Source organism: Heterocephalus glaber, unplaced genomic scaffold, assembly GCF_053883595.1.
Source record: "Heterocephalus glaber isolate CG9 unplaced genomic scaffold, H.glaber_assembly_v1.0 deba00001509, whole genome shotgun sequence".
NCBI lineage: Eukaryota > Metazoa > Chordata > Mammalia > Rodentia > Bathyergidae > Heterocephalus > Heterocephalus glaber.
The window spans coordinates 39,952,792-40,959,292 of NW_028258325.1; the positions used below are offsets into that span (position 1 = coordinate 39,952,792).

The window sequence follows — 1,006,501 nt, forward strand, 5'->3', positions numbered from 1 at the left end:
CCGTCATAGCAGCAGCAATAACAAAGGCCTTGAGGACCTTAAGAGAATGGTGGTTTTCTGATCCCTGGGCGTTCTTCTTAGTGTTTACTTTGCCTAGAATCTTCTCTGCCTTCCTCTGGCAACACTCTCTATGCACACCTAGTTAGCATAATAAAGACAGACACAATTCCTGGAGAATTTTAATTGCTGCCTCATTGTCGTTTCCATACTCTTTGAGTAAACTTTTCATCTTTATTGCGTTGCACTTGTTTGTGTTCTGCCTCCCGTGTTGTTCTAAGAGCTCCTTGAGATGCTGAAGCCAAGCCACACTCATTTTAGTACCGTGTCTGCCACAGAGTGGACTCACACTGTTTGTTGAATTCAGAAACTGAATCAGTGACTTAAACAACTATGAAAACCTAGGAAAAAAAAAAAAAAGAAAACCTAGGCAATAATTTACAACTGTGACTGCAAATTAGAATCAACTAGAGAGCTTTCCAAAAACGCTGTAATCACATCACATCTAGCCAGTGAAATCAGAGACCCTATGGATAGGGCGAAGCAGGATTTTTATACTTTACCACTTCTTCTAATGTACACTTGAAGTTGAGAACTATGGGCTCAAAGCCATGAAAGGTAGTCCAAAATTCTTTCCATGATCCAAAATATACCTAATTGCCTGAAAAATTTAGATTATTCACTGTTAAACTGCTTGAAAAGAGCACAGAAATCCATGTGAATTAATAGCTGTTTAAAAAATATGTGAAAGTACCTAGGATACTCAAGAATGAATATTAGTAATTCATATAGTGTAAATTAGTCTATAACAAATTAATGTATTATTGTAGTTGATGGCTTTTGGTTTGGGGTTTTAATTTCATTTTTAATTAATTTTACTTTGTGCTGGACATCTCATAAATACTCTGGATTTTGACAATGATGATAATGATCATAAATAGTATAAACTACTGAACTCTGATTTCTTTTCTTCTGACATTTCATTTGGAGAACCATTATGAATTAGAAGTCTGGATTGGGGTAGAAAATTGAAAGTATCAAAGCAAAAATTGCCCTGGGAAGAGCTGGAAGATTCGTAAGAAAGACATTTATGAGTTGTAAAATTGGCAAGAGACTTTTTAAAGGATTTATATTTCAAAGAGAAAATATTTGTATTTTACAGGTTTTCTAAAGATGCTCTATAAAAGTAGAAGTCAGGGGCCTAGAGTCAAAGAGGAAGACTATTTATTCAAGCTGGGGAATGTTAAGGCAGAATTGATAAAAAGTCAAATGATTGGGTTATCTTGAAGCATGGAGATTGGTTAGTAAGGTCAGGCTCAGGAAGGCTGCCCGAGAAGTCTCCCCACAATAAACTCTCAGCAGCAGCGTTTAGGATGAGGCCATTATATTCTTGGGAACAATCAAAGAACAAAGCTAGAAAAGGACAGGGAATTTTTGGAGGTAGAACATTTTGCAGATTTCCTGTGCATAGCCTGATTTATATCAGGAAATGAGACAGGAAAGCTCCTTCTACACCATCTTCCTCCTGAAGGAACCTCAGGTCAGCATCCTAGGCCCCCGTGCTGCTGAGAGGACTGAGCTGCTGTGCTGGTCTGAAGGGCGACTTGGTTGGTCCACTGGTGAGAAGCTTCCTGTGTGGCTTCTGTCCCTCATCCTCTTGATATACTAATAAGATATTCTAAAACATAGCTTAATATGTTATTCCACACCTGTTTTCACAGAAAGGGAAGTTTGCTCTGTGCTTGTTTGAAAAAATAAGTTACAACTTGTCGGAAATTGGGAAGACTTCTTTTGGTTTTACCACAGAATCACTCGGGTAATTGTTCTTTTCTTATTCTTTTCTTTTTTCTTTATTTCTTTTCAGAAGTTCTGACATTTTTCCCCATCCTGTTTCTCCTTCCTTACAGTTTTCACTGTGGCTATATATTTTTTCTGACTAATTTATTTTAATCATTAATCAGTTTAACCCAGTAATTCCCATTTTCAGCCTCTGTCCTCTTTCTTTTTCAGTTTTTATTTTTATTAGTACCTGTTTTCATTAAATAATGATTACATTCATCCTGGGGAGTTCATACATGTACATAATAGACATCAATTCCTTTTTCATTCTCTTTTCCTCCCCTCACACCTCCCGCCTTCCATCTCCTGATCCCCTTCCCATTTGAAAAACATCTTGCTACTTCCTATCACCTATCTTTTATTCTGTTCTTTATTATTTAGACTTCTCATATAAGCAAAACCATGTGATGTTTAAGCTTGTCTGATTTGTTTCACTTAATAGTATACATTCAAGGTGCATCCATTTACCTATGAACGTCTCAAGTTTATCCTTCTTTATGGCAGAGTAGAATTCCATTGTATATAAATATCACATTTTCTTTATCCATTTGTCTGTTGATGGGCAGCTAGGCTGTTTCCAAGACTTAGCTGTTATGAATTATGCTGCTACAAAAATGGGTATGCATGTATCACTAAAATATGATGATTTTAACTCTTTCAGAAAAATTCTTAAAAGGAGAATTGCTAGATCAAATGGAATTTCTATTTTTAGTTTTCTGAGAAATCTCTGTACTGATTTCCATACTTGTACTACTTTACATGCTTTCCAACAGTGTAGAAGGGTTCCTTTTTCTCTCCATCCTTGCCAGAATTTGGTTTTACATTTGTTGTTTGTTATTGATTTCTTGATGATAGCCATTCTTTCTAGAGTAAGATGGGATTTCACTGTTTTAATTTACATTTCTCTAATGGCCAGCAGTGTTGAATATTTTTTCACATATCTATTGGCCAATTGTACTGCTTTTTCAGGCAAGTATCTGTTCATTTCATTGCCCACTTTTTAAATTGGGTCTTTTATTTGGGGGGTGCATCTGATTTTTTGAGTTTCGATACATTCTAGATGTTAGTCCTCTGAGGGATAACTGGCAAAAAAAATCTCCGAATCTGTAGGTTGTCTCTTCACCCTTTTGGTTGTTTCCTTTGCTGTGCAGAAACTTTTTAAAACTAAATATGATCTCATTTGTTGAATCTTGCTACTATTTCTTGTGCCATTGAGGTTCTTTCAGAAAGTCCTTGCCTATGTCTTCAAGAGTTTTACCCATTTTATCTTCATGTGGATTAAGTCATTCTGTTTTAACACTTACATGTTTGATCCATTTTGATTTCAATTTAGTATATAGTGAGAGACATGGGTCTAGACTCAGATGCATGTAGATATCCAATTTTCCTTTCATCATTTTTTAAAGAGGTGATCTTTAACCTAGTGTATGTTTTTGACCTCTATGTTAAAGTTCAAATAGCTGAGCTCTTCTGCTTCTGTCCGCCATCACATGCCTGCGCTTGCCTTTGGGCCTAACCTTCTCTTTTCACAAGACTTTCAGAATCAAGCGATTCCTGGCCAAGAAGCAAAAGCAGAATCATCCCATTCCTCAGTGGATTCGGATGAAGACTGGTAATAAAATCAGGTACAACTCCAAGAGGAGACACTGGAGGAGAACCAAGCTGGGACTGTAAGGAATTGAATATAAGATGCAGCATATTTCTGTCTCGGAAGTCACAAAATGATGGTCAAGGTTACATTACCATATCATTTACTGGACATTGAACATGCTTAATCAGGAATCTTGTTCTGTGATCAGCACTAATGAGTCAACAATAAATGTTTTGAAACCTTTTGAACTGCTCTTAATTTCTTCTCCCCCACCAGGCATAACAACACTACTTTCTGCAATGACATAATTGTTCTCTGGCTACCTGGTATTATAGTGTGCTTGATGCAGGGACTGGGGTCTTGTTTGTCTGTCTGTCTGGTTTTTGGTTTATTGAGACAGGGTTTCTCTATGTCGCCCGGGCTGGCCCTGAACTCAACTGTGGAACTTGCAAAATCCTCCTGCCTCAGCCTCCCTAGTGCTGGGATTACAGGTGTGCAACACCATGCCGAGCTAAGTGGTTTTTTTAAATCATAAAAATTAAAACAACTTTCTGGTATAGAATAGAGCCATTCACATATGATATCCTTTTTTTGTAAGCAAAAGGAATTTTCTGGGCATGGTGGCACCTACCTGTTGTCTCAGCTACTCAGGCGGCTGCAGGCCGGGTAACTCAGCAAGACCTTGACTTAAAAAGGAGGAGGGATATAGCTTAATGGTAGAGAGGTTGCCTAGCATGCGTGAGTACATTGGTTCAATCAACAGCACTAAAAAGAAAAAAAAGGAAGGGAGGGAGAGAGGAAAGAAGCTGAAGAAAGGACCCTCCTACCTTCCTGGTCTTTGTCCTCATCAGTTTTTGTTTCTGATCTCATGCTTCTACAGCCCTTTATGTTGATTTTTAAATTTGCTTTTCTGTGGGTATTTTCAAAGGCTTCCCAGACTACTAAACATGAGAAGGATGCCATATCCAGTAAGCAAGGGGCAGATGCTCAAACAAATTAGCTTGTGGCCTCAGGTATAGAAAAAGACACATCCTTTTGACCAAAGACCAAATTCTCAGTTTGGGGCTGCAGGTCAGTTTAGAGCCCAAGCTAGAATCCAATGCTACCTCTTCCAGAGACCCAGAATGACTTCCATTCTTAGCTGGGGCTCCTACTTCCAGCAGGAGCCTTTATGACTGCCTTATGGATCGTGGCCTGGCACCTGCCTCTGCAGGTTTTCTTGGAGACAAGTATTTTGATGGGTTCCAAACAGTGCTAATAGATAGCCCTTTTCCTGTTATCACTGCGGCCATGGCTCAGAAGATTAAAAAATAAAATAACCAGGCTGTAGCTCAGTGTTTGAGCACTTGCTTAGCACGTGCAAGGCCCTGGGTTACTTCTCCAGCACTACAAAAAAAAAGAAATAAAAAATAAACCATAAAAAAAAGATCACATAGCCGAATGTACCTGGCATTGTTCTGCTTCCTCTATTCTGATGCATTGATTCACATATCTGCTTTTGTGCCAGTACCATGCTGCTTTTATCATTGGAGCTTTGTAATATAACTTCAAATCTGGGATTGTGATGCTTCCTGCTTTTCTATTGTTGTGAGGATTGCTTTTGCTATTCTGAGTCTCTCAACAAAAACTACAGCACTTGGAAAAGGGATTGAAGTGGAGATCAGATAATAGAAAGATGTGAAAGGCAGAACCAATATCATCAGAATGTATATAGTTATACTTCCAAAGCTGATACATAGATTTAATGCAATTCCAATCAATATACTAATAGCACTCCTCACATATCTAGAGAAAACAATCCTAAAATTCATATAGAACCAAAAGACCCCTATGTCTTCAAGTGTATAGTTTGTGATTATTTACCATTCTTTTCATTGATACTTAAAGATATTTTATTGTTTTGGTTATGATTTAATTCTTACATGACTTCCTGAGAAAATGGTTTATTTTAAAATATCTTTGAAACTCAAGATAGTCTTTGAAACTCTACTATAGTATATAGTACAAGAGACTTTTATGAACCAAATACTACAGAATACAAGTATGCATTTTGTAGCATTCAGTCAATAGAGGGGTTATAAATAAAATAACAGTTATCTATGTCTCAACATAGCAAAACATTTATGAAATTAGAATAGATCTTAAAATAATGTGCAGTTATTTTAAAAAATAAGATGTGGAACTATATAATAGCAAACTATATAACAATCTTGCACATTAGTTAAAATACCAAACAAAAAATTATATATGTGGGCCGGGGATTTAGCTCAGTGGTTTCACCGCCTGCTGCGCAAGCGCAAGGACCCAAGTTTGATCCCTGGTACTGACAGGTCTCCCACTACCTCAGCAACTATTATGTATAGTACCTGCCCTTTTCCTATGGTGCCTTGCCCTCTCCCCTGTGTGATGTCATGCCAAGATGGTTGCTCCCACCAAAGAACAAACCCTTCTTCCCAGCATGCCCCTGTTCCCACCTAGAGAATAACCTAATACTTGCTCACCTCCTACCATCTAGTGACATCACCAGCTCCTCCATTCCCTAGTCACTATCTCACTCAACCCCGCCTCAGCCCCTACAAACCCCATCCCAGTCTCTATAAAAGACTCTCCCTGCCCCGGCCATATTGCTTTTGTCTCTCCTTTGTTCAGAGACAGCCTGGCAGATCTGTTCCCCTAATAAAGGCTTGTTGTGGCCTGGTCTGGTCTTGGTTTTCAGCCTTTTACCTGACATTTCTGGTGCCATGACTCAGATGGTAGATGGTCCGTTAATGGACGATCCCCCGAAGGACGGGGTTGATAGACCTTTTGGCCATCTCCATTGGACGGACCATATCTGCTGTGCCAGGACCCTCCAGGGCCTTCTACCTTTGCCATTGCTGATGCTACACATCCACACCAGTCACCAGTGTCTGGATGAGTAGGGAGTTCAGCCTCCCTCTCATCAGGTTCTCTGTCTCATTCTCTCTCCCTCCACGGACTTCTCAGAAATCCAAGCGCTTGGTCAGAGAAACCTCCACAGCTGCTGGGCCCAGGACTGTGCCCCTGGGAGACGTCCCATCAGCCCGGCTCCTCTCGTTCTCTCCCTCTGGGAGACTCATTCAGAGCTTTTCAAAGGAGACAAGGATGCTTCTCCCCTTTGTCCTTCTCCCAGGGAGCTTCCTCCTCCTCACCTACTCCAACATGGGGGCCCAGCAATCCAAACCCCCTCCCTCAATGCCTCTGGCTGCCTCCTGGCAAAACTCAAACCCCTCGGATTGTTGGGACCAGACTTTAAGCCAAAAAGACTTGTTTTCTATTGTAATCAGATTTGGCCTTGGTATAAATTAGATAATGGGTTTCCATGGCCCAAAAATGGCACTTTTGATTTTAACACACTGTGTGATTTACACAACTTCTGTCAGCACAATGGCTAATGGTCAGAAATCCCTTATGTACAAGCCTTTTTTCTACCTATGCTCTCGACCCTCCCTCTGTCAAACCTGTTCTCTTTCTCAAGTACTCCTACCCCGAGCTTCACTGTCCACCCTTCCTGGTTCCACTCCTTCTGATTCCAACACATTCAATCCAGCTGATCACTCACCACTCACACTTCCCCCACCTTATAACCCTCTAAACCCTTTTGCCTCATCCCATGCTTCTCCTCCTCTGCCATCTTGTACCTCTCCTTTGTCTCCTTCCACCTCACCACATGGCCCTTCTCCACCATCTTGTGATCCTCCTCCTCCGCCATCTTGTGACCCTCCTTTACCTCCTCCTCCCCCATCCCCACCATCTCACACCCATTCTCGCTACCCACCCTTCCAACATCGGCCCCACCCACACAGATGCCTCTCTGAGAGGTTGCTGGGACCTAGAGCATTGTTAGAGTACTTGTGCCATTCTCTTTCTTTGATCTTTCTCAAATTAAAAAATGCTTAGGCTCCTTCTCTAATCCTGATGTCTGTATCAAAAAATTTCCCACAATGGGACTCTCAGCTAGGCTAGGCAGATAGAAGCCACAGAGATCATATAACTCTCTGCCTCATAAAAGGTTTATAGTGAGTTGGAGATAAAATATTAATAAAGCTATAAGTAAAATATATTTTTGATATAAAAAGATTTTATATGTTTGGTTAAAAGGACAAGAACAAAAGGCCTAGGTATGTCAAGAAGGTGTGCAAAAGTCATTTGTGAAGGAAATATATGTTTGCTTGTTGGTTTTAAGTTTGTTATAAAGGTTTACAGGAATAGAGTTTTCATTCCTTCTGATTCTAATTCTACAAGAGATCTCTGTTAATTGACTTATAAAAAGTTTTAAATAGTCTTATTTATAATTATAAACCTAAAATTATAAAGATATTTTAATTCCATTGGGCTAAATATATTTGAGTGCACTCTAGTTTTATAAATTGTCTTATATCTTTCTTTTTTGCCCAATCGTACAGCTGTTTTGTTTATAGATAAAGGTTATTACGTTCAAGGCATGCTCCCTTTGGTGAACAAAGGAGTGACCGCATGGGAATATTTTCCAGTCTTTGTTCACTAGAGGGACCTCAACAGTTTTTGTCTGACAACAGACTGACCCGATAGTTTTCATAGACTTATAAAAGACTTATATCAATAAATATTACTTAAATATATTATTATACTGTTTATATCAATTGTCATCAAAGGGATAAATTCTAAATATGTATTATGGTATGCTTACACTGGTAATTTTTAAAGGACTAAATATCTTGTAAAAAAAAACAATAACAAGGTTTTATTTTTTCTGGTGTGCTAAATGTATTTATACTTCTTGACTGTACAGGTTTTCTAATATTTGTTTATGATAATAACCTCTTTTTGATTCAGGTATTTGCCTTTTTCATACACTCCAGCTATTTATGACAACAGATACATTTATAGGCTGAGATATTTTCTTTGGATGGTATCCTATCAAAAGATTTTTTTTTTTTAAAGATAATAATTTAGATAAAAACTTTTGGCGTTTTTAAAAAAATGAGTATGTTTAACAATGGCTATTTTATATTAAGATGGACATTTAAATGTGTTACAAAGGTAAAGTCATCATAATTGTCATGTTAAAATATTATTTGTGGCTCTTTTTCTGTTAATATTCTACAGAAATTCAACTACTAAAAAACAACCATGACTGATAACAGTAACAGTTCTCTATATTTTAAATTCCAAAATGCTTGTTATTCAGGTAAAATTATAATAGTTAAGTTCATTACTCTTGTTACAATGCTAACGCTATTGACCTTCTCTCCTGGGTGTTCAACAACTAAAGTTTGGAGACCAAAACTAAAAGGTAACTGGGCTATGAGGACAGCCAATATTTTGGCCCTGGCCCCTCCAGGTCAACAAAGATCCAGGACATGAGGGAACCTCCTCTACAGGGTCCTACATCTTTGGTAAGTCACTCAACCTCCTAAACTGGGAGATTGCTGGACACCAGAGGACAATGTATTGTGTGCCAAAGAAGGGTCACCAAGAAAAAAAATCTCCAATGCTTTCACTGAAAGCAACTTGGTCAAGCAAGGCCATGACCTATCCTGACAGCTGACACTGACAGAGGTGCAGAGAGTCACTATGCATGGTTCCAAAGTAATGGCCTGGGGAGACTTAACTGACCTTAATAGATAACAAGAGGTTCATATTGATTGACACAGGTCTCACTTTAACTTGGTCTTAAACACCCAGCAGAAAAATAACCAAAAGAGGTATAAAATAATGACATAATAATAAAGTTAGACTTCAGAAAAATTAAGACATAGCCCATCCATAAAAATCTTTTGGTTCACTCATGACACAGCCATTAAAAAAAAAAATAACTTTGTTGACTAAATAGAAGGGAAAATCATTAATTAGCTACAAATGTGTGTAGAATTTTTCAGAGAAATTAAAATAAGTTCTTTACAGGTGTCCAATCCTATGTTCTCTGTTTATGATGCCTCTTCTCATTGTGCCCATATTTCCTGGATACCTACCCATGTCTAAAAAACTCAAGCCTTTTATGTTATACTTGATCTCCTTAAGTTGGCCAGTGTCCTTGTTGAGGTTATCAGTTCTCTTTATTTTTAAATATATCTAGGAGGCCTCCAAAAACTGAGAGATAACAGGAATAAAACTGTCCTTTACACAACTATTCCATGGCTTTGCTGGAACTATCAACCTAAAATGTGTGTTTGCATGGCTTTGAATTTAAAGGACAAGTCAGGTTCATGGTAACACTACACTCATCAGTATGTTGGCCTCCAAAAGACATTTGCTCAGTTACATACACCTTTTATATTCCACAAAAAGATTATAAAGATTATATAAATTGTGTTTATCACCTTTCCACTCATTCTCTAAGAGCAAGGACATGACACATGGGCCCTTAGATCATGAGATATGATCTTTTACTTCTATAGCAGTCTCTTCTGTAACAAATGAGCCCTTAAACGTCCAACTGTCTCTGTAAAATCTACGTAAATAAAAAAATTACACATCAAATGTAAAAGACAAGACTCAATGGGCCAGATATGCCCTCTCAAGGTACAAATCAATGGTGGGGTACATTTGGTTCTTGGAGCTCATGACTCCACTGGCTATTACTACTCTTGGGACTCCTCAGATTATCTGTATAATTCTCTGCTTTGGACCATGCCTAGTTCACTGTTTTCGAAATTTCTTTCAGGAACGAATGAGGGCATTTACCAACCAGACAGTCACAGAGTTCATCATGTCAGGGTACCAGCAAGTATGACAAAAGGAAGAGGTCCCTACTTGCCACGGGCCTCATCAGATCCAGGTCTAGCCCCGATCTTTGCCCCTTGTCAGCAGGAAACAGCTCCAGAAGAAGAGACCTTCACCCAACTATCATAAAAACAAAAGCCTGGAATGGCAGGTCTCCCACTACCTCAGCAGCTATTATGTATAGTAGCTGCCCTCTTCCTATGGTGCCTTTCCCCCTCCCATGTGACATCATGCCAAGATGGTTGCTCCCACCAAAGAACAAACCCTCCTTCCCAGCATGCCCCCGTTCCCGCCTACAGAATAACCTAATACTTGCTCACCTCCTACCACCTAGTGACATCATGAGCTCCTCCATTCCCTAGTCACTACCTCACTCAACCCTGCCTCAGCCCCTACAAACCCCACCCCAGTCTCGACTCTCCCTGTCCTGGCCATATTGCTTTTGTCTCTCCTTTGTTCAGAGACAGCCCAGCAGATCTGTTCCCCTAATAAAGGCTTGTTGTGGCCTGGTCTGGTCTTGGTTTTTGGCCTTTTACCTGACAGGTACCAAAAAAAATATTTATATATAATTTTAAAAGATCTGGAGGGTTACACATAAATATTTGATTCTGGAATGGGTCTTGCAGTAGTTTTGAAGATTTTAGTGTTATAGGCCTTCATCCAGGGCTTCTCTCCATGGGTCGGCCAAGCAGCCTGAGGCTCCTCGGCGGTGTTCCCATTCCTGTCCACAGCACAGCTAGGTCCCAGAAGCAGCTTGGAGCCCCGCCTTCATCCAATGCTCCACTTAGCCGCCCAGGTGCTTGCAAGGCCCAATTCCATCCCCCCCCCCACCTTACAGCTCTTCTGCTACCTGGTCCCTCACTACAGAGGCACAGGGGATTATACTTCACATAATTAAATGTGATAGATTAATAACTACCACAAATTGTCATTTTCTAAGCTGTGCTTGATGCTATGGTACTGCTGATTGTAACATTTGGCCTAACATGTTGTGATTGATCTAATCAGTTTTCCTTCCTGGTATAAGGAAAATAAAATAGCCTCAGAGTCATTAGAGCCTCAAAACCTAAACACAAGCCATATCTGGAAGACACCTCTGAAAAGCAATCATTCCACAAGGGTTTTAAACACCAGCAACAAAGATACCTGTATTAAGCAATTTTGAAATAACCCAGGAATTAATCCAAGGACAGTACCAAAAACAAAAATGAGAAGGCATTTAAGCAAGGCACAAATGCAGGCTTCCACACTACAGAAAGGAAATTCTGGGGGAAATGAGGTGGAAAAGTCAGATAAGAAACCACCAGGACACCCTGAACTGATAGCACAGGAAGTAACAAAACAGATACATGAGGCTCTAGAAAAATTCAAAGCAGAAATAATCTCCCAGATAAATACAGAGATGATGAGTAGAGTGAAAGACATGATTAGAGGCTCTAGAGCAGAAACAGACAAGAAAATAGATGAGATCAGAAACAAGCTGGAATCCATGAATGCCCAGCATAAGAAAGAAATGGAAACCATGAAACAGATTCAAACAGATATTCAGGTGATTAAAAACTCCATTGAAAGCATGCAGAGCAGACTAAGAGAATCTGAAGACAGAATATCAGATATAGAAGACAGGATCACAGTTAAGGACCATGAAAACAAGAGATTTCTTAAAGATAGTAAGGGACCATAAGAAATCAATCCAACAGCTGCTAGATGATGCAAAGAAGAATAGCATAAGACTGATAGGAGTCCACAAAAAAACAGGAGAAGGTACAATTGACATTAAAAAACTGTTCACAGAAGTAATAGTAGAAAACTTCCCAGACAGAGGTGAATTGGACACATGGATAAGTGAGGCATATAGAACTCCACCCAGCCATGATCAAAAAAAATCTACACTTAGGCATATAATAGTCAAGATCCCAGAAACCCAAGAGAAGAACAAAATTCTACAGGCAGTTAGAGAAAAGAAACATATCACCTATAAAGGAATGCCCATCAGAATCATGGCAGATTTCTCAACACAAACCCTCAAATCAAGGAGAGCCTGGAGTGAAGTATTTCAAGCCCTAAAAGAAAATAACTTCCAGCAAAATTATCTTTCAAACTCGATGGCAAAATTAGATACTTTCACAACAAAGAACACTTGAGAAATTTCATGAACACCAAACCAGCATTCCAACCAATTTTATACAATATCATAGAAAAAGACAATGAAGGTCACAGCTCCATGAGGGCCCACAGGGAGAAGACACCATGCATGGTAAGGCACTAAAGAGAAAGGGGGGAAAATAAGAAAAGAGCCAACAACAATAAAACATCATGGCAAGAATGAGTCAATATCTCTTAATTATAACTATCAATGTTAATGGCCTCAATTCACCAATCAAAAGAAACAGAATGGATTAAGAAGCAAAACCCAGCAATATGCTGTATACAAGAAACACACCTAACTCAAAAGGAAATTCATAGACTGAAAGTAAAAGGATGGAAAACAGTTCTCCATGTGACAGGATCCCTGAAAAAAGCAGGGGTAGCAATCTTATTTGCAGAACACCCACAAACACATGGAAATTGAATAATACTCTCCTGAAAAACCAATGGGTCACAGAGGAAATTAAAGAAGAAATTAGACAGTTTCTACAAGTAAATAATAATGCCAGTACAACATACAGGAATCTGTGGGACACAATGAAAGCAGTTCTATGAGGGAAATTCATAGCAGTGAATGCCCATATTAGAACAACAGAGAGAACTGAGTTAAATAACCTAATGCAGAACCTCAAGCTCCTAGAAAAAGAAGAGCATAACAAACTCAAAGCTCATACAAGAAAGGAAATTATAAAGATCTGAGCAGAAATCAATGCAATGGAGACTAAGAGAACAATACAAAAAAATCAATGAATCAAAGAGCTGGTTTTTTGAAAGAATAAATAAAATCAATAAATCTTTAGCCAACCTTATCAAAAAAAAGGAAAGAAAAGGCTCAAATCCATGCAATTAAGAATGAAAAAGGTGAAGCCACAACAGATCCAGCAGAAATTCAGAGGATCATCAATACCTACTTTGAGAACCTGTACTCTAATAAAATGGAAAACATAGAAGAAATGGACAGATTCCTAGATACATACAAATTGCCGAAGTTAAATGAAGAAGATATAGAAATTCTAAACACCCCAACTACAATGAGTGAAATTGAAAATGTAATAAAAAAATTTACCAACAAAGAAAAGCCCAGGTCCAGATGGCTTCACTACTGAATTTTACAAGACATTTAAAGAAGAACTATTGCCATTACTCTTTAAACTCATCAAGGAAATTGAAAGGGAAGCAAGGCTTCCAAATTCATTCCTGGAAGCAAGTGTTACTTTGATTCCAAAACCAGGGAAAGACCCAACCCAAAAAGAGAGCTACAGACCAATTTCCCTAATGAACATAGATGCAAAAATCCTCAACAAGATACTGGCAAACAGAATACAGAGGGTCATCAAGAAGATCATACACTCTGACCAAGTCAGATTTATCCCAGGGATGCAAGGATGTTTCAACATCCATAAATCAATAAATGTAATACACTATATTAACAGAGTCAAGGATGAAAAACATATGATCATCTCACTAGATGGAGAAAAGGCATTTGACAAAATCTGGCACCCATTCATGATAAAATTGCTACAGAACATTGGAACAGAAGGTCTTCATCTCAAGCTGATTAAGGCTATCTATGAAAAACCAAGAGCCAACATCATACTAAATGGTTAAAAACTGAAAATTTTCATGCTAAAATCAGGAACAAGACAAGGATGCCCACTATCACCACTCCTGTTCAATATTATTCTGGAAACATTAGCCATAGCAATTAGACAAGAGAAAGAAATAAAAGGAATAAAGATAGGAAAGGAAGAAGTTAAACTGTCATTATTTGCTCATGATATGATACTTTACAAAGAAGACCCAAAACACTCGGGCAAAAGTCTTCTAGACCTAATTGACAGATTCAGCAGAGTAGCTGGATATAAGGTCAACACTCAAAAGACAATAGCCTTCTTATACACAAATAGCAGACCCATTGAGAGAGCAATTTGGGAAATAATTCCTTTTACAATAGCATCTTAAAAAGTGAAATATCTAGGAATCAACCTAACAAAGGAAGCAAAAGACCTCTACACTGAAAACTACAGCACTCTGAAGAAGGAGCTCGAAGACAATATAAGAAAATGGAAAGATATCCCTTGTTCCTGGGTAGGAAGAATCAATATAGTGAAAATGGCCATACTTCCAAAACTTCTATATAGATTTAATGCAATACCAATTGAAATTCCAACAATATACTTCACAGAACTAGAGAAAACAATCCAAAAATTCATTTGGAAGCAGAAGAAACCTAGAATAGCAAAAGCAATTCTGGGCAACAGAGATATGGCTGGGGGTATCACAATCCCCAACTTGAAACTATACTACAAAGCTACTGTGATAAAAACAGCATGGTACTGGCAAAGAAACAGACCCGAGGATCAGTGGAATAGATTAGAAGATGCAGAAACAACTCCAGACATACTCAGCCACCTCATCTTTGACAAAGGAGCCAATCACTCTCATTGGAAAAAAGATAGCCTGTTTAATAAATGGTGTTGGAAAAACTGGATTTCAACCTGCCAAAGATTAAAACTAGACACATACCTATCACTGTGCACTAAACTAAGATCGAAGTGGATTAAAGAGCTAAATATCAAGACAGAAACAGTAAATTTGCTGGAAGATAAATTAGGTAGAACTCTCAATGACATTGGCATAGGAAAAGACTTTATGAACAAAACTTCACTAGCATAGGAACTAGCACAAAGAATCAACAACTGGGACTTCATCTTGTTAAAAAGCTTCTGCACTGCAAGAGAAACTACCAACAGAGCTAAGAGACAACCTACAATATGGGAAGATATTTTTAGCAGCTGTACCTCAGACAAAGGTCTACTATCCAGAATATATAAAGAATTGAAAAAAATCAGACCCCCCATATTCAAAGACCCAATTCAAAAATGGGCATCCAAAATGAACAGACATTTCTCAGACAAAGAAGTAAAAACAGCAAATAAATAAATGAAAAAATGTTCAACATCACTGGTCATTTGAGAGATGCAGATGAAAACAACACTGAGATTCCACCTCACCCCGCAAAGAATGGCTGCTATCAAGAAATCAACCAATAACAAATGCTGGCGGGGGTGTGGAGAGAAAGGAACCCTTCTCCATTGTTGGTGGGAGTGCAGACTGGTGCAACCACTGTGGAAATCCGTATGGAGATACCTCAAAGAACTAGGACTAAAGGTCCCATTTGACCCACATATTCCCCTACTGGGTATCTTCCCCAAAGAATTAAAAGAATCATACCACAGCAGTATATGTACACCTATATTTATAGCGGCACAATTTGTAAAAGCTAAGGATTGGAAACAGCCCAAGTGCCCATCAACTGGAAACTGGATAAAAAAGTTGTGGGGTTTTTTATAAAATGGAGTACTACTCAGCCATAAAGAATGAGAAACTAGAGTCATTAATAGCTAAATGGATGCATATTGAGGCCATACTCTTAAGTGAAATAAATAGGACACACGTGTAAATACTGAATAGTAACTCTAGTGTGAGAAACTGAAAGTGTAAAAGAGGATGAAAATGATTAAAACAAATAATTGATAATTTGAAATCGGAAAAGGTCCAAAGGTGGAGGGGTGGTGGAAGGGGAAGGGGAAAGGGAAGAAAGGAAAGGAAAAATTATGAAAAAGAAAAAAAAATGGAAACAAAATCTATATAAATAGGGAAGGATGGTGGGGGTGAAGGTTGCATAGGTAATTGGGAAAAAATAAGAACTAAGATACATCATCTTCAGGTACAAACACCCAATGATAAATGCAAATGTATAGTATACCTAAAATTTACCAATAAATATATAAATTTTAAAAAATGATTTTAGTGTTATAATAGTTCATTAAAAAATCACAAGAGATTGAAGATATGATATTCAAAATGATAATTATAATTCATCCTGAATGGGAAGATAATATAAATTTATTTCATATCCTTTATACTTTTCCAGATCAGTTGTTTCCAAAATAAAAGAAAAATAAAGCAAATGACACATACATTACCCAGAAGTTTAGAAAAAGGGGAATTCTCTATGGAGATGATCAGAGACATTCAAGTAAAGGTAAAGAGGGTTTTGGAATATGGGTTAAATGTTCAAAGATAGAAATAAATGAACAGAGCAATTTAGTTGGAAGGAATCACACAAACCAAAAAGACATATAATTAACCCATTGTCTGTATATATCAAGAAGTAAGTACAATTTCAAATGAAAATTTGAATCCAAGAATAAAAATATTTCCATATATAATAATGTGAGGATTATTCAGGTCCTGAGTACAGAAGGTAGAATTTTCCAAGATAGCTCTTCTATTGACATTCTTGCTAAATTATAGACTACAAGAGAAAACAAGAATTGGGTCAGGTAATTACAGGATTAGAAGCCAACCTAACCTTAGAAGACATCTAATCCACTTTCTTCTCAGGAAACTGAGGACCTTAGAAATTAAGGTCATTAGAGGTCAAATCCAGTCCTGAGCAATGACTATCACAACATCAGCATCTTCTGAGCATAATTCAACAAGGCTGAGCACATCTTGACTACCTTTGAGAGTAAAACACAGCGATGGCCTTGACACATGCTGGTTTATTGGGAGAATGATGAGTAAACATTGTAAATGTACATACTAGATAGTAAGTTTGTTTTAAAAAGTAATAGATAAAGAATTTAAAAACATTTGCAAGCTCATTTTTGTTAAATCCATTTTATTCTAGTCTATTTTTATGCAAAGAAATATTACCCCAAAAAAACAAAGAATCTCATTCACAGCTCTAAAAAGTACAACATAAGCCCTCTATCTTAGCATTTAGAAAAAGTGCTTTAATATCATATATACACAAGAAACACTTTTATGAGTTCTTTTAAAGTCCATATTGATAGAGACAGGACAGAGACACTACCAGTTGGAATGGGCCCACCCAGCATCTTAGAGAGATGAGGTTTCATTTTACTTTGGTTGCCAAGGACATGTTAATGTTTCACAAAGGACACATCAGCAAGCCACAGCCCGCCATTTCTCTGGCCCACCTCTTCAAAAGCCTGCTACCAAACACTACTTAAGGAAAGCCTCTTAGCCTGTAAGAGACACTTTCTCTGTTCTGCTCACACAGAGAGGTCTCTCTCAGGCTTAGCAAGAAACCTGCTTGTACTGTCGAATTTTCTTCCCTTCTTTCCCACTTACATATGCTAATGGTGGCAAGTGGATTTTATGCAAAGAGTAATAATTTATCAAAGACCAGGTAAGAACCATTCAGACCTAGCAGCCTGTATAATAGTACACTGCACACCATAGTTGGCCTCTTAGAAGAAAAGGAACATCAGAAAGTTGATCAGGCTCCTATAATCAGGCTCCTATAATAGTGAACTTCACTAGAGTAGTTGCAATAAAATTTGATTTATGGAATTTCAATAAACACATCATTTTTAAGGAACATCATTTTGATGAACAGAGAAATTCACATATGCCCAGCCCTGCACTCACTGTGGCTTTAGTTAATGTGTCTTCTAAATGACAGATGGTCCAGTTAAGTCTGATCAAGCATTATACTCCCAAGGAGAAAGCATGGAAATGCTCACCTCAGAGGCCATAACTAAATCCTTGAAAATGAAGTTGTCCAGGCAGTCCTTGGAGAGATCACTTTACATCCAGTGTGCGGGAGAGGAGCAATGAGCCTGAGCAGAGTCTTTCAGATTAAACACTTTTTCAATTTAAAAAGAAAGAATTAAACAGAAGAAAAGAGTCAGGAAGGTGCTGGGGATTTAGCACAGCTGTGTGGTACCTTCCTAGCAAGCACTAGGTCCTGAGTTCGATTCCCAGTACAAAAAAAAAAAAAGAAGAAGAAAAGAGAAGAGTCAGGAAGGCCAGCAGCACTCCTCAAGGGAGTAGTAGGGAGTAGATACCAAAGACGGTGGAGAGTTAAAGTGAAACAACTGAATTTAACAACTGAATTAGGACCTTTGACTAGGCAGTTTCAGGAGAGGAAAGAAAGTGGGAGAGCAGACTGCAGGAGCTTAAGGAATGAGGATGTGTTGAAGACATGCCCGCCAGGGAATTCCCAGGACCTGCTGTGAAGGGAGAAAACCACATTTTGACCTCAAGGGACAAGAGAGTCCCTTCCTTTCTTTTCTTTCTTCTCTGTTTTTTAAAAAAGTATACTGTTACGGTTTGGATCTAAAATGTCTCCCAAAGGCTCAAGTGTTCAGAGGTGGAGATTTATTTTCAGTTACATCCAATTTTAATACATGTATGTTTCCATTTACTTATTTTTTATTAGTGTGTGTCTGCAGTACATAATGATTACATTTATTGTGGGGAGTTGCTACATCTACATAACACATCTTAATTCATTTTTTTGTCCCCTACCCCTCCTGTCCCTCCCTGCTCCTTTCGACTCTTGGTCCCCTTCCCATTTGAAAAGAGATTGATTTCCATGTTATTTTTTTCATTTGTTTTTTTTACTTCCTCTTTTCCTTTTCTTCCTCTTCTTCTTTCTCCCTCCATCTCTTGTTTCTGTTCCCATTTGAAAAACATTTCCCTACTTCCTATTATCTATATTTTATTTTGCTTTTTATTTATATTTTGGGTTTATCATATTAGATATTTAAGCTTCCTGGTCTGGCTTATTTTACTTAATATTATGGTCTCAAGGTGCATCCAATTTTCTATACACATTTCAAGTTTATCCTTCTTTATGACAGAGTAATACTTTGTTATATATAAATAGAACATTTTCTTTATCCACTCACCTGTTGATGGGCAGATAGGCTGTTTCCAAAAATTAGCTATTATAAATTGGGCTGTTATAAACATGGAAATGTGTGTACCACTATAATATGATTACTTTAACTCTTTCAGGAAAATATCTAGAAGGGAAATATCAGTGTCAGATGGAATTTCTATTTTTAATTTTTTAAGAAATTTCCATACTGATTTCCATAATGTTCATACTGGTTTACATTTCCACCAACAATGTAGAATGGTTCCATATTTCCCACAGCCTCACCAATATTTGTTATTATTTGATTTCTTGATGATAGTCATCTTTCCAGAGTAAGATGGGATCATTTCTCTAATGGCCTATGATGTTGAACGTTTTTTTCATATATTTATTGGCCATTTGTACTTCTTCTAAAGAACTGCCTATTCATTTCAGTTGGCCACTTTTTATTGGTTCTTTTATTTTGGGGGGTCTAACATTTTGTAGTTCTTTATATATTTTAAATTATTAGTCTTCTGTCTAAGGAATAGGTGGCAAAACTTTTTTCCAGTTCTGTAGGTTGTCTCTTCACTCTGTTGGTTGTTTCCTTTGCTGTGCAGAAGCTTTTTAATGTAATGTGATCCCATTTTTTGGTTCTCAGCATAATTTCTTGTGCCATTGGGATTCTGTTCAGAAAGTCCTTGCCTATGCATGTGTCTTCAAGAGTTTTGCCTATTTTACCTTTCAACAGATTAAGTGTTCCTGTTTTAACATTTAGATGTTTGATCTATTTTGATTTTAGTTTAGTACATGGTGAGAGATATGGATTTGGACTCAATTTTCACATTTCAATTTTGAAATGTGATTAGATCATAAGGACTCTAATTTCATCAGTGGATTAATCCACTGATAAACTCATAGTCTGAAGACGTGTTAGGGAGGTAGGGCCTTGTGAAATGAGTGAGTCATGGAGGTATGACTTTGGGGACTATGCCCTATCTTTGACCCCAGCTCATGCCCTCTCTCTCTCTCTCTTTCTCTCTCTCTCTCATTTTCCCTTTCCTTCTCTCTCTCCCCTTCCCAACTGCCACATAGTGAGGTGCTTTCTTCTATTATATCCTCGCGCCTTGATGTTTCTGCCTTCATTCAGTCCTCAAACCAATGGAAATCTCGGAAATCTTTGAAATGGTGAGCCAAAATAAAGCATTCCATTTTTAAAATTGTTATTCCCAACTATTTTACCAAGCAATAGAAAGCTAACAAATACACAGAGCACATGTATTCATCTTTTAAATATTTCCTGATTGATAGGAATAACTCAATGAAGACCAGAAAATGATTTAAAGAGAAATGATAACTAATGATATACAGTTCTGGAAGAGGCAAGAGCTTGTGGCCAGGAATATTAACCTCAGAGGGAAATGAAACTGCTCTGAAGAAGGGAGGATGATTTATATAGAAATGCAGGAGTGGAGAGAGAAAAAAACGAGAAAAATTGGTGGGCTTCTTACATCATACTGGCTTGGAGTCATCTCAGTAAATTGTATAATCACTTTTACAAGGTGAAAGTGGTGAGCCTGGATTTAGATTGCATGGTGCTTAGCACTTGGTGGGTGCTCTTTAAATATCTGGCTGGAAACATGGTAAGGAATCTTTAAGATAAACAGAAAGATTACTTATCACAAGCATGGATTCCAATGAATTTCCTAAACTTTTCAAAGGAACCAGTTGACTCATTTTAAAGAGATTCTCCAACAAAATCCCTGTAACAGAACCTGGAAATGTGGAGTCTCTCCATGGTTAGGCATTAACTATGTAGGTAGATTTCTAATACTAATAAGACAGTAGCATAGAGACCATGATCATGTAGAAGGTCCTTAAGATAGGGAGCCAAAAATGCTAGGCAAGGATGCTAAATTTGGCCAACAGTACTAAATTTTTGGGTGGAGTTCTGCTACTTCTCATTTCTCTAATCATAACAGGAAGGATTTGACTTCCCATGTTTTTTTTTTAAATGCATCTCTTCCTTTCCACACTCACTACCGGTTTCTTATTTCAGATCTTTATTTCATTTCTTGAACACTGTAGTGCAATGATGGTGAACCTTTTAGAGCTTTCAATGATACAAACAGTCCACTGTGGCACACATGCCATAAGTTCACCACCACTGCTGTCGTGCCTCCACTATTCAAGAGTACTAGCTCCAAATGGAAAACTATCATTGGGATGGCCACTGTAATTGGACCAAAGCCTCCAGTATCTGTAAAGACCTCTACACAGACTAGTGATATGGACAAAACATATAAATCCCCCATATGGCAACTATTCCACCTTTAGAATATTTCATTGATCTGAAACCTCTTACCCTTGTTCACCATTTTATTTGGCTGTCTCCTTTTCATGCTTCACATTTCAGCTTTCTCCAGGAAGTCTTCTTGTCTGTCCTTCTCTAAGTCACTCTCATGCTATGTCCTTTCATCATAACAGTGATACTACTTGGTATTAGAATATCTAGGGGGAGAGAGAGAGAGAGATTCTAAACCAGAGATAAGTAAATAAGGATTAAGAAGATTAGGCATCTTGTGTGATTGTAGATGAACTATAAAAGGGGACTTCTTCCAGGGCAACTAGCTCAATATGGTATTGACATCCATTTTACCATTGGCAAAGTAACATTTCTTTCAGTGATTAGTGGAACAGCTTGTGTTAGAGGAATAGGAAGTACCTACTAACCTCCCAAGCTCAGATTTGTTAGACAACAAGTTTAGCTGAGTTTGGTTATTTTTACCTCCTGATAAAAGTCAGATTATCTTTCCATACCTCATTCTTGTATATTTTTAAAATATATTGGAGCACATAAACATGTGTTAGCCACTTTGGTCTTTCTTTTGTTCCATTTTGAGCATTTAAGTGAAGAAACAAATCACAAGACAGCTAAAATCCACAATACCATGTGCTTTGAATATGTTATTGAACTTCCTAATAAGGAGCTAGGATGGTGTGCAAGTAAGGTTTTCAAAGGGTGAATGATAGATTACTTACAGAAGGATATCAGACTGATTTTAGACAGTGATTCTTAGAGTTCCAGAGCTTAACTTTCTGAATCAAACCTTAACAGGATGGTGGAAGCTAAGTAGTAAAGGGTGATGGTTCTGTGAGCTTCAGTTTGAACTTTAAATTCATTATTGTGTATTTTGGTATTTTTACAAAACTCAGTGAAAAATACTCAATTGAAGATGAAGAAGTTCATAAAATGTATTTACTATAAAGAACCTAGAGGGCTGGGGATTTAGCTCAGTGGTTTCAGAGCCTGCCTCTAAAGTGCAAGGTCCCGAGTTCAATCCCAGGTACCAAAAAAAAAAAAAAAAGAACCTAAGTGGGAGAGTAAATAAAGGAAAACTGTATAACTATATACAAGAGGGTTTTAGCAGCAATGCAATAAGAGGCTGACAGTAGACTTATTTTTAAAGGTACATCATATTTCATAACTGCTAATTCCAAGAGGTCAACTGCCAGATATGGAAGCACTTAGCACGCTCACACACTCATTCAGTTTCCTTTCTATTGGGATGAGACACAAGTGATGGTAACAAATTATCCTAGAGATAAATAATATCCAAAATGATTAAACAACTTTAGTCTCACAGCTCTTCAGGCCTAAACCCTGTGATTATTCTTGCCTTCTCTCTTAGTCTAGACATTTACACAGTGATGTATGAGCAACCCTTTCAGCTCTACCTTTAAAATATTTCTAGAAACTAACCACTGGCTTCACAGTTGCCATTCTGACCCAGGCCCAACCCATCTCCCCCTCGGATTGTTAAGATCACCTCTTGATTGGTCTCCTAGCATAAACCATTGTGCCCCATAGTTAATTCCCAACAAAACAAAGCTAGAGGGATCCTGTAAAACATAGGTCAGACTGTATCAGTCCTCCACTCAAATCCTACTAGGCCTTTCCAATTTACTCAAGGTGATATCCAAAATCCTAACAGAGAACTGTAAGGCTTTCCAAGATTTTGTATCTCTGATTTCACCTATTGCTACTTCTCACTACTATCATGTCATTGCCCCAAACTGCAGTGCCCCTGACACTGTTTTGCTGTCCTTTCAGGCAAAGCTCTTCCTTGGGGTCTTTCACTAATTGTGCCCTTTGCCCAAAGTGCTCCTTCCCCAGATACTCTTATGGCTTCCTCAGTCACCTCTTTCAGATTTTTGCTCAAACATCATGTTCTTGGTAAAAACTTCCAAAGCTCAAAAGCTGTCACTGACCCACGTCTATCATTTTCTCCCTGCTTCCCTGCTTTAGCCTCCATATCAATTACTACCATCTAACATATTAAGTACTTTATAGCTATCCAACCAGGGCAGAGAGATTGCTTTCTTTGTTGACTCCTGATTTCTCTGAACGTGGAATGGTGGCTGCCACATATTTAGTGCACGTTTTCATATAAATAAATGTGTAAATAAATTGGAGATACAAGGGGGGTCTAGGTGTAGAGATTTTGAAAGGAAAAACAATTCACTTCACTTCAACTTTTTCTAGTGATTGTAGAATTGACTTGTAATTCTTAAGTGTCTCAATCTTCCTGCCTTTTCAAATAAAGTATTAAGGATTCCCTCTTGCTGGCAAGATTTCAATAGAAGGGCTGCTTACCTATTGCCCTGCATTTGTGCTCATCCCAGCTGGCCCACTTCCTCTGAGCTTTTTTTAATCTACTTCTCTTTAGACACAGCTACTCCTCCCCAAGATCCCCCAAACCTGTTAGTAGATGCCAGTGGGGATAACAGATTTACTACAGGTTGGAGGATAATATGGCATAGAAATGTTCTGCATTTTCATGTGTTGACAATCACAAAATGATAACATTTGTACACCCCACTGAGAAACTGGTCTATATGGGGCTTGGCATAAAATTTCATTGTATTTTTTATATAACAGAATTATAATACATTTGGAGAAAGTATAAAACTTTGGATTTTTATAAAAAGTCTTTATACACTTTAAAATTTTTATTGAAGATCTTAATAATTTATTGAGAAGCTTTTGCTTGCTCTGGTGAATGTTTTTTTCCATTTTTTAAAACGGAAATGTAATTGATGTACCATAACATTTAACCAACTAACATATACAGCCCTTCTAAGTGGTTTGATTTTAATGCATTTTCATCACGTCAAGTGGAACCTTGTACAGATTAGCAGTCATTTCTCACCACCCACTCCCCCAGCCTCTGTTAGCCACTACTCTACCTTCTATTACGAGCATTTCATAAAGAGAGAAAAAGGCCATGTGAGTATTTGTACGCCTGTCTTCTTTCTTTGAGCATTTTATGAGATTTTTGTGCTTGAAATGATTGTATACAATATTTAATAAATTCTTAATAGTGATTTCTTCAAATTGTTGATACAATAATTACTATGGATAAGAAACACGCTTCTCAACAGCTGACATTATCCTTAAAGACTCTAACAGTTTGTTATTAGTTGAACCTCATAAATTTATCTTTTTGTCGGTCAAAACTGGTTCAATTTGGTAGCTGCATATGGTTCCAAACTAATAGTTCGATGAGTAAATAATAGTAAAATTTATTGTAATAATGTGAGTGGATTTTGAATCCAGTTCAGTTTTTTCATGTCAAGCCCTAAACTGAGGAACGTAAGTGCTAAGAAGCAGTTGCTATTGCTGGCTTGGATTCCACTGAAAGGCCATGTCAGCTGTGAATGGAGGGAGGTGTCCAGGATATGTTAAAGCAGAGAACTGGGACTAGGCCTGGAGCTGCACTGGCCCAGTCTCCTCACCAGTCCTGCCAAACACTCCTTTAGACTAACGCTGCTTGCTGCGCATTTTGGGGAACCTGAAACAAAGGCTCTCCATCATTAGCTACTCGGTTGGTATTTGCCTCGATGGGCCCCAGAGAACCCAGGTCCCGTGCAACTGTCATAAGAGCTGTAAGAATGGCATTTGACCTCTAAGGAACACAGTACACAGGAGAGAACTAGCTTAAAAGTGAACATAAGACTCACTTTCTGGAAGTCACTCAGACATACCCACCTAAGAATTTTTTTTCATTAATCTTCCCCTGTAGCTCAAGGTTGTGTTCATTTCCATATAGGCTGCATCCCTTTTTCTCTCTAAAGGGAACGATACCCCTTCCTCTCACCTTCCCTGGCTAGTATGGAAATATGTATCACTCAGTAAAATACATACCTCTGTCCTAACTACACCTGCTCAGACCAAAGCTCTGGGACTTGTCTTTGTCTTAGTAAGAGACTGATGGATTATCTTTCCTCAGCTAAAAGGGCCATTGCTCCATATAAATAAATGTTATTGTCTTGTTGACAGTGTTTTTCTTCACATTACAAACAGGATTAAGAAAAAGCTGACAGGCTTATCTGAAACTCTGGAGCAGCTGGGATCTCTGCCAATGTGAAGCTTCCCTTCTTGACATTCTGTATAATCAATGCATTGCAAGGATTTTCACGAGGTTAAAATAGCCTGGTCTCTTATTGAAGAAAGGAACTCAGGTGATATAAAGAGAAGGAAATGTAATTTCTTATTTTTTTAAATGCACACTCATAAAATAATGATCTAAGTTGCAGCCAGTAAAAATGTATATATTCTTTTTCTTTCCAAAACCATAGAATTTCTTCTCTCACCAAGACAGTTGTAGTCATAGGATTGTTTTACCTTCTCTCAGCAAAATACATTTGCCACTCACCTTTCTAATTCATTAAAAGCTATGCTCAATAGCACACAGTGAAGTGCTCGTGTTATGGGTCTAGATGTCCCCCCAAAGCCTCATGTGGTCAAAGGTGGCTGTTTCAGAGGTGGCTGAATCTAGAGTGTGTGATGCTGGGATTAAGGGCATGTGATTGCTAAACCAGTCCACAGATTGGTTTGGCAGCACCCTAATCCTGGTAATCTGGATAAGATAAAAGGGGCAGAAAGATGCTGTTAAGATTCCCTTGTTGCTTTTGCTTCCAACTGTTTCTCCTCTCTGGTGCCCCTCTGTCATATGCCACTCTGCTTTGCAGCCAGCTGATTACAGACTGAAACCTCTACAAACTGTAAGCTAAATAAACTCTTTCCCTTTTAACTTTGGGTGTCGGATATTTTGTCTCAACAACAAGAGAAAATAACTAAGACAGCTAGGAGTGAGGTGTGGTATTCTTGGGCTAGCTCTTTCTTTTTTCCTTTTTTTTTTTTTGGTACCGGGGATTGAACTCGGTTCCTTGTGCTTGCGAAGCAGGCAGTGGAACCACTGAGCTAAATCGCCGGAAAAAAACAACAATGACAAAAAAAATCCTGCTAGCTCTTTCATTTACTCTTTACCAGAGAACAAACTCGAGGACCTTGCACTTGCAAGGCAGGCAGCAGAACCACTAAATCCCTGGCCCTCTTTCATCTACTCTTGATGCTGAGCAATGGCTTATTGCCAGACAAACATAAAAGCCAATATTATGACACCAGATATTTGCAAAAGGAAAGAGTTTTATTGAAGGTCAATCCACTTGGAGACAGGAGGTAAGCTCAAATCTGTCTCCTGGATTGCTGGGAGGAAAGGAATTGTAGCAGCCAGAGGTCAGGGTTGATTGCTTGTAACTGGTTCACATCAACATGCTGGTCCAGGGGACCTTGTAGATAGATAATTCTGGTCCATCCACCATAAAACCTTATTCTCCATCCTCAGGTTCCACTCTGGGAGATTCTCTGTCAGGCTCCCATAGTCACTTTGGGTTAGGACCTATGGCTCTGCACCTGCATCCTCCAAAACAGCTTGAAGAGTGTCTAAGAAGAAGGATGTTGTCATTTTGTGGCTTGGTTTCATTATCTTGCTGTCTTGGTCAAGTTGCTTTAGCTCTTTGTGCTTGGGATTACTCAGCTTTAAAAGAAGAATGAAGGGCTGAATAGAAGATTAAACAGATGTAAACTGCTCAGGACCCTGCCTACCATAGAAATGGTTCAGCAGCACTCTGCAAATATTAGGAAAAATAAAAACGAGAAAGAATACTGTGATCATGTTAAAATTAAAGCACATCTACAAGGGACAAATTTAATTGCCAGAGGCATTAATAGCTCTGTTTTTTTTTCTTTCCAAAAATTAGTCAGAAAACTGATCATGGGAAATGTCCTAATCTATACTTGAGTAATAAGTATGCTAATAAGTATGAAGAAGCTATACATAATGGTGATGTCTGTAATCCCAGCACTCAGGAGGCTGAGGCAGGAAGATCACAGCAAGTTCGATGCCAGTCTGGGCTACATAGTGAGTTCAAGACCAGCCGGAGCTATATGGTGAGATCCTGTTTCAAAATAAAAGGACAGAGAAGAAGTAATGGTTAATTGATTATGATCATGAAAAATCAACTTTTACATATAGCCACTACTATACACAAAATATTTTGAAGCAAGCAAAAATCTCCATATTACTTTACATGTTACATGTTAAAACAATGGGCTAAAAGAGTGAAAATATTTTATTTTCATCTTTAACTAGATAAGAAGTATCATTGGTCAAGGGAGAATCGTATTTATGACTTTATACATATATTTTCTAGTAATTCTAATAATTTCTAATAATTTTTACTCTGTTGCTGTCATACTACTCCTTGAGTATGTTTAAGAGAGGAGAAAATGTAAGGTAGTGAATCCATAACTACTGTTTATTAAGTACCTGTGCTCTACACAGTGATAAGTACCTTGTCTTCTGTCTTAATAACACTAAGGCGCATATTACTGGGCTCACTTTACCTGTGGAGCACAGTAATCATATACTTAAAAATTTGCAGAGCTAAGACTTAAAACCAGGTCAAACCAAGGCACTTATTTCCCATTGGTAATTAGTTATGAAGCTATTAGTATTGAGAATTCAAATAACTTTCCAGCTGGAAAAGGTGAAATTTCCTTAATCTATATCATATACTTTGAAAATTAGTTTTTAAAAAACTTATGGAAAGCACATAAAAATTGGATACATTTCTGAACAAATATTTCAATATATATGCTAATTTGTTTCATTTATATGAATAGTTTATCTTAGTTGGTTGAAAAGGAAATTTGAGTTATTATCTGTTTCTTTTTTTGTAGGAAAGAATCTTTTTGGTTTATATCTTATACTAAATAATTACTTTGAAGATACTAATATGTAGTGTAATAACTATTATTATTCTTTTACTATTTGATTATGAAAATTTGTTTTATTTTTTCAAAGAATAAACAATAAGAAAGTGAACATATTTTTAACTTTAGAAATGACTATTTGAATTCATACTTACATTTAAGTAGCTAATGTGTCAAATTAAGAATTTTATGGGCTTTTTCACAAAATATATATAACTCAGAAGAAAAGTTGGATAATAGAGGATTATTTGGAAAAAGAAAACCCACTTTGAAAGTGGTCATTTCCAATGACCTTCATGACATTTATAAGTTTAAATTTTGAATTTTTCATTAAATATATTTAAATTCAAATGATACACAGAACACTAATAATAATCTTGCTTCACTCATCTAATACCTGCCCTCTGAGTACATAATTTTGATGTGTATCTTGCTACATATTTTGTATATCAAAAAATATGCAAACATAAATAATCCATAAGGATAATTTATATTACAGTTTCCCATTATTCTATTACTGCATTTTAAAAATTAAATATATCTGTATATGTATATTTTCTTCTGAGACAATGTAAACATTAGCCAGTGATTCTCCACTCTTGATGGACATAAGAATCATGAGATAAGCTTACAAAAAAACCAAAACAAAAACAAAAAAAAAGCCAGACAGAAATTGCCAGAGTCCTGCCCCACAGATTCTAGTTTAATTGGCCTGGGTGGGGCCTTGGCCTCTCTGACTCTGAGGTGCAGCTAGGTTGAACCACTGATTTAAGCAATCCGAACAGGCTGCAAATGCCAGCTCATGTCTGAATTGTTCAGGTATGTGCCCTCCCAGAAAGGCTCTACACTGGGTTACAACTATGCTGAGCCAGGAAACCCAAGGTTCCCTCAGAAAACTGATTAGGAGACATAAATTTGTTTCATCATATGTTGTGTTAGAGATGGTCATATGCCTGCAAAAAGTGGTACTAGGCCAGCATTTTCAGAAGCCATGGAAGTACATGTGTACACGTAGTACAGTGTGCTGTACTAAGACTGGGTTTATCCCAGTGTTGACTAAGTTCTAGAGATTTGTCCTTACCTGTAATAGGGCATCACAGGAAACCACACCCAGCCTTGTTCCTTCTCATCTGGCAGAGGTACCTCCTAGAGGGTGCAAAAACTTGTTTGGCCTCTCTTGGGTTGACAGTTTTCAGCTCTTGTGTGTCCTAGTGAGAACTGCATTAATATGGCAATTAAATATTTGCATGATCATTTAGTTTTCTTCACTCTTGCTTTACATTTGATAGAACGGAAAATAGAGACAGGAAATAGGATAGTTGTGGAGCCTCTCTCCCCACTTCCCGATATTTTTTTCCTTGGGATACAACAATTGGCAGCCAGTGATTATCAGGTTTTGTTCTGAATTATTCTGAAAGTTCTGTCTTCTTTAAATGGTCTTTCTCCTTCTCAAAACATTTACCTGGTCAGAAGTTTGGAGAGACCAGATGTATTTCAATTATAATTTGTCTTTAATGTGAGTTTTAAGTGAACAGACCTAGCAGCGTATGACAAAGTCACATTATCCTGACTTAAAGGAACAGGAGGGCAAGAAGTGAGAAAAAAAGAATATAAAGTCATAACTGTGGTCTTTTTTCTCAATTTCTTTTCTAGTTATTAGACTAAAACATTAAATTTTTAGGTTTGGTCTTTTTACCTTCCAAAAAATGATCATTAAGTGTTTTAAATGTAGATAAATGAGTGAATTGCTCAACAGAATTGTAGGAAAACAAGAATAACGAAACCTCCAACCGCCAGCAAGCTGTCCTGCACGGTGAAAGCGAGAGCCTGGACGCTGCGGGTCACCGGGGCATGTGCTCCGGGCTGGGCAGCCCATCTGGGCTGTAGTCCGCAGCTGGAGCCAGAGCCCCGCAGCTGCCAGGCTCCGCCCGGCTACGTCACGCGAGGCGGGGAGACTGGGGAAGCGAGCGGAGGGCGAAGGAGGTCGGAGGCCGCGGCGCCAGCTCCGGGGCTGAGTTTGAAAGCTGTCTGGGAAAGCGGTTTTTTTGAATTTAATGTAATTTTTTTGTTTGCTTTTTGTTTTTGTATTTATCTCAAAGACAGATGGCTGGCTTGGAAGCATAACTCGCACCCCACCATCATCTCTGGATTTGTACTTGATTCTTTTCTTGCACCTTGAGACTGGATTTCGTTATGGTGTGATGTGTTTTCTGGGGAGGAATTGGTAAGTAAGAACCGGCGAGCCTTTCTACTTTTTCCGACTCTTAAGCTTCACTACCAGCCTCCCTCCCTCTCTCTCCCTCTCTCCCCCCCCTCCTCCCTCCCCCAAGCCCTCCCCCCTCACCTCTTCATCCTGTCCTTTTTAGGTTTAATGACAGGGCTGACAGGGCTCAAAACAGAGTTCAGGGCTGCTTCTACACTTTAAAATGGAGAACTGATTACACCATTTTCACTTACTTAGTTTCTATAGGGAAATTATTTTATATATTCTGAAAGCTGGGTTTTATAAAAAGATTAATTGTGGACACACACACACACACACACACACACACACACACACACACCTTCTGTCATTTCCTTGTGAAATCCAGTAGTTTAAAGCAGTTAGGGCTGGCTGCCCCCACAAAGGTGAAATGGAAAAGTGTTGGCAATTTAGCCCAGCAAATGCACACGGGTTTATTCCTTAGGAAGAAGAAAAGTGTTTAGACTGGACCTTGCTCAGAAATAGTTTTGAAAGGAACATTACCAAACAGAACAGTCCGCATTCTTCCCAGCAAACACTAACTTTGAGAAACTGAGTTGCTATTTGGGGCACCCTTCATTTTCCATTAAGAAACATGCAGTCGTATTTTACCACATACAATGAGTAAAATATGTGATGGGTGGTTAATGAATTTTTGCAGTATAGAGTCTTATTGGTGATTTGGCACTATGCCTTCAAAAATAATACGTTTTAATTATTCGGATACATCGAGATATGCTAGCTCAAATATTTAGCAAGTTATCTCAATAAGACCAGTTTCCTCTTCCTTCTTTTCATGACAAGTCTTTGCAAGGAGGAAACAATTCTATATGCTCCCGGCAAGCCTCTGACTAATCTACCTTGAAAGATGGACCAAAAAGGTTAGGGACCCCTTATCTACCATGATATTGTTTCCACGTTTAAATTGGGCCAGCTCACATTTCTGTGAAAAGTATCACTATCATAAAAAAAAAATTTCTTTTTGTTTACTTAGAATAACTCCTTCAGTGCCCCTGTGTGAGGCCCCATTCTTGTCTACTCCAAAATGTAGTAAGTGCTTCTTCTGGAGTGTTTATTATTCTCATTACAAATACATTTTACTTACATTGAAATTAGCTTTTTTTATCAAAATGAGATCTACTATCTGTATGGAAAAACAAGTTAGCAATATTCAAACAACTTTAGGATGTTTAAAAACAACAGTATAACAACATTTGTTAAAGTGCATGAAAAAATGGAGAATTGAAGCAGTCTAAAACAGGATGTGGGGAATGTCTGACCTTGGCATAGGAAAAAATAAGTACTTTCTTGCTTAGTGTCTAAAAAATTGAATAGGATATTATTTATTTTGGTATTGTCAATAAAATTAAGGGAAATGCTCAGAGTTTGATTATAAATCCTGAGAATAAAAATGCTCATTTGTTAGACAAATTTACATTTTAGAATCAATTTTAAAAGTTTAAAAACACCCACATATTCAACCCTTCATTCCATGTTTTGCTTATGGTTTGATTTAGTTAAAAATCTTTTTTTTTTTTTTTTAACAAAGGGAATTATTTTAAGAAAATACTTTTAGCAAGCAAGACTATTTGGGGACTATCAAAGCAAAACACACTAATGAAGATAAACTTTACAGATTGTCAATATTTAAGAAAAATAGAATTTATTAGCTCTAGGAAAAATGTTTGCTGGGTGCTATTAGCGTATCTGGTTGATAGTTATAGCAGCTGAACAACTTATCATTTTTCAATTGTTATATTTTATTGAAAACATTATTCCCTCCCTAGTAAATGGATTTATTTCATTTTCAAAAGATTTCAGTCATAGAAGTACTAGTGATACTAACTTTGTAGAAAAATTGTGCCTCAATGGAATCTACATTCATGGTGTTCAATGAAGGGTAGGTATATTAATACAGCTACATGAGGCAAAATATGTAGTATTGGACAAATAACCCTAAGTCTATTAATATATCCTAAGTAAATTGCATGATTTCTTTATGAAGATTTATAAATATAGTCGCTGTAGTGTTACCTATAATATGAAAAAACTACAAACAGCCCAGTAACAAAATATTTAAATTAAGTTAATGTTTTATCTATCTATAGATACAAACAAAACCCACATAGTTTTGAAAAAATTATGATTAGGAAATATACTTGCAATTATTGAGTGAAAAAGGCAAGATTTAATACTATGTTATGTTGAATGTATAAAATATAATTTTGAAATAAATATCTAATAATTATTTATTCAGTAAATATTTATTAAGCCCTATGTATCAAGCATTGTTCTAAATTAAAACATTGAACAACATTGAGCAAGACTTTTTGTTTGCATCTAAATTCTTTCTGCATCATTGGATAAATATATTAATATGTCATATACCAAAATATATGTACACACATATACACATATTTCTAGGTGGTGCAGTTATAGATTTGATTTTCTTTTTTAAAAATGTCCTGACATTCCCAAGTCTTAACAGTTTTTACTTTTATAGTCAGAAAAATACCACTTTCAAAACTATCACCAAGAATGGATTGTGGATGTGTAGCTCAGTGGTAGAGTGCTTGCCTAGCATGCAGGACGTCTTGAGTTTAATCCCCAGCACTGGAAAAAAATCCAAGAAATACCATTAAACAAAATAAAAAGACAAATGCTAAGCTCTATATTTTTACATTCTATTATTCCCTTTTCAAAAGACATTACTAAAAGCTGTGATTTTATAATATTGCTATGATTGGAACATTTTGTGTCTCCCTGCTCCAAACTCCTAAATTTATTTATCGAGTTCTTATCACCAGTGTACCTGGTATTAAAAGGTTGGGACTTTGGATAATGATGAGATCGTGTGGATGAAGCCCTCAGGAATGGGATTAGTGCCCTTATAAAAGAGGCATAGAAGGCTGCCTTACCCCTTCCATCATTGTGAGAACATAGTAAGAAGGTGCCACTGTGTACCAAAAAACAGTCCCTCATCAGACAAAAGTTGTTGGCACTTTGATCTTGGACATCCCAGCCTCTTGAACTGTAAGAAATGAGTTTCTGGTTTTATTTTTTTTATAAGACTACTAGTTTACAGTATAATTTGCTTAGCAATCCAAATGGACTAAGACAGAGATATATGAACATCCCTACAAAAATGTCCCCCAGTGAAAAATAAAGTTGTGTAGTTTGAGAATAAAATGAATTGTATAAGGTTGGGAGTATGCATTAACTTCCCAATAATCAAAGAAGTTCAATATAGCACTAAGTTACCATATACATATATTATGTCAACAAACATGGGAAGCAAATCAAAATGTGTGAAGATATTGGGAAGACTATTCAATGATATGAAGAATATTTTTGATATTCTGTAACAAACCAAGTTACAAAATGATATCCTAGTTTTGAAAAAAAATTAACCTATGCACAAAACTAATTTATTGGTGAAAAACAAACCAAATTTTAATAGTCCTTATGTTTAGGTGGTAATATTATAGATATCTCTTTTTTCTCATGATATTAATCTGTTTCTAGAAATTTTCAGCAAATTTACGTTAGTTATTAAGGAAAGAAGTCACTTTCTTAATAGAAAAACTTGTCCTGCCTAGAATGAAAAGCACACGCATGATATTAGCTCTCCTCTCTTTCACAGGGTGCCACACTCCCTATGATATATAATTTCATGTCGAGTATTATTATTGGAGTTATGTTTTCTGGTGAGAACATTAGGATTAGAAAGGAAATCATGAGGCAAAGTTTAATCCTGCTCACACTCTCTTTTCTATTCTTTTCTGAAATCAGTCATGTTGGACTGAAATGTGCTTTATTTCATTTTGCTTTCCTGTTGACTGCATCTGCTAGGATCTGATACTGTTAGGCCTTAACTAAATACTCCTTAATTGATCATCCTAAAATATACTTATTTGATTTAAGGTCTTTTTGAATTAGGCAAATGATTGCAACTTCATTTTGTTAGTAAAAAAAACACAATTCAACTCTATATGTAGGATAGGTGAAAAAGTTGTAATTTTCTTGGTATGAGAAGGAAAGTGGAAATGAATTTTTTTTTTTTTTTTGGTACCGGGGATCGGACTTGGGACCTTGTGCTTGCGTGGCATGCACCAGAACCACTGAGCTAAATCCCCAGCCTAAGAGGAAATGAATTTTGAACTGTCCCACATGTTGTAAAACCTTCAATTTATAATATTGATAATTAGCATGATTTCAAAACATTCTAATTTGCTTTAAGTAGACTATAAAAATATATAGGACATAGTTAAAATATCCTTTTTTCTTTACTTCAAGCTTTTTCTAGAGATTCTTTTTGATCACCCAGACTCTACTTACCCTGTGATATTTCCTGGTTGAGAAATCAACATTTTTATTTTGTCCAGAGAGAAAAATGCCTGAGTCTGAAACATTGCACTTTTAAGATCCCTGAGCCAAGAACTGAAAGTGAAATGTTTTCAGTGGGGTTAAGGAACTTTGAAAAGTAATTCTTACTTTGAAAAGTAATCCCAGACTGGCTTTCTTCTCCCAAGTTGCCATGGAGTTGCCATACATGCCAGGGAGTATGGTGGAGCCAAGTGCAAGCCCATCTCATATTATTTTAATTATTAGAGCAAAAAGGTAGCTTTCCTAATGAAACAATTTGTCCAAGAATAAAGAGCACAGAGATGGTATTATCTACCCACCCACTTCACAGAATTCCTTGGTCTCTTCATTTCCTTTCTTCTTTCTTTCTCATTAATTTTCTTGGCTAAACAGATTGATGGTTCATTTTTGCAGATTCATACCTGCACATAACATACTTTGGTCATTTTTTACCCCTGCCATCACCTCCCTTTCCCTACCCTCCTTTCTAGTTTGACATGGGGAGGGTGTTAATGTGTATAATATATTTAGTCCGTATCCTTCCTCTCTGTTGCTGTCCTCATACCCTCTCCCCCTCCCTCTTATTTCCTTCTTCTTGTCTTTATTATATAAAATTTTATCTCAAGTATCATTGTTTCTGAATTGCATTTGCTGGTGAGAACACTTGGATTAGAAGGGAAATCCCAAGGCTTCATTTGGGTCATGGTTATGAGGGATAAATTGATGATAGGAATATGTGGATAGGATATATAATTTTAGGGATGTAGTATTGTAAGAGGCAGGGGACAAAAGTCGAGCCTGGATGAAAGGTATAGGGCCACGTGAAGAACATAAGAATGAGTTGAGTTGTGGTCTTGCCTTTGCTGGTCATTGGTTCTGTTGTCACTGAAGTATCTACTCAGAGATCCTTTTGGAAGTCTCATGTGACCCCACCCCTTGTTAAGTTATTGATAAACTGTGTTCTAAAGCACATTACTCAGTGTCTGCAGATGAGTCTCCCTCCCTGCACCCATCCCAATGTGCCTTTCACATTTGGAAGGAAATCTTTTAAATGTCCACATCATATCACACTCCTCTTAAATATCTTCAACAATTCCCTACTCTTCCAAACTAAATGTAGATTCTTCATTTTAACAGTTAAGGACTTCAATGTAGTCCTAAAGTAGATTCCATTTTACAGTAATTTTATATCAGTTCTTAATTTGTACTTGAAACTGCAGCCATATTAATCTTCTCTGAGTTACTTAAGTGAATTAAGTTTCCAGCCTCCTTCCTCTTCATAATAACTACTTTTTCTAAAATCCACACATCCTTCCTTATCAGGACTCTAGACATTTACCCAGACTTACTTAAAATGCCTTCTCTCTTCTTCTGGGTAGCCTTTCCTCTTTTTCCTCTCCATCCTCTGACTTCATACCATGCCTTCTCATAGTACAGTTTATTTCCTCAAATTCAAGTACTGCATGATTACCCTAATTTTAATCTTTCTTAATTGAATTGAGTATTTTTGACCTCTTTCTGAAGTATTTTATTCATCTCCAAAGTACTCAGTACTGAATCTAAATCAGAGTAAAATAAATGAACACTCAGAGCTAAGCTCCTAAAAAAAAAATGGAGATTTTAGTTTTCTAGCCTCTATAACAATTTCTGGCATATAAGAAGAACACAGAAAATATCAGGCAAGTGAATGAAGTGATTCAACACTTTCAAAGTATTAGGTGCATTACTGAACAAACCTCCTTGCCAAGCTTTATGAGGTAGGTGATAGTATTTCTGTTTTACCATCTTGTGAACTGAGGCTTAGAGAGATTAAAAGTTTGTGGTCAGTGGCCAATTGTGAGTCTATTTACAAAGCCTCTATTCTTTCTGTTAACTGCAGGTGAATTTGTTTGGTTTCGAAAACAGTTGATTACAGTACATATTATCTACTTATTCAAAATGGATGTGGTTTGGGGGGTGGGTAGCACTGAGGAAATTATTAGAATTCAGTATTTATCATGAATCCATTTGTAATTCCAGGGAAGACAATTGGCTTCTTTTTTTCTGTTACTGGGGATTGAACTCAGGACCTTGTGCTTGTGAGACAGGTGCGGTGCCACTGAGCTAAATCCTCAGACTCTTGACTTCTTTTTAATACCATTTCACCTGTCACTTTTGGTATTTATACACTATACTGTACATAGTCATAATTTACAGGCCTTGAGGAGAACTAATCTGTAATTCTATTAAGTCATGTGCTGAAGTAACTTTTAGCCATTGAAAAATAATACTTATTTATATAATATTTATAACACATTTTGAGTCACCTAGTACCTTTGAAAAGCAAATCTACAGGTTTTTAAAAGTACGTTTCTTGTCTGTCATACTGAAATATCCTTTCAATAATGTAACTAAATGTGAAATAGGAAGAAAAGGGACAAAGGGGAAGGGGAAGTAGGAGGGGTAGGGGAAAGGAAAGAAAGGAATGGAATTAATATGAGAAAATGGAAACATGGAAACAAAGTCTTTGTAAATAGGGAGGACTGGAGGGGTTGAAGGGAGGGCAGGGGAAGAGGGAAAAATAAGAACCAAGAGAGACTATGTAAAGGTGCAAATTTCCAATGATGAATGTCATTATATTGTACACCTAAAATGTACCAATGATTAGAATGAATAGTTGATAATGCAAAATAGGAAGAAAAGGTCCAAAGGGGTAGGGGTAGTGGGAGAGGCAGGGGAAAGGATAGAAGGGAAAGGAAAAATTAGGAGAAATGGAAAAAATGGAAACAAAGTCTTTGTAAATAGGGAAGGGTGGAAGGGGTGAAGGGAGGGCTAGGAATGGGGAAAGAATAGGAACCAAGATGCATCATGTAAAAGTACAAGTTCCCAATGAGAAATGTAAATATGTTGTATACCTAAAATGTGCCCATAAAAGAATTTTTTTAAAAATGTAACTAAAATAAATGAAGTAATGTCTATCTGTCTTTATCACATAGCCAGTAACGCCATATATCTTAAAACAAAGACATACTTCACAATTCTTCTTGTAGCTGATTTGTATTTGTAGCTCAGGTGAATAATACCTGAAAGAACTTTAGAAAACATTTGTTAATCTATTGATATAACCTCTTAGTTTAGTAGTAGTCTTTCACTGACTAGTCTTTTTGTTTACCTCCAAATAACTCCACTTCCCTATTTACTATTTCTTTTTTTCTTATCATTCCTTAAGCATGTTATTTTTGCTTTTAAAAAAGTCTATGATTATTCATTGTATGTAAAAAAGTAGTTTCATTAATTATTTAAACTATAATATGTGCATGGATAAAAAAGATTAGCTGCATAAAGAAGGTTGAATGGTAATAAGTCCATGGAGAAACCACATTTATAAATTAAAAGTAAGACTTTGCAGGTAGATTTGAGTTGCCAAGGTTTATGGTTTTCGAAGTATGCTTCCTAGACCGGGAAAATCAGTATCACTTGAGCTTGTTAAAGTGCAATTTCTCAGGTTGTTAAGGTAGGACCCTCAGGTGAGCAGGCCACCATATTCCCTGGGCTTTCCCAGGTAGGTGCCTGACCTACTTTAAAATAACCCGGAAAGACAATTCCATTGAATTTCCTGTATTGTTTCTAGTACTTCTGTGTTATCATGGAGCCGGATGCAAAAGCCATTAATTTAAGACACAAAAGCTATGAAGCAGTCAAAAACACAGTGTTCCATACATAAAGATTTGTGTTGGCTAGCTTTATGTTACTTGATTCCTGGCAAATGATCCCCTTTAAAAATAGAGTTGAATTAAACATTCTTATGTTTCATAAGAGAAAAAGAAGGGGACATTTTTTTCCCTCATCCTCTGATCTCAGATACAGATATTTTTGGGGGATGATTAAAAGAAGTACTTGTACATCTTAAGACTCTCAGAGTTTGTAGAAAATTAAGTTTTCTTAGAGATCCTGCATATCTTTATACAGGTAGTGAATGATACAAATTCCTAATAAAGATGTGATTAATTAATTTGCTATAAAATCAGATTTTAGCATAAAAGTACATATTTCATAGTGCGTATATATTTTATGTATAGGGTATATTCTTATATTTTGGATTTAATCAAGTCAGATTTAGTACCTAATGTGTGCTTAATGTGTTTGCTTATTCTCTTTATCTTACCAGGCACATGTGATGTTGAATATGGTCATTTAAGAAAGTTATAGTTCCACTATGTTATGAAGCTATTAGGAACCAACAGAAAGAATCATGAAATCAACTATTAATTAGGAATTAAAAATCTGGTTTTTCCCCCACTGATTTTAATTTTCTAAAGAGCAAGGAAAGTCATAATGTAAAGGCTTATTTGTGAGACTTTGAGATTATTTTTATATTAGAATTGTGTATTCTATACATAAATATAAAAATATTTTATTACAACATTTATTTGAGTTTTCTTATATGGCATATCATTTAAATTCTATTTTCACAATGAATTTTCATAAATATGCCTAGAACTATCTGGGCATTTAAATAAGCTATCTCTTAAAATTAAATGAGCTGTATCTATAAAATATCTTTTAATGATTTTCTTTGTCCAAAAGAATACTTTAGGAATACACATATTTGCTTTTATGAAGCCAATGAAACTAAGAATAATTTAGTATAAGCTTCTTTCATATTAGTCTGATCAAAAATTGAGTATTGCATGTACACATTCGACCTGTGAACTTGCATGTAAACATTGTTTTTCAGAGTTGAGGCTGTATGTTTGTCTTGCATTTTATATTAAAGAAAACAAAAACTTAAAGGATCACATTTTTTTCTCCACGTCTTAAATGAAGGAGCAATACACCAACTTTTGTGAATGCTTTTCTTTACCATAAATTAGGTTTCATTATTATGTAAAGTAATAAATTTATGATTAAATTAACTTTTGCTAGCGACCTCTGCAGTAGGGCCCAGTCTCCTGCTCAGTATGAGACACAAAGCTGAAGAAAACCTCAAAGACGGAATTAAAGAAAAATATGGGAGCTGGGATGGCCAATGCTGGATCCCCCACAAAAGACCCTGGTCAGTCTCAGCCACTGATTTTTATTGTTCATCAGTTGGGGTAAAGGTGAGGTATGTGTCCGGATGTGTGGTTTGCAGTTTTTATGGAAACCAATGCAGGCAAGGATTTAAAGAGACAAAACATTTTCAAATTAGAACCAAGATAGAAAAATATATGGTTGTAATTAGAACATTGTCCTTCTAGTTATGAAGGTACTAATTGTGGAATGGAATTTGGGTCCACTCTCACCTACACATTATATCAGCCCCCCAGCTTATTCATAGACATTACTCTGGACTTGGCTGTGGCATTAGTGGGGAGGTCATGCTAACCTGCATGCTATCTTGGTGCTTATGAGATGCTTCTGTGACTCACGCAGCTTCAGTCAGACTGCTTCTTAAACTAAGCCAATTGAGGGATTTAACTCTTTATAGCCTGCACTGTTTATTAGCATGCTTTGGGCATAATCAATATTGCAGCTTCCAGCAAACATTAATGTCTTTGTGTAAAATGAGGACTTGCATTTTGATTAAACTTTTATTAAGATAAACATTTTTTTGATTTAAAATTTTTATTTTCATGGTAAAATATTGACAGCCATAAAAATACTTTTAAAAATCAGCATAAAAATACTTAAAAATCAGCCATAAATATGCTATCTCAAAAAATCCAATGTTAATGTTTTTAAAAATATTGTATTGTTTGCATATTATATATTAATATTTGAGATCATATTTGTATTCAAGTCTAAATCATGCTTTGAAACTTTATAAACTTTAATTATCTTTACTCTGTCTCCTCTCTCTCTCTCTATATATATATATATTGCTTTTTCTGCAATACTGAGGTTTCAAACCAGAACCTTTGAACTGACTTATATCCCCAGCACCTCAGTCTTTTTTTATTTTATATTTTGAGACAGGGTCACACTGAGCTGGTAAGTTTGGTAAGTTTCCCAGGCTGGCCTTGAACTCCTGCCTCAGCCTCCCAGATTACTGGCATTATAGGGATGCTGCCACTGTGCCTGCTTAAAAGTTCATTTAAGCATCATTTGTAACAGTTAGGTTATATTTCTATTTATATGTATCACAATTTAACAATTTCTCTATGAATATTTGGGTAGGTACCTTTCTAATGCTGAGTTGAGTGTTTTTCTGTTTAGAGTCATGGAAGATAAACATTTTAAGACATTACCTTATGGCTCTAGAAAAATAAGGAAAATTAGACTCCCCTCAGAACAGTATGAATGCTTACCTTTAGTAACGATTACAGATAAAGAAACCTTGGCTGTATTCAGAGAGAAAAAACCCAAAAAACAATACCAGCTCTGCCTTAGTTACTTTTCTCAGGTTACTAGTGAAGTTAGAAATGTTTTTGCCTATTTATTTGTAGCATGTCAATTTCTGTGTATTTGTTCAGGCTTTTTTGGAAAGCATATTCTTTACAAAAAATATTGAAATTGGAAATTAATAATTCCTAATATTGATTTTTAAAAAATATTGGTTTAAAAATTAGACCATTTTGATGATTGTAAGACTTGTTAGGACGATACTTAAACATTAGAGCAGATCCCACAAATCAGCTCAAATAGTCTATGAAAATTTTAAGACAGATGCATATCTGAATGCATCTTAATTATTATTCAGTTAAAATTTATATTTATCATATTTATATTTATATTTATCATATATATTTATCATATAAAACATTAGAAGGTTAATATTGTACTCAAATTGACTTAAGTAATTGATGGTTCATGTATGGCAGTGACATAATTTAGGATAAGAAAAGCCTATCTATATATGCATCAATAATAAAAGGCTAGGGGCTGGGGATTTAGCTCAGTGATTTCATCGCCTGCTGCACAAATGCAAGGACCTGAGTTTGATCCCCGGTAACAACAACAACAACAATAAAAAATAATAATAATAATAATAATAATAATAATAAAATGCTAGTAGAGGGCAGCTGGGTTACTTTATATGCCCTCCCACTAACTTGCTATGTATTCTTGGGTAAGTCAGTTTCTCTGGACTTAATTTTTCTTGCATATAAAATGAAATATTTAATTGGAATATTTAAAGGGTTTTTTCAGCTTTAAAATTGTAAATTGTCCATTTAAGTTGCTAATTCTTGTCCTAGTCAGCATTCCACAAGCAATAAGTGCTTTTATAATAGTAAGAACAGCTTCCATTTATTGATCTATTATGTCAGATATCTTACATACATTCTTGGGAACTCCTCACAACTACTCTGCAGAGTATGTGTTATTATTGTCACTTTTCCGAAGGGAAACTGAGGTTATTAAGTACCACTGGAGCCCAGTGATAGAGTCAAAATTTGAACTCATGACTGACTAAAAAGATCCCTTCTTTCCATTTTGCCAGTTACTGCTCTCTTGAACAAATGGGATGATTGCTGTAACCCAGGGCTTTTCAATAGCGAAATTCTTGGGTTAGGTTACTTTTGTGAAGGCCTATTTTGTACATTTTAGGATATGTAAGCTGTAGCATCTGTAACTGGCTGTAGCATCTGTAACTGGCTGTAGCATCTGTAACTCCAAATACCTTCCAATATTGCCAAAATTGGTTCCATTCGAAGACCCTTGATCTAATACAATTTAAATAATCAGCAATCTAAACACATATTATTGCCATCTGTGGCAATGATGAGACAGTTGTAGATCACTTTAAAGATCAAGATAGAATTGAACAAACAGACCTCCAACAACAATTGAACAAATAGACCTCACCATTCAACAATATTAGTTATATGGCTTTTATTCTCTGAAGATTGGTCCTTTTTAAAAGAGTATTCTCCATTCCCAGGATGCTCGGTGTACCTCCAAGAACCAAATTGATGTAGTTAATTCATTCAAAAATATTCCTGGAGTCCCTGCTATATATGTCAGACATACATATTCCAGGTTAAAAAAGTGAACAAGATGGTCTTGTAAGGTATCCTGATGTTAAAGAAATAATTTTAGCTCATTCAACTTTATCTTCCTAATAATCTTTCAAAAGCTGCCTTTAGAACCACAGTCCAATCCAGTGTGTTTACCTTGATTTATGACCACATTCACACAGTCCTTATCACTTAGCACTTGGAGTCACCCCTCTGTAGAATGAATGAGTAAAGATAGCACAGTTGAAAATTTGTGTTCTGACAGTTTAAAAAGATATTTTGGCTTTAGTTTTTAAAATGAGCACTTATGCATATGTTAGCTTCATTTCAGAACTTCCTTGTTTATTTATTGGTTAGTATTATAATACTCTTTCTGTTTTCTGCTCTGAAAGTGTGATACATATCAAACTTTGTCTCAAACTAATCTTTGAAATATTTCAAGTGTTGCCGTAACCTCATCAGGTTCATGGCTGCTTCCTTAACTAGCCTGTATGCTCCAGCAGGACAAGAAGCATGGAGTTGGACCACAAAGCTTTGTGTCACTTTGATTTCAGTGTCTGGAAAAGTGTCTGGCTGTGACCTTGTAGACTTTCAGTTTACTAAGCAGATAGGGTTAAGAGATCTCTGGACAGTGAAATGATTTCATTAAGTTAATCTTGCTGGATTTTTATCTTCTTCCTGAAGACCACTGAGATCATTAGTTCAATTTATTTATATTTATAAGCTTTTCTATGGTAGTTAAAAGAGTTACATGTTTACAAAGGCAGCTATTTGGACAGCCAATGGGAGAAAAGCCTATCAGACCCTACAGGAGCATTGAAATCAAAGAAGCTTTCAACTACTGGAAGCAGAATTTAGGAATATGCTTCTGAAGGCTCCAAAGAGATCACTGTATAGAGTACTGTAGTGCTCAGAACACCAGAATTCTCTGAATTATCAGAAAAAAATTATTAAAAATGCTATAATGTCAAACAGGAAAATTGAGTAATACTCTATGATTTCCACCCCAGATGAAATTGTTTTAGTACTTAAAGGGGCAAATTATAAACTGTACGAAAAAAAATAGGAACTTCCTTACTGATAGTTTTACAACAGTGAAATTTAAATACATCATATTTTTAAAAAGAGGTTGCACTTGTTTTATTTCCCTTTTTACATCTTCCTGTTGCTGAGTGTGATGCATGTCTGTTTTAGAGTTGCATGCCTAGATTTAATGTGAAGTATAATAACTTCTGTATGCATATGAGATGCTCTAGTGAGATATCAGGAAATGCCTAAGCTAGTTATGTAGCCTCTAGAGCAAGTGTGTCTATGAATGTCAAGGGTGACAGCCTTTACTGCATGTATGAGAGGTGTTACTTTAATTATTCATCACATACTCATTCCACAAATATTTATTGAAAGTCTAATACTGATAGTGTTCTAGGAAGAGTCTGCATCCATGAACAAAAAAGGTAGAAACTTCTATTCTGATGGAGGAGGGAAACAGACAAGAGCTAAAATGCTAAAATAAATTATGTACTGTTAGACAGTGACATGAAAGTTCTATGAAGAAACAAGGCAGGGGAGAGACCAATGGGAGGCAGACCATGTTCACCTGGAGGCTGTTGCTGCATTTAGTATGGGAGGCTTTAGAGAGTTTTTATGGGGAAAATATCACGGTCTAACTTTGATTTTTAACAGGTCTAGGCTACTGAGGTGGACCAGAAGGTAATGACAGAGGCAATGAAGTGTGGTGTATTCTGGATGTATTTAAAGGGAGAGCCAACAGGGTGTGCTGACCCTCTGGATGGGGTCTAGGAGAGTAAGACCAGACCTCCTGAGGACTCAGTGGCTGCAGAGCTGAGTATCCAGAATGATGGAGCTGCCATCAACTGACAGGACTAATCTGTCAGGATCCAGGTTTGGGAAAAGTATGAGAAGCTCACTTTGACCTGCAGCTTTCTAGAGACATCTGGGCAGTTGGACGCAAAAGTCTGGAATAACAGTTAGATGGAAGAGTTTGTGAAAGTTATCTTTTGATGGCTTTATGGGAGTAAAATAGAAACAAGGTCATCAGCAGGAAAAAGTTGGAAGGGAGATAATGAGCAACAGAGGAGAAAGGAAAAGATATGGAAGAGTTGTGTATGGAATGCAAGGGGCTAGATGGGAAATCCAGTACTACTGCAATCAGTGTGAAGGTCAACTTATGGTTTGTGGTTGGAATTTCAAGCGACGTTAGTCAGGGATGTTAGTGCTTCTCTCTAGTCACTTTCAACTTGCAGATACTGGAGCAGAATATAGAGAGATTTAGGTATACCTGATTTGAATTCAAGTAGGGCACAGGTTTTGCTAAGAAAGATGTGAGAGAAGAGTTAAGCAGTTGAAAGAAGGGAGGGATTACAGTGTAATAATTAGTTTTCTATTTTCATTTAAGGTTTTTAAAACAAGCAAATAAAAATATTTGAGTGTTGTCTTTTTTCAAATGAAGTATGCCTCTAGTATTTTTCCCCTAAATGATTTAGTTCAGTGTTTTTAGGCTAGTCCACTTCTGTTTTTCCTCCCAACCATCACACTTCTTGGTGGTTTGCCAGGGGCAACTCATTGCTCACCTGTTACTGAGACCTGGAATAGCTGCAGAGGTGGTCATTTGCTCTGAGATGTGTGGATTAGCATGGGAAGCCCGGCTGTGCCACTTGGGTGCCTTTGTGAAGCACTCTGAGCCTCACTTTCCTCACAACTACTGAATGGGATAGCAATATGTCCTTTGTTGTAAGGACTAAAGTGGAGGTATATTTATACTCAGCATAGAACTTGGCATATCTCCATAAAGAGGAGAGATTATGATCTTAGGTTTATTGAATTAATACCTCATAACATTGAATAAACAAATGTAAAAAAAAGATCTTATTCTATCACTAGTATCTATGATTACTAACACCAAAACACAGTATTAAAATTGTTACCATCAATATTTAATATGTTTATGTTTATTCAGCTTTAATAATAGATTAAGGGGACTAGGAATTCACTTATAAGTATATGTGAGGTTTTTTTATTAGTTTCAAATAACATAGGTATATCAATATATAACTGCATAATTTACTTACTTTTCTGCCAGTTTAAACCAACTTTGAGCTTAAGCATGAACAAAAGATAACTCGCTTAGAGATGTGGCCCCTTCAAGAAAATACGAGATATAATGAAGAAGAGAAATATTCAAGCTTTCCGTATTTGAATGGAGCATCTAAAAATATAGAAAATGTATATTTACATATAAAATACATAGGTGTGTTCACATATACAAACAGTCCCTAACTTATCGTGGCTCAGCTTACAGGTTTTGACTTTATAGTGGTGCAAAACCAAAACACTTTCAGTAGAATCTGTAGATCAAATTTTGCACTTTGATCTTTTCCCAAGATATTGATGGGGGGGTGTGACCTCTTGGGAGCTTGTGGCTACTCCTGGTCAGGTAGGTAGGTAATCAAAAGGATAAACAAGCAATATTGCATAATAGACTTGGTTGTCTGGGTTCCTTGGATACAGATATTCAATAAGTTACATGAGCTATTCCACACTTTGTTATAAAATGGACTTTGTAGTAGACGAAATGGACTTCGTATTTCATCCATCTATAAGTTGATGCAAGTGTTCAGAGCACATGTAGGGTAGGCCAGGCTAAGCTATGATATTCAGTGTCTACATTCTGAGCCCTTTTTAATTTTTTATGTTTATTTTGAGAAAGGGTCTCACTAAGTCACTGGCCTTGAACTTGTGATTCTCTTACCTCAGCCTGCCAGAGTGCTGGGATTATAGATACACATGTGCCACCATGCCTAGCTGACTATTATGGCTTGTATTTAAATGTCCCCCCAAAGTCTCATGTCAATGAGATGGGGCTATTTTGAAGGTGGCTGAATCTGGAGTGTGTGATTCATGCTGGGCCTGAGAGCACTAGGATTAGGGATTTGAGTGCTACCCGCCCTAAGTAGTCTAAATAAGATAAAAGGGGCAGAAAAATGCTGTTAAGGTCACTTTCATTGCTTTTGCTACCTTGTGTGTGCCATGTTGTTTCTCCTCTGTGATGCCTGTCTGCCATCCACCCTGCCTTGGAGCCAACCAATTATAAACTGAAACCTCTATGACCTGTAAGCTGAATAAATTTTTCCCCTTTCACTTTGGGTGTTGGGTATTTTGTCTGAGCAATGAGAAAAGTGACTAACACTGACTTATTATCTTTTAAACTTACAATGGGTTTATCAGGATGTAAACCCACCATGAGTCAGGAATAGCTATATGTAATACACTCATATATGTAGATATATACATTATATATCTATGCATATGTATATATGTATGTTATGTTTACATAAGTACATAAATATACATTTTATATAGAAAAGCTTTATTGTCACATGAGAGAATAGAAGAACCTTTCTATTTAATATGTATTTGGAAACACTAAAAGTGGATAACATTTCCTAGTATAAAATATACCACAGTTATATTTCATTCCTTTACCATCTCTCATGTTGTATTTCAAAATCTTAACTTGGTCCTTTATCAAAAATGGTATGAAACATGGGACTCGTTGTTGTAGAGCAGTCCTTCCCTCAGTTTGAAAGGCTGCTTCTGTGATATAGAACAGTAACTTTTATTTCGATCTCCCTGGTATCAGCCATAGTGTCCAGCATATGATAGGTTTTCAGGTAATGTTTGTTGAATGAATGAAGTGGGAATGAAATGAACTTGATTTAAATCCTCTTCTCTCAAGATGTTTATAAGCACTATTCTTAGTCAAATTGAACTTTTCCTGTGTGTGTCCTTAAAAATGACAAAACTATCATAAACCTGTCCTTGGTAGTGGTAAAAGCATGGCTTAACTTTTTATAACCATATGAAACACTTCCTCTACGATAATAATCATGAATTATCAGAAGTAATTGCTTTAATTCAGTATTTTGGGTGATGTATTACCTTGCCTGTCTTTGGTATATCTAAAACACAGAATATGCATGCCTACTGAAGATTTAATCCAAGAAGTTCAATTAACAGAAAATATTAAATAGCACTCAAAACTCCAAGATGATTTTATTCAGCAGATTCATCTGACCCAATGGAGAATGCTGAGGATTATGTAACTCCATCATTTTAAATCCAGTTTTCCCAGTGAATAAACTGACCTTTGTTAATGTTATGTCACAAAATCCTGTGTTAGATACATCCACATAAACTGTTTATACTTGTCCTCTTTTCCAAGGTTTATAGGAGGTGAAGGAAAAATCCTTCTCTTGTAGATAGCAGGATAATCATTATTAAGGGACCCTTGTCAGCCTGCCACTTTGGTACAGCAAAGAAACCAACAAAAATATGAAACAATCTTACTGCCATTGTCATTGTCTGAAGTTAAGGAACCAGCCTCCCCAAGGTAGTAAGATGCGGATAGAGAGTGTTGAACAAGTTGGTCAGAGATGACACAGATTGGAGCAAGCCCAAGTTATATCAGGGCTCATGAGGCTTTGGGCAGGGCTATCTCTGATGTGCAGGCCAGGGAGGCTTTGCTATCATGCGTCTACAATGAACAAGTTCCTGTCTTATACTCCTAAGCCTGATGCTATAAATTTCCCTTTACTTCTTATTGACCCTGATGGATAACTTCCTTATTTCTTAAGGTTTGGAATAGGTAAGAACTTTGATCTTTCATTAGTGTTTTCACACTTAGTTGGGAAGAAGGTTATAATTCTATCAGAGCCAGGATCCATAGTTCTTACTTGATCTACTTTGGGGAATTTCCATTGAAATGGATCGTAACTGTACTAAATCTACAGAAAGGTTCATTCCTTGAGACCTCATCATCAATTCTTATGCAGTCTGGACCCTCACTCTTTTAGTTCATTCCAGCCTACATAAAGGTCTGCATGTATCAGCTTTCAAGTCATTGGTACTAGGCTTGCTCTATATATTCAAAAGAGATGGGTTTTCCAATGAGTGATATCTCATGTTCACTCTTAATTTCAACTTTACATTTTGGAAGAAAGCTACAAACATAAGTGGTTCTCAAAGTGTGATCCCAGGACCAGCAGATTCTGCCCTACTTGCAAACTTGTTAGAGTGCTGGATTCTTGAGCCCTATCTCAGATTTGCTGAACCAGAAACTAAAGAAGTGAGATTCAAGAGATTCTGATGCATGCTTAGTTTGCAAGACCCAAGCATAGAACATCTTGAAATAACTATACATAAGAATGTCTTTGTCTTTTAAACAAGTGAGCTCATGTATATATTTTAAGTTGTTTGTTGTTTGATCATGAGCTCAGAAATTTTTAAGTGCTAACTAGTCTCAAGAGAATTCATTATCCTATATTTACCTTTAGTAATCCACCGCGGTTCAAGCTTCTCATTAAGCATTAATTAACAATCTTTGAGAAGTAAGTCTGCTGCTTTCAAGTGATTTGTATATAAGAAGGAATGTAATATGTTGTATTATAATCTAGGTACCCTATTTAGTGGAGAATTTTGTTATTATTAGCTTCTAGAAAAAATGTACTATAATTGGTGGTAATCCAATCATAAATGATAATATTTGAACATAAATATGACAAATTTTGTATTTAAATAGCATTGTAGAGTTGGAAAGGCATGACTTGAGTCAAACTATGTATGCCTTGAGAAAGTTATAAAATTTTCTTGGACCTTTTGTTTCTTCCTTTGATGTTTTGAAGATGAAATTAATTGACATCTAAAAAGTGTTTTGTAAATAATAATCATTATAGGAATATTCGTACTTACTAAGATATGCTTGGTTTATATTTCTTTAATTCCATTCTTAATTAATTTCATGCCTAAAATGGATAACTTGTAGATTTTTAAATTTTAATTATGATTATGGATAGGAAACTGGAAGGAAAAATTAATATTTAGCAGCATACAGAGCTGCTTTAGGACAGTTTTTAGACTATTTCACAGCTATTAATTATAACTTCTTCCTTCAAAAACTTTAGCTTAACTTTAAAGAATTATAAATCAATGCACGTTAATTGTAACAAAGGAAAGGAAAGTGAACAATCTACTGTTATTTTCTTTTTATTCTGACCCTAAGGTAATAAACATTCACAGACTAGTATGAATTATTCCATATCCATACTCTTACAAATAAATACTGTACTCTTTGCTTTTACAAATGTAAAAAAATGTACTCATCCCAGCAGTTTGTGTTATTAAGTGAGATGGACCAAGGGGAGGCCTACCCTAGACTCAACAATGCAATTGGAAATAGAAAATGAACTTAAGAAACAGATGCAGTGAGACACAAGGGGCTCTTGTGTGTTGATCCGGCTCCTTATTGAGCCCAAAAAATTGTGCCCCTGTTCCAGACTCTTCTGACCTGACAGCACCCTCGTTCTCAGACCTGACAAAATTGCCAAGTGATTTCATCTCCATCAGGAAGTAGAGGGGTGATGGGAGCTGTTTCCACGAATGAGTATCATAGATCTCTGCACATTTTGTTTGCTAGTTAGGTGGCGAGCCAAGATGCAAGTAAAACTGCCCAGGTTGTCATTCTCGCAGCCTCTGAACCTGGATCAGTCCTTTTGGCCTTTTCCTGATGCAGTTTTACAAAAGTTAGGCTGTTCTATTTAAAATTCTCTGTCACTTGCTGTTTTCTTTTTGTTTTGTTTTGTTTGCTTATAATTTGTAATGGTTGTCAGTCCAAGTCAATAAATGGAGACACACCATTTTAATGGGTATATGATATTCCAGAATACGGATATTTGCAGTGTGGTCAACTGTTCTCCAAGTGATGGACATTTATGTTTCCATGACTCTTCTTGTTAAGACTATGAAAAAGAAAAGCTGCAATATGCATTATACATTTTTGTAACTATGCCCATGTGTAGAAGAAAAACTCCCCAAAGTAAAACTAGGTCAATAATTATGTTTTTAAATTTGAATTGATGTTGTCAAATTTCTTTGAGAAAACATAGCATTTCACATTTCCATTGTGAGAAGGTTTGTTTCTCTACATCTTTTCTAGCACTAACAGTAGTTCATTTTCACTTTTATTGGTAGAATGAATAAAAGCAGCACCTCCGTGATAGCTTTAATGTGCAATCTTCTGATTGCTAGTGAAGTTAAGTACCTATATATTTATAAGTCATTTGAATTTCCTCCTTTGAAAATTGCTTATTCATATTTTTGAACTAGTGTATTGGGATCTTAATTTCTTTATATACATTTGAACGCTGTATGGTAGGGATATTGAAACTTTGCTATTCATTATGTACTCAAATGGACTCTTAATTTTATTTATAACTTTGCTATGATGGAAGGATAGATATATGATTGATAGATAAATTACTTGTCCTTTATAACTTTTCTCTTAGGAAAATTTTCTTTCCCAGCTCAAAATAATAAAAATATTATTTGATTTTGATCTCATAATTGTATGACTATATATTTACATTTCTAATTTTCTGGAGTTTATTATTTAATATGTTATAAAGTAAAAATTTAGCTTTCTTGATTTCAAGATGAATGACTTTCAGAGTTATTAATTATATAAATTAATATTTCCCACTGAACTGGAATGACATTTTTGCCATTTTTTATATTCGCATTTTTATGTGGATCTACTTTTGAACCTTTTGTATTGGTTTTCTATTGCTGTGAACAAATTACCATAAATTCAGTGACTTAAGACAACAACTACTGACTAGTGCATGGTTCTGTATGTCAGAAATCTGGTAGTCACAATGTAACAGTGTTCTTTACTCAGGTTCTCAGAGGTGAGATTTAAGGTGTCACCCAGCCCAAATGCTCACCTGCAGGCTCTGGGGAAGAATCTGCTTCCAGTCTCATTCAGGTCGCTGACAGAATTCAGTTCCTAGCAATTGTAGGATGGAGGTCTTCATTAGAAGCCCCTCTCAGCATCTAAGGGGCACCAACATCCATTCTTTTGGGTTGTATTTAATTTGCTAAATTGTATTGAATTTTTTGTGTCAATATTCATAAATGAAATCAGGCTACTATTTTCTTGTGACAACTGTAAACAAGTTTGCACATATATGTTTTAGTTCATCTAGACATTTAAATGTTCATGATAAATGATTACTTGTAATGAAACATTTTTTTCCACTGTATCATTGCCTTGCTAGCTAAGTGTATTTTAGGTTGAATGTCTATTAACATTTGGTTTTTATAATCACATGGCCCACCTTTCTCCTGGTGTCAACATTTATTAAGAATCTAGATCTCAAGGACTTGTGATCATATTAATAAACATTTAAATTCCAGATTAAAGGCTAAGATCAATAAATTAGAACATGGTGCCCATTAACTGGCATTTGGAGCTTCATCTCTGGGTAATGTTGGACTTTCAGTTGGTAAACTCAGCTCAGGAACACATGGCCTTTTGGAACAGTCAATTTACAGTGCTGTTTTCCCGTCACTGATCAGCAGCAAGTTTATTGCTAATCCGAATTTTCAGATAGTCGTAGCTTGCACTTAAACTAAAAATGAAATTGGTTTGTTTCTGTTTTAAATGAAATACTAAGTCTTCTCACTACCTTTGAAGATAGCAGCTCATTGGGATAGTAGAGGATCTAGATCCACAGATTCATTTTTGTAGTAAGTGATCATGACTGAACATTAAGAACCCATTTCTTTGTGTGATTTTGAAGTCTAGTTTTGTTAATTCTCAAGGCAGCATTGCTGAGAATCAGGTAAAAAAGAAAAAGCATGGAACCGTTTGCTTTATGAGTGGAAAACTGGCAATTTAGCTTGTACGGGATTTGGTCAAATCTTAGAATTATGAATGTTGTTCCCCCCAAAAATTTTAAAAGTACTTCACAATAAGTTGTTTAGAGCTTTTGAGACCCATGTTGCTAGATTTGCCCTTGGGAACAGGTAAGAGAGGAAAAGGAGGGTGTTGCTGTCCTCAGCTAGTTGGTTGCCTGAAGTCTTGCTAGTTAATCAAGAAACAAAGTTACTGAAAGATATGTATGACCAGGTAAATAAGCATGAGGTAGACTTTAAGAAATTAAACACAGATGAGTGTTTGGGTATAGCTGTTAGCGGCAACTGTACAGAAATTCTCAATTAATACTTATAAATGAGAGAATAGTCTGTAGATAATTTCAACAGTTCCTGTGCTTAACATTTATTATTCATCACATATATTTCTGCGGGATTTAAATATATGAATTTAGTTGATCCTCACAACACTTTGAGTAAGCTTTGCTGGTAGGTGGAGTTACCAGAAGTTGACATTGGCATCTAGCCCCAGCATCTACACTCTTAATCACTAAAATATTGTTTACTTATCTTATAAATCTACTAGCAGATAAAATAGTGCTTTTCTGAAACAGCTTTACAGGCCTGGAGGAGCAGGTTTTTTTTTTTTTTTTTGGTAGGGGGAATCCAACCGAGACCGTGTGCTTGTGAGGCAGGCAGCGGTACCACTGAGTCAAATCCCCGGCCGAGGTTCAAATCCCCGGCCGAGGTTCCTTTTCCTAATAAAGGCAGAATGATTCACTCACAGTCAAAAGTGACCCTGTTTTCTCCAATTTAGATCTTGTCTTTCTTACAAAGGAAAAGAAAGCCAAGTTAGGCCATGAAAGAAGAAGCAGTGTTTGTTTCCTTTTCCCACAGTACCTGTTCTCTATAAAAAAATTCAGTAAATGGGCCGGGAATTTTGCTCAGTGGCGCCACCGCCTGCCTTGCAAGCGCAAGGTCCTGAGTTTGATTCCGAATACAGAAAAAAAAAAAAAAAATCAGTAATCAACAGACATTTGTTGGAAAGGAATTGCATGTTTCCTGACTTTGAAGAACAAAATCACCTGCAATGCGTTCTCCAAAGTGCAGGGACTGAGCTATCCTGAACTTGTAATGGGAGCAAAACAGACAATGAGACAATGGCTTATGTCTCCTTGTGGACCCTTGCCAATCTCCCTCCCCTCAAGGTCAAGCTAAAACAGACCAGAGGATGGATAGAGGCTGTGTGGTGAGTGGAGGATGTGCTTGACCAATCCTCTATAAAGAGAAGGCAGCATTTGCAAATATAGAGGTTGGGCTGTGCCTTAGAAGCACCCTGATAAGTCATTGGGGTACTAATTAAATTACATTTTCATGGCTCCACTCTAGATCCTCTGAATCAGAATCGTCAGGGAGGAGGCCTGGGAGCATGTGATTAACAGGGGATTCTTATCAGGAAAGTCTGGGAAACAGCAAATAGAATACATTTTGTTCATAAACATAGTTGGAATAAGTTTTGGAAAGAATGGTTGAAGATGAGATTGAAGGTTCTGAGTCATTTTATATCATGTTTGTCTTTTGTGATTGGTTTTCTATATGTATCCTGCCTAATGCTGCTTGCTTCTCAAGAATCAGCAGGTACATCAAGCTCAGCCTTTGCTTACACTTAGAGAACTTTATGTAAATTGAAGTAATGTGTTTAAAGTTTATACCTCAGCCCAGTGTACAGTGTCCCCAACTTTACTTGTACTCATGTATTGAGAAACTGCTGAAGAGCAGAGCAAAGAATAGAATAAACATGGTTTGTCTCCAGCACCTCTCTTAGCTCTAAATGGCACCTCGTATTAGCAGACTTTACCAGACTGAAGTTTGAAGGTTCATTGTGCAGACGCATGGCTAATAAGTAGTTCAGCTGATATTTGAGCCTATGTCTATGAAGCAGAATGAATTTGGTTTGCCAAAATGTGGTGAGTATGATCTCATACACGTATGGAATCTAAAAGCTGATTTCATAGAAGTAGGAGAGTAGAAGGGTGGTTACCAGTGGCTGAGAAGGGTAGAGAGGGAGAGCTTGTTCAATAGGTACATAGCTACAGTTCAATAGGAAAAATAATTTCTAATCTTCTGTTGCACAGTGGAGTGATTATACTTAGCAATATTGCACTGAACATTTCAGAATAGCTAGAAGAGAGAAATTTGAATATACTCATCATTGAGAAATGATAAATGTATGAGGTAATGGATATACTAATTAGCACGATGTGATTACACAATATTGCAAAACATCACATTGTACACCACAAATATGTACATTTATTATATGCCAATTAAAACTAATTTTTAAGTGATAAGCAAAGTGTTCATACCTCAGTTAAAATGAGTGAATTGCAAAATGCAGGGTGGAAGCCAAGGACCACAGAGGAAAGCTTTTGACATTTGTTAGGATGTGAAAATGTATGCCCAATATTTGCTGATCTTTTTTTTCTTTTAATAAAAGGTAATTATCAATATCTTGTATGACTGTATCTACATTTAAAAATATTTATTTTCTCTCTATATAAAAAATTAAAACAATATGTCAGCATTATGATACAAAGTGCATTGGTGGGTGGAAAGTAGCTCAAAAGGCTCCTGATGTGAGAACTCTGGATTTAATAATCTCTAAAATGTAGGCTGCTTTATAGAATATATTTCTCATTGGGATGGTAGTTTTCCTCTTTTTTTTAAAATTTTTTAATTTAAAAAAAAATTTGTTTTAGTTTTCCTCTTTTGAGAGTCACTCAGCAAGGTCAATTAAGTAGATTGTGGGTCATTCCTGCTCAATATAAAAAGATTTACATTTAACTAATTAATTATTTATTTGTTTGTTTCTTTGTAGTCCTGGGGATGGAACCGAGGGCTGTACTACGTTACACCCATTATCCTAGGATTTAAACTTTAAAGCAGAAATTTGAAAAGATTGTCATCTATTAATTACCTTCCAACCTGGTCCTTTCTCCTAGGTCTCTTGAATGTACAACTTCTTTCCTGCTAACATCCATCATCTGATATAATTATTACTTTTCATGAATGAGAAATGCTGATGGGAGTCATTGTAAGATGGCGAGGTGCTGGGGCTGGAAGAGTGGGGGAAGGGTGCTGGACAGCTAAGGAGGACCCTATAGGGGCAGTGAGCCAGCCACTACTGTATTTCCACTAAAATTCATTCAGAATGTAAAGGAGAAAGGAAAGAGGAGGGCAGTATATGAGTTAATAGAGCACCCACTGTAATTGTAAAGATTTTTAAAGGGTACAGAGAAAAGCAGACCCAGAGAAATTCTTTAGCAATGAAATGTTTTCTAGTCATTATAGAAACATTTCTTAGGAAATGAATGACTTGGGTGAAAATGTGATTCTTGCCTGGGTCTGTGGAATGAAAAGCTGATTGCTGATTATCTGTGTGAACCAATAAGTATTTTTCTTAGTGTAAACTTGCTAGTCAGGTATACCAGGAATTACCAGAGGTTAACAACTCCCAGATATGTTTGATATTTGTTTAATTAATCTTATGTTTGTGTTCTCAGGAAATTAACTTCTGAAATATTAAGAGCCAGGGAGAATTTAAACTGCTGTATGAAACTATCAACACTAGAGAAATATACACCTTTATGTCTTAGTAAGAATTTAATTGCAAGGGAAAACTTCCCTTTTAAAGTTTCCAGATCAGCTGACTTCAACCTTCTAAAAATCTGACATTTGTTATAATAGTCACCTAATGAACATGATGTGCAATTCATGAAAGTTCTTAGTATTTATTTTAATTAATTTCTTCTGCTATCTATTTTTTTTATTCCTTAAGTTTATTGGTACCCTTTAAGTATACATTCTGATCACGTTCATTATTGAGAATTTGTACCTGTACATAATTATCTTCATTCTTATTTTTTCCTATTCCCCTTCCTTCCCTCCAACCCCTCCACCCCTTCCTATTTACGTAAGCTTTGTTTTCATTTTTTCCTTCTTTTTTTGTTTTTTTCTTTTCTATTGATTAATTTATATAGCGTGATCTTATGTTTTTATCCTGGGGGAGATTCTTGGATGTGTTATGAACTAATTTAGTAACTCAAACTGTCATTATAAGTTACAATTTAAGAACTAAGCTATTTTTAATAGTGAAAGTGAAAACTGGGCTTTTCAAATATATTTCAGAAGTAGGCATTTTAAAATTATTAAAATGATAACATTTCTTTGATCAATAAGTATATATTGATATAGTTTCCTATGAGTGAATATTTTAGAGGACAAACTCTAAAGGACAGAGGTCTGATAGTGATAGAACTTTTTTTTGTTCTTATCCTTTGTGTAAAACTGATAAGATTGACTTTGTAATAGAGTCTATAGAAGACTGGCTTCCTAATAGGTGCATGTATTACAAGCCTAATATCCAAACACAAATATATGTACCTGGAGGGTATATTCTTTGCATTAAAAGTGACTTCCTATCCTTATTTATTTGTATTATTTTCCTTCAGATACATACAATATTTAAATATCTGATGGATTTTAAAGAGGCTATTTGTAATTCAATTTTTTTCTGTAAATGCATTAATAAAGTGATGTCAAATAATAGTAATCTCTTGGATTGCTCAAGACTTGATATAAATAAGTGTACTAGCAAGAATGGATTATTAAAAATATTGTATTGATTTGGTAGACTAGATTTATCAGTGCTACTAAGTGATGGTTTGCCATTTTGGATCCATGAAAGCTGGATACAGTTTTAATGTCCTTAAGGGATTAAGATAGCACTTTAGAGAAGCAACTCAACATTCACATTATAAAATTAGGATGTTTAGATAAGAAACAGGCTTAAATAAATTGCCCAAACTACTTGAATGCTTTAAAGAACATTTTGTACCTGGGGTTGCATTTGAATATTTACTTACATGTCCATCACCTCACTTGGACCCTGAACACCCAGAGAATGGAATCTATGTCTTCATCATCTCTGCACTCCTAGTATTGTGTCTAGCATGTAACCTTGTTTTAATCTAGGGCAGTCTGTGGACACCTGAATCAGAATTATGTAGAGTTTTGTTAATGAGTAGGACAAATCCACAGATTTACCAGATAAACATCTCCAGAGGTGAACTCTAGCCTGAGAGCAAATGCAATGATGTTAATAAAGCAAAGATAGAAACCAAGGCCCCGGACCTTGCTCTCCACACACTTGGTGACATCCTCTGACCATAGTGGCTAAATTTTCAAGGGATCTTCTAAGATCTAGTCCTCTAGATATACAGATAAATGAAGCATATTTACAGTTAAAACTCTTGACCAGAAAGACATGGCTGGAGTCAGCCTTAGCTATCTGTGTCAGAGGACTGATGTAAACATTAAGCAAGACAATAAATATAAAAGGTTTTCCAAAATTCTTAGAATATGTTTGCACTTATAAATGTTGGGTTTTTTCTCCCTTTTTCTTTTCTAAGTAAAGTGGTTACATTCCTGGTGGGACTTAGAAAATAAAGAAAACTTGAAAATGAGTAAGTTAAATGTTTTCTTCTAACAAACCATCCCAAAACTTGGTGATATAATATTTATGGTGGTTTGATAATTTGGGCTGAGCTGAGCTGGGTCAGGGGAAGGCAAGGGCTCATGGTAGTAGCCAAAGGGCTTCTCAGAGCAGTGAGAAAGAGAAAGCCCAAAGAGCAAGCACTTCTCAAGCCACTGCTTGTGTCCTGGTTGCAAGTCTTTTTTTTAGCCAAAGCAAGACATGCAGCCAAGAAAGAATATTCAGCAAGTAGAGAAAGAATCCACCTCCCGATAGACAAAATGATGTGCAAAAATGGATGGAAAGAATTTGTGACCTAAAGAATTTTTGTAATCTACCCAGAATGGGTTTTATTGAGTGTTTTTCAGATGTTAAGCTGGGTTCGCATGTTATTCCTTTATTCCTCATGACAATTTCCTGACATATGTGGCATTATTGCCATTTCAAAGACAAGAAAAGAGATCAGACAAGTTAAAAGACTTGTTATATATTAAGGCCAGAATGGCCTTAATACTTCAGTGGCCTTTTATGCACTGTCTATTTTAGCTTAGGTGATTAGATGATCAGACAGAAAGTGCATGCTTTCCTTAATGAAGATTTGATTAAAATAGAATTCCAACGATTTTTCCTTTCCCACTTATCTATTGAACCATTGGGTCATATGTTGACTTGGGGTAGAATAAAATTATTATTAAAATTTTGTTCTCTTTTAAAACTTTGTAGAAGCTCATAGGAATTGTGTTGTTGTTGTTCTTTTCTGTCCTGTCACCTGCACAGCCTGGATCTCACTGCGTCCTGGACATGACTGAGCCTCTTCAATGGGCCAGATACCACTGGCAACGGCTGATGGGTGGGAGAATCAGGAGTGAAGATGAGAGGCTGTACAACTACTCCTCGCTGCTTGCCTGTGGGGGGAAGTCCTCCCAGACCCCAAAACTGGCAGGAAAGCAGCACCGTGTTGTTATCCCCCACCTTCAGCCCTTTAAGGATGAATATGACAGATTTTCTGGAACCTATATGAATAACCGAATACGAACAACCAAGTACACGCTTCTGAATTTTGTTCCAAGAAATTTGTTTGAACAGTTTCACAGGTACTATTTAAAAAAAAATCTTAGAATGCTCTTTATCATTCTAATGGGTATGTAATTTTTTTCACTTTTGTAACATTATCTGTACTTAAGCCTAAGGCTGGTGACGTCACCTGTGGCAATTAGGGTCCAATTCTGCTGTAGAATGACCCTTCATGTTCACATAGCACTTCACAATTGGTAAAATGCTTTCTCTTTACCAGAAAAGATAGTATTTTATATCATTAGAGATTAGGAAATTCTGACTATGGTTTATCCAGTGTCATATTAGTGATGAGTAGCTAGGGCTATAGCTTTGGGTCTTCTCCGTCTAGTTCAGTGTTCATTCCATTAAACCATCCTGCATTTTAATTTCAGATTTTTCTTACTTGATAGGATGGGAAAATAGAGCAAATGTACAGGGTGTTATTAAGTGAAACAATTACATAATTCAGTTTAGTAGGCGATTAGTGGCATTCACCTCAGAGTTTAGGCACTGAAGGAAATGCAAATGTAATTGTTAGTCCTTTCCTTATGGAGTTTGGAATTCACCCATGGAAATATGGTATGTATACAAATGGTGAAAGGACATAGTGGATGTGATTAGTGTTGTAAAGTGCTATCAAGGCGAACAGAGGCCTCGGAGAAATCATAATGCTAACTGGAGCAGTAGAAGATGATGTGACATTTGACTTAATCATGGAGGGTATGTGAGATATTCCAGGCAGAAATGTGGGCAATGCTTATATCAGAGGGAGGAAGGAGTATGAGTAAAAGTATAGAACCAGTAGAATAGAATGGTTATTTGAAGCCTTGGAAGTGGTCCTTTCTAATAACACAAGGACCTGTGCTGGGGGCCAATAAGGAAAATGTTGGAAAAGAGACCCCAAGAGGGGTCTCTATGTCAGAGTAAAGAATTGAGATCCCAGACTGCAGGCACAGTTTTCAATAGAGGAATACCCTGCTCATGTCTGTGTTTCACTGTGGAACCAGTGTGGTGGGCAGATGGAAGGGCTAACAGGCAAACTGAAGACAGAGAAAACATTTAAGATGCCAGTGTATATATCCTGATGAATTGTCATAGAGACCTTCAGGTTTTTAAATTTTTTAAAAAATTTAAATTTTTTTTTTATTTTTTGGTACCAAGGATCAAACTCAGGAACTTGCACTTGCCAGGCAGGCATCGTGCCACTGATATACATCCCCAGCCCTGAGACCTAAGTTTAGAACAGCAAGAGGATAATAAGAAGGGTAACCTATTATAGATACTATGGATTAGATGGAGAATGTAATGAAAGCAGGAAAAAGCTGTCATAAACATGTTGAGCAGTGATGACAGAAGGAAAGACAGAAATAAAAAGAAACGATTGTTTTTGTAAATATCACATTTGAGGTACTGATGTGAATATAGAGATTCTTACCATACATTATTCTTTTTGCTGCATTTATTCTCATGATACTTCTATATATATTCTCTTTGATTTTATTGAATAATGGTTATATTTAAAGTACAGATCTAAATTTGTTGGATTAATGGCTTTATGTGTTATGAGTAATTAGATCCCAAATGTATAGATTTTGTAATCCATTACTGTTTTTGTTACTTTTTCTTCTTGCTGAGACAAAGGACTTGACACCCAAAGTTAAAGAAGGAAAGGTTTATTTTAGCTCACAAGGTTTCAGTCCATTATTGGCTGGCTCCAAAGCAAGGTGGAATGGCTGAGGGGCATCACAGAGAAGAAACAGTTCATGGGTTGAAGGCAGAAGGCAGGAGGCAACAAAAACAGCAAGCAGCAAGTGATGGCAACAGCCCTGTTTTTGTCCCTTACAGTCTGTCCAGTCTACATGCCTTTAGGGATGGTATCACTCACACCCAGGATGGGCCTTCCATTATCCACACCCAGAACTATTCCAAATCAATGGTAATCACACACCCTTAATCCCAACATCACACACTCTAGATCCAGCCACCTCTGAAAAGCCTCACCTATGGCTCCATGAGGCTTTTGGGACATCTAGACACAACCCAAAACAAGTATATTTGGTGAAAAAAAAAGTCAGAAACTTGAAAGTCCCTCAAGATGTGACTTTGGATGTGGTTTACATGGAAATAACTCAAGCCACAGAAGTGGCGAAAAAAAATGTTAAAAAAAGAAATTTTCAGAGTAAAAGGAGTTGGAGATGAGGAAGAAGTAGAGTGTGGATCAATTATTTTTTGAGAAGCTTAATGGTCAATGGTTAAATGTGTGAAAAACTTAAGGGTCTGTGCAGAATTGTAATTTTACTTTCTTTTAAGGAAAAAGGCATTTTGAACTTATCTTATGGCTAAAAGTAAGAAGTCAATGAAAGAATATTTGAATATATAAAATATAGGAATGTAAGATGTTTTTAAATAATATCGTTCTGAATAGTTTAAAAAGAAATAGAAGGTTTAGCCTCAAGGAAAAAACCACTCAGGCTTTCCAACTTATTTTGAGTCTTGTTTGAGTCTGTTCATGTTTGGATATACAAAATGATAAAGGGTTAACACATTAATTGTGAATTTTCTCTTAATTTTTTAACTTTTAAAAAGAGCATAGCACTCTCATTTTTGTCATGTGCTGTTATACAACTCAAGACTATCCCACTCAAATACACACTGTTATATATTTCATAAAACCTTACATTTATTAAAGGATGTCCCAAGCCAATGTTTAGAAGGATAATAAATAGTTCATCCAGGTTTATTAAATTCTACTAATATTCTATTTCATAATATACAAGATCAACTTATACAAACCCATAGGAAAACACAAAATAGTCATTTGCCCTTTTTACTTCAGACCTTGAAGTACTTTATTGACACCTTTCTCTGTGTGTGTTGCAGGGCTGCCAATTTATATTTCCTCTTCCTTGTTGTCCTGAACTGGGTGCCTTTGGTAGAAGCCTTCCAAAAGGAAATTACCATGTTGCCTCTGGTGGTGGTCCTCACAATTATTGCGATTAAAGATGGCTTGGAAGATTATCAAAAATACACAATTGATAAACACATCAACAATTTAGTGACTAAAGTTTACAGTAGGTAAGTACAATGGACTTTCCATAAGGAATATACACATGTCATTTAGAAATGTGTTACTTTTTTACCCCCTTGGTGTGGCCAGGACCCTTTTTGAATTGTTGCTTACAACTAATATTTCTTAAAATCTGACAGTGAAGTCAAGTCAGCTGTCAGAGGCAAACAAAAGTGTATAAGCCACTGTCCACCCAGGACTTGACAAAAGTTTCTATGACTCATGTATAATGGAATTCAAAGAATTAAATTTCAAATCCTAAGAAGAAAAGGAAGCAGGTAATGTTCAATTCTAGATGTCATAATCTAAGATTAGGAAGAGGATGGGATATAAATAACAAAAATTAACTTGAATGGATATGAAAAAAATAGAATAGGATATGAAAAGAGAAGACAGGAGCTACTTACAGAGGAAAAGGATGGTGAAAAGTGAAGTCTTTTTTTGGTGCATGAAACTTCAGTCATTCCAGTGTAGCAAAACAGCATTTATAAGAGGAAATGCATTTATGAGCATATTTTCCTTTTGGAGATTTTTACTTCCAGTATTTATGAAATAGAAAGTCTAGTGAAGAATAAACTCAGTTAAAATGAATGTCGAACCATAATGCATGTTATATGCAGATCTTAGATTTTTATTTTTATATGTAGGTTAATACTTAGTAGTAAACAGTATGGGCAAGTATAATTTGTCTTTAATTTTATAAGAGTCATACCAGAAAAGGTTAGGAAAGGCATGTTTGAAGAAGTGATATTTAGGATAAAACTTGCAGAATTCTGGATTTTGTTCATTATTAGATTTTTTCAATAGCTTTCACAACATTTGTTTTAAAAATCTACCAAGAAAACAAAGAAAAGAACTATTTCTTCTTTAGGAGATGGTGTGATGTATTTGAATTAATTTAGTTAATTTTTCTTATACTTGTGTCTACTCTAAAGGGAATGAGAAAAACTGATATATTCTATCAAACAATGAAATATTATAAGTCCATGATTTGTATTTTAAGACCATAGGACATTTTACTATAACAATTCTATGAATCATTCACTAATATTTGTGTACTTCTTTTTTTTTCTTTTTTTTTTTTGGTACTGGGGATTGAACTCGGGACCTTGCACTTGCAAGGCAGGCAGCAGAACCACTGAGCTAAATCCCCAGCCCTATTTGTGTACTTCTAATAAACCAGGGAAAGAGGTAAAAGGTTAATACAGATTTTTACCTTAAAACAATAGCTGTAAGAAATAAAATTTAAAATTATTATATAATGAGCAAAGTCCAGATTTGGTCTTATTTTAAGATTACTCCCACACTAACAAATTTAGCAAATGGAAAGAATGCTTATTATATATACTTCAACATATAGATTCTTATATACAAATAATTGCTTATTTTTAGTGCTAGTTTACAGGATGGATTAGACCATGTTGTCATATGTGCTTATATGCTTCTCTAGGTTTTTCTAAAGTATTTTAATTCTAATTATCTCACTTAGTATCTGTGTAACCCTGGGTAAAATATATAAATTATCATCTAAATATGCAGTTTCCTTTATTATGAATACAATGATAAGGCAGCAAGCATCATAACTAAGCCTCTTAAGTATTAAATAAAAATTAGTCATCAAGATTATTATTGCAGCTTAATAATAACTACTAATCAACATTTGAGAATTTTTAATAACATTGTACTTTTTTTAGATATTAAAATTGCCCAATAGGAAGCGTAGTATCTTTTTCCTCAGGTGTCCTTTTAGATATAGTCCAGCTCTACTTTGGATAATTTTGCACATAAACTTAGGAAGATCTTTACTATCCTAGTCATTTATTTAAAGTCATTTCTGGGCTGAGGATTTAGCTCAGTGGTTCTGGTGCCAGCTTCGCAAGCCCAAGGTCCCGAGTTCAATCCCTGGTACCAAAAATAAATAAATAAATAAAAGAAAATAAAGTCGATTCTAAGATATCAGTTTAAATTGCATTTCATTAGAGATTTGGATAATTTTAGGTATTTAAATCTATATTCTATGTAATTCACTTTCGTTCATTGCTGCAGAAGAAATAATGCTTGTATTTCCCCCCAGTTGTTCTTGGAACAATTATGATAATCTTATAAAGAAATAAAGGTAGGCTATAAAAACTGTCCCTGTTGATTTAAATATGGTAACTTAAATTCCTGGGAATACAAAGAAATCACTTAAGAGAACAAATTATTTCTCAGAACATTGAGAGTGAAAGGGGCTATTAAATTTAGGAAGCCTTTGGAAGAAGAATATTAGCATTTCTATGCTGATAATTTGGTTCTTACTTGCAATATGTGGTCTTTTACAAAGTACTTAATTTCTTTGAGTAAACATCATTTGAAATAGCAAACATTAACTTAGAAATTAACATTTAAACTCTATCATACCCCAATTAAATTAGAATGATCTGGTATAGAAATCTAACTTTCTTAAGATTGCCTTTAAAATAGAACCCATTTGAAAGGTTTTAAGGTTTTTCATAATAGAAAATAGAAATGTCTTGAAAATCACACCATTAATCATTCAGCAAATTTGAACATCTACTATGTACTTGGTGCCAAGAGATTTAGAGATATAAACAAGAAATAGATATAAACAGATATAAACAAGAAACAGATACACTGCCTGCCCTCAAATGGTGAACATTATTGTTCCACCATGTCACCATGTTGTTAATGTAAGAAGTTTCAAACACTAGCTAATCTTATTAGAGTACTATGTGATAAATGTATAAAATCCCATGATTTTTGAAATTATTCCAAATATCAGTGGTCTTCTAAGATAGTGAACTTTGTGTGTGGCTTTTGAAAACACAATGGTTCAAATTCACTTTTTAACACACTATTACCCAGGTTTCTTTTGGTGTCTTCAGAAGTGATGGTAGCTGAAAGGAATGAGTGCTTAAGGGGATGGACTCTGCAGTGACCAGCCTTGCTTCAAATCCCAGGGCCACTTAGCCCACTGTGTGACCATAAGCAAGTCACTTAGCTCATTAAGGACAATATTGACTTATTTATAAAAGGGTTCTCTTGTGTGTCCACAATACCAACCACAGAACATTGGTACAAAAATTAAATTAGTGGATATATTGAGAGCATCTTATTAATCTTAGCAGTTTTGTGTTCAAAGATAATTTGTTTATTATAAACTTATTATAATGTTGTGGAAACATACTTTAAAAATCAAAAAGAATGATTCATACTCCCACCTTTTCTCCCTTTAGATTTTTTTTTTTTAATTTCAGAGAAAGCATCTCAGTATGTAGTCCAGGTTGGCCTTGAACACACAGGACCCTGCTGCCTCATCTTCCCAAGTACAGGAATTACAAGCATGCACCACCATGCCCAGCTCTCTTTAAATTTTATAAAGGAAGAAGTAGATGCCCACATTCTTCACCCCTCATTTTTACTTCTTTCTCTATACCTTTACAATTTCCACCCAAGTGAAATCACCGTTAATAGTTGAATTTGTATTCTTAACTTTTCACCATGCTTATGTAACAGAACTGTTTAATACTGAACTCATAAAAAAGCAAAATGGACAGAGAAGTTTTCCTGAGAGAGGGGTTTCTTGTTGCTTCTCCATAGTTTCAATCGACTTTCCCCACTCTGTCTTCTATCTTCTACCTTGCTTGTCCATTACCTTCTTCCCTGTATCCTGTGTGCATGCCCAATTCTCTTCTCAGTATTTCTCTTTGACTTACCCTTTGCAGTAGCTACTTTCACCCTTTATTCTTCTGTGTAAAACTACTGGAATTATTCTACTCTGCAACTTCAGAGTATTCCCTGATTCACTGGAGGCCATATTTTCTCCTGTACACTCCCTATCAGCAATTTCATGTTACCAGCTTTCCTCAAGTTCAACAGACCTCCTAATAACCAGATACCATTGAACGCTTTGGTCCTTACTATAGAGATTTCCTCTGTGGCTTTTTGACTATGACTACTTCCTCTTTGAAATTTTCTTCTCTGACATCACTTCCTTTTGCATCTTTCATTTCTCCATCACCGTGAAGTTTCTTTTCCTAAGGAATCTTATATCCTTACCTAGTGTCAGTTGCTCTCTTTATACCTCAGACTTCCAAATCTGTATCTTTATTCATGAGCTCTAGATCAGAAATACCAAACTGCTAACATCTTCAACTGTATATCCCACGTTAAGTAAAAATTCAAACTGAATATGTTATGTCTCCTGTGATGCAACCAATTGCTTCTAAATCTGAGACATGGTGAAAGACACCACCCATTGCCCAATCATACAAGTTAGAAACCATAGTGTTTCTAACCATAGTGTGAAACCATTCTTGATAACTGATTTACATGGAGTAAATCAGAAAACCTGGTTGTCTCTGATACCTAAAGAATTCTTAACTTTATCTCCTTCTGTTCATCTGTGTTTCTACTGCTTTAATTCCAACTGTCCTCATCCCTCCCTTGAATCATTTCAGTAATTTTACATTGATCTCTTGGTTGTTTTTATTGCTAACTAGGCTGCTGCCAAACAACTTATCCATTATGTTATAGGAGTGAGTAAACAGAAGTAGAATCACATCCTTCATCTTGTGTACTTTTAGGGACACTCCACTTTCTGTGGAATGTAATCCCTACTCCTAGCTATGTCATACAGGACAGAACTTTCAAAATATGATTTCTGTCTGCTTTTTCATCTTTTATTACATCCCTTCATGAAAGAATGAACTAGTATGCAGAGACACTAGGGAAAAGTTTGGAAAAGACAAAATGAGTGATTGATTTGCCTGTCTCCAGAAACTAACAAACTCTTTAGGTGATCAAGGATTCCTTTCACTTGGATCCAAACTACATTAAGTTTTGGGAAACTATATCCTGAAAATGTCTTTCATTACATTTGTTTAGCCCTTCAAGCTAAATATTTCTTAAAATGTCTGATATACTTTGTATGGCAAAAGATGTACAAGTATTGGTAGCATTCCATTTAATTTAATTAAACATTTTTAATGTGTCATACAGTTTTGAAAATGTTAGACAGTGAATGTGAATATTTAGCTCCATAAATATGTATATCCCAAAAAATAAATAACTTTTCTTTTAAAATAAGCATATTTAGTGACTGGGATATATATATATATAATATATATATATAATATATATATTACATATATTATATATATATTATATATATTAATATATATTATATATATTTTATATATATTTATATATTTTTATATATATTTATATATATATCTAGGAGACAGTGGAGAAATGTGGTAGATCTTTATCATATATGTTTGTTACAGACATTGTATGTGAAATGCTATTGAACTGGCTGATAGAACATTCTACTGTACACATTTCCTCATTCTCCTCTAAGGAAAATGCTTCAAAGAGCATAATGAATGTTTTTGTCCTGAAAGGCAAGAGAAGTTTGACAAGATCTTTGACATAAGACAGAATCTTTAACCTTAAATGATGTGTCTTTCCTTTAAAAAGATGCTTAGAATGCAAAAACTGTACTTTGGAAAGGGATCAAATTTGCCATTCTCCTTTCCAAGAATCAGCTGCAGTAGACTCAGGACTCTTAAGCAACACGGTTGACCTTCAGTATCTGAGAAGGAAGGGGCTGAGTGGGATTGGTCCTAGGATACCACGGAGACGTGGCAGTCCCTCAGATAAAACGTGTAGTGTTGCACATAACCTGCTCACTTCATCCTGTACACTCTAAATCATCTCTAGAGTACCAATGGTACATAAAAAATGCTAATGCTATGTAAATGGTTGTTACACTGTATTATTTCTGGAATAATAAGAAAAAGACAGTGCATGTTCAATACTGGCATAATTTTTTAAATAAACATTTTCAACCTATCATTGGTTGAATCCTCCAATGTGGAACCTATAGATATGGAGAGCTGACTTTATTCCAATTAAATGATAATTAGAGATGTCAATATGGTGGTACAATGATTTTTAAAATGTTGTCTTCTGATATTTTATTTCATTATGTTTTGCTCAATTAGCTGTCCTATCTCATGATGGGACGCTCTCTCAGAGCACAGGATATGATCTCTACCCCACACCCCCATTCTCTGACCAAAGAGCAACAGGCAGGAATTGCTCTGCATTATAAATGGCAACTTAATTTTATTCTACAATTGCACTAGAATAATGGATAATGGTTCAAAATCCTACAGGCAAAAAAGAACTGAAAAATATGGCTTACTAACTAAAGTTTCAGATGAAGCATTTGCAGAATTTAGGCTTTACCAATTCTGAGCTTCCCTTTTAGCATCTAATATAGACTAAAATTCACCCTGATAGTTTAAACATACTGCAGTTATCCACTAAAATAAAAAAGTGGGATTGTTTATGTTTTCAGCTGAATGTATTTTTAAAATTTTCTCTTTTCAATTTTAGGAAAGAGAAAAAATATATAGACTGTTGCTGGAAAGATGTCACCGTCGGGGACTTCATTCGCCTCTCCTGTAATGAGATCATTCCTGCAGATTTGGTCTTACTCTTTTCCACCGATCCCGATGGAATCTGTCACATCGAGACTTCCGGTCTTGATGGAGAGAGCAATTTAAAACAGAGGCAGGTGGTACGGGGTTATGCAGAGCAGGTAAATAATGTCTTCTCAGCTGGTGATTTATTAACTGTTTTTTTCCAGAAAATGGCTGAGCTCATTTCCACAATACAAATAGAGATTTTTAAATTCATTTTCACCACTGACAAAATAGAATCTCTGAAGGTTTAATCTATTTTTCAGATAACAGTGGATGTGTATTATACTTTTTAGATAATAGGATAATATGATTTTGAAGATCAAACACTTCATTCTGGCCATGATATTTGTTGCAACAGAATTATAAGAAACTGACAGAGTTAATCTGCAACTTGGGAAATTATTTTGGAATAGAAATAATCACCTACTAATTTGCTTTTCTTAATCTTGGATTTCATAGCTCATATTTTGTTGATGGTTGCTCCTAAAAATCTGCATTACTTACATGCATTTTCAAACTTTTGTGGTTTGTCATGCCATACAATTTCTGGACCTTTGGCTGCACTGTGCTGAAGGAAGCAAGAACTTTGAAGATAGATTGACGTGAATTTGAATGAATCTCAGCTCTGCTGTTAATTACTGTGTGGCTTTGGGGAACTCAAACACTTTATGCCTCCATTTTACCTTAAAACAGAAATTATATCTCCTTCATAAAGCAGTTGTAAGACTCATGTAAAAACAGCACACACAGTGTACAATGACTATTTTCCCTCCTCTTTTTGTGGAAGCACTTTAGATGAAGTATTTAAAATTTAATAGTCTTTTTATCTTGACTATTATTAAGTTGAATTTTCTTTATCATGTACTGGTGAATAAAAAATGATTTGAGCCTCATAATACTATTATCTTTAATAGATTTCATCTTACCACTTGGACCCATCTTTCTACCTATGGATTTCATTGAGATCCTCTATGAATGATATGCTCTTGCACTAGTGTCACTGTAACTAATTAGCAGTCCTGTACGTAAGATGATGGTAAAAAGTTTTGCATGACTCAAAATGTTGTAATACCACTACATGCCTACTTTGAGGTTGATGCCAGTTGATTAAATTAAAGCGTGTTTGTGTTCAATTAAGGATGAGAAGTCTAGAATCTAATGATCTGAATGGTAGTTTTGATCTAAACACCTTTTGAGAATCTTAGAAAATTCTTATATCTGTCTGTCCACATCTGTTATTTAGGTTGAATTATGATACCTATCTCATGGGGTTGTGAAAAAGAAATTAGTACATCAATTTAAAGTGCATGATAGAGATTTCAACATATCAAAATGACTCACTAAACATTATTAGCAAACTAAATCATGTAACTCACATTTTCCATGTTTACTGTGATATACATTTTTCTATTTTATGAGCTAAATTAATATCAATAGTATTTTTTTAGCCACAAAGCCACATAAAAATAGAACAAAATGCAAAAAGTTGATGTGGCTTATTCTTAATGAATCCACAGTTTATAAGTGTTTTTCTTATGTATCCATTGCTTTCATAAAACATTCCAAAATTATCTGCTTGACCCATTAGAGAATTTTGTGAGATAATGATGCCCTGCTTATTTTTTAATTTTTAGCTATAAAATCTGGCTGAGTAGAATGCATGTACATTTAAAATATCTACGTATTCTCTCAAACTCAGGAACTTTCTGTGTTAACAAGAAAAATATTTTCAGTGCTTTATTGATTAAAAAAAGTATTTAATCTATGAGTAGAAGCCCTCTTCACAGTCCCAGATGGACTAATATCTGATTCCCATCACCTACAGATGTTAGAGCTCTAGGACTATTCATGTCTCAGTTAGGATCCCAGAATTATGCCTATATTTTCTCTTATCTGGGCAATTTATGTCATAAATCTTAATGGCCAAAAAGTCTTAATACTATCCCAAGGATTGGGGAAAGTAATAAAATACTTGAATATCAAAGGCTTAATCTTGAATTCTTTTTTGTGATTCTTTTAAAAAATTTTTAGGACTCTGAAGTTGACCCTGAGAAGTTCTCCAGTAGGATAGAATGTGAAAGTCCAAACAATGACCTCAACAGATTCCAAGGCTTCCTGTGAGTGGTACCTGGCCTACGTTTGTGAGCACGAATGGGGTCCTTAACTGCGTAAACTTTTGTGTATTTATACCCAAGTTAAATCGTTAGATGCCATAAGTTTAGCCACCTATAAAATTGGCTTATCTTAATCATCTGATAGGTATAATTTTGGGGGTTTTGGATTGCTTTTGGGGGGGGTGCTTCATTATGTGGTTTTTTTGGAAGCAAAACATTTATTGGTACATTTTAGATATACATAATGATAGCACTCATCACAGAGAATTTCCCCATTCCCTCTCCTCCCCTCAACCCCCTCCCCTCCCATATACAAAAGCTTTGTTTCCATTTTTTTCCTTCTATTTTCACTTTTTTTTTTTGTCCCTTGCTTCTCCCCCCCACCTCCACCTTGTTTCCCTTCCCATTTGGACATTTTTGCCCATTTCTCAATATCTATTATACATTTTGGTCTTTATTTCCAGGTTCAGTTTTTCACACCAGAAAAACCAAGCAGTATTTAAACATGTGTGTCTGATTTATTTCTCTTAAGTGTATGGTTCTCAAAGTGCATCCGTTTAGCTATAAATGTCTCAAGTTCATCCTTCTTTGTGGCAGAATAGTACTCCATTATATGAAAAAAACACATTTTCTTTATTGTAGGTCAATGGGCATTTAGGCTGTTTCCAAGATTTAGCTATTACAAAGTGTGATGCTATAAACATAGGTGTGCATATATCACTGTGGTATGATGCTTTCAATTCTTTCGGGAAGATACCAAGAAAGGGAATAGCTGGGTCTATTTTTAGTTCTTTGAGAAATCTCCACATTGATTTCTACAGTGGTTGCACCAGTCTACACTCCCACCAACAGTAGAGAAAGGTTCTTTCTCCCCTAAAATCCAGCCAGCATTTGTTATTGGTTGATTTCATGATAGCAGTCATTCTTTCTGGAGTGAGATGGAATCTCAAGGTTGTTTTAATTCACATTTCTCAAACAACCAGTGATGTTGAACATTTTTTCATACATTTATTTGTCATTTGTACTTCTTCATCTGAGAAGTATATATTTATTTCAGATGCCCATTTTTGAATTGGGTCTTTAAATTTGGGGCTCCGATTTTTTTAAGTTCTTTATATATTCTAGATAGTAGTCTTTTATCTGACTAATAGCTGGAAAAATTTCTTCCCCCACACTGTAGGTTGTCTCTTCACTTTGTTGGTGGTTTCTCTTGCTGTGCAAAAGCTTTTCAATAAGATGAGATCCAGGTTATTGATTCTTTGTTGATTCTTCTTCCTGTGTGATCAGGGTTTTATTCACCAAGTCTTTGCCTTCACCAATGTCTTTGAGAGTTCTACCTATTGTATATCCCAGCTGATTAAGTGTTTCTGTTTTAATATTTAGACCTTTGATCCTTTTTTATTTTAGTTTAGTGTATGGTGAAAGATATGGGTCTGCTTATCTATATATATATATATATTTAAAACAACAGCAACAATAAAACCTTGATCTTATCACGATCCTAGAATTTCTTTCAGTGGTACAAGAATATCTTACACAGTGACCCTATTAAGCCCTGGGCATATTAATGGTGTCTGGACAGAACTGATAAATTATATGTTAGGGTGAGGTTCTCCTTCAGATTTAAAATAGCAGGCAGACAATTCTGGTTGGCAAAAATTAGCCAATGATTTGAAAAGATGTCTAAGAAAGATTATGAGAAGCCATGACAATATTCATTCTGGAGGCTTCCTGTGACATCCACATTCTGTTTCAAAGTCAGCTAGAATTTGGGATCTTGACTTACTTTAAGCTTGACTTCTTCCACTTAAATGCATTATGACTCTGAGCCAACTTACTTACTTTCTTTGATCCTTAGTTTCCTGGCTTTTGCAAGGAGACAATTAGACCTACTTCACAGTAGTAATTCATAGGAAGAGAAAAATTTCCAACTCATTTTATATTAGTACATATTTGCTGTCCATGATGTTTACATTAATCTTAAAAAGCAGGTACATGTACTTAGCAAATCTTGATTCTTTTTATACATCTTCTCCTCCATATCTTCCTCTCTCCCTCTGTCTCTGGATCCCTTCCCCTATTTTCATTCTTTTTCTTTAGTTAATGTTTGCAACATATGATTACATTTATTGTAGGCAGTTGGTACACATACATGATACATTTTAAATCTTTTTACACCCCCAGCCCTGTGCTCTGTCTCTTGCTGTTCCCCTTTCCATTTGCATAAGATCTACCTTTTTGATTCCTTCTATCAATCATTTTTTTAATCAATCTTTTATTTTGCTCTTTACTTTGTTTGTACATTGAATTACTCAAATGAGAGAAAACATTTGGTATTTAAGTTTGTGTGTCTGGTTTATTTCACTTAGCATTTTGTTTTAAAGTGTATCCATTTTCCTAAAAATGTTTCAAATTTATTCTTCTTTATAGCCAAGTAATATTCCATTACATACAGACACTACATTTTCTTTGTTCAGTCATTTGTTGATGGATACATAGGCCACTTCCAAGGCTGAACTATTATGAATTGTGCTGTTATGAACATTAGTATACATATATCACTGTAACATGGTGTCTTTGATTCTTTGGGAAGATACCTAGAAGATGAACAGCTGGGTCAATGGAATTTCTATTTTTAGTTTTTTGAGAAATCTTCACACTGATTTACCCAGTGGTTGTACCATTTTACCCTCCCACCAACAATTTAGAAAGGTTTGTCATTTATTATAGCCATGCCAGCATTTGTTATCATTTGGTTTCTTGATGATTGCCATTCTTTCTCATTTTTTGAGACTGGAATTATCCTGATCTCATTATCCTAATACTAAAAGCATAAAAAAAACATACAAGGAAAAAGCAATATTCATCATGAACATAAATGCAAACATTCTACACAAATTTTTAGCAAATCAAATCCAACAGTTATAAAAAAAGATAATACATCATGACCTAGACTTATCCAAAATTTTATGGTTGGTTTAATATTTAAAATCAAATGGAGTAATTCACTTTATTAACACTACATTGTCAGACTATACTAAACAAATGAAAAAAAGAAAAACCAGATAATCATCTCACAGATGTAGAGAAAGCCTTTCACCAAGTCTAATTTCCATTTCTGCAAACGGGAAACAAAAGGGGGCTTGTTCAACTTAATGAAAGGTATCTATTAAAAAAAAACTTACAGGGGCTGGGGATTTAGTTCAGTGGTTTCACCGCCTGCTGTGCAAGTGCAAGGACCTGAGTTCGATCCCCGGTACCAAAAAAAAAAAAACAACAAAAAAAAAACCTTACAGCTAGCATCATACAGTGGTGAAAAACTAAAGTGTGGCCCCTAAGATCAGGAATGAGATGTGGATGTTTGCTATCACTGTTTCTATTAGAGATCATACTGAGGTTCTAGCTAACACATTCAGTCAGAAAAAGGAAATAGAAGGCATCAAATAAGAGAGAGAGAGAGAGACTTTGAATGGATGGTGTGATGGTCTTTATAGAAAATCTGATGAAGTCCATAGATTTCAAGAAAGCTACAAAAAATGAGAACTAATAAGTGAGTTTAGCAATGTTGCACAATCAAGATAAACTAAAATCTATTACATTTTTATGCTAACAATGAGCTATCAGATATTGAAATTTTAAAAATACAATTTATAATAATATCAGACAAAGTAAAATAAAAGACCTGTACATGGAAAACCACTATAGACTTCTGAGAGAAATTAAAGACCTACATAAGTGAAGAGATATATACTGTTCCTGGGTCAAGACTCAACATTGTTATGATGTCAGTTTTCTCCCAAACTGATCTATTATTCAGTGCAATATCAATCAAAATCCTAGGCAACATTTTTTTGGAAATTAAATAGTTTATTCTAAAATTTATATGGAGATGTAGTGAGCCTACAATAATTAAAACAATTTTAAAAGAGAAGGAAAAAGTTAAGGATAGCACCATATGATTTCAAGACTTTTCATGAAAGTACGGGGTGCAAGACAGTGTCACTTTGGCATAAAGATAGACCAACGGATAAACATAAATGATTATAGAGTCAGAAATAGACCCACACATTTATAAGCAACTGATTTTTGACAAGGGTACAAAAGCAATTTAGTGGAGAAAGGCATGATCCTGGAACAGCTGGATATCTATATTTTTAAAAAAATTAATTTCAATCTATAGCTTTTCCCAGTCAAACACTACTTTAAATAGATACCCTAGATTTAATGTAAACTAAAATTATAAAGCTATTAGAAAAAATATACAAGAAATCTTTGCTACTTTGTGTCATACAACAATGTCTTACATATAACACCAAAAGCACCAGGCATGCATAACAGGACAAAAATCAACAGGTAAAAGACCTCATCAAAATTAAAAACTCTGGCTGAATAAATGATGCTGTTAAGAGAATGCAAAGACAAGTAACAAGGTGGGAGAGAATATTTGCGATGCATATATTTGACACAGGACTGATTGTTAGAATACCTGAACACCTTGCTGGCTTTCTGGCTCTACAAACTGTCACTTGCTTCTGGTTCCTGGACACTATGTTTATCTGCCTTTCAGTGGTCACATGTGACAGGATCCTCTGGTGTCAGTACGCTTCCCCATTTGCTGCCCTGCTTTCTGGTTCTGTTGGAGTGACCTTCCTGTTCAAATCCTAGATGTTGCCTTGCCCAGTGTTCAGACTGGCCTGGGTCTGTTGATGTCTATCCTAGTAGGTGACCTCAACAATTTCTAGAGGAACATTTAATAAGAGAATCCAGCCTAAATAGATACAGTGATTTTGTTGAGGAATTATTTTCATCCACCACAATAGCACTTTATTCTTTACCTGTTTTGTGCTCTGTTTCCAAAACCAACAAAATTGAGATGCTCAGCCTCAAGTAAATGACACTTTCTCTGATCTTCTTACTCTTGGTAAACCTGATATCCTCCCCTGTTTGTACCCACAGAAATCTATACACTCAATATTAGATTTCTATCATTGTAGCTATCATATCTTCATTAGTCTTACATTTTTCTATATCAAAAAACCCCTTTTAGACAATAGGAGCTGAGACTGTGTATGATTTTGGGGCACATAAAATAGATCTTACATGACTTCTTGAGTGGAGAGAGCATGTGACAGTGCTTCACACCTTCAGAGTACTAAATATCATACTTCTGTCAAGGGCATGTTTGTAGTTTGTAGCAAGTGCGCTAAAATAGAACCTGGCTTTGTCTAAAGGTGGTAACTTTAAAGTGAAATAATGGCAAAAAATAAGGCTTCTGCAGGAGGAAAGTTAATGCTAAGGAATTTTGGAAATGCTGCTTTTATGTGTTAAATCTGTTCCCATAAGGACTCTACAGAAAAAATGCCACATCAGTGAAAATTAGGTGATGCTTCCCTGGACAAGCTATGTGTAAAAGTGAGTGTTGGGACCTGATTTCTTCATCTCTATAACTGGGAGTTGAATTAAACTCAAGGACATGTCTATGGCTAATCACCTCTTTGTGCATAAGCTTGTGTAGTGCAGGAGTGGAAACAAATGCCTATTGTAAGAAAATACTTACAAACCATGGGAGTAAAATGACAATCTATTTTCTTCTTTCTTTGGGATATAAAACCTTCTCAAAGAGATTTTCTCTTCTTTGTAATTCCTGAGAGCAATGATAGCAGATGTACCAACAATTTTTACATATGCGAGAAGCAACAACTTATACACTGAAGTATACTGCTTAGAAAACAATCAAATTTTAAAGCTGAAATTATGAGGACAAATTCAACATGAGTGAAAAATAGTATTTTTTGTTGTTTAAACATTCTAATAATTTTTCTCTGTGCTTTTTGTCACTAGTCAAGAGACTGCTTTGATCGTTTTTAAACTCTTTATCACAGAAATTTTGCAACATGCAAAAGTGGAAGAAAAAGTATGATGAACACCCAGAAGGCACTGCCCGGCCTTCACTGTTTTAGTCTTGGCAGCTTTGTTTAAGTGTCCTCCTTCTCCGTTCCCACTTCTGCATTGCACAATCTCCCTATAAATGTGTCATATGTGCACACAGCGCATAAAGACTTCAAAAACCACAGCACCATTATCGTACCCAAGGGAAATGGAACCATTGCTCACTCGCATGCCAGGACTTTGTTCAAATTTCCACAATTGTCTCAAAAATATTTTTAATACTTGTTTTATTCAAAACAGGACTGAAACAAGGTCTACAAATTACTTTTGGCCGATAAGTTCTCAAATTTCCTCTCCCCAAAAAGTGGCTCATTAGCTTATAAAAATGTATCTCTTCTGCACTGAGCTGATTGTCTCCTCCCTGTGCTGAGCTCCTCCCTTTCCCACCCCATCCCATTCATTTCTTGCATAAAACAGATCATTTTGCCCATGGAATTTACTATATTTTCAATTTGACAATACATCCTTGCACTGATGTTTTCTGGCCTCTTATGTTCTATCAGTTGACAAGGGTCACTTTTAGAATCCGGTGACCAAAGTGAATTTTTCTCCGTAGAAAATAATATACATAGATAAATGTATAAATGTGTACATACTTGGAGTATGGTGTATAATGCTAGAGGCTTCATCTCTGATGCCTTGATAAAGGCTTGTGGGGCCACTGCTTCCTTTCCCACACATCAGGAGGCTGGGAATTCCCTTGTCTCCTTGTCAGACTGGGGGCATTAACTTTACCCCTTCATTGTAAAGTTCCCTATCAGCTTTTCACCTAACTAATCAGTCCTGTGCTTTCAGCAAAGTTGAAAAGGAAAATTTTCTCATTCCATTAATAATTTTTCCCTCATTAACTGTTAACTGTGTACTAGAAATACAGTCTATGCTAGGGAAGCAGGTCCTTATTTGGAATATTTTTGAATATTTATAGTAATAGAAATTGATAAACAATGACTAATGAAAAGCAATGGGAGTTAGAAACTTGTGGTAGTGTTTTCCTAGCCAGTGCAAGTAACTGAAACCACAAAAGCAAATGAACCAGATTTGAAACCTTTCTGATGAACGGCCTAACTTTTTCCTCTGAGTAAGAAACATTCAAGAGGCTGATTTTTATGTTTATATCCCCACTTTTCCATTTTAAAATAAATTTCCATGCTGTCTTTCTTACAGAGAACATTCCAACAAACAGCGTGTGGGTCTCAGCAAAGAAAATTTACTACTCAGAGGATGCACTATTAGAAATACAGAGTCTGTCGTGGGGATTGTGGTTTATGCAGGTTGGTTATACACCTAATTTGCATCACTGTTTCCTCCATGCTTTTCTGTAAGTTACAATTTTTTAACTCATTCAAAATGCAATCTACAGAAGCAGAAAGTAAATTTTGTCTTGATAGACTGAATCAGTGATCTCTCTTTTTTTAATGAGTCACAAAACCAGACAAATATATAACTTACAAATATATAACTGTCTTAGCCAATTGTTGGCCAGAGTAATTTTTCAATATGATATTGACTACTGAATTTTAATTTATACATTTTCTGATACACTCTGTTTCCTGTGAAGGACATGAAACCAAAGCAATGCTGAACAATCCGGGGCCACGCTATAAACGTAGCAAATTAGAAAGAAGAGCAAATACAGATGTCCTCTGGTGTGTCCTGCTTCTGGTTATAATGTGTTTAACTGGTGCACTGGGTAGGTAAAGTAAAATATTAATTTTTAAGTTAATATTAAATTTATTATTTTAATTAATAAAGTAAAATGTTAATTTTTTCAAAACAATATTTGAGAATGTTCGACTTCAATAAGGGATACTTCAATTGTTGGTATTTTTTTCCTTATGCCCTTATCTATCATACTCAGACCTGAAAAACATTATTTTTGACTATATCCATTTATACTTTGCCACAGGACGTAGGATGAGATTTAGAGAAAGAGAGAAAGGAACAGGAGATTGTGTAGCTTTTTGAAGTTGAATGTGTTTCCAAAAACAAACAATTGATATTCATCCAAAATAAATACTCTCATCACTCCTTCTTGAGTAACAAGTTTTACATTTACATAACATATATATAACATTCTTTTCATCTCTATGTATTTTTTGAAAGGTCATGGAATCTGGTTGAGCAGGTATGAAAATGTGCTCTTTTTTAACATCCCTGAGCCTGATGGACATATCATATCACCGACATTGGCAGGATTCTATATGTTTTGGACCATGATCATTTTGTTACAGGTAATTTCCATCCAGCTTATAGAATTTTAAGATCTCTCATGTTATCCAGCTATTCACTTTCTTTAACTTACTTTAATATTTTTAAAATTTTTTGACTCCTCAGGTCTTGATTCCCATTTCTCTTTATGTTTCCATTGAAATTGTGAAGCTTGGGCAAATATATTTCATTCAAAGTGATGTGGATTTCTACAGTGAGAAAATGGATTCTACTGTACAGTGCCGAGCCCTGAACATTGCAGAGGATCTTGGACAGATTCAGTACCTCTTTTCTGATAAGACAGGAACCCTCACTGAGAATAAGATGGTTTTCCGAAGGTGCAGTGTGGCAGGATTTGATTATTGCCATGAAGAAAATGGTGAGTGTTGGGTTTGTACAAAAATCACTATCATTTATCCTTTTTGTTAACTACTTAAATGCTCGATAATTTTAGCATAGAGGTGCTGTATTTAAACTTTGACTACTGAATTTATCCAAATAGGCTTTATGTTACATTCTTGTTCCTTTAAAAATCAGTAAGTACTAAGTGATATACTACTAAATGATACAATGATCTAAACAGTAAATGATAAACAAATACTAAGTGATTCAGTGAAATAGATAAACTTTTGATTATCACTTTGTCATTTAGAATTTGTATCATTTGCTATCATTAAGTATTTCTCTCATATTGTATACTACTCCTATCATACAATTTAATGTTTGTATCATCTTGCAAATTTATAGTATTTGAAGCATTTCATATTGTATCATTCAATATTTGTACCATTGTATCATTTGGTATTTGTTTTTCATTAATATCGCCTGCTTAATAAATATATGTTTGACAGTATAAAAAAAGTTAGTAGGTAAAAGTCACATCAAGGAGTCTGCTGCTATGATTTCTTTGAAAGAAGAGTGAGTTTTTGGGGGGTTTTTTTTGGTACCAGGGATCAAACTCAGGCCCTTGGGCTTGTGAGGCAGGCAGTGGAACCACTGAACTAAATCCCTGGCCCTAAAGAAGAGTGATTTTAATTTGCATTTCTCTTGTGGCCAGTGTTGATGAGCATTATTTCATGTATCTATTGGCCATTTATACTTCTTCTACAAAGTGTGTATTCATTTTGTTTGCTCATTTTTTGATTGGACCTTTTATTTTGGGGAGTCTAGTTTTTGAGTCCTTTAGAGCAAAATAGAAGAGAGATAAATATGAAGTAGACAGAAGTTCAAATTCTTCCCCAAATTATATATTCTGTTGTTTAAAAATATTTCAGTGTATATGCTAATTTGTTTCATTTATACTGAAAGTTTATCTTAGTTTGTTGAAAAGAAATTTTGTGTTATCTGACTTTTTCTTCTTTATAAGATTTTTTTTGGGGGGGGTTGTGTTGTTCTCAGTAACTACTTTGAAGATAATAATACACAATGTAATAACTATTGTTGTTCTCTTATTATTTGGCTATAAAATGTTTTAATTTTTCACAAGATAATAAAAAAGAAGAGTAAATTACCAGTGGAGGAAGGAGGTTTGGATTAAAATGATAATGATACTGCACTACAGGTACTTCTTTGGCTCTAATGTAACTATGGGCCATCTCTGAAAGATATTTTGAAAACAATTCTAAAGGAACTCTAAATTCCTTTAAGCCCTGTCATTTGGCCCCTAGATAGCCACTGATGTTTGGTTAAGAACTGAACTTCTAATTCTAAGGAAGTGAAGTTTCAAATTCCAAGTTTTTTTTTAAGAATTGAACTTTGTCAATTTTGTTCTTTTTTTCCAATTTTGTTCTTTATAAAAGTAGCATGTGCTCCGGATAGCAAATTATCAAATCCATTTAAAAACCCTACTCTTGAGAAGTTAATCACTATTAACAGTTGGTGAACATATAACCATCCATTTGTGCATATTTCCCTACATATGTGAATGTTTTAGTATATTTGCACATTACTCTGTTATCAATCAGAATGTATTATAGTAGTGTTTTAAAATTTACTTCTTTTACTAAACAATGTATCATGGATTTTTCTCAATGTCAATTCATAATGATATGAATTGCATAGTCTTCCACTTATAATATTTGATCAAGCTTACTTTGCTATTCTTAGAGGTGGCCACTTCATTTGTTACCAATTGAATATCTCTTACTTGAAATGCTTAGAAGAAAAGATGTTTTGGATTTCATATTTTTGGGGGGCAGCTTGGAATACTTTCATATAAATAATGTTCTATCTTGTATATGAGACCCAAGTCTGTGAACATACACATCTTGCCCAAGTGAGTTTCTCTTCTATGTACCTTCAATGCAGAGACAAAGCCAAGTGACTAGAATTAATTATTCCTGAATGATATAATTGATAAGATACCTGTTTGGGAACCATGGAGGCTTGTGCTACTAGAAGGTGCTAACTTTGCCTATGAACACTTCTCTACCATAGACACGTTCAGAGCTTGTGGTCTCTTTTATGTAGTGGTTTTAAGACAAGTGTGCATGCACACACACACACACACCTGCACAAAAAAAGGAAATGGGGGTAATAGTAAAAGCCAGTTCATTCCAGAACTTAATTCTGAGACCTATTATTTTCATTAAATGAAAACTATATAGCAGTGTATCTGTGTTTTATTGACTAGTGCCTCAGGACTTTCTAGCAAAAGTATTGCTTATGAGCTCATTCTGTAAAGACTATTGCTGCTTGGAAATAACCCTTTACACAGATGAAACTGAACTAAACACATCTGATAGCACCATTATATATTTTAGCAACTTGCAAGTGTGGTCCATGTACTAACAGCATCAGCAACACCTGGGAGTGTATTAGAAATACAGTAATTCAGGTTCCCTTTGGAGCTTCAATTAAAATCTGCATTTTAATAATACCCAAGGTGATTAATTTACATATTAAAAATAAAAATTCTTTTAAAAACTGCTGAAGAAAATACCACTTAGAAAATAAATTTTTCTTTGTAGGATAGTTGTAGATTTACAGAAAAATACAGAGAAATACAGAGATCTAGTACACCCTCATACTATCTCCCCTGTTGTTAAAACTAATCATGTGATACATTTATCCTAAGTAATAAGTGAATATTGATGCATCATTTTTAGTTGAAAAATCCATTCTTTATCAGCATTTCTTTAGTTTTGCCTAATGTCTTTTTATATTCCAGTATGACATCTAACAGTCATTATTTAGGCTCCTCTGGACTTGACAGTTCCTTAGACTTTTTTCTTTTGGATGCACTTAACAGCATTGAGGGACACTATTGTGGAATTTTGTAGAATGTTCCTTCATTTTGTCTTTCTAGAAAATGCCTTCATGGTGGGAAATTTGTGAATCTATTGTACATGGGAACCTATTGTACTTCTCAAGAACAAGGATTTTGAAATCAGGCCTCCTAATACTGAATCTTATTTCTACAGCTTACAAATGTGACCATGGACAAGTTATCTAATTTCTTAGAACCTCAGCTTTTAAAAGGCTTTGATAATGTGATCTACTTCTTTGGTTAAGAGACAAGATCATTCATGTGAAGGCACTCAAAACATGGCATAGTGTAAGTCACCCATGAGTAGTAGCTGCTGTTACTGTTATTCTTCTAACTACTGTTATTAAAATGAGAAATAGGTCAGTTTCTGAAGGAGCTCAAAGTTGAATGTTGAAGGCAGATTAAAGTCAGTATTCTTAGTCCATGTTGTTTTGGTTTTCAAACAATTTTGGATATGGATTAAGGTTTGTGTCTTTAGGGTAGGAAGCCAGACATTCTTGGAATATTGGAAATGTATGGAGAATTAATTTAGAACAAGAGGTTTGGATGTCAATGATACATGAATGATACAGTCGGAGGAAGCTTTGCTGAGTGTACTGTTTAGAAACAGGTGAAAGCTAGAATCCTAGAGATGTTTGGGAAATTAGTTCACAGTCAAAGGTTGGATAGAAAATCTGTGGATGATCCAGTTGAAGGAAGCTCATCTGAGTGTGTCATTTTTGGCCCTGTAGAGACCATGCCCAATGGTCTTGTGCCCACGCGTTCCAGATATAACATCAATGCAAGTAATATGCAATAAATAGGTTTTGAAAAGGGGATGGGAAAAGAAGATAGATCTGGGTTTAAGGGAAATAGATAAAGTAGATAATTTGATACAACACTCAAGATCTTCCTACAGACACAGAATAGATTACAAACATTGTATGTTTTCCCAGATGATTCATAAAGTAAGAATTCCTGGCTACTTTGAAGCATTCATGGAACCAATTAGAACCTACTTTAAAAGAAGTATGAAATTTTCATTACTATTTGAAAAATTTTGCTTATTTTTTTTTTGCACTTTATTAAATTCTTTTATTGGTACATTGTAGGTATACAACACAATTACATTTCTCATTGGGAATTGTACCTTCACATAATGCATCTTGGTTCTTATTTTTTCCCCATTCCTAGCCCTCCCTTCACCCCCTCCACCCCTCCCTATTTACAAAGACTTTATTTCCATTTTTTCCATTTCTCATCATTTTTCCTTTCCCTTCTTTCCTTTCCCCTGCCCCTCCTACTACCCCTACCCCTTTGGACCTTTTCTTCCTATTTTGCATTATTGATTATTCATTCTAATCATTGGTACATTATAGATATACAATATAATGATATTCATCATTGGAAATTTGCACCTTTACATAGTCTCTCTTGGTTCTTATTTTTCACCCTTGCCCAGCCCTCCCTTCAACCACTCCATTCCTCCCTATTTACAAAGATTTTGTTCCTATTTTTCCATTTTCTCATATTAATCCCACTCCCTTCTATCCTTTCCCCTAGCCCTCCCACTTCCTTCCACTTTGCCCCTTTTCTTCCTATTTCACATTACCTGTTATACATTTTAGTCCTTATTTACACTTTCAGTTTCTCATACCAGAGAAACTATTTGGTATTTATAAATGTGTGTCCTATTTATTTCACTTAAGAGTATCGCCTCAATGTGCATCCACTTAGCTATAAATTTCTCTAATTTCTCATTTTTGATGGCTGAGTAGTACTCCATTTTATTAAAAAAACCACATTTTCTTTATCCAGTCTCCAGTTGATGGGCATTTGGGCTGTTTCCAAGTTTTAGCTATCACAAACTGTGCTGCTATGAACATGGGTGCACATATATCACTGTGGTATGATTCCTTTAATTCTTTGGGGAAGATCCCCAGCAGTGGAATAACAGGGTCAAATGGGACTTCCAGTCCTAGTTCTTTGAGGTATCTCCATACTGATTTCCACAGTGGTTGCACCAGTCTACACTCCCACCAGCAGTGGAGCAGGGTTCCTCTTTCCCCACAGCCCCACCAGCATTTGTTGTTGCTTGATTTCATGATAGCAGCCATTCTTTCTGGAGTGAAGTGGAATCTCAGCATTGGTTTCATTTGCATCTCTTGAATGACCAGTGATGTTGAACATTTTTTCATGTATTTATTTGCTATTTCTACTTCTTTGTGTGAGAAATGTCTGTTCATTTCAGATGCCCATTTTCGGATTGGGTCTTTAAATTTGGGAGGTCTGATCTTTTGAAGTTCTTTATAGATTCAAGATAGTAGACCTTTGTCTGAGGAAGAGCAGGTGAAGATTTTTTCCCACATTGTGGATTGTCTCTTCACACTGCTGGTGGTTTCTCCTGCTGTGCAGAAGCCTTTTAATAAGAAGAGATCCCACTTGTTGATTGTTTGTGCTAGTTCACAGGTAACTGAGATTTTGTTCATAGAATCTTTTCCTACACTGATGTCTTCAAGAGTTCTACCTAACCTCTGTTCCAACTGGTTCAGCATTTCTCTTTTAATATTTAGATCTTTAATCCATTTTGATTTTAGTTTAGTGCATGGTGAGAGATACAGGTCTAGTTTTAATCTTTGGCAAGTTGAAGCCCAATTTTTCCAGCACCATTTATTAAAGAGGCTATCTTTCCTCCAGTGAGGGTGTTTGGCCCCTTTATCAAAGATGAGATGGCTGAGTGTGTCTGGCCTTGTTTCTGCATCTTCTAATCTGTTCCACTGGTCCTCAGTTCTGTTTCTTTTCCAGTACCATGCTGTTTTTATCACAGTAGCTTTGTAGTAGAGTTGCAGGTTGGGGGTTGTGATACCCCCTGCCATGTCTCTGGTACCTAGAATTGCTTTTGTTATTCTAGGTCTCTTCTTGTTCAAAATGAATTTTTGGATTGTTTTCTCAAGGTCCATGAAGTATGCTGCTGGGATATCAATTGGAACTGCATTAGATCTATATAGCAGTTTTGGAAGTATGGCCATTTTCACTCTATTAATCCTTCCTACCCAGGACCAGGGGATGTCTGTCCATTTTCTGATATCATCTTCAATCTCTCTTTTCAGAGTGCCATAGTTTTCCGAGAAGAGGTCTTTGATTTCTTTTGTTAGGATGATTCCTAGGTATTTCAGTTTTTTGGATGCTATTGTGAAAGGAATTATTTGCCCGATTTCTTGCTCAGTGAGTCTGTCATTTGTGTAGAGGAAAGCTATTGATTTTTGTGTGCTGACTTTGTAGCCGGCTACTTGACTGAATTCGGTTATTAAGTCTAGAAGACTTTTGGTGGAGTTCTTGGGGTCTTCTATATAGAGTATCATGTCATCTGCAAATAATGACAATTTGACTTCTTCATTTCCTATCTTTATTCCTTTTATTTCTTTCTCTTGTCTAATTGCAGTGGCTAATGTTTCCAGAACTATATTGAACAAGAGTGGTGATAGTGGACATCCTTGTCTTGTTCATGACTTCAGTGTGAAGGATTTCAGTTTTTGACCATTTAGTATGATATTGGCTGTTGGTTTTTCATAGATGGCCTTTATCAGTTTGAGGTAGAGACCATCTATTCCAATTTTTTGTAGGGTTTTTATCATAAATGCATGTTGGATTTTGTCAAATGCTTTTTCTGAGTCTATGGAGATAATCATATGATTTTTGTCCTTGGCTCTATTAATATAGTGTATTACCTTGATTGATTTGCATATATTGAACCATCCCTGCATCCCTGGGATGAATCCCACTTGATCAGGGTGGATGATCTTCTTGATGATCTTCTGCTTTCTGTTTGCCATTATCTTATTAAGGATTTTTGCATCTATGTTCATTAGTGAGATTGACCTATAGTTCTCCCTTTCAGTTGGATCTTTCTCTGCTTTGGGGATCAAGGTGATGCTTGCTTCCAGGAATGAATTTGGGAGTATTACTTCCCTTTCAATTTCATTGAAGAGTTTAAACAGTAGTGGCAGCAGTTCCTCTCTAAATGTCTTGTAGAATTCAGCAGTGAAGCTATCAGGGCCCGGGCTTTTCTTAGTTGATAAGTTTTTAATTACATTTTCCATTTCATTGGTTGATATTGGGTTGTTCAGAATTTTCAAGTCTTCTTCATTCAACTTTGGAAATTCATATGTATCTAGGAATCTGTCCATTTCTTCTGTGTTATTCATCTTATTGGCGTATAGGTTCTGGAATTAGGTATTGATGGTCCTCTGGATTTCTGCTGGGTCTGTTGTGATTTCACCCTTCTCATTCCTACTTGCATGGATTTGGGCCTTTTCTTTCCTTTTTCTGACAAGGTTGGCTAAGGGTTTGTCAATTTTGTTGATTCTTTCAGAGAACCAACTCTTGGCTTCATTGATTTTTTGTATCATTCTCTTAGTCTCCATTGCATTGATTTCTCCTCTGATCTTTATAATTTCCTCCCTTGTATGAGCTCTGGGGTTGTCTTGCTCTTGTTTTTCTAGAAACTTGAGGTTCAGCATCAGATTGTTTAATTGGGCTCCTTTTGTTTTCCTAATATGCATATTCACTGCTTTGAATTTCCCTCGTAAGACTGCTTTCATTGTGTCCTATAGATTCCGATATGTTGTATTGTCAATGTCATTTAATTGAAGGAACTGTCTGATTTCTTCTTTAATTTCCTCTGTGGCCTATTGGTTATTCAGAAGTGTGTTGTTCAATTTCCACATGTTTATGAAATTTTTTGAGTTTCTTTTGCTGTGGATCTCCAATTTCATCGCACTATGGTCTGATAATATACAGGGGAAAACTTCAATTCCTTTGCACTTACTTAAACATGTTCTCTGTGTGAGTATGTGGTCTATTTTGGAGAATCACCCACGTGCAGCTGAGAAGAATGTGTATTCTGATTTTGTGGGGTGGAAGACTGTAAACATCTGTTAAGTGCATTTATTCAAGAGTTTGATTGAGTTCTAGTATTTCATTACTTATTTTTAGTCTAGTTGATCTATCTATTTGTGACAGTGGGGTGTTGAGGTCCCCCACTACAATTGTATTAGTACATATATGACTTTTCATGTCTGTTAGTATTTGTTTTATATAGTTGGGCTCACTAGTGTTTGGTGCATAGATATTTATGAATGTCATCTCTTCCTCTTGGATTCTTCCCTTTACAAGGAAGTAGTGTCCTTCTTCATCTCTCTTAATCAGTGTTGGTTTGAAATCTACTTGATCTGCAATGAGGATAGCTACTGCTGCTTTTTTGGGGGGTTCCTGTCACATGGAGTATTGTTTTCCACCCTTTAACTTTCAGTCTGTGAGTTTCCTTTTGAATTAAGTGTGTTTCTTGTATGCAGCATATTGTTGGATTTTGCTTCTTGACCCATTCTGCTAGTCTATTTCTTTTGATTGGTGAATTGAGACCATTAATGTTGATGGTTATAACTGAAACGTATTCACTTGTCATTGCTATGACTTTTTCTTTTTGTTTGATTCTCCCCCTTTACATTTAATTTCTTGTCATGCCAGATGGGTTCATTCTGCTTTGCTTCCTGGGGTTGTGATCCTCATTGTCGGTTCCTAGGATATTGTGTAAAATTCTTCGAAGTGCTGGTTTGGTATTCACGAAGTTCCTAAGGTGCTCTTTGTCATGAAAGTAACTTATTTCTCCATCCATTTTGAAAGATAGTTTTGGAGGGTACATCCATCTGGGCTGGAGGCTGTTTTCTTGTAGGGCTTGGAATGTGTCATTCCAAGCTCTTCTTGCCTTGATGGTTTGCGTTGAGAAGTCTGCTGTGAATCTGATGGGCTTTCCTTTGTATGTGATTTGTTTCTTTTCTCTCACTGCTTGTAGACGTTTTTCTTCTGTTGAGTTTCTGGAATCTTAACAATTATATGCCTATGTGTAAATTTTTTTTGATCAAGGCTATTTGGAGTCCTATATGCCTCACTTATCTGTATGTCAAGCTCTTTTCCCCTGCTTGGGAAGTTTTCTGCCATTATTTCTGTGAAGAGATTTTTTTATGTCATTTGCACTCTCTCCTGTTTCTTCATTGACTCCAATCAGTCTTATGTTATTCTTCTTTGCATCATCCAGCAGCTGCTGGATTGATTTCTCATGTTCCCTTATAATTTTGAAGTAATTTTTCTTTTCCTGGTCACTAATTGCAATCTTATCTTCTATATCTGAAATTCTGTCCTCACATTGGCTCATTCTGCTGTGTAGACTTTCAATGGAGTTTTTCATATCCTGGAAATCTATTTGCATCTGTTTTATGGATTCCATTTGTTTCCTATGTTGGGATTCCATCATGTTCCTAAACTCCTCTCTACATTTATTAATCATGTCTTCCACTAGGGGCACAATTTCTCCTGTTATCTGGGAAATTATTTCTGATTTCATTTTTTCCAGATCCCCTTTTGTTGCCAGTTCAGTGGGTCCAGGTGGTTGAGTATCAGAGTGTTCCATCTCATTTCCCTTTGTGGTTGCTGTAGGTGATCTGGAAGTCTGGTTTTGAGACTTATTTATGTGTTTTCTCATTTCAACTGGGCGGGGGGGGTCTGTTGCCGCCTGCACGGATTACCTCCTCTGAGCTGGGAGAGGTGGGACAGGAGCCGGGAGCAGTGGTAGGGATGGTGGCCCAAAAGCCCTTTCCTGTGGGCTAGGAGCAGTGGGAGGGATGGTGGCCGGGAACCCCCTTCCTCTGGTCCAGGAGCAGTAGGATGGCAGCTCAGAAGCCCCTACCTCTGGGCCGGGAGCAGCGGGACTCAGTACCGTGGTCTGGTGGTCTGGTGTCCTCTACGTCTGTGTAGTGTGGAACCAGGTGGCTGTACAGAGGAGCGACGGGATGGGGGGGGGGTCCAGTGAATTGTTGCCGGGGCGTGGAAAATTTTGCTTATTGATATGATAATGAGCTTTTGTTTCTCATACCAAACTTTCATTGATCCCAGAAATATACACTGGTATATCTGTTTTTTTTGTTTTTTTTGTTTTTTTCGTACCAGGAATTGAACTCGGGTCCTTGCGCTTGCAAGGCAAGTGATGGAACCATTGAGCTAAATCCCCGGCCCAGTATATTTGTTTTTTGAACCACATTGTAACTGTCCTGGTCTGTGTACTTCTTACAGCTTTCTGCAAAATGATTACAAGTTGAATCAGTCTCTGTATTCTGGATTCTACTCCTATAATTCTGCTTATTGGGCAGTTTGTCCTACAGTAATAACTGAGCTACCTGGCTCAAGTTGCATGATGACCGATTTCCTTAATGATGGCTAAGACAAAACACATGACCATGAAGTACACCTTTCATTTATGTGGCCTTTGAAGAATTCTATTTATTTTTTAAAATGGGATCACATAATCAGTAAATTTCTTAGGCTGCTCAAGGATTTCTCTATCTTAGAATTGTTGAAATTTGGGGCTAAAATACTCTTTCTTATGGAGACTGTCTTGTGCATTGTGAGATAATCCATGGCCCTTTCCCAGTGAATAGCCAGTAGCACCCCTTCCAGAGTTATAACAACCAAATGTTCCCCAGCATGCAAATTTGCCCCTTGTTAAGGAACACTGAGAAAACCTATTATACATAAGCCAATGCAAGCGAGCTATGAGTAGTGAATATATGTATTGTCTCTGGAATCAAGAAGACCTAAATTCAAATCCTGACTTTACCTCCAATCAGCCGTTTAATTATAGTTGAAGTACTTTATCTCTCTGGGCCTTAATTTCCTTAGCTACAGAGAGTACAGTGATAGCTCCACTTGATGACATTGTTTTGCATATGAAAAGAAAATACACACACATGACCTAAAGAGTTGCTCGTTAAGAGAAAAATCTTGATAAATGTTACATTGCTACCCCACAACTTTCCTTTTATGGTAGAGATATTTAATTTACTTATCTATTCATTCTTTTAATAAATGTATTTTAAGCTATAAAACACAGACTCATTGAAACAAGACAGGGGAGTTTGATTTCCCAAATGATTTTCCTATGTAAAATTTAGGGAAGTTAGCCATGTGTTACTATTGGTCATTAATACATGCCTATCCTTAGAAACAGTATAGCATTAGGTCTCAGAGGACTGACTGGTTTTAAGATTAATCTGTGACACTTTTGTGAGATGGGGCAAATTACTTAAGTTTCTTTATTTCTAAAATAGAGATATTCATACCAATGAATTCAGAGGACTGTTAGTGCTTGCAAAACAAACACCTGGTATATAGTAACAGTCAGCTCATGAAAGCTTTGAATGAATATCCAATGAGTGAGAATATCCAATGTGTGAGAGCTGATATATCTACATGTGTGAGAGCTGATATATTTACAGAGGTCTTCATCAAGGGGCGGGAGTTTGAGTCAAGCCTTTGAAGATGTTGAAGATTTGGGTAAATAGAAAAGACAGGAATGGGTATTCTTAGCAAGGTCATCAATTGGAATGAAAAAGGTCAAATTCTTTGCAACACAATTAGTGTATCTGTTTTTGAAGCTGAGAGAACATACTGGGAAACATTCTGTATTATTTAGGCAGAAAATATAATGAGACTTGCAAAATTTGAGAGGATCTGAAAACCATTCAATCTTAATTGTTCATTCTGAAATATTTGATTATGAAAACAGAGGCCCAAAAAGACAGAATGTTTTACTGAAAGTCACTTTATGTTTAAGAGTTGGTACTAGAATTTGGGGTCACTATTTTACCTCTTAGCTTCCCTAAGACAAAATCATTATAATATTACAATATGAAAACAATCTTCATTTTATAAGACAACTTGCCCTAAACTGTGCTTTGTAAATAGAGACAACTAGCAAGCACACATTCATTGATCATCTGCCCTATTCCTGACACTGGTTATAATGATAAACAAGACAGATCAGGCTCCTACTCTCACAGGGATTCTACTGGAGAAAACAGTCACAAGTACATCAATTTCTAAATCAAGATAAACATTATACACTGACAAAAACTTTGCAGAGAATTAATATAGGGTGATATGATATCAAAGGATTGGATGGCTACTTTGGATTGGATGGCTAACCAAGGCCTCTGTAAGTAGGATGTGAGAGCTTAGATATGAATGACATCATCTTGAATTTCAGGGACAAAAATCCTTTCAATGAGACAGAGAAAGAGAGAGAAGCTAGTTTGGAAACCCTCAGGCTGTAGTGAACATATAAATTTTTAGTTAGAAAAGGCCAGTGACTTTGGATTTTAGTAGGAATGTAGGAAACTGAAGGCCAAGAAAGTAGAGAAGTCACCAGGGGTCAGATCATTTTGAGTTATGTAAACCAGGCAAAGGAATCCAGTTTTTTGTTTTGTTTTTTGTTTATTTGTTTTGCTTTTACTTTGGTACTGGGGATCAAACTCAGGACCTTGTACTTGCAAGGCAGGGGTAGTGCCACTGAGCTAAATATCCAGCCCCAGATTTTATTTTAAATAAATTCTGAAGCCACTGGAGAATTTTATGCAGGAAGTGATATGATCTGATTTACCTTTTAGGATTTCACTGTTGCTGTAATTTGAGGAATGGATTACAGACCAACAAAGAGTCTAATCATGAGGCTATTGCCCTAGTCCAGTTGAAAGATGATAGTGGGTTGGTACTGAGGACCTTGGCCATGAGTCTCGATCTCCTGCAAGGCAATACAATGCAAGCAAGACAGCACAAAAGAAAGACACAGAAATGAGACTTAAAGAGAAAGCAGGGATCTGAGATGGTCTACATTGCTCTGTGCAACAAAGACAAAAGGCACCAAAGTCCTCCAATATTTATTGATTAAAAACATGGAAAGAAGAAGGTCAGGTATAGTGAGACACCTGACAATAGTGCGTGAGGCATCTGGGAATAGCGTTTATTGCAGACAAGGCTGTAAAAGGGAGGCACTGCTTTCTTGCAGGAGAAAACAAACTGAGACGAGGACTAATTATGGACTAATTATGACCAGGTTATAATTAACTACTAACCCATTAGGTCAATGAGGGAGGCCGTAATTCAGGGGAAAGAATTTAGTTAGGGTACACTGACCTCAGCTGGATCTTTAGCTCAACAGGGCCCTGCCGCTTCAAAGACCAGGACTTAGATCTTCATAGCAGCCATTGGCAGAGGAGCTATGCTTGCCCAGCTCTGCCATCTGACATGTCCATGTGAGTCACATAGGCTTTGGTCAGTCTCCTAATATAACACAGCTGAATTAAGGGGAAGCAAGAAGCTTGTGCCATTATAGCCTGTTAGTAAACTGTACAGAGGTCTCCACTGCAGTAGGGACTGAAGACATGGGAATGGAGAAAACGTCTAGACATTTAGAGCATCTTTTGGATATATATTAGCCAGGTATTGGTGATATTTGATACATGGGGAAGAGAAGAGAAATCAAGGAAAAACCTTAGATTTTTGTTTTCAGTAGCCAGGGAGATAGTTAGGTGCCAATTACAAAGACCAAGAAGAGCTCTCTGCTCACCCCTGTGATTCAGCAGCTCTGTAGGCCGAGGCAAGAGGAACTCTAGTTGGTGTCCAGTCTGGACAATTTATCAAGACCTTATTTCAAGTTGAGTGTGGAGGCACATGCCTGTGATCCCAGCACTTAGGAGGCTGAGGCAGGAGGATCACTGTGAGTTCGAGGCAACCCTGGGCTACATAGTGAGTTGAGGCCAGCCTGAATCACATGATCCAGAGATTTCTGTCATGGTTTGTTAAGGTTCTTCCTGTCAGCCTGGTGTTTGACAAATGTATAGCTTGTTCTTCCAAACACCCAGGAGCAGAGCTTCCCCCAGCACAGAGCAGGTGAACTTTCTGGGCAGCCATACCACCATCCCAAGCACCAAGGAGGTGACCCACATGGGCACCAACAGCACCCCACCCTCCATTGAAATGAGAAGATTCATACACAAATCTCAAAACCAGACTTCCAGATCACCTAAAGCAACCCCAAAGGGAAAGGAGATAGAAGAAATCTGATACTCAACCACCTGGACTCCCTGAACTGGCAATGAAAGAGGATATGGAAAAAATGAAATCAGAAATAATTTCTCACATAACAGTAGAGATTGTGCCCATAGTGCAAGACATGATGAATAAGTCTAGAGAGGACACAGATTTAAAAAAAAGAGAAGCTGAGGAACATGATGGAATCCAAACATAGGAAACAAATGGAATCCATAAAACAGATGCAAACAGATTTCCGGGAGATTAAAAACTCCACTGAAAGGTTACACAGCAGAATGAGCCAATGTGAACATGGAATTTCAGATATAGAAGATAAGATTGCAATTAGTGATCAGTAAAAGAAAAATTGCCTCAAGAATGTAAGGGACCATGAGAAATCAATCCAGCAGCTGCTAGACACTGAAAAGAAGAATAACATAAGACTGATCAGAGTCAATGAAGAGATAGGAGAGAGTGCAGATGACATAAAAAACTGTTCACAGAAGTGATGGCAGAAAACTTTCTAAGCAGGGGAAAAGAACTTGACATAGAGATAAGTGAGGCATACAGGACTCCAAATAGCCTTGATCAAAAAAAAAATCTACACATAGGCATATAACTGTTAAGATTCCAGAAACTGAATAGAAGAACAAAATTCTACAAGCAGTTAGAGAAAAGAAACAAATCACATACAAAGGAAAGCCCATCAGAATCACAGCAGACTTCTCAACACAGACCCTCAAGGCAAGAAGAGCTTGGAGTGACATATTTCAAAGCCTAAAGGAAAACAGCCTCCAACCCAAATTGATGTACCCTACAAAACTATCTTTCAAAATGGATGGAGAAATAAGATACTTTCATGACAAAGAACACCTTAGGAACTTCATGAATACAAAACCAGCAATCCAAAAACTTTTAAACAATATCCTAGGAAAAGACAAGGATCACAACCCCAGGAACCACAGCAGAATGAATCCATTGGGCACAACAAGAAATTAAATGCAAAGGGGGAAAACACAACAACAAAAAAAGAAAAAGTTGTGACTATGATAAGTCAATACATATCAGTTATAACTGTCAATGTTAATGATCTCAATTCACCAATCAACAGAAATAGACTGGCAGAATGGATCAAGAAGCAAGATCTAACAATATGCTGCATAAAAGAAACACACTTAATTAAAAAAAAACTCCTACATTAAAAGTTAAGGGTGGAAAACAACACTCCATGGACAGGAACCCTGCAAAAAAGCAGGAATAGCTATCCTCTTTGCAGATCAAGTGGATTTCAACCCAACACTGAAAGAGACAAAGAAGGACTTTACATCCTTGTAAAGGGAACAATCCAACAGGAAGAGAGGACAATCACAAATATCTATGTACCAAACATTAGTGCACCCAACTATATAAAACAAATACTAATGGACATGAAAAATCATATATGCACTAATACAATAGTAGTGGGGGACCTCAATACCCCATTGTTGCAAATAGATAGATCAACTAGACAAAAAATAAACAACAAAATACTAGAACTCAATTAAACTCTTGAATAAATGAATTTAATCAGATGTTTACAGAGTGTTCTACTCCACAAAATCAGAATACACATTCTTTTCAGCTGCTCACAGGTTGTTCTCCAAAATAGACCACATATTCACACATAGAACATGTTTAAGTAAGTGCAAAGGAATTGAAGTTATCCTTTGTATATTATCAGACCACAGTGTGATGAAATTGGAGATCAAGAGCAAAAGATACCACAAGAATTTCATAAACACATGGAAATTGAACAACACACTTCTGAGTAACCAATGGGTCACAGAGGAAATTAAAGAAGAAATCAGACAGTTCCTACAATTAAATGACAATGACAGTACAACATATCAGAATCTATGGGACACAATGAAAGCAGTCTTACAAGGGAAATTCATAGCAGTGAATAGTCAGGAAAACAGAGCTAGCCCAATTAAACAACCCGAGGCTGAACCTCAAGCTTCTAGAAATAGAAGAGTAGGACAAACCCAAAGCTCATACAAGGGAGGAAATTTTAAAGATAAGAGCAGAAATCAATGCAATGAAGAATAAGAGAATGATACAAAAAAATCAATGAAGCCAAGAGTTAGATCTTTGAAAGAATTAAAAAATTGACAAACCTCTAGCCAACCTTTTCAGAAAAAGGAGAGAAAAGGCCCATATCCATGCAATTAGGAATGAAAAGGATGAAATTAAAACAGACCCAGAAGAAATCCAGAGGCTCATCAATACCTACTTCGAGAACCTATACACCAATAAGATTGAAAACACAGAAGAAATGGACAGATTCCAGATATGTTTGAATTACCAATGCTGAATGAAGAAGACCTAAAAATTCTAAACAACCCAATATCAATCAATGAAATTGAAAACATAATTAAAAACTTACGAATCAAGAAAAGCCCAGGTCCTGATGGCTTCACTGCTGAATTCTACAAAACATTTAAAGAGGAACTATTGCCACTACTGTTTAAAATCTTCCACGAAATTGAAGGGGAAGCAATACTCCCATATTAATTCCTGGAAGCAAGCATCACCTTGATCCCCAAAGGAGAGAAAGACCCAACCGAAAAAGATAGCTATAGGCCAATCTCACTAACGAACATAGATACAAAAATCATTAATAAGATACTGGCAAATAGAATGCAGAAGATGATAAAGAAGACCATGCACCCTGACAAGTGGGATTCATCCCAGGGATGCAAGGATGGTTCAACATATGCAAATCAATCAATGTAATGCACTATTTCAATAGCGCCAAGGACAAAAACCATATGATCATCTTAATAGATGCAGAAAAAGCATTTGACAAAATCCAACATGCATTTATCATAAAAACCCCACAAAACATCAGAATAGACGGTCTTTACCTCAATCTGATAAAAGAAATCTATGAAAACCCAACAGCCAATATCATACTAAATGGTCAAAAACTGAAATCCTTTACACTAAAATCAGGAGCAAGACAAAGATGTCCACTATCACCACTCCTGTTCAATATAGTTTTGGAAACATTAGCCACAGCAATTAGACAAGAGAAAGAAATAAAAGGAATAAAGATAGAAAATGAAGAAGTCAAGCTGTCATTATGTCCAGATGACATGATACTCTATATGGAAGACCCCAGGAACTCCACCAAAAGTCTTCTAGACTTAATAATCAAATTCAGTAGAGTAGCTGGATACAAGTCAACACACAAGAATAAATAGCTTTCCTCTACACAAATGACAGACTCACTGAGAGAGAAATAGGGCAAACAATTCCTATCACAATAGCATCGATAAAACTGAAATAACTAGGAATCAACCTAACAAAAGAAATCAAAGGCCTCTTCTCGGAAAACTATAGCATTTTGAAAAGAAAGATTGAAGATGGTATCAAAATATGGAAAGACATCCCTTCCTCCTGGGTAGAAAGAATCAACATAGTGAAAATGGCCATACTTCCAAAACTGCTATATAAATTCAATGTAATCCCAATTGAAATCCCAGCAGCATACTTCACAGACCTTGAGAAAACAATCCAAAAATTCATTTGGAACAAGAAGAGACCTAGAAGAGCAAAAGCAATTCTAGGCAGCAGCAACATAGCAGGGGGTCTCCCAAACTCCAATTTGAAACTATACTACAAAGCTACTGTGATAAAACAGCATGGTAATAGCAAGAAAGAGACCTGAGGACCAGTGGAACAGATTAAAAGAAACAACTCCAGACACACTCAGCCAACTCATCTTTGACAAAGGAGCCAAACATCCTCACTGGAGGAAAGATAGCCTCTTTAATAAATGGTGCTGGAAAAATTGAGTTTCAACTTGCCGAAGATTAAAGCTAGATCTATATCTCTCACCATGCACTAAACTAAAATCAAAATGGATTAAATATCTAAATATTAAAACAGAAACCCTGAACCAGCTGGAACAGAGGTTAGGTAGAACTCTTGAAGACATCAGTGTAGGAAAAGATTTTATGAACAAAACCTCAGTTGCTTGTGAACTAGCACAAACAATCAACAATTAGGACCTCTTATTAAAAAGCTTCTGCACAGCAAGGGAAATCACCAACAGTGTGAAGAGACAACCTATAATGTGGGAAAAAATCTTCACCTCCTGTTCCTCAGACAAAGGTCTACTATCTAAAATCTATAAAGAACTTAAAAAAGTCATACTTCCCAAATTTAAAGACCCACTCCAAAAATGGGCACCTGAAATGAACAGACTTTTCTCTGATAAAGAAGTAGAAATAGCAAAGAAACATATGAAAAAATGTTCAACATCACTGGTCATTGGAGAGATGCAAATGAAAACAGCACTGAGATTCCACCTCACCCCAGAAAGAATGGCTGCTGTCATGAAATCAACCAATAACAAATGCTGGCAGGGCTGTGGGGAAAGAGGAACACTTGCCCCACTGCTGGTGGGAGTATAGAGTTGTGCAACCACTGTGGAAATCAGTATGGAGATACCTTAAAGAACTAAGACTAGAAGTCCCATTTGACCCAGCTATTCCCCTGCCTGGTATTTTCCCCAAAGAATTAGAAAAATCATACCACAGTTGTATATGTGCACCCATGTTCATAACAGCACAATTTGTAATAGGTAAAACTTGGAAGCAGCCCAAGTGCCCATCAACTGAAGACTGGATAAAGAAAATGTGGTCTTTTTTATTAAATGGAGTACTACTCAGCCATAAAAATGAGAAATTAGAAACATTTATAGCAAAATGGATGCACATTGAGGCAATATTCTTAAGTGACATAAATAGGACACACGTGTAAATACCGAATACTTTCTCTAGTGTGAGAGACTGAAAGTGTAAATAAGGACTGAAAGGTATAATAGATAACATGAAATAAGAAGAAAAGGTGCAAAGAGGAGGGGGAAGTGAGAGGGGGTAGCAGAAAGGAAAGAAGGGAATGGAATTAATATGAGAAAATGAAAAAATGGAAACAAAGTCTTTGTAAATAGGGAGGGATGGAGGGGTTGAAGGGAGGGCAGAGGAATGGGGAAAAAATAAGAACCAAGAGAGATTATGTAAAGGTGAAAATTTCCAATAATGAATGTCATTATACTGTATACCCAAAATCTACCAATAAAATTAATTTTTAAAAAAGACCAAGAAGAACAGAGAAAATTTGGGAAGGAAGAGGGAACGAGTTCTGTCTAAACCTTTAAACTATTCTATTAAATTTAAGATGACTTGGGGCTGATGATTTAGCTCAGTGGCACTGTGCCTGCCTCAGAAGCACAAGGTCCTGAGTTCAATCCCCAGTACTGAAAAAAAAACTTAAAATGACTATTATTTATTTGTTCTACAATTATTTATTAAGTACCTATCAGCTACTACTTTGGAGTCTGAGAATATCTTATTAATAAAAAAACTACTCTTTTGAAGATTATATTCTTTTGGATGATTATATATAATATAATATTATGCAATACTATATATATCATATATATGATATATATGATATATATGATATATATTATATATATTATATATGATATATATGATATATAATATATATGATATATATATTATATATGATATATATTATATATGATATATATTATATATGATATATATATCATATATATTTTATATATTATATATATATATATAGTGTGTAGATGCTGGTAAGTACTAGAAAGTACTGGAGAGGTCTGATCTGGGAAGTTCAGAAGTCTTCACTGGCAAGAGTGGGTAAGAGACTTAAAGCAGGTACAGTAGTGAATGAGCCATACCAATATCTGGTGGAAGAACCTTGCAGACTTCCAAGTGGCTGTTTCAGGTGGAGAGTTGAATGCATGCATCTGGATTCCGGTGAGAAATCAGAGTTGAAGGTATAGGTTTAGAGGTCATGTGGACAGAGACTCTATTTCAAAGATGAAACAGTTGAGATCACTAAGGAAGAGTGTGTAGGTGGAGAAGAAGCTCCACAGCTCTCCATATCAGGGCTTAGAAGAAGGATATCAGGGGCCGGGGGTTTAGCTCAGTGGTTCTGCCACCGGCCTGGCAAGTGTAAGGACCTGAGCTTGATCCCCGGTACCAACAAAAAAAAAAGAAGAAGAAGAAGGCTATCAGGATAGACTAAGCAGCATCAGCCATCAAAGTAGGAGGGGGAAATAGGTGGATGTGGTACCAAAGAATGCAAAAGGGACATTTGAAGAAGGAAAGAATGGTAAACACAGTTGGATAATATTAAAGGTTCAAATTAAATAAGAACAGATCTATATGATGGCTGGATTTGGCAGTATGGAACTTATGGGTGACCTCTACAAGAGTAGTGTCAGTAGAGAGATGGGGACAGAAAGTCCTGAAACTGGTTGAGGAAGGACTGGTGTGAGTATCAGAGGAAGAATTGCAAAGATTTAGACCTTGAGGAATCTAACGAGTGAGATTCAGATCACAAGTAGAAGGTTGGGCATTTGAAGCAAGGACAGATGCTTTCTTCATACTAGTAAGAGAAAAGACAGAGAGTGGATAAAGATGCAGATAAGGTATTAGATTTGAAGAAAGAATAAGAAGAAAATTCCTGTCTGATTGTTTCTACTTAAGACATGAGCTAAGTTTGTTAACTAAGGATGTGGATAGGGGATTTGAAGGCCATGTTTGAAAGGGGGAGGATAGGCTATATCATAGCTGTAGAAGTAACTGCCTGACATATACATCTTGTAAGTTCTTCTCAGATGTGACCCAGTGTGATTTTTATCCCTCAGCCAAGAGACTGGAGTCATATCAGGAAGCTGTCTCTGAAGATGAAGATTATACAGACACTCTCAGCAGCTCCCTCAGCAACATGGCAAAACCAAGAGCCCCCTGCTGCAGGACAGTCCCTAGTGGGGCTCTGGGAAACAAGTTCTCAGATCATCTCTCTGGCAGCACATCTGCTGTAGGAAGTGGAGAAGGAGCTGGTGAAGTGTTTCATTCCAGACAGGCTGCTTTCAGCAGCCCCATTGTAAGTGTTTGCATGACTAGGCTCTTGTATGTCCATACAAATGAGGAAAGAACAGCCTCAGAGTTATAATGGAGCCAAACTCTTTTCTTTTCTACTGGAAAAGAGACTGTGACACATAATAAGATGTGACATATGATTGTGACACATAATACGTGTAAACAGACAAAAATCACAACTTTCTAGTTTCTTAAATAATTCAATGTTGAGAAGTCATGTATCATTTCTGAAAAATTGTATTTCTAGTCAGGAAAGATCATGTCTGATCCTGAAGAAGGCTACTCTGGTTTAATGATCATAGCTCTCAGAGCCAACAAAGCTTTCCAGAGTTATTTCAGAGCCAGGTAAATATGTGTAATGGATAGGTAAACTCATAGGCCTTTCAAAGATCTCTTCATTATTCTGTAGTCATCTTTCAAATGCCACCAAATCTGTGACTTCTTCCCCATTCCTAGTTGCCCAAAGGGCATTTTCTAAATTTTTCGTTTCAGACCTCACCAGGATGTGTTTTGAGTCCCAGTGGCAGTGTTAGGAACCGACTAGTCATATACATTAACAATCCTTACTTACTGCATAAAAAGATAGAGGGCTGTGTAGAACATGAGAAATAGAGGGAAGATGTCCATGTACAAGAACTGGAAATTAAAAGTTGCATAGCACTTAAAATTACTGTATGAAATTTCAACTTCATTTTGCCTTTCTCATTATATTTATGCTTATACTTTACTAAGATGAAGATTCTCCAGCCATGATATCAGCAACAACTCCAAAATACGTGTCATAACAAGAATAACTCAGCTTTGGGGAACCCTTGTATTTCTGTATTGAAGTTATTGTATGATTTTCATAGTACATAATGTGATACATAATGTGAGTAGACCCTAGGGGTCTCCCAGGACCTGAGACAGCCCAGAGGAAAATCTACTTGCTCTTTGCAAGCTTGCCCAAAAATGTGTGGTCACAGCAACTGGAGTAACTATCTCAGTCCAACTTATTACCGTGCCACTAGGGGAGAGGTAGCGAACTTATGGCACGTGTGTGGCAGTGGGCTTTTGGTATCATTGAAAGCTCTCTGCACTAGGGCCTAATGCCTATTACATTGTATCTGTGCCACATGGTAAGCTGTTTCAGACATCTAGACTTAATTTTTCTCCAAGTTTTGAAAAGAAAGAAGGAATACACAAGTCCTTTCTCTACATTCACTTTAAATCTATATTAGAAATATACTGTGTATGTGTATATTTCTTATATGTTATTTTTTACCTATCTTTCTACTGAACTTTTACATTTTCCACCCGCCTGAAAGCAAGCACATGTTGAGTCCTGTTTAGTTGGAAGTAATACGGTGTTGCCTGGCAGGCTAGTCTGTGCCACACCCTCCTCAGTAGTTCCTGATGAAGCCTCCTCCTCTTACTGGGACACACAAGTACATCTTCGAGCACCTTTATTCATCCCATTTTCCTTGTATAAAATATATTCGCTAAATCCCACCCTGTTACCCAAAACTGATGAAATATTTATTTCTGTAAGAACTGCCTTTAGTATCAGCTTTTCTGAAGTGTTCTCAGATTTACTTTTCTCAGTCTCCAAGTTCTGTTTGCTCATTACCTCTGTCCCTTGGTCTATATTATGATGGCCTCATTTCTGCATCTGGTATGGCTGTTAGCTCCTCAAGAACAAGGACATCGTCATCTTGAAGGCCCAGCATTTAGCACAGTGTCTGGCACATTCTCAGAGTATTTTTGAGGATTGTTGAATGAAGCTGTTTAACAGGCTCAGCCTTTCCCTTCTGCCCGTTTTATTTTTACTTTCCCTATACTCCAAAGCTCTGTGTCATTCGGATTGTATCACTGCCTTGGGGTGGTTGTTCTAGTTTTGTTTTGTGTTTTGCAAAATGGCATTCATATATATAGGATTAAAAGGTCTTCCTTGAAACATGAGATCATCTCTTATTATTAGTCTTGGCAAGTTGATTTTATCCTTTGTGGAAATTAAAGATTGAGATGGCATGGCTGTATGATCTTTGACCTAAAAAATGAGCAACTGTAGAAATTTCACATATGATTCTAAAAGCCCATCCATGAAGCCAGGTGAAGGACACCTGTTTGAGAGCATAAAGCAAGCTGAGATACCTAAAAGTAAAATGTAAGAGAAGTAGAGGACAGTGTTAGAGCTGCTTGTTCAACTTTATCTCCCTTCTGTAGTGTCTTTGTCCAGTATTAAGCTGAAGGTATTTTGGGTTTTGTATAAACAATTAAAGTGAGTTCCTGTCAACTTCAGTTTTAAAAACATTTATTTAAATTATCTTAAAGCCATCCAAAAGCTTCCGTGAACAATGTAGGAAAGCAAAGGAAGCCCTGGCCAGTTTTACTTCTTTAATTTGCATTGAAATAGAGGAAGGGAAAAAAGGAAGAAAGGAAACTGAGGATGAAGTCTATAACCTAGGAGACAAGTTTAATATGAATCATGAAGGTAAACCTAATATTAGAAATGGTCAGATGTCATCACAGATTAGGAAAAAGATGTATGTCCTCCAAATAAGGTTTTGTTTACATTTTGAGGAACTATCCCCATTGGACTCACCATTCTATGCTTAAATTGGGAATATAAATTTTCTTAGAATTTTAATAAGATGCCTATTTTAATCCTAAATGTTTATTTTCTATAGAATAACAATTTTTTAGTATGTTTCTCTACTGCTTTCCTTGGTGAATATAACACCAACAAGTATGTACAACAATAACCTTTAGTTGTTTATCCCTATCCCAGGTCCTGAGTTAGGGATCCAAAGATCAGTAAGATATGGTCCTCACTTTAAAAGAACTTCCAAGCTCCCAAGGGGGAGGGAGGAGTACTAGATAGATGTGTTGTTATTTAAAGCAAGATAGTGTGGGCCTGATTCTCAACTCAGTGGGCCTTCAGTGATGGCAGAAGCTGTGCATCACTGGAAAAGAAACATCTTTTAATTTTATTATACAGCTTCTCAGTGCAGATTTGGATCATAAGAAAATATCAATGGAGATAGTCATATTGATAAAAATTACATGTGATAACTCTATTACCTTCTCAATTCAGCCTCTGTCTTAGTCACAAGAGATTATTGTGTAAAAACCAACTGAAGTGGAGGAATGCTACCTATCTGTAGCTTCATTCTGATACCAACTTTTCCTTAAATCTTTTTCTGGAGTCTTTTATGTGTATGGTTTTATGGTGCTTTCAGGTTCTTCTATGGTCCTGAGTTTCTAGATTTTTCTCACTCTATTTTGACAGTTCTTATCCACAAACTTTTGCTGACCAGAGTAAAATGCATGAGCACACACACACACACACACACACACGCACATGACTTGGCCAGCTTCAGTGCTGTTTTTACTCTCATTATTCTCATGGTTATGGGAATAGGTTTTCAGTCATACACTCATTTGCTTGAGGTATTTAGATAGAAGTTTAAGAATGCTTTGCGATAGCTGATAATATGAACTGTTTAGACCCACTCTGAGCCTGATAGCCAGTGTAGATGAGTACATGTCCTTTAAGAAGGAAAGAAGGGAAAGAAGATTAGATTATTTAAGTTCTGCTCTACTGATGTCATCTCAGGCATTATCTCACGTATCTTGGACAGCAACCCTGGGAGTTAAGTGTTATTTTTACCATTATATAGACAAGGAAAATGAAGCTCAAAAGGTTAAGTGCTTGAGGCTACCAGTTAGGATATAAGACCTGAACCCAAACCCATGATTTCTAGCACATGCTCTTTGCTCTTATCACACCTATATGGTCACTGCACTCCTAAGCATAAATGTATGCCATGGACTTCCAAGTCAAGTTCACACATTTCTGTATTTTACTCTTTTATCTAAATCACTTCTCTTGGTTTCCCACATTCAGTGTGATTTATTAGTCAGCATCCCAACTCTTCTAAAATAGATCAGTGCTTGTGTAAAACCTGGGTTATGACAAACAGTCCCTCTTTTGATTCATTTTAAATATTTGTAAAGCAGCTGATTATATGTGACAGGATTCTAAGCACATTTCTTCTACGATTTTTTTTTTGTTAAAACTAGCATTCCCAAATTAGTGTAGGAAGCACTGCATTAAACAAAATGTTGATACTTTTTTCATAATAACAGAACTTCTTGAAGCAAATCATTACTAAGCACCTTTAAGAGGAGGGCATAGATATGACCAGAAAACTCTTGGAAAACTGTTAATGTCTTGTGAGATATTATTGCGAAATGCAGTTTAAATATGTTAACCTACTTGTAATTATTTCTATTTTAGAGAGTTTGTTTTTACAACAGCAGTATATTCAGGAATAAAATATTTTGTTAAAATAATGCAATACAAGTAAAAAGCTAACTTAAAAAGAATTAATATTTATTATTACTGAATGAGTCTATAACCAAGGCAAAATTCTAAGCATAATAAAATATATGTCCAGCATTGTGTATTTTTAAATGAGAAATATGCATTCAACTAGATTTTGTTGTAAGTTATCTCCTGTTTAGTTTAAGAGTGAAGGAATTCTCCACTTATAATGTATAGTCTGGATTTTCTATTTATTTTCATATCTTGCATTTTCCTGTTGTTAATTCCCATTATGCTATATGCAGTAAGCTTGTTTTCATTGCTTTATTTAGATTTTGGTTATAAAAATTAACTCTCATGTGATAACAGCATTTTGTCTTGTTGAATCTTCAGGAAACAGATGTGGTACCAGACACCAGGCTTTTGAACAAATTTAGTCAGATTACACCTCATCTCTTTACCTCACTAGATGGGACCATCCAAAGGCCACCATTGGAGACTTTGTACATTATGGACTTTTTTATTGCACTGGCGATTTGCAACACAGTAGTGGTTTGTGCTCCTAACCAACCAAGACAAAAGGTAAAGTCTCTAATGCAAGCAAGGGTCCCCAGTGCAGAAGAGAATACTGGTTTGGCACGTATCTATACTGGTCTTGTTATGCTACAATAACAAATAATAGTGCAGCTAACAATGGCAGGTGTTCAGCCTGTGTCAGAACTGCACTTACATGTTCTACATGACATACTGGTATTAATTTGTTTAATTCTTCCAATGACTCTGAGAGTTAGGTACTCTTATTCTACTATTTCTTATGTTACATAACTTTAATTTGCCCAGGGTCCCAATACTAGTTTTTAGAGGAGCTGAGATTTGAATCTAGGAAGTATGGCTCAGTGCTTTGACGTGATTTGCCAATGAGAACATTCATTTTGCTTTTGTTTCCTAACCAAATTGAAGTTTCTGAGACCTCCAGCATTGTATGCACAACGTCAAACAAAATATAAAGTATATTGGATTCACTGTCATGTTTGATGATAAAATACCTTTTTCATGTGCCATTTGGGTTATTTTTAACTCAATCAATCTGAAATTCTCTGTAATATACAAAAACTCTTCAGATCCTATAAAACCTAGATTTTGAAATTCTGTTTGTATCTTAGAATTCATGGAGAATTCATTTCCCATTAAGAAAAAATACTTGATTTAGAGGCTGGTGATTCACCACTTGGCTGTGCTAGCTCTCTTGTGTATAATTCTATGTTTTTCCATATATCCACTTAAAATTGAATTGCTTCACAACTTAATTAAATTTTAATTTTCCATCAGATCGTTTTCTTTTGGCAACTTCAAAGGTGGTCAACTTGAACATAAAAAGTAATTTCCTTCCAATTAGGATATATATTATCTGAAATTGTATTTTTTACAAGTTTTTGCCTTGAAAGTTGCTCTTTGAAAAGTGATTATGTAGTTAGAGAATAAATCACTTATGTTTTTTGTTTCCCTACATAACATTTTTTTCCTCATACATCTGTTTCCAAGTTGGCATCTGTGTAAGAAATATTTTTGCCCTAATTCCCAAATAATATAATATTCCAGTGTCAGAAGGAAAATCTCTATGGCATATAGAAGCCATGGTATTTCAAGATAATGGCAGAAAGCTAGTGAATAGGGGCTAATCAGAATTCACATGGAATATAATCTGTGATTAGATGTTATTTTTCTTTTTACTCTGAGTTGCCAATAACTTCAACACTTGACCCACATGAAACCTTTAAACTACCATTAAGTTAGTAATTTTTAGGAGAAAACTTTTTTAAATTCCCCAGGCATTTCTAAATGAGAAAACTTTTTATTCCAATTAATAGATTGTCCATGATCAGTATTAAATTCTAAGCTTAATCACTGATAAAATAGATCTAGGCAAGACATAGTGATACATCCCTGTAATCCCAGAACTCTGGGAGGCTTTGGGCAGGAAGATTACATTTTGGAGCCAGACTGGGCAACTTAGTGATTTAGCAAGATCCTGTCTTAAAAAAATAAAGAAGTGCAAGGGGCTGAGGTGGTACTTCAGTGCAAAGGCCGTAGTTTCATTCCCTAGCACCCTCAACACACACACACACACACACACACACACACACACGAGAGAATCTAAAACCAGGGTATAAATAAGAAAAGTTTCTGTCAAAACAAAATCTAATTCATATTATGACACTGATAACTACTCTTCCTTTAAGCTACTTTATTTACTGGCCTTTTCCTTTTAAGTAAAAATATCTCTTGTAGAATCTGGAAAGTAAAAGAAAAAAATACATTCTGTTAATCATTTGACTTTTTTTCTTACTTGGTTTTGCTATGTGTACTGTTGCTTACTTGGTCAAATATTTTTCATACTGTTTACATAGCTTTTCCAGTATTACTCCCTTGTCTTTACAAACTTTTAAATATTGCACATTTCAAGACATTTCTATTCTGTTACTGTTGAATACTTAATTTGCTTACAATTTTTAAATTATTACTGCTAGGATGCACACAATAAAGATCATGAATTTTATCTCAAATTATTCCTATAGGAAAAATTGTTGTGAGTATGCTCATGTTAGCATTTTGTATTTTTTGCTATCAGTTATCAAATTCTTTCCTAAATGCCAGTAAGAATTTATAGTGTCATCATTTTCAGCACATCTTTTCCTACCAAGGCTTTTATTTTTATTCACATTTTCTGTGTCAGTTATAAGTGAGAAATAGGCTGCTAACCATTTAAGGGAGTGGTAACATACTTTAGTTTTTTTTTTTCCAGTTGGACTTCAAAGTTTTTATAAGCTTCTTTGAACTTTACTATTGAGACTTTTCTAATTATCTTTTATAGATTAGGCTTTCTTCACTGAGTGGAACACCCATTAAATCCTTGGAAGAGATTAAAAACCTCTTCCAGAGATTGTCTGTCCGAAGGTCAAGTTCACCATCCCTTGCCAGTGGGAAAGAACTGCCATCGGGGGTCCCGAGCACCTTTGTGAGCAGACTCTCTCTCTTTACTCGGATGAAGCTGACTTCACCTATGGAGGAAGAGGTCTCCCCAATTAGCAAGAGCTCCCAGGACTGTGGTAACTCAGCTTGCTGTATGGAGATTGAGAAACCAAACAACAATGCAGCCATCACAGATAGCAAGGTGGAATCCCTCCCTGGACTGCCCTTGGCCTCCAACCTCTGTTATGAGGCTGAAAGCCCAGATGAAGCAGCCTTGGTGTATGCTGCCAGGGCTTACCAATGCACTTTACAGTCACGGACACCAGAGCAGGTCATGGTGGACTTTGCTGCCTTGGGACCATTAACATTTCAACTCTTACACATCCTGCCCTTTGACTCAGTAAGAAAACGAATGTCCGTTGTTGTCCGGCACCCTCTTTCCAACGAAGTTGTGGTGTATACAAAGGGTGCTGATTCTGCAGTCATGGAGTTGCTCTCAATTGTTTCCCCAGGTAGGTTCAAACAGAGCTAAGACGGAAGTGATATAAAGAGCTTAGAGATTGAAAGCCCACTCCCAATGGTTTTATAAAGGCAAAGAAGCAGAAATATGGAGGTCATTCATACTTGATAAAGTAGAGAAAAGTTGCCTAGGATTTGATGGGAAAATAAATAAGACTGGGAGCTTCAAGACTGGTTTCAAATCTGGACTCCATCATTAGCTGTGTTTCATAAATCCCTAACTACTCTCTGCCTGAGTCATCAGTAAAATGGGTTCTGCAAGACCTCCTTTGTAGGTTCCTGAGAGGCTAATGACATACTGTATGCACTTACCATTGACACCTTTGGCCAAGTGTCTAACTGGAAAGTGCTCAGTGGGAGATACCGTCATTATTACAGTCCTGTTACAATTAAATTGATGGTGTAGGAACAATGTTTGTATCACCTACTTGGTACTTTGCTTCAGGAGAAAGAAGGGGAAAATTTTATTTTGAGGGATTCCTTTTACTAGATACACATTTGGGAATCAAAACTAGAATGGCTTTTATTTCCTGTGTATTAAACTATCATTGTTTTGAAAAACCTGACTTTAATTGGGAAGACTGGTAGGAACAATAGTGTTGTTTTTTAAAATTTTATTTTATTGATACATTTTAGGTATACAATATAATGACATTCATCATTGGAAATTTGCACCTTTACATAATCTGTCTTGGTTCTTATTTTTTCTCTATTCCCCTGCCCTCCCTTCAACACCTGCATCCCTCCATATTTACAAAGACTTTGTTTCTATTTTTTCATTTTCACATGTTAATTCCGTTCCCTTCTTTCAAGTCCCCTACCCCTCCCACTTCCCCTTCCGCTTTGCCCCTTTTATTCCTATTTCACATTGTCTATTATACCTTTTAGTCCATATTTACACTTTCAGTTTCTCACACTAGAGAAACTATTCAATATTTACACATGTGTGTCCTATTTATTTCACTTAAGAGTATCACCTCAATGTGCATCCTTTTAGCTATAAATGGATTGCTCATTTTTTATGGCTGAGCAGTACACCATTTTATTTTTAAAAACACACCACATTTTCTTTATCCAGTCTCCAGTTGATGACCAATTGAGCTGCTTGCAAGTTTTAGCTATTACAAATTGCGCTGCTATGAACATGGGTCCACATGTATCACTGTGGTATGATTCTTTTAATTTTTGGAGGAAGATACCCAGCAGGGGAATAGCTAGATCAAATGGGATTTCCAGTCCTAGTTCTTTGAGGTATCTCCATACTGATTTCCGCAGTGGTTGTATCAGTCTACATTCCCACCAGCAGTGGAACAGGGTCCTCTTTCCCCACAGCCCCACCAGCATTTGTTATTAGTTAATTTCATGATAGCAGCCATTCTTTCTGGGGTGAGGTGGAATCTCAGCATTATTTTCATTTGCATCTCTTAAATGACCAGTGATGTTGAACATTTTTTCATATGTTTCTTTGCTATTTCTACTTCTTTGTCTGAGAAATGTCTGTTCATTTCAGATGCTCATTTTTGGATCGGGTCTAGAAATTTGGGTGGTTTGATTTTTTTAAGTAGTTTATAGATTCTAGATAGCACACCTTTGTCTGAGGAACAGCAGGTGAAGATTTTTTCCCACATTATGGGTCATCTTTTCACACTGCTGGAGGTTTCTCTTACTGTGCAGAAGCTTTTTAATAAGAAGAGATCCCACTTGTTCATTGTTTGTGCTAGTTCATGGGCAACTGAGGTTTTGTTCATAGAATCTTTTCCTATACCAATGTCTTCAAGAGTTCTACCTAACCTCTGTTACAGCCAGTTCAGTGTTTCTATTTTAATATTTAGATCTTTAATCCATTTCGACTTTAGTTTAGTGCATGGTGAGAGATATATGTCTAGTTTTAAACTTTGATAAATTGAAACCCAATTTTTTTTCCAGCACCATTTATTAAAAAGGCTATCTTTCCTCCAGTGAGGGTGTTTGGCTCCTTTGTCGAGGATGAGTTAACTGAGTGTGTCTGCAGTAGATGCAGTAGTTTCTGCATCTTCTACTCTGTTCCACTGGACCTCAGGTCTGTTTCTTTGCCAGTACCATACTGTTTTTATCACAGTAGCTTTGTAGTATAGTTTCAATTTGGGGGTTGTGATACCCCCTGCCATGTCTCTGTTACCTAGAGTTGCTTTTGCTATCCTGGGTCTCTTCGTGTTCCAAATGAATTTTTAGATTGTTTTCTCAAGGTCTGTGAAGTATGCTGTTGGAATTTCAATTGGGATTGCATTGAATGTATATAGCAGTTTTGGAAGTATGGCCATTTTCACTATGTTGATCCTTCCTACCCAGGAGCAAGGGATGTCATTCTATTTTTTGATATCATCTTCAATCTCTCTTTTCAAAGTGCTATAGTTTTCAGAGAACAGGTCTTTGATTTCTTTTGTTGGGTTGACTCCTAAGTATTTCAGTTTTATCAATGCTATTGTGATAGGAATTGTTTGCCCTATTTCTGTCTCGGTGAGTCTGTTGTTCGTGTAGAAGAAAGCTATTGATTTTTGTGTGTTGACCTTGTATCCAGCTACTTTACTGAATTTGGTTATTAAGTCTAGAAGACTTTTGGTGGAGTTCTTGGGGTCTTCTATATAGAGTATCATGTCATCTGCAAATAATGACAATTTGACTTCTTCATTTCCTATCTTCATTCCTTTTATTTCTATCTCTTGTCTAATTGCAGTGGCTAATGTTTCCAGACTATATTGAACAAGACTGGTGATAGTGGACATCCTTGTCTTGTTCCTGATTTGAGTGTGAAGGATTTCAGCTTTTGACCATTTAGTATGATATTGGCTGTTGGTTTTTCATAGATGGCTTTTATCAGATTGAGATAGAGACCATCTGTTCTAATTGTGTAGGGTTTTTATCATAAATGCATGTTGGATTTTGTCAAATGCTTTTTCAGCATCTAAGGAGATAATCATATGGTTTTTGTCCCTGGCTCTATTGATATAGTGTATTACATTGATTGATTTGTGTATGTTGTACCATCCCTGCATTCCTGGGATTAATCCCACTTGGTCAGGGTGTATGATCTTGATGATCTTCCGTATTCTATTTGCCAGTATCTTATTAAAGATTTTTGCATTAGTGACATTGGCCTGTAATTCTCTTTTTCGATTGGGTCTTTTTCTGCTTTGGGGATGAAAGTGATGCTTGCTTCCAGGGATGAATTTGGGAGTATTGCTTCCCTTTCAATTTCATTGAAGTGTTTAAACAGTAGTGGCAGCAGTTCCTCTCTAAATGTCTTGTAGAATTCAGCAGTGAAGCCATCAGGACCTGGGCTTTTCTTAGTTGCTAAGTTTTTAATTATATTTTCAATTTCTTTGATGGATATTGTGTTGTTTAGAATTTTTAAGTCTTCTTCAATCAACTATGGTAATTCATACATATCTAGGAATCTGTCAGTTTCTTCCATATTTTCCATCTTATTGGCATATAGGTTCTTGAAGTAGGTATTGATGAGCCTCTGGATTTCTGCTGGGTCCATTGTAATTTCACCCTTTTCATTCCTAACTGCATGGATTTGGGCCTTTTCTTTCCTTTTACTGATAAGGTTGGCTAAGGGTTTGTCAATTTTGTTGATTCGTTCGAAGAACCAACTTTTGGCTTCATTAATTTTTTGTATTATTCTCTTAGTCTCCATTGCATTGATTTCTCCTCTGATCTTTATAATTTCCTCCCTTGTATGAGCTTTGGGTTTGTCCTGCTCTTCTTTTTCTAGAAGCTTGAGGTTCAGCCTCAGGTTGTTTAATTGGGCTAGCTCTGTTTTCCTGACTATTCACTGCTATGAATTTCCCTTGTAAGACTGCTTTCATTGTGTCCCATAGATTCCGATATGTTGTACTGTCATTGTCATTTAATTGTAGGAACTGTCTGATTTCTTCTTTAATTTCCTCTGTGACCCATTGGTTATTCAGAAGTGTGTTGTTCAATTTCCATGTGTTTATGAAATTCTTGTGGTATCTTTTGCTCTTGATCTCCAATTTCATCGCACTGTGGTCTGATAATATACAAAGGATAACTTCAATTCCTTTGCACTTACTTAAACATGTTCTATGTGTGAATATGTGGTCTATTTTGGAGAACAACCTGTGAGCAGCTGAAAAGAATGTGTATTCTGATTTTGTGGAGTAGAACACTCTGTAAACATCTGATAAGTTCATTTATTCAAGAGTTTGATTGAGTTCTAGTATTTTGTTGTTTATTTTTTGTCTAGCTGATCTATCCATTTGTGACAGTGGCACATTGAGGTCCCCCACTACTATTGAATTAGTGCATATATGACTTTTCATGTCCATTAGTATTTGTTTTATATAGTTGGGTGCACTAGTGTTTGGTGCATATATATTTATGATTGTTATCTCTTCCTGTTGGATTGTTCCCTTTACAAGCATGTAGCATCCTTCTTTGTCTCTCTTAATCAGGGTTGGTTTGAAATCCACTTGATCTTCAAAGAGGATAGGTACTCCTGCTGTTTTTCGGGATCCTGTCAGTTGGAATATTGTTTTCCACCCTTTAACTTTCAGTCTATGAGTTTCTTTTTGAATTAAGTGTGTTTCTTTTATGCAGCATATTGTTGGATTTTGCCTCTTGACCCATTCTGCCAGTCCATTTCTTTTAATTCGTGAATTGAGACCATTAATATTGATGGTTATAACTGATATGTATTGACTTATCATTGTCATGACTTTTTCATTTTGTTGGATTCTCCCCCTTTACATTCAATTTCTTGTTGCACCCAATGGACTAATTCTGCTGTGCTTCCTGGGGTTGTGATCCTCATTGTCCTTTCCTAGGATATTGTTTAAAATTTTTTGGAGTGCTGGATTTGTATTCATGAAATTTCTGAGGTGCTCTTTGTTGTGAAAGTATCTTATTTCTCCATCAATTTTGAAAGATAGTTTTGCAGGGTACATCAATCTGAGTTGGAGGCTGTTTTCCTTTAGGGCTTGGGATATATCACTCCAAGCTCTTCTTGCCTTGATGGTTTGGATCATGATGTCTGCTGTGATTCTGATGGGCTTTCCTTTGTATGTGATTTGTTTCTTTTCTCTAACTGCTTGTAGAATTTTGTTCTTCTATTCAGTTTCTGGAATCTTAACTATTGTATGCCTATGTGTAGATTTTTTTTTATCACAGCTAGGTGGAGTCCTATATACCTCACTTATCTGTATGTCAAGTTCTTTTCCCCTGGTTGGGAAGTTTTCTGCCATTACTTCTTTGAACAGTTTTTTTATGTCATCTGCACTCTCTCCTGTTTCTTCATTGAGTCTGATCAGTCTTATGTTATTCTTCTTTGCATCATCTAGCAGCTGCTGGATTGATTTCTCATGGTCCCTTACATTTTTGAAGCAATTTTTCTTTTCCTGGTCACTAATTGCAATCTTATCTTCTATATCTGAAATTCTGTCCTCACATTGGCTTATTCTTCTGTATAGACTTTCAGTGGAGTTTTTTTTTTCAAACAGTCTGTTAATTTCTGTTGGAGATATCCTTGCTGGAGTACTTGGTGCTTCTGCTTGTTTGTACTGGCTGCCCTCTAGGTTTGCTATAGTTTTGCTATGGTATTGCCTATAACCCTCTTAGGAATTCTTTTCTCCTTCTGTGTTGTACCTGTTTCCTTTTCCTCTCTTGGTCTATTCTTTTTATGTAAATGACTCCAATAGCTTCATGAGAAATTTTCCATGAGGCAAAATCTTTCAGATTTTTTTTTGTATGGGATATCTTTACTACACTCATACTTGATTGCTAGTTTGGTTAGTAATCCTTTTTTATCTGTGGGGGATTGTTTCAGCCACCCCCTTGAATCCCAAAAGCTGTTGCGGTTCCAGTTCCTTGTATAAAATGCAGTAGTATTTGCAAACTATGCACATCCTCCCATATACTTTAAATCATCTCTAGGTAACTTAAATACCTAATATTGATGCCATATAAAAAGTTGTTACACTGTACCATTTGGGGAATAATGACAAGGAAAAAAACTTGTATATGTTCAGTATAGATAGAAATTTTTGTCTAATATTTTCAACCTTTGGATACAGGGGCTGACTATATAGAATTTTGCCTGAATATCATTTTATCAGACCTGAAGGCATTGTTTCATTGTCACTGTTGAGTCTAATGCCATTCTGATTCTTTTATAATCTTCATAATTTTTCCTTTCTATCACTTTTCTGTCATTTTAATGCATTTTGGGGGAAAAGCAGAAGTGAGATTTGAAAAGGCCATTTTTAACCAGAAATTCTGTTCTGGGCATTATATAGGCAAGATATGTATTTTACCTTTATGGATGAAGAAATAGTTAAAAGTCTTGGACACACTCACAGAGGTAGTTTCACTGCCTGCTGTGCAAGCAAAAGGACCTGAGTTTGATCCCTGGTACCAAAAAAACCCCAAGAAAACAGAGGTAGTAGCAGCAGGGGTTCAAGTCCAAGTTTGCCTGGTTCCAAAGGTTGATGCTTTTTCATTGTGTCTCCCTCCCTGATAATGCTTCTAGACTAGGACTTTTTTGCTTAACTATTGTATCATTGTCATCATCACCTTCATGTTTTCTCTTCAGTGGGTTTGATTCATTGGCTGTGTTCTGTGTAGAAACCATGTTGGTGGTAATAAGAATATTTTTGGGTCCAATCATTGAAGGATTAATTAGAACATTTTGAACTGCAGTAGTTGAAGGAACTGGTTTGACAGATGTGGACTGAGAAGATGGAATCTGCATGGTAAATCTTTGGCTTGTCACTGACACTGGAGTTGCCACTTTATTTGAGACAGACACTGTTTATGGGGCTGCTATAGTAGGAGTGGTAGGTCTGCTACTAACAGCACCAACACTTAACCAGGGAACTAGTGGTCCTTGATTAGGTCCCTTTTTTAATAAGGACTTCAGCTTATAGTTTGGAGCTCTTAAGCAGTATCTATCAGGTGGTAGTCTAGGTCCCACATATGGTTTAATCAGTGGCAGAGGTATTTGATTTTTCTGCCTTGCAATATCCAGTAAAAAAATCTCTTAGGGGAGGAGAGGTAAAAGACTGGTCAGCATGACACTGGATTGCCAGTCTGACATCATCTGCATCAACATTAGGTTTCTTAGCATGGCCTGAATAAATTTTTGCATCATCCAGAATTGTAGCCACAAACCGGAACACAAATTCAATATTTGATTTATAACCTTTGGTTCATACTCTGTGATTCCCATATCCTTTGGGATCTGTACCATCACCAATGCATCTCTTGGAGCGTTCTTGAGAGGTACCATCTCGCCGGACTCTAAATGGAGTTTTTAATATCCTGGAAATCTGTTTGCATCTGTTTTATGTATTCCATTTGTTTCCTATGTTGGGATTCCATCAGGTTCCTCAGCTCCTCTCTAGATTTATTAATCATGTCTTGAACTATGAACACAGTCTGCTGTTATCTGAGAAATTATTTCTGATTTCATTTTTTCCAGTTCCTCTTTTGTTGCCAGTTCAGGGAGTCCAGGTCATTGAGTACCAGAGTGTTCTATCTCGTTTCCCTTTGGGGTTGCTGTAGGTGATCTAGAAATCTGGTTTTGAGATTTTTGTATGTGTCTTCTCATTTTGATGGGGTGGGGGTGGGGTGGGGTGGTGCTGGTGCCCATGGGGCTCACCTCCTCTGTGCTGGGAGTGGTTGAATGGCAGGCTGGAAGCCCCTTCCTCTGCACTGAGAGTGGTGGATCCAGGGGCGGAAGCCCCTCCTCTGCACTGGCAGCGGTGGAACGGGGCCCAGAAGCCCCTTCCTCTGCACTAGGAGCCATGGAACAGCAGCCTGGAAGCCCCTTCCTCTGTGCTGGGAGCTGTGGAATGGTGGCCTGCAAGCCTCTTCCTCTGCTCTGGGAGCAGTGGTACAGCGGCCTGGGATGGCAGCCCGGGAGCCCCTTCCTCTGTGCCGCGAGTGGTGGAATGGTGGCCCGGAAGCCCCTTTCTCTCTGCAACCAGTGGAACCAGGAACAATAGTGTTTTGCTCATTGTTTCAGAGGGAGCAAATCTGGAAAAAGAGCAGATGATCATAAGGGAGAAAACCCAGAAACACTTGGATGACTATGCCAAACGAGGATTACGTACTTTATGTATAGCAAAGAAGGTGAGGCTTCTTAGTACACCTTTGTCTTTTTTTATTCCTCCCCTTGTTTAACCATTTAATGGAAAAACTGCCATGTATCAAACCCTAATCCAAGTATTGGGGAAAGTCCTTAAATTACTGTCTCTTTCCTAGCCTCTCCATTCCACGCACTAGTTGGTTGAATCCTGTTCCCAGTGTTTTGCCAGGAGACATGTCCACTGAGTGCTCACACATTTCAGTATATCTGCAAGGGCTTTCGTATATAAAAAGTTGTTTATCCTGGGTCAAAATCCTGGACCTGGCTTCCTTTGCAACTATCTACTCTATGTTATAGCATTAAATGTGCTTTGGAAAGAATGAGGTCGGAGACCAGCTTTTTCTTTCATAGGTTCTTGATAGTTTTTTTTTTCTTTAGTGACCATAAATATCAGAATCCAGGTAAATTTACTAGATTTCAATCTCATTACTAGTTATTATCCATTGAGAATAATATTGGGAAATAATATATCCTTTCTGAATAAAAATTTATTGAGAAAGAACTCCAAGAAATAATTTGAGGGATGTTATTACGGAAATATATTTCCTACCCCAATTCTAGTCTTTAGGGGCTATTTTAGGGAAACCAAAATCTTATGTAGACCCCAAAGAACTCACCCAATCAACTGCTTAAAGGATCATAACTTACACACAGTTGTAGGAACAATAAAGCATTCAAGACCACACCAATTCTCTTCTTTATTAGTTCAATGATCCTGTCTCTGATTAAAGAAGGCAGGGGGAGGCCCAATCAATGTCAATCTCTCTCAAATTACTTTGTGGGCAAGAACGGAGAGAAAGCAATTGCCTCACTCCTTCCACTCTACCCTGCTTTGTAAGAACTGAAAGGTAGATTTATCCCTTACAACAATTAATGACAAAGGTTCCTTGTCTGAGGATTCCACTTAAATTTTGTTGGGAATAAAGCTTCCTTGCTTTGCTCATATGGCCTCTTATTTTCACTTGTACAAATGATTCTCTATATCTACTAACCATCAAAGACATCAAAGGTGATATTGGCTACAGAATCCCTCAAATTGAAAGGTACTGCCCATACTTCCTTAACTGCACTGTTAGAATCACTCTGGATTTAACTACCAAGTGCAGGCTTGTCCTTACTGCATCCTCCTTAGTTTAGTTAAGTAGAATAAACAACTTTCACTATCAATAGTACCTAGCATTTCCCAGAGGAACTGAGCTATAGTGTTGCTCCCTCACCAGTGCTATAGTAGTCTCATCTCAGAGTTTGGAAAGTTTGTGAGCAGAACCTATGGAGCTAGCAAGATTGTGCCCAGAAGGAAGAATATCTGAATCAAGTTGATGGCTTGATATTTGCCAGAGGTCAGTCCTGGTAGGATTCTACGAGATCAAATGACTTGTCTCCTAGTTCTCTTTTCTTCCTCTCATAGGTCATGAGTGACACTGAATATGCAGAGTGGCTGAGGAATCATTTTTTGGCTGAAACCAGCATTGACAACAGGGAAGAATTACTAATTGAATCTGCCATGAGACTGGAGAACAAACTAACATTGCTTGGTAAGTAGAGTGTGCTGTATCTCCTAAACAGGGAATTTGGAAATGCACTGGTTGTCTCTAAATATATTATTCACCAGTGCTTTTTACCCCCAGTTTGAGCTAATAAATATATGTGGTTCTGCCTAGCCTATCCATTCCAATCTATACACAGCTTCTTCCAATCCATTCTATTTTGTTTTCCTCTGTAATGAACCAGACTTCATTTGTGGTGTTCATTGTTAAGAAGATCCTATAAACATCAACACCTAATACAGACTTTACAGCCAAATAAGTATCTTCCTGGTTTAAGAGAACAAATTTAAAGTATCTTACCAGGTATTGCACAATGTACTTAATATGCATTGTCTCTTCAAATTCTCACAATAAATGTCCATCTTATTTAGAAGAAACAGGCCACCGAGAAGTTCAGTGACTTTCTTAAATTCACCTGCTAGTAACTAACACTTAGTAACTAACTAACCAAACATGATACTCAGGTCTACCCAGATCTAGGGTCCGTGTTCTGCACCTTTAACTGGTCTAAGAAAAATCCATTTCTCTTCTCTGACTTTCAACCCGAGTTCACAACTGACATCTGTTATGATGGGCTGAGCTGCATTCTGGAATCATCTGAAAAGCTTTAAATGATACTGATGCCTGCATTCTATCCCCAGGGATTCTGATTCGCTTGGTCTGTTGTATGGCCTGGGCACTGGAATTGTTAAAAGTTTCCAAAGTAATTCTAAGGGTAGTCATGCTTGAAAACGACCACTTTAAATATGGATACATACATTCTAATAAAAGCACTCACATACCAAAAGACCAGCTTCTGAGCTCCAGCCCTTTATTTAGGAGAAAAATAATGATCTCACCTAGTATCTATCAAATAGAATAATGATGCTCCTCCTAAGTAGTTTCTCTATGACTTTGTAAGTAGCACAGGTTCACATTTCCCCATCAGCAATTCCAAAATCAAAAATGCTCCACGGGCTTAATGCCAAAACTCATTTGGCAGCAAAAATCAGGCTTGATTTAATGTAGCACTATTTATAGCATTTGTTAACCTAATTTGCATAAAGTTTGCTAGTTTTCATGTAGAAATATTAGTGTGCTTAATTAACAGGTATTACAAAATAACATAGGTACTATATTACCTTTTCAGAATATGAAAAGCTTTTTAATTCCAAAATACACATGGCCCCAGTTGTTTCAGAAAAGGACTTACATTATGAAAGAACATTGCAAATAGGCATTATATCTTATTGGCAAGAGCATTCTTTAAAAGCCTTTCCTTACCCTTCAGAGTGTCACAGAATTATAAAGTTCATAGGACAAGCTTACACAAATAATTCAATCAGACAATTCAACTTATAGATGAGAAAGCTAGACAAAAGAACAAGTAAGTTTGATAAATTCATCAATCCCTGAAGCTTCCTTCCCAAAACTCACTACCTTGAATAGGACTTTTGTCTGGCTCTTTGTAACTTGTTTAGATCTCTGCAATTTGCTGGAATGGTCTATATAGTTCAGGATTGAACTGGCCAAGGATGAAAATCTGTTATAGACAAGATGAGCTTTAGCTGGCTTTGGTTTCATTTGAGCCTTGTTGCAATTTGGTTATTCTTTTAGGTGCTACTGGCATTGAAGACCGGTTGCAGGAAGGAGTCCCTGAGTCTATAGAAGCTCTTCACAAAGCTGGGATCAAGATCTGGATGCTGACTGGGGATAAGCAGGAGACAGCTGTCAACATAGCTTATGCATGCAAACTACTGGAGCCCAATGACAAGCTCTTTATCCTTAATTCCCAAAGTAAAGTATGTATAATGAGACAAAACCAATCCCTCTGTTTTTCAAAGCTAATGACACATTTGGAATTTAATTTATATAAGGAGAAAGACAAGCTGGTAACCTTTAGTTTATTAATATTTATTCTCTCAGGTGACCTAACTCAGATTTGAGAGAATGCCACAGTTTTTCTAAGGGCTTGATGGAAAATCATAATGAGTCAGAGAAATCAATGCTAAATAAAATCATTACAAGAATGATTCCTTCTTTTAAAATGTGTTTTCCCCTCCACAATGGATTATGCAGGGTTTGACAAGACAACCCAAAATTACAAAATATATCAGGTCTTGAGACAGGAATCTACCTCCCTTTCAAGTGGAGGATGAGTGATAATTTCTATTGGGATCAGGTAAATTAATATTTTTGTTATTTATAAAAAAGATCGCAGTGTAATTATGCCCTCTTGTGGTAATTGTTAAATAGTGCTCCTGCGAACGAAAAAGAAAAAAGTTGTTTTTAAAAAAGAAAGTTTAGGCCCAGCCTTTCTTTCTCCAAAATTTCCTCCCATTAAATTCTATCACCAACATTCCAATGACTTAAATGGGCATTTAGTCCCTCCCCCCCAGAAGATTCCTTGCATAATGATACTCTCCATGATTTGTGCAAATTACTTAATTGTGCTTAGAAAGCTTTCATCCTCCTTCCTCCACAGTGAGACTTAGCCAGTGGCATCATTGCATCAGAGCAGCTTGTCATCTCTGAAATTTTCTGGAATGTCCCTTTGGACATCTCAAACCTGTGTCACAGGCTGCCCCTTTTGGCTGATTGTGCTTTTATGATCAGGACTCCATTAGCAGTAAGCTGGGTCATATATGTTGAGGAAAGCAGAGTTTTCTCTATTCAACACACAATAGGTTCTTCTTTACAGCTGGCTGTGACCTACAATCACTAGCCGGCACCCCATACTGGCAGGGGCTGAGTCCAAGAAAATTCTAATCAAATTAGTCACAAAAAAAAAGATGTAGCCTGAGGGGGTGGTAAAACCAGGGCACAAATGGTTGGCCTGCCTGACCAGGCATGTGACCTTGGTGAGGGACTTCCTCCTATGTCTCTTTCCTTACCTGTGGTATGAGAATGATGCTGGTGTCATGGGAATGTTGTGGGGATTAAGAAAATATAGATTGCTGAAGGGTCCAGAGATAGTGGAAAAAAGGACAAGTAATCAGTTATTAGTGTTTAATTTTGACTTAGAGGGCTTTTTTTAACATGAAAAAGTTTTAATTTAATCTTGATTATAATACCTGGTCATGATTAAACAAACAATACAAAAACTATAAAGAAGGTAAAAGAATAAAATTTTCCCCAAGAGAAAAATCTCTGTTGACACCGTGAGATTCTTTTAGATGGTTCCAGAGTCTGCAGGCACATGAGACCTGACACAGTATTGTATGCCTCAGGGACCTGGAGCTCCTCAGGGACATCAGGGAGAAAGGCTTCTCATACCTGTGATAAGAGACTCTGTGAACTATGTCATGAAGAGCAGGGTGCAGCATGGCCTAGCTCAGTTACATAAAATCACACTTCACATCTCAGGATGATTTTGGCCCCCCACACAGGGATACTTGGCAATCGACAATGTCTGGGGACGTTTTGGTTGTCACACCTGGTATCTAGGAAGTGGGAGCCAAAGATGGTTTTAAATACAGTATCCTACAATGCATCAGACACCCCTCCAGATCAAGAATTATCTGCGCCTAATGTCAATAGTGCCAAGATGGAAAAGCCCTGCTATAGATTGTTTAAATTTCTAGGAAATAAATATTGTAGATAGGAGGGTGAGTCAGTTTGTGTACACTGGCACAATTTGCCTGTTGTTAAACTTTTAAAATTGTTTATATTGGTTTCCTCTTTCTATCTTTCACTCTTTTTTTGCATTTTAATTGATAGCTTTTTACAATTAAACTTACTTGTTAACTGATATCTAAAAACATAACTAGGTGCTATGTGATGTTTCAATACAAGTTTACATTATATAATGTTTAAATCAGGTTAAACATACATATCTTTTCAAATATTTAACATTTCTTTATGGTAGAAACTCAAAATCCCTCCAGATTTTTGAGAGCCACGGTACATATGTTATATGTGCTGACTTAGAAATTCCTGTGAAGAATTTCTGTAAAATCAGTAATGTTATGAAGTTTATTTATAAATATCCAGTTTATGTTGGAAGGCATTTGAAACTACCAATTCAAGAAATATTTACCGAATATCTACCATAGCTAATACTTTTGGTATTAGTAGCTGTTCCACATTGCATTTACATATCTCAGCTGCAGAAATAGGGGTGAGATATGCCTCACTCCTCCGCCCATCCCAGTATTCATGGGAACTCTCTGTGGAAGTCCTGCCTTTGAAAGTAACCAACTGCTCCACGGTTGCTAATTAATGACAATAAAAAATTTAGCCAGCTCTCCAACAGAATCCCATGGCTAAATTTCTTTGCCTCTTGTTTCAAGGATGCCTGTGAGATGCAAATGAGCATAATTTTGAAAGATCTTCAGAAGAAAACTCCAGCTTCTCCAGGGCAAAGATCATTAAGAAAGGGTTCCCCTCAGCCTCCCATCACCCAGAACTCAGGGCAACGGGCTGGACTCATTATCACTGGGAAGACCCTAGAGTTTGCCCTGCAAGAGAGTCTGCAAAGGCAGTTCCTAGAGCTGACTTCTTGGAGCCATGCTGTAGTCTGCTGCCGAGCCACACCCCTGCAGAAGAGCGAGGTGGTTAAATTGGTTCGAAACCATCTCCAGGTGATGACTCTAGCCATTGGTAAGTCAAGTGGAATGAGACCAAGCGCTGTGCTTCTCCCTTTCACACATACTGGAAACTGATCTATCTGTCCTTCCTTCTTTTACAACTAAGTCTGCCTTTTCCCCCCCTCACCACCTTTCTTTCCCCCTTTCCTCCCTCTTTTCTCCCCACAACCCTTTTCTTCTCCCACCTCTTTTCATCTCTTATTTGACCATCTGCAATGAATCAGAGGTTAACAATGTGATATAGGAAACAATATAATAGTCAGGTTCTTTGGGTTACATATCAGATGCTCAAATCAACTAGTTTAAGTAGAGTGAAATACTGAGTAAAAGAACTGAAAACCCCAAGTTTCTACCTTCAGGCAAATTAAATTCAAGTCCATGAATAATTCTCTACTTATGAAGTCCTTATTGAGTGCTTTCTTCTTACTAGATAGCTTTCTGGGGAATGGAGATGAAGGAGTACATAAAAGGGACAAAGTAGCTTTTCTTAAGGAGCTTAGATCTAGTAGGAGGGCATAAATTAAAGATCAAACAAAAACATAAATATGGAAGATATTAGATATTGACAAATGCCAGTGAGAAAGAAAAATAGAGCAAAGAGGATACAAAACATTGAAGGAGTTTGGAAGAAATTGGAGTTTTAAATACAGTTTTCAGTGATCTCCCTTCTAAGGTTGTCTGTGAGCAGAGACTTGAAGGAAATGAAGAAGAACCATGTGAGGTCTGGGGAAGAACATCCCTGGCATATAGGACAACAAAAGTAAAAGCCATGAAGTGGACCATGCTTGGGTGTCTGAGGCCAAAGGAGATTGAGCAAAGGGAAGTTTTCTAAAGGTTAGTAAGGGGTAGAGAGGTGGCAGAGAAGTTTTCTAAAGGTTAGTAAGGGGTAGAGAGGTGGCAGGAGGCCAGATCACAGAAGGTCTTGGAGTCTAGTATAAAGTTTTGGCTTTTATCTGAGGTAGTAGGAAGTTAATGGAAGATGTTAAGCAGAGGTGGAACATGGCCTCCTTTAAATTTAAAGAGATCACATTGCCTGTCTATGAGAGTAACTGTGAGGCTACAAACACATAAGTAAGGACATCAGTTGGGAAGCTGTTGAAATAATTCAAGCAAGAGATGATGGTAGCTTTGGCCGAGACGGGAGCAGAAGAGGTGATAGGACATGCTAAAACAATGGACATGGTTTGAAGAAATTGCTGCTAACATATCCTGATGATATGACATGACAGAAAGATCTGTCAAAGGGAATACCAAGGTTTTGTATAAGAATAGAAAGGATTCTAGTAAGATATCATTTTGAAAGATCCATTACACTCACTCAGTTGGAAAAGTCTGTTAAATGTGTAAGCAGTGATGTCAAGTAGGCGGCTAGAATAAAAGTCTTGTTAGCAATGAAGAATTAGCTGTAAGAATTAGATATAAACCTGTGAACCATAAGTCTAGTGAATGCCAATACTATATACTATAAGATCACCAAAGAATGAGCATAAACAGAGAAATGGTATGATAAAATTCTGACATAGTTCAGTGTTTAGGTGAAGCAGAATTTTGTTCAATTATCAAGCTGAATAGACATATAAATAAAAGAATTATTCAAGATGCTAGAGCCAGTTGGTATTTAGGCTAAAGTTTCTGGATTTTATATTAATTAAGTTGAGTCATGCCCATCTTTGGAATTATCACTACAGCCAGGGAATAGAAGATGCTGATTTTCTGGTCTGTCATTTTCATGTCCATAAATAGGGGTGTTTGAATTCACTTTAACAAACCACGTGGACACCGAATTCCCAAGACATATCAGGATGCTATTACCAGAAAACAGGTGGATGGTTAGTGGGCCTTTGCAATAAAGCTTATGATTATTAACCAGCAGGCGTGTAATACCTCTTTTTAAGAAGCATACCATGTTGAAGGAGACCAAAAACATCTATATGCAACCATAATACCACATGAGAGGTATAATGGAGATATACAAGATGGTATTGGAGCCTTAGAAAAGGGAATATGAGAAGGATTTCCCAGAGAAAATGACACCTAAACTGAGAGCAAGAAAAATTGAAATCCAGCAAGATGAGGTGGAGTGATCAGGGCAGTATTATAAAGAGAGAAATGCCCTGTGGAATAGCTAGAAGGAATAGGCTATGTCTGGAGAACTGAAAGGTAGCATGGGTGGCATAAGAAAGGGAAGGTCATTCTGGCTAGGTGCCACAGCATGAAGAATTTGAAGGCAGTTTTGAATTTGAAATGCTTCCTCATGACAGTGGGATGCCACACTTAATTTCTGCTTAGCTAGCTCCTAGGAATATAGAGAAATATAGAATATAAAGCAATAGGATGAACCTTGAGGAATTTGTTTGTTCACCGGAGCAGCCCTTATTGATTTACATACTTTACATGTTTACTCCTCAGTTGTTTCTCACCTTTCCTTTTGCCTCAATGTAGGTGATGGTGCCAATGACGTTAGTATGATCCAAGTGGCAGACATTGGGATAGGGGTCTTGGGCCAAGAAGGCATGCAGGTGAGCAGATATTTGTGCCCAGGTACATTAAAGATTGCAATCTGAAAGGCTATTTTATGTATGAAGAAATTTCTAGCAGGGAAGGTGGAATATGGGTTTTAGAGTTTCCCAGGAATTCTATATTACAGCATCTTGGTGAATGAAGAGAGATTCAGATACTTCCTTGCCTGACACATTATACAAAGTCATATGAAATCATGACTGCAGTACTTCTTAATATTCTCTATATTGAGAAGAAACAAAAATATTCTGAAGTGCAGAGGACAAGAATTTTTGCTGAGGAACCTGGTTTCTAGGGAAAGTTCATTTGCTAAAATTACATCCTGATTAGTTTCCAAAGAGATCTTCTTTCATAGGACCATATAGGAAAGCAGAGTCGTAGCTCAAGACCACCCATTAAAGTTATGCTAATGGATTTGAGTTTTCTTGTTGTTCTGTGTGTGTTTCCTCTCTTTTGGGGGATCTATTTGTAAAATAAATTTGACTATTTGAGGGTAGCTCTGGCCCAGCTCTCCATGCCAGGCTGCGTCTGTTCTTGCGTATCCCTTCCCTCAGGGTGGCCTTCTCTCCCCTCTGTCTCTGCAGGCTGTGATGGCCAGTGACTTTGCCATTTCTCAGTTCAGACATCTCAGCAAACTCCTTCTTGTCCATGGGCACTGGTGTTACATGCGCCTTTCCAACATGATTCTCTACTTTTTCTACAAGAATGTGGTATGTAACTCCAGAGAATTTGTTATTCCCCCTCCTTTACTTCCCCATCCTGGTCACATCAGGGATAAAGAGAAAGTGTCTTATGCAAAGCTCCTTTTATTTATTGGTATTCTGGGAACAGCCAGGAGCAGTCCTGCTGTCTTACCAGAAATAATCTGAGAATGTGTGTGTATGTTTAAACTGCTGACAGCAAGTTGCTAGGCTTGTCCATCTGCTAACATTTTCTACTCTCTGTGCACGTAAACTCAATTAAGATCTGTCTGGTTCCTTTAAAATCCAATTTTTGACCTTCTATAAAAAAGATTGTGACAAGTAGAATTATGAAATGTTTAATGCTGTCAGCAGAAAATGAAAAGGTTTACTTCCATCTTACTGGTAAAAACAACAACAAAAACCCTACTGTTCCCAAATTGATGTGTCCTGTGGCATATTGAAGAGAGATACAAACCAAAACCAAGGAAAATGTCATTGCCTGTAGCTGGCTGGAACTCACAGGTACAAGAATTTTCTAACCAGCTATGAAATCTATCTGTGCTTGGGAGTTATTCAATGATAACAGATTTTGTTGTGATTATATAACTCCTAAAGGGCAGAATTATATTAGAAGAGGTTCTAATCTTGAGCATCTCATTTAAATTTCAGTTTTCTTGTTTATAAAACCATGTTGATAGCAGGTGGGCTGATTATGTAAGTATATCATGATTTTTGGTCTAATTTATGATTACTCTTTAAAATCTGTATGTAGCATGTTAGTAGTAGACTTAAGTTTATATCATTCTATTGAAATACCTTCTTTAGGAAAAAATTATTGCACCATTTTTAGGATATCCCGATGGGTATTTGTATAATTTAGATCTATGTATGAAGGAATATTTTTTTCCCTGCTGCACAATGAACATTTTAGGAAGCTCTCAATACTTACTAATTTGAATTAGCACTTTTTATCAAAGTTTAATAAAACTCAGATGTCTTACAAAAATATATGAAATGTACAGTTTCTGCCCAAGTGTATGATTCTGGGAAAAGCTGTGGCTTGTAATATAAAATTCTAGCATTTTATGATCTGTGACTTTTAGAAAGGAGCTCCTCTCCCAAAGTTTTTAAAAAACCTTTGTATTTTCCCATCTTTTGTCTGTTGTGATGCAAATCATTCCCACCCCCAGATTAAACCCAATGGTTGAAAAATACAAATATTAGGAAAAGAAGCTACATGCTCTTGGATACAGAGGGTGCTTTAGTTAACCTATTTATGATGAAAGGGTGCAATTTTTTTGCTTGAGATTCATGTATGTTACCTAGAAAACTTGAGGAACAAGAATTTGAAGAGAAATTTTTATAATGTTCCTTCGTTATGTTTCATTCCAAAAATAAAACACTAGGCATGAAGAATTAATAGGGCTCATCACCAGGGAATAAGGACCGGTGAGGTCTTTCTGCTCCATAGGATGGTCATTTATACTGGTATCCTCCACACTTAATTTCTACCTATTTACCTAGATAGACAATGATTATTTTATAAGCTATGAAGGAATGGGCCAAGACCAGAAGCCATTAGACTAGTTTACCATTCTAAGAATGTGGTTTTTGGGTATTGGACAACTTTTGAGATACTGATGAAGACTATGGATTCACACCTCAAAATAATGCCACCAAACCATATGTATCCAAAATGTATACATTTTCAGGCACTGAGCATAATGCATGTCTGAATCTAGCTATGAGATTAAGAAAGTCTTTTGAAAGGCTCATGTCCCTTGTCTTAACATGTCCTAGTATAACGATGATGCCAGTGCTATTTTAATATTTGTCAAATACTTTGAAAGTCATGAATACTTTCTAATGTGATCTAGATATGAAGTTCTGAGGTGTTCTAATACTCATTTTACACGGCAGAAACTAAAATTCAGAAAGGTTAGGAAAGTGGCTTGAAGTCATACAATCATTAGGAAGTATCCCTGGGCTTTACAACAAAACTTTCTGAGCTTAGGTCCAGTGTCCTGTCCTGTGGCCTACCCTGCTTGAGAGCAAAAAGTTTTTGTAACAGTGGGCTAGGCTTGCAACATACTGGAGAAAATCATGCGGGATGCATGTGCTTGGCCTCTGGGGGCAACGAACTATCCATGTTTGTTTCTGTCTGTTCCAGTTTTAGCATGAGCCTTCATGACCTGGGAAAACCCTCAGTCCTAAGCAAACTGGGATGGTTGGCCATTCTGTTGGTACCATCCAATTTCACCACTCAGCAATAATTGCGAACACAGGAAAAAAATATATATATATATAAAATGAAGTTTGTGGTGTGCTCACTTGGTGCCAGGAACAGGACTATGTTCTCCTCATCTAGAGCTAAAATGTCTCAATTTGAACACTGACTTTTCCACTACCTTGGAGTAAGTTTCTTAATCTCTCTATGCTTCAGTGTCTTGGTCGCCTCAAAATACCATGACAAAACATCACAGATAGGTGGCTTATAAATGACAGATATTTATTTATCACTGTTTTGGAGGATGGAAATCCAAGATCATTTTTTTGATGAGGACTCTCCTCCCAGTTAAACATTTCTTATGGAGTCCTCAACTGCTAAAGGAAAGCAAGAGCTCTCTGTGGTCCATTTTATAAGGACACTAATCTCATTCATGAAGGTTCTGGCATCATGACCTAATTACTTCCTAATGGCCCCACCTCCTAATATCATCACATTGGGGATTTGGGTTTGGTGTATGAATTTTGAAGGTGAACAAACATCTGGTTTATTGAGCTCAATTTCTTCATATGTAAAATGGGAACAATAATTCCCAGTTGTTATGAAGATTAATGAATTATTTATAAAGCACTTAAATCAGTGCCAGCCCATATAACAAGTAGTCTTTGAAAAACATTTTCCCAGTGGGGAAAAAAACTGCAATGTCTTCCATTTTGTGACAAAACTGAAAAGACGCTGAGTTCCAGCAGCTCAAAATGATGGCATATGGAAGGAATGGTCAGTGTTCTAATTTCTGTCTCTAAGATCTGAATGTTCCTCCTTGTGTCCCTAGGCCTATGTGAACCTCCTTTTCTGGTACCAGTTCTTTTGTGGATTTTCAGGAACATCCATGACTGACTATTGGGTTTTGATCTTCTTCAACCTCCTCTTCACGTCTGCTCCTCCTGTCATTTATGGTGTTCTGGAAAAAGATGTATCTGCAGACACCCTCATGCAACTGCCTGAACTTTACCAGAGTGGTCAGAAATCAGAGGTAGGTAAAAATCAAAAATTCTTAGACAGATACACATCCATGGGCAAAGCAAGTACATTTTCCAGTCAGCCCAGCCCAAATATTGCAGCATATGCAGAACTATTTAAAACTTTTTGAAATATCAGGTTGTTTTCCAAGATCTGTATTCACATGGCAGATACTAAGTTACTGGCTTCCTATAGGGACACAGATAAATCTGTGAAAGGTTCTATGTGCTTATAAGAAAAACCCAGTGTTTGAAACCTTACAACTGTCTCTGCATTTACTACATCCCACAATGCTGCCTGTTCGGCTAATTAGTAAACATTCTGTCTCATTTATCCTTAAGAAAACACTTTGAGATAGAATCATGTATTGTTCCTATTCTAAAGTGAGGGATCTGAACCTCAGAGGAATCAAGTAATTTTCAAAAAATGTCACAGGTAATAAATGATTGAGTCAGGCATTAAACCCACTCAGTCTGATTCCAAAGCCCACATTAAACTCTTCAGGTCCTGCTGTCATCCAAAATAGAAGTGATTTTAATAACTTTCTCTCTAAAATCATGCCCCATCTTCACTGAATTTATCTTTGATAGGCATCAGAGGCATCTACTTCTGATATATTGCTTCAATATTTCTCTCTCTGTGCTTCAGTCACTTGCTCATTGTCTGTTACATGGAGGATTGTAGTAGCCAATTAGGTAAGATAGCTCTCTAAAAACTTTTTCCCTTATACTTCATCTTTTGTAAAATTAATAACCAACATTAATATAGCAGTTATGATCATTTTTGTAATGTTTGGTACTGTTCTAAGTGCATAACATACATAATCCCTAATTTTCAAAATATTCCCGCAAGTAGATGCTGTCATAATCTATACTTTGTAGATGAGGAAAGTCAGGACAGGGAGTTGCCTTTGCCTGCTTACATCACAGACCTAGTGAATGGTGTCATTGAACCTTGGTTTCCAAGTCAATGTTGTCCACCTTTCTACTGAGCAGCAGAAAGAACTTTGATGCTCTCTTTGGACTTTGAGTCCCCCACCAGGGTGTTGAATGGTCAGAAATACAAAGTGCTATCACAAGGACATCATCAGAATCTGAGGGACACAAGTGGACCTGGAGCCTTAGACACCTGTGAGTGGACAGAGTTAAGTGGGTCCATCCAGTCAAATGTTCCAGTGTTGAGAAGATTCGCTGTTAGAGTTTTAACAGTTGTAAGGGAAAAAAAGAAAAAGAAAAAGAAGAGGAGAGGAGAAGAGAACAAAGAAAAGAAAAGAAAAAAACCACCTCAGAATAACTTGATGAAAAAGGGAACTACAGTGGCTTGCATCGTAGCAAAATGCAGGAGTAATGGTGAAAAAAACATTGTCTGAAAATTACCTGGCTTTGACCTATTAGTCTGGTTTGCCATATCCCTTTTTCTCTGTTTACTGTGATGGCTAGAAAGATCATTTTTTTATTGACCAAGCAAGCATGGGACATGTATCATTCTCAAGAACAGAATTGAACCACACAGATAGGATTGAGAAAGAAGGGTCTCTGTAGAAGTACGCAAAAGCCAACATGAGACTCATCCTAAAAAATCCATGTGTTGGGCTCCACTTACTGTTCTAAAGACACAGAGCAGCATATGTCAGGACTAATGTGCTATTCTTAGCCAGGATTTTCATTTGGGTCCTTTGGTGTGTGACCTTGTTAAGTCCTTTAGCTTTCCTGTGGTTCAGTTTATTTATGGATTAAATTAAGGAGGATAGCACATGTAGAATTTCCAGCCACATTAAGCTCTCAATAAGTTCAATGATAACTTTTGTCATTCTAGTTTTATTTTTACTCAAACCAACTTTCTGGAATGGAGAATGATTTAGTGCCTTTAGCTACCAGAAACAGCCAACACAGAAAAGCTACATATTCAGTTTGCAGGAAGAAGAAATCCTTATAATCCTTTAATAATATACAACCCATTCACATAGAGAAACTACAGGGAATCTAGTCTGGTTTAAAGTTCAAGATGCAGAAATGTGTGCTTGATATCACTGAAGGTTTCCAACTCCACTGAGGAAAGGGGGGTAGAGGAGAGATTTTTTCAGTCAAATATTTTTTATTGCTAATGTTTTAAAAGCCCATTTGTATACACTAAAGATGCCAATTTTTCTTATTTTCAGGAAGATGAAATCATTATTTCCTGCAGTTAACCCCTGTTATCATTTCTTTGTACACATTATTCTATTGAGCTAGCCAGTTTTATAAAACATGATAATAGTGGGCAGATTCCCAGCCTCTAACTATTGACTTTACCTTCCAGTGTTTATCCTTTCTTTGAACTTGGCCTCCAAGAAAATTCTATTTTATGCTAGGTCATTTTCTGTCTTTGGTGCCATAGAATGTACTCTCTAGGGCTATAGCATCTCTCCCTGCCTGCAGGAGGTGGGTCTGGAAGTCAGAAGATTCCTTTCCAAGAAGCAATAACCTATTAACTGTCTCTCTTCACCCACACAGTCTTTTTTTCTGGCTTTTACTTAATGTTCACATTTTTCCTTTCAGTTTCCAGGATATCTCATAACTTGATTCTTTTCTTGACTTTTATCTTGTCCTCAATCCATCTCTTTTTACTTCTATAAGCCCTCTTATGCAGGAGAGTATGGGGAAATTGTACATTTTACCTTTTCAACATAGCTTGTCAGCAACCTCTGTACCCTCAGACATATGAACTTGTATTTTAACTTATCTCCAAATCATTGTTTCTTGTCCACGGACTTTGATGGCCTCTTTGTCTCTGACATATTCTCTTCCACTATTGGGCCATGCATTGCTCAGGTTTTATGGACACTCAGATGAAGAGAGAATATTCCATCATCATTTCCAATTAGGAAATATGTAGTAAAAGAAGCCACAGGGAAAAATAGACTGGAAACAATGAATTTTCATTGCTTTGATTTCCTAAAGATCAAAGAGGTAAAAATAAAAAGATGTAAAATTTCTAAGTGTGGTCTTCTGAGAAATGGAAGCACACATATGGAAATTTGTATATTTATAGACCTTTGTTCTTAAGAAACAGTAAGACATTTTCAAAAATGGCAATGTCTGTTTGCTTCTGAAGGAAAACAAGACTAAGGTGAACATGTTAAGAAAAGACAAGACTAGCTCAAGAATATGATATATGTGTTTCCATTTTTGTCTACGGTACACTTCCTTAATAAACTATGGTACTCTTTCCTGCTGGGTCTAAATTCAGCCTCAGAATTCTTCATGCACATTCCCATTCAATCAGCTGGGTCCTGCTTGAGAACCCAGTTTTGGTCATTTGACTTTCTGTGATTTTACTTGGTCTTTCTCTTTCTATGAGCTTTGCGTAGAAAGCAGTTTAGCACATGAGATGTTGAAGAATAGCTTACTAACCCAATAAATATTGGGTTGTTGAATACTTGCTTTGTACTAAACACTGTTTTAATGATTTGAAATAAAATAGTCAAGGTCTCATTCTATGAAGCTTGCATTCAATTGAGATAATCAAAAAATCATCAAGTAAACATATAAAATTATTTCTGGTAGTGATGAGAGCCTGTTAAGCACACGATGGTAGTAAGTGATTTAATGGGAGTAACTTTTTAACTGAGGGAACTATGAGAAGTGATTTTTAACCTAGGATTGGATAGGAAGGAACTAACCATACATGAGGCCCAGAACAAAGAATTTTTGGCAGGGAGAACAGTGCAGTTGAATCCTTGAGGAAAGAATGGGTTGGCGTATGCAGGGAAAATCTGTTGTTAGGTAAGTTACCTTGCTGAGATATTTCATAGGCAGACCATACATGACCTCATAGGTCGTGGAAAGGACCTTAGATTATGTTGAAAACATGGTGGGAAGTCATCCAAGTGACTAAAAAGAGCCAATTTGATAATTAGGAAGATAATATGAACTGATTTATATTTAAGAAAAACATCTAACTGGTATGGGGAGACTAGATTGAGTGTAGGAGAGAGAGTGAAGAAAGCAGTTAGATGGTTACTGCATCATTCCTAAGAGAATTGATAGTAAACTGAAATGAAGGGGGCAATGTAAGAAGAAGTGGGTGGATTTGGAGAAGTTTCGGAATAGGACCTTCTGATCATAAGAAACGAAAATTACTATTGGCCCCAATTCAGGGAGATTTAAAATGGATCCAAAAGAGGCTGATGCTGTAAACCTCAGTGTTAGAGCATGTGCTTAGCACATGTAAGGCCTTGGGCTCAATCCCCAACACCAAAAAGAAAAAGAAAAGAAAAGATTAATGTAACGATAAGGTTAGATTTTAAATGGATACAATGAGTTGAACAAGAGTTCCTTTAAGAACTTTTTTTTTTGCTACATTCAATTGTGAACCCATCTCACTCAGCTCCCCTCATTCTTCCACCACAGATGACAAATCCCTCCTATTTTGTGAGTGAAAGAATGAAGGCAGAGAGTGTGTCTCAAAAAAGCCAAAATATGGGGCCGGTGATTTAGCTCAGTGGTGCTGCTGCCTGCCTTGCAAGAGCAAGGTCCCAAGTTCGATCTCCAGTACCCAAAAAAAGCAAAAATATGTACTGGTTTGTTTTGTTTTTTGACTTTGCTTTGACCCTTATTAATGTTATTCCTCCCCAATATGTGTTTGACTTCCAGGCATACTTACCCCTCACCTTCTGGATCACCTTGTTGGATGCATTTTATCAAAGCCTGATCTGCTTCTTTGTGCCTTACTTTGTAAGTCATTGCTCATGCAATGTATTTGTTATTAATGAATCATTGGAGCTTCTTTGTACTTTGCCTCCAATCCCAGCCTACAGAGGGCAGATTTCTCACATAGTCAGATTGATTATTAATTGACTAAAATATAACCATCTCCCCAAATATGTTAGATAATGGATTAAATTAACACCTAGTTAAGCTCTTTTGGGTTTCTTCTTAACCCTGAGCTACTTAATAATTTTTGTCAATGAATTGAGTAAAATTATAGCTCTGACCATATAATTAAATTAGTCGAAAATCAGAGAGATGAAGTCAGAATATGAAAGCTTTTATTAGTGAGTGTTGGACTAATTCTACCCAGATGACATCCAGATATTAAATTTAAGTTCCTCTTTGTAGTCTCTAGAAAACTATTGTTTTACAGGGTTTATGAAAAAAAACCTGTTTTATAGACAAAGAATGGGACAACTAAGCAAAGAATTTATAAAAATTAATTTTCAAAATTTAGACCAATATCAAGTACAAAGCAACAGTGTATCTCCCTCTCCACATACACATTTTCCCAGAAGAAAACACTTGTTTGATCATGGATGGTAGTTAACAGAAGTACAGTGCTAAGAATAAAAATCACAGTAATTTCAGCCCAAGTTAACAATTTTAAGTCACTTGAATTAGCCTCACTAGAATATTCTGGCTGTGCTGCACTTCCAGAAGAATATAGCCAGGGATTTGGCTTAATGGTTCTGCCACTTGCCTTGCAAGAGCAAAGACCCAAGTTTGATCCCTGGTACCAAAAAAAAAAAAAAAAAAAAAAAAAAAATCACACAAAGAAGAATATAGAAAAGACAACTTGAAGTATATTCAGAGGATGGCAAAAGATTAGAGCATTGTGTCATTTGAGGGATGGTTTAAAGACTTGAAGATGTATAGGTAGGAGAGGAGAAAATATTTACCTAGGAGAGGTGTAACCTTAAAGTAGCTATAATAGCTTCTTCTGAGATTTATTAAGTGGAACAAATTTGATATTTCTTATTTGTTAAAAAGCTAGAAGTATGAGTAAAAGCTTCCAGAAAGATGAATTATTATTCATAATAAAGAGGAATTCCAATGGAAAGTTCAAATATTGGAAGGCTTGTCTATATGAGGCAGGCTGTCTTTTCCAGAAACATTTATTTACCCTAAATGACCAGCTAATAGGAACACTGTGGAAGCAACTCAAGTCTTAGCTGTGCGGGAGATAAAGTGGGATTTACTCATACTACTAAGTGTTCAAGATTCTCCATTCACCTCTTGTCATCCTCTCCTTGTAGACCTACGAGGGCTCAGACATTGACGTCTTCACATTTGGAAACCCCCTGAACACAGCTGCTCTGTTTGTCATCCTCCTCCATCTGATCATTGAAAGCAAAAGTTTGGTGAGTAGTTTTCATGCCTTCGAGATAGCCTGAAACTCTGTATGCATGAGGAAGTGCCTCCTGTTAGTGATAAGCCTGCTAAACCCTTCATGCCCACAAGATAGGCATTGATGAGAAGAGTTCTGACTCTGGAAGATTGCTGACTCATGCTGCTTGTGGGGATCACTGAGTGCCACTATGCTGAGGTGGAGGTATTCCCGGGGACAGTGGAAAACCCCTGACTGCTCTCCTTATTAGTATCGATGGTGGATAACCATGGAGATGTGAGTCAAGCTGGGAAAATAATTATCCTTCTACAGCCAGCATTTTTCAAGACCAAACTGATGCCTTTCAACTAAAATTAAAAAAAAATGCTGTGCCATAATCTTAGTACATTAACTTTAGTAAGTGATGGTTATATGCCTCTTTCTCCCTCTTTTTTTTTTTTTTTTTTTTTTGCTGTTGTTGTTTATCCTTAAGCAAAATCCTTCAGTCATTTCCCCTTGTATTTGGAATAAACTCTGAAACTCTAAGAAGCCTATAAGGCCTCATACAGTGATGCCCTTACTTGTGTCTCCAAACTCATTTCCACTTACTTGGAAGCTAGAATCACATTATTCCTTTTTTAAACACTCAGATAAATTAAACTTATTGTCACATCTAGGCTGTGGCATATAGCGTATCTTCTAATGAAAATATTTAGTTCCCCCTTGTATCCATGAATTTTACCCAATTCAGTGTTATTTTAGGTTACTTTAAATTTCAACAAAAAATGTGGTTTTCTCCGGGGATTTAGCTCAGTGGTTCTGGTGCGTTCCTCAAAAGTGCAAGGTTCTGAATTCGATCCCCAGTACCAAAAAAAAGAAAAAGGAAAAAAAAAAAAAGGAAAAGAAAACAAAAATGTGGTTTTCTCCTCGAGCCCTACCCTGATCACCTGTTCTTTTGTATTCTTACTTTTATCCATAGCTCTAACAATAATGTATAAGTAGACATTTAATTATGTGATTATCTGATTCTTGTTTGTTTTGTGTACCATATTATAATCTCTGTGAGGATAAGGTTCATGTGTACTTTGTTCACCACTGTATACTAGTGTCAAGGACAAGACTGACACACACTGGGTATTCAAAACACATTTGAATGGACAAAGAAATAACTAACTACTGCTTGGTGTATATTTACTATCATGGTAATGAAGGTTTCAAACAGAACATAGGCCAATGATGTTAGGATATAAAATATATGAGATTACATTATCAAGTTATCTTTAGCAATTTTTAAAGTATGATGGGATATTTAATTTTGGCATCCTTTGCTTTGCTTATACCTAATCATCTATCTTATTAGCCCAAAATTAAATGTGCAAATATCAGATTGGGTGCTAAATGGAATTCTAGAACTGAAATATTTGGTCCTATTTTAATATCTATTCAGTTTTTCAGCAATTGAGAGGTACTTTTAGTTAACACCCAAGGATGTACCTGCCATAGGCTCTGACATTAGTGTTCCAGAGGAGCTAAAACATACAGTGTTGCCAGTCAGTGTTCATGCATTATAAGCAACCACAATCTATTCTAACCTGAGCAAGTAGAAAAATTATGAAACTAAACAAATCAAAACAAAAATTTCCTACAGAGCCAGAGTGTCTCTGGAGAGCTGGGGAGCAGAAACAAATGGATGAGCTGTCAGGAGGCCACTCCAGTCTGACTTGGCTCCAGCCGTGAGCTTTCTCCCCGCTGGGACTCATTGCCTCATTGTGCTCCCAGCCTGGTCCCTGGTGATGAAATCCTATGGCCCTGACCTCAGTCTAGGCTTTGGATAGGGGAGGGGGTATGTTCTCAAGATTGTGCACAATACTCCGCACCCTCTCCAAGAAGAAGGGGAGTGAAAACTAGAAAAACACAACAGCTCAAGAGAAGATCCACTGCTGGAGAATCCTTTCTTATCCCAGAGGACACATGGCCAGAGCTCCTGGCCTCTGATGCTCTAGGCTGTAAAAGTCAGCCATGCTGAGCATGTGAAACTCATTCCCTTCCTGTACCTGCTCACAGCTTCATGGTCACTCCCACTTCCCAGGCTATTTTTACCCACTGTTCTTGACAGTAACTTTTTTATGTTGATTCATTTAAATGTGTACATAAACCCTTTGAAGTCACTTTCTCTCTTGCCAACAGCATATCTTAAAACAAAATAGTTGGAGCCATAGGACTCAGATAAATGGAAGGACATTTGAGAAAAAAGGAAAGAGATCATAGTTCTAGAGGCATGGTGGTCTTAAGGAGTTAGCAAATATTTTCTGAACACTTTGTATCATTTTACCAAAAAATGAGCAGTCTTTGAGATTCTTGTGAAGACATCTACTTTGGGGAAGTACTTTGCAAGATTATGATGAAAAAGGAGAAGATTGGATCTTGTTTAAAAATTGTAGCTCCCAAAATAAAAAAGATTAATAAAGGCAGCATTTCCCTAAAAAGTGTCACGTAAGCCACTAGTAGTATACACTGTGATTTTAGGTGCTATTGCATGCTGCAATGAAAATGAGTACTACATAACATGAAGCTGATCATCTTTTCATACTTCTGATTATGTAAAACAGGAAGTCTGTTTGATGCTGTTATGTTTTATCACAACTTTCACTAATTTCTCTTTATAACAAAGACAGATCAATCCCCAAACTCAGCATTATCATGACAGAAAATGGAAATATATTTATTGTGCTGATCTCTTTCTCTTTCTAAATTGTGCTACTTGAATTAGTGAGCTAGTTTTAAGAAAAATAATGTTGCAAGCTGCATGTGGGTATGTAAGTGACCAGATTATAGTGTGACACAGAATGATTTATTTTTTGTTCATATAAAGTTGACTGATGGTCCAGATAGCTCTAGAAGCAATTATCCTCTGAAGGGTGGCTCAGTGACCCAGCTGTGTCTTGTAGCCATACTTCCTGCAACTTCTTGATATGCATGGAAAGAAAGGAGATAGCGGGGGAAACTGCCTATTCCTTCCTACACTCATTTCACTGGTCACAGCCCATCACAGGGCTATGCTTAACTCCAAGGGAGTAATGAGGTGTGAGCCATTCAAAAGCTAAATAAGGGAGAGGAATGAGATTATTGGTGAGCAACCCTGAAGTCTAACATGTGTGTGAATGGCTCAATTTTTGAAGATCACTGGATGGGGTTATCAACTTAATGAAGAAACAGACTAATGAATGGCTATATAAATAAAATTATAAAGTAAATCTGAATACCTCCTGGTTCATGGACAATACAGGATAAGCTGTCAACAGGATTACTTTTTGTCCCTTGATTTAGTTTCACAGAATTCGAACAGTACCATAAGCTATTTGTCCAAGATCCTTTCTCTTATTTCTTCTGTGTTTTGCTTCCTGAAGTTTGTTGTTCAGTTTGCTAAGGGCTTGGATGTGTTGCCTCTTCAATGGAGCAGGTTTTGTTGGCTACAGTACCCCATCACTGAGTGCTCATTTCCCTGCCTTTCTTGTCTTGCAGACATGGATCCACATGCTAGTGATTGTTGGCAGCATCTTGTCTTATTTTTTCTTTGCCTTGGCCTTTGGAGCCATGTGTGTAACATGCAATCCTCCATCCAACCCCTACTGGATTATGCAAGAGCACATGCTGGATCCAGTGTTCTACTTAGTGTGTACCCTCACAACCTGTATTGCCCTTCTGCCCAGGTATGGTATTTATTTTGTCCTCAAGACAGCAAGTGAAATCATAGGTATAGAGTCCTTGAAGAAACACTAGGAAGGGATGGCAGACTACTGTTTCCTAGTGGGCAAGTCAGTTTTTGTACTGAGTAAAATATGGGTTTTAACTCTTTCACCAGAGAGGGAAGAAAGAGAGAGACTTAAACAAACTAGAAGGTCTGTATCGCTCTTATGAAAAATTCTAATCTTTTGACAGTTCACAGAGATAGGGAAACTTTGTTTCATAAAATCATCCAAGGACCTAGATGCCGTTCTCTATCTTTTTGCCAGGTCATCTACTAAATCCTTATCTTGGTGTGTCTTTTATTGTACAACAGAGTGTCACAGTCCAGGTAACTTACAAACAGAAATGTATTGGCTTCCAGTTCCGGAGTCTGGAAAGTTGAAGATCAAGGCATCAATAGGCTTAGTGATTCTCATTCCAAGAAGCCCTCTTAAATTTACATATCCATGGTAGAAAGTAGAAGGGCAACCCAGTCATGGCCTAATCACCTCATAAAGCTCCCACCTCTTAATACTGTTATAATGGCAATTAAACTTCAAGATGAGCTGTAGAGGGGACAAGCATTCAAACCTTAGCAGAATTCATCTGCATTGTTGAAGATGGTTCCTCATTAGTACACCCCTGCCCACAGGAAGGGGAAAGAGAACATAGAGAGCAGATTATCTTTTTTTTTTCTCTTTTGGAAATGGTATGACTCAGAACTTAAGTACATAAATGCTGAGTGGCTAAAATCTGGAGGTTTCTAAAAGGAAGAAGGGGAGAATAGATGCTAAATTACAAGCAGCAATCTGTCCTACTACCTGGAAACACTGAATACCTTAAAGCTTCCTTCCATGGCTGACACAGTTATTCTCCCCTCTTTAGTTTAATCTGATTTCTAATATTATATGGGATGGAAATGACTAAGAAAGTGTGAATTTTTAACATATAGAATCTTGAACACAGAGCTTTTCCTCTCTATAGTTTTATAAAATGTGTTTAGCTGAAAACACTGTAAAATTGTTATTACCTTTTCACAGCATGATATAAGAATCAAAATGGAGAGTTCATCTTATTCTCTAATAAGAGTTGACAAACTGTAGCTCACAGGCCAAATCTGGTGTGTTACTTGTATTTGTAAATAAAGTTTTATTAGCATAGCCATGCTCATTGATTTTACATATCATCTGTGGCCACTTTTGCACTAGAGTAGCAGAGTCATGTAGTTTCAACAGAGACTGTCTGGCTTCCCAAACCTAAGTTATTACTGTCTGGCCCTTTACAGAAAAAGTTTGCCAACCTCAGTTTGTAACAGGATCAGAAAGTACAATGAGTACAAAACCTTTGATGCTAGTGCATGTCTTTTCTAGAAATGTGTAAGAAAATCCATCTGAGTCACTCTGTGATGGCTGCGGTTGTATACTTAGCAACACCACCATTACACTGAGATGCCTCTGTTTCGCTCCTTGCTATTACCTGTTGTCAAATTAAAAATCGGCGTGTATTTTTGTAGAATTTCTGAAGAAATAATTACTTGAAATTTATATCTTTAAAAAAATTTGACCATCAGCAGCCTATTTCTTCTAATATTGCCAAGGTAGGCTGATAAGTGACCCTCTCTCTAAAAGATACGTGTGCCCTAATCTGTATAACCTGTGAATTTTATCTTCTGTGACAAAAAAGGGATTTTTGCAGATGTGATTAAATTGTAGATCTTGAGGCAAGTTCATTACCCTCAATTATCCAGCTGGTTCCTAAATACAATCCCAAGTGTCCTTATGAGGGAAAAGGAAGATTTGACACGGGAAGAAAAAGCACTATTCCTGGAAGAAGCAAGGACTGGGCTGTCTCCTTGGGCTTCCAGAGAGAGAGACTGAGCTTTCTGACACTTTCATTTTGTCAGGTAAAAGGGCCGAAGACCAAGACCAGACCAGGCCACAACAAGCCTTTATTAGGGGAATAGATCTGCCGGGCTGTCTCTGAACAAAGGAGAGACAAAGCAATATGGCTGGGGCAGGAAAAGTCTTTTATAGAGACTGGGGTGGGGTTTGTAGGGGCAGAGGTGGGGTTGAGTGAGGTAGTGACTAGGGAATGGAGGAGCTCATGATGTCACTAGGTGGTAGGAGGTGAGCGAGTATTAGGTTACTTTCTAGGTGGGAACAGGGGCATGCTGGGAAGAAGGGTTTATTCTTTGGTGGGAGCAACCATCTTGGCATGACATCACACAGGGGAGGGGGCAAGGCACCATAGGAAGAGGGCAGCTACTATACATAATAGCTGCTGAGGTGGTGGGAGACCTATCACATTTCAGCCTGTGAAACTGCCTTCCGAATTCTTGGCCTCCACAACTGTGAAAGAGTATGTTTTTGTTGTTCTACGCTTACCAAGCTCCTGATTTGTTTCAGCAGCCATAGAAAAATGATAGAGAATCTGAACGCTGCTAGAGAAGATAATTGTGGAAATGGCTTTTAAAGTTGGATAGTGGGCAGAAGCTGGAAGAGTTTTGATACACATGATAGGAAAATCCTAGACCTCCTTTATCAGACTGCTGGTAGAAGTTGAGACTTTATACACAGCAAAGTGGGGAGCACAGTAGAGAAAGCCGATTTCATCTTAGGGAATATATATGTCATAAATAGAATGTTGCTAGAAATATGACTGTTAAAGGCACTGTGGGTGAGAACTCAGAAAAAAATGAAGACTATGTGTTGGAAATTTGAGGAAAGGGCATCTTTGAAATATAGTGACAGAAAGCTGAGCCAGATTATGTTCTACAGTGTTATATAAGCAGGAATTGTAAGCAAATTAACCTAGATATTTGGCTGAGGTGGTTTCTAAGCAAAGTGTTAAAAGTGTAGAATGGTTTATTTTCATTGCTTATAATAAAATGTGAAGGGAAACCAATTGAGAGAATTCTTAGGCTAAACAAAATTAGCTTTAGGAAATTCTCAGCCTATCCAGATTGTAAAAGTTGCTCAATTTAGGAGATTGATAAGAATGTGTTCTGGAGAAGGCCACAAGTATAGATGGACAGCATTTTTGCAAAGTGTTAGAAAATTAGGTGTGTGACTCGTGGGTTCCCTTAACTGTTTCAGCAGCACTGGGGAAAAATCTGTGGGTGGCCCTCATAACTAATGGATTAAAGCTCATGACATTCATAGGGGTCTCATGAACTTTTTGAGAATGTTATATGGGTAGAAAAACTACCAGCTTGTCCTAAAAGAAGCAGTATTGAGGTAACTTGTTACAGTAGCCAGAGAAACTAATGCAAGCACTTTCTGAATTCTTGTTAAGTGTCAACACTCTGCTTGATTTCTGGGTTTTATCTCATTTAACCAAACATTAAGCCTATAATGTAGCAACTATTGATACCTCTCCTTTTACAGACTATTTTTATTTACCAAGAACTTATAGGGCACAAGTGCTTTACAAATATTTATTTAATACTATTTTTATCTGCATTTTATAGTTCACTGACCCTATTCCTTGACATCAGGAGCCAAGTGGCCACTCCATTCTTTCACTTTTCCTAACTGATATTTTTGTGGATCCTATTGTGCATTGAGCTAAATTTAATTTTGTGATGTTTTCTGTAACCTAGGTTTACATATCGAGTTCTTCAAGGATCCCTGTTTCCATCTCTAATTCTGAGAGCTAAGCACTTGGACAGACTGACAACAGAGGAAAGGGCTGAAGCTCTTAAGAAGTGGAGAGGGGCTAGAAGGAAGAACCAAGTGACATCCAAGTATGCCGACCAATCCACTGGCAAATCAGGAAGAAGATCTGTGTCTGGACCTTCTGCTCATGCAATGAAGTCAGCAACTTCCTGTGCTGCTAAGCAAGGAGACTTGCCTCTATGTGAAACTGCTTTAGACCTACACTACTCTGCAGCTGAGGTCTCAGACGTGACTGGACCCTAAAATGTGAAGAAGGCAGACTATTCATTCCCCTGTTGAGATGCAACTGTTCTTTCAAGTTCAGAAGGATTTTGAAGAAGCACCTCTATCAAGCAAAGATGACTTACATTTTTCCTTAAGGTGTATGAGCATCTTACTAGGCTTGCGAAGCTGACATAATGACCATTACTGTATGTTTGTATGTACGGTTGTAAAAGAAGAATGAGATTTGACCTAAATAGAGTGAGAAAAGTCAGATATTTGAATCAGAATCAAATGCTGTTATGAAACATTTTTGGATTTTATAAAAGCATTTTAGTTGACTTAGAAATGCAAACATTATCACAGGGATTCATTTGAGATTTATTTATTTTACTGGGAGCTCTCATATTCTTGGGAAGTACTTTAAGAAAGCAGGTTCCAGTTTGAATTTTTAAAAATTAGCACACCTGTAATCTCAGGGCTCAGGAGGCTGAAGCAGGAAGACCATGAGTTTGAGGCCAGTTTGGGCTGCATAACAAGGTGCTGTCTCAAAAACAAACAAATAAATGTTTTAATTAAGAAAAAACTAGATTGAGAAATTAGGACTAAAAGAAAATTTCCATATGAATATATCTTATAAATGGTTAATTTACAGGTGAATTCCAAAGAGCCTCTTCAACAACAGTGGTAAAATATGGTAATGAGTGAACTCTTTCAAATGTAGTTAGTGATTATCAATAGCTTTTTATTTCCTCTGGAAAGATACCTTTGGTCTCCTGACTGAAGATCTTAAGCATACCTCTGTTCATTCCAGTGTTTTCCTGAAGTGGAGCCTTAGGAAGGGAGGGGCGAAGGGATGCTTCTGCTCCCTCAGGTACCCGGGATTGTTTCTCTCTCATCTGTTGTTTAAGAGAAGAGGCGTCATGAGGTCTCCCTCTGTGCAGATGCGGTCAGTTGGGAAACAGAAGCCATAGGGAAGGCAGACAGAATCAGCTGAGCCTACCACCCCATTCATTAGGCAATTTCCTGAATGCTTCAACAAACAATAGCCACCTGAAAATGAGACAACTTCAAAGCAATCTTCCAGAGACTACTTAAGGGTTTCCTAGTCTTTGCAATACCCAATAACTTTTCTGGTGTTGTAGCCTTTGAAAAAGTGAAATATGGATTGAAAGTAATACAGATTTTTCTCAGGGGGATTTTCTTGATGTTCTTAGAAAAACTTGTTTTTTAGTGTATTTGACAGGAATGTCTATAACAAGTTTACAGCTGTTACAAATCATATATGCTGGCTTTGGTTGGGACCAAAAACTATTCTATACCAAGTAAAGCCACATGCTATAATAAAATCAAATACTCGTGTTGAAGTTTTTAAAAATTCTATCAGAAAGTTGTTACCATTCACCAGTCATGGAGAATCCCATTCCTGAAACACCATGCTCATGTCCAGTGTCTGCATGAGGGTCTCGTTCCTATTAACAGTTATTCTCAGGGTTTAATCTTGAACCTGCTGCCTACTATCCTGGTCCAATGTTGTTTTTATACTCTTGTATTATTACTGAAAATCATCTTTTATACTGACTGATTTTTAGAATTTTTAAAATCCCACATGGCTAATGGAAGTACCTTTTGCTTCCTTAAGATTTTTTTTAATAAACTATTTAATAAATAGTGTGGACTGAAAAGTTGTCATCACTCCTGTAAATACGGACTGAATCCAATTGTAAGTGGTCCCAGAATTTAGAAGGAAAAGTAGTGAAGCACAGCATTTACAGAATATTATTTTGGCCTTTTTTAATATAGAAAAATCATTGACGTCATATCATGTGTTATCCTTATAGCAGCTGGAATGTATTCTCTGAGATCATCATGTCCCGATAAATAAAAATTTAGAGGTATAATTCCCTGTAAATAAAAGATTATATGCTGCCATCCCAAGCTCCTAGGGCAGAGAAGGTGAGCCGCATGGGCACCAGAAGCACCCCCCCCCCCGTGGAAATGAGAAAACACACAAACAAGCCTCAAAAACAGAGTTCCAGATCACCTACAGCAACCCCAAAGGGATACAAGATGGAACAATCTGATACTTAACCACCTGGACTCTCTGAACTGGCAACAAAAGAGGATCTGGGAAAAATGAAATCAGAAATTATTACTCAGACAACATCAAAGATTTTGCTCATGGTGCAAGACATGATTAATAAATCTAGAGAGGATGCAGATAAAAAAATGGAGGATCTGAGGAACATGATGGAATCCCAACATAGGAAACAAATGGAATCCATAAAACAGATACAAACAGATTTCCAAGAGATTAAAAACTCCATCGAAAGTCTGTGCAGCAGAATGAACCAATGTGAGGATAGAATTTCACATATAGAAGATAAGATTGCAATTAGTGAGAAGGAAAAGAAAAATTGCTTTAAAATTGTAAAGGAACATGAAAAATCAATCCAGCAGCTGCTAGATGGTCCAAAGAAAAATAACATAAGACTGATTGGAGTCAGTGAAGAAAGGAGAGAGTGCAGATGACATAAAAAAACTGTTCACAGAAGTGATGGCAGAAAACTTCCCAAGGAGAGGAAAAGAACTTGACATACAGATAACTGAGGCATATAGGACTCCTGCTAGCCTTAATCAAAAAAAAATCTACATATAGGCATATAATAGCTAGGATTCCAGAAATCCAACAGAAGAACAAAATTCTACAAGCAGTGAGAGAAAAGAAACAGATCACATACAAAGGAAAGCCCATCAGAATCACAGCAGACTTCTCAATGCAAACCCTCAAGGCAAGAAGAGCTTGGAGTGATGTATTTCAAGCCCTAAAGGAAAACAGCCTCCAACCCAGATTGATGTACCCTGCAAAACTATCTTTCGAAATTGATGGAGAAATAAGATACTTTCATGGTAAAGAGCACCTCAGAAACTTCATGAATACCAAACCCCGGCACTCCAAAAAATTTTAGACAATACCCTAGGAAAAGACAATGAGGATCACAACCCCAGGAAACCCAGCAGAATGAATCCATTGGGTGTGACAAATTAAACGCAAAGGGGGAGAATCCAACAAAAAGAAAAAGTCATGACAAGGCTTTTAAAACTTTTAACTTCATCTCCGTAATGAGTGTATAATTCAATCTTATTATTGTACTGATTAGTATTTTTCTGATTCTAGAGTTGCACACCATTCCTTGTGCTATACTGGCTATTTATCATCTTCTTATGTCTACATTATAATTGAGTTGTCTATTAATGAGCTCTAAGAATTTTTTATAAATTCTGGCCATAGGTTATATGCATTGTAAATATGGTCTGTGAAAGGACTACTTTTCATTTTAATGATGTCATTTAAAGTTCTAAATTTGGATGGAATCTCATTTATCAATTTTTTTCTTTTATACATCATGTTTTTTGTATCCTAGGTAGTTCTTGCCTACCCTGAATTCATAACTATTTTCCCTTATAATTTCTTCTTAAAGTTTTATACTTTTAGGCTTTCTTATTTGGGTTCATAGATCCCTTCAAGTTATTTTCATGTATGGAAATAAAGGGTTGAGGTTAATTTTTTATACACAGATACCAAGTGTTCTAGTGCCGTTTGCTGAAAACACTATCTCTTCCTTGGCTCTTGAATCGAGTTTATATTCTATAAAATGCTAATGTTAAATAATCTTTCAAAACTCAGTGGACCATATATGTGTGGTTCTATTTCTAGATTCTCTGTTTTATTCCAATGATCTATATGTCTTTCCTTACACCAACACTGCCTTGATTACTGTAGCTTTAGAAGAAGTCTTAAAATTAGGTACTAAACATCTTCCAACACTGTTTTTGTTTTTGTTTTTGTTTTTAACTTTTCTAAGTCCTTTCTACTCCTACATAACTTTTAAATTTCAATATCCAATTCTTCATTTATAGCAAGTATACACAGACCTGAATTTTTATATATATCTTGTGTTTTCTAATCCTGCTAAATTCAAGTACAAGTTCTAGGGGCTCCTAGAGATTTCTTAGTATTTTCTCTGTAGATGATCATTTCATCTACATATAAAGATTTTTCTTCTGCCGTGCCAATCCTATCCTAGTTGTGTCATTTTATTCCCAGACTATTTTGGTGGGGACTATGTTTCAAAGTTTAATAGACAGATAAAGAGTAAGCATATCTGCCCTTGTTCCCCACCTTAAGGAGAAAGCATTGTATCTTCTCCATTTATATATGGCATTCTTACTGGAAGTATGGAGTACATGTCTTTAATCTGTTGAGAAGATTCTGTTCTACTTCTAGTCTCCTGATAGCTTTTACCATGAACAGCTATAGAATTTAGTCCATTAATTTTTCTCCAACTAGTGACAGGATCATATGGCTTTTTCCTTTCCCCTGTTAAAATGATGACTTTTGGGGGTGGATCTTCCAATGCTGAACCAACACTGCCATCCCTATAACAAAACCACTTTCTACATCCTGCCAGATCTGACTTCCAATAGTTTGTTTTGTTAAACAAATTTCTATCTATGTTCACACTCCTTTCTTCTATTATCTTTATCCAGTTTTAGGATTAGCACAATGTTGATTTCCTAAAATGAGGGGAGAAGTGTTCCTTCTTTTTTCTGCTTTAATTTTTTGATCTAATTTATCAGTTAAAATGTTTATGAGCCTGCTGTTGTCATATAGGTAAGTTTTCAAGCTAGGAATATACTTTCTTTAATAGGTGCTACTCAAATTTTATATTCCTTCCAGAGTTAGTTTCATTAATTTGTCTTCCAAGTTACTTCTTACAAGTTGTCAAATTTATTTCAAGAAAGATTTTTGTAATATGCTTTCTATATCCTTTTAAATTCTGTAACATCTGCACTAATGTCTCCTAGATCTTGATATTGTAATTTAAAAAATGTATAACTGATATTGTGTAACAGGAAGAAAAGGTCTAAAAGAGCAGGGAAATTCGGAGGGGTAGGGGAAGGGAAAAAAGGGAAAGGAAAAAATATGAGAAGAGGAAAAAAATGGAAGCAAGGCCTTTGCAAATAGGGAAGGGTGGAGGGGGTGAAGGGAGGGCAAGGGAAGGAGAAAAAAATAAGAACCAAGAGACTCATGTAATGGTACAAGATCCCAATGATGAATGTAACTGTATTTTATACCTAAAATGTACCAATAAACTTAATGGGGGTAAAGAAAATTTAAAAAAAATAAAAGATTATATTCTAAAGATTAAAAGAATAAGCCCAAATGAATAAGCAAAAGGTCAATTTTTAAGACATGAATTATGTCTACATATGAATAGAGGAAAATATTTGAGTTTCTTGTTATGGGCTACAATCTTTTGCCTACAATTTCAAAATCCTCAAAACTCTGAATGCCCTGAACAACTGTGAGGCTATTTATATACTTAATGTAATTATTTTTATATTTTGGAACAAAAATGTTAATGTATTATTACCAGGTATTAAACGGTATTTTTTTAATTCAGAGAATTCTGAATTCTGAAACACATCTGCCTTCTAGGCTGAAGAGGTTTTGGATTTGCCTTCAAGCTTTAAAGGGTCACATTTATAAGAAAATAATTCATTTACACAGTTACCCAAGCCAGTGTGATCTATTGCATATTTCACCAAATTTTGGGTGATGAAGCTTAATATCATTGCTCCTACTAGCTAAAAAGGATTAATAATATACATTTGGGGACATAATTTTATTACGTCCCAAAAACATTTATAAAAGAATTGGATCAGATTCTCTAGATATTGAAGATCCATGTCCTCTTACCAGAGCTGACGTTCTCATTGGACAATGATTAATTTGAATCTGTTAATAACTTCTAATTTCAGACTAGTAAAGGAGCCACTGGTTGTCTAAAAGAACAGATACCGGTGAGAGTAAAGATATGAGACAAGTGGGTATCAGCATGCTATGACAAAGGAATGAACAATTTCCTAGGACTTGCTCTCTAGATTCCATATTCATACAAAAAGATAATACCACTTTATTTGAATTCAGAATTACTTAAAATAAGTACAATATGTACATTTCAATGAACACAAGTTGAGCAAGTCTAATAAAAGTTGTTACATTAAGCAGGTACCTACTACTATAACAAAACTGACATGTTTTTCAACTTTCACACAGCTGTGACCACAATTCAATGGTGAGATTTCCATTCTCTCTAGGCTTATAGGACAGAAGATGAGTAACGTGGAAAGTAAGTGTCAAAACAACTTTTTGAATTTCAAATATAGAAAAGTTGTATACAAAATTTGTATACAAAAAATTCATGTATAAAATCGCAGGTAGTCTTTATTTGGATTGCTGAGGCAGTCCAGGTTGCTGGTGGAGGTTAGTAACAAATTCTACATGTTCCAAAGGCATGTTGCAGGGAATTTAGCTCAGTGGTTCCACTGCTTGCCTCATAAGCACAAGGTCCCAAGTTCAATCCCAGTACAAAAAACAGGAAAAAAAAGGCATGTTGCAAAATGAATGTCTAATTAAATTAGTACGTATGAAGATTTGTGCCTTGAAGTTTTTAGTGGAGAAAAAAAGACTTTTAACCACTAATTGCTCCAGAAATTGATTTATGTAAAGTGGCCTAGTGCTTATAACTTTCAGATTTTGTTTTTAATTATCAATGAGGAGAAATGGCAACACCAGATGTTAGACATAGTTAGGGAAAATTACAAAATGTTTTATTCTGTGCAATGTCTCACTGTGCTTTGAAATACATTTCTGTGGCTTTACTGGTATGAATGAACACAGGAAAACAAAATTTTCATATTTAATTTGGTGTGGGGTACATTGTAATTTTTTTTTAATTATATTTCTCCAATGTCCTTTGGTAAACTTTCAGCTCCGTTTCATTTTAACATAGGCAGAACATATATTTCCCATGACTATTGATTTAGTTGTAGAAATCTCAATTGGCTGATATGTACTAGAAAGCTCCAGAAATGAGGAAAGAGCAGTAGAGCTTTCCTGTAAAATCACAAACTTGACTTGAGTCCAGAATGGACAGAACTGATATTCCAGGTGTCAATCTTGATGGCTAGAGAACTTTGCATTTGTGTTATGATTTCAGCAACCTAAATGGATGCTGTTGTTTTTAACCACTCTCTTTCATTAATTCTCTGAATTATGCAAACTTCAGAAGAGTAAGTAAACTCATAAATTATTTTGGCTTTTAGTAAATCAAGACCCAGTCTCCACTGTTAATAGTGAGATTTTCACCTAAAATACTGTGCTTGAGAAACAGAAACTGGAGTTCAATCAGTCTGAATTTATGTCCTTTTGGAGACAGAACCAAGGGGAACTTTTTGTAACCTGTTGAACTGGAGGGCTGCATATTTTAAATCTCTCTTCAGAGTTGCTACGTACTTTCATACTACACTCAAGGTTAGACCTGGCAAAACCCTTCTTGCTTTTCTTTTTAAAGCTTTTCATCAAATTTTAAATTAGGCCAAAAGTTGGGGGGAAAACAGTCTAATAAAATTGGTCTAAAGCAAACATTAAAATTCTCAGTGCACATGGAGCTCCTTGTTCGCGCAAAGTAGCTCTGTCCAGCCCTCCGCAGGGAGCTCTTCTCAGGCAAGGCCTTTCTCTCTGTGTGTTGCTGACACAGGGCTCTGATCCCCCTTGGGCTCCCTTAGAAGGAAGCTCTGGATATATATTTGCTTCTCAATCCATCCAATGAAATATGACACGTTGCTATACACTCCAGGACCCAGAACTTTGGAAAAGCAAATTGAGCCCCATGAAGTTAAACCAAACAATGTCCACTGTCCTCCAGGCTGCTCGCAAACAAGAGGTCCACCGCTGTCACCCTGCGATGAGTAGCAACAGACATTAGTCACTGGGATTTCAGAGCCCTGCAGCACCATGTGGTCCAGAGGGTACAAGAAAGCCAAACCAGATTAACCAATCTCTTGGAAAGTTTCAACGAAATTTTTATCGTCAGCCTGTGGAGAAAATTTACTTTCTATTCTATAAATGGTACTTTCAAATGAACATTATAAATTCTGATCTTTGAAATGAGGAGGGTGGCTTGGGAAAAGATTTTATTCTTTCTAGGAAATCAGAAGACGTTTTAAATCATTTCCTACTTACCAAAGTATGTCATAAATTTTAATAAAATCTTATGTATCAGAACTGATTACCTCATAATCAAGCTCATTGACTAACTTTCATTTGTCTTTTTTTTTTTGGTACCGGGGATCAAACTTGGGACCTTGCACTTGCGAGGCAGGTGGTGAAACCGCTGAGCTAGATCCCCGGCCCTCATTTGTCTTTTTTATTGTTTCTGATTAGTACATGTTTGAAGTACATAATGATTATAATTATTGTGGGGAGTTGGAACATGTATATAACACATCTTAACTCTTTTCTTTCTCTATTTTGTTTTTGTTTTTCATCCTCTGCCCCTCTCCTCCCTCCCTACTCCTTCCATAACTGTAGAAAATACCCAAAATGGAAAGATTTTACTCCTGTAATATCTACAGTTTTCTTACCTGGTAATATTGGAAAAGAATAGGAATCATGTTTACTGATATTTCCATGTATTAACTAATTTAATCTTCTCAAAATACCTACAAATTGATTGTTATTATTATGTTCATTTTAGAGATAATGCAACTGAAGTACAAGTTAAAGAACTTGCTCCCCAGCAAAGCCAGGCTTTGAACTCAGGCTTTCTGACAAGAAGACATCTTCTCCATGACTACCAAGCTATCCTGCTTCTTGGGAATGTTAGTGAATATGATTGCTATGAAAACAAAACTGAAATTTTGATTAAGCTTCATGCTTTTGTAGAAGTGGTGACCTTCACCTGCATAACTTTGCAATGCCCTGAGCCTAAACATTAAGCATTGACTGTGTAAGGGGCAGAAAAACAACACTTTCTGCCTGAGAGCCTGAATTAATTAATTTATTTATACTTACGAATTGTTTATTTCTGGAATTTTTCATTTGATAATTTTGGACCATAAATGACTATAACAAAACCATAACAAAAACCATAGAAAGTGAATATGGGAGAAGGGAGAACTGCTCTATATTGACTGCAATGGGCCTTCTTATTTGGTAGCAGCAGTAAGCACTGCCTGACAGTGAAGTGATTTTCCTGATGCCCCTGCTCTGTTCAGGCTGTGACAAACAGAAGTGCATCATTCCTGATGCTCCTGTTTCCATGCCAACATAGCAAAACATACTTTTACAGAATCCAATTACTGGCCAGGAAGCCCGGTAGAAGGAGGAGTAAGGAAGCACAGGAAATCAGGAAAAACCATGACAGTGACCTGCTTCAGATTATTACTACGTTTTGAAAAATAAATATGGGGTAGCAGAAAAAATTGCTGCCATTCCCGGAACACATAGTCCATATGGACACTGGGCTCCCTGTGGGGATAATTTTCTGCCAGTGTACACAGTATCATTGCAATGGATCATCTCTCTTTCTTTTTTTACATTTTTTTTTCTATATGTTTGTAATACATAAATTTTCCTGGAAAAAATTTTAACATATCACATAAAAGTGTTTTCCTCTCCTCTTATGTAGAGAGGATGCTCAGTTTTTTAATTTGAGCTATTTATTATAAGAGCATGATTAAAATGAGGTACATTTTAGATATCAGTGTCTCTTCATGTCCAAATTAGAAATTAGAATTACTTAGCATCTACTCTCTGCAAAGTTCTGTGCTAGGCTCTACAAAGATGTGGAAGGCACAATGTTTGTTCAAGAGCCAGCAATAATCTGGGTAACAAGCATAACTTCATAGGAAATGTAAGAACCACAAAGAGATTTCAGAGGAATATGTGATCACTGCCAGTAGAGAGGACCAAAATGCCTTCCTTATGTGTGAGTTTTGAATGAGACTTAGTGAGTCACGCAAGTGTTATTTTAGGTGAGAAAAAAAGAGGTCAAGAGTCAGCAGTTCAACTCTTGTCCCTCTTCCATGTGAAAAAGCTCTATTTCCACTCTTTTTATTCTTTTTTTTTTTTTTTTTGGTACCAGGGATTGAATTCAGGTCCTTCCACTTGTGAGGCAGGTGCCGGAACCACTGAGCTACATCTCCAGCCCCTTTATTCTCTTTTTAAAGTCCTTTTCCCTCCACCCTCCTTCCATCTCTTGTTCCTCTTTCCATTTGAAAAAGATCTCCCTATTTCATATCATCTATCCCTTGATGGGAGGAGATGGGCACAAAAAAGAATTGAGATGTGTTACATACATGTTCCAACTCCACTTGATAAATATAATTATGTACTGCAAACATGTACTAATAACAAAATATTTTAAAAGAGTGATCAAGTCAAACTGAAAGGAGAACACAGTTAAAGACCTCACTGGTGTGGTCTGCCTTTTGCTTCCCCTTCTCCTCCTCATAAGATAGTACTACTCTTTGTAGGAAAATGGATGCACCTTGAGACCATAATGTTAAGCGAAATAAATCAAAGACACAAGATTCAATATCATAAGACTTCTCTTATATGAGAAATCCAAAGTATAAATAATTTAAAAAGCAAAATAAGGCAATAGGAAACAGGGAGCTTGATCTTTGGCAAATGGAAAAGGGATCTAGAGATGGAGGAAGCGGGAAGGTGAGCGACAGGAAATAAAAATGATTATGATGTGTGTCTGATTTATTTTACTTCACATTATGGTTTCAAGTGAGAAACTCAAAGTATAAATAAAGAGGAAAAATAAAAAATAACTGGAAACAATGAGATATATCTTTTGCAAATGGAAGAGATGTGGGGAGGGAGAAAAGAGGAAGAGAAGGGGATATAAAAAGAATTAAGATGTGTTGTGTACATGTAATGACTACCCATAAAGAATGTAATCATTATATATCGCAAACATATACTAAAAAAATAAACAAAACACCAAAGATGTGCTATGTACATGTACCAACTCCCCACGATTAATGTGATCATTATGTAGTGCAAGCATGTACTAAGAAAAAGAAAGGTTCAGTTTTAGATGGAAGTTTATGTTTGGCTTCAGCATTGATCCACATGATTTATAGACTTCACAGAGGGACCCACGCTTTCTTCTGTGCTCTATTAAGGCAAGTAAGAAAGATAATGTATGTTCTTTAGTAGGGGTTTTGGTACACAAAAATGTTCCACATCTAGTAAAAGGTAGCTTTTGTTTTGTTTTGTTTTGTTTGTTTTCCACCTGGGGTTGTGGTACAGGACATCTGGTACACATCTAAGAGACTCACTATGCTAAATTCCCTCTACTAGTGGTTGGCAGGCCCTAGTTCCTATTATGCATCATGATATAAACATGCTTGTGCCTGGGTCTGTGCTTGGATCTTCAATTCTGTTTCAAAGAAAGACTCCCCTTCCCCTTCTTTAGGAATTATCAAGGGATGACCTCAAACATGTATCAGAGGTGCTAGTTCTTGGTAGACCTCCAAATCATGTTGGGGGAAAGGAGAAACATATTTGCATTAGTTATTGTTGCTAAGATATCACTGTAGCTGAGCACTGTAGCTGAGTCCCGAAGTGAGACTGCCTGGGTTCATAGCCTCCCTTTCCCGTCTTCATGTTGGGTGATCTGGGGCAAACTATTTAACCTCTCTGGTCTCTTTTTTTCTTAATTTGTTTAGGGAAAATGATGATACTGCTACATGGGACAGGATGATTGTGTCAATGAAATGAGTTACTCAGAATAAGCACTAAACTAATAGACTTAATATTAATATAATTACTATTTACTGAGAATCTAAGTATTTGACAGGCATTCCATTCAGATATATGACAGGAGTTTTCACTTAATAGTAACTGAGTAAACCCTCAAAATACCCACATTTTACCCCAGGGAATAAAATGGCTAGAGAATGCCCTCAGATTGCATTGTTCTTAACTGGAGAGATGGGATTCAACCCAGATTTTTCAAGCTGCAAATCTTGTGCCCCAACTCCTACATCCTATACAGTGCTTGCCTGGCCTGCACAAGGCTCTGGGTTTGATATCCAGCATTACAAAAATAAAAATTATTCTTTGGCTTTGGAAATCAAACCTAGGCCTTTTATACAGAAGGAAAGGACTTGGTAGCCACTGCCAATCTCAGCTGGATGACTCGTGGCCATGTGGCAGAGGGGAAGGTGGCCTCAGAGAATTTATAAGGGAATCATCTGCTTCCTGCATCTATGACAACTACCTAAGGAATCACCACTAGAAATCCTCTAATTTCCTGTTCTAAAATGAACCATCAGAAATGTCATTTAATTACAGTTGGATCAGTGATAATAGTATTGTTGTATCTCTTCTTTGATACATAAGCGTGGAGAGCAACCTGATGTACTCAAAGCAGCAAAATAATGAAGGTGCTTTGTAACAGTGTAGTGGGCAACCAACTTTCTCTACTCTGTTACAACCTCTTTGAGCTCTTGGACATGTCCAAGCTTCCTTGTGAGCCAGCGAAGTGTAACAGTCAAAGAATGTTGAAGTAAAAATAAAAAATGCTTCCCTGTATTGCTAGGTAGGTCTGCCTGCTCTGAATACTTGTAGCCAGCAACTTCTAGGAAGTTCAGTGTCAGTGACATCTGAGGACATGCTGGAAATCACATGAGGACTGGAAGGCCCACACAATACCACTTTGGTCATCCTGAGACACAGCCAGTCCTGTCCCACACCCTGGAAATTGAGGCATTGGTGTTTGCCCTCATGACATCACCCTAAAAGCTGGCAATGTCCTCTGGTGGCTGCCCTGTTTCCTAAGGCAGCCAGGTTGGAGCTATAGATATCACTTCCTCCTCTTTTCTTGTTTGTCTTACCCACTAAAATGGTCAAATATGATAGACTTCAAAATTCTTTTTCCTCGTGTTGCTAATGAAGGTTGCCATTTCCCATGGAGAGATGAGAAAGTTGAAGGCAATCTGAATGAACCAGAGATGGATACTTACAGGGGATTGCTTAGGTATTGGCTGAAGCAAGACAAATCACAAACAACTAAACATTTGGTGACAACTTTCAAAGATGTTTCTAAAGGCCACCCATGAATAATAATGAGTTTCCATGTTATCGCTGCACTGAATCTTGTGGGTAACCAGAAAGCAATTTACCATGCATGAGTCAACTGTCCCAGACTCATAGCCAGCACATATCATCCTGGTGGTGATGGTCTTCATGTCAAAGTAAGACTGGCACTGTTCCAGAGAAATAATGCGGACCTCTCCTTCTTGCAGCTTAAAAGGCACTGAATTTAAAAGAGAAGAAATAAAATTACATAAGATGGTAAAAGATTCAAAAGTCAGGCTACCCAAATGTGAAGTGAACAATATCATAGGAACATGATTATACCAAGAGAGCCATAACCTTCACTTGAAATGTCATGCTAAAGATAAGGTTTGTTTGGAATTGAAATTTCTAATGAAAAATATTCATAGTATTCATCTCATGATGTCTATTTTGTTAATGAGGAAATTGAGGGAGAGACTGGTTAAATAACTTGGCTTATGGTTTTTCCTTCTCATGTGCTATGGCAAAAACAACAGCTACTTTAATGAAAAGAGAAAAACCAAGCCAGGCTCTGCTCCCAACAGGTGGCTGCCAGCTCAGCATGTCAATCCTGCTCCGGAAAAGCAGAGATCTGTTCAGTCTAATGGGGTAGGGCTTGCCCTAAATGTGGTGAAGAGAACTCATCTCACTAAGCATTCCAGTGGCCATTATTTGATGTAAGAAACTTTAATCCTAGAGGATATGACAGAGAGATGTCAAAAAGACAAAGCTAGCCCTTGGTGTTGATAGAATATGTGAACTTCATCTTGCTTGAAAGTTCTTTCAGACAGTGGACTTTGTGAAACAAAACAGAATGAATCTTTTGCTGTGTGACCAATGTTACAAAATTAGACACATAACTCTTTTGAACAGTGATGGGAAGCAATATATATGTACTTTCTTGCCAGAAAAAATCAGTTTTTGAAAAATCAATGAGATGCAGACAGTGAGTGTGTCATGAGTTGCCAAAGAATAATAATAAGAACAATAGCCAATAATCATTGAGTACTAGTGGTAGGCCAGGCACCTATATTCACTATCATCTGGGTCTTATTGTTTTTAATCTTTATAACAATCCCATGAGTTAGATGGTTGCTATTATTTTTTCACTTTGTAGCAAACTAGTAAATAATGATGTTGGGGCCAATCACCTTCCTGAATGAACTAGGACTTTTGCTCTTCGTGCTATGTCCCATCTGTGGTGTGTGCCCTATGTCACAATGTACTGCTCTGACTTTTACGTGGAGATTGTGGGAAGAAAACAAGAAGAGAAAACATAAAGTATATTCTGATCTTATGTTACAGAACTAATCATAGCTTTTAAAAACCCAAGATGTGCAGGGATGGTAGTATCATATGTTTAACATTGCCTTCAAAATTCTCACATGGGACCTTCTGAAAAAGTCATTGACTGTCTATTGACTTCCTTTATATCAATAATTAGTCATATCAAAAAAAGCTTAGCTCAGAACATATCTGATTAAATTTGAAGAAAAAAATATTCCTTCACACTGATAGTCCCTAAGGCCAAGAACAGATGCATTACAATTCTTGCGAGCCATGGCATTATACTTGATCTATATACTTCAGAATAGACAGCACTCCATTAAAAGAAATATCTCCTTGACTCAATTCTCATTGTAAACTTTAAATAAGTCAAAAAGAATAAGAAAGTTTCCTGGGGAGGGAGGGAGGGTAAGCAGTACAAATTCTTAATTTCAGTTTATTTCATATGTTCAAGTCCTCAACAGAGCCCATCAAATTGCTCCTAGAAGCACTTAATGGTTGTGCTGCAGATGTAGGTAGGACAAATCCTAACTCTAGTCAAACTGGAAATGAGACCATGCAACTTGACTGTAGAAGTGGGATTTTCTACCCACTCAATAGAGCCTCCGAGACATTCTCCCTACAGATAACCCCAAACATTGTTAGTCAGTCAAAAGCTTGGAAGCCTGACAGGTCTCATTTTGCCTAGCAGCTTCAAAACATCAGCAGTGGCTCCCTGAACAAGGAGCCTGAAAAAAAAAAAAGTTAAGGTTGCATCTGAGTTTGGTAGATTTGAAAGCCATGATGGATTAGTGATCTCTACATTTGGCTTGAAAGAGAGAGTACGACACATAACACCAAACAATAACTATTTGGGGCTCTATTTTCATAAATGAAAATGGGAAGTTACGGCCAAAAATTTCAGTTACAAGTTGAAGGGCAGCTGCTGAGGATGCTGGCTTACTCTTGTTGCCCATGTGACCCCAGCCCGTGATGTAGCAGTACGTGTCTGGTTCTAGAGACTGCCCTGGGCGAGGTAAGCAGATGGGCTGGACGTAGCTCGTCTCACTGATGTCTTCACTCAGCTCGACTATGCTGATGTCATAGTCCACCACTGCGCGGCTGTAGCGGGGATGCAGGACGATGGTTTTCACAAGGCGCGTCTGCATGTACACAGACGGATGGTCCAGGTTGTTGACGCCAAACACCACTTTCCACACAGCAGCATTCTCTCTCCTGAAAGACATAATTCAGGAGCAAATGGCATCTTCAACTCAATCTTTTAAATTTCATGTTGCTTTTAAAATATTTTATTTGTGTAAACAATTGCTATTTCCATGCCTACTCTGCTGTATGTTCCTATAAGAAGTATTGATGTAACTGCCTGAGTGTTTAACTAAGTATTATTGTTGTGGAAATCAAACCTCACACTTCAGGAATGGGGATTAGACTTGAATATGTAACCTGTTCACATTTAAAGGGAGGCGGAGTAGTTATTTTTGTAACTGAATTTAAAAGATAATAAAAATCCAAGAAAAAAAGAGGAAAAGTGAAAAAGAAGAAGGGAGCCAGGGATTTAGCTCAGTGGTGCTGTGCCTGCCTTGCAAATGCACGGTCCTGAGTTCCACCTCTTATACCAAAAAAAGAAGAAGAAACAGAAGAAGAAGGAGGAGGAGGAGGAGGAGGAGGAGGAGGAGGAGGAGGAGAAGGAGAGGGAGAGGGAGGAGGAGAGGGGCGGGGAGGGGAGGGGGAGGGGGTGGGGGAGAGGGGGGAGAAGAAAAGAAGGAGAACAAGAACAAGAAGAAGAGGAGGAGGAGGAGGAGGAGGAGAAAAAAAGCCAAGACCACTAAGAAGTCCCCACAACCTCCAATGGTCAATCTCATGATCTACTGCTCTTGAACTCTTGTCAGCAATATTTTAGTCAATTCTCACCTTAAAATGCTTTCTTTTGGCTTATGGTCTTACCATACTACAGAATTTCTGCCAATTCTCTAGGCACTCCCTTTCTGTCTTCTTTTCTGGGTCCTCCTCCTCAGCACTCAGTGTCAATGTGGAAGTGCCCTGGGATCCCACTCTCAGCCTTCTCTTCTCATTACATAATTCCCTTGATGATCTTACCCATACCCTGGTGACTCCCAGATACACATCAGCAGCTCTGCCCACTTGTCTATTCAAGCCACTCCCTTGGATGTATGATAATAGCCAAGATTTACTGAGGGTTCAGATATTTGGCCAAATCTAAACATTCAGAATTCATTTTACATTCAGAATTCATTTTACAATTACCAATGACCAGTCAAATTTTCTTTTTCTCTTACACCCAATGCTCCATGCATCAGCAAGTCTTTTCCACTACCACTCTCAAAATTATCCTGCATTTTACTGTTTCTACTTCCTCTACCACTGCAATCCTAATCTGAGCTACTTCAATCTATGTGGACCACTGTCATAGCCTCCAATCTAACCCTTGTTAGTCATTTTCCTCACAGTTGTCAGAGTCATCTTTCTAAAATAAGTCCCTCTCCACTCATAATCCCCCAAGAATCTTATATCACATTTGAGATAAACTCTAGACTCCTATCCCTGGCTTCTGAAATGCTAAGTGATGAGTTTTATTTCAGTCACAAGGACTTTCTTTCTATCTTTGGACATGCCAAAGGCATCTCCAACTCAGGGATTTCTCCCTTGCTGTTTCCCTAACCCTCCCACGGTTCCCACCTTTACTCTTTCTCTTCATCCAAGTCTTAAACATCACCTCAGAGTTTAACTTAACTCTTACTCTATCCCATCACTCTCTACTCTTGACCCTACTTCAATTTTATTCTTATAGTATTCTTTGATAAAAATGGCAGTGATGCATCTATTTGTCTGTTTTTGGTCTTGCCCCCTAGAGTGTTCTCTGAAAACAGGGGCACTGTGGGTCTTGTTCACTGCTATATTCACAGAGTCTATTACCAACCCTGCAGTAGGTTCTCAAAAAGGATTTATTTAATGATGGCTCAGTGTAAGTTGTTTTAAAAAAATTTGTTAATGGCAGACTCTAATCATGCAACTGAGAGCTATTTTTCTTCTCTTCCTTTATGCTTTCCTCCTTTCACAGTCCTCCTCTGGAGTGGACTAGGACTAAAGCTGTGGACATTTGTTAGACTTTAGTGTTGGGAAGGGGTAGAGCGTTCATGTGGACATTTCCATATACTATGGGATGCTGAGCCAGGCATGCTACCACTATCTCCACTTGGGAGCTTCTGATTAAATCAACCAAAGCAGATAGATTTGGTTATCTAGAAAGTTATTTTTCAACCCAAGTTGAACATGGAATCATCTGGGGAGTTTTCAAAATACCAGTGCTTTTGAGATTACCCTATATCAATTGAGACAGAAGCTCTAGGGCTGAGGCTTGGGAATCAGTCTTTTTAAAGAGCTCTCTCTCCCTTGGCAAGCCTCTAGTCATTATCATGGCAAATATCTAAAAGGCTGAGATATCAAGAGGATTAGGAAGGACAGCCAACAGTGAGACTCAAACTGATTTTAATATTGTTAAATACTTGACCCATATTCCATCCTTTAAACAGGAATGTATTCTGTGCTTTTTCCATTTTACTCTTTATTTATATACTAGGTTTCTCATGTAAGAGAAATTATGCGCTATTTGATCTTATTCTCTGGTTTATTTCACTTAGCATTATGGTCTCAAGATGCATCAAATTTCCTACTAATGACTCAAATATTTTTTTCTGTTTTAAAGAAACATAATTTCAGAGCTATCAAAAAAACTGATATCATTCATTGAACAGTTATAGGTATATAGTAATTCTTTTAAGCCAAGCATTGTGCTAGAGATTACAGCAGTAAGCAAGAAAGATATGAATCCTACCTACCCAAATTGTAGCACTGAATAAAGATGGATAATTAAAGAAATAATCATAATATACAGCAGGAAGTGCTATCTTATGGGTATTATAAAATAATGTTACAGAATTGGTTTTCATTACATAGCATTGTCAAAGAGCATGCTTTTCTCTTCCTTCTCTTTCTTTTTGTCTTTCTCTTTTCCCCTTTCTTTTCTTTCTTTCTTTCTTTCTTTCTTTTCTTTCTCTTTTCTTCCTTCCCTTCCTTTCTTCCTTCCTGGCTTCTTTCTTTCCTTTTCCCCTATTTAACTTGTTCTTTTCTGTTGTTAATCTATTATAGTGAGCAGGTGGCCATTCAAGAAATTTCAATATTCACTTGAGGTTCTATTGTTTAAGACATCTGAAATCAAATAATAATTTATTTCAAATTAATTTATTAGATGCTTATTTAATAACTTCTTATCCTTGAACCAGAGCTACTAAGTTTTGGTTGTGACAAAAACTCATCCTTCTGCTTAACTCACAAGCAATATTTCAAACATTGAACATTCTCAATTATTTGTAACAAAATGAAATAACACCAAAATTCTAGACTTAGTTACTTATTGAGGCTAATTTAATTCTAACAGTAAAAACTAAATGTCCATAAAACAGCTAAATGTTATTAACTTGTATCCAAAAGTCTCTTGCTACATAAGCTACCATCCCAATGACATTAATATCCACCAAAAAGAAAGAAAAAAAATATGCATGAAATACATGTGGTTTTTTTTTTTTAAGTAGGAAGATATTTATTGCTAGGAAAGCTCCTGAGGGGCAGCAGGGGTCCTGAGTAAGTAGCCAAGGACCCCTCTTTACAGAGGAATTTTATAGGGTGAAACCCACGTGGGTACAACATGGGCCACAGCCATGAACACCCAATAAAGTTACAAGTATAGTCATGTAGGTAAGGGTGTCCAATTGGGAAGCAAGTCACATAGCAAGCATACAAGGATTTTCAGTAAGGGTGGGGGTTAGGGATATTTCCTGGAGAGGCTGGGTTAAAACCTTGATGCCCCACCCAGGTGATTGATACCTATTTAGAATGTCAATCACTGCTATTTATCCCCAGGAGATGCACAAGGGTGTGTAGTTTCTCTCCTTTTACAATTCTGACCTTTAGTGAATGTGCCTTGTGCCATAATTATCCTCTGTGCAGAAGGCTGTAATATTTATGACTAACTTAGGTGTCCACAATACCAAGAACCCCCAGTAACCTTCCAGCAAATCCCCTTGGCTTAGGTTGGTCTGTCCCTTTCTGTGAATACAGCCAGGAAGCCTAATTGATGTGGTGCTGTTGTTTGTTTCACCTTTGTCCTGGCCTTCTTGAGGACTTTACCCTATCTGACTGAATATAATATTTCTACCTAGCTCATTTATCTATAATATTCCCCCCTCTGAAGAAGTATCCTGAAATGCTGTAAGGGGCCAGGGACAATGACCGCTTGAGCTACTTCAGGCTGAAGGGGGTTGTAGTTTTGGTTGGCAATCAGGGATACCCTTCAGAAGGTCTATCTAAAGGTCCTCAATAGGCATCACACATTTTCATCATGGGTAGGCGTATAGCTTTAAGTCTGGAGGAGACAAGGCCAGAAAGACAGTTAAGTATACATGGGGCAAACAATAAAATCAACAAGAATAGTATGAGTATAGCCAACAAATGTTTCCACCAGGAAGAGCTAGTAATAGCCTTTCACAGGGAGGATAAGAAGTCCCAGGGAATCTCAGAATCTGACATGGCCTTAACCTGTTGTTTAATATCTTGAACAGCCATCTCAGTTACAACCTAAGGGTTGAGTAAAATAGTGAGTTACCTACTCTCCAATGATTTCTTTTACTGATGTATGATGGCTGGAAGGAAGCCCAGGGTTGAAGAGAAGAACAGAGAGAGAGAAATGCCATTGTCTAGCAATAGGCTTATTTCTTTTCCCTCTATAGTCATGATTACCCAGGCCTCTTCCATGGAGATGACAGTCTGGCCAGAGAGAGAAGGCAGAGAGTGACCTGGGGCCCTTCAGTCTTGTTGGACCAACTGGAAGGATGGGTTTGAACTCTGGCACCTTTGCCTCAGAAGGCAGGCCAACCTCCAGTGGTCACCTTTACAGTCAGGGCATGGTTCAGGGGGCCTCTTGTTGCAGTCCTTGAGATGGCCTGGTTTTTTGCAGTGGTAGCAGCAGGTTCAGTCATCCAGGTCTTCTTGGGGCCCCAAGAATCGACCTAGAATCTATTTCTCTTAGAGCTGTGGCTAAGGCTGCCGCCTTCTCTCGGTTCCTCTGATTTCTTTCCCTGGTCTCCTCCTACTCTCAATTGTAAAATACAGAAGAAGCAATTTTTAATAAAGTATTAAGTGAGTTGTCTGGAGAAAAAGCCATCTTTTGTCATTTTTTCCTAATATCTGGAGCTGACCGTGTAATAAACTTATCCTTAAAAATAATCTGTCCTTCTGTCAATTCAGGAGCTAAGGATATATGTTTTATCAATGCCTCTTGAAGGCCATCTAAAAAGGCAGAAGGGTTTTCTTTTTCCTCCTGTTGAATAGTTGCTAATTTAAAATAATTAAGAGGCTTAGATCTTGTCCTTCTTAGACCTTCAAGAATACACATCCAGCCCCCACCCCCTGCTCCTCTGTACAGCCACCAGGTTCTGGTTCCACACTACAAAGACACAGAGGACACCGGACCACCAGACCACGGTACTGAGTCCCGCCACTCCTGGCCCAGAGGGCAGAGAAGCTCAGCCTTCCCAGAACCCAGAAGGAAGCTCCCCACCTCCATCCCAGGCTCCTAGGGCAGGGAAGCTCAGCCGGTCCCAGCACCCGGAAGGAAGCTCCCTAGGGAAAGTGAGCTGCCTGGGTGCCAAAAGCACCCCCCCCCGTGGAAATGAGAAAACACATAAGCAAGCCTCAAAAACAGAGTTCCAGATCACCTACAGCAACCCCAAAGGGAAACGAGATGGAACAATCTGATACTCAACCACCTGGACTCTCTGAACTGGCAACAAAAGAGGATCTGGGAAAAATGAAATCAGAAATAATTACTCAGATAACAGCACTAAACTAAAATCAAAATGGATTAAAGATCTAAATATTAAAATAGAAAATCTGAACCAGTTGGAACAGAGGGTTAGGTAGAACCCTTGAAGACATCGGTGTAGGAAAAGATTTTATGAACAAAACCTCAGTTGCCCATGAACTAGCACAAACAATCAACAAATGGAATCTCTTCTTATTAAAAGGCTTCTGCACAGCAAGAGAAACCACCAGCAGTGTGAAGAGACAACCCACAATGTGGGAAAAAATCTTCACCTGCTCTTCCTCAGACAAAGGTCTACTATCTCGAATCTATAAAGAATTTAAAAAGATCAGACCTCTTAAATTTAAAGACCCAATCCAAAAATGGGCATCTGAAATGAACAGACATTTCTCACACAAAGAAGTAGAAATAGCAAATAAATACATGAAAAAATGTTCAACATCACTGGTCATTCGAGAGATGCAAATGAAAACAACACTGAGATTCCACTTCACTCCAGAAAGAATGGCTGCTATCATGAAATCAACCAATAACAAATGCTGGTGGGGCTGTGGGGAAAGAGGAACCCTGCTCCACTGCTGGTGGGAGTGTAGACTGGTGCAAGTACTATGGAAATCAGTATGGAGATACCTCAAAGAACTAGGACTGGAAGTCCCATTTGACCCCACTATTCCACTGCTGGGGATCTTCCCCCAAGAATTAAAAGAATCATACCACAGTGATATATGTGCACCCATGTTCATAGCAGCACAGTTTGCAATAGCTAAAGCTTGGAAACAGCCCAAATGCCCATCAACTGGAGACTATATAAAGAAAATGTGGTTTTTTTATAAAATGGAGTACTACTCAGCCATAAAAAATGAGAAATTAGAGACATTTATAGCTAAGTGGATGCACATTGAGGCTATATTCTTAAGTGAAATAAATAGGACACACATGAATAAATACCATAGTTTCTCTGGTGTGAGAAACTGAAAGTGTAAATATGGACTAAATGTATAATAGGTCATGTGAAATAGGAAGAAAAGGGGCAAAGGGGAAGGAAGTGGGAGGGGTAGGGGAAAGGATAGAGGGGAGTGGGGTTAATATGAGAAAATGGAAAAATAGGAACAAAATCTTTGTAAATAGGGAGGAATGGAGGGGTTGAAGGGAGGGCTGGGCAAGGGTAAAAAATAAGAACCAAGAGTGACTATGTAAAGGTATAAATTTCCAATGATGAATGTCATTACATTGTATACCAAAAATGTACCGATGATTAGAATGAATAATCGATAATGTAAAATAGGAAGAAAAGGTCCAAAGGGGTAGGGATAGTGGGAGGGGCAGGGGAAAGGAAAGAAGGGAAAGGAAAAATGCTGAGAAATGGAAAAAATGGAAATAAAGTCTTTGTAAATAGGGAAGGGTGGAGGGGGTGAAGGGAGGGCTAGGAATGGAGAAAAAAATAAGAACCAAGATGCATTATGTAAAGGTACAATTCCCAATGAGAAATGTAATTGTGTTGTATACCTAAAATGTACCAATAAAAGAATTTAATTTAAAAAAAACAGATTACAGCAACGATTTTGCTCATGGTGCAAGACATGATTAATAAATCTAGAGAGGATGCAGATAAAAAAATAGAGGATCTGAGGGACATGATGGAATCCCAACATAGGAAACAAATGGAATCCATAAAACAGATACAAACAGATTTCCAAGAGATTAAAAACTCCATCGAAAGTCTGTGCAGCAGAATGAACCAATGTGAGGATAGAATTTCACATATAGAAGATAAGATTGCAATTAGTGAGAAGGAAAAGAAAAATTGCTTTAAAATTGAAAGGAAACATGAGAGATCAATCCAGCAGCTGCTAGATGGTCCAAAGAAGAATAACATAAGATTGACTGGAGTCAATGAAGAAACAGGAGAGAGTGCAGATGACATAAAAAAAACTGTTCACAGAAGTGATGGCAGAAAACTTCCCAAGGAGGGGAAAAGAACTTGACATACACATAAGTGAGGCATATAGGACTCCAGCTAGCCTTAATCAAAAAAATCTACACATAGGCATATAATAGCTAGGATTCCAGAAATCCAACAGAAGAACAAAATTCTACAAGCAGTGAGAGAAAAGAAACAGATCACATACAAAAGAAAGCCCATCAGAATCACAGCAGACTTCTCAATGCAAACCCTCAAGGCAAGAAGAGCTTGGAGTGATGTATTTCAAGCCCTAAAGGAAAACAGCCTCCAACCCAGATTGATGTACCCTGCAAAACTATCTTTCGAAATTGATGGAGAAATAAGATACTTTCATGGTAAAGAGCACCTCAGAAACTTCATGAATACCAAACCCCGGCACTCCAAAAAATTTTAGACAATACCCTAGGAAAAGACAATGAGGATCACAACCCCAGGAAACCCAGCAGAATGAATCCATTGGGTGTGACAAATTAAACGCAAAGGGGGAGAATTCAACAAAAAGAAAAAGTCATGACAAGGCTTTTAAAACTTTTAACTTCATCTCCCTAATGAGTGTATAATTCAATCTTATTATTGTACTGATTAGTATTTTTCTGATTCTAGAGTTGCACACCATTCCTTGTGCTATACTGGCTATTTATCATCTTCTTATGTCTACATTTTAATTGGGTTGTCTATTAATGAGCTCTAAGAATTCTTTATATATTCTGGTCATAGGTTATATGCATTGTAAATATGGTCTGTGAAAGGACTACTTTTCATTTTAATGATGTCATTTAAAGTTCTAAATTTGGATGGAATCTCATTTATCAATTTTTTTCTTTTATACATCATGTTTTTTGTATCCTAGGTAGTTCTTGCCTACCCTGAATTCATAACTATTTTCCCTTATAATTTCTTCTTAAAGTTTTATACTTTTAGGCTTTCTTATTTAGGTTCATAGATCCCTTCAAGTTATTTTCATGTATGGAAATAAAGGGTTGAGGTTAATTTTTTATATACGGATACCAAGTGTTCTAGTGCCGTTTGCTGAAAACACTATCTCTTCCTCGGCTCTTGAATCGAGTTTATAGTCTATAAAATGCTAATGTTAAATAATCTTTCAAAACTCAGTGGACCATATATGTGTGGTTCTATTTCTAGATTCTCTGTTTTATTCCAATGATCTATATGTCTTTCCTTACACCAACACTGCCTTGATTACTGTAGCTTTAGAAGAAGTCTTAAAATTAGGTACTAAACGCCTTCCAACACTGTTTTTGTTTTTGTTTTGTTTTTAACTTTTCTACGTCCTTTGTACTCCTACATAACTTTTAAATTTCAATATCCAGTTCTTCATTTATAGCAAGTATACACAGACCTGAATTTTTATATATATCTTGTGTTTTCTAATCCTGCTAAATTCAAGTACAAGTTCTAGGGGCTCCTAGAGATTTCTTAGTATTTTCTCTGTAGATGATCATTTCATCTACATATAAAGATTTTGCTTCTACCTTCCCAATCCTATCCTAGTTGTGTCATTTTATTCCCAGACTATTTTGGAAAGTTTAATGGACAGATAAAGAGTAAGCATATCTGCCCTTGTTCCCCACCTTAAGGAGAAAGCATTGTATTTTCTCCATTTATATATGGCATTCTTACTGGAAGTATGGAGTACATGTCTTTAATCTGTTGAGAAGATTCTGTTCTACTTCTAGTCTCCTGATAGCTTTTACCATGAACAGCTATAGAATTTAGTCCATCAATTTTTCTCCAACTAGTGACAGGATCATATGGCTTTTTCCTTTCCCCTGTTAAAATGATGATTTTTGGGGGTGGATCTTCCAATGCTGAACCAACACTGCCATCCCTATAACAAAACCACTTTCTACATCCTGCCAGATCTGACTTCCAATAGTTTGTTTTGTTAAACAAATTTCTATCTATGTTCACACTCCTTTCTTCTATTATCTTTATCCAGTTTTAGGATTAGCACAATGTTGATTTCCTAAAATGAGGGGAGAAGTGTTCCTTCTTTTTTCTGCTTTAATTTTTTGATCTAATTTATCAGTTAAAATGTTTATGAGCCTGCTGTTGTCATATAGGTAAGTTTTCAAGCTAGGAATATACTTTCTTTAATAGGTGCTATTCAAATTTTATATTCCTTCCAGAGTTAGTTTCATTAATTTGTCTTCCAAGTTACTTCTTACAAGTTGTCAAATTTATTTCAAGAAAGATTTTTGTAATATGCTTTCTATATCCTTTTAAATTCTGTAATATCTGCACTAATGTCTCCTAGATCTTGATATTGTAATTTAAAAAATGTATAACTGATATTGTGTAACAGGAAGAAAAGGTCTAAAAGAGCAGGGGAATTGGGAGGGGTAGGGGAAGGGAAAAAAGGGAAAGGAAAAAATATGAGAAGAGGAAAAAAATGGAAGCAAGGCCTTTGCAAATAGGGAAGGGTGGAGGGGGTGAAGGGAGGGCAAGGGAAGGGGGAAAAAATAAGAACCAAGAGACTCATGTAATGGTACAAGATCCCAATGATGAATATAACTGTATTGTATACCGAAAACGTACCAATAAACTTAATGGGGGAAAAAAAAAAGAATACACATCCAAAAATGTCTCCTATTATAATCTCCTGTCCAGTTAGTAGGCCAGTTGGAATCCTGTGTTGGGACTGCTTTGGCTCCAGTAGGGACCAGCTGCTCTCCAAGTTGTCTGTGTTTTCTCTCCCTAAAATTAATAATATGATATTTGTCTCCATATGCTATGGCAGCTTGTAATGGTGCTTGTTTTTCATTAGCATTCAATGTTTGATTTAAAAGTAACATTACATCTTTCCAATCTAATTCACAGGTTTGGGTAAGTCCCCTAAAGACCTCAATGTATTTATCGGGATCATCTGAAAATGTCTTAGGTCTTGTTTGACCTGTTTGAGGTCACTGAGAGAAAAAGGCATATGGACACGGGCTTGCACAAATCCATGACTTACTTCTTATAAGGGATATTGTCCTTGAGGGGTTTGAGCAAAATTAGCTAGAGGTGGATATAGTTCTGTAGAGGTTTTAATTACAGCTGGCTTGGGAATTTCACCCTTAGATTCCAAAGGATAAGGGAGAGGGATCTCAGGCTCTCGAGGGCAAATGGGAAAAACTTCGTTTGGTGGTAGGTGGAGCTTTCACTGGGATTGCCTCAGAAACTTTGTCTTCAGGGTCCAAAAGGGGAGGATAAAAAACCTCAGGTTCAGTGATAAGGACCAGAGGAGTTTGGTCTTCCTGCAGCTTATATTTACACTTTGAATACCAATCAGGATTATCTCTTAATGAGAAAAAAAAAATCTGGACATAAGGCACTTCTGACCATCTTCCCTCTTTTTTACAGTATAATTCTAGTTGTGAAATGACATCATAATTAATACTTTCTTCTGCATTCCATCCTGGCTCTAGAGGATAGGCAGGCTATGCATGGGTGCAGAAGAATGTTAAGCTGTTCTTCCTCAGTATGTGAGGATCAAACTTCTGCCCGTGTTTAAGAATATATTCCAAAGGAGTAAGAGACTTTGACTTGGCATTCCCACATTCTGGAAAAAACAAACAGAAACAAGGCATCCCTAGGACTCTGATTGATTCCTTATGCTTCTAGAGAGTCCTCTATGATCACAGCTCCATGGCAGGTGGTTGCCATCTGGAGAGAGCCTAAGAGAGAGAAGGTAAATTGGACTGGAGTAGCCACCCTTTACCAGCACGCAATCTTACCTTCCACAGGGAACTTTTGTTTTTACTCCCATATGAACTTCAAAAGCCCAAGATACAATTGATTTTAGTTGTCAAATTATGTCTTTTTGAAGGAAACATTGTTAGCCAAACCAATAATCAAAAGTATCTAAGTGGGACTGGGGATTTAGCTCAGTGGTTTCGCCGGCTGCTGCGCAAGCTCAAGGATCGAGTTTGATCCCTGGTACAAAAAAAAAAAAAATCTAAGTCACTGTTTTCTAAATCTTTGAGAGAGATTGAGGCAGATAGATTTCAAGGCCACACCTTTTTCCTGCAAAAGAGATTGCTTTTAGAGACAGAAGCAGACCAAAGCCTCAGGGGATCTTCACCCTGGAAGAAAACCACCAAGATAGCTATCTGATCACCTAGGTAACCTCCAGCAGCAAGAGGAAGATTACATATTGTTCAAAGTTCACAAGGCACATTCATCAAGTTTCCACAAGCACATAGAAGAAGAGAAAAGCTGGTTGAGATCCCTTTTATTCCTAGTTAGCAAAGCACAAATGCAAACCATTTCTCTGTTAGCTGTTCCATGTAAGGCCTCCTAGAGAGGTGCAGTCTAGTAGTAAAGCAGCCAACAAGTTCTAAAGGTGATTCCCAAGAGCTTCAGAGTTTCTAGCCTATTAAAGATTTGTCAAACAATCTGCCAAGTTATTGTTTTCTATTTGTATCTATCTTACTAGCAGAGAGAGAGAACAGTCCTATCCTGTAGCTCAATTCTTAATGGAGGCTTGAGAAAGGGCCCTACCAGCACTGTTTCAGGTCATTCTGAGACAGAGGATATCTGAAGATCACTGAAAGGGTTACCTTTCACCTTGCGAGGAGTCCAGTTAGAGGACAATAGTTACGAGGAGATTTTTCTACTGATTACTCATTCAGGCTGTCGGGGGCTAGTTTCCACTGTGGGACCTTCAAGCATCTGCCAGAAAGTAGCCTTGGCCATGACCTCTCAGTTGTCAATCCAGTTTTCACTTGTTCCACGCAATCAGAGATCTGTCTCCTGAAAGGAATCTAGCTGCCTGTCTGGCCAGCATTTAGTCTATAATTCATTAGCCAAAGTATTTTTCTCATATGTAAATGACAAGAACCAGACTGAGAGAGAGAGAGAGAGAGAGAGAGAGAGAGAGAGAGAGAGAGATTCTCCCTTAAACTAAATGCGTTTTGGTCCCTTAAGTGTTGTGCTTATGAAAATAGCTCCTTCTGGGGCCAAGGCCCTCCTTGAGGTCCTGCAAGATGCAGGATATAAAGTCTCATGGGAAAAAAGAACAAATTTGTCAGACCAAAGTGCAGTATTTGGGATTTGACTTAGAAAAAGGACAAAGGAGGCTAGGTCCAGAGAGAAAGGAAGTCATTTATACTCTGCCAAGACCCACAACCAAAAGAAGCTCGGGATGACAGGATTCTGTAAAATCTGAGTCCTGGGGTTCATGGAGAAAACAAAGCCGCTATATGAGATGCTAAAAGACAAGGAAAAGGATTAAACAAGATTCATCCTTCAAAGAACTGAAAAAGGCTTTAGACAAAAGTTCTGCACTCAGCATCCTGGATGTCAACAGACCCTCCAACTTGTTTTTAGATGAGAAAAATCATGTTGCCTTGGGGGTTTTAACTCAGAAGATGGACCCTTGGGAAAGACCTGTTGCTTACCTCTCAAAAGCTTTAGACCCCATGGCAAGAGGATGGCCTCTCTGTTTATGAGCTATGGCTGCTGCAGTCATATTAATAAAAGAATCTGAGGCTGAAGGCAGGCAGTGCAGAGAGCCTAAGTGCTGGAGCCAAGGCGAGGCTTAGCCAAGAGGGATGTGGCACTCTGCAACATGGTTGCTTGAATCCACAGTGGAAATCTACAGATATTGACAAAGACTAATGAAAGCTACCATTATCAAGATTTAATATAGGTTCATGGCTACAGGCACCACTGTGGGGCTAGACTACCTCTTGTGAAACTCTGCCGCTAGAACCATTTGAGTTCCCAGTGCAGAGGAGGCTTCCAGGTCAGTGTGCCATAGCTCCCAGTACAGAGGAGGCTTCCAGGTCAAAGTGCCACAGCACTCAGTGCAGAGGAGGCTTCTGGATCAATATGCCACAGCTCCCAGAGCAGAGGAGACTTCTGGGTCTGCATGCCAGAGTTCCCAGCACAGAGGAGGTGAGCTGCAAGGGCATGAGCAGCACTGCCCCCGCCCCCGACCCATTGAAATAACGAGACACATAAACAAGTCTCAGAACCAGACTTCCAGATCACCTACCACAACCCCAAAGGGAAATGAGATGGAATACTCTGATACTCAACCACCTAGACTCCCTGAACTAGCAACAAAAGAGGATCTGGAAAAAATGAAATCAGAAATAAATTCTCACATAACAGCAGAGATTGTGCCAATAGTGCAAGACATGACTAATAAATCTAGAGAAGACAGATAAAAACATAGAGGAGCTGAAGAACATGATGGAATCCCAACATAGGAAATGAATGAAATCCATAAAACAGATGCAAACAGATTTCCAGGAGATTAAAATCTCCATTAAAAGTCTACACAGCAGAATGAGCCAATGTGAACATGGGATTTCAGATATAGAAGATAAGATTGCAATTAATGACTAGGAAAAGAAAAATTTCATTAAAATTTTAAGGGATCACAAGAAATCAATCCAGCAGCTGAAAGACAATGCAAATAAGAATAACATAAGACTGACTGGAGTCAATGAAGAAACAGCAGACAGTGCAGATGACATACAAAAAAATTGTTCACAGAAGTGATGGCAGAAAACTACCAAAGCAGGGAAAAGAACTTGACATAAAGATAAGTGAGGCATATAGGACTCCACCTAGCTGTGATTAAAAAAAACTACAAGTAGGCATATAATTGTTAAGATTTCAGAAACCCAAAAAAAGAAAAAAAGTTCTACAAGCAGTTAGAGAAAAGAAACAAATCACATACAATGGAAAACCCATCAGAATCCCAGCAGACGTCTCAATACAAAGCCTCAAGGTAAGAAGAGGTTGGAATGATGCGTATCAAGCCCTGAAGGAAAACAATCTCCAACTCAGATTGATGTATCCTGCAAAACTCTCTTTCAAAATTAATGGAGAAATAAGATACTTTCATGACAAAGAGCACTTTAGGAACTTCACGAATACCAAACCAGCACTCCAAAAAATTTTAGACAAAATCCTAGGAAAAGAAAACGAGGATCACAACCCCAGGAAGCCCAGCAGAATGAATCCACTGGGCATGACAAGAAATTAAAAGCAAAGGGAGAGAATCCAAAGAAAAGAAAAAGTCATGACAATGATAACTCAATATTTATCAGTTATAACCATCAATATTAATGGTCTCAACTCACCAATCAAAAGAAATAGACTGGAAGAATGGGTTAAGAAGCAAGATCCAACAATATGCTGCATACAAGAAACACACTTAATTCAAAAAGAAACTCATGGACAGAAAGTGAAAGGGTGGAAAACAGTATTCCATGCAACAGGAACCCAAATAAAAGCAGGAATAGCTATCTCTTTGCAGAACAAGTGGATTTCAACCCCACACGGATTAAGAGAAACAAAAAAGGACACTATATCCTTGTAAAGTGAACAAGCCAACAGGAAGAGATGACAATCATAAATATCTATGCACCAAACACTAGAGCACCCAACTATATAAAACAAATATTAACGGACATGAAAAATGAAATAAGCACTAATACAATATTAGTGGGGGACCTCAATACCCCATTGTCACAAATCCATAGATGAACTAGACAAAAAAAAAGCAATGAAATACTAGAACTCAATCAAACACTTGAACAAATAAGCTTAACAAATGTTTACAGTGTTCCACCCCACAAAATCAGAATACACGTTCTTTTCAGCTACACATGGGTCATTCTCCAAAATAGACTACATACTCACACATAGAACATGTTTAAGTAGGTGCAAAGGAATTGAAGTTATCCCCTGTAAATTATCACACCACAGTGTGATGAAATTGGAGATCAATAGCAAAACAAACTGCAAAAATTTCATAAACTCATGGAAATTGAACAACATATGTCTGAACAACCAATGGGTCACAGAGGAAATGAAAGAAGAAATCAGACAGTTCCTTCAATTAAATGGCAATAACAATACAACATATAAGAATCAATGGGACACAATGAAAGCATTCTTTAGAGGGAAATTCGTATCAGTGAATACTCATATTAGGAAAACAGAGCAACCCCAATTAAACAACCTGATGCTGAATCTCAAGCTTCTAGAGGAAGCATAGGATGAACCCAAAGCCCATAGAAAGAATGAAATTATACAGATCAGGGCAGAAATCAATGCAATGGAGACTAAGAGAACAATACAAAAAAATCAATGAAGCCAAGAGATGGTTCTTTGAAAGAATAAACAAAATTGGCAAACCCTTAGCCAACCTTATCAGAAAAAGGAAAGAAAAGGCCCAAATCCATGCAGTTAGGAATGAAAAGGGTGAAATTACAACAGACCCAGCAGAAATACAGAGAATCATCAATACCTACTTTGAGAACCTATATGCCAATAAGATGGAAAACACAGCAGAAATGGACAGATTCCTAGACATGTATGAATTATCAAAGTTGAATGAAGAAGACTGAAAAATTCTAAACAATCCAATATCAATCAATGAAATTGAAAACATAATTAAAAACTTACCAACTAAGAAAAGCCCGGGTTCTGATGGCTTCACTGCTGAATTCTACAAGACGTTTAAAGAGGAACTACTGCCACTACTGTTTAAACTCTTCAATGAAATTGAAAGGGAAGCAATACTCCCAAATTCATTCCTGGAACCAAGCATCACCTTGATCCCCAAAGCAGAGAAAGACCCAACCAAAAAAGAGAACTATAGGCCAATCTCACTAATGAATATAGATGCAAAAATCCTTAATAAGATACTGGCGAATACAATGAAGAAGATCATCAAGAAGATCACACACCCTGACAAGTGGGATTCATCCCAGGGATGCAGGAATGGTTCAACATACACAAATCAATCAATGTAATACACTATCTCAGTAGAGCCAAGGACAAAAACCATATGATCATCTCCACAGATGCAGAAAAAGCATTTGACAAAATCCAACACTCATTTATGATAAAACTCTACAAAAAATTGGAATAGACAGTCTCTACCTCAAGCTGATAGAAGCCATCTATGAAAAACCAACACCAATATCATACTAAATGATCAAAAACTGAAATCCTTCACTCTAAAATCAGGAACAAGACAAGGATGTCCACTATCACCACTCCTGTTCAATATAGTTTTGGAAACATTAGCCATGGCAATTAGACAAGAGAAAGAAATAAAAGGAATGAAGATAGGAAATGAAGAAGTCAAATTGTCATTATTTGCAGAAGACATGATACTCTATATAGAAGATCCCAAGAATTCCACCAAAATTCTTCTAGACTTAATAACCAAATTCAGTAGAGTAGCTGGATACAAGGTCAACAGACAAAAATAGATTTCCTCTACATGAACAACAGACTCACTGAGAGAGAAATAGGGCAAACAATTCCTATCACAATAGCATCAAAAAACCGAAATACCTAGGAATCAACCTAAAGAAAGAAATCAAAGACCTCTTCTCTGAAAACTATAGCACTTTGAAAAGAGAGATTGAAGATGATATACAAAATGGACAGACATCCCCTTCTCCTGTGTAGGAAGGATCGATATAGTGAAAATGGCCGTACTTCCAAAATTGCTGTATAGATTCAATGTAATCTCAATTGAAATCCCAGCAGCATACTTCATGGACCTTGAGAAAACAATCCAAAAATTCTTTTGGAACAAGAAGAGACCCAGAATAGCAAAAGCAATTCTAGGTAACAGAGACATGGGAGGGGGTATCACAATTCCCAACTTGAAACTATACTACAAAGCTACTGTGATAAAAGAAGCATGGTACTGGCAAAGAAACAGACCTGAGGACTAGTGGAACAGATTAGAAGATGCAGAAACAACTCCAGACACACTCAGCCACCTCATCTTTGACAAAGGAGCCAACCACCCTCACTGGAGGAAAGATAGCCTCTTTAATAAATGGTGCTGGAGAAATTGAGTTTCAACTTGCCAAAGACAAAAAGTAGACCTATATCTCTCATCATGCGCTAAACTAAAATCAAAATGGATTAAAGATCTAAATATTAAAATAGAAACACTGAACCAGCTAGAACAGAGGTTAGGTAGGACTCCTGAATCCATTGGTGCAGGAAAAGATTTTATGAACAAAGCCCCAGTTGCCCATTCACTAGCACAAACAATCAACAAGTGGGATCTCTTCTTACTAAAAAGCTTCTGCACAGCAAGAGAAACCACCAGTAGTGTGAAGAGACAACCCACAATGTAGGAAAAAATTTTCACCAGTGATCCCTCAGACAAAGGTCTACTATATAGAACCTATAAAGAACTTAAAAAAATCAGACCTCCCAAATTTAAAGACCCAATCTGAAAATGAGCAACTGAAATGAACAGACATTTCTCAAACAAAGAAGTAGAAATGGCAAATAAACATATGAAAAAATGTTCAACATCATTGTTCATTCGAGAGATGCAAATGAAAATAATGCTGAGATTCCCCCTCACCCCAGAAAAAATGGCTGCTATCAAGAAATCAACCAATAACAAATGCTGGTGGGGCTGTGGGGAAAGAGGAACCCTGCTCCACTGCTGGTAGGAGTATAGACTTGTGCAACCACTGTGGAAATCAGTATGGAGATACCTCAAAGAACTAGGACTGGAAGTCTCATTTGACCCAGCTATTCCCCTGCTGGGTATCTCCCCCAAAGAATTAAAAGAATCATACCACAGTGATATATGTGCACCCGTGTTCATAGCAGCTCACTTTGTAATAGCTAAAACTTGGAAACAGCCCAAATTCCTACTAACTGGAGACTGGATCAAGAAAAATTTTTTTTTTCAAAAATGGAGTACTACCCAGCCATAAAAAATGAGAAATTAGAGACATTTATTGCTAAATGGATGCATATTGAGGCAATGTCTTAAGTGAAATAAATAGGACACATGTGTAAATACTGAATAGTTTCTCTAGTGTGAGAAACTGAAAGTGTAAATAAGGACTGAAAGGTATAATAGATAATGTGAAATAGTAAGAAAAGGGGCAAAGGGGAAAGAGAAGTGGGAGGGGTAGGGGAAAGGAAGGAAGGGAATGGAATTAATATGAGAAAATGAAAAAAAGGAAATAAAGTCTTTGTGAATAGAGAAGGATGGAGGGGTTGAAGGGAGGACAGGTGAAGGGGGAAAAATAAGAACCAAGTTAGTATGTAAAGGTGCAAATATCCAGCATTGAATGTCATTGTGTTGTATACCTAAAATGTACCAATAAAAGGATATAAAGTTAAAAAAATAAAATGAAAGAAGCTAACAAGCTGACTTTAGGGCAAGAACTAACTCTGTACACTTCTCATTCAATAATAGAGTCATTAAATAATAAAGGCCAGAATTGGCTCTCCAATAGCTGCATCACTCAATACCAAGCCCTGCTGTGTGAAAATCCCCACCTCAATGTTGTAATGGTAAAGGCGTAAATCCAGCTACCTTCCTGCCCATGGAATTGGGAGCCTCTGAGCATGACTGCATCAGCCTGACAGAAGAATTATGCTCCACTCGACCAGATCTACAGATAACCCCACTTCCAGATGCTGAGCATTTCCTGTATATGGATGTAAGTAGCTTCATGTTAAATGGAAGCCACCAAGCTGCATTTCCAGCCACCACGGAGAAAGAGGTGATCCTAGCCGGCCCCCTTCCTCATGGATGGTCAGCACGAAGAGCAGAACTCTGGGCACTAACCCAGGCACTTTGTTGGGCAGAAGGAAAAAAAGCCAATATTTATAAGGACTCACCATATGTCTTTGCTACTGTTCATGTGCGTGGTGCTATCTATCAGCAACAGGGACTTCTCACAGCAGAAGGAAAAGGCATCAAGAATAAGGATGAAATTTTGAAACTCCTGGAAACATTTCCAATAAAGTCTGAGAAAGCCTCCGAAGTGTGCAGAACATTATTGAGAGATATAATTCCAAGATATGGACTCCCTCTGATGAGCAGTGACAATGGTAAAAGTAGGAAGGATGAACAGAACTATTAAGTCAGCTCTCACTAAGTACTGCCTAGAGACCCAGGCCCCTTGGGTAGATCTCTTACCCTTTGCCTTGATAAAAATTAGAAATGTGCCTAACAAGGGACAGTTCTCCCCATTTGAGATCCTGTTTAAAAGGCCACTACCTTTGATTAAAAGCCTTAGGGACAATACACACAAAATAGGAAGTCTAATGCTTAATCAACAGCTTGAGGCTCTAGGACAGGCTTTTCATCAGCTACATAAATATTATGGGGAAAGGGATAATATTCCCACAGACACTCCTGCTCATTTATTTGAGCTAGGGGACCAAATTTGTATAAAAGATTGAAAAAAGGACTCCCTCACCCCAATGTAAAAAGGGTCTTATGTTATTGTTATGACAACTCCCACAACGGTAAAAGTTGCAGAAATCCAGCTTTGGATCATCATTCAAGAATCAAGGAATTTCATACAGGAGACTCCTGAATGTGGCAGCCCAATCTAGCAAACCCGCTGAAGTCAACCCTGCTGAGACAGCACTCTCAAAGCCCTGCTTCTGTCACTCCAGAAGCTGACAGGTCAATGCACAGCTGAAGAAATTAAAAGAGACAACACTCAAAAGCGCTGCTGACAGGCTGAAGTATGGCTAAAAGCTCACAAATAGTTGTACCGCTTAGTTGACTGGGACTTTCTTACTCACTATTGTTGTTTAGTTTTATTATTATTTGTTATTATTGCTATGTATTTAGTTCTAATTGGATTCCTCTTTGGCATTGCTCTGAGTGCTAGTGCCCCAAAAGACTGGAGCACTTGCCAAAAATGCTAGCTTGCTATCATATATTGATGTACCATCCCACTTTTCTGTGTTCTTATATATTTAAAGTAAATACAGGACATTGGAACTTTGAACTGAATATGTACAAGCCTAAAGATTCAAAGTTTGATGGCAAACCAAACTAAGGTAATTAAATGGAAACCCAAAGGGCATCCCCTGCCCATTACATTTGATGGATGCTCACACCAGCACTACAGCTGGCTGGAAGTGATAGATTATGGAGGACATAATCGGGAATGGCAATGCTATACAATGAGGTCAGAAGGTCACACAAGAGTGGGTATAAAGTTCCAAAGACAACAAAAGGCTTAAATGGAAAAAATACACAATCCCCAAATTTCCATACTTGTAAAGAAACAGAGTGTAACCCACTTAAAATAGTTATACCTAAATAACTAAAAAGACAGGTTAATTTGCTGACAGATATAGTACTGAAAAATAGAAGATCCTTCAATTTATGAACTTCTAAATATGGGGAAACTTGTCTTTACCTAGGAAAGAATGTTGTTATTATGCAAATAAATCAGGAGTAGTCAGAGAATCCATGACCTAACTAAAAGAGAGATTAAATCAGATGGAAACTAAATATGGTTCCAAGGATATTAACTCCTGGTAGAATTGGAAGTTCACTGTATAGAAAACATGGTTGGGGGCCCTAATGGGACCCAAAATGGCTAAAGGGTCATTAGCTACAAATTGGCATTGGATTGGGTGGCTGGTGGCAATACAATTTTGAAGGAATCCATGTAGGTTGGACCATGCTCATAAAAAAGGTCTGGACCACCGATGGGCCCACTATGGTAAAAGGCCCATCTCTAAAATTACTAAACGATTTAAAGAAAAGTCAGACCAATTACACAGGTATTGATATGGTGCAAACAATCAATAGGACCCACCAGCTCCTACTGACAACAGACCCGGAGTTAGCCTCTGACTGCTGGATCTGTGCCCCCTTAAGCCAAATGTCATACCAGGCCCTCAGCATTATAGTAAATAACATGATGGCTGGAAACCTGACCTCAGGAGCCTCAGCCTTGCTAATTGAAGAACCTACCGAGGCCATAGGTAACAGTACCTGCCTTCTTGGAAACAAACTACACCTGAATGCTACCTGTGAGTGTACAAATATCATTATGTACAGGGATAATAATGTTTCTGCTTCTAAAGGGACCCTATCATTGTGCCCATAAAGGTAGGATTGGCCATTGCTGGAAACCTTGCCCTAGGGGGAACAGCTCTTGGTCTAGGGCAACAACAATACCTGTCTTTAGGAAAGGAAGTAAAAAGTCTGGAAGAGCTAAGAGCCTCTATCCTCATACTCTAAGGGCAAATTAACTCCTTGGCAGATGTGGTGTTACAAAATAGAAGGGCACTGGATTTACTAACTGCAAGACATGGGGGAACTTGCTTATATGTAGGAGAGGAATGCTGTTACTATACTAATAAGTCTGGAATAGTAATAGAATATATGGATAAACTTAAATGAGCCCTAGGAATTATGGAGGTTAGAAGTAGGAAGATATTGATAGGAAAGCCACTGAAGGGCAGGAGGGGCCCCAAGTGGGTAGCCAACACATGCTTTTTAAAAAAAATTCAGTGATGATGTTATTTTTTTTTCTTTTGTTATGACTATGATATGAAATTAAATCTCTTTTAATGTTTTTTAACAAGTCTTGAAAAAAACAGGGAAACAATAGTCTATTGTTTGAAAGTGGTGCCAGAAAAAAAGGAGACGTCCATGCGTGCTGTATTGGCATATTTAGCATGTGCTACAAAGAATGAATCAAGAGTGAGTCAGAGACAGCCCTGCCTCTAGGTGGAAGCAAAATTAAGAAAAATAATCCCAGGCTACATAAATGCCACATGAGGTCAATATCAGTTCAAAAGTGCCCACTGGAGAAATACATAGGAATAGGTGATGATAATTTGGTTATTCCAGTAAAAAGAGGTCAATTATGGTAAGGTACAGAGGAAAATAAAAGTATATCTGCAAATACTCGCAAAGTGGAGACTACTTCCCACCTAGCTGTCAGATCTCATGAACAGCAGCAAGGAGAACTGGAACATTCTTAAAGAAGTTTGTGCAAAGATCTTCATGATCTAAAGTGATCGAGCAGACTTAGGTGCAGCCAGGTGACAATCCACCAACCATAATGAAAACAATTAAAGAAAACATTAACAGATATTTTTCTCCTTTCACTCTTGCTCCAGATATATTTCATTTCCTGAAGCTCACATTTAAGGTCTAATTTGCTTTATGTTTATATTATTGCTTTTTTTGTGACTATACTTTATAGACAACATTGAGATAGTATAATTCCTCAATCATCAGTTCTAAAGAGAAAACCTACTAACTTACATGTCTCACATGAGCTATGACATCCTGAGGAACTGATACAGGAGTCTAAGTACAATATTTCTGAAGGCAATAACATGTTTCTTTAGTTTGAAATTTGTTACACTCAACTCTAACTTATACATGAAAATGTCACATATTCACTTAATTTACCTAGGCAATTTTTAAAATTAAATAACTATTATCAAACACACCCACATACAAAAAATTAAAACCATTCAAAGAAGAACAATGCAAGGGGAAAAAACTATAATAATATTCAAGTACAGTAGAACTCAACCAAAACAAAACTGAAAAGCACTTAAACATTTTTTCCATATAACTTAAAAAAGCATCTCAAGCACCAACAAGAAACCAGAGGATGTGATTTGTTTCAGAAAGGTCCCCAAAACCAACATTGAACAAATAATGATCTGGAAAAAAACTCCAGTTAGCAGACTCCACATAAGCCAAACTTCTCCCAAATTTAAATTTCGATACAGTCACATGACACACAATGGAAACACAATCTGAGAAATATGTTATTAGGCCATTTCATCCATGTGTATCCTTAATTACAATTTCAGTTTCTCACACTAGAGAAACTATTCGGTATTTACACATATGTGTCCTATTTACTTCACTTAAGAGTATGGCCTCAATATGGATCCATTTAGCTATAAATGTCTAGTTTCTCATTCTTTATGGCTGAGTAGTACTCCATTTTATTAAAAAACCACATCTTCTTTATCCAGTTTCCAGTTGATGGGCACTTGGGATGTTTCCAAGCTTTTGCTATTATGAACTGTGCAGCTATAAACATGGGTGCACACATATTGTTGTGGTATGATTCTTTTAATTCTTTTGGGAAGATACCCAGCAGGGGGATAACTGGGTTGAATGGGACCTCTAAGCCTAGTTCTTTGAGGTATCTCCATACCGATTTCCACAGTGGTTGCACCAGTCTGCACTCCCACCAACAATGGAGAAGGGTTCTTTTCTCTCCACACCCCTGCCAGTATTTGTTATTAGATGATTTCTTAATAGCAGCCATTCTTTCTGGGATGAGGTGGAATCTCAGTGTCGTTTTCATCTGCATCTCTTGAATAACCAGTGATGTTGAACATTTTTTCATATATTTATTTGCTGCTTTTACTTCTTTGTCTGAGAAATGTCTGTTCATTTCAGATGCCCATTTTTGAATGGGGTCTTTGAATTTGGGTGGTCTGGTTTTTTTAAGTTCTTTATATATTCTAGATAGTAGTCCTTTGTCTAAGGTACAGTTGCTGAAAATTTTTTCTCACATTGTAGGTTGTCTCTTAGCTCTGTTGGTGGTTTCTCTTGTGGTGCAGAAGTTTTTTAATAAGATAAGATCCCAGTTGTTGATTCTTTGTGCAAGTTCCCATGCCACTAAGGTTTTGTTCATAAAATCTTTTCCCATACCAATATCTTCAAGAGTTCTACCTAATTTATCTTCCAGCAAGTTTAGTGTTTCTGTTTTAATATTTAGATCATTAATCCACTTCTATCTTAATTTAGTGCATGGTGATAGGCATGGGTCAAATTTTAATCTTCGGCAGGTTGAAATCCAGTTTTTCCAACACTATTTATTAAATAGGCTACCTTTCCTCCAATGAGGATGGTTGGCTCCTTTGTCAAAGATGAGGTGGCTGAGCATATCTGTAGTTGTTTCTGCATCTTCTAATCTATTCCACTGATCCTCAGGTCTGTTTCTTTGCCAATACCATGCTGTTTTTATCACAGTAGCTTTGTAGTATAGTTTCAAGTTGGGGATTGTAATACTCCCAACCATATCTCTGTTGGCTAAAATTTCTTTTGCTATTCTAGGTCTCTTATGGTTCCAAATGAATTTTTGTATTGTTTTCTCTAGTTCTGTGAAATACATTGTTAGAATTTCAATTGGGATTGCATTAAACCTATATAATAGTTTTGGAAGTATGGCCATTTTCACTATATTGGTTCTTCCTATCCAGGAACAAAGGATGTCTTTCCATTTTCTTATATCCTCCTCAATCTCCTTTTTCAAAGTGCTATAGTTTTCAGTGTAGAGGTCTTTTGTTTCCTTTGTTAGATTGACTCCTAGATATTTCTTTTCTTTTCTTTTTTTTTTTTTTTTTTTTTGCATGCTATTGTAAAAGGAATTGTTTCCCTAATTTACCTAGGCAATTTTTAATTTTAATTTTTTTTCTTGTGTCAGGGATCAAATCCAGGGCTTTGGGCATGCTAGACAAGCATTCTACCAGTGAGCTACATCCCCAGGCCCAGCTAGCCAAATTTAGAGCTTTTCTGTCATTATCTTTTATTAGAAGCACAAAATTTTCCTTCTTTCACTCTTCTGATTTTGCTTTGAATATCTTAAATTTAGTCTCTGCTTTGTAACAGGGGAAAATTAATATTTATAATGAACACTTATAAGAAATCACCCTTTTTACAAGACTTACTCCAGAAATAGCAGAACTAAATGATGATTTGGAAACAATCTGAAGGTTACCAAATCTGCACTATGTAAAAAATATCTCATTACAGTATCATAGCTATTCTACAAGTCTTAGCAACTTCTTACTTTTAATATTGTGCTCTACCCTTCATATTTTAAAAGAATTATTCATAACAGACTGGGTGAATAGGCTTTAGACTAAGGGGGCTGCAAAGGAAACACATGATGGAGCTGACTATTTCAGGAGAGATACATTGAATCTGGACATATCTCCCAGGTGGCACCGAGCCAGCCAGCCACGATACGCTACAGAATGGCGACACTGTTATCCGAGGTCCAGAGAAAGCAAGAAAGGGCTTAGTCACATATATATCCGAGACTTTGTAGAATCAGATTTCAGAATGCTTTGCTAACAAGGTAAGTATGATAAGTTTTCCAGAGACTCTGAAAGCAAACACACCTCAACAGAAGTGAGAGCACTAAGAGTCACTTCAAAAAAAAAAAGAGTCAATTTTCTGTGCTTCCATGACAAATGATTACAGTACATTAAAACATTAAGAATCATCTGAACAGGCCCGGGGATTTAGCTCAGTGGTTTCGCCTCCTGCTGAGCAAGCTCAAGGACCCGAGTTCAATCCCCACTATCAAAAAAATAACCAAAATAAAAAAAATCAAAGAATTATCTGAACAGTAAATGTTACCACATATGGATACCAGAGATGGCAACTGGAAAGTCTGTTGCAAACAACAGCATGAAACCAGAGCAGCTGTCAGAAAGTCTTAGCATAAAATGAGCAGGAGATTGTTTAAAAAGAAAAGGATAGGAAAAATACCAGTGGGTTCTCAGTGAAATATTATGCAAAAAAAAAGAGGAAAATTGCTATCTATGGCAGAAAATTTCATCTTAGTAAAGAACCAAAACAAAGCAGAACTATTTAAAGTTTGCTTTGCTTTCAATTACTCCACTCAAGAAGAATGATTTTCAGACACTATTCAGAAGATTCACCTTCTATGTAATTAAAAAGTATGTACAGATGCTTTGTACATTGAAACATTTGGCTGTTGTGTAGTCCAAAATGGGAGGAATTGGTGAGAAAGCAGTGACCCTTTGTAGATGAATTAACATTTCTAGTTCTAGACTGCTATAATCTCAACTTGTGAAAGAACTAAAGATGTGATTATTAAGAAACACCAAGAAGGGGCTGGTTCTTCAGTTAACAAATACTTATCAGCACTGCAAAGTTGGTGAGGTATACAATTATTTGATCCATGAAAAAGGAGAAATCAATGGTTTTTATTTTGATAATGCAAAGTAGGATGTTTACTATACATTTTAATGAACATCTCATCAAAGCGTCAATATAAATGTTTGAAGTTGGTAATGATGTTAGTGATTAGTTATAAATCCAGGCTGGACTGGACATTTAAATTTTAAAATCTTTTAAAAATTATCTTATAGTCACATATGAATCAATACTTGACATTGATATTTGCTCAACTATGAACAAATATTTGAAACCACATAATTGGATCACTGAGGAAAGCCAGATGAGAAAGCCAGGAATTGCACCCTGGAGAACACAGCGATCTACAAAAAGGAGGACCTGGAAGAAGAGAAAGATCTTTCATTATTCTAGAAGCCAGGTTAGGAAAGTTTTTCAAAAGGATGTGGTGATTAAATACTGGGAAAAATTCCAGTGAGTTGAAAACTGAAAAGTCACCATTGGATTTGGCAAGATGAAAGCAGTTAAGAGACTTTAGTAAGTGTCCTTTCCGTACTGACCTTGGTGAGAGCTACACCAGAATGAGTGAAGGAGCAAATGTTATGTGGAAAAGAGGAGACAGTGGTGTTAGGACAGTTTCAGGAGTTTTAGCATGAATGGTAGCATAAAGGGAGCAATAGCTGAAGATGGAAGCAATGTTGAGAAAAGGGGGCTCATGTCAGTCATGTGAAGGTATAATTGCAGAAAGGAATGTTCCAGAAAAAATGGAGAAACTGGTGCAAACTAAAAATGATTGTTTTAGATGTTAAAGTCTTTGAAAAGACTTCCTGGTGTCTCTGGAAGAAAGATCCATGAGTGAAAGCACTGAAGGTCTGGTGAAGGGACTAAAGTGATGAACCCAGACAATCAGGTCAGCTGGGGAAAGAAAGGAAGTGAGAAAAAGACCAATGGTCTGAGCTAATGGGAGAATGGAGGTGCAGTAGAAATCAAAACATGGTGATATGGCAGGGTTAAGGGTTATGGTCTCCTAGCAGAATAAGTTTTTCACACAGGTTTCCTGGAAAGGAATTAGGTGCTGCTGACCATTACAAGTCATGTGCCAGCTTAGAAAATTCCTCCTTCAGTCTTTCAGAGGTGAAAGAAAGCAAAGAAATTGCTTGTTAAATTACTCCTGAAAGTCAGTCTTTCTTCTTAGAGTTATAGAGGTGGCACTGTTATCAAAGCAGATGAGACTTGATCTGGTCAGCTTAGTATCTCATGTTTTTAATTTTCACTTGGTATTTTTAAGTGCCTCTCCATGGAAGAGTAAAACAAATTGTCTTTTTTCCACCAATACAATTAAAAGAGACAGGCTGAGAAGACCTACAGATGGGACATGCTGAGCCTTGCCAAAGCATGGCATCAGGATATGAAGCAAACCCCATTAACTGCAGCATTTGATGGCCCCAACAGAGAGTAAGCCTTACAATTAAAAGTTCTGAAAGACTTGCGGTGCCACTGGAGAGATTGTAAAATGGAACTGATTTTATTAGCATACATTCAAGCAAAGGCTTGTTTAAAGTTAGGCAATTTCTAACATTGTATGACTACACAGGGCCCTCTTGACAGTGAAGTTTAGTGTTTCATGAAATTTGATCAAGGTCTTTGATATACCCATTTCCTTAATTATAAACACATATTTCGCAAGGTTCCTCCTTAGCTTCATAGACCTGTCAGTGAAAGAGGAAACTTTGGTTCCGCATATGGAAATGACAGAAGCGGCATATGAACTTGGATTAACTCACACATAAAAAATGTTGTTCCCTTACAGATCGGTTGGATTCATTTAGGTAATCCCCTTTTGATGAATGAGCTTTTGCTAACATAATCTTCTGCTTATCGTGGAGTTACAAGTCAGAACTGTAAAAGACATCTGGAAACATCTGGCCCCTTCCAAAGCAATAACACTGCAGTGTATTTCTTGACATACTAAACAGACTCTTCCGGTCATTCTGGTCTTAAACATTAGAAATACCCATAAGAGTACTTGTTAGATTTTTATATATTATTTTTCCAAAAGAGCAATCAAAATAACTGGGTATACACATTTCCATTTTATTCTCATTTATCACATTGTATTCTGATTCCTTGTTTAAATGTCTGTGTGCTCACTAGGCTGGCACCTCAAGGAACAATGCAAGTGTCCATCTCTGTAATCCGCATATAGGATTAAATGTACATCTCTAACCTCTAGAAACAAAACGTATCTCAGTTGCTGTCTTTTAGTACAGTAGGTGAATAGCTTTATATAAAAAGGTTTATGGCAGTATGTTAAAATAACAGCAAAATGACACTAACCCAATTGTCTGTCAAATGGAGGACAACAGAAAAAGTTGTAGTAAATTTAAACTATAGAATATTATTTAGCTTTCAAAAAGAATGAGCTAGAGCTGTATAAATTGACCTGGAGACCTGCCACATGAGGAAAGCAACCAACAAACCAAAGTAGACAGTAGAGTTTCAAATGGTAAAAATAGACAATGATACCCCATGAAAAACAAATGAGGTCATAACCGTGGAGGAATTGTGTTCACCAGGCTACAACAGGGGTTAGGCTTTAGGATGACGAGGAAGTAAAGAAAAGAAACTGTGGAAGGAGATAAATAGTGCCAGCAAAATGCAAAAGTACTCATATCATAATGCTAGAGGGAAATGTAGAATGTATGTTTTTAGCAATGTTTTTTCAAAAAGAAACATTTACATTTACCAAGATCCTAATGATTGATACCAGGCATGGCTCTTAAGGCTTTCCATAACCCATCTCACCTCACACCCACACCGACTCGGTGAGGTAGTAACTGATAGGATGTAGAGTTTGTTCTGTTCTGTGGAAGAAATCTAATTCATACAGATATCAGTATCAAAACATTCCCAAACCAAATCCCATTTGTTCCTGCATATGAATCTCATGGTATTACCCAAATATATCACCTCTGTCTAAATTCATATGCATGTAATATACTTAAGAAGTCAAGAAAAGAAACTAGGGCTGGGGATTTAGCTCAGTGGTTCCGGCACCTGCCTCACAAGCACAAGGTCCTGAGTTCGATCCCTGGTACCAAAAAAAAAGGAAAAAAAACTAATTCTGGCTGGGGAGTCAATCTCCAAAACTTCTTGTTTTTCCTCCCTACTTAGGACATAAATCCTAAGCACTATATATTCATTGACAGTCACTGACAGCATATATAGAGGATGATAATGCCAGAGATGGATAGAAAATTATCTACAGATAAAAGTATTGTTGCTGGGAAAACATGTAGAAGATTGAATCTAGGTATATCTTACCATGTACTAAATTAAAGTAAAAAGTAGCTCACAGATGTAAATGCTAAAGCAGAAACACTTTATCTGCTGGAAGATAAAATAGACAAAACTCTTAAAGACATAGGCATAGGCAAAAACTTTATGAACAGAACACCAATGGCAAAAGAGTATCAATAATCAACAAATGGGATCATATCAAATTAAAAAGTTTCAGGACAGCAAAGGAAACAAACAACAGAGTGAAGAGACAGCCTGCAGAATGGGAAAGATTTTTGTAAGCTGTTACTCGACAACTAATAGCTAAAATATTTCAATAACTCAAAATATAGAGCTCCCAAAATAAAAGACAATCAAAAATGGGTAATGAAATGAATGGATACTTTTCAAAAAAAACAAATGGCCAATAAATACATAAAAAATAATCATTATTCCTGACCACTAGGAAAATGAAAATTAAAACAACACTGAAATTCCATTTTATTTTGGAAAGACTGGCCATCATCAAATAATAACAAATGCTGGCAAGGCTTCACAGGAAAAGGAACCCTTCTACACTGGTGATAGGGATGCCAACTCATATAACCACTATCGAAATCTCAGTATGGAGATGCTTCAGAAAACTAAAACTAGGAATTCCATTTCATCCAACTTTTGCCCCTCTATATATCTTCTTGAAAGAGTTAAAGACGTCATATTAAAGTGATACGTGCATGCCCATGTTTATAACAGCACAATTCATAATAGCTAAATCTTGGAAACGGCTATATGCCCATCAACAGATAAGTGGATACAGAAACTGTGGTATTTATACACAGTGGGGTATTACTCTGCCATAAAGAAGGATAAACTTGAGTCATTCATAGGTAAATTTATGCACCTTGAGACCATATTAAGTGAAATAAATCAGACATGGAAATTTAAATATCACATGGTTTCTCTTATATGAGAAATCTAAAATATAAAGAGCAAAATAAAAGATAGATAATAGGGCTGGGGATTTAGCTCAGTGGTTCTGCCACCTGCCTTGCAAGTGCAAGGTCCCAAGTTTGATCCCCAGTAGCCCCCCCCATAAAAAGATAGATAGTGGAAAGTAGGGAGATCATTTTCAAGTGGAAAGGGATGGGCAGATAGAAGAAGAGGGAAGATGGAGACAGAAAGAGGATAAATGAAATTGAGATCTTTTATGTATATGCACCAATTCAGCACAATGGATATAATCACTATGTAGCATAAACATACACTAAGAAAATATAAAAACTGGGGAAAAATATTAAAAACTGGAAGGAGATACCTGTGCCGCTGAGAATTATCAAGTCACAAAATAATCAGATCTTGGAAAGTAAAAAGAAAGAAGGAAGGAAGGAGGAAGGAAAAGGTGTAGCTTACCCCTCAAAACAATGGGCAACGGTCAGAACCCACTTCTTGGCAATGAGGACACAGCCACAGATGTGTCCACTGGGCTCGCTCTGCAGAGAGCACTGCCAAGGCCACCTTCCAGGGCGACTTGTGCGACCCCCGAGGATCCTCTTGTTCATTCGGGCAGCAGGGCGACGCCCGCAGTCTGCCAAGAAGCAGGAGGTGCAGCTTGTGAATTACCAACAACCCCAGCTCACCCCAACCAAATGCTTAGCTCTTCACATACAAGTGATCATTTTCCATTAAGCTCCTATCCCACTGTTACCCCACCAATTTTCTCACCTTCTTTAGTACACAGAAGAGAGATCTTATTTCTGCTGGGACAAGACTGCCTAGAATTGGAAACATAAAATGGCATGACACCGAGTCACATATTTCTTATTCACTTCAAACATTTTGCCGAGGAAAGGTAAGACATAGATGCAACTGTTAGGGGAAGTCATAATCTTTGAGAAATAAATATTCTTGTTATAGGATTTCCCAAGGCAGAACTGTTGTCAGATATCTCTTTGGAGGCATATAGAGATATTGTACTTTTATTTATTTTAGTTTATTTAATATCATCATAATATAATTTCATATTTGCAGAAAGAGAAATTATTATAAAAATACTTCTGCATCATCTTGACTAATGAGACTGCCCATAAACTATGATTCATAAGGTAGGAAAAGGGTGCGGCATTAGGCTGCTTCTTAGAATCTTTGGTAAGGACAGAGCATGTCAAATTGTTGTGCTTATGGAGAAGGAAATGCCCCCTTCCCAAAATTAAGAAATAGACTAAGAAAAACAAAATATTACTTTAAAAATTTAAAGAACAGAGAAAGGAATGGAATATTGAGATCAGAAAAATCTTACCCAAAACTGTCAGGGTTAAATTGTGGGTATATGAGGAGTTGGCAAGAGGAAAGAGGAATTAAATTGATTCCATATAACTCTAGATGGCATGAGTGGAACTAATATATAGAAATTACAGGGAGTGTGATTCAGGAAAGGAAGAATTTTTTTTTAAATCTCAGGGAACTTTGAAGGTAAGAACATGGTCTGTGTTTAAGGATCTCTCAGTGTGGTTGTGCAAGAGAATTCAGATTGGTTAAATTTTAATCACTAAATTCTTTTTCCAACCATGAAACAGTTATTCACAATGTAATTGAAAGTGAAAAAAGTACTTTGAGACTTGTAAAACTAGTGTGATGTGCTCAGAATCTTAAATCTCTCAGATTAAAAAAATTCACCTCTAAACATGTTCCTTCTACTTCCTTTTAGCTGGACTCAAACTCGACAATCCTCTTGCCTGAGCCCCCAGAGTGCTGAGATGACAGGTGAACACCACCACATCTGGTTATGATGCCATGATTTTGAGGGAGAAACCTTGTACTTTCAAGCCTACATGATTATAATTTTATTTTGTGTCTATTCTGTTCTTGGACTTTCCAAGCTTTTAGTTAAAATTACTTCAATTTCCTCTACTAACTCCATGTAGTATCTATAGGAAAGTTAGACATGAATGACACTTTATTTTAAATAGGTTATGAAAAAACTCCAAGATTAGAAGACAGGCTCCTTCTTCTAACCATGATATTTTCTGTAATTATGATCAAAGAAAGATGTAATTAGCCAAAAGAAAAAATCCATGTCAACTAAGATGAAATAAACCATTGTTGAAATGTAAAAACCAACAGCCATTCCAGTTCTTTATTGATGTAAGGAATTTGGATTATCTTATGTTAAAGAACAGAAGGAAGGCGCTGCTGATAAACTCTTGCTGCACAATTTGACTTCACAGAGCTCTTATGGAATAGTTCTTACCCAGGTACCAGCAGTTTGTGTACAGTGGTCCCACTGACGTTCTCCCAGTTGGAGCGCAACCTCAGCCACTGCTGGATTTCCTCCTCTTCTGGTATTGACTCCGTCACAGATGGTTCTCTGATAGAAGGCAAACACTAGGTAAATATTCAAAGTACAGTGATCTCTGAACGGGTAATATCAGTCTTTAACCCTCGTGCTCTTTCAAAAAGAAGCATTAAGTTACAAATCAGTATTTCAAGGGGAAATTTTAGATTAGGAGAGATTTGCTAAGGAACACGATTAGCAGGAGAGGAAGTTATTTTTTTGTGTTTTTTTGATAGGGAAGTTATTAAAAGTACACACAGAGGTAAGAACAACCCAAATTGTTGCAACTGTTTTAGTCATTCTCCCTGCTCACATGTACTTGAACTTCATGAGGTGCTAGAATTCTAACGTATACAATGTAAGAGTTCAACGTCCAAAAAATAAGAGCAACTTTAAGCAAGAGTGAAATACAATTTATCTAGCTGATTTTTCTTGTCTTCCTCTTTTCTTGCTCTTTATAATCCATTTTAATACCTTAAAAAAACAAAGAGAATCAATGATCATTTAATATCTATTTAGACAGTATGAAATTGTAAGTGGATCTTTTTCAACATATTGTGAAATCTTTATGCACAAAATTATGAATTACTGAAAAATAAAGATGATTATTAGACGATATTTTTCTATTCTTTACAGTCTCAATTTCCACCAACACTTTTCTCTAGGTGCTCCATATAAGTGTGGTTACACTGTAATTGAGATTTAAACTCATATATCCAACTATTTAGGCTTTTGTATATTTACCTTCATGATATAATTGGCCCTTCCTTTAGTCAATCCACGTTAAAAGAAAGCCTTTTATATTTTTAATTTAAATGAAATATAACCACCTGGTGCTCTCAAGGGTAGAAATATAAAGGGATTAGTTTTAGACAGGAAGATGGAGGGCTTCTTATGAAACTGGAAGGGAATAAAAAAGAAGGGGGCAGTCACAGTGTTGGAGTTGAGGAAAGGGAAAACAGCACATCAAAAGAATTCAAATTAGGGGCCAGGGATTTAGCTCAGTGGTTCCACTGCCTGCCTCCCAAGCACAAGGTCCCAAGTTTGATCCCCAGTACCAAAGAACAACAACAATGAAAAAACCAAACAAACAAAATTCAAATCAGGAAGGCTCTATATTTCTTTTCAAATAGGAGGCAAAGTGAGCTTCCCTGATGAAAGTTGAGTGTGTCAAGGATACATGACAATGTGGAAAGTGATGTACATATGGACTCATTCCCTGGTGGAAGTATGGGGAAATACATCAATGACAACTTAGAATTATGTCAAACATCATTGAGGGAGGTCCAAATGAACCTGGAAATGTTGAAGTTCTAGCAGCACCAATTTTACATGACTAGTGATTTTCTTTTTAAATAATTGGCTGGTTTTTAAAAAGCGAGGGTATAGATTAAAAAAATGTTAGATTTCAGTGGCATTGAAAGAAAAGTCATCATTTCACTTGATTATGTAAAAATTGTAGTAATCACATAACACAAAATAAAAGGAACAAAAATCTCCCCAAATTCTTCTATTTTTTAAAAAAGATAAGGAAACTCTTCTAAAGAAAACTCTTATAGTAAGTCGAAATTTTAAAACAAGAGTCCCCAATAATGAACACACTGTAATTACTTGATTATAAATTATATGTTCAAACTCTAACTTCACTGTAACAGTTGCACAATATTTAATTTAAGGTGTATAATGTGATATTTTGGTATATGTTTACACTGTGAAATGGTTATTAATTATAAAATACATTACTATTAAGACATCCATTGCTTCAAATAATTACCATATTCATGATGAGAACACTTAAGATCAACAATCTTAGCAAATTCTATTATTCAGTAACTGTACTGTACAGTCAAATTCCAGAACTTATTAATTCCACACAACTAAATCTTTGAACCCTTTGACAGTATTCTCCATGGGCACCATTCACCCAGGCCCTAGCAATAATGGCCTGCTTTTATGAGCTGACATTTTTTAGATTCTATGTGTAAATGAGATCATGCATTATTTGTTGTTCTATGTATCGCTGATTTCACTTAACATGATGTCCTTCAAGTTCAACCAAATTTTCTCAAATAGAAAGATTTCTTGTTGTTTTTTTAAATTGAATAATATTCTAGAGTGTGTATCTGTGTTTATCATATTTTCTTTATTCATTCATTCATCAACACACACTTTATGGATAGACTATTTCTATATCTTGGCTTTTTTTTTTTTTTTTTTTTTTGGTACCGGGGATCAAACTTGGGTCTTTGTGCTTGCAAGGCAAGTGGTGGAACCACTGAGCTAAATCCTCAGCTGTCTTGGATATTTTGAATAATGCTACAATGTACATAGGAGTGCAGATAATTCCTTGAGATTTTGAATTCACTTCCTTTCGGTGAACACCCAGAAATGGGATTACTGGATCACATGCTACTTTCATTTTTAATTTTTTGAGAAATGTCCATACTGTTTTCCAGTTAACATACTTACTGACATATATATAACCATTTTCCCTTCTCCATATTCTCATTGATGCTTTTTATTTTGTTTGTCTTTTTGATAGCCATAATTCTAACAGGTATACTGTGATATCTTATTGTAATTTTAGTTTGCATTTCCCCAATGATTAGTAATATTGAGCAACTTTTTTTATGACTGTTGGCCATTTCTATATTTTCTTTTGGGAAATATCTGTTAAGTCCTTTGTCCATTTCTATTCAGGTTATATGGCTTTTTGCTATTAAATTGTTTGATTTCTTTGTATATTTTGGATATTAACCTCATCATATACATGGGTTTTTTTCTTAAAATAATTTTGAAAATTGTAAAAGTAATACTTGAACATGGAAAAAATGACAAAGATTATACAATGAAAGTGTAGAAACAACTATGGTAAGTAGTACTTGAGCATACTTGCCAAACTTTTTATATAATTCATGTACACATAACCCTCACTTTTTTAGTCTGTACATATTGCTTTATGTGTTGTCAATGTGATAACATGTGTCACCTATTTTTATGTGACAAATACTAAAAGACTAACTTGTTTTATCTGTTGTAATCCTCTCAACTTTGTGAAATAGACTTTATTATTATTGCCCATTTTGTAGATGAAAAAACTTGCCCATGCTCACCCAGCAAATCAATGGCAGAGCTGGTAAATTAAACCCAAATTATCTGATGGCAGAGTACCACTCCTCTACACAGTAGACATTACATTGTCCCCTCATTAACAGCACTGGCCATGTTCTCTTGATACTGCAACGATTCATTATACGGGTGATCATGCATTTACTTAACCAATCAACTATTGATGCACATGCAGATTGACTCCAATTTTTGACTAAAGAAAAATAGCAACAGTTAAAATTCTAAACATTTACCTTTGTCTACATGTACAAGGATAATTTTAGAATAAATTTTTAGAATAAAACTATCAAATCCAAATTTAAATATTTGATTAATATTACAAATTTTGCTTTCAACTAGTAATGCCAACATGTATCAATAATGTGTCTGTACTTTTTAATTATTAAAACTCGAATACATAAAGAACCAAAAAAATCAGACTCCCCCAAATTGAAAGACCCAATCCAAAAATGGGCATCTGAAATGAACAGACATTTTTCAGAAAGAAGTAGAACAGCAAATAAACATATGAAAAAATGTACAACATCACTGGTCGTTTAAGAGATGCAAATTAAAACAATGCTGAGATTCTACCTCACTCCAGAAAGAATGGCTGCTATCAAGAAATCAACAAATGCTGGCAGGGATGTGGGGAGAAAGGAACCTTTCTCCACTGTTAGTGGGACTGTAGACTGGTCGAAATCAATGTGGAGATTTCTCAAAAAACTTAAACTAGAGGTTCCATTTGACCCAGCTATTCCCTTTCTTGGTATCTTCCCTAAAGAATTAAAAGCATCATACCACAGAGATATATATACATCCATGGTTATAGCAGTGCAGTTTGTAATAGCTAAATCTTGGAAACAGCCCAAATGCCCATCAACTGGTGATTGGATAAAGAAGGTGTGCTTTTTTAAAAATATAAAATGGAGTACTACTCAGCCATAAAGAAAGATGACTAGAGACATTTATAGCTAAATGGATGCACCTTGAGACCTTATTTTAAGTGAAACAAATGACACACATGTGTAAATACTGCATTCTTTCTCTGGTGTGAGAAACTGAAAGTGTAAATGAGGACCAAACTGTATAATAGATATTTGTGAAATAGGAAAAAAAAATCTTCAAAGGGGAAGGGGAACTAGGGAGAGGGGCAGGGGAAAAGAAAGAAGGAAAGGAAAAAATAGAAACAAAGCTTTTGTAAATAGAAGAGGAGTTGAGGAGAGGAGAGAAAACAGAAGAAAAAGAGAGGATAAGAAAAATGAAATTCATAGTGTAGAGAGCAAAAGGCAAACAGCATTTTACAGCTATTACATACCAAAGCCACAGTAGCCTAAAACAGTCTATAGGGAATGCAGACTAAGCATCCCTATAGCAGCCATAGAGTCATAAACTGAGAGGGTAATTTTAAAGACAATCAAATCCAATACTTAGAACAAAAGTAGAAACAGAAGCCCACATACCATACGTCTGTATATGTAGGTGCTATTAATCAATTTAATGAGTGTTAAAAGTGCATCTATGCTCCTATCTTGACAAACATTTCTATTGGGATAAGATATAGAATTCATGGACTTCTTGGAACAATGTTTTTCAAACTTCAGCCTTCAATAAAATCACCTGTGGAACCTGTTACAACACAGATTGCTGAGCTTGTCTCCCAATTTCTTCAGTCATCAGGACTCAGAAGGGACTCAAAATCTGCCTCTCTACCAAGATCACAGGTGATGCTGAATCTGCTGACCTAGTACCACACTTTGAAATCATTGCTGAAGTAGAAACCAGGCTCCAGGTAAACAAAACTCCTTGTGTCCACATTGAACATGCTCAGCCTTTTCCCCTTGTCATTATTCTCCAAACAATACAATATAAAAATGTTTACAATCATACACATAAGTAAATATAATAAGTAACCTAGAGATGTTTGTAATACACAGGAGAATTGCGTAGATAGGTTATGTGCAAATACTATCATTCCCTTTTATCGAGGGACTTGAGCATCTGCAGACTTTGGCATCTGAGGGGGTCCTGGAACCAACACCCTGTCGATACCGAGGCACAATTTACTACACAGGGAAATAGAAAATGGGTGCCTCAAATTTTCTTCTGATGATTGTGTGGCTGTAAGACACATATTAAAAAGTACAGTTTCCTCCTCACTGAAATACAAGGACAGAACGTATCCACAAATCTGAAACAGCTTGAAATTTTGAAAAGAATCAAGTATTTCAAGGCTTAGGAAAGCAATCAGATCACTAGACAATTTCACCTACTCTTCTTCCATCTTCACCAGGTCTTGTAATTTAGTAACAAGTATCCCATGCTTATAATGGGGGCTGCTTACATTAAAATTGCAGGTCAACAGAAACTTCCAAAAACCAAAGCCTTCTTTACCTTTTTTATCAAGAGAGCAGCAACATGTTACACATTTCAGTTTAAAGATAAATTCTGTCCTATTGTGTATGTTGCTGTAGAAAAATCATCTTGATATTCAACCTCAGCAGTTGACAGTTGGTCTTGAAATATAAATGCCTTGGGTGGAGTATAAGATAAATTAGTTGCAATTCTAGTGTCCTATTCAGAACTTGGAATATTCCCACTAAACATTTTGCATCTGTTTTTCAAAGTCTTTTCTTAAACTCGGTCATATCATTATCCCTGTTTCATTCCTATGGCTAGATGTATTAACAATGAAGACTAGTTGAGTTACTTAACAAACAAAAGAATGGGCTGAAATTTTGACAGAAAGGCATTAATAGGTTTCAGACAAAACATGAATGAACATCACTGTTAAATCATTTATGTAGTTAGACAGCTAAGCTTAAAAACTCCCATCAATATAAATGTTTAAGGCAGAACACAAAGTATAAGTTTATTTTCCCAGTAACTCAGTCTATACCAGAGGTGGAATATAATAATTGTATTAGGCAAAAACCTACAGGCATAAGCGACAAAAACTACCCTAAAATTTATAATTAATACATAAAGTGATAACAAATTCCAGTGTTTATTCTTTACAATACTAAAATCAATTAAGCTAAATATTTGTTCCATTTATAATATACAAATTATAAACTGAAATAAAATATAAATTTATAAAATACAACTATTAACTCCATATTATCATTCTAATATCAATTCAAAAATCAAATTAATAAAATGTGCTATTTAAAATAAACACTTTGTTTAAGGTATAAAACAATAATTGTGAACATTTTAATTTAAAATACCACTTAATTGTAAGATTCATTTTTATATATCAAACTGAGTAAAGGCTGTATAGTGACAAAAAGTATTTTTGAGCAAATATATTCTCTTTCCTTCTAGCTAATTTATCTTTGAAATATTTCTCTTCTCCTTTTGATAATTCAGAAGACACAGTTAGGAACAGTTTTTTTGTTTGTTACTGATAAGAAACAGGCTCAATATTTTATGGATGGCAACTTGAATTTGGTTTCAAAGAAAATGCTTCTCATTTGTCTTCACTTTATTTTGACTCATCATGTAGAGCTAGAGATCACAAGTTTCACTTTTACAATCCCAGTTTTTTATCCCACTTGTTCAAGAAGATTGTAAACTAGTAGAGAAACTTTCTTTTTAAACATAAGCCTTATTTGTCAGTTGCCCTTTCTTTTCTTCAGGATTATAGAAACATAGAAAATGCTCTCTAAATATATGTCACCTTCATTCAGTTCAAACTTTTAAAGCAACATGTGACTCTGGGTCCACTACAAGATAAACGATTCCAACTTTCTGATTTAAAAACATGGCTTAATATTATTATACCAATAAAAATCAATGTGATAATACCTATAATAAATAGTGCTGTAGTTTCTGAGTATTAGAAAGTAGAAGTGTAATAACCACTAAAGGGATGTGTGGTCTCTGGAATAGCTGGTGATAGGGAAGGAAGTATCCTTCTTCTCTCATCTTGGCTTCCTCCTAGGGTCGAGGATAGGAGCAGAGGAAATAGTGATTTTATTGTCTTTAAGCGACTTTTCCACACACCTGGGAACTGGTTGGCTAGTTTTAAATTCACATCCATTCATCTTTGTGACCAAAAAGAAAGAAGTCTTTTCTCCTAGATCCAATGAAAACAAGTCTTGTTGAAGAATTTTAAGTAGCCCAAAACCAATCACTGTGGCCTGGTAGTGAGTGATTTTAGCACTTGGATTAGCAACCTACCCCTCAGCCGAGCACTGAGACTGAGAAGAGAAAGTTGTACAAAGATGATCACTCCATTCATATTCCAAGGATGAAATGGGAAGTGAAGCAAGTATCCAAAAAGGAAGGGATGGTAGTACCAAAGAGAAGGTAAGAATGTAATAAAGCAACACAATATATGCTTGCCACAGTGACTTTAATTGTAAGATTTTAATTCAAAAAATTATTGTGACTCAAAATAAAGATTCTATATGTGTCTTTATTTGCATGTTAGTTTTTAAAAATGTAAAAAGGGTAAAAGATCGGGATGAAATTAGACTTGAGTTTATTAAATGGGTTGACTGGCAAGTTTTTAAACTGATATTGCAATAAAGTGAGTTGGATCTCAAAAGGAATATTATCACCATGACAGAGTTTAAATAAGTGACACAGTCATGTGGCTATTGAGTTAAAAGGCAGAATGAAAATGGAGACAAGAGATTGGTGTTGTACCACAGTCCCTTCTACAGGGGATTATTTTAATGGGATGAGCAAATTAGAAAACATTTCAGATACTGAATAAGAGCTTTGAGGAAGATAGAATAAGCAAATTTGATAGAGTACTTTGATGGGGGTGAAAGCTGCTTCAGTTAGGAAGCCAGGGAAGGCCTCGCTGAGTCAGTGATATAGAAGCTGAGATATAAATGACAAGAGGGAGTAATCATGAAAAGTTCTAAAGACCTGCATTCTAAGCCAAAGAAACAGTGAGGGCAAATCCTTCAAGATGGGAATGAGTTTAAATTGACTAAAAATCAGTACTAAGGCCAATGTGCCTAGATTTGATGGACAAGTTGAGAATGCTAGGAGCCTGAGTCAGAGAGGAAAGCAGGAAATAGCATCTTATAAGCCAGAGCATGGAATTGAAATTTTATTCAAATGTGTAAAATAATAAGAAAAGACCAATGGCTTTGACATGTAGGGAATATTATTCCTGACTATCAGTCCTTTCACAGAGGTAAAACCCAGATTATAGTTGGTGTCAAAGATGACATGAAGACACAGGATTAGAAACTAAGTCAACACCAGGAGTCTCCTAGTATAGTTCCAAAAGGAGGATGCTACCATATAAGAATTTCCAGCAGAAATAATTCCTGCCATCTTTGGTTAAATCATGATAGATCACTCAACTTATAAACCTTGTCTGAGGAATCTGATATTCCTAGAGACTTTATGAAGACTGAGTTTTCCTGTTCCTGAATCTTATTACTCATAATTAGTCTTCATATTACTAGAGTGAGCATAAGAAAGCTAAACTCTGGGACTTGACAGTACTTATTTCTAGAGACCCTATGGAAGTTATTTTTTATTCTGTAAGTCCTGATAGAAATCTCTTAAGGATGAATTTTTTATAGTCAAATGGAATATAAAAGAAAAAAATCTAATTAATTCAAAAGCCTGCCTAGTTTCATTCTGGTTAATAATAGTGACTTTCTCTGCACCACTGAGAAGTTTCTGCTTAATTTCATAAATTATTCATTCACTCAACTGACACAGTTTGAGATTCAGTTTGCTAACAGATATCCAAATCTTTGGCAGAGTTTTCTATTAGTGACCATATGGAAATACTCTCAGGACAACTGGTACACCAGGCTTTTGTTTATTAAAATGTTGTACTCAATAGTCTCATGGAAGAAATTAAAAAAAACAAACAACATTTTCTCCTCCTCTAGGATGAAGCACTTTTTCAAGAAAATTATTTTCCTTTACCCCAGAATAGAATGCTCCAGGAAACAATACACCTACACCTTGGACTCTATGATTTTCTTCTACCAAGGCACCCATTTAACCGCCAGCCTTAGGGAAATGGGTAAGAAATTAATTTCTAATCCACAAGACATATGCCTGCCGGAAAAGCCCTCACACACACTGTGAAAGAAAACAGTACTTCATTAGTTTGCTTTAGGGAATTTTTACTTAGAATATCCCAAGCATCTAACTTATTACTAGAAATAACTTTTCAAAAAGTGAAAAAATACCTGGATTGTGATTCTGCATGATGAATTTTCCTCAACTCCAACCTCCAAACTGTTATCTAGATACTTAAAATTTTTACAATGATAAGATCATAAGCTAATAGGAAGACTTACCATAAATCTTCAATGTAAAGCAATGTTAAAAGGAATTTATGTTTAAGAAGCTGCTGGACCACCTCATCAGGTTCTTAGGAGATTTTTATTCTTTATTGAATAACTAGGTGCCTTAGGGGGCCTACTCTTGGTACCCAAGAGGCCCCCTGCTCTTGCTTGGATTTCTACCTTGGCTTCCTATTTTCTAGCTCTGTGACGGAGCAAAATTCCTTGCCATCACTATGTGTTAGTTTCCTCATGCAAAAAGTACAAGTGACAGACAATGTACTTTTTCTTATGGAAATATAATGCAGATAAATGAGGACAACATATATCAAGTACATGCAACACCCTAGCACCTAATAAAAAGGACCAGCCATAATTATTTTGTATAATTTGTTCTGGAAAATAAGATAAAGCATAAAAATCAAGAGAAATGGCATAAAGAATTGCAGAATTAAGAAGGAATTCATATCATACCGATTTTTAAGTACAATGACAAGTTTAGGGGAAAAGCAGAACAAGAAGATGAGAAAGTCTTCATAGAGGTGGCTATGAGGCACGAGTGAGGTCCCAAAAGATTTGGACAGGGAGTAGAGAAAAAGTGATTATATGAACACAGAGGCAGAAGAAAGAGGCAATGTACCCAAGGACCACAGATAAAACACAAACTTGCATAGAAACAGGAGAATGTGGAGGAATACGAAGTTGAAAAAAAGATGAAGTAGCTTATGATGGATCCACCAACTGGAAAGAACAGTCCAAGCTGTTAGTTAAAAATACGAAATTACAGAGAAATTTTGACAGAAATGATTTATTAAACATGATAGCAGACAGAGCCTTATTACGAATTAATAAGCCATGGAATAGTAAGTGCTTCCACAGAAGAGGAAGCATCAAACATCCCCCACGCCACTCCATCACAGTCACCCTCAGCCAACGTCCACATTTCCTTACTCTCTTTGAAGAAAAACTCTCAAAAATATCTATAGTTAACTTTTATTTCTCTCTTCCCACTCTCCCTCTCAGGGTTTTGCCCTTTTGTACCAGTGAATCTGCTTGTATCTCTGCCCTGCAAACTGCTGAGTCTAATAGTTTTCAGTCTGCAATTACTTGATCTCTTAGCAGCATCCCATACAATTGACTATTGCCTCTTACTAGATACACTTGTTTTCAACACACCATGCCCTCCTACCTGCTGTCCTTTCCCATCTCCTTCTCTCTTCCCATTCTGTTAATGTGTTAGAGCTCAGACCTTGATTTCTCGTCTTGTTTATCTACACTCACTTTGTTGGTTGTCACCAGTCACACAAACGTGTGTATCAACTGTATTCTGAATACAGATGACTCCAAGAGAGGACATAGGAGGTAGGTGATCACTCTAACATCCCAGCCTTTAGCCTTATAAATGTCTCCTTTTGGGGATAATAGAGATCTTAGACTTAACATGGCCAAAGATAGCTGATCTTTCTCTCCAGACCTTCTTTATCTGTAGCTTTTCCATCTCAACTAGTGGCAACCCCATATTTCTAGTTGCTTAGGCCAGAAACCTTTAAATCATTCTTGGTTCTTTACTTGTCTGAATCCCTACTCAACCCCCAAATTGTCAGAAATTGCTATTGGCTCTCATTTTAAAAAACACTCAGAATCAAACAATTACCATGTCCTCTGCTAACACAGTGATTTGAGCCATCAAAATCTCTCGTATGGAGTAATACAATGGCTTCCTAAATACAACATCCAGACTGACCCCTTTCAGTCATACAATGACACTCATCTGCTCAAAACTTTTCAACAGTTCCCCATTTTACTCAAAGTAAAAGCCAAAGTTCTTAAAATAGCCCACAAGGCCTTCTGTCATCTGCAACCCCCACCCCATTTTCTCTCCAACATCAGCCCCTACCACTCTGCCCACTCATTTACTCTAATCTCATTGGCTTTCTCGTTCCCAGCATATTTCTTCCTTGGTACTTTGGATACAACTGCTCCCCCTGAATTGAATATTTTTTCCCATAACTACTTGGAAAATCTCTCACTTCACACCCTTGCCAAACTATCACCTTTTCAAAGGTTTACCTGATGATCCTATTTAAAAGTAAAATCTACCTCAACTCTGAACTTTGGAACCCCTTACTGTCCTTTACTTTCCCTTTTCACTTTTTCATACCCCTTTCTATTCCCGTATTATTTACTTGTTTATTATAGTTTCTTAATGCATTCAATAGAATATAAGCAATTTTAGGCACAGATCATTATCTTTTTGTTCACTATTGTGTTCTAGGCATCTAGAAGAGTACCTAGTAGATAGGCACTAAGTAAAAATGTTGTATCAGTTACTCTCATTGTCAATTTGACTGGATTAATAGATTCCACGAGAGGTGATTGGATCATGGTGTCACCACACTTATCAGTGGTTAACCAATGATATTCTTAGCTGAATGTGCCACTAAGAGGCAGGGCCTTGTTGGAGGAAGTGTGTCACTGGGCAGATGCATTTGGAGGGCATATTTCTTAATAATGGCCTCTCCCTATACTCTGCTTCCCAACTACCATGAAAGAAGCATTTGGCTCCACCTCATCCTTTTGCTATGACGTTCCTACCTTGGAGCCAGCTAACTGTGGACTAGAATCTCTAAAACTATAAGCCAAATTAAATCTTCTTTTAAAAAAAATTGTGTGTGTTGGGTGTTTTGTCCCAGCATCAGGAAAGGTGACTAGTATACATGCATATGATAAATAAATAAGAGAAAATGAACAAAATAAACATTTAGAGAGAAATAATAGGACTTTGTAACTGCCCATATATTAAATAATGGAAATATAGACTAATCAAAGATGATAATAAAACAAAAAAAGACACTTCTCCCCAAAAGACATACTAATAGCCAATAAACACATGAAAACATGCTAAACATAGTTATTAGAGAGCTACAAATCAATATCACAATGAAAATAGCACTTCATATCCACTAAGATGGTTATAATAAAAAATGGATAATAATAAGTGTTGATAAGGATACAGAGAAATATTTGCTCTCATGCATTGCTAGAGATAGTATAAAATGGTACAACCTCTTTAGAAAAGTTCTACAAAAAATTAAACATGGAGTTACCATTGCCCCAGTAGTTCTAGTCCTACTTGTATGCCATCCAAAAAATTGAAAACACATTTTCACATAAAAATATGTACATGATTTTTATATCAGCATTACAAATAATAGCCAAAAAAGGGGAGGAAACAGTTGCCCATCAACTGATGAACAGATCACCAAAATATAGAAAATTATTCAACCATAAACAGGGATGAAGTACTAATATGTGCTACAAGATGAATGAACTCTGAAAACATGCTAAATGAAAGAAGACAGACACAAAAGTCTCATGTGGTATGATTCTGTTTATATGAAATGTGTACAACAGGAAAATTCACAGAGGCAAACAGTAAATTAATGGCTGTTAGGAGATGGAGAAAGAAATGAAGTTGATTATGGTGTTTGTTTCTTTTGGGAGTAATAAGAATATTTTAGAATTAAACACTGTTGATGATTGCATAACTTTGTGAATACAGTAAAAACACTTGAATTGTATGCTTTTAAAGAGTGAATCTTATAGTACATAAATTACATCTCAATTTTTTAAAAAACCATGATCAGTTTTTGAGCTTCTTTTCCATGGCTCATATGTAAAGGATGTACTGTAGATTTACTGTTGCAGAGAATGTGATCCAACTGTGAGTTTACCATCCTAGAATAAAAGTTCTTATGTGACAAAAGAAATGTGAAGTGAGAAATTTCTTCCTGGGAATAAACTAGGAGGAAATTTCAATGTAAATCCTTATATCAGGGAATATTATGGACTGCTAGGTAATATAACAGATGCTGCTTTGACTACAGGTTTGCCTAAGACATGAAAACATTCTTCAAAAGGAAGTTACTCATATTGACAAACTCTAAAAGATGGGAGTATAAAATTAAATTATAACAAGCTCCATAAGGAATGTTTGCCAAAATAGTAGAGCCCAGACATACTGTTTCCAGATGATCTCATTCTGTATCGAGATAGAACTAATGGAGCCAAGAGACATGGAGAGTCACATCCCCTTTGACTAAGTTCTCAAATACCAGATGTCACAACTGAGCATTTGGCAAGTGTTAGAGGGAAGTCTAAATTCTGATCTGTATAGTAGATTAAATAAATGCCCATATGTTTTTGATACTGGCCATGTAGGTAGGAAAGTCAACATGCCATCAAGAGAATTTCGGGAATTTATTTATACTTTTGTCTAACCAAATAACCATTGTATTTCCAGGCTGAGGTGAACTTTTAAAATATCTCATCTCAGATGAGAGTAAAAAGTTTTCAGATTTGACGAAGAACAATAAATTTTTTCATTCAAACAAGCACTTCATGGAGAACTAACATTTGTGCTGTAAGACATGGAGGCATACTTGGGGTTTGAAAATCCTAAATGCAGGTCTTTTTAATCAACTGCCTCTATGGTGGAAGTATTTCAGTGGAATCCCAGTAAAAAATGTCACTTGGTGTAGACCTGAATTCTTGATGAATTACATCCAAAATTTAACTATATCAATAGATAAGTGACCCACTTGAAGTTAGTTGATTCTGGACCCTACATTACAATACCATTCTTTAGATATGCTTCCTGAATAAATGAATAAATTTATATACTTCAAGAAAAAAATGAGACATGAAGGTTTTTCTTACATAATTTTAGTAGGAATTCTATGTGCTCTGCTACAAGCCTGAAACATTCTCAGATGACAAAAATGTAGAAGTTTTTTTAAACTTTATGTTCTATTATTGTGCTGGAGCCTGCAATATTGATCATACTCAAAGCATGCTGTAAGCAGTGCAGGCTGCAAAGAGTTAAATCCCTCAATTGGCTTACTTTAAGACGCGAGTCTGACTGAAGCTACATGACTCACAGAAATATCTCAGGAGCACTACGGTAGCATGCAGGTCAACATGACCTCCCCAGTAACAGCTACAGCTGAGACCAGAGTAATGGCCTATGAAGCTGTGGGGCTAATAGGAGATAACTTGTGTAGCTGAGATCAGAGTAAATCGCATACAAATTCTATTCCCATAATTTGTGCCTTCATAGCTTGATGGACAATGCTCTAATTACAACCACATATTTTGTCTATCTTGCTTCCAATTTGAAAATGCTTTGACTCTTTTCTTTAAAGCCTTGCCTACACTAGTTTCCATGAAAATTACACATACTGCAGATATTGCACCTTTACCCCAATTAATGAATAATAAAATTCAGTGGGTGAGACAGACCAGGGCCTTTTGCCTAAGGAGCATTGGCTGTCCCATTCACATTTTCTCTTTAACTCTGTCTAAAGTTTTTCTTCAACCTTGAATTGCATACTGGGCAGGTGGGGACTAGAGACTTACTGCAGGAGTCTCTGGCACTATTGTATAATTAGGTTTTCATATTAAAAAGTAACTCCAATTCTTGGTCCAAGATCAAAATAAGCACATTCATTTATCATTGACTACAGTCATGTCCAGTTCATTTAGACAGAATGAGGAAGTTGTGAAAATGGAGTATAATTCAATGGATCTTGCAAATATAATTTTTCCACACTGGCAAAGTTTAAAGTTCTTTTATTATAGATCAGCATCAGTTACTCAATTTTCCAAAGACATGGGCCTTTGAATGGGAGAAATGGGCTCAAGATGTTGGGAATTACATAATTCTTCAAACTGGGATGACACAAATGTGCTGTGATGCTCTCCCTGATCAAATGGCTCATTATTGTAAAAATAGTTCCATGTTTGCTCAATGGATCCTAGAGAATGCCATTTGCTTAGTTTTTTTATTCTAACTATTTTATTTCTCTCATTTCTGCATTTATTCAAAATCTCATATACATCACTTTAAAAAGAAATATGTATTAATTAATACATTAAATATTTTATATAAATATACATATACACATACACACTTACATATCTATTCTATGGCCCTTGCAAATTGATGCTTTCATCCTCCAAGGAACTAAGAAAGGAAAACCTCACAAAAGAGAAGGTCTCCAAATTTCAAAATACCTACTTCTGTGAATTTGTAACAAATCTAGATTGCAACTTTTCATGCTGTTAAAAGGCAAAAATGGTGAATTATTTCTTGATTTACATTTCCTATATTATTTATGGTAAATAGAAATACCAGCAAACTCAAATCCTCTTCCTTGAATTTTTAAAAAATGTGTATTGTTTAACAGGGAATTTTCAATACCCTCTTGGGGAGAAATTGCGAGGTGGAAATTTTTTCCATTCAGTTTCCACAGAGGAAACCATCTTAATGCTTTTATAAATAATGAAAGTATTTCATTTTAGAAGTGTTTGAAATACAATTACTTCATTTACTTTTAAAGGCTTCATCACATTAGGTTTTCAGCCCATATTCTTCCCAGCAGGTCCCTGTAATTAAATGAAGTCCTCTTACCTGATTCCTTTCCCAGGCTTTGGAGTCCTCTTTCTTTGAGAACACTAACTCACTATGCATTCATAAGGAAGAGAACACTGCCAAGGTTCACAAGGCCCTCAGAGAAATTCATCAGTGCTACAAACTACTGACCTTACCCTAAACCCATCTGCCAGCAGGCCAGCTGACTCAGTGTCTCCTGCCAGCCATCTGCACACACGTAGTGTTCTGTTGCAGACCGGTGAACACTCAGGAGCGAAGAGGAGTCCACAGTTTTAGAGAGGGTCACTGAGGGGAAAAAGGGCAGGAAACCCTAATTAAAAACATTTCTTCTCATGAAACCAAATAATAACTTTTTATTCTTTACTTAGATTGCATATATTCATTCTTATTTACTTGGATGAAGAGCCTTCTGGTGAGTCCCTACCAGAGGCAGATCACTGCTCTCAGTGTGATGGTAGACTAAGAAAAAATGAGTTAGAAATGTTCTCTGTCCTCCAAGAATGGTAGATTCTAGTAAAATAGGAAGCTCTTGACTTTCCTTAAGCAGGAATACTATCAGAGGCAGGGCCCACTGTCTTGACCTTAGCCAGGGACTTGCATAATTAATTATAAGGAGCTAGGTGCAACTCCATTTATAGCATTTCCTTTGGAGGAAGCATATGAGATTTTGTGTGAGAGTAATGCTACCTTAGGGTTCATGTGGGACATGCACTAATTCCCCTATTTCACACAAAAAAAGCAGCCTCTGTACTTCATTAGCCACAGATCATTTACTAAACACTGCAATTGAGAGTTTACCATCCTAGAATAAAAGTTCTTATGTGACAAAAGAAATGTGAAGTGAGAAACTTCTTCCTGGGAATAAACTAGGAGGAAATTTCAATATAAATCCTTATATCAGGGAATATTATGGACTGTTAGGTAATATAACAGATGCTGCTTTGACTACAGGTTTGCCTAAGACATGAAAACATTCTTCAAAAGGAAGTTACTCATATTGACAAACTCTAAAAGATGGGAGTATAAAATTAAATTATAACAAGCTCCATAAGGAATGTTTGCCAAAATAGTAGAGCCCAGAAATACTGTTTCCAGATGAAACATACTGTGTTTCCAGCACACAAAAATCATGATTTGGCCAAATAATACAAAAGACTGAAAAAAGAACTGAGTGAATGAAAAGAATGGTGAAAGTTGGGTAAGGAATTAATCAGGTAACTCAAGATTACAAACTGCCTATGGGCAATATGGGTGGGAGATGCCATTAAGTCCTGTCCAAGCAAAGAACTAGATAGGAGGTAGAAGTTTCTTTTTTATGTGGAGCGAAAGCATAAACCAGATAGAGCAGCCACTTAATATCCTATTCCAAGAGGTGTCAATGATCAAAGAATCACAGAACATTGATCGTTATTGAAACTGAGTGATTAAAAAAAGTTTTCAAAAATCTATTTAAGAAATTATATGATTGCACAGATCTGAACCCCAAGTTTTATACATATATACAGATGTTTCAAATAGAGAAGTAACATGAGGGAAGGATTTTCTGTGACTTAGAAATAACATCCATGCATCACCACCATCAGCTTTATAGCAGTAAAACAAAATAGATGAACTTCGTTAGTAAAATTGGTGAAGTAATTTAGGATTCATTTAGCTTAAATGGCTGACAGGCACAGGCGTGTGCAGCAGCTGGCAGGAGCTGGCAGCGTACCACAGTCCCATTCATCGGAGCTGTCTGAGCAGTCAACTTCTCCATCACACCACAGGTCACGTGATACACACTCATGGTTGGCACATTCCAGTTCATCATCTTGGCAAAATGCTGGGGGGAGGGGGAAGCAAGAAGTAAGAAGACTGAAACTTTGGGGAAGTAAATGAGACTGTTGCTAACATGCACACCCTCATTTACCAGCAGGTCCATGGCAGGAAGAAAATATGTGGCCACTGAGCCCTTCAGGCAGGTATTAGTGTAGAATAACAGAACTTGTACAATCTCATAGAATAGATGTCAACTCCTTCAAACATTTAAACAGAATTACTGCCTCCAAGTGCCTAGATTCTCTAGTTTTAACAATCTGATTGAAAAGGATAAGGGTATCTGAGTGGCAGAAACACCAAGGTTTAAGGAAGAGTGTTAAAATCTGAATGAGCAAGACAAGAGAATAAGGAGACTCAGGCAGCCATAGGAAGAAGACAAGCTCTGTTCATATAAGTGGATATGGGTTTTTTTAAAAAAATTCTCCACTATTAAAGTACTCTCTGAGACACAATTCTCTCTTGGACTTTTAAAAATTGTAGTAAATCTCTTTGCCTACCTAGCATCCATTTCCTTTCTTTTTAAAAAATGAAACCTGATTTCCTTCAGTGAACCACACCTGCCATCCCCAGCTCCAGGGGGAAGACAGATTAGTTTAACCTGGGCATGACATTTTTCCAAATTACAATTATTCTTCCTTGAGTATAATTATTAGTCCAAAAGTAAACATTAGATCCAAGAGCAGAGCCTTGGACTACGGTTTTGTGGGCTGTGCTTTGCTAAATAGCTTCTTCCCAACTCTGTTGACCAAACCATGAGCCAGGGACAGGCACAGCCTGAAAGGAATAGCATTTTCTTCTAATTAGCTTTCCCTGCATGGTGCTCCTTTTTGGAATTCAGTTGTTTGTGGATGGTATCTTTCTAATCATCCTTTGCTAGCTGTGACTGCTCAAAGATGACCTGTGTGAATCTTTTAGTGATGGTCCAATTGTAGGAGCAAACATCTCTCCTTCCTACTGGAGGTGATCAAAAGAGCTGGCAGTCTAAGTGCTCTTGGCATTTGACCAGTCAGCTTGAGGTTGAGCAAAAATAAAGGAATCACAAAGTATTGCTTCCCATTTATGGCCTGGAGAATTCACCCTACACTTCCTTGACTCATTATCTGATGACATAAAACATATGGGATACACATGATAAAAAAAATGATAAATATCTCATTGTTTGGTAGAGCTTGGCTTTCTGATACTTGTAAGTAAATAATTTTAAGAAATGTATAAAGTTTTTTGTTTCCAAAGATAATCATTATTCATTTACTTATAAAAACTATTTTTTAAAAGCACACAAAAAATTAATAATTCTAGCACCCAGAGATTATAATTGTAATATTTCATGAACTTCTGATCTCTCTCATATATATATATATAGTTATGGTGGGCTAAGTGTCTTACAAAGGCCTATTAACTAAAGGTAAAGGTCCCTAGATTGTGTATGTGTTGGGAGATGGTGGAGCCATTTGAAGATTTAAAGCTAGTGCCTAGTGGGAGATCTTCTGGTCACTGAGGGGATAACCTGGAGGGAGATATTGGGACCCCAGACCTTTCCTCTTCCTCTCTTTCTGCATCCAGCCATGAAGTGAACAGACCATTTGTGTTTTGTGTTCTCCACCATGATGTACTACCTCAATACAGGCCCAAAAGCAATGGGTCCCCCAATCGTGGATTGAAGTATTCAAAATTGTGAGCCAAAACAAATGCTTCCTTTTTTTACGTGGGCTATCTAGAGTATTTTGTTACAGTATTGAGAAACTTGCTAAAGCATTAACTACAGATATATAATGAATCCAGGAAAATTCCTCTGTAATTTGATTTTCGTGTTTGTATATTATTTTATGGTTGTATTTTAGATATTTTGGGGGTGCTTTAATTTTTGAATATTATAAACAAAGTCAGAATCATATCATGGTGCACATATTTTACACACATTTGATTGTCCTCTTGGCATAAATCTTTACTAGTAGAGGTTTGGTCAAAAGGTCTGAAGAAATCAGAAGCTTTGGATACAAACTTATACCTTGTATTCAAAGTGAGATAATTGGGATTTATAATTTTAAAAATATGTTGGCAAATTCATGTAATCACATACAGCAGTTTTTTTCATCCATATTGTCAGGGCAGTCTGGAAACCCATCACAAATCACTGTGTGCTTCAAACATTGTTTATTGGATGGACATTCCCAAAGATCTCTCTCTTTGCAGCCTGGAGACAGAAGAAGAGGTTATTTGCAATAGATGTGAAGTTGAAGACAGTGATGAATTTGATAGAGCAATGTAGAAAAATTATAACAATGGTATCATTTCATTTTTCATAAAGAGCTTTGACACACATGAATACCATGAATAATGCAATATTCAAAGCAGAAATACTCAATAATCTCCATCCTGCATTATAAGTAGTACAGTTCTCCTAACAGAAGATCAAAATCAACATATGGGATTAGAGAAAATTGAAAAAGCAACTATACATTAACGTTCCTCTTTAACTGTTCCTTTTGCTTTCTGAGTCAATTTGCCAACACATAAGACTTATGCAATGAGTTAAAATGAGCAGTGCTTTTAGGCAAATATGCCAAAACCTAAAGATCAAAATGCATATGATCTTAAAATGTGATTTCAGTCTATGAATTTAAAGGCCATCTGGAGGTTTAGCATAAGAGGCTCCTTTTATGCTAACTACCTACACAACTAGTCTGAGAGTCAGGTATTAACGCCATTACTTTTGGTCAAAGAAATAAGGTTGGAAACCTTACCAATTAGTATGAGAAGGGAACATAATTTGGAGAAGATCATGACTGGAAGTCCATATGTTGAACCTGAAGCTGCTGACAGACTTAACAAGAATCACTGGGGTAGCTCTACTCCCACCCCAGAGGAGGAGGCTTCCGGGCTGCCTTAGCACTGTTCCCAGTGCAGAGGAGGAGGCTTCCAGGCTGCTGTACCACTGCTCCCAGGGCAGAGGAGGTGAGCCCCAAAGGCACCAGCACCACCCCCCACCCCCAACCCCCAACCCCCTGTCAAAATGAGAAGACATGTAAACAAGTCTCAAAACCAGACTTCCAGATCAACTACAGCAAACCCAAAGAAAAACGAGATGAAACACTCTGATACTCAACCACCTGGACTCCTGGAACTTGCAACAAAAGAGGATCTGGAAAAAATGAAATCAGAAATAATTTCTCAGATAATAACAGAGATTGTGCTCATAGTACAAGACATGATTAATAAATCTAGAGAGGAGCTGAGGAACAAGTGGAATCTCAACATAAGAAACAAATGGAATCCATAAAACAGATGGAAACAGATTTCCAAGAGATTAAAAACTCCATTAAAAGTCTACACAGCAGAATGAGCTAATGTGAAGACAAAATTTCAGATATAGAAGATAAGATTTCAATTAGTGACCAGGAAAAGAAAAATTGCTTTCAAATTGTAAGGGACCATGAGAAATCAATCCAGCAGCTGCTAGATGGTCCAAAGAAGAATAACATAAGACTGACTGGAGTCAAGGAAGAAACAGGAGAGAGTGCAGATGACATAAAAAAACTGTTCACAGAAGTGATGGCAGAAAACTTCCCAAGGAGGGGAAAGAACTTGACATACAGATAAGTGAGGCATATAGGACTCCAAATAAGCTTGATGAAAAAAAACTACACATAGGCATATAACTGTTAAGATTCCAGAAACCCAACAGAAGAAAAAAGTTCTATAAGCAGTTAGAGAAAAGAAACAAATCACATACAAAGGAAAGCCCATCAGAATCACAGAAGACTTCTCAAAACAAACTTTCAAGACAAGAAGAGCTTGCAGTGATGTATTTCAAGCCCTAAAGGAAAACAGCCACCAACTCAGTTTGATGTACCCTACAAAGCTGTCTTTCAAAATTGATGGAGAAATAAGGTACTCTCATGACAAAGAGCACCTTAGGAACTTCATGAATGCCAAACCAGCACTCCAAAGAATTTTACACAATATCCTAGGAAAAGACAATAAGGATCACAAGCCCAGGAAGCCCAGTAGAATGAATCCATCAGGCACGACAAGAAATTAAATGCAAAGGGGGAGAATCCAACAAAAAGAAGAAGTCATGACAATGATAAGTCAATAAGTATCAGCTATAACCATTAATGTTAATGGTCTCCATTCAACAATCAAAAGAAATAGACTGGCAGAATGGGCCAAGAAGCAAGATCCAACAATATGCTGCACACTTAATTCATAAAGAAACTCATAGACTGAAAGTGAAAGGGTGGAAACAATACTCCATGAAACAGGAACCTGAAAAAAAGCAGGAGTAGCTATCCTCTTTGCAGATCAAGTGGATTTCAAACCAACACTGATTGAGAGAGACAAAGAAGAACACTACATCCTTGTAAAGGGAACAATCCATGAGGAAGAGATGACAATCATAAACATATATGCACCAAACGCTAGTGCACCCAACTATATAAAACAAACACTAATGGACACGAAAAATCAAATAAGCACTAATTCAATAGTAGTGAGGGACCTCAATAACCCACTGTCACAAATAGATTAACTAGACAAAAAATAAGTAATGAAATATTAGAACTCAATCAAACTCTTGAACAAATGAATGTAACAGATGTTTACAGAATGTTCCACCCCCTAAAATCAGAATACACATTCTTTTCAGCTGCACATGGGTTGTTCTCCAAAAAAGACCACATATTCACTCATAAAACATGTTTAAGTAAATGCAAAGGAACTGAAGTTATCCCTTATATATTACCAAACCATAGCGCGATGAAATTGGAAATCAATAGCAAAAGAAACAAGAATTTCATAAACACATGGAAATTGAGCAACACATTTCTGAATTACCAATGGGTCACAGAGGAAATTAAAGAAGAAATCAGACAATTCCTACAATTAAATGACAATGACAATACAACATATCAGAATCTATGGGACACAATGAAAGCAGTCTTACAAGGAAAATTCATAGCAGTGAATACTCATATTAGGAAAACAGAGCAAGCCCAATTAAACAACCTGATGCTGAACCTCAAGCTTTTAGAAAAACAAGAGCAGGACAAACCCAAAGCTCATAAAAAGGAAGGAAATTAGAAAGATGAGAGCAGAAATCAATGCAATGGAGACTAAGAGAATGATACAAAAAAATCAATGAAGCCAAGAGTTGCTTCTTTGAAAGAATAAACAAAACTGACAAACCCTTAGCCAATCTTACCAGAAAAAGGAAAGAAAAGGCCCAAATCCATGCAATTAGGAATGAAAAGGATGAAATTACAATGGATCTAGCAGAAATACAGAGGATCATCAATACCTATTTCCAGAACCTATATGCCAATAAGATGGAAAACACAGAAGAAATTGACAGATTCCTAGACACATATGAATGATCAAAGTTGAATGAAGAAGACCTAAAATTTCTAAACAACCCAATATCAACCAATGAAATTGAAAACATAATTAAAAACTTACCAACTAAGAAAAGCCCAGCTCCTGCTGGCTTCACTGATGAATTCTACAAGACATTTAAAGAGGAACTACTACCAGTACTGTTTAAACTCTTCAATGAAATTGAAAGGGAAGCAATACTCCCATATTAATTCCTGGAAGCAGGCATCACCTTGATCCCCAAAGCAGAGAAAGATGCAACAGAAAAAGAAAACTATAGGCCAATCTCACTAATGAACATAGATGCAAAAATCCTTAACGACATACAGACAAATAGAATGCAGAAGATCATCAAGAAGATCATACACCCTGACTAAGTGGGATTCATCTGAGGGATGTAGGAATGGTTCAACATACGCAAATCAATGAATATAATACACTATCTCAATACAGCCAAGGACAAAAACCATATGATCATCTCCACAGATGCAGAAAAAGCATTTGACAAAATCCAACACTCATTTATGATAAAAACTCTACAAAAAATTGGAATAGACGGTCTCTACCTCAATCTGGTAAAAGACATCTATGAAAAACCAACAGCCAATATCATACTAAATGGTCAAAAAATGAAATCCTTCACACTCAAATCAGGAACAAGACAAGGATGTCCACTATCATCACTCCTGTTTAATATAGTCTTGGAAACATTAGCCATGGCAATTAGACAAGAGAAAGAAATAAAAGGAATAAAGATAGGAAATGAAGAAGTCAAATTGTCATTATTTGCATATAACATGATACTCTATATAGAAGAACTCAAGAACTCCACCAAAAGTCTTCTAGACTTAATAACCAAATTCAGTTGAGTAGCTGGTTACAAGGTCAACACACAAAAATTAATAGCTTTCCTCTACACGAGCAACAGACTCACTGAGAGAGAAATAGGGCAAAAATTTCCTTTCACAATACCATCCAAAAAACTGAAATACCTAGGAATCAACCTAATGAAAGAAATCAAAGACCTCTTCTCTGAAAATCATGGCACTCTGAAAAGAGAGATTGAAGACGTTATCAGAAAATGGAAAGACATCCCTTGCTCCTGGGTAGAAAGTATCAACATAGTGAAAATGGCCATACTTCCAAAACTGCTATATAGATTGAATGCAATCCCAATTGAAATCCCAGCACCACACTTCATGGACCTTGAGAAAACAATCCAAAAATTCATTTAGAACAAGAAGAGACCCAGAATAACAAAGGCAATTCTAGGTAGCAGAGACATGGCAAGGGGTATCACAATCCCCAACTTGAAACTATACTACAAATCTACTGTGATAAAAACAGTATGGTACTGGCAAATAAACAGACCTGAGGACCAGTGGAACAGATTAGAAGATGCAGAAACAACTCCAGACACACTCAGCCATCTCATCTTCAACAAAGGAGCCATCACTCTCACTGGAGGAAAGATATTAATAAATATCTCTTTAATAAATGGTGCTGGAAAAATTGGGTTTCAATCTGCCAAAGATTAAAACTAGACCTATATCACTCACCAAGCACTAAAATAAAATTGAAATGGATTAAAGATCAAATATCAAAATAGAAACACTGAACTGGCTGGAACAGAGGTTAGATAGAACTCTTGAAGTCATTGGTGTAGGAAAAGATTTTATGAACAAAACCTCAGTTGCCTGTGAACTAGCACACACAATCAACAAGTGGGATCTCTTCTTATTAAAAAGCTTCTGCACAGGAAGAGAAACCACCAATAGTGTGAAGAGACAACCCACAATATGGGAAAAAATTTTCACCAGTGGTCCCTCAGACAAAGGTCTACTATTTAGAATCTATAAAGAATTTAAAAAGATCAGACCTCCCAAATTTAAAGACCCAGTGGAAAAATGGGCATCTGAAATGAACAGACATTTCTCAGACAAAGAAGTAGAAATAGCAAATAAACACATGAAAAACTGTTCAATATCACTGGTCATTTGAGAGATGCAAATGAAAATATTGCTGGGATTCTACCTCACTCCAGAAAGAATGGCTGTTATCATGAAATAAACCAATAACAAATGCTGGCGGGGCTGTGAGGAAAGAGGAACCCTGCTCCACTGCTGGTAGGAGTGTAGCCTGGTGCAACCACTGTGGAAATCAGTATGGAGATACCTCAAAGAACTAGGACTGGAACTCCCACTTGACCCAGCTACTCCCCTGCTGGATATCTTCCCCCAAAATTAAAAGAATCATACCACAGTGATATATGTGCACCCATGTTCATAGCGGCATAATTTGTAATAGCTAAAACTTGAAAGCAGCCCAATTGCCCATCAACTGGAGACTGGATAAAGAAAATGTGGTTTTTTAGTAAAATGGAGTACTACTCAGCCATAAAAAATGAGCAATTAGAGACATTTATAGCTAAATGGGTGCACATTGAGGCAATACTCTTAAGTGAAATAAATAGGACACAGATTTGTAAATACCAAATAGTGTCTGTAGTCTGAGAAACTGAAAGTGTAAATAAGGACTAAATGGTATAATAGATAATGTGAAATAGGAAGAAAAGGGGCAAAGGGGAAGGGTAAGTGAGAGGGGTAGGGGAAAGGAAAGAAGGGAATGGAATTAATATGAGAAAATGGAAAAATGGAAACAAAGTCTTTGTAAATAGGGAGGGATGGAGGGGTTGAAGGGAGGGCAGGGGAAGAGGGAAAAATAAGAACCAAGAGAGCTTATGTAAAGGTGCAAATTTCCAATGATGAATGTCATTATATTGTATACCTAAAATGTACCAATGATTCAAATGAATAATTGACAATGTGAAATAGGAAGAAAAGGTCCAAAGGGGTAGGGGTAGTGGGAGAGGCAGGGGAAAGGAAAGAAGGGAAAGGAAAAATGATGAGAAATGGAAAAAATGGAAATAAAGTCTTTGTAAATAGGGAAGGGTGGAGGGGGTGAAGGGAGGGCTAGGAATGGGGAAAAAATAACCAAGATGCATTATATAAAGGTACAAGTTCCCAATGAGAAATGTAAACATGTTGTATACCTAAAATGTACCAATAAAAGAATTTTTTAAAAACTTTTGAAATCAAGCTATAAAACCCACAAATATGACAATCAGAGCTTTGAACATATCCTACGTGGATTTTGATTCAAAGAAATGGTTCAGATGTATTTAAAGATTTTATTTTATTTGAGCCTAAAAAGAAATCAAAGATAGTTGACAGTGATGTTTAATTTGAAGATAAATAGATACTTCATGACTCTCTGCAATTTGCATTGCTATCACTCTTTCACCATATGGAGTCTACCCATTTACTTAGAGCAGTAAACAATTAGTAATTGTGATGCTGTGCTCATGAAATGAAAGATTTTATTTGGACATAAGATATGAAGAACTTGTTTCATCTGTATTTTCAATTAGCTGTCACACTGAGAAGACTCATGGGTTACACCAGAGCCCCCAGAGCCCACCTGCTCTAGAGGCTGTGGACATTAAAACCTAGCAGGAGCTACCGTTCGCCTCACATCCTCAAACCCACAGTGTGACGGCGGAGCTTAACATATCCATCCGTCGTCATTTTCCTCAACAGTCCCTCTCTGATGTCATTCCTGTCCATTTCTTCATCCAAATCTTTGTCTTCTTCTCCACTATTATGAATGCTTTGGAAAAGAACATTATGTTCAAAATGAATGCATTGCGTCAAATTGCTCCCAGTTTAAGAGAGAGCTCCATCTATATAGTACATTTTTATTAGTACATGTTTGTAGCATATAATTTCCATTCCTTGTGGGGAGTTGGTACATACACATAACACTTCTTAATTCTTTTTTTCATTTCATTTCTCTCCCTTCCCTCTCCCTTCTATCTCTTGATCCCTTTCTCTTTCCATTTGAGAAAGATCTATCTCCCTGCCTCTTATTATCTATCCTTTATTTTGATCTTTATTTATATTTTAGGATTCTCATATAAGAGAAACAATGTGATATTTAAGCATGTGTGCCTGATTTATTTCACTTAACGTTATGGTCTCAATGCGCATCAATTTTCCTACAAATGTCTCAAGTTTATCTTTCTCTATGGCAGAGTAGTACTCCATGATGTATAAATATCACATTTTCTTTATCTATTCCTCTATCAATGAGCAGATAGGCCTTTTCCAAAATTTAGCTATTATAAATCGTGATGCTATAAACAGGGGTTTGCATGCATCACTGTAATATGATGACTTTAACTCTTTTGGAAAGATATCTAGAAGGGGAAACCTGGGTCATATGAGTCATACGATATTGCTAGATAGTACTTGTTAATTGCTGACAGACCATCAACTTTAAGACAAGAAAGTCCTTCTGCACTGGCCTGGTGTTACTCTGCTAGTTGCTCCCCTGTCTCTTAGCCTTCCCTCCTGTGAATCAATTCTGCAATGAAGCACTGGGTTTACATATTTCTTCCAAACACTTTTTGAAAATTCTAATACTGGCAACTCTTTCAACTCTTGTTTACATTACCAATTATGCAATCAAAGCAACTTCAATGACAAAAAATTTACCACTTAAAGAACAACACTGTTCATTGCTCAATTCTAATACAGATATTTTTAAAGTGCATTTATAAGTTAAGTGCTTTAGCAACCATGTTTTCCATTTACAAAAGTACTAAAGAGACACAAAGTAAAATTAATTTCTGCACAACAATTATTTATAACTGAATTAAGTGTGGTCTTGAGGGGTAAATCCAATAACATTGTTAGACATTCAAAGGAGCTGCAGATCCATGACAGTGAATGGTCAGTCTTCACATTATTCAGTAAAGTCCAAGCATTTAAATACTTTTAACACCACAATGGATAGAATAAACTAGAAAGATCTAAATCTTGAGCATCACCCAGCTTTGCTGGAGCACCTGTTGATAGTACCAGATAGTACTGTGTGTCTATGCACATATGAAAACAGACCAACAGCAAAACAGGAACAAATGGCTTACTAATAATCCTCTGCTGGGCCTCTGCCACCCTGACGTCTGTGTTTTACTATGTGTAGTGTTTACTTCCAGTACACTGAACCACTTAAGTGCATGACATATCCCAAAGGGGAAAGTATACAGAATTTCTAGCCTAAGTTACTTCAGAAACCCAAGGAGAATACTTTTATAAATTAATGCTCTTAGAACAATTAACTCCAAATGTACTAATTTCTTTCCCATTTAAAAAAATTTTTAAGCAAGAGCTTTGAATAGTGCTGCCAATATTTTCAACATTTAACAGATATTACACAATTTATTTTATTATTTTTGTATTGTTCTATGTGATTAAAATATTGATGAAAACTCATTCTTTACCTAGAAAACTGATGTTTTGGGGCCATTTAAATCCTATGCTATGCTATATTATAGAATTCTGAGTTTTTTATACAATATGTTCTAGAATGCAGACCTCAGTCTTGGAAAGGAATGTTTTTAAACTAAGCTTTTGTATTCCCAAATATTTAGTCTCCTCTTGCAAATTTAAATTTGGCCAAACAGAATATTCCAACAGAATATCATGCAACCTTTTTGAACCATCTAAGACAATTCATTTTAAACTGCATCTCAGAATAGCCCACCAAAGTCAACGTTAATTAAACAAATCAAATACATTCTCAATAAGGAATAATAAGTAATAGTCAATGAATTTTGATGTATTTATATAGAAAGATCACAAACAAGAAAATAACAGCACATTTCCAAAATACTGTATGTTCCTCCATAGCAAAATTACCCCTGGTCATTGTACTGTCATTCTGACAGCTGTAATTTTCCAAAAGATACACTTGTCCATATTTATAGCAGTTGATGGAATTTCAGCTGATTGCTTATGACATTTTGTCTAGACTAGAAGAGCAATGTCTACTACAGAAATTTCATTTTGGGGAGTAAGGCAATATTTCATGCCTCCAAGGCCAAAAGAATGAAATGATCTCAAAAGATATATTATCTTAGGTGCTTTCAAAGAAAAAGTGTCAATTTTATTTTGAGGCATGACAAGCTAAATAATCGTAACCCAGCTAGTCTTTAGATAGCTCTTCAATCATTTTTGCATCACTCCAGAATATTGTTTATTTAAAAAAAGCATTGGCATTTTTTAATTCCCTGGCACATTCTGAGCTTGGAAAAACCAAGGTTTACAAGAAAATAAAAAGGGAATTAGCTCCACTTAAATTACCACTGGCATTTTTGGCTTTTCCATTGGTGATTTTGGAGCTCAATAGCAGAACTGTCAAGAAGGGTCTCATCCTTTGCTGACAGAGACAAAATAAGAGAGGGCATGAAAATGAATCTCAATTAAATTTGAGGATAGGAGCCTGAACTCTGTCTTCATGTATCTAGATGCCTACTTGACAACATAAGAATCATATGCAAGGATAGTATTATTCTGACTGTAAACCAGGTAACAACCGCTTCATAATTTAATAATAAAAATGATTCATTGCATTTGTGAATTGTACCTCCTTTTACTGAGTGCTTGCACAATACCATCAAAGTTATAAAAAGTATAAAATTTAGAGAAAGTCAAAAGTTAACAGGAAAAATACATATCAATCCACGTCCAATTGTTCGATATTTAAGAAGCAAATGGATTAGCATTTAATCCTAGTCAGTACTTGGTACTATAAGAACAGTATACTTTTAACAACATACAATTCCTAATCCTAAGCACACATACATACCACAGTTTTCTTCATCACTGTCATCATCACAATCAGCCTGACCATCACATCTTCTGAAAGCCAGAACACATCCTCCTGAGTGGCACTTGAAGTGACTAGGTGAACATTCTGTTAAAAACAACACTGCTCTCAATGGAAGAAACTTTGAAAACTTCAGGTAATTTATCTGTTTACTTGTCGGATGTTGTTGCATAGCTATTACCGAAAATAAGATGGCCTTCTAAAAGGTGAAGCAATTGAAGTATACTAGGGTTTCCTCTGTATATTCATCAGCATCGTTCTCCTTCCTGCTTGGCACTATCTCTCCAGATTAGCAGTTTAGTGTCTATGACTTCCATGCTAATTATCCTTTTAAACAGAACACCCAGTAATGGCCAAGGCCTGAAACACCTTGGAGTGTCATTGCTCCTGACCACTAAGTTGACCTCAATGTGTCAAAATCATTTCCACGTCTCAGTATTCCAATTATCTACTTAACAATCCTACATTGTAAAGGCCTCCAAATGCTTTAGATTTTAATAAGCCAAGGCTTTATGTTCACCATTACCTTCAATGGCAATGTATACAGGTAATGTATATCTGTATACAGGTAGCAACCACATGTAATCAGCTATGTGAATACCATTAAAAATGATTTAAAAAAAGATAAACAGCTGGAATATTGCACTCATTTATGAGTTCATTTTTATTTCTTAAGAAGATTTCTTCCTTTTCCAAAATGATGATGGTGTCTAACAGATAAATCCTAGTCTTTAATGTAATCAAATTCATACATTCACTCACTTATCCACGCTGATTGGCTACTACATAGAAAACAACAATACTCCCAAAACTGAAAGACTGACATATTCATCCATGTTAGATGCCCCACTGTAATGAATGAAAAATTAACCTTCCACTTCTTCATCAGGCATTAGGCAGGTTTTATTGTCTAAATTTTCCTCTGGAAATTGACTGCAATCTGTGTCTTCAGGCCACTGTAGGCCCACGATCCCAAGAACAGACTCGCAGCGCTCTTTAGAGTGCTCACACAGTGCTCTAAAAGAAAAAGGAAGACAGATGTGAGAAGTAAAATAACTCCACCTGAGAGGTACGTTAGGAATGTATGTGGGATTTAATTCTGTCTGAGTGTAGGTCCAGGTCTGTATATAAGGAGGATATCTACAAATATAAAGACATGAACAATCAGTATTTAGGGAACCCAAATGAGTAATATGTCTACAAAGTAAATACATTCCAGCAACAAATTTTCATTGAAAGAAATTTCACTGCAGAAAGAAAAATAAGGATATTTCCAGGACCCTGGTTCCCTTCTTCACCTTTGCCTTTTTTATTCTTTCTTCTGTCTTCCAAGCAGACACACTCTCCAACCTTTTGTTCCAAGTAGCAGAGCCTACCAAGCCCTTTGGGTAGCCTGCCACCAAGGGTCATGGTGTCTACACCACACCCCATCCTCAATGGTCTCTCCCTCCGATGAGCAGGTGCCGCCCAGTTTACCTAACGTGTTGCCTCTCTTCAGCTTTGGCCAATATTGCTGAAAAGTTCAGTAGTTCTCCCTCAAGCTAATTAAAATGAAGTTTGTTTTTCTTTTTAAAGAAAAGATATAAGCATCATGGTAGGTACTTTAATGGATCTTATCTCATTTGTGCCCAGAATATATTTAACTTGAGGTATAAGTCTGCCTCAAAGAAGATTTCTTTACTGCCTATGGAAAAAATGTTTCACTGCAATATAATACTAAGAAATGTAAATACATAGAAAAAAGTAAACATAACCAAAAAGCTAGGCAAATTTATTTTCTTTCAAATATATTTTTACTTCTCAAAAGATTTAAACTCTAAAGTACAAGTTAAACAACCCTAACCAAATATCCAAAATCTGAAGTGTTCCAAAATCCAAGTTGGAATACATCAGATTTTGGATTTCCAGATTTTAGAAACACTCTACAAATACAGTCTATACAAATATTCCCCAGAACTCCAAAATCTGAAACATTTCTGAAGCCAATCATTTTTCATAAAGGATATCTGATCTGTGTAGCTAATCTCAACCAGTTTTTTCCTTTTTTAGATAAAATGGGACAGATCTTCCAGGAAAAATCATCTCTAGTCTTGACAGAAACTAATAGGGAAAGGTTGGCAGTGGAATAAGAAAGATTCAGAGAAACTGTCTAGATGTGAGCCTGAACAAGGCAAAACATAACTCAGTTTATCTTCAGAATGTGGGGTTAAAATGAAGCCATGGCATTCCCATATTCCGTTTGCAAAAATGTGACATTAGTAGTGTTCAAAACTGTCTCAAAGACTAAATAATTTTTTTTTGGTACCGGGGATAGAACTCAGGACCCTGCACTTGCAAGGCAGGTGGTGGAACCACTGAGCTAAATCCCCGGCCTGAGACTAAATAATTTTGCTACAGATCTATAAGAAATTTATATATTTCAGGGCCTGGGATTTAGCTCAGTGGTTCCGGCACCTGCCTCACAAGCGCAAGGTCCCGAGTTCGATCCCCAGTACCAAAAAAAACCAAAAACCAAAAAACAAACAAACAAACAAAAAGAAATTTATATATTTCAATTGCCACTGTTATTTTAATATATTTATATAGGAGGATGTGTAGTAGCTAATTTCACCGGTTCTGATTTTTTTCTATAAAATGGAAAAAATAACAATATGTAGCATCACAATTCCAGGACTACTGTTCCTGTCAGAATCTGTGTGGGCTTAACCATACCCAGCAGCTCTGGTGGTGCCTACCTCCCTCAAAAGGAGATTCTGAACACAAGATGGCAAAGTGGGCCAAAAGTATTTACCACATGGTAAGGGCTTGATAATGGTAGATTTTTTTCAGACATGTAACTTAAAAATTAAATGTCACAATTAATATGTAGACTTGACAAAACATCCATGTGCTGCTTCGTAAGCTTACTAGCATATTATTCTTGTCATAATATAAAGTTTTATAAATATCAAATGTAAAATTCATAAGACAACCACTGAAGATTAAAAATACATTAAAAAAATCAAAGTACCCAATATAAGTTCACTTAAACACTGAATGAACAACATCTCAAAACATTCTCATCTTAGTCATTTAAATATGAAATGTAAACTCTGAAATTATGAATTATATTTGGATGTAAATTTACATTTATAGCAAAGAGTGCTGAATTAGAGAAATATATATATATATATATATGAAAAGGAAATCAAATACAAGGATTTCAAGTACTACTTGAATTATTTAATTATTTAATATTGCGTGACTTTAGTTAACAAAAGGAGAGTGAGATTTACAAGTAACCTTTCAACGTGAAATTGGTAGATGTTCTATTAGCAATTGTTTAAAAAGCATTTAACAGAAGTTTTTGGAATTCTTGAACAAGCCAACATTAAGTTTTATTCTCTCCACTTTCCATGATCTGTTCAGTTTCCCAAGTCACTTTGAAATTTTATTGTTTCCTGTCCTGACTCCATAAATGCCCCTACTTTGTCATCCATTTGATATTCAGCATCTAATTCATTGTTTTCCCATCTGTTTACTATATTGATATTATTGCTTTTTCTTAAAGTTCTAAGTGACTTCTGATCCCAACATGTGGTTTCCGTAGTTACCACTCACATTTAGCAAGCACATCTGCATGGTCACCTTTGACAAAAAACAGCATCAAGAGCAGAAGCCACCTGTGTGACCGTCACCCTGTGTGTGCAAATTCTTTGACTTCAACCTCTAACACCTGGCACAGAAGAGCAAACTGCCACTACACAACTGTGGTTCTGTGCTGACATTATCAGGCTTACAACCCAAAAGATGTACTTTACATTGATGCACCTGCATTTAATCTCACAACAACCCGGCCCAATAACCACTACCATGGTATTTCTGAGGCCGAGAGAGACTGAGCAATTTGATTTAAGCTTCCACAGCAACTAGAAAGATCTAGGACTTGAACTCAGAGAGTAGACTCAAGAGCAACAGTCTTGACCCTGAGGATGTTACTCATACCCAAAGTCCAAGCCAAACTCATATTTTATTCAGACAGACAGAAAAATGTCTGCTGTACATCTAATGATTCTAAGAATGAGGTATGTGTATCACCTCTGCCAACTCACAGTTTTTAAAAAATGCTTCTTGAGCCACCAAATAAAATGCCCACGCTTTTACTTGAGTGCCTACCATTCAACCCAGTTTGTACCTTTCTTGTTTGGTGCACAAGCAATAAATTCTGATATACTCATTTTATACCTATGCCTTCAATTTTTGAAAATATCATTTGTGAAATTGAGCTCCTTAGAAATATTTATTTTGTCCAAACTCAACTTCATTCCCTTGGTTCTCTCAGAGATAAAATTAGGGTGCTTGTTGAAGACTCCATCATATTACCTGCAAGGGGGGATGCGTTGGCTTGTAGTCACATCACACTTTGGTACCAAAATGGTGCAAGCAAAGAACATGAGGTATTTGTAACAGTTGGTCGGAACAAGTGCCGGAAAAAGAGAGGACTCCCAGCTGATGGATGCTTCCTTTTGAGTCCTGTGGCCAAGGTAATTTGGATATTTTGTGTGGTTGTAGGGCAAATTCATGCACAGTTCCAGTGTAATTGGTTCACACTGACCTAACAAAAGATACACACAAATATTTACTTTTTAAAAATTTCACTTGTGAAAACAACTTCTTTAAATTTTACAAACTGAAAGTCTATTTCATTCTTTAGAGTAGCTAAGACTAGAATGCAAGTAATACCTGACATTTTTCTATATAAAAAAACTAAGTTGGTTAATGAAGAGTCATGAGGAACTAAGATCCATTTCTGTATATTTGGCTGCCAACACAGTGCCACAGTATGGACACATTTGAAAGTCTCATTTTCCTCCTTGGCTCGACTTATCTAAAAATGGTTCTCTCTCATCATTCCTTTGATACAATGGAATTCACCTTCTTCTTCTGAATCATTACATCTAAAGTAGCCCCCATTATCTTCATAGCCTTTCAAAAACACCAAATAATTTGACTGAATAGGAAATTAGAGAATTTCTATTTATATGCTTTAGGTTTGATCAGTGGATTTAAATATATGGCTACAACTTTCAGGACAAAAGGAGGGAGAGATCTGTTTAATACTATTTACCAATGAAGACAAAACCCAGATACTTTAGCTTAGAACCTATGTCACTCTTAAACCATAGCCTAACTTGCCAATGCATGACTGCACCCTCAACAGATCTGGATTCTGCTCCCCTGGAACACTGATATTGTAAAAACTGCACATCTTGTTGCTCTTCTCTTATTTGTCTTCTTCTACTTTTCTTTTACATACTTGCAATCATCCCCTGAAATGTTCTAGCCTTTTCCACCTTCCCCACCAAACTAACTCCTCCTTGGCTCAGAAAACTGGGCACAAACACCACTTCCAGGAAGATTTTCTGGCCAACTGTTCTTCCCACTCCTACTTCCAGAATGAGTCTCCCCTGGGTGCCATGACTTCCTCAACATGCTCCAGTTGTACACTTGGCATTATTCTTTACTTGTGTGCTTTCCTCCTCTACAGAATTCTGAGATTTTTGAGAAGTGAGAATTTATCTCAGTCTCAGGATCTGTACTTTGCACCATGCCAGGCTGGAGGCAGAAAATGGGAGTGAAAAATGTGTTGCAAGTAGTCCTAGGAACAACAAATGCAAAAACAATGAAAAATAATGTCCCTGCCATTGAGTAGCTCCACCTTCTTGATAGGAAAAAAGATACATGTACTGGTAGCTGTAGAATCACTTGAACAGTCTAGGACAGAGTTTGTCATCCACTATGTTCATGTCTCTCTCACTTTCAAATTCATATATGGAAACCTTGGGCCCCAGTGTGACAGTATGCAGAAGCAGGGACTTTGAAAGGTTATTAGGTTTAGATGAGGCCTGGATGGGGGTAGAACACCCAGTATGAGGTCAGTGGTTCTTATATAAAAAAGGGAGAGACTAGCTCTTTTCAGTCTGTGAAGATACAGCAAGACAGTAGCTGTCTGCAAACCAGGAAGGGGGTCCTTACCTCAGACAAATCTGCAAGTACCTTGATCTTGATCTTCCAGCCTCTAGAACTGTGAAACCCAAATGCTTGTTGTTTAAGCCACCCAATCTGACATATTTTGCTATGGCAACCTCAACTCATTAAGATAGTGGTGTTGAGCAAAATGCTAGAATCCCAGAGGCACAAGGTGCAGCAAGGGCAGCTAAAGACCAAGAGCAACTAGAGGAGCCTTCGAGGGTAAACAGGTTTGGGTGGGTTTGGGGATGCAGTGGAGAGGTTCCCTACCCCCTCGGTGATCACAGTGGCAACCATGTTCTCTGAGCTGAGAAAGTAATCAAATAAATGTCCTGGTAAAATTAGACCAGGCAGGCTAAAGATCCCATGTCCTATTAATTATGCAAATTAAATATCATTATCTGACTAAGAAGTGTTTTACACGCAAACAGATTACTAACTTAAGGACTTGGGTGAAACATTAAAATAGCTCTATGACTACTTCCTAATTTAAAGAATTCGAGCACTTCATAGATATTAAATTTATAAGGAACTTGACACTGGGTAGATTAAAAATGATATGGACAAGGTGTAATAGGATTCTCCATTTCCTGGGGCAGATATGACACTGGGAAGTTGCTAACCTCATGAGGATGAGTACAGGGTGGAGAGGAGATGGAGGAAGACTGGCATCGATTGTGCTTGTGGTTTCCTTTGATTTATGAAGGAGAGTTGTGACTAAATGTTTGTGTTCCCCCAAAGTTCATATATTGAGATCTTAACTGCCAGTGTGATGTTATTTGGAGGTGGAGTCTTGGGGAGATAATTAGGTCATGAGGTCAGGGCCTAGATGAAGGAGATTAGTGTCCTTACTGATGGGGCCTCAGAGAATTCTCTTGCCTTCTTTCTACCATATGAGGACAAAAAGAGAAGTTGGGTGAGCAGGCAAGCTGGACATGGTGGTATATGCATGTAATCCTAGCTACTCAGGGTCTGAGGCAGAAGGGCTGCAAGTTCATGGCCAACCTGGGCGATTCAGTAATACCTAAAATCATAACAAAAAATAAAAAAGCTCTGGGGATGTAGCTCAGTAATAGAGTGTCCCTGGGTTCAATCCCTAGTACAGAAAAAAAAGAGAATTTAGACATCTACAACCCAGAAGAGGGTACTCACCAAAACCCCGTGGTGCTGCTTCCCTGATCTCAGACTCACAGCCTCCAAAACTGTGAGAAATACATCAGCACGCTATTGATAAGCCCCCAGTCTGCAATGATTTGTTATATCAGCCAAAACTTGGGGAAAAAGTAACATTTAAGCATTTTGTTTTTATATTTTAAAAAAATACATGGTCCTTGTAAGAAGAAAAACAACATGGAAATCATAAAGAAATACTTTATTATCTCCTTGATCCCTTCTCTCAATTGCCTTCAAAGGCAAAAAACAAGGTTGAATCCTTCCGCACCTTTCCTCGCTCATGTTTATACCTGCAACACTTTACAGACTTGGACAGATCTGTGTTTGCTTTTGCCAAAGTAGAATCGTGCTGTTTCTATTACTCTTCACCTTGCTTATGTTGCTTCATTATTTATCATGACCATCATAGAAGTCCTAGATGCATCTTTTTCCCTAATGAGTTATAATTTTTTATTAATTATATTGGCACATTTAAGGTATACAATATACTGACATTCATCATTGGAAATTTGCATCTTTACATAATCTCTCTTGGTTCTTATTTTTCCCCCTTCCCCTGCCCTCCCTTCAACCCCTCCATCCCTCCCTATTTACAAAGATTTTGTTTCCATTTTTTCTTTTTCTCATATTAATTCCATTCCCTTCTTTCTTTTCCCCTAGCCCTCCCACTTCCTTCCCCTTTGTGCCTTTTCTTCCTATTTCACATTATCCATTGTACCTTTTAGTCCTTATTTACACTTTTGGTTTCTCACACTAGAAAAACTATTTGGTATTTACACATGTGTGTCCTACTTACTTAAGATTATCACCTCAATGTGCATCCATTTAGATGTAAATCCCCCTAGTTTCTCCTTCTTTATGGCTGAGTAATACTCCATTTTATTTTTTTAAAACCACATTTTCTTTATCCAGTCTCCAGTTGACGGGCAGTTAGGTTGTTTCCATGTTTTAGCTATCATTAATTGTGCTGCTATGAACATGGGTGCACATGTATCATTGTGCTATGATTCGTTCAATTCTTTGGGGAAGATACCCAGCAGGGGAATAGCTGGGTCAAATGGGACTTCCAGTCCTAGTTCTTTGAGTTATCTCCATTCTGATTTCCAGTGGTTACACCAGTCTACACTCCCACCAGCAGTGGAGCAGGGTTCCTCTTTCCCCACAGCCCCACCAGCATTTGTTATTGGTTGCTTTTATGATAGCACCCATTCTTTCTGGGGTGAGGTGGAATCTCAGTATTGTTTTCATTTGTATGTCTCAAATGACCAGTGATGTTGAACATTTTTTCATGTGTTTATTTGCTATTTCTACTTCTTTGCCTGAGAAATGTCTGTTCATTTCAGATGCCCATTGTTGGATTGGGTCTTTAAATTTGGGAGGTCTAATTTTTTTTAAGTTCTTTATACATTCTAGATAGTAGACCTTTTTTGTATATCCTTTTATTGGTACATTTTAGGTGTACAATATAATGACATTCATCATTGGAAATATGCACCTGTACATACTGTCTTGGTTCTTATTTTTTCCCTCTTCCCCTGTGATAGGAGACCTTTGTTTGAGGAACAGCTGGTCAAAATTTTTTCCCACATTTTGGGTTGTCTCTTCACACTGTTGGTGATTTTTCTTGCTGTGCAGAAGCTTTTTAATAAGAAGAGATCCTACTTGTTGATTGTTTGTGCTAGTTCACGGGCAACTGAGGTTTTGTTCCTAAAATCTTTTCCTACACCAATGTCTTCAACAGTTCTACCTAACCCCTGTTCCAGCTGGTTACGTGTTTCTGTTTTAATAGATCTTTAATCCATTTTGATTTTACATTAGTGCATGGTGGAAGATATAGGTCTAGTTTTAATCTTTGGCAAGTTGAAAGCCAATTTTTCCAGAACCATTTATTAAAGAGGCTATCTTTCCTTCAGTGTGGGTGTTTGTCTCCTTTGTCGAAGATGAGTTGGCTGAGTATGTCTGGAGTTGTTCCTGCATCTTCTAATCTGTTCCACTGGTCCTAAGGTCTCTTTTTCTTTCTTTCTTTCTTTCTTTCTTTTGTATATCCTTTCATTGTTACATTTTAGGTGTATAATATAATGACATTCGTCATTGGAGATCTGCACCTTCAGGTCTGTTTCTTTACCAGTACCATGCTGTTTTTATCACAGTAGCTCTGTAGCATAGTTTCAAGTTGGGGGGTGTAATACCCCCTGCCATCTCTCTGTTGCCTAGCATTGCTTTTTGCTATTCTAGGTCTCTTCTTCTTCCAAATGAATTTTTGGATTGTTTTCTCAAGGTCCATGAAGTGTGGTGCTGGGATTTCAATTGGGATTGCATTCAATCTATACAGCAGTTTTGAAAGTATGGCCATTTTCCCTATGTTGATACTTTCTACCCAGGAGCAAGGGATGTCTTTCCATTTTCTGATAACGTCTTCAATCTCTCTTTTCAGGGTGCTGTATTTTTCAGAGAAGAGGCCTTTGATTTCTTTCATTAGGTTGATTCCTAGGTATTTCAGTTTTTTGGATGCTATTGTGAAAGGAATTGATTGCCCTATTTCTCTCTCAGTGAGTCTGTTTTTCATGTACAGAAAAGCTTTTTATTTTTGTGTTGACACTGTATCCACCTACTTTACTGAATTTGGTTATTGAGTCTAAAAGACTTTTGGTGGAGTTTTTGGGGTCTTCTATATAGAGTATCATGTCATCTGCAAATAATGACAATCTGACTTCTTCATTTCCTATCTTTATTCCTTTTATTTCTTTCTCTTGTCTAATTGCTGTGGCGAATGTTTCCAAAACTATGTTGAACAGGAATGGTGATAGTGTACATCTTTGTCTTGTTCCTGATTTGAGTGTGAAGGATTTCATTTTTTGACCATTTAGTATGATATTGGCTGTTGGTTTTTCATAGATGGCTTTTATCAGATTGAGGTAGAGGCTGTCTATTCCAATTTTGTGCAGGGTTTTTATCATAAATGTGTGTTGGATTTTGTCAAATGCATTTTATGCATCTATGGAGATGATGATATGGTTTTTGTCCTTGGCTCTACTGATATAGTGTATTACACTGATTGATTTGCATATGTTGAAACATCCCTGAATCCCTGGGATGAATCTCACTTGGTCAGGGTGTATGATATTCTTGATGATCTTCTGCATTCTGTTTGCCCATATCTTATTAAGGATCTTTGCATCTATGTTCATCAGTGAGATTGGCCTATAGTTCTCTTTTTCAGTTGGGTCTTTTTCTGCTTTGGGAATCAAGGTGATGCTTGCTTCCAGTAATGATTTGAGGAATTTTGCTTCCCTTTCAATTTCATTGAAGAGTTTAAACAGTAGTGCCAGTAGCTCCTCTCTAAATGTCTTGTAGAATTCAGCAGTGAAGCCATCAGGACCTGGGCTTTTCTAAGTTCCTAAGTTTTTAATTATGTTTTCAATTTCATTGATTGATATTGGTTTGTTTAAAACTTTTAGGTCTTCCTTCTTCAACTTTTTTAATTCACACATATCTAGGAATCTGTCCATTTCTTCTGTGTTGTCCATCGTATTGGCGTATAGGTTCTGGAAGTAGGTATTGATAAGCCTCTGGATTTCTGCTGGGTCCATTTTAGTTTCATCCTTTTCATTCCTAATTGCATGGATTTGAGCCTTTTCTTTCCTTTTTCTAATAAGGTTGGGTGAGGATTTGTCAATTTTGTTTATTCTTTCAAAGAACCAACTCTTGGCTTCATTGATTTTTTTGTATCATTCTCTCAGTTTCCATTGCATTGATTTCTGCTCTGATCTTTATAATTTCCTCCCTTGTGTGAGCTTTGGGTTTGTCCTGCTCTTCTTTTTCTAGAAGTTTGAAGTTCAGCATCAGGTTGTTTGATTGGGCTTGCTCTGTTTTCCTAATATGACTATTCAATGCTATGAATTTTTCTTATAAGACTGCTTTCATTGTGTCCCATAGATTCTGATATGTTGTATTGTCATTGTCATTTAATTGTAGGAACTGTCTGATTTCTTCTTTAATTTACTCTATGACCTATTGGTTATTCAGAAGTGTGTTGTTCAGTTTCCGTGTGTTTATGAAGTTCTTCCAGTTTCTTTTGCTATGGATCTCCAATTTCATCACACTATGATCTGATAATATACAGGGGATAACTTCAATTCCTTTGCACTTACTTAAATATGTTCTATGCATGAGTATGTGGTCTATTTTGGAGAATGACCCATGTGCAGCTGAAAAGAATGTGTATGCTGATTTTGTGGGGTGAAACAGTCTGTAAACATCAGTTAACTTCATTTGTTCTGGAGTTTGATTGAGTTCTAATATTTCATTGTTTATTTTTTGTCTAGTTGATGTATTTGTGACAGTGGGGTATTGAGGTCCCCCACTACTATTGTATTAGTGCTTATATGATTTTTCATGTCCATTAGCATTTGTTTTATATAGTTAGGCACACTAGTGTTTGGTGCATATATATTTATGATTGTCCTCTCTTCCTCATGGATTGTTCCCTTTACAAGGTTGTAGTGTCCTTCTTTGTCTCTCTTAATCATTGTGGCTTTGAAATCCATTTGATCTGCAAAGAGGATAGGTACTTCTGCTTTTTTTCAGATTTCTGTCACATGGAGTATTGTTTTCCACCCTTTCACTTTCAGTCTATGAGCTTCTTTATGAATTAAGTGTGTTTCTTGTATGCAGCGTATTGTTAGATCTTGCTCCTTGACCCCTTCTGCCAGTCTATTTCTTTTGATTGGTGAACTGAGATCATTAACATTGATGGTTATTATTGATATTTATTGACTTACCCTTGTCATGGCTTTTTCTTTTTGTTTGATTCTCCCCTTTTGCATTTAATTTCTTGTTGTGCCTGATGGATTCATTCTACAGGGCTTCCTGGGGTTGTGATCCTCATTATCTTTTCCTAGGATATTGTTTAAAATTGTTTGGAGTTCTGGTTTGGTATTCATGAAGTCTCTAAGGTGTTCTTTGTCATGAAAGTATTTATTTCTCCATCAATTTGAAAGATAGTTTTGCAGGGTACATCAACCTGGCTTGGAGGTTGTTTTCCTTTAGGGCTTGAAATATGTTACTCCATGCTGTTCTTGCCTTTTGGGTTTGTGTTGAGAAGTCTGCTGTGATTCTGATGGGTTTTCCTTTGTATGTGATTTGTTTCTTTTCTGTAAATGCTTGTAGAATTTTGTTCTTCTGTTGGGTTTCTGGAATCTTAACTATTATATGCCTATGTGTAGATTTTTTTTTTATCACAGCTAGGTGGAGTCCTATAGGCCTCACTTATCTGTATGTTAAGTTCTTTTCCTTTATTTGGGAAGTTTTCTGCCATTGCTTCTGTGAGCAGTTTTTTTATGTCATCTGTACTCTCTCCTGTTTCTTCCTTGACCCCAATCAGTCTGATGTTATTCTTCTTTGCATGGTCTAGCAGCTTCTGGATTGATTTCTTGTAGTCCCTTCCTATATTTAAGAAATTTTTCTTTTCCTGGTCACTAATTGCAATCCTATCTTCTATATCTGAATTTTTGTCCTCACATTGTCTCATTCTGCTGCGTAAACATTCAATGGAGATTTTAATCTCCTGGAAATGTGTTTGCATCTGTTTTATGGATTCCTTTTATTTCCTATGTTGGGATTCCATCATGTTCCTCAGCTCCTCTATTTTTTATCTGTGTCTGCTCCAGATTTATTAATCACATCTTGTACTACAGGCACAATCTCTGCTGTTATCTGAGAATTTATTTCTGATTTCATTTTTTCCAGGTCCCCTTTCATTGCCAGTTCATTGAGTCCAGGTAGTTGAGTATCAGATTGTTCCATTTTGTTGCCCTTTGGGATTCCCTTAGGTGATCTGAAAGTCTGGCTTTGGGACATATTTACATGTCTACTCATTTCAACAGATGCAGCCTGTTGCATCTTTGTTGAGGCAGCTTTTTGCTCACCCAGTGGTCTTGAATTCTCAGCAAGCCATGGAGCAGCCTTTAGTCTCCTGGTTACGAGTACACCAGTTCCTGGGTTCAGAGTGGTGGCCTCCTAGATCCTTGCACTGACCTGTTTTCTAGGTAGTCTTCTGGCTGGGGCTTGAGCACGCTTGGGATGGTATCTAGGAGTGCTCCTCTCTGGGGCCTCTATGTCGCTATTGTCTGGAAGGGCCTTTGTTTGGGGGCTGTGCACCCCAGTTTCTGTCATCTGCACAGGCTTTAGCTAGGGTCTCCTTGCACTTATCAATGGTATCAGGGCAAGCCTCTGGGTATTGCTCATGTGCCTTTACAGCTCTTCTCCAGGTAGGTCCCTGGCTGTGGCCAATGGTATCGTGAGCCTCTGGCTGAAGCCCATGTGCCTGTGCAGCCCCTTTCTGGGCAGGTCTTTGGCTTGGGCAGGGGTGCCCGAGCCTCTGGTCTGGGCCACACAGCTGCTTCCCGGAATTTGCCTGCACTTCGGGATGGAATGTCAGACCTCCAGTGGGAGCTCGTGTGGAGTTATAATTTTTTTAAATGAAATTATTCACATAGAGTAGTTTTTATTCAGTCTTTTTCCCTCTTACCTGTGTCTTTCCTATTTCTTCCATTACCACTCTATGGAGGTTTAACTTTTCATTGCTGTGTTTCATTTAGACAATTCATATATCATGTGGATAATTTTTCTCTCTTTTAATATATGGAGGATATATCACTTTCTTTTGTGATACATCACTTTTGTGATTAGATGCAACTTTTAAGTGTTCTGTAACCAAGGGAGATAGATTAAGTAATGATCCTACATAATTCTGGAGATATTTATCGAATGTGATGAGGCTGATTAGATGTTGTGTTTAATCCCTTTATAAGGCATTCTTTACTGCCTGTTGAGCAAGTTAAGCTGTCGGGATACTGTACCTATCAAAGCAGGTGCTGTGATTTACAGCAGTAAGCTTTTTTAGGTTATTACTCACTCATGAGCCTGATTTGCAATGGCCACTAGAGGGCGATCGCGTCACAAACGCGAAGATGTTTAAACACCATTGAACTGGGTTTCCACAGTGAGTTCAATGCAGCGCCTAGCAGAGAGAGTCCTAAGCATAGATGAAGTTTAATAAATATCCTTGAAAAAATAAACCTAGTGGAATGTCAGTGAAATATTACCTTTCAAAGTCTGAAAGATTTACTGAATTCAACCTAAAGATGAGGTTGTTAGCTAAGTAATGTTGCATTCTCATCATGATCCAGTGCTGTGAAGTCACTGGAAATCACGCATTAAATGATGGCCAGTTACATGAAAAGGTCATTTTTCAACATCCACTTACACATACAATAGTCAAAGATTCATCTTCGCCTCGACCTTTAAGCTTCTCTTTCTCTTTATTATTTTGTATTGTTTGATGAGTTATGATGAGGCAAACATCCACACAGCTGCCACTCAGGTCAAGGCACTCAAATTTGACAAAGGTCCAGAAACTCCCTATATGTCCTGTCTCATCCCAATCTTTTCCTTTTCCCTCAAAGTAGCCAATGAGTCTCACAGCTGTCACTTCCTTGCTTTTCTTTACAGAGACTGTGTTCTACTTCTTGGTACTGCTGTTTACATGAGTCTATTTTCAAATTTGTCTTACCTTTTAAGTCTCTCAAAATCTCTGGGTTTTCACTCTATGCATTTTTCTTTCCCTATCACTACTGACAAACGTGGAGATGTGCCCTGTGGTATGTACCTGAGTTCAGAGTACTCTGATCTTGTGCTACTGGGAAGGTTAAACATGGCCCCATCTTCGGCAGCTGAATGCCAAGGAATCACTGGGCATCATCCTCCCCTAGGCCAACCACTTCTGTCAGAAGCCACATCATGTATGATTCTCCCCCCTTCTTGTGATGGCAGCAGCTGTTGATGCTCCATGCCTTGAACTTTTAATTCACTGTGTCACCAGATAATAATATTCTAACCCACTCATTCATTTTTCACTCTTAGTTGGGAAGGCTTTTCTAAAGACTTCCCATCTACGTTTTCTCCACAGAACTGAAGCCCTTATTCATTACCGTGTTTGGCTTCTTTACCATGTTCCTACATGATTTGTTTCTTCCAACTGGAGCTTAAAAGAGGAGGTAGGAAATTATAAATCAGTAGGAAGATATTCAAAGCAAAGTATTTCTTTTTTCTCTTCCTCTGTACTCATAAGTGACTTAGAATATGAAGAAATCAAATACACTCACAAATACTGGAAGTAATGGTGAATAAAACACTGGGAGAAGTTTGAGAGCATGGCTGGGCACATGACAGCCAGACTTGGCTTCACAGGCCATGGCACAGAGAAGGGGATCAGCATGCAGGGGAGTTGCTCTTCCTGCCAGGTCTCCCAGCAGCCCAGACTGCACACTATTAGGGGAAAGTGATGGGGTAGCATTCCAGCTCCTCCCCATCCATGAAGGCAAGGATATGTTTCCATTTTGGCTCCCAACAGGGCACAAAGATGTTTGTGATGCTTGGCTGTGACTAGAAGGGCTAACAATGAACTGATAGCCTTAACGTATCACAGTTCTCTTAAGAAACAACTTTTAGCAGCCTTTGTTGCTCCTTCTAGTCACAGCCCAGTATCACAAACACACAAAAATCTGTCATGTGCATTAGAAGCATTAGAATCCAAGTGACTCTTCTGAAAGGGTTGCCCCATCAGGCAGAATCCCCATTTCCTTCAGACCCATTTTCCATGGGCATCACACCAAAGAGAGCACTACTCACTTGCACCTCAGAAGCTAAGTAATAATAGTTACCAAGAGTGGTACACATTTTCAAATCGTCAATCACATCTTCTTCAAGGGTACGACACATTTTCTGAATGGAGATGCCACTTGTCCACCTTTACAGAGAACCAAACACACATACCCCATCCTGAGGCTCTTTGTAAGATAAGAAATAATATTTCACTTTTTAATCAAAAATCAGGCCTATGCAGTTTTTAATAACAAGAGGATTGAGGAACAGGTTCCTGACCAATGCCAGTGGCTGGAACTCAGAAGAAGGCATATTCAAATATTTGTCCATCTATATGGACAGAACTTTACAAGATTCTATAAGGTACATAAGGAAGTTGGTGAATGGTGAGAGCTAGGGAAACAGCACGTTTGAAGAACATTAAGAGAGAAACAAGTGGAAAGATTATAGTATGTCCCCTGCCCTGAAAGTTACCTCCACAAAGCTGGAAGCATCTGTCCCTCCTTCTCTATGAAAGAGCTCAGTGCTCATATGATGCCTGAAACTTCACACACACAGTATAAAGTTAGGTGAATGTACAAGCCAGAATTAGCTTTTTACCCTTTCTACAACTTCTTTTCTTCGCAGGTGTCAAAACAGTTTTTAAATTTTAGATCTGGAAGCATTTCAAATATAGAGAAAATAGGATAACATACCCAACGACTCCTTGCTCATCACTGACACAGGCAACTCTTTCCCTTCTTCTTGCCTGAGTCCATCAGTAAGTGCCATTCATGTCAAACAAACAACCCTCCAAACATTAATAAGAAACACATGCCTCAGATCAGTAAAGAAATAATTCTGAAAAAGTTCCAGGGAAGATTGGGAGATGAACAGAATGAAAACACCGGACCAGAGGATATACTATACAGGCACACATGCGTGTGTGTGAATCCATCCATACATAGATGACATATATTTAAGTCAGTTTGGAGGGAATAAGACAACAATGTGAACATGTCTTCTTTTTTTTTTTTTTTTTTTGGTACCAGGGATCGAACTAGGGACCTCCACCTTTGAGGCAGGCGGAGGAACTACTGAGCTAAATCCCCGGCCCATGAACATATCTTCTTAATGGCCAGACTAATCTCTACTTTTCTTTCTGAGACAGCTACAGTTTGCCTGCTTGAAATGCGTATTGGAGTTTAATCTCTACTTTAGAGGTAGGTACCCTATCCAGATTATGATGTTAAAAGCAGGCCCTTTGAGGGGTGATTTGCATTAGACAAGATAATCAGGCTGAGGCCCCAGGATTGAATATTAGTGGCTTTTAAAAGAAGAGAGAGCACTATCCCTTTCCATGTGATGCCCTGAGCCACATCTGTTCTCTTCAGCCAGAACCCCAATGCCAGAGGCCATCACTTGGCCTCAGAATAGAACTCTGAGCCCAAATAACCTCTGTCTTGATAACTTACCTGATACATGATATTAGTTCATAAAAATGAACTAACATATGGGAGAAATTAACCCCACATATGAGAAATTGACCCCAGCACTGGCTGGGCATAGTGCTTCCAGCCAGGTATCAGGGCCTAAAAACAGAAGTGTTCTCAGCCTCAGTGTTGAACTGGCCTCCAGTCTCAAGTCTCTTTCTAACCTGGCTTGTTTCACCCTGAGACTCCCTGATGACCAGCAGGCCACATGAAAACTGCAACAAATCGTAGGCCCAGAACTCTTCAGCCCTTCTGCCTTCATCTTGCAATGACCTTGACTGAGAGGATGTGTAGTTCCCAGCCCAGCCTGGTGCTGTGAACCTATAATCTGAGCACTTTGGGAGGCTGACACAGGAGGATCACAAGGTTGAAACCAGCTTGGGCAATTTAATGACTCAGAAAGACCCTGTCTGAAAATAAAAATAAGAATGGGCTCTGGATGTGGCTCAGTGCAAAGGCCGTGGTTCAGGCCACAGTATTGCAAAATGAGTAAATGAATAAATGAGTGAATGAATGAGTGATTCCCTGCCACCGACAGAATGATGACTAACCTCCTTCTAAACTTCTAGCACTAAACTGAAGAAGAGGCAAACATTTAATTATCAAAAGTAGCAGGCCGGGGATTTAGTTCAGTGGTTTTGCTGCCTGCTATGCAAGTACAAGGACCCAAGTTCAATCCCTAGTACCAAAAAAAAAAAAAAAAGTAGAAAAAGTAAGTATAATATGAAAACAGAATACTGGAGTAAGAAATTCTTTCTACAAATGAGTCACTGGAGCCTTTCTGATGCATTTTAAACTTCCCATGAGAGTCTATTCAGTGTTCTTCGTTTCTGCCTGTTCTGTCTTTCCCAAATAATTCTTTCTCCTGAAAACCAATTTAGAGAAAACCACCTGCTTACACCATTTGGCGCTATGAGATTGTCACTGAAACAAATTAACACGAGGCTTCCAAAACCACTATAGGTCCACAAAGTTCCTGGAAATGTGAGAATAAATTTATTAAAAGAACAGGCCATCAAAGTTTTATGTGCTATTCCATGAACTTCTTATTTTCTTCTTAGATAAAGTTTCCATTTTTGAAGCTGTGCTTTAGAGAGGAAGAAATGTAACATCTGCCTGCAGACAGAGACAGGAAAATAATATATAGGAGCTGCTGTTGAGTTGAAAGTGATGGTAATGATATTAAGCAATGTGGATTTATAGTTCATTCACAATGACACATTTGTTTCTGATTTAAGTTAATTAAGACCATTTTGTTTCTTTTCTGCTACCACATGTAACCCTTTAAAAAGGAGAAGCAAATAGACATAGTTTTTTGGAGAGATTCCAGACATCAGTAGTTTAATGTCAATGCAGAAGGAAAAGGCTGATTGCACCCATGTCCCGTATCATGATTGCATCTGTCAGCTATTGTACTTACTACAGTTACTCAGACCGTTGTCCGGGTCACATAGGGAGCTATCACCACATGAATCGAGGCAGGAACTGTAGAGGCATCGCTGGTCTCCTTCTTGACATGGAGTCTGACCTATGGAGGGGGAAAAGCACAGTGGCTTTCATCATCTACAAATTCCTTACACTCGATCAAAAGGAGCAAGAATGTCTGGGGGATCTGAGGAATGACATAACTTTAATTTCCTTCCAATTTCTCCAAAAATATTGAACACATGTGCAATAGGTAATTTCTAGATTCCTATTCCTGGCAACTAAATTCAATGCTGCTATTTCAAAAGGATGTTGTAGGAGTAAAGAAGTAAGGGACAACATACACTAAAAAAAGATGGTTGTTGCTTTTAATGAGGGAAAATGTAGTGCTTTATTTTTACATGGGTCACTATACTTGATTGCAAAATAAAATTCAAGTGATTTGAAGTAGAGAGAACAATATAAAGATCTTAAAGTTCTAGATATTAAATAGCATTACTTGAAAAACCTCCATTTGCTCCCAACTCGAGTTTTCCCTCTTAAGAAAAATGTTGTCCCTAGTAATAAGACATCAACACCACTGCAGTGAAGAGACTGTATCTCGGTAAAGTCTTATGCAGCTGTTGTCCATATTGTCAGTATGTCCTTGGGAAATGTCACCAGTCTAATCTGATGACCTGAGAACTGGGTTTCTTGTTTCCAAATGAGTGACAGCAGTAACGTCAGCCTTTGCTCTAATGGCTTTTCCTTAAACCATGTAGAGAGGAAACTGCTTTTCCCATTGATTTCCTGGTCATTTGTAGATTAAGTGGATAAGGTAATAAATTACTACCCATTCTCTCTACCTCTCCCTCATTATAGTAAGTTGCTTTCAGACATGTCATCTGGAATCTAGACAATCTTGCAAGGCACTTTTCAGTAAAAATAGCTGTATTTGTGCAAATGTAATCCTTCTTATCTGTAATTCTAAGACATGTTTATTTACTGGAATCCTTCTTCTTCCAAGTCCACTAATATGCAATGTTATGCATTACCATCTTGCAGAAAGGAAATGTCACTATTTTTGTAAACCAGCAGGATCAAACTCTTATCTCAAGGCCAGCCCAAGCAATCTGCATCCATTTAAGTTCTTAAGGAAGTTTTAAGACATCACACATTCGTTATTTCAGTAAATATTAAGTGCCTGCTGTGTGATCATTGCTTGACTCAAGATACATAAAGAGGAGCTGCAGCAGACGAAGGCAGTAGCGAGACACTTCCCCCAGGAGTTTCCCAGGCAGATGGAGTAAGTTGCAGGGAAAGGGAAAGAAGGGTTTGCCAAGCAGAAAGCAACACAGGACAAGACCTGGGATAGGACAGTGCCCAGGTTAAAGTCACTGGAGTTTTTGCCACTGAGAAGAGTGAGGGAGACCAGACAGATAGACAGAGCCAGAGCACGAAGGGTTTTAAAGGCCTAAATGTTCAGCAGGATCCAAGCCCTTGGGACCAGAGGTTCCTGGTTCTTTCCCCAGACATCCAGCAGAACAAACTGGTGACTCCTGACAACAGCCTACGTGGACCACGCTCTCCTTCAGCCTCAGCTCCCTGAGTCGCTATGGCCTCCTCCTCTAGTACACAGACATGTCTCACTCCTTCCCGCCACAGGGCTCTTGGCCAAGAAGGCTGTGTGTCTGAAATGCTTTTCCAAGTCCTTGTCTTCCTTAACTCTGAGCTCTAGTTGAACCTACTGGAGTAAATAATTTAAAGATAAATAGGGATAGTGGGATAGTGGTGCTTGTCTGTAATCTCAGCACTCTGGGAAGCTGAGACAGGAAGATTACAAGTTCGAGCCCAGCCTTGGCACCTTAGTGACTTAGAAAGACTCTGCCTCAAAATTTAAAAACAAATTCAAAAACAGATGGGTATGTAGCTCAGTAACTCAGTGCAAAGCCCTTGGATTCAATCTCCAGTACTGCAAAAATAATGATAATAATATAAAAATACTAATATTTTACTTTTTCTTGCCATTTTATGAGTTTCTTGCATTTCACACAGGTAAGTAAATAATCTATAAATCCTGCCATTTCATAATGAACAATCTAAAATTATTTCAGATTATATGGGATTACATAGAAAGAATTGAATCATATAGAAAGAAAAAGCAATTTGATCCAAAGGGAGGTGCTTGTTTGATATGAACACATTAACTCATGTCTAGTAAAGGATTTCCTTTTGAATTTTCAAATCAGTAAAACAAAGCTGCCTTCATATATTATTTCCACGTAATCTGATTTAAAAGCTCTCCCTTTAAATTTTGGATGTGTTTTCTATAAAGCCATTATAATGATAAATATTCTTTATGATGAAACTAATTTATCAACAGGTGAGATCAGTTCCATTAGCTGACTATGGATAAACACAGCTAATGTATGCTTTAACATAATAGCCATGTCGTAATGGCTGGCACTCACTAAGTTCCTATCAAGTGTCAAAGCTACAAAGTAGTTATCATTCCTTTGAATTTACAGCTATTGAAATGTAAAAAAATTTGCCTAAAACCAACAAGAGGGTAAATAGTAAAGCAAGCTTGAAGCCAAGCACAATGGTACAGCAGTTGTTCTCTAGACAACCAGGCTGAGGCCAGAGCATGTGAACCAATGTAGTGATTTTTAAGTTTGTGGTATTCTTACCGGCCCCACACTGAGAGGGAGCTAGAATTAAAAATCCTCAGTGTGGAATTTTCTTTTCTGACACAGTCACATTTAAAAAGCAACTTATTTGATTTATTTTTTCACTTTAAGTTTCCCACATGGATACTCCTTTTACAGTGTATTTAAGTTATGTCTTGGTAATGGGAAACACTAAACTGCTTCTGTGAGCATGTTTATTTTAGGAACGTGATGCATTCAATTTCAAAAGCCAGTTCCATCTAATTGCAATCTAATCTTGTTTAATTATGTGCTATACTCTAAACTATTCTCATGGCTTTCCCCATAGAATAGTGAACTGACCATTCTATGGCACCTCTACCCTTTACCTTAGGAATGATTTTGCAGTAGGTGCTACTTGAACATTATATTTACCATAAGGAAAAGTTTCCTGGTGGCTGGGGCTAGCCAGACACTGTGTTAGGCCATTTGAATTATTTATGTGGGAATCTTCCCGAAGCACTAAGCAACTTTCAGATGTTTTGCTTTGTTCTTCAGAAAAGGTCCACCAATAAAGGGCTGCTCTGGGGGCGGGGGGCACACTCACTGTTGCCGCAGTCCTGTTCGTCACTTCCATCCTTACAGTCTTCATCTCCATCGCATTGGAAAGTGCTTGGGATGCACTGTCCATTTCTGCATTCCACCAGACCTTGGGTGTGGCAGGCTAGGAAAGGCCAGAGTAAGATTTGCTTTATTTATTCACTCTACTTTTAATCTGCAATTCACATAAATCGTTTCCACTTACCAACCATCACCAAGAAATGATGTTATATATACACAAATGGATATATCATTATTTCTCATAACTTTGAGAGCATCTTTTGGAATAGAAAGTTTTCTTTCTAAAATATTTCCTCCCTTATTGAAGACTATATACTAAAAATTAACTTTCTCTTGGGAACTATGTGATTTTTTCCAATGGTGATGGGGGTAGTAATAGCAATATTGCCAATAATATAAACTAGAACTCATGAAGAGCTTATTACATAGCAAGAACTATGAAAGGTCTCTTTTGTACATGATTCCAAATCCTCATAAGAATCTTACAAAGTAGATGTAATTGTCCACTCATTTATAGGAAAATGAATAGATCTTGAGCCTATAATCTGTGAAATAATCAGAAACAAAAGATTAAATATCTCATGGTTTCTTTTATATGAGAAACCCAAAATATAAATAATTTAAAGACAAAAATGAAGAGAGATGCTAGGGAGTAGGGAAGTAGACTTCATGGAAATGGGAAGAGGGTCTGAAAGGAGGGAAAGGGAGGCGGGAAGAAGAGTAAAAATGATTAAGATATGATATGAATGTGTACCAGTTCCCCAAAATGAGTGTATTACAAACATATACTAATAAAAATAAAGCTAATAATTGTTTTTAAAAATGTTATTATAGTCCTCCTCTTACAGATGAAAAAACTGACACTCGGAGAGTGTTGTGCCTGTCTAAAACTCACATGGCTACTAAGTAAACTTTTCTGACTCCAGGCCCAATAATGCATTCCATAACTACCTCCCCTCATGAAACAAAGAAATATATATACTATATATATGCCAGTGAACTCACAGGGTCTAACACACAAAGACCCTTGACAGGGATGGACTGGTAGCAATTGGCCTTCTGATCCTGTTATTTCTCTAATGTCTTTCTTTTTTTTTCAGTTTTTATTTTTTTATTTATACATGTTTGCAGTGCATAATGATTACATTCCAAGAGGGCAATTGGTACATGCACATAATGCATCTTAATTCTTTTTCTTCCCCTTTCCCTCCACTCTCTCACCCTTCCTCAATCTCTTGGTCCCTTCCCATTTGCAAAAGGTCTATCTCCCTATTTCCTATTCTAAATGTCTTTCAAGAGCATCAGAAACCCATGTACCACTGACCTCATCCTTTCTTGAATTACCATCTAATATTAAGATCCCTGGTCTTGAATCAAAGGCCAGTACCAAGCATGTTTAACTTAGTATTATGTCCTCGCTGTCCAAGTTCACGTTGGTACACCCCACTGTATTCCAATGGATCCCTACGCAAGAATGAGTCACACTCATTTCAAATTCAACTCATGACAATGGAAAGCTAAACACCAAGTTTGTATAAATTTTTATGAGACTTTTCTTATGCCAAAAGAAAGTCTATGTCACCTACAGTTTTATTTTGCTTCAAATTATAAACCAATTAAATATTTAATCTCATATATTGCATTAGATTTTGTAAGTAAGATAGAGATTATTTAAAGTATACAGGAGGACATGTGTAGGTTATATATAAATACTGTGCCATGTTATATAAAGGACTTGAGTATCCCTATATTGTAGTTCCCACCAAAGGTCCCATAATCAAAGCCCTCCAGATACCGAGGGACAACTGTGTATCAACTATTTCTGCTTTTATTAGACAACAAAAGATAAAATGAAAAGTTTAAATAGTTCAAGCATGCAAGAAAGACATTGTACTAACTCTTTCCAATTAATCATCCTCTTTTAATTGATAAACATCGCTGTTTAATAATTTTTATTATTGCTAACTGAGGACATATATTTTCTGTGAGGGAAAAATGGTTAATAGTCACATCTGTTTTTACTGCTTTGGTAGTGTAAGAGCACCCCCAAATTGTCACTCACTCAGAAACACAGTAAGCTATGATATGATAATTACTATCTCACACTCTGTTTCACTGTCTGAACATGACAAGCTCTCTTCTCCCTGGTAATGCTCTCGGCATTCGCCCACAAATGGCCCCTGAGAACACTTTTTGAGGCTCCTCCAGGGAAGCTCAGCTGCTTGTATATCATTTGCAGGAAAAAGGTCTTCTGGTTTTTGAGAAGAGCTTTACATTTGGCAAGATCATAAATGCATAAAGGAGACAGGAGCAGCGACAGACATAACAGACACTTGCTGGACCAGCTCCACCAAATTACATTTGGAGTTTGGGAGAGAAGGATGTGAAGACAGGCACGCTGCATTGTTACTTAGAGGCAAGAATCAAGGTACTGTATAAGGCTCTTTCCCTTTGAATGCTGTTAGGCAGTGAGCCTTGAGTACAAGCTAAACAAAGGAGAAATGGAAAACTAAGCAAAATGTGAACCCTCAGTGCACTCACAGCAGTTGGCCTCATCAGACTTGTCCACACAGTCGTGGTCACCATCACACACCCACTCGGCTATAATGCAGCGCCCATCCCCGCAGCGATGCTCCTTGGCGGAATCACAGTCTGGAGAAAAGAACACTCATGAAGATGGGGAGAACTAGCATGAAAGCACTTAGAATTGTACGGCTTACAGTTCCAGTTTAAGAGAAACTATTCCCATTGTTCCAGTACCATCAATAACATTTCTATGTTGGGCCTGACACAATTAAAACAGTACCTTCCACAAAGCCTGAGCTCCACACCCAACATTGCTATAGGGTAAAATGTGTCTGGTTTTGTTTTAGATGTACAACAACTCTGCCAAGCTTTCCCATGGCCCCAAGTTTGTTATTGTTATCATTGTTTGTTTTCTTGTGAAAAATTTGTGGGTTTTGTATCTACTCAAATCAACAGAACTGCAATTTGTGCTTCACAAAGCAGAGATGATTAGATGTATTTGTGACAAATCCTTCATTTTTCTAAAAATAGTTAACTCACCTTTCTGCTAAATTAGGAAGGTGAATATCTTCTTAGCTCATCTTCCTGATGCTAAGTTTAAGTTCTCTACTGGACTATTTTAATATATAACTCATTTTTGAAAGAATCGCTCAGTAAACAAAACAAAAGATTTCCATGTTTCTAGATTAAAACTCTCCCCCCGTCTGGACATCTCTGGAAGAAAAAATATATGTAACACTAAATGATACGTTTCTCCCCACAAAAGGCAGAATCCAGAAGCTGTTTTGCCATGACAGGTGGGGCAACTTACATGTACTCAGCTCTTTAAAGATGTGTATGGATTTACAAACAGCAGAGCTAATAATGGGCAAGTTTCATGAGTTTCCCTTAACAGAGCCACTGTCATAGGATCCTGATAGTTCATGGATTTTAAAAGGTATTTAGGGACAATAAAACAACATGTACAACAGAGAGTGTAGAGAAAAGAAGAAAAGCAAAAGAGGTGGGACACTTGGGTAAGACCTAGAAAAGCCACCCTTGCTCAGCTACTAGAGATGGAGAGCCAGAGCACAGAGCGGTCCAAGGGAAAGTCATAGCCATTGTCATGAGATGAAGACCATCCCGAGAACACAAACTTCATGATGTCCTCATATCTTCAGAGGCCTTATGTTGAGTGGAAAGATCACCCCTTTTCACACCGTAACCATCCCCTGGCCCTGCCTACTGTCCTCTCCAGCTGCCGAGCCACACTCTCTGATCCCACATTCCCCATTATTTCACCGGGGAAAGAAAGGGTTGGATTAGATGATCTCTGAGGCATCCTGAACCTATTATTCTATGACATATATAATTACAATCATCTTTCTTCCTTCATCTCAAGTTTAGTAAGTCCAAGAAAATAATCTACATCAGATGGTTTGTACATTATACCTGTGGTGGCGAACCTATGGCACATATGCCACAGTGGGCACTCAGAGCCCTCTCTGCCGCATGTGAGCCAAGTCGCCCCAGCATCACCGCAGCAGCTAAGCACTCAGATTTCATTACAGAATTGTCACTTTGCAATAGATACACGGGTTTGGGGGTGCAGTTTGGGTACTGGGTCTTTACAAGGTTGGCCATCACTGACCTATACATCTGCCAGTGCTTTTATGAATCAGACCCTCACCACTCCAACACATCCCTCATATCATGCTCCTGCTCCTTTCCAACATTGCTTTCCATACTCCCAAATGCCAAACACTGTCTCACATCATGTGCAACCCCCAACCCAGCTGCCCCCATTGTTCATATGTCAAATTTCCTATTGTCAGGGCCGGGGATTTAGCTCAGTGGTTAAGCTGCCTGCCTCACAAGTGCAAGGACCCAAGTTTGATCCCCGGTACCAAAAAAAAAAGAAAAAGAAAAATTTCCTATTATCAGTCAACATTATAGTACCTAAAAATTCTAAAGCTAATCACAAAGCCAAAACATCTATACACTAAATAATTTTGCAGGTTTAAATTTATGAGGTGACTTTCAGAAATTAGCATGACTCTTTCAAAAGTAGGTTTATTCTTTAAAAGTTAAAATCAGTATTTTTACATAAGCAAATGTGTCCCCCTAAGCCTGGGTATAGCTACTGCAGGAGGAGTTCCTGTAGTGCTTGGGAACCGAGAAGGGCTGTTGCTTATACATAGCACTTTGCAATATATCTGTCTCAAAGTTTTGCTCAAGAGCTCAAATCCAAACATAAACCACAGACTGTGACCAGAGAAGAAAGAGAGCATTTACACAGAAACAAATATATTAGAACTAGCAAAGTTTACCCATCTTTCCACCCCATTTCCTTAATATTTCCTCATATGACTTGCTGTGTGAAGCATTTCTATATAAGACAGGGTGATTCAACAAACTTCCTTCTTCTAGAGAAATAAGCAACCAACCATTTTACAACTTAACATGTTCATGGTATTAACAGCTAGTGAGGTAAATGTATCGGTTAGACATTTCTGTGACTTTCACAAACAACCATTGGGGAAAAATGCCACTTACCGCAGTTTTGTTCATCACTGAGATCCCCGCAGTCGTCAAATCCGTCACACACAAAGCTGTAATTAAGGCACTTGCCCGTGTGACAGCGAAACAGATCCACACTGCAGTCTGCAAACAGAAGGTCCCAATGTGTCATCAGAGTACTGCAGATGTCACAGCAGTACTTTAACAAAAGCTATCATGGGGAGAAGGAAGCCACACTGGTAACCTGGCCCATGCCCACTGTTTTACAGGTGAGGAGACTGGAACGGAGCACAAATGACCTGCTCAGGGTCACTTAATAATTTACTGCAAAACCAATACTAAGCCCCACTGGTTCCCAAGCCAAGGACTTCTGTCATTTTTTGAAAGTGTTTATCTGACTTTTGTTTTCCATTGCCTTTAAGCTCCTTAATAGACGTGAAGGTCTATTCTCATTTCACCGTGGCTCCTAATGAAGCTTCTGTTCATACGCAATGAATGATTTTAAGAGGAAGTTAGCAATTTTTTCCTAGAAGTGTTCCCTTTAGAGTCAAAGTCTATGTTGGTCAATGGTAAATATAAACATAATGGAGAAAATAAGCTGCCCAGATTATAAAGGTATCATTTCTTTTCATATAAATATTAATGTAATATCAATTGAGTGTTCCATAACATGATCCTCAGATAAACAAGTACTGCCCTAAGATTATGGTGGCAAAATGAGAATAAATGCTATATAATCTCAGGAATTGTATACTTAGTGTTCAAACCAATTATATGCAGGGAAATTCTTTCTCAATATTATTAAGAAAATAGTTCTTATACCTGAGTAGACTATAACTCCATCCTGTTACTGACATCTACTAGCTATGGATTTTTAGTGTGTTTGGTTCAACTCTAGGAGTCTGTGAACTGATCTATGAAATTGGAATCACATAATCCTCTTAATATGATTTAGGAGAATGGTTTAATGAAATAATATGTGTAAAATGCCCAAACACTAAATAAGAAAGCTCTTTTCAACATATGGTATCAGGGTAACTAGATATCAAATAAGCAATAAATGAATTCATGGTTTCACCTCAAACAATGTTCAAAAATCAAAGAGATCATAGATTTAAAGATAAGAATGAATATCATAAAGCTTCCAGAAGAAAATATAGGGGAAAATCTTTATGACCTTGAATTAGGCAAAGAATTTTCAAATATGATACCAAAACCACAACAATTCAAAAGACATCATTAAGGAAATGAATAGACAAGCCACATACTGGAAAAATATGACATATTCTGAGCACATATAAAACTTCAATACCCAATAATAAGATAACAAACAATGCAATTATATGTGGGCTAAGCACTTGAACAGAAAGTCTTTGTGAAAGACATAAAAAATGACCAATAAGAATATGAAAAGGTACCAAACATTCTTGGTCATTAAAGGTAAACTTAATCCACAATAAGATACTATTACACATCTTCTAAAATGGCTATAATAAAAAGGCAGACAAAACCAAGTACTGGCAAGGATTTTGAAAAACTGAAACTCTCTTGCATTGCTGATAGGAATATAAAATAATAATATCACCTCTGAAAACAATTAATATCTTCTTGTGAAGGTAAATACAACCTTACTACATAATAAACTCATGTACTCTACTCTTAGAAATCTATCGAAGAGAAATTAAATATTTATCTGCACAAATATTTGTATATGAACACTCATAGCAGCATTATATTTAATAACCAAAACCAGACAAAATCCAAATGCTTGCTAACTGATGAATGGACAACCACATGCATTATACTCATACAATGAAATATTATCCATTGATTGAAAGAACTAAACTACTGATATATGTGACAGTACTAATGAAATTCAAAAATGTTATGTTAAGTAAAAGAAACCAGACACAAACGTTATGAACCATTTGTAAAATTCCCAGACAAAGAAAATTTGTACAGAGTTCAGAGCCATGGTTACCACTGTCTGGTGGGGTGAAGAGGAAGATTGACTGCAAATATGTGGGACAGAAATTTGGAGGGAGATGAAAAAGTTCTAAGCCTGGATAGTGGTGATGGTTGCAGAATCCTATAAATGTGCTAAAAATCAATAGGTGAAAATATGATGTATAAACTTTACCTCATTATAACAACTGTAAAAGTGTTTTTAATTAATACAAGTAAAGAGCCGTGCATTTAATAGTGACTAGATTTCTTAAACATGTATCTTTCCCCTGGATTAAATTAATTAAATGCAAAAATAGGTTGTTTAAGGCTGGAGAGGGATCATGGAAGAAGGGTTTCATGGAGTGGATGCAATAAAAAGTTTAGCATGTCTCCAGTAGAGGGAATTTCGAGAACAAATGAAAGAGATGAACAATGGGAGCACATCTGATCATCTGCTTGCCTGATGAGGACTAAGAATCGAGTCTCTTGAACTCCAGGTTTATCCTCCTAATTCCCATACAGCTGGTGGGGGGCACCTCTTTACTATCCTCATCCCCAACATCCCAGATGTGGTACCTATTATCCCTCTAAGGGATAATTTCCAATGCTCTACAGCACAATAGGGTGCCCGTAGTTTAGAACAATCTATATGAAGAACTAGAAAAGAGGGATTTAAAAGCTCTAACCACAAAAATGTGATAAAAAGATGGAAATGCTAACTACGATGATCTGATCATCATGCATCATGCACATGTATTGAATTATCACTCTGTACCCCACAAGTTTGTACAATTATTGCCCCAATTGAAAAGAAAACAAGTCTTGGTATTGATCAGTTAAATTGTTAACCACACCAAAATATTACATTTACCTATGCATGAATCATAAATATATATCTATTTTTAGAAATCATTATTCTAAAATGAATCATTTTTTTAAAAACTTTAAAATTACATCATTTTAGGAATGGAACGGGCCTTGGAGATTATCTATGTGATATCTTCATTAAAAAGATGCGTGTATGTGTAACACACACGAACACACATACTTGTATACACATATGTTCAGTTATACACATACAAAACCTTGTTAGGACTTTTTATTTTTTAACTCTACCAGCCTGAATAATTTTTTAAAAGAATGGGTGTCATCCTCTCTCAGTTACGGCCATGACTGTGCTGTTTTTCTATCATTCAGCAGAGGGCGCTGTCTCTCCGCCCAATAGCCCAACACTGGCTGGAGTGCGTGATAGCTGAGTTCAGAAAGGTTATGTATGACATTGGTCTTCATGCCCTCTGGGAAAACTTGGGGACTTTGTGCATCAAGATATATACGCTTCCTTGCAAAGTTTAATTTTTTTTTTGTTTTAATCTAAATGACCCTTGTGGGAAGTTTTGAACCAATATGCTACAATCAGCAATAACCAGAGAAATAAGGCTTCTCAATTTGACTATCAGTGCAAAAGTACTCGTGTCCCCTAGAGGAGGTAGGAAAATGGCCAATTTTCCAGTACACTTCCATTTTCTTTCTTTCTTTTTTTGATGGGGGGGCTGCTGCCATTTCAAATCTCCTTTCAGAATCTGATAACCATGAGAAAAACACCAAAAATTTCCAAAGATTTATGTGTCCTCTGTGAAGCATAATCTGGGCCTCTAGTAATTCATACTAAAACACCTCACTGGAGAGATTCTTGTTAAGTAGTATCCTTATTTATTAAATTATCTCATACATGGGGAGGACACAGGAATTTTTTTAAAATCTTTATTCACACAGGTGCAGATTCAACCTTCCACTGGTGTGACTTCCTCAGTTAGAAGTTACATACAATGTTAGCTGCATTTGGAAAGCGACTTGTTACTTCCCTAAGGTCTGTGTGACTAGTAAACACTCAAAATCCTATCCAGAGGCACTGCATAGCCAGAAATACATAGCAAATAGCAAAGATCACAGTGCCTCCTTTTATTGGAATAAATGTTTATTTGAACTGAGAGAGATGTTGTCAGCACAATCTAGGGCCAACAATTCACAGTTTTCAAAAGGTGCTTGCTGTGATTTTCTTGCTCAATACAGCATAATTTTGCATGACCTAGGGTAAATGTTTTTCTAACTTCAGCTCTTTTTTCTTAAGGAGATCTTGATACAAAATGTTTCTTTGAAGTTCTTGCATGTTAATATTTATTTCTGCTTGGCATCTCACAGACATACTATTGGCTTTTATCCCTCAAATTATCATTAAATTAGAGCTGAAAACTAAGAAACAGAGAGCTTTTTTATTAAGGGCTTCTTTCAATGCCCTTAGTCTCTATGACTCTATAAACATTCATGGGTTGACTCAACTCAAGGAACAAGTATGAAGTTCAGATTCTGCCTACAGAATGTTAAGATGGGTAGCACCAAGGATCATTTCATCCAACCTTCTCACTGCGAGATGACCAGAGAAATTAAGTGGTTTTTCCACATCGCTCAGCCAATTAACAGCAGAGCTGTGAAAAAAGACAGGCATCTTGAGTCCCTGAGTTCTTTCTGCTATTGGTGCTACCTCTGGAGGAAGTGTTTCTCAACTGTGGCGCTATTGATGGGGTGGACTGCATACTTCTTCACTAGGTCAGGGATGGCTGCCCTGTGCACTGTAGGACATTTAGCAGCATCTTAGGCCTTTACCCACTGGATGCCAGTAGCATGACCCCCAGCCTGCCCTTCAGTGACGACAGGCAAAAACGTCCCCATTGCAAAATGTCACTTAGAGAGTTGAAAACCACTGTTCTAGAGTATAAAACCTCACCTGAGTGCAAGGCCCACCTTTTCCATTAGCTTCTCTACACAGCCAAGCTCCTGGCAGTCCTAATGTCTCTGTTCATGGGATTTAGTACTGGTATATTTTTGTGTACATCAATCTTGTTTGATTTTGTGGCATTCCTTGTATTATCGTTTCAAAATACCATATTCAATGGTTCTTTGTTTATATGTTATTTCTGTAACTAGACTAAAAGCCTCATGAAAAAAGAAACCAGGTCTTAACATGTCCACTCACTGGGTGCCTAGGACATGCTTCGCACATAGCTGGAATTCAAGAATATCCAATAGCTTGATTGATTCAGTATAAGCAGATTGTCACTACATAAAAGTGAATTGGAAATATTATTTGAAATATCAACTTTCATTTTGTGCTATTTAGGTTGCTTTTTTCCTAAACAGCTTCATGTGCTGAAGCTTTGAAATTTGTTGTGAATATTTTGGTGTCTCAGACCTTCCTATCATGCATCACCTGAACTTTATTAACTGTCTCCCTGATTTCCAGTGGTGGTCCTCTGAATCCTAAAAATGAGAGATGATGGGCAGTGATGGCAGAGAGAAGATAACAAAAATAACAACAACAACAACAATCATAACCATAAATCCTAATGCTCTTTGAGAGCTATTGCATGCCATACATTGCTCTACATGCTTTATAGCCAATGATTTACTTTCAGAGATAGCGTTGTTTTCACTCTAGTTTTGAAGAAATTGAGGCACAAAGAGGTTGAGGAGTTGCCCAAGTTCTCAGAAATAGAAAATAGTAAAGATAGAAACATAGGCACCCTGACTTAAAAACGTATAGCATTAACCACTATATTGTGATGTATTCATTATAATTAGGAAAATGACCCCCTTCAGAAAAAAGATCAACTGATTTTACCCAAAATTCAAGCAAAATGATTTCCAAAAGAATCTGATGGTGGTTTTAGGTAACATAAGATATGAGGACTCTACACCAGCTATTTTCCTGTGATGATCATTTCTTTTGAGGCTTTATATACAGTGCTACCTCGGTTCATGAATACCTTTTTGCAAACAATTTGGTTTGCAAAGAGAAGTGTTTGGCAAAATTTTGTTTTTGTTTGCAAACTCTGCATGGGTAACAAACATGACCACAGCTGTCTTTCCCACACAAACACAAATGTGTCCATCTTTTCCAAAATCATAGAACAAATTAAGTCCATGAACCGAAGTACCACAGCTAAGCACTGCTATGCAACATACTGTTTGTAGGAGCTGGTTGCAGAATCAAAAGATTATAGAATGTTAGCAGCAAAAGAGATACAGATATTTTCTAGCCCAGTAGCTTTTAATCTGGCTGCTGTTAGAATTAATTACCTGGGCAGTTTTGCAAAAGTGCTGCTGCCTGGGCCCATCTCCAGACAAACTGAATCAGAATCCCTGCACATGGAGCTCATATGCTGGAAGCTAATATACAGACAGCCTTGATGCTGAAGAAAGCCAAGGTTAGAGAAGTAGCCTGTCTCTAGTGGTAAAGCTAGAAGTTATTAAAGTTTTCCTAATTTCAAAAACTCTTCATAGTATACTGTGGGAAATGGTAGAATTCAGCTATCTAGTTGTAAGAATAGATCACAAGAAGTTTGTTAACTAAGAAAATTAAGTCATTTCTGGGAAATTCCACAAGTCTGTTTGTTAAAAGAATGCCAGAAAACTTTAAGAGATGTTGTAAAAGTCTCACAGGAGAAAAACAGATTTTCCTAGTTTTCTTATTTACCATTTTCTGGGATCAGAGGATGGGACCCAATGACTCTACGGGTGGTAAGAGAGATACGACTCACTATGCACATCTGTGATGTTTATGGTGGGCCTGTGGGCTTGATTTTGGCTAAAGTTGTCCTGCTCTCTTGATACTATCTGATAAGAAGAGGGCTGCGGTGTGCTCTTTGATGTATGGGGTTGGTGAACAGAAACAGGCGACTTGTGAATTCTCCTGTAGCTTTTATGAGTCACTTAAAGTCATTTGTCACCAGAGGTTAAAATCAGAAAGACGATACCCAGAATAACTAAGCTGCTTTCCTACATGTATAAAAGCCTTGCTTCTTTCCTTTGTGATTGTCAAATAGTGCCAGAGGACTTAAACTCCTGTTCATCCCCCAAGCTGTCTCCTTTTCTTTCTTTAAAAGTCGGTGCTTCCAGGTCCCTCTAGAGAGACCACCAACAGTATACTACTAATATTGTTCCAGGTGGTTAAAAATCTTTTCATTCAATAAATACTTAAGAGATTGATAAACATAACACAATTAGTTAGGGGATAGTCAGTAGTCACAGATACCTGAAGTACAGTTGTACTGGACAATTGTCTCCCAAAGCATAAAAGATATCAAATAGTTAAATATTCTCTTGTCATAAGAATGATCAGAATATAATCATTCCTCAAATCTAAACTTATATGGGCAGGTCAAATGCAGCATAATCAAGAGAAAGCAGCATTAGATTTGGAACCAGTCAAGACTAGGTTCAAACTAGCATTGTGAATCACCAGAAAACGCATAAAGCCCTATTCTCTGGCTATGTACTTGTACAAAAAGGCACAGATAATACCTCCAATGACCACAATTAAATCAAACTATGTAGGTAAATGTTTCTAGCACAGTTGGTGGGGCAATTCACAAATAACTCCCTTCTCTTCCTTTTTTGAACAAGACTAAAAAGGAAATTAACTCAGTAAACTGTACAAACTACCTGATTTGACCCATGTTTTATAAAAGTAGACAAGTGCTTAGTTGGAGGCCATTTTTATACCTCATCCATAAATGCATAATCTTCTCTGGAAATCCTCCTCTTGTCTACCTGCCAGAATCTTACCAACCGGACATTTTCTTCTACTTCTCACTGGGATTTCTCATCAAAACTTTTCCTTCCCCTCACGAGTACCTGTGAGGCCTGTGTTCATGCTGATCTGCATGCAAGCCTTAATTCAGAATTGCACTATTCCTTTACTGCAGATTGGAAACAACAGAAGTGTGTGTAGTGCCTTCCATAAATGCTACTGCTGAAATGCCACACATACTGGGTGCTCAAGATAGGAAGATGTTCATGTAAGATAAAAATCAATTGCTTATAAAGCTTTCTGTCTCAACATGGGTTTTCATACAGAAGTTTTCTGAAGGGATATATTTTCTCAATAGGCCAAACCAGATCATTTCTCATGTATATTCATGAGGAGAGGTTATTAAATTAGATTGATATAAGCTTCCTAAGACACTGATAAATACCTTCCAGTATGGTAACATCTTCTTGTTCAGTTGATGGCTAGGAAAACTGTTTCCTTCAAACTTAATTTCAACAAAGACCACAGAAAGCATTTACTGTGTTCAAAGTACAATGCTCAGTCCTCCACAGATAACAAAATGATGCAACCAACATTGGTTCACCACAAGGGGTGGAGTCACATGCAAAATTTGAATAATGCTGTAACACAGGCCAGAGAGATAAACAAGATTCACCAAAATCCCCATATATTAGTTATAATTCAGTTGAACCTTTCAGAATTCCCTATTGTGGATATTTTTCATGATACTTTCACCTAAGTTTATATCAATACTCCCCAGTGTAAATACTTATCCTATAAAAATGTTTTTCGTGTAAAATTGCATGCCACAGGTTTATCTAAAAAGAAAATTTCAAATGATAAAAATAAACAGCTTACTGAAAACATGTCCTAAAGTAAGAGTGGAATAGCTAAAGTTCCACAGGATCCTAGTTATTATGAAAAATAAACAAATGCATAATTAAATTTAAAAAGTGACAGTTTACATGAGGAAAAAAATTTGAAGACATACCAAGTTAATCAAAATTAATTTTTTTAAACTACAAGATTTCTCAGGAACTTTTGTATATGAACATGTATTGTAAACAAAGAGCCAGATCAGATGAAAAGTATTGTTCATTTTTTTGTTTGTTTGTTTGTTTGTTTGTTTGTTCCTCAAGCATCTTTCAAGACTCTAGTACTATAGAACTTCATTTTAGGAAACACAGACCTGGAATGTTCCTCAATACACTGCCTGTTTAAAATTTGAACAAATGGCCACCCTAACCCTTCAGATGAAGAGTTGGTCACCTGTTAAACAGACCAAAGTCATCTCCCAACTGAGGTCAGGAATCTTGAGCTTTTATAAAGCCTTGGTTATTCTCATGGGAAATAAACCCAGCTCTTCCCAGACTAACTACAGCTGATTATATACCCATTAAAAAGCAATTAGAACACAATTGGATATAGTTCTGTTTTAAATAAAATAGTTGAATTAATGAGGAAAGTTTTTGCCTTTTTCTGGTGCCTAAGTGCTAAACAACTTGAAATCTGAATCTATATTGGACAAAACCTTTGGAAGTTCAATCAAACTCATCAAATCAATTCAGTAAACTGAGGATGTTTAAGGGTGAACCTACTGATTAGTGGCTTCAAGAGATGTAGGAGGGAGGGAGGGAGGGAGGGAAGGAGGGAAAAAAGACTGGAAGAAGCAGCGAAAAATGGGAAGAGATGGGGACAAAAATGAATCAGGATATGTTGTGTTCCTGTACAAACTCCCCACGATAAATGTAATCATTATGCACTGCAAACACGTACTAATAAAACTACATAAGAAAACTAAATAAATATCATTCTAAATAAATAAACAAAACAGTTCATACCATTGTCTCATTAAGAATCATTAGGGTAAAAAATTTTTCCTATGAAAAGTTCTTCAAAAAAGTAGTCATTATTCTCATAAAGCTTTAAAAACAGAAAGCAACATACATCACCTAAACAAAATAGAATAAAAACTTCCTCCCAATTTAGAGACACTTTACGCAAGAATGCTGCAGTCTGGCATCTGTCCCAGTGAGCAGTAGCTGCGGAGCCTCTCCTGAAGCCTTTTGACTGGGAGATGGGCAAACACTGTGGCTCTGGGAGAGAGAAACACATTGGCGCCCTGCAGAAAGGCAAACCTGTCTACAAAAGGCCTGGTGGTTGTCAGGATTTGACAATGGAATGGTCTTTTTTCTCGTGTCCCGAATAAAACCCCTGTCCACCCAGACAGACCCCGAACAGCCTGCCACGCACTGCAATGAGTTTCGTCGCTCCAGTCGTCGCAGTCGTTGTAGCCATTACACTGCAGTTTCCTGGGGACACAGATTCCACTGGTGCACAGGAAGTGATCGCCCCCTCCGCAGAGCACTGGGAGAGAGAGAGAGAGAGACAGAGAGAGAATAACGTGTTTTTTTAAAAAATTAGGAGAAACAAATAATAGAAAGCCTTCCCTTGCTACCAACTCAACGATTTGTTTCCAGATGTTTCATTGTCACCAATTTTCCTTTGGTACTTTAGAATATTAATTGTGGAATTACCTGGGAATAATGCAACATGCTTGTCTCCAAAAGAAGAAAAGGAGAAAATTAACTAGTGGGCTTGCATGGGGAGAAGGCAAACATATTTAGAAATAAGAGCAAAGCTTCAGCAATTGCGCAATTTACCTGGGTGGATTAGCCCGTGGGAGCATTTTTCTTAACAACTGGAAATGATGTCAAAGTGAAGTACTACTAATTGAACAACAATTTTTTTAAAATGGTACCTAAATATCACAGTAATAATAGTCAACTGTTATGTGCTGGAATCCAGGCAAAGACTACATGCCCTACCTTTGGAGTATATTTATTTGCCTTAACAAAAATGCCAGGTAAAGGGGCCAGGGATTTAGCTCAGTGGATCCAGTGCCTGCCTCGAAAATGCCAGGTAAAATGTCAGAGTCTGTATTGCCATAAGGAATGTGAAATGACATTAGCTAATATTTTTGTTCTATTTTCCCTCCACAGTTACACACAAACATTACATTTTGGTATTTTTTGCTCTTATTAGGTGCTCTTTTTTCCTGAAAGATTCAACAAATATTCAATTGCTTTAAAATTACAGTAGATGATAAATTCAAGATCAAAACTAGATACACTTTTTAAGGCAGACCATTAATAAAAAGATAAATCAGTTCAACAAAATAATAAGTGTTAAAATAAATTTAAATATTTGATAATATGCATCAAATACCTTTTAGATGTCTATAATGTTTAACACAGCAGTCTTATTTTTTGGACTTCATACAAAGGAATTATTAGTAATATATATGAGTTTTATTCTTAGGGTTGTTTATACCATCATTATTTATAACAAGGAAACTATGAAATAACAACTATGCAATAATAGGGAACTCATTAAATAAATTTAGCACCTTTCTAATAAGGAATACTGTTACAGCCACTGACAAAAAGTATATTGTAGAAAAAAACTCAATGTGCTAGAACAAAGTTCAGGATACTTTAAGTGAAAAGACATCAACTGGCTTTAAAAAGCATAACTTGTCATGGCAAGAGGTACATTAAAAACTAGTGTAATTATCCCTGGTAATAAATTAAAGGAAATTTTTATTTTCTTCACAATATTTTATTCTGTATTTTTTAAAAGTTCTTATACTGATTATGTACTACTTTTTATTCAGGAAAAAGAAATACAGATTTGTAAAGGAAGGACACAGGAAACCTTTTCGTGAAGGTTTTGAAACCTTCAGTTTCAGAGTAACAGTAGACAAGCAGAACCTGCAAATAACTATCTCCCCGTCTCCTCTGTGTCCTCTGTCTCTCTGCTCTCTCCCCTTCAATATCTCTCTCTCCTCTCCCTCTCCCTCTCTCTCTCTCTCTCTCTCTCTCTCTCTCTGCCAAAGCTACAGTCTGTGTTTGTCAGCTATGTGGTCAGTTGCCTGGTCCCTACCATCATTCCCTGAACTGTGTATTTCTTAATCAGATGAACCCTTGAAATAAACAATGACAGCCAGAAAGTATGAAATATTTTAACTCAGAAATATAGAAAAGTATAGATCAAAACCTGCAGGTGGTAAGGTACATGTTTGTCATATTTCACACCATGTTCCTGGGACTCAGAAGAATGGCTGATATTCAAGAAGCTCTAAATTAATATCTTATGGGGAAAATCATCTAAATCTCCAATGGGGCTGTTATGGTTTAGTTCTAAAATATCCCCCAAATTCTCATGTGTTCAGAGGTGAAGCTTTTGGGAGGTGACTGGGTCATGGGGGCATGATATTCATCAGTGAATTAATCCATCAATGAGGTCCTAGCTGAAGTGTTGGTGAGAGGTAGGCTCTGGTCAAAAATGGTGGACCACAGGAAGCCTGACCCGGAAAGGTGTATTCTCATCCTCTGCTCTGCTCTTCCTCCTCTCTCTCTCAGCTTCCTGGCTACCACAGAGTGAGCAGCATTCCAACAGACCCTTTCACCAAGTTGTTTCCCAAAGGAGCCAGTCAACCATGGCCTCAAGCTATGAGGCAAGGTAAACCTTTCCTTTTTTAAGTTTCTAGTGTTGGATATTTTGTCCCAGTGATGGGAAAGTGACTAAGACAGAATCAATATATTGTCATAAAGCAAAAACAAAAATAAAAGAAAGAAAGAAAGAAAAGAAAATCAGTTGACATGTTATTTTCCAATACAAGCAAGATCAGTGCTTAAACTGGTTGACCATTAAGTTCTACTTGATCTGGTAAGATGACAAAATCAACAAAAATCTTGTTTTCAATTATATCTCATAATTTCAAAGTCAGTACAAATTATATCTGTGAATTTTAACTGCCAAAATATTCAACATGCTTTATTTGTACCTGTTAGAGAATTCAGCACAGGACTTCACTCCTATAGCTACAAATACAGATTCCTAAAGGGTACACAGGAAACCAGGTATAAAATGAAATTTCAAAATGCTAAGATTTTGCCAGCCAGTCTACACAATATCCTCTCTCTAGGGTTAAAAGAAAAATTTAAAGGAGTGTTTATCCTATTGTGAAATTGTTTCTGGAGAGTGCAAGAATTCCATATGTCTGCATTTCAGCAGCTGCAATTCTTCAAGAATTATTGCATTCCCCACCTATGACTCTGATAATTCCTCAGGAAAAGCAGCTGAGAGCTCAACATTAAATAACTGCTAACATCTAGATTTCATCTTTAAGACCTTATACCTGTATATGACTTCAGTAAAACCTGTTTCATCTGCATAGTTATCTCAAATCTAGACCAAATTTAAAACACAACACTACATGCATTGTCTTGATTATTGATACCTCCTGTGCTGGCTGATTCAGCAGAAACTAACTTTTTTTTTTGTATGGTTACATTTAGAGGTAATGCTATCTTTGATTTGAGAACATTATAAATTATTTCTTCTTATTTTTCTTTGAAAGTTTATAGTTTCAGTAACCAAAACTTTTGAAAAAATTAGAATAACTTGTATGTAATCTCTGATTTCTTAACTGTACTCAAAAGTTCTAATTTATTTATATAAAACTTTTAATTAAGAAAATGCTTTAAACACATCTTATTTGGAATTTCTCAAAGCTCCATAAAGTAAACAGGCAGGTATCCTTACCCCAACTTCCTTTGAAGAAGGTAATTATAAACAGAGGAACTGGAATATCATGAGATTAAGACAGAAATAAGCCAGGTAGCCAGTAAAAGATGAAAAGCACCCTAGAATCCTAAGGTCTGGGCTTCTCACCCAATCATCAACACCATACCCATTCCCCTATTGCTGGCCAATGAGTGTAGTCAGTTAACTCAAGTCCATTTGAAGGGCAGCAAGTTGGAGTAAAAGTTTAAACTTGTCTTTATTTTCCCCTATAAACAAAAGAGGAATATCTGTCTTTCAGGTGAATGTTTAAATACATAAAATGACATTCCATGTCAGCTCTAGGTTTATTTGGAAACATCCTAAGAGAGCACTTAACAAGTTTCTGCAGAGATTTTGAGCCATAAAGTTCACTCTTTTTTAACGATCATCTTTCAACAGGCTTTTAGCCCTTAGGTGACAAAAGGAGATCCTCGAGAAGTGATGGCATAGAATCTTGACATGATCTCTATCATCTATAATTCTAAGAGGAATATGCTGTATTTTAAATTAATGGTAGATGGCTCAAAGGAAGGTTCATTAATTAATTGAACAAATATTTAGTGAGTGTGTACATAAGGCACTATTCTAGTACTTTGGGATATAACAGTGGAAAAAAGAAAAATTTCCTGCCTTAATGCAACATATAGTCTATTGATCATCATGAAGAAACACTTACTGAAGATGTAAAAACTAGTTAATACAACTCTAAGAACTTCAATAGAAAGTTATATTTCCTAAGATACTATTTTATATGTCCAGATGATTGGATAATCATGAATCGCCTACTTCAGATTGTCATGGGCTTTGAAAAGCATCACACTCATGAGGATGAACAGATCATTTCAATATTCTTGTCTCTGATAACAGTCTGCTGAAATAATAACCCTAAAATTACCTTGAGATTTCCTGCAATTGCTCCCAGCAACCTCTATCATCTTTCCATGTATTGTGGCAGCATTTATGTTGGAAATGCTCTCATTACTCTGGTTATTAAGTTTTGAAGCCTTTTCAAAAATCTGCATGAACCAATGAGTGTATGATGACTTATTTGTCCTGCCTTTGAGCCTCACTTGAAGCCTGAAACTCAATTCAACTTCACCTCTGTAAACAATGCCAATCTGGCATAGCAGATCCCCCACATTGTGCTTGAGCTAACAGCAAGTCTGTCGCCGCTGCATTGTACACGCTGTGGTAAATTAAGTTACAAGAAACCACTATTGCTCTTACCTTTTACAAGGTTGTTTGAGTAGATTAAAAACAGTGAGTGCAATCTTTCGGCAGCTGATTCAAGAATTCTTCTCAAGGAGAGCCCTGTATCTTTGTGCATAAAAGATGAATAGAAGATTTGGGTGGAAGAAGTAAGAATGTCCAAGGTGTGCTCAAATCACCAAAATTGGTCTCTACTCTCCTTCTAAAGTGAGTGAGTCACATTAACAGGCAGACCTTTCATTTTTTTGGACATTAAGAAGTGATGTGTGTGTGAGTCAGAAGACTCTGAATATGAAAAGAATGAGGATCTCCAGGAGCAAAGAGAGGAGCCAGTATTGTACTGTGTTGAGGAAGAGAGAAACCTGAATAGTTCATTGTCTCCTTTTGGGGCCCAGTATGGAGAAGACCCTTTAAAAAACAGGAATATCTAATAGAATATTTTGAACTTCTTTTCTTAGGAATTGGAGGTATAATCTCTTCCTCTGTATGCCAGGCAGAGCCGGCAAGGCTTGTGTTGCTTTCTGATTTACTTGTCTAGACAATTTGGCACTCCTCTGCAAGCTTGGGAGTCAGGATTGAACACACAATAGATTTTCTGCCTTGTGGAGTTTATACTCTACGTTAATCTAGGGTGACAGACAATATCAACAAACATAACAAAGAAAGAAACTATTATATATCATGCCAGGAGGTAATAAGTGCTATGATGAAAAGAAATATTGAGGGTAAGGGAGATTAGCTACAGCTGTGGGATAAGGTCGGGTTCTACTGGTATTGAGGATGACGAAGACAGCCTCACTGAAAGCTGAAATTTGAGCTACACCTTGAATAAGGTGAGGAAGCTACCTATATCTCAGAGATAGTTCCAGTGGAACAAAGTGCCAGAGAACAATCCCTCAGGCAAGAGAACACTGGGCAGGTATCATTGTGATGGTTCATTGGCTTGAGAGATCCCCAGAAGATTAGTAAAGAAAATTTCTGGGTGTGTCTGGGTGGCTCATGGGAGCATGACCTTGGGGACTGTGTCTGGTCCCTGGTCCCTTCCTCTCTGGCTCTTCTTCTTTCTGTTTTTTGGCTGCCATGAGGTGAGCAGCTATCCTCTACCATGCCCTTCCACCATGCTGTTTCTGCCTTGGAGCCGGCCATGGACTAAAACCTCTGCAATCATGAGCCAAAATAAACCTTTCTCCTTCATATGTCAAGAATTTTGTCACAGTGACAAAAATCTCACTAATACAGTCAGGATGGGCAAGAAAACCGACATGACTATAGTAGAAAGAGGGAGGGAGGGAGCAGCAAGAGATAAACAAAAGCAGAAAGGGAGAGCACAATCACATAGGTCTTCACAGACCTTTGGAAGCACTTTGGAATTTTAAAGAAACAAAGGAACCATTGCAAGGTCTTGAGTCAAGAATAGCAAGACATGATCTATGTTCTTAAAATCTGATTTGGCTATTGTGTTGAAAATAGACTCTTGAGGGTCAAATGAAGTCCACACCAGTTGAGAGGAGAGAGTAGCAGTGGAGCTATTGAGACATATTGGATGCTGGATGTGTCCTGAAGGCAGATCCAGGAGAGTTCCTGGTCCATTTGATGAGAGTTTGGGGGGAAAGGCAGGAGTCAAGAGTCAATGAGAACTTCATGTTTCTGGCTGGCTAGAAGACAAGAATTGTTATCTACTGAGATGGAGAAAGATTTTGAAAAAGCAAAACTATTAAAAAGAAATCAAAAGAGCCAGAGAGGACAAGGCCAGGGACCAGATACAGGCCCCAAGGTCATATAGTAATCTTCTGATTGGACATGTTGAATATAATCATATACAATAGGAATCAAGATACATAGATGACATGTAAAGTAGACAAGTGGATACACAAGTTCAGAATCTAGGTTAAAGGACAGGACTACAAACATGAAAGTGTGAGTTATAGGCATATGGATTTAAAGCCACTGCACCACAGTGAGATTATCCTGGAATGGTTAGTGAAGACAGAGAAGAGTGAGAATTAGCAACATACTAAAGAGAAGGTGAATGAGTGCTGAGCTATTATATACACCCCAGGTGTAGTAGCTGCAAAGAAGAGGAAAAGTCAGCAAAGAGCTGAAAAGCGACCTGTGTAGCAGACTGAGAATCGGCGGTGAATGTGATCTTCTGGAAGGAAAGGAAGGGTAATATATCAAAGAGGTTGAAATGACCAACTATGTCAAATGCAGCTGACAGGTCCAGTAAGAAGAAATTGAGACATGAAAACCAGATTTGGCAATACAGTCAGCCAGGACTCTGAGAATTGCAATTTCAAAGAATCAAAGGGCTGGTGGAGGCAGAAGCCTGACTGGTTTGGAGTTTTTTTGAGATGTTGTTTCATTGTGTTGCCCAGGCAGCTGGTCTGGAACTTGAGATCCCTGGAATCTATTAAGCATAGGTCACTATGCCCATCACTTCTAGTAGAGCTAATGCCCAAGACCATCAGGAGTGCAGCCTGCTTAAAACCAAACCAAACCAAACAAAACAGAAAATCCTCTTTCCTTGTAGATTACATAATTTACAAGTTATACTTGACAAATATGGAGAATACTTATATTATAAAAAGCTCTTACAGTAAAAGACATGTTACCATTAATCCCCCTCAAAATTCTCCTCCTCACTTCCAACACACTTATCCCATCATTCTTGCCACTTTCTGAAGCAGTTTTGAAGTCTTCTTTTGTTTTTAGTTGTACTGTGGCTGCCTTAATATCCTGAAGCAACTCAAAATGTTTATGTTTCATGGTAACTTTTACTTTAGGGAAGAGCCAGAAGTCACACAGTGCCAGATCTAGTACATACGGGGAATGCGGACACACCATAATGTTTTACAGGCCTGCCTCAGATGCCTCAGTGTCTTGGACGTCACTTGGCAGCAGCCTTCACTATATCCTTGATCACACCTCATAACGACATCCATGAAAGAGGACTTGAGAACTGCTTCAGAAAGCACCAAAAACAATGGGATAAGTGTATTCCAAGACAGGGGGAGCATTCTGAGGGGGGTTAATGGCAATTTGTCTTTTACTGTAAAAAATTTTAAAATATGAACATATACTATGTAGTTTTATCACACCTTATACATTAGAAGGAGATATTTGTTTTCTTATTGTTTGTCTTCTCTAGCATGTTTCCTCCTTGAGGAAAGGTAATTTATCAGTTCTTACTGCTGTGCCCTGAATCTAGGATGGAAATGACACATGACAAAGACAAATTAAATATCTATTGAAAGAGTGAAGACTGATAATATGAGGTATTTAAAGAGCAGAACTAAGTGATCATTCCTATTTCTTTGACCTCTATATTCGAAGGCAATGAACATCTTACACTACTATTCTTTTCCTCACTGGGGGAATATGTGTCTGATGAAATATGAAAATCCCTCTGTGCAATATTGGGACACTCACTCAAACCTGCACACCCAGCTGGCTTCAGAGCAGCAATAGCCTTTATGGTGAGACATGGTATAAAAGGCCCTTCTACCTAACACAGCCTTTCCCGTGGGCCTGTGATGATGATGTGTCTGATATCCCATCCCTGACAACACCCACACAACTCATCCCTTGGATTAAAGTGGTGGATTTTAGAAGAGCTCTAGGACATCAAGGAAAATGACTCTGGGGCCACATCCTGGAGTAAAACAGTGTGTTCAGTCTCCTTTCCCATCTCACCCAGAGAACTCTATTGCTGCCTGCTTGATGCACGTGAGTGCAAATTTGTTTTGGAAAGAGCTTTTGCTGCCAAAAGCGAGTTTGAAAACCTCTTCCCCTTTAGGATTTTAAATGTTGAGTTAAAATCTTAGTGAGCTTGCACTTTTTTCTGGCTATGAATATTTGTTTCTGAATTTAGTTACAGGCTGTTTATCTTTTCATTGCAGTTAGCTTTCATTACACAGAGACTTGAGAGAATGAAACAAAGGATGGATAATTTTTGAAGTGAGAGGGTACAAGAAAGTTACAGAACTTCCCTACTTTCTATTCTCCTACTTGCTACTTCCAGAGAGTACAAAGGGCCACAAATGAGCCACAAATGGGGCCACAACTGGGCTCAGAATGGCCTTGTTCAGAGGTGTAGTAGACATGGATTTAACCTGTCACATGAGGATCCAAGAAATTCTGTATCATTTCACTCCTAAATCAAATTGACTTACACATCTCCACTCAAATAGGTGATGAAATAGCATCCAGGCATGTTTCACAGGGACTTCTTCAAAGCAGAGTGACACAAGGAGCCAAGGAGTTTACTTGGCACCTGGAAGAACTGAGAGTCTGAAAAGTTCTAAAGGGTGCACAGTCTCTAAATCCTCAGGGGTTATATAAGACAGAATACCTCATTATACTGTGCCATGGTCCCAGGGACAAGGCCATGGCCCCAGGGTCCAGTGTTCTGAACCACTCCACATAGCCATTCCTCTCTAAGATCCTGCCTCTTCCCTGAGCAGGTCCAGGATCTGCCACAGCCCAGGCCCTAGCCAAGCCTTAGGCAAAGTCTCCCTGTCCACCTCTTTGCCTCCTATTATTCCTCTTCATGCCACACCACTATGAGTGGTCCCACATCTTCCCTATTCAGTCCTTCCCTTCTCATTGCTGGACTCCCTGGTCATTTCCTGGGCTGCAGAGATGACAATACACATCATTTTGTTTGCTCAGAAAGACCGCTCTATTATACAGATTCTTACTGGAGCAAAGGTCTCTGTTAGTACCCTTTAGCTTACACATTTTTGTTAAAAAAAAAAAAATAGCTTATGATAGGTAACCAGTGAATGCCTGAGAAATAAATGCACTCAAAGCATTCTTATCTTAGATATTCTAAAAAGAAAAGTGTTATAGTAACTTCTCTTATCCTCTGTGGTGTCCACCTTGCTGCAGAGACAAGGTGAAACCAGTCTCTTCACTGCAGTACAATTCTTCAATCTGACATCGCTCAATGCCTTTCACATAACATCTTTCAATTAGTGAGAAACCACCTCTGTCGAACAAATGTTCAGAGAAAATCCATAACAACCCTGCAAATTAAATGTCTTCATGCCTAAGTTACTCCTTGACTCACATTTTCCCCCTGTGAAATAAAGCTATGCTTTGATTCAATGGAAACCGTGCCATCTGGCCTTCAGTTTAGATTCCTAAAAATAAGAACTAAGAGTACTTATTGCCTGTATGACAGCATGATGGAAGATCTATTATTCTATAGAAAATCTAATCATTGTAAAATTATTGAAAAGTTATTATTAGGAAGCAAAAATAAATTTATAACTGGAGGCACTCTGATAGAAGAAAGAAGTAGAATTTAGAAACAGTTCCATGTCATTCAAAATGTTAAATAAAATCATAGTATAAAATAGAGTTAGAACCGTGACCAATAGATTTTAAATCTAATTAGGCAGAGTAGAAAGTAAAGAAACAGCACAGAAAAGGCTAGAAGCGAAGCTTTATGCTCCGAGACTGCTAGAAATAGAAGCCAAGCGGAAGTACAAAGAAATTTAGAGAAATCTTTGACCAGTTTGACATGGAAGGAAAGAGGAAGGGAACAGAGGGGAGGGGAGGGGACCTAGACAGAGAAGGGAGAAGAGAGAAAGAAGGTGGGAAAGAGAGACTATCAAAGAAACTTCCAAACAGGGATTAAAATGATGTACTAGTATGCTACTACAAGTTTTAGTCTCCAAATCTTAAATAAGACTCTGAAGCAATTTTTTCAAAAATCATCAGAAAATAAGATGTATATCACAACACTGTTATTTGTCATTTCCTTCAAAAAGTACAAGAATATAATGTAAGAGTTCTAAAAAACATGGACAATTCAAAAACTACACATTTATCGTCTAGCCTCTCAGTAAGGAGCCAGATGTTCCTAAATTCAAAGGTAATTACTCAGGTTGTTTTTTGGGGGGGTGCTTTTTAATGAATTTGCTTTAGAGAATTAACACTTAATTTCTAAAAAAAGTAGCTAACATTTAACAATACTGTAACATATTTTTGAGATTTTTTCCAAACATAAGGCTGCCGCAACTGACATTTTGCAGTTGCTCACTATAAATCATAAAATTATAATAATGGAACAACATGTAAATACCTTTGACAAATTTCAAACAAACACAGAATCTGTTTTATAAAAGAATTAAGTGAGTGAATATAAAGCTATGGGAAATAAAGGAGATATATCTGATTTGGAAAGAAAAGAACAGGCTCGTGCATATGGTAGTATCTAAAAAAATAATATATATATATATATATATATATATATATATATATATATTCATTCCAGGGTCTGCATTAAATGTGTAGTTCTGTAATCATATCTTTAGAAAGACTCAGGAGAAGGATAAATGAAGAAAAATAATCAATGCTATGGTTTGTCCCCGAAAAATCTCATGCTGAAATTTGATCACCACTGGGGCAATGTTGGGAAGTAGGGCCTCTAAGAGACAATTACTTGTAGTTCTCGCAAGAATAGACCAGGTCCTGAGAGAGTGCAGTGTGATTAAGCAAGGCTGCCCCTCTGTTTCTTCCTCTTCACATGCAATTGCTTATCCTTCTGCTTTCCACCATGAGTTGAAGCATCATTCACCAGTGCCACACTTTCAGACTTCCCAAGCTCCAGATCCATCGACCAAGATAAATGTCTTTCTTTACGAATGAACTGGTCTTAGGCATTTTGTTATAACAACAAAAATGAACTAAACCAATTTGAAGAATAGTTCTATGATAAGATTCCATGTATTGGGCTAGACAAATTAGACAGCACTCATTTTACAAGTTAACAGTTTGTAAATTTACTTTCCACTTTAACCAAAGGTATTTTTCAACCCAGTTCCCCTTAGTCTATTTTATATATTGACCACTCAAAAACTAAAATAAATTATCTACGAATTTGCAATGTTATGTGGCCTGAGAATCAGAAATGGAATAAAGATTTACATATAGAATGTATTATGAAAAGAATTTTCTTTCCAAAACAGATTACATCTCTACCCTAATATCTAAAATTTCACTTCCAATCCCATGAAGACTATATCACTTCCCCACCTACTTTCTATTGTTCATATAATGTAGACTATTCCAAAGCATTATTATTCTTAAAAATCTTCAGGATACTGGTACTGTTGGACCTCTGCTATCTTCCAGATGGGACAGCTGGTAGCTTGATGCAAAGATTCTGAACTCCTAGGTCAGAGTCTGCCCAGGTTCTTCTGTGCTCTGCAACTTTCACTGATCACACAAACCCCACTGAATTACTCATATGCAGCAGCCCATAGCAACTGCACACAACTGTTGGATCAAGGCAGAGTTGAGAAAGCCAGAGTGCCATTGGAAATCCAATTCTTCAGGATTAAACCACCTCCAAAATAATGAGGAAAATTCAATTCTAAACACTGTCATAATTAAAAGGCAAGGAGTTAATAGTCAGGAAATTTGTCATAAATAGTACTCTAATACCTATCCTCACATCTACTGGATCTACAGCCAGAAAAGAAATCACTCACAATAATGACCCTGCAATGTTAAAATGAAAGTACCCTCATAGAAAATGTTGAATTGTATTAAACTATCTGTAGCATTTTGTGGAAATTATTCAACCTTTCTGAGCTGCAGTTTCCTTATCTGAATGCAAACTCTTTGACATTGTCTTTAAGAGTGTTAATCAGAAATGAATTGCTGGAGCCAGGGATTTAGCTTAGTGGTTTCACTGCCTGCTTTGCAAGCACAAGGTCCTGAGTTCAATCCCCAGTAGAGAGAGAGAGAGAGAGAGAGAGAGAGAGAGAGAGAGAGAGAGAGAGAGAGAAAGAAAGAAAAGAAAAGAAAAGGATTGCAATGGTACCTGGCACAAAATTGGATAAGGCTCAGTAAGTTCTGCTTATTCAGGCTGGGAAGTATGTGATTCTCTTCTGAAAGAATGCCCTCTTGAAGCTTTGGGAAACACTTTGAGCTTAAAAGTTAACCTGCATCTAACTAGAAGTTTCAACACCAAACTTGTGGATACAATACCTACCTCCTCACTAGACAGAAAAGGTGGGGACAACTGGGTTCTTTGCAGTAAGCAAGATACAAAAACTGGAAACAACTGTGGTTCTGAAGAGATCAACATGCACAGGAACTAACACAAGAACATCTAGGGATAGATTGCCTTCTTTTAGGCACCTAGAAAAGGAAATCAATTGCTCCAGGAAAGTTGACTTTTGCTATTAAATTGTCTGGGTCCTATTAAATGATTTACATACCAGTGGAACACAGAGGTCTCTGGGTTCTTTTTCCTGTGCTTCTTCCTTGTTTCTACTACCTTGTCCCCTTCAGAGCACAGCTATATAAAATCTTTCCTAGTATCCCTAGTTACCAGGATTGTATATAACAAAGCCACACAGACTAAACCTAACAAAGAAAAGAAAAATCAATCTTGCCTAAACCTAAATACAAGCACAATTTAATTAACTTGCATTCCAGAGTCATAGCTGCCAATCTGTAAAGACTGGAATTTCATATACAAAGCACTCAAGGGCACAGAGGGAAGGGAGAAAACAGCTAATTTTTTTCTAAAATCTTCACAGGACTCAAACATTCCTTTGTACTCATAAACAAGATTGAGTCCAGTCCCAGTGAACAATACAGAAGGACAATATAGGGGGACAGAATGAGTCAAGACAACAAGAGGTGAGAGGTTAAGAGAGGTTGAAGCTTCAGGAAAGATAGGCAGGACTAGAAATGTGTGGTAAACCATCTGCCATTAAGATCACCCAAGTCAAGTGGATAATGGTCTGCTTTATCTCTGAAAAGAGGAAAGACACTAAGAAGATAGTAGAAAATGCAAATCTATGCCCCCACTGCTACAATTTGAGCACATAAGTAGTTCCTCTGAAAATATTCTACTGATCTGCTCAGTGTGCTTACCTGACAACTTTATGATATGAGGGTTGGTCAGTGGTAGGGGTGTTGGGGCAGGGGGAATAAGCCCAACCACGTGAGTTACGTTGCCTAGAAAAAGTTCATTTTTTCCCAGTTTGCCAAAAGGTAGGGCATAAGCAGTTTCCAAGCAGTCTCACCAGATGGCAGGCAGACTCAGCACATGGTCCCCAGGAAAGTACTAGAGAGAAGAATTCAGCCTGAGACACTCACCATGGGAGAAGTTGTGGAGACTCACAGTGAATTCTAGCTGGGAACATCTTTTCCAAAGGGCATGTTCAGCCTGTGTTTATGGATAAATTTAAAACCATAAAAATCCTACATCCACCAATTATGACTTTAGAGAAGTATCCTTTACAACTGATGCCTATTGCCCATATCTTCTGCACCACCTTCTGTGCATTTCTTTCCTTAGTGATTTATCAGAGCTCAATTGTTATCATTCTTTTCTCCCAGCCAATCATTTACCTTTTAAATTTATCACCTCTAGCTATAAAAAAGTTTCATAGACATGTGAAATCAAATATGCTGGTCCTTATGGGATACATCTTCATAAATCAGACCTCTATGTGTACTGAACAAAAACTCTATAAGGGAAATGATTTTTGTCTGTTTTGTTTCTTGCTGTAGCTATAGAACTATAACGGTGATAGTCATATAGCATAAGCTAAATAAACTTTGGGTTTAACCCAGAATTTTTTAAAGCAGGTAGAAAATACTGTGTCAAAACACACCAAAAATTGTCCACAAAGATAAGGAAATTAGGGCAGATTTCCTGAAGTAAAAACTGATTTTGACATGGCCATAAGAAGTTATAGATAGGCCAATTGATATTTGTTAAAATAATCAAAATTCCATATTGCTTATATGGCCAAAATAAAAATTTGTCAACTGGCCTGAATTTAATGGAGTAGAATTAAAGACCTCGGAAGATGTTTTCCAGATTGGTGTAATGCTGGAGGAAAGAAACTTGGTGACTACTTTAGAGCTGGTAACTGTCTTTTTAAAATTAATTTTATTGGTACATTTCAGGTGTACAATATAATGACATTCATCATTCGAAATTTGCACCTTTACATAATCTCCCTTGGTTCTTATTTTTTCCCTATTCCGCTACCCTCCCTTCAACCCCTCCATCCCTCCCTATTTACCTTTCTGAACAGACACCACCAGAGGGAGACAGAAGCACAGAGCCTACAATGTATTTTCAAGCAGTATCCTAGCGTATGCCTAGGATATGTGAAGACAACTATATTTTATGTGTTCTCAGGACTTAAGACAAAAATCACGTTTAAAGAGTAATTTTGCATTTGACATATAAACACAAAATACAAATCCTCATAGACTTATGATTATGGAATGCTAATATATTCTTTGTGCATTTATTTCAGAGTTGACATTTTATATTTTCATAATAACCAAATAACGCCAAAGTTTTTAGCCAGTTTTGTTTCAAGTGGCTTTTTATACATTTTTACAATTGTGACTTGTACATAATGTGATTTTTGTGGACTCTAAGTGGATTTTTCAGCAGGAGATCTCATTAAAAGATAATCTTACTATAAATTCTGTTAGACTTTCTCACTATGGCATCCAGATTAAAATTAAGCTCTTCAAGAGACATTTATAGCTAAATGGATGCACACTGAGGCCATACTCTTAAGTGAAATAAATAGGACACATGTGTAAATACCGAATAGTTTCTCTCATGTGAGAAACTGAAAGTGTAAATAAGGACTAAAAGGTATAATACATAATGTGAAATAGGAAGAAAAGGGGCAAAGGGGAAGGGGAAGTGGGAGGAGAAGGAGAAAGGAAAGAAGGGAAAGGAAAAATTATGAGAAAAGAAAAAATGGAAACAAAGTCTATGTAAATAGGGAAGGGTGGAGGGGGTGAACGGTGCACAGGTAATGGGGAAAAAATAAGAACCAAGATACATCACGTACAGGTACAAGCACCCAATGATAAATGTAAATGTATTGTATACCTAAAATGTAACAATAAGAGAATTTAAGCAAAAAAAAAAAATTAAGCTCTTCACAGCTGTAGAAAAGTTCTGAAATTGTAGGTATCATAAGCTCCAAACTACTCTACTCTAGGAACTCTGAAGAAAACTGTCATTTTTTTCCTCTGCAACTGTTCTCCTAAGAATATTTTGTGACAGTCATTCCAAAGCAGTTTGTAAGGAGACAGAACAGGGGGCCGATTACTTCATACAGTTTGGCTTGATTCAAGGGGCTTTTGGGAGGTCTTGCTGTCTATGATACTTCCCAGCTGAAATTCCTCACTTTGGATTTCATTCATTTAACAGAAGACAAGAGTCCTCAGTAAAAGACAATTTCTAGCTGGATATGGTGCCACGTGGTTGTAGTTTCTGTTACCTGGGAGGCTGAGGCAGTAGGATCAGAAACTGAAGGCCAGCCTGGGCAACTTAGTGAAACCCTGTCTCAAGAAAAAATAAAAGGCCTTGAGACATAGCTGTAGCTCAGTAGTAAAGGGCCCCTGGGTTCAACCCCCAAAACCACCAAAAAATAAAAATAAACAAAGCAATTCCTGAGGATTCCTGAATCATTCAATCATCCAAGATTTCTGGAGGATTTCTACAGACAGCATTGCTCTGAAAATGCCAAAATGCAAGACCTTGCAGAGACCTCAAGAGACAAAACCATCATAAGTGAGTAATATCTTGAGAGATAGCAATATTTAATACAGCTGGCCCTTCATAGCTGCAGGTTCTGAATCCACAGGTTCCAAATCTGTGTATTCAAACTACAGGTCAGAAATGTAGTTAGGACATCTACAATGATTACATTTGTACTGAACATATATAGACATTTCCCCCTGTCATTCCCTAAACAACAGAGTATAAAAATACACTCCTATTACCATAATGTATAAAAATTCCTATCATAATAGAGTATAACTCCTATTACAATAGAGTGTAATAACTATTTACACTGTGTTAGGTATTATAAGTAATCTGGAGATTATTTAAAGGATATAGGAGAGGGCCAGGGATTTAGTTCAGTGGTTCTGCCGCCTGCCTCACAAGCACAAGGTCCCGAGTTTGATCTTCGGTACCAAAAATATAGGAGGATTGCACAGGTTATATACAAATACTAGGCCATTTGATATATATATAAAAATCTTAAACATCCATGGATTTTGGTATCTGAAGGGGATCCTGGAACCAATTCCCCACAATTACCCAGAAGCAAATATAAACCTATTTTCTCATAAGTTATTTAAATGTTGGCCTCATCTAAAGAATGAGGCACCAGCAAAAATATATCAAGGTAAGGCCTTGGAGGACCAGTGATCAGCATGGTATCAGTGGGGGCTAAAGAAAGGTAATGGCAGAAAACTACAGCAGAATAGGAGTGCCATGCTGTGTCCCACCAGCTCCCACATTCAACATTTATCCAGTGCTTCTTCTTTGCTATACATCTTAAAAACTTAACCTTCATTTTTCTTTAGAACAGCTGTGAGGTGATAACCTCATTTACCAAAGGACAAAACCAGGACATTGAAAAGTTACTAACTTCCCCAATAAATAGCTAATAATAGCAAAGCTGCTTACTAGAATCTAATCAATTTGACTCCAGAGCTGCCCTATACTATTAACAGAAACACTCAAGGGAGCTGTATTAATTTCCTCTTGCTGCGATAAAAATTTACCACTATTTGAATGGATTAAAACAACAGAAATTTATTCTCTTACAGTCCTGGCAGTCAGAAGTCTGACATGGGTCTGCCTGAGCTAAAATCAGTGTGTCAACAGGGCTGTGTTCTAGAGGCTGGCCCTGTTCTTTGGCTTGTGATTCATCCTCTTCATGGACACAGCCAGTAACACAGCAGCTCTCTGATCTTGTGTTTGTCATCAACCTTTCTCTGACGCTCCTCTTCTGCCTCCCTTTTTGCTTTTAAGGACAATACTGATTAGATGGAGCCTATCTAGAAATCCAGGAGAAGTTTCCCACTTCACAGCTGGAAGAGTAGCACCTTTTTTTCTATCTTCAAATAGAATTTACATTGCCATGTAAACTAGTCTGTTCCCAGGTTCCAGGGACTAGTATACAGACACTTTGGGGGGCTGTTATTCTACCTACCACAGACACTTCACTATTTTATTTATTTTTGTTACTCTTACAAGCAACCATCTGTGAATGGCTAACTCAAACAACTATGCCTTCTCTCCCACTTGCTGATACCCTCTTCTTTCCTTTTCTGTCACCTGGGTCAGAGATACTGCAGCCTAGAATCTCCCTCTGGATACAGCCCTTGGTACCAGCCTGATTTCACTCAGTTCTCCTGCAGTCAAGGAGCCAAGATGGCAGACATCTTAGCCCCTCAGGATCACTAGGGGAGAACTGCTCTTGGAACTGCTCCTGTAATTAGAGTATTCAAAACACTCAGAAAGGGTCCACTCATGTGTGAATGCATATTCCATGGGGCCTTGGTTCAACATAGAACTACTGCTGTTATTGTGCTTATATCAGCTATGTGTGTGTTTGGCTTTCACAGTGAACTGGGACTGAGCAAAGCAACATAAAGTGGCCTGAGAAGGAGCTTGGCCTTAACTTCCTTCTCTTTCTCCTTTGTCACTGACAATCCAGATCCCTTAAAAACCTGTAAGAGCCATATATTTAAGGTAAAGAAGGAGAAGGAGAAGGAGAGGGAGAAGGAGAGGAGAAAGAGAAGAAAAAACCTTCATGCTGATCTAAGAAGGCATAGAAGACTCAGTGAAGAGGTAGTTGGAGAAGGCTGAGTAGACATGGGGCTGGGATGTAGCTCAGCAGAACAGCATTTGTCTAGAGTTTGTGCACGACCTTGGTTGGTTTCTATCAGCAGCCCCACAAAATACTAAAAAGAAATAATTATTACTTTAAAAATTAAGCTAAACAGATAATTTAACCCCTCAGCGAGGATCAGCTACAGAACTGGAAAGGTCTGATGCAAAATCCAAGGCCCCTTACAGAAGAATACAAAAGTGCTTAAATGAGATTAAAATATAAAGATTCTTTACCTTTAAAAATATTGTATTATTTATGAGGCATAATAGCAACAATGGTGATACATAAGGAACAATATAAACATACAAAGTGTGCAAAGATATTTTGTGTCAAAATTTCATGATAGATTAAATAATACATTATTAATGTGACGTCTTGATTGAGCATAAGATTTTTCTGATTCATTTTTCTGTAAATTCATTTATTAGACATCAAAATTTATACTTTTAATAAATTGTTTTCAATCTATATAATTGAAAACTGCATCAATAGCTTTACACAAATACAAGATTGCAAGCAATTTTGTTAATTTTTAATTTTGCAAGGGATCTTTTTTCTGATGCAACTGATACTAGAAGGGTTAAGTATATTTTAGAAGCTGTGGCAATACTGAGAGGATTTCTAATAAATTATTCCAAAATACAAATTTTGGTGTATCTAAAGCTGATGACTCTCATAATATTATTTTATTCAAAAGATTTAACTCTTCATATGAATCAATTTCATGTAAGTGAATTTAATTTTCAATGTAAATTTATACAATGGCATTTTAATGTTTCTTCTGACATTTCCTGGGAAGTATGGAGCATGTACAAGATATCAAAAGTAGCTTCATGATTTGTATATAATTTTAGATCCTGTAATACATGCTTTGCTTGTATTATCAATTTTAAGGAAAATTTTCATTTATTTTATCTCCTACCTTAATAATTGGTTCTGACAAAGTTCATTAAAAAATAGACTTCTTTTCCATTGAGAAAGCAAAATGTAATTTCTACCTCTATGTCTGTGAATATTCTCCCTGTAATGTTTCAGCATTCAAAATGAAAAAGTCTGAAGTATTAGAACTCTAGTAACTCCTAGATAGATGCTTTATCACAATACTCACATGTACGATTTTGCTTTGTAATAGTTTACTAACAAAGTCTACTTCCTAACTGCCAGCTGTTTCTGTGCCAAGGTCCAGGCTAGAGCTGATTTTGGTACAGATGCCACAGGCACAGACTCCAGGAACAAATGGCCAGATTGGTCTCCATGAGTCCCAGGATTGTCATGCTGAGCCCCTTCTACCTCCCTTGCCTTCAGCCAGGACTGGTATCCCTGCTACTTCTGCTGTTGCCAGTCTGGACCTATGTCCTGGCCCAGCCACCCTGGAGCTTTGTGAAGCCCCAGACAGTCCTGAGGCACATGCTGTTCTGAGTGGCCAGGCCAACTGCGCAGCACTAATAGTGCCCACTGTACCACTTCACGGGTGCCTAGATGTGCACATCACCATCTAGCATTTTCCCAAGGCTCACCAGCCTGCTCTACTATCTCATCATACTTCATGCATAAAAATGGAGATAATAGTTAAGAATTTCAAGATGGTAACGACAGAGGATTAAGCCACGCACAGAAAACTTTTGAGAGCAGGATGCTAGTGCAAGGTCACAAGCCCGTGAAGTCAGCCCGGCTCTTAACCCTCAAGAAGAAAAGAAATGCATGAAGGGTATGACAAGAAACAAAAGCCTAAGGGAAGTCTTTCTGAGGAGTTCCAGTGGCAGAGGTCCCAGAATCCCAGTGCTTCTCCAAACCCAACTGACTCCCTGGCCTCTGTACTCACCTCTCTTCACCTCACCCACCAAATCCTACTCCACCAGAGTCACTGCACAGGCAAGAGGACAACCACCACTGTGATGCAGCAGAGACTGCCAATGGTCTTCCTAGCACACTTCCCACTTCTTTCAAAATAACAAAGTTCAGGATGTACCTGGGGTTGCCTTGTTAAAGCTTGTGGCAAGGTGTGACCATATGGCTCGATGTTCCCCAGTATATTAGAAGCAGAGTATTCCTCTACTTCACTTGCTTCAAAGAGGCTTGCTGCCATGCACTTCCTGTCTTTGCTGTTCTACAGGCTGGTACAAACAGAGCACTCAGCCAGTTTCAACTGCCAAATAAGGACTATAGTCTTACTTCTTGATGAAGCAAGAAGTGAATGGAACCTAAATCTTTAGGTAACTTCACTTCACAGAGCAAGGCTGATCTGCCAACCTGAAAGGGTACATTGGATCTCTTGCTTAACTGAGATATAAAGTTTTATTTTCATTATCTAACCTCTATTTCAGGATCTCTTTTGTTATACCAGCTTAGTTTTCCCATATATAATATGAGTGCTATGAATCTGCAAAGGATTAATTTTCATTGACAATCTGTCTGTGGAGCAGATCTGAAAATACAGGCAAGGGCAAGTCCTTGGCATGAGAATTAGGTGCTCAGCAAGAAGGTGTGTCCTTCACATCCCAGTGAAAACTCTGAATGCCTTCCCCCGAGAGAGGCATTTATTTACATGCTCACTATAAACTTAACAAAACTTGCTAATCCAGCCCAGCCTAGAGATGTACCCACAACATTTCTCCCAAGAGAAAATCTTTGAATTTGAAATAATTAATTTGCAAGTACATTTGAAATATAACCAGTTTATTAGTTGAATGCTACCTGTAATTTGCTACCTACATTCTACAAGTGTAGTTAAGATACACACACACACACCATTAGGCACAACATCTGACCAAGTTTTTTATAAACTTAATCTTTGTTAACATGACTGATATTATGAAGTTGCCATCATAACATAGGAAGCAAAACAGACATTTATTTTTAAGGTTGTATACTGGAACAAACTTAGGCAACAGTCTTTCCTCCTCTGAACCAGAGACATAGAGGTATGAGGGACAAATTAAATGTTTGCAAATCTCTCCGTTTCTGCAAGAACTGCATAAAATATTACCTCAGAAATACATGAGTTATTAAAATATTCCCCAAAGTAGTCATTCCGATGTAGTGAGTTAAGGAATTACCTTAACTCAGGGAGAAATGCCTGTGAGCCAGAAAGAAGGCTACATGAGAGCCTTCTACATGAGAGAAACATGAAAGAAAGAGCCACCAAAGGTAGAGAATGAGTATTATTCATTCTGGAGGTCCCAGGAGGCTTTCCCTAATGCCCAGTGATAGAGGAAATGAGTTTTTCTTTTGTAAGATTAGCTTTAAAATCAATGCACAATGAAGCAGGGCAAGGTGGCTTTCAAAAACAGGGAGAGAATGGGCTTCAATGAAGAAAATAAAAAGAAAAACAATAAAACAGTCTCTAAAGCAATAGGGAATAAAAGGAGATAATGGAAAATCTTAAGATTTAATTAGGTGGAGAATAAAATCTGCCAAAGAGATGAAACAAAGAAGTCAGACTTTTAATCATTTCTTTATCCCTAGAGTACTGTCATCAGAAAGTGGACTATGGATAAGACAATAACAACAACAAAAAAAGGAAAATAAGAGGATATAGATGAAAATCAGGAGAATGGTTTCTTAAATAATCTGGACTGCTTGGCGGTATTTCATTTTTTAAGCATTTTAAAGGAAAGTAATATTTCTCACAGGGAAATACTCAAATGACTGAAGTATATCTTTTTATGAGTCTTTAATTGGTTTCATAATTTTATTTAAACTTTGTTAAATGGAAACCTTATTCTCTATCTTCTTAAATTGAGTGTGCTGATTTTACCATTTCCTTATTGCCAAGGTCCTTATGATGAGCAGCAGATATTCCTCAGCACTGCCTAATGGCTCCTGGGATAAATTTGTCCCTATGCTAAGCTGCCTAGGACTCTTGCCATTGAAAGTGTATCATTTTTCTCCATTCTATAGTCTCAGTGGTCACCATCACCACTGGCATCACTATCCCTGCACCAATGTCTAGCCATCCCGTTATCATTTGTTTGACATTAATTTTAGAGATCTATGGTGTTTGAAAGAATCATACTGGCTTTAAGATTATTCATTAATAGCAAGAAAATGTAAGAAAAAATCTTTAAGGAAATAAGATTCTCAAAGAATAAGACTTAAAATTGGTTTAATAATAGCAGTGAAGAGAACTAAAATAGTATGGACTATTCAGTTAGAATAATTTAAGCACAAACCTCTAAGGAAAAGAGAAAAGTAGCCTGAAGAAAGAAGTAACTGTTGTCATCAAAATCTACTGATTACCACAAAACACATTACCATAAAACACATCTTATCCATCACTGCAGTACTTTTGCATTAACAACCATCTCCCCAAGGGAAAATCCTTATTAAAATCAGAATCAAAGCGTATGATCATACAACTAGGAATAATCCACCAGAAATAATAATGCCCAAAGTACATCTGGCTTATTTCAGGATGATACTGGTTCCATGAGCAAAATCATCACAATATTCTTCAGACACATAAAGAGAGCCTGTGGAGAAAGGTACCTGAATTACCACCACCCCACTCCCATTACGGACAAATGGGAAGAAATGTCTTTCTGCAATGTGAGACAGGGTCCAATTTCTTATTCCTAAGAAGTATGACAGATTGGAATGGATTTGCCAAGAAGTGATGTTCAAACTTTCTCTAGGGAGGCTTTGAGAGAAGAGTGCATTTTGCATCTGTTTGGTATGAGAGATCCTCCCTGAAGAGGCAGGGAACAAGTGCAAGACTTTTCAACCTCCCAATTTTAAATGAACAATTCAAATTGTCATTTGACATACTCAATTGAACTAAATGGAGTGTTCTATTTTCCCTTATGTTTCTCCCTAGTAGTAAATTGGTTGTTTAAAAGGCACGTCTACTGTTAGAGGCTGTAAAGAGTAACAGGATGATATATAATGAAAATTAGTTTCAGTACATGTGCCAACTTGCTCCCAACATCTGCTCCTTTTAGAGTGTTCAGTGCTCGGTGCAACAGCTAGGACCTTCCAATATTTGATTTCTCCTTGGGCTACACATCCAAACTCTGGCTACACTGCATGATTTTGAAAGAAAAAAGACATAGATTGAATCTATGCAAATGAACAAGAGATTGAGTTATAACAATAAAAATTTGTGTATGTAACTTCTACACAAAGGTATCAGAGTCAACATGATGGTGCTAAACAAATAGCACTTAAACACCTTTGCCTTTGTCAGAAACACAATTAGAGCTGCTGTTACTATAGTATCACAATATCATTTTTATTTTTTATACTTATATAGCAAAGAAAAAATTTAACTTACTATTTAAAGGAGAACAATGGAATATTATGCTAAAATACAGAATATATATGTATGTATATATCATACTATTATATATATATGTCCCTAAATTATATAAAACATATATAGTTCTATAACATACAATATTATGTTTCTTTTTATATATGTTCATTTGCAATTTAAGTATGAGTAAATACAACTATGAAAAAAGTTTCATTGTTTTACATATAAATAATACTTTATAAATATAAATAATTTATGTGCATCAACTTTTAAAAAACAACTTCAATTATCACATAGTAATGTTGATGTTTTACAAAGTAATAAAAAGTTAATGAAAATGAAGTCACTTTCGTGTTGTTAAAAGTCAAATGTTGGGCCAGGGATTTAGCTCAGTGGTTCTGGCACCTGCCTCGCCAGTGCAAGGTCCCGAGTTCAATCCCTGGTACCAAAAGAAAAAAAAAAAATCAAATGTTCACTGAAGAAATAATATATGGAGCAACTAAATATACTATATTAATTATAATGGAAAGCAGAGAAATAGCTGCTAGTTGTAAATGATGTTATAAATACAATTCCTGGAGGAAAAGTAGTAGTTAAGTCAGAATGAAAACATTTTCAAAAATTAATTTGGCGAGATCAAAAAGATGCCTACCCTTGAAGCAGAGAAGTTGTGTTCAGTTTGCTTAAAGGAAAAGTGTTGAAGTGCAGAAATATTTGAACCCTAAATTTTTCTCATTTACTTTCCATTGCAATGTCCTTCAGGCCTTTTCATAAACAACAGTGGACCTAACAGACAACTCAGGCATGCAGACCCACTACATATTTAATTTTACCATTGGTAAAAACTATTTTCTGTCGCCCGCAGCTTTGACCAGGTCGCCCTTCCCAGCAGTGGCCTCTCTATTTTTCTCCTCATCAAGTGCAGACTCCTAGCTCTTAGCTTCAAAAGCCTCCTCCAGTTTTCCCAGCTTTCATTTCCTCTCTGACCAGTCTCTTCTTCCAGCCAAAAAATCTTTCATTCAATCCTTTGATTCACTACCCCCACTCCTATTTTTTAAATTTCCAACACTGGCTCAGACCACTTGCAACACTTACTTCTCCTCTAAAATCTAATTTAAGCTGAAATTACCAGATTCAATATCCATCTGCTTTTGTTTGCTCATTTTTATTTTTAAATCTAATGATGCATGCCCTGAACAAAAGATTATAAGATAGGAAGAAGATCCCTGTAACAAATTTCTTCACTATTTTAGTCTTTTAAGTTCTATTAGATCTATATGAGGCATTACATAATAGAAAATAAAATACCTGCATCACATTGAAAGATTTTTTAAAAAAGGACTCTTCCATTTTATCCCTGCTGGTTGTAGGAATTTCAGTTGATATCACATTAGGGCCCATATCAGGACTGGAGGAAGTTGGGAAGGTTGGCCATGAAATGAACAAAGACACAGACACACCACTATCACAGCACTGAGATGATAAACTGGCAATTAGAGCTGAGCAGGAGTGGTAGAGACTGGCTATGGAAGGAAAACTGGGCAGCAGACAAGCACAGTAACCCAAGTAGGAATAAAATTGATCCAGAGTTTAGCCTACCAGGCAGATTGTCTTTGTAATAGAGTAATGCAACTGGAACTACAGGACCACTCCGCTCCACTCACCCGAACCTGGACAATGCTTCAGGGCCAACCTCCCTGACCTGTGTCCTAAGGTCTACTACCCAGAGGCAGAGGTAAGAATCAGAGCCCCCTGGAAAATCCCCAAATCCCAAACTAAAACACACGCGTGCCAGACTTGCCAGCATGAGCTGCAATGTCCTTTCTTCACTTTGAGCTCATTAAAGGTTCATACATGTGGATTGTATCTCATACATCCAATTATAACATAGAGAATTATGGGAAAGGACATGTGCAGAAGATACAACTGACATGACTTACACCTTGTTGATCACGTCATCAATAATACTCTGTAAGACACAATGGAAGGTACCCCAGGTGTGGAACATTTCAAATTCTTATCCCCAATATGTTCAGCACTCGAGTCATTTTCCTTTCTGCTGGCAGAAGCCTGCTCACTCTGAGCATAATTTCACCCTTTAAATGTCATTAAACTTAGCTGCTTTTTCCTTATCATCACATGCCACATCCATATTTTATGCCAAACACTGAAATGGGCATAAAATATTAGTGACATAAAGCATTACCTCAGATTTAGTTTTTGAAAGTTCATTCCATTTTTCTGCAGTAAACATTGGTTATTTTATGGCTCCTGATACTAATCCTATTGAGACCCTCCATTACAACACAAAAGGTTGGATTAATTCAGTGCTTCTATTTTCTAAAAGCATCTTTATTAATTCAATTCAAAAATATATTGAGACAGGCATGGTGGTGCATGCCTGTAATCCCTGCTATTTGTGGAGCTGAGGCAGGACAACTGCAAGTTCAAAGCTATCATGGGTAACTTTTCAGGTCCCTTTCTCAAAATAAAATGAAGGAACTGGGATTATAGCTCAGAGCTCTCTGAGGTCAATATTCAGTACTGCAAAAAAGACAAAAAATTGAGTATCAAGTTATTTTGGTCAGGAAATACCCAGAGATGATAAGCTTCAGTTTCTTTATCTATAAAATAAGAATATTAGGATATGCCTACTAGACATTATTGAAAATTAAATGAGACAGTGCAAATAAAGTTTTTGACAGCATAAAATTCGTACCCAGCATGCATGCAAAGGTAGCTATTATTGTTATTATTACTATTAAAACCTTTTTTAATAAATGGCAGTTGTCACTCTAACCTAATTTAAGCTATGACCTAAAATTCTTAATTTTTAAATGAATATTTAGCATTTCCTACCTTCTTTAGAAATACAATGAATCACAGTTTTCCTGAGCTTCCTGCAATTCCCTTCTAAATCTTCTAAAGGAGAAGCGGGCTGACCTGTTTCAAAATTAGCATCACCAGGAAAAAATACGAGTAAGAAAGAAGTATAAAGTAGAAGATTTAGTATTGCTTGCTCTGGGCTAAAGTTGAAAGGTAAATCTGCTGAATCATCATCCTTGACTCCCATGGGTCCCAGAGGGACAGATGTCATCAGAACTGGTTTTGCAATCTGCCCTTTAAATGCCCTGAGGTTCTGTCCTCTTTCCTCTTGACTCGTGGCTCTGCACTGGACTGCACATTTCCCCCTCGTAACCTAATCCTTTGATTTTCATCCAACATATACATGATGACTCCTACGATCTTGTCCCCTTAGCTCAAACCTCTCTGCTGAATTTCTGGCACAAATACCCAACTGATACAGTCAGGAAATTCATATATGCAAATGGTTCTTTTCCCCAAAGTTTTCTTTGGCCAAGAGAATGACCACCACCTTTCCCTTCTTCCCAACCAAGCACATGCAGGCCATGATTCCTTCTACCTTTTCTTTTCCTCAACAGGGCGCCAAGTTCTCCAATATGTGAGCTCTTAGCAATGGGGACTTAATTTGTCTTGTTTGGTCTTGAATCCCCAGTGGTTACTCTGCTCAGCACAATAGTAGTCACATCATACACATTTATTTCATGTGTGAATGGCATGGTGCTGTTCCATAAGTGTCTGGTGAATGGAACTGTTAAACAAAAATTATGAGAAGCCATTGTTTTAGACTGAGCTCCTGCACTAAACACCCCATCCATAGTAACGCCAAAAATTAAGATGGAGTCACTCATGCTAAATGCCTTAGAATCAAACTGAAGCATATAGATCCCCAAGCAGATTAGATTTTCCTAAAATCAGGAGATTCTAGTTTGCCCAAGTCATAGTAATAAGGATGTCTTCTCTACTTTTAAGTTTTGACCAAAAAGTAACTTAAGTAATCTAGTATTATGCAATTGGGGTTTTTTCCCTATTTTTATTTTATTTTTCCTAGTTTGCACTTTACAAAACCCACTGTTCTGATATACAATAGGCTCTTTCATTCTATTTTGTAGAATGGAGGCCACCCCTACTCATGAATAATAAATAAAAGTAGGGAATTTAGCTCAGTGGTTCTGCTGCCTGCCTTGCAAGCAGAACAACTAGAGTTCAATCCCCGGTACTCCCCCCTCAAAAAAAAACCCAACCAACCAAAATAAGTAAATAAATAAACAAAAGCCAATAAGATATTTAACTACATTTGTTGTGATTTGGTCTTTTAGACATTTTTGGTTACCAAAAAAAAGCAATCCAAAACACAACTCCTTAGTCCCCCCTGAAGAATGCAAAAAAGGTGACCTGGCTGCTTCTGACGCCCCTGACTTTTTCTTAGATCCCTGATGGTTAGGAGATCTCCTTGGGTCTAGCTCTGTTCTTTGCATTGAGTCCCCCAGACTTTTTGCTTTTTAAATCTAGGGTTAATTTGTGCTGTAAGAGAGCACATGAACTTAGGGTAGGTACTAAGAGTTGCTTTGTGCTATGAGAGACCATATGACCTTTGGAGGTTTGTGATGGCAAACTAGAAGTCACTGGCAGGAATCAATTGCAACAGAAATAGCACTGAGCACCATAGGGAGGATCAGGTGCCTAACTGTGTCTGACAGAAATTGGCAGGAAATAGCCAATCCTGAAATAGTGTGAATTCTGGCTTTTGGAAATTCACAGAAATTTTGTGCTTTATCCTCTTCTCTTCTGATTCTTGTACAATTGGGAGGGGGAGATCATTGGCTAAGTTGGTCAAAGGGATCTCAGAACAAAAGCCACTTGACAGGTGGACAAGGTTTGGGTACTTTGGAGCTGTTAGAGTGATGTGCCACCACAAAATAAGACTACCACAAGAGGATAGATGGGCCCAGAAGAGGGTAGCAGCCACCAGCCTCAGGACAATGTCTGTGCAATGAAAGCATTCAGCCTTGCAACCTTTGACCCAACCTTGTAACATTTCCCTGTTAGGCTTTTATTTTGGCTGTCAGAGACCCAAGATTCAATATAAAAATGGAATCTTTAATTTCCACCTTCTGGTATGCCTGCCTTTTACATGGATAAAGGTTGGGCCCCAGAACCTGCAACATGTTTGTACAAGTAGCAAAATCTTACTACTTTTTTTTTTTTTTTGATAACTTGAATTACAAAGACGAGGGGCGGGGGGGGGGGGGTACCAGGGATTGAACTTGGGAACTTGGGCTTGTAAGGCAGGCTCCAGAACCACTGAGCTAAATCCCCAGCCCTACAAAAATGATTGTGTGGGACATTCCAGATGAGCAAGACTGCTCACCTAAGAAGTGTATTTTAAAATAAGAACTTCCAAACTGGGCCCAACCAGGGATGTTTATTATGATCCATGTGCTTCTTTTAAAATTCTAAAATAATTTCAGAAAGTTTGGTTTCTTTAAAGGAAAAATTAAAAACTTGAGCAACTAATTGATAAGAAAAACTGAATTTGCCAACCTTTTGGATTAGTTACTATCCCACCTTGAAGGTAAGAAAAGCAGGTTGAAGTATTCTTAAAAGTCAGACAAAGTAGATTTGCTTCTTTTTTAGAGTTTTCTATGACAAGTTCATGCACAGAAAATTCTTGGTCTACTCCATTTGTTAAAGGGCCCCACCAGAAAATCAATAATACAGTTAAGAAACAAAATCCAAATTGAAAGCCACCTATTTAACTAAATTGGTTTCTAAAATACTGTATACCTTTCTAGCACTCCACCAGTTATTGTGCACAAGGTTTTAAATTTTCTCGTCTCATCTGTATACTTCCTTGTAAAATCCTATTATGCTGTGATTTGCTGTGTTGTTGTTGTTATTGTCGTCTCAGTATCCAATTTGAATCTTCCTATTAGTAACCTGAGTGACACCCAGACCCAACTCTCCTCCTGGTCAGGGTCTCCTAGAGCACAGCAATCGTGGTAGGCCCATCATGCAGTACTAGAGTTTCTAGCCACTCTTCAGAGAGAAACCTCAAGCCCACATTAAAGGAAAATATTAAATCCAGTTTAACCAGAAGGGGATGCTTTATCTACCTACATAAACTTTGTAGACATTCACATATTAAAATTTAGTCCACAGCCTCTATAAAGTTAGTTTGAAGACTGGCAACATACTCTAACCTCTCTCTTGGAAGGAAAAAAACTTGCTTTTTTTTCCCTCTGTGTCCAAACTTTGAGATGTAAAATTTCCACCTAAATCTTTTTTTTGGAATTTAGGGTTAGCTAGCTCACTATTGCTTACGGAAGTGGAACAGGTAGAATCTGAAAGGGAGAGTGAAATTGGAAAAAGACAAATGAAAAATCTTAATTAAAGCTATAAGTTCTGCATACTGTTATGTTTATATATGTATGTAAGTTATGCTTGTATATGTGATATTTTTGTAACCTAGGTAATATTGCCAAATTTATAAAGAACTCTCTTCAATTATCTTAAAGTAAAACAGGAAAATAAATGAAATATTTTCTCAGAAAATTAGAAACTAACTTAAAGAACTTTTAATTCATGGAATCTAAGATCATCTTTGGTAAACAAAGCTAGTTTTAAAATGATTGATAAAATAAAAGAATGCCTTCAGCAGTGTCAACATTAATTATAATTCTAGAATACATTTTTAAACCTAGATTTATCAAACAAGCTTATTATCTTCTAGATGTTTAAGATCATAAAACTATGATTCCAACCTAAAAGCAGAATGAAAATTAAAAATTAATTGCTGGATGCATGCCACTCACAGAAGTAAAAGGAAAGAGAAAAACTGTGTTGAACTTTTTAGTTTCTTCTGTGATATTTCTGATACTTTCCTGATTTGTCAACAAAATCATTTAAGATGATGGCTCTTAGCAGTTCAAACAACTATAAAGATCAAGCAAATTATGTGAACATAAGTGAGATAAGCATTTACAAATAAGCTTTTAATAATTTCAAATGTTTTTCAGTAACTTGAAATCTTAAATTAATAGATATTGATCTCATGACTGAATCATTTTTAAAATATGAAAACATTAGTTCATGAACAGAAGTTTAAAGTGTATTTACTTTGACACCTTGTTTTTTATGGTATAGAAATGTGAAATTGATTTGTATCTGTTAATAAACATGAAAAATTGAGGAATCATGTTTTTAAAAATTATTAAACAGTGAATACTAATGTAAGAGTTTACAATGGTCACTGGTTTTCACTAGAAATTAAGATTACTAAGCCTTAAAATATATAAGTAATAAAATTGCCCTCAGAATCATGGAAAATTAGTTCCAGAACTCTAGGTGAAAACCAAAATCCAGACACTTGAGTGCCTTATATTAAATTGCATAATCTTTGCGTATAAACTACAGGCAGCTTCCGGTACAATTAATTTAAATAATGTCTAGGTTACTTATTGTTCCTAATATAGTGCTAATGGTATGTAAATAATTGTTATATTTTATTGTTTAAAGAATAATGAAAAGAAAAAATCTGTATATGTTTACTATAGACACATTTCACAAATAGTGTTGATCCATGGTTTGTTGAATCTGTGAATGTAGAACCCACAGATAGAGAGTGCTAACTGTAAACGTAATTTAAATTACTAGAAATTGTACAGGAAACAACTTTCCAAAGAAAGTAAGATGAATTTGATACGAAAAAATATGAAGAATGGTTTTGTTTTAAAAAAAAAAAAAAAAAAAAAAAAAAGGAAAGTTCATGTTTTTTTTTATTTCAAAGGTCATAAAAATTTCTGAAAATTATATTTGTGGTGGTCCAAACTGGCAGAGATTAAATGGAATTGTTTATGAAGCTTTATTTCAAAATTAGCCTTAGTATTAATAGTATACTAATTAGGAATGCACCGAATTAGCCCGCTACAGACAGGCAGGTCTGCGGACGCCTTAGCAACGTCCTGAGTCATGTGGAATGCGCCGAATCAGCCCGCGGCCGGGCAGCAATCCACTGGACACTGGCGCCTCCTCTGTGCAGCCACCTGGTTCCACACTACAAAAATGCAGAGGACACCGGACCACCAGACCACTGTACTGGTTAAATTGGAGTCATCTTCACCTCCCATCAGGACCCGGACTACCTTCAGGGGAAGGGCAGCTGGAACCTGCAATACAACTCTGCGGAGTTCAACCCTACGGGAGGACAGGGAGCTCAACTTGGGACTTGCAGCCAGAAATCTGCCTGAATCTCATGGGTCTGCGACTAGCTTGCTGAGACTCATTGACTTATATCTGCACACGGCAACCCACGTTGTCTATTGTGACAGCAGAGACATACCCTGAAAGAGGCCCTTCATCTTCATGGTTATTTTTTATTGCCAAAATTAGTTTTATTATTTTGGTATTTTTCTCCTTTCTTTTCTTTTCTTTTGCTCCTCTTATCTTTAGTGTTTTTCCCTACTCTTTGCAAATATTTGGTTTTCTCTCCTTTTTTTCCTTTTCTTTCTTCTTTCTTTTCTCTTTCCTTTCTCTCTCTCTTACACTCACTGTCTTGCTCTCCCACATTGTTCATCTTCCCGTTTTGTCCCTGTTTTGGTCCTCAGTCGGAGTTCTTCTTTATTTTCCTATTATTCTCTTTTTCCTTCTCACCTGTGTCCTCTGACCACACTGCTAATCTTTCTGTATCCTTCTTCCCATTTATCCCTCCCTCCCCAACCCCTTCTAACTCCCCATCCCAAAGGGTAAAGTTGCTATATTGAAGAGTTTATTCACTATATGTTGGGTTGGTCCTCGATCTTGATTTAAGTCACACAGCTAAAGGTGATAGATTAATAACTACCACAAAATGTCATTTTCAAAGATGTACTTGATGCAATGGTGTTGCTGATTGTATCACTTGGGCTAAGCTGTGGGTATTGATCTAGTCAATGAACCTTCCTAGTATAAGGAAAATGAGATAGCCTTAGAGTCATTAGAGACTCAAAACTAAAGACCAGCTATATCTGGAAGACACCTCTGAGAAGCAATCATTCCATAAGGATTCTAATTACAAGCAACAAAGATACTTACAATAAGCAATTTCAAACCATCAACCCAGGAGTTAAACCAAGGACAGTACCAAAAACAAAACTGAGAAGACATTTAAGCAAGGCACAAACTCAGACTTCCACCCCACCGAGGGTAAATCCTGGGGGAAATGAGATGGAAAAGTCCCATAGCCAACCACCTGGATACCATGAACTGATAGCACAGGAAGTAACAAAACAGATAAATGAGGCTCTAGAAAAATTCAAAGCAGAAATAATCTCCCAGATATATGCAGAGATGGTGAGCAGAGTGAAAGACATAATTGGAGGATCTAGAACAGAAACAGATAAAAAATAGATGAGCTCAGAAACATGTTGGAAGCCATGAATACCCAGCATAAGAAAGAAATGGAAACCATGATCACCCAACATAAGAAAGAAATGGAATCCATGAAACAGATTCAAACAGGTATTCAGGAGATCAAAAACTCCATTGAAAGTATCCACAGCAGATTAAGCAAATCTGAAGATAGAATATCAGATATAGAAGACAGGATTGTGGTTAGAGACCATGAAAATAGAGATTTCTTAAAAATAGTAAGGGACCACGAGAAATCAATCCCACAACTGCTAGACGATGCAAAGAAGAATAACATAAGACTGATAGGAGTCCACAAAAAAAAAAAAAGGAGAAAGCACAGTTGACATTAAAAAACTGTTCACAGAAGTAATAGAGGAAAACTTCCCAGATAGAGGTAGAGAATCAGACATACAGATAAGTGAGGCATATAGAACTCCAACTAGCCATGATCAAAAAAAAAAAAATCTACATCTAGACATATAATAGTCAAGATCCCAGAAACCCAACAGAAGAACAAAATCCTACAAGCAGTTAGAGAAAAGAAACAAATCACCTACAAAGGAAAACCCATCAGAATCACAGCACACTTCTCAACACAAAGCCTCAAATCAAGGAGAGCCTGGAGTCAAGTATTTCAAGCCCTAAAAGAAAATAACTTCCAACCTAGACTGTTGTATTCTGCAAAATTATCTTTCAAAATTGATGGGGAAATTAAATACTTCCACAACAAAGAACACCTGAGAAATTTCATGAACACCAAACCAGCACTACAAGCAATTCTAAACAATATCCTAGAAAAAAGCAATGACGGTCACAACTCCATGAGGCCCAACAGAGGGAAGCCACCAGGCAAGGTAAGACACTAAAGGGAAAGGGGGAAAAAAATAAGAAATAGGAAATTCTAGAACTGAACCAAGCTATTGAACAAATGGATTTAATAGATGTTTACAGAGTGTTCCACCCCACAAAATCGGAATACACATTCTTTTTGGCTGCACACAGGTCATTCTCCAGAATAGATCACATGCTAGCTCATAGGACATATCTAAGTAAATGTAAAAGAATTGAAGTTACCCCCTGTATATTATCAGACCATAGTGCAACAAAATTGGAGATCAATAACATAAGAAATTGCAAAACCCCAACAATCACATGGAAACTGAATAACACCCTTTTGAACAACCAATGGGTCACAGAAGTAATTAAAGAAGAAAATAAACAGTTTCTACAAGTAAATGAAAATGCCAGTACAACATACAGGAATCTATGGGACACAATGAAAGCAGTTCTATGAGGGAAATTCATAGCAGTGAATCCCCATATTAGGAAAACAGAGAAAACTCAGATAAATAACCTAATGCAGAACCTCAAGCTTCTAGGAAAAGAAGAGCATAACGAATCCAAAGCTCATACAAGAGAGGAAATTATAAAGATTAGGGTAGAAATCAATGGAATGGAGACTAAGAGAACAATACAAAAAAATCAATGAATCAAAGAGTTGGTTTTTTGAAAGAATAAATAAAATCGATAAACCTTTAGCCAACCTCATCAAAAAAAGGAAAGAAAAGGCACAAATACATGGAATTAAGAATGAAAAAGGTGAAGCCACAACAGACCCAACAGAAATCCAGAGGATCATCAATACCTACTTTGAGAACCTCTACTCCAATAAAATGGAAAACACAGAAGAAATGGGCGGATTCCTAGATACATATAAATTGCCAAAGTTAAATGAAGAGGATATAGAAATTCTAAACACCCCAATTACAATGAGTGGAATTGAAAATGTAATAAAAAATTTACCCACAAAGAAAAGCCAGGTCCAGATGGCTTCACTGCTGAATTTTACAAGACATTTAAAGAAGAACTAATGCTATTACTCTTTAAACTCATTAAGGAAATTGAAAGGGAAGCAATACTTCCAAATTCATTCCTGGAAGCAAGTGTTACTTTGATTCCAAAACCAGGGAAAGACCCAACTCAAAAAGAGAACTACAGGCCAATCTCCCTAATGAACATAGATGCAAAAATCCTCAACAAGATACTGGCAAACAGAATACAGAGGGTCATCAAGAAGATCATACACCCTGACCAAGTCACATTTATCCCAGGGATGCAAGGATGGTTCAACATTCATAAATCAATAAATGTAATACACCATATTAACAGAGTCAAGGACCAAAACCATATGATCATCTCAATAGATGCAGAAAAAGCATTCAACAAAATCCAGCACCCATTCATGATAAAAACCCTACAGAAAACTGGAATAGAAGGCCTTCATCTTAACCTGATTAAGGCTATCTATGAAAAACCAACAGACAACATCATACTAAATGGTCAAAAACTGAAAACTTTCATGCTAAAATCAGGAACAAGACAAGGATGTCCACTATCACCATTCCTGTGCAATATAGTTCTGGAAACAATAGCCATAGCAATTAGACAAGAGAAAGAAATAAAAGGAATAAAGATAGGAAAGGAAGAAGTTAAACTGTCATTATTTGCTGACAATATGATATTTTACATAGAAGACCCAAAAAACTCCGCCAAAAGACTTCTAGACTTAATTGACAGATTCAGTAGAATAGCTGGATACAAGGTCAACACTCAAAAAACAATAGCCTTCTTGTACACAAATAACAGACTCACTGAGAGAGAAATGAGGGAAACAATCCGTTTTACACTAGCATCCAAAAAAATGAAATATCTAGGAATCAATCTAACAAAGGAAGCAAAAGACCTCTACACTGAAAACTATAGCACTCTGAAAAGAGATCAAAGAGGATACAAGAAAGTGGAAAGACATCCCTTGCTCCTGGGTAGAAAAAACCAATATAGTGAAAATGGCCATACTTCCAAAACTAATACATAGACTCAATGCAATGCCAATTGAAATTCCAACAATATACTTCACAGAACTAGAAAAAACAATCCAAAAATTCATTTGGAACCATAAGAGACCTGGAATAGCTAAAGCAGTTCTAAGCAACAGAGGCATGGCTGCGGGTATCACAATCCCCAACTTGAAACTATACTACAAAGCTACTGTGATAAAATCAGCATGGTACTGGCAAAGGAACAGACCTGAGGATCACTGCAATAGATTAGAAGATGCAGAAACAACTCTAGACATGCTCAGTCACCTCATCTTTGACAAAGGAGCCAACCATCATCATTGGAGGAAAGATAGCCTATTTAATAAATGCTGTTGGAAAAACTGGATTTCAACCTGCCAAAGATTGAAACTAGACCCATACCTATCACCATGCACTAAACTAAGATTGAAGTGGATTAAAGATATAAACATTAAGACAGAAACACTAAACTTGCTGGAAGATAAGTTAGGTAGAACTCTTGAAGACACCGGCATAGGAAAAGACTTCATGAACAAAACCTCAGCAGCACAGGAACTAGCAGAAAGAATCAACAACTGGGATCTCATCTTATTAAAAAGCTTATGCACTGCAAAAGAAACCACCAACAAAGCTAACAGATATGATTTTAGCAGCTGTAGCTCAGACAAGGGACTACTATCTAGAATATATAAAGAATTAAAAAAATCAGACTCCCCAAATTCAAAAACCCAATTCAAAAATGGGCATCTGAAATGAACAGACATTTCTCAGACAAGGAAGTAAAAGCAGCAAACAAATATATAAAAAAATGTTCAACATCACTCGTCATTCAAGAGATGCAGATGAAAACAACACTGAGATTCCACCTCACCCAAAAAGAATGGCTGCTATCAAGAAATCAACAAATAACAAATGCTGGCAGGGTTGTGGGGAGAAAGGAACCCTTCTCCATTGTTGGTGGGAGTGCAGACTGGTGCAACCACTGTGAAAGTCAGTATGGAGATACCTCAAAGAACTAGGACTAGAGGTCCCATTTGACCCAGCTATTCCCCAGCTGGGTATCTTCCCAAAAGAATTAAAAGAATCATACCACAGTGATATATGTGCACCCATGTTCATAGCGGCACAGTTTGTAATAGCTAAAGCTTGGAAACAGCCCAAGTGCCCATCAACTGGAAACTGGATAAAGAAAATGTGGTTTTTTTAATAAAATGGAGTACTACTCAGCCATAAAGAATGAAAAACTAGAGTCATTTATAGCTAAATGGATGCATATTGAGGCCATACTCTTAAGTGAAATAAATAGGACACACATGTAAATACCAAATAGTTTCACTAGTGTGAGAAACTGATAGTGTAAACAAGGGTTAAAATGATTATAATGAATAATTGATAATTTGAAATAGGAAAAAAGATCCAAAGATGAAGGAGTGAAGGGAGGGGAAGGAGAAAGGACAAGAGGGAAAGGAAAAACTATGAGAAAAGAAAAAAAATGGAACTGAAATCTATGTAAATAGGGAAGGGCAGAGCAGGTAAAGGGTGCACAGGTAATGGGGAAAAAAAAATAAGAACCAAGATATATCATGTACAGGTACAAACACCCAATGATAAATTTAAATGAACTGTATACCTAAAATGTACCAATAAAAGAACTAAAAAAAAAATAGTATACTAATTAAAAGATTTTGGTCTTCTCTGCTAAAATAAAAGTATTCTTGGAGTGTTAGTCGAAAATGTTAATTCATTTTTTTTCTTTTAAGTAATTGGCCTAGGATACAAAGATTTTGTTTTATCAAGATACTTTTGATTGGTTAAAAATTGATTTTAAAAACTGAATCTTCTGAACATTAAAAGAATTTTTTGCTCACAGCTATGACAACTTCTGTACAATATTTGGCTTTTTTTTTTTCTGTGCTGGGGAATCAAACACAGGATTTTGTACAAGTTAGGCAAGTGCTCTACCACAACTGGGCTACATGAGCTACATCTGCAGCCCCTGTATTTGCCTTTGAACAAGACTCTATTTAACCAAGTGTTTCAAATACATCTTAAAATAAAATTTTAGATTAAGTCTTTTTTATCTCAAATTTACTTTGAGATTATTCAGTGGGGAGTTCTAAGGCACTGAAGGATGTATTTATCAAGGGAAAAGACATATTAAATAGGGGTAGGAGCTCAAGCTCAGTAATAGAATGCACACTAAACATGCCCAAGGCTCAGGGTTTAATCTCAAGGATGCCTTTCTCCAAAATAAGACTTATCTGATGTGCTAAATTATATGGAAAGCACAAATTCAATGATACTAAGCCTTCTTTGTGTTATATTTACAGGTACATTATAGACATACCTGTCCCCAAAATTGCAAGAGAACCCCAGCAATCTGTTATCAGCCTTAATTCTCATTATTATGTTAAAATGTAGTAAGTCATAGAAATAATCAAATTTTTCTGTGTCGCATCATTAACCATGATCAATTTAGATTTTGTTATCCACAGTCAGTGGCTCTATTTTTATGCTTTTCTGAAAGTTGAGAGGGTTTTTTTTCCCTTGGTTGGTTGGTTTTGTTTTGTTTCATTTTCAAGCAACAATAATTCTTCTATGTATATCTTCAAGGAGATTTATGGAAAGCATTTTGACAAGTGCAGATTTATGATAATCTTAAAATCATACTCTAGGACTGAGTTAAGTATTCCAGAACTCCAATGAAGAAACCAATGGAATCACGAAATTGCTAAATAAGATCAAGCAGAAAAATAACTAATTACGTGAGACTGAATGAACTGACAAAGATTTATGAGTTTTTTTAATGGTTTCCTTATTTTGAATTTTTATTGTCTCTTAACATTCTGTTTTCCAGCTTTAAGAAAATATTTTTTCCTTTGAACAATCTGTAACTTACAACGGTTTTACTAAGCATACTCTGTGAACATAAATTGAAGTATTTACTTTTTTCCCTACCTGATTTCACCCTCCAGAATTTCTAAACTATTCATGAATATTCTTATTTACATATATTCAATAGGAACATTCTCTTTCTACAACAGGATACAATTGGAAATGCAGATTATATTACCAAGGCTTTGACCAGGATCTCATATATATAGGATGAAGCCCTAGCTACTGCAGGTAAAATCTAAAGCCTACTTTAGTTTGGCTTTTTGTTGTTGAGTTTTTAAAAGTCTAATTTGAGATTCTTTATCAAAAGTTACAGCACTCTCTTTAGTTAGTGGTGGAAGGTGGGGAAGCTGCTGCCTGCGAAGCAGTAAACCAGCACCTCTGTTTATTTGTTTGCTTTGCCCCTAGTTCCACCAGTCTAAAACCACCCACCAAGGACCTTGAACCTGTCCACCCCAGGTGAATTCAGACCTTCTGAGTGGGCCCCCCCCCCGCAATTTGGGCCGACTTTGTACCTCCAAACAACCTTAGCATGATGTCCTATCTTATGCAACCACCTTATGCAGTCAGTGAGCTGAGTCTGATCACTTTGGGCATGGACTTGCTGCATCCCCCCATGGACTACCTGGCCAGCCCCTGAAAACAGCGGCAGGAGAGGATGACCTTCAACCAGGCTCAGCTAAATGTGCTAGAAGCTCTGTTTGCCAAGACCTGGTACTCAGACATCTTCATGTGCGAGGAGGTGGCACTGAAAATCAACTTGCCTGAGTCCAGGGTGCAGGTGTGGTTTAAGAATCAAAGAGCTAAGTGTTGCCAACACCAGGAGCAACAGCAGAATGGAGGTAAAAACAAAGTGAGACCCCCCCAAAAAAGAAGACTTCTCTAGCCCGGGAAGTGAGTTCACAGAGTGGAACAAGTGGCCAGTTCACTCCCTCCTCTAGCACCTCAGTCCAGACCATTGCCAGAAGCAATGCTCCTGTGCCTATCTGGAGCCCAGCCTCCATCTACCCACTGTCAGATCCCTTGTCCACCTCCTCCTCCTGCATGCAGAGGTCCTATCCCATGACCTACACTCAGGCTTCAGGTTATAATCAAGGATATGCTGGCTCAACTTCCTACTTTGGGGGCATGGACTGTGGATCTTACTTAACCCCTGTGCACCACAAGCTTCCTGGACCAGGGGCCACACTCAGGCCATGGGTACCAATGCAGTCACCAGCCATCTCAATCAGTCCCCAGCTTCTCTTTCCACCCAGGAATATGGAGCTTCAAGCTTGGGTTTTAACTCCACTACTGATTGCTTGCATTATAAGGACCAAACTGCCTCCTAGAAGCTTAACTTCAATGCTGACTGCTTAGATTATAAAGACCAGACATCCTTGTGGAAATTCCAGGCTTTGTGAAGATCTGTAGAACCTCTTTTTGTGGGTGATTTTTAAATATGCTGGACTGAACATTCCAGTTTTAGCCAAACATTGGTTAAAAGCTTTAGATGGGATGATGCTCGGACTCCTTCGATCAAAGTTCTGGGAGGCATAGAAGGAAAAATAAAAGGTTTGAGGGGCCTATGAACCAGCAGCCTGAAATGGACAAACCAGTCTACTTAAGATCCTGTCATAGTTTTAGATCATTGGTTTTCCTGATTTGTAAAGTGATCTATCCAATGCATTCTAGCTATGTGCAACTAAACACACCAAAAATAAAAATCAAAACAAAGTTGTGAGGGAAGGTCATAGCCTTCATAAGTAGAGGTGATCCAATGTTTTAACCAATCCTTGGTTGAATCTTAGGAAGGAACATTGTCTCGATCTTATTCATGTTTCATGACCAACTGGTAGTTGGCACTAAAAAACTTTTCAGGGCTGTATGAACTGTGTGACTAATTGTTCTAGATGCACTACTTTATTTAAAAAATAATGTTCATGATTATTCAGTATGTAGTTTAAGAGATAATCAGTGTGTGTCTTACATAAATGGTATATCTGTGGTTTTTAATCTGTGCTAGACTTCAAAACTGTGATCTGCTATTATTGTATGCAACCTTGCACCCCACCTCTGAAGGGGCCCTTCTGTGATTAAATAGGTTATAATTATAAGCAAAATTCAGAGCAACTGAGTACAGATCTAAAAAGATTACCTTTGGCTGGAGATGAGCTACGCTGAAGCTTCACGACAAAATGTCTCTGGACAAGGAGAGCAAGAGAAGAGAGACAAAAGGACACTAATTCATCTGTAATTTGGTGTTGATAAGCCTAGCAGTAAAGAGACACTGGTCAATTGCTCTAACCCTAATCAATTTTTAAACAGAGATCATTGTTTTTATGCTTGCAGATGTTAACTGGAAAATTATATATATGCATAAACTTTTTCTTCTTGGATTTTGGCAGATAGAAAAAAAAAGTTACAGCACAGCAAACTTTAAAAAGAGCTTATATGGTCAATCACTACTCAGTGCATTTCTGTAAATAAATTAGGTCAATTTCAATGAAACAAATATGTTCTGTAAATACATTATTCTTGGTAGAAATGAGGGTGATTGTAGAGAGAAAAATGACATTTCAGAAGAAAAAAATATGGTACATCTATAATTAGGTCAAAGCCCTGTTCATCATTTTGAGGTGTTATTACCTACTTATAATCTAGACTGAATTTTGCTAGGTTCCCCCATTCCAATTTTCTCTCATGGAATTGCTAAGAGTAAAAATTTCTCTGTTCCTGAAGCTGGAGCTAAACAACTAGGTGTAACTCTTATGCCTAATGTGTAAGTAACAGAAAGAATTCACCAAAATGCTGACTGGTATAACCAGAGACATTCAAACTGCAAACCAGGAGGAGAAATTGATAGTTTCATTCAATGGACAGCTTTTCCTAATACATCAGAACAAGACTGCCATCATAATGAGACTCTTACCCCTCTTGATTTGTTTTTGTTTGTACATACCTCTTTCACTTGACAGAATAATGCTGTAATTAGAATTTTACAATCAGTAGTTTCTGTAGGTAACTTGATAGAGTGTTAGATTTGTCATATCAAACTTGAATCTTTTAAAGACCTAAGAGATACTCTGATCCACCTGCTGGCTAACTTAGTAACCGCTAATGCAACTGTTCATATTTTACTTGTAGTCCCTTTCTAGAGTTTATATTTCTAGATCCTTTTGTTCCTGCTCCCTGTTTCAACTTAACAGTCATGGGATATTAGAGAATGGAACTGCTGCCAATTAGCTGAAGAGGGAGGGGTCTGTATAGTTGCTAACAATTCTTGTTGCACGTTGGGTATAACAGAGACTCAGTGGCAAAAAATTAACAAATAGGCTCCTTGGTTGAAATGAACAGACTCCTCATCTAGCTCATTCTCTGATCTATGCAATTTTGGTTGTCTTGGTTCATAAGGACCCTGGCTAAAGATTATACTCCAAACACTTGATGTTAATATATATATATATATATATTTATTTTATGGTACTGAGGATTAAACTCAAAGCCTTTGCACTGAGCTACATCTCTAGCTTTTTAAAAATTTTATTTTTGAGATAGGATCTTACTAATTTTCTAAGTAGCCACCATTAGGTTCAAACTTGCGATCCTCCTGCTTCAGCCTCACAGCATCCTGGGATTATAGGTGTGCACCATCATACCCATCTTGGTGTGCCATAGCTTATTGAAATTTTCAAATGTTTGCAACCAGTCATGCATCAAACAAAGAATGGTCTCTATTTGGCTAAAATGACAAAAAAAAAAAAACCAAAGAAATGAATGATATGAGGATACCATAATCTCTGAATGACTTGCTGAAACTAGAAACCCAAGATGACAACAACTGAGAGTAGCACTAATTTCCTAAGTTTGGGTCATGATCTCAAGAGTGTGATCAAAAGGGAGAAATCATTAAATAAAAATTATGAGAAATTAGCCCACACCAAAATTAAAAATGGAGCTAGTCTTATTAAGTGCTATGTCATCAAACAGTTTTTAAAGTCAGATTTCAAACAGAAATCTTAAAAACAGGAGGTACTAGTCTGCTTGAGTCAGTGTAAAGTCCTCTCTGCTTTAACTCTTCCAAAAAAGTAACCAAATGTAAACCAATCAGTTTTCCCCCTATTTTTCTGTTTCCTTTCTCCCACCTTATAAAACCCACTGTCCTGCTATTACACAGTAGGCCCTCTTTCTGTTTTGTAGAATGGAGGCTGCCTCAACTCACAAATTGCAAATAAAAGCCAAATAGACTATAACTACATTTGTTGTAATTTTGTCTTTTGACAGAGTGAATGCATTTCTTTAAACTGAGTTCTGAGAAAACAAAGTAAAAATAATTCTCTTTCACTTAACTCTAGTACTGTAATTTGTTTATGTAAACAAGACTATTAAATCATATGAAATAGTTTTGTTTTCCATCAGAAAAATAATATGTTATGTGTTTATTATAATGTTCAAATGTTAGTCCTCTGGCTGTTGATTTTCACAGTTAAGCAAGACATTTTTCAGTCTTCATATTATATCCTTTAAAATCTGTAAAAATCCTCAATTCAAAAAGCTATACTTAGCAGGGAGTCTTCTGAAATGTCAAAGGGAGTAAACTGGAAACACCTTAATACCCCAAAAGAATAATATTTCATAAAATCCTATGGAGTAAAAAGACAGATCCCATGGGGCCACTTGCTGAATACGTAAGGCAATTTCAGAAAATTTTAACTCTTTCAAACTCTCTGCATACTATCTGGTGGGCAGGAGTAAATTGTCAAATGCTCCCCAAGACTTTTTGAGAGTCAAATTTTCATCTCAAACATTCTGTGGTTTCCATTTGAATTAGATGTGGTAGGACAGGGTTCTAAAGGACAGATGTGCATTCTTGGTAGGAGTTATGTGGTCTTGCATTTTTCTTGGTGTCAAGTCTCCAGTCGAATCAACTGGCATTGCTTTGCTTCATAAAAATAGCATCACTGTGCTGTGAGTACCAGAAAAGAATAAAAGGACAGTACATTCATGTCTGCATCTGTATTTGACTTCCAAAATGAGAGACTTCAAGAAATAAAAATATTTTGAGGCTCTTTTATTTTTATCACTACTATTCTCTACCAGCAGACCTGTACAGTGGATGTTTTCTTCAATTAGAATTCTTCCAGGAGAAAGACTTATTTGCAGTACAAACTCTCAGCCTAGATTAAGCCATGCATTTTTGACATCTTGTCCAAGATGACTGAGAGTAAACCTCCAAATTTTTCCTCACCAGGTCAATATCAGCATTTATAAAACAACCACTTGTTTTGTCCTGTGTTGAGATTTATTCAAACTGCCTATCATAAAAAAGAAAAATAGGAACATTACCATGAAAAAGAAGAGATAATCTGTTTGGGGCATGTGACTATTGCTTATCTAATCACAAATTATAAGGTTAATGAATGGCATTTGCTTTAGATATATATAATCATATGTTATATAAAGATATATTATACATCAAACTATCCCTACATAACATACTTTTTGTATGAAGTAAGCCCTCCTTTTCTTTTGTGAACCTAATACTATAAGTCTAACTATAGCTTCATAGCTGCTAGTTAAGTGGAATAATTTTTAAATAAAAATTTGTACCCAGAGTCACATTTGGGTGCTAATTTTGAATGTTATTCTAAATGTATGCAGAAATTATCTTTTCTTCTTTCAAAATATGTGTGCTGTATTTTATAACAGTAATGTCTTAGGTCTTTGAACTCTTAACAGACCCAGATTCAAATAGGTTCAAATCACAACTCTAGCAAGTCCTATTTCTACCATTTTGAGCAAATAACTTAACCTCACTAAGTCAATTTTCTCAGTCAGTTCTCGATGCTATAACAGTGTGCCACCCACTGGGTGTTTATATTAGTCAGTCTTCCCATTGCTGAGATAAAATACCTGACACCTGCAAATTAAAGGAGGAGGAATGATTGCCAAAAGGGAATAATAGAAAGGAATTGGACCCAAGCAAGACAAACATTAAAACCTATAGCTCCAGGCCAGGGGATGTAGCTCAGCAGCACTTCACCTGCCTGGCAAGTGCAAGGTCCTGAGTAAAATTCTCAGTACTAAAAAAAAAAACAAAAATAAAAACCCTATAGCTCCATGTCCAACACCTAGGGACTGTGGAGGCAAGATGTAAACTCCAAAGGACTTGGAAAGCCCTGCCCCTATGATCTTGCTGGTTGGAGCCCACACGGCCTCTCTCTTGGGCTGGCTCTGCTCATGCCTACAGCTTCCCTCAGAAGACATTACTGGCATCTTCAACTCCTGGGGTCTCCCTTGCAGCTTCAGCTTCACTCTTACAGGTTCATGCATCTGGGCTCCTGGCAGAGACTGTGACCCTGTCGAGTCACATTGGCTTCTTGGGCCCTCTGAAATCTGGGTGGAAGGCTCTGCAACCCTATTAACTCTTGCTTCCTGCATGTGTATAAATTTAGTAACACATAGATAACACCAAAGTCTGAGACCAGCTGGATCTGTAGATGGATATCCTGTGACCATGATTGCCATGGCCTCTGAAAGCCTGGATGGCTAAATTCAGAGATACACTTCTTTGGGCAGCTCTGAGCGAGCAGAGTAGCCCGTGGCTCTCTACTAAAGCAAAATTTTTCAAAAGTTTGCCCTTTTACACCTTTAAGCCTGGATAATTTCTGAGATATCCTCAAGGCAACTTTCCTATTGTCCTGATACAAAGTACTTGGCTTCTTTTTAATCGTGCTAATCATTTTAGCAATGCCACTCTTCTAGGTTTCAACTTTATGAGTGCTTCCTTTACAGCCAAGCTGCAAATTTTCACATATTTTGGTTCTAATCTTTATGCCTGATTCTTACTGTAGATCTGGCTAAAAGCAGTCAGCAGTACCTATGCCATACCCTCAATACTGGCCTACCTTGGAAATTCCTTGGCTAGTTCAGACTCATACAAAGTCTTTCGCACATGAAAAAAATGAAGACAAGCTCTTTGTCAGAATGTAACATCCATGGCCTCTAATCTAATTCCAAGTAGAGTCCTCAATCCCTTCTGAATCCTAACAAGCCTAAGCTTTCTAACATTTAGCTATCCCTTCTTTTTTTTTTCTTTAAATGTATTATATTCTTTTATTGGTACATTGTAGGTATACAACATAATTACATTTCTCATTGGGAATCGTACCTTTACATAATGCATCTTGGTTCTTATTTTTTCCCCATTCTTAGCCCTCCCTTCACGCACTCCACCCTTCCCTATTTACAAAGACTTTATTTCCATTTTTTCCATTTCTCATCATTTTTCCTTTCCCTTCTTTCCTTTCCCCTGCCCCTCCCACTACCCCACCCCTTTGCACCTTTTCTTCCTATTTTACATTATCATTTATTCAGTCTAATCATTGGTACATTTTAGATATACAATGTAATGACATTCATCATTGGAAATTTGCACCTTTACATAGTCACTCTTGGTTCCTATTTTTCACCCTTCCCAGCCCTCCCTTCAACCCCTCCAGTCCTCCCTATTTACAAAGATTTTGTTCCTATTTTTCCATTTTCTCATATTAATCCCATTCCCTTCTGTCCTTTCCCCTAGCCCTCCCACTTCCTTCCCCTTTGCCCCTTTTCTTCCTATTTCACATGACCTATTATACATTTAGTCCTTATTTACACTTTCAGTTTCTCACACCAAAGAAACTATTCGGTATTTACACGTGTGTCCTATTTATTTCCCTTAAGAGTATTGCCTCAATGCGCATCCACTTAGCTATAAATGTCTCTAATTTCTCATTTTTTATGGCTGAGTAGTACTCCATTTTATTAAAAAAAACACATTTTCTTTATCCAGTCTCCAGTTGATGGGCATTTGGGCTGTTTCCAAGTTTTAGCTATTACAAAGTGTGCTGCTATGAACATGGGTGCACATATATCACTGTGGTATGATTCTTTTAATTCTTTAGGGAAGATCCCCAGTAGTGGAATAGCGGGGTGAAATGGGACTTCCAGTCCTAGTTCTTTGAGGTGTCTCCATACTGATTTCCACAGTGCTTGCACCAGTCTACACTCCCACCAGCAGTGGAGCAGGGTTCCTCTTTCCCCACAGCCCCACCAGCATTTGTTGTTGCTTGATTTCATGATAGCAGCCATTCTTTCTGGAGTGAAGTGGAATCTCAGCATTGTTTTCATTTGCATCTCTTGAATGACCAGTGATGTTGAACATTTTTTCATGTATTTATTTGCTATTTCTACTTCTTTGTGTGAGAAATGTCTGTTCATTTCAGATGCCCATTTTTGGATTGGGTCTTTAAATTTGGGAGGTCTGATCTTTTTAAGTTCTTTATAGATTCGAGATAGTAGACCTTTGTCTGAGGAAGAGCAGGTGAAGATTTTTTCCCACACTGTGGGTTGTTTCTTCACACTGTTGGTGGTTTCTCTTGCTGTGCAGAAGCCTTTTAATAAGAAGAGATCTCACTTGTTGATTGTTTGTGCTACTTCACGGGCAACTGAGGTATTGTTCATAAAATCGTTTCCTACACCGATGTCTTCAAGGGTTCTACCTAACCTCTGTTCCAACTGGTTCAGAGTTTCTATTTTAATATTTAGATCTTTAATCCATTTTGATTTTAGTTTAGTGCATGGTGAGAGATACAGGTCTAGTTTTAATCTTTGGCAAGTTGAAGCCCAATTTTTCCAGCACCGTTTATTAAAGAGGCTATCTTTCCTCCAGTGAGGGTGTTTGGCTCCTTTGTCAAAGATGAGATGGCTGAGTGTGTCTGAAATTGTTTCTGCATCTTCTAATCTGTTCCACTGGTCCTCAGGTCTATTTCTTTGCCAGTACCATGCTGTTTTTATCACAGTAGCTTTGTAGTATTGTTGCAGGTTGGGGATTGTGATACCCCCTGACATGTTTCTGTTATCTAGAATTGCTTTTGCTATTCTGGGTCTCTTCTTGTTCCAAATGAATTTTTGGATTGTTTTCTCGAGGTCTATGAAGTATGCTGCTGGGATCTCAATTGGAATTGCATTAAATCTATATAGCAGTTTTGGAAGTATGGCCATTTTCACTGTATTAATCCTTCCTACCCAGGAGCACGGGATGTCTGTCCATTTTCTGATATCATCTTCAATCTCTTTTCAGAGTGCCATAGTTTTCAGAGAAGAGGTCTTTGATTTCTTTCGTTAGGAAGATTCCTAGGTATTTCAGTTTTTTGGATGCTATTGTGAAAGGAATTATTTGCCCTATTTCTCTCTCAGTGAGACTGTCATTGGTGTAGAGGAAAGCTATTGATTTTTGTGTGTTGACCTTGTAACCAGCTACTTGACTGAATTTGGTTATTAAGTCTAGAAGACTTTTGGTGGAGCTCTTGGGGTCTTCTATATAGAGTATCATGTCATCTGCAAATAATGACAATTTGACTTCTTCATTACCTATCTTTATTCCTTTTATTTCTTTCTCTTGTCTAATTGCCATGGCTAATGTTTCCAGAACTATATTAAACAAGAATAATGATAGTGGACATCATTGTCTTGTTCCTGACTTTAGTGTGAAGGATTTCAGTTTTTGACCATTTAGTATAACATTGGCTGTTGGTTTTTCATAGATGGCTTCTATCAGTTTGAGGTAGAGACCATCTATTCCAATTTTTTGTAGGGTTTTTATCATGAATGCATGTTGGATTTTGTCAAATGCTTTTTCTGCATCTATAGAGATAATCATAAGGTTTTTGTCCTTGGCTCTATTGATATAGTGTATTACATTAATTGATTTTCGTATATTGAACCATCCCTGCATCCCTGGGATGAGACCCACTTGATCAGGGTGTATGATCTTCTTGATGATCTTCTGCATTCTGTTTGCCATCATCTTATTAAGGATTTTTGCATCTATGTTCATTAGTGAGATTGGCCTATAGTTCTCTTTTTCAGTTGGGTCTTTCTCTGCTTTGGGGATCAAGGTGATGCTTGCTTCCAGGAATGAATTTGGGAGTATTGCTTCCCTTTCAATTTCATTGAAGAGTTTAAACAGTAGTGGCAGCAGTTCCTCTCTAAATGTCTTGTAGAATTCAGCAGTGAAGCCATCAGGGCCTGGGCTTTTCTTAGTTGATAAGTTTTTAATTACCTTTTCAATTTCATTGGTTGATTTTGGGTTGCTCAGAATTTTTAGGTCTTCTTCATTCAACTTTGGTAATTCATATGTATCTAGGAATCTGTCCATTTCTTCTGTGTTGTCCATCTTATTGGCATATAGGTTCTGGAAATAGGTATTGATGATCCTCTGGATTTCTGCTGGGTCTGTTGTGATTTCACCCTTTTCATTCCTAATTGCATGGATTTGGGCCTTTTCTTTCCTTTTTCTGACAAGACTGGCTAAAGGTTTGTCAATTTTGTTAATTCTTTTGAAGAACCAACTCTTGGCTTCATTGATTTTTTTGTATTGTTCTCTTAGTCTCCATTGCATTGATTTCTCCTCTGATCTTTATAATTTCTTCCCTTGTATGAGCTTTGGGTTTGTCCTGGTCTTCTTTTTCTAGAAGCTTGAGGTTCAGCAACAGGTTGTTTAATTGGGCTCATTCTGTTTTCCTAATACACGTATTCACTGCTATGAATTTCCCTCGTAAGACTGCTTTCATTGTGTCCCATAGATTCCGATATGTTGTATTGTCATTGTCATTGAATTGAAGGAACTGTCTGATTTCTTCTTTAACTTCCTCTGTGACCCATTAGTTATTCAGAAGTGTGTTGTTCAATTTCCATGTGTTTCTGAAATTTTTTGAGTTTCTTTGGCTATGGATCTCCAATTTCATCACACTATGATCTGATAATATACAGGGGATAACTTCAATTTCTTTGCACTTACTTAAACATGTTCTATGTGTGAGTGTGTGGTCTATTTTGGAGAATGAGCCATGTGCAGCTGAGAAGAATATGTATTCTGATTTTGTGGGGTGGAAGATTCTGTAAACATCTGTTAAGTTCATTTGTTCAAGAGTTCAATTTAGTTCTTGTATTTCATTACTTAGTTTTAGTCTAGTTGATCTATCTATTTGTGACAGTGGGGTGTTGAGGTCCCCCATTACAATTGTATTAGTGCATACATGACTTTTCATGTCCATTAGTATTTGTTTTATATAGTTGGGTGCTCTAGTGTTTGGTGCATAGATATTTATGATTGTCATCTCTTCCTCTTGGATTGTCCCCTTTACAAGGGTGTAGTGTCCTTCTTCATCTCTCTTAATCATGGTTGGTTTGAAATCTACTTGATCTGCAAAGAGGATAGCTACTCCTGCTTTTTTTCGGGTTCCTGTCGCATGGAGCATTGTTTTCCACCCTTTAACTTTCAGTCTATGAGTTTCCTTTTGAATGAAGTGTGTTTCTTGTATGCAGCATATTGTTGGATTTTGCTTCTTGACCCATTCTGCCAATCTATTTCTTTTGATTGGTGAATTGATTTCTCATGTTCCCTTATAATTTTGAAACAATTTTTCTTTTCCTGGTCACTAATTGCAATCTTTTCTTCTATATCTGAAATTCTGTCCTCACATTGGCTCATTCTGCTGTGTAGACTTTCAATGGAGATTTTCATGTCCTGGAAATCTATTTGCATCTGTTTTATGGATTCCATTTGTTTCTTATGTTGGGATTCCATCATGTTCCTCAGCTCCTCTCTAGATTTACTAATCATGTCTTGCACTAGGGGCACAATTTCTCCTGTTATCTGGGAAATTATTTCTGATTTCATTTTTTCCAGATCCCCTTTTGTTGCCAGTTCAGTGGGTCCAGGTGGTTGAGTATCAGAATGGTCCATCTCATTTCCCTTTGTGGTTGCTGTAGGTGATCTAGAAGTCTGGTTTTGAGACTTATTTATGTGTTTTCTCCTTTTGACTGGGGGTGGGGGGGTGGGCTGTTAGCACCTGCACGTATTACCTCCTCTGAGCTGGTTGAGGTGGGACAGGGGCCAGGAGCAGCAGTAGGGATGGTGACCCAAAAGCCCTTTCCTGTGGGCTGGGAGCAATGGGAGGGATGGTGGCCTGGAAGCCCCTTCCTCTGGACCAGGAGCAGTGGGACGACAGCTCAGAAGCCTCTACCTCTGGGCCGGGAACAGCGGGACTCAGTACCTTGGTCTGGTAGTCTGGTGTCCTCTGCGTCCTTGTAGTGTGGAACCAGGTGGCTACCTGTCTGCAGTGGGGTGATTCGGTGTCTTCCGCGTGACTCAGGACCTCGGTAGGGCATGCACAGACCTTCCTGTGTGCAGCGGGCTGATTCGGCGTATTCTGCACGACTGGGCTAGCTATCCCTTCTTTATAATTACTCAGCCCTTTTTTGTTCATATTTGTAATATGTACTGATGTAATGACTTGTGTATGTTCATCCTACATTTGCCTGTTTTCACATATATATTATCATTAAACAAGTGGAACCAGAATAATATCCACCTCTGGAATAGCCATCTTCTAATTATGGAATGTGCCTCCAATAAACAAAGGTTCCCAAGGGTATATACATGTAGATATAGTACTTAGGAAATCAATTTTCATATTTTTTAATTCTTTCTTCCTTTTCTATAATTACCTACTTAAGGCCACAAGAGGGATGAAGTCATCAAGTTTTTTCCCCTTTCTCAAATTCCTTTCTTTCAGATGACAAAAACAAAAGTATGTCTCTTATGAGGTGTGATCAAGTTATATAGTGAAAGTTTACATTTTAAAAGAGTACAGTAAAATACACACTATCATTAATTCCCCTCAAAATATTCCCACTCACTTCAAACACATCCTATTGTTCTTGCTAGAAAAGAAAAGCTATAGGTCTGCCGAGAAGATAAGTGATTTCCAGGGGTTTTTGGTAGGAGTATAGATTTGACTACAAAGTACAGAATGATATATTTTAAGAAAAAAACTGTTCTGTAACCATGTGATTTTGTTGGTGGTTACAAAATATGCATAAGTTAAAACTTGTAGAAAAAGTAAATGTTATGTGTGTAAATTTTAAAAAGTAAAAAATTATCCCATTCCTGTCAATAATTCTGACCAATAAGTCTGCCATGGAACACTGCTCTTACCAATTAGTTAAATTTTAAATAAATTGAATGGCTAAAATTAACAGCTTCAAAATTTTGATAAGTATTTAAAATGCATGATACTATGAAAAGTAATTTATCAAAAGCATTTCATTAGCAAAATTTAACTGAAATTAACAATATTTCCATTTTCCCAATTCTTTGTGAGTATACATGGATATACAAAGGGCCTCTAAGTAAAAGAATAATAAACATCTAAATCCTAATATTGTTCTCAGAAATGGAGAACATGAATGACCTGACTGCTAAAAAATTCATTCACAAGTACTCTGTGATTTCAAAACTGGGAAGAAAATCTAATAAGTTGTTTAATTGTAATTTTCATGATAGATGATTACTTTGTGATTTTTGCATTAAGCTGGTATGTTGTTCAAATAATCAAATGTTATTATTACAGCAAAACTATTTCTATTCCTGTTTTCTTAATTATTTGAATAGTTTTCAAACGAACTCAGGATCTTGTGCTTCTGAGGCAGGCGCAGTGCCACTAAGCTAAATCCCTGGCCCACAAACCAATTTTTAAAAGAAAACAATCCATCAAGGTATTTAATTTTCAAGGTCATATTTAAGACTAATAATTATTTGTAAAAATTTCTAATACATTTAAATCATGATTATGATAAATTAATCCAAAAAAATCACTGGCAGTGTCTAGTAACTGGAGGAATTTTGTTTCATTTTGCTTTGCAATTGCTCTCACTATGCTGCCTAAATTAGCCTTGAACTAACAATCTGCCTGCCTCAGCCTCCCAAGTCGCTGGGATTAGAGGTGTATATCACCATGCCCTGCTGCAGGAAATTTTTTAAACTAATAGTTTGCATTTTTATGCAGAGTTTTGTTCTAAAGGTGTAGTATAGGGCAATAAAAATAATTATGAGCCCTGAAAAGTTATTAAACCAGAATGAACTTCTATGAGAGAAGGGAAATAGAAATGAGCTCACAGAGAAAAAGGAATGATGTAAACATTTGCTAAATGGTATAAGAAGAGCTTATCATTTTTTGAATTGTTGATGAGAGCCAAGTTACTATGCGATTTAAACTCCATTGGAGACATTTAAAAGAGTAATACAATAGCTTCATTTTAAAATGACAATTATATCCTTTAATTTGTATTACCTGCTAATATTTAAAATGTTTATATATTGAATCTAAAATGTTTACAGTTTATATAATTTCTCAAAATCCTTTTAGTAATACACAAACAAAAATATTCTGGAGACCACAGTTCTAAAACGCTATTGTTACACTGCTTCCTTAATAAGAATGTAGCTCATTTTGTTTCAATGTGTATTGGGTTCAGACACAAAATAAACATATGGATCAAGCAGATGAAAACGGAGACTTCAAATTACTTTCCAATTGCTAAGCTCATTGAAGTTGCCATTGTAAAGATTGCCATGCTATTTGATATAATGAAGTCTCAATTTCATGAGAGATCTGCAGGTTCTGATGTAATGATTCTGAATCATTTGCTAGTTTCAGTGGGCGGCCCAGAGTTTAGAGTTTAACCTCTAGAATCTCTGAATTACTAAGCAACTATCATATCATTATAGCTCAATTCCATGGAGAACTGTTTGAGCTTACTGAACTATGTCTACCAAAAAAACATAGATAGTATCTTATCCTTGTATGTCAAAAAAAAAACTAACAATTTTTTCTTCTACCTAGTTCTATAAAAATATATCTGATATGATTAATTTCACAACAGTGGGAGATATGAAGCTAGATTTAGGTTAAAATAGATGATGTTTTGAAACATTTTTATTGGAATGAACCAAAAAGATTAGTGGTCTAAATAAGCTTAGAACTGTATACTTATGATTGCATATATTGAAAATAAATCTGACTTTTGTTGTTGCTAAAAATTCCCATGTTTTATTGTAATCTGTAAATTACAATATAGATTTCTGATTGTGAAGCATAATATTGGTTTCCAGCCACTGAGCAAAATAATATTCTATAAGAAATACAAGGATCAACATACAAGTTTGAACTATTAAGTTTCTACCTCTAAGTCAAGCCCTTAAGTTGTATAGAAAGTGAGAAGAATTTGATGCAGATGAGGGAAGGAAACTTCTATATTTCTGCTTCAGGAACCATCATGCCACTTCAAGCAAAGAAGTATTTGGCAGAGAAGACAATTCTAATCTCAAATGATCTATAAATAAGAATTACTGAGTCCAAAGAGAATAGGTAGTATTTAGACTCAACAAAAAATCTATTTTGTTTGGCACTGCTCCTTTATTCTGGCATGTGGCAAAGCAAAGGCAAAACAAGACTGTGGTCCTTACAGAATAACAGTGGCAATCCACAAAATGAACATTTCTTGTGGTTCACAGATCAAAAGGAGGTGTTATGGATTTTAAACATTAAAAATATTTAAGTTTCCATTCACAGCAACATGAAATTCAAGTAATAGAAAAGTTAATCACAAGTATTTTTTATAAGAATTCTTCCAACATGGGCATGGTGGTATGTCTGTAAACCTAAGCCCGGCACTCTGGAAGGCTGAGGCAAGAGGATCACAAGTTTGAGCCCAATCTGGGCAACTTGGCAACTCTGCAAAACTGTGTCTCAAAATAAAAAAAATCAAAAAAGAGCTAGGATGTAACTCAGTGCAAAAGCCCTGGGTTCAATCCCCAGTACTGTAAATATGAAAGAAATTTTTCATATCCTTACCTCTATAATAACCCAGATAACAATGATAATGATAATGATTACTTCTATGTCTTTCCTTATCTTTCATCACTCTCCCTAGAACATCCTGAGCCACAGACAAGTATGTGCACAGATAGAAATAACTGACACAGCTATCTGGGAGAACATCACAGGCAGATAGAACAGAGTACCATAAAGAAAATGTTAGGAGAGAGGTCAGGGTGGTAATGGGGGTCAGAAAATGTAGACTAGCATGTGTACGTTGTACAACCCTTGGGGGCTCCACATTGATTTCTGTGAGATTTTCACTCACTCCTCTGGACTGGGGGATGCAGTGACCCTGAAGACAGGCTCTGATGCTTGTATGGACCAGTGGCTTTTATACCGAGTGAGATGAGAAGACTTTAGAAAACTCAGAGAGGAGAGATGTGAATGTTTAAAAGATCTTTTTTCTTCTGTGTGTAGAATCACCTATAGGGCCCTGGAGAGATAGTGAAGAAGCCAATAAAAAGGCAGGAAGGTCAATCAGGCATGAGCCAGGGTGGCCTGGACCAGGCAGGCAGTGACTGTGGAGCTGGTGAGCACTGGTTGGAATATATGTATGGGAGATAGATTGATAAATAGATAGGTAGATAGGTAGGTAGGTAGGTAGGTAGATAGCTAGATAGATAGGCCAGTAGGATTTGCTGACAAGTGAGATATGGTGTGGAAAGGACAGAAGAGTCAAGGATGATGAAAGGTTACAGACTGGCACAACTAGAAAAATGTAGTCATTATTTACCCAGATGAGAAAAGCTGGGAAAGAAGAAGGTGCAGGCCCCATGTGTGTGTATGTAAAAGCATATATATGCACACAGGTTCTGATTTCAGAGAAAAGATGCCAGCTACAGGCCTACATTTATAACTTTTAGTATATCTGTGGTTTTTAAAGCTGTGAGCCTGAATTAAATTATGAGAAGGCAAAAAGACAAAGGACTAAACCCTCAGCGACTTCGTGTGGAAAGGTGAGAGAAATGAGGAAAAACAGCAAAGGAGACTGAAAATAAGTGGTCAAGGAAGAAAAATCTTCCTGGAAGTCAAGTTAAGAGTTTATCAGGGAGAAGGGGATGATTTAGTGAGGCAAACACTGCCAGAGATCAAAGAAGAGGAGAACCACTGTGGAACACAGTAACACAGACAGAGGCCCTGAGAGACGTGGCAAAAAATAGCTTTGGCTGGAGAGGAGAAGCAATGATGTGGACTATGGATCTGAAACTTAGGGAAGTGGAATAAAATTTAAGATAAAATATAGATTGAGTCATCGGTGCTTATGTGGCCATAATTTCTTATGAATTTAGATCTCATATGAGATTTCCTGAGGAAAATGCAAAAATGTTGGGAAAAAAAGGTTGAAAATAGAATCCTGTGGAATAACAATGATAAGGGATCTGTAGAGGAAAAGGACAGGGACAAGTATGTGGCCAGCATGCTGGGAAGCAGATCATAACAGAATGATGTTCTAGAAACTAAAAGCAAAGAGAGTGCTGCAGATGAAGGAGAAACCAACAGGGGTGGAAGCTGGAGCCAAGTTTTATACTTCCTTCACAGCCCCAGGTCTCTTAAGACAATGTACTTATGAGTTGTACCAAATACTATAAGCTTCAAAGACTGTTGGAAGAAAGAACACACCCCAGCTCGCTCATCCCTCTAGTGGGCCAATCTTGAACCATATGCTATACATCATTTCCCAGGTTTCCCCATGGGATTAAATTCCAGTTGCCCTCTATGGTAGCTGAGTAAATCATTCACTCTTTCTGACCATCTTCTTTTCCCTGAATGATCTCCTTACTACCCACCCCCACCCTTACTACTGCCCCACCTCCAAGTGCGCTATTTGAGCCCACCTCTGCCTAGGGCTCTGACACCTCTTACACTTTTATCTCTTCATTGGCCCACAGACTCTTTAGAATATACACGTCATCATTCCTTTTCCATTTAGTAAACCATCTGGTACTAAATGTCTGTTGAAATGAAGCATTTACATTTGCATAAGGCTTTATGGCTTTCAAAATTATCTCAAATAATTATCTCATTTAGTCTATAAAGCAGTTCTACCATTCAGCTATTATTATTCTTGTTGTGAATTTGACCAAATACAGATTTAAATGATTTAAAAAACAAACTCAAGCTCCAATAATTATTAAGTAAAGCCACTGAGGCTTGAATAAAAGTCATCAGATTTTAAGTTTGGTGCCCTTAAAGGTCACATCTACATATAGAATAGACAAGGTATTTTAATAGTTATAAATAATTGAAAACTATAAGTGCAGGAATATTCAAGATTTTGAGAAAATTTCATTTTGTTTAAGGCTTCACTGTAATGAAAAATATACTGTTAGGGCTTTGGTGTTATTATGGTATTATCTATGATCGTTGTCAAAACACTGATTCTGAGCACCTCAAAGAAGTAGTATCACATATTTCTCCCAAATGAACCTATAATTCAATAAGAGAAATTCAAAGTATGTGTTTTCCAAAGATTCTAAAACTACAATATTAAGGCTAGTAATGAAATGGTTGCTATCAGCAACCAGAGTTAGACAAAGCAAATAAGGTACTAGGAAAAGGCGAAGGAAACTAAAGAAGAAATAACTGAAGCTCTTTCATGGAAGAGAGATTTCTTTAGATTACCAAAATACCATTTAAAAATTACTTTCCATATATGATTACAGCCAAGGTAGAGTAAAGGATTAGTCAGAAAGCACACAGTGATTGATGGGCATTGAACTTTAGCCCCCTAAGCGCTCACAACTCAACTATGGAAACACACACAAATGTTTATTTTTAATCCTCTGAAGAACAGTTCCCACAGCATTATCACTTTAGCACATTATTTAAGTTACAGGATCTAGCACCAACACATGACACGAAGGATAAGACAATTGTGTATCCTTCTATATGAGAAAAAAAATCTTAGAAATTATGACTGATTTAAAGACAGCCAACAGAAGATGAATTGGATTCACAGAGCTAAGCACTGGGAAAAGCAGCTGTTACAAGTTGTGGGTTTTGGCTCGATTCATTCTGGAAGGATATTTGAGAGCTCTTGTGAGAAGGGGGCTGTAACAGAGGGGGGCATTCAAGGATTAATACTTGAATCCCAGGAAGGTTGACTTATTTGGTGGGAGGTAGAGCCTGGGAATGGGGGCTGAATTTAAAATAATCTTGGAATGACCTTCCCGAACCTCAATTTCTTAATTTATAAAATGAAGATGATAATACTTGAGAGATTTACTCTGGAAGCGAAATGAGCTAACAGCTGTGAAAGTACTTTGGAGAGGACAAAGGGGCATATAGTGTAAATAGGGGAATTACTTTTTCTTGGGGCAAATGATTTCACTCGTGCAGAGGAAAAGACTAAGAGAGAAGTCAACTTTGAGTCATCTTTCATTTCTTGCACTAAGCAGAAACCTGACACCAACAGAAGTTCAGAACCATTGCTTACACTAATACATCTCTCTTCTTGCCAGTAAGGCCCCTTTTCCTTCTAACATAGTCATTATTCTTCTATGAAGTTGACTCTACTCTACTCCATTGACATTTAATTTGTATCTCTCTATCATTTCTCTATGACAATATGTTTACGCATAGTCACTAATATTCTCTTCTTTTTCTTGTATGTTTGTAGCAGATTAGGTTTAACACTCCTTGAAGAAGGAAGCATGTTAAAATGATGATGGTGGTAGTGATCATAATTTTAAGAAATAACTTTGGAAAACAAAGCTCAGGGCTTCTTAAAAGCATCATTATTGATATTTGGGCCCTCATAGTTTTTTGTCTGGGGGACTGTGCATTGAGGTATATTTAATAGGATACTTGACCTCTATCCATGAAACCTTAGTAGCAGTGCCTCCTGTCTGCATAGTTATAATACTAAAAATGTTTGCAGACATTACCAAATGCTCTGGGTAAAAGAGGGGTGCTGCAAAGTTATCCCTGCATTAGATGGATATAAATTAGCATTGTGATCACCATAATTGCTTTCATTGTTTCAGAGTCCCTGGGATGATATTCAAAACAGAATAAGTACTCAATTTATTCAATGAATGAAAAACTGAGAGGACTATATTAGTTATATTTATAAAATGGTCCATAGAATGTACCTTTGTATGATTGTATTATGTAATGAATGCTTTTCTATTTAGCCTACAATCTATTTTTAGTCCATGAGCACTTTTTAGTGACTATGAGTATGTATGGTACAAATTATATTCTCATGTATATACAAAGATCATAGGTAGCAGTGGCTTTTCTCTATATGACTTATAAACATACCTGTCATAATCGCACTGACCCATCAATCATGAGACAGAATAATTATTTTAAATTCTGGGTAAATATTGCATCAAACACCAATTATCAGAACCATTTTCAGAAAATACATTATATAAGAAAAAAATTACAACCAAGAATTCTAAAAAGATTCTATGGAAAACAAAGAATCTTCCAGATTTGTGTAGTTAGGAAAACACTGTTCTCTTTAAACAAAGATTTCTGAGTGTAAATGTCTCATCAGTCTTTCCAAGTTGTTTTCCAAGATCATCACCCTTCTCTAAGATTAGAAGTTTTGGCTACAGCAGTGGAGGTGAGCTAATCCTCATGCCCAGGAGGAGACTCCCAGGCTGCTGTTCCACCACTCCCAGGGCAGAAGAGGTGAGCCAATCCCAGCACCCAGGAGGAGGCTCACCACTGCCATTCCACCTCTCCTAGGGCAGAGGAGGTGAGCCGCGTGGGCACCAGCAGCACCTGCCCACCCATCCCCCAATGTGGAAATGAAAAGACAAGTAAATAAGCCTCAAACACAGACTTCCAGATCACCTACAGCAACCCCAAAGGGACATGAGAGGGAACAATCTGATACTCAACCACCTGGACTCCCTTAACTGGCAACAAAAGAGGATTTGGAAAAAATGAAATCAGAAATCATTTCTCAGATAACTGCAAAGATTGTGCCCATAGTTCAAGACATGATTAATAAATCTAGAGAGGACACAGATAAAAAAAAATAGAGGATCTGAGGAATATGATGGAATCACAACATAGGAAACAAATGGAATCCATAAAACAGATGCAAATAGATTTCCAGGAAATTAAAAACTCCATTCAAAGTCTACACAGCAGAATGAACCGATGTGAGGACAGAATTTCAGATACAGAAGATAAGATTGCAATTAGTGACTAGGAAAAGAAAAATTGCTTTAAAATTGTAAGGGACCATGAGAAAGCAATCCAGCAGCTGCTAGACAATGCAAAGAAGAATAATGAAAGACTGATTGGAGTTAATGAAGAAACAGGAGAGAGTGCAAATGACATAAAAAAAAACTGTTCACAGAAGTTATGGCAGAAAACTTCCCAAGCAGGGGAAAAGAGCTTGACATACAGATAAGTGAGGCATATAGGACTCCAACTAGGCTTGATCAAAAAAAAAATCTACACATAGGCATATAATTGTTAAGATTCCAGAAACCCAACAGAAGAACAAAACTCTACAAGCAGTGAGAGAAAAGAAACAAATCACATACAAAGGAAACACATAAGAATCACAGCAGACTTCTTAGTGCAAACCCTCAAGGCAAGAAGAGCTTGGAGTGATGCATTTCAAGCCCTAAAGGAAAACAGCCTCCAACCCAGATTGATGTACCCTACAAAACTATCTTTCAAAATTAATGGAGAAATAAGATACTTTCATGATAAAGCACACCTCAGGAACTTCATGAATATTAAACTGGCACTCCAAAAATTTTAGACAATACTCTAGGAAAAGACAATGAGGATCACAACCCCAGGAAGCCCAGCAGAATAAATCCATTGGGCATGACAAACTAAATGCAAAGAGCGAGAATCCAAAAAAAAGAAAAAGTCATGACAAGGCTTTTAAAACTTTTAACTTCATCTCCCTAATGAGTGTATAATTCAATCTTGTTATTGTACTGATTAGTATTTTTCTGATTCTAGAGTTGCACACCTTTCCTTGTGCTGTACTGGCTATTTATCATCTTCTTATGTCTACTTTTTAATTGGGTTGTCTATTAATGAGCTGTAAGGGTTCTTTATATATTCTGGTCATAGGTTATATGCATTGGAAATATGGTCTGTTTAAGGACTACATTTCATTTTAATGATGTCATTTAAAGTTCTAAATTTTGATGGAATCTCACTTATCAATTTTTTTCTTTTATACATCATGTTTTGTGTATCCTAGGAAGTTTTTGCCTACCCTAAATTCACAAACATTTTCCCTTATAATTTCTTCTTAAAGTTTTATAGTTTTAGGCTTTCATATTTAGGTTCATAGATCCTTTCAAGTTATTTTTATGTGTGGAAATAAAGGGTTGAGTTTAATTTTTCATATACGGATACCAGTTATTCTAGTGCCATTTGCTGAAAACTATCTTTTCCTCAGCTCTTGAATTGAGTTTATATTCTATAAAATGTTAATGTTTAACAATCTTTCAAAACTCAGTGGACCATATATGTGTGGTTCTATTTCTAGATTCTCTGTTTTATTCCAATGACCTATATGTCTTTCCTTACACCAACACTGCCTTGATTATTGTAGCTTTAGAGGAAATCTTAAAATTAGGTACTAAATGCCTTCCAACACTGTTTTTTTTTTCTTTTTACTTTTCTAGGTCCTTTGTACTCCTACATAACTTCTAAATTTCAATATCCACTTCTTCATTTATAGCAAGTATACACAGACCTGCATTTTTATGTATACCTTGTGTTTTCTAATCCTGCTAAATGAAGATATAAGTTCTAGTGGCTCCTAGAGAATTCTTAATATTTTCTCTGTAGATGATCATTTCATTTACATACAAAGATTTTGCTTCTACCTTGCCAATCCTATCCTAATTGTGTCATTTAATGCCAGAATGTTTTGGTTTAGGCCTAGGTTTCAAAGTTTAATGGACAGATGAAGAGTAGGCATATCTGCCCTTGTTCCCCACCTTAGGGAGAAACCATTGTATCTTCTCCATTCATATAAGGCGTTTTTGCTGGAAGCATGGAGTACATGTCTTTAATCTGTTGAGAAGGTTCTGTTCTACTTCTAGTCTCCTGATAGCTTTTACCATGAACAGCTGTAGAATTTAGTCCAATACTTTTTCTGCAACTACTGACAGGATCATATGTCTTTTTCCTTTCCTCTTAAAATGATGACTTTTGGGGGTGGATTTTCCAATGCTGAACCAACACTGCCATCCCTATAATAAAACCACTTCTACATACTGCCAGATCTGACTTCTAATAGTTTGTTTTGTTAAACAAATTTCTATCTATGTTCATACTTTTTTCTCCTATTATCTTTATCCAGTTTTAGAATTAGCACAATGTTGATTTCCTAAAATGAGGGGAGAAGTGTTCTTTTTTTTTCTGCTTTAAATGTTTGACATAATTTATCAGTTAAAATGTATATGAGCCTGTTGTCATATAGGCAGGTTTTCAAGCTAGGAATAGTCTTTCTTTAATAGGTGCTATTCAAATTTGATATTTCCTCCAGAGTTACTTTCATTAATTTTTCTTCCAAGGTACTTGTTAGAAGTTGTCAAATTTATTTCAAAACAGATTTTTGTAATATGCTTTCTATATCCTTTTAAATTCTGTAAAATCTGTGGTAATGTCTCCTAGATCTTGATATTGTAATTTTAAAAATGTATAATTGATATTGTGTAATAGGAAGTAAAGATCTAAAGGAGCAGGGGCAGTAGGAGGGATAGGAGAAAGGAAAGAAAGAAAAAGAAAAAATATGAGAATAGGAAAAAAATGGAAACAAAGTCTTTGCAAATAGGGAAGAGTGGAGGGAGTCAAGGGAGGGCAGAGGAAGGGGAAAAAATAAGAACCAAGATACTCATGTAATGGTACAAGATCCCAATGATGAATGTAACTGTATTTTATACCTAAAATGTATCAATAAACTTCATGGGGGAAAAAAAGAAGTTTTGTTACATTTTCTGATAGTAAATGTTATGGTTGGATCTAAAGTGTCCCCTCAAAAGTTTATTTTTGAGATAGGACTTTTGGAAATGTGATTGTATCAGAAAGGTGCTAACCTCACTGATGGATTAGTCCATTTATGAGTTCATAGCTGAATAGGCTGTTAGGGATGGGACCAGCTAGAGGAAGTTGGTAACAGGGGTAGCCTTTGGACCACTCCTCTGGGGCTCTTTTCCAACTATCTCTGCTTCCCGGCTGCCATGAAGGAACAGCTTTCCTCCACCACATCCTCCCACTGTAATGTTTCTGCCTTAAAGCCAGCCAACAATGGACTGAAACCTATGAAACTATGACCAAAAACAAACTTTTCTCCTTTGAGCTGAGTATGTTAGATATTTGGTCCCAGTGACAAAAGGCTGACTAGTAGAGTGGAAAATTGGTATTTTAAGGGAATTTCAGTTTGAGTTATTATACGATACATGCTGATAATATTATTTTGATATTCAGGAACTGATACTTTCTGACAAACACTGTTACCAAATGATGTTTTGACTTTCAAGTTTTTTCTACAGATTCTTCAATCCTAAATCAATGGGATACATTTTCCAAATGTTTACTAATAACTATCATAAATGTTCTTATCAAATCAGAAGCAAATGGAGCTTAAAGAACAGAAGACTTGAAGGACTTTTCTTTCAGATCTACTTACTCATCCTTCTAAGGGCTTACTGGTACATAATGTCTTTTGAAGACAATCCTGATTTTGCAGCAGATCTCTATTAAACAATGTGTTAAAAAATAAACTTCTACTTCTGGCCATGATGTAGTAACTTGTGGCAGGTCAATGCTTCCATCAAGTACAACTAGAAAAACCAGTTAAATACAAGAAACATCTGTCTAAAAGCATGTGAGAGCTGAGGAGATAATTAGACATGAGCAGCCAGGATCCCAGGGAGAGGAAAAGTATAGAACAAAGGGACTACATTCTGTGCACACTTTTTCCCTGGTGGAAATCACCAGTTCTTGGCATGATGCTAGAAACTTAGAATCTTGACATGGGGCCATTACAAAGACGTACAGAAGCCAGCAGAGCTTTTGGAAATCTCACAGATATTTGGTACTGCTGAAGCAGCTGGATAATGAATGAGGAGCAAAGTGAGCAGTGAGAAGAGAGGCACAGAGGAGTGGGCCTATTACTTGAAAGAATGTTTCTCAAGGCACTTTCCACGGTGCAAGATGCTAAAGGGCTAAGCAGAAAACTTCTCAAAAGTAAAGTAGAAACTGCAGCAATTATATTACTCTGGGAAGAAAAATATTAGAACCTTGGACTCTCCAATAGGAAGAGGAGAATGTAGTAAACCCCTAGTTTCTCAGTTGGGACCACTAAAGAACTATACCCCAGAATGCATCCAAACCAGAAGTTGATGGAAACTAGTAAAAATGGAGCAAAATCATCTCAATCTCTGATTAGATTCAGGTGATCTGGCCCTACCACATGTTCTCCTCTTCAAGAAAGGATCTGTGGCTCTACCAGTCAGCTGTTGGTTTCAAGTCCTTCGAGCTTTACCCCACCCAAGGGCACACCCTTCTAAGAAAGGAGCAGATCCAATGACTGAGGAGCTAGAAAGACCTGATGATCCTTGCTCAACATGGGATGACATTTTGGAGACAAATACATTCTAGAGCCACCATGGATATAGCTTTGATGGGCCTAGATCAGTTCCTCTGCTGAATTCCTGCTTTTTCTCCTCTCCATAACACAAAGCCTGATGTCTTAAAAATGCCCATACATCAACTTTTTCAGTGATTGTTTCTACAAAACCCAACTTGTGAGTCTCAAGAGTGGTGCAAGAAAGCAGGTGATAAGATGAGGATGTTGGCCTGATTACTCCTTACTGGGACTGAAGTAAGGATGTCATCGCTGGTAAGACAGATATCCTTGGCACCAAGGGTTAGTCAAACTGTTAAAGCTCTCTTAGAGGTACTGGGATTGTATACCTGTGGAAAGGAAAGCACTTAGTAGGGTAATTCATCAAGTATATGAGAAGTACAGAGGAAATGGTAACTACAAGCTTCATGAATTTGGTGGTTTCTTGGTAAGTAACAATGCCTTAGAAAAAGATAATTAAGAGGTAATGGCAACCATAACCTACATGTGAAAGCCAACTGCTTTTCTAATAGCTTAGAAACTGTTATGTACTACAAGAGAGCCTAGAAAGCTGAGGAACAAGCCCAGGAATTAATACAGTGGTCCAACACCAGAGAAAGATTAGCATCTAATCAAAACAGGTCTTTACACCAAAGTAAAGTCCTGAGGTGAGGGGAAGGGAGTCATGGTGGAATGAAATGTCCCAATTTTGAACTTAGTCAATTAAAATAAAAATTAGTAGAAAGTAATTATCACAGATATAAGATTAAACCAAAGAAATATAAAACAAATATGCAATAGAAGAAAAAGTAATAAACTGAAAAAATTGCCTTGAAAAGACAGATACAGATTTCTGGAAGGAAGGTATCTTTCCAATACCTAAATTAAAAGAGAAATGTCACAATATGTGTTACAAATATTGAAAAGAGAATGAATAATGAATACCTACATGTAATAATTTAGATAATTTGAATACAATAAGCAAATTTCTTGATGCATATAACTTGGCAAAAGAAACTTGAAGAAACAAAACAAAATAATCCCTTATCTGTTAAGGATATTGAGTCTGTAATTTTAAATCTTCCCTCAAAGAAACACCCAGGCTAAGATAGCCTCAAGAGTAAACTTTAAATACCAAGCAAAGAAGTTATACCAATCTTACCCAAACTCTTCCCAATTCTTCTTATGAAATCATCAAAAACTTAACACAAAATCAAACAGGGATTTAAGAAGAAATGGAAACCACAGGTCAACGTTCTCTTTCAAAAACATAAAATCATATCCCAAATAAGACAGTGGCAAATAAAATCCAAGAACAAATAAAAAGGCTAATACGTCATGAACAAGTGGGGGTTACTCCAGGAAAGCAAGGATATTTTGACTTTTAAAAAGCAAACAAAGTAAGGGGAAGCACTTCTAGAGCAGTGAGCAAGGACTTCTGAAAATTCTATCCTCCAAAAAAGCATGAAGAATGTTGGTAAAAATTGGCGAAATCTGTGTTTTCAGAACTCTAGAAATACAAGCAATAATATAAGGAAGATTTATCAATAATAACCCAAGAATCTTCATGTGAACAGTGCACTTTGTGACATCTTAACTTGTCCTTCTTCCATCTCCTCTTGCTAGTTCTGAGTTGGCCTAAAACTCAGCAATCTCACAACTGTATCAGCAGCCATATAGCCACTTGAAGAGGGCAAAATCTGTTTGGAGCTCTTCAAAATGTTCCATTACCAGGGAACTTGGCATTATTTGACCTGTCTGTTTGCTTCTTGGAAACACTTCTTAGAGGATATGTCTTTATTTGATCTAAATCAGATCTCACTCTGTGCAGCCTTTTCTGCAAGGTGAAATAGGAGGAGAAAAGTAGTAAACTGTTAATACTGCAACTGCATGAGGTTGGGATACCATTTAGTACAAACAAGATGCTAAACAATAACAAGAAAAAAAACAAAAGAAAAGTAGGGAATTAGGTGCTAATGGGGGATTTCAAAAGCTCTAATGTAATTCCTGGAAATCTAGAAAGCCACATAAATCTGTAGGATTTTGCATACCTAAGAAAGATCTCATTTTTAGTTCACATTGAGAATTTGCACAATCTCGAATTGAAGAATAAGCCAGAGGTGTAAACTTCCTGTGGCAGTATTGAGAATGTGCTCCAACATACACAAAGTTGATGGATATTTATTGGTTTGAGAAACTTAAGGAAATCTATATGCAATAATTAGTTGACCACTAAATTTCTATTTTGGCAAACCCTTCAGTGGCCAGCGGCAACAAAGAACAAACTTAATTAGTTCAGGAAAATCACTAAACAAAACATCGCATCAACAAAAGTACAAAAGAAACAGCAATAACAACAAATGCCAGAGAAGATGAGAATCCAATTTGCAGGTTGTTATATTACATTATTTAAAATGTCCAACTTTCAACAAAAAAAATTTTCAGAATGCACAAAAAGTCTGAAACATATGGTCCATATACAAAGGGGGGAAAACAGACAGGAAAAGCTATCCCTGAGGAAATTCAGACATTTTATTCATTAGACAAAAATTTTTAATCAATAATGTAAAATACATTCAAATAACTAAAGAAATCCATTTAAGAACTAAGGAAGAATAATGACAATGGCTCAAAAGCTGTATAAAGATATATAGATTTAAGAAAAAAAGAAGCAAGCAAATACTGCAGCTAAAAATAAAATGACAGATATAAAAAATTCACTAAAGAGGCTCAACAGCACATTTTAGTAGGTGAAAGAATTAGTGACCTTGAAAATATGTAAACTGAAATAATCTAGTTTATATTTCAGAAAAAAAAGAATGACAAAAATGTAAAAGGTCCTTAATATCTTGAAAGATGCATCAATATATGCAAAAAGGAAGTCCCAGAGATTTTTAAAAACACATCAGAAAGATGTTACAAGACATAACAGCTGAAAATTTCACAATTTTGATGAAAAGCTTTAATTTATATATTCAAGAAGTACAAAACTCAATATAATTAATTCAAAAGGATCTTTGCTTACACATATATAAGCAAACGATCAAAAGTCACAGACAGACAGAATCTTGCAAACATCAATAGATAAGCAACTCATAAAGAAAAAGCAGAGCCTAGGATTAACAGCTGACTTCCCACAAGAATTCATAAGCCATAATGGAAGAGGAAAAATGTATTCAAATTGAAGAAAATAAGGCTTCCAATCAAAAATTTTATTTATACCAACAATATTCTTTCACAATGAAGACCAATTAAGATATTCTCAGATAAACAAAATCTGAGAGAATTTGCCACTAAGAATACCACCCTATACAGAATACTTAAAAAATCTTTCAGGATAAAATGAAGATGGGAGGAAATAACTTGCCTCCACATAAAAACATAAAATGTATCAAAGATAATAGATACATCCATTGACTCTTAAAAGAAAACAAAGAAGTAAATAATAGTGACCTTTAATTAGGCAATGATTTTAGATATCTCAGTAAAAACACAAGGAACAAAAGAAAGAGCAGATACACTGTACTTCCTCAAAGTTAGAAAACTTTTTGCTTCACACCATCAACAAAACAAAGACTCCCCAAGAGAGTTAAAAAGAAATCTGAAGATTATATATCTGGTAAGGAACTTGTATCCAGAATATATAAAAAATACTTGTAAATTCAACAATTAAAAGACAATTTAATTTCAAAACAAGCAAAGTTCTTGGGTATACATTTCTCAATATAAGAGGTACAAATGGCTAACACTAACATGAAATGCTGCTCAATATAATTAATCACCAGCAAAATGTAAATCAAAAACACAATGGGATACTACTTTATGTCAATTAAGATAATTATATTAAAAAAAAGACAAGCATAGGTGAGAATGTGGGCAAACTAGAACCCTTATACATTGCTAGTGGGACTGACATTTCCTCAAAATGCTACATGTAGAGTTAGTAGTGACTCCAGCAGTTCCACACCTAGGTATTTACCCGAGAGAATTAAAAATGCATGTCAACACAAAAACTTATACATGAATACTCACAGCAGCATTATTCATTAATAGTCATAAAGTGAAAATGACCCAAAATCTGCAATTAATATATATTTTAATACAATGTATTCCTACAACAGAGTATTAACAGTAGAAATGAATAAAGTGATATATGCTACAACATGTATGAACCTTGAAAATGTTTTTCTAAGTCAAAGAAGCCAGTCACAAAATGTGCTATATTGTATGACTGCATCCATTTGGAATACCCAAAATAGTCAAATTCATAGAAACAGAAGGGAAGCAGTGGTCATTAGGGGTGAGGAAAGGAAGGATGGTAATTTATTGCTAATGCACACAAGGTTTCTTTCTAAATGTTCTAGAATTAGTTGGTGTGATGTTTGGACAATTCCATGAATGCATTAAAACTATTTAATTACATACTTTAAACAGATGAATTTCAAAGAATTTCAATTGTATCTCAATACAGCTGGTATTGAATAGCTATTCAATAAGCATTAGATAAAATTTTAAATCCATTGATTTTTAAGATATTAGAAACAGCAAATGATTTTGTTAATCTGACCATAGTATCCAAAGAAGCCCTTCAGCAGGGATCACAATTAAAAGTGATATATTGAAAACTTTCAGATGTAGAAGAAACAGAAGGCATAAGGATCAGAAAGGAGGAAATGGAAGCAAACTTATTTTTACATAATGTGTCTGTATATTTAGAGAATACAAATGAATCTAGACTACAAAATGTATTAAATGATTTAGCAAAGTCTTATATATAAAGAAACAGAGAAAGAAAAACATTTAAAAACATAACTTACAATAACATCACAACTTCCATAAGTCAACAAAAAATATAAGGCAAGAAAGATGTGCGGTATTTTTATGGTTAAGCCTATAACCAATTATTGAAATTTTTAAATGCCTCATTAAAATACTCAATTAAGCCAGGCAGGGTGATACAGGCCTGTTATCCCAGCACTGTGAGGGGCTGAGGAAGGAGACTCTCAAGTTCAAACCCACCCTGGGCAACTTATTGACTTAGGAAGAAATTGTATCAAAATAATAACCAAAAAAAAAATTAAAATGCCTGGGGTTGTAGCTCAGAGCAAAGGCCTTGGATTTAATCCCCAGTATCACAAGTAATGATAATAATAAAAATGATAATAATAACTTTTAAAATAAAATAAATTACCCAATTAAATATCATAATATATCATTTTTATGATTGGAAAGTTCCATGTTGTAAAGAAAAATTCCCCAACTTGATTTATGCATTTAATGTATCCCAAATTTAAATATACAACAATGCAAATTTAGCATTTATAGAAATTACAAGGGGAGGTCCTGAGTCAGGCGGAAAACGCCAAATCACCCCTCTGCAGACAGGCAGGTCTGCGCATACTCTACGGAGGCCCTGAGTCACACAGAACACGCCGAATGAGCCTTCTGTAGACAAGCAGCCACCTGGTTCCACACTACAAAGACGCAGTGGACACCAGACCACCAGACCAAGCTACTGAGTCCCACTGTTCCCGGCCCAGAGGTAGGGGCTTCTGAGCCGTCGTCCCACTGCTCCTGGTCCAGAGGGAGGGGCTTCCTGGTCACCATCCCTCCTGCTGCTCCCAGCCCAGAGGAAAGGGCTTTTGGGCCACCTTCTGTCCCACTGCTCCTGGCCCAGAGGAAGGGGCTTCCAGGCCACCATCCCTCCCACCACTCCCGGCCCAGAGGGAGGGGCTTCTGAGACACCATCCCACTGCTCCTGGTCCAGAGGAAGGGGCTTCCTGGCCACCATCCCTCCCGCTGCTCCAAGCCCACAGGAAAGGGCTTTTGGGTTGCCATCCCTACTGCTGCTCCCAGCCCCTGTTCCACCTCTCCCAGCTCAGAGGAGGTAATCCATGCAGGCGCTAAAAGCCTGCCACCCCAGTCAAAATGAGAAAACACATAAATAAGTCTCAAAACCAAACTTCCAGATCACCTACAGCAACCCCAAAGGGAAATGAGATGGAACCCTCTGATACTCAACCACCTGGACCCACTGAACTGGCAACAAAAGGGGATCTAGAAAAAATGAAATCAGAAATAATTTCCCAGATAACAGGAGAAATTGTGCCCCTAGTGCAAGACATGATTAATAAATCTAGAGAGGAGCTCAGGAATATGATGGAATCTCAACATGAGAAACAAATGGAATCCATAAAACAGATGCAAATAGATTTCCAGGACATGAAAAACTCCACTGAAAGTCTACACAGCAGAATGAGCCAGTGTGAGGACAGAATTTCAGATATAGAAGATAAGATTGCAATTAGTGACCAGGAAAAGAAAAATTGCTTCAAAATTGTAAGGGAAGATGACAAATCAATCCAGCAGCTGTTAGATGATGCAAAGAAGAATAACATAAGACTGATTGGGCTCAATGAAGAAACAGGAGAGAGTGGAGATGACATAAAAAAATCTCTTCACAGAAATAATGGCAGAAAACTTCCCAAGCAGGGGAAAAGAGCTTGACATACAGATAAGTGAGGCATATAGGACTCTAAATAGCCTTGATCAAATAAAAATCTACACATAGGCATATAATTGTTAAGATTCCAGAAACACAACAGAAGAACAAAGTTCTCCAAGCAGTCAGAGAAAAGAAACAAATCACATACAAAGGAAAGCCCATCAGAATCACAGCAGACTTCTCAACACAAACCATCAAGGCAAGAAGAGCTTGGAGTGACATATTCCAAGCCCTAAAAGAAAACAGCCTCCAACCCAGACTGATGTACCCTACAAAACTATCTTTCAAAATGGATGGAGAAATAAGATACTTTCATGACAAAGAGCACCTTAGGAACTTTATGAATACCAAACCAGCACTCCAAAGAATTTTACACAATAGCCTAGGAACAGACATTGAGTATCACAACCCCAGGAAGCAAAGCAGAATGAACCCATCTGGCATGACAAGAAATTAAATGTAAAGGGGGAGAACCCAACAAAAAGAAAAAGTCATGGCAATGACAAGTCAATATGTTTCAGTTATAACCATCAACATTAATGGTCTCAATTCACCAATCAAAAGAAATAGACTGGCAGAATGGGTCAAGAAGCAAAATCCAACAATATGCTGCATACAAGAAACACACTTCATTCAAAAGGAAACTCATAGACTGAAAGTGAAAGGGTGGAAAACAATACTCCACATGACAGGAACCTGAAAAAAAGCAGGAGTAGCTATCCTCTTGGCAGATCAAGCAGATTTCAAACCAACACTGATTAAGAGAGATGAAGAAGGATACTACATCCTTGTAAAGGGAAGAATCCAAGAGGAAGAGATGACAATCATAAATATCTATGCACCAGACACTAGTGCACCCAACTATATAAAACAAATACTAATGGACATGAAAAGCCATATATGCACTAATACAATTGTAGTGGGGGACCTCAACACCCCACTGTCACAAATAGATAGATCAACTAGACTAAAACTAAGTAATGAAATACTAGAACTCAATCGAACTCTTGAACAAATGAACTTAACAGATGTTTACAGAGTCTTCCACACCACAAAATCAGAATACACATTCTTCTCAGCTGCACATGGCTCATTCTCCAAAATAGACCACATACTCACACATAGAACATGTTTAAGTAAGTGCAAAGGAATTGAAGTTATCCCCTGTATATTATCAGACCATACTGTGATGAAATTGGAGATCCATAGCAAAAGAAACTCAAAAAATTTCATAAACATGTGGAAATTGAACAACACACTTCTGAATAACCAATGGGTCACAGAGGAAATTAAAGAAGAAATCAGACAGTTCCTTCAATTCAATGACAATGACAATACAACATATCGGAATCTATGGGACACAATGAAAGCAGTCTTACGAGGGAAATTCATAGCAGTGAATACTCACATTAGGAAAACAGAACGAGCCCAATTAAACAACCTGTTGCTGAACCTCAAGCTTCTAGAAAAAGAAGACCAGGACAAACCCAAAGCTCATACAAGGGAAGAAATTATAAAGATCAGAGGAGAAATCAATGCAATGGAGACTAAGAGAATGATACAAAAAATCAATGAAGCCAAGAGTTGGTTCTTTGAAAGAATCAACAAAATTGATAAACCTTTAGCCAGTCTTGTCAGAAAAAGGAAAGAAAAGGCCCAAATCCATGCAATTAGGAATGAAAAGGGTGAAACTACAACAGACCCAGCAGAAATCCAGATGATCATCAAGACCTACTTCCAGGACCTATACGCCAATAAGATGGACAACACAGAAGAAATGGACAGATTCCTAGATACATATGAATTACCAAAGTTGAACGAAGAAGACCTAAAAATTCTGAGCAACCCAATATCAACCAGTGAAATTGAAAATGTAATTAAAAACTTATCAACTAAGAAAAGCCCAGGCCCTGATGGCTTCACTGCTGAATTCTACAAGACATTTAGAGAGGAACTGCTGCCACTACTGTTTAAACTCTTCAATGAAATTGAAAGGGAAGCAATACTCCCAAATTCATTCCTGGAAGCAAGCATCACCTTGATCCCCAAAGCAGAGAAAGACCCAACTGAAAAAGAGAACTATAGGCCAATCTCACTAATGAACATAGATGCAAAAATCCTTAATAAGATGATGGCAAACAGAATGCAGACGATCATCAAGAAGATCATACACACTGATCAAGTGGGATTCATCCCAGGGATGCAGGGATGGTTCAATATACGAAAATCAATTAATGTAATACACTATATCAATAGAGCCAAGGACAAAAACCTTATGATTATCTCTATAGATGCAGAAAAAGCATTTGACAAAATCCAACATGCATTCATGATAAAAACCCTACAAAAAATTGGAATAGATGGTCTCTACCTCAAACTGATAGAAGCCATCTATGAAAAACCAACAGCCAATGTTATACTAAATGGTCAAAAACTGAAATCCTTCACACTAAAGTCAGGAACAAGACAATGATGTCCACTATCATTATTCTTGTTTAATATAGTTCTGGAAACATTAGCCATGGCAATTAGACAAGAGAAAGAAATAAAAGGAATAAAGATAGGTAATGAAGAAGTCAAATTGTCATTATTTGCAGATGACGTGATACTCTATATAGAAGACCCCAAGAGCTCCACCAAAATTCTTCTAGACTTAATAACCAAATTCAGTCAAGTAGCTGGTTACAAGATCAACACACAAAAATCAATAGCTTTCCTCTACACCAATGACAGTCTCACTGAGAGAGAAATAGAGCAAATAATTCCTTTCACAATAGCATCCAAAAAACTGAAATATCTAGGAATCTTCCTAACGAAAGAAATCAAAGACCTCTTCTCTGAAAACTATGGCACTCTGAAAAGAGATTGAAGATGATATCAGAAAATGGACAGACATCCCCTGCTCCTGGGTAGGAAGGATTAATATAGTGAAAATGGCCATACTTCCAAAACTGCTATATAGATTTAATGCAATTCCAATTGAGATCCCAGCAGCATACTTCATAGACCTTGAGAAAACAATCCAAAAATTCATTTGGAACAAGAAGAGACCCAGAATAGCAAAAGCAATTCTAGATAACAGAAACATGTCAGGGGGTATCACAATCCCCAACCTGCAACAATACTACAAAGCTACTGTGATAAAAACAGCATGGTACTGGCAAAGAAATAGACCTGAGGACCAGTGGAACAGATTAGAAGATGCAGAAACAATTTCAGACACACTCAGCCATCTCATCTTCGACAAAGGAGCCAAACACCCTCACTGGAGGAAAGATAGCCTCTTTAATAAACGGTGCTGGAAAAATTGGGCTTCAACTTGCCAAAGATTAAAACTAGACCTGTATCTCTCACCATGCACTAAACTAAAATCAAAATGGATGAAAGATCTAAATATTAAAATAGAAACTCTGAACCAGTTGGAACAGAGGTTAGGTAGAACCCTTGAAGACATCGGTGTAGGAAACGATTTTATGAACAATACCTCAGTTGCCCGTGAAGTAGCACAAACAATCAACAAGTGAGATCTCTTCTTATTAAAAGGCTTCTGCACAGCAAGAGAAACCACCAGCAGTGTGAAGAGACAACCCACAATGTGGGAAAAAATCTTCACCTGCTCTTCCTCAGACAAAGGTCTACTATCTCGAATCTATAAAGAACTTAAAAAGATCAGACCTCCCAAATTTAAAGACCCAGTCGAAAAATGGGCATCTGAAATGAACAGACATTTCTCACACAAAGAAGTAGAAATAGCAAATAAATACATGAAAAAATGTTCGACATCACTGGTCATTTGAGAGATGCAAATGAAAACAATGCTGAGATTCCACTTCACTCCAGAAAGAATGGCTGCTAACATGAAATCAACCAATAACAAATGCTGGCGGGGCTGTGGGGAAAAAGGAACCCTGCTCCACTGCTGGTGGGAGTGTAGACTGGTGCAAGCACTGTGGAAATCAGTATGGAGATACCTCAAAGAACTAGGACTGGAAGTCCCATTTGACCCTGCTATTTCACTGCTGGGGATCGTCCCCAAAGAATTAAAAGAATCATACCACAGTGATATATGTGCACCCATGTTCATAGCAGTATAGTTTGTGATAGCTAAAACTTGGAAACAGCCCAAATGCCCATCAACTGGAGACTGGATCAAGAAAATGTGGGTTTTTTTATAAAATGGAGTACTACTCAGCCATAAAAAATGAGAAATTAGAGACATTTATAGCTAAGTGGATGCACATTGAGGCAATACTCTTAAGTGAAATAAATAGGACACCATGAATAAATTCCAAATAGTTTCTCTGATGTGAGAAACTGAAAGTGTAAATAAGGACTAAATGTATAATAGGTCATGTGAAATAGGAAGAAAAGGGGCAAAGGGGAAGGAAGTGGGAGGGCTAGGGGAAAGGATAGAAGGGAATGGGATTAATATGAGAAAATGGAAAAATAGGAACAAAATCTTTGTAAATAGGGAGGAATGGAGGGGTTGAAGGGAGGGCCGGGCAAGGGTGAAAAATAAGAACCAAGAGAGACTATGTAAAGGTGCAAATTTCCAATGATGAATGTCATTAATTGTATACCTAAAATGTGCCAATGATTAGAATGAATAACTGATAATGTAAAATAGGAAGAAAAGGTCCAAAGGGGTAGGGGTAGTAGGAGGGGCAGGGGAAAGGAAAGAAGGGAAAGGAAAAAAATGATGAGAAATGGAAAAAATGGAAATAAAGTCTTTGTAAATAGGGAAGGGTGGAGTGCATGAAGGGAGGGCTAGGAATGGGGAAAAAATAAGAACCAAGATGCATTATATAAAGGTACGATTCCCAATGAGAAATGTAATTGTGTTTTATACCTACAATGTACCAATAAAAGAATTTAATATAAAAAAAGAAATTACAAGGTAATTTTCAAATATATATTAAATACAAAGGGCCAAATGATCTTTAAGAACAAAGAAAGCACATACTATTCAATGTAACGACTTATAAAGTTATCATAACTCAATGTAGTATTGGCTTACTCCTGTCAAATAGTGTCCAGAAATAGATATACACAATTGATCACTTGATTTATAACAACTGGGATACTCCTTTGCAGAAGAAAAGGATTGTCTTCTTTAAAAAAAGGGGGGGGGTAGTATGTCAATTGAATATACACATACAAAAAATTAATTCCTACATTTTGCCACAAAAATTAATTCCAGAATTACAGTAGATGAAAAATGGAATGTTAAAACAATAAAAATTCTAGAAGAAACATAAAAGAAGAACTTGTATGTTTAGAGGGTAAGCAAAGATATCTTAACACACACACAAATCACAAAATCAAAGATCAATAATGTGGACTCCTCAAAATTAAGTCATTCCATTCCATAATAGATCCAAATAAGAGAATGGGAAGCCAAGCATACAGTGGGAGATCTTTATGACACTCAAATGCAATGGGCACTGTATGTGTTAGCTTTCTTTCACTGTAACAAAATATCTGAAATAAAAAACTTGAAGGATGGATAGATTTACTTTGCCTCGTGGTTTCAGAAGTGTCAGTCCATGATTGCTGGGCCCCTCACTAGGAGTCTGTGGCAAGGCAGAACATCATGGTGGGAGCATCTGATGGAAATATATGCTCATCTTACTGCAGCCAGGAGGGGGAATATCCCCAATATCCCCTTCCAAGGCACGGCCCTCCTCTAGGCCCCACTGCATAAAGGATCCACCTCCTCGCAGTAGCATCACAGCCTTTAGCATGGGGGCCTTGGGGGACTTTGAAGATTCAAACTACACAAACATGTATCCAGAATGCATGCAAAACTATCAATTAACAGCAAAAAGACCATTGAGAAATGGACAAATTATTTGTGCAGACAAGGATATTGTCACAGAAAAGGGTATTCAAAGAGCCAAAACTTTGAAAGTGTGGTCAATTTTACCAAGAAAATACAATTTAAAACCACAAAATGATATCACAATACTCTCACTAGGATTGTTCAAATGAAAAAGACTGACAATGCCAAGGATCAAGAAGGATTTGAATCAAGTATAACTTCTATGTATACCTATTAAAAGGATTTGAAACAAGCATAACTTTTATATGTAGCTGTTAGGAGTATAAATTGGCACAACTATTTTAGAAAACATTTTTACTGAACAAATCAATAACCACATTTAGCAAAAGACATGTATAAAAGTAATCATAGCATCATTATTCATAACAACTGAAAACTAGAAACAGCTTAAATGTCTATCAAAAGCAGAATAGAGAAATATAATGTAGTATAATCATATATAAGAATACTACATAACAATGAGAATGAATGAACCACAAAATGAAAACTTGATGAACTTCTCAAACATAATGCTCAGAAAATGCAGCAAGATACAAAAAAGGTTACATACTGTATGATTCTGTTTATACGAAGTTCAGAAATAAAGCTACCTAAAGGGATTAAAGTCAGGACACAGATTTATTTTGAGAGAGTGAGGTAAGGCTGGAAGGGGGCTGAGGGCATTTCTGTGGTGTTGTTAATATCCTGTTTCTTGATCTGGGATCTAGTCACCTGGTTAAAATTTACTGAACTGTGTGCTTATTTGCATGTATACCTTGATGAATAGTATACCAAAATAAAAACTTCAACACAGACACCTACATTGCTTTCCATTTTCCTGCTGAGGTGAGAAGCAAATTCTGCTGATGTTGCTGCTTTCAGATTGGTTTCTAAACTGGGAGCATTTTAGGAAACTGGGCCAGGAGGCATTCACCATCTCCAGGACAGATTCACAGCCTTCTTTTGCAGCCTCACAGAAGGATCTACAAGGCTGGAGGCCATGCCTAGAAGAAAAGAAAAAGGTGAAAATCAAGGCTTTAATGAGATATTTTTCAAAATGATAATGATATTAAACTTGGCCACCAGTGGCATGATACGATTTTAACTTTCTTGACTTTCAGTGCTATGATAATGATTTCAGCCACCCTATTACCTAGAACAGTGATGGTGAACCTTTTAGAGACAAGTCCCCAAACTGCAGCCCAACTTATGTATCACAAAGTGCCAACACTGCAATCAGTGCTGAATACTGAGGTTTTAGTTTAGAAAAGATAGCTCTTGCATTAACATCTTTGGTCTTCAAAGAAAAAAATTACACGCATGCATAAGTTTGCCACCACTGACCTAAAGTCTGCAGGCAATAAGCTAGTCCCATAACACATAATGTAATTGTCTCTTCTAGAAGCATTTATATCAAATGATTACTTTTAAATTTCCTATGCTAAAATACACTGGTCAATGAGAAAAGAGCTCTAATTGATATCAAAAGGAGAAAATTGACACGGAAATGAAGGCCACCAAATTGCAAAGGCAGAAGTAGGTCATGAAATAGGTTACTCTCGTTTATTATTCCCTTTGAAATTCAAAATATATCTGAGAAAGAGACAGAGAGAAAGTTGTTCCTTAACCTCCTGGCCTCCCTAGAAAGAAACATACAGACAAGTGGCAATTGGGAAGACCCTGTGGAGCTATTTATCTTTTCAGATTTTCATTCTGTCTTCTGCAAAGTAAAAAGATGAAAGTAACTGTCTGTTAATGGTAAAAGTAATGATGTCCCTGGAACTTATCTTTTTTCACCTAATACAGAATCAAACCCTCCCAGATCCATAGCTCCATGGAAGGAAACTTGGGGATGGACAGAGGCAAGGCTATGAACCCAGGTGGCTTTTTCTACCTTACAGCTATAGCAGAACTTTTCACATTGCTGGGCATCTGCCAAGGGCATTTCAAATAATTTTAAGGAAACAGAAAAGAAATAAATACATCAGTCAAATCAAAACACACACTTCACACATGAAGGCTCTATCAGATATCACAGAATCATACCATGTTACATATGTGAGAAACTTTGAACAACACCTCCTTCAAATCTTTTATTGACAAGCACAGGCCCTAAGAGATTCTGGATGGACTGAAGGTTACACAGCTCCTAGTGTCAACTTCCTAGTGGCAGAAGCAGACACAGAACCCAGGTGTTTGCACTTCCAGGCCATCCTCTGTTTACTCTCCCACATTGTCTGTTCTCATAAAGGGCTGATAATTGGGTTTTAAAAACTCCCTGATGAAATGAGGTCACATAGGAGACCTCAATAATAGTTCTATGGATTATAGTAACAATGGAATATGCCAGTCAGTGAGATAAAATAGAACTAAGATGGTCAATAAAAGAATCTTGGGAGAAGGGAGATTTCATTATAAACAAAAATGTGAAAAAGGAGTCCTCAACATTTACATTCTAGTAAAAAAAAAAATGTTTTTTACTATCCTTTTAGAAAATCACATTAAAACTATTTTCAAACCTGATATTCACATAATCATCTATATAAATGAACATGTCACTAAATTTGACAGTGACAATGTAAAAAAGAGAAGTTTTGCATATGAAAGAATCACTTATATAGTACAAAAATATAAATGGATCTTGTTATTAAAAAAATACATTTGGGCAGACAGGCAGGTCTGTGCATGCCCTACCGAGGTCCTGAGTCACGCAGAAGACACCGAATCACCCCACTGCAGACAGGCAGGTCTGCCCACACCCTGCCGAGGTCCCCAGTCACGCGGAACACACGCCAAATGGGCCCGCTGCAGACTGGCAGGTCTGTGCATGCCCTACCGAGGTCCTGAGTCATGCCAAAGACACCGAATCACCCCGCTGCAGACAGGCAGCCACCTCATTCCACATTACCAAGGCGCAGAGAACACCAGACCACCAGACCAAGGTACTGAGTCCCACTGTTCCCGGCCCAGAGGTAGGGGCTTCTGAGCCGTCGTCCCACTGCTCCTGGTCCAGAGGAAGGGGCTTCCGGGTCACCATCCCTCCCGCTGCTCCCAGCCCAGAGGAAAGGGCTTTTGGGCCACCTTCTGTCCCACTGCTCCTGGCCCAGAGGAAGGGGCTTCCAGGCCACCATCCCTCCCATTGCTCCCAGCCAAGAGGGAGGGGCTTCTGAGACACCATCCCACTGCTCCTGGTCCAGAGGAAGGGGATTGCCGGCCACCATCCCTCTGGCTGCTCCCAGCCCACAGGAAAGGGCTTTTGGGTCACCATCCCTACCGCTGCTCCTGGCCCCTGTCCCACCTCACCCAGCTCAGAGGAGGTAATCCATGCAGGTGCTAACAGCCCCCTACCCCAGCCAAAATGAGAAAACACATAAATAAGTCTCAAAACCAGACTTCCAGATCACCTACAGCAACACCAAAGGGAAATGAGATGGAACCCTCTGATACTCAACCACCTGGACCCACTGAACTGGCAACAAAAGGGGATCTGGAAAAAATGAAATCAGAAATAATTTCTCAGATAACAGGAGAAATTGTGCCCTTAGTGCAAGACAAGATTAATAAATCTAGAGAGGAGCTGAGGAACATGATGGAATCCCAACATAAGAAACAAATGGAATCCATAAAACAGATGCAAATAGATTTCCAAGACATGAAAAACTCCATTGAAAGTCTACACAGCAGAATGAGCCAGTGTGAGGACAGAATTTCAGATATAGAAGATAAGATTGCAATTAGTGACCAGGAAAAGAAAAATTGCTTCAAAATTATAAGGGAATATGAGAAATCAACCCAGCAGCTGCTAGATGATGCAAAGAAGAATAACATAAGACTGATGGGGCTCAATGAAGAAACAGGAGAGAGTGGAGATGACATAAAAAAATCTCTTCACAGAAATAATGGCAGAAAACTTCCCAAGCAGGGGAAAAGAGCTTGACATACAGATAAGTGAGGCATATAGGACTCTAAATAGCCTTGATCAAATAAAAATCTACACATAGGCATATAATTGTTAAGATTCCAGAAACACAACAGAACAAAGTTCTCCAAGCAGTCAGAGAAAAGAAACAAATCACATACAAAGGAAAGCCCATCAGAATCACAGCAGACTTCTCAACACAAACCATCAAGGCAAGAAGAGCTTGGAGTGACATATTCCAAGCCCTAAAAGAAAACAGCCTCCAACCCAGACTGATGTACCCTGCAAAACTATCTTTCAGAATTGATAGAGAAATAAGATACTTTGATGATAAAGAGCACCTTAGGAACTTTGTGAATACTAAACCAGCACTCCAAAGAATTTTACACAATAGCCTAGGAACAGACATTGAGTATCACAACCCCAGGAAGCAAAGCAGAATGAGCCCATCTGGCATGACAAGAAATTAAATATAAAGGGGGAGAACCCAACAAAAAGAAAAAGTCATGGCAATGACAAGTCAATATGTTTCAGTTATAACCATCAACATTAATGGTCTCAATTCACCAATCAAAAGAAATAGACTGGCAGAATGGGTCAAGAAGCAAAATCCAACAATATGCTGCATACAAGAAACACACTTCATTCAAAAGGAAACTCATAGACTGAAAGTGAAAGGGTAGAAAACAATACTCCACATGACAGGAACCTGAAAAAAAGCAGGAGTAGCTATCCTCTTGGCAGATCAAGCAGATTTCAAACCAACACTGATTAAGAGAGATGAAGAAGGATACTACATCCTTGTAAAGGGAAGAATCCAAGAGGAAGAGATGACAATCATAAATATCTATGCACCAGACACTAGTGCACCCAACTATATAAAACAAATACTAATGGACATGAAAAGCCATATATGCACTAATACAATTGTAGTGGGGGACCTCAACACCCCACTGTCACAAATAGATAGATCAACTAGACTAAAACTAAGTAATGAAATACTAGAACTCAATCGAACTCTTGAACAAATGAACTTAACAGATGTTTACAGAGTCTTCCACACCACAAAATCAGAATACACATTCTTCTCAGCTGCACATGGCTCATTCTCCAAAATAGACCACATACTCACACATAGAACATGTTTAAGTAAGTGCAAAGGAATTGAAGTTATCCCCTGTATATTATCAGACCATACTGTGATGAAATTGGAGATCCATAGCAAAAGAAACTCAAAAAATTTCATAAACATGTGGAAATTGAACAACACACTTCTGAATAACCAATGGGTCACAGAGGAAATTAAAGAAGAAATCAGACAGTTCCTTCAATTCAATGACAATGACAATACAACATATCGGAATCTATGGGACACAATGAAAGCAGTCTTACGAGGGAAATTCATAGCAGTGAATACTCACATTAGGAAAACAGAACGAGCCCAATTAAACAACCTGTTGCTGAACCTCAAGCTTCTAGAAAAAGAAGACCAGGACAAACCCAAAGCTCATACAAGGGAAGAAATTATAAAGATCAGAGGAGAAATCAATGCAATGGAGACTAAGAGAATGATACAAAAAAATCAATGAAGCCAAGAGTTGGTTCTTTGAAAGAATCAACAAAATTGATAAACCTTTAGCCAGTCTTGTCAGAAAAAGGAAAGAAAAGGCCCAAATCCATGCAATTAGGAATGAAAAGGGTGAAACTACAACAGACCCAGCAGAAATCCAGATGATCATCAAGACCTACTTCCAGAACCTATACGCCAATAAGATGGACAACACAGAAGAAATGGACAGATTCCTAGATACATATGAATTACCAAAGTTGAACGAAGAAGACCTAAAAATTCTGAGCAACCCAATATCAACCAGTGAAATTGAAAATGTAATTAAAAACTTATCAACTAAGAAAAGCCCAGGCCCTGATGGCTTCACTGCTGAATTCTACAAGACATTTAGAGAGGAACTGCTGCCACTACTGTTTAAACTCTTCAATGAAATTGAAAGGGAAGCAATACTCCCAAATTCATTCCTGGAAGCAAGCATCACCTTGATCCCCAAAGCAGAGAAAGACCCAACTGAAAAAGAGAACTATAGGCCAATCTCACTAATGAACATAGATGCAAAAATCCTTAGTAAGATGATGGCAAACAGAATGCAGAAGATCATCAAGAAGATCATACACACTGATCAAGTGGGATTCATCCCAGGGATGCAGGGATGGTTCAATATATGAAAATCAGTAAATGTAATACACTATATCAATAGAGCCAAGGACAAAAAACATATGATTATCTCCATAGATGCAGAAAAAGCATTTGACAAAATCCAACATGCATTTATGAGAAAAACCCTACAAAAAATTGGAATAGATGGTCTCTACCTCAAACTGATAGAAGCCATCTATGAAAAATCAACAGCCAATATCATACTAAATGGTCAAAAACTGAAGTCCTTCACACTCAAATCAGGAACAAGACAAGGATGTCCACTATCACCAGTCTTGTTCAATATAGTTCTGGAAACATTAGCCATGGCAATTAGACAAGAGAAAGAAATAAAAGGAATAAAGATAGGTAATGAAGAAGTCAAACTGTCATTATTTGCAGATGACATGATACTCTATATAGAAGACCCCAAGAGCTCCACCAAAAGTCTTCTAGACTTAATAACCAAATTCAGTCAAGAAGCTGGTTACAAGGTTAACACACAAAAATCAATAGCTTTCCTCTACACCAATGACAGACTCACTGAGAGAGAAATAGAGCGAATAATTCCTTTCACGATAGCTTCCAAAAAACTGAAATACCTAAGAATCATCCTAACGAAAGAAATCAAAGACCTCTTCTCTGAAAACTATGGCACTCTGAAAAGAGAGATTGAAGATGATATCAGAAAATGGACAGACATCCCCTGCTCCTGGGTAGGAAGGATTAATATAGTGAAAATGGCCATACTTCCAAAACTGCTATATAGATTTAATGCAATTCCAATTGAGATCCCAGCAGCATACTTCATAGACCTCGAGAAAACAATCCAAAAATTCATTTGGAACAAGAAGAGACCCAGAATAGCAAAAGCAATTCTAGATAACAGAAACATGTCAGGGGGTATCACAATCCCCAACCTGCAACAATACTACAAAGCTACTGTGATAAAAACAGCATGGTACTGGCAAAGAAATAGACCTGAGGACCAGTGGAACAGATTAGAAGATGCAGAAACAATTTCAGACACACTCAGCCATCTCATCTTTGACAAAGGAGCCAAACACCCTCACTGGAGGAAAGATAGCCTCTTTAATAAACGGTGCTGGAAAAATTGGGCTTCAACTTGCCAAAGATTAAAACTAGACCTGTATCTCTCACCATGCACTAAACTAAAATCAAAATGGATTAAAGATCTAAATATTAAAATAGAAACTCTGAACCAGTTGGAACAGAGGTTAGGTAGAACCCTTGAAGACATCGATGTAGGAAAAGATTTTATGAACAATACCTCAGTTGCCCGTGAACTAGCACAAACAATCAACAAATGGGATCTCTTATTAAAAGTCTTCTGCACAGCAAGAGAAACCACCAGCAGTGTGAAGAGACAACCCACAATGTGGGAAAAAATCTTCACCTGCTCTTCCTCAGACAAAGGTCCACTATCTCGAATCTATAAAGAACTTAAAAAGATCAGACCTCCCAAATTTAAAGACCCAATCCAAAAATGGGCATCTGAAATGAACAGACATTTCTCACACAAAGAAGTAGAAATAGCAAATAAATACATGAAAAAAAAAATGTTCAACATCACTGGTCATTCGAGAGATACAAATGAAAACAACGCTGAGATTCCACTTCACTCCAGAAAGAATGGCTGCTATCATGAAATCAACCAATAACAAATGCTGGTGGGGCTGTGGGGAAAGAGGAACCCTGCTCCACTGCTGGTGGGAGTGTAGACTGGTGCAAGCACTGTGGAAATCAGTATGGAGATACCTCAAAGAACTAGGACTGGAAATCCCATTTGACCCCGCTATTCCACTGCTGGGGATCTTCCCCAAAGAATTAAAAGAATCATACCACAGTGATATATGTGCACCCATGTTCATAGCAGCACATTTTGTAATAGCTAAAACTTGGAAACAGCCCAAATGCCCATCAACTGGAGACTGGATCAAGAAAATGTGGTTTTTTTATGAAATGGAGTACTACTCAGCCATCAAAAATGAGAAATTAGAGACATTTATAGCTAAGTGGATGCACATTGAGGCAATACTCTTAAGTGAAATAAATAGGACACACATGTGTAAATACCGAATAGTTTCTTTGGTGTGAGAAACTGAAAGTGTAAATAAGGACTAAATGTATAATAGGTCATGTGAAATAGGAAGAAAAGGGGCAAAGGGGAAGGAAGGGGGAGGGCTAAGGGATAGGATAGAAGGGAATGGGATTAATATGAGAAAATGGAAAAATAGGAACAAAATTTTTGTAAATAGGGAGGGCTGGAGGGGTTGAAGGGAGGGCTGGGCAAGGGTGAAAAATAAGAACCAAGAGAGCTTATGTAAAGGTGCAAATTTCCAATGATGAATGTCATTATATTGTATACCTAAAATGTACCAATGATTAGAATGAATAATCGATAATGTAAAATAGGAATAAAAGGTCCAAAGGGGTAGGGGTAGTGGGAGGCACAGGGGAAAGGAAAGAAGGGAAAGGAAAAAATGATGAGAAATGGAAAAAATGGAAATAAAGTCTTTGTAAATAGGGAAGGGTGGAGTGCATGAAGGGAGGGCTAGGAATGGGGAAAAAATAAGAACCAAGATGCATTATGTAAAGGTACAATTCCCAATGAGAAATGTAATTGTGTTGTATACCTACAATGTACCAATAAAAGAATTTAATACAAAAGAAAATTTTAAAAAGTAAAAAAATACATTTGATCGCAATTAGGAAAATATATTAGATTTCTAGAGAACTAAGAAAGCATCACTCATATGACATTGTTTTAAAATGGTTACTTACCTAAATCTTATTCCAGAGAAGTTGGACTATATTTTCTTGAATAAAATTAGGCTACATAGTTAAGGAGTGTTGAGAACATGAATTAGGAAGCAACTGCTTACACTCTGGTAGGCACTATGCTAAGTGTTTCATGTGTTTCATTTATATTTCACAACAGCTCTGTGTGAGAGGTACTATTACTATTAAACTTAGTACAAAAATAAGGGAACTGAAGCACAGTAAAAAGAAGATGCTTGTGCAAATTCACCAAGGCAATGAGTGGCAGAGCCAAGATTAGGACACAGGCGGATTGTCCCAAGGACCCATCCAATGAACCACTGTCCTAAGGTTGGTCTTACTTCATGGGTCAATGTTTCAAGAATGAGATGCATTTTCTCAGTGCATAACCATACACACAGGGGTTGGGATTGCACTTCATTCTGAAAAAAAAAACACCTAGCAAACTCACAATTAATCTTTTGCTTACCAATGGGTCTAAGGGAAACAAGGCTGTCTCACTCCTAGAAAAAAATAGAATAGTCTTTATTTCTTGTGTAGGCATGAGACAGCCCACAATAAAGTCATAAAATACTCCATGTCTTTGGCATGTTTCCTTTACATTTTTGTCCTGGGTCAGGGTCCCGGTGTCCTAGTATCATCTGAGCAACCCAGAACACCCCACCCAGGCGACCACCTGTACCAACCTATTCTTCTCTTCCTACAATCAATCAAAACTGCACTCCCAATTGTAGCTGATCTCAATGAAACTTTTAAATAAGAACGAGATTGGGACAAAAATACAGACTAACACATGATAAATGGACACTTACCCTTTCTGGAGATTTGTTTTCCTTGTTAAAGGAAGACTGCCTGCTGAGGTAAAGCAATCTCTAACTGGTAAAATTTCAGGCACCATTTAGAATTGAAAAACTTTATCTAGCATTTTCCTGAAGATTAGGAAGATGGCTATCAAGCTGACCACCACTTTGACAGCCAGACTCTCACAAGTGATTCCTGGAACTTTTCTCACTTCTAAAGCTATCTATTTTTTTTTAATCATTCCACATCTTTTTTCAGAATCTCCCAGGGCAACAACAATGAAGTTTTAGCAGGGAGACAGCAGATTATTTTCATGCTCTGAAGTTAAATCTTTAGCTCAGAACTGACTCTTCATTCACTCTTACCATGGTCATTTTTCTAAATCTACCCACCCTACCACCTTCACACAGCTACTCGTCCACTGTCTGACCCTCAGCCAGCAGTCCACCCATGCCAAGACTCAGTTTCCCTCTTTGAAAAGTGAGAGTGTTAGGAGAGCTGGAATTTGCACCATTTTTCACTATCCTTTTACTACAAATATTCCATAAATCAAACTTCATTCTTTAATGTGATATTTCTCAGAGGAGCACTGATAATCCTACCTGCTTTGATAAATTTCAAAAGGTAACAGGCATTTTTCTCAAGATTTGTTCTGGGAATGTATAGACATTAAAATACCATTAGGCCTTCTATTCTAAAAATAGGGCTCAAGAAAAATGTCTAGAGTGTTCCCAAATAGCTCTCTTAAGAGGTATAACTAACTCAGATTCACAAGCTTTAAATTGCTGGACCAAGACATGAGAAATAGTGACAGAATATTAAAAACTAGAAGCCCTTTCAAACACTGAGCAAAATGAGAGCCATTTGTTCTTTCTTTGCATGAAATCCAACTGCCGATGAAGGGTTAAAGTATTTTGCTGTTCATCACGTGGAACAGCATGGTGAGATAAGCCACACTATTTTGGAATGTAAGTATCTATATCCAAGCAACAAGCAGACTAACAACTGAAAAACAGTGCTAAGCCTGGAGGAGGATCCACTTCAGTTATCAGAATTACTATTTTAGAAATGGTGATTGTTTTAAATTGATGTGTGAGGTCCATTTGGTATTTTCCAAAAAAGTTCCTGACACATTTTAACTAAAATTAAAGTAGAAAACTCTTATATGACCTCTATAATTATTTGTTGAAACATCTGATAAATATATAAATTATGCTACTGTATAGTGATAGTGTAGTTTCATGGTGTTTTCCCTACCAAGAATGTTCTAAAATAATTAATCTTTATATTGTGAGGAGGAGACTAAACTGAAACTTAAGAGGGGGTGTCAGAGCCAAACACTGTGCCTCTATCCCAGCATTCCAAAATGTCTCACCCAGGTGGCCTCCTCTCACACACAGGAACTGCAGATAACACAGGAGTGTGAATCTACAAGTGACAAAGAAGCATGAATTTATCACCAGCATTGGAAAAAAATAGCCAGTGGCTTATTCTCCCTACCATGGACCACCAACACCAGCTTCCACGTCAGCACAGTCTGGTGACCTAAAGAGCACTTACAAGAGGTTAGGCCTAGAGGAGGTACGAGAGAGGTAAGAAAGAGGATCAGTTTCTTCCCATCTCCACTGGGCCTGGGCATGGAAAACTGAGTGGATGATCGTATTTATCATTATCTCCATCAGAAAAGAAATAATGAGAGAAGTATTTATGGATCACTTGTGTCTGAAACGTAGGACTCTGTGAATATCTTTTGCTTGTTTGTGTGTGTAACAGTCACAGCCCTAGCAGGGAAGAAATGACCTGCCAATGTTGGATAACCACACAATCTTTAATGAAAAAGCCACTTACAAAGGCACGTTTAGTAAAATCAACAAGGGGTCATACCATAGGCTGGGACAGGGAGCTGTTAGCATTCTAGGTTTAAGAGAAAGGGTAAAGAGCAGTTTCTTTTAGAACTTGGAGAGTGCCATATAGCAAAAGATGCCTAACAGGAGCAGGTTTCATTGTTTGTTTCAGGGATCCAGTTAAGCAGAGCACCATTTGGATGAATAAATCATGTCATTTCCCGTAGTTAGAAATCCGCCTTTGTTTCCACTCACAGAAAAATTACCATCATGTACTTCTTTGAACCAGAGTAAGAACTTAACTTACCTCACTATTAAGTCCACCACCACTCTTGCTTTGATATCCAAGATGATCTTGATGGTAATACCTTCTGCCCAAGTCCCCAAGCCAAGAAACCTTTGTCTTGAGCTCAACTTCAATATTCATATGTAACTAATCACTAAATCTTACTTCTTAAAAATCTTTTAAAACCATTTCCCTACCCCGTTTTATGTTATAGTAAAATTGAACATCTGTAACTTCCCTAATAGGTGGTAAATCTAGGATGTCACTCTACCTGATATGCCTTTTTTGCCACTTTGCCCACACAGAAAATTTCTCACCTTCCAAAACTCTTCTCAATTGTTATCTCTCACCTGATAGTAGCCTTTCCTAATCATGCCAGATGGAATATATCCCTCCTCCTTCTCTGTATTTCTACCCCATCTTCAGCTGATCACATTGTACAATAATTTGGTTGTTTTCCTATCTGGCCCCTATTGTACTGAGGGGCTTCAAAGCATTACTATGTGCTTGGCATGTTAGATGCCAATAAGTATTTGCTAAAAGACTAAAGAAATCAATAATTGTCCCAACATCCTTGAAGAAACCAATATCAGGAGCTAAGAGGAAGTTCCCAGCAAGACCCTCTGCTCCTCCCTCAGGCTTCCACCCACACTCATTCTTGGTAACAGTGTCTGTTTCTAGGACTTATCCCATCTTGACCGCTTTCTCCATTTCGGTTAGTTACCACAGCACACTCAGGATATCTGGCAATCCCTCACTTCCTGGACTTCCAAAGCTTCATGGATCAAACATAACCATTTCAGTGATTTTCCAAAAAAATAAAAAGTACTCTGCGTAAGATTTCACCCATTGGTCTGGAGCCCCGCTCCCTCTAGCTCGCCACACCCACCTGTGACCAGTGAGAAGGTGAGGACCCCTCGGCATGCCCACCAGCAAGCAGCTGCAACTCCCAACACGCCCCACCACCACCACCACCTCTGACCTGGCTGTGTCACTACCTGGTTCCACATTACAGAGGCACAGGGAGGCATAAAGGCATTGTCCTGAGCTGCAGAAGTAAACAACAGATAGAGGCCTTCTCTCAGGCTACTTTATGAAAACTGAAGCCCACTGGAAAAGTGAAGAGAATCTCTGCAATAAAGGCACACCAGACCACTGTACTTGGTAAGTTGGAGGGATCATCACCTCCCATCAGAACCTGGACTATCATCAGGGGAAGGGCAGTTGGAACCAGCAGTAGACCCTTGCAGAGTTCAACCCTGCAGGAGTACAGGGAGCTCACTTGGGACTTGCAGCCAGAAATCTGCCTGAATTTCACGAGTCTCTGACTGGCTTTCTAAGACTCATTGACTTATATCTACACACTGCTACCCACATAGTCTGTTGTGACAGCAGAGACATACCCTGAAGGAGGCCCTTCATTTTTATCTTTTATTTGTTATTTTCAAAATTATTATTACTATTTTTTGCTCTTATTTTTAATTTTAATTTTTTTCTACTCTTGTCAAATTTTTATTTTTATCTTTTTCCTTCTTTTCTGTTTTCATTCTCACTCTCACTTGCTCCCTTGCTGTCCCACATTGTTCTTCATTTCCCTTTGTGTTCCTGTTCTGGCCCTAATTCATATTTCTTCTTTATTTTCCTTTCTCTCACCTGTGTCCTCTGGCCTCACTGCTAACCTTCCTCTATCCTTCTACCTATCCCTCCCTCCCCAACTCCTTCTAACTCCCCATCCCAAAGGGTAAAGTTGCTATATTAAAGAGTTTATTCACTATAAACATATGTTGGGTTGGTCCTCAATTTTGATTTAATTCACACACTTAAAGGTGATAGATTAATAACTACCACAAATTGTCATTTTCTAAGATGTACTTGATGCTATGGTGTTGCTGATTGTATCACTTGGGCTAAGGTGTTGTGATTGATCTAGTCAGTGGTCCTTCCTGGTATAATGAAAATGAGATAGCCTCAGAGCCATTAGATACTCAAAACCTAAAGACCAGCTATATCTGGAAGACACCTCTGAGAAGCAATGATCCCATAAGGGTTCTAATTACAAGCAACAAAGATACTTACAATAAGCAACTTTGGCATATCAACCCAGGAATTAAATCAAGGACAATACCAAAAACAAAAATGAGAAGACATTTAAGCAAGGCATAAACTCAGACTTCCACCCCACAAAAGGCAAATTCTGGGGGAAACGAGGTGGAAAAGTCTGATAATCAACCACTGGACACCCTGAACTGATAGCACGGGAAGTAACAAAACAGATAAATGAGGCTCTAGAAAGATTCAAAGCAGAAATAATCTCCCAGATAACTACAGAGATGGTAATCAGAGTGAAAGACATGATTAGAGGCTCTAGAACAGAAACAGAAAAAAAAATAGATGAGATCAGAAACATATTGGAAGCCATGAAAGCCCAGCATAAGAAAGAAATGGAATCCATGAAACAGATTCAAACAGACATCCAGGAGACTAAAAACTCCACTGAAAGCATGCACAGCAGATTAAGGGAATGTGAAGATAGAATATCAGATATAGAAGACAGGATTGCAGTTAATGACCTAGAAAACAGAGATTTCTTAAAAATAGTAAGGGACCACAAGAAATCAATCCAGCAGCTGCTGGATGATGCAAAGAAGAATAACATAAGATTGATAGGACTCCATGAAAAAAAGGAGAAAGTACAATTGACATAAAAAAACTGTTCACAGAAGTAATAGTTGAAAACTTCCCAGACAGAGGTAGAGAATTGGACATACAGATAAGTGAGGCATATAGAACTCCAACTAGCCACGATCAAAAAAATCTACACCTAGATGTATAATAGTCAAGATCTTAGAAACTCAACAGAAGAATAAAGTCCTACAAGCAGTTAGAGAAAAGAAACAAATCACCTAAAAAGGAAAGCCCATCAGAATCACAGCAGATTTCTCAACACAAACCCTCAAGGCAAGGAGAACCCGGAGTAAAGTATTTCAAGCCCTAAAAGAAAATAATTTCTGGGCCAGGGATTTAGCTCAGTGGTTTTGCCGCCTGCTGTGCAAGCACAAGGCCCCGAGTTCGATCCCCAGTACCAAAAATAAAAGAAAATAACTTCCCACCTAGACTGTTGTATCCTGCAAAATTATCTTTCAAAATCGATCAGGAAATTAGATACTTCCATGACAAAGAACAACTGAGAAATTTCATGAACACCAAACCAGCACTCCAAACAATTCTAAACAATATCCTAGTAAAAGATAATGAAGGTCACAACTCCAAGAGGTCCAACAGAGAGAAGCCACCAGGCAAGGTAAGAAACTAAAGGGAAAGGGGGAAAATAAGAAATAACAGATTCAACAAAAGTAAAACATCCTGACAAGGATATCTATCAATTATAAGAGATCGAAGAGGATATAAGAAAATGGAAAGATATATCTTGCTCCAGGGTAGGAAAAACCAATATAGTGAAAATGGCCATACTTCCAAAACTACTATACAGATTTAGTGCAATGCTGATTGAAATTCCAACAATATACTTCACAGAACTAGAGAAAACAATCCAAAATTTCATTTGGAACCAGAAAAGATGTAGAATAGCAAAAGTAATTCTAAGCAACAGAGACATGACAGGGGGTATTACAATTCCCAACTTGAAACTATACTACAAAGCTACTGTGATAAAAACAGCATGGCACTGACAAAGAAACAGACCCGAGTATCAGTGGAATAGATTAGAAGATGCAGAAACAACTCCAGACATACTCAGCCACCTCATCTTTGACAAAGGAACCAACCACCTTCACTGGAGGAAAGATAGCCTATTTAATAAATGCTGTTGGAAAAACTGGATTTCAACCTGCCAAAGATTAAAACTAGACCCATATCTATCACCACTAAACAAAGATTGAAGTGGACTAAAGATCTAAATATTAAAACAGAAACACTAAACTTGCTGGAAGATAAATTAGGTAGAACTGTTGAAGACATTGGCATAGGAAAAGACTTTATGAACAAAACCTCAGTAGCATGAGAACAAGCACAAAAAATCAATAACTGGGATCTCATCTCATTAAAAAGCTTCTGCACTGCAAGAGAAACCACCAACAGAGCTAACAGACAACCTATTACGTGGGAAAAAATTTTAGCAGCTGTACCTCAGACAAAGGACTACTATCTAGAATATATAAGGAACTGAAAAAAATCAGACCCCCCAAACTCAAAGACCCAATTCAAAAATGGGCATCCGAAATGAACAGACATTTCTCAGACAAAGAAGTAAAAGCAGGAAAGAAATACATGAAAAAATGTTCAACATCACTGGTCATTTGAGAGATGCAGATGAAAACAACACTGAGATTCCACCTCACCTCAGAAAGAATGGCTGCTATCAAGAAATCAACCAATAACAAATGCTGGCAGGGGTGTGGGGAGAAAGGAATCCTTCTTCATTGTTGGTGGGAGTGCAGACTGGTGCAACCAATGTGGAAATCAGTATGGAGATACCTCAAAGAAATAGGACAAAAGGTACCATTTGACCCAGCTATTCCTCTGCTGGGTATCTTCCCCAAAGAATTAAAAGAATCATACCACAGTGATATATGTGCACCCATGTTTATAGCAGCATAATTTGTAATAGCTAAAGCTTGGAAACAGCCCAAGTGCCCATCAACTGGAAACTGGATAAAGAAGATGTGGTTTTCTTATAAAATGGAGTACTACTCAGCCATAAAGAACAAGAAACTAGAGACATTTATAGCTAAATGGATGCACATTAAGGCCATACTCCTAAGTGAAATAAATAGGGCACACATATGTAAATACCAAATAGTTTCTCTCGTGTGAGAAACTGAAAGTGTAAATAAGGACTAAAAGGTATAATACATAATGTGAAATAGGAAGAAAAGGGGGAAAGGGGAAGGGGAAGTGGGAGGGGAAGGGGAAAGGAAAGAAGGGAAAGGAAAAATTATGAGAAAAGAAAAAATGGAAACAAAGTCTATGTAAATAGGGAAGGGTGGAGGGGGTGAACGGTGCACAGGTAATGGGGAAAAAATAAGAAACAAGATACATCATGTACAGGTACAAGCACCCAATGATAAATGTAAATGTATTGTATACCTAAAATGTAACAATAAAAGAATTTAAGAAAAAAAAAAAAAAAAAGATTGCACCTGTTGCCACCATACCCACGCTCTCCCAAAGCTCATCATTTCCTGATTTTTTCCACTGTACCTATCACTATTCAATACACTATTATTTAGTATCTGTCTAGTTGTTATTGCTATCTCCCAACAATATAGTAAAGCTCCATGAAGCTAAGGGTTTGTTGTTTTCTTTCTTCCTTCCTCCCTTTCATCATTCCTCATTTCTCTCTCTCTCTCTCTCTCTCTCTCTCTCTCCTTCTCCCTCTCTCTCTCTCTCTCTCTCTCTCTCTCTTTCATTCCTTCAGTAATAGAGATTAAACCCAGGGCCTCTTCACTGAGCTAAATTTGCAGCTGTATCCCTTGTCTGCACAGTTGGCAAATAAACATCTAATAAATGAACCAGATGCAGAGGATGACAGATGCCTGCTTGGAATAAAGCTGTGAGTAACAAAATTGGGAAAAGAATCAACTCCACTTCCCAATTTAATGGTCTGTATGAGAGTTCACCATGTCTCTGCCCACGAGACCTGCCCCTCCTTCAGGTTAGCAAATTCTATGCATACTTTTCAGTCTTTAAATTATTCCCATGTAAGAGGAAAGTGTCAGTAAATTGCTGTGGATGAGAACCCTGCAGATTAAGCATTTTGTTTATATGCCAAGTATAGGTTATGACTCTTAAAATAGAGAAACTCACCAAAATAGCAACAGGTAAACACAGATTGAATTAAGACAGCCATGAATAATGTAATACCACATGACAATTCCCAAAAGAAAATATAAAATTCCATACCCTTCTAACCAACACGATGCTGATTCTCATTAATATTTGGAACACTCACCAGGGCCTATGGGATAGGGGATTAACAAATCACAAAAGGAGCTTGCAATTGTTAAATTATTTTTGCAGCTGTTTTAGTTTTTGCACATCATGAAATGATGCCATAAATATGGATCTTCAAATGAATTGAATCACAAGTATTGTTTCTAGATTCTAGTCACATCCACATAATACCAATGAATTATTGAAGAGAAAAGTAAACAAACTACTCCACTGAACATGACAAGGCATTTTTATAAAGATTGGATCTGCCACCACTTGACTCTCTAGCTTTACATCCTTCCAAAGTTAAAGCAATCTGAATTGCCTCACTATATATTTCCTATGCTTTGACCCCTTTTGATTCATGAAATGAAACCTCATTTATTATTTTATATTTTATGCATATTGCCAAAAAGGAGACCAGCTCACTAGTTAGTGTCGCCTGACATTGCAAAAGGAACTGTGATGTGACTACACACCTGGGATAGCCACATGGCCAGCAGCACTGGTGTGGCTATAAAGACGACTGCTTTCAAGCTAGCAGGTACATTCAGAAAAGTAACCAGCAAGTGATATTCAAAATATTTAGTTAATAAATAGCAATAAAGCTCATTTATTTTCTTTGATGGCTGACCTATATATTTTTAAATTACACAATTTTGATTCTGTAATACTTTCATTTATTAACAAATGTGACATAATAAACATTTTTGGACATGGTTAAAATCCCAAATAAAATAAATTGGCAATATGTGACTATTCTCTATTTAGAGAAAAAAAATAAAATTATCCCTACTTTATATAATTAATTCTCCAAACAATTGTTTTAAATCAAATTTTCCAGTTAGTCTTTAAGATGATTTCAGAGTTGCATTTACATAGGAGATTGTCAAAGACTTTGTTACAAAATAACACATTTAAGAACACAGTAAGTCTTCAGAAATAATATAATAAACAAATGTGTTGGGTTTTTGTTAAAATATTATTAGGGAAAATTCATTCAAAATGATATGGCAAGATAAGATGTACAGCAGTAGAAATAATGAGTGTAAATTGGATGATGGGAAAGAAGGTATACAGTTGTATAGCAAATACTTCTTTTTTTCCAAAAGTCAACTTTGGTGCCAATTTTGATCATTCACATGGAAGCCATCTCAGGCTTGTCTAGTAATATGATGAGGTCAAAACAGAAAAACCCAATTATCTGTACATTTGAAATGACAGAAAAAATTTTAAACCAGTTTATTAAAATATTGTTCACATATAAAATGCTCTATTTTAATGTATACAACTCGATGAGTTTGGAAATTAGCATTTACCTGTGAAATCATTGCCTTTATCAAGGACATAAATAAATTACCACTTTCTGAAGTTTACTCCTACTTCCTTTATTAGAATCGGTATGTATGTATTTGTGTGTATGTATGTGGGTATTAAGAACATTTAACACAATGCAGGAAATTTTTATTTTAATTTTAAATAATGAAAACTGGGATACAGACACATTTTCACCAGGGAACTCTGCTATTCTTGTAAAGATTTCTAAGGTGCTTATAAGAAATGAGCAAATTGTGCTTTCTAAAAGAGAAATTTTGAATATTTTTGTTTCTTTTAACATTATTTTTCTTCCTCACTAGTGGCTGAATCAAAGTATGTGTTTTTTTTTAGTTTTTAATACTACACTTAAGGTTTTAGCAAAAGAAAAAGCTTAAAAGATGAACATAAGATAAATGGAAGACAACAACATAGCAAGATTCCCATCTAGATTTATTACCAAGACCTTAGAAATAAAACTCACTGAATTAAGTATGAAAGGCAGGATGACAAGGGGGCAGAACTTAACATCTGGAATCAGAATTTCTATTTTCTACCATGAATTATTTAACTCTGAGCAAAGACCAAGCCACCCAAGATGCACAGGATACAAGTGATAATTTATCACTTCCCCAAGATGACATATTTTAGTTACACTAGAAAGAAAGAGGGTTTGGGGTAGCAGGGTCCCAATTTGCAAAATCCTATTAGCAAAGAAGAAGTCTTGTAATTAACTCAGCCCATCCTTTTTGAAGACAGCTAGGCGACCATGCGTGTTATTGGATACATTCCATCAGATGTCAAAATGACTCCTCAGAAAACTTCCAAGTGTATTCTCTCACTATTATTTCTGAAGCAAATGTATAACTGGCCCTGAGAAAAGTTGTGATACATTTGATTTTATTCATCTTGTTTCATGAGTTTTTAGATCTCCTTAGTCACCAGTGCCATGAGCCACTCTGAAAGGCCTTAATCCAATAGGAAGCCAATCTACCACACCTCCCTACACTGAAGATTTCTATATAAGGCTGCTTGCATTGCTATTTGGGGCACAGACTTTGGAGTTGAACTCCTCTGAATCTGCCATCATAATAAAAAAATCCCTCTGTCTCTTCAAGTGCTGCCCAACTTCTTTGCCACCAGAGATTTTCAGATAGCTGGAACACTTGGTTGTAATGTTGAGCTGTTTCACTTTGTTGTAACATTAGTACATCCCAAGGACTTCACACTTTCCTCAACTACTCTTCACACGGACAGATTCTTAACCATCAAGTTGGTCATTATCCTCCAGACATGTTATCATGCTTTTTTCCCCCCTGTTCTTTAAATAGACTTTAAGTCTAAGATTTTTAACTAGAGTTAATCCTAGAATTGACTCTTTTTAACTAAGTATGATTCAGTATTAAAATGAAAGCACAAAGCCACTAAGACAATCCTCATGAATAACCTAATATTTTCTCAACTATTAGATTCAGGATTTTCACAGTGACAGAGAAATGGAAGTTACTCTCAGCTGGTTCTTCTACCAACTAAAGCTCTTTCAGAAGGAAGCTAAATCATGTCTGGAAATGTCATCCAAATCACTGTAAACTGCAAGTTTAATATACATATAAGGTTTGCTTTATGCACAAATTTTTAGGAACATACAAATTACACAAAAATGTATAACTATAATCTGCACATTTTGAGCTCTCATTGATCAAGACATTTAGGATGTCTCCTTTGTCAAAGAGTTTAATTACTTATTCCAAAAAATATTTGTTACACACTGTTGTACACTGTTGGGCAATGTTTGAATACTTGGTATATAATGATGGACACAGTCAATAAGTTCTCTGTTACTATGGAGTTTTAAACTAAGACAGAAAGTACACACGTAAGCAAAAAGAGTCGTTCCATCTGCCCCCAAATTTTCAAGTGTATTCTCTAAAATTGCTAGATTAACTATTTAATCTCCAGTGAACACACATAATATACAGTTTTGGAAAAATATAGTGGTTTAGGATGCTCATTTGATCTTCAACACAAACATAAACATTGATCTTAACTATCAAAAATAGCTATATAATTCTTAGGTTTGAGATACAATCTTTAATCTCTACTCATCTGGCTAGATAAAGAATTTTTATTTCATTGTCCTAGGTATTAAGCATTTCTGCTAAGAACCTTGCAGAAAATTAATACTCTTGAGGGGAAAAAGTCAATAGTCAACGTTTCAAATTCCTAATTCTAATCTATTACTTCATGAGCATAAAAATATGAGTGGTAGGGCCAGGGATTTAGCTCAGTGGTTCCACCACCTGCCTTGTAAATGCAAGGTCCTGAGATCGATCCCCGGTACCAAAAAAAACACACAAATGAGTGACATAATTAAAAATCAGCAGGATCTCCTAAAAGCCAAGTGAAGTCTGGGCTTTCCACTCCAAATGGATTCTCAACTCTGATAAGATCACAAGGCCATAATTTGAACAAAATGGGACAAGCATTAGTTGCATATCAAGAGCATGTGATTGCAATACCCACTTCCTCTTCCAAACACAGAAGCTTTATGTGTACTCAGTGCATCAAAAAGACATCTACAAACTTCTCTTATTCTTTTGAAAGAGAAATGGCAAATTTCTTGCTAGTTACTTGCAAATTTTTTAGCATTCCTTTCTAACCCATATATTTTAGGACCACCCAGATCGTTTGTCAATTAAGTTTCCATATTTAGGAATTATATGTGATGCACACATTTATTAAAAGGAAATATATCCCAAGCAGGGGAAAAGAATTTGACAAACAGGTAAATGAGGCATATAAGACTTCAACTAGTCTCAATTAAAAAAAAATGTACACATAGGCATATAATTGTCAAGATTCCAGAAATCCAACAGAAGAAAAAAGTTCTACAAGCAGATTAGAGAAAAGAAACATATCACATACAAAGGAAAGCCCATCAGAATCAAAGCAGACATCTCAACACAATCCATCAAGTCAAGAAGAGCTTGAAGTGACATATTCCAAGCCCTAAAGGAAAACAGCCTCCAACTCAGATTGATGTACCCTGTAAAACTATCTTTCAAATTTGGTGGTGAAATAAGATACTTCCATGACAAAGAGAATTTTAGGAACTTCATGAATACCAAATCAGCACTCCAAAAAATTTTAGACAAAATTCTAGGAAAAGACAAGGAGGATCACAACCCCAGGAAGCAAAGCAGAATGAATCCATCAGACACAACAACAAATTAAAAGCAAAGGGGGAGAATCCAAGAAAAAGAAAAAGTCATGACAATGATAACTCAATATATATCAGTTATAACTATCAATGTTAATGGTCTCAACTCACCAATCAAAAGAAATAGACTGGCAGAATGGGTCAAGAAGCAAGATCCAACAATATGTTGCATACAAGAAACACACAATTAAAAAAGAAACTCATAGACTGAAAGTTAAAAGGTGGAAAATAATACTGGATAAAGAAAATGTGTTTTTTTTAATAAAATGGAGTGCTACTCAGCCATAAAAAATGAGAAATTGGAGACATTTATGGCTAAATGGATGCACATTGAGGCAATACTCTTAAGTGAAATAAATAGGGCACATGTGTAAATACTGAATAGTTTCTCTAGTGTGAGAAACTGAAAGTGTAAGTAAGGACTAAAAGGTATAATACATATTGTGAAATAGGAAGAAAAGGGGCAAAGGGGAAAGGGAAGTGGGAGGGGTAGGGGAAAGGAAAGAAGGGAATGGAATTAATATAAGAAAATGAAAAAATGGAAACAAAGTCTTTGTAAATAGGGAGGGATGGAGGGGTTGCAGGGAGGGAAGGGGAATGGGGAAAAAATAAGAACCAAGAGGGACTATGTAAAGGTGCAAATTTCCAATGATGAATGTCAGTATATTGTATACCTAAAAGGAAATAAAGTCCAAAGTAAAAACCATTAAAGTCCATTGTTAAAACATACAGTGTAGTTAATGAGTATCTGAGGCCTCAAAGGAATCAGGTTAAAAACTATACTATTTATGCATCTCATTATAATCTTTTAAAATTAAATTTTAAATGTTATTTTCTCCGAGAGAGGACACAAGAGATTTTCCTGTATTTGAATACTAGAAGAAACTAACTAGTATAATAGATGATCCAAACTAATACAATATAATAAAAGTATGTGAGACCTCATAATTACTTTCTATAATACATTTTTCTCTTCTACAATACATTTTTGCTTATTAAATTAGGTTGCAGTTCCCATGCACACATCAAATGTCAGCAGAAAGCACTGGTCTGAAAGTACAATTATAAAACTAAATATAATAATAAATGTAATAATAAAATAGGTAAGTCCCCAAAGGACACTTGAAAACTGACTATAAATTATTCCTCATTATAAAAGAAAATGGAAAACTGTCATATTAGTATATTTGTCAGGATTAACCAAGTCACAAGAAAAACAAATTTATCTAAAAAAGCTCTGAAAATTACAAGCAACTTATCTAGAATTTTGTAAAATTTTAATTAACAATGAAGTAGAGATTGAATTATAATGATGATCAAAATGAATTTAAAGATTCCTGAAAGGTAAATGGACTCTCTTATTATCTTATTTATGTGCACACATGAGTCTATAGAGAAATTAATGCAAAGCAATGTAAGCAAAATTATTCAAAATTAAGAAAGAGAACTAGCCTGTAACTCTGTAACAGGCTGGAATCTGGAAAGAATCTATATATAGATTGTGTTTAAAACTATAGGAAGAGATGTAGATAGAGACTAGGCTGGAGCTCATCAGTGGGTTGGGAAGGAAGAGTCACTGAGATCAAAGGAGAGAAGGGTGTGTTTCCAGAAGAAGCACATACAACTATCTACAGTACACAGTACTCTATAGTGTGATAAATGACTGTTACTGTTTTAGGTAACATGCTGTGCTTTTCATCCTTTAGAGCATAATCCTACTTATATAAAAGTTTACTGTAAAACAATGTGCTGCTATGCCAGTGGTAGCCTCATGTTTAACTGCATATTTGGATAATATCAAAGGGCCATCACAGATGATTGCAATATACCTTCTCAGTTTGCACTTAGAAGTTGGCACTCTGTGTGGTACTTTGCGATACACACAGATGAAATTGCCTAATAACATATTTGTCAGATTATATTTCCATCATGTGTCACATGACTGTATTGAAATTGAAATTTAAAAAATTTGGCCTATGTGGAGTCTACTAGCTAATTAGAATTTTTTTCAGACCACTATTTGTTCAATATTAGTTTTGAAAATCTTTCTAAAACAAATCACAATCCTTCGATGTCTTGTTAATGCTTGAGATTTTTTTAAATTACATGGAAAAATGTTTAAATGCTTTTCAGTTTTGCTTTGGTTGAGTTCTATTATATTTGAATATTATTATAGTTTTTTCCTTTGCATTGATTTTCTTTGAATAATTTTAATTTTTGTATATGTGTGTGTTTAGTGACTGATAATAAAGTTATACATTTAAAATAAATAGAACTAGAATCCAGGGGCAGAAGCATTTAGTAATCTGCCTAATTTTCTTCTAATCCATATAGAATTTTACATTTTTTGTAACTTTAACATATGTTAGAAATACTTTGTGCTATTTTATTAATATTTTATCCTTTTTAATTCACCATTTTATACCTTTGTCGACATTTATTTTCTTGTAAGAGCCAGACACTGTTTAAAGGATTCTTTGTCATTCAATCTTCACATTAGTTTGTGAAGGGTAACTATTATTTCCATTTTACAGATAAGACCATAAAACATGGTTCCATTAGCCACTTCCTTAACTACTGCAGTGTTTAAAGGTAGCCCCCAAAAGATAAGTCCACATCCTCACCCCTGGAACCTGTGAATATGACCTTATTTGGCAAACAAGTCTTTGTGGATGTAACTAAGGATCTTAAGGTGTAGAGGTGCTCCTGAGTTGTCTGGGTAGGCTCTAAATCCAATGACAATGGACCCTATAAAACACCAAAGAGGAGACACATAGGAGAAGAACATTTGAGGACAGAGACAGACACTGAAGTGATGTGATCACAAGTTAAGGAACTGAAACCACCAGAAGATAGAAAAGGATAAACATGAATCCTCCCCAGGAGCCCTAGAAGACCTCAAAGCCCTGTCAGATTTTGGACTTCCAACTTCCAGAACATTGAGACAATTTCTGTTATTTAAGAAACCCAGTTTGTAGCAGTTTGTTATGGTTGTCTTATGAAACTAATAAAACCCCCATATTATATTGCCACTGTCACAGAATATAAAGGGTCTCTTTATGACCACTCCATATTTTTACTTCTGACACAGACCTAAGTGAGCTTCTATCTCTTTACCGTGAAAGGATTCTCTTCAATGGATTCCTTACTTGGCACATTTCCCTGAATGCTGTGTCTGCTGATAGTTCTTTACTCATTTGCACAATTCAGAATTGATGATTTGATTCTACATTGAAGCAATGACAATGTAGGCTTTCTGCTGTTAAAATAATAAATGCATTTTCCCTATTTCCAGCCTATTTCACACACTAATTAAATTAGTCCAAATACTATGGAACCTATTTGCAGATGAGAATACAATTCATTATAACATTACTATTCAGAAAACTTTCTAATATTTTAATCCAGAAAATAGTTGAAGTTATATGTGAATATTCATTTAACATGTGCTTATAATAAAATAAAGAATATGCATTTAACACATTTTAAAATATATTTCTAGTATTTCAAATATTCCATGACATCCTTTTGATTGATTTATTCTTATTGAACATTATTTCTAATCCTATTAGATATTGTGTTGATAGTCTCTGTTTGCTCATCCACATCTATTCTTCACCATCCTCTGCATGCACTGGGTTCCAGTGTTGATGGGGAAAACCATCTAGAATCTCACTCATACTTGATTTTGATGGTTAAGATTTAGGAATTTAGAGCCATGAGATTCTCAGTCTCAGCCACTGAACTAACAGCAACTGTATGACTTTCTTCCTTTTTTTTTTTTTTTTGATACCGGGGATCGAACTTGGGTCCTTCCGCTTGCAAGGCAGACGGTGGAACCACTGGGCTAAATCCCCAGCCCTGTATGACTTTCTTGAGCTCCGCTTGTGGGTGATTTCAGTTGGTGGGAGACACTGGCAGGCAGGGGAGCAGGAGGAAAGTGAGGGCAAGAAATTCGTTATCTACCCTCTCCTGCTTCAGGATTGAAGGGCAGCCAGTAGCTACATGATCTGTTCAGGGTCACGGGCCCTGGCTTGTCGGAGACCTTTCTCCCCATACCTACAATTCTCCAAGTAAAGTGGCCATTTTTCCCTTCAAGCCTTAGGTGGTCAAACTGCATTTCTCTGTACTAAAACCTTGCTGCTTCCCATTAATTGTTCATTTTCTTTACCCTGACTACACCTCCAGAAATAGTTTCTTCAGTATACTCTTCCAACTACCCCTTTGAGTGTGCTGTATCTCTTCTGCCAGACTTTCACTGGAACATCAATTGCATATCATTCTGAGAGCATCAACCTGATATACTGAATAATTTCTTCCCATAAATTTATTCCATATTTTCTGAATACTGGTAATTTAAAAGAATTGCAGAGGCCAGTCATTCCATCGGTAAGTGCACGCAGATCCCAGGGAGCAGGTGTGTGGCCAGGACAAGCGTGGCTGCAGGCGTACCCCAGCCAGGGATCTGCACTGACTCTGGAGGCTCCTGCACACCCACCAAAGCCAAAGGACCACCCAGGAAACAACTGCACAGGCAAACAAGCTTCAGCCAGAAGCTCACCATACCATTGGCCATAGCCAAGGACCCACCTGGAAAAGAGCTATACAGGCACACAAGCAATACCCAGAGGCTCACCCCAATGCCATTGATAAGTGAGAGGAGACCTTAGCCAAAGCCTGCACAGACAACAGGAACTGGGGTACACAGCCCACAGCCAAAGACCCTGACAGACAATAGCTATATAGGGGGCCCAGCAAGAGGCACGCCTAGATACCATCCCAAATGTACACAGACCCCAGCCAGAAGCCTACCCAGACAACAGGTCACCTCAGGGATTCAGAAGGCCACCACTCTGAACCCAGGAACTGGTGTACTGGTGAGCAGCAGAGTACAGGCTGCTCCATGGCTTGCTGAGAATTCAAGACCACTGAGACAGCAAAAAGTCACCTCAACAAAGACACAGCAGGCTGCATCTGCTGAAATGAGAAGACATGTAAATAAGTTTCAAAACCAGACTTCTAGATCACCTAAGGCAACCCCAAAGGGAAAAGAGATGGAACAATCTGATACTCAACCACCTGGACTCCCTGAACTGGCAACAAAAGAGGACCTGGAAATATTGAAATGAGAAATAATTTCTCAGATAACAGCAGAGATTATGCCCATAGTACAAGACATGATTAATAAATCTAAAGCAGACATAGATAAAAAAAAATAGAGGAGCTAAAGAACATGTTGGAATCCCAACACAGAGACAAATGGAATCCATAAAAAAGATGGAAACAGATTTCCAGGAGATTAAAAACTCCATCGAATGTTTACACAGCAGAATGAGCCAATGTGAGGACAGAATTTCAGACACAGAAGACAGGATTGCAATTAGTGACCAGGAAAAGAAAAATTTCTTAAAAATAGTAAGGGACAATGAGAAATCAAGCAAGCAGCTGCTAGACAATGCAAAGAAGAATAACATAAGACTGATTGGAGTCAATGAAGAAACAGGAAAGAGTGCAGACAATATAAAAAAAAATGTTCACAGAAGTGATGGCAGAAAACTTCCCATATAGGGGGAAAGGAGTTAACATAGAGATAAGTGAGACATATAGGACTCCAACTAGCTGAGATCAAAAATAATCTACACATAGGCATATAATAGTTAAGATTCCAGAAATCCAACAGAGGAACAAAATTCTACAACCAGTTAGAGAAAAGAAACCAATCACATACAAAAGAAAGACCATCAGGATCACAGAAGACTTCTCAACACAAACGCAGAAGGCAAGAAGAGCTTGGAGTGATGTATTTCAAGCCCTAAAGGAAAACAACCTCCAGTCCAGATTGATGTACCCTGCAAAACTATCTTTCAAAATTGATGGAGAAATAAGATACTTTCATGATAAAGCGCACCTCAGGAACTTCATGAATACTAAACCGGCACTCCAAAAAATTTTAGACAATACCCTAGGAAAAGACAATAAGGATCACAACCACAGGAAGTGCAGCAGAATGAATCCATTAGGCCAGACAAGAAATTAAATGCAAAAGGGGAAAATGCAACAACAGGAAAAGTTCTTGACAAGAATAAGTCAATACATATCATTTATAACCACCAATGTTAATGGTCTCAATTCACCAATTATGAGGAATGGACTGGCAAAAAGGGTCAAGAAGCAAGATCCAACAATATGCTGAATACAAGAAGCACACAATTCAAAGAGAAACTCATAGACTGAAAGTTAGAGGGTAGAAAACAATACTCCATGTGACAGGAACCCAAAAATAAGCAGGAGTATCTATCCTCTTTGCACATCAAGTGGATTTCAAACCGACACTGATTAAGAGAGATGAAGAAGGACACTACATCCTTGTAAAGGGAAGAATCCAACAGGAAGAGATGACAATCATAAATATCTATGCACCAAACATTAGTGCACCCAACTATATAAAATAAATACTAATAGACATGAAAAATTATATAAGCACTAATACAATAGTAGGGGGGAGCTCAATACCCCACTGTCATAAGTAGATAGATCACCTAGACTAAAAATAAGTAATGAAATACTAGAACTTAATCAAACTCTTGAACAAATGAACTTAACAGATGTTTACAGAGTCTTCCACCTCACAAAATCAGAATACACATTCTTCTTAGCTGCACATGGCTCATTCTCCAAAATAGACCACATACTCTCTCATAGAACATGTTTAAGTAAGTGCAAAGGAATTGAAGTTATCCCCTGTATATTATCAGACCATACTGCGATGAAATTGGAGATCCATAGCAAAAGAAACTCAAAAAATTTCATAAACACGTGGAAATTGAACAACACACTTCTGAATAACCAATGGGTCACAGAGGAAATTAAAGAAGAAATCAGACAGTTCCTTCAATTCAATGACAATGACAATACCACATATCGGAATCTATGGGACACAATGAAAGCAGTCTTACGAGGGAAATTCATAGCAGTGAATATGCATATTAGGAAAACAGAATGAGCCCAATTAAACAACCTGATGCTGAACCTCAAGCTTCTAGAAAAAGAAGACCAGGACAAACCCAAAGCTCATACAAGGGAGGAAATTATAAAGATCAGAGGAGAAATCAATGCAATGGAGACTAAGAGAACAATACAAAAAATCAATGAAGCCGAGTTGGTTCTTCGAAAGAATCAACAAAATTGACAAACCCTTTGCCAATCTTGTCAGAAAAAGGAAAGAAAAGGCCCAAATCCATGCAATTAGGAATGAAAAGGGTGAAATTACAACAGATCCAGCAGAAATACAGAGGATCATCAATAACTACTTCGAAAACCAATATGCCAATAAGAGGGACAACACAGAAGAAATGGACAATTTCCTAGATATGTGTGAATTACCAAAGTTGAACAAAGAAGACCTAAAAATTCTAAACAACTGAATATCAATCAATGAAATTGAAAATGTAATTAAAAATTTACCAACTCAGAAAAGCTCAGGTTCTGATGGTTTCACTGTTGAATTCTACAAGACATTTAAGGAGGAACTACTGCCACTACTGTTTAAACTCTTCAATGAAATTGAAAGGGAAGTAATACCCCCCAATTCATTCCTGGGAGCAAGTATCACCTTGATCCCCAAAGGAGAGAAAGACCCAACCAAAAAAGAGAATTATAGGCCAATCTCACTAATAAACATAGATGCAAAAATTCTGAATAAGATGCTGTCAAATAGAATGCAGAAGATCATCAAGAAGATCTTACAGCATGACCAAGTGGGATTCATTAAAGTGATGTACGGATGTTTCAACATACACAAATCCATAAATGTAATACACTAGATCAATAGAGCCAAGGACAAAAAACATATGATTATCTCCATAGATGCAGAAAAAGCATTTGACAAAATCCAACATGCATTTATGATAAAAACCCTAAAAAAAATTAGAAGAGATGGTCTCTACCTCAAACTGATAAAAGCCATCTATGGAAAACCAACAGCCAATATCATACTAAATGGTCAAAACCTGAAATCCTTCACACTCAAATCAGGAACAAGACAAGGATGTCCACTATCACCACTCTTGTTCAATATAGTTCTGGAAACATTAGCCACGGCAATTAGACAAGAGAAAGAAATAAAAGGAATAAAGATAGGAAATGAAGAAGTGAAATTGTCATTATTTGCAGATGACATGATACTCTATATAGAAGACCCCAAGAACTCCACCAAAAGTCTTCTAGACTTAATAACCAAATTCAGTAAAGTAGCTGGATACAAGGCCAACACACAAAAATCAGTAGCTTTCCTCTACATGAACAACAAACTCAATGAGAGAGAAATAGGGCAAATAATTCCTTTCACAATAGCATCCAAAAAACTGAAATACCTAGGAATCAACCAAACAAAAGAAATCAAAGACCTCTCCTCTGAAAACTATAGCACTCTGAAAAGAGATATTGAAGACAATATCAGAAAATGGAAAGACATCCCTTGCTCCTGGGTAGGAAGAATCAACATAGTGAAAATGGCCATACTTCCAAAACTGCTATATAGATTCAATGCAATCTCAATTGAAATCCCAGCAACATACTTCACAGACCTGGAGAAAACAATCCAAAAATTCATTTGGAACAAGAAGAGACCTAGAATAGCAAAAGCAATTCTAGGTAACAGAGACATGGCAGGGGGTATCACAATCCCCAACTTGAAACTATACTACAAACCTTCTTTGATAAAAACAGCATGGCACTGGCGAAGAAACAGACCTGAGGACAAGTGGAACAGATTAGAAGATACAGAAACAACTCCAGACACACTCAGCCAGCTCATCTTTGAGAAAGGAGCCAACCACCCTCACTGGAGGAAAGATAGCCTCTTTAATAAATGCTGTTGAAAAAACTGGATTTCAACTTGCCAAAGACTAAAACTAGAACTATATCTCTCACCATGCACTAAACTAAAATCAAAATGGATTAAAGATCTAAATATTAAAACAGAAACACTAAACTGGTTGGAAGAGAGTTTAGGAAGAACTCTTGACGACATTGGTGTAGGAAAAGATTTTATGAACAAAACCTCAGTTGCCCATGAGCTAGCACAAACAATCAACAAGTGGAATCTCTTCTTACTAAAAGCTTCTACACAGCAAGAGAAACCACCAACAGTGTGAAGAGACAACCCACAATATGGGAAAAAATCTTCACATGCTGTCCCTCAGACAAAGGTCTACTATCTAAAATCTATTAAGAACTTAAACAAATTAGACCTCCCAAATTTAAATATCCAATCCAAAAATGGGTATCTAAAAGGAACAGACATTACCCAGACAAAGAAGTAGAAATAGCAAGTAAACATGAAAAAATGTTAAACATCACTGGTCAGTTGAGAGGAGAGATTCAAATGAAAACAATACTGAGATTCTACCTCACTCCAGAAAGAATGGCTGCTATCATGAAATCAACCAATAACAAATGCTGGCAGGGATGTGGGGAAAGAGGAACCCTGCTCCACTGCTGGTGGGAGTGTAGACTGGTGCAACCACTGTGGAAATCAGTATGGAGAAACCTCAAAGAACTAGGATTGGAAGCCCCAGTTGACCCAGATATTCCTCTGTTGGGTATCTTTCCCAAAGAATTAAAAGAATCATACCACAGTGATATATGTGCATCCATGTTCATAGCAGCACAATTCGTAATAGCTAAAGCTTGGAAGCAGCCCAATTACCCATCAACTGGAAACAGGATAAAGAAAATGTGGGTCGGGAATTTAGCTCAGTGGTTCTGGCGCCTGCTCCGGTACCGACCCTCCCCCAAAAAAATATGTGTGTGGATTTTTTTATAAAATGGAGTATACTCAGACATAAGAATGAGAAACTAGAGACATTTATAGCTAAATGGATGCACATTGAGGCCATTCTCTTCAGTGAAATAAATAGGACACACATATGTAAATTCTGAATAGTTTCTCTAGTGTGAGAAACTGAAAGTGTAAATAAGGACTAAAAGGTATAATAGATAATGTGAAACAGGAAGAAAAGGGGCAAAGGGGAAGGGGAGGTTGGAGGGGTAGGGGAAAAGAAAGAAAGGAATGGAATTAATATGAATAAAAGAAAAAAATGGACATTCTCTTTTTAGATAGGGAGGAGTGGAGGGGTTGAAAGGAGGGCAGGGGAATGGGGAAAAAATAAGAACCAAGATACATCATATAAAGGTACAGGATCCCAATGATGAATGTCATTATATTGTATACCTTAAATGTACCAATAAAATTAATTTAAAAAAAAAGAATTACAACTGGTTATGAATAATGGGAGTCTTTTTCTCATTCAATGCCAACAAAAATAAAAGATGGTAACAGGATTATTGTGTTCTTCTTGGACATTTGTCCCCAGATTCCAAATGGATTCTTAATCATGGAATGATTTTGGTTCCAAATACCTGTCATCACCATCAATGATGCACTCAGGGAAGGCGAGACTACAGCCAAATAGCATAATATATTTATAGCAACTGAGGCGATGGAGGTAGGTGAAGAACTTGAGGAACTTCTCTGTTTCTATGTTTTCAATGGTTGAGATTAGAGATGTGGGTGTGGTGTGGTAGGGCAACATCTGACATTGGCTGTGGGTGATGTTCATGCAGGCACCTGGGAAATAAAGACAGTGACATTTAGAAGCAGACACATCAGAAATATGTTTGCAGACTCATTGGCCATAACAGGTTAATGTATTGATAAGAAAAAGTATATTCTATAAGTAATTATTACAGTAAAAATTAATACAAATACCATACATTTATATATACACATAAGTATGAATATATGTGTGCATATAATGACATCAATCCACTAATATTTACAGAGGTAAATCAATTGTGTTCTGGGAAAATATGTAGAAAAATACACATTTTCATAAATAGTGCTTGAGTTCATAGCTGGGCAGGATCATATGTATCAAAAAATTTTTAAATATACATTTGCTTTCACACTACAATATCATTTTTAGATATTTGTCCTATGGAAATCATCATGACTGAACATAGATTTATCTACAGATATTTTCATTTCTGCATAGTTTACTATTTTTAAGAGACATAAATCTACCTAAATATTCAACAAAGGGGATTGGTTTAAAACATTAGGAAACAAACAAAGAATACTTTAACTGTAATACTTTAAGTGTAATACTTTAAGTGTCTAGAGATGCTTTAGAAAATTATTTAATCGTACGGAGTGATGCTCATAATAAAGAAAAACAGCAAGTCACGAAACAACTTGTATACCATGATCTTGTTCCTGAAAACATACAGTTATACAAAGATTGGCAATCCTTCTTATTTCAGAGTTCAAGGTCGTCTAGAGCCCCTGATTTTCTCTCCTTTCATAGCTGGTTCTTCTGGGCACCAGCGCATCCATGGCCTTTCCAACTCTCTCATTCCAGAAACTTCTCTGGTTGGTCCATTGTAAATAAAAATGCTGGAATGGGTCCCTATAATGGGACTTCAGGAGATTATTGTAGTTTTCTTTCTATTCCCTATTATCTCATTGGTTTATATAAAGATTTGTTATTTTTATTTAAAAAGGAGAAAGTTTAAAATTTGTTATTGTTGTTTATGCAAACTACTGTTTAAAAGCAGAATCTCCACTTTAGAAATGCAGAATTCATTCTATTTTTAGGGAGGAAAAGATTACAAAGAAAGGGAACATCTTTTCTGATTGCTGTATAATTCCCAGATAAATGAAAGGAATATTCTCTCCAAACAGGAGGCTAATTCCATTTTAATAAAATGATGCTAAAATATCAGGCTGCATCACTTACGCAATGGCCAGACTAACGTTTCATCTGTAATACAGAATAAATACGCCCTATAGTCGCTGCTTCTTTCATTCAGACAGATCACTTCACAGTCTTCTCTAGACCTCCTTCCAAACTGATTTCCAATCATTTTTTTTCAAACTGCTCTGAAAACCCCCCAATCCCCATAGGAATCATTTCTCCCAAATGACCAGATTGTACTTGTTAGATCAATGGATCTCACCCTTCATGAAAAAATACAATTCCTTATTGTTAGATCAGTGATGGCCCCAAATGTGCTAAGCTTAGTGAGTCAAAATCAAAATATGGTTTCTACTTTCAAAGGCAACCAACAACACATGGAATTTCTATCTCAGATCTTAGAATAGACCACACAAAGAATTTAAGAACACAACACATTCATTGTAGTTCACCAGATTCAAAATACAAAATGAGAAGCAAGGACATTAAAAGGCAAAAAATTAAAGTAAAAATATGGAAGCAGACCACAGATAGATGTACAAATATATTTCACTTCCCATAAGTGCTGAGGTATAATGTTCTGGGGAGGTTTCAAGAAGATGACATCAAGTTACTTAGTGAGGGAAAGTAAAATACATCTTAGTAGGAAAGAACATTATGGGCAGGGAGAATGTACAGACAGCAGACTAGACTCTGTGCCACACTTGTGTGTATTGTGCTACAAGCAGAGAAGCTTGCTTATAAGAGCTGAGAGGAAATATTTCTCCACCAAAAACATGAAAGCATTTGAAGAAAATTCAGAATCAAGAAGGCATTTGCTGAGAATTAACCTCATTCTGAGCACCAAAACAGTCATGCAGACTCTCTCATTCACAATTAACTCATTTGGACAAGCCAATGAAGTGATATCAGATCTGTATGACACAGGAGGAAACTCCACTGCAAAAGGCTGAGAAACCCGGTACATAGCTATTGCAAGGACGTTCCAAACCTGAGACCTAGGTCTACTGAGTAACTTCCATCTGGAGGCAACTTCAGCTAATGTAAAGAGGGTTCTTATGCCATGAAAGAAAGACACTAAAAGACATATAATATCACAAGGTCTTTGTATTAGTTTCTGTTGCTGGTGGCACAATACTACAAACTGGATACATTACAAAGAAAAGAGGTTTATTTTGGCTCGTGGTTCTGGGAGTCAAGGATGAGGGGCCACATCTGGTAAGAACTGCTGGGGACTCTGGAGTCCTGAGGCAGCATGGGGCATCACACTGCAAAAGCTAGCCAGCTTGCTGGCTCAGGTCTCTCTTTCTCTTCTTTCTTATAAATACACTAACTGCCCATACAGACCTCACCCTCAAGACCTCATTTAATCTTAATTACTCCCCAAAGACCTTCACACACACCAAATAGCATTTCCATATGATTCTGAAGACTCAGTCTCTAATATAAGAAATTTGAGGGACCACTTCCAAACTACTACAGCAGCCTGTATTTATATTAATATATAATACACACATATGTGCTCACCACATTTTATAACTAGTTTTAATTATATTATTTTTTAGAAGTTATCAGCTTTTAAATCAGTACACTTGATGATAAGACATATTTTAATCAATTGGATGACCAAAAGATACATTCTCCCCATTTAGCCAAAGAAAACATTGGCCATTGACAGATGTTTGAAAAACACAAGATAGAAAGAAAAATCATATTTTTGTTAACTAACTATACCACATTCATGGCAGAGTGGGTTGTATAGAAGAAAAAGATATTTCTTTCTCTGATACCTATTTTCTTTGGGAAGAGAGAACTGATATTGGGGAAATGATGGAAAAAATAACATGAAATCTTAAAAGTAAGTCTCAAAACAATTAGTATAGATAGAAATAAGAATGTCATAAGTTTATAATGGCTTTCCACAGCACTGTTAAATCAAAAAATTCAATCTTTTTAATATAACACGTTTTCTCACTATAAATGAAAAGCTAGGGAACTCAGAATATGCAGGCAGACAGAAAGATGATGGAAGAACATACAAATGGACAGATAAATAGGTAAGTAAATAGACAAAAAAAGTGATTTAAATAAAAACACCAGGTGAGTAACAGAAATGGGACTGGTATCCCAGCCCTTGCCTTTTAGGGCAACATTTACTGCACCGAATCTGTCAACAAACACTGAAGAAATCGCAAAGAGCAAGAATTTAAAGTGCAGTGAATGATGAGGGAAGATGTAGGTAAAAGAAAGAATTCATTTTGATAGTTGAAAGATACAAGGTTTGGATTGGCAGAAGGCATGTAAGAGGGTACTACTGGTAGAGAAAAATTAAAATACAATGACTGAGATTCATAATTGCATATTACAAAATTTTTTAAATTGCAAAATAAGTCCAGGCAGAAAAATTCAAAAGACTTAGTTAAGAATTTGCACATAGCCAACAAATTCAAAAGGGAATTACTTTCTAAGGCTTTTGACTTCAACCCTTTCATAGCAGGTAATTGTCTCAATTTCCTCCTATCCTTCCTGCCTGAACATGTGGGTCAAATATTATTTTTTCCTAGAATGTTCCATTGTCTTTGCAACATGTAATTCTAGTATTATCTGTATATACATTCTCACCAGGAGAAATGAGTTTTCATAAGCCAGCTGCATGCTGTGCCTCCAGAAAAGACACTTCTCTGTGGAAGAGGGGAAGGGCACTTTTGAAAAAGAGCTCTCTTAGTGCTGCTTCTCCACTGATCTTGGTTTTCATAGGGTGGAAGAAGAGAGTGAGCAAAGTTATTTTTCTTCCCTGAGAACATACTACAGTTTTTAACAGAAATCAGAGGTCAAGATTGGTATATAAGATCACATACAAAATACAGTGGCTCTAATTAACCATAGTTGTCCCTGTAGACATTATTATTTGATTCGTATGCTTTCTCTTAAAGAACATTTATTTCAAGTGGTATTCTGAGGAGGAGAATCTAAAAACAGACCTCCCAAACAAAATTGCTTCCGGATGCAAAGTGCTTCTGGTAAAACAGAAATATTTATTCTTATAAGTGCCTCAATTCTAAAATACTATTGCCAGTAAGACATGATTTAGTAACAATTTTCAGAGCATGCATTGATTATAAGACAGGTCTCAATTTGGGAAAAGGATTAAAAATATAAAAATGTTGCTGAAAACTGTGTTAATGATTTGTTTTGTTTTGTTTATGTAACTGAACTCAATAACTAGATCAAACTGAAGCTTTCCCACTCATATCTCATTGTTAATCTTTTTAGATACTCTAAGAAGGAAAGAGAGGTCTCGTGGGAATTTTCCTTATATTTATGTAGAAATTATAATAAATTCTGTTTGCCTATTTGGGGGCTAGGTGATTTACAGTTAGAAATTCTTACTTGTATGATTTTTTTTAATATATGATTACAAGTAAAGGTAGGCTCAAAGGTCCTGGGTAACTAATCTTAAAGTGACAATCTCCATAGTCAATCTTTTTGATCAGCTTAAGGGGAGAAAAACTGTAGTTTCACTTACTAGACATTTCTGCACTGAGTCTTTTACGCTAATGATTTTGTCACTTACATTCTCTTCTATCCTTAATTACAAATGATCTCATTTTCAATTCATAGAGTAAATATTTGATTTTTATTTTCATGGCCTTTATTTCAACAGTGAGTTCTTTTTTAAAAGCTTCTTAGAACCAAATAAAAAGTACGTTTTAAAATAAATGCAAAACAATGCCTAAACTTCAATGATTAAAATACATTATATGACAGGACATATGTCAAATAAAAAGTCAACTTTCTAAACTTTGCTACCTTTTATCTAATATTCTAATAGGAAACCTCATTAATCTTTCTGACTTCCTTTACAGTTGCACACCTAATGCAAGGGCTAGTGGTATGGATTCCCTTGCAGGCCAGGCAGTGCATATTTTATCAAAGCATAGTTGGTTTGCCCTAATGTGCCCACATTGCTTCATTTTTAACTCGTAGATTTGCTTCACAAGTGTCCCCCATGGATGTTTCTGCATTGTTTGTCCTACTTCCAGACCCTGAGAATTCAATAAGATTGTAAAGCAGAGTTCTTTGTACACAGCCTTTTTTAAATGTTTTGGGAAGAAAGTCATGACAGGGCTGGCCTTTTCCTCAAAATCTTTTTATCTCTCTCATCCAATCTGTCATTAATTTTGTTGCTGTTTTTCATATGCTATCTTTTTATTGCTACCTCTTTGGTTTAAATCCTTTTTCTGGTTATACTTTTCACATTCACCCTCACATTCACATTCACTCTCTTTGTCCCCAGTATTTACTGAACAGCTATAGCACTCCTAGCATTGTACTCAGCCCTTTCACATACTTCGGCTCATTTGTCCTCCCAACAAGTTATTATCTCTGCTTCACAGCTGAGGAAACAAGGTTAAGTGATTTCGCCCGAGGTCCTCACAGCCACTAATGGCAAAGCTGGAATTTAACCCAAGTCATCCTACCGCAAGACTAAATCTTTTTCTACCAACAGCTGCCTCTCAACTCTGAATATTGTAGTTCAAGCCATCATTTCACCCAGGACTACACCACTACTACAATGGGGGGCCCCTGGGTTCCACAAACACAGACTGGCTCACTCTTCATTCTACAAATTTCTATTGCACTCCTACTCTGCCAGGTATTTCTCTAGCAACAAAGCAAATGATGCTAACCAACAATGTATTTGTTCTTCTGGAGGTTATTGCCTAGTAGTAGGAGAAGATAAAAGAATATGCAAGTAAATGTAAATGAATACTACCTGACATATATAATGAAATGCATAATATAATTCTCAGAAAGAATCAAAGAAGCAGAAATGCCTTCTTGTGGGGAGACTAACATCACAATAAGCCAATTCTTATTAGGACTGGACTAGGACTATTAGTTTTATGAAAGTTGTCAGAATCAAAATGGAGTTGCCTGTGTCAACACTAACAAAAAAATAAAAAAATCCAGACTGGCATAAAGGAAGATTTCTCACACACAACTGCCTGATAATAATAACTGTCACAGAAGGCTGTGGGAATCACAGCATGTACAAAGGCCATCACAAACTTACACAACTTATCCTCCTACTTTGCAAGAACATCTGTCCAACAGCTATTTAATCTTGAGCTTACGCCACTATCATTATTGATCCTTGTAGCTAAGGGGGATTGTTTCAAAATATTTTATGTAATCCTTGTTTTACCTAAAAAGCTTCCCTTTGCCTCAGATTCTTTGATAAGCACAAAGTTCACTATGGCAGGCAGATTCCCACAGCAAAGATCTATTATTCACAAGTAAACTTAATTAGTCTTTGGAGAATTTCTATCTGATCATTATTTAGGTTGACAGTTCTGAAAGCAAATTTCCCCTCTAAGAATTACACCAGAACTAAATATACTAGCAGCTTAAATATTATAAAATGCAGATGCCAAGAAACAATTTGACTCAGCCTTTTGATTTTTCACTAAGTCATAGTCACACTCAGATATGTTGCTCATTACATCCTGCCTTCATTGTTTCTGTTATAATATTTAAGTTGTCATCTTTTCATACTTACTGAGGATTCATAATGATCAAATAAGAACATCAAAGAGAAACAAACTCCTTCTCATTACCGGATTTATCATAGCAGTTAAATGACCCTGTAAGAATAAGGACCCACAGCAGAAAACTAGCCTTTTCAGGGGACAGGAAACATTCCCATAGGCATCCCATTAAAAGTGCTCATGTATCTTGTCCTAAAATCATCTTCTATTCTTTGCATTACAACATCAGCACTACCTAACCCAGATGTACTTCAGCCTAAAATGCAGTTTTATCCTTATAAATCCAACATAAATTGGAGATACTGTAAGTCCAAAATGAATTCAGTATACCAAGTCTAACAATATAGCAACACAGCACACTGTGGAGTAACAGTTGTTAACTTCATAACTGCATTGATGACTGGGAGCTGAGGCTGGCTGCCACTGCCTAGTAGTGTGAGAGAGTATTAAACCACACATTGCTAGACTGGAAAAAGATCAAAATTAAGCAAGTACGGTTTCTACTGAATGTGTATCATGTTCACAACACCATAAAGTAGAAAAATCATAAGGCAAACTATGGTAGGTTGGGAGCCATCTGTACTTTCTTGTTTAATTATTTTTTGTTCCCATTATCCTCCCACATTAGAATAGGGATTTTGTCACAAGAATACCACTGGGATATCAAATATAGACACCCAATAGCTATTCACTGGATAAATGAGTAGATTAAATGAGACAAACTCTTGACTTCAAAAGGTATTTTTATTGAAAATTGTGGAAGTAATATGAAAAAGCCAATTTATCTGAGACTGAAGGGCACCAATACTAATGAGAAACACTGCCACTATTATTTCACTGTGGTTTGGAAAGTTATCCCACCCTGTTTCCTTCCTCACGTTAATTCCTATCTTAGACTACCCTCTGGACTATAGCACTGCAATGGGAAGTACAAGAGGGGACTCTGCTTTCCCTGGCTATATCTTTGTTATCCTTAGTCATACTTGATTGCTTGACCATGAGGCTCCATTATAGGAGAGAAAAAAGGATGTGTTTATGAATTATAAAGGCTGTAGAAAGATGAGTAGCTGAGTACCATACACTAGAAGGCTTCAAAGAACTCTGAAGAGAATGTGGGTACAAATCATACAGAGTAGGAGCAATCTCTGCACTACCAGAGTTACATAAACATTAGCTACTCCAGGACTGAGAATCAGAAACCAAGAGATCAGATTCAGCCAAGCTGCTATGTCCAGCTCAAGCATCCACGGAGCTATGTTATCCTGGCCTCATTAAGAATCCTAGTTGGTGAAGTGGAAATAACAGTAATGCTAATCATATGCTTGTGAAGATCGAATCTGTCAGTGATGGTAAAGACCTTCAGACAGTGCCTTCATAATAATGTTCATGTGCAGTTATCTCTGAGCAATGGAAGTATCTTCAGCAAGGATACAATGCAGGATTCAGAGATAACTGTACTATGTAGTAAAACCCTAAAATCACCGATATCTTCAAATTTTCTTAATATGAAAAGCTCTTTAAATTTATTTCCATTTGTTGTTTTTGTAGTAAAACAAAATGATTTAAAGATAGGGGAATGGATTAAAGATCTTTCAGGACCCCCTAGATGGATGTTTCCTAAGTGTTTTATACACAACACCTTCTTTAGTCCTCTATAATCACATAAAATAACTTTTACTTTCTGTTTTATAAAAGATGAAACAGCCAATGAGTGGGTGAGAAAATATTCAAGGTAACACATAGTAAGTTTTAGAGATGAAGTTGAAGCCAACTCTTTCTAATCCCATAGACTATTGTTTCCCTCTGTATCATTCTGTCAAAAAGATCATCATTTTAAACACTGTAACCTGTTTCATTCATTGTAAAATATTCTAGAGAATCCTCTTTGAATTCTAGCAATAGGGTTGCTTCTTCAATACTGATACAAATTAACCTTCCTAAAGAAAATATTGGATCTGCCATTAAAACTGGATATGATCACAAGAATATTAGTAACATGAAAACTTATGAAAGTATAAAATTCACCAGTAAAAGTAAGTACATAATCAAAATCAGAACCATCTAATAATGTAGTAGCAGTGGAAAAATGACACATTTTAACTTTGAAGGTTAAACAAGAAAAATGTTAAAAATAATAAGAGCTCCAATAATTTGTTCAGGGAACACATAAAAACAATGTAAATTATGACACAAAAATATTAAAACATGGGGGGATGATGTGAGTAAAAGGGGAGCATTTTAAGGCAATTAAAATTGTTACTGGCTTAAAATAGTTTATTCAAGCTATATGATGTTTTAAGTAAGCCCATGCCAAGAGTAAAGCAAAATCCTATAGCACATACACAAGAGATAAACAATAAGGAATTAAAGCATACCACTACAGAAAATAAACCAATCAGAAAGGAATACAACAAGAGAGAAAGTATTGATAAAACAACTAGAAAACAATGAACAAAAATGATAATAAAAAAGTTCTCACCTATCAATAATAACCTTGATTGTAAATGAATTCCCCAATCAAAAGTCATAGAGTAGCTGAATTAATTTAAGAAAAATCAAGACCTAATTATATATTTCATACTGGAAATTCATTTTACCATTAAGACTCACAGAACTTTGAAGATAAGGTCATAGAAAACAATATTCTGTGCAATTAGAAACCAAAGGAGAGTAGGGGTATCTATAATTACATCACACAAAATAGACTTTAAGTCAAAAACCTGAATTGCATGTGAACTAGCACAAGGAAACAAGTGAGATTTCTTCTTATTAAAAAGCTTCTACACAGCAAGAGAAACCACCAATAGCATGAAGAGACAATCCACAATGTGTGAAAAAAAATTTTTATCAGTTATTCCTCAGACAAAGGACTGCTATCTAGAATATATAAAGAACTTTAAAAAAAAATCAGACCCCCCCCAAATTTAAAGATCCAATCCAAAAATGGGCATCTGAAATGAACACACATTTCTCAGACAAAGAAGTAGAAATAACAAATAACCATATGAAAAAATGTTCAACATCACTGGTCATTCAAGAGATGCAAATGAAAAGAACCCTGAGAATCCACCTCACCCCAGTAAGAATGGCTGCCATCAACCAATAACAAATGCTGGCGGGGCTGTGGGGAAAGAGGAACCCTGCTCCATTGCTGGTGGGAGTGTAGGCTGGTATAACCACTGTGGAAATCAGTACAGAGACACCTCAAAGAACTAGGATTAGAGCTCCCATTTGCCCCAGCTATTCCCCTGCTGGGTATCTTCCCCAAAGAATTAAAAGAATCATACCACAGTGATATATGTGCACCCATGTTCATAGCAGCACAATTCATGATAGCTAAAACTTGGAAGCAACCCAAGTGCCCATCAACTGGAGACTGGATAAAGAAAACGTGGGGTTTTTTAATAAAATGGAGTACTACTCAGTCATAAAGAACCAGAAACTAGAGATATTTATAGCTAAATGGACACACATTGAGGCCATACACTTAAGTGAAATAAGTAGGACACACATACGTAAATACCAAATAGTTTCTCTAGTGTGAGAAACTATAAGTGTAAATAAGGATCAAAATGTATACTAGATAATGTGAAATAGGAAGAAAAGGTGTAAAGGGGAAGGGGAAGTTGGAGGGGTAGGGGAAAAGAAAGAAGGGAATGGAGTTAATATGAAAAAAGGAAAAAATGGAAACAAAGTCTTTGTAAATAGAGAGGGGTGGAGGAGTTGAAGGAAAGACAGGGGAATGGGGAAAAAATAAAAATCAAGATATATTATGTAAAGGTACAAATTCCTAATGATGAATGTCATTGTATTGTATACCTAAAATGTACCAATAAAATTAATAAAAAAAGAAAAAAATTATAAAAGAAGATAAAGAAGAACATTATAGGGCCAGAGATTTAGCCCAGTAGTTCTGCCACCTGCCTTGCAAGCACAAGGACCTGAGTTTGATCCCCGGTACCAAAAAATAAATAAATAAAAAATAGTGGTCTACAAAAACAAACCAATTTCCTTTAAAAAAAAAAAAAAAAAGAAGAAGAACATTATATAATGATAAAGGAGTCAAATAGTAAGAAGTTACGACTATGAAGATATGGGTGCCTAACATTGACACACCTAAATATATACAACAAATATAAATATTTGATACATCAATAATTTAATATTATTATATATGAACATAATAATATATTATAATTTAATAATAGTATAGACTATAATACTCTACTTTCAACAATGGACAGATCATTCAGATGGAAAAACCAGTGGGGTAATATTGATTTGAACTAAAATTCAGACCAAATGAATCTAACAGATATGTACAGAGCATTTTATCCACTCCAGCAGAATACACATTTTTCTCAAGTCTACTTGAAAGTCCTCCAGGATGGATATATCAGGTCATAGAATAAGTTGTAACAAATTTTGAAAGATTGAAATCATATCAAATATACCTTCTGACTACAAAGTGTGAAACTAGAAATCAGTAACAAGAGGAATTTAGGAAAATTCATGAACACATGGAAACCAAACATGTTTCTGAAAAGCTAATCATTCAAACAAGAAATTAAAGTGAAGTTAAAACATTATCTTGCAAAAAACTAAAATGGCTACACAACGTACAAAAACTTAACAGATGCAGCAAAATCAAATCTAAAAGAGAAGATTATAGTAATAAATCCCTACCTCAACAAGTAGAGAGAGCTCAAACAAACAACCTAACATCTCACCTCAAGAATGGGTTGGGTAGGGCCGGGGACTTAGCTCAGTGGTTCTGCTGCCTGCCTCGCAAGCGTAAGGTCCTGAGTTCAATCCCCAGTACCAAAAAAAAAAAAAAAAGAAAGAAAGCAGTCCTAAGAATGGGTTGGGTGGTTGCAAAGAACAAACTAAGGCCAAAGTTAATAGAAGAAAGGGAATAATAAAGATCAGAACAAAAATAAATAAAATAGGGACTAGAAAACAATTTTTAAAAGCCCAACAAACCTAAGTTCTTTAGCTAAACCTAAACCTTTAGCTAAGCTCAGAAAAAATGAAGATTTAAATAAATAAAATCAGAAATAAAATCATAGACATTATAAATGACACCACAGAAATACAGGGAGCATAGGAGGCTACTATGTACAATTATATGCCAACCAATTAGACAACCTAGAAGAAATGGATAAGTTCATAGCCTTTCCTCTGGGTTAATGAGACTAAATCATGAAGAAATAGAAATTCTAAACAAATCAATGATGAATAAGAACATTAAGTTAGTAATAAAGTCTCTTATCAAAGAAAGACTAAGGACCTGATGGCTTACTGCTACATTCTACTCAATAAATGAAGAATTGATAATAATTCTTCCAAAGCTCTTTTTAAAAATTTTAAAATATGGAATACTTTCAAATTCATTTTATAAGGGTAGTATTATTCTGACAGTAAAGCCAGACAAGGATGCTACAAGAAAAAATATAACAACCAATATTCATGATGAACACAAATGCAAAAATTTTTGACAAAATACTAGCACACCAAATTAAATAGCATATTGAACTGTCCATTCACCATCAACCACTGGGATTTATCTCTGGAATGTAAAGATGGTTCTACTCACACAAATTAGTAAGTGTGATACACAATGCTAACACAATAAAGGAAAAAATCAGTCTGATCATCTCAATAAATACTGAAACGCATTTTAGGAAATTCAACATCTCTTCACACTAAAGCATTCAACAAATGAGGGATAGAAGGAGCATACTTCAACAAAATAAAGGCTGTATGTGACAAGCCCACAACTAACATCATACTCAATGATGAAAAACTCAAACCCCTTCCTCTAAGATACATGACAAGGATGCTCATTCTCACCGCTACAAATCGAGATAGAATGGGAAGTCCTCACCAGAGCAATTAGGCACGAGGAAGAAACAAAAAGTTATCCAAATTGGAAAGAAAGAAGTTAAATATCTCTGGTTGCAGATGACATAATCTCATGCACATAAAAGCCTATTAAAGACCACACAAACACATACACACACACAGTTAGAATCATAAATGATTTCAATAAAGTAGCAGAATGCAAAATCTACCTATAAAAATTAGTAGTGTTTCTACAAACTAAATTATTAGGAACAGATACTAAGAAAACAATACATTTATAATAGCAACAAAAAAATATTAGAATACTTGGGAATAAATTTAACCAAGAAAGTGAAAGATCTATACACTGAAAACTAAAAAATACCGATGAAAGAAACTGGAGAAAACACAAATAAATAGAAAGCTATCCCATGTTCCTGAATGGTAAGAATTAAATGAAACTCCATATTACTCAAAGCCATCCACAAACTCAATGCAATCCCTATCAAAATCCCAGTGGCATTTCACAAAGAAAAAAATCCTAATGCTCGTACAAAACTATAAAATATCCAAAATTTCCAAAGCAATCTTGCAAAGAGAACAAAACTGGGAGCATCATATTGCCACATATCAAAATATACTACAAAGGTATAATAATCAAAACAGCATTACATTGGCATAAAAACATATGTAGACCAATGAAACAATATAGACCCCAGAAATAAATCCACATATTTATATTCAATTAATTTTTTTAACAATATCAAGAATTTACAATGGGGAAAGGAAAGTCTTTTTGATAAACAATATAGAAAAAAAGTAGATATTGACATACAAATGAATGAAAATAGTCACTTATAGCACACACAAATGTCAAATCAAAATGTATTGAAGATTTAATTAAACACAGGACCTAAAACTGCAAAAGCACAAGTACAAAACACATGGGGAAAACTCAGTGACAAAGATCTGAGTGATAATTGTTTTAAAATGTGCAAGCAAGAAAAGCAAAAGGAAGCCAAACAGAATTATATTAAACTAAAAGTCTTCTGTACAACAAAAGAAGCAGTCAACAGAGTGAAAAGCTATAGAATGGGAGAAAATATTTCCAAACCATACATCCAACAAGGGGTTAATATAATAAGTACACAATGAACTCAAACAACTCAATTAAAGAAAAGATTATCTGACTGAAAATTTGACTTAGAACTTGAATGAACATCTCTCCAAAGAAAACATACAAGTTGCTAACAGGTATACAAAAAGATATTCAACATCACTAATCATAAGAGAAATGCAAATTAAAACCTTAAAAAATACTACTTCATACCTGTTAGAATGGCTATTATTAACCATAATGCTAAGTGGAAATAAATCAGACACATAGGCTTAAATATGGTATGGTTTCTCTTATATGAGAAACCCAAAATATAAATAAAGAACAAAATAAAAGATAGATAGTAAGAAATATGGAAATAGATTTTCCACAAATGGAAATAGGATCAAGAAATGAAAAAAAAAATGAAAGAATGGGGAGGGAGAAGGAAAGCTTTTTAAAAAAGAGCATTAAGATGTGTTATATACTTGTACCAACTTCCCACAAGGAATTCAATCATTACATACTGCAAATGTGCTAATAATGAATAAAAACAAAAATAAAACCAGAACAGAACAAAAAATAACACGTGTTGGTGAGGATGTGGAGAAAATGTGACCCTTTCATACTGTTGATGGTGATATAAATTAGTAGAGCCATTATAGAAGGAAGTAGGAAATGTCCTCAAAAAATTAAAAATAGAATTGTCATATGATCTAGTAATCTCACTACTGAATACACAAAGTATGAGAAATCAGCATATCAAATAGATATCTGTACTCTCATGCTCATTGCAGCATTATTCACATAGCCACAATTTGGAATCAGCCTGAGTGTCCATCAATATGAACGGAAAAAGAGCATGTGATATATATTTAATACTATTTAACCCTTCAAAAGAAGGAGATTCTGTTATTTGGGACAATGTGGATGAACCTGGAGGACATCATGTTAAGTGAAATAAGTCAGGCACAAAAAGACCACCTGATCTCATTTATATGTGGAATCTAAAAATGCTGATCTTCTGGAAGTACAGAACAGAACTGTGGATACCAAAGGCTGAGGGGCAGAGAAATAAGGAGTGGGAGATGTAGGTCCAAATATACAAAAGTAGTCACAAAGACTGAGCTTACAAGATCTATTGCACAACACTGTGACTATAGTTACTAACAATGCAGTGTGTGCTTTGAAAATTGCTGAAAGGATAGATTATAAATATTATCCCCTAAATAAATATTTGAGGTTAAGAAATAGGAAAAAGAAAGAGAGATCCATAACAGGTTTTTTTCATTAATTCATATAAAGGCAGCCAGCACTTTGCATTAAAAAAAAATGGATTACAAGACCTCACTGAGGGACCAAATAGATTGGGCTGTTTAGTGTCTATTCCTGGCCCTACCATGAAGACAATTTAGGTCAGTACTACATCACCCAAATAGAATAATAAAGGTCACTCTCTATATTAGATAACTCACAAAGAAAAAATAAATATTTTCCCAGATTCCTGAAGCAAACTAATTTGAAAGGATATTGTGTCCTTTTAAGATTTGAGCACTAGAGGCACGAACAGCAGACACATACTAAGTATGCAGTGTGCCAGCTAGATATTATTGTTCTTAACACATGTAAAACTGCCCATTTACAGAGAAGGTGAGCTGGTCCCAGAACCCAGAAGGAAGCTCGCCCACCACCATCTCAAGCTCCTAGGGCAGAGAAGCTGAGCCGGTCCCAGCATCCAGAAGGAAGCTCCCCCACCGCCATCGCAAGCTACTGGGGCAAAGAGGCTGAGCAGGTCCCAGAACCCAGAAAGAAGCTGTGCCACTGCCATCCCAAGCTCTTAGGGCAGAGAAGGTGAGCCATGCGGGCGCCAGAAGCACCTCCCCACACCGTGGAAATGAGAAGACACATAAACAAGTCTCAAAAACAGACTTCTGGATCACCTACAGCAACCCCAAAGGGAAATGAGAAGGAACAATCTGATACTCAACCACCTGGACTCTCTGAACTGGCACCAAAAGAGGATCTGGGAAAAATGAAATAAGAAATAATTACTCAGATAACAACAAAGATTTTGCTCATGGTGCAAGACATGATTAATAAATCTAGAGAGGACACAGATTAAAAAATAGAGGATCTGAGGAATATGATGGAATCCCAACATAGGAAACAAATGGAATCCATAAAACAGATGCAAACAGATTTCCAGGAGATTAAAAATTCCATCAAAAGTCTGTGCAGCAGAATGAACCAATGTGAGGATAGAATTTCAGATATAGAACAAAAGATTGCAATTAGTGACCAGGAAAAGAAAAAATGTTTTAAAATTGTAAAGGAACACAAGAAATCAATCCAGCAGCTGCTAGACAATGCAAAGAAGAATAACATGACTGATTGGAGTCAATGAAGAAAGAGGAGAGAGTGCAGATGACATAAAAAAAAACTGTTCACAGAAGTGATGGCAGAAAACTTCCCAAGGAGGGGAAAAGAACTTGACATACAGATAAGTGAGGCATATAGGACTCCTGCTAGCCTTAATCAAAATAAAATCTACACATAGTCATGTAATAGTTAGGATTCCAGAAACTCAACAGAAGAACAAAATTCTACAAGCAGTGAGAGAAAAGAAACAAATTACATACAAAGGAAAGGCCATCAGAATCACAGCAGACTTCTCAATGCAAACTTTCAAGGCAAGAAGAGCTTGGAGTGACATATTTCAAGCCCTAAAGGAAAACAGCCTCCAACCTAGATTGATGTACCCTGCAAAACTATCTTTCAAAATGGATGGAGAAATAAGATGCTTTCATGATAAAGAGCACCTCAGGAACTTCATGAATACCAAACCAGCACTCCAAAAAATTTTAGACAATACCCTAGGAAAAGACAATGAGGATCACAACCCCAGGAAACCTAGCAGAATGAATCCATTGGGCATGACAAATTAAATGCAAAGAGGGAGAATCCAACAAAAAGAAAAAGTCATGACAAGGCTTTTAAAACTTTTAACTTCATCTCCCTAATGAGTGTATAATTCAATCTTGTTATTGTACTGATTAGTATTTTTCTGATTCTAGGGTTGCACACCTTTCCTTGTGCTGTACTGGCTATTTATCATCTTCTTATGTCTACTTTTTAATTGGGTTGTCTATTAATGAGCTCTAAGAATTCTTTATATATTCTGCTCCTAGGTTATACGCATTGTAAATATGGTCTGTTTAAGGACTACTTTTCATTTTAATGATGTCATTTAAAGTTCTAAATTTTGATGGAATCTCATTTACCAATTTTTTTCTTTTATACATCATGTTTTCTGTATCCTAGGTAGTTCTTGCATACCCTGAATTCATAAACATTTTCCCTTATAATTTCTTCTTAAAGTTTTATGCTTTTAGGCTTTCATATTTAGGTTCATAGATCCCTTCAAGTTATTTTCATGTATGGAAATAAAGGGTTGAGGTTAATGTTTTATATACAGATACCAGGTGTTCTAATGTCATTTGCTGAAAACACTATCTCTTCCTCGGCTCTTGAATAGAGTTTTTATTCTATAAAATGCTAATGTTAAATAATCTTTCAAAACTCAGTGGACTATATATGTGTGGTTCTATTTCTAGATTCTCTGTTTTATTCCAATGATCTATATGTCTTTCCTTACACCAACACTGCCTTGATTACTGTAGCTTTAGAAGAAGTCTTAAAATTAGGTACTAAACATCTTACAACACTGTTTTTGTTTTTAACTTTTCTATGTCCTTTGTACTCCTACATAACTTTTAAATTTCAATATCCAATTCTTCATCTATAGCAAGTATCCACAGACCTGAATTTTTATATATACTTTGTGTTTTCTAATCCTGCTAAATTCAAATACAAGTTCTAGGGACTCCTAGAGATTTCTTAGTATTTTCTCTGTAGATGATCATTTCATCTACATATAAAGATTTTGCTTCTACCTTGCCAATCCTATCCTAATTGTGTCATTTTATTGTCAGACTATTTTGGTGGGGACTAGGTTTCAAAGTTTAATGGACAGATAAAGAGTAAGCATATCTGCCCTTGTTCCCCACCTTAAGGTGAAAGCATTGTATCTTCTCCATTCATATAAGGCATTCTCGCTGGAAGTATGGAGTACATGTCTTTAATCTGTTGAGAAGGTTCTGTTCTACTTCTAGTCTCCTGATAGCTTTTACCATGAACAGCTGTAGAATTTAGTCCAATACTTTTTCTCCAGCTAGTGACAGAATCATATGGCTTTTTCCTTTCCTCTGTTAAAATGATGACTTTTGGGGGTGGATCTTCTAGTGCTGAACCAACACTGCCATCCCTATAACAAAACCACTTTCTACAGACTGCCAGATCTGACTTCTAATAGTTTCTTTTGTTAAACAAATTTCTATCTATGTTCATACTTTTTTCTTCTATTATCTTTATCCAGTTTTAGGATTAGCACAATGTCAAGTTCCTAAAATGAGGGGAGAAGTGTTCCTTCTTTTTTCTGCTTCAATTTTTTGATATAATTTATCAGTTAAAATGCATATGAGCCTGCTGTTGTCATATAGGTAGGTTTTTAAGCTAGGAATATACTTTCTTTAATAGGTGCTATTCAAATTTGATATTTCCTCCAGAGTTAGTTTCATTAATTTGTCTTCCAAGGTACTTCTCAGAAGTTGTCAAATTTATTTCAAAACAGATTTTTGAAATATGCTTTCTATATCCTTTTAAAATCTGTAAAATCTGTGGTAATGTCTCCTAGATCTTAATATTGTAATTAAAAAATGTATAATAGATATTGTGTAACACGAAGAAAAGGTCTAAAGGTGCAGGGGAAGTGGAGGGGTAGGGGAAAGGAAAAAAGGGAAAAGAAAAAATATGAGAAAAGAAAAAAAATGGAAACAAAGTCTTTGCAAATAGGGAAGGGTGGAGGGGGTGAAGGGAGGGCAGGGGAAGGGGAAAAAGAAAAGAACCAAAATAATCATGTAATGGTACAAGATCCCAATGATGAATGTAACTGTATTTTATACCTAAAATGTACCAATAAACTTAATGGGAAAAAAAAAAAGAAACTTCCCATTTAGAGAACCTTCCCCAATTCAGAATTCTCCAAACTTAAAATTTGTAATAATCTAGATCTGAGAGGGATTGACATTTACCTTTATTCTCTGAATCTGCAAAGGAAGATTTTACAGGGAATAAGCTTTATAAAGAGAGATGTGTTCTAAATACTTGAAATATTTAAAATGAATTTCTAGTGGTTTTGGAATGTGTATAAAAGACATTCTTCCTCAAATAAATGTGCATTAAAAGTTATTACAAGGCAGTACAAGATTAGAAAATAAAAGTAAGTAAAATGTGGGCTGGAGACATAGCTCAGTGAGGGAGTGCTTGCCAAGCATGCACATACCTTAGGTTTGATCTCTAGCAGCACAAATACACACACACACACACACACACACACACACACACACAAAGTAAAACATGACCAACCCCTACTCAAGGACAACAAACAGGAAGAAAGGAAATGATTCTCACTGGTTGTACACTCAGTACCGCGATCCCCACCCTCCTTGACTGAATAGTTGCCCTGAAGCTTGGCAGGGCTCTCCCTAACCCCAGCTCCAAGTGTGGGTCCTGAATGACCACTAAAAATCAGCTCAGGGCATATTTCTTAGCAGCATGATTAGTTCAAATGTAGATAGAAGACTAAAGTTGGTCCAATCACTATGAAGACCAGGATCAGGATGTGCTACATAATTTGGTAGACCCAGTTAAAAATAAATGAAAATGTATGGCCCTTTCGTCAAAAATAATTATTGTTATATTATTTTATATATCCATATATTTATAATACTTATATTTGTCTTATTATTAATAATTTGAAGAAGGCAACAGTAGAGAACTAAACAAAGTGAAAAGTCTTTCTGAGTGTGAGGCCCTGTGCAGCTGTTCAGGTCCGCTTGCTTATGAAGCCAGTCAGTGGTTAGGGAAGGAGTCTCCCCTGGGGAACCCTCTATCTCTCCACACAGGGAGGACATGGGGCAGCAGTCCCATGATTGCTCTGTAGCATGGGGTAAAAACTAGAAGTCAGCAGTTTAAAACCAACTGGGGCCTCCCATTTGGTTAGGCATCATCTGTTTTTATTTTGTTTTGGTTTACTTGGGTTTTCAAATAAAACTTTAAGATGTAAGAGGTAAAAATTATCAAACACACAAGAATCCCTCGGTTTGTCCACCCTGTCAAATATGACATGAAAGTATTGCTTTCTTCCTGGGAAACTGGATATGCCTGCCTAGTGCACTTCAACTCCACATTAGAAAGCCTGCATATTTCCAAGGAAACCGCCCAAACTCAGAACTGGTAAGTAATTCCTGCCCTTATAAGAAATCTCTTTAGAAACTACACACCCCTGTGTTTCCCCTGGGGATAAATAGCAGTGATTGATATTCTAAATAGGTATCAATCACCTGGGTGTGGGGTCAAAGTCTTAACCCAGCCTCTCCAGGAAATATCCCTGACCCTCACCCATACTGAAAATCCTTGTATGCTTGCTGCGTGACTTGCTCCCCCATTTGACACCCATTTAATCAATATTACCTGGGTGACTGTACTTGTAATCTTATTGGTTGGTCATGGTTTTGTCCCACCTCATGTCCGCCTTGTGGATTTCCATTGGGTCTTACAGTTTTGTCCCACTTTGCACCCGCCTCACCACATGGCTTTGCTGTATGAAACATCTTTGAAAAGTGGGGTGAATGGGCAACCCACTTTCCAGTCCCCCTTCTGTCTCTCTCAGGTAGAAGCTTTCTTTCTCCCAATAAATTTTTCCTACTCTTAAAAAAAAAAAATCTCTCCTTTCCCAAAGCTTAGCCAGGACAGAAAACATCATCTAATTCCAGTGTTGTGTAAAATTTTATTGCCTCATACCTGCTTCAAAATTATACTGTCCATCACAAGGCCAGTCCACCAGAAGTCAGTCAGTTTGATATATAAGGGGTTTCTCAAAAATATAAAAATGGCTATATTCCATGGTTACCAAGAACAGAAAAGAATTTGTTCCAGTTGTAACTGAAGACTTAATGTTGGGAATTAACTGTTTCTTCCTTCTCAAAAAAAAAAAAGGTTAAGAAGAAATTATGGTATATTTTCTGTCTTGTTATTCTTGTAGCTAATGTCAATTCACTTGGAAGATGACAGAAAAGTAGAACTCTGTATGAAGGCCTGGCCTTGAAAAATATAAATTCTGAAACCTCTCTACTCCCTGCCTTTTTCCTATTGGAAGGATAATGAATGTGTTCCCCTTCATATATTATAGAATAAAACTAAAATAAAGAGCTTTGGAATAAGGAAGACAAAAAGAGAATTATAGGAAGCATAGACCTGGAAATGAATGTGTAGGTTTGGAATAATAAAGGATCAGACTCAAACTTAGTGAGATGTCCCAGATTCAAGTGGAGATCACATCATAGTACAGTCAAAGAGCCAGATATATACACTAGCCTGGAGAAGTAGAGATCTGAAGGTTGCACAAGAATACAGGGCAACACACACACACACACACACACACACACACACACACGGGAAACTGAAAAGAAAAATCAAACTGAATCAAGTTGAATCAAACTTGTTTCTGGTCATATTTTAATTTTTCCTATAATTGGAAATTTTTGTAAAATTTTAATAATAATGAATTAAATATTTAATGTAAGGTTAAACATGTTACTATAAGGCCTTTGCTTTCTCCAGGCAATTTCTTGAAACTACAAAGTATAGTACTCTTCTCTTTACATAAGTAGCCTTATGTTCCAAGACTTCCAGTGGATCCAGGAAATAGCAGATAGCACTGAACCCTATTTCTATATGACTCTATCTATGATAAAGTTTAATCTATAAATTAGTTACAGTAAGAGATTAACAAAAACTAACTAATAATGAAATAGGACAACTATAGCTGTTGCAGTTTGCGGTGCACAAGCTTCACAATTTTACAGATGGAGGATTTGTTCTTACAATAGATCACAGCAACCTCAGCGTGCAATTTTTTTCTTTCCTTACTAAGTTGAAAATTTTTATCTTTCCACATAAAGTAAGCACTTTGCAGTTTCTCTTGGGCATATCCAAATTGCCAGCACCACTACTATTGTTTTGGAGACATTATTAACTAAAATAAGGGTTGCTTGAACACAACCACTGAGACACCATGACAGCCCAACTGATAACCAAGACAACTACTAATGGACTCATGGACAGATGGTGTATGGAGTATAGATATCTGAACAAAGATATGGTTCATTTTCTGGGCCACATAAAGCAGGATGGGGCAAGACTTCATCATACTACTCAAATGGCATATAATTTAAAACTTATGAACTGTTTATTTCTGGAATTTTCCACTTAGTATTTTCAAACTAGGCTTAAAAATGAGTAACTAAAAACTATGAAAAACAAAACCAAGAATAAGAGAATACTGTGTTTTAGAGAATTTTAACTATAAACAAGATAATATCAAAATATTTATCCCTATTATCTCTTTCTCTTTTCTGATTGCTCCGGCTAATGTTTTGAATTCCATATTGAATGGGAATTGTGATAGTGAACATCCTTATCTTGTTTTTGATTTTAGAAGGAAAGTTTACAGTTTTTCCCAATTTAATATGATGTTGGCCATTGGTTTGTTTTAAATGGCTTTCATCAGATTGAAGTAAAGTCCTTCTGTACCTATTTTCTTTAGGCTTTTAGCAAGAATGGGTGCTGGTCTTTAATAAATGGTGCTGGAAAAATTGGGCTTCAACTTGCCAAAGATTAAAACTAGACCTGTATCTCTCACCATGCACTAAACTAAAATCAAAATGGATTAAAGATCTAAATATTAAAATAGAAACTCTGAACCAGTTGGAACAGAGGTTAGGTAGAACCCTTGAAGACATCGGTGTAGGAAAAGATTTTATGAACAAAACCTCAGTTGCCCATGAACTAGCACAAACAATCAACAAATGGGATCTCTTCTTATTAAAAGGCTTCTGCACAGCAAGAGAAACCACCAGCAGTGTGAAGAGACAATCCACAATGTGGCAAAAAATCTTCACCTGCTCTTCCTCAGACAAAGGTCTACTATCTCGAATCTATAAAGAACTTAAAAAGATCAGACCTCCCAAATTTGAAGACCCAATCCAAAAATGGGCATCTGAAATGAACAGACATTTCTCAGACAAAGAAGTAGAAATAGCAAATAAATACATGAAAAAATGTTCAACATCACTGGTCATTCAAGAGATGCAAATGATAACAATGCTGAGATTCCACTTCACTCCAGAAAGAATGGCTGCTAACATGAAATCAACCAATAACAAATGCTAGCGGGGCTGTGGAGAAAGAGGAACCCTGCTCTACTTCGGGTGGGAGTGTAGACTGGTGCAACCCCTGTGGAAATCAGTATGGAGATACTTCAAAGAACTAGGACTGGAAGTCCCATTTGACCCCACTATTAGACTGGTGGGGATCTTTCCCAAAGAATTAAAACAATCATACCACAATGATATATGTGTGCCCATGTTCATAGCGGCACAGTTTGTGATAGCTAAAACTTGGAAACAGCCCAAATACCCATCAACTGGAGACTGGATAAAGAAAATGTGGGGTTTTTTTATAAAATGGAGTACTACTCAGCCATAAAAAATGAGAAATTAGAGACATTTATAGCTAAGTGGATGCACATTGAGGCCATACTCTTAAGTGAAATAAATAGGACACACATGAATAAATACCGAATAGTTTCTCTGGTGTGAGAAACTGAAAGTGTAAATAAGGACTAAATGTATAATAGGTCATGTGAAATAGGAAGAAAAGGGGCAAAGGGGAAGGAAGTGGGAGGGCTAGGGGAAAGGATAGAAGGGAATGGGATTAATATGAGAAAATGGAAAAACAGGAACAAAATCTTTGTAAATAGGGAGGAATGGAGGGGTTGAAGGGAAGGCTGGGCAAGGGTGAAAAATAAGAACCAAGGGAGACTATGTAAAGGTGCAAATTTCCAATGATGAATGTCATTATATTGTATACCTAAAATGTACTAATGATTAGACTGAATAATCGATAATGTAAAATAGGAACAAAAGGTGCAAAGGGGTAGGGGTAGTGGGAGGGGCAGGGGAAAGGAAAGAAGAGAAAGGAAAAATGATGAGAAATGGAAAAAATGGAAATAAAGTCTTTGTAAATAGGGAAGGGTGGAGGACATGAAGGGAGGGCTAAGAATGGGGAAAAAATAAGAATCAAGATGCATTATATAAAGGTACAATTCCCAATGAGAAATGTAATTGTGTTGTATACCTACAATGTACCAATAAAAGAATTTAAAAGAAAAAAAAAAAAGAATGGGTGCTGGGTTTTATCAAAAATTTTTCTGCATCTATTGAAACAATCATATGGTTTTTGTCCTTGCTTCTGTTTATGGGGTGCATTACATTTATTGATTGATTTTCATGTGATGAACCATCCTGGCATCTCTGGGCTGAATCCTACTTGGTTATGATGATTTGTTGTATTCTGTTTGCCTGTATTTTATTGAAGATTTTTGTATCTATGTTCATCAAGGAGATTGGCTTGTAGTTTTCTTTTTCAATTGAGTCTTTGGTTTTGGAATCATAGTGATGCTGGCTTCTAAGAAGGACTTTGGGAGGACTCTTTCCCTTTCAATTTCATTAAAGAGACTGAGGAGTATTGGTGGTATAATTTCCATGAAGGTCTTATAAAATTCAGTGGTAAATCCATCACATCCTGGGCTTTCTTTGTTGGTAGTTTTTATTGTTTTTATTATTATTATTATTATTATTATTATTGCCTCAATTTTGTTGCTTGTTCTTAGATTATTCACAATTTTTATGTCTTCTTGGTTCATTTTGGTAATTTGTATGTGTCTAGAAATCCATCCATTTCTTCAATATTTTCCAATTTGTTGGAATGGAACTTTTCATAGTAGTTACTAACAATCGTTCAGATTTCTGCAGTGCCTGTTGTGACTTTGCCCTTTTTATTTACAATTGCATTGATTTGAAGTTTTTCTTTTCTTCCTTTGGTAAGTTTGGTTAAGGGTTTCTCTATTTTTTTACTCCTTCAAAAACTATTAATATATTGCTTTTTTAGTCTCAATTTCATTAATTTTGTTCTGATCTTTATTATTTCCCTCCTTAAATGAGATTTGGGTTTGGACTGTTGTTGTTTTTTTCAGTCTCTTGAAGTTCATTATTAGGTTATTTGAGCTCATTCTTTTTTTCTGATGTAAGCATTGACTATGATAAACGTCCCAGTTAGGACTGCTTTCACTGGGTCCCATAGATTCTGATATGTTGTACTGGCAGGCATTTGATTCCAGAAATTATTTAAAATTTCCTTGATTTTTTCTGTGACCCATTAAATGTTCAGGAGTGTGTTAAGTTTCCAGGTATTTATAAATTTTATGTAGTTTCTTTTGCAATTGATTTCTAGTTCTGATACACGATGATCTGATAGTATATATGGAATGATTTTGATTTTGATATTTATTCAAGCAGGCTTTGTGATCTATTTTGGAGAAAGTTCCATGTGCTGCTGAGAAAAATGTGTATTCTGTTGTAGTAGGGTAGAACACTCTGTAGATATTAAGTTCACTTATTCAATGGTGTGATTCAGCTCTGATATTCCTTTGTTGATTTTCTGTTTAGTTGATCTGTCTCTTTGGGAAAGTAAGGTATTGAAGTCACTCACTATGTGTTGGTATTTGTTTTATCTTTTGTGTCCAGCAGTATTTGTTTTATGAAGTTAGGTGCTCCAATATTCTGGGCACATATATTTACTATTGTATCTTTCTATTGAATTCTTCCCTTAACTAATACATAGTGACCTTTGCCTCTTCTGATCAGTTTTAGCTTGAAGTTTACTTTTTCTGAGAGTATGATTGCTATGCCTACTTGCTTTCAAGATCCTAGTGCATGAAATATTATTTTACCATCCTTTAATTTTTAGTCTATTAATTTATTTTTGGATTAGATGGGTTTCTTGATGAAAAAGACTGTTGGATTCTGTTTTTTGATCCATTCTACTAATCTGTATCTTTTAATTGGCAAGTTGAGGTCATTTATATTGAGATTTAGTACTGAAATATATTAATTTACTTCTGTCATTACTTTCTCTTTCTGTGGATGACTACTTTATTTCCCATTTTTCTTTAACTACTTGCTTTGCTTGATGTATTCATCCACATGATTTTGGCTTTGTTGGCTTCACTGTGTCTGTCTAGGATATTCTTGAGTATTTTTTGGAGTGCTGGTTTGGTGTTCATGTATCTCTTAAGATATTCTTTGACATGGAATGTCCTTATTTGGCCATCAAATTTGAAAGACAGTATTGCAAGATGTGTGAGTCTGAGTTGGAAGTTGCTTGTTTTATAGACCTGAAACATTTCACTCTAAGCTCTCTGGCCTTTAAAGTTTATGCTGAGAAGTCTTCTGTAATCTTGATGGGTTTACCTTTCTATGTGACTTTTTTGCTTTTCTCTGACAGCTCTTAAGAGTTCATCTTCTTGTTGGATGTCTGGTATTTTGATTAAGCTGTGTCACTGGGAGTCTCTTTTCTCATCATAGTTGGTGCTTCATAAGCTTCAGTTACTTGTATATAGAAACCTTTCCTCATATTTGGAAAGTTTTCTATTATGATTTCTATAAACCAATATGTTATTCCATGTATTCTGGCTTCTAATTTCTCTCTAATTAGCCTGTGTTAGTCTTGTAAGCATCATTCAGTAGCTGTTGGATGAATTTTTCTTGTTCTCTTTTCCTTTTTAAGGCTTCTCTGAGTAATTCATCACACTTTACCATTTTGTCCTTGATTTCAGAAACCATATCTTCACATAGGACATTTCTGCAGTTTATGAATTCTATACAATTTATCTCTTGTATTTCTTTCTGACACGATTTCATGGGGTCCATATCATTGGTAAGTTTGTCATTCATGTTTTGAACCATTTTTTTTCAATTCTCATGTGTTTATTTTACCCATATCCACTTTGGTCAGTTATGTATGCTAGTTCCATTATCTATGGGTTATATCTTCTTTAAATTTGCCTAGTTTCTTTATCTCTTCCTTAATCATTTCATTGAGGGCCACTAGCTGGTATTTGTTTTGCTTTCCATTGGTGCCCCTTAGACCTGCTTTGTAAGAGTTAGGGGACCTTTGGGATTTGTTACCTTGTTTTTTCATGTTCCTGTGTATATGTACGTATAGATATACGTATTTTTTTCTTGGCGTTAGGGATTGAGGTCAAATAGAATGAGGAGAAATAGTAGTGGATATGAGAATTTTTTTAGTTAGATCCTGTTTTCCAATGATGTGGATTTATTTGTCCAAATAGAGTATTCAGCTCTTCATCTATTCAATTTAAATGAGTTGTGGGGAGAGGATTTCTGCTGGTTATAACACCATCAGCAGATCTGATCATACATGGCTTTTATGTATTAAACCTAGATTTTACACTTTCACGCTTTATCAGTGCCCTTAGAGTCTACTCCATATGGTTATTAGCAGATAGCTTGTTCTGTGGAATAAGAAGGGAAGGGGAAGGAAGGAGGAAAGGGAGAAAGGGGGTAAATCAGTAGGAGGAGAGGTAAATAGAAGGAAAAATAATAGGTAAAAAATAATAGAGGGTCAGATTTTTTTAGAGGTCTTTCATAGTTAAAGAGTTAGTGTTGAAGGGTTTAAGAAGATATTTGGTGGGGCAAGGGCAGGATATAATGGGAGAGAAGTGTAAATTGGGATTGAGAAAAGCTGTGAGGTTGTCTGAACCTGTTGATATATTTGTGATTAATTTTGTTTGAATCCTCTAAGCACAGACCTGTTAGCAATTCCATGACCATTGGTAACTTGGTACCATTCAAGTTAAAGCACTGGTCTGCTCTGTTTGAGAAATACGGGAACCTGAAAATCATTCATAGATAGATAGATAGATAGATAGATAGATAGATAGATAGATAGAGACATATCACATGAATGGTGGAGAAGGGGTGAGGCAGGACAGGGGATAGGTAAAATAAGGAAAAGGAAAAAGAATAGATTAGAAAGCTAATATGTGGAAAGAGAAGAAAGACTGAGAAATAGCAAAATATGTGAAAACAATTGAGAGGAAGAATGTAAAAAGTAGAGAAACAAAGTAAAAAAAAAGATAGTATTGATAAAACACTGGAAGAAAAGATATGAGGGAAAAAAGGAGAGAAAAGAAACAACAAAACAAAAAACGTAGCGAGTACTGAAAACAGACAATCTCCATGTCCCACTGTGCCTTACAGCCTGAGTGTCCACAAGTTTCCCTTCCTACTTTAGTCATGGGCTGTCTGCAGGCAGCGCAAGATCCCCCCCCCCCCCCCCCAGTCTACAGGCTGTTTACCAGCTGCCTGGGAGTGGTGAGGAGTGTCAGCTTCTTTGAGCCTGCCTCGCTGATGCAAGCTGTGCTGAGGGAGTGGCTAACAGCAGTCTTTTGTTTCTGTCCCACAGTCCATCCACCTCAATTCATTTGGGAAGAGGAGAATGTGAAGTAATTTTTCTAACTCTTAGCTTTCCTTCACCTTCTGCCACTGTCCTATGACTCCTGCTTCCCTTGGTACTGTGTGAACCTCCATGCTCTTACTTCAGAGATTTTCTGCCTAGTTTATCTCCAGAGGTTCTCTGCCCCAGCCTTTCTCATCTTTTTCCTTTGCACTCAGATCTTGACCCTGTCTCAAGAGCTACTCTTTCCAGCCAGCAGGACCTGTCATGGTTCCCAGCCTTAGTTTAGGGACTCTTTTGCATCTTCCTGAGCAGAATGGTGGTCACTGTTCAGAATTTCCTGCTAACTCAGATTTTTCTGGTGTTGTGGAAATGACAGGGACAAGCTTATTCTGGGCCAACTGCTCAGTTTCATTCCCTCTTCTGCGTTTCCAGGGATGTAAACCATAGATCCTAGGACAGACTCAGTGTCCACCCACCATTCAGTGTTTAGCCTCTCTCTCTCTACCTGTGGTGGGGGATCAGGGCTTCCCTTACCCACATAAGAACTGGAGAGGATTCCGCTGAGATGCAGTATTCCCCAGGGTTTGGGGGATTATGGGAAAGGAGTCAATAGATGCAGTCTCTTCCAGGAATCTGGCCTCTACAGTGCTGGCTTGTTTCCTCATGCTGTTAGAGTGCTGTTAAGATGACTGCTTCACAGGGAGAACAGGGGCAGGGATGGTGCAGATCAGCCATGTCTGTGCTACTTCCCCTTTAAAGGATCCATAAATATAGCGTGGTCAACATGGATTGCCTTTCAGATTGATTTCCTGTATCTCAGTGTGATGGCCTCCCCAGTATCAACCTACAGTACCTGTATTTTCAGAGACTGTCCTCTGAGTTTCTCTGATGCAACAACTCTTCTAATCAGCCATGCCAGGCTCCCCTATACCTAAACTTTCTGAACATTAATTTCTTCGTCTGTCATGTGGGCATGCTAATAGTATCCACTGAATAGGATTCCTTGTGAAAGGTATATAGCACAATACCTGGCAGACACAATAAACTTGACATTATTTTCCTAAGGCTTTTTCCTTTGAAAATGCATAGTAATAGATATTATGTTTATATATAACAGCACATTTCACTACAGATATATTACAACACATTGCAATACATTTTTCATATACAGTGAATATATTGTTTAGTCCTACACATACTGATTTAATATGTCTTCGACATTTCCACATATTGGTTTACATTCTTCCATATTTTTGATGGCTGAACAATGTCCATCATATGATGTATTAAGAGGGAGAGGAGGAGGAACAAAAAGCTGATTAAAATCCCATAGGAAAGAAAATTTACCCTAAAAGCAGAATAAACAAAACTTTTATCAATATTTTGCACTACAGGAAAACAACAAGAAAGTGAGCTTAACAAAACTGAAACTAAAAAGGATAAGATATTTGAATAAAAGAAAAACTAGACTATAAAACAAAATATTAATTGGACACTAAAAATATAAATAATAAATCCATTAGAAATGGAAAGCTCTTAAGATAGTCAGTTGAGTACATTTAAGAAGAAAGACCTGGCCAGGGATTTAGCTCAGTGGTTTCACCACCTGCTGAGCAAGCTCAAGGACCCAAGTTCGATCCCTGGTACCAAAAAAAAAAAAAAAGAAAGACCTAGACAGAAGACAACAAGTCTACAAAAAGTGTGTTTCTGAATCCAAAAGCCCAGAAGTGAAGCAGGGAAGTTCTAAAAAGTACAGTAAAGAAAAATTTTTCCTGAAATAAATAAATCTGAATATGACAAGGCTATTATGTTGCATTACAAAATCAAAATGATGGGCATCAAGATGTATTCTGTTTAAGTCAATAAACTGAACAAAACTTAATTATTTAAGAACTTAGCAACTGGCCCCCAGATGTGTTTATTGCTTCTAGGTCTTTACTTCTAAGTTCTTTCAGTGAACAAAGACAGTGAGTATGTATTTTTAAAGGAAAAAAAAATATGGAGTTTACACAGACATTTCCAATTCAAAATTAAAATTATAGGGCTTTAATTTACTTTGTTGTATTTCTTTATTTCTTTTCTCTTGTGCTTAAAGTGTTGGTTTTTGTCAAAATAAACATAAATCTTTATTTTCTCCCACAACATACAAAGAATGGTTTCAAATAACAACCTCAATATAATAATAAGTTTAATTAAGAATGTTTAGGGCCGGGATTTAGCTCAGTGGTACTGCGCCTGCCTCGCAAGAGCAAGGTCCTGAGTTCGATCTCGAGTACCGAAAAAGAAAAAAATGTTTAAACTTTCAAATTTTGGTACATAAAAATATATCCCAGCAGGAACATATGACTGAAATATTCTGTTCTAATTTCAATTGGGATAATTCTTTTGTTTTTTATGTCAGTAACTTAATATAGAATTTATAAATTTGTTCCATTGCTTTCCATTTTTAATGAATTTATTTTATAACTACTTACTGTGTAAGTCATTTACTTGACTCCAGATCAAAACTATGAAAGTTACATTTGGAGATGTTCTATTTCCATTCTTATTACCCCCATCTTGCTCCCCATCCCCTAATATTTTATTGAGGGGAGTTTGTTTGTTCGGTTGGTAACAGGGATTGAACCCAGGGCTCTTTACCACTAAGCTGCATCTCCAACCCTTTTAATTTTTTAAATTTTAAAATGAAATTAGATGAAGTATGGCTAATTTAGATGAAGTATGGCTAATTTACCCAGGTTGGCCTCGAAATTACAATTCTCCTGCCTCAGCCTCCCAAGTAGCTGGGATTATAGCCATGAACCACTATATGTTTTATTAGTTTTTGATAAGTCCTTCCACTGTTTATATTTTTACTATAAATAAGTAATAATAATAATAGTGAATATATCCATATTTTCTCTGTCTCCATTTCCCACACAGAAGATGGCATACTTTACATGCTGATTTTAAATTGTGTTATTAAAATAATATTCTCTCTAGGAGGCACAGTATTTATCAGTATACAGAAACTCCCTAGTTCATTTTTTCTAAGTGTGTCTTACACTAATGCTTGGCTATACCATATTTTTTAACAATTTTTTTAAAAAACTGAACATTTAGGATTTTCCCTCTTTTTATAATTAGAAGTAACGCCAAAATTTGCAGGGTTTTAATGGATATTCTTCATCAAGTTGAAGTTTTCCTTTAATGTATCAAATCTTAGCAAATAATTGTTTTCAGGAACTGAGATGATCAATAAGAGAGAGACTGACTGGCCTCTGCCCGCTCCTCCCAGTCAGGAGTACCCCCACCGCCTCCTCCGGCCTCCGGACTGCGTCTCTACCTGGATCCATATCATAGAGGCACAGGGGCTCATAAAGGCCATTGTCCTGAGCTCCAGAAGATACAGCAGAAGTGAACAACAGAAAGAGGGCCTCTCTCAGGCTCCTAGATGAAAATTGAAGCCCACTGGAAAAGTGAAGAGAATCTCTGCAATAAAGGCACAGCAGACCACGGTAGTTGGTAAGTTGGAGGAATCATCACCTCCCATTGGAAGCTGTACTATCTTCAGGGGAAAGATAGCTGGAACCTGCAGTAGAACCTGGCAGAGTTCAACCCTGCAGGAGGTCAGGGAGCTCAACTTGGGACTTGCAGGCCAAAATCAGCCTGAATCTCAAGGGTCTGCTACTGGCTTGCTGAGACTAATTTACTTTGATCTGCACGCTGCAGCCCATGTTGTCCATCATGACGGCAGAGACATACACTGAAGGAGGCTCTTCATTTTTATTTTTTTATTTTCAAAATTATTTTTTCTCTTATTTTTAATTTTAAGTTTTCATTTTTTCTCTACTCTTTTCAATTTTTTTCTCCTTTTTCCTTTTTTTTTTACTTTTCTTTCTCTCTCACAATTGCTGTCTTGCTCTCCCACACTGTTCTTCATCTCCCATTTTGTTACATTTTCTAGATTCTCTATTGCTGTTAGGTTGTTCTGTTCTTGTCTTTGTTCTTCCATTCTGTCTTTTCCTCTTATCTTCAACAGTTCCCTGGAGTTTGCATGATCTTCCTGTGCCCTCTGGCCACACTTCTAACCTTGCCCTATCCTTCTACCTATCTATCCTTCCCTCCCCAACTCCTTCTAAGACCCCATCCAAAGGGTAAAGTTGCTATATTGAAGAGTTTATTCACTATAAACATATTTTGGGCTGGTCCTCGATTTTGATTTAATTCACATGGTTAACGGTGATAGATTAATAACTAGCACAAATTGTCATTTCCTAAACTGTGCTTCATACTATTGTTGTTGCTAATTATATCACTTGAGCTAAGCTGTTATGATTGATCTAATCAGTTATCCTTTCTGATATAATGAAAATAAGATTGCCCCAAAGTCATTAGAGACTCAAAACCTAAAGATCAGCTATACCTGGAAGACACTTCTGAGAAGCAATCATTCCATAAGGGTGCTAACTACAAGCAACAAAGATACATACAATAAGCATTATTGAAATATCAACCCAGGAATTTTTTTTTAATAAATTCTTTTATTGGTACATTGTAGGTATAAAACACAATTACATTTCTCATTGGGAATTGTACCTTTACATAATGCATCTTGATTCTTATGTTTTCCCCATTCCTAGCCCTCCCTTCATGCCCTCCACCCTTCCCTATTTACAAAGACTTTATTTCCATTTTTTCCATTTCTCATCATTTTTCCTTTCCCTTCTTTCCCTTCTCCTGCCCCTCCCACTACCCCTACTCCTTTGGATCTTTTCTTCCTATTTTGCATTATCAATTATTTATTCTAATCATTGGTACATTTTAGGTATACAATATAATGACATTCATCATTGGAAATTTGCACCTTTACATAGTCTCCCTTGGTTCTTATTTTTCACCCTTGCCCAGCCTTCCCTTCAACCCCTCCATTCCTCCCTATTTACAAAGATTTTGTTCCTATTTTTCCATTTTCTCATATTAATCCCATTCCCTTCTATCCTTTCCCCTAGCTCTCCCACTTCCTTCCCCTTTGCCCCTTTTCTTCCTATTTCACATGACCTATTATACATTTAGTCCTTATTTACACTTTCAGTTTCTCACACCAGAGAAACTATTCGGTATTTATTCATGTGTGTCCTATTTATTTCACTTAAGAGTATGGCCTCAATGTGCATCCACTTAGCTACAAATGTCTCTAATTTCTCATTTTTTATGGCTGAGTAGTACTCCATTTTATAAAAAAACCCCACATTTTCTTTATTCAGTTTCCAGTTGATGGGTATTTGGGCTGTTTCCAAGTTTTAGCTATCACAAACTGTGCCGCTATGAACATGGGCACACATATATCACTGTGGTGTGATTCTTTTAATTCTTTGGGAAAGATCCCCACCAGTGGAATAGAGGGGTCAAATGGGACTTCCAGTCCTAGTTCTTTGAGGTATCTCCATACTGATTTCCACAGGGGTTGCACCAGTCTACACTCCCACCATCAGTGGAGCAGGGTTCCTCTTTCCCCACAGCCCTGCCAGCATTTGTTATTGGTTGATTTCATGATAGCAGCCATCCTTTCTGGAGTGAAGTGGAATCTCAGCATTGTTTTCACTTGCATCTCTTGAATGACTAGTGATGTTGAACATTTTTTCATGTATTTATTTGCTGTTTCTACTTCTTTGTCTGAGAAATGTCTGTTCATTTCAGATGCCCATTTTTGGATTGGGTCTTTGAATTTAGGAGGTCTGATCCTTTTAAGTTCTTTATAGATTCGAGATAGTAGACCTTTGTCTAAGGAAGAGCAAGTGAAGATTTTTTCCCACATTGTGGGTCGTCTCTTCACACTGCTGGTGGTTTCTCTTGCTGTGCAGAAGCCTTACTTACTTAAACATGTTCTATGCTTGATTATGTGGTCTATTTTAAAGAATGATCCATGTGCAGCTGAGAAGAATGTGTATTCTGATTTTGTGGGGTGGAACACTCTGTAAACATCTCTTAAGTTCATTTGTTTAAGAGTTCAATTGAGTTCTAGTATTTCATTACTTATTTTTTGTCTAGTTGATCTATTTGTTACAGTGGGGTATTGAGGTCCCCCACTACAATTGTATTAGTGTGTATATGACTTTTCATGTCCGTTAGTGTTTGTTTTATATAGTTGGGTGCACTAGTGTTTGGTGCATAGATATTTATGATTGTCATCTCTTCCTCTTGGATTCTTCCCTTTACAAGGATGTAGTGTCCTTCTTTTTCTCTCTTAATCAGTATTGGTTTGAAATCTACTTGATCTGCAAAGAGGATAGCTACTCCTGCTTTTTTTGGGTTCCTGTTGCATGGAGTATTGTTTTCCACCCTTTAACTTTCAGTCTAGAGTTTCTTTTTCAATTAAGTATGTTTTCTTGTATGTACTATATTGCTGGATTTTGATTCTTGACCCATTCTGCCAGTCTATTTCTTTTGATTGGTGAGTTGAGACCATTAACGTTGATGGTTATAACTGAAACATATTGACTTATCATTGTCATGACTTTTTCTTTTTGTTGGGTTCTCCCCCTTTACATTTAATTTCTTGTCATGCCAGATGGGTTCATTCTGCTTTGCTTCCAGGGGTTGTGATCCTCATTGTCTGTTCCTAGGATATTGTCTAAAATGTTTTGGAGTGCTGGTTTGGTATTCACTAAGTTCCTAATGTGCTCTTTGTCATGAAAGTATCTTATTTCTCCATCCATTTTGAAAGATAGTTTTGCAGGGTACACCAATCTGGGTTGGAGGCTGTTTTCCTTTAGGGCTTGGAATACATCATTCCAAGCTGTTCTTGCCTTGATGGTTTGTGTTGAGATGTCTGATGAGATTCTGATGGACTTTCCTTTGTATGTGATTTGTTTCTTTTCTCTAACTGCTTGTAGGACTTTGTTCTTCTGTTGAGTTTCTGGAATCTTAACAATTATATGCCTATGTGTAGATTTTTTTGATCAAGGCTATTTGGAGTCCTATATGTCTCACTTATCTGTATGTCAAGTTCTTTTCCCCTGCTTGGGAAGTTTTCTGTCATTACTTCTGTGAACAGTTTTTTTATGTCATCTGCACTCTCTCCTGTTTCTTCTTTGACTTCAGTTAGTCTTATGTTATTCTTCTTTGCATCATCTAGCAGCTGCTGGATTGATTTCTCATGTTCCCTTACAATTTTGAAGCAATTTTTCTTTTCCTTGTCACTAATTGCAATCTTATCTTCTATATCTGAAATTCTGTCCTCACACTGGCTCATTCTGCTGTGTAGACTTTCAGTGGAGTTTTTCATGTCCTGGAAATCTATTTGCATCTGTTTTATGGATTCCATTTGTTTTCTGTGTTGGGATTCCATCATGTTCCTGAGCTCCTCTCTAGATTTATTAATCATGTCTTGTACTATGAGCACAGTCTCTGCTGTTATCTGAGAAATTATTTCTGATTTCATTTTTTCCAAATCCTCTTTTGTGCCAGTTCAAGGGGTCCAGGTGGTTGAATAACAGAGTGTTCCATCTCATTTCCCTTTGGGGTTGCTGTAGGTGGTCTGGAAGTCTGGTTTTGAGACTTGTTTATGTGTCTTCTCATTTCAACCTGGGGCAGGGGGTGCTGTTGGTGCCCACATGGCTCACCTCCTCTGAGCTGGAAGCAATGGGATGGCAGCTCAGAATCCCCTTCCTCTGGGCTGGGAGTCATGGGACAGACAGTGGCCCAGAAGCCCCTTTCTCTGGCCCAGGAGCAGTGCGATGGACAGTGGCCCAGAAGCCCCTTCCTCTGGGCTGGGAACAGTGGGACAGACAGCGGCCCGGAAGCCCCTACCTTTTGGCTGGGAGTGGCAGGAATGGATGGTGGTCCAGAAACCCCTTCCTCTGGCCCAGGAGCAGTGAGATAGACACTGGCCCAGAAGCCCTTTCCTCTGGGCTGGGAGCAATGTGATGGTGGCTCAGAAGCCCCTTCCTCCAGGCTGGGACAATATGATTAAATTATTGATATAGGCAACAAATGTAGAAAAAAATTAGAAATCATATATATTTACATGTCAACATACAGTTGTAATAGACATTTCAAAATAACATTCATGCTCCTCTCTGTTACAAAAGTGTTGATCTACCATAAAATACCATTACTTAATGTATCAATAAATAAGCACATATATGACTATATCATGAATTTCCATTTCTGATATTTTGATATAATGTCACTTTTTTACTTCTGTGTAATTTATTTTAATCACCAAAATATTATTTGGATAAAGCATGTATCTGCTTCGAGTAATAAGAAAGGTGTCCATGGCACAAAAAAGTTAAGAAACTCAGCCAAAAAACATCTTGTTTTTTCCGTGGTTGTGACACATGCACAGCAAGAGCACAGGTGTCCTAAAGGAGCATTTCTCAAGCTGAAGAATTGTCTAAGATTTTTCACAGAGTGAACATTTTGCAAGCATACATAAAGTTGGATACAAAACTCTGTATGTCTACATATCTAAAACAACTATAAAACTAATTTGTATGACTGAAATAGAAAAAACAATAAAACTAATAAAATTTAAATTATTTATATTAATAAAATGAATGTTGTCATTGTTCTGCTAAAACACCCTGAATGTGGTGCTGTCTGCCGCAGCATAAGTTCTGTGTTTGAGAAGCTTACTTTACTCTATTGCCTAGCTGAAGGAGTCTGTTGCAACTTTTTTCTATTTGAAATACTACAAAGGCATCCTTTGTAGAGGATACCAGATTCTTTGTTCTCCAGTAGAGAATATCAAGTCTGCTTCTGTTCCTTTTTCGATAATCACCAAATGTTTAAGCAGCACGGCTAAGCAACAACATAATCATAAATAGGATCTCCATAGGAGTATCTGTTCCATTAATCCAAGTGATCCAGAGGAGGCTTGCTTTTTTTTTTTATTACCTTTGAAATGAAAACATACAATTAAGAAATTCTTACAGAAAATTCTTGGCTCCCCAAAATACACTCTGTGGTCCCAAAGCTCCAGTCAGAAAATCTGTACAACACTCTGAAAGAATCATCAGGACACAATTCTCGAGCACATCTGAGCCACTCACCCATCCACATTTGCACATGTGAAACAGACTCTCATTCCAAGTTTAGCAGAGCTGACTTTTGAGTAAAACTATCCAGGGTTCTATTCTTGATAGGATTAGAAAATGTCAGGGGAAAAAGGATAAGAGTCTTGGTGTGATTTTGTATGGCTAATTAGACTCCCTCTCTCAAATTCCTCCACTGGACAGTTGTCTGATGAGTAAATCCAGGTAGAACTTCAAGACCTGGCTCTAATCCTTTCAGCTACATACTCTTGTAGAGGTCAATTTAACACTAATGGAAATACCACATGTTAAAAACACAAAACTAGGAGGAAAGAATAAAATTAGAGTATTAGATTGGTTGGTTAACTTCTACTCCTAGAGGCTGTGGGGTATATGCTTAGGGCATTTTGGTACATCTCTAGCTATCAGTGTAAATAAGTCACTGCTGTTTAGATGGCATCATTGTCATGATGCAAGTCATTTTCTCTTCAGAAAAGATACTCTCTATAGTTCATCGAGGGAAATAAAAAGAAAACTAGATACAAACTGAATGTCCATTATTAGGGGAATGGTTGAAATAAATTATGGTACAATGCCAGTATGAAATATTATTCAGTCATTATACCTATGAATTAGATTTAAGTCATTGCCTTGTAGATTAAATGAACTGTTCTCAAATGAGAAATAAATATATTTATAAATATATATATATTTATAAATATATATTTCTCATGTAGAAAATATATGTAATAAATATTATCTTATTTTTGAAAAACAATGCCAGAAAACCATATATATGTTTATAATATTATTATAATATATTACTTATAATACATTATAATATATATTATTCTGTATAAATGTATGTTTATATATTATTGTATGAGCATGAAGAAAGCTATAAAATCACATACATTAAGTCATTAACATACATGGCTTAACTAAAGGCAGGAGTAAGGAAGAATGGTACAGTAGGAGATGGGATGAAGGGATTTATACAAAAAAGAGAAAGACTTCACTTTAAAATAATGTGACATGTAACATGATTACATTCATGTTATTAAAAAGAAAATTTATGCCCATACTAGATGAAATGAAAAAGAACCAATAGAGTGGATAAGAGTAGCAAAAATGATTGGGGGGTTAGAAATACAGAATGGAAAAATGAGGCTCTCCAAAAATGTGCTCTTGCATAAAACCAGGGAGGACCCTGAAATTTTTTTTAATTAAATTTTTCACTAGTGAGGATTCTGGGAAGATGACAGAATAGGAAGCACCAAGAATCTGTCTCCTGCCTAAACAACGACTACACCAGCAGCACATGTCTGATGTAACTATTTTGAAGCTCTTAATTCTATTGAAAGCATGAAGCTTCCAGGAGAAGGGGAGATAGCAAGCTGTGATTAACCTCTTTCAGTTCTTAGTACAGGAGCAGGTACCCGCCCAGCCCATGGCAGGCAGCTGTCCATATCTTCCTACAGAAGCCTACAAATAGCTTGCAGGAACCAGGGTGGGCAAAAAGACTGTCCTCCAAATACTGAAGATCTGTATTTGGATCACTGATTGCTGCTTCTGAGCAGAAAGGTTCAGATAAAGCAGTGAGGGGTCCTTGTTTTTGCCCTTCTCTCATTATGACAAGTTCTATCCCTCCAGCTGAGGAGACTTCCAGGGGACTTCAATGGTTGATGTCCTTTTTCTATCCTTTATGTTTATCTTTTTCTCTTTTTGGGACCCAGATATGAAAGCTTAGCACATCAAAAATCAATTGTAAGGGCCAGGGATTTAGCTCATTGGTTCTGCCGCCTGCCTCACAAGCACAAGGACCCAAGTTCGATCCCCGGTACCAAAAAAAAAAAAATCAATTGTATGCATGGAGAAAATCTGAAAGTGATTATCTGTGCCCAAGATAAAGTACAATAAATAAATATATAAACAAAAAGAGTAACAAAAAACAGCACACTCTGAGGAAGGGGAGAATATGGATTCCAGTTACTACATTAATAGACTCAAATGCTCATTCTCAACAAAAACAAAATCACAAAGCATACATAGAAAAGAGAAACTATGGCCCATTCAAAAAAATATACATCAGGGCCAGGGATTTAGCTTAGTGGTTTTGCCGCCTGCTGTGTAAGCGCAAGGACCAGAGTTCGATCCCACGTATCAAAAAATAATAATAATAGAAAAAGAACTGAAGGCACATCTACTCAACAAAGATTTTAACAGTTTAAAAGATGGTCAAAAAAACTAAAAGAAGATATGAAAAGGGTCAAGAAAATTATGTGTGAACAAAATAATAATAAAGAGATTGAAAACCTAAAAAGAAACGAAAAAGCAATTCTGGAGCTGAAAACTATAATAACTAAAATGAAAATTTCAGGAGCAGGATTCAAAGGCAGATTTGAAAAATCAAAAGAAAAAAATCAGGAAGCTTGAAGTTAGGACAATGGAAATTTCTCAATCTGAGGGACAGAAAAAGAAAAGTACTGAAGGAAAGTGAACAGAGTCCAGGAGATCTGTGACATATCATCAAGAAATTGAGGGAATTTCAGAAGGAGAAGAGAGGAAGGGCTATTGAGAGGATCTGAAGAAATAATGACTGAAAACTTCTGAAATTTGATTTAAGTATGAATATAAACATCCAAGAAGTCCAACAACCTCCAAGTAAGATGAGCTCAAAAAGACACAAAAGCATTCTAATCAAACTTTCAAAAGATGAGGACAAAGACAGTCTTGAAAGTAGTAGGAGAGAGTTATTCACCACTTTTATGGTTTGGATCTCAAATGTCCTATAAAAATGTGTTGAAAGGTTTGTTCCCATGCAGCAATATCCAGAAGTGGGGCTTTGGGGAAGTGACTGGATCCTGGGGGCTTATTGAACAGATTATTGGTAGGTGACAGAAACTGTAGGAGGTAGAGCCTAGGTGGAGAAAATAGGTCCCTGGAGGCATTTTTCTGGAAGGGTGTATCTTACCCCAGCCCATTCCTCCCTGTCACCTGCTCTATGCCACTTCCTCCCCCTCCCCTGCTTCCTGATCAGGAGGTGAGCAGCTTTTCTCCACCATGCTCCTCTGGCCATGATATTCTACCTCACCACAGGCCTAGAGACAATGGAGCCACCTGACCACTGACTGAAACCATAACAGAAAAAATATAACCTTCCATTAAGTTGATTTTCTCAGGTATTTTGTCATAGCAAGCTTTCCAATACAGTCACATATAACAGATCATTAATAAGATTATCTGTGGATCTCTCCTCAGTAACTTTAGGGGCCAGGAGGCAGTGGGCTAATAAATTTAAAGAACTAAAAGGAAAGGACAGTCAATCAAGAATTCTACATATTTCAAAATGCTTCTTCAAAATTAAGGAAGAAATTAAGACATTTATAGATAAAGGCTGAGAGTTAGTTACCACTTGTAAGAAATGCACTAGGGAGCTAGTTAGTTAAAATGAAAGGACACTAGACGGTATCTAGAAACAACGTGAAATAGTAAAATTTAAGATAAATACATGGGCAATTATAAAAATTAGAGTCATTATAGCAATGGTCTGTGATCACACATTTTGTTTTTTGCATGATTTAAGAGGCTAATACACTTTAGGAAGCAATTATTAGTCTAAAAGCTAGTGGCTAATGCATTTCAAGGTACTATTAGTTTATGATTTGGGTCACACATGCACAAAGATTTAACTCTGTGATATCAGCAACCTAAAGGGTGGAGTAAGAATAGAGTTATTTTTGTGCATAATTGAAGTCAAGCTGGTATAAATTCAAGGTAGAGTGTTACAACTTTAGGATATTAAACGTGATCCCCATGGTAATCACAAAGGAAATAGTTGTACAATATACACCAAAGGAAATGAGAGATGAATATAAATGTTTCACTACCAAAAAATTAACCAGATACAACTAAAAGAATAGAGAAATATAGGAAATGAGGAATAAAAACTCCAAAGCATATAGAAAACAAAGAACAAAATGGCAGAAGTACTTCTTTATCAGTAATTACTTTAAGCATAAATGGCTTAAACTCCCCAAACAAGAGAGGTTGTCAGAATAAATTTTTTAAAAAATATAATTCAACTGTATACTGTTAGCAAGAGACTTTATTTACACCCAAAGACACAAATAGATTGAAAGTGAAATGATGGAAAAACACATTAACATATAAATTTCAATGGATAGACAGGATGGCTAGTCTAATATCAGAAAAAATAGACTTTAAATCAAAAAAGTTTAGAAGAGACAAGGACATGACATATCAATAAAAGGTTCAATTTGGCCAGAAGAATACAAATGTAAATATTTATATACCTAGTGACAGACTGTCCAAATACAAGAAGCAAAAAGTGATAGACATAGAGGGAAAAATAAATAGTTCTACAATAATAGTTGGAGACATAAATACCCACTTCAATAATGGATAAAACAATTAGAGAAAAGATAATTAAGGAAATAGAGAACACAATTATACTTCTAGGTAAAAATAAAGAGAATTGAAATCATATGTTCACACAAAAGCTTATACATGAACACATAGCTGTATTACTCATGATAGCTAAAAAGATAGAAGGAACTCAAGTACCCATCAATGGATAAACAAAATGTAAATATCTGTACAATGATACAATGAAATATTATTCTGCACTAAGAAGGAATGAGGTCTTGATACATGCTATATAACATGGATGCATATGAAAATGTTATGCTAAGTGAAAGAAGCCACATACAAAGTATAAAAGATTCGGAATAAAGGAATCTATGCAGACAGGAAACAGATTAGTTTAGGCCAGGAGCTCCAGGAAAGGGGAAACAAAGAGCAAAGAATATCACATTTCTTTTTACAGTGATCAAAATATGATGGTTGCACAGCTTGTGAATACATTAAAAACTACTGAATTATACACAATAAAAAGGTGAATTTTATGGTATGTGAATAATATCTCAAAAAGTTATTTTAAAAGAGTGAATGAATGAGAAGGATGGTGCATTTTCATCTGAAGCAGAAGATTTAGGAGCTAGTTATCAAAGATGTGACAAAGGGGCAGAACAAGGTAAGCTTTCCATGTACCAATCCACTATCTTGTCACTCTAATTCCTGATCAGAGTATGTAGGTTCTTTCAGTCTGTACCATATTATCTGTGACCCAAAATGTATTGGCTGGCCAGAGTTTTCTCCTTTCCTTAAAGTTCAAAATATACTTAAATATTTATAAAATGTATAGGAAAGAAAAAGTAAAACTTAAAACCCAGATATAGGGTGCAACGTAGGAAAACAATCCTTGCTGAAGCAGCGTAAAAGTGAGCTGTGGGGCTTTCTTTCTTTTTCACATTTTGTTTGGTTTTTAAAATGCAACTTATGAAAACTTTTTAAATAACAGATGTCACATAAAGTTCATTTCATGTTCATAAAACCAAGCTGTGCTACAAAATATAATACTATGGTTTTTCTGGTTAAAACTTTACAAACTGCAAGATGTTAAAGCTCCACACACATCCCTGCAAGGAGGAAATTTCTTAGTAAAAGACTACTTCCTGCTTGCTTTTGTTAGGGCCCCATGCCCTGTTTTCCTACCCAAGAAATCGAGATAGGACAGAATGTCTGGGCCAGAGTATTTTGGAACTGAAGTAGATTTAAACAACTTTTACATATGCCAGGAACTGAAAATATCTTAATTGGAGAATAATACATGGGTAAAGAGATAAAAACAAGTTCTCTGCTGCAAGGTAATACAAAAAAAATTACACAGTACTTTTTTAAAAAATTGTTTAAATAAATATCAAGTGACAAAAGTATGATCACACATCACTTACAAAAGTGATAAATGACATAATAAAAATTTTAAATATACTTATTATTCATTCAACTAATTTTTTATCATGTACTATACACCAATAAAAACAGACTACTTCTACTCATCTGGAGCTTAAAATTTATTCAGTAACACTCTGACTAGCCCAAGAAAGTAATAAAATTACATAAAGAAGTATGAAATACTTGAAAGAGCACTGACCAAGGAGTCACAAGATCTGAAACTCAATTCTGTGTCTACCAGTTACTAAGCAAGTGATAACTGGATATGTCAACTAAATTTCATACCTCAAAAACTGGTATTCCTGTCCTGAGAATCTCATCAGTTAATTATAAAGACCACAAAGAAAATATTCAAACATGTCTTGAAAACTATCAAAAGCTCTATTATCACAGGCTAGCACTATTAGTAAACTGTATGAAAAATCATCAAATACCTTGCAATAAATAATTTCAGTTAATGTGGACAATATATTGAGAGTCTATGCGGACAGACACTAAAACTCAGTACTAAATATCAAATATATTAACAACATGGAATCACACACATTCAAAGGCTTCAGCCTTTTTCATTTAATCATTATAATTTCACTTGAATTTCCTCTAGATATCATATTATACTCATATGCTCAAGCAATGTGCCAGCCAGAGGAAGAAAAAAGTGAGTCGATCAGACTTCCATCAAATTTCCAAACTAAGCAATAACCACCATATGTTTCTTTATGCTGCAGTGTATGTTTGTCAACCTTATCTGAATCTTTACAAATGACAGAATTTTCAAGCTCTAAACAAATCCACTTAGTAGAAGAAAATAACAATTGTAATTGCAACCACATTAACTCTGCTTTTTTTTTTTATTATTTCTGCATTTGCGATGGAAAACACTGTCCTTAGGAATAATGAAGTGCTTAATACATGACCAAAATATAAAACCTTAAAATTAAACTCATGAGGAAAATAAATTTAACTTGGCATAATTCTGGTTTGCAGATAATGAACCTGTCTCCCTATGAATCTGTGGTGAATGCTAAGCATCAGAAATAGTTAATACATATAAGGGCTTGATGAAACAATGGAATCCAGGCAGTCTGTCTTTTGGAAGCTGGAGAAATAGAATAATCCTGCAAACATATACTGTGATAACTAAAAGGCAACTTAGTCCTTCCTTTCCTGGCTCAGAATAAAAATACTCCATCCCAGACCTAAGATGTGATATCTCACTGTGGGTTTCATGAACAAGAAAGGAAAAAAAATGACCAGGATGGGTGGGCTTTGTGTAATTTCCAATCATATAAACTTATCTTCTTATTAAGTGGCAAATAAGAGGCAGAACAACTGTGGGAAAAGGTCTCAGTCTATCATCTCTGTTTGGATCGTAGCTGAAGTTCCTTGCCACTTTCCACACAAACCCACTCACACCAAGCAGTCTAGAAGTTGAGTGATTATTCAAGATTTGAAGGTTATCAAGGGACAGAGTCACAGTCCAGACTATGATGTCTGCCACCATATCACTGTCTCTCACCCCCAGGAATTTTTCTCCCAGCTCTTTTTCTGTAGTAACAAATCCTTTCATTTGTCCTCCTGCTGAAGAGTTTTACACATGCCATTTTTCTCAAGGTGTGATTTTCAGTCACCAACATGTAAACTAACTTTCACAGCCAATTAAAGAGGGGGGAAAGGGAAGCAAGATATGAAGAGCACATCGATAGCTCAAAAGCAAATAGGGGAATGGCCCCATTAAACCACTTGCCATCCATTATGTAATGGGGATCTCTCCTGCAAGGAACCAACAACATAAGTAACTTAACTTACTAACCTAACCATCTCAAAATAATAACTTTAAAACATCAGCATGAACTTTCATATTAAGTAAGCAGCATAGTTTTTATATCCCAGACAGGTTGAAAGGCTTGGTCACAGTCTCATTTCTTATCCAGTCCCTATCTGGACAGCGGAACCACTGGCATTTCATGGGTAAGGCAGGGCACTTGCCCAGGCTTTCCAGATTACTGGAGCTCCGCGGATAACAAGGAATTCAGAGGACTGGTTGCAGCAATTAAAAACCTCCCTGTGGCTTCAACAGACATTAAAGGCCATTCTCATTCAGTACCTCAACTTACTTGTATTCCTGTGATGCTGGTCCCCACGGAAAGGAGTTTCCATATCCCAGGCTGGAAGGTGTTGAGTGGGTCGAGCAGTAGGTGTCACTGTACTCTCATTATATACTGTATTTATAAGAATAATATCAGGGACTTGGACTTCACCATCGGTTACCAAAGGTTCACTTTTATTTGATTTAAAATAGGTCGTTTTTAATGTTCCTGGGGGCAGAAAAAAAAAACAAATTTTAAAACATTACTAGAGCTGGTCCTGGTGGCACACAGTTGTAATCCCAGTACTTGGAAGGCTGAGGCAGGAGGATCTTGAGTTCAAGAACAGCCTGAGCTAAAAAAAATATAGATAAATAGATAGATAGATAGATACATAGATATACATACATATATTAAGAAACCACTAGAGTTGCTTTCCTATGTTCCATTCCATAGAGGCAAACACAAAGAGCAAGTTAGTGGCCACTACAACACCCTCTTTCACAAGGACAGCCAAGAGAGTTTCTCTGCTACCATAAATCACACAGCCCTGTGGAAAAGGATAACTCTCTTGAGAACTTCAGGTTTAGAGACTGAATATCCCACCTAGATTTCCTAGGATTTTACCTCACTAAAAAAAAAAAAAAAAAAGTAGCAAAGCATACAGTGTTTCCTCCCTACTTGCTCAGTGTCTTAATTTCACCATGATGTGTACTCTCGGGACCCAGGACAGTTTCTCAATTTCACTCATCACTGTATTCCATGGGCCCAGGGTGCATGCTCCACTAGCTCGGTAGTGTATCTACCTCTAAAGGAGACAATATGCCTGCTTTCAGCTTTAATCTCCCCCAGTTTGCACTAAACTTCAGGGAACTCTACAGAACATATAAATAAAAATAATAGAGCTCAGCTATTCACCAAGATTTCAATCATAGAGATCAACAAGCACAAAATAAGAGGAGAAAGTAATGCCCAGAAGTTATAAAATATAATTCTACGAAATAAAAAATTGTCATTAAACTATTATCAGCTGGCTACTTTAGCAATGTATCCATCTAAGCAGACAAAACAAACTCAAATCTGAAAATATTGAGAGTCATCTAGCTTTGTCTTTAGGTAGAAGCTTTAAAACTTCCAAAGAGAAGTTGTACATTTAACCCAATCAAAATAGGCTGCAGACTGTGTTTCCAGAGCGCAGCATTATAGTTGAGCATGTCAGTGAAAATAAGTGACTGTGATATTGATTCATCCATAGAAATACCAAAGGGAGATTTTTTTTTCTCTCTAAAACCATTTACAGTGAATGTTCTAATTGGCTCTTGCTTTTCTAAACAGACCCATGGGCCATTAAAAGCAAAAGAAATATAAATAAAATGTTTAATATCAGGCTATGGAAAAAATCTCTCTACATGTGCTTGACACTTGGAAAACATTAACTCCAAATCAAAATAGAAAAGCAGCTGTTTTCTAGCTGACTAAGGTCAACAATTTCATCTGCCAGAGGATTCTAAATAAAACTTGGAGCACAAGAGCTAAATCCGACCGAGAGATACAGGTAACACACTCCCAGAACTGTATGATTATGAGTAAGTATCAAATGCACTGGGTAAAATGAAGAAATCATTTCATTGTTTTCATTTTCAAACAATTTTGAATGTGATAATATTGATTATAAATGAAATACATTTTATTCACATAGAAAACTTTATTAATCCATTACATATAATTTCATTTTCATCTATTTGTTAGTCGCCCTCTCCCTCGGTTATTTTGTCATAAAGAGATTTCTCACATAATATGATATTTCTCTAATGTGGCTGTAATGAATATATAAAGCCCATTAAGTCGATTTATTTATCATGCTAAACCTACCAATCAGCCTCCATCTAGGTCAGCAACTCTTCACATTTATACACCAGAGCAATTCTCTTAAAGTGAGTCCTCATCTGAAATATTTCAACAGTTGTTCTTAGCATTTTCTTTGTAATAATTAGCCTTATTAATAACCTCTCCTTTATCTTTTTCAACCTAACCATAGTGGTAAAAATGGTAATAGCATCTGTTTACCCTAAGCAGCCCTTTGAAACACTGGCTTTTTTAGAAACATTGACTTGGATAATGACTTTCTTAAAAAGAAAAGGCAGCTTCCTTGCTCTACAATGCTATGTGTCAAAGTAATTTGGCGAAATGTAGAGAAAGATAATATAAAATAGTCGCTGTGGCTAATGTTTCTAAAGTATGAGGAAATGGAGGACAGGAAAGAGGTGGGAAAAAAAGAGAGACAAAAAGCCTAACGAACATGTTTTAAGGCCTGAACTCACTGGAAAATTTGTTTTCAAGCATCTCTGGAAATTGACCAACAGCCAACACAATTAGTCTTCTATTATGAATTCTTTAAATGCACAAAAATTAGAGGTCAGGAAGACTAAATACTGTTAGCCTGAACCATGGTGAGCTATGTGAGATGCTGAAAGCTACTAGCCCAGAGTAAAATGTTCATTCTTCTAATGTCACACCATTATTTTCTACACTCCTGTTTTTATGAAGCAGTGATTAAAAGTGCAGGTTCAATAGCCTAACTACCCAGGTTTCAGTCCCTTATTAGCCTTCAAACATTGACCAAACTCTCAACTGCCATGAAATAAGGAAAATAAAAGGAATTTTCTCATGAGGTAGTTGTTGGGGGGTCAAACTCGCCAGCACCTATGTAAACACTTGGAAAAGCTCTTGGCACACAATTATTTCTCAATAGCCGTTAGTTGTTACTAAATGATAGTAACAATAGTAAAATTGCCTTCCTCAGGGCTGCTGAGATAACTCCTAAGTAAATAAATAACAATTTCCTTTTTTATAAGTGTTTCTCAGCATCACAAAATGGCTAATTTTCAAATGTGAATCACTTAATCTACATTTTGAAGTAAGAGATCTGTAAATTTCATTCCAAAGTTATTGGTAGAAGGTCAACTGTATCAAGGTTATATGGCTCCAAAGTGTTTTGGCTCTACAAAAGAACATTTTAATTATGTTTAAGAAATAATCTATAATTCTAATGATAATAGCCAAACTTTAAAGCCACCTTACAATGAATATTGGGTACTGTGATAGGCAGAATAATGTTCCCCCAGAAAAATCCATGTCTTTATTCCCAGAACCTAGGACTATGCTACCTTACATACCTTACATGCAAAAAGGATGTTGTAGATATAATTATGTTAAGGATCTCCAGATGGGGAAATTACCCTAAATTATTCAGGTAAGCCCAATGTATTCACAAGGGTTTTTATGCACAGAAGAGAGAACTAAAAGAGTATGTGTCAGAATCATGAAATATGAGAAAGACTCAAAGGGACATTGCTTGTTTTGAAGAAGAAAGAGGCCATAAGACAAGGAATGTACACAACCTTTAGACACACACAAAAAAGGAAGGAAATGGATTGTCACCCAGAACCTCCAGAGTGAACACCTTAATTTTCATCTTGTGAGACCTAATTTGGACTACTGATTTTCATAATTCTTAAGACAGTAAATTTGTGTTTTAATCTACCAATTTTTGGTATTAGAAATAGGAATAGCAATAGGAAACTAATAAGTGAAGCTAAATGTCTTCACTGTAGGCATTAACTGAGTTAACCTTCCAACAAATCTATGAAATGGGTGACATAATTAGTCCCTTTTCAGAGTTTTAAAGAGAAAGCAACTGAAGCTTACTAAGAGTAATTAACTCGCCCAAGAATTTGATTGGGATGTGACACACAGACATATATACACATTCCTACACACTTCATATCTTGACAAAGAATATAGTTCTTTTTAAAATGAACCATTATATGCTTGCAGAATTTATCTTCCTATGATGTGATTTTAAAATTAATTCCTTATCTTTGTGTCTGTAGCCATGTGTAACACATTTACTTTGCATTATCTATGTGCCAGGAACTTCATACTTACTCTGCTGAAACACAAAATTTAGTAAAAGGTTCTTAACATCAAGATGTTTATATATTAGTTCAGAGAGGGGGGCATGAAATGTAAAACATATAAACCATGTTGTGATTGCTTGGAGGATGATATGCAAAGGACAAGCTTGTGACAAAGAAGTAGAGTAGAAGTTGCCATTCCATTTGAGATCAGGAAAGCTCTCTTTGGGGGAACAAATTTAAAATAGGATTACATATTTGCTAGTTTGAGCAAAGTATTTGTAGGCAAAGGAGTTTGGTAATAGTGAGTGGAACATTTTCTAGACAGAACAAAGAGCAAAAGATGCAGAAAAGTGTAGGACAAAGTATTTAAACATGGGTAGCAAATGCGGGACTAATAAGAGAAAAGGCTGGCAAGTAGTAGAAGCCAGATGTGAATGAGAAGTCTTGTTAAAGTTTTGGAACTTATTTTGTTGTAACAAAGATCTTTTGAAGAGCCTTAATTCAGATGGAGCTTTATTAGATCACGGTGGCAGCCAGCAGGTGATGTTCAAAATGGATCAAGCCAGTGATGAAAGACTTTTGTGATATCCAAGTGAGAAAAGAATGAGGCCTTGCATCAAACAAAAGCAATAAGAGCAAAGAAAGCATTGGAAGAGCTCTTCCAGGGGCAAAAACAATAAGGACAAGAGGAAAAGGGTTTTCAAAGGATTCCAAGATTTCTGATTTGAATGACTGTAAGAAAAAGGGCTCCCATCTGTGTTAAGTGTGCTCCTCATTAGTGCTGTTCAACACATGTTGCAATTCTTCTCTCCTATTCTAATGGGACACATGGTGGGACTGTACACACTGGCCTTTTGAGTGGGGCCTTGCAAAAAGTTCAAGGTCACAAGCAAAACTAACAAGGGCTGCTTCTAGAGAGAGTGGCACTTATTTTATTGCTGATACAAGAGCTTCCAGAGCTCTGGCACAGTAGCCATGAAGATGGGGCTGGTCCTTTAACTTGGTCTCTAAAGGACCTCAATCAACACAGCCCCTGCTGTCTTGCAAAGGACACACAGCATTCAAGAGAAATTAACCTTTGCTGTTTTTAAGCTACTAGTGTTTGGGGATTGTTTGTTGTTATTGATACACAGCAGAATCTAGCAGACTGATACAATAGACAATAGGGAATGAAGAATAGGTTTGTAGGAGCTTCTTTTTGTTGTTATTATTATGCACATATTGAATATAAGTGCCTGTGAAACTTATAAGGGGAAAAAGCCCAATTCTAGAGCAATTTAGAGATTCTAGAGATTTCTCTTGAAGGCCTTGGTAGACTCCCAAATGGGCCCCTTCCTTGTGCTCCCAGGGCACACACTGCTGACATGCAGCACATGGGCACCCTGGTAGGATTGTCTTTCTTAAGCAGGGCTCTGTCTCCAGTACTCAACAAGTGCCTAGCACCAGTGCTGGCCTCAATAATTATTTGTTGAATATATGAATGATAAATGAATTGATGGAAATGGATGGGGAAAGGTATTAGAGCAAAATCAGAAAAAAACATTAGGACAGACACCCTGACGACAGTCAATGGATAGGTAGAGAAAGATGAGTTTAAGGAAACTAAGAGCGACTAGAGAGATAGAAGGGACTCTAGAAGTCATCAAATGAAGGCCAATTTGCAGAAAACCTCAAAGGGGAGACAAGTCAACACCAAGAAGATGAAATCTGGATGGCACACCTGAGTGGAAGAAAGCATCGCCAGTGGCAACTAACAATAAACGGGAGTAGATGCAAACAAACACAGAAAACATTGGCTCCTTGTTTTATTTATTTATTTATGTTTTGAGACAGGGTCCCTTGTGTAGTTCAGGCTGGCTTTGAACTCATTACATTCCCCAGGCTGGCCTGGAACTATTGGCAATCCTCCTGCTTCTGCCTCCCAAGTGCTGGGATTACAGGTGTGCCCCATCATGCTCAGCTTGGCTCCTTGTTTTAAAGTCTTGTTCAACTACATATGAATTTCAAATTCAAGAAATTGGACAAAGAACACTGTGGCAGCCTTGGTAAGAAAAAATGTAGTAGCACAAAAAAGAGAAAGAGGGCACAACCAGACCGCAAGGCAATGAAAGTAGAGGGAAGCACAGTTCAGGAGATCTAGAGAGGGGCCTGGGCCCCTGGATCTTGAATTTCTCCCAACCTCCCAGATGATGCTGATGCAGCTGCCCACTGTGCTTTGTGTACAAAGTTCTCAACACCATTTCAAAAAGCCTGAAACATAATATATAACTTCAGGATTGAGAAGCTTAAGGAAAAAAATACTCTCATGTTTGAGAACCCTACTGAGGAATTTGCACCAAAAAGCTGTAGTTATGAAAATAATTTAAGGATTTAAATAAGTAAAGTGGAATCAAATCAGAAGAGCAGACAGAATCCTACATTGTGCGTGTGTGTGTGTGTGTGTGTGTGTGTGTCTGTATGTGTAAATAAGGACTTGGAAGTTTCTCTGTGGTAAAATTATATTCAAAATGCAACAGTACAAGTTAAGAAGTTAGGATTCTTACAATTCCAAATCCTTGTAAAAGCCACAAGCTGCTATGAAATTTGCTAAGAGAAAAGAAAGGTATTTAAATTTAGTGATCTTCAGCTCATGTGGAATTTTTGGAAAGGAAAGTCATTTTTGAATGACTTTTGAATGTTTCTTCTGAGTTCAAGAAAAATTAACTCTTTTCTATACTCTCCAATACCATTCAAATGCTTCTTTTTTCTTCATTTCATTACAAAAATAAATTAATAAGCCACATGCATATCTTTCATAGCATTAAACAAAGTTAGAAAAGAAACTTTAGGTCATTTTTATAAACTCGCTGCTAAGATAATTTTTTTTGGTACTAAGTATTGAACCCAGGACCTTCACATTGAGCTGCATGCCCAGCCCTTTTCTCTAAGTCATGAAGTTGCGTAGGCTGGTCTCAAACTTGAAATCTTCCTGCTCCAGCCTCCTAGAGTGTTACTATTATAGGCATGCACTGCTACACGTGGCTAAGAAAATTTATTTTACAACTCCAGACATACTCAGCTACCTCATCTTTGACAAAGGAGCCAACCATCCTCACTGAAGGAAAGATAGCCTCTTTAATAAATGGTGTTGGAAAAACTGGATTTCAACCTGACTAAGATTAATACTAGACCCTATCTTTCATCATGCGCTAAACTAAAATTGAACTGGATTAAAGATCTAAATATTAAAACAGAAACACTAAACTTGCTGGAAGATAAGTTAGGTAGAACTCTCAAAGACATTGGCATAAGAAAAACTTTTATGAACAAATCCTCAGTAGCACAGGAACTAGAACAAAGAATCAACAACTAGGATCTCATCTTTTTAAAAAGCTTCTGCACTGCAAGAGAAATCACCAACAGAGCTAAAAGACAGCTACTATGTGGGAAAAAAATTTTACCAGCTGTTCCTCAGACAAAGGTCTACTACCTAGAATATATAAAGAACAAAAAAAAAATCAGACTTCCCAAATATAAAGGCCCAATTCAAAACTGGGCATCTGAAATGAACAGACATTTCTCAGACAAAGAAGTAAAAGCTGCAAATAAACATATGAAAAAACATTCAGCATCACTGGTCATTCAAGAGATGTAAATGAAAACAACACTGAGATTCCACCTCACCCCAGAAAGAATGGCTGCTTTCAAGAAATCAACCAATAACAAATGCTGGCAGGGTTATGGGGAGAAAGGAACCCTTCTCCATTGTTGGTGGGAGTGCAGACTGGTGCAACCACTGTGGAAATCAGTATGAAGATACCTCAAAGAACTAGGACTAGAGGTCCCATTTGACCCAGCTATTCCCCTGCTGGGTATCTTCCCCAAAGAATTCAAAGAATCATACCACAGTGATATATGGTCACCCATGTTTATAGCAGCACAGTTTGTAATAGCTAAAGCTTGGAAACCGCCCAATTGCCCATCAACTGGAGACTGGATAAAGAAGATGTGGTTTTTTATAACATGGAGTACTACTCAACCACAAAGAATGAGAAACTAGAGACATTTATAGCTAAGTGGATGCACATTGAGGACCTTTATATATCTCTTATCTTCATTATATGTCACCTTGTGTGATAATCATTTTTTTCCTCTGAACCGTGAGCACCTAAGGACTAGTTTTTATTATTATATTTATTAACACATATTTATTGTACCAAGTAATGAGCTTCACTGTAAAACCCATTTCAATACATGCATATATTGGGTTTCAATCATATTCACCCTCCTTTCTGCCCTCATACACTTCTCTCACTTTCTTCTGGACAGTTCCCTTCCCCTTCCCTAACAGTTACTCCTCTACTTTCTACTTTTAGGTCATCTTTTTAAAATTCTCACATGTGGGAGAAAGCTTGTAATACTTGTCTTTCTGTGCATGGCTTATTTCATTTAACATGAAGATTTCCAGCCAGTTCCATCCATTTTCCTGTAAATGATATGATTTGATTCTTCTTTATGGGTGGATAACTCTTCATTGTGTGTGTGTGTGTGTGTGTGTGTGTGTGTGTGTGTGTGTATCCATGTGCACAAGTGTGCATGTTATTTTCTTTACCCATTCATCTGTTGATGAACACCTAGGCTGGTTCTATATCTTTGCTACTGTGAATAGTGCTGCAATAAACATAAGTATGCAACATCTCTTTTGTATGCTGGTCTCATTTTCTTTAGATAGATACCTAGCAGTGATATTACTGGATTATATGGCAGTACTATTTTGAGTTTTTTGAAGAACCTCCATACTATTTTCCATAGTGGTTGTACTAATTTATATTTTCACGAATAGCGCATAAGGGTTCTTTTTTCTCCACAACCTCACCAACAATTACTATTTTTGGTTTCTGGTAATAGCCATTCTGACATTCTGACTGGGATACAATGGAATATCTTTGTAGTTTTTATTTGTATTTCCCTGATGGTTAAAGATATTTAGCATTATTCACATATTTATTGGCCATTTGAATAAGAAGGACTAATGTAGTAATCACTACTTAAATGACTTTAATTAATTAATATTAAAAGCAATATCCAGTAGAGTGATTACAATGGCCAACATGGCATATTTTCCTAAGAGAGTTCACAGTTAATCCTTTTACTATTTGACACTGCAGGTTAACTAATTGGTAAGTAGTAATCACCATTAAAAACCATGGTAATTTCAATTTTGACTTCGTAGTTCTTAAGTAATGATATTACCCACCAACAAAAGAGAGCAAGATCACCAGTAGAACGACAAGAGCACAGATGCATGGAATCAGGACCAGCGACAGGAAGCGAAGAAGATTAACAGTTGCCAGCTTCTGAGAGCTGCCATCCCCCACGTTACTGTCATCAACTCCCAAAACCTAAAGTAGGAAAAGAAAATGAAACATGGTTTTAATATTGCAAAGCAATCCACTGCATGGTACAAATTTTAGATTACAGCTATCCATTCAGAGCAGCTGCATTCCTAAGAGATTTTACTGCATGTACTTGGGGGTGTGAAATAAGATTAGTCACCAAATCACTCCAATAAACAAACCAACAGGTCTTCAATTTCTGAAATATTTTTCCATAGTAGACAGACTTTTAATGGTATTCCAGCCTGATTTTTTTAAACATATTTACCAGTTTAGTATTATTCCAAAGAGCTATTAATCACTATGGCAAGAATTCACCCTGACCCAGAGCTGTAAGCAAAGATTGGCTAGTATGAAGATAAAATATTGGTGAGTAAATAGAGACAGGACATTAACCATGCATCATTCTTATTTGTCTCATTAGTCTTAACCCAAATTGGCATGAATCTGGATAAAATAAGTTTTCAGTCATTAATAATTCAGCAGGATTAACTGTTACTCACTTGTATTTGGTGACAAGTTGGACAATGAGAGACTGGCCTGTTTGCCAGTTAGACATTAACAACCCTGAGGACATCCTCAGCAGTCCACACTGTCCCTGAGCCCCTCCGCTGTGACAGCATCATGAGGCAACACAGGTTTGTTCAGATAAATTTACTATCATCAAACGCTTTAAATTGTGTTTAGTTCAATCTCCTGCCAGAAACAATGGCTGGGAATTTATTTATTCAGGACATTTAGCAGAAGGCAGTGACTTTTTTCAACAAAGTCTGAGATGACACTAGAAGTGTTCTGAGTCACCACTGTACACTACTCCTTCAGGCCTTAATGAAAATGTTTCCGTGATTCTCTCTTAAACTTCTGACTGCACTTTTCCCTCTGTTTCAGAGACTGAACTACAACCTCCATGCAAGTATCTTCTGAACTTCTCTTGAGTCCTGAACTTCCTTTCAATTTATATCATTTATTTCCAGTTCCTTGTGGTTAGCAGCTCCTTTTCTCAACATATCCAAAGCCAAAGCTAATCTTCTCTTTCCATACCTACACACTAGCTCTCTCCAGACCTCCAAGTTGTATTCAGAGACACTCCGCTATTCCAGCAATCAAGAGACTCACCATTTCATCAATAGCCCATGCCATACATTGCAAGGTTTGGCTAGTTCCTCCTCTGAAATAAGTATCTACCTTTTAAAAAAATGAATGACTTTTGATACTAGGCCTCATCATAATCAAGAATTTGAAAAAAAAAAAAAAAATTTGTTCTGACAGAATGACCCTGTAATATTATTAGGACTTCCTTGGCAAGTCTGTGATCATTTCCCACAGAAATGTGAAGGCAGGTTTGATGGGTTTTTCTGAGTTACAAGACACATGTGATACTCTTCATTCTGCTCTACTTTACCTCCATCAGAATCAATTCTTGATCACTAAAATATATTGTAAGCAGTGTTCATTACATGCAATGTATGAAATAACATCTTCTGTAATTTTAAGACTTCTCCAGGAAAGACATTATTTGAAAGAAATTATGGTCCTAGCTTGAATGGGGTTTATTTTCCTAGGTTCATGTCTTTACTGACCCATTCCCTCTCTACCAGAGGTTTAAGCAACCACTCAATGTAAGATCATTCATAATTAATTTACAAGTGATTTCAAGAGTACACAGCACTGGTACAATATGATATAGGATAGTACACTGACTGCAACACCAGCATTGGATGGGTGGTACTCTTTCAGGCTTATAGATAATATGTATCGGTTAAAAACAAAACAATTATGAGTCTACAGACCAACAGAGAATGTGGCAGAATCCACTACAGTCACTCAACAACTGAATGTTTAATAATTATGGTAAATATAGTGATGGACATAACAATGATTTCAAACCAACTATTCCTTTAAAGCTCACGGTCTTATCAGAGAAATAAGATATGTGCATAAATAACTATATTTCAAGGTAACAAGTGACAAACACCATGAGACTCATAGCTAAAGTGCTAATTCAAGAGATAGGAATATGATTTCTTTCTGGGGCATCAGATAAAACATCATAGAGAGAGAAACATTTGAACCTGCCATAACCTGAGAATAGCACCCCTGAAAAAGTACCCTTGTCAGATGTAAAAAGAGTTTAAAATCTATCCAGAGGGGTAAGGAATTATGAACTTCCTTGCATTCCTATACAATAGAAGAAATTTCCTTATTAAAGAAGAATCACAGGGATAATCTTCTTGGGTGGCAAAGTTGCCATGGTCCTTTCTGGCTAGAATCCTGTAGTGAAGCACATTCCATTTAGTATCCATAAAACAAGAGTCAATGGAGGACATGCTAGAGGGTCACATGAATAGCTCCTATATATCAAAAAATACCTCACCTCCAGAAACCATACTCATCATTAGTCCAAATATTTTCTCCAGGAAAATAGGACTAGGAAACAGGCTGTTTTTTTTAAGGAGAAAAGGAAAAAATACTCAGAAGAAATTCAATATTCCAGCATTCTCTCCTTACTTGTAAAACTTTCTTCTTGCACTCATAACCACTGGGGGCTGCTGCTGCATATGCTGCCTTATTCAGAGGTCCTTAGAGACTTCTCTGAACACAAGTAACACACACAGACTCTACTGTCCAGTGAAAAATGCCAGATGAGATCAACTAATAGGACAGTCCTAATCTCCATTGCAGTGAGGTCTGAGCAATCCTGGCCCTGGGTGTCATCCCTCTTCCCAAATCTACTGTCCACCCTTGAAAGTGTAAAAGCTGAGGCACAGCTCTTTGTGGTAGGGCAGGGTGCAAGCATCTAATCAGACCTGCACACACAGCCATGCATGTCATTCTCACATTCTGCTAATTTTGTCGGCAAAATTTGCTACTTTTATCTTAAGAACTACATTTATTTTAAAACGTGTTATGTTAATTTACATAACATATAATAACACCATCTATCTAACCAGGATATTTGCTTGACTCAACTTAGTACTACTAGGAGCCCTTCTCATTTTTGTCTTCTATATTCTTTACTATGTTTGCCTCTTAGCTTGCTGATTCAACAAATTTTACAACAACCATTCTCTGACTCTTTAGGGATTTGTTATTCATTGATCTCTTTCATCTTCTTTTAGTCTATCATCTTTCTCCTTTTTCAAATACTGAACTGTTTGCTTTAGTCTTTTTGGACCTTCATTTCATTGATACTGTAGCTACTGCTCTGAACCTCCTCATTCCTCTAAATTTTTCTCTCACCCATCTTCCATCTGGCAAAAGCCAACACTAGATAAATAGAACAATCTGCTCTCTGTCTACAATTGGAGAGTTGAATATGGCTATCGAGTCACCCAATAGTATTATGTAACTGCTGATTAAAAACTTTTTCCCTTTTCAAACTTTCTCCTGACACTCTTCTGCTCTGACTCTAAGAACAGGAGTCACCTCAGTTCTCATTGAAAAACCATCAAAAGGGAGATTCACTTTGCCTTCCCAAAGCTAAACCCACTCCTCCTCACTCCTGCTCTGTTACAACAGAGAAGTTGACCATAAGCTAATGCTCCCACCTTTGCTACACACTCAGTCTCCTGCCTTTTCAGGAGTCTTATATTCTTTTAATCATATATCTAATCTCGTTCCTTCTCTCCCTCTTCTCATTTTCTTTCTCCTTTTCTCTTTCTATTCATCCTTTTTGACTTCCCATATCATCGCCATCAGCTTTTTATCAAGCTTAACAGCTTAAGTGTCTGGGTTTTTTAATCCATCCTCAAGTCAATAGCCACTTCAGCCAATGCTCTCTCCTTTCTCATCCAAAATGTGCTAAAGGTTGTTGATATTTTTGTCCAAATTTCCTCACTGTTACTACTATCACCAGTAGGTTTCCTCAACTACTTTTGTCTCTGTGCCAAGATAACTTTTGCTATGGTCACCAATGACCTCCTTGTTGCTATATCCAAGTGACATTTTCAGTCTTCATTATGATGACATCTTCATGTCATTTGAGAGATCAGATTCTCAGAGACCCACTTCTTCCTTCAAACACTGTCTTGCTTTGACTTCTCAGTTTTTTGCCCAATGTTTATAACAGCACTGGAACAGTGAGGAGGGAAGTAACATCTGTTGCATAAATAAGTGCATTAAATCACCTAACCAAAAATTACTCTGTACATAATTGTGCAAATAACTTCCTTTTTAATGAAGAGTGTCTTAAAGTTTTATTCTTGTATCATCCGAAACCCCTTGGCAAAGAAAATGTATTTAGCAAAAGAGTTTTTTAAACGAGTAGTACAATATTATAACTAGGTGGGATAGTTCAAAAATATCACACTTTAACACTTCCACAGAAATATACTATAATTAATAAATTAGTTTTTATTAGGACTATTAATACAAATTCCACACTCACACTCCTTATTATGAACTTTGGAGTTAATTAGGAAAATATGTTGTTCAAAATAAGTTGTAGTGGATTTTATTATGGACAAAAATTTTGAAGTACATAGGACACACATGTATAAATACCGAATAGTTTCTCTAGTGTGAGAAACTGAAAGTGTAAATAAGGACCAAAAGGTATAATAGATAATGTGAAATAGGAAGAAATAGTGCAAAGGGGAAGGGGAAGTGGGAGGGGTAGGGGAAAGGAAAGAAGGGAATGGAACTAATATGAGAAAAAGAAAAAAGGAAACAAAGTCTTTGTAGATAGGGAGGGGTGGAGGGGTTGAAGGGTGGGCAGGGGAATGGGGAAAAAATAAGAATCAAGAGAGATTATGTAAAGGTGCAAATTTCCAATGATGAATGTCATTATATTGTATACCTAAAATGTACCAATATAATAAAAAAAATTTTTGAAGTACCATCTGTTATGACTATGAAAGGATTGATATTATAACTCTTTTAGCCTCATGGATTAGAGATTCCCAGATATTTTTGGTTCACACCACTATCAATATCTTCATAATTGTTTTCATAGTGACTATAGAAGAAAAGCCCAACAGTTCCATTTATTTCTTAAGTAGTTTGGTCCAACAGTTTTATAAGCATTTATGTCCTAAAATCTTAGTAGTAATTTTGAGAAATACTACTCAAAAATTGAAACAAAAAATATTTTCACATCATTCTTAAATACCACAATTGCATACTAATGGGATGGGTGCACCTGTTGGGTACTGCACAACTCCTCAATCCTTGGAATCAAATAGCACAACCCCACTTCATATGTCCATGCTCCATATGGACACTTTTAATACTGCTTTTTTCATTACAACCCCCAAGAGCCCAGCTTTGTGATGCCAGAACAATACCAAAAGGAATATAGCATGAACTAACCCTGAAACCATGAACCAACTCAAGTCAGTATCATTGGATGACCAAGAAATGTAAATTATCACTGCATTTTTTTTCCTTGAAGTTTTAAAATACCTATCAGTTTCCCATGAACCTCTGCAGTCATTTGGGGTATAGCAACACGCAGTTTGGAAAGTCCTTGATTACTTATTTCTCCCACACACATCCCTGTAAGTCCAAATCCTTAAAGATAATAGCTCATATTTCAGCTCATTCAGAAAGCCTTCCACGATCACCCAGACAGAAGTAAGTTCTCTTCACTTCATCTAAATTTCTGGCATGTGGCAGAGACTAACTGGTCTCCCATATCTATTCTGTCCCTTGATCTTGGAAACAGAATGTAAATTTTGGCTAGGCCTAATTTTAACAACTACCTAGAATGAAGACTACATTTGCCAGCCTCTCTTCCAGCTATATGAGACTATCTGGATAAGTTCTTGATCCTGGGGTGAAACTAGAAGGGACAAGTATAACTTCCAGAAAGTGATATAAAGAGGAGATTATTGTCCTTCTAGTCTTCTTCCTCTTCCCTACAAGCTCGAATTGTAGTCTGTAATGACATTTCTGTGGACCAGGCATTCTTCTAAATATTTTGCATATGGAAATGCTCTTAACCCTCACAACAGCTCTATTATGTGGGTGGTATTATATCCAATTACAGATGAGGATTTTGAGGTTCTTTGTAAATTATGAAATAACAATCATTCAAGGTAATAAACAAAAAAGGTAGACTCTAAAGCCCTGCTTAATTTTTCCCTTTTCTAAAAACCTGTGCATGGCTAGAGATACCATAGAGTCATCTTGAAATATGCTCTTCACTTCCTAGCTTTGTCTCTATGAAGCCAGACTAAGCTCTTGCTTATTCAGTCACATAGAAATGATTCCAAATGCCCCAAAGCTTTTATAAGGAGCTCCACACCTTATATCCTCAAATAAGAGTTTTAAAACTACCCACTCTTCTGTGTGTCTGCCCTTTTGAGGGAAAAATCCAGATTTTTTTTCCTGAGCCTCCATGTTTCTGTGCATCCTCCCAGATTAGACATAGAATAATAAGGGACTAAAAACTTACAAAAGCTGGATAATAACCTGTTTTTGGAAATGGCCTGTCTGTAATATCTTTCAAATTCTTTCTAGATTCCATATTTAAATTAATCTTTTAAAAATCTCTTAAGCTAATTTTCTAATAAAATCTACCTGAAGCATTTAATCATAGGACTGTTCTATTCTCTATTTTCTGAAGAAATGGGAACATCATAAGAAAACAAGCAATTTATCAAGAATTAAACTTAAATCTTGCCCAAGAATGACTTGGAATTTTGGAAATGAAATCTTTGACAATTTCCATTGTTCAAGATATTTTTCTCCGAGAAATATTTTGCTCATGAAAAACCTGATCCCAATTGTTAGCTTTTAATGACATGGTTATCATTCTTCTTAGTAAAATAATGTAAGAAATGTCATTTCAATGGTAAAGATTAAGGTAAAAAGAGGTTTAAGTTCATATAAATAAGTCAAAAACCTAATTTTAAAAAATCTATTCTCTGATTATTCCAAGGTTTGCTAAACATAGGCTACTTTTGGTCTACAACATCTCTGGAAGTGATAATATTCACCCAAAGATACTATCTACAAAGAAACTAACATCAACTTTCTGGTTCTTAAAGGATATCTCAGAAATAGAGATTTATTGATACTTTTATTTCAAATAGGATTTGTATAAATGACTATCAAAGATCAGGTAAACTTGAGGCCACAAATAGTTTCTGATTAGCAGATTATTTTGAAATGTGAATGTTAATTCTACCTGCATAATGTGTCACTATACCAAGAATATTGTTAGATACCAAAACCATTATTTTATTAAATACAATTATGAATTCTTATAGATTTAGTTAATTCAGGATATTTAGTCAACACAGTCTGTGGGTTTTAGGTGTACAATGTTACTAGCCCAATGTTATCTTAATTCATATGCTCATCTGGTAAATTTACCTAAAATCATTTATTGTTTTAAAGTTTATAGTGTCACAAAGCCAAATGAAAATGGGAAGATGAGGTTGTATACAAAATTACGGCGGAACTTAATGACCATCTCTCTTCAACCATAAAAGAAATTGCTTACAATAATGAAACAATTAAAAAGGAAAACTCATCCAAAAGCAACACTATATGTTGGTCAGAGACAAATTTACCACCTTAGTCCTTTAGGTAGGAAAATGAACTGCAAATGCATTCACACTCTGCTCATTGGCAGAACAAAGAATAGTCTCCAAGGGTATTAACACCACTCCTGCTATTATGGCTGAATAGGGCACAGATGCTGCCTTGAAACTCTGTGAGGATACAGCATTGTTAGTGAAATGTTAATGTCTGCCTTAAAAAGAGGCACACACTGAGACTCCACTTGCCCCTGGGTACTTGGTAGGAACACTCTCCTGCACCACTATCATTCCAAAATGTGATTTGAATTGTTTTTTCAGTACTTGAGATGAAGTTTCTCTAACTCATCTCCACTCTGTGTCCACCAAAAACAAATAAGCCAATTATTCTCTCTCATTTAAAATGAAAAATTACCAGTGCTATTCACTTTCCACTCTTTACTTAGGTACTTCCCAAATCAGGCATCTGCCAGTCCTCCATATTAGCTCTCAATTCTACCAATAAACAAATTGCCTTCAAAATCATCCATTAATCAATGATGCCAAACCCAAAAGTCTTTTGTTGTGATGTTTGTTTTTAGTGTCCCAAGAAGCATAAAGAACAAGCATCTGGTTTTCAGTAACTTTTTATCCCATTTTCTGGAATTTAATTGAAGCCTATGAAGTTCAAAGAACTCATGCCCTCTCTCAAAATGAAATTATTCAGTTCACACCAGAACACATGGTTCTGCAAGCCAGCCCTGCCTGGTTTCTTCTTTGAAAATTAACATGATAACAACAGAACCAGAGAATTCTCTGCCAAGTTTCACATTCATACATCCCAGAATGAATGCTCAATATGGAGACTAAACATTGACACAATATTTACCTAGATACTAATTATCCAGACTACGTAAATAATAATTATCCAGTACACAGGCAGTGTATCCTGTTTGTGTTTTTGTCTTGAGGGTAACATTGTTCAGCCAAAATCTGAAATATGAGAGAGTGGATGGGAGTGTTTCAGAGGTATTTATGCAATTTTTTCTCCATCCCTGGAAATATAGTTGGCCTTATAAAGTCATCCCTTCATTATAATTACTGTATATTCCCATATCTGCAAATAAGAGACTGAAAAAATAAAAGTCTTATTTCTACCAAAGATAATTCAAACATGAAATGAAATTAGTAAACCAAAAGAAAAGTGGAAAAAAACCCCAACCACCATTGTTTCCTACAAGTTCAGAACATTCTCAGAATCCTGATTTCTCACTAGCATATGACTTGGAGTTTTCTCCATTTACTTCTCTGGAAGAAAGTTAAAATTTTCTTTATTCCAGTGAGAAGATGTGTTCAGAGGCAATAGAAAAATCTTTTAGCCTTAGAATAAACCCTGTTTTCTTCAGAGCAAGGTGAGGGGATCATATTTCTATAATATTTTCAGAAGATGATCTCAGAAAGAAATTGTAGGCTCTTTCTTATCTTGATAAGGGAGATAAACAGAATCCTGCCTCCTTTTTTGAGATGACTTTGTCTTCAGTCTCAAATATGTCAGTGTTATCATTTCATGGAAAACACAAAATTTAAAGTAATAGAAATTTCCTTTAAAGCCAGATACAATATCAGAGCTCTTTCTACAAATATTGGAGAGTTTTAAAGGTCATCATATATATATATATATATATATATATATATATATATATATATTTATTTATTTAAAAAAAATAATAATGGAGGTTATAGGTAAAAAGGAAGGTTGGGTTATCCACCTCTTGGCCAATTAAATGTCTGTTCTTTATTCATAAAAAATATTCTGAATTTTACATCCTGATTATAAGTTACTACTTTTCTTAGGAAGTTGTGGAAAAATCCAAAGGAGTCTAATATACTACAAAATGAAGCCAAATCGATTTTTCATGTAGCCATAAGAAGGCTGTGAATTTGTATGAATCTTAGAGATTTAATTGACTCACAGACACAGATCCTATAACAATGGAAATGTTGGGACTCTTAAAAATTGAAAATGATTGGCAAAGTGAGTAGAGACCTAAAATGTTGACATTCTACAGCTGAAAATAATCAGGGAAAGTATATGAAACAGAATGGATTTTATGCTCTATGACAATCCGTTTCAGGCATTTCAACGCAAAGTAAAACATAAACAGATGTTGAAAACAGTTAACCTACTGAACCTACCTGCTGAAAGGAATCCTGCCATGAAAAAGTACAACTAAGGATTTTATGTGTTAGATGAAAAAGCAATTTCTTTCTGAATAGCTTTTTAAAAAGATGAATTCCAAACAGCATTCATCATATGCTTTGCTACATTTCATGGATATTCTAGTTGGAAATAGAGAAATTATGTTTTCCAATTTCTACTACAAAACATGTCTAAGTTGCATATTAAAATCTCACTAATTTGTTTTATTCCCTGAATACTGATGTATCACCTTTTCTGTGCACAGTTGTACTCCCAGGATATAAGGATGAGGAAGACGTATTTCCTGCCCTCAGGCAGTTGACAGCCTACCTCGAAGGAGATATACAACCTGACAGGCGACTTTAACACTCAATGCCCTGGCAGATGGACTGTAATGCAGACATGTATAAAGGACTACAGCAAATCAACTATAAGCACAGAGTGCAATTTTATACAAAGGTAAAATGACAGTACTTCTTGAACACATATTCCCATGAGTCTCAAAGCATGTGTGTGGTGGCTGAAACAGGACGGAGTTCAGGAGTAAATAACACAAGTGATATTTTGAACAGTACAATTTTTCACTGATGAGACTGTCCAACACATTACAGGACATCTGGCATGCTGGGCTACCACCTAATAAAAGTAGGAACCCCTACACACACACACACACACACACACACACACACACACACACTGTGACCACCAAACAGTTTCTACATTATTTCCAAACATTCTTTGGATACTAATGCCCCTATTTGACAACACTTGGGCCAGTTCACCAGCATCGATTGAACATAGAAGAATAGTCACCCTTACACTCTGGGTAAAAGGCATAGTCCACGGTTTTTATAGGGCCGAACTAACTTTAGGTCTTCAGATAAGAACTAAGAGTTTATCTCTTTTCTCCAAAGAGAGATGGGACCTTTTTAAAGTCCGTGTTGTGTCTTTTAATTTTGACTATCCCTCTACCTCACACATAAAAGAACACAGCAATTTAATGTCAATATCAATAAAAGATGAGTGGTAAAAATTATTACATCCATAAAACCAACACCCACTATATTAAACCAGGAATTTTGAGGAAGAATAAGAAGTGGTGCATGGAGTAATTGTTCCTTTAGTGGGAAGGGGATGAGGCCTTCCCCAAGGGAAGGATAGACCCAACCCAAGTGTGTCCATAGGGGACATTATACATCCATCTCTGCAATTCCATGAGAAAACTGGTGCAATGTTCCAGCTGAGGCTGAGTTAGGATCAAGTCTTTTTAGATAGAAAGGACCAAGTATGGTGCCTGGAAACCACTAAGCAGCTGAGATCCTTTAACTCTCAAACATGTGTGAGCTTCTGGTTTTGATTATTTGTCAATCTGAGGATTGGTATTAAAAAAAGGCTGCCACAAATTCCATTAAGGTGTTTTAAACTACATTCAGGACCACAGAAAGGAACAGACGATGGACATACCAACACCTTGGGTACATGGAGCTTGTTCACAAATTCCAGCCACCCACCATCTTAGGGTCTTTTTTTTATATATGTTTGCAATCCATCCATTTTACCGTCAGCTTGGGGAGTTGGTACATGTACATAATATAGCTTGGTTCTTTCTTTTTTAATCCTCTTCCCTCCCGCCCCCATCTCTAATTCTCTTTTCCCCCTCTTCACTGTTGTTGACATTATTAATCTTAGTTCATGTTTATGGTACATAATGTCTACATTCATTGAGGTTATTAGGATCATGTAACTAGTACAACCATTGTGGAAATCAGTATGGACAGTTCTCAAACAACTAAAAATAGAAATTCCATATGACTCAGCTGTCTCACTTCTAGGTATCTTCCCCAAAAGAGTTTAAGACATCATACTACAGTGGAACTTGCATACCAATGTTTATAGTAGCACAATCCATAATAGCTAAATCCTAGAAGCAACCTGTATACCTACCAACAGATGATTGGATAAAGAAAATGTGGTAACTATATATAATGAAATACTACTTGGCTATAAAAAAGGACAAATTTGAGACATTTGTAAAAAAATGGATGCACCTGGGAAATATAATGTGGAGTGAAATAAATCAGACACACAAGCTTGAACACCATATAGTATCTCATTTAAGTAAGGCAAGGTACAAACTAAGAAAAATGAAGGAAGAATAGAAGGGACAAGGAGATGGATCTCTTGCAGATGGGAAGAAGTCCAGGAGACCAAGGGTGAGGGGAGGGGGTGGGGAAATAGGTAGAGTGAAGAGAGCCCATGTACAGGATCCTAATAACCTCAATTAATGTGAACATTGTACGCCATAAACATCCTAGGTTCTTAAACTCACTCTGGATTTGGTAATTAAGCAAACTCTGGTCCTAACTTTAGATTTTTAGAAACCTAATTCAGGGATACAGCCATAGAAAGGTGGCATGTTTTATTCAAAATCAAAAAGAATAGAAACATTTTTCAGTGTATACTTTGTGTTCTTGGGATGAAGTGGAAAAACAACTCATATAAAATTTTCTCAAAGGCCAAAAAGGCAATTCAGAAAGCTTGTTTATTGAACATTCTGTTTCTACAGTATCAGTTTATCTTGGGATGTCACAGTCAATCTTGAATGGATTGAAAAATATTCTTCAGTCTTATTTTCAGAAAAACAATTGAATAACCAGAAGATGGGATAGATGTCCTTAAGAGAAATACTGAGTTTTGAGAAGATAGGTTGAAAGACAGGGAGAATAAAATACAATTCTAAAGGTCTTTATAGACAGATGCAGATGGGCAAAGAGTTTCACATATTACTTTACTCTTTAAGGGTCTATGGAGAGAGAGGGAGGATTTTATTCTTTTTGTATTTATTTCATTTTTATTAATACATGTCTGCAGTACATAATGATCACATTCCTTGTGGAGTTGATACATGTATATAACACATCTCAACTCTTTTTTTGCCCCCTTCCTTTCCCCTCACAACCCTCTCCCTCCATCTCTTGGTCCTTTTCCCATTTGCTAAAGATCTATCTCCCTATTTCTGAGTATCTGTCTTTCAGTTGCTCTGTATTTATATACTTGGTTTCTCATGTAAGAGCAACCATGTGATATTTAACCTTGTATGTCTGATTTATTGCACTTAACATTATGGTCTCCACGTGCATCCATCTCGCTAAAAAGGACTCAAATTTATCCTTTTTATGGCACAGTAGTACCCTCATTGTGTAATATGTATAAATACCACCTGTTGATGGACATATAGGCTACTTCTAAGATTTAGTTATTATAAATTGTGCTGCTGTAAACATGGGTATTCATGGGTCACTGTAATATGATGTCAGTAACTCTTTTGAGAAGATATATAGGAGGGGAATAGCTTGAAGAATCTATATACTGATTTTCATAAGAGTTGTAATAGCTTAAATTCCCACCAAAAATCTAAAAGGATTCTTTTTACCCACAGACTTGTCAGCATTTGTTGTTATCTGATTTCTTGATGATGCTCATTCTTTCTGTGATAAGATGGAATCTCAGTGTTGTTTTAATTTGCGTTTCTTTAATGCTAGAGATGTTGAACATTTTTTATATATTTATTGGCCATGTGTACTTCTTATTCTGAGAAGTGTCTATTCAGTTCAGTTGCCGATTTTTGGAGTGGATCTTTTATTTTGGGGGGATCTCATTTTTTTTAGCTCTTTTTTAATTCCAGATATTAGTCCATGGTCCAAGGACTTTTTTTCATTCTGCAGGTTGTCTCTTCACTTTGCTGGTTGTTTCCTTTGCTGTGTTGAAGCTTTTTAATTTTGTATGATCCCATTTGTTGATTCTTGATGTCGTTTCTTCTGCAATTACAGCTTTGTTCAGAAAATCCTTGTCTATGCCCATGTCGTCAAGGGTTTTACCTATTTTTTATTCTAGCAGATTGCAGATTGTTTCTGCTTCAACACTTAGATTTTTTATTCATTTTGATGTTAGTACATGGTGAGAGATAACAGGTCCAGACTCAATCTTCTGCACGTGGATATCCAGTTTTCCTAGCACCAATTCTTAAAGAGGCTCTCTTTCCTCCACTGCACATTTTTAGCCTCTTAACCAAACATCAAATAGCTGAGTGTAGCTGAGTGTGCCTGGAGTTGATTCTGCATCCTCTGTTCTATTCCACTGATCCATATGTCTGCTTTTGTTCCAGTATGATGCTGTTTTATCACTGTAACTTTGTAGTATAACTTGAAGTCTGGATTTGTGATGACTCCTGCTTTGCTCTTGTTGCCCAGAATTGCTTTTGAAATTCTAAGTCTCTTCTGGTTTCATATGAACTTTAGGATTGTTTTCTCCAGTTCTGTGAGAAATGCTATGGGTTTTTTATTGGTGTTGCATTAAATCTGTATATAAATTTTAGAAGTATGGCCATTTTGACATTATTGATTCTGCCTATCCAGGAACAAGGGATATCTTTGCATTTTCTCATGTCCTCTTTGATTTCCTTTTTCAGAGTACTGTAGTTTGAGTTGTAGAGGTCTTTCACTTTCTTGGTTAGTTTATTCCTAAGTATTTAGTTTTTCAAATGGTATTGTTTTCCTAATTTCTTTCTCAGGGAATTCATTATTGGTGTAGAGGAATGCTATTGATTTTTGTGTGATTTTGTATCCTGCTATATTGCTGAATTTGGTTATTAATTCTAGGAGTCTTTTGGTGAAATTTTTTGGGTCTTCTATGTAGAGGATCATGTTATCTGCAAATAATGATAATTTGACTTCTTCCTTTTCTATACATATCCCTTGTATTTCTTTCTCTTCATGATTGCTCTGGCTAATGTTCTGAGTACTATATGAAATAAGAGTAGACATCTTGGTCTTATTCTTCATTTTAGAGGAAAAGCTCTCAATTTTTCCCCATTTAATGTGATGTTGGCAGTAGGTTTGTGATAAATGGCTATTTTTAGATTGAGACAAGGTCCTTCTATACCTTTTTTTCTTCGGATTTTTTTTTTTTTTTTGGTACCGGGGATCGAACTTGGTACCTTGAGCTTGCGAGGCAGGCACGGGAACCACTGAGCTAAATCCCCGGCCCTTCTTCAGGATTTTTAATCATGATTGGATGTTGGATTTGTTACAGGGTTTTTCTGCATCTACTGAGATGATCGTGTAAGTTTTGTCCCTGGTTCTGTTCATGTGGTGGATTACATTTATTGATTTGTGCATGTTGAACCATCCTTACATCCCTGGGCTGTCTACTTGTCTGATTTGGTGGTTATGAGTTTCTTAATGTATTCTTTGTCATGGAAATACTTTATTTCACCATCAACTTTGAAGATAATTTTGCAGAATTTATCAGTCTGAGTTGGAGGTTGTTTTTTTAGGGCTTGAAATACTTTACTCCAAGCTCTCCTGGCCTTTAAAATTTATGTTAAGAAGTCTGCAGTAATTCTAATGGGTTTACCTTTATAAATGATTCATTGCCTTTTGTCTAACAGCTTTAATGATGTGGTTGGTGTTGGACTTCTGGGATTTTGTGTCGTAGAAGGAATTTTTTATGATTGTGGCTTTTTGAGGTTCTATATGCCTCCCTTACTTGTACATTAAATTCTTTCCCCATATTTGGAAAATGTTGTGCTATTATTTCTGTCAACAGGTTTTTTATATCATTTGTGCCATCTTCTCATTCTTCACTAATTCCAATTAATCTTATATTACTTGCCTTTGCATCATCTAGAAGCTGTTGGATCCACTTTTTGTGTTCTCTTATTGTTTTTAATGTATCTCTGAAAAATTGGTCTCTGACAGTAACCCCGTCTTCTGACACTCTGTCCTCACAGTGGTTGCTTCTGCTGCCCATACTTCCACTAGAATTTTTAATCTTCTGAATTTCTTCAGAGTCTTTTCCTGGACTCTAATTCTTAGCTGAACTAGTCATTTGTGTTTTGTAATGTTTTATTTAGCTTACCTAGCTTCTTTTTAGTGTTTTTCTGTAATCTTATTGTTTTATTTATTAAATCCATTATCTATTTAGTTATATTTTCTTTGACCTCACTGAACCTTATTAGTCTGGTTTTTAATCTCCTCTGTTATTCTTTCATATAATTTGGTTGTGTGGCTTTTGATTTCTTCCCCCTCAATGGCCTGTGGATCAGCTCTGGAAAAGGTGGAAGTTTTAGGAGGCATTTTGTTGTCTTGTCTTCTCATGTTTCTATTGATTTTTAAAATTTAATGCGTGTGTGTGTGTGTGTGTGTGCGCGCACATGTGCACAGGTCTGTGGGTTAGCTACAATGGAAGAGTTTGCTGCTAGTATGGAGCTAGTGTCTGCTTTTCACTGATGCACTCTGGGCATGGCTAACTATAAGCTTTTGTTTCTGTCCCAAGATCAACCACCTCCATTTATTCGGTAGGGGATGCTGCAGTGTATTTGGCCCAGCACCCAGTTCTCTAGGACTAGATCATATCATTTTTGTTAGTGTCACAAATGCTATCCAAATATTGACATACAAAGAAAAACAATAGAAACAAAAATACCAATAAAATCAGCCATAGTAATAATGTCAAGGACAAACTGGATATTGACATACCCTAAGAAGCAGTAATGTACCACCCTTAACCACAGAAAAGAGATCTTTAATTATAGCATAAACACTAAGACAAACCAGATATTGACATAGAGTAAATATCTATGAAATGTAACAACTATAGCTCCACTAACAAAAGAACAGGATTCAACAGTAATAGTATAGAGTTAAGTATCTAAAGATTCATTAAACTTACTGGCTATACTAGTAACAATCAAGAGGGTGGGTAAGCAAAAAAATGAAAAAAATAGAATTTGAAAAAGTAATCAATGGAAGATAAGAAGGAGGAGATAAAGATGAGATAAAGGATCCTATTGAGTAAAAGGAAATTAATAATATTAGATAAAAGTAACAGAAAAGAACAAACAAGAAAAAAAGAAAGAAACAGAACAAAATAAAGGAAAGAAGAAAAAAGGGTTAAAAGGAGACAAGAAAAGGAAAAAATTCTAAACCTTCAAAAAGAAAACAAAAAAGCACATTCAGATGCAGTTGCCTCTGAAAGCCACACATGCAGGCCTGACTTCTTACCACTGAGGATGGGGCCCTGTGTCCTTCCTGGCCTGAGCCTAAACTTCTTAGGAGATCCATGTTTAGCCTGCATCCTCTCACAGCTGTCTCCCATGATTTTCTCACCCCAGTCACTGTGGGAGGGTAACACTGGAAACACTGAAAAAAGTTCTTATGTAGTTGTTCTGTAGCTATGTCTTAAACAATTAACCCCTCTCAAAATGGTGCCTGATTAAACTCTCTCGGACTATATGGCAGGGGGTGCACTGGGTTTCTTCTCCAACTCTAGTCTGCCATGAAGAAGTCACTTCCAGTATAAAGTCCCACACTGTTACTGTAGTTTACAAGGGCTGTGATCTTTTCTTGGAGCTGGCACTGCTGGCCCAGTTTTTTATTTCTGCTGGAGCTTCTGACTTTCTAGAGCTTACCTTCTCTCCTCAGGCATCGGCCCTATCTGTGATCAGGTCAGTGGGTTGGTCAGTGCCTCTGCTACCCCTTACCATAGAGAAATAAAACACAGAGTGAGCTTGGAGTTGATGGGGAGCAACAGCCAGGGTGTAGAATCTACAGAAATGTCAATACGCTATAGAGATTAAATAAGGGTAATTTGTGATAATGTAAAAAGAAATTTACAAAACTTTTACCATTTTACTTAAAAATTTTGTTCAATTAAACTACAACAGGGAGAAATCTAATATTGAAAACACTTCAATGACAAGGAATATTAGTAAATATTTATTTATAGGAACTTATAAATGAATTTTAGAATTATTATTTCTGCCAGAGTCAAATTATTGACCTTCCCAACTTCTTTCCACTAATGGTTTTAAATGTTTTTAATACATTAATACAAATTGATTATATGAAGTACACCGAATATTTAAGATTTATGATTACAGAGTCCAGGGTATCAAAAAATTATAAATTTCTTAAAATTGTAAAAAGATGATAAAAGCAAAAGAAAGCTTTAAGCATATACAAGTAGTTCCCATTATTCCAAATAATGAAACATTTTTCTAGTCATAATACGGTATTTTACAAGGAATATGCAACATCTTTCAATTGCCTTAAGTTTCTTTCCAGTGCTAAAGTTGTCTGTACTTTGAGACAAAACCAAACATATAAATGATAAATGTCCTTTTTTATGATAAATGTGTTTTGAAATGTCTGGGACTCACTTATGAAAAAGCAAACATTCAGATCCAAATTAAAGCAGACTAAACTAATTAATTTTTTTCTTTTAATGTTTAATATTTGCCTAAACTTCCTATCAACTTTTAAACTTTACAGACTTATAATTGTGAGTCAAGTGGTAGTAAATACCCTTGTTTTTTATTTAAAAGCTTAGAAAAATATTCTTTTCTAAATATAAAAATTAAATTGTCTGTTAGTAGTATACTAAATTGTTCATGATCAAAAAGCCTTCTATGACTTGGTCTTGGTATAGGTGCACAAATAAAATTTTTTAATCTCATTAAACTATCAAGCAAAAATTTACTTTTTTTCCTTTTTTAAAAAATGGAAAAGCTACACATTTACAGAAAAGTTGAGAGTACAATATGAAGAACCTCTTATGTAAACCATTTGATATTAGGTTGCTAACCAGCCATCCTATCCTTCTGGAATATATTAGTGGATATTTCCTACAAACAAGGATATTCTCCTATATAACCAAAACATGGCCATTAAAATCAGTAAATTGCATCGCTCCATTGTCACCATCTAATTCTCAGACTCATTGAGTTTTTCCCGTAGTCCCAATAATAACTCATATATTAAATGAACTAATTGAGAATCATGTATTACATTTAGTTTTCATGACTTTTTTTGTCTTCCTCAGTCTTTCCTGTGTTCCATGACTTTGACACTTTTGTAAGTTACTGTTCAGTCTATAGAATATTCCTCTGTTGTGGTTCAGGATTAAAATCAGGTATCTTTAGCATAAACACCAAAGTGATATTACAGTCTTTGCATTATATCCTATAAATCTATCCTTTTATTGATGATAAGCATATCAATTACATGATAGAGGCCAGCCTCCCATAAAAGATTACTCTCTCCCCTCGTGTAATTAACAAGTATTTTGTAACAAGGTATTTGAAACATTTTAAATAGCCTTTCCCTTCAAAAACTCCACTTATTCCTTTACTTAAATAAGTATGAACTCTTGGTTTCCTATTTTATTCAATAGTTTATAATCTCTAAATACCATTATTTACTTTGATGCTCAACTTAGCTTCCATGTGGCCAGTAGGAGCCTGTTCAAGCTGGTTTCTGTGTCCCTTTGATATGCCCTTATCATTCTTTGAACATTCTCTTTATTTCTGAAACAAAAGTTTTAAACTCAGCCTGTACTTGTTGTGCAGCCATTTCTCCAAGGAGTTTAGTTCTTTTTTGTAGAAAATGATACCTAAAAAGCAAGACCTGGGTACTCATAGGGTATGCTTATTGCTCTTGGGGTGTCACTATTCCCCATTTACCTCCGTATATAGAGCTAGATGGACAAAAGTGTTTATATAGTGTGTGCACTCACATACACACATATACGAATATATATGTCTGTATCTATCTTTATACATTGAAAGGCACACATTTTCATGTATATCTCCAATTCTAATTCCATAACATAGGTTCCAGAGCTAGAGTTTATTTGTTTTTGTGATACTGAGGATTAAGCCCAGGTTCCTCTCACTGAGTTACATCCCCAGCCCTTTTTTTACATATTGAGACTGGGTAGGACTCAGTTGCTAAGTTGCCCAGGTTTGGCTTCAACTTTAGATCCTCCTCCCTCAGCCTCTCAGAGGTGTGCCTCCCGATGCTCTGCTTATATTTTTAACTTTTCCTCCACTTAGGAGAAATCTGTCTTATTGATGACATGTTTAATTATTTGGTGAGTCCCCCAATTTATAATAATCTGCATTGTTCCAGCCCCACCTTGCAGATGTATGCCATGCTCACCCTGTCCAAGTCCCACATCCCGCGTGGCTCCCCCATGTAGACTCCTCCCTCCCTCATGTTACTCAGACTCTGACGCCCCCACTTAGATCAACCTTTAATCTGCGTGGGCACCAACATGCCTGTCTGCCCCCCCTTCAGTCCTCATCCCCTATCCTCTCTGTACCTTGTAGCTCATCCCAGTCCACCCACCAAACAAACTCAGGACTGACTTGTTCACCAAGCCCAAGGAATAGGAAAACCCAAAGGAACCCAAAGTTTTGAAATTTATGGAAGGCTATGAACACTACTCATTTTTAATTTTTTCTCTCTTGAAACATACATAAAAGAGAAACAAACCTCAAAGATCTGGATCCACAGCTTTTTCAACTACTTTTACTTAGTAGGTTGTGTCTATCCATTTGTTTATTTAACACTTGTGCTGCAGCAACTGGAACCATCACATATGCTCTGAATCCATTATTTCATATCAGAGTTGACCCTCATGCCAGAAAGTGGTGAAAAGGAAGAACAGTCCACAGTGAATCTATTTCAAGATCCTCCATAGATAACAGAATCCTCTGGTAATTTTCCTATTTATACTATACTTTTCCTGTAAATGCACAAATAAATTCAATGCCTTCCCCATCTTACCAAGTGTATATCATGCACTATAGTTGTGACTCTTGCAATTTCAGTGTGACAGCAAAACTAGAACAAATTTCTTGTTCCTTCACAATTTCACAAGTAGAAGATCTATTCTGAACTGTATATCTTAGCAACTGGTATATAATTTGGTTTCTTTCCTATAAAATCAAAAACATGTATTATTTCATTGACAGGAAGCATCATGTGGCTTCTCACTGATGCATCTGAATGGCCAGCATAGTTATTTGCTTTTGGGACCCATTACTTAATAAAATAAGGGCTGCTTGATCATAAGCACTATGACACAAAAAGTCAATCTAAAAGCAAAGGCAGCTACTAAGTGACTAACAGGCAGGATAGCTATGCTGGAAAAGGAGATGACTCTCATCATTATTGGCATTATCTAAAATGTACCCCCAAAGGTTCATTGTGTTGAAAATGATGGGCTTTCAAGAAGATTGGATGATGAGTGCTCATAATTTGATTTCACCACTGGGAGGACAGGAAGTAGCGCATAGCTGCAGGGAGTGGATGACGAGGTGTGACCTTGGGGACTATATCTGGTCTCCAATAGCTTCCTTTCTAGCTCTTTCCCTCTCCCTCTCCTTCCTGGCTGTCAGAAAGTGACCAGCTTTCTTCTATCACACCCTTCCTCCATGATATTTCTGTCTTGAACCCAGCTTACCATGGGTTGAAACCTCTGAAGCCATCAGCCAAAATAAATCTTTCTTCCTTTAAGTTGTTTTTCCTCAGATATGTGTTCACAGCAATAAAAATACAGACTAACATACTCACCCTGGGTAGGACAAGGATATCACAAGATTTCATCACACTATTCAGAACAGTTCACAGTTTAAAGTTTATAAATTGTTTATCTCTGGAGTTTTTTACTTAATATCTTTGGGCCCAGTTGACCATGAGTAACTGAAACCATAAAAAGTAAAATCATGGATAAGGGGAAACTACTATATGGCTATTTCTGGACCTTACTCTTTTAAGGAGAAAAAGGCCAATTTGGATGATTTTTTAAATGTTTTTCCTTTGTCTTTTAGAAACATTAGAGAAAAGACAACAGAATTTTTAAAGGAAAGCTCTCTTTTAAAAATTACCCCAAGGACACGCCTGGCTCCCAACCTGATCCTCGCCTATCTAGTGGAAGACCCTCAACACCAACCACTGTCCCTCCACATTCTTCCCACCACCCCCACATTGCACAGCTGGGTAAAATGCTCAGTTCTGATATTCAGCCAGATTAGATACCCACAAAGGACCCAGGGTATATGATGGCTCTCAACTTTCCTCTAATTGGTCTGCTTTGGGGGTGGAATAAGCAATTTTGCAACTTGATAGAGGGTCTCTTTAATAAGCACTGGAAAAATATCCACTAAGAGGGAAGCAAATATGAAGGTCAGTGTGGACGCCTCTCATCCAGGCAGCACTCCTATGGCATCCTCCCCTCTTCCTTAGTGGGAGCTCCTAAATCCCTTGGAATTTTCTGACTGATAGGAAGGATGAGATCACCTTTTGTTCTAATGAGGTGATTCTTGGATTTTTGATGGGCACCTTAATAGCTTCAGGACAGGGGCTGTTGCCAGAAAGACCAAACATTCATTAAAATCCTGCAGTTTTCAACCCTAGTTCCAAGAAAGAGGGGCTGGAGAGTGAATCAGTCACATCTATATGCGCAAGGCTCCCTGAAAATCCCTCAGCGTTGGGATCTGGAAAGTTTCTGAGTTGATCAACATATCCTCATGTTGGAGTGGTGCACCCCAACTCCACAGGGACAGAAGCTCCTACACTCAGGGTGCTTCTGGACCTTGTGCTGGGTACCTGCTCATCTGGCTGTTCATTTGTTCTTTGTCATAAACCGGTAAATGTTAGTAAAATGTCTTTCTGAGTTCTGTGAGCAATTCTAGCAAATTATCAGACCTAAGAGAGGATGGGGGAACCCCTGATTTATAGCTAGTGAGTCCGAAGTACAGCTGGCCCAAACTTGCTCCTGGCATCTGAAGGGGAGTCAGACTTGTGGAACAGAACACTTTCACTTGTGGGATCTGACTGTAACTCCAAGTAAACAGTGTCAAAATTGAACTGAATTTCTGGACACTTTGTTGGTGTCAGGGAGTTGGAGAAGTGGTGTTGGAAAGATACCATGCATCTGGTGTCAGGAGGGAAAGAATATGCTAGCTCCTCAACTGTCAGAAAGGGGAAAAGGGAAAGAGTTAAGTAAAATGAAGCAATGTCCTGCTTATTTTCCACTTCCTTATTAAAATTACAGCTTTCAAATCTAGTGTAATGGTTATTATCATTAATTTGATTGGCTTCAGGGACACTAGCAAATTAGTAAAACACACTTTTGCATTTGTCTGTGTGGGTCATAGAGACATAATCTTGGAGACTATATGTGGTCCCTGGTCCCTTCCTCTCTGACTCTTACTCTCACTTTGCTCCACAGCCATCGTAATGTGAGCAATGTTCCTTCACTCTGCCCTTCCACCATCCCTTCCATGATGTTTCTGCCTTGGTGTCAGCTGACCATGGACTGAACCCTCTGAAACCATGAGCCAAAATAAGCCTATCCTCCTCTTAATTGTGGTTGTCAGGTATTTTGTCCCAGCAACTGGAAGCTGACAATACATCTAGGAAGATCTAATTACCTCAGTATATATAATAAACTCAGAATCAAGGTTAACTGGCGTCTATAAAATCTCTAGCATCTTAGTGTCTATTTAGTATTGAACTCCCATTTCTGATTTTGCTGCATTTGGATAAAATTGTTTTTAAAGGATCACAGGGAAATATGAAATAAAATATTGTAGCTTTGATTTTCAAACCACAATCTATAGAGGGGTGGCATCTTGCTCCCAGGATGAGTTTCTGAAATAGGCATTGCAAATGTGAAAATCAAGTCCTGTCAAAATAATCCTTAAAAGTCCTAAAAGAAGTGCCACAGTGGAAACCAGTATAGGTTCGCCACAAAAAATTCCACACGATTAGTTTTCTAGAATTGGAACAGATATCCACTGAATATCAGATTAATTGGCTCAAAGGTCAAAAAGGCATAGCTCTTTAAATTCAAGGTCTGTGTTACTTTTCTCTCATTGCTGAGACAAAATACCCAACATCCAATGTTACAGGGGAAAGGGTTTATTTGGCTTATAGTTCGTAGAGGTTTCAATCCATAATCAGCTGGCTCCAAAGCAGGGTGGATGGCAGACAGGCATCACAGAGGAGAAAACATGGCGTGTACACAGGGTAGCAAAGGCAACAAGAGGGAGTTTTAACAGCACCTTTCTGTCTCTTTTATCTTATTCAGACTATTGGGATTAGGCATTAGGGATTAGGGCAGTACCAAACTAATCACTCACACCTACTAGTTTAGTATCACACGCCCTTAACCCCAGCATCACACATTCCAGATTCAACTACCTCTGAAAAAGAAAGTCCTACATCATCCACATGAGGCTTTGGGGGGACATCTAAACACGAACCTTTACAGGCCACAGGTAGAACTGTAAGATGGATAAGGAACTAGGTTCTGAAACTGACAGCAGACTGCCACCCCTCATCTTGGGCTTTCACTCCAAGGCACAGAGTCAAAGACTGAGCAGAATGATGCAGCTATTTACACAGTTCTCTCTTCCCTGCACTCCTGGGGTGGGGTTTATTAATTAGTTAGAAACTAAGCTTCACAAATGTAGGGATCTTTGTTTCATTCCCTGCTGAATCCCAAGTGCCTAGCATTATCCTTGGTACATAAATATTTGTTTAATGAATGTATGAAACTATTTCTTTTTCTATCCAGACTGTGCAGCTGAATTCTTCAAAGTGAAGGTTATTTAGGTCTAGCACAAGGGTTTCACCTCTTGGATAGTTGTGCTGCCCTCGCCAGAAAAAAATTCAGATTGAATATTCATAAAGAGATTTTTCAATGTTCAAGGAGTCTATGAAGTCCCTAATTAATATTTACTGATATTGTTAACCTTTAATAAGCTGCTGTGGCACTTTAGCAGAATGCCACTTTCCTGCATTTCAATGAAAGCCGCAGAACTTTTCTTTAAAATGCTCCCCTGTACTGGAAATCAATAGTACTCCTCAAACACCGCCAACTAGAGTCAACAGGGGCTTGGGCTGAGTAAGCACAATGAGAGCCACCAAAATGGTCTTTCAGCTCACCCCTGTGTTTTCTGCCTGTCTCCCAAGGCAGCCTGGTGGCTCACTGGGCCTTTTCCACACATGTCATTTTAGGCCTCTTGCACAGTTTCAGCACCAATATTGAATGGCAAGATGGATCGCCTGCAGGCCCTCCCTGGGTGCCCAGCCAGCCCAACCAGGCATTGAAATGCATTTGTCACCGCCATCTCTGATGGTTTGGACATGTAGATATGTACCACAGGAGCATTTCAAACAGCTGCTGCAAGGTGAACTGATGGAGGCAACCACTAGCATTCTGAGAGGCAAACATAATTTACAGGCACTGGACACTCTCCTGCAGAGCTCAGAGTGGAGCAAACACTGCTGCAGAGCACTCAGGAATGAGGCACAGTGCAGCAGTGCTCTTGGACATCTGTGGCCATTTTTGAGTAAACAGAAAAGGTAGAGAGAGACTGGAGACGAGCCTGGGGATCAGTGACAGGTTGGAGAGAGCCACTGACTCAGCAATCCATAGGCAAACTGCCCTGTGTACTACACACCAGACTGGAGGCTTAGTTACTTTCCCATTGCCAGGACAAAATACCCAACACCCACAAGGTTTATTTTGGCTCACAGTTCGTAGAGATTTCAGTGCATAGTTGGCTGGTTCCAAGGCAGGGCAGCAGGGCACAGGGGCATCACAGAGGAGAACCAGCTCATGGCATGGCAAGCAGGAACCAGCAAGTGATTAAGGGAGGAGAAGGAATATATACCTTTCCAGGCCACACCCACAGTGATCTACCTATTCCTAACAAGATTTACCCCCAACACCACACCCAGCTATAAACCCATCAGTTAACTAATCCTATAATAAGTATCACACACCCGTGATCTAGGTGCCTCCAAAAAGCCTCACCTATGAGTGCATGAAGATTTCGGGAACATTTTAGATATAAGGCATAACAGTTAGAAAGCACACACTAGCAGAATATGATCTCCTCACCTGCACAGTGATGGCCTTTCTGTAAGAATAGTAAGTATTATAAACTATGCCTGATCTGAAGCAGATTTAGCAAAGCAAAAGCAGAATAAACTCTTAGAAAGAGGTTGAGGCAGGGAAGAGATGAGGTCATACTGGATATGGGTGAGCTCTAAATCCAGTATGACTCGTGTCCTTGTAACGTGAGGAAGAACTCACAGTCACATAGGGAAGAAGACCATGTGGTGATGAAAGCACAGATGGAATGATATCTCTATAAGCCCGGGGACACCCAGGACTGCTGACAGCTACCAGAAGCTAGGAAGAAAGGAGGAAGGAGTTTTCCTTCCAGCCTTCAAGGGAGCTAGACCCCACCAATGCTTTGATTTTTAACTTATAGCCTCCAAAACAGTGAGCAAATAAATTTCTGTTGTTATAAGCCACCCAATTTCTGACAACTTGCTAACAGCAAGCCTAAGAAACTAGTACTGTACAGCATTTATTTATCCTAGTGAGTTCCAAATATTCCATTCACAAAGAGTTAATAATTCATTATTTTCACAAAGAGTTAATAGGTACCAATTATATTTCAGGAATTCATCTAGCAATGAAGATAATTGAAAAAATCTCTGCTTTTTTCAACATATATTCTAGTAAAGGAGAGAGAAAACAGTCAAAATAAATTATAATACTGTACATAGTTCATCAAATGTTGGTAAGTTCAAGAGAGGTCCTAAAGAGGTGGAGTATTTGTTCTTAAATCTGAAATAAGTTGAACATTCTCATTAGATTTTGCTCTGAACATTGACTCAGGATTCTCATATTTTCATTCATATGAAAATGGTACAACATGTAAAGGTATGTATGGGAGAGAAGATCTTCCCTCTATTATATCAGTTTCTGCTCTAAAATCAAGACACTCATCAGTCTTAAAGCTCACTGGAAAGAGAAAAAAATATATAAGCAAAAACTATCAAGGTTAAAAGGGATTCTGTGACTAATACACACTTGTTGGCTGATTATTAATGAATCTAGTCATTTACTAGTCAATAAAAGCCACAGCAGTGTAAAAGACCTCAATAAAACAGGAATGATTCTGCCATGCAAAACCACTCCTTAAGAGAAGAAGCACAAAGAGATCTTGGGACAGAAGAACCTTTAATAAGAATCTCATTAAAGGAAGCTCATCCGGCAGCAAAGAGGATCTTCTATCCATGCTGTCCAAGAGAGTAACCCTCAGCACTTGAAATGTGCCTAGTGAGGCAGAAAGTGGAATTTTTAATTTGATTTAACTTTGATTAATTAAATAGCCTCATGCAGCTAGCCACTACTCTATTCCATAGCATAATTCTAGAACCACAGAAATCTGTCTGGGACTTTCCTCACTGAGTCTGAGATGGGACCAGATGCTCAAATAACAGGTTAGGGGCTGTGAGGATTTATCTTAATTGTGTCAGCTTGATTGGCTTAAAGAAACAGTGTGCATGGGTGGGTCATGGAGGTTCTATATATGGTATCTGGCCCTTTCTTCTCTAGCACTGTTTCCTTGCTCTCCTTCTCAACCTCCACCAACTAAGCAGCTTTGTTCCACCATGTTTCTGCCTTGGAACAAGCCAACCACAAATTGAATTGTCTGAAACCAAGACCCAAGTTAAACCTCTCCTGCTTTTAAGCCATGGGTTTCAGGTAATATGTTCTATCAGCAGGAAAGCTGACCGATACAGGAACCAAGTAACCAAAGCAATTTGACCAAGAGAAAGGTAAAGGCTTCATACATTCTGATTTCAAATTATATTACAATCCTGTAGTAATCAAAATAATCTAGTGCTGGCATATAATTACACATATGGACCAATAGGAACAGAGTAGAGAGCCCAGAGAAACATCTATGCATATATGGTCACCTGATCTTTGACAAAGGTGTCGAGAATAGACAATGTGGAAAAAGTAGTCTCTTTAACAAATGATGTTGGGAAAACTGGATATCTACATGTAGAGAATAAACTGGTCCTTTATCTCATACCATAGACAAAAATCTAGTAAAAGTTGGTTGAAGACTTAAACAAAAACTAAAACCATAAAATTCCTGAAAGAAAATATAAAAGAATCTTCCTGGCATTGGCTCTTGCAATAATTCCTTAGATATGATATCAGAAGCACAAGCAACAAAAGTAGTGGGGTCACATCAAACTAAAAAACTCCTACAAAGGAAACAATCAACAAAATAAAAAGTCAACTACAGAATGGAAGAAAATATTTGCAAACTATATATATGATAGAATTAATATCCAAAATCTATAAGGAACTCCTATAACTCAATAGCAAAAATGAAAAAAATAAATAAATGCTTTTAAAAGTAGGCTAAAGATCTGGACAGACATTTCTGCAATGATATCCTACAAATGCCCAGCTTTTCAGGTACATGATAAGTTGTTCAACATCATCATCTTCATCATCATCATGGAAATCCAAATAAAAATCAAAATGAGGTATCACCTCACAACTGTTAGAATGGCTATTACCAAAAAAATTTAAAAAGCAAACATTTTTAAATATGGAGAAAGGAAAACCCAATATACTATTGGTAGGAACCTAAATTGATACAGCTATTGTGGAAAACAATATGGAGGGTGCTCAAAGGATTAAAAATAGAACAACCATATGACCCAGAAATCCCACATCTGGATATAGGAGTTGAAATTAAGATCTTGAAGATACACCTGCATTCCCTCCTCCATTGCAGCATTATTCACAATAGCCAAAACATGGAAACCACCTAAATGTCCATTGGTGGATAAATGGATAAAGAAAATGTGGTGTATAGGAGGAATAGAATATTATTCAATCTTTTAAAAAGAAGGAAATCATGCCACTCGCAAGAAGACTGATGAACCTGGGAGACATTTCGCTAAATGAAATAAGCCAGACGCAGAAGGACAAATCCTACATGATCACACTGCCATGAGGAATCTTGGAGTCAATATCAGTGAGATAGAGTAGAATAGTGATTGCTGGGGGGTGAGATGGGGAATGGGAAAGTATTGGAAAAAGGGCATAAAATTTCCAGCAATGCAAGATAAACAAGTCCTAGCCATCCCTGCTCTAGTTAACAATATTATACTTCATACTTAAAATTTTACTGAGAGTAGATTTTATGATGTGTTCTTATAACAAAATAATAACAATAAATGGAGCAGAAGGAAACTCTTGAAGGTGACAGATATGTTTATGACATTCATTGCGGTGATGGCTTCACAGGCCTATGCTTATTCCAAATTTATCAATTTGTATGTATTAAATATGTGCAGCTTTTTGTATGACAATACCTCAAGAAGTGGTTTTAACAAAAAAGGATTAGAGCCTTCATAGAATGTAAAATTGCTGCATACATGATACCTCCAGTACACATTTACTTCCTTAATCTTTATAGTGTCCTTGCAGTGGTCAACAGTATGATCCCCACTTTCTGATGGAACCTCGGGCTCAGCAATGTTATTTGACTTGCCCAGAGCCTAGCATTTAAGGGGTAGAACTAGATGTCCAACACCGAAGCTTGTACTCTTTTTAAATTCTTCCTACCAAAGCCTATCATCTATGACATCTTTACCTCTTAACATTTCTTCCTCTTCCACATTTTCTGAATATCCTAAAATCCACAACTGATTTTTCGGGAGAAGGGGTGTAGAAATTGAGAAACAATCAAGTTATTTGAGTGCTCAGTGTTGACCTTGTACTCTGAAGACAAATATCCTTTTGTCAACATATACTGTTTTCTCCATTTCATTAAAGTGGAATGTTGAAAACAGTGCCGGGCAGAGGAGGCATGAATGTATGCTCACTGAATGATTTATTAAGGAAAAAGTGGCAGTTTAAATACACCTTTCTCTGACTTAAAGACATCATATTACAGTGATATATGTATACCTATTTTTATAGCAATACAATTTATAAGAGCTAAATCTTGGAAGCAGCCTATAGGTCCATGAATAGATGGATGGATAAAGAAAATGTAGTATTTATATACAACGGAGTACTACTCTGCTATAAAGAAGGATAAATTTGAGTCATTTGCAGGAAAATGGGTGTGCCTTGAGACCATAATACCAAGTGAAATAAATCTGACACACACGCTTACATTTAGTGTGGGTTCTCTTATATGAGAAACCTCAAGTATAAATAAATTACAGAGCAAAATAAAAGGTAGGTAATAGGAAATACGGAGATACCTATACCTTTTGCAAATAGGAAGGGGACCAAGCAAGATATGGAGGGAGGAGAGAGGGAGGGAGAGAGAAGGGATACTAAAATGTGTTTGGTACATGTATCAACTCCCCACAATGAATGTAATCATTATGTGCTGCAAACAGGTACTAATAAAACTTTTTAAATTAAATAAATAAATACACCTTTCTCCCTTGGATCTGTTCAGCTAAAATTTGATGTCATAGCTCCTCTGGTCCTCAGGGAGCTCACCAGTAGAGACATTCAGAAACCCTAATGCTTCTGTGTTTAAGGAGGCTGGAGGTGAAAGAAAGAGGAAAAATAAAGATCAAGGTACCTTATTACCAGTATGGAGAGTTGAAATTACAGTGTGCAGAGACTGGCTATGCAAACTCTCAGCAGATATTGGCATGCTCAGCTTCTCCCTTAACTTTGTCTACCCCCTATCCTATCTGCAAGGAACTTTCTAGAAAAAAGCCTCCTTCCCCAAGGAGGGGAAAAAAAGCTTTACTGCATCTTGAGATGTATTTGATACCAAGCCAGAATAACTCCAAAAATAGTTCATCCTAGTGAAACCCTTGGCATTCTGGGAAGGATCTTGAAAACTTATGATCCCCTGAGCCCTCAGACTCCCTACAAGGGCATCTGTCTAACTTTTCAAGCCTTGGGCACCTGGTTTGGGGGAGTGATTTTGAGCATAATGTTAACCATTGGGTGCATAATAATACAAACGAGCTGGTGAATGTTGGTTGTTGTTGACCAATGGGGCGTGGACCTCATTTTCTTGGGGTTATGGCAAAATTAATGGTTTACAGCACCTTTAATTTCAAAACTCTCCGGTAAATGCGTTCTTGGATGACAATTGCCAATTAGCCCTGACCACACTCCCTTCTGGTAGCGGTCTGAGGTTGCTTTGCTGCCTTCCATCAGAAAATTACTTCAAATTTTTAAAAATGAAATTGAAAACTACAGACCACAATTGTGCAAAGTTGTCAAAGTCTTGCAACTCAACTCCTCTTCACAGAGCATTGGTTTCCCACAAGAGGGACGCTGCACTTTATGAGTAATTGCTGGGACAGCTTTCCCGAGAAGCTGGGAACTCAGAGACCGGGCTGTACCAGCGCCTACACCGCCATCCACCGGCCTCGAGCAGGTGGCGCAGACGGCGGCCCCGCCGCGGCATCCCGGGAACCGAGTTCCCACGGGGCCAGACCGACAACACCCGCTCCAGCCCGCCGGCTCCGCACGCTCACAACTGGCGCTAGTCTCAGCTCAGCGCGGCTGGGACGCTCGCGCACCCCGCGGCCTCCGGGGCCCTAGAGACGCGAGGGCGAACGGCTTCACACCAGTCTTTGCTCCTGCTGGTTCGGGGCAGTGAGGACCGTCCCGCGGTGCCCTTCCTTTGCTTTGCCTGCCCAGTGAGGGGCAGACTGTCCCTTCCCCGGACTGGACCAGAGCCCGCCAAACCCCAGCAGCTCCGAACCCGCGCTCCCGGAGCCGGCTGTGCCTGGACGGGTAGCCGCGAGCCCCGGAAAGTTTGCACACAGGGGACACAGACGGCCCCAGCACCTGCCGGCGGGCGGGTTCTCGGGAGCCAACGCTCAGAACGCTCCCGGGAGCCAAGTGGTGGCCAGGGAGCCAGGCGCGGATCCGGGCGCTAAGCTTACGTCTTAAGGAGAGGAGCTTACGTCTGGGGCGGGTGAGGCGGCCGCGCAGTCCTTCCAGCTGCCAGGCGCCTGCGACGGGGGCGCAGAGGGCGACCCGGGGGGCTGCGAGGGGCGCGTCCCGACGGCTTCACCTGCAGCCTCCACTGGCGCCCGCGCGACCCCCAGTCCCCTGGCTGCGAGGAGGGAGCCGGGCGGAGGGGGTACTCCGCACCAGGGCCTGTAGGGCGCCTGGCGAGGAACGCAGGACCTCCAGACCCGGCCGCCGCCGCTGCTCACGGACACACTGCCCATGACTCGGTGATTGCTCCCGGGACGGCCGCGGGGCGCCGAGGGCCGCACTGCGGAAGAGCTCACCGACGGCCAGGGAAGGAGGTGGCCCCGGGGGAGGAGGGACGGAGGCGGGAGGGCTGGCCTTGAACTCGCCAGGTCTCCGGGGCCGCGCAACCTGCCTTGAGGGAGGGGTGCGGATGGCGGCTCTTACCCGTTTCGGGGCCCCGGCTCGGCGGTAGCGTTCTTCCGGAGCAAGGGCAGGGCACCGTTTCGGGAACATGTCTCGCCTAATCCTGCCCACTCCTATCTCGGTAGCTTTTCTCTCCTGTACGGGTCCCTGAGAGAGGCACCTCGGATGCCTTTCTCTTCAGTCAGGAAGAGACAAGTTGTACTTCGGGGGACAGGAGCTTCATAATTTGTCTGTTCGACAGATCCCACCCGCGGACCACTCCCTCCCTTGCCTCACGTCTTGGGCTGTACCCGTAACAGTCCTGGATGACAAAGCCTCCACACCCCCGCCCCCTTTTGCATTCAAGGAAGTTTCTCTTCAGAGGCAAACTGAAAGCCAAGGGTCTGAACTCTCCCAAAATCTTACACTACTCGGGCAGCAGAAAAGGACGGGACAGTTAAGTTTGGACTATGAAAGAGAATGGAGGGGAGAAGAGTTTGTTTCCAAATTCTCCTTATCATAGCCTACCATTTCCTTTTCGCCATTGTAGCCAAGCAAGTCAAAACAACTGCAGGCACTGACAAATACCACGTTATTTTTTAAAAAGATTTTACGTTTTGAAGGCAAGTATTATTTGCATTAGGCAAATGGAAATTTGCTTTCTGTTATAAGTTTTGTAAAGAAACTGCATTTGCAAGACTGCCTGAGTCTTTGCCCGGGCGGCAGGGACAGGGTAGAACCCAGTTTGCGACCATAAACCTCCTTTGGGATTTTCTGATTCAAGGAGTCAGGAAACGCTGCCTGTCATTCACAAGCAGCCTTTTCCTAAACCAGCATCAGGAGAGCACTGAGGTACTCAGACTGCAAAGGTAACTTTACCATTTGATGATCCAGGCAACCGTTAAATGTTTGGGAAAAAAGAAGTTCATTGAATTTTTCTTAGAAATGATTTTTTAAAATCCAATTTCAGTCAAGGAAACTTTAAAAATTCATGAAGTTATAGAATAAATCTATCTTCATTATTCAGAGGAGGCACAAAATGTCATTATAGTCAACAAAATGTGTTTCTTGACTACTAAAAGTTATACATTTGAGAAATGGGGAGGAAATTGGTATTTTGTTTTTGAAATGAGATACAATGTGGAAAATGTTGGGTCCCTGAATGGTTTGAAAACTGATTCCATGTTCTAACATGAGACCCAGAATGCAGTATCTGACAAGTTTATAATTCAAACAATTAAGCTTATTATGTGCAGCATCATATTTTACATGCATTTTTTTTTACTTCAGACCAACCACTGTGAGGTAGGTGCAATCATAATCTTTATGTTAGAGATTTTAGAAAGCAGAGAGATTTAAAGTAAGCAGTTATCTCTATTATGTAAAGACAGTAAGTAGGTGCCCTGGTATTCCCAGAGACAGTGTGATTTCAGGATTGTGTTCTTGCTAAAATGCTACCTCATCACCACCAATCACCCCCAGGGCAGCCAAAATGAGAATCAAGACCCTAAGAAATTCATCTGCCAGCTCCACTATGGGCAAGTGACAGTAGTCTTTCTGGGCCAGTTAACTCAGTCTATGAAATGAGAGCACTCACTGAATTCAATCACCAAGGCTTCTACAGAAATTCTGAACCATGTGTGAGTTTCTATTTCATTTCCTTTCTTTTCCACTTTCTGCCCTCTAGTGGAGGTGGCTACAGGAACTTTGAAATTAAAATAGCCCTCTCTTCCATTACTACACAGTGTTCCTGAGAATTAAAGCTGATTGCACTGATGGTGCAAAGAATTCCCTATACTTCCTTTTGTGAGGGAAACCAACTAGCTTTAGTTACCAAGAGCACCAGAATGAACATTTGAAGTAGGTATTCATTGCCTGAGGGTGATGATGTAAAAAGTGAAGGTAAAGGTGCACTTCTGGATTTTTTGTGATGAACTTAAGTCTCAAAACATAGTCAAACTAATTTGAATATGCAATGTGTTCATGGCAATCTTTAAAGGCCTGTTTCAATTTAAAGTGACAACCATCTAGTTTTTAAAAATAGTTTTGAAAAAGAAACATTTCTAGGTCTTTGGAATTTTTATTATCTAGCATTTGAAGCATATATCCAACTAGTTACAAGGGAGGAATCAAAAGATGAAGTGAATGTTTAATAATAAAAAACATATTCCAGAAAAGGACAATTGCCAAGAACAATGGGATAAGTGTGTTCAAAGGGGGTATTTTGAAGTCTGAGGTGGGTAAATGGCAATGTCTTTTACTGTAATAAATTTCATAAACATTCACCATGTTTTCGATTACCCCTTGTTGAGCAAACATTTATGGCAATTCTGGCAAATAAAAACATTATGGTGTGTCCTCTTCCACCTTATTCTCCCAACCTGGCACCATGCAACTTCTGGCTCTTTTCCTCTAAGGGCTGAAGCTCAGAAAGTCACCCTTGGCAATGAGCTGACCCCTACATGTGTGACCCTTCTTTCCTACTGCTACCTTAACCTGGCTTAGTCCTTAGTTACCTGCTTACTTGGAGGGACCCAAGAATAGAAGCAGAAGCTTCTATTGTACCAAGCATTGAGAGAGAAAAAAATCCTTGAAAGGAAATTGAACACTTTGAATCTCTCCATGTTGGGTCTTTAAAATTTCTACAGGTTGCTGGGCATGATGATGCACATCTGCAATCCCAGCACTCAGGAGGCTGAGGCCCACAATTTTAAGGCCAATGTGGGCTACACAGTGAGTTCAAGGCCAGCCTAAACTATATAGTGAGACCTTGAATCAAAAAAATAAAATTCTTATGAGTCACCTTTAAACACTAACAGAGATACATCTATATTTGAAATCTCCAACATTTGTAGCCTAACAAACTTCTATACAAAAAGCAAGTTCAATGAAATTGTGTCTCAATAAAGTTCCTTTGGCAATTTCAATAACAGTTACACCTATTCAGTAGTTTAAACTTAATTCAGGTGTTAATAGTAAAACTGAAGTAAAAACACTAGGTGTGCACAGATCTAAATGTTTAAAGTGAAAAATCTTAAAAGATTTCAATATAAATTCCATAAATTTCAAATAGGAAGCTAAAACACTATTTTTACATTGTGTAAGGCATAATGTAGAATGTTACACTGTGCTAAGGTCACAGGTAAATAGGAAACTAAGACCACAGTGTTCACAATTTTATCTATGCCATTCTTGGTGGTTATTTGTTAACTTTTTCATTTTCTTCTTTAGCTCAAACTAAAGCATAAAGGACAATTTGTAATACTTTCAAGGCCAATTAGATAAGTATTTAGACATTTAGCCTCACTTCACCTTTATAAATTTTTTATTAGTCCATGTTTGTGGTACATACTACTCCTCACTTATCATGGGCAGTGTACCTGGCACATCTGAAGTTTTTTGTTCCCTACCTCTCCCTTCCCTCCCTTTTCCTTCCAACTCTTGGTCCCCTCCCCATTTGACAAAACTATTTCCATTTTTGTCTCTTTTTTGTGGTTCATCCCTTTTCCCTCCCCTCCCTCTCTCTTTCCAGCTCTTGTTCTTCTTCCCACTTGAAAAAGATCTTACCTATCTATCTTTTGTTTTGCTCTTTATATTTTGGGTTTCTCACATAAGAAAAACCATGTGATATCTAAGCTTGTGTGTCTAATTTTCTTCACTTAATATTATGGTCTCAAGGTGCATTCATTCACCTATGAATGCCTCTATTTTTTATTTTTTGGTGGTACCAGGGATCGAACTCAGGACCTTATGCTTTTGAGGCAGGTGCAGTACCACTGAGCTAAATCCCCAGCCCTAAATATATTTTCTTTATCCATGTATCTGTGGATGGACATATAGGCCATTTCCAAAATTTAGGTATTAGAAACTGTGCTGCTATAAACATGGGTATGCCTGTATCACTGTAATATGATGACCTTAACTCCTTCAGGAAGATACCTAGAAGGGGAATAGCTGGTTAAAAAGAATTTCTATTTTTAGTTTTTAGAGGGATCTTCATATTGTCTCCATACTCATTTCCACAGTGGTTATACTAGTTTATACTCCCACCAACAATGCAGAAGGATTCTGTTTTCCCCACAACCTTGCCAGTATTTGTTATTATCTCATTTCTTGATGGTGGTCATTCTTTTTGGAGATGAAACCTCATTGTTGTTTTAATTTGTATTTCTCTAATACCCAGCAGTGTTCAATAATTCATGTATTTATTGGCCACTTGTATTTCTTCTGAGAAGTGTCTATCCTCGCTCCTGTTCCATTCATTCCACTTCAGCTTATTACGCAGCAGTTTCTTCAGTATCTTCATGTCATTCATCCAGGGCAATGGGGAAGCCATGAGAACAGCAGTCGCATGTCACTGAATCTCAGTGCTACCTCAACTCCAGCCTGGAGAGCCTCCTGACTTACCTCCCCCCACCCCATCCTGCTTTTGCCCCACTTTTACCCTCCTCTGTCCCGTCTTATAAAACCGCAGCCATCTTAAAACCTTCAAGTTCTGTCCACTGCAACTAGGAACATGCCTCAACTCAGAATGTGAATTTCACACCAGTCCTTCCATCTGGTCCTCAGCCATGCCAAGCATCTGCCAATTTATAGACTTCGTACTTAAGGCTTTCTCTGAGACTTTTCCCTCAGAACTCAAAGTGGAGGTATTCAGGTCACGGCTCAAATGCCCTGATCTCAGACCAAATTAACTCTTCTAAATTAGCTAACGTCCCTGCTTCTATCACTTTCTATACCTGTTATGGTTGTTAACTTGCGTGGGAATGCCCAGCTGGATGGAGGCAGCATGGTTCTCAGCAGAGAAGACCAACTTATGGAGGCTTGTTGTCTGAACAGTATAAAAGGAGAATGGGAGGAAAGATTACAGCTGATTTTCCTTGGAAGAGCTTCGTTCCAGCTGCTTTTCTTCAGAGGAACTCTTGTCTTTGCCTTCACTTCGGATGTCATCTCTTGGCTTTCAGTGCAGATTCTTCAGCTTGCAGCATTGGACTTCCAGCCTGCTCGTGCAGACTCTTACCACCAGCACCAGCCCTTGGGCTTTCCAGTACAGAGCCTTCAGTCTTCCATCGCAGATTCCTCAGCCTCCTAATACAGACTTGCATGGCACACTGCCATGGGCTCCAGGCTTTCGGCTAGATTCTTTGGATTTCCAGCTCATGGACAGATCTCTTTCAGTCTTATACATTTGACTGTGGGAAGATATTGTCAGCTAATCTTGTAAATTTCTTAGCAGCAACCTGATAGGATCACCATTATCTGCAGTATCTAGATAGTTCTTGTCATAAAAGAAACATATCTGATAACTCAATGAATGAATAGCTGTGACTTTGGATAAATTAAGCTCTGAGCTGGCCAAATAAAAAAACAACAAACAGTTCAATTTATCATTCATTTAATTTCCTTCCTCTGCTCACTAAATTCTTCCCCATAAAGCAGGAGGAAAAATGAAAAAAGAAAAACTTAACATGAGCAAAAGTACAACAAACAACTGACATAAATTAGGCTTCAGGCTTGTTTAATCAGCCAATATTCTCATATACATGAAAATGGATTCACACACAAATCCTTGGTCATATTTAACATTCATTTTGGTTAGAGCAGGTCCTATCTTGAGTGTATGGATCTGATTTAGAGATTCCAACATACCAACTCAGTAACTCCACTATTAAGAAAGGTATAAAACAAAAACAAAAAAACCCTCAAAACATAAACCAATAAATGAATGAATGCCCTTTCCGCACATATGCCAACATTTGATTAAAAAGAATGACATTAAAAATTTTCCAGATAAACCTAAAATTTTTTACAATCTTCCTTTGAATTCCTGATTAAAAATACACTTCTACCACTTTTCAGCTGGATACTTTTTAGCATCAGTTACTGAATTCCACATCAAGTACAGACTAAAATTTTATATATTGATACTAATGTCTAACCTAAAATTATAGGCTCCTAGATCTTTTAAGTAATAACAAATATTCTACATTAGAAATTTGGTATGAAAAGTTTTAATGAAAATATTAATCATACAAAAATTAAATAGCAAAACTACTTAAAATGACATACAATTTCAACAAAATTGGCTGTTATTTGTTTTCATAAGAATTATTTCTAGCTACCATCTACCTAAAATTGTGGTAAAAAGAAATGAGAATTCCATACATAAACCCTGTGCTCAGCACATATTGCTCATAAATATTAGTTTTTCTTTTATTAGCTTTAAAAGATACACACAAGTTTTACAAAACATGTCAACTTCAGTTGAAAGCTACTTGCACAGGAAACAGCCATATGTGAGGAACTTAGCCTGGCATTTGTGGAAACATCTTTTCTGAGGAACACACTATATAAAATTTATTCCTCACTCACTAACTTCTAAAATCTAATAAAGCTTCATGTTACATTTTAAGAGGTTTTTTAAAGAATCACTTTTTAAAAAATGTACAAAGTTACATAATCAAGAAAAGTACTAAGTAACTGAAACATTGAGAAATATCCCTTTTACTGCACATATGGCTCAGTCAGTTTCATCTGAATTTAAAAAATAAAAACTGATTTGAAATATTAAATGAAACAACTAAGTTACTACAAAGAAGCACAATGAATGACAAACATGTAACTCTGACATATGAAATACTTTACAATTTCAGTCATGCTTTTACTTTAAACAGTGTTATACTGCCCCTTCTAGCATACTAATTAAGATAAAGCCTAACGTTCTGTCCTATCAACAACTGGAGGAGAATATAGAGATGAATGTGAACATATATTATTTTCTACAATATGCCTTGCCTAATATCACAAACTTAACAATTTATCTAAATTCAATCTGAGGTATATTAAAAGATGAAACATTGTATTTAATCCATAACACGGGCGATGTACCATGCAAACACTACCACTGCAACTCCACACACTGAAAGAAAATAATATTTGTATTTTTGCCAAAATGATAGCTCAACTGCCACTTCATCTCTTTTTCTGTTCTTCTTCCGACGACCCTTCAGTCTGTTTTCAAAAGCCTCCAGTTCAGCCTAAATCAAAAGTTTAATTTTTATTAAATTCAATGTATACATTTATTGGAAACTTTCCATCTAAATGAAAATAAATCAATTTGGAAATATTTGAACAGTAATGATATAAATATGTTAACCTGATTGTAACACCTCTCTCCACTGCTGACTGTATTCAATAAATTGAGAATTAATTTAGAGAGGCAGAAAGGGATCTGGAGAGTGACAACAGATTATTTCAGAATGCAGGGCTAACTTTAAAAATAAATATTAAAGCAGCTGATTAAATTGGGGACCTATAAAATATAGACATCAGTTTTATACTTCAACACCATCATATTTTAGTAACAGCTCCTTAGAAGTGCTAAGGTATGGCCAGTGAGAAAATAAACTTACAACCATTTTTTGCAATTCAAGAAATAAATACTAGTGGTTTTAGTGAAGAAATTCAAATGAGTAATGAGAAAAAATAATTTAATTTTTCTCTTTATCAAACATTTTTTTTAAATACAGTAAAAATTCTTCAAGGAATAAAGATGTTTATACTTTAGTGTAAAAATTAAAGAACTAAAAGTAAGTTTTAAAAAAATAACTGGGTTATAGTCATCAAATGTGAATTTTTATTCTACTGCTAAGTACTTATTAAACTTCTATATACTATGATATTGTATGACACACTATAGTTCATAGTTACTAAAATGAGTTATTGACAAAAATATATGAGTCTGTAAATTTTTATATAATAGAAACAAATGTAAACTTCAGTTAATGTACTCATTAACCATAAAACATAAATGAAAAAGGCCTAACAGTATACTTCATTTAATATAAAGTAGCATTCTTTCATGAGCAAAAAAACCAAACTATTCCCAAGTGGTTGTTACAGAGAGAAAAAAGTCAAAATAGCTTAAAAGCAGCCAAACTTGAGGACCACTGACAGTAAAATAATTGATGCTAAAATGATGACCCATAGTTTACAAGTAAACATTAGGTTCTACACATTCTGCTGAAAGTCAGTAAATAGGAATATATTTTAAGATTTTCATCCATAATGGCCGATAAAATGTTGTTAGAGGATATCTTATTCTAATAATTTAATCTCCCAGGATTCCAGCCAACCTGTGTTTTACTATACAGTTATGACTCACCTGACATACAAACAACTTGGGTTAATTAGGTTAACGGAAGATTCATCTGCCTCTTGTTGTCTATAGCATCTACCCAGGTGAACATCCAGATCTCAGCTATACTGACAACCAACTTGAATTACAACCAGCCCTTGGGAACTGATCAAGTTTGAAAGTCAAAGGTCCACTGTATTAGCTTTTGTAATTTATTTTGGGGATATAGGCAAATCAACTGTACAGAATAATAAAACATCAGAGGTCATCTTGGCCAATCTTTGCCACATGAGTTGTTCTAATGTCCTCCCTAAGTCATACAAGTTTCAGCCCCTCATTCATAAAAGTGGTTAATTTATAAAGCATCTCAGGATGCATATTAACAAGTGTTAATTACACATCATATTAGAAAGTGAAGCCACTCTTTGGAGTATACAATCAGTATTTGAGCAAACAGGAGGTACCAGGAATGTACTTGTTTGCTAGGTCACACAGAAGACAGTCTTACATTTGAGGATCTAATGGAGATAATAGGGAATATATTATTGAAACAAATGTAGTTTTTGCAACTCAGTAGAAAACCTCATATAGTTTAATGTGAGTGAAGACATGGGCTCCAGAAGATGACTTACAATGATGATATAACACCCTCTTTTCTACTCCCCCATCAAAATAAGACTTAAAACTCTTATGGCTGGAAAGTGAATGAAATTGACAAGGAAGTAAATTGGAGAGATAGAAAATATTTTGGAATATGCAAGATCTATGCTTTCTGTGAGTTTCAGAATACCTGAAACGAGGTAAATAGATGGTTCGTTTTTGTTTTATAGGAACTATGTTATATTCAGTTCAGATTAGAATTGAACAGCTCATTTGTATTTGGCATATACCTTATGTTTCCACAAAATTAACAATGAAGCCAAGAGCCACAGACATTAAGAAACATAAATTATTTTGTTCAGTTACCTGTTGTCTTCGTCTTTCCTCTTCAAGAGCAGCTTTGGCTTCTGCTTCTTTTATCTATTTATATGCATTTAAAAACAAATTGAAATTTTAATTATCAAATTTTATAGAGAATTTTAATATCTTCTCACCCAGGGTCTAATAACCTACAGCAAATTTTGGAAGTCTCATATTGGAAATTGCATAAAGAAATGTAATACTATACTGACAAGTTTTACCAAGACACAATCTAATAGATTGAGAGTGGTAGTGAAGGGAGCGTTACTCCTCAAATATTTCCCCTTAAGTATATTAGACATTACATCACAGTTCTAAGTGTTAAAACACTGTAAACTGAAATAATTTGAAATTCTAAGTTTCTCCCTTAAGTTACCATATTAAGAATCTAGAATCAAGTATTAAATATTAAAATTCCCTAGAGCTGAAGTTGACCATTTCAAATGCTTTATCCGGAAGGGAATCCTTATAGTTTTTAACAAAATCAGGAGTTTATTCATTGATTGGGTTGACAGAGGAAAACAATAACATGAAAAATACCCCCCAAATCCTCCTTTGTATTCTTTTCATCTAATTTCCAGGAGACTTATGCTAGCATTGAAACAAGTGACTGTGACCCAGAGCAAACTAACTGCATGAAGGATGAAAACTTGGACAATGAAAGGATGGACAATGAAAAACAATGCCCTGGATTCAAAATAAGCTCATAAAACTAGACTTTTATAATAAAAGCAAAAATATGAGATTTCAAGTTTTTTTAATAAGCACATAAATAAATGCACAAAATAAATAGAGAAAAGCCATTATCACATTTAAAAAGATACTTAAGATATTACCTCGGATGCTTTCCGTTTCATTTCCTTGCATGTTGTGTCACATTCTATAGAAACCTGATTTTCGCGTACTTTATTGCATTGAAATTCCTACAGATAATCCAAATTTCAAATTTTAAATGATCTTTCCTTCAAATTCACAATTGTATCCATTAAAAAACTGATATATATATTTATCATTAATGTTTAATGATGTTATGCTGATAAACATAAAATATCTTTGGTTCAAATGGTGATTACGCCTTTATTTTCTCTCAGCTAAAAAAGCGAATATTAAATTAAAATAATCCATTTAATAATTATTTACTAGGTGCCACTATCAACTTGGCCCATTTTATTTTTATTCTTTATTTTTCTTTACTGTCTTTTGTTATTCCTCTACCTTCCAGGGAATAAAATGTTGCAGAACAGTTCTACCTAACACAGCTTTCTGGGATAATAGAAATGCTCCAAATCTGTACTATATAGAAGAGTAGCATTAAGTACACACGGTAACTGAGCTCTTAAAATGTTACTAGTGCATCTGGGGAACCAATCAAATACTTAATACATGAAACAGTATTAACACGAAATATGGTAAATCAAAGATCAGCAAAAAACAAAGTTTCAAAGGAATCCAGGCTGCCATATGCCAACAGGGAAGTCCAAGAAAAAAAACCACTATCTTTTCCTTCACAAGTTTTGTTGAACTGTATATGATTTGTTTCCACTGTGCCTTCCAATCATTAGTCTTCACCTGTTTACTCCTCATTTCTGTTTCTTTACCTTAAAATTAATTCTTTCCAAGTTTCAGTGTTATTTTTTTAGGAAGCCATACATGTGAGGTCTTTCAAAAGAAACGTTTTCAAAAGATAATATTAATGGCAAAAAAAGTTTCATGCGTTAGAACAACAAAGTTTAATTCCAGACCATTTCTTAAATTATGAAACCCACTTTATCACTCAAAACGTGTTGCTCCTTCAGAGTCCTCACATCTAAAGCACACTGATTCTCTATCCAAGCATGGAGCTTGGTTCCAACAGAAAACAATCTTTGTTAAATTGAAGAAAATTAAGTTGCCAAAGCTGATTTTTAAAAATAAGCATTTACAGAAATAGGCTCTTTTTAATTATAACAAAAAAGGTTCTATGGCCGGGGATTTAGCTCAGTAGTTTTGCCGCCTGCTGTGCAAGTGCAAGGACCTGAGTTCGATCTCTGGTACCAAAAAGAAAAAAGATTCTAGAAAGACTCAAGATGAAAAGACAAAAAAATAAAACAAAGAACATACCGACAAAGCCAAACAAAATAAGATTAATTTACAAAGAAAAGTATTTTCAATTACTTAGAATACGTACCTTTTTTATTCTTTTACAAGGACATCTAAGTTTAACTTTCTGGTTGCAATTAAAGGGACACTGACCAGGATGACACATCTCTTTGCATCTATGACCACAAGGAAGCTAAAATAAAACCAAAATAAATCAACTGCATATTTACATTTTGGTAATATTTCACAGCAGGTCTCATGGCCACCTTTGTAGCTAGTTATAGCCATGCGACTAAGGATCCAGTCAATGGAATGTGTGCCTAAATGTACTTCCAAACTGTTACTTCATGTATTGGAAATGAGAAAATCTGCAGCAATAATGAAAACTATGTCAAGGGGCAGAGCTGCCTGGCTGGCTGGATCCCTGGAGGAGTAACATATGAAACACAGTGACACAGCTATCACCCCTATACTATTATATGAGAAAAAAACTTCCTCATCCTTAAGGTACTGTGTTGTGTTATAAATAAATGCTCATTTTTTTACTCTAAAACATTTATCCTTGACATTATGTATTAATACATATTGTTTAGGTAGTAAAAACAACTCAGAAATTGCCAGGATGTCTAAGTGCTCCTTATCACTTACTACCTTCCTATTCCAGTCAAGCTTTCAGATGAAACATTCACTCCCTTTGTCTATTCAAATCTTATTCACACTTACTGACATAGCTTAAATTACCACAGTGAGTTTGCATATGCAAACAATAAATCATGTAAGAGCTCTAAGATGTTGTAACACTGCTTGTACTGTCTTGAACTGTGATCACACACACACAGCTTTTTTTTAGGCCCTTTCTTTTTTTTTTTTTCTTTTTTTTTAAACAAGTATGGAAATCATCGTATGTACCAACATCTGGAATTGGTTCATCCAAAAGATCCAGTAGGTGTGTAGAACTATTAATGCTGCCTCCATTTGTCATTGTATAATGAGTTCCAACTGCTGTGTCACCATCTAACAAATTATCATCTTCAAAAGTCTGAAAGTCCATAATAACACCTGCTCCATCTAAAAGTTCCTCATCACTACTTGCACTTGTTATACTGTTGTAGCTGTTTCTATAGTAGCCTCTATGGAACAGCTGCTCAGACTCCATTTAGCTCTCTGATTATCTCGCAGCTTAGAGGCATAGCAAAATCGGTGGCTGTTTTTTGTGCTGCCTTTGGATTCTGCATCTGTTTCAAACCTAAAACCTAGCTACCCTGGGAGGTTCGCCTAGAGAAAGCTTGACACACAACGAAAACTACTGCAATTTTCTACTGAAGAGGTTACATAAATTTTGCTAGGTGGGATTTTTTTTTTTTTTTTTTTTTGTCCTCTTTCATACACGGGAGCAGCATTAAGTTAAATCCTCTTGCTATGAAGGACCCTAGAGTCAACCTGCTTCTCTCCAAAATTAAAAATAAAAATCCCCAACCTCACTTCCCTCTCAAAAGACTAAAATTGAATCCATGGTCCAACTCGGGAGGAAAGTAGGATGGCTTTCAAGCCACCAAACCTCCCTTCCTCATTTTCCAGCCTGATTCCGGGTTGCGGGCAAACTAGGGCTGAAAAGGGGGCTGTGGTTCTGGACCGGAACGGCCCTGACTCACGGAAAAGGAAGAGAGGCAGCAGGAGTCCGGAGTCCGACAGGTACGTCGCTAGCCTAGGCACTTTCAAAATACACTATCAGTCAGATTAATTTCAAAATCAGACTATCTGGAAATGAATCACAGATTCTGTTTACTAACTTAGAGACCTTAGTCAAGTCACCTGGCTCTTCTGTTTCACATGTAATACCGTGATGAATAACAGCACTTTCATAAAGCTGCTGTGAGGATTAAACTGTGTTCAGGATTTGTGGCTATTACACTCAAAGTTATTATTATAAGTTACTTGAGGGCAATGGTCTTCAAACTACTGACTCTACTCACTTTAAGAAATTCAAAATCCCTATCTTATAGTATGGCAGAGTATCGCTAGAGAGTGAGTTTTACTCTAGGCACTGCTGGACCACTTCAGTTTTGTTATTCCCTACACAGGTAACACGAGGCCTTGAACACTGCATAACCAGCACAATATTTATCCACATATCAAACACCTAGCACCCAATGGTTATTTGAAGTCTTTGTGTTCCTTAACTTTAGTCTTACAGTTCCCACAGTGCCTATAGCCTGATTTCATAAAGAAGCCACACATTAGGCACTGGGTGACCACCTACCCTCTTTCCCCTCAAAATATGCCTCTATACCTTCCTGTGCTTTCCTTACTCTCTGAATTGCATCTCCTCTGAAAATAGCTGTATACGTAACTCGTAATCAATGGTTCTAGAGAGAAAAATGAAGAAGCAAATAAGAAATATTCCAAAAAAATTAAGAAAACCTTGCAAAACAATACTGTTTGCAGATAAATATCCATACTATTAGCTATGTGCCATAGCTAGCACATACACATTGCTTACTATATACTGGTACCTTTACAAACTGTTACCTCACCAAAACACAGAAAGCACCCTGAAATGGGAATTACTGCTCTTATACATGAGCAACTAGAGCTGCAGAGAAAGTAAGTAATTTGCCCAGGTAAAAAGTAACACAGCTTGCATGGGAATGATAAAACCAAATTCAGATATAAGTTTTGAAATTTGAAATAACACATGATGTCACTTACACGTAGAATTTTTAAGAAGTTGAACTCAAAAGTAGAAAGTAGAAAATGGTAGTTATCCAGGGCTAGTGTAGGGTCAGGGTGATGGAAAGATGTTAGTTGAAGGTACAAAATTTCAGTTAAGACAAGCAGAATAAATTCAAGAGATCTATTGTACAATATGATAACTACAGTTAACATCAAGGTATCATATTATGAAAAGAGGAGATTTTAAGTACATTGACCACAAAAAAGTGAGGTCATACATAAGATAATTAGCTTGATAACTTTAATTCATATATATTTCAAAACATGATATATATAATAAATATAATTGTTTTTCAATTAAAATTTTTAAAGCTTTTAAAAATAATTTAAGCTGTGTTCTATGTGGATGCATTTGGTTTCTCTTTGTATCTTCTAAAGAAAAAAGTAGAAACACACATATATGGCATAGTTTCAAGATGTAGTTCTTAATGGCATCTTTGTATTTTCATTGAAATTCAAGCCTAGCTGGGTGTGGTGGCACACACATCTACAATTCAAGCAACTGGGAAGGCCGAGGCAGGAGGATCACAAGTTCAGCTTAAGCAACTTAGCAAGATCCTGGGGCTCAATATTTAAAAATGAAAAGGGCTGGGGATTGTAGCTCAGTGTGAAGGCTCTGGGTTCAACCTCCAGGACCACAAAATAATAGTAATAATAATTTTAAAAACTCATATCTAATTAAACCATCTACAAAACACAGAGCACAGTGTATATGCAGTGGAGCAGGAAGAATATGTCATGCCATTTCCACATTTCGTTTTTCATACACATTCAATAAACATTTACCAACCAGGGAGCCAGGTAGTAGATATAAACACAAATATGATGTCCCTGCCCACAACAAAGGTACAGTATGGAGAGGAGAGCAGGAAATAAATGGAATTTATAAGAACCGAGAAAATAAGTATCTACTACATTATAATTTATAAGAACCTTGTACCTTAACTTTTATTATAAGGTATCTACTGGATTCACAGTGACACATTTCTTTTATTATAGATTGAATCTGTGGTTCAGTGGTTCTCAAAGTGTGTTTCTGGGCCAAAAGAATCACCATTACTTATGAGTGTAACTCTTAGGCCCCACACTACAAAACAAGAAACTATGGGATAGGACTCAGCAATCTGTTTTAACAAGCCCTTGAAGTGATTCTGGTACATATTAAAGCTTCAGAATCACTACTGAAGCCTCACCGATGTCAAGAGGCCACAAACCAAAATGACTTCTACTGGACATAATAAAATCCACCTGTGCAGGCCTACATCATCCCAAACTATAAGCGCCATGTCAATTATCACATCCCAACCTATGGATCCATTTTCAAGGAAGTCCAAGGATACTCTAGCAAGACCAGGGAGCTCAGAATGACCTAAAATTCAAAATCATGAAAATGGGTACTAACAGATAATAAACTGCACCTGTTCATCTAGGCTCACCGAATATCACAACAGCATCACCACTCAATGATACACTGCAAAGCAAGAACTGAATATCATATTTCTACCTGCAAAACCATATCATTACTGAATCAGATTAAATGTAAAATATTCTCAGCTGTTTATCTGAGATCTGAACTAAGACAGAAGAAAATTTATTTTAAAGGAATTTTCAGATTTGAAGAATCCAGAAAATTAAATTTGAAATGTCTCATGCATTTTTATTTTCATTTATATAACTGACAAGATTATTAAAATAATCATTTATTGTTTGAAACGGTCTTTCCTTTCATAATCTTAAAATTCTCAGGTTCAATTTTCAAATTCTGAAATAGAAATAAAGTGGTTCAAATCTTGTTAAAAGGAAGCATTATTAACAAAAAGGCACACCATGCACTGATTGTTGTAGATTTAATCAAAGATTTGTATTTAAAACTTAACTGTCATCTCACACATTAGGTCAAGAAATATTCAGGTGATTGCAGAAAGACAAAGCTTACAGGAAAGAGGTACTATTTAGTACATTTGTAATCAAAAAGATTCCTTTTGAAATGTTTACTCAAATAACAAGGAGCACCGCCCTTTCAGATTAGTTCCATAAAATGAACTACTACCATTTCTCAAATTATCACTGGTTCGTTTTTTTAACTATTTTGTTTGTTTGTTTGTTTTTGGTACCAGGAATCAAACTCGGGACCTTGTGCTTGCATGGCAGGCACTAGAACCACTGAGCTAATCCCCGGTCCTTTTTAACTATTCTGAACAATTTTTTGAACCACTTCTGGTACTTCTATAGTTGGAATACAATGCTTGTATAAGCAACCAAACATTTTTTTAAAAAAAAACCACAACCTGCTGGGTATGGTGGTGCACACCTTTAATCCAGCACTTGGGAGGCTGAGGCAGGAGGATCTGAAGCCAGCCAGGGGTACACAGTGAGTTCAAGGCCAACCTGAACTACATAGCAAGACCCTATCTCAAAAAACCAAAAACAAAACAAAACCAAAAACCCACAACTTCCTATATGAATGCTGTATATTAATGATGAATGACACCAGTACCAAACGCCACAGTGAAAATGTACAAAAGTGTATCTTCTATGATAGCATCTTCAAAACACTGTGGAGGGGAATGTTTCTCATCCCACTCTTCCCCACTACACACATGCAAGCACACATACACATGCACACATTTTCTTTGTAATAACTTACTATGAGTCTACTCTCTACAGTAACTGCCTATAAGTCACATGGTTATTTCTCTTTGAAGCCTGAATTATGTTAGGGAGTTAACACAAGGTAAATATTTTATTTGCATAAATCCATCTTTAAAATAGTTTCTTTTAAAAAAATCTTCAAATGGTTATTCCTAGTCCTAATATCCCCAAATTCCATAAAGAAATGTGCATTTATCCTAACCACGTTACATTTTTACAGCCATGAATCACTCATGAGACTCACTAGAAAAGACCTGAAATAAGATGAACAAACAAGAAAGAGAAAGTCCCAGAGGAAAAAGTGCCCTAGGAGCCCAACTGAAAAGTTCCTATTACAGCTTACCTCTTTAGGGCACTGATTTTTGCAACAACTGAGGAGGTTCTTTTCATTTAAATCAGCTGTGGTTATTTTTCTAAAAACAGAGAAAGTTTTGATGATAGTCAAACCAAGTTGATTTCATAGCACAATTTTTCTAAAAATATGAGGAAAAAAGCTCTTGTAATTCACAATGTCAAATATATCCATAAGTATATTTCACTTTTCTTGACATATTTTATCTAAACAACTATCTTCAAATTACTTCATGTTCTGGTAATTCAAACTATCAAGACAACAAATCAAATATCAAAAAGGCAATTGCTATAAGAAGGAAGTACAAGACACACAAAATAGCATCCATACTTGGCATCTCTTATAGTTCTTCCATCTTTCCCTATGGATCAATCATTGTAACTTTTAACTGTAAATCATCATTAGAGACTACATAAAAAATTTAAAACTATTTAATATGTTACTTTAAGTTAAAGAACTCAGACTACCCAGTGAGAAATGCAGTAAGTGTATTAGAAAAGCTTTTTTTCAGTTGTTTTTGGGTATGCTATGAGGTATGACTGGAAAAGAGTTAATTTCAAATTTTTAAAAAATTACTCAAGACACATTACCATTAATGCCCCCCACTCCACACACACTTAGGTTATCATTCTTGCCACTTTCTAAAGCAGTTCTGGAAGTCCTCTTTCATGTCCAGTTGTGCTGTTGTGCTGCCTCAATTTTCTGAATCAATTCAAAATGTTCACCTTTCATTGCCACTTTGACTTTGGGGAAAGCATCAAAAGAGGCACAGTCCCAGATCCGAGTGAAACATCCATAATGTTTTTACAAGCCTGCTTTTCTGTTGGATGGCACTTGGAAACATTTTTATCCATATTTAGGATCATACCCCCAGAAAGATACTCAAAAAAGAGGATTCCCATATCTGCTTCAGAAAGTGCAGAATGATGAAATAAGTGTGTTCAAAGTGAGAGGAAGCATTTGGAGAGAGATTAATGGCATTGGGTCCTTCATTGTGGTATTTTTTTTTTTAAATCCACCATTTATTTTTATACCTTGTATTTACTAATGTAATGTTAGCAACTCATTTCAGTTCAGCTTTTGTTTTCATGTTTGATTCAGAAAGTCAAAAACATCAGAAAAAATTACTTTTTAGAAGAATTGCAATAGACAGTAACTAGCAAAAACTAAAATTCCCTATCATAAACATTTCATTTCCCTTTACCCATTACTTTCTTCTCCTTTCCTTTATTTGTCTTTTCCTGCTTTTCCTATTTCCCTTCACTAGACAAAACTGCCAAAGTAAACTATAAATTCAGCCTCACTAATGTTAATTAAAATTACTACATCAAACGTTTATATTAAGCTTTAAAATGTACTCTATAATTATATCTCAATTTTCCTGACAAAGTTTCACTTAATACTCTGAAGTATTTATACTGGCTCTATTAAAAATTGTTGCATATTCTCCATTCTTATAAGGATGGTGTTAACTTCTGAACTTAAAAGAGTAGCATCATTTTGTTCCTGTTACTCTATAATTTAGAATAAATTAGTTTTTCAAGCTTTGTGCCTTTTATGTCTACTTTCTAAAAAGGGATTTAGACAAGCTGAAAAGGACTAAATGGAAAAAACATATGAAGTAACTCACTGAAGTGAAAGTAAATGAAATTACAATGTTTTATATATAAAAACACAGTTTAATACATATTTGTAGAAAAAGAAATACCAATTTCTAGTAATTATTTCTCAAATTACCACTGTAAGTCTTTTCAGAGAGCTAGGAAAGTTCTGGATAAACTGAGCAGAAAAGAGAAGTGGGTACAGAGCTAAAATCACACCAAGAAAAAAACGTCCACCCTAGGTGGGAAAATACTACCAAAAGCCCCTGGTGAATGAAAGCATTAACTAAAGAGATAAGCCTTCTAAAAGCAGCACTCTGAAAAGAAGCATCTTTAAAAGATTACATGATGAAGAGGGAAATGAGCAAGAAGGGAAAATTAGAAACCTGAAAGACCAAAGAAAATAAAAAGACACTTAACACTTCCTCCCAACACCACACTAAGAAGTGTATTTCAAAAACTATATTTTGCTACACAGACAGAATAGAGGGACAAACAACCCAAAACCAGGACAGCTCTACCCATAAAAGTGAAGACATATTCCAGCTGATGAAAATCTCTTCCTACCTCACCATGATGCCAGCATACACAACCCCACCCCCCAATTCAGATTAAGTATTCCACATTCGAAAATCTGACTGGAGCTGATTTTGGGGTCAGGGATATTCAACATAGACTTTAGTGATTGAACACTCCTAATCCAAAATCTGACAAGCAAATATTCCAAAATCCAAAGAACTCCAAAAGCTGAAATATCTCTGTTCCCAAGCATTTCAGATGAAAGATGTTTAATCTGTATAGTGCAAAGAAAAAGAAAATGGGCTGGGCATGTAGTTCAAAGACATAGCATTCTGCCTAAAGTGCAAAAAGTCCTGGGCTCAATCCCTCCAGCACTGCAAAAAAGAAGAGAGGGAGGGAGGGGGGGAGGGCAGAGGGGAAGGGAGAGGGGAGGGGAGAGGGAAGGGAGGGAGAGAGGGAGGGAGGAGAGGGGAGGGAGGGGGAGGGGGGGGAGAGAGGGGAGAGAGGGGAGGGGGGAGAGAGGGAGAGAGGGGGAGAGAGGGGGAGAGAGGGGGAGAGAGGGGGAGAGAGGGGGAGACAGGGGGAGAGAGGGGGAGACGGGGAGACAGGGGGAGAGAGGGGGAGACAGGGGGAGACAGGGGGAGAGAGGGGGAGAGAGAGGAAGAGAGAGGAACAGACTGGAACAAAGAAGCATTAGAGGATTTGAAACACCACCACCTGTGCAGAAGAGTTAAACCCAAGTGCCTTTTCTCTTCTGACTGTGCTTTGTATCATTCTGGTGTAATAAAAGACAGCCCTTGGTATGATGTATGCTGGGACTGATGAGCCCACCTAGCAAATTATCAAATCTCAGAGTGGTCTTGGAGACTTGCCGCACACCACTACCTTAAATCAAAAAATCAAACTCTAAGAACCTAAATGAGGAAAAAAAATAATTAGAAATGCACAAAAGTTAGGTGAATTCAGGAAGGCAATTTTTAAAGATAAAAATATCAGAAATGAAAATGAAACTACAAGCTACTCATGAAAAATATACAGAAGAACATACTTGAAGAAAAATGTAATAAAGATCCTTGACGTGACAAAGTGAAACAATTTGGAAAATTTAAAGAAAGCTGGGAAAGAAAAATGTGTCAAAAAGAAGTGGTTGAATTGGAAAACTGAAAAAGATACAACATACATACAATTGTTATGCTAAAAGAAAACAAAATAGTAAATGGAACAGAACCAGCATTTCATTGAAAACTATACTAAAATAAAAATACTGAATCTATATACAAAAAGGTAACTGAGAAAATTTATACAAAAATTTACACAAAACTATTAACTCTCAGAGTCACATCTTAGTAAAACTAAGGTACGCTGGGGTGGCCCGCTTTCTGGTCCCCCTTCAGTCTCTCTTGGGCAGGGGCTTTATTTCTTCCAATGGATTTTTTTCCTGTTCTTGGCCTCTGTTGTTCCTGGGGTTCATTCATCAATTTTGGAGAGCACAAGCTCACTTTTCGGATGTCTAGTGGGTTTGGCAGTTGCATCTCTTCCCCCTATGTCATTTTGGAGGTTCCACCGAGATTACTGGTCGGAGGTGGGAATTTGCTTTTGTTCCATGGGTTCTAGCTTTGGTCTTTTTGCTTCATGGATTGTAGCTTTTGTTTCATAGGCTCTGGACATTTGTTTCATGGATTCTGTTTTTCGTTTCATAGATTCTGGTTTTTGTTTCATATAGATTCTGGCCTTTGTTTTGGCTTTTGTTTGAGTGGTGTCTTGATTTTGGGTTGTGTGTTTTAAATGTTTCCAAGTTTTCTTATGCATTGTCTTGTTAAAATTGCATTTTATTCTTGTTTTGTATGTGTTGCATTTGGACTTGGTTGCTTGAAAATGTTGAGAAATGGGTCTCATGAAATCATCTCGGATGAAGGCAGTTCAGGCTTTTATCTGTCCCTTGTAGAGCTCCAAATAGTGGTTACTCTGCCAGCTGGGGCAGCTGCCACTCTTGGGCAGGGGACAGGTTTCTCCAGTTGTCCTCTGGTGGGTCCCCACGCCCATTGACACCAGTGGTGGGTGGAGTGCTGACCAGGCGGGCGGTTGGGTTCCTTTCGGGGATGGATCTCTGGTTGTGTGGAGCTGGCAGGGGCTGGGGTGGTGGCTGGGGGATCTTGGCCAGGGCTGCTCTCTGGCGGGTTCCCAGGGGTCCCTCAGGGGAGGCTGGCTCCCAACAGCCCATCTGGGTAATCAACAGAGAATCTCCACATCTTGTCCCTGTCTGGACTCCTCAGTAAGGTGAAGGGGGAACTCTGTCAGTGAACATCAGATATCCTCTGTCTCAGAGTGATCTGAAGCAATGCTGTCAGAGCCCTTTCTTTGGCCTCCGTTTGGGCTTGGGCTGCAGGTTTGGATTGCTTTCTCTACTACTAGTGGGATGTCTAGACAAAGGTAGAAAATGAATCTTTGATAGATTAAAAGCTACCTGGGCCTTTTCTTCCCCCCAGGCATGGTCTTCATCATTTATGTAGGTGGGGGAAGATGCCTTTTCTGATGGGTTGTGGACTTTGGAACATTGACTGTGGACTTATAAAGTGCTATATGGTGATTTTTTGGGGATGTTTAACCAGCTTGAGCTTTATTTGGACTTTTTCTCTCTGCTAATGAGTTAAAAACTCCCCTTAAACTTTTCTCCAATTTGTTGGGAGTTCATTTCAGAATCGCTGGTGGTCAGACTGCTCCTCCTTCCGGAAGGTCAGACTAAGGCAATTCGAAACAACTGTTTTGTCTTGCACTAGGGAAACCACCAACCAGTAACTTGCATTTGTGTTTTTACATGCTAAATAGATTGTAGGACTATTTTTGTCAGCCTTTCTCTTCCTTCAAGCATGCATGTAGGAGGCTGATGCGGGTGCCTTTACTATGTAGATTGTGGCCAATATGAGGACCTATGAGTTTCAAATACTTAGTAAATTTAAAATGGACCTTAAAGGAGTACGCTTGTCTTGCTAAGGTTGCCTAGATTACTGGATAGATAACAGAAATTTCTCAGAGCTTTCTCTGCCCTAGGACCTAGGGCAGAATCTCTGAACAATTTCTGGAGGTGATCTCTTTTGCAAGAAAAGTGCCCTAATTCGACTGTTGACCTATTTTCTTCTCTTTCAGGGAACTAGAAAGCAGTGGTTTAAACCTCTTGGTTTGCTAGCAATACTTCCTTCTCTAAACATGATTGTTATGGCTGAAGTCAATTGTAACTTGTGCTTTGAGAGTACCTACTGGAGTAAGGATATGAGTTACCTGAGGAAGATGAGCTCGTGCGCTGGTGAAGGGTAGATGGTCCAGTCTGGTTTTATTTTCTGGGTCTCTCTCCAGAAGGTAGCTACCTACCCTGGAGTGGTATAGACCTTGGGGGATGCCCTGGGGGCCACAGGAATCAAGCAGAGACTTATGGGATGCCATACTTCTTTCTCTTGTTTCAGACTTGGAACTCTATATCTGAACCTCTTACTCCTTTGGAATATATAAAGGAGCAATTTAGTTTTTCTCTATACCCGCGTGTGGTATGCCTGTCTCCTACAGCCAAGTGCACAAAGGGTAGTGCTATGATGCTATCTCACAATTAGAATTATACTGTAAAAGAGAGAAAATGGTCAAAATCATCTTATGTTGAGATTTTCTTTACATTAAGAAGTAATTCTTGGGGCAGGGGTTTAGCTCAGTGGTTTCACCACCTGCTGCACAAGCGCAAGGACCCAAGTTCCATCCCCGGTACCAAAAAAAAAAAAAAAAAAAAAAAAAAAAAAGAAGTAATTCTTGCTTGTGTTCAAATGTAAACGTGGGCCATAGAAAAATGACACCTCACCCTTAAGGCATTCAGTGCCTCTAAGCCTGAGGCTACTCTTCACCCTAACCACCAGGTGCTGAGGGTGGAATTTCTAGGCCAGTTATAATTAATCTCCATGAGGTTATATCCATTCTTAGCTAAGTTGTTGAGGTCCCTCAACGACAATATCCCTTGCAGGAAGTAAATGGCAAATATGGGACTACCTGTGTTCACGTGTCTTTTTCTCCCAGTAATCTTAGACAGATCAAATGAGACTTAAAAGTTTTCAGATGACCCTGATATGTACATTGAAGTCTTTAGAGGACTTACTCAGACCTATGGACTAGATTAGAAAGATATAATGCTGCTCTTAAATCAAACATTGATTTCTAATGAGAGACAAGTAGCATTACAAGCTGCTACTACATATAGAGACAAATAATTTTGGAAGCTTGTAAGACAGGCAGCCAAGGGAATAACTGGTTCCTACTGGAACACAAGCAGTTCCCATACAAGACCTCTACTAGCCTGTCAATCAGACAGGAGAGTGAACTAGAAGATATTTTCAGGCATGTATTCTTGAAGATGTGAGAAAGACAAGAACTAAGTCCTTCAGTTATTTTAAACTGTAAACTATTTATCAGGAAAAAGAGGACACATCCCTACATTCTGATTTGGTAAAAGGAAATACTATAGTTTTTCCCAAGTCACAGTCTTGCAATATGTAAATAGTATGCTGTTATGTGTCCCCTCAGAAGAACTTTCTAGCCAAGACATCTGCTCTGCTAAATTTTCTAACAGACAGGGGTTATAATATTTCTAGTTCTAAGGCACAACTTTGCAGCCTTGAGGTAAAATATTTAGGCCTTATTACATTTAAGGGAATCCAAAGACTGGGGAAGAAAGAATTAAACCAATTCTTTCCTTTCCACAGCCCAAGACTCTAAAACAGCTAAGGAGATTCCTGGAAATTACAGGCTTTTGTGGCCTTCAGATAGCAGGATATAATGAGATTGCATGACCCCTCTATTACCTTATAGAAAAACCCAAGAGACAGACACCTTGGGGACCTCATTCCCAGACCGCACTCTAGAAGTTCAAACAAGCACTTCTAAGTGCCTAACTACAGGACTATTTCAGTTTGTATGTTAATAAAAGGTGAGACATGGCTTTGAAAGCATTTCTACAACATCAGGGAGCTGCTCAACAACCTGTAGGGTATTTCAATCATAAATTAGATATTATAGATTCAGAGTAATTCATTAAAAGGGAAAGCCCTAAACAATATAGTTAGAATACTTTCATTCTCTTTCAAGAGGCAAAAACCAGCCATTTGGGTTCTTTGCTTATTGGTTTGATTTTTCTGCTTGGCAATGCAGTGGGAGTCAGTCATAGCTTTTGTCTCTGAAGACATGTTTTGCTGGGGGTTGCAGATCACTCTGGAAAAGCTCCTGATTTGAATTGTCCTTCTACACCTGAATGGTTAAGATTTTGTTCTTCTGCCATACTTAGGGGCACTCTTTTATTCCTTCTCCACTGCCCTGCTCCTGAGAAATAACTCAGTTTGATTCAACGTACTTCCCTTTCCTGTGGCTGCTGGATTTTAAGACAAAGCTTCCAGAATACTAGAGTTTGGAGACCAGGACTGGAGGGGTGGCTGGGTTGTGAGGACGGCCGGTGTTTTGGCCTGGCCTCTTGGGGTCAACAAAGATCCAGGATTCAAGAGAACCTTTCCTACAGGATCCTACATCTTTGGTAGTCACTCAACCTCTTGAGCAGGGAGACTGCTGGGCACCAGAGGGCAAATGTACCATGTGCCAAAGGAGGGTCACAAAGGGAAAAATCTTCCACGCTTTCACTGAAAGCAACATGGTCAAGCAAGGCTGTGACCCATCCTGATGGCTGACACTGTCAGAGGAGCTGAGAAGCTCTATGCATGGTTCCAAAGTAATGCCTGAGAAAACTTAACTGACCTTGATAGATAGCAAGAAGTTCATACTGATTTGACACAGGTCTCACTTTGACTTGGTCTTAAAACACCCAACAGAAAAGAATAACCAAATGAGGTATAAAATAATGCTATAGTAATAAAGCTAGATATTAAAAGGTCACTGTCCCCTTCTGGTAGTTTCCAGCTACACCAGTGGCTGACCATGGTTATGGATCATTAGGAAAAACTATGGTACAATCTATAAGAGCTCAGCAAGAGTTTTATATTTCTTAGTGAAAGTTCTTCAAATTGTCTCTTCGTACAGCTAAAACTAGAGACTTATGACAAAGTATTAGACTTACAGATAACCTCTATCAGTGAAAGAATCTAAGAGCCAGCAGGTTACAATCACTTTCAATTTCCAAGTGTGATTTTCTCCCCAACCTGCCCTCTCATTCTAGTGTGCTCATGCTTAGATTATACATGCTCTAATTTCTTAAAAATTTTGTTTATTCTTGCTTAGAGGCTGCTAAACTGCAGGCAGTCATACAAATGGAACCAATGACAAATGTGCTACAATTCTTTTACCAGGATCCACCAGATCGACCTTGTAAACAGCTCTTAACTGCTAAACTATACAACACGACTTCTATGTTGGGATTCTGAGTCCCCTGCACCTTCTCCTTCTCCTCTTTGTGGGAGGCTATTACTAGTTCCCCCTAGTGGAAACCCTGGTTGGCTATATTCATAGCAATCCTGCTGACTTTATAATTTGGTCCATGTATTAACTGTTTCTTTGGCTTTGTCTCTTCCACACTCAAGGCTGTGCAGCTACCAAGATGACAATGCCTGGCACCTATCGAGGGCCTTTAGATAGACTCTCTGGAGAGTAACTCTAACTGCTGATCACAACTATCACCCTCTTCAGCTACTTTCAGCCAGAACAGTCTTCGCCCTTTGCCCCCTTGAAACAGTTGGGCGTACTTCTTCAGAGCGGGAAATACTGCAGATAGGTAACTTAATTAGATATCTTGTAGGCAGGTAGACAGGGCCAGGAGGAGCCAACAGGAAGGACAATCAGGACACATTCGCTGAAAGCTAGAATTGTAAAAGGAGAGAAACCACACACCCTTGTGCGTCCCCAGGGGATAGAGAGCAGTGACTGATATTCTAAATAGGTATCAATCACCTGGATGGGGGGGGGGTCAACCCAGCCTCTCCAGGAAATATCCCTGACCCCCACCCTTACTGAAAATCTTTGTATGCTTGCTACGTGACTTGCTCCCCAATTTGACCCCCATTTAATCACTACTGCCTGGGTGACTGTACTTGTAATCTTATTGGTCATGGTTTTGTCCCATCTCATATCTGCCTTGTGGATTTCCATTGGGTCTTACAGTTTTGTCCCACTTTGTATCCGTCTCACCACATGGCTTTGCTGTATGGAACATCTTTGAAGAGTGGGGTGGGCGGGCAACCCACTTTCTGGTCACCCTTCTGTCTCTCTTGGGCAGAGGCTTTCTTTCTCTAAAAAGTTTTTTCCTACTCTTAAAAAAAAAACTAAGGTATATTAAAACAAAAAATTAGCTTACAAAAGGAAAGAGACTGACATCAAACTTCTCAATAGCAAAATATATGGAAAAGGAACACAGAGCAGTATTTTCAAGAAACTAGAAAAAAACATAACAAAGAAGGACTTTATACCCATGAAACAATCTTAAATATGCAAGAACTCAGGAATACTGTATCCACAAATCCGCTAGAGAAAATACTTTATCCATCTCAGAGAAGACTGAGGAAATTTCAGCAGTTGGTTAAAAATGAAAATATAAAATGGAACATCTAAAATAGGAATGAAGGTAGGAATAAATGTAGACCATATAAATGTTACATATTCTGAAACAGAATAAAGAATGCAACTAAAAAAGGAGAGAAGGGAGATGAAAGTAGACAAGAATATTTTAAATGATTGTCATGTAGCTTCTATAGGTATGAAGAAGACTATACCATTAAAAGATGACAAACCAGTTAGTAAATAACTAAAAAAATGGGTACCTAAGGGCATTATAAAGGAATAAGTACAAAGATAATCAACTACTAAACAGAAACATAAATCTTCCCAAATAAGTTTTAAAATGAGACTGAAAACCCCCATATCACTAGATACAGAAACATAGTTATAGAATATAAAATGAATAGCAATCATAAAATAGTTACAAATTTAACATGAACAAAGTTGTGAAAGAATTTAAATTGCCTATTTAAATAAAGAAGGGGTTGCAATCCTGAGATCAAAAAAGAACTCAAGCCAAGAAAGTATTACATGTGACAAAGGAGGACACTTTTAAATGCTCTAACCCATACTAGTTAAGAATTCTGTACAACATATAACAGATCAATCATCTTTACAAAGCAAAAATGATACCACTTGCAAAGAGATACAAACACACACTAAAACATATGAGGGTTTTTGTTTTGTTTTTTGAGAATTTGCAGCAATCCTCCTGCCCTGGCTTCCTGAGTGCTGGGATTGCAGGCATGGGCCACCATGCCCAGCTAAATGTATGAGATTTTAATACTGTAGCTCCAGTAAAAGACAAATCTACTGGAAAACTAAAATGAGTCAGATATATGATTCTCAAATATGATGAAGTAAATATAAACGTATGTAATGTACATAAATATATGTAATATATATAAAGTAATGTTGAACTCTTAAAAATACAACAAAAATGAAAGCATGAAGATAAATGAAAGTTTATTATAAAGGAAAAAAATGATAAAACCATAAATTAAAGCAGTAAAAAATGAGTTAATCCAGTTAATCAAAATTAAATACTCAAAAACAAAACAAAACAAAACCTGGAGGGAGAAAGTAAAATATTCAACTTGGTAATGACAGAAAAAAACTGTAAAATAGAAGAAATTTTTAAAAATCACATGCAACTTCCTTTCAAACCTCTACAGAAATTTATTTGAAAAACCTAGATGAAACTGATGGTTTCCAAGGAAAATAGTTTTCCAAAAATGGTCCAATGAGAAAGACATTTTTATTATGCCAGAAAGAAAACACTCAAAAATTACGGTAATGGGTTAAAGGGACATGGAAATTAGCTTAAAGATGTTACCATTGGCCTTTGAAGTTCATTATACACAAAAAGACAGTAACAGATTAAATTAAAATCCACTGGCCCACTATTAGTAAATGAAAAAGAAGGGAAAGGTACTCCTTACAGTAAAAGGACCACTAATAAATGCAGAAGAGATGATAAAGAAGCTAGAAAACTGCCATTTGGCACTATCATATTAACAACTGATTTACACCAGAATCATCAATGGATGTTGAAAGTAGCAGGTGAAAGTTTAATGAGGAAAACATCTATAAAATAAAAAAGAACACGGGAGTCGGGGATTTAGCTCAGTGGTTCCGCCGCCTGCCTTGCAAGCACAAGGACCAGAGTTTGATCCCCGGTACCAAAAAAATAAAAATAAATAAATACATAAATAAAAATAAAAAAGAACACAGGTATAAGACCACGTTTAACCTTGCATCATTATCTCCCATTCATAATGCAAAATGATCTTATTAACTTCTACAAAACTTCCAAAACTAAAATCCACAATATTTATTCTTAAAATTTCAACAAAGCAATTTAAATATTTTTATTAGTATACATTTGCAATACATCATAGTTACATTTATTTTGGGGGACTGGTATATGGTTACAGCAAATCCTGATTTTTTTTTTTATCCCCTTACCCCCATTCCCTATTCTCCCTCCTCGCCCCAAACCCGACCTTCTTCTCCATCTCCACCAAGTCTGCCTTTCTGTAAGTATTTGAAAATAAGTACTGGCTTTTAGAATTTACAAACCATGAGTCTAGAATGTAAGCAACAAAAATTTCAGACAATATTAATTTAACAGGCATTTTTCAAGATGTAATTATGCTTAAAACAATGAGGTCAAGTCATATTCCTAGATTTAACTTACATAAAATATATTAATGAAAAGCCTATTTATAGACTTGCATAATCTACAGCTGAGAGAAAGAAATGGTAAATTTTGTTAGGTCATTATTAAATAGGAAACAATGGAAATAAGCCACAAGAAAAAGAAAAAATGTGTATTTTCTAACTAAGGAAAACTATGCAAGTCATATCCTAACATGATGAATACTATAACAAGATTTATAATAAAAAAATTAAATGCCTAAGAAACCATAAAGTCAAATTTTGATCAAATTCTAGCTTAATACCATCATTTGAACAATGTTATCACAGTGTTTTTCTCTTTTTTTAAACTTTAAAACTTTTTTAAAGCTTTTACCTAACAAAAATCCCCAAATGGAATAAAATTGAATTTTCCAGGTTGAAACAACAGTGAAGTATCTAGAAAGTGTAGTCATCAACATTTCTTCATTCCAGGTCTCTACTGAAAAATCTAGGCCTATAGAGTTCATACAACTAAACAACATTTCTTAAAAAACATTATAAAGTATTTTGAATTATAAGAAGATACCATGTAAATACCTTAGAAAAACAATGTTTTATCAATCCACTTACCTACATTCCACATACAGGCTTGTCATCTTGCAGTGACATTTTATCCTAAGCATCTGAAAACAAGGAGGACATTCTCCAGGGTGACATGGCAAAACACATGGATGAGGACATCCCAGTGGCTGTGATTTAGAGCACCCTTCTTCACAACGAAGGCATTCTGGGCCGGCCTGAAAAGTTGGATGGAATAAATAACCTCAGTACACAAGCCTAACATTTCTACATATTAAAATTATAAAAGTTAGATATCTCATTAAGATGATGTAATAAAATGGTACATGCTCCCATTCAACTTAAAAATACTCAAGATGAAGAATATTAAGAATATCACTATACGGGCCAGGGATTTAGCTCAGTGGTTCCACCACCTGCCTTGCAAGCGCAAGGTCCTGCGTTTGATCCCCAGTACTAAAAAAAAAAAAAAGAGTAACACTATGACCATTATTCATACAGATTTTGTGCCTACAAGCCTTATCTTTAAAATTTAACTAGATGAAGTATCTCTACTAAAAAAACATAAATTACCTAAAAAAATATTCAGTGGCAGAAAAAGTAAAAAGTGAAACATTCTTGATTCATTTCCACCCAACAAGCACAATCATGACTGACCTAAAAAAAAAAAAAAATCACTAGGTATGGTGGCACACACCTGTAATCCCAGCTGCTCAGAGGGCAGAAGTAAGAGGATTATAAATTCAGGGCCAGCCTCAGCAACTATGCAAGATCATATCTCAAAATAAAATGGAAAAAAAGACTGGAAATGCAGCTCTTGGTAGAACACTTATCTGACATGCATGAGAACCTATGTTCAATCCCCAGTAATGCCAAAAAAAACCTTCACACTGTTAACACATAAATAATACAAATTAATAAACTAAAGTTGTATCCACAAATATACTTCAGTGTAACTTAACGGGGCACCTCTCTCTACTCTAGTGATTTGACAATGTAACTAGTATCAGCAATCTACCAAAGAACGTTAAAGATGTTTATTGCAAGATATTGTATTATTTATTTTCGCATGGAATACTTGAGCTAAAACATGTAAGAGAGCTATAGACATGGATACTAAGTGTTAAAGATTCAGCATTTTTATTATCATTCCTAAGTACAACCACTATTATAACAATCATTATATCCATAAAAGTCTAAGCTATTTGGCATTTAAGAATAAAAAGAAAAAGTCTTTCAAACTATAAAAAAAAAATCTATCAATAATTTTTATTTCTTTATGTTCAAAGAGTATATTCATCCATTGTACATTTACTCAGCATTTATCTTCCAGCCACCATTCCAAGAGCTAGGCATAGAGAAGAATAATCCCTGAAACTTACACATGGAAGTAAAGAACATAATATATGTCTTTGTAAGTACTGTAAGGAAAAGATAAAATGTCTTAAGAAAGTAGGATGGCAGAACAAGTGTAAAACCTGTCTGATCAAGTTCAGATTTCACTAGAAACTGAGTTAAATAAGTGAACACACCACAGGAATGTAGATTTATTGGATGCAGACATCCAGAGAGAAGGAACAGTAAGTGCAAAAGCTATGAGGTAACAAACAGAACATTCAAGAAGTAGCAGGAGCAGAAGTAGAAGTGGGTGAGCAAGAGAGAGAGGTGAGTAGTCAGAAGAGAGCTGGGAAAGGCAGTTAGACTTCAGAATGTTACAGAGCCTCACGGGCACCAGTTAAAGGTCTTTGGATTTTACTCTGAGAGTAACTGAAAGCTATTAAAGGGTTGTAAGAAGGGAGATATTACCTGACTTACATTTTTGAAAAGATGAATCTGGCTGATGTAGAAAACAGAAGTGGAAATGGAAGGTTAGTTGGAAAATACTATGAAAACGTAGGTAAGAGGTGATGGCGGCTGATATGAGGATATTAATAGAGGTTATGTGAAGTGATCAGATTCAGGATCTACTTTGAACATAAAGCTAACAGGACTTTTTACAGAACAAGAACAATGAAGATAAGAAATCAAGCATAATTCCTAAGCAACTGAGCAAAAACGACCTGTGCAACTGGGTAGAAATTGCAATACAACTTATTCAAATGGCAAAGACTAGCAAAGGAGTGGGCAATGAACCACAAAATATGCAAACATAACCAAAGTTAATACATACACACTTATTTCATTTGCTCTTCCCTGACTATGTGGTTATACCTACCTACAATAACCACTTAAGTAACATGAGCTATCAGACTGGGAGGTAAGAAATAAGGGACACTACTTGCTGGTTTACTACTCTATTTTATGATCACAGACAAGTCATTTGATAAAATTAAGTTTCAATTCTCCATGTACAAAACAAAAAATATACTTATGAGCTTATTCCAGCTATGAAAACCCCCCACTAAATTTATACATGTTAAACTATCTTTCTGGATTATTTTCAATATCAAATCCTATCTTTTAGAAAAGACTACCTTAATTGGGAACACAGCAAATCTGGTTATCAAGTATCTCATGTAGTTCTCATTAAACAAAAAAGAAAAAGTGAAATCTTAATCCATGAAGGAGTACTGGTACAATCTACAATAGTCAGACTTGAAAATGAGTTTCCCTGATTCATTTATGTTCTGGAAATCTAAGGAGGAAAGCCATAAAGCATTTATCTGCTAACTAGTTAAAGTACCTTTAATTCCTTTCATTATTTGCTAGATTAATTTTATAACTCCAATATTTTTTTCATTATATTATGTGTAAATTTTTATTGAAGGTCAAGGCATGGATCAATGAAGGAAGTACAAGTAAGATATTTACAGGTATAATTTGCACATAAACAAGAATGACACTCCATGCATTTATGTTGTGCATTACTATTACCAAGTAAAGGACTTAATAATGTAAGTAAAATTTTCAATAACAAACTCATATTAATTTAAACATCTATAAATTTAGTATTGCTTAATAATAAAATGAAGCTTAAAATGTCTGGTTTGTTCCTCATTAAGCTATTTGCTAATATTATTTATTAGATGAAAATCTAGGAAAAAAACATTATTTTAAAAATAAAGTTTAGTATTTAATATTTGATAGTTGCTTCCTGTAAAATTCCAAAATTTTTAGAGATTTCTGAAGTGCTGATTTCTCATGTGCTTTTAAAATGCTTTTAATGAATTATATATACATATGTATACCACACATATGGTATGCGGTGTTTATTTTCCAACAGGAGACTGAGAATCTATTAAAATTGTGAACATCATCTATCATGTGTCAGGTGTGAAAAATAGCTGAGAGTAAATGTTTTGACTAAACTCAGAGATATGGGAAGGAATAGAAGTGTCACTGTTACAATCTAAAAAGATTCATATTTTCTGAATTTTTGTCATAAAATCATAGCCCATGTATTAACACAGGTATAGTATGTAAAGAGTTCCACATTAAAAGGCACATTGCTACTACAAGGTGTCACAAAGATACAGAGCAACACATTCCAAGCTGTTCAAGTTGGGTGTTTCAAGAAAGAGAAGGAAGGAGAAGGAAGGAAGGCAAGGAAGAGACAATACACTAAAGCAAAATGAAAAAATATTTATGATCTAATTGTTGAAAAAAATATTTTAAGCATACTGTCTGCATAAATACACTCAATGTAAGGACAGTACCTTGTTTCTACTAGTGCAGCCATCAACTTCAGTTACTTTGTGGCATTCTTTCAAACATGTATGATTCTGACAATCTAAGATTCTTCCACAAACTCTCTTACAGGAGTAGGGCCCTACAGCATGGCATGGTAGTGGACTCACCTTTAAAAAAACAGGAAATTAGTGTAAGACACACACACACACCCATCTGGACTTCTGTTTGCAAAATGTATCTGCTATCATTTTAGAACAAATTTCACAAAGGTCTAAAATGCTTTCATTAATAATAACATTTATTACCAAAACCAAAATAACCTATCAAAAAGTTCCCCAAAAATTACATGACAGGGCCAGGGATTTAGCTCAGTGGTCCCACCGCCTGCCTCACAAGCACAAGGTCCTTAGTTCAATCCCCAGTACCAAAAAAAACATGACAAGAAGCAAAACATTATACTCCTAAAAGAGAAATTTAATATGACAAATACATATAATGAATAGAGATAATTCTCAAATAAAAACATAGTAATGTTTTTACATTAGTAGACAATCGTTTGTACTCTTTGTAACACTGAAATACAATATTGAAACTTTATTTCCAACAACTCTAATATAGAACAGGTATAGAATATGAACATTAAAAATTATGTCTATAAGAGCTCACCTCATGCTTCCCAAGACATTCCCTACAAAGAAAAAATGAAATGAAAACATTTTAGTTGCTTCACAAATAGTATCAAAAGCAAAAATGCTAACTGAATTTTACTAAAAACTAAAATTATATATGTAAATAAATGACTACAGTAATGTTACAGGATACAAAGTTAACAGACATAGGAAAATTCTTTCCTCTATACTAAAAATGAACAATTAGAATTTTAAATTATAAACATAACACTTTTATACTAAAATACAAAAAAACAAAATATCAGGTATAAATCTAATAAATATAAAATCAATATTAGAAAAAGCATAAGATGTTTATGAAAGAAATCAAAATTTAAACAAATGGAGGGGCTGGGGATTTAGCTCAGTAGTGCTGCTGCCTGCCTCTCAAGCGGAAGGTCCCAAGTTCGATCCCCAGTACAAAAAAATTAAAAAATGGAGAGAGATTAAATGTTCATTGATAGGAAGGCCAATATTGCTAAGATGTTACTTCTCCCCAATTTCATCTAGATTTAACACAATTTCAATTAAAATCCCAGTAAGTTAATTTGTAGGTAACAACCAGATTCTAAGGTCTACATAGAACAACAAACTCCAAACAGCCAACACAATACTGAAGAACAAAGTCAGAGGACTGACACTACCTGACTTCAAACTATAAAGCTATAGTGATTAAGAGACTGTGGTATTGGTGAAAGAACAGAAAAACAAACGAATGGAACAAAATAGCCTAGATATAGACTTACACAAATATAGTCTATTGATCTTGCACAAAAAGGCAAAAGCAAGTGACTACAGAAAAGATGCTTTAACAAATGGCTAGTGCTAGAATAAATGGGCATTCACTTATAAGAAATCTGGACAGACTTTCTAATAGTTAACTCAAAAAAGATCTACAGAACTAAAAGTAAAATACAAAACTATAAAACACAGAATATCTAGATGGTTTTGGGTTTAGTGATACGACTTTTTTATATACTACCAAAAGTATGATCCATAAAAGAAAGCAGGTAAGTTCGAATTAAACTAAAAATTTCTGCTCTACAACAAAATAGGAGAAATTGGAAAACATTCATCTGTAAAAGACATATCCAAAATATATTCAGAACTCAAACTCAACAATATGAAAGCAAACATCTCAATTTAAAAAGGGAAAAAACATCTAAACAGAGACTAGATAACTCATCAAAAGACCTACAGATGGCAAATAAGCATATGAATAGATGCTCAACATTATATGTCATTGGAAAATTGCAAATTAAAAATAAGATACCACTTTGCATCTATAAGAATAGCTAAGACCCAAAACATTGAAAATATTATATGCAGATGAAGATGTAGAGCAACAGGGGCTTTCTTCATGACTGATGAAAATATACACTGGGACAACTACTTTGGCAGACAGTTTAACAGCTTCTTACAAAGCTAAACATAAGCTTGCCATATGATCCAGCAATTCTACTTCTAAGTGTTTATCCAAATGAGCTGAAAACTTACATCCCCACAAAACTTTGTATAAATGTTTATAGCAGCTTTATTCTTAATTATCACAATTTAGAAGCAACCAAAATATCCTCCAATAGGTGAGTGGATAAACAAATTGCAGGACATCCATATGGTGGAATACTATTCAGTGATAAAAAGAAATAAGCTACCAAGCCATGAAAAGACAAAGAGGAACCATAAGTGCATTCAGCTAAAAAAGTCAATCTGAATACTATATAATTCCAACTACTGCATATGATGTTCTGGAAAAAGCAAATCTATTAATAATCAAAAACTTACCACAAAGAGAAGCTCAGGACCAGATGGCCTCACTGGTGAATTCTATCAAATGTTTAAAGAATTCACACCAATCCTTACAGAGGGACACTTCCCAACTCATTCAATGAGGCTAGTATTCCCTGATACTAAAACCAGAGAAAGGCATCACTAGAAAACTACAGACCAATACCCTGTATGAATACAGAAATAAAAATTCTCAATAAAATACTAGCAAACGGAATCCTACAACATGTAATAAGGATTATATACTGTGAGCCAGGTCATAGAAAGCTGTAGAAGAAAAAAATGAGACTGGAGTTTACAAATAAAGAAAACAAAAAAATCCTTCTTTAAAAGATCAGTACATAAGACATACCAATGTTAGATTTAGAATTTTACTTGTAGATAACAACCCCTTTTTCTAGTTTTATGTTGCTTCCTACAATTCTGTATGTCCTTTCCCTATAACCCATACCCTAAAAGTAGGAAACTTTCTGGGATTCCCTATTCCTCCAGGTTCAACTCCTTACAGCTCAATCCTCCTCATTCCCTGGCCCATTCAGGAAATTACTTTCTTTCATTTCCAACATTTCCTCTCAACACTCTCCTTCAAGTGTGCCATGTAAAACCTGGCTTCCGGGTATCCTTAGGGAGCTGGCCACTTAGCTCAGAAATCATCAGGAAAAGTAACAAATGATGAGCTTCTTGAGTGCATTTATACAACTGTTAGTAGAAGTTGTGATGAAAAGCTAAGGACATTAAATTTCAACTGAGGGAGAAGACTCAAAAACAGACAGCCATAAGAGGTTTATAAGCAGCTGAAAAGATACAGATGAAAAAGAATGAAGCTGAACTCAAAAACTAGTTTATAGGTAGGGCCTAAAATAATGTTAACTAGACAAGGCCAAGCGGTTGACTTAAGATGAATTGAGACCATGTCAAAAGTTCTTTTTTTAAAGATTAAAATTCTAATACTTACACAGGAATAGGAACTTGACATGGAGGACAAGGTAATGCAGTCTCAATAAACGCTGGTTCAGAAGGTTGCTCCCAAGGGCCTGTAGGTTGATGCTATGAGTCAAATGATAATTCAAAATGAGAAAGATTAAATCATATGTCCTTTATGAGAATCTAACAAAACAGTTCCCATGTATCCTCTGCTCAAGCAAGTAGAAATTTTTCCAAGTAATCAACAAATTGTGCTTACTGAAATAATTTTATTCTATCTCAATTACATCAGACTGTTCCCCTTCACACATATTCCCTATTACAGCAGATTCCAGTTTTTAAAAGGAAAAACAAAGACAGTATAGCCTCCCTCACCTCTTACAAGCCAAAAGGAGAATGAGAAGCATACTGTAAACTCCAACAAATGTGCTAGTTAAATTAATCTCCATTATTTTATTCACTGTTGTTCCTCATTGCCTTGACACATAGTCAGGGCTCCATATGCACTAGATAAGTGAATGAATCTCTAAGAAAACTAAGAAATCTTTATAAGCTTTAACCACAGAATATGATGGAAGCCTGATAAATTCATCTAAACAATGATTTTAACATGATTATCATACTGTATTTGCAAACATTTGCTTATTTATTGGTTTCTCTCCTTTTCTACACTATGAGTTTTTTTTCCTATGCTCGAGATTGAATTTAGGACCTTATGCTAAGTATAGACCTAGGCCTTATACTAGGAACCTCTTAAGAATCATATATTATGTTATATACTTATATCCAAAAAGTCCTTAATCATTATTTGTTGAATGACTAAATCAAGAAAATATATCTCACAGCAATGAATTGTTTCTTTAATAACACTGTTCTCTTACCTGGCCAGTCTGCTTTATTAATGCTTGATCATGACATGAAGCTGGACACGAGTGACCACATTTCTCCAAAACTTTTTGGCAAGGTTGATGACATGGTGGACAAGGACCAAAGTGACAGCGATGTTTTTCTTGACTGGTATGATGACATGTTGGTGGTCGACTAAATCATAAAGTGCAAATTCTTAAATTACTTTTGATCACTGAACAATTACACCTAAAGTGCAGTACCTACTTATATATCTTCTAAGTCCATGTAGAATGAGCATATTGTGAATATTATTATTTTAATACACTAAAGCAAAATTAAAATACTAACAATATTAAAAATGGATACAAATTTAAAGTGTAAGATACCAGACGAAAGTCTGTCAAAGTTCATACCAACCTGCACAGCTCTCTGCATTTGGGTGGTTTTGTGGTTCGTTCTCGGCCACAGGGCACTGTCACCTTTGCATTACCACAATTGCACTTCACATCTATAGTTTCTGGGCATGGATAGCAACTGCCTAAAAAAAAAGTCTGACACTGTAAAAGAAACTACCTTAATTACCAAATATCATCAATGGTAGAATAAATACATTTGGTACAAAGCATTTGTTAAATGCAAGAGCCTACAATAAGAATGAGAAAACTGACAGCAATATGAACGATTCTCGGCACATCATAAAAAGAATGTAGTATAAGTTTCCATTTACATAAAGTAAACAGGAAAAACTACTTTTTACTGTTCAACATCATGAAGAATACAAGAAGGGTTTTGGAAATGCTGATAATGTTCAATTTAATTACCTGTTTTCTGGTTACATGGTTATGTTCAGTTTATAAAATTTCATCAAGCCCTGCACTTATAATTTGTATACTTTTCTATACTAGTACCTCAATAAAGTTTTAGAAATTTCTTTAAAATTTGTTAAAAATTATATTTAAATGACAAACAACTGTTATTCAAAACTACAATAAGCATTCCTGTCTTCCGGTCTGTAAAACTGACCGACAATTTTTTCGCGGCGCCATTTTCTTTCTGCCACTGCCGGTTACGACGTTGAGCTAGGAATCAAACCCAAGACCTTGAACACACTCAGGAGGTTCTCCACTGGCCTTAGAGCAACGAAATAGAGCAGTAGCTGCAATCAAGTCCAGTCCTATCGAGCCTTCATGATGTTTCCCTTGGCCAAATGGGCGTTGCTTAATGGTCTTAAGAGGCAAATCATATTGCAGCAAGACAAACCCTTATGAAACACTCAACAAATTTTCATGACAAATATGGCAATACTGTGCTAGCTAGTGGAGCCATTTTCTGTGTTACTACATGGGTGTTTTGGGGCCGGGGATTTAGCCCAGTGGTTCCGTCGCCTGCCTTGCAAGCGCAAGGACCTGAGTTCAATGCCTGGTACCAAAAAAAAAAAAAAAAAAAAAGGGTGTTTTTAACTACACAGGTGGGAATAGTATGGAACCCATCTCTTGACGTCCAAGTCACCCTAAAAGAGTGGAAAAATAAATAATCATCACTATTTCTATAATACAGAATTGTTGCAAACCCAACTTGTTATGTACACACTCTAATGCTCATATAAAAATAGCACAACTGAAGAAATAAAATATATTTGAAATCATTAAAAAAAACTACAATAAGTAAAAAGAAGTCTTTGGAAAATATAACACTAATAATAGTTTTTTAGCCTTTTTACATAGATACTTCTATTCAACTACACTGTTTTTAGGAAACCCTCCCACTCCCCCACTGCAGTAGAAGCAACTTCTCCTTTGTGATCTAATGTTGGATATTACCAAGTACTTTCAACTTTCCATTTCTTGTGCTTTCTGAAAGACTAAATTCTAAACCCTCATTTTAGGCCATAATTCTAAACATGTCTCTTCTAAATATTTCAAAAAGAAAAGTTGCTAGGTTTCAACTTTTCTCATTTGCTAAACTTGTCCCTAAGAGACTCTGACATCATCTCAATGGCTTCCCTCCCATTCTAGTTTTCCCAGTAAGGAACTCCATTAGAAATGAAATAATAAGAAAGGAATAAGAGTCTTCATTAAGGAGTGAAAATCTTAAAAAACTGATGTCTGGGTATCAGGATCAAGCAAAACAATGGCCAGGATTTATTCTAATAAAAAATAAAATAATGATGGACAATACTCTGACCTACTGCCTCTAAAAGTCAAAAATAGCTCCTAATAACAAACATGAATTAAAAATTTTGATTCAAATAATGAGGAAAAGGCATCACAGAGAAAAACATAACAAACATAACATTTATTAAATTCTTAAATTTATACTTTTTAGTGTTTTGATAAGTATAATCCAATAATCTTATCTTGATGGTAATATGAGCCAAATTACCCTGACCCACATAATCAAGTTTTATTTGATCTTTCCTAAAGAATTAGATGTTACATTTTTCAAGCTAATAGTGCCATGTAAGTCTATGGTAATTCAGTGTGTTAAATCAATACCTGTACCTAGTGATAATTTTTCATTCATCATCAGCAATTCAAGAACTTATCAAACATGACCTTTTTTGCCACCCTAAAACTACATCACCATTTTAAAAAGTCTTAAAAATAATAAGGAATAATTGCCCTGAAGTCTTCCTATTGATTCAAAGAATTTGTTATAGACTCCTGTACAAAATGAAAGATAGTAATTAAAATAGTCTCCATAGTAATATTTCCAAAATTAAAAAGCAGTATACAAAGAATAATTATAGTGACCATTGGTCAATACCCAAAATGGACAAGATTCCAGTAATTCCAGAACCATAAACACAGATGACCTTAAACCTAAAAAAACTAAAACTCACATTTTCATACAATCATCAAACAAATATGCAATTGGTATCCTCTCCCCATGAATTATGGTATAATTTTGGTTATGAAGGCCATCTAGAATAATGAAAATGATATAAAAAATGACTCCAAATATTTCATGTAACTGTAAATTAAATAAACAATGAGTTATACAACAGTATTTTCCAAATACTTTATTAGGAGCTAGTAAATTTCTTTTGGAGCTAAAAAATATCATCTTAGAAAAATACACACTACCAAAAATATAGAACCTGAATCTGATCAAATCTCTAGACTCAACTAACAATTTATAGGAAATGAATAGGACAAAGAAATATGTTAACTAAGACAACAGGGATGCAACCTGAAAATTCCAGATTGAGAAACTAAATAAAGCAAATCTCTTCAACAAGTAAGTTGTAAGAGAAAAAAAGTGATAAAAGAGGAAAACTATCAATTAAGAGACTTCAGAGACACATTAACATGTCATATGTAACATGCCAATCTTATCAGGTTTTTGAGTCATACAAACTGAAGTAAAAACATAGACATCTATGAGAACTTGAACTTCAGATATTTGCTGACATGAAGAAATTACTTTTAGATTAAGAATCCATCTTTTAGAAATGAACAAGATGGGAAAATGTTTTCAACACTTCCCCATTACGTATGTTTGATCTAGCCTTTCTACAGATACTCTTGTTTTTTTGTTTTTTTGGTCCTGGGGATTGAACTCGGGACCTTGTGCTTGCGAGGCAGGTGCCGGAACCACTGAGCTAAATCCCTGGGCCCTACAGATACTCTTGATCAGATTAAAGATAATCTCTTATGCTTCTAGTGTCATATATGGATTTTGGATTTTATCAGCCATTTTTTAGACATTTACCTAGATATTTTATTTTCTCCTTTAATTGGTTACCACAGTAAATAATTATTAGACTAATAGTAATCCACTCATACATTACTGAAATAAACCCAACTTTGTTATGACAGACTAAAAATTTGGTGACCTAATATTCTAGTATTGGATAGCTGGATTTGAGTAGCTAAAACTTTAAAATTTTTACAAATATGTTCACATATTGACTTGCAAGTTTCTCTTACTTTCCTTGTCAGTCAAAGCAATGAATTGGGCATATTCTTTTTTTACATATACTATAAAACAGTTTAGGAAGAAGCTTAATTGTTCATGTTATAAATGTTTATTAGTTTAAAAAATCATGTAAAATTAAATAGGCCTGGTACAACTAGTCAAGTTTCCTACAAAAAGGCCAGTGTTTTAACAATGGTCTACTGGACCTTATCCATATTCTCATTTCCTCAGCAATCCCTAAACTACCATTTTTTTGGTCTCATGTCCCACCATTTGTTCCCTTTAGCACTCCACTTTGCACACTGCTTTCCAGCCTGAAACACTACTTCAGACTCCCATTTCCATGTGGCTTGATCCTTTACTTCTTTCAGTTCTCCTCTCAAATGTCATCTTTTCAGAGTTCTCTCCTTGACACAGTATTTAAAATAGTACACAACCATCCCCACAACCATAATTTTACTCTACCTTTCTTTTAATAATTGTCTTATTATTATAAATAGCTTGTTATTAATAGCTTATTAATTATTTAGATTTTATCAAGGAGAGTCTTAATAATTAACCACTAGCTAACAGCTTATATTAATTTATTTATTTGGATTTTACCAAGGAAAGTCAAAAATTAAGTTCCATATGAACAGAGATTTCAACAATTTTTTTTTTTGGTACTGGGGATCGAACTCGGGTCCTTGCGCTCACACAGTAGGCAGCAAAACCACTGAGCTAAATCCCCGGCCAAGACTTCACCAATTTTGTTGACTCATACAATCCCAGTATCTGATACTTAGTAGATGCTCAAAGATGTCATTGTAATAACTTAGGACACAATTTTCAAAGCATGATCTAGAGACACTAAGGGTCCAAGACCCATTCAGGGAGGCCACAAGGTCTCACATGCATAAAACAGATTTTCCAGAAGCTAGTAACAAGTAGTATCATAGAAGACTGAATGAAGGAGCAAACATGTGAATCCAGGTACTATCTATTAAGCTAGACAATTAAGAAATTTTCAAGAAATACCAATCACACTATTTCTTTTCAGAAAAATTTTCATGAAGAAAGTTATTTATATTAAGATGAAATGTGTCTATTATTTCTACTTAAAAGCATTATTACATTTTGTCTGAATATCAAATATAATGTCAATAGATAAAGCCATATAACAATAGTTTGCTGGAGTCACAAAAATAATAAAGAGTTCCTCAGACTAAAATATTTGAGAACCACTGCCTTAGATATATCCAATCCCTTACTAAATTTCATATAATGTATAAAATTTAGAATAAAATTGAAAAATTTAAGAACATCTTTTGAACATCTCAACTTTTAAGATGTGTGGAGAAGGCTAAAAGGAAGCAGAGAAATAACGACAGTGTTATAGAAACACAGTACAGAACATCTGTAATATTACAGAAAGAATAAAACTTATATTCAGAAGACTTGAGTTCAAATTTGTGTATATGCTATACTAGACATTTCCCAGAGTAATTCACTGAACCCTCTTTAACTTTACCACCTTCTTCATAAAATAGGGGGATTGGTAACCACTGCATATACTTCCCTCTCAAGGTCATTAGGAGGTAAGAAAGGTAATAAAATGTGAACGCTCTTTATCACTAAGTAAATACAAACACAAAATTACAGCTACTGTTAAATTTTACCTCTGTGGCAGACAGACGGACACTTATGGTTTCTGCATCCTAAAGTCCGTCCACAGTTTTGATCACAAGGTGGACAATTCCCAGGGCAGCACTGAAGAGAAAGCAATATACAAAGAATAGATAATTGGAAAACCCATGCATAATAGAATGTCATTACAAGGTATTCACAGAACTTACGGAGAGTAAAAGATATTTCTTTTTACTAAGAATGAAAATATTCAAGAGTATCAACATTCTTCTGGTGAGTAGATACCCTGTATTAAAAACTTCCAGTTTAGCCAGGGATTTGGCTCAGTGGCACCATGCTTGCCTCCCAAGCGCAAGGTCCTGAGTTTGATCCCCGGTACCGCAAAAAAAAAAAAAAAAATTCCAGTTTAAATAGACAATGACCTAATTTAATAAAATCAAACTAAATTTTCTTTCCCTTCAGTTAATGACTCTTCTGACTTAAAATATTTCCATCAGATAACTTAATTTATTTTTCTATGCAGAGATTCACACTAACCAAAGGAATGGGTCTAGTCAAATGCCACAGGTAATTTAAGAAACTGGTCTGGCTATTTTTATAAACTTAATTAAAACTATTTCAATGTAGAGATTAGTTTGGCAGTTATTATCAAACCATGAATCAGAGTACCTTTCTCCTGCACTGATGCTTCTGACAGTCACGCATCTTAACACACTTAGTTTCACACAGATAAGGTTTATGACATGACATTCGTTTTGTATGCTTTCCACAGCGACAATGCTTTTCCACCTCCTGGAAAAATCAAATGAATGGCATTAAAACTGAGCTTTTTTAATATTTTTTTCCTACGGTGTAATTTCTGTAATTACTAAATCATCATGGACAAAAATCTTAATAGCAAACAATACGAAAGACTACCAAAGCCAAATCTCCTAAAATATTTTGTTTATATCTTACTTCGTTCTAAAAAGTACTTCATACAACTTTGTTACTAAATTTAACAGCAATCTAACATTAAGCAGTTTAAAAAAAAAAACTACACATTGAAATTACCTACATCTAATTACAATCATAATATCCTCCGTGTCATAGTACAGCAAGAAAACTGGATTATCTAGTAAGCTAAATTGCTGACCTTGTACTAAGGTCCAAAATGTTATGCATTACTTTAAAGTCTCAAGTCTAGGGATTTGTTTCTTTCCATCACTGCTCTGAATGTTCTGGAAACAAACAACTGGACTACAAAAATGAGAACATTAAAACTTTTACCAAGCAACAAACAAAAAGGTAATATTTAGGGCCAGGGATTTAGCTCAGTGGTTCTGTCGCCTGCCTCGCAAGCGCAAGGACCTGAGTTCGATCCCTGGTACCAAAAAAAAAAAAAAAAAGGTAATATTTAGATTTGACTGCTGGCATACTGTACTGCTTCTTACCATAAACATTAGGTCACAAAACTCATACAGATCATGACATAAATTTATATGAAAGTAAGTAATGGAAAACAGTAACAGGATAATCTTATTGATAAATTACAATAGTTAACTCTTGAAAGCATAATTATTACAGATTACTAACCTGTCTACATGTTTCACAAGGACCTCGGTGACAACGCTGTGAGCATCTATGGATTCCACACTCCAGTACTTTGTCACAACTATCTCCACAAGTTGGTACATCTTCTGTACAAGGCAAAGAAAATTCTAAAAGCAAACAAAACATCAGTGTTAACAAGACACATTATTACTTTATTATTAACCCTAACAAACTGTCATATTCTTTAAGCTCCCTGAGGAAAGACAGCCCTTTCAAACTATGAAGATTTGACCACATAAGTACTGGAAAAAATTACCTTTAATGAAAATAACCCCTAGTATTTGTGAAGGTTATACTTTTTAAAAAAGAAATTTGGCAAATGACAAGTTACCATCCCTAAGAAATATTTTATGGGCTATTCAGAAATAGTTATGTAAAAAAGATATGTACAACTCATGAATTTCCACAAAATACAGAATTATTCTTTTTTAACTTGCTCTTACCTCACAGGATGTTAAAAAGATAGAAACTTTAGAATATTACAAAACTCACCTTAAGCAAACTTATTATGATAAGTACTGTATTAGAAATAATCTTAAAAATATGAATATTAGTGGAGAGTCAAGGAAGCTAACTCAAAATAAAACCCAACTATGCTGTTATCTCATAGCAGCCAAAAATAAATTTGACCTATAACCTCATTCACAACAGTGATAATAGCACAGCCTCCTCCCTTATTCATATCCCCCATCAGAATCAGGTATCTGTTATTACTGATAACTTACAATGATACATCATCATCACCCAAAGATCATGATTTACATTAGGTTCACTCTTTGGGTTGTGAACCTTTTGGGTCTGGATAAATGTATAACATGAATCCACAATTGCTGTATCACCTGTACTAGCTTTACCACCCTAAAAAATCCTCTGTGCTCTGCCTATTCATCTCTTCCTCTTCCTAAACCCTGACAATTACAGATCTTTTTTCTTTTGGTACCAGGGAATCAAACTCGGGTCCTTGTGCTTGCGCAGCAGGTAGCAAAACCACTGAGCTAAATCCCCAGCCCAATTACAGATCTTTTAACTAGTTCCATAGTTTTGATTTTTCCAGAATGTCATATACTCGGGAGTCCTATAGTACATGGCTTTTTCAGATTAATTTGTCTCACTTAGTAAAATGCATGTGTGTTTCTTCCATGTCTCTTTATGGCATGATAATTCACTTCCTTAAAAGAAAGTCTTACTTGATTTTTGACATGGACAGAACCTTTTCCCAGATCGAGGACATTCTCCACAAGCACCAACATGGCAAACTTGCTCACAAGTATGATTAGCACATGGCAGTGTTTTTCCACATACCTAAAATAATATAAGCACTAGTGAAAATTTTAAAATTTAACAAAAGATTTTGTACAAAATATAATCCATTTTCAATCACAAATAATTTCTTTATGTTCCTCGCATTATATAGATGACATATGTGTATGCACATATATATGTACACACACATATATTTCCTATGTACCAAAGAGAATATTTTTAAAAGATAATAAAGGAAAAAGTACATACAGCTTTACATGGTCCTTCAGCCAAATAGTATTAAAACCATGCCAATCACGATGGAGCAGGAAATACTTATGGCCACAAGGTGGTTTAAACACTGTCTCACATACTTGGCCACATGAGTGAAGACAAGCGAACTACAGAGTTATCAACCCTACTTCCTTAATGGGATTAACTCAAGGAGGAGGAAAAGTGTTGGATCAAAAAAGGGAAAGGGAGTAAGGGAGGGAGAACTAACAAAAAAAGACTGAAAAGTAAAAATGTACTGAATTCAAAATTAAAAACAAGTAACTATTACTTCAACAACAATTTTTCAATAATTAAAAAACTAAATTGAAAAGTAACTTCCTAATACAGGATTTAGTTCAGCTGAGTTGCTTACCTTTTATCTAGCTAAACCTAACTAGTATTTCTGTCTTCTAGTGGTTTATGCTTCCCACACTGCTAATATACCCCTGAAAATGCATACACACTTACTTGATCACAGTGCCACACTGGACTTGCACAGCTTCTTTCAGCTACTTTTTTGCCACAGATACATTTTTGTCTACTAACCCTTGGACAGGGTTTACAACTTCCTAAAATCAGAATGATAAATCAGCAAACAAACATTATAAAAACTGCTTTGACTTTTGCTTAAAGTCAGAATACCCAACAGGTACTGCCTTTTACCTGCATGACAAGGATTTTCACACTTATGTTGCCCACAAAGCAACTTTTGCCCACATGGCTGCTGGCAGGACCATTCCTTGGCACTGCATCTACGAGGGATAGGTTTTGCTTTCTTACAGTAACAAGTGGTTGTGACCATTTTTGGACAAGGTGGGCAAGGACCTAGAATGCAATGAAGAAGAAAATCAGAAGAAATGCAAACTTTTCATTCCTATACCCATAAGTAATTTCTAAAACTTTATTGATGCTTTAGAAGGCAATCCCTTTTAATATGTTCTCATGGTAAATTTCAGTTCTCAATTCAACACTCACAATTTTTTTTACCTCAACATCAGGAAAAATAACCACCCACAAACAACTAATAATGCAGTATGTAACTCACCTGGATGACAGAGGAGTAAACACTTATGGCCACAAGGTGGTTTAAATTCTCTCTCACACACTTGACCACATGAGTGAGGCACAAGCCATGGATCTAAAGGTGGATCTTCTACTTTTCCACAATAGCAATAGTACCTACTAGGTGTTTCTGATCGTTTGTATTCAAACCTACACTTTGGACTATACAAAAAAGAATGAAATTATTAAAGTTAATATCATCTTTGCCAGGGATTTAGCTCAGTGGTTCCAGCGCCTGCCTCACAAGCACAAAGTCCTGAGTTTGATGCCTGGTACCAAAAAAAAAAATCATCTTTAAAAGCAACATGAGAGAGAGGAATATAAACATTCTTATTAACAGACTACTTGATTAATTTCCATTTTTACATTAGTAAATAAAAACCAAGATCTTATCTGTTTAACCATCTAATACATCTCTGTACAACCTAATTCCCTGAAATGCTGGGATTGTTTTATACCTGCATTGTTCAGTACAGTAGCCACCAGCTACATATGGCACTTGAGATGTGGCTAGTGTGTACAACTCAGCAAAGATCAGAATTTTTCTCTCATATTATTTAAAAACCTAAATAGCTACATGTGGGAAGTTGCATACATTAAATATACATATCTAGAATACAGGTACAAAATAAAATAATAGTAGCTTCTACTAATTACATAGAACTTCATTCTTGAGTTATTCACCTAGATTTTTACAAAGTTCAAGTTAGCAACAGCAAACAAAGGCAGAAACAGGTTAAATCTAAAATAGAGGAGAAAACTTGAAAATAAACAAGGAATCTTGTCATTTTCAACAGCTAATACAAAACAGTCGTGCTACAAATGTCCCAAACTCAAAGAAAAATTCAAGTATCATTTAATATTCTCTGCTAAAGCAGAAAGATTTGCAACCTTCATTAAAATAAGTAAATTTTGGCACTAAAAATGTCAACCTCTAGCTCTTATTAAAAATTCAATTGTGGATCATCATAGACACTCCATTCCAAAAAAGATGGTCTAAGCCTTACTATCTCCTGAATAACTGAGTACAGTTAATATACTACAGTAGGACAACAGTTTTGCATAATCACTTTAATTTCTTCTATATCAAAAACTGCTTTCATTGTCACGAGAACAAGTTGATCCCAAATAAATACTACACTCAGTGGTGCCACCGCCTGCCTCGCAAGCACAAGGTCCCGAGTTTGATCCCTGGTACCAAAAAAAACCACAAAAAAACAAATACTACATCATAAATCTTCAAAATGACAAAAGATATGTGTTCTTATAATTAAAAGCCAAAAACAAATATGTCTCATCTGTTACAGATAACTTCTATTTTGCTCAAGGAGTTAAATTACTCTTTACTAAAAGAAAAACATTTGCCATTGCTTTCAGCTATGAAGGTGTATATTTTATGTGTGTGTACTTTTAATAAGCTTGAATGTGAACAGCTCACAGGTAACTCACCACAATAACACTGGCCATCAGTACTGAGACAGAACTATTTCAGTGAGAGCAAATGCATGAGGTTCAAAAGAGTAATGGAATGCCAGTAATGAAAAGTAATGATGCTATCTGTATCTTGTTCACCAAGAGGCAATGTTTTAGTAGAAATGAAAATTTTAAATTTTTTATTGCCATAAAACATCTAGTTTTAAACTATTAACATTTTTACCAAGTTCTAGCTCCATCTTGACAAGAATTAAAACAAATTCCCAACCAGCACAGCCTTTTCTTTTTAAAAACTGTGATATCTGGAGTGTAAAGAACACTGCATAGTTGATTAAAGTCTTGTTCCTTTTAGATTTAGAAAAGCCACAGCAATTCATTGTTCTCTTAACTGCTACTTTCCTGTCCTGTGGCAAAATAACTACATAAAATAGAAATGAGAAGAATAAGAGTGAAAAGAAAAAAATGCATGTAAAGATTAAATCTCCAAAACTTAACAAATTAGAATATCTGCTTTAATTTGGCACCTAATAATTACTAAATTTCCTTTACCACAAAGTACATTATACACAGTAGCAAACATAGACTTTGAAATTTTAAACTGTTTCAAAGACATGTGTATTCAAAGAAGAAAAAACAAATATCTCTAAAGGCAATACTGTAAGACAAAATTCACTTAGAAAAATAGAGAAAGCACTAAATTTAGAAGTCAGAAATCCTAGGTTTCAAATCTACTACTTAAGAGGAGTCTGAAACCACTGCACCATCATCACTGGTAATAGACAAAATCTCTCACTGATTGCCTAGAATTATTCTGAAAAAGTGATTCCTACATCTAAATATTTTTTTAAAACTGCACCACCACAATTTTACAAATGTATCAGTAGTACAATAATAACGGGAGGTCTGATGTAGGTCCAGGTTTTGTGAGGACTGAATTTAAACAATTTGGGGGTATCTGTTAAGAAATAGAACACAAAATTATAAACATACAATTAGTTACAAAAGTTAGAAAATGTGAACACACAGAACCCCTGAGCTTATGTTTTATTACCTCAACAATCTACCCCTCTGTGTTGCCAGTATATATAAATTTTTATGGACATTATTAGCAGATATAGAGAATTTCCTTCCACTTCTCAACTCTTTCTCAAAATATAACAAAAACAAAACAAAAAGTGCAAGATCAAATAATCAAGAATAAGTAAAATTTATAAATGCAGAAAAATTAATTATATCAGATAATACAAACTTGCAATTTTGAGATTTCAAGGATAAAATCGAGAAGCCTATGATTAAAATGCCAGATGACAATCTCGTAAAATGTGATACTAACGTACACTAACAGAAATTCCAGAAGAGAGGTACCAAATTATGAATTACTCAGTTCCATAGGAATGAAAAGTCCTTCAAAAACTTCAGAGTTGTTTTGATAGAAAAAATAAATTCTGAATGATTTGATATCATAGCAGTTACACAAATTGTAGGAAAACAACAGGCTATCAAAATAGCCTTCATAAGCCAAATGACTAATTGAAGGATAAACTTGAAACTTTCAATGAGGTAACTTAATGTTCTACAATTTTCATGTATTCTGCAACTTAAAATCCAACTAATATGAAAAAGTTACCAAGGCCACGGATAATCTCTCGTTCCAAAATCATCATCCGTCAGAGAAGAAAGAAGAAACTGGCTATCTTTAGCCCACTTCTGGATACAGGGCATGTGAAATATACAGAAACATCCCATACAGCTCCAAACCTAAAGCAAAGATGTCAGAAATTACCTTGCATGCAATGATTTTTGTCAATTTCTTAGTACCTTAAAATAAGTATCACACTAAAGTATTTTCAATCTAAGAATTAAAGAAAATAATTTTCCCTCTCATACAATAGAAGAAATATAACTTATAAAAATATATTTAAGGGCCGGGGATTTAGCTCAGTGGTTTCAGAGCCTGCCTTGCAAGCACAAGGTCCCGAGTTCAATCCCCGGTACCAAAAAAAAAAAAAAATGCAAAAATATATTTAGGTATAAAACATTTTAAAGAAAAATATCATTAGTCACCAAGATTTAATCAACTAGAAATAACTACAATTAGAATTCTGGACAGTTTTCACTTTCTTTTTAATATAGATTTCTTCCTTTTTAAAAATGAAGTCATACTGGAACAAACTCGTAAGTTTACAGTCTTCTGTTCCAATATGGTAAGCTTTTATACTGATCAAATATGTTTATACAACATGAAATTCATAGCTTTACAGTATGTCATTGATGGCTGTTAATGATAAACAGCCCACTGCAGCACATGTGTCATAAGTTCACCACCATTGAGGTACATCATATCGACTCATGTACCATAATTTAACTTCTTGGACATTAGGTTATTTCCAAATATAACAGTACAAAAGAATCCTCAAGTATGTACATATATCTCTATATAGCCTTTCTGTTAAAGGAAACCTATTAGTCTAACACTCGGTGCTAATAAATGAGCAAAAAATGAAAATATATAAAATTGAAAGGCTAAATAATTTTTAATGCCTGCCAATACTAATAAAATGGCAAAAATCACTTTTTCTTTCCTTATAACATTTTGCAGTTGTCTGAAATAATCAGACATACTGTATAAGCTGGCAAAACATAAAAGGAGCCAACTTCTTAGCTTATAATCACCTCAAACAGTGCCTGAGATAAGCACTTGGATGTAAGAGACAAGATAAGAAAGAAGTTGAAAAGAAAAATTTGTGCTATTATCTGTATCTTTTTTGTAAGAATCGTTTTGGTTTAGGTCTTATAGTGTAACTAGTTTGAAGATGACAATACACAGTGTAATAACTACTGTTATTATTTTATTATTTGGTTATGAAATTTTATTTTTCATAAAATAAGAAATGCCAATAAATGTTATACTAATACACTGATTTGATTCGTACTCAGGGCCACAGCTGCTCAATCTTACAGAGTCCCTCTAGAAAGCCATGTAAAACATTCCTTAGATTACCCTGGTCCCACCCTAACAAACAGGAGGCTGGGACATTCAACCACCAATTCCCAATGTTGCCCCACGTGACATTAACGCTTCAGTGCTGCACTACACCTGTAGATTGGCTGAGTAGGTTCCCAATGAAAATACCTTAGGATGGGGTGGAAAACATAACCCATCCACAGATCAAGGGTTTAGACTATATCCGCATGATGCAGAGAGACTGTTTGTTCACTACACCTGAAATCAAAGTAGCCCAACCAGATGTGACTCTGAGCACCACAACACCTGCATCTGCTACACTATCCTGCCCAACCTGAACAGGTTAAACTTCTCATTCTCTCTATACTACCAATCTGTTTTATCTAGCCTGATTTTCTTCCTATAGGCAACAAAGCTGTAACTCCTTTTTAATTGTTTTCATTAATGACCTTTTAAATTCAGATACAGTTAACTTCATCATTAGGCTACAGCTCCTCTAAGGACATGAATTATGCCTGAATCTTTCCATACTCAATGACCTTTGTCACTTCCCACAATGTCATCAACACAGGAAAAGCTAACTAAGTATCACTGCCAAGTTCTAATTTTTTTTTCCAACCCACTGAAAGTAGGTAATATAGTGTAGTTTAACATTTCAAATTTGTGGGAATCTCAAGTATAGATCGGAAAAATGCAATATCAAATCCACATATACATTAAAACTGACAATAGATATTAATGGTACTATAAAAAATACTGAAAGTTCAATTAGAGATAATTTTTTAAATTTCATATTTATAAAATAAAGATCCATTCATACAGGAAATTTCCTAGTGAAGCATTTTTGGAAACATAAGCAAAAGAACAGATGGTTAAGTATTATCAATGCAAAATAAAATATTTTGAGGAAATGCATTTACACTGATAAGGAAAAAAACTTACTGCTTGGTTTCTCTTCACTGAAGCAATACAAATTAAGCATGTCATAGCCCCCGCTTGAAAAGCTTCATTTACATACTGTTTTGTTCGCTCTAATTCACGTGTATCTCCATCTTGAAATGTAAAAATTTTAAATCTCATGTTAAGCAACATCTGAAAACAATACAAACTCACTACTGAGTGAGTTATATCATATTACATACCATAAGTCAGGCAATATTAATTCCTCAAAATGTGGCTAAAAATAACAAAGTTTAAAGACGTACCCAATAAGCTGTTTAGAGGTTACAAAGTCCATGAACTAAATCTTATAAACTTAGTTCAAAAACTGTACCTCAGCTCTCTCTCACCATGTACTTACTTTTCTTGCTGTTAAAATCCTTACTTAACAAACTTAGTGGGAACAGAACTATAGGCAAGAATCAACAAGATGCAAAGTAACAAGGGAAAGCACAAAAAAAAGTGTGAAAGGAAATAAAAAATTATAAACAAGACCATTCAATGTAAATTTAAGGGTGAGTTTGTGTTTGTGGGTGTGTGAAGGGTATTGAGCACTCAACACACTCTTTTTTTTTTTTTTTGGTACCGGGGATCGAACTCAGATCCTTGTGCTTGCAAGGCAAGCAGCAGAACCACTGAGCTAAATCCCCGACCCACACAACATACTCTCAATAAAAACTTGTTGAATGAAAACACACTTGGGTCATTAGCATATAATAACCATGTTCTAGTAAATTATGTTCATTATTTCAGCTGAAAAGGGTAAGCTTTTTAGAGTATTACTAGACTGTATTTTCTTTAAGCAATTATTAAGCATTTATTCACAAGGCTCTATACTATTAGTACTCTTTCCATAGGATTAAATGAACTATTATTGTCTTCGTGTTACTGATGAGAAATGTGAGACAGACAATAAATCCCATGCAATGCAGCAGTGAGAAGTTATGGCAGCAAGGTCCCAGAAACACAAGTAATAGTAGCAAAACAAGACAGGAAAAGTACCCTAACGCAAAAAACCAAAGGGGCAGTAATCTGAGTCACTTTAAAGTAAGAAAAATAATCCTACAATGCCATTAGTATAATACAAATTGTCCAATACAAACTGACCGAGTCTCTAAGAAAAATAGATTAACAGTATAAACTACCATTAACTGTACAACTCACCACAGCAATAGCCTAGTTCAAAACAAAATCTAAGTTGCCAGAAAGAAAAATTAAATAAGATACATGGATAATTATTCACTTTCTATAATCATCTAAGTAAAAACAGAACTTACGAAGTTTGCCCTGCCATAATATGAATGCAAATGTAATTTGGGCTATTAAAAAAAATACATGTAAAAACACTCCCAAAACTATAAAGTTACTAATAACAATTGCTTTATTTTAAAAAACACAGTTGTAAAATATATTTAAAGCTGAATTAATAATTATATTCTATATGCTTATTTTACTTTTCAACACAGCTAGCTTTAACAAATATGTATTTAAATTTCATCTAATTTAACAGCTGATTTGTATAATTTAGAATTTAAAAACAAAATAAAATAGGCTTTTCTAAAATAGAGTCTGACTTTATATTTACAATATTTATATAAGATTCTTTGAAATTTATATTAAAGTTTCGCTGTGATAATAAAATGTACTGCCCAGCATGTCACAGTGGATAGCATGACATTTGAAGTCATGCATTTTAAAAAGATCAGTCTGGCAAGTGAAAAAACAGTAAGAGGAAGCCCAGACTAGAAGCAGGAAAAACCAGTCAAAGCCAGTTACAGCAGGAAAAGGAAAAATGATCTTGAGCAAGTTGTCTAACATGACTCAGTTTTCTCATTTATTGAACAATAATAACACATACTTCTCCATTAATATGCAGATTAAATCAATATATTGAATAGCTAGTTATACAGACCCAATGATAGTATGCTGAAGAGGAAGGATGGATTTATGAAACTTAGGAAGTACAACTTAGGTGACTCTGGTGACAATTAGACTGAGTTACTTTCAAAGATGATGTTTAGGGCCGGGGATTTAGCTCAGTGGTTCCACCGCCTGCCTCACAAGCGCAAGGACCTGAGTTCGATCCCCAGTACCAAAAAACAAAACAAAACAAAACAAAAGATGTTGTTTAGGAAAAAAGTGCCCTGTATAATGAGCTGTCTAGCATGGCAGAGGGGAAGTAGTACTAAACGACAACATGCATGTCATCTATGTGCCATCCCTGCTTTCAGATTTTTGGCTTGGGTTGGTGACTGGAAGACTGAGGTGCTATTAACTGAAGTAAAGAAAACAAAGAAAAATAAGTCATCTGTATATATAAAAATATACAATTATACACATATATGTGATGTGTCTAATGGCCAAGAAAGATAAAGCTACTCATCAAGAAGATGGCCATGAAAGTTTGAAAGTTTTGAGAAGAATCACAAGAGTACATAGGCTGTGATCAAATAAATATGAACTCCTTTAGTAAAGTCCTGCCATTCAACACTAATACGAGGTAGGAGCCATCTCAACACTGGCATTTATTGTTCCTAAACCAAGTGGTCAGAGTTGCCCTTGCTTTCATAGGGGCAAAGTGCAGAAGACAAAGGAATGAGATTTAAAACATTAATGGATTTGACACAAAACAGCGTATGAAAAATAATCTTAACATTTTAAGATGAAAACCATATTAAAAATGTATAAAACTGGGCCAGGGATTTAGCTCAGTGGTTCTGCCATCTGCCTCGCAAGCACAAGGTCCCGAGTTCGATCCCCAGTACCAAAAAAAAAAAAATGTATAAAACTTACAAAATGATGTTTTCTAAGCACTAAAAAGATATTATTGAGTTACATTACCATATTTTTTATTTAATAATGAATAGTCTATCTAGACTAGTTTAGTGAGGGCTTCTTAAAGCACAAAACTTAAGATTACTTTCTATAAGTTGCCCAGAAGCAAGAAACCCTCTAACCTTAAAAAGTTACTTTTCATCGAATTCTATCTGGCTGAGCTAGACTTCTTAGTCAAACTTCTTAATCTTAATTCTCTAATGGATACAGCAGATTCCTTGGAAAGCTATTTGACCATGCGTACCTCTTCTTTATGATCCCATCAGTATGTGTGGCGCTACCTAATCACCAAAGGTAGTTAGTGAGTGGGTGGGAGAGGAGTGGGCAAAGTTAATGAATCATTCTGCCCCAAGACTTAACTAACTCTTATGCTCCTGAATTGCCTTTATCCAGCTCAAGCTCTGTGGCGCTCATTTTGTGACATCGCTCGCCTTATTCTTCTCCAGAAAGAACAGTATAATAACTAAGAAACACGTCAGTAGGAAGCTGAGGTGGTCATACAATATGGGGCCTTATGACCAAGGGAAGACAAAATAAAAAAGAAACATTTTCAAAAAGATAATAAAAGAGAGTAAGCTATGGTAGAAAATTTCTAATAATGAACCTCACAAAATATATTAAACATCATAGGAAACAAATACACAGCATATACTTTATGACAAGCATTACTGATTTACTTCATCCCCACCACTCTAGGATATTTACCATCATTACATCCACTTTACGAAAGAGACTCGGTAATATGTCAAACATCATACAGCCAAACAGCAGACAAGATTCAAACTTGGCAAGTTTGAGAGGCAAATGTTCTTAACAACTATACAATGCTGATTTTTCTGCCATAAATAAGTACAAAAGCAACAGTCAAATCTACCTTAGAATTTTTCTGCTTTACCTAGAAAATACAATAAGACTAGTATTGGCTTAAAAGCTAAGTAAACTAGGTTTAAACCCAGTTCTGCCATTTGCTAATTGTGTAACTCTAAGAGAGTCAGGTCTCCTATGCAGTTGTTTCCTAGAAAATTTCCAGTTTCTTCTAGTTCTGACAAGATCCTACAGTGAGAAAAACAACTAAGTAAGAGTGTAAACATATTACTAACATAAGGGTATATAGCACTTGCTTTGGCAGCACATATACTAAAAAGGGGTATTTAAACAATATCAAATATATCTACAAATAAAGTGATAAATGTTGATAGTACATTCAAGAATATTTCTAATAATAACTTTAAATGTAGAAAGTTTCAAAATACCTTTATTTACCTTTAAAAGAATCTATTTTTTACAATACTAAGTCATACACAGCACCATCACTTTGGCCCTGTCTCACATAAACAAATGTGGCTTTAAGAGTAACCCAGATATACCCAAGAGATAAAATGAATATATATGTCAGACAGACTTGCAGAGATTTACTTAAAAAACAAAGTGTGCAGATCAAAAAGTGTGAAGATATAAAATATAAAATAGAGTAATACAGTTAAGAAATGAAGAGGAAGTCAAGATTTTTAATAGTGAGATAGAAAAAATGAAGAATAGATTGAATGAAGCATCCAAAGTCCTCTAGTCCAGTCAAGTCACAACCACAGACAATCTGTCCTGGTGCCTTCTCAGGGAGCTTTGAAAGCCCCTCCCAGCATTCTACTGAAATGCAAATTAAAGTTACAGCAGAAGGCAGGGAAAGAGCCATCACCATTCCATCAGCTTACCTGTCTGAGTAGCGTATGTTATAAATGTATTAGCAACTATTTTTCCCTGTTTCCCTTCAAAGTCTTCATCTCCTTCCTCTTCAGATGAAGAACTAAAATGTTCTTCAACAAGTTTTCTGGCTGCAGCTTGATTAGCCTTCTTGATTTCCTCAAATTTCCTCTGAGACATTAGCTCTGTTAAGAGAAAAAAAATGTTTTCATTTATCCAAAACAATCTCAAAACGCAAGGGAAGACATACTAATATATCATTTTTAAACATGCATTTGAAAGTCTCCTTTGGAGTAGTCTATCTATCTTAATGAGAGAAAATGTTTTTCCAAATTCTTGACCCACAACTAAATAAAGAGCCACAAAAAATTCCACTTTTGAATGTTTCTTACTAACAGCAGTGATTTCTTATAAGAAGACTAACAAACTGAAAAAAAGTAAGGTACAACAAAAGCATCAAAAGCCTGATGATCAACCTCAAAATAAAAATTTAAATAGATGTTTTAAAATACACTGTACATGGTGACTTTTAAGAGATGATGGAACATGCCCACTGAGAACATTACAATCAAAGGAGGTAGGTACTTCTTCAAACCTATTTTGAACCACAGCCTAGCCCACCCCACCAAATAGTTCCCACAGACAGCACTCACTGTGTGTCCACTACTTCATAATTTGCTTCATTAAAAATCCAAGAACTTTCTCACATTTTTGTGGTCACAAAAATATATATATTTAATTAATCCACACAGAAAGTTGTTAACATGGAAAACTTGCTTCTTACAGTTTCATTCCAAAAAGAATGTTAAACACTTTCAGATTAGTTATTTTACCATTCTCTCTAGCACTGTCTGTACTCATTTTGTTACCTGGTTAAATAATAATGCAAAACAGAATTTGATTACTTCATAGCACATATTCCCAATGAGATTTCACACTGCTTGAGAGCTAGAACCCTGGGAATTTGCTTCAGGCATTAAGTGTTGATAAACTTCTTTGGACAACAACCATAATTCAAGAAAAGCACAAGGCTACTGACTGATCTGAATTCATTACTGCCCATTCTGAGAGGATTTTACATTTACTAATTTAAATCACTAATTTAAAATTCACTTTATACTTGAAACTGATGCACCATTATCTAGACAAACTCTTATTTTAGGTAGTGTATTTAACGATGTTTTATCTTTTATTTCCTCCGTGAAATATTTTCTTTTTCTTGTTGCCGCCAATTAGGTTAGTGACTACCAACCAAAACTATTTCAAGTATAACTGGAAGAAAATGTATACTATTCTTTCCTAGGAGTCTTTCTGTACTGGAGAAAAAGTAATGGCTATAAGATACAAAACTCAAAACAAGAAAGATGATAAATGTCATTAATCTATGGGAAATTTCCTTAGCTGAATAAGGAAAAAAGGGCTGAACTAGACATATAATGAAAACCTGACAAATGTATTTACCTTAGATCACCTCAAGGAAAGTTACAGTGAAGTTGATAAAACAACTTTCCCACACATCATTTCTCAGTCAAACCTCAATTATCAAGGTAGAAAATTTTTACTTTACTTCTACCCACAAAATCCAACAAGGTTTACCAGAATTGTTCATTGGTCTCCAGACAGCATACTTTGCCACCACATTGAAAACTCAGTAACTGCAAGCTAAGAATACCTAATTTAAAATTAGCTTAAGAAAAAAAAACTCAGAAGCTCAATTCTGATTCCTTTCTCCCAAAAAAAAGGTATTCAGGAAAAATACATTACAAACACAAACATAAAGGGATTTCAGAAATTATCTCTGCCCCTTGCACAATTGTGTGAGTGTTCTCAGGTTCCGTTAAACATGTGTTGGATGAAGGGTATTGGATATCCAAGAAGGCCACACCAGATATAGCCATGAAAGACATGAAATTTGTAACTAGGAACAATAGTTCTGGAAAGTACCATCAACTTAAGTGCTTACAGGCCACAAACAAGTAAATAAAAATAAAGGAAGGCAATCTGATAGAGATGACAAATGACAACTGCTCCCAGACATAGGGGAGAAAATGTAAGACAGAGTATCCATTCCCAATCTAAAAGCAATTTCTGTGATCTCAGCCCAGCTATCACATGCAACAAAAATTCTAAAGTCATGTTATTTCACACACAAAAAAGATGTTAAGCAGATTTTTCTGAGATTTTTAGAAACAAACAAACGCTGGCAACCAATTCGGATGCAAAACACTCTACTGACCAAATAGTATGGATGGAACCAGACCATTGGGAAATAATTTACAATTTACAGGGTAGACAAAAGAGAGACGGGAAGCGTACTGGGCCAGAGAAGTAACAAAAGAAAGACCAACTAAAATTCAGACAGAACAGGTGTGACAGAAATCTGCCCGAAAGGTCTGACAAGTCGGCTCGATAATGAACTCCCCTGAGAGAGAAGGGCGAAGGACGGAGGCCAGGGCAGAGGCAGCCCTAAGTAGGAAAGTGCTTAGGGAGCACCTAAGTGAGACCTGGGGCGAGAACCACTATGGAGACTGGCCACGGAAGTCTGCGGCGCTTCGGCGCCCGCGGGGCCGGGGCTGTGCCTGCTACCTGAAGCCGCGGGGGTCTCGGTTCCTCCGGGGCTGGGGCCAGAGAGGTCGGAGGCCCCCGACCTCTTCTCTCGCCCTGTTACTGCGCCGCGGAGAAGGGCTCCATTGCCCGGGGAGGGGGCTGCAGTGGCCCGTCCGCGGGCACGGCCTCGGCCACCGGCCACCTGGCGCCAGGAAGCTTCCATCCCTGCAGAGGAAAAATAAACGAGTGGAAGGAGTGTGAGCGCGGCGGGGTGGGAGGAGGACGGGCACAGTGGGGAAACGACGTGTGAGGGGCTGCGCACAGGGCTCCCCGCAAGGGACTAGTAGGTGGGGGTGAGCAAGCCGCGGCCCAGTCTCTCCCACAGGGCGAGTTTCCGCGAAGCCCGGGCTCTGGAGAGGGACCGAAGAGGGAGACGACTAGGTAGAGAAATGGACCACGGGGCAGAGAGCACTTAGCGCAGGAGAGGAAGTGTCGGAAGACGGCAAGCGCTTCCTCAGCCTCAGGGAGAGGGCGGCTAAGGAAAACCTGCACATTAACCCAGCGGCCCCCGTCGTGAATCTTCTGTAGTAACGGACCCCACCGAAAGATATGTATCCTTACCGACGGCGCCTGCCCCCAGTGACTACAACTCCCAGAAGCCCCTGCCCGCAGCCCGCAGAACGCGTGGCAGCGAGAGCACCTTCCTCATCCGGAGGAGCCCCGGGAGGGGCAGAGGAGACTCAATGCGCGTGCGCAGGCTGGAGGCTTCGGTCCTTTGGAGAACTACAACTTCCGGCATGCTCTGCGGCTCAGGAGACGGCTTCTCTACAACAGGACAATCTCTGGGGCGGTGCTCTTGACCCTCTGTGCTCTTCATCTATCAAACTTCCCCAAACTCAGCTGTGTGTCAGGATTTCGCCGGGTGGCCTCAGTCGGCCTTCTGCTGTCTGTAGCCTTGCTTGGGGTTTGCGGATGACGGGAAGATTCTCACTGGCTGGAAGAGCACGGAAAACGAAAATATTTCGGAGTAGGGTGCTGTGAAGAGGGAAGGAAAGCTGGGGGAAAGTTGCAGGATGTAGACCAAGCTGAGAAAGCGCCCTTCTGAATTGCTACAGCGATGCAGAAAATTTAATGCCTGTCATTACCGTAGTCCTTTATAGTTTACAATGAGCTTTTCCTTGAGCCGGCCGATTTTTACCTTCAAGGGCGGCCTAGGGTAAATTTTATTAAGGAAGATAGTTCAGAATAAGGACCTAAATTTTTTGACTGCTGAACTTTCCAATAAAATACATAGATTTCAAAAATATATTTGGGGGTCTGGCTGGGATTGATAAATACACTGGTTGTTTGTAATAATTCCCCAGTCATAAATATTTACATAGCATTTGCTAAGTGCCGGGTACTGTTCAAGGTGAGATATATATATATATGGTAATTTAGTACTTGATAACCCTTTTAATATCCCCATTTTACCCCTACGAACAGGGGTATGAAGACATTAAATAACTTACCTTTAGACATTCAGCTAGGAAGAACTGAAACCAAGCTTGAAACATAAGTAGTCTTGATTTACTAGAAACCATGCTGTTAACGTCTTACACATACATACTGCAGAATTGCCTGTACATTATCCAAACTTTAACATGTCCTGAGACTAAACTTAATTGGGTAGAAACCAAAAGGTTCAGAGGGAGGAAAGCTGGGGGACAATTGCAGGAAAGTAGTAGCTACAGTTGAGAAAGTACCCTTCTGAAGTGCAGAAACTCTCTTAAGGCTGCACTTGTGTAAAGAGAACTTTTAGCTTAAAGGTGCATCTAGCATCAATAGTTTAGAAAGTCTAAAGTTATACTTTTCAACAGCGGTGTTGTCAGATACAGGGAAGGAGTTAATTGAAAGAGAATCTGGCGATTATCACTGAGTAATGTCCAAGAAATACTGAGTGGCTACTAACAAGGAAGATTCTGCTTAGAACCGTATGTGCCAAAGATGTGGATGAACATATGGTCCAACTCTATGCCAAACCTTCATGAAAATAAATTTCTTCCATTCTCCCAAATATTTAATAGTACTTTCCGTACATTTGCATTCTTTTTGCTTTTACATGCTTTTTTTTTTTTTTTTGTACCAGGGATCAAACTTGGGACCTTGTGCTTGGGAGGCAGGCGGCCGAACCACTGAGCTAAATGCCCAGCCTCTACATTCTAATATTAGCAACAACCCATGCTGTAGTTATTGTTATTCAAACCATATAGAAAATTAGGAAATAAAGGGACAAAAAAATTGTCTTATTCAGCATCCTAGGTTTGCAACCTGGTAGTGTGACTCTTGGCATATACTCTTACCACCATGCTATATCGTGATGGTGTAGCTGTATTTGACATTTACTTGAAGATTTCAGTTATTAGAGCATCTAAACAGGCAAAAAGCTCATATAGTCAGAATTTTCCCTACCATATTGTATAATGAATTTTAAAATTTTTATTTTTGTTAATATGTTTGCAGCACATAATGATTACATTCATCATGGGGAGTTGGTACATGTACATAACACATCTTAATTCTTTTTCCATGCCCTTGCCCTCTTTTCACTTTGGAATCAAAAAGACTCATATCAGCTAAATGAGAAGACATTTATATTGTGACTATAATTTTTTTCAGTGTAGAGTTAGTGTATACATTATGTGGAAATATATGTAAGTGGAGCACACATTTTCAAAATTTTCTATTGCAATCTTTTTTACTTTGAAATTTCAGGTAACATTTAGGGGAAATGTGTTCTTTGTTAACATTGGGGTAAAGGTTGAGAAATACAACCACACCCATAATTAATTTTAATTTTTTAAAAACTGTACTGACAAGAATAGCTAAAGATGAAAAATGAAAATATCAAGGGGAGGCAAGGATGTGGAGCAACTGGAACTTTATACTGTTTAGTGGGAGTGGAAATTTTTTCAAACACTTTCAAAAATATTTGGTAATGGGCACCCAGAAGGAAGCTCCCCTGCCACCATCCCAAGCTCCTAGGGCAGAGAAGCTGAGCCCCTCGGGCACCAGAAGCACCCCCCCTCCGCCCCGTGGAAATGAGAAGACATGTAAACAAGTCTCAAAAACAGACTTCTGGATCGCCTACAGCAACCCCAAAGGGAACCGCGATGGAACAATCTGATACTTAACCACCTGGACTCTCTGAACTGGCAACAAAAGAAGATCTGGGAAAAATGAAATTAGAAATAATTACTCAGATAACAGCAAAGATTTTGCTCATGGTGCAAGACATGATTAATAAACCTAGAGAGGACACAGATAAAAAAATAGAGGATCTGAGGAACACGATGGAATCCCAACATAGGAAACAAATGGAATCCATAAAACAGATGCAAACAGATTTCCGGAGATTAAAAACTCCATCAAAAGTCTGCGCAGCAGAATGAACCAATGTGAGGATAGAATTTCAGATATAGAAGAAAAGATTGCAATTAGTGTCCAGGAAAAGAAAAATTGCTTTAAAATTATAAAGGAACATGAGAAACCAATCCAGCAGCTGCTAGACGATGCAAAGAAGAATAACGTAAGACTGATTGGAGTCAATGAAGAAAGAGGAGAGAGTGCAGATGACATAAAAAAACTCTTCACAGAAGTGATGGCAGAAAACTTCCCAAGGAGGGGAAAAGAACTTGACATACAGATAAACGAGGCATATAGGACTCCAGCTAGCCTTGATCAAAAATATTTGATAATATCTACCAAAGTTAGACATGACCTATTACTAAAGCACTTTGTTTAAGAAATTCCAATTCTGGATATAAGTATCCAAAAGAAAGTGCTCCACAAAATCTCATGCTCAGAGCAGTTGTAGTCAAAATAGCACAAAACTAAAAATGACTGGTCTTAGTCTGTTTTCTGCTGCTATAACAGAATACCTGAAATTGTACTCATCTTGAGTTTTCTGGATAGTTATAAATGATGAGCAATTTATAAATAATAATGATTTATTTTCTACAGTTATGGAACCTAAGAAGTTCAATATCAAGGTCCTGGCATCTGGCAAGGGCTTCCCTGCTGCATGATGATATGTCATGTGACATCACAAGGCTGCAGAGCAAGTACACAACCTCAAGTCTCTCTCTTCTTACATACCCATTAGTTCCATCATGAGGACCCCACCCTTTTGACCCCATCTAACTATACTTCCTAAAGGCCTACCTTCAAATACCATCAATATGTTGAATTTGGGGATTTTAAGTTTCCAATTCATGAACTTTTGGGAGTTACATAGCACAACTCTACTATCATCCATAGGAGAATAGAAAAGCAAACTTTGATCTATTCATATAATAGAATACTATTTAAAAAAAAAAACACCTGACCTATGTAGCAAGATGGGTGAATCTCAAAGATACTATGTTAAACAAAAGAACCAGACAACACAGTACTTGTGATCCTATCTTTTTTTCTTTTTTTTTTTGGTACCAGGGATCGAAATCAGGTCCTTGCATTTGCAAGGCAGGCAGCAGAATCACTGAGCTAAATCCCCGGCTTGTGATCCTATCTTTATGATGTTCCTGGACAAGTGCTAGAAGCCAGATTACTGCTTACCTCTGGTGGAGGCAGGAGGACCTTAACTATGAAGAGAAAATAGGGATCCTCCTGACTGGTGGAAATATTCTATCCTGATCTGAGTAATAGTTTCACTAGTGTCTACAGAGGTAAAAACAAATTACACTGTACATTTATGATTTGTGCAATTTACTATATGTACATTTTACCTCTTTTTTAAAAAAAATTCTAAAGTAGGTAGGGAATAAAAACAGGGTGTCTGAGTATCCAGCCATTTGAAATGTGGTTTCATTATATGTATTTGTCCATCACTGATATATGTCTGGACACAGATTGTTTCTACTGGAGCACCTGCACACAACTCCCCCAGACACACTTATCCTCTACAGGTACATCTATATTCAGGTAAACTATTCCAGTTATCCATTTACTGCCTCTCCACTCCAAATCACATTTTATGTTTTGTGGTCATAAACAGAACTCTTCTGTTCCGGAAATCATGGAAAGAAATACACAGAGACACAGAATTTGGGTAAAATAACAAAGGCTTTACTTGCAAGCTGGTGGGACCACCAGAAACTGGTCTGATCAGTGTCCGAGCCACGTTATTTGTTAGTCACCCTTTTATACTTTTGTTAGTCATTATCTCATCCCTAGTGGTCTTTGTTGAGTAAATAAAGTTCCAGTTCCTGTTTAATGGTTAGACACAGGTGGTTTCTGTTACTGATTACAGTCCTAAACACATGACAGTTAAGGCACATATATCACAAGCTTGCCCGAGCATTGCAACTTTGTTCTTCAGAGTTAGGATGTTATCTATAGTAGAGCTACAGATCAAAGGAGCTATATAAGCTTTACTTTAAACAACAGAAGCAAAGGGCTAAGGCAAGCTTTTAAAGGGATACACTACCTATTTTGCTTCTACAACTACTTTAAGAGTTAATCTACTAAGTAGTCTAAAACTTTTTCCCCATCACTTCAACATTGCCACAGAAAGTACAGTGCTAAGTTTTCTCAATAGAAGATGTCAGACAGATATTGCAGAAGGAAGCATGCTTCTGATATTTCCAGATGTTATACAAATCAATGATCTTATGGCCTTGGCTGGTCTGGCCTGGCAAAAACTTTCCCACACAGCCTTTTCAGCAGACTGACCAAGGCTCCTGCTCAGGTAGAGCCATCAGTTTGATGCTAACTTTCTCTCCACCTCTGCAACTGCCACTGCTCCTACTGCAGACCCTGGAACACCGGTGGCCCAGGCCTTACTCTCCACACCTGTCCCACCAATCACTATCACCTCTACCCTGATGGTTTACCTCCTGCTTGCCCAGGGCCTTCAGATCAGCTCTGGCCTCACCACAGGCCCAGAAATAACACACCCAAGTGAGTAGGGTATTAAAACTTCTGAAACTATGAGCCAAAATTAATCTTTCCTTCATCTAAAAAGCTTCTCTGATGTCCAGTGTGTCATGCACTCTGCCACTGAGTTACATCCACAGCACTGTTCTCTCTCTCTCTCTCTCTCTCTCTCTCTCTCTCTCTCTCTCTGTCTCTCTCTCTATCTCTATCTCTATCTCTCTGTCTCTCTCCCTCTTCCTCCCTCCCTTCCTCCCCCTTCCTCTCCATCTTTGGTACTGAGGATTAAACCCAGGGCCTCTGCACTTTTTATTTTGAGACAGACTCTTTCTAGTTGCTAAATTTCCAAGCTGGTCTTTAATTTTCATTCCTTTTGCCTCCATCTCCAAGAATGCCAGAATTATAGGGGTGCACCACTGGCTTTTATTAAAGTACAATAAATCTCCATATCAAACTTAACTCAGCATATGGTTTCTAGTCCTAACTGGACCTGAACTGATACAGACTCTGTATACATGTTGTATAACAGCTTTCTGTCACTGTCAGCTTTCTGTCACACAAAATACCGAAGAGAGACAGAGGACCAAAGATTTATCTAGGCTCACAGTTTCAGAGGTTTCAGTACCCTACTCACTTGGCTCCATTATTTCTGGACCTGTGGTGAGAAAGAACAACATGGTAGAAATGAATGTCAGAGGAAAGCTGCTCACCACATTTTGCCAGAAAGAAGAGAGAGAAAGAAAAAGGAAGGGGCTAGGGTCCTGATAGAACCTCTGAGGGCATGCTCCCAGTGACTTCCTCCAACCAGGCTCCACCTCCTAAAGGGTTTCACTACCTCCCAATTGTACCATTAGCTGAGGACCAAGATTTCAACAAGTGAGCTCTTGGAGAACAGTCAAGATCCCAAATATAACATGTTATATCAATTTGAAATACCGATATGTTATATTGTTATTACATCAGCTTGAAATACTGATATGACCCAAGAAAACTATAGGGGGAAGTAAAAAACAAATGGAAAAAGTTATAAATAAAACATGCAGCACAAATTTACCAACAAAGAAAAAAATTGTAGCTATTCTTTCACAGATGAACTAGAGACATTAAGTAATCAGGTAGATTTGTTTGACCTGAGCAAGCTGGAACTATAGAGATGCGCCACACTTTGAGTCAGATTTGAGTCCATTTATTCAAAGAGGGCTACTGAGAGAGGCTAGTGCCTGGAAAGATCTCTCAGCACTGAGAAGCGATTTGATTTCTCCTTTTAAACCATCCTTTCAGTTGAGGAGGGCTCAGGGGGAGAGCAAGCAGAATTTTACAAAAGCAGAACCATGCCAGGTTAGTGGGGGCAAGAGGAAGTTTCACACACTAGGTGAGCCACAAAACATCCTGCAACTGCAGCAAGTTTTCTGCCAAACAGGATGTGGGTTTTGGGTGCATTGTCCAGCACAAGTACAAAATGGTGGTGAGGTTCAAGATGGAGTCAGGTTGGCTATAACAGATTTTCCCAAACAAGCTAAAATACATATAACTTTAGGGAACTAATACTGTTTTACTGTATTGAGTAATACTCATAATTGGATATTTAAAATGTATTATATAATGTGAATTTTTTGAAAATAAGTTTTTTCTAGAAAATTCTTCATAAGAGAAAAACTATTCATCATATTTAATATAATTTTTTCAAATATTCAGCTATATAATCCATCAATGAATAAATAATTGAATCTAGCAGCTAATTAGTATATCATGCATTGGACATTCATGGGAAGGACTCGTGTAAGTACAGTGCCAGGGTAATGAAAATACTGAAAACTGGGAAAATTATTAAAGGGAGGGTAAGTTTGGATTGGAATGGAATGGAAGGAGGTAGTCTGAGTAGTAAGAACAAGCATGAATCAAGTACTAGAAGTGAAAATAAGCATGGCACATGCTTGGACTAGAAATGAAAAAGTCTGTTGATTCTTCTAGCCAAGGTAATAAATATGGTTAGAAAAGACCTTAAAAAGAGAAGTTGTAAGTTTGGTCTCAATGTTTATGTAAGTAGTTGACAGTAGCCATCATGAGCTTCAAGAGAAGGGAAGTAACATTTTAAGCAAAAATTTCAGGTAAACTAATGTAGAAATGATAGGATGATTTGAGGTAAAGAGTATTGTAATAGAATAGCCACCTTGAATTAAAATTGTAGCAGGTATCACTCCAGTTCAAATATGGCTGTGTGAATAATCATATTTCAGTAGGCATTACCTTTAATTCAACTTAATTTGAACTCTGAGTTTTATCTTCACAGGATTTGTTGAGAAATATACTGATTTATTAATTCAGTCAATAAACATTTTTGAGACCCTCTTATGTTCCAGGTACTTCAAAGGTACTAGAAATAAAGGAATAAATGAAATAAAGTGTTCTTGTGGAACTTAACATTTTAGTGGAGGAGATAGATAACAAACAAATGAAAATATGAAGTAGTGATCTGTGCAGGGAGATAAAGTAACAAAGTTTGAATTTAGGTCAATTAGGGATAGTATTGTAAGAGAGTGACACTGGAGCGGAGATCTGAATGAAAGGACATTAGCCATTGCATAGACAGAATGGGGATAGAATGTCCCAGGAAGAGGCTATGAAAACAGCGAGGACCCAGAAAAGGGAACACACTGGTGTATTGAAGAAACAACAAGGAGGTTAGTTGAGAGAGAACAAGTGGGGAGAGAGTAATAGGAAAATTATTTAATTTTTAACAAGCAGAGGCAAGGAAGACAGGCTCTGATTTTTGACTGATTGATTTATAATACTGGGAATTGAACCCAGAGCTTTTGCACTGAGCTACATCCTCAATCCTTTTTTATGTTTTATTTTGAGACAAAGTTTTGCTAAGTCATTAAATTTCTCTGGCTGGACTCAAAACTGTAATCCTCCCACCTCAGTCTACCATAGTTTGGGATTACATGCATGTGCCGTCACACCCAGCTTGAGTTTGTTTTTAAATGATCACAGTGGCTGCTCTATGAAAATGGACTGTTGGAGGAACAGGAGCAAGAGTGGAATTACAACCCGGGTGAAAGGCTACTATAGTGAATATTGTAGCTATGGAACTCTTTGACATTTAAAGATCTGATGAGGAGGAGCAGCCAAGGTAGATGGAATTTCAGTTAGAAAAATGACGGAAAGACAAGTGTTTTGCAAGCCAAATGAAGAAATGGTTCAAGAAAGAGGAAGTGATCATTTCTACTGAATGCTACCCAGAGGTCTAGTAAGTCTGGGATTGAGAAATGACCACCAAATTAGCTATTGTAGATGTCATTGACAACCTTGACAAGAAGTTTCAGCAGAGTGACAGTAGTAAAACTTAATGTATCAGATTCAAGGAAGAACAATCAGAGAGGAATCTACAAAGGAAAATTCTACAATTCTTAATGGTAAAGGTGAGCAGGTTGATGGGTGTTAGCTGGAAGTATGAATGGGGTCAAGCATCAGTGTTTCTTTAATATTTGAGCCATTACTCAGGACTGTCTCACAGAGAAAGAAAAATGATGTGGATGGAGGTGGAATGGAAATAATTGAAAGAGCACAATTCTTGAGTCAAAATAGTATCAAGGAGCTCGTGGGCTAGTGGAAACTGTAAATCTTAGGTAGGAACTGGTAGTGTTTGTCCATTGTAACAATCTTATTTCAGACACTTGTCAGACTTGTCCCCATCCTTGATGCTGCAGCAGAAAGTCCATAGGCGCTAATGTAGTCCTCCCTATTGGTCCCAAAAATCTAATATACAGCACTGAAGAGCTCTCTCTAGCTATTGCCGTAAGGGTGCAGAAACCTAAACAATCCATATGGTTCCTTCAGTTTTATTGGCTCTTGTCTTAGTTACTTTTCTCATTACTGAGACAAAATACCTGACACCCAAAGCTAAATGAGAAAAGGTTTATTTGGCTCACAGTTTGTAGATGTTTCAGTTCATAGTCAGATGGCAGGGTGGCATGTCAGAGGTGCATCACAGAGGAGAACTAGTCCACAAGAAGGCAGGTGAGAGTACATAAGGTCTCTTTGGGTCCCTTATATTGTATGCAGGCTATCCACCCTAAGGTAGATGTAGCACTCACACCTTTAATCCTAGCCAGAACTATGCCAAACCAATCAGTGGACTAATTTAGTAATCACACATTCTTGATCCCAGCACCACATACCCTAGACCCAGCCATCTCTGAAAAGCCCCCCCACACAACTGCATGAGGCTTTAGGGGGACATCTAGACACAAGTCGTGACAGCTCTTTTCTCAAGGTCATGTTTGAAGCATGAGAATCTTGGAGTCTAGAACTCCAGATCTGGGGTTCAGTATTTCCAGTGTCCTACCTGGCTATTTCCTTTGAGCAACTGCTGTATGTTTAGGGTGCTGCCACAGAACACACAAAGAAGCAACACAATTTTTCCTCCTCTTAATCCAGAGTTAAAGCCTAGCAAAATATCTCTTCCTTCTTTAGTAGTAATCCCCCTGGAGACATATCCATCATATATATATTATATATATAATTTATATACATATTATATAATATATAATATTATATAATTATATATATATCCTACAATAAAAATTATATTGAGCCAGACTCTCTTGCTGCTAAGTATAGCCACACAACTAAGTTTTGTCAATTAGATACAAATAGAAATGGGTTTTATGACTTTTGGAAGGTGTTCTGAGTAGACAGTATGAACTTCTTCCTGCATCTTTTTTCCTAAAGCCTAAAATGTGAAAGGATGGCAGGAGCTGAATTAGCCTCTTGGACCATGAAATAATCTTAGGAGTGGAGGTCAAATATGCTGAAGTTACTAGATAGAAGGAACTTGTATCCTGTGGATTCCATTAAATGAAAGATCTTGGCAATTTTTATCTGCCTACATCTGAGCTTCAACATGAGAAATAATATAAGATCTATTGTAACTAAACTACAGTTCCTGAATTTTTACTAAGCCTTTGTGATATTGGGTTGGCAGCTGAACCTGATTCTGAACTAATACAATATTCAAATAATATAGTTTTGAGGAGAAAAGAAAATTGATGCTTACTATCCAACAAATTTTATTATGTAGAATTTTAATCAAATTTCATTAACAGAAAAGAGAAATCATTCCAAAGGAAATGAGATGGTTGTCAGAGAATAGACAGCTATTTTTGCTAACAATCCAGAAGTGATAAATTTTTAATTTCTTAAGACCTTTAAAACTAGTTAGATATCATCTTGTCTGCTACTACTCAGCTGAGCTCAATAGTAATAACCAGGCCTCTGAAGTTTCTTTCCAGGCTTGTTACTGAATTATTCTGTTTATTTTTCCAGGGTTTTCATTGAGATTAGGAAGATAAGAATGATAGTTCCTATAATGGACTGATGGGGCTCTAACAGCAATAATGGTCCTAACGTTATTAGGACAATTCATATTCTCCTTTGGAAGAGAAAATAGAAATCTGAGAAATTCTAGTTCTGAGTAAACTCAATGTGCTTTATAAAATATGCTTCCCAATCATCTGTGATCTAACAAAGGATTCAGCATGTCTCTGAATATACCAAAAGAAAATCTTTGAAAAGCGAGAAGAGAAACACTTTCACGGAAGGTCGACATTCAGATGTCATCTTTTAAAAAATAGAATGAGCTAGTAGTAGGATATAATTAGTAGGTTATGGGCTCAAGAAATAACAGACCACCACTCTGAATAAAGCATGTTTCATTTCTAGTAACCGCACTGAGAGGAGATACTGCCTTGATGTTTAACGACGAGACTTCCAGAATTTTTACAACTGTGTGTTTTCCAATCCTTTCCTTTTACATGATAGCCCTCATCTCCTGCCTAGAAGATGCCTAGAAATCTAGGAATTCCTCTCTCTTCTAGGCAATTCTATGACTATTCTCTGAAAAAGTGTGGGTGTGTGTGTGGGGGGGGTGTAATAGCCAGGAGTGCTCCATTAGCTAATGATGAAATCAATTGAGTGGTTTGAAATGAGCACTTTTTAAAAAAAGACCTAAAATGAGGCAGGTCTGCGGATGCCCTACCGAGGTCGCAAGTTATGTGGAACATGCCAAATCAGCCCGCGCCCCAGCAGCAATCCACTGGACCCCCTGCCCCAGCTCCTCTGTACAGCCACCTGGTTCCACACTACAAAGACGCAGAGAATACCGGACCACCAGACCATGGTACTGGGTTCCGCCACTCCCGGCTCAGAGGTAGGGGCTTCTGAGCCACCTTCCCACTGCTCCTGGTCCAGAGGAAGGGGCTTCCCAGCCACCATCCCTCCCGCTGCTCCGACCCCAGAGGAAAGGGCTTTTGGGACACCATCCTTACTGCTGCTCCCGGACCCTGTCCCACCTCTCCCAGCTCAGAGGAGGTAATCCGCGTGGGCACCAACAGCACCCACCCACCCCCCACCCCCAGTTGAAATGAGAAAACACGTAAATAAGTATCAAAACCAGACTTTCAGATCACCTACAGCAACCCCAAAGGGAAATGAGATGGAACACTCTGATACTCACTACCTGGACCCACTGAACTGGCACCAAAAGGGGATCTTGAAAAAATGAAATCAGAAATAATTTCTCAGATAACAGGAGAAATTGTGCTCCTAGTACAAGACATGATTAATAAATCTAGAGAGGAGCTCAGGAGCAAGATGGAATCTCAACATAGGAAACAAATGGAATCCATAAAACAGATGCAAATAGATTTCTAGGAGATGAAAAACTCCACTGAAAGTCTACACAGCAGAATGAGCCAATGTGAGGGCAGAATTTCAGATATAGAAGATAAAATTGCAATTAAAGACCAGGAAAAGAAAAACTGCTTCAAAATTATAAGGGAACATGGCAAATCAATCCAGCAGCTGTTAGATGATGCAAAGAAGAATAACATAAGACTGACTGGAGTCAATGAAGAAACAGGAGAGAGTGAGGATGACATAAAAAATCTATTCACAGAAATAATGGCAGAAAACTTCCCAACCAGAGGAAAAGAGCTTGACATACAGATAAGTGAGGCATATAAGACTCCAAATAGCCATGATCAAAAAAAATCTACACATAGGCATATAATTGTTAAGATTGCAGAAACACAACAGAAGAACAAAGTTCTACAAGCAGTTAGAGAAAAGAAACAAATCACATACAAAGGAAAGCCCATCAGAATCACAGCAGACTTCTCAACACAAACCATCAAGGCAAGAAGAGCTTGGAGTGACATATTCCAAGCCCTAAAAGAAAACAGCCTCCAACCCAGATTGATGTACCCTGCAAAACTATCTTTCAAAATGGATGGAGAAATAAGATACTTTCATGACAAAGAGCACCTGAGGAACTTTGTGAACACCAAAGCAGCACTCCAAAGAATTTTACACAATATCCTAGGAACAGACATTGAGGATCACAACCCCAGGAAGCAAAGCAGAATGAACCCATCTGGCATGACAAGAAATTAAATGGAAAGGGGGAGAACCCAACAAAAAGAAAAAGTCATGGCAATGACAAGTCAATATGTTTCAGTTATAACCATCAACATTAATGGTCTCAATTCACCAATCAAAAGAAATAGACTGGCAGAATGGGTCAAGAAGCAAAATCCAACAACATGCTACATGTAAGAAACACACTTAATTCAAAAGGAAACTCATAGACTGAAAGTTAAAGGGTGGGAAACAATACTGCATGCGACAGGAACCTGAAAAAAAGCAAGAGTAGCTATCCTCTTGGCAGATCAAGTAGATTTCAAACCAACACTGACTAAGAGAGATGAAGAAGGACACTACATCCTTGTAAAGGGAAGAATCCAAGAGGAAGAGATGACAATCATAAATATCTATGCACCAAACACTAGTGCACCCAACTATATAAAACAAATACTAACAGACATGAAAAGTCATATATGCACTAATACAATTGTAGTGGGGGACCTCAACACCCCACTGTCACAAATAGATAGATCAACTAGACTAAAACTAAGTAATGAAATACAAGAACTAAATTGAACTCTTGAACAAATGAACTTAACAGATGTTTACAGACTCTTCCACACCACAAAATCAGAATACACATTCTTCTCAGCTGCACATGGGTCATTCTCCAAAATAGACCACATACTCACACATAGAACATGTTTAAGTAAATGCAAAGGAATTGAAGTTATCCCCTGTATATTATCAGACCATAGTGTGATGAAATTGGAGATCCATAGCAAAAGAAACTCAAAAAATTTCATAAACACTTGGAAATTGAACAACACACTTCTGAATAACCAATGGGTCACAGAGGAAATTAAAGAAGAAATCAGACAGTTCCTTCAATTCAATGACAATGACAATACAACATATTGGAATCTATGGGACACAATGAAAGCAGTCTTACAAGGGAAATTCATAGCACTGAATACACATATAAGGAAAACAGAATGAGCTGAATTAAACAACCTGATGCTGAACCTCAAGCTTCTAGAAAAAGAAGACCAGGACAACCCCAAAGCTCATACAAGGGAGGAAATTATAAAGATCAGAGCAGAACTCACTGCAATGGAGACTAAGAGAACGATACAAAAAATCAATGAAGCCAAGAGTTGGTTCTTTGAAAGAATCAACAAAATTGAGAAACCCTTAGCCAACCTTATCAGAAAAAGGAAAGAAAAGGCCCAAATCCATGTAATTAGGAATGAAAAGGGTGAAATTACAAGAGACCCAGCAGAAATCCAGAGGATCATTAATTCCTACTTCCAGAACCTATACACCAATAAGATGGAAAACACAGAAGAAATGGACAGATTCCTAGATACATATGAATTACCAAACTTGAACGAAGAAGACCTAAAAATTCTGAACAACCCAATATCAACCAATGAAATTGAAAAGGTAATTAAAAACTTATCAACTAAGAAAAGCCTGGGCCCTGATGTCTTCACTGCTGAATGCTATAAGACATTTAGAGAGGAACTGTTGCCACTACTGTTTAAACTCTTCAATGAAATTAAAAGGGAAGCAATACTCCCAAATTCATTCCTGGAAGCAAGCATCACCTTGATCCCCAAAGCAGAGAAAGACCCAACTGAAAAGGAGGACTATAGGCCAATCTCACTAATGAACATAGATGCAAAAATCCTTAATAAGATACTGACAAGCAGAATGCAGAAGATTATCAAGAAGATCATACACCCTGATCAAGTGGGATTCATCCCAGGGATGCAGGGATGGTTCAATATATGAAAATCAATCAATGTAATACACTATATCAATAGAGCCAAGGACAAAAACCATATGATTATCTCCATAGATGCAGAAAAAGCATTTGACAAAATCCAACATGCATTTATGATAAAAACCCTACAAAAAATTGGAATAGATGGTCTCTACCTCAAACTGATAAAGGCCATCTATGAAAAACCAACAGCCAATATCATACTAAATGGTCAAAAACTGAAATCCTTCACACTCAAATCAAGAACAAGACAAGGATGTCCACTATCACCACTCTTGTTCAATATAGTTCTGGAAACATTAGCCATGGCAATTAGACAAGAGAAAGAAATAAAAGGAATAAAGATAGGAAATGAAGAAGTCAAATTGTCATTATTTGCAGATGACATGATACTCCATATAGAAGACCCCAAGAACTCCACCAAAAGTCTTCTAGACTTAATAACCAAATTCAGACAAGTAGCTGGATACAAGGTCAACACACAAAAATCAATAGCCTTCCTCTACACCAATGACAGACTCACTGAGAGAGAAATAGGGCAAATACTTCCTTTCACAATAGCATCCAAAAAACTGAAATACCTAGGAATCAACCTAACAAAAGAAATCAAAGACCTCTTCTCTGGAAACTATAGCACTCTGAAAAGAGAGATTGAAGATGATATCAGAAAATGGACAGACATCCCCTGCTCCTAGGTAGGAAGGATCAATATAGTGAAAATGGCCATACTTCCAAAACTGCTATATAGATTTAATGCAATTCCAATTGAGATCCCAGCAGCATACTTCATAGACCTTGAGAAAACAATCCAAAAATTCATTTGGAACAAGAAGAGACCCAGAATAGGAAAAGCAATTCTAGGTAACAGAGACATGGCAGGGGGTATCACAATCCCCAACCTGCAACAATACTACAAAGCTACTGTGATAAAAACAGCATGGTATTGGCAAAGAAACAGACTTGAGGACCAGTGGAACAGATTAGAAGATGCAGAAACAATTCCAGACACACTCAACCATCTCATCTTCGACAAAGGAGCCAAACACCCTCACTGGAGGAAAGATAGCCTCTTTAATAAATGGCGCTGGAAAAATTGGGTTTCAACTTGCCAAAGATTAAAACTAGACCTATATCTCTCACCATGCACTAAACTAAAATCAAAATGGATTAAAGATCTAAATATTAAAATAGAAATTCTGAACCAGTTGGAACAGAGGTTAGGTAGAACTCTTGAAGACATCAGTGTAGGAAAAGATTTTATGAATAAAACTTCAGTTACCCGTGAACTACCACAAACAATCAACAAATGGGATCTCTTCTTATTAAAAAGCTTCTGCACAACAAGAGAAACCACCAACAGTGTGAAGAAACAACCCACAATGTGGGAAAAAATCTTCACCTGCTCTTCCTCAGACAAAGATCTACTATCTCGAACCTATAAAGAACTTAAAAAGATCAGACCTCTCAAATTTAAAGACCCAATCAGAAAATGGGCATCTGAAATGAACAGACATTTCTCAGACAAAGTAGTAGAAATAGCAAATAAATACATGAAAAAATGTTCAACATCACTGGTCATTCAAGAGATGCAAATGAAAACAACTTCAGAAAGAAGTTTTTTCACTCCAGAAAGAATGGCTGCTATCATGAAATCAACCAATAACAAATGCTGGCGGGGCTGTGGGGAAAGAGGAACCCTGTTCCACTGCTGGTGGGAGTGTAGACTGGTGCAAGCACTGTGGAAATCAGTATGGAGATACCTCAAAGAACTAGGACTGGAAGTCTCGTTTGACCCTGCTATTCCACTGCTGGGGATCTTCGCCAAACAATTAAAAGAATCATACCACAGTGATATATGTGCATCCATGTTCATAGCAGCACAGTTTGTAATAGCTAAAACTTGGAAACAGCCCAAATACCCATCAACTGGAGACTGAATAAAGAGAATGAGGCTTTTTTTTATAAAATGGAGTACTACTCGGCCATAAAAAATGAGAAATTAGAGACATTTATAGCTAAGCGGATGCCATTGAGGCAATACTCTTAAGTGAAATAAATAGGACACACATGTATAAGTACCAAATAGTTTCTCTGGTGTGAGAAACTGAAAGTGTAAATAAGGACTAAATGCATAATAGGTAATGTGAAATAGGAAGAAAAGGGGCAAAGGGGTAGGAAGTGGGAGGGCTAGGGGAAAGGATAGAAGGGAATGGGATTAATATGAGAAAATGGAAAAATAGGAACAAAATCTTTGTAAATAGGGAGGGATGGAGGGGTTGAAGGGAGGGCTGGGCAAGGGTGAAAAATAAGAACCAAGAGAGACTATGTAAAGGTGCAAATTTCCAATGATGAATGTCATTACATTGTATACTGAAAATGTACCAATGATTAGAATGAATAATCAATAATGTAAAATAGGAAGAAAAGGTCCAAAGGGGTAGGGGTAGTGGGAGGGGCAAGGGAAAGGAAAGAAGGGAAAGGAAAAATGATGAGAAATGGAAAAAATGGAAATAAAGTCTTTGTAAATAGGGAAGGGTGGAGGGGATGAAGGGAGGGCTAGGAATGGGGAACAAGTAAGAACCAAGACGCATTGTGTAAAGGTACAATTCCCAATGAGAAATGTAATTGTGTTGTATACCTACAATGTATCAATAAAAGAATTTAACAACAACAGCAACAAAAAGACCTAAAATAGAATTAAAAAAACACAACACCTTAGTGCACTGCATGTTTTAAGGGTAAATATTCTCTTCTGAAAGATTTGTTACAGCTGTCTGTTCTTCAAGTCTCAACATAAAATTCACTTTCTAACAAGTTTGCCCTACAATTGGTCACCCTCATTGTACCTGTCTTCAATACTCTGAATTATTTGGCCCCCAGTGAGAACAGCTTTCCTGGAATTATTTTACCACATAATCACAGCAAACACTAGGGAAAGTCAGGAAAGTGAAGCCAATTCCTCTCCAATTGAATTGGTCCATGTTCAGCCCATGTTTGGTTTTGGGACTAGATAAGTTTTCAGGCCTCTTTCTACTGACAAGTTCAGTGTTCTTTTTCTCTCAATTACCAAAGATAGGTCTGGAATTTTTCAGGTTCCACTGGAATTTTATAGTCAGAAGATGTGGTAAATTAGTGAATATTGTCCTTTCTTTTAGTAATCATCTAGGTGTCTCTGTTTTTTCTTGGTATTGCTTGGGGCGGGGCGGGGGGGGGGTGGTACCGGGGATCGAACTCGGGTCCTTGTGCTTGCGCAGCAGTGGCAAAACCACTGAGCTAAATCCCTGGCCCTGGTATTGCTTGTTTTTGAACCACGTTTCTTTTAGCTTTTGTCTTTCTGAGCTGGAGCCCCATATCTACCACATACACACACACACACACACACACACACACACACACACACACACTACTCTAGTAGCCTTTTGATCATTCACTAGATGCTCTGATAAAATGAACAAACTCCATACTATCCCAGCACTCTAGAAGGGTGAGGCAGGAGGATCGCAAGGCCTAGCCCAGCCTGTTTCTAAGTTCAGACACTTTCAAGAAATAGAATGTTTCTTCTCAAAAGCTCTTCCTAATGAAACCCAGCCATTTTGTGATCTTCTTTGTAATGTCTCACTCGGTACCTATAAGCTACAAAACTCCTTATGTAGGCCCTACTATATTTGACTGCTTAGAGTCAATCATTTAAAATGTATCATTTGATTTATTTTATCTTAAGTTCACCCCAATGCATTTTGTCTAGTGGCTGTAATATAATTTTCAAAGTTGTTAAATGTGATAGTTGTTATGAGGGTCATCACCTAAATAATGTATTTATCCTGACCATTTATTTTATGTTATCTGTTCCCAATCTTGTATATAGTCTCAAAAATCATCATCATTGTTCTGATAACTTTTTGGAAGTTTAAATAAATATATTTATTGATATTCTTGTCTAAAAGTCTATGGCTGAAATAAATTATTTAGGTATGCCTTCCTGTTTGAGAGGATCCTGTACTTTGAGGTGAGCCACCTTAACTGGATCCAAGGAGAAAATGCTCACTCTACACTGATAATATCCATGGCATACTACATTTGATTGCAAACACGTATTTGAAATATAATTAATCTACATTGTGTGTTTTTACACTTTTTACAATTTGCTTTTTTACTATTGTCTCAGTTGCAAAGAGAACACAGCTTTGTGACTCAGGATGGAGATTCGGGAACAGGCCTTTTTTGAGGTAGACAATGAGACTAGGTTGGTGGTTTTAAACCAAGAGATCAATGCTAAGGGGTTTAACATCAAAACTTAACCAAGGAGAAGAAACATCTATCATTCCAACTTGTTAAAAACTGTCTCATTTTTCCATCACCAGAGCCTTTTTTCTCTTTAGTCAAAACATGTCAAAAATCCAATTATTTTAGACATAAAAATAAAATGAACAAAATCAAAGCAAATTTCATATTACTTTATTGTGATATGCTTCTCCAGTAATTTTATATATTTTGTACTTTTGTGGCATTGCAAAATTACATCTGAATGGAGCAACAGAAATACCTGCAATGTAGATCTATTAATTGTCAATTTTTTTTTGCAAACTAAGGATCTAGGAATGACTTACTACATTCAAAAAAACAAGTGGGAAAAATTGTACTCCTACCCTAGAGACCCACTGGTAAAAGCAGGCGAGTGTCCATCCCTGCGGTACCATGAGTGTTGTGGGCAGCTCATCTGTTGTTCTTTCTGTGGAGAATGAGCAACAAAGCGCCTGGAGGAGAGCGTGGAACACATGAGCTTTGGTACTCAGGGTATTTGTGCTCCTTAGCATCATGAATCTTTGTGACATACCCAGGAAACAGGCTCCTGCTGTCTGAAGAACTCACTGAAAAGCTCCTTGGACCAAGTCCAAGGGGCTGAAGCTCAGCTCAGATGAAACAAAAATGTACCTAATTGGAAAGAGGAGAAACCGGCAATCTGACAAGAAGTCCAATATCAACCTTTTTTAAGGCCTAACATTGTCAGGCTGGTGAGTAATTTTGTGGTAAATTGCTATTTTCAGAATCCCAAAAGAATACACTGATGAAAAATGCATTCTTTCACCTCTAGCTAGTCAGGAAACCAATAGCCAGACATGAAATGTAATTCTAGAAAGTATGATCTCATATTTACTCAATATGTGCTCTGACTAGCCCAAAGTAGAAACATACAGATAACAAGCATGTTATCATCAACCAGAATCCCATAAAGCACTCAGCTTCACCTGTGTAAAAAACAATCAAGTACGACCTCATAGGAAGATGAACATGAGACCAAAGGTCAAAAGTCTAGGCTTTGCCACTAAACCAACTGTGTGGATGCATACTCAACTCTTCTACTCTTTTCTTTTTTTCTTGAAATAGTTCAAGCATATAAAAAACTACACAGCGCAATATACATGTATCTTTGCCAAATCTCAACATTTAGATTCATGTTTTCATAGTCCTTAAAATGACATGAAATAGCACTGACTATTGAAGTTCTATGTATTTTTCACCCTCCTTTCATTCCACTGTCCTCTGTCCCCCACAGAAGTAATCAATGCTCTAATTTCTGGCATCTACCTTCCCTTGACTGTTATTGAAATTTTACATCATAGGTAATGAATCTATACAGTACAGGTGCAAGCACCATACAATATTGTGTTACATATTGCGTAGATGATATTATGTGTAAATATGAAAGTTAGCCCAAGAAAGAGGGCTAAGATCAGAGACAATGGAGCCACACTGTCTGGGTTTAAATAGGAGTTACTGCCACTTCCTTCCTGTGGGTGTTGGACAAATTACTTAACATCTCTGTGCTTCATTTCTTCATCTGTTACATGTGTACTATAATGGAGCCAACCTTGTAAGTTGTTATTAGGATTAAATGTATTGCAATCATGTGTAAACATGGGTAGTGTCTGGCACAAACTAAATAAGCATCACATAAGTGTTATCTTTTACTAGACAAATATTTTATAGCATTTCATTGTAAGGCTATATTTTAATTTATCTACTTGGTCTCTTTTTTATGAATATTTAGGTTTCTTTTCTTTTTTATTATTTTATATACTTTTGAACAAGTTTCCTTGTCCACATGAGACAAATTTTTATCAGTGACTCTACCTAAGAAGGAAATTGCTGGGGTTTGGGTCAGCCAACTTTAGTTCTACCAGATATTAACATATTGTTCTCCAAAGCATAGTAAAAATTCCCACACTCAGTCACAGTTCCCAATACCCTATAGCCTCACCAAATTTAGTGTTGCCCAACCATTATTTCTATATTTATAAATTGCAGAGGGATGAACTAGATGATCTCCCAGGTCTTTTTGCATTTTCAAGATTCTCTGGTCCCGTCCCTTGAATTTGCCTCCTTGTTTCTTCTTATCTTAGAGATAAACTAGTCCAGGGAATATTAAATTATTTCTTCTGTGTCCATAAGCTTGTTATTTAGTATTTTATATTCTGAACAGTTTATAAACCTAGACATTGAGTAATACAATTTCAGGAGTTTAAGGAAAAAATATTACCTAAACTCATCATGTCCTAATCAGGCTTACTATTAACACTGTTAAAACAAATTTATAGTTTTAAACTTGTCAAAACAATGAACTATTTAAAAATAAAAAAGCAAACTAAATTTTCATATGAATATCCCCTTTACCTTATCACCAATACACCTTACATACCAGTAAGAAGTTTCTTATAATTATTGTATTTTCTCTAGAGAACTTCCTGAAACTAAGAAACATTTAAATGCTTAAATTTATTTTTTACTTTATCCATTAAATTTACATTTAGTGGTTTATTCGATCATGTTTTATTTGAGAAGATATATATGTAAATGGATACACAGTACTAAAACTTTCTGGGAATATTCATGTTAGACAAAATTACTGTTTACTGCCATTAAGCATGGATTTTACTATCTATGATTTCTTGGTTTTTAACTACTAAAACAGATTTCCATTTTTAGTTTCTAGAAATAAAATATGAGTGAAGACTTTTGAATCACCTGCCCCAGGATTAGATATTTACAACACACTGAGAGAAGAGGCTTCTGGAAGCTTAAGTTCATAAATGTGATCAACTCTTTGATGACCAGACTGATATAAGAAACTGGCATTCACAACATGGACTGAAAAGTCTGTATTCCTCAGTTCTGACTTCCCCTTTCCAAGATGAGGAAACCTGGAGGCTTGGATCATCCACAAATTGGATCATCATTTTTCAGTCAAGCAGATAACTCATTTTTTTGCCTGGCACCAGATGTATTTGCCATCATCATCATTTATTAGCTCTGATTAAACTTTGCCTTGCTCATTCTTAAGGACCATCCAACAGCACAGAATAAATGTACCTGGCACATTCCCTTGTCTGAAACTGTACTGAAAAGTCAGTGCACAGCACCAACTCCATCCTTCATGTTTACACACCATCTTCCATGTACAAGGCTTGTGAGCTTCAAAGATGATGCAGTCTCTGCACTCGAGAATTTGGTGACTTGGCTGGGAAAGAAAGCTAAGAAATGATTATTAGGAAAACAATAAATTATAAGGAATGTTTGGAAAATTAAGTTGAAAACCTCAAAATGTAACACAGCAGTATTATACTTTAATGTGATTTGGATTCCTTCCTACCTGCATATACTACCGGTTTTTTTTTTTTTAGAAAAATCTGGGTAGCGTCTATACATGCGAAGTCTGGGTAACATACAGATTTGTTATGTTTTTATAAAAACTTATTTAATGATTTTTTGCTCTGTTTCATAAACTGCATGAATTACAACACTGCTTTATTTCACAGTCAAGATCTCATCAGTAAAACTGAAACAAGTGTGTGTGTGTGTGTGTGTGTGTGTGTGAGTGCGTGAATGCAACTGCAACTCTCTCTCCTTCTTTCTCTCTGCTCATACCTTCAGCTCTCCATGGCAATGTTGATATAATAACTGTTATGATAACTAAAAAGGGCACAAGGCAAATTTCCCAGGACTGGGCCTAGGCACTTGTGTTGGCCTACCAAACCAAACCAGAGGTCTTTGGCAAGTCCTGCTCGGTACAACATGCGAGTTCCCAAACCAAACCCAAATCTGTCATGTGAAGGAAGACAACTGTCATAGGTACTGAATTCTTTGTCCACACCTGTAGAAGAGCGAATGGCTTCATTAGTGATCCCTCTCCTGTTGGCAAGTCCTTCTTGGCCATGGAGTAAGTTGTACACATTCAGGCAGCCCAGACTGTCACAGATGAGCTTGCATTTGGCTCATATAGAGTTCATATAGTCTTTAAAATATTAATGACTTGTTGAGATCTGAGTCGTTGTTTTAACACCAGGTCAAGATCAACATCTGAGTATGAATTATAAGTATACTATCTACAATTTGCAAGGAGAAAAATAGTTTTAGGCCTTGAAGGTTATAACTGTTGGCCAACATTGCCACCTAATGGTAAGAAGTGTAATCACATAATATTGGAAAAATGGTATTTTTTTAAAGCAAAAATTGTGAAGCAACCTCTTTGTGGGTGAACAACACAATATAATACAGCTGGAGGGCAGAGTAAACATTCATCAGCCATACTGCCAAGACCAGGAGCCTGGGTTTTGCTCCCTCACCAGTCTGCCATCTCGGAGTTCCGAAAGTCTCTTTTACTCCTCTCAGATGCAGGTACTAAGAATCTGCTAACTTCAGCCCTATCTCCCCTTCTTCTTCCTTCTCCTCTCCCTCATCCTTATATCAAGCCTATCTCTTACCCTAATTTGTATAGATGCTCATTCTTTGCAACCAATTGGAATACGGAGTCAGTCTGGAATCCTGCTACAAGATAAGCTCCTGTTTTGGCAACCACAAGTACACAGGCCAGCACTTTCAACACAAGTCTCCCCAGAGCCACATGTTTCCTAAATTAAAAAAAAGTAATTTGCTGATAATGTTGAGTCCCAGTTGTGAACCTCTTCATTTCACTCCCCACGGGTGTCTAACCTAGGACCCACACTATCAGCTTAGGCAATCAGAGCCCTCTACTTAGGAATCACTGGAAAGGAATTAGCTAATGTCTTCTTCCAAGCCCTTGAATAGAAACTCTGCCACTTACCTCAGGTAAACCTCAGCAAGACTTTCAGAGGTTGGGGTGAGAAGTCGCCAAATCAGAATTCTTGGCTGTCTCTAGCCCAGATCTGACCCACATCCTGGATCTGTTGTTGAGGCCTCTTCTTGGGGAGCCAGTTCTGATCTGGTGTATAATCCTCACCCATTCCTATTCTATCATATCTGCAGGCCTCTACAGGATCTCTGAGAGTGTTATACCAATGAAAGAGAGGGGACAATATAACAAAGAAAAGAGAGGAAAAGGAGCACTTGTCTCAAGCTGAAACCATGTTAAGCATTACATACAGTGCACCTACATGTGGACCAGAAATCTCCTGTATTGTTAAGAAATATTTACTGGCTGATAGTAAAGGAATAGGCAAAATTTAGAAGGGCAATATAAGACTGCAAAATGTAGAGTTCAATGGAGTGTGTGTGAGTGTGTGTGAGTGTGTGTGTGTGTGTGTGTTACTCGGGATCAAACACGTGCTCTTCATGCTGAGCTTCATCTCCAGCCATTTTTGTTTTTGTTTTGTTGTTTTTGTCCATGTGGAGAAAGGGTCTTGAAAAGTCACTAAGTTACCAAGGCTGGGAGGAAATTTGCCATATTTCTATCTCAGCCTTCCAGATTGCAGGGATTCAAATGTATACTTCAGTGGTAGACAAGGATAAATTATACTACTGACATTTACTGGCTGAAGTCTATCTATATTAGAAATGTCAAATTAACCAGAAGCCACATTCAGTAATGTCATTATAAGCAGAGTTGGTAATCTCATATCCTAAGATTTTTTAACTACTATTTTTTAACTACAGGGTTTAACAGTAGTTACATGGTTGATTGGCAATGTTTTCCACAGCCACACGCTTCTGGAAAAATGTTCCTTTTTCTTTTTAGATCCATCCTTCCATCACCTCCTTCCTGGTTCTCTAGATACATGTTTCTCAAGCTTCATTGTGGATATGAATCACTTAGAGATCTTTCTAAAACATAGATTCTGAAGCAATTGAGCCTGAATTCTGTATTCATATGCCCTTTTTCTCTCTTTCTTTTCTAGGTGTAGGCATGGAACCCAAGACCTCATACATGCTAGGTCTGCCCTCTACTCCCAGCCATAAGATTCTGTATTTCTTAGAAATTCCCCAATAATGCCTACCCTGGTCCACAAAACTTTCAGTTCTCCTTTTCTAACATTATGACAATTTCCCTGTTGATCATTCAACATTTTTCTTACTACTGGCCAAGCAGAGAAATAAGATAGTAATCACTGCTCTCAGGTCATTATTCTCAGAGAACTTGTTATATTTAATATAAAGGATTTCTACAACATTTTACAATTTTCAATATTACATATTTCAATATTTATGTGTAGGCATATATTCATATAGTGATTTATCATGCCTTTATCACTAAGAAGTTTCTCCCAACCACCCTTCCTGAACCCCTAGATATCACAATAACTAATGTCTTTAAAATGACTATGAAGCTCTATAACATCCTAAATTTTCTACTAAAATATCAAGTAGATCATATTCACTATAGTTTAATAATTAGCTTTATTTTATTGCATTCTAATTATTTTTTAAAATGTTATCCCAAACATGATGTACATAGTAATTCTGAGTTACTCTGAATACATTTCACTCCTCAACAAAGCAAGTGGCCTGAAAGTAAGAAATACTTCTCAGCCAGGGATTTAGCTCAGTGGTTTTACCACCTGCCTCACAAGCACAGGTCCAGAGTTCGATCCCCTGTACAAAAAAAAAAGAAAGAAAGAAAAAAGAAACAAAAAAATACTTCTTCTCTTTTATGAAGATTATTACATAAAAGGCGCATATATGGAAAATTTGGGAGATACAGATAGACGGGTTAATTAGCTTTTATCTTCACACATTTTCCTTTGTGCAAAGGATGTACCTAGAATGATTCTTTAATCATAGTACCTCATGGAGAATGTACAGGTCTTGGGTCAACCACCCAAGCTTATTTTCCTTATGGAAAATTTTTCAGCTCAATCTTCCTCTTTTTCCTTCATTACCTTTAGTCACATGATCAAAATGATCATAAAATAGGTGTCTTCATTAATAACCAGGTTTCCAGTCTTGTGTAGATTCTGTGGGCTCACTCTCTACTCCAGGTTTCTCAAGAGCTGAAAATTCTGTGTCAATAAGTGGTTTCAGAAAATTTTCAACCTTGGTTAACCTTTGCTTCAGTTTCTGCTGCATTGACTCATACTCACCCAGGATACGGGCAAATCGTATTTGCAGGAGGTCTACTGATCCCTCCATTTGAGTGACCTTCTCTTCAAGATCTTTAGGATCACTCCCAGCATTTGCAATGTTTAGATCCAGTAGACCATCTTTCATTAATATTTGTCTTCCTTTCTCTTCCAGCATAGTTTTGGCATCTGGATACTCAGTCAGAGCTTCCATGAGGTCATCTTTTGAGAGACAGAAGAGATCTGAGTATCCAATACTTTTGATATTGGCTGTTCTTCGATTGCCAGCTTTGCTGCCTTTAATGTTGAGAATGCTGATCTCACCAAAGTAGCTGCCATCACTCAACACCACAAACTGAGTGATTCCATCATCTGCCACCACAGCAAGTTTGCCTTCCTTGATGATGTACATCTCTCGCCCAATATCCCCTTTCTTGCAAATGTAATCTCCAGGACTGTAGACTTGGGGTTGTAACTTCAAAACCAATTCCACCAATAGACCAGCCTCACAGTCAGCAAAAATACGCACTTTTTTTAATGTGTCCAAGTGAACATTGATAGCAATTTCTGCCCTGAGTTTATCAGGTAGATATCTCAAGACTTCTCTCTCATCAACTGTTTTTTTGTTGGTCCACAGGTAGTCGAACCATTTAATAACCCTCTTTTCCATATCTTTGCTTACATTTCGAAAATGCATGTACTGCTTGATAGCATCAACCTTTGCTTGAAATTCTGCCCTGGCTGCATTCATGTTGGAAATCATAGAACCTATGTTACCGACAATAGTAGCAAAAATCAAAACTCCAATCAAGAAATCAATCACCACAAAGATATACTCAGAATCCAGCACAGGAGGTGGTGTTTCACCAATGGTAGTCAAAGTCAATGTAGACCAGTAAAGGCTGTATACATATTTTCTAGCCAAACGGCCAAATTCAGGATCATTAACATCAGGGTAGACCCATGTATCATTACCAAATCCAACAGTTTTTGAAATAGAGTAGTACACACATGCATTCCAGTGGATAATAATGACAATATACATAACAAGGTTAGAAATCCTGAAGATGTTTGGGTAGTTTGTCCTTGTTTCTGTTCTCTGAAAGAACTCAAACATGCGAGAGATCCTTAATAACCTGTTTAATCTGATTTCTGGATAGTCCCACCCTAGTTTAAAATATAGTACATCAGTTGGTATCATTGATACAAAATCAAGTTTAAATTGCAAGTTTGATTTATATTTCTCTATGAGTTTATATTTGTCTTTCACCAGTAATCCTTGTTCTAGGTAACCTAAAATAAAAGAAAAAAATTCAATGTAATGTTTCTCCTCTTATGCCACCGTGAATTTTTCTAAAGTCAGTTAACTTTGTTGAAGTCAAATCAAGAATTCATTTTCAATCAATATGCCTTCAGCAATGGAATATGGCATAAATATCAACCAACATGTGTTTGTGGAAATAAAAAGTAAAACCTTCTAAGTTTGATAATGAGAGGGTTGCATGGAAATCTCTTAGGATCCACCATCCCCACCCAGATAGTCATTTCTTTTACAAATAGAATTCACATTCTTCTGACATTGTTATTTAATAAATTACATATTTGTAATCTGTCCTTATATTCTGGCACAAAGCTCTTAAAATCCCTATAATTTCCTGAGAAGAGTGGTACTAGTTGCATCGTTTGTGATGATATTTGATTTTTGACCCCAGTTCCTGACATAGAGCTCCTAATCAATCCCTTGGAATTTCCTGGGTGATAAGAGTGTCTTTTGTTTTATGGCGGCAACACTTTATGGGCTCCTAGATGGTCTGATCACTACAAAGACTAAACCATGTGTAGATGCTTAGAACTTTCAGCCCCAAACCCCCTCACCTGTCCATCCCCTGCTTCCCCCACCCCGAAAAGACAGAAGGCTCAAGATTAAGTTAATCTTGAGTGATTAAGTTAATCACTATGAAATCTTCCATAAAAATCTCTAACTGTGGAGTCTAGCTTCCAGGATGATGAACACACAGTGCTAAAAGCGTGTGTTTCCTGGGGACAGAAGTTCCTGCTCTCGGACACTTCCAGATTTTGTTCTATGTGCCTCTTTACCTGGCTGCTCATCTGGATCATTTATCATACCCTTTACTAATACAATAAACCAGTAAATGTGCTTCCCTGAGTTCTGTAAGCCATGCTAACAAGTTATTAGACCAGAGGAGGGATGTTGGAACCCCGATTTATACCAAGTAGGTCAGAAGCACAGGCCACAACCTAGGGCTTGTGACTGGCATCTAACACGGGAGTATCTTGTGGGACTGAGCTTTTAACTTGTGCCAGTTAACACTGGGATTGAGTTTAATTATAAGATACCCAGCAGGTGCTAAGAATTGCTTAGCATGTGAGGTTTCTCCCCTGCATATTTTGTCAACCACAACTATATTGCATTGAGACTATACTAAGAAAAGAGATAGTTTGTTTTTCCTGCCAGACTGCCACACCTAATTCTTAGAAAGTTTCTTGAATATTCTGGCACAATGCCCAACAACTCATGCTGCTCTCTTGAATGAATCCCATCCCTACCCGTGAAGCTTAAGTATCTGCGTTGCTATCTAACTATTTTGTATGTTTAGGACTTGCCCTTTCAATGTTTGAACATGAATGCCCTTTGAGGCTACATTGTCCTCTCTCATTCTTGTCCTTTCAGTCTTCTTTAGTCACCTAGGATCTTCCTTTCTGTGCTGTTACCATAGGCTTTGTGTGTTAAACCCAACATTTCAGCACTTTGATACAGCATCATAGGGAAAGAGTTTGCTCCTCTTCCTATAATGGCTGCCAGAGTGGCAACCCGGACAGAACAACTGGAATATTGTTCCAGGGCAATGATATTTAGAAATGACTCTGTTTTCCATGATTCTTAAAAGCTTCTACTTTGTATATACTCATTATGTTTGCATGTGGAGAGTAATGTAGGAACAATGAACTTACCACTTCTTACCAAAAACACTTCAAGTAGGAAGCTTTGATGTCCTCTGGTTAATACGGTCCCACCATGAGGCACAAGGTTCACACTTTCTATAAAATTTCTAGGATAGCTCTGCTGCTCTGCACCTTTTTAAGGGACCCCCCCTAGTAGGTAACAGTTGCTCTTTTCTACAGAGCTGGCAAAATATTTCTCCTCTCTAGCCTTCTCACCTAGCATAAACCCAATGAACAGAAAAATGGAGGAAAGCTACCAAACTACACTCAAAAGTTTTTTTGGTAATATCTTTCTGAATCAGCTGGTGTGGCCTAAGCTTGTGAGTAGGTGAAATTGTGACCCTTGCTTTCAACTATGCCTTTTCTCTAAGACAGATTTCTATAAGTTTATTTTAAAGAATACTTGAGTTTGATCTAGAATATATAAAGAACTTTAAAAAAATCAGACCCCCCAGATTTAAAGACCCAATTCAAAAATGGGCATCTGAAATGAACAGACATTTCTCAGACAAAGAAGTAAACGCATCAAATAAACATATGAAAAAATGTTCAACATTACTGGTCATTTGAGAGAAAACAACACTGAGATTCCACCTCACTCCAGAAAGAATGGCTGCTATCAAGAAATCAACCAACAACAAATCTGGTAGGGTTGTAGGGAGAAAGGAACCCTCCTCCATTGTTGGCGGGAATGCAGACTGGTGCAACCACTGTGGAAATCAATATGGAGATACCTCAAAGAACTAGGCTTAGAGGTCTCATTTGACCCAGTTATTCCCCTGCTGGGTATCATCCCAAAAGAATTAAAAGAATCATACCACAGTGATATATGCTTACCCATGTTTACAGTGGCACAGTTTGTAATAGCAAAAACTTGGAAACAGCCCAGTTGCCCATCAACTGGAGACTGGATGAAGATGTGGGTTTTTTTTTTTTAATGGAGTACTAGTCAGCTGTGAAGAGTGAAAAACTAGAGACATTTATAGCTAAACAGATGCACATTGAGGCCATACTCTTAAGTGAAATAAAGAGGACACACATGTGTAAATACAGAATAGTTTCTTTGGTGTGAGGAACTGAAAGTGTAAATAAGGATCAAAATGTATAATAGATAATGTGAAATAGGAAGAAAAGGTCTGAAGGGGAAGGGAAAGTGGGAGGGGTAGGGAAAAGGAAAAAAGGGAAAGGAAAAAATATGAGAAAAGGAAAAAATGGAAACAGTGTCTTTGTAAATAGAGAAAGGTGGAGGGGGTGAAGGAAGTGCAGGGGAATGGGAAAAAATAAGACCCAAGATATATCATGTAAAGGCACAAATTCCCAATGATGAATGTCATTGTATTGTATACCTAAAATGTACCAATAAACTTGATGAAAATACAAAAAAACAAAGATTACCTGAGTTTGGAAATTCTAAATTATATGTCAGAGATAAAAGCATGAAAATTTAGAATATCTAAAACTAAAATATTTACCTGTCCTTGTTCGTACAAACATATCAAGAAGATAGGCTATATCTGAAGTGTAATCACAAATGAGCCAATATCCTAGGTAATCAGATTGAAGTTCATCAAAACATGCTCTGAAAAAAAAACTTGTATAAGTAAAATAGAGATTAATTGAAGTAAAAATTCTCTTTGTATGATTGTTATCATTTTTGTCACTTCTGTACAACATACTAAGGCTTAGGGAGGAGCCCTTAGACCATGTTTATTTGATCATGGCTTTCCCAAATCTTTGCCTGAGTTGTTCAGTTTTGTTGTCTCCAACACTTTTCCATCAATAGTAGTTGGTAAAAACATCAAATGAGAATAAATGGCCTCGGGCTGGAGTCAAATACACACTGATCACCAGGTTCACATTACTTATCTGTGACCAATATGCTTTGGGAAAATACGCTTGATCCTGGATGGGGAAGATGTTTACCATCCAAAAGACTATAGATCCTTGATATTTTTTCAATATTGAAAACATTTTTTCTAGTAGGCCAGAAAAAAAAACATAATTTCTCCCAATGCTCTAATTACATGATTCAGTAATTAACAGTTTAAAAGTACCCCGTACCCCAGTATGGGAGGACCAAATATAGTGGCAACAAAACACCCCTGCCTGATCCCAAGAAAGCACATTGAGGGTAATTCAGCTTCCTCTTCAAGCTGAAGCAGAAGAAGGAAATGCATCCCAAGAGGCAGTAGGTCAAATTGTCCAGTCAGATGACTTGAAAACCACAAGTAGGTGAGATCCGCAAAAAATATGTAAACACCTTGCAATAATCATTGTCCAGTTGTACATCACAGGTAAGGTGATGCAAAACAGCCAGTTGTAATATGCATTTCCTGAAGGATCAATAATCACAACTTCTTTCTTCTCCCTAGCAACAGTGAGAAATAGAGAGGAAAGTTACCAAGAAACAAGAACATTTTTAGTTACTGTTTCAAGTATGCTTGTACCAAAACCCACAATTAGTGAAAGAGAAGTAAGCCAGAGAAGCTCACCCCTAAGCTTAGTAAGTGTTGAGGTCATAAGGAATCGGTTAGTACGGGATGGATAGATAGTTAAATTACCACTCTTAACATTAAAATAAATGTTAAACTTTGATTAAGGCTCTAGTTGTACTGCAGTCAGCTCTATTTCAAGCCACTAAGAGGTAGTGGGCAAGGAGGATGGGAAGCCATGGCCATTGCAGGCTCCTCTGGATGGTTATGGGCAGTGGGAGAATAGTGACTGTGCTGCTGCCACCCACTCAGGCAGCCCAGTGACCAGAAACTACACTGTGTGAGGCGAGAGAGGACTCACCGCTTCTTTCTCACCTGTACAGAAAAGAAAGATTAATCAAATACGGAGAACTTATTGATAAGCACATAGGAAGGATTCTTTAAGAGAGGTAGAAAAGGGCAAGAGTGGAGGAAGAAAATGCATGATCAAATAGATATCTTTTACAGTCTCCTGGCCCAAGACTATATTTTTAAGGACTTTTCGCCTAATAAAGATTTCAACAAGATTCTAAACATTGTGGCGCCACTGTGGAACATTAGTAGAGCCATTGTCAGGTGAAGTTTTCTTTAAGTATATTCAGAGAGAAATTAGCCTTTATTAAAAAGTGAAAAGAGCTTTGCAAGTCACTTGGCCTTAGTCTTGTGGAATTCTAGCTCTCAAATGTTTGTTTTAAATTGAATACTACACAAGGTTTTTGTTTTGGTAGCATCTGTATTTCTCTCAAAAATAGGCCTGCCAGGTGTGGTAGCACACACCTGTAATCCTAGCACTCAAGATGCTGAGGCAGGAGGATTTCCAGGAATTCAAAGGCTTCCTGGACTACAAGTGAGTTCAAGGCCAGCCTGAACTACATAGTGAGACCATGTCTCAAACTCCTGCCCCCTACCAAAAAATAAAAGCAGGCCTGGCTTTTGCAATAATGCTTCTTTACTTTGGAGTATTTGCCACACTCCAATACTGCTGTGGTTTGAGTCTGGATGTCCCCCCCAAAGCCTCATTCAGTCAGAAGCAGCGGAATCTGGAAAGTGTGAGGCTGGGGTTAAGGGCATGTGATTACTAAACCACTACATGTGAGTAAGGGTTTAGGAACGCCCTATGCTGGTAGTCTGGATGGGATAAAAGGGGCAGGAAGACTTGGTGAAGTCTCTCGCCCTTGTTGCCCTGTGAGTGCCGTGAACTGCCTCTCTTGTTACCTTTGCTGCCTTGTGTCCATGTTGTTTCTCCTCTGTGATCTTGTTTGCCATCCCAGCCTCAGAGCCAGCTAACTATGGACTGAAACCTCTATGAACTGTAAGCCAGACAAAACCCTTCCCTTTTAACTTTGAGTTTTGTCTCAATAATGAGAGAAAAGTAACTAATACAAGTACTTATCACTCAAAAATGTTAATGAAATTATTAAATTTTTATTTCAGATTTTTTAAATTGCTGTTAAGGGCTGGGGATATAGCTCAGTGGCACAGCGCCTGTCTGACAAGCACAAGGTCCTGAGTTTGATCCCTAGTACCAAAAAATAAAAGTAAAAGAAAATTGATGTTAAGATACTAGACACCCAATTATTCTTTTTTTTTTTTTTTTTTTTTTACCATGTCTCACTATGTAGTTCTGGCTGGACTTGAACTCACAGGGATCCACCTGCCTCAGCCTCCTGAGTGCTGGGATGACAGGCATGGGCCATCACACTCAGCCAATAGACACCCAATGATTCTTGAACCTAAAAAATCGCTAGTGGTAAGTTTATCTTCACAAATGCTTGAGGAAGAGAATGAACAATAACAATCAAAATTTTTGAGAAAAATCAGTAATTCTTAATTTTAGGGAACTTAGAAAAAGGTTTTAATTCACAATTGATAATAATATGTTTTAAACATTCACTTTTAAATATTTAAAGATATTTATTATTTACACAGAGTCTCTTTACCATAAAAATTCTTCCTTTATGTGATGGAAATTTATCCCTACTTGTAAAAGCCATCATAAATTCATTTTTTATTTCAATCCCAGTAAAAAATACTTACTCTTCTTTCTTATCTTTGCCTTTCTCCTCTATCATTTTCTTCTCTTTTTCCTTCTTCTTTTTCTTCTCTGGGTCCTTTTTATTTCCACCTTTATCACCTGGCTTGCTGAAAAAGTTGTGTATACAGTGTTAGAATATGAAAATGTTAAGGGCAAAAAATGTGGGGTAATTCATCCCAAAGTCTCACCTCTTCTTTTCCTCTTTCTTTTTCTTTTTTTCTTTTGGCTCTCTAAAAAACAAGCAATATTTTTGTCACATGATCACTTTACAATCTGATTTCCATTTTTTTAAATTTTCCTCTACATTGACCAAGAATTCTCAGCCTTATATTCAAAGACCTGCCCTATTGCTCAGAAACCAGAAACCTAGTTTCCTAATGGAGTATTCTACCAAAAAATAGACATTTATCCAGATAATTAAAAAAACAAAAATCCACAGATTAATCAATATAGAAAACTGAAGAAAATGTCAATAAAGGCACAAACCTAAGAAGTTGACTTCAGAAACTGGTACCCAAAAGGGTATACTTCCATGGTGTTGATATTTTAAAAAATCATTCAAAATCTAAGCTTCTTGATGTTATTTGCATTTATCCTTAAATAAAAGCATTGAGAATTTCAAGAAAATGCCATCTATTTTCCTTAGAGGAAATAATCCTGACTGAAGCAGTTTTTCATGAGCAGTCAAATGTTCTGCACTAATCCACCCAAATCAGAAGGTTGGGGAATAATCCATCATATGATGGATTCTATATCTGGAATTGAGCATAAGATAACAAATAAGCTGGCCAACCAGGTGGTTAAGCACATCCCCACACACACCCCATGTCATTTACACTGATGCATCACCTCCTACTCCACACTGCCCACTTAGGGAGAGCTCTTTAGGAGCAGTTGATTGAACATGTCCCATGGATAGATAGTCATGAAGCATCATCATACTGGTGAGTCATTGACCTAAATTGTCAGAAATAGGCAGATTTGCTGTTATGCAGTGGAAGAATAGAAAATATATTTGGCACCCAAGTGATCCACTGTAGTATCTTTTGATACTAACCAATTAACCAGTCCAGTTTTGCTAGTAAATGGACAAGTATATCAGCCATGACCTAAGAAGGATGTGATAACCAGGAGCTCAAATCCTTTAAAGATGAATGTCTGTATTGTTCCACTACATAAGTCATGTAGACCAGCAGAAGTTCTGGTCAAGAATGAGAGGTCTCTAGAAAGGGCAAGTGGGATGAGGAGTTTCAGTTGAATCTTCAAAACTAGCTGCAGCTGCAGCTGCAGCTGTCCAGGACCTTAGTTTATGCCATTAATCTTTCTCTTACAAGCTCCCCCAGGAAAAAGAACAATGAGAAACCTGGAAGAGATATTCCCAAGTGGGATAAATTTTCTATATAAATAAAATGGATCTGAGCAGTGTACAGGGTTTGTATGGATATGGTATTACATGAGTTTCAGAGTCTCAGTCCCCATCTGGCAAGAGTGTTGGTTGCCGAAAGCTCACAGTTCTTCCTCTCCCTTGGTTGGCTGTCACTGAAAGAAACCGCCATGCTCAAGGTCATGCCCCTACTTCCTAGGGCTAGCCCTTATCCCATGACTTTGTGTGGCTACAAAGGCCCAGTCTTTTAGTAAGGTCTTTTATGACCTTACTATGGAACAGCTCTGAAAGGCCAGCCATGCTCTAAAGCCCCCCCAAAGAATCATATTGTATGCCAATTCTATTATCTGAAACTCAGCTTCTCCTTCTACCAATTCTACCCACTACCCTCCACACCAACTCTCTTCCTAATATCATTCCCAAGCATACTCCAAAGAAACCTCTGCATACAAACCTCCATCTCGGAGTTTTTCCGGAGGTACTTAACCTAGATAGACTGGTTCAGACTAGGAAGAACTAATAATGTTTCCTGTACCTTTGTCAGCCACTCTATCCAATAGGAAGGGAAATTGCATGTGCACTACAGTCATGGTTTTTATATGTATATTCAAATAGATGAATACATAAAAATACGACTTTTAATGTGATCTAGCTAAGCAACAAAATAGTAGAATATCATTTTCATTATATTAGTTTGTCTACTTAATATTTACTCTATGTCAGACTGAAATATATTCCTTCTATTTTACTGGTTTCTTCAAAACAAAGCTTTGGTTTTTCTATTGTAGATGTACTTACTGGTCCTTATTGCTGCTATTGTTAATGTTGAAAAGTGCCAGGGCACCAGGCAGGTACTGCTCTCTGGGAAATAAAAAACATACAAGGAAATTATAATGCTCACCATCTGTATAATGTCCATGGCAGGCAAATGGTCTTAAAGAACAAATTTTTTTTAATTTTCTACTCACTACAAAAGATTGCCTAGATGATTATGAAACCACAGAACCTCTATGAAGTATAACTTGCCAGATACTAGTGCCTTGAATGAAAGTGATTAATAGATGCCTTATTGGTCAAGGTCCACACCAAGAATAAGCATCTTTCTTGGCCTTGAGTGAATCAAGTTGGATGCACTAACTCCCAATAAGGTTTAACACTGTCAGAAAAACCAGAAAGTAGAGAAGGAAATAAATAGAAAGACCAGTGGAAAAGTAAGAACCATGGGAAAGTTAGAAGCAGTGGGAAGAAGCAAAAGAGAGAGGCAGAGCAAAGAAAAAGTAAATCTAAGTTCCACAGAATAGGAACCCCTGGTGCGCACCCTCTGAGTTCCATATTGGAACCTGGCTGCTCTCCTGCCTACTAAGGATGTTTAGCTTTTCTTTTCTGGCTACTCACTCTACTCCACTGCTCTATTTCCTTGAAGTAGGGTCAAATGGGTTAGAGCAATTTAGACAATGACAGCCAACCTTCACACTCGGTTGTTTCAAAACACTGAAAGAGGGATTAGGAAAAAGCAGGAAATAAGAGAAAACTGGGGCATGAAACTTCTCAAAATATAGACATAAATCTCAGGCAAATAATCAGGGCTGTTTGTGACTATGCCTATGGCCATGAAAAATGGCCAGACAGTGATACTTTTCCAAGCTCTCAGTATGTACCTTGCTAGGAAGATAAGGAACAGAAGTAGCAGAATATGCCTGAGATCCTCTAGAGTGTCTAGATAGCCAGAACATTCACCAAGCCCACTCTAAGGAAGTAATACAAGACCTTTCATCCAAATAATAGTTTCAAAACACATTCCAAGGGCTAGATCACACTGCTCACCTCTGTGATGGTTCTTCCCTTCCACATGAGTTGTTTCTAAAGGAACCCCTTGCATGGGAGTTCTCATTCTCTGATTCTTCAGATAGAGAGGCACTGCTGTCATTGTCAGAAAAGGAGCTAAGTCCAATGGAAAGCAGAGATGAATTTGATTAATGTTTTCAACTATGGTAGAGGTGCAATATTTCTAATTAAGGGGAAGTGTTTGCCTCTTTCCTTTCCTCTCAAACTAACACCCAACTTTTCTTATTCCTTTGCAGTGGTAAAGATTGAACCTAGTGCATGCTAGACAATCACTCTATCATTGAGCTACATCCCCAACCCCACACACATTTTTTGATTAGAAAGAGTTAAGAACTATGTAGATATTTAATGGTCTAGAGACCATATGCACACTGCAGTAAAATGTACTTAAGGAACCACTTTCTAGATATTCCACATTCCTATTGTTTGATGCTAATGATTATCAAATAATGCAATATTTGGGTTTTAGGTTATCTTACCCAGCTGCATGAACTCCCATTTCCTAACATTTCCTTCCACTAAAAGAAATTCCAACCACATGCTTATACTTTCTGTATTTATAGGGTAAGCACATTATACTTTTAAATCTTGTTGCAACCATTTCATGCTCAATGTATTCTTCATATATATTTAGATTTGAAATGTTCCATGAGGAAAAGTTCTGCATAACTAAAGATGTATTTGACATAGGTGCTTTCAAAAAAAATGGCCACCATAAAAACTTTTTTTTTTTTTGGTTAGACAACCTAACCTGCTTCAAAGTATAAATAAATTCACTAAATACTTTATAGAGTCCAAGGTAACAAATTATAGTTAAATTGAAATGAAATCTAACTAAATGAAAGAAAAGTGGCTAGTATTTAAAATGCATGAGAAAATGCATGGATTTACCTGCATGCTCCATTTTCCATCCTTCTTATTTCCTTTTCAACATCTGGTGTGACCACATTGGGAATATTTATAAAGGACCATCGTGTATTGATGATACTTGTCTTCATGGTTAGTTTAATATCTGAGGAGAAAGAAATCTTACTAGTGGGAAGACTATTGTTATATATTTCCACATGTAGACAAAAGTTTCACTTCATCATTTTTCTAGGGCTGTGATAATACTGAGGATTATTCTTTAAAAATATGCAAACATGCTTTATTCTTTAACTTACACTGATGAGTTTAGGTGGGTATCCCCTTCCTCCCTCCCTGCTCTATATCTGTCCCTCCCAAAACTGTGTGCTTGGTCAAAAAGGATGACCATCCCAGATAGAGGAGGACCATTTCCTTGGTCAAGCATATAGAGCAGCCAGTCTCCCCTGCTAGAACCTCCAAATAATCTCTCAAAGAAAAGGAGGGAGTTCAGCAGTTCCTCTAAATTGTACTGATGATATAAACCAATTAACGTTGCAAAAAACATCAGCCTAAACCATAACCAGGAGGTGTCATTTCCTAGGAGCAGTTAGAGCAGGCAGGGCCAAATCTCAATTTATTTTTTGGCCTGCTTGCATGTGCCATATTCAGATCACTCCCGTCTACTGCATTGCCTTGTCCACCTACTTCAGCATCCATGCTTCTCATGAAGGACCTTCTATCCCATCTGTGCACCCACCCTGAGAATGTTAGTAAGGAGAAGTATGCTGTGCCCTGCTGCTCCTGTAGCTACAAATACTCAGGGCCAGAATGGTCCTGGCTGTAAAGGAGAGAATGTTTTTTATTTCTCTGCTTCCCTGATCACCTGGCCCTGGAGAGTGATTCCTACTGTTAAAAGAGCAATCACTCAAAAGGATATACTTATCTCCACAAAAATTTGCACATGTAGGCACCCCCTTGAGGGATTCCCTGGAAAACCTTGGGAAGAATTCTTAAAGTGATAAGGCTGGAAGTTCTGAAGGTATTGATCAGGCAGGAGCAGGAAGTCAGTGCTGTTCACGATCATGCAAGACTATTTAGATCCAAAGGCTCCATGGGCTCAGGGACCTTTAGGATATACAATTGTCATCGATAGTCAAACAGGGGTGCCATGTAAAGGTACCACTGAGACAGCTAGATCAGTTACCTGTCTGTAGATAGCAGCCATTTCTGATTGGCAAGCACCCAACAACTGTAATCATTGTTAAGTAATTTTCAGCTATAATCATTGTTAAGTAGTTTGAGTATTATCCCTTCCTAATTTTATCATGTAATCGTGCTGTGTATATGTCCAGTTCCTCAGTTAGTGTATGAGTTCTTGTAATCCAGGACAATTTTTTAAAAGTTTTTTTTTATCCTTCAAATGTCTATTATTTGTAATGCTATACAATTAGCACCTGCTCGATAAGTAGTTCACTTTGTTACTAAATCAGTCCATCAATAACATGTTTCAGGGCCCGGGATTTAGCTCAGTGGTTCTGCTGCCTGCCTCGAAAGTGCATGGACCCGAGTTCGATTCCTGGTACCAAAAAAACAAAACAAAACAAAAAAATAACACGTTTCAATTACTTTTCCCTATGTTAAATTATTATGCATTCTTGTCTTCACATTTTGGCTATGATCTTCTCAAAGTCAGAGATCTCTGTCACCATAGCAGAGTGCTTGCATGTAATAGGTACTCAAGAAATACTTTTTATGTGAACAAATCTTATTATTGAATTTTAAAAACTATATTCATGTGACTTTTCATTAGAAATTATGAAAACTCACTGAATTCACAGTGATTTTGAAATGGTTCTTAGGTTAATAGACCTGGTGGATTGGCCCATTGCATCCATTCTTCTCTCCTTCTAGTGCACTTTCATATTCTGTGAAGATAGGTGGAGCTAATAAATCTGAATTCCTCAGATGACTCTGCAGTTCCACTTCTGGATACCATTTAGGTTTAGTCAATCAAGTGCACTTGTATGAGATTGGGAAGGCAGAAATGAGGTGAAGACAATGGTTCCTCCAATTCTGCTCTGACTCCAGCATGAACAGGCAGGGAGGGGGTCATTGGGTTTTCTTTGGTGGGGAACCACTCTCTAGTCACAAGCATTCTGAGTGCTGCAGGCAAGAAATGGACCTAGCAGGAGTAAAATGGATCTCAAGCCCAGTTACAGTGGGAGTGGCTTCCCAATCGTTGGTTGACAGTTAAGGTGATGTAATATTGAATAAAGTGTTCCAGTCAGCTTCCTTGCTGCCCCCTTTCCAGATAGTGAGAAAGCAAATCTCCTGCAGGCCAGTTCTGGAATGCTGTCCCAGGGTTTAGTCTACAACCATCCAATGAATATTACCTCCTCATTCCCCAAATTAAAGCTCCTTCTATTTATTTGGTTTGTTTTTTGTTGTTGTTTTGTTTTGTTTTGTTTTGTTTTGTTTTGTTTGGTACCGGGGATCAAACTCGAGTCCTTCCGCTTTTGAGGCAGGCAGATGAACCACTGAGCTAAATCCCTGGCCCCTCCTTCTATTTAAAACAGGTAGTGTGCCGTTAGTTTTTACAAATGCAGAAGTTCTTTTTCTAATTCTCAACACATGGGGTGCTGTAGAATGTTGGAAATAGTAAATCAAGTGAGATTAAGCTAGGGAAGAGAGTGTACAGAGGGAAATGTGAAGCGAGAAAGAGAAAGAGTGTGCAGGAGAGGTGAGAGAAAGAGAGAATGACAGAGGTCATTACCCAAGTTGTTCGAAGAAACTACAGGAAGAACATTGTTGCCCACATCAACTATTTTGTTGGCATTTGAAGATCTATATTATAATAGATTACAGAATTTATTGCATTTTTATAGTATCCTAACTTTCAAGTTAATGAGAATATTGTCTCTTTAAATATATTCATGAATATTTTATGGAAGAAGCAAAAATCACTGCCATGTGTGCCCCAAGGTCATAAACACTGGAGGAAATTTAAAGAAAGGCTAGTTTAACGATGATACCGAAATATCTTTATGCTTTTTTAGGGATATCCAACCTTGAGATATAGAATTCATTTCACTGTAAGTTGAGTACTGAGGTTTCAGAAAATCCAGAACTTTGATCAGCTTTGGCCATTCCTCTATATTGTAAGCATTCAGTAGTATATTAGGCAGATGTGTTTGTAGTTTGTACTCATGCTTGTCCCTTAACATGGAATTCTTGACTCTTGTTTTTCCCAGGAAAAATCTTATTTGCCTTTCAAAAATCAGTCCATACATGACCTCTGAAAATACTTCAGTAATTACTTGAGTGGAAGAACTTGTCACACACCTTTTGTTCCTATGTCTACCTCTTTATACCATGGCTAATAATAGGTACTGTCACATGTGCTTCCTTGGCTAGATTATGAGCTCTTTGTAAAGTTTACCAAGAGCTGCTGAACACAATACTTGGCAAGTGCTAAAGTTTTTAATATTAAAATGGAATGAATCCTGCATTAAATCTTAACTGTGTACCCGAAACATCATTTATTATTTTAATTATTTTATTTTTCAGTGACATTTTAAGTAATAAAGCAAGAGCTACAAAATATATTTATTTTTACTACCGAAGTAAAATCACTTGCTAGAGAAGAATTACCTTGGTTGCTTATTACAAAATTAATAATCATAACAAAATCTTATGTCATAATCAAAGACATGAAGCATGGAGATTTTGAGAAAGTTCAGAAAACCAAGGAGAAAGAGAGGTAGAAGTCACTAGAAAGAGAGTTGGGGCAACTTTGAGTTCTAACAAGTTGAGTTGTCTCCTCACAAAAACTGCCTTGTTTAACCAGAGACCAAGGGACTATTAGAAAATCTAAAGAAACTAGAAAACCAGTGACAAAAATTAATGCTACACAGTCATCTCAGAGTCTTTGTCCCACCAAAAAAATGTCAGATTCTTTGTTTCACTTTGGGAACTTGAATATATATTGTGTCCTTAGTGTTTAAAAACAGTGGAATTCTAATTTTAAAGTATGAGGAAGAAAAAAAGAACCTCTACTCCCACCACCACAAAAACTCATTCAACATGAATCATAAACCTGAAATAAAAGTTAAAATTATAAAGCTTCTATAAGGAAACATAGGTTAATATCCTTATGCCTTAAAGTAGACAAGATTTCTTAGAGAGAACAAAAAATGTATTAGATCTAAAAGAAAATTTTGATAAATAAGATATCACCAAAATTCTGAACTTTCATTCATGGCAAGCCATAGATAAGCACACTCATAGTGAATTTATCTGACAAGACACATATACAGAATATACAAGAAATTTCCATAAATCTATAATTAAAACAAAAGCAGTTTAATAAAAGTATGGACAAAAAAATGCTTCCTAAAGGAAGATATAAAAAAAACAGTGAAGATTGAACAAATGGCAGCTAAGATCTTCTGGCAATTGTCTCCCCACTGACACACCAAGTTGAACAGCTATTTATGGGACAACCAACTTCACAAGAGATAAATCAGGTAAGAAGCCATAGTGCTTGCTTCCAGTAGAACAAAATGAAAAGGGGTATTGAAAAAGGCAGGAAGGAATTTCCCTCATCACACCTCCCCCAACTTCAAGCAACCCGTTCCTCCTTGAAGGTAGGAGAGAAAAGCCCAAAAACCAACTCCAACACAATGAAAGGCAAATGCTAGACAAAGCCCCTGGTAAAGCCACTGGAACTGTTAGAACAGGCAGCTGACTGACTCCACAACCTCTCCTCTAGCCTCAGGCAGAGAACAGGTAGCAAGATACCACTGGGGAACTGGACATGAAAGGGAGCACAAGGATTTGTCTCAGAGCTCAAGGATTTGTTCCCAAAGAGCCTCTAGACTGGCTCCAGCATCAGACAGAGATTCCTGTTTCAGCCTGCATCATTTCTTGCCTTGAAGTGGGCCCAGGGCACACCCACCATTCTCCTAAAATGGTACAGGCCCCTGCAGCTATGAAATTCAGTTGCAACCTAGCTTAGTATCAGCCTTGGTAGCCAAGGGACTGTCTTCACCACCTGTCCCCCAATCTTGGGTAGCCAGTGATCACCAAGACAATAATACTTACAGGTGGGGGTCAAGAACAACCTGGGAAAGGCAGAGACATGTCCCCTTCCCCAGTGGGATGGACTTGTATTTGGGCCTGTAGCACTGTTAGCCACAGTATTGGCCTCAGTGTACCCCTGAGACTGTGCAGATCTTTGTGACTATGAGACTCAGATCCAACTTACTGTATCTTCAACCTAGATGGCCAAGGAAATGCCTTCACCACCACTGCCCCAACTTCAGGCAGCACAGTGTGGTAAAAGACTCCATTTGCTTGGGGTTGGACAGATTAGTAAGCACAAGACTGTGCCCTGGAGCATAATGCTAGACTGAGCCTGTCTCTACCTCCACCCTACCTACAGCCTCTGCAATGTCTCCAGTACCAGTACAAGACATATTTCCTCTGTCTATCTTCTGTTCCAGCTAGTATCACCTGTGGCTAGTCATGGTGATCTTGAGGCTTAAGTCTACTGCAGCAATCGGCAGCCAATAGCAGTGTGGACCTTGGTCCTACCCCAGTGTTGTATGGGTCTCAATGGACCGTGAACTCAGGAATTACACAGGTTGGTGAGATTGGTGGCATAGTGACCATAGGTGTGACATAGGAACCTAGGGCTGGTCCATTCATGGTGACTTTGTCTTAGACACTTATCTCTCATTGATGAGACAAAATAGCTAACATCCAAAGTTAAAGGGGAAAATATTTATTTGGCTTACAATTTATAGAGGTTTCAGTCCATAATCGGCTGGCTCCAAGGAAAAATAGCAGAAGGGCAACAGTGCATGGCAGCAGAAGCAGCAAGAGCAACAAGGGACCTTAATAGTGTCTTTCTGCCTCTTTTACTTCATCCAGACTACTGGGATTAGGACATTGCCAAACCAATCACTCATGTCATTTAGTAATCACACACTCTAGATTCAGCACCTCAGAAAAAGCATGAGGTTTGGGGGGACATCCAAATACAAGCCATAACATTCCACTCCTGCCCCCCCCAAAGACATGCATATCCCCTTGAACAAAAGGCATTTAGTCTTTCTCTAAGAGTTGCCAAAGTCCTAATAGTTTCAGCATTGCTGAAAAGTCCAAGTCCAAAATCTCCTCTGAGATTTAAGGCAAACTCTTAGCTGCAAGCCCCTATATAAATGGAAAGAAAGTTAAACATTTCCAATATTCAATGACACAAGATAGACATTTCCATTCCAAAGTTTACAAATAGAGAGATAGCAAGGAGTGAGAAAAAGCAAAACCAAAATCCAGCAAGGTAAACATTAAATCCCACAGTTCCACTGACTCTGCTCCCTCGCTGCAGTTTTCCCCAGACAATCTTCGTTCCTGACTTCTCCAAACTTCTGGGGTCTCCACTGCACCTTCATCTTCACATCCCCAGCTTCACACACTGCCCTCTCAGGGTCACATTGCCTTGCCTCCCAGGCCTTCTTTTGAAATCTGAGTGGAAGCCTTCCTGAGCCCACAACTCTTCCATTCTGTATGTGCCTAAAACCAGCACCATGTGGATGACACCAAGGTCTGCTGCCAGATGGAGCAGTAGCCAGGTCTTCCCTCTCTCTTGGCTGTAGGGGTTGAGTGCTTGGATCACTGAGCACTCAGAATCCAATTCCAAGGAATAAATTCTGTAGGCCACTACCATTCTGGAACATGGTTCTCTGAGGCTGTCTTCTCAAAGTCCAGTCTTTCACTTTTGGAATTTTGAGGCTGCAAAGGATGGAGACTTGCTGCTTCTTGTGATGCCCTCAAGCCATCTTTTCTATTCTATTCCTTCTCACCAATCAACATCTCCTCTGCTGTATCTTTGCAGGCCACAGCTTTACTGGAGTTTCCTTTCGAGCCAAACTCAAAATGTTTTAAATCATTCTACTGTGCTCTTTGCTCTTGATTCTCAACGTAAATCTGGCTTAAAGACCCTAACAGTTGCCATGCCACCAGCTCAACCTTAGACGCTTTGAAATTTCTTCTGCCAGATTAATTGGCCCACCACCCTTAATCTCAGTCTCAGGCAGTCTCTAGACATGAGCCAAATGCAAACAAACTTCCTGCCAAGGTATAACACATTGTCTGGAGTCCAGCAACCATTGCAGTCCTTCCCAGCAGAAACTTCCAGAGACTGGTCTTTACTAGCTTTCTAATCTTCTGAATTCTGAGTAGAATTTCCCATAGAGTACAGCCTAAGGCATTCTAGCTCTACATTTTTCAGCCAGCATCTCTGAATCTTTCCAAACTTTTCTCCTTCCCACAAGCCAGTTCCAAAGGCTCTTGAGCCATGTGGCCAGGTAATGTCACAGGAATTACACCATTTCTTTGATACCAAATCCTGCCTTAGTTATTTCCCTCTCATTGCTGAGACAAAATACCCAACGCCCAAAGTTAAAAGGGAAAGTTTTATTTAGCTCACAGTTTGTAGAGGCTTCAGTCCATAATTGCTGGTTCCAAGGCAGGGTGGCATGGCAGAGCAGCAATAGTTCATGGTGGGCTGAAAGTAGCAAAGCAACAACAGACCTTAACAGCATCTTTCTGCCCCTTTTATCTTATCCAGACTATCAGGATTAGAGTGGGGGCAAATCAATCACTCATGTGGTTTAGTAATCACACGGCCCTTAACCAGCATCAGACACTCTTGATTCAGCACCTGAGAAAAAGCATGAGGCTTTAAACACAAATCATAACACTCTTAGGTATAGTAACTATAGATAAGACATCCAGATCTACCCTTACCCCAAGAAGAGGCTTGTGGGAAGAGAATACTCTTTCTAAGTACTCTCCAGATTCTTTCTGAACAATACATCAACAGTATTTGTGAGAAACCTGGGCTTGGATTGCCATCTAGTACTGGAACAGGAACAACACACCAACAGCAGTCTTTCAGCATATCTGGGCCTGGGCACTATCCAGTGCTGAAATAGTAAAACTCACTGCAGACTCAGAGAAAATAAGCAGAATGCTTAGAATGCTTACAAAGACAGGCACAAACGAAGCCAGATTAAGAAGACTGTAATAAACACTGAATCTTTCAATGCCAAGTTGATGTTGCATGCCAACAGGCATAAAAAAAGAAACCATGATTTCACCTACGAAAGTGCCAGAAACTGGCCAAATAGTAATCAATATGGGAGAATTCTCAAATAATTTAAAACAGCTGTTTTAAGAAAAGTCAGTGAGCTTGGAGAAAACATTAAAATATTTTCACAGAGACACTTAAAGAGATGGAAGCAATTTTTAAAAATCAAACAGTAATTCTTGAGCTGAAAAAATATACTCAATGAAAAGTGAAACATGGTAGAAGGTATCAGTGGCAGAATGGATCAAACAGAAGAAAGTATTAGTGAGCTCAAACACAGGCTATTTGAAAATACTGGTTGGAGGAATAAAAAAGGGAAAAAAATGAAGAGGAAGTTTAAAAAGCTTGTAGGTTCCTTGAGGACAGCATTAAAAGAACAAATATTTGGATTACTGAGGTTGGAGAAACTTGTTGAAAGAAAAAAAACAACACTTCTTCTAAGAAAAATATAAATATTTTTAAAAGAATACAAAGGTCTAGATTCAAGAAGTCCAAAGGTCATCAGTTAAATTTAACTCAACCAAAGGGGGAGGGAGGAAAAGAGAAGGTGAAGTAAAAAGAAGTAAGATGTGTTATGTACATGTAAAAACTCCCCAAAATGAACGTGATCATTGTGTACTGCACACACACTACTAAAAATAAAAATTTAAATAAAAACAAATTTAACTCAACTAAGCCTGCCCAATGCACCTTATAAGTGAGCTCCCAATGGTGAAAGACAAAGACAACATTCTAAGGGCGACCAGAGGAAGGAACCAAAAAACACACAAGGGTATACAATTTTCCAGGCAGCAGAGTTCTTAGCAAAACCTTACAGGCCAAAAGAGGGTGGTGTGAGATTTTTATAGTACTGAAGGACAAAAAACCTGTCAACCAAGACTACTATACCCAGTAGATCCAGCCCACCCCAAGCACACCTGTGGGGATCAGCCAGAAGGTGAGGTCCCCTTGGCACTGGCCACTCCCATGGCAGCAGTCCATTTAGCCACACAGGTGCCTGCATGACACCCCCCCACCCCCACCCCCACCCCCACCTCTGGCCTCTTGGCTGTACTGCTACCTGGTTCCACACTACAAAGATACAGGGGACACCAGACCACCATACTGGGTAAGTTGGAGGGATCATCACCACCCATTGGAACCTGGACTATCTTCAGGGGAAGGGCAGTTGGAACCTGCAGTACTACCTTGCGGAGGTCAACCCTACAGGAGGACAGGGAGCTCAACTTGGGACTTGCTGCCAGAAATCTACCTGAATCCCACAGGTCTGCCACTGGCTTGCTGAATCTCACTGACTTATATCTGCACACTGCTGCCCACATTGTCGATTGTGACAGCAGAGATATGCCCTGAAGGAGGCCCTTCATTTTTATCTTTTATTTGTTATTTTGAAAATTATTATTATTGGGGGGTTTTTTGGCTCTTATTTTGAATTTTTTTCCTACTCTTTTAAATTTTTATTTTTCTCTTCTTTTCTTCTTTCTTTTCTCTTTCCTTTCTCTGCTCTCTCTTACTCACTCTCTTGCTGTCCCACATTGTTCTTCATCTCCCTTTTTGTTCCTGTTCTGGCCCTAATTTAGATTTCTTCTTTATTTTTCTTTTATTCTCTTTTTCCTTCTCTTGCCTGTGTTCTCTGGCCTCACTGCTAACCTTCCTCTATCCTTCTACCTATCTATCCCTCCCTCCTCAACTCCTTCTAACTCCCCATCCCAAAGGGTAAAGTTGCTATTTTGAAGAGTTTATTCACTATAAACATATGTTGGGTGGGTCCTCGATTTTGATTTAATTCACACAGTTAAAGGTGATAGATTAATAACTACCACAAATTGTCATTTTCTAAGATGTACATGATGCTATGGTGTTGCTGATTGTGTCACTTGGGCTAAGATGTTGTGATTGATCTAGTCAGTGGTCCTTCCTGGTATAATGAAAGTGAAATAGCCTCAGAGTCATTAGAGACTCAAAACCTAAAGACCAGCTATATCTGGAAGACACCTCTGAGAAGCAATCATTCCATAAATGTTCTAATTATAAGCAACAAAAATATGTACAATAAGCAATTTCAAAGTATCAATCCAGGAATTAAACCAAGGACAGTACCAAAAACAAAAATGAGAAGACATTTAAGAAAGGCACAAACTCAGACTTCCAACTCACCAAGGGTAAATTCTGGGAGAAATGAGATGGAAAAGTCTGATAATCAACCACTTGGACACCCTGAACTGTAGAATAGGAAGTAACAAAACAGATGAATGAGGCTCTAGAAAAACTCAAAGCAAAAATAATCTCGCAAATAACTACAGAGATGGTGAGCAGAGTGAAAGACATGATTAGAGGCTCTAGAACAGAAACAGATAAAAAAATAGATGAGCTCAGACACATGCTAGAAGCCATGAATGCCTAGCATAAAAAAGAAATGGAAACCATGATTCCCCCAACATAAGAAAGAAATGGAATCCATGAAACAGATTCAAACAGATATTCAGGAGATTAAAAACTCCATCAAAAGTATCCACAGCAGCTTAAGGGAATCTGAAGATAGAATATCAGATATAGAAGACAGGATTGTGGTTAATGACCTGGAAACCAGAGATTTCTTAAAAATAGTAAGGGACCACAAGAAATCAATCCAGCAGCTGCTGGATGATGCAAAGAAGAATAACATAAGACTGATGATAGGCATCCACAAAAAAGCAGGAGAAAGTACAATTGACATAAAAAAAACTGTTTAGAGAATTAATGACAGAAAACTTCCCAGACAGAGGTAGAGAATTGGACATACAGATAAGTGAGGCATATAGAACTCCAACTAGTCACAATCAAAAAAAATGCACACCTAGACATATAATAGTCAAGATCCCAGAAACCTAACAGAAGAACAAAATCTTACAAGCAGTTAGAGAAAAGAAATAAATCACCTACAAAGGAAAGCCCATCAGAATCACAGCAGACTTCTCAACACAAACCCTCAAATCAAGGACAGCCCAAAGTGAAGTATTTCAAGCCCTAAAAGAAAATAACTTCCAACCTAGACTGTTGTGTCCTGCAAAATTATCTTTCAAAATTGATGGGGAAATTAGATACTTCCACAACAAAGAACACCTGAGAAATTCCATGAACACCAAACCAGCACTACAAGCAATTCTAAACAATATCCTAGAAAAAGACACTGAAGGTCACAACTCCATGAGGCCCAACAGAGGGAAGCCACCAGGCAAGGTAAGAAATGGAAGAGAAAGGGGGAAAAATAAGAAATACAAGAGCCAACAAAAGTAAAACATCATGACAAGGATGAGTAAATATTTATCAATTATAACCATCAATGTTAATGGCCTCAATTCACCAATCAAAAGAAATAGACTGACAGAATGGATTAAGAAGCAAAATCCAACAATATGCTGTATACAAGAAACACACCTAACTCAAAAAGAAATTCATAGCTTGCTTTGACTACACAAAAATTTCCCCAGATGTAAAAGATAAATAACGAAGTGTCATCATCCAGCTTCAGTTAGACCATTTGTATTTTTATATTTATCAAAACAGATACAGTTGATGGGGACCGGCCAATGATAATGTGTGGAGTCTTGAAACCAAAAGTAACCTTTACATTTAAAAAATTAGAATTTTAAGAAATGCCAGGCATGGTGGTGCACACCTGTGATTCCAGCATCCAGGAGGCTGAGGCAGGAAGGTCAAGGCCAACCTGGACTACACAGTGAATTCAAGGCCTGCCTGGACTACCTAGCGAAATTTGTCTCCAAAAAGCAAAAGAATTATAAGAAATGACCACTGACAAGCAACTGAGTTGGCAAAACAGGAAATGACATCCTGGTGTGTCTCAGGCAGCACATGGAGCAATTAGTGTGATGGTGGTGGTGACTTCCTGCCCGTCAGCAGTGTGCTGCACCATGCTTGCACACATGCGTTTGCTCCCTGGCATTTGCTTCCCATCAGCCAGTCAGTCCCCCTGGCTGCCAGGCAGTAAGTGCAGATTTCTCTTTCCTTTTGCTTTTCTTTTTTAAGGTTTTTATACTACATCTTGTTAAAGTCCTAAGAATGTATGTGTGTGTTATTAAAACTGCTTTTTCTCAGTTGGGAAAAAAAAAGGAAATTCATAGACTGAAAGTAAAAGGATGGAAAACAGCTCTCCACATGACAGGAACCCAGAAAAAAGCAGGGGTAGCAATTTTATTTGCAGACAAAGTATATTTCAAACCAAAACTAATTAAGAGAGACAAAGATGGTCACTACATCCTTGTGAAGGGAACAATCCAAGAGGAAGAGATGACAATCCTAAATATATATGCACCAAATTCAAATGCCCCCAACTGTATAAAACAAATATTAATGGACATGAAAAACCAAATAAGCACTAATACAATTGCAGTGGTGGACCTCAATACTCCACTATCACAAATGGACAGATTATCTAGACAAAAAATTAACAAGGAAATTCTAGAACTGAACTAAGCTATTGAACAAATGGACTTAATAGATGTTTACAGAGTGTTCCACCCCACAAAATCAGAATACACATTCTTTTCAACTGCACATGGGTCGTTCTCCAAAATAGACCACATGCTGGCTCATAGGACATGTCTAAGTAAATGCAAAAGAATTGAAGTTACCCCCTGTATATTATCAGACCATAGTGCAATAAAATTGGAGATCAACAACATAAGAAACCACAAAACCCCCACAAACACATGGAAATTGAATAACACCCTCCTGAATAGCCAATGAGTCACAGAGGAAATTAAAGAAGAAATTAGACAGTTTCTACAAGTAAATGATAATGCCAGTAAAACATACAAGAATCTGTGGGTCACAATGAAAGCAATTCTATGCAGGAAATTCCCACCGGTGAATACCCATATTAGGAAAACAGAGAGACATCAAACAAATAACCTAATGCAGAACCTCAAACTCCTAGAAAAAGAAGAGCATAGCAAACCCAAAGCTCATACAAGAAAAGAAATTATAAAGATCAGAGCAGAAATCAATGCAATGGATACTAAGAGAATGATACAAAAAATTAATGAATCAAGGAGTTGGTTTTTCGAAAGAATAAATAAAATTGTATTCAGTGAGAGGAGATGGGGAAAGGAAAGAATGGAAAGGAAAAATGATAAGAAAAGAAAAAAATGGAAACAAAGTCTGTGTAAATAGGGAAGGATGGAGGGGGTGAATGGAGCACAGGGAATGGGGAAAAAATAAGAACCAAGATACATCATGTATAGGTACAAGCACCCAATGATAAATGTAATCATATTGTATACCTAAAATATACCAATAAAAGAATTTAAGCAAAAAAAAAAAGTGAAGCATCTCTTAGTCAAGGACTTGGAGACCACACTGGAAAGGAGGAGAAGGTCATTGGGGTTAGGGAAGACATAAACCTATGACACTAGGGATTCAGGTGTCCCAGCTGTGTCATATTACAGCTATAGAGGTTGCCCAGAGTGACTGTGTACCTCAGCTGAGAGGGAATGGCCCGATAGTTTGTGCCAAGTAATTTGACAAACATGAAACAGCAGCAAGTGGACATTCAAAACAAAGATAGAAAGACAAGCCTCAGCAGGAATAGGTAAGGGTGGAGTGAGAGATGTAGAAGTGGCAGTTATGAGACAGGAAAACATTGGCCTATTTTAGTGGATCAGGTGCTTCCAGTCTGCATCATTAGACTCTCCCCAACTTCTGAACAGTTCTTCAGACTTGAAAGTGAAACATTTCTAATTGCTTCAGGAAGAATGCTTCAGGGAATTGTTTGTGCCTCTTTCACATTCTGGTGAGGCAGTGATAGGCAGTTTGGGCACAGGCAAGTTAGAAAGAACTTCAGTATGTTCCCTTTAGCCTCCATATTTTCGGACCATAGGGACAAGGAATGCCAACAAGGGCAGGCCTTAGGATAGGTATTGGTTAGCACATTTAATCTGAGACCTAGGCTTTGTGGTCTCTAGTCACAGGGTAGGATATAAAGCTCAGAGAGGTAAGGTGATTTGCTCAAGATCATATGTTTTTATTGTTGAGCTAGTATGCAAAAACAAGCTGCAAAGCCCAAGTCCTTCCATGCAGTTCACATAAGGCCTGATATGGGAACTCACTCACAAATTGCCCCAAGTGTTGCTATTCCCCACTCCACCCCATTGTACTGTATTCCCCATGAAAGCCAGGGACGAGCCTTTTGGATTCTATCAATTATTTGCAGTGCCATGACATAAATCCAAGATGCATGTCTTAAAACATTGACAAAACCTTAAAGGGGTGACCTTGAAGGTTTTACCTGCTAATTATATCTTTTAGGATTGCCAAACCACCCTCAAATAAACACAGTTTTAAAAACAGTAGATTTGGGAGATGGATGTAGCTTTAAGATAAGTTCTTAGTTCCCACTTCTTACCAAATGGCTGCTTCTAAACCCCTATTGCAGAAATTCTGAATATTATTGTCTTAAGAAAAACACAGAAATGATTTTTCTATAATTTCTCATGAGACAGAATCCTTTAAAGGAAGGAAAAAAATCTTTTTTTGCTTCATTCGTATGACCTTAGCATTTAACAATCTATTTAGCACCTAGCAAGTACCTTGTGAAGCTTATGGAAAAGAAAGAAGGGAGATGGAAGCAGAAGAGAAAGTGATGAGGGAATGTATCCCAATCTGTTTTGCTTCCACTCCAAACTCCTCCATTTATCACCTTCTCCTGATCCATAAAATCCTGGTGCAGCTAATCAGGATCGTGAGGACTTGGGTTTCATGATTCTGTGGTCATAAAGAGATAAATGGTCATGGGCCTCACTTTTTCATCAATGAATAATAAGTTAGAGAGCACCAAATTGTAACCAGCTCCTAAATGTCAAGGCTTGCTTTACTCTAGCAATATTTGTTTTGTTTTGCAGGGTCTTTCATTTGTAGTAGTGACATCAGACATTTTATAGAAATTAATTAAATATATAACCTCACATCCAGCATCCTGTGGTGCTGAGGAGCAGAGGGTCCCTGTTTGCCTGTTTTCACCCATATTCTTCCTTAAAGTTTAACCTTTCCAATTCCACATGTCCAGGCTTGACCACCTTTCTTGGCACTTCTTCCATATTTCATTCATTCATTTATTCATTTATTCATTCCAAATATTGTGAATAACTCCTACTAACCAAGCTCCTTAAACTTATTTCTGAAACATCCACATCAGAGCCCTTCGAACATCACATCCAAAGGGACTTTCACTCCCTTCTCCAGCAAACCAGCCCTTCTTCCTGACTCTTCTACTTATCAGAATCTCAGTGCATTCACTCATTTAAATTCATTTAGATCATGTAGGTAGTTGTCTTTGAGATTTTTTTCCTTCTTGTCTAGCCTCTACTCTTGCAGTCACTTTGTCTCTAGTCCCATCTTTCCACTGGAATTTCCACTAAACTTGTCAAGGGCTAATTATTGCTTGTCTTTGACTAAGCCTTTTAAGTGGTTTATTCAAATACAGTCTCATTAATCCTCGTAAAGAGCATCCACTATTGTATTCCTGTTCTAGAATCTTTAAGATATCACCCTGTCTACTGAATGATCATCTTTTTTTCTGTAAGAATCCAATCTCCCTTTCTCTTTCCCTTTTCCTAACCATTTATAATCATTTATTTCTTTCAAAAAGATATCTCATAGAATGAAACTTACTATGCAATCACTAAAAATAACAGGGCATTTCTACACAAACAAGTATTAAAATTCTTCAAAAATATAGTGTGCTAGCATTTGCAGGAAAGAGGAAATGTGTGTGTGTGTGTGTGTGTGTGTGTATGTGTAAAGAGAGAGAAAAAATAATCTCTCCGCAAGCACAAGGACCCGAGTTCAATCCCCAGTACCAAAAAAAAAAAAAAAAGAACATGAAAGTGCTAACAGTGGGTTGCCTGCCTCTAAGGAAAAGGAACCTCAGGCCTGGGCAACAGGAGTGGGAGGAATAATAATTGTCATTGTGTATCTTTTGTGCCATTTGTATTTTGGACCATGTAAATTAATTACTTAGTGGATATTTGTAAAATCCCATATCAAAATACAAACCAGTATAAAATTATATGATCCATATTTCCACCACTAAGAATTAATAACTTAAATTTTGTAAAATTTGAGGTCTTTTTATCACATATGAAAAAAAATAAAACTTTGTACCCGAAGTTAAAGCCTTTTAACAAACAGCTGCTTCCCAGCCCCATTCTTGCCTTCCCCCTTCACTACCTCCTTAGACATAGTCACTGCTGAAAGTCTACTGTTTGGCCTTCCAAACTATTCTCCATCCTTTTACATCCTACATGAGCATCCACCACTATTGTATAATTTGGGGCATGTGTTTAAAGTTATACAAAGCAGAATCTTCCTCTATACATAATTCCACAACTTGCTTTTTTCACACAAAATTGTGTCTTGAAAATTATCTATACTAATAGACATGGAGCTATTTCATCTTATAGTATTGCTTGCCAATATAATAGTCTATAGCACTCCATGTTTTATTCCTTGTTTCTATTTTGATTCCTTTTCTATTAATGAAAATGATGTTATTCCCATTTTTGGTATTATGAACAGTACTTCACTAAACATCCTTTGCAAGTCCTCATAGACACACATGTGGAGGGCTTCTGATTCACATGTTCAGCGGTAGAATTGCTAGGTCTAGTTTCAATCTACCAGAGTCAGCCAAATCCCTGCCCAACGATGCTGTATTATTTCATACTCTGCTAGACCTGTATAAGGGCACTACTTCCCCCAATCAAAAATTTTAGTATATGTGCTGCTGAAGCAAGCACCCCAATCAATAATTAATGTTGTCAGTTTTAAAGTTTTCCTCAACCTGATACATGAAAAAATTTCATGTACACATGAGGTTTTTGTTTTGTTTTGTTGGTACGGGGGATTGAACTTGGGACCTTGCACTTGTGAGGCAGGTGGCAAAACCACTGAGCTGAATCCTGGCCCTACACATGGTTTTCGATTTGTATTTCATAACAAAGTTGGATGAACTCTCATGTTGATTAGTCATTTGGATTTCTTCTTTTGTGAATTATATATTTATATACTTTGTCCACTTTTTCAGTTGGGTTCTTTCATTTATTCAACATTTAATATATATTTGATAAATGACTGAAAGGTGTCAGGTATCATTATTATATAAGTAAATATGCTCCCTGATCCTCTGACTTAATTGTACTTTATCTTTCATAAGTAAGCATAAATCTCTGCAATCTACTTATGTCATTTGTACTTCACTGACCTGTAAACACATTAAGTCATATAGCAATAAATGTTTATTTTCCTGTTTATGACTTGCATAGCAATTTAATTCATATAGTATCATTATCATAACAACTATGTTGTGATTCAAATTTATGAATATGAATTTGGATATATATATATATATATATATATATATATATATCACCAAAGCAGTGTACTACTTCTGGATAAAACTGAAAACTGATTCCACTTGTAAGGTTGATTTAGTGCACAAACTATAAAGCATCATATATATTATGTAGCTGAGAATGACCATAATACTTAAGTATTATTTGAAATAATTTAACAAATATAAGGGTTCCTGAATTATTGGTGATTTCTGAAGAATTCTGCACAAATGTCTCTATAGATTAGTGGAAAGGAAGTATTTTTATTTGTATATACTCTTTATTATATTAAAATTAAAAAGTAAAATATGTACCTTTTTAAAAATAAATTATGGTCTCCTCTCCATTAGTACAAAGTTTTTCTAAAGAAGATACTTAATCCACCAAGACAACCAGTCAGATGTAATTTTAAAAACGCACAGAAGGGGGTGAAGGGAGCACAGGGAGTGGGGAAAAAATAAGAACCAAGATACATCATGTACGAGTACAAGCACCCAATGATAAATGTAAATGTATTGTATACCTAAAATGTACCAATAAAAGAATTTAAGCAAAAAAATGCACAGAACATTATGCATTAAGGTACAAGTAATAGTTACCTCTAAAGAGAATAGAATTATATACCTCTGTATTGTTTGAACTTTATACAATGAGAACATATTAATGTTATAGTAAAAAGTACATTTCAGTATTTTTTCTTAAAGAACATTATTCAACAATGTGAAGAAGTGCTTGCAATGTATTGTTAAGCAGATTGCTAAGAAATATTTATATTATTTGATTTTATTTAAAAATTGTGAATAGTGCACAGAAAAGTACTTTAACATTAAACATTCTAAGTTTGCAGTGGTTCAATCATCAGTATTTTTTGCTTTCTTCATGTTCCTTTGTATTTTCTCCTAATATTTTTCCATCAACTTTTTGTTTTGTTTTGTTTTGTTTTGTTTTTGGTACCGGGGATTGAATTTGGGACCTTGCACTTGCGAGGCAGGTGGCAGAACTACTAAGCTAAATCCCCAGCCCTCCATCAGCTTTTTATTTAGAAATTAAACATAAATATATAAGTTGCAACACAGTGACTCTTCTACTGTTCAGCATGTATAACACATATAATCTTCAATCAACTTCCCCTAACATTAACATTTTACTTAGCCAGAGTGTAGTAATCAAAAGAAACACTGATGCAATTGAACAACTACAGACTTTACTTAGATTTCATCCAAATAAATTTTTCCAGAAATTGTTCTAATATGTTTTGAATGAGAAAAAATTATATTTAAGTGGGATTCTGTTTAAAAACCAAAATCATTTGTGTCAGCACCTCTACTTCAAAATAGTGTTTTTATTGATGGAAAGAGCACATGTTGGTCTCATGACACAAAGTTTTAGTTAGGACAAATAAGCTCTCAAGATTTATTGTACAACAGGGCAAAATTCAACCAAACAACTAACCAGTCAGCCAGTCAATCCTTGCCCAATCTCAGTATTTAATTGCAAAGCTGTATTTATTTCCTAACATGTAACAATGATGAAGAAGTTGAGTTACCATCTAGAAACTGCTTTACCTGCTCTGCACCTGAAAACAACAATCACCTACTTAGCAGGCTTAGTTTCTAGCTCTAGTTCCTCAACTAATTGTTTTGAGGCCTTGCTTGGTACAGATCTTTCTGAGCCTCCAATTCCTCTTCTGACACCTGCTCTCCCTGTAGTCTTTATGGAGAACGATGAAAAATACCTAAAAAAGCTATATTAAAGGCTAGAGAAAATTTACACAGATGCCAGGTGACCATCTCCAAGTTAGAGGGGAGGGGGAGAGAGAGAGCCAGGCGGGGAGATTCATAAACTTTTTATGAAGACGCAGAGAGCTAACATGATTAAAATAATCTTTCTTTAATTCCTCCCCCTGAACCATCACTTTGAGAAGTCAAAATTGTCAAAGCAACTATTAGGGAAATAATAATTACAGGATCACAAGCCAGCTGTAATTCTCATGATAAAATGAAAACACAGCTGATAGAAGACTCTCAGTATGTTATATGCCTATAGAAACACAGGGAGCCATCATGCTTTAAGTCTGTTGTTATCAGTATAGGACGAATATCCAGTTCTTTCTCAGGAAGAAAACAATTTTACCAAGGAGATAATTATTGTCATGATCATTATCAACATCCTTACAATCCACAGAGAATTTACAAGGTGTCCATTAGGAAATAAAATCTAAATCATATATAAACCAATTTTTAAAAAGCCATCAAATAAACAAATATATTTTCCGGTACTCCTCCTTTTTAAACTGGGACTTTCTACAAGAACACAAGGCATGCCAGGCATGGTGGTACATGCCTGTAATCCCACCACTTGGGAGGCTGAGGCAGGAGGATCACTGTGAGTTTAAGGGCTGTGCTATACAGTGAGTTGAAGGTCAGCCTGAACTACATGGTGAGAGACTGTCTCAAAAAACCAAACAAAAAAAAAAGAAACCACAAAACAATTTAATAGGAGATTTTAAATGCCAGGAAAAGTATAACATATATGTAGTGTGTGTGTGTGTATATATAGTGTCATATATGTATTTATACTTGTATGTATAATATACATGCATCTGTACGTATCAATGTATATTTTGTTTTTATATGTATGTGCATAGTTTTAGTCAGCTTTCTGTTAATATAATAAATCCCTGAGATGATCAACTTGTAAGGAGAAAAGTTTATGGCCCATGGTTCTAGGTCATTATCAAGTGGTCCCATAGCTTTTAGGCCTGTGGTGGGAGTGTCAGATAGCAAAGGCAGGAATCCATGGCAGAGTAAAACTGCTCACTCCATAGCCGGGAGTGAAAGAGAGGAAGAGGAAGGGGCCAGGGTCTTACAGTCCCCTCAAAGCCTTGGCAAGGACACATCTCCAATGACCTAAAGACTTCCTACTAGGTCCCACCTCTTCAAGTTCCACCACCTCACAATAGTGCCACCCTGAGGACCAAGCCTTTGGAGAACACATAAACTACAAATTATAACATACACACAAATCATGATGCTAGCACATTACAGGATCCTTTCATTGTCAAAGAAAGTTTTCCTCAAAATCAATATACCAGGGCAGAGAAGGTGAGCCTGTCTCAGCACCCGCAAGGAAGCTCCCCCGCTGCCATCCCACACTCCTAGGGCAAAGAAGGTGAGCCACACAGGCGCCAGAAGCAACCCACACCCCACCGTGGAAATGCGAAGACACCTAAACAAGCCTCAAAAACAGACTTCCAGATCACCTACAGCAACCCCAAAGGGAAATGAGATGGAACAATCTGATACTCAACCACCTGGACTCTCTGAACTGGCAACAAAGGAGGATCTGGGAAAAATGAAATCAGAAATAATTACTCAGATAACAGCAAAGATTTTGCTCATGGTGCAAGACATGATTAATAAATCTAGAGAGGACACAGATAAAAAAAAGTAGAGGATCTGAGGAACATGATAGAATCCCAATACAGGAAACAAATGGAATCCATAAAACAGATGCAAACAGATTTCCAGGAGATTGAAAACTCCATCAAAAGTCTGCACAGCAGAATGAACCAATGTGAGGGTAGAATTTCAGATATAGAAGAAAAGATTGCAATTAGTGACCAGGAAAAGAAAATTGCTTTAAAATTGTAAGGGAACACAAGAAATCAATCCAGCAGCTGCTAGATGATGCAAAGAAGAATAATGGAAGACTGATTGGAGTCAATGAAGAAAGAGGAGAGAGTGCAAATGACATAAAAAAAACTGTTCACAGAAGTCATGGCAGAAAACTTCTGAAGCAGGGGAAAAGAACTTGACATACAGATAACTGAGGCATATAGGACTCTAACTAGCCATGATCAAAAAAAATCAACACATAGGCATATAATAGTTAAGATTCCAGAAATCCAACAGAAGAACAAAATTCTACAAGCAGTTAAGAGAAAAGACACAAATCACATACAAAGGAAAGCCCATCAGAATCACAGCAGACTTCTCAATGCAAACCCTCAAGGCAAGAAGAGCTTGGAGTGATGTATTACAAGCCCTAAAGGAAAACAGCCTCCAACCCAGATTGATGTATCCTGCAAAACTATCTTTCAAACTTGATGGAGAAATAAGATACTTTCATGATAAAGAGCACCTCAGGAACTTCATGAATACCAAACCGGCACTCCAAAAAATTTTAGACAATACCCTAGGAAAAGACAGTGAGAATCACAACCCCAGGAAACCCAGCAGAATGAATCCACTGGGCATGACAAATTAAACGCAAAGAGGGAGAATCCAACAAAAAGAAAAAGTCATGACAAAGCTTTAAAAACTTTTAACTTTGTCTTCCTAATGAGTGTATAATTCAATCTTGTTATTGTATTGATTAGAATTTTTCTGATTCTAGAGTTGCACACCTTTCCTTGTGCTATACTAGCTATTTATCTTCTTCTTATGTCTACTTTTAAATTGGGTTGTCTATTAATGAGCTGTAAGAGTTCTTTATATATTCTGGTCATAGGTTATACACATTGTAAATATGGTCTGTTTAAGGACTACTTTTCATTTTAATGATGTCATTTAAAGTTCTAAATTTTGATGGGATCTCATTTATCAATTTTCTTCTTTTATACATCATGGTTTTTGTATCCTAGGTAGTTCTTGCCTATCCTAAATTCATAAACATTTTCCCTTATAATTTCTTCTTAAAGTTTTACACTTTTAGGCTTTCATATTTAGGTTCATAGATCCCTTCAAGTTATTTTCATGTATGGAAATAAAGGGTCGAGGTTAATTTTTTATATACGGATACCAGGTGTTCTAGTGTCATTTGCTGAAAACACTGTCTCTTCCTCGGCTCTTGAATTGAGTTTATATTCTATAAAATGCTAATGTTAAATAATCTTTCAAAACTCAGTGGACCATATATGTGTGGTTCTATTTCTAGATTCTCTGTTTTATTCCAATGATCTATATGTCTTTCCTTACACCAACCTTTTCCTACACCTTTTCCTTTCCTTATGCCTTGATTACTATAGCTTTAGAAGAAGTCTTAAAATTAGGTACTAAACATCTTCCAACACTGTTTCTTGTCCTTTTTTAAAAAACTTTTCTAGGTCCTTTGTACTCCTACATAATTTTTAAATTTCAATATCCAATTTTTCATTTATAGTAACTATACACAGACCTGAATTTTTATATATACCTTGTGCTTTCTAATCCTGCTAAATTCAAATACAAGTTCTAGGGGCTCCTAGAGATTTCTTAGTATTTTCTCTGTAGATGATCATTTCATCTACATATAAAGATTTTGCTTCTACCTTGTCAATCCTATCCTAATTGTGTCATTTTATTGTCAGACTATTTTGGTGGGGCCTAGGTTTCAAAGTTTAATGAACAGATGAAGAGTAAGCATATCTGCCCTTGTTCCCCACCTTAAGGAGAAAGCATTGTATCTTCTCCATTCATATAAGGCATTCTCACTGAAAGTATGGAGTACATGTCTTTAATCTGTTGAGAAGGTTCTGTTCTGCTTCTAGACTCCTGATAGCTTTTACCATGAACAGCTGTAGAATTTAGTCCAATACTTTTTCTCCAACTAGTGACAGAATCATATGGCTTTTTCCTTTCCTCTGTTAAAATGATGACTTTTGGGGGTGGATCTTCCAATGCTGAACCAACACTGCCATCCCTATAACAAAACCGCTTTCTACATCCTGCCAGATCTGACTTCTAATAGTTTGTTTTGTTAAACAAATTTCTATCTATGTTCATACTTTTTTCTTCTATTACCTTTATCCAGTTTTAGGAGTAGCACAATGTTGAGTTCCTAAAATGAGGGGAGATGTGTTCCTTCTTTTTTCTGCTTAATTGTTTGATACAATTTATCAGTTAAAATGTATATGAGCCTGCTGTTGTCATATAGGTAGGTTTCAAGCTAAGAGTATACTTTCTTTAATAGGTGCTATTCAAATTTGATATTTCCTCCAGAGTTAGTTTCATTAATTTGTCTTCCAAGGTACTTCTTAGAAGTTGTAAAATTTATTTCAAAACAGATTTTTGTAATATACTTTCTATATCCTTTTAAATTCTGTAAAATCTGTAGTAATGTCTCCTATATCTTGATATTGTAATTTTAAAAATGTATAATTGATATTGTGTAATAGGAAGAAAGGTCTAAAGGAGCAGGGAGAGTAGGAGGAGTACGGGAAACGAAAAAAGGGAAAAGAAAAAATATGAGAAAAGGAAAAAAATGGAAACAAAGTCTTTGCAAATAGGGAAGGGTGGAGGGGGTGAAGGGAGGGCAGGGGAATGGGGAAAAAAAAAGAACCCAGATACTCATGTAATGGTACAAGATCCCAATGATGAATGTAACTGTATTTTATACCTAAAATGTACCAATGAAGTTAATGGGAAAAAAAATCAATATATCTTACAAATCAAGAATAAAAACAAAGACTTTGCACAATAGTTGGAGGCCTTAGTGTTATCTTTCCCTCTTCCCCACCTCCGCTGGATCAGAAAGTCTCCAGAATTCTGAATCTTTGATCATAAAAATTAATAAATTCTGTTTAATTAAAGTTCCCTTTGTTGTTCATGCTAGGGAACCGCAACCCAATGTCTAGTCCACAGTGGAAATTCTCCAGAAATTCATGCTGATCACAGGTGTTTTCAACAGCATAACTCATAGCATATTAGCATTTTGGCTAAGATCAAGCATGGAAAGCACAACTCAAGGCTTCCTCTTCCAAAAAATCAATTATGCTTTCATCCTTCATTTCTCATAATGCTTCTATTTAAACTCACTCCTCTGGCCCTGACATGGTTTGAATATCTCTACCAAAACTTGTGTTGAAGTTTAATTCCTATTGTAACAGTATTAAGAGGTGGGACCTCTAAGAGGTAATTAGATCACGATGTCTCTGCCTTCATGAATGGATTCGTGCCATATGGAAGAGGTGGGTTAGTTATTGCAAGATTTGGTTTCTTATTTTAAAGAGAGAAGGGGCTAAGCCTCATTCACTTTTCTTCTGTCTCTGGCATGATCACTTGCTCTTCTTCCATGTTAATACACAACACAATGGCCTCACTAGATACCAAAACCATATTCTTGGATTGCCCAGCATCCAGAATCATGGGTAAGATAAACTTCTTTTGTTTTAAAATTAGCTATTCTGTGGTGTTCCATTATAGCAGAAGAATACAATCTAAGACAAGCCCTAAACATTGACTTCCTGGCATATCTGTATTTATAGGTGAATGACTATCATCCCAATATTCTACAAGCTTCTTAGCAACAAAGAGCATATTTCTTTTCTTCTTTTACTATCATCCCACTGTTTGATGGTAATAGTAAAAGCAAGTAAACATACAAAAGCCAAATGATTAGAACCTACCACATGAGGTCCTCGGGACACTGATTCTACAGAGATTTTTTGTCAGTCACAGTATGTATTCAGGATTTAAAATAACATTTTTCCTACTTCTAAGTTTATAACTTATCCCCAAAGGAGTATATATAAAATATTGGTATTGTTAACATAATTTGCAAATAACATACTATCTAATCTTACTTAATATTTTTGCTTCTCAACATTTGTTGAGCATTTGGTTATGTCACAGCAACAGCACGTAGGTTTCTGAGGTGTGAAGGGAAGAAAGAAAAGAGAGAGTGTGGGATATTGATTAAGGTAATCTTCCAGCCCTAGAGAAGTTCATAAGAGAAACCCAAAAGTAATAACGTCCAATATGATAATATTGTGTGTGCATAGGCCAAACATGTTAGAGTTAGGAGAATGACAAATAGCTTCACAATTTGCTAGACAGTAGAGGAAATGAGGTTTTTTGGAAGTATTTTTTGTTGTTGTTGTTGTTGTTATTGGTGTTTGCTTGTTTGTTTGTGGTACTAGAGATTGAATCCCAGGCCTTCACACTGAGCTACATCCCCAACATGTCTTGGTTTTTTCATTTTGAGATAGGGTCTTGCTAAGTTCCTAAATTGGCCATGCTGGACCCAAATGTGTGATCCTCCTGTCTCAGCCAGGCTGGTTTTAATGAGCTGAATTGTGTTCCTTCAAAATTCACATATTGAAGCCCTACTCCCTAGTGACTCAGAATGTGACTGCAACAGGAGTGAGGGAGTTAGAGTCTTTAAAGAGATGGTTAAGTTAAAATGAGGCCATCAGGATGGCTTAGTACCAGCTGACTGGTGTCCTTACAAGAGGAAACATGGACACATAGAGACAAAGGTATGCATATGCAGAAGAATGACTATGTGAAGACAGAACAAAGAGATGGCCCATGTAGGTATAAGAGAAGAAACACAAACTATTGGCACCTTGATCTTGGACTTCCAGCCTCCAGAAGAGTGAGAAGTGCATTTCTATTGCATAAGCCACCCCATTGGTGATACAGGATTTGCATATAACCTACTGGCATATCTTTTTTCTTTATATACCTAACACAAAGTAAATGCTATGCTCATAGCTGTTATTCTGGGTTGTTTAGGGAGTAATAACAAGAAAAAACATACATGTTCAGTACAGACATGATTGTTTTTCTAATATTTTTGTTCTGCAGCTTATTGGATCTGGCTATATTTTGTTATGGCAGCCTTACTAGACAAAGATAGCTGGATTTAGGGTGCCTGGGTGCTCATATAAAACACAGAGTTTATCATCAGTGCAATAGCACATTATTTTATTATGGTCCATTATGTCGATGACTCTTACTAGGTTTGAGAGCAGGATCCATGAGCTCTATTTTTTATATCTCCAGCATTTTGTACAGTTCCTGGTGTATAATAAGCAGCACAAATTTTCTTTTTACTTTTGTTATTTATTTCATTGATCAAACACTACATGTTCATCCAATTAAAAAATATGGATCTATACTCATCATCACTTTAATGGCTACATTTAAATGACCATTTATTACTGTTTAATAATTATTCCTGTGACAGTACAATGTAGACATTTATTATTGACAGTTACCTTTAGAATAATCACATTCCAAAAAAAACTCGCAATGTTCTTTATAAATTTTTGGATTAGTTTTGGGAGAATCAACAAGTTAATGTATCACACAAGGGATATCTTTTCATTTATTAATGGCTTTAAAATCTACTTTGTAAGTCTTTCATTTTTCATAAACAAGCTATGCATAATTCTTATTAAATTTATTCTATGTATTTAAAATTGCCATTTATCAGTAATATCTGTTATTAATTGTCTAACAAGTTATTACTGCTCTATAGGGAAGCTGTTAATTTATATAATTATTTTGTAGCCATACTGAACTTATCAATTTTAATAGTTTTAAAATTGATTCCATTGGGTGTTCTAGGTGGGGAATCATATTATCCACTGGTAAATATAATTTTATCTCCTCAAAATATTTATTTCTTTTTCTGGTTTTATTGTATTGAACAGGAGTGAATGACCAATGTTAATAAAAGATACTATATCTGGTACTCCTTATCTTGTTTCAGTGGCCAGAATTTCTCCTATTTTTGGCCATTAATTTCAGATAAATTGTCCTGTTACAATAAGGAAGTTTTCTTTAATTGCTAATTTCCTATTTTATCACTAACAGATGTTAAATTTTATCAATTATTTTCAACAACTACATATGAATTGTTAAAGCTCAGGCTGACTTGTACTTCGACATTTGAGAACTGTTAGATATTATTATAACCATTTGTCCAAAAGCAGAGTCCTTACATTAGTTCAAAATCTCACCATAATATTTGTGATGGGAAGGCACATTATATTTCTCCTTTAAGGGGCTATAGGAAAGAACCAACTTGAGTTAGATCCTTACATAGCCAAAACTGTAACTATTGCAGTCCAATTGGTTGATATTATCACTCAAAGTAAACAGCTACAGCATTATGTGAATTTACCCCTTTGACCAATTAATGGGAATACAACAGAGAACAAAGACGAGCTTCTGTCTAGAAAAGTGCCTGGACAGAAATAATACATATATATATATATGTATATATACACATATATATATGTATATATATATGTGCATGTATGTGTGTGTGTGTGTGTGTGTGTGTGTGGTAGTAAAAAATACTTAAGGTGCCATGACTTTAAACATTTTTTATTTTTTTAAAGTTTGATTTTTGTTAGTGTGAGTTTGCAGTATATAATGCTGACATTCATCATGGTATATATGTAACACATAATAGTTATGTTCATTTAGGGGATTTGGTACATGCATATAACCTATCTTGATCTTTGATCCCTTTACCTCCTCTCCCTTAACTCTTCCTTCCCCTGATCCACCCTTCCTCTGTCCTAAAAAGTCTGTCTTCTTGTTTCCTACCATGTCTCCTTTATTTTACTCATTTAGTAATATTTTAAGTTTCTTTTTATCTTTTAAATTTTTATTTTTATTAGTATATGTTTGCAGTATATAATGATTACATTTTTGGAGGGGAGTTGGTACACATACATAATACACCATAATTCTTTTTGCTCCCCATTCCCTTCCCTTGTCTCCCTCCTCCTTTCATCTCTCAATCCCCTTCCCATTTACAGAAGGTCTATCTCTGTTTCCCATTGTCTATCCTAGGCTTCTTATACATAAGAGAAACTATACAATATTTAACTCTCTGGGTCTGATTTGTTTCACTTAGCATTATGGTATCAAGTTCTATCCATTTTCCTGCAAATGATATGACTTTTTGAATGTAATTCTTAGACAGTTTTTAATTTTCTTTCAATTTTATATATTAAGCAATCTAGCTTTTCATTCATAATTTACATTTAGACATTTGTTTTCTAAAAATATGTATTTTACCTGGATTTTTAATTTTTAGCATATTAACTTTACAACCTAAAAAATTACCTTCGTTAAAAAGAGAAAATCTGCATTAACTATTTTATTGTGATAAATTAAATAGTTCTTTGAGGTTGCTTTTCATTTTTAAAAAATCACTTCTAAGGGACAGGCTTCTTAATTTACATTTTTCTTATCAATTTCCAACTTTCTTTGACTGTGGCCATACACTGCACCCTGCATACTCCTTCTGCTCTACTGAGATTAACTTTGTGATTAATGTTCCCAGAAAAGAGGGTGTATTCTGTATGAGATATAAGGTGGAATTTACAAAGCTTAGGTCTTTATATCACATTTATATCCTGATGCTTCACTCCTCACCCTCTTTTGTTTGCCAGCTTGATCTAACAATGACAATGAGTGGCAACAATGAACACTAGCTGAGTGAAAGAAGGAAAGTACAACAGGACAAACTGATTAAGGAACACACAAAAAGTCAAAATATAAAAACCAATTATAAGACCTACAGGAACATTTTTAAAACTTTAATAGTGTCCAGCTTGCTAATATAGAATGAAGTCACCAGTATTTGAAAACATATAATCATGATCCAATAAAATTGACACATAGTATTTTTTTTCTGTACCGGGGATTGAACTCGGGACCTTGAGCTTGCAAGGCAGGTGGCAGAACCACTGAGCTAAATCCCTGGCCCCACATAGTATTTTTTAAATTTATAAAAATAAAATATCATAGTAGTTGACAAATTAGGGGCCAGGGATTTAGCTCAGTGGTTTTGCCGCCTGCTGCACAGGTGCAAGGACCCAAGTTTGATCCCTGGTACCAAATAAACAAACAAACAAACAAACAAATAAATAAATAGTTGACAAGTTATTTAAAGTCTAATTAAAATATAATTGTCTATCAGAGAGAGTTGAAAGAAGACAAGGTGGAAGAAATTCTGGCCCTGCCATTTACAATATGCCACAAGGGGTGACCTCTTCTTTTCAGACTACTTGTTTGCTTATTGGAAAGGGAGAATGCAAGTTGCTATAAAAATGCTTATAAAAAAGGCCTAACACTTAAGAAGTTCCCAATGAGTTGGAGCTCATATTTTGAGTTAACATTTTATTTCCATTTATCTGAATTTGATGTTATTCTATCTTGAAATATTTTATTTTTATATTATTTTTTATTAGAATATTACTACTTTTACTCATCTTGGGGAATATAAAATCATAATCATTTTCATTCCCTCTTTCCTCTCCATCCTCCCATCTCCTTCTATCCCCAGATTCCTTTCTCTTCTCCACAGTCTAATATTTTAAAGAGAAAGAAAAATAGGATTTAATACTTTCTTTGGAGAAAGATATATCTACCAAAGTTACTGCTTTTGACTTTTAAAAATGAAATTTCATGTGCAAATAGTAGGTAATATTACTATTAGTGATATTAAGATTAGCAAAATCATACTCAAAGGCCTTCATTTATTGTTATTTTTAACTAAAATTGTATTTTAATATTCACTTATCTGTTAGAAATGCCAAAAATAGATAAAGATACAATTGTCAGTTGTATCTAAAAGTATGTAACACAGAAAGCAAAGCAAAAGCTGATACTTTAATAAGTCAAAACAGAGGTGGAAGAACATGCGAAAAAGAAACTGTCACTCTGGGTTCTTACCTTTGGTGGTTTAAGTAATACAGTATATCTGTTTCTTCAAGAGTGGGAATCAGTGATATATCCAAAACAAACGCGTATATACTGAAAATCTTGACATTGTCAAAATCCAGGTCCAAATTTCTTTAAAATAGTAAGTGTGCTGATCTTTTTTCTTTCCTTAAACATGCACATATCACTAGTTTTCTTAATCATTTCCAGGGAAAGAAACACTTCTGTGGCATTGACAAAGGAGGATTTTCACGACTCAGTACTGGATTTGCGGATTTATATGTGGATGAAAATAACATCAACCAAATCATCACCGTCCTTTGCTTGAACCTGAACCTATTAATATGTATGAGAATGATAGATATAAAGGGGTTTCTCAAAGCTACATCTTTTAATAAATTTGAAAGTAGGCCTGATGAATTTTATTACAGGGTCAATATTTCCCCAAAGTTGCAATCTTTTAAAAACTAGGTTTTTACAAAGTGTGATTAAAATTTAAAATATAATGCAATCATATTAAACAGTATTAAAATAAAATTAAGGTGCATTTTGTTGTTCATTGTGGGGTTTTTTGTTGTTTTTTTTTTTCGGTACCAGGGATTGAACTTGGGACCCTTCGCTTGTGAGGCAGGCAGTGGAACCATTGAGCTAAATCCCTGGCCCTACATTTTAATTGTGTATTTTGTAGCAGAATTGCATATTTAAAACATATCTGGTCAAGAAATAAAATAAAATGAAGTTGAGCTTGCCTGAAAGAATAATTCATAAGTCAATAAACAGAAACCATCATATATGCCAGTTGATATCTGTTACTCTAATGAGCTAAAAGTAATTTTCCTTAGAATATTTAATGTAATATTTGATAGGGTGTATGCTCAAGACTTTTGCTTATGGACAAAAATCAAAATGGCATGTAATAAATGCTATTCTTTTATCAAAATTGCCTTTAATCTAACAACTTCAGAAATACATCATTCTTTTGTAATTGTCTTGCTGAATAATTAGCCATTGGACAACTAAGTAACATTTTTTGCCTCAGTTAAGTGGTTTCCCAGTGGGATAGGAAGGTCTCAAAGGAGGAAATACACCAAAGTGCCTGCAGAAAAAAGGGAGAGGACTATTTTGTACCTCAGGAAAGTTACCTTTATCAGTCCCAGAGTTTTAAAAATAATTTTCTGTTTCTAATGATAATCAAAAACATGCTTCATAAAATTTTGATATTAGAAAAATGAAGAAAATTAAACTGGAACTTATTCTTATCATTTGGATAATCAACATTAACATTTTTATTATAACTACCATTATATAACTACCATTATATATTTTTAATTGAAGTCATTTTTATTTTTATTTAACATAAGTTTTATAATACTAGGTCTCTAAAGCATCCTTTTAAGGATTACATTAATATTCTGTCATATTCCAGTATTTAATTTATTCATTGATTTCTTCCTTTGCTCCAGAGAATTTCAAAATGAATGTTTTTATTCCTAGATTATTATATAATGTACATCTATGATCATTTGGTGTTTTCTTGGAAATGAGATGACTACACAGAAGTGTATTAACATTTTGACTAAAGATTGCCAATATAACTTTCAGAAAACCAGTACTTTTTTTAGACTTTATAAATTTAAATCATTCTGATTTGTATTTTATTGCCTTCTTTCAACTCACAGATTATTGGTCAACATTTCATCAAATATGCCACTTCTATTTAATCCTTTGCAATCTTGTACTTGACCACACACCCTTTAAGCAGTTAGTGTGGATGTTTTTAAGAAATCCACTTCATTTTTAAGTTTCCCCAAACTAATCAATACAACCACTGGTGTCACAATTGAGCTTTGTTCTAAATTGTTGTTCAATCAGTCCCTTTATATTATGCTTCTCTCCAAGAAAAGCTACATAATCTACTTAGGAAAATACGCCCCTTACTTTGAATTAACAGGCTGTGTCTCTTTTAGAGACATTTATAGCTAAGTGGATGCACATTGAGGCGATACTCTTAAGTGAAATAAATAGGACACACATGTGTAAATACCAAATAGTTTCTCTGGTGTGAGAAACTGAAAGTGTAAATAAGGACTAAATGTATAATAGGTCATGTGAAATAGGAAGAAAAGGGGCAAAGGGGAAGGAAGTGGGAGGGCTAGGGGAAAGGATAGAAGGGAATGGGATTAATATGAGAAAATGGAAAAATAGGAACAAAATTTTTGTAAATAGGGAGGGCTGGAGGGGTTGAAGGGAGGGCTGGGCAAGGGTGAAAAATAAGAACCAAGAGAGACTATGTAAAGGTGCAAATTTCCAATGACGAATGTCATTATATTGTATACCTAAAATGTACCAATGATTAGAATGAATAATCGATAATGTAAAATAGGAATAAAAGGTCCAAAGGGGTAGGGGTAGTGGGAGGCACAGGGGAAAGGAAAGAAGGGAAAGGAAAAAATGATGAGAAATGGAAAAAATGGAAGTAAAGTCTTTGTAAATAGGGAAGGGTGGAGGGCGTGAAGGGAGGGCTAGGAATGGGGAAAAAATAAGAACCAAGATGCATTACATAAAGGTACAATTCCCAATGAGAAATGTAATTTTGTTGTATACCTACAATGTACCAATAAAAGAATTTAATACCAAAAAAAATCAATTGTAAACAATCAAAGAGTGTGAAATGGTAATAAACATTACAATTACAATGTAAAATAAATAATGAATAAATACACAAAGAGAAATTCTTTACTTTCCTCAGTGCTAAATCAATATGCTAAATCCTAAAACAATTTCATAAAGAACATATTGTATCTACCTCATTTTATGGAAGAGAAAACGAAGGCTGGGAGATAAAATAATTTGCCCAGGGTCACAATGATTGGTACTGAGTCATTTAGCTGAATGCACAGCCAGGTAGGTTGGCTAGATTTAGCAAAATCAATTAATCAGCCTCAAATATTGCATGAGACAAACGCATACCAAAAAAAAAAGTTGTTTATTTAAAACTCAAATTTACCTAGATATTTGATTTTTTATCTGACGTACCCACTGACCTAATGAGTTTTGACTCCAGAGAACTATAATGCTTTTGTCACCAGGAAAGTAAAAGCCTGAAAAATTAGACTAAGTCATTTATTTCAGCAATATGTCTCCAAAAATGACAGCAAAGAATATTGAATTGCCTAGCATGTATAATGTTCTAGGCTTGATCACTAGCACCAAATTGTGTGTGTGTCTGTGTGTGTGTGTGAAAATACCCACTGTGATTCATCTATAACTTTAACACATCTATAAACAAACCCCTTAGCATATTGTCTGAACATAAATACTAAAAAATTGTAATTGCTACTTTTCATAATATTATGCCCCTCACATCTAAGCAATTTTCTCCTCAAAATATTTTAATGCTTCTGAATCACCTAATCTGAATCTATCATTCAAGAAAGTATTCAGATGCTCTGTGGATTTCCTGAATGTTTTCAGCTTGATATTGCTTCTTGGGGAATTAGGGTTTTAAGAAATTGCCCACCAGTTGTCAAAAGTGGAAGACCCTTTTGTTCATAGATCCAATGGTCACTTTTCCCCAGTGGGAAAACCACTTTGGAGAGTTTTCTGCAATGCCTTGCTGATCTTAAATACACAGGTCTCAGGGTCAGCAACCTGAATTTGAAGCTCCTGCATTCACCAGCTCTGGGATTTGGGGCATGACAATGAACCTTCTGAGTCTTGGTTTCCACTTCCATGTAATGGGCATGATAATATCTTAAAAATTTATTACGAGGAATAAGATAAAATGTAATAACATGAAAATCTATTACAGTTCCTAAAGCACAGTAAATACTCAATAAGTGGTACTATGATTTTTTAAAGTCAAATGTCAAGGTAAAGCATTTTCTGCATTAGTTGTGCTATTATAAATTTGCCTTGTTGCTGTTAAAAGTTAGAAATACATTTTCTGTCTAAGAAATTCACTTGGGATGTCTAGAGCAATCTTTTTGTAATCCTACCTCACATCCTACCTGACAGTTGCAACTAAAATAAATACTTAAAATTTTTTTAAAAGACCAGATAGGAAATTTGTTTCCATATACAGTTGTGACATATTCATGTTTCTCTTGATTTATCTAGCATTTGAAACTTTAAAAATTTTTAGAGATGCAAAATCAGCCCGCTGCAGACAGGCAGGTCTGTGCACGCCCTACCGAGGTCCTAGGTCACGCAGAAGACACCGAATCACTCCACTGCAGACAGGCAGCCACTTGGTTCCACGCTACAAAGACGCAGAGGACACGAGACCACCAGACCACCAGACCAAGGTACTGAGTCCCACTGTTCCTGGCCCAGAGGTAGGGGCTTCTGAGCCGTCGTCCCTCTGCTCCTGGTCCAGAGGAAGGGGCTTCCCAGTCACCATCCCTCCCGCTGCTCCCAGCCCAGAGGAAAGGGCTTTTGGGCCACCTTCTGTCCCGCTGCTCCTGGCCAAGAGGAAGGGGCTTCCAGGCCACCATCCTTCCCACCGCTCCCAGCCCAGAGGGAGGGACTTCTGAGCCGCCATCCCACTGCTCCTGGTCCAGAGGAAGGGGCTTCCCAGCCACCATCCCTCCCGCTGCTCCCACCCCAGAGGAGAGGGCTTTTGGGTCACCAGCCCTACCGCTGCTCCCCGCCCCTGTCCCACCTCACCCAGCTCAGAGGAGGTAATCCGTGCAGGTGCTAACAGCCCCCCGCCCCAGTCGAAATGAGAAAACACGTAAATAAGTCTCAAAACCAGACTTCCAGATCACCTACAGCAACCCCAAAGGGAAATGAGATGGAACCCTCTGATACTCAACCACCTGGACCCACTGAACTGGCAACAAAAGGAGATCTGGAAAAAATGAAATCAGAAATAATTTCTCAGATAACAGGAGAAATTGTGCTCCTGTGCAAGACATGATTAATAAATCTAGAGAGGAGCTGAGGAACATGATGGAATCCCAACATAAGAAACAAATGGAATCCATAAAACAGATGCAAATAGATTTCCAGGACATGAAAAACTCCATTGAAAGTCTACACAGCAGAATGAGCCAATGTGAGGACAGAATTTCAGATATAGAAGATAAGATTGCAATTAGTGACCAGGAAAAGAAAAATTGCTTCAAAATTATAAGGGAACGTGAGAAATCAACCCAGCAGCTGCTAGATGATGCAAAGAAGAATAACATAAGACTGATTGGGCTCAATGAAGAAACAGGAGAGAGTGCAAATGACATAAAAAATCTCTTCACAGAAATAATGGCAGAAAACTTCCCAACCAGAGGAAAAGAGCTTGACATACAGATAAGTGAGGCATATAAGACTCCAAATAGCCATGATCAAAAAAAATCTACACATAGGAATGTAATTGTCAAGATTCCAGAAACACAACAGAAGAACAAAGTTCTCCAAGCAGTCAGAGAAAAGACACAAATCATATACAAAGGAAAGCCCATCAGAATCACAGCAGACTTCTCAACACAAACCATCAAGGCAAGAAGAGCTTGGAGTGACATATTCCAAGCCCTAAAAGAAAACAGCCTCCAACCCAGATTGATGTACCCTGCAAAACTATCTTTCAAAATGGATGGAGAAATAAGATACTTTCATGACAAAGACCACCTGAGGAACTTTCAGAATACCAAACCAGCACTCCAAAGAATTTTACACAATATCCTAGGAACAGACATTGAGGATCACAACCCCAGGAAGCAAAGCAGAATGAACCCATCTGGCATGACAAGAAATTAAATGGAAAGGGGGAGAACCCAACAAAAAGAAAAAGTCATGGCAATGACAAGTCCATACATTTCAGTTATAACCATCAATGTTAATGGTCTCAATTCACCAATCAAAAGAAATAGACTGGCAGAATGGGACAAGAAGCAAAATCCAACAATATGCTGCATACAAGAAACACACTTCATTCAAAAGGAAACTCATAGACTGAAAGTTAAAGTGTGGAATACAATACTCCATGTGACAGGAACCAAAAAAAAAGCAGGAGTAGCTATCCTCTTTGCAGATCAAATAAATTTCAAACCAACACTGATTAAGAGAGACAAAGAAGGACACTACATCCTTGTAAAGGGAAGAATGCAAGAGGAAGAGATGACAATCATAAATATCTATGCACCAAACACTAGTGCGCCCAACTATATAAAACAAATACTAATGGACATGAAAAGTCATATATGCACTAATACAATTGTAGTGGGGGACCTCAACACCGCACTGTCACAAATAGATAGATCAACTAGCCTAAAAATAAGTAATGAAATACTAGAACTCAGTTGAATTCTTGAACAAATGAAATTAACAGATGTTTACAGAGTCTTCCACACCACAAAATCAGAATACACATTCTTCTCAGCTGCACATGGGTCATTCTCTAAAATAGACCACATACTCACACATAGAACATGTTTAAGTAAGTGCAAAGGAATTGAAGTTATCCCCTGTATATCATCAGACCATAGTGCGATGAAATTGGAGATCCATAGCAAAAGAAACTCAAGAAATTTCATAAACACGTGGAAATTGAACAACACACTTCTGAATAACCAATGGGTCACAGAGGAAATTAAAGAAGAAATCAGACAGTTCCTTCAATTCAATGACAATGACAATACAACATATCAGAATCTATGGGACACAATGCAAGCAGTCTTACGAGGGAAATTCATAGCAGTGAATACGCATATTAGGAAAACAGAAGGAGCCCAATTAAACAACCTGATGCTGAACCTCAAGCTTCTAGAAAAAGAAGACCAGGACAAACCCAAAGCTCATACAAGGGAAGAAATTATAAAGATCAGAGGAGAAATCAATGCAATGGAGACTAAGAGAATGATACAAAAAATCAATGAAGCCAAGAGTTGGTTCTTCGAAAGAATCAACAAAATTGACAAACCTTTAGTCAACCTTGTCAGAAAAAGGAAAGAAAAGGCCCAAATCCATGCAATTAGGAATAAAAAGGGTGAAATGACAACTGACCCAGCAGAAACCCAGAGGATCATCAATACCTACTTCCAGAACCTATACGCCAATAAGATGGACAACACAGAAGAAATGGACAGATCCCTAGATACATATGAATTACCAAAGTTGAATGAAGAAGACCTAAAAATTCTGAACAACCCAATATCAACCAATGAAATGGAAAATGTAATTAAAAACTTATCAACTAAGAAAAGCCTGGGCCCTGATGGCTTCACTGCTGAATTCTACAAGACATTTAGAGAGGAACTGCTGCCGCTAATGTTTAAACTCTTCAATGAAATTGAAAGGGAAGCAATAATCCCAAATTCATTCCTGGAAGCAAGCATCACCTTGATCCCCAAAGCAGAGAAAGACCCAAGCAAAAATGAGAACTACAGGCCAATCTCACTAATGAACATAGATGCAAAAATCCTTAATAAGATAATGGCAAACAGAATGCAGAAGATCATCAAGAAGATCATACACCCTGATCAAGTGGGATTCATCCCAGGGATGCAGGGATGGTTCAATATACACAAATCAATCAATGTAATACACTATATCAATAGAGCCAAGGACAAAAACCATATGATTATCTCCGTAGATGCAGAAAAAGCATTTGACAAAATCCAACATGCATTTATGATAAAAAACCCTACAAAAAATTGGAATGGACGGTCTCTACCTCAAACTGATAGAAGCCATCTATGACAAACCAACAGCCAATATCATACTAAATGGTCAAAAACTGAAATCCTTCACACTAAAGTCAGGAACAAGACAAGGATGTCCACCATCACCACTCCTGTTCAATATAGTTCTGGAAACATTAGCCACAGCAATTAGTCTAGAGAAAGAAATAAAAGGAATAAAGATAGGAAATGAAGAAGTCAAATTGTCATTATTTGCAGATGACATGATACTCTATATAGAAGACCCCAAGAACTCCACCAAAAGTCTTCTAGACTTAATAACCAAATTCAGTCAAGTAGCTGGTTACAAGGTCAACACACAAAAATCAATAGCTTTCCTCTACACAAACAACAGACTCACTGAGAGAGAAATAGGGCAAATAATTCCTTTCACAATAGCATCCAAAAAACTGAAATACTTAAGAATCATCCTAACAAAAGAAATCAAAGACCTCTTCTCTGAAAACTATGGCACTCTGAAAAGAGAGATTGAAGATGATATCAGAAAATGGACAGACATCCCCTGCTCCTGGGTAGGAAGGATTAATAGAGTGAAAATGGCCATACTTCCAAAACTGCTATATAGATTTAATGCAATTCCAATTGAGATCCCAGCAGCATACTTCATAGATCTCGAGAAAAAAATCCAAAAATTTATTTGGAGCAAGAAGAGACCCAGAATAGCAAAAGCAATTCTAGGTAACAGAGACATGGCAGGGGGTATCACAATCCCCAACCTGCAACTCTACTACAAAGCTACTGTGATAAAAACAGCATGGTACTGGCAAAGAAACAGGCTTGAGGACCAGTGGAATAGATTAGAAGATGCAGAAACAACGCCAGACACACTCAGCCATCTCATCTTCGATATAGGAGCCAAACACCCTCACTGGAGGAAAGATAGCCTCTTTAATAAATGGTGCTGGAAAAACTGGGCTTCAACTTGCCAAAGATTAAAACTAGACCTGTATCTCTCACCATGCCTAAACTAAAATCAAAATGGATTAAAGATCTAAATATTAAAATAGAAACTCTGAACCAGTTGGAACAGAGGTTAGGTAGAACCCTTGAAGACATCGGTGTAGGAAAAGATTTTATGAAGAAAACCTCAGTTGCCCGTGAACTAGCACAAACAATCAACAAATGGATCTCTTCTTATTAAAAAGCTTCTGCACAGCAAGAGAAACCACCAGCAGTGTGAAGAGACAACCCACAATGTGGGAAAAAATCTTCACCTGCTCTTCCTCAGACAAAGGTCTACTATCTCGAATCTATAAAGAACTTAAAAAGATCAGACCTCCCAAATTTAAAGACCCAATCAGAAAATGGGCATCTGAAATGAACAGACATTTCTCACACAAAGAAGTAGAAATAACAAATAAATACATGAAAAAATGTTCAACATCACTGCTCATTTGAGAGATGCAAATGAAAACAATGCTGAGATTCCACTTCACTCCAGAAAGGATGGCTGCTATCATGAAATCAACCAATAACAAATGCTGGTGGGGCTGTGAGGAAAGAGGAACCCTGCTCCACTGCTGGTGGGAGTGTAGACTGGTGCAAGCACTGTGGAAATCAGTATGGAGATACCTCAAAGAACTAGGACTGGAAGTCCCATTTGACCCCGCTATTCCACTGCTGGGGATCTTCCCCAAAGAATTAAAAGAATCATACCACAGTGATATATGTGCACCCATGTTCATAGCAGTGCAGTTTGTAATAGCTAAAACTTGGAAACAGCCCAAATGCCCATCAACTGGAGACTGGATCAATAAAATGTGGCTTTTTTTTTTTAATAAAATGGAGTACTACTCGGCCATAAAAAATGAGAAATTAGAGACATTTATAGCTAAGTGGATGCACATTGAGGCAATACTCTTAAGTGAAATAAATAGGACACAGATGTGTAAATACCGAATAGTTTCTCTGGTGTGAGAAACTGAAAGTGTAAATAAGGACTAAATGTATAATAGGTCATGTGAAATAGGAAGAAAGGGGGCAAAGGGGAAGGAAGTGGGGGGGCTAGGGGAAAGGATAGAAGGGAATGGGATTAATATGAGAAAATGGAAAAATAGGAACAAAATCTTTGTAAATAGGGAGGGCTGGAGGGGTTGAAGGGAGGGCTGGGCAAGGGTGAAAAACAAGAACCAAGAGAGACTATGTAAAGGTGCAAATTTCCATTGATGAATGTCATTATATTGTATACCTAAAATGTACCAATGATTAGAATGAATAATCGATAATGTAAAATAGGAATAAAAGGTCCAAAGGGGTAGGGGTAGTGGGAGGCACAGGGGAAAGGAAAGAAGGGAAAGGAAAAAATGATGAGAAATGGAAAAAATGGAAATAAAGTCTTTGTAAATAGGGAAGGGTGGAGGGCATGAAGGGAGGGCTAGGAATGGGGAAAAAATAAGAACCAAGATGCATTATGTAAAGGTACAATTCCCAATGAGAAATGTAATTGTGTTGTGTACCTACAATGTACCAATAAAAGAATTTAATACAAAAAAAATTTTTTTATTTTTATGAGTATGTGTTTGTAATATATAATGATTACACTCATTGGGTGGAGTTGGTACATGTATATAACACATAAAAATGATTTTAATTAGTTAAATTAAATGGTTAGTGATGTAATTCTAACAGACCTTCCTTCTTCCTGACAAGTTAAATGCTAGGGGACATCATGAAATTTCATAAAACTTCTCATTATAAAACAACTCTTCCCTAGTGAATCATACACACGCACACACACACACACACACACACACACACACACACAAAGAAATGTTTTACATATCCAGAATGACTCATTTGTTTTAATTCAAATGCTTCATCCTTTACTAGCTCTCATACTTCCTCCTGGAAAGTTTCCCCCTTCAAAAATAAATTAATTCAGAATGAACCAAATATTACTGATTCTTGGAATAATAGGTTAGTTGTATGGTCTTGAGAAAATTATGTAATTTTTCTCGCACTCAGTTTCCTTATCTGTTAAATAAAAATATAGTTCTTCCATTAGGTTTCTGTGAGGATAAACAGAGCAAGATGACAGCACGTCACACACTGTTAGTGTGTACATCTAAGAGAAAGCTGAGTAAGTATGGCCTCTCTTCCTTCCCCTTCCCCTCTGAGTTTTTGGAGAGCACCTTAGCTGGCATCTGGCAGCTTGTTGATAAAACAATGTGACACTTCACTGAGGGACCACATACAAGGAGCCCTAAGATCTTTTAGAGGAAAGGAACTGGTGGAAGAGATTTGGGGGAGGGAGGGGACAGGAATTAATTTTTGCTGAAATTGAAAGTAGAAATTTTGTAAAACATACACACTAGGATATTTTTCCAATTTACCCAAGTTTAAAAGGGCGAGTGTTTTGTTTTTGTTTTCCCATCCAAAGCGTAATTAGCTTGACCCAGTCTGCCTATTACCCGTTTCCTTTTCCTGGGACCTGCACTAACCTTGACTGACAGAAAGAACATAGCTACATTGGATTATCTATTTAATATGCTACTTTTAATCTGGTTCCCTGTCTTGCTTTGTCAGCTCCCTCTAAATCTTTATAATCTTATTTAAAGCACCTCTAACTATAGATGCTCATTTGCATGATATTGATTCTTTGTATTTCCATTTTTAAAATTATATAATTTGAGGGATTTGGGCTCTTAGTCCTAAATTATTAAATATTTGATGGTCTGTCTTTCCATACACTAAGACCTTCAGCCAAAGTGCTCAATAGCACCTTCTCCCTGTTTATAACCATAGTATTAAAAAGTTATATAATTGCTCAATGACTACCTTCCCTATAAGAATTATAAACTCTGTAAGGTTAGGGACTGTGTCCACATTGTCCATTAGTTGTCTGTTACTGTATCTGTAGTTTATGACTTTATGTCATGTCATTCAAAAAATATTTAAGTGCTTCAAGTTCTAAGAATTGGAAAGCCAACAATTAACGAAGCTAAGCTGCTGCCTTCACTAAGTTTAGTGTGCATTCTAGTGGGTGAAAAAGATAAATGAACCAAGTCATAAACATACAAGAAGTCAGGTCGTGATCAGTGGTAATGATAAAGAAAGCAAGGTAAAAGGTTATAGAATGATATGTTGTCTGGTCGGAATGTCTCAGCTGGGGTGTCCAGGGAAGGCCTCACTTACAGAGACTTAAATACAGTGACCCAGTTAGACATCCCCACTTCCGGGGGAACAGTCTGCCTAGCAAAAGAACATGTGCAAAGATAGGATTGTGTTGGGTGCTTAAAGAAAAGCAGAGAAGCCTGTGTGGCTAAACTAGAAGAAGCACCGACAACAGAGTTAAGGAGCCAAGGTCTGAGAAGACAGATCATGTGGAAGACATTAAAAGTATGTTAGGGTAGTTCAGTGAGAAGTAACAGAGGTTCAGAGCCACATAGGAGAAATGGGGGTGGTGAAGAGGGCTTGGAATTTGGATGTACTTTTAAGACAGGGGCAATGACATTTGCTGATTGGATGTGAAGTGTGAATGAGAGTGGAATTGAGGACAGCTCTAGATTTTTCGGTTTAAAGAGGAGGTTGAAATTTGATGAGATTGGAAGACATCATGAACAGGCTTGTGGTAGAGAGATGGGGAAAACAGAGTTGTGTGCATCAGTGTCTCACAAGCATTCACTAGAATAAATGAATGCATAACTTTCATATTTTCTTGTACTTACTTTAATAATCAGGATTCTACCAAGATACGTTATGTACCATGTACCATTTCTACACTAGAAATGTAAACATTATGTACTGCAAACAAATTCGAATTTAAAAACTAGGAAAAAATTTAAAAAGAAAATATTTAAACAGAAGTCTAAGTTTTAAGGCTAGTTATCCAAAACTGGTATAAATTTCTCTACTTTCACCTATTCTGTTCCCCAACCCTTTTCTCCTTCCAAACGTCAGCCTCTTGTGAAAGTGTGTGGCTTGCCTTGTTAGGTTGAGTAATTTATTTGTAAGTATTCTCTCATCTGCCTAAGAACCAGAAAAGCAAGACTGAGGCCTCTCCAAAGAAACTCTTAGGCAATAAAGTTAACAGCCATTTGTGACTACAGCAGCAAAGGCAAGGGGAGCAGATAAGACTATTTTCCTCAGTGCTGACACGCCAGAGGACAAGGCACCTGCTGCTCTCTGGTGAGGGTGTCAGCAGCAATTACCTCACTCTCCCTCAGATCCCTCATCTATAAACTGTGGCTCAATAAACCATGCTATGAAACGTAATGAATCAAAACGTTAGCTAATATAATTTTGGGGAAATAGATATTTTTCTATTTGGGCACTGCTATTCCCTTTTTAAAAGCTTATTTCAAATAAAGTATGACTCAGAAGAATCGGGCGGGAGCTGTGAGGGAGTGGCCTGCTGTCTGGAAACGGGTGACAGTGGATGCCGGGGGAGTGGAGGGGCCGCGGGGGACCTGATAGCAGCACAGAAGGGCAAAGTCTGTTCCAAAACTCCCCGAATAAATGTCAGCGTGGGTATCAGCGTAAACAACGGAAGGCTTCCAAAACCAGCAGGTCCCTCAGGCGCCCTGCGATGGAGACCCTTCGACCCCAGAGCAGCCAGAAGGGAGCCTCAGCACAGTTTCCATTCCACTAACTCCTGAATTGCCTCGGTGACCACCAGGCTCCGGCAGACGCCGTTCCCCTGTGAGGTCTGTTTGTGCATCTGGACTGCCCGACCTCCTGTGGTCTGTGGTCTCCGCTCCCACGACCACAGGCTGAGGGCAAAGCTGCAGCTCGCCCCTCCCCGGCCCCCAACCGCGGGCCGTGGGCGTGGCTAGCGCGGAGGCCCCGCCCTCCGCCCCCATGGCCGAGGGGGCGGGGCCGGAGAGGGGCGGGCCCGGCTCGCACGGGGTGCGGGACCCCGCAGCCCTGCCCCACGGTGGTCCATGGAGGCACGAGGTCCAGGTGGGTGAGGAGCCAGCGCTGCGCCCGGGAAGCCCCGTTCCCGGGCCATGGAGGGACAGGTGAGGCTGCCGCCCGGAGAACGCTGCCGAGAAGGTGAGAGTCGCGTGAGCCAGGAGGAACCTGGCCTTGGCGTGGCGGGGAGGCCAGGTGGGCGGTTCCCGGGTACCGACCCTACTGCAGGGGTTCAGGTCATCATTCCCTCTCTCAGCCTCCTGATCCGCAGTCCTGCAGCCGATCAACACAGAGTTATTGGCTCCCACGACATTCTGGGTTGTGCGGAACCTGAGTGGAAAGCGACAGAAGAGACTCCCTGTCGATCCCCGAGGTCCACTCATGTAAATGACGAGATGGGTCTGTGAAAAGGAAACGCGGGACTCAGTTCGAAGACCCCCAAGTCCCACCTGAGCGGTCTCCTGTGGCACAGGGCGTGGCTGGGGACCTGCGGTGGCTCCACCTGGGTCCCACGCTAGTGACTCGCAGCGCAGTCACTTCCCGGCTAGAGAGGAAACGGGGAGCTGAGGACTCGGTTTGCTTTTGTTGATTCTTCTTACCGCTTGCGGGGCTGGAGTTCATAGCTCTCACCTGAGCCTGTAAAATCTCTGGGCCCAGTCCCTCGCCCTTCGCCCCAGGTCCACAGGGCTAAGAGGCTGTCTAGGAACCTGGCTCAAAACGCAAAAGGTGGGAGGGCAGCGCGGGAAAGGTGTGTGTTAACTAAAATAATGCTTTTCACGGTGGTCAAGCCCATTTCTGGTCTCCCTGTAAAGACAAAGAGGACAGTGAGCAGCAAGGTAAAAGCTATGCCTTTGCAAAGTTGCTGGCAACTTCCTGGAGTTCCACACCTCTTGGCTCTTCCAGCTTATTCCTCAAGGGGGAAAGTTTAAAAAAAAAAGCCAGTGAACTCGTTGAGAGCACTATAAAACTATGCTAGCAGAAAAAGAAGGTTCCCAGACACACACACACACACACACACAAACATGCCTTCACAGTTCACAAACTATTCAAAATTTGAGATTGGTGGTTACCAAGACAGCTGGATCTAGAATTATTTCCTACATAGTAAGGTAGTGTGTCCTTTTAAACAAATAATTCCTAAACCAGTGAATGAGACTGTTACTAATACATCCACCCTTGTTTACTTAAAGATCTGTAAGTAAGGAGGGGGTGTGAATTACACCAACACGTTTGAACTTGGGATATGTTTCCTGTTTTGCTCTTGCAAACAGTTCCACTAAGAAATACTCAAGCTCAATCCTTAAAACCTGTGATTAATTGTAGTGATTAATTACATGGAAAGCCCAGTGGAGAAAACTGAAGAGAAATTAAAATCCACATGTTCAGTAACAGGAAGAGATTAGGGTCTGTCATCAGTCTTCCCAGTTCCAATTTAGCCTTCGTGAGCTTTTCTTCAACTATAAAATGGGAACAATTCCTACTGTGTAAGGCTGTGGGGTAGGTGCAGAGGGCATTACATATGAAACACAACTGAGAGCCTAACATGGTGTAAACAAAGGCTCAGTTTTTCATTTATTCATTCCTTCCAATAACAAAAAAGAGACTCATGAACCATGCACTGGCTTAGGAGCTGGGAGAGATGGTTTTGGAAGACAGTCCTATCCTAGACTCTAGGACTAGGTAAGCTGCACTCATTCAGCTTACTGTCCAATGGCAGAAAATATGCAAGAAGCAAGTCAATTTAAAAGATCATTACAATAATAGTGTCACAGGTACTCAAAGAAAGCACTTAGAGAATGTGATGTTTTAGCTGAGACTAAAGTGACAAGAAGTCAATCATGAGAACTGAGTGTAGAGCATTCCAGTGGGACTTCCGTGAAGAAAAAAATTACTCATTCTTTAGTTTTGACCCTTATAACTATGGACACATCAAAAGACCTTCTAATCCAAAATTATCTCTAAAATTTATATATGAAGATTTTTAAATTTAGATTTTCGATATTATTGTATGTATTCTTAGATCTCACACTGAGCCCAAGAGCCAATAGGAATATATTGACATGAAAATATGATACAGTGAAATTATAATGTAAGAAATATACCCATCACCCGTGAAGCTGAATGAAGATTTTTGTGCCAGGGACTGTAGAGGGTTAGGAAAGAAACGAGGGACAGAAAGACTGGGGTGCAGAAAGGACACATGTGTTCTGGTATGTCTTAAGAGTTCTGACTTGGTTTCAGGTTGAGGAGAGCAAGCTGAAGGTGAAGAATCCAATTTTTCAAAGTTTTCTTTAGTGGGATGGGAGGTCTATCAGGAGAGAGAATTAATTATTTAGATGGTATTTAGAGTTGATTTAATCTGCCTTCCTAACTAATCTTGGTTTTGAGAGGAAGAAAATAAAAATTTGGCTGAACCTGTTTTATTGATTATCCACATATATAATCTTAAAATTTCAAAACAGGTTCACGAAAAAAGTATCAGTTTATCTTCATACATAATTAAATTCTGTGTTACTAGAAAATTATTTCCATTTTACAGATACAGAAACTAGGCCAGAGACTTGAATACAGTTTTGTAATTAGTGATGGAACCAAGCACAAAATTACTTGCGCCTTTATTTCTCCTATAAATGTCTGCAATGGACTGAATTGTTGTGTCCTTCCAAAAGGCATCGGTTGAAACTCTATTCCCAAAGTGATGGTATTTGGGTATGGGGCCTTTGAGAAGTAGATCATGAGGGTAGAGCCCATATGAAGGGATTACAGGTTGAGTAACCCTTGTCCAAAATAGTTGGGACCGGAAGAGTTTCAGATTTCAGAGTTTTGGGGATTTGGGTGTATTTCCAGGTACATAATGAGTTATCTTGGGGATGGGACCCAAGTCTAAAGAAGTTTGTGTATATTTCATATACACTTTATACAGATTGTCTCAAGGTAGTTTCATACAAGATTGAAAATAACTATACATAAAACCAAGTTTCATAGTGTGGAATTTATCACTTCAGGAGTTTCCCCAGTGCTCAAAAAGTTTCCAATTTTGTTGCATTGTGGACATTTGCATGAGGGATAGTCAACCTGTTGTGCCTTTTAAAAAAGAGGCCAGAGAGCTAATTATCTAGTTTTCTTCCCACAACATAAAGCCACAGGAAGTCAAGATCTGTCACCAAAAACCCAAACCTGTGGGCTCCCTGATCTCAGACTTCAAGCCTCCACAACCATGAGGAGTAACTGTTTAATTTTCCCAAATAGTGGTATTTTGTTATAACAGTCAGAACGAAGACAGTGCCCAAACCCATCCTATGGCCTCTTGGATGCAGTGGTATACCTTTTCAAGAACTGAGAATTTCTTCTTTAAAAACATCCATATCAGAGATGTTCTCAAAAATCTCACCAAATGAACACAACTTTTATCATCAGGAGAGGCTGCATTTTCTGTGTAAACTTTAGCTGCCTATCTGATGCACTGAAATGTTTCCTCCACATTTTTACAAGAAAATTAAAAGCACAAATTGTTTATCCAGCTTCTGAAGATTTCCTAAGTGCTGAAATGAAGAAGTGCCTAAGAGTAATAAAAATTCTCCACTGAAAGTTACATAAAAAACAATATATTAATTGCTGAATCATTATTTAATATAAACCATACACACCTGTTTTGAAAAACCTTGATATAAATGCAAACAAGTTGCAGTATTCCTTAAATTCCTTTCCTGCATCTTTAATTCTTAAACTTCTATTTTTATTTTAAGAGGATTTCATCTCTAATAATTCAGTACATTAGTAATATTGAACTTATAAAGTATGGAAATGACAGCAGCTCATTGAGAAAATCGGATAGCCAGCAGTCCTTCTTGGCTCTCTACTGACTGGGAAAGATCTGGTTTAGAGAAAAGGTTTCAATTTTTAAAATTATTTTTCTTGGTACAATTTAGATACACATAATGATCACTTCATCATAGGGAATTTGTTCCTGTACATGGTATATCTTTTTTCTTTCTTTCTTTCTTTCTTTTTTTTGTGTACCGGGATCAAACTCGGTACCCTGAGCTTGCGAGGCAGGCAGCAGCACCACTGAGTTAAATCCCCAGCCCTGTACATGGTATATCTTGATCCATCCTTTTTTTTTCCCAATCCCCTCCCCTCCCTTCCAACCCTCTTCTCCTCATTTACAAAAGTTTTGTTTCCATTTCTTCCTTCTTTTCTCATTTTTTTCTTTTCCCTTCCTTCTACTCCCCCTTCGCCCTCCCTAGTTCCCCTTTCCTTTTGAACAATTTCTTCCTATTTCACATTATCTATTATACATTTTGGTCCTTATTTAAACTTTCAGTTTCTCACACCAGAGAAACAGTTTTTTAAAAATCAGCAGTATCTAGTCAGTTTTATTTTGATTAATTGGAATAATGAGCATTTTAGCCAGTCACATCAGAGTTTATATGTAGATATTTCTCCTATGACTTGACATCCAAATTTGCTCCAAGTTATTTCTCATTCTGTTTCAAATTGACTCTAAATTAGTTTCTACCCTTATTCTGCTCCAAGGGAATCTAAATGATTTCTCCTTCCACTTCTGCTCCCCTTTTTCCTGTTTGCTTGTTCGCTGAAACTGTCAGCTTCATAAGAACAGAGGCCTGATCACCCATCTTGTTGATCATTATCTCACCCATTCTTAGAACAGGGTTCATACAGAGGAAATGCTCGGTAAGAACTGGCTAAGTGCTGAACAAATGAACAGCTAATGTAGCACCTTGTGGGGTAAGTGTTCAACAGCTACTTTGAGCAAATTAGTGAAGTAAATATATGGATATACAGTGTTATAAGAACATAACTAACCTGTGAGAAGAAATGTGTTTGATTGGGAGTATGAAATTGGGTGATTTGATGGGCAGTAACTGAGGGGTTCCTTTGGATGAGAATGCCAAGAAGGTCTGGTCTCTATGAAGGTGACATTTTTTTTCTGTGTGAGTTTTACCACTCAGCTATTCTTCCAGGCCAGGAGATGTCATTTCAAAGCCAAGAAGGCTTTAAAAACTACAGTATAAGTTGAGAAGGAACTTAGCCTATTAAGGAATAGGAGGAAAAACAACAGTAGAGAAGGAAATTAGACAGATGAAAGCAGGAGACTGCAGGACTGCAGGAGCCTGTGTTGGGGAAGAAAAGGGAAGCTGGTATAGGATTTTGGAAGGAAAAATGACAAGCTAGGACCTGCATTTCTAAAGGCCAGGTTAAATAAGTCTTGCCCCCTGCTGCTCTTTGATCAAATGTCATACCACCTCCTTCTGTCACTCTAGTTCCTTTAACCCCTGTCTGGTCACACTTCCTTTCATCCCTCAGTCACATTCCTGTCTCAGGGCTTTTGCTTTTACACTGCAGTTTTTCATTTTTTCTGTCTCCCTCTACTAGAATATATGACAGCAGGAATTTTGTTGTATTTGTTGTTGTATCCTCAGCTTTCAAAAACTGCATAACAGATAGTAGGCACTCAATATTTTGATTAGATGAATGAAAAGATGACTGGTTTAAGGGATGGGTGAGAGGAAACATAAGGCAATATAATGTCAGAAATGAGCAAGTTTCTGAGCTGGAAAGTTTTGATGTTTAAGGCTGGGTAGGAATTGAGGTTTGTTATAACTGGGATGAAAAACCATGATGAGATGTGGGCAAGATTAAGGAAGGAAGTGGCATAATCTTATTCACACTAGAAGATGTTTAGAGAATAAATTGTAGTGGACATACAGAGATTTCATTCATTTTTCCCTCAGTAAGAATAGGTGGAAGTAGCATATATTCTTGCTTATGTGGCTATAGGTCAGCTGCGGGTTGACTGATCTAGACTAAGTTCCCCTAGGTTTCTCTGGTTGGGGCTGCATGTCCACCTGAGATGGATCCCTCCTATGGCATATGCACAGGTCTCCTCCAGGTATTGTTTTTCCTAGATATTTTCTTTCTGGACTCAGGCTAAAGGGATACCTGCTCCTCAGGAAATTAAAGAGGTTTAAGAAACTAAATCCAGGGCCAGGGATTTAGATCAGTGGCACTGAGCCTGCCTTGCAAGCGCAAGGTCCTGAGTTTCATACCCCATACCAAAAAAAAAAAATAAAAATAAAAGAAACTAAATCCACCCAAATAAGTAATTTGAAGCTATCCTCATATCACCTCTGCTGAGATTTCATTGGTCATCACATCACTTCCAGTCCGGTGTCAAGGGATGTATTAGCAGCTTTCTGTCACTGGAACAAAACAGCTGAGATAACTTATGAAGAGAAGTACTATAGGTTCACAGTTTTGGAGGGTCCACTCCAGCATCACTTAGGAGAGGCACATAAAAAGGCAAGACTGCTCAGCTTGTCATGAGAAAGTGGGGGGAAAGAGAAGCACTATGATCTTGAAGTGTATTTGGGGGGGGGCTAGGGATTGAACTCAGGTCCATGTGCTTGCAAGGCAGGCAGCCGCACCACTGAGCTAAATACCTGGCCCTTGAAGTCTGTTTTGAGCACATGGTGTCAGTGATCTAAAGGCCTCCCACTGGGCCTCACCTCTTACAGGTTCCAACACCTCCTAGTATCACCTCCCTAGGGACAAAGCTTTTGCCACATGGACTTAGGGCCATTTGACATCCAAACTATAGCAAGGTAAGAACACTCTGCCCATAAGGAGAAAGATAAGGGAATGAGTATTTGCTGCATAATGAAACTGTTAACGGCCACCTAGGTTTATACTCACCACTGACCAAATCAAAGAAAGTCATGTATTTCGGGAAAAGGGATTTTTTCAAAGCTAACTCCAGGGAGATGAAGGGGCCTATTTATCTCAAATCACCATCTTCCTGTGTAAAAGTGGGGAAGGATCTTTTATAGTAAGGAACAGAAGGGAGGGAGCACAGAGAGACAGTGCAGAGAGACAATCCTTTCTTGTGGAAAGAAAACTAGAGTCCAGCATTTTGGGGCTGTCATCTGCATATTCTGTCATTTCATCCTAGCTGAGGAGAGGAGGGGGTGTTGGTTATACGCTCAACAAGAGGAAGCCTGGAGAAGTGGCTTATCTCTAAAAGAAAGACTTCTAACTTTTAAAGTTCCATTTTGCAGTGCTGGTTACAAACCTACCACAGAAGAATAGATGGTGAGAAAAAGATTTCCTCCAACTGGAAATATCTTGCGGTGATTAAAAGTATAGGTTCATGCAATTCACAGATCCCCCATTCTGTAATAAACTGGCCAATTTATTGTTCTCTATAGACAGTATTTTAGAAAAAAATTCATCTTTGTACATAACCATTAATATTTTGACTGGCTTTAGTTATATTTTAAATTTATAATTTTCTAAAATAAAATACTGGCCCAGAGATTGGCTTCCTTGATCCTGGTTTTGGCAGTTATATAATTTGGTGGTCACTTAAAATCTTGGCATCAACTTTTTAAAAATGTCTTCTGATTACCAGGCATGATGGCACACACCTATAATCCCACCACTCAGAAGGCCGCTGGGCCAAGAAGATTGCTATGAGTGAGTTGCTATAGTGAGTTCAAGGTCAGTCTGAACTATACAGTAAGACTTTGTCTCAAAAAGCCAAAATGCCTGGGTGGCCTGATTCTTTTAAGTTCTTTATATATTCTAGATCATAGACTAAGTTGTCTGAGGGACAGCTGATCAAAATTTTTTCCCACATTGTGGGTTGTCCCTTCGTGCTGTTGGTGGTTTCTCTTGCTGTGCAGCTTTTTAATAAGAAGAGATACCACTTGTTGATTTTTTGTGTTAGTTCACATACGACTGAGGTTTTGTTCATGAAATCTTTTCCTATGCCAATGTCTTCAAGAGTTCTACCTAACCTCTCCTCCAGCCGATTTAATGTTTCTGTTTTCATATTTAGATCTTAAATCCATTTCAATTTTAGTTTAGTGCATGGTGAGAGATATAGGTCTAGTTTGAATCTTTGGCAAATCGAAACCCAATTTCTCCAGCACCATTTATTAAAGAGGCTATCTTTCCTCCAGTGAAGGTATAGCTAAACATTGAGGCCATATTCTTAAGTGAAATAAATAGGACACACGTGTGTAAATGCCAAATAGTTTCTCTGGTATGAGAAGCTAAAAGTGTAAATAAGTACTAAAAGGTATAATAGATAATGTGAAATAGGAAGAAAAGGGGCAAAGGGGAAGTAGGAGGAGTAGGGGAAAGGAAAGAAAGGAAAAGAATAAATATGAGAAAAGGAAAAAATGGAAACAAAGTCTTCGTAAATAGGGAGGGGAGAAGGGTTGAAGGGAGGGCAGGAGAATGGGGAAAAAAATAAGAACCAAGATATGTTGTGTAAAGATGCAAATTCCCGATGATGAATGTCAGCATATTGTATATCTAAAATGTACCAATAAAAGTAATGAATGAAAAAAGCCAAAAAATTAGAAAAATAAAAAGTCTTTGGTTATCAGTGCCTGTGAGTTTAAAATTAATCCTTTAGCAGCATATATGAGCCAGTAGGATTGTAAACAACTCTGGGAGCAAATATACATTATGATCAAACCAGAAAATTGTGTAAGATTGAAGACATCATTACAATCATTGAGTCACAGAATTATGTAAGATCGAAGATATCTTTACAATAGCTGAGTCAGACTCCTTCATGTTAGAGGTGAAGAAACTAAAACCAAGGGTGATTATTCAACTTGCCTATGATCATACATAGTATAGAGTGGGGAAAAGTAGGTAGAAAAAAGATAGGTGGGGAAAAGTATATAATCCTATAGAATATCTAACTTTGTTTTTAAATTTTAAGGGCATCTGTGTGTTAATTTTCTAATTAATTTTATGTGCTTTAACATAGCAGTGCTTACTGCATGTAAGCAGAAACACCACAAATTACTTAAATGTGCACCAACTATAACAGAAAAATTAATTGTGGGGTAATCATATAGTAAAATACATGGAGGACAGTGGGGAACAAAAATGAACTCTGCCTCTACATGCATTAACCCTGGTGAACCTCAAAAACAAGCAAGTCACCAAAGAATACACTCTGTTGAACTACAATGTTAGCAGGCAAGATTCTTTTTAAAGCAAAAAAATGTTAAAGAGAAAATCGGAATTTTTTTTTTTATCTCTAAGGGGCACTGTTTTATTTGTTAAATTGAACGATATATTGGTGTATACTGTATTGAATTATTTTTCTTTAAAATTGACACATTTTCTATTACTCAATATTGAGAAAAAAATAACATCAAAGAAGTTATATATGTTTCTGCTGAGAGTATAAATCGGTACAGTCACGTTAGAGGGATGTTGATAATGTTTATTAAAATCATAAACAATGAATGCAATAGACTTTCTCTTGATATGTTGAATCAAGTCGGGATTAAACTTCCTGCAGAATTACTGTGCTTGCTCGGATCTTGAGAAGCCAGCTCTGATGTGAGATAGCTTTAATTCCTCTGAGACACTTTGAACTCCGCCCACACACCACGTCAACAGCCTCTGCCCCTTGCCCTACGCCACTCCACATCTACTGGGCAGCCAGCCCTCCACCCCCACCCCCACCCCATCATGTCTCCTGGAGACTCCTCCCTGACATGCTCCCAAAACATTAAACAATTTCAGTTCTAAGGTCGATACGTAGACAAGAGTTTTATTATTTTTCCTGCCATAAAACTCACAGCATTCATGTTTGTCATTTACAAGGAGAACTTGGAAATTGTGGCACAGATTATCTGCTCTGCCTTATCACCCATTGCCCCGCACCCCCTGAAATGTTGGAAACATTTTGCTGTGTCAACGGCTTAGAAGGCATATTGTTTCCCTGGAATGAAGTCCACCCACCCCGATTTCAGAGATGAAGTTTTGGAATGATTATGTTAACTACATAGTAAATGACCCAGATGCAGCTGTGAATCCACTAGGAAGTCAAGTCAGATGTTTTCTCAGGAGTGAATGTAAACGAAATTTTTACTGACAAAAATATAAATACTCATTTTCCATTCCTGGGCTTTACATGAGGTACACAGTAGGCAGAAGAAGATTGCTAAGGGATAGCTTGTGTGAGAATTTGCAGGTGTTCCTATTAAAACAACCTGCCTAAATTTTCCCCAATAGTATAAATATCCCTGAAGTCATGTAATTCTCCTTGGAATAGTTCAAAGTTTTAACTCAGAATTTATTCTTTTTTGTTTGTTTGTTTGTTTAACTCAGAATTTATTCTGTATCTCTGAAACAAAATTGGCTCATTTTCATGTTAGAGATAGATAATAGTCATGAAATATTTGAATTCAAATTATTTTACCATTTTCCAGGCCTGAACTTGAGGGTTGTTCCCTAACTTTGTATGGGGTAAAATTCAGATAACTTTATGTTTATGAAGATGCATAGATCCACTTCCAGGAGTTTTGTTCCTAAGGCATTATTTGGTCAAACTGTCTTTTATTGTTGTTCATATGCATTCTTCAGAGTCCTTTGATATAGGGTGATGAAAAAAAGGAATTACACTGAGTCATGTACATGTACCAAACCACACAAGGAATGTAAGCATTATGTACTACAAACATAGTACTAGTAAAAATAACAGTAAAAATTTAAAAGTTTTTTTTAAAAGCCTAATGATGTTTAATTGATTTTTATATTAGATTCTGTTTTATTTAGAAGATAGGTTAGTAGACCTGGAAAATCACTTTCTTAGGGAATGTGATAGGGAAAATTAAACTCACTTTAAACACGTTTTCTGAAATACACAATTCATACCCACCAAAAAATGAGTTAGCTAAGGTTCCTGCAACATGGTAATTTATAGAGTAATGGGGTTACTGTGGCCTTTTCTACATTTGTACATCACAAACTACGCATTCTCAGAGACAGGCTGAGAGTGCGGAAGCATGAGGCAGATGTGGGAGATTGAGATGAATTACTGAGCAAAAGCCAGGTCTAAACAACTACTCAGGACTCCAGCAGGTTGCTCTTGTGCTGGAACAGAGACCCAAATATTGCCAGTTTACAAGAGGATTCTAGACTTTTGTGTGAAATCTCTCACTTTAAAATGGTGACAACTAAGCAATTTAAAATCACGTTTAAGAACAAACCAAATAGAAAATGTCTATAAGCCTGTGGACTGCCTGTTGGGGACTTCCCTGATGACACTAAAAGTATTTCAGAACCATCCTTTCAAGTCTCTGTTTCTTGCAGAAAGCAGGTAAGCATTAATACATATACATGCCCCTTGCATTCTTTTTTCTTTCTTTCTTTTTATTAGTACTGGATATGTTTGCTGTGCATAATGATCACATTCATGGGGGGGTGTTGTCACATGTACTCAACACACCTTAATCCCTTGCGTTCTTGACATTTCTCTTTCCTTCCTCTAGGTTCTGTGCTATCTCTGGTCTGTCCAAACTCTTCCCAAGCTTGGTGTGAGATCACTAATGTATCACAGCTGCTGGCTTCTGTACTCTACACAAATCTGAATTGCAGCATAACCAGCGTGAGCATTTCAGCAAGTTTAGAAAACAAATATAGTCTTTATGTGGGCTTGTTACTGGCCATAAGTTCCAGTATTTGTATTGGCTCCAGCTTCATACTGAAAAAGAAGGGCCTCTTGCAAATGGCCAACAAGGGTGCTACTAGAGCAGGTAAGAAATACACATGACTAAAAAATTCAAGTTTCTAGCCTCAGAACAATCCTCTTGTGAGTCCACAATGCTACAACCAAAATCATTGACTGTCTCTATTTATCTTAACCTCTGTCTCCTTATGTGAGGCAGCTGTGTCACTCACAGTCTCTGACCTCCTACATTAAGTGGCCCCTGATGCCTCTCCAGCTTCTCTTATATGCCCATCCCAGTCACCTCCTTTTTGCTCCTTCTTGGAACACCTCAAGTTCTTTCCCAGACTGAGGTCTTTCTCAGTGTCTGGAATGCTCTTTGCACTGCCTTTCATTCAACCAACCACCCTTCCAAATTTGGTTTCAATTCCACTCCCCTAGAGAGGCCTCCTCTGACCACCCTGGCTGGCAGCATATCTCCTTCACCTATATCTCTATCACCCTACCACTGCACCAACAATTTCCTTCATTGTTCCTAGAATGAAGTGGGGTTGTGCATGTATTATTTATTATTGTCAACAAATCTACTTGCGTATGGATAGTATATTCATAAAGGCAGGAACCTTCCCTCCCAGTGTTTGGAACCTGATAAATAATTGTTAAATCAATGGATCCATAGCAATAGACTTAGGTCATTATGTATAGTGACATTTCAGTTGCCAAGCTGGCTCTGCCTGAATGAATGTCCTTCATTAGTGGTGAATTTTTTAATATATTTTCATCAGGTATAATATCATTAAAAGCTTAAATATTTTTCTAAGGCCCAAATGGAAAAATAAATGAATAAACATTATACAAACAAATTTCTAAAAATGTGCTTTTGAGGGAGATTTGTACCATTAGAAAATAAAATGTACCATATTGTTATATTAATTAAAATAGCGTAGTACTGGCATTATACTAATAAAATAAAAGATTATTAAAAACTTAACAGTAGACCCACATACACATAAGATTAAAAATGTGATTTTTAAAAGTAGGATTTCAGACCAGTGAAGAAAAATGAAATATTTCATTAAAACTATGGAGACAGTTTGAAAAAAGTAGATAAATACAAGAGTTCTACTTTATACTATTTACCTGGAAAATAAATTCCAGATCATTTAGGGTTGAATTTAAACTGAAATAAATTTTCTAATAAAGGCCTTTCCAGATGACGGCTTTTCTCATAAAGCTAAAGGAAGAATCTATTCCCTATAAAAGAAGATACCTGGATTGATCAAAAGGAGGATAGATAGGTAAAGATCAGATAGCTCCTGTATGAAAATACCTTTGCTGAAACTAAAAAGCACACAACCTGTTGGAAGAAAAATTATGAAATATATTCAAAAGGACAGACAAGTTTCATAATATGCAAAGAATGACTGCATTCAACAAGAAAATTAGCAGAAAAGAGGCTAAGGATATAAACAATAAATTCACAAAATCATAAAAGAACAAAAAAGTGCATGTAGTCCATAACCATGTGTTATTATACTTGTACTCAAATATTAACTGTACAGTAATAAAGTCCAATAATTTAATATGATTCCTGTTCAGTCATTTGCAAATTTTATAAGGAGATATTCCTAAATAAACATAGTTAACTGTTTCACAAAGATAATCTTTATAGCTTATATATCTTGTTTAGTTTAATTATAACAAAACCATCTAAGTCAAAGTAGGGAGTTATATTAAAATTGAGAAAAGTCTATTTTGTAAGGCAAACATAGCAATGCCTTCAGGCCATAGATGACAGTAGTGAGTAGATAATTTTTTTAATAGCTTAGGAAAGCTTTTAGAAAATTCATTATGCCAAGGTAAGGACATACTAAGTAAAGTACACTTGTCTCATGTTTGTTATTCTTATATTGCCTAATCCAAACTATCTTTTTTCCTTAAAAATCCTCATTAGCTATCAATGTAATTTACAACTTCTAGGGTTTTTTTTTATTTTAACCATGGCTACACAAAATATTCAGCTTATAATATTCAATGTCTGTACCTCTGACATAATTACAATGAACTCAATTATTAAATAAAATTTCATACAAAGAAAAAAAAACTTTCTGTAAATATCAAAGGTGATGCAAGTTTTAGAAGTTCATTGGTTTCTTTGTTTTTTGTTTTTTGTACTGGGGATCAAACTTGGGACCTTGCACTTGCGAGGCAGGCGGCAGAACCACTGAGCTAAATCCCTGGCCCAAAGATCTTTGGAAATAACTAAAAATCTCCAAAGAATTCAGATTTATTCACTTGGGCCTTATCTTTTTCAACACAATCTAGTACCTTTTCTGGTACTCAATTTTCTACCCTTCTTCCCCTAATTCATAATTTAATTTGTATTGTTGGTTTTCCTAGGACAAGGCGGGCATTCTTACCTCAAGGAATGGCTGTGGTGGGCAGGATTACTATCAAGTAAGTTCTTAATAGTGAGAATAGAGTTTGCTTATAAAATGATAAATACATTACATGGAATTTTTCAACATTAATTTCTCTTTGAGATAAGAATGGAATTTAAGTCTAAAAATTTTGTGTGCATATAATATCATATAGCATATGATATTACATTACATGCTTCCCTTCTGGAATCCTTGCACACTCAATACTGTCATAGAATATAAAGAAAAAAGTTGATATTGATATATTTCATCACAAGTGCTTCGTATTTTCTTTCCCATAAGGATTGAGAAAAAGTGCTTTCCTCCTGTATTTCCCCAGCTCCTAATTTGAATCTGTAACTATTCTAACTACATATTTTCTCTGGAAAGGGTACATTTTCCTTGCCAGAACCAAACATGAATAAATTCAAGGATTCTCTGGCTGTTAACACTGGAAGAAACAGAAGATGAAGGTTAGGTTGTCACCACTCTCCTCCCTCCCAGACTTATTTCCGGGGTTAAGGGAGACTGTAAATTGGAAGGCGCTTTCTAAACACTAATATGATGTCCATACAGAAGGCAGTGTTATCTCCCTCAGCCACTTCCACTGATTTCACTTGCCTCCTATCTTCTTCTGAACTTTCTCAAATCCCAAGTCTGAAACTTCCAAAGAAAACACATCATAAATTGTAGTTTCACACCACTTGAAAATCATTTCCCTCTGCAGTTAGAAGTCTGAAAGCTTCCAAACACAAGGAAAATATTTCAGTATATGTGAGATCTTTTTGTAAGAAGGAACTTGGGTACTTTTTCCTTAATAAATGGTGGACTCTAAAAGGATGATGAATAAAAGTAATTTAAATTTGCATACCCTTCAGTTCTTCCCACACCTACTTTCTTACTTTACTTGAATAAAACTTGGCAAGAACTGGGAAGAGTCAAGACAGATAGATTGAGAAAGATTAAGTGATTCTCTTTTTCCTCTCTTACTTTCATTTCCTTACCCTCTGCTCTTACTTTAGAATGAAAATATTAGAAAAACATTTTATGGCTATGTTTACAGTTTTATTTTCACCATGTGAAAAAGCTTTCCCCAGTATTAAAGAGATAAAAGCATACATTAGAGATTTATCTAATGACAAATATGCACTACTTTAATCATGAGGTCATTGTTTTGCTGGAATACTGTCTTTAAGATAACAATATAAATAATATTACTTATTCAAGAAAGGCTTAATACAGAAAATCCTAGGATTCATTACAAAAGCAGTCTCCTAATTATTCTGTTGTCATTTTTAGATTTGTTTTATGGTATATTCTTATGCCATACCCTGAAGATTGGGGGGAGGGTGGCAAAGTGGCCCTAGAAAGGGAAAACGGAGTTCTTTCTTCTCTCTACAATCAGTATTTACTTGGTGTAGTTTGCCAGCATGAAATGCTACATTCCTCGGGCAAGTATCCATTTGTGATCTATGAAAACAGTTTGGCTCCCATACAATAGCTCTCACTCTAGAAATTGTTTGCATTACACTACCTCATGTAATCTAGAGTTTCTCAAATACAAAAAGGACTACATTTAGAAAGGAGCACATCATTATGATTTTACAATAGCTGCTCGGATCTTCTTGAGCTGCACAAATACTATTACTTAGTTGTAGCTCACATGCAATTCAGAAATGCCTGACTTTATGGGGATTCCTGGCTATGCCTCACTTAGACATCAGATCTTTACAAAGTGTTCTAATTTTACAAATTCTTTTGTTGCTGTTAATTTACAAGGCAGTAGGTATTCTTGAGAAAATAAAATTGTTCCTTGCTTCCTCCAATGCTACCTCTACTCAGTTTTATCAGAGTGGTAAGTATGTTTTCATTATTGAAGTAAATAAAATCTCTCTTGAAAGTCATTTCAAATGTGTATTCATCGGTCACCATTAGTTGTTAGTCACCAGGTAATTATAGCTTATCTGAATCTCTAAATACCAATTCCCTCTCACCTTCTATTAAAAAAAAAAAACAGTTAAATCATTTGTCCACTTTTCATCAATGGGACATAACAGCTGACACCACAATTTAAATGAGGAAAAGTTTATTTGGCTTATAGTTTCAGAGGGTTCAGTCCATGATTAGCTGGCTCCAAAGCAGAAACATCATGGCAGAAGGGCTTGGCAGAGGCAAGCTGCTCAGGGAAGCAGAACACCACAGGGAAAGAGTGTTGCCATGGTGAGATATATGTTCCAAAGGCACACACTCAGTGACCCATGTCCACCTGAGCTGCACCCTCTACAGCACACTCAGCTATCAGCATCTGCAGATTAATCCACTGATAAGTATCGTGCTCCCATGACCCAGTCACCTCTCTAGGAGTCTCTAAAGCCAATCAAGATGGCAGTTAAGATTACCTGGCACATCATTCCTTTTAGCTAGATCTTTTAGTGTCATTGAGATAAAATCCACTGCTTTACATTTGGTTTTCTCTTCCAATAAGTAAATTAATCATGTACAGTAATACTTCTGCTTGCTTTCTAGTGGGAGCAGGAGAGGCTGCAAATTTTGCAGCTTATGCATTTGCACCTGCCACCTTGGTCACCCCTCTGGGCTCCTTGAGTGTTCTCATAAGGTAAGTGAGCAATAAAGAGTGTGGTATCTGCAGGTATTCTAATATCATAGAACACTTGAACTATAAAAAGCACATTGCTACCATGTTTCTCTGAAAATAAGACCTAGCTGGAAAATCACTGGCCTTGAAAACTAGAAATAAGAAATGCTAGCCTAAAGCAGCCTATTCTTGGCTTACCTGCCTTACAAAGTAGCCACTGAGCAAAAGAATACATGACAGGTAAGGCAAGGAAAAGGTGATTGGGACTGGCATTTTTTAATCTCTAGTTTTCAAAGCTTGATTATTTTCTGGCTAGGTCTTATTTTCACGGAAATAGTATATGTATATGATGTATATGTTTTTTCCCTCAAAACCAAAAGTCTACACCAACCTGAACTCTGATAGCACAGAAGAGCCCTGAAAAACTTTGGAAAGGTCACTGAACCTTAGTTCCTCATTTGTAAAATGGGGATAATTTTTTTCTTGGACTAGAGATTTGGCTTCATGGTAGAACACTTGCCTAGACTATAAAAAAAATAGCAGTAGAAATAGGGAATAGAAAACTATATGTAAACACCATGACAGTGAATGTGGGTTCCTCCTAACATAATTATGTATTGTATTTGTGACTCAGTGAACCCTAGCAGAGTCTTATTTTTGTTTTTACATCTCTCACCAAAATAAATTGCCAGAGTCCTTTTAATTCTTTTTGTGGTCATAGTGATGAATGACTGTAACTGTCAGAGAACTTAAAAAAGCATGGTGTTTGGGCTAAATTTCAATTTTCATTAAAAATCTTAAATTGTCTGCTGAATACTTCTGTTTGGATACCCAGTAATTTCTTTTAGTACATGAAGACTATTAAAAATAGCATGTGAGTAGGGGTGGCGAGAGGGGAAGGGGAAAGGGAAGAAGGGAAAGGAAAAATTATGAGAAAAGAAAAATAATGGAAACAAAATCTATGTAAATACGGAAGGGTGGAAGGGGTGAAGGGCACACAGGTAATAGGGGAAAAAATAAGAAGTAAGATACATCATCTTCAGATACAAACACCCAATGACAAATGTAAACGTATTGTATACCTAAAATGTACCAATAAATATATATTAAAAAAATAGCACATGGATCATAGTATGTGAAACTGATTTTTCTGAATTAATGTATGTTATGATCTCAAATGAATATGTTCAGTGAGGTCATGAAGTCTTATTTTGTAGCTCAGCTAGCATTTTATCTTTCTTATTTCCATTTGCTATCAGCCTCTACTAGAAAGCTTATGATTCACTTCTATTTATCCTCTTTATAGGATTTTTTTCTGAGAATCAAAGGAGTCAATACACATAAAGCATGTAGAACTCTTGTCTTTGAAGTGAATAAATAATATAGTAATTGTGTTAGTTACTTTTCTCATTGTTGAGACAAAATACCCAACACCCAAAGTTAAAGGGGGAAAGGTTTACATAGCTCACAGTTTGTAGAGGTTTCAGTCCATCGTCACCTGGCTCCAAGGCAGGGTGGCATGGCAGACAGCCCTTGCAGAGGAGAAATAGCTCACGGTAGCCAGCAGGTAGCAAAAGCAGCAAGAGAAAGACAAACCTCTTTCTGTCCCTTATATTATATCCAGGCTACCAGGATTAGAGCAGTGCCAAACCAATCAGTGGACTGATCCAGCAATCACCCCCCCTTAATCCTAGCACCCTTAATCCTAGCATTGCACCCTGAATCAGTTACACACTCTAGATTCAGCCACTTCCAAAAAATCTCCATTCATGACTGCATGAGGCTTTGGGAACATCTAGACACAAGCCATGAAAGTAATAGTTTTAGCACTCTCTAAAGTTACAATCCCAAAAGTAGCCACATGAGGACAATTATAGGATTCTAGGAAAGCACCTGGTGATTGTTCCTCATCTCAAGGGTGAGAGGCTCCATTACTTGCATTACTGGAGTGCCAGAGCATCCAAGAAAGGAGGCTGGCATGCAGAAGCCCCAGCAGGGGATCACTGAGCCCCATTGCGTTTTGTTTTGTTTTGTTTTGTTTTGTTTTGTTTTGTTTTGTTTTGTTTTGTTTGAGTCAGGATCTTGCTATGTAGTTGCTATGGAGGCTGACCTTGAACTCACTATGTAGCCTAGGCTGGCCTCAAACTCACAGTGATTCTCCTGCGTCAACCTCCCGAGTGCTGGGATTAAAGGCATGGGGCACCAGTCTTGGCCCCATTGCTTTAGGACTCTGACAAGACTGAATATCATGACAAGGAGTACATGGTGGATAAAGCTGCTCTCTTCATGGCTGCCAGGAAGTAGCTAGAAGGGAGGAAGCCAGGAACAAAATACACCTTTCACAGACATGCCCCTAGTGACATACTTCCTCCTAGTAGGCCCCACCTCCTACAGTTTCCCCCACCTCCCTTAGCTCATTTAGCTAAAAACCTATCAATGGATTAGTCCACTGATGAGGTTATAGCTTCATAATCCAATCACTTCCCAAAGGCCCCACCTCTTGGACATTATTACACTGGAAACTAAGTCTTCAACACATGAGTTTTGGGGGGAATAGTTCAGATCTAAACAATAACACATGCTCTGGGAGTGCCAATCCAGAGCTTTCTGAGACCGATGCACAACAACCAAAGTACTGGGAACATTGGATATGTGGAAGTACCAGGGCAGTAGCAGGTAGTATGAAAGAATTCTAATATTTTCATAATCTATGTGGGTAAGCTGATATGTACTAGCTATCTATCAGCCCTGAGCTGAGTAATTCTACTTCAGGTGTATATCATTCTGTTTGAAACTTTTATGGGCATATATTCTAAATGTATATGTTGAGCACCTATAATTTGAAGATCCAAAATTTGAAAATTTTTGAATGTGGACATAATGCCACAAATGGAAAATTCCACACTCCCCACACAAACTGTGTGCGGATGGGTGTGCATATATTGTTGTGGTATAATGCTTTCTTTCAGGAAGATACCAAAAAGGGGAATAGCTGGATCAGATGGAACCTCTAGTTTTAGTTTTTTAAGGAATCTCCACACTGATTTCCATAGCAGTTGCACCAGTCTGCACTCCCATAAACAGTGGAAAAGGATTCCTTTTTCCCCCACAGTCCCCACCAGCATTTATTGTCAGTTGATTTGGTAATAGCCATTCTTTCTGGAGTGAGATGGAATCTCAGCATTGTTTTAATTTGCATCTCTCAAATGGCCAGTGATATTGAACATTTTTTCATCTGTTTGTTTGCCATTTGTACTTCTTCACCTGAGAATTGTCTGTTGATTTCAGATGCCCATTTTTGTATTGGGTCTTTAAATTTAGGAAGTATGATCTTTGTCAATTCTTTGTATGTTCTAAATATTAGTCCTCTGAGGAACAACTAGCTACAATGGAGTACTACTCAGCCATAAAGAAGGATAAACTTGAGAAGTTTATAGCTAAATGGATACACCTTGAGACTATACTCTTAAGTGAAATAAATCAGACATACATGTGTAAATATTGTATTGTCTCTCTGGTGTGAGAAACTGAAAGTGTAAATGGGGACCAAAATATATAATAGATAATGTGAAATAGGAAGAAATTGTTTGGAAGGAAAGGGAAACTAGGGAGGAGGGAGGGAAAGAGGAAGGAAGGAAAAAGAAAAAAAATGAGAAAAAAAGGAAGAAATGGAAACAAAGCTTTTAAGGAGGGGAAGAGGGGTTGAAGGGAGGGGAGGGGATTGGGAAAAAAAAAGGAATCAAGATATACCATGTACAGGTACAAATTCCCTATGATGAAGGTGATCATTATGTATATCTAAATTATACCGAGAAAATTTATTTTTTTAAAAGTGGGTAGTAGAACTATGTTGATTGTTCAGAGAAATAAATAAGGAACCACTATAAATGAACTTGCTTCATATTGTCTGGAACTAATAAAAACTATTGACTAATTTAAAAAAACAGAAAAACCAAAAATAATCCATAAACCTACCTCAAGCTATATATATAAGGTATACAGGAAACATAAATGAATTATATGTTTAGATTTAGGTCCTCTCAAGATATCTTATTATGTACATGCAAATATTCCTAAAATCAGAAAAAAATCTAATATCTGAAACACTTCTGGTGACAAGCATTTGAGATAGCGATACTTAATCTTTATCGTGCCAGTAAAATGTGAACATCTTTTGTTTACTTGGCTTTATAGGAGAAAGGGGACAATTGAAAATGAACAGAACAAAGCCTCTTAAAAGGTCTTGGGAGGATGACAGGAGTGTTAAGTGTCTATGACAGTTCTTCAGATGTAAATCAGTGAGGCAGAGGTGATTGACCATCATTCTGAGTTTGCAGCCTACCCAGGGTTTTCAGTGCCATTTACCATATTCAGGTCAGCTCACTGGAATACCACAGCTTCTGAGCTGCTGTGAAATCAAAAGATAATTGAACCATAATGATCTTATTTTTTCTCTCCCCACAGTGCAATATTATCTTCCTATTTTTTAAATGAGCACTTGAACATTCATGGGAAAATAGGCTGCATATTAAGTATATTGGGGTCAACTGTGATGGTTATCCATGCCCCACAAGAAGAGGAAGTCACTTCTTTGCATGAAATGGAAATGAAATTGAGAGACCCAGGTCTGTGATCCAGCCTAAATAAACATTCAAATTCTGCTCCTCTTTCTCTTCTAATCAACTGATAGTTGCAATAATATAGTAATCGGGCTTGTACGACCCTAACTGTAGATTGTGAGACATCATAAGATTTGCTTATTGCAAGTCTTCTGAAAAGGTGAAAGAGTTTATCTTTGCCCATTCTGTCCCTCTATGTAATGAAAGGGAGAGGTAGGCCTGGTAGAGGCAGAAGATTTATGGTCAAATTCTTGCCACTTTCTCCCTAAATAAAAGTAAAAATGACCATACCTATCTGACCTCATAATATTGGGAAGACTCAAATGATGTGTTGTAAGGGCCAGGAATTTAGCTCAGTGGCACCAAGCCTGCCTTGCAAGCGCAAGGTCCTGAGTTCAATCCCCAGTCCAAAAACAAAAAAAAAAATTTAATATCTTCAGGACTGGGGATTTAGCTCAGCAGCATAGTGTCTGCCTGGCAAGCACAAGGTCTTGAGTTCAATCCCTGGTACCAAAAAAAAAAAATGTGTTTTAAGCTTCTTATAAAATGAAAGCTGTACAATAGAATATTACTGTTTTTAATTTAATCTTTCTAAAGTATCTAAATACTTTAAATTCTTAAATTCATGATTAACAAAATTTCAGAAAGGCACAATCTTTTCTGGAAATTAACATGTTCAAAAGTGTAATTCTTTTCTCTTTTTAACAGGATTCATTTCCTTTGCTGTGATCATAACTGTGATCTCCTTGGTGCTGATTTTAATTGTGGCTCCTAAGAAAGGACAGACCAATATACTGGTCTACATTTCAATTTGTTCTTTAATTGGAGCATTCTCAGTTTCTTCTGTCAAGGGCCTGGGAATTGCCATTAAGGAACTACTAGATCGGAAGCCAGTTTACAAGAATCCACTGGTCTTTATTTTGCTGGCTGTACTTGTGCTTTCAGTCACAACACAGATTAACTATCTCAACAAAGCACTGGACACTTTCAATACATCTCTTGTGACTCCTATTTATTATGTGATCTTCACCTCCATGGTAGTGACATGCTCTGCCATCTTGTTCCAAGAGTGGTATGGCATGAAAGCTGGAGATATCATCGGAACCTTGAGTGGGTTCTTCACCATTATCAATGGCATCTTCCTTCTACATGCTTTTAAAAATACTAACATTACCTGGAGTGAGCTGACATCCACTGCTAAAGCAAAAGTCCTTTCTCCAAATAGCAATGAGAACAATTACATGTTACTAGAGAATGTAGATTTTTCAACAGCAGGATATGAAGATGACATTACCTTGTTTAGCAGGACTGATGATCAAAACCTCTGTAAATCCTAAATTTTCTCCATTATAAGACACTTTGAAAGGAGAAAGAAGACTTATTCTTGGAAGTACTGTTGGGAAAGTTAGTGTTTATAAAATTCTAACACTTTAAACATGAGGCAAAAAAAAATTTTTTTTTGGTACCAGGAATCAAACTCAGTCCTTGCGCTGGCGCAGCAGGCGGCGAAACCACTGAGCTAAATCCCCAGCCCCATGAGGCAGAATTTTAAAAAGTCTTCACTTGGGCCATCAAATTTGAACATCAAGTTTTGATATTCTTCCAGAAGATTTCTCCATCTTTCCATTTCTGCAAATTTTTAAATACTGCCTAAGCATAAAAGAAGTCAAGGAGTTATATTTGTCTCAGAATAATCTCTTCTGACTACAGTAGATTTGCTTTCTCCAGGTGGTGCCTTATTTCCTTGGTGGCTATTCCTAGATTCATAGTAATTCACAGATCAAATTGTCTGTGTTCTGAGAAGCAGAGTTATCGGTCACCATTCTCTGGTGAGTCATAATCCCACATCATTAAAACTGAGAAGTGAGAACACTGTTGCTTCATCCTCCTTTCTGTAACTTCCTTCTTTTTAAACTAGAAAATTAAAAGGCAGAGTATTAAAGAAAAAAACAGGCCTGCTTTCAAAATCTGTACCTCAGTGAGCTAGAAGGCGCAAGACACACCCACCCATGAAGACACAAATAGCAGTTTAATCAAAAATCATAAGACTATTACCAATTAAAGAGGGAGGATGGAGAGAGGAGGAAAGTACTTCAGACCTCAGATAGAGGAAACAAATTTTTCTTTTCCCAAAAACACACATTCAAAGAACAGGTTCTTTTAACACAAATCTGGATAGCATCAGACAAAGCAAACTCTCTGGAAAAATCCAAGTGAATTCAGCTTTGAAGTTACATTCATTTTGTCCCATTCTTCTATTATTCCATAGGTTACTTTTCTTGTAGATATTTTTGTGAAATAACTGCTACATTTTATCAGGATTATATGGTCCACTTTAATTTTTCTCAAATATTTTATCCCTAAAGGATAGGTTTCCAAGACTGTTTGGAATTTTGGGGGGAAAAAAATCTTTGTTTAAAAAAGAAACGTGCACAAGTTATCGTAGTGATTCTCTTGAAATTTAGTTCTGTACCCCTTAGTAAGGAAATTATAATCAGTTATGAACTTTTCAAAATTAGCGTATCCTATCACTGTAAGTGGCCAGATTGGTTTTTTCTGTTTAATTCATCCTGGCCACATTTTTCCACATAGATATTGATACAGTTTGAAGAGATTGGGAAGGAGAATGAAATTCCTATAAAACAAAATATTAAGGGCTGGGGATTTAGCTCAGTGGTTTTGCTGCCTGCTGCACAAGCGCAAGGACCCGAGTTCGATCCCCGGTATAAAAAAAAAAAAAATTAAGACCTTAGAGGCTATTACAAAGGTATCTTTTTCACATTAAAACTTCCATACTGGGCCAAGGATTTAGATCAATGGTGCTGCTGCCTGCCTTGAAAGCACAAGGTCCTGAGTTCGATTCCCGATACCAAAAAAAATTCCACACTATTTTCCTATTTCGTTCCAGATTCATGGCAGGAATAACATTTATGGTGAACTTTATTGTTTATGGGCGGATTTCCTATCACCTATTGGTCTTATAGAAAACAAATTTGCTATCATGTCTAGATTAAAATTCTGTCGAAACAAATCTAACCAAAAAGAAAATTTTAAATTGTTTGGATTGTTTCTTCTAACTTCAAACATTATTTTGTTTTTCTGTTTTTGAGCAAAGTCAAGCCTACCAAGGATAATAAAAAGTAAACTCTGCCAATCAGAATTCTGTTAAACTGACTTCAGCATTCCCACAGTTCTACTGAACTATGACTGATGCTCACAGTGATGATCTGAAATGACAGCAGAGTCTTAAACTGCTGTTAAAATCTTCAGCATAGTTTAGTGTTCAGCATAGTTCAAGGCATTCTAAATTTTTGAAAATTGATTATCCATGGAAGATCTCTGGATTGATACCACAGGTTAAATACATGTATACTCTGTTGACTGCTAATTATTTTTACTTGTGTATCAGATAAATAAGCTGTGAACACAAATTTGTAGAAGTGTCTTCTGAAAAAGTAGTATTTGAAAACTGTAGAACTTTTTAAATGTTCTTTTGAGTATTGAGGACTCCCTTGTTTTTCTCAGGATACCTTCTTGGTAAGGAAATTAATGGAATTTTTGACATCTAACCTAAGGGTATGGTAGTGGTGCTCCACTCTGGGGAATTTAAGTCCCACACATTAAATATCACCTGTTACTTGACATCTTAAATGTCAAGTTTTGCCCTTGATACATTGTTCCCAGGTCAAAATTTCTTGGAACACAAGGATCAGTGTGTATCCTAGATTGGGAAATGAACTGGTGCTGACATATATGCCCAGGAGAAAGACTGAGAAAGATTTCATGAGTTGTAGTACATGGGAAAACAATGAAATATTTGAACAGCTTTCTCTACAAAAATTAGTGGTGGACATATGCATTAAAAATCTTAAAATGTTTTTGCAAATCTAACACTAATTTTCCCAAATAGAGAGATGCTGTTGAAGGAGGAATAAAATGCTGGATCACTTATTCGCACCAACTGTGTTAGTCTTTGCTGGCTGTTTCATATATATGTATGTACATATGTATATGTATTTTAACATATATGCATATATTTATCATCACATAGATATATTTGTAAGATTTATTATGTGAATTTTGGTGTATCTGTCTTTAAGGATTATAAAGTTGTACCAGCACAGAAAGAAATGAAAGCCTTTCTTCAAGCTGTAAAGATAATGGCTTTATTTTATTTTTTGTCTTATAATTTTACTCCTTTGTCAATAATGATTTTTAGTTCAGATTACAGAAGTCCATAAAACTCTTTAAATTTAGCATCATGAAATCAGATTAACACCCATTTTTTTTAAGTATTAAGTCAAACACATAGGAAACACTTTGCATTATCCCCAATATTTTAGAAGCACTTGATAATTAGTTCTCCTTGAGCCAACATGTTAATTCTTACAGTCTGCTCACTAGAGAGAGAGGACCGCTGGGTGCCAGTTTTCACAAACCCCTCCTCTTTTCAGTTTGTGTCACATTAATTCCTTTTACATTATCCAGGTGACAGTGACTTTCATCTTGGTACTATCAATACCGATATAATATTCCAACAAAAGTATTTTTTCTTAAAACCAGTAAAGCTGAAGTAAATGCTAATTTTACCTTTCAACAAAGCCATGTTAAAAAAGTAATTTATATTAATATATGTGAAATGTTCTCATGTGTTTTAATTATGTTCATGAAATTTTATATTTTTCAAAAGTTTATAAATATTCATTTTAGAGAGTACAGGTTTTAACAGTTTTTGTATATTTTACATTTGCAATAAAATAATGTGGTTTAATTACAGTTTTTGGAGGTTATGGACATTAAGTATATGCAATGGCAAAAATATCCCTATTTTGTTTTGAGATTAAGAGAAAGCCCCCCCCAGGGGGGGACCTTACTGAAGTTAATTTTGCTTTTTCTTCATTTCTCCATGAAATTAAAATTTCAGAAGGCTGTCCACAAAACCATCTCTTGTTAAACAATGGATTTGGTACTTAAAAGAAACTGTCTTATCCTTCAATAATTTGATTGAGCAAGATAGAGCTGAAAACAGTCAGTATAATGAAATCTCCCCTCAATTCACTTATAAAAGAAGAAAGTGCAGTAATCCATTGATATCTGGGGGGGATTCATTCTAGGACCCCCTTGTAGATACCAAAACCCGCAGATGCTCAAGTCCCTTATATTAAAATAGCATAGGATTTGCATAGAACCTGTGCACCTCTTCCATATTTTTTTTTGTATTAAATTCTTTTATTGGTACATTGTAGGTACACAACACAATTACATTTCTCATTGGGAATTGTACCTTTATATAATGCATCTTGGTTCTTATTTTTTCCCCATTCCTAGCCCTCCCTTCACGCCCTCCACCCTTCCCTATTTACAAAGACTTTATTTCCATTTTTTCCATTTCTCATCATTTTTTCCTTTCCCTTCTTTCCTTTCCCCTGCGCCTCCCACTACCCCTACCCCTTTGGACCTTTTCTTCCTATTTTACATTATTATTTATTCATTCTAATCACTGGTACATTTTAGGTATACAATATAATGACATTCATCATTGGAAATTTGCACCTTTACATAGTCTCTCTTGGTTCTTATTTTTCACCCTTGCCCAGCTCTCCCTTCAACCCCTCCAGCCCTCCCTATTTACAAAAATTTTGTTCCTATTTTTCCATTTTCTCATATTAATACCATTCCCTTCTATCCTTTCCCCTAGCCCTCCCACTTCCTTCCCCTTGGCCCCTTTTCTTCCTATTTCACATGACCTATTATACATTTAGTCCTTATGTACACTTTCAATTTCTCACACCAGAGAAACTATTCGGTATTTACACATGTGTGTCCTATTTATTTCACTTAAGAGTATTGCCTCAATGTGCATCCACTTAGCTATAAATGTCTCTAATTTCTCATTTTTTATGGCTGAGTAGTACTCCATTTTATTTTTTAAAAACCTCACATTTTCTTTATCCAGTCTCCAGTTGATGGGCATTTGGGCTGTTTCCAAGTTTTAGCTATTACAAACTGAGCTGCTATGAACATGGGTACACATATATCACTGTGGTATGATTCTTTTAATTCTTTGGGGAAGATCCCCAGCAGTGGAATAGCAGGGTCAAATGGGATTTCCAGTCCTAGTTCTTTGAGGTATCTCCATACTGATTTCCACAGTGCTTGCACCAGTCTACACTCCCACCAGCAGTGGAGCAGGGTTCCTCTTTCCCCACAGCCCCACCAGCATTTGTTATTGGTTGATTTCATGATAGCAGCCACTCTTTCTGGAGTGAAGTGGAATCTCAGCATTGTTTTCATTTGCATCTCTCGAATGAGCAGTGATGTTGAACATTTTTTCATGTATTTATTTGCTATTTCTACTTCTTTGTGTGAGAAATGTCTGTTCATTTCAGATGCCCATTTTCTGATTGGGTCTTTAAATTTGGGAGGTCTGATCTTTTTAAGTTCTTTATAGATTCGAGATAGTAGACCTTTGTCTGAGGAAGAGCAGGTGAAGATTTTTTCCCACATTGTGGATTGTCTCTTCACACTGCTGGTGGTTTCTCTTGCTGTGCAGAAGCTTTTTGGTAAGAAGAGATCCCATTTGTTGATTGTTTGTGCTAGTTCACGGGCAACTGAGGTTTTCTTCATAAAATCTTTTCCTACACCGATGTCTTCAAGGGTTCTACCTAACCTCTGTTCCAACTGGTTCACAGTTTCTCTTTTAATATTTAGATCTTTAATCCATTTTGATTTTAGTTTAGTGCATGGTGAGAGATACAGGTCTAGTTTTAATCTTTGGCAAGTTGAAGCCCAATTTTTCCAGCACCATTTATTAAAGAGGCTATCTTTCCTCCAGTGAGGGTGTTTGGCTCCTTTGTTGAAGATGAGATGGCTGAGTGTGTCTGGCATTGTTTCTGCATCTTCTAATCTGTTCCACTGGTCCTCAAGCCTGTTTCTTTGCCAGTACCATGCTGTTTTTATCACAGTAGCTTTGTAGTATAGTTGCAGGTTGGGGATTGTGATACCCCCTGCCATGTTTCTGTTACCTAGAATTGCCTTTGCTATTCTGGGTCTCTTCTTGCTCCAAATGGATTTTTGGATTGTTTTCTTGAGGTCTATGAAGTATGCTGCTGGGATCTCAATTGGAATTACATTAAATCTGTATAGCAGTTTTGGAACTATGGCCATTTTAACTATATTGATCCTTCCTACCCAGGAGCAGGGGATGTCTGTCCATTTTCTGATATCATCTTCAATCTCTCTTTTCAGAGTGCCATAGTTTTCAGAGAAGAGGTCTTTGATTTCATTTGTTAGGATGATTCCTAGGTATTTCAGTTTTTTGGATGCTATTGTGAAAGGAATTATTTGCCCTATTTCTGTCTCAGTGAGTCTGTCATTAGTGTAGGGGAAAGCTATTGATTTTTGTGTGTTGACCTTGTAACCAGCTACTTGACTGAATTTGGTTATTAAGTCTAGAAGACTTTTGGTGGAGTTCTTGAGGTCTTCTATATAGAGCATCATCTCATCTGCAAATAATGACAATTTGACTTCTTCATTTCCTATCTTTATTCCTTTTATTTCTTTCTCTAGTCTAATTGCAGTGGCTAATGTTTCCAGAACTATATTGAACAAGAGTGGTGATAGTGGACATCCTTGTCTTGTTCCTGACTTTAGTGTGAAGGATTTCAGTTTTTGACCATTTAGTATGATATTGGCTGTTGGTTTTTCATAGATGGCTTCTATCAGTTTGAGGTAGAGACCATCCATTCCAATTTTTTGTAGGGTTTTTCTCATAAATGCATGTTGGATTTTGTCAAATGCTTTTTCTGCATCTACGGAGATAAACATATGGTTTTTGCCCTTGGCTCTATTGATATAGTGTATTACATTAATTGATTTTCATATATTGAACCATCCCTGCATCCCTGGGATGAATCCTACTTGATCAGGGTGTATGATCTTCTTGATGATCTTCTGCATTCTGTTTGCCATTATCTTATTAAGGATTTTTGCATCTATGTTCATTAGTGAGATTGGCCTATAGTTCTCTTTTTCAGTTGGGTCTTTCTCTGCTTTGGGGATCAAGGTGATGCTTGCTTCCAGGAATGAATTTGGGATTATTGCTTCACTTTCAATTTCATTGAAGAGTTTAAATAGTAGTGGCAGCAGTTCCTCTCTAAATGTCTTGTAGAATTCAGCAGTGAAGCCATCAGGGCCCAGGCTTTTCTTAGTTGATAAGTTTTTAATTACCTTTTCAATTTCATTGGTTGATATTGGGTTGTTCAGAATTTTTAGGTCTTCTTTGTTCAACTTTGGTAATTCATATGTATCTAGGAATCTGTCCATTTCTTCTGTGTTGTCCATCTTATTGGCATATAGGTTCTGGAAGTAGGTATTGATGATCCTCTGGATTTCTGCTGGGTCTGTTGTAGTTTCACCCTTTTGATTACTAATTGCATAGATTTGGGCCTTTTCTTTCCTTTTTCTGACAAGGTTGACTAAAGGTTTATCAATTTTGTTGATTCCTTCAAAGAACCAACTCTTGGCTTCACTGATTTTTTGTATCATTCTCTTAGTCTCCATTGCATTGATTTCTCCTCTGATCTTTATAATTTCCTCCCTTGTATGAGCTTTGGGGTTGTCCTGGTCTTCTTTTTCTAGAAGCTTGAGGTTCAGCATCAGGTTGTTTAATTGGGCTCCTTCTCTTTTCCTAATATGTGTATTCACTGCTATGAATTTCCCTCATAAGACTGCTTGCATTGTGTCCCATAGATTCCGATATGTTGTATTGTCATTGTCATTGAATTGAAGGAACTGTCTGATTTCTTCTTTAATTTCCTCTGTGACCCATTGGTTATTCAGAAGTGTGTTGTTCAATTTCCACGTGTTTATGAAATTTTTTGAGTTTCTTTTGCTATAGATCTCCAATTTCATCACACTATGGTCTGATAATATACAGGGGATAACTTCAATTCCTTTGCATTTACTTAAACATGTTCTATGTGTGAGTATGTGGTCTATTTTGGAGAATGACCCATGTGCAGCTGAGAAGAATGTGTATTCTGATTTTGTGGTGTGGAAGAGTCTGTAAACATCTGTTAAGTTCATTTGTTCAAGAGTTCAATTGAGTTCTAGTATTTCATTACTTAGTTTTAGTCTAGTTGATCTATCTATTTGTGACAGTGGGGTGTTGAGGTCCCCCACTACAATTGTGTTAGTGCATATATGGCTTTTCATGTCCGTTAGTATTTGTTTTATATAGTTGGGCGCACTAGTGTTTGGTGCATAGATATTTATGATTGTCATCTCTTCCTCTTGCATTCTTCCCTTTACAAGGATGTAGTGTCCTTCTTCATCTCTCTTAATTAGTGTTGGTTTGAAGTCTACTTGATCTGCCAAGAGGATAGTTACTCCTGCTTTTTGGGGGCTTCCTCTCACATGGAGTATTGTTTTCCACCCTTTAGCTTTCAGTCTGTGAGTTTCCTTTTGAATGAAGTGTGTTTCTTGTATGCAGCATATTGTTGGATTTTGCTTCTTGTCCCATTCTGCCAGTCTATTTCTTTTGATTGGTGAATTGAGACCATTAACATTGATGGTTATAACTGAAATGTATGGACTTGTCATTGCCATGACTTTTTCTTTTTGTTGGGTTCTCCCCCTTTCCATTTAATTTCTTGTCATGCCAGATGGGTTCATTCTGCTTTGCTTCCTGGGGTTGTGATCCTCAATGTCTGTTCCTAGGATATTGTGTAAAATTTTTTGGAGTGCTGGTTTGGTATTCTCAAAGTTCCTCAGGTGCTCTTTGTCATGAAAGTATCTTATTTCTCCATCCATTTTGAAAGATAGTTTTGCAGGGTACATCAATCTGGGTTGGAGGCTGTTTTCTTTTAGGGCTTGGAATATGTCACTCCAAGCTCTTCTTGCCTTGATGGTTTGTGTTGAGAAGTCTGCTGTGATTCTGATGGGCTTTCCTTTGTATGTGATTTGTGTCTTTTCTCTGACTGCTTGGAGAACTTTGTTCTTCTGTTGTGTTTCTGGAATCTTAACAATTATATGCCTATGTGTAGATTTTTTTTGATCAAGGCTATTTGGAGTCCTATATGCCTCACTTATTTGTATGTCAAGCTCTTTTCCCCTGCTTGGGAAGTTTTCTGCCATTATTTCTGTGAAGAGATTTTTTATGTCATCTCCACTCTCTCCTGTTTCTTCATTGAGCCCAATCAGTCTTACGTTATTCTTTTTTGCATCATCTAGCAGCTGCTGGATTGATTTCTCATGTTCCCTTATAATTTTGAAGCAATTTTTCTTTTCCTGGTCACTAATTGCAATCTTATCTTCTATATCTGAAATTCTGTCCTCACACTGGCTCATTCTGCTGTGTAGACTTTCAGTGGAGCTTTTCATGTCCTGGAAATCTATTTGCATCTGTTTTATGGATTCCATTTGTTTCTTATGTCAGGATTCCATCATGTTCCTCAGCTCCTCTCTAGATTTATTAATCATGTCTTGCACTAAGGGCACAATTTCTCCTGTTATCTGAGAAATTATTTCTGATTTCATTTTTTCCAGATCCCCTTTTGTTGCCAGTTCAGTGGGTCCAGGTGGTTGAGTATCAGAGGGTTCCATCTCATTTCCCTTTGGGGTTGCTGTAGGTGATCTGGAAGTCTGGTTTTGAGACTTATTTATGTGTTTTCTCATTTTGACTGGGGTGAGGGGCTGTTAGCGCCTGCACGGATTTACTCCTCTGAGCTGGGAGAGGTGGGCCAGGGGCCAGGAGCAGCAGTAGGGATGGTGACCCAAAAGCCCTTTCCTGTGGGCTGGGAGCAGCCGGAGGGATGGTGGCCGGGAAACCCCTTCCTCTGGACCAGGAGCAGTGGGGTGGTGGCATAGAAGCCCCTCCCTCTGGGCCAGGAGCGGTGGGAGGGATGGTGGCCCGGAAGCCCCTTCCTCTGGGCCAGGAGCAGCGGGACAGAAGGTGGCCCAAAAGCCCTTTCCTCTGGGCTGGGAGCAGCGGGAGGGATAGTGACCGGGAAGACCCTACCTCTGGGCCGGGAACAGTAGGACTCAGTACCTTGGTCTGGTGGTCTAGTGGTCTGGTGTCCTCTGCGCCTTGGTTATGTGGAATCAGGTGGCTGGCTGTCTGAGGTGGGGTGATTCGGTGTCGTCTGCAGTGGAGTGATTCGGTGTCTTCTGCATGACTCAGGACCTCGGTAGGGCGTGCACAGACCTGCCTGTCTGCAGCGGGCCGACTCGGCATCTTCCACGTGACTCAGGACCTCGGTAGGGCGTGCACAGACCTGCCTGTCTGCAGCAGGCTGATTCAGCGTGTGTTCCGCGCAACTGGGGACCTCGGCAGGGTGTCCATATTTTTTAAATGAATTTTATTGGTACATGACATTCACCATTGGAAATTTGTACCTTTACATAATATGTCTTGGTTCTTATTTTTTTCCCCATTCCCCTGCCCTCCAACCCCTCCACCCATCCCTATTTACAAAGACTTTGTTTCCATTTTTTCCTCTTCTCAAATTAATTCCATTCCCTTCTTTCCTTTCCCCTACCCCTCTTACTTCCCCTTCCCCCTTGCCCCTTTTCTTCCTATCCTCTTCCATATTTTAAATCATGTCTAGATTACTTACAATACCTAATGCAATGTGCATGCCTTGTAAATAATTGTATTCTCTGGTTTGACTTAAACTTACGTTTGAGAGCAATTCCCTTGTTTCCAATTCATAGAAATGAATTGTTCAGGTACAAAAAAACCTTTTATATGTATCCCACACCTCTTCTTTTCCTACATTCTGTAAATATGTAAAAATAAAAAACCACAGTTACTTAGCACCAGAATGAGGTGCAGCATCCAAGCCTACCAACTGCTCAGTCCCTGGAAAGTAGACATGGGAGGCCAGGAGGGGTCTACTGCGCCCAAGACAGGGCATCATCTGGAACAGCATGAGTGCAAACTGCCATCTCTGGCAGCAAACTGTAAAACAAACAGGCCAGCATCCCAGCTGCAACACAAAGGAAGCCAATAAGAGGTATGCTTATGTTACAAAGAGTCTTAAATCTTACCTTAACAAATAAGCAATGTATTTTTCCAAATTAAAAACTTTGGTTGAAAAAAAACACTTTTGGAAAGGACTGACTGCCCAAGCCACCTTTCTCCCCTCCTCCCTGCCCAGTAACAACTCGTAAAAAACCTTCCTTCAACACTAAATCTGTCAGCACTACTAGCATGAAAGAAAACTGTCTTGACAGCATTTTAGATTTTATATGTAGACTTTCTGTGGCAGTGGAGGGATAGGGATGTCCCCAAGTCAGTAGGCCACACCTGTCCTGGGAGCTGTCATTTTGTCATCTGCTCCTGGACCCTCACTTCCCACCAATCTCAGGTGCTTGTCCAGCCTTCAGGCAACAAGGCCTGACACTAGCTTTCTTCACAAGAACACCTGTAGAGCATGTAAGATCACTTCACACCTAGCCACATACAGTACAGTCTCTAGCAAACACTTGACTAGGGAAACAGGCTAGGTTAGTAGCCAAGGTAAGGGAGCCATATTCTAATGGTCATGTTCCTAGAACTCCCTGCCATTCACGTTCCTAGAATTCCTTGCCAGGTTCTGTTTTCCATGGCAACAAGTAACTCCTGACTGCCAGTAAGAAACATATCAGCCTGGCTCAATTGCTTTAAAAATGAGTCTAAACCTGTAGACTGTTTTAAAAATGTCCTCTATATGGGCACAACCACAGAAACCAAATACAGGTACTAGTCAGTCTCTATGGAGAAGGACTTCACACTACCACTAGAATGGCTCTAGGGTAATGAAACGTGGCTCCTTTCTGCACTGTGCCTAGCAAACATTCAAAAAGTAAATTTCAGAACAACCCATAGTTTACGCCCAATAAAACAAACGGTTTAGATAGCACAGCAATGACCAAAAGAGCCATTCAGCTCAGTACAGCTCTCTGTAACTCAATTAGCTTTCCTTTGTTTTCACTATTAATATTTCATTATATTGCCACAAGTTTTAAATGAAGTGGTATTTAAATGAAAGAGATCTCTCCTATAGAACTGTAAAGCTAGGATATAAGGAACAATCTTGGAGGAAATAGAAAACAAATTACTATAAGCAGAATGCAATGGAGTTTTATTTACCATGGTTACCTTGCTTGAGTTTAATTCCTTCTAAGTAATCTTACATGCACAGAAAAAAAAAAAAAGAGCATAGTTTTCTGCCAGTTTTAACAATCTGTTTTCAGGATCATAGAGTAATGCAATGTGGTAGAAAATGCAATGATACACCACCACCCCAGAGGACCAAGGAGGTGAGCCTCTCAGGCTGCCATACCACCACCCCAGAGCACCGAGGAGGTGACATGTCCCCCTGCCCCGGCTGTGCCAAGCCATTACCTAGATCCACACTGCAGAGTTGCAAGGGTCATAAAGGACATTGTTCTGAGCTTGAGAAGATAGAGTAGAAGTGAACAACAGAAAGAGGGCCTCTCTGAGGCCCCTTGATGAAAATTAAAGCCCACTGGAAAAGTGAAGAAAATCTCTGCAATAAAGGCACACCAGACCACCTCAGTTGGGGAAACAGCGGTGTGGACCAAAGCAGTGCAGCTGCAAGCAGATCCCAGCCAGGGCTCCGTCCCAACCCCAGAGGCTGGGGCACACCAGCCCAAGCCAAGGGCCTGCCTGGAAAAGAGCTATACAGGCACACAAGCAACAGCCAGAGGTTCGCACCAATACCATCAGTACCTGTGTGAGACACTAGCCAGAAGCTTGCTCGCACAACAGGAACTGGGGTGCACAGCCCCCACACAAAGACCTTCCCAGACAACAGCTACATAGGGGCCCTAGCCAGAAGCACACCTAGATACCATCCCAAGTGTGCACAGGCCCCAGCCAGAAGCCCTCCCAGACAGCGGGTCAGCTCAGGGATCCAGAAGGCCACCTTTATGAACCCAGGAATTAGTGTACTGGTGAGCAGCAGAGAAAAGGCAGCTCTGTGGCTTGCTGAGAATTGAAGACCACTGGATGAGCAAAAAGTTGCCTCAAAGGCACAGCCACCTACATTTTTTGAAATGAGAAGACACGTAAACAAGCCTCAAAACCAGACTTCCAGATCACCTAAGGCAACCCAAAAGGGAAATGAGATGGAACAATCTGATACTCAACCACCTGGACTCCCTCAACTGGCTACAAAAGAGGATCTGGAAAAAATGAAATCAGAAATAATTTCTCACATAGCAGCAGTGATTGTGCCCATAGTGCAAGACATGATTAACAAATCTAGAGCAGACACAGATAAAAAAAAAAATAGAGGAGCTGAGGAACATCATGGAATCCCAACACAGGAAACAAATGGAATCCATAAAAGAGATGCAAACAGATTTCCAAAAGATTAAAAATTCCATGGAAAGTCTACACAGCAGAATGAGCCAATGTGAGAACAAAATTTCAGATATGGAAGATAAGATTTCAATTAGTGATCAGGAAAAGAAAAATTGCTTTCAAATTGTAAGGGACCATGAGAAATCAATCCAGCAGCTGATAGATGGTCCAAAGAAGAATAACATAAGACTGACTGGAGTCAATGAAGAAACAGGAGAGAGTGCAGATGACATAAAAAAAACTGTTCACAGAAGTGATGGCAGAAAACTTCTGAAGCAGGGGAAAAGAACTTAACATACAGAAAACTGATGCATATAGGACTCCAACTAGCCATGATCAAAAAAAATCTACACATAGGCATATAATAGTTAAGATTCCCGAAACCCAACAGAAGAATAAAATTCTACAAGCAGTTAAGAGAAAAGACACAAATCACATACAAAGGAAAGCCCATCAGAATCACAGCAGACTTCTCAATGCAAACCCTCAAGGCAAGAAGAGCTTGGAGTGATGTATTTTAAGCCCTAAAGGAAAACAGCCTCCAACCCAGATTGATGTACCCTGCAAAACTATCTTTCAAAATTGATGGAGAAATAAGATACTTTCATGACAAAGAGCACGTGAGGAACTTCATGAATACCAAACCAGCACTCCAAAAAATTGTAGACAATACCCTAGGAAAAGACAACAAAGATCACAACCCCAGGAAGCCCAGCAGAATGAATCCATCAGGCACGGCAAGAAATTAAACACAAAGGGGGAGAATCCAACAAAAAGAAAAAGTCATAACAATGATAAATCAATATGTATCCATTGTAACTATCAATGTTAATGGTCTCAATTCACCAATCAAAAGAAATAGACTTCCAGAATGGATCAAGAAACAAGATCCAACAATATGCTGCATACAAGAAACACTTAATTTTAAAAGAAACTCATAGACAGAAAGTGAAAGGGTGGAAAACAATACTCCATGTGATGGGAAACCAAAAAAAAGCAGGAATAGCTATCCTCTTTGCAGATCAAGTGGATTTCAAAATCTGAAACACTTCTGGTCCCAAGAATTTCAGATAAGGGACAGTCAACCTGTATGTACAAATCTATTGTGAACATGTGTTTTCATTTCTCTTAAGTAAAAATTTAAGAACAGAACTGTTGGTTCTTAAAAGTAATACAAGAAATTTCTATATTGTTTTTCAAAATGGTTTTAACATTTTACATACACATTAGCAGCATTAGAAAGTTCTAACTGGTTCACACCTAAGTTGACATTTGTTCTTTCAAAACCTTTAACTTAATCTCCCTAATGAGTGTATAATATGATCTTGTTATTGTACTGATTAGTATTTTTCTGATTCTAGTGTTGCACACCTTTCCTTGTGCTGTACTGGCTATTTATCATCTTCTTGTGTCTACTTTTTAATTGGATTGTCTATTAATGAGCTGTAAGTGTTCTTTATATATTCCGGTCATAGGTTATATGTATTATAAATATGTTCTGATTAAGGCCTACTTTTCATTTTCTCAATGATGTATTTTAAAGTTCTAAATTTTGATGGAATCTCATTTATCAATTTTTTTCTTTTATACATCATGTATTTTGTATCCTAGGAAATTCTTCCCTACCCTAAATTCATGAACATTTTCCCTTATAATTTCTTCTTAAAGTTTTATAGTTTTAGTCTTTCATGTTTAGGTTCATGGATCTTTTCAAGTTACTTTTATGTATGGAAATAAAGGGTTGAGGTTAATCTTTTACATATGGATACCAGGTGTTCTAGTACCATTTGTTGAAACATTATCTTTTCCTCTCCTTTTGAGTTGAGTTTATGTTCTATAAAATGTTAATGTTAAATAACCTTTCAAAAATCAGTGACCATATTCCACTATTCCAAATAGTGTGGCTCTATTTCTAGATTCTCAGTTTTATTCCATTGATCTATATGTCTTTCCTTATGCCAACACTGCCTTGATTACTGTAGCTTTAGAGGAAGTCTTAAAATTAGGTAATAAATGTCTTCCAACACTGTTTTTTTTTTCTTTTTACTTTTTAAGGTCCTTTCTACTCCTACATAGCTTTTAAATTTCAATATTCAATTCTTCATTTATAGCAGGGATACATAGATCTGAATTTTTATATATAGCTTGTGTTTTCTAATCCTGCTAAATTCAAATACAAATTCTAGGGGCTCCTGGAGGTTTCTTAGTATTTTCTCTATAGATTATCATTTCCTCTACATATAAAGATTTTACTTCCACCTTGCCAGTCCTATGCTATTTGTTTATTTTTATTGCCAGATTATTTTGGTTTGGGCCTATGTTTCAAAGTTTAATGAAACTTTGAAAAAGTTTCAAAGATGAAGAGTAGGCATATCTGCCCTTGTTCCCCACCTTAGGGAGAAAGCATATCTTTTCCATTCATATAAGGTGTTTTTGATGGAAGTATGGAATACATGTCTTTTATCTGTTAAGAAGGTTCTGTTCTACTTCTAGTCTCCTGGTTACTTTTACCATGAACAGCTGTAGAATTTAGTCCAATACTTTTTCTGCAACTACTGACAGGATCATATGGCTTTTTCCTTTCCTTTGTTAAAATAATGATTTATGGGGGTGGATCTTCCAATGCTGAATCAACACTGCCATCCCTATAATAAAACCACTTACTACATACTGCCAAATCTGACTTCTAATAGTCTTTTTTGTTAAACAAATTTCTATCTGTGTTCATACTTTTCTCTTCTATTATCTTTATCGAGTTTTAGGATTAGCACAATGTTGATTTCCTAAAATGAGGGGAGATGTGTTCCTTCTTTTTTCTGCTTTAAATGTTTGATATAATTTATCAGTTAAAATGTATATGAGCCTGTTGTTGTCATATAGGTAGATTTTCAAACTAGGAATATACCTTTTTTTAATAGATGATATTCAAATTTTATATTTCTTCCAGAGTCAGTTTCATTACTTTGTCTTCCAAGGTACTTCATAGAAGTTGTCAAATTTATTTCCAAAAATATTTTTGTAATATGCTTTCTATATCCTTTTAAATTCTGTAAAATCTGTGGTAATGTTCTCTAAATCTTGATATCATAATTTTTAAAAATGTATAATTGATACTGTGTAATAGGAAGAAAAGGACTAAAGGAGTAGGGGAAGTTAGGAGGGGTTGGGGAAAGGAAAGAAGGGAACAGAAAAAAATGAGAAAAGGAAAACAATCGGAAACGAAGTCTTTGTAAATAAGGAAGGGCGGGGGGGGGGTGAAGGGAGGGCAGGAGAATGCAGAAAAAAATAAGAACCAAGATACATCATGTAAAGGTACAAGATCCCAGTGATGAATGTAGCTGTATTTTATATCTAAAAGTACCAATAAACTTAATGGAAAAAAAATTCAATGATTATCTTTTCAACACTCAGCAAAGAGAAGTTACTGGACTGAGTTTACCTGGACCAAAGAGAGAACAAGCATCAGCAACATGATGATGTTACCTCACCATGAGAACCAAACTGGTTTAGAATCAGACAGACTTAAGGAATTTGATGCAATTCAGGTTATACCCGAGAGTTCCACTTATGAGAAAGCACCTACTGATTGAAGATTAGCCTGCAGCAAAAAGGGAAAATAAAAAGTGGGGAGGAGCTGGTCAAACAAGATCAGGCAGTGTACTATTTATTTTGCTGTATGGGAGTAGCTGTGCTGAAAGGAGCAGGTAGCCACAAAATGAACATACACCCTACTTTCACAATATCAGAGCAACTGACAGTCCAACAGATCAACCACTAGTGACTCTGAAAGGGGATGATTTCATAATCACGAAAGAGAACAGAATGAGAGCTACAATACACAGCTAAACAGAAATAAGTGCAATTTCATTACTAAACAAACAACAAAATAAGGCTGACCACCATCTCAAATAAACTCACTTAATTTTCTTCAATCAACTAACAGACTCCACAAAATAACAAATCCCTTTTTTAAAATATTTGAACTTCTGGCCCTTTCTTGAGGTGTCATGGACTTCTATATGTAGGATGGTCTCAGCATCTTAACTCTTTTGCTCCAGAGAGCTGGTACTGCTGAAAACAAGCGAGGACAAGCTGCAAGCTCCTGGCCTGCTTTTCAGCGTCTGGTAACCCAGCAGCGTATTTCCTCTGCTCTCTGATTCCACAGCCAATCTAGTGGCTGACACATGGCTTCTAACTGCTAGCCATCAGTGAAATCGCAGGCAAGCAAGCTGGAACACATGACAACTTAAGCACAGGTAGCTTATTGGGGAATTTGTGTTTGTTTTTGTGATTCTAGAGATTGAACCCAGGGCCTTACTCATACTAGGCTAGTGCTCTACCACTGAGTTACACCCCTAGCTTTAGGAGTAGCCTGATGAAAAGCTATTAGTCATCAGGCATTGATGGGATACCTATCTTCCTCCCTTTGATCTACCTTTTAATAAATATCACAAGAAGCCTCAATGCAGAGTAAACATACATATGTGTACACAAAGTATTGTATCTACCACAGTGATTTTTGGCCCTGGCTGCATATTATCTTCACCTGAATAGGTTTTTGTTTTTAGTCTTGGTTTTTTCAAATGATCACTCCTGGGTTCACCCTGGGCCAGTTAAACAGAACACCCTAGAGTGGAGATGAGACAACTTTATTTCATCAGGTCTCCCCAAATGATCTGAATGTGCATCTTAAATTTGAAAATCACAGATCTAATCTAAGACATCACCTCTTATAAATCACATCCCAATTTCAGAGTCATTTTTTAAGCGTTCTGCAAGGTACTATATATATCCTGTGGTTGTGGTTGTTCTCAATTTCTTAGACAGGTTTAAATGGCACTTAAAATAATATATGTAATCTGCTTCATCTCCTCCCGTGCAATGATCCTTACACTTTGCATCCCTTCTTGAAAAACAAACATAATGTGACAATATTATTATTAACACACTTGATATGTTCATATGAAAATTGAAATTCAATATTTTTGTCTTAGGTTGGGGCTAGCATGACACAATATCACAGACTGGATGGTTATAACTCTTGGATATAACCTGAATTGCATCAAATTCCTTAAGTCTGTCTGATTCTAAACCAGTTTGGTTCTCACGGTGAGGTAACATAGTCATGTTGCTGATGCTTGTCCTCTCTTTGGTCCAGGTAAATTCAGTCCAGTAACTTCTCTTTGCTGAGTGTTGAAAAGATAATCATTGCAATTTTTTCCATTAAGTTTATTGGTACCTTTCAGATATAAACAACAGAAGTTTATTTTTCACAATTATGGATGCTGGGAGTTTGTGACTGTGGATGATATGGTCCCAGACAGGTTTTGAGGTTCTTGTGCACAACAAAGAAAGAATTGGACATGGCATGTGACACTAAGGAGGAAGCAGCAAAGTTTTAATCAGGCAACAGGATGCTTAGTGAGCAGTCTCATGCCAGCAGAAAGGAAAATGACACAAGCACTGAGGGCCTCGGAGCTTAAAATGTTGCACTGGGTCTAAGGTGCCTCATTTTTGGACATTGTGAGACCACAAGCTCAGTTTGTACAGAACTGTTTCAGTAAGACCACCATTGCCTGGGAGCCTGCAGAATCTGAGGTGCCATCCAGATATCCTGAATCAGAACTTTCAGCTTAACAAGTCCCCAGGTTATTATAGGCAGCTAAGTTAGATAGAAATTAATATACAGTCAGAGAGGGGCTGGGTTCTCAAGAAAGTCAGCACAAAAATAAAGACATCAGAATTACAGCTAGAGGTGCATCTGAAGAAGGCCAGGCAGATGCCATGGGCAGGTCTACATGCCTCCTGAAGGCATAAACAGTAACTTCAGATGATATTGTAATTAGCACCACCTGGTCCAATAAGTCCAGATGGGCATTAGTTGCCCAGGTGGGTGGGAGACCAGAGCATCTGGACCCATGCCTTCCCAAAAATGCCTTTGTTCTTTCCATGTGCCCATGCTATGTGACTCATTTCCCTACTGGATCAATATTAGTGAAGCAGCTATACTTGTAATCCTATAGGATGATGGTAGTTCGACCCGTGTTGTACTCATGTTGTAACTTTTCTGTACAAATTACCCCCGAGCAAAGGGCCTCAGTGGCCATCCACTTTCAGGACCTCTTCTATCTCTCAGGAGCTTTCTCTCAATAAACCTTGCCTACTCTTAACCTATCCCTTGGAGTTCATTCTTCCATATTCAAGGGACATGAACTGAGTACACCTGACATCTAGCAGATTGGGAGTTATATTTCTCCTATATTAGGATGACTGCATGTTCATGAAAGTTTGAGAAGAACTGACCTAGAAGAACCCTTTTTCGCGTTTGGCTGCCATTGGAAATGTTGCTGGGAACCTGAAAATTGCCAAGGCATGCCCTCAAGATTTCTTATTTAATTGGTCTGGAGTGCAGTCCGGGCTTCAGGATCTTGAAAAGCTCCACAGATGATCCTGTGAAGCAGTGAAGTTTGAGAACAACAGGCCTAGCATTGTGGCTGTCAACCCTGGCTGCCCATTAGACACATATGGCACTCAGCAAAGAAGCATAACTTTGAGTCAGTTATGGGAAGATGAATGTATGTTGAGTCCATAATGCTAAGCGAAATAAATCAGACAGAGAGGTCAGATATTTCATGGTTTCTCTTATATGAAAAACCCAAAGCATAAATAATTTAAAGAGCAGAATAAAAGACAGATAATAAGAAATAGGGAGACCAATTGAGTGGAGATAGGAAGGGAATCTGGGGAAGAGGGGAGACAGGAAGAAGTAAAAAGGATCAAGATGTCATATGTTTATGTACCGGCTCTCCACAATGAGTATACTCATGGTGTATTACAAATATATACTATTAAAATTTTTTTTATTTACTAATGTCTGGGCCCCCCTCAGTGTAGTTAAATCAGAATTGGGAGAGAAGAAGTAAAAAGGTGAAACATGGGCAACATTTTTGAAAAATTTTGAAAAGCCTTCAGATCATTCTAGTATGGAAGACACACACCAGGGCCCAGCATGGTGGCACATGTCTGTAATCACAGCACTTGGGAGGCTGAGGAAGGAGGATTGCTGTGAGCTCAAGGACAGCCTGGGCTACATAGTGAGACCCCGTCTCAAAAAACAAAAACAAAACAAAACAAAGCAAACCTCACACACACACACCAGGAAGAGGAAGTGAAAAGTTCACATCCTCCAGCTCAGTGGTCTGTGGGCAGAAGAGGGAGGGTGGTGTTAGAAGGGTTGAAGGAACTGCTGAGATAGGACAGCTGGGTGGAGGGGACAGGTAAGGACAGTGAAAACTTACTCTGGTTTCTATTTGCATTTTGGGATGGGGTTACCTCTCAAAGAGTTGCAGCCCAAGTCTGGAAAGCAGTCATACTAAGATAAATGCTGGTGTACTGCATGACTGAGCAGAAGGGAAAGGGCAGGGGCAGCAGGGTGGAGTTGCCCAGTTTTAGTGTTCTGAGCTATTCTGTGTCCCGTGTGGTATGGAGAAAACAAAGAAGTTCCCACTTGTGCTCAAGATGAGACTCCAGAAGCAGAGTTGAGAACCAGCTGAGTTGAGAGCCAGCTGCACTGTCATGGGTGCTCACAATCCAAGGACAAGGTGATCTGTAGCCTCCAGTTGGCACAGGATGGGGAGAGCTGAGGTGAGGTCATGTGATCCAGAGAGAATTTCTGGGGCCAGTCAGGCCAGGAGAGACCAGTCTACACCAGTCACCAACTACCTCTCCAAATGCCAGCAGGCAAGCAGCAGCCAGGGCGATAAGAAAGGTTGGGAGACCAGAGGTGCCAGGGACACTGCTCTGATACAAACACACCTTCCCCTTCCCTTCACCACTGCAAGGTCACCTTGCCAGGTCTGATAGCCACAGGGGCTAGGCCATTCTCTGCCATCAGCATCTATTTCCCTGGTCTGTGCCTGTGCCAAATCAGGTGTTAAATATTTTAGTATCACTCCTGGATAAAGCCACCCTGGGGGAGGGGGGAGTGGTAAAAATCCAAGAGGCTGTGACTTCACCTAAAGAGAACACTAATTATTGCACTGGACTAAAGTGATAGGCTTAAACTAGATCAAGTTTCATGAGGAAAATCAGAGTAATTATAGACGAAAGAAAGTACCTACGGGTTGCCTGTACACCTAAGTGTACTGTGAGGAAACTTCCATCCTTGCTGCAGACAGAAGGGCAATGTGTTTCCTCAATTAGATGTTTATCTATTTATAAAAGATGAATTCATATTTTCCATGGATCTTTTCAGTTGTCTTTTCTGTATTAATCCGATGTTAGTCTTTAACATATCTTTATCTATTGAAATAGGAAAAGAAAAGTACAGAAAATTGTGTGCAAGCCAAATTTTTCTAGAAAAAGCAAAATCTATACCAAAAAGGACTGCTGACTACCTGAGATCATCAGACAGAACCAGATGGAAAAACAGCCCACTGTTCCATGCAAAAGCAATGGTTAGCCCAGAATCCCAACAGTAAAGCTGCTTTCCAGGCTGGATCACCCCCCTAGAAGATGAAGTTTCTGGATGATCCCACCAGTTTTATTTCACAAGATTATTTCATGAATATTTATTTAGCTCTGTTCTAAACCAGGCACTGTGCTAGTCCTGGGTATTACAGAAGCTAATGCATAGACAGAAAAATCTGAACTCACAAATGTTACGGTAGTTTTAGGGTGGAGGGAGAGTAACAGATAATAGACTAAATAAATAAGTAAAAATATATGATTTTTTGTATAGTGTTAAGAACTGTAGAAAAAAGTATATGAAGAGGGGAGACAGGAATGTCTGTGTAGGGCGACTGGAGAAAGCCTCTAGGAGAGGGTGGTGACATTCGAGCATAACCAGGGGAGAGGAGGAAGCAAGCCACATCCGTAACCAGAAGAAATGCCACCAGCAAAGGGGCTTCAACGAGAAAGGGCTCAGATGTGCAAGGGGTGACAAGGTGGCCAGGGCCAGCATGAGTGGCAGGCAATGAGACCAGGGAGGTCGTAGGTCCAGGTAAGGGAAGAAAAAAGGGCACACTGCTCTGATCCACGCAGGTTCTTTGTGGTGGTTAATCTTGCCAACTTGATTAGCTTTCAGACAACTTGTGGATTAGTAATGTACACTTCTGGGTGATCTATGTGGGTCACAGAGGTGTGGTGGCCCTAGGGACTTTATCTGATCCCTGACCCCTTCCTCTCCGGCACCCTTCCCCTGTTCTCTGCTCCTGGGTGCCATAAGGTATGAAGCTTTCCTCTGCCATGCCCTTCTACCATGATGCTTTGGTTTAGAGCCAGCCAACCATGAACCGCTGAGACCATGAGCCAGCATAAACCTTTCTTCCTGTAAGTTGCAGGTGTCAAGTATTTTGTGTTAGCAATGGGAAAGCCAACCAATACATTCCTCAACTGTATTTTTAGCCCTCCCAGACAGCTTAACATGGTGAAAGCCACAAAAACCCTGCTTCTTACATTCAAAGGTGGTACCCACATAGGATTTTTAGCTTTAAGATCTACCTATATTATTAAGGCTCTCTAACTGTGACAAAAGTTACTTCAGATGACTTCAAAAGATTAAAATGCTAGAGACAACAGGATCTGGCTAGTTGTAACTTAATAGTGACAATATTCCCCAATTTACTGATCATGTTTGAGCTGCTTTGCGTTAAAGAAACCTGAGTCATAGCTGAACAGTTCCAATTTTTAATAAAGAAGATGGCAGGCAACATGTGAGATGGCTGGAAAGCTACAGAATAAGTCAGTCCCCCGCATCCATGGGCTTAGTATCTACAAATTCAACCAACTATGAACCAAAATATTCAAAAACAGTTGCATCTGCACTGAATATGTACAGATATTTTTTTACCTCATCATTCCCTACACAATACAAGAACTGTTTACATAGAATTTCCATCACAGTAGGTATTATTATGAGTAATCCAGAGATTATTTAAAATATACAGGAGACTGTGCATAGGTTGTACACAAATATCGTATCATTTTATGTAAGAGATTTGAGTATCCATAGAGGCCCTGGACCAAAGTCCTTCAAGATACCAAGGAATAACTATAATTGGAAAAAGAAGAGTGTTAAGTATTTGCTGGCTATCATCCCATGTCTATTGTTACTTCCCCTCTTTAGCCTTCCCAACAGCTCACAGTCCCTACTTTCAAAATAAATGAATTTCCACGTGAATGGATTCTATTCCTGCCTCTTGAGAGAATATGTATGACCAAAGCTAAGACAGTCAAAGCATTCCATGCCCCTGGATGCAGAGATTTATTCTAGGAGAGCATATGGATCTGATCAGTACAAAAGAATACCAGGACTCTGGTGGAAATGCTGGGACCATGATATTTTCACTTTTGGATTGGCATAGTATGTCAAGGTAAAGCACATGACTGCAATATCTGCTTTTGTTCTGGGAGGGGTGGAAGAGGAGACAGCCTGAAAGGAGCTACAATGTCTGCACCCTAGACTTCACAGTCATAGGGTCTAACGATACCCTTTGCATCGCTGGCACTATTGCCATTTTGAGGTGAATAATGCTTTGTTGTGGGGGGGGTTGTATTTTGCAAGAAGGCTAGCACCCTTTCCTGGTGATGACTACCAAAAATGTCTATCTAAATTGGGTTTTTGTTGTTTGGCTTCTTGTTGTGAAAGTTGCATGGAGTCACCTTGGACACCAGAGGAATGTGATTCACCCACTTTCTCTCCAACTAGAAAGGTATGAAGTCTCTGGGGGTAAAAAGAGACTAAAATGCCCATCTAGTGATAGATCCCAGACTGGCTGGAGGTTGTGGTTGGCATCCAGCCTCTCTCCTTGCTGCCAAACACGGAGGCAGTTGAGGCTCTATTTGTCACACCGTGAATCCTACAATGGGGAGCACAGGCAGGTGAAAAATGGGACACCCAAGCTAAAACCAAGGAGCAATGCTGACAATATGGAGAGAGAAGCAGATGGCTCTGACAGTGCAAAGGGCTTGGCTGCAGTGTGAAATCAGCCCACAGACCAACTCCAGATCCTCTTGGGGTTGTTTTTAAGCCAACAACAAGCAGCTGATTGGTTATGTGTGGCCTCATAGACATCCCCCCAGATTCAGAAATTTTGTTCCATTCAAAGGTCCTTAATCTTTTTTGTTGTACATATCCCTTTGGAAATCTGATGAAGTCTTTATACTCCCTCTTAAAATAATGTTTTTAAATGCATAAAATAAAAATACAAAGAGCTAAAACAGAAAGCAATTGCAGTGGAATAAAGCTATCAATTTAAAAACAGATGTGTGTTTTCATAATATATCTTTTTAGTGTGTTAATTAACAAGATCTAGTAGCACTTCCCAAAACTGTCATGACTTTGAGATAGTGATGCATGTAAATTCAGTCTTGAGGAGGCTGAAACAAGTCCCACACAATATGAAAATAAGAGTTTTTCCATTTTTGACAGCATCATAGAAACTACTTGTACAAAGTTCTAGGGCTTATTGTTTCCAGAATTTTTGCTCCTACATTTAAAATTTCAGGAAATGCAAAAGTTCAGTTGGAAGTTAGTAAAAATATAGACGTCATTTTTTCCAAGCCACATTCACAGACATTCATAAACCCAGGTCAAAAACTTTTTGTTAACTAAGTCAGTGCCTCTCAACCAGGAGCAATTCTGCCTCCCAGAGGGCATTTGTCAATGTTCTAGAAACATTCTGGGTTTTCACTCCTTGGGGAAGGGAGCTACCTATTGGCATCTTGTGCAAAAAGGCCAAGGATGCTGCTAAATACCCTGCAATGCACAGCATATCCTCCTGAAACAAAGTATCATCCAGCCTAAAATGTCAACAACTCTGAGACTTGAGAAATGCTAACTTAGAGGAAAAACGTTTGGGTCTGGAGAAATTACTCAGGATGAAACAGATTCTCCAAATGGAGTTGGGGAATCTGCCTCTTGTTCAAGCCACACACCCATCATTAGGAAGCCTGATAAGCATGTCACCTCACCTCCACCTTCACAGCTGCTGGTATCCAGCAGGTATTTCCATCATAACACAATTCAAGGAAGCCCCAAGGAAAGACCTCAAGTATGATACAGGCAGAGAAACAAGAAAAGTTATTAAAGTCAAAGCAACTGTCTGATAGAAAGACATTTTGTTTGCTCTAGCTTTCTACAGGAACTTCATCAGGGAATAAAGAAGTTTTTCTTCCCCACTCCCATTCCAAGAGAAAGGGACAAAATTGTGGCACTCCATGTCTGTGTTTCTTATAACACTCATACTTCCCAGGATGGAAGTGTAACATACTACCCTAGATGAACTTTAGATCCAAAGAGGACAACTAATCACAAAAGAAGAGTGGGGGGAGGCTGGTGCTCAGAGATTAAATACAGAGAGCCTGGGCTTCCTTCAGCCTGATAACTAATGTGATAGTGAGTGGTGATACAGACTTCCCCCTTAGCTCAACTGCAGTCAGGTCTTCCTCTTGACAAAACTTGGTCTCTGGCCATCATTGGCCTGGCTTTGACAAGAGTCCTGCTGAGTCATTTTAGCAAGAGTACCCTCACCCTGGCTATCTGATCAAATTCTTCATCTCTGCCCTTCATGTCAGAATTCTTGATCAGCCTTTTGTTATCATCTTGTTAAGCCTGCTTGGCAAGTCTCACCCTTGATACTTCCTCTTAGTAACTTTACATCATTCACCTCCTCACTCCAGCTATCAATCCCCAGCTATCCTCGTGGTGTTCAGATTTCAGTCTTTTCCCTGTTGCAATGGTCTTGACCCCTAATGCAATCATATTGAATAAAGTCTTATCATTTTAAGGAGTGTCAAAATTATTTCCCTTTAACAGTCAAAGTCAAACCTCTGCAGCCAAGAGAATGGGAAGATGGCCCCAGGATGTGTCGGGAGGTTAGACACAAAGGGAGATGGCCTTGCAGAGAGCAGTGGTCAGGATCCTGGTGGATGAGCCCACTGTCAGCATAGAAGCAATCAGAGTCAGCATAGAAGCAATCAGACAGAATCAGAGGGCCAGGGGCAGCTGCATCCTGACATCCAATTTCCTCTCCACAAAAGAAGCAGATAAATTTTTCTCCAGGTGTCACTTAGGAAAATGACCCCATCCTGGTCCTGGTCCACACTTTTCTTGTTTCATGTATCATTGGCTGATACTCCTCTGTTACACTTCTGCATCTCTTACCACTTGTGTTTGGATTTTTCCATTAATGCAACTGTCACCCAAATGAGAACTCCATGATTGTCCCAGTTATCCAAGCTTCTGCGAAGTTAGGTATCTATAATCCAGATGTTAACTGAGGTTATTTCTATCCTCAAAATCTAGCTAAATTGGTTGGAACCAACCTCTATCCTATCCTTAACATATCACTCACACGATCTTGTCCAAGATTTAGATACATTGTAAGGGCCAAAGGGTCATGCTTGGAGTTTCTTCTACTTTCCAGGATTCTGCATGTTTCTTATGGTCTTTGCCTTGCACCATGTAGAACCAGATATGAAGTACAACCTACACACTTTTCACACATGCAAGGACATCCAAACCCAGCACTCGTGATCCAACAGATTCTGCTGAATAAGTAGAGGTAATAGGGAAGAAGGAAATCACATCATGGACAGCCTAAGAGTACAGGCATTCTTACTCCCCCAGACTGTATTACCCTCAGGGAATGTCCTAACTCCAGCTATTTTATCTGCTTCTTTCTTCTCTGCCCTACTCCAGTTTCTCCATTAGGAGAAGCAACAGAACTCTTTCCAAGTTTAGGTAAGACCTATCAAGTTCCTCATCAAACTTTTAACAGGACCCAGGCCCTTTACGAGGCAATTAGAGATCCAAGTAGCCAAATGTGTGTGTGTGTGTGTGTGTGTGTGTGTGTACTTCCCTCCATTGATGGGAAACCCACATCTTTCATATCTCAAATTCCAAATTCTCCTTTTGTGCTCTGTATTACACACCTTTATGTTCTTCTCTTCTATATGACATCAAATCTCTTCAACTATCCCCAGTAAAATGTATTTTAGATTGTACATGTAACATATTGCAATGCTGACAATAAAGAAGAAGGGGTATAGACTATATCACAGCGCAGTTCAACAAAGCTAATTATGAGCTAACTTGTCCTTTTAAGATCTAGGGCTATTTTCAAGGTTAACAGAGATGATTCCAAATGTTGCTAAGGATGTAGGGCAACTGGAACTCTTAAACACTGCTGCTGGTTGTGCCCTTGATTATACTCACTTAACACTGCTTAACACCTTTTGCAAAAGCTAAACATACACATAGTTTGGTCCTGCAATTCCTCTCCTAGCCATGTACTTAAACAGAAAATCTGCAAAAAAAAGTATCTGCAGAAAAATGTTCATACCAGCACTGATCTGAATTTTAAAAATAATAAGCAACCCAACTATCCATCGACAATAAAATAGATAAATATGTGAAATAATTATACAGTGAAAAACAATGCAGAAATGAAAATAAGTGAAATACAGCTATATACAACATGGCTGGATCAAACGACCATATTATTGGGTGGAAGAAGCACATACCATAGAATTCCATTTATAGAAAGTTCAAAATAGTCCACACCAACCCATGGGTTGGAAAACAGGGCATTAATTATTTTCTTGGGGTTAGTGACTAAAACAGAGAATAAGAATGGCTTCTGGAATTTTGAAATGTAATCACTTCTTGATCTTAGTCTGGGTTCACTTTCTGAATGTTGGTAAAGCTCTATATTCATGGTTTCTGTGCTTTTCTTCACGTATGTGTGAGTAAAGGGTCAAGGGCAAGACTGTATCCTTTCTCTTCCAGACAGAGGCCTGTCTGGGAAGAATTGAGGTTTGCTTTCTCCCAGAACCAGTCTTTTGAAATAACCCAAGTTGGGTCAGGGATTTAGCTCAGTGGTTTCGCCGCCTGCTGCCCAAGCATAAGGACCCGAGTTCGATCCCCGGTACCAAAAAAAATAAATAAATAACCCAAGTTAAGTTTGGAATATGGGATACAAGCCCAGATACCTACCATGTACATTGGAAAACCTGCAATCTGTGAGCAGATGAGGCTGGAGACTTGTGAACTCTAAGCCTATATGACTAGTGGGAAATCAAAGAAGAAACTTCTTTGCATCAAGGTGATCCCTACATGCATAACAAATTCCCTAGCAACCATGCACATTCTCTAGGGAGGCCAGGAGTCATCCAGGCAGCGATATGCCTGTGGAAAGGTGACAGGCTTCCATGGAGACTGGACAGATTCCATGGAGACAGAAGGCTATGCATGCTCTGTGTTCTATCCTGTATCCTTCTACAAAGCTAAGCAAACTTAGAGCTGAACTAAATGTGTCTTGTGAGTTTGTTTGCCCGTCTAAACATGTTACCAATGCAATGGTGGAACCACATATTGGACTTCAATAAAAAGGTTATTGAAGAAAAAAATTCCTTTGGCTATTCTTGCCAAAAGATTATTTTCACTGATTATCTTTGACTTGGTCTCCAAATTCCTCTTCCGAGCCCCCTATCTCTTTGACTTCTTGCTACCCTTTTTTTTTTAGGACTTAGAACCAGTGCCTAGACCTCCTGTTCACATCTCTTGCAGCTTTGTGTAAATAGTGCACTTACTTCATACTACCCACAGAGACCTAATTCAATGGCAAATAGTAAAACTAGTTGCAAAACACACTTTTCTTCATCAAGACAGTGAGTGGTAAATCTCTGCCCACAGATACTCAAATTCACACATTATCTGCAGTGTTGTTACCTAAGACAGAGGTCAAGTTATACTCTTTTAAAAATTAATTTTATTGATACATTTTAGGCATACAATATAATGACATTCATCATTGGGATTTTGTACCTTTACATATCTTGGTTCTTATTTTTTCCCCATTCCCCTACCCTCCCTTCAACTCCTCCACCCCTCCCTATTTATAAAGACTTTGTTTCCATTTTTTCCTTTTTTCATATTTATTCCTTTCTCTTCTTCTCTTTTCCCCACCCCTTCCACTTCCCCTTCCCCTTTGGACCTTTCCTTTCTATTTTACATCATCTATTATACATTTTGATCCTTATTTACACTTCCAGTTTCTCACACCAGAGAAGCTGTTTGGCATTTACACGTGTGTCCTATTTATTTCACTTAAGAGTATGGCCTCAATGTGCATCCATTTAGCTATCAATGACTCTAGTTTCTCATTCTTTATAGCTGAATAGTACTCCATTTTTATAAAAAATAAAAATAAAAACATTATCTAGAATATATAAAGAACTTAAAAAAATCAGACCTCATAAATTTAAAGACCATATCCAAAAATGGACATCTGAAATGAACAGACATTTCTCAGACAAAGATGTAGAAATAGCAAATAAACATATGAAAAAATGTTCAACACCACTGGTTATTCAAAAGATGCAAATGAAAACAATGCTGAGATTCCACCTCATCCCAGAAAGAATGGCTGTTGTCATGAAGTAATCCAATAACAAATGCTGGTGGGACTGTGGGGAAAAGGGAACCCTGCTCCACTGTTTGTGGGAGTGTAGACTGGTGCAACCACTGTGGAAATCAATATGGAGATATCTAAAAAAGCTAGGATTAGAGGTTCCATTTGACCCAGCTATTCCTCTACTTGGTATCTTCCCCAAACAATTAAAGGAATCATACCACAGTGATATATGTGCGCCCATGTTCATAGCAGCACAATTTGTAATAGCTAAAACTTGGAAACAGCCCAATTGCCCATCAACTGGAGACTGGATAAAGAAAATATGGTGTTTTTTTTAATAAAATGCAGTTATACTAATTCTTAATTTTGCTGTCTCAAACTTTCCTTAAAACAAAAGGCATTGTGCTTCTCTCCCATCACCAACACATGCTTTTAGAAGTGCCAGCTGTGTCACATGACTTCTAAGAATAATTTCTCTCTGGGTCTCACTCTTTGTTCTATACTCTGAACCTCTCTAGTGATAGTAGATGCCTGTGATTTATCATTGTTTCATCTTGAATTCAAAATCCTGGACTTGGCCGATATAGTCTGATAGGTGAAAAAACAGTTTATTAAATAACATATGTGCAGATTTACAGAAGACAATCCCAGAATGTTCACATTCTTGTGGCCCCTAAAGGTGAGTTTCCTACAAAGCTCTGTACAGCCTCAAAGCATGAAATTCTGCTAGGGGAGCTCCTTTACTCCATGAGCTGGGCAAATCTCCTTTGTCTCCTGTGCATGTTCCACTCTTCTTCAGGACAGAACTCCCCTTAGCCTTGTGAAGAGATGGGCTTTCCTGTGCCCTCAAGGGCTCTCAGGGCTGGTAGGAAACCCGCCCTTCCCATGAAGGCTACCTTGTACCCCTTTTCTCTTCTTCACAGATGGGACTTCAAAGATACTACAGAAAGATACAAGTTTAGAAGTTCCTCTCACATGTGCAGAAAAACTATTGCCAGAATATTTTCAAATTTAAACAGTCTGAAAAGCTTGTGATCTTTGCACTGTTTCCAAGCATAGCAACTCTAAAAGAGGATATTTCCCATCAGTGCCCCCACCCATGATTTCCGCCCATGACAGTTCTGCAAGCTGGTCCTTGGGGTTGGCATCCCACTCCAGGTTACCAGGTTTCTGCAATCTCTGTGAGAGCCCCCAGCAGCTTGTTGAACGTTGGGCGGCCTTGAGGGCTCTGGAAAAGGAAATTGCAAATGGTCAGCTCTGCTTTCAGCTCATTCAGATGCCAGCTGTGGAACCAGCTGGGCTAGCAGGGACTTGGGTCCAGGCTGATTCTCCACAAAAGAAGAGAAAGACGTCTTGTCTGACAAACAGTCAGTGAGACATGAGTGTGAAAATGTAATAGTAAAGAGCACTGCAAAAATAAAAATAAAATAGAACTGGCCACATGTGGCTATTGAAATTTAAATGTATTAAAACTAGGGGCTGGAGATTTAGCTCAGGGGTTCCACTGTCTGCCTCGAAAGCCAAGGTCCCAAGTCTGATCCCTGGTACCAAAAAAAACCCAGTACATGTATTAAAACTAAATGTTTCAATTCAATTCTTTAGTCACACTAGCCACTTTTCATGTTCTCAAAAGCTAGATGAGCTACCTTATTGAACAGCACAGATTACAAACAGTTCCATGGTTGCAGAAAGTTCTATCTTCCCAGAGATCTATTTGAGAGATTTGACATGTGAGATCCTGTTCCCTCCTCTCTGTCTTTCAAGATTCCTTGTGAAGCATCAATAAAAAGTGCAGAGCAGAAGATGATATAAGCCCGTGTGAAGGTCCTCCTTAAGACTCCAAGACTGAATTGTAGAGATTTTTAAGGAGGCTGAAGTTCTTCAGGTAGAAGTTACAAGATGTACCTATCAATGGGAACATAACCACTTTCATTCCAGTCTAGAGACAACTAAGCACTTGGCAAAAAGTCACAGGCAAATCAACTTTTACAAAGAAATAAATCAACATAACCAAAAGAGTGTTTTAATCAAGTGCAACTTGAAACTAAGATCATTTGCTTGGTCCTGTAAAAGTCCTATTTATGCCTTCCCCTTCTCTGTCTCCTATCCACAGATGTATAAAAGCTCAGTATCAGTGAGCATGTGCAGTATATTGCTTCATAAACAATAATATAGAGTTGCTCCTCTACTTAAGCCTCTCAACTTTTGCAAAAGAGGAGGGAACCAAAAGGTGGAGGTGAAGGAGGGGAGGGGGAAGTGATGAAAAAAGAATGAAGATGCGTAATGCACATGTACCAACTCCCCACAATGAATATAATCACTATGCCCTGCAAACACGGACTAATAAAAAAATATCAACTTTCCCCCCAAAATGTATTTGGTACACCTAACCTACCAACCATCACAGCTTATCAGCACAGTATTCCTAGAGTTGGTTGTTTCTCCCTGTGATCACGTGGCAGACTGGGAACTGTGGCTAACTGCCTCCACCCAGCATCCCAGGAGAGAATCATAACTCCTAGTGCTAGCCAAGGAAAAGATCAAAGTTCAAAATATGCTTTCTACTGAATATGTATCATTTTCATACCACTGTAAAGTTGAAAAATTGCAAACCAAACCATCATAGCTACCATGTGTACACTCTGAACTATCTATGTTACTGCAGAGACATTCTTAAGACAGCTGTTGCTACTACCAGCTTACTTAACCTTTTTCTATGTCTTTCAAGATTCCTTGTGGAGAAATTGATCATATGTAAAATATGTTCCTACACTGGGAATCTTTATAAATTTAATGATAGTCTGGAACATGAATGATCAGATCACTCTTGAAATGTTGACTTTTCTAGTGTTTTTGAATTGCAGATCAAATGATTTTTTTTTTCCTTTCAGGGGAGAGAAAACTCCTTATCAGTGTGATTTTTTTCTAAACTGCAACTGTCAGTTGCAAAGAAAACAGAGCACCCAAAATCTCAGAGGAGTCTGAAAAGAGAAGTATTTGGAGTGAGTGCCCAGAAAAAAAGCAGAAATGGGACAGAAACCCCTCAGGCTTTATTTTTAAAGGTTGCATTTCATCAAAGAAGAAACTGGGCTCCTGAGAGATGATTTCCTGAATGGTGCCTGCTGGCACACATCCCACCTTCATTTCTATTCTGGTTTAATCTATCAGGAGACTTAAATGCCACAGAGAGATGAAACCCATTATTTTAGCCTTGAAAAGCAAGGCAAATGAAAGTGGAATGAAACAAATAAAAACACCATCCTTTTTCAATGTGCAAGTTCAACGAATCTGTTTCTGCCCTTAGTTCTACTGACCAGTTCTTAAAGGTAATAAAACATCTAATCGCTGAGGCTTTAAAGAGTTTCTGCAAGAACCAATCTCAGATAAGACTTGGAAAACTCAGCTGAAAGCCTATTGTTAAAAACAAAATGGATTCATGACTTTGTAGTGGGAGTTACAAATAGAAACAGTGCTTCTGGTTCTCAGGATCATGAGCAAGAAACGGACACACCTTTCCCTGCTGGAGTCCTGGGTAGTATTAGTGACAATCAGGTCTGCTCTCAGAAGCTGGGACTGCCACCTGGGGGAGAAAGGGTCACTTACTTCATGCCAGCAGCTGTACATAGCTTCATAGACGCACATGGGTGCCAAGAGAGGGCGATACAGCCGGAAACCTTTAGAAATGGCTTCCACGACTTGCAAATTTGACTTGTTTTCAAAAGGCATTTTTCCTTCTGTAAAAACCTCCCACATTAAAACTCCTGCAAACAAAATGCACGAAAACAAGGGGTTGGAGAGAAATGCTCACCCAGAACTGAAAGAACTGTTTGCTGCACATTATAAAGCATTATTTTTCTCCATGTAATCATCTGGAAGGAGAACAGTTCTAGCCAGGAAGCACACTGCGCACACCTGAGACTCTGAAGAGGCTTCTAACTTGAAAATAAGCCCAGCAACAAAAACGCCTTAGTTTTTTGGTAGGTTTTGAAGGCTTTCTTGCTGGACGAAAATGCTGGCAGCATTTTTATTTCTAAGTACTTCTCAGGTACCCATACCCTGAAATCAATGAACCTTTTGCCATTGCACAGAAAATGACAGATTTGTGTGAGCCTCTGTTGCTGCTAAAACCAAGTTTCCCAGCCAGTAGATAGCACCTGTCAACCTCTTTCCACGAAAGGATCAGACTAAAGAACAGAGCCCCAGACTATCTGGCAGGGACTCTGTATAGAGTATTCAATAAGTGACTGGTTGATTGATTAGTGTAGCTCCTTTAAGAATTCCCAGATTGAGTTCATTTAACTATTCACCTATTCTACAAATATGTACTAGGTATTGGTGAGAGGCTGGGCCTATGCTAGGACCAGAGGATTCCATAGAAATGTGGCCAGTCCATCCACTCAAGAAGCTGACTGTCCAGGTAGGAAGAGAGACAAGTGAAACTCGGAGCCCTATTCATTCTGTAACCACCTAATGAGGTCCTTGCATTGCTATCAATACGTCTTTAAGATGTGGCCTCACAACTTCTACTCGAGACTGCCATATGTGAGTAGAGGGCTAATGAGATGAACAACACAAGCTTAACTTTATTGTGGACAATAAAATTCACACCCTCTGAGGGCCAGAAGTCTCTCCAAACTGAGAGCCACCCAGGAAAGTTTGGATAAAAGAGAATATATAGAGATTTTTGCACATTTATTGCACATTTATTTGAAAATCAACTCAAACTGCATTGGACATGTGTCTACAGTGTCTTTTTCTCAATGAAGAACATGACTCAATGTAAATATCAATAAACAGATCCTAAGGAAGCCTATATTTACATCTCATGAAACTTAAAGATAATAAGGTAAATGAGGTGGTGCCATTTTTTAAAATCTAGGCCTTACATTTGGGTTGTCCATTGAACAGTTGAAAATAGTCAAGCTGCTTAGTTAGACAATGAACTTTATTAAACACACTTGAAATTCAGTAATGGCCTTAAGATCATTTTCTGTCAAGTCAGTAGTGTAGAGAAATTGGCTGAATTTGTTTTCTAGGTCAATACACTCTTTGTTATAGTTTAATAGGAAGTGCTAATTGAGGAAGGAAAAGATTCAAAGACAGACTTATGTAAGAAGCTGTGTGACACCAGTTGCCAAAAACAGTCTGGATGTGGCTAGAAAACATAAGAAAGCACAGATACAAGAAGACATTCAAAATGCTATATATATTAAGAAATCAAAGTTACACAGAAAAGATTATACATCACATTAAATCAAGCTCCATCAAGTGAACATTAAATGTACTTACCAAATGACCAGACATCAGATTTACTGCTGTATTTGTTGAAATGAAAAACTTCAGGAGGGGACCATTTGATTGGGAACTTGGCTCCAGAAGAACTGATATATTCATCATCCAAGACATACCTACAGTCATCAGATTCGAAGCACATTGTGTTAATTACCTGTGAGTGGGGCCAAGGATTTAGCTCAGTGGTTCCACCACCTGCCTCCCAAGCTCAAGGACCCGAGTTCGATCTCCGGTACCAAAACAAAAAGTCACTTTATTGGCCCAGGGATTTGGCTCAGCGGTTTCACCGCCTGCTGTGCAAGTGCAAGGACCTGAGTTCAATCCCTGGTACCAAAAAAAAACAAAACCTGTAAGTCTTATTTACTTCAAATCCTTTTGGTTAACTATGAGTTGCTAAAAGACAATATTTTACCCTAGAAAGGTTCTGTACACTTTCTCTTCTCATTGGCAAATTGTGAAATTATCCCATATAGTGTTTCCTCCCAAACCAAGTCTCCTTGTATTTAATTTTATTGGGTCTCAGAAAACCATAACAATTCAGCAGGCCAAAATATGGTACATGGTTTATTTTCTTTATGATACATTCTTAACTCCACAAAGAAGCATGTTGTATGCTCTAACAACAACCAAGATAAAAGAGCACTCTTCTTACATTAGGAAAAAATGAATTCAAAGTTAGACGCTGTTGTGGCTTGCGTTTAGATGCCCCTCCCCCCCCAAAGCCTCCTGCAGTCACAGAAAGGGGTTTTTCTGGAATTGATTCCTGGTGCAATGCTAGGCCCAAGGGCACTAGGATTAAGGGTGTGAGTGCTACCTCCCCTAAGTAGTCTGCCTAAGATGAAAGGGCCAGAAAGACTGTTGAGGGCCCCTCCCTTGCCCCCTTGCTTTTGGTACCATGTGGACACCATGAGCTGTTTCTGCTCTACGATGCCCCTCTGCCATGTGCCACTCACTGTCAAGGTCCCTTGTTGCTTTGCTACTTTCAGTCCACCATGAACTGTTGCCCTTCTGCCACTCTGCCTTGGAGCCAGCCAATTATGGCCTGAAACCTCTACAAACTGTGAGCTACTTAAACCCTTTACCCTTTAACCTTGGGTGGGGGATATTTTGTCTCAGCAATGAGAAAAGTTGAAAAGACAAATGAAAAGAGAAAAGACAAATAACATATTTTCTTTCATGAACATATTTAGGGGGGGATACAGAGGAGGACAAAATTATATTAGCAAAATACTCCTGGTGTGGAAAAACCTTTCATGCATTAAAATGGCCCTATATAAAAAAGAAATTAGAAATAACTACAATCTCCCTTTTTAAAAAACATTAAATCCTCTCTCTTTTTTGAGAATTGTGTGTAGGACTATCCAAGTGCTAGAATCTGGAGAGGACAGACAATAACTAACTGAGCTAGTTGCCCCTTGAATATACAATAGAGTATTCTTGAATTATTTATTAATGTTGTTACCACACTCCCACTTTTTTATCCATGTACTCTATCTTACTGCACCTTTATGCCTTCCTTTATTGAGTCAGAGGTCAATCTACTTCCTTGAAGGTAAAAAAAATAATAATAGAGAAGCTCAGCCGGTCCTAGCACCCAGAAGGAAGCTCCCTGCCTCCATCCCAGGCTCCTAGGGCAGAGAAGCTCAGCAGGTCCCAGCACCCCAAAGGAAGCTCCCCACCTCCGTCCCAGGCTCCTAGGGCAGAGAAGTTCAGCCAGTCCCAGCACCTAGAAGGAAGCTCCCCTGCTGCCATCCCAGGCTCCTAGGGCAGAGAAGATGAGCCAGTCCAAGCACCAGGAAGGAAGCTCCCCTGCCTCCATCCTGAGTTCCTATGGCAGAGAAGCTGAGCCAGTCTGACAACCCAGAAGGAAGCGCCCCTGCTGCCATCCCAAGCTCCTAGGGCAGAGAAGGTGAGCAGCGTGGGCACCAGAAGCACCGTCCCCCTGTGGAAATGAGAAGACACACAAACAAGCCTCAGAAACAGAGTTCCAGATCACCTACAGCAACCCCAAAGGGAAATGAGATGGAACAATCTGATACTAAACCACCTGGACTCTCTGAACTGGCAACAAAAGAGGATCTGGGAAAAATGAAATCAGAAATAATTACACAGATAACAGCAAAGATTTTGCTCATGGTGAAAGACATGATTAATAAATTTAGAGAGGACACAGATAAAAAAATAGAGGATCTGAGGAACACGATGGAATCCCAACATAGGAAACAAATGGAATCCATAAAACAGATACAAACAGATTTCCAAGAGATTAAAAACTCCATCGAAAGTCTGCACAGCAGAATGAACCAATGTGAGGATAGAATTTCAGATATAGAAGAAAAGATTGCAATTAGTGACCAGGAAAAGAAAAATTACTTTAAAATTGTAAGGGAACATGAGAAATCAATCCAGCAGCTGCTAGACAATGCAAAGAAGAATTACATAAGACTGACTGGAGTCAATGAGGAAAGAGGAGAGCATGCAGATGATATAAAAAAACTGTTCCCAGAAGTGATGGCAGAAAACTTCCCAAGGAGGGGAAAAGAACTTGACATACAGATAAGCGAGGCATACAGGACTCCAGCTAGCCTTGATCAAAAAAATCTACACATAGGCATATAATGGTTAGGATTCCAGAAACCCAAAAGAAGAACAAAATTCTACAAGCAGTGAGAGAAAAGAAACAAATCACATACAAAGCAAAGCCTATCAGAATCACAGCAGACTTCTCAATGCAAACGCTCAAGGCAAGAAGAGCTTGGAGTGATGTATTTCAAGCCCTAAAGGAAAACAGCCTCCAACCCAGACTGATGTACCCTGCAAAACTATCTTTCAAAATTGATGGAGAAATAAGATACTTTCATGATAAAGAGCACCTCAGGAACTTCATGAATACCAAACTGGCCCTCTAAAAAATTTTAGACAATACCCTAGGAAAAGACAATGAGCATCACAACCCCAGGAAACCCAGCAGAATGAATCCATTGGGCGTGACAAATTAAATGCAAAGAGGGAGAACCCAACAAAAAGAGAAAGCCATGACAAGGCTTTTAAAACTTTTAACTTCATCTCCCTAATGAGTGTATAATTCAATCTTATTATTGTACTGATTAGTATTTTTCTGATTCTAGAGTTGCACACCATTCCTTGTGCTATACTGGCTATTTATCATCTTCTTATGTCTACATTTTAATTGGGTTGTCTAATCAGTGTAGGTAAAGATTTTATGAGCAAAACCTCAGTTGCCCGTGAACTAGCACAAGCAATCAACAAATGGGATCTCTTCTTATTAAAAAGCTTCTGCACAGCAAGAGAAACCACCAGCAGTGTGAAGAGACAACCCACAATGTCGGAAAAAATCTTCACCTGCTCTTCCTCAGACAAAGGTCTACTATCTTGAATCTATAAAGAACTTAAAAAGATCAGACCTCCCAAATTTAAAGACCCAATCCAAAAATGGGCATCTGAAATGAACAGACATTTCTCACACAAAGAAGTAGAAATAGCAAATAAATACATGAAAAAATGTTCAACATCACTGCTCATTCGAGAGATGCAAATGAAAACAATGCTGAGATTCCACTTCACTCCAGAAAGGATGGCTGCTATCATGAAATCAAGCAACAACAAATGCTGGTGGGGCTGTGGGGAAAAAGGAACCCTGCTCCACTGCTGATGGGAGTGTAGACTGGTGCAACCACTGTGGAAATCAGCATGGAGATGCCTCAAAAAACTAGGACTAGAAGTCCCATTTGACCCCGCTATTCCACTGCTGGGGATCTTTCCCAAAGAATTAAAAGAATCATACCACAGTGATATATGTGCAGCCATGTTCATAGCAACGCAGTTTGTAATAGCTAAAACTTGGAAACAGCCCAAATGCCCATCACCTGGAGACTGGATAAAGAAAATGTAGTTTTTTTATAAAATGGAGTACTACTCAGCCATAAAAAATGAGAAATTAGAGACATTTATAGCTAAGTGGATGCACATTGAGGCTATACTCTTAAGTGAAATAAATAGGACACACATGTATAAATGCCGAATAGTTTCTCTGGTGTGAGAAACTGAAAGTGTAAATAAAGACTAAATGTATAATAGGTCATGTGAAATAGGAAGAAAAGGCGCAAAGGGGAAGGAAGTGGGAGGGCTAGGGGAAAAGATAGAAGGGAATGGGATTAATACGAGAAAATGGAAAAACAGAAACAAAATCTTTGTAAATAGGGAGGAATGGAGGGGTTGAAGAGAGAGCTGGGCAAGGGTGAAAAATAAGAACCAAGAGAGACTATGTAAAGGTGCAAATTTCCAATGATGAATGTCATTATATTGTATACCTAAAATGTACCAATGATTAGAATGAATAATCGGTAATGTATGATAGGAAGAAAAGGTCCAAAGGGGTAGGGGTAGTGGGAAGGGCAGGGGAAAGGAAAGAAGGGAAAGGAAAAATGATGAGAAATGGAAAAAATGGAAATAAAGTCTTTGTAAATAGGGAAGGGTGGAGGGGGTGATAGGAGGGCTAGGAATGGGGGAAAAAATAAGAACCAAGATGCATTATGCAAAGGTACAATTCCCAATGAGAAACGTAATTGTGTTGTATACCTACAATGTACCAATAAAAGAATTTAACAAACAAAAAAAAATTGGGTTGTCTATTAATGAGCTCTAAGAATTCTTTATATATTCTGCTCATAGGTTATATGCATTATAAATATGGTCTGTTTAAGGACTACTTTTCATTTTAATGATGTCATTTAAAGTTCTAAATTTTGATGGAATCTCATTTATCAATTTTTTTCTTTTATACATTATGTTTTTTGTATCCTAGGTAGTTCTTGCCTATCCTCAATTCATAAATATTTTCCCTTATAATTTCTTCTTAAAGTTTCATACTTTTAGGCTTTCTTATTTAGGTTCATAGATCCCTTCAAGTTATTTTCATGTATGGAAATAAAGGGTTGAGGTTAATTTTTTATATCCAGATACCAGGTGTTATAGTGCCATTTGCTGAAAACACTATCTCTTCCTCGGCTCTTGAATTGAGTTTATATTCTATAAAATGTTAATGTTAAATAATCTTTCAAAACTCAGTGGATCATATATGTGTGGTTCTATTTCTAAATTCTCTGTTTTATTCCAATGATCTATATGTCTTTCCTTATACCAACACTGCCTTGATTACTGTAGCTTTAGAAGAAGTCTTAAAATTAGGTACTAAACATCTTCCAACACTGTTTTTGTTTTTGTTTTTGTTTTTAACTTTTCTAGGTCCTTTGTACTCCTACATAACTTTTAAATTTCAATATCCAATTCTTCATCTATAGCAAGTATACTCAGACCTGAATTTTTATATATACCTTTTGTTTTCTAATTCTGCTAAATTCAAGTACAAGTTCTAGGGGCTCCTAGAGATTTCTTAGTATTTTCTCTGTAGATGATCATTTCATCTACATGTAAAGATTTTGCTTCTGCCATGCTAATCCTATCCTGGTTGTGTCATTTTATTGTCAGACTATTTTGGTGGGGACTAGGTTTTGAAGCTTAATGGACAGATAAAGAGTAAGCATATCTGCCCTTGTTCCCCACCTTAAGGAGAAAGCATTGTATCTTCTCCATTCATATGAGGCATTCTTGCTGGAAGTATGGAGTACATGTCTTTAATCTGTTGAGAAGGTTCTGTTCTACTTCTAGTCTCCTGATAGCTTTTACCATGAACAGCTCTAGAAGTTAGTCCAATACTTTTTCTCCAACTAGTGACAGGATCATTGGCTTTTTCTTTTCCTCTGTTAAAATAATGACTTTTGGGGGTGGATCTTCCAATGCTGAACCAACACTGCCATATAACAAAACCACTTTCTACATACTGCCAGATCTGACTTTTATTAGTTTTTTTTGTTAAACAAATTTCTATCTATGTTCATACTTTTCTCTTCTATTATCTTTATGCAGTTTTAGGATTAGCACAATGTTGAGTTCCTAAAATGAGGGGAGATATGTTCCTTCTTTTTTTCTGCTTTAATTGTTTGATATAATTTATCAGTTAAAATGTTTATGAGCCTGCTGTTTTCATATAGGTAGGTTTTCAAACTAGGAATATACTTTCTTTAATAGGTGCTATTCAAATTTGATATTTCCTCCAGAGTTAGTTTCATTAATTTGTCTTCCAAGTAACTTCTTAGAAGTTGTCAAATTTAGTTCAAAACATATTTTTGTAATATGCTTTCTATATCCTTTTAAATTCTGTAAAATCTGTGGTAATGTCTCCTAGATCTTAATATTGTAATTTTAAAAATGTATAACTGATATTGTGTAACAGGAAGAAAAGGTCTAAAGGAGCAGGGGAATTGGGAGGGGTAGGGGAAGGGAAAGAAGGGAAAGGAAAAAATATGAGAAAAGGAAAAAAATGGAAACAAGGTCTTTGCAAATAGGTAAGGGTGGAGGGGATGAAGGGAGGGCAAGGGAAGGGGAAAAAAAATAAGAACCAAGAGACTCATGTAATGGTCCAAGATCCCAATGATGAATATAACTGTATTTTATACCTAAAATGTACCAATAAACTTAATGGGGAAAAAAATAATAGAAAACAAAGGAGGAAAGTTCTTTTCCATAGATTTGATTCTAAAATCTAGAGTTTTGAGAAAAGGACTGAGTTATTAACAAGGTATTTGGGAAAATGGGTCATGAATAAGAGTGAAATCTTACCACTACCACCCAACCATTTGGACAAAGGTCCCTTGAGTTAGGAGGAATGAGAAAACAGAAAGGACAGGGGAGGAGTATTAGGCATTGTAGGGTTGCTAAGTTAGGGCCCAGTACATTGTATCCTTAAAGGCTGTCTGGGAAACTTACCAGGGGAAAAACCTCCCAGTCCCACATGAGGTTGGATGGGACTTAAAATCAAAACCAGACACATATCTCTTTCCAGGTAGAGGCCCAGGAAAGGCAGAAAGATTCCAAAGAACAAATGGCTGTGGATGTGCCTAGGTAAGCATGCCCTTCGCCCCACTGAGTTTTCTAATCACAGAGAATGCCAGTTCTGAAGGAATCATCCAGATGAATTGCAGCCACTTTGTGTGACTGACTAGACCCAACCAAGACAGGATAGTGGCTGCAAAGATGCCATGGTGCATAGACAACAGCAGGGCCAGACAAGCTACTGCCTTTCCAGGACACAGGCCTAGAAGATGGGACTTAGGATGGGACTTAGGATGGGACCTAGGAACAAAGTCCCTAGGAATGGGACTTTGAAGCTAAGGAAAGTCAGGGAGAAATCCTGAATCTACTTCTGTTAAATTTCTAGCATCCAAGAAACATGGGCTCAAAATGTAAACTGTGAGCTGCAGAAACAGATGGTTCTATTGAGTTGTAGAAACAGATGGTTAGATTTCTCACACTCTTCAGTTGTAGCCTTAAAGCAAACTATAAAACTTGATAATAGAAGTGTTTGATGATGACCTAGAAAAATCTGGTTTTTTCTTTTTCTTTCAAAAATATACACTTATGAGAAAACTGGTTTTCTTAATCTTACACATATTTTAAGGGCTACCATAGTTTTATTAATAATGACCTGAGAGAAGATAAAAAGAATAGGCAACAGTAAATAGGTACCTCACTGCTAAAATTGGTACATGTGCTGAAATCCACACTGGGTCAACCTCACCAAAACTTCCTGAGTATAAAAAAGCGGAGCCAATAGTATCTTTACTTTGTCAGTAGACACATGTAAGATTTCTTCTCATGAGTAAATAAAACATACATATGTAGATATATAAATATACAATCACATACCTTGTCATTCCAAAGTCTGAAATTTTTACTATACATGTAGAACTAACCAAACAGTTTCTTGCTGCCTATAGTAAGAAAAAAAAACAATCCAAATGAGACTACAAGTTTTTCCTTCAAGAGTTTCTACTCCCATTTTCGCTAGTTTATTTGAGCCTCATATTACCTCTGTGTAGACAGCCTCATTGTTTGGGTGGTGATAGCTATCAGTGATTTAATAGCCTGCTCTTATGAGATGAATTTTAATAGTTATTCAATATAACAAAAATGTCAACACTTTTACTTTTAAAGATATTTAGTCTTCCTCAAGAAATATCTTTGATAAAAATGGGGATGAATTCAATCTAACAGATGATAAACTATTACTCATGGCATAAAATAGTCTATACTTTTTTTTTTTTGGTACCAGGGATTGAACTCAGGTCCTTCTGCTTGTAAGACAGGTGCCAGAACCACTGAGCTACATCCCCGGCCCTAGTCTATACTTTAATTTACTTATCTTAAACAAACCAAGATAACATACATGACAGTTAAGGCATTGTCAGTATATATGACAGGCAGAGCACAGTCATTTCATACCATTGGGATCTCCAGCAAATAATATAAATTAAATAATTATATTTGTTAAACTTGCATTTCTTGGAATATAAGTGATAGTGATAACTTCATATTTCTTAAAATTACCACAGCAAACCAAGTGTAGTACTATCTAATGCAGGGGCAATATATTTGATGCCAAAACAATCTATTTTCAGCAACTTAGTCAAGAAAAGCATTGATTTGGTTATTTAGCCTCCTACAGGTGAACTGTTTGATAGAATTTTTCTCTTCCCAGTGAATTTGTTGTTCAGTGGATCCAGTAACAAAAACAAAAAACTTGAAATGGTAAGCCAGAAGGAACCTGTTCCAAAAACACCAGCAAGTACTAGCAATGATCTCAAAGCCACCCCACAAGAAAGGTTCTTGACAGGAAAAAGACTCATTTGTCATTTGATATATTTCACTTGGCATGAAGGTAAATGAAATAGAACACAAAGAAAAGGAGTGATCAAGGAAGAAACCAGGAGTAGAAGGATCTGAGAGAAGCCACCAGAAGCCAATAGAATTGTTACACAACTGGGTTTTGAATTATAATTTTTATTAGGAAAGACAAACTGTCAGAGACCAGGAAAGTGAGCTAGGTGGAATCAATACTATATCCATCCATTCAAAACTGTGTTCAATAGCTCCTGTGCACTGGATACTGGGGAATGTGCCCTGAGGGATGAAACCTGATGATCTGGCTCCGAAATGACAATAGTTAGCACGGCAGAGCTCTCCTACCGACCAGGCATGGTTTCAAGTGCTTACACAAATTATACAGCAACTCATGTGGTCCTTCCCAACAAACCCACAGGAGGGAGATGCTAGAGTTAGTACTGTTTTACTGATTAGCTGGCTTGCCCAGGGCCACAACAGCTAGTGAAAAACAGAGGCAAGATCTTAACCCAGTCAGTCCAACTCCAGAAAAGTGGTTCTCAACCTCCTTGCCTATGGAATTCACCAGGCAATTTTCAAAATATATTGATACCTTGCTTCCATCTCCAGATATTCTGATTTAATTGGTCTGTGGTGTGGCCTGGGTGTGGTAATTTTTCTCAAAGCTCCCAAGTGATTCTAATGCACAGCAAAGTTTGAAGTTTGAGAACCTTTGTTCTGCAACCTGTGTTTTTGTCACACTGTGCTCCATCTCAGAAGTCTCAGCCATATAGAATCCAGTATTCATTTAGAGTATAAACTATTAGAGGAATAATAAACACCATGGGAATTCGAAATCATGGGTCATATACGCATACTCCCCAAGGTGTTTCCATGTAACTGCTTCCTTTCTCCTTCCAAAATATTCTGGTCTGAATGACAAATACTGCAGTATGCTCTCTCTGGGTCATGTATAACAGAAACCCAAGATTACTCCCAGGTGACAGCATCAGGGATTTCTTAAAGTATCCTCAAATCCTCATTTGAATCAATTTTTAAATTTACAAATAATACACAGACAGTTGCAGAGCAACAGTATTTAATATCCTGAATAAATGCGGAATGGACAGAACACATAAGGAGAGATAGTAAGGAGAGATAGTAAGACAGGGAAGCAGCGGTATTAGCATCTGGTTTGGTGCAAGACAGCCATTTTTTTTTTTTTTTTTTTGGTACCGGGGATCATAGACAGCCATTTTTAAACAGGGATGTTCCAAGCATTGCAGAACAGGATGATTTAATATTTCTAGTCTTCTCCATAAAGCCAGTAATGCTCTTGCAGTACTGTCAGAACTAAAGCACTTGTGTGCAGTGCCAATTTCAGTCCTGGGTAAGAAACACAGGAATATGTCTAACACTGCTCTGTCTCCAGTGCCTAGCAGAGTGCTTAGCTTATTCTAGGCACTTGGTACCTGTCTGATTGATGCTAGAGAGGTGGAAGGAAAGAAGAAAGGGAAGGAAGAAAGGAGAGAAGAGAAGGAAAGTAAACCAGTTTTAGTTAATTGGTTAGGTGGTTACTTATTTCGAGGAGTATCTACAATAGTCATAGCATCAATGGGCAATTTAAAATAAAGTTACATCTTACAAAAGAATTGCAGGGATAGGAAAATGTCTAAAAATTAAGCCAACGGATATATTCTTCCAAGTATAGAATTGTCATATCCTTCCAAATACAGATATACTATGTAGAATAACAAGTTAATGTGCACCATACTTACTAAATCTCTATGAATATAGCAGTTCCTCTCCAGATATTCCATTCCTTCACATATATCCTGACACACACTCAGTAGCACCTCCTTTCTAAGCTTTCCTTTTCTCTCCCTGAGATAGGTGAGCAGGCAGCCATTCTCCATGAACTCTGTCACAATATAAAGGGGTTTCTGCTGTATACACACCCCATAAAGCTGAACTAGCCTTGAATGTGACAGTTTCCTGTAAAAGAAAAACATTTGCATTGAAAAGTATTTAAACACAAACGGTGATATTTAGCAACTATACATCATTTTCGTTATAAAAAGTTGAGGATCAATCTGACCATAGAGAAAGCATTTTCCTTTCCACTTTATGCACTGAGAAACTGGAGTCAGAAGTTTAGTATTTCCAATGTCATTGTCAGTGCAGAATATTTCATGTCCCGTATTCTTCTTGTCAACATTCTAGTTTTCTCCTTTTTGTTTTGTATGCCTTTTTCTCCCTCATTACTGCTTATGCTGGCACAGGTCTCAGAGTTCTGCCCCTTGGATTCCAGCCTTCTTAACTGTGGTTGGTCAAAAGGAAAATACTGGACTGGCAGGCGGGAGGAAAGCATGATCAGTGGACATAAAAGAAAAAAACAAAATTAAATTCTAAAGAGTAAAGCCATTAAAAAGGAAAATCTTAGATATAGTTAGAGACTACAAAACATTTACCAACATAAAATCTTGATGTGTACTTAGTAATTACACACACACACATACACACAAGCATACACACACACAATTCCTTGAATATTGCCTATTAAAACATGCCCAGAGCTTTTGAGTCTAGACTTCAAAAGTGTATTGTTTCAGGGATAGGGATTTAGCTCAGTGTTGCCACTGCCTGCCTCGAAAGCACAAGGTCCTGAGTTCAATCTACGGTACAAAAAAAAAAGTGCATTGTTTCATCTGTGGCACATAACATTCAATCTCTAAAGGCTATTTATGCCAACTGGTCACCATGGAAAATAATTTCAAATTAATGTTTGTAATTTTAGAAGATGTATAATAAGCAATTCTCTGTTGCCTTGAAAAGTTATTTCTTTTCATTCATAAAAATAAAACAAAATCAGTGATTCAGAAAGTCTATATTAAAATAATGCATAAGTGATTACAGACACATTACCATTAAACTAGTTTATGAAGCCACTCCGGTTAATTAGAAAGAGAGGGGCTGTCATCCCGCCACTCCCGGCCCAGAGGAAGGGGCTTCTGAGCCACTGTCCCACCACTTCTGGCTTATAGGAAGGGGCTTCCCGGCCGCTGTCTGTCCCGCTGATCCCAGCCCAGAGGAAGGGGCTTCCAGGCCTCCAACCGTCCTGCTGTTCCCGGCCCAGAGGAAGGGGCTTCTGAGCTGCTGTCCCACCTCTCCCAGCTCAGAGGAGGTGAGCCGGGCAAGTGCCAACACCATCCCCACCCACCCACCCAGGTCGAAATGAGAAGACACATAAATAACTCTCAAAACCAGACTTCCAGATCACCCACAGCAACCCCAAAGGGAAATGAGATGGAACACTCTGATACTCAACCACCTGGACCCACTGAACTGGCAACAAAAGAGGACCTGGAAAAAATGAAATCAGAAATAATTTCTCAGATAACAGTAGAGATTGTGCCCCTAGTGCAAGACATGATTAATAAATCTAGAGAGGAGCTGAGGAACATGATGGAATCTCAACATAGGAAACAAATGGAATCCATGAAACAGATGCAAATAGATTTCCAGGACATGAAAAACTCCATTGAAAGTCTACATAGCAGAATGAGCCAATGTGATGACAGAATTTCAAATATAGAAGATAAGATTGCAATTAGTGACCAGGAAAAGAAAAATTGCTTCAAAATTTTAAGGGACCATGAGAAATCAATCCAGCAGCTGCTAGACAATGCAAAGAAGAATAACATAAGACTGATTGGAGTCAATGAAGAAACAGGAAAGAGTGCAGATGAGATAAAAATAAACTTCACAGAAGTGATGCCAGAAAACTTCCCAAGCAGGGGAAAAGAACTTGACATACAGATAGGTGAGGCATATAGGACTCCAAATAGCCTTCATCAAAAAAAAATCTACACATAGGCATATAATTGTTAAGAGTCCCAAAACCCAACAGAAGAACAAAGTTCTATGAGCAATTAGAGAAAAGAAACAAATCACATACAAAGGAAAGCCCATCAGAATCACAGCAGACCTCTTAACACAAATCCTCAAGGCAAGAAGAGGTTGGAATGACTATTTCAAGCCCTAAAAGAAAACAGCCTCCAACCCAGATTGATGTACCCTGCAAAACTATCTTTCAAAATTGATGGAGAAATAAGATACAAACAGCACATTAGGAACTTCATGAATACCAAACCAGCACACCAAAAAATTTTAGACAATATCCTAGGGACAGACATTGACGATCACAACTCCAGGAAGCAAAGCAGAATGAACCCATCTGATGCAACAAGAAATTAAATGTAAAGGGAGAGAACCCAACAAAAAGAAAAAGTCATGACAATGATGAGTCAATACATTTCAGTTATAACCATCAATGTTAATGGTCTCAATTCACCAATCAGAATTGGCAGAATGGGTCAAGAAGCAAAATCCAACAATATGCTGCATACAAGAAACACACTTAATTCAAAAAGAAACTCTAGACTGAAAGTTAAAGGGTGGAAATGGGATGGGAACCCGAAAAAAAGCAGGAGTAGCTATCCTCTTTGCAGATCAAGTAGATTTCAAACCAACACTGATTAAGAGAGACAAAGAAGGGCCAGCGATTTAGCTCAGTGGTTTCACCACCTGCTGTGCAAGCGCAAGGATTCGAGTTTGATCCCTGGTACCAAAAACAAAAGAGAGACAAAGAAGGAAACTAAATACTTGTAAAGGGAACAATCCAACAGGAAGAGATGACTATCATGAATATCTATGCACCAAACACTAGTGCACCCAACTATATAAAACAAATACTAATGGACATAGAAAAGTCATATATGCACTAATACAATCGTAGTGGGGGACCTCAATACCCCACTGTCACAAATAGATAGATCAACTAGACAAAAAATAAGTAATGAAATACTAGAACTCAATCAAACTCTTGAACAAATGAACTTAACAGATGTTTACAGAGTCTTCCACCCCACAAAATCAGAATACACATTCTTCTCAGCCGCACATGGGTCATTCTCCAAAATACACCACATAATCATGCATAGACATGTTTAAGTAAGTGCAAAGCACTTGAAGTTATCCTCTGTATATTATCAGACCATAGTGCAATGAAATTGGAGATCCATAGCAAAAGAAACTGGAAAACTTCATAAACACGTGGAAATTGAACAACACACTTCTGAATAACCAATGGGTCACAGAGGAAATTAAAGAAGAAATCAGACAGTTCCTTCAATTCAATGACAATGACAATACAACATATAGGAATCTATGGGACACAATGAAAGCAGTCTTACGAGGGAAATTCATAGCAGTGAATATGCATATTAGGAAAACAGAACGAGCCCAATAAAACAACCTGATGCTGAACCTCAAGCTTCTAAAAAAAGAAGAGCAGGACAACCTCAAAGCTCATACAAGGGAGGAAATTATAAAGATCAGAGCAGAAATCAATTCAATGGAGACTAAGAGAACGATACAAAAAATCAATGAAGCCAAAAGTTGGTTCTTCAAAAGAATCAACAAAATTGACAAACCCTTAGCCAACCTTATCAGAAAAAAGAAAGAAAAGCCCCAAATCCATGCAATTAGGAATGAAAAGGGTGAAATTACAACAGATCCAGCAGAAATCCAGAGGATCATTAATACCTACTTCCAGAACCCATACACCAATAAGATGGAAAACACAGAAGAAATGGACAGATTCCTAGATACATATGAATTACCAAAGTTGAACGAAGAAGACCTAAAAATTCTGAACAACCTAATATCAACCAATGAAATTGAAAATGTAATTAAAAACTTATCAACTAAGAAAAGCCTGGGCCCTGATGACTTCACTGCCGAATTCTATAAGACATTTAGAGAGTAACTACCGCCATTACTGTTTAAACTCTTCAATGAAATTGAAAGGGAAGCAATACTCCCAAATTCATTCCTGGAAGCAAGCATCACCTTGATCCCCAAAGCAGAGAAAGACCCAACTGAAAAGGAGAACTTTAGGCCAATCTCACTAATGAACATAGATGCAAAAATCCTTAATAAGATACTGACAAGCAGAATGCAGAAGATCATCAAGAAGATCATACACCCTGATCAAGTGGGATTCATTCCAGGGATGCAGGGATGGTTCAATATACGAAAATCAATCAATGTAATACACTATATCAATAGAGCCAAGGACAAAAACCATTTGATTATCTCCACAGACACAGAAAAAGCATTTGACAAAATCCAACATGCATTTATGATAAATACCCTACAAAAAATTGGAAGAGATGGTCTGTACCTCAAACTGATAAAAGCCATCTATGGAAAACCAACAGCCAGTATCATACTAAATGGTCAAAAACTGAAATCCTTCACACTAAAATCAGGAACGAGAAAAGGATGTCCACAATCACCACTCCAGTTCAATATAGTGTTGGAAACATGAGTCACAGAAATTAGACAAGAAAAAGAAATAAAAAGAATAAAGATAGGAAATGAAGAAGTCAAATTGTCATTATTTGCAGATGACATGATACTCTATATAGAAGACCCCAAGAACTCCACCAAAAGTCTTCTAGACTTAATAACCAAATTCAGTCAAGTAGCTGGTTACAAGGTCAACACACAAAAATCAATAGCTTTCCTCTACACAAACAACAGACTCACTGAGAGAGAAATAGAACAAACAATTCCTTTCACAATAGCATCCAAAAAACTGAAATACCTAGGAATCAACCTAACAAAAGAAATCAAAGACCTCTTCTCTGGAAACTATAGCACTCTGAAAAGACAGATTGAAGATGATATCAGAAAATGGACAGACATCCCCTGCTCCTGGGTAGGAAGGATCAATATAGTTAAAATGGCCATACTTCCAAAACTGCTATATAGATTTAATGCAATTCCAATTGAGATCCCAGCAGCATACTTCATAGACCTCAAGAAAACAATCCAAAAATTCATTTGGAACAAGAAGAGACCCAGAATAGCAAAAGCAATCCTAGGTAACAGAGACATGGCAGCGGGTATCACAATCCCCAACTTGAAACTACACTACAAATCTACTGTGATAAAAACAGCATGGTACTGACAAAGAAACAGACCTGAGGACCTGTGGAACAGATTAGAAGATGCAGAAACAATTCCAGACACACTCAGCCATCTCATCTTCGATAAAGGAGCCAACCACCCTCACTGGAGGAAAGATAGCCTCTTTAATAAATGGTGCTGGAAAAATTGGGTTTCAACTTGCCAGTGGTTAAAACTAGACCTATATCTCTCGCCATGCACTAAACTAAAATCAAAATGGATTAAAGATCTAAATATTAAAAGAGAAACTCTGAACCAGTTGGAACAGAGGTTAGGTAGAACCCTTGAAGACATCGGTGTAGGAAAAGATTTTATGAAGAAAACCTCAGTTGCCCGTGAACTAGCACAAACAATCAACAAGTGGGATCTCTTCTTATTAAAAAGCTTCTGCACAGCAAGAGAAACCACCAGCAGTGTGAAGAGACAACCCACAATGTCAGAAAAAATCTTCACCTGCTCTTCCTCAGACAAAGGTCTACTATCTCGAATCTATAAAGAACTTAAAAAGATCAGACCTCCCAAATTTAAAGACCCAATCAGAAAATGGGCATCTGAAATGAACAGACATTTCTCGCACAAAGAAGTAGAAATAGCAAATAAATACATGAAAAAATGTTCAACGTCACTAGTCATTCAAGAGATGCAAATGAAAACAACGCTGAGATTCTACCTCATTCCAGAAAGAATGGCTGCTATCATGAAATCAACCAATAACAAATGCTGGTGGGGCTGTGGGGAAAGAGGAACCCTGCTCCACTGCTGGTGGGAGTGTAGAAAGGTGCAACCACTGTGGAAATCAGTATGGAGATACCTCAAAGAACTAGGACAAGAAGTCCCATTTGACCCCACTGTTCCACTGCTGGATATCTTCCCAAAAGAATTAAAAGAATCATACCACAGTGATATATGCGCACCCATGTTCACAGCAGCACAATTTCTAATCACTAAAACTTGGAAACAGCCCAAATGGCCATCAACTGGAGACTGGATCAAGAAAATGTGGGGTTTTTTATAAAATGGAGTACTACTCGGCCATAAAAAATGAGAAATTAGAGACATTTATAGTTAAATGGATGCACATTGAGGCCATACTCTTAAGTGAAATAAACAGGACACACATGTGTAAATACTGAATAGTTTCTCTGGTGTGAGAAACTGAAAGTGTAAATAAGGACTAAAAGATATAATAGATAATGTGAAATAGGAAGAAAAGGGGCAAAGGGGAGGGGGAAGTGGGAGGGGTAGGGGAAAGGAAAGAAGGAATGGAAGTAATATGAGAAAATGAAAAAATGGAAACAAAGTCTTTGTAAATAGGAAGGGATGGAGGGGTTGAAGGGAGGGCTGGGCAAGGGTGAAAAATAAGAACCAAGAGAGATTATGTAAAGGTGCAAATTTCCAAGATATTCATATTGTATACCTAAAATGTACCAATGATTAGAATGAATAATTGGTAATGCAAAATAGGAAGAAAAGGCCCAAAGTGGTATGGGTAGTGGGAGGGGCAGGGCAAAGGAAAGAAGGGAAAGGAAAAATGATGAGAAATGGAAACAAAGTCTTTGTAAATAGGGAAGGGTGGAGGGGGTGAAGGGCACACAGGTAATGGGGGAAAAATAAGAGCCAAGGTACATCATGTAAAGGTACAAGCTCCCAATGAGAAATGTAAATGTGTTGTATAGCTAAAATGTACCAATAAAAGAATTTAAGTTATAAAAAAAAGAAAGAGAGGTATCCAGAGAACCTAAATATGATCAAAATATATAATATTTTGTATATATGTATGTATATATGTACATACGTATATATATATTATGTATTTTACTTGATTTACCTTTTGAGTTCACTGTACTTTCAGTTAAGGAATGCAGTTTACTTGGGTGCAGAGTAATGGAAATTTCAAAATGCAACGTTAATTTGCCATATGAAACCATCAGTTGGGACTCATGAAACATTTGAGAATTAGAACATTATGCTGTGTATGCTTAGCAAGACCACTGACAAAAATCTACCAGTAATCAAACCTCTATTAGAAATAAGGCAAAAATAAATAGTCCTTCTTGTGGGGTCCAGCCTAACAAACAAGACACATATTTCTCATGGTAAGAGAAAAATGCAAATAGAAAAAGGGCATTCTTCTTAGCTGTAACTTTAGTACTTTACAGTAGACATTATTTGTCAGTGAAGCGATAATTCTCAATATTTCACATATACTTTTAGAGAAGTAGATATAATTTATTGTAAGGCAAACTTGTTATTTAAATATTTGTACACTCTTTGCAGGCTTCTCCTGTTGTCCTTGTTTAATTATTCCCCTTCCCTCAGTAATCGAAGGGCCAGGGATTTACCTCACTGGTTTTGCCGCCTGTCGCACAAGCATAAGGTCCCCAGGAACAACCCTTAGTAATAGAATCAAGTTTCACAGGTTTAAATATCATCTCTGGTGATCACTCTTAAATTAAAACCTTCCATTTTGGGCCGGGGATTTAGCTCAGTGGTTTCGCCGCCTGCTGCACAAGCGCAATTACCCAAGTTTGATCCCCGGTACCAAAAAAAAAAGCAAAACAAAAAAACCTTCCACTTTGACCTTTCTCCTGAAGTCCATATTCATGTACTTACGTGACCACTTGGTCACCCTCGGCAACCTAATAAGCCTCTCAAATTCAACATATCCAAAGCAGAATTACTGAATTTTCCCTAAGCCTACTGAGTCTCCCTCCATCTCCATAAGGAGAACACTCTACCAGTGCACACCAACACACTGGAATGATCTTTCTTCCCCTAGGTCCCTCCCGTCACCTGCCACATTCAATTTATCAGTAAGTCTTGATGACTTTATCTCAAAAAGGTACCCTGAAACTACTCTCCTCTTTCTATTTCTGCTCTCCTCCCAACCCCTATCATCTTCCATCTGGACCACTGCACTTTGATGCCCCTAAATCTTCCTCCCCAGAGCAGCCAGTCTGATCTATATAAAACATAAACCATGATAAATACTTGAACTCTTGGGCAAGGGATTTAGCTCAGTGACACCACACCTGCCTCACAAGTGCAAGGTCCTGAGTTCGATCCCCAGTAAAGGAAAAAAAACCATGAACTCTTCTTTGTCCATCTAATCTAACGTAGTCCCCAACCCAGTCCTAATCTCTGTCACTTTCTTACAGTTTGCAACCTGAGGCCTTACATCTCTTTGAAATTATGTTGATTATGTGTTTCTTGCCTGTCTTCTTCTCCATCCTCCACAAGAGCATATCCATAAATAAGCTCTTTAAGAACAGGAAACATATCCATCTCAAATACCATCATAGTTCCAGAACTTAGGACAGTGTCTGCACACAGTCAGCGACTGACACTTGTTAAATGAATGAATATAACCCAACTGGAGCTGGGAATGCAGTTCAGTGGTAGCATGCTTGCCTAGCATGTGCAAAACCCTGAGTTCAAGTCCCAACTCTCTCATCATCAAAAGAAAAAGAAAACTGAATGATATAATTGGTACTATATTTTGTTTAACAAAGCTAAAATATAGGCTATGAAATTTGGGAGAAATAAATAAATCAAGAGATTACCTATGTGATTTTTTTTTTTTTTTGAGATAGGGTCTCTCTATGTAGTTCAGGCTGCCCTTGAACTTTCTATGTAGCCAGGGCTGGCCTCAAAATTACAGCAATCTTGGGGCTGGGGATTTAGCTCAGTGGTACTGTGCCTGCCTTGCAAGCATAAGGTCCTGAGTTCAAGCCCTGGTACCAAAAATAAATTAATAAATAAATTTTTAAAATAAAATGAAATTATGGCAATCCTGCCTCAGCTTCCCTACTGTCGGGATTATACGTGTGTGCCACCATGCCCAGCTAAGAGATTAGTGTGGATGTTTGCAGTGTGATTTACATTTATGCCTCATGTAAGACAGACATTGCCTTTGGGCTGCTCTGCTCGTTTTCTTCTAAATCCTCACATTAATAAAAGAGCTGCTCAAAACACTCCTCAACACTTCTGAATGTAAAATTCCCCTCTAATTTCTCAATCCTCCTTCTTGTCCTGATCTACAATACTTCTAAAAACTCTATCCATTTGCCTTCTTGAAATTTTGATTTTTTAGGCAGAAATAAAGGCTAAATACAACACATAAAAGATCTGATGGAAAGAATAAAAACTGTAAGGAAACAGCTATGTTGGGAGAGATAATAGGCTAATTTTCTCTATTTTCCAAGTGTCCTTATTTTAAAATAATGTTTATTATTATAGTATTGTCAAATAAAAGCATTTATTATCTAATTTAAATAATAGGGACTAAGAGTCCAAATAAAAACTTTCACTATTAATTAATTACCTCTAGAGAAAATTAATTACCCCTTCAGAGAGGCAGGCAAGAAGGACCAGGGTGTTTTCAGTCTTTATTCAATTCTGTTCAAGATGAATATAAAATGTTAAAACCTTTCTTTCTAAAACTAAAATATTTTACTACAGAGGCATGCAGACAACAGCCAGAGGCCTGCCCAGGTACCATTGGTAAGTGTGTGCAGACCCCAGCCAGAAGCCTGCATGGACCAGAGCGGCCTGGGTGTGCGAATTCCAGCAGGGCCCCACCCAGACACCAGAGGCTTAGCCCCCAGGCTCCAGCCAAAGGCCCGCCTGGAGAAGAGCTGTGCAGGTGAGCAGGCAACACCCAGAGGCCTGCCCAGATACCATCAGTAAGTGTTCGCAGACCCCAGCCAGAAGCCTGCTCAGACACCAGCAACTCTGGTACACAGCCCCCAGCCAAAGGCCCTCCCAGACAACAGCTATGTAGCGGGGCAGGCCCCAGCCAGAGGCAACCCAGATACCATCCCAAGTGTGCCCAGGCCCCACCAGAACCCCTCCCAGACAGTAGTACAGCACAAGGATCCAGAAGGCCACCATTCTGAACCCAGGAATTGACGCAGTGGTGAGCAGCAGAGAGAAGGCTTCTCTGAGGCTTGCTGAAAATTGAACCCCACTGGGCAAGCAAAAAGTCACCTCAACAAAGGCACACCAGGCCACATATGTTGAAATGAGAAAACAAGTAAACAAGTCTCAAAGCCAGACTTCCAGATCACCTAAGGCAACCCCAAAGGGCAATGAGATTAAACAATCTGATACTCAACCACCTGGACTCCCTGAACTGGCAATGAAAGAGGATCTGGAAACAATGAAATCAAAATAGAAATAATTAATTTCTATTAATTATTCAGAAATAATTTCTCAGATAAAAATAGAGATTATGTCCATAGTGAAAGATATGATTAATAAATCTAGAGCAGACACAGATAAAAAATAAAATAGAAGAGCTCAGGAACATGATGGAATCCCAACATAGGAAATAAATGTAATCCACAAAACAGATGCAAACAGATATCCAGGAGATGAAAAACTCCATGGAAAGTTTACACAGCAGAATGAGCCAATGTGAGGACAAAATTTCAGATATGGAAGGCAGGATCGCAATTAGTGACCAGGAAAAGAAAAATTTCTTTAAAAGGCACTATGAGAAATCAATCCAGCAGCTGCTAGGTGATGCAAAGAAAAATAACATAAGACTGATCGGAGTCAATGAAGAAACAGAAGAAAGTGCAAATGACATAAAAAAAACTGTTCACAGAAATAATGGTAGAAAACTTCTCAAGCAGAGGATAAATGAGGCATATAGGACTCCAACTAGCCATGATAAAAAAAAAAATCTACACCTAAGTATATAATACTTAAGATTCCAGAAACCCAACAGAAGAACAAAATTCTACAAGTGGTGAGAGAAAAGAAACAAATCACCTACAAAGGAAAGCCCATCAGAATCACAGCAGATTTCCCAACACAAACCCTCAAGGCAAGAAGAGCCTTGAGTGAAGTACTTCAACCCTAAAAGAAAGTAAACTCCAACCCAGATTGATGTACCCTGCAAATCCATCTTTCAAAATTGATGGAGAAATAAGATACTTTCATGACAAAGAGCACCTGAGGAACTTCATGAATACCAAAGCAGCACTCCAAAAAATTTTAAACAATTTCCTAGGAAAAGACAATGAAGATCACAACCTCAGGAACCCCAGCAAAATGAATCCATCAGCCAAGACAAGAAATTAAATGCAAAGGGGGAAAATACTACAACAAGAAAAGGTCATGACAAGAATAAATCAATACATATCAGTTATAATCATCAATGTTAATGGTCTCAATTCACCAATCAAAAGAAATAGACTGTCAGAATGGGTCAAGAAGCAATTTCCAACATCATGCTGCATACAATAAACACAGTTAATTCAAAAAGAAACTCATAGAGTGAAAGTTAAAGGGTGGAAAACAATATTCCATGTGACAGGAACAAAAAAAAAAAGCAGGAGTAGCTATCCTATTTTCAGATCAAATGGATTTCAAACCAACACTAATTAAGAGAGAGAAAGAAGGCCCCTAAATCCTTGTAAGGGAATAATCCAAGAGAAAGAGATGACAATCATAAATATATATGCACCAAATACTAGTGCATTCAACTATATGAAACAAATACTAATGGACATGAAAAATCAAATAAGCACTAATACAATTGTAGTGGGGGTACCTCAATACCCCACTGTCACAAATACATAGATCAACTAGACAAAAAATAAACAACAAAATACTAGAACTCAATCAGACTCTCGAACAAATGGACTTAACAGAGGTTTACAGAGTGTTCCACCCCACAAAATCAGAATACACATTCTTTTCAGCTGCACATGGGTCATTCTCCAAAATAGACCACATACTTGCTCATAGAACATGTTTAACTAAATGCAAAGTTATCCCCTGTATATTATCAGACTATAGTGCGATGGAATTGGAGATCAATAGCAAAAGAAACCACAAGAATTTCATAAAAACATGGAAATTGAACAACACACCCCTGAACAACCAGCAGGTCACAGAGGAAATTAAAGAGGAAATCAGATAGTTTCTACAATTAAATGTCAATGCCAATATAACTTATCTGAATCTATGGGACACAATGAAAGCAGTCTCACGAGGGAAATTGGTAGCAGTGAATACTCATATTAGGAAAACAGAGCAAGCCCAATTAAACAACCTGATGCTGAACCTCAAGCTTCTAGAAAAAGAAGAGCAGGACAAACCCAAAGCTCATACAAGGGAGGAAATTATAAAGATCAGAGCAGAAATCAATGCAATGGAGACTAAGAGAATAATGCAAAAATCAATGAAGCAAAGAGCTGTTTCCTCAAAAGAATAAACAAAATTGACAAACCCTTAAACAACCTTACAAAAAAAAAGGAAAGAAAAGGCCTAAATTCATGTAATTAGTAATGAAAAGGGTGAAATTACAATGGATCCAGCAGAAATCCAGAGGATCATCAGTACCTACTTTGAGAACCTATATGCCAATAGGATAGAAAACACAGAAGAAATGGACAAATTCCTAGATATATATGATTGACCAAAGTTGAATGAAGAAGATCTAAAAATTCTAAACAACCCAGTATCAACCAACAAAACTGAAAATGTAATTTAAAGCTTACCAATGAAGAAAAGCCTCAGTCCTCATGGCTTCACTGCTGAATTCTACAAGACATTTAGAGAGGAACTATTGCCACTACTGTTTAAACTCTTCAGTGAAATTAAAAGGGAAGCAATACTCCCAAATTCATTCCCGGAAGCAAGCATTCCCTTGATCCCTAAAGCAGAGAAAGACCCAACCGAAAAAGAGAATTATAGGCCAATCTCACTAATGAACATAGATGCAAAAATCCTTAATAAGATACTGGCAAATAGAATGCAGAAGATCATCAAGAAGATCATACACCCTGACCAAGTGGGATTCATCCCAGGGATCCAAGGATGGTTCAACATACATAAATTTGTAATACACTATATTAATAGAGCCAAGGACAAAAAAACATATGATCATCTCAATAGATGCAGAAAAAGCATTCAACAAAATCCAACACACATTCATGATAAAAAAAAAACCTACAGAAAATTAGAATAGACAGTCTCTATCTCAACCTGATAAAAGCCATCTATGAAAAACCAATAGCCAATATCACACTAAATGGTCAAAAACTGAATTCCTTCACACTAAAATCAGGAACAAGAAAAGGATGTCCACAATCACCACTCCAGTTCAACATAGTGTTGGAAACATTAGTCACAGAAATTAGACAAGAGAAAGAAAAAGAATAAACAGTTTTTGTAATTTGCCTGTAGTTCCACAGTTAGACCTTCATTTGAAACCAGAGCTCTGAACTGTCTGGCCACAACAACCACGATCTTACCTAACACAAACTTTTGGAGAAGTAGATATAATTCACTGTAGGGCAAACTTGTTAAATATTTTCAAACTCTTTGCAGGCTTCTCCTATTGTCTTTGTCTAATTATTCCCTCTCCCTTGGTAATCAAATCAAGTTTCACAGTTTCAAATATCATCTCTGGTGATCCCTCTTAAATTAATATCTTCCATTTTGACCTTTCTCCTGAACTCCACACTCATGTACTTACTTGAGCACTTGGTCACCCTGGGCCACCTCACAGGCCTCTCAAATTCAACACATCCAAAGCAGAATTACTGATTTTTCACTAAGCTACTGGAGCCTTCCTCCATCTCCATAAGGGGAACCCTCTGCCTACCAGTGCACACCAACACCTTGGAATCATCAAACTTTTATTAACAAACTAATATCTTTTAGTAGTTGTCATATATATTAACCCCGATTGCCATCATTGTATGTAGTTTTTCCAGTGTAGCAGAAGGAAAACTTTAAATATACACTGTGCTCTCTTGGGGGTAGTCAGGGATATTGTCTACATCGGCAGCCTGTGGTCTGGGTTTCCAGAGCACCTTTGAGAGATTAGAAGAATGAAAGAAAGCCAGTCTGATCCTCTTGAACAACTTCGGCCCATAAGATCCTGTTAAACTCTCGAATTTTTACTTTTACCTTGGATTATCCATGCTGTACATTCATAAATGGGATCTCATGTAATGTTTCCTGGGAGTAAGAGGACCATGTTTTGTTGTTGTTGTTGTTGTTGTTGTTTTATCCCACTGCACACATGTAAACAACAGAACTTAGTTTAAATAAGCTGCTTCTGGACATGCAGAAAATAGGAGCAAAACCAACCTGGAATCAGCACTTTTGATCAGCATCACCATCCCTCCCTAAATGCCCGAATCTCTGAATGAGCTTTCACGGAACCTTTGTTTTAACTCTGGGTTTGTGTTTTTGGATGAAGCTTGTTAATAGCAGTGCACCACAAACAGATCTATTAACTAATAACATTTACAATAATAAAAACATACATAAGTACATCTAATTCTCCAGGAATTTTTTTCATTTGTCTCATGTCTTTGTAATAAAAATTTTTACTACAAAATTTTTTCATGTCATTCATCATGTCTTTGTAGTAAAAAATTTTTTCATTAATTTTATTGGTACATTTTAGGGGAACAATATGCTGACATTCATTATTGGGAATTTGTACATTTACATAATATATCTGGGTTCCTTTGTTTTAGTCTTTCATATTTAGGTTCATAGATCCTTTTGAGTTATTTTAATGTATGGAAATAAAAGGTTGAGGTTAATTTTTTACGTACAGGTACCAGGTGTTCTAGTGCCATTTGCTGAAAACACTATCTTTTCCTTGGCTCTTGAATTGAATTTATATTCTATAAAATGTTAATGTTAAATAATCTTTCAAAACTCAGTGGACCATATATGTGTGGTTCTATTTCTAGATTCACTGTTTTATTCCAATGATCTATATGTCTTTCCTTACATCAACACTGCCTTGATTACTGTAGCTTTAGAAGAAGTCTTAAAATTAGGTACTAAATGTCTTCCAACACCGTTCTTTTTTTTTTTTCTTTTTACTTTTCTAGGTCCTTTGTACTCCTACATAACTTTTAAATTTCAATATCCAATTCTTCATTTATAGCAAGTATACACAGACCTGAATTTTTATATGCACCTTGTGTTTCCTAATCCTGCTAAATTCAAATACAAGTTCTAGGGGCTCCTAGAGATTTCTTAGTATTTTCTCTGATCACTTCATCTACATATAAAGATTTTGCTTCTACCTTGCCAATCCTATCCTAATTGTGTCATTTTATTGTCAGACTATTTTGGTTTAGGCCTATGTTTCAAAGTTTAATGGACAGATGAAGAGTAGGCACATCTGCCCTTGTTCCCCACCTTAAGAAGAAAACATTGTATCCTCTTCAATCATATAAGGCGTTTTTGCTGGAAGTATGGAGTACATGTCTTTAATCTGTTGAGAAGGTTCTGTTCTACTTCTAGTCTCCTGATAGCTTTTACCATGAACAGCTCTAGAAGTTAGTCCAACTACTGACAGGATCATATGGCTTTTTCCTTTCCTCTGTTAAAATGATGACTTTTGGGGGTGGATCTTCCAATGCTAAACCAACACTGCCATCCCTGTAATAAAATCACTTTCTACATACTGCCAGATCTGACTTCTAATAGTTTGTTTTGTTAAACAAATTTCTATCTATGTTCATACTTTTTTCTTCTATTATCTTTATCCAGTCTTAGGATTAGCACAATGTTGAGTTCCTAAAATGAGGGGAGAAGTGTTCCTTTTTTTCTGCTTTAAATGTTTGATATAATTTATCAGTTAAAATGTATATGAGCCATATGGGTAGGTTTTCAAGCTAGGAATATACTTTCTTTAATAGGTGCTATTCAAATTTTATATTTCTTCCAGAGTCAGTTTCATTAATTTGTCTTCCAAGGTACTTCTTAAAAGTTGTCAAATTTATTTCAAAACAGATTTTTGTAATATGCTTTCTATATCCTTTTAAATTCTGTCAAATCTGTAGTAATGTCTCCTAGATCTTGATATTGTAATTTTAAAAATGTATAATTGATGTTGTGTAATAGGATGTAAAGGTCTAAAGGAGCAAGGGAAGTGGGAGTGGTAGGGGAAAGGAAAGAAGGGAAAAGAAAAAATATGAGAAAAGGACAAAAATGGAAATAAAGTCTGCAAATAGGGAAGGGTGGAAGGGGTGAAGGGAGAGCAGGGGAAGGGGAAAAAAAATAAGAACCAAGATACTTGTGTAATGGTACAAGATCCCAATGATGAATGTAACTGTATTTTACACCTAAAATGTACCAATAAACTTAATGGGGGGAAAAAAAAAAAATATATATATATATCTTGGTTTTTATTTTTTCCCCATTCCCCTGCCCTCCCCTCCACCCCTCCCTATTTATACAGGCTTTGTTTCCATTTTTTCCTTTTTTCATATTTATTGCTTCCTCTTCTTTCCTTTCCCCTACCCCTCCCACTTCCCCTTCCCCTTTGGACCTTTTCTTCCTGTTTCACATTATCTATTATACTTTTTGATCCTTATTTATCATTTAAGTTTCTCACACCAGAGAAACTATTTCAGTCATTGAGCCTCGGAAATATGAAATGATTCAACCAGGTTACACAGGGGTCAAATGATTTTGGCAGGGTTCCACAATTATCTTAGCCAGTGTTTTGACACAAATCCCAGTGTGGCTGCCTCTAAAGTTCATGTTGTTCCCATGACACCAGGAAATCAGACAGTATTTATCTGGGCCTGTTTATACTCACATCATCACTTTTGCTTCTTCAATGAAGTCTTCCTCAGACATGGAGCCTTCATTGATGGCCTTGATCGCAACCTTGATATGAGCTCGCCATTCACCCAAATGGACCACCCCGAACTGGCCGCTCCCAATCTCCTGGACAAAAGCCAACTCAGATGGATTTATCTCCCACTTTTCTGGAAAAGGGAAAATCCATGTTACACATAGGAGGGGGAAAGGATAACACTTTAGAACTAGAAAAGATTTAAAAATCATCTGGTCCTATCCTCTTATTTACATGCAGATGAAAAACATACAAATCAGAAGAGAGGATCTACAAGCTTTTTTAATACTCTTATCATGGCTTAATAGAGTTTTGAAATACAAACTTTACTTACTTGGAAAGGAATGTACAACAAATTAAGGATATTGAAACATATTTCTGTGTCTTTCTAAAGTAAATCTACCAGAATAAACTTGGGACTTAAAATACACGTTTCTCTCATCTGATTTTGTCCTGGTGGAAACTTGCAAGGCAGATGGAATTTCTGAAATTCCTTTTTTCCTTTTTCCTTCTTCATCCCTTCTACTATTCTTCTCACTCCATTTATAAAGAGCTTTTTTGTCTTGGTACATCCTTTCCTTAGGGAAAAAATCTAATCTATGCAGTAAACACATCCAGTGTCTGGGCTCTAGCCCACATACATCTAAGAGTGTGTTTGAAGTAGAATCTGTGTTACTGAATTTCTCATTCTATAAAGCAAAGCAAGAAAAAGAATTGTTTTCAAAATGACCCCTTTGAACCCTGTTATCAAATATTTTTTAGCAGCTCCCTTTATACAGCAACACTGGCACCTGCTGGTACTTTAGATAATGCAGTTAAAAACTGTAAAAGCTGGGAGCTTCTTGCACCAACTATGCAAAGTATTCCTCCCAGTAGCATGTTTTAAAATCAATATGGAAGAATTTATACATGACCTTGGTATTGGCATAGATTTTTCTTCTCTTTTCTTTTCTTTTCTTTTTTTTTGGTACCGGGGACCGAACTCGGGACCTTATGCTTACAAGGCAGGTGGCGGAGCTAAATCTGAGCTAAATCCCCAGCCCTAGATTTTTCAATAGAATACAACTATAAAAAAAAATATTGACAAGTAACAGTTCATAATTTCATCTGTTCATAAAAACACCTCACTCGGTGAAAAGATAAGCCAGAGACTGGGAGAAGGTATTTTTAAAACATAACCAAAAAAGAATTCCTATCCAAAATACTAATAGAGCAGTTATAAAATACATATAGTCCTATCCTAAGAGCAAAAGAGTTAAATAGAATACTCAGTCATAAAAGAGAATATCTAAATGGCCACTAAACTTATGAAAATTGGATCAAAATAAGTAGCCATTAAGGAAATGCAAATTTAAACCACAATGAGATGCTACTGTCCACTCACTAGACTGTCTAAAAAATTTTTAATGACAACAGTAGTTTTAGGAAATAATAATAATTTTTAAATTTCTATTGAATTATGGATACGTCCTCCAGCTCTTCTTGAATTTATTTCTTTTTCTTTCTTTCTTTCTTTTTTGGTACCAGGGATGGAACTCAGGACCTTGCACTTACAAGGCAGGCGCCGGAATCACTGAGCTAAATCCCCGGCCCAAATCTATTTCTTTTTTTAAAGACTGGTGCATATTTGCAGTACATCATGATCACATTCACCATGGGGCGTTAGCATGTGGACATAACACATTTTAATTCTTTTCCTACCCTTTCCCTTCTCCATCCTCCACCATCTCTAATTTTCCTAAAATTGCTACAATGTTACCAGAACTGGAAAAGTAACTAACTATGTAAATGTACTAACCTGATTAAATATTTATATTTTAAAAACTAAACTAAAATTATTAACAAATGTAATTTCTATCTTTCACATCAAAGAAAATATGTGATAAAATAATAATAATAATGCTGGCAAGGCTGTGAGGAAAAAGGAAACTTCTATTGTTGGTGGGAATGTAAACTAGTATAATCGTTACGGAAGTCAGTATGGAGGTTCATTAAAAAACTTAAAATAGAAATTTCATTCAACCTAACTACTCTCCCTCTAAGTATCTTCCTGAAAGCATTGAAGACACTGTATTACAGTGATACAAGCATACTCATGTTTATAATAGCACAACTCATAATGGCTAAATCATAGAACCAGCCTACATGTTCATCAACACATGAATGGACAAAAAAAATGTGGTATTTTCACACAATGGAGTACTACTGTGGCATAAAGAAGGATAAACTTGAGTCATTTGTAAGAAAATAGATGCACCTTGAATCTGTAATGTTAAGTGAAATAAATCCGACGGAGATTTAAACTATGAACTGTATCTAGATAGACATTTCAGAAGAGTAGAGAATTTAAAGCATCTGTGGACCCTGTTCTTTACTGGATTTGGCATCTTAGTGGAGCACATGTGCATACTTTACCGTAGCTAAAGCCAGCTGTGGCTGGTAAACAACTGCCCATCAGCCCAATCGGGTAGCGAAGACGGGTCATGAGACCTAAGGAGACAGGCAAGGGAGCATTTCAAGGTTTGTTACTAATATAGAAGAAAGAATGAAATATTCTAAGAGATAGTACCAATGTTTAAATAATTAGGCATAATAATTTATCCGAGGTTAATCTGGTTGCTTATTTTTCCACTTGAAAAACATTTTTTATAAAACAATATAAGCTCATTGTACATATTTCAAAGACTCTAAGAAAGCATATAGATGACAAAACCATCTCTCATCTTTTTTTTTTTTTGAGACAGAGTCTCACTATGCACTTCAGGCTGGCCTTGAACTCACTATGTAGCCCAGGTTGGCCTCAAACTCATAGCAGTCCTCCTGCCTCAGCCTGAGTGCTGAGATTACAGGCATGCAAGCATCACACCTGGCTCATCTAATACATTTTACAAGAATGTAAATGTTCTATTATAAGATTTAAAAAAAAAAACAAAGATTTTTATACTAAATATATAATATTTATATAATATAACCAGTGATTATAAATAAACCTTAGATTATTTCCAAGATTTCACTACGATAAAATATGCTGTATGTTCTTGAACATAACATTTAGATGTACCTCTCAAGTGATCACCTCAAAAAATGAGATTTCCCTTTCACACAATATACAGAAAAGATATATTAATGTATTTGCCGACCAAATTGACCACCCTCTGAGAGTACTATTTTTTTTAAGTAGCATAGTAGGGTAAATAAGATTAGGTCACTGGCTGGAATTCTAAGCATTTATTGTTTATTTCTTCAGTGCTTATTCATTGAGAGCCTGTTCCAAGCCATGTACTCTCTCGACATCGGTGGAGGGAAGTAATGGTTCCTGCCTTCATGGATCTTACATTCTAGTTGGGGGTGGTGTAAACACACACACATACATGAGAAAAGGCAGATGATGATGATGATGAATGCAAAGGATAAAATACAGTGACGTTAGAGTGGGTGCTCAGGGAAGCCCTTTCTGACAAGATGACAGCTATGATGACATTTATTGACAAGAAGCCAACTCACAGAGATCCTTCCAGGCCAATGGAACAGCTTGTGCAGAAGTTAGAAGACAGAAACAAGCTTGGCCAGTAGAAGAACAGAATGACATAGGCCTTAAGTGACTTTTACACACATAATGCAATTCTGAGTAGATTCCAAAGAACCCAGTAGATGTAAAGTAAGAGGAGGACTCTGCCAAGGGGAAGCTCTAACTCCATGAAGTGTGAGAGGAAGGGGAGGTGGTTCTGAGGTAAAAGCAATGTAAAAGAGGCCTCGTGCTGGAGACTCACACAAAGTGCACTGGGAGACAGAGAAAGAGCTCTGAGCACACTGCTAGAGGCAAAGTCTTCTGGGAGGAAATGACCCCAACAGGAATCTGACAAGTGGAGTTAACACAAGGAGAAATGCAGAAAGAGCTGGTAGGCAGAGAAAACAGCATGAGATGATACTGAGAGGTATGAAGTGTGACAGTGAGTACCTGAACAAAAAGCAGGAAGTAGGAAGAAGCAAGAATGATACCTGAGAAATAGGTCATATTCTGGTTATGATGATCCTTGTAAGCCATGCTAAGGGGCATTACATCTTCTTGCAGGTAAGAGAGCTATCAAAGTTCCCAAGCAAGGGAGTGATGTATTCATACTTATATTTTTGACAAATCACTCTGGAAGTAGTGATCTATAAAGATGGATTGAGGAGAAATGAACATTAGAGAAAATGAGCAAGTAAGAGGCTATTGCAATCGTCTACATGAACAAAGAGTAGGGTAGCACTAGTAGGCAAGGATCCATAAAAGATGCACTTAGAATATGAAACTGACTGTACTTGACAATTAATAAATTGAGTGTTAAGGAGAGTGGAAACATCTACTTAACTTTTATGCTTCCAGCCCCTTTAATTGGTTGGTTGATGGTATCATCACAATAAAGGAAGATTTAGACGGAAGGAGATTTAGAGGGTAGTGATAAGTAAGATGAACCATTCTACGGAATCACTGAAGTTCATCACCAAGTGTATCCGAGTATCCATGTCCACCTGTTTGAATTATGCAAAGACAGAAGTAGAAAGTAAGAAGAGAAGTGATCAAGAAAGAATCCTGCAGAATATCAATGTTTAAGGGAAAAATAGAAGGACCAACTGGGAAGACCAGAAAGGAATTATTTGACTTTGAGTAAAGCAAGAAAGGGTGATGTTAAAACATCTAGAAAGAAGGAAAGTTCAAGAGATGGCACTGCCAAACATGCAAGCCCAGGAAAGCCACATTGTCTGTGCCCACAAGGGGGCTATTGGTACAACATGGAACCAGGGAGGTAGAAGCCAGATTTCAGATTCTTTAAAAGCAAATGGACAATGAGAAATCATGGACCCATTTTTCCCAGTGTGACTCAAAAGAGAAATGTCTAAACAGAGAAAGGCTCAAGAGAACGACTTGGCTTTGTTTTTAAATAGGAAAGTCTTAAGTACGTATTGGCTGAAGGGCTGAAGGAGATGTTCTGAAGAAATGAAAGAGCTACAGGAGAGCAAAGGACTCTGGATGGCAGGTGTTCCCAGCAGGAGAGCAGTGATGAGAGCCAAAGCAAAGGTGTGGCCTCACTACTACTGGAGGGAATGAGGGTGGGATGGAGTGGTGGCCCAGGGAGAAAACAGAGGAAGCTCATGCCTGGTGGCTTCCATTTTCTTACTGAAGTAAGCAGCCAGGTGATTTGCTGATGGGTCAGTGGTTAATATTGGAAAAGAGGTCTTACGGAGAATGGTAAAAGTTTAGAGAACAGAAAAGTGTATTTCCCAATGAGTCCGAAGAAAGTTGAGTCTAGTTGAGTCTCTACATAACACATGATCCAAATAAAGAATATAAAAAGAAATTCTGCTAACTTCAAAGTTTTTATTTGCCAAATGTCTTTATCTTGGACATTATAACAAATGGATTAGTGATGGTCTGCCTCTCTGTGACAGAAAGAAGTCTGTTCCTCTCTTTGTATTGGCTTTATTTCTGGTAGAGATGAATTGTCGTGGTTCAAATGACCAGAGGTCAAAAAGGAGATGAGATAGTCATGGATTCCAGTGCATGACCTCTTCTAAAATTGGGCCCTCCGAAATATCCTCCAATTACATTTGCCTCTTTCTGGACAATGTGGTAGTAATTGAGTACAGTCTGAAGCCAGAGGGTTTAATGCCTCCAGTGACTGCCATGACTTCTGTGGGTTCAAATCTCAGCATAGACACTTATTAGCTAGGTGAACAACTTAACTTGTTACCTATACCTCAGGTTTCTCATCTGTAAGATGGAGCTATCATTAGCACCCACCTCATAGAATTGCTCTGAAATTTAAATATACATTAAAAACACTCAGAACAGTCTGGCCCAAAGTAAATCATTAATAAATACCATTTATACAAAGCTCAGCCCTGCATAGTTACATTTTGGCCTAAATATGACAGAGGAATATTTAACCCCTTTAACTTTTTCTGTTCTCCAAACAAGAAAGAGCAGAAGATGAGAGATTTAATGGAATTTTCTATTGCAATTGTCTAAAGCAGAGAACAGAAGAGAAGAAGACATCATTATTTAGTGTATTGGAAATCCTGTTATATTTAACTCTACATAAATTTCCAGAGCAAATGCACAATGACTAAATGGCCTATTGCTTTGTTGTCATCTATTGCTTTTCTAGCATAGGAGAAATGTAAAACATCAACTTACCTCTTGTCCCCTGGCTAGAAAAACAAAGGGAAACAACTGCTTGGAAAACAGTGTATTTCAAATTCTGAAGCTATTTTTACAGGGAGATTTATTCCTATTGAGCGTCCATTGCCTGTCAGCAACCTCACTTCCAGCCCTCCCAGCCTGATGCTCCTTACTTACCAGCTGCATTGTGTTGGTGGTACCAAACCAACTCAGGCACTGTTGGGAAGAGGTGTCTTTCAGCCACGTACCACTGTCCTAAGTCATTATTTTTAATCTGATAATGTTTTATTGTAGCCTCTGTACTTCTGTAATCAATAAAATGTGAATTAGTAAGCAAGTAAAACATCACTTTAGAACTAAACCAATCCCTGGATCAACAGGGCTCAAATCCTCAAATTCTCGCCCTAGCCACACTGCACAGTGAAGAGAGGATTGACCAATGCAGTAGGTGCCTGATCATCCCAAACAAAATCCTCAATTATTTTATTGAACACTCAGATCACATATAACTCGAGTCCAAGTCATCTAGGTGACAGGGTGGAACTCATCATGGAATACTTATGTAATGAATATCAAGTATTGGTTAAATAAATGAGCAAATGCACTATGAAGTATTGGAAATGTGAGACAAGGAAAGCAGAAAACCCAACATAGGCACATTAATGAGCAGGTTACTGCAATGAGCAACTGGGGTTCAGTCCTTCTAGGAATCTATGAGTGACAGGGGAGCACACCTCAGACCTGTCCCACTGAAATGCTATTAAGCCGAGGGCTTACCCACCAATCCCTTCCCTACTGATGGATTGTCACTCCTGGAATGTTATCTCTCAGGCACTTCCAACCTGGCCATGGGGCCCACAGATTCCCACAGCCAGAGCCCATCCTCAGACAGAAGGACACGGGAGCTTTCTCAGTATAGGAGACACCTCTGCAGGTCAATCCCAGAATAGACCAAGGGGCAAGAAGAACACACCAGCAGTGTTTACCACAACTAATCTCGCACTTCTACTTGATGGTTGAGTAAAAGGAAGACAATAGAGGTTAAGGAATTTATCCAGTGTCACACAGAGCACATTAGGGATACAATATGGACTAGCTAATTGTCCTGACTTCCAGGCCAGTAACTTCTCCCTCGCCTAAGCTCTCACTTATATGCTCTATGTGATGACATCACCATAAAAAAATTGTCCCAGAAATTACTTCTAAAGCAAGCAAAGTCACAATTACTTACCTCCTAGCTCTTATAAACACAGAAATTGTGTAGGATCCCAAATGTCTTGAATCTCTGACAATAAACGCACCTTCTTTAGCCTACAAAACAATTTAGTCATTGTGTAAGTTTTAGAAAGACAAACCTGCATCTTGGTGACAAAACCAAAGCTATACTTTAAGTAACTGACCCTAAAATAAATGACATGATATTCTTACTATAAGGGATGTGATTATTTTTATAAATGCCCATAATATAATCTTCCTTATAGGTTTAGAAGTCATATTTCTAAAAGAAATGCAATTTGGACATATATTTATAATGTATAAGTATTCAAAAAATCACCCCTGATTTTTCTAGGAAAACGTCTGCATTTGATAAACGTGTACCCTACCACTAAGTTATTTTTGTTACGTTGATCAGGATAAGATAAAAATAGCTGGTTGATTCGACCAACGGAGACAGACTGGCAAGACTGCTCTGGAAGGACAGAAGCCGTGAGGTCAGCGAGACCGGGTGCAGGAAGGAGGGTTTCCGGAAAGGAAAGGCAGGGCGGAAGGCAGAGTTCCGGCTCAGCTCCTGAGAAAGAGGGATCTGGGTGAGGCTGAAGAGAGGAGCGAGTTTCAGTCACGCTGTGGCAGAGTGGAAGAGAGGAATGGCAAGGGGAGAGGGCGGTAACTAACAAGGGTGATGCTTAGGAACTGGATACTTGTGAATATTTTAGGGAGACTTTGATAAAGCTGTAAATTGCTTTCAAATAATTTTGAATGTTGGACTGTTTTGTGTGTTTGAGTCTGTAAAAATGTTCAGCTTCCCTGAGTGTGCTCGTGCTTCTGAAGAGAAAAAACTCTCAGAATCTTGCCAAGCCCATCAAATTTACACTTAGGAAGTTCAACAGCATTTAGGCAACGAGGGACCCCAACAGCGGGTCGTCAGTCCCAGAGTGCTCCGCTTCTCCTCCCACACACTTACCAACGTTTGAAATGATAAAATATAGGTTTTTCTGAACTCCTACAGTGTATGCAGGGGTTGTATTACACATCATAGAGGGAAAGATACAAAAAAAAAAGATGCAAAAAATAGACTCCCATATATGGTTTATATGTACAGTATATGTGTCAGTATTTATAATATGTGTATAATAAAATTGTGTATGTAGTGGTCTCCCCTTATAAAGCTTCAAAGTAGAAAAAAACTACAAATAATATTTCCTGACCACAAAACAGTAAAAGTAAAATTTGACAAACTCCAAAATAAAATGCCCCCCTGATATAACACCTGTAAATTTTTAAATTCTTTTTTATATAACTCAAGGAAATTAAACATATCTAGAAAATAATCACATATCAGAACCTCTGCTACACAGTTCAAGCCATACTCAGAAATAAATTCATGGCCTCATTATTTGTATCAATAAACAACAGAAATAAAATAAGTATATCTTAACTCAATAGGTTAGGATAAGAATTATAAAATAAGCCTAAGTAGAAGGAAACTAATAAAATCAAAGTACAAGATAATAAATTACAAAAACAAAAATATGATACAACAAGTAATTAAGTTCCAAATCTGATTGTTTAGGGAAAATTAAAAAACAGCTTACTAAACTAAGCAATAACTAGGGGTGAAAATCCATCAAAAACAATAAATCACAAGGCAAGAATAATGAAGGATCCAGAAAAAAAATTAAGTTTACTTGACTCTATACAATAAATTTGAAAACTTGAATTAAATGGATAATTAATCACCAAAACATAAAACTTATTTCAGAAGAATTAAAAATATTTACAGACCTAGTGAATAGAAAAATGAGTAATGTTTTTAAAGAGCTACAACATGAAAAAGCATCATAGTTGCACATTATGATGGGCTAAACCTTAAAGAAAGAAACAGTATCAAGACTAAATTATTTCAGAGCATATGAAAAAAGAAGTGCCTCTAAATTTACATATAAAATAAACTCGACATCAATACCAACAACACAGCCAAGACTGCACAGAAAACTACAGACTACCTCACCTGTATCAACACAAATATTCTACATAAAATATTAACAAATGCAATCCAGTAGCACAAAACAATAATATACCATGACAGGGAGGGATTGTGTACAAAAACACGTGAAATTGGAAATTTCTTTAATATAATTCATGTTTGTAGATCTGAGGAGAAAACTCACATGAGCATCTCTAGAGATGTTGAAAGGAATTTGACAAATATCAACTTCTAGTATCAATTTTCAAAAATTCTCAGTAAAATAAGAACATATGGGTACTTCCTTAACACAACACCACTTATTTATTTTATTCTCGAGTCCAGTATCATGCCTTATGTAAAAATCATTTCAAATAAAGACAAAAGAAAAGGAATAATGCCCTCTATTAGCACTCATATTTAATACTATTCTGGGAACACTAATCAATACAATTAAATAAGGGGCAAAAATTAGAAGTATAGATTAAAATTATTAAGAGGAGTTGAAATTATTAGTTGATGGATGGTAAGATTATATATTCAAAACCCAAGAGAAAAAATGAGAATTCACCAAAGTCGTCAGTTACAGATTAATTCACAGAATTTAAAAGTTTTCATAAGTAAAGACAAGAAGATATATTCATTTAAAATAGCAACACAAAATATAAGATACCTTAAAATAAACAAAAAATAAATGGACAAAAGTCATATAAGGAAACACTCTTGAAGGATGCAAGTTTTTGCTTTTTCTCATTAGGTATTTAATTCATCTAAGTTTATTTTTCCTGAAGTAGGGATCTAATTTTGCTTTTTCCTATATAAATAATCAGTAAACGGGTCCCAGAATAAATTGGTTCCCAAACCCCACTGATTTGTAGTATCTGAAAAAAATTCCCTAAATCAATTTGTACATTTAATGCAACCAACAGGACTGGGTTTTTAATAAGCAAGGGGATTCCTATGGACAAAGTCACATGTATCTAGACTGTTTCTGAAGAAGACTAATGGGGGAGACTGGGCACAGCAAAGAAATCCTAAGTATTTACAACAGAGCAGCAGCAGTACGTGATCATACAGATTGACCAATGAAACCAAGTAGAAAGTCCAGATATAATCCAAAATATGTATTGTGTTTATCAGGAAAGTGGCAAATTAATGTAGAAAAGATGGACATTTGCTAGACATCTGGAACAAAATAAAGTTATACATACTTTGCTCCTTATATCAGGAAAAGTCATGATATTATATCAGTGATATAAATGTACCATATAAAACTATTAAAGCAATCAAGAAACATAAGTATTTTTATAACCTTGGAGTAGGGAAGGTGATTCTAACATAAACCCTCAAACCTTACAATAATCCTTCCAGTAAAATCAGACCTATAAAATGCAAATATTATTCATCCCAAAAAACAATAAAATAATTGAAAAAGGAAATACTGCCACACACCACAAAGGATTAATTTCCTTAACACAGCTACCTAGGTCCTATGCAGAAAAACATCAAAAACCCATCAGAGAATTATGGAAAGGATATGAACAGCCCATTTGCAAAAAAGGGTGAAAACATGTGAAAAATGTTTAACATCTATACCATGATGAAGTGTAAAGATGCAGATGGTTCATATAAAATGCTGGCTGAAAAGCTTGTGGGAAAATAAATACTCATAAAGTGATACAACTCCTACAGAGAACATTTTAATGTCTGTGAAAATTAGAAATGGATATTGCCTTTGACCTAGAATTTCCACCTTTGACAATTTATCCCACAAATGCACTCACATAAATGGGAAAAGATGTGTGTACAGGTTAGTAATGACAGCATTGTTTTAATAGAAAAATAACATATACTACTTATTTTCCATAATAAAGGATTAGTTTTAAAAATTGTGATACACTCAAGCCACAGTTTTTTTGCTGATGTGGAAACTCTCAATATTCAGTGCTGAGTGAAAAAGTAAGGGTTGGAAGATTTTGCATAACATGCTGTTGTTTGTGTGAAAATAGTAACACAAATATATATATATTTGCACTTGTATGTGTATTAAAGCTCAGGAAGGACACAAAATAAACTAACAATAATTTCTACAAGGAAGGAAACTGGTAGCTTAGGAATAAGTACAAAAGAAAACTTCAAAACCTTTATACTTCCAGAAAGAGATGGACTTCTCGTACTAAACAAAAAAGAACAGATCATAAAGGAAAACGTTGAGAAATTTTAATACATGAACAGTTTTTAAATTCAGTGTAAGAAAAGACAATTCCTAAAGGTTTTTTAAACAGCAAGAAATCAGCCAGGCATGGCAGTGCATGGCTATAATGCCAGCACTTGGAAGGCTGAAGCAGGAGAATTGGCAAGAGTTTGAGGCCAGACTGGGCCACAAAGTGAGTTCAAGGCTAGCCTGCCCTACATAGCCAATAGCTGTATAAAAACCTACTCAGTTCCACTGATCAAGGAAATGCGCAACTTTTAAAATAAATACAATTTCTGGGGGCGGAGGTATGGCTCAGCAGTAGAATGCTTGCCTAGCATGTGTGATGTCCTAGGTTGGATCTCTAGCTCCATAAAATAAGTAAATAAATCAAACATATACAATTTCTTACCTGATGAATCAGAAAAAGGAAAATGTGAAACTACCAACTACTGGCAAGAGTGTAGGGAACTAGTTTATCTCATCCCCTGTGCAAGAATGCAAATTAGCAAAACTACTCTGAATCATTTCTAGAAAATATCTAGCAATGCTAATCTGTACGTATCCTACAACCAAATAATTCCCTTTCGCTCTTGTGTGCAACATGACTTTAAAAGGAAGTGCCTTGCAGCACTGTTTGTAAGAGTTAAGAAGTTAGAAGCTATCTGAATGTTTCTGAATATTGTATATATTTTTATGTATTCATGTAGCAGTGAAATATTATACAGTTAATGTATATGATCTATGTGTATCTATAGAAATGAATTTTGAAAACAAAATTTAACAGAAACTATATATGATCTTTTTTATTAATGGCACATTACATGTTGTTTACTCATGTATATAGATGGTAAAAATGTAAACACATAAACAAAATGAGAACGTGTCCATTGATTGTATCTGGGGAGCGGAGGAGAACAAAAGAGATGATGAAATAGGCTTCAACTGTATCCTTCATGTTTTGTTTCTTTTATAAATATTGTGGCCAAAAGTTAATATTTGTTACTAAATATTAATGTAGTAGTCTATCACATAACTCCCTGTTCTAGGCTTTGCAGGGAAAAGAGAACCTTGTCTTCTCTTTTTTCTAGATGCAGAGACTCGCTGAGTGTGCACAGTTCCATGATTCGGGCCATTGGACCTGTGCCAGCCTGCTCACTGGAGACCTGGACTTTTCTTGCCTGGGCTGCCTGCCATAACAGCTCAGTTCTGCATATGGGATCTGCCAGTGCTACTCTACAGAGGGCTGCCTGTGAGCCCATGCCAGGCAGATACTGTAAACGCTGCCACACCCAATTTCCTCACAGCACCTAGAGTGAGGCCTTCGCACCTCCACCCCACCATCACCTGAGGCTGGGTCTTTGTCCCGGATCCTCTATGGGTCCCCCACTATGAACTGGGTTTTCTCTGCATCCTGGGCCTTACTAGCATGGAGTTTTTAGTTACAAAACTGATTCTTTCTCAATCACCTCCCTAGATTTCCTCAACATCCAACAACAGTACATAACGTAATACCTCCTACCTAGTTTCTAGTTTTGACTCTACATTTCCCCCAAGGTTAATATTTCCGACAGTTGGAAATTCGAACTACATACACTTTTGATTTGACCTGAATGAGTAGTTTTGATCTGAGTTTGATATCCTGGCTACTGTATTCTCCCCTTTGTTTCCAAAGAACAAAGAAACTAAAAGCACCATGTACTTTTCTGTATTTGTGTTTTTAATGAGTCTAAGCTGAGTTCATGAGGTTAAAGAGTCTATTGATTACCTTTGATGCAAAATTTATACTGGCAACTCAAATGTGAACTCTACTGGCAAACTGCATGTTTAAATGAAGCAATCTCAGTATGTTGAAGTTGAAATTACTTCAGAAGAAACATATTTCTGAAATTATGATGAAAACCACTTGAAAACATGATCTGATACAAACATATCTGACTTACAACTTAGCAGAAATGGGAATGAACTTGTGATAATATTTTTAAATTAGAAAGAATACTTAAGAAGTAATGCATCATTTTGGTTGGTTAAAGTCTTCATAATATACTCTCAGAAATTTTCAAAATATTCATAGATTTATTCACAAATACATTGAAATACCTCTTGTCTTAATAGACATTCTGCTTGATTCCTGGTAATGTTTCTATGGTACCACCTGTGAAACAACAGAAATGATTTTTAAATTTTATATTTAATCTTTTCAGAAAAAAATCTTTCATTTTAAAGATCTTACTATAAAATTGATTTTAGAAAATTATAACTTTTTAAAATTCAGCTAAATCATGATGTACTATTATGGATCAATTAATCAAGTTTAATACAATTTTACTAACTTCAAGCCAATATCTAGTTAATTTTATCATACTTCATTCAACTTTCTAACATAAACAGTGCCTGTAAATAATTTTGAATGATTTAATAAATTCCATGAAAAGTAAGTAATTAAGAAGTCATCGTCTTTAACAAATGCTGCACTTTGGAGGACAAACCTAAAAATAGCAGTATCTTTTCTCTAACAAACTTCTGATTTACGTGCTTTTATAAGTGCTATTTCCCATCCCAAAGCTGACAATGCATTCTAACTTTTCTGACTCGCCTAACTACATTACCTCCAAGTAGAGTTAGCAGTGAGTAGGGTACACAGAACAAGCAGGACATCGCCCTGTCCGGAACACCGTCTCCCGCCTCGGTTGCAGCCTCCCTCTTTTCTCACCCGGTGAGCTGTGGCCACACTGGGATTCTTTCCTCCTTCAAATGCACTGAACCCTTATCTGCCTTTGATCATTGTTTCCTCTGCATTAGACACATCATTAAATGACTATAATATCAGAACTACCACAGCAAACATAACTAAGCAACATGATAAAGTAAACATATAGTTTGATATGACCGTGCCTAGTCAATAACAAGGTTATACAGAAAAGGAGGAAAATGATAGAAAAGAGAGATAGAAAAATTGAAAAAGCTTCATTTCAAGACAAGATTTGTGCTAAAGGATTTTAAACTTAATCAAATACTGCCTGAAATTCTGTTTTCCATGGAAGAATGAATACATAACTATGCATTGAGTCACCATGGGTGGACCAGATGGCTGAATCTCCTCCACCTCCTGGAGGATGGAACCTATCTCTGTGGTCTATCCCTGACCTCCAGTAGTGGAAAACTGCCACTAAATTAGAACAGTCAAGTATCCAGAATACTAATGTCATCAAACTGAAAGTGAACTTCACAAAAGATGAGCCACAGAGAACACGAGGTGATCACAGATGATTCTAGGCAAAATAATTTGACCACTTGCCACTAGTGGGAACAAGAGTAACCAGAGTGTTGCATGGTGAACAGCATCCAAGACTTTTTAATGAGCATTAACTTTGCAGGCAAGAATTTTAAGAGGAGCCTGAGATCTCTTGTTGTAGAAAGAGAAATTCCTTCAAAATAGATGGGGCAGTGCTAAAGACAAAGGAACCAGCTTAAAGGGATCCCCCATGGTTAGGTTGTGAAATTGAAATGTTAAAATGTTGATGATGGGCTGGGGATTTAGCTCAGTGGTTCTCCTGCCTGCCTAGCAAGCACAAGGACCTGAGTTAAATCCCCAGTACCAAAAAAAAAGGAGAATGAGGATGATAATTCACTAAAATAAGTTGAATCTGTAAAAACCCAAGATTGCACAAAGATACTCAAAAAAATGGAGTGGAAATTGTATTTTTAAATGTTTTTCACCTGCTATTGATGCTAATTTTGTCACTTTGTACTTATTTATTATGATGCTAAATAATATAAGTAAATATGCTAATTTTGTTTAAATATAAATTAGAACTTTACATACTTGCGGATGTCATTAGAATGACCTCAAAGTAGTAACCAAAGAGCAGAGAGAAATATGTGACAAACTCAGAGTCCTTTAAAATAATGCAGAATTCTATTAAGCAGTAAATAGATTCAATAAATGGAATTTAAGGGAAGGTAGGAGTATGGTGTTTCAAATTTCATTTAATTTAAATCAGATACCAAAACTTTTAAAAGTTTTTAAAAAATAGGTAAGGCTATAACTTGTAAAACTAGATAGCATTTGTTATAAAACTAATATCAGGCAGGGTATGGTGGTACCCACCTGTAATTCCAGCACTCAGGAGGCTTATACAGGAGGATTGCTTTGAGTCTGAGGCCAGCCTGGGCTACATAGTGAGTTCAAGTCCAGCTTGAACTGCATAGCAAGACCCTATCTCAAAAACAAAACAAAAAACAAAAACAAAAAAACCCACTAATATCAAAAATGTGGACATAGGGTAGGGCATCTATGCACATTAAAAAAAAAAAATCTAGCATGCCCAGTTACTTCTGATTGAAACTATATGTGTATCCTTTGCCCTCAAGTTCCATGTCCAGTCTCGGATTTCTGACCAGTAACAGTACTGTGCTCCTGAAATTTTTTTTTTTTACCTAGAAACTCTAATAGCTCTAAGAAGATAAAGATTTTCAAAAATCATGTAAATCAAGGCCCAAAGAAATGAAATGGCTATTCTAACCCCAGAGTAGCTTAATACAAATGATTCATTAGAAACAAGTTGTTACACTCAGAGTCCAAGCCCACTCTAAACAGGGGAAACAATGAGCAAATTAATTAATAATGAAAGAAAAGAAAGTAACATTGTTGGGTAGTGAGTGCCCATCCACTCACCAGCAGGCGCTGTGTTAGGAACTATCACACATGTCTCCTTTAATTGTCTGGAAAATCCCAACTAGGGTTGTGATATGAAAAGAAGTCTTATCTTTCTAATTTTCCTTAGCAGACTTCCACACAAAATCTCTTGTGACCTGGCCTTTCAAGAGACCTATTGTGTTGGTTGCCTTCAGCCACCTTCAGCGGTGAGTCCACCGGAGGGTGTGCTTGGGTGACAGTAGGTAGTTGTGGAGCTCTTCGAGTGGCTCAAGCCACTCGAGGCCTGGTTTACCCGAAAGTGGAATCTTGGGGCAGGGCTAAAGGGTTCAAGTCAACTGAGAGGACATGGCAGAGAGTGAAGGCAGGGAGAAGAGAGAAGAGACCTTGTGATAGGCCTTAGAAGAGTGACTAGGGAGAGAGAACAGATACTGCCAAAGGAGCAGTCTGGCAAAGTAGTATTAGAGGGAGCACGTACCTGTGTCATCTGCTTTCCTTCAATGGAGTCTATTGTACGCACCAAAGCTTTTGGAACAATCTATTTCAGGGTGAGAGGTACTGAATTTGACTTTTAGGTGGGCTTACATTAGTACCAAGGCCAACCAAAGTTTTCTCATTCCTTTGTATCTGATTCCTGGCTTTCAATAAGCACCTGTTTTAATATTGCAACTCATATCACCTAGTGCCACCTGCTGGAAGCATATGTTATGTGCAAAATAAGTACCCAAGGGAGGATGCTCAAGGGAAACTCCAAATTTAAAAAAGATTTAGGACTCATCCCAACTCCCCCACTTTCTACCTGTAAATTAATCTTCCCATCTGCACAATGATGATCTCAAAAAATGATTAAGAGCTTTCCTTTCTTCCAAACCCATATTTGGGTTTTTTTGTTTTTTGGTTTTTGGTTTTTTGGTTTTTTGGTACCGGGGATCGAACTCGGAACCTTGCCAAACCTATATTTGTAATAAAAACAGATGTCAAGGAAAACTTTAACAAACATGCCTAATGTTCTTACAAAGTACAGCATGAACCTAGTTTTTATCTTTTCTAAAGCATATCAAAACTTGAGCCAAAATGTAGTAATTTGTCTAGATAGTAAGTCCAATTTCTCACTCACTGAAAATCTAATGTCATTGTTAAAAGTAAATGTTCCACTAAGGGTTTGTAATAAAACAAGTACCATGTGAGTGTTTGGCTTCACAGTATCACTATTTTTTTTTTAAAGTGGCCATACAAAACAAAACAAGCTTAAGAAAAAGAAGTTCCTGTATCAACCATGATAAAGATCAGAGCTCTCTTTATTGCAACAGCTGTCAAATATGTTACTTTCTTTTCCTTTTACAGACCAAAAACAGTATCTACACTATAAAACTGCCAGAATATCCCTGATTTTCATACGTTAACCATAGTGCACACTGTAAAGGAGACTTACTCATATATTTCTAAATTGGTGAGTTTGTTTTCAGTCACATAATTGCTTGGGATTAAGCCTTCATTCCTAGGGAAAAAAAAAAAAGAGAAAGCAAAAATCAAAATATTGGGCATGTTTGTAACATTACCATGACAAAAGCTCTTTTAAAAACCCAAAGATGCAAGCCAAAATCAAATTCATTTTACTGATTAAATTGTTAAAAGAAGAAAAAAATTCTTTTTTTTTTCATTTCTATCTCAACAAAAAATTTCGGTACAAGAAATACTAAGAGCTCAATTTATAGGGTGAGTAGTTTGAAAGATTTTATGACCCCATATTTCCATTTTCTCATATTCCATTCCCTTCTTTCCTTTCCCCTACGCCTCCCACTTTCCCTTCCCCTTTGGCCCTTTTCTTCCTATTTCACATTATCTGTTATACCTTTCAGTCCTTATCTACACTTTCAGTTTCTCACACTAGAGAAACTATTCAGTATTTAAACATGTGTGTCCTATTTATTTCACTTAAGAGTATCTCCTCAATCAATATGCATCCATTTAGCTATAAATGTCTCTAATTTCTCATTTTTTGTGGCTGAGTAGTATTTCATTTTATTAAACACACACACACACACATTTTCTTTATGCAGTCTCCAGTTGATGGGCAATTGGGCTGCTTCCAAGTTTTAGCTATTACAAATTGTGCTGCATGGGTACACATATATCACTGTGGTATGATTCTTTTTTTTTTTAACCATGTTACTCACTTTTATTGTTTAGATAGCAATCAAATCATACTTCAAGGCTTCCTATTAACAGAATAAAGGTTTGTCTTTTGTTATAAATAAATTTTAATGTGTTTTAAAATCCTATATTTAGGAAGTGAATCAGGGCAAGGATCACTTTTTTTGTTGGTTTGTTTTTGGGGTTTTTTTTGGTACCGGGGAACTCAGGTCCTTGTGCTTGCAGGGCAGGCAGCGGAACCACTGAGCTAAATCCCCAGCCCAGGGCAAGGATCACTTTTTTTTTTTTAATTGGTACATTTTAGGTATACAATACATTTACATTTATCATTGGGTGTTTGTACCTGAACATTATGTATTTAAGTTCTTATTTTTTTCCCCATTACTTATGCACCCTCCACCCCTACCACCCTTCCCTATTTACATAGACTTTGTTTCCATTTTTTTTTTCTTAATCATAATTTTTCCTCTCCTTTCTTCCCTTTCCCCTTCCCCTCCCACCACCCCTCCACCTTTGGACCTTTTCCTATTTCAAATTATCAATTATTTGTTTTAATCATTTTCATCCTTATTTACACTTTCAGTTTCTCACACTAGAGATACTATTCAGTATTTACACATGTGTGTCCTATTTATTTCACTTAAGAGGATGGCCTCAATATGCATCCATTTAGCTATAAATGACTCTAGTTTCTCATTCTTTATGGCTGAGTAGTACTCCATTTTATAAAAAAAAAAAACACACACATCATCTTTATCCAGTTTCCAGTTGATGGGCCCTTGGGCTGTTTCCAGACCTTAGCTATTACAAACTGTGCCACTATAAACATAGGTGCACATATATCACTGTGGTATGATTCTTTTAATTCTTTGGGGAAGATACTTAGTAGGGGAATAGCTAGGTCAAATGGGACCTCTAGTCGTAGTTCTTTGAGGTATCTCCATACGGATTTCCACAGTGGTTGCACCAGTCTGCACTCCCACCAACAATGGAGCAGGGTTCCTCTTTCCCCATAGCCTTGCCAGCATTTGTTATTAGTTGATTTCATGATAGCAGCTCTTCTTTCTGGGGTGAGGTGGAATCTGTGTTTTCATCTGCATCTCTCAAAAAACCAGTGATGTTGAACATTTTTTCATATGTTTATTTGCTATTTCTACTTCTTTGTGTGAGAAATGTCTGTCCATTTCAGATGCCCATTTTTGGATTGGGTCTTTAAATTTGGGAGGTCTGATTTTTTTAAGTTCTTTATAGATTCTACATAGCAGACCTTTGTCTGAGGAACAGCAGGTGAAGATTTTTTTCCACATTGTGGGTTATCTCTTCACACTGTTGGTGATTTCTCTTGCTGTGCAGAAACTTTTTAATAAAATGGAAACAGAGTCTTTGTAAATAGGGAGGAATGGAGGGGTTGAAGGCAGGGCAGGGGAATGGGAAAAAATAAGAATTAAGAGAGATTATGTAGAGGTGCAAACTTCCAATGATGAATGTCATTATATTGTATACCTAAAATGTACCAATAAAATTAATTTTAAAAAATTAAAACTAACAACACAATAACTATACATATTTATGGGATACAATGTGATATTTTAAATTCATGTATACATTATGAAATGATCAAATCATCTTTTAAAAAAAGATTTTATGGCCCTAAAATATTTTCAAAGCAGAAAAAGGACACTGAAATGATCATTTGAAGTCAGAATGAGTGACGAGGCTAAAAGCACCAATTGCAAAAGACACTAGCTTCAGTGTGCTGCAGCATAGTTCATAACATAGGTATTCTAATTGGCACTCCCCTATTATAAGCAGTGCTTTAAAGGAATCCTTAAACATGGGTCTTTGTGCACAGGAATATTTCTCTAAGGCTGTTCAATCAAGCAGGGAACTGCTAAGACACCAAACATGTACATCTTTCAGAAGATACAACAAATCACCCTCCAAGTAAGATATAACATTTACACACCTATTAGCAGGATACAGGTTTCTTACTTCCTATACCTTCACCAGCATTGGCAAGACATTATTTAAAACTAAAAACAAACTTCAGAACAATGCATGAAGTGTAATAAGATCTAGGTAAATGAAATTTACACATACTTCAATGCATGTATGTAAGCTTACTGAAAATGATCAATAAAGGTATTCACTAAATGGGTAACTGTGTACTTTTGGGAAAGAGACTGGGTTTAGAGGAATGGCAAAGAAGAATCCTAGCATTGTTTTAGGAACTATTCACTTAAGTGTAAAAAATAATAATACAATGCTTATTTTAAAGGCTGAGGGATGCCAATAGTATACAGACAGGTATAGCTAACTACACAGACCTGAACTTATTAATGCCTCTTTTTCCACTAAAAACTCTCCATCATATGTTCAACCTAAACTCAGAACTGTTCAGGGTCAAATCATCAGGAAAATATAATTAAGGAAAGAGGTATGGATTTGAGATGCATAATACATATTGGTAATCTCCAAATCCAAATATTGGCAATCAATACTAACATTCTCTCCCAAGGAGTTCAGTCCTCAGAATGTTTCTAATCTCAGAACTACAGACATTAATAATCTATTGCAATGAATAAATTAGATTCCATTCTATTTCTTGCACCAAATAAAATAGTAGATTGAAACTAATAAATTTATTTATTTTCCTCCCCAGATATTTTTCTTTCCAAGTTAATTCCACAACTACTGCAATAGTTGTTTTCAAAACTAGTCATTGTAGAAATATAAAATTGATAAGGTACTATTTCTAGTCTTCCCTTAGAGTTTAATGTGCAAAAAGGCAAATTTCCAAGTAGAAATCACATGGTAGCAATTACTATTTCCATTTTACAAATAAAGATACAAAAGCTCCATGTGGGTAAATGACTTGCCCAAGGACACACAGTAGCAAGCAAGGACGTCTTTGCCTCAAAGTGGCAGGAGCCAGAATACATTTTTCCCCATTTACTGTCCACTTGCAAGCTCTAGCTTTAATTACAGCACAGTAGGCTATTTTAACTGTCTTCCTTCTTTCACTTTCTTCTAGAACATTCATTCACTGTTAATTGAGCACTTACTATGTGCAGAGCATGATTTTAACTTCTGGCCTTGGCAAAGAGCAGGACTTCATGGTCCTGAGACTGCCTGAACTCGCTGTGCTCTAAATCCTCTCTTGTAGGTTGAGAAAGGGAGGAGGCCACATTCTATTCCATGCAGACTTACGAACGTGGACAAACCAAACCACTAAAGAGTCTTTCTATGTTCTGAAGCCTTTAGGGGTTGGAGCAGGAAGCATTTGACAACAGCTAAGCTACATGTCTTACCCCAAACGGTCTCTCGCCTTCCACCAGTGAGGATCGTACTTCTCCAGTACCAGGTACTCCTCTGCTCTCTTCAGCGCTAAATCACAGGGTTCCCGGGGCTGAAAGTCATACAGTGCCTTGACCTGGATCCTCTCCTCCATGAGCACAGAGGCCGGCAGGGGCGGTAGGGGCTTGTGCTTCAATGGCTGTGCAAGGCCCCTGCTGGACTAGAAAATCCAAGAGGTGAGCTCTTTCGCTGTCTTCTTAGTTATTTACACTCAGACAGAACAGAAATGTGGCATAGTTGCTGATTTCCTCACTTCTCCTGTCCAGCTACCCTAAGCAGAAGCCAGGGTGGACTAATCCAAGAAACAAGGCCTTGTGGCCAGCACCGCACTCCTGCTTTTGTAAACTTCTGACCTCACGAGCACTCTCACCAGGATTTTTTGGATTTTGCTTGTCACAGTTCTTAAAAGATGATTATTCTTCAATAGTTTCATGTTAAGGATTCTTCTCTTTTGAAGAAGAAAATGGCCCTTCCCTTTCCTGTGCTGTAAGTTTGGGTTTGGGTTTACCTCACTGCTTCTCCCAACACTGAATGTGACGCCTCACCTCAAAATGGCAGAAGCCAGAATACATTTTCCCCCTTCGCTGTCCACCTTCAAGCTCTATCTTTAAATACAGAACAGTAGGCAGTTTTAACTATCTTCTTTCTTTCACTTTCTTCTAGAACATTTGTTCACTGTTAATTGAGCGCTTATTATGTACCAAGCATGATACTAAGATCTGGGCTTGGCACTAAGCAGCATTTCATGGGGCATAGACTTCCCTGCGAGAATGATACTCACTTGCTTCTTACTTGACAGTTCACTGAACCATGGCCTGCGATGCTGGGTATATTTTTCTGAAGTTTCTTCATCTTTGCTCAGGCTTATTTGTGTTCTCACTTGTCTGACATTGAAAAGCAATCATGTTACAAATGATTTTTCATATAAATAGTGTCCACAGATCCATTAGATTAACACAAAAATATTAGACACATCTGAAATACTCAGACCCCACTCTCTCTCCTTGGGTAAATTGCCAGCTCTCAGAAGTTAAATTTCTTTGTCTGAGAACTAGAGATGCTAAGAGTATGTAGAGTTGTTATGAAATAAAACTGAGAGAACACTTCACATCCCCGTACAGAGTCTGATGTGTATTAGGGGCATGAAATCACAGTCATGCTCACGAATAGTTTACCCTGTGTTAGGCACTCTGCTTATCATTTTATGTGTACTACCTCATTTAATAGTATCTATTCTGATACCTAGCATGGTGTTGAGGTTAAGAATATGACTTTCAATCCCAACTCCACCAGTTCATAATGTGGCCTGGGGTAAACTCGCTAAGCCTCAATTTCCTCATCTGTAAAGTAGAAATTGTAAAAAGAATTGTGTAAATGAATAAACTTCTTAGCATAACATCTAATATATAGGACACTTATTAAATATTAGTTGTTAGTATTAATAGGATGCCTTGGATTTGATTCTTACACTGTCATTTACTGGGCACCAAAGTATAAGGTACTCTAGTGGTGGGGGGAAATGCAGATGACAAAGACAGGATTCTTCCCCTTAAAGTGGGAAGAGTATAGCATGGGACCCTAGACATGTATCCAGTGCACATGAAATAAACATTAGAGAACCAAGCTGCAGGCCTTCGGACACAATACAACGGAAGGAGGAATTGTATGGAGGCAGATGGAGGAAGAATCACCACCCACCTGACATTTGACCCACATCTTTACATGAATGCCATTCAACAGGGAGAAAATGGGAGAAGTCTCCCTGGCAGAGAGAGCAATAGACACAAAGAAACATGACAACTCAATAATGAACAAAGACACGTGAAAGAATTCATTTCCGAGACTGCCCTAAAAGGCAAACTTACCGTTTCTGTACTGAGCAGCAGCAGCAGCAACAGAAAATGGACTGGAAGGTGTTATCTGAAAAGCAATCAATCATTGTCACTATTAGGAAAACACAAGTCCATGACCTTGGTGAGATAGGGCAGAGGGATTGTGCCAAAAGCGGAGTCCCAGGGGCACATGAACTATCCTGACCATGCCTGCCTTCACTAGCGGAAGATGAAAAACTGTCACTAAAGCCAAAAACTAAGTTCCTGGCACCCTGGCCAGTGTGGTTTCCCTTCTCAGGCTCTTCTCCCCATCTGGTTTATGTATTTGCTCGGCCTGTGAATGATAAATGACCAATATATTTTTCTTCACCTTTGTCAGGGCTAATGTTAGCTAACAAATGTACAGAGCAGTAGTATTTTAAAAAGCAGTGTTCTCCTAGGAAGTCTGCTAGCAGTGATTTTTAATTAGGACCAGCACCTTTCTTTAAAATTTTTTTTATCCTTTTATTGGTACATTTTAGGTGTACAATATAATGACATTCATCATTGGAGGTATGCGCCTTTACATACTCTCTTGGTTCTTATTTTTCCCCCTTCCCCTGCCCTTCCTTCAACCCCTCCATCCCTCCCTATTTACAAAGACTTTGTTTCCAGTTTTTCATTTTCTCATATTAATTCCATTCCCTTCTTTCCTTTTCCCTATCCCTCCCACTTCCTCTTCCCCTTTGCCCCTTTTCTTCCTATTACACATTGTCTATTATACCTTTTAGTCCTTATTTACACTTTCACTTTCTCACACTAGAGAAACTATTCGGTATTTACACGTGTGTCCTATTTATTTCACTTAAGAGTATTGCTTCAATGTGCATCCATTTAGCAATAAATGTCTCTAATTTCTCATTTTTTATGGCTGAGTAGTACTCCATTTTATTTTTAAAAAACCACATTTTCTTGATCCAGTCTCCAGTTGATGGCCATTTGGGCTGTTTCCAACTTTTGGCTATTACAAATTGTGCTGCTGTGAACATGGGTGCACATATATCACTGTGGTAAGACACTTTTAATTCTTTGGGGAAGATACCCAGCAAGGGAATAGCTGGGTCAAGTGGGACTTCCAGTCCTCGTTCTTTGAGGTATCTCCATACTGATTTCCACAGTGGTTGCACCAGTCTACACTCCCACCAGCAGTGGAGCAAGTGTTCCTCTTTCCCCACGGCCCTGCCAGTATTTGTTGTTGGTTGATTTCATGATAGCAGCCATTCTTTCTGGGGTGAGGTGGAATCTCAGCATTGTTTTCATTTGCATCTCTCGAATGACCAGTGATGTTGAACATTTTTTCATGTATTTATTTGCTATTTCTACTTCTTTGTGTGAGAAATGTCTGTTCATTTCAGATGCCCATTTTTGGATTGGGTCTTTAAATTTGGGAGGTCTGATTTTTTTAAGTTCTTTATAGATTCAAGATAGTAGACCTTTGTCTGAAGGACCACTGGTGAAAATTTTTTCCCACGTTGTGGATTGTCTTCACATTGCTGGTGGTTTCTCTTGTTGTGCAGAAGCTTTTTAGTAAAAAGAGATCCCACTTGTTGATTGTTTGTGCCAGTTCACGGGCAATCTTTAAAAATTTTTTAAATAAAAAATAGGCTCTTAAATTTTTTATGGATTAAGTCCAAATATAAACTGAATGTTTAAAGAAAGAATTAACTAACAAACCTGGGCTGTGTGTGTGTGTGTGTGTGTGTGTGTGTGTGTGTGTGTGTGTATATATATATATGGAGGATACCAGGGATCGAACTCAGGACCTTGGACTTTCGAGACAGGCGGCGGCACCACTGAGCTAAATCCCCGGCCCTGTTTATCTTTTTATTATGAAGATTAGCCTTGATTTAAATGAAATGATTTCCCTTTTTAAAGATCATCAAAAAGTTCTGAATTTTAGAAGGATGTTTTATTTTCATAGAACCTGCATTTCCCAGCCTGCTTATGCTCCTATTGACACCTGAAAAGAAAGGATTGGTATGGCTGCAAAGCATATTAGAGATGAGCATGAACTTTGAGGTTGGACAGACCTGGATTTTAATCTTACTATGGCTGACTGTGTCTTGGCTAAGTCTCTTAACTCTCTCTTAGTTTTCCATCTGTAAAAATGTGAGAAACAATACCTATTCTCTCTGGGAAGTCTTATAAGGCATAGGCTAGTCTCTAATGTTGTGATACGGAGTAAATTTCTTAACTGTTCTATGCTTCAGTTCCTTCATCTCTAAAGTGGGAATGACAGGATACATAACATTCAAAACTATTGTGTGGGCTAATTGGATCAACTGTGTGAACCACCTAGAACAATGTGGGATATATTAAGAGGGTGAATGAGAAGACCCATTGCAATAGGATTGTTCTGACTGTTAAATTGGGTATCATCTTGAAAGCCCTTGGAACATGAAGGAAATACTGCTGGTAAGGATCCCAGCAAGAATCAGAAGGCACACTCAAATGATAGTAAGCTGAGAAAACCTTACTTATAAACGGAGGTAATTAGAGAAGTAGGCAGAGAGTGACAAAGCTACGAAGATTGTGCAGGAACCCGGCACAGACGGACCAGACCAAAAGTGACGAAGCTTAGAGCCTAGGAGGAGAGGAGATCTGCGGTGCCAGCCACCGTGAAAACAGCAGTTGCCACCCATCAAGGGACACAGCCCAAGTCACCTTCTCAGGGAGGAACCAAGGAGGGTAGATCTCCTTACCTCCCACCCTGTCCTCCCTCCCTCTCTGCCTAGGTTCCTCATTGGCCAAACCCAATCAGAGGCCAGATTTCTGTACACAGTCCATGCAGGAGCACAGAGCAGGCTGGAGAAGCGTGGAGAGTGGATCCGGGAGGAGAGGGGTGAACAAGGCAGCCACCACAGTCCACCTCGCAGCATCCACTCTTGTCTTTCATCTGAGTAAGAAGTTTGTGTCCCCAGAAGAGGAGACAAATTTCCATCAGCTCCTACATTATCACAAGGTGATGTCAGTTTAATCAAACTCCCATCTGAAACCACTATCCATTAACCACTATGAGGATTTTGCAAGGTACAGAGGAAATAAGAAAAAAGGATAAAATAAAACACCCACAATTGCCTGTTACCTCTGTAGCTGTCCTGAGTCCCAAGTTGAAAGTAACAGACACTGCCAGTATGCATTCTTTGTTCCCCCTTGCCTCCGTCAAAACCTTGGCTGAAGAGGTGCTTTATCTGGTAAAATGGCCCAAATATTCATTTCCGTGGGGTGTGGGTCCTTGTTTGGTCCTGTCTTCTGGGGTTGTTATAGTAGTCCATTGATCTATCATTATTAGAGACATTAAGGAAACTAAGCCAGTGCATTCCCTGGGTTCCCAAGTCCTCTTTTGTCCCCAATTCCAGCTCAAGAACCAATTCAATTGGCCATCAGGATAATTTACCCTTCAGTGCCTGTCAATTCCATGGGACAAAGAATCCCACAATGGCCAGAGGGAAGTTTCGATTCCCAATACGTTACTCCCTAGTGAAAGGATCCTTCCGGAAAATAGAATCCTCAAACCACCAGACCCAAGGTCACAGAGAGTTATTCGATCAAATGGTGAGAGGGCCCCTACAGTCTCTAATCTCTTGGAGCCTGACTCTGCTGCTGGTTATTGCACCCTCTAAGACACCACCCAAACACTGCAAGATGTTCTTTCAGATGGCGTAATAATTGAGGTTTTTCACAGGCCTTTTTCTGTGCTATCAAGCCAGATGCTACTGAGTTACGGAACACATGGTAAAGTAGACCAAGCAAACACGAACAGGACTTATAAAAGATTGACTGCACAGAATGATTAATCTTGTCAACTTCTGGTTATATTTTCCCATTCTACCTCAATTCTAAGAGTTTCAGCCATGTATCTCTCCCCCAGACCCCTTGTCACCAATCTAAATTCCTGATTAGCAGGCTAACTTGTTTGGTCAAGAGTCAATATTCAATCAGTGCCACTGACTTTGTCGCTAATGAAGTGAAGTTACCCTTCCTGAAGTCCTGGGAGGACTTTATTTCAACGTGATGTGTCAGGCTACCTCTGAATGGGATGGTAGAACAATGGCTGTTTATTTCTTATTGGTACAGGCTCACAATACAGATCTGTCTGAAAATCAGGCCTGAGCTTTTTCCTCCACTAGCTGATGAGACCATTGATGCGTGTCAAAGGAGAAGCCTCAAAAGCAGGTAATTCATGAATATAAGTCTCCTGCTGATGAAGCTATCTTAATATGCTGGATCCCTCTTCCATATTATGATAGATCACTTCTGCATGCCCACTTTCATAGTTCATTGCATCAGGTAACACTAAGCTCATGACAGGAAGTTTAGATGACGTAAGTATTTCATCCATGATTAAGCATTCAGTCATCACTAGTAACAAGCCAAGAGCTACTTTACAAATGGAAAAATCATCAAGAGTCAAGAAATTGTTCCAAATTCCTGGGGATTTGTGCTGTAATTTGCATGCTTGAATTTTCCAAAACTTCCATATGAACAGCATCTTGCCCTCCTATTGCATTCTTTCCCACCTCACTGCCAATTATAATTTGAGTCATTATAATGGCGTTATTTCTCCTAGGAAAGAGGCTATCCCTGTAGCTCTAAATAAAAGACCAAATCAATCTCGGTCCTAACTTGAATATGTTTTCTTGAGCCATTTCTGATACCAACCATGTCAGTTAGGGTTCTGATAGGAAACATGAATTAAATTAGAACCATTTAAAGAGGGTTATTTATGAAGATACAAACTACAAGCTGTGGATAGGGGTAAGGGGTCTGCAAAGGGTGTGTAGGAGCACAGGTGCCACAGCAGTGAAACCGTCACCAATGCTAGGTCCAATAAGACAAGAGGGAAAGAAGCAAGTTGGCTAGAAATGACTTTGAGAGAAGCCATGATCTGAAGTGAGGGATAGATACAGCCAGCTCAATGTGGCCTTACTACAACTTCCTCCAGAGCATCTCCACGAGTGGAATCTAACCAGAGGGTTTGGATGCATGGTAAACTAACCCCTACATACTTTTCTTAGCCAGGATAAAATGTAGGGTAGAGAGGAATGAATAACAAGAGCTAAGGATCAGTGTGCCACGTGTAGACTGGCTACTGCATTTAATCCCTCTTTCATCTTTCAGTAAAAGAGAATAGAAAAGAGTAAAGATACGCAGGACAGTAATCAACACATATTAGTTCCTTTCCTTCCCAACCTACATGCATGCACTGGCCTTCCTCTGATTTGGACATTACCATTGCTAATTCTTCTAGCCACTGATGTTGTATGTCCAATGACAAACTTCTCGTCTAGATATACAGTTCAAGTTCAACACCAGGCAAGTTCCCTATGCTGTTTTATCACTCATCCTGATTTAATAACTTTCTCTCTCTTCCTTTCCTGCACTCAGAAACCACTCATTTCCTAAGGCTGATTTCTGGAAATAAAAATACAATGCATCACTGATTCCTAAAAATCTGTGCTACATCATGTTATTTGGTTTTTGAATTTTAGCTGCTTCTGACTGTCAGTTTTCATCTAGTATGTCTGAATGAGTAAATTGAAAAGAATACATTTCTCGGAGAGAGGTTATGTTAGCACTCAGGGGCTTGTCTCCTTTGGCAAAAGTGGGTCTAATTTATATTCTGACCAATTTATTCCAGCAGTGTTTTAGAGATCCATTAGCTCTGTATCCATCTAGGCCCAGGAGATGCAAAATTAAATGCAGGTTACATAATGAGTAAGGCAGGTCTGAATATAATGTAGATTGTGGCAAAGTGCTATGCCCAAGCCCACTTGGAGGCATTCAAATTTAAAAATACTCCCTCCCTCTTCTATATCAACATTTTCCTTCTGTATTGGATCATTTCCCCATCAACATACAAATATCCTGTTACTTCTGCCATTAAAACAAAGCAAAACAAACTACTCAATAATCTTATTTCCTTCATTTTGTTGCCTGTTATAAAATCAAGAAATGAGTAGTCTATGCTTGCTACCTTCAGTTTCTGTCTTTCCATTTCTCTTAATCCATTACAGCCAAGCTTTGAAGCTACTACGTCTAAAAACTGCTCTTGGTAGGTGTACTTGTGACCTATGTAATGCTAAACCCAATGGTCAGTCTTAAACACTTACCTTCCTTGACCTCCCAATAGCACTCAGCACTATTGCCCTTAGGTTTCCTCCTTCTCAGTCCCCTTGCTGCTTCCTTCTCAGTCTCCCTGATCTTTCAAAGCATTTGATCTCTTCCTTTCTCATCCACTCTTTTCATTATCTCATTCTCTTTTAAAACTCCATTTATTAGCTGATGGCACCAAAATGTACACATCTAGCCCAGTTCTAATGAATTCCAGACTTGCATACCCAAATGTACTCTCAAATGTTCCACTTGCATTTCTAGTAGACATAGAAAATGAACTTGAGATGAAATCTGAACTCTGTTTATTCCTCCCTCCCACAGATTGCTTCACCTACCCTTCCCCACCTTGTCAAAAGTGATCCCATCTTTCTGGTGACTCAGGCCACTGATCTATTTGTGACTCTTCTCTTTCTTTTGCATACCCTGGGCCAATCTGCCAGGAAAGCATGCTGAGTGTACCATAAAAAAATTACAACTCCAAGACTTTCCTCTTTAGATGATGAGAGAGTTCTGGAGATGGATAATAGTGATAGCTCTACAATAATATGACTGTATTTAACATCACTGAACTATACACTTGAAAATGAGGAGAAATGGCAACTTTTCTGTTAAGTGCATGCTATAATACAGAGCTTGAATGTCTTCTAAAAGCTTCTTCTCCAGACTGTCTCCAGCCTGTGCTGCTATTGGGAGACGGTAGAACCTTTGGGAGGTGAGGCTTAGTAGAAGAAAGTTAGGTCACTGGAGATGTCCCCTTGTAGGGAATATTGAGACCTCAGTCCCTCGCGTATGTCTTTTTGCTGCCCTGCCACCATGAGGTAAATAGGCCCTTTGTCACATGTTCCTGTCATGATGTTTTTCCTCACCACAGGCCCAAAGCAATAGAGCTGAGTGACCATTTTCTGAAATCCCTGAAACCATGAACCCAACCTTTTAAGTTGATTATCTTGGGTACTTTTCCCCAGTAACAGAAAGCTAACACAATATATTTTACCCAAAACACACACATGTGCATGCACAGAATCTTACAGCTTTTCCCCACCACATCTGTAACTACTATGGTTAAACCACTATCATCTCATCTGACTTACGTGAATAGCCTCCTTCCTGTGTCTATCTTTACACTTTGTTTTTTTCTCAGCACAGCAGCCAAAGTGATTAATTTAAACCTGTTGAATCATGTTACTCTTTGTCTGCAAACTCCACTTGGCTCTCCATTTCACTCAGCTACAGTCAAATTTTTCACAGTAGCCTATAAAGCCCTCTGTGATCCAGTCTCCTGTGGCCTACTGGCCTGAGCATGTGCTAACTTCCCCCAGGCATGGTGCCCACCTTGGTCCATGCCAGGCCTGCTGTCACTGTGGGCTCTTTGTCTTCCTTTAGCCTCCAACACTCTTCCTTCAAGGACCTGAGCTCCTAACTCCCTTCACTCCCTTCCAATATTTGCTCAAACCTCACCTCCTCAACAAGGAGTACACCCTATTACTATTACCCTATAACTATTACTGCCATTTTCACTCCTAACTTTGAGATTTCTTACTCCGCTCTATTTCTTTCTTTTTTATGATATTTCTCACTTTCTAACATACTATCCAATTTATTCATCTTAATTTTTTACCATCTGTCTTTCCTTAGAATATAAACGAGGATCTTTGTCTATTTTGTTTATAGATATGTCCTAAGAAACTAGAGCCATTTTTGACATATAATATATAGTCAATAAATATTTTATTAGAATATTTGTTAATAAATATTAGAAGGAGCACTAAATCTTAAGCTTGCTCAGAACACCCACCTATGTTGATTCAGTCCTAATGGCAATATATGCAAACTATCTGGGAACAGAATAAGGTGCAATAGGAAGCAGTGGACAATAAGGGCAGAAAGATAGAATTAGATTATGACAATGCTTGAAGTAAAGGAAGATTTTTAGTGTCTATGTAATAAGGAATCTTAAATAGATGTTCACGAGGGCTGGGGATTTAGCTCAGTGGTTCTGGCACCTGCCTCAAAAAGACAAGGCCCCAAGTTCAATACCTGGTACCAAAAAAAAAAACCATAGATATTTATGATGGAAAATAATTTGGCCATTGGCCAAAGCAGACCAAACTGTCCTCAGCCTGGAAACCTTTGTAAGATGGACCAGCAAGGTGAGCTATGATGATCTATGACCTCATGTTTTAATATAATCTAAAACCATTTAATATCATCAAAAACAAGCACATATAATGATTATTTTACTTGTTTAGTAATCACTAACATGTTATATATAATCATATTTTTCTATATGCTCAAAATATTTCAAAGCTAAAATTTCTAGATTAAAAGAAAGAACAACCCCACAAAATCAAGTAGGCTTGTGGTTAGTTAGATTGCTATTCTAGGACAGATAACTTCTCAGATGTGATTTTTAGTATATATGCAAAAGGGTTTTTATTTCCCTTATTCAGCCACTGTCTTATCTTTTCCTCAGGCAGAATTTTTATCTTCCTCATTATTCCTAACAAGAAAAACATTCTATCAGTTCCCCTTTCTAGTCTTCCCATGTTCCATGTTCACCAGAGATCTTGGGTTTGTCCTGAGCCCCACCCTTAATATCCAATCTGTTCAGACTGTTCGGCATTATCCTTCTTATCCACCTGCCATAAACCTTATCAACTCACAGCTGTGCTTTTCTGCATTAATTCATTTCATCCTCACAATGACCTTCTGGAGTAGGTGCCACTTTATAGAAGTGAACCTGAACCACAGAGGTTTAAGTGGAGAGACAGACTTTGAACATAGGCATCTGACCCTGGGCTCTCTGCTCTGAGCTGGCCCCTTCAGTTCATTCCATACAGCCATTTCCTAAAAGCCACCCCAGCCAGCTGCTCTTCTTCTTCAGCGTTACATCCTCCCTTATTGTCAAGGTCTTGCATAACCTGACCTACCCTTCTCTGACTCTAGTGTTCACCAGTTTCTACCACATTAGCTTCTTCCACTTGCTCAATTCCTGTACACTTTGCACATTCCTGAAAAAGACTTCCATTTCATCCCAGCATCATCTTGTTTAGGGTTCCCAATGCACATGTAACCTGTCCCACCTTGTGGCCCTTAATTAGGTTTCACTTTCAGTGGTGGTTTCTTTGTTTAGGCTTCATCTCTCACAGTGTTTCTCAATCTCACCGTTATTGACATTTTAGACTCGATTGTTCTTTGTGGTGAGCTGTCCTGCGTATTGAGGGTGTTTAGCAGTATCCCTGACCTCTACACACAGATGCCAGCAGCAACACAGCCTTCTCCCTCACTAACATCCCCTGCAGCAGCACCCTCCAGCCCTGAAAAACAAAATGCTCCCAGACTCGTCAAATGTACCCCTGGGCATAAAATCATCCCAAATTGAAAAACACTGGATTCTTAACACTTGTTAACTTCAATTCCAAGCTCTTGTAAACTTCAATTCTAAACTCCTGAATTTCAGGGACTGTTATACCTTTTTTTTGTCCTCTTCATAGCATCCAGGGAACTCAATAAATGGCTGTTAAATAAGACCTCACCAGGCTCTACACATCACATGAGATCTTGTCTCTCCTTTTCCAATAATTCATTCCATCAAGTAGTATCTCACAGCTTGATGTAGGGCACAGAGAAAGCTAGGTTGAGCATGAACTTTTGACTATGTGCAACAGCACAGTTGAAGAAACTGCACTTCTGGAACTTTAGCTGCCATTTATAGTTGGTCACAAGACTTACTTTTTGTTTTAAACCTATTTTTAAAAGGAAAAGAAAAAAGAGCTTATCCAAAGGATGCATCAAACTAAGAAGCTAACTGAAATTATTTAAAACGCACTGTTATTAGTTTTTTTTCTGTATTGGGAAAGCATATGGGATCAAGCAGCCTTTTGCATCAGACAGATGTGACATCAGATAACTGCTCCATTATCTTGTAGGAGTGAAGTGATTCCTGGCAACTACTCAGATGGCTCATCTGGAAAATAAAGGCAACAAAAACTATCTTCTAGGAATATCTGTTTCCTACTTCTGTCAGCATAGCCCTCACCATATGACAGGCACTATGTATACTAGGATATTACTCTACATACTAACTGACTCATTATGTTACTAACATTGAGATGGGCCCCATTATTACACAGTGCTCACAACAGGACCTATCTTAAACTTAATCAGGTCCAGTTAGTATATGGTGATAACATGACTTATCTCAGTCTTACAGATACATTGAGTAACAGAGAGGTTGAGGATTTGTCCAGATACAAACTAAGAAGCTAAGCCAGAATTCAAGCCCAGAGAGTTTTGCTCAGTCTATGATCGCAACAATGAGACTATCCAATGAATAAGATTACAGTGGACCCTCAAGTTACAACCAGCCTTACATACAAACAACTTGGGTTATGACCAGAATTTTAGTTTTAACTTATGACCAAAGCCTTGAGTTTCGACCTGAATGCTGGTCTTTCCTGTGTGGGGTTAATTAAGAAATTCTGGGCCAGTGTCACTCTAAGAACACTGAGATCTTCCTGGAAGAAAGTGTGGCCTAAAATTATATAGGAGAGAGACTTTGAAGGCTGTGTAGAGGAGCCTGAGCCCTCAACTGACCCTGTGGTTGATGACACTGTCACTATAGCAGAGTCCATGGGCTTGCAGTTAGACAGTGGTAATGTTGAGGAGCTGGTGGTGGAACACTCAGAGGAATTGTCCACAGAGGAACTCCAGCAACTTCTGACTGAGCAACAGAGAATGGCAGCTGAGGAGCTTTCTGAAGAGGAGGGGGAGTATCAACAATCAGTGCAGCAAAGTTCTTCTTCTGAAATAAAGGAAATCCTGAAAAAATGGACAGAGCTACAAGTATTTGTAGAGAAGACCCACCCAGACCGAAAAAAGGTCAATCACTGCATTCACTTGCTTAATGACAATATCATGTCATACTTCAGAATGGTGTTAAAGACAGAAACAGACAACCTTAGACCAGTTTTTAGTTCTGAAAAGATTGAGACCTAGTGAACCATCAGCAGGTCCTAGTGGGCTAGACTCTCCCAAGGAGAGAAAGGACACCAGAGAGCCAGATTCCTGATGTTCTTATGAAAGGGGACTCTCCTTCCAAACAATAACCACCTTTTATTTCATATTCCCTTCCTGGATTTTTTTTTTTTTTTTTTTGCTAGCAGGCATCGAACTCGGGACCTTGCACTTGCGAGGCAGGCAACGGCACCACTGGGCTAAATCCCTGGCCCCTATTCCCTTCCTGGAAACCAAAGATGTCAATTTGAATAGTGAGTATGGTATGAAATTGTTATTTCTGGTAAACTAGGCACATTTTATAATTTTTGGTGAATACACTAGGAAAATTATTGGTGTTTCTGGTAAATTACACAGGCTATACAACCCTTTTTTATTATGAAAATGTTAGTTAAAGGGTGCTTTGGGAGGTTCAGAATGCATTATGTATATCTCCATTATTTCTTATGGGAAAAATAGTCTTGACTTACAACCAACTTGAATTACAACCAGCCCTCATGAACAGATTGAGTTTGTGAGTCAAAGGTCTGCTATAAATAAAATAGCAGGAGCCAAGCAACTAGAACAGAGCAGTTACCTCCCCATATTTTCTCTCACCCAGTTTCCCAGAACTCATTCAGTGAGCATTTACTGAGTATTCAGAGTATATTTAACGTAAACACACAGAAATAGTTGTGGTTTTTCTCCCTGAGAGGCTAAAACAGAGGAAGAAGGAATAAGCCACCGAGAATCTTCAGCCATCCAACTCCCCTCCTCAGCCTAATCTTTCAACCTGACTCAAAAGCAGATGTTCTCTCAACTTGGAATCTTATCAGGAGCTCCTTCTCCACTATCAAATCAGCTCTCAGGAGAGTCTCTGAACTTTATTTTTGCAAGATGAAAATGACTGGTACAATAGTAGCCACCATTGTACCACCACACTTCTTTTAGTGGCATTTACACAATCCCTGTATTGTTCAAGGTGAACAGAAAGAAGTGTCTTTGTTTCATTTTTGTTTTGTTAAATTGGTTCACATGATTATGGAGGCTAGCAAGTCCAAAGTCCTCTGGGGTGAGCTGATGTGCTTGAGATTCTAGGATCATGTTTGGTGAGATACCTGGGCACCATGACCCAGTCATGTTGACCCATAAAATTAACCATCACAACACCTTAAATTTAAATACATAGAACTTAGACTGAGAATTCCTGGTATCAGCCAACAGGCAGAAATATCAGGGGACTAGAGCAAGGCCTTCCCCAGTTCACTGATCTCACAACACATGGCCTGACACCAGCACAGAGGACTATACACCCAAAAACATTCCCCTTGGCCCTCTCTGCAACCTGGAATTTAGAAGGAAAGCTTTTCAAAACTACTTATCTTTCCTGATTCAATAATAAAGACAATTGCCTCTAAAGATCTAGTCCTAGTCTGCTGCTGCTTTAATTATAAGTTATTTTATTTCCCCCTGAAAACCAAGAGCAGTTGTAAGCAGAGAAGCCCGTTGCTCTCGTGTTTATGGATCCAACCCTGCTACCCAGCAAAGGGATTGCAAACAGCTGCTTCCCAATAAATAATTGCATGACTAGAAAAACTCTGAAAGTCAAGTGGCTCTTTAGTGTTCCTTTGCTTGGTATGACTTCCCAAGACAGTAGGCATCTGTATTTATAGATTGAAGTATTGATCTAAAAACTTATCCCAAGAGAAATGTCAATGATTATTAGACCAGTGGTAATTCTCAATTTACAGCATTACAGACCATCCGGATCCATGAGTGAATGGAGAAGTCCCTTCAGCATGCACCCTGTGATCATAGAAATCATGCACTGAATCCTTTTGCTGATTAACTTGCAAAGAGAAAGCTATTGCCCTTTTAGAATATTCCCAATTTAGGCAGGAACTCATGCATAGAAAGAGCCCTTACCAGAAAGCCTAAAATGCACCAAGATGGGCACTGACTATTTGCTTGCAAGGAGGACACATGGGAAGGATATGTTCAGGTTGAGGATTTTCCTAAAGGAGTTGGATTTCCTCTCCCAGGCTTACATCTGCCCTGTTTTTTCAACTACTTCTTATTCCTCAGCAGATGTCTTTAATGTATTCGTGTGCCAGCAAATTGGAAAATGGGCATTGTATCTAGACATAATCTCTGTGACCTTTTGGAATCGGCACATCTCTCCTGGAGCAGGGAGTTGAGCCCCTCATTTCTTTGGTATTGGGATCTTTCCTGGGAAAGCTTCGTCCTCCTTGTATCTAGGCTGGGCATCTATTTGGTTGTAAAAACTGGGCTTTGATTGGGATGCAAAAGTAAAAGCCTTCATTTGTCAGGGCAGCTCCTAAGGTCCCTCCAGGACAGCAAAGCCAGGAGATGAAAAGCCAAGGGGCTAGGGCTGTCAGGGAGGCAAAGCTGCTAACTCTCATTTCTAAGGTCTTGAGGTCACATCAGCGTCAAATCAAGTTCATCCGTGGTGTTTCCGATGTCAGTTTCATTTTGAATCAGTGCCTCAAGTGAAATTCATTACAATTGAATATAGTCATCATAACCAGCAGGTGGCTAGTAATTTTTATTTTAAAATATGGCTTGAAATTACTTAGTTTCAGGAGCTACCTTGAGCTGAAAATCAGGCTTGTTGCCCATCCGGGGTGCTGCACATTGTCGTTTCAAGACAATGAGCTTCTAGTGTAAGCAGCATCTGATGCTGACTGGCTGTAGGGAAGCCTCAAAACACCGTGGCTTTGAATGACCAGAGCTGATCCCGTAATTTCCTACAAGAGATGCCTTACTTTTTTCCCAGAAGTATACAGAAAAGTCAAACTTTCTCACTGCTTTGGCCTGAGGACAAACATATTTTAATTGAGTTAACCCAGATTTTCTGGGAAGCAGAGATTTTTACCTCTGACCAGGAGTTAAAAGGGCTTCTCAAAGCCAAACCATGAAAGCACACCAGTGGGTCAGTGGGAAGGAGAAAATAAGGAAAGAAAGATAATACAGGGAGTTTTTCGTAGACATGTTTATTCAATTTAGAAAGCTCTCCTTTATTCCAAATTCATGCATTTAAAGTGTTAAATTATCCTGTGTGCAAGTGTGCATGCTTTTGTCCATTTGATACAATGTCTACTCATGTAAGAAGAGATGGTCATCAGAAATGTTACTTTTTTTAAACATGTGTTGACAAAATAAGTGAAGAACTCTGTGTTAGACCCCAAACTATTTTATTGTTCAACATTACACTGAAAGAAACCTTAAAGTAGACAGATTTCCTGGAGTAGGGGATTTGTTTATAAGAGGAAAGATTCCCCTGGCTAATGGGACGGTAAAGGGATAAATTAAAGTGAAAGATAAGAATGGAGCTAAAATTGTCTGGGGCCTGAAAGAGCGCATTGTGGAGAAGGGGTGAAAAGACTCTAGAAGTCTGAGAAGAGGGATGGGGCACCTGCTCCTGGGCAACTAGTGCTCCCAGGGGTAGAGTGCTATAAGGAAAGGCAGCTGGTCTCACCAAAACATGGGTCATCTGTTTCCCAGCTACAGCCAGGGAAAACCCCTAGACATTCCCAACACCCGGAAGCACTGCAGAATTTTGGTTTCTTCCCCCTAATGAGCTGTGTGACCAGGACTCTGCAGTTGCCTTCCATACAACCTCTGCCCTCCTCCACACCTCGGAGTCCTGTTTCTTAGAACTCTGTTGTCTGTGGACTCAAAGTTCACAATAATCTTGCAGATATCACACCCAAGACATCTGGCCAGCTGGCAAGGTGTAGAAGTGCCCAGCCAGGCTACAAGGCTGGTACTGGGCCACATTCTGTTCATAGTAACTGGGAGGGCAGATGACATCGGCCAAGGGGGCTCCACAGAGGAATGGCAGGGTCTGCAGTTCAGTGAGCGAGAAGGCTGGGACTCTCACAGAGGCAGTTACAGGTGGTGGCTGCAATTAGTGTTATTATACACTTTAGGCAGTTACAAGAGGAAAGAATGAAATTATTTAAATACACTAGTGTCCACTTTAATACTGAGCCTGTTTTTGAGAAGGGAGATCAACTCCAGACATAGGCAAAATGATAGGGAAAGTAGACAAGTTTCTGATCTGTGGCCTTCCTTGCTTTGGCCACTGGGTTTAGTTTTGAGAACAAAGGATACCCAGACTTAGTGAAATATTTATGATCTCATTGTTCCTGTGTGTCAGGAGTCTAGGAACAGCTTAGCTGGGTGCCTGTGGCTCAAGGTTTTTCATGAAGTTGCAAACAGGATGAGCTCTACCTGAGATGGGAAATCCACTGCCAGCTCACTCTCCAGGCCCTTGGCAGATCTTGGGGGCCTTGCTTCCTCCAGATGGGGTTTCCCCATATGCAGCCTCAGAGGGCTCACAACATGGCAGCTCACAATCCTAGAGAGAGCCAGAGAGCACCGAGACCGGAGCCTGACCTTAGATGTGACATACTTTGTTCTTACCATATCCTAGTCATGAGAAGTGAGGAACTAAGAAGACTCACATATGGGTGTGACTCCCTTGGGAACCGTTTTAGAGGCTGCCTGTTCCAGCCACCCTCCTTGCCTTCATGTTAATAACAAAAGTGATAATGGATGATACTAGCTTAGCAAGGCTGCCGTGAGAGCCAAGGAGCAAGACCCCAAAGAGCTTTAGAAACAGGTCCTGGACAGGTAGTGTGCTCCAAGGGACCAAACTACGCAGGCCAGAAACATTCATTTTAACAGCATTCCAGGCACACTTTCAACATACTAACTTCAGAACCACTTACATAATTTTCTTTCTCTCAACTGAGAAGGAAAAAAAAAAAACAGGCAGAGAAATTAGGCAAAAATGGGCTGTGAGGGAGGCAAGAGGCAAAATTTTCTAACCCTTAGTCACTCCTCCTAGGCCTTGTCATCTACGTAATGTTCCTGGGCTAGGTCTGTCCACAGGGAAGCCTTTAGCTAGCAGAAACCCTGGCTATTCCAATTTCACTTCACCAGTGGAACCTCCCCAGAGCAGTGCCCATCCTCCCCCAGAATCTGCCATCACTCAGCATGGTCCATGTCCCACCTCCCACAGTGCCCTTCTACCCCACGGCAGCTTATGAAGCCAGGTCGCCACCACGGCCCTCACAACAACAAATGTATTTGCAAATACATAAACACTTTTTTATTTTTTGATAATATACCCTGAAGTACCACTGGGCTTTCTCCTTGACAACTGTAAATGCTCATTATTTTACCCAGAAGAAAATGGACTCGTGTCTAGCTGCAGTTTATGGCAGAAGGAAACAGGTGACTCTGACCATCAAATCACATTATCAGCTGGAAGGCATGGTGAGATTGGATCAAAACCATCCCCTTTCCTGCCAGAGAGAATGCTCCTCAAAATAGTCCTCCCATGGGTGGTCTCTTACTTCATCCCCCAGGCAGTCTAAAGCTTCTCTCAGCCCTCATAATTATTATATATATATAATATGTATTATATATATAGTATATATGCTTCCTGTTATGATTTTCAGCCTTTTCTCTCATTCCGACCTTTGGGGAAATGAAGAACCGATGCTTTCACAGCTTTTAATATTTATTATGTCACTGCTCGGCTCTGTTCTGCCAGCAGGGGAGGTGGGGACACATGTTGCTGCTTTTTAACTTTTTCTGCTTTGATCTGCTTGGCCTCTATTTTTGCTAGCAAGCAGCCTTGCTTTTATCTGAGTAGATTAGGGCTGTAAGTTACATCTGGGCAGACACAACTGAAATAGCATGATTTATTTTTTACAAATACTACCAACAAGTGACAATTAAAAATTATAATCAACTGTTCCTATTGCCACCTAAAAATGAGGAATGTAAAAACATTACTTTGATAGCTGGTCTAATCTGATTTGACTGAACTTTAATAGTTTCCAGAGACATTGAGAATTAAAATCAGAGACAGTATTTTTCTTCCCTATTTTTGACTATGTGCACAATAAAGCCCTCTGAGTTTTATAAATTAATCAGCATTTCCAAGAATTATAAAATGTACTGAATAGTCTTCCAAAGCAACAGTAAAATTAAGTTCATGTTGCACAGTCGTTTTTATCTGTGGTTTCTTTGCAAAATCTTGGGGGAAGGTGGATAAAATGCAGTCCTCATTTTAGACAGGAACTTGACATTAAGAAGTGGCTAGCGGTGACCACCAAGGATGTGACAAAGCCAGAACTAGCACTCAGTCTCCTGGCCTGTAACCCTAAGTTCTTTACATTTAATACCATTTTAAAAACAAACACTTCACAACGATTGCACTTCAACACACGTTACAGATGTAAGGATATGATATCTGCTGTTGCATTTGTGTTCTCACTGCTGAGAATTTACTAGCATTCCATCACCACAATAGTTATCTAAATAAGAAACAGAACCCTATCACTATGTCTGGGAAAACTATCTTCAAAGTTCCACTAGTGTGTGCTATGCCAGTGTAGACAAAACGTCCTCTGGTGTACAAAAGTAACACACCCAGAACAAGCCATGAAAACAAGTGACCAAGCGTATCTTACTTACAGGTGGACAGAATCATGGCTGCCTTTCTGCAGGGACACAAAAGATAATCTTCATTTCTTCAGCCAGGCTCCTCTCACAAAAACACATCTTTTAACTGAAATCATCATTCGCCCAAGATGTTTCTCACGGGCAAAGTTAACCCCACCTATTTTCCTATTCTAAAAACCTCAAAGCATGTGAATGACAAACTCATGGCCTACATAAGAAAGTTTAATCATTTGCATCCTGAGGGGGGTTATTATTTCCTCCTTCCTATATGTGTAGGTAGAGACTACAAACAACATTTTCAAGAAATCACAAAATTTTTGTAAAAGGGGCCTCAAAATCAAGTCAGACTGCCCTTTCTGGACATACAATGAAATAAAGAAACAGATAGGATAAGGGACCTGGCCTAAAGTTACACAATCAGTGGTAAAAACAAATGGATTCTAGGTTTTAGAATACCAAGTTCTGTCCCAGGACTCAGGATTAACATTTTAGGGACCTTATTTGGGGGTGCAAGACAATCCAATGATACACATAAAAAAGTGACTACTCTTACAAGGTGACTTAGGCACTGCTGGGAAATATGAAAACAATAATATCAACAACGCAAAATGCAATACAGAGTTTCACTTCATCCCACTGGAAAACACAACCAAAAATTAACTAGTGAAAGGGGCAACTTTAATGAAGACATAGCATATTCACATTGCCCTTGCTATTTCCTGCCTTATAGATTAATATCTTTTTAGCATTCTGGGTACATACTTCTATTTTTTTACTTCATCTTTTGCCTTAGCTATAAAACTTTAAATTTTAGAGAAAATATTAAAGATTTTTGAAGAAAATGTTCCCAAGTATTATCTTTCTTGTTTTCCTATCAGAAGCATTGATGACAGGGTAGGAACTGTAGTTTCTCCTCACTCCACCATAGCCTTGTCCTTCCCACACTCCTCAGATGAGAAGGGAAGGGGCTGAAGAATGGCAGGATAGTAAGGCTCAGCTTCCCTAAGGCCTGCTCCTTGGATGAGCTACAAGTTACTTTCAAGGTGTGTATGTTTTTGTGATGGGGACACAGTTAAATAGGAAGATGAGGAGGCACGTGGTAAACTGTGACACAAATGTGGAAAACTGTGACTCTCTCCCTTGTAAAAAATAAAAAATAAATAAAGTCCAAGAATGAAATGAACACTGTCTTCAGCAGATGGACTCCAGACCACAAAGATGTTTCTCCAGGGTCAGAGTGAAGATGCTACTTGGAGCAGCTGGCTCCAGCCTGTGTGTTCACCAAATGCCTCATGGTGCAGGAGAGACCATGGCAGTCCCAGAGGGGACGGAACTCCTGAAGGAAGGCACCATGTCTTCCTCAGCTTTCTACTCCCACAAATACCAAAAATGTGTTTCCATGGTCTCTACTGGTGAATGAGACAGTATTTTTTCCATGGGGCTCATGAGGACAAAGGCAGGCTCCAATTCAGTTAGTGTCTTAGAGGTGGTTAAGGGTGACAACCCTCCTCAGAAAAAAGGGGCAGCAGGGTTTATGGGGAGGCTGTAACAGACAGTATCGCTGAGGTAGGAGGCAAAATCTAACCAGACCCCTTAGAAATATCTGGAAGACCACTCAGAACACCACTTGCATCTCCCTCAGTAGCTTCCTTTACTCTGCCGCAGCTCAAGCTGGAGGAGGGTTTGTCTTTGTTAACATCACCTGGTCCTTCTGCTCCAGGGCCCTGCACCTCCAGAGTATCAGGGCCCTGGAGCAAATTCTTAAGATTTAGGAACCAATTGATCCCTCTTTTTTTTCATATTTCATTTTTTTTTTCATATTTTCACCTGATTCCAATTGGCTGTGCCCACCGTGGGCAGGTTCACATATCCATAATTCAGGCCCCATGGGGGCTTAGGGTGGAGAGACATGCCCATACATGTCTGCCTAAGTGAAAGGGAGTTAAAAAGGACCCACTTTCCTCTCGCAGATAAGGAATATTTGATCTGCCAGAAAGGAGCTCTCTACTCCTTAGACTCTCTAATCCTAAGAAGGTGAGTTGGAAATATTACAAAATTAAAATACAACTTATGTTTCTTATAAATATATAAGAATTACGTATTCATTTGAAAGATAACTCGTGTTTCTTATAAATATATAACTTTATATATTATACGTATTTACAAAATATACAGCATACAAATATTTTAAAGGTAATACTAAGAACAGTCTTGAAAACAGAGATGTTTTCAAAACAAAAGATAGGTGCTTATCCAAGGTAGAGTCCTGATTCAGACAGTGCCCCAGGTCCAGATTTCTGTAGAAGTCAAAGGGAAGAGAAGGGGCCTACAACATGGCTCCAGTACCCTCCCCTTCCCCAAGTACCCTGACCTGCTACTGGCACCAGCTAACACAGTCCCATGAGTACCCCCAAAGCGGGCAAAGTGCCTGGCATGCTGTCAACACTCAGGTTGCTGAGGAATGATGAGGAGTGAGTGTTTTGGGTCACCAGCTCTAACATTTCCACAATGTGGATGGCTCAGTCACAGAACTAAGGCTGCTCTAGAAGCAAATGCTGTAGGTGTTTGATTTTGTAAGTTAGCCAGTCCACACATCCAGGTGCCAAATTAATTCAGCCACAATTGCTATTTCCTCCTCAGGGTTCAGGATCCAGAAGCCCCTGGTCACAGCACCATTCATCTTCCAAAAGTTTCTTCACATTCAACTAGTTCATCGATCGTGTGCAGCAAATCTTCAAAAGAAGGCCTTCCCTCTGGTTTCTACCATTAAAAAAGAAAAACTGTGGGTGACAGAATTCACTAGAAAGAAAGGTCCCATTGCTCCAACTCCTGTAACAGAGACCACAGAGAGGGGACCACAGCTTTGGGGCTGGGAGAGTCAAGCCTCTGTCTGTCTCTGCTCTGATTACCTCCCTGTACTGCTGCTAGACAAATATCTCCAAGACAACACTTTCGAGTCCCTGTTCAAGGACCTCCCAGAGCTCCCCGGTGCCTGTGAAATCAAGTCCTGCTCCTGTGCAGAGAGCTGTAACCTGCCCTTCCCCCACCCTTTGTTACCCAGTTTCATTTCCCACAAAACTTCACATGGGCTCTCTTCTAAATGAGACTGATCTCCACCCTTGAGTATGCACCATGTTTATAACCACCTCCTTACCTTTTTGCTGTTCTCCTCTCACCCCTAGTACCACTTCCTGCCCAGAATGTCTCTGCCTGTCCCAATCAGTGCTCTTGGGAGGCATGACTGTGAGCCTGGGCTATGGGGCCAAACCAGCACCTCCTGTTCTGTAGCTAACTGGCCTGGGCAAGCATAAACCTCCTCAGCCTTAATCTTCTCATCTACCAAGCAGTCACTGTAAAAGCCTCTATACCTGAAAGGGTTGTTTTGAAACTAAATCTAAAGCACTCAGTACAGGGCCTAGTACCCAATACATGTGAGATAATGTCACTGTTTTTCAAAAGTTGTTTTGGTGTCTAATCTCTTCCATGAAGTGACATTACAGAATTTCCAGAGACTGAGTAAAGAGAGTTGGAAAGTTGAAGTTTGGGAGGAGAAATTCTCCTTGGGAAATGAGTGAGACTGTAGCTCCACGAATGACTCAGGGAAGGAAAGGAACAACTTCCCAGGCCTGTTGCCTAGTCCCTGGCTCAGTCAAAGGTGGAAAGATTGCCATTTGGGAGTAAGAGAGCAGCCTGAGTTTATGAAATTAATTATTAGCATTTTCCAGTTCTTTTCAGTACTCAGAACTGACTTTTGAGGGTTGGCTTCCCACCAACAGCTTGAAATCACTATAAAACATGCACCACATTCCGAGGATACAAAGGCTGTATGTTACCTACCCACCAAGCCCAACCCCCACAAATTTTAGAGACTCATAAGAGAAAAAGAAATATCTATACCTCCTGCCAACATCTCAGCATCACCTCATACACATATTTGGAGGCCAGCTTTGGCCGGTAGAGTCGGTGACCTCGTGTAACCATGGTTACCACTTCATAATTGGTGTTTTTCTCAAAGGGCATTCGGCCTTCAGTGAATACTTCCCACATTAAAACACCTGAAAAAGGACAAGGGTTACCAAATGATGTGCCAGTTTTCTCCTCAAAGCAAAGTGAGGAAATGCAGAGCTGGGAGCTTACCAAAGGACCAGACATCTGATTTGCTGCTAAAACGGCTATAATTAAATACTTCAGGGGGACACCACTTCACAGGGAATTTAGCACCAGAAGAACTTGTGTACTGATCGTCCAGAACATACCTGAAGGAAGACATACCATGGGTTTGCACCTCTGAAGTACAATCTATATTTTCCACATGTGCTTTCATTTTTCCCCTTACAATCAAAAACACAGTTGACTAAAGTCCTGCTAGCATCTGGCTGAAGCTGAAGGCCACCTTAGTGACCACACCCAGTGATTTCCATCTTCCTCTCAGCATAATTTAGGGGCACTGGAGGGATATATCACAACATTACTATTGACACTTTCATTTTTATGTTCATCTTTTTATTTTATTAGGCAGTAGGGGCAGAATACAATAAAACCGTTTTCAAACTTTTTTTTTTTTTTTTTTGGCACCGGGGATCGAACTCTGGTCCTTGCGCTTGCAAGGCAGGCGATGGAACCACTAAGCTAAATCCCCAGCCCCTCAAACTTTTTTTAAAAGCAATTTTACTCTTTACCAAAATCTTATCCAAAGGCCCATATGGGAAAGGAGAGCTGCCCTAAAGGAAGTGGTGAACAGGGTGCACAGAAACACATGCTTTGAGCCCCCCATGACTCCGAAGAACACAACTTAAACTACAGTATATAAAAAAAGCAAATTAAAAAGGCAAAATCAAGTATGTAAATGGTGGTGTACACATTTATACAGCACCACATCTCCACCCCACACATACATTCAGAACAATACCATATCATTTTTCTATGTGCATACACTTATGTCCTTCTGGAAGAACACACAGAATCTATAACAGTGGCTCTTTCTGGGGAGAATCTTTGATTAGGGGTGGTAGATGTGAGGACTTCAGCCCTTTCTGTGATGTATTCTGTATGTCTTTATAAGGGGAATGTATCTATTATTCTATGTGCAAATAATTTCTAAAAGTTGCCATGAGAAAATATTCAAATAAATGCACAAACTTCCTTTGTTGTACTCTATAGACAAAGATGGTCACTGGCAGACAATGCCACCATGGGCTGCATCAAATTGCTGTCAGTCAGGGGAGTCTGAAATTATTACACAGAGTGTTTTACAGTGGCTGATATGAAAACACAAATGTTCTAAAGGCCAAATATCTGAAGAAGGAACATATGAAAATGAAAGACTGTCCATCAGATACTGAATGCCTTTATATGAAGCAACTGAGAGTACTGGGTAGTGAACACCTCTAAAGTGAGAGGCTGACAGCGACAGCTTTCTGACCTCCCTACCCTGAGCTTGCTTAGGAGCTGATCTTGGCTCCACAGGACCCAGTCCTCACCTGCCATTTTCACTGTTCCCAATGATGCCTATGGGCCAGCTGCCTGGCCTTCATCCAGTTCCCTGAGCAGCCCAAACTCATCCCAAGACATCAAGCTTTGCTCTTGTTGCTCCTTCCACCTAGAATACTTCATGCCTAGATTTTCACCTAATTGATCACTTCTACCTTTGGATCTCTCTTTATTGTTCCCATCTCAGAGGGTCTTCCTGGCCACCAGATCTAAGGAGCAGCCGTCACTCCTGACCCACCCTAAGTTATCTCTGTCATAGAGGCTGGCAGACATTTTCCTGGAAAGGGCCAGATATTATACACAGCCATGTAGATCCATAGGCCACACAACCCTCAAGTGCACCTGTAGCATGAGTGCAGCCACAGACCACACTTTGGCAAATTTGCAATGCTCTGTCTCAATAATGTTACTTTTATCAACACTGACTTTGGAATTTCAGATAATTTTCAGCCTAATAGTCTTTGAATTTTCTTCAACCATTTAAAAATAAAAACCCCATTGTTGCCTCACAAGCTGAACAAAAAAAGGGATAGGTCAGATTGGCAGGCCATCATTTTCGGCTGGCCCCTGCTCTGACACATCCATTTATTTGCAGGTCTTATGTTTCTCCTTCCTCCACACCATACAGTGCCAGTGGGTGGGGTGCACACAGCTTGGTCTCTGCTATGGTTCATGTGGTTGTGCCTGGCACATAGCAGACACCTAATTTTTACATGTGGAGAAATGGATAGAGGGAAAAAGTGACAAACTAAATTCTTATTAAGGTCTTTTCTAATACTCTACTGAAACTACAAAATGTAAGTGAACAAAACACTGTAGGTGCGGTTACACTATGCATTTGACCACCAAACAATGTCTTGTGAAAACAAGAGTTTAGAAATACAACCCACACTGTGGAGCAAAAAGTGGTATATTTAGCAGGCTACACTACCACCTAGTGGAGAGAATTATTAACACCGTGATGCATATGGTTATCTTAATAGGTTTGTCTCAGAGCTAATATGATTTCCTTATTAATTACCACACTTATTAATTCCACACAACAATGTGTGCGTGAATATTCACTTCCAAGCACATCTACACAACCATACCTGGCCATTCCAAAATCACAAACTTTCACAACACCTGCCTCGTTCACTAGACAATTTCTTGCAGCCTGGAAAATAATAGAGTGGCATATTAAAAAACTCTACACTAGCAGTAGAAAAATATAGTTTCTGCTATTATTTGCTGTAATTCAATCAACATTTACAAAGGGTAGAAATCCCTTCACACAAATTATTTTTATCCCCATGAAAGTGTCTCCAGTGATATATGAAACATCGGGTAGAAAGAAAAATAGGGTCAGAAGGTCATGTTTGCAATAAGGCATTATTATATCAACCTTAGCAATGGTTCACATCTAAACAAGGACAGATAGGAAGGTCAACCCATTTTTTTCCCTTCCAGGTCTATTCTCATTAAACTATGTGATTTTCTTACTAAGTATCAACACCTCTTGAAATCCTTCATCCACATTCTCAGTAGTAAGTTTAATAACACAAAACCATCAGAGTGAAGGTCAATCAGTGGCTGGTCACCTCGATCCCAAACAGTCAAAAGAACAACTGTAGGTAAACAGTGTCCCACTCATCATTTATGAGGTTTCCAGGATATTAAAACATTCATGGTGCCTCCACTCAATGGTCAATAGGATTTTTCTCGTGGGAGATGGAAGCATGAGAATCTTCCCTCAAGGGGTGGCACAAACCTAGCAGACATGGCATTTGTCAGAAAATATATTTTTCATGTTATAACCCATGAGCAGAAATGTAGTTTTCTCCCTGATTGTTCAGAATCTTATTTTATATATGTGGCAATTCCACTTATAAGATTTTTTTTCTCCTAATGAATACATTTTCCTTATTCATTCATCTGTGCATGGACATATAGGCTACTTCCAAAATTTAGCTTTTATGAACTGTGCTGCTATAAGTATGGGTATGCATGTAATATGGTATCTTTAACTCTTTCTGGAATATACTCAGGTATAGTGGTGCACACCTATTATCTCAGCACTCAAGAGGCTGATGCAGGAGGTTCACCATGAGTTTGAGCCCAGCCTGGGCTACATAATAAGTAGTTGAGAGAGAGAGAGGGAGAGGGAGGGAAGCAGTAAGAGTACTCTTGAGCCAAACGTCCCAGGTTCAAATCCTGTCTCCACAATTTACTGGACTACTGTTGTTATTTTACTTATTTGTGCCTCTGTTTCCTCATCCATAAAATGGGAATAGTAATAGTACCTAGTTTTAGGGTTACTCTGGTGATTAAATGAGTCTATATTTGTAAAAACAATGCCTGTTTTAAGTAACTGATTTTTTTTCAAATCACTTGCTGCTACTCTAGACGAAACATGTCCTTACTTTATCACAAGAAAGCTAAAGATAAAATATGGGGGAGAGTCCTAAATGCAAATCGTATTTTATTTTGGTTGAAGAATTAAAGTAGACTGACAGTGGTGTGGACAGATATGCTGAAAACAAACACATGTGTGAAGAACACATGGAGATGAAAAACAGAAGGAAAGAAGAATTGAAGAGAGCAGGAGAAACAAAAAACTAAGAAGTGTCTCCGTCACAATAATTTAAAACCAGTACCAGATTTCTTTTTCTGTACTTTCACAAGTTAAGGTGAGCCTACATCTTTTCCCAGTGTTATGAGAGATAAAAGAAATTAGGAATTTCTCAGACAGTTTCTGTTTACAATGTGTGAAGTGGAAAAGAGTTTAGGAGTTAGTCAGAAGGCAGGCCAACCCTAGCTTCTCTGTTTTATCATGCTAGGTAAGTGTATTCACTTCCCTGAAGCTAGCTCTCTTATCTCTAAAACAGTGATGATGATAATAGACCTCCTATGGCTAGCTATCTCCTGTGATTTTTGTTTTGTTTTGTTTTATTTTGTTTTTTTTGGTTACCAGGGATTGAACTTGGGTCCTTGCACTTGCGAAGCAGGTGGTGGAACCACCGAGTTAATCCCCAGCCCCTACCTCATGGGATTTTTATCAGGAGATCAAATAACAATGCATGGAAACTTGATTGGGGATATTCTATAAATTATTGAGTTAATAAAAATATTTTCTTTAAAATCATGAGGTGAGTCAAATTTGCAAAGTTTAAAAATAATGCTGAAACACTGTTAAAAATAAAAACTGGGTCCTGATCCATCAGTGATCACTGGCTGACCTAGTGTGACGGAGGAGACCAAGCAGTGTGTGGGAAGACAGGGCGTGGGGTTACCAGGTCTCGGTGGATGAAGCTGTTTCTCTCCAAGTACTCCATCCCTTCACACACGTCCTGACACATGCTCAGCAGCACATCTCTGCTCAAGAGGCCTTGTCTCTGCCGGAGGAAATTCAGAAGGCAACCCCGCTCCATGAACTCAGTAACGATGTAAATTGGTTTCTGCTGAGTGCATACACCATACAACTGTACCAGCTTTGGGTGGGTCAGCTTCCTGGGTGTGAAATCATACACACACAGTTATTACAGGAGAAAAAAAAACAGCAGGTGGATTAGCTGGGGAGGGGGCCCGCTTCTTAATACAAAAACAAAGCCTGGAAGGAGACCGTGACTTACATCATCACTTTAGCTTCTTCTATAAAGTCCTCCTCGCACATGGCACCTTCTCTGATCGCTTTGATGGCTACTTTGTACTGGGCTCGCCACTTGCCGAGTCTCACCACGCCAAACAGCCCACTCCCCAACTCCCTCATAAAGGTCAGCTCCGAAGGGTTAATCTCCCACTTCTCTGTAAGACAGAAAGCAACAACATTTACTAAGGAGAAAGCAGCATCAATCAGTGTGGACAGAGGAAGGCTAACCAAGACTGGATCCAAGTTACAGGATAACACTGTAACCAGTACTGGGGAAGCACAAAACGGAGCTGCAGCTGCATCTGACCGCACAGGGTGGCCTTCTGTATCTTTCTAAACTGTCAAGCAAAGGAGCACGGAAGGAGGAAAGTGCATCAAAGGCTAATAATGAGAGCTGAAAGCTGAAGTACTTTAAAAAAAACAAATACTACCTCCTTTATCACTCTTCATCCTGGATTTGTTGAGTTTCTTTTTTTCTTTTTCCCTTTTACCAAATTAGAAAGAATTAAATCTGCTGTTTAAAAGGCTTTTGCCAGAAGCAACAAAAACAATCAAGTTAGAAGCCTTCTGTTACCTCCACCCTTGCATTCCTGAGAGTAAACTACAAAGCCACTGCAGACTGGGAAGGGCTAGGATTTATTTTAGATGTAACACAATAAAGTTTATTTTTCATTCACAAAGTTTTCTGCTGAATTACGAATGAATGAAAATAGAAAACCTACTCTGCCATAAAGAAGGATAACCTTGAGTCATTTGTAGAAAAATGGATGTACCTTGAGACCATAATGTTAAATGAAATAAATCAGACACACAAGCTTAAATATAGCATAGTTTCTCTTAAATGGGAAACCCAGAATATATCAAAGAGCAAAATAAAAGATAGATAATGGGAAATAGGGAGACAGATCTTTTGCAGATGGGAAGGGGACCAAGAGATAAGAGGGAAGGGAAAGTAGGGGAGGAGAGGGAGATGAAAAAAGAATGTTGGTGTGCGTGTGTATGTACCACCAACTCCCCACAAGGGATGCAATCATTGTGTACTTCAAACATGTACTAATAAAAATTAAAATTAAAAAAATAAAATAGAAAACTTAGGCTTACAATGGCTATGAAGTATAATCATCCAAAGACCCAAACTATAAACTTATTTTTAAAAAAACAGTTCCACCAAGTAGAAATTTATACATCTAAACTTGTTTTGTGATTAAGGATTCAAAGAAAATTAGTCAATGCAACCACAAAGTGAGAGTTACCATAGCTAAAGCCTGCAGTGGTTGGCGCATTCTTCCCCTTTGTACTAACGGGATACCGCAGCCTTGTGACAAGTCCTAGAAAGCAAAGAAAGTATCACAGCTGAAGTCATTCTTAATCATGCTACATGGCCAAATGCTAAATGAGAAACACACTTGTAAAATACTTTCATTTATTAATTTACTGCTCACCTGTGTGGACACACAGCACTGTGCTATATGCTTTCATTTATTCAACACACTATCTTTTAAACACTATAGTTTTTATCAGTTTTTACAACACTAGCTTCCTCTTTTCTGGAACATTTAAAGGATATTAAGACTTTCTAACAGTTGCTACCAGCAATTACTTCATTTTCTTTCCCAGTACGAGAACTGAAAAAGAATTATATTGGTCTGCTTCAAATTAAAATGATTTGCCTGACATAACTCAATGTTAGCAATTTTTACATAAAAATTGGATTCAAGGGCCGGGGATTTAGCTCAGTGGTTTCACCGCCTGCTGCGCAAGCGCAAGGACCTGAGTTCGATTCCCGGTACCCCCCCAAAAAAAAAAATTGGATTCAGATATTAACAAATGGGAAACATCAACTATTGGAAATCACTGAAGTAAGTTTAATCTTGTAACTTAAGTTGTTTATGGCAATAAATAAGAAACAGAAAGTGCTTCTATAAGCATCTAGAGCACTCCATTTCTTCTACTGTGGCATTTGTTGTAGTAATTTAAAACTGTTATATACACCTTTGTTTTCCCTCAGAGGGTAAGATCTGGGAGTATCAGCATCAGTGACTATCTACTCCCACACATTCTCCCCAAAACCTAGCTTGTTTTCTACCATGTAGAGTGCTAAATACATGTTTGTCATGAATTGAAATAATGGTAAACATAAATCTTATTCAAGAACACAAAAGAAAAAAGCAGGCGAACGTTAACACCAAAAAAAGAAAATAACAAGAGATATAAAAAAAGTTATTTGGGGATAATCAATATGAATTAGTTCCTCAAATACTAAGCAAAGAATTCCTATAAAAATCTAGCAAATGCACTCCTAGGTCAATACCAAAGGGAAAATGAAAACATAATTCCACACAAACATTTGTACACAACTGTTTCTAGCAGCATTATTCATGGAAGCCAATATGAGGAGACAACCCAATGTCTGTCACAAACTGATGATAATAATCCATCCATGCAATGGATTATTATTTATCCATAAAAAGGAATGGATGCCTTATCCAGAAGGCTGCCTAAATTAGAAATTTCACCTTCCCAGGACCTCCTTCTTAGAATATATTAGATGTAAGCAGAATACACAAGCTAATTTCTAAAGGTTGTATTCAGCAAACTCATCAAAACAAAAACTATTACTGGAGATGTATAGTTGTCCAGAATCTTTAGTGATATCTTCAGCAATTTCTCCCCCAACCTCAATATGTCTACAGTTGTGTACACCCAGCGGCGCCTTGGTTTCCATAAATAGATGAAAGATTCCTTCTTATTGCAACAGGTGAAGATTAAGATCTTGACTCCCTAGATTTGGAATTAGAGAAGCTGATCCTCTGTCTTACTATTTAGCATGACACACTGCAGAACTGTTGTTTTATTTATGAGTTAAATGTAGATTTATATGTTGACCTGAGAATCTAACCATTCCACAAATGTGCTAGCTTCTGCATGGTAAATCAATAACTAGAAGTTATTGTGAAATTCCTGTGTGTCCAGCCCTGTGCATTTTTATATTATCTAATTATTTCAACAAACTTGTGGTGTACCTTTTTCAATAAAAAAAAAGGAATGGAATACTTACACGTGATACAACATGCACAACTGTCAAAAACATTAAACTGTCACAAAGAAACTAGTCACAACAGACCACATGTTGCAGATTCCACTTAAACAAAATGTTCAGAATAGGCAATTCTATAGAGACAGAAAGTAGGTCAGTGGTTGCCTGGGGCTTAAGGATGGATAGAGGGTGAATGTTAATAAGTACAAGATTTATTTGGGGAATGATGACAATGCTCTTAAAATTAGATTACGTTTTCAGCACAACTCTGTAAATATACTAAAAACCACTGAATTGTGTACTTTAAATGGATAAATTTTGGGTGTGTAAATTATATTTCAGTAACTGTTCCTATCATTATCTGAAACAAAGTAAATGCACCCACAAAAGAACAACAGGTTTTGCAAAAAAATTGCTTTGTTAAAATCCAATCTAGATATCTTCATCCTAAGGAACATCAACAGGCATGAATGTGATTTCCGTTCTTACTGTTTTGGTGTTTGTTTTGTTGCCACACAGGTGCTAAGTGTTGCTGAGAGTCAGAAAGACAGAAAATTTGGGACATTGTTACAGAGGGTTTACAACTTGTGATGGTTTTGACTTAAAAACGTTCAACTTTATAATGGTGCAAAAGCGATATGCATTCAGTAGGAACTGTACTTGACTTTTGAATTTAGATCTTGCTGGCTAGTGATTTGGGCTCTTTCCCTGGGCTGCCAATGTACAGGACTCTCTGGGGATGTTGGGTGGCCCCAGTGAGCCTCAGCTCCCAGTTAGTCAAGGGACTGATCTGCTGCAGTATACTGTGTTGCTAACAAGTGTTCAGTAGGTTCGGTGTAGTAAACACACTTTCAACTTACGCTATTTGAACTTATGATGGGTTTATTGGGGTGCAACCCCATCGAGAGTCCAGGAACATCTATACACTACTCTTTGGAGGCCTGTAGCATAGGATAAAATCCTGGCTCATCTGACAACTTTTGTGATTACCCTAAAATACAAATATATATCACTTCCTTAACATGCAATAATTTTATATCAGTCATACTCTACAATTAACTAACTACAAAACAAAACTGCTCAAGGGAAAATGTATTACATGTCTGATCATTTTAATCACTACGTAATATTTGAAGTAGATATTAATAGCTTACTTACCTGCTGCATTGTGCTTATGATATTCAATAATCTCAGGAATTGAACCAAAAGCATGCTTTTCTGCTAGATAATACTTCTTTGGAGATGTTGTTGTTTCCTTTATATGATAATGCCTGAAACTTGATGAACCTTCCCTATAACAAAAATCAAAGAGTGTTACAACCAAGTTGAAATAATGCAACTTCACTCTTACATGCTTTCTACAAGATAACCACAGGCTCCTTCTGCATGGTCCCTTCTACTTCAGGCACAAATATTATTTTTCTCCATGTTCTTCCTAGCTTTCCCTTTCTATATTAACATATAGAAATTGTGAAAGTGAACACCAGTAATATATATGGTCACTTGCATGAGACTGAAAGAGAAGATTTACTAACTCCAGTCAACAACAGTTGAAAGTCTTAAAATAATCATTGTAAGAGTTACTATCATTTAAAGAGTTACTATCACTCTTTTGTACCTGTTATTGGCATAAATTTGTAAATGTCTAGAACACTTGAACTTCTAAAGTAAATATATTAGATTTATAAATATTTGTATTCCATTTTATAGAACCCAGATCTTCTCTAGATGTCACTTGCTGAAAATGCTTTCAGGATGATTCTCATTGCTCTTAGGGTAAAGGTAAGACTCCTCAACACTAATTGTTATGGCTTGTATCTAAATGTCCCCCCAAAGCCTCATGCACTCATAGGTGGGGCTTATGGAAGGTGTCTGGATCATGGGTATGTGATACTGAAATTAAGGGTGTGTGGTACTAGATAGGTCCACTAATTGGTTTAGCATAGTTTTGAATGGATTTACTGAAGACAGAAGCCCCACCCTGGATATGAGTGGCACCAACCAATAGGCTTGTAGCCTGGGTGGAATAAAAAGGGAAAGGGAGGCTTGCTGTTGCTGCTGCTGCTTGCTGCTTTTCTGCCTACCCTGGCATGGACTGTTTCTCCTCTGCCATGCCTTGCCTTGGAGCCAGCCAACTATGGATTGAAGCCTCTCCAAACTGTGAACCTTTCCTCCTTTAACTTTGGGTGTCAGGTATCTTGTCCCAGCAATGAGAATAGTAACTAAGACACTGATGTTAGCTGGCTTCTGCTTTTACCTCTCAAGTTTCTCTTCCTCCTTCACTTTGTCCCTCCCTCCAACTCAGCTACACATACTTTTTTCAGTTCCTTTAATTCACTGTATCCTCTCTCACCTCTGGGATCAGGTAGTTTCAATGGTCAGAAACTCTCTCCTTCTTTCCACTTTTTTCTGCCTCAGCTTGTATGTTATTTAAGATGACATTCATGAACGACTCAGATATGTCTTGGATATGTACCCTCCAAGACCATCCCCACACACATCACCCTCCTACCATAGCCCTTACTCCTACACCACTATCTCCACCTGTTGCCTGTGTAGTCTCTCCTAAGATACTGGAGGGAAAGATCAGTGCCTACTTTGCTCACTTAGTACTTAGTTCAATGTACAATAATTATTTGTTGAATATTACTAAAGCTTTTACAGCAATGATAGATAGATAGATAGACAGACAGACAGACAATGCCAAAAATTTATACACACTTCAGGAAAAAACAAATAGTATGAGGCTTTTTCAACAGATGGTGTTACCCTTGAAGGGAGGACTTTAGGGGATGTCGTATGTCACAGAAAACCCACTACACTGCCAGCCCTTAGAGAAGAAATTGAAAATTGTATGTGCAGAAACCTCAATGCCAAAGTCACCCAAGCTGCAGTTCACTGTACTAATAAATGTCTGGAAGCTATTAGCCACCACTTTGAGCACCTCTTGTAATTGTAGAGGCCACAGGTAACTTGTATTATTCTCATAATGTCTCAATAAATTTAGAATTAAAATATTTATAAAAGTTTTTCTTTTTCTGAAGTGTGTATACATTTTTGGTGGACTCTGTATATATTCTAAATTTAAAAATAAAATTAAAAAGCAATGAAATATAAAAGAGCAGGATTACTTACCCTCCAAACTTTGTATAAAGGGAGACTGTATATAAGCCTGGTTGACTGGAGTCCCTTACCATAAAACCACCTTCTTTATCCTAAAATCCAAAGTGAGAAATTTCTTTTTTTTTACTCCAATTACTATTATCAATACCATGGAGAAGATTCAAAAACCCAATTTTATGACTATTACCTTTGCCTAGAAAACCTGCTCTGGAGAACTGCAACTTCCCAGTAAGGCCTCTTGGCTTCTACTCCACACTAGTGGGCTATGACTGAAGAAAGCACACTCACACTCCTCACAATCACAAGTTCTCACACCCACTAATGGAGCCATTTCAACTCAGGCCCTTTTAGGGCCCTTTCAGAACTAACAGACAACCGTTTGCAATTTCAGTTGGTCCCAGACACACGAGGAAACAGTGAAAAATATAAATCTTAGACAACTGAGTTTCATTTCAAATGTTTTTCACATTTGCTATAAGCTGCGAGTCCTGACTCAATATCATTTCTATTTACACAGCATTTTTCCTGTAAATATCAAGTGCTCTTTATAAGACTGTACTTAAATATCTTTAATTCCCCTGGAGTTTGATGTTAAATATCACTCTTTACAGAAGGAGAAATGGAGGCACAAGTAACTTCAACAGAAGAAATAAAAGTCAGAACTGACTGAACATTGCTGAATGAGTACAATGCCGAATGAATAATTGTTATCAGGGTCCAAGCAAGAAAAAGAAACTATGAACCTCAAATATTTCCCTACCAACAATCTCTAGTCATATCCATCCTCTGGCATTTACATTGTTTTAGGATTAAAAATTGTGTTTCATGATTGAAAAGCAAAATAAACTTTATTCTTATTCATCAGACAGTAGATCTGAAATAAGGCCCTATAAATAGATCTGAATAGAGCAATTACAAACAATAATTATGCTAATTGATGAATAAAAAATAAAACAGCTTCCATTTGTTTAATGAAAGGCTATTGTTCTAATATGTTCTCATATGTGAATGTGGTACTCCTCTTATCCATGTTTTACTTCACAGGCAAGAAAACAGAGTGTGGAAAGGCTGGATAACCTGCTTCGAGTCATACTGTAAGTAGCAAATCAGGATTGGGACCCCAGACCACCTCACTACCCAGTCCTCTACAGTTGTCTCACACTGTGAGGTCTTCAGAAGGTACACAAGGCCCTCACAGGGATGAGCATCTTAGGTGCAGACTGAATCAGCAAAGTCACCTACACTTGCTTTTTCAGCATAAACTAGAAACAATCGACAAATCTTGACTGGTGGTAACAAACTGGAGGGAAAATGGGAAAGCATGAGTTAGAAGAACTGGAACTACTACTACACAGGATAACTAGATCATAAATGCAGGGAATTGTAGAGGTCATCTTCTACTCCAACCCTACCTTACAGATCCAAAAAGTAGAATAAGAAAGTCACAGCTAGACTCAGGTCTTCTTCAACTAGGTGCAGTTTCCTCTACACTATACTTTATCCTTTCCCTTTAACTCTCTTTAAAGTGTAACAATTTCAGCACATTTTTTTCTAAGACCAATAAATATGTTATTAAAATTTCATTTATAAATGAGATCACATAATACAATTATAAATTATTCTAAAATAAGTAACTTTGAACAAAAAAAGAAAAACACACTTAAGTACTAAAATCAAGATAGCAAATGATAAATCAGCAAGAAAGAAAAAAAGAAAATGTTGCTCATGTATAACTATCACCTACAGTCATGGGTTTCATTGTGTCACTTTCCCCATAACCCCCCAAAACTCTGGAGTCCCAAGCCCCAGTTTTTCAGAATGTGGCCTTCACTGGAGATTGGAAATAGAGGTTCTGTGGGTGTTTTGGGTGTGTGTTTGTGGTTGGATGGATGTATGTGTTTATGACAGGGTCTGGTTAAACTGCCCAGACTGACCTAAAACTTGCAATCCTCCTGACTCACCCTCCGGAGTAGATGGAATACAGGCACCTTCCACCACCCAACTGGAGACAGGGTCCTTACGGAGGTTGTCAAGTTAAAATGAAGTCATTAGGGTAGACTCAGATTCAATATGACTGGCGCCCTTGTGAAACAAAGTGTGTATACCCAGACAGACATGCACAGAGACAAAAGGATGTGAAGGAAAGAGCTTCATCTGCCAGCTATAGTGGGAGGCCTACAGTACAGTCTCCCCTCCCAGCCCTCAGAAGGAACCAACTCTCCTGCCCGCACCTTGACTTTGAGCTGCTGGCCTCCCCAACTGTGAGCCAAGAAAGTTCTGTTGTCAAAGCCACTCAGTTTGTGGCACTTTGTTACTGAAGCCCAGTAAACTAAAACACCAGTGTTTTCTTTTCAATGATGTTGGAAAAAACTTCTTTATATCATAGTCCTTTTTTAGGCTTTAGAAACAAGTATGTGAGACCACTTATTAGACATTCATTAAAATTAACCTGTGCTGAAATCAAGCCCACAAAATAAGCACAACACTTACTTCAATTCTGAGGAGTTGCTCTGCCTTGCTTCTATTTGTATTTCTGCAATACCATCTAGAAAAAAAAATATGTATACTTAAGCCCACAGATCTTTAAGTTATTTTTTATTCTAGGTAGGATTAATAAATTCATCAATAACAAATACAACAAATAAGAACAATGAAAGACATCACTCATAATCTCAATAGGCAACAGTAATATTTTGATGTATCTATTCCAGGCCTTTTACTACCCATACTTTTATAAAAATAACCTATGTATGTCCACATTCTTATTGTTTCATTAAAGTAGAATCAAATTCTACTTGATACATCATAACGTGAATTTTTCATATGATAGACATTTTTACAAATCCATATAGTTCTATGTATATTGGTATGGATGTGTCATAATTCATGTAAGCTATTCTTCATTATTTAACATAAAAAATCATTTCCGATGTTTCATTATTATAATTATAGCAAGAATAGATGTTTTCCACTGATTCAAAGATGCAGGAATGTCACTTTACAGTGTCCTGAATTCAAATTAAATCAGATGTCATCTCAAGTCACTACGGTGGCTCTCCATTGAGTTTCATGAAGGCCCCAAGTATCCAAGAGAAAAGGAGTGAAATTTAAGAGCTGGCTGCTGAGTCGTCCAGACTTGCTGCTTTCCTGCACCCCCAATCCCTCATGGTCACCCAAGCAGCCACACCTTCCCTCCCATCAGTTCCTGACCCTGCCCAAAGCCATACTCTAAAACCCTAGAGGTCCATGCTCTTTAGCCGCCATTTCCCACCTCATCCTCATCCTCCCTACTTCCCTCGATATAATCCCTTCATGTGACTGTAAACAAATGGGCCAAAAGTCTCTGGCTTTCAGTGTCAGATGTACTTAGTTAGATGCTTTTTAACATGATGCCCCGGAACTTCAAATGTCATGAAGCCAGCTGTAAGCCTCTGGGCATTTGAGTTTTCCACCACTGATTTAGCCTAACACAAGAGCCAGCACCTGCTTCTGGCCCAACAAACACCCTGGACAAGTGAACACAAAGGCTTCCCTGATGGAAGAAGGCAAAAATACAAAGAACAAAATACAAGATCTCTTTCTGTCTAGATGCTTTTATATAGCAGACAAATATACATTGCAAATTATTGATTTCAGATATTTTATTTGGTCAGGTCATGAACCAGGCCTCAGAATTTTTAACATCTCATTACTATGGACTCTATGAAATGAGACCAAGTTCAACAAAATTGCAGTGTTGATCAATCCATTTCTGAATGCAATTGAGAAATAGAATTCATTAGGAGAATGAAATGAATTCTGGCCCTAAACCTTTTCCATTGATACAAGACACATCTGCAGGTATCAAAAAGTCATAAAAATAGCTAAGCAAAGATAACTAGAACTTTAATTATGCATTCTAAACTAGTAGGAGATATGAGAAAATTTCTATTTACAAGCAACAGAAGATCCAGTCCCACATCTTCTCAGGGAGAGTAAGCAATGGAGGGTAAGACTCAGGTTCAGCTACAGGAAATCAGGAAAGCTAATCTGTAGCTCTCAGAGAGAAACCAGACATAAAAGACTCAAAGGAGGTCCCTTCCTCATCTACTATATTCCATCTCCTGGGAAGGGATAAAGAAAATAAGGGGGAAAAAAGAATTCACTGAGCAGAGAGCAGACTCTGAAATCCTGTGCCAAGACATCATTTTTACCACATTTTTAGATTCCCTGAAAAGGATGTTTCCATCCTTGGAATTTGATATAGTTTGGATCTGGAATATCCTCTAAAGGACTATATGTTAAAGGTGTGGTCCCCAGGGTGGCAGCACTGGGAGGATGTGAAACCTTTCATGGTAGGTGGGGCCTTGTGTCATAAAGCTGTGTCCTCAAAGGAGACTGTGGGACTCTGACCACTTCCTGTTCCTGTCTTTGCTTTCTGGTCATGATGAAAGCAATTTTTCCCTCCCACACAACTCCCACCATAATGTGCTGCTTGACACAGGCACAAAACAATGAGGCCAATAGGTCATGGACTGGAACCCCCAGAACCATGAATCAAAATAAATCTTTTTTAAAGTTAATTATCTCAGGTATATTTTGTAGTCATGTGAAGCTGACTAACACATGGTATAGACTCAGACTTTAATGGTATGCTGAAGGAAGGCAAGAGTAAAGAGGAATGAACAAATAAACTGATGATTATTTCTCAGTGGCTTTTTATGGCTTTTCCCATGATACCTATCCCCATTACAGTTTGGATCTGGAATGCTCCCCTGCGGCTCACATGTAGAAGGCTTTGTTCCCAGCTGGTGCTGCTATTGGGAAGAGGTGGGGCCTAGTTGGAGGAAGGAAATCACTTAGGAGAATGTCCCTGAAGGGTATTTTGGGACCTGAGCCCCTTCCTCTCTCTGCTTCCTGGTTACCACAAGCTGAGCAGCTTTGCTTCAACATCCCCTCCTTGCAATCCTGTTCTGCCCATCACAGGTCAGAAACAAGGGAACCACCCAACCATGGACTGAAGCCTCTGAAACTGAGCCAAAATAAATCTTTCCTTCTATAGAAACTGATTTTCTCAAGTATTTTATCATAGCAACAGACAACTGACTAACACACCTAGGAAAGGAGAAAAAGAGCAGAATTCATCCTGTCAGAAAGTGACATACACACAGGTGGACTATGAAGAAGCCTGTGTGACATGAATAGACAGAGAGATGGCAGCCATACACCTCCCTCACAAGCCTGACACAGAGACGCCTCATCAGATGTTAACACCTTTGCTGAAGGAGCTCTACCTCTAAAAATCATGGCCAGAATTGTTAGGTAACTTATCAATCTATTCTCAGACATCAAAACCCTAATATCACTTGTTTGAACTGGAATGTCAACTGGACATTCCAGAGGATCGGGAATTCATAGCAGTATCTGGGTAAAGGGAAAGAGGAGGCCAAAGCCTGGTCAGGTTTGTTGGGGAAGATAAATCTTCTTCATGAAAAGACAACAAGTAGACATGAAGGAAAAATATAAAATGACCAACCAACCAGCTATAAAATTTTGCTTGTTCTTCAATTGTGGCCCTGTCTCCTATATTACCCATTCAAAGCCTTTAGCCCTCTACACTCTCTTCCTTTAACATCTTTCCCTCTTGCTCATCCTAATGAATCCACTTTCTTTTCTGGCAGCAGTTGTTCTGATCTTCTCCTCACCAACTGTTCCCTGGGTGTGGAGGTCAGAACTAGGTTACTAAGAGCCCTGGCAGCCATGGGTCTGGCAGTCCTGGATCCAGCCCAAGGATACACTGTGGCCTGGGATTCCCCATCAACCAACCCAAGCAAACAGCAGAATGATCGATTCAACAACTGGCAGGCTTGTTTCCTAGCCATGAGTATATGAGAGAGGTGTTAGGATGGGCTACGGTCAAAATAAAACAAAGCAAAACATAACATAACATAACGTGTAGCAGGAAGACAGCAGAAGAAAGGAACTCTGCCTGCCCACAATGAGGACAGCTTTCCCCTGTCACCTGCTGGGCCTGGCACATTGTCACATGGAGGGGACTCTCACATCAGAGACCACAGCAGATGCAGAGTCACACAGAGGAGGAAAATCCCTTAGAAGGGATTAAATTTCCAAATGAAGATATAACCAAAATGCTTGTGGTCATGAATCATACACTCTGGCACTGAAAATCCTGATTTGAAATCTCATGAGTCATAAGAGGAGTTCTCCTAATTAGATAAGGATTATCTGTTTTTCAAGCACCATCCTCCCCAATTATCAGTTAGTTTTCTGTCCTATCCCTTCGAATCAGGTTCGTTTTCACCTTTTAGGGTGTTCCCTGTTTCTAAGGGTTTTAGTTTCTTTTCCTAAAATGTAATTAAGAGCAGAAACACTATTTTATTTACATAGTCATGCCTCAATGACAAGGATACCTTCAAATGCATTGTTAGGCAATTCCATCATTGTGAGGACATCATAGGGCCTATCACATACAGCTTGATGATGCACACCTCAGCTGTGTACACTACAAGCTTGCACAATACGTTACTGTGATGAATACTGTAGGCAAGTATAACAACTGTAATTATATGTGTATCTAAAACACATTTAAACCTAAAAAGGTACAGAAAATACTAGGCAACAGGAATTTTTCAGCTTGCTCACAATTTTTTAGGACCACTGTCAAATAGAGAATCTCTTTGGGGCCAAAATGTCTTAAGCCATGCATGATTGTATATTGTTTATGCTTCTGCCTATTTCTAAAATCACCAAGTATTTAGTCCTTTTCTAGATATTAAAGTACACTGATGTTATAATAATGACATGGACACAGGCAACAGCTTCTTGAGTTTTTGCTTTGTCTTTAAGGTAGTACAAGACACATTAATATGCTACTTCATAATGACCATAAAAGAGTGCTTGGTACATATGAGCCTTGCATTAAAGCCTGGCCAGGGAGTGCCAGTGGACACGGAACTGTACACCTTCTCTGGAAAGCAGGGTGACAGCATGCAGCAAGAGTCTTAATATGTCATGCATGCAGCCTCTACCATGATGCAGATTTTAAGCAAGAAGAAGTTATCCCAGTTATTTTAATATAGAAAAGATACCAAAAACAACCTAATGCCTCACAAATAAGGAAGACATATAAATTATTGTGGACCCACATGCTGGGTACCTGGTTATACCCCTGAGGTCTAGCAGAGCACCTGATACATGCTAAGAGTGCAGTAAATACTTAATAAATTTGTGACTGAATGAGATATAATGCAGCTTTGAAAATAATTTCAAAGAATAGTTAATAGCAAGAAGTATTTAGTCCTACCATTACATCAGCAAAATTATATAAAACAGTATATACAGCACGATTTTATCTTTTTAAAAATAATAAAAAGATTGAAAGGAAGTGTACTAATGTTGACAAAAGTTGACTCTGATTAATGAGTAAATTTTTATTATTTTTTAGATTCAAAGTTTTAAAACAATAATCCTATATTATTATTTTATAGGAAAAGAAAACAATAACACATTTTTAAAGACCTCTCTGGGAAATGTTATTCCCATATTCCTAATGAATGAACAATGATCTGGACAGCTACACTGTGATTTATTTAAAATCAATTCAGTTGTGAATGCTGACAGAACTCCAAGTAAGCACCTTTGGGAAAAATGCATTCTAGGGACTAAATCTCAGTTTTTACAATACCAGATAACTGAATTAAGGATATGTTGGCACCACCTTCTAAAGATAATGAAAAATATCATTAATCTTCAAAATGCCTTATGTAATTAGGAAAATGAAAATATACTCCTATTTTCCACACTCAAAAAACAGTTACTTACTCATATTGATCTAAGTTGCTGGATTTCTTTCCTGTTACATAATTACTTGGGATATAGCCTTCAGTCCTAGAAATAAGAAAAAAAATGCTTTAGGTAAACAGAAATTATTTTCTGGAATAATTAAAACATGTTGCCTGAACCTTGTAAGACAAACAGGCTGTCCCCCAATAATTCAATATACTTATATCATGTGACCTCTTATAAAGCACTTCCACATCTGATCTCACACAGGCAAACACTATTGTACACATTTTCTGGTGGGGAAACCAAGCCTTGGAAATATTAAGGTACCTCTCCAAGGTCCTAAAGCTTGCCAGAACAGGGCCAGGACTTCAACTCTGAGTTGTCACAATTTCTTAGGGTGTTTTAAAGAAACTACTGCTTCACTAAAGTGAAAGTGTTGGATAAAAACACCCACCAATGACCCTGTAGAACAAAAGGTGGTCCCTGATCTCTGTGTTAGTACCATGGGGCCTGGGGTGCTTGTTTGAAGGGAAATTCCTTAGCATGGGCAAGGCTTTGGGTTCAATGCCCAGTTCTGCAAAAAGGAAAAAAAAAAAGCAAATTCTTGAATCATAACCCAAGAGATTCATATTAAGAAAACCTATAAGGGGCCAAGGAATATTTAATTTTATCCCAGATGACTCTTAATGCATATGACAGTTTAAGAAGCTGTTGTTGGAGCCAAGATTTTCAGTATAGAAAATAGATACATTGGTAAAATTTTAAAAAGCAAGTAAAACTTTGTGAGCTCAAATTTGAATCTGAACTATTAGGAAAAAGTCATCACACGTGTACACACACAAGCACGCATGCATGCATACACACACACACACACACACACACACACACACACATACAGCCCTTCTGCACTGGGAAAAACCTACAAGCAATGACAATCCAGCAGTAATTAGAAACCAAGCATCTCAATGATTGTCCCTAAACACTACTTCTGATTAAAAGGAGCCAGCATTCCTTGGAAAAATGTCAAATTGCAGGTTTGGCCAGGAAAAATGCAAGATGAGTTTGAGCCATTTTACTGAGCCAGAAAGCAAGCAAGTCAAGAAAGACTAGTGGGGTTCTCAAACAAAAGCAGCTTTCACTGACCCAAGAAGGGATGATTCCAGCAGAAAGCATGAGGACTGCAATGGACAGAACTCACCGCATAACACTACAAATATCGGTCCAGTCATCAACTCACAATTCTGAAAACTGGTAAAAGTTAAGGATCAAAAAAATTCTTCCTTCCTCTTACTGCTGAACTAAATGAACTGATTGATGATGCAGCTCTTCAGAGAATAAATGTGGTGGAATAACAAAATTTGAAAATCACCATTTTGTAATCCGTAAGGAAACAATGGATCTAAGCAACAATCACTAATAGATGTCAGAGTCACCAGGGGAAACTCAGATGAAGATGACAGAGGACTAAGGCTGACACCTGGACCATGGAGCATTTTAGTATCACTGATAATAGGACACCCAGAGTTTACCGTCTAAAGTGATCAAGCCACTAGATCCAATCACCAGTTTTCAGAAGATACAAGACATAGAGTTACGTTAAATGGCGCCAGAAGGAAATAATGAGCCTAACTTAGATTATGGTTCATTTTATAGGGTAAATGAGCTGGTGTCATTAATAAATCAAAAATGAGAAAAGGGCTGGGCGTGGTGGCACACGCTTGTAATCCCAGCACTCGGGAGGCTGAGGCAGGAGGATCTCTGAGAGTCCGAGGCTAGCCTGGGCTACACAGTGAGTTCAAGGCCAGTCTGAACTACAAAGTAAAACCCTGTCTCAAAAAACCAGAAAAGAAAAAAAGAGAGAAAAAGATGGCAACCATTATAGAATAAAAGAAATACAAGTAAGATATCAGATAAAATGAAATGTTTGGACTTTTTTTAGATCCTTTTTTGAACAAAGCAACTGTAAAAATGCATATTAGAGCTAATCAAGGGAAATGAATTTAATAATTTTAATAATTAGTACCATCCTTAGACCTGGGCCACAAGGGCCTCTGCCCTGATCCACCCTTTGAAGAACTCTGCTAAAGCCCTTATTTCCTCAGCCCTCTTCTAGAGTATCAACTAGGATCCCAGAATTCCTGGCCCATTTCCAGGGCCCACATGGCCTTTCCTCTGGGTCCACTGCACTGGCAGTCACATTCAGTGCCTTCCACCAAGGCCCAGGGCAGCAATGTTGGAGCTTGGCTGCTGCGAGCCATGCAGACAAGGCTTGAGTGTACAGGCTGGAAGAGACCACAGTGCACAGGAGAGATGCAGCTGGGGCAGGAGGCAACAGGAGCAGTGTTGGGGCTCCCGCTTTCTGACTTGGAGATCTAATCCCCAACCTTGACTTTCTTGTCATCATGAAGCTGTATTTGTCAAGTTGGAGGATAAATGACATTTTACCAGTTTGTCAACCTGATTTATTAATACCTAAATATTTAAATATATATATGATATATAGGCTATCATTTGCACCTTCCTCTAGGCCTAAAAATGTTAAGGAAAAGTATATAGATGATATTTGTATAAATTATTGCTAAGTATGATCATGACATAGCAGGTGTTTTTTTAAAGTCCTAAGCTGTTAGAATTACAAATGAAATGACACTCTCGGAGAAAACCCAGGGAAGACTGACAAGACTAGCAATGTTGGAAATGTTTGAAGTCAATTGACAAGAAGTTCCATTATATTATTGCTATGGCTTGTACCTAATGTCCTCCTAAAACCTCACCCACTCATAGGTGCTTTTGGAGGTGGCTGGATCTAGGGTGTGTGAATGTGGATTAATGGTGTGATAGTGGCATTACGGGTGTGTAGATCAGTCCACCAATTGGTTTAGCATAGTTCTTGGAGTGGATGATGGAAGTCCCACCCTGGGTGTGGGTGGCACCAACCAACAGGCTTACAGCCTACATGGGCTATAAAGGGAGAGAGGGAAGCCTTGCTGCTTGGTGCTTAGTGCCAGGCTTGCTGCTTGGTGCTTGGTGCTTGCTGCTGCTGCTTTCTGCCAGTGCCCAGACGTGTACCACTGACAAGACTGAGGAGAAGAAGAGGGTCCTGCCCCTAGAGGTCTCCAGTGCTGCTCCACAAGGGTTCTAAGGGTACAGAACTGTGGCTGGAGCTGCAGCAGGGAGCTCAGAGTGGGTGGAAGACTACACTCTGACCAGACCAGAAGAGCCCCTCTCTTTAGTAACTGATACCTAGAATGTAAAATGGGGCTGTATTTCAGAGGTAACATGGGACATAGTTTTCTTCGTGGAGCCTAAAAGATACCCATTCCCTGTGTTTACCCAGATCTACCCATATATTTATAATGTCCCCTCCCTTAAATCCTAAATTATCTGGTACAAATACTGCTTGCTGTTTACCTTCCTGCATGTAAATATGTATATATTTTATATATACATACATGTAATACAGAGGTGAGAGAAATTTGAACAGAGGCTCTGTTATACTGTCTGTATAAATACACATACATCTGCATAGAAAGAAAGGCAAGAATCCAAGACAAAAATGTAATTAAAAAAAAAATCTAAGATTACACATTGAGGATGTAGTGTAGTGCCAGAGTTCTCAACTAGCATGCACAAGCCCCTGGATTCAATCACCAGCAAAAAAAGAGAAAGAAAGAAGGGAAGTAAGGAACTAAGGGAGGTAGAAAAGGAAGGAGAAAAAAGAAAAATCTAAGATTCCTCCGGGGCGGGGGGTGTGAAACATAAAGTAAGCTTCTCCAAGGTTAAAATAGTCAAATGAAACAGAATGGATGAGAAAGAGGCCAATGTAATGTATTCTAACTTACAGAAAGAAGTGACTGATCAATTTGCATCTATTGACTGACTACTAAGAATACACTGTGACACTGCTGAGTAGTAATACATGCTTTACCTTATGGCCAACTGAACTAATCTCATTATGTTTCCGGTACAGCTCACACACATGTCTCTCAGCACCTACCTCCCATCCCACTGTGCGGCTCACAGATGGGGATACTCACCCATTCTTATCCCTCGCTCTCCACCAATGAATATCATTCTTTTCCAGTATGATATACTCCTGGCCCCTCTCTAATCTGAGATCGTGTGCTTCTGTGGCTTGAAAGTCATACATTGCTATAACTATTTCTTCACTATTATTCTCTTCTTCAGGAGGAACTGGTGGGGGAGGCCTTCGCTGAGCAAAGAAGATGACATTTGAAAGTTTAGTCTTATATTCAGAACTTATCAATGAAAACACTGAATGATTCACACATAGAATAAGGCAGAAACTTCAAGCCTAAATCACCTAATATAATTTGGTGAAATCAGGATCTGATAATGTTGATGCTACTGAACTTCTCATGACTTTTAGAATATAGAAGATGGAGCTAAGGGTAGTGGTGCAGCCTGTAACCCCAGCACTCAGGAGGCTGAGGCAGGAGGACTGCCACAAGTTCAAGGCCAGCCTGGGCTGCATAGTGAGTTCAAGGCCAATCTGAACTACATAGTGAGACCCTGTCTCAAAGGAGGGGGGGGGAGGGGGAGGAGGAGGAGGAAGGGCAAAACTGGCTTTAAATTTTTGCTCAGGGTAAGGGATGACTTTCTGGGGAGATGCAAGGGTAACAGGTGAGTAGATACCAGGAGGACCAAAGGTAGACAAACTAATGAAATGGCCTGTAACGCAGAAACAGTGCACCACAGAATTTTAGCAGTTCACCTCCCACTCAAAGGAATTTGTACTTCTTTATGCCTACAGAGTGCAAAGCACATGCTTAGGATCTACCACACTTTTTCTCATTTACTCTTAATATTGCTCCCATAAAGTAGAGTATTATAATTCCCATGTTATAACTGAGACAATAATGGTTTAAGTAACCCATCAAAAGTGGCTCATATCAAATTCATATCACCTCAATTACTGAGTCCAAAGTACTTTTTTTTCTACCATACCCCACTCCTCGAAGGCATGTCCTTAAATCACTTAAAAACATTCCTTTGTCATACTGTGGTCTTAAGACAAATATTCCTTTAAAGCCTCACACCTCTTTTATAAGTCTAAGTCAAGCTACAGGGAAAATGTCAGATGATAATAGATCCCACAATAAAGTGGGAGAATAGCTTAGTGGTAGAGGATTTGCCTAAAATGCATAAAGCTCTGGGTTTGAGCCCTAGCACTGCAAAAATTAAAAATAGGACTCACAATGATAAAATCTGAAACAACTGATATTATCCAACACCAAGAACAATTCAAATAAACCATAGCCCATTTGCTGCTAAGATGGTCCCAGGGAAAAGCAGCATCACATGATCTGCTATAATATAATGTAATATAATCTCACTAAGTCACTACGGATGTTCTGTATCTGAACTGTGACATGCTTGTGTGATATTGTACTAGTTTTGTACATTAGGAAAAGCTGGGTAAAGGGCACATGGAATATCTCTGTATTGTTTCTTTCAAATGCACGTGAATCTATAGTAATCTCAAAACAAGAAGATTGATTTTAAGAAGTGAAGGGAAACAACAGTAAGCAGCTACTATTTAGAAAATCATGTATAAAGGAAAAAGAACACATATTATGAATCTGAGCTCTCGAGTCGGACTGCAGTCCTAGCTGTGATACTTACTGTAAACTTAGACAAATTCCTTAATCTCCCCTAAAAAAGATATATCTATTCAATAAACTGTAAACCTTTCAGAAATGTAAAGACCAAGGCTGAAAACTTAAAGACACAACTTCCACAACAGAGAGACCACATACCTTCTTTGTTTCTGGTGCTGGGGGTAGTGCCTTTTTTATACCTGAAAATGCCAAAACAAAAGCAGGTCAAAATGCTACTTGCCAATGGCTGATAGGGAAAAGTGAGAATGAACGCACTAACAAGGGGCCCACTCTGCCAGATCCAGGAGCATATTTCTAGTGTCCCTGGTGTTGTGTCCTCACCACTGCAGAAGCCAGGTTCTCAACAATGCTTGCTGAACCAAAATCTTAGCTGAGTTACAGCAGAGCCCCCTTAATTTCCACATTTTCCATGACTCCCAGTCAATCACAGTATGAAAATATTAATTGAAAAATTCCAGAAATAAACAGTTAATAGTTTTAAATTGCACTGTTCTGAGGGGCAAGATAAATCTTGCACTGGTGGGATTGGTCTCTCCAGGATGTCAATCACACCTTTGTCCACAGTGCATAACCTACTCACTCTCTTAGTCACTCAGCTATCTCAGTTATCAGATTGCCTGTTGGTACTACGGTGTGCTTGTGTCCAACTAACTCTTATTTTACTTAGTAATGGCCTCAATGTGCGAGAATAGTGATCCCAGAAACTCAGAGATCCAAAAAGAAGCCAGAATGCTTCCTTTAAGCAAACAGGTGAAAGTTCTCGACTTAATAAGGAAAGAAAAAAACTGTATGCTCAGGTTGCTATGATCTACAATACAGTAAATACACAAAGTGAGATCAAAACATATGGTGAATTTTTAAATTAAAAGACTTTGTTACAGTAAAAGATACATTATCCCTGATCCCCTCAGAATACTCCTCTCACTTCAAACATCCCACCATTCTTGGCCCTTTCTGAAGCAGTTCTGGAAGTCCTTTCATGAATGTCTATAGTTGTACTGTAGTGGCCGCCTTGATGTCCTGAATTGATTCTAAATGTTTACCTTTCATAGTCATTTTGTCTTTAAAGAAAAGCCAGAAGTTGCACCATGCCAGATCCAGTGAGTAAGGTGGATGAAGACACAGTGTGATGCTTTATTTGACAGAAATTGCCATAAGTATTTTGAATTGGTTCAGGACATTGAGGCAGCAATAAAAAGATACTCACAAAAGAAGACTTCCAGAACTGCTTCAGAAAGTGGCAAAAACGATGAGATAAACACGTTTGAAGTGTGTGTGGGGGGGTATTCTGAGAGAGATTAATGGTAATGTGCCTTTTATTGTAAGAAAGTTTTTTATATTTAAACATTGACCATATTTTATCATGTCTCCATAACTTTTAATAAAGTATATTATTATAATTGTTTCATTGGATTATTAGTTATTATTGTTAATCTCTTACCGCACCTAATTTATAAATTAAACTTTATCACAGGTATGTATAGAAAAAAAAAACATAGCACATATAGGATTCAGTGCTATCTGTGATTTCAAGCTTTCACAGGGGATACTGGAAGGCCTCCTCTGTGGATAAGGAAAGACTTCCATAATGACAACACTGACAAATTAATAAGCTCTGAAAGTCTATCCCTTCCTATAGTTTACAGTACTGGAGTTTTGGCTGGTATGTGACAACCCAGCTAAGTGGACATGGCATGAAGTTCTAATCAAAGGGTTCTGTGTCTAAATGAGATGTACCGTTTTTAGATCTGGTCTCTAAAAGTACTTCCTGTGGACATCCTTAACCCTATTCCCACTTTCTGCTTCTAGGAAGAAAAAGACTGTAGCTGAAGCAATCCCAGGAGCCACTGTAGAACTGGTCCACCAGTCCTGGACCAGCCACCTACCTTGGGATTTTTATGTAAGACTGAAACACATTTCTAGCTTAACTCGCTATACCTTTTGGGTCTCTTTCTACAGTGGGTTAGACTATATCTGATACCAAACCTTAAGAAATTAAAGGGGCCAGGAATTTAGCTCAGTGGCACCACGCATGCCTCTCAAGCACAAGGTCCTGAGTTCAATCCCCGGTAACAAAAAAAAAAATCGAAAAAATCAGGAAACAATAACAACCTTGGAAACATAGACCTTTCTCTTTAATGTGACAAGTCAATGTCAGGACATTCCAGGAAAATTAGGGTGGAAGGACTTATAGAATCAGGGCTGGCCTCCTGAACACCTACCAAGTAGCCATTCTGCTCATACCCAGAAGGTGGCTGACTAGTTTGGATTGACACAGCATTGTGCACAGTGTCAGCAAGAAAAGAGAAATACAGGAAACTCCACCACCCTATAGCAATTTGAACCTCCGTGTATTTTTTGTTGTTGTTGTTAAATTCTTTTATTGGTACATTTTAGGTATACAACACAATTACATTTCTCATTGGGAATTGTACCTTTACATAATGCATCTTGGTTCTTATTTTTTCCCCATTCCTAGCCCTCCCTTCACGCCCTCCACCCTTCCCTATTTACAAAGACTTTATTTCCATTTTTTCCATTTCTCATCATTTTTCCTTTCCCTTCTTTCCTCTCCCTGCCCCTCCCACTACCCCTACCCCTTTGGACCTTTTCTTCTTATTTGCATTATTGATTATTCATTCTAATCATTGGTACATTTTAGGTATACAATATGACATTCATCATTGGAAATTTGCACCTTTACATAATCTCTCTTGGTTCTTATTTTTCACCCTTGCCCAGCCCTCCCTTCAACCCCTCCATTCCTCCCTATTTACAAAGATTTTGTTCCTATTTTTCCATTTTCTCATATTAATCCCATTCCCTTCTATCCTTTCCCCTAGCCCTCCCACATTCTTCCCCTTTGCCCCTTCGAGAGATGCAAATGAAAACAATGCTGAGATTCTACCTCACTCCAGAAAGAATGGCTGCTATCATGAAATCAACCAATAACAAATGCTGGCGGGGCTGTGGGGAAAGAGGAACCCTGCTCCACTGCTGATGGGAGTGTAGACTGGTGCAACCACTGTGGAAATCAGTATGGAGATACCTCAAAGAACTAGGACTGGAAGTCCCATTTGACCCCACTATTCCACTGCTGGGGATCTTCCCCAAAGAATTAAAAGAATCATACCACAGTGATGTATGTGTGCCCATGTTCATAGCAGCACAGTTTGTGATAGCTAAAACTTGGAAACAGCCCAAATGCCCATCAACTGGAGACTGGATCAAGAAAATGTGGGGTTTTTTATAAAATGGAGTACTACTCAGCCATAAAAAATGAGAAATTAGAGACATTTATAGCTAAGTGGATGCACATTGAGGCGATACTCTTAAGTGAAATAAATACTGAATAGTTTCTCTGGTGTGAGAACCTGAAAGTGTAAATAAGGACTAAAATGTATAATAGGTAACGTGTATTTTTAACTAATGACTAAGGACCTCTCATTTCCAGAACATTTAAGGGTCTTCTGCATCAAAATTAACCCCAGACACTTTTATTCATCTGGACATTTACATAGGAGTATCACAATGACACCTTACTGCTCTGGCAGATGGTGAAGACAACCAAATCCACACTATTCAGCCCCATTAAAATGAAAACAGTTCTACTGAGACTGCAGATTCATTGCTACACAAGATTTCCAGCTACAATCTGGGAAGACTGTATTTGCTGACAAATATACACATTAAAGGAGAAGTAGCTGATAGTACCAAATTAGGTTCATGCTTTTAATAGGTTTTGTTTTTGTTTTTGTTTTGTTACCAGGGATTGAACTCAGGTCTTTGTGCTTGCGCAGCAGGCGGCAAAACGACTGAGCTAAATCCCCAGCCCAGTAGGTTCATTTTTAACAGGCTTCCTTGGAAAGTCCCTCCCAAAAAAGACCTTTTGATTCCATGAAAGGGTCCCAGTGTTAAGTAAATACAATTATTCTTATAAAGCATGCCATTCTATATTTATACTTTTATAGAAAGTATGTTGTACTTCAATCAAAATCACACCACTTTCTCATGTTCATTCTGAACACAATACAATTAGAAAATAAAATAAATACTTACTACTACTCTCAAAAAGATTGTATTTTTCACATCCAGGTGCTAGTTTTTCTGTTTGTCTGCAACACTGATAACTTCCATCTGCCCAGAATTTAGGGTGATATTTAATCATAATATTATTGTTGCTCTTTATTTCTGTAATTCACAAGCACACTGATGATTAGCAAAAAATAAGAAAAAAACCCAAAAACTACAGCATGTTTGTTTGGTAGGTAACATTGTCAATCATTACTTCTTCCTTGGACACCACATTTTTTCATGAAAATACCCTCAGAATGTCAGATAACAACATTCAGAAAAGCCAGATGGTTTTCTTTCGTGTGTGTGTGTGTGTGTGTGTGTGTGTGTGTGAAATGCCTTGTCAGCTGAAGTGACAGCTCCCACACCAAGTTGAATAAGTGCAAAAGTCAGCTCACTACCATTTTGTTCCACCAGAGATGCAACGAGGATTCTGCAGGACCAATCACCGTTCAAACACTACGTGTACATGTTAACCCCAAGGCTAATTCAGGGGCAGTTTCTTAAGAAAACACTGCTATCACAAGTCCTATTATCATAAAAGGTGCTTTGCCACCTCCAAACACATTAAATGAAGCATGTTTTTCTTACAAACTATATACCACTAGAAAGAAGCAAATTTTTAAAAGGGAAGCTAGCTTCAGTATGTTGTATCACCATAATTGACCACCCTTGGAGAAACATTTATTTAGATTTAGAGAATAGAAATGCAAGGGATACATTGGCTATAATTCTATTTTACTGGTAATGGCATCATATTCCTAAAATTGTGTGCAGATTAGTATTTCGTCACATAAATTTTACCTTCTTTTAATTTCTTCACCCAGCGGTCCCTGCTTTGTGCGCTAGGTGCGAAAATGTAAAGTGTGTTAGCATCATGAACAACCTAAAATAAAACAAAAAATGAAATCAGTGACAAATATTTGGACACAGCATTTCTACCTGGCACGGAGCCTTTGGTACACAAACATGAATAATGGATTTTCCAAGGACTGAATAAAAGTCAGTTACTTCAGATGCAAATAACCTAGATTACTTTCCTACAATAGTACATCTGTTTGTTTCTATATCAAACAGGATACACATTTGCAAAAGACTGTTTTTATAGAAGAAAAAAGAAGTCAAGATACTTCATTAATCTCTGTATTTCTTTCCATCTAACTAAAGTTCCTTAGATAAAGTTGGTGTAATAGGTGTTATTCTACTTCAGTATTTGTGTAAAATATTTTATATGAATGGACTACTCTCTCATGATCACTCTTACCTTCCCTTTGCCACTGTCAGTAATTGCAGCAGCTAATTTTATTAAGCACTGACTGTCCTAACTCTGAGCTTTCTGCTTTATACTAATTAATTCTATTAATCCTACCATCAAGGTATTAGTATTTCAATTTCACAGACGAGGAAATGAAGAGCTGCTACCAATCCTCCACTCCTGCATGACTTCAGGAGACACCATTCATGAGCAGGCACTTCAAATGGTGTCCCCTAATGTTGCACCACTTAAATGCCCATTGTCATTTAGCAGTAATGCAGAAAGCCAGGATTCAAACTCCAGAACCCAAGCATTTAACAACAGTGCTACTTTAAGTGGTAGCACCTGTTGGGAAATTACACTCATTTTTATACTTTTAATATTAATAATAAAATAAGTCTGAGAAATTAACATGGGAATTTTGTCACTGGGCAGTCACTTTGCCCTAGGTTGTCAGACACAAAGCAGATACACTTTGCCTAAAAAGTAGTGCATGCCTATAAACCTCCCTTCACCATAGCAATACCCACTGAATTGAAAACAAACTGTTGTCACACTGACAAATGGCTGTCCCCAACCCAGTTCAATAGGTAATTCCTTCTCATTCATTTTAATCAAATGAATGTCCTCTAACAGCCATGTGGTCATCATAAAGCAAATAATGTTATAGACTATCCAGCACTTTGCTGGGACTATCTGAGACACAAAAAATGAATCAAACATGAAGCTTATTTCTAAGACATGTCTTGGAATACCTTAGTACCATACAGAATCTGAGAAATGATATCAGAGAGGTCAAATGGTAAAGGAGACGTAGGAGATAATGTTTCCTTATTTGATACCACTCTAAACCAAATTTGCACTTGTTCAGTACATTGACAGGCTAGAGCACTATTTAGGGACCAATATCCTCCCTTCTAAGCCCCAGATCACACAGGGGCGGGGTGGGGCATCTTCCATATTATCCTTGAGGACAGCTCCATGGCGGGGGTGGGGGGGACATAGGGAGTCAGGCTTCTGGGGTGCCTTGTGTCTTCTGGTAAGGAGGAGCAGAGGCTGTTGGCGAAGGAAGGTTTGGCAAAGCTCCCCTGCTGAAGTGCAGAAGCCATTTCATCAGGTAGGAAATACTCTTAGTAACACTACTAACTTAGCAGTTGTCCTCCTGATTTATATCTTTATTCACCTGTTCATTTATTCAACAGACTTTTAACAAGTGTGGTGCAGCAGAAACAGCACAGCTATTAGATGGACAGAGCTGGGTTTAAAACCCAGGAAGGACACACCATCTCCTGGGGAACCCCCAGCTGCCACCCGAAATGACTCATTTAAGGAAGCATGAAGAAGGAATCCCACTCAGCAGCTGGTTCCTTGTTTTTTGTCCCTTCCTTGGGCTAGAATATGCTGGGAGAAAAAGCAACCTCCTTTTCTCTCTTGAAGTCTTTTGAAAATGTCTACTTCTCCCTTTTTTAAAAATTCTATCTCGCATCTGAACTTGATACAAAATTTCACCATGAAGATGTAAAACTAGGCTCTATGCCTTCTTAGTTATACGTGTTATTATGAGAGGACTTTTTTCACCTTTCAAGTTCTGCTGGTTTAAATTATATAGCTGCAGCTCAAGTTCACCTCTTCTTGATTAATTTTTATGATTTCTTTATCTGTTCTTAGGTTTAATCATCTCAACAATTTTAAATATTCAAGGATGGAATACTTTCTGTTCTCCTATTTTTATCATCATTATTAAAGCCAACCTAAAATTTGCAGAGTAGATTCTTTCTCTTGGAAACAGCCTAGTTATCAAAAATCCTAATTCTGAATCTAGAATCATGAAAACCATAGTTCCCCACAACTGCCTGCCAGCCTCTAAAATGTCTCAGAGCCATCAGAAGTGTGGCAGGAGCGATTCTTTGCTAAACAGCAAACCACACACACACACACACACACACACACACACACAACCAGTGTAGATGCATTCCATGCCTTCTGCTGAGATTAAACTGGGCTCACTTCTAGATCTGGGTGGGGGTTACAGTTGTTAATGACATCAACAGTATGAGAAGTAGCAATGACAGAGTTAATAACAGCAATGCCTCAGCTATCTATAAGTCATCTCAGTTCATCTTCACAGCAACTCAACTAAGTGAATACTGTTACTATTGTTTCCATTTTTCAGAACAGGAAGCAGACGCAAAGGTTAAGTGACTCACAGAAGGTCACACAGGCAGTGAGTGGCATATTGTCCCGCCGCCGTTTGGGCTCAGAGTTGCCTCTTTAAAGAGGCTTAAGCACTTTACTGTCCCTGCTCCTTACTCAGAAATGGCAGACATAAAGTGAGGAATGGGGAAAAGGAAATATAAAGGTAGTCCTTCCTCCCGTAGTGTTGCCACCTTGGTGGAAAATAATCCAGATGCAGTTTTAAAACTTGAATATTTTAGCTCACTGCTTCCGAGTGATCTTGATCTCCCAACTGGTAAATGCTTATTGTGAAAGTGACAATTAAAAACCAAAACTCCACTGCAATAATACCTGGAAAGAGATTTTCCCAGCAGGCCCTCTCCTCCTCCAGTTAAGGCAGGACCACATCTGACTTTGACTTGTGATGTGCATTGCTCAAAAGAAAGCAAAAAATGCCCTTCACTAGAGATGGGGTGCTGAGGCCTCTGATGAGCTGGGGAATGTCAGGATTCAACCCCACACTCCTGAATGCCGAGGGTCATGCCCAGCACATGGAGCCGCCCTCTTTGGGAGTGAGCCATGCATGTGTGCTCTTGGCTGGCCTCTAATTGACAGAGTGGCCCTGGGTGAGTCATCTACCATCTGTGAGCCTCAATCTTCTCAGTGATAAATGAAAATAATATGACATTTGCCTATTCATACATCTGTGAACAGGATCATTGTAAGAGGAGAAAATGAAATAACATGATCATCCTTTCAAAAATCCAGTTTAGGGCTGGGGATTTAGCTCAGTGGTTCCGCCACTGGCTCCACAAGCACAAGGACCCAAGTTCGATCCCCCCATACCAAAAAAAAAAAAAACAGTTTAATCAGGGCCAGGGATTTAGCTCAGCGATTCCACTGCCAGCCTCAAAAGCACAAGGGCCCAAGTTCGATCCCAGGTACCAAAAAAAAAAAAAAAAGGATTCAAAAATACAGTTTAATCAACATAAAGTGCTAATATTATATTTTTCTATCACAAGCTGCCTTCTCATTTCATTTTTGTCTGGGAGGAACTCAGTCTTATCACTTCTCAGCTTCTCAAATTCACAGAGAAAACTTCATTGCACTTTGTTCAGCCCCAGCCCCCACTCCTTATTCCAAGCATTCTGATATATCTGAATAGGAGTAGACAAAAGGTAGGTCTTTCGGACTCAGCACCATCGGTAGATTCTGACAGCCAAAATAAGGATAAGATAATGTTTCACCCAAGGTGTAAGCAGTTCATGAAGAAAAGCAATTACTAAACCAACGAATTAACCTAAAGATCAAGCTCCAAACCAATGACAGGAAATTGTAACGTCATAGAAAACATGACTAAAAGCCTATCATCATACTTTTGTCAAATGTATCAGCTCACCTGAAATGGATATTTATTTTGACAGGGAATGACGGCATCATCATTCTTCACTACTTCCACACACTTGATTCGGGAAACATCAATAAACCCCTTTCTGTATTTTTTCTGTGAAAAGAACAAAGGGGAGAAGCATTATAATTGCAAAACATAAGAAAACTGTTTTTAATGGTGATATTTGCTAGTGAAATTACTGATTCAAAATATTTAGAATCTCCTTAATAATTACCTAAATTATGTCTCCCTTTATTGAAATTGTTCAAAATACTGACACGGTGATGATTATAACCAAAATTATCAAATTCTTTAATTTCTAAAGGCAAAATTGTTCTGTCTTTGCCTCAAATAAAGCTCTAGGACAGAGAAATAGATTCCTTTTCATTGTTTCATTCCCTTTTCAGGCACACATGCCTTGTTCAATTTCTTCAACTTCTAGACAGTAGTGCTCAAAAAGAAAGCATCAAAGACCCAAGCCAGAAAGACTCCATTATTCAATCACAGGTGCGAGCTCCAGAAGCTGCATTTCCTCCTCCTCTGTGCAGGTTGCTTCAGTGCAAGCAGCACAGGGTTCAGGGCGGTAGGAGGTGGGCTGCAGGTGTTTGAGCAAAGCTCCCATTCCGACCTCCCTGCTCACTGCACATCCGGCAGCAATAATTAAGATCCATCCTCCAAAAATCATCCACACCCTTGAACACAGTGATCTCACATGTGGGAACTTATTGTAGAGAGAAACCCAAAAGAACACAAAGCAGTATGTACACAGATAACTTAATATATAACACAACTATTAGAAAGTATTACAAATACAATGTAGAAATTTTTTTAATTTGCTGAATAATATTAACAGATGCATTCTACACAAAAAGTTGTGTAAAGACCAAGGTCATTTTTGGTTTTTGGTAGATATTTACATGACAAAAATGAGGCAAATGAAGAACATTTTTGTATTGGGAATGACCAGCCATGCCTGGGCCTTAGTCACTGAAAACTGTTTCGCCTAATGCTCTGAAATCTCTCCTTAGCCACCAACTTTGAGCTCCCTGCTGTACTGCCAGGAACTTGGTCTGCATCCGCACTGTCACCACAAGACTTTCACACTTGCCCCAAGCTTGGCTGTCAACAGCTTCCTGTGACCAGGCTACCCTGGCTGCCATTTCGCCAGTGCATTCTCATTCATACTATTTCTGTCTCTGTGTGTGTGTCTCTCTGTGTCTGTCTCTCAGTCTCTCACTCTTACACACACACACACACACACACACACACACAAACACACACACATTAGAAGCCCATGGCCCCTTGACATTCCTCTCTATCCCTGTTCTGTCTATACCTTACACCTTTCCCTTGTCCCTTCAGACACGTGTTCTCTCCACGCCTATCTAGGCCCTCTATGCTGTTCTTCAGTCCTTTTTTTTTACCTCTGGGGAGAAGCTGGTAGCCTCTGTGGACACAACCAGCCTCATCAGAATTGCAAACCTTTTCCCTCACCTCAATGCACAAGTTCGATCACTACTTCATGGAAAGGACAGAGCAGCCATTGTGAGGGCATACGCCTACTTTGCACTGCAATTCAAGAGCACTCTAAAACCTTACATTTTCTCTTTCATCCTGCCTCTTAAAGGTTAAAAGGACAGAACAGAGAAGACCCAGTAGGTGGCATTTAACATCTGCATTTTACTCTTGTGATACCCTTGTGAAGTAGGCACTATTCTCAACACTTTACAGATGAGGAAACTGCAGCCCACACTCATTAGATACATCACCCAAGGACCTTGTCTGACCCCAGAACCCACTGGGCTTTGGGATGCCCCAGCTGCAAGGGGTGAGAGGATTCATGGGGCCAAGTGCCAGAGGGGCAACAGAGATTCCAAGCATGGCACTATCCGGCCAGGGCAGGGAGATGGGCATTCTCCCCAGTCGTTCTGTTCCAAGGGTTTCCTTCTCCTGTCTATAATACATCAGACCTCTCCTTCAAAACCATGAGCCCTTCTTCTGGCCTATGATTGCCTTAAGTCTTCTCTTTCTGAAAGTGAAAATGATTGCATTCTCACCCTCACCTCCTTCCCACACACTCCCTCAACCACTTGCAATCTGCCTCCCACCCGCATAATCCACCAAAGCCTTTCTCACAAAGAGCACCAATGACCAACCCAGCGGTCTCTACTGAGCTGGCATCCCTTTCTCCACATCTGAGTGCCAGTACTCTCCTCTCCTGTAGGTGGCTTTGACTCTGCGTCATCTAGGTTTTCCTTCTCTCCTCTGCCCTTAGATGCTTAAATAACCCCTGTCTTGTGTCAACAACACGTTATGGACAATATTGTATAAGAAAAGCTTGTTTTCTGAGCATGTAGTCTTGAAATTGAGCCAGGGGTTGGTTGTTAATCTTCATAGTTATCTGGCAAGGTAAGAATTATTGTGTCCATTTTCCAGACCAAAAAAATCTACATTAAGTCACTTGCCCCGGTGTACTGTGAGAGAGATCAATACAGTAACCAATATACAATGCAGTAAGTGCCACTTACAGAAAAGATGCTAAGAGACCACAAAGCTTACACATCGGAAGAGAGATGGGAGAGTAACCCCTGAAGAATGAATAGAAAAATATAGTCCAGCATGATCTCAGTTTCCTCATCTGTAAAATGGGGAAAACAATAGCTTCTGTGCCATAGGTTTGTTATGAGAATTAAATGAGCTAATACTGCCAAGTGCTTAAAAGACTGTCTGACCCATAGTACAAGACTTGCAAGTATTTGCTAAGTAAAAAGTTAAAAAAAGACCAGTGTAGCTGAAGTACAAGGTATGTGAGACAGGATGGAAAGGTGAGCAGGGGCCAGCTTCTAAAGAACCTGCTGCATGGGACTCCAGGCTGCGGCCACACAGGCTCCCAACCAGCTCCTAGGGCCTGTACCTGCTAGCAGGCAGAAGGGGGCAACCTCCTCTTTGGTCATCCACGGTCACTGCAGAAACCTTGGAAAGCAATAATAGCACAAGGAAGAATCAAATGACCCCAAGTCTCCTCCCCTGAAGAAAATCCCTGTCAACATCATGAAACATATCTAGACATTGCTCTCTGGGGCATCCAACTTGCTGGGAGTAGCAGGCAGGGATCTGCTTCCAAAACACTCATCTCCACTCACCACCTGCTATAGTTACTAAAAGAAGATGTCAAATGTGGATCAATTTACGCAGAAACATTTGGGATAATTATGATACTGGGTTGACTTATGTACCCTAAATTCATGCTTTGTGACATATTATCTAATGAACTACTGTGTAGACTTTCTTACTCAAATATTGTCCTATAAAATGAGCAAAAATTTAAGTTGTGCATTCATTATTTTATCTATTCTTCCAGCAAACAGTGACGGGATATCAACCAGGCACCAAACACAGTGCTGTGTGTTGAAGCTTCTGGGGGTGTGGGGGGTGCAAGGGTCTCTACAAGAGGATTTTGCAATAATATGGTGGGGAAAAGGGGATAAGGGGATGATTCACAATCTAGTAATGATAAAGCAGGGTGCTTTCATGTTATGGCATGGAGTAGGGCAGTGGTGGGGCAGGAGAAGTTGGCAGTTTCAGGGAGGAAGTGATACTTTGATTTTGGTTTTTTAAAAGATAAGTCGGAGTTTTCCTGTAGAGAAAGCAAAGAGGGTTCCAGGCTGCAAAAACAAAAAGGGCTCTGAGTACTTAGGAAAATGAAAGAAATTCACTGTGGCTGAAATGCAGGGTGGCTTGGGAGAAATACAAGGAATAACCCCCAAAAAGGTTGTTTGATGCCAAATTTTTCTATGTCAGACTTAGAAGTTTGGATTTAACCTGAGCAGTTTTGAGAGGGAATGAGAAGTAGTATACTGAGCCATAATTTTGGGAAGATAACTATCAATGGCAGTGTGAAGAGTGAGTGGAGTGAGAGAAGCTAGTTAGGAGCTTGCTGTAATATTTCTGGTGAGAGAAATGCAGTTCTGAACCAAATCCGAGGCAGCAAGTAGAGGCGGGTAAAGCAGAGACACCAGTGAATTTAAGAGGCCAAGGCCACAGAACTTTAGGGCAACTCAGATATGGGGATGAAAGAAGGAGAAGGAGCTAGCAGGCTCAGTGATTCTGAGTTTGAGCGATTGGCAGACACTGATACCATAACCTAGGAGAGAGAACACCAAAAGACAATGGGGAGGGAGGATATGACTGATTAGGGACAACCAACCAGAAATATCTGGAGGGAGTTGAAAATCGGGGTCTAGAACTCAGAAATGCTTAGCAGCTTCTTTATAGCTAGAGACTTCTTTTCACAAGGCACATACAGTGTTACCTCGAATATAGAGTGTTACCTCGCACATACAGTGTTACCTCACTCTAGGCTCATCTCAGAGTAACCCTGGGGTTTAGGAAGGGCTAAGAAAGAAACGGTCAGAAATGCTAAGGGATTTACCACGGGGAGCCTGGCATTAATGAGAGCCAAGTGCTCTTTTCGCATCTAATCCAAGCACCTCCTCCACAGCCCACTTAAGTCTGGGCACGCTGGTCTTTCAAAGCCTTCCCAGAGGAGCCCTCTGGGAGTACTGTCAGGAGCTCTGGGGAACGCCTTCTGAGCAGTTACCACAGTTAGCACCGAGAAAGAACATGGTTTTTTCTACATCTAGACTACTCTGTAGAATTATTTCAATAACAAAATTAATTCATGATTACTAGAGGTATCATAAATATTATTGTGAATATTATGGCCCAGAAACAAATGTCCAAGCTCATTGTTGTTTATGTAAAATTCTCTCCTAGTCTACTGTCTTTGCCCTCTTTGCCCTGCCAAGGAGAGCTGAGAGCTCCTCATACTAATCCTTCAAGCTAAGAAGACTCCTGACACTTAGTCACTATTAATTCAAGAGTGGGCTCTGCTGGTAGCATACTTTCCAAAGATAAGCAATGACCATATGACAACCAGCATAATTGAGAAAACTAAATACAGAGATAAAATATAACTTGCTTAAAACTACACACCTACTGAAAGGTTGAACAGGAGTTAGATGTAAGGGATCCTATCACCCTAGACCATCCTGCAAGGTATATTGGTTTCCTTTAATTTCTTCCAGAATACTCGGTATTTTAATAACACCAATATCATTCCTACATTAAAGAAATTTAATTTTTAAAAATCTACACAAAGCCAGGGGTGGTGGCACACACCAGTAAACCCAACACTGGGAGGCTGAGGCAGGAGGACCACAAATTCAAGCCCAGCCTGGGCAACTTAGTGACTTACTGAGACCTTGTCTCAAAACAGAAAATAAAAGTCTGAAAATGTAGCTCATGGCAAAGGCCCTAGCTTCAAACCTCAATACTGGAAGAAAAAAAAATGTATACAAATAACCAGCTGGTCCTGGGTAAAGTGAAAAGCCAGTCATAAAGACACTTCCATGTCTTCTCTCGGCATCCTGAGTTCCCACTATGCAAGACGACTAACCAGAAATTCGCTCTAAGATCCCAACTGATTCCTGGACTTTCCCATGTCACAACTTTATTCCTGCTGTGGCTACTCTCAGTTTCCCACCTGGACAGATCACTTCTGCCCTGCAGTAGGCCCTCAGGCAGAGAGTGAGCACTTTGGAAACGGGTACTTCCTCATTCCAGCATCTGCTTTGCCACTTAGGCCCAGGACAATCAGTGCCTCTTCTCTGTGTCTCAGTTCCTCTCTGTACAGAAATAGCACAGTGCTGTTCCCTTTGTCAGGCTTGTTGTGGCATTGCAGATCATGTACACAAGCGCTAGACAGTGTCCAGTGCATGGGACTTCGAGATGGTTCATTCTATGTGCAAACTTGACTGGGCCAAAGGACATTCATGTGCTGATAAAACATTTCCAGGTGTCTGTGAGGGTGTTTCTAGAAGAGCTTAGCACTGCAATCAGGAGTGAAGAAGATCCACAAACTCACTGAGGATCCACAGAGAACAGAGGCAAAGGCTCTCTGTTCTTGAGCTGGGACAGCCATCTACTTCTGTCCCTGGATATCAGAGCTCCTGGCTCTCAGGCCTTTGGGGCTTACACCAGCAACCCTGCCTCACCCTCATCTCTCAGTCTCCCAGCCACAGATTCTAGAGGCTTCCATTGTTCTCAGGCCTTGGGATCACACTGAATTACTTGGGTTTCCCATGTCTCAGATTTCAGACAGCAGGCTGTGGAATTTCTCAACCTCTATGATCACATAAGCCCATCCCCCTAATAAATCTCATCTATGTATACTGAAACATAAATATACACATACATGTACGTGTGTGTGTGTGTGTGTTCCCTGACTCACTGCCAATATTTTCTTAATAACCCCGGGAAGTTGTCAGGAAACTGATTATCTGAGAAACTATGAGACTGACTGTAAATCATAAAATGCTAAGCCAAAATTAAACTAAAAATTTCTCAAAAACACCAAAGCTTCCACCTGTCTCTAGCTTCCTCAACTCAAATATTCATGAGCTCTTGCTATAGAAAAGAAATGATGTCAACAATTACAGAGCACTTACTATAAGCCACCCATTAGTCTTTTATGCATATTATCTCAATAAACCTCACATCTTTATAACAGAACTCCTGTCACCCCACTTTACAGATGAATACATCAAAACTAGGAGAATATACTTAACTTGCCCAAAGTCACACAATAAACCAGGACCTGAACTCTGCTTAATTCCAATTCTAAATTCTTAAGTGCCACATACACTTAAGTATCTTGATACCACTTGACTATGCACAAATGTAAACTCAGTGGATACATTCAAAGCTCTTATACAAAAATGAAACCAAAGTAAGTTCACAGACGATATATAAAAACAAACTATGTAACAAATAAGATGAAACTGACAGCATTACCGGGATGTGACAAACGGGGTGTGTGCTGGGATGGAATCCCTCTCCCTAAGTAGAGCTTTTGGTGTCCACATGCTGCAGGACCACGTGCGGTGTGACACTCTCCCATGCTCATCTCTCTATCCCAACCCTGGACCCTCTGTACACATACTGCTTCCTACCATCAGGCCCACTAGTGCCACTGCAGTTTCTCATTCAGCCAGACACCACTCTTTCTCAACAGGCCACCACAATTAGATCAGACCACAAACACGAGCCTGAAAATACACTGCTGTGTTTAGTGACATGAGACCATCCAGAGAAGCAGGTACAAGAAAATTAAATTAAAATTATATATGTGTGTGTATAAATAGAGTATTAAGAGGGAATAAAATTTTGTCATAAGATGAAATAAAGTATTGTCATAATTGTCTTAAATACTTGCCTTAAGTTAAGAAGGCAAAAAAATTTAAATTTCTAGAATTGTAGTCTTCATCACATTCAAACATCAAAATTTGTGACCTACATCCATTACGTTCCTTCATGACAATTTGTATTTATGAACTAGCTTTGGTCCTTCATTCAGCCACATTCATCAAACATTATTTCCAAGAGCTTCTACCACCTGCAAGACTCAGATACCAAAGTGTACTGGGATGGAGATGAAAACATACAAATACCTTGACCTTTAAAAATTTACAACAATTTGCAGGAAAACAAATGGAACTGGAGACCATCATGCTAAATGAAATAAGTCAGACTCAGAAAGTCCAACATTGCATGTTTTCTTTCATACGTGATAGCTAAAATATAAATAAGGAAATGAATACAGTAAAGGAGAGCTGATAGGAAAATAGAAGGTAGACTCTTGTACATAGCGAAGAGGATAAGGGAGGAAAGAGAAAAAGGGACAGGGCAGAGGGATTGATAACGAACAAGATATGTTATAACCATGTACCATTCCCCAGAATGATTATCACTACTCTGTAATACAAACATGCACTAATAAATCAAAAGAAAGAAAATCAAAGAAATAAAACTAGTAAAACTAACCAGAGTGATCAAGAAAAAATAGATAATTACTAAATGTTCAATATCAGGTATGAAAAAAGGACATCATTACTGACCCTGAATAACACTAAAGGTTTACTAAAAGAATATTCTCAAGAATTTTATGACAATTTGTGTGTGTATGTGTGTGGGGCTGGAGACTGAACTCAGATGTGCTCTACTACTGAGCTACATCCTCTAACCCTTTGTGTTTTTATTTTGAGACAGGGACTCTGAGTTTCCTGGGATGGCCTCAAATTTGAAATCTTTCTGCCTCAATCTACTGAGTGGCTAGGATCATAGGGATGTTCTACTGCACTCAGCTGTGCCAAAATTTTAGAAAACCTATGAAATGGGAAAATTTCTTGAAAGACACAAATTACCAGAACTGACTGAAGAAGAAATAGATTTATTAAATGGCATTGTATCAATTGAAGGAATTAAACCCATAATTTAAGACTTTCCTACAAAGAAACTCCCACGCCTAGGGCAAGACACAGTGATGCATCCAGCCCTGTAATGCCAGCTACTCAGAACTAGGGCCAGAGGATCACAAGTTCCAGGTCAACTTGGGCATCATTTGGGAGGGAAGGAAGGAAGGAAGGAAGGAAGGAAGGTTGGTTGGTTCATTCTCATTTTTAAAAAGTACATACAGGCTGCGCATGGTGGCACACGCACTCCGGAGGATAAGGCAGAAGGATTGTTGCAGTGGCAACCCTACAGCATTCCCCATAGCTTTACCCAGGCTTGGTTTCTAGAGAGGCACAAAGCTAGGAGGCTCATCACCTGCTGGAGCATTTGCCTCCACCCTGTCATACCTGGCAAAATCCGCCCCCAAGAAAACTTGCTGATCTGCTATCAGTGGAAGGCATAAGGGCATGTAGGGAAGTATAATTGGAAATGGAAATCATTTAAAATTCCACTGAGCTTTGCTAGGGCACTGTATAAGCAGAGTATTATTAATCTGCTCTTCACATAAGCCACTACTGCACCCTATGCTTCTCTAGTTCTCTCCAGTCACTGAGATTACACTGCTGCTTGGTTTTTAAACGCCATTGAAAGACTAAACTGCAACTAACAGAAGCTTCCCCATATTGTCCATGCCTCTAAGAAGGCAATATCCCCTGCTGTATTTTTTCCTATGAATATAATCAGCCACGCTGGGAGAGTTTCCATCCTTTTGCTTCTACTGAGGAGGGGAGTGAGAAAGTGAACGTGGAGAGAAGGAATCACCATAACAGCACCAGGAAGAAAAACAAAATGTGTGTTTTAAAGCCAGATCTCTAGTAAAGGATGAATTGCCCATTAACCCTTCTCTGTAAGATCCTCAAAGAGAAATACACAAAATTGCCTCATCAGGTATTTATTCCATGAGTTTCTATGGGCTTAATGGGTGCCAATCACCTCTTCAGTGTGGTTTCTATGGGAATATTCATTCAACTGGTGTTGCAAATAACCGATTGACAGCAAACCTGCAACACAGCCCATCACTTGGGAACATTCTATAGATAAAATTATTTTTAAATCAATTTCTTCCACTGACTACTTGATAACATCAAGGAAGTTCTGTTGCTACATTTAGAAATGTAGTGACAGCCCTATGGCTCTGCTTAAGCTGGGGACTCCTTGACTTTGGAGCCATATACTGAAGCACAGAAGAAATCATGTGATTTACACAAGATAATGAGAGTGGAAGGGATTTACTGGATACTGGAGGTGAGGGGAAGGGTGTGGTTCAGGGTTAGGTGGGTGATAGGTCCAAGGGAGTTCCCTGTACTGTTCCATCTACTCCTGAGTATATTTGAAATGTTCCATAATGAAAGGTTAAACAATATTTAATGAAATTTTTTAAATCCTATTAAAAGTTGTAGTGACCTATTTATTTTTGTTGAGAATACAGAAAGGGTCCATAATGAAATGGTGAAAAACTAGAGAAGGGGGCACTTCTTAATTGCTACTAATAAAGTTTTAGCTCTCTTTGGGGGTAACATACAGGTGGGTCAGGATGAAGCAGCAAGCCTTGGAAAACACAGCAATCCTGGAAGTTTACACAATTGCTCCTAGCTGTCAGATGCACACAGCTCCTTGCATCCAACATCCTCAGAGAGCTCTGGCATTAATTAGAGAATCACTGAGCTTGCAGGAGCAAGGAGTTATTTAGTATCCACATTTTACCATTAGTAAACAGGGCACAGAGATAAGTAAAATGACCAGGAGCAAATAAATCTGGGGACGCTTGAAGATGTGGATGAAAGTGGCTACTGGAACTCTGTGATGATGTGAAGAAAGGATGTGACTTCTGAAAGAGCCCTGAGCTGCACTGCTATCTTCGCTGGCTCTCATACCAGGAGATCACAATGGGACCATTTATCCCTTCTTAATTTGCTTGCTAATGCAATTAACTTTCAATTACTCTAGTAAAAATGAATCTACTTTGCAGAATATCTGCCTGTTCTGAGAGATGGCCCTCAATACCAAATACAGAATCCCTACTGGCCAATAGCCACGCCACTCACTGAAAAGCACCAGCGCACACAGCATTGTCTGCTTCCTTCTTCCTTAGCCCTCACCTTCCTGCAGTAGTGGAGAGGTGCATTACACCACCCACACAGCCACCAGCCCTGGAAGGCTTAAAGAAATTGTATAGGTTACCTTCCTAACATCAGTGAATACATCTGAAACCCAGGTATTACTAAGTACCAGCTTTAAGTGGACTCGGAAAGAGAATCAGCTTTGCTGTAATTGCTCTGTCCTGGCTTCCTCACAGTCCTGAATTGATTCAAAATGTTTACCTTTCACAGTCATTGTGACTCTGGGGAAGAGCCAGAAGTTGTATGGTGCCAGATCTGGTAAATAAGGTGGATGAGGACACACCATAATGGTTTTACAAGCCTGCCTTTTCCATTGGATGGTACTTCATAGAAGCAGTCACCTATATTTTTGATTGTACCTCATAAATACATTCACAAAAGGGGACTTTCAGAACTGCTCTAGAACGTGTCGATAACAATGGGATAAGTGTGTGTGAAGAGAGGGAGTACTGTATTCTGAGGATTAATGACAATGTGTCTCTCACTGTGATAATTTTTGAAATTTACATACACACCATATTTTTTGATCAGCTCTTTTAAGTGTCATTTTAGAGAATAAAACCAATCCAATATTGATCATTTCAAATTATTTAGTTTGGTACATTTTTGTCCTGTTCACACATCTAACACTTTGAAATACAAGCTGCCTGTACCTTTCCTAACTTCTACATATCCTAGCTGTAGTCACTATTTGTGTGGCTTTCTGTTGAAGGCCTGTCACCCACAAAAGACTGAACTATTCACACATACAAGAATGTCACACGCCTGGTATGGTCACCACTAATGACCAGCTGCTTGTTTTTGCGGCTGCTGCTTGTTTTTGCTGACACAGGAAAATACTGGAATTTGAGTTAAATTTAACTTAGCCAAATTCAGACAGTTATCCTAGAATAATAACAATTATTTGAAATTATACACTATTTTGACTGCCAAGATAATGGTCTCACTATTGCATGTTTCATTGGTGTCATGACTGTTAACTTCACAATTTGTAAACATCTCATTCCTTGTCATGAAAGCAAGCAGATGATGCTGAATAGGTCATGTCTCAAATGCTGTAAATCAAGGTCTTATATTCTAGGATAATGTACAAAGTCAGGAATTAACTGAATAAATAGCTTTACACCTTTTCATTATCTCTCCCATACTCCTTCCTTCCAGCTCTTTTATCCAACGTTTATGTAGCATCTGTGTTAGAAGACTCTGTTAGCTTCTTGTCATTGTGACAAAATACCCTTGAAAAAGGAAGCATTCTCGAACGCACAAGGTCCTGAGTTCCATCCCTGGTACCAACGAAAAAAAAAAAAAAAAAAAAGGAAGGATTATTCTGGATCACGGTTTCAGAGGTTTCAGTTCATGTTCACTTGGCACTGTTGCTTCTATACCTGTGGTGAGGCAGAAAGACTGTGGCAGAAGAAAGGTGCTCATATCATGGCAGGCAGGAAGCAGGAGGAGAGGGAAAGGGCCTCCAGCCAGACATCCCTATTTCTATCTCGACCCAAGAGATAACACTGTGATCTCATCAGAAAATTAATCCATTTAGGAAGTTTGAGCCCTCATGGCCCAGTCACTTCTCAGAAGCCCATCAACATCAGCAGCCAGCTTTCAATACAATGAGCCTATAGGGGACGCATTTGGGATCCCAACGATAACAAAGCCTACAGCTCTTGTCTCCAAGGAACTTCCAGCTGACTAGGAAGGGATGAGTGCTCCGAGGGCTGTGTGAAAAGTCCTTTACTAACATCAGCTTTACTAACAGCAGCAGGGACACAATGGAAGGGCCCATTTATCCAGAGAAGGCTTCATCAAGGAGGTGCCTCTTTGAGCCAGGCCTGAAATCATGCATGAGAGTTTTCTCAGCAAAGGAGGAAGAAAGCCTATTACTGACACAGAAAACATCACCAGCAAAGAGGTTCGGTGACAAGATGGCACGGCAAGGATTTCAGTGGAACTGGTGTGTTAAGAGGCACCAAAGCAGATCAGGAGAGAGACAAGAGGCTGGGAGGCAAGATGGGGTGGATTATGAAGGGCTCTGTAGGGAATGCCAAGGTGCTGCAGAGAGGAACCATGGCCTTAATAATTATGTTTGGAAATGCAGGGGCCCAGGCTGGTTAAAAAAAGGATAGAAAGCTCAGCCTGGCTCTATTGCTTGATGTGCTGTGAGTCTTAGAAAAAAAGAAAAATTTGATACCTTTTGCAAAATAAAATAAAGGAAAAGGAGAGACCACTTTGCTTTGCTTTCCATATCTTATTTCTCATGAGGAGAAGAACCAGCAGAACTCCAACAATAGAGCTCATTGCTTCAAAACAAAGAGCCACATTGTTTGAATCCTGGCTCTGCTCCATATTCACTGTGTCTCCAAGGTACTTAGCCATTCTGTGCCTCTTGTTTCTCTAGCTATAGAAAGGGATGAATAATAGCACTGCAAACTAATGACTTATGTTTGCTGTAAGAATTTTAAAATTTACAAAGCTTTTGGAACAGAATTGACAAATGGTTTAACGTTCAATAAATTTGACTACTAATACTATTTTTCAAAACTGTACTATCCTAGGAAAAATAAAAGCAAAGTCACGTGTTTTGTTAAAGGAAAGATTCTCATACCCACCACCTTCCAGATTCCAAGAAGGCTCTTCTGAGGACTAATGTCAAATTTGACTATGTCTTAGAAAATGAAATGGCATAAATGAGATTTTGCCTTGGGTCATCATGACAAATGTAAGTTCCCCAAAATTACAGGAAGACAATACAGATGATCAGTGTCTACCAATGTCTACTCTTTTCAACTAGGAAAAAAAAGGTTAATTTTTACTTTGTGGGTTTTGCAAATTTGTTTTTTTAAAGACAGTTGATGCTTCACGTGACTGTTCTATTTTTACCCTTTGAGGTAGTTATTTTAGTTCTTATAGTATAAGACAAAACCAAATCAGCAAGTGACTGACTGTGTTAGCACTTCCTTTTCACATTAGCAACAGTTGAGCTCTGGGAACTCCCAGGTTGAAACATACAACAGCAGGGAACACCTTTGGCCAAAAATTTCTCCTCCATCCAAGTGTCATAGCAATATGATGAAGACACATTTTTTCACCAGTTTGTTAGGCTTTCCTTGAGGGCTGATCCATAATCTGGTAAATACAGACATTAGTGTATGAAGAACATCCTTAGGCAAATGACACAAGTTGGCCAGACAAAAAATATCTCAACATTACCCAGAGGCAGCACAGGGTACTGGTTCAGAGATCTGGAATCAGGCTGCCCGTGCCAGGTTCCTGGCCTTGCCACATATCAATGCTGTGATGCTGGAAAGAAACTCAATCTTTCTGTTCTTCAGTTCCTCTCATCTGTAACATAACTGTGTCTGCCTCCTCAGTTAACAAGATCAAAGTCAATACTTCCAGAGCTCACAGGACCAGGTCTGACATACGGCAAGCTCTGGGAGCGCAAGTGTTCCAAATGGGGCATTTTGGCATAGGAAGTGATTTGGGTTAAAAGTATTAAAAAACAGCAGATCCCTCTTTTTTCTCCCTGAAAGCAGAAGGTACAATTCACATGTAGAAGGGCTCTCCCAGCACCAAGAGGAGGAAACACAATCTTACCACCGAAAAAAAAGGAGGTGAGGCTGAGCAAAATCAGTACAAACTCTGTTAAACCAACCCTTATCTTTCCAGTTACTTTTCCACACCTGACCTAGCCCAAACCCCTCCTCTTATCATATTTTTATAATTTACAGAGTTACTTTCTTCTGTTCAACCTAGTACAGAAGCTTTTAGCCCCTGCTGCCTCTCTGGGTCTTCATTTTCCTTCTGAAGGCTCCCATGTGCGTGTAAGAACAACTATTACATGGAACACATACATCTTTCTCCTGGACTCTATATTCTGGTGGTCTTTTTTACAAGACCCCAGCCAGGAAAACTAAAATTGACAGAAGAAAAAAAAAATTTTTTTTTCCTCCCCTACGGGCTATGGATGTTTCTGTTGAGAGACGGGGGGGGGGGGGGGGGGGGGGGGGGTAGAAAGAGAGAAAGACAGACTAAAAAAGTCTCCAAAGCCTTTCTGTTCCTAAGTCCAGAAGCCAATCTTGATTTTCACTATACAAAATGTATGTTTGGCCATATTCAGGCATAACAAGGGAATGATAAAGAGAATAATATCTTCCACTGTCTCCATTTTGAAGTAGAAATATCTTCATGTCTTTTTTTTTTGGTACCGGGGACTGAACTCCAGTCCTTGCGCTTGCGCAGCAGGCTGCGGAAACACTGAGCTAAATCCCTGGCCCCTTCATGTCTTTTAAATCAAATTGACAGACGAGTTTGTAATATTCTATAAGATGCTTATACATAAATAGCTTGCAGGATAGATATTTTCTCTGTTTACAAATGAATGAAATTGAGACTCAGTATAATCAAATACTCAATGCAAGAGGTGATCAAGAAATACAGTGAATACTCAAATTTTAAAAAAAAACTTACTACAGTAAAGGACACATTGCCAAGAACAAGGAGATAAATGTGTTCAAAGCAAGGGGAAGTATTTTGAGTATTCTGAGAGGATCAATGGCAATGTCTTTTTTCTGTAATAAATTTTTAATTTAAACATTCAATGTATTTCATGATCCCCCCCTTGTTGATCAAATGTTTATGGCAATTTCTGTAAAGTAAAAACATTACGGTGAGTCCTCGTCCATCTTATTCAACAGATCTGATACCATGTAACTTTTGACTTTTCTCTAAAGTCCAAATGACCGTGAAAGGTTAAGGTTTTGAATCAGTTCAGAACACAGAGGCAGCCCCAACAGTCCAACTAAAGACACTTATGAAAAAGGACTTCCAGAGCTGCTTCAAAAAGTGGCAAGAATAACAGGATAAGTGTGTCTGAAGCAATAAAGGAGGACTGTGAAGGGGATTGATGGTAATGTGTCTTTCACTGTGATACTTTTTTTTTTTTACATTTAAACATTCACTATTGTCTTGTTTTTTGCTTTTTCCTGGTACCGGGGATCGAGCTCAGGACCTTGCGCTTGCAAGACACGTGCAGTGCCACTAAGCTAAATCCCCAGGGGGATCACCATGTGTTTTAACTGCACCTCACAAATGACAATAGATCAGTCTGGGTTCAAAGCCCAGCATATTGCCCCTGTAGGAAGCTGCCTTTTTAAGGATAAATGGCATTAAATGTACTAGATTTGATGATTTCAAATTTACTTTTCTAATCCCAACTTCTCTCTTGTGACCTGGCTCAGTATCTCTGATTACCTAGCAAGATCTCTCTCCTTTCCTCTTTTGCTTTTCATTAGCATGATACAAAATAAATCTATAATCTCCCCTTGAACCTGGATTCCACCCCATCATTCAGCAGCCATTTATTGGGTATTTACCATAGGCTAAGTACAGGGCAAAGTGATGCCTTCTCCTACCACATGAAGCTGAAAAATGAGGGGTGGGGGCAATAACTGTACTAATAATGTGTTAAAATAAAAACAGGTGGTACAAAGTAAAAGAGCAGAATGGTGTAGTACAGGGGAACAACTCAGTCTAACCTGGAAGATCAGAGAGGATGCATGGAGAAGTGATAATGAAGCTGAGACCTGAGAGGGGAGTCTTGGGAGGGACGGGCTCAGACGGAACCCCAGCCAGTGCACTCTCCCTGGTGGGAAGGCACTATTACCGCCTTCCAGGAACAGAAAGGCTGGAGAGCAGGAAAGCGGCAATGAGGAGAAGGAACTCCAGAGCTGCGTGGACGGGGGTACATAGTGTCCCTTGAGTCATTGTGAGGAACTTCTGCGATTGACACTGGAGATCACATGAAATTGCTGAAGGCCTTTAGAAGGGGCTGGGGGACACAAATGATCATATTTGTGGTTTTTTGGTTTTTGGTACCAGGGATCAAACTCGGGACCTTGCACTTGCGAGGCAGGTGCCAGAACCACTGAGCTAAATCCCCGACCCCATATTTGTGTTCTTACCAATGTAGCCATTGTGTGTAGCAGACTGGAAAAGAACAAGAATGAAAGAAGAGCCCAGAAACATGCTGTCTACACACAACATCTATTTCTAATAATAAAACATTCTTCTGGTGCCCAAAATAAGTTTATACTTCTCAGCTCCCTTTGCAGCTAGGTATGGCCATGTGTTTAAGTACTGATCAATAAGGTGTAGACTAAAATCCTGTGAGGATATAAAAAGAAAGCTGATAAAGGGAGCTGATTCAGATGGAAGGAGTCCCTTCTCACCTTTCTGCCTTTCTTCCTTCTTCCAGCTTTCAATTCAGACAATATTGCTGCAGCTCCATCAGCCATACTGGGCCAAAATAAAAGTTATTAGCTAGGATGATGGAAGGGAAAGATAAGATCTAGGATCCCTAGTTTGAATCCTTGAATACCAGGTTTTGTACAGCCTACCTCCAGTCTTTATTTTTGACCCCACACTGAGAGAGGGGGAAAAATCTGCTTTTTAGACTATCATTTACAGGTATTATGTGATATACAGCCTAACTCAGTCCTGATACAGAGGCTACTGTATTGATGCAAGAAGAGGTGATAGTGGTTTGGATCATGGTAGTGAAGTAGTGGTAGAACAGATGGGTGGGGGGAATGGCAAGGCTGAAATATATTTAGAAGGTGGAGTCAGCAGAACCTGTTGAGAGTCCAGACATGAGAAAGGGTAGAAAGGTCAGAAGAGACAGATACTCGGGTGTGGAGCACTGCAGCTGGGGCCATGGTATTTTCCACAGCACTTGCAAACAGACCCACATTTTGAGAGATGGACAGGGGAAGGGCACTGCGTGAAGGAGGTGGGAAGAAGCTCTGGGGCGGAGGCTGGAGAGCCATTGCACTCACACCAGGAGACCAGCAATCACTGCACACAAAGGGCTGGTGCCATCAAACAGGCAGGGAGCTCACTTCAGCTGCAGCTGAAGAGTGAGGAAGAGGAGAAGGAGGAGGAGGGCATGCAGGCAAGAGGAGCCAGAGGAGAGAGGGGAGTGGAGACAAAGAAGCAAGGAGAATCTGATGAGGGCTTTGCAGTTGAACTTTTTGTTTGTTGATTTTTGCAAGTTTAGAGTTTATTAAAATATGGCATTAGCAAACAATATGTGAAAGAAAAGTTCTTAATAGTTATAGCCTTCAAAACCACAAGACATAAGCTTAAAAAATATTTTAGAACTGAAGCATGAGGCAAGAATTTCATTTTAACACAAATGGAAGCAAAACAAGTACAAATAAGAACCAGACCTATAGTGCATCCATTTGGGGGCTTATCATCTGCATAGGAAAAATCTTTTCAAGGGGACACAGAAAAGGATCTATATTCAGCTCCACCTATGGAGACAACCTGGAGACCCAATAGGCAGGGATCCCCAGGCCAGGCCATTGGAGGAAAAATCACTCCTTTCCCCCAAAGAACCAGAAGTCTGTGAGTGGTTGCTAAGTTCACAAAGCCAGGGAGAGCTGGGTGAAGCTCCAGGCCCTCGGAGTCCACAGCACCCTGGCTTGATTGCGGGTGAACAGTCGGTGGAACTTCTTTCAAACTATTATCTTTTTTCTATTCTTGACTAAAAGTAAGATGAATTACATCAAGTACTTAAAGGATTATGAGGTAGAGGATAAAGAAATCGATCTGAGCACTCCCAAAGCAAATGGATCTTGACATTCTGAGGGTTAACAGCGTTAGCAGTCCCACTGACTTTTCTTCAAGCTTCACTACATGCCAGGTTTTGTTTAAAATCATTTCGTTTGGGCCAGGGATTTAGCTCAGTGGTTCCGCCACCTGCCTCGCAAGCGCAAGGACCCGAGTTCAATCTCTGGTACTAAATAAATAAATTAATTAAAATAAAATAAAATAAAATCATTTCGTGCACATTTTAGACACACCACTTCCACTGATGCCCACAACCCTGTGAGGTAGTAACTATTATTCTCCATTTTGCAGATGAGAAAATTGAGGCACAGAGAGGTTACAAAGTCCTATAAGCTTACGAGTGCCAGTGCCCAGCGTATGAACAAGGGCCATCAGAAACCACTGTTTCTTAGTCAGAGAAATGTGCTTAACATTACATTAAAGACCATTGCATCAAAGTAAGTAATGGAAAAATAATTATGGAAAGACAGGGAGAATCTAAGGAATCAGCCAGACTGAAACATGGTGAGGTTTCTGTTTTCTGTAGTCAGCTTGTTCCAGTGACTCAGATTTAGGGAACCTGGCTGTCGTCAGCTCCCAGGAGCAACAGTCTGCTCCTTCCTAGAACTGTGACAACCAGAGTCCCTGGAACATGCTGGTGACACGTGGGCACCCGTAGACAGTTCAGTCAGCTTCTGTGCCTGAGAACAGAGAATCAAGTGACCCCAGCTTGTGACCCAGACACCCAGGAGGCCGGGGGAGGAAGTGTTCCACTTGTAGTCAAAGCTCACCTGTGTAAAAGTGAGTCTGCGACAGGGTGTCTGGGGTGCTGGAACAAAAAAAAAAAAACAGTATTTCCACTGGACATGCAAATAACAGACCTCAGCTACTCGCACGAAGGCCTTTGGAGTCACCGAGAGTTCAGAGCTGGTATCATGAAGCTACACACAGGCCTCTGGCATAAGCGAGAACTCGTCTTAACTTGGAGGAACAGCAGTTAGGGGTAAACCCAGAGACAGTGCTCAGCACAGAGGCACACACAGAGGAGCAGTGTCAGCAAGGATCTGTACAGCTCAGGAGCCATTATTAGAAACCCACTGTATATCAAGCTGTCCGCAGACATGCACCGGGGGTTGGGGGAGGTCAGGGGAGCAACGATAAGCAGACTCATATTCGTCCTTTCTCAGTCTGCTTCCCCATTTTGCATTCGGTCAGTGTACAGAAAACAGTTAACACAGCAGGCATGAAACTGCTATTCTTGGAAAGGCCTCCTTCTTACCCAAGGTTCTGGGAACTGGATTGGACAGAGTTTCACCATTCTCAGCTCTGAGGGGCTCATAGAAACAAAATGGTTTGTACACCTGCACCTTGGGTGCACACGAGGCAGAGGTACCTACAAGGACATGACCAGCCCTCACTGAGTCCCCAGTGAGTGTCACAGATGGTTTGGTCAGTCTCAGATCACACAGGCGTTGCTGTAGACCATTTCAGGGAAGTAAACACATTCCCTGGGACTCCACTGGGACAGGATGCATTGACGCTTGCACCAGGCTTTCCTTTGCTCACTTTGCTTTGTACCTCTTCATGGTAATAAATAGCATATACTAGGGATGGGGATCTAGCTCAGTGGCGCTGCGCCTGCCTGGTAAGGGCAAAGTCCTGAGTTCGTACGGCAAAAAACATTTTTTTTAATTTTTAAAAAATAGTATATACTAAGTTCTGTGGGTCTTCTTAGCAAAACATTGAGTCTGGGATGGTCTGGAAGGCCCCAACTCCTGATATAATTGGTGAATTGGAATAAGCTCTGGTGCGGGAGATAACTGATTTAAATTCCAATTTTGAGGGCTGGGGATTTAGCTCAGTGGTTCCACCACCTGCCCACAAGCTCAAGGTGCCGGGTTCGATCTCTGGTACCAAGAAAATAAATAAACACATTCCAATTTTGACACTTAGTACTGGTGAATCATTGAGCTAGTTAACTAGAACCCTCAGCCTTGGGATTCTCTGAAAATAAGATAGTATAACCTGAATGAGAAGATGTAGAGATTAATGGGTATGGTGGTACATGCCTGTAATCCCAACACTTGGGAGGCTGAGGCAGGTGGATCACTGGGAGTTCCAGGCCAGCCTGGGCTACATAGTGAGTTCAAGGCCAGCCTAACTACATAGCAAGACCCTGCCCCCCCCAAAAAAAGAGTAAAGAATATGTTTAAAAGATTAATAAAGAAAATCAAAGAATTAAGAAAACAATGCACCAGCTGTGGTGGCACACACTTGTCATCCAGCACTTGGGAGGCTGAGACAGGAGGATCACAAGTGTGAGGCCAGCCTGGGCTACCTAGTGAGTTCAAGACCAGACTGGGCTACATAGCAACCCTGTCTCAAAAAAAAGAAAAAAAGAAAGAGGAAGGAAGAAAGGAAAGAAATAAAGTTTTTTTAAAAAAAAAAGATAAAGTGATCCACAATAAAAACCTGTACCTTTCTCTCTTTAGACCGACATGTAAAGGCCACACCCACAGTTTTGCAGGGCCCAGCCTGCACAACACCAGCAGCTGCAGTGAGGGTTACTTCACCCACACCTCCCTTCCTCTGGTGAGCTGGACTTGGCTCGTGTCAGTTCATGAGAGCCCATTTTGCCCTTGTTACCTAGCTCTGTGCCCAGAGTTATGCTGCAGACCAGAAATCTGACACACTGTAAGTAATTACACTATGGTAATTGGCAAATGCTAAAAATCAGGGCTTCTCCTTTCTCCCATCTGCTAAACATTTAGTACCACTCCACTGACCTCTTTGTTTAAAAAAATAAGATGCACTTAGTGCCAAAGAGGTTTTGTAGCATACATGCTACATGAAAAAATGGTCAACGTTATTAGCCTAAGGCAAATGCAAAGTAAAATTACAATGAGATACTTTTTTTCCACTAGGATGGCAATAATCAACAAGACAAATAATGAGAAGGATTTGGAACTACTGGAACCACTGTTAATGGGAAGGTATGATGGCACAGCTGCTTTGGAAAACAGTCTAGTAGTTCCTTAAAAGACTAAACACAATTACCCCAAGACACAGCAATTCACCTATGCCCAAGAGAAATGAGAAAATATGTCCATACAAAAATCTGTACATGAATATTCATACCAGGTTTACAATAACCAAAAAGTGGAAACAACCGAAATATCTATCACCATGAGTGAACAAAATGTGGTGTAGTGATAGAATTGAGTATTATTTACCCATAAAAAGGACTGAAGTACTAATACATGGTACAACAGGGATGAACCTTGAAAGCACTATGATTAATAAAAGAAACCAGACACAAAATGTAACATGTTAACATAATTATATTTTTGTGAAATATCCAAAATAGTCAAATCCATAGACAGGAAGTACGTTGATGGTTGCCAGGGGCTGGGAGAACGGGGGAACTGGGATTGACTACTTAAGAGGGACAATTTCTATTGATGAAAAAGTTCAGGAATTAGTGGTAATTTTTATACAGCATTATGAGTGTTATTGATGCCACTGAACTGTATGTTTTCAAGTGGTTACAATGGTAAATTTTCACCGGGGATTTAGCTCAGTGGTTTCACTGCCTGCTGCGCAAGCTCAAGGACCCAAGTTCGATCCCCAGTACCAAAAAAAAAAAAAAGATTGCTTAGTCTACAATGGTAAATTTTAGGATATGGGGATTCAATTAATTTTTTTAAATTAACAGCTAAACATACCACAAAATACAATTTTTTTTTTTTGGTACCGGGGATTGAACTCAGGACCTTGCGCCTTCGAGGCAGGCAGTGGAACCACTGAGCTAAATCCCTGGCCCCTAAATACAAATATTTGTAAAGCATATAGAGACAAGAGCTTCATTCAGAATATATATTTTATATCTTATAAAATAACTAAGGAAACATCAGAAAACCTAAGAAGAAAAAAGGTCTAAATAGGCACGTCAGTAGCAAATGGATGTTAATGAGTAGTGCACTCTAATTTCCTTAATGCACACAGTCCCTACCACCTCATGGGAGTAGAGAGGAAAAAACAAACAGAAACAAACACCCAGAAAAAAAGTAACCCTTTCAAGGTCAGGTATATAAAGCCAAAGACGAGGAGGACAGAAACGCACAGAGATGGTCAGTTAAGTTCATTCAAGGAAGTCCCCTCTGGGGGAAGTAAGATGTGTAGTTTAACAGATAGTGCACTGGCCAGAAAGATTAGATATCTGGTGGAACCTCACCAAGTGGGAAGCCACCTGACCTGCTGTTCCCAGGGTCTTCATTTGTGAAATAGACTGTGGGCGATGTGTGGGTTATGTGCAGACAACATTTCATGGCGATGTTGAAGAGAATGGGACTACGCATGTATGTATACAAAACCTTTGAATTCCATGGAATCCATGCTATGTGACATTTAAGATCAGAAGGAAACCCGGAAGCCCCCTAGATGCAATGGCCCCATGCTGCACCTGAAATCCAAGGATCAGTGAAGTTAAAAGTCCTAGGTAACCCAGATATGCAGCCAAGTGCACACAACTGTGACACACAGGATAAGAAACTTCCCTGAACCTCAAAAGGCCACCTGTACAGCACAGTGGAAGCAGCATAGGAAAGTTTAAGTCCTCATGAACCTGTGATGGTAGAATTAAAGCACAATCAGACTGTGAGGTTAACAAATCCCAAATCATCAACATCTTTGTCACTGTTGTCATCATCATCATCATCATCATTATTATTATTATTATTATTATTATTACTACTACTATTATTGTTATTGTGGTGCTGGAGATTGAACCCAAGATCTCACACGTTTGATAAAAGCTCCATCATTGAGCTACACTCTCAACCTTTTTTATTTTTTCATATTGAGACAGGGTCTCGCCAAATTGCCCACTGCCCTCACACTTGTGATCCTCCTGCCTCAGCCTCCCAAGTAGCTGGGATTGCAGGTGTGCATCATCACACCCTGGCTCATTTTTAATGACTTCTTGCTAGCATACTATACACACCTATTCTTTGCTGTGCAAATGATAAATAAACTAAAACAAATGCTTTAAATCCCATAATGTATATATATATACATATATACACACACATATATATATGTGTGTATATAGTCTACCAGGAAATTATATCCAAACTCCTCTAGAAAGAGCAAAATTTACATGTTACAGTTTCATGAACAAGAAATGTCATCTATTCACAATACTTTTGCACTGGCATATAAAATTAAGGAATAGTTATCTATGTGATTACCTGGAATAAAAGAAGGAAAATGTTTTCTCATATAATGATAATAATACGGAAAATGCCTTTCCCAGAGTATATTACAAATTATCAGATTTGTTATAAGTCCCTTACACATTTAACAAAAAAATTACACTGTATATATTTTGCACAATTTTTCTTTTCCATTGTTTACCAATATGGATTTTAAAGATAGCTTTCTAAGATTAAAAATTTTAAAAGTAAGCAAAGAGCTATAACAACATTTTTATCAGAGGCAGTAATCATTAAACTTTAATATTCTTCTTATAAGTATACTATATTTATAAAATCCAAAGCTAATAATGTCAGAAGTTCTCCTAAAAGGCTTTAAAACTTTAATTCTATTGAGTCAACTGCTGAGTGTCTAACCTCCCGTCTGCATATGTCTATGTGTCTGCATATAATTTTAGAAACAACTCAAAATGTAGTTTCACTTTCTCAAGGGTCTCCTCTGACAGTTTATACTCTGGTAGTTGGTTTATAATAATGTGCAAATTTTACTTGGGGGAGAAATTAATACTAATAAATTCTAAACAAAAACATATTTTTGTTTCTAAATTTACACCATAGACCACCTCAAAAACATAACATGGAACAAAATTACACAGGAAATCAGTATCACAAATCCTAAAGATATTTTTGCTTATTTTGAATCAGCAGTGTCATCATTACCAATAAAAATGTTCTTGAGTTAATGAGTACAAGGCATTAGATGATATGTTTAAATTATGTAGCAACAGAGACAGGCAGGTCTGCCCATGCCCTACTGAGGTCCTGAGTCGCACAGAACATGCCGAATCAGCCCGCTGAAGACAGGGAGGGCTGCCCATGCCCTACCGAGGTCCCCAGTCACGCAGAATACGCCGAATCAGCCCGTTCCACACAGGAAGGTCTGTGCACGCCCTACCGAGGTCCTGAGTCGCGTGGAAGACACCAAATCACCCAGCTGCAGACAGGCAGCCACCTGGTTCCACACTACAAAGACGCAGAGGACACCAGACCACCAGACCAAGGTACTGAGTCCCGCTGTTCCTGGCCCAGAGGTAGGGGATTCTGAGCCGCTATCCCACTGCTCCTGGTCTAGAGGAAGGGACTTCCCAGCCACCATCCCTCCCGCTGGTCCCAGCTCACAGGAAAGGGCTTTTAGGTCACCATCCCTGCCGCTGCTCCCAGCCCCTGTCCCACCTCACCCAGCTCAGAGGAGATAATCTGTGCAGGTGCTAACAGGCCCTGCCCCAGTGGAAATGAGAAAACACGTAAATGAGTCTCAAAACCAGACTTCCAGATAACCTACAGCAACCCCAAAGGGAAATGAGATGGAACACTCTGATACTCAACCACCTGGACTCACTGAACTGGCAACAAAAGGGGATCTGGAAAAAATGAAAGCAGAAATAATTTCTCAGATAACAGGAGAAATTGTGCCCCTAGTGCAAGACATGATTAATAAATCTAGAGAGGAGCTCAGGAACATGATGGAATCCCAACATAAGAAACAAATGGAATCCATAAAACAGATGCAAATAGATTTCCAGGACATGAAAAACTCCACTGAAAGTCTACACAGCAGAATGAGCCAATGTGAGGACAGAATTTCAGATATAGAAGATAAGATTGCAATTAGTGACCAGAAAAAGAAAAATTGCTTCAAAATTATAAGGGAACATGAGAAATCAACCCAGCAGCTGCTAGATGATGCAAAGAAGAATAACATAAGACGGACTGGAGTCAATGAAGAAACAGGAGAGAGTGCAGATGACATAAAAAAATCTCTTCATAGAAATAATGGCAGAAAACTTCCCAAGCAGGGAAAAAGAGCTTGACATACAGATAAGTGAGGCATATAGGACTCCAAATAGCCTTGATCAAAAAAATCTACACATAGGCATATAATTGTTAAGATTCCAGAAACACAACAGAAGAACAAAGTTCTCCAAGCAGTCAGAGAAAAAAAACAAATCACATACAAAGGAAAGCCCATCAGAATCACAGCAGACTTCTCAACACAAACCATCAAGGCAAGAAGAGCTTGGAGTGACATATTCCAAGCCCTAAAAGAAAACAGCCTCCAACCCAGATTGATGTACCCTGCAAAACTATCTTTCAAAATGGATGGAGAAATAAGATACTTTCATGACAAAGAGCACCTGAGGAACTTTGAGAATACCAAACCAGCACTCCAAAGAATTTTACACAATATCCGAGGAACAGACATTGAGGATCACAACCCCAGGAAGCAAAGCTGAATGAACCCATCTGGCATGACAAGAAATTAAATGTAAACGGGGAGAACCCAACAAAAAGAAAAAGTCATGGCAATCACAAGTCAATACATTTCAGTTATAACCATCAACATTAATGGTCTCAATTCACCAATCAAAAGAAATAGACTGGCAGAATGGGTCAAGAAGCAAAATCCAACACTATGCTGCATACAAGAAACACACTTAATTCAAAAGGAAACTCAGACTGAAAGTTAAAGGGTGGAAAACAATACTCCATGCGACAGGAACCCCAAAAAAAGCAGGAGTAGCTATCCTCTTGGCAGATCAAGTAGATTTCAAACTAACACTGATTAAGAGAGACAAAGAAGGACACTACATCCTTGTAAAGGGAAGAATCAAAGAGGAAGAGATGACAATCATAAATATCTATGCACCAAACACTAGTGTACCCAACTATATAAAACAAATACTAATGGACATGAAAAGTCATATATGCACTAATACAATTGTAGTGGGGGACCTCAACACCCCACTGTCACAAATAGATAGATCAACTAGACAAAAAATAAGTAATGAAATACTAGAACTCAATCAAACTCTTGAACAAATGAACTTAACAGATGTTTACAGAGTGTTCCACCCCACAAAATCAGAATACACATCCTTCTCAGCTGCACATGGGTTATTCTCAAAAATAGACCACATACTCACACATAGAACATGTTTAAGTAAGTGCAAAGGAATTGAAGTTATCCCCTGTATATTATCAGACCATAGTGCAACGAAATTGGAGATCCATAGCAAAAGAAACTCAAAAAATTTCATAAACACGTTGAAATTGAACAACACACTTCTGGATAACCAATGGGTCACAGAGGAAATTAAAGAAGAAATCAGACAGTTCCTTCAATTCAATGACAATGACAATACAACATATCGGAATCTATGGGATACAATGAAAGCAGTCTTATGAGGGAAATTCATAGCAGTGAATATGCATATTAGGAAAACAGAAGGAGCCCAATTAAACAACCTGATGCTGAACCTCAAGCTTCTAAAAAAAGAAGAGGAGGACAACCCCAAAGCTCATACAAGGGAGGAAATTATAAAGATCAGAGGAGAAATCAATGCAATGGAGACTAAGAGAACAATACAAAAAATCAGTGAAGCCAAGAGTTGGTTCTTCGAAAGAATCAACAAAATTGACAAACCTTTAGCCAACCTTATCAGAAAAAGGAAAGAAAAGACCCAAATCCATGCAATTGGGAATGAAAAGGGTGAAACTACAACAGACCCAGCAGAAATCCAGAGGATCATCAATACCTACTTCCAGAACCTATACGCCAATAAGATGGACAACACAGAAGAAATGGACAGATTCCTAAATACATATGAATTACCAAAGTTGAACAAAGAAGACCTAAAAATTCTGAACAACCCAGTATCAACCAATGAAATTGAAAAGGTAATTAAAAACTTATCAACTAAGAAAAGCCTGGGCCCTGATGGCTTCACTGCTGAATTCTACAAGACATTTAGAGAGGAACTGCTGCCACTACTGTTTAAACTCTTCAATGAAATTGAAAGGGAAGCAATACTCCCAAATTCCTTCCTGGAAGCAAGCATCACCTTGACCCCAAAAGCAGAGAAAGACCCAACTGAAAAAGAGAACTATAGGCCAATCTCACTAATGAACATAGATGAAAAAATCATTAATAAGATAATGGCAAACAGAATGCAGAAGATCATCAAGAAGATCATACACACTGATCAAGTAGGATTCATCCCAGGGATGCAGGGATGGTTCAATATACGAAAATCAATCAATGTAATACACTATATCAATAGAGCCAAGGACAAAAACCATATGATTATCTCCATAGATGCAGAAAAAGCATTTGACAAAATCCAACATGCATTTATGACAAAAACCCTACAAAAAATTGGAATAGATGGTCTCTACCTCAAACTGATAGAAGCCATCTATGAAAAACCAACAGCCAATATCATACTAAATGGTCAAAAACTGAAACCCTTCACACTCAAATCAGGAACAAGACAAGGATGTCCACTATCACCACTCTTGTTCAATGTAGCTCTGGAAACATTAGCCACAGCAATTAGACAAGAGAAAGAAATAAAAGGAATAAAGATAGGAAATGAAGAAGTCAAATTGTCATTATTTGCAGATGACATGATACTCTGTATAGAAGACCCCAAGAACTCCAACAAAAGTCTTCTAGACTTAATAACCAAATTCAGTCAAGTAGCTGGTTATAAGGTCAACACACAAAAATCAATAGCTTTCCTCTACACCAATGCCAGACTCACTGAGAGAGAAATAGAACAAACAATTCCTTTCACGATAGCATCCAAAAAACTGAAATACCTAGGAATCAACCTAATGAAAGAAATCAAAGGCCTCTTCTCTGGAAACTATAGCACTCTGAAAAGAGAGATTGAAGATGATATCAGAAAATGGACAGACATCCCCTGCTCCTGGGTAGGAAGGATCAATAGAGTGAAAATGGCCATACTTCCAAAACTGCTATATAGATTTAATGCAATTCCAATTGAGATCCCAGCAGCATACTTCATAGACCTCAAGAAAACAATCCAAAAATTCATTTGGAACAAGAAGAGACCCAGAATAGCAAAAGCAATCCTAGGTAACAGAGACATGGCAGGGGGTATCACAATCCCCAACTTGAAACTATACTACAAAGCTACTGTGATAAAAACAGTATGGTACTGGCAAAGAAACAGACTTAAGGACCAGTGGAACAGATTAGAAGATTCAGAAACAATTCCAGACACACTCAGCCATCTCATCTTCAACAAAGGAGCCAAACACCCTCACTGGAGGAAAGATAGCCTCTTTAATAAATGGTGCTGGAAAAATTGGGCTTCAACTTGCCAAAGATTAAAACTAGACCTGTATCTCTCACCATGCACTAAACTAAAATCAAAATGGATTAAAGATCTAAATATTAAAAGAGAAACTCTGAACCAGTTGGAACAGAGGTTAGGTAGAACCCTTGAAGACATCGGTGTAGGAAAAGATTTTATGAACAAAACCTCAGTTGCCCGTGAACTAGCACAAACAATCAACAAATGGGATCTCTTCTTATTAAAAGGCTTCTGCACAGCAAGAGAAACTACCAGCAGTGTGAAGAGACAACCGACAATGTGGGAAAAAATCTTCACCTGCTCTTCTTCAGACAAAGGTCTACTATCTCAAATCTATAAAGAACTTAAAAAGATCAGACCTCCCCAATTTAAAGACCCAATCCAAAAATGGGCATCTGAAATGAACAGACATTTCTCACACAAAGAAGTAGAAATAGCAAATAAATACATGAAAAAAATGTTCAACATCACTGGTCATTCAAGAGATGCAAATGAAAACAACGCTGAGATTCCACTTCACTCCAGAAAGAATGGCTGCTATCATGAAATCAACCAATAACAAATGCTGGTGGGGCTGTGGAGAAAGAGGAACCCTGCTCCACTGCTGGTGGGAGTGTAGATTGGTGCAAGCACTGTGGAAATCAGTATGGAGATACCTAAAAGAACTAGGACTGGAAGTCCCATTTGACCCCACTATTCCACTGCTGGGGATCTTCCCCAAAGAATTAAAAGAATCATACCACAGTGATATATGTGCGCCCATGTTCATAGCAGCACAGTTTATAATAGCTAAATCTTGGAAACAGCCCAAATACCCATCAACTGGAGACTGGATCAAGAAACTGTGGTTTTTTTATAAAATGGAGTACTACTCAGCCATAAAAAATGAGAAATTAGAGACATTTATAGCTAAGTGGATGCCCATTGAGGCGATACTCTTAAGTGAAATAAATAGGACACACATGTGTAAATACCAAATAGTTTCTCTGGTGTGAGCAACTGAAAGTGTAAATAAGGACTAAATGTATAATAAGTAATGTGAAATAGGAAGAAAAGGGGCAAAGGGGAAGGAAGTGGGAGGGCTAGGGGAAAGGACAGAAGGGAGTGGGATTAATATGAGAAAATGGAAAAATAGGAACAAAATCTTTGTAAATAGGGAGGGCTGGAGGTGTTTGAAGGGAGGGCTGGGCAAGGGTGAAAAATAAGAACCAAGGGAGACTATGTAAAGGTGCAAATTTCCAATGATGAATGTCATTATATTGTATACCTAAAATGTACCAATTATTAGAATGAATAATCGAGAATGCAAAATAGGAAGAAAAGGTCCAAAGGGGTAGGGGTAGTGGGAGGGATAGGGGAAAGGAAAGAAGGGAAAGAAAAAATGATGAGAAATGGAAAAAATGGAAATAAAGTCTTTGTAAATAGGGAAGGGTGGAGGGCGTAAAGGGACGCTAGGAATGGGGAAAAAATAAGAACCAAGATGCATTATGTAAAGGTACAATTCCCAATGAGAAATGTAATTGTGTTGTATACCTACAATGTACCAATAAAAGAATTTAATACCAAAAAAAAGGATACAGAAAGCAAAAAAAATAAAAAATTTAAAAAAACATAACTTACGAACCAACAACCTTGACCCTGCAGGAAATTGCTATATTTGGTGAGAAAAAAAGGTAATGAGAATAACACATATACATTTAACAGTGATTCAGAAAAGGAGGCATTTACAACCAGGACAATGTTCATGGCTTCCCACTGAAGAGGACCTGAGAGGGAACCTGGATGAGCAGAGGAGACCTGTCATACACTTCAGGAACAAAGTGTCAAAGGCAGAAAGTGACAAGTATTTTTAAGCAAAGGGGTCTGAACAGTCATCAGATTGAATCCAGATTTTTTTTCTTTTTTAATGCATTTCTAGGAATACATTTCTCAGAACCTCATGCACAGTAAGCAAATGCTCTATTGAGCAATGACCCCAGACTGATAGCATCTAATATAACTGCAAATCAACACATTATGTGAAGCTGGACAGTACCCTACCCACTTGCACAATCCAGATGCTTCCTGTCTACAACTGAGACAGTACCATCAGAAAGGCTGATCCAGGAATGCCTTCCTGTGAGTTTTAGTCCAGCTAGCAATCAGCTACTAGGACTCTGGACCAAATCATGTCCTTATCCTGTTTCCATAAGTGAAAAATCTGGTGGTCATTCTTCAAAGTCTCTTCAAGCTCTGTAATTGTATGACTCTTCTTTATTATTAACAAATACATTATCCCTTTATACGTGTTATTATCAGTCACATGCATCTGTGTAGGCCTAGGAACAGAAGGGTTCCACAAATACACCAAACTCAGTTCCACCCCAGGACCTTTGCACATGCTATCCTCTCATAAGGAGTAGAATCATTCTATCATCACTCACACTACAACTCGTGAAAGCCAAGCGGAAACCTTCTCCAAACCCTCCTCAACCTCCACTTCCAGGGCAGGAAGAGATTGTATAAAGGTCTATACTTTTGCCACCAAAGCTTCCTCCACTCTAATTTTGTTGTATTTTTAAACCATCTCCCAGGACAAGTGCTATCATATTTTCCTCATCAACAAATACTTACAAGAAACTGCCGATTACAAGGAAGTAGATTCAAAGATTTCTAAGAATCTCCAGCCCAGTAATTCATGGTACAACAGAGGAATAAAATGTAGGTTACATACACCACAATGTCAAATAGTCCTCTTAAAAATTGTTTTGCACAAAGTTACATACACTTTTGACTAAGACAACTTTATGTCACGCAAGCAAGTGGGAAAGGGGGTGGGTAGACACTGTAATGCCATTTCCAAAACTTTCTGGGAACTGATCTTTTCATAATTGCCTTCAGTCCCTACAGCATAGTCTTTTGAATATATTCAGTGAGAAAACAACTAAGAAAAAAGAAAAAAAAACTTTGCTGCAAACTTAACTTTTCCATATCACTAAAAATTGCTGAGAGTTAAGTCTTATAAAAATAAGCTAAATAAAACTCTGGTGGGAACTTGACTTGTTGATATTACTAAAAATTGCTGAGATACAATTCTTATGAATAAGCCAGATAAATCCATTTCTGAACAAAAATGCTGATTTTTATCATGGTCTTTGTCTCTCTCATCATAATATAAATAATCAACAAATAAAACATAGCTCATCACAACCACACTTTGGAGTGTTTTTCAAGATCTACAAAATTTTTATCATTTCTACTTTGAAGTTGCAGGAGAATCAAATCCTGTGCTATTCTCAATAAAAGCACTACATTCCTGTTTAAATACAAAAAAGAATTAGAAGTTAAATTTGAAGGGGAGCAGGTGAGAGATAAGACAGCCAGCAATAAGCAGTTTTTACTCATCAGAGTGGACAGGGCTAAAATGATTTCTTTGAGGAAGGGAGGATCATCAGCCCCCGATGATGAACACAAGAATAAGAGTAAGAGAAGGGACAATATATAATAATTTTTAACCCTACTTTCATGCTTGTTGACCCTTAATTAAATCATTGGGAATTCACAAACTAGTTGACATTTTATAGTGCAGAACAAAGAAGGGTACTGCTTCTGTACATTTCTCTTTCTCTTGCCACGAATATTTCAAAACTATTCCTTCACCACTAAATGGAATTAGAAAAAGACAGAGATGGGCCGGGGATTTAGCTCAGTGGTTTCGCCGCCTGCTGCATAAGTGTAAGGACCCGAGTTCGATCCCCAGTACCAAAAAAAAAAGAGACAGAGGGCCGAGGATTTAGCTCAGTGGTTTTGCTGTCTGCTACACAAGTGTAAGGACCCAAGTTCGATCCCTGGTACCAAAAAAAAAAAAAAAAGAGAGAGAGACAGAGAGAGACCATGCGAATGACAGAGTAAAGGGAACTTGTGAAACTAAGCAAAGGTGACCTAAGAGCTCCTTATGCAATTACTGTAACTTTTTGTAAGATTGAAACTATAGCAAAATTAAGTTACAAAAAACTTCAGAGGTGTGGATGAAGAGAATGGTATCCTCCTCCCTTGCCTGTGGTTGTCTAAATAGGTTTCAGTTTCCTGGAGGAATAAACAGTGAATATTATCAAATGAAAATAGGTAGTTTGGCAAATTACAGAAGTAAATCAGCCCCTTGGACTTCAAGCCTAGCATCTTGGCCTTTTAAGTGACTAATGATGTGGAAACTCAGACCCAAAAGAAGAACCCCGAAGGCACAAGAAACAGTACCAAGCATCAACAAATGAGACTATAGCAAATTAAAAAGCTTCTGCACAGCAAAAGAAACAACCAACCGAGTGAAGATACAACCTACAAAATGGGAAAAAATTATTTTACCAGCTATTACTCAGAGGACTAATATCTAGAATATATAAAGAACTCAAAAAAAATTAGACATCCACAATAAAAGACCCAATCAAAAAAACGGGCAACTGAAATGAATAGTCACTTCTCAGAAGTAGTACAAATGGCCAGTAAATACATGAAAAAATGATCAACATCACTGCCCATTAGATAAATGCAAATTAAAACCCTGAGATTTCATCTTACTCCAGAAAGAACAGCTATCATCAAGAAATTAAAAAATAACAAATGCTGTCAAGGCTATGGGGAAAATGGAACCCTTCCACATTGTTGATAGGGATGTAAACTTCTGCAACCACTAGCAAAATCAGTATGGAGATTCTTCAAAAAACTAAAACTAGAAATTCCATTCAACCCACATATACCGTTTCCTGTTATTTTCCCAAAAGACTTAAAAATATCATATTACAGTGATACATGCATACTCATGTTTATGGCAGCACAATTCATAATAGCTAAATCTTAGAAGCACCCTACATGTCCATTAAGATGAATGGATAAAGAAAACATGGTATTTATACACAATAAAGTATCACTCTGCCATAAAAAATTTGAGCCGTCTGTAGAAAAATGGATGCACCTTGACACCATGTTAAGTGAAATAAACCAGACACACAGCTTGAATATGGCATGGTTTCTCTTATATGAGAAACACAAAATATAAATAAAGAGCAAAATAAAAGATAATAGTAAATAGGGAGACAGATCTTTTTCAAATGGGAATAAAATCACAAAATAGAAGGGAGGAAGAAAGGGAAAGGGGATTTAAAAAAAAGAATTGAGATGTATTATATATGTACCAATTCCCCACAAGAAATGTAATCACTATGTAATGCAAATGTGTACTAATAAAAAATAAAAATTTTGCCGGGGATTTAGCTCAGTGGTTTCGCCACCTGCTGCACAAGCACAAGGACCCGAGTTCGATCCCTGGTACCAAAATATTAAAAAATTTTAAAAAATAAAAACTGAAAAAATGAGACTAAGAAGACAAATATAAATCATAAATAAGAGAAGAAACAGAAGAAAAGAAATGGAGATATAAAAAGGAAGTTGATACTTCCTCATTTCAGAAACAAGGAATCTCAAATGCCAATAAGAAAATAAGTTTTCATGAGATAATGTAATTGAGGATTTTCAGAGCCAGAAAAGCACATCACATACTAACCACTGTACGGACTATGGAGGGAAGTAGTCTCTCGTATCCATGGTTTTGCTTTCCAATATGATTCCAAGGTTTTCAACCATTTAACCACAGTTCAAATATACTAAACAGAAATTTTCAGAAATAAACAATTTTAGAAAGTTTTAAATCTCATGCCATGCTGTGTGATGAAATCTCAGGCTGTCCCACATGAATCGCCCCTTCATCTGGCACATCCACACTGTACGTGTGACATGCTCTTAGTCAATTACTAGCCAACTCAACTATCAGAACAGATAAGTCGCAGTGCTTGTAACACAGTCATGACAGAGTCAGAAACCACCACAGGGACCAGAGACAGACATCTGCACCCTTATCCTGTCACTCACCAAAATCTTAATTTATACTTTTCTTCTGAGACACAAGGGAATTAAAAGCCATTTTTGCTAAAAACCATGACTCTTCACTTTGCCCTAGAGATGGCCAATAGGTAACTAAAACGAGAACAAATCTTGACCCTCATTTTGAATCCTTCATTACTGTAAATCTTGGGTCAAATCTGTTCTCAGCTCTGCATCAGAGTATGCTGATCACTTAGGGAGTGTCTGTCTAGGAGCTGGCCAAATGGGGTTGATTAGTCCTGAATCTACATGATTTCACCATCTTCAAGACTGAGGATACCAAGGTTTAGAGACATTCAGCCAGGCCCAGAAGACTCCAGCCACTGTCCTAAGCCTGAGAACACCTGGATTCCAGGAAAAGCAAAGCCCCACATGACTGAAACCACCGAAGAGACAATCATTTCATGGGAGCAGAACTACTGCTCAAGCCTTGAGGATTCCAGCAGGGTGCAGTGGACATTGATTTTACCTTTGGCAAGAGGGATACCAGAAAGACTCCCCAGAAGGTAGGGATCGACCCATGTCATAAAAGATGAGTAAGCATTTTCCAGGTGCTCAACAAATTTGTCTAATGGATAAAATAGTTGTAATAAATTTTTTCTCCCTAATTTTCCCTGGAGCATCAAGGCAGTTTCAAAGACAAACTCTGAAGAAACAGTCCTGCAGTTTCTTGCAAGTGAATGTAAATTCTTATATGGTCCTTGCTGTTCAAAATTTTAACCTTTCTATGCCTCAGTCCGATGTTTTGAAATTAAGCCTAATAATACTGCCTTGTTGGACAAATAAAGAAAATTATGCAAGTAAAGTAATCACCGTGATGGCTTGCACATAGCACTTTTATAACTAATGGGAAGAAAAGAGTTAAACCAGCAGTTTGAGACTGTGATAATCCTGAGAAAGGCCTGCTTATAAAATTGATCTATGGCTGGTATCTGCCAACTTGGACTTCAGAAGGACTCCACTATTCTCCAAAAAGACTAAGAGTGTCTCACTGTGCCTCAACTGTACAAAGAGTAAAGTTTATGCTGAACACTGCTGTAACTTCTGGAGTTTGTAATATTGGCATATTCCAGACAGGTGATACCTACGTGACGGGTCACCAACAAATATTTTGGGCACTGAGTTTCATTTCCTTGGCAGACAACAATTCATAATTGTCACAATTCAATGCTGGAGGAACATGCACATCCTTTGTTACTCCACCAGGAAAAGACTTGGATAAATGCACTTGGCCCCATGCACCTGTTGCCTTTGCCTTTTTCTGTGAGAAATCACAACTGAGTGTGTTAACCACCAAGTCCTAGACGTCCTCTAATCAATCTGCAGACATGAGGTAGCACTGAAGACCCCTGATAGAGCTAGATGAGCTACTCCCTTGGCTCTGTAAGCTTTGTGCCAGTGTCCATACTGGGCAGTATTACAGAGAACACACCAACAACAGTAAGAGCATCAAAGTCTAAATATATTCATTCTTAATTTCTTAGATAATACTTGATGCAAATTTACATACTATTTGAAATTTCTTTTATTCAATATCTCACCATATAGAAATCTTTCCTTCTTTCTTCACTATTACCCAGTCGGTCTTTTTCCTGAGTAATCTCCAGGCCTGTTCTTCCCTGGCTCCCATCTCATTATCACCCAGTGCCTCTCACTGGAACATGAAGGGCCCTATGCCATGTGCCACCTACTGCCTCAATTAGAAAGCAGTATCACTTCAGAAACCCCCATAGTCCTTTGTTCTGTGTTACTGAGAGTAAGATCAAACAATATAAAGTGCCAGAAAGATTTTTTTCTAGTTCATTAGAATGTGCAGAACAACAAAGTAACCAACTACCACAAAAGAAAAGACAAACTGAAAAATGACCCAATGCAGAAGCTAAAACATAGGTTTTGCAACATCACACTTTCAGGAAATGGTTTGACTAAACTTCTTATTATCAAGAACAGAATTTCTCAGTATGCTGTACTTTGAAAAAAGCACTGTTAAGTTGTACTTAAATAGGAAGAATTTCGATAAAAATGTGTTGCTACAATGGATGTCTGTTTGCCATTATGGTTAACTAAGAGTTGTAACAAGTATTAGTAAGCTTGAGTGCCATGAAGAAACTAGGAATTTTAGCTACTAAGTCAATGGACAGCCTTCTCGCTGTTTTTCATTAGAAAACAGGAGAACTATCAACAATTTACATATTTCTAGTGCTACTTATTTTAACCTTAAATGGCCTGCATGGTTTTTCTTACCGACTTCTAACATAGAGTCTTACATTTTTAACACAATTTTATTTTTTAATTATTGATTCTTACAGACTAACCACATCACAGCCCTTTTTGAATCATAGCTTCTAATACCAGAGAAATGGAAACCAGAAGATTCTCCCAACACAAAAAGATAGCAGAGCATATTCATGCAAACAGAGAAGAAGCACAATTAGTGAGATGTCACCTGGCTTGCCACAAAGGGGGTCCAAAAAGCATCTTGTGGGAATTCAGCCAAGCATTGTCACAACTATTGTTATTTCAAAAATTCTGATTCTTATCTCAAAATTCCTATACTGGTATTTATTTACCTATTCATTCATTCATTTATTTCAGTGCTAGGGATGGAACCCAGGACCATGCGCGTCCTAAGCACATGCTCTACATATGAACCACAATCTCCAGCCCCTGGTAACCATGTTTAACCATGAAAGGCAAACAAATAGATGACCATTTCAAGCAGGAGGTCACTAATGAAAGGCTAGGAGAAAAGAAATCAGGAGGGATCAAAGTGGTCAGTGCATTAAAGGAGTGAGAGTTAAGGCAGAAATTAAGCTACTGGGACCAGGATCCCTGGGCAGACAGTGGCGGTCAGAAAGGAGATAGAATCTGACAGTACGTGTTAGATTTTTACATGTTGGACAATCATCTCATCTGCCCCTTTCCGGATTGCGCTGTGACTGAGGCTGTTTCGAGGCCAAACAGTAGCCTGAGATCGGAAGTAAGAGGATTGCACTGTTCTCTTTATTTTGTTAAAGAACCAGGGCACTGTTAACTTTTGCAGTTAGCCCACCTTATCCACAATGCCACACTACAGACTTGACGCAAATCAAAAATATTCAGAGGCAGCCGGGGATTTAGCTCAGTGGTTTCACCGCCTGCTGAGCAAGCACAAGGACCCGAGTTCGATCTCCGGTACCAAAAAATATATGTATTTTGGGAAAAACTGCCTCTGTACTGAACATTTACAGACAGACTTCTTTGTGTATTATTCCCTAAATTATATAGTATAACAACTGTTTACATAGCATTTCCATTGTATTAGATATTATAAGAAATCCACAAATGATTTAAAGTATACAGAAGGATATAAATACCATTATATGCAAACATTATGCATTTCATGTAAGTCTTACATGCCCAAGGATTTCAGTGTGAAGCACAGGGCTGAAGCCAATCCCCCTGGATACCAAGGGACAACTGTATATTAGTCATCTTCAAACCGAGTTAACTGCAATGTATTTCAGTACTATCAGTCCACATTTCTAAGCAGATAATGTAAGTTTGAGTCTTTTTGGCTACTAAGTACCATATTTTACCACCTTCACTGCTTATCCTTCTATTCTTTTCTTAAACTTACTATATTAGATTCCAATTATAACAAGTCATTGCCATATAGCAAAACATTCATTAATGTTTCCCTTAAAATATACCACACAGTTTACATTTCTAATAATAGTCCTTATTTGAAACACTTTTGGACTTTTTTAAATTTTGGGTTTAATAAATGAAATACACGTATACTGTATATACCACATATGACATAACATTCCCATCAGAGACTGGGATAGACCCACTTGACCACCCACATTAGTACTTCCGCACTCACACACACACTCAACAGGATGAAGACTAAAAGTGGTCTCATCTCAGGTCTGGTTTTTCAAGTAAGAGTTTTTCAAGTTTGGGGCTTTAGCATTTTGGGCATTTAGAGACAAAGGACTATGGTCCTAAGTACATGAACTTGAAGAATTCAACAGGTCACAATGACAAGCCACAGAGTTGAGGACCATCCAAGAGAAGCAATGCAACTGGGTAAACCAACCACAGAGATATTAGTAAGAGTAAGACAAAAACAAAACAAGTAAATTAACTTTCATGGAATGTGCTCTTGGGAAACAAAAAAAAAGGCACCAGTAGAATTAAACCCAAACATCAGTAGCACCAAGTATCCATCATAACCAACTATACAAAAGCATGTGACCAACCAAGGGAACCCAGTCCCCAACCATTCCCTAGAATTCAAGAATACTGCTAGCAGAGTGGACCACGGCAGTACTAGAAAATGCTAAATGCTACAGCCTAACTGGAGTCGGTATCCCCAACTACACTGTCAAGAACAAAAAAGTGGGCCAGAGAAGAATGCTCACTCACACACCTCATTTGTGGTGAAAGCAGAAGCCAGAGTACCTGCAAAGTCAGGAGTTGGCTGACCACAACCTTCCAGGTGGCACATGCTCACTGAGTAGCTTTTTCAGTGAGCGGCTTCTGCCTACTCCCATCAAAGGAACACACGGAAACTGCTCATCACCAGAAGAGGTGAAAAATTCTGCTTTAGGTCAATCTCAAGAATGTGCTGGGTCCATCAAATCACTAACCAGTTTTAAGTAACTTCTACTTAATAACAAAGAAAAATTCATATAAAGAAATGAGAAGAGGGGCTGGGGATTTAGCTCAGTGGTTCCGCTGCCTGCCTCGAAGGTTCAAGGTCCGTAGTTCGATTCCTGGTACCAAAAAAAAGAAAGAATCAAGAAGACCTAGATATGAAATATGGTGGCCTATGGGAAAGAACAATGTATACAAAATAATTAATAAATCTCATGAAGATCTAAAATTGATATAGGAATTTATTTTATCTAGCAGATTAGCTTAGCAGGTTGATATGAAATCCATGCCTACATATAGTAAACCTAAAATTAACAGGTTTATGAATGATTCCTATTCACCCACTGAACTTCACCTTTCAAGTCTCCATGATAACAAATTCTATTAATTTCATTAACCAGCATTTATTCCATGACAGTGGAGAGCAGAGCGGTATAATAAAATAGTTAAAACACAGATAGAAACAAAGTAAATTGTGATTGTCTCCTACCTCTGCTCGACCCTCATAGTAGGTTAACATGGACTTTGTAAGCACAAAAAGTCTCTCTTTGTAGTTTAAGGGTGATGTCTTCTTTTTCTGCTGTGACCTTTTAATAAGAATCTCTTCTAGAATAGTGTTAAAATTCATCTCGGTCTTCTAATCACTGTTTCTCCTGCCATTGAAGATCCTAGTATCCTGAAGTGAGAAAATAAACAGCGAAAATACGACATTTTAATTTTTCAAGGATATTGCCATTTCAAGTTATCAACACAGGCTTTACTCTCAGCCCAGATGGAGCCCATGAATGCTGCTCTCTGTACCTGGTTTGAAAATCCTCAGGGGAAAAAAGGCTCACCTTCTTCTCCTGCCTCCGTTTCCATCCTACCCTGTCATTTTAGAAGAAAATATAATCAAAGTTTTACATTATGATGATTCATTCCTTTGTGTCCCTGCAGTATCCCTTAGCTCTCTGGCACACACTTCTACTATTTGATTGCAAGGGACAAATATCTCAGATGGCAAACTATATTTCATCAAATTCAAACTGGAATTTGAGTAGCCTCAGGATATTGGTACACAATAATGTGAAATAGGAAGAAAAGGGGCAAGGGGGAAGGAGAAGTGGGGGGGGGGGTAGGGGAAAGGAAATAAGGGAATGGAATTAATATGAGAAAATGAAAAAAATGGAAACAAAGTCCTTGTAAATAGAGAGGGGTGGAGGGGTTGAAGGGAGGGCAGGGGAATGAGGAAAAAAATAAGAACCAAGAGAAATTACATAAAGGTACAAATTTCCAATGATGAATGTCATTATATTGTATACCTAAAATGTACAACAAAATTAATTTTTTAAAAAATATGTTGGTACACAAAAGAGATGAGCATATACACATAGTAAACTTTTAAACAAATGAATTATTGTAGTGATGGATACAACCCATATTTCAGCTCTGATAAGGATTTAGAGCCACCAGGATATATATTCTCTGATATCTACACCACCATGCTTCACACATGGCTCCTGTCTAAACCACAAGAGGAAGAAAGCCCACCTGGTCACAGCTCCCCTACTCAGAGCAGAGTCCATCTAGGTAAGAAAGATTTCAGCCCTATATTTAGATCCTTTATCTCTCAACTGTCCGTACCTAGAATAGGCCTTTTAAAATTCAACAGAATTTAACTACCTGAAAACCCAGATACTCAGAAAAGATTTGAAGATTCTTATTTAAGTTGAATTAATGGCAGCCTTTCCTTCCCTTGTCCTCACTGTACCCTTTCAAGAAGCAATTGTAGGGATGGGAATGCAGCTCAGCACAAGAGCACTTGCTTAGCATACAAGATCCTGGTTTCAATTCCAGTATCTCAAAATAATAATAGTAATGGGCCTCTTTTTCCAAAACAAAACAAAACACCAAAAAAAATCACTCAAAAGAAAAAAAAAAAGACAACTACTCACACACAAACAAACACAAAAGGGCCAGGGATTTAGCTCAGTGGTTCCGGCACCTTCCTTGCAAGCACAGGTCCCAAGTTTGACCTCAGGTACCAAAAACACAAACAAGTAATGGGCCAGGGATTTAGCTCAGTGGTTCCGCCACCTGCCTTGCAAGTGCAAGGTCCCGAGTTCGATCCCCGGTACCAAAATTATAATAATAATAATAGTTGAAGCAACAGTAATAATAATAAAACAATTGCATATTAAACCATCAAGGCAATAGGAGTCACATGAAGAGCACTAAGTAGCTACTTGATAGCACTGCTAGCAAATGGACACTACATTAGCTACTGAGGAACAGGTCCACTAGCACACTCAACCTGACATCCCGCTACTCAATGGCCATCAATCAAATCAGGTTCTTCCATTTTTTGGTAAGGTTACTTTAAAACAGCTTAACCTCTGAACATCAGTTCCTTCATTTATAAAGTATGGAGAGAAATACCACAAGTTGAGGGTGAGGTTTAGACAAACTATGGAAGAGAATTCATTTACTATGAAAATGCTACCCAAATATTTATTATTGTTATTTTTAGCTCCACTGCTAACTTCCTAGCTCAAAGCATTCTGCCTCACATCTGAGCCATGACAGCAGCTTCTCAACTGCTCTTCCTTTCCTTGAGCTCTTGCTTTATTTTATTCAAACTACATACCCTGTACTCCTGCTGACTCAGTCTTCAACGATGCATCATTCATCATTCCATTTCACTCATTAGAAATCATCAGTGTCTCCCCAACACCCTCATAAAGCGACAACTCCTTAGTCTGACCCTGGAGATTGTCCACAATCTGGCTGCAACCTGACATCCTATTTTTATTTCCACTCTTCCCCAAAGACTCCACACACCAGGTAAAAATAGTCCACTAAATGTTCAGGGATCCTCTCATAGCATTCATTCCCTGGCCTAGAGGACTCCCCAGTCCTCTCTCCTTTTACCAGTGAAAACTCTACCAACTCCTTGATGTAGCCCTGCCTCAGGATTTCAATTAATCTAAAAGCCTTCCAATTCTTTTTTTTTATGCCTTCCAATTCTTGTACCCATAATCTCTCAATCTCTCTCTCTCTCTCGTACAGTCATACTAGCTTTTTCATGTTTATAGCAACTAATGTACATATTTTAACTTTTCACCTAGCTCTTAAGCTCCTATAGGAGTAGTGTTCAACCTGAATTTTACATTAAATCATCTAAGGGGATTTTCTTTTCAAATACAGCTGTCCAGGCCCCTTTCTACTTATTTTGTTTAATTCATTCAGTCTGAGGTGAGCTCTGGACTCATGATTTTATGTGCAGGTAGAGATGACAGCCACTGTGTTAAAGGAACATATTGTGCCCTTGCAACTCTTTTTACCACTCTTGGTGCCAACAGCAGCCTCTCAATATGCAGCTGGGTCCTGGACCCATTCACCCACGAGCCATCCTCAATAGTCAGAGAAAAGCTCACATTCATTTTGCATCTAAGTTGGGCCTCTTACTCCATATTAGAATTTCAGTGCTGTTTTGTCTTCCTGAGTTACAGTTGGTATACAAATACCACTTCTTTAGAAATTACCTCATCATTTTTGTGCAGCACCTTTTCAGTGCACAGTAAAAACAACTACTTAGAGGGAAAAAGGCTACCAGGGAAAAGCCAGCTATGCTCTGGGAAACAGGGACATATGCAAACATATATCTCCCAGCCCAGTGTGCAACGACATAGTCACCAAACAGAAAGCAGACTTTTGGCAGTCCCAGGAGGTTACCTGGGGTGTGGCTTATCAGAAGTTCTAGAAGCTAAAAGTTTCAACATCAGTGATAGGAAACAGTATTTCTCATTGAGTGCCTTGGGGCAGGTTTATACGAGAGATTAACACTCTCATACAAAATCATATCAATTTGACTTGAAAGGAATTTTAGCCATCATCTAACCTATTTCACAACATAAGAAGGTAAGATTGAGAAAAGTTAAGCACTTTCCCAAAAATAACACAAAGACTGAGAAAAAACTCTTGGTTCCAAGGAAAGGACTGTCTCTACAATTTCAAACCATGCAATTAACATTTACCACTATTGCTATAATTCATGGTAAATGGGAAATTTTGGCCAAAGAAAACTATTAAAGATCACAGAGATATAAATTGTGATGGTTTATCTTGATTAGCAACTTGACTAGGTTGAGAAATGCCTAGGAAATTAGGAAAGCACACTCTGCATGTGTCTGTGAAGGTGTTTCTGAGATGACTGGCGTGCAGAACACCAAAGTGATGGGGAAGACCTGCCTCAGACAGGAGGGGTGTTATCCAATAGGGGCCTACACAGAACAAAAGCAGAAGGTGGAAGCCCCCTAGCACATGCTCTCTCACTCTCTCTCACTCTGCTTCCTGGATGCCATGAGGTGAGCAGATTTGCTCTACCAGACCCCTCTGCCTTGATATTCTGCCTCACCAGGCCCAAAGTAAGAGAGCCAATAAACCATGGACTGAAACCTCTTACAATGTGAGGTAAATAAATCTGTCTTCCTTTAAGCTGCTGTTCTCAGGTATTTTGTCAGTGAAAAGCTGACTAATATGCAAAGAAAGGACAATTCTTTTCATGGAGATTTCCAGGTAAAGACAAAGGGTTGGATCTACACATTAGTTTTGGATCCCTCCTGAAATTCCATTACAAATTTTGCTGTTGTTGTTGCTGTTGTTGTTGTTGTTGTTTAGGAAATAATGAAGTAAAAAATAGGAAAAGAGACAAAAACAAAATTCTAGACACTGGAAAGCAAATAAAATTTTAGAAACTGGTAGGTCCACTGGGGAGGGGAGAAGCCTGGGAACAACCCGATATATGCGGCAAAACCTTCAAATAGCTCAAGTATCAGCAGAATCCGGTATCTTTTAGAAGTCGTGGTGAAGAAAAACTTAAAGCAAAAGAATTGCCTGGTAGTCTGTTTAAGAAATAGACCAGATCCTCTCTCCACACCACATGACTAAGTGACTAATGCTCCCCAACCCTGGGCTAAAACTAGATTTATTTTTTTGAACCCTACAAAATAGAGATCTCTATCCTAGAAGAAACTAAGAACAACTGAGGCAAGGAGTTCCATACTAAAAGAGGGAGCTTACATGAGTGTACATGACTGAATGTTGGGACTACTCAGTTCTCTTTTCCCAAATGACTCACAGACTCTAGATAGGGAACAGATCTGAGTAACTCTATAAAAGTTTCAAAAAGAGTACAATCAGATCACACCCTATAGGTAGAGTCTGAGTCAGCAGGCTCACCCCCATACACAAACTTTCTATGGACTTTTTAAAGCCCCAATCTTATAAATGAGAGAAAGTCTAGGATGGCCAGACAATTCAGAAAAGATTCTAATACCAAACAACGAAAGATGAAAAAGCAATTTGTAGAAAAAAAAAGATTGTATAGAAAATAGAATATGTCTTAGCTGGGCATAGTGGTGCATGCCTGTAATCTCAGCACTCGGGAGGCTGAGGCAGGAGGATCGCCATGAGTTCGAGGCCAGCCTGAGCTGCATAGTGAGTTCAAGCCCAGCCTAACTACATAGCAAGACACTGTCTCAAAAAAAGAAAGAAAAGTCAAGAATGTGTTTAAAAGATTAATAAATAAAATCAAAGAGTTAAGAAAACATAATCCGCCAGCTGTGGTGTTGCACATCTGTCATCCCAGCATTTGGTAGGCTGAGGAGGATTGCCATGAGTTCAAGGCCAGCCTGGGCTACACAGTGAGTTCAAGACTAGCCTGGATTACCTAGCAGGATCTTGTCCAAAAAAAAAAAGTCATACATGACAGATTAGGATACAGCCAAGGGGCCAGGTATTTAGCTCAATGGTTCCACCGCCTGCCTCACAAGCGCAAGGACCCGAGTTCCATCCCCGGTACCAAAAAAAAGCAACAGGATACAGCCAAAACAAGAAACAGAAGAAAAGAGAAGAAAAGAAAAGTAATTAAAAAGAAAACAGTAGAAATGAAAAACTCAATAGAATATAAAACTGAGGAATCTCTCAAGAAATAAAACAAAAAGTTCAAAAAAATAAGAATTGGAGAGAAAATATAATAGAATTAGAGGATCCACTCAGAAAGTTCAGCATCTGATAAACAAGAATTCCAAAGGAGAAAACAAAGAAAACAGGGTGACATGTTCATAGTGGCACAGTTTGTAAAAGCTAAAACTTGGAAGCAGCCCAAGTGCCCATCAACTGGAAACTGGATAAAGAAGATGTGGTTTTTTTATAAATGGAGTACTACTCAGCCATAAAGAACAAAAAACTAGAGTCATTTATAGCTAAAGGGATGCATATCAAGGCCATACTCTTAAGAGAAATAAATAGGACACACGTGTAAATACCGAATAGTTTCTCTAGTGTGAGAAACTGATAGTGTAAACAAGGGTTAAAATTATTAAAATGAATAATTGATAATTTGAAATAAGAAAAAAGGTCCAAAGACGAAGGGGTGAAGGGAGGGGAAGGGGAAAGGAAAGGATGGAAAGGAAAAAACTATGAGAAAAGAAAAAACAAATGGAAATGATGTCTATGTAAATAGGGAAGGGCGCACAGGTAATGGGGAAAAAATAAGAACAAAGATACATCATGTACAGGTACAAGCACCCAATGATAAATGTAAACGAATTGTACACCTAAAATGTACCAATAAAAGAACTTTAAAAAAAAAAAACCAGGGTGAAAAACAATGTTAGGAAAATTACACCAAAGAAAGATTATTTCCAGAGTGAAATATATCCAAATAAATGCACAACTTATAAAACTTCAAAATTATGGGGACAAGCATAAGAGTCAACAAGCTTAAAATCAGCCATCACAAAAGGATCAAAATTCAGAATGGCAATCATCAGGAGTAATACTGGAATCACAAAGACAATGGAGAACATTCAGAAAACTGATTTCTAACTTAAAAGTCTATACTAAACCAAGGTATCAATAAAGAGAATAAATATATTTTTCAAATATCCAAGGCTTTAAAATTTTTTACTTCCTGTTCATCCTTCTCAAAAAGCTACTTGAGATGTCTTCTACCAAAATAAAAGGCAGTAAACACACACATACTTTCTCTCTCTCTCCAGAAAAAAGGATTCCAACACAAGAAAGAGGTCAGGAGGGCCGGGGATATAGCTCAGCAGTGCAGCACCTCCTTGGCAAGTGGGAGGCCTTGAGTTCCCTTCCCAGTACAAAAAAATAAACGGTCAGGAGACTCTCTCGGTAAAGATGAAGGGAAATCCCAAGAGGAATGTCCTTGCTGCAGGCAGAGAGAGCAAGCAGTCCACACTGGATGGAGTTGGGAGGTTCTTGGAAAGAAGTCTTCTAGGAGATGAAACTAAATGTATGGGGAGGAAAGTTACAATAAATCAGTAAAACTTAGCCAACCTAAAAAATAAATCAATTCTAAGGTAAACAAAAATTGCCCAGAAAAAGAAAAGTAATCACAGTATGTCCCCGAGTCCAGCTGTAAATAATAGACACAGCATCATAATAAGCTAAGCAATACGTAAGAATCTTACTATTGATACAAATATTTTGGAAGAACAGGAAGTATGTTTCTATGTGAGTGGTGGAGGATGCTATGAGAGAGCTATGCCTTCCATAGTAGTAGCAATAGTATGAAGAAAAAGAAGTCAATAGAGAATACCTAAAATTGGGAAAAAAAATTAAGCATGCAACTTATTGGCTGTTAAAAGGCAAAATTACAACAAATTTAGTGATATCTCTAGCTTTTATATAAAACTTATGAATGTTGCAGCACCATTCTATAAAACAGAATGAGAGTTTAGTGAATAATGGCTGAACAATGTGATTTAGAAAGCTGGAAGGAGGAAGAGAAGAATCAGTTTGTTGAAGCTGACTGGCCAACATTAATTTCCTTCAAGTTAATTTTTCTTTTGTAAGAGCTAAACCAAGAAGACTTTTTTATCACACTGATTCAGGTAGATTGGAATCTCCTGTTTTCAGGAAAAATCTGGCTGCTTAACTTACCAGTCTTTGAACACTAGTATTATGAAGTAGAATGTGGAAATTACCACTCCTCACCAGTGAGAGATCCAAACCACCAAGAAGTTGCAAATCTCAGCACCAGACTAGGCTCAGTTCCACAGCCCTGTAATTATAGCCAACACATCTTACAAACTTTTTTATTGTGAAAAGTTCTGCCTAAAAAAATATTTTTTTAATAAGTGGATACTAGGGCAGTCCATCCTAGTTAATGTGACCTTCATAACACTTTTAATCAAAGGAACAGAGGTACTAAACCAGAAAAACAGAAAACCAAAGAAAAGAAAGGTAATTATGAGTTACCAAATAATAGGATGGGTTCAGTGTACTAAATAGGAAAAAAGACCTAGTTAACAGGTAGGTAAAAAGTGAATTCCTTACAGGAGTAAGCAAAAAATGATTTGAGGTAGTTGAAATTCTTATCTTGCTAGGTTAAATCATATATTATATGCTATAAATTTATTGCCCAAATCCAGTAACATTTTACCTACAAAATCAATGATCTTATATAATTCAGTCTAATACTTGGTATGATGGTTAATCTTGTTTGTCAACTTGATTGGATGGAGAAATACCTAGGAAATTAGTAAAGCACATGTCTGGGTGTGTCTGTAGGATGTTTCCAAAGATGACTGGCACATGGGACAATTAGTCAAACTGATGGGGGAGATCTGTCCTGAATATGGGTGGCACCATCCAACAGGGTGAGAGCTTAAATGAAGCAAAAGGGGAAGAAGGAGAACCCTGCTAGCATACGCTCTTTCCCTCTCTCTCTCTCCTTCCCAGCAGCCACAAGGAGAGCAGCTTTCCTCCACTACTCCCTTCTGGTAGGATGTTTCTGCCTTGCCACAGGTCTAAAAGCAATAGAACCAGCTGACTATGGACTGACACCTCTGAAACAATAAGCCAAACGTAAACTTTTCCTTCTTTAAATTGTTTTTCTTGGGTATCACACACAGCAACAAAAAGCTAATGCAATTAGTGTTATCCTAAGATTAGTAAAGTTCAGTTAAAACACTCAGTTTAAGAATTTCTACATCAGAACGTCTTGAATTATTAAACATCTTATCACAGGTTTATAATAAAGTTACTAATTTTTGCATTTTTAAAAAATCTACCATAAATGTCCATCCAACTGGCATTTATCTGAGAAACCAAAGGTATGTGCCTGTCAATATCTGTAAATTTTATTTCAATTTGAAGGTACCTAAAATATTAGCTCAGTGGTTCCACTGCCTGCCCCACAAGTGCAAGGACTCAAATTTGATCCCTGGTACCAAAAAAAAAAAAAAGCAGAAAGTACATAAAATAGATGGCTACAGTACAAGAACAAACTTTCTGAATATATATTCTCAGCTAAATTCCTTTTTGTAAAAGGAGAGTAAGTAGCAGAAATACAACAAAAGGGAAAAAATGCTAGGATGACCTCAATCAGAATAAAGGCATACATTTAATGTTCCCCACTTAATTACATATCATGGTTTCTTTGTTATGGTAGCTTAACTTTTATTCTGCCTAATGGAAAACCCTGTGGAAAAACTGATGAAGCTTTCTAATCCTTTCAAAAAAAAAGAAAATTGGTCCTCTTTAGAATAGTGCTGACAAATTCAAATGTAAAATGAAGGAAGTAAAATTTTATCAGACAAATGATGCCTAGGAAAACAATTCATAGTTGATTCACTATTCTAAGAATTAACAATTATAACCTAAATGGTGCTGAATATGACATAAAATTAACTTTATTTTTACATTATTTTTTAAGGATAAGTCTGAATTACAGTGCTTTCTCTTTCTTTTGCTATTTACTACAAAATTTAAGTGAAGTCAGTTTAAGTTGCAACATTCTGGCCCCAATTCTCAGCTGGCAACTTGAATACTGATTGGCTATTTATGATAGCAAGGTTTGCTGGTGTTTTATTAGCTTTTCACTGCTATCATGAGATATCTAAGGTTGCTAACTTTATAAAGAAAAGAGGTTTATTTAGCTCACAGTTTGGGAGGTTCCAGGGCATAGCACCTGCTTGGGTTTGGTTCTGGTGAGGGTCATCATGTCTGCTTCACATCATGGTGAACAGCTATGGCAGGAGCACAATTTCATATGAGAAGCCAGTGAGCTGGGTGGGCCAGGCTCAGACATTTATGACAAGCACTCATGAGAACCACTGTGGAATCACGGAAGAACTCTTAATCTTCTCCAAGGACAGGACCCCAGTGACCCAAGGACCCCCCATTAGGCCCCACCTTTCAAAGGTCTTAGGTCCCAATGCTCCCACACTGAAGACCAAGCTCTCAACACATGGACCCTTGGGGGACAAACCACATCCAAACCATAAAAGTGAAATTTTTTGGTGATATTAAGATAGTGTTAGGTTATTTGAGGGGTTATGTTTATGTGCAGAGAGGAGGAGGATGATACTGTGACTGTATTTTTGAGAGTTTCCATCTTTTAAAAACACACACTATAAAATCTACAGATAAAATAGTGTCTGTGATTTGCTTCATAATCTGGTGTAGGAATATAGACAAAATAAAATTAGTTCATGAGTTGATAGCTTTTGAAGCTATGTGATAGATACAAAGGGTTCCTTATACTGTCATATTTTTATTTATCCTTGAAATTTTCCATTATAAAGGTATTTAAAATATGATTAAGTGAATAACATGGCTTTTCATGTCTCAGTCATGCAGCACTTTGGAATTAGTAAGAAAGAGAATAGAAAAATGGCAAAGGATACATGATCATGCAATGTGACACCAGCTCTTCTCTGACAAACAGGAATATGTGGTTTCCAGTCACCAAAAATAAAAAGCACAATCTAATGTAACATTTGTCCTTGTGATAACTCTACTCTTCCTGCAACATATTTCCTTTCCTTTTCCCTGTTCAAATTTCTTTTAACATCATTTCGTTTGGGAAACATACTCTTTTTTGTTTTAATTTTATTAGAACATGTTTGCATTATACAATGTTTACATTCATCTTAGAGAGTAGGTACATGTACTTAACACATCTTGATTCTTTTCATTCCCTTTCCCCTCTCTCCCTCTGTCTCTAGATTCCCTTTCTCCATTACATTATTATTGTTATTATTTTTAGTTCATGTTTACAACATATAATGATTACATTCATTGAGGATAGTTGGTGTATGTACATGCTGTATCTTAAGTCCTTTTACATCCCCTTCCCCTGCCCCCTCCCACCCTTGCTCTCTCAGTCCACCTTCTATTTGCAAAAGATCCGTTTCCTTTTATCAATATTTTATTTTGCTCTTTATTTGTGCTTTGGATTACTCAAATGAGAGAAACTATACAGTATTTAAGTTTGTGTGTCTGACTTCACTTAACATTATGTTTTCCACGTGTATCCATTTTCCTACAAATGCCTCTAATTTATCCTTTATAGCTGAGTACTATTTCATTATGAATAGATAGCACATTTTCTTTATTCATTCATCTGTTGATGGACATATATAGGCTGCATCTAAGATTTAGCTAATATGAATGTGTAGCTATGAACACTGGTATGCACATATCTCTTTAATATGATGTCTTTAGCTCTCTTTGGAAGATACCTAGAAGAGGAATAGCTAGGTCAAATGAAATTTTGATTATTAGTTTTTTGAGAAATCTCTGTACTGATTTCCAAAATGGTTGTACTAGTTTACATTCCAACCAACAATGTAGAAGGGTTCATTTTTCACCGCCAGCATTTGTTATTATTTGATTTCTTGATGACTGCCATTCTTCCTGGCATGAGGTGAAAACTCAGTGCCTTTTTAATTTGCATTTCTCTAATGGACAAAGATGTTAAACATTTTTTCATATGTTTATTGGCCATTTATACTTCTTCTGAAAAGTGTCTATTCATTTCACTTGCCCATTTTTCATTGCACCTTTGATTTTAGGGATCTAATTTTTTTTTGAATTCTTTATATATTCTAGTTATTGGTCTTTTAACTGAGGAAGAACTGGAAAAAAATTTTTCCCATTCTGTAGGCTGCCTCTTCACTCCATTGATTGTTCCCTTTGTTGTGCAGAGGCTTTTTAATTTGATATAATCACATTTGTTGATTCTTGCTGTTATTTCTTGTACAGTTGGAGTTCTGTTCAGAAAGCTCTTGCCTGTACTTATGTCTTCAGGACTTTTTCCTATTTTATCTTCCAGTACATTAAGTGTTTCTGCTTTAATATTTACATCTTTAATCCATTTTGTTTTTAGTTTAGTACATTGGTGAGAGATATGGGTCCAGCTTCAGCCTTCTGCATATGGATAGCTAGTTTTCCCAGCACATTTGCTAAAGAGGCTATCTTTTCTCCTATGTTTTTGGCCCCTTTGTCAAAGATCAAATAGCTAAATGTGTCTGGGTTTCTTTTGGCATCCTCTATTCTGTTCCATGCACTCACATGTATGTTTTTGTGCCAATACCATGCAGTTTTTATCACTGTGTAACTTTGTAGTATAACTTGAAATCAGGTATTGTGATGCCTGCTGCTTTACTTTTTTTTTTTTTGTACAGGGGATCCAACCCAGGACCTTGCGCTTGCTACGCAGGCGTGGCACCACTGAGCTACATCCCTGGCCCCTCCTGCTTTATGCTTGTTGCTCAGGACTGCTTTTGCTATGCTGGGTCTTTTCTGATTCCATATGAATTTTCAGATTGTTTTTTCTAGTTCTATGAGGAATGCCATAGGTATTTGATTGGGATTGGGATTGTGTTAAATCTATGTATTAGTTTTGGAAGTACAGCTATTTTGACAATATTGGTTCTGCCTATCCAAGAACATTGCCTGTTCAAATTCCATTGAAGCAGAAATTTGATTTTCAAGTCTACAGCATGAGACAAGAAAAATTCTGTACAAACTAACAGTACCTAAGCACAGTGGACCATCAGGCAAAATAAGTGTATTAGTCATTTTCCCACTGCTTTAACAAAATACCTGACACCTACAACTTAAAAGAGATTTATTTTGGTTCATAGTTTTATAGGGTTCAGTTCATGGTTGGCTGGCTCTGGGCATAAATGGCATGGTAGGCTGGGGATTTAGCTCAGTGGTTCCGCTGACTGCCTCGCAAGCACAAGGTCCCGAGTTCGATCTCTGGTGCCAAAAACAAAACAAAACAAAAAAATGGCATGGTGGAAGGGCACAACAGAAGAAAGTTGCTCAACCCATGGCAGGCAGGAAGCAGTAAGGCAAGAAAAAAGTGAGGGACAAGAACACACAACACTCAGGTCACACCCCCCAATCACCCAAGTCCAATCAGCCCCCACCTCCTAACAGCACACTCAGCTATGAATTCATCATGTGTCTCTATGGTTCAATCACCTTCCAGAAGCCCCACCTCTGAACACATGAGACTTTGGAGGGACATTTTAGATCTAAAGCATAATAGTGATTAAATCAAAAATGCATCCTTCTTATAAAGGAATCTTTGGAAAACCCACCAATGGTCAGTGTCACAACTGAAACTATAGAGCATACTCTAGAATAAGGCAAATTTGACCAGAAAAAATATTTACTCTAATTTCTAGGCTATATGGGTCCCAACTAATATGAAGAATTTCTAAAACTGAAATGCCAGGTCTTATATGCCTGCTATTCAAGAAGGAAAAATAAATAAATTGATAAAAATACTTTCTGCATAGAAAACATACCTAATCCATCACCCATAACAAATAAAAAATATAAATTATATTCAAAAATGTCATGGAAGCCAGACATAATTGTACACACTTGTAATCCCAATTTTCAGGAAGATTGCAAGTTCAAGCCAAAACCAAGCAACTTAATAACTTAAGAGAGACCATCTCAAAATTTACAAAATAAAATAAAAAAGACTGGAAATATAGCTCAGTGTATAGCCCCTGGATTCAATCTCTAGTGCCACCAAAAAAACAAAACCAAAAAAAAAAAAAAACTTTTTTTGTATAGATAAAGGCAATACTGTTTGGCAATGTTGTTTGGAAGTTGTAATCTTAGTGATATTTCAAAAATGTCCAATGATATTTTTAAATTTCCTCTTGATAATAAATAAATTGAAAATTACTCTCCTTCATTTTCCCTATTACTGTCATTATCTGGCCCATTTGTAATATGTAATGCCATTGTTTTTAAACAGCTGCAAATTCATTGCCACTCCTCCCACTAAGAGTCAGGGTCTATTTCTCCACACCTTGACTCTGAGTGGGTATCTTGGTCACTTTCCTTATCATTTAGACACAACAGCTAACACCTACAACTTAAAAGAGAAGTTTACTTTGGCTTAGTTTCAGAAGTTTCAGTTTATGGTTGGCAGGCTCAAGGCAGAAACAACATGGTAGAAGGGCCTGCCAAGGAGGAAAGCTGCTCACATCATGGCCAGGAAGCAGAGAGAGAAGTGAGGAGCCAGGGAGGGAGATACACCTTTCAGATCACACCCCAAGTGACCCACCTCCAACCAGGCCCCACCTCCTAACAGCTAGTAGGCTATACCACCCCCATAATCTACTGACTTTCCAAAAACCCCACCTCTGAACACATGGGGCTCTAGGGCAGGCACAATCTAGATCTAAGCCATACACTGGGCTTGTGGCTCCTTTGACTAATATGGTACAGCAGAAGTGATACTACGTGACAGCTGAATCTAGGTCGTAAAAGCCATACAGCCCCTGCCTGATTTCTTTGGGCCTCTGCTCTTTGCACACAGCCACCGTGCTAAGAGAAGTACATGTCAAACAGAGAAAATGTACAGATGTTCTGTAGAATTCCAGTGATACCCTCTCTTCAAATCATGCCCACCCAGGAGCCAGCCGTACAAATGAGAGAACTTCAGGGCTGGGGATTTAGCTTAGTGGTTCCGGCGCCTGCCTCACAAGCGCAAGGTCCTGAGTTCAATCCCCATTACCAAACAAACAAACAAAACAAACAAAAAGAACTTCAACGGATTCCAATCCCTGGTCATTCAAGTCACCCCCAGCCACCTAAAGTTCCTGAGATAAGAGCCCAGACCTTGTGAAGTAAAGACAAAACATCCCTACCAAGCACTGTCTAGCTGTCAACCTACAGAATCCCTGAGTGTGATAAAATGATTGTTCATGTGTGCCTTTAAGTTCTGAGTGGTTTCTTACACAGCTATAGATAACTGGGACATATACTTGGCATTCTTCACCATTCTCATTTAATTTGTTTCTAATCCCTGTCAACCTTCTCCCCTCCCTCAACTATTTCTTCCTCTATACTCATCCATCTTTCACCATTTTCGGTTCATAGGCTAATGTAGCCACAGGAATAGTATCAGACATGCACATAACCATGTGACATTCTGACATTTATTACATAGCCATGATATATAAGGAACTAGCATGAGGCATTCAGGTGGTTACAAAAATAAACAAGACACAATCTTTGTTCAGAAAAGGCATGGGAAAGACTGACTTGAAAGCAAAGGGCAAACCTACAATCTGCAAGGGGCTATAAAATGATATGTATGAAGTATCTTGGAACCATTAGTAGCCCCTAATAATCATCAATCTGTGATCATTAAAGAGTAAACAAGTACTGTACCCTTCTTCAAAGTGATGTGGACCACTTCCATGAAGAAACAACATAAGAACAGAACATTGACAGATAGGTAGTGTTATGCCAACACACAAAAGTAGATGTTAATCTTCTGATTTTGACAACCATGTCCTACTACAACGCATATAAAAATTCTTTCTTAAAACTTGTTTTATTATAATCAGAATCATAAGCAGAAAATAAAAGTTTAAATGGCATATGTTTATCATTTTCAAAAGTTTCATTTGAATTTTGAGTATTAACTTTGAGCACTAAACTCCACCATGAGTTATAATTTTGAGTATTTTATTAATGTAAGAATGAGTTAAATAGAAAAACAATAGCCTCTGGCCAGGCATAGTGGTGCACACTTGTAATCCCAGCACTCAGGAGGCTGAGGCAGGAGGATCACGGCAAGTCCAAGGCCAGCCTGGGCTACATAGTAAGTTCAAGGCCAGCCTGAACTATAGACAGACTCTGTCTCAAAAAAATTAATCAACTAACTTAAAATGACCCTTAATTACACATATTCTTCATTTTTCAGACTAGAAATATCCCAAGCATACAACTTGAAATTGACATACACTTTACTTAGTAGTTTTTTGGGGTTTTTTTCTTTGGTACCAGGGATCGAACTCTGGACCTTGTGCTTATGAAGCAGGCGACGGAACCACTGAGCTAAATCCCTGGCCCAACATATATTTTATTAGGATGATTTTTTTTTTGTACAATCAATTCTAGGATCAAAAATACATTCCAAACAAAAAATTCCAAATGGGGAGAAAAACTACTCCAAACACATTGTGCAAACCTTTAGAAAGAAACAAGGGAATGATGTTGAGTCCCGGGCCATTCTGAAAATTTGAGAACTGAGGAAAAGATTTCACAGAACTAGAATTTTTCACAGGCAGAAATATTGTATTTTATGACTTTCTAGTTCCTGTCACCCCACTACTTTTACTACCTTCTCCAAAGCAAATAAATTTTTCTCACTCATAAATATCCCCTGGCATACAAAGATCATCAAGCTAGATACTGCTCCCTTGGGATGTAACCCTCACTAAATCTCACTATCACAACATGATCTGAAAATTTCGTGACTTGGAAATCATATTATATAAAGTAAATGCTCAGTTATTTCCAGTGCTGTGTGAAGTTTTGAAAATCAAATTCACTTAAGTGAGTGAAAATGATATTTAGGTAGCCATACAGAATAAATAAATACATGTGTGTACACATGTCAAACATATAAATATATTTCCATTCTATCCCACAGCAAAAGTACATTTCCAAGTCTTTTTTTCCCTCTGAGTACTCAGTCTTACATAAATCAAGAAAAAGAAAATATATTTGGCACGACCTGTTACTCAGAACACTGCCTAAAACACATTAGGGCTTTTTTCCTAATGGGACCAAAATCTGTGAGCTTACCCATCCGGGAGGCCCACCAGAGTCTCCTATGTCCCTGATGTGGGAAATGGTATTTCACCTGAGCTTTCATGCTTTCATTTCTTTAAGAGAAGTCTCTGAACACCACTATTCTGAATTTCCTATTAAAGTATAAATAAAGTGCACCTTGTGCTGTAGAGGAAACTTCTCTATCCTTAACTAACCAGAAAATTGAGGGAAAAACAAACTCTAAGGGCCTTGTGACAGTGATAAGATTCATGGACTGAAGCTGATGATCTTCAATTCTGTCTTTAGCCGTATAATCCATTTGTTCTCTGTAACTGAATATAATAGAACCCCACATGACTACTGTCTTAAACTCACAAAAATTAACTGTCTACAACGTAAGCATGTACCTCTTGATATATTAAAAGAATCTTTTCTTCATAGGCTCTTACCTCGGCCTCCAGAGCGGCTAACACTACAGCTGCACCCAGCTTCAAAAAGACCAAATTTTAATTTGTCTTCTGACAGACCTAAGGGAGACATAGCAATGGTTCTCTAAACATTATCTTAAAAATATTTTTCCTTATGTCATCTTCTGTTATCTCACACTCCAATTATTTACATGGGAATTTCCAGCCAAGCAGCACTATTGAGTGGAAGAAACGGGAACTGCTGAGCAATTAACCTGGCTGTAAACTCCAGCTTTGTCCTTTGATTGTGTAACTTTGTATTAATCACTTTCCCATCCCTGGGACAGAATACCAACACCTGCAAATTAAAGGAGGAGAGATATATTTTGGCTCACGATTTTCAGAGGATTCAGTCCATGGCTGGTTGTTTCCAAGGCAGTCATGACATGGAGGAAGAGCCTAGCAAAGGAAAGCTGCTCAAGCCTTGGCAGCCAAGAAACAGACAGACAAGGGAGAAGCCAGGGATAAAAATACGCCTTTCCAGGTCATGCTCCCAGTGACCCACTCCCTCTGACCAGGGCCCACTTCCAAACATAAGACTTTTGGGGGATATTTTAGATCTAAACCATAGCAAACGATGCAACTTAAGTCCCTAACTCCTTAGGGACTATTTCCTTATCCATAAGATGATAATAATACCAGCTTTAAAGGATTATTATGGGAGTAAAGGAGAAAAATGCATATAAAGTTTCTTGTACATAAGCAAACCCCAAGGAAAGCAATTAGTTATGGCTACTGCCATATCTTTATTCTGAATTGATTCACACTTACATGGTCAACAACTGTTAACTGAGCACCTAGACATGTGTCAGATTTGTTCTCAGGCTCCGGAACACAAAGCAAAACATAAGAACAGCCTTTAATGTACTCATAGCCTAGTAAAAGGGGCAGAGAAGACAAAGGTAACAATTTCATTACCATGTGATCAGTGCTAGACCACAAATGGCTACAGGCTTCAACTCTGCCTAGAGATGGCAAGCAGAAAGACCATCAGCAAAGGTGATAACTTGGTTAGGCTGAAAACCAGCGTAAGTTATTACCCACAGAAGGTGGTGAGGCAAGGGCACACCCAAGGTCAAGGGCTCAGCACTGCAAAATGCAAGGTGAGTATGAAGGAACACACGCAGTAAAAACAGCTTGTATTCATTCAAACATTTTTCATTGCAAAATTTGTTCCCTCTGCCCCCAACCCAGATACACACACATATTCCCAAAGGATACAGTACTATTTCTACTACTTAAAGAGACCAAAACTCAAAATAAGTCCATTCTAGCCTTGTGTTTGCAGGTTTGCTCATTTCTCTCTCTCTCTTTTTTTTTTTTTTTTTTTGGTACAGGGGATAGAACTCGGGTCCTTGTGCTTGCGCAGCAGGCAGCGAAACCACTGAGCTATATCCTTGGCCTGTTTGCTCATTTTTCTATGAAACATTTTATTTAAAATCTGTTCTACAAAAGGCATTGTACAGGGACACCACAATGCACAAGGAAAACACAGGCCTTTCCCTCACAGAGCTTACACCTCTGTGGGGCTTTGATTTGATGCCTTTATAAAAAGCCTTCCACTGTTCCATCCTCCTTCTCAGCTAACACCCACAGGACATCTGTGTGTCTGATTATAGACCATCAGAAGTGGTCTCAATTAAAAGATAAAAATATTAAGCTCCATAAAGCTGAGTTGACACATAACACTTCCTTCCTTTTGTTCATTAATACTGTCACCAATGTCTTAATTTTAAAAATTAATCATTCACCAAAACTATTTTTTTGAGAACTCCAGGTTAAAATTACAAGGTTTCGGGCCAGGGATTTAGCTCAGTGGTTCCGCCGCCTGTTGCGCAAGCGCAAGAACCTGAGTTCGATCCCCAGTACCAAAAAAAAAAACCAATTAAACAATTGTTAAAATTACAAGGTTTCCCCCCTTATAATATCACCCAAAAGTTACTGCTTCATAAACACACACACACACACACACACAAACACAATCAGGTAATCCCTTAACTTTTAAAACTACATCCCATCCAGTATTTAACTTCATTTAAAAAGTTAATACAGGTAAAGCACTTAGAATAGTTACCTCCACACATGTGCCAAGTGTTTGCTATCATTATTACTGCTTTAATCTTTGCAGCATTATGTAAATCACTAATAAACTGAAATGATCAACAGAGAGCACTTTGACAGATGCCATTTTATACATGAATAAATAAAAGCAAAGAAAATGTAACCAAAATTATGCTACTACTACTATGTATCACCAATACAGAACTGAGAGTCCAGAAATAAACCCATACACATCTACGGTCAACCGATTTTTGACAAATGCCACACCATTCAACAGGAAAAGAATAATCCTCAACAAATGAATTTGAGCACCTACTTCACACAAATACTTAAAGAACTAAACTGTAAAACTCTTAGAAGAAAACATAGGTATAAATTTTTGTGACCTTAGATTAAAAAATGGTTTCTCAAAAATTATACAGAGCAAAAAAAAATAATATTATACACAGAATAATCAACAAAAGAAAAATAGATGAGGGCCAGGGATGTAGCTCAGTAGCACAGTGCCTGCCGGGCAAGCACAAAGTCCTGAGTTCGATGCCTGGTACCAAAAAAAAGAAAAATAGATTAATTGGATTTCATTAACCTAAAAGATGTGGGTGTCTGGGCCAGGGATTTAGCTCAGTAATTCTGCCGCCTGCCTCACAAGTGCAAGGTCCAGAGTTCAATCCCTGGTACCACAAAAAAAAAAAAAAAAAAAGGTAGGTGTCAAAGGACATTATATAAAAAAAACTAAGACAAGCCAAAGAATAAAAGAATATATTTGCATATATGATATATATGGCAAGAGTCTAGTATCCAGAATATATAAAGAACACATAACTATGCAATAAAGAGACAAAAGCCCAACTTAAAAATAGGCAAGGGGCTGGAGATTTAGCTCAGGGGTACCACAGTCTGTGTCCCAAGCACAAAGTTTGATCCCTGGTACCAAAAAAAAAAATAGGCGAAAGGGATCAGGGAATGTAGCTCAGTGTAGAGTGTTTGCTTCATGTGCATGATCTCCAGGGTTCAATCCTCAGCACTGGGGAAAAAAATAGGTAAAGGGGGGCCAGGGATTTAGCTCAGTGGTACCGCTGCCTGCCCTGCAAGCGCAAGGACCCAAGTTCGAGCCCCAGTACAAAAAAAAAAATAGGTAAAGGGAGCCAGGAGCAGTGGAGGAGGCCTAAAGTCCCAGCTTCTTGGAAGGCTGAGACAGGAGGAATGCTTGAGCACAGGAGTTCAAGGCCAGCCTGGCAACACACAGACAACTGTCTCAAAAAAAAAAAAAATTGGCTTTCGACCAGGAGACCCAACCAGTTAGGACCCCCCAGGCACACCTAAGCCTCCAGCTTAGCCATTCACTCGGGCAGAGCAGGTACAGGCTGAGAGTGTCCTGCTCAGTCCAGCTTGCTCCGCCCACTTGTGACCAGGAGATTGAAATGGTGAGGACCCCTGGCATGCCCACCAGCCTCCAGCTTAGCCACCCAGGTGCCTGCAACAATAGGTGCCCCCCCACCCTCCACCTCTGGCCTCTTGGCTGTACAGCTACTTGGATCCACACCACAGAGGCACAGGAGGGCATAAAGGCGATTGTCCTGAGCTGCAGAAGTGAACAACAGAGAGGGGGCCTCTCTCAGGCTCCCTGATGAAAACTGAAACCCACTGGAAAAGTGAAGAGAATTGCTGCAATAAAGGCACACCAGACCACCGTGCTTGGTAAATTGGAGGGATCATCACCTCCCATCAGAACCTGGACTATCTTCAGGGGAAAGGCAGCTGGAACCTGCAGTAGAACCTGGCAGAGTTCAACCCTGCAGGAGGTCAGGGAGCTCAACTTGGGACTTGCAGCCAGAAATCTGCTTGAATCTCATGAGTCTGTGACTGGCTTACTCAGACTCACTGACATAACTGCACACTGCTGCCCACATTGTCTATTGTGACAACAGAGACATACCCTAAAGGAGTTCCTTCATTTTTATCTTTTATTTGTTATTTTCAAAATTACCACTATTTTTTTGCTCTTATTTTTAATTTTTTTATTTGCTACTCTTTTAAAAAAAAATTTTCTCTTCTTTCTTTTCTCTTTTCTTTCTCTCTCTGCCTCGTTCACTTGCTGTCCCGCATTGTTCTTCATCTCCCTTTGTGTTCCTGTTCTGCCTCTAATTCACATTTCTTCTTTATCTTTCTTTCTTCTCTTTCCTGCTCTTGCCTGTGCCCTCTGGACTCATTGATAACCTTCCCCTATCCTTCTACTTACCTATTCCTCCCTCCCCAATGCCTTCTAACTCCCCATCCCAAGGGTAAAGTTGCTATATTGAAGAGTTTATTCACTATGAACATATGTTGGGTTGGTCCTTGATTTTGATTTAATTCACAGTTAAAGGTGATAGATTAATAACTACCACAAATAGTCATTTTCTAAGAGGTACTTGATGCTATTGTGTTGCTGATTGTATCACTTGGGCTAAGGTGTTATGATTGATCTAATCAGTTGTCCTTCCTGGTATAATGAAAATGTGACAGCCTCAGAGCCATTAGAGACTCAAAACCTAAAGACCAGCTATACGTGGAAGACACCTCTGAGAAGCAACCATTTCATAAGTGTTCTAAATACATCAACAAAGATACTTACAATAAACAACTTCAAAGTATTAACCCAGGAACTAAACCAAGGACAGTACCAAAAACAAAAATGAGAAGACATTTAAGTAAGGCACAAACTCATACTTCCACACCACAAAAGGCAAATTCTGTGGGAAATGAGGTGGAAAAGTCTGATAATCAACCACCTGGACACCCTGAACTGATAGCACAGGAAGTAACAAAACAGATGAATGAGGCTCTAGAAAAATTCAAAACAGAAATAATTTCCCAGATAACTACAGAGATGATGAGCAGAGTGAAAGACATGATTAGAGGCTCTAGAACAGAAACAGATAAAAAAAAATAGGTGAGCTCAGAAAAATGCTGGAAGCCATGAATGCCCAGCATAAGAAAGAAATGGAAACCATGATTCCCCCAACATAAGAAATGGAATCCATGAAACAGATTCAAACAGATATCCAGGAGATTAAAAACTCCATCAAAATTATCCACAGCAGATTAAGGGAATCTGAAGATAGAATATCAGATATAGAAGACAGGATTTGCAGTTAAGAACCATGAAAACAGAGATCTCTTCAAAATAGTAAGGGACCATGAGAAATCAATCCAGCAGCTGCTAGATGATGCAAAGAAGAATAACAAGACTGATGGGGCACCAGAGGTGGGGCGCAGGGCAGAGACCATGGGCAATTGGCACCGGCCTGGCCTGGCCTGGCCTGGCCTGGCCAACACCCTCCTCGGGCTCGCCCGATGTGACCTCCTCAGGCAGCGCGGCCCAGGCTTGGTGGATGCAGACACCGGGCCCATGCCAGGTGCATCTCCACTGCATTTCTTTGTCTCCCTCCCTGCTTGCAGGCATGAGCATCCACAGTGCACAGAGCTCAAGTCTCAAGATGGCTGATGGCAATGAGGAGCTGCGGCAGGATGACCTACCAGGCCAGCCTTCAAGGGCTTCGAGGCCACAGAACTCAACTGCCCAGCCGAGCACAGCAGCCACATCGCCATCAGTGACAGGCGCCACATGTTCGTTGGGGCAGCTACAAGAGTAATCAAGTCAGAGGATTACATGATTTTTATCTGCCTAGAGAAGAACTATGGATCTACAACATGGAGACTGGAAGATGGTAACTGGGAAGAAAATTAATACCGAAGGTGATGTTCCATCTTTGATGTCAGGCAGCTGTCCTGTGTGTGTGGACAGGATGCTGTACTTGTTTGGAGGACACCATTCAAGAGGCAACACAAATAAGTTCTACATGCTGGATTCAAGGTGTACAGACAGAGTACTGCAGTGGGAAAGAATTGATTGCTAAGGAATTCCTCCATCATCAAAGGACAAACTCAGTGTCTGGGTATATAAAAACAAGCTAATATTTTTTGGAGGGTATGGATATTTACCTGAAGAGAAAGCACTGGGAACTTTTGAATTTGATGAAACATCCTTCTGGAACTCAAGTCATCCAAGAGGATGGAATGATCATGTACATATTTTAGACACTGAAACATTTACCTGGAGCCAACCTATAACTACTGGTAAAGCACCTTCAACGGGTACTGCTCATGCTTGTGCAACTGTTGGAAATAAAGGCTTTGTGTTTGGAGGCAGATATCAAGATGCTAGAATGAATGATTTTCACTGTCTCAATCTGGATACATAGGAATGGAACAAGTTAATTCCACAAGGCATATCCCCGGTTGGCCAATTCCGGCACTCATTCACACCAGTTTCTTCAGATCATTTTTTTCTCTTTGGAGGATTTACCACCGAAAAACAGCCACTAAGTGATGCCTGGACTTGCTGCATCAGTAAAAACAAGTGGAGACAGTTTAACCATCCCTATGCTGAAAAACCAAGGTTGTGGCATACAGCTTGTGCCAATGATGAAGGAGAAGTAATGGTTTTTGGTGGGTGTACCAACAAACTGCTGGTACATCACAGAGCTACACACAGTAATGAAATACTTACATTTTCAGTTCAGCCCAAATCTCTTGTATGGCTAAGCTTAGAAGCAGTCATTTGCTTTAAAGAAATGTTAGCCGACTTGTGGAACTGCCTTCCTAAACACTTACTTCACAGTGTTAATCAGAGGTTTGGTAGTAACAACACTTCTGGATCTTAAGGCTTCATAGAGAATGCCTCTGATTGCCTTGCATGGACAACAATCCTGTAATTGTCACAGATCATGATAATTTGTATAACATATTGTTGTAGTTTGCAACTATTTGTTTTTAACGTGCATGTGAATGGCCTAGAGAACCTATCTTTGTGTCTATAAAGTTTACAATAAATGTATTTCATACCAAAAAAAAAAAACTGATAGGAGTCCACAAAAAAACAGGAGAAAGCACAATTGACATAAAAAAAACTTCACAGAAGTAATAGTAGAAAACTTCCCAGACAGAGGTGGAGAATTGGACATACAGATAAGTGAGGCATATAGAACTCCAACTAGCCATGATCAAAAAAAATCTACACATAGACATATAATAGTCAAGATCGCAGAAATCCAACAGAAGAACAAAATCCTACAGGCAGTTAGAGAAAAGAAACAAATCACTTACAAAGGAAAGCCCATCAGAATCACAGCAGACTTCTCAACACAAACCCTCAAATCAAGGAGAGCCTGGAGTCAAGTATTTCAAGCCCTAAAAGAAAATAACTTCGAAACTAGACTGTTGTATCCTGCAAAATTATCTTTCAAAATCAATGGGGAAATTAGATACTTCCACGACAAAGAACACCTGAGAAATTTCATGAACACTAAACCAGCACTCCAAACAATTCTAAGCAATATCCTAGAAAAAAACAATGAAGGTCACAACTCCATGAGGCCCAACAGAGGGAAGTCACCAGGCAAGGTAAGAAACTAAAGGGAAAGGGGGGGAAAAAAAAGAAATAAAAGAGCCAACAACAGCAAAACATCATGACAAGGATGAGTCAATATCTATCAATTATAACTCTCAATGTTAATGGCCTCAATTCACCAATCAAAAGAAATAGGCTGCCAGAACCCAGAAGGAAGCTCCCCCACCACCATCCCAAGCTCCTAGGGCAGAGAAGCTGAGCTGGTCCCAGCACCTGGAAGGAAGCTCCTCCAACACCATCCCAAGCTCCTAGGGCAGAGAAGCTGAGCCAGTCCCAGCACCCAGAAGGAAGCTCCCCCACCGCCATCCCAAGCTCCTAGGGCAGAGAAGGTGAGCCGCAAGAGTGCCAGGTGTACACACCCTCCGCGCCCCGGAAATGAGAAGACATGTAAACAAGTCTCAAAGACAGACTTCTGGATCACCTACAGCAACCCCAAAGGGAAATGAGATGGAACAATCTGATACTCAACCACCTGGATTCTCTGAACTGGCAACAAAAGAGGATCTGGGAAAAATGAAATCAAAAATAATTACTCAGGTAACAGCAAAGATTTTGCTCATGGTGCAAGACATGATTAATAAATCTAGAGATGACACAGATAAAAAAAATGGAAGATCTGAGGAACGTGATGGAATCCCAACATAGGAAACAAATGGAATCCATAAAACAGATGCAAATAGATTTCCAGGAGATTAAAAACTCCATCAAGAGTCTGCACAGCAGAATGAACCAATGTGAGGATAGAATTTCACATATAGAAGATAAGATTGCAATTAGTGATAAGGAAAAGAAAAATTGCTTTAAAATTGTAAAGGAACACAAGAAATCAATCCAGCACCTGCTACATGATGCGAAAAAGAATAACATAAGACTGACTGGAGTCAATGAAGAAAGAGGAGAGAGTGCAGATGACATAAAAAAACTGATCACAGAAGTGATGGCAGAAAACTTCCCAAGGAGGGGAAAAGAGCTTGACATACAGATAAGTGAGGCATATAGGACTCCAGCCAGCCTTCATCAAAAAAAAATCTACACATAGGCATATAATAGTTAGGATTCCAGAAATCCAACAGAAGAACAAAATTCTACAAGCAGTGAGAGAAAAGAAACAAATCACATACAAAGGAAAGCCCATCAGAATCACAGCAGACTTCTCAATGCAAATGCTCAAGGCAAGAAGAGCTTGGAGTGATGTATTTCAAGCCCTAAAGGAAAACAGCCTCCAACCCAGATTGATGTACCCTGCAAAACTATCTTTCAAAATGGATGGAGAAATAAGATACTTTTATAATAAAGAGCACCTCTGGAACTTCATGAATATCACACCAGCACTCCAAAAAATTTTAGACAATACCCTAGGAAAAGACGATGAGGATCACAACCCCAGGAAACCCAGCAGAATGAATCCATTGGGCGTGACAAATTAAACACAAAGGGGGAGAATCCAACAAAAAGAAAAAGTCATGACAAGGCTTTACTTTTAATTTCATCTCCCTAATGAGTATATAATTCAATCTTGTTATTGTACTGATTAGTATTTTTCTGATTCTAGAGTTGCACACCTTTCCTTGTGCTGTACTGGCTCTTTATCATCTTCTTACGTCTACTTGTTAATTGGGTTGTCTATTAATGAGCTCTAAGAATTCTTTATATATTCTGCTCATAGGTTATATGTATTGTAAATATGGTCTGTTTAAGGACTACTTTTCATTTTAATGATGTCATTTAAAGTTCTAAATTTTGATGAAATCTCATTTATCAATTGTTTTCTTTTATATATCATGTCTTTTGTATACTAGGTAGTTCTTGCCTACCCTGAATTCATAAACATTTTCCCTTATAATTTCTTCTTAAAGTTTTATACTTTTAGGCTTCTTATTTAGGTTCATAGATCCCTTCAAGTTATTTTCATGTATGGAAATAAAGGGTTGAGGTTAATTTTTTATATCCAGATACCAGGTGTTCTAGTGCCGTTTGCTGAAAACACTATCTCTTCCTCGGCTCTTGAATTGAGTTTATATTCTATAAAATGCTAATGTTAAATAATCTTTCAAAACTCAGTGGACCATATATGTGCGGTTCTATTTCTAGATTCTCTGTTTTATTCCAATGATCTATATGTCTTTCCTTACACCAACACTGCCTTGATTACTGTAGCTTTAGAAGAAGTCTTAAAATTAGGTACTAAACATCTTCCAACACTGTTTTTGTTTTTGTTTTTAACTTTTCTAGGTCCTTTGTACTCCTACATAACTTTTAAATTTCAATATCCAATTCTTCATTTATAGCAAGTATACACAGACCTGAATTTTTATATATACCTTTTGTTTTCTAATCCTGCTAAATTCAAATACAAGTTCTAGGGGCTCCTAGAGATTTCTTAGTATTTTCTCTGTAGATGATCATTTCATCTACATATAAAGATTTTGCTTCTACCTTGCCAATCCTATCCTAATTGTGTCATTTTATTGTCAGACTATTTTGGTGGGGCCTAGGTTTCAAAGTTTAATGGACAGATAAAGAGTAAGCATATCTGCCCTTGTTCCCCACCTTAAGGAGAAAGCATTGTATCGACTCCATTCATATAAGGTGTTCTCGCTGGAAGTATGGAGTACATGTCTTTAATCTGTTGAGAAGGTTCTGTTCTACTTCTAGTCTCCTGATAGCTTTTACCATGAACAGCTATAGAATTTAGTCCAATACTTTTTCTCCAACTAGTGACAGGATCATATGGCTTTTTCCTTTCCTCTGTTAAAATGATGACTTTTGGGGGTGGATCTTCCAATGCTGAACCAACACTGCCATCCCTATAACAGAACCACTTTCTACATACTGCCAGATCTGACTTCTAAGAGTTTGTTTTGTTAAACAAATTTCTTTCTATGTTCATACCTTTTTCTTCTATTATCTTTATCCAGTTTTAGGAGTAGCACAATGTTGAGTTCCTAAAATGAGGGGAGAAGTGTTCCTTCTTTTTTCTGCTTTAATTGTTTGATATAATTTATCAGTTAAAATGTTTATGAGCCTGCTGTTGTCATATAGGTAGGTTTTCAAACTAGGAATATACTTTCTTTAATGGGTGCTATTCAAATTTGATATTTCCTCCAGAGTTAGTTTCATTAATTTGTCTTCCAAGTAACTTCTTAGAAGTTGTCAAATATATTTCAAAAGAGATTTTTGTAATATGCTTTCTACATCCTTTTAAATTCTGTAAAATCTGTGGTAATCTCTCTAGATCTTAATATTGTAATTTTTAAAATGTATAACTGATATTGTGTAACAGGAAGAAAAGGTCTAAAAGAGCAGGGGAATTGGGAGGGGTAGGGGAAGGGGAAAAAAGGGAAAGGAAAAAATATGAGAAGAGGAATAAAATGGAAACAAAGTCTTTGCAAATAGGGAAGGGTGGAGGGGGTGAAGGGAGGGCAAGGGAAGGGGAAAAAAAAAGAACCAAGATACTCAAGATAATGTACAAGATAAAAACCAAGATAATGGTACAAGATCCCAATGATGAATGTAACTGTATTTAATACCTAAAATGTACCAATAAAGTTAATAGGAATAAAAACAAACCAGTTTGGCAGTTCCTCAAAGTTAAACATAGAGTTGTCATATGACTTGACATTTCCACTCCTAGGTATATACATGTGACTGAAAATATATGACACAAAAATTTGTACATGATTGCTCATGGCAGTACAACCCATAATAGCCAAAAAGTGGAAGCAACACAAATGTCCATCAACTGATGAATGGATAAACAAAATGTAGCATATCTATATGATGAACTATTATCCCATCATAAAAAGGAATCAAATATTGATATATAGTACATGGATGAATCTTAAAAGTATCATATAAAAAGAAGCCAGACACAAAAGGCCACAGGTTGTACTGATTCCATTTAAATGAAATGTCCAGAATAGGCAAATCCATACAGGCAGAAAGATTACAATTTAGATGGGAAGGTGGGTGGTTAGAGGTAAGAAATTTCTGGGGAAGAGTAATAGAAATCATCAGGAATTAGACAGTGGTAATGATGGCACAATATACAAATATACTAAAAACTACTGAGCTATACACTTCAAAATTATTTAAATGTGGAATTTTATGTTCATTGAATTTATTCTCAATAAAAGAAATTTAAGAAAAACTACATGTATAACAAGTACACAATATACTGATGAGAATTCAAAGTAGAGGGAAAAGTCAGAAACCAAAAAGGCAGGAAGAAAGCAGAGTTGAACCCAACCCTACAGGAGGATTGACTCCCACATAAACACAGACGGCAAGAACTGAATGCAGTCAAAATTTGCCTTGAATATTCCTCAGGAAACAGAACTTACAATGGAGACTGATGCTTCATCTCTGGATAAATCCAACACAGCACTGGCAGAAATGTCAAGAAATCACTGGAAATTTGATCAGCTTTTGAAAAGAACAAAAGCAAGCCCACTCCATAATTAGTAGTCTAAAACAATAAGAACGTATTGTTTCTCATGATTCCATGGGATGGCTGGTCATCTTGGCCTGGCAGTCTGCTGTGGACACCCTCACATTTCTGGCACTTACAGGCCATCAGCCAAGCACGAGTGGCTGCTTTGTCCGGACAACTTGAGCTTGTTTATATAGTCCTTCGGGTTCCAAGAGCAGCAAGAGAAATCATCCCCAAAACACAGTGCATTTCTCATCTCTGAAGCTTTTACAGTTTCAGCAATTAAGTCACACAATCAAGGCCAAAGCCAAGGTGGGAGTGACCACTCACTAGGAGGAGATACCTAGAGAATTAGGGAGACCTTTCTGCAAACAATCTAACCCTGGGAAAAATAGATTTCTGATTTTTTTTTTTAAGCATAGAAGTAGTGGCTTGGGCTTAGGTGCCAGTTTGTGTGAAATGATATTTGTCTTTTTAGGGGTTTATTGCTTGTTTGTTTTTTGAGACAGGGTCTCACTATGTAGCCCAGGCTGACCTCGAACTCATTTCGATCCTCCTGCCTCAGCCTCCCGAGTGCTGGGACTACAGGCATGTGCCACCACACCCAGCTGGCATTTGTCTTTAACCACAATCACATTCAGCACTGTGAGATAGATACTCATGAGAAGCCTCTGCCAACTAAAACTGAGTGGGCAACAGGTTCATGGATGCACACACCCTCTAGGCCACATATTCACCCGGAAGAATGGCACACAGAACCACCTGCATGCTTTAAATCATTTTTCCCTCTTTTTTGCTGGCCCTTAGAATAGAATTCCCTTAACTCTAATTTACATATGCTATAATTCTACTATACACTGACAGCCACTTACTCCAATTGTTAAATTGGAAGATTCCCAAAATCTAGGGAATAAAAGATAAAAATCATGCCTTGTAGAAGAATGACTTTTTACGGTATCAATTTATCAAAAGAAAAATTTTCCCTGCCACTAAATTCCAAGGAGAGGGCCGGGGATTTAGCTCAGTGGTTCTGGTGCCTGCCTCTCAAGCGCAAGGTCCTGAGTTTGATCCCCAGTACCAAAATAAATAAATAAATAAATAAATTCCAAGGAGAGACTATGGTATCATAAGGGATAATAAAAGATATTATACAACATCTTCAATAGAGGTTTGACCAAAAATTACAAAGACATCCCTCACCAAGCTACTTCTGACATTAATGCTTGATAATGGCTTTTAAATAAGGCCTTGATAAAGGCATGTCTCATGAGCTGGGTGAGATATGTTGCTTTCTGGTTAACTCAGAAATACCAATAAAGTACAGAAATCGGTAAATAGGTCATATGATCTTTGGTTGATATCTGTTAAATACTATCTCAAGTTTACCTTTGGCAAACATCGAATGGAATTCAGTTTAAGGTTTACTCACCAATAATATGCAAGCGTGTATTATTTTGTTAATAATATAATGGAGTGTAATGTAAACTGCATTATCTGTTCAATTTTAAAAAGGCTTCCGGATAGGTCAGGTGTCTTAGTGTACCCAGTTGAATGCTCTAATGTAACAGAAAACACAAACAGTTTCAAAGACCGATGGCTGCACACTAGAAGCACTGATATTTTCAAATTCCAGCTTGATCTAACTTAAGCCCTGCTTCTTGAGCTCATGATCTTTCTGCTAACATAGCCCAGATTATTAGATATATTAGTGAGCTTCCCTATTGTTGGGCTGAAATGCCTAACACCTACAATTTAAAGAAGGAGAGGCTAATTTTAGCTCACAGTTTGAGAGGTTTCAGTCCATGGTTGGCTGGCTCTGAGGCAGAAACATCATGATGGAAAAGCATGGCAGGGTAAAGCTGCTGACTTCATGGCAGGTGGGAAGCAGAGCACACAGGAAAAGCATCAGAAAGGGACCAGGGACCAGCCATAGTCCCTAAGTCATGCCCATGCCCCCTTCCTCCAACGAGGCCCACCTCCTCCAGCTATGACGCATCAGTGAGAACCTGGTGCTCCTCACAACCCAATCGCCCCTCCAGCAGTCTCTTAATCCAGTCAGACTGACAATCAAAATCAACTAGATTTAGAATTATAAGACCCAGGCAGGGGTTCTTTTCATTATTTCTGCCAAATCAAAGCACTCCGAAGCAGAGCAGCAATAGATGTAGCTTTCAGGTCATGTCAACAAATTACACAGAGAGACACTAAAGTATTGAAGTAATGAAACAGCAAAGTAGATGCAAGCCACAGAACAAACACTTCCCAAGGCTGTTCATACACTCACAGCTGGGTACGTACTGGCTCTCTCCATACAACCAACCACCTCACCTGCCACACACAGAGCACACACCAGGATGGCTGATAAAAACAGACACTTCAGTAATGCCAAAGGTATACTTGTCCTTAACCAATAATAGCACTTATTTTATACTCTTACTCTACCTTCCACCTTAAAACTGAAGATACATTGGCTTAAAAAGCATTAAAAATAAAATTTATCACTGTGCCAGAATTCCAAATGCATGCCTTGTCTGAAATCTACTGAATTGTACCGTAAAGTCTCCCAGTCTATGCATAAATAGTAATATCTGCATTGCCAGGTGCAATTGGTTCTTTATATCAACCAAAAAAGAAAATCAAGATACTACAGTATAAGAACCTACACAAGACAGAAGCATGTTAATTCACAGTTTCTCCTGATCTCTGTCTGGAATCTGCCCAACTTTTAAACCACATCAAAATCTAAGGAACTGAATTTACCAGCTTCAATTGTCATCATGAAAAGTACCGAGCATGACCTACAGAGACATCACCACCCCAACAAGGTCTGTCCTCAATAATATCGGCTGAGTGCACCTGATTGATATGCACTCAAATTGCCCAGTGTGACAAGAGAACACACATACTCCCCTGCCCTGGCTGATGGCTTAAACTGTTCCAGCAGTGGATTCACCCTTTAATTTCCAAAACCAAAAATAAAATACAGAATACAGATGCCCCTGAAGAAGGCAACATTCTGACTAAATTGTATTTTTAATTCTCAATTCCATCCTCTCTTGCCATCTCACGTAGTGTCCTCTCTTCTGTGCACCCCATTCCCTCTGCTGGTCCCTCCCCCGAGCTCAGGTGCATCCATTACACTCCTAACATGAACCATTCACCAGCCCACTTGCACCACCAAGTACCATGTTATTTCTGAGTCCCTCTATAGCAAGAAGTCTTAAAAATAGAATTATCTTTTTTGTCTCTACTTCTCATCCTACATGCTTTCCTTAAAATCACTCCCATTGCACTTCTATCATATGATGATATTGGTTAAGTCACCAAGAACCCCCACCAATGGTCATTTCTCAATTCATAGCCTCTTCCCAGTGGCATCCAACTCATTCTCTCCTTCAAATGCTTGGTTTCTCATGATTCTCCGTCACACTGCTCGATTGCTCTAACCTTAGAGGCTACCCCTTCTCAGACTCCTTTGCTGGCTTCTACATCTAACCACAGGTGGATGCCAGGGCTTGCTCTGCTTCATGATTGACACTCTTCATGTATGGCCTCATTTAAGTCCATGGCTTGAAATACCATCCATATATTGATAACTCCTCAATCCACATGTGCAGTCCTTAATTCCTCAAGAACCTCAGATCTCTATCTCTTCTGTCTTCTTCTTTGTTTCTTCCTCCTCTTTCCCTTCCCTTTCCCTCCCCTTCCCCCTCTTCTCCCTCCCCCTCCCTTCCTAATTCATCTGCATGTTTTTGGACTGTACCTCCAAAATATTTTATGAACTGATTCAAGTCTCCTTCATCCCTCTCCCATTAGCATAATAAGTTGATTGCACTAATGGCTTTGATTTTTCATAGCTCCTTCTATCTTTTTATACATTTCTGAACCTTTGCCCGTTAACAATGCTCTCCCACCATGACTGTGGGTACACTTACTAACTTGCTGTGACCAAGACAAAAGCAAACTAAACACAAGCCAAAACTTACAAATGTGTTTGCTTGTTTCTACTTCTCTTGCCTCTTTAAAATCATCATGAAAAAATGACTGGTCCAGCCTGAGAATAAGGCCAAACTATAATACTAGAAGGATGAAACATATGTGTGTTGGGGGGGATCAGAATTATCCCAGCCACTTGACCTGAGATCATTTTAGACTTTCCAGAGGAGCTGATAGCCAGCTATGCACCCCACAACCACCAAGTATACTGGAGAACTCAGGAAATATGGCTGCTTACCTGACCCAAGCTAATCACAGACATACAGGCTACCCCAGTCACGATCAACTGAGCCTGGCCAACATTAGAAAAACCACCAAGCCTTTCCATCAACTCATGAGGGGAAAAAAAAAATCGCTATGGTTGTGTGTTCCTAGTTTATGGGAATGTTTGTTACATAGCATTCCTGTGGCAGTAACTAATATAACCACCACCATCCCTTATCAAAACTATTGCAATATCTTCCTTATAATCATCTCTACATTTCAACACAATCTTTTAAAAACATAAATCATGTCCATGCTTAAACCCTTCAATGGCTACCAAAACACTCAGACTAAAACCCAAAGACTTAACCTAGCACCATACCAGCTTTTTCTCCAAACATCCCTAGTATCAGTCTCTCCCTGACCAACTGTGACTCAACCATACCAGCCTTCTTCCTGTTCTTCAAACACAGAAAACTCATAGCTGAGGTCTTTGCATATGATCGTCCTTCTACCTAGAAAAATGTTCTCTCTTCTCTCTTTAGTCTCTAGCTCCTTCTTATAATTTGAATTTCAGTTTAAATGTCACTTTACACAAATGCCCTCTCTTGACAATTCTAAAGTAGACAGCCAGTCTACTTGCTCTGTTCTCTTATTTTATTTTTTTGCAGTATACTTATCACTGTGTGACATTTTTTCTTGACTATGTATTTTGATTGTGTGCTCTTTCCGATGGTTCCACAAGAAGAGGAACCTATTCAATGTAATCACTGCTGGATACCCAGCTCCTAAACAGTTCCTTCACATAGTAGGCAAAGGATAGTAAATACTGGATGAACACTACCTGACTTATTTATTAAATGAGTGAAACAGGTCCTTTCAGAGATCAAGATTTTACAAAGAAGGAAACAATCAAGCTGAAATGTAAAGGAGAAAAGACAATCTGATTTTAAGAGAGAAATCTTGAAGCCAAGAAAACATTTCACCTGATACAGAACAAAATGAGGAGTTTAGACTCTGAAAACAAACTAGAAAGGAAGCTTGGCTCTGATCCTTACTGGCTGTGTAAACATGAACATATCAGTCACCTGAGCTTGTTTCCTCATTTATAAAGCAAAGTAATAATTACTACTTCACAGAGTTGTAAAAATTAAATAAAGGAACATATATATAAAGTACTTAACAAATTACATGGGTCATAAAATTACTCAAAATCAGTGACAACAGAGATGGCAGTGGCAGTGTCCATGGTACCTAAGCCAGCCCTGCTATTCCTGATTAACTGCCATAGTCCAGAGTAGCTCATTCGGTCTATTAAGTCCACTTAATTTTTTTTTTCAATTTTTAGGCATTTCAAATTGTCCCTTCTCGTCAAGAATGGAATGAGACTAGACCCTAGAACCAGAAGAGCTGGCTTGGCTCTGGCTCTTGAACTAACTAGCTAGATAACCTTTGGCAAGTCACCAACTTCTCAAACCTGAAAGTTTTCTTACCATTTTCTCTGCTCATGCCCAAGGCAAGAGGTGCAGGAAATATTCTGTGAAGAGGTGGAGATATTGATGTAAGACAGAGCCATGAAGGCCGAGATACAGGCACAGACACAATTACTTCAAACCATTTCATTGCAGAGTACAAAAAGGAATGTCTGACCACCTTAAGACTTCCCAAATTGTACTCTTCTAAGCACTAGGACCTGTCAGATAATCAATCACCCATGTTTATCCAGACCATAGTCTCTTAAGAGCAGGGACAGTGGCTGACTCTATTTTCTGTTGTAAGACCAGTGGCTAGCACAGTACCCACAACACATATTGTGTGAGCTTACTGCATGACTGTGGAATGAATGAACAACTGAATGGATGAATGCACAGATATACACTCATACATTTAAAAAAAGCTGGGTTAAATAATGTCAAACTGGTTTCTTATGTGCAATTCTCAGAGCCTTTGATATGTGAACAGGCTCTATGAATCATAGAGAATGAAGCATTTCCTAATCTTATTTGATCACAGAACTCATTCCACTTCATTTAAGCCTTATTAATATCTTCCAGACAGTTTGGGAAACATCATAAGGGTACATAATGTAAGTCATTTCTACTATCATGAAATAAAAAACACTTATCTTACACTTTATTCATAAAGAAATGAAAAGGCCAAATAACTTGATTTTTGTCCAGTAACCAGCTGTTAATGTCTCCCAGCATTCTGGAAACCTTGTTAGTCTCCTCCCATCATCAGGCGGGGGTTTGATCTCTCCAGCTCCTAAGCAGCAGGCTCCTGCCTCCTTTCTCTTCCCTGCTCCTGGCTCCCTCATAAGCAGTCTGTCCCGCAAATCCCTCTTCTCTTCTTCTAACACCTCTTCTCTGTACAGCCCTAGTCTTACTATGAAATTTCTTAAATGCTTTCATTATTATGCCTCCCCTTTTACAACTTTTCCACCAAAGTTCTAATCTTATCCTAGATGTGATCAAAAAATATGGTAAATGCTCATTTTTTTAAACATAGTCACTGTATATTTTCATGCGTTTTAAATTTGAATGTTAATTTTTTAACATAAACATTCATTATATGAATTGTATGCTCATACAATATCATCACACTCCTTTCCCTTTTAAAGGGTATTCTTTCTCTTACATTTGTCCACCTGACTCATTCCTTAATCTTCAATAAATATAACATGTCCAGTCCAGTCTGGGCTCCCTCTTCCTTTCCTACCACTCGTTTCGCAGCACACAAGCCCTCTTTGCATCTCCAGGCCTTTGCTAGAGTTGTTCTCTCTGCCTGGAAGGCTCTTCCTTCTTTGTTCACCTGTTGAAATCCTATTCATTTTTAAAAGTCTTAGTTATGATTTGAATCTTAAATGTCCCCCAAAGGACATATGTTGAAGACTTAGTCATCAGCCTGTGGCACTGCTGGAAGGTGGCAGAACTTGAAAGAGACTTGGCCAAATAGAAGGAAGTTAGTTCTTTGGAGGAGTGACTTTGAAAGGTATACTAGGACCTCAGCAGTCTGTGTGTGTGTCTCTCTGACTGTCTATCTGTCTCTCTCTCTCTCTCTCTCTCTCTCTCTCTCTCTGTTTCCCTCTCATTCTCACTCTCCTCCTCCTCCTCTTCTTCTTCTTCCTCTCCTTAAGTTCACTGCTACCATGAAGTGAAGTCTTCTTCCTCTGTCCCTTCCACCACCACAAGGCACTGCACCACAATAGTCCCAAAGAAACCAAGCCAAGCAACTGTCGACAGCCATTTTACATAAATATTAGGAGAAAAATCTTTTTTATAATTAAAGTATGACTATAGCTGTCTAAGGCCTAATGTCACCTTGCCCACAAGCTGGCTATGGCATGGAGAAACATAACTGTTTTATCTCTTTTATGAAGTCTCCTTTATTTTCTACTCCCACCAAACTAATTATTCCTATTAACTATGCTCAAGGCAACTGCTCAACTACTACATGCATATTAAAGCAGTTGTATATATGAACACAGAACTGTTTTAAGTTGAGGCCTTAATGGTCTCATGATACTGTGATGCTTAAGGGCAAGAGTACATTAGCTGAAGACATCTTGGTTCTTTGAGAACCGAGTAGTAACTTAAAAAAAGAGAGAAAGGTTTTACCTAGGGGAAGGACAACTTCTTTATTAGCCTGCTATCTCATCCCACCTACTATCGTAAGAACGCCCTCTTTACCACCTTCATCAACATAAGATCCTCTTCGACCAAAGATCCTCATCAGCATAAGATCCTCATCAACATAGGATTGTCACCACCCCCTAAGTCACCCAGTACTCTCTCCAATTATTGTGGCAAGCTCCGAGTGTCTCTGTCATTGCCTACTGTGAGGCACTGACCTCCTGGACCTCAGTGTGCTTTGAAATTATGTAAGTCTCTATTATCTTTCTTTAGCCTTCACCATCCTCTTTTCTAGGCAATCAGAGGAGTGACTGCCCTCTAATAAGCAACCAAGAATTGAAACCTCTGAAACCATGAGCAAAAATAAATCTTTCCTCCCTATAAATTGATATCTCAGGTATTTTGTCACAGCAACAGAAATCTTATAAACATAGTCCTGATCTCTGGTGATCTCTTTTATGAAGTCTCCTTTATTTTCTTTTTTTTTTTTGGTACCAGGGACTGAACTTGGGTCCTTGCGCTTGCACAGCAGGCTGAGAAACCACTGAGCTAAACCCCCGGCCCCACGTCTCCTTTATTTTCTACTCCCATCAAACTAATTACTCCTATTAACTATGCTCAAGGCAGCTGCTCAACTATTTCACACATATTAAATTAGTTGTATATATGAACTCAGAGTTGGAAAAGAAGACCATGAACCATGTGAGTCAGTCAGGGAGACTAACTCAGAAACTAGTGGGAGAAGGAGAGACCAGAAGACAATTACAAGAATGGCTCAAACACTAAAGGAGAAAGGGTTTTGCGAGAGGGCAGAAAAGCAATGCCCTGGAAGAAGCAAAGGAAAACAAAAGCTCATAACAGAAAGAACTGTGGGGAAAGGAGTGAGGAGGCTGGAGTGTGGGAGAGCTGATTCACTGTGGAACAATGCTTTCAGAGGGCCACCAGAAAGATTTGGGAAAGAAGCCAGCAGAAGGCTGGAAGTTCAGAATGGAGGGTTGGGAGTAAATAGGATGACTGCTGATCACAAAGGCCGGTAGTCAAGGAAAGGTGATAAGAGAAAAGGTCTTGGCCTAAACTGGCCCAGAGCCCAGGGGATGTCAGAGGCCAGTTGAGTTCAGCAGTCAGTAGTCTTTGAGTCGGTTGATGAGCAATTTTTCTGAGGTCTATGAAGAACAGATCTCTCTAATCATCCTCCCATGGCACAGTCCTTACCCCACCCTGATCCATGTGTGTGGGCTACACTTTGGCAGGAGTGGTGGGGAGGGGTTGGCTGTGGGGCTTCCTTTCACTGGGTGAGGACTCAGACCTGAAAGGGAAAGCGTGAGCTGAAAGCTGTAGAATCTTCAGGGATCAAAGGCCTCCTGGCACAGAGCTATGTAGATACCAGGGCCCGGGAAGCAGTGGGCCTACTCATCCACAGGTAGGCAGTGCAGGGCAATTGCGGAGCCAAGGCAAAAGTATTCATATTCAGAAATATTCATTTTGCATTTAAGCAAACAATAACCACAAAAAGAAGCACAAAGGCTCACACAGCTAAGAAGTCCTGGGGTACCTCAGGCACAGCTGAATCCTGAGGTACAAATGAAGCTGTCCGCACTTTTATTACAGTTCACTCCACTATTCAGTGCCACTTCTCCCCACCAACGGTCTCCTCTCCTACTGAAAACACTTCCTCCATGGAACAGGAAAGATGGCCACCAGAAGCACGGTCCTTCACCCTTCATCACTCTAGCACCAAAAGAAAAGCCCAAGAGAAAGGAGTGCCTCTTTTCCTAAATATGAGCAGCAAGCAAGCCTGGTTGAGCCAGCCTGGATCATGCGCTTACCCCTAAACCAATGCCTTGGTCAGACTGCGGGACTGCTCAGATTGGTCAGAGCTGAGTCACATAACCATGCCTGGGAATAATATCAGCCCTACCCAAACCACATGACTTGGGCAGAGGAGTTCCCCAAAGAAAGGAAGTCTGAGCCAACAAATATTACATCTACTATAGTATGGACTCTTGTCCATAAGGCCTCAGGTACCAAAGGCAGGATCCCATGCTGGTCCTTAGAGCACAAGAGATGTAAAGTAAGACAGGACAGTTTTTAAAGATCAGCTTTGATAACTGATAACTGTATCACTTCCGGTAAATTACTGTACTTCATTTCTCAGTGCCTCAGTTTCCTTATTGTAAGATGGGGATGATAACAGTGCCTACCTCCTAAAGATGTTTGTGAGGATTAAATGAAGTAATGCATATAAACTGTGAAGCACAATGCTTGACACAAAGTGATCAATAGATGGTAGTTATTATTAGAAAATAACATCAATAGTGGCAATTAGTATCATCAGAACAAGGATACTACATGAAGGGTAGCAAAGAGTCAGTAAAGAGAGAGCCATGTCAGCATTTGTATAAATGAGCCCTGGATCAAGTATCAGTGAGGGTAACTCAGGACACAATACAGAGGCCCAGGAGTCAATGTCAATAAATGTGCTGAGCACCAACTGCACACCAGGCCCTGGGGATACAATCATGAGTAAGACACATGGGATCTGGTGAACTGCCATGACAGTGACTACGGCTCTGTGCACTCTTCCTGGAAGAAGAGAAGCTGTTACCACACTCAGCCACAGGCAGAGGGCCCTCGAACTGTGCTAACCATAAGAAAGAACAATGCTACCTGCTGGAATGCTAGAAGAAACTGAGGGGCCACAACTGCCCATCCACCCCCCAAAAAAAAGTATTTGCATAAATAAGGGAAAGTGTCTCTTCCTTTAAAAACTCTACTTCTATCTTCCTAAAATACAGTTGCAGTAAATAAGCAAATCTACTAGGTCTACAGTGTAAATAACATTCCAGAACTTTACAGTGCATGATCTGAACAACTGTACATGGTGGCCTTGGGCATGGACAACAAAAAAAGATAGAGGTGTAAGGGTGGTCAGGGACAGGAGTAGAGGGTGAATATTTGGGAGACCCGAGGCCTTTGGAGACAAAGAGTATCTTTTGTTACAGAATTGCACTATTCAGTATGGTAGCCACTCACTACATAAACTATTGAGCAACTGAAATTTAGCTAGCGCAACTAAGAAACCACATTTTTTAGAGTTCTTTAATAAATTCGAATTTAAAATTTAAAGCTGAAGCATTGTAAAATATCTCTCCATTAATCACAGCTTCATTGTTTATCCAGTGTAATATCAAAGACATCATATTGTACTATACTATATTATATTGTATTGCTCCTGAGTTATTTCTAGTATCTAATCAATAATTTGTATATGATCACACAGTAAAATTATACTATTTTTATATATTTAGTTACATAGTGTATATTGTGAAAATTATTTTCACCTGTTGCCCTTTCCGTCTTTAATATAGCTACTAGTTTTTAAATTCCTTGTATGGCTCACAGGTTTCCATTTGACAGTGGTGCTACAAAGACTTCTTAGAATCTACAGGATTAAGGAGCTTGGGGCAATGCCAGAGAGATGATTCGTTTGGATTTATTTGAAGCAGACTTTTGTGTATGCTATTAGCTTGTCCATCTCTGTTTACCAGCAGGGAAAATAGGAAAGCAAGAACAGTGGAGTGTAGCTCAGTGAGGAGAACAAATAGAGCTCTGGACTCAGACCAGAGCTGGTTGTTCTAAACCATTTACTAAATGCTATAGCACCTCCATGAACTTTCAGTCTCTTCATCTATAAAATGCTGAAAATAATCCTACCTATTTCACAGGATTACCTGCAGAATTAAACATGATAATCCACAGTCAGAATTTAGTATGAAGCCTGGTATGTATGCAGTAAACATTTGAAGTGTTTACGACAGTGGTTCCGGGTTCAGGAACTTAATTCTTTCCACGATTCTGGTCGCAAACCAAATTGGATGCGAACCAAATCAAATTCAATGGTTGGGTTCAATGTTGACCTTATGAGGAAATTTGATTGGGTTCTCATCCAGTTCAGTTTGTGACCAGAATCGTGGAAGGAATTAAGTTCATGAAACGAGGTATCACTGTATTTGGAATAAGAAAGGTTTAAACTAATTGCTCCTCTTGTATTATTTGGCTCAGTTTCCATGGTACAAGAAGGCACATCCCATCTCATTTATCTTTCTAGACTGAAGAGTTGGATGGGAGTATTTTTTTTAATCTTTTATGTCACAATAAATTGTTTCTCTTAATTTCTTTAAGGTACATTGATGAAAACTGCAAACACAGATGCTGATGCATCACAAAATGAGTGAGGTGGCATTTCTAATTATTTGTGACAACAGCTAATACTTAATTAGCATTTTTTGTTCCAAGTCATATGCTGTGTGAATTTTGTCTTTAATTAAGAGTTTATAATGATATCTGAATGTTTCTTAAGCCAAAAACTCGAATGTATATCTGCACATACAGAAGAATTCAGTTGCCCTAAATGCATTCTTTTCCTTTTCCTTGCTATGCTGCATAAATTTAAAGTTAGGAGTTTGGAGGGCTGGGGATTTAGCTCAGCAGTGTCAGCGCCTGCCTAGCAAGTACAAGGTCCAGAGTTTGATCCCTGGTACCAAGAAAAAAAATTAAAAAGTCAGGAGCTAAAATCAGGACTTTGGCTTTTTGGTGTGGCAAGAGGTTCATGCTGATTGTAAACTAGGAGTTTACTATCTGCTCCTTTTGTACACATTATTTTTAAAAAATAATAATAGCTGGGCACTGTGGTGCACGCCTGTAATCCCAGCACCTGAGGCAAGAGGATCGCACGGAGTCCAAGGCCAGCATTGACTATGTAGGAAAACTCTGTCTAAAAACAAACAAAAAATAATAATAATTGAACTAATCCAATCGTAGCTGTATACTGAAAAATATCTTAACTTTTGTTTGGTCTTTCAGTCCTATAGAGTTCTAATTTTAAAAAATATTTCTCCCAAGCTCCCACTGACTCTACTTAATAGCTTTTGTGTGAAGTTCTTTCCAAATCAGTTTGAAAGTCACAGTTTATCTCTAACTTTACTATTTATTTATCTAGTGCTCTTTAAGAATGCTAGTGAATTTTTCAAACATAATTCCTCCTTACAAAGCAGTATATTCCCCAAAAATGTTACATTTGCTTAAAACAGTATAAATGTACTTGTCCCCCACATACACACTCATGTAGAATTTACTTTACACTCTACTCTTTCCACCAAGTCCCAGAAAAATTTCACAGACACTCCATTAAATTTACCTGATTCCCAGAAAGTCATCCCTCTCTAAGGCTCACTTTTCTCATCTATAAAATGGACATAATGTAGACATCTTTTGGCAAATACAGCAAACCCTCATAAATGTGTATAAAACACTCTCAGCAAAGCTCGAAGTTCTTTACAAGCATTAGGCCATGAATCTTTCTGAACTGCACCATTAATTATGTGTCATTATGCTTTGTTGGATGAATGGAAAACCTGAAGCATGGGACCATAATTCCAGTTAATAGCTGACTTGAAAATAAAGCCGAGGCTTTAAACATTAGACCATAATATCCAGGAAGATGTCAAGGGAAAAATCTAAACAGGAATTCACTGTGCTCTAGTTCCTTCTCAAGAAATGACATGAAAGCAAAATTCTCCAGTGTTTCTGATTGCTCTGTACACCTGACTGAATCTTGCTTCCGAGAAATGGACAAATGAGTGGGTGGACTGCAGTTTCTCAAGGACATATGATGCTTTCCTGGCTCACGGGAAGTTCAGAAACCCTAGACCAGGAACAGAGGTCAAAAGGAGCTGCACAGTTACCATGACGACCTCTCCACCTTTTGTTACTGATCCTTGGAAACTTTTCCCACCAATAAAATGAAATGACCAACAAGAACACATGGGCCTGCCAAGATTCTCCTAACTGGATGATCTGACCTGTAACTGGGTACATAATGTGCTTCAAGGGTTCTCGCTAAACCTCTGTCCTCACACAAAAAAGATACTGTTGATCTAAAAGGTCAAAAAGAGAGGATAATGGAAACATTATATAACCTTATATAGCTAGTGAGCTAGTTTAGTGATTTTTTTTTTGTCCTTCTGACAATGGTTAAGCTCTAAAAACCCTTAGTGTTTTCAGGCTGGGTGTGGTAGCCCATGCCTATAATGCCATCTAGTAGGAGGCTGAGGCAGGAGGGTTGTGAGTTCACAACCAGCCTGGGCAACATAGGTAACATAATGAGGTCCTGTCTCAAATAAATAAATAAACAAACCACTCCAGAATGATGTTTTGAGAAATATTCCAAGGACATAATCCTCAAAGAGAAAAAAGTATAGCAATAATGTTTATTTTTTTAAAGGTGGGAGTGGGGCACTAAGGGTGTAGCTCAGTAGTAGAACACTTGCCTAACTTGCACAAGGCCCTGTGTTCAATCTGAAACTATAGATAATTAAGATTTTAGAAACTTTTTACAGAGGAAAACAAATGTCCAATAGTTGGGGGAAAATACTATTATGTATTAATACAACAATATAACTTACCTACTAAAATGAACCATTTCTATAAGAAAATGACTATATGAAATAATTTTATGTGAACATTAAGAACATTATGTATTAACTAAAACCTCATAAAATAATTGCATTGTGTAAAATTATAGAAGTTAGAGTTACACGGACAGTTGCATATAATGCTCCTTATTAAGGACTGTTTTCTAGAAAGTCACTGAGCATTTTCTTAAATTTGTTCTTTGTAAGGTTCAGTACTGTTTGCATTTAACAATGAATATATCCAGCTGGATATGGCAATATTCTTTTAAATGATGGCAGTGAGAGTCCACGGAGCACACTGAGTCCTCAGGGGTACCCAGAGATCTGTTCTTGGTTTAGATGAAGCAGGAAGATATGTCAACAGCTTTGAACCCAAAAAATCATATTTCTGTTGGAACTACAGAAATTAGGACAGAATTCTTTAATGCAGTGTCTCTATAACTAGTTTAAACATATGACAAAGACATTGGCAGTCCTTAAAAAGAAATTTTAAAACATGTATATCTAAAATTACATATCTGACAACATTTACAACCCCATCAAATTGTATCTCTGTTTCTGTCCAGGCATGGCTAAAGAAGCAAGCTTATTTTTTTTTTTGGTACCAGGGATCGAACTCGGGTCCTTCCGCTTGCAAGGCAGGCAGCAGAACCACTGAGCTAAATCCCCGGCCCCAGAGCAAGCATTTTCATAGTGAAAATGACAAAGAAACCAAGTGCCTTCTACAAAACAAAAATAACCCTAATGGAAAAATTAACTTTACTGCATGTTTAAATTATACTGGCAGAAAAATGAACCTTGAAATAACTCCTGTGTAGGAAAAAAAACCAGTTTCGTTTTGGGGGCAGTCATGTGGAGATTCCTCAAGTTGTGGCTAGAACCTAATACTGGGGAGTATATGAGGACATGAGAGTTTCTAGGGAAATAGTAACCAAAAAGATGCCATTAGAACTCCACACAAGATAAAAAGTTAAAACTTTTTCTTACTAAGTCAAATTTGAACCTCACAAAAATAGAAATTAAAGGAAGCAGGATATCTGACAGGGAGTTTCACAGGGTCAGGACCTCCTATAGTATATGACAATTTCAAATCACTGTGACACTCAGTAGCTAAGCATTTCAAAAGCTTTCAACTTGAAAATAAATGTCACATAGTTAGAAAAGGAAAAAAAATACATACATTCATATATATATATACATATATATATAGCCGATATCCAAACAAAAGTCTTTCTCCTTAGAAATATAAAATGTACCAGACTACACAACCTAATCACACATACTTCCTTCCCTCCTGCAAAAGCCATTATCTTTGTCATGAAAACCAAGACAATCATGTCACAACATTATGCTAAGAAACATATGAATGTAAAATAATAATAATAGTAATAATAATATGTATTTCAGTGGGGAATACTTCTAAATAATGAGACACAACACACTTGGAAAAACAAATATTTTATGCTTCTATTTGGCAAAATAAAGCAAAAGTTAAGAATTCAGTGAACTTAGACTTACTGGACACAACTATGACAAAATACTTTATCTGCTAAATGTCCAAAATTACCTGGAAAATCCATTCAATTCACTGACCAACTATTTACTCAGTATTGTGCTTTCCCTAGGAGATTACTCTCTACTTGCAAAGGCAAAGGAGTTCATGTAAGGCACTGAGGACATGAGAGAAAATACTACTGCATGGAGAAGTGGCAATGGCTTCAAACATTCTCTTTGGAAAGGAGAAGGAGGCCTGTGGAAGCAAAGTGGGAGGAAGGAGCTCTGCATGATTCTCCCTAGCCAAACTTCCACTCAGAAGGGTGCCCAAAACCAGCTGAGTAGTCTTTTCTAGCCACTTCTTCTTTGCTGTCATCCACCATAGATCAAAGTCACTGCTGCACCTGCTCCAATATAGCAAGTACCAGCACTCCTATTTTCTACCTCCCCAATGCACAGCTGCCATCATGGGAGCCAAGCTTTGCTTTTGCTGCAGGAAACATGGTTTGGGAACAATGCTCTTCCCACTTCAATGGAGGTGTATGCTTGTCAACATTCCTCTGTGCATAGCCACAGATGGTGCTGATGTTGTAAAGCTCCCAGGAGAGAATGCTGGAAGGTCACACTGCACTAAGGGAGCCTGAGGAATGACTCAGCCGGTAAATGAGGGCTGGGAAAGTTGCACAGGGCCGGGCAAGTCAGTCATCTCGGCTGGCTCCACCAGCCAGAAACAGGAACTTGGTGCACATTCCAAGAAGGGCACAAGCTTGAAAATGGGAAGAGAGGATCCTGCTGCTGGTAAAGCAAGTGTGTAGTGCTCTGGCCTCTAAAGGAAATCACGACAACTTCCACTGAAACCACATGGCCACCACTGACACCAGGCCTACCTTTCCAATTAAAATATTGTAATTACAAAAGAGGAGCCTCACTGAAAGGCAAGACATTCAGAGGCCAAGGTTACAGAAAGACCTTCCTAGATGAAGCAAATCTGTGAAATAAGAACAAGGGCTGAATGACCAGTAAGCTAAAAACCACCCAAGCTAGGGTTAGAGATAGGTTTTGCCTCCTTTAACAACTGTGATCAACTGCTATTGGACATTTAGCATGGAATAGAAGGAATCAGGTCCCAACTGGGTTCCATGAGACAACATGCAGATCGATTCAAAGATGCTTACTTGTGGGCAAAAGTGGAGAAACTGGCAGCACATTAGCCTGACTGAACCATGCTAGAATCTGAGCAAAGGCTGGTTAAGAAATCTACATTTCAGCCACTAATAGCTGGTTAAACAAAAACCTCTACCATCCCTCTTCTCTACCAAAAGCCTAGTAAAGTAAGAGAGAAGGGATTTTTTTTTAATCTGTAATATATAAACCAGCAAGAATAGAGAATGCCCAGAAGGAATGGCTGCTATCATGAAATCAACCAATAACAAATGCTGGCGGGGCTGTGGGGAAAGAGGAACCCTGCTCCACTGCTGGTGGGAGTGTAGACGGGTGCAACCACTGTGGAAATCAGTATGGAGATACCTCAAAGAACTAGGACTGGAAATCCCATTTGACCCCGCTATTCCACTGCTGGGGATCTTCCCCAAAGAATTAAAAGAATCATACCACAGTGATATATGTGCACCCATGTTCATAGAAGCGCAGTTTGTAATAGCTAAAACTTGGAAACAGCCCAAATGCCCATCAACTGGAAACTGGATAAAGAAAATGTGGTTTTTTTATAAAATGGAGTACTACTCAGCCATAAAAAATGAGAAATTAGAGACATTTATAGCTAAGTGGATGCACATTGAGGCAATACTCTTAAGTGAAATAAATAGGACACACATGTGTAAATACCGAATAGCTTCTCTGGTGTGAGAAATTGAAAGTGTAAATAAGGACTAAATGTATAATAGGTCATGTGAAATCGGAAGAAAGGGGGCAAAGGGGAAGGAAGTGGGAAGGCTAAGGGAAAGGATAGAAGGGAATGGGATTAATGTGAGAAAATGGAAAAATAGGAACAAAATTTTTGTAAATAGGGAGGGCTGGAGGGGTTGAAGGGAGGGCTGGGCAAGGGTGAAAAACAAGAACCAAGAGAGACTATGTAAAGGTGCAAATTTCCAATGATGAATGTCATTATATTGTATACCTAAAATGTACCAATTATTAGAATGAATAATCGATAATGTAAAATAGGAATAAAAGGTCCAAAGGGGTAGGGGTAGTGGGAGGCACAGGGGAAAGGAAAGAAGGGAAAGGAAAAAATGATGAGAAATGGAAAAAATGGAAATAAAGTCTTTGTAAATAGGGAAGGGTGGAGGGCGTGAAGGGAGGGCTAGGAATGGGGAAAAAATAAGAACCAAGATGCATTACATAAAGGTACAATTCCCAATGAGAAATGTAATTGTGTTGTATACCTACAATGTACCAATAAAAGAATTTAATACAAAAAAAAAATAGAGAATGGGACAAGAGACAGGGACAAAAACATTTGGTAGAGTGTAGGGGGGGAGACAATAAACAATCTAATTTATACCACAGACTCTCCAAGGGCTAAATAATTAAAAGCAAGTGGACCCTCTGTGGGTAAAGGAAAAGGGGCTAAAAGAGAAAGAAGAATGATCAGAAATCACTTTAGGACCGGGGATTTAGCTCAGTGGTTCCACCGCCTGCCTCGCAAGCTAAGGACCCGAGTTCAATCCCCGGTACCAAAAACAAAAAACCAAAAAAAAAAGGAAATCACTTTAGATGGTTGGATTACCCACATTCCTTCAGCCACTCTAAGCAGTTAGATGACTGTCCTTTCTTTGCCCTCAGTAAAAACCTGGTGTTTTCTCCCCATCCATTCCCACCTCTGGTGTCTCTGTTCATCAGGCACAGTTCAGGTGCCTCAGAGAACATTGTGGAGAGGTCATGTGAACACCTTCATTCAGATGCTGAGACTTCCAGCCTCTTCTCCACTGCCAGTTCCCAGATCACTGGTAGCAAGGCTCTCCTCAACCCCCAGGCCTCTCACCAGCCCAAGAGATAAAAACATCAGAGCCCCCCGCCCAAGCAGAAGTGATCACCCTACAGTGAAGTTCACAGTCAACACCCCATCCACATCTTCAGCTTTTTAATCCTCCACTCAAATGTGAGCAGACAACCAAGGGTTATTTAAAACACGAGAAAAGCCTCAATGTGAGACATGAGCGACTTAAACAGTGAAAAAAACGAGCAATTTGTGCAAAAATCATTAACTTCCCCAGAGAGATAAGACCCTGGACCATAAAACGAAAACAAGAAATACCTAGATACACAACCCACACACACAAATAAATACATGTGTGTGCTTATTCAGAGAACAAAAAAAGAAGTTTTTAATAGAAGATATTAAAAATAGGACACAGGCATGAAAAATTCAGTGGAAGGTGTGAGAAATACAATTCAGAAAATCTCCCCAAAAGTAGGACCAGGAAATAAAAAGATAGAAATTATGAAAGAAAGGGTAAGAAAATTAGAGGCCTAATCCAAAACATCCAATATCTGAACAACAAAATTTTCTAAAACAAACATCACAAAAAATGGAGGACTTATCAATGATATAATTCAAGAAACTTTCCCAAACGGAAGGATATAAGTTTCCAGATTCAAAGAGCCCAGTATAATGGATGAAAACAGACACACAATAAGCTACACATCATAAAATTTAAGGAACAAGAGAAAACTTTATGAATTTCCAGAGAGGACACAGTAGGCATGTAACCTGTACACAGACTGCAAGCAAAACTGGAAAACAGTTTTGAATTTCTTAACAGGAACACCAAAATCAAGAAGGCACTAGAGGCCAGGGATTTAGCTCAGTGGTTCTGACGCCTGCCTCGCAGGCGGAAGGTCCCAAGTTCGATCCCTGATACCAAAAAAAAAAAAAAGAAGGCAATAGAACAGTTCCTTCAAACTTTCCATCTTAGAATTCCACACTCAGCCAAACTATAAATTGTCAGTGGAAAATAGATATTTTCAGGCATTCAGTCTCATGTTGTATGTACCCTTTTCCAGGAAGATCCTGAGAATGTGTGCTATTAAAACACATTAAATGGGTGTCCACCAAAATAGAGGAAGGTATGTGCTATGGGCACCAGGAGACCCAACACCAGAGGGGGATGATGGAAATCCCCAGGGTGCTGTGAAGGGGGGACCTCAGGGTGACAACTGTGTTCCATATGTAGAAGGCAACCACTCCAGGTGAGGAAAAGGAAATTGACAGAAAACCTGACATATTTGAGGAAAGATTCTGAAAACTGGCCAAGAGAGTTGTAGGTTAAATTAATGAGGAGTACAAAGTGATCAAATAAAGCAATGATTAACTTCAAGGAAAACAAAAAGATGTGCTTAGCTTAGCTATGAATGTTGATCAAGGCATTAATCAATGTTCTGCTTTAACTACTGCAAGGTCGGGAAAATAGGGAAGCTGTGCTCCTGTGGGGAGTTGGATGGAAAAAGAGCAATCTCACCCTCTTGCATGATAAGAAGTCAAGAGGGAATGCTTAAAATTGAAAAACTCAAGATGTATTAACTATACGCAATCAGTGCTGAAGAATTATAAGTGATTATTTCTGGAAAGGAAGAAATGTACCTTGCATAAATGTTTAAAACTGAAAAACAAAACAAAACTCACATTAGCTTCTGTGTCCATGTACATAAATATAAAACATATAACTATATTAATATGTAAATGTATCTTTATATTAATATTATTGAATAATAAACAATCTGCTTTTTCTTTGCTTTCCCAAGTGCAACCCATTCTGAAAATTTTTTTTCTTTGTTTCCTCTAAACAAAAGAAAATGTAATTTTCTGCATTTATACCACAGTAGTTGTGGTCATCTGAGCTCAGAGCAGTTAAGTGTGGTGAGGAAATTAATAGCTATAATCCAATCCAAGGAAGGACTGGTTGAACCAGGGCAAAAACAAAAAGACAAGCCCAGGTGAGGCAAGTTTGGAAGTGGAGGCAGCTAAACCCTTCTCCTCTACATTGTTGTTGTTTTCAACAAAGCTCTCCTAACAGCATAAACACATGGTACAGAATAAGTGTATAATTTCCAATGACCATGAATCAATTTCGCTCCTTGCTAACAGACATGAATGCCCGATTAATGAACCTAATCCAAACAAGAGAGCTGGCCCCAAAATTGTTGATCTGGATCTCTCTTCACTTTGCCTGTTGTAGACTTGACAAGAAGAGAGCACTTTAATGGCTCTGAACAAGTGAAAATGTCATTAGCAGACATTTTTAACATTTACTGAGGATCCACAGAGGACTCAGCTCCAGGGTGAGATCAATACCCTTGCTGACTCTGTGGACCAAGGCTCCTTGCCCTGAAAAAGAGGGATAGGAATTTGTGGGGAGGAGTGGGGTGGAAGCCAAGGAGCTGGAAAAGCAGGGGTATCGGGGAAGAGAGGGATCAACCTGGTCAACCTGGAGGAACCTGTAGGCAGAGGTGTGGTTGGAGGACCCAGGACCCGGCTCCTGGCACTCTGGGTGCCTGGAGGAAAGCGGGGAGGCCAATAATTGTTCACCAAGGGTAAAAATGGGTCTCTCACTACCTGAAAGCCCTCCAGCCCCCTTGTCAGTGATCAAGAGCAAGAAGCAAATGCTGCCATTCTTTGAGGGAGGTTCACCACGGTTTGATAAAACTAGCTCCTGCCCTTCAGTAACACTACTGAGAAAACTAGACCATCTTGATACAGAATATAAAGTAGGTAAACAGGTTGAAAATACTAGAACATAGATTAGCATTCTATACTCTATCCTATTTGTGAAGACATGAAAATTCTAGGCTAAGGATCAATGTGGGGCAAAGGTATGGCCAATGAGAGCACACTACTGATTTGCATGTGTTCACAACACTTACCCTGTACAGTTCCACAAATCAGAATGAACACATCCATGTAGGAAGAATCAACATCATCAACAGAAGTGCACTACCCTAAGCATCTGGAGTTGGTCAGAGTAACAACAGATTTATCAGATTAACTGGAGTGTGGGGAAAATACATATCTTTTGTAAACATTGACAGTGTAACTGAATTTAAAAATAATTTCAAATACTTAATGTGGAAATTACTCAAACTTCTCTTTTCTCCATATAAATCTTGGTACTCCACACCATATATGATTCATGGAATCATATTTGGAGCTACCAGGGTCACAAACTGTTGAACCCCCAAATTTATTTGCCAGTTTGTTGGTACCTTTTTTCCTCCCTTCTCCAGCTCTGTAGAATCATCTAGAAGGGAGTAAATGGTCAGAATTTCCCAAGAGGAAAATGGGCATTCACTGGAAAAATGTAGGGCATATACACAAAACGTATAACTATTTTGGACAGCCTTCAAATCCACCTAACCACCAGCCATCCTGCTGTTCCTTCAATCAATGATCAACTCTTCTAGTTAAATATTCCAGTTTCCAAAGAACAGCAAGGCATGAGATTGCTCCCGAACTTGGTACAAGGCAACATATCTGTTATTCGTCTATGAAAATAATAAAGTCAAAAGGAAATGTAGGATCCGAGGAAAATGGCACCCTTCCGGATCAAGGCCCTAGTTTTTCCAATGCCTATATTCTCTGAGCCCGTTTTCAAGATACGAACATCATTTCCCTGAAGAAAAAACTGAACTGAATGGGGTGAGGCACTTGGACATGTGTAACTGTGGAACCTCCTGGTGGATTCCGCCAACTTTCAATCAAGGCTGCGCTGCCGCCTAGGCAGAGAGGATGAATCCCCCCTACCCCACAGGCGCCAAGAGAACCCCCAGAGGCTTCGGCCCTGAGCCCCAAGAGGAAAAGGGGAGGGTGCTTCTCCTGAGAGGTCATCGCCCGAGTCCGGGAGGCCGACAGGCTCCAGCTTCCAGGAAACGCGGCCACCCCAGGCGACGCACCTGTCCTTGCTTCCTGGACTGAAGGGATAGGTCCTTCGCCCGCGCTCACCGCGCCAAGAAAGAGAGAAAACCCTTCCCGGTTCGATGAGGGTCAGTCTTTGGGCACGTGGAAACCACCTCCGTCTGTGCGCGTCTCCGTCCCGCCCCTCCGCGCCCGGAGTCCCGCAGTCCTCAGCCGCCCCTACTTACCTGGCCGGAGCGAACCCGCCGCCTGAGCCGAGAAGACTGAGGTCTGATCTGTCGCGGAGTCCAGGGCCCCGCGCCGCCGGCCACGCCCCTATCGCCTCGTCACGCCCCCCGCAAGCCACGCCCCCCGACGCTCCGCCCGCCCCCCCGACCCCCCCTCGCTGGAGCCCGCGGCTTCCCACAGCCCTGCGGTGACCTCAAAGTAAAACACACGAGTAGGTTGGAAGAGCGTCTGGGCCCCCGCGGCCAGTTTCAGGGGGTGTCCCTTATCCTCCCGGACGCAGCGTCCGGGCTCCCTAGGCCTGGACTTCCCAGTCCACGAGAACCACCCAGCGAGGGTTCCTACGTCCCGAACCGGGACAACCCCGAGCAGTGCCACTTGCGGGTGACCTGCAGCAGAGTAGGAAGTAGGAACCCCGCCTCCTCTTCCGCTAAAGGGTGGCGGCCGGCGGTGACGCGATGGCGTTTTGCCTCATGGGTCTAAGTCCCCTTAGACTGTCAAACCCCAGCCAGCATAGCTGGTACCTACACGGCCGTGTGCACTGTCACTTAAGGACACTTCACATGAAGCGCAGACGACATCTATACGGCCCTCTATGCACCAGGAACCGTTCTAGGTATTTTTCTTGTACTAAAAATTCTATGAAGTATATATTGTCGGAATCTCCATGTAAGGTCTAGTGAAAGTGAGGCACAGAGCAGTGACATAACTTGTCTAATGTCACCCAACGAGTAAATTGAGAAGCGGGCCTTCAAATCCACATGGCACTCCTCCTCCTCCTCTGGAGGCATCTTGGCTCTTAAGCCCCGCTGTCCTGACACCAGAACCTGAATTCCGTCCGTGCTCAGCCCTTTTTATTTTTTATTTTGAAACGAGGTCTTCCCCCATTGCCCAGCTGGCCTTCACACTGATCCTCCTCTCAGCTTCCCGAGTAGCTGAGATTACAAGTGGGGGCCACCACACTCAGGTACTTTAATGTTTTAGGAACACATTGGAACTCACTGAAAAGACAGCTTCTACTGGATGGGGCAAATAACAAACTCACAAATCAGCCATTTTACCATGTATTATCACAGCTTTAGTAATAACTCGTTTATTCTTTCATGAAACTGTATCTAACAATACCCCAACTCAGATAAAATTCCATATTATCCATATTATACACTTAAAGATATCTTGTGTTGCATCATGAATCAATTCCAGCTTTTAGATCAAGGCTATGACCACATGAGGCTTTGGGGGAACATCTAGACCCAAACCATAACAAGTCCCATCCTTATAAGCAAGTGCATAGAACTAAGATAATACATGACCCATTAATTTATCCACACTACAATTCAAAATGATGTGAAGATAAACCCAAGGAATCTATTAATTTTATACAGAACATATATCTTATCAATTAATCAGCCATTAGAAGGAGGGGAAACAATTCAGAAATCCATAGAGCATGTGACTGGGAACATTCAGGGAATAGAAGCTGTTAAACCTATTTCCATGTCCATCATCACAAGGCATCATTGAAGGACAAGATACTTTGGAGCTTGAAATTAGGGAAGCCTAGACACCAGTTAGATGGTGAGGGGGGGGAAATCAAACCAATTCTTAACATTTTACAGAATTTAATTAAGCACATAAAACTGTACTACATAATATATTTCTCCATAAACATTTTGTGAAATTCAGACCGCACTGCACCATTGACAAATCTTTTGTCTTTCTTCTGATCATCTCCACCATTTGCATGGTTCTTGAAGACAATGTCCTCATCCCATCTTCTTTTCACTTTGAAGCTGCCCTAATGCTGGGGTGGGCCAGTGAGAGTAAGGAGAAGGTTTCCACCTAGAACGCTTTTTATCCAAATCCTTTCTTCTTCAGCTTTTTGTCCTTGCTCCTTCCTGGCCTGTCTTCAACTCTTTCTTTTTTAATTTTTTCCAGTTCTGCAAGAAAAGCTGCAGTATCATGGTCATCACTGTCCTCTTCAAAATCTCCATCTTCCTCTTCTGTTAGAGGACCATCTGCATGGAGGTTGCAGTAAGAATCTGGTCTAACTGAGGCTCCTTTGAACACGGAAGAGGAGGTCATGTGTTCTCAGGTTGGAAAATTCCTATTTTTTCTCTTCCAGCAGCTCTCTCTCTTCCAGTTTTCCCCTAAAGTCATAATTACGAACCTCCTCAGGGGTATCCTGAGTAGTTTGTATTTTATCTTTGTATGAGAGGGAAGTCCCCTGCTTGAATATTGCTTTGAGAGTGCTCAATTCACCTTTTCCTTTTCCTCCTCTACCCCTTGTGGGTTCAAAAGTTGGCCTGGCTGTTGTCATTTCTTATGAAAGGCCTCCCACAGAATCAGGTGTGGAAGAGTCCAAAGGGCTGTCTATGTGCTGGAGACCAGAGGATCCAGGCGAAGGCCTGTAGCTCATGGTAGTGTCCCTGGTAAGTCTGTTATCAGGAGGTTGAAGGGTCTGTGCTGGAAGCCAGGAGATGACATCCAGGGTGAAGGTGAAGACTGGAGCTCCTCCAACAGAAACAGAAGGCTGGGGGCTACAGTTTTGGGGCTGTGTCCAATTCAGGGTGTGACTGCTCTTGAAGCTGTTGTAGTGCACAGCATCCACTGCTCAGTGCCACTGGTGTGTTTCTCCCTGTACACCTCTGGAGGCACTGCTTTCACTGTGTCTCAGTAGATTTGATCCTCCTTTCTCACTCCAGGAGCCGGGAGCTGGGGAGAGAGAGTAGATTGCCCCTTCCTTTTTCTGCACTGAGGTCAATCTCTTCAGTTTCTCTGTGGGCTCCAGTTTTCCCTTCAGATTCTTCCTGGGCCTCAGGGATCCACTTCCCTCCTTTCTTTTCTTCTCCAGGTTGTGATTTTCCATCATCTGGATTCTGAATCTTGGAGAAGTTGATTTCTTACTCCTTAAAACTCTGCCATCTTCCCAGAAGTGTTCTTCACACATTTTTCTTAATATAAACAGAAAAGGCCCTTTACTGAGTGAAAACAAGAGCACAGCTTGCTCTTCAATTTCCACTGCTTATCACTTCAAGAAGAAAAACCTGGGTCAGGGATTTAGCTCAGTGGTTCTGCTGCCTGCCTTGCAAGCAAAAGGACCTGAGTTCAATCCCCGGTTCAAAAATAAAAAATTTTAAAAAATTAAAAAAATAAAAGTGCACACAACATCTGTTAAACACAGCATGGGCTAGCATGGAAAGTAACAACAGCAAGTTCTTCATAGCATCGGCATGTCCTTTATAGTGTCCAAATCTTGAGGAAACCCTCGAGAACTTCTACAACTGGGTCCTGAGAGAGGCAGTGCTGGAATCCCACTCCTCAGTGATTTTGCTGACATCAGGTCCATGCATCCTATTGAAGACCTGCTAGAGCTGGGCGTGGAGACACGCTTGTAATCCCAGCACTCGGGAGGCTGAGGCTGGAGGATCGCCGCAAGTTTGAGGCCAGTCTGGGCTACATAGTGAGTTCAAGGCCAGCCTGAAGTATGTAGCAAGACTCTATCTCAAACAAACAAAAAAGCCCTGCTTGAGAAGTCTACCTGCAGGACTTTGGGAACTGTTCTGCACATATGTCCAGGAACTTGTAATTAATAGGTCACTCTTAGGACCCCAGCCAGCTTTGCCATGCCCTAATCTCCTACCTCAGTAACATCAAGGTGTTGGATGACTCTGGCACTTTAGAGAACATAGGAGGAGAATAAGAAAAGGTTTTCTGTTTGTTTGTTTTTTGGTACCAGGGATCAAACTCAGGACCTTGCATTTGCAAGGCAGGCGGCAGAACCACTGAGCTAAATCCCCGGCCCAAGAAAAAGTATTTTAGACAGGCACATTTGTACATGCCTGTAATCCCAGCACTCTGGGAGGCTGAGGCAGGAGGATCTCACGTTCTGGCCCACCTTGTGCAATTTAGTGATTTTGTGACATCCTGTGTCAAAATCAAACAATAAAAAAAGATTGGGTATATAGTTCATTGTGAAGGCTCTGGGTTTAATCACCAGTTGGAGGGGGGCGCGGAGAGGAGAAGAAGCAGGAGGAGGAAGAAGAGGAGGAAAAAGTACTTGAGAATAATAGAGGTTGTTTGTGGAGAGAATGAAGTTTCTGGGGTGAGGTTTTAGGGTCTCCAAAGTGAGAACAATGACAGTTTCAGGACCTGACCATAGAAATGAGTAACTGATGGGGAAAGACAGTACAGGTGAGGTTGTTACAGAGAAAAAGATCTAAATAAATTCTGTAGCTTCGCTAGTCCTTGGTTGATTTAAAAATCACTGATTTTGGAGGTCACTCCACTGGCCCATCATTGTTAAGTCTCCCAGTAGCTTTGCTGTAGATGACACCTCTGCCGTGTGGGCTCTGATGAGAATGGTCCCCAAAGTCTGAAGCCGCTTTTGCTGAGAACCCTGACTCTGCACTTGGGCTGCATGTGTCCAGTTGGGGGACTGGAAGGCTTTGCTGACTCTGTCTTCACATTGTGTCTGTGACCCTGTGGGTTAAAGACACCTGACACCTGCCATAACCGCAAACACCAGAGCATAAAAGGATGGAGACAGGTGGCACTGGAGTTCAGGAAGATCTCTGCCTATTCCTAGGAAAGACAAGGATATCCCTGCCCTTTATTGGCCCATCTCTCCCTCATCATCCCCTCCTGTAGCTGTAACTCACCAACTCTCTGAGCTGGGAGAGTGATGTCAAGCAGAGGCTCCAGCTTCCCCATTCTTTGGCCTCTGAAAGAAGCTCTTTCCTTCCCATCACTCTCTTGAGTCATTGGGTTTTTCAAGTGGCAGCGATAGCAAATCTTTTTCTCAAAGTGGGCTGGGAGCTGGGCAGCTACACAGCTGGATGGTTATCGGTGTCGGTGGGCTGAAGGGAGGCTCCATTAGATGAGGGTCCCAAAGAAAAGAACACAAATAGAGCAGACATTATAAAGCAGGAACCCGGCTTTATTTTTCAACAAAATACTTATAGTAATTTTTATCAGCTTCCTAAGACATAGTAAGAGAAAACATTTTGAGCGACCTTGCAGGCCATGTGGCACATACATGGTTGTCTCTGCTGATTCATTATTATATAAGGAAGCCCCATTGTGCATCTGCTGTGAACAATGGGATTGTGTCCTCAGGTGTCCTCGGATGCCTGGGATTTCACACATCCTATGGCAGCCCCCTATATTCCACCCTTTTAAAGATGGGGGGGGGGGCTGTCGCTTCTTCTGAATGGCACACAAGGCTGCCTCTTGTCCCCAGAGCCCATATACAAGGAACAACACATAACCATCAACTCCATTGCTATTGCACCACCATTGAGAGCCACCCAGTGCCAGGCAGATCCTAGGGATTTCCATCACTGGGTCAGGGGTTCTTGTTGTAAGGCCTGGATGGCGGACACCTCCATGTCTATCTCTTGCAAGGCCTCTTGTATTTGTTCCTGGTGGTCAGGAATAAAAACATAGTATTTTATTCATAGGAGGGTACAAGTGCCTGCCTGTGCTGCTGTAGTCAACAAATTCAGAGCCATACAGTTGTGTAATATTATCTTTCTCATTTGGGATGTTTCATCTATGAGCAACATCAGAGACTAGTGCATGATATTTACGCCCTGTGCCATGTGTTGAACTAGAGCTTCGATTTGGAGGGCTAGGTCTATATTCCCTGCCTCTGGCACCAGTACTTTCATGGGCTAAAACCATTAGGTCATGCGTTTGATGTGGTGCCATCTGTGATATACATTGTCTCAACTGTGGGGTGTGCCTGTCAGAGTGGGCCTGATAGTGTCCTTAACATAGAGAAACCCCCAGGAGAAGTGCCCCATCCAGTGTGTGGGGAGGTACAGCCAACCTGTAGTGTCATAGACCCATAAGGCATCCACCATGGGCCAATCAGTGGGCCCTGTACCTATGAGTTTATGGCCATCCCATCAGGCACTTGTGTTGCTATCCATAATGTGTTGTTACACAAGTGTAGGGATAGTAGTACACAAGTGTAGGGAAGTGTATGATTTCCCATTGACACATTGACCTATTCAATACATTGTGGGGCAACATCTAGCAATATTACTTGATTTCCCATCATCTACCTTCAACTATTATGCATCATAGATCCCAGTCCTTGTGGGGTGGTTGTGTTTTTTCAGATTAGCATCTCAACAGCCTGGTGTCACTGATCCCTGGCAGGTCCAGTTGGGTTTTGCTGTTGCCAGTCCATCCAATTGCAAAGAGACACCAGCACAATTCTCCATGGAAGGTCTTCACCCACATCTGTCAGGAGTTTAGTGCATACCCATCAATGCAATTGTTGGTACATACAAGCAAACGTGTGTGCCCAAGAGATGATGCTGTTAGCTTGACTTATCCTAGTTGGAAGGACAGGGCAAAAACAGAAATCATCATAGGGAGCTTTCGCCCTTCAGGGAGGATGTAGGCCACATGTTTATCCTGCAATAGGGTGGTGACTGGGATCATTTTATCTTCCAGTTCAGAATATCAGACCTATGTCCTCATTACCATTGGAGGCATGGGGGTTGGAACCAGGTCTATCATCCCTAGGGGAATAGGCCAAGCAGCCACAGTATCATTTCTTTAGGATGGTGCCCCTCAGCATCAAGTGAGGAGCATTCAGGGGCCATGTTGAAATCCGGGGCTGCAACTCTATGGCATAGCGTAGTTCCCCTCCTTTGGCTCCAAGAGGAACACCCAATTCCCCAGCAAGGGGTCTGTGAGCCATTCCCAAGTCTATTTGTACTGGGTCCCCAGCCCCATAGGCTCTAGTGTGGGGAGGATCAAAGCCCCCCTTTACCACCTTGCTGGTTGAATGCACAGACAAGTCGGCTGTGCTTTCAGAAGGCAATTCAATGGGCTGTCATCTGTATACTGGGGCTGGTCACTGAGCAGTTGAACAGCCTGTGGTAAGGCCTGTATCTACCCAATAGACTTTGGAGTCAAATAGCCCAACTTAGTTTGTTTGTTTTTTAATTTTTAAAATTTTTATTTTACTTTACTAGTACATGTACATAGTACATAATGCTTACATTCCTTGTGGGAAGTTGGCACATGTATATCACACATCTTAGTTCCTTTTTCATCCCCCTTTCTTTCCCTCCCTCCCTTGTCCATCCATCCCTTGATCCCTTTGCTTTTTGTTTACTTGTTTTTGTACATGTTAGCAGCACAAATGTTTACATTCATGTCCCCCCGCCACCACCCCTGCAGGCTCTCCAGCATTTGTTCTTTGATTTCTTGATGATGGCTATTCTTCCTAAGATGGAATCTCAGTGTTTTTTAAATTTCATTTCTCTAATGGCCAGTGATTTATGTATTTATTGGCCATTTATATCCATGAAGTGTCTATTCATTTCACTTGCCCATTTTTTGCCTGGGTCTTTCATTTTCGGATGTCTATTTTTCTGAGTTCTTCATATATTCTAGATATGAGTCCCCTGTCTGAGGAATCGCTGGCAAAAATTTCTTCCCATGCTGTAAGTTGTTTTTTCAGTCTGTTGGTTATTTCTTTTGCTGCACAGAAGCTTTTTATTTTTTTAATATTATTTTATTGGTACATTTTAGGTATACAATATAATGTCATTCATCATTGGAAATTTGCACCTTTACATAATCTCTCTTGGTTCTTATTTAGTTTTCTAACTTAGTTTTTCAGAGCCCATTATATATCTCAATCATACCAGCAGTTTGTGGTCGCTAGGGCATATGAAAGTGCCAGGTAATGTTATTGTCTTTGGCCTATTGTTGTACTTGAGCCCCTGTAAAAGGACTTCCTCAGTCAGACATTATTCCTAGTGCCATCTCATATGCTGCAGTCAACCATTGTAGTGCCTTAATGGTATGCACCTGGTTGGCAGAGGGCATGAGGTAGGCAAAGCCTATACCTGTTATAGTATCCACAGCAGTTAGAGCATATTTATGACCCTGAGAGAGAGATAGGAGCCTGATATAGTTTACCAGTGATTGTTGTAGGGGATGGGGTGCCTGAGGTATTGCACCCCATTGCGTGGGCACCCTCCTCCTCCAAGGGGCCAGCTGAGCACATTGAGGGTGTCCTTTTATTGTGCTCTTGTCTCTGTGGGAGTCATATCCAAATGCCATCGCTGTGCTATAGTTTGCATAGTATGGGGCCCTACATGCCCCGATTTCTTATGGAGCCAAGGTGTCATTGTTGAGGGTGGCCCTCAAAGGGCTGCTATCCTTGTCAAGGAGTCTGCCAAGTCATTTCCTGGTGAGAGGAGAGGCCTATATCCTGACACATGGTACCTGACATGTGTTGTAGTTTGCCCATTCTCTCATAAGTCTCACCATAATTCAGTGCCTCATAGGGGTCGATGTCCTATCTGTCAGTCTTGGGCCACTCAGGTTGGTAATCAGAGTGTTAGCCCTTGGAATATGGCCCAACTGTCTGTGTAAATGTTCAGAGGTTCATACTCACGCATGACAAGTAAACATATTGACCACAACTCTGCCCATTGCCTTGCCTTGCCTGTCCAACCTCAAACCAGAGTGTCTCTGTACGACTGGACAGTGACTGTCATCCGTGGGGATGACATGTGGGGTTGTGCCATGACTAGAGCCATCAGTATACCAGGCCTCAGCCAGGAGTCTCTCCTTCCCTTCCACATAGGGACTAGGGGTGATAACCGGTAACTCATTATCCTATATGGTTTCTTGGGCCATGTATGTCACAGGTCCCAGAACTGGTGCCAGTTCAGCCACTAACAGGCTAGCTGACAAAGATGCTCTCTGCTGTAGATATGTTTCCTGTTGTGCCAGAGCCGGGGCCTAGGCCACTCCACTCCTGGGAGAAGACATCCATGTGTGTACCGAGCCCTCTATTGGGTACTTAGTTTGCACTTCCACAGTCTGCTACCCCATGATTCCTTCACAGGCATGCAGAGCAGCATATACTATGGCCAGCTGCCTCTCAATCAGAGAATACCTGCTTTTAGCTGCTTTCCACAACTGTGACCAAAAGCCAATAGGGCGCTTCCACTTCCCCTGATTTTACCACAAACCCCAGCCAAACCCACCCTCATCTATGTTCACAGTCAGGATGAAAGGCAGGGTAGGATCAACAACTTGAAGGGCCTATAGTTGAACAACTATCCTCTTCTAGTCCTGGACAACAGCTTCTGCTGTGTCAGTCCAGTCCCATGTTGCACCCTTTCAAGTCATCTGATATAGAGGGCGCAACAAGGTAGCTAGGTGGAGAATGAACAGCCACCAGAAACCCAGCAAGCCCACGTACACTTGTTACTGGCATACAGTTGTCGATCTGGGGTATGCCTGGATCTTATCAGTTATTGCATTGGGGATTACTTTTGTCTTACCCAACCAGATAACACTCAAGAATTTGACAGATAAGCCAGGGCCCTGGACCTTGTCTTTGTTAATGGCCCACTTCCAGGCCAGCAAAGCTTCTTTTAGACTGTGTGCAGCAGCTTCCAAATCTGTAAGGCAATTAGAGGTTAATTATCAATAACATTATCAATATAATGGAACAAAGACATAGAGCGTGGCTTGGTCCATGTGGCCAAATCCAGGCCATGGCTCAAAGTAGGGCTATGCAAATAACCTTGTGACAACACTTGAAAATTCTATTGTCCGCCCTCCCAGGTGAAGGCAAACTGATCTTGATTCTCAGGCATGACAGTGATGGCAAACACATTGGCCAGGTCCACTATGTAGTGGTATCAACATCACCCAACATCAGGGTGAGCTGGTCCATCAAGTCAGCAGTATTGGTACTGCTGCATGCAATGGAGGAGTCACTTTGTTTGGTTCCCAGTAGTCCACAGTCATTCTCCAAGTCCCATTGGACCTCTACACAGGCCAAACAGTGGAATTGAAAGGACTTTGTGCAGGGCATATCATACCTATTTCTTTCAACCTCAAAATAGCCTGTCCTGTTTCCTCATGACCCCCAGGCAGCTGCTACTGTTTCACGTACATAACCCGAGTTGCCTGCAGGAGAGTCAATGGTTAATGATGGGGATGTCTTCAGACAACAGTTTTTATCATACAAATCTGCAAACAGAATTCTCCCTGTGTGGTGTCTAACCTGGCACCAGTCAGTATGTCTATCCCCAGTATGTATTCAGCAACTGGGGAAACATAAAATATCATGGGGACATGGGTCCAAACACCCAATGCCAAAAGTCACCTTGGCCTTCCATACCATAATGTAGTGACCTTTATACCCTTCTGTGTGTATAGTAGGTCCTGTGAAATGGTCTGGGTGGCCATGGATCAGCATTGACTAGGCTCTGGTATCCACCAATGCCAGTACACACTACACATTTTTGGGGAATCAATAAATAGTTTATTCCACATGTGGCCTCCGGTCTTTCCACATCCCTAGCAACTAGGTACCTTGACCCATCTCCTAGTCTGGATAAAAGGCTGCCAGTGTCAGCTTGTCCTGCTTCACAGGGGCTCCATTTACCTTTGGGCCCATGGGCTGGTATCGTTGGTCAGGGCACAACTGCTTCCATAAAGACAACACATCTAAGGACTACCCCTCCAGTTTTTCTGTGCCTAAGGCAGCTGCTATCAGATCTGCCCAGATTTGGTGTTGGCTTACCTTCAAGGGACCAAGCATCTATCCCTTCGGGGTTGGTCTTACTCATCCCAAGGCTGCTCATTTTTATTTTTTTTCCTTTGGCATTTGGGTTTTTATTAGTCTCTTCTAGAAGCACCAAAGCATCTACCACATCATGAATTGGATGATCTACAAAAGGTACTAGTAGGGTTGCCATTGTGCCAAACATGCCAGCTGAGCTGCTGGCCAGGACCAGATCTTTTATGTGTGCTGTGAGCAATTCTTCATCAGGGCTACTATAGCAAGCAGCAAATATCTGCCGCATGCCCATTTCATGCAGCACACCTACCAAGTCCAGATAGGTTGTCCATTTTGTGACTTGCTCCAGCATGTGCCCAAAGCATGTGGGCTGCTGCCATCAGCCAATTCATCATAGTATGGTTACCCACTCTGCAGGCAAGCCTCTGTGCATCTTGTAAAATGTAGCACATGGAGGGTGTACCAGTTACGTTGGCTAATTAGGTCATTTCCTGTGGGTTTACCTCTGTGTTGTCAGCCCCCTCATCCCAGAGCTGTAGCAGCCATGCAGGCACTGTCTCACATGGCAGAAGAGAATAAAATACAACCAAGCCTTCCTCCCCGCTTATCCACAGTGAGGGAGAGGAATTTGTGTCTCCAGTGTTTCCAAGGCCCATAAAACATCTGTCAGGGGGACTGTCTCCCAATTCTCAGGAGATTTCCAAGCTGCCAAAAAGTTGCCTCCAGCAGCCAGAGAAAGGCCAGGGCAAGCATTGCAGTAACTCCCCAGGGTTCTTCTCTGCTGTCCAGCGCTGCTTCTGCAGACATCATGGCGGGGACACTCATTTGACCATCCTGCCGACTATGCCAATTGTCGGGGTCAGTGGGCTGAAGGAAAAGTTGTCAGGTGAGGTTCCCAAAGAAAAGAACACATGTGGAGCAGACATTACTGATAGGCCTCCCACCACCTCAGCAGCTCTTATGTATAGTAGCTGCCCTCTTCCTATCGTGCCTTGCCCCCTCCCCTGTGTGACATCATGCCAAGATGGTTGCTCCACCAAAAAATAAACCCTTCTTCCCAGCATGCCCCTGTTCCCACCTAGAGAGTAACCTAATACTCACTCACCTCCTACCATCTAGTGACATCACTGGCTCCTCCATTCCCTAGTCACTACCCCACTCAGTGTAAGACCGAGGGCCTTACCAAATGCTCCAAGGAGCTGACTGCAGCGAAGAACACCGGGGAAGGAACACACCAGACAAGTTGGAAAGTAAAACAGACCTTAGTCTGGCCAGACGGCACTCCCAAAGCAAAGTAGCTTAGAGAGGCGACTAGCCCAGAGTCTGAGGCTCTTTTTATAGGGGGTTGCAGGGAAGTTAACAGGCGAAATTTACAGAAGAGGAACAAGTGTTAGTGGTCAGCTGACATGTACTGATGGTCAGCAGATGTTTGTAGATTGTTCTATAGATAGCGGTGTTGGAACATCAGTTTCGAACAAAGAGTTGAGTAATTTACTTTGGGACCTTATGGCTGATACAGATCTTATCTAGTGTCCCTGAACTAACAAGCATCTTTATCTATTTACTCACATTCACAGTTGGGGCTAGGGGAGTTTTATGATTACAGAGTTATGCAGTCCCACACTTAACCCCTGCCTCTCTATAAAAGACTCTCCCTGCCCTGGCCATATTGCTTTTGTGTCTCCTTTGTTCAGAGACAGCCTGGCAGATCTATTCCCCTAATAAAGGCTTGTTGTGGCCTGGTCTGGTCTTGGTTTTCAGCCCTTTTACCTGACAATTACAAAGCAGGAATCCAGCTCTATTTTCCAACAAAGCATGTATAGTAGTTTTGACCACCTTACTAAGACATAGTAAGACAAACATTCCAGGTGACTTTGCAGGCCATGTGGCACATGCGTGGTTGTCTATGCTGATTCATTATTACATAATGAAGCCACATCGTGCACCTGCACTAAACGATGAGATTGCATCCTCAGATGCCCTCAAATGCCCAGACTTTGACACATCTTACAGCAGCCCCCTACAGTGGTCACCTCTGCATACATCAAATCTGCAGGACTTAGCTAGGTGTGGTGCTACATGCCTGTAATCCTATCACAGATAGGTAAGTTAATTAGATGCCTTGTAGGCAGAGATGGCCCTGGAGGTGCCAACATGGAGGACAAGGGAGCCAACATGGAAGACAGTGGAGGAGCCAACCTGGAGGACAATGAAGACACATTCACTGAAGGCCAGCATTGTAAAAGAAACTACCACACCCATGTAGGATAAATAGCAGTGATTGATATTCTAAATAGGTATCAATCACCTGTGTGGGGGACCAAGATCTTCCCAGAAAGATCTCTGACCCACCCCTTACCACTGAAAATCCTTACTCATTCCTTGTAAGCTTGCTACATGACTTGTTTCCCCATTGGATCTCCATTTAATCAATATTACCTAAGCAACTATACTTGTCATAATCTTATTGGTTGTTCATAGCTTTGTCCACTTCATGATTTCTCATTGGATCAATATTACCTAAGTGACTGTACTTGTAATCTTAATAGTTGACTACAATTTTGTCCCACCCTGAATCTGCCTCACTTCACAGCTTTGTCCAATAAAATGCCTTTGAGAAGCTGGGTGAGCAAGGAACCCATTTTCCAGTCCCCTTTCTGTCTCTCTTAGAAGCTTTTTTTCAATAAATTTTTCCTACTCTTAACCTCCATTGTTCCTAGACGTCATTCTTCGATTTTCGAGAACAAAAACTCACACTTCAGATATCTAGCAGGTTTGGGAGTTGCATTTCTTCCCCCTATATCAACCCTAGCTTGTGGGAGGCTGAGGCAAGATGATCACTATGAGTTTGAGGCCAGCCTGGACTACATAATAAGATGCTGTTTCAGAAGACCAGAAAAAGGGCATGTTGAGGATTAAGCTCAGTATGAAGGCTCTGGGTTCAATCCCCATTGCTATAGAAGAATCTGCAGGAATCCATGTGAAAAAGCAAAGTGAGTTGCAGCCAGATCCCATCAATGGGAGGAAGAGAGAAAGAGGGTGGGGAGGTGTAGTCACAGGAAGGGGGAAACTCATTCATTTGTCTGAAATTTTCTTAAGACTTTTTCAGGCAATTAGAGATTTCAAGAAATTAGAGATTCAGTGAGAGCAGAAGGAAAAGGAGGACAAAGAGGAACTATCAGTGAGTCCAGGTAAAGGAACAAGAACAGGAAGAAGAGGAGCCCTCAATAACTCAGGCTTCTAGTATTTAAGCAATAGAGAACCAGAATACTCCAGAACCAGCTAATAAGTGTTTTAGAAGCTGTAGGGACAGGGAATCCCATAGGTAAGGAAAAGATAAGATGAAAGCCTGATTTTTTAGAAATTAATAAGGCAGTTTTGACCTCCAGCCAGACTTCAGCAATTAGAGGGGCAAAGGCAGCCAAACTCTGACAAATTAGAAAGACAAAGGCATCTACACTCAAGCAATTAGGACAACATAGGCAAAGAACTCAGGGCCCGAAAGTTCCCAGGTAGCTTATTAATGTAAGAAGCACAAACTTTCCCTTTACTTAATCCTTAACCTAAACTACTTATTCCTTAAAGCTCCCACCCACAATTTTATCTTCCACCAAGGACAGGGAAAGGTCACAGGCCCAGAAGAAATTCGAGGTTAAAATGAAAGACAAGCCAGGGAGCCAATCAGGTTCCAGGAGCCTATGTGGGACAAGGATCTCAATAAAAGGAGCTGCTGACAAGCAATCCATAAGCAATTCACTTTCGAATTCTCCCCACTCGCCCAGAGTAGCTGTCATCTCTCTCTTCCTCCTTCCACACCTCTGCACAGCAAGAGAAACCACCAGCAGTGTGAAGAGACAACCCACAATGTGAGAAAAAAATCTTCACCTGCTCTTCCTTAGACAAAGGTCTACTATCTTGAATCTATAAAGAATTTAAAAAGATCAGACCTCCCAAATTTAAAGACCCAATCCATAAATGGGCATTTGAAATGAACAGACATTTCTCACACAAAGAAGTAGAAATAGCAAATAAATACATGAAAAAATGTTCAACATCACTGGTCATTCAAGAGATGCAAATGAAAACAATGGTGAGATTCCACTTCACTCCAGAAAGAATGGCTGCTATCATGAAATCAACCAATAACAAATGCTGGCGGGGCTGTGGGGAAAGAGGAACCCTGCTCCACTGCTGGTGGGAGTGTAGACTGGTGCAACCACTGTGGAAATCAGCATGGAGATACCTCAAAGAACTAGGACTGGAAGTCCCATTTGACCCTGCTATTCCACTGCTGGGGATCTTCCCCAAAGAATTAAAAGAATCATACCACAGTGATATATGTGTGCCCATGTTCATAGCAGCACAGTTTGTAATAGCTAAATCTTGGAAACAGCCCAAATGCCCATCAACTGGAGACTGGATAAAGAAAATGTGGGGTTTTTTATAAAATGGAGTACTACTCAGCCATAAAAAATGAGAAATTAGAGACATTTATAGCTAAATGGATGCACATTGAGGCAATACTCTTAAGTGAAATAAATAGGACACACATGAATAAATACCAAATAGTTTCTCTAGTGTGAGAAAGTGAAAGTGTAAATAAGGACTAAATGTATAATAGGTCATGTGAAATAGGAAGAAAAGGGGCAAAGGGGAAGCAAGTGGGAGGGCTAGAGGAAAGCATAGAAGGGAATGGCATTAATATGAGAAAATGGAAAAATAGGAACAAAATCTTTGTAAATAGGGAGGAATGGAGGGGTTGAATGGAGGGCTGGGCAAGGGTGAAAAATAAGAACCAAGAGAGACTATGTAAAGGTGCAAATTTCCAATGATGAATGTCATTACATTGTATACTGAAAATGTACCAATGATTAGAATGAATAATCAATAATGTAAAATAGGAAGAAAAGGTCCAAAGGGGTAGGGGTAGTGGGAGGGGCAGGGGAAAGGAAAGAAGGGAAAGGAAAAATGATGAGAAATGGAAAAAATGGAAATAAAGTCTTTGTAAATAGGGAAGAGTGGAGGGGGTGAAGGGAGGGCTAGGAATGGGGAAAAAATAAGAACCAAGATGCATTATGTAAAGGTACAATTCCCAATGAGAAATGTAATTGTGTTGTATACCTACAATGTACCAATAAAAGAATTTAATATAAAAAAAATAAAAAATAAATAAATTGTCTTCTATTTTAAACTCTTTCCTTAGTTCTTTGCCAATGCTGGACTTAGGATCACTGGGAGCTGCATGTTCCAGCAGAGCAGTGGCTTACTGCCCACCCCTGGACCTTACAGTGTGGCATAGCCTGGCATGGTGTGCAACTCTCACCAGACGTTACAAAGCTAGAGTTTATGTCTATTAAACAAACAAAACCTTGGGCTGAGATGTATGTAGCTTTGTGCCTGAGCATTTACTTAGCAGCCACAAGGCCCTGGATTCCACCCCACCCCCACCCCACCCCGCAGCACCACTAAAAACAAAACGAAATGGGGCCGGGATTTAGCTTAGTGGTTCGGGTGCCTGCCTTGCCAGCACAAGGTCCCGAGTTCAATCCCCGGTACAAAAAAAAAAAAAAAAAAAAAAAAAATTCAAGAAAAACAAAACAAAATGAAACAAAAAAATAATACTCAAAGGGGTTGCAAAGATCCAAAGACTCAAAGACATCTCAGTTTAATATAAAAGTATAGTCTGGTGCTGGCTGTTGCTGTCTGCAGCTCACAGAACAGGCTGTTGCAAGTTTCTGGAAATTTCTACGCACCGGGGATTCTTGTAGACCTAAATGTGGATTCCTCTGACTGTTGACGTGCTACCTACAAGGCACACATTCCTGGAATAAAAAGCAATGCCCCTGTTATTTCCAGGGTAAAAGATGCTACAGAAATTTCCAGAAGCAAAATGAGCAATCCAATATAAAATAAACAGATGGATTTATAAAACTCTGTGGAAACTTCTTGCCATATTTTCAGCAACCAGTTCCTTCAATGATCAAACCAAAGACTTGGTATCATGCTAAGTCTCATCTGTGGGGATTAGAAGGAAAATGTTAAGGTCAAATAAGCCCAAGGGTTGTGGATTAGCTTGAATTGTGTTTGGCTTAAAATTGTTTAGGGGAAGACTTTTTTTTTTTTTAGTACTGGAGACTGAACCCAGGGCAAGTGTCTGTGTACAAAAAAATTATATACATATTTGTAGCCAACCCAGTCAGCTGGCCTTCACTGCCAGTCTCAGGTCCGTCCTGCCCCAGGTGGCACCCATGGGGAGCCAGCCCACTCCTCCAAGCTTTCCTCACCCAGGTGCCACTTGTGGGAGACCTAGACCTGACACTTTGTTCTCTCTGACCCAGGACAGGACAAATGAGGATGAATGACAAAGAGACACTGAATTAATTAACATGGGGGCAATCAGGAGGCTCTTGCCTCTAGTAGGCAGAGGAGCCCCACCTCTGGCTCATCTTGCCTTTATTTACCCAAACAGGGGTACAAGCAATCAAAGTAACACAAGATTCACCTGCTTTCCAATAGTCATTTGTACATGCTCAGGTAAACAGCTTAATCTCAAATGTCTTAACTTTTCCCTCAAACCTGCAATATGCCATCACCCCCAACTGAAGCCTTCCTCCTTTGTGCTTACAGAGGAGGCCAATTAGGCCTCAATCCTCCTCTGGTCTCCCACATATACAGTGGACCCTCAAGTTACAACTGGCCTGATATATGAACAACTTGGGTTAACTAAATTAATGGAAGATTCATCTGCCTCTTGTTATCTATAGCATGTATCCAGGTAAACATCCAGATCTCAGCTTGAGATAGTATTATAGTATATAATACAGATAGTATATAATACAGTATTGACTGTATTACCAACCTGCATTACAACCAGCCCTCGTGAACTGACCAAGTTTGTAAGTCTAGGATCCACTGTGTGTGTGTGTGTGTGTGTGTGTGTGTGTGTGTGTGTATACATATTTTTTTTTTCTTTTCCGGTGCTGGGGATTGAGATTAAGGCCTTGCACATGGTAAGCAAGCCCTCTGCCAATGAGCTACCTACATTTCCCATCCCTGCCATCTTTTGTCTTTGGGTGTTTTGGGTTTTTTTCATTTTGCTGTTTTGAGGAATGAACTCCCAGCCTTCACACAGACCTACATCCACAGCCCATTTTTAGTTTTTTATTCAAGAATTTTGAGACAGGATCTCATTAAGTTGCCCAGGCTGGGCTTGAACTTGTGATCCTCCTGCCTCAGCTTCTCAGAGTGCTGGTTGTCAGGTTTGACCTGGTCATGAAATGGTTAATGAATATGCTCTTTAATTCCAAGCTACAGTTTGACAAGATACAAAAAAACCACAACAAAACAGGCAGCTGATGCAAGTGCTGTCTCTGCCTGACAAAAGCCACGCTATCTAGGAGGAGATAGATCACAGGACATAGGATGGGATATTCCCAACATAGAGATAACAACTACAAAGTACAGCACGTTTTCAATGGCAAGTCACCTGAAAATATCCACACATCTGCCTTGATCGCTGCATGGACCCCGACCACAAATACTTACTCTGACCCCTACACGTGATAGACGTGCCAGACCTCTCTTCCAATACCCTATAAAGCTTCCTCCCTTTTCTTTGTTCAGTGCTGAGAGCCTCTTGTTTGCCATCAGTCCACCTCTGCCCAGGTGAATAAAGTCTGTACCTCTTTGCTTTCACTAGCCTACTTGGGCAGTCTCGTCCCTCTGCCCTTTGTTACACTAGTGGTACAGGTGTGCGTCATCATATCCAATTTAGAAAAAGTCTTGAACTCCATTCCTTATCAATCCTTGTGACCTTGGCCAGGAAAACCTAACTTCCAAGGATAGTTGCCAGCCAGCATGCTGGGAGGCTGAGGCTGGAACATCCAGCCTGGGCAATTTAGTGAGAACCTTTCTCCAAAAATAAAAAGTGCTGGGGATGTAGCATAGCTCTGTCTTTTCTATCACACAGCAGCGCCTCTATGTTGGACTCCAGTCCATCCTAGGCAACCCCTCCCAAGCACACTGAAATTACGGGAAACACCTGCTCTGTTTAAATTGTGGAAACATAGCTCCAGACCAAGATAGCTTATCAGTAGCCAAGGACCTTCTGTTCCCCATACCCTCTCCCCTCCTGCTCTTCCTTCCCTTCAACCACCCTTCAGACCCTCCCCTCAAGCCCACTTAAACTAGTCAATCGGGATAGATAGTAAATCTTCAAACCAGCCAATGGGGAAAGGTCAGCTGCTTCTCACGGGTTAGGAAATGAAAGGAGCCTGCTGCCGGTCTCTGCGCACCTGTTACCTCATGGTGCCCTGGTGCTCTTTTGCAAAAGTAAAAGGCCTGGGTTTCTGAGTACTTGATTATCTGCACCAACAAATTGAGTCTGGGGCTTATTACCAACAGTAGCTCAGCACAAAGGCAGTGGGTTCGACACACACACACACACACACACACACACACACACACATGCACACAGAGGGAAGGTTGCCAGAAAATTAAGGGTGTTTAGCATGTCTTCTTGGTTTTTGTTAAACACATCTTTCAACACATTGCTTTCAGCAGTGTTCACCATGTTATCTACCACAATCTTTGTAATCATCTCCAGAAATCACTACTGAATTGGGGCATAGCCTGAGGCGCTCCTTACTCCTGTACCTGTAAAGCCTCAGGCTACACTGCACATTATCAACGTGACCTGGTCACACATTTGGGGTGGATGTGCTAATTCAGAGCCAGAAGATAGCAAAGCCAGAGGCCTGCTGTCCTTTAGAGGAGGTAGAAAGGAATAGAGGCTAAGAAAGTATCACGGGCATCACAGGATGACCACAAGGGAACCATGCACTCCAGGACTAGGTTGTCTTCCCCAAGTACATTCACAATGGAGTCAGGTTTCCCATCTTCGTTGATTGTATGATCAGCCATGCACACACTTGTCCAGGAGATCTTGGTGCTGAGCACATGAGTTTCACTTCTGGAAATATTTAAGAGGGCTAAAGTTGTGGCTCAGTGACAGAAAAGGAAGTATGTTGACTTCTTGCAGATGGGGATCTCCTTTTTTATAAGATATTCCCCTGTTCTCTATAGAATTCTTATCTTTAGATGCTCAATATAAAGTTGGCATAGTATCAGTTCCTAGAGAAGAAAATACCACTTTTTAACTTGCATGGAGCTTCCACACAGTGCATAAGAGACATACTGAGTCAACTCGAAAGCAGTGTTTGTAACTGAAGCTTCTTACAATCTATTTTAATAACCTTCCTACACCAAATAGACTTGACCCATCATAGGTAATTAATGTTTGTTAAATGAATAAATGATGACAACTGTGAGAGAATGCAGTGCTTATCAGTCATGTATGGAGAGTTGTTCCTTCATGAACTGACTTCATTGTGATGCTACATCTGCCTCTCTTTCCATCATGGGCTGAAAGTAGTTGCTTCTTTGGAACTAATTACATAGAAGGGAGGAAAACATTTTAGATGGAGGATACAAAAGCAATAATCATACCCCTGGGAAGAGTTGCCAAATAAATAATTCAGAAATAAGAAAAAGCATCATATACAAGGTATGTTTATGGAATCATTATAATAATTAAATAATCAAATGTCAAATAATAAGGAAACATCTAAGCAAAATATATCTATAGTATGGAACATGAGGTTATCGTAAGAAAGAGTATCTTTGCTGATAAAACAGATATGTGGAGGGAAAACTTAGGGAACAAGCGTATAAGAAAGAAGTAGAACATAAAGCCTTATGTTTACAAGGCTTGATGATTGCAATTAAATAAAAATTATGTGGGAAACAAACTGTGGAGTTGAAAATAAGAATGACAGCTGGTTTTTTTTATGTGGTTCCTGGGATTGAACCCAGGGCCACTGGAGTATATCCCTAGCCCTTTCTAATTTTTCATTTTGAGATAGGGTCTGGCTAAGTCCCTAAGTTACCCAGGCTGAGCTTGAACTTGTGGTCTTCCTGCTTCAGCCTCCTAGACTGCTGGGTTTACCTGCATGTCTCACCAGGCCCACCAGTTAACAGTTATTGAGGTGTACAGTTATAACTAGGTACATTAGATAGATGTATCTAATTTTCTTTTTTTCGGTGCCCGGGACAGAACTCAGATCTTTCCGCTTGCGCAACAGGCGGTGAAACCGTTGAGCTTTATAAATCCCCGGCCTGATGTATCTAATTTTCAAAACAACCATGTAAGGTTGACAGTTGTTGGGGTTATTGTACAGATACAGAAAACGAGGCAGAGATGGGCTGAGTCATTCGGCCAAAGTCACACAGCGATGGTGTGGCAAAGCCAGGATGTGTACATAAAGCAATATGCTCCCACCTTTGCACACTCACACATGCGAGGCTGCAGAAAAAATAGGTTTTTGTTTTTTAATATTCCCTCATACAATATTTTTAGGCCAGCTTGATAGTAAGTGAACATTTTTAAATTATAGAGCCAGAAAAGAAGGCATGGAGATAAAATCAGGCTGGGCATGGTAGCATATGCCTGGAATCACAGCACTCTGGGAGGCCAAAGCAGGAGAATTACAAGTTTGAGCCCAGCCTGGGCAACATAGCAATTTAGCAAGGACTTTGTCTCGAAATAAAAATAATAGAAAAGGTAGGGCTGCAAAAGTATTTTTAAAAAATAGCTGCTGAAATTCCCCGTATTTGGCAAAAGACAAAGCTACAGATCAGGAAGCTGAGGAAACGTCATTCAGAATAAACACAAAGAAACTTGCACTAAGACAGATCATTGCCATCTTCTTGAGATTAAAGATAAATAAATCTTGACAGCAGCCAGAAAGACATGACACTTTCTTACCTATGGGGGAGAAAACAACTCAGATGAACGTGGCTTTTTATTCAGAAGCCTTGGAGAAGGAAATGGTGTGACATTTTATGATTACTGAAATAAAATAACTGTCAGGCAGCCCAGAATTCTGCATCTAGACAAAATATCCTTCAAAAATGAAGGGCAATTCAAGGTACTCTCCAAGAAAAAGAAAATTAAGAACATTTATCTCCAGCCAACCTACCCTAAAAGAATGGCAAAAGGAAATTCTCTAAACAGAAAGGCATCAATAAAAAAAGAAATCTTGGAACATTAGAAAGAAGAAAGAACACAGTAAGCAAAAATAGGAAGATATAATAAACATTTATTTTCTTCTTGCTTTTTCTAAACTACAATGGATGGTTGATGCAAAAAATATAACACTCAGTGGTTCTAAAAGTAACCAAAGGAAATATTCAGGATAATTATAAATGGAGAAAGATAAAGTACATAAAGGGAGCTAAAGTTTGCAAGCTTCCTTCAAATGGAAAAAAATGACGCTAAAAAAAAAGAAAAAATGACACCAACAGAAGTTACATATATGGGTGTATATGATGTAGAACATAAAGTAATCACTAAAAAGGCTATAGAAAGAGATATACTCAAAAATACTATGGATAAGACAAAATGGAATTCTAAAAACATCCCCCCTCCCAACCACTGATAGAACAAGTAGACAAGAAACTAGCAAAGATGTATAACTCAAAAGCCCATCTACAAGCTGGACATGGCGGGGGGATGGTGGTGCAGGTCTGTAATCTCAGCATTCAGAAAGCTGAGGCATGAGGATCCCCATGAGTTTAAGGGCCAGCCTGGACAACATAGTGAGTTCAAAGCCATCCTTAACTACATAGTGAGACTCTGTCTCAAACAAAATAAAACAAAAACCATCTACCAACAAGCTCTGACATAGAACACTCCCCCATTGGCAGAGGACATACTCTCTTTAAGGGTCCATAAAGCACATACTGAGACAGAACTTATCCTGGGTCATAGAACAAATCACAGCAAATTTTGAATAATTGGAATAATATTCAATGTATTCCCTAAGAACAGTGACATCAAACCAGAAATCAAAAACACAAGGATTACTGGCATCTCTCCACACAAACACTTGGAAATGAAACAGTACACTTATAATCAATCCATAGATAAAGGGGAATTCTTAAAGAAAAGCAAAACGTACTTTGAATTCAATAAAAAGGAAAATATAAAATATCAAAATTTGTGAGACATAGCTTAATAGTGTTGAGAGAAAAATTTACTTTAGTAAACACATGCATTAGAAAAGGGGAAATATTCCAAACCATTAATCTGTACTCCCATTGTAAGAACCTAGAAAAAGAACAATCTAAATCCAAAGCAAACAACAGGAAGGAAATAATAAAGAGAAAACAATAAATTAATCCATTGAAAACAAAAACAAAAGAGAAAATCAACAACAGAGCTGATTCTTCTAAAAGATCAATAAAATTGACAAACATCTAACAAGACTGTCAAAAATAAAAACAAACAAGACCCAAGCTACCAATGCCAGGAGTGAAACAAGGTATTATTAGAGACCCTTCAGAAATCAAAAGGATAATAGGAAGACACTATAAACAACTCTACACACATAAATTCTTTTTTGTGTGTGGGAGAGGTACTGGGAATCAACTCAGGACCTTGTGCTTGTCAGGCAGGCACAGCACCACTGAGTTACATCCCCAGCCCCTACACACATAAATTCAATAATTCAAATCAAATTAGTCAACTCTTTTATACAAGTACAAATTACAGCTTAAAAAATATGAAATAAACTGAAAAAACCTGTAACTACTCAGGAATTCAATACATAACTTTAAAATTCCCACGAAAAAAAATCTCCAGAATAAGATAGTTTCCCAGAAGAATTTTAAAAGATGTTTAGGGAGGCTGGGGATTTAGTTCATTGGTTCTGCCACCTGCTTCGCAAGCACAAGGTCCCAAGTTCAATCCCCGGTACCCCCCAAAAAAAGATGTTTAAAGAAGGATTAACTGCAAATTTTCATGCCAGAAAATAGGTGAGGAAAGGACATTCACCCTTTCTTTTCTTTTTTTTTCTGAAGCTAGTACTATCCTGATACCAAAATCCGAAAAAGACAATCTCAAAAAGGAAAACTAGAGACTAATGTCCTTCATGAATATAGATCCAGAAATCCTTAATAAAATATTAGCAAAGAAAATTCAGTAATAGGTTAAAAGAATTATACACTGCAAGACCGGGTGTGGTGGTATACACCTGTAGTCCCAGCACTTGGCAGGCTGAGGCAGGAGGATTGCTGTGAGTTCAAGGCCAGCCTGAACTGTACAGTGAGACACTGTCTCAAAAAAAAAAAATTATACACTATGACCAAGTGGGGTTTATTATAGGGAATGCAAGACTGGTTCAATATTTGAAAAAAGCAAAAATTTTGCACTGTGGAAAAACTTTTGCACTTGCTCAAAAAGTTAAACATGAAATTATCCTATGACCCAGTAGTTTCACTTTTAGAGATACACTTCAAAGAACTAAAAACAGGTGCTCAAACAAATACTTGTCCATGAGTGTTCAGAGCAGCATTATTTGTAATTGCCCCAAAAAGCAGAAACTCAAATGTCCATGAGCTAATGAATGGATAAACAAAATATATTCTATCCATACAATGGAATATTACTCAGCCATAAATAGGAATGAAGGGCCTGGAATGTAGCTCAATGGTAGAGTGCTTGCCTAGCATGCACAAGGGCCTGAGTTCAATCCCCAGCACAATAATAATAATAATAATAATGAAATACTGATACATGCTACAGTATGCATGGACCTTAAAAATATGCTAATTGAATAAGTCAGACATGAAAGGTCACATGTTGTACCGATTGTATTTACAATATATGAAATGTCCAGCATTAGAATAAACATAGAGGGCGGGGGATTTAGCTCAGTGGTTCCAACGCCTGCCTTGCAAGCGCAAGATCCCGAGTTTGATCCCCGGTACCAAAAAAAAAGAAAAAACATAGAAACACAGATTACTGAGAACCAAGTCACGGAGAGGGGGAGGAATTGGGACCAACAGCCAATAGGGATAGGTTTTCTTTTGGGCCAAGGAAATAATCTGGAATCAGTGGTGATGGTTGTATAAAGCAGTGAAAATACTGAAAATCATCGATGATTTTCACTTTAAAATGGTGAGTTTTAGGTTATGAGAATTGTAACTGAATTTAAAGAAAAAGCTTTGCTTTTCAAAAAATCCTATTAAGAGAATGAAGAGTCAAGCTATAGACTGATTTAAAAAGAACTTCCAGGGGCCAGGGATTTAGCTCAGTGACACCACGCCTGCCTTGCAAGTGCAAGGTCCTGAGTTTGATCCCTGCCACCAAAAAAAAAGAACTTCCTTGCCAGCTGTATGTCTGACAGAGACTAGCATCAAGACGGTATAAAGTAGCCGGGCTGTGTGGAGCTCTGTGGCAGAACAGATGTTTAGCATGCACCAGGCCTAAATTTGAACCCCAGCACCAAAAAGGAAAAAGATTTTATAAAGGGCTCTCAAAATTCAAAAGTAAAACAAACAAATCAGGCACACAATCCCTTAGAAAAACAGCAAAATAAGGACATGAAAAGATCTCCAACATCATGGAGAACTTGGTAAATGCAGATTAAAACTACAGTGAGGTATCACCACACAGCCATGAGAACAAATAAAATAAAATTTAGTAGCAACACCAAATCCAGGTAAACAGTATGGAGAAATTTGACCACCCATTCATCACCAAAGGGAATGTAAGACGGTAAAGTTACTCAGGAAAACTGCTTAGAATTTCTTAAAAACCTAAACACACAATTACCAGATAATCTGGAAATTGTGCTCTTAGGCATTGATCCCAGAGAAATGAAACCCTATGTTCACATGAAAAAATCTGCACCCAAATGTTTACAGTGGCTCTCTTTCTAATAGCCAAAACCTGGGGAAAATGATAGATCATTTACTGGGTGAATACTTAAGCTGTAAAAGAATACTACTCAGCAATAAAAAGGAACAAACTGTTGATACAAATCTCCAGAGAATTATGCTGAGTGAAAAAGCTAACCAAAAAGTTTATGTACCATATAATTTCCACTTGCGTAACTTTCTTGAAATGACGAAATTGTAGAAACGGAGAACAGATTAGTGGTTTTAATGAGAGCTAGAGCAGGATATAAATGCATATGGCTATCCATGGGTACCATAAAGTATCTTTACAAGAATAAAAATGTCATGTGCTCTGTTATTAATATCAACATCTTGGCTGGGATATTGTACTATAGTTTTACAAGTTACCATTGGGGAAAATTGGGAAACACAAGCTTTATTATTTATTTAAATTGCACATGAACTTACACTTATCTTAAAATTAAAGTTTAATTACATTTATTTGATACAACGTCTTGCTGTGTAGTTCAGGCTGACCTTGAACTCGCAGGGATCCTCCTGCTTAAGCCTCTCAAATACTGGGATTATAGATATAAGGCACCACACCTGGTTCTTAATTACATTTTAAAAATTAATATCTAATAATGACAATAGCCAACATTTATTGAATGCTTTGTGCTAAGTAAAAACATAAATTCTTAGTCCATTTAATCCTTACAATAACTGACACAGATACCATCATTAGTTCCATTCCACAGATGACAATATTGAGGGTCAAAGAATAGTCAGGTAACTGCTTAAAGTAACATAGTTAATTGGTAGCACTAAGATTCAAATTCATACTCTGGCTCCAGAGTCTGTAATCTTCACCACCATGATAGTAATCTGGTAGTTCCAAGTGTTTGGGCTCTTTGGCTTTCCTTGAAATTGGCATCAGCAATCCTGCTTGGTAACTGTGGCCTGAAGATCAGTATCTGCTGCTCCCTTTAGGCAGGGCATTGTAATACACTTGTCACCCTGCCCATGACTTCTGTTCAACAGTCTACTTTAGGGGCTGGAGATTTAGCTCAGTGGTTCCGCTGCATGCCTTGCAAGTATAAGGACCAGAGTTCAATCCCTGGTACCAATAAAAAAAAGAATAGTTTACTTTATTACTCCTGGTTCACTTCATCCACTGATATGTTTTCAGATCCTGGTAAGTAATGTATTAACTTGGGCTTACAAAATGCAAAAGCCATAGTGGGAAAAGCATATTAAAACTGCATCACTTGAAACCTAGTAAAGAAGAAGAACAACCAACATTAACTCTGAATTGTAGGGTATTTTTAAAGTAACAATAAGGAGGCAAATGCAAATAGATACTGCTAGTGTTGTGGCATATTTTTAAATAAATCTTTCTGTGGATCTATCTATCCTGTTTCCCAACCAACTGTTCTTTTTTTTTTAACTTGAAAAAATTTATTAGTGCATGTTTGCAGTCCATGCAGTTTATAATCATCTTGGGGAATTGATGCATGTACCAAATACAGCTTGTTTCTTTTTTTAATCCCTTTCTTCCCCCTCCCTCTCTCCTCCTCTAGTTCCCCTAACTCCATTTTCATTCTTGTTGATATTATTTATCTTAGCTCATGTTATGGCATACAGTGTTTACATTCATTGAGCTTATTAGGTTCCCACATGGCATATCTTTATTCTACTTATTTCCCCTTCCCCTCCTCTTCACCTCTTGCTCTTGTTCCCTTGGTCCATTTCCCTACTGCAAGAGATTCACCCCCTTGTCCCCTTTTATCCATCCTTTATTATTCTCTTTGTTTGCACTTTGCTTCACTCAAATAAGAGATACCATACAATGTTTAAGCTTGTGTGTTTATTTCACTCAACATTGTATTTTCCAGGTGAATCCATTTTCCTACAAATGTCTCAAATTTGTTATTCTTTATAGCCAGTTAGTATTCCATTATATATAGATACCCCATTTTCTCCATCCAATCATCTGTTGATGGGTAGACTGCTTGTGAGATTTAGCTGTTACAAATTGTGCTGTTATAAACATTGGTATGCAAGTATCACTGTAGTATATCTTAAGCTCTTTGGGGAAGATACCTAGAAGGTATCTGTTATCTCTCTCTCTCTCTCTCTCTCTCTCTCTCTCTCAGTCTCTCTCTTTTTAACTCTCCTTTCTTGACCTCAGCCCTGTGGTAGTAGCTCAATGTCTCTCATAGTCCCCTGAGCATTTACCTTTTCCTTAGATGCATGAAGTCATCTGAAAACTTCCAGCTGAGGGTTTTCTCTTGGTTTTCCCACAGGGATCAAGCCAGAAATGCCAGAAGAATTACCAACCCTGGGGAGCTGCCATGAGACAATGATAGACAAGAATAGGCAGATAAATACCTCAGTTCTGCTGTTTCTTGGAAGGGATAGCTCTGAGGCAAGTACACTGTCAGTGTATAAATCCTTATCTCAAGCTCTTCTTTGGAGGGAGCCCAAGCTAAGACAGGATCTACTCCCTGAACCAGGCTAAAAGTAGGCTTTGGAGTTTGGAGGAACTTGTAGGAATGACTGCTCTCAGCACAGCACTCACGTGTGGTACCCAGAAGGTGTGTCCACAGCATCCCCAAATGACCGCAGATGCATCCAGCAAAGGTCTACTCGCTTCACCACAGCCTTGCCCACCAGATTACCAGTGATCAGCAGCCACATCGAGGAGCAGGGTCCATGGGAATGACAATGCCTGCCCAAGGACCCTTCCCAAAGTCCTAGGATGAACACGCCTGTGATTCCTGTATGGTTCCATGGAAAGGGTAAAAGGGCATAAATAATAACAGATTTAATTTCCTGCCAGGTAAATGGATGAAGGCTCACAACCAATGACAACTGGTTTAGAAACAGAAATAGGGCATGCCTCTCACCCTAATGTTATGGAAGAGCCTCAGCTAATTGTATAAGAAACTGAGAGCAAGGCCTGTTTCAGGCCCCTATCCAGAGATTCTTAACCAAATAAATTCTAGATTAAGGAGATTTTGTGTTACACATATTGCAATGGAAGATTTTTTTGCCTCTTCAGATCACTTTTCCCCCAGGACTAACTTAAACAAAAGAATAAAAGTTATGAAGAACTCCTTTCTGCTGCACTCACTTTTCTAACGTTGCATGTTATTTCATATCATTGACTACACAATATTATGACCCAAAACAAGTTAGGCTTATTTAGTTCAACTGATTTCTTGGCTTCTAAACAATAGTGGGAACCAAGCCCATAGGAAAATTGGCCTGCCAGACACACTGTTGCAATATTAGGAAAGATGCTGGAACTGATGACAACCCATGTGAACTTTTTTAAGAGGTAAAAATTAACAATTTTTCTTTTACTTTCATCCCCTATTTGCCATTTTTGAGTTTCTCAATTTTGAAGTTTTCAGATAAATATTATAAAATTGTCCTCTCTGAGATTTTTTAAATTACCTGCAAGATTTCATGAAGTTAGCACCTATTGTTTATATTAATCTAGCTTTTTTTTTTTGTACCGGTGATCAAACTCAGTACCTTGTGCTTGTGAGGCAGGTGATGGGACCACTGAGCTAAATCCCCAGCCCCAATCTAGCATGTTTATATTCATCTTGTATCTAGCTGGAAGACTTTTATCAAACTGTCAGGTGGGTGATGTTATTCCTTATAGCAGAATATCAGTTAATGAACTCAATTTGGTTTTTAAAATTGCTTTCATCCTAAATTACTGAAGCTGTTTTTCTGCTTTTATAATTACTGGTATTATTAACTTTAATGGGAAAAAAATAACCTTAGGACTTCTGTCTTATCTAAGCAGGAAGTTTTGAACATTCTTCCATAATACACAATTTGAGTTCTCTGCAGCTGATAGAAACACCTAAAAGGACAGCTCAGGATACTACCAACTCTTCTGAGAGAGCTCAAGTGTAAGCACTTTAAGTGTCAGTAGGAAAGTCATGCATGACCATGACTGCTTCAAGTATAGGTAAAGTTAGAGAAGAAAGGGTATGGGACAAAAAAGTTAGCTTTTCTCCTTCTTTGAATGACCTACAGCAAGCTGTCTCCTGATGTGATAGAAAAGTGAACTATGAAATAGAAAAGTTATAGATTCACAAGAAAAAATAGCAAGTATTATACATCATGGCAGTTTTATTAAAAGAATCATAAGTAAACACATTTATAAAACAAACTTCACTTGCCATATTTATATATTCACAGGCTTATGTGAACTATTATTTTTTTTAATGTATTCTTTTTTCACTTAAATAAATCTACTTCACAAGGAAATTTTAGGAAACTGAAAGTGCAAAGGTCTGTTATTTCCTCCCACTACTACATTCACTTTCAGCCCCAGACTCAGACCTGACTTCAACATGCAGCCCCCTGCTGTTGGCCACTCGTAAATTCTGGACCTCAGCCTGGGTCAGCTATGCCTTCTCCAGTGCTCCCAGGTGACACTCCCACCATGCCATGGGAATGGAATGTGGTAATGGACACATTCCATTTCTACTGTCCAGTAGAAAAATATTATGTACCTCAATGTAATAAGAAAAGTTCTGATAGTCACAGTGAAAAGAAACAGGCGAAAGTAATGTTAAGAGTGTTCTTATTTATACCCAATTTATCCAAAATATTATCTTATCAAGACGCGATTGATACAAAAAAATGAGACATTTTACTTTTTTTTTGGTACTAAGCTTTCACATTTTGTGGTGTATTTTACATCTGTAGTTTTCAGTTTGGACTAGCCACTTCCAATATTTAATAGCCACGGTGATTAGTAGCCCAGTGATGGTTCATTTTGGTTGTCATACAATGACTAGATTCGCGGGTGCCTACAAAATTGTTAAAGCATACTTCTGATTGGCATGTGGGTCAGCAAGCTGACCGGGGAAGACTCGCCCAGAATGTGGGCGCACAATCCAACAGGCAAGGGTCTGGATGGAATGGAAAAGCAGAAGAGAGAAGATCATGCATATCTGGCCCTCTTGAGCAGGTGTGTTTCTTGCTTTTGTGTTGCCTGTGGACATCAAACTCCAGATTCCTCAGCCTTTGAATCTGAACTTGCACCAGTGCCTCTCCAGGGAGCTTTCAGTCTTTCATCCTGGGACTGGCACTGCATCCTTGGTTCTTGTTTTGCTGCTTCCAGCTTCTTGGATGAGCAGCCACCAATTTCCCAGCTCTCCACCCACAGACTCAGCCTCTGATCATGTAAGCTGATCTAGTAAATCTCCTCATATATACTCTACTGGTTCTGTTTCTCTGGAGAACCTTGACTAATACAGGTATCATATTGTACAGTGTGGATCTAGAACATACCAGGGTAGTACAGTCACAGAAAAGTGGGCGGGGAAAATACTCCAGATGTCACACTTTCGGAAACATCACCACTGGAGTTTCCATAGGCTGAGGTCATAACCTGAAGGATTCCTAGTCATCTTACACTAAATGAGATTCTTTTGTTGACCTTAAAACTGTCCACACCCTCCTGAGAGACGTTGCAGTAACTTCCAGAGTAGGAATTGGTTACTCTGTCTTAGAATGGATTCTTCACATTGGATGCACCTGAGTCTGAATCGCCACTCCTTCGGCCATTACTGAAACCAGGTAAAACTCAGGCCTGGGAGCTAAAGAATTCTTCGTTATAGAAATTTTCCCCTCTTCTTCGAAATAAGTTCTGCAATTTTAAAACCTAAGCTTTCAAAGCTGTTGATTGTCAAGTAGCTCCTCCTGTATTTCCACTGTACTCAAATTCTATTTTATTTCAGACCATGTGCAGAGTCAATATGGAGTGTGGAAAAGACTATTTAAAGCATATAGCTGGTTTTTTCAAAATTATTCTCACTACATGTAAAAGTAGTATACACTGTTATCCTGAGTGGTAATTGTTTAGAATAGTCACATAGCTCTTCTATCTGAATCAGGTGGATCATGTAACTGCTTCACTCTGTGTGCTTTTTTTTTTGGTACTGGGGATCGAACTCGGGTCCTTGCACTTGCAGGGCAGGCGGCAAAACCACCGAGCTAAATTCCCGGCCCTCTGTGTGCTTTACAATGTAGGTCTGGTCTAATTATGTAAGTTCAGTTTTATGTTTGTTTTGAAAATTTTTTTTAAATAAAGGATATGAATAATAGCTAGCTTTGTGAAGTTTTGCCACTGTGAACCAATGAATCATAAAATCATAGAATTATTTACTTTTCTAGATGATGAAGAGGTTAAAGGGCCTCTAGGTAAAACCTCACTTATTATAGCAGGCATTTTTCTTTAAAAATATCTACAAGTGGGGGCCGGGGATTTTAGCTCAGTGGTTCCGCCGCCTGCCCTGCAAGAGCAAGGACCCAAGTTCAAACCCCAGTACCAAAAAAAAAAAAAAAGAGAGAGACCTCTAAAAATATCTATAAGTCTCTCCAGGCATGTTGGTGCATGCATGTAATCCCAGCACTTAGGAGGCTGAGGCAGGATGATTGCCACGAGTTCTAGACCAGCCTGGGCTACATAGTGTGTTCAAGGTCAGCCTGAACTACATAGCAAGACGCTATCTCTGGAGACTTTTCAACAATCAAAATATTTTCAATCATTTACATTCTTATGAAATAGTCAAATAAATAATTTTAAAATATTAAAAATTAATTAATTAATTTAATAATCACTTATTGGGAGCTCCCTATATGCTATGAAGTCTAATTAGATACTGAGACCATAAAGATAAATGATTTAGCCAGTATTATTGTTAATTACAATGCATGAAGATACTTTTCTTTTGTGGTTAACCAAAGTGATGATGTTGGTTAAATAACAAACTAAAATTTTGGCCAGAGATAAAAGAAACATTAAAATAATATAGCAGAAGAGATTTAATGACAGATAGAAGGGAGACTTCCTGACAAGTTATTAAAACCCTAGAATAGCTTACCACAAAAGAATGAGATCTTTATCTAAAATATAGGTTATTTCTTCATTATTCAGGATCTGTTCAAGGAAATTAATGTGCAAGCAATGAAAGACATTTCTCTATTTGTTTTGGTAAATTCATTTTTCTCTACTTATGAAAGTAATCACACACAAAGATAAAATGTTACCCATAACCAAATCACTTCAAATATAAGCAAGATTTGCAATTTAATATTCTTCATCTCTGTCTTATTTTCTGTACAATTTCACCTTCTATACCTTTAATCATGGTGTATATGCATTTTTCACTTACTGGAACATAACATTTCTTCAAGTAAAACACAATATTCAGAAGATATGTGATGAGATGGTTTTGTGAAGTGTTAGTCAATGTATTGTGTTACCCCAACCACCATCGTTCATGACCATCTGTCCCCTTTGGACTGCAGGATAAGAGGCTACCATCTGAGTAGGGTCAGGCAGTGGGCAGTCATGAGTATGTGAATAAGGACATTGAAATTCTTTATTTCTAAGATCAAAATGAATTTCCAGATGTAAGCCCATAAAAAAATGTGGAATCCAATGCATCCATAGAAGCCAGTTCCTTTCCTACCACAAAAGCCAAAGTTAGAGGGCTGGGGATTTAGCTCAGTGGTTCCGGTGCCTACCTTGCTAAGTATAAGGCCCCAAGTTCGATCCCCCATACCAAAAAAAAAAGCCAAAGTTAGAAATATTTATCAAAACTGTAGATGTTCAGGAGGGTGTTAATCAATTTCCATATGTTTGTGGGGGTTTTGCAGTTTCTTATGTTATTGATCTCTAATTTTATTGCACTATGGTCTGATAATATACAGGGGCAACTTCAATTCTTTTACATTTACTTAGACATGTCCTATGAGCTAGCATGTGGTCTATTTTGGAGAATGACCCATGTGCTGGAAACTGGATAAAGAAGATGTGTATATTTTTATAAAATAGAGTACTACTCAGCCATAAAGAATGAGAAACTAGAGACATTTATAGCTAAATGGATGCACACTGAGGCCATACTCTTAAGTGAAATAAATAGGACACACATGTGTAAATACCAAATAGTTTCTCTAGTATGAGAAACTGAAAGTGTAAATAAGGATTAAAACGATTAAAACAAATAATTGATAATTTGAAATGGAAACAAAAGGTCCAAAAGGGTAAGGAAAATGGGAGGGGAAGGGGAAAGGAAAGATGGGAAAGGAAAAATTATGAGAAAAGGAAAAGATGGAAACAAAGTCTATGTAAATAGGGAAGGGGGGGGTGACAGGAGCACAGGGAATGGGGAAAAAATAAGAACCAAGATACATCATGTACAAGTACAAGCATCCAATGATAAATGTAAATGTATTGTATACCTAAAATGTACCAATAAAAGAATTTAAGCAAAAAAAAAAAAAAAACGTAGATGATGGGGAAGAAAAACTGAAGGTGAATTCATGAGGTTTAGACCTTAGTCAGATTCCCTCAACCCTGCTCCTGTGTATGTTGGGTTGGGGAACAAGTATTGGCAATGGAGTTCCTCCTGGGAAAGTTTGGGATCCTGGAGAAGAGTAGACCGTGCCTTCATGATCCTGCCTGAAATTCTTGACAGTTCCACCAAATTATGAAGGAGTTGAAGAGAAAACTAGAAGGAGGGGTGGTACTCTGCAGGATCCAATCTTCTCATGGGCCTCCAGAATAATGCTTACTTGCATATTGCCATGCAAAGGACCATTCTGGTGAACACCAGCTGGAACTCCAGTCAGAGACATCAGCCAGGGCATGGCACCCTTTTGTCTGCATATATATATATATATTTTTTTTTTGGTACCAGGGATCAAACTTGGGACCTTGCACTTGCGAGGCAGGTAGTGGAGCCACTGAACTAAATCCCTGGCCCTTGTCTGCATATTCTAAAAAGAGACAGGCTAGTGCCAGGACACAACTGGGTTCACCGTGGAGATGACCCTCTAGTACACGGATCCCATGCTGTCTATTGCTGTCTCTCATTAACCAAGGTGAGTGTAAGAGTGGTATGGGGAGAAACGGAATGCTTGGACAGTCTAAGCATAATCGTGAGAGGTTTGGGAGTGCTGAAAAGCTGCCTGTGAAAGATCTGGAGGGTTTATGGAAGATGAGTGTGGATGCAGTGCCTCCCTCAGCAGAGAGAAGGAACACTCAGTCCCAGTCATTTTCATTGCTGGGCCTCTAAGGTCATTTATCAATCATATTTTGTATTCACAAATACCAAAAGTTTAATACTTCCTGTATTTTTTTGTAGTTTAGGTCTCATGATATTCCAAAGTCTTGCTGTATAGATTATAAAATTACCAATGGAAGATTGCATATAGAAAAAATAAGACTAAAAATCTTTAAATGCCTGGCACTGATAGGTACTGAAATATCTGTTGCAAGATTGAATGTAAGGGCAATAAAACCCAACAAATTTCATTTGACATCAGATTATGAGGCTATCTGACATGATGAATACAGTTTGTGGAAAAGTATTGCTCTCTGAAATAATCTTATACTCAATTTCAAGATTCAAATACTGTTTAATTTTCCATGCATTTATCTAAATATTTTCTAATTTATATTATAGCTTCATACTGTACAAATTTTAGGGAAAACAATTTTCAATGTTTATATTATGATGTAAAGATGTTACTGTTCAAAAATTGCCTTTTCGGGCCGGGGATTTAGCTCAGTGGTTCTGCTGCCTGCCTCGAAAGCACAAGGACCCAAGTTCAATCCCCAGTATAAAAAAAAAAAATTGCCTTTTTAACATTTTTTATTCATCCTCCAATGATGTGGGAGTTTGTGGGAGTGTCTTCCTGAATGGATTTTGAAACAATTTCTGGATAAAGTTTTAAGTTTACTTTTCATGTAATGCTAGAAATGGCACTCAGACTAATGGTTACCTAGAAAGTAGAGTAATGGTTATGGTAGAAACTTCTGATAGATAGCTCTCTAGTGAATGGATGCTAATGGATTCCATAAAATATTGAAAAACATTATTAATCTTGACAAATGGTACTGATGAAGTAGGGCCAATTAATCTAAAATCTTATCCGTAAAAGATAAGAGTATGAATTAAAATATTTTTTAGTGCACTTTGTATCAAGGGAAATTTGGTAGTAAATATCAAAAGCCCTAAATATTTGAGTGCCATTTGATCAAGTAATTCCATTTATTGGACACTATGTACCTCGACAAGTGTAAATCATTATTAAGAATAATCTTCATCAAGTTAAATTTTTAAAAATTGGAAATAATTGGAAGTATTTATGCTATGACTCAACTCTGTGATAGAAAATTATGCATATTTTATGCATATAAATATGATGTTTTAGAATATTTAGAGATATAGTAAAATGCTACAGCAAAACTGATATAAAAAATTTGGAAAACAGATGGACTTTTTTTTTTTTTGGTACCGGGGATCAAACGCTTGTGAGGCAGGCGCTGAAACCACTGAGCTAAATCCCAGGCCCCGGATGGACCTTATAATCTCAACTTTAGTTAAAGTAAACAGCTACAAGGATTTTTTTTTTAAAAGAACCTGAAAGTATGTCCTAAATATTGTTATGTTTTATTTCTGATTGGTATGCCTACAGATTTTTATATTTATTGTTTTTTGTTTCAACATTTTTTTATGTCTTTCCTATGATCAGGTTTTAAAGGTTATTGTTTTTATTAACAACTCTCTCTTTAGTTTTACTGAATGATTTTAAATAAGAAATGAAAATTAAATATTTTAAGAATAAAAACAGTCCTTAACACAGGTTGGAGAAATTACTATAAAAAATGAAGAAAGCCTCGTATAAATTGAAAAAAGGCATTAAAGGAAGTGACTGCTTGAGACAAGATTCTCTCTGCCACACCTCTGTGGAGAGAGGGGTCCCAAGCTTGCAGTGAATGGCTCAAACCCTGGGACCGGCTTCCTCCAACCAGACCCCGCCCCCTAATGTACCCTCCACCTTCCAGCGGAGGAGGGGTGGGTGGAGCCTTTGGGGGAGATTTAAGATCCAAGTCCTAACAAGGAACTACCTCATTTTTCCTGGTAGGAGTAAGCTAGGTATTCTGTCAGCTTTGTGCAGCTTCCATGTTCAAGCATTCAGCAAGGTAGAGTTGGCTGTGAGTTATTTCCTATTGCATATGGATAGTGGTCACCCCTCTAATCCTTCCAGGAAAGAGATTTCTTAACATATGGCAGAGTGTGAGGCATCAGGTGTTATAAAAAAGCCCAGCTGTCATCCTCACAGCTAGCAGACAATAATGAGAAATATCCTGGCAATTTCTACCAGTAATTTGACTCAAGACCTTGGATAATTTTGGTTAATTTTATTTTTAATTAAAGAATGTCTTATTCTATATTATTAATACTCTATTTCACATTTATAGCTAAGTGGATGCACATTGAGGGAATACTCTTAAGTGAAATAAATAGGACACACATGTGTAAATACTGAATAGTTTCTCTGGTGTGAGAGACTGAAAGCGTAAATAAGGACTAAATGTATAATTGGTCATGTGAAATAGGAAGAAAAGGGGCAAAGGGAAAGAAAGTGGGAGGGCTAGGGGAAAGGATAGAAGGGAATGGGATTAATATGAGAAAATGGAAAAATAGGAACAAAATCTTTGTAAATAGGGAGGAATGGAGGGGTTGAAGGGAGGGCTGGGCAAGGGTGAAAAATAAGAACCAAGAGAGACTATGTAAAGGTGCAAATTTCCAATGATGAATGTCATTATATTGTATACCTAAAATGTACCAATGATTAGAATGAATAATCGATAATGTAAAATAGGAAGAAAAGATCTGAAGGGGTAGGGGTAGTGGGAGGGGCAGGGGAAAGGAAAGAAGGGAAAGGAAAACATGATGAGAAATGGAAAAAATGGAAATAAAGTCTTAGTAAATAGGGAAGAGTGGAGGGCATGAAGGGAGGGCTAGGAATGGGGAAAAAATAAGAACCAAGATACATTATATAAAGGTACAATTCCCAATGAGAAATGTAATTGTGTTGTACACCTACAATGTACCAATAAAAGAATTTAATACAAAAAAAAAATACTCTATTTCCATGAAAACCATAATATTTTTAAGTCAGTCTCTCTCCAGTCTTCTCTCTCCCCCCCTTCCCTGCCCCATCCCCAGGGAACCTAGGGCCTAGCATATGCTAGGCAAGCACTCTACCACTGAGCCACTCCAGTCCCCAGATCATATTTTTTAGGATTAATATGACTGATAATAATAGTTAAGAAAGAAAAGCCCATCTACCTAGTTCAACCTCTGCTCTCTCCAAATCAAACAAAGCAAAAATGGACTGCGAATTGGTACAAACTTCCATTCAGGTCAGGAAAAACTTTTGCCTAAACTGCAGTTTCTTATGATTGGTCTTAAGTTTTTCAACTATGTTCAAAATCTAAAAGTTTGTCTTAATTTTTTCTGCTCCCATAGGCATGAGCAAGGACATAGAACCAGAGAATAGGCAGCATGGCCAACTAGGTCTCATCCAGGTGCATTGCCTAAATGATACTGCGTGCCTGGTCTTCAAGAAACAAGGCAAAATAAGTGGGTAATAATTTTAGCTCTATCAAGTTTAAAATTTCTATTTATTGAAAGCACCAGGTTATAAGTGAGAGGCAGTGTTTGTAAGGCACAGTGACCAGGTTATAGGTAAGAGGCAGTGTTTGTAAGGCACAGAACAAGCAAAAGATTAAAGTTAATAATAAATAAAGAACACTAGCAGTTAAAAGAGAAAATGACAACCCAATAAAAATGGGCAAAGGAGCCAGGCATGGTGGTGCAAGCCTATAATCCCAGCACTCTGAGAGGCTGAGGCAGGAGAATCGTAAGTTCCATCCTACCCTGGGCAACTTAGCCACTTAATAAGACCATATCTGTAAATAAATAAAAACACATAAATAAATAAATAGCTAGCTGGGGATGTAGTTCAGTGCGAAGGTCCTAGGTTCAATCCCTAGTATCACCAAAATCAAAATTTTTTGAATGGGCAAAGGATACAAACAGGTACATGATGAGTAAAAACCCAACAGCAAATACATATGAAAAGAAGCTCTGCCTATTACTAATTAAGAAATGCAAATTTAAGTAACACAGAGATAACAGCTCACATCCTTCCAATTGGAATGTCTGATAACAGCAAGTATAGGAGCGGATGTGATTTTCTGATAGGAGTATAAACAGGTGCAAGCATTGGAAAGCAGCTGGACAATCCCCAGTAGAGCCAAGGCACCCTTCCACCAAGACTCAGCTCTTCTTTACTCCAGAGAATCTTGCCCATATATACACAAGGAAGAAGGCACAGGGATATTGATTGTATCGCCTTTTTTTTTTTTTAACTCTATTTGTTTTGGTTTTGGTTTTGATGATACTGGGGATAGAACCTAGGCCCAGGCAAGCACTCTGACACTGAGCCACAACCCCAGGCCTGCATTGCCCTTTGAGACAACAATAAAAATAATATAAAACACTAATTCTCCATTGGTTGGGAAATGTATAATATGTGATTATTCATGCAGTGTATTCATTATAATAGTTAAAATGAGTACAATATCTAGATATATTTCAAAAATATATTAAGTAAAAATGAAAGTAAATCACAATAGATTTACAGCCAATATGATACAATTTGTGTATATGCACTCTATAATTAACATAAATTCATGCATGGCCATAACACATTAACATGAATAGTTTATCCTGGGGAGGAAAAAGAAACACCTAAAAGTTTGTCTCTAGATGTGTCCATAACATTATGTATCCATAATATTGTATTTATTTAGAAAAAAAATTCTGGGCTACCCACTCAGGACCCCTCCTGACCCTCAGGAGCTTTCCTATCAACAAATATCTTCCAGGCCGGGGATTTAGCTCAGTGGTTTCGCTGCCTGCTGCGAAGTTCAATCCCCAGTACCAAAAATAAATAAATAAATAAATAAATAAATAAATAAATAAATAAATATCTTCCTACTTTTAACCTCCGTCGTTCCTCATTCTTCGATTCCTAGAGAACAAAAGCTCAGCGTATCATACAGTTAACAGGTTGGGAGATATAACATTTCATATTTCATATATCCCGTGACACAGTCAGGGGAGGTTCTCAAAGAAAAGAAAACTATGGAGCAAACATCACCAAAAAGCAGGAACCAAACTTTATTTTCTTTTTTTTTTTTTTTTTTGGTACTGGGATTGATCTCCGGTCCTTGTGCTTGTGCAGCAGGTGGCAAAACCACTGAGCTAAATCCCCAGCCCTCCAAACTTTAATTTTATAACATAAAGACTGCATCAGATCATGAGACTTGGAGCTGCAACTATTTAGCTCAAGAGCTGTATATCCTTTTTTATCAGCTTTTCTTTTTTTTTTTTTTCCAGTACCGGGTATCAAACTTAGGATCTTGCACTTTCAGGGTAGGTGAGGCACCCCTGAGCTAAATCCTAGGCCATTTTATCAGCTTTTCTGAGACACACTTGGACAAAACAACCGCTGGACCTTGCATAGCCATGTGGTACGTGTGTGGTCATTCCTGTTGACATTATTATTATAACAAAGTCTGTCATGCACCTTTGCCAAACGACAGACTTTGTCTCCTCAGATGTCTGGGCTTTGACGCATATGCCAGTGGCCTCTTTCAACACTCCACCCTAAACACCTTTTTTTGTTTGTTTGTTTTCTCCTTATCTTTCTTCTTTTCTAGTACTGCAGTAAAAACCTGGGCCTTATGCTTGCTAGATAAGTACTGTACCATTGAGCTACATCCCCAGCCTATATTTTCCTTTCAAATTTATCCTGACAAGAGACTAATTTCCAGACTATATATATATATATATATATATATATATATATATATATATACACACACACACACACACACACACACATATGGAAACTCACTTGAGGGGGGGGCTGTAATTGGAGCTATTTTATTATCCCTCAATCCAGCATGAAAATTAAGTTTTAAAGGCTTTTCCAAGTTTTCTTTGACTTAATATTTACAGGTCAGATGCAGGTGTAGACAGGTGAGAGATTCATTTGCTGATATTTCCAGTCAGTTTTTGTTACTTATACAAAGTCTTTATTTGCCTTTGACACCTCATTGCTTTAGGTTGCTGATTTAAATTGTTTGCTTTAAATTGTTGCCTTAAGTCCCTAATGGGAAGCAAAATAAATCAGACACAGAAGGTTAAATAATGAATGGTTTCTCCCACATGAGAAGCCCAAAGTATAAATAAAGAGCAAAATGAAAGACAGACAATAGGAAACAGAAGCAGACTTGCTGCAGATGGGAAGGGGATGGAGGAATGGAAGGAGGGAGGAGGGAGAAAGGAAAAAAAAAGGACTAAAATGTGATATATGTATTACCAACTCACCATAATGAATGTATTCATTACATATTGCAAACATGTACTAATAAAAAAAGTAATAATGTCAGGTAAAAGGCCGAAGACCAAGACCAGACCAGGCCACAACAAGCCTTTATTAGGGGAATAGATCTGCCGGGCTGTCTCTGAACAAAGGAGAGACAAAAGCAATATAGCTGGAGCAGGGAGAATCTTTTATAGAGACTGGGGTGGGGTTTGTAGGGGCTGAGGCGGGGTGGAGTGAGGTAGTGACTAGGGAATGGAGGAGCGGGTGACATCACCAGGTGGTAGGAGGTGAGTGAGTATTAGGTTACTCTCTAGGTGGGAACAGGGGCATGCTGGGAAGAACGGTTTGTTCTTTGGTGGGAGCAACCACCTTGGCATGATGTCACACAGGGAAGGGGGCAAAGCACGATAGGAAGAGGGCAGCTACTATACATAATAGCTGCTGAGGTAGTGGGAGACCTATCAAATAATAAACTGCTTGAATCCTGGAACAGAAAGGACCTAGACTCAGGTCTCTGGCATTGCATACATTTTATGGAAGTGCCCAAAAAATTTTAATAAATCCAAACTAAAGCATATCTTTACGCTTTGAGCAATCATCACAGTTAACAGTTGATTTATTCAAGAATCATTAATTGGGGCTGCAAATGTAGCTCAGTGGCAGAGTGCTTGCTTGCCTGGCATGTATAAGGCTCTGGGTTTGATCTCCAGAACTGCAGTAACAACAATAATGAAAGAATCGTTCATGGATGGCAAAACCGACCAGTGAGAGTTTGTAGAGAAATAGAGCATAGTCTCAAAGTATCTCCCTACAAGTGAGTTTTTAAATATAAAGCACAGACATAGTTACTTTCCTGTGGAGAAACCAGGCCCACACTTGAGTTGACTGATTGACATGTGGGAGTATATAGAATCAAGTACGAAGTATCCTCGCTTACATAAGTAAACCTGAACCTAAAACAAGCCTCTAAATCTGTCAATTTATAGGAAATACTATTCAAAACTCAATAAAATGATAAAAATTGACAAGTAGAATTGCAAATTGGTCCACACAATTTGAATTTGACTATACCCATACTTACATGGAGAGGAAAAAAAAAATCACCTTATTGCCACTAGATGGCGCTCACTAGTTTCTGAGTAGTTTGAGGTGTCTTCTGTTACATTGTTGCACCTTTTTTTTTGTACTGGGAATCGAACTCGGGACCTTGTGCTTGTGTGGCAGGCACAGTGCCACTGAGCTAAATCTCTGGTCCTACACCTTTTTTTTTTTTACTTCTGACGAATTCCTGGAGGAAAGGACTGGGCCCTAGAAGCTCAGACTTCACCAGAAAATTGGACTCTGGATCTGTGCAGTCATTCTGCTCTCTGGCTGCTACACCATGTTCATTAATGAAAAAAACCATAGATGTGCCCTAATGCAACAAGGTCGAATTTATTACAAGGGGGTTTCTTTCAATTTTTTACTATTATAAATATTGCTGGGATTGCATAAATCTTTTCCACATTGATAATTACTCTCTTAGGTCAAACTACAGATGTAGAATTAACTGGCCCAATCTACAAACACAGTTAAGTGCTCAGAACATATTACCAAAGTGTTTTCAAAAAGCTTGCTGTAATTTACACTTTCATCGGTCTTTCTCACTTTACCAATATTGCACTTTAAATGACAAGAAAAGACTAGGATAAAAAGGAGGTGAGTGGAAAGGGAGACTAGGTAGTCACTTAAGAAAGAATACTCATCTCTGGCTTCTGTCCTTTTACATGAGGCTGTGACAGGGCTATTTAGGCATTCTGATTTTCTTGGAGGCTTTTGGCCTTGTCTTACGAACACATCTAAGGAAGCAGAGGGTCTTGTTCAATTTTATCATTTTAAGATGAAGGAAGTTAACTTACCTATGCTGGACGCCCTGGAACATCCTCTCTCCTTCCTCTATTCTCACTCTTCCCATCTGATCAATCAACAAATGCAGCTACTCTGCCTCCTCTGTGTCTACTGCCTCTCCACTCTCTTTTTCAGGCTCCTGACAGATCTCCCTCAAGTCCAGCAGTCTGCCTAAAATACAAATCTTGTCCCCAGTTCAAATACCCTCATCATGCCTCATTGCCTATGAAATAAGGATCAAGTTCTTTAACCTGAAAACAGGCTCTTCTGACCTGTTCCTTGCTTGTCAGTGTTTCCTCTTACTTTCTCCTTCCCTGAGCATCATGCTCCATCAGTAGCAAAGTGCTTATAGCTACACTGTTCTATTTCTTGCCAAATTTGCACATTTCCACCACCTGGCATACCTCTCTCTCTCCTTCTTCCTTGATAATGATGGAGGTACTATATTCTAAATATTCAAAATATTCTTATTCTTTTTCAAAGATATTCATCGCCCTCTCTTATTCTTAATAAAAAATATTCATTGTTCCTACCTGGGCTAATGCCATACTTCCTTGCTTGACAGAAATCAGGTTTGGCCACTTGATTTGCTCTGGCTCATGGTATATGAACAGAAGTCATCTTTATCACTCCCAAACAGAAGCTTCAAGGGCCAGAGTGCGACTTGCTTCTTTCTCTCCCCTTCTCTCTGTCTCTGTCTCTGTTTCTCTCTCCCTTCTATTCCCTCCTCCCTTCCTTTCTTCCTTCTTTTCTTTCTTTTTCCCTTCCTTTCTTTCCTTCCTTCTTTTTCTCTCTCCACCCTCTTCTTCCCCCCCCACTATCAGATCAGTGATGGTCTAGAGGCTGCTTCCTCTGCATGGGTGCTAAAGTGAAAACAGTATTGGCAATCTGCAATGGACATAAGAAGTAAATCTTTGTTGTTTTAAGCCACTGAAATTTTGGAGGCATAATGTATCCTAATTGATATACTGGCCAACTCCTAAGCATCCTTCAGACTAGTTAGGTTCTATAGTAGAAGTATGGCTGTCCAATACTTGATGATACAAATAATCTATTTGGAGAAGTCCCTGGTACATGATTGACTTTTGGCAGTAGGCAGGTTCTGCCTCAAATAATGGAAGCCAAAAATAACAGATACTTGTTCTCCCAGATTCCTCACAGTGAGGGAATAGGCATGTGATCTAAGGTCACCATTTGGAAGCACACTACTCAGGCCTTTGAGTCTCAATACAAAGAAGCGAAGCATTAATTCTGTTTCTGGTAGCAGCATCAAGTGTCCAGTGGAGTGACACAATAAGAATAAAATCAAATGGTGACAGGATGTTGAGTAGTGACAAGGTAACCAGACTGTTTCAGCTGTGTCCCAGGCTTCCCACTCCCCTCAGTTCCTGTCATATTGTGAGTCTTCTTCCCCAGTTTTCCCAATGATTCTTTGATATCCCCAATATCCTCTCAATCAGTTTCATTCTTAAACTACCCAGAATTATATTCATATGTATCCTCAGGACCTAAAGCAACCTGTGTCCATATGGAATGATATTTTGAAAGCCCAATCCTGCATCAAAAGTTCTGTTAAGAGGAGTTCTGTCTTTTATTTCCAGTGCTGTGGATCAAACTCAGGACCTCAGAGATGCTAGGCAAGGGCTCCACCACTCAACTGTATCCCCAATCCAAAGAGTTCTAATCTTTATCTAATTTCTCCAGAGAACATTAAAAAGGATTCTATTCATGGGCCATACTCATGCACATTTACTCATGTTCTTTCCTCACCCCATCCACTGTGAGAAATTTCCTAACTCCTAAGGCTTCTTTGGGGTCTCACATAACTGACCCCCTCTCCACATCTAGACTGCCCAATTCTGGGACTTCCTTTCCTCTTGCCTTCTCCCTTCACCCAGCTCTTTGTTATCTCTGTCACCTTATTTTGTCTGGCTAGATCCTTACTTCTTCTATCTCACTTCATAGATCTTGTTACACCCTCTCATTTTCTCAGTGCTGCACCTTCAATTCTGCAAAAGTCTTGGAATCAAGCTGCCAAAGACAAAACTCTCCTTAAAGCCGATGTGGCAAAATGGTACCTCATAAGCCACACCTCTCACCTTTCTTGAACTTTTAGCGCAGGCTTGGTGTAGTCTTTATTGAGCTAATTGCCAACATTTAACTGCGAGACCTAACTAACTCCATTTTAAAGTTTGACTCCATCTTAAAATAAGACAGTGAAGTGGCCTTGACATAAATTCCACTTCACTGAAGTCAACTATTCCCCTAGTCTCTTTGTGCCCATAAAATAATGATAGAATGTCCTTGCTGTGGGACAACAGATAAAAAAAGAGACACAGCTCCTAACTCAATCCTCTGCCCAGAAAACAGATGCTCCCGGGCCCATTATCCATAGAACATTCTGTCAATGTGCTGATTGTTCCTTTTTCCCATAAACTCTACATGTAGCCACCCCTCAACCCCCCCCCCATGTACACCCCATGCTTGCTAAATATCAACCAATCATGTAACTGCTAAATAGAACATCCCCAAACCTTGAGGTAGCCACAATAAAACCCTGCTGGTTTAGAATTCGGGGCTCTCAATCCTGATCCGCTGCGTCGGTGGCAGTTGAGTGCCCCTGCTCGAGCTTGAATAAACAACCCTCGTGTGTTTACATCGGAATTGGCTCCTTGGTGGTCTTTGGGGACTTCGCGATCTGGGCACAACATTACAATGGAGAATTTCACCTAAAAATTTAATAAAATTTCTTCTAATGAAAGACAGGAATCATCCCCAAAATACTGGATTTCTAGATCTTTTAAAAAAAGAATCAAAGGATCTGGCAACCTGGGACTTCATTTCCCTATCATAAAAATCAACTGGAGCTTGACAGTAATCCCCCTCTTTCATAGGCTACCCTACAGGTCTCGACGATCCCCACCCTGTGATTTATCTTTCCAAAGCTAACTCAAATTACCTTTCCGGCTCCTGCAGATATTTGAATTGCAATCCCTGATCCAGAGGGCACATTGGGAAGCACTGGAAACATCTGTGAAGTTAAAAAGCATTTCTTCTTTTGGGATGGATGAAAGGAAAGTGCCAAAGGGACACTCACACATTATAAACCTTATCCTGCCATAATGGGACAAAATGAAGAGAGATGGATGACAGAAGAAATGCACTGAAGTAAGGCAACTTCAGAGAGTGGGAGTATGGGTGCACAAGGGGAACGGATTGAGGTACCTAGCTGGTAAGACAAATAAAAGTGCTACTTTTGCCCCCTTCTATGATCTTGTATTTTGGCATGCTAGTGGTCTGTCCCTCTCTCCCATCGCCACTCCTGTCACCACCACTCAATCTCTACATCTGAAAGTCTTCATTTTTTTTTTTTTTTGGTACTGGGGATTGAACTTGCATCCCTGTGTTTGCGAGACAGGCGGCGGCACCACTGAGCTAAATCACCAGCCCTTGAAAATCTTCATTCTTGATCATTCAACCAACCCCTCTGGGCTCCAGAGGACAAAATATAAGGCCTATGATTTAGAAGCAAACTGCATTTGATTCCACCTTACATATATGATGGGGAAAGGCCTTTAAAAGGAATCATAAGGTAACATATTTCAGAAAAAATATTTACCTTTAAAAAAAGTTTGCTTATACCTTTATTTGTCTTAACTTTCATATGCAACTAGTTGCTTACAGTTAGATGTGCCTAAGTGACCAATTGGACTAAAAATTATTTTTCAAAATTTACCTTCTTACAAATTTACCAGAGGTCACCATTGAGAAAACTTTTTTCAGGTTTATATCTATATATCTGTATTGCATCTGTATCTCTATATGAATCAGTGAGTTTCAACTTCAGTTTCAGTTTGTGTATTACTCAATCATTATAATACTGTTATAATTGTAGTAATTGAAAATAAAATAGCAGAATTTTAAGCTAACTCAAGCTGAAGCAAACTATGGCAAAGTTAAAGGAGGAAAGGGGTCAGATGAAACAACGGATCATGAAGGAATGCCACCTTAACATGGTTCATACCTCTGGAAAAATTTCAAAGATTTCAACATTTATGGGAATATATCACATTTATGCTTTTCCAGGAAGATCTGAGAGTTTGGATGCTGCTTAGAAGGAAAGGGAAGTTGAGAGTGGAGAAATGCTTTGTTTCATTTCAGTTGCATGCCCTTAGAAGAGAAAATTTATACAGGACATATTTGGGTTACTTTACAATTCTGTTTTAGCTTCAATTTGGCATTTTCTTCTCCCTTCTTGTAGTATTTGGTAACCATGGACAGGTATGGTAACCTTGGACAGCAGAATGTTTTATAAACTTATTCCTTAAGATAAAATGCTATAATGATTGGGAATATCTAGTTAATTTAAAGGAGCACATATCATGTGATCCAGCAGGTCCACCTCTGTAGACCTATACCCAGAAAAACTCTGGTATATGTGCACAAGGACACATATACGAGGATGTAACTGCAGTATTGTTGGTCATACCTTGCATCAGTAGTAGAATGGGTAAAGTAATTGTGGTCTGCTCATTGAATAGAATGACCATATCATAATGAAAAGGAAATGAAAACACTCACCCCACACACTCATATTCATTGCCCCCCTTCTCAGCATGGGATCTGATTTCTCTACCTCTGCTGCCATGACCTGATCTTACCATCATTATCTGTCACATGGACAAAGCAATTACCTGGCCTCTCCACTTGTGTTTTTGTTTTCCTTAACCTATCCTCTACATGACTGCAAAACTCAGTTTCTTAACTGTAAATGTGGTCCTATCATTCAAGCACCTAAAACTCTTCAATCACTTCCTATGTATTATGGCTTGTGTTTACATTCCCCCCCAACAAAGCCTCATGCTTTTTCAGAAGATGCTGAATCTGGAATGTGTGATGCTGGGATTAAGGGCATGTGATTACTAAACCACTACACATGAGTGACTGGTTTGGCACTGCCCGAATCCCGGTAGTCTGGATTGAATAAGAGGGGCAGAAAGACTTGGTGAAAGTCCCTTGTTGCTCTTGCTGCTTCCACTGCCATGAAATGTTGCTCCTCTGCCACCCTACCTTAGAGCCAGCTGATTATGGACCGAAACTTCTATGAACTGTAAGGCAAATAAACCTCATCCCCTTTAACTTTCGGTGTCGGGTATTTTGTCTCAGCAATGAGAGAAAAATGACTAAGACACCATTGTACATAGAATAGATCCAGCCTCTTTATCTTGGTCTGTAAGCCCCTGAATAAACTGATCGCTGCCTCAATTCTTCCCTAAACCTCTTGGATTTTTTCCCTTACTACCTATATTTATGCTTGTTTTTCTCTCAGTTTCAGAATTCATGAAACTCTTTCCATTTCAAGCATTTCCCATCTTTGGCACCTACTGTTTTTTTGATTTGTACCAAACTTTCACCTACATTGTAGTTTAAAAATGCCTCACTGAAAGTTATTTTCCTTCACTCCATCTAAGTAGCTTGCCTTAGTGGGGGGGGGGGGGTGTGGGTGTGTGGGTGTACAGTGCTGGGGATCAAACCCAGGATCTTGTGCATGCTAGGCAAGGGCCACTGAGCTACCCTCCAGCCCACCATCCATACTCTTTACCTTTATACCTTATTCTTTTTTTTTAAATACTTGCTACAATTTGCAACTACTGTGTATTGGTTTGCTGAGTTTTTAAGCTGTTTCTCTTAAAATAATTGAAACTCAATGGAGAATACCATCTTCTACTGTAGCCATATCATCCAATACCTGGAATGCTATAGCTGTTCAACCAATTTTTTTTTTTAATTAAAGCACTTAGAAAACCACTTGATTATTTCCTTTTTTTTTTTTTTTTTTTTTTTGTTGGTAACAGGGATCGAACTTAGGACCTTGTGCTTGTGAGGGAGGTGGTGGCACCACTGAGCTAAATCTCCGGGCCAAATATTTCCCTTTTATAACAAGAAATATGTTCTTGTTTCTATCAGGATCATTTTGATTGCAAGTGACAGAAGCTCACTAAACCTGAATAAAAGGCAGACCATTATGCAGACACATGTTCTCTCAGGAAACTGAAGGGCAAAGGTACTGGTGTGTCTGAGGAAAAAAATTCAAAACCAAAATTAGAGTAAGGAGGGAACCTAAGAATTTTACCTCACATGGAGGTTAACAGGCTAGCCTGCCCTAGATTCAGATGATCTGGCAGAAAGCAAGATTCCGGCATTAAAGACAAAGGGCTATATATTACTTGTAGCAATACTGATAACCATAGTATCAGTGTCTGCACTGGTTCCAAGCTCCAGTTCACACATGGTGACTGAATGAGAGCCAGGTGAGGCGGATATAGCCCAGGTACTGGGTTGTAGGTGAGAAACTCTCAGCTGAGAGGCCCAGGCTTTTAGACTAGTCTGTGAGGGTACCTGACCTTTGCCCTGGAGGGAGAGATTACCTTTGTACTGGCTAGCAAACACACCTGCTTTTTGCTCCAGCGGGAGACATTATCTTTATTTAAAGACTGTCTATCATTACAAACGTCAATTTAGAACAAGGGCAGCCAGTGCCTCACAAGAGCTTTGTGGTGCAATGTTTCCCAACAAGGAAGTATGTAAGAAGAACAAGAGCTAAGCAGACAACAAACTATTGTCATCCACCACAAGTCCTTCTCACGAGCCATGGTACCTTCTAGAATGGCTAAAGAAAGAAGTGTAGCACTTTTTACAAATGAGTGCAGAGAACATTTGTTAATTTGTATCTTATGAAAATCTTCATCATTAGAGTTGTTTTTCTTGAGAAAACCGTTGATATCTCTTTTTAAGGGGTAATTTTGAAAACAGCATTAATGTATTTTCATAACAATCTGTATGGAGAACAATTTAAATTCTTAGCAATAATGAATTTGAAATAATTGTTTAAAAATATCTTCTCATCTTTTACCTTTTATGTTTCTGTTTTTTAAATAGTATATTGTGGCAAAGGAGCAAGAGGGATATTGTTAGATGTTTTCCCTGGTTAAGTCTAAAGTGTTTTGATTTCTGTATGAATAAAAACAAAATGAGGAGCATATCTAGCTACTTTTAAATAATTCCACACCAGTATTAATGAAGTTAAATGCACTGGTAACTCCTCCATAACCACTTCAGGTAATTTTTTATTATAATAATAGTTTCACATGAATTTGAAATTCTAGCTAGCCAGAACTCTGTGGATGACGAAGCCATACAGTTTTAGAAGATAAATGAGTAGTTAAGGCTTACTGCTACCAGAGTAATCCTTCTCTATGATTTCTCTCTGACTCATTATTGTAGAATGGTAGTTATTATAGAATGACTTATTTGTTTATTGCTTCTTCCATTATATTTGCTGGCATGTTGTTTGTCTTAGATTGTGAAACCATAAAATATTGGGCTTAATCAGTTTAGTTCACTTTATAGAGAATTAAGCATAGAAATTAACACCTGCTCAATTAAGAAAATGGTTCTCAAATCAACTACAGAACCAGGATTTTAGATCTCAGTGAAGGATAAGTATTTAGAAATCTTCCCTCTAAATCAACGATAATATTTCTTTGTCCTTCTGTTCCTGAAATTTAAGAAAGATAATTTCTGTTTTCTCTCATATCATCCATTTCTAATCTAAGAAAAAAGCAAAAATTATCTTAGCCATATTTAGCGGTAGAGATCATCTGTAATAATGAATCTAAATAGAACAAGTTACACAATGTTTTTCATGTGAGAAAATATGTTCAATCAACAAATATTCATTAACTACATGCAAGACTCTATTAATGAGAAAAGCAAAAACAATTTCACAACATCGTATTCTTTATAGTGCTCATTCAGAATAAGAAATGGCATTAATTTGGCATCATTATCATAAAATAAGTATAGAACTATACAATACTGGCACATGATAAGTACAGAAATTGAGACTAAGCATTGGAAACTTACAGCAATTTTCTGCCTGTTAAATCAAATAATAAAACATCTAAGTTTCCATTTGATTTATCTTTTTTAAGTTTATTTTTTCTAAGAATTCATTTTCAGTGTTTTTGAATAAAAGACCTTTACCTATAGGTTAGAAATAAAAATAAGAAAATTAGTCCTTACCAAAAATATGTTTAGAAATACTATTTTACTATTTTCTTTTTTTTTTTTTGGTACCAGGGATTGAACTCGGGACCTTGCACTTGTGAGCCAGGCGGCAGAACCACTGAGCTAAATCCCTGGCCCCTAGAAATACTATTTTACTATAAAGCCATCACTTAGCACAGTTGTGTATTATTATTACTCTTAAGTGATTACTGAACATCATAGCAGTATGATAGGATTATTGGTGTTTATTTTATGTGCTAGAATTATTGACTGTCATGCATTTATTGAGAGCTATATTGGAGGTGCCTGATGAAATAGATGTACTAACCATTGCCTCTGCTCATATTCCCTCTTGGGAGTACTATAGGATTCTGCTCATCACTGACCTTGGCCTCAACTTATGGTACCACAGAGGACTAATACTACTTAGTCTAATAATACATGAGTCTAATACTATGTCACCCAAGAATCTGGAATTGGGACATGGAGTGACTAAGTGATTAGGTCACAGTAAGCACATCAGCTGAAATGTCAACAGTTGTTACAACTCCAAACCAAAAGTCACATGCAACCTGATGTTGGGAAGGGAACACAGAATCATGAGTAAGCAGAGGTTTTGAGCTATAAAAAGGAAGAATAGCAAACATACAAGAAGCAGAGAGGGGATCCTGTCAAAATATAAATCCGGTCCTGTTAATGTAGGCTCAGAATTCTTCTTTGTCCTTTCATCTTACTCAACGTATAAGGCTCTAGGGAGTCTTCCCTTCATCTCTCTGACTTTATCTCCTGAGGTTCTCTCTCTTACTCATCTCAGTTTCGCCACACTGACCTTGCTATTCCTTGAAGGCAGGCACATTAATGCCTCAAGGCCTTTGCACTTGTTCTTCCACTTGATATCCCCTTTCTCAGTTTCTTGTGCAGCTTGCTTCAAACCATTGCTCAAGTGGAGTTCAATGGTACAGCACCACCTCAGCATGAGTGAGGTCCTGGGTTCCCCCTACTACTTTTTTTTGGGGGGGGTACTGGGGATCTAACTCAGGTCCTTGTGCTTGCACAGCAGGAGGCGAAACCACTGAGCTAAATCCCCAGCTCCCTACTACTACTTTTGCTGAAGGGCAGAGGCCTTTCCTGAGCACCTGTTTATGACTGCAGTTCTGCTGCCTTTCACACTCCCTTCTTTCACAATCCCTTCTTGATTTATTTTATTCCATAGCATTATTTCTGTGTCTTTCATTCTGTTTCTTCCCTATTTGGTTACCATATATATGTGTGTGTGTATATATATATATATACACACACACACACACACACACACACATATATAATCCATTCCTGCTTTTATATCAAAAGTGGCACACTACAAACACCATTCTGAACCAGTTATACTGGAAATGGAAAGCTTCTTTTTCCTTTTTTGCTATGTCCTCCATTGTATGAGTGTATCATAGTTTCTTCAACCTGTAGCTGATAATGTTTGGTTATTCTTAGTCCTTTGTTATTACCAGTAATGCTATAGTAAATAATAAATAACTTTGTATACAAAACCTTTCCTATTTTTGAAAGTTTGCTTTTGGAGTAGATTAAAGGAAGTGAGATTTGTAGGTCAGCCCCTTTCTTAGTTGAGATGATTCAAGTCATTTTTCTATTCATTATAGCCAAGTCATGATTATGATAGCTACCTATCCCTGTAGGCCCATTTAAAATCAAACTTCAGGGAAAACTTTTATTCTAGGCACAAGAAATTGACTCCTATCTCCCTAATATCCACCCCCCCACACACACAAAATTGTAGTTTTCTTACATCACTCACAAGGCATTTTTCACATGTTGCTTTGTAATCTGTGTATATTTCATCTCCTTAAATGGACAATAAGATGCTACAGATTAAGAAGCACATTTTTTATGACCTTTATCTCTGATCCCTTAAAGGGTACTTAACTTGAAGTAGTAACACGACTGAGTGAATATAACAGGTTAATCCAGCACATGACAGTGTCCCAATAAAAATGTCTGGTTATGCCTCACGTATCACACCAGAATAAATCCCAAGTGAACTAAAGAAATAGATGTAAAAATGTATAAGAAACTATGAAACAAGAATTAAGGTTTATTATTTGTTTACAGGTCAATGAAATGACTGTCTGAACCTTATGCCTCTACTGATTTATACTCACTAGTAGCTCTATACTCACTACACCAATCCAATAAAAGCAAGGCTGGAACTCTTCAGCACATTATTTTGGATCTTCTCAAATAGCTCCTGCCCATATTTTCTCATGGTACCAGTCCTACCTGTGGGTGCTTTAAGAGACAATTAAATGTTATTGGTCAAATCTAAGGCTCCACAGTCAAGTCCTTTGGTATAGACATGGGGAAGATCTGGCAGCTACATTATTGTGCTCAGGAAGAATATCAATTTCTGCATGGAGGTGGTAGCTTTTGTCAGCCTTTTGACTGAGTGGAGGGGAGATGTTTGTTACAGACTCTGACAGACTACACCTATACTTAGAGGAGACCTTGTGCAACATGATGATGCATCTCTGGATGCATCAGAGGTGGAGAAATAGAAAGGCATCTCTTTTATCCTGCCTGTTAGAGAAGTTGGGGAAATTCACTGCAGGCTGCAATACCATCTCTGAAAGCAGTACACACTTCTCACTTATCCTACAGTACATATATAAACCCTCTTTGTGCCAGGACAAGCACAGCATCATAATCTGTCCTCCAGCTTGTGTACAGCAATATTTTGCTTGAGAGGTGTCTACAAATGACATTACATCAAATTTGAGTCCAATATTCAAGGGCTCAGAAGATTCTTAACCAAAACTACTGATAGCTGCATTAGACTCAAGGCTGACTAAATACCTGGCCAAACCTCTGGATCAACTGACCGGCCTGGGCTGCAAAAATATGCAGTAGAAAAATCTTAAATGGTTTGGTAGGAAAGACAAAAACAATTCCCCAATAATGCTGGCAGACAAGCATGCCAATATCAGAGCAGATCTGTTTGAATTGTAAGTCACTACTCTAGGTGCCCCGTCTGAGGTAAACCGCATGCACAGATAAGAAGGGAACCACCTGTGCCAGACCCTAGTATTCATGTCTCTTTGCCCTGCCCAATACCTTACCCTTATTCCTTTAAAGAGCAGATGTGAGATGAAGGGTATTTGGTTTCCAGGAGTGAAGGGGAGATAGAATCTGTTTACACAATGGTAGACTCATGGATCAGGGAGTTTTGCAGATTGGGCCCTAGTCCAGTAGATCTAGTTACCAATTTGTTCCAATGCTAGAAACAACCCTGCCAAGCAACAGCATCCCTGACCCTTTAAATGCACCTGTCCTTTCTACACACCCTTCTGTGAAGGCCATTAAAAGGCAACCACTTAGTTTTGGCATTCACCAAGAATTACCCTCCTGTGTAGTAAAGAACGCAGCACTCCTTGCTCTCATATTTCCCAGATAGTCTGCTTTCACTTTTGATATGTGCTTCTTTCTTATTTTCAGGACCCATTCAAATTTTCATTTCCTGCTGTATAGGCCTAGGACTCCTAGCACTAAATTCGGACACCTAAGTCTTCCTGCTTTGTTGTGATATTTCTGCCTTGAGTAAGAGACTCCTTCTACTAACTTCTGCCCCATAAAACCCATACAGGCTGGGCTCGTTCACCAGCCTTTCCAATGAGAAGCTTGGATGTCAAAACTTCATTTTACCCAACTGCTGACAGATAGGTCTTCCAGTCTTCTACCTCACAAGTCCCTGGAGTGCTGCCAAAGTAAATAATCTTCTAGTGAATCTTTTGAGCAAGAGAGGAACTGCTTCTCCCTCTAAGGACCTGATTTTCTCAATATGTTGCATCTTAGATATCAAAATTGGAAAACCTACTCTTACAGCAAGAAGGTTGAATTGTTGGGCATAACAAGATAGCAACACTTAAGTCCTCTACAGTTTCCCCCAGTCCCACCCTAGATGCTAGCTGAGATATCAATACTGTTAAGTAAACAAATGGCAAGCTCATCATGGTCCTTGTCCATTGGGAATTATGAGTACAGATTCTGAAGTCAGACCAGCTGGCTTCAAATCCAGCTCTCCTACTTCCTGTGATGGCATTTTATTTAATCTCCTGGCGTCTCCATTTCTTCATCTGTAAAATGAACATGATGATAATAGCAGCTGTTGTGGATTTTAAATGAATTATTACATATCACAAAAAGGATCAATAATTGTCAGTTATCATTATTATCATTATTATTATTATTGTTGTTGTTGGGCCAACTCAGAACGACTTGGATATTTACAGAATTAAACTTCCAGAGCACATATGAATTTGCCTACATAACAAGAATCATGAACACAAAGTTTCTGTAGGGCTGGGGTGTAGCTCAGTGTTAGAATTCTTGTTCAGCATGTATGAGACCTGAGTTCAATTTCCAGAACCACACACACAAAAAGAAACTTTGCACACATGCTTAGGCAAACTGAATAGTTGATGATGCTTTTTAGTCTTATAATATAGGAGTATCTCACAGACTCAGAAATGGAATTTTCTACAACTTTCTGGATAGAAGAATACTATGTAAGTATTTCAAAGCTTAATTTACTTTAGTCTAGAATATCAAGGACATTCAGAAGTAGTTCATAATACAATTTTCCACATTCAGTGTCCTGTTGAAATACTATTTAAAGAAGCAATAATAAATTTTATTTAGTAATCCTATTTTCCCATCTGCTATCTCAAAATAGGGGAGGGGGAAGAAATCAGGTATCGTTTCATTTTGGGCTAGGACAGCAGCCTCCTAAGAGTTGAAGAACATATTTACCTCTGCTTTGATCATGGGCTTCTCACACCTACATCAATATAATATGATGCCCCAAAGGCATAGCAAGGGACCATTCTCTGGCTAAAAGGCCTCCACAAGGAAGTGATGCCTGCCATCATGGTCAATTCTGAGGCATCCCATAACTGTGCCAGATGCAGACTAAAAAAGGTTTCAATCTGAAGTTTAGACCTTTTTTTTGCCCCAACATTTCAATGCAGAATTTTTTATATTCCTAACCTTTAAAGTTCTTGGGATTTCTTCCTACCATTACATTGTCCCTGAACAAAGAAGGCTCATTGAGAGATCGGGGGAGGCACACCTAGGGGAAGGAGGCTGATGAGGAATAGCTGACAGGGGACAAGGAAGCAATGGCTGACCCAGTGTGTGGCTATGAAGACAGAGTGGATGTACTGGGGATGTACCTCAGTAGTAGAGCACTTGCCTAGCATGTGTGAGGCCCTTGGCTCAAATACCAATATTGTTGGGAAAAAAATTGTCATGCTTAGTAATTTTTAGGATTTTAGGATTCCTAAATGCCTTTAAGCCATTGAGTAATAGTTTTCACTCTAAATACTTTCAGTATCTTGTAATATTTTCCACTTTGTTAGGCATTTCACTAAGAGCTACAATGCAAGTAGAAGCAAGTTATAGAAAGGGCCATGCCTGTTCAGAAAAGAAGCAACTCCTCCATCCTTCAACAAAGCAAGCCTATCATAAAAGAGGACACCTGAAAAGCTGGCTGGGATCACTGTAATGCATAGTTTGGATACTTTTTAGCTCTATTCTTTGTATTTACCTAAAAGGCATGTAAAAAGTGATTTTTTAAAACATGTGCTTATGCTTCTGAGTCACCAGAGAAGACAAACTATTGTAATTAACCTGAAAGAGGAAGATCTTGCAGGTTTCAGAAAGAACGGGAATGTTCTTTATCCTTTTCAGTGAAAATCTGAGACTTTCTCAGTAATTCTTAAGAACTGTTAGTACTCAGGAGGTGGGGCATGACCTAGTTTTCAAAATGATAGATGCAGTATGGCATGTTGTTCTTTTGGATGAAGACAACATAATTTAAAAACCAATCATTCATGCCGGGGATTTAGCTCAGCGGCATAGCATCTGCCTGACAGGCGTGAGGTCCTGAGTTTGATCCCTGTACCAAACCAAACAAAACAAAACAAAAAAACAATCACTCAAAATGATTAGGAATTTCCACTTTAATGATTTGAGACATAATCAACAGATTGATCTAAAATGCTATTTTAGGAGACTTCACTTGACCTAAATCCATTCATTTTGCAATTATTAGGCATCTACTATGTACTAGGCACTGTGTCAAGCACTGGGGATGCAACCGTGAACCCTGTTGTCATGCAATTCACATTCTCCTGGGATGAGACATGTAATAAACAAACAAAAAGAAATATATGTCTAAGAAAAAATGAAAAAAGATAAGAAAATAGACAATGACAGGGATGCTATTTTATGAAGATAGTAATAATGAGGATAGTAAACCTAGGAGATGCTTGAGCACTTATTCTTGTGACAACATGAAGGAATAACCAATACTCAGAATAGCAAGCACAAAGTTCTTGAAGTAGAAACCTGCTTGGCTTGTTTGAAGAACATCAAGAAAGCCAACATGGCAGGAATAGAGTGAGGGAGTGGAAGAGTAGTAGTCAATGACATATTGTACTTGCAGAAGTTACCACTTGTCCAGAGCCTTATAGCCAAGGAAAAGACTGTGGATTTGAACTATGTCTGGAAGCAACCTCAGGGGAGGCTTCTGAGCAGGGAAGCAACCTGAAGTGACTTATATGAAGGATCATCTGGTTGCTCTATACACAACAGACAGTAAGTAGCCAAGTGGAGTAGCCCATTAAGAGAGTACCACACTGATCTAGGCAAGAGAAGGTGGGAACTTGAACTAGAGTCATAGCAGTAGAGGTGCTGGGAAGTATTCAGAGATATTTTGAACGCATAGCTAACATGACCTGCTCAAGGAATGGATTTGGTGCGCGAAAGAAAGAGAGGTGGAAGGATTATTCCAAGTATTTTATTTTTAGCCTGAGCATCTCAAAGAAAAAGGCTGTCATTTACTGAACGATGTGCTATAGAACGAGCATATTTAAGGGCAAGTGTGAGTAGTGTGTATGTATCTGGAAGAATTGCAAATTCAGTTTTGAATTTAAGGAGCCTATTAGATATCCAAGTGCCTAGAATAGTGCCTGCAACATAGTACAGAATGTATCCCCAGTACCAAAAAAAAAATTAATAATAAGGCCAGAGATTTAGCACAGTGGTTCTGCCACCTGCCTCAAAAGCACAAGGATCCAAGTTCAATCCCTGGTACCAAAAAAAAAATTAATAATATAGAGTAAGCCAAATGGATAAAAAAAAACCCAAGTTTATCTATTATGAACTTCTCTGTACATCTGTATTTGCATTTATGTTTTGCAACCATGATGATTAATCAGAATTTTCTACTTTTCTACTGGATGAAATACCAGAGATCATTCAATTCACATACTCTGCAAAACAGAGCTAGAGATAAGGGACTAGAGATCAAGGTCAAACACCACATTTATGGTGCAGCTAATACTGACATCAGGCTTTCTGATCCTCAGTTCACTGTTTCACAGTACACCAATCTCTTCTTGAGCCACAGAATATCAGTGCTAACTTTGTAATGTTGAGTGAACTATTCTTTTCAAGGAATATATTTGAAGGGTTTTCCTTATAGAAACTGGCTAGTTGGAATTAATTTCTCATGCCATAAAATGCAAGTGAAAACATATATGTGAAGTAGTTATGTTGTTTAATCTTCTAGGCAACAAGTTTAGATACGTTAGAAACAGAAATGACATTTGGATGTGCACTGCATAGATAATATATATTACCTCATAATTATTGCATGTTAGCAAAACAAAGAATCTTTTACTAGGTCTGCATAACTAGAAAAATACTAGATACCAAATTTTAATATACTGGTTTTTTCTATGAATAAACATCTGGTTCTTATCCAGTCATAACTTGCATTCTATTTAACTTTCAACAAACTAGGTATTGAATGTCCACTGGGTCAGATACAGTACTAGGCATAGCAAGCAAAAATGAATGGGGCCAGGGATTTAGCTCAGTGGTTCCGGCGCTTGCCTCGAAAGCGCAACGTGCCGAGTTCCACCCCCGGTATCAAAAAAATAAAAATAAAAAAATAAAAAACGAACGGTTCCTTTTAATTTGACACAAACAAAACTAAATGAAAGAGTTCCTAGAAAAAATTCATTTTTTAAGAAAGTGCAAACATCTGTAGAAAACTATTGATCATATAACGCCAGAGTAACAAGAATAACTAGTTCTTTGCACAGTTGTTCGGCAGAAGTTTCCTGGATGGATGAGCGTAGAAAAGGAATCAGATCTGACAGATGGGATATTCTAGACAAGGAAAATACAGTGCAGAAAGGAGCAAAAGTAGAAGTAAATAGGTCCTGTGGTAAGAATCCACACCCAGGTGTAATAGGACTGGATTGTTGTGTAAGGGTGGAGTAGGCAATGGATGAAAGCAGCAAAAACCCAAACCAAGGAGTTCACGGTTGAATTCTGAAGGGTGGAGAACGTGACTGAAACAAAATATCTAGGTTTGCTTTTGCTGCCAGTACACATTACAAATGGGCACCACGAAGATAGATTTTTGCATTCATACACCTTCAGCATTTTTCATTATCCGTCAATATGTTTAAGTCCTTTTAGTCCACAACTTTTAAAAAAGTAAAGAAAGACACACTATGAAAAAGTTTTTCCGTAGAAAATAATCCAATACTTAAGATTGTAAGCACTTAAGGTTGAAAGGCAAGGAGAGAGAAGTGGTTTTCTATGCCCCACTTCTTTGCCACTGTGCAGTAAACTTTAAGTCAGAAAAACTGTTTTAACCGATGAGATAATGCCCTTAAAGTGCTTAGCACAGTGTCTGGCCAGTAGTAAGTAAGTCATGGTTATTATTTTGATCTTAGATCTCTCTTAACCGTTTGAGATTCGGGCTTATTTTCAGGGGAAGAAACGGGCCACAGACGGGGCTCTGGGGCTCTGCCAGCCATAGCAATCCCCGATTTCAAGAAAACACCAACTAAATACAGTACTTGCTGAAGAGCAGGCGCGTCCACCCACAACCAGACCTGGGGGCAGGCCAGGCCATGTTTGGGGCTGAAGAACACGCGACACGCCCGACATTTAACACCTACTGGCAGGGCTGAGCTGGAGTCGGTTCTCAATCCCAGCCCCGCCCGCCGTGACGCCAAACTCTGCGCTCGGGGCGGCGGCGGCGAAGGCGGGAGTGGCTTCCCCCCAGCGGGTCGGCCGGGCCCCACCTCCGCCTGGGGCTCCCTCCCCGCCCCTTCCGGCTCAAACCCCGCCCCTAGTCCTCGGCCCCGCCCCTCCCCGCCCACACCCCCTGCCGCGAGCTCGGCGCTTGGTCCTGTCAGCGGCTGCGGGCTGCCACATCCACCCCGACGCTGTGAGGTCACGGACGGGGTCGGTCCGCGGGGGGCGGAGGGACGGAGGGAAGATGGCGGCAGTGGCCGGATGTTGGTGCCGCCTCCCCCAATCCCGGAGCCGGCGCAGATGAGGCGGCTCGGCTGGGGCCAGCGGCGCTTCGGAACCCGAGCTGTGGGGACCCTGGCGGTGGGGCCTGGCCCTGCTCTATGACGGCGCCTCGGCTAGAGTGAGCGGCGGCGGCGACGACGCCTCTTTCGTCCGGCTCTTTCCCTGTCGCTGCGAGTCCGAGCCGCCAGCGGGCGGCGAGGCCGGGATGGAGGACGTTAACTCCAACGTGAACGCGGACCAGGAGGTGCGCAAGCTGCAGGAGCTGGTGAAGAAGCTGGAGAAGCAGAACGAGCAGCTGAGGAGCCGCTCGGGAGCCGTGCAGGGCTCAGGCTCCCTCGGGCCCGGCAGCCCGGTGCGGGCCGGCGTGTCCACCCCCTCGTCTGGGGCTGCGTCCCCGCGGGGCTTCCCCTTGGGCCTCAGCGCCAAGGCGGGCGGCGGGGCCGCGTCTGGCCCGAGGCGGACGAGTAGCGAGGAGCTGCGGGACGCCACCTCCTTGCTGGCGGCGGGCGAGGGCGGCTTGCTGGACGAGGTGGAGCCGCTGCGCCCCGACGAGCTGGAGCGCCTGTCAGGCTGGGAGGAGGAGGAGGAGAGCTGGTGAGCGCGGGGCGCCTGGCCGGGCTGGGCGGGGGCGTGGATGGGCCGGGCCGGGCGCGGGGGAGCGCCTTGCGAGGATCCCCCCTGTAGGACGGCGGGCTTTTGTGTAGCAGGATCGGCCCTCTGGAGGGGACTTGTGGATTTCTTGCTTTGGCCCCAAAAAGCTGAGCTGGAATTGGAGGTTCGAGGCGTGCGTAAAGATAGGGGGTGTAGCTAGTTTTCTTCGGGGTCGGGGACCCTCTGGGTGAGGGACTCGCTTGGTATCTGTGGGTTGGTACAGCTTGAGGTCTGGATCCTCGGAGGAGTCAGAGATGGGAAACTGCTTTGTAGGAAGTGATCCTGCTTTGTGTGAAATACTGGCTTTCGGAAGGTGGCCTGGGCATTTTGGATGTCGCGGAGGGGTCTGCTTGATGAGGTATCACTGGGTGCAGGGTGGGGGTGGGGGCATTCAAGAGTTGTCCGTGCAGCGGTCAGTGTTTGGGGCCAGAACAAGATGGGTGTATTTCTGGTGGGGATGGGGAGTCTGTGTGAATCAGCACTACCCTTTGGGTAAGGGGTGAAGCTTGCTTTGTGTGAAGAGGGCAGAGAATACTGGTGCTTTGTGTGCAGAGCCATGGGTGGAACTAGAACCCTAGTTCATATTTTTTTAAAACACGTATTGGATCAGGCGTTTTTCGGAGCTTTGGAGCTATAGTTATCAAAACCATCTTTTATTTGCCTGTCATCCTTCGGGACAGAGAAAAAGAGCCCTATTTAAAAACCTACCAAAGCTGTATTGAAATAAACCACTTCTTGATAAAATTGTGACCCACATCTTACTACAATTTTCATAAATAAAAGGGGCATGCGAGGCCTTTTCCCTGTATTGAGACTTAAAGATGTCTGTGTGAAATTCTCATTCTCCTAATTCATCCTTTTTAAAGTTTTAATATTAGCTAAAATGTTTCTGTTCGTTGTTGGAACAGAAACTTGTAGTGAAGTGAAAATTCTTCATAGACTGTTATTGCGGGGCTGGAACTTTGAAGTTCTGAGCTTTGCCTGGATTCAGACCTTTCCTTTGCCACTTATATTACGCTTCACTTTTTTTCTTTATTTCATAGAGAAAATTATAGTTCTTACCTCTATAAAGTTGTACAGATTGAAATAATATGTGTCTACTTTTAGCATGGAGTATGGCATATAGTACATTCTCCAAAACTGGCTGCTGTTACCCATAAAGCCTAGTTGTTTAAATCAAGACATACTTAGTGAGCTCTCACATACTGCCATAGAAGTTATTTAAGTGTTGATGCCCATTCACAAGGCAGTTGTGTCATGTTAAGAGCTAAGTTATATGCAGTTAAATAAGGTAGGATATATACAGTGAATTGCTGGAAGAGTGATAGAACTAACTAAGTACTGACAGTGCTCAGAAACTGGGAAGAAAATAATGGTCCAAATAGTAGGGACAAACTAAGGAGGTGGCTTTGGAGTCTGGGAGTGGAGAAAAGTGGGTGGAACATTTTAGGCTCTGACAACTACAAGAAGTATTTGTAACTCCTAGTTAGGAAGGTGTGAATGACAGAAGTACTGGTGAATGAATATATGATGTCAGGCTTTTATTTTATTGCCAAGTGATAACTAAGTATTATTAGAGCTATAGTAGTGACAGTTTTTCATATAAGTGTGAAATCACGTCCTCCCAAAGGAATTCTGGGTATGTGTGCACTTTAAAAGATCCCAGAATCATCCACATACCCACATGTGCATCTTCCAAGGGCTGATGGTAATGACACTCATAATAATGAAGATTAGCTTCACTCATCAGCCCATTTTAGATCATATATTGTTAGAACACATTGACCACACTTGAAGCTAATTAAATCTTTGGCTTCTTTAGTTTCTGAGCATATTTGTTCAGGTAAACCAAGTCTTAGATGTTCTGGTCAGGAGTTTCTTTTGACCAAATGGTTGCTGCTTACTACTCTGATCTGGCTTTATATCTTAATACTATAGATGTCCTGTGCTTTTTCTGAAAATATTTGTGTGAATTAAAAGTTGGATAAATCATATTTAAAGCTTTTTGGAGAGAGTAGGTATCTGTGGCAGATTTCGTGAATCAAGAATTTTTTCTTTCTTAGCAAGCCAAAAATCTTTTATGATTTGTACCCATTATATCTCTTCTTCATCCAAAGGAATAGTTTCCCCCAAAATGTAGGTACCACAAAATGCTAGTCCAGAAGTGTCCAGTAGATACCATCACAAAAAATAATTGGATTCTAGGGTCAAATAAATGTGGGGGAAATGGTTTAACAAAATTACAGATTTCTTTATTTCCGGACTTGGAGATGTGAATGTGTACTGAACATAATAAATCTCTTAAGAATTATGGATTGTTTCCTGAACTTATTTGAGCTCCCAAGGAACTCTAGTTTAGATCCTAGAGAACACACTTAAGCAATAGTGGTCTACAGCTTTGACTTTCTTACCCCGGGTGTAGGGGGTAGGTTCATAAAGTGAACATATTTTACATCATAAGCTAGTACACACATGTGTGGGTAACTGAAACAGAAGTTTTACAAACTTCTGGACACTATTAATGATACACTCTAATGTTTTCTATTTTATTCTGTTTCATTAGGGGAAAAAAATGCCAGTTACCACTCACTAAGCTAATTTTGTGACCCGTTAATGTAGGGTAGCTCTTGCTTTGAAAAATACTGTTCCAGAATCATTCAGCAAAGTCTAGGGAAGGGAGCTGACGTTGTGTGTCAGGTTATACCAGGTAGCCTATAAAGATTTGCTTTTAATTTTTATATATTTATAAGGTAGCTTTCATTTCATAGATAAGGAAACTTAATATCTCTCCTTGAATCAAGTAACACACAGCAGGTGATGGAGCCAAGATGAGAATCCAGGTTTTTGGGGGTTTTTTTTCTGGTACCGGGGATCGAACTCGGGTCCTTGGTGCTTTCGAGGCAAGCAGCGGAACCACTGAGCTAAATCCCTGGCCGAGAATCCAGGTTTTTTATATCAAAGTTTATACTATTCCCACCCAGTTTACTTTTTTCAAATATAATACCTTTTCCACATGAATGACCCCTTTATTGTTTTTTACAGGGCTGTACCATTGAGCTAAATCCCCAGTTCATGAGTAACCCCTTTAAATAATGGAAGACTACTGTCATGTCCTTGCCGAACCTTTCTTTCTACATATTGTTCCTCAGCATAAATAATCCCAGTTTGCTTAATTTTTTTGATAATGGAATTCTACCATGGTTATTTTTATAATTAGCTCTTGCTGCTTGCCTTAGTTACTTTTCTTGTTGTTGAGACAAAATGCCCAACACCAAAGTTAAAGGAGGAAAGATTTATTTTGGCTCATAGAGGTTTCAGTCCATAGTCAGCTGGCTCCAAGGCAGGGAGCCAGCAGTGAAATAGCAAGGTAGCAAGCAGCAAGTGATTGGCAGCAGTCCTCTTACTGTCCCTTATATTCTAACCAGGCTACTCGCCCTTAGGGCAGGTAGCCCTCACACCCAGGGTGGAGCAACCTCAATCCCAGCATCACATCCTTAATCCCAGCTTCACACAACCTAGATCAGTCACCTCCGAAAAGCCCCACCAGTGACAGCATGAGGATTTGGGGGGACATCTAGACACAAGCCATAACATTACTCATTGTCCTTATACATATCTAGAATTGTACTCAGCATTTTAGGTACTCGACCAGAATGTGGTGGGTATACCTTGCTGAGATAGATGCTATGATTTTTTTAAAACCCAGTATTATTTTGAATAAAAATAGCTAAATTCTATTTTTATATATTTTAAAACTGTTAACCATTAACAATTTTAACTTGTTACTTAATATGAGCCAGTAGCATCAACTTTTCCCTTACATGGGCTGTGGAATTAAGTCTTCCTAACCCTATTTTTCTGAAATGAATTTTTAAGCTTAAATATCAAGCTTTCAAATTTTGTTAATCTTGATTTAGGCATTTTTCTGATTTGGAGATTGTTTTCGTAATTGGTAGGTAGATCCACTAGGTCTTCATTCAAATTGTTGACAAAAAATAGTAAAATGACAGAATAAATTACTCTGAAGTGTGCAGTTCAACTAGACTCCCTTCAAGTTAACACCAATCTATTAATGTGGTTTGTAGTTCAATAACTATTAGTTCCACCTATTATTGGCAGGCCAATGTGATGTTTTGTTTGCATGGATATCATGAAAGATTTTGCCAAATGCCTTCCTATGATTAAATTATAATGTGCCTATAGTTTTCTTATCTGAAATGAAGTAAACCTATTAAAATAGAAATTGCAGTTAATTTGGTTCAACTTGTTCATGGTAAGTTCTGGCTTTTATGGAATCACTTTTTTTTAAACTTCACAAGCATTGAGTTTAACTCAATTTTGGGTTTTTCAGTGACTCAATTTTCTGTTCTGAATTTCTAGACACTGTTTATTTTTCTTTTTAGAAATTATCATATTTTCTCTGATCTGAGCTTTTTAACCATGCCCTTTATCTTAGTTACTTTTCTCATTGCTGAGACAAAATACCTGACAAAGTTAAAGGGTTTATTTTGGCTCACAATTTGTAGAGGTTTCAGTCCATATGATTATCAGTTGTCTCCAAGGCAGAGTGGCATGGCAGAGGGGTGTCACAGAGGAAAAAGTTAATGGCGGGCAGAAGGCAGCAAAAGCAGCAAGCAGCAACAACAGCAGCCCTCTTTTGTCTCTTATATTCTATCTGGGCTATTAGGGCAGGTAGCCCTCACAGCCAGGGTGGAGCACACTTAGGCCTATCAATGCACCATGAATCAATCCTAGCATTACATCCTTAATCCCAGCATCACACACTACATCCAGCCACCTCTGAAAAGCTCCATCTTTGACCACAGGAGGCTTTGAGATACAACCCTATATCTTGTTCTCCATATCTTTTTCCCCCTACTAGTGCTGGAGATCGAACCCAGGGTTTTGCACATACTAGGCAATCACTGTAGTACTGTGCTATACCCCCAGCCCTCCGTGATACTTTTAAGTAAAATGATTCAGAGTTAAAATTTCTATTTTTTTCATCATATGGAGGAGTAGGCCTAAATGCATAAAGTATATGCTTGCTGTTATCACTTTGCTTCATTTCAACTTCAGTTTCCTTTGAGGAATCTTCTGCTCTCACCATTTGACTTGTTTTGTTCTTTTTTTTTTTTTGGATACCTGGGATTGAACTCAGGACCTTGAGCTTGTGAGGCAGGTGCCGAAACCACTGAGCTAAATCCCCGGCCCAGACTTGTTTTGTTCTTTTAAGACAGGGTCTCACTTTGTAGTTCAGGCTGGTCTTGAACTTACTGTGTAGCCCAGTCTGGATTTGAACTCATAGCAATCTTCCTCCCTCAGCCTTTTGAGTGCCGGGATTACTGGCTTGCACCACCATACCCAGCTTTGTTACTATTTTAAATAAACTTAGTATTCATTGATGAGGGGAAAGTTAGGACCTGACTTTTCTATTAAAGTATCTTAATGTTGTTTTCTCCATCCCTACTATAAATTGTGTTAATTGAAGAGAAATTTCCTTTTGGACAAAAAAGGAGTGTATTTGTAAAATACCTTCTAAATGAGTGTTAGGTTTTTTTTTTTTTCTTCATCTATTCTGCTACACCGGTGTGGATGAGAGCTTAATATTATGTCTATATTTATAGACTTCATTCCCTAATAAATATTTATTACTTAAAATCAGTAGTTAGTACCAAGAAGTTTGTCATTATCTTTCTTCTTCTTCCTCCTCCTCCTCCTCCTCTTCTTCTTCTTCTTCACTTTTTTTTTTGTACCAGAGATCAAACTTGGGACCTTGCACTTGTGAGGCAGGCTACAGAACCACTAAGCTAAATCCCCAGCCCTCGTTTTTTAACCTTGAGAGATCCATTATTACTGACATAAATTTCCTAAATCTGCAGTATAGACAGATTAAGGGTAAAGATGATAGGGGAAATTGATATAAATTGTCAGACTCTGCAAGGCTCCTGGGAACTTTTGCTGAGCATAAAATCATAGACAAGTGAATTTAAGAGTAGACTTTGGGGGCCAGGGATTTAGCTCAGTGGTGCCGCTGCCTGCCTCGAAAGCACAAGGACCCGAGTTCAATCCCCATACCAAAAAAAAAAGTAGACTTTGGAACATGGATCGTGCCTTTACTTTGTTTTGTTTGTTTTTTGTGATGCAGAGGATTGAACTCAGGGCTTCACATATGCTAGACAAGGGCTCTACCACTGTGCTACACCCTTGGCTGTTACTTTAGATCAATTATCTCTTATGTTTTTATCAGGACACTTCTAACTCAAACTGACTTCTCATCAGTTTTATTTTTATTTATTTATTTTGTTTTCTTTTTTTTTTTTCATCAGTTTTATTGATAAATTTCCTCAACTTAGACATAGTTAGGTACATGGTTTTTATTATTTTTTTCAGTTATGCTCTTCTGAAAGTTAATTTATTATACAACCTCTTGGTTTTATGTGCATTTTCTGTAGGGTAAATTTGCCTGCAATTTAATTTGATAAGGTTAAGTTAATAAAGAAGTATCATTTGTATAATTATCACCACTTACCTGAATAGTTTGGTGGTGCTTCACTCACTGATTAACATCTTGGGAAGTTTTGTTTTCTATATTCTTCTGTACCAAAGAGATACTAATTTTAAAGTAATGTGCTTCATGTGTGCACACATGCATGTGTGTGTGTTTTTTTTAGATGAATCAAAAATTTTGTATCTGGGGCTGGGGATTTAGCTCAGTGGTTTCGCCACTTGCTGCACAAGCACAAGGACCTGAGTTCAACACCTAGTACCAAAAAAAAAAAAAATTTGTAACTGAATGAGTGTTATATTCTCTTCCTAGTAGTGATTTTCCAGTAATTCTAATATGGCTTTTAATTTTTTTCATTACTGGAACAAATACTTAGAGCCGCTATGTGTAACACAATGTTGGGAAGTCTGAGAGATATGGTAGTGCAAGATTTTGCTTTCTTAAAAAATGGAATTCAGGGCCTGGGGATTTAGCTCAGTGGTTTCGCCACCTGCTGCACAGGCGCAAGGACCCGAGTTCGATCCCCGGTACCAAAAAAAAAAGAAAAAAAATGGAATTCAGCTAGGAAGGGCCCCATGTTTGATAAAATATATTGTAATTATTATTTGAACATGTTTTGTGTACAGAGTATCATAAGGGATTTTATGCATGTTAAATTAGTTCATTTGCGATATTTTGAGTTATCACCATTTTAATTATAGGAAAAATATATATAATATATATATAATGTAAGACTTGGTGTATAGTTCGGTGACATCAATTATATTCATGTTCATATGCAATCATCAGCACCATTCATCTCTAGATCTCTTTCATCTTATCCTGTTGAAACCTGATAAACAGTAACTGTCCATGTAATCTTCAGTCTCTGGCAACCACCGTTCTACTTTCCATATCTTATGAATTTGACTACTATAGGTACTATACCTTATATAAATGGAGTTATGCAATATTTCTTTTGCATCTAGCTGATTTCATTTATCATTATGTCTTCAAAGTTCATTTATTTTGTAACATATGTAGGTAATTCCCATTTTATTGTAGAGAAAGCTAAACCCAAAGTTATATACCTGATAGAGTGCCGTTGATATTTACATATTGAAAGTCATAGCTGATGAGTGTTTGATCTTGATGTATTTAGGCCATAGATATTTAGTTTGAAGATGAGAATACTTTCTAAATATTTAAAGGATTAGTAGATTTACTCTGTAACTCTGGAGGTTGTCATTAGAACAACAGTTATAAATTAGAGGAAGGAAATTTTTGATTTAATATATGGAAGAATTTTCTAATAAAGCTGTTTTTGGGTGGTATGGACTGCCTTAAGAAATTATTGGAAGTAGCCTTCAAAAGACTACTGAGTGGTACTGGAGCATGGGATATTAACAAAGAAGTAAGTTGAATAAGGTAACTTCTGAGTGTTCCTATAATTCTGTGTTCCTGTAATTAAAACATTGCAATTTATGTGGGATGTGTAATATACCTTCCTTCAAGACAAAATGCCAAGTTTAAATAGAGGAGAGATCTTTGGAAAAGGAAGCATCATAGATGTTTTTCTAAGTCTGTGGCACATTTCTCTTAATATCCTCAGTAATGGCCAGTTGTTTGCCTCTTGAGGGAAGATTTGAATTTTGAAAATTATCAGAAATCATTATTATGCCTAGTAAATAAAAATGGTTAGCAAGATACTTAAAAGTCCTTAGCAGTCCAATGCTAATTTACTGGTTCCCTGGATTTAGTTGCTTTTGTCAGAATGCTTCAAGAACACTGATTTTTTTTTTTAACCTTTGATGTTCATTTTGCATATAGTACCCTTTTTCTTTTCACTTTTTCCTACTCCTACCAAAATCTTTATTCTTCAAGTCCCAACACTCATTGTCTCTCTTTATAAAATTCTCTTAAAGTTTTCTACTTGGTTTACTTCTGCAGTGCTAATCTATCATTGTTTATATGGGTTTTTATAGGGCATATTTAACACAGCAATGTTTTGCTTTGGTCTCTCTAATCTGGATTGTGAGCAGTTTAAGCAGAAGAACAGTATCATATTCATCTTTATATTTCTGAACAGCATTACAGTATCTTATCTATTGTAAGAATTCAGCTACATCAGACTAAATTGAATCAATGTGATTAATGGTGCTATTAGGCTAAAATGAAGGGAAGCTATAAAATAATGAGACAAAATTTCTTGCATAATTCTTATACCAGTTATAGATGAGGAGTTTCACACATATTCAACAGCAGTGGCTAATTTGTACTCTGCTCAGATGAATTAAAGAAGAAAATATAGTTTCAATACAATGTCTGATGTTAAAAATCAGTTTCAAAATTAACCAAAATAGTAATACGGTATATTTGGTGGGAATATAGATGAATTTTGTTTTAAACTCCTTTGTATGTTTTTGTAATTTGTAAATTTTCTGTTAGTAACACAAATTGCTTTTAGAGTAGAAAAACAGTAATATTAATAATATTTTAAGTTAATTTCATTGCCCTGTGGTTATGTAGGTTTGAAAAACCATTGACGTTTTTCTTAGTAAAGAAATTATATAATATATATGGGGGATGGAGAGGGGAAGAGAGAGATCACAAATGAAGATTTTTGGTTCAAATAAATTTAGATGGAGATTTTTGATAGAACTGGAGCCCAAATCAACTGATCTACATGAGCTTATGATGTATTATTCTTTTTTTTAACTTTCCATTTTAAACATGAAATTCAACAAGTGTAACTTAAAAATTTTATCAGATTTATCTAAATAAACTGTGTAGTCTATGTTCTGAAAAACAAGAAACTTCTCTATTTTTAGGAATATCAGAAAAGGAACCCCAGAGCTGTGTAGTTCTCACATCCCTGAGCCTTCTAGGTCACTAATGTTGCTATTGCTCCTCAGTTTAGTCTTTGGGACCAATCTGTGTGTACATCTCTGTGCCAGACTTCACAGGGAACCTGGCCCTAATGCCCTAGGACTGTTTGCCTTCTCCTTCTGCTTACTCAGACACCTGCTTCCTTGCCTTTCTCCAAAGAACATATCTATAACTATCTATAAATTAGTGTGATTTTGACATGGCTTTTTAAAAAAAGATAATTTGTTAGTAAAAAGCATAACTGATGTCTTAATGTAAATAGATTCAGTTGCACCATATCTTTAAAAAAAATTTTTTTTTTGCTTAAATTCTTTTATTGGTACATTTTAGGTATACAATACGTTTACATTTATCATTGGGTGCTTGTACCTGTACATGATGTATCTTTTTTCTTATTTTTTCCCCATTACCTGTGCTCCCTTCCCTATTTACAAAGACTTTGCTTCCATTTTTTCCTTTTCCTATAATTTTTTCTTTCCCTTCTTTCCTTTCCCCTTCCTCTCCCTCTTCCCCACCCCTTTGGATCTTTTCTTCCTATTTCAAATTATCAATTATTCATTTTAATCATTTTAATCCTTATTTACACTTTCAGTTTCTTACACCAGAGAAACTATTCAGTATTTACACATGTGTGTCCTATTTATTTCACTTAAAGAGTATGGCCTCAATATGCATCCATTTAGCTATAAATATCTGTAGTTTCTCATTCTTTATGGCTGAGTAGTACTCCATTTTATTAAAAAAACCACATCTTTATCCAGTTTCCAGTTGATGGGCACTTGGGTTGTTTCCAAGCTTTCGCTATTACAAACTGTGCCGCTGTAAACATGGGTGCACATATATCACTGTGGTATGATTCTTTTAATTCTTTGGGGAAGATCCCCAGCAGGGGAATACCTGGGTCAAATGGGACCTCTAGCCCTAGTTCTTTGAGATATCTCCGTACTGATTTCCACAGTGGTTGCACCAGTCTGCCCTCCCACCAACAATGGAGAAGGGTTCCTTTCTCCCCACACCCCCACCAGCATTTGTTATTGGTTGATTTCTTGATAGCAGCCATTCTTTGTGGGGTGAGGTGGGATCTCAGTGTCGTTTTCATCTGCATCTCTCAAATGAACAGTGATGTTGAACATTTTTTCATATGTTTATTTGGTGCTTTTACTTCTTTGTCTGAGGAATGTCTTGCACCATTTCTTTTCTTTTTTTTTTTTTTTTTGGTACCGGGGATCGAACTCGGGTCCTTGCGCTTTCGAGGCAGGCAATGGAACCACTGGGCTAAATCCCCGGCCCTCTTGCACCATTTCTTATAGCAATGATTTGTACTAGTCGCAGCACATTACATTTGACTTCTATTGTGTGAGTTTTTAATAGCAAAAATGAATTGGTAAAAGCACGTAGGATTTAAAACTTTCAGTAATGTAAGTGCTTATTTTGCCTGTTTTATTTACTCAAAATTACATCCTTTGGATTCTTTCATTTTGGAATCTAAATTATGAAGAAAGTGAACATGTTTAAGAGCAAACTATTTAAGAGGAAGGTTTTGAAATATATCTTTAAATTGAGAGTGGCTGAAAAATCCAAAACATAGAGTTTGATTTGATCTGGGAAAAGCCTCAAGTTCTAGAGTAAAATTGAACTTTTGAAAAGGGTATTAAAGGACCATAGGGAGAAAAGAAAAAGAGATTGTATCTCTTGGAAATAATAAAACCAAGATAACATAGTACTACAGTATCTGATTTAAAATTTGTGAAAATATTTGGAAAAATAGGATGAAGTAAATAGAGATTTAGGATTGGAAATGTAGCTCAGTGGAGAGTGCCTGCTTAGCACAAGAAAGACCCTGCGGGGCAGGGGATTTAGCTCAGTGGTTCCACCCACCTGCCTCACAAGCACAAGAACCTGAGTTCCATTCCTGGTACCAAAAAACAAAACAAAGCAAGACCCTGCATTTGATTCCCAGCACTGCTAAAAACAAAAAACCAAGATGAATCAAACCATCTCCCACTTGTACAGTTTACCAGAAGGAAACCTCTCTCATACACAGCCCTTCACTTCTCTATTTAAGAGCTTCTGCTCATCTCCCTGTGAGAAAATAAAAAGCACTGGATCACATGTGCTTATTTAAGGGTTATTTTGTTTGAAAAATGTGAATCAGAAGCAGGGGTGGGCAGGTGAAGCCTGTCAGTGACTCTTGACTGATACGCTTGAGGAATGGATTTAATAATGGATTTATCAAGTTAACACAGAGGTTTGTAGTATGTATTTGGCACCTAACCAGTGCTACTATATTTTATAATTATGATTTTAGATGGTATATATTTAATACCTATTCAGTAGCTATAGAAAGAATACTTTTAGTAATTTCAATATTTTTTTAAAGTTGAATTTAATGATTCTCCTGCTTCAGCCTCTTAAGTAATTGAATTACAGGCATGTGCTACCACACCAGGCTTCATGTATGTATCTTTTGAGTAGGCCTATTCCTTTCCGCTATAAGAGGAAGAGATAATGGATCTTGTGTTGACTTGTCACAATGAAATTCTTGTTTTCCACTGATTATTCTTAGCCAGGGCTGATCTAGAGAAAATTAAAAAAATAAAACAACACAAAAAACTGATGAGGGCTGGGGATTTTTAGCTCAGTGGTTTTGCCACCTGCTGCACAAGTGCAAGGACCCAAGTTCAATCCCAGGTACCAAAAAACAAACAAACAAACAACCAAAAAAAAACTGATGAATCTTAGAAACCTGAATCTGGATGTCTGGAACTTGATGAGCAGGTGGCACCTATGAGTGGCAGTGCCACCTATGAGTGGTGAAAGGCTAACCAGATCTGTGTGAGGTGTAATAATCTAGTTTTACCTTAATTCACCTTTGAACACCCCTATGTGAGATATAATAATCTAATTTTATCCTAGTTCATTTTTTAATTCTTGTCTAATACCATACCTCACCAACAATAGCTGCATAAATATTTATTCAAATGACTGAGTGGAGCATGAATGATACCAAGCTTTCAAGATGCTTAGAATTTGACTGGATCTGGGCCTTGTGATACAAGCCTGTAATCCCAGCACTCAGGAGGCTGAGGCAGGGTTGTTGTGAGTTTGAGGCCAGCCTTGGGTGCATGATGAGTTCAAGACCAGCCTGAACTGTGTCAAGGCCCTGTCTGAAAAAAAAAAAAAGAATCTGGGTAAAGAATGAACACAGAGTTCAGTTATTTCTGAAACCAATAACCAAAATTCATAGAAAAAAAAAAGTTTATATGGACTTGAGTGTGAAAGCTGGGAATTTAGATTTATACAAAGATATTTGATAGATAACAAGAAAAACCCTTCTACAACTTTTTAGGCCCCCACACCTGGCTTAAAAAATCATTTTATTCTACTGTGTTGTGTAAAGAGTATTAAAGCAGTATTTCTCAATTTTATTATTTTTTTCTTTTCTGTAAAGACTTGTAGAATGTGTAGCAACATCTCTGTTTAACCAAAAATGTCTCTAGATATTATCAGATATCCTCCAACAAAAAACAATTATTCTAAGATTAAGAACCATTGCCCTAAAGGATACTTTTTAAAATTTTTTTTACCTTAGGGAAGGGTAAGCAGGGTGAAGGGTTTCAAAAGTGATCAAGGTATGACTCACATATGTACCAGGTCCCCCAAACGAATGTAAATATTAATGGACAGTACATATAAACCAATCAAATTTTTAAAATAAATAAAAACCCTCAAAATATAGAGGGGTCTAGAGGGATACTTATGGTATGGTATCAGCTTGAGCAAAAATAGTGTCAACTTGACCAAGATTAAATATTTTGCAATACAGGCTGAGTTTCCCTTATCCAAAATGCCAGGGACCAGAAGTATTTCAGATTTTGGAATAGTATTTATGTACATATAACAAAGTATCTTGGAGATGGGATCCAAGTCTAAACCTAGAATTTATGTATGCTTTGTATATAGTGTATATACGTAGCCTGAAGGTAACTTTATATAATATTTTAGTGCAGAAATCATGTTTCCTGATGTGATATTTTCCACTTGGCATTAAGTCATCACTCAAAAGTTTCAGATTTTGTAGCATTTTGATGCTTTTTTTTTTTTGGTTCTAGGGATCAAACTCAGGATCCTGAGCTTTCGAGGCAGGCATCAGAACCACTGAGCTAAATCCCCAGCCCTATGTAGCATTTTGGATTTTGGGTTTTCTAGATTAGGGTACTTATCATATTCTACTTAGTTTACACTATTTACATTTTCTAAGTCAAAAATAATACTGTTCTGAAAATTAGGAATAACCAAGTGTAATTTATTGTGCAACCTGTATACTGTTTGAGGGCTAACTAGACAGACTACTCGGGCACCAGGCATTACAACTTCCTTTGACAAATTGGAATGGTCACCCAAAGTAAGAATAAACATTTGCTGACTAACTGTGGATGCAGCACAATGTTAAGATCATAAGAAGTAGTTATAAAAACTTTGGTGGTTAGACCATCATGAAAAAGTAAGGCTTTTTCATAAAAATTGAAAGGAAGGTTTGGTTTAAGAAAATGTAAAGGAAATTATTTTTTATTCTCATAGTGAAAAGAGCTGTGAAGAAGAACATCTGTGGGCTAAGCTGTCTATGCTGCATGAAGTTGATCTTTTAGTTGGTCACTTTAGCGACATGAGAATTTTTTACTGGAGTTAGAGGCTGTAGTTTAGGATCAGGTACTGTAGGATCTTGAAAACTAAGCTCTGGGCTGTATCTGATGGGAAATTTTTGGACTGTGGAACAGTGTTATACAGATCTGTGTTGTTGGTGTTGTTGTTGTTTTTCAGATCTGTGTTTTAAAGAGGTAAGTGAGGGAGGGTAGAGAATAGATTGGAAAGCTGAAAGTCTGGAATGTACAAGATAATCAGTTAAGATTATTGTGCTGGTCTGTATTTGCTCAGATAGACCCTAGACTACAGTGAGGTCTGTGGAAATGAAAAGGTGGATTTGACAGATATTAATGAGTTAGTAGATGTGTTGATTGAATATGTGGAGACAGAAAGCAGTCAAAGTTAGTTCAAAATTTTTCATTTATGTACTGGGAAGTATACACTGTGTACGTTTTCATACCTTCAGATCATCACCTGTAGCTTTGGTAAGTGTTATGGGAAAAAAAAAAAACTGATGAGAAAGGGAAGAAAGTTAAAGGACAGGGCACCAGGGCACTAGATTAAACTTAGCTTCCTATAGAAACTGGGAAATTTTGATTATTGTCACTTGGGAGAGAACTTGTTTAGTTATTGGTATTTTCTAAGGAATAAATAAGGTGAAATTAGTAAGAAATAAAGTAGAAAAAATTTGGTTCTGTTGATCTTACAACTGGGTAACTGAATGGTAACTCTAAGAAAAACTTTTAAATTTTCATTGTTATATATTTCAGGAAAAAATGTACTGCTCTATTATGAACTCTTTATAGTTATTTCTTTCCTTCATTATGTGATAGTTGACTTTCTCTTCTACCATGTTGTAAGTAGTTTTCTTTAAAGGATGATAGGAAATATTCTTATTCCTACCCCTGAGAAGCTTAAAGTTCCATATGGGGACAGTTAGAAGAGTATATCCAAGTATATGTAAGTATATACACCTACAAACTCCAGCAATGGAAGAATAGATTGGGTTTCTTTTAGGCCATTGTGAGTTCTAAAAATAGTCCACCCAAATGCATTTTGTGCCTTCTGACTAACTTCAGGAACCCTCCCATACCAGCCTGTCTCCATATGCGTCTCTCAAAAGACAGAATATCTGGACTGTTCTTCTTAATGTTAACATAAGCAGAGTTCAGTAAACCATTTTCCTTTACTCTGCCCTGGCATGTAACTTAAAATATCAATAAATTTTCTTTAGCACTTCAGTTATCTAATATTTCAGGCTAGCCTGTTTTTAAACACATCTATATGCACACATTTATGTTTCCTCCTTATTATCTTGTTCATATTTTCACTAAAAAGATAAGCTTTTATTTTGTAATAATTCAAGAAGCTACTTTTAGAATCTGTAGGAATACTATAAATTTTAAAATTTTCTGAGAAAACAGGTATTTAGTTTTTGGGGTTTTTTTGGTACCGGGGATTGAATTCGGGTCCTTGTGCTTGCGCAGCAGACGGTGAAACCACTGAGCCAAATCCCTGGCTCCAGGTATTTAATCTTTTCAGTGTTAATAAACTGTTGTTGCCCGTGTTTTGTGGATTCTAACTTTACCCTCTCGTATCGTTTCACAAGTAATATTTTTTATAGAATCTATATTAACAATAAAAATATAAATTTTTAAAATCTAGCCTTAGATGACAGAATCATTGAAGGTCATTATGGCCATTACTGTAGGATTTGAAGAATTTGAAGGATTTGTTAAAAGTTAAGATTTTTTTTTGGCCAGAACTACCATGGCTTCTACAGTAAGAACCTGTATGTGTATATTATATATGTATATGCAGTTGTAGCTGAAAAGATTTGTATTAGTCAGTATACATTAAAAAAAAATTGTCTCTTGCAGCTATTGCCACATTTACAGAGTCTGGTATAATTGGAGACTCCTGGTCTCAATGTTTTTTCTCAAAAGAAGCAACTCAGTTTCTGATTAACACACTCTAGCTCTTTATTCATGTTATGACTAGGGCTGGGGATTTAGCTCAGTGGCTCCGCTGCCTGCCTTTGCAAGCTGAAGGACCCAAGTTTAATCCCCGGTACCAAAACAAAAAAAAAAAAATCCATATTATGACTTTAAACATTGTCATCCTGGTTTTTAGTCAGTGTTAATTGAGATGCAAATATTTAACATCTGTAAATGTCTTCATTGGGGATTATGTATTAAACTTGAAGGAATCTCTATTCTTTTGCTTTTAATGTGCCATACTCAGTAAATAGGTACAGAGCCATGATTTTGAAGTATTAAAGTCTAATTATTTTTCTTGGCCTATAAGAAATTTCCACAGTAATCTCAAATTTATTTCAATAACAGTTTCAATTTAATTTTATCTTAAATTAAGTTAAATCTTTGTTTTCCTTAGTTTCAGTAGCCTATTTTCAGTGGACTACAATATGTAAAGTTATTCCTATAGTCATCATAAATTCAGCCAAGTAATTACAGTCTTGTTTCTTATTTCCATCTTTTAATTATGTCTGCTATGTGTGTGTGCACGGAAAGTCCAGAGAGATATACTCCAAACTGTAAGTAACTTTGAGGCATAGTTTTGGTAAGGGAAAAGGTTATTATCACTGCCTACATTTGTTGTACACTTCTGTGTTGCTGAGAGTTGTTACATTTTAAAAAATAATTATATTGTTGTTTTTATCACCATATTATAGAAGGGGTGTGTGACATATGAGCCAAAATGTGACTTCTTATTGTCAGCTTGAGATCATTCACAGTTGTATTTCTAATAATGCTCAGTATTCTCAGTAATAGTTATAAATTACATTTGAAAGTGTTTAGCTCTTTTTTACTAATTATTCCAAGGTATAGGTGTCCCAAATTTTTGGCTTGTCTGGGCCACATCAAATGAAGGAGAATTGTCTTGGGCCTTATATAAAATATATAGTTAGTGTATATAAGTAACAAAACTTCCTTTATTTTAAAATATTTTTATTATAACATTTTAAAAGTGGCAACATAAACATAAAACTAATGGAATATTTGTGTAAAAATATCTTGTTTGGGTAAAACGAATACATCAATGTCTGGTTTAGTAGAAGTAGTTGCAATTCTTAGTGCATACTCAAAGTACTCATCAGACATTTTTGGTCTAATTTTACTCCTCATTTGCATCATCTTTGGAAATAGTTGTTCACAAATGTATGTATTTCCAAAAAATGATTATTATAAGTAAAGCATGATTATGAAGCAAGGGATTTTTTTTTTCTGGAAAGAAAGATCATAGTAAAGAGACATGATCAAATTTTTCTATGAGTTGAATGTTTGATTGCAACTCTATACATTCCTTTTGGAAATTCACTGGTAATGTATTTATGTTGACTAAAAATGGAGCCGCAGATATACCTACACATGTGTGAGTAAGTATCAGTAATCACTGTGTTTTACTTGCTAAGTTGCACAAGTAGTACACACAAGTTTTGATTTGCTTGACTCTGTGTAGGAGCACAGGAGGTGGAGTGAACACCACTCTGTGCCCTCCCCTTCAGCCCCTGCCGTCTCCCTTTAAGTACCACACATAATAGAGTCAGGAAAAATATTACTGAAAATCACATAATAGCGTTAAAAATTTACAATCTTGTGTGATTGCATTACTAGCTGTCCAGAGCTGCAGTGTGGGCAGTGAACCAAAGGTTGGACATGCATATTCCAAATGAAAAAGTGATATCTTCAAAGGCCAATTTATTTAGAACCAATTTTAACAGTTTTATTGAAATATAATTTACATACCATAAAATTCACCAGTGTAAAGTATACTATGTTTTTTGATATTCAGTGATTCCCAGTATATTTAGAGTTGTTAAGCCATCACTATAATTTAGTTTTAGAATATTTTCTACATGTCCAATATAAATCTTGCTAGTGGGCTGGGGATTTTGCTCAGTGGTTCCACCACTTGCCTCACAAGCACAAGGACCTGAGTTCAATACCCGGTACCAAAAAAAAAAAAGAAATCTTGTTAGTAACTTCCCATTCCTGTTCTCTCCACTGCCCTGTCCCATGACTAGCCAACCACTGAACTACTTTCTTCATAGAGTTGTTTGTTCCAGACATTCCATGTTAATGGTATCACACGATATGTGGTGTTTTTTGACTGTCTTTTATTTAAAAGCAAAATGTTTTTTAGGTATATCTACATTGTAGCATTTTTATTGCCCGTAGCACATATTTTAAATGCCTTTTTTCAAATTATAAATACAAACCCAAAAAAATTAAACAGAAGAAAATGAATAAAGTAAATCTCATAGTTAGAATGGGAGTTAGGGATAGAATTTCCTGAATGGCCACAAAGATACTTTGTTAAAATACCTTGCTTCACTATGTTTTTTTGTTTGTTTGTTTTTTCAATTTTAATTTTTTTTTTTTTTTTTGGTACCGGGGATTGAACTCAGGACCTTGCACTTGCACGGCAGGTGCCGGAACCACTGAGCTAAGTCTACCCAGCCCTTCACTATGTTTTATTAATTGGACCACCTAATATAGTTTCAGGGGGATATTCAAGAAAGGTTTTTCTGAAGAATTGATACATAAGCTGAGACTCAGAAGAAAGTAGAAATGAGCTGAGTGAAATGGGGCAGGAGAGGGTGAGGTAAGCAGTGTGCTTGCTTGCTTCAAGCAAGAGGAACAACATGCACAAGTGACCTAGCAGCAAAGTGTTGGGCTTTCCAGGAATAGAAATTCATTCCATATGGCTGTTAGATTTGGGTGGTAGAGGAAGGTGAGAAATGAAGCAAAAGAAGTACTGCAACAGTTAGGTCATCAGTCAGGTCTCAAAAAGTGCTGGACCATTTTTGGAAGAAATTCTATCCTAAGAGTAAAAGAAATCTGACTCAGTTTTAAAATAGAGTCAGATTTGTATTTTGGAGAAGACTTTGTCTGAAATGTATAGAATAAATTGGAAGGGAGCAAAACTAGACATTTTCAAATTTTAGAAAAAATTTTTCTTTTTCAAAATTTGTCCTTGGCATTTTCATATAAATTTTTGAATTAGCTTGTCAATTTCTTTAAAAATGTCTACTGAAGTTTTCTACCCAGATTGTGTTGATCAGTTTGGTGGAATAAACATCTTGACAATACTATTGAAAGTTCAGATCTACTGTGTATTTCTTCATTAGTTGTCTTTTTCATATGGAGAGGGAGGGCACTGGGGATCCAACTCAGGGAACTGAAATGTGGGATCCTCCCACCGTGCTGGGACTACATGGGTGCTACTAAACCAGCTATTCAGGTCTTCTTTAATTTCCCTTAGTAGTGTGTAGTGTTTTATAGTTTGTAATATGTGAGTTTTATACTTTGTTAAATTTTTAAGTATTTTAACCTTTTTGATGCTGCTGTAAATAAAATCAGTTGTATATTCAGATTATTCATTGATACTATATAGAAATATAATTAATTTTTTGCTTATTAATCTTATATCTTGTGACCCTGTTAAACACATTTATTACACTTGATGTTTTATTTTGTATTGTTATTTGGATGATTCCTACCTATGTAGGATTTTCTGTACACAGGATTATGTCTGTGAATAAACACAGTTTTGCTTCTTTCTGTACCATCTGGATGTCTTTAATTTCTTTTTCTTGCCTTACTCCACAGGCTGGACACTCGAGTACAGCATTTAATAGAAGTGGTAAACATGCACAATTTTACTTTATTCCCAGTCTTGGGAGAAAGCATTTAATCTTTTATTACTGGATCTATTTTCGGAAAGAATTTGTATAAGTCTTTCAGGTTCTGTTTCTTCTTGAGTCCTATTGGGCAACTTGTGTATTTCTAGAACTTTGTTTTATCTTAGTTATCTATTTTTTGGCATAAAGTTATTGATAATATTCCCATACAATTTTTAAAATATCTATAGTGTTTATATCAATGTCTCTTCTTTTTTTTTATTCCAATTTTGGTAATTTGTGAGGGTATTTTAATCTTTTCTTCCTAGGTCAATCTTTTTTTTTTTTTTTGTTACTGGGGATCAAACTCGGTACCTTGTGCTTTGAGGCAGGGGCTGGAACCACTGAGCTAAATCCCCAGCCCTCCTAGGTCAATCTTAAGTAAAATTGATTGATAATGTTCAACATTCTATATCCTTACTAATTTTTCATATAGTTCCTTTTCAGTTATTGAGAATGGGCTACTGAAACTTTCAAATAAAATTTTTGCATTGTCTGTTTTTCTTTTCAGTTCAACCACTATTAGGTATGTTTACATTTATAATTACTGTATCTTCTTGATTTATTAAAATGTTACTAGTAATATTTTTAATCTGTTTTCTATAATATAGCTACTCCATTTCTCTTATGTTCGCCATTGTTTGCATGATGTATTTTTTCAATCCTTTTATATCTATTTGTGTCCTTAAATCTAAGGTGATTCTTTTGTAGACAAAATATTATTGGGGTTTTTTTGTTTGGTTTTTTTTTTTTTTTTTGCAGTACGGGGGATTGAACTCAGGACCTTGTGCTTGCGAGGCAGGCGCAGTGCCACTGAGCTAAATCCTTGGCCCAAGGGGTCTTTTTAAAAAATCTAGTCTGTCTGCCTTTTGAGAGCATATAGTCCCTGCATATTTAATATACTTACTGATATGGTTGGTTTTATATCTGTCATTTTGCTCTCTCTGTGTGTGTGTGTGTGTGTGTGTGTGTGTGTGTGTGTGTTTGGTTTTTTGAGACAGGATCTCACTGCATAGTTCAGGTCAGCCTCAAGCTCTCTGTGTATTCTCAGCTGACCTCAAACTCGTGCTCCTCCTGCCTTAGTGTTTGTTTGACTCAGTTGTTTCTGTTCTTTGTCCTTATTTTAACTGTGTTCTCAGTATAATGAGTGGTTTCAAATCATATTCTGGACATTTTGGGTGTTATGACACTAAGCACCATATTTATTCATTTAGCAAGCAGTCACCCTATGTAAGTGTAATTTGTGGATCTAGATTGGGATAAATTTTCAACTTCCTACCAGGACTTGCTACTACCATCTCAGCCAAAATGGAGCACTGGCTCACACCACTTCCTTACACACTAATAGGGTAAAAGATCAGCTCCCCACTGGGCCCTGCAAACCCATGATGGGGCAGGGATAGGGGAGACAATATGCCTTAGTTCCAAATTATTTCTTGGAGTGGAGCCTCAGTTCCCCACTGGACCTCTATGACTCAGTTTTACTCTAGTTTTTCTTGTGAGGTAGGGATCAAATTTTACATCCGCCTACCTTTGTCCCAGCACTATTACTGAATAGTCCATCCTTTCCCTCACTAATTTATAATGCCTCTTCTCTTATATACCAAGTCCCTATATGTATTTGTCAGCTTTCCCATTACTGGGACAGAATACCTGATACTCACCACTGAGAGGAGGAAAAGTTTATTTGGCTCACCGTTTCAGAGGTTTGAGTCTTGGTGGCCCAGCTACAAGGTGGAAACATCATGGTGGAAGGGCATGATATACCAAAACTGCTCACTTCATATATGTATTTGGGAAGGAGAGCCCATGGGAACAGTACCAGCAAGAGATACACTCTCTGAAGGCAATGTCCCAAGTGACCCATCTCCAGCCCCACCCTTGCCTCCTAATGCACATTCAGCTGTGAACCTCAGTGGATTAATCCATTAATGAATATATCACCCCATTATTCAGTCACCCTTGACTCAGTTTTAGAGTAATAGGATAATGTGATAATGTTTCAAGCTTTTTAAGTGAAAATTTGAGAAATCTTTTTTTTTTTGGTACCGGGGATCAAACTCGGGTCCTTGCGCCTGCGCAACAGGCGGCGAAACCATTGAGCTAAACCCCTGGCCCCAATTTGAGAAATCTTAATCTCTCTTACGTTGCGTAAGTCATCAGTGAATTGTCTGTGTCCATCAGAAGTGTGTTTCTCTTGATTAAACCATATACTATGATTTTTAAAATTCAAAAATGTTGGTGAAAAAATGATTTTAGTAGGCAAAGTAGCTATTTTGAAGAAATTTGTGTGTTTCTAAGAAATAATGCAGATAATATGTATATTAATTGCAAGTATTTTTATTTAAAATTTTCTTTTAAAATTCAGGGTGTTAACTGACTCTCCCTAAAGACCAAGGGAGATCAGTACTTGGATCAAGTTGTGTGATACAGCTCAGCTCATGCATCCTCTGGCAGATTTAGAAGTAGTTTGAAACCTCAACCAAATGTTTTTTGACCAAAGTGGTTTTATTAATGTTTATTATTTATCTATAGAGGTTTACTTGCTTTATATTTGCTAACATAGTATCCGTATATGACAGTTCCTGTGATTTTTAAAGTGAAAATACTGAGATAGAGATTTGCTACAGGAGCATTTGCAGTATTTAGATTGGAAAAAGAAAGAACCCTATTAGTTTCACTTTATTGATAAGTTATTTTATAAAATGAGATTCTATTTCAATATTTTTGTGTAAATGAATGTGAACTATGGAATAAAGAAATGATCATTTACCCCATTAGTCTTGGTTATCCTGATAAAAGCTAATGTGAATGATAGACCTTAAGTAATAGGATAGGAAATAGGAAAAAATAGTTTATCTGTTCTTATACTGTAGACATGTACTTATTTAAGTATTTACACCAGAACAGCACTTCACATTATTGCCCTAACTTGATTAAAGTACAATGTGAAATTGTCAGCTTTGCCTTATTGAGACATCTAGCTACATAGATATATCAAAGAATAATTTTATTTCATAAATTCCACCTAGCATGTCTTAATATGAAAACTCCCTGATTATAAATCAAGAAACTATTCATATTTTTCATGTGCAGACACTCTTGAAAATAAGTATCAGCAGTTGACATAACCAGGACTGTTCTGAGAAACTAAAGTAGAAAACTTAAGTACACATCTCCCTATCTTCTGCTCACTTTTCTCCTTCGCTATACTTTCTTCAGGAGCCTATAAAATATCCCTTTCTTCATTTTAAAACTGAAGTATTTTCATAAATTGATTGATGTTGTTGCTGAGGATTTAAAGTATTTCTCAGATAACTGTTTGAAAATATTACAGAGTGTAGGTCTATGTATGGCAGATTTTTGTGTTTCTGTGGTGGAAGAAAAATTAAGAGTTGGAGAGCAAAATATTTAGCTTGTTCTTCTGCCCCCAAGGCTGGACATTGTGATGGGACTATATTAGGGAGCTAGTCAAGTTCTCTTGAAAACAGAATACTGTAAACTGTTGTAAAGAAAGATGTTTCCTCAAACTTTTAGTAATTAAAGAAAAATAAGATGCATTTTTGAAATGCCTCATTTGGGTTCATTTCGTGCTTGAAATTTGGATTTATATTGATTATAATAATATCATTTTCTTGTGCACTAAGTAAATTTGGGTAAGTTTAAACCTGCTCCATCACTTTTAACCTCCCCCCATTTTAAATTTATATGTAAGGATCCCTGCTTTATAACTATGTGCTTAATAATGTGCTTTTGTTTTCTTCTAGGCTATATTCATCACCAAAGAAAAAACTTACACCCGTGCAGAAATCAGTTAGTCCATTAGTTTGGTGCAGGCAAGTTTTGGATTACCCAAGTCCTGATGTTGAATGTGCTAAAAAGTCTCTTATCCACAAACTTGATCAAACTATGTCAGGTACGTCTATATTTTCACTTACAAATTTATCTCTGTTTTCATTAGTCAAAACGAAAACTTAAATATTGAGTGATAAATTCTTAGGAAGGCAATTCCTTGCTTGCTAGCATTTTTCAAATCTCGTTATACATATCCTCATGAGGGCTATTCTGTCATCTGCTTAATAGCTTTTTTAAATATCTAATTTTTTTAGCCTCATCCTAAGGGATAGTGCCCATGAAATTATGAATTTTATGTTATTTTTTTCTAATGTGAATTAAAACAAACAACTTTTAATAGTTTGGTAATAAAAATTGTTTGGTATCACCTAAAAATCACCCGACATAGCACACCCTGGGGAAACTGATTGGGTAGAAAGATACAGGTGAAGAACAAAAGAGACATTTTCTTACTCTAGCAAATAATTATTGTGTGACTCTTCATATTTTTTAATTTGTGTGAACTCATTTTTCTCATAAGAATGATAAACTTTTTGAAAAGTTATTTTAATGATGAAATGGTATATATGTGAAAGAGTCCTGCATGTTTCCTGGCTCACAGTAGGTGTTAAATGTACTTACTTCCTCTCCTTACTATGTTTTTTGTTGTTATTGTTTTGAGATCTGGGTCTCACTCTGTAGTTCAGGCTAGCTTTGAACTCTCTCTGTAGCTCAGGTTGGCCTCAAACTCATGGTGATCCCCCTTCCTCGGCTTCCCAAGTGCTGGGATTACAGGCATGTACCACCATGCCTAGCTTTCCTTTTGTTACTGTTTTTCTTTCACTTGATAATTTAGGTTCAACTTGTTCTTATGCTTTTATTTAATAGCATTCACAAATAGTAGCATGTATCCATGCCTATTTATTACATTTAGTGTAGCATACCAGTGTGGTAGAAATGTAAGAAAAATAATACTGACTTTTTCTTGGAAATTTTGTCAGTCTTTTTTAAGACTGTTGTTCTTTTCTAAAATACTCAAGTAGTAAAGAATTGATACATGGGGCCAGGGATTTAGCTTAGTGGTTCGCTGCCTGCCTCGCAAGTGCAAGAACCCGAGTTCTATCCCTGGCACCAAAAAAGAAGAATTGATACATGGTAAGTGTGGAGATGCCTAAAAAACTAAAAATAGAAATTCCATTTGACCCAGCCATTCCCCTTCTAGATATCTTTGCAAAAGAATTAAAGTTATCATATTACAGGGATACGTGCATACCCATGTTTATAGCAGCACAATTTATGATAACTAAATCTTGGAACAGATGAATGGATGAAGAAAATGTTATTTATACACAATGGAGTACTACGCTGCCATAAAAAGGCAAACTAGAAGCGTTTGTAGGAAAATGGATGCAACGTGAGACCATAATACAGTACTAAGTGAAATAAGTCAGAGATGCAAGCTCAAATAAGTTTCTTTTATATAAGAAACTGAAAAAAACAGAGAGAGTGCAAAATAGAAGTAAGTAGGAAGTAGGGAGATCTTTTCCAAATGGATGGGGGACAAGTGATGGAGGTGAGGAAAGGAGGGGAGGGAAAGGGGTTGGGAAAAAAAAGAAAAGGAAAAAATGATACAAGTAGAGCTTTTGCAAATGGGAAGGGGACCAACAGTTGGAAGGAGCAGGGAGGGAGGAGAGAGAAATGAGACAAAAAAAGAATCAAGTTGTATTATGTACATATACCGCCTCCCCATGATAAATATTATGTACTGCAAACATGTACTAATAAAAAATTTTTAATTAAAAATACTTTAATTGTAAAAAAAAGAATTGATACATTTTTAGTAATCCTGAAAATCTTTGTTTTTTCTTCTTTCATTTTGTATTTGCTTAGCAGCCATGTACTTTAAATTGCTTACTTTAGTTTTAGTTTTATTATAAAATGTGTGTGCTCTTTAGTTAGAATTTAAACTGAAAATCCCGAAGGGAGCAGAGTGGAGACTAGCTAAACAGTTAAAATGGCATACAGTAAAGTGAAGTTTGGCTATAAGAAGTAATGGTTTTAATATGCAGATTACTTACAGTATATTATTATAGAGCTTCTGAATGAGTGTTTTAATACTAAAGTCATACATTTCCTCTTTGTAAAGAAGGCTTTTTGAAAAAGCAATAGCCTATATAATTTTCAAAAAAATAATATTTCTAGGAACAGTTTTCTAGTACTTTGAATATCTCACCTTGGAAATAATATAATTTACAGTTTAACTAGGACTTATCATCATCCAACTGTAAGTGTTAAGGAGCTACTACTTTGCAAGGTTTTCAGCTCTGAGGATATACTAGACTAAAAATCCCTCCCTTTCTGAACTTTTAGTCTGATTGGAGGAATCACAAAATAAGTAATTAAAACATATAAAGTGGAGATTGGCAAACTTTTCTGAAAAGAGCCAGTTTAATTTTGGCCATAAATAATACATAATAAATGGGTATGGTTGTAAGTAAAAGTTTATTTGCATTAACAGGTGATAGCTTGGATTTGGCCTGCAAGCTACAGTTCACCAACCCCTGGTGTGAAACATGCTAAGGAATAGGAACTATTATCAGTTAGTAATCTGTTCTTTTTTTTTTTTCTTTCTTTTTTTTTTTTTTTGTGGTACTGGGGATCGAACTCGGGTCCTTGCACTTGTGCAGCAGGCAGCGAAACCACTGAGCTAAATCCCCGGCCCTAGTAACCTGTTCTTGAGGGAAAAAGTAAAGCTGTTGTACCTCAAAAGAGTGAGTGGTTTTTTGCTTTATTATGACAAGGGTATTAAAGATCTTAGGAGTATATAAGTGAGGCATTTACTCTTGAACCAAAAGTAGGTGTAATCAAGCATCAGATCTGTTTAAATTGTGTAGCTATATACCGAGAACAGTTGTTACAGCCATAAATATATACATTTAAAATTTTTAAGGAAAAAATAACTTGGCTGTTGAAAGTTTGAACTTATAGGCCTAAACCAGTCTTTTTCCAAGGATATTGTCTTTTAAGTATATTTTTTGATAAAGTAAAGCTTATTGGGACCTTAGATGTTATATCCTAGAACAATTACTACCCTGCCATACTTAAACCTTTTCTGTTATATGCTACCACTTGTTCCTAAACGTTTCTTGTTTTTACTATAGTGCATTATCATTTTTACCTTCTCTTACCCTACCTACTGTTTTCTGTCCTCTTTGAAGGTACTTCCAATTCTTCTTATCTTTCTCGCATTTTTGTTATTTGATTGCTGTTTTTTCTATTTTTGGTTTGTTTTGTTTATGGTACTGGAGGTGGAACCCTGGTCCAGTGTTCTCCACTGAGCTGTAACCTGGGTCACCATCTTTTGTTTTTTGTAGTAAAATTTATGTAGCATTAAATTTCCCATTTTCACCAGTTTTTAAATGTACAGTTGAGTGGCATTAGGTACGTTTGCATTGCTGTGCAACTGTCACCATTGTTCATCTCGACAGAGGTTTTTATCCTATTTGTACTGAAATTTTATAATAATAAATAATAACTTCCCATTCCTTCTACCAATCTTCTGACAGTCTTTTCAATTTAGGCAGTCCTCATCTTTTGCTTCACATCTCTCTGTATTGCTTAATCCACTTCTGTGGTGCCTAGACTCATCTATATTCAAATTAATCTCATATAGTCATTCATATATCAATTAATTTTTATTGAGAACCTATTATATAATCAGACTTTGAGAAAAAGATGGTGGATACATGATGAGAAAAAACAACACTATACCTCTGTCTAGCTGGAGAAACTTACTGTTATAAATAATCCTCATAATTTTTTTTTTTTGGAGGCAGAATCTCACTATTCAGTTAGGCTGGCCTTGAAATCACTATGTAGCCCAAGGTGGCCTCAAACTTGCAGCAATCCTGCTGCCGCAGGCTCCTGAGTGCTAGGATTAGAGATGTGCACCACTATGGCTGGCAGTCTTTATAAATGGTGATATGTAACGAAAGAATGACATATAATACTTTGAGCTTTGAGAAGTAGGCATTTTTCTCTTCAGAAGTGGTGATTGACCTGATCCCTGAAGATTCAGATAAACTTAAGGTAGGAGGAAATAGAAGCCAGGCATTTTCGAGAGAACAGGATGTGCCAAGGCTCTGTGTGAAAGAGAGCATAGTGTGTGTGAGGAACTAGAACGAGCTAGCATGGCTGGAGAAAAGGGAGAGTTGTGACATAGGGTCAGAAAGATGTGTAGGAGCCAGACTCTTATAGAGGCAGGCCTTATTAAATATTTTGGACTTCATTGTAAGAGTGTAAGGAAAATATGGAAGTATTGTGCAAGAGGAAAGCATGATTGGATTTGTATTGTGGAAGGGTCATCGTAGCATGGTAGTCATATGGAGTGCAGTTGGAGAGGTCACGATGTAGGATGCTTTGTAGGGGAGTTGATGATGATAGCTGGGCTGTGTGTGTTAGGAAGTGTACAAAAAAACAAGCCATTTTCCTCTTCTGTCACCCCACAACAGTCAACACAGAAGACTTCTGTGACCTCACTGTGTGGGAATATCTCTCCACCAGCTAGCAGCAATCAGTTCTGCAGCAGACTTCAGTTGGGCTCCTTCTAATTCACTTCAGTTCAGTTTAATTCTGATATTGTCTACCAGAGGCAGCTTCAGATCCCACAGATTTAGTCTGCCCCCTCCCCTCTTCGAGTGCCAATCTCAAGTCCCAGGTCATTCTCTGTGCTTCTGATTGATCATCTATAATCAGGGTTCCATGGCTCCTCCTTGGTTTCAGTTAATTTGCTAGAGTAGATCACAGAACTCAGGGAAATACTTCAACTTACTAGTTTATGATAAAAGATATTGAAAAGATACAGATGAAGAGATGGCATGGGGAAGTTCTAGGGTTGCAGAGCCCCCGTGCCACCCCCTAGGAACCTCCACATGTTCAGCCATTTGGAAACTCTCTGAACCTTTTCTTTGATGTTTTTATGGAGACTTCATTGCATAGGCATGATTGAAGCATGGACAACCATGTTCAAGTGTGATTGGACAAAGAGAGTATGATGTAATGCTATAGTCTGTGGATACAGGATAAGGAAACCCAGCAAGGCCCTTCTTCTGAAGTAGTAGTGTAATGACCTATCAGACCAGGTAAGTCAAAGAATTTCTTTATGACCAGCTCCTATACAGAAAGGTAGGGAAAGATCAAGAGTTTCTATGACCTGCCTTGAGGAAGAGAAATTCTGATTTCTATTGCCTACATTGGAGAGAGAGAGAGTTATAAGGCAGGAATAATGCATGAAAACCAAAAAATGTACAGTATCAAGATATAGTAATAAAAAGAATGGAATCAGATATAAAGAAATGAATATCAGCAGTGGTTTCTAGGTTTCCAGTTTCTGAGATAGGATGAATGTTGTTATTCTGAGAGAGGGAGCCTCTAGAAGAGAATTGGATTTTAGCAGAAAATCATAAGTCAAATTTGTTATGTGAATTCTGGGATACATTTCCCATACCAACAGGGAGGTAGTAGTATATATGGGACTGAGGCCCAGAGGAAAACTTAGGACTGGAAATAGAAATAATGGAGAGTCTTTGGCATATTAATGGTAAGTGATGTCATACATATATATGAGATTTTACAGAAAGAATATGGCACAGATGAAAGGTCCAAGGACTTGAATGACAACCAAGTAAAAGATAATAAGCTTTAGCAGATATTGAGAATAAAGTGATAAGTGAACAAGCTGCTCAGCTTCTATCTAATCATGCTGCATACTATATACTAAATATATATAAAATGTGGTGTCTTGACTCATGGAGAATATGTATATAATCACATGGTCCATCCTAAATAGAAACCATGTGGTCCTTCTCCCCAAACTGCTATTTCGCTAGTAGGCAAACCAGAAACTTTAGTCATCTGATTTTATTTCTTTACTAACTTTTTCCAATTTTTAGCATTTTTTCTTTTTTCTTTTTTTTTCCTTCTGATTTTCTAGTTACTGTGTACTGCCTCGTTTAGTCTATTCAACATCAAAGTCTCCATCATTTTTTTCCTCTGAACTGATTGGATCATAGCACTCTTCCTCAAAAATCATGATAGCTTTATCATTGTGACTAAATATTAGACTCCTGAGCATAGTGTTTTAAAAAGGCCTTTAGTGACCTTATCTGGGTTGCTTTTTCCTGTATTGTCCCTTCCCTGTGTTTTACTATACGAGATTACCCATTCTTGGTTTTTTTTTGTTTTTTGTTTTTTGGAGGTTTTTTTGGTACCAGGGATCGAACTCGGGTCCTTGCACTTGTGCTTGCACAGCAGGTGGCAAAACCACTGAGCTAAATCCCGGGCCGTTATTTTACCCATTCTTATTCCCAAGCAGGCTCTGCATTTTCAAGACACTGCTTTTGTTTATCTTATAAACACAGATGAGAGCAGTATGCACTTTTCTTAATTTTAGAGGTCCTATCAAATTACTGTTCATCCTCCCAAGGCTGTGCCAGTTTTGTCTCCCTAGTATCCTCACCCAGTTTGTCAGTTGTAAAGAATTACTTCTTTCGCACCTTTATGATAGCGTTTGGCTGCAACCTTCTTGAGAGAAAGCAGCGTGTCATGTTTGTCTGAATATTCCATACAGTGCTTTTGCCTATGCTTGTAAATATTGAATAAACTGTGGATATTAGAATAAGTTGGAGGGAAGAAATATTAAATTATTTTAGTAACTAATTTCATTTGTTACCTTAGCCCTACTATTGTACTATTTATGTAATTTGATATGCTTGGCACTTTTTAAAAAATAGATGTTGAGGAGGTTCTTTTTAAAAAGGGAATTCTCCCATGTTTTGACCTTAACCTGGTTAAACAGTTACCATTGTTTCATTTTTTTCAAAAATCCAAATTTTAGAAAAGCTTTTTAAACCTTATTTGTAACTTATTTATAGAAAATTAAGAAAGTATTTTATATTTGATTTATTTTTAAAATTCAGTCACACAAAAAAATTCAATCACAATTGATAGAATAGTTATTAAAGAATAAATTTTGCAACAAGGTGAAAGTGAATTAATTTAGTGCCAAATATTCTGTTAAGATATATTCTTCCTATAGTCTTCCCATATTATTATTATTTTTTGGTGTGACTGCTGGTTTATTTGCATAACAGTTTAACACAGTTTAAAATAATGAAAAAATTTTGTTGGGATTATTAATATGATATATTTTCCTTAGTAGTATAAAATATTTAAACTGAGATAATGACTTAATGAAATTTTAATAGAAAACCCTTTCAAATAAAATGTTAACTTTTTCTTAATTATTAAATTTGATTTTCCCCTTCTCATAATGCAGCTCTCAAGAGGCAGAATTTGTATAATAATCCTTTCAACTCTATGAGTTACACAAGTCCTTACAGTCCAAATGCCAGTAGCCCATACAGTAGTGGCTTTAATTCTCCATCCTCAACCCCAGTGCGACCTCCTATAGTCAAACAGCTTATACTTCCTGGAAATTCAGGTAAGGAGGAAAAAAATGGAGTTACTAAGAAATGGTGTTTAACTTACTTCCTACTAGTATTTTTTGGGTTTTTTTGGGGGGGTGGTTTGGTACCAGGGATCAAACTTGGGACCTTGCACTTACAAGGCAGGTGGCAGAACCACTGAGCTAAATCCTCAGCCCTAAAATAACTTACTAGTAATTCAGGTTCATTTTATTGATGAAACTTTTAACTGGATAGAGTGGTGATGGTGAACCTTTTAGAGCTTTCAGTGATAAAAACAACCTGCTGCAGCACAGGTGCCATAGGCTTGCCACTAGTGGGCTAGAGAATCTCCTTGAGGAGCCACTTTCCACCAGGTGTGGTATACAAGCCACTAAGATTACAAAGATAAGTAAGTGGGTTATGTCTATACAGTTTTCTCTAGTATGTATTTCAGAGCTTTTCAATCCTGTTTAATTAAATGGTATCACAACCTTGATCCTTAATCAGTGGATCCTTATTGAACAGTGTACATCAATTGTAAAAGCTACATTGCTAAAAACTCTTTTTAAAGGAGTTTTAACAAGCTTTGATATTGCAGTTAAATAATAATATAAGGTTATATGCGAATGTGCCAGAAGAGAGATGGGTGCTGTAAGTGATTTAAGTGATTACTCTGAACTGAGTAAAATATGTTCTGCTCTGGCTCTGTGACTGATACTTCCTATGTAGTTGACTTTTCTTTATAACTCACCCATTCAGTTTATATTGCTACTATTGTTATGATTCACTTATACAACTTCCTTAAAAATTAAGGTGGTATTAAACAGAGTTTTTACCTAAGTCAAAAATCTGTGCTCCCTAGTGCTCCTTAGTCTAATGATTTTATTGACTGTGCTCTTTCCTTAGTAAGTTTTTATTTACTACTTTATTTTATATTTACTTATTAATATTATTTACTACTTACTAATATTTTGTAATATTTACTACTTATTTAATATTATATCATATTTAAAGTTTGATCTCCAATATTTGTTTAAAATAAAGGTATTCAAATTCAGGTATTCAAATTCTTGGGGTACCTTTTCTATCACGTGCTCTTCTTTCATTGATAATATAAATGTTAATTATTTTGTATTCTTCTTGCTCTTCTTACATGCTTTTCATGTTGGAGCTGACTTATGGTGAAAAATTCTGGAAAACAAGTGTTTCAGATAAATCTATATTAGAAATATTGGCAGCAGTGTTTGGATTTTATGATTATTTCTCTAGAAATAAGTTAGATACTTTTAGACATATGTATTCTTTATTCCTCTAACCTGTTTTGTTTGCCTTTTTGTTTAAAATGATAAAGTACTTTTTAAAATCTAGTCATTTTCTTTACTTTTTTACATGCTAAGCAAGCACTCTACCCCTGAGCTACACCACTAGCCTTTTTAAATAAATTTTATTTTGAGACAAGGTCTTGTTAAGTTTCCCAGGCCAGCTGGGAATTTAGCTCAGTGGTTCCGCTGCCTGCCCTGCAAGTGCAGGGACCCAAGTTCGATCCCCAGTACCAAAAGAAAAGTTTCTCAAGTTAGCTTTGAATTTGTGAGCCTCCAGAGTAACTAGAATTGCAGGCATGCTCTACCACATCTGGCTTACCTATCTTTTGTGCTGCACTACTAAAAGCCAGAACTCCTTGGATCTCTGTTACTAATTTGGCAAAAGAATTTTGTAAATGTAATATGTAGGAAAAATTAGCCTAGTATTCTTCTTTTTTGTTTTGTTCTTCAATGTCTAAAGAATCTAATTTTTCTCAAATTAGTTTTGTTGTTTAGGAAAAGTAGGTGCTTTTATTCAGGGAAAAGATGATGGTGTTTGTTATTGACTGAACTTGGGAAAAAACACTACATCATAAATTCATCTGCTTAGATTCATAATTTTATGGACTGTCTTCTAAAAGTTGAAATCCTCTAACACATATTTGAGTGCTGACTACTTTCTAGGCACTCTTAAAAGTTTGATTGTTGTACAAGAGCCTAGGTAAATTATACTTCAATGAAAAGGTATTCTGTATTTATGTCATGGTGTATAAAGGAGTTTCTGTAGCCCTCTTTTTCCTTAGTGAGGTCAGTTTCCAATTTCAGTGTTTGGTGATTTTATAAACATATGGCGGAATACTAATGAACTGAATCAAAAGATATACTATCTAGTTAATTGTAACAGATGCTTATTCGACTTTTATCTTACCACAGTGAATTTTTTTTCTTTTGTTAGGTAACTTCAGAAGTTCATCAGACAGAAACCCTCCACTCAGTCCTCAGTCCTCTATAGACAGTGAGTTAAGTGCTTCAGAATTAGATGAAGATTCAATTGGATCCAATTATAAGCTAAATGATGTAACCGATGTACAGATTCTAGCCCGGATGCAAGAAGAAAGTAAGTATTTCAATTATTAGAGGTTGAAATTTTTCACTACTGCCTATATTTGGTACACATATTAAATATGTCTTAAAGTGTTGTGGGAGTAGTAATGTAGTGAAAGGAAAATGTTGAAATGAGCAGTTCAGAGGCTTATTCAACATGTATACTTGTTTGTTCATTTACCTGTTTTCAGAGTCCATTTCACATAGGGCAGTTTTGCTGTAAAAGAGGCGAAATAAGACATTATACTTAGCTTCTGTGGCTATGTCCAGACCCTGTGTGTAACTTTGTATTGGCACTCACAAATATAGTTATTACTCTGTATCTTTAGTGTAAATCAGTGTTTCTTAACTTATTTTTTTTATTGCTTTCCTAAGGAGCCTTCTATTTTTTCTTTCCATATAACCTACCCCATGACATTTTAATATCACAGTTAAACTCTCTAAATATTATGAATTAATATATATATTTTTAAACTGTAATCCAGGTTTAGATAAATTTAATAGTTCAATTCTAAAATAAAGTTATTATAGATGAAATAACTAAATTTCCTAATACTTGATTTTTGATACATTGTGCTAGTTTTTTAAAACAACTCTGAGGAACCAGTATTTACAGATGAGTATTTATGAAAAACCTGCCATCAACATGTATCTGTGTGTGTGTGTGTGTGTGTGTGTGTGTGTGTGTGTGTGTAACCCAAGATACATAAAGTAGGAAACACTTTGTATGTTATATCTTAAAAGCAGAACTAGAGTAGTGCAGGGTATGAGATTTGAGTTTATAAATGCTTTTCAAAGCATGGGGTTTGGAAAAGAGCAGACATCTTGTTTCAAATCCTGAAGGTTTCCTCAGGACTGAAGTCAAAATTGTAACTGCCAGAGGAAAAAAGAAGCTTTTCCTGCTTTAATTGTTCATCTGCATCAGAAAATCCTCCCAAAGGAAGATTGTTTGTTGCTTCATTAGGTGTAGCTACCACCTGGGTCATCAGGTGTAAACTTGGCATTTCCCAACCTAATGCTTCCCAGCATCAAGATGTTTCAGTAATGGTTCATTGTAAACCCAGCTTTCTCCATCTTCATGGAATAACCTTGTCTCCCACTGAATTTCCTTTTCCTTCCTTTCTCGGGCTTCTACTCTTTGCCTTTCTTCAAGTCTGTGCTTTGCTTCAGTTGCTGCATCAATGTCTCTGATTTTTAAATTGAAAGTGACATCCTTCCAAAGGCAATGGGACTCATACTCATTCTGATCTTCCAACTTCCTCACTTTCTTCCTGATTATAGGCAACTTCTTAGTATCTACAAAGACTGTATTTTCCCCTGTTGCATACTTTGTGCACATTATACCATTCCATTCCCTTTCAATTGAAGAAAAAGACTTCTTATCCTTTGGAGAAAAAAATCTCAGTGGTAATTCTGTTTCTTGCCCCCATAGAAAGGTTTAATGTGGAAAATGATGTTTGCACTATAGGCTGTTTTAGAGTAATTAATACTGCGTCCTCCTCCTAATTTCACCCAGGGCACTATGAGGGTAGACCTTCCATAACCATTAGAGAATATAAGGGCTGGGGATTTAGCTCAGAGGTTCTGGCGCCTGCCTTGCAAGCGCAAGGACCCAAGTTCGATCCCTAGCACCAAAAAGAAAAAAGAAAAAAGAACAACCATTAGGGAATATGAGAATGTAATGTTCGTCATAGTCTAGGCACAAAACACAACCCTGCTCTATGTTGTGCACCCCAGTTGACATCCCAAGGAGCTTTGACTTGGTCCAGATATAAGCATTGAATTGTATCTTCTTAAAGAGATACAATTGTATCTCTCTGTACAATTGTACAATTGTATCTTCTTAAAACACTCAGCATAAAAGGCTGAAATTGGTGGATGATGGGAAACCAGCTCAGCCAGAATGTTACACTGTTTTTAGAAACCCAAGGAACAGGTCCTTCTGAAACTAGCTGTGTTCTCTTCGGTGTCATTTGGTAACGTCCAGTGACACTGAAAGGTTGTATGGCTTTTTGGCAACTGATCCTTTCCTTCCTGTATGAAAGGCTGAGAAGTACCATTTCACGACCTGAACCATTTGATCCCTGGGATCCTTCTGGTCACTAATGCTCACAAACAGATCTGGATATGCAAAAAAGACTGCATACATTCCTAAAAGAGATCTTCTTTTGGGAATAAATGTTGGAAGAACTACCTTAGTAAGATCCATTCCGAGGCTAACCTGTGACAACAGGTGCATGATGGCATTCTTGTGCTCCTCCACGGACCCTGCCTCCCCGTCGTCATCTCTATCACCATGTGCATCAAAAAGGTCAGCATCACTTGTTCCATTGGACATGGAAGAATTCATTGATTCTGTGGTGTCTGGACACTTTAGGCTCTTTCCCGAGCTGCTGTGGGTCAAGACTGAGGCAGATCCAGAAGAATCTATTAAGCTCTTTGGGGATGAGCTGCTTTGATGGAATTCATCAGCATCATAGAACTGGTCTTCACTTCTAGAGTATGAGAACTCTGGAACTGTGTTTGGAGACAAGTTGACATGGCTTGGGGAAGTCAGACTGCTACTAGGTGGTAAATGCCCACTGCCTGTACTATTTGGTGTTGAAGTCTGTTCATGTCCTGAAGTAGCTAACAGAGGCCCAGTGGGTGGGGAAGATGGATGCTGCTCTGATTTACACACTGAGCAGGTTCTGGAAGTAAGACATTCTGGGAAGGCATTGTGCTGATCACAGGCTCCAAGGAACTAGGTTGATATATTGCATTTACAGGGTTAATAGTACTTTTAGCAACTCTTGCAGCAATGCAATGCAGTGTTTAATTGATTCTACCATGCTATTTGTTGACTCCTTGAGAGTTTCAGTTTTCTTTCTTTGTTCATCATCTTTACAGTTTTGAAGCTTGTTGTCAAAAAGCTTTAGTTGTTCTATGAAGATCTGTAGGTAAGCATCAGCCTCTGTCAGTTTCTTGTCAAGTCTTGGACACTAGGAACAAATCCTGAATCTAAACCAGTTTCAGTCCATAGTCAGCTGACTTCAAGGCAGGGTGGCTTGACATAGGGGCTTCACAGAGGAGAACAGTTCATGGCAGCCACGAATTAATGTATTTTAAGAGTTTTTTCATACCTCAAGAAACAATTTTTGCCTTCTTGCTAAAATCTCACGTCTCTTGAACGTGTACAAATATTAAAAAGACTTATGAGAAAATTGGAATTGTGACATTTAAATAAAGCATGTGATGATGCTTTGCAGCATGGTTCTTGAAACTTTTTAGGACACAGTCATTTTTCAGAATGCAATAAAAATGATTGCTTCTGTCATTCCTAAAATATACATAGGCTCAAAATTTTTCATTCTTTTTGGGGGTTCATGAAGGCCCTGGTCCTTATTTAAATGTAAAATGGTGGTGGTGATTTTCTTGCCTATGTATTTTATAAGATGCCATACACTATACTATGAAGTAAAAAATGTTTCTAAGGGCTGGGAATTTAGCTCAGTGGTTTTGCCGCCTGCTGCACAAGCACAAGGACCCGAGTTTGATCCCCGGTACCAAAAAAAAAAAAGTTTCTAAAATGATCCTTTAACATTTTCAGTGAAAAAATTTTTGAAATACACATTTTAGAGTCTTGACAATTGGCTAGGAGTAATGGAGCATTGTTAAAATTTGGTTCAAAAACTTTCCATTGTCTGTGTGTATAATAGGTCCTTTCTTTATATAGTAGGTTTTATCAAGCTGTAACATTTAAGAAACTGCAGCGTGTTTCTTTCTCTGCTGATTCATTTCCCATTTAAAGGCAGCTTCCCCTAGACAGATAGGAGAAGGACTTAATGTATTTCTTTATTTCTTGTTATATCTGAAAATTTTTGACATGGTCTCTTCTGTAATTTTATGTAACTTCACTGATTCTGTGATATTTTCAGCTAGTCAGTTATTGGTGGATGTGAAAAGGAGGGGGTAAAAAAGAATGTTAAGTCTTTGCCATAGAATAAATTCACTCATTTATTCTTTAAACGCTGACTTTTTAGAGCCCAGGATTTTGTTAAAGCTGAAACACCTATTTACTTTAACTTTCATCTTGTGTTTTGGTAAATAATAGAAATGTTAGCCTCATTATAGTTTAGTAATCCTTCCTAAGCCATCCACATGCATGAAAATTTATTTCTTGGTCAATTAAAAGAAAGATGGCACCAAAATGACATGCCACCCCTCTTTTTTGCAGAGGTGATTTTCTTTTTTCCAACATAATTCTTCCAGGATTTCTGCAACAATTAGAAATGCAGAATTGCATATTTAGGCTCTTGCCTGTTGATGTTCCCTCATTTTTTAAATAAATGCAAAACCCCTATAGGGATTATAATTTGCTTAGGGCATTCTTATTGGTGAAGAGGCTACATTGGGATCTGGATTTTCTTTTCTGAAACAGTGCTGTTTTACAGACTTGTTGTCTTTTGTTAAATACCGTAAGTCCCATATTTGCTGTAACTAGACACTTAAGTAACTCAGTACTGTGGTTCCCAAACCTGACTGGAGGGTAAGTGGGCCCAGGAATTATTAGTGGTTTTTGTTTTGCTTTGTTTTGCTTTGTTTTTTTTTACAGGGCTGGGATTGAGCCCAAGCCCACATGCATGCCAGGCATGTAATCTACCAGTGAACTACACCCCCCAGGAATTGATAGTTTTAAAGATACCCAAGGGTGATTCTAATATACAAGTTTGTGGAACCTTGTTGATAATACTTTCTATGTTAAATATATTACTTAAAGGTTTGATATCACTCTGTAGCATCCTTTTTCCTGGATTGTCAATATTTAGCAGGACTTGCCCAAAGTATTATGCAGACTCTTTTTTAAAAAATTATTATTGGTGGTGCTGTTACAGTTTTAATCCAAGGATTAAGTATCCAGAGAGTTTATTTGCTCACTGATACATTCTGTTCCGTTAATGTTAGTCTCAAATCTGAATTGCAGTTGCTGTCTTTAGGAGTAGAAATGCTTTTATATTTATGATCCTACTTACTTTGTAATTTAGATTTCAGAGTCAAGAAAATCTTGAAATTGTGCAAAAATTTATAGATTTTTGTTCAGTTTTAAAATAACCTTCACATCTGATTTATGCATCCTTTTATGGGAGAACATTTAAAAGTAGAAGCAGAGTTTTCCTTTACCCTTTATACCCTACTTGAATTTCCCAATGATAATCTTTACTTTTAAATTTTAAAAATATTTATGTATTTGAAAATATAAAGAAATAAAATAACACACTAATTGTTGCCAGGTCTTCGGCAAGAATATGCAGCTACCACGTCTCGGCGCAGTTCTGGTTCATCTTGCAATTCTACAAGACGGGGTACATTTAGTGACCAGGAACTTGATGCACAAAGTTTAGATGATGATGATGACACTATGCATCATGCAGTATACCCTGCTGTTAACAGGTTTTCACCATCACCACGCAATTCACCTCGACCATCACCTAAGCAGTCACCTAGAAATTCACCTCGTTCACGATCTCCAGCTCGGGGAATAGAATATAGTAGAGTGTCCCCACAGCCCATGATTAGCCGCTTACAGCAACCTCGCCTTTCACTTCAAGGTCATCCCACAGATTTACAGACAACCAATGTTAAAAATGAAGGTAAAATATGACAGTTTTGGGTTTTGTTTTTTTTTGTTTAGTGATACTGGGGATTGAACCTAGGGCCTTGGGCGTGCTAGGCAAGTGCTCTCCTCACTGAGCTACCTCTGCAGCCCTGGCAGATTTTATAGTGAGTATATTTTTGGAAAAAACCTTCATATTTCAGTGTGAAAGGAACATAGTTTTGGTAAGGTTTTATATTTCAGATAAGTAAATGGTCTAGCCACGTTTACCATTTTATTAATAGTTTATCAATGCAAAAATAAAAAAGGAAGCAAATTTAACTTTACTTGGTTAGGTTACTTTTGCTTTAATTTACTCATGGAGCAACCTTTATTTAGATTTAGATTTAAATATATAGTTTGTAGTTGTCTTTTAAGGGTTTTCTCCTACCTATTAATAAACTGGGTTGATTTTTTAAAATAAATACTTTTTGTTTTTCTCTTTTATAATATGGTAGAATATTTAATTTGTTTTTGAGTTCTAATTGATACTGTAATTCTCTCTCTGCCTAAAAGAATGGTTAGATTTTTTTAAATTAAAATTCTTATTATTGTAGAAAAACTAAGACGCAGTCTTCCAAACCTGTCTCGAACATCTAATACCCAAGTTGACTCAGTGAAAAGCAGCAGAAGTGATTCAAATTTTCAAGTGCCAAATGGAGGAATACCTCGTATGCAATCTCAGGCTTCAGCCAGTAAGTATCTTTCTTAAACTTTGAAGCATCAGTTAATTAACAGCAAATGAAAATTACAGATATTTATTTCTAGCTGAACTGTGGTATTAAACTGTTGTAATAAGATAATCGTACTGTATTAAAATTTAAACTTGTCCCTATAAAAATATCTAATTCTGTCAGTAGATAGAAGTGTATGAAACTTTGTTCTCTACAGTATTTTTAAATATGCTAAGTCTATTTTTTTTTTTTTGGTACTGGGGATCAAACTCGGGACCTTGTGCTCTTGAGGCAGGCGGCAGAACCACTGAGCTAAATCCCCGGCCCTAGGTCTATTTTTTTTTTTTTTTTTTTTGGTACCAGGGATCCAACTCAGGTCCTTGCACTTGCACAGCAGGCGGCAAAACCACTAGGTCTATTTTTTTAAAAGACAGGTTTAGCCAGGGATTTAGCTCAGTAGTTCCGCTGCCTGCCTCGCAAGTGCAGGGGTCCCGAGTTCAATCCCCAATACCAAAAAGACAGATTTAGCTTTTACTTATAATTATTAGAAGTAGTTGGGCCAGGGATTTAGCTCAGTGGTTTCGCCACGTGCTGCACAAGCACAAGGACCTGAGTTCGATCCCCAGTGCCAAAAAAAAAAAAAAAAAAAGAAAGAAATTAGAAGTAGAAATAGTAACCACAATACTATCCAAATATATATCCCATTTTCTTTTAAAATATGTAGAGCAGGGCCAGTGATTTAGCTCAGTAGTTCCACCACCTGCTCCGCAAGAGCAAGGACCCGAGTTCAATCCCTGGTACCAAAAAAAAAATATATATATATGTAGAACAGGGGTTGTAGCTCTGTGGTAGAATGCTTGTGTTGAGGCCTGGGTTTGATCCCCAGGACCCCTAAAAATATATCTAAAAGCTTATAATTACATATTCTAGAGCACATCGTAATAAAAATAAGCAATTCATTGGTCAAACTTGTAGAGTACTTAGTACTTATATCAGAGTTGGATTTTTATAGCTTTTTTTCTCAACCAAAAATGTTTCATGAGGATTTAGATAAAATTTTACTTTATTTCTATATCCTCTGGTAGAAAATTTAGTGTCTTGATTCCAGTCCCCCTTCTCTCTTAGCCAGAAGCTTTCTTTCTCAATAAATTTTTCCTACTCTTTAAAAAAAACAAAGGAAAAAAAAAAGAAAAAATTTAGAGACTTGAGTTAGTTCTGTCTGTTATGAAAAATACAGTAATCACAGTAATATCAGATTAATTCATATTTATAATCTTATTAGCAATGAAAATTTGAGATAATAAATTACCAGAAACCATTATTCTTTAAGACTTGATCAGTATTTCTCTATTTAAATTATGTTTTGAAAATAAATTTTTAGAATTAAAACTAAACTCAAGCAGAGAAAATGAATTTTGGAAATATTTTTAAAAATACATGTAGACCCGGGTGTGATGGCACACGCCTGTCTGTAATCCCAGCACTCAGGAGGCTGAGGCAGGAAGATTGCCACAAGTTCAAGACCAGCCTAGAATACATAATGAAACTCTATTTCAAATTAAAAAAAGAACAAAACACATGTAAATTTTAATTTTTGGTTTTGATAATTGGATGGATACTAACCCTTGAATGTGACAAGTCTTTCTAAATGGAGGTAATGCTTTTTTTCAGTTGTTATTTTTAACAAAATTTGAGTTATTTTATAACAAGTAGTATGTTAAATGATTATTTAGAGCACAATGTATGCATTATCTATGTATGCATTAGCACAACATAGCCATTCCTTAAAAGCCCCACATCCTGCAGTATTGCACGTTGAAAATGATAGAATTTGGTGGAAATAAATGATTCTGAAATTTAAACTTAAAACCCAAGCAAGCTTTCTCACTAGAGCATTAATAAAACAGTGATGATTCTGTAAAAATACTAGAACAACTAAAAGCATGTTGTCCTTAGTGAATAAAATAAATATTCTAGCAAATATAGGACTTTTTTTAAAAAAAGCTTAAGGTAACTATGGAAAGAAGGGTTGAAGTAATGAATTAAAGAAATATAAACAGGTATAAACAGAGATCAGAGAGAATTATGCAGTACAAAGTTCTGAGACAAACTGCCCAAACTAAGCAAAAAAGAAGCTATATAGGAGTAGATGGTTTTTGTATACATTACTGTACATTATAAGGTGATTAAAAAAGAATTAAACATTTCAAAAAATTATTGCTTATTAACTAGGGTATGAGTATATGAGTATGTAATTGAACCAATTTTAAATGAATAGTTATTTCTGTGATTCTATAAATACTGAGTACATAGCTCTTGTGTCTCTCAGTTCACATGAGTCCTGTACTTGGACTATCAGATGCAAGGCATGCGCACTCACTCAGATCCTTGTAGCATCAGTGGTTGAATGGTAACTGTGATGTGTTCCTTCTTGTCTTCAAGACTGTAAAGAAATGATACAAACATGAGGTTATTGACTGGTGTATTTGTTTATATATCATTTATTGAGTAATAAAATTTGAATACACCTAATTATTTTTAATTCCTTTGCAGTCTTCCCTGGCTCTATTATTTAGCTGGCTTCATTACTTTTTATTAAGCTACTGTCACTTAGTGGCTCAAAAATCAACAGGCTAGGGCTGGAGGTATAACATAGTAGTAGAGTGCCTGCCAGGTATACGTGAGGCCCTGGGTTTGATTCCCAGCACCACCCAAAAACATTAACAGGCTATCCAAAAGTACACTTGAATCCAGCTTCTGTAATACAGTGACAAATTTGCCTCATTTACCATTGAATATAATATAATTTGTATTACAGAAATTCACATTATGCTGTATTTACATACATAGTCTTATTTAATCCTCAGAACAAATTTATGATGGAGGTACAATTATTAGCATGTTCTAAAAGTTAGAAATCAGGGGCCGGGGATTTAGCTCAGTGGTCTGGTGCCTGCCTCGCAAGCGCAAGGTCCCGAGTTCAATCCCTGGTACCAATCAATCAATCAATCAATAAGTTAGAAATCAAAGCTTTGACTAGTTAGTATCTGTGATTATACATCTTATAAGTGGCAAGTGAGGTTTCAGCTCGATAGTCTTGAGTTGGCCTACAGAGATTTGTCACATCCATGATTGATATAAAAATTATCCAGAGATATCATTTCTATGTTTTCTAAGATTTAAAACTGTAAATTTTAAAGCACTGTGGAAAATTATCTGGAGATTTATATACCTCATTTATTCTGCTGAATATATGCCAAAACATATTTTCATACCAAATTTTATGTCTTCTGGAATTGATACTGTGAACTATATAATTAAGAATACCATTATCATACTCATTATAGTACTCAGAAAAAGTATAGGATATATGTATTCATAAAACTTTACAAGTGAAATTAAAGATATAACTCAAACTCTCATCTTGAAGTGGTGAGTAGAAGGTTTTTTCTACCTTTAGATTTAAAGGCTCAAGCAGGAGGATCAGGAGTTTGAGGCCAGTCTGGGCAACTTAACAACTTAATAGGACCCTGGTCTCAAAATAAAGAATTTTAAAAAGGGCCAAGGATGTAGCTCAGAGTAAAGGCCCTGGGTTCAATCACCAGTAAAAACCAAAACAAACCAAGGAAAGTTCACATTAATTTAGTATTTGAGAGTTTCTTGTTCTTGGGTTTTTTCTCTCCAATAGATTCAACTGATAACAAAACAAAAAACACAGTGTTAATCCAACAGTAAGAGGAGTTTAAATCATTAAGAAGATTAATCAAACTTATGTATAAGCCATGCTTTTATATCATCTATCCAGATCACAAAACAAGATTTACACTTTGCTCCCAAAGGTGTGTTGTCTTTGATAAAAGCAGCTCTACCTTTGTTCTTTTTACCTCATTCCATTATCATCAGCACCACTCTCTTCTTGGGCTTGTTCCCTCATTCCCTCATACATTCCCCCTTTATTTGAACTAGTCTAGCATCTCAAGCTTTGGGCAGTATAAAATAATTTTTGATCAAAGTAAAAGAAAAGTGAAAAGTTGGGAACCTTGGAGACGAATGTTAATATAAAAATGTTTTGGCTATATATTCAACTTTATGATAATTACTTGCCTTCTCTAGGGGTAAAATTGTCACATATAATCCACCTACTGATTTCCTAAAAAAGTTTTCTGTAGGTGAATTATTTTTTGTTTTACCCCAGAGGTGATAATTAAAGAAAACACATATAGAAAACACGATGATATTCTAATTACTAATTTTCTGTTTTGTGGAAAATCATATAGATTCATGAAGTTGTATAAAATAATGATTCATAGGCAGAAAAGTTAATGTACCATTCTTTTTTTCGGTTATATATACTTTTCATTTTTATATTTGTAGCTGTAGTAAATCTTATTTATACTTTAAAATGTCACAAAAAATTGCTGCTTGGCCTTTTAGCTAAGATCAAGTGTAACATGTCACAAATATATTTGTTTTAATATAGAATTATAACATTTTCAAAAATACATTTATAAAATAGAAAATCCAGAATATTATCAAGCTTAGAACTTGTTTACTTTATGAAAATATTGAAAGATTTTTGTTTAAAGTTAATATATTATCAAGCAAAAAGTTGTTTTTCTTGAAATTTTACATAAATCTTTGGTTCATAAAAATATGTGCTTTTAATTAATACATAGTTTTCATAATAGCTTTTTATATGATATATAGTTATGTACAGGTACAGCAGGTTTCATACATTTTATACAATGGGTTGGTATTTTGTATTTAAATTTCAGTTATTAGTATAATAGATGTTGCATTTTGTTTTATTTTAAGTATTTATTTTTCCAGCTGTAAGTGGTAAAGCTTTGGTTCTTTCTTGCTGGTCTGCATGAAGCTAACTTTGCAAGGTTGCTTATTTCCACCTTCAGGACCACTTCTTTTGCCTTGTTACTATGCCGATCACTATTTTTATAAGCTTATTTGCTGTGGCTGCCTTATTGTGGATGCTGGCTTTCGATTATGAGAATTCTAATGTGTTTTTCACTTGAATTATCAATTTCCAACTTTTATATTTGAATAATGTAACTTAAAAAGCTTAAGAAAACCAGAGCATTGTAGAGGTCATGGATCCAGGTCATGTTCTCAGTTTCTTCTGTTAAAGAAGGAAAAATTCATCAGGGGTAGAATTTTTCAAAAGGCTCATACCTTGCTCTCTAAGACTACTGGACCACAGAAATAGAAATAGAAGGTTTTAGTTTTGAGAAAAATATAGGACATATTGGCCCATAAATAAAGAAAAGGAAGAGAGAAAACCCCAAGACAATCTGCTGATTTTTTTTAAAATACCCAAATTTTGATTAGTGTTTTAAAATGTTTAAAAGTACTTCTACATATATTATCCCTTTTGAACCTTACAAATATCCATTTATTTTTATAGAAAAGGAGCAGAGATTCATATAATACATAAGAATTGTAAACAGTCATATAACTAAAAAAGTGACATAACCAAGACCAAATTACTCCTTCCTTCCAAACCTCCCTGAGACTCTTGATTTCCTATTCATCATTGTTTGGATTATGATCTAATTGCAAATGAGTAGGCATCTTGAGAAACATTCATGGATTACTCTGTTGGAGCTTGGTTTGATTAAACACTGATTTTTATTTTTATTTTTTTGCAGTACCAAGGATTGAGCTCAGGACCTTATGTTTGTGAGGCAGGCACAGTGCCACTGAGCTAAATCCCCAGCCCTGAGCTTGGTTTGAGATTAAAGCTTAAATACCTCAGAGAAAAGGCTCATAGGATCAATATTCTACTCTAGACCTCTCACTGAAAGCAGAGAGTATCTGGAACAGTTTTCAGCTTATGCATAGCCAAACTACTTGCAGGCCCAGAAGGAAGGAATTTCTCTCTAGATTTCACTGACTACCAAAACACTAAAAGGTTACACATGAATTTTACATAATTATGAAGCATTGTTTGAAATTGTATTACATACACTAACTGTGTAATAGACTAGTCTAAGAATGAGTAAAATAGTTATAGAATGTCAGTTAAAGAATATGTAGTACACTGATGGTGGGTCAGTAATGTAATTATAAGGAGATTTTATAATTGTTTTGGCCTTTACCCCTGAAAATTTTGATTGAATATATCTGAGGTGTAGACCTGGAGTCTTATTTTTCAGAAGTATCTCAGTTGTTTTAGGGAAGTATCCAAGTTTGAGAGCCACTTATTTGGACCTGAACTTTGAAAGACCTTGAATGCTTTCTTGGTTTAGATCTCTAGAATTTTTCCAGTATTCAGTAGAAATGTGTGTGTGTGTGTGTGTGTGTGTGTGTGTGTGTGTGTGTGTGTGTGTGTGTATGGCCCCAGCATTGCTAATATAAATAATATAAATGTAAGACATCCTGTGCTTTACAGTAGTCAGGAACTTCTTTAGGAGTACAGGAAAGTTACTCAACAATATGAAGGGTTTTCAGGAAAGATACTAAAAGATATCTCAGCCAGCTCAGGAGGAGCTTATGTACATGGCCAAATGAAGAAAGATGTATAGATATTCCCAGCAGGGGCACCAATTATGAAGAGTCTAGAGAGTGGCAGCCTGATGACTGAAGTTCGGGGTGTGATGAGAGATAGGAGCAGTGATAAGGGAATGAGAAGTGTAAAGAGGGAATAAATGAAGTTTTTAAATAGCATACTAAGGAATTTGAATTTCAGCCTGTGGGTATGAGGAGCTATGATGGCCTTTTAATCAAGATTCCTCCTTAGAAGCTTCATTCTGATAGCACTATGGAGAGTAAAATGAAGAGACATTGGAATCACTTAGAAGGTGATTGTGTAATCTGGGCATGAAGTGGAGATTTGAAAAAAGGCATTGGTAACAGGTTGATAAAATGTGGGTCTTTTTTTTTTTTTTTTTTTTGGTACCAGAGATCGAACTCGGGACCTTGGGCTTTCAAGGCAGGTGCCAGAACCACTGACCTAAATCCCCGGCCCCTCCCCACATTTTTGTTTTAAATAAATGGAAGAAACATGATTTGGTGACACTGAGAAAATTGATGCAGAGTGACAGAATATCAAAGGATGACTGAATGAAAATTTGTAAGCAATAAGTTTTAAACAAAATATTGTAGGTAGGAAAACTAGGAGTATTTTACCTAGTAGTAATTAATATTCATTAATAGCAGTTTATACTTTAGTAGTTAGCACCTGGAGATTATTTTACCATCTCTTCTGTATGACAAAACTATGTTCAGTAATAATAATGTAATAAAATAAGTTAAAGTAATAATGGCCAGGAAAAAAAAGGCCAACAATGAAAATATTTTTGTTGAGCTTTCTATTTTTAACTGTGTCAGTAAAAAATAATAAAATCAATACTACAGTACAAAAAGAATAAAGACAGTGGGATGTTTAATTACACTGATTTTTTTGTAAGTAATGAAAAATATTTTTACATATTGATCTATCATAGTAATGAAATCACTTTAGCTTCTGAAAAATTGCTAGTGAATTTCTTCACCATTTATATTCTTTGAATATTGAGGCTCAACACACTAGCCAGGTTTATCAGTCTATCATTAGTCATGTTTGATGAAAGAATACCATCTTTAATTAAAAGAATCATACCACAGTGATATATGTGCACCCATGTTCATAGCAGTGCAGTTTGTAATAGCTAAAACTTGGAAACAGCCCAAATGCCCATCAACTGGAGACTGGATAAAGAAAATGTGGTTTTTTTATAAAATGGAGTACTACTCAGCCATAAAAAATGAGAAATTAGAGACATTTATAGCTAAGTGGATGCACATTGAGGCAATACTCTTAAGTGAAATAAATAGGACACACATGTGTAAATACTGAATAGTTTCTCTGGTGTGAGAAACTTAAAGTGTAAATAAGGACTAAATGTATAATAGGTCATGTGAAATAGGAAGAAAAGGGGCAAAGAGGAAGGAAGTGGGAGGGCTAGGGGAAAGGATAGAAGGGAGTGGGATTAATATGAGAAAATGGAAAAATAGGAACAAAATCTTTGTAAATAGGGAGGACGGGAGGGATTGAAGGGAGGGTTGGGCAAGGGTGAAAAATAAGAACCAAGAGAGACTATGTAAAGGTGCAAATTTCCAATGATGAATGTCATTATATTGTATACCTAAAATGTACCAATGATTAGAATGAATAATCGATAATGTAAAATAGGAAGAAAAGGTCCAAAGGGGTAGGGGTAGTGGGAGGGGCAGGGGAAAGGAAAGAAGGGAAAGGAAAACATGATGAGAAATGGAAAAAATGGAAATAAAGTCTTAGTAAATAGGGAAGGGTGGAGGGCGTGAAGGGAGGGCTAGGAATGGGGGAAAAAATAAGAACCAAGATGCATTATATAAAGGTACAATTCCCAATGAGAAATGTAATTGTGTCGTATACCTACAATGTACCAATAAAAGAATTTAATACAAAAAAAAAAAAAAGAATACCATCTTTATAAGTTTGAGAGATTTTTTTTCTCACAGAGCAACTGATATGCAAATATGGAAAAGCTTTAACATAAGGCTAAATTAGAAGGTTCAGAAAGTCCTATTTTTTACAGTAACTCTAAAATTTTTGATATTGTCCAAGCCATTGTCTTGAGGAGGATCAAGTCTAATAATTTTAAATGTCTTCCCAGTTGAAAAATTTTAAACACAAGCTCAAAGTTTACATATAATGACAGAAATAAGGTAACTCACATTCTTTCTCATTGACTTTACAATCATTGTACTATCATTGTTTATTTCTAATAAGTCTAAACTTACTAGTAGAATGCATCATAGCGTGGGAGATACACATTCTACTAAAGTAATCTTGTGTTATTTTGAACTACTATGAAAATTATCCTTGAAAGAAACATGCATCTGAACCCAGACTATTACTGAGAGTTCTCATACTTCATTTTCATATGAAATAGTATTTATTAAGGGACACATAATAAAGTGTAATAATTTAAAACCTATGTGATATTGTTAAAACTCAGTAGTAACGGCAGCTATTGCTTGCAATAGACCAGTAAACTGTTGGAAGTGTTTTTTTCTCTGACATTTATTATTGCTGGAGCATTATAATAGAATAAAGAAGGAGCTGGTTTTATACTGTTTCTGAATTCTCCACAGAGAGTATGCCCGCTTATTTCCTGCACTTTCACCAGCCTTCCCTTAAGGTACATGAGTGAAATGAAAAGGATCATATGTAGGGAGCCCCTAAAGAACATTGTCCTAATTAAAACAGGGTGACAATGGTCTGAGGTATTTAGGAGACAGTGGAAATATAAAGGAATGGGATAGATGTGAGAAACTCCAAGAGGTGAATAAATAAAATTTAAAATAAGATTTTGAGCTAGAATGATTTGGAAAATAATGTTTTATGTTTGCCAGAAATACAGAGGTTTGGGCCGGGGATTTAGCTCAGTGGTTTTGCCACCTGCTGCACAACCGCAAGGACCCAAGTTTGATCTCCGGTACCAAAAAAAAAAAAAAAAATACAGAGGTTTTTAGAGGGGCTGATTTGTGGAGGGAGACTTTAACCTAAATAACGATAGCATCAAAGAATAATTGTTTTTCTGTAGTATCTTTGCCTCTCACAGTGGTCTTGCTAATTTGCAATTACATAAATATTAAAAGAGAAAATAGGCAAATTTTAAACCATAAACATTTTCAAAGAGCTAACACATTAAATTCTATTAATTTAGAAAGTTTAGAAGAGTTTCACTTAAATGTACTTTATTTAAAAAATGATTTTGGGGCCGGGGATTTAGCTCAGTGGTTCCGGTGCCTGCCTCGCAAGTGCAAGGTCCCTAATTCCATCCCTGGTACCAAAAATAAATAAATAAATAAATAAATAAATAAATAAATAAAAAAATTTAAAAATGACTGACTTTAGGAAAATAAAATAAGAGTGATAATTCAGATAAAATTTTTATTTTGTTCTTGTTTGACTAACATTATGTGACAGTGTGGTATTTTATGCAAATCATTCATTTCATTCTATTTCTGTCAGGCCAATTTCCCTGGTTCCATATGTAACTGAGTCTTTAAATTCCTGGTGGGTGGTTTCCTTTGTCTGTAGATGCCATGGTTGTGATATCACCATGAAATTTCAGGGATAATAGAGTCTGTTGGCGTTACCATAGCTGTTCCAAGTCAGATCTTTCCATTAAATTTTTGTATTGGCTAATAGATACTGTAGATTGTGAGGATATATTCAGTTGGTTTCCTTCTGCCTTCATTTATAACTGAGCCTACTTTCTGTTCTTGAAATGCACTGGGAATGCTCCAGTCTCAGAATTCTTTATAATTGCTTTTTCCATAATTGAGAATGCTTTTCTAGATATCTACACGGCTCACTGCAACTATTCCTTCAGATCTTTGTGCAAATGTCATCTTAGGGAAATCTTTCCTGATCACCCTGCTTATAACTGCAATTTAAACCTCCTATTTCTTGTCCCTGTTTCCTACTTAATTTTTCTCCTTAACAGCTGTTACTATCTAGAAGACCATACATTCTCCTACTTTGTTTATGTCTGTCTCTACTTTCCTTGAGTATTAATTCTAAAAGAATAAGGACTGTGTCTATTAGTTGGCGCCTAAAACCATTGCACCAAAAACAATATCTGGAATTTAGCACATACTCAACTATTTAAATAAGGGAAAGCATGGATGGATGGATGGATGGATGGATGGATGGATGGATAGAAATACGAAAGAATGGTATGAAATGTGTGAATAAATATATAGATGAAAAGTATCAACAATTATAGTATCTTATAAGTTTATGGAACAGATACAAGGTAGAGAAGTATTTGGTAGACTCCATGACAATATTTGACTTAAGTTGGCATCAAATATTATTTATGTATAGTATTTACAGTGCTGTAAAATTGGAAGTTGAATACATTTCTTTTAAAAGGTTTATTAGCTGTGAGAAAACAATAGTTTTTCAGCTTTGATAGAATTAAGCAATAGAGGAAACAGACATCTCTCTGATGATATATCAGATCTCTCTTTATTATCACAATGATTATGCCCTGGGTAGTCTTATAGGAGTGGGATCTCTTTTTTGGTTTGTTTCATTGTACATAAATCCTAGAAGTGCATGAAGTGTAACTCTCCAGTCAGTGGAATAACATTGTAGAGCCACTTTAATAAGTGATTACACTGGTTTGTATGGGACTCTGATAATTGGAGCCATAGAAACTATAAATTGAAGTAATTTGAGCCATTTTAACTCTAGGCAGCTCTGGTCTGCATCTTACATGCCCATTTTGGAGTTTTGATGTATTTGATAGAAGTTTGGAAGAAAGCTCAGCATTTCTCATTGATCACAGTAAAAGACAAATGCTCTGACTTATCTGAATCCCTAATCCATAACATGCACACACCTAGCTCCCTGTAGGCATACGTGTGTGCAGTCCAGATATGGTGCTACCCAAACTCTGAGGCAAGGAACAGTTGGATTCCACAGCAGAACAATATTGAACATGTTAAAGCCAATAGATTGTGACTTCCTAAGTACTTGCCTAGTTCTGAGTTTTCTTCTCCTTTTTGAGTATGGGGATTACTGTTTCACTTTAGGGCAACTCATCTAACAATAACTGCTTTGCCAAAATGTGCCTTTTTTTGCATTGAACAGTACTGCATTTATTTTATTCTGTACTGTGTGCTTGTGTTTATCATGTCTTTGTATTGTATTCTTTGCATCCTGTAGCATGTTTGCTGGTGGTATGTTTTCTCTTTGATATTTCAACCAATTGACATTATTAGAGATGTTTTCATCTATAAAGAAACTAGTTCTTAAAGTGTTCAGTGTGCACTAAGATTTCCATTCCCTTTCTTTTCCAACTGAATGCACTAAGCATCACTTTAAAATTCCTCTCTGCTTCTAGGATTCTAACATATTTTCACCTTATGAGGTCTGCTTCTTGATAAATTTTAAAGTTGTATTAAAATATTCAAGATTACAGAAGCTATAGCCTTTATCTTGTACTTCCAGGCAAATATTACAGTTCCTTATTTTTCAACAGCTTCGCAAAGGCTGAAAAATTTGCCTCGTACTTCCCTCAAAGCCAAACAGTTCCTTCAAACTCCATCTACAAAAAGAGGTAACTACAGCCTCTAAGTTTAAAATTTCAGCAAATGGGGTAGTTAAATCTTAGACTCTTGGCATACTTAATCAGTGATGTCTGTAAGGCACGTTTTAGTCTTTTTCTTAATAAGATAATGTGGATTTATTCTCTGATACGTGGATAAATACAGGAGAAACATTTTCTACAGAGGTATGTATTGGGTTGCTCTTCTGAAAGGAGTACATAATAGAGAATTTATTTTTTCAAACCAACCTAAAACTAAGTATCATTGTTTTAATTTAATGTGAGTTGAACCAATATGCGCTGTAAAATGGACCAAATGTCAGACATTCTGTGTGTTAATGTTTTTTTCCCCAGGCATTGATTTTTTTAGTTCACTTCTATGTGAAATGAAATGGGAGCACTTTTGCATTAGAAGCTGATTAAAGTTACAACACAAATTATGGTCCAGCTGATATGTTTGAAATATTTATGGAATTGGACCTTTTGTAAGATCTGACTGCCAAAGAAATATAAGTTAGATACTAAAGCTGTATAATATTGGTTCCAAGAGTTTGGGTGTATGGGTAGGTAGAAGGAAGTAGAATTATAAAACAGTCTTATTAAATAGACCAGCAGTAATAAGAATGAATAGAAGTCACAGAGAAAATGAGTTAGAACAAATACAGGCAATGAGAAAAAATATTTCCTCTATCCAGGACATGTGAATTTCCTGATAGCTTCATAATTTAGTAAATAACAGAGATATATAAGGAGCATGAAGCAAATTATAAGAGGAAGTTTGAGATTTGATTTGTTGAGGAAAAGGTTTAATATGGTTACAAAAGTACTATAATAGATATTTTGGCAAATTCATTATTTTTAGTGTTTCAGCAGTAATTTAGTGGCTTGAGTATAATTTAAAGAATTAGTTTGAAATAATAGAATCTGAAGGAAAGAGAATAGCCAAGTAGAAGTATAGGATGTGTGAATGTTTATTTGTTAAATATTAGAAGTTGACCATAAACCTACAATAAAGATATCTTCTGGTGCCATGGTCAGAAAAATAGACTGCATAGATTATGTTCTGTTCTTTTTTTTTTTTAATAATCTTTTATTTAAGAAGTTGATTGAAGTTTCCTTTTTTTTTTTTTTTGGTTACTGGAGATGGAACTCGGGACCTTGTGTTGCGAGGCAGGCAACAGCACCACTGAGCTAAATCCCCAGCCCTAGATTATGTTCTTTTAATGGAAAAGGAAATGACTCATTGGGGTCTTTATAGAAAGGAATCCTTACTGATTTACCAAAAAAGAAACATAATTACAGTACTTTCTTTGGCACTGCAGTGAACAGTATTTACTTAATCATAAACTGAGCAGTTTTACTTTTTTTTTTGGCACCAGGGATTGAACTCAGGACCTTGCGCTTGCAAGGCAGGCACAGCGCCACTGAGCTAAATCCCTGGCCCTGACCAGTTTTAACTAACAATTACAGTATAGCTGTATTGGTAGTAAAAAGGACAAGAAGTAGATGTAAGGGACAAGAAAGTTAGATCTTGTTTAATCTATAAGAAAGCCAATAAAGTATAAAAATCCAAAGATGATGATTCAAGCCAAAAGTATATACCTAACATAGAAAAAATGGAGAAAAATAGGAAAAAAAAAACCCACTAAAAAAGAGTTTGGGATCCAGCAATCCCACTACTGGGTTTATATCCAAAGGAAATGAACCAGTACATTGAAGATGTGTCTGTACTCCTGGGTACAGTGCAGCACTATTCACAATAGCCAAAATTGCATCAACCTAGATGTCCAACAATGGATGAATGGTTTTTTAATGTGGCATTTATACACAGTGAAATAGTGTTCAGACATTTTAAAAGATGCGATCCAGCTAAGGAGGCTGAAGCAGGAAGATGAAAGCCTGGGCAACTTAGTGACTTAGCAAGTCCCTGTCTCAAAATAAAAAGTAAAAAGAGGGGTGGGAATGTAGCTCAGTGGAAATGCCTTCAGTTCAATCTTCAGTACTAGGGGGTGGGGGTGGGATGAAGTACTATCATTTATGACAATATTGTTGGACATGGAGGACATTATGTAAAGCATAGTAAGCTGGACACGGAGGTACAAATACAGTACTGTATGGTCTCATTCAATATGTGACTTCCTGTGGAGCATGCCTGTAGTCTGACCACTAGGGAGGCCAAAGCAGGAGGATTGCCCTGAGTTTAAAGCCAGCCTGAACTGCATAGTGAGACCCTCTCTCAAACAAACAAAGAAATATATGTGGCTTCTCAAAAAGTAGATTTCATAAAAGTAAGCATAAACTAACAGTAGTGACCAGAGATCACTATTAGGGAGTGGAGGAAAATGAGATTTGCTAGTGAGTATAAAATTATAAGGATAGGAAGAGTAACTTCTGGTGTTCTACTAAGGTGACTGTGGTTAATAATAATGTACTGTATATCTCAAAATAACTGGAAAGGGTTTTTTTTTAATATTCTTACCAGAAAGAAATGATTAATGTATAAGGTAATGGATATGCTAATTATTAGCCTGACTTGATCATTATACAAAATGTATATGAATTGAAACATTGCATTTTGCCCCACAAATATGTATACCTTAAGCTTCTGTTTTGAGACTTACAGATTTTTTCGTACTGTACTTCCTTGGCTGTGGGTGGAAGGCAGGCGAAAACAGGTCAGCAGGCTGGAGGTGTGACTCAGTGGTAGAGGGCTTGCTAGCCTGTGTGAGGCCCTGGGCTCAATCCCTAGCACCACGCAAAAAATTAAAAACCTAGATAGATAAGCTGGAGGTATCAACAATTGTGGTATCAAAAACAGGGCAAAAAAAAAAAAAAATCAGGGCAAGAAACTACTATGCTATAATAAAAGAGTAGGGGATTTTAAATTTATATAAATCTTATTATATTTGTAAGCTGCTTCATTAAGGGTTTTTTTTTTTAACCAGGTGGGTTTATATAATTTTAAATGTTTACTTAATGATTTTGTATATTTACTGGGGTAAAAAGACTACAGTTTACAGCTGAATTTTTAAAATTTATCTTTTGGGATCACATTGTTTGTGTGACTATGAGCTACCAAACTGCCTATCCTCCGTGATGAGATGACAAGACAGCTGAGCCTCAACCTGTATGAACTGGGATGACTCTACCTCTAGCTGTCTTGTTAAGTTAGTGAAAGGAAGAAGTATTTGTATGTTGTGTGTTTGGTTTTATTGTTCTGTTTTGTTTTATCTCTTATTCAGTGATCCAGTCTCTTACATGTTCTGGTTGATGTTGTAGTTTGGTAATTCTCAATATATATACCCTTTCTGTTTAAGTTGTGAACCAACTGAGAAGCGGACAGACAGGTATAAAGTAGAATTTAAAATACTAGCTTAGGGCCAGGGATTTAGCTCAATGGTTCCATCGCTTGCCTTGTAAGCGCAAGGACCCGAGTTCGATCCCTGGTACAAAAAAACAAAAACAAAAAAACAATAAAATACTAGCTTAATTACTAGTGAAGCCAGATTTAAGAATACCTGATGGATCCAAGGCTTAAACCTCTCTTCCAAGTGTAGCCATTTTTCTGAATTTTTTAGCAATCACTTCCTTTTCTGTATGCTTTTATTATCCAGTTAATGAAGCTGTAGTTTTGTCTTTTTAATATGTCTTTTCTTGAGTTTCTTTTATAGTTGTCCTCTATCCTTTTTCTTTTTGTGTATTTGTTTGTTTGCTTGTAAAAACCATAAAGTCATTTTTTCTGCAGAGGTTTTTGAAGACTGGATGATTATTTTTCCCTAGCATTTTTTAGTAGGTTCACCTGTCTTTTCTGTAAATTGGTAGTTGGATCTAGGAAATTAATTTGATTCAGTTTGGTGTTTTGGGAAAAACTCTTTATCATAGGTAGTGATGCTTCTTCCTCCAAAGGTGTAAATTGTGGGGTTTTTCCCCTTTTCTGTGATGTCAGCAGTCATTGATGCTCAGTGCCTAGATCCCTAATTCATTAGGTATCACAGAATCAACTGTTTGTTTTGTTGATTTTTTTCTTTTTCTGTTTGCAATTTCATTGATCTTCACTGTATTATTTCCTTCTTGCTTTGGCAAGAAGTATACTTTTCTTTTCTCTTGAAGTAGGAACTTAGGTTATTGATTTAAAACTTTTCCTCTTCCTAATTATGCCCCATACTATTGATATGTTGTCTAATTTTTATTCCAGTCCACATAGTTTTTATTTCCATTGAAAAATATTATTTAATTTCCAAATTTTTAAAGATTTTCCTGTTATCTTTTTGTTACTGTGTCTAGTTTGCTTCTATTACAGAGAATATTATAATTTCATTTCTTTTAAAATTGTTGATACTTGTTTTATGGACCAATGTATGGTCTTGAAATACCTTCTCTGGGCACTTGAATGCATCTGTAGTAAGTTGTTGTTGACTGGAGTATTGACTAGGTACTTTTAAGTGTCCATTAGTGCCTATGGTTGATGGTGTTCTTGAGTCTTTCTGTCCTTATCAATTTCCTGTCCAGTTTTGTCAGTTGAGAATGGTGACTGAGAGGCGCATTTGCCTCCTCCATTCAGTTCTTTCAGATTTTCCTTCACATAGTCACAGCTCTGTTGTTTACTATGTGAACATTTAGGATTGTATATCTTCTTGGTTTGAGCATTATATCATTATGTATTATACCTCTTCATCTTTGGCAGTTTTCTTCTTAAATATCTGATATAGCTTTGTATTGTTTGAATGAGAGAATGTTTTTCATCCTTTTATTTGCAACCCCTCCCCCCAATATTGTTATACTTGAATTGAGGTGTTTGTGGGTTTTTTTGGTACGGGGGATTGAACTCAGGTCCTTAGCTTGCGAGGCAGACGGTGGAACCACTGAGCTAAATCCCCAACCCTAGAATTGAGTTTTTGGTAGACAGTGTAAAGCTGTTTCTCAATCCACTCTGCCAAATCTTTTAATTGATGTATGTAGGCCATTTACATTTCATGTAATTATTATCATATTAGGGCTTATGTCTGCCATTTTATTTGTTGTTTTCTGTTATTTTTTTCATTTCTGCTTTCTTCTTGCCCTCCCAAAGGTTACTTGAACACTCTTTAGAATCCTATTTTGATACATCTCTAGTGTTTTGGAAGTATATATTTGCATAGTTATTAGTAATGGTTGCTCTCACATTATATATAAATAACTTATCACAATCTATGGATGTCATCATTATACAAATTTAATTATACAAACCTTACCTTCTTTTATGCCTCTTCACCCTATCCCATTTACTATATGGCCATTTTTATTATTTTTTCTGCATACATTTTGCCTTAGTTGCTTCGCTCATTGCTGAGACAAAATGCCTGACAACAAAGCTGAAGGAAGAAAGGTTTATTTGAGCTTACAGTTTGTAGAGGTTTCAGTCCATAATCAGCTGGCTCTAAGGCAGAGTAGTATGGTAGAGGGGCATCACAGAGGGGAAATAGTCCATGGCATGGCAGGGCAGGCAGAAGGCAGCAAGCAGCAAACAAGCAAGCAGTGACAGCAGCCCTCTTTCTGTCCCTTATATCCTGTGCAGTCTACACACCCAAAGGGCAGGTAGCACTCACACCTGGGGTAAGCCTTCCCATTATCCATACTCTAGAACTATGCCAAATAATCAGTGGACTAATTTAATAATCACACACCCTTAATCCCAGAATCGCACACTCTAGATACAGCCACCTCTGAAAAGCCCCACCTATGACTACATAAGGCTTTAGAGAAAGATATCTAGACACAAGCTGTAACACATTTCAAATCATATGAGTATTTTAATTTTTATTTCAATCCTTGTATGTTTTGAAAATTTAAGAGAAGAAGCCAATTGTATTTGCCCATATTTTTGCTTATTCTGTTCTTCCTTTCTGATGTCCTAAGGTTCCTTTTTATCATCTCCTTTACAGTTAAAGAAGTTCTTTAGCCATCTATTTGGAGTGGGTTCCCAATATTATCTTGATTTTCCCTTAATTCTTTAAAGACGTTTTCTCAGGGTTTGGGATTCCGGATTAACAGTACTTTTAGCTCTTGAAAAATAGTCTACTTTTCTTCTGACCTCTGGGCTTCAAATCTACTACCATTTGAACTGATTTCTCCTTATAGGTAAGCTGTTTCTCTCCCCTGGTTTCAAGATTTTTTTCTTTTTTCTTTTTTCTTTTTTTTTGGTGGCGGGGATCGAACTCGGATCCTTGTGCTTGCGCAGCAGGCAGCAAAACCACTGAGCTAAATTCCCGGCCCAAGATTTTTTTCTTATCTTGAGTTGTCAAAAGTCTGATGTGTCTTGGCATGAATTTCTTTGGATTATCTTGTTTGGTGTTTGTTCATTTTCTAAAATCTATAAATTTATTCCCTCTTCTAGATTTGGGGAATTTTCAGCAGTTATTTCTCTCAGCACTATGTTGGCTTTTCTCTTTTTCTTCTAAGAGTCTGATAATCATGTAACTGTTAGATCTTTTGTTATAGCCTCACAAGTCCCTGAAGCTGTTTGGTTTTTCTGTATTTTATCTATGTTATTTGGACTGCATTTTCCTAGGTTCTCTCTGTGCTGCTGTTGAGTCCTTCTGTTGAGCTTTTATTTGGTTATTGTATTTCTCAGTTCTAAAATTTCCATTTAATTTTTCTTTGTATTTTCCATTTCTTTGCTAAGACTTTTTGATCTTGAATGTTTCAATTGTGATTGAAATTGCTCATTGAAGCAGTTTTATGATGGTTGCTTTAAAAATCTTTGTCATATAATTTGGATATCTCTATCATCTTGGTGTTGATGTCTGTTGACTGTCTTTTTAAAATTTAATTTAAGATGTCCCTGGCTCTCAGTATTTTTTAAATTGAAATCTGGTCATTTTTGGATTGTATTAAGAGATTCTGAATCTTTCTTAAACCATCTTTTAGATGACTTTCTATGACCCCGCTCACAGGGGAGGAGGTCAGTGCAGCAAGCAAAGGGGAAGCGTTTTATTACCACCAGATGGAAGAAGCAGCCCATACTCTACTTCATGTCTATTGACACTAGAGGGGAAGGAATGTGGTAGGTGGTGGGTGGTACAAGTTCTGATTCGCCCACACAGTCTCTCTTCACTGACACTGTGGTGGGGTTGACCTTATTACCACAGATCATGAAAGTGCTGACTCTCAACTAAACTTTCACTGACGAACAAAAGTGAAAAGGGAGAAGTGTCTTATTACTGCCAGGACTAGTGGGGTGGGGGTAGGGCAATGTGGAAATCCCGGCTCTATGTAAGGTCTCTAATGACACCATTGGAGGAGGTTCATAATCAGCAGATTTGAAAGTCCAGCTCCTTATATGGCCTTCTGTGATACTTTGCTGGGGAGTGTGTTGGGATGCCTTGTTAACAGCCTCACAGAGTTTAGGCTTCCTGCTGGGCCTTTGCTGGCATGGATGGGAATATAGCTGTAGTTGAAGTAGAGCATTTATCACCTAAATGTTTTCTTTTCTAGTTCTTTGGGAAGCCTTTCCATCTGCCATGTCCCATGGCTTTTCCAGATTGTTAACATCTTAATCTCTTCTAGATCTATGAAGCAAAAAGAAATCCCTGGAAACTTTACTACCATGTCACTCCTTGGGTCCCAAGGTCCCTCCACTACACTGAACCTTGTGAGTGTAGTCTACTCTTTACATCAGTCACCAAAAGGAGACACCTAGGACTTCTTGTTCAGCCTGCCCTCTTTCCTATTTGCTCCCAAATCCCCACACTTTTCCATAGTTCTCTTTGGAATCTGTGGTCCTCTTCTCTGAAATTTCTTGCTCCTATCTAAAACTTTAATCCCATCAAAAGAAAAAAACCTAGTCTAAAGGCTCCCAACTGTGGTAAAAGTTAGGACTGAAGATGGCTTCTCTAGAGAAGGTTCTGGAAGGATCAAGTCCAGGCCATATCCATAGGTAGTAACAAAAGGAATTAGAGAAGTGGAACCTCCTTTATTCAGTGAGCCTCCAGGAAGACAGTGAAGCCACAGGGATAGAGACTGGTCTGGCAAAGTGGAAGTGGAAACATAGTGAATGGAATTAGGAAAACATTCCTGTTGTTTTCAGTGGAAAGGGGAAGATAGAGTATGTAAAGTAAAAAAACAAAATCTGTGAAAATAATGGAATTTGCAGTCCAGAGGTATTCAGGCTCTTTGGACATACTCAGTTTTTTACACAGGGAAACTGTATAACAGTTGTTGGGAACCAGGACATGGTCAACTCAAGAGTGTTGTTTGTTTTATTCAGGTAGAATTTGAAGTATTCTCCATGTAACCACCAGCACAGTGAGGTCATAGAACATTTCCACAATCTCAGAAAGCTCTTTTATACTCATTTCCCTGTCAATCGTCTGGACCTCCTATAAATACTTGACCTGCTTGCTGTTACTCTAAATGAGATTTGCCATTTCTAGAAATTTATATAAATACACCTCTGCAATAGGTACAGTTTTGTGTCTAGCACTAATTTCACTCAGCATAATTTTTTGAGGTTGATCTTTGTGCATATCAGTAGTTTACTCTTTTTTATTGCTGGTTGATGCTCTGCTGTATGGTTATGCCATAGAACAGTATGCTATTTGTTTATTCATTTACCTGCTGAGGGACAGTGGAGCTTTGTTCAGTTTTTAGTTATTATTAATAAAGTTGTCTACAAGTCTTTGCATGGAAATATGCTTTCATTGAATGATCATACATTTGCATTTTCTTTGAGTAGAGTCCCTGAATCCTTTTTAATATACATTTAACTTTACAGGGAACAGCCAGATTGTTTTTCCAGAGTTAGGTATATACCATTTTACATTCTGTCAGCAGTATATGAGAGTTTCTCCACATGCTCAACAACAATTGTCATGAGTCCTTTTTAAATTTTTTGGGACGGTATTTGGAATTGAATCTGAGGCTTTTGTGCTGAGGTAAATCCCCGGTCCTTTTTTTAAAGTTTTTTAAATTTTGAGGCAGCATGCAGGGCTTGAACTTGTGATCCTCTTACTGTAGTCTCCTAGAGTAATATTATTGGCATGTGCCACTGTGCCCAAAAAGTCTAATTTTATTCTCAGTAGATGGGCAAGAAAGGAATTCTTTGTCCTTATATGACAAAAAAGTAAAATAGAACCCACTCCTGACAGGTTTTATTAATACATTAATCCATTCATGAGTCCAGAGCTCTCATGACCTACCACCACATAAAAGGTATATTCATTGGGAATTAAATTTCTAACTCATGAATTTTGAGACACACACTCAGATGATAGTAGATAGCTTACTCTGTTTTTAATATGTATTTCTTAATGATTAATGATGTTCAGTATCTTTTCATTTCATTGTTAAGTCTACATGTATCTGCCCTTATGAATGAAGTAGGGATTAAAAAATTTTTTTGCCAATTTTTATTCTGGTTTGTAAAAGTTCTGTGTCTTCTGAATTAAATATATAAAGTGTTTCATCATCAAATACATGTCTTGCAAAGTTTCCTCCAGGTTTATGACTCAGTCATTTTCCTGAGAGTTACTTATTAATTTTGATTAAGATCCAATGTAGAGGGCCAGGGATTTAGTTCAGTGGTTCTGGTGCCTGCCTCGTAAGCACAAGGTCCCAAGTTCGATCACTGGTACCAAAAAAATTTAAAAAAAAAAATCCAATGTAAAACTTTTTTCTTTTATAATCAGTACTTTTTGATACTTGCCTGTGGTGATTTATATCTAGATGTCCCTCAAGAACCTTATGCAGTCATAGGTGGAGCTTTTGAAAGGTGATTGGATTATGGGGACAGTATAGCTGATCTCCTGTTAGAAGATGTGTACTGGTCAGAAGAGGTAGGATACTGTGGGCAACTCCTGGAAGGGTTTATTTCCCTTCCTAATTCCACTCTTTGCTCTCTGCTTCCTGGTTGCCATTGCCATGAACCACTTCTCCTCCACTATATGCCTCTGCCATGCTGCTCTGCTTTGGAGCCAGCCAACCATGGACTGAAATCTCTGCATACTGTGAGCAAAAACAAAATTCTTCCCTTTAGGTGTCAGGTATTTTGTCCCAACGACAAAGTGCCTAAAGCAGATTTTGGTACCAGAGAAGGGGATCATTGCTGTGACTATATCTGACCATGTGATGTAAGTGTCTTTGAAACTGACTCACAGGAGGAGTTTGGAAATAGCAGCTGGAGAAGCCCTAGAATGCTGTGAGCCAAGCTTGATGGGATATTCTGGTTGGAGCACAGAAGACCAGAGTGCTGATAAAAATGCACATGGTAAAGACCAGCTTAGGACATTTCAGTTGGTAAAAGGACTTCATTGGCAGTTGGACCCTGGGCCATGTGTGTTATGCTCTGGCAGAAAATTTATCTACATTTTGCTCATGTCCTGAGACTTTGCAGAAGACTAAGATGACTAAGTCTTTGCAGGACTAAGTCATGTCCTGAGACTTTGCAGAAGACTAAGAGTAAAAGTAGCAGACTAGCGGGGGAAATTTCAAGGTAGCCCAGCATTCAGTCTGTGGCATGGATACTGTTAAGGGCTTTTAGCCAGCTGTACATTGAAAATCAAAAGCGAACAGCACAGCTGAGTGTTTTTAAATGTTTTGAGTTTCACCAGAAAGGAAGCTCCTGTAAAGTTGGGGCCTACAAAGTTGCAGCAGAGGAAAATTTACTTGCTGAAAAGATTAGCATTAAAAAAGAAGATAAGTACTTTATAACAGGACAATAGGAAAAATATCTTGAGGGCAGGTGAGGAACCAACAAGGTCCTACCCTTCACTGGCTCAGAGCTGCAAAGGTGAAAGATTTCTTTGAGAAAATAGCTCCAGAGCATCCTATTGAAGGAGAATAGCAGCCTAGGGTATTGACTCCCTGGGATTCTGTTCACCATACTGAGCACTGAGGCACAGCAATTCAAGGCAGCCTGGCTCCTGCTCCAGATGGCAGCAGACCTTGGCATCATCCACATGGTGCTGAATTTATAGGCGTGCAGAATGCAAGAGTTATGTAGTCATGAAAACCTCCACCCACACTTCAGAGAAAGGCCTAGGAGGCCAGGCAGTGTGCCTGTGACAGGATAGTGTATGAAGCTATGAGAATGAAGCTGAAAGTGCAGTGGAAACCTCACAAAGTTGGAGAAGCCAGGAACATGGAACGTCTGAGGAAAGTCACAAGGAGTGAGCAAAGCTGGCCTAAGAGGAGCCACAAGGGCTTCATCTACCTGCAGTGTCATAGGGGCAGGATCACCCAAGCCTTTTGGAAGTCATGTCTTTGCCCCCCATTGCTCAACATAGAACTACAGAATTGAGTATTTGCCCTGCTGAATTTCAGACTTGCTTTTATCCCACTGGTTTCTGTCCCCCTATTTCTGTCTTTGGAATGGAAATGTTTGCTCTATCCATGTCCAGTTGTTCCTGTACTATTTATAGAGAAAACTGTCATTTCTAAGTACTTTGGCCTCTTCGTTCAAAATCATTGACCATGTACACATAGCTCTATTTATGGCTGTTCTGTTTGTCTATTCTTAACAATAACAAACTTTCTTAATTACTATAGCTTTATAACAAGTTTACACGTCCGGTAGTGTATATCCTTAGACTTTGTGTTTTTCAGAATTATTTTGCCTATTCTATAAGTCCTTGCATTTCTACATAAATGCTAGAATCGGCTTGTCAGTATTTGTCCTTTAAAAAATGGAAACCCTGCAGATGGAGCTCAGTGGTAGAGTGCGTGCCTAGCATGCACATTGATTGTTGACTCAATCCCCAGTACAACAATCAGTCGCTCAACTAATCAGTAAAATTTTTAAAATGAAAACTCTGTTGAAGTTTGAATTGGGATTTCATTGAATAGATAGCATATATAAATTAGGGATGTTGGCATTGTAACAGTGTTGATTCTTATGATTCCTGAGCATACATATCCTCTCCTTTTTTATTTAATGTCTGTCAGTAGTTTTATAATTTTAAATATATAGAATGAGAAAATATTTTGTTAAATTTATCCCTCAGCATTTTATATTATGCTATATTATAAATGGTATCATTTTTAACCTTGTATCCTGATATCTTGCTAAATTCACCAGTTATATCAAATGATATTTCTTTCGTTAGTATAAGTATGTAATCAGTATATACAATTTTACTCTTCCTTTTGAATATATTGCAGGGTAGAGGGAACATACATAGTGCTAGCGAAGAATCCCAGTAACATGTTAAATAGAACTGGTGAGAATATAAGACTTCTTTGCTTTCCTTATTTAGGATGAAAGCATTCAGCTTTTAAAACTATTACATATGATATTAGGTTTTTCATAGATGCCCAAGTCCTCTTCTATCCCTAGCTTGTTTAGAAGTTTTTTTTAAATCTTGAATGAACATTATATTTTTGTTTTCCTGCATCTCTTTATATGATTGTATGGTTTTCTTTGGTCTGTAAATGTGTGACATTACATTGGTTAGTTTTTTTCAGACATTATACAAACCCTATATCCCCTCAGACATTTAACTAAATTTGTATCACTAGAATAAATCCTACTTGAGGATCCTAAAGCCTTTTTGTGCATTGTTGGATTTGAATCTCTAATGTTTATTAAGGACTTTTGCATCTGTATTCTTTTATTTGTTTGGCTTTGATATCAAGGTAATGCTGATCTGCTACAATGATTTTCTTTTTTTTTTTTTTGGCACTCAGGATCAAACTTGGGACCTTCTGCTTACAAAAGAGGCAGCAGCACCACTGAGCTAAATCCCTGGCCCACACCAATGATTTTTAAGTTACATGTCATCCCCTATAATCTGAAAAACCTTGCATAGCATTGTTTTTCCCCATCTATTTAAGAGAACTTAGTAAGAAGCCATTTGAGTTGAATATTTTATATAGGTGATCATTTTAATTATAAATTATAATTAGGGCCAGGGATTTAGCTCAGTGGTTCCGCCGCCTGCCTTGCAAGCGCAAGGACCCGAGTTCGATCCCCGGTACCAAAAAAAAAAATTATGATTATAGAAAACCTGAATAGCCTTGGTTTTTATAATTGCTATCATCAAGGAAGAGAAGCCTAAATTTATCGACATAAAGTTTTTCATAATATTCTCTTGTTTTTTTCAATGTCTGTAAACTAATGTTTCCTCTTTCCCAATACAGGTAATTTGTGTCATCTTTTTTTTTTCCTTTCCCTGATTGGTCTTTCTAGAATTTTATCAATTTTATTGGTATTTTCAGAACCATTTTGATCTGCTGATTTTCTCTTTTGTGTGTTTTTATATATTTCATTGCTCTTTGCTTGTATTTTTATAATTCCTTTCTACTAAGTTTGGATATAATTTATTCTTTTATTAACTTCTTAAAGTGAAAGCTTACCTTATGGATTTTAGGCTTCTTTTCTAATAAAAGTATTAAAAGCCATAATTTAGCCAGCCGTGGTGGCACATGCCTGTAATCTCAGCACTTGGGAGGCTGAGGCAGGAGGATTGCCATGAGTTCAAGGCCAGCCTGGGCTACATAGTAAGTTCAAGACCAGGGTGAACCCTGGCCTAGTGAGGCCCTGTCTTATAAATAAATAAATAAATGCCATACATTTTGTTTAAGGATTGCCTTTGACCCATCACCTGTTTTGATGTTTTTTCAAAGTATTTTCTAATTTCCTTGATTTCTTCATAACCTGTACATCATTTAAAGGAACATTTTTCAATAGCCAAATATTTAGATAGTTTTCTAAATATGTTTTATTAATTGACTTCTTTAAGTTACTGTGTTGCAATCAGAAACCATATTATATTTGAGCCTTCCAAGCCTGTTTTATTTTATTGGCCAGCATTTATGGTCTAGTATACTGAATGTTCCACATATTCTTGAAAAGCATATATATTATTGGGTAAAGTGTTCTATAAATGTCAGTTGGGGCAACTTGATTGATGCCTATTTCCTTTCTGACTTTCTACGTATTTGTTTTATCAATTTCTGAGACAGGGATGTTGAATTACTCAACTCCCAATTTTATCCATGCCCCCTTCTTTCATTAATTTCAATTTGCTTCATATATTTTAGGTATCTGTTTGGGAGATGTACATATTTAGTATTGATATGTTCTCGTGCTGAGTTGACTCCTTTAGCATTATGAACTCTATCCTTGGTAGTAATATTATTTCTGATAACTACAGACAATCTGTCTTTTTCATGGCCAGTATTTGCATTGTATATCTTTTTCCATCCTTTCACTTTTAACCTGTGTCTTTATATCTAAAATGTTTAATATAGCACATAGTTGTCTTGCTTTTATGTCCAGACTGACAATCTCTGCCTTTTATATTGGTTACCCATATTTGATACAGTTGCCAATATGATTAGTTTAAAATTCACCATGTCAGGGCTGGGGATTTAGCTCAGTGGCACCGTGCCTGCCTCACAAGCACAAAGTCCTGAGTTTGATCCCTGGTACCTCAAAAAAGAAAGAAAAAAAGAAAAAATAAAATCCACCATCTCACCATTTGTTTTCTATTAATCCATTCAGACTTTTGATCTTTTCTTTTTTATTAATTTAGCACTTTTTAGTATTCCATTTTATCTTCACTGTGGGATTAAGTGCTTGTTTGAAGGTGTACATATTCAACTTACTACAGTTTATCTCAAGGTAATATATGTCACTTCACTTACAGTGTAAGGATCTTGTAATGGTATACTTCTATTCCTCTTCATTTTTTGTGCCATCTGCCATTTTAAGTATATATTAAATATATGTATTTTTAAATATATATCTCTCTATATATATATTTGGGGAGGGCTCGGGATGTAGCTCAGTGGTAGACTATTTGCCTAGCGTACATAAGACCCTGAGTTTGAGCCCCAGCACTGCAAAAAAAAAAAAAAAAAAAAAAACCAAAGTGATAAAAAAGGCCTTTTTTTTTTTTTTGGTACTGGGGATTGAACTCAGGACCTTGTGCTTGCGAGGCAGGCGCAGCACCACTGAGCTACATCCCCAGCCCTAAAAAAAGTCCTTTTAATGTTTTCCAATGTTATTTACCTTTGGTGAAAAACTATTGACAACAACTTTAGTTTTGAAAGATAATTTTTCTGAATGTGAAATTCTACATTAAGTATTTTAATGTTATTCCATTGTCATTAGACTTACATCATTTCTGTTGAGAAGTCTATGATACTTTATGTTTATTCCTTTTTCAAGGAGATCTTTTATTATTTAAAATATTTAGTATTTTCTTTGAGAAATTTGATGATGATACTCCTGCTTTGTTTGACCCCATTTGAAGTGGGATTTTTTTTGAGCTACTTAGATATGTGAGCTTATCATGTTGGAAGTGTTTTTGTTTTTTTGATTGCTTGTTTGTTTGTTTGAAACAGGGTACTATGGAGCCCAGGCTAGCTTTGAACTCATGACAATCTTCCTCCCTCAGCCTCATGAGTGCTGGAATTATAGATGTGTGTCACGACTCCAGGTTCATATTGGAAACTTTTAAGTCATTGTCCCTTCAGATTTTTTTTTTTTTTTTTTTTTTTTGGTACCGGGGATCAAACTCAGGACCTTGTGCTTGGGAGGCAGGCGCCAGAACCACTGAGCTAAATCCCCGGCCCCCTTCAGATTTTTTTTCTGTCCCACTCTTACAAATGTATCCCCCAAAATGTGAGATTCAGTTGCACATATTAGGTCACATAGCAGGACCAGAGGTCACTAAGGCTTTGTCCTTTTGTTTTATGAGTCTTCCCTCCCCTCTATCTATATGCTTTAGTTTAGATCATTCTTTTGTTTGTATGTGTAGTTTTTGTTTGTTGTTTTGTTGTGGTCCTGGGGATCAAACCCAGGGCCTCATACATGCTAGGTTGGCCTTATACAACTGAGCTACATCCCCAACCCTTTAGGTTCTAGCATTCTTGTGGCACCTTCAGGTGTCCCTTCTTCTGTAGCATCTAATTGATCTTAATTCCCACCCTGTGAATTTAGCATTTTGTATATATTTTAAGTTCTTCATCTTTAAAATTTCCACTCAGTTTTTTAAAAAGTGTTTTACTTCATTCCTCATTATATTATTTCTTAAAATATCCTAGAACATAGGATATAGCTCTTATAAAGTCCTTGCCTGCTAATTCAGTTATCCCCACTACTTCCTGGCTTGTTTTTATTGACTAATTTTTCTGTTGGTATTGGTTGTTGTTTTCCTGCTTCTTCATATTTAGCATTTATTGGATAGTGAACATTGTGACATTTTTCTTTGCTCTGTGATAGATTTTGTTATCTTTTAGATAGTAAAATAAAAACATTTAAGTAAATGGGTGTTTCTGGGTTGTAATAAAACTTTATTTACAAAAACTGGCAGCTTGCTGATGGGCAATAGTTTGCTGGTTCCTGTTTTTGATTTTAAGCTTTGTAGGAGCAAATGTAGAGTGGCCTTTATTCTAGGGCTACTTTATCCCTTTATTTAGGATGACCCTTTTGGAGTATCTCCTGGATATTTGGCAAGGACTCTACTTAGCTGGTTGAAACTCAGATTTCCAGTACTTTTATGTGAGCTTTGGTGGCTGTTTGCAGTGTTCCAGTTCTCCTTTGCCCGTTGTCATGGGACTTCACCGTGTGCATGCCCAACTCAGTATTCAGCCAAAGATTCAAGCAGACCACTAAGCTGAGTTCTGGAAATCTTTTGAGTTGCTCCCTGCTCTAAAAAGTACTCTGCTCCTGAAATTCTAGTTTATGTCTTCTCCACTCAGCAAGATAACTTTGATCTACTTAGGAGATCCCTCTTGATCTGCAGTCCGGAAAGTATCTCGAGACAAAACAGCCCAGTAGATTATAGAGGCTACAGTCCTGTATTCCCTCTTGTCCAGCATTTAAAAAGTGTTTTATTATATATTTTGTCCAGTTTTGTAGGTATTGTTAGCAGGAGAGTAAGTCCCTCTTCCCATTTTCCTTATTTTGGCTAGAAGATCTTGTGATAGTTTTTAAATAAGTACATGTCTAAGCTCCATTTCAGACTAGTTTCTCTGGAGGCAGTATTTAGACTCCCACATACAGTCTTTTGAAAAGCTCCTTGGTGTTCTGATGTACAATCAAGTTTAAGAATCATTGAGTACTTTTATGGACCCTAGTATGTATTAAGCATGATACTGCTGGCAGCTTGGAACTTAAATTAGACAACAAGCAAGATCACCCGACTGACAGGAGATTATTGAAAAAGAGGTATGAAATGATTTCTTCTCTTTTGGAGTTTTTTGATGTTTTGTTTTGTTTGGAGTTTTAAAACTAAGGCTCATTCTCTCTTCTTTCTCCCAGAGACCAGATGAAAATAGTGGCCAAAATTATGCATCATTTTGGCCTCTTATCCACTGGTATGGTAGACCTTGCCATCACTTTTGTCCTGAAGATGAATTGATAGAAATGAGGAAGATGAGATTATTCTTTGTATAGAATAATCCATTTCTGTGACCCAGGCTTTTCCTGCACTCATATCCTCTACAGACTAGTGGAGGATGAGTGAGAGTAAAGTTATCCTTTTTTCCTCTCTCCGCTTTCCGTCTCCCTCTCCTCATTCTGTCTTATTCCCTACCCCAGAGGTCTTTGTTAAGTAAAGCATGTTAAGATATTTTTATTTACAAAGTGTGTAGCCATCCATGAGTATTATTAGAGTAAGACAAAATTAGTGCCCTTTCAGAGGTGATTTATCTAAACATGAATAAACAGAGAAGGATGAGTATGCAGACCAGGAGATTTGAACTTATGCAGGAGGACTCGTTATAATAATAAAATGTATCTCAGAGTCTTATTTTGGCTTAGAAGTTAATGCAGATTTTGTTTTATTCTTTCAGGTATCACTGTTTGTTTTTTTACATTCCAGAAATATGTACTGTTTTTTTATTCTGTGACTTCATAGACCTCTTGATATGCCCCTGGATTTATAAACTCCCTGTGTGGTACACAACTATAGGAACATATTTTTACAATAATAATAACTCTTAGTTTCTAACTTTGTAGTTATATTATGATCAGGAACTTGGAAGATTCAACCACTAGATACTTAATACATATTTATATTAATGTTTCTTGGGGATTAGAAATGTGTTTGGAGTTCTAGAAAACAATCTAGTAGTCAATTTTTTTTCCTACTTTTAGAACATTCTTATGTGGTGCAAGTTGGTACACTGAGGCAGAATCCTGTAGTGTCTTTTCTAGTTTTGTGGGTTCCAGGCTAGCCTAATTAAAACATTTTTTTAAGGATAGGTGCAATCTCTGAGTAAGAATTTGGTTATTTAGAACTTTTCTCTTTTGTTAGCCTAGAAATGTCCTTTATTCCTTACATTCTGCCGAGTCAAGTTTCATGAACTCAGGCCTACTCGTGTCCAGTCATGAAGTGTAAAATGAAGTAGTGGTTTTACTTATACTTGATTCCCTCTCAAAATGGTGGTTTTTCTTTGCCATTCCACAGTACCTTCTCCAGGCAAATTCCGCACCCCAGCAGCACCATCTCCTTTGGCTCTTCGGCAACCAATGAAAGCATTTAGTAATCATGGCTCTGGTTCTCCTGGCAGCCAAGAAACAACACAGTTCACACAAACCACCTCCTCTCCTGGGCCTCCCATGGTTCAGAACACAGTCCCAACAAATCCTCCCAGCAATATCAACAGCACTACTCTAACCAGACCTGCAGGGACAACTGCAATGAGAAGTGGCTTGCCCAGACCTAGTGCCCCTTCTCCTGGGGGCATCCCAGTGCCTCGCAGCAAACTTGCACAGCCGGTTCGCAGGTAAGTGGAAGAGAAAAGGCCCTGTTTCAGCATTCTTGAGCATAGCACTGGAATTAGCCTTGTCTGTACATTGAATAGTGAATGTAGAGAACCATAGTGGGTTCCCATAAGAGTCTTAGTTGAATTTGTTTTGTTTTGTTTTTTTAGTACCTGGGTTCAGACTCAGGACCTTGCACCTGTCTGGCAGGCACAGCGCCAGTGAGCTACATCCCTGGCCTCAGAGTCTTAGTGTAATTTGAATAAAATGTTACTTCATTGTTTGAAAGAAATCCTGCTTTTGGACATTGTACCAGCTAGTTGCAGATTAAGTTTGTCCAGGTGCCTAACATGTTTAAGCATCTTAGAGGATTCCTAGAAAAAATTGTTAGAATCACTCAATTTGATTGTGATGTTTGTTCATTTTTAATATAATGATATTCATTAAAGGTAATAAAAACACATCTAGAATGATATTTAGCTGCCAAGTCTAAGTAGAATCTGTAAACATCGTTTTGAAACCATGAAAACCAGAATTACCTGTGCAATTTTTGTGAACATGAAGGCCTAAATTTTACCCCCAAGAAGTCTTAGTTGATAAGATATGAGGCCCAAAATCTGTGTGTTTTTTGGTTTTGCCTTTATGTTTAATCTTCAAATTATTCTAATCACAGCCAGGTTGGAAACTATTCCTCCATAATTTTTACCTTTTAACAATGGGGTTACAACAATCAACAAATTTAGGTGTCAACTATAATTAAACTTTAAATATTTATATGCTTTAAGATGCTTTTATCCTGTAAGTGTTTAAATGGAGTTACCTGTATGTATTAATTCTAATACAAACATTTTACATTTCCAAATTCAATACTAGGGTCCATTGATTTTTGTTTGTTTGTTTGTTTTTTCCATTTTATGAATAATACAGTCTACACTTGGGAGGCAATTAACATACATGAAGTGATCACAGATTCACAAAGCAATCATGTATATACATATGGATATATGAGAAAATTCACCATTTGTACACATACTAAGCAGGCTATTACATGTGATATTTATTTATTTATTTTAATTCTTTTATTGGTACATTTTAGGTATACAACACAGTTACATTTCTCATTGGGAATTGTACCTTTACATGATGCATCTTGGTTCTTATTTTTTCCCCATTCCTAGCCCTCCCTCACCCCCTCCACCCTTCCCTATTTACAAAGACTTTATTTCCATTTTTTCCATTTCTCATCATTTTTCCTTTCCCTTCTTTCCTTTCCCCTGCCCCTCCCACTACCCCTACCCCTTTGGACCTTTTCTTCCTATTTTGCATTATCGATTATTCATTCTAATCACTGGTACATTTTAGGTATACAATATAATGACATTCATCATTGGAAATTTGCACCTTTACATAGTCTCTCTTGGTTCTTATTTTTCACCCTTGCCCAGCCCTCCCTTCGACCCCTCCATTCCTCCCTATTCACAAAGATTTTGTTCCTATTTTTCCATTTTCTCATATTAATTCCATTCCCTTCTTTCTTTTCCCCTACCCCTCCCACTTCCTTCCCCTTTGCCCCTTTTCTTCCTATTTCACATTACCTATTATACATTTTAGACCTTATTTACACTTTCAGTTTCTCACACCAATGAAACTATTCCATATTTATACATTGATTTTTTGCTCTGCAATGTGCTAAATAACTTACACTTACTTTGTTTAGTTTCACAATGAGTGGGTACTCTTATTTTTTAGAGGAGGATATTAAAATTTAATGAGATTAAATAATTTGCCTAAGGCCATACAACTAATGAGACTTTCAATTCCAGATGTGTCTGGCTTTAAAGACCTTTTAACTACTATCACATGCTGCCTCTAGAGATGGTGACACAGGCTATAGTGTCACATTCATCATTCTGCATCTCAAAATGATAGAAGCCATGTGGCTAGAAAAAGTGAGGCAGTCTTTTTGGTTATTTCATTCTAGTAGCTATGTCAGCAAAAAGGGGTTAGAGATATCATCTGGTGCACAGCAAAGCTTGAAGTGAAAATGCTGAAGGAAGCTGTACCAGTAGCTGTTTAGAGCTTTGGCCTCAATAGTTCCCTGAAACAGCTCTCAGAGGATCATGATGCCACCTGAAAGATAATTAATATATATAAAAGATAATATGGTAGTGTTTTGCAAAGATATGCAAGTCATAATAAAATTACTTTCTTTCAGATCCTTGCCAGCTCCTAAAACCTATGGCAGCATGAAAGATGACAGTTGGAAAGACGGCTGTTATTGACCAGCAAAGACAAGAATGCAGAGGTCCACGTCTTCATGGATATCCCTTCACCAAGCTAAAAACAACTTTTATATATGCAGACTGTTCAGATGAGACTCTTGGGATTTATAAAATCCCAACCCTCTGTGTCTTAATTAGCACAAACCGACAGAGATAATCAAGCAGCACTTTAATGACATTTAACATCAGATATGTTTGGTAATCATACAATCACTCTCCATGGAATCACTTTTAGTTTTTGTTTAATAGAAACTCATTTGATTTTTAGATATTTGACAGAGGCCAATATCTGGGCAAATACCTAATGGATGCCAAAGAAAAATGCCCACTTGTAAATGAGAGAGTACCTTTGTACACAAGGAAATGGTGGATCCAGGCTACCCAAAACTTCACGTTCAACCTAATTTACTGTATAAATAGTATCAATAAATACTGTGTTAATGAGAACTAATATTCTGACTAATTATCTAAAAGTGTTTCACTAGTGTTCCAGGAAACTATCGATTAAATTTGGGACAATGGGAGGAAAAAGCCTGGGCTAGAGATTTAGAACACGATACCTACATTTAGGAGAATTCTATAAATTACTTTTACAGATTCATTGGGAAAATTAGCATTTTATTTAATCTTCCGTTATGGACACAGCTCACACATCACCACCACCAGATAGTGTTACAGTGTGCATCCATCATGTTGCATTGACACATCGGACTTCTTTGTGTTTGTTTTGATTGCCAAAAGGGCTTGATATCAGTAGTACAATCTTTCTCAACTTTATAGTTCCTGGCTCAGGAAAGATGGCCTTTGCTGTTAAAGCCAACTTCTTCACATACTGTTACCTGTCACAGAATTGAGAGATCTATTTTCTATTAGCAGGTTTCCAGGATAGGATACAACAGGTAGTGTCTTTACTCTTGTTACAACACCACCTCAGTGCTTACAACTGGGAACAAAACCATGCAGTGAGAGAGAGGGGAGGCAAAAATCTATGCACTTAACCTACAAAAATCTCTGGTGATGACAGTTGTATTGTCGCTACTAAGTGGCATAATGTCTATTATATGGTAGAAACATCTAGCCTGCCAAATCCCACTTAAGTTGATCCACTTTAAACTGAGTATATGAAATCTTCTGAAAATACTATGCCTTTTGACTTAGATTCTGCTTTACATCAATTTTTATGTTTTTGGTAACCTACTACATCTAACTCTAAATATTTGGTCTTTATTGGCTTTTACGCACACACACACACACACACACACACACACGCACATATATATGTCCTTGAAATCACTTGTTTTGATTTTATCAGATTTTTACCAAACTAAAACTCCCTGCTGTAGCAGGCTTTTCATTTTTCATTGTGAGGTCTGTGTTTAAATACTTAGTTTGGACAGCTCTAAAATATTGGTAATTGGGTCACCTAAAAGATTTTATCAATCTAAGCATTTCTGTTCCTTTCCGTTAATCAAAGAATTCTGTAAGTTGGCAAAAGAAACTGAGAGGGAAATGTAAGGCTTAGTATTCAGGGCAGCATTGAGGTTGATAGGCTGAGAGATGATAAAACCAAGAACCCCTTCATCCCATGACTGACACTGGGGTATCTCTATTGGCTTGACAAGTTGGGAGGCATTCAGTTAACACAAGCGGCTGTAGATTTAAACCACCGGTACTGTGTATTTTGGTGAATAATGCAGGAGATATTGTATTTAAAGGTGATGGGGTGGGACTGGAAAGGATGGCGCCAGAATTCTACGTGATGATGAACTAAAAAATGTTGCTTTTCAGAGGAAGATAAAGCATCTGCTTTGGTGGGGGAGTATTTCATGTAAATCTTAAGTCCATAAAATAAAGACTAGCCACTGTCTCTTTAGAACCACATATACACAAAACAAAACAGGTCTCAGTTTTCCATACAACATATATATATATATATATATATATATATATATATATATATATATATATGCTACAATCTAATAATTAAAGGGAATTTTAACTGTTATGGAACATCTATTACATTTTTAAGTTAGATAATCAGTTTCAAAAGGATTATTCAGGTTATTTAACTTTGTTTTTAAATGGCTGCGTCAGAAAAAAATTGTCTATTTTTTTTAATTAAAATACTTCATCACTTGTTAAAAATGTATTTTGGATCTGAGTTTGGTAAAGTATTATTTTTCCTGCTTTTGTACTACCACAGATTATTGGCTTTTAGTTTCCTAAAGAGAAAAATTGCCTTTTTACTAGAAAGCCTTTGTGTATTGCCAGTTTTTCTGTTTGGGAAAATCTAAGGATTTACTGTGGTTAGTCTTATAGAAGAAATGTGGATTTGATAAACTAGTGCCTATGATTTTAACTTATGTTTGATATATAGTAGTAAAGGTTTTATGAATGTTGCTTATTTTGTGCCAACAGCCCAGAATTGTCACTTATATGTAAGCAGACAGCTACAGATTCTGCTTCCAAAGTTATTTAATTTTTTCAGTGTTTGAATGTTATTTTTTGTATGTGTGTTAATAAAAGTGTAAAGAATTGGAAAAATATAAATATTCTTAACTCAAGCATTTGCTGGATCATTTTTCTACAAAACTTATTTGTATAAAACACTCTGAAGAGTTAACTTTTCTCAGTTTTCATAGCCTGGAAATCACATTTTGTAAAACTGGGGACCATTCATAATTGTCAGATACTTTTTTAAATTATCTCAACACATCACTTTTATAAAAAAAGCTTTTTTGAAAGAAAAGTAGATACATATGTGGCCCCAGATGTTTGTATAATTCTAGAATGATCTAGACTATGTATGTTTAAATTGACTTTTTATTGACTGTACAGGTTTCATTTTTGACATTACACGGTCCTTTTAGATCACATTAAGTTTGATTTGCAAACATTTCTATAGCTGAACTTGTATATGTGGTTGCCTCCTTAATAAACAGCCTGACCATAATGTTTACTATTAAATTTATATTGGTTTTTCAAGTGTTTTACTAATTTCTGGATATGGTAAGATTCCTTTTTCCTACTAGTTGCCTACAGTTGGTTTTCATAAATTTTTCAGTTGGTTTTTTAAACACACAAATGTAAATCCTATTGCCCTTTCAATTCAGTTTTCATGAGATTGGATTATATATTCTTTCTGTACTAGCTATTTCATCTATGAATGTAGTTTGTTCTTAGAACTTTTCACTTGCTATGGATTGGTATCTACTTAGAAAACTTTAGCATTTATAAAACTGGCAAAAAGCCACTGTGTAGGTGTTCCCAAGAGGGAAAAATCAATACCAAATATAAATATTTAAGGAATTATGTGCATCTTTTCATTTATGGATGAAAACAAGAATTCTACACTGTTTAAGGAGTTCTGCATGTTCCATTAAAAGGTATTTGTTGTCCCTTGTGTTAAATTAGTCTCACTGATGAGACATAAAAAAATGACAGCTTCATGTTTGAATTTTTGTCCTGTGCCAGCTGACAACTTTAAAAAGTATTTCATAGTAATTAAATGTCAGTATACTTATAAATCAATGAATGAAAAGTTTACCTGAGTTTACTATATATCCAGTGCAGCAGGAAAACCCATATAGGTTCTTGGGAAATATTTACTACATTAAAGTTTACTTTGACTTACAAAAGCAGAATAAATATTAAGCTAATTTGGGAGGAGAAATAACAGATTAAAAATGAAGCCAGGGCAAGGGATTTGGCTCAGTGGTTCTGCCACCTGCCTTGCAAGCTCAAGCTCCCGAGTTCCATCCCCAGTAGCCGCCCCCCAAAAATGAAGCCAAAGTTAACCTCTGATGTATTTTGATCCTAAACAGAAGTCTAGATGGGCCGAGTGATACCCCAACAGTGGAATAGATTTTGCTCACTGGCCTTATTTACCTGAACTCCATTTAAACAATTATATGTCAGCTTGAAACCAATTTTTCACCTGTATTAGAGCACCTTAATATTTTGTCTTTAAAAATAAGGGAAGAGGTTGGTCAACTGGTAGAAAATTAGAACAAATAAAGTTCTGGTGTTCTGTTGCACAGCAGGGTGAATGTAATCAACAATAATGCATTGTATATGTCAAAATAACCAAAGTGGTTATTTTGAATTCTGGTCATTTTAAATGTTCTCATTACAAAGAAATGTTAAACGTTTGAAGTAATGAATATGCTAAATACCCTGATTGGATCATTATATATGCATGTATCAAAACATACCCCATAAATATGTACAATTATTGGCAATTAAAAACAAAACTAGAGAAAAGGCTTTTATCACAATAGCAATGCAAAAAATCTTTTATTTCTAATGACTTTGAAAGTAATACAGGCTCATTGCTTTCCAAAATAAACTGAAAATACTACGAGAAGTACAAAGGAGAAAAATGATGGTTGCCTGCAGTCCCACAATCCAGAAATAACTGTTGAAGCACTTACTGAGTATCATTATAAAGTACCAAGTGGGAGGATAGAAAGCCTTTTTTTTTTTTGATACCGGAGATTGAACTCGGGTCCTTGCGCTTGCACAGCAGGCGGTGAAACCACTGAGCTAAATCCCTGGCCCAGAAATCCTTCTTTTTAAAATGAAAAATTGATTTTTCACTGAAGATCTGACCTGAGTTTGTTTTTGCATAGAGGTATAAACTGCTTCTGAAAGCTCGGTACATATCTTAATTCTTGAGTGTACATGTTCCTTGATAAGTCATCATAAATTGTTTGTATTGTGTTTTGTTTTTTGGGTGTTTTTTTTTTTTTTGGTACAGGGGATTGAACACAGGTCCTTGAGCTTGCGAGGCAGACGGCAGAACCACTGAGCTAAATCCCCGGCCCCTGTTTGTATTGTTGCTAATTGGCTTTTCTTAAAGAAATTACACATTGTAGAAATTAGAAAGACAGTAAATTATGAAGAAAAAGCACTTAACTCTGCAAGTGATCAACCTCTTAAGATTTGAGGGCCAAGGGCTGGGGATTTAGCTCAGTGGTTCCAGCACCTGGCTCACAAGCACAAGGTCCTGAGTTTGATCCCTGGTACAAAAAAAAAAAGATTTGAGAGCCAGAGAGGTACCTCAGCGGTACAGCACCTGCCTGGCAAGTGCAAGGCACTGAGTTCAATTTTCAGTAACCAAAAAAATTTGAGGATATTTTTTTTCCCTGTTTCTTTTTTCCCCTTATGAAATTGGAATCCCATTCATTCTTGACAATGTGACTTTTTCTTAACACTGAAGCCACTGATGACCACCATGATTTAGGTGGATTCTGCTGGAGGTGGGGAGCACATGGTTCCAGAAAGAGAATGTAGATCTAATTCTGAAAGTTTTCAATGAGTTGCCTCACAGTCCTTCCTACAGTAACATCCATTATTTTTTTTATAAATATATTTTATTTTTGTTTTTTAACTTTTTTTTTTTTTTTGTACCAGGGATCGAACTCAGAACCCTGTGCTTGTGAGGCAGGCGGCAGCACCACTGAGCTAAATCCCCGGCTAGTGACATCCATTATTGATGCTTCAACTACTCCCTCTTCCTCCAAGATATGGATTGATGGTATTGGTTGAATCCCAGTTTTAAAATAATCTAAAGAAATAACAGACACAGCCATTAAATAATTGGAATATTAAATATTAGAGATACTAGAGTTGAACTTTAGAATCACCTGAAGATCTATTAAAACACAGATTTCCATGTCTCATCCAGGACTGTCTATTCAAAAGTAGAAATCTAGGTCAGGGGATTTAGCTCAGTGGTTCCGGCACCTGCTTCACAAGCACACGGTCCCGAGTTTGATCCCTGGTACCAAAAACAAAACAAAAGCAGAAATCTCAAGCCCCTGAATGTTAAGGTCAGGTGTCCATTACTTGACTGGGTGTGGCTAGAGGATTGGATTAAATTAGAATAGTACCTCCCGTGAAAACCATATGGATGAAATGGGAGAAGACCATGTCCTCCAAAGATAGTGCTGCCCTTATAAGTGTGCCAAGTCCTGTAGAGGGGAGGAGATAGATCCACATCTCAAATATCTGAGTGCATAAAATATAATTATTTGTGTCATCGTATGCCAAGTAAACATTTGTAGTGAAAGACAATGCTGACAGTATTTATCTTGGCTCAGGTGTTCATGTGGCCCAGCATCATTCCTGACCTTCCATTCCAGTGACCACCTTGGTATCCTTATTATAAATTCTTCTTAGTACACGGCCATTTTAGACTATGACTCTATCATTCGCAACCAGAAGGATTACTTTTCAAAGTCTTTTAAAATTGATGTACAAAATATGTACAGAAAAGTGAACAAATGTTCAGCTCAAAGAATTTTAACTAAGTGATTACATATGTGACCACATATAAATAATAGATAAATAGATTAAAAATAGAATGGCCACAGTGCCCCAAAGTGGCTACAAGTGCCACCTGCCACTCACTGTTTCCTTCCTCTATTCAAATATAACAGTGGAGCTCACTTCTAACATTACAATTTACTTTTGCCTTTGACTTTGATATAGGTGGAACCATACAATTTGTATTTTTTCATTGACTGAAAATGGTTTATTTCAGACTCAACCACTAAACAATGAAAATAAGATTCATCTGTGCTGCTGTTGTCGCTGTAGTTTGCTCACTCTCATTGCTATATTATATGCCATTATATAAATGTACCACAGTTTGTCCACTGCAATGTTGAAGGACAGGCTCTTGGGTACAATTTGGGGCTCTTAAAAAATAATGTAGCTTTGGGTTTCAGGCATAATCAAAATGAGGTGAGCCCACCCACTCATGCCTCTTTCCAACTGAAGAAAATTTCTGGAGAAAACAAAACTGAGAACACTGAGGAAGAAGAAAATTAAAAGCAAGTGGATTGGGGAAAGAGGTCAAGCCCAGAGAAAAAAAAATCCATGCAAGGATGAATTTTCTCTTTTTTCCTGCCTTTCACTCTTGGCTCTGAACAAAAGGACGCTCAGAACTGCTACAGTTGCCCCTCTGTCATGTTAAAGTCTAAGGAAAAACCCAAAGGAGCTCCTGGCAGGTAGCAAATATTTTGTTTCTTTGTTTTTGTTTTTCTCTTTTCCTGGTTTCTTGTGGGTTAGCCCGCGGGAAAGCCCTGGGTAGCAAGTGGTGGCAACAGTTAAACAAGGTGGAAACCTTCTTTCTAGACAGAGGAAATGGGAAAAGGGCCCTTGCAGTGTGAAAAGCATTAAGGTAAACCCCATTTTTCTGTTTACTCTGTCCTAAGGATGGCCTGAGTAGTCCAGTAGTGGTGGTGGAGCTAAAATTCCAAGAAAAATCTTGAATTTCTGGCCAGAGGACCAGGAAAGGAGGCCTTTGTGGGGAAAGACAAGAGCTGGAAAAAGGATCCCCTTATTCTAGGTTTTAGGAAGGCCAAGTTTCAAGCTTACCCCTGAGCTGTTCATACTTAGGACAGACCCAAAGTAACATGGCAAAGATTTTGAAATACAATTTAAACCACTGACCAAGATACAGACTACTGAGTAGTCATGTATGGGATAAACACAATGTAGCATAACAAACCCTCTGTAAACTGGACAGACTCTGGAAGCATAGTTGCAGAACTGTTGGTCTGAACCTGAGCTGAGTGTTAAAACAAAAATTAACCCCCTCTAGCCTAGGCACACGTCCACCAGAAGGCAAGAAAACACTACCCTTTCTTCTTCAAAGATGCTCTTTGCCTCCAATATCCATATGGCATCCAGCACCTCCCTCAGTCTTCTCAGATGTCACCCCAGTGGAAATGGTGATTCAGCCTCCCCCAGCCCCAATCTTTTTTACCATCCTCTTGCTTTTTTCTTTCCATAGCGCCCATCACCAACCATTCCTTATGATTACCTCACTATTATGCCCATTCTTCTCCCTCCATCCAAGAATGTGTTTGTGTGTGTTCGCCTACACACAGACACACACACACTATAAGCCTCACAGGGCAGAGATCAGTAATTTATCAGTGTATTTCAAGTGCTTAGAACAATGTCTGGCATACAGTAGACATTCAAATATTTGTTGAATTAAAGTATTGCAGTGGGATGTCTTCAGAGAACAACTGTGACACAAAATTTTAAATGTACCTTTGGATCCAGAGAGCCTTCTAAGAATTTACCTTACCATATCCTTACAATATCCATTTACCTTACCATATGCTTGTACCCCTGTGGATAGGAATAAAAGAATGTGTATGATAATGTTACTTGTGGCCAGGCTGGGCTTAAATGTCCATCAACAGAAAACTAGTTAAATTATGATACCTTATCCACTGAAATATTATGCAGCCGTTAGGAAGATCAAAATAAAATAGCTCTACATGTAAGGCTGTGAACCTACACATCCAAGATACAGTGTTAAACCAAGGTGCCCAACGATGCCATCTATGGAATAAAAAGGCTTGTGTGGGGCTAGGGTGTGGCTCAGAGGTAGAGCACATGCTTAGTGTGCATGGGCCCTGGGTTTGATTTCCAGAAACCCCCTTTCCCAAAAAGTTTGTGTATCTTATTTGCTTGATTAGCAGTGACTGTAGGAGGAATACAAAAGAAGCCAGTAACAGCTCACCTATGGAGAAAGGGGTAAGAAACTGTATTTTGTAGGGAGACTTTTTGTTTGTTTTGTGGTACTAGGGATTGAACCCAGAACCTTCTCACTGAGCTACACCACCAACCCTTTTTTCTTTTTTATTTGGAGAAAGGGTCTTGGTAAGTTGCTGATTGCTCAAGTTGGTCTCAAACTTGCAGTTCTTCTTCCTCACTGTCCTAGAGTGCAAGGATTACAGATCCAGTCCATCGCAGCTGGCAGAAGCCTATTATTTACTCAAATATTTTTGTACTATTTGAATTTTTTACAGTGTTCATATGTACATCCACTTTCAAAAAGAGAAACACAACCCCTAATTTTATTGCCCTCCTAAAATTCTATGACTTAGTGAAGTTAGAAGAACCTGGTATGTGGGACCTACTCATTTACCTTCTCACAAAAACACTTTCGTGAATTTTATTTTAATGCTATGTTGTTGCCTTTATCAAGGGTTTCATGAAGAATAATAGCCACTTCTGCCTCTGTTGTAAAATTATCAAGAGCATTGTTCGTTGTGCAGCTCGAAATCTTTTCTATAAAGGCCCAAGGGAGAGCTTTGTTCTGGAAGGCAGTCTCTAGAAAATTACTGTCTCTCTTGAGAAACTGTCTGGAGAACACCCCTCTCAGACACAAGACCTGTGTCCTTTATCACATTTGAGTTTTTGTCTGCATTGCCAGAAAGATGTCTATTTGTGATACTCAAATGAATTTTTTATGGCCCGTTTTGTTCCAAAAACAAAGGTTTCCATAAATATAAATGAAGCTTTTAATTAGATGGGAGAAAATGACAAAGAGGAGCAAGGAGGAGAGCTCTCAAGAGGCATATTTACTTCCTCTTACCTTCAAGCACCCTGAATGTGTTTATTCTGTTATATAAATATTGTCTGAGAAAGGAGTGAGGTGCAAGCAGAAAGTGAAGAATCCATATTGACATTTGTAATGTAAATATAAAATTTATTTTCAAAGAGAAACTTTTATTCACTTATATTATTTAAATTCATGCAATATAAATCAATGCAATATATAACTTTTCAAGAGGATTAAAGATGATTGTATATGATTTATTAGTTGGCTATATTCCATTTCACACACTCTTGTTAATAAAATAGCAATCAGGTAGGATGTCTCATTTATAAACCAAAATGATAATGTATAATCAGAATAACATGTTATGAGGAATTTTAAGTATATATTTTATTAGGACATTTTCAAAATATTAAATTTCAATGTGGTATATCTATACATGAATGTAACATTTTGATCATAACCTTCATGCAAGATAAGATGCTTGAGATCCTATTGTCTACTCAGAACACTAGGGGGAGATCTGGTTTTCTTTTCAAATATTTTAAAGCCTAACTCTCCTGCTTGCTCTGAATCCAATTTATTTTTCCATACAAGTAAAGCAATGTGAGATTTTTCTCAGTATAAATACATAAATTGAGAATATATGGATAAGTGTATCTTGATCAGGATCCTGGAACAAAAAAAAAGGACATTAGGTAAAAACTAAGGAAATCTAAATGAAATATGAAGTTGGGTTAATAAAAATGTATCAGTATCAGTTCATTTGTTGTAAAGAAGTATACTATGCTAATGCAAGATATAAACAGTAGGGGAAACTGGCTGTAGGGTAAGAACAGTCTATACTTACTATCTTTGCGATTTTTGTGTAAGTCTAAACTTCTAAACTAGGAGGTTTATTGAAAAAAATAGTTTAAATGAAACCAAAACCTAATTTCCATTTTATTTGTTTTAGGAGCCATGAGAAATAGTTTGAGAAGAATATAGGGGTATTAAAAATAGCTGGGTAAGGGGCCGGGGATTTAGCTCAGTGGCACCGCACCTGCCTCACAAGCACAAGGTCCTGAGTTCGATCCCCATACCAACCTGGAATTAAGACATGTGGAAAACAACAACTTGGTGAAGAGGGAAAAAAACCAAAAAACAGTAGATCTCCAGTAATTGAGAGGGAGCTGACAGGAAACTAGAAACTACAGAAAACCTGCAGAAATGGAGCACAATGCACAGAAAAGAATGAAGCAACCTGGAAAGCTATCTCCCAGGGAGGGGGACCTGTGTCTGCTGACACAAAGTAAGCCCGGAGAGGGTCAGCAGCCCCAAGGAAAAACAATGCACTGGGCCAGCAGCACTAGCTCCAAGAAAAGCCACGGCTAGTCTAAACTGCAAAAACAGCCTGAAGTTGTATTCTGAAAGTGACTGCTAACACATGGCAGGCTAGAGTTGAAGAACAAATTAGGTGCAGCACTCACCATATTTGAGGGGGTTTAATCAGGAGTCACTTTGGAAAGGGATTGATTGTTCTGACCCAACTATAGAACCTCAGGGTTTCTGGTGTTACCTTTCCACAGTGATTGGGTCGGAGACGGTCACAAGCAATGTTGCAGAGAGGGTACAGGCTAGATATAGACTCCCCTGAGGCATCTAAGCTCAGGCTGGAAAGAACACGGGGTCCCCACCCTCCATGGTAAGAAGCCATATCAGCCATGTGTGGCTTTCAGAGGAAGATAGCTCTGAAAGTGCTGGCATTAAGCCTGGAGGTCTGCTTGAAGCCCTGCCTCAATGCCTACATCCAGCACAGAGCTCCATAGTCTGTTTGCTTTCCCAATCTACCAACACGAGCAGAGATATGCCTCACCCTGGACAATTGCCACAGCCTGGGGTGTATGACAGAGGGGTCTCTGAAGCAAGGTGGGCACCTCACAAACAGGCTGTAAAGCTAGCTGGAGAAAGCTGTGACTTGGCATACAGTTACACAGGAACTGGGAGCTGCCAGAGTGACTGCAGCTTTACAGCAGAAACCATGGACTGACTATGCCCAGTGGGAAATTCTGGGAAGGTTCAGCATTCACACACAAAAACATAAGTGTGGAAACAAAATAGGTCTTAGCAGTGACCCACGATCCCTCCCCCCATATCTGGTGGATCCCAATACTGCAGAACCTGGAAAGAAACTGAAGGACCCTTGTTAGCAAGACAGACTCCATACTGCTGGATGACCCACCTGCCTGCCCTTTAGATGAACTCAGAAGGAGGAAGCTTAGAAACCTCCTCCCCTTAGAGATTCTCTTAGAAACAACAATTACTCAACTATTGTTTTACAAATGGTCTAACAGCATGACCTTCCACTTCTGTACCTTTTGCTTGCTTTACTAGTTCTATCCCATAGGGGGCCCAGAAACTGTTGGCCTCAAAGGTGTATAAAACATGTTTGTCTCCCCCCAGTTGGGGCTCGAGTCTGATGCTTGGCTCGGGTCCCGGCCAGTAATAAACTCCTGTGCGGATTTAATATCAGTCTCTGGTTGGTTCTCTCTCGCTGGGTCTAACATACTTGGAGGCCCCAGTGAGATAGCAGGCTGCTCTGGAGCTTATTATCTTGGAGCCTTTGTTTCTTTTTAGGAGAGACCAGGATCAGACATCCGCGGTGTTTGGCCCCTCTGGACACCGGTCTGCAGAAGGAGAGGCCACCCTGACGGTATTCCAAGGCTCCAGGTAGGCCGGTCCCAGTCGGGCCCTATCACCAATCAACCGACCCACAGGAGTTTATCCGGGAAGCCTCTAGAGGTAAGAATCAAATGACTCTTAGTGCACTGTGGGTAGGTAGGAGGAAGCCAGACGTGGCACAGGTTCCTCCTACCTAGAGCCTCTTCGCAATGGTGAGCAGGCTCAACTGGGTTGGAGTCCTCAGAAGAGAGACTCCCTGGGTGGGGTCCGAATCCATTCCACCCCAGAGGTTTATGTGGCCAAAGTCTGTTTTTGTCTGTTTATTGTTGTCTGTCTGTCTGCTTGCTTTGTGTGCCTTTTGCATTTTCACAGGCTGAAATTATGGGTTCCTCACAGTCCACAGAAGGAGCTCCACTTGATTGTGTTTTGAATAACTTCAAAAAATTTATTCCACAGACAGAGAAGATGAATATGGCATGAAATTTTCTAAAGGCAAATTGCGAACTCTATGTCAATCAGAATGGCCCAGTTTCGGAGTCAGTTGGCCCCCCTTGGGAACTTACTCTGTACACATTGCTCGCAAGGTTTGAAATGTGGTCACAGGAGTCGGGGCCCCACAGGTCCCGATTGACCTTTGGCACTTGATCAGGACAGGACTACGGTCCATCAGCCCCATCTTCCTCCTCCCTTTTTCCTTTAAAACAGACAGAGCCTGGAGGAGGATTGATTTATGTCCCTTTTACAACTAGTGATCTTTACAGTTGGAAACATCAGAATCCCCCCTTCTCTGAAAAACCTCAGGCATTAATCTCTTCTTGCGTCTGTTTTTCATACCCATCAGCCAACCTGGGATGATTGCCAGCAGCTTTTACAGATCCTGTTCACCACTGAGGAGCGGGACCACATTTATCAACAGACAGTCAAAGAGGCCCTGGGGCCAAACCCTGGTGTCACTCCCGGAACTCTGGGGCATTCAGCCAAGCCTGAAACAGTAGTTCCATTGCAACACCCCAAATGGGACCCCAATGATGATGATGGTAAGAGGAGGCTGGGGACCTACCGCCAGCACTTATTAGGGGGACTCCGGGCAGCAGCCAGAAAGCCCATTAATTTGAATAAGGTAATTGAGGTTTTCCAGGGAAAAAACGGAGTCTCCGGCTGCATTTTTGGAGAGACTCTTGGAAGCCTATAGACTTTTCACTCCTTTTGACCCAGAGGCTCCCAAAAATGCAGCAGCTTTAAATCTGGCCTTTGTTTCCCGGTCAGCCCCAGACATTAGAAAAAAAATTACAGAAATTGGAAGGATTTGAGGGAAAAAATAGGACTGAACTCCTGAGCATAGCCCAGAAAGTTTATGATAACCATGATGCCCCCCGAGGAAGTCCTAGCCAAGAAACTGGGAAAAGTCACTATTGCTACACTCTAGACATGGGAGACAGTCCCTCTGGACAGAAAGAGAAAGCCGTCTTTTTGGCTTTAAAGAAAGCCTTAGTGTCAGCACCAGCCCTGGCCCTACCTGATGTCACCAAGCCCTTTTGGTTGTTTGTGGCTGAATGAGGGGGCATAGCCAAAGGAGTGCTAGCTCAGGCATTAGGGCCTTGAAACAGACCTGTGGCCTACTGTCTAAAAGACTTGATCCTGTGGCAAGTGGATGGTCTACTGGTTTGAGGGCAGTTACAGCCACTGCCCTCCTGGTCAAGGAGGCAGATAAGCTCAGCCTGGGACAGGACCTGGTCATCACCACACCCCGTGCGGTGGAAACATTGCTGAGAGGAGCCGCAGAATGATGGCTCTCCAACACCTGCCTCAGTACCAGGCCCTGTTGCTGGATGCTCCATGCATCAGATTCGCCTGAGAAACGACCCTCAAGCCAGCCACCTTACTCCTGGACTCCAACTCATATTCATGCCCCTCCATGACTGTCTGAACACTCTGACAACTTCCACCACCAACAGCCCAGATCTGACTGATATTGCCCTGCAAAGCCCAGATGAGACCTTCTTCACTGATAAAAACAGCTTCATGAAAGACTGAGTCAAGTATGTGGGAGCGGCCATAGTCAGTCCAGAAAAACAGGTACACTGGACAGAGGCATTAAGCCAAAAGACTTTAACGCAGAGGGCTGAACTAATAGCCTTAACTCAAGCCCTGTTAGGTCAAGACAAGGCTGTAAACATCCACACTGACAGCCGGTATGCATTCGCCACTGCCCATGTGCATGGCGACATCTAACAGACAGAGAGGGCTATTGACATCAGAAGGGAAAACTATATAAAAAAATTTTGGCCTTATTGGAGACAATTTGGAAACCCAGGGCATTGGCCATTAGACAGCTTTGAAGCCCGTGGTAACCGAGAAGCCAATGATGCGGCCCGAAGGGTGGCCAAAGAACCAGTGGGGCCAATAGACATTCTACCTGTCTGGCCCTTTGGCTACCTGCCAGAAAAACCCACATATACCCCAGAAGAGAAAGAGGAAAATCAAAAGCGAGGGGGTACAAAATTGGACTCAGGCTGGTGAAAAGGAAAAAAGAAACAAATTTGTCTCCCCCAAGCCCTGGGGCAATAACTTGTTCATCAGTTACATCACTTAACTCACCCGGGAAAATCAAAGTTAAAAAGACTAATGAGCTCTAAGTTTTCAATCCCAGGACTGACCTCTATGGTCCAGGACATCAGTTCCAGGTGTCAGGTGTGTACACAGGTAAACTCCAAGGCAAGACCAAGGAACAAAGGTAATCGACTATGGGGAAGAGAGCCAGGGGAACATTGGGAACTTGATTTCACCGAAATAAAATCCAGAAACAGGTTCAAATATTTACTGGTATTGGTTGACACCTACTCAGGTTGGGTAGAAGCTTTCCCCACTCATGGAGAATCAGCCAACATAGTAACTAAAGTTTTGCTCCAGGAGATAGTTCCCTGATTTGACATCCCTCGTTACCTGGGGTCCGACAATGGGCTTGCCTTCATGGCGCGGATATCCAAATTGTTGAAAAGGGCACTACATATCGATTGGAAGTTACACTGTGCCTATCACCCACAAAGTTCAGGGCAAATAAAAAGGATTCAAAAACACAGAGGAATTTTTAAAATTCATTTTAAAATTTCTTTTTCTTCACTGGTTTTGGGGGGTTGAGTTTTTTTCTTCTTCTTTTTCTTTATTTTCTTTTTTTAATTTGTTTTTTTCTATTACTTCTATTAGTTTTTAAAAATTCCTTAATAGGATCCTTTACCTCTTTTTTCTTTTCTCCATCTTTACCAGTATTGCTAATTTTTTTTTTTTTTTTTGAGACTGGGTCTTACCATGTAGCCCAGGCTGGCCTCAAACTCGTAGCAATCCTTCAGCCTCAGCCTCCTGAGTGCTGAAATTAGAGGCATGTGCCACCACACTGACCCTGGAATTACTATTGTGCTTTATTAATTTTTGGATATTTAGATAACTCTATGCTATTATTGTTTTATTTTTTTCCTTTGATAATGATATAGTTGTGGCATTTAGTAGAGATTTGGTAGGTATTTGGTTTGTCAGATCTCTTTTCTGGGTTTAGAGGTGGTACAGTAGCAACTTTTATTGGTTCATATAGTATGTCAGTATCCACTTTATCTTTATTGTTGCAGAATTTGTTATTTCCAGGGTGCCATAGTTGTTGTTATTGATTGATGTTTACATTATGCCAATATCTGGTTTCTTTGTATCATCACCAACACTGCAGTTCATTTTCTGAGAACTGGGTGGTGGGCCACTTACACTGTACAATCCCTTCCCAAATTAATGGAGGTAGTTGGATCTTGAGACAGAGACAAAGGCCCATAGTTAGGCATGGCCAGAGTGCATCACTGGAAAGCAGACACTAACTAAAGATATCTCCATACAAGAAACAAAGTCTTTTCACTCTGACCTGAAAACTTCAACACACACACACACACACACACACACACACACACACACAGAAACATGGAAAGACAAGACAACAAATGCCTCCAGGCCAGGGATTTAGCTCAGTGGTGCCACAGCCTGCCTTATAAGCACAAGGTCCTGAGTTCCATCACAGGTAGAAAAAAAAAAAAAATGACTTCCAAACTCCCAACTCCCTCAAGGTTGATCTATGCAACATTAATGGGGAGAAAATTTAAAAAACCAAACAGGTGAATTATACAAAATGATAAAATAAAAGAAATAGATCAATAAGGTGCACAGCAAGCTGAAAGATGATATAACTAAACAGACAATAATCAGAGGGCTTACAGAAGACACTAATAGAAAGCTACCTGAGCTAAACAAAATGATTAAAAAAATATGAATGACCAGCTTAGCAAAGAATTAGAGTCTGTGAAGAGTAACCAAACTTAAATCCAAGAGATAAAAAATTCTATTGAAAATATGAGTGGTAGAAGTGACCGAGGTTGGAAAGAATATCAGAACTGGAAGATAGGGCTGATACCAATAACCATATACTCAGAGATACTTTAAAAATAGTAGAAGAAAAAATAAATAAATAAATAAATAAAAATAAAAATAGTAGAAGAATACAGAAAATGGACCCAATAGTTGCTAGATGATGCCAAAAAGACTCATCTAAGATTAATTGGAATTAGTGAAAAATCAGAATACAGCAAAAAAGGCATTAAACACTTGCTTAAAGATATAATAGCAGAAAAATTTTCAGATATGGTGAAAGAATTTAACATACAGATAAGTGAGGCATATAGAAGAACTCCACACAGCCACAGTCAGAAAAAATTTCTCCATGACACATTATAGTCAAAATCCCAGAGGTCTAACACAAGGACCAAAACTTAAAATCTCTTAGAGAAAAGCAACAAATCATTTGTAAAGATAAACTCATAAGAACTATAGCAACACAAAACTTAAAGCCCAGGAGAGCTTGGGGTGGAGAGATTTAAGGCCTAAAATAAAACAACTTCAAACCCAGAATGATATATCATACAAAAGTATCTTCCAAAATTGATGAAGAAATAAGATCCATTCATGACACCTTAAGAAATTCATGAACACCAAACAAGGATGTCAAAAAATTATCAAGGGTATCCTAGAAAGAGACAATGAAGCAACAATGCCAAAAGGTTTTATGGAGTGACTATACCAAGCAAGGTGAGGAGTTAAGCAGAAGGGGAATCAGCAACAAGAAAATAATGCAATGACAGTGTCTGTCAGTAAAGACTCTCAATGTGAATGATCTCACCTCCTCAAACAGAAGACACAGATTGGCAGATTGGATCATAAAACAAACACAATGGTATTTTTGTACACAAGAAATAGCTTTAACCAAAACAGAAATTCATAGACTCAAAATAAAAAGATGGAAAACAATATTTCATGCAACTGAAGCCCAAAAAACAAGCAGGAGTAGCTATCCTATTTTCAAACAAAATGTACTTCGAGCCAAAATTGATCAGAAGATGTAAAGAAGATCTGGTTAAGGTAACAATTCCATAGGAAGAGATAACAATTATAAATATACATGCACCAAACACTGGTTCTAACTTAAAAAAAAATAACTACTGGACATAAGAGATCAAAGAAACAGCCAGGCATAGTGGTGCATGGCTATAATCCCAGCACTTGGGAAGCTGCAGCAGGAGGATCACCAGCCTGTGCTACATAGTGACTTCAAGGGCAGTCTGAACTACATAGCAAGACCCTGCCTCAAAAATAATTAAATAAATAAATATAAAAATTATTTTCAAAAGCCAAAGAAACATCAACACAATTACAGTGAGGGACCTCAATACCTCACTACCACAGTCAGATCAACTCAACTAAAAATAAACAAAGAAATATCAGAGTTGAATAACACCTTTGAACACATGGACTTAATAGATATCTGCAGAATGTACCACCTAACAATAAGAGCATACACACCCTTTTCAGCAGCACATGTAACTTTCTCCAAAATATACCACATACACCACACACAAAATATATCACCCATAAAGCATGCCTAAGTAAATGCAAAATCATAAAAATTATCCAATAAGTATTATTAGATCATAGTGCCACAAAACTAGAAGTCAATAGCAAAAGAAATCACAGAAATTATGCAAATGCAAGGAAATTAAACAATATACTCGAGTAATTAATGGGTCACAGAAAATATCAAGGAACAAATTAGACAGCTCCTAGAATCAAATGATAATTCCAGCACAACCTACCAGAGCTTATGGGACACAGTGAAAGCAGTTCTGAGAGGAAAGTATGCTGTGAATGTCCACATCAGAAAAACAGAGCAAGCCTAAATAAATAACTTAATGATGTACCTCAAGGTCCTGGAAAAACAAGAACAATCCAAATCCAAAGCTAGTACAAGGAAGGAAATTATAAAGATCAGAGAAAAATTAATGAAATTTAGAGTTTAAAAAATACAAAAAAGCAGTGAATCAAAGAACTGGTTCTTCAAAAGAATAAACAAAATACAGTGGACCCTTGACTTGCAAACTCAATTTGCTCACAAGGGCTGGTTGTAACTCAAGTTGGTTGTAAGTCGACTATTTTTCCCATAAGAAATAATGGAAATACCCATAATGCATTCTGAACCTCCCAAAGCACCCCTTCACCAACCTTTTAATAATAAAGGAAGAGCTGTACAATGTGAGTAATTTACCAGAAATACCAATAGTTTTCCTAGTATAGTCCAGTCATAACCCAAGTTGTTCATCTGTCAGGCTGGTGGTAACTCGAGGGTCCACTATAGAAAAATTCTTAGCCAATCTTAACAAAAAAAGGAGAGAAAAGACCCAAATCAATGCAATTAGATATGAAAAGGATGGTGGGCCAGGGATTTATCTCAGTGGTGCTGTGCCTGCCACACAAGTGCAAGGTCCAGAGTTAAATCCCCAGTACCAGAAAAAAAAAAAAAAAAGAAACAAAGAAAGAAAGAAATGAAAAGGATGGAATTACGAAAGACATCACCAAAATCCAGATTATTAGTAACTGCTTTGAAAACTTGTACTCTAATAAATTAGAGAATCCAGAAGAAATAAGTAGATTCCTAGATACATATGAATTACCAAAACTGAACCAGGAAAATATAAAAACCCTGAATAATTGAATGACAGGCAATGAAAATGAATCGGTAACAACAACAAAAATCTACCAACTAAGAAAAGCCCAACACAGTGGATTTGGTGGTAAATTCTATTAGAACTTCAGGGAAGTTCTGAAGCCAATATTCCTCAAAATGTAATGAAATTGAAAGGCAAAGAGTACTCCTAAAGTCATTCCTGGAAGCTAACATTACCATGATTCCAAAACCAGATAAGGATCCCGCTGAAAAACAAAATTACAGGCAAATCTCTTTAATGAACATAGATGCAAAGATCCTCAACAAAATACTGGCAAACAGAATGCAGCAAATCTTCAAAAAGATCTTACATCATGACCAAGTAGGCTTTATCCCAGGGATGGAAAGATGGTTCAACACACACAAATCAATAAATGTTTTCTTAGTTACTTTTCTTGTTGCTGAGACAAAATACCCAACACCTAAAGTTAAAGGAGGAATGGTTTATTTTGGCTTGCAGTTTGTAGAGGTTTCAGTTCACAATCAGCTGGCTCCGAGGCAGGCTGACTTGGCAGAAGGGCCTCACTGAAGAGAAACAGTTCATGGCAGGCAGAAGGGAAAAGGCAGCAGGGCAGCAAGCTACAAGGAATGACACTAGCCCTCTTTCTATCCCTTATATTTTATCCAGGCTACCCACCCTTAAGGCAGATAGCACTCACACCCAGGGTGGGGCATCCTTAATTCTACCCAGCACTATGCCAAACCAATCAGTGGACTAATTTAATAATCACACACCCTTTATCTTAGCATCACACACCCTTGACTCCAGCATCACACACACTAGATCAAGCTACCTCTGAAAAATCCCACCTATGACCACATGATATTTTGGGGGGATATCTAGATTCAAGCCGTAACAAATATAATATATCAAATGAACTGAAACAAACAAAAACCATCTGATCATCTCAAATGATGCAAAAAAAAAAAAGGCTTTACAAAATCCAACATCCATTCATGATGAAAACACTAAATAAAATAGGTAGAGAAGGACCTTATTTGAATCTGATAAAAGTCATTCATGATAAACCTACTGCCAAAAACATACAAAATGGGGAAAAGCTGAAAGCTTTCCCTCTAAAATCAGGAACAAGGCAGGCATGGTGGTATATGCCTATAATCCTAGTACTTGGGAGGCCAAAGCCAGAGGATAGCTGCAAGTTTCAGGCCAGCCTGGACTACATAGTGAGTTCAAGGCCAACCTGGACTACATAGTGAGACCCTGTCTCAGAAAAACAGAAAAAATAAATAAATAAATAAATACATATATAAATAAAATCAAGAACAAGACCAGGGTGTCCCCTATCACCACTCTTATTCAATATAGTGCTAGAAACATTAGCCAGAGCAATCAGGTAAGAAAAAGAAATAAAAGGGAAGAAAGAAGTCAAATTATCATTATTTGCAGATGACATGATCCTTTAATAGAAGACCAAAAAAATTTCACCAAAAGACTCCTAGAACTTATTGAATTCAGCAATGTATAGGATATAAAATCAACACACAAAAGTCAATGGCATTTCTGTATAACTAACCTATAAGGAACTCACTGAAATATTAGGAAAATAACACCATTGCCACATTGCCATCAAGAAAAAATTAAATTCTTAGGAATTAACATAACCAAGGAGTGAAAGACTTCTACAATGAAAACTATAGTACTGAAAAAAGAGATGAAAGAGAACACCAGAAAATTGAAAGATATCCCCTGTTCAAACAGTGGAAAGAGGAAACAAAGGGTAGTATGCTGCCTAGATGTCTTTACATGGGAAAGGCATTGCCTGGGAGAAGAAGGCACCTTGGACTCGATTCTAGTCTTTTCTTCCTGTCCCCTAGTCAGGTGTCATCAGCTGTTACTAGCTGTGGGACCCTGAGAAAGGTCCACATTTTCTCACTACCTACCAGCACACTTTGAAAGGATGTGTTTGCCCTTTTTAAGGGTGCTTGAAACTCTCCACCTTCTGTCCTGACCCCAGTGCCACCACCCAGGGGACAGAAGCAGAACAATACTGTCACCCTCTCTTCCTACCTTTCTGGGATGGATAGGATAAGGTTAATAGTCCTCAACATCTTGGAATAGGATTATATTGTATCACAGAACTCCAAGGGACTTTCATTGCCTGGAACCAAGGTGAGAGGGGTTCAGGGAGAGGCTTGGAAGCAGGGTGACAAACAGCCTAGCTTCTTTGAGTCTTCCTAGCAGGAAAGCACCCTTTTGGTACTCAACTTATAACCTACTCCTTGTATCAACCGTACAGTGAATAATGCTCTTCACGTATCACTTACTGCTTTGTAAAAAGTCCTGGCATAGTTCTCACAAATTTTTCAAGGTCCCTTTGTCACAGTGGCAAAAAAGTAGGGAGGGCCACAGAAAAAGCAGCTGTGCAGATGCAAGGAGAAAATGGAGTTACATGTGGCCAGAAGACTGCAGCAAAAGTGCAGGCACTCTTTTCAAAAGGAGTAAGGGCATCCAGTTTTTGCAAGACTATGAAGCTGAACACATTTGGAAAATTTAAAAGCTTACAGAGGTTTCAACTGCAGATGAAGGATAACAAATCTACAATTTCTGGTCATTTGTTTTATGAATAAGAGGTCCTATAAAGTGGTCCAAAACTTTATTAGACAAGACACGAGATGAAAGTAATTCATTCATGTGATTGTTATAAAAAATAAAAAAGGATGCTTAAAGTAGGTTGAACCATATAAAATCATTGACAGTTGATCATTTATTTTCTACAAAATCTGTAATCTCATATGTTTCAACTTACCAAAAATATTAGAAGGAAATTTCCATAAATATGTTAAAGGATTGTGTTAGGGATATAATATTTTGAGTGAGAAAGACAATATCAGAAACCTCAAATGAAAGAACTTCCCTTAAAGAAAAGTTCATAAGTACTATCTTCTCTAACAGAATTGGGGTGGAGGCGCTAGGGGGTGGGACTCAGGTCCTCCAGCATGCAGGCAAGCACTCCACCACTAAGCTGCATCTCCAGCCCAGGGTGTTTTTAGACCGCCAATTCAAAAGCCATTCCTCTGAGTTTATAAAGTATACACAAGTAAATGACATCATAGAGATATGATGTCAAAAAGAAAAAATAAAACTGTGTGATTTTCCTTCTTAAAGAATAGTCATAAAGAGATTATTTCCAAAGTCAAATGGAATTATTTATCATTGTTTTCCTTATTTGTCTCATGTGACATAGAGAAAATAAATACTCACTGAACCCATTGCCTCCTCTTGAACACACCACTTCCCTAGGCCTCTTGCTTGTAAGTGGAACCATGAGCCTGTGGGGTGTGCTGGTAAATGCTTAACACCTGGCTCTCCAGACAGAAACAGGCCTCCTTTGTAGTATTTGCCCATTTCCATAGTGTAAATATTCCCACAAAGTTCTATTTCAAGCCACCAACATCGAAACAGATTTGGGGAGAATGCTCAGAAACAACTCTCAGAAGCTGGGACCACAGGGTCCCACCACACCACCAAGCTCATGACTGGTCCTTACAAATGAAATTTATAAGAAGTGACCTGCTGCTTAGGAAAGGGATTATGCTCCTGTGGCCTTTTCCACTCTACCTCTTTCACTCTCTCAGAATTTAGTGGCTTTATGAGGAAGACAGTGGAGCTGCAAGATGATAGGAAGATAAATTCTTGAGTCCCTTCCTTGAATTATTCAACAAACTTCATGGGAACATCTGCACTGGACTTCACTTGAGTAAAAACCCACTTCATTGTATTAAAACACCAAGACTTGGAGGCTACTTGTTAAAGCACCTAACCTCTCCACTTAGCAATTGCCTTTACAGAAATTGCAACTACACTCCAAAATATCTGATTTTCATCAACTGTGTAAGTCTTCCATCAGTTTAAACTCTGACCAGGCATGTAACTTATTAAGTTAATAATTTAAGTTATAGCCAGGTGTGGTGGCACGCACCTGTAATCCCAGCACTGAGGAGGCTGAAGTAGGAAGATTGCCTGGAGTTCAAGGCCAACCTGAGCCAGTCTGGACCATGTAGTGAGGCCCTGTCTCCAAAAAAAGTCTAAATAATTTAAGTTATATACCTAACAATTTCTGATCCTGCTTTTATAAATGTCTTCATTTAAAAATAAACCATTATAATCAATCATCATACATTTATTAAATTACAAAGTGAATGTTTCATAATTTCCATGAAAGACTTTAAGGAGGTCATCAATAAGATCTTTTACTTAGTTTCAAATTAATTAAACATAAAAATATGTCAATTATTTTGAAAGAGATTGGTTATCACTTAGCAAATCATGACTCAATCCAGTTAAGTAACTATTTTAACCCTTGCAAGTACAGATATAGACCAATGCACCTAGGACTTTATTTTCTTGGCAAACTTCCAACCTGAAACATAAGAATGTTTAATAAGCCACATGTGCCAGGATCAGATTCACTCAAGACTGCAGTAGAATTTCTTGACCAAATTTCTTCTAATGATGCAGACTCTAAAACAGGATATACCTAGTTAGTGATGTTTAAGCTATAACTGACCCCAACTGGCTTTGTCACACTACTCAGTACAGCGATAAAAACAGAATCCAGTGGCTAACACAAATGAAAATGCAGATGGAAATAATGAATCCAATTTCCTGGAAACTTATGTGTCATCACATTCTAACTGACCAATCAGACAAGCAGAGTGGAAACATCTTTTCACTGTATGATTTTCAATAACTGATGGCTAGCCTGAGTTTATCAGTCAGTGGTCCCTCTTTGTGTGGAAGCAGGCTTTATTTGGGATGTTGGAAATTCCCAGAAGAAAGCTTGGCAGTAAGCCTTCCTCTCACTGAGGTTCCTGTGGGATTCAGCTATGGAATGACATCATTGGAGGAAGAGACTGGCAGATCAGTTTTCTGGTGATGTTTTCCTATTGGAAGATCCTTTGGCATTTAATGTTCCCAACGTCAAAAAATGCAGCCTAGGGCCAGGAATTTAGCTCAGTGGTTTTGCCACCTGCTGCGCAAGCGCAAGGACTGGAGTTCGATCCCTGGTACCCCCCCCCCGCCAAAAAATGCAGCCTCTCCTTTTTCAGCTGAAGTTTGTAGAGAAAAATTATTTCCTTATGACTCCCAAATCATAATAGGTAAAGTCTCAAATGACTTCCAGAAGCAATTGGGAGACAACAGAGTGACATGTGGATGATTTGAAAAGAGCATCAAGTGGCTAGGCTTGGATGTTGCTTGATATTGCAGGGACCGTGACACTACACATATACCAACTGAATTGTAAGGTACCCAGTAAGTCATGTTTTAATTATTATACATCCTAATATAGAAGGTTGTTATTTTCACACAGGTGTGTAGGTATTTTACTAAGTTTGATCTTAGGAAACTAACTGAACTTTGAGACACAACTGAGCGCAGTTAGGGAATCTGGTAGGGGATAGGGTGGAACATACAGATTATCATAAAAATATAGAATTGAAGGGAATGGGGTGCCATGTGTGTCTTTCGTCTAAGGTCACAGAACTTACCTGTTCTCAGGATGGGATGAATGAGTTCCTTGGTTAACCCCCACAACTGGACATGGAATGGGAAAGCAGGAACCTTTTTTTTTTTGGTACCAGGGATTGAACTCGGGACCTTGCGCTTGCAAGACAGGTGGTAGCAGGCGGTGGCACCACTGAGCTAAATCCCCGGCCCGAAAAGCAGAAACTTTTATAGCAGCAGTCAAGAAAAGTCAAATATGTTTCAGAATATGCTCAGGCTGGTTAAAAGAAAGAGTTGAATGATAGCAGAGAGCTTATGATGACAGTTATCAACGTGTTTATCCCTTGAGTCACACTGCTTCAATATACACAAGTTTCTTCTATATTTGGTACACAGTTAGCATTCTGGTACCTCCTTTCAACATCTTCCTGGGGGTGTTCTTTGCTTCTCTCCGGTGTTGGACCTCCTGATGTCTGTTTCCCATATCTTCTTGGTTTACTGTTTTATTTTTTTAAACAAAATTCACATTTTATATAGATTGAAATAAACTATTCAA

At 37.7% G+C, this 1,006,501-nt stretch overlaps 9 protein-coding genes, 1 long non-coding RNA gene and 5 pseudogenes across 30 annotated transcripts; 6 read left to right on the forward strand and 9 right to left on the reverse strand.

The window, feature by feature from the left end:
- Positions 1-3,300: 3,300 nt before the first annotated feature.
- Positions 3,301-3,675, forward strand: LOC110350241 (large ribosomal subunit protein eL39-like; the record flags this gene model as incomplete). The annotated part of the gene is made up of 1 exon (XM_021262392.2): positions 3,301-3,675. A coding segment is annotated over one exon (210 nt), but the record flags the coding sequence as incomplete, so codon positions are not given.
- A 22,779-nt stretch (positions 3,676-26,454) lies between these two features.
- Positions 26,455-30,013, reverse strand: LOC110350216 (uncharacterized). 2 transcript variants are annotated; one of them, XR_015441410.1, is made up of 3 exons: positions 29,798-30,013; positions 29,183-29,319; positions 26,455-27,284 (listed from the first exon to the last, which is right to left on the reverse strand). It is a non-coding gene; the product is annotated as an uncharacterized LOC110350216 (long non-coding RNA). The 2 variants fall into 2 exon arrangements; XR_002396663.2 differs by having other exon boundaries at positions 29,886-30,005.
- A 35-nt stretch (positions 30,014-30,048) lies between these two features.
- On the forward strand, positions 30,049-147,593 carry Atp10d (ATPase phospholipid transporting 10D (putative)). Of its 5 annotated transcripts, none has more exons than XM_004849763.4 (23): positions 30,049-30,325; positions 58,667-58,983; positions 61,826-62,020; positions 68,418-68,622; positions 70,538-70,623; positions 77,734-77,840; positions 78,128-78,259; positions 78,673-78,800; positions 78,904-79,156; positions 99,696-99,934; positions 104,633-104,821; positions 107,112-107,721; positions 115,758-115,864; positions 117,289-117,415; positions 119,024-119,208; positions 121,699-122,008; positions 124,438-124,514; positions 125,100-125,225; positions 128,258-128,458; positions 133,080-133,160; positions 134,456-134,560; positions 138,049-138,236; positions 141,854-147,593. In XM_004849763.4, the coding sequence occupies exons 2-23, from the start codon at positions 58,691-58,693 to the stop codon at positions 142,170-142,172; spliced, it is 4,263 nt and encodes a 1,420-aa protein (XP_004849820.2). In that variant the 5' UTR covers positions 30,049-30,325; positions 58,667-58,690; the 3' UTR covers positions 142,173-147,593. The 5 variants fall into 5 exon arrangements, with proteins under 5 accessions (XP_004849820.2, XP_087043984.1, XP_004849822.2 ...); XM_087187858.1 differs by lacking the exon at positions 141,854-147,593 and adding an exon at positions 140,000-140,129; XM_004849765.4 differs by lacking the exon at positions 138,049-138,236 and having other exon boundaries at positions 141,854-142,035.
- Positions 108,580-115,043, reverse strand: LOC147825135 (transcription initiation factor TFIID subunit 9B pseudogene; annotated as a pseudogene). The gene has a single exon (XR_015441409.1). The product of XR_015441409.1 is annotated as a transcription initiation factor TFIID subunit 9B pseudogene (transcript).
- Positions 139,427-452,730, reverse strand: Corin (corin, serine peptidase). 7 transcript variants are annotated; one of them, XM_087187861.1, is made up of 22 exons: positions 452,015-452,374; positions 420,563-420,707; positions 411,437-411,637; positions 366,152-366,359; positions 334,205-334,386; positions 257,182-257,295; positions 247,410-247,517; positions 244,890-245,000; positions 242,335-242,451; positions 239,096-239,203; positions 224,720-224,951; positions 221,229-221,374; positions 220,337-220,444; positions 210,333-210,446; positions 208,146-208,256; positions 206,590-206,719; positions 190,514-190,630; positions 188,989-189,038; positions 188,677-188,851; positions 157,349-157,620; positions 155,184-155,317; positions 139,427-143,029 (listed from the first exon to the last, which is right to left on the reverse strand). In XM_087187861.1, exons 1-22 carry the CDS (start codon positions 452,282-452,284, stop codon positions 142,865-142,867), a joined length of 3,318 nt encoding a protein of 1,105 aa, XP_087043987.1. In that variant the 5' UTR covers positions 452,285-452,374; the 3' UTR covers positions 139,427-142,864. The 7 variants fall into 7 exon arrangements, with proteins under 7 accessions (XP_087043987.1, XP_004849819.2, XP_004849818.2 ...); XM_004849762.3 differs by lacking the exons at positions 139,427-143,029; positions 452,015-452,374 and adding exons at positions 148,075-149,939; positions 452,475-452,730; XM_004849761.3 differs by lacking the exon at positions 139,427-143,029 and adding an exon at positions 148,075-149,939 and having other exon boundaries at positions 452,015-452,371.
- On the forward strand, positions 296,231-297,136 carry LOC110350240 (homeobox protein OTX2 pseudogene; annotated as a pseudogene).
- Positions 452,731-457,810: 5,080 nt separating the features above from the next.
- Positions 457,811-512,429, reverse strand: Nfxl1 (nuclear transcription factor, X-box binding like 1). The gene is made up of 23 exons (XM_004849760.4): positions 512,326-512,429; positions 511,744-511,929; positions 509,169-509,342; positions 504,628-504,737; positions 502,348-502,478; positions 499,270-499,448; positions 498,888-499,049; positions 498,693-498,793; positions 497,897-498,011; positions 496,692-496,816; positions 495,786-495,908; positions 495,149-495,239; positions 489,987-490,107; positions 489,602-489,761; positions 488,752-488,843; positions 486,007-486,028; positions 485,367-485,507; positions 481,762-481,928; positions 469,337-469,406; positions 463,697-463,801; positions 462,366-462,452; positions 461,536-461,589; positions 457,811-459,469 (listed from the first exon to the last, which is right to left on the reverse strand). The coding sequence occupies exons 2-23, from the start codon at positions 511,925-511,927 to the stop codon at positions 459,296-459,298; spliced, it is 2,688 nt and encodes an 895-aa protein (XP_004849817.1). The 5' UTR covers positions 511,928-511,929; positions 512,326-512,429; the 3' UTR covers positions 457,811-459,295.
- Positions 512,430-537,732: 25,303 nt separating this feature from the next.
- Positions 537,733-549,852, reverse strand: Cnga1 (cyclic nucleotide gated channel subunit alpha 1). Its single transcript, XM_004849848.3, has 8 exons — positions 549,734-549,852; positions 548,822-548,938; positions 547,796-547,858; positions 545,802-545,843; positions 545,616-545,720; positions 543,368-543,475; positions 542,580-542,686; positions 537,733-539,436 (listed from the first exon to the last, which is right to left on the reverse strand). Exons 1-8 carry the CDS (start codon positions 549,838-549,840, stop codon positions 538,007-538,009), a joined length of 2,079 nt encoding a protein of 692 aa, XP_004849905.1. The 5' UTR covers positions 549,841-549,852; the 3' UTR covers positions 537,733-538,006.
- Positions 549,853-593,176: 43,324 nt separating this feature from the next.
- On the forward strand, positions 593,177-627,617 carry Nipal1 (NIPA like domain containing 1). The gene is made up of 6 exons (XM_004849756.3): positions 593,177-593,375; positions 604,565-604,828; positions 607,141-607,197; positions 609,687-609,777; positions 614,221-614,381; positions 615,084-627,617. The coding sequence occupies exons 1-6, from the start codon at positions 593,330-593,332 to the stop codon at positions 615,710-615,712; spliced, it is 1,248 nt and encodes a 415-aa protein (XP_004849813.1). The 5' UTR covers positions 593,177-593,329; the 3' UTR covers positions 615,713-627,617.
- Positions 627,618-644,307: 16,690 nt separating this feature from the next.
- Positions 644,308-720,996, reverse strand: Txk (TXK tyrosine kinase). 4 transcript variants are annotated; one of them, XM_087187571.1, is made up of 15 exons: positions 704,537-720,996; positions 701,446-701,500; positions 700,362-700,464; positions 699,535-699,740; positions 695,502-695,567; positions 691,513-691,567; positions 685,266-685,345; positions 684,212-684,339; positions 680,287-680,361; positions 677,833-678,004; positions 660,977-661,193; positions 658,245-658,309; positions 650,457-650,575; positions 648,771-648,928; positions 644,308-646,395 (listed from the first exon to the last, which is right to left on the reverse strand). In XM_087187571.1, exons 1-15 carry the CDS (start codon positions 704,589-704,591, stop codon positions 646,327-646,329), a joined length of 1,623 nt encoding a protein of 540 aa, XP_087043697.1. In that variant the 5' UTR covers positions 704,592-720,996; the 3' UTR covers positions 644,308-646,326. The 4 variants fall into 4 exon arrangements, with proteins under 4 accessions (XP_087043697.1, XP_087043698.1, XP_087043696.1 ...); XM_087187572.1 differs by lacking the exon at positions 644,308-646,395 and adding an exon at positions 646,404-647,072; XM_087187570.1 differs by lacking the exon at positions 644,308-646,395 and having other exon boundaries at positions 647,079-648,928; positions 719,080-720,996.
- Positions 720,997-721,190: 194 nt separating this feature from the next.
- Positions 721,191-848,290, reverse strand: Tec (tec protein tyrosine kinase). Of its 5 annotated transcripts, none has more exons than XM_004849751.4 (18): positions 847,914-848,290; positions 796,196-796,381; positions 756,676-756,780; positions 752,651-752,732; positions 751,832-751,963; positions 747,911-747,951; positions 746,168-746,343; positions 742,167-742,232; positions 736,836-736,890; positions 734,358-734,437; positions 732,381-732,514; positions 729,439-729,513; positions 728,169-728,340; positions 727,830-728,046; positions 725,649-725,713; positions 723,205-723,323; positions 722,965-723,122; positions 721,191-721,827 (listed from the first exon to the last, which is right to left on the reverse strand). In XM_004849751.4, the coding sequence occupies exons 2-18, from the start codon at positions 796,331-796,333 to the stop codon at positions 721,744-721,746; spliced, it is 1,899 nt and encodes a 632-aa protein (XP_004849808.1). In that variant the 5' UTR covers positions 796,334-796,381; positions 847,914-848,290; the 3' UTR covers positions 721,191-721,743. The 5 variants fall into 5 exon arrangements, with proteins under 5 accessions (XP_004849808.1, XP_021118049.1, XP_012929435.1 ...); XM_021262390.2 differs by lacking the exon at positions 847,914-848,290 and adding an exon at positions 813,054-813,131; XM_013073981.3 differs by lacking the exon at positions 847,914-848,290 and adding an exon at positions 805,661-805,745.
- LOC101713464 (kelch domain-containing protein 2 pseudogene) lies at positions 818,597-819,882 on the forward strand (annotated as a pseudogene).
- A 1,266-nt stretch (positions 848,291-849,556) lies between the features above and the next one.
- Positions 849,557-850,231, reverse strand: LOC101699567 (spliceosome-associated protein CWC15 homolog pseudogene; annotated as a pseudogene).
- A 57,586-nt stretch (positions 850,232-907,817) lies between these two features.
- Slain2 (SLAIN family member 2) lies at positions 907,818-984,334 on the forward strand. 2 transcript variants are annotated; one of them, XM_004849749.4, is made up of 9 exons: positions 907,818-908,494; positions 932,043-932,191; positions 939,446-939,610; positions 941,832-941,993; positions 947,251-947,610; positions 948,170-948,307; positions 960,325-960,402; positions 978,786-979,104; positions 981,297-984,334. In XM_004849749.4, the coding sequence occupies exons 1-9, from the start codon at positions 908,106-908,108 to the stop codon at positions 981,361-981,363; spliced, it is 1,827 nt and encodes a 608-aa protein (XP_004849806.1). In that variant the 5' UTR covers positions 907,818-908,105; the 3' UTR covers positions 981,364-984,334. The 2 variants fall into 2 exon arrangements, with proteins under 2 accessions (XP_004849806.1, XP_004849807.1); XM_004849750.4 differs by lacking the exon at positions 960,325-960,402.
- LOC101711411 (oxysterol-binding protein-related protein 9-like) lies at positions 942,830-944,959 on the reverse strand (annotated as a pseudogene).
- Positions 984,335-1,006,501: the final 22,167 nt, after the last annotated feature.

What these genes read in the sequence shown, in the direction of transcription:
- Slain2 (XM_004849749.4), top strand. Translation starts at nt 908,106, where the DNA reads ATGGAGGACGTTAACTCCAACGTGAACGCGGACCAGGAGGTGCGCAAG. An exon ending in AGCCCGGATGCAAGAAGAAA is followed by an intron (nt 941,994 to 947,250) that starts GTAAGTATTTCA and finishes AATTGTTGCCAG; the next exon opens with GTCTTCGGCAAGAATATGCA. An exon ending in CTTGCACAGCCGGTTCGCAG is followed by an intron (nt 979,105 to 981,296) that starts GTAAGTGGAAGA and finishes ACTTTCTTTCAG; the next exon opens with ATCCTTGCCAGCTCCTAAAA.
- Nfxl1 (XM_004849760.4), bottom strand. Translation starts at nt 511,927, where the DNA reads ATGGAAGCTTCCTGGCGCCAGGTGGCCGGTGGCCGAGGCCGTGCCCGC. An exon ending in TTTACTCCTCTGTCATCCAG is followed by an intron (nt 499,050 to 499,269) that starts GTGAGTTACATA and finishes ATTGCATTCTAG; the next exon opens with GTCCTTGCCCACCTTGTCCA. An exon ending in AAAATCAGTGCCCTAAAGAG is followed by an intron (nt 463,802 to 469,336) that starts GTAAGCTGTAAT and finishes GTTTTATTTTAG; the next exon opens with CTTCCTTGTGGTCATAGATG.
- Cnga1 (XM_004849848.3), bottom strand. Translation starts at nt 549,840, where the DNA reads ATGAAGACAAGTATCATCAATACACGATGGTCCTTTATAAATATTCCC. An exon ending in AAGAAAGAGGAAAAGAAGAG is followed by an intron (nt 545,721 to 545,801) that starts GTGAGACTTTGG and finishes CAACTTTTTCAG; the next exon opens with CAAGCCAGGTGATAAAGGTG. An exon ending in GGCAAAGATAAGAAAGAAGA is followed by an intron (nt 543,476 to 545,615) that starts GTAAGTATTTTT and finishes CACTGTTGCTAG; the next exon opens with GGAGAAGAAAGAAGTTGTGA.
- Atp10d (XM_004849763.4), top strand. Translation starts at nt 58,691, where the DNA reads ATGACTGAGCCTCTTCAATGGGCCAGATACCACTGGCAACGGCTGATG. An exon ending in CCATGATCATTTTGTTACAG is followed by an intron (nt 78,801 to 78,903) that starts GTAATTTCCATC and finishes TTGACTCCTCAG; the next exon opens with GTCTTGATTCCCATTTCTCT. An exon ending in AGAGTGGTCAGAAATCAGAG is followed by an intron (nt 128,459 to 133,079) that starts GTAGGTAAAAAT and finishes TTTGACTTCCAG; the next exon opens with GCATACTTACCCCTCACCTT.
- Corin (XM_004849761.3), bottom strand. Translation starts at nt 452,284, where the DNA reads ATGGGCAGTGTGTCCGTGAGCAGCGGCGGCGGCCGGGTCTGGAGGTCC. An exon ending in GCCTGATGAAGAAGTGGAAG is followed by an intron (nt 220,445 to 221,228) that starts GTTAATTTTTCA and finishes TGTTTTTAACAG; the next exon opens with AATGTTCACCTAGTCACTTC. An exon ending in GGACAGTTGACTCATGCATG is followed by an intron (nt 149,940 to 155,183) that starts GTAAATTGCTTT and finishes TACTCATCGCAG; the next exon opens with GGTGACAGCGGTGGACCTCT.
- Nipal1 (XM_004849756.3), top strand. Translation starts at nt 593,330, where the DNA reads ATGGAGGGACAGGTGAGGCTGCCGCCCGGAGAACGCTGCCGAGAAG. An exon ending in TCCTTGAGTGTTCTCATAAG is followed by an intron (nt 609,778 to 614,220) that starts GTAAGTGAGCAA and finishes CTCTCCCCACAG; the next exon opens with TGCAATATTATCTTCCTATT. An exon ending in AATGAAATTGAGAGACCCAG is followed by an intron (nt 614,382 to 615,083) that starts GTCTGTGATCCA and finishes TCTTTTTAACAG; the next exon opens with GATTCATTTCCTTTGCTGTG.
- Txk (XM_087187569.1), bottom strand. Translation starts at nt 704,591, where the DNA reads ATGCATACTGGCAGTGTCTGTTACTTTCAACTTGGGACTCAGGACAGC. An exon ending in AAGGCGAGAGACCGTTTGGG is followed by an intron (nt 695,568 to 699,534) that starts GTAAGACATGTA and finishes TTTTTTCCCTAG; the next exon opens with GAATGAAGGCTTAATCCCAA. An exon ending in CACAGCTGGCTTTAGCTACG is followed by an intron (nt 678,005 to 680,286) that starts GTAAAGTATGCA and finishes TCCCTTTTCCAG; the next exon opens with AAAAGTGGGAGATAAATCCA.
- Tec (XM_004849751.4), bottom strand. Translation starts at nt 796,333, where the DNA reads ATGAATTTTAACACTATTCTAGAAGAGATTCTTATTAAAAGGTCACAG. An exon ending in CAATCTTTTTGAGAGTAGTA is followed by an intron (nt 747,952 to 751,831) that starts GTAAGTATTTAT and finishes TGGCATTTTCAG; the next exon opens with GTATAAAAAAGGCACTACCC. An exon ending in TCATAAGCACAATGCAGCAG is followed by an intron (nt 729,514 to 732,380) that starts GTAAGTAAGCTA and finishes TTTGCTTTCTAG; the next exon opens with GACTTGTCACAAGGCTGCGG.